This window comes from Balaenoptera physalus (assembly GCF_965194825.1).
Source record: "Balaenoptera physalus genome assembly, chromosome: 12".
In the NCBI taxonomy this organism is placed as follows: Eukaryota; Metazoa; Chordata; class Mammalia; order Artiodactyla; family Balaenopteridae; genus Balaenoptera; species Balaenoptera physalus.
This window is the reverse complement of record NC_138897.1, coordinates 85,000,633-85,808,496: the sequence shown is the minus strand read 5'-3', so window position 1 is coordinate 85,808,496 and position 807,864 is coordinate 85,000,633. Positions and strand designations below refer to the sequence as shown.

The 807,864-nt window shown below is 46.5% G+C and overlaps 6 protein-coding genes, 3 long non-coding RNA genes and 2 pseudogenes across 42 annotated transcripts; 8 read left to right on the top strand and 3 right to left on the bottom strand.

Annotated features, from left to right (window-relative positions):
• The first annotated feature begins 16,835 nt into the window (after nt 1-16,835).
• LOC309639959 (large ribosomal subunit protein eL38 pseudogene) lies at nt 16,836-17,131 on the top strand (annotated as a pseudogene). Its single transcript has one exon. The product of its transcript is annotated as a large ribosomal subunit protein eL38 pseudogene (transcript).
• Nucleotides 17,132-24,125: 6,994 nt separating this feature from the next.
• VSIG10 (V-set and immunoglobulin domain containing 10) lies at nt 24,126-64,051 on the top strand. Of its 3 annotated transcripts, XM_082417896.1 has the most exons (9): nt 24,128-27,762; nt 34,787-35,068; nt 46,370-46,672; nt 48,366-48,626; nt 55,066-55,359; nt 58,189-58,299; nt 58,614-58,629; nt 60,143-60,354; nt 61,266-64,051. In XM_082417896.1, exons 1-9 carry the CDS (start codon nt 27,684-27,686, stop codon nt 61,319-61,321), a joined length of 1,614 nt encoding a protein of 537 aa, XP_082274022.1. In that variant the 5' UTR covers nt 24,128-27,683; the 3' UTR covers nt 61,322-64,051. The 3 variants fall into 3 exon arrangements, 2 of the variants coding, with proteins under 2 accessions (XP_082274023.1, XP_082274022.1); XM_082417897.1 differs by lacking the exon at nt 34,787-35,068 and having other exon boundaries at nt 24,126-27,762; XR_014251938.1 differs by lacking the exon at nt 58,614-58,629 and having other exon boundaries at nt 24,127-27,762.
• LOC309639958 (small ribosomal subunit protein eS27-like pseudogene) lies at nt 30,774-34,774 on the bottom strand (annotated as a pseudogene). Its single transcript has one exon. The product of its transcript is annotated as a small ribosomal subunit protein eS27-like pseudogene (transcript).
• Nucleotides 64,052-66,680: 2,629 nt separating the features above from the next.
• On the top strand, nt 66,681-85,788 carry WSB2 (WD repeat and SOCS box containing 2). 2 transcript variants are annotated; one of them, XM_082416848.1, is made up of 9 exons: nt 66,681-66,817; nt 72,746-72,914; nt 77,935-78,179; nt 78,336-78,467; nt 81,196-81,296; nt 82,464-82,636; nt 83,340-83,450; nt 83,564-83,671; nt 84,606-85,788. In XM_082416848.1, exons 1-9 carry the CDS (start codon nt 66,805-66,807, stop codon nt 84,766-84,768), a joined length of 1,215 nt encoding a protein of 404 aa, XP_082272974.1. In that variant the 5' UTR covers nt 66,681-66,804; the 3' UTR covers nt 84,769-85,788. The 2 variants fall into 2 exon arrangements, with proteins under 2 accessions (XP_082272974.1, XP_082272973.1); XM_082416847.1 differs by lacking the exon at nt 66,681-66,817 and having other exon boundaries at nt 72,344-72,914.
• On the top strand, nt 67,607-71,693 carry LOC309639539. The gene is made up of 2 exons (XR_014251719.1): nt 67,607-70,406; nt 71,232-71,693. It is a non-coding gene; the product is annotated as an uncharacterized lncRNA (long non-coding RNA).
• A 596-nt stretch (nt 85,789-86,384) lies between the features above and the next one.
• Nucleotides 86,385-97,559, bottom strand: RFC5 (replication factor C subunit 5). Its single transcript, XM_082416849.1, has 11 exons — nt 97,367-97,559; nt 95,683-95,747; nt 95,274-95,410; nt 94,031-94,110; nt 93,328-93,401; nt 91,949-92,108; nt 91,150-91,231; nt 90,628-90,757; nt 89,978-90,055; nt 88,307-88,361; nt 86,385-87,251 (listed from the first exon to the last, which is right to left on the bottom strand). Exons 1-11 carry the CDS (start codon nt 97,432-97,434, stop codon nt 87,155-87,157), a joined length of 1,026 nt encoding a protein of 341 aa, XP_082272975.1. The 5' UTR covers nt 97,435-97,559; the 3' UTR covers nt 86,385-87,154.
• Nucleotides 97,560-97,655: 96 nt separating this feature from the next.
• On the top strand, nt 97,656-532,979 carry KSR2 (kinase suppressor of ras 2). 13 transcript variants are annotated; one of them, XM_082416773.1, is made up of 22 exons: nt 97,656-99,082; nt 117,723-117,821; nt 118,471-129,403; nt 204,423-204,563; nt 208,369-208,519; nt 274,399-274,912; nt 356,817-357,001; nt 418,432-418,501; nt 421,427-421,510; nt 439,588-439,655; nt 442,563-442,681; nt 451,088-451,256; nt 459,637-459,678; nt 460,330-460,402; nt 463,417-463,465; nt 465,280-465,647; nt 504,828-504,924; nt 505,959-506,092; nt 512,139-512,270; nt 518,712-518,841; nt 520,416-520,549; nt 523,076-532,979. In XM_082416773.1, exons 3-22 carry the CDS (start codon nt 129,224-129,226, stop codon nt 523,080-523,082), a joined length of 2,847 nt encoding a protein of 948 aa, XP_082272899.1. In that variant the 5' UTR covers nt 97,656-99,082; nt 117,723-117,821; nt 118,471-129,223; the 3' UTR covers nt 523,083-532,979. The 13 variants fall into 13 exon arrangements, with proteins under 13 accessions (XP_082272899.1, XP_082272908.1, XP_082272903.1 ...); XM_082416782.1 differs by lacking the exons at nt 520,416-520,549; nt 523,076-532,979 and adding an exon at nt 115,917-115,965 and having other exon boundaries at nt 97,656-97,833; nt 99,009-99,082; nt 518,712-519,808; XM_082416777.1 differs by lacking the exons at nt 520,416-520,549; nt 523,076-532,979 and adding an exon at nt 115,917-115,965 and having other exon boundaries at nt 97,656-98,593; nt 99,009-99,082; nt 518,712-519,808.
• On the bottom strand, nt 363,479-390,093 carry LOC309639547. Its single transcript, XR_014251727.1, has 3 exons — nt 382,616-390,093; nt 364,705-382,298; nt 363,479-364,670 (listed from the first exon to the last, which is right to left on the bottom strand). It is a non-coding gene; the product is annotated as an uncharacterized lncRNA (long non-coding RNA).
• LOC309639551 lies at nt 434,025-438,781 on the top strand. Its single transcript, XR_014251731.1, has 2 exons — nt 434,025-437,598; nt 437,909-438,781. It is a non-coding gene; the product is annotated as an uncharacterized lncRNA (long non-coding RNA).
• A 5,453-nt stretch (nt 532,980-538,432) lies between the features above and the next one.
• On the top strand, nt 538,433-737,115 carry NOS1 (nitric oxide synthase 1). Of its 5 annotated transcripts, none has more exons than XM_082416750.1 (30): nt 538,433-547,739; nt 642,245-643,395; nt 656,850-656,976; nt 678,550-678,678; nt 679,994-680,139; nt 681,645-681,807; nt 682,586-682,677; nt 685,423-685,564; nt 687,970-688,109; nt 691,512-691,686; nt 694,815-694,916; nt 696,528-696,722; nt 697,138-697,223; nt 699,528-699,672; nt 700,652-700,756; nt 701,293-701,351; nt 702,438-702,539; nt 705,057-705,173; nt 709,128-709,302; nt 712,052-712,190; nt 712,412-712,490; nt 718,843-719,036; nt 720,299-720,468; nt 722,673-722,883; nt 723,737-723,824; nt 725,233-725,354; nt 726,660-726,808; nt 728,237-728,431; nt 730,141-730,259; nt 731,253-737,115. In XM_082416750.1, exons 2-30 carry the CDS (start codon nt 642,683-642,685, stop codon nt 731,266-731,268), a joined length of 4,395 nt encoding a protein of 1,464 aa, XP_082272876.1. In that variant the 5' UTR covers nt 538,433-547,739; nt 642,245-642,682; the 3' UTR covers nt 731,269-737,115. The 5 variants fall into 5 exon arrangements, with proteins under 5 accessions (XP_082272876.1, XP_082272879.1, XP_082272878.1 ...); XM_082416751.1 differs by lacking the exon at nt 538,433-547,739 and adding an exon at nt 620,348-622,736; XM_082416753.1 differs by lacking the exon at nt 702,438-702,539.
• A 9,919-nt stretch (nt 737,116-747,034) lies between these two features.
• Nucleotides 747,035-805,038, top strand: FBXO21 (F-box protein 21). Of its 13 annotated transcripts, XR_014251691.1 has the most exons (16): nt 747,038-747,341; nt 748,223-748,358; nt 750,273-750,367; nt 756,813-756,934; nt 760,140-760,286; nt 760,587-760,723; nt 761,706-761,842; nt 765,436-765,615; nt 766,714-766,846; nt 773,895-774,106; nt 775,410-775,567; nt 792,858-792,948; nt 793,439-793,589; nt 793,685-794,051; nt 794,390-794,496; nt 795,846-805,038. XR_014251691.1 is itself a non-coding variant. In XM_082416799.1 (13 exons), the coding sequence occupies exons 1-13, from the start codon at nt 747,103-747,105 to the stop codon at nt 793,692-793,694; spliced, it is 1,857 nt and encodes a 618-aa protein (XP_082272925.1). In that variant the 5' UTR covers nt 747,044-747,102; the 3' UTR covers nt 793,695-793,807. The 13 variants fall into 13 exon arrangements, 7 of the variants coding, with proteins under 7 accessions (XP_082272925.1, XP_082272920.1, XP_082272919.1 ...); XR_014251692.1 differs by having other exon boundaries at nt 793,685-794,496; XR_014251694.1 differs by lacking the exon at nt 795,846-805,038 and adding an exon at nt 795,220-795,792 and having other exon boundaries at nt 793,685-794,482.
• The last annotated feature ends 2,826 nt before the right edge of the window (nt 805,039-807,864 follow it).

Here is an 807,864-nt window from a genome sequence, read left to right as displayed (position 1 = left end):
AAACACTGAATTTGTTTCATTTCCAACTTCTCTTTCTACCTCTGGGCCTTTGCACATGCTGTTCCCTCTTCTTGGAACACTTTTCCCTCATTCCCCTTCCCCCCACCCCTCACTGTATTCTTGTCCCAGTTCACCTTTACTCATCTTAAACATCGCTTCCACCTTCTCCCACTCATCAAGACTGGGAAATGCCCTCATCTCTGCATCCACATTCAATTTGTCTTTTCTCTTTCTTAACATTCAGAGCATTTGGGATTATGAGTTTATCATCTGAAACACACCACTGCCCACTGGAATATACACTCCATGAGGGTTATCTCTCTTAGTCACTGGTCTTATCCCCAGCACTTAAAATAGTGCCTGACACACTTAGTACATGATATTATCATTATCATTATTATTATATGAAAATAAGAATTTTTTAAAATCACCATCTGGTTGGTTTCAGGTTCAGATCACTAAAGCTTTGCTTTCTAATAAAATATCACATTCAGAAAAGATAGATCGTTGCACCTGCAAATCCAGTATCAACAGCCTCTCCTTAATCAGCGGCAGTTGGAAAAATCAGAGCACCTTTCTTCTCACTGTTTACATTAAACAGCTCTCATCAAATGCTCATGAGATGATAGATGCCATCCCACAAGCCATGTGTTAAAAAAGAAAACAACTCTTTGGTCTGATGAGATGGTTGCACCTTCATAGAAAAGGCTCAGAAGGAGACTTTTTAAAATTTGCTTTGAAGGAATTCCCTGGTGGTCCAGTGGTTAGGACTCCGCACTTTGGCTGCCAAGGGCCCAAGTTCAATCCCTGTTCGGGGAACTAAGATCCCACAAGCCGCGAGTAAATAAATAAATAAATAAATAAATAAATAACTTTGCTGTGAGGACTTCCCTGGTGGCGCGGTGGTTAAGAATCCACCTGCCAGTGCAGAGAACACGGGTTCGATCCCTGGTCTGGGAAGATACCACATGCCGCGGAGCAACTAAGCCCACGTGCCACAACTACTGAAGCCCGGGCACCTAGAGCCCCTGCCCCGCAACAAGAAGCCTGCGCACTGCAACGAAGAGTAGCCCCCACTCACCGCAACTGGAGAAAGCCTGTGCGCAGCAACGAAGACCTAACATAGCCATAAATAAATAAATAAATAAATAAATAAAATTAAAAACATAAAAAACGAAATTTGCTTTGAGCTAGCTCTGGGACTAAGCACAGATGCTCACTGGCTATTTAAGAGGTGGGAATGACCTAATGGAGTGCCTGCTAGCTGCAAAGTGCTTAACTGTGCTTATGGATAAGTTTCTGGAGGCTCATGGAGTGACGGGGAGAGACCTCCTGGATCTTGCCATGCCTTCCTCTGTCTCTATTAGCCTGGGCTGCTCTCTCCACTGAGGAGAGAGAAGTGGAACCACTTCCATGAAAACAATGGTTGGAAGCAGCCAAACCATATTTACTGGGCGCCTACTGTGTTCAGGTCAGCCTGCTCCCATAAGGACTGCTCCCGTTACCAAATGCATGCTCCCTATAGGTCCGCGCATTCCAAGGACAACTGTAGCATTTACCAAGCACCCACTGTATGTATGCCCCAATGACAACAATTAACATTTACTAAGCACCTACTGTGTGCAGGTCAGAGTGCTCCAGTGAAGACAACTTCCATTTCCTGACCATTATCACTCCCACATGCCAGGCCCTGACTGAAGGCCTTGATGCTCAGCGTTTCATTTCATCCTCACACCAACCCAATGTGGGAGGGACTGCTATTAACCCATTTCATAGTTAAATAAACTGAGGCCTGGAGAGGTAGAAGTGACAAAGCAGATGAAAGCCCACCTTCCCCCCTAGGCTGGACACAAAGTCCTTAAGCATGCTGTAGCTGGGAGTCCTGGCAATAGGTGAGGCAATCATGGTCTTTGACTCCAGAAAGCTTTCCCCTGGTGAAGGTTTATGCAGGAAATCACCATGAAAACCCCTCATGGCAGCCATGAAAATGCAGCCCACACATCTATAACTGCAGGGAGAGAAGGTGGTCAGGGCCCCAGGTGCTGTTATCTGCTTTGAGGCCAAGACCACGCTTTGGCAGGCTGCCCCCAGCCCATGACCGAGCTTGGCAGGGTTGTTAACACAGAGCTGGGAGGCTCAGGGCTCCTACCTGGTCAGGACTGGCTTGCCTGTTTCTTTGCAACTACACCTTAGGCTCGGTTGCTTCCTTCCCTGGCTTCCATACTCAGGCTCAGATTCTCTCCCCATTTTCTCTCACAGCCATCTCTCCTAATAAATACCTTGCACATTGAATCCCATCTTGTCATCAGCTTCTCAGATGACCAAGAGTGATGCTCCCAAGTTTAAGAGGCAGTATGAGGACCACCTGAAGTGGAAGCAAGCTTGGAGTGTGTGGGTGCTGGACTTGGACCAGTGGACAGACCGGTTTTGCTAGAATGGGAAATTGAGGTAGGGCCAGATGGATGACATAGCAAAAAGGCTGAATAAGCATAAAGGGACAAGGAAGGAAATGTCCTTTTATTTTTTTTTTAACCTATAAAAAGTTTTTAAATGTCTTCAATATACAAGTAATCAGACACATAGCATAATCTAAGGGCACAGGACTGGAAGTCAGAATGCATTCACTTCCTAATCCATCACCTGGTACCTTATGAAACCTTGGGCAAGGAGGGCAGGCAGAAGAATGGCCTCTCAAAGATGTCCGCATCCTAATTCCCAGAGTCTATGAATACATTCCGTTACGTGACTAACGGGAATTATGATACCAGATGGAATTAAGGTTGTTAATCAGCTGACCTGAATATTGGGAGATTACCCTCAATTATCTGGGTGGGCCCAATGTAATCACAAAGGTCCTTAAATGGGGAAGAAGGCAGGATTGTCAGAACCAAAAGGATGCCATGTGAGAAAGACTTAACCAACCATTGCTGGGTCTGCAGGTGGAGGAAGGGGCCAGGAGCCAAGGAGTGCAGGCAACCTCTAGAAGCTGGAAAAGGCAAGGAACCAGATTCTCCCCTAGAGGCTCCAGAATGAATGTAGCCCTGCTGACACCTTGATTTTAGCCCAGTGAGACCCACTTCAGACTTCTGACCTCCAGAACCGTAAGATAATAAATTCGTGTTGTCGTTAAGCCACTACATTTCTGGTAATTTTTTACAACAACAATAAGAAAGTTATACAGAATATGACTTATGTTTGCTAAGCCTCAGTTTCCCCCTTTCTAAACTGGGTTTATCAACACCCCTGAAATGATTGTGGTGAGGATTAAATGAAACACAGGTGATGTGCTTCGTACACAGCCTGGCACCTCCTAATGGGAAGCTATTACTATTTTTACATGTTCATTATATAAAACTTTATTCATAAATACAAACATGCAAACATAAAATTAATTAATTAATTAGCAATCCAACCACCTAAAAGCAATGAACATCCTGCAGTATTTCCTTCCAGACTACCTTCTATGTATATAAATGTGAATATGCATATATGATAGTTTGGATTCAGTATGAACGGGGTCAAATTATACATACATGCTGTTGTATAATTTGCTTTTCCTCACTTATGTCTATAAATAAATTACTACAGCAACATTCTTAATGGTTGTACAGGATTCTACTGTAAGGATTGTTGCTTGTTTGCAAACGAAATCCTCCATTTGGGAACATTTCAGATGATCTCACTATTATGCTCTAGAAACATCTCTGCAATATGTATTCTTTTACATGACTTTCATGCACTTGTTTGGTTGTTGTTTGTTTTCTCCCGAGGATAAAATCATAGAAGTGGGCCAAACATCATTTACATTTTAAGTTTGGGATACCATATTCCAAATCGGGAAGAGTCTCTGTGACTGACCGATTTTTAAGGCAAAAGGAGACCTAGTGATCAACAGGTTTACTCTCAAATGGTTTTCATTTTTTTTCGGCCAATGGGGGTGAGGCGGCGGTGTTTACACTCTCATTTGTTTTTCAATGTTCCTTTCTATCTCCACAGTTTTATATTCATGATTTCAACAATATACGTAGACTATCTGATCCACATAAGAACACAGGTCTCATTTAATAGTCTATGTTGATCATTTTCTGATGTTATACATTGCAAAAAATGGTTTTTTTAAAACAACTGCCAGTTACGATGACGTCGTGAATTATTTGATCGTGCATTTGTTGTTAGATGTTGAGACTGATTCCCATTTACCCCTTCACTAGACAGTTGAGGAAACCGAAGTTCAGAAAGGCTCAGGGACTTACCAAAGGCTGACATCCAGCTGAAAGGAGAATCTGTCTGGTCTGTGGGGAGATGTCTCTGCAGAGTCGGGCAGGGTTGGGCACCCAGGAGAGAGCTTCTGCCAGCCAGAGTGGAGGAGCCAGGCACACCTGCAAATGCCTCCAGAAAGCCTTGTTTTTATCCAGAAACCAAGAAGTGCCCCAAAAATCCAGGTAAAGACAGCCTGGGGGCCTTTAGGGGCTCCTGGCATATAGTAGATGCTCACTGTTCACTGCTTACTCAGAGTGCTGTCGATGTCTTAAAGGAGGTGGGAAAAGCAATTTTTAAAAAGAAAGAAAAGCAATGTTACATTTATTGGCACACATCTACTGTGTACACTTGCCTTTCTGGATTGTAAATTGTCTGTGTGTGTTTGTCTCGGTGAGGAGCTTTTGTAGGGCTGCTGTGGATAGACTCAAATGAATGAGCCTGTAAAACCACAGGCTGTTTTGTTTGTTGAGTGAGGGCAGGAAATTCATTGATGTGGTTATTCAGTGGAATGGCTTCATTCCAGTTTTACTCTTGTGCTTCTGCTAGAGGAAGTGTTTCATAAGGGAGGCCTGGACAAAGATAAATCTCCCACGTGTGGCCACAGCTTAAGTTCAGAAACTATTGTCGAGACCATGCCAGTGACCTGGAAGTGTGACTCCAGGGGCTCAGGCTCTGGCTCTTGGCCAAGCAGATGAACTGAGACATTGTTCTGGAAATTGATCTCCAACTGGTTTCCAGGATTCCGCTTGTTAGATTTTTTTTTTTATATTGAGATTTTTGCTTTTAATCTACGAGAATTTCAAAGCATTTAAAAACACCCTTTACATTCCCACTGGTATCTTCTGCATAAAATATTTTTAGGAAAGAGTTAGGCAGAAAATTAATTTTAAAAACAAGCAAATGCTAGTTCTTCAAAAAATTAAAAATAGAATTACCATATGATTTAGCAATCCCACTTTTGGAGTGTAGATCCAAAGGACTTGAAAGCAGAGTCTCAAAGAGATATTTGCAAGTCATGTCTACAGCAGCATTATTCACAATAGCCAAGAGGTGGAAGCAACCCAGTGTCCCTTGACAGATGAATGAATAGACAAAATGTGGTGTATACATACAATGGAATATTATTCAGCTTTATAAAGGAAATGCTGACACAAGCTACAACATGAACGTATATTGAGGACATTACACTAAGTGAAATAAGCCAGAGACAAAAGGGCAAATACTGTATGATTCCACTTATATGAGATATCTAAAGTAGTCAAATTCACAGACACAGGAAATAGAATAGTGTTGCCAGGAACTGGGTGGGAAGGAGGGAATGGGGAGTTGTTGTTTAATGAGTATAGAGTTTCAGTTTTGCAAGATGAAAAAGTTCTGGAGATTGGTTGCACAACAGCCTAGTATAAACACACAATAGAATATTACTCAGCCCAAAAAAAGAATGAAGTGTTGATACATGCTACAATGTAGATGAACCTTGAAAACATTGGGATAAGTGAAAGAAGCCAGACACAAAACGTCAAATATTTTGTGACTCCACTTATATGAAATATCCAGAATAGGTAAATCCATAGACACAGAAGGCAGACTGGTGGTCACCATGACTGGGAGGAGTAGGGATGGGGGAGCTTCTGCTTACTGGGCATGGTTTTTTTGGTTTGTTTTGTGTTTTTTTGGCTACATTGGGTCTTCGTTGCTGTGCGCGGGCTTTCTCTAATTGCAGCGAGAGGGGGCTACTCTTCATTGTGGTGCGCGGGCTTCTCATTGCAGCGGCTTCTCTTGTTGCAGAGCATGGGCTCTAGTCACGCGGGCTCAGTAGTTGTGGCTCACGGGCTCTAGAGCGCAGGCTCAGTAGTTGTGGCACATGGGCTTAGTTGCTCCATGGCATGTGGGATCTTCCTGGACCAGGGCTCGAACCCGTGTCCCCTGCACTGGCAGGTGGATTCTTAACCACTGTGCCACCACGGAAGTCCCTGGGCATGGGGTCTTATTTTGCGGTGATGAAAATGTTCTGGAACTAGATAGAGGCGGTGGTAGTGCAACATTGTGATGTATTAAACGCCACTGCATCATTCACTTTATTTATTTATTTTTGGCTGCGTTGGGTCTTCGTTGCTGAGCGCGGGCTTTCTCTAGTTGCGGTGAGCGGGGGCGGCTCTTCGTAGCGGTGCGCGGGCTTCTCATTGCGGTGGTTTCTCTTGTTGCGGAGCACGGGCTCTAGACGCACAGGCTTCAGTAGTTGTGGCACGTGGACTCAGTAGTTGTGGCTCGTGGGCTCTAGAGCGCAGGCTCAGTAGTTGTGGCACACGGGCTTAGCTGCTCCGCGGCATGTGGGATCTTCCCGGACCAGGGCTCGAATCCGTGTCCCCTGCACTGGCAGGAGGATTCTTAACCACTGCGCCACCAGGAAAGACCCTGCATCATTCACTTTAAAATGGTTTATTTTATGTTACATGAATCTCACTTCACTTAAAAAATAAGCAAATTATAGAAGTCACCTGCAAATATTCGTAGGCTCAGAGGTTGCTTGCAGTATTACTCTGCAAATAGCACATGCTTTCAGAGACTGGGAAACAGAAATGGACAGATTAACTGGTATAAACACTGGTGTTGGTTTGCCAGCATCCATTTCTCTTTCGATTAATAGCACCCCACTCTTCCTTTGGGGAACCACCCCTCTGTCACTCTCAGTTCATGTGGTTTAGGAGGGGCTGCAGGGATAGTCATGTGACCTAAGGCAGGCCAATCAAAGCATTGCATCCCTCTGGTCTAGCCATCGGTTCAGGGATGCACAGGTGAACGAAGCCAAGCCAATGAGACTCAGTTCCAGGACCTTGGGTGGAACCACTGGGAAGAGGGAATCTCTCTTCCAGCAGTGCTGCTGAGGAGAGAGAATGTCAGCCTGGAGCTGTTGGTGGTAATCTGACCACCAGGACCGAAGAGGCTGCCTGGGAAAGGAGCCAACACAGAGCAAAGTAGCTCTGAGACAGAGAGAGTCATTATGACATGGTGACATTGACACTGTTTGACACCTGGATGGAGCCAAGCATGAAGCAAGATCTATCCCTTGGACTTTTCAGATACGTGAGCCAGCTAATTCCATTTTGGACCTGTGCCAATTTAAGTTGGATGTTCTTCACTTGCAATAAAATGAATCCTGGATCAATGCAGATGATCTGCTCATTAAAGAGGAGCTAGAAATAGAAACTATGTCTCCCAAATCATGCTACAAGTCAGTGAAGCCTCATTCATTCAGACCTTAAGCTATCAAATTAATGATTATTCAAACTGGAATCTTTACCATCTTCATGAAAAATGGCTTGCCTGTGTCTTAAACAAGAGAAACTATAGAATGCCTGGCCTGCCCACAGCCACTCTGAAGCCCTCATGAGTCCACCCCCTGACCCACCTGACAGGCAATGCACAGGCCTGTCAAACCACCTGTGAACTGGCCTGGTTCAAAAGGATGGCCTACACCAATCAGATTCAACCTCTTGAATCTGCACTAGTATATAAGGAGAAGCAGGCAGGTGTAAGTGGTAGGAACTAATGCAGAAAGGAGAAGATGCACAGAGAGTGCAGAGGGGCCGTTAAGAGCCTTGGGCAGGCTGGAAATCGGAGGCAGCAGAGAGTGTGGGTAAAGGATTTACAGTATGGAGGAGAAATGGCCGATCGGCAGTGGGAAAACAGCAGATTCACAGAGAAAAACGAGCACCTGGAGAAACAGACAGCCTTCCATCTCCAGAACTGACCCGCTCCACGGAAGGGCTCCAGGTGGGTGCCAGACCACCAGCACCCTTTGAGCAAACACCTTCTTCTTTTCTGAAAATTTATTTTTTGAAGTATAGTTGACTTACAACATTGTGTTAATTTCTGCTGTACAGCAAAGTGATTCAGATATATATATATATATTATATATATATAATATATATATATATATATATATTCTTATTCATATTCTCTTCCATTATGGTTTATCGTAGGATACTGAATCTAGTTCCCTGTGCTATACAGTAGGACCTTGTTGTTTATCCATTCTCTATATAACAATTTGCATCTGCTAACCCCAAATTCCCAATCCATCCCTCCCGCATCACCCCCCTTGGCAACCACAAATCTGTTCTCTATATCTGTGAGTTTGTTTCTGTTTTGTAGATATTTGTGTCATATTTTAGATTCCATATATAATTGATATCATATGGTATTTGTCTTTGTCTTTCTGACTTACTTCACTTAGTATGATAATCTCTAGGTCCATCTACCTTGCTGCAAATGGCATTATTTCATTCTTTTTTATGGCTGAGTAATATTCCATTGTATATATGTAACACATCTTCTTTACCCATTCATCTGTTGATGGACATTTAGGTTGTTTGCATGTCTTGGCTATTGTGAATATTGCTGCTATGATCATTGAGGTGCCTGCATCTTTTTAAATTATAGTTTTGTCCAGATATATGCCCAGGAGTAGGATTGCTGCATCATATGGCAACTCTAGTTTTAGTTTTTGAGGAACCTCCATACTGTTTTCCATAGTGGCTGCACCAAGTTACATTCACACCAACAGAAACTCCTTGTTCTTAAGGTGACCTCAGCACATCTCAGTCCCAAGAAACCCAAAGAACCTGCCCGCATTATGTTTATGTTAATCAGGACTCTTTCAGTTGCAAGTGACTAAAACCCAGTGCAAATGGAATCTTTAAAGAAGAAAAGTAATTAGTTCCAGTACTGGGATGCCAATGGGTAGTTGGCTTCAGAAGTAACCAGATCCACAGGCTTAAGTGGTACCCTAAGTTATCTGTCTCCCTCCTGTTTCTCAACTTCATTTGCCTCTGGGCTGGTTTCAATCCCAAGTAGATTCTCCCTTTATGTTGCCCTATGGCCATTGTGGTCAGCAGCTTCTAAGATGGCCCCAGCAATCCCCACCTCCTGGTATTCATGGTCTTGTATAATTCCCTCCCCTTGAGTAAGCCACTCCTAACCAATAAAATATGGCAATGTTAATGGGATGTCACTTCTGTGATTAGGTTACATAAGATTGGGACTTACTTACAACTTGCTAGCATGTACTCTCTATTGCCTTCTTGGCTTGCCGGCTTTCATGAAATCACCTGCCAAGTATAGAAAGACTCACATGACAAGGAACTGGGAGTGGCCCCTGGCCAACAGTCAGTGAGGATCTGAGGCCCTCGGTGCAATGTCCCACAAGAAACTGAATCCTGCCAACAACCACCAAGTGAGGTTGGAAGCAGATGGTTCCCCAGTCAAGACTCCAGATGAATGAGGTGTCCGGTTCCTGGTTAAAAGCTAATGTGTGGGCTTCCTTGCTGGTCCTGTGGTTAAGCCTCCACGCTTCCACTGCAGGGGGCGCGGGTTAGATCCCTGGCTGGGGAACTAGGATTCCTTATGCTGCGTGGAGCAGCCAAAAAAAAGAAAAAAAATTAAAAAAAAACAACAACAAAAAACAAAAAAACCTATGTGTGATTTCTCAGGCCTGATGGTAGGCAATTCAAAGGGTTTACCTGGCAGGGCTCCCAGGGGAAAGCTGCCCCCTTCCCCCCCATGCCAGACCTGGTGCACAGCCAGCACATTGCAGTCTCTAAGGGAGTTGCTGTCCAGGACTCAGCCCCTCTGACCAGTCATGCTCTTGTGCATATTATGCTCCTTCCTTCTTGGGTCCCTTTATCTGAGGTCCTGGGCAGAGGTCCTCTCCAGGCACCTCTGCCCCGGCCTCCTTATTGGGGGTGAGTGGACATGACCTTGCAGACACTTGCTCACTCTGACTCCATACCAGGTACTTTTCCACTCCAATCCCGCCTCCCTCTACATCCTCACACCCCCAAGTCCCAGGGGCTATAAACTGCTAGAGCCTTTTGTCTGGGGTCCCTTCAACAGTGAGACGCATATAGAGGAAAATGCAACAGGGAGAGTAGGTACTTTCTCCAGTTTCAGCCTCTTCCCTAAACCATCGCAGCAAGTGATCAACGGCTTAACTCTTTCATTTTCAGCTTGTTGCTTTATTCGGCTACTTGCACACCTGACACTTCAGCGCTCTCTCCCAGCTAGACTGCGATCCTGACAAGGAGACCCCAGCTTAGGCTGACACCTTGACTGCAGTCTCTTGAGAGACCCTGAGGCAGAGTCCCTGACCCACAGAAGTTGTGAGATGATGTATGTATATTGTTTTAAGCTGCAGAGCTTGTGGTGATTTATTATGCAGCAATAGCTGACCAATGATAGCCACCAACGGCTTCAGGCCTGCGTTCATTCAAGTTAGCAACCCCAGCAGAAAGAGGGGTTCCATTGCTCCACACCTCCAGCAGAAAATAGGGACTGCCTCTCGCTAATCCAGACCGGCTGTGTGCCTAGTCCTAACCCGCTCATCATCATTCTGACCAGCCTGGGCCCTCATCCGCTCCCATAGCTCCATCCCAACCCTGTTTGCTTAGAGTTGGGGAGAGGCAGCTTTCCAAAGGAAAATAATTGCGCCGATACCAGAAAGAAGAGAAACAGAGGCAGGAAAGCAAAAGCAAGACCTGTTTTCTACAAGTAGCAAGTAAGTAAAGCACACACCTTCACAGAGATACTGTTAACCGGCTCAAGAGAGCAACTTGCAAGCACCGTGTCAGTAAGCGCCTTGCATGACTACACAGGTAGTACAAATTACCTCCGATACCGGCCGCTTTATTAGACTCCATCTCTACTTAACAAAATTTTATTAGCTTACTAGAACTTTCCGCACGCTCCAGAAATTAAGAAACTGCAGTTGACCCTTGAACAACACGGTTTTGAACTGTGCAGGTCCACTTACACACGGATTTTTTTTCAATACATGTATCGGAAAATCTTTTGGAGATTTGTGACAATTTGAAAAAACTCTCAGATGAACCATATAGCCTAGAAATATGGAAAAAAATTAAGAAAAAGGTAAGTCATGAATGCATAAAATATATATAAATATACATATAACATACAAAATATATGTTGACTGTTTATGTTATCAGTAAGGCTTCTGGTCAACAGTAGGCTATTAAGTTTTAGAGGAATCAACATTTATATGTGGATTTTTGACTGCATGAAGGGGTTGCCCCTAACCCCCATGTTGTTCAAGGGTCAACTGTGTGGTGGCCCCCAAGCTGTAAGCTTATTCAGCTTTCTGCTTTCCGGAGAACTGCTTGTCTCTTTCTTGGTATGCACTCCTGACGCTGCGGTATTGAGCGTAAAAAAGGAAAATGGCTTGCGGCCAGTTTTGTTCCAGGTGCCTGCTCTGGATCTAAGAGCCCCTGGTTGTTCCCCAGAAGAAGGACGTGCTGCCCTGAGGGGGAAGTCTTTATCTCCAAAGAATGGCCCATAAGGCATGCTGACGCATAGATAGTGGCGACAGAATTATGTGGAAATACAAGGTTTACTGATTTATTGTCTAATATTCGTTCCGTACTAAACCTATATATACATTCATGCTCTTTGAATAAACTTGCCTTGCAACCATCAGTTGTCTTGGCCCTTCTGATCCCATACTGGTGCTTTTCAGTTCCTTACCCCTCACCGCCAGGAACTTCTAGCTTTCTGCAGCCGGTCTGCGGCACAACTGTATATTTATGAAAACACATTAACCTACCACTTATTCTGATTTCCCCAACTTGTTTGAATTAGTACGGTTTTGCTGTAATTAACATTTGTCCAGAAGTTCAAGGCAAGTGAACACAGAGATTAGATAACAAAAGGGTGCCCAGCCATTTCCCTGTAGTTGAGTCAAAGTCCTAGAAGGGCAATGTCAGAAATACAGAAATATATATGTATATTAAAAAATAAATACATTATCTACATATATAACTTTTGTGAATTCTACTTGGGAAAGAGAGAAATTTAAGTTTACTTAAAAAGAAATTTACTTTAAAAAAAAATTTTTTTTAAATCTTTTGGCCGCGTCACATGACACGCGGGATCCTAGTTCCCCTGACCAAGGATCCAACCTGTGCCCCCTGCAGTGGAAGCTCAGAGTCTTAACCACTGGACTGCCACGGAAGTCCCAAAAAGAAATTTACTTTTAAAATTCAAATTTACTACAGTGTAAGTAGTTTGAGGGGCTACGTGCTTGGCTTTACACACTGACATTGGACTTCTACATAACATATGGTGTATTGTTCTTCTCAGTTTCCTGTGAGACACCTTGACTATGATTGTACATTTCAATTTGCTGTCATGGGAAATAAGATGTGTATTTCACTGAAGTATCTTCCATCTCTCTAACTCAACCCCTCCTCCCACGATTAAAAGTCCAAATAACACCCCCATATACAAAAATATATGTGTGTATATATATATATATAAATACATATATATATATACACTATCATCCAATACTCTTTTAGACTAAGATACAGTGGTTCCCACTCTCATATTTGTGCTGAAAAAAATACCCCAAAAAAAGTTCTTTTGGGAGGTTATATGTACCTGAAGGAAGGAGATGCAAGAAGTCATGGAGAACAAAGAAACTGGTAAACATATGGGTAAATATAAACGTTCATTGATTGTAAAAAGCAATAACAAGATGTTCAGGAGGAGAATAGAGATCACGGTTAACTCTAGAGTAGCAGCATCCAATAGAAATAAAAGTTGAGGACTTCCCTGGTGGCACAGTGGTTAAGAATCCGCCTGCCAGTGCAGGGGACACAGGTTCGAGCCCTGGCCCAGGAAGATCCCACATGCTGAGGAGCAACTAAGCCCATGCGCCACAACTACTGAGCCTGCGTTCTGGAGCCCACAAGCCACAACTACTGAGCCCGAGTGCCATGACTACTGAAGACCCCATGCCTAGAGCCAGTGTTCCGCAACAAGAGAAGCCACCGCAATGAGAAGCCCGTGCACCACAATGAAAAGTAGCCCCTGATAGCTGCATCTAGAGAAAGCCCACGCGCAGCAATAAAGACCCAATGCAGCAAAAAAAAAAAGGTCTCGATTTTATCACTGAAAAAAAAAAAAAAAGGAAATAAAAGTTGAGCCACATATGTAATCTAAAATTTTTCAAGTAGTCACATGAAAAAATTTTTCTTAAAGCAGGTGAATTTAATAAAAATTAAAAGCAGGTGAAATTAATTTTAATAATATATTTCATTTAACCCAATGTACCCCAAAATATCACTATTTCTACCATACAAGCTGGTGTGATTGCAGGGAAAGTGAGCTTAGAAATCACTTCTCTTTTAAATCTAAAATATACAACATTAACAAAGACTGGGGACAATGCTCAACTCACACTGTTGGAAGGACTAGAGAGTAGTATAACTTTTCTAGAGGGCAATTTGGCAGGATCTATCAGAATTTCACTATGCATGATTTTTTCTCCAATAATAATACCTCTCCTGAGAATTTTTCCTGCAGGAAATCTCACGAGGTTCACAAAGCCTGAACATTGCTATGAAGCATGGGGTGTTCATTGTTTTGTGGTTTGTGATAATGAAAAAAAGGAAACAACTTAAATGCCCATTGAGTGGAGGATTAACTGGATTATGGTGAATCCACACTATGGAATCATAATAACTATGGAATACTGGGTAATCTTTAAAAAGCATTAGCTGAACTTAAATGTAGTGACAGGAAGCCAGACACAGAAGGCCATATATTATATGATTCCACTTATATGAATTATCCACAGTAGGCAATTCCACAGAGACAAAAAGTAGATCAGTGGTTGCCAGGAGCTGGGAGGTGTGAGGAAGGGAAATGGGAAGTGACTACCAGTGGGTATGGGGTTTCTTTTTGAGGTGATGCGAATGATCTGGAATTAGTGGTGATGGCTGCACAAACTTGTGAATGTACAAATACCCACTGAACTGTACATTTTATTTAAAAGGGTAAAAAAACAACAAAAAAAAGCAAGTCGCTTAAAAATATATAGTGTGTGATCCTCTAATTATTAGAGAAATGCAAATCACAACTACAATGAGGTATCACCTCACACCAGTTAGAAGGGGCATCATCAGAAAATCTACAAACAACAAATGCTGGAGAGGGTGTGGAGAAAAGGGAACCCTCTTGCACTGTTGGTGGGAATGTAAATTGATACAGCCACTATGGAGAACAATATGGAGGTTCCTTAAAAAACTAAAAATAGAATTACCATATGACCCAGCAATCCCACTACTGGGCATATACCCAGAGAAAACCGTAATTCAAAAAGACACATGCACCCGAATGTTCACTGCAGCACTATTTACAATAGCCAGGTCATGGAAGCAACCTAAATGCCCATCAACAGACGAATGGATCAAGAAGTTGTGGTACATATATACAATGGAATATTACTCAGCCATAAAAAGGAATGAAATTGAGTCATTTGTTGAGACGTGGATGGATCTAGAGACTGTCATACAGAGTGAAGTAAGTCAGAAAGAGAAAAACAAATATCGTATTAACGCATGTATGTGGAACCTAGAAAAATGGTACAGATGAGCCGGTTTGCAGGGCAGAAGTTGAGACACAGATGTAGAGAACGGACATATGGACACCAAGGGGGGAAAACTGCGGTGGGGTGGGGATGGTGTTGTGCTGAATTGGGCGATTGGGATTGACATGTATACACTGATGTGTATAAAATTGATGCCTAATAAGAACCTGCAGTATAAAAAAACAAACAAACAAAACAACTAATACTAAACTTTCATTGGGTTATTTGTATGGAAATATGTTAATATAAATGTTTCAGACGTTACATGAAATTTCTAAAAATCTTATATGTTCTGGTATAATGTTATAAGTCATAATCCTAGTTATTACCTTAAAATGTATATCTCAGAAATAACTAATTTTCTTGTCAACTGCATTATTATGAACTTTCATCAAATTTTTAACTGTGGTCATTTTTAAGTCTTTTGTCATTTACAGACAGTTCTGGGTGTACTCTGATGCTTTTGCAAATATGTTCCTATAAACGGGTTTCATCTTTAAGAAATTCATGGAAAAGACTCTGACAAGTACAGGTTTCTGGTAACTGAATGTACTGCTGAACTGAATGAATAAGCATTTTCAGAACTCTAATGAAAAACTGATGAACTCATAAAAGTGCTAACAAAAGATCAAGATGAAAAAAAAAATTAATTACATGGGACTGAGTGAACTGATGAGGATGAGTATAATTTTTGTGACTTTCTGTCTGAATTTAAAAAAAAAAAAAATCCCACAAGGACTCAGAGGCAAAGAATATACAAATCAATTTTCACTGCAAAGTAAAGGAGCTGTTACAGTGGAGGATTACTGGACTGAATGTCAATATTATGACATAGTATGAGTGTGTTTCATGTTTGGTAATTGCAATCATTGTTGCTTTTGTTGTGGTCATCCATGTACAATGCTTGGTGTCAGTCTATTTATCTCTTGTAGAAATAAAATACAGTGTGTGTGTGTGAAAAATAAATAAATTAAAAAAAAAATATATATATATAGTGTGTGATCTCATCTATGCTTTTAAAAAAATCTGTATGTTTACATGTTGTATATAATGCATGTGTATGTAAACACACAACTGGAAGGATAAACAACAGTTAACTGTGTTTTTTTTTAGGGAGAAATAAAGAACTTAAGAAGATTTGTTACAGGGACTTTTACTTCCCGCAAGTGGACTGAATTATTTTAAATTATATTTTTACAAATTTTCCTTTTAAGACAATTAAAATATTTCTTCTTAATGACAAGCAGGAAGGGTTTTAAAAAACGGGAAACTAAAGTAAGCCAAATAATTAGTATGGTCATGTTGATTATTTGATATATAAAATGTAGATGAAAATTATAATTTTTATAATTGTAATTGTAAAATATTATGAATTATATTAAATTTATATATTGGATTGGCCAAAAAGTTCATTCGGGTTTTTCTGTAAGATATTACGGAAGAACCCGGATGAACTTTTTGGCCAATCCAATAATTATAATGTTATATTTTATTATTCTATTTTATTGATATTATCTTTTATATAATTATAATATTATAATAAATTATAAAACAATAATATACATATTCTGCATGTCCCAAATGACATAATGATATTTATTCAGCTTTCTTCTTTGTCAGATTCCATGCTAAGCCTCTCATAATGGCTTGCTCTCAGATAATCTTCTCAACATATCCTAAGGTAAGGGCTATAGTTATCATTCCCATCGTTGCCATTTACAACAGAGGAAACAGGCTCAGAGAATCTCATAGGGAAGCTTAGAAGCAGTGGGCTAGAGATATAATTTTTTTTTTTTTGGCCGCACGGCTTGTGGGATCTTAGTACCCCGACCAGGGATTGAACCCGTGCCCTTGGCAGTGAAAGCACGGAGTCTTAACCACTGGACCGCCAGGGAATTCCTGAGATATGAATCTGAGTGTGTTTGATACCAGAACCCAGGGTCTTATCCTGCAGCCGGTTAGAAAAGATTGGAATGCAGGCTGGGAAACAGAGAGCATAAGAAAGTGAAGAAGTGTCAGTGAGTGTCTCTCAGGCTGTACATGGGGAATGGGGGGTAATCTGTGGTAATCCAGGCTGGGTGACATCTGGGGACCCCGGGCCTGGATCGAAGGTGCCAGCCAGGCTCTCTGTGCCTCATCGCCATGCCTCACAAAATTGAGGAAATCAAGGACTTTCTGCTTATAGCCAGTTGAAAGGGCGCCAAGTCTGCCAAGATCAAGAAAAATAAGGATAATGTGAAGTTTAAAGTTCGATGCAGCAGATACATTTACACCTTGGTCATCACAGACAAAGAGAAGGCAGAGAAGCTGAAGCAGTTCCTGCTCCCAGCTTTGGCAGTGAAAAAGCTGAAATGAACTACACATGCTGATTTGAACTGTATTAAAATTTTAAAAATTAAAAAAAAAGAAGAAAGAAAGTGAAAAAGTCACTAAGGAGATAAATGTTGAGGACAAGAGCAGTGAAACTTACCTGTGACTTTATATAAACTTAGATGAAGATGCCCAATTAAAGATAGTCCCCAAAAGACAGGCTGTACCCTGAAGCAGGGAAGATAAGCAACTCCTGGGGAGGCAAGATATCCCCTGGAAGGGGAGAAACTGATCTCTTTGTCAAGAAGATAGTTTTGGGCAAACAAGAACCATCTTCAAGATTCTAGAGTTTTGTGAGCAAGAGATGCCAAAATAAATCCTCTCCTGAGTGCTACATTCAGTGTTGCTGTTCGTTTCTGTTGGGGCCAACACTCTATTTGTTCACTTACCATTTACTGAATGTCTACCAAGCCCTGTGCTAGACTCTGAAGACAGAGACATGGATGAAACATTGTCCATACCTTCAGAGAGATTCCAGGCTGGAGCAGGAAGACAGACATGTAAAGTGATTCTTACAATTCAGAGTGGCAAGTGTTCTGATATAAATTTCCATAGGGTCCTACAGGAATACAGAAGAAGGGCACGTGTCGCTGCTGTGTACACCAAGGAAGACTTCTTGGAAGAGGTGACCACTTGAGTCCAAAGAATTTGTGGGAATTAGCCAGGTGAAGGAGGGAGTAAAGGGCATCCCCGGTAGTGGAAAGAGCAAGAACATGGGTGGGGGACATGGGGGTGTAAAGACACCATGGCTTGATTGAAACAGTCATTGTCAGACATTGCTGGAGCTACAGGGATGAGTGTGGGCTCCGTGAGGGCAAAGCCCACTCTTTGTCCTGTTCCCCATTGTTACTGCAGTATCCAGCATGGTGCCTGGCACACAGTAAAGGTCAGAACTCCAGTAAGGAGTGTGGGAACAGAGGGGAGGAGATGGCCTGCAGGGCTGGAGTGTGTGAGTGACTGAAGGGTGTATATGTCTGAAAGGACTTTGGCAATGAACAAATCCGCTGAAAAGTGAAATTTCACATTCCTTGGGGTTTTGCCTTCTGGGAGTTTCCTATTTGTAAAAATACAGATCCATTGCTATTTGACATTGGAATTGTACAACAAAGAATGTTGCTCACCACCCGTTTCTACAAGGATTAAGTCATTAGCCACTGCAGTGACTGACCGACAGTGCACCCTGGCAGGAATTCAGGATGAAAACCAGGATGGGGCACTCTGTGCTTTAGAAAACAGGCCCCTTACATAGTTAGGGTGTATATGCCAGGAAGAATTTTAATGAACCCAGATTCTTGCATCTTCCCATACATAGTAAAGCACTAAAATCATGAACTGAGATACCTGTTACTTGTGACTAGCAGTAACCTTTTACCAAGATGTATGCTTGACTGCACGTATTCCCTCGCCAAAATCCTATGTATACTGGCCTCTCCCTCTACGTCTTTGAGGCAGTTCCTCAGAGTTACTTAGAGACTCTTTCCCAGGCTATCGTCCTCAATAAGGTCCCTGAATAAAACTGAAACACACAATTCATGTTGTGCGTTTTCTTATTTCCATCAACAGAATGGTCAGAAATACATGTTGAAGAGAAAAAGGAGGTCTAGGGTAGTTAAACCTAAAAGCCACTTATTGTCCAGGAGTCTAACCTTCCATCTCCTTTCTATTTCCACAAATGCCCTATATCCTCTGAAGGCGCCCACCTGGAACCCCTGCCTCTCCAGAACCCAGCCGAGAATCAGGACTGCCAAGCCACAAAAACAAAAGTCATAGAGTCCACAGCAGAGCAGGTAATTTTCTCATTTAGTGTCTGTGTATTCTTATTTTACCCAGAGTTCTACTAAGTTTAGTCGTCTGGGTTCCAAGGTAGAGAATGTATAAAGCAACAAATTAAAGCAGCAAATTGACAGGAGCAAGAAGCACTGTTATGTTAGTAGTTACCGATTGTTGGACATCTACTGCCTGCAGGGTACTTTACTGGCGCCTGCCTCATCAAATCCAGTCAATAACCCCCAGAAACGGAGGCTCCAAGAGGGGTAAATAACTTACCTAAGGACACATGGAAACGTAAGCAAACCTGGCAGATAGGAGGAGCCAAACCCGTGCTCAGTGCCTAACCCGCAGGAGGAATGAAAGAAACAGCAGTCTGGGGCCATTTTGTGTGTGAGATAAGCCCTTCTAGTTCCCACAGATAGCGATGTTCAGGCACAGAAGGTCATTCCTGGAATCGTCATGAGAAAAGATTGCATTGTGTCCACTGTGCTCTGTTCAGAGTAAGGGAACTATGTGCTACATTTCAGAAATATCAGAACTTGGATAAGTGGGTGAGTTCTGGCTTTGTCCATGAGCTGTGACCTTGAGCACACTGCCGCTTTTCCTCCTCTGATGGTGAGGGTTATTGTTTGAACCAACAATCTCTGAAATTCTTTGAGTTCCAGGCAGCTTGGACCAACTCCTATCTCTTGGAAGACCTTGGCTGTGGAACCCAGAGTCCATTCAGGGCTGAGAGCGCCACCTGGTGATTCAAGCTTGTACGTGAGATTTTTTACTTCCTCCTGTGCCCAGCCAACCCAGTCGACAATTCCAGTTTAGACCTGCAGGATGGTTTTTTCCCCTAACTCCTTGAAATTGCTTTTAAAATGTTGTGAATATTGCATTTTCTTGGGAAGAGGGTACATAGATTTTCATCACAAGTTTCTTAATCCTCCCTGTCCCCAATCCAAGTTTTTACTTCTGTCAGTAAATGTGAAGCCCAGAGCAGAAGTGATTCATTCTATAAACATGGGCTGGAGGCTGTGACTTTGTTTGGAAAGTTATTTTACCTCTCTGAGCCTAAGCTTCCTCATTTGTAAAATGTAGATAAGATTTGTACCTCCTTCTGAAGTTTGCTCAAAGAATAGGAGGAGAAATTCCATAGAAAGTGTGCCTGGCAAGAGCATTATTATATATTATGAGGAAATTTTCTCAAAATCTTGCAAGAAGTCAGCCATTGGCTGGAAAAGCCAGGATGCAAGTAGGTACCGTGTCTCTGCCAGTTTAGCAGAGACAGGGAATTCTAGACAGGGAAAGCAAAAATCTTAGAGTGGAATTAAGTTTAATGCACTTGTCTTTGAGAAATGGGATGGAATTTTTGCAAGGAGGGAGAAAGAATTGAAGCGAACAAAGATCAGATTCTGGGACCCTAAGAGGTTGGGAATTCCTGGCTACACAGCCGAAGGAGTTTGACTGAAATCTTTGGAAAAAGAAAAAATAATGGCATAAAACGCTACCTGACCACATTCCAGGCCAGTGCCTTGGCATACTGAGAGCCCAATCAAAGTAAAGAGAGGCAGGCTTTTGTAAAATGCCAGCATCCGCTCATAGTAGAGCATCAAAGGAAGCAAGAACAATCTTTTTTCCAGAAGATGTGAGTGGAATGATGGTTAAGGCAGAGAGGAAACTAGAAAAGAAGTGCCCCAGGTTCTCTGAGTCCCTTAGTGGCTTAAATATCTATTGAATGTCCATCAAGTGATGAATGGATAAACAATATGTGTTATCTCCATACACTGGAATATAATTCCGCCATAAAAAGAAAGGAAGTACTGATACCTGCTACAACATGGATGAACACATTATGCTAATTGAAAACTTTATGCTAAGTGAAAGCAGCCAGTCACAACACATAGTGTTTGATTTCATTTATATGAAATGTCCCGAATAGGCAAATCTGTAGAGACAGAAAGTAGATTAGTGTTTGCCAGGGGTTGGGTGTGGCGGGTGGAAGGAATTGAGAGTAATATCTAAAGGGTAAGGGATTTCTTTTGGGGGTAAAAAAAGTCTAAAATTGATTGTGGTGATGGCTGACAACTCTGTGACTATACTAAACACCATTGAATTGTAGACTTTAAATGGGAGAATGGAAGTGTGGTATGTGAAACATACTTCAACAGTGATGTTGAAAAAAACTCTCATTGAACGTCACACATCTGGGTAATCACAATAGATGAATCCTCTATCATTACATAAACTTTGAAAACAAGTGTTAACGGGTGTGTAATATTCCAACGGGTGCATATTAGGTAACCAGCAAAGACTGTAGTCTCCAGAAGTTGGTGAGACTGTTTGTCCCTGGGGAAGAGGACTGAGGCCTGGGGGAGGTGGATAGATGGCTCACTTTGAAATATAATTGCATTACAAAAGTGCTTGGATTTTGTTTGTTTGTTTTGTCACTTTCCCATTTTTTTCTGCTTTAAAAAAATTTGTGGTAAAATACACATAACATAAAATTTACGTCTTGGGAGTCCCGTGGTGGCCTAGTGGTTAGGATTCCGTGTTTTCACTGCCATGGCCCAGGTTCAATCCCTGGTCGGGGAAATGCAAGTCGCGTGGCGTGGCCAAAATAAAAAAATAAAATAAAATAAAATTTACTGTCTTAAACTTTTTTTTGTTGTTTTTAACCTTTTTAAGTGTATGGTTCAGTGGCATTAGGTACATTCACATTGTTGTGCCACCATCTCCACCATCCATCTCCAGAACTTTTCATCTTGCAAAATGGAAATGACAGATGAATTAAACATCTCCCCATTTCTCTACCCACTCCTCACTCCCTCTACTTTCTGTCTCCAGGAACTTGATTGCACTAGGTACCTCTCAAATTAGTGGTGTCATACAGTATTTGTTCTTTTGTGACTGCTTTATTTCACTTAGCACAATGTCTGCAAGGTTCATCTGGACTTTTTTTTAAACCATAAGCATTTTATTAGTTTTCCAGTTAAAAAAATAGTTGTCAAAAACACACAATGTCTATTTTTAATATAAAGTTAAGGGAAAAAAGCAGGAATGAAAACTGTAAAATGTCATCACAACTTTGTAAAAAAAAAAAGAAAAATCACACATTGGAACTCAACAGAAAAGTTCCTGGTGATGATAGTGATTACTTCTAGATGACTTATGGTTACATTTTATTTTCTCTCGTTGTTTTTTCATTATTCTAGACTAAGCATAACATGCTCATGTTTATAATCAGGAACACAGCAAATGCTATCTAAAAAATAGACAACTTCAGGAAAATGCTTCATCCAAGCTTTCTCAGGATACCCTGAGCTTACTAAGTTCTTCTGTCCCCATGAATTCAATACATTTGTGATTGCCAATCCACATATCCCAATTTGGAGTTAGGAAAGTAACATTTATGTTGGCCGACAAATGCACTCAATAGGTGAGGGTGAGAGCAGAAAACAGGAGTTGTTTTGTTTTTTGTTTTTTCCTTTGGCCACGCAGCTTGCAGGATCTTAGTTGCCCGACCAAGGATTGAACCTGGGCCCCTGGCAGTGAGAGCGCAGAGTCCTAACCACTGGACCGCCAGGGAATTCCTGAGAACAGGAGTTTGATGGGAGAATGTATTCACCTGAGTCATCTGGTACAACTGGCTCCCAGCAGGTCTCCTCCTGGGTAATCCTGTTGTTTCCCACCTTGGAGTCGTCTCATGGGGGGAAAGTGGGCCGTTCCAGAGGTACTGGCTCTGGAGAGCTGACTGTGCCTATAGTTTAGTAACTTCACAGTGATAACTTGTAATTGGCTGTTGTGGAAGTATTTACACCATGGAAATTGGCGGACACTACAATCGCCCTCACTGCCACCAGCCGAGCGTCTGTGGTTCCACATTCACCAGCACAGGCTGGGCTCCTTTCATCCTTTAGGATGAGTGAGCCATGCATCTCTTTTCAGCTGCTGGTTGCCCATTTCTCAGGGCATTGGATGATCACTTTCCTCATGCCTCAGTAAGCAGCATTTTATCTTCTGGGGGTGGATCTGCTTCCAAGTCCCGTGGTTCTTTGTCACTTGGAGACACTGAACTTCAAGCTCTTGGTCTTGAGTCCAGAGAGGAGATGCTGGGCTTCGGTCAAAAATAGATTCATTTCGCAACTCTCTATTTTTCGTTTTCCCATCTCATCCTGCCAGCTTTGTTTTTGGCCGCACCTCGCGGGATCTTGGTTCCCCGACCCAGGATGGAACGCAGGGCCCTGGCAGTGGAAGCGTGGAGTCCTAACCACTGGACCACCAGGGAAGTCCCCCAGCCAGCTTCTTTTTGGAACTTCGCCTGATTTGGAACTTTCTTGCTACAGCACCTGCACCTCAATTCTTTTCTTCTGGGCAGAAGGCAGAGGAGAGGTGAGAGAAGGTGGTGTTTGGGGAAGGGTTAGCAGGCTTCCTTCTCCAGAGAAGAAGCCAGGTTGATTTTGTTGTCCCTGGTTTCTGAGGCACCAGCCTGTGGGTCCCCGACCCATCCAAGAAGGCATGAGTAGGATTTTGTCATTCACCTCCTAGTAATGCTTTTTTTTAAATTAATTTTTTATTGGAGTATAGTTGATTTACAATGTTGTGTTAGTTTCTGCCTGTACAGCAAAGTGAATCAGGTACATATACATATACATATATCCACTCTCTTCTAGACTCCATTCCCATATAGGTCATTACAGAGCACTGAATCGAGTTCCCTGTGCTATACAGTAGGTTTCCATTATCTTTTATATATAGTAGTGTGTATATGTCAATCGCAATCTCCCTTTTTATTCCCCCTCCATAGTTCTAGTTCTATAGTTTTATAGCACATGGTAGGCATCCCACTAGACAGACCTCTCAGTAATTCCTGAAGTGAGGGGTCCAGAGCTGGATCTGAGGGGCCAGGCTGCTATCTGAGCTGTTCCCAACTGGCCCGCCCTTTCTGAGCCCCCAGGAGAGGTTGAATGGAGAAGCACGTTGTTGCTAAGAAACCTTTCAGCGTTACCTCTAGAGAGGGGACTTGGCAAGAGGAGTAGCGGGGCGGAAATAATAGGTGGCTGGATGGCTTCAAAGACCCAGGCTGCAGGAGCACTGGCTCTGGAGTCAGGCAGGAGCCCCACCCCATTCCTCCCGCCAAGACTGAGCAAGATGACACCACCTCGTGGGACTTCCCAGGCGGTCCAGTGGTTAAGACTCTGTGCTCCCAATGCAGGGAGCACGGGTTCAATCCCTGGTATGCAGGGAGCACGGGTTCAATCCCTGGTCGGGGAACTAAGATCCTGCATGCCACACAGGCGTGGCCAAAAGAAAAAAAAAAAAGATGACACCCCCTCAGACCTGGATCCAAACCCAGATCCCCCATTTACTTGAGATGTGAACTGGCCGCTCTGAGCCATATGTCAGTTGGGAAGGGTAATGAATGAATGGACACAAAGCACCTAACATAGAGTACGTTTTTTCAATTCTTGGGAGTTGAAAATGAAACAAAACAAAAACAGCCATGTGTAGCAGCCTGAGTTGAGAGGTGTTTGAGCCTCATGTTTAATATCTGGTTGCGGGATTTAGGAGTCCTGACAGGTTCTGTCGGGGTGCATCTCAAATGACAGACCCCAAAGTGATGCTTTATAGACTTTTTTTTTTTTATTTTTTTAAAAATTAATTAATTAATTTATTTATGGCTGTGTTAGGTCTTCATTTCTGTGCGAGGGCTTTCTCTAGTTGTGGCAAGCGGGGGCCACTCTTCATCGCGGTGCGCGGGCCTCTCACTATCGCGGCCTCTCGTTGCGGAGCACAGGCTCCAGACGCGCAGGCTCAGCAATTGCGGCTCACGGGCCCAGCTGCTCCGTGGCATGTGGGATCTTCCCAGACCAGGGCTCGAACCCGTGTACCCTGCATTGGCAGGCAGACTCTCAACCACTGCGCCACCAGGGAAGCCCTTTAAAGACTTTTGAGTCCCTTACTTTATCTTCACGGCCATCCCATGAGGTAAACATTGACTATAAGGTGCAGATAGGTGAAACTAGGGCTTTGAAAGACCCCTACCTTGCTAGAGACACCACAGTGAACCCCCAACTCACCCCCAAGGTCACTGTTCTAGGCAGGGCATTTTCCACTGTCCAGAGTGGCCTGAAACACAAATGGATGTTAGGGCAGGGCATTTCCTAACAAGTCCTGTCTCAGAGTCAGCAACAGCCTTCCCCAAACCAGAGAGAGTGGGTGCTTCCTGGGCCAGCTCTATCCCACACTGAGTAGTCTGGAGGCTTCCTTTGAGCCCTGCTCAGGGAAATGCCCATGTCTGCTGGTCTGGTGACATCCAAAACATCCAGGCTGTAAAGAAAAAAATATTGCCTGCCATTCCAGCTCTACAAGGATCAAGCCGCTAGCCACTGCAGTGGCCCACAACAGTGCAACCTCTGGGGAATTCAGGATGGAGACAAACAGGAAACATTCTGTGCTTTGGATATACAGGCCCCTAAACAGTTAAGATGCATATCTAAGGAAAATTTTCAAATGACCCCAAATTCTTGCATCTTTCCATACATAGAAAAATGCTAAAATCATTAACTTAAGATGTCTGTTCTTTGTAATTATCAGTAATCTTCTGATGCTTGACTACATGTTTTTCCCAGCGAAAAAGATCATATACATCCTGGATTGTACCTTACCTCTTTGAGTGGTTCCTCGGAGGTACCTGAGAGACTGTCTCTGGGGCTGTGGTCCTCAGTAAGGTCTCGAAATACAACTTAACTCACAACTTTTACATTGCGCATTTTTCTTTCAGGTAGACAAGACCATGGCAGCCTTTGTGTAAGTGACAAGATTGGAACTTAGTTTGGCAGGAATTGGAGTCAGACAGACATGGGTTCCAGACCTGGCTTTACCACCAGCCGGCTTTGTGACCTGGAGCTTAACTTCCTAGCTGTAGGTTTCTCACAAGTAAAATGGGATTGAATGATTCTTTAGGTCCAAGGGTTGGAGGGAGGGCCCAGTGAGATTAAGTTTCTAAAACTGCTTTAGAAAAAGGCCCCAGCTATGCAAATGTGAGGTGCTCTAATCACTGTTGTAAAATATCCTGTGGGAGGTTAATCCTTCTAGGAGTGGAGAACTGGTCAAGAGACTGTCCATTTGATTCAGCAAATATACCAGGAGGGTGTGCTCTGAGCAAGTCCCCCTGTGAGGCACCACTAGGGTCACAGAAAATTCCAGACTCTCAGCTGAAAACTTGCCGCTTATTAATTTTACTTATATCTTGTTAACTTCAGGTGAGGATGTGAGGTGTTTGTCAGGAAAGCTTGAGCAGCTTCAATATCAAAACCAATCAACTTTCATTTGTTTATTTAACAAATATATATTGGGTGGTAACCGAGGTGCCGGGCATGGGGAAGACAGGACAGTGCGTCCTGGACATACTTTACTTTCCATCACCAAGTAGAAGATGAAAAACAGAAACAAAAGGGGGAGAGGAAGGAGGAAAACTTTCCGGAGCTGGCTGAAGAGGTAAAATCATTGAGCAGAAGAGGAAAAAAAGGAACTGTGCAACATCACGGCTCAGTTCATGGGTGAAACATACATTTTTAGTGGTTTCAAGAGGATTTCCTCATGGAAAACGTATTTCAGTAAGGGGCCTTTGGGCAACAGAACGAATGATTTTCTTAATAGCATTGTTTGTTTTTTCCCCAACATTTTATGATGAGATGAGGGGGAAATTTTCAAACAGAGAAAAATCCAAAGAAGGGGAACACTCACATATCCACTTCCTAGAGTCTACAGTTAATATTTCACTGTATTAGTTGCAGCTTTGTTTTTTTCAAGAGGAAGTTTCTGGTAGGGCTGTTTCAAGGATCAGCTCTTCCTGAGTATATCATTACCGTGTCTTCCCTAGGACAGAAGGCTGGGATGGGGGTGTGGCAGGAAGAGGGGGATTTTAGGCTGGGAATGTAGTTCTTTGGGAACCAGACTGGATGGGGGTGGGGGAACTAAAAAGGAAAAACAAAAAAGCTCCCGGAACCCAGTTCCGCTGCCCTGGCTCTTACTGTGTGGTCTCAGCCAGTTAACCGGAGGACCAGAGTCTCGTGGCTGCTCTTGGCTGGAAGGTCTAAGGGATCATCTTTCTCTGCTCTAGACTTGTCTTCCTTCTGCAAAGGGTAGAGAAAGGCAGCGATGGCGGCCCTGGCGTCCGCCCGGGGCACAGGAAAACAACTAAGAATCCCTAGAACAGCTAAGCCGAGGGCACCCTGAATTCTGCCCCTTGGCAGCCGACCCCTCCGGCTCTCGACGCTCCTCCGGGTGCCGCATCCGGAGCGCCCGGGAGGTAGCAGCCGGCGGGCCGAGGCGAGGGTGCCGTCCTGCGGCAGCCGCAGGCCTTTGCCCGGCCCAGCCCGGCTGAGTGGGCTCGGGGAGGGACCAGCTTCTGTGCTCCTCCCCAGGCCTGCCCGGACCCGGCTCGGCGCGCCCCGGCGTGCGCCCTTTGCATAAAGCCCTCCTCCCCGGCCAAGGTAGAGGAAGTTGGGCTCCCGCCTGGATGGGCGGGAGGGAGCCCAGCTCCTGTTGTTTTCCGTCAGCGGGAGTGGGTGGCGGGCGCAGGGGGCGGGGTGCGCCCTCCCACCGCGGGCCGGGCGCTCGGGAGAGAGAATCGCGCTCGGAGTGCAGCGCAGCTCCCAGCCCCTGACATCGGGCTCACCCCAAGCATCTTTCCTGGGGGTTGCGGAAAGTGGAGCTACTCTGTCGTTCCGAGGACCTGGGAGGAGCACTCAGTACCACCCCAGGGGCCGGAGTCCTTGGGGGCGCACACCCAGCCAAGCCGGAGCCTGCGTTTCCCGAGGGGCCCCTGCCCGCATCTGGGGCGAGATGGCCGCAGGCGTCCGGGCGTCCGATCCCCGGGTCTTCGTCTGCCTCGGGGCGCTGCTGGCCCACTGGGTCGCCGCAGGTAAGGGGCTGCGATCTGGAGGGAAAAGTTGAGTTTTGCCAGTCAACGGTGGGGAGGGAGAGTCGGGGACCGAATTCCCTCCGACTCCGCCGGATCCAGTTGTGCCGCGGCCCCGAAGTCGCCCCGGGAGGATCTTGAGTTTCCTGCTCGCAGCTCCGCTTTTTGCAGGAAGGAATTTTCCCGGACGCTTGATAGAAGGCAAGACATCCCCACCCTTGGAGTGGGCAGCCGGCGAGGCTCAAGACGCCTGCGGAGAGGTGATGGGAAAATTGGGGAAATCGAAGATGGGAGTTTTGAAGATGGGAAAATTGAAGAGGAGTACAATGTTTATTTTTATTTTTTTTAAGCGTCGGATGTAAATTTGCGTTCTGGTTTTACGTGCTGCGATGGTTCTCAAACTCGAGGCTCCTTTATTTTCCTCTCCTCCCTCTGCCCAAGGTTGAACTTGCACCTGTAAGCTGTGGATTTCCCTACACAGTCCTGCAAGCCGACCTGTGTGGACTATCGCAAAGTTGTGCTTTTCTCCTTCACTTAAAAAACAAAACAAAACACAACTTTTACTTTGAAATAATTTCAGACTTACAGATAACTTCCCTTACACTTGACATCGCCTCTTACACTTGACATGATTGGCGAAAGGTCTTAAATGGTTCATCTCTGCTCTGCCTTGTAACAATAAAGAATAGAGCGTCGCTTACAAAAACATATAGAATTTTAAAAAGATTGAAAAATTACTTTTGAATTTAATTCACCTGCGAATGCATGTGAGAGGACTCGGGTTGAGGGAAAGGAGATGCAGTTTGCCAGAATACTTGCAGAGTCCTATTTTTAGGGTTACCCAGTCCAGCACACCCAGCTGATGATCTCTTGTAGGTTCCTAGAGGAATTGCCCGCCCTACTCCGAGCTTCCTAGCAGAAAGTGCCAAAACTTCCTAATTGTGAGGCTCTCCCATGTTTTTATTTTGCTTTGTTTTTAGCAATTATTTAAAAATAGTAAAATTTCTCATGAGCTAGATTTCTCGTTTAGGTGGAAAACTCCGAGGATCTGGCAGCACAGGGCCTGCTTTCCCACGTGGAACTGAGCAGTGGTTACCCATTTTCATCTAGGGCAGGTGACTTCAAACTGGTTCCCCCTCTCCCTGCTGCAGTACTTACCCCTGGCCCACTGCAGTCATGGACATGACCTGCTGGCCCCTGCAGGCATATACTTAGTGGTCACTGTGCTGTGAGGAGGAGAAGCGGACACACGGTCTCCAATTGGCCGACCCTGAAAGTTAAAGGTGATTGTGTATTCCCTTTTCCCCAGCTGTGTGCAGTGTTTACCCCACTGTGAATATCAAGGGCCTGGGGACATCAGAACCCTGAGCTGAAATCTTTGTACTGGAATGAACTGGCTGCAGCTCACCTCGAAGGGACGCTTCCTCCGCTGCCACGCCCAGTTGTTTTGATGCCCAGGCCAAGTTCACCTTTGTGTACAGTGCCAGGGGGCTTGCCTCGCTTGATGTATTTTTGGTTTTTTATTTATTTTATTTTTTATTTTTTAAACTTTTATTATTTTTTAATTAATTTTTATTGGAGTATAGTTGCTTTACAATGTTGTGTTAGTTTCTGCTGTACAGCAAAGTGAATCAGCTATCAGTGGATACACGTATCCACTCTTTTTTAGATTTCCTTCCCATTTAGGTCACCACAGATCATTGAGTAGAGATCCCTGTACTATACCTTTGTATTTTTGTTCTTTGTTTTTCAAGTGGGAAGTTGTCTGGGGTGAAAATATTGTCCTTCTCCTTTCACTTAACTCTGGACAATGTTCATGCCTCCACTGTCACCTCAGGTTGTAAACCTGGGGTCATTCTTGGGGAAATGTTGGTAGGAAAAAAAATAAATGTTTGGGTACAATGTCAACTCTGTAAATGATAATATGAAGGCAGCACTGGGAAATGGTTGTTTCTGTTGCTCCTTCCTTTGGTCCGTATTCTGAATTTAAGGTTGGGGGACCTTCGGGGACCCTCTGGACACCTGGTGGACGACTTCTAGTAACACAAACTGTTACTGCGTCTCATTGTCTCACCCTTCTAGTTGGGAGACCAGAGTAAATTCCTGTGACCTGGAGCATTGAAGACCTGAATGGCAGTCCCAGCTCTCACAATGGCTTGTGTGGGACCTTAAGTAAATCACTTAATCTTTCTGAACCTCAATTTTCTCAACTGTAAAATGAGGGGGTTTAGGATGATCAAGCATGGAACTAGTGCACCCTCAGGGACCACTCATTCCTTGTCCATGTCAGACATCACTAATTGATGACTGTAATTCTTCTCCACTGAGCCCTGACTCAGCCTGCCCTCACCTTTAACCCAGCCCTCAAGACTGAAGGATCTCTAAGGTCACTTTCAGTGGTTAAAAAGAATGGAGTGAGCAAAGCCAGGAGGAGAAGTGAAATGCCTTAAAATGGTGTATTTTGTGGTTATGTCATTCTACTCCTTGGAGAAGACAATGTTAGCTCAAGTTCCAAGACTAAAGTTTCGCCAGGGCTTTTCCAAGTCTTTTTTATTCCTTTGCCAAGGAGCCGGGGAAAGGTCTGCAGATCTCGTGAACACATGTTGCATCTGTAATTCTCCCGTACTTCTCTCCTCAGTGGGGATTGCCACTGAGAACTTGGGTTCCCAGGCCTAATTGTTTAAAAATAATTCTCACTTGCTTTTTTTTTTTTTAATTAATTAATTAATTTATTTATTTATTTTTGGCTGTGTTGGGTCTTCCTTTCTGTGCGAGGGCTTTCTCTAGTTGCAGAGAGCGGGGGCCACTCTTCATCGCGGTGCGCGGGCCTCTCACTATCGCGGCCTCTCTTGTTGCGGAGCACAGGCTCCAGACGCACAGGCTCAGTAGTTGTGGCTCACGGGCCCAGTTGCTCCGCGGCATGTGGGATCTTCCCAGACCAGGGCTCGAACCCGTGTCCCCTGCATTGGCAGGCAGATTCTCAACCACTGCGCCACCAGGGAAGCCCCTCTCACTTGCTTTTTAAAGTGATTGTTCAGAAGAGTTTCTTGCTGTTTCAGAATCTCTAGCATTAGGTGACATTTTCTGCCTTCCAACAAGTGGCTTAGAATTTTTTTTTTTTCATCTTGCCCTGGCTTTGGGGAATGGTGTGGCCAAAATGGGGAGAGAGTCAGAACGTCCTGTGGCTCCAGGCTGACTGATCTTTCAGAGGGAGCCCCTTCTAACCAGACAAAAGGCCAAATACAGATAACTGTTACTCTTTCTTTTATAAAAGGGAAGGCATTCCAAAGGCAGGTAGCAGTTAATTTTTTTATAACAACCTAATTGAGATATAATTTATATACCATACACTTCACCCTTTTAAACTGTACAATTCAGTGGCGTTTAGTATATTCACAAGATTATGCAAGCATTACCACTAATTCCAAAACACTAACTCATCACCACAAAGAGAAGCCCACTACTTAAGTATTAACAGTCACTCGTCACTACCCGCCCCCATCCCCAGACAAGCCACTTCCCCAGCCCTAGACAATAGCTAATCTACTTTCTATCTCCATAGATTTGCCTATTTAGGCATTTCATATAAGTGGAATCATACAATATGTTGTCTTTTATGACTGCCTTCTTTCACTTAGCATAGTGTTTTCAAGATTCATCCATGCTGTAGCATTTGGCGTTTTTATAGCCTAATAATATTCCTGTTGTATGGATATACCACATTTTATTTATCCATCCATCAGCTGATGGGCATTTGGGTTGTTTCCACCTTTTGGCTGTTATGAATAACTGTGAGCATGCATGTACAAGTTTTTGTGTAGATACGTTTTCATTTCTCTTGGATATACACCTAGGAGTGGAATTGCTGAGTCATATGATAATTTTAACCTTGTGAGGAAATGCCAAACTCTTTACCAGTGTAGCTGCACCATTTAAGAATCCTATTAACAATGTATAATGGTTCCAGTTTCTCCACATCTTTGTCAACACTTGTTATTGTCTTTGATTTTAGCCATTCTAGTGGGTGTGAAGTGTTAGGTATCTTACCGTGGTTTTGATTTGCCTTTCCCTAGTGACTAATGATGAGCATCTTTTCATGTGCTTATTGGCCTTTTGTCTATCTTTTAGAGAAATGTCTATTCAAATCCTTTGCCCATTTTTAAAATGTATTATTTGTCTTCTTATTGTTGAGTTGTGAGAGTTCTTTATATATTCTGGATACAAATCCCTTCTCAGATGTGATTTGCAAATATTTTCTCCCAGTCTGTGGGTTGTCTTTTCACTTTTTTTTTTTGTATCCACCCTGTGATTATTGGGATGGTTTCCCATTCATCTTGATTCAGGGTGCTTTTTTTTTTTTTTTTAATTAATTAATTAATTTTTAACATCTTTATTGGAGTATAATTGCTTTACAATGGTGTGTTAGTTTCTGCTTTATAACAAAGTGAATCAGCTATACATATACATATATCCCTATATCTCCTCCCTCAGGGCGCTTTTAATACTGCTTCCATCTAACGGAGCATCCTTCTGTAAGCCTTGCTTTTCCTCCTGTAGGCTGGCAGAGGACAGTGGAGCAGCTAACACACAAAACTACTGTTTGTGCATGGCTAAAGATGGTGGTGACTTTATAGCATCCTGGACATTTCACATCCATGAAGTAAGAACTGGGGCTCTGCACCAGGCGCTTCTTCTTGTGTTTCTTCTTCTCCTCTTCCAGAGAGGGATGAAGGAGATCCTTTGCAAGAGGCATGTTCTCGTGGGTAGATCGTCACCGCTGGAAAGGTCTTTTCACTTTCTTGATGGTGTCCTTTGCAGCACAAAAGTTTTAATTTTGATGAAGTCCAGTTGATCTATTTTTCTTTCGTCACTTTACTTTTGGTATCATATCCAAGAAAACATCGCTTAACCCAAAATCACAAAGACTTATTCTTTTGGGGTTTTTTTCTAAGCAGTTTATAGTTTTAGCTCTTACATATAGATCTATGGTCTATTTTGAGTTAATTTTTTTTTTTTTTTGACCTTGCCGCTCGGCTTGCGGGATCTTAGTTCCCTGACCAGGGATTGAACCTGGGCCATGGCAGTGAAAGCGCTGAGTCCTAACCACTGGACCGCCAGGGAGCTCCTGATTTTGAGTTAATTTTTGTATATGATGTGAGGTAACGGATCCAACTTCATTCTTTTGCATGTGGAAATCCGATTGTCCCAAGACCATTGTTGAAGGCAGTTTATTTTGTAATGAAATATCATCTTTCACAGAACCCCAATATATTCACATACTTTGAAAACTTCTGATGTGGTGGGAAAAGAACTGAATGGAGAAATCTAGACTGTAGTCGCATGCTGCTCCCTTCTCATCGTAGGACTTTGGTCCAGCCCACTTCCCTTCTTTGCATCACACTTTTCTCATCTATTGAATGTGACAGCATGAGTAAGAGACCTCTAACAGGTTCTGCCCATTATTCCTGTGCCTGTGGCCTCTTTGTATTTGGGCACTGGTTGTGGAGGGGGCTGGAAAATTGTGACACTTCTCAGCAAAACTGGCTGCATTCGCTTCTGTTTACCTGGTGGCAGTCTTATGCCAAATCAATTGCCTTAGCATTTGTCAGTCTTTTTTTTTTTAATTTTTAAAAAACGTTTATTTATTTATTCAGCTGTGCCAGGTCTTAGTTGCAGCACTCGGGATCTTTTAGTTGTGGAATGTAGGATCTAGTTCCCTGATCAGGGATCAAACCCAGGCTCCCTACACTGGGAGCGGGTGTCTTTAACTGCTGGACCACCAGGGAAGTCCCAGTATTTGTCAGTCTTGAATGAGCATCAGAATCACCTGGAGGGCTTGTTAAAATGCAAAGTTCTACCTTCCACCCCCACCGCTGGTTTGTTTCTGATTTAGATGTTCTGGGTGGGACCTGATAATCTGCATTTCTAACAGTGCTGCTGCTGATCTGGGCTTTTCCTTCTGCCTGGGAACCCCAGCTTCACCTTTACCTGGCTAATTCTCTCCTGTCCTTCAGATCTCAGTATGGCTTCCTGGAGGAAGCTTCCCTGACAAAAACCGCAGCTGGACTTAGGAGCCCCTTCTCTGAGCCGCTGTTGTGTTATTTATCACACTGCATTGTAATTGCCAGTTTACTGTCTGTTTTCTCCACTAGACTGTGAGATCCTGGTGGTCTCTGTTTTGCCCACCATTAGCTCCCCAGTGCCTGGCACAGAGCATGCCCCAAAGTCCCCACCGTGAGCTTGTTCTTGCCTGGAGCTGCCGAGAGGTCTTGCACTGGACTCGAGATGGAGAGAGACAGAGAGAGCAGCAGGAAAGAGGGAACAAAGCCAAAGCCCTCTTCCTTCCCCTCTTCTGGATTGCTAGGCAAATAAAACCACTGGGGTCCTATATCAGTTAGTTATTACCACAACAATGCTGCATAACAAACAATGACAAAATGGCAATAAGTGCTTATTGCTCAAGGGTCTGGCATGGTTGGTCAGTTGGCTCTGCTGATCTTGCCTGGGCTCACTCGCATGTCTGGGCATCCAATGAGTGGCTGAAGACTGATCTAGAATGGCCACAGCTGGGAGGAATGAGACAACTGGGGACTGCACCATATAGCTTTCATCCTCCCCCTGGCACCTAAGCTAGGCATGTCCTTCTCAGGGTGGTGGCAGAAGGTGAGAGTGAGCAAGCCCAATTACACCAGTGCTTTTTAAGCCTCTGCTTGAACCACATTTGCTAACACCCCACAGACCAGAGCAAGTCACATGGCCCTGCCAGAGTCAGAGTGGGAGGGCACCACAGAGTGACATCGTGAAGGCCATGGACAGTGGGGAGGGGGTTATTAGGGCTGTTTGCAACTGTGATCCACCACAAGTTCATTACTGTCAGGTACTGGCCAATTATCCCGACAGGGTGGGGCTCTGTGTGTTATTGCATCTCAAAAACACATGCCTGATTTTTAAAAAATCTAAATGCAGAGGGACTGTGCAAAAAGGGAGATCAAGAAAGGTGGTAACAGCCTGACCTTTCCTCACTCAGGACTGGAGGCTGTCGTCATTGGAGAAGTTCACGAGAATATCACGCTGCGCTGTGGCAACATCTTGGGACCGAGGGGCCTCATGACCTGGTACCGCAATGACTCGGAGCCTGTCTTCCTCCTGTCCTCCAATTCCAGCCTCCCGCCAGCCCAGCCACGCTTCTCTCTGGTGAATGCCAGCTCCCTGCACATCGAGGCACTGAGCCTGCAGGATGAAGGGAACTACACCTGCTGGGAGGTCCTGAACGAGACTCGGTGGTTCCAGGTGTGGCTGCAAGTGACCAGTAAGTGGTGGGTGGGGACTGAGACTGGCTGGCGTGGCGCTCAGAGCCTGGGACCCGAGGAGGCCTCTGGAGTCAATGGCCTGGGTTTCATTCTGGGCTCTGCTACCTGCAAGCTAAATGACCTCTCATACCTGTTATTTCCTCATCTGTCTAATGGAGATAAAGGGGATTCTTGCCTCATAGAATTGCTGTGAGGAATAGATCCCAGTTTATCTATATAAAGTGCTGTAAATGGCTCCTGGCATATTAGATAGCTTGTTAATATCATCCTCGCTATCAATCTCATTTTATTATGCAACAAAGTCAGAGTATAGCATAATCAAGTCAGGCTGACTGAGTTCCAATCCTAAGGCTAGGTCACCTTGAGTAAGTAAGTAGCTTAATATCTTTGTTTTTCAGTAGCTTTGGTTTTTCTTATTTGTTAATTGGGGACAATGCATTGCATACCTTATCAAGTATATGCTCCTATGCTGCAGTGCTAAATGCAGGGCTTGGTATGAGCTACTGTTACTACTGTCTTTCCTAAATCAGTCTATCATGTCTGTCAATATATATGCATGAATTTAGAGCAAGGGTTGGCAAATCATAACCTGTGGACCATTTCTAGCCTGTTGCTATTTTTATATGGCCTGCAAGTGACAAATTTTTTTTTACATTTTTAATGGTTGAAAAAAATCAAAAGAAGAATGATATTTGTGACATGTAAAAATTATATGAAATTCACATTTTGGTGTCCATAAATAAGGTCTTATTTGAACACAGCAACACTCATTCATTCACATGTTATCTCTGACTGCCTTTAGTGCACAACCTCAGAGCTGAGTGGCTGTGACACTGATTGTATGTCCTGCAGGACCTAAAATATTTACTCTCTGGCCCCTACAGAAAAATTTGTTGGTCCCTGGTTTAGAGGGATATCCACATTCTATACCCAGGGTGTGTCGTTGAGTAGAAATACCCATGTGATCACTATTGCTCCCTGATTTTCTCATCTATAAATTATTAACTCATTCCTTTAGTCAATATGTATTTATTGAGAGCCCAATGCCAGGCACTATTCTAGGCACTGGGCCACAGGAATGGACAGGTCAGAGAAGGTCTCTACCCGTGTGGAGCTGACATCCTAGTAGGAGAAGACAGACAATAAGCAGGTAAACAAATGCATCAGGCAGTATCAGAGTGACAGGTGCTGTGCAGAGAATTGAGATGGGGTGATGCGATTAGATTCTCTGAAACACTTTACATTGGTGGGTCAGAGAGGAGCTTTTGGAAAGAGTGACATTGAAGCTGAATGATACGTAGGAGCCAGTCACATGAAGATAAGAGAGAGGGATCCAGGCAGAAATTGAAGTGCAAGATGGGTTGAACATGGTGCGTGTGTGGATGAGGAGAAGGCTGGTGTGGTGGGAACCTTGAGTGTGAGAGGGCAGGACGTGTGAGACATGGAAGGCAGGGCCAGACCATGTGGGGCCGGGTAAGACTGGTGTTATGGGTTGAATTGTGTCCCCCAGACAGATATGTTGAAATCCTAACCCTTGATACCTGTGAACGTGACCTTATTTGGAAATAGGGTCTTTGCAGATATAATCAACTTAAGATGAGGTCATTAGGGTGGGCACTAATTAAAACTGACTGGTATCCTTATAAGAAGAGGAAAATGCGTGCAGAGACAGAGACACAGGGAGAATGTCGTACCGTGGCAGAAGCAGAGATTGGAGTAATGCAGCTGCAAGCAAAGGAATGCCAAAGATGGACGGCCATAACCAGCAGCCAGGGAAGAGACAAGGAGGGGTTCTCTCCTAGAGCCTTCGGAGGAGTACAGCCCTCCTAGCACCTGATTTCATACTTCTGGCCTCCAGAACAGTGGTCGAATCAATTTCTGTTGTTTTAAGCCATCTGGTTGGACTTACTTTGTTAAGGCAGCCCCAGGACACTAATACACCTGGTCAAAAATTGGGATTTTATTCTGGGTGCAGGAGGAACTCCTGGAGCTGTAAGCAAGCAGGGATGTGGTATCATTTGAATTACACGTGGAGAATGGATGTGTGCGGTCTCAAGAAAGACTGGTAAAATAAGAAACAAGGAAACCAAAAGCAGCTATACTCCAATAAAAATTAATTTTAAAAGAACGTAAAGAAACTAAAAACAAAACAAACAAACAAAAAACCACACAAGGAAGCCAATCGGAGGTATAAGATATCAGTGGCCAGAGTCAGGGTAGCAGCACTGACCTTGGTGAAAATGTACAGGTTCAGAAAATATTTTGGAGGTACACCAGCAAGATTTGCTCGTGGATTAGAAGTGGAGGACGAAGGAAAGAGAGGCTTCAAGGACACGTCTAGATTTTTGGATGGTTTGTACGTTTTCCACCAACTCTTAAGGCTTATGGAATTTGCGAATGCAGTGTTTTTGGGTCTGGAGATGCCGTGGATGAATCGCTGAATGGCCAGGAATGAATGTGGGTGTATCAAAAAATGTCACCCAATTTGCCCCAGTTCTGATTGGTTCGCACTGTGAGCCCATGGGCAGGTGCCAACAGGCCTCCCTCACTCCAGCTGTCAAACGGTAATTAATAATTCCTTCGGGAGAAGCCCTCCTGCAAGGCCACGAAGACGAGCCAGCTCTGCCTCTCTGCAGCCCTTCTAGTCTTCCTGGGCACCCTGGTGGCCAGCACCCCGGGGGGTGAAAACAGCAACGAGGCCCAGGCCCTGCGCCCTGCCTTCTGCCTGGAGTCTCCCGACACGGGTCCCTGCAGGGCCCTGTTCATCAGGTACTTCTACAATGCGAAGTCCAGCCTCTGCGAGACCTTTGCTTACGGCGGGGGCAGAAGGAAGCAGAACAACTTCCTGGATACGGAGGACCTGTGGTGCACCTGTGGTGGCTGCAACAGGGCTCAGGAGAGCCGGGCAACTGTGCTCCCCTGAGATGGCAAAGTCTTAGGAGGCCCCAGGGCTGGGCTGCTGCTGCTTCTGAAAGCTTTGAGCCTCCGCCTCTACTTCCTTCTCAAACCTTCTTCCTCAGCAGGACCCTGCCTCGTTCCTCCCTGCATCCTCACCTTCACACCCCCCTCCGCCGTTACTGCACTCCCTGGAGGGGGCAGCGATGGAATTTCTGGCATCCAGTTCTGAGCGTCAGTGGTGGCAGAGGTTTTTTCAATAAAGAACCCCCTTTCCCCACCAAAAAAAAAAAAAAAAAAATATTCCTTCGGGACTTCCCTGGAGGTCCAGTGGTTAAGACTGAGCTCCCAACGCATGGGGCACGGGTTCGATCCTTGGTCAGGGAACTAAGATCCCGCGTGCTGCACGGTGCGGCCAAAAATAATAATAATTCCTTCATGTCAGTCTTGTCAGTAAGTGTCTTTGCTTTTGACCTCAGAGGAGTAAGGTGGCATTACAACTTTTGGGGCTTTTTTTTTTTTATTATCGCTCTCTCCGATTTATGATGATTTTATCTGACACTGACTTATTAATCATTGGCTAAGTTTATTGGAGGATGGATTAGTTTCATTATTGCCCTGTAGGGAGATAAACGTAAGGTCTTCTTATGATGAAAATGAATTTACATAAAAAAAAAAAATCACTCAACTCAAATGGTGTTTTGAGCTCCGTGAGTTACTGTGGTATGATATGTGTTAAGGAAACTTCTTCATTTGGAAACATAGGGGGTCCCTGACTGGTGCAGGGCTTGCTCGTGAAAACAGGACACGGGCTGTCTTAGTCAGTTTGGGCTGCTATAACAAAAATAGAAGGGACTGGGTAGTTTAACAACAAACATTTATTCCTCACAGTTCTGGAGGCGGGGAAGTCCAAGGTCAAGGTGCCGGCAGATGCGGTGTCTGATGAGGGCCTGCTTTCTGGTTGGCAGATGTGTGTCTTCTCTCCTTGGTGGAGAACAGAGAGGGAGGAAGCAAGCTCTGTGGGGGTCTCTCCTTATAAGGGCACTCATCCCATTCATGAGGGCTCTGCTCTCATGACCTAATCCCCTCCCGAAGGCCCCACCTCCAGATGCCATCACACTGGGGACAGGCTTCAGCATATGAATTTTGGGGGATACAAACGTTCAGTCCATAGCACAGATGTCCTCCGGTTTCACATACACCAGGGCCCTCTGGAACGTCAGGCCTCGTTCCCATTCCACGAGAGACCCCGGGCCAACACCAGACCCTTCTGGGCACCAGGGAGCTCCTTCTTGCTCCTCAGACAGTGGCAGAAGGGGAGGCCTTGGCATCTCAGATTGGAATTCAGCCCTCATTTCTGCATGGAAGGTTTCGGAAAATGGATTAGGCTTGACCCAACCGCTACCTCTGGGAGAGTGGTGGTGTTGCTGAGTGGCTGAGGGCATACGCTCTGAGGCCCAGCTGCCCGGGTTCAAACGCAGGTCTTGCTGGCTGTTGTCTTTGTGACCTTGGGGAAGTCGCTTGAACTCCTCCAACCTTAGTTTTATCATCTGTGAACTCAGGGGTAATGGTGGAAGCTAGGCACAGATTCCCTGCACACATTCATGAGATAAACACGCACAGACTTCAGCATAGAGTTGGGCACACGGTGTATATGCACTTGGTCCATGTTACCTCCGTCAGCTGGTTAAGGAGGATTCTTGTGGGAAAAATGCATCTCAAGTTCCCATCAGTCAGTACATCTGGGCTTTTCGAACAAGACTTGCGTGCCTAGATCTTGCTTTTCCTGTCTTTCTACTGACATGGTTGATAACTTAGTCTCTTAAGGAGAAAAGTTTGGAAATATTCTAACATGGCCTTGGAAGCTAGGGGAAAAAAATCTGAGATGTGGCAAGTTGTTATCTGTACGTGACTTTGTTTTCTTGTTTTGTTTTTAAAAATTTTTTTTTCTTCCAGCTTTATTGAGGTATGATTGACATACAGCACTGTATAAGTTTAAGGTGTACAGCGTAATGACTTGACTTACGTACATCATGAAATGATGACCACAATAAGTTTAGTGAACATCCATTGCCTCATATAGATATAAAATTAAACAGAAAAAAATGTTTTCCTGTGATGAGAACTCTTAAGATTTACTCTCTTAACTTTTATATATGACATACAGCAGTGTTAATTATATTTATCATGTTGTACATTACATCCCTCGTACTTATTTATCTTATAACTGGAAGTTTCTACCTTCATCCAATTTCCCCTCCTCCTACTCTTCACCTCTGATAACCACAAATCTGATCTCTTTTTCTGAGTCTCTTTGTTTGTTTGTTTTTGAAGTATAACGGACCTACAGCATTGTTAGTTCCTGTTACACAACACAGTGATTTGATATTTCTATACTTTTCAAAATGATCACCACAATAACTCTAGTTATGACCTGACTCCATACAGAGATATTACGTAATTATTGACTATATTCCCCGCACTGGACATTTCATACCCATGACTCATTTATTTTGTAACTGAAAGTTTGTACCTCTTAATCTCCCTCACCTTCCTCCCCTCTGGCAACCACCTGTTTGTTCTCTGTATCTATGACTCTGTTTCTGTTTTATGTTTTTTCATTTGTTTTATTTTTTAGATTCCACATATAAGTGAAATCATACACTTATGACTTTCTCCATCTGACTTATTTCACTTAGCATAATATCCTCTAGGTCCTCCATATTGTCACAGATGGCAAGATTTCATTCTTTTTTTATGGCTGAGTAGTATTCCATTGTATATATGTACCACATCTTCTTTATGCATTCATCTGTTGATGGACACTTAAGTTGCTTCCATATCTTGGCTATTGTAAATAATGCTGCAATGAGCATAAGGGTGCATGTATCTTTTCTTTTTTTTTTTTTTGGCTGCGCCACATGGCATGTGGGATCTTAGTTCCCTGACCAGGGATGGAACCCATGACCCCTGCAGTGGAAGCATGGGGTCTTAACCACTGGACCACCAGGGAAGTCTCGTATCTTTTCTAATTAGTGTTTTCGTTTTCTTTGGATAAATACCCAGGAGTGGAATTGCTGGATTGTGTGACAGTTCTATTTTTAATTTTTTGAGGAATCGCCGTACTGTTTTCCATAGTGGCTGCACCAGTTTACATTCCAACACCAACAGTGCACAAGGGTTCCCTTTTCTCCACACCCTCTCCAACACTTGTCATTCGTTGTCTTTTTAGTAATAGCCATTCTGACAGGTGTGAGGTGATATCTCACTGTAGTTTTGATTTGCATTTCCCTGATGATTAGTGATGGTGAACATCTTTTCATGTGTCTGTTGGCCATCTGTATGTCTTCTTTGGAAAAATGTCTATTCAGTTTCTCTGCCCATTTTTTAATCTTTTTTATTTTTTTGATATGGAGGTGTATGCATTAAAGACTTAAATGTAAGACCTGAAACCATAAAACTTCTAGAAGAGAACACAGCCAATATGCTCTTTGATATTGGCCTTAGTACTTTTTTTTTTGGATATGTCTTCTTAGGCAAGGGAAACAAAAGCAAAAATAAACAAATGAGACTACATCAAACTAAAAAGCTTATTGCACAGTGAAAGAAACTGTCAACAAAACAAAAAGGCCAACTACTGAATGGGAGAAGACAGTTGCATATAATATATCTGATAAGGGGTTAATATCCAAGATATACAAAGAACTGTAAGTGACCTTGAATGTGTGAATGGACAGAGATGCTGCAGAAACACGAAGCTGGCTGTATGAGGGCCGAGAGCTTTCTCCCTCCTTACCACCTGGATCTCTGCTTAACCATCAGTGGGCATTTGGTGCCTCTGCCTTCTAGGGAGTGAGGTTTTCTATAGGCCTGGGGTGATACAACCTGTCTGGAATGGGCACTGCAGTGTGATTTTGTTATTCATCTCAGGAGTAAGAACTCTGCACTGTTCCTTGTTAATTTGATGATGCAGTTGAAGAGTTTTACCATTGAGATTGGGACCGCTGCTCCTGAGGGTACAGAAATCCCTTAGTCCAGAGCAGTTCAGGATTGCCACAGCTGTTTATTTCACTGACTTACCTACCCATCTGCTCCTGCCTCCAAGTCAGGTGGATACGAGGTTAGAACCACTGTGTGTTTACCGGCAGAAAGCCTGGAGTGGGTGGAGTGGGTAGCACAGACCTTAACATATTCCAGTAGACTTTGTGCTTCTTTCAAGAGATGATCTCTTAGCCATTGGGGAGCTGAGTGGTACACAATGCCAGACTCTCCCTGTGTCTATTTTTCTTAGGCCCAGCAAGTGTTGAGGGAGCATTTGAGCTGGTTGGCACATGGGCAATGAGGAAGCTGGTTTGTATCAACCTCCGAGAGCCCCTTTGGATCCAGGTGGGGTTTGGAGGATGGGAATGCTCCTGTTTAGCTAGTGACTGGCTGCCACTCCCGACTTCCAGGAAAGGGAGTCTCAGGAAAGCCCCATGTTCCCCAACCAACTGGGCCCATCTGATCTGTACTCGTTCTGTGATGGTGATGGTGTCACTGTGCCCTATCACAACATAAGGTCCTAGGGAAAGGGGATGTTGGGCATACTGAAGAAAGATTGCTGGCCCCGTCAGAAGATGGGATGACCTTTGTCCAAAGATTGATTAACCTGAGTCTTGCCAAGCTCATCTGAAGCAGAGAAGTATGCTTGTAAGAGGCTGAGGACCTCTGGGTTTTGGTCTTCTGGACAGAATCAGTGGTCACTAGGGAGGTGGGGAGGCAATGGGGTTGTTACATTCACCTCTATGTTCCATCTCCTTTTTTTTTTTTTTTTTAATTTGGCTGCGCCACACAGCTTGCAGGATCTTAGTTCCCTGACCAGGGATTGAACCTGCGCCCTCGGCAGTGCAAGCGCAGAGTCCTAACCACTGGACCACCAGGGAATTCCTTATGTTCCATCTCTAAGTGATATCAAAACACTCTGTAAGTTTCCCCAAGGATCTTGTCCCACTGTGGAACAACAGGTACACCCACTGGTTAGCAGAGGCTAGTCAGTACATTCTTAGGTCATTTTCAAATAAAAATGCTGGGGTGAAGAATAAATATAGGAAAATAACTTTCGTCTTGTCAAAGAACCCAAGATACGAAGATGGGAATCTCCTATTTTGTGGGTCCCTGAGATGTAAATTAACTCTTTGAGACACTTACTGGCCAACCTATAGTTATGGTGGGGAAGGAAAGAAGTGAGTTCTGATGTCAAGAATGACTACAGAGGACAGGAAAGCAGCAGCAGTAGTGGATTGTTGTAGAACAGGAATCAAACTTTTTCTGTAGAGGCCAGACGGTAAATATTCTAGTCTTTCTGAGTCAACAGGTAAAAATGAGGATATCATATAAGTACTTGTATAACAAGAGAGAAAACAAATTTCCACATGTTTTTTGTTGACAAAATTCAAAATATAATAATAACTGAGTACTTTTTTTTTTTTTGGGCGCGCCATGAGGCTTGCAGGATCTTAGTTCCCCAACCAGGGATTGAACCCAGGCCGCTGCAGTGAAAGCGCCAAGTCCTAACCAGTGGACTGCCAGGGAATTACCATAACCTAGTACATTTTTTTGGTAGTGCAGGCCTACTAATGAGAAGAATGGGATTCTTTGGGCGGGGGAGGGATAACATTTCACTTAGTTGGAGTTCAAAGTTAGTGTTCTCTCTCATCAAATCAATTGTTGATGTTCATCTGTACATACCATCTTAGCTTGTAGGCTGTACAAAAACAGACAGTGGGCCGTTGTTTGCCGATGCATGTTCTAGAATCAATCTACAAGTATACTACTGTTAATAATGTCAGATAACATTCATAGGACATTGACCACATGTCAAACACCAGGCTAAGTGTTCTGCTTATATTCTCTTATTGGATCCTTCAATAACCTGGTGATAGAAGTTACTCCTGTTCTTTTCATTTCCTAGGAAGGACAGGAGAGTGAGAATAGGAGGGATGGACACTTGCTCAAGGTTGTCTGTCTAGAAGCGGCAGTAGAATTTACACCCAGGTCTGTCTGAATGCAGAGTCCAAGTTCATAACCACTAGGCTAAGGCATCCATACAAGAAACTGACATGACCAAGGCCTCCATAAGCTGCTGAATCTTTGTAAACACGCTATATTTTTATTTATTTGCTGTTTTATTTTTGTTTCCTCCCCTATCTGTCTGTCTCTCCGAGTGATTGCTACCATCACCCTGCAAGCAAAAAGGGCTGGTGGTTTCTGTTTAGGAATATCAGCGGGGTGGAGAGAGAGGTGGGAGGGATGGAAATGGGTACCACCTTCTTTTTAGTCAGAATAGGGGAAGAACCCCAGGGATTTAAGAAGATGGTGTCAGCTTTAATTAAGAAAGCAGACTCAACCCAAGGGTTTATAAAAAAGCTGTAACCTTTGAACACTTAATTCAGAAGGCCCTTTAGGTTCTCTCATTTGATTTTTTAATTTTTTTTAACGCTTCCACCTACAGCGTTCTCATCCGTTCCCTTTATCCAAACCCATGTTTTGCTCAGCATTGTGCTGGTCAAAAGCCCCTCCCAGGGAATTCCTTGGCGGTCCAGTGGTCAGGACTCGGTGCTTTCACCGCCAAGGATGAGGGTTTGATACTTGGTCAGGGAAGTAAAATCCCGCAAGTCACGTGGTGCAGTCAAAAAAAAAAAAAAAAAGCCCCATCCCAGCCAGTTTCTGGGGGTCTCACTGTTCATGACAGGCTTCTGTGGGCCTCCAGACCACAATTTGGAAGACCCAGGTGGTCCAGTCTGACACAGTACCTTTGCTGGCCCAGGCGTGGCTACCAATACCACAGAGGTACCCTGTGCTTGGCTGGGCGCTCGCCAACTGTGGGCACTCCCTGGGACCTGCTGGTCCGCATACCTACCCAACTAGTCAGCAACAGGCAATGGGATATTTGAGCACCTCCCAAACTACAGTACAATTTTTTCCCCAGACCCTCTGTGGGAGGTGACATGATTCCAGCAAATCATTGCAACTCTTAGGAGCCAGCCCTGACTAGACAAGCATATTGTCAAGAATATTTTCCTCAGAAACCCACAATTTCTGTCATTATACAATGGCCCCAGAATAGGTGGAAGTAGCTTCTGTACTTTGAGGGGATCTGGCAAAGCCTTTCCTCCCCCTAATAATTTATCCCCCGGGCATATTTTTGTCCAAAATTCTACAGTCATAGATTTATTCCTTTGGCCAAGCATTGCCCTTTCTGGACTCTTCTTAAGAGGAAGTCTCTGGTGGAGGCAACACACTACAGGACTTTAGTATAAATAGGATCAAAGAGGATCTTAGATGCACTGGGTACCAATCGTGGGACGGCATTTCTGGCACTGTTCTGAGTGCTGTACGATACTAATTCATTTAATTGTCATGACAACCCCATAAAGTGGGTTCTAGCATCACCCCATTTTACAGATGAGGAAATGGAGGCTTAAGAGAAGTTAAATACTTTGCCCAAAGTCACAGAGCTAGTAAGTGGAGTTCAAAATTGGGACTGGAACCAATGTTTCTTGTCTTTCAGTGTGAAATTGTGCCGGGGGTCCCCAAGACCACCCCCAGCTTCACTGATTCTCTAGGAGAACTCACAGGACAATGAAGAGCACGCTTCCAAGAGCCCTCTCCCAGTGCAGTCACATGGGACACGCTTAATTCCTCCAGCAGCAAGCTGTGGCAACACGTGTGGAGTATCTACCAGGGACGCTCGTTAGAGACTCCAGCGCCCTAGGTTTTTACTGGGGCTCGTCACATAGGCATCCTCTGCCTAGCACATACCAAAATTCCAGACTCGCAGAAGGAAAACAGGTGTTCAGCATAAGCCACACTGTTTGTACAAACAGTTTAGGCCTGGTGAACCCCACTCTTACCAGTTCTGGGAACGGTGGGAACCCCCCTGAAATCCAAGTTCCTAGTTGCCAGCCCAGGCCAACCTTGCAGGCAGGCCTTTCTAAGGAAGGCACTCAGGCCTGCTATGTTAACTCTTTTTTTTGTGTGTGTGGGATCTTAGTTCCCCGACCAGGGATTGAACCCAGACCCTTGGCAGTGAGAGTGCAGAATCCTAACCACTGGACCACCAGGGAAGTCCTGCTACGTTAACTCTTTAAGGCACAGATATCCTTTCCACTCATCCGCGTTTTTGAAAAGGGACGATTTGCATTTTCTGTCTTCTGTAAGGATTGATCCCCTCAGTAAATCTCACGGAATTGCTCAGGAGTAAATGAAAGCATGCCTAAGGGCACTTGGCACAGTGTTTGTCACATAATAAGTGGTTGATATTGTCATCCTCACTGGCTGCTTCCTGATCATTTCTGTGTCTCTTAGAACTGGTAAGGGGCTCCAGTTAACTCTTACGCCTTCCCCACCCGCTCTGTCGTTCCCAGGAGGCCCCTATCAGGTTGAGGTCAACATCTCCAGCACCGGCAGGCTCCCCAACGGCACGCTGTATGCGGCCAAGGGCTCCCAGGTGGATTTCTGCTGCAGCAGCAGCTCCTGGCCTCCGCCCATGGTTGAGTGGTGGTTCCGGGCCCCGGATTCTAGCACCGAGCCCTTCGGAAACAACCTGACGGCCAGCTGCTTCACGCTGTTACTGATGTCGCAGAACCTCCAAGGGAACTACACCTGTTTGGCCACAAACATGCTCGGCGGGAGACATCGAAAGGTGACCACCGAGCTCCTGGTCTACTGTGCGTAAGAAGTGCTCCCCTCCCCCACTCCTTCACCTTGACCCTTCGTGAACTGCGTGTTTGTGCCTCCCCTTTGTATACAAAGACTTACCTGATGCACAGGTTCTAACGTGCTTCTGCAGCTCCCTCGACACACACGTACACATGTCGAAGAGAGTGTTGCCTCTTCTGGAAGCTCGCTGCTAACTAGGAGTACAGGAGAGTCCCTGTGAGTCATAGAAGGGAATTAATGCTAGGTCTAAAGTTTTTTTTTTTAATTGAGGTGAAAGCATATAGCATAACATTAACCATTTTAAGATGTACAATTCAGTGGCATTGAGTCTATCCACAGTGTTGTGCAACCATCACGTTTATCTAGTTCCAAAACATTTTCATCACCCCAAATTGGAAACCCCATATCCGTGAAGCAGTCACTCCCATACTGTCTTCCCCCAGCCCCTGGTAACCACCAGTCTATGTTCTATCTCTATGGATTTGCCTATTCTGGACATGTCATATAAATGGAATCATACCCTATATGACCTTTGGGGACTGGCATCTTTCCCTTAGCATCATGTTTTCAAGGTTCATCTTGTTGTAGCTTGTGTCAGTACTTGTTTCATTTCTTGGCCTAAGAGTATCTATTGTATGGCTCTACCACAATTTGTTTATCCATTCATCTGCTCTCACGCTCTCCGTGAACACAGGCCCTCTAGCGCTGTTAAGAACCAATAGTTCATGAAGCTTTATTTTGCAGGTGAAGAAACAACAACCCAATGCACCTATGCACACATTTAACGGAGGAAAACCACTGTAGAAATAAACACAGGGTGCACTCCTAATCCTTGCTAACAGAAGGGAGCATGAGAACGGCGATTAGCAGGCAGGGCAACGACACACTTACTTTATACGTTGTTCAGAGCCTTTGTAAGTCTCAATGCTGTCTATCATAAATGACATTCATCGTATATAAAGCCATACGTGCTTGTTGTAGGAAACAGATGAGTAGAAAGAAGAAAATAATCACTTGTACTCTAACCATCATTTTGGTATATTTCCAATAATTTTTCTTTTAGATGCCACATATCTACAAATAAGATCCAAATTTCTATTTATATGTATTATATAAAATATATAAAGGTATATGACACACATAATATATATACTATCTACATACATATATAATATATATTATTTTATATATAATTATGAACACATAGGTTACAACAGGTTTGTAATTTGTTAAATTTTTATATTTTTTTTAAGTGGTACTTGCACATAGCAAAAAAAAAGTGTATGTTGAGGTTTGGGGATGAATAAATCTCCCTCTTCCTGCAACTCCCTCTAGGGACCAGCAGCGTCCAGTAGAACTTTCTGTGATGATGGAAATGTTCTCTTCTGTATGGTCTAATAGCTACCATGTGTGATGACTAGGAAATGTGAGTAGTCTGATGGAGGAAATAAATTTGTAATTAAATTAATGAAAATTTAAATAGCCACACGTGGCTAGTGAGAAATGCAAATCTCTTCCAAGATTTAACACCCAGCCGAGGAAACCCAACTTGTGTCAGGCACTGATTTGTGCTAGGAGCTATCTCAAGGTACACTAACTGGGGTTGACGTTTCTCTGATACCCTGGTTCTGTAATCCTTAGGGTCAGCCCAGTGGCTCATCTTAGTCTGTGATTAAGGCCACGTCCTCTGATTTTTTGCAGCGCCCCCTCCGTCAGCCCCTCAGTGCTGGGCAGAGCTGTCGCCAGGATTGTTCACGCTGCAGCTCAGCTGTCGCTGGGCTGGAGGATACCCAGACCCAGACCTCCTGTGGACAGAAGAGCCAGGAGGTGTGGCTGTGGGGACATCAAAGCTGGGGGTTGAGATGCTGAACCAGCCCCAGCTGTCGGACGGCAAGAAGTTCAAGTGTGTCGGGAGCCACATAGTGGGGCCGGAGTTGGGAGCCAGCTGTGTGGTACAGATCAGTAAGTCTGCTTTGCCTTGTCCTGGGGTTCTGGGGTCCACTCACCTTCCTCTTTTCTGGGACAACCCTTTGAAAGAAGGTCTGGGAAAGAAATCCCAGGGTGTTGGAGTGAACTGAATTCCTTCCATTTCTTCCTTCCTTTTGCTTTTTTTTTTTTTAATTGAAGTATATTGGATTTACAATATTGTGTTAATTTCTGCTGTACAGCAGAGTGATTCAGTTACACACATACACACATATAAATATATGTATACACATATTCTTTTTTATATTCTTTTTCATTCTGGTTTATCACAGGATATTGAGTATAGTCCCCTGTGCTATACAGTAGGACCTTGTTGTTTATCCATTCTATATATACTAGTTTGCATCTGCTAACCCCAAATGCCCTCTTCATCCCTTCCTTTCAAACTTTAAAGATGCTTAATGAAACTTCTTGGTTCTAGTCCAAACTGGTTTTCCCTTGCAGTTTCTAAGTACTGAAGATGGAGCAGTGAACAAGACAGACAAGGTTCATTTACTAGCTATCTCCTGTTATGGAACAAATTACCCCAGAACTTAATGGCTTCAAACAACAGTCATTATCTCACGGTTTCTGTGGGCCAGGAATTCATACAGGGCAAGGTGCTGACACCTTGATTTAGAACTTCAGACTTTCCGAACTGTGAGAATAAATATCTGTTGTTTTAAGCCACCCCGTTTGTAGTACTTTGTTACAATAGCCTCAGGAAGCCAATACAATGAGTAAGCCAGGGCCGGAGCGTGCTGGGTTGTGTTGGCCCTGGTGAGGTTGTCCTCACAGTTTATGAGGATAATCCTCAGAGGAGCAGCTGTGGAGAGCTGACATGCTGAGAAGTGAGCCCTGCTGTGTCAGCAGGTGCTTGTTTTCCCAGGCAAGTGACATTCAGATGGTTTACCCGTCCCACTAACTCAGTCAGCACACTGCTCCCGAGTGTCCACTCTGTGTCAGGTACCATACCTGGCCTTGGGCAACATAAGGGACCAAGACTCGCCTTCTGCCCTAGGACAGGGGTTGGTGAACTATGCCTCATGGGCCAAATCCGACCCAATTGGTTTTGGGACAATTTTTTAAAAATGAGATTTAAGTCACATAATATAAACTTAACTATTTTTTTTTTTTTTGGCCGCACCGTGCAGCTTGTGGGATCTTAGTTCCCCGACCAGGGATCGAACCTGTGCCCTCGGCAGTGAAAGCTCGGAGTCCTAACCACTGGACCACCAGGAAATTCCCTAAAATTCACTATTTTAAGTTTATAATTCATTGTTGTTTTTTTTTTTTTAGTATGTTCACAATGTTGTACTACCATCACCATTCTAATCCAGAATATTTCCATCACCCCCAAAAGAAACCCTAGCAGTCACTCTCTCTAGAAAGACCACGTGAGGGTACTCATTTCCCAGTATCTCCACCGACATCGAGTGTTATTAATTTTTTAGATTTTTCCTGTGTGCTAGTTCGGATATGGCATATTGTTTTCATTTGGTTTTCTTTGATCACTGGTGGAGTTGATAATTTTCATATGTGTATTGACTTCCTATATATTATCTGTGAATTATCTGTTCATATTTTGTCCATTTTTCTATTGGCTTGTTCATCTTTTCTTATTATTCCATAAGAGTCAGTTAATTTCATAGAACTGTCATGCACGTTATAGATATTTTTCTGGCATATTTGGCTCCTAAACCACATTTCTGCTAGTGATGAGCAGTTTCTGATTCTGAAAGGTTCACCTCTGTCAGTCCTGTTCTTTTTTTTTTTTTAATAAATATTCATTTATTTATTTATTTGGCTGCACAGGGTCTTAGTTGTAGCGTGTGGGATCTATTTTTTTTTTTTGTGGGATCTGTTGATAGTTGCCTGACCAGGGATCGCACCCGGACTGCCTACATTGGGAGCGCGGAGTCTTAACCACTGGACCACTAGGGAAGTCCCCTCTCAGTCCTGTTCTTTTAGGTTTCTGCGCTCAGAAGGTCTTTGACTCTTTCTTATTAACTTACTATTTGTAATCCTCACAGTGGCCTGCAAATTAGGATGATTCGTAAGTTGCAGATGATAACATGTGTGAACTAATTTACCCAAGATCAGCTGGCTCGTTAAGTGACAGAGCCAACACATAGCCAGGCTGGTCTGACCCCAGCGCTCTTGCTTTTATCCAGGTAGTGCTCACTGCTTTCCTGGTGACCTTCCACACATGATCCAGCAAATCTTTTTGGGTAGGATTTAGGTGCTCAGCATGGTTCCAGGTACTGTGGAGGAATACAGAGTCTTTGCCTTTAAAGGACTTAAACTTTACTTGGAGAGAGAAGTCTGGCAAATGTGAAGCAGGAAATGGCAATATCACAAATACAACTGACCCTTGAACACCACAGGTTTGAATTGTGCGGTTCCACGTACATGTGGATTTTTTTCAATAAATGTAGTATCTGTATTTTCACTTTACAGATCTTTAAATTAACTCGCTGTGGGGAAAAGTTTGTGTCTGATTAGAGATCACAGGATATAGAATCAAAAGAACTAGGGTTTGAGTCCTGATTCTATCCAAACTGTTTCAGCTTCCTGTCCTTGGGCGAGCCATTTATCAATTCCTTTGTTTCTGAGGCAGAGAGAGCAGGACGTGGATTTTTAGATTTCTCGCAGGTTGGTCCCCCAACCCCCATGTTGTTCAAGGGTCAACTGCGATGGTGACATTAACATTTACTGAGTGCAGATAGAGTGCAGGTGCCAAGTGTTTTGCACACAGTATCTCGTTCAGTCCTCAGTCACCCTGTGAGCTGAGAGCTCCTATTATCCCTCAGAATTAGTTTCCTGGAGCTGCTGTAACAAAGTATCACGAACTTGGTGGCTTAAAACAACAGCCGTTTATTCTCTCTCAGTTCTGGAGGCTAGCAGTTTGAAATCAAGGTGTGGGCAGGGACGTGCTCCCATCAGAGTCTTCATGGGAGAATCCTTCCTGGCCTCTTCCAGCTCCTGATGGCTCTATGTGTTCCTTGGCTTGTGGCTGCATCACTTTGGTCTCTGCATCCGTTTTCATGTGACCTTCCCCTCTGTGTGTATGTCTCCCTGTGGCCTCTCCTCTTCTTATAAGATACCAGTCCTTGGATTTAGGGCCCACCCTCAATCCAGGATGATCTCATCTTGAGATCCTTAACTAGTTACATCTGCAAAGACTCCATTTCCGAATAAGATCACATTCTGGGGTTCTAGGTGGACATGAATTTGGAGAGGACGCTCCATTTTACCGATGGTGACACAGAGGCAGCCGACTTGCCCAGACTGCAAACAGAAAGCAGTATACACACTCAGAGTGGTACATAATGAGGCTGTCCGAAGTGTGTTGTGGAAGTAAGTCCCAGGAAGTGAGTAAATGATGGACCGATGCTGAGAGAGGGTGAAATTAGCAGAGGCAGCTGGTGGGGTTGTGTTATTTTGCCCTTACCCTCCCATTTTATTTGCAGATCTTGCCTAAGTCTTTATTCCTGTGACCCCTGAGACTTGACCAATAATTTGAATCTAAATATGTGCTCAGGGTTAAGAAATGTGTCTGGAGAAGGGAGCTGACCAGAACTTTTCCCAATTCCAGGAGCACAGGAAGCAAGCACAGAGGCTGGACCCTTCTCGGACTCTGACACCGTCCAGTTCTCCCCGCCTCCCTCTTGGGCACTCGAGCCTGGATGTGCATACAAGTCACCTGGGGGGGCTGGTTAAAATGCAGATTCTGACTCTCTTGGTCTGGGTGGACCCAATATCTGCATTTCTAATTGCCTCCAGGAAGTGCTGTTGCTGCTGGTCCGAGGACCACACCTTGAGTAGCAAGGCCCTTGCAGGCGAGGGGTCTCTGGATCATTCCACTTGAAAGGACTAGTACGTCACTGAAGTGTAATGCTAACGTCCACCTCAGGGATCCAGGACAGTGTAGCCCCCAAGCTGATGAAAAGTGATGCTTTCGGGGATTCCTGCTGCCCAGATTGATCGATCTATCTATCTATCATCTATCTATCTACCTATCTATCTATCTACCTTTCTTTTCTTTCTTTCATTTCTTTTCCTTCCTTCCTTCCTTTCTTTCTTTCTCTCTTCCTCCCTCCCTCCCCTCCTTCCTTCCTTCTTTCTCTCTTTCTCTCTCTCTCTCCCCCTCCCTCCCTCTCTCTCTTTCTCTTTCTCTCTTTCTCTCTCTCTCTCCCCCTCCCTCCCTCCCTCTCTCTTTCTCTCTTTCTCCCTCCCTCCCTCTCTCTCTCTCTTTCTCTCTTTCTTCCTCCCTCCCTCCCTCCCTCTCTCTCTCTCTTTCTCTCTCTCTCCGTCCCTTCCTCCCTCTCTCTTTCTTTCTTTCTTTCTTTCAGCTGTGCCACGCAGTTTGTGGGATCTTAGTTTCCCGACCAGGGATTGAGCCTGGGCCACCCAGCAGTGAAAACGCCAAGTCCTAACCACTGGACGGCCAGGGAGCTCCCCAGATCTCTCTTTATATGGTGTGTAGACCCCTAAACTGAAGACGCCAACTCAGCCTACCATAAGCTGCGGTGTTACGGAGCCCCGTGCGCGGCGGCCCCAGCTTGTCGTCCGCCTCCTGCAGATCTGTGAGGGCCCAGCAGCACCTCCCCCACCCCTGACACAGCATCCCTTTAAGTGAAACTCGTTGAATTTATAGGTGCCACACTAGCTGGATGGTGACCCAGCTGTCTGAGGGGTGAGTGCTGTGTTTGGCAAAGGTACATGATGTTTGTTTGGGGTTCAGGGGAGGTGCACCGGGGGAATTGTTTGTTTTGCTTTTAATAAAGGAGGAGGGGGCCATTTATCAGACTTTGGTTTGGGACCCCCAAATACAGACATACTGATGAGGCTTGTCACTGCTGCTGGCTTTGTGACCCTAAAGGAAATTCTGGTTAACCATAAAGCGGGGAAGGAGTGATTTAGCAACATGGGGGGAATCTGACAGTTGATCCAAGAAGGGGTGTCCGCAGGTGAGTTTTCTGAGCAAAACCAGGTTTGGGGTATTCTCTTCTGTTAACCTGACCTAGAGAGAGAGGCTTCTGGGTTGTCCCACCCCCACCCCCTTGCCCCTTCCCCCTTCCCCAGATGCCAGCAGTGAAACCCTAGTTTCTCTCTTGGAACAACTGCCAAGGGGAAGCGTGTAGTTTCACTCTCCAGGGCAGGAACCCAACATGCTGCTCTGTATCCCTCAGCTGCTGAAAATATGGATTTCATAAATCCTCCCAAGATGAATTTGCTACCCTTCCCAAGAGGGTGTGCATTTTGGGAAAAGGCTTCTCTTGCGAAGGACACAAGTAGATCGCCATCGTAGACCTCATAGCTCCCTGTGTCCCACTTAAATCAGACCCCAAGGCCACAGGGACGCCACATTCTGAGTTTTCTAGGACAGACCTGTGTTAGACAGAAGAATGGCCCCCAAAAGATGTCCACATCCTAATCCCCAGAACCTGTGATAATGTTACCTTACATGGTCGAGGGACTTTGCATCTGTGATTAAGAATTTGAGATGGGGAGAGTGTCCTGGGTTATCTGGGTGGGCCCAGTGTGATCCCAAGGGTCCTTATAAGAGGGAGGCAGGAGGGTCACATGCAGTAGTGAGAAGTGATGACAGATGCAAGAGGTAGGAGTAATTCAAGGAAGGGACTACAAGCCAAGGAATGCAGGTGGCTCCTTTCTAGAAGCTGACAAAACAAGGAAATGGATTCTCACCTAGAGCCTCCAGAAGGAACCAGCTCTGCCAACACCTTGATTTTAGTTCTGCAAGATTATTTCGGACTTCTGACCTCCAGAACTATAAAAGGATAAATTTGTGTTGTTTTAACTGCTAAGTTTGTGCAATTTGTTATAGCAGCAACAGGAAACTAATACAGCTGCCTTCTGTCCCCTGGAACGCCCTTGTCAGGTTGTGTGCCCATATCTTACCTGATCAGTATGGTTATTATACATAGAAGCTTACAGCATAAGAAGTAAGGAGATGTGGACCACAAAAGCGTGACTCCTTGGGTTCCATTCTTACATAGAGTGACCAACTCATCTTGGTTTGCCTGGGACTTCACCAGTTTTAGCACTGAAAGCCCCCAGGTCCTGGGAACCCCCTCAGCCTTGCACAAACCAGGACATTTGTTCCCCCTAAATCCTAGCTGCTCACTTATTTAGTCATGTGACTTTGAGCAAGTTACTTAACGTTCTCTGTGCCACAGTTTCCCCATCTGCAAGACTGTTGTGAGAATTATTAATTGGGTTAATAAGTAGAATGGTGCCTAGCCCATTGAATGTTCAACATATATTAGCTTTTATTATTATATGAGACCAGGTGCAGTACAGAAGTTCCTGGAGTTGCTTTGTTTGGAAGAAGTAATATTCTTGAAATTCTCAGACCACCGATTGAATCTCCTTCAACATTTGTCTTTCTTTACCTTCTTCTGATGGTCAGGGAGCCCCTCCCTCCTCTCTGAGCCCATGAAGACTTGTTTCGTGGGAGGCAATGTGACGCTCACCTGCGAAGTGTCTGGAGCCTACCCCCCCGCCAAGATCCTGTGGCTGAGCAACCTCACCCAGGCGGAGGTCGTCATCCAGCCCAGCGGCCACCACCTCATCGCCCAGAGTGGCCAGAGCTCCACGCTCACCATCCGCAACTGCTCCCAGGACCTGGACGAGGGCTACTATGTCTGCCGGGCTGAGAACCCCGTGGGGGTCAGGGAGGTGGACATCTGGTTGAGTGTGAAAGGTGAGTGAAGTGGCCCCGGAGGAGGAGGAGGAGGGCCGAGAGCTTCAGAGGACCTGGCATCAGCATGGGGACAGCTTGGTGCCTCCCTACATGTGGGTCACTGCCATCTGGGAGAAGGCCTATCTGCTTCCCTGTGGTTTGACAAGGTGGATGGGAAAATTATTGTCCAGTCCTAAATCTCTAACATTTGCATAGGGATAAAAAAGTTATTTAATATCTGTTACATCCTAAAGGAAAAAAAATATATATATATAAAAATAAAATACATACATGTATAAAATAGATATAATTTATATATACATACATATATATAAAATGTAAGCTGAGAAACATAATAGCAAAATGAACACCCAGGAAAGTAACATCCCACTTACGATATAGAACAGTGCCAACGCTGCTGGAATTACCTGCAGATAGTGTGGCCAGATTTAGAAAACAACAATAGCAAAGCTAAAAAAACAGGATGCTCACTTAAATTTGTATTTCAGAAAAACAAAAAACAAACAATTTTTTTTTTTAATGTACGACCCCAGTCTTGCTTGGGACATACTTATTCTAAAAAAATTATTCATTGTTTATCTGAAATCCAAATTTAAGTGGGCACACAGTATTTTATCTGGCAACCCTACCTGTAGGCCCATTTCCAGGCTCATACTGGGCCTTCTGAAAAAGGTAACCACTATCCTGAGTTTCATGTTTTATTTAAGAAAAAATATGCTGCATACGTACACATTTCTACATAATATATTATTTGTTTTAGAGTTTTGAAAAATGGTTATTACCATACAAATGTAGTCTTTTGTAATTTGCCTTTTTTATCCCACATTTTGTTTCCAGAATTTATTCATGCTGATGTGTATAATTATACTTTGTACCTCTGTACTGCTGTATAATTTTCCATTGTATCACTACTCCACAACTAAGTTATTGATTTTCCTGCTGATGGATGTTTGTGCTGCTTCTGATTTTTTTGTTGTGATGAACAAACGGTGTTGCTATGGAAACCTTTTTACCAGCCCCTTGTGTACATATACCCAGGTCTCCAGGCAAATATTTCTCTAGAATATTTGTACAAGGAGTAGAAATGAAGGTTAGGTTATGTGCATTTTTATCTATGAGATAACATCAAATTATTTTCCAAAGTGGTTATACCAATTTCCATTTGCAACGGCAGTTGTTCCACATTTTGACCCACAGACTTTGTGATTTTTGCCCATCAAGTAGGTGTAAAATGAAATCTCACTGTGGTTCTAATTTGAATGTGTCTGATTACTAAGAAGGCTGAGCATTATTTCATATGTTTATTTGCTATTTATGTTTCGTCTGCGAAATACATAATTGTGTCTTTTGACGTTTTCCCCTTTCCTATAGATATATAGGAGTTCTTTAGAAATTCCATATGCTAATTGTTAGTTTTATATGTTACAAATATCTCCTTTCAGTTGTCTTTCTTGTTTTCTTTATGGTATCCTTCGATTTGCAGACATTCTTACTTTAATGTTGTGGACTTTATGAATCTGTTCTTATATCATTAGCAATTTTTGTGTCTTAAGAAATCCTTATCTATCCTATGTTCATGAAAGTATTCTTCCATATTTTCTTAAAGTTTTAACACTTGCCTTTCATAGTTAACTCTGTAGTCCATCTAGAATTGATTTTTGTGAATGATGTGAGGTAGACATCAAGTTTCCTCCACCCCCCAATTTGGATAACTATTTGGTCTAGCACCACATCCTGAAGAGTTCCTCTTCTACTCACTAGGCTGTCCTATATCAAGTTTCCTTCTGTGTGTGGACCTGTTCTTGGATTTCCTATTCTGTTCTCTTTTTTTAAATATATATATATTTTTGGCCATCCCAAGCAGCATGCGGGATCTTAGTTTCCCCGACCAGGGATCAAACCCGCGCTCCTAGCAGTGGAAGCGCTGAGTCTTTTTTTTTTTTTTTTTTTTTTAATAAATTCATTTATTTATTTATTTTTTATTTTTGGCTGCATTGGGTCTTCGTTGCTGTGCACGGGCTTTTCTCTAGTCGTGGCAAGAGGGCTCCTCATTGCGGTGGCTTCTCTTGTTGCAGAGCACGGGCTCTAGGCGCACGGGCTTCAGTAGTTGTGACTTGCAGGCTCTAGAGCGCAGGCTCAGTAGTTGTGGCTCACGGGCTTAGTTGTGGCATATGGGCTCTTCCCAGACCAGGGATCGAACCCATGTCCCCTGCATTGGCAGGCAGATTCTTAACCACTGCGCCACCAGGGAAGTCCCGAAGCACTGAGTCTTAACCACTGGACTGCCAGGGAAGACCCTCCCTATTCTGTTCTATTGATCACTTCATTGTGGCACCAGTAACTCACACTCTTAATTACTATGGCCTTAACAGCAGGCTTGATGTGTGGAGACACAGAGATTTTAACTTTCCAATGTTCTTCTTTTTTTTTTTTTTCTGTTTTTACTTTTTATTTATTTAATTTATTTTTTGAATTTTATTTTATATTTTTATATAAAATTATATTTTTATATAAAATTAGTTTTACATAACTAATTCTTATTCGTTATCTATTTTATACATATGAGTGTATATATGTCAATCCCAATCTCCCAATTCATCCCACCACCACAACCCCCTCCAGTGTTCTTTTGCATCACATGCTTTGTTTGATTCCCACAAACTGTCTGAAGTAGAAAAATGAGAACTTTATCTTGCTCTGCAGAGAGGTCATATGCCTTGCCCAAGGTCATGAAACCGAGATAAGAGTAGGATCCAGGCAGAGGAGAGGAGGTATTGCCCTCCTAGCTGTATCACGTGGCCGAGTCAAGGGTGCGATTTGTCTTTGCAGAACCTGTAAACATCGGGGGAATTGTGGGCACCATCGTGAGCCTCCTTCTGCTGGGACTGGCCATTATCTCCGGGCTTCTGCTGTACTACAGCCCTGTGTTCTGCTGGAAAGGTAAGGGCTTCCCGGAACGGTAAGGGCTTCCTGGGTCCCTTTGCTTCTCTCTCAGGCTCCTTGAGAGGGTGTGGGTGGGGGAAGGTGGCCCCTGTTATGCTCCCACCTGAAGCTACATTCGAGAGGTTTCCAAATTGGGTGCAGATGTGCAATAATGCAGCACCTAAGAACCACTCCTGAACACCCTGTCATCTCTCGTATTGGGTCAGTTTTCTCATTGTCCATTCTTTTGTAAATGTTAGATTGATTAGAAACTTCTGTGAGGCCAAAGTGGATATTATTGGATATTAATGTTTTTTCCTTTCTCCTTTCAGTAGGAAGCACTTTCAGGTGAGTGTTCCCTAGACTCAATCAAAAATCCATTTCCATGATGTCTTCACTGACGTTTTGTTTATAATGTTTCATAAGAACAATAATAACCACCGCCACTGGGGACCTACCACGGGCCAGACACGGGGCTGGTGCTTCCTCAGGCATTATTACAACCCCGTCATGAACTCTTCAGGGTGCTGCTGTTGTCTCCGTGTTCCAGACAAGTCGAGGGAGGCTCAGTGAAGCAAAAAGCAGCTTCTGCAAGCTCATCCAGGAAGTGAGCGGCCGTGCCTGCAGTCAGACCTGGGCCTGACCCGATTCCAAAGTCTGTGCTCTTTTTACGACGCCAGACCTCGGGGCGAGGCACCTTGCTGGACTGTCACTGAGGCATAAAGACAGCATGTACATGTTGAGCCCGGTCATTCATGCATTTATTTTATCTAGTTTTCCTTTTCTAAAAGGAAGAATAAGTCATAGTCTTACAGCATGTTTTGGAAGAGTAGTCTGAGCATGCCCAGAAGCCCCTCCCAAAAGGAAACCTCAGTAGGGGCAAAGCAACTAAATGGAAGTTACGTATTTAGCCTCCTAAGGAGATTCTGGGTGGGAGCAAAGAACTCTTCTCTTTGCTCCTCTTATCCATTTATAACTATGGGGTATTATTGTTCTGGGACCATCGTTCATAATGAAGGGATTTTATTGTTCTGGGACCATCTTTCAACGGAAAGTGTTACCTTTACTGCCCTGTTTTTGAGGGTCATTCTGGAATGAATCTGTCATTCCCCAGGCTTATTTTTCACAGAAGGGAGCAGCTTGGCATAATGGGAAAAGGCTTTGGAATGAATGGACCTGGGTTCACATGGCAGCTCTGCCCTTGAAGCCCGTGGCTCCTGGAAAATCCCTGACCCTCTCTGAGCCTTTGTCTCCTCATCTGTTTCTCAGAGGCGGGCTGTAAGGATGAAATGAGAATGTAATGCTCCTCGGACTCTGACTAGCCCGTGAAATGTACAGTCTGGCTGGGCAGGCAAGAGCCAGCAACAAGCTAGAGAACAATTCAGTGCCAAACCGCCGCCCGTGGACGCCAAATTCACTCATAGTTCAAGGCTTCAGGGGGAGGCAGAGGACTTTACTTGGGCCTTGAATAATGAAAAGGTGGAGAAATTTCAGTAAGCGCAGGAGAAAGAAGGGCATTTCAGGAAAGGAACAGAGCGTCTGTGTACGTGCTGTGAGGGGAACTGAAATGGTGGGTGCTTGGGACAATGAGGTCATCTGCCTGAGGAGCCGCAGGGTGGGGAGAGGTGGAGTGATAAAACTCACCCAGCACAGGATACAGTTATCTAGACAGTCTTCGGCAGCATCTCTCTGCGAGGTTACAACCGCACTGTCATCTCACGACTCAACCAAGTTGAATACATGAAGAATTTTCCATGTTACCAGAGGGGCTGCAAAGAACCAAGTGTTTCCTATTCAGTGAGGGCTGAAGTTGGAGAAAACAGGGTATCTTCTTGATTATTTCTCCCCTTCTGGAAATTAGGAGGCAAGACATGGGTGATGTCATGGTTTTGGTGGACTCAGAAGAGGAAGAGGTGGAGGAGGAGGAAGATGCTGCCGAAGAGGAAGAGGAGGAAGCAAGTGAGAGGCACGAGTCGCCAAAAGAAGTAACCAAGTACGGCCACATCCACAGAGTGACCGCACTGGTGAATGGGAACGTGGACCGCATGGCCAATGGACTCCAGGCTCTGCAGGGTAAGCTCTTTGTCCTTAGAAGCTCTCTGCGAGGTTGTGGTGGGCTTCCCCGGAAGAAATCTCCAAGGGTCTGTCTTTTAAAGGTTGGGAAAGACAGTTAAAGTTTAGTCTAGAATCTGAGAATCTCCTATCAACTACCAACACGCTAATTAAATGGACAAATATTTATCAAGGGCCTGCTCTGGGAAAGGCACAGATTGGTACTGTCAGGCACTAGAAAAGAAAGACCGATGGTGAAGGGCTTTACGAGACCAGTTAGGGCGAACAGACTAAAACACGAGGGGGAAATGAAAACAGCAGGAAGATTTAACCAACCCTTTGCGAGGGCAGTAGAGGAGCTTTGGCAAGGAATCTGATTCCTTGCCTGATGAATGATACGTTTACAAATCACAGAACCTCAGGAGAAAGATGAGAGCCCTGAGGGGTGCATTGGTTGGGAGACGTTTTATGGAAGATGTGGGCTATGAGGCACGTCTTTCAGGACAGCTAAGTTTGAATAAGCAGAAAGGAGAGGGTGGTCCAGGTGAGGGGAATGGCAGAAGCCAAGAGTGTGGAGGGCGGGCAGTGTCAAGCATGTCAGAGGATTTTGAGTGGAAAGAACAGGTAAAGGCGGCGATACACACCCTGCCCCACCTGCTCCTCCACAAAGTCATCAGTAAAGGTCTAGAAATAGAGGTGACTGAAAACTGATTGGTGGGGGGGAGGAATTCCCTGGCGGTCCAGTGGTTAGGGCTCTGCGCTACCACTGCAGGGGGCACAGGTTCAATCCCTGGTCAGGGAACTAAGATCCCACATGCCGCACGGAGTAGCCAAAACAAAAAAAAAAAAAAAAGAAAAGAAAACTGATAGGGAAACAGAGTCACCCCTATTGAGATTACTCAGAGTTGGGTCTACTTTTCCCTCCTGTACAGATGACAGCAGTGAGCGGCAGAGTGACATCATTCAAGAAGAAGACAGGCCAGTTTGAAGAAGACAACTGTCCTTTGTTATCCTGTCTCAAAAGCTTGGAAAGCTACATCGAAGATGAGTTTTATATTCTGCTTCACTTGAATTGCATCCCTGCCTGAGGGCTGAAAACGGTTTGTGGCTCTCAGCAAAAAAAGGAAAACACACACACATCTTTCCTTCCCTTTTTTTTTCTTTTTTCTAAATTGGTTTGATTTACTGTAAGTTTTCTCAAAGATGTTGAAAAGCTTTGGAACGGGCAGTGTGTGGGGGGAAAGCTGCATTTGGTATCTGAGGTGCCCCTGTCGCTGTGCCCCTGGCTTTCTCCAGGTTGACTGATGCTGAGATGGGGGAGCAGGAGTGGGGGGAGGCACTTGGCCTGGGCGCCCTTTGTCACTGTTAAATGTCTGTAACCAGCTCGCCCCGGCACACGAGGGAATAGTGTGGGGTGATAAGGACACTTCCTTTCTCACTGCCCAGCTGAGCTGAGGAACCAGGCACACATCAGCTCTCTGGAAAAGGTGAGGGGGGTCGGCTACTGAGGCTAATCAGAGGGAGGCACTTTGGTTCGGGTTTTGAGTCGGAAACACCTGGTCTTGAATCTGGACTCTGCTCCTTACCTGTTTCATGGGCTTGGGCAGGTAGCTTTACCTCTCCCCTGAGCCTCAATTTCTTCATGTGTGAAATGGGTGAAATCACACCTATCTTACAGGGTTATGGTGGGGACCAAGGTACTTCAGGATGTGAGAGTGCCTAGGAGGTGCTCCGTAGATGTTAGTTATCTTCTCCTTTGCCTTCCTTAGCGGAAGAAGAAAAATGTCAACTATTCAGTTACAAACTGCTGCCTGGGCCTTCCATTCTCTGTAGAATATTCCAGACCAGGGCATCATCAGAGCTCTCCTGGGGATTTTTGCCTCCCTGGAGATAGAATTCTTTTCAAAAGAGGTAGGGGCTGATAAGAGGAAGCGCCTTTCATTAGAATCTCCAATTTTCCAGAGCTTCGTGTTTATAGAAAAGCCTCTTAGGTGATGCACTATTAGCTTTCAGACTTTCCCATCCTTCCTTTCTCCTGTGGCTTTGAAAAAGGCAAGGAGAAATGTTTTGTAACAGAGTAGATCAGTTCGTCTGGCCTCGGTTTCTTGATCTTGGAAATGGGAATGGGAAAGCTTGTTTCCTTCCTACTTCTTAAGGATGTTATGAAGATACGCTGCTCAATAATGCTAAGTTTTGAATGAAAATAACATATGATGAGTTTAAGCTGCTGCTGTTCCCTGTACAGTTTAGAGACTTTTTTTTTCTTTCTAATTTCATCCTAATCTCTTAAATGTCAGGGACCTTCTAAGGGTGTAAAATATGTGTGCTAAACTTGAAAATCTGACTTGAATTTGCACTCTTCAATGTTGCATATCCTGCTCTGATGGGCACGACTTAAAGGGGAACTTCGCTCTCCAATAACAGGACCTGGGACTCCTAAGATGAGAGGTGTGTTACCTGCAGGGTTACCCTGCAGGTGTGGTTGCAGCAGGTCCACTTTCTTGGATGAAGGAACTAAACTGAGGGAGTCACTAGAAGTGAGCCCTGTCCCCAGCTCAGAACACCGGGGAGGTCAGAGGCTGGCTGCAGTGTCTACCCGTCAGGGATAGCTGTGACCTAAAGTTCTCTTGTTGGGCTGGGTCTTTCGCTGCGTGGAACCTCACATTTTTAACCACTCTAACCAGTCTAAGTTAGTGTCATTTCAGAACGGATACTTGACAGGTTGTGTTTAAACTCACTGAACACTGAGCTAGTCTCTGGATCCGACAGTCCACCCTGCAGAGGCGACCATATTTAAAAAGGGAAAAAGCAAAGAAACTATTAGGAAAAAAAAAAAAAAATCCCTAGCTGGGCATGCAGAGAATGATTTGCAAGATCACTGAGATGCCCCCTGCGACTTCCTCTTCTCCTGCATGCACACCTGATGATAGGGAAATCTTCGAGGCAGGATTTTTCCACTAGTAAATGGGAGCTTCAGGGTCTTGGTGCCAAACATTATTAACCCTTGTGCAGCTGAGCTGTGATTGTTGTCCCTTATATCTGAGCCCTGTGTGCACAGACAATATTGCTGGGTCAGTTACGAGCTGAGGTACTGGGGGGTCTGCAAGCTTTAAGGATTTTTAAAGAGTTAGGGCTTTTTTTCTTTTCTTTAAGATGACCCATCCCCAACTCCACCAGTACGTTGACAGCGGGTTACAGACTTTCTGTGGCAAAGTCCAACTTGTTACATTGTGCTTTAAAATAAAATCTTATCTGAATGTATTGTGAACTGGAGAGGAGGAGATATACTTACTTACCAGAACCAGGAAGATAAATACTTCCAGGCCATTGCAACTGACATTCCTTTTTCTCAAAACCTGGTGAACATTGGGAAAGGGGCTGTCACAATCCTGTGGCTTTGATATCAGCTCCCATTCTCACAAGCACACACCAACCCTATTACTGCAGCCGGAGAGCCCATGATGGAAAATGTCCCTAACCCAGGCACTGAAACCTGGAAAATCATCCTTGCTGGGTAAAGTTTATTATGATGCAACATGTGCCAACCGGTATTTCTTACCATGGTCCTTGCCAGGAACTGCTGCAAAAAGAATGAAACAGATCCCTGTGCATTATTTACATTTTAATAATTGGTGTGGAGGCGAAGTTGGGAGAAATTCATTCTGAGGGTATAATATGGATTTTTTTAAGATAATGGAATAAAGTTATTTTTAAATAACTGCTTTAGTCATCTTCATTTAGACCTGATTAATAAACTGAAAGATTTGGGGAAGTGGATTTGCTGCCCACAATTTTTGTTTTTTTAATTAGCTTTCCCAATATTGGTAACAATATTGTCTTCGTTGCCGTGTTATTCTTTTCCACGACTTGTAGATCCTACCCACCCTCTCATCTCTCCTAAACCCCTCGAGAAATTTGTTCTCAATTGTTTTCTTGCTACATACCCTCAAACACACGCCTCTTTTTGGTCAGATTGTTTTATTTATTTATTTATTTTTGGCGGCGTTGGGTCTTCGTTGCTGTGTGCGGGCTTTCTCTAGTTGTGGTGAGCAGGGGCTACTCTTCGTTGCAGTGCGCGGGCTTCTCACTGCCGTGGCTTCTTTTTGTTGCAGAGCACGGGCTCTAGGTGCGCGGGCTTCAGTAGTTGTGGTTCATGGGCTTAGTTGCTCCACGGCATGTGGGATCTGTCTGGACCAGGGCTCAAACCCATGTTCCCTGCACTGGCAGGCAGATTCTTAACCACTGCGCCACCAGGGAAGACCCTGGTCAGATTGTTTTTTGTTTTGTTTGCCATGCCCTGCGGCTTGCAGGATATTAGTTCCCTGACCAGGGATTGAACCCGTGCCCTTGGCAGTGAAAGCGCGAGCTCCTAACCCCTGGACCAGCAGGGAATTCCCTTGGTCAGATTGCATGCTTTCTAATAGTAAAGGGCTAGGGTAGGAGTTGTCATGGAGCAGTAGACTGATGGGCTGTCTGAAAAGACAATTTATATCAGCTGTCAGGTCCTTGTAGCGGTTGGTGGTTTTGGAGTTTCTCACAGGGTTCAGCTAATTGTAGTCCCCAGAATGTGTCACCTCACCTCCCACTTGAGGTGGCCCAACTCCACTCCCTGTTCCTGTTCTAGGCCTTTCTCTTGGGTCATTCATCTCTCCCGTTTCTTTACTTCATTCCAAGCTTCCTAAGCTCTAATCAAAGCTGCCCCATTTTCAACTTCCTTCCTTTTTAACCAAACCCATGATTTCTACCTTCACCTCAGTTTCCCATTTTTTTTTTTTTTTTTAATAAATTTATTTATTTATTTATTTATTTAGGCTGCCTTTGGTCTAAGTTGCTGCGCGCGGGCTTCTCATTGCAGTGGCTTCTCGTTACAGAGCATGGGCTCTAGGTGCGCGGGCTTCAGTAGTTGCAGCACGCGGGCTCAGTAGTTGTGGCACACAGGCTTAGCTGCTCCGCGGCATGTGGGATCTTCCTGGACCAGGGCTCAAGCCCGTGTCCCCTGCACTGGCAGGCAGATTCTTAACCACTGCGCCACCAGGGAAGTCCCCCCATGTTCTTTTTAACCCAGTCCCTCCATTTTCATGTCCCGTGTGTGTTTAATCCAAGCTTCTGTTTTCCTAGCCCCTCATTTTACCTCCGCCTGTTTTCACTTCTGTTCTGTGCTGTCCCTCAGACTTCCTGGGTCACACCCACGTTCACCCAGCTTGTCCATTTCTGGACCCTCCCACCACTTTTGACCCCTCTTTTTCTCTGGCTGGCTGCCCTTTGCTTTCTGCCCCTTTTAATCGTGGCACGTTCATGTTTTCACCCTCCATTTTCCGCTGGGCTTTTTTTTCCTGGTTCCCATTTTTTAAGCAACGGCGGCTGACGCCTTCCTCTCATCCTACACTTTTACTCCTACTCAGCCCCTTCATTCCTCTACCGCGGCTCCCATTTAACCTCTGAGCTCCCCGCCGCCTCAGGTTGCCAATCGTACTCCTCTGCCTCATTTCTTCTCTCCCGCCGGGGTTCCGGGACCCCATCCCCCCAGTTCTCTCCTCAGTCTTTGCTTTTCCTCCCCCCCATTCTCCTGACCGCCCGCGTCTTCAGGTCCCCCTTCCGGCCTGGTCCGCCCCCACCCCCGATTTTCCCCCTGCCCCATCTCCCCCCGTTTTCTCCTCAGCTCCCCGGTGCCTTTCCGTAACCCCTTCCTCGTTTTCCCCTCAGCTTCACCGCACCCCGTTTTAAACCCACACCTCCTCCCTCCATCCCCGATCATCACCTGGCCCCCCACTCCGTTCCTCCCATCCCCCCCATTCCCGCCTTTCCCCCTAAGCCCCGCTCCTCCCAGGTCTACCAGAGGCGCTCCCTCTGCCCCCTGGTTCTCCCACCCCCATTTTCCCCTCCGACCCCCTTTTCCCCTCGGCCCCGCTCCCCGACCCCCCCCCCACCGCGTTCACCTGCCTGCCTCCCACCCCGGTTTTTCCCTCAGCAGCCCCCGCCCCAGGTTATAGTCTGTCCTGACAGCCCCCCGTTCTCCTCTGAGCTCTGCTCCCCACTCCCGGGTTTTCACATGCCCCCCACTTTCCCTGGGCCCCGCTCCCCCAAACCCCAGGTTTTTCTCCTGCCCGCGTCTACCTGCCCCCCCACCCCGCTTTCCCCTCGGCCCCGTTCCCCCCCCACCCCCCAGGGCCGACCCTTCCCCGCCCAGCGTCCACCTGCCCGCCCCCCGCCGTCCCGCAGCCCGGCTCCCGGGTTCTCTCCAGCCCGCCCCGGCCCCGCCCCCCGCGCGTCCCCGCCCGCGGCCGCCGCCATGTGACGGGAAGCAGCTGATGGCCTCTCCGGGCGGCGGCGGCGGGCGCGGCGGCGGCGGCGGCGGCGGCGGCAGCGGGGCCGGGGCGGGGGCGGGGGCGGGCGGCGCGGGGGCGGCATGAGGGCCGGCGGCCCGGGGGGCTGAGGCGCCCGCCGCCTGCCGCGGGGCCGCGCGCGTCCTCCATGGAGGCCGGAGGTGAGTGGGGCCGTGGTGCGCGTTCCCCGCCGGCGGGGCCGGGCCCGTTCCCGGGGGGGTGGGGCGCGGGCTCGGCCGGGGCGGGGGGTGGGGACGGCGGGGGCGCCGGGCCTGGGCCGTCCGCGTCGGCCGGCGGCAGGGTGCGCGCCGGGCGATCAGCTTTGTTTCGCTTTCGCTGTCAGCGGCCGCCACCCCGTCTCCCGCCGCCGACTGGACCCGGGGAGGACGGGCCTCTGCGCGGCGGGGATCCCCATCCCTGGGACAGTCGGGGGCGCCCGGAGCCCGACGCCTCCGCCCGGGTGGGACGCGACGGGCGCCAGGCCCTCGGGTGGGGGGGGGGGAGTGATACCCGAGGGAGTGGGTGCCCAGGTGCTGCACTCGATGTCTGGGTGGGAGTCCGCTCTGCTCCTTACAGGCTGTGTGATAGTGGACGAACCACTTAACCCAAGTCTGTTTTGTAGGTGCAAAATGGGCTAATTATTATAGTATCTGCCTCAGCGGGTGGTTGGGAGCTTCCCAAACTTGTCTGTGCGTGAAAATGGGGTCTGGAATCCCTATTGAAAACACATATTCCAAGCCTCTCTCAATAGAGACTGATTTGTAGAGTCGGGCTGCCGATCCCTGGTGACATGGATGAGGGGACAAGTTTAGGATACACCGATGAGTGAGGTACTTGCCTCTCTCCTTGTTAACAGCTGTCATCAGAAAACGGTGTGGAAGTCGGAGAATATTGGAAGCACTTGGAGGGTCAGCCCAAATGACCATGCAGCCTCAGTGGGAATGGTGTGCTTGTTATGCAAAGGCCAAACCTCAAGACGCGTCCTTCAGGCTTCTTTCCAACCACTTTGCCCCTAAACCCCACTAATAGAAATTTGGGGTGGGCTTGTGATTTATTCTGGGAGTCCCAACTCTTGAATATACTCCCATGCTTAAAGGCGGTTTCCTCCGGGGAAATTTCTCAGAAGGGGTCAAGGCCTAGGCTCAGAATTTGTTCCAGAACCTCTTTGTATTCTTCCAGTGAAGTTCAAGCTTCATTCTGGTCTGGAGGATTCTGATCGTGGATGTTTTTGTGTTTCCCTGGCTTCTTTGATGGAGCAGGGATTGTGGGTGGGTGGGTTGAAATCAGGGTTTTCCCTGGGGTGGTGTAACTTTTTAATTTGGGAAATGACGTTTCTTTGTTTGCTGGAGTCAGGCATTCAGTACCAGGTGTAGAGGTAGCTCTCTCTGCCTTCCCATCTAGATAAGGGCTTTCTCTTCGGTGAGTTTGTTACCCATAGAACTGTTGTTAAATGGCCCCTACTGTTTGCCTGAAATCTTATGTGAATCTTTTTATAGCTTCCGCTGTCTATTCCATTGACTCCTTTTAGTTTATATCTGAAAGCGATCTGGAGCTAGCCTCCCTTTTTAGCAGGAATCTGTTTCCAGTTCGGGGTTTTTTCCTAATGATTGACGACTGTGTTTTGGGGTGTGGGCTGAGCTGTTGAGAGCTGCCAAGCTACCGTTAAAAAAAAAAAAAAGGCCAGAGTTTTATTCTTTTGAAACTGAATAAAGACCATTGTAATGGGACTAATTGTAATGGACAGCAGTAGATATCTTCAGAGTAGTGGTTAGAATGTATTTATTCATTCAAATATTTATTGAGTGTCTACTATGGACCAGGCACTCTAGGCCAGCACCGGCCAATAGAAATACAACGCGAGCCACATACGCAATTTGAAATGTTCTAGTAGTTGCATTAAAAAAAAAAGTGAAACAGGTGAAAGTAATTTTAAAATTATATCTTTGCCAATCCCACATATCTAAAATATTATCATTTTAACATGTAATCATGAATAATTATTGAAAATTTTTAGATTTTTGCTTTTGTACTAAGTCTTTGAAGTAAATCGTGTATCATGTACCTAATGGCCCTAATTGGGACTTGCCACATTTCAGAAGGTTAGTAGCCACGTGTGGCTAGCAGTTACTGTATTGGACAGCACAGCCCAATAGCAGTGAACAGTTCGGGATGAGGGTGGGGAAGAGAGAAACAACAGTTGCATAAAAACAAGTAAGCAATCGAGAGAAGTTGTGTGAGTGACAGTTATAAAGAAAATTCAGTGGAGTGAAAAGAAAGTGACTGGGCCACTTTGGATAGTGAGGCCAGGAAGGTCTCTGAGAAGGTGACACCAGCACTGAGGCCTGAATGGTAGGCAGAGCAGCTGGGCAAGGATCTGGGGCCAGCCAGGCAGAGTTTTCTGGACCGATGGAACATCTTATGTGAAGATCTCAGGGCAGGACAAATCACAAGCTTCCTGCTGGCTAGAGTCATTCACAGCTTCTCTCTCTCTGTGTTCAGGCAAATCTCCGTTCACAGAAGAGGCCCATGGTAAATGTCTTTCCACTCTGCCTGATTATCCAAACACATCCCAGTGTTTAATTAGAAAACTCGGATCCATAGGCCTTTTCACCAAGAAGGGCCAGGGCAGGTACAATCCCAGATGACGCTGGATCCTCTTGCCTCTGGTTTTTTTTTTTTTTTAAAGTTCTGCACTAATTATGGCTTTCTTTTCCAGCAGCCAAGTTTAGTTTGGGCCCCAGCCTCCTCTTCAGAATCTCCGTAGTTCCTTCGTTTTTTTTCTTATTTTAGTCCTTGGATTCTTGAGCCTGAAATAGCAAGAGATTAAATCCCCAAATCACAGAAATAGAGTGTGAAATCTGGGTATGGCTTATGTTTAAGAAGCATTTCATGTAAAATGTTTGGCAAAGTCATCATAATAGTCTAAGGGGCTTCATTTCATTTATATTATAGAGAGATACCATGTATATTTATTCCACAAATATTTACTGAGTGCCTGCTCTCTGCCAGGAACTCTGCTAGGCACTGGGGATAAACATACAAGGTCCCTGCTCTGTCTGTGGCATTGATGTCCTAATTGGAGGGAGACGGATAATAATCATAATGGTGATTGTGCTGTAAAGAAAATAAAGTGAGGAGTTATGAAGGACATTGACTTGGGATCAGAGCAGGGCTCTCTAAGGAGTTGTCCTTTGAGCCGAGACCTGGATGAAGAGAAGGCGCCAGGCATGCAGGCATTCCAGTCTAAGAGAATAGCTGGTGCAAAGGCCCTGAGGTCAGAACTAATTGAGCATAGTCAAGGGGTGAGAGAAGGCCAGTGTCCAGGACTTCTAGGGCAGGGTGAGGATTTTATTCTAAGAGTGATCGAAACTGATCACTCTGAAAGGTGAGGAGAATGGGTGGTGGGGGCCAGAGGGGGAGCTAGGAGAGCAGTCTCCTAGCAGAGGGAGCTAGGAGGCTGCTTAGTGAGAAATGATGTTGCATATATGAGCCAATGTTGATGAGACGATGTTGCATAGGTTAGAATAGCAGCCGTGAGATGGAGGGAAGTTAGGTCTGGCAAGTCTTTTGGAAGCAGATGCAGTAGAACTTGTTAATGGATTTGGTTTGGGAGGTAAAGAAAAGAGAGAAGTCAGGGGTGACCCCTTTTCACATTGTGTGGAGCCTCCGTGGTGTTGAAAGGATGGATAACGTGCGTATCGTGGAGGAAGCGAACCAAGTGTGAATATTACCAGGATGGAATGAAGTCAGGTGATGAAAATGTACCTCCAGATCAGTCAGTGTCGTTTAATATTTGACTCCACCTGGTTTCTCAGCACCACTGACGTTTTGAGGAAAATAATTCTTCGTCGTAGCGGCCGCCGTGTGCACTGTAGGATGTTGAGCAGCATCCCTGGCCTCCACCCGTTAGATGCCAGTAGCACCGCCTCTGGTCATGACAACCAGAACGTGCCCAGACGTTGCCACATGTCCCTAGGGGGCAAAAGTGCCCCTGGCTGAGAACCACTGGACCCCATGGGGAGGCATCAACAGAATAGGGCTCTTTTACCTTAAGAAGATACCTAGAAATAATGGGAATAAACGCCACGGGGTTGCTGCGTAACACTGGGTCTTGTTTTGGATTTACAGTATAAAGTAACTTCTTACCGTGCAGGTATTCACAGCCAGAGGACTGTGCTCAGATACACAAGTACTTGTGTAAGTGAAAGGATCGCCTGTGCAAACACATACAGATTTCTAGGAGGAATTACCTGGGCGTATACAAATGCCAATTTAGACAGATCTGATATATTAAAACCTAGATTTAAGCATAGAACCTCAGGGAATGAATATTCTCTTTACAAAGGAAACATCCTTAAATTTTCTTTAAATAACAAAGCCATAAAGGCTTAATATGATTTATTAAAATTCTATTTAAAGACAGAATTTTCAGCAGCACATTTATTTCATGAAACAAGATGTACCCATGTATTTTCCTATAATGCATATGTCAGAACATATATATATATACGTATAAATATTATATACATATATGCATGTTTACCGTCTGTTTACCATCTGTTTCATTGAATCCAGGATATCATGGATTGTATTGCCAGTATGTGTCACTGAAAAAAATACTGCCTATTTAACTATGAAAAGTCATTGCTTGACACATCCTGATTTTAACAGGGTCAAACTGAGAAGACTTATAAAGATGTGTCCTAAAATATACGAAATAGGGGCTGTTTAAATTAGTATCTATCTGGTAACAGCTATAAAAAGGTCAAAGTCTCAAAACTGCTAAAGTGGAACATACACATCAGACAGTGACCTCATTCAGGATGGAAGCCAGTTTTTATATTCGTATGTAACGCAATCATAGCGGTCAAAAAATCAGTTCTGAAGGCCTTGAACTTACAAGCTTTGTCAGCCATTGAGAATCTTCCGCTGGAGGAGAGACTTGAACTGGGGACTGCCCTTCAGGTCGATGAAGAAGCACCAGTCCAGCCCCCGCCCTTCACAGGTCGCTGTGCTAGCCTCCGCCCCGCCCCCCCCCCCCCCCCCCCCCCGCAAAAGAAACAAGGATTGAATCGGCTTGGCGTTTGAAGGCGGCTGTGTAAATTCCCAGCTGGGGGCGGCGTTGGGGCAGAGGGAAACTTGTCACTACAGGAGAGAAAGAAATAGGGAGAGTGGGACTTCCTTCCGCTTTGATAGTGTGAGATCTGGGTATGCTTCTGGGCTGCTAATCTCAGTGGGATTCTCATAAGCAGAAAATGAGTCTAGGTGTGAACTCAGATGAGCTACTTGGGGCACAACAGGGAGGTGTGTGTGGCCGGCGTGTGGTGTGCAGGGAGACCGGAAAGGGGAGGCTGGGGCTCAGCTTCCTTTATCTGGTAGGCAGGTGGGAGCTTTGGAATGTATTTGAAAGAAATGTCGTGATGTGATGTGCGTTTCAGCTTCAGCAGGGTCCCTGGGGGCAGGAGAAAACGCATCAGGAGAGTCTTGTAAAAGATCGGGGCAAGATGGGATGAAGGTTTAGGCCAGAATAGAGAGGAGATGGAAGTGGGAGGCCAGATCAAGAAGTCTGAGTGACAGGAAGCAGGGCCAGTGCTGAACATTTTAGCCTTGATGATGGGGGGGATGATGGGGAGTGAGAGGGAGCCTGTGAGTTTCAGATATTCCTTCTTTCACCTGTTTCCCAGTAGCAGGTTCTTTTGGAGAGACCTTAAGTGCATCTGAAGGCCTCCTCATCAGCACCGTCTGATCCTTGCCTGGCTTGTCTCCTTTCTTCCTCTTCGGGCTTTCATAGGAAAATGAAGCCTCCCTTCACTGGGCTCACTCTTACAAAGGTTACTCTGAGTCATGGTTAACCAGCAGTCAGGATGCCAGAACTGAGTAACCCCACTGGAATTTGGCCTGTGGCTACTGTTATTGCCCCAGGTCATTTAAATGACAACTCCCTCCCAGAATCCGGACTGTTACTTTTTGCCATGGGGAGACCTCGGTGGCTTTCCAGTTTCTGAGTCAGCAAGGTGGTCAGGGGCCTGGTTCTGCCCTTTCCCTCGAGGTGAGGGTGCTTGTTTGAAGCATGCTGTCTCCTGCCCCAGAGGAGCCACTGCTGCTGGCCGAACTCAAGCCCGGGCGCCCCCATCAGTTTGATTGGAAGTCAAGCTGTGAAACGTGGAGCGTTGCCTTCTCTCCGGATGGTTCCTGGTTCGCCTGGTCTCAAGGACACTGCATTGTCAAGCTGATCCCCTGGCCGCTGGAGGAGCAGTTGTAAGTTCTTTCACACCCAAGGGAATGAGGGAGTCCTGGGGAACTGAGCGCTCTCCCAGATGACTCCCTGCCCGAGAGCAGGAGAGAGAAGGTGGCCAAAACCATTCAGGAATTGATCAGTGAGGTTTCCAGGATCCCACATTCTGTACCTGTGAAAATTAACTCCATCGAGATTATGTTAGCCCCGAGTTTTTTTTTTTTTAACAGCTTTACTGAGATATAATTTACACGCCATACAATTTGCACATTTAAAGTATACAGCTAGAGGCCCAACTGGGTAGTTAGGCTTGATTATTCGGCAGCTGCTGATTTGGGATGATTCCCCCTTACCAACTAACTGTATTTTAAATTCCTCTAAATTACCTGAGTCCTTTGGAGGCAAATAAACTTGTCTTTCACAAAAAGAATAAATAAAGTATACAGCTAAGTGACTTGAGAATATTCACAGAGTTGTGCATCCATCACCATGATCAATCTTAGAACATTTTTGTCACCCCAAAAAGAAACCCTCTAATCCCCCTCTGCTCTCCAGCCCTGAGCAGCCTCTAATCTACTTTCTGTCTTTATAGATTTGTCTATTCTAGACATTTCATACAAATCGAATCATACACTATGTAGTCGGTTGACTGGCTTCTTTCACTTAGGATGCTGTTTTCATGGTTATCCATGCTGTAGCATGCTTCATTACTTCATTTCCCTTTACTGCCAAATAATGTTCCATTTTATGGAGACACCACATTTTGTTTATAAGTTTATCCGCTGGTGAACATTCAGGTTGTTTTCACTTTTTGGCTATTAGATAATGCTTCTGTGAACACTTACGTCAAGTTTTTGTGTGGATATATGTTTTTGTGTATGTTTAACTGGTTGAGGAACTGTCAGACTGTTTTTCAAAGTGGTTGCACCATTTTACAATCCCACCAGCAATGTTGGAGATTTCCAAATTTTCCACATCCTCACAAACACTTGTTATCGACTGTCTTTTTGATTATAGTGTAGCCATCCTAGTGGGAGCAAAGTGGCATCTCATTGTGGTTTTGATTTGCATTTCCTTGCTGGCTACTGATCTTGCCCACCTTTTCATGTGCTTATTGGCCCTTTGCATGTCTTCTTTGGAGAAATGTCTATTCAGATCCTTGGTCCATTTTAAAGTTGGCTAGTTGCCTTTTTTATTATCAACCAAGTTGAGTTCCTGATATTAACTAGCTTTTCTTTCTCTGGGGTGGACAAGTCCCAGTATCTGAATGCTGTGAGCTCCCAGTCAGATGGCCCAGCATCAGTATTTTTTTCATTTCTCACAGGGCAACTCTACGTCTGTATTTATTTACTCAGCCAGCAGTTGTTGCAGTCTTCCTTGCCTGACCCAGAGCCAGGGGCTGAGAATCCTGAAATAAATCAATCATGGCCCCTGCCCATGAGGGTCTCATTTGTTTTGCTTTAAGCATTTCTTACAAGTAGCACGTTAGATTTAAGTTTTTTGTTAGTTCAGTCTGAAACTTGTTGCCTTGATAATAGGTAACGCTGATGAAAATTTGCTGAGGTGCGTACTCTGCACGCTGCTGGGGTCGAGGAGTATAAATTTGTGCACTTGCTGGAAGGAAGGCCATTTCGAGGACCTTAAAACTGTTCTTCCTGCGATTAGGAATCTCAGAAATGGGGTCGTCTATTTATTTATTTAAAAATTTTTATTGGAGTATAGTTGATTTACAATGTTGTTATTTTCTGCTGTACAGCAAAATGAATCAATTATACATATACATATATCCAGTCTCTTTTAGATTCTTTTCCCACATAGGTCATTACAGAATATTGAGTAGAGTTCCCTGTGCTATACCGTAGGTCTTTATTAGTTATCTATTTTATATATAGTAGTGTGTATATGTCGATCCCAATCTCCCAATTTATCCCTCCCGTCACTTACCCCCGGTAACCATAAGATTGTGTTCTACATCTGTGCCTCTATTTCTGTTTTGTAGATAAGTTCATTTGTACCATTTTTTTATATTCCACATATAAGTGATATCACACGATATTTGTCTTTCACTGTCTGACTGACTTCACTTACTATGACAATCTCTAGGTCCGTCCATGTTGCTGCAAGTGGGAGGTCATCCATTTACATACACTGATTTTCAACATGAAATTAATCATATGATAGTTAAAAATCAGAAATAGCTTAAAATCTGGTGATGAGAGAACGCTTAAGAAAATTGTGGCATTGCTGTGTATTTTTGTAGCCATCAAAGATTGTTGTATGTGTTTTTTGTTTTTATTAATCACAATTTTTAGTTCCTTCTATACTCAATTTAATGGTAATGCCAAGCTCATTATTTATTGATTCCCCCAGTCTAAATACAAGGGACTCAACTTCATATCCCGACTTAAATCTGATGTAGATTTGTAGTCTGAAAAAATATTTTTTAAAACGTATAAAGTGGGAAACCTGTTACTTCCTTGAAAATCACTCTTGTTTTCAAATATATATATTACTATACATAAATATATCTTTCCAATATTAGGGAAAATGTAAATTTGAGCATTAACCCTTTATGTGTATCTTTTGTTTAATATAATGAGGGAAATATTGTTTAATATGTTAAATGAGCAGTTACTTGTTTTAGGGAAAAATCACACATTTTGAAGAATAATAGCTTGAGGAAATGCTTACAGTACAAGGCTTACTGAAAAAAAGCAAGCTATGAAACTGTATTTGCAGTATAATCCCAAATTTGTTTTTGAATAACATGTGAATGTACACATAAATAAAAATTCATCATACAGTGTTTACTGTGGTTAGAGTGGTATTAGGATCTGGGTAATTTTTATAATTTTCTCATTTCCAAAATTTCCCCATGTTTCACTATTAATTTTATAATTTAAAATAATTGTTATTTTTAAAGTCCTTTAAAAGGGGAAATCTGGGGCCTTTATATTCTTGTTAGGATTGTTATACATTTAAAAAATCATATAATGTAGTGCTTTTGATATTGAGCAAATAATTGATAATAACTAGATAAATGTACTACTACTTTTAGAAATAAAATTTGCTGAAAATTCAATTTTGGTGAAGTTAAATTCTCCTAATGACTGTCCCTGGCCCCGAGCGGCCCCCTCCCACAGTCACATCTGCCACCTCCCATGTAGCTCATCCCTTGAATTCATTGCAGACTCTGAAGTCCAGGGCATGTGCTGAACACTAGGCTAGGACACCCAAGACTTGACTACTAGTTTCCGTTCTGCCCCCGATTTTGTGACCCCAGGAAAGTTATCTCTACCCCTAACATGTTAAATTTCTGATAGTAAAATGAATTACTATGTCAGTGTGCCTTAATTCCTTTGGAATAAAGTAGCTACAGATGTATCCCTTAATTCAAATACAGAAATCAGGATTTTATAAAAAAAAAAAAAAAAAAGAAAGGTAACTTTGGAGGTTCTGAGCTGGCCTACCGAGCTCTCTCCATAGCCTGCCTTTTCTGTGCTTCTCCCCTGGATGGCCAACTCAGGCCCCTGAGTCAGGGCCCGGCAGGTCTTCGAAGTGCGTGTGTCGGCCTGGCTGGGGCCGGATGTGGATTGGGCGGGCTTCATTGAAAAGACATTCAGTGTCACATTTCAGATGTTCTGTCAGAATGACAAATTTTCAGACCACGTTTGGCCATTTAGTCTAGGGGTCGGCACACTTTTTCTGTAAAGGCCCAGATAGTAAATATTTCTGGCTTTGGGGGCCGTATATCTCTGTCAAGACAAGTCAGCTCTGCTGCTCGAGCGTGAACACATCCCTAGGCGAGAGGTGGGCAGACGAGCCTGGTGGAGGTGGGAGACAGCTTTGCGTACGGAACAGACTGCCCTCCCGGGCACACTCCCGCAGCCTCTGCTTTACAGTGACAGACTTTCAGAGCCGAAGGAGCCCACATTTGCCCCAATCTCTCCCTTCTAGTTCTGTAGGTGAGCTTGCTTACAGTTCTTTACTATATTTCGATGATGCGATTGGCAAAAATATGACTTACTTAACTTTTCGGGAACAGATGTAATACAGAAAGAGGTTCAGCTGCATGTATGTTGGCTATAGGATTTTTCATGGAAATGAGTCCCAGCTTTATCATCACTCTTTCCCCCGGTTCGATAAACCACGGGGTGTGATCAGAGCCATGTAGCAAAGCAGGACTGAATACTTACAGTGATAAAGTGTACCACAGATAAGTGTTCTGCGTTTGCGGGCCGAACCCCAGGACTGTTTAATTGCTCATGCCTTTGAGAGATTGTCTGCGAGGCAGAGTGGTGGGCAGGGCCCTGTTTCTTAGGGACGGAGTCTTATTTAGCTTGTCTGGGCCTGTGTTTCAGCATAAGTAGAAGGTAAAAGGAAAGGCTTGGGCCACGATATCTTTGAGGTCAGCGTGTCCCTGAACAGCTCTGTGAGTTCTTTCCTTGACTGCCCTGCTGGTTGGTTCCTGGACTGGATGTGCCATCCGAGAAGTAAATGAAAGAGCCTCATTCATTGATCGGAGCAAAGTGAGTGAAGGTGGAAATCAGCGTGTACCAAGCAAACTGTTGGCCCGAACAATGGGTTTATTTTCCTGCTCCTTGGGGACTTTGTAAGCTAGGGATAAGGGGGGTATGAGGCAGAAGAGTGGCAGATGGTTATTCAGGCTCTAAGTTCTGTCCTAGTTCCAAACCTACAGCATGCTTTCTTTCTCATGAGAAACATGGAGTGCATCTTTCCTTCCACGCACCAAAACCCAGGAGAACTTTCTGAAGAAGCAAATGGCTCCCTGGAGCATCTGTGATCTAGTTATCCCACAAGGCAGGTCGCCCCACTGCAGGGCTGTCACAGATGGGATGAGCCACGGCCAGTGAAGTCTCTGTTACACGAATTCTAAAAAAAAAAACAAGAAGAAAGGTCGTACTAGAATTCACTGAAGGCCTGTTTGTTTCTAGGCTTTCAAAGGCTTAGATACCCCAGAATGAAAAGTCGATTGACTTGGTGGCAATTTCAGACTCATTAAGAACTCTCTGCTTTCCCCAGCATCCCTAAAGGGTTCGAAGCCAAAAGCCGAAGCAGCAAAAATGATACAAAAGGGCGAGGCAGCCCAAAGGAGAAGACGCTGGACTGTGGGCAGATTGTCTGGGGCTTGGCCTTCAGCCCGTGGCCTTCTCCACCCAGCAGGAAGCTCTGGGCACGCCACCATCCCCAGGTGCCAGACGTCTCTTGCCTGATTCTTGCTACAGGGCTCAACGATGGGCAGATCAAGATTTGGGAGGTACAGACAGGTAGGTCATTTCTGGCTGGGATCAGGCCCCAGGGGGCTCTCGTGCACGTTCCAATCAGGGACCAGAGGGGCCGCCAGTTGGCTGAGGGGTGTGGCTGTGACCTGTAAACCAGAGCTGCCTCTTCCCCTGATCGAGGGCCCCTCTCTCTCACGCTAGGGCTCCTGCTTTTGAATCTGTCTGGCCACCAAGACGTCGTGAGAGATCTGAGCTTCACACCCAGTGGCAGTTTGATTTTGGTTTCTGCATCCCGAGATAAGACTCTTCGCATCTGGGACCTGAATAAACATGGTATGGAGGTGACGGAATGACTTGGCAGCCCCAAAATACTGTATTTGCCCCTCTCTCTACTTGACCAGTGTCATTTTGTCCAGAACAGTGTTTCTCAACCTTTTTTCTGTTATTGCCTCCTAAGGAGACGTTTTAGACATGTTTTTCCTAGTCACCCCCCAGCCCCCTCACCACCTGGGAGATTTTCACCCCAAAAATATATTGAATATCTCTTCAGGTACTGGATGCATATCTGTGCTTTGTACATAAAAAAAGGTCAGATTTTTCTGGCCATCAAGAACCAGTTTTCACCCGTCTCGAAAATACATGGTGTAGAATAGGTTTTCTCAGCTGTGGCACTCTTGCCGTATTGGGCTGGATAATTCTTTGTTACGGACCTTCCCGTGCATTCTGGTGTGGACAGCATCCTTGCCCTCTTAACCCGTGAGATGCCCGTAGCACCTTCTCCAGTGGCGACAACCACAAATGTCTCCAGACATAGCCCAGTGTCAACATAAAGGCCACAGTCTCCCTGGGTTGAGAACCACTGATCTGGAAGAATTCATCCATGTTGGGTACTTGCTGTTAGAAGTAAAGTTTCTTTGCACAGTGGAATCTAGGTCTAGAAGAATCCTCTCAGGTTGGGGTGGGGAGGGGGGCGGTCAGCTTTAGTGCAGCAGCCCGCCGAAGAATTCCAGACATCTCTGGTGTTGCTCCTCAGCTGGGAAGGTGACACAGGGAAGGGGAATTGGTCGCCGGGCCATTTCTCCCTCGCAGGCGTGGAGGGACAGGGAAGGAGGAAATGGGGACGTGGGCGGTTCATGAAGAGCCCCCTCGTCCCTGATGATGCAGAGTCCGAGCGGTGACTGTGCAGCTCTGCACGCCACGAGAGGGGCCCCGTCCCTGCCCTCTCGGAAACGAGCCTGGTAACTTGTCAGGCAACTAAGGAGGTGCTTGTGGTGTCCGCCTCTGAAGGCATGGAGTCGCGCAGCGCGCCCTGGGTGCTGTCCGCCCGCTGCAGTGGAGCTTGTGGCCGTGCGGTCTGAGGTGGGCCTGCTGGCCGGGAGGGTGCTCGGGCGCAGCGCCTCTTTTACTGAGCGGCGCAGGCACCTTGCCACCAGCTGAGGCAGGCAGGGAGGACTCGCTGAAGGGGACTGAGTGGGCAGAACGGACGAGGCCAGCCACTCACTAGGGCTTCTCAAGGAGAGGAGGGGACTCGAGTAGTGTCCCCGGGCACGGGGCACGGGGCCCTGCCCTCCCACCCTGCCGTGATTTATTCACTCACACCTACCCCGGGGGAGCAGGTACGCTTCTTACTTGAGAGCTGAGGAAACCATGACTGACTTTCATAAAATTTATTTCTGTATACCCACACATACACGTGAATTCCTAAATGCATATGTATGACCATATACGTTCTTCCCCCCTTTTCTGGGGCTTCTGCCCCCAAACTTTCTCATCCTCCCCTCCTTTGCATGCCTCCAGAATCCCCCTGCAGTCCTGTCACCCATGCTAAATAAGACCCTTCCATATTGCCTTCCATATTTTTCTCTATACTTGCATAATCCTATTCAGACACTCACTTTTTTTTTTTTTGTTAATTTATTTATTTTTGGCTGCATTGGGTCTTCATTGCTGCATGTAGGCTTTCTCTAGTTGCTGCGAGCGGGGGTTACTCTTCGTTGCGGTGCGCAGGCTTCTCATTGCGGTGGCATCTCTTGTTGCAGAGCCCGGGCTCTAGGCGCGCTGGCACATGGGCCCAGTAGATGTGGCTCGCAGGCTCTAGAACACAGACTCAGTAGTTGTGGCGCACGGGCTTATTAGTTGCTCCGTGGCGTGTGAGATCTTCCCGGACCAGGGCTCGAACCCGTGTCCCCTGCATTGACAGGCGGATTCTTAACCACTGTGCCACCAGGGAAGTCCCAGACACTCACTTTTACATTTATGGATTTGGGGGTCATTGTTTCACAAAAATGGAATCATATTCTTCACATTTTTTTCTGCATTTTGCTTTTTCCTTTTTCATTAGACAGTACTCCATGGAAAATCTAGTTCCTTAATTTCATCTGACTTAACAGGTGGAATACTACCCTTTATTCATCCATTCCTCTGTTGATGGGCATTTAGTTTTTTCCCAGGTGGAGACCTGGAGAGATGACGTGAGTGACCTAGGGTTATGCACTGAGTAAACAGTGGAGCCAGGATTCAAGGCCGAGTTTACCTGCCTCCAGAGCATGTGGCCCTAATTATGCTGCACCACTGCTCATCCGGACATCCTGGTGAGGGTGGGAGGAGGGTGAGAGTGGGATCCTTGTGGCCAGGGGGAAACCATTACAGAGCGTAAACGACAGAGAAGTGAAGGTAAACACTCTCTCAGATTTGGAAGGATGCTTGAAAGTAATTGAGGTGGTTGGGGGACCTGAAAAGAATGTCCTCTGCTATCAGAGGAATGTATCAAACCTGATCTGTGGACAGCCTTTGTCCCACTGACCTTGCGGATTTTGGTGAAACAGTAGGTAATGATTTCCCTTGGGCATTATAACGTCATGTTAATGGATTTCAGGCACTTAAATGACAAATCCTGTCATATTTCTTTCTCTGCGTTAAAAAAGGGGCCCGTGGGCTCAGCTGCTAGCGAACCGCTGCATATAGTGGGCGGGGCTGGGGGGAGGCACCACCGCCGGTGCTTCAAGCTTCCTGCTCTGTGGTCTTGGGAGTCGGCTCACCGTGTACTCCATTTCTCTGACAGGTAAACAGATTCAGGTGTTATCGGGCCACCTGCAGTGGGTTTACTGCTGCTCCATCTCGCCAGACTGCAGCATGCTGTGTTCTGCAGCTGGGGAGAAGTCGGTGAGTCTCAAACTTGGGGTGCCCTTTGCTGCTTCGGTTCAGGGAGACATGGAGGCCTGAAGCGGCCTCGTGCGTGAGAGGGTAAGTGAGCCAGTGTCCTCCAAAGCCGCCTGCAAATCAGCCCCAGCGGGAGGCACGCTGCCGGGCTGAGGCCCCTCCTTTTCTGATTTGCACTTTGACACAAACCAAACGAGAGGAGGTGTTTGGAAGCAGATCGCTTCCCGTCATGTCATGGGAGGGCTGTTTGCCTTCACGAGATGGGAAAGCCATGTTTTTTAAATTTCTTTCCCCGTCGGAGTCTACGATTTTAAAAGTTGCAACCCACATGTGGATCCAGATTTCCTTTGAACCATCTAATTTGAATCCACCTAATTAGGATTTCCATTCAAATCATAAAATGTACAGTAACTCGTTGAACTTTGTCCTGAAATCCTGTCTGTTATAACAAAAGTACTAGAAACCCAGGAACACTTTGCGAACCGATTGTTTGAGTTTTATATCTACATTGAGCTGTTGTTTGCTGTGACCGACTTGGGAAAGTTAAGAGTCCACTATTTGGTACAGCCCAGGTGGTTAATCATTGATTTGAGGTTTGGAACTATGTGAAAGTGAGAGTTTTCTTAAAGGAAAAAAAAGAAAATACTTCTTTTAATGACTCTCAGAAAGGTTTCAAGTAAGGAGCTAGGTCAGACCTACAGCCGTGGGGCAGATTTCTGTGGTCCTGTAAACCGGAGGGGGGTGTCAGATGGCTCTGTTGGGTGACCAGGAATTCACCTCTGACCCCTAGTTTTGGTTTCAAGTGAAAGGACGAGGTAGCCCTTGGCTTAGGTCTTCGGCCTGCGTTGCCCTGTTTGCTAAGAGCGCTCAGAAGCAGGACCCAGAAGCCTCCCCTGAGCCATGTTGGCTGCCGTCTTCCTGAGGTCGGTTGGTTGATTCTCCCCTAAAGTAAGCTCCTTGAGCGTGTTTGTTGGTTATGTGCCTCAAGAATTCAGACCTGTCACTTTATTTAGGCCAGTACGACATGTTCTAGAAGAAACATCGAAAAGGGGCTGGAGGACTTAGCTTCCCCTGGCTGTGCGGCCTGGAGAGGCAAGGCTGTGCCTTCCCCTCACTGTTCACGTCCTGAGCACTGTTTCCGCCCTGACCAGGCACCTGTTCTTCCCACAGGTCTTCCTTTGGAGCATGCGGTCCTACACATTAATCCGGAAGCTGGAGGGCCACCAAAGCAGCGTGGTCTCTTGTGACTTCTCCCCCGACTCTGCCTTGCTCGTCACGGCTTCTTACGATACCAATGTGATCATGTGGGACCCCTACACTGGCGAGCGGCTGCGGTCACTCCAGTAAGGACTGCCTCCCTGCTTCGGCTTCCCGGTGGGGTGATCGATGGGAAACCTGTCTTGGTCCAGGACACAGTGTGTTTGTGCTTATTCTAAGGCACTGGCATGCAGCAGTGTTTCATTGTCAATTCTCAAATTAGCCCCGAGTGCCTTCAAGTCTCCGGCTATAGGAGGCTCTCTGTACTGCTTTGGATTCAGCATTATGAAACCTCACAGTGACTCTTTCTTTCCATTTACTAATAACTGTAGTAACAGGTTCAGAATGATCCTCTTATTGAAACTGTTATTTCCAAAGTGAATTTTCATGTTCTCACCAACTTGGTCTACTTTTTCCCTTTGTCTCTGTTGTTTTCTGAAGCAAATAATAGGTAGTCCTATAATTATCATGTATCTTAGCCTAAAAAAGACTTTCAGTTTGTACTGTGGCATTAAAGTGAGGGCTGACCTACTTTGCATAAGGAAATTAGCACAGGGAATGTTAGTAATCCTTCAGCCCCCTCCACGAGACACTGGAGCTGTATGAAATGCACTTGTTTCCAGTCGTCTTTTCCAGTCTGCAAATCCCCAGGTTTTCCACATGGGGTACGAGACGTGTCTGGAACCTTTTCTTGGCCATGGCACTTTGGCCTCCTGCCCGGGGATGAAAGGCGGAGGGCAGAGGGCAGCCATCACTCCAGGCCCACCTACTGTCCTGTGTCCTCCTCAGCCACACCCAGCTCAACCCCCCCATGGATGACAGCGATGTCCACATCAGCTCCCTGAGATCTGTGTGCTTCTCCCCCGAAGGCTTGTACCTCGCCACGGTAGCGGATGACAGGTAACGAAGAGAAACCTCTTTCCGCAGCCTCAGAGCAAGTGTTGAAAAGGGCTTGTAGCATCACCCTTGGGGGTCTGGCCCCAGGTCTGCTGACACATCCCTTTCTCCTCCAGGCTCCTCAGGATCTGGGCCCTGGAACTGAAAACTCCAATTGCGTTTGCTCCTATGACCAATGGTCTTTGCTGCACATTTTTTCCACATGGTGGAGTTATTGCCACGGGGTATGTATCTGTTAGCCGAACAGATGGGTAGTGATTTCTGCTGAGTATTCCATGTAGCTTTTTTTTTTTTTTTTTAATTCACGTTCTTTTATTTATTTATTTATGACTGTGTTGAGTCTTCGCCTCTGTGCGAGGGCTTTCTCTAGTTGCGGCAAGCGGGGACCACTCTTCATCACGGTGCGCGGGCCTCTCACCATCGCGGCCTCTCCCGTTGCGGAGCACAGGCTCCAGACGCGCAGGCTCAGTAATTGTGGCTCACGGGCCCAGTCGCTCCGCGGCATGTGGGATCTTCCCAGACCAGGACTCGAACCCGTGTCCCCTGCATTGGCAGGCAGACTCCCAACCACCGCGCCACCAGGGAAGCCCCATGTAGCTTTTTAAGGAAAGAAAGCATCTAGAATTTTCTTGCCTGTGAGGAAACCTTTAAGGAAATCTGAGTACATAAAATTCTGATATTCTCTTCTGCTAATATAGTTTATCATTTAGTCTTAATATTTAACCTGAATGTAAACGTGAAAGATCTACAATTCATGCTACCTAACAGGCCAAATCTGCAAGGAAGCAGAAATCAAGGTGATGCAGAATTTATATAGGAAACCATTTAGGGCAGAGACCACCTTACAGGGAACATCTGTAATTCAATAGGTGGCACTCTTCCCTGTTACATTTGAACCCATAGTATGATTTATAAAGGGCTGTAGTGACAGAGACAGCACTTTGGAACCAGAGGTGTCTTTTGAGTTCTCCTGATGCCCTCAGCAGCCTTAATTATTCAGCACCACAGCCTTTACATCTGTTTCCAAGGTCCAGGTTGCATTTCACTCTCCAGAGTCTCCTGCCAGTGCAAGTCAGAGTAGGAACATTGATATCTATCCCAGTGAAAACGTACATTTCCAAGGTCTGCCGTGACGCATTGGTTTCTGTTTCATTTCAGGACAAGGGATGGCCACGTCCAGTTCTGGACGGCTCCTCGGGTCCTGTCATCACTGAAGCACTTATGCCGGAAAGCCCTTCGAAGTTTCCTAACAACGTACCAAGTGCTAGCACTGCCAATCCCTAAGAAAATGAAAGAGTTCCTCACGTACAGGACTTTTTAAGCCAGTCTCCGTAGTCTTACTTGTTTCCTCTGTAGCAGGATAAATCTTCCTGACAAGTAGCTGGAGTAATGGGCCAAACATCTGGTCTTGGATTGAGATAGAATTTCTCTTTGGGATTGTGAACAGAATGTAGCAAAACCAGATTCCAGTGGCCTCGCCAGGGGTCTCTTCCCCATGACGTGTGAGGGTCAGTCGTAGAAGAGGGATTCCACTTCCGCAGTGACGGAGCCTGACCTTAACCTTCAGTCCACTTACGCACAGCAGTGCTGGACCCTCTCTGGTCATTTTGATTCCAAGAAGTTTCCACTCCCTCGACTGGAGCGTGGCTTCTGCTGGGTGTCCGTCGTTGATCCGGATGCAGAGGAGGTGTTGGTGAAAGTTCTCTCCTGCTGGTCAGCGTCGCTTTGATGTGGGCAAGGGCTTTCCTTCCTCTGACCCACAGGACAGTTTTCACAGAGCCGTCTAGTGTGAGATATTACTTAGCTTAACTAAAGTCCAGGTGACTCAGAGGCCGTGCTCCTGATACAGACACTAGACTTGGCTTTTTTTTTTTTTTAAGAAACAACAGTGTGCATGTGCCGGAGGCCAGATTTGTGTGTCATGTTACACGGGACGTATTCCTCAACTGCATGACTGTATCAGTGGCTACTGAGTTATCTGTCAGTTGTTCGCCAGTTAGCGTATTTATTTGTATTTTCTCAACAGATGTTAAGGTACAACTGTGTTTCTCTCAATGGTATCTAAAAACCATAGTACTTAATTCCAACAGTTGTGAAGATGTCTCTTAATTGTGTGAAGAATTGGTGTCGTCATCATTTCAGCTGATTTTCTTCTGTACAAGATCTGCTTGACTGCTTCACCTCATTGGACTCATCAGCCAGTCTCAACTCTGCCCCTAAACACAACTAGCTCCTTAAAAGTACTGTTCTTCGTGGCGTATAGTTATCTAATCAAGACACCTCATTCAAACAAAATCTGCCTTTGGAAAATTTAATATATTTTAAATTATTTTAAAAGAAATGCAACATCTTATCCTTTGGCTTTCTTACTAGGTGCTTTGTGGAGGCCTGTGTACCATGATAAAACGTGTTGAAAAAGCAGAGGAGTCTCTCCTCTGCTGCCTTTGTTGCTGAAAGAAAAACACTTCTTTTCAAGATGAGAGGCTTTCATCGAAGGAAAGAAAGTTAAAAGCTTTTGGCTTGCCGTTTCATTTTTTCCATTAAGGAAAAAAAAAATCACCTTTTAAAACTAGTGAGTACAACAAGACAGCTGGGAATGGATTGGGCAAAATTAAGTTTTGTGGTTATCTTGAAATATCATGTACAGTGTAGTCTGAGAGGCTCTGGGCCGCCTCCTTGAGCCCTCACCCCACCCCCAGCCATTAGCTTCAGACTCTGCTCTTGTCCTTTGGCAGCGAGGCCTATGCGTGTGATGCACAAAACCGACGTCTCCCTTTTGATAGGATAAGAATTGGACACCTTTATAAAGAACAGCCTCCAAAGAAAGTTGATTCTCTGATATCAGGGACGGAGGAGGCTTTTCCATATAAATGCAAGTTGAACAAGTCAGCGTCTGTATAATTGGCTAAGGAAAGGAGTCACTTGTAACACAACAAGCAAGCTGCTTTATTTTTATTGTGCAGAACACTATCACACATGCAGCACAAATGCTCGCAGATAAACTGCATTACATTTAGATTAAATATGAAGAGTCTCAATCCTTTTAGCACTTGCAGGTTTAGAGTCAGGCTTAGTCTCATGTGCCCTGGGTTAAACAAGCCAGTGTTGAACGACCTATGGCCCCGATAGCATCATTTAAAATGAATGTTTTCGCTACTGTCCACACCACAGTTGGGAACCTGCTAGCAACTCCTCTACTTCAAAAGGAGAAATAAAAAGGCAGGCCAGTTTTTAAAGTAAAGAAAATTGAGTCCACTTTATAAGAGTATAATAGTTTGGGCCAGAAATCCATTAACACCTATTTAAAGTAGCGCCACAGATTTAGATTTACAAACTTAACTCTGAAGATGTTCTTTTTGCCTTGAGTTGGAAGACACTTGGACTGCATTAGATTTGAAGGCCTGCTATTCCAAATGGGGTAGCCCATTTCCTATCATCCAGGCAACTGAAGGGTAAAAGCCTTAAGGCTAAAAAAGGGTTTTGCTTTTTTTTCCCCCCTTATAAAACACAAATGGGCAGTGCAGTGAGAGAGCTGTACATTAAAACTGCTTTGTACATCCCTGCTCCAGCCAGCCACAAACACGGTACTTTGGGTACATGTCTGCCCACCCACGCCTGGAACAATTCTCCGAAACTGGGGGTGACTGTGTCCCCTGCTCTCCAGTCACTGCTGGGCCTGAGAATAGGCAGCAAGTGGTCCTCAGCATCTAGGCCTCTGTGACAATTAGGTCTCTGGTGACTTGAAAGGCGGCAATGAGGGAACTCAGCTGAATCTTCTCATTGGTGCCAACAGAAAGTCTGTACCTAAAAGAGATCAAACAAAAGGTAAGAAGAGAGACTATCACAACAGCTGCCTTTTGAAGAGAACAATAACGGTCAGACTGAAAGTTGGCCAGAGAAGGATAGGAAAGAGGTGAGAGAAATTCATTCTGGGCAGCAATCTTGTACATGTCCCCTAACATTTTCTTGGTTGCCTCAAACACTCCTTTATTTGATTCAAACTGGGGAGGAAATATTAAATTAAAAAAAATTGTTCCCAGTAGCAGGGTTCTGAACTTAACTTGTTCAAGCTCTATACAGATATGTAAAATTTATGTGATTAGGCATTATTTCTTCACCTGCAAAATGCATCGAGAGGAATTATAATTAAGATTCCCTTCCTCCTAATTCACTGGGAAGTTTGGCTGCCATATCTGTGGTTCTGTGGTCAATAAAGCAAGACACTGGTATTTCATCTTGCCACCTTTCAAGTGCCCAGCCATTGAAAGCAAAATCATGCTATTCACAGTGCAGTGATAAGAAGTGACCTAATTGGTACGTGTGAAAGCCAAGGACGGCAAATTAGTTGGCTTACGTGGACATCTATTTTGAACCTAGTGCTTTTGTCTACTTAAATGATAGCTGCCAGCTTCAATGGGGACTAATAACTGTTTACTGAACCAGGCAAAGTGGAAAATTGAGTTTATGTTTACTTTCCCTGCAATATGCTTTCGTATGGCAAAAGGCCTTAATAACAGCTGGATAGCTGGCCGTCCCCAAACGACCTAGATGTCTGAACTGAAGCAGGCCTCCCAAATAACAAGAGCATGTCTAGAACCAAGGTGGACCAGGCCTCTGAGGTCGAAGGAGAGGCCTTTATCTCAAATACGTAACTGAGCTGTACCTGCCTTTGTGTTTATCCGTGTTCTTTACATAAGCAGCTCACACCCTTACCCATGCTTCGTTCAATAATCCCAGCAAAAACTATACTGTATATGAATGATTTAGACAAAACAGTTGAAACCAAGCAAGGAGAAACAAAAAACTCACAACGGGGAAAAAAGGAGGAAAAGAATTAAAACTGGGAAATAAATACTCACTCAATGTCTGCCATTTTGGTCAATAAATGTATTCGAACTGAAGATGGAAAGTCAACTGGGGGAAAAACAAAATCAAATGAGTGGGGTCTGTCATTACCTACTATAAAAAAAAAAAAAATCACAGAAGACAAGTATGAGTTTCCACACCAGATACGTAAGACTAACCTCTTGAGGCCACAAATCTCAAGACACCACACCTCTAGGAGGTAAAAATTGCATAGGTTTTCATAGTTTTTATTCATTTTAGTCTTCGTAGGGTAGCCAAAAAGAAAAATGAGCAGGTTCCAGAGTGATCGTAAGAAGATGGAAGTGCCATCCACACTGCCCTGTCAGCACCGGGCTGCTCTGTAAGGTACCGTGAAAGCTAAGTTCTCACTTGCTGTCCCAAATTTAAAAACAAACGTAACCACTGTAAAGCAATTATACTCCAATAAAGATGTTAAAAAACAAAAAACAAAACAAATAATTTTTAAAAGTCGATTCATGCTCAGCATCCACAAAGTGCAGAGCTGGGCCTGAGCCAACCATGTTCTTGGGCAGAATTTCACATGCCAGCCAGCCAGGGAGAGGCCTGGAAAGGCACTGGCAGAACAGTGTTCGTGGACCCGAGTGTCTGCAGGTGGTTGCTGGGCAGGCAGAGCTTCTCCAGGAGGCTGAACAGTACATCACGTAGAGCTCAAAGATACACTCGTGTCTGGTTCTCCCCCAACAGGGCCAACTGGATTGGTCTGGGGTGATTCACATGTGCTCTCAAGGTAGAGAAGCAATTCTCTGTACAGGACATACGACCAAGTGTGGAACTAAAGATGGTTTAGCTGAGGCTGCTTTGGTTATGTGAAGCTAGGTCTTCCTTCTCCTTCTTTCCTTTTGGGGAAAATAGCCTTTTAGAAATACAAACTCCAACATACTGCTGTAAAATACAAACCCTTGGAGGAAGTAAGTTAGCCTTTAGGAGTTTCTTTCCTCTTTTTCCCCAGCATTCTAGAAGTCAAAAGAGTATTTTTGGTGCTTCCTTGGTAGCGCAGTGGTTAAGAATCCGCCTGCCAGTGCAGGGGACATGGGTTCGAGCCCTGGTCCGGGAAGATCCCATATGCTGCAAAGCAACTAAACCCGTGCGCCACAACAACCGAGCCCGCGTGCCACAACTACTGAAGCCTGCGTGCCTAGAGCCCGTGCTCTGCAACAAGAGAAGCCACAGCAATGAGAAGCCCGTGCACCACAATGAAGAGTAGCCCCCACTAGCCACAACTAGAGAAAGCCTGCGCGCAGCAACGAAAACCCAACGCGGCCAAGAATAAAATAAATAAAATAAATGAATTTATGAAAAAAAAAAGTATTTTTGGAACAAGGTTTTAAAAGCAAGACACAGACACACAAATATTGGGTTGGCCAAAAAGTTCATTCGGTTAGTGAATACGTTACTCAATGAAGTTCTTCACGAAAATTAAAAATGTGTCTTAGTTTTACTTAAACCCGAATGAACTTTTTGGCCAACCCAATAAAAAAAATAAATAGCAAAACAAAACTAAAAATGGGGGGCCGGGTTTACACCTCTTCATTCTTGTTTCTTTGCTTCCAAAATGAAGCGTCACGTCCCCTCTCCAGCCACCCTTAACCCCGATGCATGCCACCACCTGCATAGCTTCTGAACTGGGGAAGAACCTAGGTTACCTCTGTGCACGAACAGGTGTATCTCTGTCAGGATGTCATGTAATGCCAACCCCTTTAGAGTTTTCAACTCCATGATATCTAGAGAGGAGCAGTTAAGGCAAAGGGAACAAATTCCAGAACAAACACTGCAGAGAATGACTTGAAAGTAGGGCTTTTCATACCAACACAGCTGTTTCCTTCAATGTGAAGTTGCACGTGTTGGACCCCAGTTCTTATTTTTCTGTTTTCATCTCCATTAAGGGAGATGAAAGATATCTCCGTCTAGTAGAGAACAGAACCAAATGCATTGCCCAAAAGGCTTTCCATCACTACACCTAGATTTTAATTTCATAGCAGAACAAGAGTAACACTAACTGCTTGAAAATGACTGCACCTTCCACCCAAGGTCTAACTGCTTCCCTCCCATCTGTGAGTTAAGCAGCTTCAAGCCATACCCAGCTCAGGGCCCTTCGGGAAGAATTTGGGGCATGAAAGACAAGTACCCATCCCCCCGACAGACACCTTGCTCCCACGACAAGCTGAAAGGTGTCCCGTGCAGCCACTTGGCTTTTGCCAGTAGGGTGTAGGTGCTGCCTGCAGCCTGAGCTCGTGAGGCCACGTTCAGGCCTCGGGCACCTGATGCACCGACCGAAGGAGAAGAGAAAGGATACTCCTGTAGGCCGTGGTGAAGTCTTGATTCAACATCCAGTCCAGAATGTTGGCGATGTCTGACTTGAGTGGGTGCCCCGTGCAGGTGTAGACGGTCTCCTCTGTCACCTTCCCAAAGGCCATGTTGGTGCTCTGGGCAGACAGGGGGAGAGTCACCACGGCTGCTGCAGCCACTGAGCTGCAGGAGGGTCAGGAGGAAACTGCGGAGGCAGCAATGTGGGTGGGCACGGGAGAGCTGGAGCCCTGTACCTTTTACACTGCTAAGAGCTCGCCGCATCAGAGGAGGCCACTGCTTGTCGGCTACGTTACTTTGCAGAGTCCTTCCCTATCTTACCCTTATTTGCAACAAATTATTCTTTCAATTAACCAAGACACAAAGGTGGGAGTACATCTTTGACAAACTATGAGATGTCTTTCCAGTTCTAGATTTCTGAATTAACACATCGGTCATGCTGTTGCTTACGTCTTTCTTGAAAAAGTATTCTGAAGCAACAACTCGAGATGTGCTAGGAGCGGTGCCCTACCTGCAAGATGTTCAGAGCCCTTCGCATGTCTCCACTGGAAAGAGTTACGAGCGCTTTCATCCCGTCTTCACTTATGTCGACTCTGAAAGGAAACAGGCAGGAGGGATGTAGAGGCCCTGAGAGCACAAATGCTCCCCGAGGGAACAAGATGGACTGTGAAGGTCAAGGCTTTGAAACCATTAAAGAGAAAAAAGGGAAGGACGGAGTTAACAATACTCTCCTGATTTACAGGCTCCAGAATTCGCTCTGGCTATTGGGGACGTGGGCCTCACGTGAGTAGTCACAGCCCAGTCCAAGTCTAGCAAGACCATCCTTTGCGGCCAAGCACTGCTATGCTGAGCAGGTAGCTTTGAATTCTGTTCTCTGGAGAGGAGAGGGCGCTGGCGAGATCTGCGCTCGCAGAGCCCAGGCACCCGTTGAATCAGCAGCAGCTCGGGCTGGCTACTGGCTTGGCATCTGACCACACAGAATGTGATGTCTCAGGACCTTCCCTGCTAGCCGAGAAAGGCTAGAGGCATCTTAACGGGAGGGACCTGGCAGCGTGCAGTTTCCAAAGACAAAGAGTAGGAGGAAGGTGGGACCGCTTCTAGGGGAGGATGATGGACTCCAGTAAGGAACAAATGACCTTTATGAAGAATGTCTGTGAGCTACCAGCGCGGCCGACAGACAGTGAGGTTTACCCTGTGCCAGGCTCGCCCGAGTTGTTTACAAACGTTATCGCCTTCAGACGTACCAGTAGCCGCCTTACGTGACACCCAGTCTCCAAGGCCCCCCTTTCCCTGCTTTTCAACATACTTACTTCTCTTTTTCTGCGACATGTTCCAGGCGGGGAACCATGAGTTCGGGGGTCAGGGGACCGAATCGGAACCTTGTACACCGGGACTGCAAGGCGGGGATGATCTTTGACAGATAGTTACAGATGAGGCAAAATCTGGTATTTTCAGTAAACTTCTCAATCACTGGCAAGGCAAAAGAAAACCACCTCACGTCCATCCTGATTCTTCAAGGGACCCAGAAACCCTGAACTTTCCTATGGTCACGTGAAGCGGGGAATCAAGAATGCAAACAAGTGGGAATGCTACTGTGGCGAGAGAGGGTGAGTCTGGAGACCAGCCCCTCTCTCCCCAGAGCTGATGAACACGTCCCCTTCACAGGACTGAACAAAATGCTTCCTTTCTCATGACTGGCTGTGATTCTGGCACTCTTGCCATTCCATTCCACTAAGATACGAAATCCAGTATGCCTGCCCTTTTGCGTAAAATTCCATTTGGCAAATGGGTGATGTGCCACCTTCTACCGGGCAGGGGAGGGGGATGGCTTTTTGCAGACTTTCCAGTGGACCTTGTCTCGAACCCTTAGAGCATTCGAGAAAGCATTAACCCTAATTCAGAGATGCCTGTGACACCAGTTTCATCCTGTAGGTACCAACGTTCTCACGCTGGGATCTGCCCAGACTGACTCTACAGAATAAGATGCTGAAGAAAGGTGGCCAAAGCCTCTAGGACCAGAAGATATTCCGTCCTCCTCCTCCTCTTCTTAAACATGGGCTGCAATCCACTCCTCCCCAGAATTCCTAAAGATTGTCTTCTCTCCTAGCTGTCTACCACAGAATCTTAATGAGAGAGATTAGGAATGTCCTTGCAAAGAAATTAACTGCACCAGGCGCCTTAAGACCAACAAATCACAGTATACTCTCCTTTCCTGGCCCAATCATTCTCCTGGCAAGTAGGGAAGTCATGTCAGCTTTCTGAGTGCAACTAAATTTCCAGTGTAAAATTTTCCTGGCTATATTGTATCTAACGGTACCAACAGCAGAAAGACCTATCTAGCAGTTTAGAAATGAAAGACTTCCCATTCCCTCCCATCAAACAGTACAAATTCCCAACCCTGAAATTGAACCCAGTGGAGAAGGAGGATGAGACACCAGTGTCTGGTCATACCTAAAAGTCCCCAAAAGGCTAATGTCTTTACACTATTAAAAGGGGTAACCACCAGTATAGAGATTTTTGTCTAGGTCATCAGGTGGGATACACAGTGAAAGGTGTACAGAGATTTCGCTGGGCCAGAAGATGAATGAAAACTGAAAAGAAGCCACATCCTATGTCATGTCCAAAGTTGCTAACTCTCCTTCCAAAGCATTCCTCAGCCACACACGCCGTACACGGCTGTGCTCCTTACCTCTCCGCAAGGCGTTCTGGGCGTCCTGAGTCATGGCATCGGCTTCATCCAAGATCACTAGTTTAAAGCCTTTCCTAGGAAAACAAATGGTACCACCTAAAAAGGCTTCTTCAATCTCCCTTCGACTTCCAGGCCCAAACCTACACCTTCACATTTGTGCCATCAGGCCCTGGCTCATGAAGTTCATTTCTCCTAGAACTCTGACCAAAGCAGACATCTGTGGTCAAAGGGCACGGAGGTCTAATTTCTGTATTTGTGTTAGATTATGTCCTCTGGCACCTTCATCTTTCTTCCACCCAGTAGCCTCTTATTCTATTCTAGTGCTGCTTTTTTCCCACCCCCTTCACTTCTGCTTTTTCCTCTTTTTCTTTTTTTACCACCATCCTAGTTATCCACCCTGATCTCAATGCATTTTTGTTTAAATTCAAACTAGCTCCTCCAGTCTTAGGATGTAATGAAATTAATGCTTCCCCAGAGAACTTGCTAATATAGATTTAGATAATATTTTGTTTTAATATTTGCATTTTAATATTTCTTACCACCATTCCTGTACTTTATCTCTTTTTCATGACTGCTTTTGACAAAGCCTTTTTCTTTTCCCCTTAGTTTTACAAACTGGCAAAGGAGAGGATTTAAGAAATTAAACTCTATCACCTCACTGATCAAAATCTTTAGGGAGAGAAATTATGCAAAGAATTCTTACTTAAATATTGTCCTTGTGCTAGCAAAGCTCAGGATTGGTCCCCGAACGATATCTATTCCTCGGTCATCTGAAGCATTCAGCTAAATGTGAAAGAGAGAAGCCAAAATAAATAGAAAACATGTTGGTGTGCTAGCTGTGAATTAATGTATCTTTTCATCAATCCTGCTCAGCAAGCTAGGTCTCTAGTTCTAAGGACAGATAAGAGATAATCATTAAAAATAAGATCACAATTATATTTAAAACTTACAACTCACTAGATCATTCCATTATATTCTGAAAGGCCAATGCCTGTCTTTCCTCCCCCTTTTGAGGACAATCACTGACATGCTCTGGAGGAAGAATTAATTGGTCTGGTCACGGTGAACAGCACCTCTGGCACGAGCAGAATGAGGCTAATTTTAGCTACCACAACCCAGAGCAACCCAGAAGTTACCAAGTTTTTAATACAATGAAGTAAGAACACTGGTGGCAGCAAGGTTCTATAATACAAAAGCAAGTTAAACAGTTTTTTTCTTACAATAGACAAAATTTAGAATTTCGTAAGGTAAGTATATCGGTCGAGTCCTAGTAGTAAACAGATGGCATACTCAAATTCAGAAATTTGAAGAGAATTAAATGAAGAGATAGTTTAAAAGGTGCTGGTGAGGTGTGGGAAACCACAAGGGCTGTGCAATACCTCAGGGCCTACTGGGGCCCATTATCACCCCCAAGTCTTAAGGGGTTGGTGGGGGAGTGGCGCTGGCCGGGGGGAAGGCTGCGTGCTGTGCCCTGCGGGTGGGGAAGCTGTCGGCCTGAGGTGACCCCCAGGGCAGGACCAGGCCTCCTTCTCCCTTCCCCAACCCCTTCCAGGCCCCTGCTGGCCAAACCCAACCAGGAGGCAGAGGGCAAGAGAGCTCGCAGTCGACACAGCTCAGCCTTCTGGGGCGGGGCAAGAACAGCATGGAGCAACACGCAGAAGGGATCTGGGGGCACATGGGGGACAGCCATCAACCGAGCAACCACTGAGGATCTGGGTAAAAGTTGGCAACGGCAAAGAAAGACACCTAGTCCTACCACTGCCCTTTAGCTTGTACCAGTCCAGGCAAAAATGTCAATTATAGAAAAAAAGTGAATTAAAACATCTTACGTCTCCTTCTTTCCCAACCACCAGCAGGGCAACTAACTTGTAAAGTAAAACAAAACTAGCAGAACTAAAAGTAAGAGGCTGGAGTCCTTCGAGAGTAACAGTAAACCTCCCATTTACCTCCAAGACCATGGAGCCAAATTCCTTATCTTTGTACAGCTGTTTAGCACAGGCCAGGATGGTGGATGTCTTTCCCGTCCCTGGAGGACCATAGAGAAGGAGGTGCGGCAGGCGGTCCTGACTGATAAACTTCTGAACTGAAGGTCGGGGGGAGAAAGAGAGAGGCCATCAGTCTCTGAGAGTTGCCTCATTCACTGCAGGCCCGAGTTGGGCTGAAGGTACTTCAACCATATGTTCAAATCTGGGTCAGATGCAGGAATGAAAAATCTGAAGGACTCAGCTCTTAAAGCCACATCCCATAAAGCTCAATCAGTTCCTTCAAAATTACTACTCAGTAGAGACAACATTCCTAAGAAATGTATCCAGGTCCTGCGACTAGGATACCAGCCGCTGACACATGGATACTTACTGGTACTCAAGATGTCCTGATGAGAAATGAGATCATCCAGTGTCTGTGGCCGGTATTTTTCAACCCTGAAATACAATTTAGCATTGATTACAACATATATAAAGGCAAGAACATTCTGTTATGTGCAAAAGAATCCTTTCATATCCTAACTAAAAGAGAAAGAGATACAAAACCCTTTAACACAGTGGTTCTCACCCGGGGCCATTTTGTCCTCCAATGAACTCTTGATAATATCTGGAGACATTTTCCACTGTCAAAGCTGAGTGGGGGGTGCTACTGGCATCTAGTGGATAGGCACCAGGGATGCTGTTAAACATCCTGCAGTGCACAGGACAACCCCCATGCCCTCCCCCGCCACCCCAAATACCTGGCCCCAAATATCAATAGTGCTGAAAAACTGCTCTCATTTCATCTTTCCAGCTGTCTGCCTATAATCTCAACCTGGATGAGTACCTAAATTAATCCAAAATTGAACTCATATCCAAATATAACTTAACAGATGAATGGATAAATAAATGGTGGTATAGCCACACAAGGGAACGTTATTTGGCAATAAAAGGAAATCAATTACTGATATAAGAAGCCAGTAACGGGACATCCCTGGTGGTACAGTGGGTAAGACTGCACTCCCAATGCAGGGGGCCCAGGTTCGATCCCTGGTTGGGGAATTAGATCCCGCATGCATCTGTAACTAAGAGTTCGAATGCCGCAATGAAAGATCCCACATGCCGCAACGAAGATCCTGTGTGGCACAACTAAGACCCGGTGCAGCCAAAATAAATAAATAAATATTAAAAAACAAAAAAGAAGAAGCCAGTCACAAAAGGCCACGTATTGTATGACTCCATTTATATGAAATATCCAGAATAGGCAAATTCATAAGAGACAGAAAGTAGATTAGTGGTTGCCACGGGCTAAGGGAGGGGGGAATGGGGAGTGACTGCCAATGGGTATGGGGTTTCCATTTGGGATGATGAAAAATTTTGGAACTAGATAGTGGGATGGTTACACAACATTCTGAATGTACTTAATGCCACTGAACTGTACACTTTAAAATGGTTACAACTGTGAATTGTATGTTATGTGTTTTTACTACGATAACAATAAACTGAAAAGAAACAACTTGGAGTTTTCCGAAATCAAGTCAAATCCACTCAGTCTTTAAACCATCACTAAGACACAGTTGTGTAAGTAGGATGGTTAAGAGTGCAAGCTCTGAATCTGGACCAGCTGGGTTCAAATACAAACTTATTTTCCAACTCTGGACCTTAGGCAAGTCATTTAACCTTTTGGTAAAACTGGAATAACAGTACCTTCCTCCTAGTGTCTTTGTAAAATTCAAACACCTAATAGGGTGCCTGCTAATCTAATAGAAAGTCACTTGAATAAAAGTTAACTAGGGAGCGTTGTTACCATCATCATCATCATCAATCTTCTTCTAGTTTAGAATCTGACCAATAATCGCACCGAGAGAAGAGAATATTTTGGCAAGAGAGAAGAATATTTTGCCACGGAGGTCAATGTAGTGTCAGAAGACACGAGATCGAACCCCTGTGCTGTCACCCAGGTGGGACCCTGGGGCGGCGGGGCGAGGTCGGGCTGGGGACCTGCCACTTGCCCACTCCGGCCACCACCTCCCCGCGCGGCCGACCCCCTTCCCCGCGGCAGCCGGGCCTCCTCCTACCAGGGCAGGTTCCTGATCTTGCCCGCCTCGGGCTGCTGCTGCTGCTGCTTGTGCACTGAGGTCTCCATGACAGGGTGACGAAGGTGGCTGGGTCCGCTGGGCTTGTCGCCTCCCCCGGGGGCCTGCACCGCGACCAGCCAAGACCTGACCCCGAGACCCACGGACTTACAGTTCGCGCGCAAACGCAACTCTCGCGAGGTTTAGCCGCTTGCTTCCGACTTCCTCTCTCGGTCCCGCCCCCTCCCCGTTGCTAAGGCCTCTGTTGCCTGGTTACCGGGAGGCCCTGGCAGTCAGCCTCGCTCCAACTCCGCCGTTCTAGCCGGAGCTGCCCTCTCTCTGGTGCGGCGGGGCGTCCCGAGCCCAGCGAGCGCGGGAGCAGGAGAGGCAAGGCCACCGCTTACAGTTCTTGAATACAGTTGCCGTATGAAAAAAGGCTCGAAATACTTTGTTGGCCCCAAAGCTGGGAGGTGAGTACTTCAAATTGAAAAACAATTCCAAGCACAACTCCAACTCCAGTCCGTCTCCCAAATCCATTTCCCTCACCCAACAAAATTTACAGAACCGACCGACCTCCAGAAACAACTCCAGAGCGAAAATAAATAAATAAATAAAAAGTAAGTAACTTCCAGTTAGGTTAATATGTGTAACTGGAGAAGGCTAGTTAGTAAGCATAGAGGACAGGCTGCCTATGGTCTCAAGCTGCTGAGGAGAATCGGTATCAGAATGTTAGCATTTTTTTCTGAGGTGAGGGGATTATGGACCACTTTTGTTTTCTTCTATTTTGCTGGTCTGTATTCCCAGCAATGAGTATGTATTACATCCATAGTAAAGTTTTTTTGTTTTTTGTTTTTTAACATGCTGAGAAAGACAGCAGTCCTGGGAGAAGATGAGTTTGGACCAGGATCAGAAGTGTTCTGATTCAGAAGTAGCTGCTCCTTGCATCTTATTACATCACTGTCACCTGTTTTAGGAGCAGAGTAGAGGGACAGAGGACAAATACACGATGGCAGGTATGGCTTCACCCTCGCCCCTGCCTGGGGAGTCAGAAGAAGGGGGTCAGATGGGGCTTGTGATGTGACAGCGCCCCTGCTCTCTGCTTCCTCCTGGCACTGGTCGTGCAGATGCTAGGGTACCACCGTTCCCGCTCAGCTTTGGGCAGGTTACTTCTCTCCTCGTCCAACCATATCTACTCCAAGATGGCTGTGAGGATTAGGTGAAATAACATAGGTAAAGCATCTGGTGCATTCCACCCGCCTCTCTCTTTCTCTTCTAGCAAGCTCTTCACCCGTCCTGTTCTTGTCACAAATGTTTCCTCTCAGACAAAACCTAAAGAATTGGCTGGTGTGACTATGCTGGGGAGGGTTAATTTTATGTGTCAACCTGACTGGGCCAAGTGATGCTTGGAGAGCTTGTAAACATTATTTTGGGGGAGCGTCTCTGAGGGTGTTTCTGGAAGAGATTGGCATTTGAAGTGGGAGAATGAGTAGAGCAGATAACTCCCATCAATGCAGGTGGGCGTGATCCGATCCACTGGGGTCCTGAATAGAACAAAAAAGGCAGAGGAGAGGTGAATTTGCTCTCGTTTTGAGCTGGGACATCCATCCTTTCCTGCCCCCCGGACATTGGCGCTCTTGATCCTCAGGCCTTTGGACCAGCTTTCCTGGGTCTTCCGCTTGCAGACAGCAAATCATGGGCCTTCTTGGCCTCCATAATCATGTGAGTCAATTCCTACAATTCCTATGATATCTATGTTATGTAAATATCTATACAAATATGAATATATCTAAAATATATTTTAAATTAAAAAAATATATATAATGTATAGTGATATATTAATATTTATTGTATGGTGTATAATATAAAAATATTTTTAAATCTACATAAATATAATACATAGTATAAATATAAATTATATTTAAACATACTTGTATTATAACATAAGTATAAATATAATATATATATATGTAAATACTATTGGTTCTGTTTCTCTGGAGAACCTTACTATAAAAACCATAAACTGGGCTTTATTCAACTGCCATGGTAAGAGCCATGCTGCTAAGGGGCTTTTGCATTAGGAACATGTTGCCACCACCTCCTTGAGCTGGAAGATGCAAACAAAACTTGACCAAGTTCTCATAAAACTGTGTGCACTTGCTGTCCAGTTTGCTTGGAGTGCAAAATTCTTCTGTGTGACATTCTATCTTATATTTATGAGGTCATCTATTGTGTGCCTCCCCAGTGGATTGTAAGCTCATTTGATTTCCTCACCACTGTACTCCTGGTGCCTGGAACAGTGCCTGTCTCAAAGGAAGCACTCAATTTATAATTGTTTGATGAAGGAATGAATGAATGCTAATAGCTAACACTCATTAGGCAGTTACTATGGGCCAGACACTGTTCTAAGTGCTTTTACGTTCTGAATGCATATTCAGTTGTTGCCATGAACCCAGGCCACTATTATTATCGGCCCCATTTCATAGTTATGCTAAGTAACTTGCCCATGTTCTGACTTGGTATAAGAGGCAGAACTGGATCTCACCAAGATGGTGTGATTCTATAGCCCAAGCTCTTAGCCACTCTGGTGGTGGCTGGTGTGATCGCTGGATCAGCTGCGGCAGCATCTCCTGGAAACTTGTTAGAAATGCTCATTATTCTTCCCCCCACCCCAAAACCACTGAATCTGAAACTCCAGGGGTGGGCCCAGCTCTCCGTGTTGTAACAAGCCCTCTAGGGGATTCTGATGCGCTCAAGCTTGAAAACCACCGCCTTATATTCTACTGCTTCTTAGTCTTGGAGCTCCTCAGGACCTCACTTTCTAAGAAAAAGAATGGGTACTCAAATGAGTTTTCCGGAAAAACAAAGGTGTCCTAGTAAATGTCATTTGTGTGTGGTTTTGCTTCTGTCTGTTTTATACAATTTTTATTTATTTATTTATTTATTTATGGCTGTGTTGGGTCTTCGTTTCTGTGCGAGGGCTTTCTCTAGTTGCGGCAAGTGGGGGCCACTCTTCATCGCGGTGCGTGGGCCTTTCATTACTGCGGCCTCTCCTGTTGCGGAGCACAGGCTCCAGACGCGCAGGCTCAGTAATTGTGGCTCACGGGCCTAGTTGCTCCGCGGCATGTGGGATCTTCCCAGACCAGGGCTCGAACCCGTATGCCCTGCATTGGCAGGCAGATTCTCAACCACTGCGCCACCGGGGAAGCCCCTGTCTGTTTTGCTATTAACTGAAGGTATAGTCCTTTAGGCAACTTAATTAATATCTGTTTGGACCTCAGTATTGGCATTCGTAAAATGGGTGGGGCTGAACTAGAGAGAGGGTTAATATTAAAAGCACCAGAGGATTTTTTAAAATTCCAGTGCCAGAAGTCCAGTCAGACCAATTAAATGTGGCCTGGGGGTGTGACCCGGCAGTTGGCATTATAAAAGTTTCTCAGTTGATTCTGATATTCAGGCAGAGTTGAACTACTGCCCTAGGCTAAGCCAATCACAGCAAACCTAGTCCCCTGATTGGCTTAAAGGGTGAGCCTGTGATCCAGTTGTGCCCAGTGAGATGTAAGAGAGAATGGTGGTGGAGGGAAGGGGCATCTGGGAAACTTTTCTCATTACTTTAACGATTTTTGCACTAGGTGATCTTTAGCTTTTCTCCCAGTGACAAAACTCTATCACTTTAAAGAGAGAGAGGGAGAGAAGACCTGAGTTCCAAGCTCACATGTCTTATAAGTAGCCTGAAGTTAATATATAAAGGAAGAGAGTTGGGTGTACACTACGCCCTGCCTCAAGGGGGCAGAGCTTATAGATGAAAGATTTAAGCAGAAGAGGATTGTAGCAATGAAATACTGGATAGCTCACAGTCAGTTAGAATTCTGGAGACCCCCGCTTGGAAAATGGAACAGAGACAGGCCGTGGAACTGAAACCATGGTCAAAATTACTCCACGGAACGAAACTAGTAAGAAAACTGTTTTTGCTGCCGACTTTCAGAGGCTACTGCCCGCCCACCCCACCCCAAGCTGACCCTACAAACTGGATGTTGCTTTAACCATTTCTACTGTCAGAAAGAATTCATTTCTCTCCTGTATTAGAGTTTTCCTAAAGCTAGTGCCACATTAAAAACCTGGGGAGGGACTTTCCTGGGGGTCCAGCGGTTAAGACTCCGCGCTTCCGCTGCAGGGGGCGCGGGTCCGATCCCTGGTCTGGGAACTAAGATCCTGCATGTCGCGTGGTACAGCCAAAAAATTTAAAAAAAAATAAAAAAATAAAAAAATAAAAATAAGAACCTGGGGAGACATGCCTAATTGGCCAGGCCTGGGTCACATGCTAGTAAGTACCAGGTATATAGCTTGAGTAGTGGGAAGTGACATCTGCCTGCCACCAAGACTTGTGAACTGGTGACATCCCTGAATATAGGAGAGGGATTGAAGCCATAAGGGTCACAACTGTCCACCACGCCAGCACTCAGCCATGAGGGACAGTGACCAAATGGTGCCAGCTCTTCTGATTTTTCAAGAAAAACCAGAAACTTGGATTTGTATGTGAAATTCTCGTATGTTAAACATCGACAACTAATTTAAAAAAAAAAATCTGCTGGCCAAGCAAAAACACCGTCAGAGCACTTGTGACTTTTGATTTCTCAAGGACAGATGATCAGGCAAAAGATATAGCGATTCCTTCTTGCACTCTGCCTAGATTTTAGACCTTCTGGGAGATTAAGGCAAATCAAGCTGCTCTCTCCATGTGAATTGTGACATTGATGAGCACAGGCACAAACTTTTCTTATATAATCAGAACCAGATTTGGAAATGCTTTAATAAAATATCAGGTCCTGGAGATGGCAGGATCAGAGTTTGCAAACAAAATTAACAACAAAAGCATTTGCTCTTAAAATTGGATTAGGGAAAGGGAACCCTGAATTTTATTATTCTCAGCTTTGGAACAAACTTGGCCTTGGACACAGCACTTACTGCCTTAGTTTATTTTTAAGACTTGTTCTTATGAGAGAATGGGATTCAGGCTATCTTTGGAAGAGGCTGGCAGAAGAAAATCAAACTGGGTCTTTCTCCTGAACATGTTTATATTGGTGAAATCATGTTTAAATGAAGAGCTAGGACTTGAAGGAGGGAAAAATCTCAAAGGGCAATTTGAAGAGTGTGTATAAGGGGAAGGGCCATCTTCTTTGGTGACCATGGCAAGATCATTGACTGACAAGGAATTTAAGTCCTCAGGTCTTTTGGGGTTACTTGTCCCCTACAACTAGTTTCTCTTGTCAGAAGTCCAAAAATGCCCTACATCGGAACTTAGGGAAATTCATTCAGCATCCCCTAAATATTTGTTGATTGAATAACTAATGAAATGGCTATTTACAGATTCCTGAATTTGATTCTCTTTGAGATTGAAAGGGTAACTCATATGAATTTGCTCCATGCCACTTGCGCTCAAAATTTTCAGTTTTTCTACATTAAATATATCTGGTTCAAGGTCCTCTACTGCTCCTTCCACAGGCCAAGGCAGTTTGGAAATTCAATCTATTGGGGGTTGGGAGTTGGGTTCCTTCCCTTCTGTAGGGTCATTCAAGAAGTCTAAGAGGTTGTGGGGAAACAGGCCAGAACATTTGGGGAAGGGCTCTTAGTCTTCAGTTCTTTATATAGTCTGTTGGAATAGATGCTCTTCATACAGACTGGAGTGATCCCTTTGAAGATGGACAGTTCTGTTGATAATAGTGTCCTTTCCCTCAGCGTACAACTCAGCCACCCAGAACTTGTGTCATTCCTCCCAATGCCACAGAGCATGAAGTTTAGACTTTCCTGTGCCCCCCCCTTTGAAGTCCTCCCACCTCCTCCCCCTTACCCACTACTTCTCCGAGTGAGGCCCCAGGACCCATAGTATGGGCATTACCAGGGAGCTTGTTAGAAATGCAGAGTCTCTGGACCCACTCCAGACCTCCTGAATCAGACTTCCATTATAAGAAGTTCTCCGGGCAGTTTGTGTGCACATTGCAGTTGATAAGCTGGATTACGTAATCTGTCTCTCTCCCGCCATCTTGCTCCCCACTGCTGCTCTGCATCCCGAGCGTGGAGCTTCAGGGAGCCTGGCCACTCCTCTCTCACACGCACTCCCACCCCTGCCCCTCTAAGGGCCTGGAATCTTGATAATCCACTCAAGTCCCTAAGATCCTAGGCATCCTAGCTCCCTTGAGCAAGGCAAGCCCAGCACCCCAGGACTCTAAGACTTAATTGCTTGGGGGAAAAAAATCCCCCTTAGTCATTTGTGATGAGTCTAGAGTAGAAAATAAGTCCAGTTTATTCTTAATCATATTATTCTGTCACATTAATAATAGGCCCTCCAGGCTGGTAAAATTTTAAAAATATTTCTTCTTCTGGAATCCTTCCTAATTCTCCCTACTTGGAGTCCAGCGTCATTGCCTTGGGCTAGAATCTCCGGGGTCATTGGGATTTAAAAAGAGAAAAGGATGTTAATAAAGAGGTGTTGGAAGTGTAGTTACACTGGCCTGGCTCTGTTCGGCATTGGTCCAGCCGTGAACCATACTGCCTTTGGGTTTGTGAGACTGAAAAGGCAGAGGCAAAAAAGCAGCTGGATGTGTACCTGTCATTAAGATCTGTGTGCTGAACAAGGGGACTGTTGACTACCCACTCCCATTATAGTAGGGACCCTGGGGGATGTAAGGAAGTGAGAAATAGACCTTAATGTTGGCAAAAGACCACAGATTCAATTCGAGGACGAATAGTAATAAGAAAATGCAAATTACTGTCATTATTTACATTGCATGGCAGAGTTACACACACTTTATTATACAGTGCATGCTACACAGAGAACTGCTATTTATAGATATTTCATCCCATTCCTCCAATCCCCCTAAACTCACTCTTTCAAAGTATTTGGCCCAAGTTCAATGGCAATGTGATTTAAAAAAAAAGTGTATTTAAAATCAATGTAATGTTGAAAAGTACAGCAAGAGAGTAGTACTGAACACCGAAGAGCCAAGGCTGCCGCAGGTCAGTCTGGAGGAGGATTTTTAAACCTGAAAATATTTTAAGTGTTTCAAAGATATAGATGGTTAAAAAATATATATATATATTTTTTAACAATTTATCTTTTTATTATGAATTTTTTTTAACATTTTCATTTTTTTTTTTTTTTTGGCTGTGCTGGGTCTTAGTTGCGGCCTATGGGCTTCTTCAAAATATATTTTAAAAAATTCTTTTGACTTGGAGAAAGTGTGTTTTTTAAAAAGGGAGGCACCTTAGAATTAAATCTTGTTCTAAACTGAAGAGACTTGGCAGATGTGCAAGAAATTAAAATATCTGGCATGTTCATGAATATGAGGACTGGACAATTGTATCTTGAAAAAGTCTTGAAATTTAAAGGTCATTTAAAGTACAGATTTTAAAAAAATTTTACAAAAGCAAATTTCTTACTTAAAGGGGTATCTAATTAAATTTTCCTGAGTCTCATGGAAGTAGATTATTTTATACCCTCTGCTTTAATTTTTTTTTCACAATTTAATTTAAGGGGTATTGAATAAAGAGAACATATTCAATATGTCATATTTTGGCAAATGTCAACCAGAACTGGCTTGTTAAATACGGGTTATCTTCAACTTGTGCCAATTAATTAATTAAAAATATTTTCTTAATGCTAAATTCAAATAAGTTCTTGGTTTTGATACAACTTCTGATTTTCTTCTGTTGCTCAGGTGATTTGAAATTATAATTGAGAATAAATTTTGCAAAATTAACACATAAAAGGGCATCATTGGAAATGTTTTCCACTGCATAATTCCAACTGCCGTGGAAGTGGTTGGCGTATTTGGATAGTCACGAAACTTAATTCCATACGTACATATTTCAAAATTATCCATCTGCTTAACACCAGGAAGGGTTGCAGTGGTAAGATCTTGGTGTACCCGACTGTGGAGAACTCGGTGTGGTAAAATTTGCAAAATCAAAATCGTTGTTTCTTAAAAACAATTAGTGGGATTAGAAAGTTCTTCCAAGCCTACAATATGGTACATCAGAACAAGAAAACAAGATAATTTATTCATGTCTCCCCATACTCCTAAGTGACCACCAGGGAGAAGACACACACAGAGGTAAGGAACTAAAGGCAATCACCCACGGGAATTTCCCCCGCCCAGTAGCTAGGACTCTGTGCTTCCACTGCAGGGGGCATGGGTGCCATCTGGAGCATGGCATGGCTCAGCCAAAAAAAGAAAAAGGAAAAATAAATAAATAAAAAAGGACTTTGGAAATTATTCTGAGATGGGAAAATGTAGTAAGTCAAGCCATATAGAATTGCTGTTTAGAAAATAAACAAGCAAATAAATAAGTAAAGGTAATCTCCCAGATCCTAAGGAGGAGTTGAATTTAACTTAAGCTTTAATGTTAATCAAGTGAGATTGTGCCTTCTCACTTGAAACTGTTAAGTGCTGAATAATGACAGTGACATTTAAACGCAGCCCTAAGCGTATTTATATTAGGAAAATACCTTGACATCTTTAGTCTAAGTATTATAAACTATCCTAATACTAGTTACTAAGTTATCCTAAACTGTCGTTAATAAACTTCCCCCTTTGATTTGTAGCAACTTTATAAACAGAATGGGTGCTATGTATTTAGTTGGGCAAAGCAACTGCGGTAGATTGCCTACAAAGATGGCTGCCAACAATTCCTCCTGTCGCTGTGGATGGGGGCCTCTTCCCCTCTCAAGAGGTGGAATCTATTTCTTCACTCCTTGGAGGCTGGCCTTTGACTTGCTTTGACCAATGGAATGTGGCAGAATCTGGTGGAAATACTATTCTGGGACTTCCCAGCTGAGGCCTGGAAGTTTCCACTTTAACCAGAGTGGGACACCATCTGCCATGTCTAGGAGTCCAGGCTATCCTGCTGGAGAAAGAGGCCAAGGCAGGGGAGTCCGGGAACTCAGCTGACAGCCAGGAGGCCCCGTGCACACTGGGAAGTCCAGCCAGCCCCACAGGGAAGGAGGCCCAGCCGCGCAGTCCCCAGTCGTTCAAGCCATTCCAGCTGAAGCGCCAGCCCTGTGAGTGAGGCCAGCGTGGGTCCTCCAGCCCCACATGAATGCACCCCAGCCGGCACCGCATGGAACACAGATGAACTGCCCCTCTGAGCCCTGACAGAGTTCCTGACCCACAGACTCAGGAACAAATTAAACGATTGTTATTTTAAGCCATTGCGTTTAGGGGTGGTCTGTCATGCAGCAATAGATAACTGCTACAGTGACAATTCTCCAAATCCTTAAAATTGGGATTTACCAACTCTTAAAACTTTCTTGGAGGCTGAGAAGAAAAGCCAGGTAGAATATTCATTAACCAAAGCTGACATAACTAAGAGAATTTTTTTTCTTTCTTTCTTTTTTTTTTTGACAGCAACCCGCGGCTTGCAGGATCTTAGTTCCCTGACCGGAGATCAAACCTGTACCCCCTGCATTGGAAGGGTGGAGTCTTAACCGCTGGACTGCCAGGGAATTCCCTAAGAGAATTTTTTTTTTTTTTTAAATTAATAGACTTATACTTTTTTTTTTTTAAGTATTTGTTTATTTATTTATTTATGGCTGTGTTGGGTCTTCGTTTCTGTGCGAGGGCTTTCTCTAGTTGTGGCAAGCGGGGGCCACTCTTCATCGCGGTGCGCGGGCCTCTCACCATCGCGGCCTCTCTTGTTGCGGAGCACAGGCTCCAGACGCGCAGGCTCAGTAGTTGTGGCTCACGGGCCCAGCTGCTCCGCGGCACGTGGGATCTTCCCAGACTAGGGCTCGAACCCGTGTGCCCTGCATTGGCAGGCAGACTCTCAACCACTGCGCCACCAGGGAAGCCCCCTAAGAGAATTTTTAAAAGTCCTTTTGAAAAAGCTTTGTGACTGTGCTCATAAACTATTTCAGTGGCTGATATTTCTGTCATGGAGAGTGACATTTATAAGTTAGCTAACGTGTAACCTTGACTAGAGCAATGACAAAAGTAGTCACTTTAATACTTATCTAATTCTTACTTGGTATTATGTTAAGGAGAAGTTCCAAGTAAGCTATGAGTGAGGATGAACAGTATTACAAATACTGCTACAGCATCCCAAGGCTGCAAATATTATCTGTATAAAGTACACAGTATACTTGTATAGCAATAGACTGTTTATAGGCATATATTCCTAGATCTAAGACCAAAAGTAATTTATCTAGGCCTAAAATAAGTTTGAAGCAAGTTAGAATTTTCGTTCAAATTGTAGATGTGACTTGCATTACTAGTACTGAATTTTTAAAAACTTAGCTACCTAGTGTTACCAAGTTTGCCAGTCTTTTGACAACAGTTTTTATGGAAACATTGCTAGCAGTTTTGTCGACCTCAAGATTTTTTTTATCTGCAAGACTGGGTTAGATTTTTTTTTTTTAAAGAAGAGCATTTAAATGAGCAGGTGACATATAGATTAAATACTAACTATATTTGGTGCCTGTTCACTAGGAAATTACAAAAAAAAAGATAGGATAGGAGCTGAAAAAGAGCCAATAATAAGAGCCAAAAACTAAGGGAAAAAAAGAATAGTTTATACTGAGAAATTATTAGCATAAGGCATCTTGTTCTGTAATGTAACTTGTAAATGTAAGAGAACAGGAGAGAGGTGGTAAATATACAGAAAATAAGAGGAGAACAAAGTGACTTAAAAAAATAGACTCATGCATACAGAATGAGGGAAAGATCTGAAAACTAGTCCACTGGGTTTCCATTTTGGGCAATATTCTGGACTAGATAATCTAAAAACTTTCCCACATTTGATAGTCAACTAGAAATACCGGAGAAAATAGAGATAATCTTCTGGAGTCAGAAAAAGAGGGTATGAAATCCAGAGTAGCGGGAGGAGATCTTTGATTTTTAAAGGTGCCAAAGGAAAGAAGGGGGAGTTCCCTGGCAGTCCAGTGGTTAGGACTCTGCACTCTCACTGCAGAGGACCCAGGTTCAATCCCTGGTTGGGGAACTAAGGTCCCACAAGATGTGCGGCACGGCCAAAAAAAAAAAAAGAAAAAAAAGAAAAAAACCTAAAAACCAACCAACCAAACAAACCAAAGGACAGAGGGGACAAAGTTTCGGGGGAATTGGAACTGTGGCCTCCACACAAACAAGGACCCTCAAAGAGCTCCACTCTTACGGAAGGGAGTGGGGTTCTAGAAAAATCTGCCCAGCCAGCATAGGGCGATAACTCGGATGTTTATCTCTCCTTAGGTGGGCCTGGGTGGGCAAGAAATGTCCCCTCTGAATTTGTCACAGTACGACTGTACTCACATAGGTTTGGGTTTTAATTTATACTGTGGGGAACCGCCAAGCGAAGAAAGTAGCTAAACACAAGCTCTGGAAGGACAAACATTCAGCCTTGACATACAGAATTCCCACAAATAAAGATCAACTCGTTTGAAATTACAAAACACACAAGGAAACAATTCACCATGAGCAAGAGGCAAAAGAAACAAACAGCAAGATAAGTTGCCAATCGCTTCAGATAATTATATTTTTAAAGACTCCGTTAAAATAAATTGGATCACATCTATTTGTACAGCACGGGGAAATATAGCCATTATTTGGTAATAAGTTTAACTGGAGTATAATCTGTAAAAATATTGAATCACTGTTTTGTATAGCTGAAACTAATATTGTAAATCAATTATATTTCAATAAAAATTAATTAGTAAAATAAAACTGACTAATTTTAAAATAAAATAAAAAAAAAATTGGATCACAGTGATTAAAGCCATAAATAAACGAATAAAAACCACGAGAAGAGAACGACTCTTAAAATAGATAAGGTACTTTTAAAAAAGAAAGTAGGATGCCTGTATTTTGGTAAGCGATCTTTCTCTTTTTTTATCACTGTCAGTGGAACCAAATATTCAACATGAGACTGTACCTACGCATTTGTGTATTAACTAGAAGCAGTAAAATTTCCCCATGAGTCATTCATTGTCACCCTTTCAGCAAACATTTATTGACACCTGCAGTGGGCCACCAACTGTGCTATGCCTTGGGGGTACAGCAGGTGAAGGAGAAAGACCCTCAAGTGGATGAGAGAGAAGGGCAGGCAACACAGACACTGAGTAAGTTAATTACTAGTGTGATGCACGTCCCCAGGGTGAAAGAAAGTAAAGGGAGACCCAGGCTGGGAGGAGCCAGGAAGGACCCTGAGGAAGTGATGTTTCAGCAGAAACTGAAGAATGAGTAAAATTTACCCGGATTCCAGACAGGCTTGTGCAGTGGAGAGTCTGCAAGAAGACCACTAAGGCAGAATGAAGAAAGCCCATGGGGGTGTGGAATGTGTGTTTAGACCGTCACCACTGAAGGCTGATTCTGGACGAGGGGCCAGCTTCTGAAAATCTTCATGCTAGGCCAGGCAGTTGGGATTTGGATTTATCCTGCAGGGCCTTGGGGAAATTTGGGAGAGGAGAGATCATCAAACTTATGCTTTGGAAAGATCATTCTGGGGACGAGGTGCCCAATGGTTTAGTAAAAGGTAGAGCTGTCATTCCTCAAGGTTGTTGTAACCAGGACTTGAGCTGCAAAAGGAAGTTCCTATCCTGCAAGTTTGGGGATGGGGGGAACACTTGAAACAATTTTGATGAGCACCAATGGGAAATGAAACAGTTAAGAGGAAGTGAGCTTGGCAATGTATCTATTGTGCCTTCCTAAATGGAAAAACAAGCATAAGAATAATCTGCAGACCATGCTTCCATTTTTTTAAAAAGGGAAACAAAACCTAAAACTGCCCCTGTACTTGTGTGCATAGTAAAAATATGTATTAATGTGAAAAATAGTCTGAAAGAGCTACCAGCCTCCTCTTCTGGTGTTTCTGGTTTCTATCCTCGATAGTTGGGGGAAAACAATAACAATGATATCTCCTTTTTTCACATTCACTGCTAATTGTCTAAAGAGATGAAAAGAGAGAAAAACTTAAAATTACTCCTAGGTCACTATCATGATCCCCTCACTGGAAAGTGAGCTCCCCAGAAGTAAACCACGTGTTCTACTTATCTTTGAATTTCTCCAGTGGGCAGCACATAATTGCCCAATAAAAGTGTATCGGAGGGCTTCCCTGGTGGCACAGTGGTTAAGAATCCGCCTGCCAATGCAGGGGACACGGGTTTGAGCCCTGGTCCGGGAAGATCCCACATGCTGTGGAGCAACTAAGCCTGTGCGCCGCAACTACTGAGCCTGTGCTCTAGAGCCCGCGAGCCGCAACTACTGAGCCCGCGTGCCACAACTACTGAAGCCCGTGTGCCTAGAGCCTGTGCTCTGCAATAAGAGAAGCCACCGCAATGAGAAGTCTGTGCACTGCAATGAAGAGTAGCCCCCGCTTGCCGCAACTAGAGAAAGCCCGCGCACAGCAACAAAGAACCAAAGCAGCCAAAAGTAAATAAATAAATTTATTTTAAAAAAAAGTGTATTGGGGACTTCCCTGGTGGTCCAGTGGTGAAGACTCCGTGCTTCCACTTCAGGGGGTGCAGGTTCGGTCCCTGGTTGTGGAACTAAGATCCCGCATGCCGCGAGGTGTGGCCAAAACACAAAAACAAACCAAAAAAAGTGTATTGGATGCAAGAAGAAGAATATGGGAATTGGGAATACCCTGAAAGTTATGAGGAAACCAGCAAGAGATGACGTTTTGGAGAATTAAATTCAACAAATATTTATTGAGCCCTTGTCGTGTGCCACCCTGAGCTGGCACGTAGGGTGAGGAGAGGCAGTTGTGTTTCGCAGCCTAAAGACCTAAATTAGCAACAAGCAAAGAAGGATTAGAGAGACATGGTCAAGGTAACCAGCTTTGGAGTCAGGCAGACCCGGATTTCAATAAGGAGTCTTCCAGTCACCGGCTGTTTGACCAGAGGCGAATAACTCAATCTTTTTGGACCTCTCGCTCATCTGCAAAATAAGGATTGTAAAAATAGTGCCTGCCTCAGAGAACCGTTGAGAGAAATAAATGAGATATTCATGTCAGGCACTTACCACAGTGCTTGGGATAGAGTAAGCTCTCCATCCACGTGAGGTGTTATTGTAGACAAATGTAGGCATCAAGTTCATTGTATCTGTTTGGTGTTAATCTCACCAGCTACTCTAGAATATCCATCTCTTTGGTGACTTTGGTAGGCAGGATAATGGCCCCCCAAAGATGTCCACTTCCTAATCCCTGGAACCTGTGACTATGTTACCTGACATGGCAAGCGGGACTTCACAGATATGATTAAGTTAAGGATCTTGCGATGCGGAGATTATTCTAGATTATCCCAGTGGGCCCAGTGTAATCACAAGAGTCCTTATAAGTGAGAGAGGGAGGCAGAGGAGTTAGAGAAAGATGTGACAATGGAAGCAGAGGTCAGAGTGATGTGATTGCTGGCTGGGGGCCACAAGCCAAGAATTGTGGGCAGTCTTTAGCAGGCAGAAAAGTCAAAGAAATGTATTCTCCTCTGGAGCCTCCAGAAGGAACAAAACCCTGCCAACACCTTCACTAGCTCAGCAAGATATTTTTGAACTTGCAGTCTTCTGAACTGTAAGATAATAAATTTGTGTTGTTTTTAGCCACTATGTTCGTGCTAATTTGTTATAGCAGCCATAGCAGACTCATACGGTAAGGGTGGGCCCTGGAGATGGTCCAGACCCTATTCAAGGAAGGACTTGCTGTCCAGCTGCTGGGAGCATGACCTGGAGACAGACTCTGCTGTCAGCTTCTTTGGGATCAGCCTCAGCTACAGAGAGCCGCCTCCTCCAAGTTCATGTCCTTTCTGGGGGAGCTCACACGTAGTAATTGAGGAAGGCAGGGATGAGAGAAACTATCCTTGAGGAGTGAGGTTAGAACAGTATTTTTGGGCATGCAGAGACTTGAAAAAAATTACCTCCCATTTACCCTCTTTTAGTAAGCTTTTGGAAATGTGTTCCAACAAAATGATAGAGTAAAGTGAGAACGAGAAGGACAAGACTCCAGGGAAGGGGAGATTTTAAATGGGCGAAAATAAAGGGAATTCCGAGGACAATGGCAAAGAGATGATTCAAAATGACAGCTGTGTAGCAGGCCCCAAAGAGCAACTTGTCCAGATTGGAGCAAGAAAACAGACTCTGGGAGGAGGTCTCTGGGAAATAGATGAAACTGATTCTTTGAATGTAGAGAACATTTTGTTGATAGGCCTATGGCAGAGATGTCAGAGCACTTGGAGAATTACTTAGAAACAATAGTAAGAAAACCAGAGACATAAAAAAACCAAGTTAGTTATTAATTCTAGGAAAAGCAAAGGGCCGTGTAGGAAAGGAGCCATAGCCATAGTGCATGTACTTGGTTTGGCAGTAAACAGTATTTATGTGGTTGTAATAAAAACCTAACGTAAACATTTTCCACCCTCGAAGTGCTATGTAATGATGTTGGAGAGATAGGAGGGTAATGGGGAGTGATGTTCGTGTGGGAGAAATGAGCCAATAAACATTCTAAACTTGATAAATCAAGAAATGTCACTATAAGTTTCTCATTTAGAAGGGTGGTAGTAAGTACCAGGGGAAAAGATATGAGGGTTGAAGGTGGTTGCCTTTAACGAACAGGACCTGAAAGGTGAGATGGGGAAGGGTAGGATAGAGGGGTCTTTTAAATTAAGTGCCTTTCAAGTGTATTATTTCATTTTTTTCTTTGTTTGGTTTTTTTTTTGGCTGCGCCGTGTGGCCAATGGGATCTTAGTTCCCCGACCAGGGATCGAACCCGCTCCCCCTGTAGTGGAAGCGCCGATTCTTAACCACTGGACCACCAGGGAAGACCCGCAACTATATTATTTTGAATAAATCATTTAATACTTTGAAGAAGTGATATGTACTATAATATATTTGACTACAGTAATAAGTAAGTGAATGATATTTTGAAATGTAAAAAATTAATTAATACTTGCTTTGGTGCACTTTTAGGAACAATTAGAATTGTCTCATGAAACTGAAGGCTTGGCAAAGTATTCTCTGCATAGGGGTCAAGCACATAGACTTTGGTTTTTTTGTTGTTTTTAAAAATTTTTATGAGAGTATAGTTGATTTACAATGTTGTGTTAGTTTCTACTGTACAGCAAAGTGAATCAATTATACATATAAATATGTTCACTCTTTTTTAGATCCTTTTCCCATATAGGTTATTACAGAGTACTGAGTAGAGTTCCCTGTGCTGTACAGTAGGTCCTTATTAGTTATCTATTTTATATATAATAGTGTGTATATGTCAATCCCAGTCTCCCAGTTTATTCCTCCCCCCTCTCTTTCCCCCTGGTAACCATAAGTTTGTTTTCTACATCTGAAGTACATAGACTTTGGAGTCTGACAGTCACTTTTTAGCCTCAGCTCTGCCAGGTGCTGTGTGACCTTGGACAAATCACTTAACTTCTCTGAGCCTTGGTTTTTCTTGGCTACAGAATGGGGATATCAATAATACCCAAGTCACAGGAATGATTTGAGAATTAAATGAGACAAAAATAAGAACAATAATAACTAAGGAACTGTGCTAACCACTTTATACATGTTATCTCATTGAATCTTTATGACTTGCAAAATTTGTGAAGGGCATCATATCACAACGTCTAATTATTTTTTAAATTAATTAATTAATTTTACTTTTTATTTTTTTGGCTGCGTTGGGCCTTCATTGCTGCACGTGGACTTTCTCTAGTTGTGGCGAGCAGGGGCTACTCTTCACTGCGATGCGCGGGCTTCTCATTGTGGTGGTTCCTCTTATTGCAGAGCATGGGCTCTGGGCGTGCAGGCTTCAGTAGTTGTGGCGCACAGGCTCAGTAGTTGTGGCAGGCAGGCAGGCTCTAGAGCACAGGCTCAGTAGTTGTGGCACATGGGCTTAGTTGCTCCTTGGCATGTGGGATCTTCCCGAACCAGGGCTCGAACCTGTGTCCCCTGCATTGGCAGGCAGATTCTTAACCACTGTGCCAGCAGGGAAGCCCAAATTGTATAATTATTAATTGTTTAATGTTAGCAGTTTTCTGTTAGTATTTCAATGGGAATGAAGATGAATAGGAGATACAAAATGAAAAAAAGATAAACTCAGTAGCATTCTGCTTATTTTGAGACCAGATTTGCACTGTCCTCTGTCCTCCCATTACCCATAGTCTTGAACATGAAATAAAAAGAAAAATGTCCCCAGGGCATCAAAGTTCTGTTCAAACGTGACACCTTTTTGGTTTAGCACTGCATTCTTTTTTTAAATTGTGGTAAAATATACTTAACGTAAAGTTTACCATTTTAACTGTCAGTGCACAGTCCAGTGACATAAGTACATTCGCATTGTCGTGCAACCATCACCACCATCCATCTCCAGAACTTTTCATCTTCCCAAACTGAACCTCTGTACCCATTAAACAATAACTCCCCATTGCCCCTTCTCGCAGCCCCTGGTAACCATTATTCTACTTCTGTCTCTATGAATTTGACTCTTCTAGGTAATCAACATAAGTGCAATCGTACAATAGTTGTCCTTTCATGTCTGGCTTATTTCACTGAGTATAATGTCTCCAAGGTTCACCCATGTTGTAGTATGTATCAGAATTTCATTCTTTTTTTAAGGCTGAATAATGTTCCACTGTGTGACTAGACCACATTTTGTTTATCCATTCATCCACTGATGGACATTTGGGTTGTTTCTACCTTTTGACCACAGTGAATGATGCTGCTATGAACATTCATGTGCAAATATCTGTTTGAGTCCCTACTTTCAATTCTTTTGAGTATGTGCTCAAAGTGTAATTCCTGGATCATATGGTAATTCTATGTTTGATTTTATGAGGACCCGCCATACTGTTTTTCACAGTGGCTGTATCACTTTATATTCCCACCAGCAGCGCACCAGGGCTCCAACTTCTCCACATCCTCACCAACACTTGTTTTGCACATACATTCTTGTGCCTGTACGGAAGAGATTCTGTTGTATAGATTTTTAGAAATGGAATTCCTGGGTCAAATGCATATGCCCTCCAGAAGGTTGTACCAATTTACACTCCCACCATTAGTGCATAGAAGTTCTTATTTGCCATTTCCTCACCCACCTTAGATAATATTGTACTTAATATTTGCTATGCGGATGGACAAAAAATAGCTCAGTGCTTAAATTTGTATTTTTCTGATTGCTATGGGAGTATCTTTTTGCATTGTTATTGGCTACCCATGTAATTTCGCTATGGTTTAATCAGTTTTCTATTGGTGGACACTTAGCTTGGTTACCAGCCCACTGTGTATGTGAAATGGCCAAAGAGGAGTGTGAGTTTGGGAAGCTATTAGAAATGCGTCCAAAGACAATAAAATGACTACAGAGACATTCAGAATGATAACCCTGAATCATCAAGTAGTTACGCGGGATTTAGGAAGTAGAAAAGTGTTTTACAAAGAGTTCTATCAAAAGTGCTTTAAAATATGAAGGCTTGGTAATTTTTGAAAGCTACCATTTACTGAACATCAACCACGTGTCACCCTCTGTGTTAGGGGCTTTTCATACATCATTATGTCATCATGGCTCGAACAGGCATCCTCTCATTTTACAGTTGTGGAGATGGATTCTGGAGGTGTGCCCAAGGTCACAAAGCATAGTAGGTGAGTGGGTAGTGGATACCAACCCAAATCTATCTGTCGCCCTTGAGAGTGACATCTGAAGTGGGTCCTGGAGCCTTGTGGAGATAGAAGTGTGGACTGCCCGGACCATGACTCCCAGTGTCTTGAATATCCTGGGGCTTTTTGTTTTTGTTTTGTTCTTTTGTGAGTGTGTGTGCAAATCCAGAGTCAGTAAACTTTCAGACAAAGACCTGACTGCAGTTCTGCACAAAGTGTGCGCCGTGACTTCACTAGGAAGGGACTTAAGGGGCTGCTTAGATACAATATATGTATATATTTTAAAAGTGTAATGGAGATCACTGTTTTATTTTTTTAATAAATTTATTTATTTTTGGCTGCGTTGGGTCTTCGTTGCTGCGAGCAGTCTTTCTCTAGTTGCGGCAAGCAGGCTTCTCATTGCGGTGGCTTCTCTTGTTGCAGAGCATGGGCTCTAGGTGCGCGGGCTTCAGTAGTTGTGGCACATGGGCTTCAGTAGTTGTGGCTCGCGGGCTCTAGAGCACAGGCTTAGTAGTTGTGGCGCACGGGCTTAGTTGCTCTGCAGCATGTGGGCTCTTCCCGGACCAGGGCTCAAACCCATGTCCCCTGAATTGGCAGGCAGATTCTTAACCACTGCACCACCAGGGAAGTCCTAGATACAATATTAAATGGCACTGAATCCCCCAACGAGGAAGTTATTCCCCTCTCATTCCCTTGCAATCATTTCATGAAGGAGAAGGTCTCCACGTGGTGCTAGAAAGACTGTAACATCTCTCCAACCCTTGCCGATTTTTTTTTTTTTAAAAAGATGCTGCTGCAAATTCAGAGCTTCAGCAGGTAACAGTGTCTAGGTAGAATTTAATAACATTATTTTTTAAATTATATTTACTTTTATAGTTATCATCTAATTATGCAAGATACCTATTTTTTTCATTCACGCGAATGAAATAAATTTCCCTTTTAAAATAAATTCACAGGCTTCCGATTAAATTGATTTTTAAAAATCAATTAAAAAAATAATAAAATAAATTCACTTTTGTAAAAACCGTGAGTCACTTTATAGAAAACTATAAGCATATGCCGTGTCAGATTGTAAAATAATTGGGCAAAAATTGTGCATAAAGATAATATTCAAATGAAGTTTTGGAGACACTACTCTAGTGGATCTGTAACAGCAGTATCTGGGCTTCACGGGTATCGTTATTTGTTAAGTCTGTTCATGCTTTTCTAGCTTTAGGGTACATCACGGCCCCATGGGATGCTTGTTAAAATGCAGATCCCCAGGACTTTAACCCCAGAGAGCCTCAGTAAGTCCCAGGTGGGATCTGAGATTTTGCAATTTTTTTTTTTTGGCCGTGCCGCACGGCTTGCAGGATCTCAGTTCCCCAACCAGGGATTGAACCCTGGCCACGGCAGTGAAAGCCCGGAATCCTAACCACTAGGCCACCAGGGAACTCTCTGGGATTTTGCATTTCTGATGTAACTGGTCAGCCTGGGGCACTTGTAGAAATTCTGAACTGGATCTTCCAATTTTAGCCCAATACAGATTTAAAAAAAAAAAAATGGGTTTGTGACAGTGCTACATGTGTGTAAACCTGCCATGCTACAAAAATGCTTTTGCCTTTGTGCTACTGTTGTGTTTCCAGGGGCAGAAGCAGTTATAACTAATGTTCAGGCAGCGTTCTAAGCACTTTACACAAGTTGAGTCACTGAATCCTCAGTGCCACCCCAGGAGGCAGACTAGTATTACTCTTATTTTACAGGTGAGGAAACCCAGATCCAGAGAGCTGAAATCCCTTGAATAAGGTCACAGGGCCAGGAGGTGGCAGGGCTGGGATTTGAACCTGGCCATCCGGCTCCAGGTCAGTATTTTTCCCTGTAGGAGCCTCTTACCTCTCCTGGACCCCAGCTCTACTTATGATGATAAAGGATCATCACCTCCTTCAATTCGACATCTTCTTGTCATCCTATCAGGAAATCAGACTTTTTATTTAAAATCAGAAATATATTGATATTTGGATTGAATAAATAAACGAATCAATGACTAGGTGAATGTCCCAGGATTGAGGACGATTCACCTTCTAGCTCATTTGAAACCGGGGACCGGGTCTGTCTTTAAAAACTAAAAGCCAACATTTGTACTTCTTTTGATGAAAAAAAAAAGTGTTCTCAATTTACCAAGAAAACTAAACTGGTACCGATTTATCTGATTCTGTGCACAAAAAGCACAAGACGGGAAAACCTGTGATCTGTCCCACTCAACATTTCTAATTTTCTCCTCCATTTCTTCAGAGAAAAGGAAAGTCCAAAAATCGCAGACGAGACTTGTAAAGGACCTTCAGTTCCATTTTTCTGACTTGGGTACAAAATGAGGCTCAATAAACTCCAGGTCTATACCTTTCAGAAGGCAATCAAATTTTGGATGACTTGAGGCTCATCCAGGATGACGTGGGCAATTTTGTTCCCTCACCACATGCATTTCTTTTTTCTTTTTCTTTTTTTTCCCCCAAGTCACAGATGGGTGCTGGAAGCTGAGCCAACACTGGGCCACCAGGCAAGTTGCAGACAGCTGTGGTGGGGTGTGAAGAGGAGGCATGTTCTGCTTTTATCGGCCAGACAGACGGCCCACGTGTGAACTGGAGGCGGTGGTGGGCTTCATCTCTGACCCGGGCACAACTGACCTCAGCAAAGGTCTGGTACCAAGGTAGGTAGCGTGCCTTGAATATGCACAGACTATGGAACAGGTTTTGTTTTTCCTGCCAGCAGATGCTTTTTTGCACCGTTGAATTGCTCTGGTGGAAGAGAGCTTACAAGCAGGAGCACATGGAAAATGCATGGCCAGGATGTTAGCAATTGCGTCACAGTTGCACTTTGCAAAGGGGTGATCACTTTGAACAGTGCACACACATTCACATGACAAACCATTAAGACTCCGGCCCGGGGAAACAGCATGTGTTCTTTATCAGATGGCTTCCTTAGGCCCAAGCACACTGTGGACTGGAGCCCTTCACACCCATTAAACAAACGTGCGGTTAATGTCTTGATTTTATGAGGCGCTTTAGATGTCCTTTTGATAATGGAGCAGTGGCCTCCCCTCCAAAACAAAATAGATGATTTGCTCATGTGTTTCCAGCTGAGGAGAGCTTGTGTCTGTAGGGGTAGATATCGAGAACAACAAAAGACATGTTAGTAACAGCTACAGAGATTTTCAACTTGTGTGCAATTTGCTCTGTGACATCTGAGGCCAAAAAAGGGCGATTCTCTAAAAGGCAGCTATAAAGCGGTAATTCTCAACTTTGGCTGCATATTAGAATTAGCTGGGGAGCTTTAAAAAATCCCAATGCCCAACTTGCGCCCCAGACCAAAGAAGTCAGAATCTCTTGGGGGTGGGTAGGACCCAGGCATCAATACTTTAAAAAGTTTCCTGGGTGATTCCCACGTGCAGCAAAGGTTCTGAATCACTGCTTGACCTTTTCAAAAGTCATATAGCATTCTGGGGGAAATGATAATCCACTGATATCTCATTTACAAGGGGATGAAAATGGAAGTCCCCATGTAGTGTGCCTGATTTCCAGACTTGATCATCTGCCTCTTTTCTAATTGTTTTGTGCAAGTATTGGAAAGCCTATGCCTAGGGCCTCCGTGGGCCAGGCAGGTACTGCACAGGAGGGAAGGAGCCCAGGTGAAGGTTGGGGGCAAGGGGATTGAAGGGGAATGGAAGGCCTCAGCCTCAGAGTAAAGCAGCCCCTCCGCCCTCCTCCTGACGTTGCCAGGGGCAGATGCAGTCTCAGTGGGGCCAGGCTTTTGAATTTTTCCGAATAAATTGCTCATCAATTTTTTAATGCGAAATATCCCCTTTTAGATCTGTTTGCCACAAATTCAAATTTTAAAACTCCCTGAAGCCAAATGAAACTCACTGCAGGCCAAATTTGGCCCAGTGGGCTGGCTTTTAGTTCACCTAGTTTATATACCTTTTGGGGATTCTTCTTCTTTTTTTAATTGCAGTAAAATATACTTAACGTAAAGTTTACCATTTCAGTCATTTTAAAGTGTACAATTCAGTGGCATTAAGTGCCTTCATGGTGTTGTACGACCATCAGCTCTATCTAGTTCTAGAACCTTTTCATTACCCCAAACAGAAACCCCATACTTTTAAACACTCACTCCCCATTCTCCCCTCCCCCAGCCCCTGGCAACCACTAATCTGCTTTGTGTCTCTCTGGATTTGCCTATTCTGGGTATTCCATGTAAGTGGAATCATACAGATGTGACCTTCTGTGGCCGGCTTCCTTCCCTCAGCGTAGCGTTTTCAAGTTCATCCATGTTGTAGCATGCGTCCGTGCTCCACTCCTTTTTATGGGTGAATAAGATTCCATTGTGTGGATAGACCACATTTTGTTTATCTGCTCTTTAGATGATGGATAGTTAGGTTGTTTCCACCTTTTGGCTCTTGGAATAGTGCTGCTCTGAACATCTGTGTGCAAGTTTTGTTTCAACACAGGGATCAGTCTTCCATAACAACATATGCTCCCATAGCACTGATCCCAACTTTAAGCACACTGTAGGTGCTCATGAATTGGGAACTTCACTCTAGGGTGACCAGGTTGTCCCAGTTTGCTTTGGACAGTCACGGTTTAGGCACTGAAGGCCCCACATCCCAGGAAACCCCTCAGTCCCCAGTAAATGAGGGTGGTTGGTCTTCCTATAGAGGCTGCTGAAGCCAATCAGTAGAGGAAGGACTGACAGGGCCTCTCTCACTCACCAGCATGAGCCTTCTCAAGGCCAGGCCAAATGGTGTAGTGTTTCGATTGTGACTTTAAAAATCATCATGACAAGTACATGTTTCTTGCAGTTGTCTGTAATCACCATTGATTTCAGGCCTCTGTGCTTTGGCACAAGCCGGTACCTCTGTGTGCACCTGGAGGATTCCCATTCCTTCTTTTATTTATTTATTAAAAGATTTTTTTCGTATTGGAGTTTAGTTGATTTACAATGTTGTCTTAGTTTCTGGTGGTCAGCAAAGTGATTCGGTTATACATATATATATATATTATGTATGTATTCTTTTTCATATTCTTTTCCATTATGGTTGATTACAAGATACTGAATATGCTCTACAGTAGGACCTTGTTTTTTATCCATTCTGTATATAAGTTTGCATCTGCTAATCCCCATCTCCCAATCCATCCTTCCCCTATCCCCTCTCCCCGCTGGCAACCACAAGTCTGTTCTCTATGTCTGTGTGTCTGTTTCTGTTTCGTAGATAAGTTCATTTGTATCATAGTTTAGGTTCTACATATAAGTGATATCATATGGTATTTGTCTTTCTCATTCTGACTTACTTCTCTTAGTATGATAATCTCTAGATCCATCTACATAGCTGTAAATGGCCCATTTCTTCTTTAGTCTCAGCCTCAGAATCTCTACCTCAACAGAGCCTTCCCAGAGTCCCTCCCCTTTCCCTTGCAGGGGTCTAAAGCGCTCACCTCCTTTTTTCCCAGAGCATATTATAATTACAGGATTTGTTTGCACGGGTCTCCCCACTAGTCTGTGACTTTCTCAAGGAGGGTGGAATGTTGCTGATGCTTTTGTCTGGCCAAATATACCCTCTCTTCTTCTGTAATAGCATTCCTCTTTTCCTTTGGGGGACCAGCCCTCCCCTAATCTCATACCACGTGGTTTGGGTAGAGTTGATGCCACTTCCTACAACCCAGGCCTGGCCCGTCCTCACATTCCACCCCCTTGGCCAAGGTGACTGGCTTGGGAGTAGGTGGCCCAAACCAGGTTAGTGCACATTCACTCCTGCAACTTATGTTGAAACTAGCTGGAACTAAGTTGCAATGAGTTAGAACTTCGTTGGAACTAAGGAGAAAGGGACTCTTTTTCTCATGGAGTTGCTAAGCTCTCTGTTACCATCTTTGTCACCTCCTGGGGAAAAGCCACCTAAAAACGAAGCCAACACAGAAGAAAGCAGAGCTGAGCGATGGGGAGAGAAAAGGATGGTGCCAGGCCAGAGCAAGATTCTTCCCCTTCACCTCCTGGTGATCTGAGTCACTTTTTTTGTCTAAACTGGTTTGTGTTGGGTTTTTGTCCCTTGTAACTAAGAGAAAACTGAAGAATGCACTGTCCCTTATTAATCTTTAGATCCTGTGCATGTAGCATTCTCCCAGCACATTGCAGGCACTCAAGAAATGAATGTGTCAGTACTTTCCTAAGTACGCCATTACGATGTTTTTTTTTTCTTTTTCCAATAATGAAACAATATCGATGCAAGGAGAGTCAGGAGGGGAGGATGTAGAAAAGTTGGAGCCCTCACACACTGCTAGTGGGAATGTAAAATGGTGCAACCACTATGGAAAACAGTGACAGTGTCTCAAAAAGTTAAACGTAGAATCACCATCTATGCTAATTCCACTCCTGGATATATAGCCAAAGAATCGAAAACCAGAGTTCAAACAAAAACTTGCACACAAATGTTCACAGCAGCACTATTCACAATAGCCAAAAGGTGGAAAAACAATATCCACCAAAAGATAAGTGGATCAATAAAATGCAGGATATGCACACAATGGAATATTATGCAACCACAAAAAGGAATGAAGTACTGACACATGCTACAGCGTGAATGAACCTTGAAAACATTATGCAAAGGGAAAGAAGCCAGACACAAAGGGCCACATACTGTATGGTTCCGCTTACATGGAATGTCCAGAATACGTAAATCCATAGAAACAGAAAGCAGATTTGTGGTTGCCCAAGGCAGGGGGAGGAGGGGAAATGTGGAGTGACTGCTAAACCTGTACGGGATTTCCTTCTGGGGTGAGGAAAGCGATCTGAAACTAGATGGTGGTGATGGTTGCACAACATTGTGAAGGGACTACATGTCACTAGCGGTGAATTTCATGTTATGCATATTTTTCAACAGTAAAAACAAAAGAATTGGGAACTTCCTCAGGGCTGCTGCAGATGGATGCCATGCAGGTTGTTTCCTTCATAAGGTGCCCAGATCGGAGTAAGTCTGAAATCCAGACCGTGCTCTGCCCCACAAGCTGTGACCCCTGGTCCCCTTGCAGAGCAGATGCCTTTTTCTGATTCACACAAAGACACCATTTGGGCTAATGCAGAACTTCATAGACAAGATGGCATGAGAAGTAAGCAAGCTCGGTTGATGGCATCACTTTACTGCAATTTTCAGTCCTCCTCAGCTGTGTATCTCTCAGAACCCGGAGAGTGCCACAGTCCGCGTCCTTTTCCATCCTGAGGGTGCTGTGTCTGAAAATTCACAGTGCATTGTTCAGTGCTTAATTTGTAAAGCCAGCATAAATCACTGGACTAATCATCGTCCATTACGATGAGCTCAAATTATCTCACCATCAAGAGAGTGATCTGGTTGTTTTGCTCACATTGGAAAATTAAAAGACAAAGAGGCAAAAGGCCAAAAGAACTCTAGAACAAGTCAGTTTTCTGATGTTAGGAAAAATTCACAAGGTTAAAGATAGGACCTTTCTGCTTGCACTCATCAAAGGTATTTTTTAAAAAGCCATTTATGTTTTGGGGATCAATGAGTTAGAACAGAGCAATAATAATCCTCTTGCAGCTATGAAGATTTGGTTGTGTCCTGGGGGCTAGTGTTCTGAGCTTTTTCCCCTCCTTGAAGAAGTCAGTAGGAAAAAAGGAAAAAAAAAAAAGCAATGCCCTGGGAAAACAGTACATTGGGCTTCTTTAAGGACAAGTCAGTGGTAGTTTTTTTCAGTTCCAGGGTCATCGACCACCCCTCTACCTTTGAATCTGCTGTTTCCCAATTTGCGTCCCCATTCACAATGCAACTTAGAAAATACTGGGAGCAGGTCATTGCTAATACAACAGGATGTGGAATGAGACTCTTCCTATCAACCCAGGACTACAGCTAAAGCTTCGAAGGGAGGGCAGTGGGTAACGATACTCCATCCTTCCATTAAGAGGCAGCCAGACTGGTCCTCTGACCATCAGTAACCATCAGCCTCCCGCCGATGTGAGACAAGTTCAAGATTTTATCCAGAGGAGGTTTTTCTGACAGGTCTTTGTAGGGGGTTTTCTTCTCCCCTCCCAACCCCCAAGCCAAGAGAGGAGAGTTCAAAGAAGAATCACCCATGAGACTCATGAGACTGGGCGCACCGAGGGGGAGCGGCTGGCATCTCACTGCCCGCTGAAGGCTGCCTGGGGTGAGGAGAGCGGGCAGCAGGGCAAAGGTGCATCCTGTTTCTCATGAGCTAGAGCACATATTAGACTTGAGTCATCCTGAAAAACTCACCCAGCCTGCCAGGCAAGGGGCCCTCAGATAGAGAATGTAGGGTACTTCCCGGGGTGTGAGTGGAAAAGGGGTGTGCGAGAGGTCACAGCGTGTGCTTTGAGTCCCCACGTGGTCCCCACGGAGGTCTCCGAAGATCCCGCAGTTCTGCCCCAGGTGAAAGAGGCAGCATGTGAGGGCTCATCAGGATATGGCGGGGGCGGGATCTGACGCGCAAGCGAGAACTATACCTGTTCTCGCCTGTTCCGAGGCCCCTTGTCCACTCATTCCTTTGCTCCTGTACACCAGCAAGGGGAGCTGGAGAGGAGGCAGGAAAGGACACGCCTGCCTAGTCTCCACCCTGCAGATTCCTGAGCCATCTGTGGTCAGACCAGAGGGGCGGGGAAGAGGTATCACACTGGATGTGAGAATGAAGTTTTGGTTGGGCTAGAATGGCCTTCTAATATTTAAATTTGAGACTGTTCTTATAGTTGAAACTAAAAGCTATGGGATCTAATGAAGTATTGCCAACTTCAGCTCATTCAGTAGCCCAGTAACAATAATTTATTTCCACTATTGATGAAGCTACTCTGAGACATTCGTCATTCAGAGCTAGAATGCAGTTTCTTTTTATTTCTTTCTTTATTTTTGGCTGCGTTGGGTCTTTGTTGCTGCGTGAGGGCTTTCTCTAGTTGCGGCGAGCAGGGGCTACTCTTTGTTGCGATACGCGGGCTTCTCTTGTTGCGGAGCACAGGCTCTAGTTTGCACGGGCTTCAGTAGTTGCGGCACGCAGGCTCAGTAGTTGTGGCTCATGGGCTTTAGAGCGCAGGCTCAGTAGTTGTGGCGCATGGGCTTAGTTGCTCCGCGGCATTTGGGATCTTCCCGGACAAGGGCTCGAACCTGTGTCCCCTGCATTGGCAGGCAGTTTCTTAACCACTGCACCACCAGGGAAGCCCTAGAATGCAGTTTCTGAGATGAAATACAATTCTCATCAGTTAACTCCCAGGCAGGGAGCTGCTTCTGGGGGACAGGGAAACCACAGAACTTTCAGCAGTCTTCTAGGGCTGGAGAGACAAAACCAGGGACTTGAAAGGCTAATATCCCAGAGAGAAGGAGTGGGGGGACAGAAAAATGAGCTTGATAGATGGCAATATCCCCCTTAAGACATTTGGCAGATTCTGAAACAGTGCAGGCCAAGAAGCTAAGAAACCAAGTAAAAAGTTCCTGAAAAACAGAGCAGAGGAACTTCCCTGGTTGTCCAGTGGTTAAGACTCCATGCTTCCAATGCAGGGGGCAGGGGTTCGATGCCTGGTTGGGAAAGTTCTGCCTGCTGCACGGTGCGGCCAAACAAACAAACAAACAAAAACAGAGCAGAGTTTCCAGCAGTCTTGCCATTAGAACTCAGGACTGGCGGGAGGGGCCTCGGTGAACACCTAAACTTCTCAGTTGGAAATCCTGAAAGGCAAGGCCTTAGAAGTGAAGGCCAGAGTTAAATGGTGTCTTATCAAAACTGCAACCCAGCCTCCATCCAGCTCAGCCTCTGATTGGATTAAGATGGTCAGTCCTCATGCCATCTGTCTTGCAGAGAAAGGGTGAGCCCTCTCCAGAGTTAGATAACATCACCTGGAGACTCTAGATATTATTTTCTTGCACAGACATTGTATGGCATTCAACAAAAATTACAAGGCCTGCCAAGAGACAGGACCAAATCACTGAAAACAAAGAGAAAAATAGTCAGTAGAAATAGACCCCACAGGTGACCGAGGCACTGGAATTAGACAGGGGCTTTAAAATAACCATAATTAATATGTTCAAGAAAAACAAAGCAGAAGGTGGAGAAAATGGATGAAAAGAGAATTTTACCAGAAAATTGGAATCCATAAACTTCATAGTCCAAAAGATTGAGAGCACAGAGAACACACTTGAGCTCCTCATCGACAGGGGGATTTTGAAAATGCTGGTTCAGCTCTATACGGGCCATGAAACCCTACAACCCACAGTCTGAGAAAAAGTTTGCCATCACGGGTTGTCATTCTCTCTACTTCTTAAGTGGCTTCCTTTAAGGAACACATAATGTACCCTGAGCTCTTGAGTCTACTCTGCCCCATAAGCCCAATCCCTGGAATGGAGCTCTGTTAAAGAGGTGCCTTTTGCTAATTATCCTAAATACATCCTTTGGGCAATGTGTGCTGGGAGTACTGTTAGTTAAAATGGTCAGGGAGATGAAGCCTATTTGAGTTGACACTAAGTGACAGGAGCCAACCAGGAGAGGATTAGGGGGAAATTTGACCTGGGCAGAGGGGACATAGAGTACAAAGACCTCTGAGGCAAGACTGTGTTTGGTGATTTAACCTGGGGATAACAAACTTTTCTGTAAAGGGCTAGATAGTAAATATTTTAGCTGTTCCAAGTCATACAGTGTCTGCTGCAACTAAATTCTGCTGCTATAATGCAAAGGTACAGACACATAATAAATAAATGGGTGGTAGTGTCCCAATAAAACTTTATTTATGAACACTGAAATTAGAATTCCTTGTTAATTTTCACATCACAAAATATCCTTTAGATTTTTTCCCCAACCATTTAAAAACGTAAAATCCATTCTTTTCTTTTTTTAAATTTTTATTGGAGTATAGTTGATTTACAATGTTGTGATAGTTTCTACTGTACGGCAAAGTGAATCAGTTATACATATACATATATGCACTTTTTTAGATTCTTTGCCCATATAGGTCATTTTAGAATATTGAGTAGAGTTCCCCGTGCTATACAGTAGGTCCTTATTAGTTATCTGTTTTACATATAGTAGTGTGTATATGTCAACTCCAATATTCCAATTTTTCTCTTCCCTCCCTTTCCCCTTTGGTAACCATAAGTTTGTTTTCTACATCTGTGACTCTATTTCTGTTTTGTAAGTAAGTTCATTTGTACCATTTTTTTAGATTCCACATGTAAGTGATATCATATGATCTTTGTCTTTGTCTGACTTCCTTCACTCAGTATGACAATCTCTAGGTCCATCCATGTTGCTGCAAATGGCACTATTTCGTTTTTTCATGGCTGAGTAATATTCCATTGTATACATGTACCACATCTTCTTTATCCATTCCTCTGTCGATGGGCATTTAGGTTGCTTCCATGTCCTGGCTATTGCAAACAGTGCTGCAGTGAACATTGGGGTGCATATGTCTTTTCGAATTATGGTTTTCTCCGGATATATGCCCAGGAGTGGGATTGCTGGATCATATGGTAGCTCTATTTTTAGCTCTTTCAGCAACCTCCATGCTGTTCTCCACAGCGGCCGCACCAATTTACATGCCCACCAACAGTGCAGGAGTCTCCCTTTTCTCCACACCTTCTCCAGCAGTTGTTTGTAGCGTAAAATCCACTCTTAACTCTGGGACCATAGTTTGTTGATATAAGGGGGGTTAGGTAGGCTGGGATCAGACCATGCAGGACATGTAGGACATGGTAACAATCAGATTGAAGCAAAACCCCTTTCACTCTCCAAATGTAAAGCCACCCCTCAGGGCAATTGCAGGCCGGGGTGACAGTTCTGGGAGGCAGCTTCCTACAGCTCATGGGAGATCACCAGGTTTGTTTCATTTTCCCCCAGTAGCAAGAGACGACAAGCAAAAAGGCAGGAGCGCGCGCACGCACGCACGCACACACACACACACACACACACAGCTAGAAAGCCAGAGAGGACGTGCCCAGGTTCACGCTGACGTTTCTCCAGCATGCACTACGGGGTTTAAAGTTGGACGCACACCTGCTCCCTGCGGGAGTGCACCTGCTGAGCCGCGCTCCGGCCTCGTCTCGCGAGAGCGGTGCCGTAGTAGTGGCCCCCACCCCCACCCGGCCACTAAATCCCTCTCCCCGCCCCCTCGGCCCAGCCTCCGCGCTGTAGCACAGTCCCTGCCATCTCCACCGCCCCCGGGAGCAGCCTCGGCCCGCCGTGCGCGCTTCCCCCGCGCCCCCGCCCGCCGACTGCTCGCTCGCACGCCCGCCCGGTAGTAATTTCACTTTGCCACGCGAGCTCCGCATCGCCTAGAAATCCCGCCCCCCGCTCCCCCTGCCGCCGCCGGGAATCGTCCCTTTTCCCGGCCAGGTGCGCGAGCCTGCGCGCTCCTTCTCCGCCTCCTTCGGCGGGTCCCTGGCGAGCCGGGGCCGGGGCCCGGCGGGGGCGGATGCGCGCACCGCGCCTCTCCACCAACCCGCTCCCCTGCAGGTCCTTTGCTCTCCATCCCTCGCCGGCGCTCCCTTGCTCCCCCCCCCCCCCCACCTTGATTGACAGGCAAGATGTCGGAGTGGAGCGAGGCAGGAGCGAATGCAGCAGCCGTCACCCCCGGAGCCCGGCGGCGGCAGCAGCAGCAGCGCGACGACGAGCCAGCAACCAGCCGCAGTCGCCGCCGCAGCCGCGGGAGCAATGCAGACAGCATCTTGAGAACGCGCTAAAGCACCACAAACGGTGGACAATGCCGTGTCACTGCAACTGGGAGGGGGGCAAACCAGATTTTTTTTGACATAAAAGCCAGCCAGCCAAAAATATATAATTTTGTCCTTCACGGAGCCGGTGTGTAAAGAGTGAGCGCTGTTTTCCTTCTCCTCCTCCTCCTCCTCCCCCTCTCCCTCCCCCCCTCCTCCTCTTTTTCCTCCTCCTCCTCCCTAAGTGTACAGACAGCATCACATCACCTGGTTTGCTTCTGAGAAGCAGCATCTCTCCTTTTCAGGGACCAGAGACTCAGAGAGAGGAGACGTTCTCATGAAGTCTGCTTGATACCCCAAAATAAAATAATAAATTTTGGCTCTTGTCCCCTCCTCCCACCCCCACCCCCTCAACCCTGTGTGAGATGTTGGGTTTCTTCTTCATGAGACATTGTTGAGAAGTCGCAGTGGTTGGAGAGGCGTAGGGGGCAGACTACCTCTACTCCCCCCACACCCCCCTTTTTTCTCTCTGGGAGGAGGAGGAGGGGAAGGGGGCTTGCAGAGCAAGCGATGGATGAGGAAAACATGACGAAAAGCGAGGAGCAGCAGCCTCTGAGTTTGCAAAAAGCCTTACAGCAGTGCGAGTTGGTCCAAAACATGATAGACCTGAGCATCTCCAACCTGGAAGGGCTTAGGACCAAATGTGCTACTTCCAACGACCTCACACAAAAAGAAATCCGGACCCTGGAGGTAGGTGTTGCCTATGGAAAGAAAGCCATCCTTCCTTCCCTCCCCCTTCTCCCCCACCATCCCCTTTCCCTTGATTCTGTTTGTTGGGGGTGGGGGGGGCGGTGGGAGGGTAGCAAGGTGGGCACGATTTGGTCTCCTGTGATTTATCTTGCAAAGCCTGCACTGGGTGTCCCTTTACTGTACTGCTGTCGTCGGCGCTTGGCTGGGTGGTGGGAGGAGTAGTAGTAACTGTTATTCTTTATTATTATTCTTGCGGCTGTGGTTATCATTCGCTTCCTCTTTGAGGAGTGAGTTCTCCCTTTTTTCCGCTTGTGAATTTGTTTATATGCCACGGGGGCTTGCTTGTGTGCTGGGTAAGACATTAAGGCGCTGCAGAGAACCCACGTGACCTTGCGCATTCTGCAGGTGGTCAAAAGGTGCTTTTTGCTCGCAGAATGGGGCTGCCTGTAAAGATAGACCTCTTCTTTTTCGGCCTCCTTCCCAGCCCCCCTTTTGCTCCTTGGATTTGGTTTGTTTGTTTACTTGTTTGTTTTCAGTAATATACATGTCAGGAGGCAAGATGCATGAAAAAGAATTCCCCATTGAGCTACCCATTTCCAATCAAATCATTTTGATGCAGGGAGCTGTTGCAGGCCTGAAACGTGTTAAAAACAAAACAAAAAAACCCCAAAAACCCCCCCAAAACCCCAAAACAACCCTGGATCAGCACACACAGGTTGTGTGGGAAAATACTCTGAAATCTTGGTGGGACCGTGAAAAAAGGGGTCGGGAGGAGGAGTTATCTTTGGCGTGTTGTAACATTCTCTCCAACAGAACTTGAGGGGGAGTTTGAAGCAATTTCGTGGGGGGGGTGGGGGTGGATGCAAAGTTACTCAGAAAGAAGATGGCAGAAATTATTTCTTCCGAAGGCCATCTGGTCAAAGGAAGAAGGTTTCAAGAGCTTTAGAAAATGCCTGGCGTCCACGTAATCATTGAGCATCCACGTTGTTCGAAACATCTCTAGGGTTCGACTCACATCCCTCCCTCCAACCGGCCCCGTGCTACGCATGGCTTGATTAAATTTGGGAACTCCCATTAGCTGGCACTTGCTGAGGGTGGTGGCCATGGGGCTGGGAGCAAAGGAAAGTGGTTCTCCCTGTGGTGGGGCGGACGTGTGCAGAGCTGGGATGGCCACTAGTTTCCAGCCCGTGTGTTTCCAAGGCCTGAACTCTTTAATCCCTACTGAATCTTTTAGCCCTTGTGCCCCCGTTCTAGTCTGGATGAGCACCTATCTCTGGTTCACTTTCAAGTCTTCCTTTTTCCTCCGTGGTTTTAAATTTGGCCGCATATCAGCAGGCAGGAAGGTCACCAGTTTGAAAGTGGAGTTAGTGTGTGTGTGTGTGTGTGTGTGTGTGTGTGTGTGTGTGTATTGAGTATACTGTTTGCTCCCCTAGAATGCATCTCTGTGTGCACCTGTCATCTGGGAAAATGATCGTCAGAAATGAAATAACGTAAGTATCAAGGGGTAGCAGAGGCGTGGGAATTCTGTGGGGAGGCACAGGTATTTTCTTTCTCGGAGCTTTGGAGAACCGTGTAGGCTAGGACTCCGCTGATGGAAGAAAAAGTGTGGGATGCCCTGGCCCAGCCTTCTGTCTCTGTCTGAGCAGTGCCCAAGAGAAGATCCTGTTCAGAATTGCATGCTGTAAATAAATAACCCAAAAGGGCCACCGGAGGTCTCTTCTGTTCCTCTGAGTCAGGAGTCCCAAATGCTAGTTTGTGTATTACTATGCAAGTTTCTCCAGTTTTCTTTTCCTCTTTTCAACATGCTCCATCCTCTGAGAGCCCCCTGGATCATGGTGATTGTTGCAGTGGGCCACGGATTCCATTGCTTCTTTTCTGCATAGTGGTTTTCTTTTTAAACTGGGGGATGTGGGCATTGGTATGGTGGGAAGTGACAGTTACTGGGAATGCATCTGTTGTTAGTTTCCTAATCCCAGTATGCCACAGAGTGTGCCCACGACTTTATCCATATTGCCCAAGAAAGGATCTTGAGCAGTTATGCCAGTTTAGGCTTTCTAGGTCTCTAGGGCTAGGGTGGGGCCTCTGAGGAGGGGCTGATGCCTTAGGGTCCAGCCAAGTCCTGCCAAACCTCACATAGGTTTTGGATCCACAGTTGTTGTTGTTTTTAAATCCCAGCAGTTGTCAAATTTTATATATCAGAACCACCTGAGGGAGCTTATTAAAAATGCAGATTTTCAGCCTCTAATCCTAGAGATTCTAATTCAGTTGGGATTGGAGGGCGCCTAGGTATCTGCATTTAGTAAACAGTCCAGGTGTTTGTGATGCATGTTTTCATATTGACACTTTGAGAAAGACTAATCTAATAGGAGATAGAGGCCATATTTCAGCTGTTAGATGATGACATCTCCCTGCTCACAAACACTAAAGAAAGTAGTAAATTGAACAGATCATCCCTGAAAACCTTGCCTATACCCCTGTGGAAACAAAAAACATCTGACATGGACTTAGTATCCAAGAAGCGTACTTTCATGACGAGGGAGACAAGGCTAATCATGTGTATGTGAGATAATGATAAAGTCCAAACAGTAATATGGGAAACAGCACGTGGGTCTGTTAGGAATGTGTTCAGCTGCGTGAAATGGAAAATCCACCCAGCGTGGTTAAGCAATTAATGGTTTATTTTTCTCAAGTAGCAAGAAGTCTGGAGGTATGTAGCTGCTTGAGTTGGCTCAGTGAGTTAATAACATTGGGGCTGATGTCTTTGTGAATTCTCATGGCCTCTTCCTTATGGCCACAAGATGGCCCCTGAAGCTTTAGCCATTACACCCCACGTTCAAGGTAGGGAAGAGGGGGACCAGGTGAATAGGAAGGAATAAAGGCTTCATGTCTTTGTTTGGCTTCCGCAGGACACCTCCTCCTTCCTACCCCTAAGGTGATGTTTCATTATGTCTTCTTTGCCACAACTGGGTCAGGTCGCTTGTCCGAGCTGCAAGGCAGTGGGGATGCCATCATGACTGGTCTAGATAGTTGCAGTCTGTTTCCTGGGTTGACCTGTTGCTACTCCATACAAAATCAGGGTTGTGCTAGCCTGGAAGAAGGCATGAAGGGACATTGGGGGGCCAGCCAGCAGCGCTGGCCACAGTATGTTACCAGGAGTTCCTCTGGCAGAGAAGAAAGGTCATGAGTTTTGGAGTTAGACCGATGTAGTTTGGCATTCTAGCTTTCCTACTTACTTTATCTTGGCCTAGTGATTTAAATTTTCTGACCCATGGTTTCATTTTTGGCAAAATGGCAGTGAAGGAATAACATTACCTACCTCAGAGGTGGTGGTAAGGATGAAAAGAGGTGAGATTTTCAAGGGTCTAACGCTATCTGTAGCCCAGTGCCTGCAGGTGCTAAATAAATGATAGCTTCTTTGATGGTGATGATTAGCATTACATGGTGTAGAGTAGATGACACGGAAGGGAACAGCTCAGACTGGAGGGAGAGAAGGATCTTGAGCAGCATTTCCAAAGTATGTTCTGTGGAACCCTAGTTCTATAGAACCCTAGCATTATCATTCTTTCAACAAATACTGAAATCCTGGCACTGTACTAGATGCTGGTGGTCAACAAGTATTCTGAAGACAAAATAAATCCCATGGTTAACACATTTGGGAAAGGTTGAGGTAATCAAAAGAGATAGGTATCTTGACTGCAGGACTTCTCAGAGCCTTTAATGTGCTGTATTTGTACATTGTGACTCCAAGAGAGGGTAGCGTCTGCGGTGTTTCCTTTTTCCAGAGACATCTCTTGGGCTTGATGTTCCATAGAATGCACCCAGGGAAACATGTGACGAAGTGGTTAGGGAAGCACCCTTGATTGGGGAGCTGGGGACCCTGAGTGGAGTGAGATATGGGGAGGGTTTAAATTGCAGCAGGTTGGGGGAGCTCTCTGGGCCAGAACAAAAAACCGGATGGAGGCATTCTCCTGCCTTCAAGGGGCAGCTTACAGACCGGCTGGCCCAGAATGAAGAGTACCTGGTAGAGTGTCATAGGAAACGAATTCAGGTTACAAACTCCTGGAGCGTAACTTAGTATCGGGAAGTCAGACAAACAAAGTTTCATCCCTTTTAGAGGGGAGATAGAAATCTTCAAAGGTTTTGGAGTGAGTACAGTTAAAAAGTTGTTTAAAGGTTAGTCTGATGGCAGCCTGCAGCAGGGACCAGCAAACTTTTTCTGTAACGGGACAGATAGTAAATCGTTGAGGCTTTGTGGGCCATGTGGTTTCCATCACAACCACTCAGCTCTGCTGTTGTAGCCTGAAGCAGCCACGGACAACCCAGAAATAAACGTTTTCTAATAAAACTTCATTTAGGGTCCCTGAAATTCGAATTTGATACAATTTTCACGTGTCACGAAATAGTATTTTCCTTCTAATTTTTTTTTGACATTTAAAAATGTAAAAACTATTCTTAGGATTCAGGCCTGAAAAAAACAGGTGGTGGGTCAGACTTGGCCCGTGGCCTGTAGTTTGCTGATCCCTGATTTATAGGGTGAGAAATGAACCTGGAGGCACAGAGGCCATCTGAAAGGTGAATGAGTGGCACTAGGGCTGGTGGGCACTGGCCACGTGCAGCTGGTACTGAGTTGGGTTCTATTTCGGTTAAATTACAAGTGGAGGTAAATATCAGGATTGGGTTGGGGGATGGCTAAGTAACAGAATCTCCTATACAGCAAGGGTGTTCTAGCCATCACGTATCAATTATTTGTTCTTTATCTGTTCCATCTCAATTACAGATTATGGTCTGAGAGACCATACCTAGACTTAATTAAGTTTGGGAAACCTCAGACAATAACGCATTATTTTCAGTGATGCTGTGGGTTGGGATTGGCTGGGCAGTTCTTCGGCTGGTCTTGCAGACCAGTACTTGTGGTCATCTGGCAGCTCCACTGAGGCTGAATGGTCCAAGATGGCCCTATTCATGTGGCTGGTGGTCGGCTAGTGATTGGCTCAGGCACCTCAGCTCTCTTCCACATAGCCTCTCCAGCAGGACAGCCCAGATTTGTTTCTTTCTTTCTTTCTTCCTTTCTTTCTTTCTTTTCTCCCTTCCTTCCTTCCTCTCTCTCTCCCTCCCTCCCTTCCTTCCTTCCTTTCTCTCTCTTCCTTCCTCCCTCCCTCCCCTCTTTCTTTCTTTCTCTTTCTTTCCTTCTTTCTTCCTTCCTTCCTTCCTTCCTTCTTTCCTTCCTTTCTTTCTCTCTCTTTCTTTTCTCCCTTTCTTCCTTCCTTTCTCTCTCTCTCTCCCTTCCTTCCTTCCTTCCTCTCTCCCTTCCTCCCTCCTCCCCTCCCTCCCTTCCTTCCTTTCTTTCTCTCTTTCTCTGTCTCTTTCTTTCTTTCATTGAACTACAGTTTATTTACAGTGTCCAGATTTCTTACGTGGTGGCAGCAGCAGTGTTCCAAGAAGGCAAGCTCCAATTCATAGCCTGTCTTAAGCCTCTGCTTCTGTAACTTTTGCTAACGTCCCACTGGCCAAAGCAAATTATGTGGTTGAGCCCATCGTCAATGTGGGACTTAGTATCCAAGGGTATGGATTGCAGCAGGTGTGGTTCATTGGGGGCCAGTGAACAATCTAATATAACTGAATCACAGCTATGGAAAAAATCCACAGTAAAACCAAAAGAGCATGGGAAAGAGAGGACGGCATGGGATGATCAGCAAAGGCCCCCTTGGGGAGGTTTTACTGACTTGAGGAAGCAAGCCATGAAATATCTGGGGAATGCGCAAGTCAGAGGGAACAGCAGGTGCAAAGTTCTTGGGTGGGACTACGTTCTACATGTTTTGAGAACAGCAAGGAGACCACTGTGTTTGGCGCAGGGTGAGCGGGGAAGGGATGAGGGGCACAAGTGGGAGGCAGACGCAGGGCCCCAGTCAGAGAGGGCTTGGCTGAGATACTTGCACTTTGTTCTAACTATGCAAAGGGTGGGGGACTGACTTATTTAAAAGCTCCTTTTGATTGCTGCAGGGAAAGTAGACTATAGGGAATAAGAATGGGAGCACGGAGACAAATTGGGAGGTTAGTATGGGAGTCAAAGCCAGGAATGAGTGCTTTTGACTTGAGTGATGGTGGGGAGATGGAACAAGTGGCTGGTCTCAGACGGTCAAGTGCATGGGGGATGCGCATGAATCGGATGTTGGGGGTGGAGGAAAATAAAGAACCAATGATTATTCCTACGTGTTTGGCCGAAGAACTAAGTGAATGGTGGTGTCATTATTTGAAGTGTGAAGACCGGGGGTGGATTACGTTGGGCTTGACAATGAAGTCCTGTTTAGACATTTACGTTTGTGAAGTAGACAGTTGGGTATGTGAGCCTGGAGATTTGAGGAAGGCTAGAGATATGAGGTTCACTTAACATGTCAGGAACATCTTTTCATCTTATTAAATAGTATTTTTAATGGCTGCATAGTGCTACATGGCCGTTGCATAATTTATCTAACTTATTTAATTCTGTCAGATGTGTATGTTTATCATGTTCCATTATTATAAATAATACTGTAGTAGACATCCTAGTGGCTTGTAGTAATCCTTGTCTTCGATTCCTAGAAGTGGAATATTGTTGGATCCAAGGATATGCAAAGTTTCTGGACTTTTGATAGGTTTTGCCAAATTACCTTTCACCCACAGTGTGGGAAAGGGCCCGTTTCTCCGTATCCTCAGTCTCGATTTATGTTTTGTTTTATTTTTTGGTTGCCTGTGCTTTGATGACCAAGAGCTCTGGGTTAAGGAGGCAGTTGTCTTAGGCCCAAATCTCGTCTTTCCTGTTTGCACTTGGGAAGGACCTGGGAACCTGTGTTGGTGAGAGCAGCACATGGTTTTCCATGCACAGCACCCAGCCTGCGGCGACCCAGCCTCTGCCTCGTTCTCATAGAGACATGGGTGGGACGTGGTCTCAAACTTCTGAGTCAGCGGCAAGAGTTATTTCTGAAGGGTTCTCTACCCGCTCTGGGGTTTTAGGGTGGGTTCTACTAGGGAGCTCTTATCCTTCTTCCAATGGGCAGGACACTGAGGGCTCTTCCTCCTCTCCCTGAGGACGGGTCATTTTCTGGGCTCCTCTCTCCACCCCCCTCGCCGGGCTCCACCTTTTGGGACCTCCCTTCCCCCTTGCTGCTCTGGAGCTGGGGAATGGAAGGTGTTCCAAAGCTGAGGAAGCCGAGGGGGACATGGCAGCTGGGAGGGAGGATGGAGAAGCTGAAGGGTGGGGAGGGAAAAGGGACAACAGTGGGAGAAAAGGCAGAGTGTAGCGTGATTTTCTTGGGCAGGGTTTCTATGACCCTTGGAATGTCTCTCCAGTGGGGAGTGACCGTAACTGTAGTTGTTCCTGTTTTACAAGCCAGTGGACTGAGGTTTAGAGTCACTGATCTGACCCAAACTGCAAATTCAGGCAGCCATGGATCCAGGAAGAGGTTGGAGGTTGACTGCTCCTCCCCGGAGTCCCCAGAGGTGGCCTGGCCTGGAAGAAAAGAAAGCAAAGATGAGAGCAAATAGAGGCGAAGGAGGAAGCATAGGTGATAAGGGCAATGTGATCAGAGGTGAGAGCTGTGGGATTAATGAGAATCCTAACGATGGAATACTGTCACTCATGTGCTCTCATTGGTGACCGTGCCAGATGATGATTGAAGAGAAATACAGAACTGATGGAGACAAAGTAGGGCATCTACAGAGACAAGGAAAGATGAGAAAAAGAGAGGGAGACATTTTATTTTTTTTTATTATTATTTTAAAAAAAGGCTTATTTATTTCTTTTTGGCTGTGCCGGGTCTTAGTTGCAGCATGCATGTGGGATCTAGTTCCCCGACCAGGGATCACACCCAGGCCCCCTGCATTGGGAGCGTGGAGTCTTACCCACTGGACCACCAGCCAGGGAAGTCCCCAGAGGGAGGCATTTTAGACCTGAGAGGTCCAGTATGCCAGCCACTTGCCCCATTGACTATTAATCAGTTGAAATGTGGCGAGCTCTAATTGAACTGTGCTATTATTATAAAATACCCACCAGATCCCAAACTCTTAGAATGAAGAATAGAATGCAAAATATCTCATTGGTATTCTTTTACATTGACAACATGTTGAAATGATGCTATTTTAGATATATTGGGTTAAATAAACTATGTTAAAATTGATTTCACCTGTATCTTATTTTTTCCCTGAGGCTATTAGAACATTTTAAATGACACAGGCAGCTCACTGTATATTTCACTTGGTCAGCGCAGCTCTTGAGCATCGAGGTGATTTCTGTGTTTTGCCGTAATGGAAGTCTTGTTCTTGATAAAGACTGAAAGCATGGGCCCCCTGGAGTTTCTAGGCAGCCATCGATTAGAGCTGTGGATGCGTTCCAAAGATGGATGCCTTCGATTTCCCTGGACCAGGAGAAAAATGAGATGAAGACTCAGAAATAATAACATAATTGAGTCCCTGGAAATTTGGGTGGATGCTCGAAGCAGTAGAGCCAAGAAGTTGGGAGGGTGTGGGCTACACAGTAAGACTGCTTGGATCCCAGTCTGAATTCAGGACCTACTAGCTAAGTAACCCTGGGCAAATGAGCTCTCCTTCCTGAGCCTCAGTTTCCTTGCTTATAAAATTGGGACAGTGTTTTACATGGGGTTGTTACGGTGATTCAATGGAATCATGCATTTAAAAAGCCGGCCAAAGGGCCCGGCACATAGCAAATGCTTAATAATTGTTAGCTTTGGCGGTTTTGATGATCATACTCTCTGTAGCTTGTCATAGTGAGGTTAGGGTGCTTCAGCCCTGAGTGGTGGATGGGGTGTTTCAGCCATCCAGGGAGGTGCCAGTTCATTTATTCGGTCATTGTTAACTGAGCCCCCAGTGTGTGAGAAGCAGGGAGAAGACAGCAAGACGCGAGAAGGCGAAGCCCTTGGAGGCCTTCTATGGGATAATGGCACACCTGCTGGGCTGCAGGTGACATAAGCGAACAAGATTCTCATACCAGGTCTGCATCTTCGAATTGCTCACAGATGACTCACTTCCCATCAGTGCCTAGCAGGCTTTAGTCTTTAAACCATTTGCTCGTCATAAACTCCAAGTTGGATAACAAAATGCCAGTTATGGGGTTGGGCCTTACAACTCCTGAACTTGTCTCAAGCTTGTGCGGTAAAGAGAAAAGTCAGAAGCTGTGATATCCAAGTGCTTCAGAGGACCCTAAGAGGTTGTGTAGGCCCCCCTCCTGCCCAGTGTCCAGCTTTGGCTTTGTGATTTGGGGCAAGCACTACTTCACAAAACAACCTTTTAAAAAACGCATTTTTTTTTATTGTGGTAAAATATGTATAACATGAAATTTACCATTTTAACTATTTTTAAATGAACAATTCAGTGGCATTAAGGACATTCACGGTGTTGTGCAACCATCATCACTATCCACCTGCAGAACTTTTTCATCACCCCAAATAGAAATTCTGTACCCATTAAACAATATCTCCCCCTGACCCCAGCCACATGGTTACCTCTATTCTATTTTCTGTCTCTATGAATCTGACTGTTCTAGGTACTACCTCATGTAAGTTAAATCGTACACTGTGTGTCTTTTGTGTCTGGCTTCTTTCACGTAGCATAACGTTTCTGAGGTTCATCGATGTTATAGCATGTATCAGTGTTTCATTCCTTTTTATGGCTGCATAATATTCCATTGTATTGATAGACCATGTTTTGTTTATCCATCCTGTGTTGATAGACACTTGAGTTGTTTTCATCTTTTGACTACTGTGAATAATGCTGCTATGAACATTATTGTACAAGTATCTGTTTGATTCCCTGCTTTGAATTCTCTGGGGTTATGTATCTAGGAGTGGAATTGCTGGCTCATATGGTAATTCTATACTTAATTTTTTGAGAAACCTTCATACTGTTTTCCACAGTGGCTACACCATTTTATATTTCCACCAGCAATGCACAAGGTTTCCAATTTCTCTACATCCTTGGCAATACCTACTATTTCCTGGTTTTTTGACTATAGCCATCCCAGTGGGTATGAAGTGGTATCTCATTGTGGTTTTGATTCACATTTCCCTAATGACTAATGACGGTAGGCATCTTTTCATGTGCTGATTGGCCATTTGTATATCCCCTTTGGAGGAATGTCTATTCAAGTCCTTTCATAAGTCAGCCTTTTGATATGGGTGAGTTATAAAGGTTAGAATTATCCTCCTTCTGTTGACTTGGATCTACACTCTGATGTCTTTTATCCTTTGGTTCTACTCTTTGGAGGAGAGCAAATAAGGCCAGTCCTTCCTTTGGCTGACAAAAGTCTCAAGTAGAGTTTGCATTTAGATCTGGAACCTACCAAGTAGAGACAAGAGATAGCCATGGCCACAGATTCCTGACAAGTCTCCAACCCAAATTTTGCAGCCACTGTCTCCCTGCTTTGTCCTGTATGAGTTCCATTCTTATAGAATTTTGGATTCTGGGGTCTCTGGTGATGATAAATTTCCCTTTGCCTGTGCGCCAATCCTACCCAGAGTATCATGCCCATCAGAAATAGTCATGAATGTGTCTCTTTGTGCCCATCCACAAAGGCACTGGGATGGTGCCTTGGGCAGGGTTGGGTGGCATGCACTTGAGCAATGAGGCGAATAGACAAGTATAAAAATGAACCCATCAAGTGGGGCATCCAGGGGCTTCATTTTTATTAGGTAGGAGGTAGAGCAAGGTTAGATGCCACTTTTTATATTTTTATGCTTATCTGACTGGGAGAAACAGTGCTTTGTGATAAACCCAAAAAGCAATATTATCCTTTTAATATGTTGCTATACTATTATTTTAATATGTTGCTGGATTTGATTTGTTACAATTTTGTTGAGGATTTTTGTGTCTTTGTTCGTGAGGGATATTGTCTGTGGTTTCCTTTTTCATACCATCTTTGTTTAGTTTAAGTATCAGGGTAATACTGGCCTTATAAAATGAGTTTTATTTTACGAGTTTTATTTAACGAGGAATTGTTTCCTCTACTTCTGTTTTCTGGAAGAGACTGTGTAGAATTGGTGTTATTTCATCTTTAAATTCTGGTAGAATTCCCCAGTGAAACTATCTGGACTAGAGATTTATTTTAATTTAATTTTTCTGCAGAAGGTTTTAAACTACAACTTCAATTTCTTTAATTTATTATTGGGTGAATTTTAGGACTTTGTGGCTTTCAAGGAATTGGTACATTTTATCTAAATTGTTCAATTTACATACGGAGAGTTGCTCATAGTACTCCCTTATTATCCTTTTGTGTCTGTGGGGTGTATAGTAGTGTCACCTCTTTCATTCCTGATATTGGTAATGTATATTCTTTCTCTTGTATTCTGTGTTAGTCTGGCTAGAGGTTTATCAATTTTAGCCATATTTTCAGAGAACTAATTTTTAGCTTCATTTATTTTCTCTATTTTTCTGTTTTAACTTTTACTAATTTTTGTTCTTCTTATTATTTCCTTTCTCCTGCTTGCTCTGGGTTTATTTTGCTCCTCTTTTTTCTGTTTTCTTGAGGCAGATGCTTAGATTGTTGATTTGAGACCTTTCTCCTTTTCTAATATAAGTATTTGTTGCTGTAAATTTCCCTTGAAGGATTACTTTAACTGCATCCCACAAATTTTGATATATTATATTTTCATTTCCCTTTAGCTCACAGTATTTTATAATTTCTTTTGAGGCTTTTTCTTTGATGCATATATTCATCAAATTAAATGATATTTGATGTCATTTAATTTCCAAGTATTGGGGATATTTCCTGTTATCTTTGACTAACAGTTTAATTCAATTATATCAGTGAACACATTTTATATTATTTTAATTCTTTTAAAATGTTTAAGGTTTATTTTATCACTTAGACCATATTCTCTCTTGGTGAATGTAGCAGGTATACTTGAAAAGAATGTGAATTCTGCAGTTGACGGGTACAGTGTTGTATAAATGTCAATTAGATCCAGTTGGTTGATAGTGTTAAGTCCTCTGTATCCTTGCTGATTTTCTCTCAAGTTTTATTGATTACACAGAGGGGAGTGTTGTCCATTTCTCCTTGTAGTTCCATCACTTTTTGCTTTCATGTATCTTGAACTGTTTTGTTAAGTGTATATGCATTTGGGATGGTTGTTTTCTTGGTGACTTCACCCTTCATCATTATGTAAAGTTACTATTTATCCTTGGTAATTTTCCTTGCTCTGAAAACTATTTTCTTTGATATTAATATAGCCACCCCAGCGTTTCTTTTTTTAGGTTTTTAAAAGTTGAGGTAAAATTCACATAACATAAAATTCACCATTTAAACTCTTTTGAAGTATACAATTGAATGCTTTTTAATATATGTGCAGAGTTATGCAACATTTCCCCTATCTAATTTTAGAACATTTCCATTACCACACATGCAAAAACAAAACAAAACAAAACAAAAAACCCCCAACAACCAAAAAACCAGAACTAAACCTTGTACCTATTTGCAGTCAATTTCAGTGTTCCTGCCCTCCATCCCCTGGCAACCATTAATCTATTTTCTGTTGCTATGGTTTTTCCTAGTCTGGGTATTTCATATAAATGAAATCATACAGTATGTGGCCTTTTATGTGTGGCCTCTTTCACTGAACATAATGTCTTCAAGGTCCATCCATGGTGTAGCATGTATCAATAATTCATTCCTTTTTATGGCTGAATAATATTCCATCGTATGGATAAACCCATTTTGTTTATCTGTCCGTCAGTGGACATTTGGGTTGTTTCCACCTTGTGGCTATTTGTGAATAGTGCTGCCACGATCATTTGTTTGGTTAAGAGGATGGGGGCATTTGGGGAGGAAACTGTTTTGCTTCTGCTAAAAACTAAAGAAACGTGTCCCCAGGTTCAGGCTGCCATGCAGTTAGGAACTCTAGAGCTGGAAGTTCCTTCCACACCCTTTGTGGTTGTATGTGATGGTCTCTGTGACATTTCCCTGGAGCTCTTGCAGGTACTCGGTTGGCTCTTCAGGTTACACATGCCAGGTAATGAATCGTTCACACTGACTTCAGAAATGGAACTCATTAAATAAAATAGTCATTTAAAAGACATTTATAGCCATTAAAGCAAAGCATATTCACTCTAGAAAAAAATAGAATATGCATTTAATCAAAAAGAAAAATGAACACACTTATAATCCCACCACCCACAGATCAACATTGTTAACATCTTGTTATAGAGTCTTATAGGTTTTTCTGCATGCAAACATGTACTTTCATATGACTTTTAAGAACAACTATATTTTATTTATTTCATAGTCTCCTCTTATTTGTTTCTTTTTCCTCTTAAAATTTGACTTAAGATATGAATGTCTTTCCCTGCCAAAACCATTTTTTAAATAGCATTTCAAATGGCTGGTAACACTCCAGCATAAAGATGTAGCATAATTGAGTTAAACAACCCCCTTTAGTGAGTTAGATTATTTCTGGTTTTTTGCTCTCATAAACACAGCCTTAGTGACTACTTTTGAAATGAAGTCCTTGTAAAGCATTCTTATTTGTTTCCTTAAGAAATATACCTAGAAGTAGAATTACTGCGTGCTTGGAAAGCTTTTTCTCATCTATGGCCAAATGGTCCTTTAGGAAGAGTGTACCCGTTTATAACCCTCTCAGAATTTACGAGAGCAGAGTTTGTGGTTTTGCATCTTCAGGAATGACAACTGTGAGAGGTAAATGTTTCCAGCAAATCTGTGACTTAATAAAAAATATGTAAAGTCACTTTACTAGTGAATCCACTTGTGATGAGCTAAGAAACTTGGGGCAGGCTTGGTTTTTAAAAATACATACTTTCAGTTGAAATAAATACAGAGTTAGAATCATGTCAATGACAAGGAAGCCTAATTTAAGATGAAATTTTTCTGAAGTGACATCAGAAAGGGATGTGAGTTTTACAGATGAGGCTGTGTGATTTCCAGGGGTCACACAGTCAGTTGTTTTCTGGGACCAGGAAGGGAACCCACAGAAGAAAAATAGGCCAGGGGCAGGATACTTGGGAGGAGACATAAGGGTCACGGTGAACTGGAGAGCATATGTCACATCTGCAGATGTCAGTGTTGCCAATGGGTCGTGTGTAAGCCTCATTTTATCATGGAATTTCCATTTTCCAGCAGAACTCAGAAATCAAAACTATAAGTAAAAAGCAGACATTGACTCATTATTATCTGATCAAGAACCTCACCATTGTTTCCCTTAATATGTTTAAACAATGTTGGATAAGGAAAAGGAAGGTACAGATAATCAATGCTATTGAAGTAATGTCTCATTGCTGTTTCAAAATTGTTTTTTCTAATCCTACCCATCCATAAGTTGAAAAAATTGAGGTTGTATTGTTTAGTCTGGAGAAGATGGGGTAACCAACTACTTGTTGATTTTATGATCTTTGCTTATTGGGAGGCTATTCTCAATCACCAGTGAGGGCAAAGTTAGAGATGTGACTGGGACCAGACAATCTCACACACACACACACACACACACACACACACACAGACACACAGACACACACACACAGACACACGCACACAGACACACACACAGATACACACACAGACAAACACACACAGAGACACACAGACACACAGACACAGACACACAGACACAGACACACACAGACACACACACACAGACACACACACACACACACACACACACACACTTCAAACCTATACAAAGGTAGGGAGAATAGCATAATGGACCCTTATGTACCCATCACAAAAATTCAACAAGTATCAAATTCTGGCTAATCTTCTCCCCCTACCCCATCCTCCCTGGATTATTTTGAAGCAATTCCTAAGACATCGTAGCATTTCATCCTCAAATATTTCAAATGTATATTTCTGTTAAATACCAAGTGCTCTGTTTTCGGCATAACGAGACTCCTATTATCACACCAATAATTCCTTAGTCAGATATTTCTCTAAACAACAAATCAAAGTATTTATACACAAAAGAGAGCTGTACTTCTCAAAGCAGCCATGGTAGAAGGCATCTGTCTTGTCCCAGCTCTGCTGGCGTTACTTAAGACATTCTTGAAAACCATCTTCAGAGTCACCTTACAAGAAAACAAGTCTCTTTATTTTTTTCTTGACCCTAAATGGTGGCTTTCAAGTTGGAAGGCTACCATCCTGACTTGGCTTGACCCACTCCTGATGACTTTTGGCCATTTAAAACAAATAAACAGGCACTCAGAGAACAAGGCGTGTTGCCATTGAAGATGCTCCTGACAACGTTCTGGGCACCATGTCTGAGAGGAAACTCAAGGAGAAGAGTCATAGCTTTGATGTTAGGATAAGCCTTCAGCCATTTCCAATGTCTACTCTGAAAGAGGACCTGGTTGATTAGCTTCAACATTCATTCACTCATTCATTCATTCCACTTTGTGTTAAATGCATTAGACATACAAAGGAGACTGGAACAACATCTTGCCCATATGGGGCTTAAGATGTATAAATATGTACAGCACATAAGGCACTGTTCTAGGTACTGGGACCTGGAATATACTGCCTCATGGATCTAGTGATATGATGTTAAAGCTAAGACCTGAAGGACAATGGAGTTACCTTGAGTTGAGGAAAGGCTGTTCCAGGCAGAGGGACAGTATGTGCAAAAGCCTAGAGGTAGAAGACAGCCTGAGTCTTCTGAGGGACCAGATGGAGCCCAACATGGCTGGAGTACCGAGTGCTTCAGGCCCATTTGAAGGCAAGGGGATGGGACAGCACTTTTTCCTTTTTCTAAACTGGGTTCCTTTGCATCTTCTTCCTGCCTCATCTCCTCCTTATTATAGAAAAATGAGGCAGTCTCATTTGCCAAATTGAATAAAACTCTCTATGATCACCATTTCTCAAGTACAATTTGAAAGCATAACATGAGTTTTTTGGTCCCCTAAGGTGGAGGCAGGTTCTTTAACTCCATGACAAACACAAGCCATCCCATAATAATAACAGATGGGCAAGACCTTGAGAAGGGTGGGCTGGAGGGAGGGAAAATAAAGCCAGGAGAGAAAGAGGTGGTGAAATGGAAATACATTTTCAATCCCATGCTTTGTGGTTTATTATTAACAGCAGTGCAGAAAATGTCTCCACAGAGTTATAAAAAGTTCATTAGTAGCATGCTACAGGTCCGAGAAGCTGGTCATTGTTTGATCAGATTAACGATAATGAGAGCAGTCTTATATTAACTCAGATTAAGAGGAGGACTCTTTCCCCTACTATTCAGTCGTACATGTATAATCACATTTCCTCACAGCCAGTCGCCCTCAGTTTTCTGCTAAGATGGGAACTAGGGTCTTTGCAAAGGTAGAACCAGGACGGCAGAGGGTTGGCTGAGCCCAGATGCTACCTTGAACCTTGGGTCTGATGGAGGAAGAGTCTTTGGACCCTCCCCTGTGCTCCAGCTTTTGTCTAATCTCCCTGAGGCTGCCCTTCTATTTTTCAGACCTGTTTCCTTCCTCCTGGGCCCGCGTTATCCCAACTCATGATTTCCTAGTGTTGAGCCCATACAACATGCCATGCGATGTTCTAGGTGCTAGGGATACACCTGGGTGTAAAACAGGCAAAGAGCCCTGATGTTGGGTAGCTCACATTCTCGTTGGTGGAGACAGACAATAAATAAACATGAAGAAAAGGAAATGTCACCTTTTCCACCTTCATGGAAAAGGTGACATTTGAGCAAAGACTTAAAGGAAACAAGGGAGCCATCCATGAATCTGTCTGGGGCAGGGGAAGAGCACTTAGAGTGAGGCAACAGCTCGTGCAAAGGCCCTGAGGCCTTGGAGGAAGCTTGTGTGACTGGAGTGGAGTGTTGAGGATAAGGTCGGAGCAGCAGAGTGGGACCAGATCAGTAGGGTCTTTTAGACCAGTGTAAAGATGTTTTACTAAGTGCAGTGAGGTGCACTGGAGGATTTTGAGCAGAGGAGTAACATGATCTGACTTGAGTTTTAATAGCATCCTTCTAACTAATAGACTGTAGGGGGCAAGAGTAGAAGCAGATAGATGACTTAGAAGACTATCATGGGGAGAGGCGATGGTGGGTCACACCAGGCTGGTGAGCCGGGGTTGGATTTTGGATCTATTTAGAAGTTACAGCAAATTGGATTTCCAGATATTTTTGACCTTGCCTGTTGATTGACGTAAAAAATGATGGTGTTTACTGGTTGCGTTAACCCGAACTCTTTTGGTCGCAAGTGACAGAAACGTACCTCAAATTGCTTATGCAAAAAGTGGGAGTTCTTTGGCTTATGTAACTGAGAAGTCTATGGGTCATTATTAGCTTCAGCATGGCTGGATCCAGATACTTAAAGAATACAGGCAAGGGCCTCTATCTCCACCTCTCAGCTCTGCTTTCTTTCTCTGTTGCTTTCATCCAGTCTTTCTATCACTTTTAGCTACTATGGAGGAAGAGCATCATTATTTCCCAGGAGCTGCAACAAATGTCTGGGGTATCCTTTTCACTGGTCGGGCTTGATTCATTTCTCTACTCCTCCTCTCTACAGGAGGGGACAGCATTCTCAGAGATGGATCCTGGAACAAGGGCGGAAGGTCAGCTCTTCCAAGCTTCATGGACCAAGCAGGGGTGTTCTAACCAAAAGCTTGGATGGAGGGAACACTAGATTCTGTTGTCCCAATCCTTAATCCAGAATTCCAGCAAATGTAGGAAATTCTGAGGAGGGTATAAGGAGCAAAAGGGTAAAACATACCCTGGGAATGTCGAGATGCTCATAGTGGGGTGTTTCAGAGATTTTTTAACTCAGTGTTCACAAAATCAGTGGATTTACCTAATAGCCTTACTCTGGGAGTCTACTCTGGGACCAAGAAACTTTGCTTCCAGTGTGTTCTCATGACTGGCCTCCCTTCAAGGTGGGTCATATATCTCTCATGGGACAGTGAGTAGATGGAGAGCTAGAACACGAGGTATGGGTCCCAGCTCCGCCACCCTCTTGCTGCTGATTTGGGCAAATTACATAACTTTACTGAGCCACAGAGGATATTGGCAGGATCAAAGGACAGACGCTTTTTAAAGCGCTTGGGGGAAATTCCCTAGTGGTCCAGTGGTTAGGACTCTGAGCTTCCACTGCAGGGGGCGTGAGTTCAATCCCTGATCAGGGAACTAAGATCCTGCATGCCATGCAGCGTGGCCTAAATAAATAAATAAATAAATAAATAAATAAATAAATAAAATAAAGCTCTTGGGAAAGTAGACCCACAAGTCAGGGCATTGGCTGTATTGTTTTGTATTTGCTGATCATGGGGTTGCCAAATAAAATATAGGATGCTCAGTTAAACTTGCATTTTAGATAGGTAATGAATACTTTTCCAGTATAAGTATGCCCAAATATTGTATAGGACATACTTACAAAAATTATCATTGTTTATCTGACATTCAGATTTAGCTGAATAGTCTTTTATTTGCTAAACCTGGCAGTGCTGGGTGATCATGACAAGGGAAACGTGTTATTCTTACTGATTGCTCATGACTCTCTCCTGACACACAATTCATGTGAGGACCAGGAACATTCTCTAAACTGTAGATATCACTAGTGTTTTCAGATTGGACATGAATGAACTTTTTGTTCTCTTTTTGGGCTATGGGTTTATGGCTAAGTTTGAATTCTTGAATTTGACTATGTCAAATTCATGTATGTCCATCCTATAATACCACATTTTGACATTCTCATTTTAAGATAGGTTTAAGTTTTGGGTAACAGTGTTGGCTCTTCCAGTTATGAGCCATAACCTTGGGCTTAATCTTCTCTGTGTCTCAGTTTTCCCATCTGTACAAATAGGAAGATGACAGTACTTACCTCATAATGTTGTTATGAGGATTGGATAATATATGCAAAATGTTTAGCTCAGTGTCTAGCACATAACAAGAGCTCACTAAGTGTTAGCTGCTGCAGTTATGGCAAATCTCTAGAAATTAATCTGGCTGGTCCATAATAATTTGTGTTTGGTTTTCCAAATTAACTTCTCAGCTCCATGTGGAAAATTTGGGGTTGAATTGTCCTTATGGTTCGGGCTTCATGCTTACCAGATCGAACCCTTGAAGCAGAATAACAAGGTGTAGTCTTGAACTTGACATATATGGGCAGCTATGAGCTCCAAACTGGGGGAAGGGGGAGAACTAACAGTGATTTGGACTGTTGTTCCTAGGCTTGGTGGGCATGATTTTGGCAGTCTTAGCTCAAGATTTTGCCCCAAATTCAAGCAGACGTGCCCTGTTTAGCAGGGGGTTGGGTGTAGGAGCATGGCTTGGATCCAGGCCATGGAGATGTGCTCCTTTTTGAGTCATTTTCTGCAGCTCCTGTTTCTAACTATTTCTGTCCATTCCTCACCTGCAAGCCCTGGGCAAATGCCGGGGCTGAGTACAGATGAGCTCCTGGTCATCAGAAGTGTTTGAGGGCTGCCCAAGATCAGGGTCTGGACAGGGCCTGCCCAAGGTTCGTGCTGTGTGTTATGCATGCTTCTTTCTCCTCAGGATTATTTAACATGGAAATGTTTTCAAGCTTGGTGTTTTTATCCAAATGCCGTTGTGAGAGAAAAGTTTTTAGATGACTGTGGGAGACACGGCGGCTGAAGCCTCTGCTCTGCAAGACTCTTGTAGCTTCTTAAAAAGAGCGTGCTTGGGGGCTATGAAATTTCAGAGGCAGATCACAGTGTGCTGGTGCATACTGAATCCTAAGCACTCAACTGAACTTCAGGTACATGGCTCCCCACAGTGTGGCCCACAGACAGGTGGCATCGGTGCCACTTGGGAGCTGGTTAGAAAAACGTAGAGTCTCAGGCTCTGGCTCAGACTAATTGAATTGCATTTTAATACAATCAGGTGATCTGTGTGCACATAAAAGTTTGTGAAGCACCAGTCTAATCCTTAGAACAACCCCAGTATTATTGATTCCATTAAAGTTTTTTTCTTGTGGTAAAATATACATAATATTTATTATTTTAACCATTGGTAAGTGTACAATTCAGTGACGTTAAATACATTTACAGTGTGGTGTAATCATCACCACTGTCTGTACCCAAAACTTTTCCATCATTACCGAGAAAAACTCTGTAACCATGAAACAGTAACTCCCCCTTCCCTGCCCCTTCCAGTCCCTGGTAACCTCTATTCTACTTTCGGTCTCTATGAATTTGCACATTCTAGGTATCTCTTATGAGTAGAATCATACAATATTTGTTCGTTTGTGTCTGACTTATTTCACTTAGCATAATGCCTTTCAGGTTCATCCATGTTGTCATGTGTATCATCACCTCATTCCTTTTCAGGTCTGCGTAATATTCCACTATATGGATAGACCACATTTTAGTTATCCATTCATCTGTTGATGGACACTGACGAGTTGTTCCTGCCTCTTTTTAAAAAATATTTATTTATTTGTTTGTTTATTTATTTATGCTATGCTGGGTCTTAGTTGCAGCATGCAAGGTCTTTGTTGCTGCATGCAGGATCTTTTAGTTTTGGCATGGGGGCTTCTTAGTTGTGGCATACGGGTTTCCTAGTTGTGGCATGAGGACTCGTAGTTGCAGCATGCATGCAGGATCTAGTTCCCTGACCAGGGATAGAACCCGGGCCCCTGCATTGGGAGTGTGGAGTCTTACCCACTGGATCACCAGGGAAGTCCCCTGTTCCTGCCTCTTGACTATGGTGAATAATGCTGCTGTGAATATTCACGTACAAATATCTGTTTGTACTTTCCCTGCTTTCAGTCCTTTAGGATGTATTCCTAGGAGTATTAACTCCATTTACACATGAAGAAATTGAGATGCAGAGATGTGAAGGGACTCGTCTCAAGTCACACAGCTGCTGGGTGGTGGTGCTGGGTTTCTGCATTTATTTGGTCCCTTCCATTGAACCCAGAGGCCACATGCATCCTTAAAGAGAAAGACAAGTGTTTTTCTTCCTTTCTAAGGGATGACAACATGGCCTGGTGGTAAATATTGGGCTTTGGGGTCTTCCAGATCTGAGTTCAAATCCCACCATTTGCTCTTGCTAAGTTTAGTGTCTTGGACACATTACCTATCCAGTCTTAAGCTCTATTTTTTTAATCTGTAAAATCAAAATGCCTACAATGGAAATTGCTGTGAGAATTAAATGGGAAAAAGTAATTCAAGTGCCTCGTTGTAAATATTCAACAAGTATTGTTTACCATTAAAAATAAGGAGGTTTCTGGGAATTCTCTGGCAGTCCAGTGGTTAGGACGCCACACTTTCACTGCCAAGTGAAATCCCTGGTTGGGGAACTAAGATCTCACAAGCTGTGTGACGTAGCCAAAAAAAAAAAAAGGGGGTTCCTTACAAAATTAAACATAGAAATACCATATGATCCAGCAATTTCACTTCTGGGTGTATACCCAACAAGATGGAAAGCACAGACTCAAACAGATACTTTTACATGAATATTCATAGAAGCATTGTTCACAATAGCCAAGAGGCAGAAACAACCTGTGTCCATCAACGAATGAATAAATAAACAAAATGTGGTATATCCATACAACGGAATATTATTTTGCCATGAAAAGGAAGTACTGATAAATGCTACAACATGGATGACCCTTGAAAGCATTATGTTAAGTGAAATAAACCAGACACAAGATGATTAATACTGTCCTTTTCCACTTTTATGAGATACCTGGCATTGTCAAATTCATAGAGGCAGAAAGTAGAATTGTTGTTGTCTGGAGCTGGGAGAGAGGGAAATGGGGAGTTATTGTTTAGTGGGTACAGAGTTTCAGTTTGGGAAGATGAGAAGATTCTGGAGATGGATGGTGGTGATGGTTGCACAACAATATGGATGTGCTAAACTGTACCCTTAAAGATGGCTAAAATGATATATTTTGTTATATATATTTTACTACAGTATTAAAAAATGAAGAAAGGGAGGAGAAGTACTTTTCCAGGTACTAATTTTTTCCTGGTATGCCCTGATTACCTTGCTTTCACATATCAGTATTTGATTGGCATCCAGGAAAGGCTGGGTCCTTTTTTTTCTTTATGATATAATGATGATAAAAACATTACCCATAAGTAATCAGGGTTGTTATTGGGTGCTGACAGTGTGCCAGAGACTAGGCAAAACCCTTTCCATATATTATTCTATTTTCATCTGCACAACAACCCCGGGAGGTAGGTGCCGTCATATTTGACACATGAAAAAACTGAGAGATCAAATAACTTTCCCGAGGACACACAGCTAGTCACTGGTGGAGGCAGGATTTGAGAGCCTCGGGACCTGCTGACCTACAGGCCAAGCTGTGCTGCATCCCAAAGGTAATCTACAAAGGACACCCTTAGATCGTAACTATGCCCCTATGTGGCAGGAAGAAGGTTGGTGGTGGAGTTCATTGGGCCATCTCTGCCAGGAGCAGGGCCGTCTGTGGCTTTCACTACCAGTGGCTGCTGAATGATTTTTCTCCTCTGGGTGGGAATGAATGTGTGACAGGAGAAAGAATGTTCAGGGAAACTTCCTTGGTGCCAGAAAGAGCTCTTGGGAACAGCACCAGTGGAGTCCCTCCCAGGAGAGATCAACCAGTTTCCTCTGTTTAAAGCAGCCCTGACATATGCAAATCAAACTTATAATTCACCTCCAAAGCAGCAGTTTCCAGATTCCTAACTGAGAGATGCTAATTAGGAATTATGGAGCGCTCGTCATCCTTGGGGTGCTTTGCACATGATGTTCGGTGCTCACAGCATCCTTGTCAACAAGCTATCAGGACTTCTGTCTTTGCAGCAGAAAACAAGATAGGCTAGTGAAGCTTTGCCTGGTTCCCTAAGAAGGAAACCAAGGCAAGGATGGGGAGAGAGCCGATTTTTCTTCTATTTTCTCTGTTGTTTACTTCCAGATCTACATGAGAAAGATAGATGGGCAGCCAGTACTTTGTTTCTGAAAAGGCTACGTTGGGCAGTGTCCCAAGACAGATAAGCACACACTTCAGAATCAACCCTGGGTTCAAATCTCAGGTTTGCTGTTAATTAGCTGTGTGTCTTTGAACAACTCTGTCAGTTTTATCATCTGTAAAATACAGATAATAACAGGACCTTCCTCTCAGGGTTAGGATTTAATGAGATAATACATGTAAAATGCCTTATATCAGGCATGCAGGAAGTAATAATATTAATAGCTACTGCTGTTATCATTATTATATAGTTATTATTATGGAAAATACTACCATGTGGTAAAAATTGTCAGCATTAACTATCTTTTCCTTTAAAGAGTAAGGTAAATAGGAGACAATTTATTTAATTTTTTTTAAATGGAAAAATTTAACAGATCAAACAGTAATCAACATTTTGCTAATCTTGTTTCATTTGTCTGTGTGTGTGTGTGTGTGTGTTTTAGAGTATTTTAAAGCAAATGCCAAAGGTTGTAGACTTTTATCTGTAAATACTTCAGTATGCACCTCAAACAGGTTAAGCCTTTCAAAATAATATAACTACAAAGCTGTTAACCACAGCTTACAAAATAAAAACTAATTTCTTAATATAATTTAATACACAGTCCATGTTCAGATTTCTCCAGGTGTTTTGAAAATGTGTTTGTGCACTTGATTTGTTTGAATCAGGATCCATATGAGGATCTTATATTGCATTTGGTTTATGTGTCTCTTAAGTTCTTAATCATCATAGTTCCTGCTCCTTTTTTTCCATGTTACTTATTTGTTGATGAAGCTGAGTCAATTGTCTTGTAGAGTTTGCATGCTTCCTCAGGGTATGGTGTAGCTTGTCCCTATATCCCCATGTTTCCTGTCAAATGATAGCTAAATCTAGAGGTGTTTGATTAAGTTCAGGCTTATTTATTTATCTTTTTCAAGAACACTTCATAGGTGATGCTGAGTATTTTGTAATGATCACACCAGAAAGCACGCAACATCTGGATGTTACACTTTAAGTGATGTGAACATCCATCTAGCAGGATCATGTGCTGTCAACCTGAAGTATGCATTATGTGTCCCAACAGTCTTTCATTTAATGACTGGCATCCACTGATGACCATATCTAGATCCTTTATTCCATTAGGGGGTTGCAATATCATGCTTTTCTAATTCTGTCATTCCTTCTGCATTTTAAGCTAGAATTATTTTATAAATAACTTTTGCATATCTCCTATATTGTTACTCTGAAATCCAGTTTATATGAAGAGGCAGGATAAATGTTGATTCTTTCCCTTTACTTACCAGTTTTTCAAATGTAGAGTTGGTAAAAATGGCCAGTGATTGTTTTAAAGAATATTAGTTTGAAATCATGGATTTAAAAAATTTACTTGATGTGTTACAGTCCATTGTAGCCATTACTGTTTTTGAAGCTCAAAATGCCCCATCTTTGACCATTCAAAGCCTCTTTAAGTTGTCTCCCAAGTTCTTTGGACATGGTCTCAGTTGTCTTGAATGGCTTCCATGCCTTCTGTCACAACAAGTTGTGCCAGAATTCTTATTTTGTTCCCCAGACCTGAAATCAGTCATTTCTCAAAGAAGCCCTGATTCCTTTGAGAGAAAATGATATTTAGAAACCACAGGTGGGCACTGGAGGTGCTCATTGCTACTGGGTTATCATTTCAGTAGGTAGAAGATACATGTATTTTAGAGAGAGAAAAATGAATTCATAATTTAAATCTAAGATTATGAGACTCTACTTAGCTTTTGATTTTATATTTGTATCTCATTTCTCTTAAGCTAAGAGTTTTGGTTTCTAACTTTATTGACCTTAATACTAATTATATATGTTTCAAAATAATGATATTTATACTGCTACTGTTGACTAAGAATACTGAATATAATTAAGATTTTTTTCAGTTCCTTTTGTCATTAAGATATGTCCTACGCAATATTTACAATTGAAACACTGTGTTTTAAAGTCACATAAGTTTTTTTCCTCTGTGTAGTTATGTCACCAACTTGATATACAGTTAGATTCATTTGTTTTAAAATTTTTATTTTAGTTTTAACCTCCATCAAAAAAGCAAATATGTACATGTATACATATGTGCATATATGACAAATATATTTGTTAATATTACCCCCTTTCTTACACAAAAGGTAGAATGTTATATACACTATATACCCTAATAATCTAAAGTAGAGCTCCCCTGTTTAGTTCTATTTCAGCTAAGTTGTTTGCTTCATTGCGTTTATAGATTTGAATGAGTTGATTCTCATTATTCACGGTAGTTATGTTCTATAAAGTCATCACTGAGTTCACAAATACTGAACCATTACCCCGGGGGAGATACAGGGTCAGGTTCCTGCAAGCCTCTGGTCATGTTTTTGCCAACTGATCAGCACATAACCTTGTTTTATGTGCGTTTCTGTTTAAAGATACCTTATTTAGTATCGCAACCAACACTACTATAACTCACCCTGAATGAACCTTATCTAACACACGTATTGTCTCCATAAGTCACATGTCCCAGCTTTCTTCCTTAGGAACTGTAAACAGCTTTTCAGCACTATGCTTGGGGGCCGTTTAAAAAAGTGAAATTTAAAAAAAAAAAAAAAAAAGGAAAGGCACAAAAACGTGGCTCTAAATAGACCATGAAAAGGACACTAGTTTATAGAACCAGAGTTAAAACAAGAAGCCAGAATGTCACTTTGTTCAACCTCAACTGGCAACGTACAGTGGGCAGTGCAAACCTTTCACTGCTCTGTGTATGTTCCCAAATCACTGTGAAAATGCTGTGAGTATTGATTTGGGGATTACAAATGCATTTTAGCAAGTAGGCAAATCTGCAACAGGAAATCAGCAAATAATGAGGGTGGATTGTATTTTATTTGCCTATCTCTATTTTCTTTCTCCTTCATTCTCCACTGTTGTAAGCTCTATTATGGGAGAGGCCCTGCTTGTGTGTGTCTCGGACATGGTAGAAGCTTAGTAATGATGGATGAATGGATCCCCAAGTGAGAATGGGTATTTTCTACTTTGGGTCGTATAGCTCTAAATATTTGTGTTTAATTTGGTTTAGATGTGTTTCCATTCTTCTGAAATAGTAGTTTTTTGTCAATAAGGCACTGGCCTGGCACATTAGTCATCAAGTCTATCAACTCTGTTGGTTCTGGGTCTTCAGAAATATCTTGCGTGAAGTCAGATTCATGTAAAATTTCCCAAGTGCTTCATTTGTGACTGTTGGTCATGCTGCCATACGATTTACCCAGATTTTCTTTAAATAGAGAACTCTACTAATATGTGCAAACCATGCTTTCATTTACCCCAAGTTGATTGATATGTACTCTTTCAGCCACACGGGAATTGTCCTGGTAGGTGATCTTAAGCCCTGAATTTTAGCCTGTTAGGGAGAATTTCTCTGAGAAGAAGTTAAAGCATTTGCATTAGATTGGCTGATGAGATTTTGTTGGATGTTGCTAATTTGAGACTCGCTGGGTTTGCCCTGTCTTCAGATAGGTGGGAACATTTCTGGGTGTGATTAGCAGCCTAAATATACTGTATCATCCTGCCTGCAGAGGAGCTAAGCTTCCAGAGAGCTTGGGAAGGAGTCCTGGCTTCTGTCTGGGGACTGCTTCTATTAGAGTCTTCATCATAATTTGTTTACATTTAGTACATCAAATTCTAGGCAAATAAAAGCATGCAACCTCCATAAATAGCTGTCACACGAACATACATTTGCTAAGTTCTTTAGGGATTTGCATGTATATATGTTCAGAAGAGCATCTACTACTTACCGATCACTTCCTGTTGATTTGTAAGGTTCAAACCACTTTACTAGCTATGCATCCTCTTGTGGGTGACACTATAACATTATTTGTGATGGAAAAGGAGTAGGATTAAGTGAGCCCAATGCAGTGACATAGTTGCTGATAGTGATTACTGTTATTTTAATGGGCATTATTATTTATTACGTGCTAGGCATGGTGCTAAGAGCTTTATATTGATTGCATTTAATTCTCCCAGCAGTTCTGAGGGCATAGTATCAACATCCATTTTACAGATGAGGAAGTTGAGGCTCAGAGAGGTGAAGCCATCTATCCAGAGTCACACAACCTGTTAGTGGCAGAGTCTAAGTCAGCCTGACTCCAAAGCCTGTGTGTTAACTACCTCAGTTGAAGTGTCTCTAAAAGTCTCTTTGTGATAAGGTCTCACTGTGTGGCCTCAAAGACAGTCTTATTCAACTTGCTTAATATTTACTGAAACACGTATCATATGCTAGACACCCCACTTGGCGTTTGTGGAATTAAGAATAACAGTGGCAGTCAGTACTTATGTAGTATTTAATGTGCCCATGCTATTCTGAGGATTTTACATATATTGGCTCATGTAATCATTATAATAACCATTTCAGGTAGGTTTTATTATTACCCTCATTTTACAGATGAGGAAACCGAGGCCTAGAGCAGTTAAATAGGAAGTCAGAGTCCCACAGTAAGTAAATAGCAGCCAAGACTCATACCCGGGCACCAGGATCCCTGAGCTGGACCACTACACTCTTACTGCCTCTCAAAGATAAATCAAACACCAGTATGGGAGTAAGAACAGTACCTAAAAAGCTATAATTTAGAATGAGGAGGGTTTTGTGCTTCCACCCACCGTGAGTCCACAGTTTTACCCCAGGTTTGTGTTTGTTCCCCAGGAGTTTGCCATCTGTGGGCTGCAAATCCATTTTGAAGCCAGGTGGGCCCCCAGTTCAGAAACCCTGCTGCTTTGTGCTCGAATTCTCCCTTCTCTCCACCCTGTTCTGTGGTGTGGGCAGCCATTCTGCCATCTCCACCCTGAGCCCTGTGTTGACTTACAGAAGTTGAGACTGCATTACAGAGTATAATCTTAGGAAAGGCCTTTTACCTTTGTGGGTCACCATGTCTTTATTGAAAAATGAGAAATCATAACTGTACCTCTCCCATGGGACTCTTGTGAGGTTTCAAGTTAATGCATCCAAAGTAGCTGATTTAATGCCTGGCATATAGTAAGTGCTCAATAAATGGCATCAATATATTACTATTATTCATCTGTCTTATTTTAATCTAGGCAGTTGTTTCTTCCTTTTTTTTTTAAGTGCTAAAATTTAATGAAAATATCAATTACCCTTTAAAATCCTAGAAGTTTTGGTTTCTACTAATTTAATAATGTATCTTAGTGAAGTTTTAAGAAAAAGCATGGATAGACAGTTGTTTCTTTTTTTTAAAAATTAATTAATTAATTAATTAATCTTTGGCCGTGTTGGGTCTTCTTTTCTGTGCGAGGACTTTCTCTAGTTGCGGCGAGCAGGGGCCACTCTTCATCACGGTGCGCGGGCCTCTCACTGTCGCGGCCTCTCGTTGCGGAGCACAGGCTCCAGACGCGCAGGCTCAGTAGTTGTGGCTCACAGGCCTAGTTGCTCCGCGGCATGTGGGATCTTCCCAGACCAGGGCTCGAACCCGTGTCCCCTGCATTGGCAGGCGGATTCTCAACCACTGCACCACCAGGGAAGCCCAGGCAGTTGTTTCTTATTCTTCCTTTATTCCAGGTCAAAGCCACCATCATAGGACCTACTTTATGTTTCTTTCATTTATGTTGTTTAAAAATTATTCATATAATGCATGACTCATTCTCTTGGTAAAAAATTAGAGTATTACAGATAGCATTAAAATGCCCTTAAGCACCCCTCCAATTCTGGGGCCTGTTCCCTGCTCCCCAGAGCTAGTTGGTATGATCGGTTTGCTGTGTATCCTTCCAGACTGTTTTCTGTGTATTTACATATACATATATGCACTTGTAGGAAATACATATCATTGTTTTATTTGTATATAAGTATATACCTTTACTATATACATTATTCTGTAATTTTTTTTCACTTAATATGAATTAGTTCCTATTTTTTCAAGTCTTCTCTGTTTTTGCTGATTTTGTCTAATTCTATCATTTGTTGAGAGTGGATATTAAAGTCTCCAGCTATTTTTATTTATTTATTTATTCATTTGTTTATTTATTTATTTATTTATTGGCCCTGCCGTGAGGCATGTGGGATCTTAGTTCCCTGACCAGGGATTCAACCTGTTCCCCTTCCTTGGGAGCACCTTAACCACTGGACCGCCACGGAGGTCCCTCCAACTATTATTATTAAATTGTTTTCTTCTCCCTTCAGTTCTGTGAGTTTTTAGTTCATGTATTTTGGAGCTTTGTTGTTAGGGGTGTGTATTTTGTATAGTTGTTAGTCTCATCTTTTAGAGTGCTGCATTGTGTTCTATAGAACGTGTACCAGTCAGCATGGGCTAGGAAATGCTGCAGTGACAAATAACCCTCAAATTTCAGTAGCTTAACACAACAAAAGTTTATCTTTATTTCATGCTACATGTTCAGTACAGGCCAGCAGGGATCTCTGTTAATCAGAGTCACTCATGGGCATAGGCTGACAGAGGCTTCAACTTCACAATCACTGAGGCAGAAAAGGGGAATGTAGAGATGGCCACACCGGCCCTTGAAGGCTTCCATTTGGATGTGACACATGTCACTTCTGCTTGTGTTTCACTGGTCAGAGAAGGTCACATGGCCATGCCTTACTTTAAAGGATATGAAGAGGAGGTATAGTCTTTTGTGATAAGTGAACGTGGAACTAGTGAGTAGCACTGACAGCCATAAAATGGATGTTCCATAGTTTAACCATTTTACTATCAAAAGTCATCTAGGAGGAATTCCCTGGCGGTCCAGTGGTTAGGGGTCCACGCTTCCACTGCAGGGGGCATGGGTTTGGTCCCTGGTTGGGGAACTAAGATCCCACATGCGGCACAGCACGGCCAAAAAAAAAAAAAAAGTCATCTAGGATATTTCTGACTATTTTGTTTTTACAATAATTACTGCAACAAAGAGCCTAGTATATGCCTACTCGAGGATTTACCTTCTGCCACATTGTGTTTAAAGCCGGTGATGCTCCTACTTATTCCTTGGGGCTCTGGGACTTACTCACCAACCAGCTATAGATAAAACACGGGAGTTGTTCAAAGCAGGGACAAGATCATGCCTGGTCTGAAGGACCAGATAAGGTTTATAAGAGACAGTGTTTGAAATGGGTATTGAAAGGTGGTTAGGAGATGATAGGGCAGAAGTAATAGGGTGAGTTAGTAGGTGACAGGGCAAGGAAGTTTGGGGTTTGTAGTGGAGTGTGCAGAAGTTGGCCCTTGAGACTGGGGCCGTATCATCAAGAACTTTGAATACTTAGTTTGGTGGGCAGTGGGAACCAGTGAAAGTTCATGAGCAGGAAAGTGGCATGATCAGGGGTGTGTTTTAGGATGCTGTGCAAGGCACCACATAGGGCTTAGGTTAGCAAACTCAAATGCTTAGAGGTGCCAAAGAGGCTATCATAATGAATGGGGCAGTGTCCCCTGAAATAAACACACAGTCCAAGTAACAACAGCTTGCTTGCTAGTTCAGGGCATTTCAGGTCAATTGTCAGCCTCCTCTTTCAATCAGAAAGCCATCCCTGATGGAGTTGCCACTGACTGGGTGTGAGATAATAAGGAGTGGGGGCATGGGGGGTGGGAAGGAGACGGGGGGGACTGGAAAGTGGAGACACCATTACTGTGTTCCAGCTGGGGTTTCCATACACGAATGGGGGCTCAGAGTTGCTGAATCTTCTGTTTGTTTTTCGAGAGAAGTCAGACATTCAGATTTTTCTTGATTTCTCCTAACTTTTAGAGTTTGGCAGCTAATGCACAATTGAAAGGATACTTTTATGGGCTGGATCTGACCTGTGAGTTGCATGTTTTCATCCTCTGGTGCTGAGGAGAGAACGGAGCAAAGAGAGGCCAGATACAGTAAGGATTCCGAGTATTGACTACATTCCAATATATCTACAGGTATATCCATCCATGGGTGCAGGTACTCTGTCAGGTGGGGTTTCACAAACTCAAGGAATATTCCTCTTATAAAGGAAAAACACTTTTAGATATGTTATATAGACTTAATTATTTTAAGTAAATAATTATTTAATTAAATCTCTACCAACACAAGACTAGTTCTTAAGCAGGGGTGGTTTTGCCCCCTCCCAGAGGTCATTTGGCAAAATCTGGAGATATTTTTGGTTGTCATGACTTCAGGGAGGATGAGGTACCACTAGCATCCAGTGCAGAGAGGATGCTGATCAACACCCTATAATGTGCAGGACGACCCCCCAACAGGGGATTGTCTGGCCCCAAATATCAGTAGTGCCCATGTGGAGACCCCCTTGCACAAACCTAGGTGTAAATGTCTTATGCTTATAGATATTAAACAATGATGAAGACCACACAGATTTGCAAAAATTAAATGCAGACTGTTTTGCAAACCCAGTATATTCCAATGGATCATATCAGTGGGGCAAACAATACTTTACTGAAAGTCAGTTGTTCATTGGAAGCCTGATGTGGCTGCATCTTACTCCTGTGTAGTTGTTATGTCTTCAGTGAGCCTCAGGTGTGCGCCTTGGTGCCTGAGTTCTCCTGTCCTATGAGGAAGGAAGAATGGTAGGGTTTGGCCTTCAGGGGGAACCCGTTATCTCTGTGTTAAAACTGCCTCAGTCCGATTCTCATTAGATAATTAAAGCAGAACGGCTTGGCACCAAAAGGCTCATAAATTGCAAGCACTGAAATTGCCAGGCAGGACTGGTTTCCAAGGTGGGCATCCAGACGATCTAGTAGGTCTGGGTATCGTGTGCCATTTAAAAACATTAGCTTTGAAGTAAAAACTCAAAATTAAAAAATTCTCCTGTGGAATTTGTAGACCCTGAAGAATTCATCTGAGGACCCTCAAGGTTTCACGTATCCTAGTTGGAGGACCACTAATGTGGATGATATCAGAATGCGTTGGATTGGGGAAAAAAGCAAGAAACGGAAGTGGAATTATTTTGCTAATCTTGCAGTTGGCAAAATGATAAATTGGCCATTTCCTCAAAGTCTGCTTAATGGTAGAGAAGGTTTTGGTACTTCTGGGTGTGGAGGAGATGGTGGGAGGGTGTTCTGGGTGTGCAGCTGATAGATTTTAAATCTTCCTCAAGGCTGAAAGAGGTTTCCAGGTGGAGGAGCTGTTTGCATCAGGTCTTGAAAAAAGAGGACCCTTTTTTTAGGGTATATATCTCAAGCCAAAGCTTCTAAACTTGTCAGGACCCATGGAAAATACACAGATATGACAGTTTCCCCTGTGTTTGCCAGGATAGGTTTAGTCTGTGATCAGCCTGATGGCAGAAGCCACATCTGTGTTCCTCTCCACTATTTCCCCACTGTCTGGTGTGTACAAGTATGCAGTTGAATATCTGTTAAAACAGTGAGTGTGTGGTCATCTCGGCTGAAAGTCCTCTGCCCCGGCATCCTCCTAAGTGCACTGGGGCTTGTCAGATCTCGAATCTTGATTTTTGGGGTAGGAAATAAGCCACTGCAGATACAGACTGCTACCGATACAGTCATGGCTTCGGGTGACCTTCTACCCCACTGACATTTGGTGTCGCAGACCTTCACTATGTGACTGAAATCGCGGGTACCTGAATGTGTCCTTTCTTGGCCTCATCTCTCTGAGATGCTCTGCCAGCCCACGGCCCCCATACTTTCAGATCCCTATATTCACACTGTATCTAGCTTACGTGTGTGAGAATTTATCTCTTGTTGTTTTCGTCAGAGTTGTCCAGCACTTACTACCACCAGGCCCTGAGACAGACATAGGCATAGAAAGGGACAAATCAGGGGTCCCATAAAGGCTCAATGCCCAATAATTGGAATTCAACTCTGTGAGCCTTGTTTTTTCATCTATCTAATGAGTATAATAACTTCTACTTTGCGAAGTTATCCTGAGGCTCAAACAAATCACAAAGTGGAAGTAGTTTGCAAACTGTAAAGTGGTACCATTTTTGGAATTTATTATCCAGCAACTGCTAATTTTTCTGCCTAGGTCCAGGAACCTCAGAATCCTTCATTATTCTCTTAGCTCCGCTTTTATCCAAGGCTGTTCAGATCAACTTAGAGAAAGTGCCAACAAAAGGGGCATAAGCAGCTGAGTAAAAGCATTACCGGTTTATGACAGATGAAATCAGTGTGAGGTGCTTGACATGGATTACTTCTTTGATCCTCCTAATAACAGGATACACCCAGCACATTATTCTTCCCAGTGTTGAGATGGGAAATTTGATGCACCAGGCATTTGATGTAGTTTATATCCAGGTCACACAGCCAGTAAATGGCAGGACCCCCTTAGAACCATTTTGGGGTCATTTGCCCCATTTGGAGTGAAGAGAGGAGCAGAGAAGAAAAGCCACAGGAAGAGGGTGACGCGTAGGAGCTGGATTCACGGGGCCAGGGTGGAGAACTTGGGCTGGTAGGTGTATTAGTTTCCAGGGTGGAGAACTTGGGGTGGTAGGTGTATTAGTTTCCTGGGGCTGCTGTAACAAAATTCCATAAACCAAGTGGCTTAACACCATAGAAATTTATTCTCTCAAAGTTCCAGAGATCAGGAGTCCACATCAAGGCATCAGCAGGGCCGTGCTCCCTCTGAAGGCTTGAAGGGAGGATCCTTCTTGCCTCTTCCAGCTTCTGTGGCTCCAGGTGTCCCTTGGCTTGTGGCTACATCACTCTAGTCTCTTCCGCCGTCTTCACGTGGCCTTCTTTCCTGTGTCTCTCTGTGTGTCCTATTTCTGTTTCTAATAAGGACACTGCCATTGGATTCAGGGCCCACCCTAATTTAGTATGATCTCTTCTTTTTACCTTAATTACATCTTCAAGGACTCTATTTCCAAATAAGGTCACATCCTAAGGTTCCAGGGGGACAGGAATTTTGGAGGAGACACTCTTCACTACTATAGTAGGATGGACAGGTTTAGAGAAAGAGAGGCCTGGAATGGGGCAGGGAGCAGAAAGGCCAGGTTTCGTTACTGCCCCATGGCACTTGGCGGTGGTAACTGCTTCCCTGGGGGTGACTTTCAAAGCTCCCCCAGCCCACCGACATGTGACCATCTCACAGCCGAAAGAAACCAGGTCCCTGCGTCCTGTTCTAGAAACTCACTGTCCAAATCCCAGGATATTTCTCTTTTGGGGCCACGTGGGGATCAAGCACTCTGCTTCTGAAGCCATCTGGGGGCGGGGACAAGATATGCCGTTCATTTCCTAGTCGAAGATGTGCCCCCCACCTCCGTTGCTGGCTCCCCTGCCCCGGGTAGGGCCTCTCACCTCTGGGCTTGCTGGAGATTCTCATCAAAAGGTTAATTTGGAACAAACTGTTTTCAGAACTGCTGGAAACAGTGTCTGCCCTGAGGGGACTGACTGCCAATGAATTTTTTTAACTAGGTAAGCCTCCCTAGCTGGCATTTCACTATCTTTACAGGTCCCTGCTTGCCGTCTTCCTGAAATACAACATCCAGGGAGCCAAGATCAGAGAAAACGCTATCCTCTGGAGTGTTGAGCTCAAATCACTCTTTCTTTTAATGTGTGTTTTCCCTGTATTTTATATTTTTAAATCTGGCTCCTTGGTGAACATTTGGACAGTGTGCAAAAGTGTTAACGAGTACAAAACAGTCCAATACCCGTACCACCCAAAAGCATTCACTGAGACATTTTAAATATTTTTTCTCCTCTATAATATTGAGGTCATCTGCATATAATGCTTTGTATCTTGCTTTTCTTACTTAACCTTATATTCTTGCTTGACCATTTCTCTGTCATTTCAAAACTCTCAGACAACTTTAGATCCCTGTGGGCAAACAAATCAACAGTTTTCCATAAGTTTCTGTTTTCATTAATACAGAAGTCTCCTGTACTGGCAAGATTTTGCTATAAGTTTCCAAGGTTCCAAATGGTCTTAAGGTCACAGATATATTTTTTTGTGTTTCCCAGAAGAATATAACCTACTATCATTTCAATAATGTTAACCTCTACTTTTATTTTAACAAGGATATTAAGACAAAGCATTAAGCAGGGTTACAGATCCAAATAGCTAAGTACCAGCAAAATAGCTTCTTCCCAGTCAACTCGGCTGCTTAATTCGGTCTTGGGAGAACTTAATTTTCATATTTAATATATAATGGCATTGAACATCCAAGACTCTTGTTTATTACAACACATCCTAAAGGTTGAGAGAGAGCTAGGTCACTTTCCTTCTTTTTAGTTTCCTCGTATATTGGAAATGAAGAAAAATAACAAAAGGCCCAAAGAGAATTATGCAAGCTGGTGATATGTTTTAAATGTTTTCATTTAGGAAATCAACATACTTTACCCTCATAATATAGAGAGATTCATGGCTTTTTGAGATGGTGTTGGATGTCTGGATTCGAGGTCCTTTCTGGATTCAAAGCTCAGGACAGGTGGCCCTCTTGACCTAAGAAGACTTCTTGCCAAGCAGTATGTTGCCGTGTTTAAAAATCCAACTCACGTTTGCTAACTTACGCCTGTAGTCATCGTGAACTGCGGTATCTGTCCAGTCAACACTGTAATTTATTGAGCAAGTGTACTGAATGCCTGCCGTATAGGAAACTGGAAGGGATGTCATTCCTTCCCTCAAGGAGCTGTCTCGTGTGGACATGGAATTGTAAAGAAAAGCACTTAAAGTATGATAAGAAGTCCTTGGATAGACGTGTTCAAGTACCGCCGTACCAGAGGAGGGGAGTCTGGTTGCAGCATGTGTTAGCTGACTGAAAAATAATGCAGTGGCCAGGGTCGTGCCCTTTGAGGGCAGGGGGACTAGTGAACCCTGACTTCACGAGCCTTATACAGGAACAGGCAAAAGCAAGAGCCCATCAGCCAACGTTGGCTATTTTCTACGCCAGGCACCGAGCTGGGCGCTTTTCACGCAGTATCTCTTTTGAACCTCACACCATCCTATGAGGCAAGTATTCTTATTACAAATGAGGAAATAGAGGCTCGCTCTTAGTTAGAGGAAGGAGATCAGCAAGCACTGGGGAGTTGTTAAGGATAGAATAGCACTAAGCTGAGACTCTCTTGGTATAATCTTGATATAGTTGAAGAATTGGAGAAAGTGAATAAGTTTCATACCATGTGATTCAGGGTTATGTAATGCCATGTGCAGGCACCAGCTAAATATTCCCTGATATTAACAGGTGTACACGTACCACACTTTGGTAAATTGTATCTTAGGTAATTGTTCTGGAGGGTAAAGCCAGTTGAAAGACATAGGAGCTGGGGTGGGGGGCAGTGGAAGGAGAACTGGAGGCGTAGAGAAGTATTGTCTCCCACTTTATCACCATCCTTTTGGTAAACAATGTCAGGTGACTTAGACCTGGTAGGGAGGGAACTAGTGAATTTGTTTTATAAGAGACAACAACGGGGGTAGTGAAGTGCCTAGATTTTATTCAGGCTGTGGAGACCCTTTTTCCAAGTGAAATCTTCCTGAAGACTCCAATATAAAAAGAAGGTGAAAGTCCAGCTACTAGGTTGAAGCAGTTGGGGTTATTAGAACCCTGAGGGTTCCATGGAACGCGGTTTGAAAACCACTGGTATAAGGACATGCATCTTGGTCTGGAGGCAGAACCAAGTTTGATTGGTCTGGAGGCAGACCAAGTTTGAGTCTTGGTGCTGGGATTAACTTGCTTCTTGGCTTTGCATGTTTATGCCACCGCTCTATGTCTTTCCTCACCTACAAAGTTGGATTGCATGAGAGGCCCTCGGAGGCTCACTTTTGGTTTCAATATTCTCTATAGTTATAGGTTGCAGTGAATTAAATACCGGAATTGAAAGGGATATTTCATTGCCCATCTACTTCGTTGCCTTAATAGTCCAAAAGAAATTCTGTAACTTGCTTTGGAAACTCAAGTGGGACTTATGCAAAGTATGTAACTTTTCCCTGTATTGTGTTAAAATGGTGGTTTACTTGCAGTAAGTATATAGCACATAACTTCACATTCTCGTAAGAGTCATAGCACATTGAAGTTCCTTTGACCTCAGAGATGCTGTGTAACACCGACATCTCTTTGACCCTTGACCTCTGTGGATTTAGATCCCAAACACTGAGGATTATCTTTATGATTTTTGTGTCCTAGAGATACTTAAAGATACTAAACTATAGACATCCTTCAGGTAGTAGAAAGAGCAGCTTTCATGAATTGTGCCTCTGTTTACTGTTCTATTCCTAAGGCTGGTTGCTTAGGAATATTTTGCCTTGATAAAGTCCCTTAAAGGTGAAGGTAGGTGTGCATTTCCACATTTGTTCGGATTTCAGAAGCCTTGTTTTTCTCTCAAGGCAGCCTCACTAAGTAAACATGCCAGTGGATTCTAAAGTGTAATCCAGAAGAAAGCCAAACTCAGTAAAGAATTAGTCTTGCAAGAAAGCATAAACAGAGCCAAAGTGAATGAGTTTTCTAGTTATTTTTTTTCTGGATATTTATTTGGAAAAGTATGTAAATGGATATATGACAGGTTCATTTAAATATAGTCGATGCTTTGCTTTTCCATATATGGATTGTTTTCATTTCAACACGAGATAGAAATGGAAGATATTGATGCCACACTGTAAAGTGATCGCTGTCAACCACTCTATCCTGCAAGTACCCACCCCAAATGTTTCTTTTTCTCATTACATTCTTCTTTATAACTAATTCTCACTTTACTTTTACCCAACCTGAATCTTCCAGTATCTTCCAGCTCTCACCAGATGCTTTCACTTGATTCTTTTCTCTCTAAAAGACAAGCAGTGTGATTAATTGAATACCTTTTCAGTAAGCTGGCAGCTCCCAAAGAGGGCCAGTGAAAGGATTATTATGAAGCCAGTATTATATAGCTTTATAGGAAGAAAAAAGGAAAAATTAAAAAAAAAAAAAAAAGATGTGGCTACAGTCCCCCTTCCAGATATTTCTGGAACCTTGGACATGAATTTCTCTTCATTTGCATTTCATGACTAAACAGCGTGAAGTCAGCTTACTTTGACCTTGTAACTCTTACAGGTGCTTGGTTTGCTTGCAGATTTTTCCATTCAGTTTTTCTGATATTCTCCCTCTCTCACTCTGTCCCTCTCCCCCTCTCTCTTCCCCCCGCCCCTTCCTTTCTCTGTTCTGTGCTCTCTTAATCTCTAAACAGGTCAGGGCAGGAGAGCAGTTTCCATTGTGGCTGACGTCAATGCAGCCCTGCAGATTAGTTAGCGGAGGGCGTTGCAAGAGAGGTGCAGCTGTTGTACCTTCACCTGGAGACCAGATCTCACCTGAGATGCCTGGCAAGTGTCATCTTGAGCTCCCAGACCTGGCACATGTTTACAGGCTGGAGGACTCATTTCTTTGAGTTTTATACATTCTGGCTGAAAGAAAGTACACCTGTTCAATCTCTGCTGAAGCAGCACGGCAGGACTCCCCATCCTCAACCAAGACAGTCTGTCGCAGTGACAAATCTCATAGATGCTGTAGCTAGAAAGAACCAGGTGTGAATCTTGGTGTTGTCACTTACTTACTGTGTTAATTTGAGCAAGTCATTTAACCTCCCTGAGCCTCAGTTTCCCCGTCTGTCCAACAAGGAAAATAAAAGTACCTGTCTCATAGAATTGTTGAAAGGCATTGGTTCCCAAAGTGGGCCCCCTGACCAGCAGTGTGAATTAGCATCACCTTGATACCTATTAGAAATACAGATTTTCAGATCCCATCCCAGGACCTACTGAATCAGCAACTTTGAGAGTGGAGCCCAGGGATCTGTGTTTTAACAAGCCCTCCGGGGAATTCAATGCACACTTTGAGAACCACTGCCTTAAGGAGTCAAAGAGAGAATCGTCGGCACCTCAGAAGCTTATACCTCCGAAGAGCAGAAGCTTCTTGAAGATCAGTGATTTTTTAATATATTTCATCCATGTGTCCCCAGCACCTAGAACCAGGCCTAACACATAGTAGGTACTCAACAAACGTTTGTGAAATGAGTGAATGGATGTTAACTGTTACCAGCACTCAATTATCATTTTTATTACTAATTATTACATGGTATCTTCCTACTTTTTAAGTCATGGAATCAGATCAGAAAAAAGGGGAAGCTGGTATAATTTAGTCCAGATCTCTTCAGAAAGATAAGGGTATACAATTCCCATTTTGTGGTTATTTTATTTATATTTTCCTCTTATTATGGCTCAGTGTCTAGTCCGCAGGCATAAGGCAGAGCTGTGATTCCAACCCTTGTCACCCGCTTCTCAGGGTAATGTTTTTCTGCTGCAAGGTGCTATCCTGATGGGGAAGAGAATACATTCTTAGTTCCGCAGAATTTTTCATTGCCGATACTCCACAGCTGCTGTGTGTAGCCTACATGTTACATTAGCTTTTTCTCTTTCCTCTTCTGGAATCCTGTCTCCCTTCATTGTTTTTGCTGCTTCTAGTGTTTCAGGCATCCCAGACTGTGACAAACTGACCACCAATGGTAGATGCACATGGTGATTTGGGGCTGGGGTGTGGCATATGGGCAAAACATTTTGCATTTTAATAGTTACATGTTTAATTTTATTTGTATTAAATACACATACTAGCATATCAAAATTATGGCCTCCCGGATATTATGATGTAGGACAAGGCCAAAATGAGAAGTGTTACTAGGTTTGCATTAACTTGAAGACAAATTTTAAAGAAATAACAATTGCTGATTTTATTTTATTTTTTTGTGGAACACTTTCATCTTTGCAGTTTATTCAGTCAGTGGTCACCTCCATGTCCCTCTTGGGGCAAAGCAGACTTTTTTTTTTTTTTTTTTAATATTTCTTATTTTATTTATTTATTTTGGCTGCGCCGGGTCTCAGTTGCAGCACGTGGGGTCTTTAGTTGCGGCATGCGGACTCTTAGTTGTGGCATGCACGCGGGATCTCGTTCCCTAACCAGGGTTCGAACCCGGGCCCCCTGCATTGGGAGCGCGGAGTCTTAGCCACTGGACCACCAGGGAAGTCCCCAATTGCCGATTTTAAAGAAACAGCAGTGACTGTGGCAAAGGTCAGCAAGGCGGTATGCAGGTGACAAGTTTGGGAAACTAGCCCAGGGGCCGAGAGCATCATCTTTGGGGTTAAACATAGCTGGGTTTGAGCTCAGGATCTGCCAATTACGAGCTCCGTAACCTTGGCCAAACCATTAAATATCCTTAAGCAACTGTCTTCTCATCCATAAAAAGGGAATATTTCCTCCCTCACAGGGTGGTGGGGAGGATTAAGTGAGAGGCGTATGCAAAATGCTTAACAGAGTGCTGGCACTTAGTAAAGGCCCAATATACAGAAGCCTAATATCTTTAGGAGAGGAAGGAGGTTATAATGCCATGGGAATCTGTTTTCTAGTTTCTTAAAGATGGTCTGAATTAAACAAAGTGTTGATGTAGAAAATGTTAATATGAATGGTATGATTGTCCTCTATTTTTCAGCTCAGAGAGGTTAAGGAACTTGCCCAAGGTCACACAGCTCATAGGCAGTAGAGTCAGGATTTGAATCCAAGCAGTCTGGCTCCAGAGACTGTTGTTGACCTCTCTGCATCGTTTGGTATATGTTTGAGATGAATCCATAAATAAAACTTTTGGAACCTTCGGAGAAATTTTTCCATCAGGTTGGTTTAGCAGAGACTCCTTAAAATAGGAGTCTATTGACATTTGTACTGAAGATTTCATTTTCCTTTCCTGGCAATTCACCTTTAGCAAGCGTAGACAAACTTTGTTGTATCCAGAATTTTCAAATTTTCAAACCAAGTTCAAAATTACAGTCATTATGTTTGGCCATTTAGGGTATATAAAAATGAAAGGCTTTGACTGCTAACTGCTGGCCGGGGAAAGGTAGTTTTGACAGTAGTGAGCAGAGCCACAGTGGGGCATGAGGGGCAGGAAAAATGGGCGCCCTTCTATGTCCTTCTCAGAAGATCTGCCCATATTCTGAGCTGAGTGGGAAAGTTAGTAAAAGCGTTGCAGGAAGGGGAACCCCTTCCAGGGCCCAAGAGTGGCCTTTTTCTAACTCTTGGAAATGAATTGTCTGAGGAGACACAGGTGCTGACAAAGCAGGAGACTTTATTGGGAAGGGGCGCCTGGGTGGAGAGCAGCAGGGTAAGGGAATCCAGGAGAACTTCTCTGCCATGTGGCTTGCAGTCTCGGGTTTTACGGTAATGGGGTTAGTTTCCGGGTTGTCTCTGGCCAATCATTCTGACTCAGGGTCCTTACTGGTGGTGCGCACATCACTCAGCCAAGATGAATTCCATAGAGAAAGATTCTGGAGGTTGGCAGGACATATGGGCTGGCGTCTCCTCTCTCCTTTTGACCTTTCCCAAATTCTTCTGGTTGGTGGTAGCTTGTTGGTTCCGCGTTCCTTACCAGGGCCTCCTGTTGTAAGATAACTCATGCCAGTGGTTACTATTGGGCCTGGCCGGGCTGGGCGTTTTCGGTCAGTGTTTCCCCAACAAAAGCTCTACAATAAGAGAACATGACTACATCAGGACTTCCCTGATGGTCCAGTGGTTGGGACTGCATGCTTCCACTGCAGGGGGGCCGGGTTCGGTCGATCCCTGGTCGGGGAACTAAGATCCCATAAGCCTCGAGTTGCGGCCAAAACAAAACAAAACAAAACATGACTACATGTAAAGCCTGCATTGTCCAATGTCTGAATGTCATTGTCGACCCTCATAAACCCGCCCAGTAGGAGACATGATGACCTCACAGGTCTAAGGCTTATTGGAAATGACAACTCCTATTGCACAGTAACTCTGGGTCTTAAAATGAGCCATCAACCATGGCCTGTCTTTTAAAAATATTTGAATATTTTGTTCATCATGAATCATTTTTTCCATTTTTTTAAAGTATTACCTTAAAATATTAGGTATTTTATTTATATTTTTGTATATATTTATTATTTTAAGTTTATTTTATGTTTTATTTACATTCTATTATTTACTTATGATTTCCAGGGTGTTTTGGCACCCCTTTAACTCTTTTTTTTTGAGTGGCAAACAATTTTTAAAAAATTTATTTTATTGAAGTATAGTTGATTTACAGTGTTAATTTCTGCTGTACAGTAAAGTGATTTAGCTATACATATGTATACATTCTTTTTCATATTCTTTTCCATTATGGTTTAGTACAGCATACTGAATATAGTTCCCTGTGCTATACAGTAGGACCTTGTTGTTTATCCATGCTATTATATTATATAATAGTTTGCATCTGTTAATCCCATACTCCCAACCCATCCTTCTACCATCCCCTGTCCCCCTTGGCAACCACAAGACCGTTCTCTGTGTCTGTGGCACCCCTTAAATTTGTGTCCAAGGCAAATGCCTCACCTGCCTCACCCTAGCCCTGGTCCCTCAACTTCAGTGACCCTGTTGCACACTGTTTCACTCTTGAACATCTGTCGCAATGGTATTCTCTTCACTGATGTTAAGCTGCCTTTTTGGGAAGAGTCCGTGTTGCTTCTGAATTTATTTTGCCAACAGGTTCTCTCCTGGGAAAGATGAAACTATCTTTTGGTCTTAATGATTTGATGTCTTGCCATGCTGTTCTAAGCATTTTGAAGAGAAAGGATGCCTTTGCCAATATCACGATTAGTTGGGAGGCATGTGAATTTATTGTATCCGATCAAGCATCCATTCAACCCAGAGCTTGTCCACCTTACACGCTGGCCCATCACATTTGCTTGTCACAGTGGATAGTATGGTCGAATGCCAGTTTATTCAATACCTTATCAATGTTGGATGCATTCTTAAATACAGGTTTTGGCTATGATGCTGATGTTCTTATAATAGGAAGAAAAAAAAAGCAGTGGGTTACAAGTTATAAGTTGGGTTTGCATGTCTGTCACATCTCAAAAGCCCAATTAATAATAACCAACTTGTCATATCTACTGTGAAGATGAAACATATGAAGTCCCTATCAGGGTGCCTGGCTCACACTAGATTTTCAATAAATAATGGTCATTATTATTTTGAATTTTATGTCTATCTTCCTGTTTTTCTTTCCTTTCCCTTGATGCATCCGTGAAATGTTCTTTGATTACACACTGTGTGTTAAAGACTGACCACAGCACCTTTGGCTGCTGTCAAAGTCTCTTTCATATAGGATCTGTTCCTGCTGGCTATGTCTTTCCAGTATTATGTTTCTTACTAGCTGTGTTCTAGAAAAATATACACCTGAATTTATGTACTGAGTTAGAGTTAATAAGCCTCTGTATTGGAGAGTGAGAGTCCCATAAACCTCTGAGCAGGGAGTTGAGGACCTCTATGTTAGTTTTATATTGCTGCGTACAAGTTATCACAATTTTAGTGGCTTGAAACATACACATCTGTTATCTCACGGTTTCCGTGGGCCGTACGTCCAGAAGTGGCTTAGCTGGGTTCTGTGCTCAGAGTCTCACAGAGCTGCAGTCAGGGTGTTGGCTGGGCTGCATTCTCATCTGAAGGCTTGACTGGAGAATAATCTGCTTCTAAATTCATTCATGTTGCTGGCAGAGTTTATCTCCTGGCAGCTTTATGACTGAGGACCCCAGCTTCTTGCTAACTGTTGCCTGGAGTCCACCCTCGTGTCCTAGAAGTTGCCCATGGTTCCCTGACCATATGGCCATCTCTGTAGGCAGTTCACAACATAGCTGTTTGTTTCTTCAAGGTCAGCAGGGAAGTCTTGTTCCCCACTCTGCTAAGATGGGAGTTTTATATAATGAGTCCTAATTACTGGAATGACATCCCATCACCTTTGCCATATTCTGTTGGTTAGAAGCAAGTCACATATTCTCCCCACACTCAAGAGCAAGGGTTGTACAAGGACATAACAGATCATGGGGCCATCTTAGAATTCTTCCTACCACAGCCTCCTTGGAGAAACAGTTAGATGTTAGAGCATGGGCTTTGTGAAAACTGTTTTAACTTCTAATAAGACCTCATCTACAGTTTACTTTATGGTTGTGTCCCAAAAGGGGGGGAAGTTGCTGGAAGTGTGGTCTGGGAATAAGTAGAGATTTTTATGTTTTTATCACACACTAAGTATCCATGATATACCAGTCAAATTTATATAGCTGTTGAGAAAATCTGTGCTTATGCTGGGATCCATAGTATTCAAGGTTTTATGAAAGGGGGGACTTTCAACAACAGTTTACACAGAAGGAAGAGCCCGAGGTCCTCTGATCCTGCTTCCTGCCTCCAAGCAGGAGTTTAGTCAGTCCTTACCCCTCCCAAACAAAAACAACCCAGGAGACAAAACAGCCCCACAAACACCTCCTACTGTTTTCTTAAAAGAAAGTGGAAAAAGAAAACCTTCACTGACCTCTTCTCCAGCTGGAGGACTTTTGAAGTATGATGGCATTTGGCTCTGTACTAAAAAGACAGTTGTTGAGAGGGGGGAGATTGACCATCACTGTCTGTGTTCACTATCCCATCACCCTTTTGAAGTGCATTTGAGTGTCTTAACCCTCAACATGGGCAACTAGTTTGCAGGAGGTCGATGTGCAAAAGACAGGAGCCCGCAGGAAGCCACCTGGGAGAGGTGCTAAGTCACTGAGCCGAGGGTAATATATGACTGTGTGCATAGACGCGGGCAAATGTGCGTGTACGCACACATACACTCTCACGTTGTGCACAATAAATTGCCAACACTTTTGTGTGGGTGGACATATTCTCAAGCCAAGTGAAACTTCTGCGGGGGTGTTTTCATAGAAGACTTCAAAATAAGACAATATTCCCAACAATCTGGGGACTTGAGCCCATTATATTTGTGGGGTATCTGCTTAGTGGTTTCTGCTGCGTTAATGATCTGGCATCACCAGGTTTCTTTGCCCTGCAAAAAGCTAGCACCCAAGTCACCTAGCTCACATTCAAAAAAAAAGGAAAATTACCAACCCAGTGCTTATTTTTGTACCAAAGGGGATTTCCACAGGGGGAGAATTTTCCTCCCTTCCGAAGGCCGTTGCTACCTCAAAGGCATGTCTGTTGAGCCAGGTAATGGGGACAAGCATGAAGACAGAAGCCCGTTGCATGGGAATCACAGGAGACACCAGCTAAGCTTTGATTGTATTTTTGGACACTGCAAAGCTGATGTGCTTTCCTAGTCAACCTTTCATGCCTCCTGATAATGGAGGCTACTGGGCGGACTGGAGTGCTTGCTTTTTCTCTTAAAAGAAGCGGAGATCTCAGACTTGCTGGGTCAGGGAAAGCAACCTCCTCACCTTTCTGTACAGCGTGCTGAGTGCCAAAGCTATTCTTAGTTTGAGTGTATTTCCTTGGCACTTGTGCCTTTGTATTTTTTTTCCCCTCCAGATCATTTCTGCTGTACATAATGTGGCTTGAAACTGGCATCTGCCACAGCTTGGGAGATGGATGCTAATGAGGCAGTAACTCCCGGTAACGAAAGGGTGGATGCTTCCTGCCTTCCCCCTCCCCACGCTGAAGACCAGTCCCTGTTGACGTGGGCAAAGAGGAACAGGGTGAAGGGGAAGAAACTGTTTCTCTCTAACACCTCCTGGTTAGCGGAGGAAGTGGCACAGCCCTGCCCTGTCAAGCTCTCCTAGTCTGATCACTATCGGAGCCTTGACCTTGCTGAGACGGGCAACTACCAGCACACCCATTTTATAAAGATGGAGACTTAGCTGCATGTTAGAATCACGCAGGGACCTTTTTTTCTAAAATTGAGATATAATTCACATAATATAAAATCCCCCCTTTTCAAGTGTACATTTCAATTGCTTTTAGCGTATTTACAAGGTTTCAAGTGTACAGTTCAGTTGCTTTTAGCATATTTACATCACCACTATCCAATTCCAGAGCATTTTCATCACCCCAGAAAAAAACCCATGCCCAGTTATGCCCCATCCCCTCCTCTCCCCAGCCCCTAGCAACCACTAATCTACTTTCTGTCTCTATAGATGTGCCTATTCTGGACATTTCATACAAATGGAATCATACAGTGTGTGGCTTTTTGTGTCTGGCTTCTTTCACTCAGCATCATATTTTCAGGGTTCATCCATGTTGTAGCCTGTGTCAGTACCTCATTCTTTTTTATGGCCAAATAGTATTCCACCGTATGGCTAGACCACATTTTGTTTATCCATTCCTTAGTTGATGGACACTGTTTCTGCATTTGGGCTGTTGTGAAGAGTGCTTCTGTGTACATTTGTGTGTGATTTTTGTATGAACATATGTTTTCAATTTTCTTGGTCTGTATCTACTAGCAGAATTTCTGGGTCAAGTGGTAACTCTGTGTTTAGCTTTTGAGGAACCTGCAAACTGTGTTCCACAGCGCTGCACCATTTGACATTCCCACCAGCAGTGTATGAGAGTTCCAGTTTCACCGCATCGTCACCGACATTTGTCTGTCTTTTTGATGATAGACATCCTAGTGGGTGTGAAGTGGTCAGGAGACCTTTTAAAAAATACCAAATGCCTATACCACCCCCACTTCTCTCCATTCCGATGAATTGGTCTGGGGATTGGGCATAGGCATTGGTTTTATTATTACTGTATTCTTTAATTCCCCCAGCTGAGTCTCTTGTACAGCCAGGTTTGAAAACCATGGGGCTGGGAGCACTTTTTAGCACATTAGTAGATATTTAACAGGCCTCTACCCAGGGTTGGGAGTAGGTGAGGTAAGCAAGGCATTCCCCTTGGGCACAAAGTTTAAGGGCCAGGGGTGAAAAAAAAAAAGTCAGTAATCAAGATATTTAATATTTTAATGCAATATTTAAAAATCAAAATTAATGCAACAAATTCTTGATAAACAAAATATCACGTTTTATATAAAAACAGCCTCTGACCCCTCATTGGCATGACTTACCTCACTCCCCTCACCCTAATCCTGGCACTATTAGATCCTGTCTTTATTTAAAATTGTGAGCTTTTGTTCTTTGTAGATTTTTTTTTGGTATTACTTTTGATTTTTAAAGAATATTGCATTAAAACAGAATCCATCTTGAGTGTTTGGTGCCTCCTTGAATTTTGCACCTAAGGTGAATGCCTTACTCTCCTCCACTTTCTCCCAGCCCTGCCTTTACCTGCCTCCAGATACGGTGAAAATTAAGCACCTACTATGTTCCGGTTACTTTTAGATGCTCTGTGTGATCTCATTTTATCACACCTAATTCTCGCAGCAAGCCATTTACAGTAGGTGATAGAATCCTCAGTTTATGGATTCAGAGCAAGGAACAAGGTTCAGAGAGATAGTGACCGTGACCCAAATCACACAGGTAGCGTGGGTGACAAGGCTGGATTTGGACCCAGATCTTTGTGCCTGAGATGATGCTTTTTGCACAGCTCTGTGCTGGGGTTTCTGACATGTTCAAATTCATAAGCCTAAACCAACCCTGCAAAGTACAAAGGATGGAAAGTGTGGATCCCCATGTACAGATGAGAAAACTGAGCCTTAGTCACTACTAATTCATTGGAGATTTGGTCACTTTTTCTGAAAAGGTTTTTCTTAGTTTACATAGAATCTCATTCCGTTTTCCCTTTAAATTTCATTGGCAATTTATTTATTTGGCCCAGCAAATAATTATTGAATCCAGCTATGTGTGCTCTGTCATATTGGTTGTGGAGTAGGGGACAAGATAGCCAAAGTTCTGCATCTGGAGTAGAGATGTAGTGGTATTTGTAAAAATTCACTTTATAAGCAGCTTCTCATGAAATTGATTTTTTTTTTTTTTGTATGTAGAGCAGGGGTTCCCTCTTTTCTGTAAAGAGCCAGAGAGTAAATATTTTAAGCTTTCCAGGTCCTGCAGTCTGTTGCAACTACTCAACTCTGCAGTTGTAGCACAAAAGCAGTAAACGAATGGGTGTGCCTGTGTTTCAATAAAACTTTATTTACAAAAACAAGCTGAGGGCCGGATTTGGCCTGTGGGCAATAGTTTGCTGACCCCAGGTGTAAAGGAAGGTGTATCTTTCACCAGAAGCCAGTATGGGAAAAAAAATGCTTGGAAATGTCTGAAATTGACCTGTTGAAGATAGAATCTTGAAAGGCTGGAAACGAAATGAATTCTAAAAGGCAGAAATAGAAGAGGTGGAAATATTGTGTTGTGAGAGTCCTCAGGCTTGGAGGCATGAGGGGGAATGAGAAAGAAAAAAAAAAAGATATGCCAGTTTTTTGGGGGGCAGGAGGAGTTAGCTTTTAATTTAATCTTGAATTTTAAATGGGGGAAAATGAGAATGTAAGTTAGAACAGAGATGTTTAAAAGGACATATAAACTGCTTTTTTTTTCACTTGACTCTCAACTGTCTTTTAAGAAATTATTCAAAAATTTTATTGTGGTAAGAACGTTTAACATGAGACACGCCCTCTTAATGAAGTTTTAATTGTGTAGTACAGTACTATTAGATTTTTTTGGTCATGATGTTGTATGTCAAATCTCTAGAACTTTCTCATCTTGTGTAACTGGAATTTTATATTTATTGGTTAGCAATTCCCCATTCCCCCCCCCCCAACCAATTTTGAAATAAATCACTTTAGATGTAAAAAGACATTTCTAATAAAAGAGGTGAGCTCTAGTGATTGGAACTAGAGGCCTAAGAATCAAGAACCTCACTTAATTGGATTGGCCAAAAAGTTCGTTCGGGTTTTTCCGTAAGATGTTATAGAAAAACCCAAACGAACTTTCGGCCAGCCCTATACTTTTTTCCCTCCCCACGCACACTTCTGTGACCTTTGAATGATTTAAAGGGGTGACAGTGCTTAACCACGTAGTAAGGTGACCCAGTGGGTAATTCCTCGTCAGCAAGGGAATCCAGTAGCCCTTGGAGGGGGAAGGTGGGTTGTCGCGTCATTGCACTTTGAGACTTCCTTCTCCCGTCTGCTGGAACCCAAGTCTCCTGGCTCCCAGTCCAGCGCTATTTCCATTACACCATTCAAGTGTGATGCAAGATTTGGCAGAAAAATGTCCCATGGTGGATCCCAGCGGGAAGAAAAAAAGAAAAAAAACCTATGGTTTATGGATATATAAACAACTTTAAATGCCATAAAATGGATCTGAATGAAGCATAGGAGAGGGGTCCCCACATAAAGTAAATCGGGCATGAAATCATGGGTAAAATATTTCTTCTATAAAGTTTCTACAACCTGCAAAGGCTTTATTAACACAGAGAAGACCTTTAAATAGTGATCTTATTTAAAAATACTAGGTTTATAAGCAGCGTTTCCAGGAGAACACAATTATGGAATTCTGAGCTTGGTCCCCTTAGTCTGAAACTTACAAGCTCCATTGATAGAGGATGATTGTGGTTGGAGAAAACATGTGCAAAAGGTACCGTCCTGGGCTCCTAGGACACTTGGCTGAGCACTAAAGCCTTTGGGTACCCATGGAGGCTGGAGATTGTATGCATCTGGGTTTGAATACTGATCCTGTCACTTAATAGCTTGAGTGCCTTTGGGCAACGCTTGTCCGCTTTAGAGCCTCTGTTCTCAACGTCTGTAAGATAGGAAGAACAGTGTTGATGCCTCCAGACTGTTGTGAGGCTGACCCACGACAGTGCTTCTCACACTGTAGTCCCTGGGCCAGCAGCATCAGCTAGTTGGATGCGAAGTTGGTCATCTCCCCAGACCTCCTGAATCACAACTCTGAGGGTGGGGTCCAGCAAGCTACGTTTTGACAAGCCCTCCAGGGGATTCCGATGCAGCTCAAGTTTGAGAACCGTGGGCGCAGGAGAGGGTTTCTCAGCCTCAGCACTGCTGATATTTAGGGCTGGGTAATTCTTTGTAGGGGCGGGGGTGATGGGAGGGAGGGGCGGACTGTCCTGTGCACTGTAGGATGTTGGGCAGCCCTGGCCACTACCCACCTGATGCCAGTAGCAAACCCTCCCCTGTAAGTTGTGACAATCAAAAATGTCTCCAGACTTTGCCAAATGTCGCCTGGGAGCCAAAATCGCCCCTAGTTTTGGGAGCCACTAGTTTAGTATAAAGCGAGTTCCTGGAACTATGGTAGGCTGTTCATTAAGCATTAACTTGCTTTACTTTCTTCTGTGGTTTAGCCATTTGAATTGTAGTAGGAAAAAAGAAGAAAAGAGGCAAGATGCAAGCCTTTTCTTTTTTTTTTTTTTTTTTTTAAACTTTTGTGGGTGTGCTGACATCGTGGCCTGATGTCTCATTTAAAAATAGTCATACCCTTTAAACTTTCTAACAAAATTTTCCTTTGGGTTGAAGCTAAACATGGAAAATCTCAGCGCCGGGGACCCGCATTAATTCTCCCCCAAAGCTAAGTGGCTGCACGTGGGGATTTTGGTGGAAAGTTTTAGGTCGTTGTGAGTGCAGGGCTTGCTGCCCAGATGCACGGGCACGATGTCCCTCCACTTCACCTTGGGTTCCTCTCCCGAGAGAGCCGCACAGCTGGTGCCCTCGACACCTGGCTGCCTCCCCCTGCTAATAATAACCAGAGGAGATCTGTTTCCCTTTGCTGGTTAACTGTCTCTTGTGCCTGGATTTTCCTTCGACATGTGACCCGAGTTTGAAGAGGCATCTGAGCCTGGGGAAGGGGGCATCGTCCCAGTGTGGTGCCATGGAATTGGGTGACCCTGGTTCTAATTCTGCCTCTGCTGCTGACTTGCATGGGAGATGCTGGGCAAGTCATTCGGTTTCTGCATCTGTGAAATGGACACTATAATACCTGGGGCTTCTGTGGGAACATAATTTTTCTTTTATTGTTGTAAAATATATATATATATGTCATAAAACTTACCATTTTAACCATTTTAAGTGTACAATTTAGTATTAAGTGTATTGGCATGTTGTGTAACCCTCGCCGTGATCCGTCCCCAGAACTTCTTCATCATCCCAGACTCAAACTCTGTATCCATTAACAATAACTCCCTGTCAGCCAGGGCTGTCATACAAAATATCACAGAATGGGCAGCTTAAACAACAGACGTTTATTTTCTCACAGTTCTGGAGACTGGATGTTCAAGATTGTTACCGGAAAACTGAGTTTTCCTCTTGGTGGGTGTTGAGCCAGTAGACACAGCCAAGCCAAAGATCAGGAGAAGGAAGGACTTATTATTACTTGCAGCAAGTAAGGAGAACACCAGGGATCTTCCCCAAAGCAGTTTCTCTCCGAACAGCAAAATTGGGAAAGTTTTAAGCTAAGGGTACATGCATATTCATGAAGGGGCTTGAGCAGAGGAGAACTCAGCATAGAATTGGAGCAAAGGTCGACAGAGTCCAAGGTTTAGTTGATTGAAGTCAGGAGGGTCAACATAACATTCCATCCTCCACCTGGGTGGGGGCCTGAGTTTCTGCAGAACTCAAAGGTATTTTATTATGTGTATCCCTTGAGGGACCAGGCCTCTCCCCCAAGGCTACACTAATGTTTCTTGACTTCTCCTCCCTTGTTTCTGCATTCCCTCCCTTCAGATCGTTAATTGCTGAGACCTGTTCAAGGGCAAGCATCGTGGCCAGGCTTAGATCACAAAATGGCTTAGGCCAAAATGGCTTCTCTTATGTCGAGAAAGCCATGCCTGGTTCTCTTTCTCCGGGGACCTCCTAACCTTGCTTGCAAGATCATGGTGCCAGCATGGTCGGGTTCTGGTGAGGGCTCTCTTCCTGTCTTGCAGACAGCCCCCTCATGACCTCAACCTTATTACCTCCCAAATTTCCCAATTCCAGATACCATCACATTGGGGATTAGAGCTTCAACGTATGAATTTTGGGGAGACACATTCAGTCCATAACACTCCCCATCCCTCCCCTGCAAACCTCTACTTTTTGTCTCTGTGAATTTGACTGTGCTGTACCTCATATAAGTGGAATCATCCAGTATTTGTCCTTTTAGAGAACATACTTTTGATACGGTGGAAGCTTTTATTTGTAGCACTGACCCTCTTTGAGTTTTCTGAGAAGCCTTATTCAGGGCTGAATCTGAACTCCGGTGGAAAGTTTGGAAGTGCCCTGGGGAAAAACCAAAGGTCAAACAGCTGAATAAAAACTATAAAATGCTGCTGGTTTTCCAGTTATCCTCCATAGGGGTTCAAGCCACAAGTTATTTGGGGCTGGAAAAGAGGCTGCACTTGTTGGAAATACTGTCCCAAGCATTCAGCCCTTTTTGAGGCAAGCACTGGGTGTGGCAGACACTCCTGTTTGCCTATCCAAAGTCATCCATCTTCCTCCCTGCTTCCTGAATTCTAATATGATTTTGTTTGTGTTCATTTGAGTAACACTGCCCTTCAGTGGGTCACTCAGAACTGGTCCAAACCAATGACATTCTCTTTGCAATGATTGGCTTGTCCTAACCATGTGACCTCCCCTTCTGGCCAATGGGATGCAGGGGAGGTCTAAAGGAGGAGGGCTCCTGGAAAAAGTTGTCTCACTGATGGAAAGAGACCCCTTGGAGAAAATGCTGCCCCTTTGTTGTCACCTACAGGGAATTGCAGCCATTTGGTGCCCACTAGGAGAGAAATCATTATACACGGGTGCTTGCTAGTGTCAATGAACCACTGAATGAACCAACCCTGGAAGCCACTGCCCTCTGGATTTCTTGCTCTGTAACTAAAAGATTCCTCTGTTGAATCCAATTTTAATAGGGTTTTTAGTTCCCTAAGACAGAGCATCCCATGGATAGGCTAGATTCTCAGGAATTGGTTATGGGCCCTCTTACTCCGGTGGTTGCATTGAGACCTGTGTATACTGGATTTTGACCAAGGTGTACCTCTACCCTCCCCCCACACCTCTTCTTAGGACCTTGACAAAAAAGAAGGCAACTCTTTCCCAGGGGATGACCCTATTTTGTTAAAAAATTTACTATTTATTTATTTTATTATTTTGGCTGCACCGGGTCTTAGTTGAGGCACACGGCATCTTTGTTGCAGCATGTGGGATCTTTAGTTGCAGCGTGCACTCAGGATCTAGTTCCCCGACCAGGGATAGAACCCTGGGCCACCTGCATTGGGAGCGTGGAGTCTTACCCACTGGACCACCAGGGAAGTCCCGACCCTATGTTTTTAATAACCCAGGTCATAGATGCTTATGACATAAAATATACATAACAAAAACAAAAAAGGATATACTTAGCAATTACATATACACACACATCTGTATGTGTGTATGTAATTGTTAAATATGTATATTATGTATGTGTATATATACCTGTATGATTACATGTATATTATATAGATAATTTACATATTGTACACATGCATATACACACACACACGCATGTGCACACACACACACACACAACTTTTCCCCCAGAGATAACTCTGGCAGGGTACCATAGTGGTTACGTGCCTGGGCTCTGAGCTAGACCTCCTGCATTCATTTTTGGGCTCCACCTTTTCTGGCTGTGTGATCTTGGGCAAACTGACTAACCTTTCTCTGTGTCAGTTTCCTTATCTGTAAAAAGTGATTAATAATATTAATACCTACTTCATAGGTTTGTGGTGCAGATCAAACGAGATATGCATGCAAAGTGCTTAGCACGATGCCCAGTGTGTACTTAGCGCTCAATGATTAGGGATAGTAATGACTCCTATAACCTTCATTGGAAAGACCTGGATTCTGGCTTCAGCTGTGCCACCTCGTAGCTGTGTAACCCCAAAGGAGTCCTTTTGCCTCTCTGAGCCTGGCCTTGGCCATCTGCATCCAACAGGTTGTTGTGATTGTGCCCATTGCAGTGGTATCCGAGGCCCAGGTAGGTGAAGTGACATGTACAGGGACACCCAACTAGGCTCTGTCCTCCCTCCTCTGGGCTTGGGCATCCTTTGGCATTACCTATTGAACATCGGGAGGGAAGACAGAAAGGCGTTAGTTACGTGCAGTTTTTCTACATGGCAGATGCTATGGCTGCCTCTGCCCCCATTTGTTGCCGGTGAGGCTTAAAGTAAAGAGAAGGACCAGAGTGGGTGGTAGAGATGATGGAGACACACAGGGCTGGCGAAATCTAGTGCCTCGTTCCCCGCACTGGGATTTGCAGAGATCTATTCAGGGCAGTATTTTGTGTCTGCCTTCCTCCTTTCCACTCACTAGCTACACAACAGCCGCAGAGGTCAAAGGATGTATAATTTGAATTTTTAATAACTCCTGCCAGATTGCTTTTCATAAATATATAACTTCTTGCACATCCACCAGAAATAAAAGAAACCAGAAACTGTTTCCTCAGTTTTAAGGCGGGATTTTTTTTTTTTTTTGTATTTATTATCATTTATTTTTGGCTGCGTTGGGTCTTCGTTGCTGCGTGCGGGCTTTCTCTAGTTGCGACAAGTGGGGGCTACTCTTTGCTGCGGTGTGCGGGCTTCTTATCGTGGTGGCTTCTCTTGTTGTGGAGCACGGGCTCTAGGCGCGTGGGCTCCGTAGTAGTGGCGCACGGGCTTAGTTGCTCCGCGGCATGTGGGATCTTCCCAGACCAGGGCTCGAACCCGTGTCCCCTGCATTGGCAGGCAGATTCTCAACCACTGTGCCACCAGGGAAGCCCTAAGGCAGGATTTTTGGCAACATCTCTTCTGAGTATCATCTTTTGGTGGAAACTGAATATATGAGGCTGGCTGGCCATCAGGATTCTGGGAAGGCCCTTTGTTTTTTCCCCACCACTACAAGTAATAGGTTTTCAGAAATTTCCCTTTGAGAAGACCATTTTTAGTTCTCGTAATAGCTGGCAGAGTTGAGGATTTTGCCTGTGCAACATGGAGCCGAAAATGTCCATCTCAGTTCAAGTACTTGCTCGTTAACGATCGCTGTGCTAAGGCCTCGCCAGAGACAGGATCCCCCCTCATCCTGGGTCTCATGTCTTCTTTCTTTCTCTCTTTTGCTTGTATCCTTTGTTCTGGGATTGGGGACTTTGCCAGGGTGTAATCTGTAGAAGGGTCTTCACAGTTGGAAGGCGGGAGGAGGCTCAATGGCCAGCTGGGGGGGGGGGTTACAGAGTTACAGAACCAGAAGAGACGGAGGAGGCACTTAATCCCCTGGTGCCTCTGTTTCCGCATTTGTAAAATGGGCATAATAACATTGGCCGTACCCATCTCTCACAAGGTTGCTTTACGGGACAAATGAGATTGTTTATTTCTTTTATCGGGGAATGTCACTCCTTGCTTAAAAAACTTCTGCAACGTGGATGAACCTAGAGATTATCATACTAAGAGAAGTAAGTCAGACAGAGAAAGACAAATATTATATGTCACTTACATATGGAATCTAAAAAATAATACAAATGAATTTATTTACAAAACAGAAACAGACTCACAGACATAGAAAACAAAGGGTTTTCTATGGTTACCAAAGGGGGAAGAGGGGGAGGGATAAATTAGGAGTATGGGACTAACAGGTACATAACACTATATATAAAATAGATGAGCAATGAGGATTTACTGTATAGCACAGGGAACCATATTCAATATATATATATATTTTAATGTTAATATCTTTTTAAAAAATTTTATTTTTATTTTTGGCTGCACTGGGTCTTTGTTGCTGCACGCAGGCTTTCTCTAGCTGTGGCACGCGTGGGCTAGTCTCTTGCAGTGCGCGGGCTTCTCATTGCGGTGGCTTCTCTTGTTGTGGAGCATGGGCTCTAGGCGCGTGGGCTCAGTAGTTGCAGCACGCGGGCTCCAGAGTGCAGGCTCAGTAGTTGTGGCGCACGGGCTTAGTTGCTCCGTGGCATGTGGGATCTTCCTGGACAAGGGCTTGAACCTGTGTCCCCTGCATTGGCAAGCAAATTCTTAATGACTGTGCCACCAGGGAAGTCCTATTCAATATTTTCTAATAACCTATAATGGAAAAGAATCTGAAAAATATAGAAATATACATAAATGAATCACTTTGCTGTACACCTGAAACTAACACAATGTTGTAAATCAACTGTACTTCAAGGAAAAAAAAAACCAAACAAACGAACAAAAACCAAAAAACGTCTGCAGCTCCCTACTGCATAGTAATAAAACCTTGCTCCTTGCCATGACTAGTAGGACCCACATGATCTAGCCCCTGCCTACATCTTTGACCTCATTTCCTCCTTATCTTCCCTTTGCCCATGGTAATCCAGCCCTCAGATCCTGAAACAAGTCAAGTGCTTTCCCACCTCAGGGCCTTTGCACATGCTGTACTTGGCTGCATTGCCCCTGATGTAGGGAGATTTCCTTTAGCTGGTCCAGGTAGTCATCCTTCCCCGTTATGTGCTCTAAGCTCTTTGTTACAACCATAGCATTTATCACAATCTGTGCTTATCTTATTTATTGCTTACCTGTTGTTTCTCTTTCCCACAAAAATAGAAGTTCCAAGAGGGCAGGGATCAAGTCTGCCTTGTTCACCATTTTATCCCAAGGCTTAGCACAGTGGTTGGCACTTAAAGGAAATCAACTATTTATTCACTGTCTACTATGTGCCAAACACTATGAGGAGCACTTTTAAAACAACGTCTTATTCTGCTCTGCGGTTGGTTGTAGACTAACTTTATTGTCAAGACTAGTAATAGAAATTTATATCACTTGGATATAACAGCTACACAAAGCCTGATATGTCCAATGTGATGTCATTGGCTTTCAAGATGGGAGTCAATCCCAGCTTCCCTGTGTTTTCATTGTATGGTGCTAGGCAGGTACCATGAGTGAAATGCTTATATGATGAATGGATGGTTAGGTGGATGAATGAATGGATGGTTGCATGCATGAGTGGATGGATGAGTGGATGGATAAAGGGGTGGGTGGGTGAATAGATAGATGGTGGATGGATGGTTGGGTGGATGGATGGTGGGTGGATAGATGGATGGATAGAAGAATGGTTAGGTTCCAGATATCTGCAATCAAAGGATTCCAGGGTTGAAAGGAACCTCAAGATTCACCCAGTTCAATCCCCCATCCACAATGATCCCCCTCCGCTCAAATGGAAGCTGGTGTGGATGTATTTTTGTGTGTAGGGGACAGGTGAATGGCGACTTGGAACACAGGAAATTATGAATGTCTGTCAAGGCCTGCCTTGGATGCCACCTCCTCTGGGGGAGTTTTCTCAGATTGTCCCTCCCAGAAGTCCTCTCTCTGTCCTTGGAGCACTACGCTGCTACCTGTACTCTAGTGCCCATTTCCCCTGCAGTCATCTGAAGGAGCTGTGCATGCACCTGGCCACTTCACTACCCTCTGAGCTCCTTGAAAGTAGGGCCTGGTTGGGAGCTGCAAGGTGCTTTCCTCTTGAGGTTGTCTGGCCTTTTCTAGCTGCCATGGTTTTTCCTTGCTGAGGCCTATAGCTGCCTCTGGGCTTTCAGGGAAATGTATGTCCTCTGTAAATGTGCCCAGGACACCCCAACATTCCCTTTGAGGGGCTCTGGATAGGATTGTGGTCCTGGGGGTGGAGCCCTAAGCCATGCGGTGTCCTGTTATCTCTCCGTTCTCACGACCTTGGGAGATATTAATTGGGCTAAGATGCATAGAGTCACTAAGCCTGCTGGACTTAACCACAGCCTTGGCCTCTGGCTCCGCCTCTTACCAGCTCAGCTGGCCCCACAGCTGTGGAAGGCCTGCAGCTTTGAAGCAGACAGCCCTGGGGTCAGCTCTGCCGCTGCCCAGCTAGACTTGCTCCAGGCAAGTCCACTGACTCGCTATTTTCCTCGTTTGTAAAATAGAGACAATGAGGCCAACCTTGCAGGTTTGCAGTAAGGATTTGAGAGACTATACATAAAGAGCCTGAGAAATGGAGGCTGCTGTTGCCATTTATTAGCTGCCGAGATGATTGGGAGAAATGACACAACAGGGGCTATAGGACAGTCACTGTACTAAAGAGAGTCACATGATCAAAAGAATCTCTCCTCTCTCTTTCTTTTGGGAAAGAATAGCTTTCCACTTCTCTCTGCTGACAACAACCTTATCTCTAGGTTAGTAGCAGATGGTTGGAGTTGCCAATCTGTTGGGTTTGTATACTAAACCCCCTCCACACCCCAAAACACACCAAAACAAACAAAACAAAAAATGTAATCCGGAGTTGAGGCTGGGAATCCGAACCCGGGACCTGTGAGGCAGCTGTGGGTTTTGTGAACAGAGAATGCCCTTCCTTAGGTCATTTTTGTGCATCTCTCATTCATTCATGAATCCATTCTACTGTTTTATTTTATTTATTTTTTTGTAGGTGTCATTTATTTTTATTTTCTAAAATTTTTATTGGAGTATAGTTGATTTACAATGTTGTGTTAGTTTCAGGTGTACAGCAAAGTGAATCAATTATACGTATACATATATCCACTCTTTTTCGCATTCTTTTCCCATACAGGTCATTACAGAGTATTGAGTAGAGTTCCCTGTGCTGTACAGCAGGTCCTTATTAGTTATCTGTTTTATATACAGTTGTGTGTATATGTCTATCCCAATCTCCCGATTTGTCCCTTCCCCCACGTTCTACCATTTTAATTACTTCCTAGGGGGACATCACTGTGTTCATTGGTGGGAGAATGCAAAGGTGACAAAAACAAGGCTCCCGGCCCTTAAGATACTTGAAATCTGGTGGGAGAATTAAGACATGACTAGAAACAGCTCTAATACCAGGGAATACGTTTTAGCTGTCAAGCATAAACATTGTGGTCTTGGAGTTGAGGATGGTGGATTGTACTCTGATTGGGGAAAAAGAAAGCTTCCAGGGAGAGTGAGCATTTGAGTTAGAACCTGAAGGATGAACAGGAGGTCAAAGGGCAGGGAGGTCATTTCAGAAGCACAGAAGTACCCAGAGCAGGAGCTCCCAAACTTCAACGTGCATCAGAATCACCTTGTGAAAAACACATTGCTTCGTCACACCCAGCGTTTCATTCAGTGGGTCTGGGGTGGGGCCTGAGAATTTGCATCACTAATAAGTTCCCAGCTGATGTTGATGGCCCTGGTCTGGGGACCCCACTTTGAGAACCCCTGGTGAAGGCAAAGCGGCAGAGGAAGAAAGTATAAGAGATCATTCATTCACTCACTTCCCCACTGAACAAATATTAAGCACTTACTACGCATCAGGCCCTGTGCTAGGTGATAGGGATACAGAAGAGGTTAAAAGAGACTGCTGCCAGGACAGGGGAAGAAGGATGTTAAGCAGAGAGACGCCAGGGGAATATGATTGGAAGCTGTGATAAGTGCTATGAAGGAAAAGAACATGGTGATATAGGAGAGAATAACAGAGCGGGGTCTCATCTGTCTGGCTGGAATGGACATGACGTGTGAGTGGGGCTGTGCAGGATGAGAAGGATCTGGTGAGATGTGTGTGGCGAGGGTTCCTGGTGAAGGGGCCAGCATATGAAGAGGCCCTGGGGTAGTAACGAGCTTGGCTCATCTGAGGAGTGGAAGAACCTTCTCATGGACTTGGAATAAAGAGTTGTGGAGTTCATGATGGCAGAGAAGTGGGCAGAGCCCTGCCGGCCAGGGTAAGACATTTGGATGGTACTCAAAGTGTATTGGGTATCCAGCAAATGCACGTTTGGGACAGAAGTGGAGAGAGTTTAGGCCACAGGACAGGAAGGTCTTAGATGAGTCTCAGGACCTTAGGCCTTCATCTGTGGCCACAGCAAGATCTGAGTGGGAGACTGCCCTGAGCTCGGCTGGACAGTACCACCTCACCCCTCCGAAGGGACCTTCTATTAGCCAACCCTCAACCCTCCATAGTAATCCCTTTGTTCAATCTCTAAACATACCTGGAAGGGAGGGAGGAGCAGGTATGCCTTTTTGCTGAGGGAGAGGAAGATGGGGAGAAGAAAAACCATGGAGAAAGTGTTACATCTGTGCTGTCCAAGATGGTAGCCACTGGCTGCATGTGGCTATTGAAAACTAAATTAATCAATATTAAGTAAAACTTTGAATTCAGCCCCAGAGTCACACGGAGTAGCCACATTTCAAGTACTCGATAGCCACAGGTGACTACGGCTACCATCTTGGATGTGGCAGATATAGGACATTGCCATCATCACAGAAAGTTCTAATGGGCAGTACTGCCTTAAGTGAGGTTTTATCAGCTTGTTTAGGAGAGAGTCAGATGGGAACCTGGTCTCCAGAACAGCTCCCAGCCTGGAACTATTTTTGCTCCATGATTTCACTTCCATGGTGGCCACGTGTGCTGCCACGTGTGCTGAAGTCTCCTTGCTCTCAGCTTTGCTTGCTTGCGCGCAGGACCAGGAGGCTTGCGGCCCAAACCCGAGCCCCACCTGCCTGACCAGCGTCTTCTGAACACTGACCCTGTTGCCAAGACCCCAGGTGCAGTACAAGGAGACACAAAAATGGTTTTCCTCGCCAAGCAAAGCCGAGACTAGTGTGTAAAACTTAGTAGGAAGCTTTTGCTTTTCCTTCATCAGTGTCACTTCTAAGAATAATCCTGAGGTATTTGAACTTGGGGTCACTCTGGAGAGTATTTTTTAATCTTTCATTGCATGGATAGATAAACGAGTCTGTGAGGGGTTGTGGGCTTGCCTGGCGCCTCATAGCTTCTTAGTTGCAAAGTAGAGAGTTGAATGCGGGCCCCTGACTTTAATTTTAGTCTTTTTCACCCTGGCATTCAAAGGGCATGGTGATGTCATACGGTTCGTCTTAGCCAGACCATTTTCTGGCTCACTTGAAAATTTCCAAGTTTATTTTTGGGTCAGGATCCTTTAGCTTGTGTGTGAAATTTACCAAATGGGGGGGAAAAATCAAAATCGATTAAGCGCCTCCCTGATTCCCCACTCAGAACTGCCCAGCATTGAGCAGGGATCACAGTGACAGTACTATCAAGAATTTGGCAAAAATCCATCATCAAATAAAACAGACAGGGTTTAGAGGATGCATTTATCGCTTCTATGCTTCCTCCTGCAGATTTTGATGGATTCTATTCATTCTGAGGTGAATTTCCCTGTTCCCTTCTCGGCCTCTCCCATCCCAGGTCTACTCTGGATCTTGCCTCTTTCCTTCAGGAGCTTGCATTTTCCAATCCTGAACATCTTTGAAAGAGTCATGTTGTCTATCTGGGGGAAAAGGTTTTGGGGTGTTTGCTTCCTAAGAGATCTGCTAAAAACTGGACATGCGTTAGAGAGGAAATACCCTGTGAATGATGGACATAGTCTACTTCTGCACTGTCCAGCACCACAACTGCTGGCCACATGTGCCTGTTGACCACTTGAAATGTGGTTAGTGCAGCTGAAGAACTGAATTTTCACTTTTATGTAATTATCTGTTGGTTTTAGAAGTAAATAGTTTATTAAAGCAAAAAAAATTCAATACCCTTATTCTCCTTATGCTTTAAATTCAGCTTACAGGCAGTATTATTCTATTCGTGTAAGTCCAGGAGATTTTAGCAATCACATGTAAGGGGAGTTTGCATAATTTTTGCTTCCATTGACAACCTTAGTGAATTAAACACCTTCAAATAATTTTAACTATATTTATAAATTTGATATGCAGAAAAAATTTTTAAGTACTCAGTTGACAGACAAGCCATCCCACTACTTACACAGCACATAGAAATCTAAAAAATAAACTTATAAATATGCTGGGCCTTAAGCCACTTTCTATCATAGTACATAAATGGAATAGAATTTTAACTTAAAATGTACGTCTGAACCAGTTATTCAATTACACATTTCAAATTAGACTTAGAAAGGTGAAGTGTTCCTCTAGTTGGCCAAATTATATAAAACATTAAGAGAATGTAAAATAAATACTCCAAAGGCACAGGCTCTTTAATTCAAATATTACTATTATGGGTTTAATTACTTAAATATGTCTATAATTCATCCTAGATTTTCCCAGAACTTCAAGATGCTAACCCATTCAGGAGACTAGTTTATCTCACACAATTCTCAGCTTAAAGTCTAATGACATTTTTGGGGGGTGAATTCTCTGATTGCCTGAGGTCACTTAATGTCCAGTAAGGCTGCTTTCTGGATTTTTGTCAGTGGTGCCCATAAGCTGTCCTAACCTTGTTTAGTCACTATGTTGATTAATTATGTGATTTTAGTTAATTTAAATTTACCTGTACAGGGCCACGTGTGCTCAGTGGCTGGTGTATTGGAAAGCACAGCTCTAGATGGAATAGGTTTCCACGGTCAAGGTGAAGTGGTTGCCCAAATGAGACGTGCTTTCAGTGTACGCAGGTTTTGTGTTTGTTCCTTGTGTCATCTGTTCTTGCTTTATGCCTGGGGTCTTAGTTCTACTTTCCCTCTCGTTCAGGCAGTGAAGAGTAAGGCAACATCCGGCCTAGGGCAGACCTTCCACAGATGTTTTTGGCTGCTACTTTTTTAAGTCTGGCTCTGTCCCCCCAGCTGCCCAGGGACCACAGCCATCACCTCCCAGAACTTCTGTGGGATTCCTCCCAGCCACGCCTCCTCTTGTGCAGTGCCCACCCATTGGCTTTTTTTTTCGTTTTTTGACAACTTCATTTATCTTTGTCACTTGCCAGGAGGTTTCATGCTCAAAGTGTAGGTAAAAGTGTGGGTCCCCACTCTGCAAGCTTATATTTCTCTGTACAGCTTGGTCCTCGGTGAATGATTAAGGGGGAAGAAGGGGGATGGGCAGGGGGAGGTCATTTCAACTGTCTGGCTTTGCCCCCCTAAAGCTGGCCCTGGACAGAAATGTGTGCTATTACTTATTGCTCTTCATGCAGGCTGTCCTTGTTCCAGAAAGGTTGGGAGAGGTTACAGCTGGGGCACAAGCTAAGTTTGCCTGAGGGAACCCTGCAATCTTATTTTTCCCCCTGCTTCTTCTCATTTTCAGGATGATTGGTCCTACATACATCACTCTGCCCTCTCTGGAATTTCAACCCCTCAAACTCCCTCGTTTAATCAGATCACCTAATTGGCACTGCAGTGGCAATGACTGATAAAGAACCCCTCGGCAGTGGTTCTGCACTTCTTGCGTCTGTCAGAACTATCTGGGGACCTTGTTTAAAAGAAATGAGATGAGAAACCCCCTGTCCCCAGGAGTATTTGATTCCGCATGTGTGGGTTGGGGGGAGCAGGGGCTCAGCCTGTGTGTTCTTAACAAGCTCCCCTAAGGGAGCTAAAGGTTGACAACTTGAAAGTGTTGTCACTTAATGGAATGAAAATAAGGAACGCAACAGGCTCAGGGGCAAACTCAGCTCCTACTTGTTATCCTCGTGACCTTAAGTAAGTTACATCGTCACTCTGTGCCTCCACTTTCTCATCTCAAAAATGGGAATAGGGGCTTCCTTGGTGGTCCAGTGGTTAGGGCTCCACGCTTCCACTTCAGGGAGCACGGGTTCGATCCTGGGTTGGGGAACTAAGATCCTGAAAGCCGCGCAGCGCGGCCAAAAAAAATTTAAAAATTAAAAAAATAAAAATGAGGATGATAAAGTTCTTGGCTCTTACGGTTCATATGACAATCAAATAACATTAACAAAGCACTTACCGCAATGCCTGGCACATGGTAAGTGCTCAATTAAATTTAGCTATGATTATGAATATATTATTGTATAATAGTTTATTGATAATAGCATTGTTCTCAACATAGCTAAAGCAGTAGGCACAGGGCTGGCATATAAAAAGTGTCAACAAATGTCAATTTTATTATAAATATATAATATATGCTGTATAATATAAAATAATGTTTAAAATTATCTTATGTATTATATATCTATGAACTCTTATCTATGGATATATATTATACAGATATACTATATTTAATATACAATAATATATAATACATATATTAATATATAATAAATTGTATATGTTATATAGTATATAGATGTACTATAAATATGTTATAGCAAAATGTATTGTTATAGCAAAAATATTAAAATTTTAATTATTATGTGAGGAAGTTACCAGTGGGGCTGGCATCTAAGTAAGTGCTCATTAAATATGTCAACTCTTTTTTCCCTACTGTTTGTAGTATTCATTAGCAGTAATAATGTAAAGAAAAAGAAAAGCCACCAGGTGCATTGAGGGCTGTAAAAGGCAGTGGTCAGTTTCGGGCAGAGGGAGCCGGCCGCGGTGCGGCATTCCGGGAGGCCAGCGCTGGACTGCTGGGTCGGGCTGGCTTCCGCCTGAGGGATCCTGTTCTTACTGGGATGGGGTGGGAAGAAGAAGAAGGGCGCGTCTCCCAGGCCTCCAACCGTCAGCAGCGAATTTGCCTGCGGATGCAAATCGCCGGTTACTTGAGACGTTAGAGAGTCAATACTTTCCGCTGTCAGCTGGTCCCCCCAGCGCCGGAGATGTTATGACAATGGTCGCCCTGGCAACCGCGGGAAGGCGTCGGGCCGCTGGCGATTTCTTTACCCTCAGAGAGCCTGGGCCGCAGAGCCAGGGGGCTCGGTTCTGAACGTGCAGCGCCGGCTGGAAAAGGAGCTGGGATTATTGGGTAGAGGCCTGACCCCCCCCCACCGAACCCCAATGATGTTGGTTCGTAGAACAACCAAGAAAAATGTCTTGTATGCCAGGCACTGATCTGAACGCTGCGGGGAGAGACTGGCAAAGCCCGTGCTCTTTTGAGCTGACATTCTGATGGGCGTGTGAGATGATGGGGGGGGGGGAACCATGGAAACCAATAAACAGGATAATTTGTGGGATAGCGATGAGTGCTCCCGAGGAAAAAACAGGGTGTTGTGACGGTGACATTGGGGGACAGTTGGGAAGGGATGACACCCGGAAGACAGGAAAATGCCGTTTATGTCTTAACGCCGGAGGGAAAGAACTCTGGGGAATGGAAGACGTGGACCGTTCAGATTCAGGGCTTTGAGCTCTCCGTTAGCGGTGGATTCCTGCTAAAGAGAAGGCAGCAGTGTGGGTGCTTGCTGACAGGCAGCCCTGAGGGTTACAGGGGGCTCTTCATCTGTGCGATGAAGCTCGTCCCTGAGCCTCAGTTTCCTAATGTGTAAAATGGCCGTTGCCATGAGGTCTACACGAGATGATTCGTGAAAGATGACAGATCCTCAATCTGTATTGCACTGCTTTCCAGTTTCCACGGACTCTGCTTTAGTCTTTTTTGTTGTTTGTTTTTTTGTTTGTTTGTTTTTTAAACATCTAAGTGGTGAAGGTTTTGGACTCCAGCAAACCAAATCCCAGGGCTTGCCCATGGGTCTCTGGGTTTATCTAGGTTTAGATTCTGAGTGAAAAGTTACCCGTTTTCACATTAGAGATTTCAGACATGATTATTTATAGCTCTGTCACATGTCTTGACTTTAAACATTTTTTTTGTTTATGCTGCTAAATTTACCATCATGCTAATACCGAGTACAGTAATAAGGCACTGAAGATGCTCAGATCCAGTGAGGTCGCAAAAATTTTTCCATCTGCTGTGGAAAGTGCCAGGCTGCCCCCTGGTGGGGAGATGGGGAACTACATCTCTGGGTTCCTACTCTCAAAGTCCTGTGATCCTTCTGACCCCAAGCCCAGGAGACCTTATTTTGTGCGGGACAGTGCAGGGGCCCATGGTGGGCTCAGCTTGGATGTGCTATTTCCAGGAGCCCAGTGTTTATTCACTTGAAGATGGGATTTCTTTGGACTTTTTGCAGTTCAGCTCTGCATGGACTTGAATTGAGAGTGACCTAAAAATAAATTAGGACACCTGGCAGGGTGAGGACATACCAAAGCCCTTTACTAATTGTGTTTCACAACCTTGACCTCTAGATGGTTTAGACTCTCCACTTCAGCAGAGTGTTATGGTGCAGAGGGCACGGAACTGGAAATCAGAGCCCGAGTTCAAATCCCGACCCTCCTGCGTCTTTAGTTATGACCTTGGACACAGTTCCCAAGCCTCTCAGCATCAGTTTCCCCATCTGCAGAATTTTGTTAATAACAATCCAACACCCACTTCAGCATTGTCATGATGCTCTTATAAAGCAGTATCTTTAGAACCATTTTGGAAAATAATTTGGTTAGTGATGCAGGGGGATTAAGATCAATCCCTGAAAATTCCTCAAGTGGAGGTCAGGGCCTCCCACACCTCGTGTGGGGAAGGGTCAGTTTTTTTCTTTCCTGGTACTTTGGAGCCAATACTCTTATAAAATATGATAAAAATGACTTACTAGAAAAATGAAATGGACCCAAAACCCCAAACAAAATAGAAGCCTCACTTTAAAACTATCAGATTCAACAGACATAAAATTGCCCTGTCAAATAGCCATTAAAGTGTCTAACTGCTCTCAATTTCTGTCCTTAACTGAAGGGGGCTGGCCTTCAGGGCCTTCCTGGCACTTAAATAGTCCTGTCTTAGGGCAGGTGCGGGGGTGGGGTGTGTGTGTGTGTGTAATTGATCTAATATACCCCCCCCCCCCCGCCCCCGCCAGCTCTTTGTATTTAGAAAGTACCTAAATAAACATAAATGAACGAATGAGAAGTCTTACTTCTCTTAGGATAAACGTAGAACTCACCCATCTTTGTCATCCTGTGATCTTGGAACATTGCTTTGTAAGAGGCTGTTCTCGTAATTTTGCGTCCTTGGTGCCTGTGCTGAACCCTGGCTGCCCTTCTGCTCTGACTCCTGTCCTCTGCCTCTTGATTGTGTTTGCACGGCTGTCTCGTCTGGCCCGCTGGGAGCCCCTTCAGGCCTGGACTGGGGCGGCCTGCTCTTTGGATACCCTGGGCCTTGAGGAGGACTCCTCCCTCAGAGCTGCGTGGTAAAGGCCTGCTGTGCAGATGAGCCCACAGCCCTTAAAGGGTGCTGCTGGCAGGGTGCTGCACCCCAGCTTCCGGAACTGGTTTTCTGCCCTGATTTTGTTGCCGAAGGATCTGGATGCTTAAGCTTGTCTGAGAAACAAACTGCCTTCGTTATGTAATTCAGACAGTAGATGGATGTTTCTCATGCTTGCCTGATGCTCAGAACCATTGGGATGCTTGCGTTTCTATGGATTCCTGGGCTTTCTCCAGATTCCCTGAATCGGAATTTCTAGGGCATGGGTCTGGAAGTTTGATTTTTTTAGCAAACACTTCCAGGTGATTTTTATGGTCAGGAAATTAGGGAAAGAGGGAACTACCTTGTAAAATATTCTAGTGCCTTAGGAGAGCTACTTAAGCTCCATGGACCTCAGTTTCCTCATCTGTAAAATGGGGATATGTATGTGTGTGTATTTATATATAGATATTTATATATACTATATAGATATATTTAAAATTTATTTAATGAAATGGCTAACATTGTGAATGACCCACATCTTTATTGTTGGCAAGTGTCTGATTTTCATGACATTTGTGACTAATTGTTACATAGATAATTCAAGCTTATAGAAAAATTCCAAGATACCCATGCACAGAGATGCAGAGATAATAACCCAGAGACAGCTGTGACCATCCTGCAGCACCAGCCCTGGGGACCTGGTGGAAAGAGCTGCTCATCCCCAGGGTCCCCATTTGGGAAGTGCCACTCCATCTCTGCCCAGTCCAACTTCACGTTCTGGGCAGTTTTCTGGGGTTTTCCCTGCTCGGACTAGCCATGCTCTGGTCCAGAAAGGGGATCTGTATTCCTCTTTGGCTCAAGGGGAAGCCCTGGACCTGTGGCTGCCCCCTCACACTCCATCGGCTTCCTACACCCATCTGTCTCCTCCATTCTAATGCATCATAGTGGGGATGCCCCTTGATTCTGGCTTCTGGGCAGGTGTAGGTCCAGTCTCTGGGTGACCCTGGAAACTCCTCCCCAGAATCCAAACATTCCTTCAACAAATAGTTAGGACACGGTGTTTTGTGAGGGGTGGGGTGGGGTGGGGCTCAGCCTGTCTTCTGCACAGACATTATCTCATGAGATGCCTCAGCAGGCATGTGAGCAAAGGTGATATATGCCCATTTCACAGATGAGAAAGTAGAGGTCCAGGGAGCTGATATGACTTGCCCAAGCCTCAGAACTGGAATTCAGAAATGCACTTCTCCCACAATACCTAGTAGGCTTTCCAAAATGAGTGAGACTGTCTCCCTGCCCTTGAGGGGTTGATAGCCAACTTTTGGATTTCCTATTTGGTGGGAAGGACCTGTGAACAACTCAGAGTGCAGCATCCTGGTAAAGAGAGGGAGCTTTGGGATCCTACCCTAGCTTTGTGGATCCAGGCAAGTGATTTAACGTTTTTGATGCCTCAATTTTTTTGTTCCCAGAATGGGCTCAGAACACCAGCCTCAGCTAGCATTGCTGTGTGGATTTAAAAACAAACAAACACATTCAAAGCACTTATCTCACAGCGCCGGCACACTGTGAGTATTCAGTGAACGGTGGCTGCGTGATCATGGCCATTATTCCCCGGAATGCTTTATGGTAACTGACAAAGATACCCCCAGCAGACATCCCAGAGATGCTCGCATCATGGGCTTTTGACCCTGGTATCAAAAGAATGCCTCATGCAGAAGATTAAAAAGAAAGAGGTAGTATGAAAAAGTATGAAAAAACAGGGAGAGATCCTGGAGGCTTACTACCAAGTGAAAAAAGTATGATACAATTTATGTGAAAAAAACCACAACCCTACCCATCAAACCACACTGCAGAGTTTCTACATGTATGTACATATATGTGAAAGTACATAGGAAAAGGTCTGGAAAGAAGGGCACCAAACGAACCTCAATAGTTACCCCCATTATCTTCAGGGAGAAGGAGGCCAGCATTAGTGGGAGTAGTGGTCACAGGGAGCTTTGGCTTTATCTGAAGTGTTCTAGCTTCTTCTTTACAAAGAAAATATATGGATGTGTTTATTAAATAAGTAAAGTAAATTAAAATAAAGTTATCCTTTCTGCAGTATTGGGGCTTTGGAATCAGACTTGGGTTTGAATCCTAGCTCTCTACTGAAGTTGTGTGATGGTGAGCAAATGACTTAATTTCTCTGGGCATCATTTCTTCATCTGCAAAATGTAGATCTTGATAGCACCTAGCTCTGGGGGATGTGAGGATATATTAACATGATGCATGTAAGAGCACACGGAAGTGCTCAATAATGGTACTTTTATTTTTATCGTTATGCTTATTTCATTTACTCTTCCAAATCTGAAAAGGGCTCCTTAATCCTTTAAGACTCCTGTGTCTTCATTACTCACCAATTATAATGCAAGGAAAACAGTAATAAATTTTACAATAGCGTATGTACAAATAAAATGCCAGAGAAGAATCGATAAGGACTTGCTGGAGAAGGTGACATCTGAGATGGGCTTTGGAGAGAAAGTCAGATTTTTATGAGTTGATGGGGTGGTATATCAATTAGCTATGGGTTCCACTAATGCTGCATAACAAACAATCACAAAACCTTAGTTGTATACAATGTAAACTTTTATTGGTTCTCTGAAGATTAGTGGCTCTTCTGATCTTGACTGGCCTCACTCATAGCCAACCCCAGGCAACAATTTGCTTTTGGCTGAGCTAGGATGGCTTTGGCTTGGATGTCTGTGAAAACTTGACTTTGCTCTGTGTAGTTTCTCATCCTTCAGTGACTAGCTGACCAGCCTGGGCACATTCTCATGGAGATTCAAGAGAGCAAGCAGAAACACACAAGGCCTCTTTCTATTGGCGGAGGCAAGTCGCAATGGTTGGGTGCTGGCACCGATTCTGCCTGTTTAGTGAGTTAACTGCAAAGTCATATCACAAAGGATGTGGAGACAGGAGGGGTAAAGGATTCAGGTCGTCTTTACAATCTACCACAGGTGGATATGGAAAGGACTTCCAGGTAGGAGGAGCCTGAGCAAATGCATAGAGAGGTGACATTGAGGTGACGTGTTTAGGGAATTGCATGGAAATGAGAGGCAAGGAGAATAATGGAGTTGAGATGAACCCCAAATAATAGTCAAAAGAGTTTGAACATTATTCTATAGGACAGTGTTGCCCAAACTCATCAGTTTGTATCACCATCATACTTTTTGTCATATCTGTGTATTTTGCTATCAACCAAACCCAATTTTCTAAAAACATACAAGTATCTAAAAATAAAGCTTTGTACAACTATTGTAATGGAAAACTAGTATCACTTGCTATAAATGGAAGACAATCAAGAAAACAAATGCAATGAAAATGTATCATTAAGTTGTTAAATACTGTTACCGGCCCAGGGCTGTGAGTCTGTGTCCTGCTGTCTGTTATAGAGATTAGCCAGTGTTAGGTGTTAAAGACATAATATCACTGAACTGAGACTCTCTTTGATATATAATTAGATGGCTGCAGGGAGATTAGGACAGGAAAGAATGTGCTCATTATGGGACCCAATGTTGTTTAATGCCATGCCTGGGTACCACCCCAAGTTATCAGTGGTACCCACACTTGGGAAATGCTACTCTTCAAGCATGGGTGTTTGAGCAGTGACATGGTTCCATCACTCCTGCTAAATGTCCATCGACAGATGAATGGATAAAGATGTGGTACATGTTTACAATGGAATACTACTTACAGCCATAAAAAAGAATGAAATAATGCCATTTGCAGCTACATGGATGAACTTAGAGATGATCATACTAAGTGATGTAAGTCAGAGAAAGGCAAATACCATATGATATCACTTATATGTAGAATCTAAAATATGACACAAATGAATATACCTACGAAACAGAAACAGACTAACAGACATAGAGAACAGACTTGTGGTTGCCAAGGTGGAGGGAGTTGGGGATGGATTGGGAGTTTGGGGTTAGCAGATGCAAACCGTTATGTGTAGAATGGATAACAACAAGGTGCTACTGTATACCACAGGGAACTATATTCAGTATCCTGTGGTGAACCATAATGGAAAAGAATTTTTACAAGAATGTATGTATATATATATATTTATAACTGAATCACTTTGCTATACAGCAGAAATTAACACAACATTGTAAGTCAACTGTACTTCAGTTGAAAAAAAAATGTTGAAACTTCCAAATCAAATTGCTCTCTGGTGGCATTCTCAATGGTTTCTCACATTCTCACTGACATTGGATAGCATCAGTGTTAGAAAATATTGCCAACCCTATCCAAACATTTCTTTCCATTGATAAGCAGCTAATGCATATACATCGTATTTTCTAAGATCGCTATCGATGTGCAAACAGGAAAAAAATAGGTCACCCGTAATCTTAGTTTTGTTATATACCCTCCCAAGGCTTTTTGCATCTATACTCATATAGTTTTATAAAGCTTTTAATGCATTATTTATACATTACAAATATTATACATATTTTGTACATCTTTAAATGGTATGCCACTATATGAATACATTGTAATTTATTTACATCAGCTCTTATCACTGAAGAGTTGGATTGTTTCCAATCTTTCATGGCTATTATCCACTTGGAGCAAGGCTTCATGAATATCCTTAATTATTTCTTTAGGATAAAGCCCTAGAGCAGCACTGTCCCTTAGAAATATAATGAGGGTGACAGATGTGAACCAAATGTATAATTTAAAATTTTCTAGTAGCCATATTAATAAAGAAACAGCTGAAATTCATTTTAATAATATATTTTATCTAACCCAGTGTATCCAAAATATTATCATTGAAACATGTAATCCATGTACAAATATTAATGAGATATTTTATGTTGTTTTTTTCCTATCAAGTCTTTGAAATCCAATGTGTATTTTACACTTACAGCACATCTCAATTCAGACACTAAAATGTCAAAGTTAAAGTAAAATGTAGCTCTATCAAAGCGATAAGATTATGTTTAACAGAAAAATACTGTACGTGGCTTCCATTTTCAAATTTAAATTAAATAAAATTTAAAATTCCATTCCTTAATCACCCTATAGCAATACCCTAAATGTTCAGTTAGCCACATGTAGCTGGTGAAATGACCATTTTGGACCTTTGACACCGAGGTTAAATTAGTTTCACTCATGTCCGCTTCTCAACGTGTGAAACCAGAGCAGAGTTGGGGGTGGTGCCTGGATAGAGGATTTGAGAATCCATCGGCAAACATCAATATCTGAAACAGCAATGACAAGGCATGCCGTATGACCCAGCAATCCCACTCCTGGGCGTATATCTAGAGAAAACCATAATTTGAAAAGATACATGCACCCCGGTGTTCATAAGCAGCAGAGTTTACAATAGCGAGGCTATGGAAACAACTTAAATGTCCATCGACAGATGAATGGGTAAAGAAGATGTGGTACATATATACAATGGAATACTACTCAGCCATAAAAAAGAATGAAATAGTGTCATTTGAAGCTACATGTATGCAACTAGAGATTATCACGCTAAGCGAAGTAAGTCAGAAAGAGAAAGACAAATACCATATGATATCACTTATATGTGAAATCTAAAATATGACACAAATGAACTTATCTACAAAACAGAAACAGACTCACAGACATAGAGAACAGACTTGTGGTTGCCAAGGGGGGGTAGGGGAGGGATGGATTGGGAGTTTGGAACTAGCAGTTGCAAACTGTTGTATATAGGATGGATAAACAACAAGGTCCTACTGTATAGTACAGGGAACTATATTCAATATCCTATGATAAACCATAATGGAAAAGAATATGAAAAAGAATATATATAGATAGATATATACATATCTATATCTATCTATATCTATATCTGAATCACTTTGCTGTACACCAGAAACTAACACAACACTGTAAATCAACTATACTTCAATTAAAAAACAAAAAAACAAGGCAGGCAGCAGAACTAGGGTGAGAAGGCAGCCCAGCAGGGGTCAGGATTCATGAGGGCAGCACCCAGGCAGGGCAGTGGCCTGGTGGAGTTAGGGAATTCGCTAAATTCAGCAGACGGAGCCAATAAATAAATATATTGAGGATTGTTTTTCTCACTGCCTGAGAAGAGTGATACAAATGTGGGGAGGGAAAATGCTAGAATAAACCCTATGGTGTTGGATTGGGATTAGAGGTATCAGTTATCAATACATATAAATAACAAAATAAATATAGGTGCAGATTTATGTATCTACATATTCACATATGCATTGCACATACATATGTTGCCTAAGCTGTCTACTAAGGGGACTGGAAATGATGACACCCCAATATCAGTAATCTCACCAAGTACCCAGATCTTGGCTTCTGAATACCATATTCCGCTCAGAGGAACCAACACTCCTTGGAGAAATGATGGATTCCAGGGTTGGGGCAGGAAAAGAATAAGATGACCCTAGAAAATTTTGTTGTGTCAGAGAGTAAGGAAGTGCTCAAAGAATGATGGGGACGTGTCAAAGTGTACTTATTTCTTTTGTGTGGTTTTCCATACCTGTATAAAGAAAATAGTTAAAACAAGTCGTAAAATAAAACAACAGACAGACATGAGAGTTCTATAGATGTCTTAGTTGAGAGCCCAGCTTTGAAGTCTCAGTAGGTCAGACCCTATTCATTCAGAAATAAGCTAGAGAAAAAACATATTCTTTTTGACATTTTCTATTCTAACACTCGAAGCTGAGATTCTAAATGAAAAGCATTCTAGGTACATTAGCATAAGGTGATTTTTGTGCCGTTATTGCAATAGAATGTGGGCTTATCAAGAATGGCAACTTTGGGACTTCCCTGGCAGTCCAGTGGTTAAGACTCCATGCTTCCACTGCAGGGGGCACGGGTTCGATCCCTGGTTGGGGAACTAGGATCCCACATGCTGCGCGGCACGGCCAAAAAAATAAATAAATTTAAAAATCTCCTTTAAAAAAAAAAGAGAATGGCAACTTTCTCTTTACTAGTAAGGTGAATAAAATTAACGTTTACTTAAGCACCAGTTTTCTGATTTCTTCCGGTGGGCTTCAGTGTCAGGTGAGCTCTCCCAGATGGCAGCAGGGATGCCCGGCAGCTGCTGGCTTTGCTGGCGCCCTCCTGGCAATTCCAGTGAGAGGTGGCAGCTGTCCTCTGAGTGCTCGGGAAGAGTTGATGGGGAGGTTTCTCGGCGGCCCAGCCTGGCTTGCTTGTTACTCCTGCTCCAAATGCTGCAGCCAGGCCTGGGTCACATGCCCACCCTGCAGCCCGGTGGCGGTGGGGTAGGTGGGTGAAGCCAGCCTCTCCTCAACCATCTGAACTGGGAGCCAAAGAAGGAAGGTTCCCCAAAAGAAAGCTGAAATAGTCTTTGTGTGGAGACCAGCTAGACAGAAACAGATGCCCACTGCTGTCATGCCCTGCTCCAAATTATGTGATCCTAGAATTCCGGGACTGCCTTCTTGATAAATATTGGTTGACAGGTGCTTTAAAGTGTCAAAGGCATTTGTATAACTAAGGATTTTTATTTTTGTTTCATTGAATTATCTTTATTAGATAGCTTTTAAATCACAAACATGATAACATGCTTTAAGTAACTATTGTAACAAAGCAAAAATATATAAAGAAATACAACCGTTTTTTTCTCACCCCATCTGTAGAGCTTCCCCATCCCAACTTAGCAGGCTGGGGTGTGTCTTCCACACTTTTTTCTCTGCTCATGCACACCTATTGCCTTTCTTTTGTTAATGTTGTTAGTTTTTACATAATAGGCAATTTAAAAAAAAACTTTCCTTTTTCATGGCATGGCATCCCTCTAGAAGCATGGGTTCAGGTCCATCTCATTTTATTTTATTTTTTAAATTTATTTTTTGCCCACACCATGCGGCATGCGGATCTCAGTTCCTGGATGAGGGATCGAACCTGTGCCCCCTGCGGTGGAAGCATGGAGTCTTAACCACTGGCCCACCAGGGAAGTCCCGGGGTCCACCTCACTTTAAAAATATTTGTTAATTTATGAATACTTGCATGTGACTTAAGATTGAAATAGTAAAAAAGGGGTTAAACAAAATGTTCCTCTCACCTCTGTCCCCCTCCCTCCCTCTTTCCTTCCCTAGAAGATTAGGGATCTTTCCAGAGAGCGTCTGCATTTACAAAGATACACAAATGTAAACATTTCCCACATGAATGAGAGAGGATTTATGTTTGTTTATCAGCATATCTTGCCTTAGTACACAGCACACTTCCCCTTTTTGTTTTACAGCTGCATAGAGTTCCGCTGTGTGCGTGTATCCTCATTTATGATGAGTCTCCTACCGATGGCCCCTCAGGGTGTTTGCAGTCTTTTGCCATTGCAAACAGAACTGTAGGAAATATCCTTCTCCACAGTCATTTGGCACAGGTTGGGGTGTCTGTAGGAGGAGTTCCTACAAGTGCAACTGTGAAGGTCAGAGGACTGGTGCAGTGGAGATGTGGATGGATACAGTCCAAACCCCGCGCCCCACTACACGGGTACAAGGCACGCCTTCCTCCCCAGCAGAGTCTTGGAACCTGCCTGTTTGCCCATCTTCAACAACACAGTTGGGACATGAGTGGAAACTGGGTCTCACTGCAGTTGAACCGGTCTTTAAAACACGGAGTTGGGGTGCGGAGGGGACGTTGGGGAGATACTTGCCTCTCCTCCTTGTGCCAGTGCCTCTGAGACGTGTCCTCTGTTCTCTGTGTCTCCGCAGAGCAAGCTGGTGAAGTACTTCAGCCGGCAGCTGTCCTGCAAAAAGAAGGTAGCCCTGCAGGAACGCAATGCCGAGCTGGACGGCTTCCCCCAGCTCCGGCACTGGTTCCGGATCGTCGACGTGCGGAAGGAAGTCCTGGAGGTGACTGGAGGCGACCCCTGCCCTCTGCCCCTTACTGGCCGGCAGCCAGCCCCGTCAGGCAGTGGGTTTTTGGCTGTGTCTGGCTCATAGTAGGACTTAAATACGTGTTGGATGAAGGCACGGAGCATCTCTGATGCTGTCTGAATGGGGTCATTAAGAGTGTGGTTCTAGGGACTTCCCTGGCGGTCCAGTGGTTAAGAATCCAGGCTTAGGTTCGATCCCTGGTCGGGGAACTAAGATCCCACATGCTGTGAGGTGTGGCCAAAAAAAAAAAAAAAAAAAGAGTGTGGCTCTAGAGTCAGATAGACCCTCTTTCAGCTCTGCCACTTAAGGACTCAGTCTCCTGGGCCAAATCACTTTAGCTCTTAGACCAGTGCTGTCCAGCAGAATGTTCTACTATGGTGGAAATATTTCATATCTGTGCTGCCTGATGCGGTAGCCACCAGCCACATGTAGCTACTGAGCACTTGAATTGTGGTTAGTGCATGTGACTGAGGAACTCAATTTTTAATTGTATTTAATGTTCGTTAATGTGGCCAGTGGCCACCATACTGGGCAGCATATCTTAGGACATTGGTTTTCTCATCTGTTCAGTGGGGTAATGGTTGTCTCCTCTTCTTAAGTAGTTGGCATGATAAAATGAGATGATCTGTGTAAAATGTTCAGCCCATAGTCTGGAACCTAATAGTACCCAGGAAATGTCAACTTATTATTACTGTTGTTGCTGTTACTGAAAACTTTGGAAGTAATAGGTTTTCTAGTGACAAAACCAGAACACCTGTTGTCTTGTGTCCACGCTCCAGGAGTGGATCACATCCTTAAGGTTTCAAGGATGGTGAGATTTCCTTACCCTCTGGGATCTTGGGTCCTCCCTGTTTTCAGTGACTGGGTGGAAACTTTCCTAATAAAATCAGCTCTCATTCATTGAATCTTCAGTGCCAGGCATAGTATTGAGGGTTTTACACGTAGAATCTCAACTCTTGAGACTGTTCAGACCCTCACAACGACCTTTTGAGGTAGGTATGACTTTTACCCCATTGTACAGGGCAGGAAACTGAGGCTAGAAGATGGAGGTAGTTGCCCTGCTCGTGAGTGGGCGGGGCTAGCAGGAAAACCCAGCTCAGATGGACTCCAGAGTGTGAGGTGGGAAGCACGGTGCTTTCTCCTCGTTTTCCTGTTGGGGGGGGGGGCCTCCCTGAGCTGGGGAGAGGGCGTTCTGGGTGCCCCCCTCACCTGCAGGACCAAGTGCCATTTCTCAAGGCACCCCCTGCTTCCTGCTCGAAGAGGCCTGGAAGATCCTTTTCTCTTTTTTAGACCTTGTTCCCAATGTGATCTTGCCTGAACCCGCCACATCTAACCGTCCTGAGCTGGGGACACAGAACCCCTACATTCCCCTCTCCCCCGCCCCCCCATCTTGCGCATACGCACCAGATGGTGTAGGAGTCTCTGTTTCTTAATATCATTCCCAGGATGGCGGTTTCGTGTGAATATCCTTAAAATGAAAGGTCCCATAAAAGTACAGACAGTACATTTTATTTGCATGGCTCCATACACTTTTCAGAGGCTTTCGGGACCATTTATTTATCAGCTGAGGCAAATAAGACCGAGACAAACCTTCAGGGGTTGAAAACTAGTGGTCCTCTGCTGTATCTTGTATCTGCCGCACAGATATTTTTTGTTTGTCTTCAAAATTATTTTTGAGCCAGTATTTAAAAATTGAAAGAGTCTGCATAAAAAACTCAGATCTTCGGCTTCTCTCGAAGAATCGGAATTGCTGACCACACAGAACTGAATTCCTGTCTGGTGTCGGTAAACCGAATTCTGCTGCCCCTTAGGATCCCGCAGGCTAGTTCTCAGCTTTGCTCATTTACATTTACCTGGCCTGCAGGTGCCTGAGCTCTGGCTCTTATCTTAGTCTATGAGAATTGAGTCCAAGGCCACCAACCAGGCGGTGTGGACAGAGCTGGGTTTCCAACTCTCTGTCTGCAGCTCACGCGTGTGTCCACCAGATGGCCCCCTTCTGTGGAAGAACCAGCAGTATGGAGAAAGCTCCTAAGTGAGACTGCCTGGGTTCACACTTACTCACAGTGTGATCCTGGGTGATGGTCTGACTTCTCTGAATGCCAGTGTCCTAGTTACAGACTGATGATGGTGGTAAAAGTACCTGCTTTATGTGGTCTTTGTGACCTTTAAAGAAAATCCATGAAAAGCACTTAAAACAGTGTTCTATTTCAATTATTATTATTATTATGAATAAATCGAACAGAAGTGCATCTCCTCTTTTGGCCCAAGCTAGTTAAAGCCTTCTCCATTTTTTTCTGTCATTCTTCTGTGATTTGTGTGTGTGTGTGAACTGTAAACTTCAGTGTAAATTGAGTATTTTGGAGGGTGAATTATAGGATTAAAATGCACAAGTGAATCTTGCAGCAAAGAGGAGAATTCTTTTATGTTGTGAATCATCCCTTCTAAATGTAATTCATTTCATACTTTCAGATCCTGGTCCATCACCTTTCATAATGTGGACTTCCCTGTAACAGTCCCTATTTGAGAAAGCTTCTATGTGACTCATTATTGTTCTTTCTCTGCCCCTGACCTAGTGAGTTGGAGAGGCACTGATTGGGTTTCGGCTTTTGCCCGGCAGCTTTTTTTTTTTTTTTTTCATAGAATTTTTGTGTCGATGCAGTTTTCATCTTTCTGACTGCCAGATTAAGGCGGGGGCGGGGTGGGGCAGGGTGGTGTCTCATTTGGTTGTAATACACAGATATGGCCACAAGAAGGCGGAAGTACTCCACAATATTGCCTTAGAATCTCCATTCTTTGCTATCTAAAACTCCTATTTTAATAATAGTAATAATAATAATAATAAATGTAAAATGTTGGTTACCAATAAGTGCTATAATGTGAAGGCTATTTTTTTGTAGATGCATAAATATAGAAGTTTGACCAGTTTCCAGGTGTGTCCATATTATGGTGTATAGGGACACACTGCTTCGGGGAAGGGAGGGGATGGTTGCTGGCGGTGGTGAAGGGACGCCTGACCAACACAGTTATAGCCGGCAATCCTACCTTTCCTCCAGCCCATCTCTTCAGCGGTGTCCCTTTCCCCACTCCATGCTATACTCCACTTTGTCTTAGATTGCAAAGTCTTGCCCCGTCGGGCTCAGACACAAATCCCGTTTGATTGACAGCACTGAACCACCCACAGGGTTCCAGCCCCCCCTTCCCCTTAGGGTTCCTGAACCCAGAATCTGAGCCCTAGAATGTGTGGCTGGGAAAGAGAAGAAGAAAAGGGAAAGGAGACCAGCCATCAGGAGACTTGGGCTGTCCAGTTTTCTCTGCTCTTATTAGTTCACCCTGGATTTGGGACAAATCATTGCAGTCAAAGCCGGGCAGGAGGCATGGAAGGCCTTCCAAGATGAGTAAATTGGAGCCCTGCCTATAAGGAGTTCAGAAACTGCATGGGGAGACAGGTAATTAACTGCTACCATTTACAGAGCTCCGACTATGTGCTAAACATACCTGCTACCTTACAGAGCACATGAGCTTAAGATTCCTACTTTTCAGGTGAGTAAAGTGAGGCTCAGAGAGGTTAAGTGATTTGCCCGGGATCATCTAGCTAATGAGTGGCAAAGCTGAGATTCAAACCCAGGCCTGTCTGACTGGAGTCAGGAGACCCAACCATTATGCCAAGCCGACATCCACCGAGAGCCTGGCGTTCCTCTAGGTACCACTAGAGGGCGATATGGAGGCCTCCCCTAGGGGCGCTTCCGGTCTGTTTACCCTCCTTCTCTCTTCCCTCCGCTAGGAGATCACCCCGGGCCAGCTGAGTCTGGAGGACCTATTGGAGATGACGGACGAGCAGGTGTGTGAGACCGTGGAGAAATACGGGGCCAACCGGGAGGAGTGTGCCCGCCTCAATGCCTCCCTCTCCTGCCTCCGGAACGTCCACATGTCAGGTGAGCAGCCCCAGGGGGATGGAAACGCGTCCCCAACGTGTGCCGCCATTCCTCCGGGCTCCTGTGTCCGCACCTGCAGGCCAGGATGAGGCAGAGCCAGCTCTGGATGGTGCGTACCGCTCATGAGCAGAGGGAAGAGGGGCCTGGAATTTGGAGCCAGAAGAAGTGGTCAGGGCAGCTACTCTTGCCCAAGGGAGACCTTCTGAGGTTGTAGGGCATGGGGTTCTGGTTCTGGATAATTAGGGTTCAGATATGGAAATATTGGGCGTGTGTGAAAGACTAGGGTCTTTTGTTTTGCTCGCGGCATGTGCTCCCGGACCAGAGCGCGAACCCGTGTCCCCTGCATTGGCAGGCGGACTTCCAACCACTGCACCACCAGGGAAGTCCCTAGGGTCTTTTTACCTTATACATTGGGAAGTGCCTTTGTATTTTGGCTCAGCATCTAACTTCTTATTTTTCTTTTTCCATAAATAATATACACTCATTGTAAAATAAATTAGAAAATAGATAAACAAAAATAACCCCAAGTCCCCACCCTCTACTGTTATCATTTTGGTATAATTTTTGGTATAATTCTTCCTGACAAATGGGTATGTGTATAGTTTCTCTAAACAATAAATGATAAAACCATGAAGCTAGGATTATCCATACATATTATTTTGAAACCTGCTTTTTTCTCCTAACAAAATAACCTCTGACTTGTTTTTATCAGTTTGAGGTCTAACATTGTAATCTTTCTTTGCTATTTTTCATTAATTTCTCAAATACCTGTTTGCCCTGATTAGCAGGACACCAAACATCATCCTGATTGAGGTTTCCTGCTTTCCTCTAGCCTCATGATTTTTCCACTCTCTCTGGGGCCTTTTCAGTCCTAAGGGATCAGCTCTGCAAACAGCCAAAGAAAAGCGTACTGGTCCACCTGCGTGGTTGTTTCAGTTCCCACCACAAGGAGTCACTGTTGAGCACTAGTCTGGCACTGATAAACAGTCAGGTGGCTGTTCATCTGTAGGTGCCCTAGCTGGGTTCAACATGCAACATTCAACGAGTATTTATGGAGTGATTATGTGTGCCAGCAGGGCTGGGGAGACGGAAGTGGACAAAAAAAGAGCATGTTTGAAACAGGTCATTGGCCCAGCTCCCCCATGCATGCCCGTTTGGATTCTTTCTTGCTAGCAGACTCTAATGATGGCTACGATCATCATCCAATAGCCCTGAATTGGGGGCTCTTCTGTCACTGAAGGGTGTTTGGTAGCATTCCTGGCCTCTACCAGTAGAGGTAACACTAGATACCAGTAGCACCCCTACCCCATCCCTGTCATGACAAACAGAAACGTCTCCAGATGTTTCTAAATGTTCCAGGGAGGGTGCAGATTTACCCCTGGTTGACTAGCCATAAAGGTCATGTTATTCTTCACTCTAGTACAATGCTATTGACTCACCTGATATTCACATAGTTAAGAAAGGCCTCTCAATCACTCAGTGCAGACAAAACCTGCTTCTAGGAGACTTCTCTCTACCTACTGTGAGAAGCAGCTGGCAGTTTCCTCTCCTTTAAAACATTGCACTGAATTACAATGTTACATCATAAACATCTTCCTTTGTCAATAAATGTATTTCCTGCTCATTTTTAACGCCTGAAATCTGCCACCATTTATTCCACCGGCCTCCTATTTCTAGAAATGTAGGTTGTATCCATTTTTTTCCCTGTTATAAGCATTGCTGCAGTGAACAACTTTGAGTGTTAACTTTGGGTACATCCTTGGCGATCCCTGTAGTGTGAATTCATAGGAGTGGAGTTCCTGCAGCAAAGTGTTTACATATTTTAAGACTTCTGGTGAATGTTGCCATATGGCTTTCCAAAAATTCATACCAATTTATGCCTCTCCCTCCCACCGCCGCGCACAATGCATGAGAGTGAGCATTTGAGGTTAGGTTCTTTTTTTTATTTGTTTGTTTGTTTGTTTGTTTTAACATCTTTATTGGACTATGATTGCTTTACAATGATGTGTTAGTTTCTGCTGTATAACAAAGTGCATCAGCTATACATATACATATATCCCCATATCTCCTCCCTCTTGCGTCTCCCTCCCACCCTCCCTATCCCACCCCTCTAGGTATTCACAAAGCACCAAGCTGATCTCCCTGTGCTATGCGGCTGCTTCCCACTAGCTATCTGTTTTACATTTGGTAGTGTATATATATGTCAGTGCCACTCTCTCACTTCATCCAAGCTTACCCTTCCCCCTCCCCGTGTCCTCAAGTCCATTCTCTACATCTGCGTCTTTATTCCTGTCCTGCCCCTAGGTTCTTCATAACCATTTTTTTTTTCTTTTAAGATTCCATACATATGTGTTAGCATACGGTGTTTGTTTTTCTCTTTCTGGCTTACTTCACTCTGTATGACATACTCTAGGTCCATCCATGAGGTTAGGTTCTTAATTGCTTTTCAGAGTTAATGTCTTCTCTTCAGAGTTGCGCTACTGAGTTTGGAAAAGTTCTTATAAATGAGCTGGACCCCAGTTCTTCCTGAGAGAGGGGTTTATGTCACCTCTCCACGGGCTGGGCCATCATCCTTTGTAACATCCTGGGCTTGGTGAGACCTTGAGAGGGCCTCTAATCGGGTGTTTTTCAACATTTTTTTAATCAAGATACACAGTAACAAATATGATTTATATTGCAACCCTGTACACACACACACATACACAAATACACACGCATGTACACATTCACATACACAACTAAAAGTTTCATGAAACAATACTCATTCTTACTATACATGATATTTTATACACTTTTTTCTATTTAATTCCATATCATTTACCAAATGCTGGTGGTGATCCACCACTTCGATTTCACACCCCACTTTTGCACTGTGAGCCACGGTTTGAAAAAAACACTGATATAATCAATCCTCCCGCCACCACCAGCCCTTCCTCGGCAGCTGAGATTCCTTTGACAACGTCCTACCTCTGATGCCACCCTTTGAGCCACTGGGACCTTGAAAGCAGTGACCAAGGGCTGCGCTCATGCCCAGATTCCTCCAGCGCCAGGGTCAGCTTGGCGAGAATCTCAACTCAGTAAAGCACTATCCACTCAGCTCTGAGTCTCCTTAATATCGTGCTCTGCTTCTGCCTTTCCTCAATGTTATGGTGCCACTCTTCACATTTTAAGTTTCATTTAAACTTTTTTAAGGAGTGTTTTTTTTTTTTTAATGGATACCTCTCTTCCTTAGTAGCCTTAAAGCTGCAAGAGGGCAGGGATCATACCTGTTTTTATTCACCATTTTACTCCCAGCTACATATCTAGCCCATAGGAGGGACTCAATAAATATCTCTGAATCAATACATCTTCCTAGATCAGACATGGATTTTTGCCTCTTGGTACTCACCCCTCTGCCTAGAATTCCCTTCCCATTTGTCCTCCTGGTGAATCCCTGTTTATTCTCAGGCCCAACTCCTGCCTCGAAGCTTCTGCACTTTGTTGAATGAAAAGTTTTTTGGGAAAGCCACCTGACACGCTTGCTACTGATCTCCACCAGGGGGAAGCAGTGAGCCACCCTCAAAGGATTCTTGCTTTAAATTCTCTTCGCTCAAAAATTATCATTGGTTTCTTGAAGCTTCGAACCATCTTGGGAGCTGGCTGGTTCCTGTCATTTCCTGCCCTTCACCTTAACCAAAAATGTTATCCCAAACTAGAGAAAAAAATAAGTGTCTTTCGCACCAGACTCTGGTTTCTTGAGAGTCTTGCCGTGTTCAGCTTGGTATTCCCAGCTCTCAGCCAGAAAGCTGGAGTCTCCTACAGTGATGAAATCAGATATTTTAAATTCTGGTGTGTAGTGGGGACTCAATGCACGTTTGTTGAGGGACTGAAGGAATACAGGTTGTGTTGAGAAACTCATATGGAAACCAAACATATGGAGACAAGGAAGCTTTATGTCTGGCCAAGAATGCATGTAATCTCTGTCTCTCTCTTTCTTAGAGCATAGGGGCAGCTTGATTTTAGAGTTGTTAACTCTAATCTTAGTTTTCTCCTTGGGTTTTGGGGCTATCCTTATTTCCCAGTGCCCAAGGAACCCCAAAGATAGGAAAGCTTAACCCTTTCATCTCTTCTCACAGCTTGTTAGGTCAGCCTTAGCCTGACACCAAAGAATGCGCAATCATTCCTTCAACAAGCTCCAGGGACCCCGAAGCCAGGATATCCTAACCGTTCCTTATCATATCAGCTATGGCCTGAAATCACAAACATTCATTCACTCATTTAACAAAGTTTATCGAATGCCTACAGTATGCCAGGCACTGTTCAAATCTCTGAAAATGTATGCTTAGATGTCTGTCCTTATGGAGTTTACATTCTAGTGGGGGAGACTGGCAATAAATTATATCATAATAAGCATGTACATTAGAAAGTGTGTTAGAATAAGTGCTGTGGAGACTCCAAGGCTGGAGACCTCCGGTATGAAGACCACGGGCTCCCTTCCTGAACCTTCCTTTCCTGGGTCACAGCTGCCTTATCAGAGGAGAACCTGGTGGGGGCATGGCTCAGGTATCAGAGTGCTGTGGCCGTGGCTTTCTCTTTTCTGATGTTTCCTCTTTCTCTCTATGCTGTTTCTTGGCTTTTTGATTATTTTTAGCCTAATAACATGTGGTCATTTGTACCTTCACTTTCCGAAGGAAAAACCCAGGTTCAGGGTAATGGAAGACCCTGCTTTTCTCCCTCCCTCTCTCCCACCCCTCCCTCCTATACACATGTATCAAGCACTCACTACACATCTGGTACTGTGCTGGGTTCCAGGGCTTGACGACTTTCTTGGGGCTTCAGGGTAGAGCTGAGACCGAGAGGAGGAGGAGGAGGAGGTCTCCTAATGACAGGGGGGGTGGTGGTGGGAGCACATCGAAGTGCATTGCTTCCGCAAGCAGGGCTTGACGACTTTCTTGGGGCTTCAGGGTAGAGCTGAGACCGAGAGGAGGAGGAGGAGGAGGTCTCCTAATGACCGGGGGGTGGTGGGAGCACATCGAAGTGCGTTGCTTCCGCAAGGGGGCTCGGAGCATCCCAGGTGTGGAGAGATCCAGTGTGGCTGGCCCACTGGGAATGTTGGGCAGAGAGGTGGGAGCTGGCATCAGACAGGGGGCAGGGCCAGCCGCCACGGTGGACCATGGCACAGAGCTTGCATGGCAGGGTTTTGAGTAGAAGATGCCTGGATTACTTGTTCAGTTTTCAAACAAACACTCTGGCTGCAGAGTGGGTGGGTGGCTTGGAGTGAGATGCCAGGAAGCGTAAGAGGAGCCCAGGGTGCCACTGGCAGACAGGTGCCCCGGAAGCTCGCTTTGTTGAGCCCCCCTCCAGCTCCTCCTCCTGAGTTTCGGGGGTGGGTGGAGGGGCAGGGAACTGGCAGCCAGGAGAAAAACAGGATGCAAAGTGGCCCCGAAATAGGACAGCCTCAGATGCTCTCTGGTATCTCCGCAGTTTGGGTATTGAATGAAGCCCACCAGAACCCCGCCTTCCACTCTAGCCTTCCTCCCACGGGAACAAAGAGTAGGCGCCGTCTTGATTGCCCTATTGTTCCAGTTGCTTCTAACTTCGGGAGGGCTGGGCTGGGTGGCGGAGGAAGAGCCGCCCCTTCCACCGCCCGCCGTGTCTGGTGTGTTCCAGCGCCACGTCCTCATCCGTTCTCCAGCGTGCTGTTCTGTGGCTTCTCAGGAATCCCTTACACAGCGTGACTCCACGTTAGGACTCTTGATTGCAAGCGACAGAAACCTGATGTGCTTACCCTTCCACAGACATGGCTCATTCATTTACTATAAATTTCGATTGAACATCCTTTGTTTCGGTCTTGGTGGGGGACTAGGGACACAGTGGCGGGCAAGGCCAGCCAGCTCCCGCGGACCTTGTGTTCCAGACCCGAGCAGTCCAATATGGAGGCCACTAGACTCATGTGGTGAATTAAACGTATGTTCATTAAAGTGAAATAAAATTAAAATTTCACTTCTTCCATGGCACCAGCCGCACTTCAAGTGATCCATAGCCACCTGTGTCTAGTGGCTACCCTATTGGCACAGCACGGTTCTAGGTCGTTTCCATCATCGCAGAAAGTTCTGTTGGACAGCACTTTTCTAGAATATGTCGAGAGAAACAATACACAGGAGAAATAACAAACGGTGATCAGGTTTATGTGGAGAATTAAAATCGGGTGATGCGATGGTGGCTAGGTGGCCAGCTTTGATGGGGAGGCCACAGAGGGAGGGTCAGTCAGAGCTCTACCAGAGAAGCAGAACCGGTAGAATAAATATATTAAGAGATTCATTGCAAGGATTTGGTTTACGTGATTGTGGTGACTGGCTGGGTAGGTCTGAAATCCGTGGGGTAGGCGGCCAGGAAGGGCTGGCTGGAATGATTGGGCATGAGCTGAAGTCGCTATCCGTGGGCAGAATTTCCTTTTCTTCAGGGAAACCTGAGTTCTGCTCTTGGCGCCTGTCAGTGGATTGAGCCAGCCCCTCCAGATTACCGAGGGTAATCTCCCTTACTCACAGCCAACTGACTGTGGACTTCAATCACACCTACAAAATCCCTTCACAGCAGGAATATAAATTAATAATTGCTCGAATTACTGGGGACTGTGCCTTAGCCACGTTGACATATTGAACTGACCATGACAGTGGGCCTCTCTGGGGAGGTGACATTTAAGCTAAGCCTTGAATGACAAGAAGGTACAGATATGAGAAGATTGGGGGAAGAACATTTTGAGCAGAAGAAACAGGTCATCAAATCTCAAAAGCACTGTTAAGAAGCAGAAAGAAGACCCACGTGGCTGAACCGTGGGGCGTGTTCTGGTAACCCGTTCCTATGTCACAATCTACTCCACAATTTAATGGCTCAAAACAGCACCTACATTGTTACCTTTCATGATTCCCTGGGTTGGCTGGGCTCAGCTGGGTGGTTCTTTGGTTGCGTGTGTTACGGGCTTGACTGAGCTGGAACATTCAAGATGGTACACGTGCGTGGATGGCAGTTGACACTGGTTGTTGGATGGGAGTTCAACCTGGGCTGTTTTTGGGGCACCCACGTGTTGCGTGTGGCTTGGGCTTCTTATGTTGGAGTGAGCATTCCAAGAGGCAGGAATTGGAAGCCACCAGTTGCCTTAGAAGCTAGTCCTGGAACAGGTACCGTATTGCTTTTGCTGGTGACTGGATCAGTGAGGGGTCAGTCAGGGAGCAGAGCCACCCTGAGGGTAATGGAAAAAAGAATTTATCATAGGAGTGCAGACCTTATACAATGGTAGGAGGAGCTGGGGAAGTAAAAGTTTGAAAGGACTAACTGGAGATTCAGAGCAAAGTCTCTAACCTGCCCTGATAAGGGAAGCCAGCCTGGGTTGTTGGGAACTTCTGGAAGCAGCATGTCCAGTTGTTGCAGGGGGACCATGAAGAGGGGCTGGTGTAGATGCCAGTGGAAGGTTATTGGTTCTTTGGAGCTGTCACCTCTGTGAGTTTGCAGGAAGCGTCTGGTGGTGGACCTGAGGTCACCGTTGGTCACCAGGGTCCACGTCAGGAAGGAAAGTTGGCCGTGGAGCAGGGAGATGGAGGATGAACTCCATCTTCTGCACCTGCCACCTGCTGCCCTTGCCACCCTTCAGAGCAAGGTGACTGCTGCTTCACTTTCTCTGCCCTAATCTGGTACATGTTCACTTTTGGCCAACTCTAACCTGAAACCACAGAGAACAGGATTCTGGAAACGTGGTCCCAGCCTAGCCAAGTCGACAATAGGCTAGTACAGCGCAGGGAGCAGGGGTGGCAGGGAGAAGGTGCAGGCGGAGATGCAGGTGGGGACCAGCTCCTGGGGAGCCTCAGAGCCATGGCAGGAAAAGCAGAGTGGGAGGCTGTTGGAGGGGGTTTTAAGAAGGGAATCATCTTGATTTGATTTCACTTCACTCATAAGGCAAAGATGGATGGAGCTGGCTTTAGGCAAAGTTCAATCCATCAGTCAGTCTCTCTCCTTCCTCCTTCATCTTAGTTTTGCTTCCCTTGGGGTCGGCCTCAACCTTCCCTATCTATTTAACTCTACCTCACTTTCCTCATCTGCAAAATGGGCATGCTGATAATATCTTCCTCATGGCGTGGTTGCAAGAAAAGAGTTAATATAAACACTTAGCCTGATGTCTGGCAAATCAAGTGCTTAATATATGATAGCTATGATTATCCTTATTTATTTATTTATTTACTTATGGCTGTGTTGAGTCTTTGTTGCTGCGCGCAGGCTTTCTCTAGTTGCAGCGAGCGGGGGCTACTCTTCATTGCGGCACGCGGGCTTCTCATTGCGGTGGCTTCTCTTGTCGCAGAGCACGGGCTCTAGGCACGTGGGCTTCGGTAGTTGTGGCACGCGTGCTCAGTATTTGTGGCTCGCGGGCTCTAGAGCGCAGGCTCAGTAGTTGTGGCACACGGGCTTAGTTGCTCCGCGGTATGTGGGATCTTCCCGGACCAGGGCTCGAACCCGTGTCCCCTGCATTGGCAGGCGGATTCCTAACCACTGCGCCACCAGGGAAGCCCCATCCTTATCATTCTTTTAAGTCAGCTTCCTCGTGCACACTGCCCCCCACCCCACCCCAGCCCCTTCCCTCCCACGCTGAATCTGAAACAGTGTATTTTCCCCACAAGCCTCTGGCTGCTCCCTGGGGCACAGGACATTTCCCCCCCGCACACCAGCCTTTATCTTACAGCCCCGGGAGCAGAGCCCCAGGTCAGTACCCAGTCCAGGGCTTAAGCTGCCCTTCCCGATACAGCCTCTATTTCTGCTTTCTTGCCACATTCTGGCCCCTCTGTCTGGCCCACCTGCCACCTCACACAGCCAGCTCTGGCTTTTGTGGAACCAGCACACACACACCCCCCGACCCCCGTCCCGCCCCAATGAGAACAAAGAGAACCTGGCTCCCCGCTGTCATCTCTGATCAGCACCGTGGGTGCACCCAGCAGGTGCTGAGCAGAATTGGGCACAAAACTGACACTGAACTTGTACTCTATGGTCTGCAGGGGCTGAACTGTTTGAGGATTGTGGGTTCCCTGTGCACTACACCCGATCAGCCAAGTCAGACCCAGGCGGACTGTTACAGCTTAGACTCAGATCCCAGTTCCTTCTCCCAGGCTCCTGATGTCTCCACTAGCTCATCACACCCAGCTACCCTGATCTTCCTGCTTTTCCTTGAAAGGCCTGCCTCAGGGCCTTTGCACGGGTCCTTCTTTCTGCCTGGAATGCGCTGCTCCAATCTTCCTCTGGCTGGTTCCTTGTCATTTTGGTCTCAGCTCAAAGGAGACCTTCTCCTGATCCCACCTTCATCTCAGTCACTCACTCATTTCTTCATGGTCCCTATCACAAATACAACGATTTCGTTTTAAATATTTGTTTCTCTACCCCTTCTCACTAGAACAGTGGTTCTCAGACCTGGATGTGCATCAGAATCCTCCAGAGGGCTCCACTCCCAGAGTTCCCGTTTCAACCGGCCCAGGTCAGCACCTAGGAATTGTTACCATGATAATGGTAACAGCACATACTGAGTTCTTACCGGGCCAAGAGCTGTCCTGCGTAATTGACATGCAGCACTGGCTTATTTAATCCTTTCAACAACCTCATGAGGTCCATGTGATTATTATGTCTATTTTCTGGTAAGAAAACTGAAGCTCAGAGTCACACAGCAACTAAGTACCAGAGGCAGGGTTTGAACCTGGATCCATCTGAGTCCTGTCGAGCCGAGGCTCCCTCAATAGGGAGAGGTGGGGGGAGTTCCCTGGCGGTCTGATGGTTAGGACTCCGCACTCTCATTGCCAAGGACCCGGGTTCAATCCCTGGTTGGGGAACTAAGATTCCACAAGCTGTGTGGCACGGCCAAAAAAAATAAATAAATAAAAATAAAAAAACCAGAGAGAGAGAGAGAGAGAGGTGGGGACGGCTTTCCCCTTAACTCTGGGAGGTCCCTCTATCTCCTCTGAAGTGGCTGCCCTTTGGGGGGGTTGCAGGGATGTAGCAGCTTAAAAGAGAGCTTGAGATAAAAAGAAATTACTTAAAGGCTGGATGTAACTACCAAGTAACAGCAACATCGCCTGTTGACAGAGCACCTCCCGTTGTAGGAAGTACCTGCATACACGTGACCCCATTTGATCCTCACAACCCTGTGAGTGGTGGGCAGATGAGTACACATTTCACAGGTGAGAAAACTGAGGCCAAAAGAAGGTCACCTTGACCCTCCCACAGTCCCACAGAGCTGGAATTGGAACTGCAATGTCCCATTCCTGATTCTCAGCGCAGAGCCCTTTCTGCTGTATGCTGTTGGGGGATGATGGTGGTGGCCATGTTTCCCCTCCAGGTGGGATCCTCGAACTGGAGAGCCGGGCGCTGCCCCAAGCTGGGTGTGGCTGGGAAAGCTCAGACGCCCCTTGATCTGCTTCAGAGTCCAGGGAGGCTCTTCCTTCTCCTGGCAGGGTTGAGTCTCTCTTGGTGACTGTTTCTGCCCTTCTCAGCCGTGGTCCTAAGAGAGAATGGGAGGCGTCCTTGGCCATATGAATGTGTTTGAAAAGTTCAGTAAATGTGCAGGAGGAAAGCAGGAAGGGCAGGGAGGATGGAGAAAAATGTTATTACCTTGTATTGTTATTTGAACCAAGTTATTTTCCCCTCCCCCTAAAATGTCCCAACATTGTGACACTGCATTGCTGGAAACTACGAGAGGGGTCCAGTTCATAATAGTCACGCTTTTTCACTCAGTTGTTGTTGTTGTTGTTGTTTTTGCATTGTTTACTTATTTTCCTGATTACCGACTTACAATCTTATATGAGAAGTATCCAGTCTATTGTTTGGGGAAGGAAAAAAAAAAGGCTTTGTTTTGACCATAATTTGCATGCTAGTTAGTATTTTAAAAATGGATCCATAGGAAGAAAAAGTCTAGAAGGAAATACACTTGGATATTTACCATAGTTGTTTTTGGAGTAAGGTGATGTTATTTCTGTTTTGCTCATCTGCATTTTCTATCTTTCTGGGCAAGGAACAAACAATGATGTAATTTAAACAAACAAAAAAAATTAGAAAGAAAAAAAATCTGCCTTGAACCCAGCTTGTTTACCTTTTCTGTACCCACCCCTTTTGTTATTTCTATTATTTCCTCATTGATTAACCCCCTTCTTTGCACCTGTTCAAAAGGGCAAACTTCCTGTTGCATCTTCCTGAAGTTAAATTCCCTGTGGCTTAGACAATTCTTGATGATGCTCTAAAATGCAACTTAAATGCCACCACTGCCGGGAAGGCTGCCTGGATTACCCCTGCTCCACTCTTGTGTTATTCATCTTGCAGTTCTCTTGTAGTTATTATGATATATAAATCTCCCATATCAGATTAGAAATTCCTGGATAGCAGGAGCCATCACAAGAATAACAATTAATTATTAAAAGTATGCTCTGTATCAGGTAGTGTTCTAAGCTGTTTTTAAGGGTAACTTCATTCAGTCTTCAGAACTTGCCCATGAGATAGGGACTGTTGTAGTCCCCAGTTTTCAGATAAGAGAACTAAGGTGCAGGGAGGTGAGCCTAGTGACCCAAGGTCACGTGCAGTGAATTGTAGGGTGCCAGGATTTGAGCTCGGGCTGACCACAGACTCTTTTTTTTTTTTTTTGCTTCTTTTGTTTTCTATAAAGTACTTAGCACAGTAGCAGAAGTTTCATTGAGAGGGAGGTTGAAGCATTTCTAGATTTGCCCCAGGAGAGAGAAGTGAGAAATAGAGAGTAGTTTCTGTCTATATCACTGATGGGCTTGTGTGGTGGAGATAACAAACAGATAATGAGAGAGAATTCTCTCTAAATCAGGGGTCAGTGAAGTATAGCCCACCGGCCAAATTCGGCCCTCTGCCTGCTTTTGAAAATAAAGTTTTATTGGAACACCGCCACACCCATTTGTTGACATTGTGAAATAAAATTCACATTTAATGGCAAGACAAGAAAAGTTTAAATATAAAAAATTAAAGATAACATTCCTTTTTGATCTTGTAAGAGGCCACGGTGACGCTTAGATCTGGATTGTGTACACTGTCAACAGTACGTCATTTAACGTACAGCCCTCTGTCTCAAAAACTTACATAACTGTACCTTGACTTGTAATGGGCAGAACAGTTCTTGGAGCTTTCCAAGATGCCATTCCTGTGTTATAATCCTCAATTTGGCTTGAATAAAATTTTCCATTTCTTTCTTAGATCGATGGATTAATTTTTTGTTGACAACATATTATATTGTCTATGGCTGTTTTCACACGGCAACAGCAGAATGGAAACCGTATGGCCCAGAAAGCCTAAAATATTTACTACCTGGCTTTTTACAGAAAAAGTTTTGCTGACCCTTGTTGTAAAAGACCAAGCAAGAAATACTGAGTGTTGGCTAAAACAAATACACATATGCTCTAAGGCAGGAGAGATCTCAGTCTGACGTTAAGAAGAACTTCCTCTGGGAGGAGGGAAATAAGTACACGATGAGACTGGGGGACATTGACAGTGGAGAGCTCTACGATGAGGGTGACTTACTATTTGCACAGTGGTACAGCATTACCTCGAACTGCCCTTTATTGAGCACTTACTACACTAAATCCTCAGGGGAAGGAAGAAAAGGCAGGGAGGATGGACAGGCCCCAGAGAGATTAAGTAACTTGCTCCGGGTCACACAGCTGCTACAGGGTAGAGCCTGCACTCAAACCCACGCCGGACTCACTAGAAACACGCGCTTTCTAGTGTTTCTTGCGGTGTCCCATGTACCGATTCTTCTTGTCTGTTTCCCACCAGACTGTGAGTTTTTTGGGGGATGGGGATCACATCTCATTATCTCTTGAGTGCTGCCTGGATGGTGCCCCTGGAGGGTCACTCTCATTTAGGGGGGTCTGTGGTTCTCTTTGGGGAACGTGTCACACCATCCCAATAGGATCCTGAATTCGGGGGTGCCTGCACTCCAGATCTCCCTGCTGCCTCCACTCCTACTTGGAAAAGGAAACCCGAAATGCCTCCCTTCCCCCAGTGACACAGACCTGTTGATGTGTCCCACCCCCCACCTCTGCCCTGTCCTTGGGAACAGAGGTCGGTTTAGCGCCGTCATCTGATCATCTTCTTACTTTAGCGCTTTTGTTTTTCCCTTCTCCGTCTGGTACTTTGTGGAGGAGAAATGAGGCGGACAAGCTTTCTAATCGGATATCAGGACACCCTGGGTGATGGTGACAGATTGTTTTTCAAGCTCTAACTTCTAAAGACCTTCTGCCTTCATTGTCATGGAAGACGGAGGGACTGAGTGGCAGGCTGTATTTTTGCTCTAAACCCTAGGCTCCTTGCTGGAAAAAGTTGGGGCCAAATAGCTGGTTGGCTGCAAACACTTGGATGCTTTTTCCTCCCAGTGTTTATTGCCTTGGACGCCATCTGACCGGGGCCACTATGTGATGATTCTTGACGACCACCAGGGGGCGCTGCCTGATTATCTTCCTTTAGCTGAGACGCCAAAGAATTTGCTCAAGTGCCACAGAAAAAAAGATCTACATTAAGGTGCAAACTGGAAGGAAGCTCAGTCTAATCACCTCAGCTTTCAAATAGGGAAAAAGGAGTTCCTGAGAGGAGAAGGGCTTGACCCATCCACGGCAGGGAGCAATGTAGGCTGAATTCCGTGTTATAGACAGAGCATCTGGGCGGGCTGAGAACCAGGAGGAACTTCAGTCTCTTTTCCTGGCTGGCCTTACATGAGCTGCACAGCATCGGAGCAGCTCCTGGTTCCTGCCTGCCTCCAGTCTGCTCAGATGGGGGTCTTGCTGTCACTAACCTTCCTGCGGCACTCATGTCACTGAAGCTCTTACCTCCGTCTCCCTGCTACACTGAGAAACCAGTTAAGAGATGAAGATGATCTGTAAAGGAGGAAGCTTGAAACGTGCCTTCAAATAATGACTAGTGGAGATGCAAAGGGAGCTCGGAAGGGACAGTGGCTTCATTCCCTTGGGAGACGTCTGGAGGAGCATGGGGCCAGACATGGGGTAACTCCAGCCACATGGGGGCCTCCCGGAGGCTGTCAACAGGATGGCTGTGAGAAGCAGCAGGACGTGCTTTGATTGAAATCAGCATCTTGGCCTTTGCCACGTGCCCAGCACTGGGGCACAGAGATAAAAAAGACACGGGCTACAGTTGGCAAGGGGCTGAGCTCCTGGGTTCTTCTTCCAGCCGGCCCAGCCAGTTTGTGGCACATTTGGGAGGGTGTGTGAGTTCTGAGCCTGGCATGTGCATCCTGGCTGGGCCACTGGACTGTAGTGAATCTGGTTCAACCCCTTGCCTGTCAGAGCCTCTGTCTTTGACACAGGCATGAAAGTGCCTGGCTGTCTCGTGGCTGTTGCACGGAGCAGGCGAGATGAAGTAGGTTCCCCGTGTCGGGCTACGTCTGCTACCCGAGCAGAGCCGTGCTTCGGTCCTTTTGGCTGGAGTGAACTGGGAAGCAGAGGAACCAAATGAATGGGCCAAGCCAAAGGTCTCTCCCTCTGCTCCCCTGTTCTGCCTCCAGCCTGCTTCTCAAAGGCAGACTCCTCCAGAGCGGAATGGTCCGGGGGCCCCAGAGCTGGTAAAGCCCACTCCCCAATGGGCGTGGGCAGCCGAGGGTCATGCCAGAACTTCGGTCAAGCCCCCGAATTTGCCAGAGCTCATGCCCCATGGATGGGGGGCGGGCAGTGCAGCCCTTTTATGATTTTGGAGCAGAAAAAAGATAACTCATCACAGCCTTCCTGTAATACATTTGAGAGGTTGGAAAAGTTTCCATCATCTTTTATAGAACCGTAGGACTATATTTATTTCCCCAAAGGGAGCAAGATTCTGGACTAAAGGGCTTTTAGGCAGGGGATCCGTCGGCTTCCACGGGGTCCTTCCTCACTGCGGACTGTCTCCGGGTATGGGGTCGGGGCGACGTGCTTCAGAACAACGATCATTGTTAATCCCATCGGATGTCAGGGTCACCACATCTCAGGCCCCAGGCAGGAGGCTTTCTTGGGCTCCTCCATGATAGCATGTAAAGGGCAGCTCGGGGTTTCTCAGCCTTGGCACTGTTGACGCTTCCGGCTGGATGATTCTTTGCGGTCGGGCTGTCCTGTGCATTGTAGGCTGTTCAGCAGCAGCCCGCTATGCCAGTAGCTTTGAGGCCAGTAGCGTCCGTCCCCCACCCCCGCCCCCACCGTGAAATCAAAAATGCCTCCAGGCCTCCTCAGGCGTGCCGGGTGGAGAAGCGCCGTCTGGACTTCTCCAAGGCGGCAGGCTCGCCCCACTGATGCTGTTCCTGCTCGGACGGTGACGACGATGAGGGTGACAGCGGTGATGACGAGGAGGGTGACAGCGGTGACGACAAGTGAAGTATCCTGAGGTCAGGCGAAAGCCAGCAGAGTTTGTGAAGACCGAGGGTCTATAAAAGCACAGAAACCCGTAACTGAGTTGGACTTTGGCTTATCATGCCCAGAGTGTCGTTTTCCCAGGGGTCTTCAGTCAAATTTTCAGGAACCAGATGAAAGCAAGGAGCCTTGATGTACCATCCTCCCTCCAGCACAGACACACATACACACGCACACACGCACGCACGCAGGCGCGCGCTCACTTTCACGTGCATAATCCTTCCCTCTCTTCCCAGGGACCCAGTTAAAACTTCCATCACTTTTGCAGGTGAACAGCTCTCCGCACCCTGACTTCTTCAGCCGTGAGAGCCTGGACCAGCCACGCGGCCTCCCTGAGCCTGGCGTCTTGGTCTAAACCCTTCCCCCGAGCTTCTGTGTCTCAGATTTGACCTTCATGCTGGGCCAGTGAGCTGACGGCAGTAACCACGCCCCCACCCTCACCGACAGCTGTACAGTTCACACCGTGGCTTCCGGTTGTGATTGTTATTCTTGCATTGATGCCCGTATCAGCTCAGAGACACACGTTCTGGGGATTCTTGGAACATAAGAAGTAGTTCCCACCTTTGTACTCGTCTCTTCTGCCTGTGACACTCTTTCTGGGACTGGCTCCTTCCCATTATTTGCTCTCAGCTCTGGATGTGCTCGCTACCGGGTATTAGTCTGATTATCTTCTCTGTCATTACTCAGGGAAGCTCGGGGGCTGGGAGAACCCCGGGGGAGGGGCCGAACGCAGCCCCAGTGACTTCCGGGGAACTTTCTAGAGGAAGGAACAGCGACACTGAGTTCCGAGGATGACAGCCTGTGTTTGGGCTTCTTCGCTGGCTTCCTGGGTTGATTATTTTGTTTTATTGCCCACCAAGTGCCAACTCTCAAATCTGCTCAGGGTGTTTTTGTTTTGTTTTTCTGTCAAATCATCCTAGCTCAAAAAAAAAAATTTTTTTTTTTTTTGCAATATCCTTTTGGACCATTTTTGGGGCAGTATCTTTCTGGACCATTTTGTGTTGTGAAAGCTGCCTGAAGACTTTCAGTGCCAAAGTCAGTCATGTGCACGTTCTGTTTTTGGAAAGAAGGATGTTGTACGTACAGAAAATGCCAGGACCTGACCCAGCTCCATCCACTTTCCTTTGATCCTTGTACCCATGACCAGAAGGTGAAAGAGGATTTTAAGTTAAATTCCTCCTAAGCCCTGACCATGGGCTTTATTTGGCAAGGCCTTTCAGTTTCCTGGGTAATGCCAATTTTATGAGGAGACACTGGGCTTTTGGCAAATGGGAATTATGACATCAGGTTTGGGCCAGAAAAGGTTGGGACGAAAGAGATTAGAGGTTTTGTTATGAAGGAAGGGCTTGGTGTCCAGTGCAGTTTTCCAAATATTCATGGTGCCAATGAATGTGGAAAGGGAGGATTTAAAATGCCCCCATGCCTTGGGTGTCTCTCTCTGCATAGATGTTTGCTCTTCCCTATTGTGTCCAAGGCGTTGCTCCATACTTACGATGTGCTAGACACATCATATGAAAGGATTTTCCATGATGCGTTATCCTTGTAACAACTGTGTAAGGTCAGGGCTGCCCTGTGAAAAGGGAGGAGATGGAGTTCAGAGAGGTGGATGAATTTAGCCAAGGCTGCACAGCATAGACAAGTCACGAAGCCAGCCTTGCACTTGGGAGTTTGGCATGTAACCACTGCTTTATGCCACGCCCCAGGCCCTGAGGAGAGACAGCAAGGGAGTGGCATTGATTGAGAACCCAGGTGCTCTACAGAAGTCGCTCGGCCAAGGTCACCTGGACTCGGTCAGGTCTGCTTAGACGTGAGTTTTGAGGAACATGAACTCACTGGGTGACAGTGACCTGTTGGCCCAGGTATCGCCGGTGGGTGGTTTGATGCCCTGGGAGTCGATTGGAGCAGAGCCAGTGACCGGGTTGCACGTGGCCGGTCCTGGCGGAAGTGGTACGTGAGCGGGAGGGAGAGGTGAGGTGACACGGGGGGGCGGGGGGTGGGGATGAGGCCTGGAGCCTGAAGGGGAGTCCTGTTCTTTGAGGTCAGGCAGCTGCTGCCCTGACTTCTCTGGTTCTCTTTAATAGGAATAGAATAATAGTACCTGTGTTTTCTCCAAAAGGCAGGTTTGAGGAGGCAGTGAGGTGATGCATCTAAAGGCTTGTGGCCCAGCCCTGGCGTACAGTATGTGCTCAGTAAACACATGGCAGTTGTTACTTGCGCTATTATTGCTAGTGATCTGGCTCAAACAGAGGTTTCTCGGGGGTAGGTAAGCATAGCCGCTGCCTGGGAAAGTTTCTTTAAATGAAACATCAGGTAAAGGGGAGACCTGGGGTTTGGTGCAGTGAGGGGGGGATCACAGTTGTCTGCTTCCCGGTGTGCTGAGCTCAAATTTCAACAGACATGGACCAGTTTCGAGGTCTGAAGGGCGCCGTTCCTCAGTGCCAGCAGCCGGGGTGACCCCAGGAACATGCTGGGCATTCCGAGTGGGCTCCGCTCAAGGGGAGGGGAAAAGGAAGGAAGTGGGGGAGACTTTTCCACAAAACAGGTGTCATCCCACTAAGCATCGGCTCTGCTGTCACATGGTCCTGGTTTCAAACGCTGGGCTCCTGCAGCTTACCTTCTTGTGACCTTGGGAATTTGGTCTGCTTCTCCGGGCATCAGTGTCGCCATCTGCACAGAGGGGTTGAGGCCGTGGAGTTGGAAGGACCGCGGGAGCCTGGAGCAATCGATGGTTAGCAAGCTGGGGAAGGCCCAGAGGAGCAGGCAGGGACTCGGGCTGGGGGACCAGCTTGGGTGCCAGAGATCAAGGTGAGCAGGGACAGAGGTCAGCGTCGATACCACTGGTCGTCTGCTCTACCTTTTGCACCTGCATTGCCGGAGTGATGCCCCTCAGGCCAGAGAACATCCCTGGATTCTACAGCCACTGGCTGCTTCTCTCTCTCTGACACACCAGACTCCTCACAGACGTGGGCTGGGGCCAAAGTCCCCCCGCAGCAGAAAAACAGCTCAGAACAGAGCAGCCCGGATTGAGACCCGAGGCATTCCTTGAATCCCCGGCCTACTTCCTGGGTCACATCACTCAAGCCTCACTTTCTCTCTTTAAAAAAAGAGAATCGGAATTCTCATTCTCCTCACCTGCCCAGGTGTCGGTGAGGGTCAAGCCAGATGACATCCAGGAAGGGCTTTGCAAGCTGTCTAGTACCTACAGTTGGAGGGGTGGTTACTTTTACTGCGGATGGCTGGGTCTGAAGTGCCAGCTTTCTCTGGGGCCGTTAGCAAAGAAGAGGTGGAATCTCCCTTGAAATAAATTCCCCAGAGCTCTGGTTGGTTGCCCCAAAACATATGCAGGCAGACACAATACAAATGTTACAAAAAAATACTCAAATGTCTTTGATGGCCCATCCTGGAAAGTAGAGCCTGGTTGGAGAGGTTGGGTGATGTTTTAGTATATAGTTCACTCCTGCATTCAGCTTTAACCGGCGTTTATCAGAAACCTCCCTGTGCCCAGTACTGGGGGAGAGGTCCCAGCTTTGTGGCCTTGGGCAAGTCATTTCATCTGTGATCCATCATTTCCTGGCCTGAAAATTCAGATAATAGTTGTCCCTCCTTGGCTTGTTGTGAGGATTAAATGAGATAAAATATGCAAAGCCCAGTGCCTGGCATGGCGTTCCCGTGGGGCCTGATAACTGGTCCCTTGCTATTACTGTTATATCATTGGCCAATAATTATTGTTACTGTTAGGTTTCTCCACCTCTCTGATCCCGTTAAATGCTCCCGGGAGTCCTGCAAGGATTATTTTACTTCTCTCTCAGTGCCACTCCATATCCCCACCCTGTCTTCTGTGCGAATTAAGTGCCTGGGGTTCATGGCCCCAATTTGTGGACAAAGAAAGAGGTACAGCTGCCAAAGCCTATTGGTCTGGGTCTCAGAGAGGCAGAGAAGAGGGGTCCTGGGGTTGCCCCTCGTCTGCCTCTATCGAGATGGGCCAAATTGGATGGTGTCTGCCAGTGTGATGCTTGCATGAAACTCCTCATCTAAGGAGAGAAATGCTGATGCTGGTGAAGAGAGAGCATCAGCCAAAGAGCAGGACGGAAGAAGAAAGAGCCGAGCGATAACCCAAACTTTCTTTTCAAATGCGTTTTCTGGGGAAGGGGAAAGAGCAAAGTGAACAAGTTCTGCCTGAACGGACATGATTTAATGTGGCCGGGGCGTATTGATGGTAATATCAGGGCGTTTCCTGCTCTGGGGAAAGTATTTGGATTTTTCATGCTCTGCCAGTCCCGTGGGAGACAGGGACCTGGGAGGAAGTTGGATTTTTGGGACATGTCACATCTCTTTTCTTTTACACTCAAGAAAATCTATTTATTTAATTAAATTTCCTTTGAGTTTGGTTTTTCCCTTGAGCTAATTTTCTCTAATGTTTTCTTTGTTTCCCAAGATGTCGGTTAGGGCAGAATTTATCAATAGAAATGACAGTATTAGTAACAATAACAATAAAGATTGTAATAAAATCCAAACAGCACCACATCCTCTGGTATCTGAAGTGTGTAGCTGAAGTCCTATCTGTCTCTTTAGAACAATCTGTCATTATCTTGTAGCTTATGTCGATTTTGTTCTTCCCATGTCTGCCTCAAGGGTTTGAAGCTTGAGGTCTGAGAGAGTTCTGAGAAGATCTTTTTAATCATCCAGAAACCATTCAGGCTTTAGGAGATGGCGTCTCCACCCCCTGCCTCCCTTTCTTCCTTCCTCCCTCCCTCCTTCCGTCCTTTCCTTCTCTATTCTAGCCTGGCCAGCTGTCTTTGGGGAAAATAGAGGAAGACTTGCTAAGAATGAGCCTATCTCCTTTATGCCATTTTGAGATGTATTAAATAATCTAATGCAGGGACTGGCAAACTATGGCCCGTTGGCCAAATCTGACCAGCTGCCTGCTTTTTAAAATAAAATTTTATTAGATCACAGCTATACCTATTCATTTATGTACTGTCTGTGGCTGCTTTTGCATTACAATGGCAGAGGTGAGTAGTTGCAAGAGACTGTATGGCTCACAAGTCAAAGTATTTTACTATCTTGTCCTTTACAGAAAAAATTTGTCAATCTCTGTTCTAGTCCTTGACTGTGGGCCTTTATGGTTTTTCATTTTTTTCTGCTGTGTGTGCTTATGAACAAGTAAGCTGGTTCATTTATTCATTCACCAACCATTTAGGAGCACTTTTTTGGTGCCAAGCCTCCTGTTAGGTACAAGGGGTGTTTCTTTAAGGAATTATTGCAATGCAATAAGATACAAACAGAGGGCTGTGTCTGCTGCAGTGGTGACAGGAAAGGGGAAACAGGCAGTGTTCTGGAGGCTGAGTGCAGGAGAAAGCTAGAGAAACCTTCATAGCGAGGAGACATTTGAGATGGGTATAAAAATGGAAAGTTTCCCAAACGGCTGGGGGACCATGACCTCCCAGGCATGGGAACAGCCTATAGTGAGGTATGTGACTGTGATAAAGCATGATCAGCTCAGAGAGTTGGAAGTCAACTTGGAGGACGGCTTGGGTGATGAAGGGAAAAGATGAGACCAGTAAGATAGGTGAGAGGCTATGTGGCAGCACTCTAAGGACAGGAATGGTGACTTTTGTGTCTTTATTCTGTTATGATTATCTCCAGGCCACAGCTTAGGGGTGGTGTGTGGTTGATGGGGTTCATAACTCTGAGGGGTATCTCAAGGTCACCACATCTGCAGGTAGCTTTGGAGGTGGCTGATCTGGATCCAGGTTGGCTTTCCATTTTTATACCCATCTCAAATGTCTCCCTTTAGAAATACTTCATCCTTTTGGAATTTACTCTTCTCCTTTTGCGGCCAGTGAGAATGTTAGCAGTAGAATTCTCCAAGACATAGTTCCTGTTTTACAGTAGAGTACAGATGGCAGTTAGGAGGCTGGCCAGGGGAGAAGAACCTGTAGTCTGGTGTATTCCATAGAGTGTCTGGGCAAGTCCCAGAGGGACAGCCATGTGGTCTGGATACTGGATTCCCTTTGAAGGCCTGAGATCAGGGCTGAGAAGTCCTAGAGTTGGCAAGATTGGGACAAGTTGACCTTGGACACTGGCTGCCCTTGTAACTTGGGACAGGTTGACCACAAGGGGAGGTCCAGGGCTTGTACATTTGCTTTGATAAAGGGGCTTAGAGATCTTTGCTTCCTCATCTGTGATATAGGGTAATTATGATACTCACTTCTTAGGATTATTGTGATAATTTAATGAGTTACAATAAAAAGCAAGTGCCTTGAACGGTAAGCACTCAATAAAATAGTTCAGTAATGAAATTACTATCCAGGATAGCATTTTCTAAAGGATGTTGAGGGGTTTTACTTAAAACAAAAATCAAACAGGTTTCTTTCCTGTAGGGCTTCTTGGTGTATGTAGTAAGTTGCTATGTACTGTGATTTTACTTACAACATCAGGATTTGACCCAAACTTGGTTGTGGCTCCCTGTTTTCACTGAGGATATGTTGATACAGTGTCTCATGAAGCAGGCTTTGGGGAATACTGTTTAAGGGAAGGGTGACACCTACCGAGGGCTTCCTCTGTGTCAGGCACTGTGCTAGGCTCTGGGGATATAAGAGTGAACAAGAAGCACACAGTCCTGGCCTCACAGACTCTGACGGTAACTCCTAGAGTTCACACGAGAGCCCCAAGCTGCTCTGCGCCTCACTGTTACGTTCTGTAAAATGGGAACAATACGAATCTCTGCTGCATTTTATCTTGCCAAGAGTTTGGAAAGGTAATGAGAAATACTGACTTGGGCAAGGGTTAGTAAAACTGAACTGGGGAAGGGTCATGCTTAAAGCATAATGTAGGAGCTAAGAGCACAGACCTTGGAATCAGTCAGCTGAGGTTGGAGAACCAGTTCTGCCTAACTGTGGTCTCTTAACTGTGTGACCTTGTGCAAGTTACTTAACATCTCTGGGCCTCTGTTGCCTCTTCTACAAAATGAGAAGAGTACTACTATTACCTCATAGGGTTGTTATGAGAATTTAATGAGTTATAAAGCACTGACATATATGAAGTGCTTTATATTTCTTAAAAGAATAATCAATAACAATGGTAATAATAACAGCCAACATTGGTGGATTGTTTGCTCTGTTCCAGGCACTTTGCATGGATTTGTTTAATTTATTCCTCACAGCAACCTTACCTGGTAACTATAATTATTATCTCCATTTAACAGATGAGAAAACTGAGGCTTAGAGTTAAGCCCCTGTCAAGAGGACACAATTTGTAAGTGACAGACTCCAGTGCTTGAGGTTGTAACCACTGCCCCATCCCTACGTAGATGAGATTATTGTGGAGCAGAGTGTGTCTACCAGGCAGGGGTCCAGCTTGTGGACGCATGTAGAGAGGAGAGCGCAGCAGAGCTAGGGGGCAGACTGCGTTCTGTTTGGCATTTCCGAAGATCATTCAGGTCCAGTCTTTCTTCCTCAGACCTTCAGGAACCTGTACGTGGTCTCCTTTTTTCCCTTTCAAAAGGCAGACTTGATTCTCTTTCCTCCTCCTCTCTCTATCCTTTGTAATGGCCTTTTGAAGTCAGAAGTACAGTTCAGGGCTCCTAAGAACAGATCTATAAAAGAGAGAACTACTTTCCACAAGCGTTTAAACAAAAAATGTAAGGACATGGGAGCCCTAATACTTGAACCAGTTCTGTGTGTGTGTGTGTGTGTATGTGTGTGTATGTGTCTGTGTGTGTATTTTTAAAAAAGGTCTTGCCAAATGCTAATACCTGCCTCTGCTAATGTCAGGCAGTGCTTCATAGAGGTCACCTTTCAGACTTCGTGTGTCTCTTGCTTGTCATCTTCTGAATATTTTGAGAGTAAGGGGCTTGACCCCCTCCCTAAGAAGCAGTGGATTTTAAGAGTGCCTTCTTGTTGTTTGTTTGCCTATTCCAGTGTTTTTTTTCTCCTGGTCTTTTAAAATCTTCCTTTTTCCTCCTTCCCAGTGCCCCGTAGCCTGACCCTGCCTTGCTTATCTAAGACAATAAAACAGGAACAAGCTAATGTCAACCCCCCCGGACAGGTTGTTGCCGCAGCTCTGGCTGAGGCTGCAGAGCAGGATTGCCATGGCCTTTGCAAAGAGAGAATTTAAGTCCCTTAGCACCTGGGAGGGTTGGGTGTCTTCTCTGCGACCACACTGGGCTGTGTCAGCTGGTGACTGAGCAGAGGCAGAGAGAGACTTGCTTAGGGGGCAGTTGTCCTAGGTGTGGGTCAAAAGGGAGTGGGTGCATTCATTCACTCATTCATTCATTCATCCAATTTTTCCTCCTTCCCTCTCTTTTACCCTCTTTCCTTTCTGTCTTTCTACCCTTTGCTCCATCCATCCATCCGTCCATCCATATATACACCCATCCGTCCATATCCATTCATCCATCTATCTATCTACTCACTCGTTCACTCACTTACCTAACCACTAACTCATACATCCACCCGGTCACACAGCCACCCACCTATCCACCCATCTATCCATCCACTCACCCACCCATCTGTTCATCCACCTATCCATCTTCCATCCACTCACCTATCTTCCATCCATCCCCTCATCTGTCCATCTACTCATCTATCACATTTACCCACCCATCCATCTACTTATTCATCCACCCATCCATCTATTTTATAGGTACCAAGTCCCTTCTATGCACCAGACACTTTGGTCAGTGCTGGAGATTTAGAAATGATGAACAAGGCCCCTGCCCATGTGGCGGACAGAACCACCTAATGAAGGAGACAGACAATAGACCATTAAACACAGGAATGAGATGATTTGAGAATCTGACAAACACTGTGAAGAAAGTAGTGAGAGAACCATGTTAGTTAGAAGAGACAGTGAAGGTTTCTCTGAGGAACATTTGAACTGAGATCTGAAGAATGTAAAGGGGAGAGGAAGTGGCAGAAAGAGTTCTCCAGGGCTTCCCTGGTGGCTCAGTGGTTAAGAATCCACCTGCCAATGCAGGGGACACGGGTTCGAGCCCTGGTCCTGGAAGATCCCACGTGCCGCGGAGCAACTAAACCCGTGAGCCACAACTACTGAGCCTGCGCTCTAGAGCCCGTGAGTCACAACTTCTGAAGCCTGTGCGCCTGGAGCCCGTGCTCTGAGACAAGAGAAGCCACTGCAGTGAGAAGCCCGTGCACCGCAACGAAGAGTAGCCCCTGCTCGCCGCAACTAGAGAAAGCCCGCGCGCAACAACAAAGACCCAACGCAGCCAAAATAAAATAAATTGTTTAAAAGAAAGAGTTCTTCAGACACAGGGAATGGTTGTATGATGAAGGAAAGTAGTTCCGACTTAAGGAAGTAACCAGAGTTCTCTGTGGCTGGGGCCACTACATCCATGCCCCCATGAAGGTACCCATCTGTCCATGCACCTGTTCATTCATCCATGTACATCCATGCATCCTTGCATACATCCATGTATCTCTCTGTGTACCCATCCATCACCCATGTTCACATCCGTCCTGCACCCAGGCACACATTCATGCACCCATCCGTCTATCCATGTACCCATTCACTCATCTATGTAGCCATTCATCCATGCACCCATCCATGAACTCATTTATCCATCTGTGCATCCATCAATTATCCACATGCACATCCATCCGTGCACCCATGTACTCATCTGTGTACCCATCCATCCATCCATCTAACAAACATTAACTGACAACCTGTTACATATCAGACACGTCTCTCCTCTTACTTAATCTCTCAGTAGCAGATACAACCATTGGCCACGTCTTCCTTTTGGAAACATTCTCTTCTCTTGGCTTCCAAGAGGGCACACTCTCCTGGTTTACTCCTACTTTTCTGGCTCCTACGTGCCTAAAACTGAATTTGCTCATCTTCCTCTCAAATTGCCCTTCCCGTAAGTGGCAGTACCATCTCTCTGGTTGTTCAAGCTGGCAACCTGGGAGTCTTCCTGATTTCAGCCCTACCCTCACTCCTCACATGCTGTACGTCCCCAGGTCATGTTAACTCTGTCCCCAGAATGTATCTCAAATATTCCGACTTCTCACCACTACAACCCTAGTCTTTTGCCTGGATGACTGCAGCAGCCTCCTCTCTGGTTTCCGTGCTTTCATACTTGCTCCCCTCCAGTGCCTTCTCTGCTTGGAGTCAGATTAATCTCTTATAATACCAAATCAAAACATGTGGCTCCCCTGCTTAAAATTATATGTCCACATAAAAAAAATATATTAGGTAGGAAGTTCTATAAAAGTAATTCAGACAATAACTGTATTTAATATGAATTAATTACTCTGTGCCAGGCATTGTGCTAAGTGCTTTATATGCATTATCTCATTTAATCCTCCAACAGCGTGATGAGGTAGGTGCTATTACTGTCCCCATTTTATAGATGAAGAGACTTGAGAAACAGAGAGGTGAAGTCACTTTTGTAAGATCTTACACATCAGAGGCAGAGCTGGGATTTGGACCTAGACCTGTGGGATTCTCAAGTTCTTCTTGCCTTTTAACCTCAGCTTTACAGGGCTTTGACATAATGAAAGCTCCATAATATATCTACAGACTTGGAAAAGGGTGATGTCGGCTCTTCTGGTGGTTTTGGCTAAGCACTTGAAAGTTCTTTCGCTTTGAGGAGGGAGGTAGACCAGATGAACCTCATTTGGAACTCTAGCACTGGTGTTGCTTGAAAGGCCTTAAATGACAGGGGCACCTAGATGTTTCTTTTTCAGTCTGCTGACAAGTTTTGTTGCAAATTTGAGGCCAGTCTGCAGCCGGTGAACGTCTGGGTTCGGGGTGGTGGTGCACGTCTTTGCCTTTGGTGTTTGATGGTCCTGGGTAAGAATGTGACCTTGCTGATGCGGAGAAGCCTTTCCATTTCTTCATATTCCTCCTTCCCCCTGGGATCTGGAGCCAGAGTCTGGTTTTCAAATTGCAAGACAACGATCTGATTTAGTGATTTATCCGATTAGGCTTAAATGTATTTATTACATGCTTAAGCATATTCCAGTGAGCTCTGAAAATGAACCGCAGGACTGTCCTGGGATGAATTTCCGGGACCCACTGGAGCAAGTTCAAGAAAAGCATAATCTACTTAGAGGAAAACAGAACCAGGTCCTAATCCAATCGGCATCTGCGTTAGGGAGCACATCCCCCAACCCCTGCCCACAAAGGTTAAAAGGAGGCTCTGTCTTCTAAGGGGCCAAGGTCACCTGGACGTTAACATGCCTCTGGACTCTCCCTCCCCACAGAAGTGGTGTGGGGAGAACACCTTACGTACCCTTTATTTATTGTTCTAAAGTAATATTTATTTCTCTTTTTGATACCAAAATCATATTTATTTGCAAAAATTCTGTAAAATAAAAAAGAGAATAAAAAAAGCAAACCCAAATCACCCGTAATCTTGCTCATAGTCACATTTTATGGTGGGTCCTTTCAATACCTAAAAATGCTTTCAAAATTGCCCAAGTAACACAGGATTACCTTTTAATTATGATAATTCCCAGGCTTTTTTTCTATGCATTTTAAACAAAATAAAACAATATCAAATTGTATAGATTGTCTTATACCCTTTTTCCTTCACTCAATTTTCTTTTTTGGCCATGTCATTAATTAACTTTTGAAAATATCACATCTAATAGCTACACCCAGTTTCTTCCTGTGGATATGGTGAATTTGCATAACCACTGGTTTTTGGTTATGTTGTACTTTCCGTTTTTGTTATTATTAACACTAGTGTCGTGAACATCTTTGTATCATCTGGTCTTTGTATCATGTACTCTCATTCCGTTTCTTTTAAAGATGGTATATTTTAAGAACTTCACTGAGTATAATCAACATGTAATAAACTGCACAGATTCAAGTGTACAGTTTGATGAGTTTTGACATATGTATACACATGGGCAACCAATGTCACGAATTAAGACAGTGAACATATCTATCACTACCAAACTGTCCTTGAATGGCTTTGGTTTCCTTGCACTTTGAGGTGACCTCACATGTCTAGGACGCTCTTAGCAACTTCGGATCCCCGTATGGTCCTAGGACACAACTTAGGACCTGCCCTGCATGTAGAAGATGCCACAGTTCACCAAATGGAAGAATGCAACTTAACACCTGCCTGCCTTGAATGCCTTCAGTGACAGGGAGCTCATGCCCCCAAAAAAGTCAGCCTCCTTTCACGGCTGGCTGTTCTGCCTGTTTCTCCCTTGACCAATCTCAAACTGGCCTCCTGGCACAGTTTACACTCTCTGGTTTTAATTCTGCCCTCCAGTCTTCTCAGGGTACGTTCCTTCTCTCCTTCCTGACCGCTGCTTCTTTCCCCATTTCATTCATTTCCCCTGGGGCCTGGCGCAAAATATTTTGACCATGGTGGTGAGTGCAACATACCCAGTCCTTGATCTCACAGGGTTCATGATTAGGTGGGGGAGATAGACGTTCAACAACTAAGTATGTAAATAATGATTTAACTCTGGGCTGAGCCTCACTCTGAAGGAGAGGGGTGTAAGGAGCCATGAGAGCTTATAATGGAGAGTTGATCTTTTTCGGGGGGTGAGGTCAGGGAAGACCTCTATAGAAAGTGACATTTCATGAGCTTTTGCTTGCTGGGAGATAGCATCTTATGCTTCTTTTCAGTTTTCCCTTCTCTGGACCAAACATTTTCAGTTCCTTCGGCCGTTTCTCCTTGGGCAGGACTTTCAGACCTCTCCATCCCCCTCTGCTTTTTGTCATCCTTGCATCCTGTGCCAGAAGAACACTGCGAGCTCCATCTCTGAGGACATGACTTGCCTAATCACACAGTCAATAACTGCATTCATTTCCTTCCTTCAGCCACAGGAAATTTTCAGTAGGATCAAAGGCTGACTGAGAAGCAACAATAACCACAATAATACAATGAGACCCATGAACATCTATCAAATACTCCTCTTCCCTGTGCTAAGCCTTTCCCGGGAACTCGTTCACCTCATTCTCCCCATGACAATATAAACTCACTTATAAGAGCCAACCCTTTACAGCATGTGGGGTGTGAAGCCTCTGTTGTGAGTGGTTTATGCATCATAACTCACTTCATCCTCATAGCAACCTGATGAGGTAGGTATTTTTACTCTTCCCACTTTACAGATGAGGACATTGAGGCAGAGAGAGGTTGAACAATTTGCCCCAGGCCACACAGCCAGGATCAAACCCTCAGAGTCAGTGGTTGGAGCCACCAAGCACTCTACGACCTCTGTTATGGTTCCAGTTTTCCAGGTGGGGATATTAAAGGTTTGGGGGCAGGGGCAGCAATAGGGAATCTTCCCAAGGCCAAATGGTGATATTGGAAATTGGCCCCAGCAATGTGACCCTAGAGGTTGTCCTTAAACCCCACTCTGTTCCGCCTTCTCTTTGGAAGAGCATCTTGAGGAGAGGAGGTTGGGCGTTTGAGTCCCAGGTTCTGCAGGGAGAAGGAGTCTTTCTCCACTGTCCTAGCCCCCGGGGTCTAATCCGGGTCTCATGGGGAGCGCCAGAGTTGGCACGCAAATGTGAGGCATCTGGAGAGGGTCCTTCATGATGAGGGCCATCGCTCAGATCCTGGAAGGGGTGCCCTTTCTTTAAAGAGCGGTGAGCCTGCTGTGGGAAGGAAACTCGTCACGGGCTGAAACGTGTATCCATGATCTGGAATGAGCGTGGTGCCAACCTTTCCCCCTTTTCTCTAATTATTGAGTCATTGATTAGAGCCGTCTAATTTCCTCTGCCGTTTCCAGTTGGGAATGTGGAGAGGGTCGTGGAGGGAGGGAGAGATCAGATCATTATCTCTTCTGCCACACTCAGAGCCTAATGAAGTTTTGCTAGAACGGCTTAGAAATTCAGATGTGAACAGACAGTAGGTCTTAAGGGATTTCTCTTTGTCAGCAAACTTTCTCTACCAGAGGAAGAGAGACTGTCACGGGGAGGCTCTAACAGTCTTGAAATGGCTTATCAAAACTTTCATGAGTAGGAGTTGGTTGAAAGCTGAGTTCTGGGACTGCTGGTGACATTTGTCAAAAGGACATCCTCCCCCGTGGCCCAGCCATTCCAGACATAAGTGTACCCATCTGTCTGGTGGCTTCTTTGTGCTGTGTGTGTGATGGTTCAGGGTGTAGGCTATGGGATCCACCTGCACAGCCCTGGGTTGGAATTTCTGCTCTGCCCTTACGAGCTGATGAACCTCAAACAAACTCACTTTACTTCTCTAACCTTGTTGCCTTATCTGCAAAGTGGGTGGTCATTCCTACGTGGCAGGGTTGTTGTGTGAATTAACTAAAATTGCACATCTAGAGCCCTCAGCTCCGTGCCTAGCTCCTGGTGAACACCTGGTGAGGGCAGCTGTTCCATTGGGCCAGTTTCTGTGCTGGGCATTGAGGACATAAGGATGACCATGATACAGACCTTAACCTTTAAGGAACACACAGGTTGCTAGAGGTGTAAACTAATAAATAGAACAAAGAGTTACACTAGCTATGGTCCAGGACTCTCCCCTTCAACCATCATGACCTTCCAGTGGTTCCATGATGACTAAGAAAAGACAAAGCCACTTCACAGATACTTGTAAAATGTTGTCATAGTTACCACTGCTGTGTAACAAACCATCCCATACTTAATGATGTTAAATAGCAACCATTTTATTATGTTCATGGATTCCTAGGGTCAGGGACTGGGACAGGGTACAGTGGGGATGACTTGTGTCTGCTCCATGATGCCTAGTGGCTGGAATCGTCTAAAAGCTGACCCACACTCACATGTCTGGAAGTTGATCCTAGCTATTGGCCAAAACCTCAGCTGGGGTCCTCAGTGAAACTCCTACACATGGCCTTGCCCTGTGGCTGCTTGGGTACCCTCACAACATGCCACAAATGCAGTCTTAAATTTTCTAGTAGCCACATTGGAAAAGAAAAAAGAAACAGGTAACATTAATTTTTTCCAGCTTTACTGACATATAATTGAAATATAACTTTGTTTAAGGTGTATGATGTGATGATTGGGTACCATGTATGGTAATCAGTGATCACCACCATCAGGTTAGTTAACACATCCTTTTTTTAATTACTTTTTTTAAAAAATAAACTTATTTATTTATTTGTTAGTTTATTTATGGCTGCATTGGGTCTTCATTGCTGTGTGTAGGCTTTCTCTAGTTGTGGTGAGTGGGGGCTACTCTTCGTTGCGGTGCACGGGCTTCTCATTGCGGTGGCTTCTCTTGTTGCAGAGCATGGGCTCTAGGTGTGTGGGCTTCAGTAGTTGTGGCACGTGGGCTCTAGAGCGCAGGCTCAGTAGTTGTGGCGCATGGGGTTAGTTGCCCTGCAGCATGTAGGATCTTCCCAGACAAGGGCTTGAACCTGTGTCCCCTGCATTGGCAGGCGGATTCTTAACCACTGTGCCACCAGGGAAGTCCCTGTAATTACCTTTTTGTTATTGTTGTTGTGATGGGGAAATATTATAGCTCTACTCTCATACCAGCTTTTAAGTACACAATACAGTATTGTTAACTACAGTCACCACACTGTACATTAGATCCCTGAAACTTATTCATCTTATAACTGAAAGTTTGTACCCTTTGACCAACATCGCCTCATTTCCCCCACCTCCAGCCCCTGGGAACCACTCTTCTATTCTCTCTTTCTATGAGTTCAGTGTTTTTAGATTAAATGAGATCATACAGTATTTGTTTTTCTCTGTCTTATTTCACTTAGCATAATGGCCTTAAGGTCCATCAGTGTTGTCACAAATGGCAGAATTTCCTTCCTTTTTATGGCTGAATAATATCCAGTGTGTGTGTATACATATATTGAATTGTATGAGTTCCTTATATATTTTGGATATTAACTCCTTATCAGATTTATGGTTTGCAGATATTTTCTCCCAAGCTGTATATTACCTTTTCATTTTGTTGATTGCTTGTTTTGCTGTGTAGAAGCTTTTTAGTTTGATGTAGTCCCATTTGTTTATTTTTGCTTTTGTTTCTTGTGCTTTTGGTGTCATATCCAAAAAATCATTGCCAAGACCAAGGTCAAGGAGCTTTTTCCCTATGTTTTCTTCTAGGAGTTTTATTGTGTCAGGTCTTACATTTAAGTCTAATACATTTAGAGTTAATTTTTGTGAGTGTAAGATACAGGGCCAATTTCATTCTTTTGCATGTGAATAATCAGTTTTCCCAATACCATTTATTGAAGGGACTATGCTTTCCCCATTGAGTGTTCTCGACTCTGTTGTCAAATATTAATTGACAACGTGTGGGTCTATTTCTGGGTTCTCAATTCTGTTCCATTGGTCTATGTGTCTGTTTTTATGGTGGTACCAAACTGTTTTGATTACTGTAGCTTTGTAATATGGTTTGAAATCAGTAAGCATGATGCTTCCAGCTTTGTTCTTTCTCAAGATTGCTTTGGCTCTTTGGGGTCTTTTGTGGTTCCATACAAATTTTAGAATTTTTTTTTTTTTCTATTTCTGTGAAAAATGACATTGGAATTTTGATAAGGATTGCATTGAATCTGTAGACAGGTAACTAATTTTAATGTGTTTTATTTAACCCTGCATATCCAAGATATAATTATTGCAATTGTCATCAAAATAAAAAAATTATTGAGACATTTTACATAATTTTATTTTATGCTAAGTCTTTGAGAGCTGGTGTATATTTTACACTTACAGCCCATCTCAATTCAACTAGCCACACTTCAAGGGTTTAATAACCACATGTGGCTGGTGCCTACCCTATTGGACCGGGCAGCTCTGGAGCTGTCCGAGGTGGGTAGTTTGTGAACGTGAACAAGAAACATCTCGCATTGGAGACTTTATTATTATTATTATTTTAAAAATATTTGTTTATGTATGTATGTATGTATGTATGTGTTTATTTATTTTTGGCTGCGTCAGGTCTCAGTGGCGGCCTGTGGGATCTTTCCTTGTGGCATGAGGGCTCTTTATTGCGGCATGCAGGCTTCTCTCTAGTTGTGGTGTGCGGGTTCCAGAGCACATGGGCTCTGTAGTTTGAGGCATGCAGGCTCTCTAGTTGTGGCGCACGGGCTCAGTAGTTTCATCATGCGGGCTTAGTTGCCCCGTGGCATCTTAGTTCCCCGACCAGGGGTCGAACCCTCGTCCCCTGCATTGGGAGGTAGATTCTTAACCACTGAGAAGATTCTTCCCCACCAGGGAAGTCCCGCATTGGAGACTTTAACCCAGTGTATTCCAAATACAATTCTGCTGCTCCCAGATCCCAAGCTCAGGGGGCTGACTCTCAGCAGGGACTTTCACTAAGCATGGTCAGCTGGCTTGTTGAAGAAGAGGGCCACATAACTGTGCCCTTTCCCAAGCTCCAGGCAGGGCTGTGAATTTGCAAATGCTGCCCAGGAGATGCTCCAGCTCCCTGCAGCATCTCCAAACAGCTCCCTTTCTGAGCAGGCAAATCTATGAAGACCTCAACCCAATTTAGGACTCATCCTCTCTGTAGCTACCAAACCTTAGCAAATAAGCAGTGACAACACCGGTAACTAGAACCACCTTTCACCAACGTCCTTAGCAGGCTTACCATGTTAGCCCCATCACATACCTTATCTCACAACCACCCTGTGACGTGGGTACTTCTAATATGCCCATCTGAGAGAGGGGAAGCTCAGGCAGAGAGAAGTTAAAGTAACTTGCCAAGGTCTCAGTGTGAAGCAGTACGTTTCAAACTTGAGTATGCATCAGAATCCCCTGGAGGCTTATAACAACACAGATTGCTGGGCTCCACTCTCAGAATTTCTGACTGTGGGTCTGGGGCAGGGCCCGGGAATGTGCATTTTAAAACAAGTTCCCAGGTGATCTTGATGCTGCTGGTCTGGGAGCCACAGTTTGAGCAGCACTGTGCTGAAGTTAACCCTCCCCCCAAGTCGCTTCCCTTGCAGAAGGGTTGAAGGCACTAAAGTTATTTATCCTGAAAGCAGAAGCCGGGAGGGACACGGTCACACCTGGTTCTCACCTATGAGCGGGGCTGTCGCAGGGCAGAGGGGACTGTGCTGTGTGGGTGTAGAGGGCAGAGCAGGGGCCAGGAAGGCAGAAGTCACCTTGACCGGATCTGGGCTCCATAAAAGAAAGAACTTTCCATTAGCCAGACCTGTCCTCCCATAAGAGGGTTTGAGCTGAGACCTCACATTGGTCGGAGAGCAGGAGAAAAATCCTTTCTTTGGTGGATTTTATGAAGACATCAGTTTCTCAAGTTTGCTGCTCTTTCTAAAAACATCGTAGCACATTTTAATTTGGATTTAATTGTATTTTGTTTCACAACATCATTGTTATTTATTCATTTATTTTTAGCTTTGTTCTGATAAGCTCATTAACTTTGGTTTTTTTTTTTTTTCATTTCTCTTTTCTAAAAGCGACCCAAGATAATACCCCCTAAGCAAAACAAAACAAAGGAAAAACAAAGACTAGCCGAAGGTCTAGGATGGTTGAACATGGTTTAACCATCTCCATACTGCAGCAGCTGTCTGTCATTTCTTCTGCACATTAGCTGGCAGTGTTAAGATGAGGGCTAAGACGTAATGGTTTAATCGCCAGTCAGGTATCACCTTTAAAATTGAGAAAGGATTCAGTTAATATTAAACTGGGGTTTGATAGAGATGCTGTAGAGTCAGGATTCACGGAGTGATAGCTCGTGAATTTTGTGGGCCCTTTGTTATTTGATGTAAAAAAACACATCGGTTTGTCAGGTTCCGCTGGCCAGCAGCTCACTGATGGTCTGTCCTTAAGGAGTAGTGGCCTCGGTGGAATTTCTAGGGAGAAGAAACAGCAAGTATAAACCCCTAAGGTGATGTATTTAGTTAAGGTAATGCTGGTTATTATAGAAGGTAAACCTCAGAGTCTCAGCAGCTAAGTATAGTAGAAGTTTGCTTCTAACTCAGTTATTGTCCAAAATGGCTGGTTTTGATGGGAGGTGGGGCGGGGGTTCAGTTCATTCAGGAACCCAGGAGCCGGGCTCCGCCATCTTCAACACGGAGCTACTGGAGTTGTCCTGGATATTGACACCCAGAAGGTGGATGGCAGGGGGCTGGTGGGGGGAGGACTGAGCAGATAGTTTTTCATGGACCTCCTTTCTCTTGTGGTCTGCCTTGCTTCCATCCATGTTCCGTCGGCCAGAACTCTAACCGCGAAGGAGGCTGGGAAACGTCCAGATGTGCGCCCAGAGGAAAGGGAGGAGCTTTCCGTGTTCAGCCAGCCGGTGTGGGGATGAACTGGGTATTTTGGAGACCCCATAAGGAGCTCACCAGGACTGGAATGGGTGGGAGAGGAGAGCATGTAGGGGTTGAGGTTGGAGGGATGAGCACACAACCTCAGTATGAGATGCAATTAGACAAACACACTCTGTTTTCTTAGGGACACTGGCCAGTGAGATGTAGCAGGGAGTGGGCCCTGGGTTAAGCCTCTTTCAATGAAAATCTCACTTAATCCTCACAGCAACTCTCTGAGGTCGTTACTCTTGTTATTCCCCTTTGAGAGATGAGAAAACTGAGGGTTAGAGAGATTAAATAACTTGCCCATGGTCACATAGCTAATAAAGGTTGGAGCTGGGATTTAATCGCAGGCTCTAAGAAGCCATGGTGGAGACCCTGGGCTAGTGGTTCTCAAACTTGCGTGTGCCATCAGAGTCGTCTGGAAGGCTTGCTGGGCTCCACCTTCCTGCTTCTGCTTGGATAGATGTGGGGTCCTAGGAGAGCACCATATATGTAATATGGACTCGCTGTAATCCACCCAGGGTTCTCCAGGTAACTTGTTAGGGCTTCACACAATGGGGATCAACGTGGGCAGGGGGCAAACAGAGAGATTCCTTTCCTTTCCCAATGGAGTTTACAGTGCAGCTGAGAAACCAAGACATAAGACAGGGAATGTTGACAACCCGAGAGATTATGAAAGTTCCAACATAATTATGTGGGAGCTGGTAAAGGCAGAGCACAAATAATTACCTCCTGAATAGTGCAGACCGTAAATATTATAGGAGCTCAAAGGGGAAGATGTCACCACTGACTGCAGGGGCCTGGAAAGGTTTGAATGAGGAGATCTTTAAGGCAGGCACTGAGAGAGTAGATTTCAGGTGTTGTTATTTTTGTTTACTTATTTACGTATGGATTATGTCTCCACCTACTAGAGTGGAAGCCCTTAGGGTGCAGGGGTCATAACTCTTCTACTTCCACATCCTCAGTCCCCAAATGGTGCCCGGCACATAGTAGGTTCTCAATAAACATTTGTTGAACAAAGGATTCTGTGTGTGTAGGGACTTCTAAGATGCATTTATAGGTGAGGGTCTTCATATACAGAGGAATATTTCCTTGATCGGATGCATTAAATGAAATGACCATAGTTTCCTTTCTTGCAGGACTTCTCAGGGCCTTTGATCTGCAGACTTGCTTGGAGAATCTCCGAAAGGGGGAGATGACATTCAGTGATACCTGAACTTAGAGCATCTAGTCTCTCTTTCCCACAGCCCCTGGTAACCCGCTGTGGAGCACAGTTTGGGAGGCGTTCTAAAGTGATGGTGGTTTTCTTCTGTATATTCTCTCCCTCTCTACCTTCTCATATGCCACCCTCAAGCCCTCCGTGGTTTTCAGCTGGTGCGGGGAGTGGGGGGCTCACCCTGGCGGTCAGGTGGAATTTGGAGGTGGGTTTCTAAAATACCATGCAGCCGTGGATTTCCCGAGAGGCCCAGGATACGGCTGCTTCATTTCCTCCTCGCGTCGTTTCTGGAGCAGGGTGTCGGGTGAGAGTGACGCCGTGTCGCTGATAGCCCCCCTCCCTGTCAGGTTTCATCAGGGCCTAGAAGCTTCCCTTGGCACCACCGAGTCCCTACCGTGAAAAGGAAGTGTCACGGTTGCTGGGCTGAGTCTGAGGGGCCTGAGCGGAACAGGTTTGTGTGATGTGCCCTCTTTGCTGTGTCTCTCTGTAAGGGATCCTGACAGGGGAGGGGGTGCCAGGGGAAGGCGGGTGACAGGTGTCGGGGGCGGGGACAAGCCACCCCGGAAGGTCAGAGGCCTGTTCCGGAGACCCAGCCGATGTCTTTGGCTCCTGCAGGGATTAATTTGAGTTTCAGTTCATGGAGCACTAGAGCGTTATTGCGCTTTAAAAGGAAGGGGGTTCTGATTCATGCTCCAGCGTGGGTGAACCTTGAGAAAAGCCAGGCACAAAAGGCCCCATGTTGTATGATTCCGTTCCTACGAAGTGTCCAGGATAAACACATAGAGGCAGAAAGCAGATGGGTGGTGGCCAGGGGCTGGGGCAGGGGGAAATGCGGAGTGACCGCTTAAGGGGTATAGGGTCTCCTTTGGGAGTGATCGAAATGTTTGGACTTAGATACACGTGGTGGTTGCACAGGATTGTGACTAAATACCACTGAAATGTACACATTAAAATGGTTAATTTTATGTTGTGTAAATTTCACCTCAATTAAAAAAAAAAATTCCTTAGTCCGACTCTGTCAACTTAGAGAGAGGGAAATGGAGCCCTAGAGGAGTTTTGGGATCTGGTCTGGACTGGAACAGTCTCACCCCAGGCTGCAGTTAGAATCATATCCTGGGGAGCTCTTAAAAGTCTGGCTGCCTGGGCCTCACCCCCAGAGCTGATATAATAGGTCTGGGCTGGGGTCCGGGCAGCTGGAAGCAGGGATTGGAATATATAGCAGGTGAACAGCAAAGCCAGGGCCAGAGCACGCGTCTCCCAAATCCCACGCTCCCACCCCGTGCTGTTTATACCCTCATCCCTCCTGAGTCTCAGCTGTCAGGAAATGCCAGACGTGTAAAGCACGGCTCCTCACACTCGAACGAGCACATGAATCATCTGCGCATGTAGTACAGTGAAGGTCAGGGTTCAGCAGGTCTGGGATGGGTGTGAGAATCTGCATTTTCTAAGCAGCGCCTGAGTGATGCTGCCGCCCCTGGTCCAGGGACCACACTCAGCCAGGGTCTAAAATGCAAATGAATCAACATGTGAAAATTCAGGTTCAGAGACTTTTTAAAAAAGCATATAGCTCAAGAGAGTTATTGCTTGTTGAGCTCTGTCTTGTATCCTCTGGTCATTTTAGCCCTGACACTGGTTCTGTGAAGCAAGGGTTTCGATTGTCCCTGTTCTACAGATGAGGACACTGAGGCTGAGAGGGGGGGAGTAACTTGTCCACGCTTGTACGACTGTACTCTCCACCTGTCCTCTTCCCCGCCTCTAGGGAAGGGACGGGGGAGGGCCAGACCTGTGTGTCCTGGCTCGAGATGGTGCAAAGATGACCAGGGTAGTATTCAGAGTCCAAATTCAGCACAACCAGGCTGGTGCATGAAAAGGTGTGGGTGTGGGTGTTTGAATTCAACAACTAGGTCCCCTGAATTAAGAGGTCTGTAGTTGACTTTGACAGGGCCTCCCATCTGCTGTCGACGGGGTGACTGTCCAGTATCTGGGGAGCAGGGATCACCAAGTCATCCTGGTTTGCCGAGGACTTTCCTGATTTTAGCATGGAAAGTCCCCCGTCCCTGGAAATCACTCCAGTCCTTTGCAAACCGGGATGATTGGTCCCCTACTTAGAGTTCAGGAGTTCTTTACGGCTTCCAAAGATGCTGCTATGTTGGCCGTGGCTGGCGGGGCAAGATGTCTGAAGATGCCCCTACTTTGACTATCCCCACGTATGGCCTGTCTTAGTAAATAACTTTGACCTTTTTCAACTGTGCGTCTTTGGACATCCCTGGGATTGTTCTGTGTTGTGGAGAAGAGCAGCTTATGTTTTCAAAAGAGCCTGTTGGAGGATGCATTTGCAATTTAAATTCTCATTAAGATCCCAGGGACATTGAAAAACTTAAGCTATTATTAAATATGTTGGAGAATCTCATGATTTACTGTGGGAAACACAGCATTTATTATCTTGAAGTCTGGTTCCTTGATGGGTGGTTAGCAAGATTTGTCTTTCTCAAGGAGGTAAAGATGGTAAAAGCAGCATAATAATAATAACAGTAATAAGAAAACAACAGTAATAACGATACTGATTATTTTGGCTGCACTTTACTGAACGCACAGTGTAGGGTCTCCAAACGCACCGTGAACTTGCTGGCAAAGGGTATAGCACCAGGAGTCAGCAAACTTTTTCTTAAAGGGCCAGAGAGTAAATATTTTAGACTTTTGAAGGCCGTATGATCACAGTCGCAACTACACAACTCTGCCGTTGTAGGGTGAAATCAGCCCTAAACGATCTGTTCACAAATGTGGCCATGTTCCAATAAAGTCAGATTTACAAAAATAGGTAGCCGGCCCTCGGGCTACAGTTCGCCACTCCCTGGTGGAGTGGAAAGAGCATTGTCTTTGGGAGTCAGACTTAGGTTCCAGACCCACCTCTGCCAGTTTCTAGCAGGTGACCTTGGACACGTGTAACCTTGTCCTCTCTGAGCCCCAGTGTGCTCATCTGTAAAATGGGAACAGTTGATGGGCCCGATCTCCCAGATATGTAGTAAGGATGAATGCATGTCCAGAGAGCCCGCAGGGTAGCGAGTGCTCAGTAAATGTTAACTCTTTTATATAAGCTTCTCAGCGCGGGGCGGGGGTAGACGGTGGGTACCCTGGTCCCTCTTTCAGATACCTCGGCAAGAGGGTGATGTATGTTGCCCGAACTCGCTCCTGCATGGCCTGCGGACTCCACCTGTCTGCCATGTGCTCCCAGCTCTGGAAAGGAACACTGTGTTCCTTCCCCCAGGTGTTGTTTGATGGAGGAGAGGCTGAAGTCCTTCTCTTTCTTTGTTTTCACGCCCAATAAATCACTCTGACAAGGGCTTGTTGTTATTTAACTCTGTACATTGTTTCGGCAGTTGCTGGTAGGAGAAGGGCGGGAGAAAGGCATCATTTTGCCCAGAATTGCTTCAGGAATGGAAATATTTTTTTTGTGAATTAATATTCATCAAATAGATCAGGTAAACATCCAATAATGACAATGCATGGGCAATTTATCAATTCCGGTTCAGAATGCAATTATCCGTCCAGTGGCACCGAGACACTGTAATGAAGCCTGCCTGAAAAATCCCATTACTCCCAGATCAGGGGGTGTGAAGATTCATTTTTCACTTTTATATGAAGAATGATACCCTCTTGTCAGAGTAAGTTTCTCCTGAGCCTCAGCCTTGGACAAAAAGTTTGGCAAACCTGATTCCAAAGATGCAACAGGCCTCCTGGGGGTTTCTGGTAAAGAGTGGGAGTAGGAAAGGGAAGGGGATGGTCCCCAGCTGGCCCCCACCCCCCAACCTGCTCTGTCCCAGATGCTGTGCTAAGAGATCATTGCATTCCTATTGTCATCCTCACACAAACCCAGGACATTGGTGCTATTATTATTATTATTATTATCATCATGATCATCATCATCAGCTGCACTTTACAGGTGAGAAAACTGAGGCTCAGAGAGGAGGAGGGACTTGTTTGCTGTGGATCCCCAAAGATGGTCTTGCCCTAATCTCTGGAACCTGTGAATATGTCATCTTACATAGCAAAAGGGACTTTGCAGATGTGGTTAAGGATCTTGAGATGGGGAGATTATTCTGGAATATTCAGTGGGCCCAATGTAATCACAGGGGGTTCTTATAAGAGAAAAAGGAAGGCAGGAGGGTCAGAGTCAGAGAGAGGGATTTGAAGATGCTACACAGCTGGCTTTGAAGATGGAGGGAGGGGCCAGGAGCCAAGGAAAGCGGGCAGCCTGGAGAAGCTGGAAAAGGTGAGGAAACAGCATCCCCTCTAGTGACACCTTGATTATAGTCCACTAAGACCCATTTTGGACTTCCGACATCCAGAACTCTTAAGATAATAAATGTGTGTTGCATTGAGCCACTAGGTTTGTGGTGATTTGTTACAGCGGCAATTGGAAACTTGACTGAGGTTAGTGGCTAGTAAGCGGCTCTGCTCAGTATCCCTTTTGCAAGCATATCCCACACCCCTTCTGTTACCTTCTCAGTCATCCTTCTCTTGGAGACAAGTTTCCATGGTGAGAAACTCAGCTCATGTAAAATTCTTTAGCCTGGGGGCCACTCAGGAATCCCAGATCAGCTTCCTGATGGACTTGACTCAGCCACGGGCATGCCTCATCCCTTGGCCCTTCCCACCCCCTTCTCTATCCCGTTGGAATCTGCTTTTCTCCAACCGAGTGGCCAGCGGGGCTTGGCCTCCCCAGGTCCCTGGGGGACAAGCACCCAGGCCTTTGTGACTCTTGGGTTTTTCTGCTGTGGCAGTCAGGGCGAGCAAGTGAGGAAGTACTCACAGGAGCTCCATCCTCAGAGCTCCCTGCTCCCCAGGAAGTGCCACCATAACAGCAACTTCGTCCTTGCTTCCTGTGACTGTCTGAAATGTCCAGAGGGCCAATGCAGCTTCTGCCGTCCCTTTTTATTCCTAACTCTGCCCGGAGGTGAGCTGCAGGCACCCCCAAAGCAGTCTAGTGACCCGTGGTGCTTGGGGGCGTAGGAGTGCCTGAGGCTCTTCAGAGGGGCTGATGCCCACAGGTACCCAGGCTCGGTAGATGTCCTTTGTTTTGTTTTTAAAATTTATTTTATCGAGTATAGTTGATTTACAATGTTGTGTTAATTTCTGCTGTATAGCAGAGTGATTCAGTTATACATATATATACATTATTTTTCATATTCTTTTCCGTTATGGTTTATCACAGGATATTGAATATAGTTCCCTATGCTATATAGTAGGACCTTGTTGTTTATCCATCCTATATGTAATAGTTTGCACCTGCTAATCCCAAACTCCCAATCCATCCCTCCCCTACTCCCCTCCCCCTGGGCTACCACAAGTCTGTTCTCTATGCCTGTAAATCTGTTTCTGTTTTGTAGATAAGTTCATTTGTGTCATATTTTAGATTCCACATATAAGTGATATCATATGATATGTGTCTTTCTCTTTCTGACTTACTTCATTTAGAATGATAATCTCTAGGTCCATCCATGTTGCTGCAAATGGCATTATTTCATTCTTTCTTATGGCTGAGTAGTATTCCATTGTGTGTATATATATACCACATGGAAGGTGTCCTTTGGATGTTTCTCCTAGGTCTCTGGTACAGCCATTGTCATTGAATTATCACCTCCACTGTCATCCTGCAGGCACACAGCCGGCCACGTCTCACAGAACCCAGCAGTCAGCCCCAGAGGCAGATCACTTGTCCCTACTCTGGGTACCTGTCTTTATTCTCAACAAGGTACAGTTCTGGGAGGTGGAGAAGAGTTTTGGTGCCTCTTAGGCACCCCAGTTCTTAACATTCATCATTATTTATTCAACACTCCGGCCAGGCACTCTGGTTTACATCCCTGTTCATGACAACCCTCAGCTGTGGGTACTGTTTTTTTTTTTTTTAAACATCTTTTAATTTATTTATTATAGCAGCTAGCTTTGTCTAATTTGTCTAGAGAGAAAAGCCATGATTAAAAAAAAAAATATATATATATATATATTTTAATGCATGAAAAGAATGGGTCCTTTTCATTTACCTAGAATTTGAAGGAATCTTTGCTCTTTCAAATTCAATTTCAATAACGTTTATTGATGGCTTCTGATGTTCCGGGGGGAACGTACCTGGAGGATGAAGAGGACCTATCATATATGGAAAATCAGGGTAGCTCTGGTTACCTATTATAGATCAGGAAACAGGCTTAGAGATGTCAGGTGTCTTGACCAAGGTCACACAGCTCGGAGGAGGCTGCAGCGGAGCTGCAAACGCCGATCTGCTTGAGTCCTGCCGCGAATCCTCGGAATTTTGCTTTAAGGAAGAATAAGGCCAATGACTGCTCATCACCTATGATTTTTTTTACATTTGTTTCTTGTGGCAAAATAGACATAATGTAAAATTACCATTTTAACTATTTGTAAGTGTACAATTCAGTGGCATTGATGACATTCACAGTGTTGTACAACTATCACAATCTCTTTCCAAAACTTTTTCATCACCCCACACAGAAACTCTGTACCTGTTAAGCCGTCCCTCCCCATCCCCCTTTCTTTCCCAACCCCTGGCTAATCTACTATTCTGCTTTCTGTCTCTATGAATTTGCCTGTTCTAGGTATTTCATATAAGTGGAATCATAACACTTTTGTGTCTGGCTTTTTTCACTTTGCATAATGTGTTCCAGGTTCATCCAAGTTGTAGTACTTCATTCCTTTTTACGGCTGAATAGTTATTCCATTGTGTGGACACCACATTTTGTTTATCCACTTAACCATTGATGGAAATTTGGGTTGTTTCCACTTTCGGGCTGTCGTGAATCATGCCACAGTGAACAATAGCGTACTGCCCTGGTGCTGCCTGTAGCACCTGGTGCTTCAAACACTTACGCCTATTATACATGATTCAGTCTTTTTTTTTTTTATTGAGGTGAAATTTACATAACATCAAATTAACCATTTTAAAGCAAACAATTCAGTGGCATTTAGTTACATTCACAATGTTGTGCAACCATCACCTCTATCTAGTTCCAAAACATTTTCATCACCCCAAATAAAGCCCTGTACCCATCAGGCAGTCACTTCTTACTTCTTCCTTCCCAAAGCCCCTGGCAACTACCAATCTGCTTTCTGTCTCTGTGGATTTACTGATTCTAGGTATTTCATATAAACGGCATCATTCCACATTTTCCTTCTACGTCTGGCTTCTGTCACTCAGCATCATATTTTCGAGGTTCATCCACGTTGTAGCATGCATCAATGCTTCATTCCTTTTTATGGCTGAATAATATTCCATTGTATGACTAGGGCCATTTTGTTTATCCATCCATCTGGGTTATCTTGACCTTCTGGCTACTGTGAATAGCGCTGCTGTGAACATTTGTGTACAAAGGGTTGTTTGAGCACCTGTTTTCCATTTTGGGGGTATGTGCTTAGGAGTGAGATTGCTGAGTCATGTGGTGAGTCTCTGTTTAGCTTTTTGAGGAACCGTAATCCAGCCTTCGTGTGATGATTTTGTGCAGGGACCTCACTGTCCAGCGTCTGCTCTGGGAGAGCAGGGGCTGCCTTGGCTCTGCTCATTGTGTTCCCAGCCGCTGCGGGATGGCGGGCGGTGTCAAGCTGAGTCATGATGTTTCTCATCTTCCTTAAGCCACTTTGTGAAAGGGAAGCCGAGGGACCTCTCCTCTCGTGAGACCTTACCATGTTCCTGGTTCTGTGATGAGAAACCCTGTTTATTCTCACACCTACTCTGGGAAGTAGGCGTGATCGGCTCCATCTTACGGCCGAGGAAACTGAGGCTTGGGAGAATTAAGGACACGTGCCTGGTAGGTGTCAGGGCTGGGATTTGAACCTAGGTCTGTTTGAGTCTGAAGGCCATGCTCTTTGCCCAGAGCAACAGTGTTGTTTCAGGTCTCAGGCTTCACTGGGCGCTCTCAGGAATGTAACGTGGGTCTATAAATTTACAGGGCAGTTTACGTCCCTTCCACACTTCATCAAAAGTGATGAATATTATGGTGATGGTGACGAGGGAAGTAACTCAGTGCTTACTGTATGCCCAGTGTGGTGCTCAGTGACTTCCTTGCATTATCTCATTTAGTCCTCACCTGCCACCTTACTTGGAAGCTATTATTCTCCACAGTTTACAGACAGGTAAACTGAGGCTCACACCTCCCTTGCTCACAAATGCCTAACTAGTAAGAGGCAGAGCTTGGATTCAAATGCAGGCTTCTGACCCCAGCCCCCACTCATGCTTGCCCCAACGAGCTGGCGTAACCTCCTTCCTTCACCTTGTTGACAAATGTTGTTCTCGGGGCGCCAGGGACATCTGTGAAGATTCTGGATTGCCCCCAGAACATCTCCATGCACTGATAACCCAAACCTCGTTGTGCTTCCCTGGTGTTCTAGCCTGTTCCACCTGGCATGCTGAGCTGTGAAAAGCTGGCATCGTTTTCCAGAGTGAGTATCACAAGGAGACAAGGGTGACGTCCCTGGAACAATGACACCACTGACAAGTTGGACTTCATCTCTTTTCTAAGAAAGTCTGGAGGTTTTAAAAACCTTGTGCTTATAGCCCTTGAAATGTACAGGGAAGAAGCAAAGGGTCCTGGCTGTCAAGAGTGAATTTCTTCCCCATCCTAGCTTCCCGGGCACTTTCAGTGGCAAGGGATGCATTTCCAGTAGCTGAAGAAAGATGAGTTGGTGTCTCTTTGTGTTGCAAGTTGGGATGATATGCCTGGGGGCCATTTCTCTGCTAAAGGAGGGAAGCATGACACGGGCTTAGAATGAGGGATGCTCTCGTGGCAAATGAAGTCCAGGGAGGTTGCGAGAGCCAAAGTCAGTGGCTTTGCTGTAGCTCCGGGGAAACTGTTACCTGGCAGTATTCTCTGATACTGTAGTCAGGCTGCCTCGCCCTGTTCCCCATCCGCGTTGCCTCCTGACAAGAGTCCTGTAATAAAATGTCACCATCATCAACTCACCGGGAGAGTGATAAAGGAGGACAGGACTTTTCCCCCTTGGTTAAAGTTGGTGTGTTTTCCCATCCCATTTAAAGTGACTTTCGTGTGTATGTGTGTGTGTGTGTGTGTGTGTGAGAGAGAGAGAGAGTGTGCGCGCGCTGATGTGAGTGCGCGTGTGCCTGATGCAACCCAACGTTCGCCGTGGCGCCTTCACTTCCAAGACACCCGGTTATTTTTAGGGATGACGCACCCGACATCAAAATAACTGGTTATTTTTGCGATTGGGTGCATCAATCACATTATGACATATTCCAGCTCTGGAGAAGCAGCAGCTAACCAGCAGGCAAGACGTGGAAAGGGAGCAGTGAGTCAGACACAGGGACAGAGCCAGAGGGCCAGGGGCCGAGGGGCCGGGAGAGGCCGCTGAATCAGTTTAAGTGGCCGGGATTCCTAATAATAGCTCCCTTGGTTGAGGGCTTGCTCTGTGCTAGGCACAGTGCTGAGCCCTCTACATGTAGGGTCCTGTTTACTCCACACAAGGATCTTCTGTGATGGGGGGCGCCCATTATCCCTGCTCTGCAGATACTGGGGCCCCGAAGTTAAGCGAGCTGCCAGGGCGTTGCATGGAACGTAACCAGCTCCGTCCAGAACATCCTGGTCTCCTGGTGTCTTACTGAGAGAATGCTGGTCCTTCCCCTTGTATAAGCTCCGTGCGTTTATAAAGCGGTTGCCTAATTGTGGCACTGAGCTGTGCAAGTTATCTTTGGGGAGTGGAAAGAAGTATGGAGAGAGAGAGAGACGGAAGAGCCAGTTTCCGGTTCTGAAATAAACAGAACAGTTGAGTTAGGCAGACAAAATGTTGATTTCTGTTGCTGCACAATTCGCGTATCTGGGTGTGTGGTAGACAGACTGTGATCGGGGTTTTGATCTTCGAGGCCTCCTTTCCTCGGCCTCTTCCACGTCTTGTCAGTCATTCATTCTGTCCAGATGTCCCTGGAGTTGGTGTGTGTCACGTTTATCACACACACCACAACCACCGCTAGCCCGGCCATCCTAGTCTCTGCTGGATTTCCATGTCAGTCTCCAAAATGATCTCACCTCCTGCCCCTTTCCACCAACAGCCAGAAGGATCTTTCTAGAAGGTACCTCTGATCATGTCATTCCTTAAATGAAACCATTCAGCCTCATTTCCACAGATTCAGTGTTCTGGTCACACTGAGTGGTTTGGGGTTTTGTGGCCATTCACTCACTCACTGACTCATGCAGTAAATATTTGGGGGTCTGTTATGTGCCAGTCTCAGTTCAAGGCAGGAGAACAGTAAACAAGGTAAACAAAAGTTCCTGCTTTTGTAGAGCTTACATTCCAGTTGGAGTTGGGGGAGACAGACAGTAAATGAATAAACACGCAATTAGAGAATGACTCAGTGCTGTGAAGAAGATACCACTGTGCTGTAACAGGGCGTGACAGGCAGGAGAGGGGAGGCCTCTCCAAGAGGGGGGCGTGTGAGCTGATGACCTGTGTGACAAGGAGCCAGCCCTTGAAGGGTCTGGGGGAAGAGCTTTCCAAATAGGGAAGAGCAAGTGCAAAGGCCCTGTGGTGAGTTGGTGTGTTTGGAGGAAAGGCCAGAGTGGCAGTAGGTGTGAGGGCTTGGGGCGGTGGGGAGGAAGGGATGAGGAGGGCACGCTTGCAGGCCGCAGGAAGGGATTTCGATCCTAAAAGTAATAGGGAGCCACTGAGATTTCCAGCAGGGAAGCGAGGGTCGGTTATATGATTGCAAAGATCAGTTGTCATCGGAGAATGGGTTGTAGAGGAGCTGCAGGGGAGGCAAGGAGACCGACCAGGAGGCTGCTGCAGCTGTGCAGGCGTGAGATGACGGTGCCTCAGACTGGGCAGTGGCCGTGGTGATGGAGAGAACAGGCAGATTCGGGATGTGCCCGGAGGTAGCACGGATGGCCTTGCCGCGAGGAGGGAGGGAGGGAGAGACGCCTCTGAGCATATGGCAGTGCTGTGTGTGGAGCTGGGGAGTTGTGGGGCTGATGCAGGTCCAGGGGTGACAGCCGAGGGGTGGACCCAGGGCTCTGCTTCGAACAGCATGCCTTCCTCCAGCTAACTCGGCCTCCCCTCTGAGAGTCAGCTTAGGATCCTCCTCCCAGAAACCCCGTCTGAGCTGCCAGACAGGCCCTGTGTCAGCGTGTGGACAAGGGGTGCACACTTTATGACAATAGCCTGTCTGCGTGACTTTGCTCTTGACCCCAGCGGGGATGGGCGCCTCACCTGGCTCGTTCACTGCTGTGTCTCCAGGTACCTGACAGTAGCTCTTTGTAGAACTGGATGGAATTGCTTACAGGAGGAATCAGTTGGGCTGGGGGCTTCCCTCGAGAATCTATTACCAATATAAAGGTAGGGGTTGGAGGAAAGGAAGGAGGAGGGCCTGCCAGGTGGCAATAAGAGAGTCATGTAGAAAGAGCTCCAAACACCAGCTCTGCCTCTTTCTGCTGTGTGACCTTGGCCAACCCACTTTACCTCTCTGAGCTTCAGTTTTGCCATCAGTAAAAAAGAGAATCATGGCAGTTGCCTGGCAAGGTGGCCATAGTGGATAAATGAGACAGTGTGAGTGGAAGCATCTAGATGAGGTCTGGGGAAAAAGTAAGTATGTGATTGAATTAGAACCTGAAAAGTCTGAGCAGGGCTGGGTGTAATATCTGCTCTAATAATGCCGCCTGAGTTTTCTCTGGCCCCACGACTGGCAGGGGAGGGCTTCGCAGACTGTACCTCCATCATTAACGATCAGCTTCCTCTTTCTCTCCCCTCTCCACCTCCCATTTATGGAATGAGAAGAAAAAGTCAGAATTACAAAGGGTTGGAGCTTAACTCACAGTGAGATGTATGGAGCGCTCTGACTCCAGGTTGTCAGAACACTGAAAGGCCTTAATCTCGAAGTCTAGACAAGTGGTTTTCAAACTGTGGTCCTGCACCAGCGGCACCAGCACCACCTGGGAGCTTGTCGGAGATGCAAAATATCAGACTCTATCCCAGGTCCAAGGCATCAGAACCTCAGGGGTGGGCCCCACATTCAGTGTTTTTTTTTTTTTTTTAATTAATTTGTTTATTGATTGATTGATTTTTGGCTGTGTTGGGTCTTCGTTGCTGCACATGGGCTTTCTTCAGTTGCGGCGAGCGGGGGCTACTCTTCATTGCAGTGCGTGGGCTTCTCATTGCAGTGGCTTCTCTTGTTGCAGAGCACGGGCTCCATGTGCACGGGCTTCAGTAGTTGCAGCACGTGGGCTCAGTAGTTGTGGCTCACGGGCTCTAGAGCGCAGGCTCAGTAGTTGTGGCGCATGGGCTTGGTTGCTCCATGGCATGTGGGATCTTCCCACACCAGGGATCAAACCCGTGTCCCCGGCATTGGCAGGCGGATTCTTAACCACTGTGCCACCAGGGAAGTCCCCACATTCAGTGTTTTAACAAGGCCTATGGGGAATTCACAGGCATGTTCAAGTTGAGATCCATTGGCCTAGAGCTTCCAGCCTCCAATACTTCTTTTCCTTTAATGGAAAGAGAATCAGAATGTTCAAATTGAGAAGATTAGAGTTATTGTCTAGTCCAGGTTACTTGAAACATGTTTTATAGACCATGAGTTTCACCCATGTGTGGTGGAAGTTAAGTAATTTGGATTCCGTGATCATATAATATCATATCAATGAGTCTGAGAAATGCTGAGTTTCTACTCTGCAGGACTTGTCAGAACCTTTAATATGCTAATGTGCTTTGTGAATCTCCAATGGAGGGCTATAGCATGCAGTCTTTCTGAGGTTTACTTTTAGGATTCATATTCTATGGCACATAGTCTGGGAAACACAGATCTAGTCCAATCTGCCATCACATGGACAACCCCATTTGTAAATTTCCAGTTATTCAGCATTTTCTTCAAAGCTTCTAGATACAGGTTGTTGTTGACCTTATGAGGTCACCGTTTCTTTTTTTAGAGAGGCTGTTGGTAACTATTAGTGTTTGACTTGTAATAAGCCAAATCTGCTTTCCTTTAATTTCTTCCTCTTGGTTTTAGCAACGACCCCTGGAACCATCTAGGATAAATCTAATTCCTCTTCTGCCTCATGGCAGCAGAAAGATAGCCGTCCATCCACAATCTCTTCCCAAGATTTCTCCTTTCCAGTTCCCATCCCGTACATATGGTCTGACTTCTGTCGTTAGGGAAGTACTGGGATGTTCCTTCTTTAAAATGGCTTATTTCATAGACGTGATTACAAAGAACAAACATTTATCATTGGGCAGACAGGTATTTCAAGAATCTTCTATAGTAGTTTATCATCATTCCATCTGTCCCAAGTAGATAGTGGTCTAGTCTATTAATAAAGATCTGGGGAGATCACAGTCTTTCTCATTTGTCTGTTCTGGTGAAGTCCGGTGGTTTTGCTCATCTGAAATCTCCTTCTTATGCCTAACAGCATGGTTTCCTTACCCATCTGTTCCTAAATCATATTTGCACTTCACTTTGACTAAACAACCACTTGACCGATTGACTGACTTCTCTCGTTTGTCCATTTATTCATTCATCCCAAAATCTTTGGGTGTCCACTCTGTGCCAGGCATCTATGAGGTGCTACAGAGCTGAACAAGACCAGTTTGATCTGCACAGGCTATAGGGAGAAGAGCGATGATGAAAAGAACACATAAACACATATTTTAAACGTGTGCTAAGTGGCAAGGCAGTGATGGAGGATAACAAGGGTGGGGACCAACCCAGAGAAGGTGGTCAGGGAAGGATGCTGGATGTTTAAGCTGAGAGCTGATGTATATGATTACAACCCATTTTGTTTTGGATTTCGTAATTCTGATTGTACCATTATAATCAGCCTTAGGTTATAAGGGCTCAGAGGGCAGGGACTAGGTTTTCATATTGTGCTTAGTATAAAGACGTAGGCATCATGGTTGATGTTGAGGAAGATCTGGGAATCTCATGTATGGTTGAAACAAGTCTCTCCCTGTAGAAAAGCTATCCACAAGCTACTACCTTTCTTAAATATCAGAGTATACCAGAGCAAGTATAATGTTACTATTTATTAAGGGTCTACTCTTGTCTGGGTTTCCACTCTCCTTACATTATAGTTGTCATATGTATCACGTCTATAAACATTAAAGTAGTTTTGGAGTATCTCCTGGACATTTGGAATATTGTGACATTCTGAATCCCCTTTGGAGAATATTGATTATTGTTTGTTTGTTTTGTTTTAATTTTCTTAAGCAATCCATCTGGTTAGATTCAGGCTGTCAGTTTTGTCTTGCTTTCTGTGGATCCAACGCCAGATCGTTTCTCTAAGTTTTTTGGAGCTTCTTTGGGTTGGCCTGAGCATGTGCAGTGTATTACACACTGAATTAGGAAGCCCCTTCTCCTGCTCTTTCCTTTTGGGGATATCTTCCCCGTTCTCTGGCTCCCAGGGGCTTCTTTCTTCAGTTCTTCTGGCCAAAAAGATGGCATTCTTTCAGAGTTTAACCTGCTGCCCTGGTACATTGTTCTGAATGACTGATCCTGACCTTGGGATGAAGTGGTGAGGAAAGAGAGAGAAAAAACCCCATAGATTCTCCCTCATGTTATTCACATCACACTGGCCCCTATTCCCAGTTCCCTCTATCCAAAGGGATGGGTTTTCTCTTGGGGTCCTAGGTACCTGTGTTGTTTCTGTGTCATATGAAAGCAGTTTTATGACTGGGGTGACCTGGGGGCAAGGCTGGGAGAGGAAAAAGAGAAAAAATGCGGATTCTCCCCACATTCTTCTGCTCACAGGGCCCCATGTCTCCATCCTTTGGCTAGAAAGATGGGCTCCTCTGGGATGTTTATTCTCCATGCCCACTGCATAGTTGCTAGATTCTGCCCACTTTCAAGGCAAAACTAGGAGATGAAGGAAACTCACCGTATTAGTCATTCTTCAAATTTTTACTTTCCATCCCTTTTCACCTGCTGTTATTTATTTGTTTAAATTCTGAGATAATTAGGTGTCTTTTGCATTTTTCCCAGAGTTTGGGGCTGTAATCAGTGCTTCTAAGATGGGCTTTCTCCATCATGGCCAGACCCAGAACTGGCATGGGTATTTTAGAAATGTCAACTCACTAGACCCTTAAAACAATCCTATGAGGTAGGTGATACTGTCCCTATTTTACAGGTGAGGAAACAGAGGCTCAGAGAGGTGAAGCCAGGTTCTAAACTCTCAGCTGACGGCCATTCTCATGCTACCTGCTGTCTTGCCTAAAGCCGCTTCATGATGTCAAAGCTGCTTACCTGGGCCCCTTTTCTCCCCTACTCCACTAGGGCACCCTTGGGGTCAGGGCCCACATCCTCCTCGTCCTTCATCTATAAAATGGGGAAATACTGGTATCTACCTTGTAGCACCATCGTAAGGATTGGATTCGGTAATATAAGTGTTTAGAATAGGGCCTGGCACACAGTAGACTCTCAGTGAAGTGTGACTGGGGTCATTGCCACTGCTATTATTTTTTCCTTGTATATTGGACATTTCTCAGCACAATGACTGGCATACTGTGGGGCTCAGTAAATATTTATTGAGTTCAGTCACTTGTGAAACCATTTTATCCTTAACCACAGTGTGTGTTACTTTGTCGTTTCTCTTTCAGAAATACATTAGCATTTCGGGCCATTATTCCTTTTACTCCCCCAGTCGCTGACACTGCCCAGAGGATGCTCCCAGGGGACTGAGTGTCCTCTTCCCCTTCTCCGCCCTTTTTCAGTTTTCTTCTTCTTCTTCTTTTTTTGCTCAGATGAACTTCTCCCACTTCTTCCTTATCATCCTCCACCACGAGAGGAAGAAAGAGGAGCTCTCAGTTCAAATTTTGCCATTTTTCACTTAATAACAGTATAGCTTTAGAACAAGTAAAACTGAGACCCTCCCTGCCCCCCGCAACTCTCATCTGTACCTTGTGAATAATTGCTTCTATCTGTGAAAATTAAAAATATGGGCAAAATGTTTAGCACGGTGCAGGGCACAGAGTAAGTCCTTTAAAAATGTTAGTTTCCTTATTAACCCCTGATAGTATAATATACAGAAGTTCTGACTGCAGTGTACAAGGAGTTATTCCAGATGTGAGAGGAGTTATGGTCCAGATACAGTTGGCAAGAAGCTGCCCAAGGCTTCTAACACCTCACAAGTGCTTGCTGCATAATAAGTGCTCAATAAATATTTGTGGGGTGAGTAAGCCACTGCACGACGCAAGCTCGGTGCCTTGTCTGTCAGCATCAGACTGCCCTTCGCGGTGAGTAGCCGTGAGTGCCTGCATTGCTAATATCTAGACACTCTTAGTTCCATCTCAGTCTCTGATTTTTAAAATCAGTTTAAAAGATTTAATTATTGTTTAGACCTGGAGGGATATTTTTTAATTTTTCATTTTTTTTTTTACCTCTGGGCTCGGCAGCATCTCCTTTCAGAAATGTTCTTTGGAAGCATCGTCAACGTGGTGTTTGGGCTCCAGTGGCAACCTGGGTGCCAGGAAAGGTTAGCTGCTATGGGGCTGGACCCATTTGGGTTGGCTTCTTTCAGATCAAGCCAGCAAATATTTATTGGTGCCAGTGTTGTGCTAGGGCCTGAGATGGTATGAGGAGATGGAAAGTGTCAGGACGTGGCCTCTGTCCTCCAGGAGTTGGTGGTCTAACTGCAGATACGGGCAGGTCCGCAGCTCAAATGCAGTGGGCTCGCGTCCTCCTGAGGGGTGGTCCTCAGTACCGTCAGAGCACAGAGGGCACCGTCTTTTGGATAAAGCCTCAGCCTCCCACCTTGGCCCGCAGGTCCCAGCCTGCCACCATCCCCCTCAGTTCCCCCCCGGACCCTCTATACTCTGGCCCCACTGGCCCCTCTCATTTCCTCCAATGGGCCCCATCCTTGGACAAGCGTGTCCTGGTTGGGGCACCTGCCCCTCTTTCTTTGCCTAATTAACCACTGCCCACCCTCCAGACCCCAGCTCAGGGGAACCTCTTCCCAGCCCTCAGCTCCCTCTGTTCTAAATAAATAATTGAAGTGTGAGTCCATATTTAATGCTTGCTTCCTCTTCTAGATCTGTGCTGGACGTTATATGTATAAGGAGAAGATAATATGAGCCATGTATGTAATTTAAAATCTTCTAGTTGTCACAGTAAAAAAGAAACAGGTGACATTAATTTTTTATTCTGTTAAAGTATACATAACATCAAATTGCCCATGATAACTGTTTGAAGTGTATGTTTCAGTGGCAGTAAGTACTTTCACAATGTTGTATAATCACCACCACTATCCCTCCCTAGAACTTTTTTTCATCATCCCAAACTGAAACTCCGAAACCATTAAACAACTCCAGCCCCTGGCAACCACCATTCTACTTTCCGTCTGTATAAAGTTGACCAGGGACCTCATACAAGTGGAAACACAATGATATTTGTCCTTTTGTGAATGGATTATTTCACTTAGCACGTTTTCAAGGTTCATCCATGTTGTAGCATGTATTACAATTTCATCTGTTTTTATGGTTGAATAATATTCAGTTGTGTGGATGGACCACATTTTGTTTATTCATTCGTCTGTTGATGGGCCCTTGAGTTGTTTCTACCTTTTGGTTATAGTGAATAATGCTGCCATGAACATCAGTGTGCAAGTATCTGTTTGAGTCCCTGCTTTCAATTATTTTGGGTATCTACCCAGGAGTAGAATTCCTGGATCATATGGTAACTCTATGTTTAACGTTTAAGGAATGACACTAAACTTAACAATATATTTTATGTAGCCCAGTATTTCCAAAAAACTTAACCCTTTCAACATGTAGTTAATATAAAAATTATTAATGAGGTTTTTTTAAACTTCTCTTTCATGCTAAGTCTTCATAATCTGGTTTGTAGGGTATAAATTCTATGTGGATGGAGAAGCCGCTGGTTTTGTGGATCCAAGTGCCTTGTACATAGTGGGTGTCTAATCTAAAAGATGAACATACGTAGCTGCCTGGGGAATGAAGGAGAATCACAGCTAACCAACAAGAGCAACAGTCATGACAATGAGGGCAGGGAGACTGTTTGCTAAGTGCTTTATTTTCATGAATTTTCCAAACAACCCTACGGAGTGGGTGCTTTTATCATTCCCCTTTGAGATACACAAAGCGCAGTTCAGAGAGGTTAAGCACTTGACTCCAGGTCACACAACTTGTAATTAGTAGAGCTGGGATTCAAACTCAGTTGGGTTCGGCCATTCTGTGACAAGGAGTTATCACAGGAGGTGCTAAATCTAGAGGTCTCTGAAAAGCCCTCTGGTGCCCAAGGAGGTGTCTGCCTCGGTTAAGAGGGGTGACAGAGGATAATAAAATTTTCTCCAACATCTTTTTCCTGGAAGCATCCACATTTCTGTCTATGTGGGTAACCTGAACAGATTGACTGCCTGCCACACCAGGCTCTAAAGCTTTCACAAGCAATTTCCCCGCAGAGAGAAATTGGGAGAGAAATGAGGGCAGGTGCGGGTCCCACTGAATCCACACGGCAAGGGAAAAGGCAGGAGGATTAAGAAAACCTGCTGTACCAGTCAGTTGTCTGGAGATAAAAATAGGTTGCCTTGCCGCACCTAAGGTCATCTAATGCCACCTTCCGCTTTCTTGAATTTGCCAACACAAGAAGTTATAGAACTAATATAACACCTGTCACTCAAAGGGTGGCAGAGTGATGGAGCGACAGAGAGTTCTGGAATTAGAAGCATCTCAGAAAGCATCCTTCTCCAACGTGGCTTGTCCCTGTGTGGACTGTCTCCTGCTGCATCCCTGGGAACTGGTCTGAGCCCGATGGGTCCCCCACCTTTTCACCTCCACCTTCTCCTCCTCCTCCTCCCTCAGAGGCCCATGGGACAGTCCATCCTTCTGCAGGGGGCTGGGGCGGGGCAGAGACACAGCTATTACTCAGAGGACATAGAGCCAGAAGGAGGCAGGATCAAGATAAGGACATCTTCCTACTCTTTTTCTTTGGTCACCAGGCCTTTATTTGTCAAGACTTTATCTTTGCAGGGCAGCCCTTGGCATGAATAGGATTTTAGCTGTGTTAAGGTATTTCCCATCTCACTGCTTGGTGAATTCAGGATGGGTGATACAAACAAGGTTATCAGTCATGGCAGTTAGAATTTATGAAGAATTGATTCAGTCCACAAATATTTATTGAAGCAGTGTATAATTTATGCACTGAGACAAAACAGTCTATATTTATTTAAAAAATTTCCCCCAGCTTTATCGAGATATAATTGACAAATAACATGGTATAAGTTTTAGATGTACCATATGATACCATATGATGATTTGATATACATATGTGCTAGGGAAAAACATCTGCATTTATTTGTTGCCAAGCACTGTGCTAGGTGCTGGGTGATGCAGTGATGAGAAATCTAGCCCAGGCATCTGTCTTCTTAGAGCTTGTATTCCAGTGGGGAAGGCAGCTGATAAACAAACAGATAAATAAGTCAGTCTTAATTCTTCATGGATTCTGTACTCATCTCCGTGAATTTGCCTATTCCCTAAAATTTATTCGTAATCCTAAAATCAATACTTGGCTTTGTGGAGCGGGGAAAAGTCTGAGTCGCCTGGTGTTCATGTTCTCAGCTGAGGGGTTCATGCTCTGCCTTCTTGTTTCAGCTCTCATACTGTCAGTGAGGTGGATTTTTGTTTTTTTCAAGTTTTTCACATTTTTTGTGCTTTTTGGGGGTGATTTCTCTGTTTAAAATGACCCCTGAGCATAGTGCTGAAGTGCTGTCCAGTGGTCCTGGGCACAAGCAGGCTGCGATGTGCCTTTCCAGAAAAATACGTGTGTTATGTAAGATTCCTTCAGGCAGGAGTGACAGTGCTGTTGGCCATGAGTGGAATGTTAATGAATCCGCAACGTAGATATTAAATAACTTATTAGATTCTGTCTTTAAACAGAAATATTCATAAAACAAGATTACGTAGGGATCCGTTGATGAAAATGTCACCAGAGGGTCCTAGGAACCTAACCTTGTATTTCCACTAGGAACCATGGTTCAATATGGGCTAATTCAGTGTTTGCAGTGACTTTATATTATAGAATATAACGGTGGTGAATAATGAGAACAGATGATATAAAAGAATAATTCCACTGAGTGGTAAGGGGTGTGAGGAAAATGAAACAGGAGGAGGAGGAGGAGAGAGAGTGGGTGGCAGGGTGGAGGCGATGAACAGAGCATGGTGACGGGCACTCAGCTCTGCGGGAAGCTTGGAACCCAGGAATCCTGGAGTGCAGTGCACTGCGCCATCCACTCTGCTCACCGTTCCTATTAGGCTGTTCAGAGCTGCCGTGTGATGCTGCCGGTCACCGGGGTTCAGAACCACGGTTCCAAGGAGACTGCAGGGTACAGTGCCAGAGCCAGTCAGTACCTCCAGGGCTTGCTGCCCTATCAGACATTCTCTCCACCAGATCCTCTGGGAGGTGTTTTATTGCAGTTTTCTCCATGCAGATTCTAACCGTGTTACTAACCAGGAAGGGCTTTTTTTCAGTTTAAACTGTCCAACAGATGGTGGCGGTTGCTCTCTTTATTCTGGAGATTGGCTGCATCCCAGTCACAATTTTAATTGTACTTAACAATTAAAACACTAAATATTGTAAAAGAATATACAGCAGAGGGAAAAGAATATGGGGTTTGGAGTTGGATGGACCTGGCACCTTCTACGTGGGTGGACCTAGGGAAGGTCCCTGCTGCTCTGTGGGGCTCAGTCTTTCCAGCTGAAAGATGGGGCTGGTAATACATGTCACCCTGCATGGCTATGAGGATTAATTCAGATGTGCTACATATAGCTGCCAAGAGAATGTGATCTGTGGTCAGAACACCAGGGTTTGGAGCTTGGCCTCGGGCAAGTGTTTTAATTTTCCAAAGCCTTAATTTCCTCACCAACCCCACAGGGTTGTCGTGAGAAATAAACGAAATAAGGCATCAGGATGAGAGATGGCGGGGCAGCAGTGGGGTATAAATAAAGTAAGCCCTCAATGAACGTTAGCTATGGCTGTGATTGAAAGTGCTTTGTTGGGACTTCCCTGGCAGTCCAGTGGTTAAGACTCTGTGCTTTCACTGGTGAGAGTGCGAGTTCGATCCCTGGTTGGGGAACTAAGATCCCGCAAGCTGCAGGGCGTGGCCCCCCAAAATACAAATAAATAAATTAATTAAAAAATAGTACTATTAAAAAAGTGCTCTGTTAAACACTCATTAGGATGGCAATAATAATATTAGTAGTAAATAAATAAATAGAAATAACAAGAGTTGGCTAAGATTGGGAGAAATCAGACCTTAGTATATTGTTGGTGGGAATATAAAATGGTGCAGCCATTGTGGAAAACAGTTTGGCGGTTTCTCAGAAGGTTAAACAGAATTACCAGGTGACCCAGCAATTCCACTCCTAGGTATATGCCCCAAAGAATTGAAAACAGTTGTTCAAAGAAATACTCGTATGCAAATTATCATAGCAGGGCTGCTCACAATAGCCAAAAAGTGGAAACAACCCTTATGTCCATCAACTCATGAATAGATGAACAAAATGTGTTCTACCCATATCATGGAATATTATTCCACCATAAAGAGGAATGAGATTCTGATACAGGCTACAACGTGAATGAGCCTTGAAAACATGATACAAAGTGAGAGAAGCCAGTTACAAAAGATCACTTATTGTATGATTCCATTTGTACGAAACATCCAGAATAGGTAAATCCATAGAGACAGAAAACAGATTAGTGGTTACCAGAGGCTGAGAGAAGGGGGTGAGGTGGGGAGTGACTGTTTAGTAGGTATGGGATTTTTTTGGGGGAGTGATGGAAATTTTTTAGGATTGATAGAGACAACATTGTCAATGTACTAAATGTCACTGAATTCTGCACTTAAAAATGGTTGATGTGAATTTCACCTCAATACAATTTTTTTTTATAAAAAGGAGCTTTGTTAGAACAGAAAAGCTACCCTAAAGTTCGTGACCAAAGGTTAATCTGGTTAGATCTCCTGGTGGATAATAAAATCGCAAAAGCCTCGTAGGGCAGGACCTAGGAAGCATTACTGGGTCAGAGCCCAAGGCAGCCCAGGGCAGCTCCCTGCCCTGGCCCATCTCCCAGATGACCTGCACAGACTGGGGTCAGTGCATTTGTTTGGTCCAGCTTGGGGACGTCCTGGGGTGGAGACAGTGCCCAGCGGGACCCACAGTTTGGCCGGATGCCAAGCTCATTAATGTGGTCTTAGATTAAGATTCTTGCCACTGTTGAATTGCTTTGGCAATGGTGTGTTTTTCATTTGTCCTTATTTGCTTCTTTTTGCAAGTACTACAAACCAGAAACTTGAAAATTTGTCCTGGATTTCAGGTTTCACTCTTTCAGGGATTGTGTCTATAGTGAGTATCATATTTGACTTTTTTTTGAAGGGGCAGATGGCATTGCCCTCAATGCTGATCCGAAAGGTCTGTGTAAAATGGTTTAGCCTTTCAAGGGCTTTCTGGCTGGGTCTCCACTTCCTGAGAGCATTGGGAGGCTCCTAGAAAAATCGGGATGGTGAGGGGTACAGACCTGTATTGGAAACCCCACTGTACCACTTATCAGCTATGTGACCTTGGGCCACTAAGTCTCTCAGATGGTCCTCTGTTTCCTCCACTGTAACATGAAGACAGTAACAGAATTTTCTCCAAAGGGTCTTGTGAGGATAATGTGAAGTGATCCATGTAAAGTACTTAGAATACTCTCTGGTGCATAGTAAGTGCTCAGTAAACAGTAACTCTTGTTAGTGTTAATAATAATTGTAATTGTTACTATTTTTTTGCTTTACCAATGACTTCAGTGAAATATTTTCAGCCAGCATCTAAAAGTTCTGTTTCTTGCCAGAAAGTTGTGAGGATTAAACTAACAAGCATTTTGAAATATTCACAAAAGTTACAAGCAGGGGTGATTCTGGAATAGTAGCATATATGCATTCTGATGCTGGCACTGAAATTCAGACAAAGTCCAAGCCACACGTTTGCCTGTTTATAAAATATTAATGGGAAGGGACAAAGAAGTCAGACACTTGCCTAGACTTTCTGAAATCACTTTCTCCCTTGAGAATGGCTTTTATTTCTCTTGGTCGCTTATCAGAGAATGTCAAAAGAAAAATCCCTGCACCTTGAAATGTCTTTAATCAATCCTCAGACCTTTCATTTCTTAAAACCTATTCCCTTCTCCCCACCCCATTCAAGACTTGAAATAAAATGATTTTCCAGAAACAGATGACAAGATAGCAAGGGCTACGATTAATAACCCCCAGAGCACCTTGGTGCCACACCTTCCCTATTTAAAATGAAAAATTACCCTCTTGCCTCAGACTTTATTAAAAAGAGGATCAAAAGAGAGAGGGGAAGAGTTGATGTAATATAGCGCATCAGTGAAACACTTCTGAAGCGTCGGCAGAGAGAAGTTGAATCCCTGTCAGTTGAGCGGCTGGCAGTTTGGTTAATGAAATGAGGCTTTTTGCTTCTGCATCCCCAAACTTCTGATTTTTAAATGTAAGGGTGAAGGAGAAGAGAATTTGATGGAGAAGGGAATTTGGAAAGAGTAAAGCTTTTCTTCCTCTCTTTTTATCTCTCAGACTTTGAAACTTTAGGACAGAGATCCTTGGGACCAACTCAGTGCATCCTTGAATCTCATGGAGTTCTGTGTGTGTGTGTGTGTGTGTGTGTGTGTGTGTGTGTGTGTGTGTGTGTGTGTGTTTGGAGGAAGTGTAGACTGTGGGGGGCAGTGGGTCCCAGCTCAACTTCAGATGCCGTGTGATAAAGGGGAAGCGTGAAGGTGAAGGTTAATACCAACTATGGGACTTTATAGAACTCATTTATAAAACAGATCAATAACACCTACCTTACAGGGCAGGTAACACAAGCACTGAATCCCCTAACTGGGCCTGGCAGGGCCCTCCAAATGCTAACTTTTCTATCATAACTCCGCAGTCTGTATTCAGTAAATGTCGTTGACTCCTGGTTGAAGGCTCTGTTAGTCTCCTTGATCTGCTGTAACAAAACCACCACAAACTAGATGGCTTGAAACAGCAGAAATGTATTCTCTCCCAGTTCTGGGGGTCTTGAAGTCTAAAATCAAGGTGTTGGTGGAGAAGAATCAAGGAGAAGGCTGTAGGGGAGAATCTGTCCCATGCCTCTCTCCCAGCTTCTGGTGACTGGGGGCGATCCTTGGCTTGTAGCTGCGTCACTGCAATCTCTGCCTCTGTCTTCACATGGCCTCCTCCTCTGTGTGTCCTTTCCTCTTCTTAAGGACACCAGTCATTGGGTTTAGGGTGCGCCCTAATCCACTCTTCCCTCATCTTAACTTGATTACATCTGCAGAGACCCTATCTGCAAATAAGGTCACATTCACCGGCACTGGGGGTTAGGGCTAGCAGGAGCCCGTGGCAAATGGACCCCATCCCTTGGGCTCTGGTTTGTAAGCCACAGGATCAGGGGTGCGCCAGCACGTCCGCTGGTATGAACAGGGGCTGGGGTGTAACAGTGATATGATGGAAAGAACCTTGGCCTCCAGCCCTAACCCGCTTCTCAGCATTTTCCCACTGGGAGAGCCAGCCCTTCCCTTGGCATAAGCAGGGGTTTGGGGCCCAAGCCTTGTGGATATAACAGTATGGCCAAGCAGGAACTTGGCCTCCATGCCATCATCATTTATGGTTGTGGAGGTGCCAGCCCCTCCTTGGGCATGGCTGTGGGGCTGGGGTCCAGGCCTGGAGCTTACAGCTGCATGATGGTAGACCAGAGCGTCCCCCTTGCTTATTACTGGGTTTGGTGGCCTTGAGCCCTGGGCTGTGTCAGGTTTCCAGGAGCTCTGCAGGAGGCCATTGCAGGGGATCAGTCACCATCCCCTTCCACTTGGCAGAGCAAATCCCTGGACGGTCCGCCTTTGCCCTTCTTTCCAGCCTTAGCTTGGATGTCTTCCTGCTCCGGAATATCTCCAGCCACACTGAACTGCTTGCAGTTCTCCAGACTTGCCACGTTCTGCCATCTCCTGGCCCTCGGCCCTGCTGTTCCCTCTGTCCGCATCCTTCCTCCTACACCCTCCACTCTGCCCCTTTCCTAGGATGTTCTTCTTCATCCTCAGGATCTGGGCTGAGGTGTCCTCTCCTCCGGGATGCCTTTCCCCACCCCTCCCCAGAAAGCTGGCTTCCTCCCCTCTGCTCTCGCTCACCTGCACTTTCTCTAACATTGGATTCCCGGTTCCATATTGTGAGTACTTACATTTATTTAATCGAGGTGAAACTCACAGAACATACAATTAACCATTTAAAAGTGAACGAACGATTCCACAGCATTTAGTGCATTCACAACGTTGTGCAACCATCACCTCTATCAAGTTCCAAAACATTTTTATCACCCGAAAAGGAAACTCTGTACCCATTAAGCAGTTGCTCCCCATTCCTTCTTCCCCCCACCCCAGCCCCTGGCAACCACTAGTCTGATTTCTGTCTTTATGGATTTGCCTATTCTGGGCATTTCATATAAATGGAATCATACACTATGTGACATTTCATGTTTGGCTGATTCCACTTGACATCGTGTTTTTGAGGTTCATCCAAATTGTAGCCTGTATCAGTAGTTCATTCTTTTTGATGGTGGAATCATATTCCGTTGTATGGACACACCACATTTACTTTATCCATTTGTCAGTCGATGGGCATTTGGGTTGTTTCTACCTTTTGGCTGTTGTGACTAGCATTGCTGTGAACATTCACATACAAACATTTGAGTGCTGCTTTCAATTCCTTTGGGTCTATACCTGGGAGTGCAATTGCAGTGAGTGCTTATTTCATCGTTGATCTTCCCACTGGACTGTGAGCATCTCGAGGACAGGGGAGACAGACGCCCGACCCCAGGGGCTGGTATAGCGAATGCCTGGGGAGCAGACGAGATGAGTCCCAGGCATCCCGAATAGATGTCTCACTCATCCTCAAGCACCCGCCCATTTGTCTGCATCATCGTGTGGTCCAGGCTCTGTGCTGACAGCTCGACTCATTTTATCTCATTAACTCGCTCCTTGCTTCACTCTGATATTTGCTCAAATGCCCACTGTCACGTCCGCATCCTTTTCTGATTGAAGTAGCCCCAATACTCTTTTTTGGTACCCACGTCCAGCTTTCTTTTCCTCCATAGCATTTATTATCACTGACATATTATAGGCATTATATTATATATGACATCTTATAAGTAATATAATGTTACTTTTTTGTTCATCCCCTTTTCTTCTCTGTTTCCTTATCAAGAACATGAGCTCTGTGAGGACAGGAACTTTCGTCTCTTTTGTTCATTGCTGTATCCCGGTGCCTAGAACAGTGCCTGGTATACAAGAAGAGTTCAAATATTTGTGAAATATACTTGGGTGAATGAATGAATGAATGTGTTTAATCCTCACTGCACCCTCCAAGGGAGCCATGATTATTCATTCTCATTTTACAAACCCCCAGAGTCTCAGAGAGGTCAAGTAACTGGCCCAAGATCACAGAGCTGATCAGCAGTGGAACCAGAGTTCTAAGCTGGATCTCTCTGAGTCGCAGTCGCATATTCTTTTCACTTCACTCAGGGGAGCATGAGCTCTAGCGATAATGCCCAGAGTACTTCCCTGTGGCCTTGGAGTGCGGTATGTGATTAAGATAACTTAAAAAAATAGATTTACTTTCTTACACATGTTTTACTTAGGCTCATTTGGCAATGTGTTTGTACTTCCTGAGCAAATACATCAACCCAGAGCTTGCCGGGTGAATCAAGCTGATCTGGGCTTGATTCTCTGTCTGCCCCCAGCTCTCAGAGCTATTCAGCCTCTCTGAGCATCACCTTCCGAGAGGTACACTGGGAGGTGACGTCACCCGGTGCCGTGTTCAGCTCTCAGCACCGGTGCATACGCTTTAAACGGGAGGTAGCGACGCATCACCATGGTGTTGAGAATTACAGTACAAGCAGCTAACATTTATGGAGGGCCTGCTGTGTGCCAGGTGCTGGGCTCAGCACACTGCTTGTGTTATTGCATTTGATCCTCATAATATTCCCCCGGAGCAGGTCTACTATTGTCCCGTTTCACTGCTGATAAAGCTAAGACTCAGAGAAGTTTGATGAGCGTCCAAGGTCACACAGCCAGGAAGTAGGAGAGCCAGAATTAGGGCCAAGTCATCTGACTCCAGAGCTGGCTCTCTTAGTCCCTGGGCTAATGTGTATGTGTAAATATTTGAGAATCGACACACCGTAGGGATGGTGATTTTGGTAGAATGTTCTGGCACAGTCTGGGAGGAAGGAAAAAGGAGTCCCTTGCCAGAAGTAGCCCTTGCTCCAGCTCCTGCTCCCATTTTGCTGATTATGACGGTCCAGGGTCTTCGGTGAATGCAGGTCCCACTGTCCCAGAGGGCCTGTGCCCCCATTGTTGAGTTGGCCAAGATCCTGGGTTTGAATCCCAGCGGCCAGCTCCCATCTCTGCTGTAACCTTGGAAACATCTTCATCTCTGCACATACATTTCCTTATCTATCTACAAAGTAGAGATCAAAATGGCCCTTTGCACACACCTTTATGAAAATTAAGTAAGATGTGGAACAGTCTCAATATACCAAATGAAGAAAGCAGATGACAAACCATTAAATGAGATCTTATGGCGTTTCTTAAAAAAAAAAAAAAGCACAGCAAACCAGCTGGCAGGCTCCACAGCCAAGCGTTAATAGGCAGGATGGCTAGGCTGTAGAGCAACATTGCTTTTTCCTTATCCGAATTTTCCAATTTTTCTATAATGAATATGTAATAACAAAATGAGTTGTTTTTAATTAAAAAAGGGGCAGTGAGTCAGTGTTCATGAAAGCACTTTGTAAACTGTCATATGCTCTATAAATTAGCTCTTGTTATGGTCCTTATAGTAATTATTATTGTTATTGCCAGTCGGCCACGAGTTGGAATTTATTTCAACTTGGCCTGCGATGGGAGGACCCACTCGATTGCCTTCTGCCAGGTCCTGCCACGTGGTCCTCTCTCTCTCTCTCTTTTTTAAAATAAATTTATTTATTTATTTATTTATGGCTGCGTTGGGTCTTTGTTGCTGCGTGCGGGCTTTCTCTAGTTGCGGCGAGCGGGGGTTACTCTTCGTTGTGGTGCGCGGGCTTCTCATTGTGGTGGCTTCTCTTGTTGCAGAGCACGGGCTCTAGAGCAGTGGCTCAGTAGTTGTGGTTCGTGGGCTCAGCAGTTGTGGCTTACGGGCTCTAGCGCGCAGGCTTGGTAGGTGTGGCGCACGGGCTTCGTTGCTCTGTGGCATGTGGGATCTTCGCAGACCAGGGCTCGAACCCATGTCCCCTGCATTGGCAGGTGGATTCTTAACCACTGAGCCACCAGGGAAGCCCCGTGGTCCTCTCTTGACACCTGCTGACTTCTCTCCATCTGTGCTGCCACCACCCAAGTGGAAGCCACATCCTCTCTCACCGGGAACCCTGTGATACCCTTTAACTGGGTTCTCCTTGTCCAAGCAGCAGCCTCAGTGTCTTTGAGAAATGAACTTCATTAGATTTTTTTGGATTAGTTAAATTTTATCTATCTATCTATCATCTATTATCTATCTGTCTATCTATCATCTGTTACCTCTCTCTCTCTCTCTCTATCTTCCCGTTTTGTTGAGAAATAATTGACATACAGCACTGTGTATGTTTAAGGTGTCTGCATAACGATTTGACTTACATACATGATGAAGTGATGACCACAGCAGGTTTAGTGAACGTCCATCATCTCATATAGATACAAAAGAAAAGAAGAAGAAAAAGAACTATTTTTTTCCTTGTGATGAGAACTCTTAGGATTTACTCTCCTAACCACTTCCCTGTGTAACAAATGGCAGTATTAATTATATTAATCATGGGGTACAGCACATCCCTAGTACTTATTTATCTTATAATTGGAAGTTTGTATCTTTTGCCTGCCTTCATCCAGTTCCCCTCCTCAGCACCCCCTGTCTCTGGTAATGACAAATCTGATCTCTTTTTCTATAAGTTTGTTTGTCTTTCGAAATATAATTGACCTACAACACTCTGTTACTTCCTGGTATACAGCATAGTGATTTGAAATTTCTATATATTACAAAACGATCACCACGATAAGTCTAGTTACAGCGTGGGGAATATAGTCAATAATACTGTGATATCTTTGTATGGTGAGAGATGCTAACTAGAGAAATGAACTTTAGATCAAAACCCTCAATGGCCTCCTGTTGAACTTGGTATAAAATCCACATGGGCCTGCAGGTCTGCCCTCACCTGTCCCTTCAGCCTCCTGAGCCAGTTTCCCCATTGTCACCATATATTGCCTTCGAGAAGACACCGGAAAAGGGACCCAGGAAAGTGCCTGCCCTGACTTAGATGGTTTTGGAGCCTGAATGTTTGGTCTCAGTATTTGACCCTTACGTTTTTACATCTCTTAGTGTAGAGGATGTAGGACTGCACGTTGTAGCCTGAGAGTCTGTATGTGTAGACCAAATACGTATTTGCACTCTTAACACAGCAAAACAGGATTTAGTTTTATTTTCTGACTTAGCTTATTTCAGGGCTGAAAACCTCAAGTTGCATTCAGACAGTAGGATTTTTTTTTTAGTGCTCCATTTCTTCTAATAAACTGTTGTAAGACAAGAAAATCTCCTTCCTACCTCTATGCTCTTGTCCTTACCATCCTCCTCCCCTCTCCCCACACCTGCCACGCTCTTTCCTTGGACATTGGAGCTGTGGGCTCCCCAACCCTGGACAGTGGAGGGCAAGGCTGTTGAATGGGGATTATGGTGAGATGGTCAACTGAAGGGTTTCATTCTTTTTCGAGGGGCCAAATGGGTGTGGTTGAATTTATGTAAATATGCGTACAGCATATCGTGCATAATTTATGTAAATGTGCACATAGCATACCGTGCATAGTTTATGTAAATGGGCGTACAGAGCACGCTGTAATCAGCACACGCGCGGTGCACGGTGTATACGGTGTAATGCGCGTCTACGGTAATGTGCCTACAGTGTAATTCACCCGCTTTCTCATGGCTCATCTGTCGTCTCTGCTCCTTTGTCCCAACTCAGGAGGCAACCTTTCCAAACAAGACTGGACCATCCAGTGGCCCACCACGGAGACGGGGAAGGAGAACAACCCCGTGTGTCCCCCGGAGCCGACCCCGTGGATCCGCACCCACCTCTCCCAGAGCCCCAGGGTCCCGTCCAAGTGCGTCCAGCACTACTGTCACGCCAGCCCCAGCCCGGGGGCCCCCGTGTACACCCACGTGGACAGGCTCACGGTGGACGCCTACCCGGGCCTGTGCCCGCCCCTGCCACTGGAGTCGGGCCACCGGTCCCTGCCTCCGTCGCCCCGGCAGCGGCACACGGTCCGCACCCCGCCGCGCACCCCCAACATCGTCACCACCGTGACCCCGCCCGGCACGCCACCCGTGAGGAGGAAGAACAAACTGAAGCCCCCGGGGACCCCGCCGCCCTCCTCCCGGAAGCTGATCCACCTGATACCGGGGTTCACGGCCCTGCATCGGAGCAAGTCCCACGAGTTCCAGCTGGGCCACCGCGTAGACGAGGCCCACACACCCAAGTGAGTGCATCTGGTGGGTTCCCGGGGGCAGCTGAGCCTCCCAGTCAGGGAAGCTGCAAATCTACTTGTATTTCCCTCCTCCAGTTGGATGAAAGGTGGATTTTCCCTAATGGCTGGTCCAGAATTTCCCAGAAATGACCCCTTTTAATACTATTAATGCTGTAAAGTAGGGGTCAGAAAACTATAGTCCAGGAGCCAAATCTGAATTTATTGCAACACATCCAGATTCATTCCGTTCTGTCTGTGGGTACGTTCCTGCTATGATGGCCGAGCTGAGTGTGGCCTGAAAAGCCGAAATCTTTACCGTCTGGCCCTTTACAGGAAAAACTGCCAGTCCCTGCAGAGTCTATCCTAGTGCCGCCCCTAGAAATAGGACGCCAGCTGCATACGCGACCTTACGTTTTCTAGTAGCTGCTTTAAAAGAGTAAAAAGAAACAAGTGATATTAACTTTCATGATATGTCATTTAACCCAATATGGTAAAACATGATCATTTCACCATAGAATGGGTGTAAAGTATTATTACGGAAATACTTTGCATTCTTTTCTCCACACCGAGTCTTTGAAATCTGGAGGGTATTTCACACCAGCAGCTCATCTCAGTTCGTACCGGCCACCTTCCAGGTGTGGAATGGCCACCTGTGTCAAGTGGCTGCGCTGCTGGATGGTGCTGCTCTGACTGACCCTGTGCCTGGGACTTGCTCTGTGTTTATACCTGAGATACATGCCCAGGTCTGCTGGGGGTGGGAGGGGGCTCGGGGAGCGGATAAGTGGACTGTCAGGGCAAAGGTCGTCCCGCAGAAGCTGCAGGTGGGGCCACAGGCACCCAAGGGATAAAATTCCTGAAAGTTGACATGGGCTGTGCCTGGCTCTGGCTTGGTGGGGTGGGGGGGGCGTGGGTGGGACTTGCTGCCAGCAGAGGGCGACACGGTGTCTGTGGCTATATGCCGGCTAATGAGAGAAATGGGGCAGCTCCCTCCAGGGCCGCTCAGAGGCTGACTGTGACCTGGGTCCCTTGCAGGTTTTTGAGGTCTCAGTGTATTAAAAATGGAAGAAATGCTAAACAGGGTCACAGAAGTGAGTAGCACGTTTTAAATATTTACCTTTAACAAAATTGCATCTGAGGCATAGAAGCTAAAATGGTTATGGATAATCCTATGAGGAGACACGGGGAAGAGTCTAAATTTGGGAACTGTCGTGTGTGAGAGGCGTGGACCCCGGTTCTGGGAGCTCTGATGTGGGGGAAGCACTGGGGAACGGTTCACTGCATTTCCAATGCAACGATTTAGCCGGTGTTTCATGAGCTCTCTACCATATGTGGGTGAATCTAAGACGTTGATCATAAGGTACATCCTGTGTGCATCTTAGAACTGATGAAATGTGGTGTGTTCCAGACTTTGGGCTAGTTGGCCCGGGTACAATGGAAAGGAAAAAGACATAGCCCTTGGCCTCGTGAAGACTACACTAATCCAGTAACCACACATAGGTGTTATAATCTTTTTTTTTTTTTTTTAATAAATTTATTTATTTATTTATTTATTTATTTATGGCTGTGTTGGGTCTTCGTTTCTGTGCGAGGGCTTTCTCCAGTTGCGGCGAGCGGGGGCCACTCTTCATCGCAGTGCGTGGGCCTCTCATTATCGCGGCCTCTCTTGTTGCGGAGCACAGGCTCCAAACGCGCAGGCTCAGTAGTTGTGGCCCACGGGCCTAGTTGCTCCGCGGCATGTGGGATCTTCCCAGACCAGGGCTCGAACCCGTGTCCCCTGCATTGGCAGGCAGACTCTCAACCACTGCGCCACCAGGGAAGCCCAGGTGTTATAATCTTATGTCCAGTATTTACGAACAGTGTTACAGGCTATCAGAAGAAAGTGCAGGATGCTGTCAGAGCTTGTAGAGCTGATTGAGTTTGCACTGGCAGGGAGGTGAGTGGGGGGACTGGGGAGGGTTTGATCGGCTTGGCTTCTAGAAGAACTGTTTGGACTGAAGGCTAATTAGGGATTAAGATGGTGGAAGGGGTGGGAGGTGTTCCAGGAAGGGAGCATGGCCCACTGGAGGAACTGACGGGAGGCCTCTGTGGCTTAGGGAGCAGGCAGGTGATGCAAGAAGAGACTCCTGGGTTAGGCAGGTGGCAGCACCGTTCACAACAGCCAAAAGGTGAAACAACCCGAGTGTCCATCAGCAGATGAAGGGGTGAACACAGTGTGGTCCATCCGTACAATGAAATATTATTCAGCCATAAAAAGGAATGAAATTCTGACACCTGCTACAACATGGATGAACCTTGAAAACGTTATGCTAAGTGAACTAAGCCAGACACGAAAGGACAACTATGGTACGATTGAACTGATGTGCGGTGCCTAGAATAGGCAAATTCACAGAGAGAGAAGGTAGAATAGAGGTTGCCAGGGGCTGGAGGAGGGGAATGAGGAGTTAGTGTTTACTGCGTAGAGTTTCAGTTTGGGAAGTGGAAAAGTTCTGGAGATGGATGGTGGCCATGGTGGCACAACAATGTGAATGTACTTAATGCCACTGAATTGTACCCTTAAAAATGTTTAAAATGGTAATTTTATATATATTTTACAACAATGATAAAAAAAGAGACAGGAAAGCCAGGCATGGGCACACTTTTTCTGTGAAGGGCCAGATAGTAAATGTTTTAGGCTTCACGGGTCAGGTGGTCTGTGGCATCTCTGCCATCGTAGCAAAAGCAGCCACAGACAATAGCTGAATAAGCGGCCGTGATGATGTTCCAATAAAACTTTACTTATAAAAACAGGCGCCTGGCTGCATTTGGCCCACTGGCTGTAGTATGCCCTGGCAGAAGCCCTGGTGTAGGCAGTGATTCTCCCTTCTAAGGCCTTAAAGTGATTTAAGTGGAAGACACGATCAGATCTGATTTTATGAAGGTTACTCAAGCTTCTGTGTGAAATCTGTATTGGAAACATACCACTTCACCAGACATATTTGGGACATCAGAGACTTAACAGAGGGTTGATGCTTTTCTGATTGGAGTTGGGCTTGATTTTTACGGGTTTTTTAATATAAATTTACTTATATTTTACTTACTTATTTTGGCTGCGTTGGGTCTTCATTGCTGCGCACAGGCTTTCTCTAGTTGCGGCAAGCGGGGGCTACTCTTCGTTGCGGTGCGCGGGCTTCTCATTGCGGTGGCTTCTCTACTTGCGGATCACGGGCTCTAGGCACGCAGGCTTCAGTAGTTGTGGTGCGTGGGCTCAGTAGCTGTGGCTCATGGGCTCTAGAGCGCAGGCTCAGTAGTTGTGGCACACGGGCTTAGTTGCTCCGCGACATGTGGGATCTTCCTGGACCAGAGCTCGAACCCATGTCCCCTGCATTAGCAGGCGGATTCTCAACCACTGCGCCACCAGGGAAGTCCTTATTTTTATGGTTTTGTGAGGGCCAGAGAGACTGGCTGTTGAGACCTCAGGATGAGGACGTGGGGAGGGTTGCAGGAAGGCTAGGAATGCAGGTTGCCGCTGTGGAAGGTGGGAGGGACATTTGGGGTCTGCTGGCCATGGTTTCCCCAGACTGTGCATCTCCCTCACTCATCGCTGTGTTGATCACAGAGTGAGGTGGAATTTGACCAGGAGGCAGAACCTGGCTTGACAGACACATGATCTTTTAATCTACAAGCTGGGGGCGAAGTGAGGCAGGCTGCCCTTTGCCTGTTTGTTTTTTGCCCCAGCATTATTGAGATGTAATTGACAAATAACACTGTGTAAGTTCAAGGTGTGCAATGTGATGACTTAGTACACACATGTATTACGAAATGATTACCACAATAAGGTTAGTTAGCACATCCATCACCTCGCATAATTACCTTTTTTTTTGGTGGTGAGAACAGTTAAGATTTGCTCTCTTAGCAACTTTCAAATGCTAACAATATAATATTGTTAAACAGTCAACATATTGTACGTTAGATTCCCCAGAACCTATCCTTGTAACTGGAAGTTTGTACCCTTTGAACAGCATCTCCCCAGTTCTCCCACCCCCTAGTCCCTGGCAACCACCATTCTACTCTCTGTTTATATGAATTCAATGTTTTTAGATTCCACATATAAGTGAGACCACGCAGTATTCGTCTTTCTCTGTCTGACTTATTTCCCTTAGCATAACGCTCTCAAGTTCCATCCATGTTGTTGCAAATGGCAGGATGTTTTCTTTTCTGTGGTTGAATAATATTCCATTGTGTGTGTGTGTGTGTGTGTGTGTGTGTGTGTGTATGCCATATTTTCTTTATCCATTCATCCATCAATGTGCATTTAGGTTGCTCCCCTATCTTGGCTATTGTGAACAATGCTGCAATGAACATGGGGGTGCAGATATCTCTTTGAGATGATAATTTCATCCTCTTTGGATATATACCCAGTAGTGGGATTGCTGGATCATATGGTAGTTCCATTTTTAAATTTCTGAGGAAACGCCATACTGTTTTCCATAGTGGCTGCACCAATTTATATTCTTTTTTTTAAAATTTTTATTTTTATTTATTTATGGCTGTGTTGGGTCTTCGTTTCTGTGTGAGGGCTTTCTCTAGTTGCGGCAAGTGGGGGCCACTCTTCATCGCGATGCGCGGGCCTCTCACTATCGCGGCCTCTCTTGTTGCGGAGCACAGGCTCCAGACGTGCAGGCTCAGTAATTGTGGCTTACGGGCCTAGTTGCTCCGCGGCATGTGGGATCTTCCCAGACCAGGGCTCAAACCCGTGTCCCCTGCATTGGCAGGCAGATTCTCAACCACTGCGCCACCAGGGAAGCCCCCAATTTATATTCTTATCAACAGTGCCCAAGGGTTCCCTTTTCTCCACATCCTCACCTACGCTTGTTATCTCTTGTCTTTTACATGGTAGCCATTCCAACAGGTGTGAGGTGATATCTCATTGTGGTTTTGATTTGTATTTGCCTGATAATTAGTGATACTGAACACCTTTTCATATACATGTTGCCTTTTGTAAATTTGTAAACCTTCTTTGGAAAAATGTTTATTCAGGTCTTTTGCCCATGTTTTAATTGGATCCTTTTTTTTCTTTTTTTTTTTTCTATTGAGTTAGTTGTAGGAGCTCCTTATGTATTTTGGTTATTAACCCCTTATCAGACATACGGTTTGCAAGTATTTTCTGCCATTCTGTAGACTGCCTTTTCATTTTTTGACTGTTTCTTTTGCTATGCAGAAGCTTTTTAGTTTGATATAGTCCCACTTATTTATTTTTCCTTTGCTTTTGGTGTCATACCCAAAAAATCATTGCCAAGACCAGTGTCAAGGAGCTTATTTTTTTGGTCTATTTTTTAAATTGAAATATAGTTGTTGTATAATATTATATAAGTTACAGGTGTACAACATAATGATTCACAATTCTTAACGGTTATACTCCATTTATAGTTATTAGAAAATATTAGCTATATGCCCCATATATTGTACAATATATCCTTGTAGTTTATTTTATACCTAATAGTTTGTACCTCTTACTGCCGCACCCCTATGTTGCCCCTCCCCCTTCCCTCTCCCCACTGGTGACCACTAGTTTGTTTTCTGTATCTGTGAGTCTGCTTCTTTTTTGTTATATCCACTAGTTTGTTGTATTTTTTACATTCCATTCCACATGTAAATGATATCATACAGTATTTGTTTTTTCTCTGACTTATTTCACTTAGCATAATGCCCTCGAAGTCCATCCGTGTTGCTGCAAATGGCAAAATTATGTTCTTTTTTATGGTTGAGTAGTATTCCATTGTATATATGTACCACATCTTCTTCATCCAGTCATCTGTTGATGGACACTTAGGTTGCTTCCATATCTTGGCAGTTGTAGATAATGCTGCTGTGAACATTGGGGTGCGTGTATCTTTTTGAATTCATGTTTTTGGTTTTTTGGGATATATACCCAGGAGTAGAATTGCTGGGTGATATGGTAGTTTTATTTTTAGTTTTTTGAGAAACCTCCATATTGTTTCCACAGTGGCTGCATTAATTTACATTCCCACCAACAGTGTACAAGGGTTCCCTTTTCTCAAGGAGCTTATTTTAGTGGGCTGTGACCAGCATTAAAAAATATGAAATAGACTATCCTAGACTAGATTATATTGGAATGCATTGCATGTAGTGAGGCTAAGTGTTAGTATTGTTTTGTGAAACTTGTGTCAGATATACAGTCATCCCTCGGTATCCACAGGGGATTGGTTCCAGGACCCACCAAGGATACCAAAATCCACATATCTCAAGTCCCATTGTTGGCCTTCCATATCCGCAGTTCCAACCACAGATCATGTATGACTTATTGAAAAAAAAAAATTCATGTATAAGTGGACCCACACAGTTCAAACCCACGTTGTTCAAGGGTCAAACTGTATATAGTTTTTTTTTTAAATTCTGGAGGTTCTTCCCACTTGGGACAGCTTTGATTTGGGAATAAACCCCACTGGGGAGTGGGTGAGGAGATTTGAGAAGTCAGCCTTTTATGCTGTGGAATGTCGCCAGAGGCACTTCCAGAATTACTGGCTCATTCGGGTTTCAGTTGTCTGTTTAATGTCTGGTTCCTTCTCTCCTTCTCCCTGGTAGCCCTGCTGGGGATGGTTCTTTGTTGCCAACTTGGCAGTTTTAAGCCTACTTTTACTTCCTCTCAATGGGATGAAGTGGGGTTTCCGAAGTCACAGGTCCTTCTGAACAGAACTGAGTCTTTCAAAACCATTGGTTCCTGTGAGCTTTCCAGCACCAGTACCCTGATGGGTGTTGGGCGGGAGGAAGGCTGTGTTTGAGACCATTTATTCTTGGCACTCTCACGAGTACCCACAGTGGTGTTCAGCAGGTGGTCTGCTCGGGTTTCAGCCCTGTCCCCAGTAGTACCTCATGGGCATTTGTAGAAAAAGCAGGGCAGGAAACAAGACTATATTAGCTATAGTATGTCTCTCATCACTGGTAGCCTTGCAATCCAGGTACGTTGAGCTGGGTCAGAACTGTTGTGGTTGGTATTGGCCAAAACCGTTTCTCCTGCTTTGTATGCATTCTCAAAGTCCTTTTTACTTTCTTCTTTTCCTTTTTTTCTTTTCTTTTGTTTTGCATTCGAATTTATGAGTGTGATTTTACTCCTGTGGCACTACCAAAACACACACACACATATACACGTGTATGCATACACACACAGAGGGAAAAAAGTCCTATTTTTTCCCCTGGTAAAAGTAATACCTGACTGTTGTGGAAATTGAGACAACACAGGACACATGATGAAGAAAGTAGAAAGTATATGCTGGACCTTTTGTTTTATACACACACACATAACATGCATTCTCACAAGGGTGAAATCACCCCTAACGGGGCACAAATTGGCTTTTAGGGGAGAGAGGTGGGGAAAAAAAACCGTGATATAATAGTTTGCGGATCTCCGTAGAGTCATATACATAAATAGATACCCACTATATCTGTGGTATTAAAATTTCATTGGGAGTTGGGGGTGACGATGGGAAAAAAATATCTCAAAAGCTTCTTTAAGGGGTCATTGAAAAAAGGCTGGGAAACACTGACATAGATCTGTGGATATAATCCTATAGATAGACTTAGGCATAAACATTGGGGGTTACTAAGTCTCCCCAATGTTCTTACCCGTCTCTCTTCTCCCTCTGGCTTTGTGGACACACTTACATAGGTAAGCTGGCACTGATTCCTTACGGTCAGCCATTTGAAAAATTGAGGGAGCAATCTCAGGGATTCTGGTCATCTTGGCCTTCAGTCCAGGAATTCCATGATTACTGTGTTGGAAAAAGGAAAAACCTAACAATTCTTAAGTGTGTGATGAGTTGTCTGTCTTTTGATTCCCCCATTTGTCCACCCGTCACACAAATGACTTGCTCTCTTTTGTCAGAGCATCTGAAAGGGTACACTGGATTTCTGTGAACTGAATCACATTTTAAATGCATAAGAGTAGCTCAGTATTAAAAAGGAATTCTATTGTAAATCCCCCTTTTTTTGCAAATTCTTTTAAAACATAATTTCCAATTATAATTTTAATTACAGAAGTGACTCCCAGATAAGCTTTGTTTTGAAAATAAAAGCAGTATAAAATGTAAGCCATCCAGGGTCAAAGTCCCCTTCCCCTTGCCATAGAGAACATCTAGAGCTGCTCTTAATACGTTGATAAAAGTCCTTGTGTACATATGTTGTGTTTGTATGTGTATCTATAATATGTCTACTTCCCTTCCTTCGTTATTGGAACCACACTGTATGGCTTTCCCAATGTGACTTGCCGTTATTAGTTCTGCATAAATATAAATATTCCCTTTATGGCCTTCATACCTTATCTCTTTTAGAAATTCTTCTGTCTCCTCCAAGCTCATCTAGAACATTCCTGGGTTCATATCTCTGCTTTCTGGGGCAGAGTGTGCAAACCTCAGCTGACCTGGGAGCAAAGAGAACGAGCTGGATGAAACCCATGCTCAGTCCTCACTCTGACTCTTCGTTCCAGTGAATTCACATTTCTGTATCTGAGATATCTATGCCATTTGTAGCTTGTATGAGAATAGGCTTTCCCCCACAGATTCCTTATGTAAATAAGATTTCAAGGGGGCTCTTCTCATTTATTTTAGAAAACTAATTATGGGCAAACACTCAGACTCACTGACACACACCTACAGATCATTGTGCTAATTATTACGACAAACTCTAATATATTTATAAGGGCAAGAGTGGGGTGATTGGTTTTATATCACAGCATATTCATTAAAATAGGAAGGCTTCTACTGGGCTCATACACGGGGTTCTTTTAGGTCTAATTAAGCATTTAGACACACGAGATTAATACTGATCACACTTGGCATCTGACTGGTGCACGGCAGCAGCAGGCGTCTCTTCTGTGGGTCCCCGGGGGCTGCTCTTCCTCGCCCTCACCTCCAAGTGGCTGTTCAGGTGCAAGGTGGTGAGGTCCACATTAAGCAGGTGTGGGAACCATCCTGGCTTAGGGGACAAGAGCTCTCGTAAAACCTCCATCAGTATAGCTCCTAGGGTCCCTGCAGGGGACATGCCCAGTTCTAACAGTCACGCTACTCAAGGATCCCCAAGGCTGTGGATTCCTTATCAGGTATTTCAAGTTCATACCAAGAACTCCCATTCTATGTACAATTCACCCATCAGAGGCAATTCTACCACGAGCAGTGTGGTCTATTAACAGAGTTGACATTGCCCCTTTAGATTCGAAGGATTAGAGTTAGAAAGTCCACCCAAGGTCAATTCCACTTTCAGAAGATGAAAAAGTTGACTTCACCCTTCACCCTTCACCCACAGCTTCTCTTGAAAAATCCTTTCATTTTTATTTCTTTTATTTTATATTAAAAAAAGTTTTGTTTATTTATTTGGCTGTGCCAAGTCTTAGCTGCGGCACGCGGGATCCTTAGTTGCGGCATGCGGGATCTTTTAGTTGAGGCATGCAGGCTCTTTTTTTTTTTTTTTTTAACATCTTTATTGGAGTATAATTGCTTTACAATGGTGTGTTAGTTTCTGCTTTATAACAAAGTGAATCAGTTATACATATACATATATCCCTATATCTCTTCCCTCTTGTGTCTCCCTCCCTCCCACCCTCCCTATCCCACCCCTCTAGGTGGTCACAAAGCACCGAGCTGATCTCCCTGTGCCATGCGGCTGCTTCCCACTAGCTATCTGTTTTACGTTTGGTAGTGTATATATGTCCATGCCACTCTCTCACTTTGTCACAGCTTACCCTTCCCCCTCTGCATATCCTCAAGTCCATTCTCTACTAGGTCTGCGTCTTTATTCCTGTCTTGCCCCTAGGTTCTTCATGAGCATTTTTTTCTTTTTTTTTTAGATTCCATATATATGTGTTAGCATATGGTATTTGTTTTTCTCTTTCTGACTTACTTCACTCTGTATGACAGACTCTAGGTCCATCCACCTCACTACAAATAACTCAATTTCATTTCTTTTTATGGCTGAGTAATATTCCATTGTATATATGTGCCACATCTTCTTTATCCATTCATCTGTTGATGGACACTTAGGTTGTTTCCATGTCCTGGCTATTGTAAATAGAACTGCAATGAACATTGTGGTACATGACTCTTTTTGAATTATGGTTTTCTCAGGGTAGATGCCTAGTAGTGGGATTGCTGGGTCGTATGGTAGTTCTATTTTTAGTTTTTTAAGGAAACTCCATACTGTTCTCCATAGTGGCTGTATCAATTTACATTCCCACCAACAGTGCAAGAGGGTTCCCTTTTCTCCACACTCTCTCCAGCATTTATTGTTTCTAGATTTTTTGATGATGGCCATTCTGACCGGTATGAGATGATATCTCATTGTAGTTTTGATTTGCATTTCTCTAATGATTAATGATGTTGAGCATTCTTTCATGTGTTTGTTGGCAATCTGTATATCTTCTTTGGAGAAATGTCTATTTAGGTCTTCTGCCCATTTTTGGATTGGGTTGTTTGTTTTTTTGTTATTGAGCTGCATGAGCTGCTTGTAAATTTTGGAGATTAATCCTTTGTCAGTTGCTTCATTTGCAAATATTTTCTCCCATTCTGAGGGTTGTCTTTTCGTCTTGTTTATGGTTTCCTTTGCTGTGCAAAAGCTTTTAAATTTCATTAGGTCCCATTTGTTTATTTTTGTTTTTATTTCCATTTCTCTAGGAGGTGGGTCAAAAAGGATCTTGCTGTGATTTATGTCATGGAGTGTTCTACCTATGTTTTCCTCTAAGAGTTTAATAGTGTCTGGCCTTACATTTAGGTCTTTAATCCATTTTGAGTTTATTTTTGTGTATGGTGTTAGGGAGTGTTCTAATTTCATTCTTCCACATGTACCTGTCCAATTTTCCCAGCACCACTTATTGAAGAGGCTGTCTTTTCTCCACTGTATATTCTTGCCTCCTTTATCAAAGATAAGGTGACCATATGTGCGTGGGTTTATCTCTGGGCTTTCTATCCTGTTCCATTGATCTATATTTCTGTTTTTGTGCCAGTACCATACTGTCTTGATGACTGTAACTTTGTAGTATAGTCTGAAGTCAGGGAGCCTGATTCCTCCAGCTCCGTTTTTCTTTCTCAAGGTTGCTTTGGCTATTTGGGGTCTTTTGTGTTTCCATACAAATTGTGAGCTTTTTTGTTCTAGTTCTGTGAAAAATGCCAGTGATAGTTTGATAGGGATTGCATTGAATCTGTAGATTGCTTTGGGTAGTGTAGTCATTTTCACAATGTTGATTCTTCCAATCCAAGAACATGGTATATCTCTCCATCTATTTGTATCATCTTTAATTTCTTTCATCAGTGTCTTATAATTTTCTGCATACAGGTCTTTTGTCTTCTTAGGTAGGTTTATTCCTAGATATATTATTCTTTTTGTTGCAGTGGTAAATAGGAGTGTTTTCTTAATTTCACTTTCAGATTTTTCATCATTAGTGTATAGGAATGCAAGAGATTTCTGTGCATTAATTTTGTATCCTGCTACTTTACCAAATTCATTGATTAGCTCTAGTAGTTTTCTGGTGGCATCTTTAGGATTCTCTATGTATAGTATCATGTCATCTGCAAACAGTGACAGCTTTACTTCTTCTTTTCCGACTTGGATTCCTTTTATTTCTTTTTCTTCTCTGATTGCTGTGGCTAAAACTTCCAAAACTATGTTGAATAATAGTGGTGAGAGTGGTCAACCTTGTCTTGTTCCTGATCTTAGTGGAAATGGTTTCAGTTTTTCACCATTGAGAACGATGTTGGCTGTGGGTTTGTCATATATGGCCTTTATTATGTTGAGGAAAGTTCCCTCTATGCCTCCTTTCTGGAGGGTTTTTATCATACATGGGTGTTGAATTTTGTCAAAAGCTTTTTCTGCATCTATTGAGATGATCATACGCTTTTTCTCCTTCAATTTGTTAATATGGTGTTGATTGTTTTACGTATATTGAAGAATCCTTGCATATCTGGGATAAACCCCACTTGATCATGCTGTATGATCCTTTTAATGTGCTGTTGGATTCTGTTTGCTAGTATTCTGTTGAGGATTTTTGCATCTATGTTCATCAGTGATATTGGCCTATAGTTTTCTTTCTTTGTGACATCTTTGGTTTTGGTATCAGGGTGATGGTGGCCTCGTAGAATGAGTTTGGGAGTGTTCCTCCCTCTGCTATATTTTGGAAGAGTTTGAGAATGATAGGTGTTAGGCATGCAGGCTTTTAGTTGCGGCGTGCAGGATCCAGTTCCCTGACCAGGGATAGAACCCGGGTCCCGCCCCCCACCGCCCACCCCACATTGGGAGCGTGGAATCCCAACCACTTGACCACCAGGGAAGTCCCAAATCCTGTCATTTAAAAAAATTTATTTATTTAAAAAAAGATTTATTTATTATTTATTTGGCCGCGTCGGGTCTTAGTTGTGGCACGTGGGATCTTCGTTGAGGCATGCGGGATCTTTCGTTGCGGCATGTGACCTTCTCTCTAGTTGTGGCATGCGGGTTTTCTCTTCTCTAGTTGTGGTGCTTGGGCTCCAGGGTGCGTGGGCTTTGTAATTGTGGTGCGTGGGTTCCAGAGCGCATGGGCTCTGTAGTTTGTGGCACGCAGGCTCTCTAGTTGAGGTGCGCGAGCTCAGAAGTTGTGGCGCATGGGCTTAGTTGTCCCACGGCATGTGGGATCTTAGTTCCCTGACCAGGGATGGAACCTGTCCCCTGCATTGTAAGGTGGATTATTTACCACTGGACCACCAGGGATGTCCCCCAAATCCTGTCATTTTTAAATGCCTCCAATTCACATTGAATTTCTTATTTTGAATTAGTGAGGTGTTTAACAAAGGCTTTTATAATTCATATAATAATATATAACGTGTATTATATATAACATAATTTATAATTATTTGCTGTAAAATTTATACGTATCAGTTTTTCGGTTAAGTATTGTCATTACTTTGCATAAGAAAGTTCTGTTCACAGCCGCATCTTCCCATTCACCCTTGACCTGTGCCCTCTGGCCTAGATTACAGGCCCTCTCCCCCAGGGCTGGAGCAAGAGTAGGCTCTTACCCTCATGGAGACCTCTCCCTTTCCCTCAAGCTGCAGGCCTGTGATGACTCCAGGGAGACTCATTTAGAGTTAGTTCGGCCTTCCAAACGTCAGTGGGACCATCTCTCTGTTTTTGCCCCAGAGGCTTATGAAAACACCACCATTGCTACATTCCTACTGACAGAGCAGCTCTGAAGTTCCACGGTGGAAATGTAGCTGGACAACGTGCTGATTTTATTTTGACTTATTGTGGTGAGGTGTGTTGTGGTTTGGGGAACAGGTATTTTGTTTGAGGTTTCTTGTTATTTACAAGGAATAACTGAATTTATTATAGGTGAGATTTGTTCTCATTCTATGTAGAGTCATTTTGCTTCCCCAGTGCCTGCCTCTGTCTCTTGTTATCTTTTTAAGGAGTTGAGAGTTTCCTAGGAGCCCTTGTAACCACTCCTTTTGGGTAGCTCTCAGTTTTAGAAGGAGCCAAGGTGAGTCCCAGCTTTACTGCCGACTAGCCTTGTGACTAGAAACAAGTTGCGTAGGAACTGTTGCTTCCGGTGAGAGGAGGCTGTGTCTGCCCACTTCTTGGGGCAGGTGAGGCCCAGCGCATCCCCCCTGGGCTGGATGTTACATGCAGCTTTGGTGGGCAGACCCTGTGCACACCAAGTCCTGCGTCTGGCACCTGTGTCTCTGCCTGGGGGCTTCTTTGGGCCAGTGGAGCATGTTTTGCTTGAGTGCAGGGCAGCCCATGCCCCCAATAGGGACAAGAGTTCGTGCGTAAATATGTCCTCAGTGGGGCCACTCTGACATGTGTACTCTTGGAGGGGCCTCACAAGGGCCACACCCCAGTTGCCCACAGTGGTTCAGACCCACCCCCCAATAACACACCTTCTATGGGCTTTCCTTCCTTCCCTGCCTCACCTTTCCACTTCATCATGCCTCCTGGGACCACCTCCCAAGTATCCTGCTTGCACCCCAGAATCTCTCTCAGGGCCTGATTTTGGGGGAAACCGAACTAAGACAGGAATAAAGGTAGTCAATCATTGATGTAGTCGCATTAAGCTCTACACACGGCTGTGTGGACACATTTTTACTCAGTTAAAAGATTTGCCAATCGAATGATTGTTATAATAATGCAAATCATAGCTGTCACATACTGTATTGCTTATTTTTGTTTTTGTTTTTTTTGTATTGCTTATTGTATGCTGGCACTTTACATGGTGTGTTTTATTTAATCCTCAAACATTCCGTTTTACAGACAAGCAAATTGGCTTTAAGAGAGAATGTGCCTCTTCCAAACTCATTCAGACTAGTTAAGTACCAGAGTTGGGGTTCCTTCCAACCCAAAGTTCATGGTGGTGTTGGGGGATGGGGTGAGTAGGGACCATGGGCTCTGGAGCCAAGGGGCCTGGTTTGCATCCTGACTTCACCACTTCCTGGCTGTGTGACCCCAGGCAAGATGATTACCCTCTCTGAGCTTTGGTTTTCTCATCTATATAATGGGGCTTATATGGTACCTAGTTCATAGTGTTGTTGGAAATGTTAATATATGTCAAGTGCTTAAAACAGTGCCGGACCCATAACAGGGGCTAAATAAGTGCTACTCATTGTCACTATTTTAAAAATATCAGAATCCATGATAATAACCTTGGTTGTTTGTAGGTTTCCTGCAGGGAAATAATCTGTGAGGCAATAGAAAAGAGGGTCTGATAGGACCCCCCACTGCTTTTAAGGAGCTTCAGTTCTAGTTTGAGAAGACAGGCATATTGTTAAGGCATAATCTTAACAATTGAAGTCAGCTCAAACATAAAAATAGATTTGGAAATAGAGAAGAAACTTACAAATTTGTTGCCTCCGGCCCCAGGCTCTGTCTGAGTGCTTCCGCACAGGGCAGCTGTGAGGGGCCACATTGCCATGGCTTTCCTCTGTTTCTTCCCTTCCTGTGAGCTGAACTAGAAAATCTTTCGGCTAGATCTCAGACCTTCCATAAGCCAAGCTCTAGGCTGGAACCAAGGAGAAGTTCATATCATGCTTTAAGCGGGGCATTGCTTTCTTTTCCTCCCATGGGGTGGGACATATCATGTGACTGATAAGGTCTTATAAGTCTACCAGCCCACAGTCTGTAACCCAGTCACAGTTGGTATGGGTCTTGGTACCCAGAACACATGGATACATGGGAAAAGTATCACTGTAAGTTCAAGGAGGTAGAGAATTGATAATTATTGAATACATGTATGGAGGACCTGGCACTCCACATGTGTTAGGGTAATTGCTTCTCATAGTAAATGGGAGGAGAGGTAGTCATCTTTATCCCCATTTTACAGATGAGAAAACTGAGGTTCAGGGAGGTTGACCAGTGTCATGCAGCTTTGTATGCAGCAGAGACAGGATGGGAACCCAGCCTGACCCCAGAGCTCTTGTTACTGTGCCATGGTGGATGCAGCTTGCACCAAGCAGATGGTGCAGAGACCAAAGATGATAGAAATCAGGTGTAATAGGAGAGCACGGGGGCTTGCTTGCTGGCTTGGGACAGTTAGAACCTACAGGTGGGGATGGAGGGAATAAAACGAAGGGGGCAGAGAATTCAAGCGATGCTCTTGGCACTTCCCAGGTCACCATCTTGGTTTGTAACCTAGCAGCGGGGTTGAAAGCAGCCAAGCAGCAGAGAATCTTCTGCTCCACCCCCCCCCACCCCCCACCCGCGAATTAAAAGGACTCTACCATGCATCTGAGAGCCTTGCCACTTTAGAGCCCAGTGACAGAAAAGCAGTATAACCTAAAGGTTAAGTGTGCAGGCAATAGAGCCAAACAGACTTGGGTTCACATCCCAGCCATGCTACCTGCTGGCCCAATTTCCCTGGAAAAATGATGTAACCTGTCTGAGCATTAGTCTCCTCTTCTTCAAAATGGAGACGGTTATAGTAGTTATAGTATGGAGTTATCGGTGATGGTTTAGTGCAATGAGTGTACCCTGTCGTGTGTGCATTCGCAGAATAGACCCACACTCATCCCTGTGTGTAGCTACTAGCATTGTAGTCAACCTGGAGGCGGGAAAGGAGCCCTTTGCTGCTTCTCGCCACTTGTCATCTGGTTCTTCTCGTCTCTGGTCTTCCCTCTTCCCCTCTGGGAGCACATCAAGGCGGCAATGGGCTGGGATCCGAAGACACATCCTGCCATTGCCACGTACAGAGCTGGAGGGCGGTCCAGAGCCTCGTTAGTGAAGCTGGGGCGTGCTTGCCTCCTCACCAGAGGCTAGTGGTGATGGGGAGCTCCGACGGGAGCCTGAGCAGTGTACTAAAGGCTTTGTTATTAGGATTTCTGTGTGTTTAATTTTTGGGGACACGTGGTGATTGGCTAATTGCGTTATGTGGGAGAGACAAGTCCTTAACTGTGACCTGGAGAAGCTGGAGGTTCAGATATTCCTGGCGGGGGAGGGTCTAGCTTGGTGATCAGTGCCCTTCAATAGCTCACACAGGTGACTGAATAAATGTGATGGCCCCAGGAAAGCACTCGCCAGACTAACCACACTTTGTAGACGTGAAGTAGGATATTTATCCACCACATTCTGATCACAGCTTTTGGCTCAGTTATCTGATATGTGGATTTCTTCACGACATAACTATTCTTGCAGAGGGATGGCTTTTGTTCAGAGGAGTGGGACTCGCTGATGAGTCTTATTCTACTCCTGTCCAGATTTTAAAGATTGACAGGGTTGGTTGTGCCTTCAAGTATTTGGGAGGGAGAAGTCTCTTTTAAAGGTCCTTTAAAGTCTGTTTAGAACAATGGTTTTGAAATTATTGCAGGCTTGCAGAAGAGTTGCAAGAATAGTACAAAGAATTCTTTCCCAGTTCCCTTCACCCAGATTCCCAAACATTACTATTATCGCACTCGCTTTCCCCCTGTATCCACCCATTCATCCATCTGTCTGTCCATCCATCCATCCACCCATCCATATTTCTTTTTAAACCATTTGAGAATAAGTGGCAGACAAAATACCCCCTTAATTCTATCTTATTCAGCGTGTATTTCCTAAAATCAAAAGCATTCTCTTAAATAATTACAGTATAAGTCCCCAAATCAGAAAATTAACACTGATAAAATACTTTTACCTAGTGTCAGACTTTATCCAGATTTCAGTTGTCTTCATAATGCTCTTAATAGCAAAAGGAAAATCCAGATCAGACAATGAATCCAGTTATCACGACCCCTTAGATTCCTTTGATTGGAAGAGTCCCTGAGATATGCTTTATTTTGTAGACCATCTCTCAATTTGGGTTTTTCTGATGTTTCCTTATGATTAGATTCAGGTTATACAGTTTAGCAGGGATGCCACAGAAGCCATATGGAATTCTCAGTGCATCACATCAGGAAATGCGTGTTGATATGACCCATTCCTGGTGTTGCTAATTATGATCATTTGGGGAAGGTGGTGTCTGCCAAAGTTATTATTTTGCCCATTAAAATGAATAAGTGTCTTGTGGGGAGATACTTTGAAAATATGTAAATAGTTTGTGACTCCTCAGAATTTCACCACTGTTTTAGCATCCATTGATGATTCTTGCCTGAATCAGTTATTACTAGGATGGTTTCCAAATGGTCATTTTCTAATTCCATCATTTCTTCCGCATTTGAAAGGAAGAGCTTTCCCTTCTCCTTCTTGATTTATATCAGTGGACTCTCACGGTTTCTTATCTTATTCAATAGGTTATAATCCTTTACGTAATATCATTATTTATCTTGCTGCTCAAGTTGTCTCAGACTCTACCAGTGAAAGCCCCTTCAGACTGGCTCCTGCATCCTTTAGACATGTTTTCATCTTTCTTTGAGCGTTGCCTTATTTTCTGGCATAGAAAGATGTGGAATCTCTATCTGAAGGCAGGTTTTTTTTTTCACGTATGAGATACTGTGTATAAAGATCTGAGCACCATGCCTCGCTCAAAGTAAGTGTTAGCTCCTATTATTAATGGTATCACTGTGTTATTATGATATGCTAGCTCTTGACCCTCAGACCTCCTGATCTTTTTCTAGCAGCAGTGGGCAGGCAGGCTCTGCCAGACACAGTTGGCTGTCACAAAGGAACAGAGGCTGTTTCTTCTTTTCTGGCGCCTAGACTCTTAACTCAATATAATACAGTCTTCAGGGGTTATCCCCTTAGGCATGTAATTTTTTTGAGAAATTAAAAAGTCTATAGAGAAATGCAGTGACTAATGTAATGGACACTTAGCTTCCCACTACTCAGAATGAACATACATTAACATTTTGTTCTATTTGCATTGCCATTTCCCCCCAACAATAACAACAAATATTGACAGACAATCTTGAAGATCCCTCTGAAAACTCAACCTCATTCCTGCCACCTCTTCTCAGAGGCAGCCACAAATTCATTTCAGAGCGTGTCCTTCCTGTGTGTGTGTACGTATTATTCTGTGTACTTGAACTTTTTACATAACTGTAAATATGTACATATGTATATATCATTGTTTCTTGCTTTTCTTCACTCAACATGTTTGTGAGATCTCCATGTTGATGTATACATAACTCCATGTTATTTACTTTCAACTGCTGTATAATATTCCATTGTACAAATATACCCATAGTTACATATTTACTGATTCCCCTGTTGATGGACATCTAGGTTGCTTTTAAGCCTTTAGTACTGCAACCAGTGTTGCAATGAAAATCCTCGTACTTGTTTCCTTGTGCCTACATGCAAGGGTTTCTTTCCAAAACATCCTTTGAAATAGAATTGCTGGGCCAAGAGTATTTGTATTTTAATGGGGGAGGGAGGATCTCCTTGAGATTGCAGTCTTTTCAAGGATAAAGGGGAGACTCAGGCACTGAGATTGGTGACGGAGACATTTTGGTCCTGGGGGGGGAGTGTCTTTCTGGAGTCCATCAAATCAAATTTCGTATCAGGCTGGTGCTGCCACCTGTTTGCCTTTTGCCCTTGACCATCAGGTAAGTTTTCAGAGCCAGCGGGGTGAGTGGTAAGGCAGCACTGTCCTCTTCCTCTACTTCCTCGTCTTAAATGGATGACAAGACTGGGGATTCTCGGAGAGGGACTGCCCAAGAGGGCCCCCAGAAACAGCAGCTGAAGTCACGCTTGCCGGGAGAGTGCTTGTGTTGAGCTGGTATTATTGCCTTCCTAGTCTTTCTTTTTTTTAATTAATTAGTTTATTATTATTTATTTTTGGCTGTGTTGGGTCTTCGTTTCTGTGCGAGGGCTTCCTCTAGTTGCGGCAAGCGGGGGCCACTCTTCATCGCTGTGCGTGGGCCTCTCACTATCGCGGCCTCTCCTGTTGCGGAGCACAGGCTCCAGACACACAGGCTCAGCAGTTGTGGCTCACGGGCCTAGTTGCTCCACGGCATGTGGGATCTTCCCAGACCAGGGCTCGAACCCGTGTCCCCTGCATTAGCAGGCAGACTCTCAACCACTGCACCACCAGGGAAGCTCCCTAGTCTTCCTTTATCCTTGTCATTATCCTCATCTGGCTGGAATGGGCCAGGTTCTATCAATTAAAAATAGTCATACCTAAAATATGTCCATCTAACTATGTATCTCAGCTTCCTCCTGAACTCTTCCCTGATCTTGTGCTCTGGGTAGGGTTGGAGGGCTTTTGCAGCTCCTTACACCCTCACAGAAGCTTCCAGCACTCCCAAGATGGCTCCCCATGGCTTACCTAACCCGGGCTTCAACCACCCTTTAGAATTCTTTCTAATCTGTCTTCTTCCCTGCACTCTCTTTGCCCCCACTCCTAGCGCTGTGTGGCCCCCGCTGGTCTTGCTCACGACTGGGTGCTTAGTGAGAATACGGCAGACACTATGTGCACTTGTTGAATGACTGGATGTTGGTAATAATAACAGCATCGGTGATTTATTGGGTGCCGATGGTGTCCCAGGCGCTGTGCTAGTTACTTAAAATGCATTTTCTTATTTAATTCCCACAGCACCCCCTGTGAAGTGGCTACTCTTATTATCCCCATTTTACAGGTAAAGAAACTGAGGCTCAGAAAGGGTAGACAGATTGCTTACGGCCACAGCTTGTAAGTGGGAGCCAGAGTTTAAACACAGCCCTGACTCCAAATCCCTGTCCCTTTACTGCTGTGCCCTATACTGCTTCCCAGATAGCATTGACTTCTGCCCAGGAAGGACTTGAGTTAGAATCCCTGGTGCCTTGGAGTCCTGGAGAGGGGAAAGGTCGCCACCTTGTTGTGCCTGTGTGCTTGTGGAACGAGACTTCAGGGCAGTGATTCGGATGCTCTGGGACTCATCTGGGCAAGATGACTTAACGAGGTACATGAGGCAACTTGAAACACTTTAAATTATGTTAATATTTTTATGTTATTGGAAAAAAAGTGTGGCTGACACATCAGATCCAGGATTCGTTTGATGCTGTTTGTTGCTTAAGATGAGGCTAAAATAAAAAGTCAGTGTAAAGAAACTGTGAGTAAGTAAGGTGGTGCTTAGATACGGCAGAGCTTGAGAAGGTGATTCCGAGGATGACTAAGGATTGGAAAGGACCATCTTGAAGTTCTAGTCTCACCACAAAAGATTAGATTTAATTTTCCAATGTGGGTGAAGCACACTCACAAGTTCATGGAGGTAGAAAGTTGTGTTGCGAGTTGAATATAGAAGATTTTGGATAACAGGCTGAGGAGGGCTACAGTCTTCCCTGTGGCTCTCCAGGTGGTTAATCTCCATGCTTCCCTCTAAGCCACAGAGCTTGGTTCTTGGTAGGGAGGAGACTCTCCTGCTGTGGAATAAACTCATTGGAATTTCCCCCAGAAATCTATCCGCACTCCTTATTAGTTTTAAAAGTTCCTGGGATGAGATGAGGATGGGACGGAATTTGTTCAAATGCGAGATGAATTCAACAAATATTTACTGGGTCCCTTCCATGGACCAGGCACGGGGACAAGCATGGTGGACAGAGATGAACATGGAGACAAGTTCCCCTAGTCAGTGTCAAAAGTGCTAAAGAAAGAGTAGAGTTTACAGAGTCGATCACTTTACATTTTCGAACAAAGGAACGTTCATTTTCCCCAAGCAGAAGGGAACAGTGCCAAGGAAACCTCAAGTAAATAAGTCATATTAGGTGACATTTTAATGGCACTTTGTGGGATGTGATTGAGTTGGCTGGGCACAGAGAATGGGGAGAAATTTTAATACCCACTTGACCTGATTCAACTATGGTCAAATGACCAAAGGTAGGGTTGGCGTATCTGGTGTATGTGTAAGGCTGGCCATTCCCCCTCCAGTTCCAGAGGCAGGCGTTTTTCATGGACCCTGGTATGACTTCAGAATCCTTCTCAACACAACAGCTTGGGAAGGTCACTGTCAGTCAATTGAAACTGAAATGTTCGATTAATTAATGTTCATGCATTTCCATCCCTCCCCAAAGCTGTTCATTTTATTGATTAGAGCAAATGCTTCTACTCTTGAGGGGGATGTGACTTCAAATATGAAACAAACACAGGTAAGAAAAAGCTAGAGGAAGAGTGTTACCCTTAACCTGTTAAATGTATTTCTTAGCAACTGTTATAGGGCACCCCGTGGTTTTGCGGTGCTGTGATTATCTCACAGATACACTTTCCCCAAATCATCCGGGAGTGCCATCCTATAGGCCCACTGTTTATGCAGACCAAGGGCTGCTTGGCCACAAGTGGAGTGATACATTTTGCACGGTACTGGTATGGGTGCCGTGTGTTCACAGAGTGAAATCACGCCCCACCTGACACTCTGTACCTCTGTATGCCAGATGGATTTGATGATTGAGTTTCATTCATTCATTCATGCATCCTCTTGAATATATAATGATAGTTTTTGTAGTTACCATGATAAAAGGAAAAGCATTAGAATTAGACTCAGGATTGAGGTGCCTAGGAATAAAAGTCCATCTTACATACAGGAAACTGCAGGGTTTCCTGATGGACCTCATTCGTTGAGTAGAACTTCTGAGTCCATTTTATCTTTCTTTGTGGTAATGATGTTGCATTTTTGCTTCTCCACTCCCTCTCTTTGCTCTGCCACTGGCAGGCTTCAGCCTTCTGGGAGGGAATGTCATTTGGTTGCCAAATTAAATGCCCCAGATCTATTCACTTGAGAGGGTGGGGTCATTTCTGGAAAAAACAAACAGGAGGCACTATTCTCTATCTTGCTATCTGACCTGTTTGATAGAATTTGAAAACGAACCTTTTATTGTGATAAATGGGGAGACAGAAAAGTTCCTCCCAGGGCCAACTTCACCACTGTGTTTGGCTCCCAGATGGCAACTTGAGTCATAGGGGGCAGCTGCCCAGCACTTTGATTTAAGATAATAGGGGCCAGGATGCAAGAGTGATATCAGTGTGGGCTGGAACGGTCACACTGAGGCAGGCTTGTAAGTGAGGGCTTTGAAAGCCAAGGCAGAGGTCAGGAACAAGGCTGGGCACAGCTGAGACCTCAGAAATGCATCTAGAAACTGGAAGCCGTGATGGAGAAGCTGTTTAAAGCCAAGTGTGTGGCCTCAGCATGCGGATGTCAGGTAGCCACGAAACAGTCATGACTGTCCTTATAGAAGGTACTTCTGTGTTCCCTTCTGTGTCCCCTGTGTTCAGGGGCCAGTCCTGGGTCCACCCCAGAGTAAAATCTGGCCCCATCTGGCACTCTGTACTACTTTATCCGGACGGAAGGATTTGATGTTTTGGGATTCATTCATTCATTCATTCATGTGTCATACATTTTTGCCTACATGGTGCCAAGTCCTACAGGGATTCCCTGGTGAGCAAATGATCCCTACTTTCCAGGAACTTACAACTGAGCAGAAAAGAACGATAAGTTAGCAGACTGAAAAAGCAGTGTGTGCTGAGTGGGATAAAGAGGGCCTTGGGGGCTACCTTGGAAGTGACAGTAGGATTTAGAGTATGGGTCCCAACTTGGAATAGTCCATCCCCAACTGTTAGTGACACTTTCCTCTCTTCTCCCCTTGTGTTTGCCCTGGGAGCTATTCCCCAGGAGATATTTTAGGGCCTCTTCGTTCATTGGATGGGCTCACGTTTGGGCCTTCCCTCTGTTCTCTGCTCATCCCAGGAAAATAATGCTGCTGCGCAGTGTTCTGACCAAGTCGCCAATAGCCTGAATTAGTTGTACGCTATTTAGTGGTATTATTGGGCTCTCCAGCCCTGCATCAAACAGTCACTCATTTGCTCATTCTTTCTTTCAGAAAAACTTATTTTTCAGTGCTTAGGATGTGCAAGGTCTGAGTGAGAAGCTGGAGAAACAAAATTGAAAACAAACAAACAAACAAAAAAAAACCCCAGCCTTCCTTTCAAGGAGCTCAAGGTTTAGAGGAGACAGGGTAGAAACCTACCTTATAACTCAGTGGGGAAAGGTCTGGAGGAAAGGAGGTAACACTAGGACTGAGGGAGCCCAGGAGAGGAGGATCACCTAAAACATTCGAGGGAGCCAGGGACAGCTTCCTGGAGGAACCATCATCTAAGGCAGGAGTCAGAAAACTTTTCCTGTAAGGGGTCAGGTAGTAAATACATCAGCCTCCGCAGCCCAGTGGTCTCTCTGGCATCCACTCAACTCTGCAGTTGTAAGTGAGAGCTGCCATAGACGATATGCAAATGAATGGGTGTGGCTGCGTTCCAGTAAAACTTTATTCACAAAAACAAGTGGCGGGCCAGATTTGGCCTTTGGGCTGTAGTTTGCCAGCTCCTGACCTAAGATGAGACCTGTAGAGTGAGTGGGAGTCGGCCAGGTGAAGAGAGAGGGGGAAAGATGTGCAGGCAGAATGGCAGGTGGAAAGGCCTGGAAGCGAGGGCTGGCTGGGGAGCTGAAAATGGTTGTGTAGCCAGACTTTAGCGTGTGTGTGTGTGTGTGTGTCTGTGTGTGTGTGTGTGTGTGTGTGTGGTGGGGTGAGAAGGGAGGATGAGGCAGGAGCTGTTGGCGAGTTTGGAGTTTCTCCCCAAGGCGGTCGGTAGGGAGCCTCCGGAAGGCCTCTTAGTCACTGCAGAGGAGCGTGACCTGTCTTGAGTCATTTTAGCTGAGAGGCGTTTTGGCCTCGAGGCCTCAGTCCAATTGCTGTGAGCGCTTTTCTTCCTGTTTTCCATTAATTAATTCTTTCAGGTATGAGACGTCCCTTCCAGGACGCAGGAGAGCGCGGCTCTGGTGACGCTGCCGAGCAGAAGTAAACGGGAGGCCTGCTATCTGCTCCTGGTGGCTGATGGCAGGGAAGGGAGCCCCTGACCCGCTGCTGGAGCCGCCCACTTCCTCCGGTGGCCTCTGCCCCCCGGGGACTCTGTAATTTAAAATGAACACGGCTGGGGGTCTCTGGTTGCTAACAGTGGGCCCTCCAGCTGCCTCCCCTTGCTCTCCTCAGGCCGGAGGTGTTTATTAACTCAAATTAATAGAGGAAGAAGAAAAGTACTCACAGCTCTCGAGGCCTCCAGCTGGGGCCCGCTTCCACCATGGCTGGGCTTCTGGAAGCCAAGGGCAGGCGAGGTTAATTTTCTGGAGTGGTGCTTAATGACTGTCAGGAAGCCATCACGGAGTCCTTCCTTTCAGCCCTAGTCGTGTTTTGGCATCATGATTCCCACGTTAGAGAGATGGCCTTTCGGTGTCTGTCCGCTGAATCAGGCACAGGTGTGCGGATATCGTCCCGCCAGCCCTGGTTTTAAACACCAAGTTGGGGTGGGATGTGTCTGGGGAGGGACACCCAGCTGTCGGGATGTCATCTCTTGGCACCGGCTTTGATGTCACCTTCCAAAATGCTGAGACTGAAAGCGTTTTGTTTTCGGTGAAGATGAGGAGGAATATCTAAGAAACATGTTCTTGGCTCAGGGAAGGCACCGATTCATTTTCTTAATCCTTCGTTTCATCAAAAGTCTGTGTGTGAGGACCCGAGAGAAATTTCCAGTCTTCAGAGAGCCTTTTTTTTTTTCTTCCCGAGAGCTTTTTGGACAGCAACTCAGCCCTGCGGGGGAGTTAGGTGGGTTTGTTCTTGTTCTGACAGGTAGATTTAGAGAGGCTCAAACAGGTAATATTGGCTATGGTTTCCCGCACACCAAACTGACCCTCCACTCCTTTCTGCCTCTGCCTGCATACTTCTGTATTCATACTATAGTGCAATGAATAATAATAATAATAATAATAATAATAATAATAATAATAATACTAGAAACAGCTAACATTTACTGCATCCATACCATATTGTGGGCACTGTGCTAAGTGCTTTACACAATGTATCAGCTTCTGTCACCCATGAAGTAGGTATTATTATCATCTCTCTTTTGTACTGAAGAAACTGAGGTATAGGAGATTATACAGTTCACCTAGGATGACATCTTCTCCATCAGGTATTGCCAGATTACCACCCTAGGGCCAGATCCGGCCCACCACCTGTTTATGTAAATAAAGTTTTATTGGAACGTGTCACATCCTTTCACACTACGATGGCAGAGTTGAGTAGTTGCATCCAGAACCTGAAATATTTGCTCTCTGGCCCTTTCAGAGAATGCATAAAGACTCCTGTCCTTAGCTGAAGTGGCAAGTGTAATACACATCTGGCCCAGAGGCTGAATTCATGACCTTACGTATGCTAGGCTGCCTCTGTAGTTGCCATGTCCATGCCTGTCACTCTTTCTCCAGCAGGTTTTAAGTCTCTGTCCTTTTCCAGACCCTGGACTGGGAGTTCTTTGAGAGGAGGGACCCTGTCTCATTCATCTCTTTCACTTCTTTGCTTAACACAGCACTGGGTACAGAGTTAAAGGCTCAGTAAGTGTTTGTTGAATGACTGAATGGTTGGTTGGATGGATGGATGGACGGATGATTTTCCCAGCTTCCCCAACGTCGGAAGCCACCCCTCCCTACTCTTCCCATTACAGAGTGAATGCGAGAGAAGCTACATAAGGAGGACCCTTGTCCAGTTTGCTCCTTTAAGTCAGGGATGGAGGTGAGTGACGTTGTCCCTGCTAAAGTTACCTGTTCCATTGTTTCCAGCCGTGCTCCTGCCAGCAGGGTAATGTGGAAGCAGCTGGCAGATGCCAGAGAAAGCAGTCTTTACTGTTCTTTTTTAATTTAATTTCTATTGGAGTATAGTTGATTTACAACGTTATGTTAGTTTCAGGCGTACAGCAAAGTGAATCAGTTATACATATACATATATCCACTCTTTTTTAGTTTCTTTTCCCATATAGGCCATTACGGAGTATTGAGTAGAGTTCCCTGTGCTATACAGTAGGTCCTTATTAGTTATCTATTTTATATATAGTAGTGTGTATATGTCAGTCCCAATCTCCCAATTTACCCTCCCCCTCTTATCCTCTGGTAACCATTAGTTTGTTTTCTACATCTTTTACTGGTCCTCTTAGAGTTGTCCTGAAGTTCAGATTCTGAATGTTCCTAATACCCTGTTCCATTCACGCAATGTGTGTCAGCCCGCACGCACGGCGAGCACAGTCCTGAGTGTGAATTCGTGGGGACCCTTTCCTAGAGCTTCTGCAAAAGGCCTGCCTGAGAGGGGAGCTCCGTCACTCAGGCAGCCGGGAGCTCCAGGGAGGGACAAGAGCAGCATCACCTTCCTCAAAGGGCAGCTACGAGGCCAAACCCAAAGGTGGGCCCAGAGGTGTTTTGGCCAATGCCAAGGCCACAGCCAAATGAAGTCTCCAGCAGGGAACTTCTTTCTAAGCAAGGAATGCAATTCGCGTAGAGTTCACAATCTCACGTTAGGGCGCTGCTAACCGCCTTCCACGAGAGGAACCCAGCATTTCCTGAGTGCTGTTTCCCCACCTCATGCACCTTAACATTTCCCCCATTTCTCAGGTGAGGAAATGATGATGTAAAGAGCCCAGGGAAGAAGCAATCTCGGCACTTGGGCTCTGGGCTGTCTGGTGCCAAAGTTAATGATTTTAGCCTCTCCCCGGCATGGCTTGGCTGTGGGTTGGGCAGCATGGAAGGCTTTGGCCTCAGGCACTGCTTCCTGCCTGAGCCCTTAAGTGTCTGCGACTCACTCAGGCCAAGTCCCCAGCATGGCCGCTTGGAGAGCCCGCTGCTGTCTGGGCGGTGGGGACTGCAGGGCCGTTAGCCTCACTTGGAGTGTTTCATGCCACAGGGGGACCTCACAGGTTGCTCACCAAGCGCTGAGTTCCGAGTTTTTCTCAGTTATCCATTTAGGTCTTCAAGAATATTCCCAAAGTGTGGGGAGGCTAGGGTCTCTCTGGGAGCCAGAGGGGCCTCTCAGAAGTTAATGTTCCATTCCAGGTTATAATGGACAGCAGCTGGGATGTCTGCCTGGGCCAATTTGCTGTGAACAGCTTTGCACACTTGGCCTCCAGTGGAGAATTTGTGAGTTTACTTACCCATGGCGAGCGCAGGTGTAACAGAGTGACAGAACTTGTTGGAGGTGGGGACGGAGTTGTTGGCGTGTTTGCAGTTGGTCTTTTTCTGATACAGCCCCTTGCTTTCTCCCCCTCTGTCCCTTCTCTGCCCCTTATCATTGTGAAAAAGTCACGTGCGTCCCAATTATCTTTTCTCTTCTCATGAGCCTCTTTATTTCCAGTTTTAAAAAGAGCATTGATTTACATACAATAAAAAACACAGATTTCAAGTTCAGTGAGTTTTGATAAATGTATATCCCCAGATACCCACCACCCTAATCAAGATTTAGAATATTTCTCATCCACTCTGAAAAGTTCCCTTGTGTCCCGCCCTCCAATTATTTTTCCCTACCTTCAAGGTAGCCACCATTCTGATTTTTATCTCATGGCTGAGACCTCTCATAAAACTTCACATAAATGGAATCATGCATTGTACATATACTCTTTCGTGTCTGGCTTTTTTCACCCAGTATGATGCTGTCGAGATTAACCTATGTTGTTCTGTGTATCAGTAGTTTATTCTTTTGTATCACTTCATTATTATCTGTTAATAATATTTCATTGTGTGACCACACCACAGTTTATCCCTTCTCACTGTATTTGTTTCCTAGGGCTGTCATAACAAAGTAACATAAACTTGGTGGCTTAAAACAACAGAAATTTGTTATCTCACAGTTCTGGAGGTCAGAAGGCCAAGTCAAGGTGACGACTGAGCCTTACTTCCTCTGAAGGATCTAGAAGAGAATCCTTCCTTGTCTCTTCTAGCGTCTGATGACTCCTAGCAATCCCTGACGTTTCTGGGCCGGTAGCTGCATCATTCCAATCTCTACCTCTGTCTACACGTGGCCTTCTTCCCTCTGTGTACCCTCTCCTCTTCTTATAAGGACAGCGGTCATTAGATTTAGGGCCCACTCTTACCTTAACTTGATTACACGTGCCAAGACCCTATTTCTAGATAAGGTCCCATTCATGGGTCCTGGAGGTTAGGACTTCAGCATATCCTTCTGAGGACACAATTCAGCCCCCTACACTCACATTGATAGACATTTGGAGTGTTTCCAGTTTGGGACTGTTAAGAATAAATCTGCTATGAACAGTCTGTATGAGTTTTTTGTTTTTGTTTTTGTCAACGTATGCTTTCATTTCTCTTGGGTAAATACCTATGAGTAGAATGCCTAAGTGGTAGTGTATGTATATATTTAACTTTATAAGGATCTGCCAAACTGTTTTCCAGAGCGGCTGTACATTTTACAGCCCACCAACAATGCATGGGAAGTCAGTGGCTCTGCATCAGTGGTTCTCAGTGTGGGGCAGTTTTGTCCCCCAGTGGACATTTGGCAATGTCTGGAGACATTTTGGGTTGCCGCAACTTGGGGGGAGGGTGCTGCTAGCATCTAGCTCCTGGGTAGAGACCGGGGCTGCTGATAAACATCGTGTGATGCACGGAGCAACCCCCCCTTCACCCCTCCCCTCCCCAGGAAAGAATTATCCAGCCCAAAGTATTAATAATGCCGAGGCTGAGAAACCTTGTTCTACATCCTTGTCACCACTTGATATTGTCAGGCTTCTAATTTTATCCTTTCTAATAGATATGCAGTGGGATCTTATTGCGTTTTACTTTGCACTAATTAATTAATTGATTTGCATTTCCCTCATGACTCAAGATGTTGAACGTTTCCTGGTCATTTCTTACTCTTTATGTCAATTATCTGTTCAAGTATTTCTCTTCATGTGAATTATCTGTTCAGGTCTTTTGCCTATTTTTTAATTGAGTTGTTTATCTTCTTATTACTGTATTGTAGGCCCTTTATCAGATTATGTATTATGGATATTTTCTCTCAATCTGTGATCTCCCTTATCACTTTCATACACTTGTCTTTCAAAGAGCTAAAGTTTTCAGTTTTAACGAAGTCAGGTATCACATTTTTTGTTTTATGCTCAGTGCTTTTTATATCCTAAGAAATCTTTGCAAATCCCAAAGTCACCGAGATAGTCTCCTGTTTTCTCTTAGAAGTTTACAGTTTTAGCTTTTATGATCCAGGTTTATTATCCATCTCACATTAATTTTTGCATATGGTGTATCTAGTTGTTCCAGCACCATTTGTTGTAAAGACCACCCATTCCCCATGAATTACCTGGCATCTTTGTTGCATATAAATGGGCCATGTATATGTGGGTCTATTTCAAGGCTTTTTATTCTGCTTTATTCTTATGCCAGTCTCACACTGTCTTGATTACTGTAGTCTCCTTGGCCTTTCTCTGCTCATCTATCTCTTCTGTTTTTTGTTCTCTTAACTTCTCCTCTTTCACTGGGCTTGGGATGAGGGCAGTTGGGAGGAAAAAAAAAACTACGTTAAGTTTTTCTTCTTTTTTCATGCCTCTTTGCAGTCTGTTTCTCTTTTCATCTTCCCTCTCTCTCCCTCTCTCCCTCTCTGTGTGTGTGTGTGTGTGTGTGTGTGTGTGTGTGAAAATTGACTTAGCCAGGAGTAAAAAGCATTACACGACTGCACCCAGCATCCTTGTTCTTGTTAACCAGTTTCCTTATTTTTCACTCAACCCCTTAGTTCTCACTTGCCCCAAGAACATCCTACCTAAACAGAGTGGCTACAACTTATTCCTCCCCTTGTCTTTGATTCTACTGACTTCTTGAAATCCATGCCCTCCCCCTACCAGTTTTCCTGGAATCAATAGAAAAAGGTCATGTTTCTTTCCTAATGAATGACTCATCAAGCCAGGGCCGAACACTCACAAACAGCCGTCTCTACAAAGGATCGAAAATGTTTCTAGTCTCTGTTGATTCTCCTATTTATTCTTGGCATGTTCTTGTGTATCTGGGCTGATGGTGCTGGTTATGTCCTGGCATTGCAGACCCCCTGCCTGTTTGACACGGCTCATGGAGTATCCAGCAGCCCAGAAATGCACAGAGGGAGGAGGAAGGGCAAGACTATTTTCTGCTAATGATCCAGAGAGATGATGCCTGTTGTGTAGGTACCAGCAGCAAAGCCAGTTAAAGTCTCATGACTCTTCCAGACTAAATGGAAAGGTTATAATGCCCATTGCAGCTCAATTTAGGAAAAGTTCTGTTTTTATATATGCAAATGATCATCAGAACCTGTACTGATTCCTCCATATCTGAGGGGCATTGCTGCTTATTTCCAGGTATAGTTTAAATGATATACATTAAATCCTATCCCCCAAACATATTATGTTTTAAAGAGTACATCGAAATAAATAGTACGAGCAGGCCTTAAAGACAGCTTGAATCTAAAATACTTCCCTAGGGACTTCCCTGGTGGTCCAGTGGTTAGGACTCTGGGCTCCCAGTGCACGGGGTCCGGGCGCGTGCCCCAACAAAGATCCTGCGCGTGGTGACGAGTATCCCGCGTGCCACAACGGGGACCCGGCTCAGCAAAATAAATAAATATTTTAAAAAATTTATAAAATAAAATACTTAGCTAATAAAAATTTAGGATTTTCATTATCTTTAAATGATTTCCTTTCTTAAAGCATAGACTAGTACTTCTATGTCAAAAATATACAATAAACATCATTTTGCATAACTTCCAAAAAAACCCCATCTTAACTTTTTAAAAAAATAAATTTTTATTATAAAATGGTTTAGGACTCCCAAGAAGTTGTAGTGCAGAAGTTTCTGTGTACCCTTCACCCGGCTTCCCCCATTGATAGTATCTTATGTAACCTTAGTACATTGTCAAAACCAGGACATTGACATAGGTACAATACTGCTGACACAAGCACAGATCTTATTTGGATTTCATCAGTTTTACATGCCTTTTTTTTTTTTTTGTGATCTTTAAAAAAAAAATCATCTTATCGTCCAAAAGATGACTTAACAAAATTAAAGAAAATTTTGGAGCAAGAAAACCTGGGGGCAAATTCCAGCTCCGACACTTATCTGTGGGATCATGGGTGATTCGCTTAAACTTTCCGAGCCTCAGTTTCTTCCTCCATAAAACGGGGATTATGAGAGCTGCCTAATAGGGTTATTGTGAGGCTTAAACAACTTATGTGAGCATATAATGCTTGGACACTTTTGTGATAGGTTTGTTGAAAAATCTAAACTCATCAAAGTGTAAACATGAAGGAAGCAGTTTATTTTTCCCGCAACTGAGATAGATTGAATATCTCCTTTCCCATCCTTAATGACAGCTTGGGCAGGTTCATTCACTTTTGGTTGGAAAACTTAAACCAGGCTTGGCTTCCTTGGTGATGCTCTGGTTTGGTCTGAATCTTCTGCTATGAGTGGTTTCCATACAGATGGGAGCATGGTTTCCCCTGACCCGTCCTCATGTTCATCCTGACAGCCTCTTCCGTCACTGAGAACCACCCTCCTCAGAGGATCCCATGGGCGCCATCAATGGCACCACCCTTGGCCCCTTCTCCGGTGGCTACCTGGACGTGGATAGATGCCACTCATCCGCTAACCTGCATGCTTATTCCCCTGGAGCCATGGGTGCACTGAGGTCCCTTCTCACGTTCTCTGAGGGGGCAGAGGTCTGGGATGGAGTAGGAAGTATCCCAGTTTCCTCCCCAGACTCACCACTTTGGTTTCCCCTTAAGGTGTTCAGATATCTAGTGATCTCCCATCTATGAAAACGTCTGGACCTGTATATGGTAGTCACTAGCCACAGGTGGTAATTATTTTAATTGAAATTAGGTTAAGTTAAACTTTCAGTTTCTCAGTTACACCAGTCACATGTCAAGTGCTCAGTAACCGTATTTGGCTGGTGGCTGCCATATTGGACAGCACAGATATAGAACATTTCCATTATCACAGAAAGTTCTTTTGGACATTGCTGGTCTAGACATTCTCCACCTTCAGGTACCCATGTCCATCTCTTCCAAGAACTGTCCCACCCTTCTCTGCTTGGATGGTGGCATTAGAGTATGGCATCAATATTTCAGCAGGTATCTACCCAGGAAATGAGATGCCTATTTCCCTTTCTTCCCTTTCGCCTCTAGGGAACAGGAATGCACACACTTTGTGAATCCTATACCCTCACGAGGTCGAAGACCAAAACCCATCCCATACCCCTCTTCTACTGTGCACTGGGGAGGAGGTGGCAGTGATGGCTGGGGTGTGGGGCTGGCTCTGCCCCCTCTTTGTTACCCTTGTGGGAAGGGGTCTGGTCCCAACTTCAGCTTGTGAGCAGTTCTCGTTAGAAAGTGGAGTTATTTATGTCTTTTATTTTAAGCTTTGGGCCTTAACCATGATTCCGGGATAATAGGAGAAATCCCCTTTGATATTCTATTACACTGTTACTATGAATAGAATCATTCTGACTGTATAACCTTCTAGACGTGCCTTACAAGTATGGAAATATCCTACCCTCCGTTTCTTCTCTACACTCTTACATAGCTGTTCATTTCTCATAAGCATGTCCCCAAATTTCTACTTCAACTAGAATTTCCATTTTTAGATAACATCGCATCGTGTTGATGCCCATGGTTCTCTAGTGATTCTTCTTTTAGTTGGAGATTTCCATTATTTCCAGAGCTTTGATGTTATATATAGCACTGCTGCGAGCATCTTGGTGCATATAACTCCTTGATTTTGATGATTTCTTTCCTTTGGAGAAATTTTCCCAGAATTGGCATGTGGGATTGAGGTTATGAACCTCTTAACTCTCTGTCAGAGCTTAAGGTAACCCCCCACCCCACACTCACTGTGTGTCTGATGGCTGAATGGGGTCTTAAGAGGTTATCTGCTTGACATGCCTACGTGTCACCTGTACTACACACACACACACACACACACACACATGTCTTTTCTTTCCAGTTCCATCTCATTCCATTCTCCCTTCCCTCCTGCCCCAGGGACTTTGCCCATGCTCTTCTCTCTGTCTGGATACCTCTTCTCTGTGTTCCTTCCCCCACCTTTAATTAATTTATCTTGATCCTTTAGATTTCAGTTCTAGGCTCCAATGTCATTTTCTCTGAGAAATCTTTCTTCACTCCTTCAAATATGTCAGACTCCCTCGTCAAAAATGGTGCCCGTTTTTTCCATCATAGTGTTTAGCATGCTGTGTGCTTGGACGTTTATTTGTGTAATAAGTGGACTGGTGTTCGAGTCCTTTGTTTGGACACACGGTGGAGCTCATCACCACGTGCCCGGGGAGCGCCTGGCATTGGGCTGTGTTGAATGAACAGGTGCATCTGAATGCCAAGCGAGGAGGCTGCCAGTCAGGATGTCGGGGCTTTTATCAGTCTTGTCTCTGCCTCATCTCACTTTGAATAACTCTTCTTTGGGGATGGAAACCAATCAGGAATTAAAAACAACCTGAAGTCTGTGAATGGGCTTCAGGGGTCTGTGAGCACCAGGTAGTTATGTGTACAACTACGGTGTGAACAGGTGTGTAGCTTTCAACGGATTCTCAAAAGGGGTAACGAACCCTCAAAATAATAAGAACTGTCAGCCTAGATGATGGTCAAGGTGTTTGGAGCACTCAGTAGCTAGCGCTCCTTCCCCCACTCCCTGCCTGAGCTCTGAGTCAGCTGAGAAATAAGCGTAAAGAAAGATGCAGATGGGGATAGTCCCATCTATAGTATATCTAAAGTATAGTCCTCACTACTCCCAGTCTGGAGGAGGACGAGGAAGGAGAGGGGCTACATGAGCCCAGTTCCTCCCCCAAACTTCAAGTTACTGAGTTACCCTCTCTCTGTGGAAGGAGTGATGGTGGTTGGAGAGGGGCCCCAAGTGGGATGCGGGTGGAGCTTCTTTCAGGTGGAAAGATACCCTGAAGGTTTGAGAAGCACCCGCCCCTCCCCTCACATCCCCCCAACAGTGGCCTCAGAAAGCTCGTACAGTTCTGGTGTCCTCTGAGTTCCAAGGGACCTTCGAAGCCTTGTCTTCTTTCACCTCCTTGCTTGCTTGGGTTTTACCAAAACAATTTACTATGCAGTTAATTCACGGGCGTTTTGCAGAGCTTGCGAACTCCAGTACATAATAGGGCCAGGCAGGAAAGTCAAACGGACAAAAAGGGTCTGATGTAAGATGACAAATGGCAACTGACATTCTGCTTCAGGCTCAAGGAGCAGAGTAGGGCAGGGTGGGGAGTGGGGCAAACTGGAGAGCTCATGCCTGCATCTGTATTCCTCGTCTCCAGCTGATTGTTGCCACGTAGAATGCAGGCCCTGCACTGTTTCAGTTTATCAAGAGAAGAGAGAAGTATGGAATTTTTCATGTGAAATTTCTCTATCTAAAAAAAAAACGTTGCCAGCACCTCCACACTTAAGCCTCTTATGAGCCAGATAGAATTTGTCTGCTGTCCAGATGTTACACTACAGGTCACCACTTTGCATACTAATTTTAAAATCTTACAAGCTCATTTAATAAATGTTTTCCTTGAAGTCCACCAAAATAGAAAGCCTGCTGGGTCCATTGCAGGGTGGTTGGTCGAAAGGTTGGAAGTCCTCTTTTTTAGGGAGATGGTGACTCTATGACATCACCTTGGACCTTGTCGGTGTCTCCATGTTAGAGTTATATATGGTGGAGGGGGCACAGGAAAGACCAGCACACAGCTGAAAGGCCATGCTTTGCCAGGCTGCTGTTGGCATATGTATTCAAGCCCTTGCAGAAGAGGCTAAAAATAGTCCTAGGTGTTTGGGTGATTTTTTTTGTTTTAACCACCTCCAGGCCTTTGGCAATTGTCACCTCATTAATCTTCATGGCAGGGAGCCTGGCTTGGAGGGCAGAGCTGGACTTCCAAAGTCCATACATTTATTTATGACTGGGCGTGTGTGACCCTCAGTTTCCCCATCTGCCCATGAGCCGTCCACTCACCAACCTTGTGAGCTGGCCAAGAAGGTGACCTGGGGGGCCGTGATTTCAGGGTAAAGGTGACGGTTTCCCAGTGGCAACAGAAGGTTTCTCTCAAGTAACAAAAATAAAACCCTGAAGGCCATATTAATTTAAAGCCCCATTAATCCAGTTCTGAGTTATTCCAAGTGGAGTGACTTGTCTAAAGTTTACTTTTGCTGAGCAGTATCTTTCCTTCCACGGACAGTGAACAATTGGGTTTTAGTAAAATGGTCCCAGTGAAAGTGCCCTTCTCATGAACCTCTGTGCATTCTCAGTGGCTTTAGATGAAGTTGTTTGTGGTTAACTCATAATCTAGTTGTAAAAGATTCTTAGTGGCACCTCTAGACAACGCTCTGTTAACCCACATGGAATTACTACATTAATTGAAAGTCATAAAAACAAATTTTTAAAAAAATGCACTATATTTGACCTCTTTTTGCATTAGACGGGTTCTTTTGGTTGCAAATGATTAAATCTCAAGTTAGACTGGCTTCTCCTACAAAATGCACTCGTTGGCTTTTGTGACTGCAAAGTTCAGAGGGATTCTGGCTTCAGGTATAGTTGCATCTAGGTGACTAAACAATGTTGAAGGGACTTTGTCTGTCTTGATCCTTTCTCCATGATAGTTTTGCTTTCTCATGGCGGCTTGCTTCCCCCAACTCCATGTCTCAAGTAGTTGCAGACTTACAACCCCAGTGGAAAGATCAACTCTTCTTTCTTAAAGGTTCCGACAAAAGTCCTGGAATTGGCCCCTAATAGATCAACCTGGGTCTTATGCTCATCCTTGAAACCATTGCTATGTCCAGGGGGACGGAATAAGCTGATTGAGACAGGTACACACAGACCTGTCCGCCCTGCACAGACCATGTGGGTGAAGACCAGGGGAAGAATGGGCCCTCAATAGGGAAATGATTGTGCATTTGTGGGAACCAGAGGAAATGGATGATAGGCAGACTAAACCTACAAGGTCTTCTACATTTTAAAAATAATTAAAACCTCAACCCTGGGTCAGCCTAAATTATATAGAGCTCTCTCAAAAGTACAGTTGTCAGCTTCCTGTTATAATACAAGAGGAAGATGTCTGAATAATCAAGTTTTCCTTGGTGCTATCATTCTTTTTTTTTAAATTAATTTTTATTGGACTACAGTTGCTTTACAATGTTGTGTTAGTTTCTGCTGTGCAGCAAATTCAATCAGTTATACATATACACATATCCACTCTTTTTTAGATTTCCTTGGCGCTGTCATTCTTGAAGGATCACCCGAAGTAGCGTGGGGAAGTGGTCCACACATTGACTTTGGTGAACTTGAGGAGTCTGACGATGGGCTTGTCTTGCCAAACTCTTTACCTTCTGAAAGTCTGCCCCTGGGGCTGGACGGGAAGGGCTGTGTCACTTGGGAGAAAGAACCAATATTGACTTCAGAAGTCAGACCATGAGGATCAAATTTGGAAAAGATGGAGGAAGTTAGGTCATAGTCAGGAGCCAGGGAGGGAGAGAGGGAAAAAAACCACTTGGGGGTTTAGAAACAGAGTCAGAAAATCTCATTACAGAAGAGCTTGCATTTGTATAGATTTTTTTCCCAGGCACTTTCATATCCATTATCTCATTTGAGCTACACCACAACCCATGTGGTTGGTTGGTCAGAAATTCTTATATTCATTTGTTGTGTAAAGAAACCAAGACCTGTTGAGGTTAATTGACTGGACCAACATCAAAGAGCTAAGTAGTAAGAATTCTGGGAATAGAATTGGGGAGGTTCTAAACCAGTGTTACTTAATAGACATATAGTGCAAACCACATATGTAATTTAAAAAACTTTAGTAGCCATATTTTTTAAAAGTAAAAAAAAAAAACGAACAGTTGAAATTGATTTAAATAATTTATTTCATTTTGCCCTGTAAATCCAAAACACCATTTCACCGTAGAGTCAGTTTGAAAACTTGAGGTATTTTACATTATTTTTTCCATATGAAGTCTCCTAAATCTGGTGTGTATTGTATACTTATAGCTCATCTCAACTCAGACTAGCTACATTTTAGTTGCTCACTAGCCACATGTGGCCAGTGGCTACCATATTGGATGGTACAGTCTAGGCTGTACTTGCTGTAATGGGTGGAGGCCATACTTTGTAGTCAACTTTTCTGGGTTTATACTTATTAATTCAGTTGAATAAGTATTTGTTTAGCATCTGTTATGTGCCAGATGCTGAGAATATAATGGCAAATGAGAAAGACTTGATCCCTAACTCCGTGGAATTTATATGCTAGTAGGAGAGGCTGACATAAACCTGATTTACAGTGAAATAAATAAAATCATTTCAAAGTATCCCAAGTGCTATGAAAGAAACACACAGGGTGCTGAGATTGAGAATGAAAGGTTGGGCAGGAAGGCTTCTCTGTGCAGCAGAAGCTGAGATCAGAAGGATAACAGGAGTGGCCATGCAAAGAGCTGGTGGTGGGGATGGCGGAGGGAGTTGTAGGGGGAGAGAACAAAGGCCCTGGACAAGATTCAAAGGCCCTGTGAAAGGAAAGCACTTGCATGTTCCAGGAACTTTCTGAAGACCAGTGTGGCTGGAGCTACCTGGCGAAGGACTTGGAAGAAACTCATTTGTCTTGATATCCAAAGTGTCTGATATATGGTATGTTGTCAATGAATATTTGTTGCATGGATGGATGGATGGATGGGTAGATAGATTAATGGATAGATAGATGGTTGGATGGATGGAAGGATGGTTGGATGGATAGATGGATAAATGAATGAATGGATGGATGGATGGATGGATGGACAGAAGGGTGCATTCCTTATGTGTTGTCTATGGCTGCTTTTGTGCCAAAATGGCAGAGTTGAATAGTTGCAGTAGTTCCTACAGTCTACAAAGCCTAAAATATTTACTATCTTGCCCTTTACAGAAAAAGTTTGATGATCTCTGATTTATAAAACGGGGACAGCAATAATATTGACTTCTACAAATAATTGTTGTGGAGATTAAATGAGAGGAGGCTGTCCCTTGCCTGCCCCAGTGACTAGGCTTAGTTTACACCAACAGAGGTGAATTTTCTCTTCTGTGTTCCCTCCCAAATTCTTCTGTGAACTCCCTGTTCATCCTCCTGTGGACCTCTCATGTTCCCAGGCATCTGAAATGGGAAATTGACTTCTCTCTCTGGATCCCTCAGTTCCTCCTGAATGTGGCATTTTGTTTGCATGAGGGGCGATAGGGGTAGGATGGGGTGGTCTGTAGCTCACAGACCCTGCTGCCGTCACCCTGTTGTGCAAGCATGTGGCCTGACTTAGGGGTTTCGTTAAAGTTAATTATGGCTGCGCTTCATTTCAAGAGAGCCCAGATTCTCACTGCTCTCGGTGGAGAGAAACTTCGACTGTACCCCTTAATGAGAAAGTTGTGCTTGTCTTGCCACTGTGAAATTGTGAGCGTGAGCATGAATTTAGATGAGAATTTATGTATCCAGGGGCGACGCAGAGAGGCGAGAATTCCCCACACACCTGCTCACTACCAGATGAGTTTTGTCCCGGGCATTGGGCAAAAATATAAGAGCACTGGGTAGAATTTCTAGATTCCCAGGGTGAAAGCTAGGAGCTGGGGGGTGATTGCATGTGCCCTCCGCATAGTGCAGACTTTCTCAGCCTCGACACTGTGGACATCCGGGGCTAGATAATTCTTTGTGGTAAGGGGCTTTCCTGTACACTGGAGGGGGTTTAATAGCTTCTCTGGCCTCTACCCACTAGATGCCAGTTGGACCCCCCTCCCCAAGTTGTGACAACCAAAGATGTCTCCTGACGTTGCCTAACACTGTCCCTGGTTGAGAAGCACTGCTCTAGAGGGACCCATCAGATATTGACGCATACGTGAGTTAGGAGGCCGCTGCTACAGGGAACGGGGCTTAGAGGTCAGACGAACTGGCTTCAGATCCCTGGGGTGAGTTCTGCTAGCTGTGTGACCCTGGGCACGTCACTTAACCTTTCGGAGCATAATTCCTGCTTCAAAGGTTGTTGTAGAGATGCCACGGGACGGTGTGGTTGAAATGCCGGGCACGAGGGGGAATCTCTGTGAGTGCTGACTTCTTTCTGTCCTTGCTGCACACCCCACTCTTCCCGCCTCCTTGTCCTTCCTTCTCCCCAGAAAGACTCTCAGAGTCTTTCCCCCTCTGAGCTGATCCCTAGGGGCAAATGGGTGCAGGCCGCGCTCCGGGTTTTCCCCTGCTCCTCCTCTTGCCTTTCTTCGTGAGATGCAGCATAGGAGGGCACCTGTCGGGGTGAAGAAAAAGTTGCATCTGATTACATAAAGTTCCCTTCGAAGAACGGCGCGGTTTTCTAATTTGCAACTACATGAAAGAGTTCCACCTGCGGCTCCAAAAAGAATAATACATCAGTGAGATTTGAACCTTAAATCCGATCATCCTCCTGGAATGGTGACAGGCATCTGGGTGAATATTTAACGAGCCCGGCTTTGATAACGAAAAGCTACTGCTTCCCCTGATCCTGCCCCCAAATCAGAAAAGAAAATTCCTCTTCTTCATTCTAGCCTCTTAGATGAATGAGAAAAGGACAGAGTAAAATATTGGGGAATAACTTGCCCTCCCTAGCCCCCAAACATCGCAAGGAATGCTGTGCCGAACTCATTTGATTCTGACTTGGAAGCGGTGGGTTGCTGGCCTCCAGGGAGCCCAAGGAGTTGAAATTGAGTCAGCCTCCGGGAGTAATTTGTGTTTTTGCCTCGTCCCTTGAGGAGCAGCCCCATTTCACCTCTCACTGTAGAAGCCCTTTCGCTGGTACTTGCTCATCAGGGCTTGTAGAAGGTAGGAGGGAAGAGAGGGCAAGGGTATGGCTGTGGAGGCTGGATCGGCTTTCCTTTCCTCGTCCTGCCCTGTCCTCTCATCTTTCCCTCTTACTGTCCCTTCCCGTCCCTCCCCTTCCCCTATTTTAAATGGTAACGGTAAGCCGCGCTGGTGTAACAACAAATGACACACAAGTACATAGAGTAAACAGTCCCCCTTTCCTGCTGCCCCAATTTTAGTCCCCAAATAACTGCTTTTAATCCTCTGCTATCCGTCTTTTGGGAGAATAATAGCCAACATGACAAAATCTGTATTAGTCAGAGTTCCCAGAGAACAGAACCAATAGGACGTGTGTATATATCTCTGTCTCTATATCATCTCTGTTTCTATCAGTATCATCTATATCTATATCATCTGTGTATCAATATATCTATATCAGTGCCACCTCTGTATAATCTATATCTATATCAATATCTGTATCTATATCAATATCGTATATATCTATATCTCTATATTACCCATATCTATATCTATATCTAGAATTGAAGGAATTGATTCATGGGCTTGTGGGGGATGGAAAGTCCAAATTCCGCAAAGCAGGCCAGCAGGCTGGAAGTTCCGGAGTTGACATTGCAATCTTGAGTCCAGAGGCAGCATGGAGGCGGAATTCTTTCCCACATGCCAGGGGCTGTGTTAAGCCCCTGAATGGCATCTTGTTTGCTCCCATAAGTACTCTAGGAGGTGGAGATGAAGCTCACTGCCCCATTTTACAGGTGGAAGGAGTGATGGCCAGGCGGGAGCCGCAAGAGCGTTCATGTGGCTGGGCAGGGAAGAGAGCCCCTCCGGCCAGTGATGTTTCTGAGGGTCCCCACTGTGGATCCCCTGGCCTGTTCCTGGGTGTGTCTGATACTCGGTCCCCAGACTTCACCCCTTCTTGGGAAGAGTTGCCATCACCCCCCAAGGCGGAGGCATCAGAGGGCCTGTCTCCTTGAGAGGAAGCTTGAGAGCATCTTGTTGTAAGTGGAGATGAGCTCTTTCACTGCTGGGAAAATAAGGGAGTCTGGTACACCCTGGGCTTCTACCTCACCTGCCACCTCCTGCTGAAGAGGATGTGAATGGAGAGGCCTGGTCACTGCGATGTGCGGGAGGTGGTTGGGGGCTCTGCCACGGGCCCACTGCAGCCTTATTGGGCCTGGGAGGGTTGATGTGGGTGATTCACACCTGGATCTTGGGTGCCTCAGACCCTGGCTGGCCTCACACGTGGGCAGCTGGCATGCAAGTGGACGCGGGACCTGAGCTCAGCTCTGCCTCATCCGTGCAGGGAAGGTCATGGGAGGGGCGGAGAAAGGGTGTGGGTCAAGGTGTCTCCCCGGGCCCCATGCCACTGGGCCAACTCCTCGTGGCACACACCTGGCCTCAAGGGCATCCTCAGACCTTCCTCCTAAGCCCAGGGTTGCCCACTGATTTGTGTGTTACGGGAGACAGCAAAAGGGCATCTCTGCAGGAGTTTAAGGTGATGACAAATAGAGGGAACCACGGAGAATTTCAGGAAGATCCCGCCAGGAAGAATCAAGAGGTCAAGCTGAAGTCCCAAGTTTCTGATCTGTATGGTCCACAGATCTCTCTACATCCCAGACTTCTCTCTTCACAAGAAGAATAACAACCCAGTTGTCATTGGCAAGGCCTGTCAATCCCACCTCCAAAATCTATCTCGACTCCATCCACCCTTGGTGTGGCCATTCTAGTCTCCATCTCCATTGGCTGACTGTCACTGCTTCCCAGCCATGACTGCCCTCCTCCAAGCCATTCTCCAGAGTTCCAGCCACACTGTTCTTCCTGAGTTCCTGGAGCAGCAAGCACTTCCTGCCTCAGGGCCTTTGCACATGTCTTCTCTCTCCCTGGAGCACCGTCCCCATTTCCACCTCTACTCTTTGCATGGCCGACTCTTTCTTTTTTTTTTTGGCCGACTCTTTCTAATCCTTCTTATCTCAGCTCCAGCTGCTCAGAGAGACCTTCTGACCACCCTACTAACCTCAATCTCAGCATCCGCTGTGTTTCTTTCATAGCCCTTGGGACACTTTGAAATGATTTTATGTATTTGATGGTAAGCTTGTCAGCCACCCCATGTCCCTACCCTCTTGGAACTTAGAGGCAGCAGTAGTCTTGGGACTTAGAGGCAGCAGTAGTCTTGGAACTTAGAGGCAGATGATTGCCCAAAGAGTTATACACATTACAAAATTGTGTTAAGGGATAGGAAGGAAAATAAATGGCACGATGAGGGATGAGGCCAGGAGGATCTGACTTTGACGGCATGGATGGAGAAAGCACCTCTGATTAAGTGACATTCAAGACAAGCTCTAAAGGAAATGTAGACATTAGCCAAGTGGAAATGTAGGCATTAGACTACACAGAGGGAACAGCGTTCTACACAGAGGGAACAGCGTGTGCAAAGGTCTTGAGGCAGGAACAGTAACCGTGTGCTTCTGGAAGGGAGTCTGGCATGGATAATGCCTCATGGTGAGTGAGGAGATGTGACCTGGTGCTCGGGAGGCAGGCAGAGAACAGAGCTTGCATTTGCTAAAAATCGCCAAGCGTAGGGAATTCCCTGGTGCTCACTAGGACTCCTCGCTTTCACTGCCGAGGGCCTGGGTTCCATTCCGGTTGGGGAACTAAGATCCCACAAGCCACGCGGCGAGGCCAAAACAAAACAAAACAAACAAAAAATTGCCAGCATAATGGTACTCACCATTTATTCAGCCCTAATATGTATTAGGCCCTGAGTAAAAAGCTTTATGTAGTTCCTTTAATTCTTACAACCACAGGTATGATTATTCTCAGAGTGTAGATGAAGAAATGGAGACCCCCAAAGATTAAGTGGCACCCCCAAAGCCCCGCTCCCACAGCCTGCAGGGTCAGACCGAAATTTGAACCCAGAACTCCAAAGCTTTTAAATCCCACAAAACACTTGCTTCCGTCTACATCAGGTTCCTTCTGCCCCAGCATCCAAGGCCACCTGGGGTACAGGGAGGTGTGAACACCCCTGGCTCCCCCATAATCCACCCCAGGACCCAGATTTCTGCCCAGCCCTAATATGTACGTTTTTCCATAGGGCACTTGAATGTTCCATTATTTCTATTCCCCCAGATGCTCGGAAACTTTCCCATCTCCTTGTTAAATAAAAGATGAGAGGTGGATAATGAAATCCAGACGCCCTCAAGGCCTTCAGATGTCACCTGCCAGCTTTTCTGTTGCTCATTTCTTTTTTTTTTCTTTAAACAAAACAGAAGCGATGGCTTGATGGTTTGGAGCAAGAGGCCATATTCAAATGGCATCATTACCTGTCGGGCCTCGCTATGTTTCGTTCACTCATTTCTCTCCTTGGATTCGAGGCTCCAATTCAGTATTCCAACTGCCTTGCAGACAGTTTTTCAAATACATCTCAAATGCCAAAGGTCCAATCCAGATCTACCCCCTTGAGAGCTGAGAGCAGTCTCACTGTGTGACCTTCTTTCTTAGGCTAAGAACTGGGTGTGGAACTAGACTCTTTATGATCAAGTGCATTTGGTATCTGTCTCTCCCATAGGCCAGCGGTTCTCAATCCGGACGGTTCTGCTCCTCAGGGGACTTTGGGCAACGCCTGGAGTCAATTTTGGCACTATTGGCATCTGACAAGTACAGCTAGTGATACTGCTTGATAGCCTACAAAGCACAGGGCAGTCCCTCGCAACAAAGAATTATCTAGCCCCAAATGTCAACAGCGCCGAGGCTGAGAGATCTTGAGTCAGACTGGGACTCCCAAGGGAAGCTGTCGTCTTCACCACCATGTCCCCAGCCTAGTGCCTGGCACTCAGTAGAGACTCAGTAAGTGTTGGTTGAATGAATGATCTCATTTGGCTGCTCTTAGCTGGGAGTTTGGGGATAGCCCATGTGCATCTCCCATCCTTCCGTGCTCTATTCCAGGAACTCCCAGCTCTGTGTAGTTTCTTTACTTATTCCTTTCTTCATGCCCTTCCTTGTCTTCCTCCCCTGCCTAACTCCCGTTTACTCTTTAACACTCAGCTCAGGTGTCACCTCCTCCAGGAAGCTTTCTTTGACTCCCCCAGGCTGTGCTGGTGTCCCTCCTCTGAGCCCCATCACACTCTTCAGTCACCCAATCACAATGCTCGTCACTATGTGAAGTCCATCAGATTGTGAACAAGCGTGGCCCCTTCCCTCCCAAATGTCCCTTCTATATTCTAACTTACCACCTGCTTCCCCACACTTCCATTCCTGCTGACCACCATCGCCTGATTCTCTCTCAGGGGAAAAAATCATATAGTGATTAAGAGCTAACATTTCTGGATTTGCAAGGTGTGTAAGTCTCCCAGGGCTGCTGTACCAAATGACCACAAAATACATGGCTTAAATAACAGAAATTTATTCTCTCACAGATTTGGAGACTGGAGATCTGAAATCAAGATGACTTCAGGGTTGATTCCTTCTGGAGGCTCTGAAGGAGAATCCAGTTCATGCCTCTCTCCTAGCTTTTGGTGGTTCCTGGCAATCCTTAATGTTCCTTGGTTTATAAACACATCATTCAAATCTCTACCTCGTCTTCACAGGACCTTCCCCTCTGTGTGTCTGAGTCTCAAATCTCCCTTTCCTTTCTCTTGTAAAGACACGAGTCATTGGATTTCGGGCCTAGTCTAAATCCATGATGATCTCATCTTGAAATCCTTAATGTAACTACATCTGCAAAAATCTTATTTCCAAATAAGGTCACATTCACAGGTACTGGGCATTAGGACCTGGACATATCTTTTGAGGGGACACAGTTCAGCCCACTACAGATGCTTGAGGTCAAGTTGACTTGCTGCCAATTAGCCTGACAACCTTAGACAAGATACTTGACCTCTTGCAGTTTAAGGGAAAATGGTGTTCTCCCCACTGGGTCACTGGGGTAGATAAAACATAAAGAGCGTGTTTGGTGTACAGGCCAAGTTCTTGAGAAGCCACCTCTGAGATGGAGAATAAGGTGCAGGGCGTTGAGCAGGAAGTGCTCTTGGGATCGACATCTGGGGGAGAGATGGATGGAAGAGAGGTGGGTGTGGGAGGCAGAGTAATGGCCCCTCAAAGACGTCCATATCCCTGGAACTTGTGAATATGTTACTCCACAGGGTAAAAAGGATTTTCAGATGTGATTAAATTAAGCATCTTGTAATGGGGAGATTATAAGGACAAGGGTCCTATAAGAGGTGGGTAGGAGGATCAGAATCAGAGGTGTGACAATAGAAGCAGAGGTTGGAATGACATACTTTGGAAGTGGAGGAAGGGGCCATAAGCCAAGGAATGCAGGCAGCCTCTAGAGGCTGGAAAAGGCAAAGGATGGATTTGCCCTAGAGCCTCCAGAAAGAATGACACCTTGATATTAGTCCTGAAAGACCTATTGTAGACTTCTGACTGTCAGAACTGTAGGATAATAAATTTGTGTTGGTTTAAGCCATTGAGATCATGGTCATTTGTTACAGCAGCAACAGGAGACTCATACAGTTGGGAAGAGGGAGAAGTTGGGCTGTGATGTAGTCTCAGCAGAGGCCTGAGGTGGCCCTGCAGGGAGGTTTGATGCTGGAATGACTTTCAGCACGATTACACATTGGAGTAATTGGTCATTAGATGTGGTCTGCTCCCAGAAGGAGGTTGACCTTGGGCAGTCTTCTTCAGCCTTGGTCAATTCTTGGAGAGAGTGATAGTGGAGAGCTGTCCATTGGCAACACTCGCTAGCTGGGGACATGGGTCCTTCATTCCTCGAGGGAGGTCAGGGTGGCACATTACAGCATCCACTACACTAGGTATTAGCCGCTATGGTTTAGTAAGTGACGAGGCATGGTGATTAAACTCAGTGGCCTTGCAGCCAGTCTGGCCTGGATTCAAGGTCTAGTGTGACTGCTTGTTAGCTGAGGCAAGTCCCGTCTCCTCTAGAGAGCAGGGGAAATCCCAGCCCCTTCCTCCCTCTTCTCAAGAGGATCCCATGAAATAAGGCAGAGAGCCCGGCACTGGAGTCAATGGAAGAATGGAATGTGGAGTCCTGGGTTGAATTTTCAGTCATCATCATCTGATTTAACATCTAACAGTAGATTCACAATGGTCTAATTCAGGTCATAGATGACTGTTTCCTAAAGTTTTATTTTTCTTTCCCCAAACTGTAGTACCACCAGAAGCTCTTGAAAATGGTGTGTGGCCGGGTTAGTTTTGAAAATTCTAGGTGTTGTATTCTTGTATATCTCAGTGCACGAATATGTGAATTAAAGGCCCTGACAAGGCCTGCAGTAAAGATGCCCATTTCACTTTATTTAAACTTCAAAGTTCTCAAACGAATTTGCTTTGGGGACCCATTTTTCATATAATACCTGTCAACATCTACTGGAATTAACGTTCTGAGGAACATCCTGGTGGAAATACTGCCAGAGATCATTGATCCAGGAGGACTTAGGAAGGGGTAAGGAATATTTGTAACCTATTACCCGTCCTCCCCAGTTGGCCACTCCTTGATGATGGTTCGGTTGGAATAGATGAGTGACTCTCTGCTGTCCTCACCTTCCTACATGCTCCTGTATTTCTCTCGGGCAGAGTCTGTGCCAGGCTCTTGATGCTTAGTGCTCTCCATGCAGTAACCTCATATTTTTCCTGCCCACGCCCTCTGCAATTGTACAGCTGTTATTCATACCTCCATTTTTAATATATGACGAAACCAAGGCTCAGAGAGGCCAAGACACCAGCCCAGGGTCACACAGCTCAGCTTGGAACCCTGGCTGTCCAAGACTATAACTCACCCACTGATTTAATGTAATTTAATTTTTTAACAGCTTTATTCTCATAACATAGAATTCACCCATGTAAACTACACAATTCCGTGGTTTTTAGTGTAATCACAGACTTGTACAACCATGATTATCATCTAATTTTAGGACACTTTTGTCACCCTAAAAAGAAAGTCTGTGCCCGTTAGCAGTCACTTCTCACTCCTTCCCACCCCAGTCCTTGACAGCTACTAATCTGTTTCTGTGTCTAGATTTGCCTATTCTGGGAATTTCATATAGATGGAATCATACACTATGTGGCTCTTTGTGTCTGGCTTCTTTCACGTAGCATCATGTTTTCATGGTTCATCCGTGTTGTAGCCTGTGTCAATACCTCATTCCTTTTTATGGTTGAATAATATTCTATTGTATGGGTGGACCACATTTTGTTTATCCCTTCTTCAGTTGATGAACATTTGGGTTGTTTTTACTTTTTGGCTATTATGAATAGTGCTGCTGTGAACATTTAGGTACAAGTTTTTGTGTGGACGTATGTTTCCATTTCTATTTTAACCCTCCTATTTATGATAGTATATACTTTGTATTTATAGCCATATTTATAACCATTTACAGCCACATTGACCAGGCCATTTTTTTGGAAACATAATGATATTTGTTCATTTGTTTAATTTACATACCATAAAATTCATCCATTTTAAATACAATGAATGCACTTTAGTAAATTTAAAAAATTGTGCAAACTTCACCCTACCCTAGTTTTAGATTGCGTCCATCAGACCAAAAAGATTTCTTGTATTTGCTTGCAGTTAATTCCTGCTTCTACCCCACTTCCAGGCAACTGTCAGTCTGCTTTCTGTGTCTCCACATATGTGACTTGGCCATGTTAAAATCTGTTTTGTAAGAGGAGTGGCTGCTACTTAGAAGAGATTATGCTTTCTGAATGTCTATCCATGATGGGCATATGGATAGGGGACAGGCGGCTTAGGCAAGTGATTTCACCTCTTCTGGCCTCAGTTCCCCTATCTGTGAAATGGGGTTGATCACCGTAGGTGGCTTACAGGATTGGAAGTTGTAACCAGTGAACACGTTCGAAACACTCAGCTTGATGGTCTTTGTATGGCAGGCACTCAGTGAATTTTGGACATCCTAATCACCTACCTCCTCACCTTCTCCTAACAGCTCTGTGGGGCGGGTGTCATCAGCCCTATTTTACAGATGAATACACTGAGGCTCAGAGCAGTGGAGGAGGTGTTGGGAATGAATTCCAAAATCAGTGGCTTCCAGAGTCTGGGCCCTCTCACTTCACTGGCTTCTCAGACTTTGTAGCAAGAATTCCCAAAGAGGAGGGGAACGCCCCCCCCCCACCCCTGCCCGAAACCTTGCCTGGAGGGTTCTGAGTGCTTTGTTATGGCTCCATGTATCAGGAACCAATTAGGGCTAAGAGCAGTTAGCTGCAAATGTGTTTTCTGGGTAATGATGGAAATGAGGCAGATGGAAACTGTCACCGGCAGCAAAAGACCCACGCAGCTGCTCGCCATCAAGCCAAGACCGACCTTGAGGCTGGGGCTGTGGGATCTGAAGGTATCTGGATAAGGACGGGGTTAGGGACCTCTGCTCGGTGTCCCCTGGGGCCCTGTCAGGGGACCTGCCATTGTACATGGAAGATCTGGAAAGGGTGTCCCTGAACCACATTGCTCTATGTCCTGTGTCCTCGATTCCAGACTCCTAATTGTGTCTCAATACACAGGTGACTCTATTGTATAATCAGGAGAGTGTGGGCACGGCTGAGATTTCTCAGTGCAGGTTGAGAAACGCACATGCGTCTCCCACTCTGGGAACGTCCTTTGCCTGACCAGTTCCTGCTCCCCCGTCTGGCCTTAGCTCCCTTAGGGAACCTTCCCCGGTCCCCTTCACTAGGCTACGTGCCTCTAATCCACTCTGAGAGGACCCAGGACCACCCTTCTGTAACACTTTCCATAGCAGCAGTGAAGTCATCCTTTACGGAATGAGCTCTAAGCCCCTTGAAGGTAGCGCTGGGTGGGTCTCTTTCAGAGTCATGCCCCAGCATCTAGCCCAGCGTCCAGCATAGACTAGGCCCTCAAGGAATATTTGTGGGACAAGTGACTAAATAAAAGCCCGGACACAGGAGCTCTTCTGACCTTGCCCTACTCTTTAAACATGGAGTTAGTAGCTTCTAATTAAAATCATCTCAGCTCAGGATCCTTTTCCATTGTGTCTTGAGGGTGGTATATTACAGAGGTCAGCAAACCTGTTCTGTAAAGGGCCAGATAGGAAATATTTTAGGCTTTGTGGGCCACACAGCCTCTGTTGCAGTTAACTCCGCACTTACCACGCGAAAGCAGTCAGAGATGATATGTCAGTGAGTGGACTTGGCTGTGCTCCAGTAGAACTTTATTTACAAAAACAGGTGGTGGGCCAGATTTGGCTAGAGGGCCACAGTTTGCTGACTACGGGTGTGGAGAGCTGTAGACAAAAAATTGGAAGACCTGGCATTGTGAAGCCCGGGCCCAGAAGAGGAAGGTGGTCCAGATCATGTCTGTGGATTTGGAAAGAGGTTGCTTTTGGTGTGTGTGTGTGTTTTCAACACAGCAGATTCTATGCAATGACTTCCACTGGAGAGGCCAGAACAAGAGAATTGGATCCAAGTAAGAAAGGCTTTGGTTGGAGATGAAGAGTTCTTAACCCTAAGGGAGTCATGGCTTAGAGACTGTTTGTCTCAATCAAAGCTCTAAAGGATGCAAGGAGCAGAAGTCCCTCCATCTCAAGAACATTCACACACACACACACACACACACACACACACACACACACACACAGTGAGATTCGTTGGAATGATAAGGGTGCCTCAAGGAGGCTGAGGGCTAGGGTCGGGACCCCAGGTGGCTGCTGCCTCTCTGCCCCTCTGTGTAACCCCTGTCTCTTTGCAGGTCAGCCTCCCCAGCTCTCTGTGCACTCAGAGTGGCAGCCTCAACCCCAAGTTCACAGGTCCTCGTAGTGCAGCATCTACAGCTAACCAACCAGAGGCACTAGGTCCAGCTCCAAAATCCCAGGAGAGAGAATCTGATTGGCCCATCCTAGGTCAGGAGCCCTCTCTCATCCAATCACCTGTTGCCAAGGGGGTGGGGACATGTGTTGCAATCATGGCTGAAGGTGGTAGGAGTCTTCACAGAGGGAGATGTGGGTATCTTGAAAGATGTCTGCTAAAAGGAAGTGCTAGGGTCTTCTTCCTGGTGATTTTCAGGATTAGGAAAAGTATGAGGGGTGAGTGGGTTGAATACTGTTCCCCGCCAAATCACGTCCATCCGGAACCACAGAATGTGACCTCATTAGGAAGAAGAGTCTTTGCAGATGAATCAAGTTAAGATGAGGTCATTCTGGATTAGGGTGGGCCCTAAATCCAGTGACTGGTGTCCTTATCAGAGGAGGAGCAGGACATTCAGAGACACAGGGTCACACAGAGAAGAAGGCCATGGGAAGACAGAGACAGAAACTGGAGTGAACGGTTACATGCCAAGGAATGCCAAGGTGTGCTAAGAGCCATCAGAAGAGGTGAGGAAGGGTTCTTCCCTAGAGCCTTCAGAGGGAGCGTGGCCCTGCCAACACCTTGATTTTAGACTTCCAGCCTCCAGAAAATAAATTCCTGTTATTTTAAGCCACCTAGTTTGCGGTAGTTGGTTACAGCAGCCCAAGGAAATAAATACAGGTGGTCAGAATACCTGCCTTGCTCAGATAGTAGCTAACACGGGTAGGGATTTAGGGGCACCGAGGCTTTCCATGCGTTATCTCATGTGATCCTTACAATGGCCCCATGAGAGAGATGCCAGAATCATTCCCATCCTTCAGATAAAAAGAGTGGGGATTTAGACCCAGCCATCTGATACGGGAGCCCATGTTCTTTGACACTCTTGCCTCTTGGCCTTCCAGGGGCCCGATTCAGTGGTCTTCAGTGATTCCTTCTCTCCCCAGCTGTCTGGGTTACAAGGGTTGGCTTTGTTGCTCGGTTATTGAAGAGATGCAGAAGTAAGCTCCGAGGTCAGTGGCAGTTGGATTCTTCGAGCTCTACCCAGTACCAGTTTTCCCTCCCACACGGGAAACGTGCTTTTCCACTCGTCCCCTTGGCTGGAGATGGCAGTGGGTGGGATATGGTCCTTAGAGGGAAAGCCGTGTTTCCCTCAATGAAAATGACTGATGTGAAAGATCTTTCAGGGGCACCTGCAGCTCAGGAACCATTCACCACAAAGGCATAAATATGAATGTCTTCATCCGTGAATACAAAATGTCCTCCCCGGGTTCAGATAATCCCGAAGATTACAGGTCTTCTGTTGGAACCTCATAGGAAGCAGTGCACAGATCAAATAATACCCCTAAATGAGACTCAGCTTTTACCCAGAAGTTGCCCAAATGTCTTCTGTTTATGTTAGTGCATCCCGGTTGTGGACATGTACTGTTTGCCCTTTTTCTCCACAGTTTCTTTGCAAAGTAAAGAGTCGAGCTGATTCCACCCCATTTTATGTACACTGCATGCAGCGGGGGTAATTTCGGTGCTCCCAATCCAGACCCCGATGCGGCTGGAGTGCACGGCATTGGGATTGGAAGGACGGACACCCCAGCAGAGCAGGTCTGGAAGAGACTGATATTTATGGGGTCTGTTTGCGTTAATTTCCTTTGGCCTCTAATCCTGCGCTCTGGGAAGATTGCTGGGTAGCTGTGTGTGTTTGATAAATCCAGCCTAGCCTGGGACACACGAATGGTTTTTCAGCGGGAGGTGGAATTGCCTTTTAAGAACTTCAGCGTGCAATTTCTTTGCTGTTTTTTGTTGTGGCCAAAAGCATGAGTGTCGTGAAGTGTAGACAAGTTTTCTCCCCTCCAACTCCTAGACTTCACGACAGCAGAACCGATTTGGTGTTGTTCATCCGTGAACCCCGACCCCTAGCACCAGAGCCAGGGTGGAGTGAGTCGGGGCCGAGGGAGCAACCTTTACAGAGATGCTCGCTCTGGGGGCTGGGCCGGTGCCTGAATTCCAGGCACTGGTACCTCACCCAACTCGCCCTAGTCCCAGCCCTGCCTAGCATGTTGTTGACACCCCATAAGTATTTGTTGAATGAACAAATTAAATCCTGCTCTACAGCTGAAATGAGACGAAAAGAGGTTAAATAATTTGCCCAAGATTCGGCACATGGCAGGTCCTGAGTTTGCGATTGGAATCTAGGCTTCACTCCCGGGCCATCTACCTCTCCCTCCCCGCCCCCTGCTCCATCCCGGCTTTCCTCCCCGTCATTTCTGGGTTGGCTTTTAGTTTCTGGGTTGATGAATTTGAGTTTGGAGAGAATGAGAAGGAACTGAGTCCGTCGCTGGAAAACTGTCTCTTCTCACTTTTTCTCCTCCTCATCCCCCTTGGGGGAGCTGACTGGCTTTCCCTCCATCCAGTCAATTGTCCAGCTGTGAATAGAGAAAAATTCTGGACCTGAATGTGTAATAATGTAGCTCTGGGAGATCTCACTCCAAGCTAAACATCCCATTAGCCAGAGAGGAGCTTTAAAAGGGCCGTGGTATGCTGGTCACCAGCTCCAGCAATTTCACTGAATTTCTCTCCTTTTGCAAGTGATCTTTGCCTTGGTCTCTGGGAATATTCCAGTTTGGTTGAGGCATGGATAAAAATGATGCTTAATGAGGAAATTAGTTCTGCCCACACTGGGGAGTCTGGAAGACAAGACGTCCTGATTTGACACCATCCGAAGGCTCTGGAATTTGTTTCTGAAAACTTTGATATGGCTTTGGGAAAACAAGCCAGGCTAAATTGCAGGCTCACTCCAGAGACCTTTTTTTTTTCCTCTCTTTTTAATTTGATGGATCTATTTGATGTCTGGCTGTAGAACCTGTTTCTGAGGTTCTCTGAATTACTCCTCCCTTCAACATTCAATCAAATATTGGGGGATCTATTATATACCAGGCACTGTGTGCACAGCTCTGGGGATTGGAGTAGAAGACAGACATGATACTCACTCTCAGTTCTGATGAGGGAGGTGATTCAATCACACGCCTTGGCAATGGTAACCGACAGGGGCTACTAAGGAGAGGTGCTTGGTGATGGGAGGGTCTGTAACGGGGATCTCATTCTTGGCCAGTGACATCAGGAAAACCTCCCTGAGGGGAGTTATGATTGAATTGCTATCTGAAGGTGTAGAAGAAGTTAACGGGGGGCAGACAGAGGCAACAGCATGTGCAAAGGCCCTGGGGTGGACATGATAGCATGTTTCATTTGAGTGACTGAAGAAGGGCAGTGTGGGGGAAGAGAGAGAATGTGAGGGGTGAATCCCATGGAGACTTTGGGGGCTGTGTAAGTTTCCTGGGACTGCCATAACAATTTACCCCAAGCTGGGCGGTTTCAAACAATAGAAATCTATTCTCTCACAGTTCTGGAGGCCAGAAGTCGGAACAAGGAGTCAGCAGGGCCATGCCCTCTCCAAAGGCTTCTAGGGGAGGACCCTTCCTTGCCTCTTTCACCTTCTGGTGGCTCTGGCTTTCCTTGGCTTGTGACAGCATCACTCCAACCTCTGCCTCCATCTTCACATGGCCTTCCCTTCTGTCTTCTCTTCTATGTGCAATCTCCCTCTCCCTTTCTCTTATAAGAAAGAATACTGTCATTGGATTTAGGGCCCAGCTGGATAATCCAAGATTATTTCTTCTCAAGATCCCCAACTTAATTGTATCTACAAGGACTTTCTTTTTTTTCTTTTAACAAATAGGTTTTATTCTGAGTTTGGGGAACAAAATACATACAGTTATCTCTTTATCATGAGTGTATAGGTGAGGTTTCTGTACAAATGAGGAGGAGAAAAGTGGCATGACCCCCACCCTCTCCCTTGCCCCTCGTCTGAGCTTTGGATCCCAAATGTACTTGTACAAGGACCTTTTTTCCCCAAAGAAGGCAACATTCACAAGTCCCAGTGGATATATCTTTGGGGGGCGGGAGGCACCGTTCAACCCACTACAGAGGTGATGGTAAAGAATTTCATATTTATTTTATGACTTTGGGAAGCCACTAAAAGGTTTTAAGCAAAGGTGTGGTATGTCCAGATTTAAACTTTTAAAAAGTTTTCTCTTCTGTGATGCAAAGAGAGGACTGGGGGCATCCGGTGCAGCTAAGAGGTTCTTTTCCTCCATCACCAGGAGAGAGATGCTGGGGCTTGTCCTGGAGTGGTGGAGGGGGTGATGTGAAGTGAATGGAAATAAACTAGAAGTTCCTTGTTATCATCCAGAGTCATTTATTCAGCGTTGCCCTGCACGATGGCACCGATGTCGAGAGTTAAGAGGACGTTTCAGCAGTTCAAGTGAGCCATTCTCCCTCATCCGAGAGATGCCGACATTTGCTCCCTCACTGACAATTCCCCTCATTATGTGGCTTTCTTGTGAATAAATGTTTTCTTCAGCGCAGTTAATAGCATCCTCAACTAGTTAAGTACACCCAGTGGCAGGAAGCCAATTAAAGCACGGGCAGGCTTTATACATCTCCATATAGCTCCAAGGCATCGGTGCAGCATCATTATTTTCCAGTGACTTATTTTATTTTATTTTTTTTAAATAACAACCAGGCCAGTCCTGTGCAGGAAAAATAAATAAGAAAGGCAATTTAGTGCTTACTGTTGGTTGCATTTCATTTGCATTTCATGAAAGATCTCACTCTGCCATGATGCTAGTTCAGATCATGGCTGGGGAGGCAAAGTGGTAGGTGGGGAGCTTGGGAGGTGAGTAGAGGGAGCGAGGAAGATGGTCCAGCCCGTGGGCTCTGGGATCTGATGTCCCGCCGTCAGATCCTGCCTCCACCACCCTGTAGCTGTATGGCCTTGGGTGAGTCACTTAGCTGCTCTGTCTCCGTCTGTAAAATGGGAGAATCATAATACCTACTTTATTGGGCTGTTGTGAGAATTAAATGAGATAATACACTGACAATACTCAGCAAAAGGGTAATCATCTCTGACATTTTACGTAAAAGCTATAACATGGATTTGTTCACAGGCATGTGTTGAATGCCTAGCACATGCCAGGCACTATCTTAGGTGCTTGGTTATAAGCAGAACAGAACATCCAAAGGCCCTGTGGCTTGGTGGGGAAGATAGACAATAGGTGCATAAACCAGTAAATATGCACAACATCAGGTGATGTTTCCTGTCATGAAGAAGCTGAAAGCCAAGATAAGGGGAGGGAGAGAGTGGGGAGGGGTCTGCCGTTTTAGATGAGGTGGATGGGACGGCCTTACTAACAAGGGCATGCTTGAGCACAGAACTGAATGAAATGATGGAACAAGCTGTATGGATTTCTGTAGAAAGAGTGTTTCAGGCTAAGGGAACAGTATGTGCAAAGGCCCTGAGGCAGCCGGTAAGACTTGATGGCCCCAGTCAGGAGGCGGGCAGAAGATCAATAAACAAGAGGTAATATAACGTCAGGTGGTGCTAGGGGAAAAATAAGGTGGGCGAGGGGACAGAACGTGGCGTGGGAGTCTGCTGGAGGTCTTTTGAGGGGGGAGCCATCAGGGAAGGTCTCTCTGAGAATATTGATATCAGGGCTGTGTATGTTCTAGAGAGCTAATAGTTGGGAGCGGGTCTGCAGCATCCTTTTTGCCCTTCCATGTTGAAGGTGCTTGTAATCTCAGATGGAGGGAAGTGAGAATTAAAGAGTTCAAGCCTATGGGTTTCCAAAGAGAAGGAGTGCATATGGGTCCCTCTGTTCTGGCAGAAGGAGAGCAGCTTCCTTTTTTGTTTTTTTTTTAATATTTATTTATTTATTTGTCTGTGCCAGGTCTTAGTTGCAGCACGCGTGATCTTCGTTGCAGCATGCAACTCTCAGTTGCGGCATGTGGGATCTAGTTCCCTGACTAGGGATGGATCCCAGGCCCCCTGCATTGGGAGCACACAGTCAGCCGCTGGACCACCAGGGAAGTCCCGAGAGCAGCTTCCTTTGTTCTCTGTGCTGGTGCTTTCCAGTGGAACTTGCCAACCAGCATGCTGCAAAATGATTTAAAGGTGCCTTGAAGTATTGACCAGCTCAGTCCCTTGGGGGCCTGTTGCAACTGGCCCCCCCATCTGTTTATCCCAGTGCACAAGTTGTGTCACTTCCTGCGTGTACCATGAGGTGAACATGATTCAGGAGCCCAGCTTGCCATGTGCCATCTCAGGAAACCCTCCCGGCGACCTAGGGAGGAAGGTGCTGCTGTTAGTCCCATTTTACAGGTGTGAAGGCTGAGGCTCTGTGAGGTGACTTCCCAGGTCCAGTTTCTTAGGTGTTTTCTTGACATCAGCTGGACCTGGCAAAGGGAGGTCCTGGATGCCCTTGGATGTCTGGAATGGCTCATTAGTTCCATACTAGCTACTCACTAGGGAGGATTGGAGCTAGAAGGACCCTTTTGGGAATGGCCCTCTCTAACCCAGTCCAGTCCCTTGATAAGAGTGAGTAAGCAGGCTCGCTGAAACAACACAGCCGCTCAGCTGCAGAGCTGGGTTCTGAATCCCATTCCGCGTCCTGAGCCCACAACCCGAAAACCTTCATGATACTGCTTCCAACAGTGCTAGGATACAGGTCATCCCTTCCTACGGAAGAGAAACCCCAGGTGCAGCGAAGCCAATTCCAAGCTTGTCTGACTCCAAATCTGCATTTTTCTTGGCATCTAGTGCGAAACTTAGCTGTCAGGGCAGCTCAGGTAATAACGGGACAATTATTGCCGTGATCACTTCTGAAAGTTTGTACAAGCTGTGCTCCTGAGAAATCCACTCTCCTTTCGGGTTCACTGTCCACTGCTTTTCTTATGATCCAGATAATGCGTTGATCATGGGTGGAGTGGGATCCCGACAAAACCCAGGCTGGGGCCCAGCAGCCTCCCCAGGGTGGCAGGTGGCAGGTGGCACTGTGATATACTCGAGCCGGTCTGGCTTTTATGGCTCCTTTGCCAGTGGTCATAAACTTGGCATTTGCTTTCGGTACTTGGGGAGCCCTGAATCTCCAGTGAAGCTGGGTCTGAGCAGGTGGGGAGCACACAGCTAGAGAAGGTATGTAATAGCTGTGGAGAAGGCGGAGGGGCCTGGGCTGAGCTGGCTGATGGCTTCTCTCGCGGTGGAGGCTGTGAACTTTCACTCCCACAGCTCAGCTTCCTTTGCCCAGAAAATGGCACCGTGGCTCTGCGGCGAACCTCGGCAGTCCTCCCTTTGGTCTTCTTGAAGAAAAGCAGTTTCCTCTCCAAGCATCTCTCTTTCTCTCTCTTCCCCCACAGGACCCTCCTCCCCAGCTGTCATCATTGGGTGCGTTATCCACTTGCTAATCTTTAAAAACCGTGATAAAATACATATAACATCCAATTTGTCACTTTAACCATTTTTAGGCATACGGTTCAGTGGCATGAATTGAACGTTATTCTGCAGCCATCATTACCGTCCATCTCCAGAGCTTTTCCCATCTTCCCAAACTGAAGCTCTGTCTCCATTAAACTCCCCATTCTCCCCTCCCTCTGGCCCCTGGAAACTCCCATTCTACTTTCTGTCTCTATGACTTTGACTGTTCTAAGTACCTCATATAGGTGGAATCATACAATATTTGTCCTTTTGTGACTGGCTTACTTCACTAAATGCCTTCAAGGTTCATCCATGTTGTAGCGTGGGTCAAAATTTCCTTCCTTTTAAAGGTCGAATAATATTCCGTTGTATGGATAGACCACATTTTGTCTATCCATTCGTCTGTTGACGGTCACTTGGGTTGCTTCTAACTTTTGGCTATTGTGAATAATGCTGGTATGAACATGGGTAAACAAAGATCTATTTGAGACCTTGCTTTCCATTTGGCGATGGAGGGGGGATATATACCTAGAAGTAGAATTTGGGATTATATACCTAGAAGCCATATGGTAATTCAGTTTACTTTTTTGAGGAGCTGCCATATTGTTTTCCACAACAGCTACCATTTTCCATTTTCACCAGCAGTGCACTAGAGTTCCAATTTCTGCATGTCCTCAATGCATTTGTAGGTCCCCTGGTTAACCCTTTCACTCCTTCTTCCCTTAGACAAAGTTCAAGGGCTGAGTGATGACCCTTCAGCCAGTGTAGACCAAGGAATATGAAATTGGAGGAAAGTAATTTATTAAAGAGGCAAGAGCAGAGTGGTTTAGCCCAAGGGCATAGGACTGAGAGAGGGTCTTCTTGAAGCCTGAGTTTACTGCTCACAGGACAGATGACTTGAATAAATGACGCTCCCCTGTAAGTCTCAGGTGTCCCAACTAATCAGTGGAGTAATTGCAGGACCTGCTTTCTAGGGTCAGAAGGGTTCCATGAGACTGTACATAGAAAGCATCTAGCATAGAGTCTGACGGGGGATAAGCATTCTAGGAGTATCCCTAGTGTGGATGGAAGGCATTTATCCACCCAGGATTTATCAACCACCTATTTATGCTTGGACTGGGAATTCGCAGAGACACCTACTATCTATCATGTTGGTTGCTTCTCAAGGCCCGGGCTTTGAGATGCAGGGGTCCTTAGAAGCAGCCACTCATCTTCAGTGACCTAAGCAATCTCTAGGTCAAGAGGGGGAGAGGAAGTCTAGGTTTTTGGAAAATGAGCTTCTTCCTCCAGGAATGTTCTAGAAAGTTGGCCCCATCCTCCGGGCTTCCATAGAGCGTGGATTGGGACCCATTCATTGCCCATAGGTGGCTCATTTTATGTTGGTTCTTACTCTGCAGCATCTCCTATATTCTTCTTTAAGCAAGGCCACAGCAGGCACTTGGCATTTATATCACACTGTGTGTTTCCCTTTATTTTTATTCATTTTTTTCTGTATAACTTCTTGTGGGAGTCCATCTTGGCTCCTCAACTAGATTAACAACAGCTTGAGGGCAGGTGCCTCTTCATATATTCTGCCCTATCATTCAGTAAGTATTTGTTCAGCTAGTGAATGGATGGTATGACTGGATATGGCCTCTGTTTCCTTATCTGTAAAATGGGGACAATAGTACTAGTACCGACCAAGGGGTGTTTGGAAGAATTAAATGTATTAAGAGTACACATTGAGTTCTTGGGAGAGTGCCTGGCAAGTAGAAAGCCCTTACTAAATGTTATTTCATAGAGATAACAGTCTGTTTGCAATATACTACAGGGCTCCAGGGAGTGGCGATGGTTAATATGATAGTTAGGGAGAACGTGAAACAGTTACCAAGCATCCATTAAGTGTCAGGTACATACCAAGCTCTTTACACACATCACCTCATTTAATCGTCACGACAGCCCTGGGAGAGGCACCGCGTCCGTCCCCACCGTAGAGATGACGTGGAGACGTGGGGCCCTTGGAGTGACAGCTGGGACACGGCAGAGCCGGCATCTGGCTGCCTCCAGCACCGGGAAACATGTTCATTTTCCCCTTTCCTTTCTCAGTCTAATTCTTCTTCTTCTCCCTACTGTTTCATATCCCACTATGCTGAGTATATCATTTGCACAAGAGACACTTTCCCTTGAAGCGAAACAAGAAGTAGGTGGGTGATATCGAGTTCTTTCCCTCCTGCCCGAGGCCAGGACCCATGGTTGTTCTCAGGACTTTATGACGCAGCTGGTCTCCTTTGCTGAAAGAGCCCCTGAGTGCAGGCTGAGAAATGTAAATGGTATCCCTCTTCCCTGAATTACTCAGGACTGAGTGCAACTCCTCAGAAGCCACATGGCCTTCGTGCTTGCTTGCCTGTGGCCCCTTCTCAGGGGAAACGTTCTTTGCGTGTCACGGGCACCACCAAGCCCCACTCTTGGCTTAATCGGAATCAGCTTGACCATCTGTGCCCTCATCACATGCCTCTGAGCCCCTTTTCCTTTGCCAGAGCTGTGGGATTTGGAACCTGTCAAGAGCAACTCTTCTCCCCTCTGCCTGCCCGGCTGCTATTTGCCCTGGGAGGTGATCACAAAGGGTAGATAACTAAACAGGAGCTTAGGAGCTATGTCAGCCCAGGTTCAAGCCCCTACTTTCCCATTTCCCAACTGTGTGACTTAAGGGAAGCGAAATAACCTCTCTGAGCCTCAGTTGCCTCTTCTGTTCTGAAATGCGGTAGAGGGCTGGGTTCCCCAGGAAGCAGGCTCGGAGGTGGAGTTTAGCATGGTGAATGTTTATTATGGAATGCTGTGGGTATCCACCTCTGTGGGAGGGAGGGGGCAGATGTAGGATCAAACAGAGAGGAAAGTCAAGTCATGATGGAGGCCAAGTGACAGCCTCAGCCCAGTGACCCCACGGGAGCTTGGGGGCTGAAATGTCCAACTAGAGTTGGCTTGAAATGGGCCTACATGGCCAGACCATTACAACTTTGCCTTGATGGGTCATTGGATGAGGGCTGCCCCTGGGAGGTATGACCTTGGGTGAGGCAATCCCTGAAGGGCAGCTGGGGCAACAGGTCCTTCCTGAAGGCATATCTGGGTGATACCTCACAGCATCTAGCACACAGGGTACATGGCAGTCTCAGCTTCATGGATTTGTTATGAAGATTCAGTTTTGAAAGATGCATGTAAAATGGTACAGCACTTGGCCCATTGTACATGCTCTATAGATGTGAGTTACTAATATTGTTCATGTTGGATGCAGCCCAAATCCCCCATCTTCCACAAAACTTTCCTTGATTTCTGGAGTTGGAATGAGCCCCTCCCACTCCCATCCCCCACCCACTTCTGGAGCAGTTAGATGTTTATGTTATTTCCTGCTGGATTTAGAGGTTTTGGCAAGCAGACCTGCAGCTTACTATTAAATTCCCAGTGCCTGCACATCGTAGACCCTCAGCTTGTTGAGTGACGGGATCTCCAAGAGCCTTTTGTGCCACCGTGTTATCCAACAGGCAAGGAAACTGAGGCCCAGAGAGAACAACAGATGTGACCCGTCATGGAGCCAGTTGGTGACAGAGACCTCCAGGTCCTCCGGGTCTCCTGAGGTCCACACTTCCTCTTTTGCAGTCACCCTGCCTCCCCATTTTTTGGATTCCATGCTTTTTTAAAAAAGTATTTTAAAGTAACGTTTGCAACATTGAGATTCAGATAACATAAAATGAACCATTTTGAAGTGAACAATTCAGTGGCATTTGGTATCCTTAGCATGTTGTGCAACCACCATCTCTGTCTAGTTCCTAAATATTGTCATCACCCCAAAAAGAAACCTCGTACCCATTAAGCAGTCACTCCCCATGCCCCCTTCCTCCAGCCCCTGGCAACCACGAATCTGCTTTCTGTCTCTGTGGACTTGCCTATTCTGGACATTTCACATAAGTGGAATCATACGATACATGACCATTGGTATCTGGCTTCTTTTACTTAGCATCGTGTTTTCCAGGTTCATCCACGTTGTAAATCTTCATTCCTTTTCATGGCTGAATAATATTCCACTGTATGGATATGCCACAATTTGTTTGTCCATCCATCCTTTGATGGACATTTGTGTCATTTTCACCTTTTGAATGCTGCTATGAACATGCACGTACATGTATTTGTCTGAGTACCTATTTTTAATTCTTTTAGATACATGTCGAGGAGTAGGGTTGCTGGGTCATGTGGTAATGTTATGTTTAACTTTCTGAGGAACCATCAAACTTCCGTGGCAGCTGAGCCATTTTACACTCCCACCAGCAATGTGCAAGGGTTCCACATCCACATCCTTGCCAACACTTGTTATTTTCCTTTTTAAAAATTTTTAGCCACCCTAGTGGGTGTGAAGTGGTATCTCATTGTGGTTTTAATTTGCATTTGGCTAATGACCAGTTTGAGCATCCTTTTATGTTTTTGTTGGCCGCCATTTGTAGATCTTCTTTGGAGAAACAGCTATTCAAGTCTTTTGTCCATTTTATAATTGGATTGTTTGTCTTTTTGTTCCATATTCTCTTTTGATCCACATTCATCATGTCTCCTTCTCTTGAGCCCCCAACCAGCCTGGTTGTAGCAATAGCACCTTGCAGAGGTGAAGGAGCACAGACTTGCAGCCAGCAGGGTCTGGGTGGAGTGCCACCTCTGTGGGCCCTTGGGCAAGCAGCTTCCATTCTCTGAGCCTCAGTTTCCTCATCTATAAAATGGGGACACGGTCCTCTGTCTCCTACATGGGCTCTAAAGATTGGAGGTAATGTAGGGGAAATGTTTATCCCAGTGCCGAGCATGGGGAGGCCCCCAAAAAGATGGTAACCCTTTTTATTAGCTTGAATTTTACTCCTGCTCCTCAATTTAATTTGCAGCTCATGGCTTAGCTCATGACACGTGCTATCTTCCTGGTTGCTTTTGCATCCACAGGCGATCTGGGATGGACACTGTAGATAGTGATGGAGACAGCCATACAGCTTAGGGATTCTGTACCGAAGCAAACAGGGGGCAGGAGGGGGCCTTTTGCAACATCTTGATGTGATGGCTCTCTTTGCACCCAGCACGGCCTTTGGTGGGCAGCTGTCTGTCTCTGTCAATCTGCCAAACCTCTCCGATACGTAATTCATCTTGATGCTGCAGTCACACTGAAGGCAGCAGAGCCCAATGGGCTGGTGAGTTTGCATATTCAGGAGGAAGAGGGGAGCCTCTTATTTAGTTTCCCAGGTGCCTTTGGCTTAAGGTGAGGGCCAGTGACTCAGTGTCTAGTGCTGCAGTCTTTCTTTGTAGCAGTGAGACACCAGGTTGAGTCATTTCCCAAAGACTTAAAGACCGTACTTGACATTGCTCCCCTAATCTGCCAGTTGAGACGCCAATTGCCCTTGATTCCAGGGCACTGCAGAACAGAGTGTCCAAAAGTGCAGCAATTGTCTTGCTACTTTAAAAATCCACTTGCACAGCTTCCCATCTCTCCTCCCATCCCCTCAAAAATACAGCCCTGATTCTTTTGAAAGTCACCTTGTGGCATTGTCATCCCATGTCGGCCCCCCCTTGAAGCCCTGTTCCTATTTTTGAGAGAAGGTTTGCAGATTTTCCTCCGAATCAGAATCTGCTTGCCTGTGGTTGGAAAACACTGCCTGGCATTTAGAGATGCAGTTTCCTTGGAGATGGAAACATCTGCCTGCAGATCTGGGGACCTGCGTGACGGCAGACCAGCTTTTGTGCCTGGCGGGAACTGGAGAACAGGTCTCTAGATGTGGAGCCATAGCCCTGTTTCTCTTTTTCTAAGCCAGCCCAGTGCCACATAGTGAGACCCGTTTGATGTGGTAATGTGAGAATAAGAACTGAATTTTTTTTTTTTTTTAAGATCTCTGCCATTTAATTAACCTGTATGCTGGTATCAGTTAGTTCAAGACATTTAAATGAGTTAACACACAGCCAAATTCCCTTTATATCTGCTCATGTCAAGGGCTTAGGGTAATAGTTGACTTGTTAGTTTTCTAGGTTAATAGGGAGAGGCTGGGTTTCATTCATTCTTCCAAATACTATTTCTTGAGCTCCTACTGTGTGCCAAGGTCTGCTCTAGACACTATAGATGTAGCGATGAACAAAACTGTCATGACTCTGCCCTCCTAGACCAGAGGTCACAAAACTATGACCTATGGACCAAATCTGGCCCACTGCCTGGTTTTGTAAAGAAAGTTTTATTGGAACACAGCTTTCCTTTTGTCCTTCCCTATCTCCCTTCTTCCTCCTTTGCTTTATTTCTTTTCCTTCCTTCTTCTCCCCCTTCATTCTTCCCTCCCTCTCCTCCTCTCTCCGAACTTCCTTCTTCTCTTCCCTCCCTCCTTCCAAATTACACATTACACTCACAGTAAGCATTTTCACTGTAAAAGCTTCACATACATAGTCAAATGTGGGAGTTCCTCTAACTCTGTTACTCCCACTCCTTTCTTCCGGTTCTTATTCTATGACCTTAAATACATCACAGGAATAGATAGTAAATATATTCAAACATTATGCAAATGTATCTATACATATTTATGTTTATATATATTTATGTTTGTAGAGATGAGCTCACACTAGATGTGTTGCTGGGCAGTTAGTTTTCTTCATAAATCAGTGTGTCTTGGAGTTTCCCACATCTGCTCGTGGAGAACAGGAGTTGGCAAACCAGGGCTCTGGGCCAAATCTGGCCCACTGCTTGTTTTTGTAAATAAAGTTTTATTGGGACACAGCCTTGCCCTTGTGTTTATGTGTTGCCCAGGACGGCTTTTGTGCTTCATTGGAGAGTTGAGTAGTTGCAGTGGAGACACCCTGGCCTCCAAAGTCTGTAGTATTTACTATCTGGCCCTTGTAGAAAAAGTTTGTTGATCCTGGCTATAGAGCTACCTCATTCTTTTTTTTTTTAAATAAATTTTATTTATTTATTTATTTATGGCTGTGTTGGGTCTTCATTGCTGCACGCGGGCTTTCTCTAGTTGCGGTGCGCGGGCTTCTCATTGCGGTGGCTTCTCTTGTTGTGGAGCACGGGCTCCAGGCTCACGAGCTTCAGTAGTTGTGGCACACGGGCTCAGTAGTTGTGGCTCGCAGGCTCTAGAGCGCAGGCTCAGTCAGTAGTTGTGGCGCACAGGCTTAGTTGCTCCGCGGCATGTGGGATCTTCCCAGACCAGGGCTCGAACCCATGTCCCCTGCATTGGCAGGCGGATTCTTAACCACTGCGCCACCAGGGAAATCCTACCTCATTCTTTTTAATGACTGCATAGTATTCTGAAGTGTGGATGCATCGTATTTTATTAAATCACTCCCTTATTAAGACATTTCCTGCTTTGCTCTCTGTACCTACTCCAATGGGGACCCACTAAACAGGGCTGACCCTGCTGTGCCTCAGGTTTGACATAAATACTGGACTTTTCTGATGGGGAAGGTGGTGAAGCCTGAGCCTTCAACACTTGCAGCAGAATGGGCTGTGTGCCTTTTGCAGTTGTGTCCCCGTGGCTGTCCTGGAGAGTGTCTTTTGGTGATAGCTTTCCTCCAGCCCTGGCCTGGCCTAAACTCTCAGGCCTTGAAGTCTGGTTCTTGGAGAGCCTGAGCAGATGCTAGCAAAATGAATGGTCCTTTATTTCAGAGAGTTAGCCTGTGCCACACCTGCCAGTAACAGTACAGACCACTGTCTTTGATGTGGAATTACCAGGCAAGGCAGAGGTTCTCAGGAGTGTGGAGGTGGCTTTGGAAAGCTTGTTAACACAAAGATGTCTGGGCCCCAGCCCAAAGGATTTGAGAAACTCTGGAGTCAAGAGTCTGACATAGTGAAAAATGGAAACTCAGCTTTCGTGGTCTCTCTCAAGGATGCACTAGGGGCTTGGATTGCAAACAATGGAAGCCAACCCTGGCTGACTTAAGCAGAGAATGGACCTACCTACACGGAAGATTCTGGGGTAGCTCTCAGGATCCACTGGAAAGCTCAGAAAGGAGCAGGATCCAGGGTGTCTTGGAGGCTCTAAGTAGCAGGAATGACTTGAAAGGTTGTTTTGGGGGTGAACCACCAGTAGATCAACCGAGCTTTAAAATTTTTTTCCATTATGTGTCACGCCATTTAAGATTCACGTTCCCCAGAGAGATTCCGATGGGCCTGATTTGGCACCTGGTGACTTGGGATGGTCAACGTCTGTCCCCTGGCTGACACCCCCAACAAGATTGTGCACAGAGGAGAGAGAATTCCCCCCAAAAGTTGGGGGGGGGATGGTGAGTGCTAGGTGGTCACAATCAAATGTCCACTGCAAAGCAGCCAGACAGGCCATTGACTAAGATTAAATACCTGAGTTGTGCTGAGCAGGAAGAAATCCGTGGGCAAGCACATTAAGTTACATCCCTGGTGGGCCTGCCCTCTGTATTATTTGATCCCCAATGGACACATTTTGTATCATAACAAGTCACTGTTGGATGCAAAAGTTGAAATCGGGTGGAAGGCCTTGGTATGAAAAGCAAAACAAAACGCTGATTTCAGACAACAGTGTTCAAACTCACATGGAAAATGTTTCAGACTTTCTTCTTAGAGTCACCATAGGAAAGTCATGACTTCTTGGAAATTCCGCACCGCTGGGATCATAGCGCTGAGGTTTCATAGTGCTCACGCTGACTCATTTCCCCCCACAGAAGCAAGGGGCAGACAGGGGGTCTGGAGAGGTTATCCCACAGTATAAATAAGAAGGCTCGAAGACTCACAGATTCTGACCCGCCCAAGGTCACGCCGTAAGTCTGGAGGAAAGAGGGCAGCATCACAGAACCATCACAGTGAGGATGGATGAGCTTTTAAGGATGATCTGCTCTAAGCCCTCATTTTACGAGTGGAGAGGCTGAGAGCCTGCTGAGGTTAAGCGGCTGGCCCCAAGTACCCAGCCGGCCCCTGTACTGTCTGAATCCTTCCCAAGCCCTCAGAGCTAACACATGCTGCTGTCTGTCTCACAGACTCTGATGGACGCATTTCAGTGTGGATCTCATAGAACCACCAGACTGAAATATGTGCTTTTTAGGCATGTCTGTAAAGATTCACTCCCAATTAATTTTCCCAGGGTAAAGGAAGCTTCTTTGAAGAGTTCCATAGGAGGCAAAATACTCACGGTTTCCCTGAAGAAACATTTCCAGCTGACCTCTCGCTTTGCAGAGAGAAGGCTTTTTGCTGGCTCACCACTGGGCAGACAGTTGTCAATTCTGCCTTTGCTTAGGACGCTGACCCCAGGTGCTTTCATGGGGAGATATCAGGGTGTTAAGAATCAATGTGACAACATGCCTCCGTGCCGCAAGCAAATTCAGGTCTTAGGGAGGCTGCAGTGTATTTTAGGACCAAGAGCACTGAGGTCAGACAGAACAAATTTCAAGTCCTGGCCTCTGCCCCTTACATGCTGTGTGACCTTAGGTGAGTGGCTTAGCCTCTCTGACCCTCTGTTTCTTCATCTGGAGTGGATGATGCCCATCTTAAAGACTAAAATGAGCTAATACCTATAAAGTGCTTAGCACCAGGCTAGGCTCATAGTAAGAGCTTAATGAATGGCATCTCTCACGATGAGAGCCAAGATACCTGGACTGGAAACGGACAGAGTCCACTTAGCAAATCCCTGCTTTGAAAGGAAAGGGAACCAGCCTCAAAGGCCGTAGTGACTTGCTAAGTAATGACAGAGCCAGGTCAGGAGCTCGGCCTCCTGCTTCCCCACCAAGCAATATTAACAACTTAGCACATGGCCCGCCTCGGGGTCACCCTGGACGGGCCACACTACCCCCAGTAGGGTGGGTGTCACGACTGGGAGTAGTGATGCTGTCGAGTTTCCCCTTCCTGACCCTTTCCCTCTCTGTCTCCTTTAGGGTTTCTGATTTTAGGGGATGTTTAGTTAAATGATTCCCTGCCCAGGGGGAGGCCAAGAGAAGGGAGAAGAAGCCAACAGCAGCCATCACTTTTTGGGCTTATGGAAGCCTGCCCACATCCTACTGGCCCCAAGGAGACAGCAAGAGCAGACCTTTGTACCAATTTATCTTGGAAATTGTCTTTTCTTCAGGCCAGGGGAGGGGGAAGGAAACCTAAAAGAAAACATCCAGCCACATGCCTGTGAAATCTCTGCCTAAAATCAGTCATCCTTTTTAATAATGAGGGCTGTCATGAGCCTTGGTTTGGTCGGAAATGATGGCCTGTGTAAATATTTGGTCTGTAACTGATTTATGGGTTGGGGAACAAAAATATAAGATTAGTTCCTAATCACAGGGATGCAGGAAAATCAGCGGGCCTGGATGCCGGCGCAGATCAGGCCTGGAAGGCAGAATTGAGGATGGCTGTCTGGGTGAGCTCAGACGGGGTGAGGGAGGCTGGAGAGGGAGCCGTGGGCTTCTGGATTATTCCGTGGGGCAGAAGCAGTGTTGTCCGTGTCCAGGTCAAAAACTGGCCGAGACCAGCAAGATGCCCAGTTTGCAAGTGTAAAACTGGTTGTCCCTGGCCAGCCCTGAAATCAGCCACTTGGACAGCGCCAGGCCTGCACAGGCACTGCTGTGAAACGGGAATATATGCCATCAGCTCTTGCAGTGGAATCGACAGAGCAATTAGGAATTGGCTTTGAAGTCAGTTAAATCTGTGATCACACTCTGAGCCTTTATTGAGTTGTGTCTTGGGTACATTAGCTGTGGAGAACCCCAGTTACCTTCACTGCAAAATGCGGGTAATAATCGTTCCAAGTCCAATGAGATAATGTGTACGGAGCACAGCGTCTGACCCCCAGCATCTCAGCGAGACCAATCTTACTGCTGACATCAGCAGTCCCATGAGTACTGGGATTCAAACCCTGCCCCCCCACCCCCAGGTGGCTGATTCGGGCTCTTACCTTTCCTGCAGGCTAACCACTCCCACAGCCACTGCATGCAGCAAACGCCTCCTGTTAGAAATAAATATATAGGGTGGGTGCCAGCCTGGTACCCCCCCCACCCCTGGCATCAAGGCAACGTGGAGGCACTGGAAGGCTACCCCTGCCCCCGACTCACTTTCAGGAGGAGCCCCCGAACACTCAGGTGATGAGACGGTGGGCTCACTTGGACTTTCAGACATTCATTTCATTAATTGAGCTCTTACTATATGCCAGGCCCCGTACTGGGCCCTGGGGATCCACAAAGAGCAAGTCAGACACGATCCCTGTCTCCCCGTCCTTCTGGTGCTTGCAAATGGGTGGGAGAGGTCCACGTTCATCAAATAATATAATTAGAAAAACAGATGTGTATTCCAAAACTGTGGCTGGAGCTGGAAGAAATGTCTAGGATTTGTGACAAGACCCAGCTAAACCCAGGAGGGGTGGGCTCAGGATGAAGAAAGGAAAAACACCAAATAAAGTCCAGGTGGCAGGGTGGCAAGCTCTTGGGGTGAGCCAGGCGATGGGAATTGGGATTCAAGGGTGAAACAAACCGAAGGGCTGGTTTGTTTCAGTTTTCCTACCTTCAGGTAAGTCCAGACCCTGCTAGGACAGGGGTGGGCAAGCTGCGGCCCACATTTGGCCCAGGGCCTATTTTTATGGATAGCTTTATTGGAACATGCCCTGCCCATTCATTCACCTGTTGTCTGTGACTGAGCTTGCGCTACAAGGGCAGAGTTGAGTAATTGCAACAGAGAGCATAGGGCTTGTGAAGCGAAAGATATTTACTCGCTGGCTGTTTACTGGAAGTTTGCTGACCTCTGCAACTGGACCATCTTTCCTTTCCTCTCCTGATCATTTTTTTGTCTCCTGTACTCATCCTGGATCTGAAGCGTGTCTTAGTAGATGGGAGGGGAATGTGTGTATGAGGACAGTTTGCTCTTTCCCGAAATCAAGTCTTGGTAGAAAGTCTGTTGGATATTGAGAGCTGATCTGTTACTGAGCAAAGTTTAACCTTAAAAAACAGATACTATGTATCTGTGCTTAAGACATTTTATGTTTTTCAAGTGCATATTTATATATATATATGTTCGTATATAACATATTTATATATAATGTATTCATTTAATTATATATAATATATAAAGATACAAAAGTATGCATATATGTTTAGCTATATATCATATGTAATATATAAAGATATAAAAGTATACATATATGTTTAATTACATATCATATATAAAATATAAAAATATAAAGAGTATAAACATATATGTTTAATTTTGTATAATATATAATATACAAATACACACCATCCATACAATTTATATAATAGTATATATAATTAATATTATATAAAAACATAATATTGTATAATGAAACATATATATGTTTAATTTCTAGGAATCTATAAACTACCACATTTTAATATCTGTCGACTAAATCTGAGATACCAGTTACCAGTTGACTGGTACCAGCCATTTGGGAAACAAAAACCCATCTCAAATTTGATCTTCAATTTAAAATTTGAAAAAATAATGAAACATCATTTAAATATTAAGTAACAATTGAGCACATTATTCCATGTCCATACCTCTGTTTTCTAGAGTTTTTTTTTTTCATTTTAATAAAACAAAGAGGAGAAATTCAAGCAAAAAATACAGTATGCCATTTAAAGATTATCTTTTATTATTATAAAAGAATACTCCTGTTAGTAAGTTCAAAAGGCAAAGGAAAGTCTAAAAGTAACAAAGTACCTACTCTGGAAATCCCTGGCTGCCAACTGCCTCTTGTATAACCTTAGACGTGAGTGTATCCATCTAAGACTGGGGGTCCGTATGACACACCGACTTAGGAAGCATCTCCCGTCTCTTCCTCTCGCCTTCCTCATGTTGAATTGGCCAGCAAGTCCTGGGAGAGCTGAGTCCCAAATACCTCCTCTCCCTCCACCTCCGTGACTTAGACCTTGGTTCAAGGCGCCACCATCTTTTGCCTGGGGGCCTCCAACAGCCTCCTGTCCGGATCCCCTCATCCCATTCTTGCTTCCACCACAGGTCAACTCTCTACTCACTGGGCAGAGTGATCTCTTAAGAACAGAATCAGAGTTCATCACCTTCCTTCTTAAACCTCTCCAGCAGGTTCCCATCGCTCTCACAATCAAACCCCCTCTCCTTACAGTGGCCCCACTGTCTCTTTTTCTCCTCCCTCACTGTGAGGTGACCTTCCCTGGCCTTGACCTTCCCTCAACTGCCTGGTCCCCTCTCCCTCCAGATCTTTGTAAGTCTGGCTTCTCCTCGACATGCAGGTCTCAGCCTAGATGCCATGTCCCCAGAGAGGCGCTACCACCCAGTCACTACATCCTCTGATTTTAATTCTCCATGTAGCTCTTATTATTAGCCAGTACTCCCTTATTGTTTCGTCTGTTTGTCTGTACCCTCCCCAGGGTACCAGCCCAGGGAAAGCGTGGCTCTTGTCTGCCTCCTTCATTGCTAGAGTCCACGCACCTCATTGTTCTAGGAGTATTTATTGGATTCATGTTTTTCATTAATATATATCTTTTTTTTAATTTAAAAATTTATTTATTTATTTATTTATTTTTGGCGGCACCGGGTCTTCGTTGCTGCGTGTGGGCTTTCTCTAGTTGCGGCGAGCAGGGTCTACTCTTCGTTGTGGTGTGCAGGCTTCTCATTGCGGTGGCTTCTCTTGTTGCGGAGCACAGGCTCTAGGTGTGCGGGCTTCAGTAGTTGTGGCTCACGGGCTCTGGAGCGCAGGCTCAGTAGTTGTGGCGCACGGGCTTAGTTGCTCCGCGGCATGTGGGATCTTCCCGGACCAGGGCTCGAACCCGTGTCCCCTGCATTGGCAGGCGGATTCTTAACCACTGCGCCACCAGGGAAGCCCTAATATATATCTTTTAAAGACACAAATGAGGTCATACTGTATACATTGTTTATTTATTTGTTATTTTTTAAATGTTTCTTTATTGTGGTAAAAGTCACATAATATAAAACATACTATCCTAGCCGTATTTAACTGTACAGTTCAGTGGCACTAAGGACGTCCACATTGCTGTGCAGCTCTCACCAGCATCCATCTCCCGAATTTTTCACCTTCCTAAACTGAAACTGTGCCCATTAAACACTAACTCCCCATTCCCCCTCCCCACCCCACCCTCACCTCCCGGCCCCTGGCATCGACCACTGTACTCTCTGACTCTATGAATTTGGCTATTCTAGGTATGTCGTATAAGTGGAATCAAACAGTAATTATCTGCACCCAATTGTCTACATTGTTTTGCCTTTTCCTTCACTTAATAATAAATATTGGTGTTCTCGCTATCGCGATTCTTTTAAATCCCTACACAGCTCCATCAAATGGAGTTACCATTTAATACCATTTAATGGACCAGCCCCCTATGATGCATGTTTTAGCTATTTCCAGTCTTATTGCGAAGCAGTTAATTTTACTGTTGGGAGAGGAAGGGTGAACATCAGAGAGGAGAGAGAGATGGGACGGAGCAGGTGCTCTGATAGCAGAGCAGTGGTCACCTCACCCTGTAATGCCGGGAACAGGGTTGTTTAGAGCAGCAGAGTCCAAAAGGAGTTTCAGTGATGATGGAAATGTCTGTGTCTGCTGTGTCCACCATGGTAGCCAGCAGCCACATGTGACTTTTGGGCATTTAAATTGTGGCAATTTGAGACTGATGAACAGAATTTAAAATTTTATCTCACTGAATTTAAATTTTAGTAGCCATGTGTGGCTATGGCTACTGTATAGGACAACACAGATTTAGGCAAAGGGCTTTAGTCTTACCACTCAGGGATGTGGCCATTGCCTGACCCTGGGTGATTCAGGCCACCGTGACTGGGCCACAGGGAGAGAAGGGAGTAGGAAGGCAGAGTGTTCATTATTTAGATGCAAAGGTCAAGAGAGACGCTGTCACTTGAGGGAAAATAAATCCCAAGAAGACTCTGGTTCTTGTCAGGATTTTTTTATTTTATTTTTTTTGTGATTAACATCTGTGGGCAGGGAATCTAGAACAGGGATTGGCAAACTTTTTCGGTAAAGGGCCCCTCTGTGGGCCATACAGTCTGTGCTGCAACTAACTCTGCAGTTGTCAAGCTAAAGAATTAACAGACAATGTGTAATGAATGGGCATGGCTGCGTTCCAATAAAACTTTATTTGCAAGAACAGGCTGAGAGCTGGATTTGGCCCAACTTTGGCCCATAGTTTGTCAACCTCTGGACTAGAAGAATCTGGCTGGATCTGCCCAGTTCAAACCAGCAGGCAGCTTCCCAGAGAACAAAAGGAGAGCAATGCCCCAGGCATAACTCAGGGTTTCTCACATTTGACACACCCAGCCAGGGTACAAGGCAGCGTGGATGACCTACTTCCAGTGAAAGACGATTTCTGGTGGGTCACACCTGAATTTGGGATTCCTGCTGTGCTTCGGTGCAATACCCACAGCCATGAAGCAGGTGTGGAGCACACTCCCGTTTTCTGGCCAGGTCTGTACTGGTGCAGAAGTGACACACAGGGTAGGGCTGCTGAGAACAGAGGTTGGGCTCCTTTTTATGCCCCATGGTGTCTAACACAGTGCATTGCACTTAGAGTGTGCTTGGGTGGCCTGGGCCGAATTTGCAACCAAGTGCCGTATCATCTCTGTGAGCTTCAGTTTTCCCATCTGTAAAATGGGTATGACCATAGAACCTTCTCCACAGGGCTGTGGGGAGGATCACATGAGTTCCTGTGTGTGCAGGACTGGTGTCTGGACTGCATTGAGTGCTCAGGACATGACACAGATGTACGTGCTGAGCTGTTGATGGCAACCTAGAGGCAGATGGTTCTGGAGGGCTCAGAGCTGGTCATCCTCAGACCGAGCCTTTAAGGATGTGCCAGAGAGAAGATATGATAGGGTTCTAGGAGAGTGAAGGCATGGAGGAGCTGAGGTAGAGCTCATTCGAGGTAAGAAGCGACAAGGAAAACAGAGTTGACGTCTCGTGCCTTCATGAAGTAGGAAATCGACTGGAAATAATACAGATTCATACCAAGGGGGTGGTGCCGGGCCTCACGCCTCACAGATCCCTTTTATCTCGTGTGATCCTTTCCACACCTTGGTGATAGCCCTCTTTGAGAAACAAGGAGAAAGGCTCAGAATGGGGAAACAACTTGCCCAAGACCACACAGCTAGCACAGGGGGAGTGGGACCTCCATCCAGGACTGTTTGACTCCCAGGCCTTGATGAGCACATTATCGTATTGTCTGCTGTCCTCATCCACAGAAAACCAGCCTGCACACTTCAGAGGTCCCTTGGAGGTTACTTGGATCACTCCTAAGAGCCACATTTACCCCCAAACCAGATTCCATGACCTGGGAGCCATGTTCCTCCCAAGCCAGATCCTGTGTCTTGGGAGCTGGGCTTGGTGGGACAGAGGCAGGTGGCATCTCTTCTCTGGCACCTTAGCAGTTCTGTTTTATACTTTGGGGAAACTCTGCTTTGGTTTTTGCAAGAATCTGTTCCCCAGTCGAGATCTCTGTATGACCGAGGTGGGAAGGAACCCACATGTGTCTCATTTAGAGAACCCTTGAATCCTAACTTCTAGTACATGATGAAGACGTCTGGGTCCAGGATCCTGAGCTTTGGGGAAAACCCCCTCCCTGGTGCTGGCCTGGGACGGTGTCACATGTAGTTGTGGGGATCTGGGCTCTGGCTTTGGACAAATTGAGTTTGAATCCTAGTGCTCTCTGGACTCAGTTACTTCATCTGTAAAATGGAACTGCCCGTGAGGCTTGGTGATAATATTCACTTGTGCATTCATCCAGAATATAATTTCGGGGGCACTATGTATCAAGCATTCACATTGGTGAACAAGATTGAGATGGGGCTTATATTCTAGTTCTAGAATATTCTAGAGAGCAAATGAGGAAATTAATACACCACTAGAATAAGAATTTCATAAAGTGACCAGTCTCAAGTCCATTCTCTAGTGACTACTCTGTCGGAGGCAGTGGGTGTTTCTCTTCTTTTAGTGATAAAATTAATCTGAGTGGTGCCGAGGGATTCCCTTAGCATATAATAGGCACTGATGGTGAGAGCCTAGAGGGGTCCTAGGAAGAACACAGTGGAGGGAAAGGGCTGCCTTGAGCAAGCATTCCTCGCCGACCCTTTTCTCTGGATGCCTTTGAAAATCCTTTTGTAACTGCCCTTCTTCCAGGAAGGTTCATGCCTCCCCCGTCTGGTGTCATCACCCCAGAGATGGGTCAGTGTGGTCCTCAGACCTTCATGTGCTTCTCCCGAGGCAAGAAGTCCAGGGTAAAGAGGAATTGTTTGGTCCTCTTTGTGGATACTTATCCATCTTCTCTTGATTTTGAGTCCTGACCTACTTCCACGTGGGACAGACTTTGCCTATAAGGAGCCTCAGTCTGTGTCTAGAGGAAAAGAAATTTCTTGGCAAGGGACAAATGTGAGAAGAGCTCCCTAGCTCAGGTGCCAGGTACTCTGTGAGGCATTGAAGTCCGTTATTTCATTGGATCTTCATACAACCCTGTGAGGTAGAGGCATTAGTAGGCATTTTTACAGGTGAGGACATTGATGCTCAGAGAGGTTAAGTGACTTGATAAAGGTCACACAGCTAGGAAGGGGGAGAAATATGCTTCCTGTATCGCTGTTATTTTTTATTGCTATTATTTTTTTCTAGTTATAGTAAAATACACATAGCATAAAATTTACCATTTTTATTTTAAATTTTATTGAAGTATAGTTGATTTACAATGTTGTGTTTAATTTTTGCTGTACAGCAAAATGACTCAGTTATACATATATATTCTTTTTCATATCCTTTCCATTATGGTTTATCACAGGATATTGAATATAGTTCTCTGTGCTATACAGTAGGACCTTGTTGTTTATCCATCCTATAAAATTTACTATTATAAAGTGTACAATTCAATGGCATTAAGTACATTTATAATCTTGCACAACTATCACCACTATCCAGTTCTAAAACTTTTCCATTACCTCAAATGGAAACCCCAGACCCATTAAACAGTCATTTCCCATTCCCCCTCCTGCCCCCAGCGCTGGTCAACCACTAATCTGCTTTTTGTCTCTATAGATTTGCCTATTCTGGATATTTCATATAAATGGAATCGTCATATGTGGCCTTTGCATGTGGTTTTTTTCACTTAGCTCATGTTTTTGAGGTTCATCTACATTGTAGCATGAATCAGTACTTCATAATAGTGAATAATATTCCACTGTCTGGATAGACCACAACTGGTTTATCCATTCATTTTTTGATGGACATGGGAGTTGTTTCCACCTTTTGATTATTGTGAATAATGCTGCTGTAAACATTGTGTACAGTTTTTGTTTGAACACCTGTTCTCAATTCCTTTAGGTATATATCTAGGAGTAGAATTGCTGGGTCAGATAGTAATTCCATGTTTAACTTGTTGAGGAATGAACCATCAGACTGTTTTCCACAGTGGCTGCAGCACATTCCCACCAGCAATGGAAAAGAGTTCCAATTTCTCTACATCCTCACCACCACTTATTATTTTCTGACTTCTTGATTATGGCCATCTCAGTGGGTGTGAAGTGGCATCTCATTGTGGTTTTGATTTGCATTTCCCTAATGACTAGTAATGCTGAACATCTTTTTATGGGCTTGTTGGTCATTTGTATATCTTCTTTGGAGAAATGTCGATTCAAATCTTTTAATTTTAATCTCACTTTTTAATTGGGTTGTTTTTTTTACTGTTGTTTTAAAAAACTTTTTGTAAGGCATAAGTTTAATTCAGAAGTAAAGTGCACAATTTTTGTGTACAGTTTGATGCATTTTTATTTATCAATCCACCCAGGTGACTGTCACCCAGTCAAAACAGAGGACATGTCCAGCCCCCAGAGGATTCTTGGTTTCCCTTCCAGTTAGTAACCTCCCCAAAGAAAATCACTCTTCTGGGGTCTCTCACCATAGATTAGTTTTGCCTGTTCTTGAACTCGATGTAAATGGAATCATAATGGACTCATACAACATAAAACTGTTTTGTGGCTGGCTTCCTTGGCCCAACACTGTATCTTTGAGACTCAGCCATATTTTAGTATAGCAATAGTTTCCTCTTTTTCATTGTCGTGCAGTAGTCAAATAAATGAGTATACTGCGATATATTTATCCATACTGCTATTGATGGACATTGAGATTTTTCCCAGTGTTTGCCCATATGAATGACATTGGCATGAATATTCTTACACAGGTCATTCTGTGGACATGGGCAGTCAGTTTGGTTAAGGACATAATACCCTGGGGTGAAATTGTTGGGTCAGAGCATATGTTCAGTTTCAGTAGATACTGTCAAATTGTTTCCATTCACAGTCTCACCAGAATTTTATGAGAATTCTGGTTGCTCTGTATCCTTGCCAACATGTGGTGCTGTCAACTCTATCTTAGCCACTCTGGTGGGACCTATACTAGAATTTACTTGACATTTTTTTTTCAGCCAATGTCTCTTCCTTCATCTCCTTTGTTCTTCCTCATCTCCTTCTTCCTCTTTTTCTTTTCCTTCTCCTTCTTTCCTTTCCTTTTCTCCCTCTTCTTTTAATTCTTCTTAGTGTATTTTACATAAGGCTGTATACTGTGAAAAAACTGCATGAAATTATGGATTTGGTGTGCAAAATCAATATTTCAAATTTCAACTTTTAAAATACAAAAATGGCATCCACGTGTCATCTAAAAGCATTGCCTGTTCCTCCACACCTGGGGAAATGCAGCTTCTGTTGTCTGACTGACTCATCAGTGCTCCTTTTTTTGCCGGGGCCCCTGTTGATTCTTGCCATGCTCTGGGCATGCCTAAGGCAGAAATGAGGGTTGTCACCTGTGGCCAAGGACCACAATGGATTCTCAATAAACATCCTCCAGTGTTAGGCTTTTCTAAACCTCCTCCTTCCCCAGGCTCGAGCAGCTGAGCCGAGGGTCCCTAAGTACTCCCCCCACCTCCACCCCTTCTCACCCAAGAACTGGTGTTATTCTTTGGTTTTGAAAAGGGTCTTTCCTGGAGGTCTCCCCTTGGGTAATCAGATCAGGCCAACTGCAAAGGATTTAAATGGCCCAGTTTGAGAAGGAGGGGCAGCTCACGCAGCTCCGGGTTAGACCAGCGGGCATTTTTTTCCTGTTTGGGGAAATGGCTACTGGATTAGCACTTTGCTGCCCAGGGTGGTGTGTGAGAATGTGTGTTTGTGCCTGTCCTTCTGCCATGCCTGCGAGGAGCCTGCCTGTTCCCAGCCCTGTCATTTCCTGCCGATCGGCAGGGCCAGATGCCCCAGACCCCGTTAATGATATGCTGAGGGGTTTGGCTGGTGAAGGCTTTCAAGTGCAAGGGGACACAACCCCACACTTGAGGAAGCTGAGGGGCCGTGTGAGCCAGCGGCTTGGCTTAGCTCAAAATCCAGCAGACTTTCGGGAGAGGAAACGGTGCAAAGCCTAAGCATCAGTCTGGGACTTCCCTTGGCAACCTTTGTGAAGAAGGCTCTGAGAGGCTAGCTGGCAAATGGGCATCGATCAGGAGCCTTATGAGTGCAGAGCTGTCTGCCAGATCCGGACAGAGGTGGCCAGAGGCTGGCGAAAGAAATAAGATGCATCTCCGCCCTCAAGGAGCCCATATTTGAGAATTAACTGGGAAGATGCTGATAAACAGTCCTCCTGACTCACAGATCGAAACTGGGACACAGTGCTTTAGAATTCCCCGTTCCCCCACCCACCCAGATGGAGGATGTCAGGTCCTAGCCTGAGCTGGGGCACATGGACGTTGTTGGGAGTCTGTGGACCCGGCATCTGATCTTGGTTCTGCCACTGTGGCGTGCCTGCTCTGTGTTAGGTGCTGGGGATACAGATTCTTCCCTTGTGTGGGGGGGGCACAGGCCATGGGGGAGACAGACATTCAGTAACCACATAAGTAAATGCAGAATTCACATAGTGCTGGGAGCACATGTAGCCTAGAGATCTGACTAGTTCTGAGGATTGGGAACAGTGTCTCTAAGGAAGTGATGCCTAAAGGTGAGTAGGTCTCCACTAACAGGATGGGGAATAGCGCCCCAGGCAGAGGGACAGCATGTGCAAAGGCCCTGAGGTGGATGACAACTTGGTGTGATCAAGGACCAGGGAGATGACCAGAGTCAGAGCGTGACAAGGTGATGGTAAAGAAGTTGGAGAGAGGATGTTGAGGGTGCTATGAAGCTTTTGTAAGCCATGGGAAGGGAGAACAATGGAAAACCTTTGGAAGTTTTTAAGCTGAGGGTGACATGATACAATGTACCATTTTTAAACATCACTTTAACTGCTGGGTAGAAAATACATTGTAAAGAATTAAAAGTCAGATGGTGTTATTCAGCCATTAAAAGGAATGATGTTTTGATACATGCTACAACACGGATGAACCTCAAAAACATGACGCTAAGTGAAAGAAGCCAGACGCAAAAGGTCACATATTGGATGATTCATTCCATTTATATGAAATACCTGGAATAGGCAAATCCTTAGAGACGGAAAACATTAGTGATTGCCAGGGGCTGGAGCAAAGGGGAATGGAGAGTAATGGTTTCATGGGTAGAGGGTTTTCTTTTGGGATGAGGAAAATATTTGGGGGGCTAAATAAAGGTAGTGTTTGCACAGCATTGTGAATACTTAATGCTACTGAGTTGTTCACTTTAAAATGGTTAACTTCATGTGAATTTTACCTCAATACAAAAAAAAAAACAGAGCAAAGGGAAACAAAAGTGGGATTAGGATTTTAAGAGGCAGCAGCAGCAGTAGCTTAGGTGAGGGAGGAAGGTGGCTTGGTCCAGAACTGTGGGCTGGAGATGGAAAGTAATGAACCAATGTGAAGAGGTGAGAATTCTCAGGATCCTTTTCGTTCAAATAGGCTATGCAAATCAGGAAGGTTGGAAGAATTTTCTAGATGCCAGCATTGGACTAGGCCTTTGCTGTACCTGGTAAAACAAGCACGTTTTCCTAGGCACAGTTTGTGGTCCAGCCTGCCATGTCAGAGAGCCCTTCCAGAAAGCGGCATGTCCACCCGGTGCTGGTACAGCCCCAGAGGATGGAGCTGCCCGTGCCAGTGTTTCATTTTGCTGCTTTCCCCAGAATTGGCCCCATTTCCAGAAAATACATTTATGTAATAGATATCTAATATCCTGTGAAGATCATGGAGAGGATGTTCTTCTTAACTGCATCTGCAGGATATACTGCAAAATATCCACTGAATTTTAGTCACAGTCATCAGACACAGTCGATTGTGTCTGTTTTCCCCTCCAAGCATGTCTGGGTAATGAGCACAGATGGTAAAGGTGAGTCCTACATCCTGTCTACAAAGGCTTCCTTGGTGGGTGGGAAGCGATACAGAATTTCCTTCCACTTTCTCTGATTAAATAGCCATTCATCCTCCCACTTTCTCTTCTTCCTATCCTCTCTTCCTCCCTTCTTTCTATCCATCTTTCCATCCTACCATCCTCTCCTCCTTCATTGCATCCATCCATCCATCACCCTTTCATCCTTTGACCTTTTCACCCTTCCATCCATCCATTCATCCATCCATCCATTCTTCCTTCCATCCATCCATCCATTCTTCCTTCCATCCATCCTCCCCTTCCCCATCCTTCCATCTTCTCATTCTCTCTTTCATTCTATCCATTTGCCCTCCCATTCTTTCATCCTCTCATCCTCTCTGTCCTTCATTCATTCCATCCTTCCACTTTTCACCCTTTTCTCCTGTATCTACCCACCCATCTATCTATCCATCCATCCATCCATCCTTTTATCCATCCATCTGTCCAACTAACATTTATTTATACACACCCCTTCTCTGCTCCATCTGTGGCCATGAGTGAAGCAGCATTGAGCTACTATTACACTTGTGCTGGGTTAGACTTGCTTCTTCTTTTTATTTTATTTTATTTAAAAAATTTTTATTAAAGTATAGTTGATTTACAATGTTGTGTTATTTTCTGCTGTACAGCAAAGTGAATCAGTTACACATATACATACATCCACTCCTTTTTAGATTCTTTTCTCATATAGGTCATTACAGAGTATTGAGAAGAGTTCCCTGTGCTATATGGTAGGTCCTTATTAGTTACCTATTTTACATATAGACTTGGTTCTTCTTGTACAAGGGATCTGGCCTCATCACTTAGTGGCCCAGTGGCTCAAGGCTGCCATCTGTGTTTGGGAGATCATCATGGTACCTATTGCTGCAGGGTTTGACTGCATCCTCTTCATCTGCCAAGGGTCGTGGTGAGTTGAGGGAGCTGTTGGGTGTTTCAGGTGAAAAACATGGCTTGGCTTCAGTTTTTGGCTTCTTCAAGGTTAAGCCCCTGCTATACAGACAGCCAGTTTAACCTGGTCATAGTGACGTTAACATCAGGTCACCTGAACCCTCATTCTGTGCTGGGCCCCGTGCCAAGCACATGATCCCGTAGAATCGTCATCCATCCTTCTTAGGTAGGTACTGTGGTTTCCCCCATCGTCCAGGTGAGGACACTGAGGCACGAAAAGGTGAGATCACTTTCCTGAGGTCACAGTCAGGACCCAGGCTCCAAACTCCCTGACCCCAAAGCCTGCGAGTGTAACTCCTACATTACACTCCAACGCCTCTGTGACTCTCCACCACTGGACGCTCGTGTGGAATGAAATGCTGCCACCCCCGCTGCCTGCTCTTCTCCAGCCGCGGTCGGGGTGAGCCGGCCATCGCCTGCTGCTCTAGCAGGAGGCGCCTTCCTGGGCCTTGCTGCAGACCCCCGCGGGGATGAGGAGCAGGGCTGCCCGCGCGGGCACTGCGGGGGGCAGCTCTGCAGGCACACTTGAAGTCCTTAAAGCTGAGGGGCAGCAGACCTCCTGGAGAGGGTGACTTTTAGGCTGCCTGTGTGGGAGGCCTCTAGTCTTAAATGAACACCCCTTCCTGGGCCCTGCATCCGGATCTGTGAACATTTGCGAGGCAGGTTTGCTTTGGCCACAGGAGGGCGCCCAACTCCTGGCCACACCTGAACAGGGCACTGCGGGAGTTGGGGGTTGGGGGGAAGGCGGTGAGGTTAATTTTGGACCAAACTCTCTTCAGCTGATCACCTAAACTCCTGGGGAAGGGGAGAAATGTTTCAGAACCAGCCCAAGAGGTACATTCTATTCAGCTGGGGCCGAGCTAGAGGCTGAGTGCTCCAACAACAAAAACCACAGGTTCCGACCCTCAAGGAGCTCACAGTCAGGCCTGGAAGATGGAGAATTAAAATGCAGCGTTATGAGTGGCCGTCTTCATCCAGATCGATCATTTAATAAACATTTCGTGAGCACCTACTGTGTGCCAGGCTCTGTGCTGGTTGCCAAAGACGGAGAAATGAGCAATACAGAGTCACTGGCCTCAAAGACCCTCAGTCCACTTGGGAGACAGAGCCTAAAAGAACAAATTTGGAAAATATAGGAAAGTGCAGCCACAGAGATATATAGAGAATATTTTAGGAGGGTGGAGCTGGAACACCAACCCAAGCTAGGAGGAAAGGGGGAGTATCAGGGAAGGCTTCCTGTAAGAAGAACACTCAACCCTGGTTGGGATGGACTGGGGTGTCAAGGAAGGCTTCCTGGAGAAGAGGACACCAGAGTTGTAAAAAAACATATGGGGCCTTGACCCGACAAAGAAGGGGAGGGTTTCCCAGGCCATGGGAAGAGCATAAACCAAGGGTTAGAGGTGAGAAGCAACACAAAATATGTGGCTGGAGCCCAGTGGGAGGGATCCGGAGAGGGTGGCAGGGCCAGATGGAGGTGGGGAGTGGTTACTGGGTGCCACGCTAAGGAGATTGGGTCCGCCTGCTCTCACTGTGTGTGCTTAGGGATACATTTCCCTCTCTTCTTTTTTCTGTCTCCCTTTCAGAGCCAAGAAGAAAAGCAAGCCGTTGAACCTCAAGATCCACAGCAGCGTGGGCAGCTGTGAGAATATCCCGTCCCAGCAGCGCTCCCCGCTGCTGTCCGAGCGCTCCCTCCGCTCCTTCTTCGTGGGACACGCGCCCTTCCTGCCCTCCACCCCTCCCGTCCACTCCGAGGCCAACTTCTCCTCAAGTAAGTCCCCAGCAGCTGCACCTGCTGCCCTCCGCGTTCGGAGTGCGCCCTCTTCTTTTCCTTCCGTGAAAATACTCGGGAAATGCGCGCGGAACACACCTCATCCGCGGTCCGTCTGCCGCGTCCACCTGCGCCACTCATGCCCCTGAGGATGGTTTCGGAGAGAAGGGGGCATAATTGGGAGGCTGTTGTCATTGGTCCCATGTGCCTCCTCTTTTTTGGCCTGCAGGTGTGTAGGGATGACAGCAGGAAGCAAGCATGCAGGGCATTAAAGGAAACATCGGCCTTTTCTCTCCTCTGCTTCTCAGCAGTCCGGTCACAGGATTTTTCCTGGCCACTGTGGATAAGGCATCTCTGATTCAATTCTGTAATTTTCTCCCCCACCGCGGGTCAAAGCGCATAACCTTTACATCTGAAAGATGGATTTGGGTTCAAACTGGGCTGAGCGTGGCTTGGAGTGGCTTACATTCTGCTCCCATGAATTTTGCAGCAAAGTGGTTATTCCTGGGAGAGGAAATGGAACTTTCTGGTGATAGAGAGCTGAGGTCTCAGAAGGCGTTTAATCTTCTCTGCCTAGAGGCCCATTTGCTGAACAGGCACAGATGTGGTCAGAGGGGAGCCCCTGAAAAAAGCCCAACCAGTCCGCCAGCCAAGACTAAAACTTTATTGCCTGGGAACTCCGGAAGAGGAGGGGGTGCTGGAATTTGTAGGAAATAACCCCTTGCCCTTAATACAGCCAGACTGTGTCCACATGTTGATGCTGTGATAAATGATAAGTGATGTTTACTGAGCACCAGGATGGGCTACTCACCCACATGTGTGATATCATTTAGTTCTTGCAATAATCAGTGGTACAGATGGATTATTCCCATTGTATAGATGAGGAAACTGAGGCCCAGGGACATCAAAGAATTGCCTAAAGTCACACAGCTATGGAGTAGTTGAGTCAGGATTTGAATCTGATTCTTTCTCACTTCAGAGTATACAAGCTTATCCATCATGCCTGATTTGATAACCAAGTTCCTCAAATATCCAGTGGGATACCCTTCTCTAAATGTGGGGTTCTATTCTTTACCTTCACATAAGGGTTTTAAAACTTTTTTTAAGGAGGCCATGGGCCCTTTAAGAATTGGATGCAATCTATTAATTTTCTTCCTGGAAAACTGCACACGTGACATCCAACACAAATGTCCAGTGTCAAGACTGTTGGGTTCAGAACCTCTGCCTTAGCCCAGCTGGATGGTTGGCCCGGGGCAGAACCGTGAACTGTTTACAAGCCACAGATGTGTCTCATGAGTCCACTGCAGGAATCATTGGAGGGTCTGGTACCAGAAGAGACTTGTGTGGACATCAGTTAGGATAAGTTCCAGAGCCTGGCTTATCTCAGTGCCCAGAGGGTAGAGGCCCTGAATCAAGCAAACTAAAATAGCACTCATGACACACGTCAACGCCAGAAGGCCAATTTATCAATTTGTCAAGAGAAATCACTGTCAGAGAGACTAGAAACTCTCCATGACGGTGGGTGGGCCTGCATGGCAGTCAGAGGGCTGCGTGGTGAGCCTGGACGAGAAAAAAGGGGATGACATATCCGATGTGTAACGACAGCAGGGTGGGGCAGGGTGTCATGGCCCTGGAGGGAGCTGCCTGGGTTCCAGTCCCAGCTCTGTTACTTTTGAGCAGTGTGCGGACCTCGAGCAAGTCAAGAGCCTCTCTGAGCCTCAGTTTCCTTAATCTGTAAAATGGGCCTAACAATAGCTTCATGTCATAGATGGTTGTGAAGATTAGGTCAGCTCATATTTGTCAAGTTGTCTGCACAGTAGTTGGCACAGAGTAAGTGCCTGATAAATGATAGCTGTTGTTCTGATGTTTATTGGCTCCTTAGCCTAGTATCATTTCCATCCTCTGGCTCCATGGTTAATTTTGAGGCTGTGGCTAAATGCCTTTCAGTTTACACTCCCCACTTCCTTACGGCCCTAAGAGTGCTTGGAAGTTACCTTGGCGTGATGCTGGGCAGCTGCTTCCAGCAGCCATCTGTCTTCGAGCACCACCGTCCCGTGAGTGAATGTCAGCGTGGCCACCTCAGAGGGCTTGACCGTAGCCCTGCACTTTAATTCTGGCCAGAGTAGAAACATTTCCAGCTTGCTGAAAAAAAGAAAAAAAACCCACAACCCACAGACTCGCACGTTCAGACCTCTGCTTCTGCCAAAGAGTTCTGCAAGGATTCACCATAGCTCCCCACTTTTCATGCCTGCCCCATCTCCATCTGAGAGGAGAGGCTTCCCTGCTTGCCTGTGGGCAGGAGCAAAGTCCTGAATTAAAATCAGCTCCTGATACTAAGATGCCCTAGAAGCACTATTGTCTCTTTGGACAGTCCTGGTCCTTGTATGCAGAGAGGTTGCTCTCTGATCTCCCAGGAAGGAGAAAGATAGCATTTTAGTCTTAGTGGGGGAACAAGTGTGTAACCCAAATATTAGCTGGACCCCTATGGACCAGTCCCATTTTCTTTGATCCTAACAAGTGATAGAAACAGAGGCAGCCCGTTGGAATAGGCTCCAGATCGGGAAATGAGACTCTCTCTGCTGAAGTCTCAGTGTTGTCACCAATTGTCTGTATGACCTTTGTCCCTGCTGAGCACATCAGCTGCATTGTCACAGTTAAGATTCACTGCACTCTTTGAGGCAGACATCATCATTCCCATGTTACAGATCAGGAAACTGAGGCTCCAAAAGGTGAGTGATCTTGCCCACGTTGTAGATTTTGAATCCAAATGCAAATCTAACCTGCATCCCGTCTTCCTGTCTCCATCTGGGTTTCAGTTTCCCCAACTGTACAATAAGAGACTCCACGCAGGTCCATTCCAGAGCTTAGAAACCCTAAGGCTTACCCAGTGAGTATGCAAAGTGGCTTTTCCTAGGCAGATCTTTTGACTCACTTAGAATGCTGATTTTGGAGTCTCCAGGCCGGGGCTGTTGGGAGAACACAGCTGCTGGCACCGGCTCCCCCATGCTTCCAACAGTCCCAATCTCATGCCACTCTGAGTTCCAGAGGAGAACTTCCTGCCTCTGGGCCCCAGTGCCAGCCTTCCTCCCACCACCCAGCCGAGGGAGCCTCTGAGGCTGTGTCCCTGCCAGTCTGAGTCTGTCCGCCCGTTTGTCACCGTCAGCTCTGGCTGGGGCTGTGCTGTGAAGGGTGGTGATCCTGCATTTTGTTACCCCTGATGGTAATGCCTGGAGTCAGCATTAGGAAGATTCCTGCTGCAGAGTGGCTGAGTCTTGGACCCTCGGGGTGCCTAGCCACCTCGGATGGGCTGTGAGAAGGACTTACCTCCATGGGGCTCGCCCTCCTTCCTTGGTCTGGGGGTGACAAACAGGGGGAGGGAGGGGAGTAGAAGGAGCCCTGGCTTCTGAGGAATCTGTCTCTAAGGTTAGCTATGGACAAAACATAAGGTGTTAGACTCTGCTGCGCAGTGTGGAAGATGCTGACTCAGGAGTGAACCTGTTTCCCAGAGAAGTAGAGAACCACGGACTTACCTCTCCATCCTCGCTGTGTTTATCTATTCCACGCTGCATTCATGCATGCCGTGTTGCCCCTGTGGTATCTGATTGGATGCCATCCACCCATGGACCATTTTTGGTCCAATAAGCTGTGTGTCTTTGGCTCCTTGGAGGGCATCTCTGATCCCAGCTGACTTAGGTAGCCTCTATGATCCCTATAAAGAAGCTTCTTCAGAATGAAAAAAATGCCACCTACATCATCATCCATTACTGGCTGGCAGAAGTGATTTGGGGTTTATAGCAACTAAGTGGTGGCTGACATATCTTTGGGCACATCACTGAGCCCTGTGGGTCTGTTTCTACCCGGCAAGGATGTAGTGAGGACAAAATGAGGAAATCATGTAAATTTCCTAGCACAGGGGCCAGAGCTTAGAGCACTGAATCTCAAGGGTAGCTCGGGGAGCTATTGCTGTGCATTATGTGATGGGATAGCTTGTAACAATGATGAAAATGATGATAATAATAGCAATTAGCATTTATTGTGTGTTGACAATGTCCCAAGCATCATCGGTTCAGGCGAGGCAATTTACTTCTATTATTTTGTTTAAGCTTCACAGTCCTCCATCAGGTAGGTACTATTAAGATCCCCATTTTACAGATGAAGAAACTGAGGCTGAGAGATTTAAGTAACTGGCCCAAGGTCACAGGCCAGGAAGGAGGCGGAGTTTGCAGTCATTCTGAATCCGCCAGTCTGCAGTGCTGGGGTGTGAAATGGCAACGCTGTCTCCACTGGAACTTGCTTGCTCAGCAAGTAGGGAGCTTAACTTGTTCAAGGTTTCCCTCTGGCACCCTTGCTTAGTTGGGGGATTGTATGGTGGGGCCCAGCCTTGCTCCAAGGATGCCTCTTGTTCACCAGAGCATTGCGCTTGCTCAGCAATCAGCACCCATGCTGGCTAGCGAACTATTACCCCGCCGGACTCGGGTGCTGATTATTCAGGGGACCCACTGTCCCAGGTGGTAGCCATTCCTGTGGGGGCCAGGCAGCTGCAGAACGTGGCCAAAAGGTGTCATCCTGAACATCTTTGGTAGCAGGTGAGGAATGACGGGGGACTTTTGCCTCCTGCAGTTTTCTGGGAGTTTATTGGCTGCCTGGGGGTGGGAGGTCGAGCACTTCAGGGCAGCAGCTACAAAAGCCAACAAGTGACTGATGATACCTGGACATCCCCACCTTGGCCCCAGTGGCACCAGCTGGAGTCTGATACGAGGCCCCGATCTTATGAAATATTGTCCTTCACCAGGCGTTTGAAAGACAGCATGCCCTCACCTTGTGCCATCTCACTGTGCCCTCTTCTCATCTCTTCTCCAAGCAACTCCTGTTCTTTGTCCTGGAGACACAGCGACAGGTAGCTAACCCTCAGTTGAGGGCCCGGCCTCATGTGCCCTGAGGCTGAGTCAGAAGCCTGATTTGTTAGGGTGGCCGCAGCAGGTAGCAATAAAGACTGATGAAGCCGAGCTGTGGCCTCCCAAGAAACCAGACACTGGGAGGGTTGTACAGAGACTCAGGATGGGGGTGATTATATATTGCGGTTTAATGATCCTTGAGACCAAGGTTCATTACCCTCCCTCCGCCCGGAAGAGGGGGAGGAGGAGCGCGTGTCTTGACAAAAATTGGCTGCCTGAACCATATTCTCATCTCAGAATCAGGAGAGATTCTGAGAAATTTGTGTCTGACCTGATTCAGTGGTGGCAATTCCAAGGGGAAAACATATATCCTGTTGGAGTGACCTGAAGGACTTTTCTCCCCAAGAATGAGCCAGCAGAAGGCCTGCTCCCACATCCCTCACCCAGGAGACACAAGAAGCACCCATGTCCCATGTCACCTGGCATCTTTGCTGTATTTAGAAACCAGCAGGTCGCTAACACGTACTGACCATCTGCCCTCACCAGGCAGGTGCTGGTGTAGGTGCTTTACAGGCATTCAGATATATACACCTAGGAACAAGTGAAATGATACAGAAAGTTTCATAATGACACATTCGTTCCTTGCACCATCCCTCTCCCAATCCTGCTTTTTTTTTTTTAACATCTTTATTGGAGTATAATTGCTTTACAATGGTGTGTTAGTTTCTGCTTTATAACAAAGTGAATCAGTTATACATATACATATGTTCCCATATCTCTTCCCTCTTGCATCTCCCTCCCTCCCACCCTCCCTATCCCACCCTTCTAGGTGGTCACAAAGCACCGAGCTGATCTCCCTGTGCTATGCGACTGCTTCCCACTAGCTATCTATTTTACATTTAGTAGTGTATATATGTCCATGCCACTCTCTCACCCTGTCACATCTTACCCTTCCCCCTCCCCATATCCTCAAGTCCATTCTCTAGTAGGTCTGTGTCTTTATTCCCGTCTTGCCACTAGGTTCTTCATGACCTTTTTTTTTTCCCTTAGATTCCATATATATATGTGTTAGCATACTGTATTTGTTTTTCTCTTTCTGACTTACTTCACTCTGTATGGCAGACTCTAACTCCATCCACCTCACTACAAATATCTCAATTTCATTTCTTTTTATGACTGAGTAATATTCCATTGTATATATGTGCCACATCTTCTTTATCCATTCATCTGTTGATGGACACTTAGGTTGCTTCCATGTCCTGGCTATTGTAAATAGAGCTGCAATGAACATTTTGGTACATGACTTTTCACCAGCCCTCCAGGGGATTTTGCACGTGAACATTTGAGCATCACTCGGTTATGTGTCATTTTTTTTTAAGCTTCTTTTGGAAATAGTTTCAAACTTATAGAAAAGTTGCAAAAACAATACAGAGGATTCCTGTACCCCTTAAACTCAGAATCACTAGTTTTTAACATTTCTTTACATTTGCTTCCTCTCTCCAGTTCCCCCGCCCCCAACCCTGATTTCTCTGTCTCTCTCTCTCTCTCCCTCTCTCTCTCTCTCTCTCCCTTTCTCTCTCTCTATCTCTCTCCCCCTCCCTCCTTTTGGTGAACCATTTGAGGCTAGGTTGTATACTCTCTTATATAACCACACAGAGTTACCAGATTTAGTAAGCTTATCTGATCAAGACTTTCACCTAACCATCTTCCAATTTCAGCAATTTGTCTCAATAGCATCCTTTAGAGCATTTTATTTTTCTGGCGCAGGATTCAGTCTGGGATCACCTACTGCATTTAGCGGTTGTGTCGACCTTGAACAGTTCCTTAGCCCTTGTCATTTGTGACTTTGATATTTTCGAAGAGTAGGGACCAGCTACTTTACAGAATGTCCCTCAGTTTGGGTTTGTCTGATGTTTCTGCACGGTTAGACTCAGGCCGTGCAGTCTTGGCGGGACTTCTGTGTAAGTGGTGTTGTGTTTTACTTTGTGCAGACCCTCTTTGTGGGCCCAGGGCTGCCAGATGTTTGGCTTTTTCAAAAGAAGTCAGAGACCGTGACGTTTATGAGAAGACTCCCAGTTTTAAAATGTAAGCACCCAGTGAAAAATCTTTCAACGATGCGTGAACCAGTTTAAATAACCCCATGGGCTTGTGGGTCCTATTTGGTCTTGGGGTTCCCAGTTTTTAACCCCCGTCCTAGAATCATGGAGGTTGGAACTGGTAGGTGCCTCAAAAATCACTGAGTGCAAGTTCTCATTTTACAGATGGAGAAACTGAGGCCAGAGAGTAGAAGGGACTTGCCCAGGATTACAGAGCTGGGCTTTGAACCTAGGTCTCCTGGGGCCTAACTAATGGTTCTCTCCGTTACACCGAGATGGTTGCAAAACTGAAGCTTCTGAAAGTGCTACTGAAAGTGCCCGAGAGGAGGGAAACAGTGCCTTCATTTAAAAGATGACACGTTTTGTGTGTACGGGGGCGCTGGTGCTGTGTGTGTGTGTGGGGGGAGCGTGCAGGTGGGTGTGTATGTTTTATGTGAGGCTAGTGCTGGATTTTTATCAACTCCCTCTTCTCTGATCTGCCCGTATATTTTGGAATTCCTGCCTTGGCCCAAAGAGTTTGGGCTCAGCATGCAATGGGCAACCTTAGACCTTTTGTTATGATCGCTCCCACCGGGAATTGTGGCAGCAAAAATCGGTTGGCAAGTGGTTGGTGCTAGGAGCCAGGGGGGGTCATCTGTGCTTCTTGGAGTGAGCCCTGATCCTCAGTGAGCCCTGATCCTCAGTGAGCCCTGATCCTCAGTCAGGTACACACTGGCGGCACGGGCATCCCGTTCCCTGTCATCAGGACCTGTGTCTGATTGTGCCTTTGTCCTAGTAACAACCCCTCCTGCACAAATAAGTGTTTTTGAATGGACAGTACCATTTCTGAGCATTCACTTTGTGGCCAGCATTGTGGGCCTTCAGCTACTCAGGATCTAGAGAGCAAAGGAGAAAGGATTCTGCTTGCTGCCCTCCAGAGCTGTAGAGCTGGCTGGTTTGGGCATCACTGAGGCAGGAGCTGAAGTTGCTAGACTTCGATGTAGTCTTTGAGATTTTATGGATGGTTCTCTTGCTTTAACTGACCAGAGAAGCAGGCCCCCAAGCAAAACTGCCAAGAACTATTTTGTTAATCAGAAAATAAGCAGGTCTTTGTCGCTGTACGATGGTGGTAGTATGGACATATGGCTTGGTTTCAAGTGACAGTAAACAAACTTGAACTTTTTTTTTAGTGTCAAGGTCGTTTATTGGCACATGTAGCTGAAAAGTCCAGGGGTTGCATGAGCTTCAGGCTTGGCTGGATCTAGGGGCTCAGTTCATGTCAGGACTCCATATCTCTCTCAGCTCTGCTCTCCTCCAGGATGGCTTCGCTCTTAGGCTTTCCATGTGGTGGCGATATGGCCTCAGAAGTCTCAGCCCCTTCCCTCTTCTGGTCCATAGTAAAGGAATGAGATTGTTTAAGTCTGAGATTCACTGAGTCAACCAGTGTGACCACATGCCACCTCTGAACCAACTGGTAGGGTCAGGGAAATGGGATGGAAATTTACTGGCTTAATCCTGGGCTGTGAACTTTACTTTTGGGCTTAGAAATGGAGGATTTTGCCTAAAAATGGAACGTGAATGCTGGGGAAGCTGAAAATCAGTGTCCATTAGAGTAAAAATGATTAACAAGGGTCCCTGTCCTCAGGGGCTTTGAGGAGCATCTTTCTGGCCAGATTAGTTCATGATCCAAGATAGTGGGGCCATGTCTCCACTATTGTACAGACAACCCTTTCCTTTTTCTGTGTCTCCCCTGGGCTGTGTTTCTCAGTGATCCATGGCAAGGAATTTCTTTTCTATCCCTCTCACTCTCCTGGGGGGTCTCCAGGAAGCACACAACCTGCCAGGAAAGGTTAACCCCCGGTTCCAGGTGGAGACTCAACTCCCCTCTCAAGGTGAAGCCATAGCATCCTGGCATTAGCCAGGCACGGAATTGAGAGTTACACAAACCTGGGTTTGAATCTCATTTCTGCCATTTATTAGCTAACATCTCTGAGCCTCAGTTTCCCCATCTTCAAAATGGGCCTAATAGGCCTTTCTTGTGGAGTGGTTATCAGGATGAAATAAAAGGATGCCGAGCACCGTGCCTGGTGCCTGGGAAGCACTCCCTGTGTTGCTGTGGTCATCGATACTATTATACGGTGCTGGGGTTTCGGTCAACTTTGGTCCTCCCGGTTTCTGCTGGACATCAGTCCACCCCCCTCCATACCTAAATGGAACCATCACTACTGATTGAATTCCTGACGTGTAAAGTGTGATACTGAGTGTATTAGTCCTTGTGGGCTGTTAGGGTTCTTGTGCCCATACCTGCCATAAATGACGTGTCCTTTGCTAATTCTGATAACAGAAGCTTTTCTTTTCACGGACGTAGGGTCTGCTCTTCTTCTCATCCCCAGGACTGTGCTTCTGGGCTCCCCTCCTGACCTTCCCTGTCACTCAAGTGCCACACAGGCTGTCCTGCTCTAGGGTGTAGCTCTGATAACTCTAATTTTCATCCCAGGCATTTTACCTATCTGTTACTCCTTTTGAGTGGGAAGAGTCCTCCTTCTCCGAAGAACAGGCTGCTTCCTAGGCCTCAGGGGGACCTGTCACAGCTCCCCATCCCTGCTGGCCTGGGGAAATCCCGGCATTTCCGTGCCGCCTTTAGCCTCAGCACTTTCTGGAAACCACAGCAGCCGCTGTGACTATTTAGGGCTCAGCTACTTTTTCTGTAAAGGTCCAGAGAGCAAATATTTCCAGCTTTGCAAGTCGACAGTCTCAACGACTAACTCTTCGATAGTGTCGTGAACACAGCCTTAGGTAACCGAAGGGGCAGGGCTGTGTCCCAATAAAGCTTTATTTACAAAACAGGCAGTGGGCTGACTTGGGCTCAGACTTCAGAGCTAAACAAGACCGGGTTTCAGAGCCCAGCTTTGCCCCCTACTGGCTGGGAGGCCTCGGGGGAGTGAGGTCTCTGAGCTGCAGTTTCTCGTCTGCAAAGTTAGGAGAACGGTCGGCTCTCCCTCATAGGGCAGTTGTAAGATTAAATGAGAGAACGCCTGTAAAGTGCTAGCACAGGGCCAGGCACATGGTGAGCAGGCAACAAATGTCAGCAATTACTATTTATACAATGTTACTAATGTGTGTATCTGTTATATATAACACATATACGTTCTATATGTTATATGCACACACACACACGCACACACACAGAACCAAAGCAGTGTGGTTTTTGGTGAGGCTTCTCCACTCACCTTGTTTAATGAGGCCACTTCACAGTTGGTCCCCATGAGAAACCAAGGCTTTTCTCCAAGGCCCCATTTCCTCTGTCAAGGGCTGCCACGCCCACAGCCCAGCTCGTCCACACTGAGGTGACTGCCCCTTCACAACCCTTTCTGAGCAGTCTGGGATTCTGTTTCCATGGGCATTGGTTGGGGGGGCAGATTATGAAATCGAGGTTTGCACCAAGGACAATACGGCCTCTGCTCACGTGTAAACTTACTTCAGATGTATGCTGTGGGGGATCCAGGTGTCCGGACAGAGGAAGCAGCCCTTTGGTACCCAGTTTCTCGTCCTTTTGGAAATCCCACAGAACCTGGACAAAGGAGTGGAGGCTATTGGCGAAAGAGGGGTACGTGGCTTAGAGACCTCCAAAACTGCATTTGTTAGGGCTTTTTCTGATGCAGAGACCCACCACATACCAGCTTCAGCAAATAAAAGGGAACTTTCTGGTTTAGGTACTGAAAAAAAAAATCTAGACATAAACAAGGGCTTCAGGAATGGCTGGATCCAGGAACTCAGTGTCATCAAGCCATGTTCTTTTTCTCTCCCATCTCATAGTCCTGCTTTCCTCCTTACGGGTGTCATTCTCAGTTAGGCTCTCCCTTCATGGTGGCCCTTGGCTGCTTCAGGCTTCCATCTTTATAGATCTAAGTGCATCAACCCCACTGAACCAGTTGGATTGCGATGAAGGGGAATAGATCTCCGAGGAACACCTGGATGATGTAACTCCCAGAATAGGGATGCTGAGCAGGCAAGAGCAACAACTGCCCCTATAAAAAGCCACTGATCTACGGGTTGGGTACCTGTGATTCATGCTCTCACTTGTTTCTCTCCTCATTGAGTAGCCAGGGGGAAATATGAACAATTACTAATTCAGAAAAAGAGAATGAACCTATTTGATGAGTATTATTTCCTTTTCTGTCTACTTGAGATTCCTACTTTCAGAGGGTGTCAGAAATCTTTCTTTTCCCCTTCACCGTCGACTTCCAGCTGGCTGTGAAATAAGAAGGAACTACTTCTAGCCTGGTGGTTCCAACCTTGGCTGTATATCCCAATCACCTGGGTGAGGGGAGCTTTTCAAAATTCTGATTCCCAGGCTGCACCCCTGTCCAGTGACGTCAGAGCCGCTGGAGGGTGAGGCCCAGGCATCAGTACTTTTTAATGCTCCCCAGGTGATTGCAATGTGCAGCCAAGGCCAAGAATCACCGATCCAGCCGGAGTGGCCAGTGTATTCAGAAGCTATGCTAGACAGGTGGAGGTAAGTTCTTGTAGGATTTTCTGAGCACCTATGTCATCAGTGTAGGTGCTGCGAACTTCCTCTTCTCATCTCAAGCTCTGGATATAAATAGAAGACAAGTTCTGGTCTGCAGTGGCATCCCGCGAGATTTACAGGCGTTGGGGTCCTGCCAGGGCCGTGATTCACCGCTGCCATTCCTGTTTGCTAACACACTGATCACCGCCAGATTATCTGGTCCCCTTGCTGCATCTTCAGCCAGGCCGGCACCGAGGCGTCAGCACAGGCCTCTGAAGGCACATTTGCAGAGGTGGAGGAAGTGGGTGGGCAGACAGGTGTGAAATACAGACAGGACTGTGGTTCCTGGGGCGGATGACAGACAGATCAGGCTATGGGAACAGCGCCAATGAGGAGACTTGGACAGCTGTCCAGAGGGCCTCAAATATCTGCTTTTCCCCTCCTGGGTCATTCATTCATTCAGTGCTTGTGAAGGGCTTACAAAGTCAGGAGCTGTGCAGAAGTCTCAGAATCAAATTGTTGACCCCATACCTAAGATTTAAGCAAGAGGAGACCCTGGCACTTCCTAAATGCTGGCGCTAATGGGTCAGCTGCTTCTGAATCTCTTTCCCATCCCATTCTCTGAGGCTGGGCCCAGAATCTGGGTATTGAACAAGCTCCCTTGGAATTATGTCACAGAGACCAGCCCCCAGATGAGGGTTAGGGCCTGGGGCTGTTTTCAACTGGCTTCTGGCCAGATTAAAAAAAAAGGACCAGAAACAAACTATGTTTCCATGAAGTATGTTAGTGAACTTAATAAACAGCCCTTTAGTTTGAGATAACATCCATCAAAACTTTTTGGTGTTAAATGTCCTTTTTAAAGTGAAATGATGGGTAATTATAGATGGTGATTGTTTTTTACGTAGTGTCCTTACTTAGAAACAGACATTGCTAACTCTAAGCAGTCTCCCATTTATTAAATTTTCAGGTCTATAAAATTCAAGTCAGGAATCCTTTCTCTAGACTGGAGTTTTAAAGGTTGATTATTAATATTATTGAACAATAAAACCCCTGCTTCAAAAAGAAGCTTATGTAAACCCCCAGTATATGAATCAGCAGGTTGAAAGGGCAGTTGTTCTGGGTTATGTCCATCAGGGGGCTTTGTGTACCATCCCCGAGTCCCCTCAGTGGTGGCCTCTGAGACATGTCTTTGAAACTCAGTTTGGAGCTGCTATCCTGGAAATTTCTTTAAATGATGATTTGAGTGGGAAACCCAAGGCTCTAGGACAGACAGTGTTTTCCCAAACTGCTGATTCCTAATTGGGTCCACTCATCCCAAGGCCAACATGTCACTGATGAATTAAAAGACCCTCCCATCCCCCACCAACCCCAGAATGCACTTAGCACTAAGGTGTCAGGGGGTGTGGTATTCATTGTAACAACCCTGATGTTCTCACTTTGAAAAACAAGAAGAGCGTGGTCTAGGGAAGTGACGTGACTTTCTCAGGGTTACCAAGAGGGAGGAAGGACTTGGGGTCAGGACTTGGTTTACCTTGAGGTCCAGAGCGCTTTTCTGCTTTCCCTTATGCTACAAAGCCAGCTCTGGCGTGTCGGAGGGAACTTTGAAAATATTCAGGAACTATGGCTTTTCCAACAGTATAACTTTCGAGTTGATCTCTTCAAGAGTCATTCCTCCATCTGTCCATCCAACCAAAAATATTTCAGAGTGCCTCCTCTCTGTGTGGGTACCAGAGATACAGAGATGCATAGACATTCAAGATCTCCATCTTCACGGAACATCCAGACTGCCGGGGGAGACAGAGATGAGCCAATTTCGGTGGTGATGAGAGCTGTAGAGTGGATGTCCAGGATGCTATGCAAATTAAACCAGAGGCGCGATGATGGGGGTGGGGCAGAGCAGGGATGCCTAGTCAAGCCAGGGAACCAAGGAAGACTTTCATGAGCAAGGGCTGTTTATGCGGAGACTTGAAGGCTAAGTAGGGTTGGCCAGATGACGAATGGGATGGACATGCATTTAAGGCAGAAGGAACAGCCCAGGCTGAAAGAGTTGGACAGGTTTCAGGAACCCAGGAGCCTGTGGATGAGGCAGGGCAGAGAAAAAGAGGTGAGGCTGGCAAGGCGAGCAGGAGCCAGATCCGGGATTTTAGTTTAGTATCTGCGGTTTAATTTCAGTGCTGAGGGAAGCTTTTAAGCCTCAGGCTCAGGCACTGACTCGCCTGTGCAGTTTCTACCCTTCCCTTCAATGGCATCTTCCGCTCTCTGACAGGTGGGTCTGTTATGGGTTGAATTGAGGTCCCCCCAAAGATATGTTGCAGTCCTAGCCCCCAGTACAGAATATACTCTTATTTGGAAAGGGGGTCATTGCAGACATAATCAGTTAAGATGAGGTCATACTGGAGCAGGATGGGCCCTTCATCCAATATGACCCGTGTCCTTCTAAGAAGAGGGGAATTTGGACACCAAGGCAGAAACATACAAGGGGAATGCCATGTGACCATGGAGGCAGAGATTGGAGGGACGCAGCTGCAAACCAAGGAGCTCCCAAGATCGATGGCCACCACCAGAAGCTGGAGGAGGTAAGGAAGGGTTGCATTTAGCCACAGAGGGAACGTGACCCTGCCGACACCTTGATTTCAGGTTTCTGGCCTTTAAAACTGTGAGACAATATATCTCTGCTGTTTTAAGCCACCCAATTTGGGGTACTTTGTTACGGCAGCCTCGGGACACTAACATGCGTCCGTAAGGGGTACATCTTCAGCCCTGACGTATGCGAGCGCCGTGCTCATGAGTCAGTCTCCCGGTGACTGTATAATCAGTCTGGGAGTAAACTGGGTGCTTTTTGGGAAAATGACATGAGCTCTTCTCAGCTGTGAAATTGCTCATCAATCAGTGCCTTCGAGTGATCACCTCGCAGATGGCCTCCTAGTGACCATAAAGAGTTAGTACTGCTTCCCAAGATGCCCCGCTGGCTCCCTGGACGGCTGTTTGCCACGCAAGAGAATCTGGACGTGCATCCCTCGGGGACTCCTGGCGGAGGAGGGGGTGGAAACCAATTAGACACAGCTGTTGCCGCCCACCCTCAGGCACGAGGGTCTATACTGCCTGCAACACTATGGGAATAAGCTCTTTGGATTAAGCCATTTTCCCAGCCAAAAAAGCTTCAGCGGAAGCCCATTTGCATCCTGTTGTCACCCCACTTTCTGATTTAATGGTAAACTGGGTAAGGCACTTCTTAAATCACAAAGGACACCTGCCAGTCAGATGCTGACGTCTATGGAATGGGTGTTGAATGGATTAGAAACCCACAGTGTGAGTCGGGGTCTGCCATTCCTCACTGTGCAGTGTTGGCTGGGTTAGTCAACCTCTCTGAGACTCAGTTTCCACATTGGAAAGTTAAGATTCTGCTACTTCCCCCACAGCAGCATGATAAAGATTAAATTCAAGAATGCATGGTAAAGTGGCTTCTGTACTGAAGAATTCTGCTCCACTGGGGAAGGCTGATCGAGAGGACTGCCAGGCAGGCTGACAGAGGCTTTTTTTTTTTTTTAATTTTTATTGAAGTATAGTTGATTTACAATGTTGTGTTAGTTTCAGGTGTACAGCAAAGTGATTCATTTATGCATATTATATATCTGTTCTTTTTCAGATTCTTTTCCATTATATGTTATTAAAAGATATTGAGTATAGTTCTCTGTGCTATACAGTAGGACCTTGTTGGTTATCTATTTTATATACAGTAGTATCAGTTAATCCCAAATTCCTAATTTATCTCCCCCCCTTTCCCTTTTGGTAACCATAAGTTTGTTTTCTATGTCTGTGAGTCGATTTCTGTTTTGTAAATAAGTTCATTTGTATCATTTTTTTTTTAGATTTCACATATAAGTGATATCATATGATATTTGTCTTTTTCTTTCTGACTCACTTCACTTATATGGCAATCTGTAGGTCCACCCATGTTGCTGCAGATGGCATTATTTCATTCTTTTTTGCAGCTGAGTAATATTCCAGTGTGTGTGTGTGTGTGTGTGTTTGTGTGTGTGTGTATAATATATATATCTATCTATCACATCTTCTTTATCCACTCATCCTGACAGAGGCTGGAGTGAAGCCCCCCACCCCTCTATTTGGGGTTCGTGGTAGGAAACATCCCTTGATCTTACTGAAAATGACTGATAAATGGTGGCTGCAGGGAGATCTCCCAGCCCAATGCTGTTTTGGGTGTTCTTCTCACTGTTTTTTCCTTTCTCTGAAATATTTTTAAAATATATATCCCAAATGAAAAATAGTGTATTTGCATTTATACATAATACGTATGTGTATGTGCTGATATGTGTATGTTTATAATCTATATACACTCTAAAGAAGAATAATAAAATGTTAATGCAATATCTTAAAATAACAGGTGGGCAAACTATGACCTGTGGGCTGGCTGCCTGTTTTTGTTAATAAAGTTTTATTCAAACCAGAGCTGGGATTAGTGAGTGGCAAGTGAGGCAAGGTCATGTAAGTACTTATATAAAAGTTTGATATTTTGTTTCTCATGGATTTCTTTGAACTCATTTAAAAATGTTGCATCAAAATATATTTATCTTGATACCTGAGTGTTTTGACCACCCCCTTAAATTTTTTCCTGCAGGCTAGTGCCTTACTTGCTTCACCCAAGTCCCAGCCCTGATAAAATTACTCAGGAAACAGAACTTGAAATTAAATAGAGCATCTCAAGCTCCTGGAAGCCCTTTATGTGCATTCCCCTTCTGTTCCCCCAAGGGATGACGCCATCCTGGATTTGTTTTACCATGTCTTGCTTTTCTTTGTGGGACACCTCACATGTACGTGTTCCTAAACAATACGTAGTTTAGTTTTGCATGTTTTTTTTTAAACATCTTTATTGGAGTATAATTGCTTTACAATGGTGTGTTAGTTTCTGCTTTATAACAAAGTGAATCAGTTATACATATACGTATGTTCCCATATCTCTTCCCTCTTGCGTCTCCCTCCCTCCCACCCTCCCTATCCCACCCCTCTAGGTGATCACAAACCACCGATCTGATCTCCCTGTGCTATGCGGCTGCTTCACACTAGCTATCTATTTTACGTTTGGTAGTGTATATATGTCCATGCCACTCTCTCACTTTGTCACAGCTTACCCTTCCCCCTCCCCATATCCTCAAGTCCATTCTGTAGTAGGTCTGTGTCTTTATTCCCGTCTTACCCCTAGGTTCTTCATGACCTTTTTTTTTTCTTTTTAGATTCCATATATATGTGTTAGCATATGGTATTTGTTTTTCTCTTTCTGACTTACTTCACTCTGTATGACAGACTCTAGGTCCATCCACCTCACTACAAATATCTCAATTTCATTTCTTTTTATGACTGAGTAATATTCCATTGTATATATTTGCCACATCTTCTTTATCCATTCATCCGATGATGGACACTTAGGTTGCTTCCATGTCCTGGCTATTGTAAATAGAGCTGCAGTGAACATTTTGGTACATGACTCTTTTTGAATTATGGTTTTCTCAGGGTATATGCCCAGTAGTGGGATTGCTGGGTCGTATGGTAGTTCTATTTTTAGTTTTTTAAGGAACCTCCATACTGTTCTCCATAGTGGCTGTATCAATTTACATTCCCACCAACAGTGCAAGAGGGTTCCCTTTTCTCCACACCCTCTCCAGCATTTATTGTTTCTAGATTTTTTGATGATGGCCATTCTGACCGGTGTGAGATGATCTCTCATTGTAGTTTTGATTTGCATTTCTCTAATGATTAATGATGTTGAGCATTCTTTCATGTGTTTGTTGGCAATCTGTATATCTTCTTTGGAGAAATGTCTATTTAGGTCTTCTGCCCATTTTTGGATTGGGTTGTTTGCTTTTTTGTTATTGAGCTGCATGAGCTGCTTGTAAAGTTTGGAGATTAATCCTTTGTCAGTTGCTTCATTTGCAAATATTTTCTCCCATTCTGAGGGTTGTCTTTTCGTCTTATTTATGCTTTCCTTTGCTGTGCAAAAGCTTTTAAGTTTCATTAGGTCCCGTTTGTTTATTTTTGTTTTTATTTCCATTTCTCTTTTTGCATGTTTTTGAACTTCACAGAAATGGAATCAAACTTCACATACTCTGCAGCGTTTTTATTTCTTGAATATTCTGGTTTTGAGATTCATTCAGATCTATGTGAATAATTGCATTCATTTTCATGCTGTCACATCCCGCGTTTCACCAGCTCTAAGATGCACGTGTCTCCCCGCAGTTCAGCACCTCTGAAGGTGGGCTGTAATTTGCAATCTATGGCAACTCATGGTCTCTGTCCTCCTGACAGGGTCAGGCTGTCGTTGTCATTCGTCACCCATCCAGTGCACACAGACGTGGCTCTTCATAATGTCGTCACTTCTGAGGTCCTCTGCTTTGTTGATATTAACATGAGTTGAGTTTCATTGGAGTTGAAAAAGTCTTCAAAAATATCACACCATGACTTGGCTTTGAAACAAAAAATTGTCTATACATATTGTCTATGCAGAAAGGCTTAAGGACAGGGCAGCATGATATATGATAAAATATGTCTAAATAAATCCAAAAGAGATTTTGAAATAACACTAAATTTAAGAATTTTAAGTGTAAGAAAGCACTGTGTCCTAGATAATTGGCAGCCTCTTTCTATTTCAGTGGTTCATAAATTAATGACCTTAACACTCAATGGCATCTTAAAGGTCAGTGAAGTATGGTAATATTCCATTGTATGACTAGACCACAATGAATGCATGCATTCCTCTGTTGATGGACACTGGGATTTTTTTCCCCTCTTTTTTACTTTGAAGCATTCAACTTGATGAGATCAGAGTTTCTCGACTTCAGCACTGTTGACACTTGGGGATGAGTAATTCTTCATGGTGGGGACTGTCTTGTGCATTGTGGGATGTTTAGCGGCATGCCTGGCCTCTCCCCCCCGAGATGCCAGTAGTACCCTTCCTCCAAAACACACATTTAAGAAACCAAAAGCGTTCCAGACATTGCCAAACATCCTCTGGGGGCCAAAATCACCCCATGGCTGAGAGACAACCACGGGACCGGAAGATGTATGATTGGTGGCCGAAATGGTTGCATCAGTTTATATGTTCACCAGCGATGCATGGGGTTCCTGGTTCTCCCTATTTTTGCCAGCTTTCATTTGGCCAGACTGTTGAACTACTTTGCCCATCTGGTGAGAATAAAATGGTGTCTCAGCTTCATTTCCGTTCACATTTCCCCAGTTGCTGGTGCGGCTGAGGATCTTTTCAAAGGTGTTTTGGCCTCTCATGTTTCCTCCTCTGTGAAATGTCTGTGTCTTTTGCCCATTTTTTTCTGTTGAGTTGTTTCTTTTTTTTTCCTTATTGATTTTTAGGGACTAAACATATTCTGGGTTCTAATTCTTTGTTATACATGTGGCAAATATCTTCTGATTTGTGGTGTGCCTTCTCACTTTCTTTATTTTCTCTTTTGATGAATAGAAGTTTTTAACATTAATGTAGTCAAATGTATCATTTCTTTCCTTTATGGCTTTTGCTTTTAAAAAATCTTATTTAATAAATTCTTTCTGCCCTGAGGTCATAAACACATTGTCCTACCCACCTGGAATTGATTTTGATGTATAAGGGCAGCTTTCTTTCTTTTTCTTTTTCTTTTTTTTCCCCCCAAATGGATAGCCAGTTTCCCAGCACCATTTGTCAAATAGGCTTTCTTTTGCCCCACTGATCTGCCATGCCACCTTGTCATTGGTCAGGTGTCTAAATTCACTCAGGACCATTCCTGTACTTTTTATTCTGTTCCGCTGGTTCTCACTTCTTCCTATCCCTCCTTTTTCCTTTTTCATGTACATCTGGATAATATTTTAAAATTTGCTTTAATTTTCTTTTTAAAAACAGTCTCTCTTAAATGCGCTGTGGTATCCCAGAGTAGAAAAAGGACATCGGGGGAAAACGTAGTGAAATCCAAATAAAGTCTGGTGTTTACTGAAGAGCAACGTACCAACATCAGTTTCTTAGTTTTGACAGATGTACTGTGTGTATGGAGGAAGCTGCGTGAAAGGTATATGGGAAGTCTCCATACTATCTTTGCAGCTCTTCTGTAAATCAAAAAGTATTCCAAAGTAATAAGTTGATTAAAAGAGATTTCTCTCATTTCTTAAAAATAATTTTTTGGCCTTTTCTGTTACTAATGCCTTCTCTAATCCTTAAACCCATCGCTTACTTTTACATTTTTTAATTTATCATCTCTTGAGTTTAAAACATTTATCTTAATCTTTGATCTCTTTTGCCCTCCATCTTTTAGATTTCTGCTTCCTTGACTGACAGTCATGTTTTACTTTCAGTCTTCTTCCTTTTCTCTCACTACATAAGGCAAAAATTTTTACTGTCTTCTGCTTATTGGCATCCTAACTCATTTTGAACTTGCAGGTTATTCATCTCTTTTAGTTTGCTCTCACCTTTAATCTCTTCATAATCATCTATCCTCCCTTTTCTTTTCCCCCCTTGGCTGCGTCAGGTCTTAGTTGTGACACGCAGGGTCTTTGTTGAGGCGCACGGGCTTCTCTTTAGTTGTGGCGTGCAGGTTTTCTCTCTCTAGTTGTGGCACACAGGCTCCAGGGTGCTTGGGCTCTGTAGTTGTGGTGCGTGGGCTCTGTACTTTGTGGCACTTGTGTTCTCTAGTAGAGGCGCGCGAGCTCAGTAGTTGTGGTGTGTGGGCTTAGTTGCCCTGAGGCATGTGGGATCTTAGTTTCCTACCAGGGATCAAACCCGCGTCCCCTGCATTGGAAGGCAGATTCTTTACCACTGGACCACCTGGGAAGTCCCTACCCTCCCTTTAAAATATTATATATTTTAAATATATATTATGTTATTATATATTTATATATAATATATATTATATAAATATACATTATACTTAAAATATATAACATTTCTCTCCTCTGCTTCTTTCTGAATACATTCTCTTATTTTTGGTTGTGTTTGTAACAGCAGAAAACCCTGGCCATGGGGAGACAGTAAGGAGAAAGCCCTCATCATGAATGGGGGCAACAGGAGACCTGCTTCCTTCCTCCCCAGAGTTTTAGCAGCAGAGTCTAGCTTTTCCAGAGGGCCACCCGCCGGGAGACTGGCCATGGGTTCACCCTCTACAGGCAGCTGTTCTCTGAGTGCAGGTGGCACGTTTCATTTGCTGGGGCAGCAGCTTCCATAACATTTTGGGCAGCATCCATCGCACCTGTGTGGCATCGCCTCCTTGAAAATCCATGGCCCAGTGTCATTGCATCTGGGCCTCCCTCACCTCTGTCGAATGAACTTGATCTCACTGCTCTCACATCCCCAACTTCAGGATGGCCAGAGAGAGGGTCTGCTTCTGGGCCTGACTCAAGTTCTCCAGCAAGATGGATATGATTTATCTCACTACTGACGTTCCCCTTGCCAAGAAAAATACCATCAACTTGGAGGTAACCCTAGTTGATTCCAGAGTTCTCAGGGCAGGCAGATCATTTCTGGGGCTCTGAGTGCTGGGTGTGGCTTATCTAAGGGGAGCCAGCCCCGAATTCCTACCTTCCTTGTGGCCAGTTCATGTGACAATGGAAGTATGACTTGAAATGGAAAGTCCTCCTCAGTTGGTGTATTTCAGTAGCAGCCTGGGGGAGAGATAATTCCTGTAGGACCTTATCCCATTCCGGAGGCATCTCCCTCTAGCCCCTTTCTGCTTGGAGTGAAATTTCTCCTCCTTTTAATCTTGGCCTGGCAACTGTCTGCCTTCATGGTTAGCTTATGGAAGTTTGGTGGCTGATGAACGCCTGGCAGACTCAGGGGCTTTCAAACTCTATAGGGAATCTGAGCTTTGTGAGGGCCTTTTAAAGCTCCATCTTATACACCTAACTTTCTCCTTCCATCAGAATAAATAAATTTTTTATGAGGGCTTTTATGATTTTTTTTTAACTTTGGACTTTTGTTTAACGCATGGTAACAGTTCACATTCTGTATAATGCTTTTTGGCTTAAAAGTGCTTTTCCGTGTATTATCTCATTTGATAAATAATGATAATTACCCCCATCCTACCCCCAAGGAACTTGATTCATCTTATTTGTGAGTATGTAGAAAACACTGAGGTTTCATTTGGATCCCAGGTGTTAATTAACACTTAGAAAAGGAACCAACAAAAGATTATCTAGATTTATTATCATATTATTTAGCATATTGGAATATAGATGAAGAAAAATAATTAGGCCTGAAAAATGTAGATAAAAGTCAAGATTTTTTTTTTCTGATGGAGAAGAAAAGACCTAGGTTAATAATAATCACAAAGAAGAATCATGAAGTTGTTTTTTGAACAAAAGAGTCTAAATGTTTTTTAAACACAGAAATAGTTTTAGGTCAGGCCATCATCCAGGCTTGTAGTTTTAAAATGGCAGCTCCAGAGTCAGCCGTTCATTCATTCTTTCAATAAACTATTCAGAGCCTTGTTCTACCGTCTGTCTCTTGTCAGCCTGGGGAGTGTTTTTAATTTTCTTGGAGCCCATTGGCCTGGGTTGCAAATTCTCAGGTCTTTGGTGAATCAATACCAACAGGAAAAAGTACCATTGTCCTTTATCTGCAGGGTCCCTGCTTTTTGCAGAGGGTACAGTCCTGACCTCTGGTTTGTCCAGCTGTCATTAACACCCCTCCGTTCCGCCCATCAGGGCCTCTCTCCTTCACCCATTTAATGATCACAACTCCCACAATATCTATGTCCCCAGTCCCTCCCTATTGTCACTTCCTAGTTAGTTCTCAGATTGCATCTTTCCATTCATGTTTCCCTGCTGGGTCGAAGCCATCACTTCCACAGCCACAGCCTCCTGACTCCTCCTCTCCCTTCCCCTTCTTCCAATCCGTGACCCCGCTGCAACCCATGAGATCTGTGCAGAAGGCAAGTCTGGTCAGTTCCACCTGCTCATTCTTCCACGACCCCCATTGCTCTTAGGTCAGAGGCAGAGCTCCTCAATGTGGCCACCAGGCTGTGTGCTCTGACCCCTCCCTCTCTGGCTTCATTTTGCACCATTCACACACACACACACACACACACACACACATACATTCTCTCCCTCTCTTTCCCTCCCCCACCCCTCCTCTCCTGCCCTCTCTTTTTCTCTTTGCCTCATCTCCACTCTCCCTCTTCCAGATATACTGGTTTCTTTCAGCCCCTCATACCACCCTATTCTCTCCAACCCCAGGACTTTTGCACGTGCTGTTCTCCCTGCCTGGAACACAACCAAGCACCCAGAATATGCGTCAACCCTCACTCTGCAGTAGTTTCGCATTTCCATAAGGAGATACTGAAAGGCATCACTCATGGGAGTACATTAGGCATGTGTAGCACCACTTCCTTAGAACTTAAGGGTTTTCCTTGCTTCCTCCTCGGTGTCCTGGGAGGAACCCAAAACTACTGGAGAGGGATCTCCCTGGCCTGTCCATGAGCACTCCTGTGACCCACTTCTGTGTGAGCCCAGTGGGCTGAACAATTAAGCAGATGGTAGCACACTCAGTGAAGCTGAAGACAGTCCCCCTGGTAGAGGACTGGCTGATATTTCTTATCTTGCAAAAAGCAGAGCTTATGGAGAGTATGTGCAGTTCTTCTTGATACGCCAAGTAAGTCTCTGGGATGGTACCAGGACTGCATCATTTTGACTTCCCACAGGATTCCTTTCACTGACCTACATTTTGGTTCTTATATTTCCTCATCATTAATTGAAACATTTTAGGATAGTCCCAAGAGGGGTTTGTTGAGGATGTTGGTTGCTATGGTAACCAGTATCCTGTGGAGGACCTATTTCTGCAGTCAGGAACAGGAAGAGTTGTGATTCTCACACTCTCTTGTTTTGTTTTTTATATTCTGGAACCAGTGACATGGTCAGGAGACTGATTGTGTTTTCCTCTTTGTGCTGGCTACCAGGAAGCTCAAAATCAAATCTTTGGCCAGCTGCCCACAATGGTCAGCTTAAGTGTTATGTCTATTCTCCTTCTAGGCTTTACATTTGTTTCCTACTCTCATCTTCTTCTTGCTGAGCTTTTTTTTATCAGCTCATCCAAAAAACTTTTTTTCCTTCTATAATGTATGAATATAAACAGATTTAGATCCTTTCTGGAATAAAGAAAGGCATTTTAAAAATGTGCAAATGTTAGGTATCATTGTATATATGCCTACTCACCCCCGAGGGCCCATGGGGAGTCTATCATATGCCAGGCACCGGGTCACGTTATCAGATCTGCGTTATGAAGTTTAAAGAAAAGGAAAATGAGACTCAAAGAGGTTGGGTAGCCTGCCCAGAGTCGCAGACCAGCACTTGGCAGAGTCCGGTTTTAATGTCAGCTCTTTTTCTTAAAAACTGTGCTTTGACCCACTAGCTGAAACTTCCTCCAGTGGAGCACTTGCCTACCTCAGTGCTCTGTAATTGTCTGCCTCCTTGTCTTTCTCCCAGACCTGACTGTGTGTGCCAGGAGGGCGAAGTTCAAAGCTTGTGTCATAGTCCTGGCATTTAACACCACGTTTAGAGTATAGAAGAAGTTCAGTAAATATTTGTTGAGTGGATATCAACTTAAACTGGGTTTGGGGAACAATTTCCTCTTATTCCTAAAAGGGGAGTAAAGAACATTTATCAATAATTCATGGTTCTGAAAATTCTACGTAATTAAAGTATTTTAGTATATAGTGGACCTGGAAGTTTTCTGCAGATGTAAGAGAACGTTTTTCAACCAGTGTGAGTTAGTCATGGTGCTGCCTTTCTTCAAGGCAGTGGAAGGTATGAACATGTGTATAATCCTGTTTGACCTTGTCTTCTGGGGACAGGGAAAAAAGAAGTCTTGATAACTAAATTGCCCAACACTCAAATTGCACAAATAGGCTCATTGAGAAGGAGATGCCAGTTGAGTAAAATAATTTTCGTTGTCTTATCAAAGAGGCTCTCTGCAAGAGAATCTTTCTTTTGCTTTGCAGCTGTTTTGGGTGCAGTCTGTGAAGGCTAATTGTGAATCTCGATAGTGTTGACTCTCTGAGCTCTTGAATTACGCATGTAAAATAAGATGCAGGAAATGATGATTCAATCCTGAGCGACTCACATCTCAAATCCTGGATTCTTAGAGGATCGGGTGCTTTTTCCATCCTCTCCTCTGTTTTAAAAATCAGAAGTGCTGAGAATTATGGTGACATGCCTATGGTTGCATTGGGAGTCATTGGTGGAAATGGTCTAAGACTCTTCCATCAAGGTGGGCTTGAGTTTTGCAACTGGTGCCGTCTTGCTTGTGAGGCCAACACAGTTATGTAATTTTCAAGTGCTGAATGAGATTATCCCTTAGCTCCCTAAATTGATAGAATAGAGTGTGCAAATGCATCCCCAGGATATCCATGGAATGTCTCTGGCCCCTTCATCTGTCTCCCTTTGCAAATTAGTATTGTGGAGGCTAAAGCGTGGAGGTGTGGCTGGTGGTAGAGGATGGTTGTTGGGCAGAAGGTCTGTGTTATGATTATCATTTTTATATTTGGCTTTGGAATTTTTTAAAGTTTTTTTTTTTAACTTTGAAATAACATTGGACTCATGAGAAGATGCAAAAATATAGTATAGGGTTCCCGTGTACCCTTCACTCAGCTTCTCCCAGTGACATTACCTTGCATAGCTATACTATATTACCAAAACCAGGAAAATGACATTGGTATGATACTATTAACAAGAGAATGTCTGTGTTACTTACATACAAGTATATGTGGATGCAATAACTGAATTCTTGCTCTGTACCAACCCCTTTGCATGATGATATAATTTAAATTCTTGTTAAGAACCTTTTTTTTTTTTTTTAATTAATTTATTTATTTATTTGTTTGTTTTTGGCTGTGTTGGGTCTTCGTTTCTGTGCAAGGGCTTTCTCTAGTTGCGGCAAGCGGGGGCCACTCTTCATCGCGGCGCACGGGCCTCTCACTATCGTGGCCTCTCTTGTTGCGGAGCACAGCTTCCAGACGCGCAGGCTCAGTAGTTGTGGCTCACGGGCCTAGTTGGTCTGCGGCATGTGGGATCTTCCCAGACCAGGGCTCGAACCCGTGTCCCCTGCATTGGCAGGCAGATTCTCAACCACTGCGCCACCAGGGAAGCCCATAAGAACCTTTTGAGGTAGATACTATCATTATCCCCATTTTACAGATGAGGAGAGTGAGACACAGAGAAAAAACCTGCCTAAGTGCATGCAGCTAGTTAAGTGTGCGGTTGTGACACAAACCTAGAATCTGATTCCAGATCCTGTGCTCTTAACCTCTTTTCTATACTGCCTTCCAACTCAGTAATAAAATTCTTTGGAAGTAGGGACTTAGATTATATATCCGCCTAATCTTACTGCAGAGATTTACAGCTGGTAAGGGCTCACTACATATTTAGGTTTTGTTTTGAATACATGGGTAGGGACTATGAGGTATGACCAGACTGGATCTTGTTCTCCCCCTACTTTCCCAGAACTTGCTAAGTCTAAGTTATGAGAACTAGGAATGAAACAGCCTGGAAAAAAAGGAGAATGGGAAATACCCGCACATTGGTTATTGGTAATGGACCACAGAGAGGTTCCTTGACCTGATACCAGCATCCTAAGCCATGTAGCCAGAGAATGGGCCCACCTTTCTGTCTATCCCATCATGGAGCTAGTGGCAAACCTAACTTATTTCTATCAGGGCACAGATATCTGTTCACTGGGAGCTCTGGAGTGCATGAGCTTCAATAATAGTTAATCCACAAACTTTTGTGCTGGGTGTACTTCATTTCTTCATTTTTCTTTCCTTTGTTTGCCTTTGGTCAACCATGACACAAATGTGTGATCCCTAGGTGAATATCAACTAATGACAGTCAATATGAGGTCACTCAAAATGGTACCTGGGGATAGTGAATAAGGACAGGGGCAGGAACTAGAAAGGATCAGTTAACTTCAGTACAACAAATAATTACTGAGCGCCCATGATGGGCCAGACACTGTGGTCATCACTCAGGATCTAGGCACTGTTAGGACTAGCTCCGGCTTTAAGGCAGCTTGCATATGATGGTGGCAGTTTGGTAGAGGGAAAGAGCTCTCAGAAAAGGGTTCAAATCCCAGTGCCCTTGTCATGAACCAGCTGATCAACTTCGGGCAAGTCTCTTAAGCTCTCTGACCCTCAACTTTCTCATTTGTAAAGTGAAAGTAGCAATACCTTCATTAAAGATCAACTGTGATAAATGAAAGAAGACAAACGTAAAAGACCACACACTATATAATTTTATTTGTATGAAATGTCCGGAAAAGGCAAATATATAGAGACAGAGAGTAGATTAGTGGTTGCCTGGGGCTGGGAATGGGAACAGGAAGTAACTGCAAATGGGCACAAGGTGTCTCCTGGGGTGATGGAAATGTTCTAAAATTGAGTTGTGAGGACGATCACAACTCTGTAAATTTACTAAAACTCACTGAACTGTACACTTAAATTGAGTGAGTTTTACAATTTGTAAATTATACCTCAATAAAGCTGTTTAAAAAAAGTGTCAAGTGTGAGGCTCAAGTAAGATGATGGAATGGAATCGCTTAAGACATTCTGACATGCTGTACATATGTGCATTATCTTAGCATTTTCAAAATTGGAAGTTAACTGTTCTATGAGGCCAATTGCACACAGAAAATGTTGCTGGGGAGAGCAGTTGCACCAGCTTGGTAGCCTGGACGTCTAGCAGACATCCTTGTAGTAATTAATGAAAATTGAAAGTTGTCAGTTTCTGGAAGGTAGGGACTGGCCTTGGATCTGGGTCTCCCCAGGGCTCTGAAGAAATTCCTACTTCCAGCAATGGTGAGCTGTACTTTTGTGGACCAACCCTCCAGCAAGAATAACTAGAAATGCTGGATAAGATATTTTTAACAATCTGTTTAAAGGCATCAGTAAGGTACTCAGGTCACTGTGGGGCTCCTAGAAAGAAGGGAGGTACAGGAAGTGAGCCCATAGTTCAGTGCTACTTTTCCACTCATGGTATCGGTTAATTCCAAAATGGCAGCTGAGAGACTGAGAAGCTAAGAACTTCCTTCACCTCCTGGGGCTGAGGAAGAAAAAGTGGAGCTCAAGAAAAACAGAAGGGGACCCTGGTAGATAGCAATGTGTCCAGTAGGGACCTGAGGGGCTATGCTCTAGGAGGAAAGGGAAACTAGAAACACACCAGTGCTTATAAAAATAAAGCTGAGCTTCAAATCTGCTGAGTCCCTGGTTGGATTAATGTGATTTTCCCCTCTCTTAACTGCCTGCAAAAAGCAAAATTTCAGTCATTTTTGGAGAAAAATAACATCATCCAGAATCTCAAATTACCTCAATTTTCAGACACAGTTTTAGGAATTCGGTAAAAAAAAAAATTACCAAGCGTATTAGGAGTCAAAACCACATGACTTAAAACCAGAAGGAAAAGACAGACCCAGAGGAGTTATTTGAGTTGTCAAACATGGACTTAATCTTTTATTTTATCATGATTCAATTTCTTAATTCATGTGATTCAGGATTTGCCAGAATTAGAAGCTGGCTCCTCAAGTAGTGTAGGTCTAATTTAGGTTTTTTAAAACCAACGCTATCAAGGTATAATAAGTTGCACCCATTTAAATTTGGTGTTGGATGGATTTTGACAAGTGTATACACCTGGGTAACCACCACCACAGTGAAGATACAGAACATTTTCATCACCCCCCAAAATTCTCATATCCCTTTGCAGTTAATCCCTCCATCTTCCCAGTCCCATCAACCACTTCTCTTCCCTCTGTCACTATACATTAGTTTACATTTTCTAGAGTTTCATGTAAATAGATTCATATAGTAGATATTCTTTTGTGTTTGGCTTTTTACACTCAGCATAATGTTTTTGAAGTTCATTTCTATTGTTGCAGTTAGCAGTGGTTTGTTATTTTTTATTGCTTATATTTCACTGTAAGACATGGACTTTAAGTAACTATGATTAAGGTATATAAGAAATTCGATGACAAAATGGAGAATTTTAGCAGAGATCTGGAAACTATAAAAAATCAAACGGGCATTCCAGAACTGAAAAACATAATAACTGAAATTAATAATTCAATACATGGGTTTAAAAGTTAGCAAATTAGACATATTGAAGAGAGAATTGGTGAACTGGAAGGTGGGTCAGAAGAAAATACCGAGACCTAAGCACAAAGAGAAAATAAAGATAGAGAAAATACTGAGAAGAATGTATGTGAGACATATGGGATATGCTGAGATGGCCTAATATACTTGTAATTGGGATTTCAGAGGGAGAGGAGATAAAGAAAGAGATACAAGCAACATTTGAAGTGATAATGATAGAGAAATTTCCAAAAATGACAAAAGACATCAAGCTACAGCTTTAAGAAGTGCCTTGAACCCCAAACAGAATGAATACAAAGAAAAATATATGCAAGCACCTCTTAGTAAAACTGATAAGATCAGTGGGCTTCCTCATAAGCTCAGTTCCTGTTTCATGGAGGTTTCTCAGTCAATGCTTATTACATGCATGCATGTGTGAATAAATGAATGAATGAATGAATGAATAATGAAGGAAAGGAAGGAGGAAAAGAAGAAAAAAATGGAAGGAAGGTGAGTCATGGAGCCCAGCTTTATTTCCCTGATTTGCCATGTGCTGCAGGTGGTTTCCTGGGAAGCAGAGTCTGAGATGGAAATTAGCATGTAGGAAGTTTCTTGGGGAGCACTCTTGGCATCTGCAGCTGTGGGGGTGTAAAGGATGCAAAATTGGACAGAAGGAGAAGTTGGGCTGTGATACAGTCTCAATAAAGACCTCATCGAACCTCACAGGGCACTCAAGCTGGGCTGGTGGTGCAGAGATGTTCTCAATAGGGACAAAGTGCTCAGGTCTTTATATGCCTTCACTGACGTGTCTTTAGTGGTGGGCTGTCCTCAGGGAGGGGGTATGCTTTGGGCAAGGCTGCTTTCTTCAGCCAAGGGCAGTTGCTGGGTGGAGAGGGTATCTGGGGGGTGCCTCACAGTGTCCATTAGCTCTACGATACTTCCTTCCATTCCTTTTCCCCATAAAAAAGAAACGGCATGGGATCCCAGCATCCCAAGTTCTATAGCCTTCTGGAATCACCCAGTTCTTTAACACTCATGAAATAACTTAAGCCCTCATACAGTGTGAATGAAGAAAATGTATTTACCTTATGGGGCATGGTGACTGGAGGTTTATTTACCTATTCTGATTTTTTTTCTGATGCCTTTCTTTTTTCAAAATTCACCCATTTAATGATTCAGCATTATTAAAATATTTATTTAAATATTTCTGAGGCACCGTACTATGCACTGAAGTTCTTTCTCTTTAAAAATCTGTATGTGTTATCTGTTGCTGCATGACAAATTATCTCAAAACTTAGTGGCTTACAACAACATACCTTTATTATCTCACAGTTCTGTAAGGAATTTTGGAGCAGCTTAGCTGGGTGGTTTTGGATAAGGGTCTTTCATGAGAGTGCAAGCAAGATGTTGGGGCTGCAGTCTCATCTGAAGACTTGACCGAGACAGTCTAAGTCCACTGGAGCTGCTGTAATAAAATGCCACAGACTGGATGGCTTATAAACAACAGACATTTAAGTCTCACAGTTTCATAGACTGGAAATGAGGATAATGGTGCCAGCAGTCATATGAGGGCTCTCTTCCTGGTTCATAGTTGGCACCTTCTTGCTGTGTCCTCACATGGTGGAAGGGGCTAGGAATCTCTCCTTTTATAAGGCACTTATCTCATTCATGAGGGCTCCACCCTCATGCTTAAGCACCTCCCAAAGGCCCCACCTACTAAACCATCATCCTTTGGCAGTTAGGATCTCAACATATGAATTCGGTGGGGGACAGATTCAGACCATAGCAGAGGCTGAAGGATCCACTTCCAAGGTGGTGCACTTAACACAGCTGGCAAGTTGGTGCTGGCTTTTGGCAGGCAGGCTCAGTTTCTCTCCATGTGAATCTTTCTATAGGGCTGCTTGAGTGGCCTCATGACACAGCACCCCAAGTTTCACAGGAGCTTGTCACCACCTCTCCACATCACATTGGTCTCTCCAGTCTGCTTTGTTCCAAGGTGGACATAGTCGTAAATTGATGTTTTACTGAAGACTGAAGACTTGGGGATGGGCAGGTAATGGGGTGGGGAAAGGGAAGTAGCAAAGAACAGCAAAGTATTTAATGTTGCTTAGCAGATATTACTCTTCTCAAAGCCTTGAGTCATTGTGCAGGATTTAACCCCTGTGCCTGAGCTGCTCTAAGGTCTTTAAGGCACAATGAGTTCTTCTAGACTAAAATGGAATAGGATGCCTGAGCAGGTTATGTAACTGGAGGGAAGGGAACATGCTTTCTCAGCACTCTGGGTGTGTCTCACCGGGGGAAGACAGAGTGGGTGGTCACCTCTGCTGTTACCCCAAGATTCCTGCTCCTGTAGCAGGTACACTGGAGTGGGGAACACCCCAGAGGCCAAGGGTGTTCCCAGTGTGTATATTGGGTGTTCCTGGTGTGTATATTGGGTTTTTCTGGTGTGTATATTAGGTGTTCCTGGTGAGTATAGTGAGTGTTCCCGGTGTGTATATTGGGTGTTCCTGATATGAATATTGGGTGTTCCTGGTGTGTATACTGAGTATTCCTGGTGTGTATATTGGGTGTTCCTGGTTAGTATACTGAGTGTTCCTGGTGTGTATATTGGGTGTTCCTGATATGTATATTGGGTGTGTTCCTGGTTTGTATATTGGGGTGAGAGGATAAAAAATGAAATAGATTTTCTTTTAAGATAAATTTTATCTCAACTGCAACCACTATTAACAAATTCAGGCCAGGTCTTAGCACGTCAAAAAAGATATCAGGACAGGAAGCAGAGAGCAAGTGTTTCCACACTCACATATAAATAGAGAGATAATGCTCAGAGAATATCAAAGTAAATTTCAGAGGCAGTGGTGACATTTCCAGAATAAACATTAGTTAAACACTTATGAACGACCATCAAAATTATTTCACGGGTGTAAATTAAAAGCCAGTCCTGTAACATTGATTCATTTTCCTCTCCTCAAATTCCCACGGTTGAATGCGCAAAAGTACGACAGGAAGGTATTGAGAGAACTTTCTCCACATGGAGATGTCAGTTGCCTTCCCTTTTATCTCTTGTTAGGTTCCTTTTCAGTGGGATCTATCATTTACTCCTAATAGTGATAATAAATTCACATTTTATCAGATGATGAACTAGAGTTCTGAGTAGCCCACTGAGGGACATGTATTCCAGAGAGTTTCAGGGCATTTTTTTAATACAGACTGAACAAGTCCAGTCAATTCTTAATTATCCATTTGTGTCCTTTCTTCTGGGTGTCTTATGCTTAGAACAAGTTTTCTCTAGACTTTTACAATTTTTTCTTTTAATTACAAAAAGTAATTTATGCTATCACAACAAATTCAAACAGTAAACAAGTATATCACGTAAAAAGGTCAAATCCCACCATCAGAATATGTCCACTTAAACCAGTCTGAGTGTATCCTTCCTGAATTTTTTTTCTATACATATAGTAGTGTTCTATTTTTAAAATTTATTAACTATGTTATTCTACACCTTGTGTATTTTCACTTAATATATCAAGGACATCTTTTCATATCATTACATATATGTCTGTGGTATTAAAGACATATAATATTTCATACTTTGGATGCAGTATAATTTATTTATTTGCGCCCGTATTTTTTAAACTGAAGTACAGTTGATTTACAATGTTATATTGGTTTCAGGTATACAACATAGTGAATTCGATATTTTTATAGATTATACCCTATTTAAAGTTATTTTAAAAAATTAGCCATATTCCCTGTGCTGTACATTACATCCTTGTATCTTATTTATTTTATACCTAGCAGTTTGTACCTCGTCATCTCCTTCCCCTATCTTGCCCCTCCCCCATCCTTCTCCCCATTGATAATCACTAGTTTGTTCTGTATGAGTCTGCTTCTGTTTTATTATATTTGCTCCGTTATTTTATTGAACTGTCGTTACCACAACATCTTGTATGCAGCTCTCTGAGCACACTGTTAGTTGTTTTAACCTGCCTCAGAGCACAGAGTCTGAGGCAAGGATTAAGTGCTATTGCTTTATTTGGGAGGCGCAATCCCAGGGCATCGAAAGTGAGAAATAAGGGAAGAAGGAGAAGCAATGACATCCTGGCCACTGGTCCACTGTGAGCCACAAAGAGGCACAACATCACTCAGCAGGTGCATCTGCTCTTCCACATGGGATGCCCCAGGACAGGCTGGGCAGAGAAACTGCGTCTTAAGAACAGACCACTCAGGAGAGGAAAGGAGAGGAAAAGGATCTGCCTGCCTGCTTCTCACAGTCTGTCTTCCAGTGGTCGTGGTTCACCCCGTGGTGCGTTAACCCTCCCACACTTATAGGTTGTGTCATTCAGCCCGTTTGGCAGCTGCTCAGAGGCCAGATCCCATGCCTCACAGGATGGTGTTTCTTCTTTTAATTTATTTTATTGAAGTATAGTTGATTTACAATGTTGTGTTAATTTTTACTATACAGCAAAGTGATTCAGTTATATATATTTATATATATACACACACACACATTCTTTTTTTTTAACATCTTTATTGGAGTATAATTGCTTTACAATGGTGTGTTAGTTTCTGCTGTATAACAAAGTGAATCAGCTATACATATACATACATCCCCATATCTCCTCCCTCTTGCGTCTCCCTCCCACCCTCCCTATCCCACCTCTCTAGGTGGTCACAAAGCACCGAGCTGATCTCCCTGTGCTATGCGGCTGCTTCCCACTAGCTATCTATTTTACATTTGGTATATACACACATTCTTTTTCATATTCTTTTCCATGATGGTTTATCACAGGATATTGAATATAGTTCCCTGTGCTATGCAGTAGGACCTTGTTTATCGGATGGTGTTTCTTCTGAGTCCAGTGAGGGGGCTCCAGAGACTTCTGGATGTGCTCTTGATCAGCCTCAGGTGGCTAAACCACTCAGGCCCCATGGGATGGGTCTGCAGGGTGGCAGCTGGGGCAGAGTGAGTGTCCAGGAGGCAGTGAGGCTGGGAGAATCGGGGGAGGCCAGTGAGATGTGTCTCATAAACTCATATTTCTATAAGATATATTACTAGAAGTAGAATTGTTTGGTCAAAGGTTGTGTGCATATCAAATTTTGATAGGTTCCTACAAATTTCTTTCCAATAAGTTCCTACTGATTTACAGTCTCATAAGAGAGCATGAGAGAGTCGTTTCTTATACTTTCACCAACCCTGGATACTATTGGTCTTCATCAAGGTGTCCAGCTTGATAGGTGAAAATGGTTTTGTTTTAACGTGTGATTATTTAATTATTAGTAAAGTTAAACATTTTTTGATAGATGTGTTGGTCATTGGGTTTTCTTCTGTGACTTGCCCATTCATATGTCTTAGAAAATAGAAAATTTAAGTTGTCCTAGCAGGTTACTGGATGCTTTCTCCAGGGAGTACAAAGGCATTTAAATATTGTCCTGAGTGACCCTAGAGAAAGGAAACCTTCTGCCAAAAAGAGCTGCATCATTCCTTCCAAAGTCAAACACAAGTGTGATTTTTTCCTTTCTTTCTTTCTTTTTTTTTTTTTTTTTAATTTTTGGCCTCGCTGCAAGGCTTGCTGGATCTTAGTTCCCCAATCTTAGACCAGGGATTGAACCCTTTCCCTTGGCAGTGAAAGCACAGAGTCCTAACCACTGGACCACCAGGGAATTCTTTTTTCATTTTTTTATTGTGGTAAAATATACGTAACATAAAATTTATCATTTTAATGGTTTTTAAGTATACAGTTCTGTGGCATTAAATACATTTGCATTGTTGGGCAACCATTACTGTCACCCACCTCCAGAACTTTTTCATCTTCCCAAACAGAAACTCTGTACCCATTAAATACTAACTTCCCATTTCCTCTCTGCCCAGTCCCTGACAACCACCATTCTACTTTCTGTCTCTATTATGTTGACTACTCTAAGTACCTCATATCAGTGGATTCCTACAAGATTTGATCTTTTGTGACTCGCTTATGTCATTGAGCATAATGTCTTCAAGGCTCATCCAGGTTGTAGCATGTGTCTGAATTTCCTTCCTCTTTGAGGCTGAATACAAATGTGATTTTGAATGATCACTGGTTAGGATTATTTGTGGTTCTCCAGGAGACCATGGGTTTCTGAAGCAGTCATTAGAAGAGGCTCCAAGTTGCTGCTTGAGCACTGGGTTCCGCCATCACTTCGGCTCCGCACATCTTTTTTCTTGGCCGCATCATGGCTCCTGGGCTCCCCAGGTGTCCCCTCACCTTTCCTATCTCCTTCCCATGAACATAAGCTTTATTGGCGCCTGCCATGCCATGACCCATCCACTTGTCACCCTGCTTCCTGATAGCAGGTAGTCTGCAATGAATACACGTGTGTCTTTTCAACTATTGTCAAATTGCTATCATGCTCAGGGGCACACTTTGATTTGACTAGTTTGGAAACTTTAAAAGAGACCATATGTTAACCCTGGTCTTGCCATACCCTGTGGGACCTTCTGAGCTTTCTTTTGTAAATCAGAACCAAGTTAGAGTTGCCCAAGCTTCCTTTGACCGCCACCCCTCCCCACCCGAGGATTCATACTCCCTACAGGCTTCATTTCACAACTCCAAGCCTACATGGTGGGCTGAGGGTAAGAGGAGGGGAGGGAGGAATGAACGATGATTTCAGGTTCATTTAAAAATTAAAATTAACAACGCGAACTTGATTTTTACACAGTACTAATAATGGTCTATTGCAGAAGTAATCTTATTTCTTAGAGAGCGTTCTTATTTATACTGTGAAATGTAGATGTCTTCAATGTTTTTCTTCCCCCCCCCACATATATTTTTATTTATATATGAAAATTTAGGATATCTGTGTCTATTTTTTCTAATTGGGATCAACCTTAATGGCTGCATAGTGTCTTATGTCCTGTGTTTTATTTACGCATTCTCTTATTGTATGACATTTGGGTTGTTCTCTAATTTGGGGGCATTCTAAATAATTCTACGATTTCAAAACAGTCACATAGCTACAGAGCTTTGTGTGCAACCATGATTTTTTCCTTAGGTGGCATTTCTTAGAAGAATAATTTCTGTGTCACAGTGCGTGCATATTTATAAAGCTATTGAATTATGTTGCCAAATTACGCTATGAAAATTGTACTGACTTATACTCCTTAAAAGCTAAAAATTTTCCTACCCAGGAGGCTGGTTAATAATATAGTAGAAAGAACACTCCGGAAAAATATAAAAATAAGAAAACTATCCAGCTGGGTGGATCTAGGCAGCTCTTTTCCCCGCCCCGTGACTGTTTCTTCATTTATGTAACAGGGAAGTTGGGTTAGCTCAGGCTCTGGCAAACTTTTCCCATAAAGGGCCCGATAGTAAATATTTTAGGTTTTGAGGGCCATATGGCAGTAGTTTTCAACTGGGGGTTGATTTCGCATTCCCAGTGTCTGGAGACACTTTGGTTGTCACAGCTGGGGAAGGAGTGCCGTGGGTATCTAGTGGGGAGAGACCAGAGGTGCTGCTCAACATCCTACAATGCACAGCACAACCCTCACCACAAAGATTTATCCAGCCCCAAACGTCAGCGGTGCCGAAGCAGAGAAACGCTGCCGTGTGGTCTCTGTCACAGCTACTCAACTCTGTCCCTGTAGTCCAGAAGCAGCCAGAGACATACAGACGGGAATGGCTACCACTGTGTGCCAATGAAATTTTGTTTATGGACCCTGAAATTTGGATTTCGTATAATTTGTCACAAAGTGTTCTTTAAAAAAATTTGTTTTAGTCACTTAAAAATGTAAAGACCATTCTTAGATTGAAGCCGTAAATAGTGGGCTGGATTTGGCCATCTAGCCAGTTTGCTGACCTCTGAGTTAGTTGAACTCTGCTGCTTAGAGATTCTGTCAGATGGAGGCGGCAGAGATTGCTTCTTGAGCATTTATTCTATGCCAGGCACTGTACATGGATTGTTACCTTGCTTATTCTCACGCCAACCCTGTGGAAGGTTCTTATCCCCATTTTAAAGATGAGGAACTTGAGACCAAGAGAGATGAAGTCACCTGTCTGAGATCTCTCACTTACAAAGCGGCGGAGCTGGGATGTGAACCCAGGGGTGGCTCCTTCTGGACCCGGTGCGTGAAATCAACAAGCCACCTGGCTCCAAAATGACACACCTCTTCCCCAAGCCTAGATGTGTCCGTCTGAGGTTGGGACCAAGGTGAGATAAGAGGGGGACAGACGGGGCCGTAGGGAGGAATGGGGAGCGTGTAAAGGAAGAAGGTTGAGAGAAAGCCCTGCTTCCTGTTGACAGAAGTTAGGAAGGAGGCTCCCTGGCTAAGGGTGGCCTCCCAGAATTCCCCGTGCAACCCCAGCATGAGCTATTACTCCCCCCCCAGCCCGTGCCCATTCTCACGCCTCACAGCACTTGGCTCCACCAAGTAGCCTCCGCTTATGGTTCCACACTGCTTCCCGTGGGTGTGTCCCCACGGGGGTCCATACTGTCCAGGGTGCCCCGAGGCACTTTTGCCTTCGTGAGCCCCTTCCTCCATTAAAATAAAATTTAAAATCATGTTTTGTGACTACATCATCATTAAGACAACTATAGCCCATGCTGGATTGAGTATTATATACTCATTATTCGTACATTCATTTTTTTTTTCTGATTTATAAAGAAATGAAAATGAAAACATTTTCACGGGCCCCCAGCACTGACCTTTCTGTGCCAAGCGGAGTAGCTGCTCTGATGCTGTTTCCGCAGAGTTCTGGGATCAGGCCACAAATGCAAGCCTCTGAATTCTTGAGCGAGTTTCTTTATTCTCTGAGCTGAGATCTCCTTGTTTTGAAAGTAATAATGATGCCTTACAAATCTGAATCAGGAGGCCATGATGAAATGATCTGAGGTTTCCTTCGTTTGTTCATTCCTTCATTCGGCAGATATTGTTTTTCTTAATTGAGCAGCTACTACACGCCCAATACTTTTCTACGTGCTGCATAAGACACAGCTATGCTTTGAGGAGCTTGTGGTCCAGGCGAGCTTATAATAAAATACTGGCAAGCCTTAGACATCATTAGGCACTTGATGGGCAATTTGTCATTTAACAAGCCCAGGAGGCTGGCACTATTTTCAGCTCCACTGTACAGATGAAGAAACTGAGGCTCAGAGTTTAAATAACATTCCCTGGGGGGCGGGGCACTCCCCTTGCACAGTTGAGCTGGCCCCGCGTGGTGGTGGTTCCTGTGGCTTGGGTGTCCCTGCTCAGGAGCCATCACTCATGCTCAGTGACCTTGGGGACAACCCAGTCTCATGTGGCAGCAACTGCACCTAGACTCTGCCCTGCTCTCTCCAGAAGGTCCCCAGTGGTGTCAGAAACCTTGCACCCTCCTGTCATACCTGTCTGTTGGCCTCAGATCCATAGAACCCCCGGGTTAATCTCCTGTCAGCTGAGTGCCTGACATCGTCACCCCTTGCCCATCAAGCCAGCTCATTGTTCCTCTGAAGTTTCCTTTCCAAGGAGCTCTGTTGATGCAACTTGGGTGATAGAGCATGAGCCCAAGGCAGCTCTGAGCTTTGCCTGATCCCTATTTGGAGATCTCCCTACTGGGGGAGATGTTAGGGGGCTTGGAGAGGCAAGCAGATCCCAGGATTCCCAGCTCCCCGTGCCAGGAGGGAGCAGTGGTCCCTCCAGTGTGGTGCAGACCTGGCCCTTTGCAGTTTTCTCAGGCTGCTCACCCTGAGCTCAGTGCTGGCTTTGCTGCCAACCAGCCGTGCATCTCTCTGAGATCAGTCTCCTTATCTGCAAAAGGGGCATATACTTGCCTCTCTCCCATAGTCCTTGGAAAGACCAAATGCAGTCATGTATACCAAGCTCTTAGGACAGTGAATACATTTCAGTTAATTACTATTAGAGGGATTTCCTCTGTGTGCAAACTAGCCTAGCCCTACCTTAATTTACTGCACCTAGGTCTTCAGTAGCGATTCCTCTGAGCCACACGGGTCCTGGGCCAGCACCCGGGAGGCTGAGATGAACCAGACCTGTCCCTTGTTCCTGAAGATCATTGCCATCAAGCACAGAGAAACAACACAAATCAGCCTGCAGGTGCCTCTCAGGGACGGGCCTGGCTGCACGGGGTCCCATCACCTATAGAACTGCCCGTGGATTCCAGCATCTTACACGAGCTATGACCACCACCGTGGGGCGTGGATGTTACTGATTTGCAACAAAGAAACGGGAACCGAGAGGAGTAACTTGCCCAAAGTGCCCGACTAGGAAGTGACTGAGCTGGGATTTGAGCTCTTGCTGTCACTCTCATTAATGGGTAGAGTTGGAGGACTTTTCCTGTCCTACCCTTCTTTAAGGGAGCCTCTGTGACCCTTCCTCTCCTTTTGGAGTGGGGGTCACAGCTGGAGAGGGGAGCCCGTAGCTGGGGGTGGAAGACCGAAGCCAGGATGGGGCAGGCGGGAAGCTGTTTAAAAGCTTCAAGGGGCTGTAGGCTAACCCCCGGCTCTTAGCCTCTGGGGGTCACTCCATCGCCCCTGGGTGTTCGTTGTGTGTTTGTTGAGGACAAGTTATGTGGGATGTTAATAGGTGTGATGTGGGGAGGGAGGGTAAGAACCAAGGTCAAACAACTTTGGAAAATCTAGGTTATAACACGTTAAACAAGGTCTCTTTTACTACAAGACTTATCGAAACTTGTGATACTGGTAATGGTGACTCTTCAAAGCTTGATGAGCATGGAATCCTTGGCTTTTTTTCATGGAGCATTTATTAGGGTTAGTGTGGTACATGTAATAAGTATTGGGACTAGCGGAATTATATCTTAGAACCCCAAACACTTTGAACTTACAAGTCAGAGAAGCAGGAAGAATGCTTACCAGGATCTCCATCTAACGGATGAAGAAACTGAGGCACAGAGAGGTGAAGTGACTGACCCTAGTTAGCAGAGCATCCCTTAAAACCCAGCCTGATCCCCAGCGCTACGCTCTCGCCAGTGGGCAAAGCTTTATTGCCAATCTCCCAACTCACTGCCATAACATTTTGGAAGCGCCTGTCTTCCTTTTGTGGATGAACCTTCCTCACTTTGGCCTCATTGTTTCTTTCTTTGCTTTCTTTTGCTTATTTCTGGATTGCATCTGAGGTATGAAATAAGCCCACTGTAATGTAGTCCAGTGGACCACCGCCCCCCCCCCCCACGCCCTCCCTGCCCCCCACCATCGAGTGACAGTTTATGAAGTTTGGGGTCCTTATCAGCAACACTAGAGGAACTTTAATGGATGTTGGAGCTCTGCTGGCTTGGAGAGAGGCTCCTTAACCCCTGTCAACATGTTTGTCACACTAGCACTCACCCAAACCCAGGGTGCACATATCTGTCCGTCAGCGGACTCTTGGGAGAACCTCAGAACACGCAGTTCCTCTCAGAGGCCAAAATCCACTGAGATCCCAGGGACTCCGTTTGTCCTCCTCTTTAGAAGAGGCCACCAACAATCTTAGAAGCAGACACAAGAGATTAGATATCTTGAATATGGACTGCTTGGCCCATGCAAATGAATTCATCTTTCCCCTGAATTAATAGTCAACATTTAAAAATTGGGGAATTTCACATAAAAATCTGAATTCTGGTTTCTCATGGAAAACCCAGAAAATCTAGCAGCTCTGGACCCTCATTCCCATTTGGCCACAAAGGACGAGAGCTGAGTGGTGGTCGCTGCTTGAAATCGGTACGTGGTCTCCAGCTCCCCCACAGTGCCCATCCCTCCTGTTGTCTCTCTAATAACAAGGCAGAATGCCAGCCGCTGCCTAGACTATGTGCTCTTGTTGTTTTAATCTTTATTTAATTGGATTAATTATCATGAACAATTTCCTGCATCCATGTTTCTATAAAAATTAGGAAAACTATGAATAGACTGAGAGGGCCCTATATTTCATTTGTCTAACTCATAACAATTGGCAAACTATGACTTACCAGTCTCATCTGGCCCACTGAAAGCAAAATGGTGCAGCCGCGGTGGAAAGCAGTTTGGCGGTTACTCAAAAAAGTTAAACACAGAATTACCATAAAACCCAGTAATTCTACTCCTAGATGTATACCCAGAAGAATTGAAAACAGGTTTTCAAACAAGTACTTGTACACAGATGTTCATAGAAGCAGGACTCACAATAGTCAAAAGGTGGAAACCACCCATATGCCCATCAGTGGACGGATGGATAAACCAAATGTGGCCTATCCACACAATGGAATATTATTCAGCCATAAAAAAGAATGAAGCACTGATGCATGCAGCAGCATGGATGAACTTGAACACATGATGCTGAGTGAAAGAAAGCAGCCACAAAAGGCCATGTATGGTATGATTCCATTGATATGAAATGTCCAGAATTAGGCAAATCCTTAGAGACAGAAAGCAGATAGGTAGTTGCCAGGGACTGTGGGGGGGGGGGGCAGAAAACAGGGAGTGGCTGCTTCATAAGCCTCCTTTGGGGAGGTTATGAACACGGTTTGGAACTAGACAGAGGTGATGTTTGTACAACACTGTGAATATGTTAAATTCCACTGAATCTTACATGTTAAAATGGTTAATTTTATGTTATGTGAATTTCACTTCGTTAAAAAAAAAGAAACTGACCCCTTGCCTGTTTTTGTGCTGCCCGCAAGCTAAGAATTTGCTTTTACATTTTTAAATAAGTGAAACAAAGCAAAAGAAGAATAATATTTAATGACTCGTGAACACTATATGAAATTAATTTTAGTGTCCATAAATAGAGTATTATTGGAAAAGAGCCATGCCTGTTTGTTTATGCATTGCCTATGGCTGCTTCAGAGTTACAGTACAGAGTTGAGTAGCTGTGACAGAAACTGTAAGGGCTGAAAGTCTCAAATATTTCCTATCTGATACTTTACTGAAAAAGTTTGCTGACCTCTGCTCTAGATCTTTCTCGACCAGGTGATGGAAGTCAGGTGGAAATTAGTATCTCAGTTCCTGAGAGGGGACTGCAGTGGTCATTGGTCTTGAGCCAGGAGGCAGAGGGATGGACAAACAGGCTTCCCTTGATGTTCAGTGTGTTAGTTTCCTAGGGATGCTCCAACCAAGTTCCACAAACTGGGTGGCTTAAACAACAGACATTTATTCTCTCCTAGTTCTGGAGCTAGAAGTCTGAAATCAGCTCATCTGCAGGGCCATGCTCTCTCTGAAGGCTTTAGGGGAGGATCCTTCCTTGCCTCTTCCTGGCTTTTGGTGGTTGCCAGCAATTCTTGGCTTGTGGGCACATCCCTCCAGTCTCTGCCTCTGTCTTCACATGGCCTTCTCCCTGCGTGTAACATCACATCCTCCCTCCTCTGTGTGTCTCTATGTCCATTTCCCCCTCTTCTTATAAACCGTCAGATTAGGACCCACGCTAACCCATTATGACCTCATCTTAACTTGATTACATCTGCAGAGACCCTATTTCCAAATAAGGTCACATTCTCACAAATGAAGTTATCTAGGAAACAGAAACAGACTCACAGACATAGAGAACAGACTTGGGGGAGGTGGAGGGGTGGCGGGGGAGGAGGGATGGATTGGGAGTTAGGGGTTAGCAGATGCAAACTAGTGTATATAGAATGAATAAACAACGGGGTCCTACTGTATAGCACAGGGAACTATATTCAGTATCCTGTGGTAGACCATAATGGAAAAGAAAAAAACAAATCAGGTCACATTCTGAAGTTCTAGGTAGACATGAATTTGGGGGGGGGCCCTATTTAACCTAGTTCATCAGGCACCCCCAAGATCTTTGATTCTGAATGAGTGAGCACAGACTACTCATGCCTTATTGGAAGCACCCTGAGTGGAAGTAAGCGGAGAGATATTAATTAAATATTAAATTAAATATGAATTAAGCACCTTCTAAGTGCTGGGCACGGTTCTAAGCACTTGATTAATCCTCTGAGGAACCGACGAGGCACAACGAGATTAAGCAAGAACTTTCCCGAAGTTTTACAGCTAACACGTAGCAGAGCCAGGAAGCCAACCCAGGCAGCATGACTCCAGAGTCTTATTGAATCCGATGGCCACCTCACAGGGTTCCTCTTTAAATTTGCATCTTGCAGGTTAAGTAAGTAAACAGTCTCAGAGAGGTTAGAGGACTTGGCCGGCGGCAAAGCTGAGATGTAAACTCAGGGAGCAGGACCTTGGCCTTTCCAGGGCACAGGAGTCCTCTCCCCGCAGCCCCCATGCCTTTAATCTCCATTTCTTCCTTACATGCATGGAGAAAGTCTTTTGCCTGCCCTCACTCAAGGGTGATATCTCGGGATGAAAGAAGCTAGCAGATGCAAAAAGAGTCACCTGGAGGCTTTAAGTGAGGCTCCAAAAACCCTGAGCTGGCTCTAAGCATTCACCCATGAAAACCCTTTCAGCCTTTAGAGAATCAAGGTCCTATTGACAAATACTAAGATGTTGACACGCGCTTGGAGGCTGGCTGCCTGCTCCAGGGTGAAAGGCATAATAGATCAGGCCGATGAATGTGCTTCCTCGGAGTTCATCAATCCTGCCTTTGTCTTGTGCATAAGTGAGGATGATCACGTTGAAGGAATCCATCATTAGCTTGTGTTCCTTTCTACAAGAATATGGGCACTGGGGAGAGGAGACGGAGGGTGTGGTCCAGGAGCGCATTCAGGGCCCACCTCCACGGAGAATGGGGGCAGGTGTCAGAGCGAAGAGGCTCTGAAAACGCGTCTGATTGCATCCACACCCATCCATCAGCCCCAGGTTCAGCCCCTCTTCCTTTCCCCGCCGGCTGTCCATCACGTGGCTTTTGCAAATCTGAGAAAATTGCACCTTAGGGTTTGGCTTGCTGAGCTTGAGAATTGGGAACCTGGGGCCCATTTGTGAATTTATTTTCCTCTTTGATATCTGCAATCACACCGTCTTTGAACATTGGCCCTGAGTGCCTTCACTGGCTCAGACTCACTGCTCAATGATTAGTCCGGTGGCCATTCTGTCCTTAGTGACAGGGCTGAGTCACTGCACCTGAAAGGTGGCTTCTCTGAGAACTTGGGGAAACTTTGAGAAGGCAATGAGCCATGTGGCTGGAAGAACCTGTGGCTGCATGACTGACTGACCTTGCGATGCCCGCGGGGGTCACAGGTTTGGGCAACCTGTCCCAACCCCTACGCTCACCATTCAACCCACACCATTGATAAATAGTTGGGACCATGGTCGAGAGCCCCAAGATGTTTGGGAGTCCCATTCAGTGGTTCCCTTCTTCTTGTACGTTTTTGGTATCTTTGACCTAGAGCAGCGATTCTCAACCAGGGGCAATACTGTCCCTTCCCCACCCACTCCCCAGGGACACTTGACAGTGTTTGGGGATGGTTTTATGTGTCACAGCTGGGGGAACAGGGTGCCGCTGGCATCTAGTAGGTTAAGACCAGGCATGCTGCTCAACATCCTATAATGCACAGACAACCTCCAACACAAAGAATTATCCAGCCCCAAATAACAACCATGCCGGGGTCAGGAAGCCCTGATCCAGAGCGTCGTTCTCCAGGTGCAGTCCCCGAAATTAACAGCAGTGTCCACATCACCTGGAACTTGTTAGAAACTCACGTTCTTGGTCCCCACCCCAGACTCAGTGACTCAGCAACTGGGGCCCAGAAACCAGTATTTTGCCAGGCCGTTCAGGTGATCCTGACACATGAAGTCTGAGAACCACTGACTCACGGCAATTCGTTTTATAAAAGGCCAAGCGAAGCAGCTGCAGGCCCAGGTCTCACTACATGGCAGAGATGCCTCTCTGACCTCAGAGCCCGGGTTCTCCATCACCCCTGCGTCTCGGTCCCAATTGAAGTTGTGTCAGACTACAGATAGCTAATCCTCCACATCAGGGCCTAGTGTCAGTGTGAGAGGCCAGAGAATTTGTGAGGTAAATTAAAACACCGCTAAATGGCTATTGGAGGTGAGAGCACACCTTGGGTTTCTCTGGATGGTGCCTGCTCTTGTGCATTTGGTAGATTAAATTGCTTGATTCCAAAAAGAGCCAGGGCAGGATTTCCCTTGATTGTGATTTTCATAGAAGGTTGAATCTTATTCACAGATGCTACCATGCCAGCCTCATCACTTCAGGCTGCTAGGTGGATAAACAGATTTTTTTCCCCTATGGGAAATTTCTGATAAAGAAAGTAGCAAGAAATTCCTCCCTCCTCCCTTATTAACTGTGTTGGTAAATTACTGGACTTCTCCGATCTGCAATTTTCTCTTCTGTAAAATGCGTTAGAGTCCTGAGCTTTCCGGTTGTTGTTAGGACCCTGTACCTAAAATGACAAGCACAGAATAGAAGCTTAATAAATGCCCATTTACACTTCTGTTTTGAAAGAAGGGTTGGGAGGCACTTGGCTGTATGGGTTTCCTATTGTTGCTGTAACAAATTGTCATACATTCAGCGGCTCAAAGCCACATAAACATTCTCCTACAGTTCTGGAGGTCAGAAGCTCAAAATGAGTCTTACGGGGCTAAAATCAAGGTGTCTGCAGGGCTGGTTCCTTCCAGAGCCCCAAGGAGATCTGTTTCCTTGCCCTTTCTACCTTCTAGAGGTTGTCCTCATTCCTTGACTCATGGTCTGCATCACATCACAGTTTCTCCCACAGCTCCCCCTGTCACGGTCACATCACCTTCTTCCTGTGACTTTCTTGATTCCCTTTTATAAAGATCCTTGTGATTCCATGTAGGGCCCACCTGGATAATCCAGGGTAACTTCCCCATCTCAGGATCCTTAATTTAATCCCATCTGCAAAGTCCCTTTTGCCATATGAAGTCACATTCATAGGTTCCAGGCATTAGGACGTGGATATCTTTGGTGGGGGGGGGGCATTGTTCAGCCTACCACAGTGTCTTAGCCCATTTGGGCTGCTATAACAAAAATGCTACAGATTGGGTGGCTTAAGCAAGCAAATATTTAATTCTCAGAGTTCTGGAGGCTAGGAAGTCCAAGATGAAAGTGCCAGCAGATTTGGCATCTGGTGAGGCTGGCTTCCTGATTCACAGATGCCCATCTTCTTGCTGTATCCTCACGTTGTAGGAAAGACAAGGGAACTTTCTAGGGTCTCTTTTATAAGGACCCTAATTCCATTCATGAGGCTTCACCCTCATGATCTAATCACCTCCCAAAGGCCCCACCTCCAAATACCATCACACTGAGGATGAGGATTTCAACATGTGAATTTGGGGGGGACACAAACATTCGGTCCATAACACACAGTGACTAAGGTCCTTGGCAATTCTATAAGTAAAGTCCTTTGTAGAAGACCCAATAGTGAAAGGGCCCTAGCACTAGGTTTGGTCACAGGGTGATGTGTGGGTACTGCTGTTCCTCAGAGCTGCTCCTAAGTTTATGGCAGGTGGGGAGTGCCATACACCACCCAGCGGTTCTCAGAGCAAGGTGCTTGGACCAGCAGCATTACATCATCTGGGGACTTGTTAAAAATGCAGATTCTCAGGTCCTGTTCCAGATTTAACTGAATGAGATTCCCTGGCAGCAGAGCCCAGTAATATGCATTTTAACAGGCTTTCCTGATGATTCTGATGCATGCTCAAGCTTTTTAAATAAAGAGCAGTTTTATTGAGACATAATTCACATACTTCAAAGTTACTCTTTTAAAACAATTCAGTGGTTTTTAGTATTATATTCATAGAGTTGTGCAACCATCACCACTATCTAATTCCAGAACATTTCCGTCACCCCAAAAAGAAACCCCACACCTATTAGCTGCCACTCCCTGTTACTCCTCCTTCAAGCCCCTGGCAACCATTAATCCACTTTCTGTCTCTATGGATTTACCTACTCTAGACATCTCATGTAAATAAAATCATACAATATGTAGCCATTTGCATCCGGCTTCCTTTACTTAGCATAATATTTTCAAGACTCATCCATGTTGTAGCAGGAATAATACTTCATTCTTTTTCATGGCCGAATATTCCATTATTTGGATAGACTACAGTTTGTTTATCTATACATCACTTGATGAACATTTGGGTTGTCTTCACTTTTTGGATATTATAAATAATGCTGCTGTGAATGCCCAAGTTTGAGAACCACTGTGAAAGAGAATTCATCAGAATCCAGAAGTCTGGGTCTTGCTTTGCTAGTACAGAATATGGATTCTCTTAGAGTCAGATTCACATTAACCAGACTTTTGAGACTGATGTATAAAGTTGAAATGTCTGTTTAATAATGTACAATGAGAACTCACTGTCACAGGTACTGCATTTCTCAAGGGCCATGTGATTTGCCCATTTCCTTTCTGCAGTACACCCTTCCTGAAAGCCAGAGTTTCATCAGGACTTTTCCTGGTGAATGTGGAATACAGAGCAGTAGAGTTTGCTATATGGAATGTTTGAAGGCTTCGGGCTGGGACAACCTGCTCTCCCTGGACAGGGTAACTGAGAGTACAGGCAAACTGCCCAAGGATAGATCCTGGCCCCGCCACTGGCGAGCTGTGTGACCTAGAACCAGTTATTCAACCTCTCTGAACTATACTTTCCTTCTCTGTGATTTTGAGATAATAATAACGAAGATGTCATAGGACCATTGGGCAGATTAAATGAGATAACACCTGTAAAGTGTTCAGTACTAGTGCCTAGTACGTGGTCTGTGAATGGTGGGTTACCACCCACCACCTTCACAATGATTAACCATCTCATGTTTGGGAGAGGGGTTGCTATAGCGACTGGAGATAACAGAAGTCTGCTATAAGGTCTGTCTCTGTGACCTTGTATAAGGGCAACATTCTTCTGCTTGTAAGTGAAACAACTTAAACTGCCTTAAATGTTTAAAAATGAGGATTTAATAGAGAAGCTCCAGGGGCTCAAGTGATGTATCAGCCCTTGGTTGTTCTGCATCTCTCCACTCTGCTTTTCTAGTGTGTTGGCCTCCTTCTCAGGCAGGCACTTCCCACAGGTATGCTCAGGTCACCCCTGGGCACTCAGGTGTGTAGCCCACCAGCTTAGCTACTCCAGGGAACAGAGGGTATCTTTTAAAAAAAGGTTGCAGGGTGTTTCGTGGACTCTGATTGGCTCATCTCGGGTCACATGTCTGCCTCTGAACCAGTCACAGTGGTCAAGGAGTTGGAATACTCTGGACTCTCCATGCCTGGGTCAAACGCCCTGCCCCAGGACTGAGAGGTCCAGCCTGCCCTGAACCTCTAGCACTGAGACGCTAGAACGGTTGTTTCCCAATGGAAAACCAGGCTGCTGTTACTAGAAGAAGGAATAAGCTCCAGTGCCAAAGACCCCTGTCCCCTGGATGGGCCGGGAGAGGCGAGCCAACATCTGCCCCTGTGACTCTCTTTGCCTCTCTTTTTATGGTTGACTAAGCTCCTCTTTCGATCTAATATTTAATCTGATTGCATCAGGCTCTGGATTTAGGTCCCTTCCCAACTCTTTGCACAGGGATTGTCAACTATAAAACTATGGATTTGGAGATATATAATTCTTTGTGCTGGGGGCTGACCTGTACTTTGGAGGATGTTTAACAGCATCCCTGGTTTTCACCCAGTAGATGCCAGTAGCACCATCCCCCGAGCTGTGACCTCCCAAAGTGTCTCCAGAGACTTGAGAACCACTGCTTTCGGTTAATGTTGTTCCTCTGTCCTCTGACCCAGTAGGGGTTGGGCTGGTTTCACACCTGGAGGGTCAACTTCCTTATCTCCAAGTTCTTGGGATGGGGGTTCTCTGTACCCCCGCAATACTGACAACACTTCTCACTGATAAACTGTGACCCTGTTGTAGCAGAGGTCCCCTGTCTCCACGGCCTCACCTTCAGGGCTGCCACATCAGGACCAGGACCTGTCACATCTCCATCACCTCAGCCCCACTTGGAGATGCTTTGGAATATGGATGCCCCATCTTGACCTTGGAACATGCTCCGTCACAAGGCTGTCTCCCCCATGTCTGCAAACTACAGACCGTGTGACACAGCTTTGGACATCACTTGAGCATCAGGGAACAGAGCGGGGAGGAAATCTATTGCCCGAAGTTCAGACCCAAGAATGCCTGGTGTCTTGGGTTTCTTAAAGTCGGACTGGGGTCTCTCGCAGCAAGCTCACCTGGTCTGTCCCCGCTGAGCCTGCTCAGGCAGTAAATTCCATGGAATGACTCTGCGTGGGGAACTTCTCAGCAGCCCTTTGTTCTAAGGACAGTTAACTTCTGCTGAACACTGGCTACAGGGTGGCAGCATAATTTTTTAAATGCCACATTTCCAGTGGGGAAGAATTTCAGCTCAGGCAACTCTGAACAGCTCTGATTTAAGATCCATAAACCTAGTTCAAGGCAGTAAATATGTAAGTAATTGATGATGTAGTGTGCAAGCAACTTAAGACCCATCCATCACATCCAGGCAAGTAAGGGCTGTGGACACGCTCAGAGAACAGGATGACAGGAGGGGAATAAATGGCCAGAGGGACCTAGACAGTTCTGCTCTCCCCATAACTCACCACTGCTTCTGCATGGAGTCGTGGCCTCGTTCCCAAAAGAGCCTCCTCCCCAGTTTTGTCTTCTCAGGCCGGAGAGAAGGACCACTAAGGAAAGCACAGACAAGCACCTGGGTTGCTCGAGGTGAAAGCCACCTTTATGGCACACCTACTACGTACCAGGCATTTGCTTCATGTTCCAGTGCCCGATTCCTTAGGGGAACTCCGCAAGATGGGTGTTATCGCTCCCCTTTTACAGAGGAAGAGGTCCAAAGAGCAGAGGACACAAGCATCACAAAGGCAAAATCAGGATTGGGATTCAGATCTGCGCCTGTAATTAATTCCATCTTGACTCTCTGCCTCTTAGGCAAAAGAGGGGGTCTGGCCCCTGGGTTGCCTGGATTGTGGAACATGCCATCCACAAACACGTTTGCCCATTTCTGGGTCCAGATGTCAAGCCTGACTTGCAGATCCCAGCCTGTGGTCTGCATGTCCCCTGCCTCCCCCGCCCCACGCCTGTCCCTGATACTGCCGTTTCTGTTGTTCTATTTCAACGTGAGGCCATTTACAATTGAAATTGATGGAGCACAGGGCTGGCTGTTTTCCTCCCTTCACAGGAACATTTGCGGTGATGGCAGCGCGAGGCCTCTGTCAACTCTTGTTTTGTCCTCATTTAAGCCTGAGCGAGGCGCAGTACCGGTTAGCATTTTCCTTCAGGCCAAGGAGACAGGTCCTGTATCTGTGTGGTCTGAGATGGCTCTGCATCGCTAGCGGGGGCCCCCGAGCGTCTTCGGGTTTCCAGGCTGCCTCTCCTCTTGCTCAGGGTGTCTCTCCCAGGGAGGGTGCACAAGAAGACCCCCCTCACCAACTCTGCTGGTGGTCTCTCCTTTCTGAATATCTGAAGAGAGACCACGGTACTCACAAATGGGGCTCTGCAGTCCAGGAGATTTAGGTTAAAATCCCAGAAGGACATATTCCTTAGGCGACCTCTGAGCCTCAGTTTTCCCATGTGCAAAATGGGATCATTAGTACCTACCTCACAGGGTGGATTGTTCATTCGTTCGTTCGTTCGTTCATTTGTTCATCAGTAAATATTTGTGGAGATGCCACTTTGTGCCATCCCTGTGCTAGCTGCTGAGGATACAGGAGGGAATGAAACAGATATGTTATAGAGAATCAATGAGCTAATGCAGGTGAAACACTTAGGCCAGTGGTGCCCAAACTTGTCTGCACATTAGTATGACCTGAAAACCTTTTGAAATGTTCAAAGCCAGGCCATACCCCAGTATAATTAAATCGAGGATCAGCAAACTTTTAATGAAAGAGCCAGATAGTAAATATTTTAGGCTTCGTGGGCCATCAGGTCTTCATCATGGCTCCTCAACTCTGCCCTTATAGTGCAAAAGCAGCTGTAGACGATGCACATGTTGATGTGCCAACAAAACTTTATTTATAAAACAGATTTGGCCCATGGGCTGTACTTTGCTGACCCCTGAATTAAATCACAGTGCAGGGAAGAGGCCCAGGCACCTGTTGATTCCAGTATGCTGACAATTGGGGAACCACTGACTTAGGCAATGCCTGGTACGTGTTAGCTGTTATCGCGATTACTGTGCGGCAGCTGAGAGAAGTTAAGTACCTTGCCCAGTTTGGGGGCAGAACCAGGACAATAACGCCGGTCTTTCTAACTCCAAACCCCATTCTTTTGATCATTTTGCTTCTCTGTTTTAAGCTCTCAGAGCCTCAGTTTCTTCATCTGTAAAATGGGATTGATACTAGACCTCCCTGACACAGTAGCTAAGGGGACTGAATGTGAACATTGACATACAGTGCAAATCTGCCCTCGAGAGGGACTCTGTCAATGGTAAGAGTCAGGAGGAGCTGAGAACGTTCCAGGGGTCCTGACCCCAGTGGCTCAGGAAACCGTGGGGCCCTGAACAGACAGGCACATGGGGAGAGGTTTGGGCGAGGAAGTGGTAGGCTCCATTTTTGAGCAGATGGGCTTAGTTTGGTCAGCTGCCCCAGCTGAGGTCCCAGCTCCCGCTCAGAGCCTGAGAGCCAGGGCTGGAGGTATGGGTGGGTGGCCAGGGCAGAGTGGGGCGCCTGGCTTCCTGGGACCCCTCCGTGGTCCAGGCCCTGCAGGGCTGTGGAGGAGTGAAGCCTCCCTTTGGAGGGTTAGGCTACTGGCTTATTTTTGCTGGAGTTAGCAAGAAAAACCCTTCACCTCTCAGCTCTAAGCCAAACTCTGCATGAGACACTGAACACATAAAGATGAGTAATTGGCAGCTCCTACTGTCCAGGAGCTCACGGTCAAGTGGGTGGTGGAGAGATCAGATGCGTATGCAGAGGCTCTTGCGCAACGAGGCAAGTGACCCAAAGAGGTAAGCGCAGGATGCTCCGGGAGGGGTGTCTGCCCCGTACATTCAGGGAGGGCTTCCTGGAGGAGCCATGCCTGAGCTAGATCTTGGAGGAAGAGTGGGCATGAGTCAGGCTAAGAGAAGTAGGGAAGGGGTATGGAAGACTGTTCTAGAAAGAGAGAACAGTATCTTTGAAGGTGGGAGGTGCAAGTGAGTAGATCCATGGTGTGAATGTGACCAGGGGAAGGCTGGGGACAGCAATGCAGCCAGTGGCAATTTTCAGCCCAGGACTGGCCCTCAGTGCTGTCCTTCTGCTTTCTCAGAGGCACCAGGCGTTTCTTCCTCTTTGGCCTGGGATCGGCATATTCTTCCTTTTCATCTGACTTTTCGTGGTCACTTGAGTAGACATGATGCTATAACAGAGGTCCTGGAGATAATGATTTTGCATATACCAAGTCTGCCCTCAAGATTCTATTGATGGGACCTGCCACCCTCCACTCTAACTCCAGAAGCATCACACATATTTCCTTCTTGATAATTTATTTCCTGCGTGCTTCCCACATAAACCAACCTGGATCCATTTTCCTAATGAGATTCTTCTGGATTTCTAGATTTTTTTTGTATTTGATTATCTTATTACATAAACTGATTTTGACATTTCAAGATGATCCCTCTCCTCTTTCTAGACCATAGCAGTAAAATTATATCAAGGGGAAATTTGAGGGGATACAGGGAGAGGGAAGGGAGATGGGTTTCCTAATAGGTCTAGTCTTTAGAACCGAGGGAAGATGCATAATTAGTACCAGTCCGCACCTCCAGTCTGTGGGGCGGTGTTGTGGAATTAGGGGCCCACTGCCTCGCTTCTCTTGTCATATCCACTCCCATCACGCGCCGCTGCCGCCACACCGCCTGCGCATATACCCAGACTACTGTTAACATTTTAGATTCTTCGTCTATCATTCCCACAAGGAAGATAATTACTCATGTGGCACCCAGGTGTCCCATTGTTTGGTTAGGAGGTTAAAAATCCCGGATACACTTCAATAAATTCAACAGCTAGCACAGTATAAAATGTAATTAAATGCCTCAGCCATCTTCCCTTTCTTTACTGGCAATGAAATTTAATTGAGGACATCTGAGGGGGCCGAAATAAATCACAGGTGATGACTCCACCCTTCACACGTCTCGCTGGGAGACGGCGTGATGTTATCACTGTTCACATGTGTGATTTATGGGCAATTCAGGGAATCCCAGCTAAGCAGTTACCTGCCGGGATTCAGGCGCGAGGTGGTGATGGTTTTTTAAAAAGGGGAGCATGGTTTTGAAGGAGGGTGTTAGAATCAATACATCCTAGTTTTCCCACTAGATCCTGAAGGTAATTCCAGTTTGGTTTCACCATTTAAAAAAATTTTTAACCGAGCCTTGGGCCAGGAGGAACAGGTGATGGAAGAGAAATTTGATTCTGACTCACAGTGAGGTCTTCCCCTCACATCCTCTGCACTTTTCTACCTCTGGCCTCACACGTCAGCTCTCTCTGTGCTCCCATTTGGTCAGTGCTGTCACGGCTCACCTGTCCTACCAAGGTAGGCTTCTACCTGGAGCCACTCCCAGGAGAGCACTTCATCTGTTCTCCTTGACCATGACCAGCACCACCACCTCCCCTATGGTAACTTACATGTCCTCCAGGTCTTCTCTCTGCTTTGATAAAGTGACAACTGGATAATCATATTAATTAGCCCAGGCAGAAGCAGTGAGAGGAGAGGGTTAATTTTCCTTTCCCTCTGTCTTCATGAGCTGACATGGATTTCAGCAGTGGCATGTAATCAGAGATATTGCCTCATCACAGATTATTCTACCGGGAGACGGTGAGAGCTAGAAAGAAAACAGGCTTGGGGTGAGACTGGGATAGGTTAGAACCTTGGCTGGACCACTTGATGGTTCTACTCTGCCTGGCTCTTCTCTTCTGTAAAATGGACATTGAAACAACATACCTAGGATTAGCTGAGCAGAGGGGTGACACCACGTGGTCATGCACACTTTGGCTTGGAAGCTGCAGGCCATTTGTCCAAGAATTCCTACCATGTAAGTGGCCGCAGTGGGTCTATAACCCAAGTCTTCTGGCTTCAAAGAAAAAAACCTTTCACAATGCATACGTATATCAAACCATCACATTGTATACTTTAACTATCTCACAATTTTATTTGTCAATTATACCTCAATAAAACTGGAAAAAGAAAAAGAAAAAGGGAAAAATTTCTCCACTAATCAGCCAAGGAAATGAGTTACACAGCTCTTAATCAGGGGTTAACACACTTTTTCTATAAAGGGCCAGGTAATAATTATACCTGGCTTTGTGAACCTCAATAAAACTGGAAAAAAAAATAAAAAGAAAAGGGAAAAATTTCTCCACTAATTAGCCAAGGAAATGAGTTACACAGCTCTTAATCAGGCGTTGACACACTTTTTCTATAAAGGGCCAGGTAATAATTATACCTGGCTTTGTGGACCACATGTTTCTGTCAGTTACTCAAACTCTGCTATTATAGTGCAGAAGCAGTCACAGACAGTGTGTAAATGAGTGGGTGTGTCTGTGTGCCAATCAGACTTTATTTACGGAAGCAGGCGATGGGCCAGATTTGGCCTGAGGGTCATAGTTTGCCAACCTCTGTTCTAAATCATAGTTCATGGAGAGCTTTGTCAGGTTCTAACTGGTGTGTTAATTGTAGGGGTGGAGTGATGATGACAATGACAAAAACAAGAATAACAATAATATGTCAGGCACTCAGCTAAGCCCTGTTCCAATTATATTACCCCACTTCATCCTGCTAACAATTCTGTGAGGGAGATATTATGACCCCTTTTATACAGGAGGCAAAAACTGAGACTCACAGAGGTGAAAATGCCCAAAGTCTCATAGCTAGTAAGTGGCTGAGCTGATGCTTGAACACAGGTCTACTCACTCCAAAGTCCCACACTCCACGGGGCAACTTGATAACCTTCCCATTCAGAAATGAAGTCTGCTGCTCTGTCTTTAAAATTGGCCTGTGCTCAAGGCCTTGTAGCTTGTTTGAACCCCACATACATGCAGATTGGTTTGACCCTGATACCTCCATTCCTGCAGTCTTCCTATTTCTAGGCAGGTAACTTCACCATTGCCCTTTGTTTTGCCTCAGTGCCATGGGGAATCCCTAAGCATCTCCCCTGAAGGGTCTCTTCCATCAAGAGTGAGCAGCACAAACTTTGCTCACCCCCAGCATCTCTTCTGCCTTATTTCTTCCCCCAAGACCTGCGACCCAGGCTCACTCTTATCTACTACTCACCTGTGCTGAGTTGTTCCCTAGACACCTTCATAGCGATCACAAGCCCGCAGGTGATGAAATTTGGATCTTGAGAGGTGGGTTGTAGTTGTCTCAGGGAGAAAATTATGTCCATCTACATAGAGAAACTCAATTTGGCCCCGAAGCACCATGGTGCTGTAACCTTTAGAGAGCACATGATTAAAAGACTTTTAGATCTGATGTATTTGAATTGGATATTAAAGCAAATAGAGTTGTTCCCCGCTATATGAATAATACTGTGAACAGCTTTAGTCAAGGATTGGTTGGCACCTTGGATGAATTTGTGGGATTTTAGCTGGTGACTGGCCTGTGGCCACAGACGAAAAGTTGAATGCTCTAAGTTTTATTAATTTCAGGACCCTTGGAGCCTAAAGAATTTGCTGCTTGATTTGAATGCAGCACCATTGTTAAGTTCTCAGTCTCTCCTGTCCCTGGGCTAGAAGTTGAAGGGCAGCTGGACCTTCCATTTCATTTGTGGCATTTCTGAGGATGAGCTCTGGGGTTGGACTATCCTAGCTCAAACCCCAGCTCTCCCGCCTAAAATGGAGTTAGGAGATTAGATGAAATAATACATCTAAAGCGTTTAATCTGAGTCCTTCCATATAGTAAGTACTCAATAAATGTTAGCTGTTATTATTAATAGTACTGTGTGCTCAGAGGTCTTTATCTCCATGGAAACATTTAAGGATAGGATAGCTCCTCTTCTAGCCAATAGAGTTTAGAGACTCAGAGACTGCAATAGACAGTTTCTTGTGGTCCTTTCCAACTCAAGGACTGCGTGATTTGAATAATAATTTTTACGCTTGTCTCAGAAGGAGACATAGCATAGGAACGCAGTAGGGTGTGGGGGTGAAAAGCAAGGCTTTAGTTTTATAGGAAGCTGGGGTCAGCTCTCAGGTCCACCAAATACTAGCAATAGGACTTTGAACAATTAATTATCCTCATTTTCCTTATCTCTAAACTAGGGATACAACCTTGTAGGGTTGTTTGGATTAAAGGAAGAAACAGCTCCAAGAGGCGAATTCCCCGCTTGGGATACGTACAAGAAGTCAGACTGTGCATTGCTCCTGTACCAGCCAGTGGACTGAGTACTCAGGGGTCTGGGTTTTTTATTGGGGGCTGCAGGTGGGATCATGACATGACGGCTCAAGTGAGAAAGACCTGGCCTGGGAGCTGAATGGCCTTGTAAGGTCAGGGCTGATGTTTTGGACCCCAGCGGAGGTGGGGAGTTAGAGGAGGGGGTGGGAGTGGGGCCGTCCTCTTTTTGTCATAGCCTGGCAGGCTGCTCTCCCCTCAGCTGCCAGAGGGAGCTCGTAAATGCGTAAGACCCTGCACAGCCTCCTGCCTCTGTTCTAACGCACTAGACGGTTCCCGTTGCCTCAACACAAACCCCAAAGTCCTGTTTTATTTCCTTCGTGGAATGTGTCACATTATGTCTCCCCCTGTAAACTCTAAGCTCAGAAAACTTGCCTATCTTGTTTGCCATACCCACCCCCAGTTCCGTACCTGGCACACAGTAGTGCCGTCTCAGCTTCCTATGGCTGCTGTAACAGATTACCAAAACTCAATGGTTTACAAGAATATACATGTATTATCTTACAGTTCTGGAGGTCAGAAGTCCAAACACAAGTCTCAGGGCTAAAGTTAAGGTGTCTGCAGGGCTGTTTCCTTCTGGAGGCTCCAGGGGAAACTCTGTTCTCTTGCCTTTTCTAGCTTCCAGAAGCTGCTGCATCCCTTGGCACTTGGCCCCTTTCCATCCTCAGAGCCAGCAAACATCACATCTCCTTCTCTGACTCTGACCCTCCTGCCTCCCTCTTTCACTTATGATTACATCAGCCCTACCTGGCTAATCCAGACTAATCTCTCGTTTCAAGATCCTTAACTCAATCACATCTGCAAAATCTCTTTTTGCCTGTTAAGTCATATATTTTATGGGGCCCAGGCATTAGGACGTGGACATCTTTGGGGGTGGCGGGTAGGCATATTCCACAAAATGTTTACTGAGTAACTGTATGAATGATAGTAGGAATAACATACTGTGTTATTAGAAAAAGAACATACTGTGTTATTAATAAAAACAACATACTGTGACATTGCTTTCTGGGCCTCTGAGGCCCTTTTCTGAGGTTAAAAGGGCTGGTTCTCATTGTTTCCTTTGCTTTCCCCAGACAGAGGTAGGAGGCACAGACAGTACAGGATGGGTTGAACTCCGTGTATCTGGAGAGCAGTCTGGACTAGAAGCATCCAGTTTGTTCCTCTCTGAGGTTCAGATCACCACTCAGTCACTTCTTAGCTATAGACAATTGCTTATTGCTTCTAAGCCTCAGTATTCCCATCTGTGAAATGGGGATGAAATTGGCTGTCGTTTATTGAGCCCCAGCTATGTGACCTGAATTTTAAAAACCCAGTCCTGGCCTTTACTTGCTGTGTGACCTTGGGCAAATGGTATAACTTCTCGATATCCTTGTTGGTGAAATGGCACCGATGATAACAGCTGATACATCACATGTGCGCACACATGCAGTGTATGGATAAAATGAGAATATATGTAAAGGGCTTATTTGGCAATAGTGCTTGGCACATGGTAACACTTAACACAAAGCATATTTATTATTTTTCTTATTTCTCATTTTTAAAATTCTTATCATTATTCTTATTTCATTCTTCCTCTTCTTTTCCCTCCTTTTCCTTTGCTTTATCATCACCCATTTTTACGTGATGTCTCTGTGTTAAATGTTTTCAAGAGTTTTCCCCATGCCTGACTCCTCTGTTAGCCTGAGTTCAAACTCACCAGGTCAGAGCCTGAGTTTTTCATTTTAAAGCTCAACCTACCATGATGCTTTATTAATATTGGTTTCTTCTATCATGGCTTCTGTTTGACTATCTGGCTACCAAGGTGTCAAAGACCAAGCCTCCTGGTTTCTCCCCTTCTGTTATACAGAGGCACTTTTGAGAGGGCATCAACAGTGGGACCTAAAGGAGGGAAGAAAATCGCTCCTTCTCTCCAGCCCTCTCCCTTGCCATGCACTGCAAATGAAAATATCTGGGAAGAAATGTCTATTATTCTACCCCTGGAACCGAAGGCACCAGGGATGGTCATAATTCTGACTTCGTGTCTGCGTGTCTTGTTATTCGAAAATTAGAGTAGAAAAGAAGCTTTTGTTCAGCTATGGGGACATCTTAATAGGCACTTTGATTGTTAAACAGAAGTTTCCATATCAGTTTAATTGCTATAAGTGCTGTTTGCCTTCTCTGTTGTGATAAGGCCTGAATTTTCATAGATTTTCCCTTTAAACAGTTTTCCTTTGCTTTAAGGCTTGCATTGGCAAGTTTAATGAAATCCAAATGAAGAAAGTAAAGAGAAGATCTCAGAGTTCAGATCTGCACACCCACGGATGAAGCCGTGTGGAGGTTATTATTGCTGGAGACTAACGATGTCGCAGCCAGTTGAATGTAACTGACGGAATTTGCTCCTTCAACCAGATATTGGGAAATGAAACCAAACTACTAAACTTAATTACATCTACTTTTTCGAGAAGGTGCTATAATTAAGAATGAGAACAACTAGGATATGAATCTAACAGTGAGATGTGCTTATAATAAAAGAGGATTTGTTCTCTACTGAGTTGAGCTTCAGAAGTACCTTCTCAAGATTGTGGGGAGAGGGAGGAGGTGGGGAGATGGCTAGATAAGTGAAAAACATCTCCATCAGGGTTTCTCAGCCTTGGCACTATTGCCATTTGGGTCTAGTTAGTTCTTTATTTAAAATTAATTAATTTATTTATTTATTTTTGGCTGTGTTGGGTCTTCGTTTCGGTGCCAGGGCTTTCTCTAGTTGCGGCGAGTGGGGGCCACTCTTCATCGTGGTGCGCGGGCCTCTCACTATCGCGGCCTCTCTTGTTGCGGAGCGCAGGCTCCAGACGCGCAGGCTCAGTAGTTGTGGCTCACGGGCCCAGCTGCTCCGCGGCATGTGGGATCCTCCCAGACCAGGGCTCGAACCCGTGTCCCCTGCATTGGCAGGCGGACTCTCAACCACTGCACCACCAGGGAAGCCCTCTAGTTAGTGCTTTGACGCGGGGATCTGTCTTGGGTATTGTAGGATGTTGAGCAGCATGCCTGGTCTCTACACATTAGATGCCAGTAGCCTGCCCACCCCACCGCCCCACTTATTTGGCAGTATCTCCAAACAATGACAAATGTTCCCCCGGGCAAAAGTGCCCCTGATTGAAGATGCTGATGTAGGGGCTTTTGGAAGGCTCTCGAACAACTGCAGAGTTACTCCTTGAGGATCTACCAGTGCCCGGCTGTGTGACCTTTAGCTAGTCACTGCAACTCTTTGAGCTCCTGTGTCTACCTTTGTGCAGTGGGAATAATGAGAACACCGACTGCATAGAGGCATAGCTTCTGCGTATAAACTGCACAGAATTATGCCTACCACATATGGAGCGCTCAGTAAATTCACTGTTTCTATGATAATAATCTCAGATTCAGCAAACATGTGTTACGTACTTACTTTGTCCCAGGTACTGGCTATGCTGTGAGGCAGTGATGCGAAGATGAAGATGTGGTCCCTGTCCTTGTAGGAGTGGCAGAAATATGGAGACTTGGTGGAACTGCCTTATTCTTCACCCCCGGCAGACATTACTAATCAGTCTCAATGCTCTTTCCTCTTGAGCCTCAGACTCCTTCTCAACACACTTTTCTAGACAGCCGCCACTAACATCCCGTGAGATGAAACCCCTTTGGCACTCCTCACTTCGTAGATTCCCCATGAGGTGGCTGTGTATCTGAGCTAACCCTTCCTCTCCAGCACAGCCATTCCACCTCTACCCGTCCCCGGAGAAAGCATTTTAAGGACTTAGCAGGTAGCAGCGTTCTTCCTTCCAAATCTGACTTCAGTCCCCTGCTCTCTCTCTCTCTTTTAAAACTGTTTTTCTTTCTTGTCTTTTTTGCTTCTCTCAGAAGCCAAAACAAGTAATAAAATGGGCTTGGACTTGATGACATTGAGTTTTTAGTTAAACTAGAGGAAATTCCCCTGGCTCTGATTCTGAGTGATATATCATGATGTCTCCCTCTTTCTCTGGCCTTTGGGGCTTGGGAAATCATTAGCTCTTCCAGAAATGGTCCCAGCTTTACAAGGGCAGAATTGGGGTTTCTGGAAACAGCTTTCAGATGGCTGTTGACAGTGTCATTAGACAGAAGAGAGGAGTGAGTGGGTTAGGGTTAAATGCTCCCTGCTCGGTTCAGACATGCCCAGCTCCCCAGTGAGCATGCCACTCCTTAACAACTGCTGTGAAAAGTGAGGCGTGCATTTGCAGCTCTGCGGACAGGGAGCTGGCTCCATCCATCCGGCCTGAGAAATGAGAGCTGGCGTGTGGCTCAGCCACTTCCTTCTTCTCTGCCCTAGCCGGTGGAGGTTTCACAGGCCGCACCGGTTCACTTCTGCTGTTGTTTCACACCTCTCTGGGGCCTGTGAGGTCTGCGAGGAGGAGGATGAGGACAACCAGGCAGTGGAGTGAAGGTGGGGGCTGGTGCCCAGAGGCTGTGCAAGAAGTCCTGGAACTCAGTCAGTGGTGGAGTGATAGTGTGGGTCGCTGGGATGTAGCCTGAGGCATGAAAGAAAAGACCAGATGGGCAGAGGCACCCAGTCTGAAGTCTGTGTGATTTATTGTTTCTTCCTCATTCCCATTCATCCATCAGTTTATCCATTCATCTAGCTGTCCATCCATCCATCCACCCATCCATCCATCCATCCATCCACCCATCCATCCACCCATCCATCCACCCACCTACCAATCCATCCATCCGCCTACCCATCTGTCCACCTTGCAACTCATCTGTCCATCTACCCACCTATCCAACCATTCATCCATCCATCCATCTACCCACCTACCAACCCATCCACCCACCTCCCCATCTGTCCATCTACTGACTCATCTGTCCATCCATGCACCTATCCAGACATTCATCTATCCATCCATCCATCTATCCACTCATCCATCCATTCATCAATCCATCCACTTATTCCAGCATGAGTTTAGGTGGCACATGGTTAGACATATTTTAAATAGTTACTTATAATATACAGAAAGTGATATTGGTTTTCCGTATAGAGTTGCTTTGAGAATAAATGTGTTTAAACAAACAAATAAGTCAACCTAAAATATTAAGTAGATCATTTTATGGGTTGTACAGGGGCATGACAAAAATTAGGAAAGTGGTACTTGTATGACTGGCATTTGGAATCTGCTGAGTTAGAACTTTGCATACACAGGCATGTGTTCTAGGTCCCTTAAGCCTGGATTCACAGCTGCTGTGTGGTCTACAAGGTACAGGATCTTGAGCACGTGACTTCCTCTCTCCAAGCCTCAGCTTCCTCACCTGTAAGGTTGGGATGCTAACGCCCCCGAACCTTGTTCTGAGGATGTAATGAACTAAGGCATGTGAGTCACGTGGCACATGCCTGGCACACAGTAAGCACTTGGTAAATGGGAGCCATGCTCAGTTTTATTCTTCCCCCAGCTGGTTTCTTTCCAGGCACTGCCCCACCCGGGGGACCTTGCGTGAGTTAAGGTAACACAAGCTAAACCAGTTTTCCATTTGGCTTTGGTTTAGCAAGTGATGGCGGCCAGTGTCCTTCCGGAGGCCAGCGAGCCTCCCTCTTCCTTCTGGGGCTCGGTGGGAGCGCACCCCCACTTCCGATTCTCTGTGTAACAGGACCTTCTCCTCCTCTCTTCTCTCCCTGCAGACACCCTGTCAGTGCCACGCTGGTCCCCACAGATCCCTCGCAGAGACCTCGGCAACTCCATCAAGCACAGGTAAGCTGGATTCCTGGCTGCACCGGGGCCCACCTCCCAGCACAGGGCCCAGCGTGGGGGAAGGCTGGGCAGGGTGTTTTGCCCCAGCTCCTATATCACCATGCTCTTCTCTCCTCTGCCAGGCTGAACCTCGACGTGGCAAGGGACTGAGATGTCTGCTTCTTATTCACCTGGCTCTTATAAAATGAACACCTACTGGTTAAAAGCCAGGCCTTTGGAGTCAGGCTGACCTGTATTCCAGTCCCAGCTAGTAAAGCTTTGCAACCTTGAGGAAGTTACTTAACCTCTCTGAGACTCAATTTTCTCATCAGATATTTCTGACTACTCATAGGGTGGTCATGAGGATTAAATGAGATAATATATTAAAGTGCTAAGCAAAGGGCCTGGCACATAATAACCACTCAGTAAATGATATCAATATTAAGACAAATGCTTGTCCTAATTTTGGGTCTCCCCACCCAGAAGACAAGATTGCAGGCTGGAGTCAGAGATGTTCACTTTCTGCTGAAGCATAGGTCAGTCCAGGGCTCCAGCCCTGTTGGGTGCCCGGGACAACCTTGCAAGGAGTACACCTGCCCTTTTCAGGAGGAAGATTTCTATCTACTAAGTCATCCCTTATACGAAGTTAACTTTCCACATTTTATCTCATTATCCTCACAATCTGTTCACAAACTCAGTGGGGTAAGTAGCACAAGTGTGGTCATGTCCATTTGACAGATAGGGAAACTGAGGTCCTGAATGATTAAGTGATGAATCTACAAGCTAATTAACCTCAGCATTTTGTGTTCTGTTGACACCTCTGCTGAGAGCTTTCTTTGCACGAGGCCTCTGTGACCAGCAGAGAGTTCACTCATTCATGGTTTCTTTCCACTAGTATTTATAGAGAATATCTGTACCAGGGCTGCAGCACTGAACACAGCATAAGGCTTTCAGCCTTGGGGAGCTCGAGGTCTAGTGGAGGGATAGACAGTTAACAGACCATGACAGTACGGTGGTGGCGGGGATCAGGGCTATAAGGGGGGGAGGCAATACCAGGGGCAGACACGTCACCATAACCCGGGGTGAGGCAGGAATGAGCACATTCTCCCGGAATGGCATCTCGTCAACAGTTTTTGAAAGAAATATGTTGACAGGATGGTTGTTAAGACTCAAATGAGAAAACGGTGGAGGAAGCCGTGAGAAATACACGATAGACACGTCAGTGGTCAGGCAGTGAGATGCAGAGAGAAAGGCATCAAAAAGAAGGGCCTTTTTTTGTTTGCTTACAGGCTGCTCCCTGGCTCAGCTCCACCCCTGGATTGACCACACCCCTGGATTGGCTCCACCCAATTGGCCACACCCATGGCTCAGCCACGACACCAGACTCTAGCACCCTAATGTTAGACCTGGTGGTACCTCAGATTCAAATGTTGATGCCGAGAGGAGGAAAATGATCTGATGATCTTGGGCATCAGTAGCATCTTCTTAGAGGAGCTGGCACTTGGGATGCCTTGTTACTCTCCAGTCTCACCCTGTGTTTCTCCCTGGGCTCCATGCCAGGATGGAAAAGACCTAGACTCATCCCAGCCTTGGTGAAAAAATGAAATTAAAATCCCATACCATCCACTGTCCTCAGAGTCACCTCAGCCACAGCTTGGAAGAGGGATTGCTGATCCCAGGGATGGGAGAGGGCTGGAAAGGAGAAGGAACTCCCACCTGCCACTCATACTCTCTATTCCCACGCTGATGGCTGGTGGATGAAACATGAGTCTGTTTGCCATTCCCCAAAGCTGACAAATCCTGCAGAATAGATCCTGCCACACTTGCTCTAAAGGGGCAGAAAGGGACTTAAGGGGCAGAAAGGGACTTAACCAACCCCCAGTCCAAAACTGGAAAGGGAGTTTTCTTGGCCACAAGAGTGTCTCTTCAGAATATTGCTATTTGCTTAGTTATGGAGGCTTTGGGCTGCAGATCATTCTGTTGGAAGAGTGACTGACCTAAATCAGGCAAGATGGTACAGCAGAGGGATGCAGGCTGGCCCTCAAAATTCTTAAGCACCAAGTTACGTAATCGCTTCCGATTTTCATTTTGACACTGTGAGGCAGTGGAGATTAGCTACAACTCCTGCGGAAGGTGACAAAAATTGAAAATGAAAATTAACTCTGACCTGGCAACCTTCAATACTTTTCTTGGGGCCAGCCCTGCTGCTGCCTGGTATCTCTTGAAGAGGAAAGCACGCTGGCAGCAGTAGGGGGCCCCAGAAGTTAATCAAATGCATCTCTGTTCCCACTGGTTCCTAGCTGTATATCAGAAACCTCTACATTGCCTTATGTTTGCAGCAAGTGGTGGTGGCTGGGGAGTGAGGTGGGCTGATGGTCCAAAAAGGCTTTCCCTTTAGGGCCCTCTTCTCTGCTACTAACATTTGCAGTCTCCACTTTTGGGGGATCACCCCTTCTTGAAGCTCCCCAGGCAATGTAACTAGCAGTGACGGGGAATAGACCCCCGGGGGGCCCCAACTTGCTTTGTGGTTCTCTGAGGGCAGTTCTAGCCCTATCCATCTGTCTCCGATCTGAACTTGGCACACAGTAGGCCTCCGGGCAGGCAATGTTTGTTGAACGACCGAATGACTGTTATGAATGTTTGGGTAACAATACAGTCACAGCCCAATTCAGTGAGCGCTCTCTGTTTACAAGGCACTATGTAAAGCCCTTGCACTGTGCATGACCTTGTTTAATCCTCTGAACAACCTATGAGGTCAATACTGTTATTATTCCCACTTTACAGATAAAGAGACTGAAGTTTAAGCAACTCAATTAAGTCACCTATCTCTGAAGAAGTGGGGCTGGAATCCAGGGTCCATGTTCTTATCCCGTCGTGGTCATCCTTCTAGAGATAGGTCAGTCACCATCACCTTGGCCTTGAACACTTTCTGTCTCTTTCCCGCAGGTTTTCCACGAAGTACTGGATGTCTCAGACATGCACAGTCTGTGGGAAGGGGATGCTTTTTGGCCTCAAGTGTAAAAACTGCAAGTAAGTGGCTGTTCCTGGAAGCACCTTTTCATGGTGCCTGATGTCGGCAGGAGCCATCCTGGGCTCTGAAATAGCTTATGGGATTTTGGTTTCTTGGCTCTCAGGAGAGCTGCTTCTCTGTTTTTTCAGAAATAGGTCTTAAATCAACCTTTACACATGGGTAACGGGTCAAGGAGAGAGCTTATGAATAAGAACCAGAGCTGAGGGCGATGCTGAAACGCATAGTGCTGTCTGCAGAGGCACAGTGGGAACTTGCATTTTCATAGCATCTGAAATCAGGGGTTGGCAAACTTTTTCTCTAGTCGACCAGATAGTAAATATTTTAGGCTTTGTGGGCCAGTGCGTCCCTGTTACAACCACTCAGCTCTGCTGTGTTGCTCAAAAGCAGCCTTAGACAATATATAAACAAATAAGTGTGACAAATTTATTTATTCCAGTAAAGCCTTTTGTACAAAAATATGCCATGGCTGGCTTTGGCCGCTCAGCCGTGGTTTGCTGATCCCTGAGTTAGAGTTTGCAAAGGCCTTTTGCCCTTTAGTTTTTCTTCTTGTGGTGCCTCTCTTGGGGGGGGGGGGTTCTGATTCTTCCCATTTTACAGATGTGAAAGCTGACTCCCAGCAAGGATAAGCCTGAGGTCACACAGCTAAGAAGTGGCAGTCAGGACTTGAACCCTGACCCCTGAACTCCTGTCCTTCCTGTGGCATCATGTTGGTCTTGAGTTCTGGTTAGAAGACCAGACCATACAAGCCCCTGCCTTCCCCTGCTTCCACGCACCCATCCCGGGTCGTGGCTGGCAACAGATAGGGACGCAGGAGAGACTGCAGTGCCCAGCGTGGGCCCTGGAGTCAGACTGAGATGGGTTTACATCCTGGTCCCACCACTGTCTAGCTCAATGACATTGGGCGAGTCGCCCCACATTTCTGTTGCTAGTATTTTCATCTGCCCAATGTGACAGTGAGCGTTGAATAAATCAGCACCAAAGGACATAGCCCAGTGCCAGGCTTAGGGTTTTGTCCTCTGTCAAAGGTCACAAATGCCTTTCTGTCTGGCCTTCCTCTTTCCTTCTGTAAACTTGTATTAAATACTTGCTTTGGTCCAATTACTGTAAAATAGTCAATAACGTTCAGCTGTATCTAAGGGTTGCAAATGAGTGTGCATCTGATCGCCTTACAGGAGCCGCTAAGTTGAAAAGTAGGAACCCTTCTTTCTCCTTTAGACTTCCTCTTCCTTATCCAGTCCAGGCTGGGAACTCATTTGGGTTCCTTCAGGCCTCCCCACATCCCTGCCCCATGAAGGAGTTCTTATCTTCCCCCAGCCTGGATGTCTCAGTCATAAGGTAAGGCTGAGTGCCCTTCCCTCCTGGAGTTGTGGGGAGGATTAATGAGTTCCAGCCCCTAAGGAGCCTTAAGCTCCATGGCACAAGGGAAGGAGATGGGGTCAGTAACTACCAAGCATTAGTGTTTGGAGGCCCACATCCCCACCTTGGTCCTTTATAGACCCAGCTCTCAGGTGAGTACCCAGGATGGCGGCCCCTGGTCTTTCTGACTTTGAGACACACTAAGCCAAGCCCTCGGGTCCAACTCAAAGTTCTGTCTGATTTCCCCGGTACACTAGCTGCTCTGGGGCCTGTCTTATCTGTGTGTAGTCACTCCATGTTCTGAGGGGAAATGGCAGCTTTCACATCTTCACACCTGCCGAGTGGAGGCTTTGAAGTCAGGTAATTAGGCGACAGGGATGCAGCCAGGAGTCGGCAAGGCTGAATACTTCCTGAGCCATTTTAATTTTCAGCGCTAGAGGCAGAAGTATGAGATAGCCTCCACTCATGCTGTCTCTGTTCTAGAAGTAATGAGCAGAGGCTCAGACCCTGCCAAGGGTTGTGGGAGGGACGGGGACCTGGGGGAGAGAGGTGGGTGCCAGAAGCAGAGGCTTTAAAGCAGCCAGAACTGAACTGGAGTCCCACCTGCATTGCCAGACTCCCTGTGTGACCTTGAGCAAGGGACTGTCATCCCAGGGCTCAGTTTCCTTACCTGCAAAGTGGGCGTGGTATTAGCACCTCCTGCCACAGGGCGGTTGGAAGGAACGGGTGAAATGTCCTTGCCCCAGATGACAATGTTTTATCAAAAGTCCTCCTCACTCCACCTTGTGCAGATACAGCTCCTGGAACTCTAAGAGGCAGGATTCAAACCAAGCCGTGGTTGGAAGGAACAACTGCTATTTCCAATTTGCCTCAGCCCTTAGAAAAACTGCACGAAAGGTGAAAGCAGAGTCTGTAACAGCTACAGAGTTCTGGGTTGCTCCAGGAACTTTGACGTTGTACTTGTGTGATGGCAGTGGAGTTTAGCGCTCTCTCTAGTATGTAGTTAGGAGCATGCATTACTGATACCACCAGCTGAAGTTTGCATGAATGAAATTCTGTGGTTTTTGCATTAATTATAGTGAGGATGGATGGCTGTTTATATGTGTTTTCAAAGGTTGGCAGAATTTTGAGTGGAAGGGTTGGATGAAGGACAGAAGAGGGCAACACACAGACCCCACTGTCAAGGAGTTTAGGGGAAGACACACCTATAGAGAAATGAATCTTGGTGAAACTGAAATACATGCATGAGAGCAGCAACAGGTGAAATTCCAGAGGGCAGCGCCGAGAATGGGGAGGGAGCTTCTTAGAAAAAATGAGCAGAAATGTGTGTTCGTTTACTTGACTAATGTTTATTGAGCACGTACTATGCACCGGGCACTGTTTTAGGCACAGGGGAAATAACAGTGAATGAAACAGACAAAATCCCTGCCCTCATGGAACTTACATGCTGGTGAGAGATGGAGATGGGGAAGGCCAGACAGTAAACAAAGTGAATTAGTAAAATAGGTCATCTGTTCAGATGATGCTGAAGTGCTGAGGAGAAGAGCACAGCGGAGAAGGGAGACAGGAAGAGTCAGGGGAGGGGCTGCAATTTTAATTAAAGTGCTCAGAGAAGGTCTTATACCTGAGTGGGAACTTTGGGGAAAATGTGGTATGTGATGCAGGTCATTTCCTGTTTTCCTAAAGCATTTCCAGAGGCTTGGGTTTGAACCTATCCCAAAGGCAATGGTTCTTTCCCGCTCACCCGCCCCCCCCTTTTTTTAAACCTAGAGCAATTCTGGTTGTGTTATTGCCAGAAACTCCCTGGCTTAGACCCGTTGCTACTCCAAGTGTGGCCCCTGGTCCTGCAGCATCAGCATCACCTGGGAGCTGATCAGAAATGCAGACTCTCAGGCCCCGCCCCAGACCTGCCACATCCGAATCTGCATTTTAAGGTTGTCCTGGTGATTCTTGTGCACATTAAACTTGAGAAGCGCTACTCTCGTGAGCTCCAAATTCCCTCGTGGAGCTGATTTTATTTTTCTAGATTATGGGTCTCGAAACTTGAGTGTGTATCAAAATCCCCTGGAAGGTTTATTAAAACATAGCTTCCTGGACCTATGCCCCGGAGTCTCCAATTCAGCGGGTCTGAGGTGGGTCCCCAGAATTTGCATCACTAACAAGTTCCCAGGTGATGTTCTTGCTGTTGGTCTTGGGACCACAGTTTGAGAACCACCGCTCTATATAAAAGCAGGAGTTTGGCAAAATCCAATTTTATTTTCCAAGCTGACGTTTCTTTTTTTTGAAGGTCGGTCCATCTCTGCTGATTATTTTTCAGTCTCTTCTGCTGTTAACATCCCTTGGCCTCACTCTATAGACATGAGTCTTGTTCATCCTGGTTTCTCCAGTAAATTCATCCAGTAAATATTTGTGTGCTGAGTCAAAATGATAAGGTATGATTAGGAACCCAGGCTGTAGGTCAGACACACACACCTATATTTGAATCCTGACTCTGCCACTAACTGTGTAATCACTTCTGAGGCTCAATTTCTTCCTCTACAGAAAGAAGAAAATAATATCTACCTTACTAGATTATTTTAAAAAAAAAACAGCTGAGATAAATAAGGGAAAATGCTTAGCCTGGTACCTGACCCATTATAAGAGCTTAATAAATGAAAGCTAATACTGTAATTAACGTTATGAATTAATTTTGGGGTACCCCTCCACTCCGGAAACCAGGGTACTTCCAAATATCTAACCCTTTGCCTCCTGCTTTGGTTCAATGCCCACTTCCTCCAGAATTATCATCAGCTGTCTTGTCGGCATTCTGAATAGAGAGATTAATGAACTAATAGGAAATTATGCTCAGAAAGCAATTTGCAGTTATCTAAAATGAGGCATTTTCATCTAATAGGTTCATGAGCACGGAATGGAGTTTAGTTCTAAGTGGTCGGATGTCAGCACAATCCACATACTGTCTGATAACTGTGGATTCAGCTGGCTGAAGTTTGCTTTTGCAGTAAGACGCTGATGCATTTCCCTGGTTCAGTCATGCCTTATCTGCCTCCTTCCTCCTTCTCAGAGTCCTTCTACAGAAGGACCTTTCTGCAGAGCCGAGGTCTGGTTCCTTGGAAACCTCTCCACCTCTATCTGCATCTCTGGCAGGAAAACTGGCGGCAGCGGTGATTTGGGTGGCTTGTGTTCTAGAAAATAAGAGTTTGAACCAAGGTGGGTTTTTTTGTTTTTTTTTTTCCTGCACAGGCTGGAGAGTAGAAGGGAGGGGACATCCAAAACCACCAATGGAGAAGTAGCCCAGACTCTGGCCCAGACTCTACGGATAGGGCCTAGAAATCTGCATTTTTAACCAAACTCTCAGATAATTCCTGTTTGCACATAAGCATGAGTGTTCTGGGCTGAGGAAATAGCATGGGCAGAGGCTTGGATCAGGGCTGAGAAGAGTTTGAGCATGTTTTGCAGGCGGGGCCCGGGCTCGAGAGGAGACAGGCTCTGCTGTGCAGCCGCGGCACCGGCCTTACCGCTGTGCCACCGGCCTTACCGCTGTGCCACCGGCCTTACTTCTGTGCCACCAGCCTTACTGCTGTGCCACCGGCCTTACTGCTGTGCCTCCAGGCTGCAGGGGGGCACCGCTCACCACGCATCCGGCCGCAGTCTGGGGAAAGCAGTCTTGGGCTCTGGAGCTCTCGTCACGCTGGACCAGCCTGCCAGCCAGGATGCGGCCTGATTGGGGGAGGAGAATGTGATGTCAGGATGGCCTTTCCTCTGGGTGGTGGAGTGGAGGGCAGAAGCCAGGAGTCTGATGTTCTCTGAGTCACCTGCTCTCCGGGGCTGAGACGGGAAGGGTTCGGGTATCAGAATACCTTGCAGTTGTTTCAGACTCATTTTCCTCTAGGACCGCAGAGTACTCCCTCCTGTGTTTTGAAGATAAGGTGATAAAATTAGTGGCTGCCGAGCACAGCCCTAGCTCACACACGTGTGTCTTGATGTCCTACTCAGAGTCCCAGTGACCTCATTTAGGGGCGCTGCTGCCGACGGCTCATAGCTGAGACCTTCTCTGGAGGCTCGCCCTTGGGTGACTGCAGCTCCTCCCCCGGGTGGCTCAGAGCCAGGGCCTAACTGGTGCAAGTGTGCAAAAGGCCAGCTTCCTCGCCTCAAGGCAGACAGACCCTATGGTACAGTTCACACTGCAGAGGCCCCTGCGGGATCAGGCTGAGACTATAGTCACCTGCAGCCACATCCTTGCTTAGCTTCTCCCCCAGTTCCTATCCTGCTGAGGAACATCCTGGAGAACTCCCTCCATAAACCACCTGCCAGATTACCCGTCTCAGCATCTGCTTCTAGGGAACTCAACTTAGGACAGTAAAGCAACAGCAAGATCCAGACGCTGGAGCTAGAGGGAGCAGGTCCTGGCTCTGCCGCTTCCTAGCTGTGTGACTCTGGGAGAGTTCCTAAACCTCTCTGATGTAAAATGAGGCTAGTATGTGCATTTGATGTGATAAGACATGTGAGTCACCTTAATGATTTGGGGATTCCTTCAAATCAGAATCTTTAAGTTGTTCAGCACTTATTTCATTGCAGAAGTGGATTCTCTATTAACACAAAGTATGGAAAGAAACAGACTCACCAAATCACCTCCATGGGCTTAAGCAAGGTCAAGGTTATGGAAAAGTTAGCCCATTTCCTACTTTTCCATAGTTCTTGCTCTCCATTTTTCTTTGGGGATTTTCAGAACCAGCCAACTTCTTGGGAGACATGTTACAGGGTTTATATCAGGGTTTCTCAACCTTGGCACTATTGACATTCTGAGCTAGGTAATTCTTTGTGGTGAGGGCTGTCCTGTGCATTGAGGATGTTTAGCACCATTGTTTCCACCCACCCCCCCCCCCAACTCCATCCTCAGTTGTGACAATCAAAAATGTCTCCAGACATTGCCAAATGTCCCCTGGGGTGGCAGGCAAAATTGCCCTTGGAGGAGAACCACTGTTTTATGTCATAAATCCTTCACTCCCAACCAATGGGACTGTGTATCCATTATTCAGTTTTTGAGTGCCACCATTAGAGTGTCCTTACTAAACTCTTCAATAGAGTGATCGAACAGCTTGGCTTGCTTGGGACTGGGTTGGGCACTGGAAGTCCCGTGTCCCAGGTGACCCAGGTTGGTCGAGGCAGGTCTATGCTAGTAGAAACATTTCACATGCTCCAGTTAAGGTCCCTGCCCATGTCTGTAGGTGTGAGACCCATCATCATTCCCCTAGAAAGGTAAAGAGTGATGTTTGGAAACTAGCACGAGATTTCCAATTTATTCCAGTGGTGTTTTAATGCACTTTCCACAGGTCCCCTCTCCTCCTGCACGCAGTAGCCTGGCTAGACACGCTTGCACTTAATTCTTCTCACGTACGCAGTCACTTTGCTAATTTCCATGCACTTCTTTATCTGGTTTTGCTCTGTCACTGGATCTTTTCACTTGGATTTCACATACTCTTTGGTTCCCTTCTTGCCCTGCATGTCCTTCTAGCCCGTGTCCTTACGTTAAAATACAATGTTTTATCTGAAATTTTCCTGTGTTTGCAAAATGACTTCAGCCACAGGTGACAAGGAGATAAAAGCGTGAAGTAAGCCATGGTTGGTTTGAGCCACTGGGTGCCCTAATTTTCCCAGCTCTTGAAAAACGGGGGAAATGATGAGCAGGTGTTGCAGCTGCCGCGAAGTTCCCGGAGGCTTCGGGAATTTGTACAACGGGCAGGATATTGGCAGGATATAATTGTGAGCATGCATCTCAGAGATCACCAGCTTGAAGCCCGAACTTATTTTTCCATTAATAGAAACACTTCAGTTTGGGCAATAATCGTCATGGGAATGAATGGTCCCTTATATGCATTTTTACCTATTATAGTTGGGTCCAGTTACAGTGGTATGTGAGGGAGGATTCTAATTCTCTTGAGGCTGAGGTGGGGATTGGATATGAGGATGATGATGATGCTGACCCCAGGTATTGAGGCCTGACTGAGTGCCAGACATTTTGCTACGTACTTTACATGCACAAGCTCATTTAATTCTTACAACAACCAGGGAAGGTAGGGTCTATTATTATCCCCATTTTACAGATGAGAAAACAGAGGCCTTCAGGAGTAAACAGTTGGCCCAAAGTCTCACTGCGGGTGGATCCACTCCTCAAACCTACTGATCCCTCTGATTCAAGGTCCCAGAGCCTTAACCACTTTACATGGGCAAAGGACCGGCCACACAGTTGCCAGCCCCCACTCTGCTTCTCCTTGAGCCAGACAAGCAGAACAGAAGATGAGCATCTGATCTCAACCTGACCCTGGACCAGAGCTGTCAGTCTTTTCCTCCCCCGCCTGCTACCCTCTCCCATCATCCCTTCTTGAATTGAAAGATGACCAATCGATCTCTGTGATGAACACCCCCAGGTGCTGGGAACCCAGCGGACCCTGTGGTCATGCTCTCCTCTCTCGGGGAAGCTGAGGGGGTCGGGGAAGGCATCACCAACAGGTAATCTACGGCTTCCTTACAGTATCCTCTTGTGGAGAGACCAGTGCCGGGGTTTTCCTGATTATTTTTCATTATGTTGCTGGAGCGTTCAGTCTTATTTCTATGTTAATACTCCCCATCTCCCTTGCTCATTTCTGCTGTTGCCTTTTTCTTTCTAACCCAGTTGTGGGCTAAAGAGCTCAACCCCACTGAGCTGTCGGCAGTGAGGGAAGGGGTGTTTTTTGAGATCCTTCACTGAGAGCATATGGAGACATTTCTAGAAGCACGGGCTCAAATGAGAGACCCCAGGGGCATCAAAACTGCTTGGTTGGGGTACTCATTCAGACAAGCCCACTGCGAAGGGGGTAATGATTTTGTTTAGTGATTTTGCAAGAAGGCTTAAGGAGCACTTAATGCAGTGATGTGGGAAAAGGCACGCAGAGGCAGGGAGCGGGAAGGATAACCTGAGAGGGGAACTTGCTGCCCTGTGATTGTATCTGCTGCCAGAGGGGGGTCTTTCCAAGATGCTTATCCAGCCTTCACCTCCCTGTTTAAAACCCTTCCTTAGTTCCCTCTGGCTCTCAGGATAAAATCCAGTCTCCCGAGGAGACCCTGCACTATCCTTGTTTACCTCTCCTTCCTCCCGCCTCACCACTTCCCTCCTTATGCCTGGAGCTCCAGCTTCTCTGAGCCATCAGCAGGAGACGTGCCCACCCACTGAGGCTTCTTTGCACCCTAGTGCTTCAGCCTAGATCTTCCTTGCACGACTCTGCTAGCTCCCCAGGCTCAGCTCAGTTATCACTTTCTCCAGGAAGCCCTCCCTGACTCCCCGCAGTTCCAAGTGCCATGCCCCGCCCTTCACGATCATTCCATATAACATACTACATTGTGCTTGTCTATTTACCTGCATGTCTCGCCGACCAGACTTTAAACTATTTGAAGGTAGGGCTCTGTCTGCTTTGTTCACTGTTTATACATCCAGGGCGAGCACCATGCCTGGCACATAGCAAGTACTCAGGAAATACTAGTTGGTGGAATAGGTCTCCAAAGAAGCCTCTGGAGGGAAAGTGGTTCTTCCCAACCCAAGACTCTGGAAACCTGGTTCCAATCCAAATGGGATCATTTCTAGGAGGCAATTTTTTTGGTATGATTTTTATTTTTCAATTTGTTAATATAGTGTATCACATTGATTGATTTGTGTATATTGAAGTATCCTTGCATTCCTGGGATAAACCCCACTTGATCATGGTGTATGATCCTTTTCATGTGCTGTTGGATTCTGTTTGCTAGTATTTTGTTGAGGATTTTTGCATCTATGTTCATCAGTGATATTGGCCTGTAGTTTTCTTTCTTTGTGACATCTTTGTCTGGTTTTGGTATCAGGGTGATGGTGGCCTCGTAGAATGAGTTTGGGAGTGTACCTCCCTCTGCTATATTTTGGAGGAGTTTGAGAAGGATAGGTGTTAGCTCTTCTCTAAATGTTTGATAGAATTCGCCTCTGAAGCCATCTGGTCGTGGGCTTTTGTTTGTTGGAAGATTTTTAATCACAGTTTCAATTTCAGTGCTTGTGATTGGCCTGTTTATATTTTCTGTTTCTTCCTGGTTCAGTCTCGGAAGGTTGTGCTTTTCTAAGAATTTGTCCATTTCTTCCAGGTTGTCCATTTTAGTGGCATATAGTTGTTTGTAGTAATCTTTCATGATCCTTTGTATTTCTGCAGTGTCAGTTGTTACTTCTCCTTTATCATTTCTAATTCTGTTGATTTGAGTCTTCTCCCTTTTTTTCTTTATGAGTCTGGCTAATGGTTTATCAATTTTGTTTATCTTCTCAAAGAACCAGCTTGTAGTTCTATTGATCTTTGCTATTGTTTCCTTCATTTCTTTTTCATTTATTTCTGATCTGATCTTTATGATTTTTTTCCTTCTGCTAACTTTGGGGGTTTTTTTGTTCTTCTTTCTCTAATTGCTTTAGGTGTAAGGTTAGGTTGTTTATTTGAGATGTTTCTTGTTTCTTAAGGTAGGATTGTATTGCTATAAACTTCCCTCTTAGAACTCCTTTTGCTGCATCCCATAGGTTTTGGATTGTCGTGTTTTCATTGTCATTTGTTTCTAGGTATTTTTTAATTTCCTCTTTGATTTCTTCAGTGATCTCTTGGTTATTAAGTAGTGTATTGTTTAGCCTCCATGTGTTTGTACTTTTTACAGATTTTTTTCCTGTAATTGATATCTAGTCTCATAGCGTTGTGGTCGGAAAAGATACTTGATACGATTTCAATTTTCTTAAATTTTCCAAGGCTTGATTTGTGACCCAAGATATGATCTATCCTGGAGAACGTTCCATGACCACTTGAGAAGAAAGTGTATTCTGTTGTTTTTGGATGGAATGTCTGATAAATATCAATTAAGTCCATCTTGTTTAATGTATCATTTAAAGCTTTTGTTTCCTTATTTATTTTCATTTTGGATGATCTGTCCATTGGTGAAATTGGGGTGTTAAAGTCCCCTACTATGATTGTGTTACTGTCAATTTCCCCTTTTATGGCTCTTAGTATTTGCCTTATGTATTGAGGTGCTCCTATGTTGGGTGCATAAATATTTACAATTGTTATATCTTCTTCTTGGATCGATCCCTTCATCATTATGTAGTGTCCTTCTTTGTCTCTTGTAATAGTCTTTGTTTTAAAGTCTATTTTGTCTGATATGAGAATTGCTACTCCAGATTTCTTTCAATTTCCATTTGCATGGAATATCTTTTTCTATCCCCTCACTTTCAGTCTGTATGTGTCCCTAGGTCTCAAGTGGGTCTCTTGTAGTCAGCATATATACGGGTCTTGTTTTTGTAGCCATTCAGCCAGTCTATGTCTTTTGGTTGGAGCATTTAATCCATTTACATTTAAGGTAATTATCGATATGTATGTTCCTGTTAGGAGGCAATTTTGAGGTGATGGGACGAGTGGAAAGATGTTCATGTTTGAAAGGACAAGAGATGGCTTTATATACCCATCTAGGTAGTAAACTCCTTTCTAGATGATTCTAAGAAAGATGGTTAAAGAAAGAATTCTTGTCTTATTTTATTATACACCCCCAGTGCCTCTCACAGCACCTGACATGAGGAGGAAGGCGATGATGTTCTTTGCGTGTGTGAACGAATGGTTATCCTGACTCTGCCATTTACTATCTGTATGATTGGGCTGCTTCCTGAGCCTCAGTCTTTTTGACTTTAAAACGGACACGGGTGTAGCATTATCCGTTGCTCACAGGATTGTTCTTCAGAGTTGTCCAGGGTTATGTAAGAGTGCCTGGCCCCAAATTGGTGTTTGCTTAACGTTTCCTCAATTGGATATCGGGGGCCAGGTTTTTAAAACATCCCATTTGCCCTCCGGAAGGAAAGGCAGTGTCTTCTCAGGTGGGTTGCAACGTGAGCTGGTGTGAGATGAGAGAAAGGATCAGGGATTCGGGCTGCTTGGAGCAAACTTTTCATAAATTGGTTAGAATCCCCCATGAACCATTTGAAATGAACATGACTGTGTTCACCAGCAAGAGTCTTGGGGACCCCTCCTCCAGGAAGGCCGCCCTTCTTGATTCCAGCCCCACTCCGGTCTCCAGGCTTGCGTCTGCTCCATGGGGCTGCTGGAGGGCCAGGACGAATCCATTAAGGAAATGGCAGAGCTGCTCATAAAAGGGGCCGTTTGTCCCCGCGGTTCCCGGGCAAGATCCATGGAAGTTCAGTTTGCCTGTGGTCAGACCCCTGTCCCCCACCTCCCCGTCGGGGAGGAAGGAGGGCAGAATGAAGGGAATGCTGAAGGGGACGTGTTTGCACTTCACACTCTGCAAGGGATACAATTTATAAGAAATAGAAATCATTTTTAAAAATTGATGGAGACTATTAAGGGCCCCACACGAGGAGCATTCGATGGGCTTTCCCTGCTGCTGGGCTTGCCTTCCTTTTTCTTTCTCTCCTCCTCTCGCCCTCCAGCTCTCCAGTATCTGTTCAGCGTGTATCATGCACCAGCCACCAGACCAGGCACTGAAGGCGGGGTAGGGAAGGTAGCTGCAAAGATGAGGAAGACCCAGATCCTGCCCCCAAGATAAATTCACATATTTAACTTTCAGAGACAGAGACGATGTCTCATTCGGCCAGCAGCTCCTTTGGAGAATGAGATATCCCACGTAAGCAACTTTTCTTGATAACTGAAGCTTATCCTGTTAGCCTTTGAAGTTGAAAAAAATAACCTCTTTTCCATGAAAGTTTTAAATAAACCCTTTCCAAGTTTCCAAGCTGTCTGAGGCTCGCATGGCATTCCCCGTGTGCCCTCAAGTGTGCCTTAGCCCTGCCTGCAGAGACACTGACTTATTTGCTGCCCAGGTGGGCACCACTTAGGCGTTTTCTCACTGGATCCTCATGGCAGTTTTGCAGATGAGGAACCCGGAACTTAACAAGGCAGATGGATGCCCCCTTAGTCTGGAAAGGGTAGATTCAAGCTCAGGTTGGCTGGATTCCGAAGCCCAGGCTTTTCACCGCTTCTGGAACCACAGACGACCTTTCCCTGGTGCCTGGGGTTGATCAGAGCCACCCTCCTAACTCATGGCGCTCCTCTGGTCCCGCCTTCTGGAAGATTTAGGCATCCATGCAGCTCCTGTGGAGGTTTGTCCAGAGTGGTGAGCCGCGTCCTCCCCACCCCTCCCTCCTCCTCCTTGTGGAACGGAGCACATGGAGGACCAAACTCCTTCAGGACTTTGGGCTCAGGGGACACACGAGGGACGGAGCAGAGGACTTGGTTTTGGTGTGAGAACTTGGGGACAGACCACGTCGGTGTTCTGAACCTCCCTTAATAATCGTGGTGTCTTAGTTGGGCTCCCCTGTTTCTCCAGACCTTGAGACGAGGATTTGAGGGCACGTGGTTTCTTTGAGAAGTGATCCCAGGCCACACCAGCAGGGGAGTAGGGGAGCGAGACAGGGAGGGGAAGAAAGGCAGCCTGTCCTGGATCCTGGAAGAGCGGGTGACGGCTCTGGGCACCTGGGGTCCAGCCCCACGTCGACACACCCCAAGGGAGAGGATACTGGGCGGTCCATCAACCAGCTCCCACCCGGAGTTCTTTCAGGGCTCCAGGCAGTCCAGCCAGCCCACATTCCCAGCCAGAGAAAGTCCTCCAGCAAAGGGTCTTAGGGGCTTGTGGAACACTGCATAAACTAGCAGTAAAAGCAACAACTCCCACAAAAAAATGAGAGTACCTGCAACTTCAAGTGCTTGTCCTGGGCACCGTACTTCTGTCGTATCATTAATCTCCTCTGCCACCCTATGAGACAGATGCTATGATCGTCCCCACTTTTTTTTTTTATACCTCTGTATTGGAATATAATCGCTTCACAATGTTGTGTTAGTTTCTGCCGTCCAACAAAGTGAATCAGCTATATGCACACATATATCCCCATATCCCCTCCCTCTTGTGTCTCCCTCCCACCCTCCCTATCCCACCCCTCTAGGTGGTCACAAAGCACCGAGCTGATCTCCCTGTGCTATGCGGCTGCTTCCCACTAGCTATCTATTTTACATTTGGTAGTGTATATATGTCAGTGCCACTCTCTCACTACGTCCCAGCCTCCCCTTCCCCCCCGTGACCTCAAGTCCATTCTCAACGTCTACATCTTTATTCCTGCCCTACCACTAGGTTCATCAGTACCATTTTTCTAGATTCCATATATTATATGTGTTAGCATACGGTATTTGTTTTTCTCTTTGTGACATACTTCACTCTGTATGACAGACTCTAGGTGCATCCGCCTCACTACAAATAACTCAATTTCGTTACTTTTTTATGTCTGAGTGATATTCCATTGTATATATGTGCCACATCTTCTTTATCCATTCGTCTGTCGATGGACATTTAGGTTGTCCCCACTTTACAGATGAGGAAACTGAGGCTCAGAGCGGGTCAGCGACGTACCCAGCTTGTCACAGCCAGGAAGTGGTGTCAGGCTTTGAACTCAGATTTGTTCTGTATATTATCCTGACACCACTTTCTTTTATTTATTTATTTATTTTTCGGTGGGGGTGTGGAGGGGGAAGGACCCTGCCTTCTGGAAGATTTAGGCATCCAGACACCTCTCATCCGGGAAGTAGAATGTATCCCTCTTCTACTGTGGTCCTTGAGCTGTGGCGTGCGCTTGCTTAAAACTCACATTCCCAGCACTTCCTGAGTCAGAACCCGAGAGGGTATGTCTTGGGAATCTGATTCTGAAGCAGGTGGTTTACTGATAAATTGCGTGCTAGTAGCTCTTTTCTTTCATGGGCAGTGAAAAGGAAAAGTCTAATTTGGGTGGAATCATGCGTGTTTCCTGCTGGAAAAATGATTCTTTGTAAGTGGGACATGCACAAGTCTGGCCTCAGTCCCTGTACCGCCTCCCCTCCAGGGTCTGGGTGACTTCAACTCTAAGCTAATCCTGCTGGCTGGATCAGCGGGTCCTGGATGTGTGGGCTCTAGTTCTAGTTCTAGACACGTGAACCTCTGTGCAAAGTTTGTGTCCGGGCATTGGAGAGCGCTCTCTTGGGGTGTCTGCAAGGGCAGTGGCTGTGCTCCAGGTCCTGGTGCTGCCCTCTGAAGCCCTGGCTGGAAGGATGAGAGTTCCATCTCCCACCCTTCAGCCAGAGGTGGAGGAGGGCTGCTCCCTGACTGTGAGAGACAGAGAGGCAAACGCCAGGGGGAGGCAGGAGACGGCTGAGGTCACTGGTGGTCTCGGCTGCCTCGTCCTGATACGGATGTGGTCCAAAGGTGACGTTCAGCTGCTTGCCCTCACTCTGCGGTGCTGCCCACAGTAGGGAACGGGCTGCTTCACATCTGCTCGTCAGCTTCCAGCTGGGATTGTTCAAGGAGACTCCTAGTTGGGGCTGGCAGAAAGGAACTATCTCTTTCTGGAAGCTTCCTGGCGGAATTGAGCTGGTTCAAACAGGAAAGAGTGCAGACACTTCTTGGTTCAACTATCACTTGGCGTCAGCAGTCTCCCCAACCAGGGCTTCCCAAACGTCCATCTGACCGAGTCACAGTCGTCCAAAGCCTCCAGAGGCTTCCTGGTGTTTGTAGAATCAAATACAGACTCCTTGCTGGGGCCCCGGGATCCCGCCCACCTCCCCTTCCTCAAGTCTTCCCTTCACTCTGGTTCTCTTCACTTCAGCCTCATCGACCTTTAACTTCTGAGCCCTGAACCCATGAGGCTTGATTTTGCCCCCCAACCTTTGTGCCACTGGAGCCCTTCCCCCTCCCACTCCTGTCACTCTCCATCCCATTTCCCTGTATTATTTTGTTCACCATCTAACCACACGGGCGATTATCTGATACTTGTTTATGTGTTTATTAACCCTCCCCATAAACATAGGTGCTTCATCTGGGTGACCATTGTGTCCCCAGGACCTTGGGGTCCAGTAGACCCAGTTTAAGTGTATGTAGAATGAATTAAAGGCTAATTTCACACTCAGCAGGTCTTCCCTTCTCTGTAGGTCTGAGTCTGGGGGCCTTAGAAAAGAAAAAGACAAAGCCAGTTTGCAGTAACGTGGGATTTTTATTGCCTTGTGAAGTCAGGCAACTGTAGGGGGAAGAGCAAGGTGACAGGCTCAAAAAAAGGGACATTTTGACTCAGCTGCTTATAGACCACAGGAACCTTCCCCTTTACTCACCTCCACCCCCAAGATGTAAAGCAAGAAGAATGGAGGCTTTGGAGGCATCTAACAGAGCTAGAGCTGGACTTGGGACCTCTTACTAACTAGTCGACCTTGGACAAGTTATCCAAATTTGCTGAGCCTCAGTTTCTCATTCTGTAAAATGGGGATAACAAAAGTTCCTACTTTTTAGGGTTGTTACAAGGATTAAATAAATTGTGTAAAACACTGAGAGCATTGCCTGGTACATTGTAAGCACTGCATAAGTGTTAGCTCTTGTTTTCTTCAGAGTCACGTGGTCTTCATGACATTTGTGACCAAGGGTACCTCCTACTGTTTCCAGCCCTCTTAGACTTCCGGGTGCCAAGAGCTATCACCTCTTTTTGAAGATTCCACATTGTCTCAGCCAACTTTTCCCAGCCTAACTCAGCCATTCACTCACCACCCTGTCTTGATTTTGTTCTATTCATGTAGCAGCCCTACATTTATTCATTTACCATTTGTAGCCTTTTTCACTTAAAGCAAATTTATTTAAAGGTGAAAATGTATCTTATAATCATGAATGGAGAATCAGCATCACTTGCCATTAAAATAAGGTGACCAGGGCTTCCCTGGTGGCGCAGTGGTTGAGAATCTGCCTGCCAATGCAGGGGACACGGGTTCGAGCCCTGGTCTGGGAAGATCCCACATGCCGCGGAGCAACTAGGCCCGTGAGCCACAATTACTGAGCCTGCGCGTCTGGAGCCTGTGCTCCGCAATAAGAGAGGCCGCTATAGTGAGAAGCCCGCGCACTGCGATGAAGAGTGGCCCCCGCTTGCCACAACTAGAGAAAGCCCTCGCACAGAAACGAAGACCCAACACAGTCATAAATAATAAAAATAAATAAATTAAAAAAAAAAAAATAAGGTGACCAGAAAAAAATAGACATCCAAATGGAAAGATAAAGGTATTAAATTCCCTGTGAATACTGTTGCCTGTCCAAATCTGGGACTGGGGTTAGCACATGACAGAGAGACGTAAAGACGTCTTAGCACAAGAAACCCCCCTGATGCAGTCAGAGTGAAGGAGAATTGAGATGGACTAATGTTCTCACTATGCGATTGTTTCATGCTGCCCACATCCCTCCTGGCTTCCCCCCCCCTGCACCCCTGGGAGCCCCAGATATAAGTTTTCCATATCATAGAGGAATTCAGGGCCCTGTTAGGGCCATAAAAGACTGAACACAAGGAAAATTGGGGAAATGTGCACAGACATTCCAAACACATCAACTAGACCAGTGGTTCTCATGCCTCAGCACCTACCGTCGGACTCACCTGGAGGGCTTGGTAACGCAGGCTACTGCATCTCAGCTCCAGAGTCTTCGATTCATCACACCTGGACTGGAGCCCTAGAAGCTGCATTTCTGGAAAGTTCTCACCTGGTGCTGCTGCTGCTTGTCTGGAGACTCCACTTTGAGAACCACTGAACTAGACTAACTGAGTCAATGTCAAGTCCATGTCTGGGCATCCAAACCATTCCATTAAAGATATCTGTCAAATCCCTAGAGGGGAAGAGAGTGGAGGGCAAATCTAAAGGTCCCACTTCTCTGTGTAGAGTACCTCGATAATAAACCTCTAAGCAGGCTGAGGGTCGCCTTCTGGCAAAGATGTTGGCCATTGGAAGTTAAGGTGGTGCACACAGAAATAGCAAGGGAATCCAAAAGGATATGCGTGGAGCATTGACAGCGTCCCCTGCAGTGTGTATCCACCCTACAGATGTAAAGTTCCAAAAGAAAAGGATAGAGCAAGGTCATAGTACCCTTTTGAAGTCTGACGACGGTACGGGGAACGGCAAGGTGACATCTTGGATTTGTCTCAGAGGAAGACATTTTGACTCTAAACTCTTAAACTTAATACCTCTAAAACTTAATACCTGTTACTGATCTCATCCTAATTGGAAGCCTTGGTTGGCTGTCTCCTATAGCATGAGCCTTTAAGAAAAAATGATGCCGCCTCTGGCACCCCTGACCCAGGGTTTCTGCCAGGACAAGTCAGTTAATCTCAGTTTTTCCATCTGTAAAATGGGAAGAATAATAATACCTATTTCATAACGGTGTTATAAAGATCTAATGACATAGCATCTATAGAATGTTTAGTGCAATGCCTGGCAAATGGGTCTTCAAGTAAGCAGGTGATGATTATTAGGGTCGAATGATGATGATGATGATAAATATAGACTGATAGATAACAATGTCGTTCAAAGCATGAAGTCCAAGTGGGCACTGTTGGTGAAACAGTTGCTACCAACTCTTGGACGATCCAGGACTGACCCGTGAGTGTGGGATGGCAGCAAACTCTCTCCAGAGTTAAGTTCCTAGGTTCCAAGGGTATGCCTTTGCAGTAGCTGCCCTATCTCGTCTCATGTCTTGGTATCCACAGCACCCAGAGCTTTCTGAACCATTGGTGTGTCCCATCCATCCATCCATCTACCCAACCATACATCCACCCACCCATCCATCTACCCATCCACCCACCCATCCATCCATCCACCAATCCATCTAAACATCCATCCATCTATCCATCCTTCTCGCTCTTTCTCTCTTTCAGGTTAAAGTGCCACAACAAATGCACCAAAGAAGCCCCACCCTGTCATCTCCTGATCATCCACCGAGGAGGTAAGTATTTAACACTTACTGCCCTGGGGTGGGGTGGGGGGGAACTCCTGCAGGCCTTCTGAGATAGCTGTTCCATCCAGCTCGCCTCTGGATACCCCTTGACCCTTGATCCTTGCCTGTCTCATTTCTTTCCCTCTGACACCCTTCCTCCTGACATCTGTCTCCTTAATCCACCTCCCATGCCTGTTCTCCCTATTCTTTGTTCCCATTCTGGTATCTCTGATACTTTAGCCCCCAGATTCAACTACCCCTCCCTAAGTCTTTTTCTCTCATTCTCGTCCTCTCCCCTAATTTTTACTCTCCTCTCTTTCCCCCAATCCCATTCCTTTCCCTTCCCACTTGAAAGGAGTGCTAGCTGAGTGTTTTTCCATTATGTGCTCTTCAGACTCAGTCAACTGGCCCTGCAGAAGTAGGCATAGGGAGGGGCCTTGCTCGGGCCTGTTGGTTTGGGCCATCCGTGTTCCATCACCTGGGGCCCTGGGAGTGTCTGGGCCAACCTGTCTAGGCAGGGAGCCAGCCGCTACCTCTGGGAAGCCACTACCAGCCTTCCACCAGGCAAGAGCAAGACCAGTTTAGTGAGAAGGAAAGGCTTTTCCCTGCCTGCTAGGGATTCAGTTGGAGGCCTCGCAGTCCAGCTTTCAAAAGAGTTCCCCCAGTTCTTGGCCTGTGGGGTAGTTATTCCCAGACTCCATTATCCACACTGCACTTCACCCACCGGAGGATTCTGTAGGCCTGTGCTGTTCAACACAGTAGCTACCAGCCATATCTGACTATTTAAATTTAGATGTATTACAATGAAATAAAAATAAAAATGTAATACTCTGTCACACCAGCCACACTTCAAGGGCTCCATAGCCACCTGTGGCTGCCATATTGGATAGTACAGATCTACAACACATCACCATTGCAGAAAGTTCTGCTGGACACCACTAGGCCAGACGCTTGCCCTTCCAGCCGTGGTGCGTGGGCCAGCAGCAACGGGGGAATCGCCCGGGAGCTTGTTAGAAATGCACAGCTTCTGGCCTCACTCCAGATCATGCATTTTAAACAGCTTCTACTGGCAACTTATCTACACTTTAAAGAAGCACCGCTCTAGAGGAGAAGTTGCAAACTCAGATGCCTGCCAGGTACCCTAAATGAGAGCCGCTGGCCAGGCGGGGCCCTGCAAAGAGGAGAGAGAGCCAGGCGCCATCTAGAGAGGATGGCCACTCCAGCAGTGTGGACCTGCGTTGTACCGTTCCTCGTGTTTCAAAGAAAAGCCCAAGTAGTTTTATGTGCCGTATATTTATGTTTAAATGTTAACAACTTATTAAAATTGTTAGAATTCTTGCTGGCCCCCTCCCTGCCGCCCCCCATCCATAGGTTGGATGGAGGCCTAGTGCCAACTTCGGGGAACAGCTCGCTCGTCCTCGTCCTCCTCCTCCACCCCTCCCAGCCCTGCCGGCCTCGGGTCAGTGTAGGCTCAGGGGACGCTACCCTGGTCTTGAATGAAGCCAAGGGAAACTTAAAGAAGGAGGTAGATTGCTGCCAGAAAGTGCTGGCATGTCTTCCAGAGCCAATGGGCCATCAGTTTTCGATGATCTCTGCATTGCTTTCCTCTACGAGGAGAGAAAATGGCAAGAGAAGGAAAAGTCTTCAGCTCCTTTCTCTTGCCCCTTCCCACCTCATATCCTTAATTAAGAACCATCTGTTCCTTGAACAACTGTATACACGCCACGAGGCTGTTTTAAACCAGAATTCTCACCACTACCTGAGCCCTCGTCTTGGGTCAGCTTTGTCGAGGAAATCGCCTCCCACCGGACTCCCCTCCACTGTGGTCTCTGCTGGAGCCCGACCCCCACATGGAGACCAGGACCAGCCTGCTGGGAGGCGACCCACTGTCAGACACTGACATCGGAAGAAGGGCTCCCTCCCACCCACCTTCAGGACCATGCCCCCTTTACTCAAAGGCGGCAGGTGCCTGTACACACGAAGCAAATGGAACTTTCCAGAGGTCCACCAGCTTCTTGTTCTACCCACCCCCCTTTGGTAGGAAGTTGAAAATATAGTTGGTTTCCATGGTGATGGCAGCCCAGGCTTAAGAGACAAATTAAACCCCTGGGTCAATCCAAAGCTTTAACTTTTCCACGAACACCCCCAGCCCCACAATAAAAAAACAGCTAACAAGTAACATTACCAGGCATCACATTTGAATGCAAGCTTCTTGCTCTGCCCCTCCCGGTGGTCCCTGTAAATAGTAAGTAACAGAGGGGTAACAGGGAGAGGGGCTCGGGTGATGTGGTTTGGATCAGGACACATTTATTTAGCATCGCCTGTGTGCCCAGCTTTGTGCCTTTAGGGGTGATGCAAAGGGGAAGCTGGGAAGCGGAGACTTTCCTTCAGGGATCCATGGTGACCTTGTTTAGCACAAATGTGTTTTGACATGCTACAGGCTGCTGGGGCCTGAGAAATCCCACAGGTGACCCAAGATGATCCTAACACACAAGCTTAGATGCGGGAGAGACAGGTGGCCACAATGAGCTTGTCGACTGATGACAGCCCCTGAGAAATCAGGAGCCTCTTGTCTTTCAAAGGAGGTTCAATTCTGAAATGAACGCCAATGTGAAACAATTAGGGTATTGGAGAAAAAAGCTCCGATAGCTTCAGTTTCATTGTAATAATTTTTAATCGTCAAAAGCCATATATCGACAACACAAACATTTTAGAAACCACAGAGAACACAGATAGTGGGAAAAGTGTCCCAGTATCGTGACACAACACAATGACTATCATTTTTAGGGAATTCCCTTCCAGTCTGGGGGGTGGGCCTTTGAGGTGGGGTCAGAACTCTGCTCTCCTGACGTGACAGCACAGAGCAAACGTGGTACTTAAATTCCCAAATCGCTGTTTTCACCCCTACGGATCCAGCAAGGTTGGTCCGGACAGAGTCCGTTCCGTGTGACATCAACAACCCTCTACGAAAGCCACCCCGGTATTCGGACCTGCACATCAGCCAGACGCTCCCTAAAACCAACAAAATCAACAAGGTGAGACTGGAGTTCTGTTGGGAAGGGGCGTGCTGGGGCTGCCGCTGCCAGACAAGGGGCGGGAGGGAGGAAGGTTCTTGAACAGGACTCGGCAGATTGATCTGGGAGCATTGCCCTTACTTCCCAGCCCACCTAGGCTCTCCTCATTCTGTGTGGTTTGTGTCTAGAAAAGTCTGGGGGGCATCCAGCCATCAGTGCAGAGTGAGTGTGCCAGAAATCTACCTAATTTAGAGAGAGGGCACCTGGCAATGAGAATGAATGAGCGTGTTGACGGGGGCACAGTAGGGATGGGAGGAGAGCCTGAGAGGGGGTCCTTAGTGGTGCAGACTCCGCCCTCTTTCCTCTGTGAGATGTTTCATCCTCTGCCAGGATGAGCTTTGCAGATGGTTGTGTGCTTTCTCACACATCTGTTGAATCCAACCACCAAGGGACAAGAGTCTGTTTCTGAGCTCCTGCTGCAGACTGGGTAGATGGATCTGTGTGGGGACCACAGGCTCTGAGCCCTAGCTAGCCTGGTTGGCTTCTGGCTGGTCCTCAGATGGTGGTCAGCAGCAGGCTTCTTTCTCTGTGCCTCTTTCTTTCCAACGTGGCCTGGAAATTTCCAGTGTGATTTCCATGTCCTTTGTTTGGTCTGTTGGTTGGATGGCACCAAAGCGATCCCAGGGACACTTCCAACCTCACGGAAGAAGCAAAGGTAACATATGCCAACAGGTGATTTCTCAAGCCCTGCGGTGCCTCCATGCATTGTATGGAAGGTGGATAAAATGCGGGTCAATCCAAGCGTGTGGGAAGTCACCAGCCTGTGTTCAGGACCCAGATGAGTGTCATGGTGGCCGTGTGACCTCTCGCCGGCAAGGCATACTCTCCGTTCTCTGCATAAGGCTGGAGAGGGCCTTTCCCCCTCCCCGATCCACTCTCCACACAGCAGCCAGAATGATTCTTTTTTTTTTCTTACATTTTTTTTTAACATCTTTATTGGAGCATAATTGCTTTACAATGGTGTGTTAGTTTCTGCTGTATAACAAAGTGAATCAACTATACATATACATATATCCCCATATCTCCTCCCTCTTGCGTCTCCCTCCCACCCTCCCTATCCCACCCCTCTAGGTGGTCACAAAGCACCGAGCTGATCTCCCTGTGCTATGCGGCTGCTTCCCACTAGCTATCTATTTTACATTTGGTAGTGTATATATGTCAGTGCTACTCTCACTTCGTCCCAGCCTCCCCTTCCCCCTCCCCGTGACAGAGTGATTCTTAATGAATGTAATTTGAATCACACCACCCTCTGCTTAAAAACCATCCCGTGGCTTTCTGCTGCGTGGAGGAAACAAATCAAACTCCTCACTGCAGCCTGCAAGGCCATGCACAATTTGGTCCCTTCCTCCATCTCCGACCTGCCTTTCCAGGCCTCCGCAACAAAGCCCATATGTTCTTTCTCTCTCATGCTGTCACCCACCGTTTTTACTACTGGATCTCAGTCATTCACCATCTGTCTCCTTGTGGCATTGTCTTAGGACTTGATGATGCAGCTTGGCCTCTGAAGTCAGGCAGACCTGGCGGCCAGTCTTGGGGCCTCCACTTACTCACTCTGAGACTCCGGGCAAGTAACTGAACCTCTCTGAGCCTCAGCTTTCCTGTGTGTAAAATGGGCGTGTTCCAGTTATCCACTGCTGTATGAACAAACGACCTCAAACTTCGTGATGGACACCGATAGCTCTTTAATTATGCTCATGGAGTCTGTGGGTCGGGGACTGGGAAAGGGGTACAGTGGGGATGGTTTGTCTCTGCTTCATGATGTCCAGCTGCGAAAAGCTCACGCAGCTGGGGGCTGGAATCATCCAGAACAGGGATTGGCAAACTATGGTTTACAGGCCAAATCTAGCCCACTGCCTGTTTTTGTGAATTAAATTATATTGGAACAAGCCACACCCATATTTTCTATGGCTGCTTTCATGCTTCAAGGGCAGAACTGAGTAGTTACAACAAAGACCACTTGGCTCACAGAGCCTAAACCACAGGATGGTTTAACCGTTTCAAGAAAAAGTTTGCCAGCCCTTGATCTAGAGGCTCCTTCACTCACATATCTGGTGCTGGGATGAGTCAAAGGCTGAGCTCACCAGAGACTCAGCGGGAGCAACTACATGTGGTCTTGCCTTGTGGCTTGGGCTTCCTCACAATATGGCTGCTTTAGGGTAGTCAGGTTTCTTACGTGGCACCTCAGGGCTCGAACAGCAACTGCCTTAGCAAACAAGGTGGAAGCTGCAAAGGCTTTTTATAACCTAGCAATATAAGAGCCCATGCATTGTCTTGGCTTGTCTCTAGCCAAGGGCTGGCAGTGTCAGTTCCGCTGTACTCTACCGATGGACGCAGTCACAAGCCTACTCAGATTTAAGGGGAGGAGGCGTGATCTCACTTGTCAATGGGAAGAATCCAAGGAATTTGTGACCGTGTTTGAAAATGTCCCCTGGTAAGCAAAAAGAGCACCAACCCCAGAGAGTTATGGTGGGGATGAAATGAAACAATCAACATAGAGCACTTAAGAGAGGTTCCTGGCACATGGTAAGCGTACAGGAAATTCTAGCTATTTTTATCAGCTTAAATCTTGGGCTTCCAATCATAATGTCCGGCTGGGTCCGCTTTTCCTTTGTTATTTGGAAAAGATGTAGGTCTCCCCACCGCTGGGGTTGGGGTGCTTAAGGGGCTTGAACGGTGAGGCTCTTGGGAAGTAACCGGGCACACCTAAAACCATCCTGTCTTTGTGACCTCCTGAGGGGTGAGTGGCTCAGAGCCGTCTCGAGACCTTTCTCTCTGGCTTTACAGACGCAACGAGCCTCTTGGTGTCAGATGGGACGGAAACATGGGTCAGACAGGTCGGTGACGGTGACATTGTTCTGCTTGTCTGCCAGCAGGAGAATTTGATAAGAGAAATAAATTAACCTCTATTTAGAAAGTGGCTTTGACATGAAGGTAGACAGGAGCTATCTGAGAGCTGGGTTATTTTTTCCCCTCTTTCTCTTCTCACGGGCTTCACGCAGATTCTTTTTGTCAGGCGATGATGTGGTTAGTGCAATAGATTTCTGAGCCAATTTGATCTGAAGATTTCCTTTTCATTGCTCTCTGTCTCTTCTCTTGTCTAGCTCTGTCAGTCCAGGTTCATGAGAGCCCAGCTTGTTCACCCAGCAGAATGATCTGAGTGTGCATTTTGGAGTCAGAAGGTCTGGGCTTGAAACTCAAGTTTCTTCATATGCTCTGTGACCAGAGCAAGATCCTTCTGCCTTTGCTTTCCCCTCTGTCAAGTGGGCATTATAATAGTAGATGTTATGGGAGTTGTGGAGAGGAGTTGATGCAGTGTGTTATACGTCAGGAGTTTAGTCCCAACACTGGATCCTCAGGGCATGGAAGAGCTTGGTGATGAAGAAGACAGACAATGAGGAGGGGGAAAGGGGATGCAGGAGGAGGATGGGGAGGATGGAGGAGGGGGAGGAGATGGAGGAGGGGGAGGAGCTGGAGGAGAAGCCGCAGCGGCGTCTGCCGTCTCCTGAGGGGACCAGTCTCCAAAGTTTGTGCTTCCACATCAAGGCCATCAAAAGTCCCATCTGCAGTGGTGTCCGAAGCCGAAGATCTGCCTGCTGCAGGGAAGCTTTCTGAAGTGGCTGCTTGCTGGCTGTCCTTTACAGTTGGCTGCAAGGGACAGGCTCAGCTCGGCTAGCTCAGCACAAGGAGCTGTCTGTTGGAAGGAGGGACACGGGGCAATACGAGAAAGGGGAATCACAGCTGAGGAGCTATAGGTCTCATGAAACTGGACATGGAGGACAGACTTGTGCTCAGGCCAGCTGCTTGGACCCTCAGCAAGACCCTGGGTCCCTGTCCTGGTCCTCCATCATGACGGTGGCTCGGCTACTATTTGTGGGTCCCCTCTGGTCTGTTACTGTTGACCGGTCTCCTCATCCTCTAATCTCATGTTTTCTCTCCATCGTTGCTTCTGTGGCCATAGAGTTCCTACTCCTTGTAAGCTCAGCCAGTTTGTTTCCTGGCCTGTCGTGGCTCTTCTGTTCCCTGGAAACTCATCTCCTCTCCACCTTTGCTCTGCTTTCCACTGTTCCCCCTCTTGGCCCCGCTCTTTTTATTCCGTATCATAGGTCACTGACCAGCTGTCATGATGCCCTGACCTACGGACTTGAGTTGGGAGTGGGCTGTGGCAGTCACAAGACAAGCATGGTTGTTTAGGAGAGTCTGTTGGGTTGGAGGGTGGGGACAGTTTCCTTCGGAAAAGTCCACGGGAGAGAGAGTTACTATCATTGGCATGTTCAAATCAGTGCGCAGCTGGGTGAAGGGGGAACCTGGGAGGTGAACATGCTGCTGTTTGATTCCCAGAGTCAGATGGGAGTTTCTTATTACTTGGTTCAACCTTCTGTTTCTGCTTCTGGGCTGGAGATGGGGACCTGGGCCACTAACTCTCTGTATGACTCCAGCAAGTCACATCCCATCTCTGAGTCTCGGCGTCCCCATCTATAGCACAAAGGGGTGGGCCTGGATGGTCTCTGAAGGATGTTTCCACATCTTAACTGCGCTCAGAAAGAGGAATTATGCCACTAGCCCTTCCCTTCATGATCTGGTAGCGTTTGAGTTTCCCTCTGTTGGAAGACAACCTCCAGCTGCTGCTGCCGTTGGGACACAGATCTGGGTCTGGCCTGAGGAAGGAATTTCCCATCCTGTTTAGCAGTTCTGCTGGGGAACGTGGGCACAATATGCAGCTTTCTCTTTTGCTGATTCTGTTGATTCACATCAGCCCTGAGCCTCAGAGATGAGAAAGACTGAATTCCTGCCATAACTATTTCCTTCATAAGAGAGGCCCCTCCTTCCCTCCCTCCCTTCATCTCTCCTTCCATCCCTCCTTCCTTTCCATTCATTGATTCATATAACATTTATTAGCCACCTCCTATGTTTTTGTTTCTGTGCTAAGTTCTGCAGATTCCAAGATGAATAAGACACTGTCTCGTACGAGGAGATAAACCTTTTCCTCCTTCCCTCTCTCCTTCTCCTTATCCCTCCCTCTCTTCATTTCTTCCTTTTTTCCTTCCTCTATCACACATTTTTCGAGGGACCACACTGTGCCTGGCATGTTGCTAAGTGCTGAGAATAGGGAGCTTCTAGCCTCGAGGACGAGACAGATAAGTAAGCCGAGAAGTGACGGTGTTGAAGCATCAACGGAAGCTGAGACCAGTACCAGGAGTGAGCTAGTACCAGGCAGGGCTAGTACCAGGAGCGAGCTAGTACCAGGCAGGGCTAGTACCAGGAGTGAGCTAGTACCAGGCAGGGCTAGTACCAGGCAGGGCCAGTACCAGGAGCGAGCTAGTACCAGGAAGGGCTAGTACCAGGAGTGAGCTAGTACCAGGAGGGCTGGAACCAGGAGCGAGCAATGTGCTGAACTGGTGGAGTGAGAGGTCAGGGGAACTTCTCAGAGGAGGGGCAGTCTGAGCTGGGCTTTGGAGAAAGAATAGGCATCTTCCAGGCAGACTGGGACAAGGCGGGGCAGATATTCCAAGTAGAAATAACAACGTGTCCCAAGCCTCGGATATGTGAAATAGCCTGGCTTGTATTGGGAACTGTGGACCGACCATTTGATGCGACTGAGGCAGTCATTGTAGGGATGAGAGGAGAGGAAGTGATGTAAGCCCAGGTCAAGCCTGAATGTGTACATCATGGACCAACGTTTTCATTTAAATGTGCTGTGTCATTGGATCACAGTCTATATGCCAGTTCCTCCTAATGGGATGCTGTTTTTAGTACAAACCTTTATACTTTTTTAAACTGATATAATGACTTTTTGGCAGAGCATCTATGGAAACTTCTTGAAATTTGCCAATCTGTGAGTAGAAGTTCAAAGAAGAGTCTTGATAGGATGGATAGATGCCTGACTTTCATCTCCCCTTGTCCCTCTACTGACACGATCAGTCCCTAACTTCCTTTAAAAACCTTCTGTGCCCCATTGGGCTGTATGGGGCCTTCACAGCCCAACCACGTAAATCTTAGCCCACATGTCACTGCCATATTATTCCTTATACTAACATGTCCATTGCCATTAAAATTTAATTACCATTAGATAAATTAGGATAGAATGAGAAGGCTGGCTTCCTGATGCCTTTCTACTTAAATCAGATCAGAATTACCTCCAAGGTGGTCTTGCGTGGAAGGTGGCTGGAATGAACTTGAGCATGACCTTGGCTGGAATAGGAGTACTTTGTCCAAGGAATGTTTGTAGGAGTTTGATCCACAGGAGCCACAGAGGGTAACAACCTAGCTGTCCTTCAATGGATGGTTGATCAAATAAACTGTGGTACATCCATACCATGAAATACCACTCAGCAATAAAAAGGAACAATCCATCGATGCATGCAATAACTTGCATGACTCTCCAGAGAACTATTCTGAGTGAAAAAAGCCAATCCAACAAGGTTACATACTATATGATTCAATTTATAGAACATTCTTGAAATGACAAAGTTATACCAATGGAGAATAGGGTAGTGGTGCCAGGGATAAAAGATGGGAGGGAGGGGTGGTGAGGAGAGAGAAGGAAATGGGTGTGGATAGAAAAGGGCAACATGAGGGCCCCTTCTGGGGGTGGAAATGTTCTGTATCTTGACTGTATCAATTCAGTGTCTGGGTCATGATATTGTACCGTAGTTTTGCAAGATGTTATCATTGGAAAAAACTGAGTAAGAATGCATGGGATCCCTCTATTATTTCCTACAACTACATGCAAATCTGCAGTTATCTCAAATAAAAAGCTTAATTGCAAAAGTAAACGCCGTCATCAATATAATCGCTACCGTTTGTTGGTAACAAAGTGCCTCAGCGCAGTGCTCAGGGTGTAGGTACAGACATAACCTTATTTAAACTTCGCAACAGATCCACACACAGTGGGTGTTCTTCGCCCACATGAAGGACAGGGAGAGACTGACGCTCACAGAGGGGAAGTCCCTGATGTGGAGGCAGTGTGACCGCGTGGGAGTGGGATGGACTCTGGGAGGGGGACGTGCACAGCACCGGTTGAGCACGGGATGCCACTGGGCATCCAGATGGAAAGTGTCCGTTCCCCACCCCACACCCCCCGCCCTCATATGCTGGTTGGTGTTTGCTATACCAGCTCTGGAGTTTGGCAGGTAAACACACCTGTTGACAAATAACCAGATCACACAAAACCATCCTTGGGCACCTGGAGCCAAGCTGAACGGCGGACCTCTGAGTAATGCAGGGACCAAATGATTCATGTCCTGTGAGTGAACAGATTAAGGTTCCCCTCAGAACTCTTAGCTCTGCTGGCTTTGAGAGGCAGGAACCCCTTTTTTGGGATGCTGAGGTTTGCTAGTGTTATTCCCATTATACAGTGGGCAAAACTGAGGAATGGCGAGGTTAATCATTTTGTTCAGGATGCGAGGGGAAGAGGTGGCCATGGGATTTTGAATCTGCGTTTGCCTCACTCTGGATTCTGCTTGTATCAGTTTCCTGGGGATGCTGGGTAGCTAAGACAAATTACCACAAACTGGGTAGCTAAGACAAAAGACATTTATTCTCTCACAGTCTGGAGTGCAGAAGTCTGAGATCGAGGTGTCAGCAGGGTTGGTTCTTTCTGGAGACTCTGAGGGAAATCCATTCCATGCCTCTCTCCTTACCTTCAGTGGCTCCGGCAATCCTTGGCATTTCTTGGCTTCTAGAAGCATCAGTCCCCTGTCTACCCCTGTCTTCAAATCGCCTTTTCCTCTGCGTGTCTTTCCTTTTCTGTTTCTTATAAGGACACTTGACATTGGATTTAATGCCCCCCACGCCCAAATCCAGGATGATCTCATTTCAAAATCCCTGACCAACGTCATTCTGAGGATGCACACGTGGATTCTATCTTCCTCTTGACTTTAGAGCAGTTTCAAGGGCCGGAAGAGGCATTGCTGTTTCCAACTGAGATGCGCGGGAAGATGCTGCAGGCTTGCTCTCACACTCTCTCTTGAGCTGTCAGGCTGTTGATTCTTTAATAAACACTCAGGAGGAGAGGCGTTAGGATGGGAAAAGCACTCTGGGCACCTCTGCGTGGGACTTTCCAAAATCAAAGAGGCCCAGGGAGCGTGACTGTCGCCTACATGGCTTTCATTATGTGGCAACCTGTCAGTCCGGGCTCCAAGCAGTGGACAGGAATTTGACCCCAGAAGCTGTTCCATCCGCAGCTGGATGCAACCTGGTGGGGATGATGAAGCAGGTGGGGGGACTTTGGAAGGATCTGGCGGTTGAGGAAAACGGAAGAGGTGCTGTGGATGCTAGGGTGGGGTCTCTTCCTGTGCAACCCGCCCTCACTGCTGTGTCTCCGCCTCTCTGTCGGCCCCTGCCCCCTGCCCTGTTTTCTTCCTGCAGGACCACATCCCTGTTCCTTACCAGCCAGACTCTAGCAGCAATCCCTCGTCCACAACGTCCTCCACGCCCTCCTCGCCAGCACCCCCGCTCCCTCCCAGTGCCACGCCGCCTTCTCCCCTACACCCTTCTCCGCAGTGCACAAGGCAGCAGAAGAACCTCAACCTGCCAGGTACCTCCATGCTTGGGAAGCTACAGGGGGGAGCTCAGGGTTCGTGCCAGAGCCATTTCCGGACCAGTCCATGCGTAAAGGCAATGGGTTGGAAGCATGTGGATTGAGTCTTACCATATGCAGGGCAGGTGCTACATATTACCTTATTTGATCTTTAGAGTAGCCATAACATAAGTACGAGCAGCTCCATTTTACAGATGAGGAAACAGAGGCTCAGAGAGGTAAAGGGACCCTTAGAGACTCAGTGTTTTGGGAAGCAGCAACCCAGGGTCTCCACCTAAGTCTGAGTTCCAGGGGGAGCCATTGGCTCTGGAGCTGGCCGTTGTCTTATGAGCAAAATCAGTTGAAACTGGCAACAGGGCTGCATCCTGAGTCCTACCCCAGACATCAGGACAGGGCTGTGAATGAGCGGGCTGGCGTCCGATGTTCAGTATCCAGCTCTCTCACGTCCCTGCCCTGTGACCTCTGACTTCAGTTTTCTCATCTCTGAAAGGATATAGGTGGACGAGAGGACCCCAAAGGGTCTTCCAGCTTGCAAACTCCAGGGCACTCAGCTGCTGACCGGAGACTATGTGCTGGGCTGTGAGATGGTGGAGAGGCCATCATGTGCTGCTTTGGCTTCTCGGACTTAAGAAAGGGCTCTCTCTCTGCTCTTAGGCAGGCCAGACCTAAGAGTCTTCCTACCCCTTCCGGGGCCCGGCCCAGCCCACTTGCCGTTCTAGGGCCCCGAGGACATTTCCAGCTCAGCCATATTGGCAGCGTCATAGCTGACTTCAAAACAGAGGCAGGTGAGATGAGGTCTGGCTTGGCCGGTTGGGACCAAAGTCTAGGTCTGTGTTGTTCAACATGGTACCCACTAGTCACGCATGGCTGTGTAAATTTAAACTAATTAAAATTAAATATAATTAAAATTTTAATTCCTCAGTCACACTAGCCACATTTCAGGTGCTTGCGAGCCACATGTGGCTAGTGGCTGCCATGCTGGACAGCACAGGCATAGACCATTTCCCACCACTGCAGAAAGTTCCACCGGACAGTGCTGGTCTAGGGGCTGGTTTCCTCCTGAGCCAGCGAGCTTCACGCAGGAGAAGAAAAAATCCCAGGTACGCAGCCACAGGTCACACCTGCAAGCCTAACCAGCCGTGAGAGAATATCTGGGAAATGAACGAAGACCCAACCCCACATCTGGGCAACACCCAGATACAACCACCCATTGAGGACAAGCTGATCACGTCACCTGCCCACACTGCTTCGATCTGGGCTGTGTCCAAAGGGATAGAGTGTGTTTTAAAGACTTGCATCATGGAAATTTTTTGGTTAAGTCCAAGCCCGAGGCAGCCTCATACCTGTGGTGTGAGGGCCACTCACCTGGCAGCCAGCAAGGACCATAACGGGAGTCAGAAGCCGGAATCATTTCAGTAAGTGCCCCCGAGTCAACAAGGCAACAGTTGCCCAGCATTTCCATAGACTGAGGGTTCCCACCAGCACCCCGAGCCATTTCCACTTCTCTGGAAGGAGGGGAACGGGAAAAAGGCCCTTTGACACCCCATGACCCCCCAGTTTCTGGAGGGAGGGGCTGGGTCCTTTCCTAGAGCTGTACCACCCGCCACCCAAGACACACACTTAGGGCTATTTTCCCTGTAACTGTTTGCTACTTGTTTATGGGTGGGGAGGGGGGGGCGGGAAAGAACCTCTTAAGGGAGAACCACGCATCAAAGCACCACAGCGCTTTTCGTCTCCAAAAGACTCTGCCGGCATCTTTAAACAAGAGACATGACTCGACAGGGGCAGTCACTGTTCCATCAGTTCCTTTGTCCCTTCTGTCAGAGCCCCAGGGAGGGGTCTTGGCCAAGTTGCAGTCAGAGCCCCAGGGAGGGGTCTTGGCCAAGTTGCAGGGCTCGCCTGCCAGTGGGTCTGCATCTACTCCATGGCAGGTCCCAACAGTGTCCTGACCCTCTTTGGGAAGTGGGCTAAGGGGTCCTTTGGGGGAAGGCACTTTAGAACAGCAGTGAAGAGTGTGGGTTCTGGAGCTGGGCTGCTTGGGTTCAAATCCCAGCTCCGTCACTTAATAACTGCGTGATGTTGAACAAACTGCTTGCCTCTCTGTGCCTCTGTTCCCTCATCTGTACAACGGGGATAATAATAGTACCTACTCTGTAGAATCCTCGAAGGGCTAAACGTTACCATACGTGTACAGAGCTTAGCGGAGCACCTGTCTTGTCAAAGAGCTCAACAAAGGTGAGCTATTTTCATTACTATTAGATAAACACAGGAATAGCAAATTACCGTGGCTACCACTGCTAAGTAATCCGGGCCTAACTAGAATTGTGGAAATAAAGATGAAATCCCCATATACCATGGTATTGGGAGTAAGAATCAAATTAAACTTTGGGGATAGGTAATTTGGCATTGTCTGTCAAAGTTTCAAATGTACATTCCAATTACAATGTAGGTAATTTGGCATTGTCTGTCAAAGTTTCAAATGTACATTCCTTGGACCAGCAAAATCACTTGAAAGAATTTATATACAGAAGTGTTTGCAAAGGGCACAGGGATCTGTATGTAAGGATTTCATGGCAACAGTAAAAAATCTGGACTCAACCCAAATGCCCATCAAGAGGGGAGTGTTTGAATATGCTAATATATCTGTATAACCAAATACTCAACCAAATACGCTAATATATCTGTATAACCAACATATCTGTATAACTAAATACTCAGCCACCCTTAAAAAGAATGGAGTAGCTCTTTGTAAATATCCTGACATGGAAAGATAGCCACAATATCTTTTAAGTGGAAAATAAGTGATGTGCAAAGCAACTGGTATAATAACATCCTATTTATTGTAAAATGGTTTTATATATTTGTATATGTATGTTTAAATGTGTGTGTATATATATGTTTGTCTATGCACACACATGTCTGCAAGACTTCATGGCAGGTGTTCTAAGAAAAGGAATTTTCTTTTATGCACTTCTGTAATGTATATAAGAGCAAGGAATATGCACCAGTTTTATAACTGAATAATAACAGTAAAATGCATTGTCGACAGGGAAAACAAACTAGGACCTTCCAGAAGGGCAGCCAGACCTTCCCTCTGTCTTAGGCGGTTTTCGCAAAATTCCCCCAGGGTGACAGGCATCTGTTCTGTTCATACAAGGCCCTGGTCACCTGTTATACTCTAGACTGTGAGCCTCTGTTGATGGGAAAAGGAGCTTTGGCTCTGGTTTCCTGCCAGATGTTGAGTTTTCTGAAGATTATTCAAGCTAACGCCTAGGCATAAAAATGTCCCTGGCATTGATTGATCTAGAATATTCTTTCTCTAAAACAGGCTGTGCGGTTAATGGTCATTTGACTCATTTGCTAACCTCAGGGCATGTGAAGGACATCCACGGGCTTGGTGGGATTTGAGATTGTGCTCTGCTGGTCGGCTGGACCTCCTTGTTTTCCGCCACTCCCTTAAGAAGCCTGGTGCCATGTTGGACATGGCACAGTGTAGGATGGAGTCAAGATGGCTACATTTGGATCCCAGATTTGCCCCTTCCCACCTCTGTGGCCTTGAGTATGGCACTGGCCCTGTTTAGATCTCAGTTTCTCATCTGTAAAATGGGTCTAACTTGCAAGCTTGTGTGACATTTGATGTGGGAAGGTACATGAAGGGGTTGTAAGGGACTATTGTGTGGGTTTTAGAGGCTGGAGTGTTCAAATGCCTTCTTTCTGGGGCGTAACCTAGTGCCGTGTTTAGTGTCTGTCTCCTCCCTCAGAACGTCAGCTCCATGAGACTAGGAAACTAGTCTGCTTCATCCACCCCTCTGCGCCCAAAGCCCATCACAGTGCCCACTGCTGAAGGCACTGATTAGAAGTTTGCTAAATGAGTGAGTGAACGAGTGACTTGAGGCTCATGCACTGCCCAGAGCTGCAGGTTTTTTTTTTTTTTCCTTTAAACTGTCTTCTGGCCCTCAGACTGCATTCATCCATTCCGATATCCTTAATGGGTATTTATTAAGCATCTACTACACACCAGGTACTGTACAAGACACCACGTATGGAGCAAGGCACAAACCGGATATGCCCTGTAAAAGTTTGCCGTTGCTGCTGTAGCAAATCACCACGAGCTTAGAGGCTTAAAGCAGCAGAAATTTATTATCTTGTGGTTATGGAGATCAGAAGTCCAAAATCAGTTTCACTGGGCTCAAAATCAAGGAGTTTGCAGAGCTGGTTTCTTTTGGAGGTTCTAGGAAGGAATCCATTTCCTTGCCTTTTCCCAGCTTCTAGAGGCTGCCTGCATTCCTTTGCTCATGGCCTCGCATCACTCCAGCCTCTGCCTCTGTTATCACATCTCCTGTGATTCTCTCTGACTTGGATCCTCCTGCCTTCCTCTCGTAAGGACCCTTGTGATTATGTTTAGGGTTCACCCAGAGCATCCAGGATAATCGCCTCATCTCAAGATCCTTAACTTCATCACATCTGCCAAGTCCCTTTTGTCATGTAAGGTAACATATTCACGGGTTCCAGTGGCTGGGATATGGCCATCTTAGGGATGGGGGTGGGGGAGAGGGCGTCACTCTGCCTGTCACAGCCTCTGTTCTCATGGAGGTTATAGCTTAGCGGCAGGCACAGGTGTTAGCCGAGCAAACATACACATGAAAATAGGATTATAAGTTGTGATAAGTGCTGTGAAGGGAAGGAACAGTGCTATGAGCAAATTCAAGAAGAGAACAAGTTTAGGTTGAAAGGTCAGAGGCAGCTGAGTTCGGAAGACTGGCCAGAGAGGGCTGGTGGGGAGTTTCCAGGCAAAGAGAGGGGAACACATGCAAAGCCCCTGCCACCGGAAAGAGCTGGAAAAAAATGTCCCAGTGGCTGGAGTGCTATAAACAAGGCACCAAGCAAGACTCAGAGCTGCAGGGCTGAGGCCTGGCAGGGCCTTGTAGGGCTTGGCAGGAATTTAGATTTTATTTAAGACACAATGAGAGGCAGTTGCAAGGTTTAGGCAGGGGATATTTTGATCTTTCTTCTTTCCTTTTAGAGCCTTCCTTTCAGATGACCACTCAGGCTGCTCTCTGGGGAGCCCATAGGGAGGGAATGGGGGCTTCAGAGTGGAAGAGCCTTCAAAGTGGCCTGCTTGTCTCTCTGACCTCTGGTCATCTGCAGCCTCCCAGTTCCTGGGTCCTCTTTGATGCCAGAGAGCCAGGAGTCACTCGGGTTCATCTGCTGCCCCTCGGACCCGCTTCTCACTGGTGTCCGTTATCAGCAAGAAGAACAGGCAGAACTCACGGCGCCCTTTCCCTCCTCCTCTGGCCAAGACTCTCTCCCTTTTGGCCATCAGGAACGAGCTGTTATCAGGCACTTGAAGGGGTCCAGGCGGAGGCTGGCTCTGAGCGTGGAGGCATTTGCCACGTGTCCCATTGCCTGACACCTGTCCCATCTCAGAGTGGTGCCTTCTCTCCATCACCAGCCCCGCCTCCTTAAAAGAACACTTAACTGCCAGCTAACCTTTTCTGCAGACACTGAATCCTCAGTCCCAGTTGGGGAGGGAAGAGATCAACTAAGTCTCTTGACAATCCCAGGTAGTTTTTCTTCTTTTAATTTTAGCCCCTTGTTGACTAACAAAATGTCTTCCTGCAATGAAAAAACCTAAGACCATAAACCTAAACCATTTATCTAATGGAAGAAAGGTCCCTGACATCATGGAGGTTGGATTTCTTTTAAAGCTTTGTTCTGTAACCTTGAATGAGTTGCCTCCCAGCCTAGGCACTTCATTTTCCAGAATCAAAAATGCATCCATTTCAATTCCAACTAGCTGAGATATTTGGGAATTGCTGTGCTAAAAGAGAGTTGAGTAATTCAACAAACGTGAGCAGCTTACCCACTGGGTGCAAGGCACCAAACCAGGTGCTTGGGATCCTGAGATGCCAGGACTTGCTGTCCATCCCAGGGGGAATTTATAAATCAGCTGCACCCTCAGGGGCAGCTAATGACTTAGCTCTTTGAAACTATCTGACTGTCTATGAATTATAAAGCATCCTTGTCTGTTAGTTAAGAGAGCTTAGAAAGAGATCGGCTTATGCATCGCAATCAACCTGATTCTGCACGTTCTATGCACTCTTATCTCATGTCATGATGAGCTCAGCCCTATGAAGGAGAGATTTTTATTATCCCCATTTTACACATCTGGAAACTGAGACTTGGAGAGAGTTGCTGAAGCTTTTATAAGGAATCAAGGAAGAACAAGGATTCAGCCCTACAGGATCAGCTTCTAGACTCCAGGCTTGGAACCACTGTACCAATTTTTGGTGAGCCAGCTTGTCGCTGAATGAATAAAACTGTTTCCGGAAGTATATTCACCAACACAGACTCATATCTGATCCCATCCCTGCTCACTGCCTTTACTTGAGGATATAAAACTTTGTGTGACCTGTCCCCCACCGCTGACACCCCTTGTACCCCCTGGTCCAGGCCCCCCACCCCACTGGAATAGGGGTAACATTGGAAACCTTGGGGATGTCCAGAACAACTGGCCTCCAGCGAACAGACTGGAAGTAAAATGAATTGTAAGAGAACGAGCAGTGAATTTGAGGAAGTTTCTTTTATATGATTTTTCCCTAAATATGGAAATTAATTCATGCCTGTGGTAGGCAGAATAATGGTCCCGCAAAGAGGGCCACGCTCTAATCCTGGGTTCTGTGAACATGTTACTTTATACGGCAAAAAGACCTTTGCAGCTGTTACTAAATTAAGGATCTTGAGGTGGAAAGATTACCCTGGATTATCTGGGGGGACTCGAGATGCAATCATGGGGATCCTTACAAGAGCGAGATGAGAAGGTCAAAGACAGTAGAAGGCGATGTCGGGACGGAAGCAGAGATTGGGGTGACGGGGCTGTGAGCCAAGAAATGCAGGCGGGCTCTATAGCTGGAAAAGGCAAGGAGTGGATTCTCCTTTGGAGCCTCCAGAAAGAATCAGTCCTGCCAACACCTTCATTTAGCCCCTTACAACTGTTTTTAGACTTCTGACCTCCAGAACTCGAAGAGGATAAAGTTGTACTGTCTTAAGCCATCCAGTTTATGGTAAGTTATTACAGCAGCAATAAGAAAACTAATACAATGCTCAATGCAGCCAATTGGAAAAACACAAGAAACACATAAAGGGCTTTTTCCAGTTTTATTGAGATATAGTTGACATATAACATTGTATAAGTTTAAGGATATAATGATGTGATATATGTATCTGTTGCAAAACAACATCCATCACCTCACATAGTTATCCATTGTTTTTCCTTGTGATGAGAACTTTTAAGATCTCCTCTCTTAGCGTCTTTCAAATAGACGATACAGTATTGTTAATTACAGTCGCCATGCTGTACGTCACATCCCCAGGACTTATTTGTCTTATAACTAGGCATTTGTACCTTTTGACCACCTTCACCCAATTCTCCTATCCCCATTCCCCACTTCTGGCAATCACAGATCTGATCTCTGTTTCCATGAGTGTGTTTTTTTTTATAGATTCTGCATGTAAGTGAGATCATACTGTTTGTCTTTCTCTGTCTGACTTATTTCACTTAGCATAATACCCTCTAGGTCCATCCATGTTGTCACAAATGACAAGATTTCATTCTTTATTATGGCTGAATAGTTTTCAATTGTGTGTATGTATGTATGTGTGTGTGTGTGTGTGTGTGTGTGTGTACATATATATATGTATATATATATTCTTTATCCATTTGTCTGTTGATGGGCACTTAGGTTGTTTCCATGTCTTTGGGATAGTGATTTCTTTTCCTTCAGATATATACCCAGAAGTGGAATCCCTGGATCATATGGTAGTTCTAATTTTAATTTTTTTAGGAACCCCCGTACTGTTTTCTATCATGGCTCTACCAATTTACATTCCCACCAACAATGCACAAGGGTTTCCTTTCCTTTACATCTTCACCAACACTTGTTATTTCTTGTCTTTTTGATAATAGACATCCTAACAGTTGTGAGGTGATACCTTATTGTGGTCATAAAAGATTTTTTTGAAGCCACTGTCATCGCTCTGCCAGAAGGGAGAAGATTACTGTGTTAGATTATGGCCTTGGAGGCTTTTCTCTCTGTATATGTGTGTCCTTACGCATTTAACAAAGGTGGGATTGTGCTCAGGTTGGCTCTCTGAGTTGGGCTGCTCTGTTTTCAGGGAATGTCAGTGGGAGGGTTGGCTTGGATGTTTCTGGCTTCTTTACATATGTTCTCAGTCCCTTGGAATTTGGGGTGTCTGCAGAAGTCTGGAAACCTCAGGGGCGGGCAGAGAACCACAGGTGGCCGCAGGAGCCCCATTTGTTACCTGAAGGGCCCGCTCCGGGGCAGCGCTCACTGTGATGTTTTCTTTCTTTCGCAAGCGTCCCACTACTACAAATACAGGCAGCAGTTCATTTTCCCAGGTGAGTTTCACGTGAGCTCAGTTCCTCCTGAGCAAGCCCTCTGAGGCGTGGCAGCTGCTGGAGGGGATGGAGGCGAAGGTTGCCGGGGTGAATGAGCCCCAAGAGGATGGGGTGGAATCCCCAGACCACAGGCTGGCGACTGGCTATGGAGGTGGAGGAGGAAAGGGTGCGGGGTCCAAGGGCACAATGGCACCGACGAGGTCCCAGAGCACAGTAGGAAGGCCTGAGTGGGTGGTCTGCAGTGCAAGGATGGGCAAGGGTGAGGAGGGGTCTAGAACCACGTGGCAGGGGAGGGATGGTCAAAGGGGCTTGAATCGGGCACTGGGAGACGTGAAACCAAGTGGCCTCATCATCCCAAAGGGGACTCAGGAGTGAGGAGGATCCAGTGGGTGCTTCAGGCCAGAGGCTTAGGGCCTCCGGGAGCCCCCAGGTGGCAGTGGGGAACTTTGTTCAGGATGTCATCTAGACCACTCGTGCACCTAGGCAGGTAAATTCAAGTGGCCAGGGAAGGGAGAGAGGGGATTGGGCAGCCCCAGGGACTCATGGTCTGGTGAGAAGTTCTCAGCTGCCAGCATCTCCCGGGAGTCAGGCTTTTGGGGGTGGTTGTGGACCCCGAGTTTGGTTTCTTACTGTCTAATCTTTGACTCTCAGATGTGGTGCCGGTGCCAGAGACGCCGACCCGGGCGCCCCAGGTCATCCTGCATCCAGTGACCTCGAATCCAATGTAAGTGGAACAGAGACCTTTTCCCCTGCCCTGGCCCTTCAGTTTGCTCAGGGTCCATGTCTTCTTTCTTCCTTCTCCTGGAATTGATGGGGTGGGAGGCGGGGGAGAAGTATGAGGGGGCCATAGAGGCAAGGGAATAACTGAAGCTAAGAGAGAGAGAGTGTGACAGCCCAGGCCAAGAGAGGGACAGTACCCATCCCCTTGAGTCACTTCTGCCTTGTGTCCCTGGCCCTGCCGATCAAGTGTGATTTCCAGGGGCCAGACCATTTCCTTCAGAGCCCCAGACCCTCCTGTGATCAGAAAGACCACTTCCCCCAGGCAATAGCTAGAGCTTAATGAAAGGGCAATTATTCGGCATCATTATCCCCCTTTTGAAAAGGATAATTTAGGTTTATACCAGGGATCAGCAACTTACAGCCTATGGGACAAATCCAACTTTCAGCATATTTTTATAAATAAAGTTTTATTGGAACACAGCCATGCCCATTTGTTCACAATGTGCTGTCTATGGAGGCTTTCAGACTACAACAGCAGAGATGAGTAGTTGCAACAGAGACCGTATGGCCTGCAAAGTGTAAAATATCTACTACCTGGCCCTTTGCAGAACAAGTTTGCTGATCCCTGGTTTATAACATTATAAAAATAAAGTAAGCTAATTTGGCGAAATTTGGACTATTCTGTAAAAAAAAGAAAGGAAAAATAATCACTTACAATTGCACCACTCTTAGAAATGTGCTCTATTCATATTTTACATACTTGTGATCCACACTATATGCAATTTCCATCCTGCTCCGTTTATCCCTTAATGCTATAACATCACATTTTTTCATATTATTCTGGGCTCTTCATACACATTGATTTTAATGAATGTAAAATATCATATCGATGCGGAATAATTTCCTTAACCATTTCCCTACCGCTGGATCTTACATCTTCCCATATCTCACTGCTGTAAACAACTCTGCAACAAACATCTTTGTGTGTGGTGCCTTTAGCATCCTTAGGATACAGACCCTCTTTCCAGGTGGTCTATTGCTTGTGCAGCCAAAGTGAAATCACCTTCCTTAACTTCTTTGGTTGTGACCCAAGTCTGGGGCATGCTAGGGACCTAATTTTGATTTGACTTCTTTCCCAACTCACATTTTTGCCTACTTGGTTTTTCTTCTGGCTACCCTAGCTGCTCCATCCTTTCTGACCCATGTTATAGCCTTTGTTAAAGACCCAAATGGTACATTTCTGAAATCAAAGGAGCAGCAACTTGCCTAGGGATATTGTGCTGACATCTAGCTCCAGATCATTTCTCTGCTGCACATAAACCAATTCCACAATTTGTGCAAGATGAACTCCAGGTTATTAACTGAGAGTCAGGGAGTGCCAGTGAAAAACGGACTCAATAAGTGCCTGCGATCTGCTTAAATGTGCGTGGAGTGATGGGAACTGACTCTTTGCAGAAGGGAAATCATTTAATAGCCCCGGCTGCTATAATCACGCCTTGATGCAAGCAGAGGCGAGCAGTCCATTTTATTGGGCATGAGGAAGGACTCCAGCTGCATTGTTCCACCCAAATCTCTCGCAGTGCGTCAGGTTTCCAGCATGTCAGCTGTTATGACGTGGTTTCTGCCTTCCCAAGCTTTACTGTATATTATTGGTTAATAGGATGGCAAACGCTACTTCTTTCTCCTCTTTGAGTTCTTACAGTCTTCCAGACTCCCCCTCACCACTCCTCCTCCAGCAAGTGGACTGACTCTGTCTGCAGGGTCAGCAGCTTTCTGGGTGAGGTTTGAGGGTCAAGATAGGGGAGGTCCCCCTCAAATGAGGAGATGGGTCGGGGGAATCTGCTAAGCTTCCACTGCAGAAGTAGGAAGGGGGTGTGGTGGCCATTGTGATCCCTTTCCCCTACCAGTTCCAGCTCACTCCGTAAACACATCCTCTGCTCTAAAAACCCACTCACCCCAAAATCCTTTAACACATATGGTGCCCCACATCTCCATCACATACCGTGTGCTCCAACACGCCCACACATCCCCAGTACATCACCAGTTACACCGTCAAGAATGGCACGCCCCCTCCCCCAGCATCCCCAGTATGTACACCCAACTCACACGCACACAGAACAACCCCTGCACAGAGCACATTCCATAATACCCACGCGGTCCTTGGTGGACACTTAGCCCTCATGCTGTGCCCCCAGCACCCATACCCAGCTTGTTCCCGTTCTCAGAACACAACTGCAGCTCACAAGCTTATGAATGCATGAGTCACACACACACACACACACACACACACACGCCTGTGTCTTCCACTCCAATACAGTCTGGCTTCCTCCTCCTCCTTCTCACCCTGCACGTGCCTTCTGAACGTGATTGGCAAGGTGCAACTCAAAACACTGCTAACTTTCAAATATATCCAGTAATCCTCTCTCCTGGGAATGTCCATCACCCTCCATTTATTCAATACATACCTAACTTTCAACCCTTGTTACTTGTAGCCTATCTGCACAACAGTAATAACATAAATATTCCTTAAAGTCAGGAAGCCGTGTCAATTTCAACTCTGTATCCCTCTAAAGGTCTGGCACTGTTCCTGGCACGTAATTCTAATCAAATGAATGAATGAATAAATGAGCAAAAAACCAAATGAACACTAGGATCCTTCCAAAAGATTCAGAACTGTAGAGATCTGATTCATTCTTTCCTAGCAAACACCTAGAGCTCTAAGGATCCTGCATCCATGGCATTTAGGCCAGTTTATAAGGGAACTGCTAGATTAGTGGAAACCAACAAAGAAAAATGAGCCCTGAGCAGGCCCGAAAATCTATTTAAGACAATGTCCTTGCACACCACTCCTTGGTGACAAGGTTGTGGATTATTCTAGACACAAGCATTGAAGTGAAATTGGAGAAAAAGGCTTGGTGGTGAGGACTTCTCATTTTAAGACATTTCTTACATGGATCAAGTCAATGCATGGACCCATCTTTTCACCTGAGGGTCACGTTTATTTTTCTTTCTTTAAAGCTTGGAAGGAAATCCATTACTTCAAATTGAAGTGGAGCCAACCTCAGAGGTGAGAACCAGAGAGCAGTGAAGCAACTTTTTCCGGGGGCTACCCACTTGGCAAAGCCGATTGATGTCTTTGATGACGCAGAGGGCTTGGGGCGGGCTGGGGGTGCAGTGGCCCTGTTTGACGGCTGTTCTAACTCCGGGACGACTAACGAGCGGATGGCCCCTCCCGGCACTGAGCCTAATGGGCCGTTATATGGTGTGCATCACGGAAAAGCTAGTTGTGCAGAAGTTGGCAAGTGATTTGCATTCTTAGTTGAAAATTCAGCTCAGGGCTGGGTGAGTACCAAGGGGGATGTGCCCCGCTGCTTTCTAAAGAACATGTGGTAAGAGGAGACGGGAGCCTCAGGGACACTGGCTTGGCGGGGTGTTGAGAATGTTCTGGGGCTTCTTCCCACCTGCCAGAGCTCCCGGAGGAATAAATGAAGTCTTCGGGGTGAGAACCAGAGCCCTGACTCCTCGGCTCTGCTGGTGTGTCCTGAACTGAAGGGAGTGGAGTCAGGGTTTCCAGAGAAAATCATGTCCTTTTCTGGAACCATTGTGGTAGTTGGAAAATGACCGTGAAAGAAGGTGTATTTCCTGAGTGTGCCATTGGGGACAGCTTGCTCAGGTTTTGGGGTCAGAGAGACCTGTACCCAGCCAAGGGGCCACCTTCTCCGGCTGTCTTGTTAGACTCCAAGCCCCTGAAAATCCCCCCGGCTCAGGCACCTGCTGCTCCCCCATTCCAGCCAAAGAACCCAAGGGGCAGGACCCTGCAGCCCCAGGCGCCCCCAGACACCAGGCTGGGAAGGTAGGTCCCTGGGCCTTGAGTGTCTAACTGTTGCAGTGGTCACGTCTAAGTGTGCCTGAGTCATGTGGGCGTGCAGGGTAAAAATGCAGAGTCCTGGCCCTGGCCTTATGACATTCTGGTTCAGAAAATCTGGGCGGGGCCTAGGAATCTGCATTTTCTAAGCCATCCCAGCGGATGTTTCATACAGGCGGTCAGGTCTGTGCAAAGAACTCAACAGATCTTCGCCTTATTGATAACCTCACACCACCCCTAGGGGCAGATGTCATTAGCCCCACTTTATGATGAGGAAAAGAAGGCCCAGAGAAGTGAAGTGACTTGCCCAAGGTCACACAGTGGCCATATTCTAGCTCATTTGGTCTGAGTGTTAGGCTCATTCTGTCAACCTCTCCCTCTTGTATCTCAGCTGCACAGGAACACCAGGCCTCTGGCCTGTGCTGAATAGCTCTGACATCTCTCAGTTTCTGCCTCATCAATTCCAAATTCCCTGAGGAAGCGAAGGCCCTCCATGTCGAGGGTTGTCACATGTTATATGCAGGTGTGTGGTGTACCCGTATTTCAACGTGTCGTCTTTCTTACTCCCACATAAATAATCAGGCAAGTCAAAACATCATGGTCGAGCAGGAGGGCATCGGATGTTAGGATTTGAGAGGCCTGAATCTTAATCCTAGCTCAGCCTGGCTGCCTGACCAGAGCTAGGCACTTCCCACAGGGACCAACCATCCCCGTTTGCCAGTTTTCCAAGTGTGAGACTTTCAGTGCCCAAACGGGCAAAGTCATGGGAAGCCGGAATACGTGGTCCTCCTGGCGTTTCCCCTCTCTGAGCCTCAGTTTCCCTTTAGCACAAGAGGGACGGATCGCCAGGATCTCCCTGTCAGCTCCTTCACTGCAGTGCAGTGATCGACAGGAGGTGCCTGGGCAAATAGAGAGACACGTGTGCACCAGCCGAAAACACACCGTGGGGCACAGTGGGACCCGGTGGGCAGGTGGGGCAGTGGTGGGAACTGACCCCTCTCCCCCTCTGGCCGCAGAATGAGGAGGGTCACGATGAGGCCGAGGAGTCGGAGGATGACTTTGAGGAGATGAACCTGTCCCTCCTCTCGGCCCGGAGCTTCCCGCGCAAGGCTAGCCAGACCAGCATCTTCCTTCAGGAGTGGGACATCCCCTTTGAGCAGCTGGAGATCGGCGAGCTCATCGGAAAGGGCCGCTTCGGGCAGGTGTACCACGGCCGCTGGCACGGGGAGGTGGCCATCCGGCTGATCGACATTGAGAGGGATAACGAGGAGCAGCTCAAGGCCTTCAAGCGGGAGGTGATGGCCTACAGGCAGACGCGGCACGAGAACGTGGTCCTCTTCATGGGCGCCTGCATGAGCCCGCCCCACCTGGCCATCATCACCAGGTCAGTCCCAGCCAGCTTCCCGCCCGTAGACTCATCCCCGAAGCTCTGCTTCCGGCAGCGTTGAGAAACGCGGGTTCTGCTAAATTCAGCGTTCCGATAAATGGGGAGTCTCTGGCTTTACCAATCACAACTTACATGGTTTTAAGATTTGCGATTCCAGAAAATACGATTAATGCTAGAACTCTTTGGCAGAGTGGTGCCCTGGCGCGGGCACCACATGGGAAGTCAGAAAGGCTGATTCGAAACCCGCCTGTGCTCCATGTTTGTGAAACAACGTCTCTGAGACTCACTTTCTCCAAATGTAAATAAATTGAATGGATTAGGCTAAATCAGGGGTCAGCAAACTTTCTCTCTAAAGGGCCCAACAGTATTTTTGGCTTTGCGGGCCGTACAGTTTCTCTAGTGACTGCTCAACTCTGCTGCTGTAGTGCAAAAGCAGCCTCAGACAAGATGTAAATGGACGTATGCGGCTGTGTGCCAATAAAACATTATTAACACAACCAGGCGAGGGGCTGGGTTTGGCCTGCAGACCCTAGTTTGTTGACCCCTGGACTGACATTCTGATGACTTGCTCTGGCTTTCATTAAAATAGCAGAGCACTTTTGTAGAACTCTACCATTGTTGTTTTAAATATCCAGGATCCATGGTCTATAGCTGCACAAAAAGGGTAGTTAACAGAGCACTGACATTAAGAAAATGTCACATGATAGGAACTTTCTTGAACTTGCTCTCTCTAACCTGTAGGCATTGAAAAAAAATAGCTTTGGTTTCAGTTGAACAGTTGTGGAACAATCCTTTGGTGTGTTTTTAAACTCTGGCCTTTGCTCCTCTGTTGCATTAGGACTGGCCACAGCAGCAGTGTCCTTGGTGTGTCCTGTGGTGCCAAGTGTCCATTAGGAGCCTTCTCATTCTTATTCTCAACCCAAGCAATAAGATCCCAAATACACAAGCCTCGCATTTTGGCAGGTGCCATACTGGGAGCTGTGGGCTCAGGGAAGAGCTGCTATGTCTTTGATCTGTTCCCTTGTGATCCATACAAAGCCTTTTTGAGTCCATTTGTAAGACCTGGGTGATCGGTAGAAGGTGTGTTATTGTCTGTCACCATTGATTATGCAGTTGGTGGGTTGACTGGAACCCACGTGTCAAATGGTAAGTGCTTGCAAAGAACTAGAGATCTAAGGATGGCCCTTCAACTCTCCTTAAACCAGGGTAGAAATTGGCGGTTCTCAACTCTACACAGGACCAGAAGTGGCTCTCAAATAATCAGCCCAGATCATATTCAGGGGCTGAGCTGTCCTGATTAGGTGAGTGTATCAGTAAGCTTTTGCTGAGTAACAAATACTCCAAAGTCACAATTTCTTTCTAGTCTGCAAACAGTTCTGGGCTGAGCCAGGCTCAGTAGCTGGGCTCTTGGATGTGTCTGTGGTCCGCTGGCTGGTCAGACTGAGGGCTGGTCAGTCTCAGATGCCCTCACTCATGTGTCTGCTGGTTGGCAGACTGTCAGCTGGGGTGCCTCTTCTCCACACAGCCTCTCATTCCCCTGACAGGCCAGCCTGGGCTCATTCCCATGGGTGGTCTCAGGGTTCCAAATGCAGCAAGACAACAAGAGGTCAAGCCCTGTTGGACAAGTGCCTTTCACATCTCTGTCTTTATTGTGTTGGCTGATGTCCATTGGCCAAAGCAAGTCACGTGGCCAACCTCCATCCAAGGCATGGAGAACAGAGTCTGCCTTTAGATGGGAGGATTTGCAATGCCATGTTGCAAGAATGTGGATGCAGGGAGAGAGACAGTCTGTGGCCATTCTTACCACCTACCACTGCACGTAAGACCCTTAGCTCCCTTTTCTTTCCCCTTTCTAGTATGTATCATCTATATTAGCAGGCTGTCAACGGTCCTTTACTTGAGGTGCACAAGTCTTGTTGGAAGGTGGTCTTTCCCCCACCACTGGCCTTCTGCCCACTGTTCCCACCAGTCTGTTAACCCAACTTTCTCTCTGGTCAGCCCCTCACCTTCTGACCTGCTAACCCCTCTTTTTCAAATCCCCAAATTAGAAATTTGAAATCCATCATCTCTTCTCCTTTGCCTAGACCCTCTAAGGACCTACCAGCCTCTGACTTTTTCAGGGGTATCAGTGGAACCCAGTTACCCAAGCCTCCCTCCCCTCTTTCCCAAGGGCTGGCTAATTGGAAATGGATGGATTCAGTCAGCAGCCATCCTTGAAAAAAGAGTGGTCATTATGAAAATGTGTCGCTCCCCCTGCAAGCCAGCTGCGTTGGCAGCCCCTTTTCTATTACATACAAAATTCTGAGTCCCCCTCCCCAAGCACCATAACTGCCTGCAGATTTCACAAATAGCGCAGCCTTTTCCTGGCACCATGATAAAGACTCTGCAGCTTTGGGACATATAATTGGTCTCTGAAGTGTTTTGGTATATTGTTTGAAGAAGCCAGATGAGCCCCAAAGAAGTGTCATTTATTCCATATTATTGTGTCGTTATATATTTGTCTTAGGGAGCGGCTGAGTGCCCTCCTCTCTCCCGTTCAGCAACGTCCACTTGTTGGCCACCCAGGTTTCTTATCTGAACATTCAGTTTGAAACCAAATATTTGAGTAATTTGATTAATCACTCGCATTCGTGCAGTTGGTTGGCAGAGGTTGATGATTGGATGATAGCCAACCAACTGGAACAGTTTCTGGACCCTGGATTTATTTTACAGGGAACATAAGACCAGATAATTACCTGGCATATTCCAGATAAATTCACAATGGCGTGCTCTAGCCAATTACCTAGTAATTATCGTTGAAGTTAACAAGTATTTCTAAGATTAGCTTCCTTGTAATGCGATGTATATGGCTCTTGGGGAATGAGTAATAACCAACTAGTTACCCAATTGCTAGATCCACAAATGCAATTAGCAGCAGTATTGCTAAATCGTTTCACGATTGGGTCATTATGAGATGATTGCAAAGCTATCGACAGTCGGCACAATTGCTCATTTTTTAAAACTCCAGATGGAATTTGAAAGCCAATAAAGATAGAGTTGAATGAAAGCATCTCTTCTCCTTCTACCTTGCTGCAGCGTTTCTTAGACCACAGTTTCCCCATCTGTAAAATGAGCAGGTAAAAGCAGGTGTTTGTTGCAGGGTCCTTCTTTGGTTCTCTGAGACTGGGCTGTTTCAGAAGCAGACTGGAACTGCTCTAGAGCAGCACTTCCCAAAATATGGTCCACCAGGACTTCCTGCATCAGAGCCAACAAAGGGAGGTAGGTCGCTAAAATGCAGGCTCCTGGGTGCTACCTCTATTAGTTTCCTAGGGCTGTCATGACAAATTGCCACAAACTTGATGGCTTAAAACGCCACACATTCATTCTCTTACAGGTCTGCAGGTCAGAACCCTGGAGTGGGTCTCGCTAGGCTAAAATCAAGGCAAGCCTGCTTTCTTTTCTGGAGGCTGTAGAGGAGAATCTGTGTCCTTGCCTTTCCCAGCTTTTGGAGCTGCCTTCCTTGCATTTCTTGGCTTGTGGCCCCTTCCTCCGTCTTCAAAGCCAGCAGCATGGCGTCTTCGGGCGTCACGGGTCACATCTCCCTCTTACAAGGACTCTTGTGATTACATGTAGGATCCACCCAGATAATCCAAGATAAGCTCCCATTTCAAGATGCTTGACTTAATCACACCCGCCAAGTCCCTTTTGCCATATAAAGTAACTGTCACAGTTTCTAGCGATTAGGAGCTGGATATCATTGGGAGCCATTTCTCAGTCTGCCACATTACCCTCAGTCTGGTGCATCCAGTCTATTTGTAGGTGAAGCCTTTTCAACCAAGCTCCCCAGCCCATTCTAATTTGACTAATATTGGGGAACCCTGCCTTAAAGAGTGTCGCCAGGGAGTACTATTATGAGCCCAGCATTGGTGTCAGATGTATCCAGCTAGTGCAAAGGGAAATGGAAGCAGGGAAATTTTCCAAGGAAAATAGACCAGACAGAATTACATAGTATTGGGATCTCGGTGGGAGGTAACTTGTTATTTATCTGGTGACAGGGGTATGGGTCAACCTACCTTAGCTTGGGGCCATGGAGACAAAGACAAAGCAAATCCCTGAAATTGATGTCTCCGAGAGGGCTTCACTGGGGGATTCTGATCCCACTGAACCCATCCCAGCTGTGTTACGGATGTGGAAACTGAGACCAGGAGAGGAAAAGTGGAGCCAGGACAGGAGCACAGGTCTCCATCATCAATACACCTCATCCTCTGACAGCTTGAGAACCCCGTCCTTCTCCAATGCTTGTTCATCCATCCATCCATCCAACAGATATTTAGTAAACACTTATTAAGCACCAGGCATTTTGCTGGACGTTAGGGGATGATGGTGAGCAAGACAGACATGGACCCGGTTCACAGGGTGCTGTCGTTTTTAGTAGGAGAGACAGACTAGTACTAAAGTGGCAATGAGATAATTCAAGGAGGTCCCAGTCTGTTGAAGGAAACAAACGGGCGAGTTGTGCTACAGAGGGACTTGGGTGTCGGGGTTATTTTGGGGGGGTATGTGTGGGGTCCAGGAAGCCTCTCTGAAGAAGTGGTATTTGGGCAGGGACCTGGATGCTAGGAGCCAGCTGTGCAGACTCGGGGGCAGGGCACACCCAGCAGAGGGAACAGCAGATGCAAAGGTCCTGGGGTAGGAATAAGCAGGGAGTGTTTGAGGACCAGAAGGAAGACTGTGGTGGCAAAGCATGGTGGGTGAGGGCAAGAGGGTAGAAGATGAGGGTAAAGAAGCTGGCAGGAGCCAGATTGTGGAGGGGAGGGGGCTCTCAAGCCTGGTTGGGGAGCGGGGGGCTTTTAAAACAATACCGACACCTACCCCAGTCTCTCAACCTCGACACTGTGACATTTGGGGCTGGATGATTCATTTATGGGGGCTGCCCTGTGCGTTCTAGGGTGTTTAGCAGCATCCCTGCCTCCTTCCCACTAGATGCCAGTAGCACCAAGTCCCTAGTTGCGATAACCCAGATGTCTTCAAACATTGCCAACGTCCCCTGGGGCAAAGTCGCCCCAGCTGAGAACCATTGCCCTGGGGTTTCTAATTTAATTAGCCTGGATGGGGCTGGGACCTCAGTACAAAACCTCCCCAGGTGACTCTATCGGCAGTCAGGAGACGCTCTGAGACCCTCTGTGGTAGGACCTAAAAGCTTGTTCTGGATTTTATGCTCCGTGCAGCAGGCAGGGACAACATCTAGTGTCTTTGAGGGCAAAAACTGGGAAACTTCCAAAATGAAGGGTGACAGCCCAAGGGAAGTATTTTGGCAGCTGCAGAGGCAACAACAGTTCAAGGAAATGTCAGTTTATCTACCCTAACTTCCCAACATGATCGGAGAGCTGACGGCTTCAGCTGCCGCCAGCATCCTCTCCTCCAGCCCATCCCTCTGCCCTTGGCCAGCCCAGGAAAGGCTGTGTTATGAAGACCGCCCTATCGTGGTTGCTGTTTTAACAGCAGACGAGGCTCTGCACCAGCGTAGGGGAAGCCTAGGGAGGGAGAAACTGCCTCATTCTCCCCAGAAAGGTTATCACAATGTCTCGTCCTCCTTAGCTTCTGCATCAGCCCTCCCTCAGGACAGGAGGACATGGAGAGCTGTGGGCCAGGCAGAGACTGTGGTTCTGTCACCTGCTTCCTTTTCTTGCAACTGAAGGAGGCACAGCTGACCTTCATTGCTGAAACAATTTCCCTGATTGAGGGGCATTTATTTAATGTTAATAAATGCAGAACCCCCAAAATAAACCCCCAAAAGCAACAGATTCCACCAGTCTTCAGCAAGGCACAGTGATGGTCTCCCGGTTATCACTGCGCCCATTTTACAGGTGGGAAAACTGAGGTCTGAGGTCGGCGAAGTCAAGGGAGCCCTTGCCCAGGTCATAGAACAAATAACTGGCAGAACTTGGAGATGAGCAATTGTACATCTGAATATTAGTCTAGCATGTTCCTTCTTTGCCACCAGGTTGAGGGGGATGGGCTCAGCTCATAAGCAATAACCGGTCGGGGGAGTTTGCCACCTTTGATCATATCCAAATCAGCTGGTGGACTTGGTAACAATACAAGGCCAGGCCCCGTCTCACTCCAACGAGCCAAGGCCTCTGACATTTTTATTAAGTTCCAGAGGATTGGGTACACCACAGTTTGAGAACCACTTTCTTATTAAACTGAGTTTCATTTTTTTGGAGCTTTGATTTTCTGTTTATGTACTTCTGAAATGCCCTGTAAGTTCCCATGGGGCCAACACACACACCTCTTCCGTATACACCCTAAATGACACCCCAGCTCTCTCCTTTCTCTCTCCCATTCTTGTCCTCTCTCCCACACCCCTTCTCTCATTCGTACAAACACATGCTGTCTTATTCTCTCTTTCCCTGTAAAAGACTCATTTCATTAATATTAGCAACTCACAAAGGTCGGGTAGCCCAGAAGTCCCCACCCTCCAAATAATTATCTAGAATTCCCCAAGTTGTTTAAATCTGTGCTTCATAGTGTGGACCCCTGACCAGCATCACCTGGACCCCTGAATAGCATCACCTGGGAACTTGTTAGAAATGCAAATTCATATCCCCTCCCTGCCAATCAGAGGCTTGGGGGTGGGCCCAAGCCCCTCCAGGAGATTCTGATGCATGCTGGAGCTCAGACCCCTGCTTTAAAGAAACCTGTTCCTGCTTCCTGTGCCAGGCGAGCGGACTTTTCTACTGCCTAGCATTTCCTGCATACTTCGAAACCTCCTTGCCCCCTCACCCAGTGATTCTGCCAGAAGGCACGGAGAGCTGAGCAGCTGAGTCCAAGGTGAGTGAGGGCCTAGCATGTCCCAGTGTGAGAACCAGCAGGGGCCTTAGAGCCGTCTCTTAGCTTCAGTTCACTAATGTACCTTCCACGGTCATTTACTGGACCTGTCTGAGAGCCAGGCTGGGGGCTGGGTGCTCAGAACATAGTTCCTACATTTTACACAAGGACTTCATGTGCCAGTAGAAGAGACAGATAATAACAAGTTAAACAGACAATTAAGATAATTAAAGCACTTTGTTAAGTGCTATGAAGGCCACAAACAGTGGGAGGGCTGGGGTCGGAGCCACAGGTATGCTACTTTGAAGAGGCGCTCAGAAGAGTTGTCCAGGGTGGGGGGGTGACATTTGAGCTGAGACCTAATGACGAGGAGGAGATGGCTGTGCAGAGAGGCAGAGGAAGCAGTCTAAGCAGCAGTACAGCAGGTTCAAAGCCCCTGAGGTTGTTACAGAACCAAATTTGGGTTTGCTCACCTACGCACAGTAAGGCCAACCTACTGACACCAGGTTGTGGTGAAGGAAGGTGCAGCATTTACTGCAGGGTGTCAAGCAAGGCGTACAGGCTGAACTCTCTAATGGCCTTCAGGGAAGTGTTTTTAAAGACAGAGTGAGGGAGGAGGGTGTGAGGTATGTGATCAGCTCGTGGACATTCTTCTGGTTGGTTGGTGGTGGAGTAATCGGGAGTCGACATCATCAATCTTCTGGTTCCAACCGGTGTGGTCTGGGGTCTACATGCTTGTTGGCAGCATGTAGTTAACTTCTTCCACCTGGTGGGGGATTCAGTGTCTGCAAAACAGCTCAGAGGATGTGGCTTAGAATATTATCTACAGCCCTTGACGAGGAACTGAAGGTCCTTGACTTTGCTTAATGGCTAAACTATTATTGTTTTGTCTTGCTTGACTGTTTTCCTTTGTTTCTGCATTTTCTCACTTCTCTAATTAAATTTGTTCTTTGAAACCCAGGGAAGGCCTGGGAGGCTAAAATTTTTCTATAAACTAGAGGCAAGGGGAGGACATGGCGGGGGGGTGTCTATCCCGGGAAGGGTTCTGCTCGGTTACAATCCCCCCTTTTCTTCGATACTCCTCAATCTTGAGGGGGAACAGGGGCGGGATGAGAAAAGGAATAAAGTTTTGGGTACAGAGGTTACTCATAAACTCGGCAGAGGAACCCGGTTTTAGGTGGACCGAGTTTCATGGTGGGAATGAGATGGGCACATCTGAGGACCACAAGGAAGCAAGTGCGAGTGATGGCAGGGTCGGGGGAGGGAAGGAGCTGCGGGGCCTCAGAAGTGCAGCTGAAGCCTTGGAGTTTATCCTAATGCCGGGGAAGCTAGTGAAAGATTTTAAACAGGAGCTGCTCCCACCACTCTGGAAGTTTCCTGGTGGCCTAGCTGCTGCCTCCTCTGACACTCAGCTGCTTGTATCAAATGTGTCGAAACTCATTTGGTTGAGAGCCATGAGGCCGTCGACCAAGCCCAGCTTTGAAGGACACAGGCCGAGGTGTCCCGGCCGTCAGCGTGGTGTTTCTACCGCGTGGAGCTTCAGGAAAGATACTGAATGATTCCTCTGCATTTGGGGACACAGTGAACTTCATCAAGATGCTTTTACAGGGACGGGAGTAGGAGGGAGTGTTACCTAAACGTCTGGTCTCTGGAGGGGCTTGGGCTGTGCACCCCAGGAAAGAGAAGGAAGGAAGGGCAGCGTTTCCCCACTGCTGTCGGGAAGATTTTATTTCTCGTTTAGTGCGTGTCATCAGTCCCGTTGCTGGGTGCCCGGAGTCCAAGCGCAATTCTGCAGTCATGTCATCTTGACTGTATTGCCCCATGCACACGACATCCAGCCCGTCCCCATCTCCCAGGGCTGAGGTAGTAATGAAATCCCACAGGGCCTCATTTGCACAGCATTTTAAATCCAGTAAACATCGGGAGCTATGTAATAGGTTATTTATTTCCAACTCCAAATCAGTTCCTGTTTTTCATGTTTTCAAATATAATAGTGCCAAGCTGCTATGTTTGACAAATGGAGGACGCTGCCTTCTGCTAAGATGGTAATTCAGTGCCTGAATGAGATCTCGACTTACTTTTTCTGTAACTCTGTACTTGTGGGCTTTCTGATTTTTTTTTCTTCAGGCCAGTTTGACTGTCCTAAATATATCATACAAGAGTTGGGAGGCCTGAGCACATGAAGATTCCTCCCCCCGCCCCCGTCATCTAGTGGAATTGGCTTCCTTTTATGTTCAAAAAGCTGAATTGCTTTCCCTTTTTATAAAGCACAGCTGAAAAGGTTTTTTTTTGTCTGTGGCTGTCTTCAATTGTGCTGGAATTTAAAATGCCACGGCACTTTTGTGAAGGAAGCCTATAAATGTACTAAATCATTATTATTATTATTAGCATCATTTCATGTATATTGTACATGCCTGTTGGTAAATGATCATGTGACCAGCAGAGAACTTGCATGGGTGAAGATTATGCCACTGGCCACCACTTTCCTCAGATCTCAAAGATTCTACACCGGCATGTGTGACAGCTGTCATCCCTTGACTTTTGTGTCTTATTACACAAGTGATAACTCGTTTGTTGTTGAAAATACAGATCAGCAAAAAGAAGAAAGTGAAATTCACCCAGAATGTCTCCAGCCAGAGAGAATCACATTAACATTTTGCTCTGTATCCTTCCAGGCAGTTTTCTGAGTATATATGCCAACTCACAGTCTGTATTTGTCAGGGTAATAGTAGCTGCTGTAACAAATAAGCCTTGCAACATTAAGTGGCTTAACTTAAGTGGCTTAACATCCTCCTTAATAACATTAAGTGGCTTAACTCAAGAGAAATGTATTTGTTGCTCATGTAATAGTTCGAGGTGGGTGTTTCTGGATGGCAGGTGGCTGTTCTCCATGTGTAGAGGGATTCACACCCAATCCCATCTTTTGGAGCTGTCCCCAGAGCTCAGAATCCTCTGCTTCTAGTTGGGCGAAGAGGAAGAACATGAAGGGTCATATGGGAGGTATCCATGAGCCAAGCTGAGAAGTGGTGCACATCATTCCACTCGTGTACCATAGGCTGTCCCAGCCCCTTGGCCACACCTGACTGCAAGGGAGGCTGAGAAATGACTCACTGTATCCCTGGGAAGAAAACGACATGGCTTTTGATGAAGAGCCAGCAGCTCTGTGGCAAACACACATTTATGGGTAGATCTCCTTCTCCCATTGAAGGTAGACTCCTCCACCAACCCTGTTCATGGCCGGCTATTTTCACTAAATAATTTCTGCATGGATAATACCTGTTCGGGTTTGAGTCTGTTATTGCCAATGTCGTTACTCCTGTTTGCCTCAGTTTTCTCATCTGTAAAATGGGGATAACATTGATCTCCTTTGCAAGGTAGGGGTAAGAATTGGAGATCTTGTATGAAAAGGCTGTAGCTTAATGCCTCCTGTAACTGGAGGTGCTCGATACCTTGTATCATCCGGTCACTATGGTAATAATGATGACATAATAACAGTGATGATGCCAGCAATAATGAAAATGATAGCAGCAATTAGGAGAAGTCGTATATTTTCAGGTGCCAAAGCCTTGGCGCTACAAAGAGAAGATGTTTTATGTTTATTATAATATCAGATGGTATGAAATGATTGCTGTGGTTTGACCTCTTAGGTTTGTGACCTAGCTCTGCTCCAGGCTTGTGCCTTGGCCACGTGGCTTAACCTCTGTAAGCTTTGAGCTGCCCAGGAGATGTCAAGTCGGGGTTGGATATACTGGTCTAAAGCTCAGATGAAAGGTCGGGGCTGGAAATAAACGCATGTGAGTCATCTGCGTGGAAGTGGTGATTGAAGCTGTGGGCTTCAGTGGACGCTGAGGTCATCCTCCTCTCTCCCCTAGATGACCCTGGAGGGTTATCCAAGGGCAGAGCCTGGAGCACTTCCAGCACTGAGTGGCCTGGTCAGGAAGGGCCACCCTGCACAAGAGACTGAGAAGCAGCAGGCAGGGCAGTAGAAGCAACCAGAAGCACCTGGAGTCAGGAAGCCGATCCAAAGAGGCTCCCGCCACCCAGCTTCCCTGCCCCCTGTCCCTCCTAATGACATCACTGTGTTTTATTTCCCATAGGGCACTTCTCACCACAAGATAATATTTTGTTCCTCAGTTTGTTTGCTGCTTGTCTCCTTTCCCTACATCCCCTCCCCCCCTACCTTAGAACATAAGCCCCAGGAACGCAGGACCTCAGCTATTTGACACACCTCTGTGTCCCCAGCCCCTAAAATATTAGGTCCTCCTTAAATATGTTTTGAATGAATGAATAACAGATTCCAAAAATACATTCGCACGCGTTATCACAGCCTGCTTCTCTAGGCAAGTATGAATGGTACCATTTACTTAGAATCACTGAGGAATGAGTGGGACATAAGTAAAATATAGTACAAACCAGTCATGGGGTGGCTATAGGATGTGGGAGAGTTAGTGGATGGCAAGAAAAAAGATGCCAATAAGGTGATGTAGATGATAAAAATACAATAAAGAGGCTGAATGGTTTGGGGGTATTTGCTTCCAACACTCATCACGTATAAGGTCCTGGCCCTGATGTTGGGAATGAAAAGAGGCGGGCACGGCCTCTGCAGCCGTGGCACTTACAGGCAGACAAGTAACTGGGTGATTCTCAAAGGGTCCTAATTGCTGCCATAGGATCATAGGGGGCTGGCTGTGGGGCCCCAGAGTGGCCCCCTTATCCAACCAATTGGCCAGATGGACAAGAATGTATTGGCATTCCCTGTAGAGGGGCCGGCACGTGCAAAGGGCTGGAGGTTAGGGGACAGCAGACCAGGGGGATGGGCCGCGATGGGACGCAAGAGGCAGGAACTGGAATGTAGGATCCGTATGGGGAATAACAAGAGACAAGAAGCCGGAGATGGTCTTAAAGGACCTCGAGAGCCAAGCTAAGGACTCGGAACTCTTCTCCTAAAGGCAGGCGGAAGCCACCCAGAGTTGTAACCAGAGGAGTGACAATGTCCGGTTTGCAATTTAGAAAGACCGCTTTGGGGCGATCCCTTTTCTTAGCAGAGCTTGTCTCAGGATTGTTGACGTGCTTCCCCGATTTAAGAAGGATGTAGACAGTCGCTGTTGACCCTAATCTGATGTCAGTGGGAACCAGCGCAGGTTTTTTGGGGGTTTTTTTGTTTTTTTTTTTAACATCTTTATTGGAGTATAATTGCTTTACAATGGTGTGTTAGTTTCTGCTTTATAACAAAGTGAATCAGTTATACGTATACATATATCCTCATATCTCCTCCCTCTTGCATCTCCCTCCCTCCCTCCCTATCCCACCCCTCTAGGGGGTCATAAAGCACCGAGCTGATCTCCCTCTGCTATGCGGCTGCTTCCCACTAGCTATCTATATTACATTTGGTAGTGTATATATGTCCGTGGCCAGCGCAGGTTTTAATGCCCTAGGTCCTAAAAGATACTCGGCTCGACTCCCTAAGGGGAAAGCAACTGTGAGCTGGCAGCCCCTCTGGAAATGAAGGCATCTTCAACAGCTTTATTTACCCCAGTTAAAAATAGCTGGCTGCAGTCCCATGTTTTGAAGGCAAATGTGGGCAACATCAGCTCCTTAACATGTGTTCCCGAAACCAGAGGCACGGTTTCTTCTGCACTTCTGGCAGGCGGTGGTTAAACAAAGATTCAGGAGCACAGGGGCAGCTTCACGGAGGGAGCTGAAATTATAATTAAAAGCTGGTTCCCTGCAATCTGATCGACGTGTGTGCGCATTCTGGTTTTTCTGTCTTCTAGATCATTTTAACAACCCTCTGAAGTAGGCACCACGCAACTCTGCCGTTTATAGACAAGTAAACAGGGAGAGGAAGCACGGTGCCTAAGGTTATAAAGCTAGGAAGAAGCAGGATTTAAACCCAAGACTGTGTGTTTCAGACCAAAGTCCAGATTAAGCCATCTTCTTGTCCTCTTTCCCTTAGACATACCTAAGTCTGTCTCCCTTTTCCATGCCCCGTGGACCTCTTAGAACCCTCCACTGCTGGGTCCTCTCCCCCGCCGAGGGCAACAGTTGCCCCACGTCCGAGTCAGATTCATTGTCCCAGCCACCAAACTTGCCAGTCTTGTGACTTGTTGAGTTGGCCCTGGTATTTGTCCCTTTCCCTCCCTCCCTGTGTGGCAGACTCCAAGGTGGCCAGAACGGGCAGAGAGTGAAAGATGTCAGATCAGTGGGTTTTCACCACTCTGGGAACTCGCCGGCCCTGGGGTAGGGTTTGATGGTTACCTGGCTAGAGTTGCTTGGGCACTGCTCAACTTCTGCTTTGTCCCTGCCTGATCGTGTTTAAGATAATTAAGCCCATAAATCAAATAATAAATAGATATTGACTCTTTGTCATGGAGTATATCAGAATTGATTGACCGCTGGGAATACTGCTTTCCTCAATCGATGGGGAGCTGGGGGGATAAATAAATCTTGATAATGACTGACAAGAGGAAGATCGATAGGTATATTAATATATGCATTGGGAGCATATATCTTCAAATGTGAAATAAGAGTTTGTTTTGGCAGAAGGGGAGAACAGGAGAGGCAGACAGAGACTGACCGTATCCCTAGAGCCAAGCAGGGTACCAGGCACTCGCTGATTTTTTTGGTGAACTGCAGAAATCCAAGGAGAGATTTGCCTTAAAGAGGAACTGTATTTAGTGTTCACTCTTTCTAGTCTCTGGATGTCCAAGCACCCAGAGATCCCCTCTGCCCAAGGGCTGCGTTGTTCTGTTCGTGTTTGGCCTTCCAGTGTCAACTGGAAGGAAAGAGGAGGGAAGGACCGGAAATGGTGGTGGGGTGGGGAGGGCAGGAGAGGGGATACGGGGCTGCATAGGTGCTGACGACACGCACTGAGAAAGAGATTGCAGAACCACATCAGGTTCGCGGAGCAAAATCAAGAGTTGGGTTGAGTTTGAGGGGCCACTGAATCTTTCAAGAGGTGATGTTAAGTAGGCTTTTAGATAAATCGTTGTTCAGAGATGAGTTCTAGCCTAGAGATGTAAAACTGGGAGCCATCTGTGCTGTGAGGCAGTAAGAGCCGTGGGCTTGGGGAGCTGGCCCGGGGCAGTGCTTCTCAAACTTGACTGCATATTCGAATCCCCTGGAGGGCTCATGCAGACACAGATTGTTGGGCTCTACCCTCAGCTTCGAATCCAGTAGCTCTTGGATGGGGGCCTAAGAAATTGCATTTTTAACATGTTCCCAGGTGACGCCGATGCTGCAGGTGTGGGAACCCCACTTTGAGAACCAGCGGCCCTGGGGGAAAAAAATCAAAGTGGGAACAGAGGGTTCCTGCAGAGACTGCTAAGTAGGGGCCAGAGAGTCAGAGAAAAACCAGGAGACTGTGTTATCATGGAAACCTGGGGCAGATGGTGTTTTAACAAGAGGTCCTTTCAGCTGGTGTTGAAAGAACAGGCAAGATGCAACTGGAGAAGTGGCACTCAGAATTCTTGCAGCCTTAAGAGTTTGTTGGCTTGTGGATTTATACCTACTTGCAGACTTCCCTATTCACCTGCTCAGCGACCTTTGACACCCCCAGCTGTGATCCTAGGTGTCTGTCATGTGCGTTCCAGGTTAGGGCTAGGATTCAGGTCGGAACGGAGCTCTTCACCTTCCAAACCAGAAGGATGATGGGACTGCTTCAGTGATGCTGGTGACAGCGATTGGAGGGGTCTGAGGCACAGCTGGAAGATGCATTCCCAGGAGCAGCCCAGCGGGAAAGAGCTGAAATTCATCAGAATGGCTGTGTGGAGTCGCTGAGGCCGGAGATGAATGTACTCGGGGGAGACGCTCTCTCTGAGCGCTGCACCGTGTTGTTTTCAAAACCTATCACTGATGCTCAGCCGCCAGCATCCTTGTAAAAATAAGGGAAGTTGGTTGCTTGGTTGAATCATTGTTGTGAAAAGGCACTGTGAATATTTATTAAGGGGAACATTTATTGAACATCTACTACGTGCTGGGTTCTGTGCTAAGAACTTTACAGACATTGCTTCATGTAATTGTTGTCCCTGCTTTACAGATGAGGAGCCTGGGACTTGGATGAAGCGGCTTGTGTGAGGCTGAGTCAGGGTCTAACTTGACCTTTCTGAGCCCAGAGTCTGAGCCTTAACTCCACCAGGCTGTCCTGTGTCATCTTAGACTGAATTAATTCTTTGTCTGAATATTTTTTTAATTACTTACTTTTTCTTCCAGTTTTATTGAGATACAATTGACATGCAGCCCTGTATGAGTTTCAGGTGTACTGCGTGATGATTTGACTTACATCCTGAGATGAGTACTGCAAGTTTAGTGAGCGTCCATCATCTCATATAGATACAAAATTAAAGAAATAGAAAAAAATATTTTCTCCTTGTGATGAGAACTCTTAGGATTTTCTCTCTTAACAACTTTCATATGTAACCTACAGCAGTGTTCTTTCTGGCTGTTCTCCAAGGCCCTCCAGCTCAGTGTCACAGTCTGGCCACTTCTCTCACCCTTGGGAATGGAGTCAAATTTATGGGAATTTCTCCCCGTGTAGAAATTTTAAACTGAAAAAGAAAGTTCTTGCGTGTCAAAGTCAAACTTCTGTAGATCTTCAAGTGCCTGGCCTTCTGGATCATCAGAAAATACCAAGTTTTGATCGTCACCAAAAGAGCCTATGGGGAAATGTTTAGTTTACCAGTTGTCCGGATCTGAGTAATTAGATTTTGGTGCAGATTTACCAGCACAAGTTTTTCTTTTGTATTGGTAATGATTTAGCCTTTCTGAGCCTCGGTTTCTGCATCTGTACGATGGAGATAATAATCGTCTCCACCTCATGGGTTTATTATGAGGACTAAGTGAGCTCATACATGTAAGACACTGAGAACAGAACCTGGCACACACTGAGTGCTATGTAAGTGTTAGCATTTGTTGTTACTGTTGCAGTTTTTATTACTACTAGCCCTGCACCATGGGTACCCAATGGAGGTGACAGAAATACAACTCATGTCCTGTGCTGCAATAGAAAGAACCTCAGATGTGAAGTTAGGAGTTCTGGGTGAATGTTCTAACCTGATTACTTGCTGACTGTGTGACCTTGGACAAATCATGTCACCTCTCTGGGCCTCAGTGTTCTCATCTGTAAATCGGGGATAACATATTTCCCTGGGTGGCTAGGAGGAGCGTATGAAATGCCAGAACTGAAAACTCTTCATAAAGTGACCAGGACTAGAGAATTGTGGGATAATTTAAAATCACATAATAAGAACAATAATAATAGTTTATGAAGCCCTGACTATATGTCTGGCAGTGTTCTAAGCACTTTGACTTTTCCCAGCTACCAGATAAGGTTGATACTTTTGTAAGGGTGGAGCTGGGACTTGAACTTAGCTCTGCTACTGTCAAAGCAAGCATACACAAGTACTTACTTGGCAAAGAGAACTTTCTAGTTGCATTAGCAGGCAGCAGTGACCCAAGTTTAAAGTTGGGATGGCAACTGAGGGGACCTGCAATCAGTACCCCCTTCTTGGGGCTTAAGCCCTCTGGTCTCTGGGGAAGTGGCCGTCCCCAGGCTGTGACTGACGGATGAGAAGCAGAGCTCCCCTCTCCTGAGCCCTCTTGTCATCTTCTCTCTTTGATGAAAACAGAGAGTCTGGTGGCTGAGAAGTTGCTCTTGCCTTTAATCAAAAGGTTTGTCTCCGAGTCCTCTTCAAAAGAGGATTCCGTTTCTTCTAGGTGTTCAAAAGACCCAGAGGAGCACCAAGCAGGGAACACATCAAGTACTTTCAAAGGCAGGGAAGGGGTCACAACCGTCTTGAGCATTTTCCCAGCTGAGGCCAGTCCCTCCAACGCAGTTATTAGCACAGCCCATTGGGATTTGAGGCACATATCAAGGATTCTCAGCGGACTTGTTTGGAAGCGTTTGTAGACCATTGAGAACTGTCAGAGCATCTCGGTCACTGGAATCTGATCTCTCTCTGAGCAACAAGAGCTGCCTGTGACAGTTTCTCAAAATTGGAGATGCCGCACTGCAGCCCAGTGGATGGTTATTCTGTCTTGTTAATAAACCACTGTTTCTCTGGCTCAGCTGGCCTTGCGGCCCTTCCTTCTGCAGGACCTCTGCCCCCTCTGGCCTCCCTGCTCTCCTTCTTCCTCTCCTGCTTTCAGCCTTGATGCTGGCACATCCCTGGGGCTGATCTTACCACCCAGATATGGAGTATAGAGATGAAAAACTGGGGCTGTTTACATAGCATCCAGAGCAATGGGCCTCCTGTCAGGTGCCGAATGTGACAAGGGAAGAGCTCAGAAGGAGGAAGGAGCCAAGAATTCAAGAAGTCCTTCTGCTGTCACCTTAGACAGGCCTTAAACCTTTCAGTTTCCTTGTTGGTGAAATGATTATAACATTACCTATTTCATCCTCAGTTGGGTCATTTACGTCCTTGTCTGGAGCTGGTTGGCCTAAGCTGAACCCTTAGAAGTGAATGACCCTCATCTGTCTATCCATCTTCTCATCAATTTATCCATTCACCTTATACCCTCTCCCCCTTCATAGACCTATCCACCCACCCTTCCACCCATCCCACATCTACCCACCTGCCTTTCCTACACATTCATCCATCCCACATCTGCCTTCTGAACTACCCATCCATCCATCCATCCATCCATCCATACATCCATCCATCCATCCATCCATCCTCCCACCTATCCATTCAGGCACTCAGCCACCTACTCTTCTAATGATCTAGCCATCAAGCCATTCAGCAAATACTTGTTGAGAGCTGTTCTCTTAGGCACTGCCATTTACTGGGAATGAGTAAATTCTTCAGGGATGTGATGGAGTCAGTGTGTCGTAATTAAAGCCAATCCTCGAAGCAGCTCAAGATGGCAGGGTTGAGCGGGGAGGCTGTGGTCAACATCATTCTGGTATCACTGGGCTGGAGCCAACAACAAATGAGTCTACGGAAGCATCCACGGATGGGAATTTCAGTAGACTGCACATCTGTGGAAAGGAACTGTAGGCCATATTCCCAGATATGAAAAGAGAACAGACCACCCAAATGAAAAACCAGGCAGGAAGGCTAAAAGACTAAGAATCACCTTTGCCTCCACGTTTCCTTCCCTTCGGTTCAGATTTTTGTGGAACTCTATGCTGAGAAGCGTGGAAGCTGAGACCCTGGTGATAAATGGAGGAGGAGAGGGTGGTCAGAAGGTGATCTTGGGTGGTGGGAGAGGGGGAGGAAGGTGCCCATTTAGGAGGCTCTGAGGTAGCTTAGCACGTTTTCCGAAGGTTGGTGGTAGGGAGCGGCCTGCAGGGCTGATTGCTGCCTGTGTTACACCCCATTAACTCCCAACTCATGATAATTTATCAGTGGCAGGCTGGAGTTTGCTTATTCATTATTTATTGAGAAAGTGTTTGCTAAGCAAATCAGCAGTTCAGACAAGATCACAGGGAGGTAGATTTAACCCACTCAAGAAATCCAACCAGAGCACATTCATTGTCTGAAGGCAGATGGAGCTGCTGGTGACAGATGGACACCCACTGGCCTTCATGGTTGCTGCCTCGCAACCTCAGAAATCTTCACGTGCTCTCAAAATGGTCCCTCTCTAAGGAACACATCTCACCCCCTCTCCTGCCCCATCCAGTCCAAATTTGACAGTCAGCTCTATGTTGCCATTTTAGTATCACAGTAAAACCCTTCGGTCAACCCTAGTAAGGATACCTTTGGAGTCAAGTGTCCAAACGAGGTCAAGTGTCCAAACCCCTTACCTTTTGTGAGATGAATGGCCATGGCTTTCTTTAGATGTCTTGAAGATCTGGTCCTTTTGTTTGATGAGGCATGTGCCTGGAACCTTTTAGGTTCTGTTAAAGCAAAAAGAGGATCCTCACACCTTTTCTTCTCCAGAGAATCTAGACCTGCATTCCAGTCCGGGCTCCCTCACTTAGTGCCCCAGCAAGATCAGGAAGTCACTTCTCCTCCCTGAGCCTCAGTTTCCTCCCCTGTAAAATGGAGGTGATGAGAGTACCAAGCTCACAGGGTTATGTGGAGGCTTGAAGGTGATGAAGGCTGTAGCAGGCTTAGAACAGTGCCCATGAGGACTGCTGGGCAATGGTGGTGATTATTTCAGCACGCACCATGAGCCAGGCACAGCAGTAAGCCCTTTAGAAGTATCATCGAAATGAATTTTCAGAAAAGGGTTGTAGGCTCATTAAGGCTCATTAATGAATTTTCAGAAAAGGGTTGTAGGCTCATTAAGTCCAGCTTACAGATGAAAAAACTGATAAAGATAAAGCAACGAGCAGTGGTGGAGCCAGGATTCACACCTGAGCATTTCCTTGACTCTCCGGAGGATGGTTTTATCACCCTTATCTTGCAGGTAAAGAAACTGAGGCCCAGGAAGGTTAAATAATATGTCTGGGTTACTCAACTAGGAAGCACCTGAGACTGTGTGTTACTCTGAAGCCCATGAGCTCTCTCTTGGGTCTCTGTCAGCCTCCACCCTCGGAGTAGAAGATCCAGGGTCTGCTTCTCTCCTGGAAAAGCCCCCAGATTGGGCTCCCTCCTCCCATCTCCTGTGTGGTTTTTGAAGCTGCACTAGGAAGTGACAGTCAGGCTAGTGGCCAACACAGGGCTGTTCTGACACCAAGAGGATGGTATTTCTGCATCTCTGAAGTGAACAGACCCTCATGTGCACACAGCAAAGAAGAATAAAATCACAAACTGAAATTGACAACTCATGAAAAAATATATATCAATGTTTGCTAAGTGGGAAAAGAGGCAATATTGGCTAGGGAGAGAAATGTCATTTTCAGGCTGCCAAAAAGAGTGTTAACATATAATATGGAGAGCCAATAAAATCTATGGTCTAGTTCTTCTGAGCCACCTAGTTGAAATAATTTGTGAAATTTCATCTGAGAGCCTTGCATGTAGCTCCTAATCTTGATAGAGATGGCGTTCTGTTGGCCCAATGTGGTGGCGTGCGTTGTCAACGCTGAAGGCTCCTTCACAGTCGTAGATGCTCAAAACCTGTGTTCCCAATCAAAATGTTCAAAAATGGCTTTAATAATTCATGTATCTGTTCACCCACTCATCCATCCATTCATCCAGCCATCCAACACATGAGAAACTCAGTGATCGTTATACCAGGTAGGAAGGGTTGAAACAGATGTGCAAAGGTTGTGATGAGAACTCAAGGAGAGGGGAGATGGGCTGCTTCCTGAAGAATAAGACATTTGGAAGATATAGAGGAAGGATGTTCTCGACGGAGGGAACAGTATAGGCAAAGGCAAGAAGGTAGGACAAACAAGATGCCACATTTGGAAAAGTATCAGTAGTTCAGTTGGGTTGGAACTGGGAGGTGTACAGTGGGCACCAAAGTGTGACGTCTCTTGACCCTCAAGGACGAGTAATCATAATAATGGGAGTGGATAGTGATTGAGTTCTACTGAGTGCCAAGCACTGTGCCAAGTGTGTTACTTCATTATTGACTGCTCAGGCCACCCTGAGAAGTGAATGATTATTCATCTCCATTTTACAGATTAGGCTCTGTCTTGGTCTGTTCAGGCTGCTGTAGCAAAATCCCACAGACTAGGTGGCTTATGAACATCAGACGTTAACTTCTCACAGTTCTGGAGGCTGAAAAGTCCAAGACCAAGGCTCTGGCAGATTCAGTGTCTGATGAGTGCCCACTTCTGGGTTCATAGATGGCTATCTTATCACTGTAACCTCACATGATGGAGGGGGTGAGGGAGTTGTGGTTCTCTTTTTTTAAGGGCGCTGATCCTTTTCACGAGGGCTCCACCCTCATGACCTAATCACTTTCCAAAGGCCCCACTTCCAAATACTATCACATTGGGGGTTAGGTTTCAACATGTGAAACCTAACACATTGGGGAGGGGGGACACAAACTTTGTCCATTATTGTGTCCAAGAAGTTTTGTTACTTGTCCAGGGTTCCCTGGGTGTAAACCACAGAAGCACACCTCAGTTTGAGCAGGAGGCTGGGGTGATCTGATGGGAAAAGACAAAGACATGAAAACAATGGTCTGGGTTCTGGCCTTGGGTGGAGGGAGTAGCATCCCCACGTGCTGGCTCCAGGGTTTGGGTTAAACCCTGAACCTCCATTTCCTTGGTATAAAATGGGACCAACTGTACCCATTTAGGCAGTGTGCATGAAATGACATAGCACAGAGGACAGTATAGGGACTGACATGCGGTCAAGATTCTGGTCCTAAGCTAGGTAGAGTGAATGGTCTGGCTGGTCCTAATTTCTCTTATATACGTCCTGGCCTCAGGCCTGGGCACCCCCTCCCACAAACCTCTCCAGAGCAAACCAAAGCACATGAACCTTGGAGCTCAAGGTGGCTGGGCCTTCGCTTGTCAAGATCCCTGCATCTTTGCCCTCGAAGCTTTGTAGATAGAAACTAGAGCGCCTGTGGGATTTAAGGAGGCCTTGAAGGGCAAGATTACCTGAGTAAACATTGGGAAGGATTCTCTTGGTGCCCTGGGGTTAAGAGCTTAATGGGGGGGGGGGGGAAGAACCCCAGATGAACTTGAGTGATGATTCTCGCCCATCTCCAAGAAATTGGCACACACTTACATTTTGTTCCTGTACCTTCTAAATTGGTTTGGGGGAATGACAGACTTTCAATTGAAACAGATTACCAGGGTAAGGCTTGGTGACTAATGGAAATATTCGTAATAGGATTACATGGCGTTTTCATCTTTCCCATGAAGATGCGACAATGTCACGTGACAACCTTTCGGGGCATTTTCTGTTTTTAAATGATTGAGAGGTTAGGTCACATCCCTTGGCTGACTTGCTTTCTGTCTGTGGGAAGCAGGAGGAAGCCATTAATAAAAACGTGAAATTGAATCTCACTGAGCTTAGGTTCCCATTTGCCTTTGCTTCATTTTTTTTTTTAAGCATCTTTATTGGAGTATAATTGCTTTACCATGGTGTGTTAGTTTCTGCTTTATGACAAAGTGAATCAGCTATACATATACATATATCCCCATATCTCCTCCCTCTTGTGTCTCCCTCCCACCCTCCCTATCCCACCCCTCTAGGTGGTCACAAAGTACCGAGCTGATCTCCCTGTGCTATGCAGCTGCTTCCCACTAGCTATCTATTTCACATTTGGTAGTGTATATATGTCCATGCCACTCTCTCACTTCGTCCCAGTTTACCCTTCCCCCCTCCCCGTGTCCTCAAGTCCATTCTCTACGTCTGCATCTTTATTCCTGTCCTGCCACTAGGTTCTTCAGAAACTTTTTTTTTTTTTTAGATTCCATATATATGTGTTAGCATATGGTATTTGTTTTTCTCTTTCTGATTTACTTCACTCTGTATGACAGACTCTAGGTCCATCCACCTCACTACAAATATCTCAATTTCGTTTCTTTTTATGGCTGAGTAATATTCCATTGTATATATATGTGCCACATCTTCTTTATCCATTCATCTGTCGATGGACACTTAGGTTGCTTCCATGTCCTGGCTATTGTAAATAGAGCTGCAGTGAACATTGTGGTACATGACTCTTTTTGATTTATGGTTTTCTCAGGGTATATGCCCAGTAGTGGGATTGCTGGGTGGTATGGTAGTTCTATTTTTAGTTTCTTAAGGAACCTCCATACTGTTCTCCATAGTGGCTGTATCAATTGACATTCCCACCAACAGTGCAAGAGGGTTCCCTTTTCTCCACACCCTCTCCAGCATTTATTGTTTGTAGATTTTTTGCTGATGGCCATTCTGACTAGTGTGAGGTGATACCTCATTGTAGTTTGGATTTGCATTTCTCTAATGATTAGTGATGTTGAGCATCCTTTCATGTGTTTGTTGGCAATCTGTATATCTTCTTTGGAGAAATGTCTATTTAGGTCTTCTGCCCATTTTTTGACTGGGTTGTTTGTTTTTTTGATATTGAGCTGCATGAGCTGCTTGTAAATTTTAGAGATTAATCCTTTGTCAGTTGCTTCATTTGCAAATATTTTCTCCCATTCTGAGGGTTGTGTTTTCATCTTGTTTATTGCTTCTTTAAAACCACTGTGCTGCCCAGTTACATACAAGTGGAGGTGTCTGTGGGCCATTTGGAAAAGAGCCACGATTCTTCAGCACAGAGGAAAATGCGGCTCCCATCGCGGAGACTGGTTTCCCCGGTGATGGTTGCTGTAGAAGCATGGCCCCAGCCAGAGTATCTTATTTTTATTTTACTAGTTTATCTATTTCCATTTTCTTAAGCCCTCACTCACTTCATCACTACGTGATTCAATGCTCTTTGGGGCTGGTGGTACCCGTCCTACCTGCTGGGACACCCCAACAGCTGCAGACCTTTCCCTTCTGCCAATTACCTATTAACCAGGTACTATAGTCAGGATAGGATAGGCGTGTGCTGCAATGACAAACAACCCTGAGATCTCTTTGGCTTACTCAAGGTTTCTCGCTCATTGAGTTTGCTATAGTTTGGGCAGTGCTCCAGGGGAGCTGTCTTCCATGAAGTTACTCAGGGATCCAGGAAACTCCAGTCTTGTGGCTCTACCCTATCATCATAGGGCCTCCACAGTCACCGTGGCACAAGGCTGCAGATTCGGTGATGGGCTTCTCACTACCCCAACCAGGAAGTGCTAGGGGTCACTTTCCATTGGCCAGAACCAGTCCCGTGGTACTGCATAACCACAAAGAGACTGGGAAGTGTGGTCTCCAGGGGAGAATGTGGGAGGGAGCAATAGGAAACAGAATTTGGTGATCACAGGACATTGTCTCTTCCTTGAAAGAGTTTTCTAATTTAATCCCCCCAGACCTGGAAGGTAGATTTTGCCTTGTCCACCGGCATTTATCTTCAGCAGCTTGCCCAGAGGCTCCTAATGTAAGAGGTCCAGGCCTGGATCTGGAGCCCAGTTCTGCCCAACTCCAAATTCTCAGCTCCTAACTGCTGGGCACTACTACCTGCCCGATGAGTTCTCTCCTTTCCACTCTCTGTATCTGTTTCTACTTCTAAAAGGAATGATTCCTCCCAGCACACTCCCCTGTCTCTGGATTCTTCTCTGTTCCTCTTGGGGTAATGAAATGGTAGTTCAAGTTCATTTCCCTCCCAGTGTTCATTCCAGGAATCCTGCGCATCCAGCCTGCCTTAACCCCCCTCGGTGTTCTAGATTTATCTATTGATACAAAGCTTCAAGTGCAAAGGACACAGTGTTCCTTGCTGTCAGCCTGGCAGAGGCATGGGTTCTATAAAGTTGGAGAAATTCCTTCCCTGGTGAAATTTCTTCCCAGGCTGAGAAATCAGGTTTTTTTTCCCGTTTCCCAGACCAACGTTCCTCTATAAATGCAATGGGATGAAGTGAGTGGGAATTTTTGTGAACTTCCAGCTTTTTCTTTTTTAAACAACTTTATATATAAATCACAAAATTCACTCATCCATACAGTTCGATGGTTTTTAGTATATTTACAAAATTGTGCAACTATCACCAGATCTAATTTTTTATTGAAGTATAGTTGATTTACAATATTTTATTAGTGTCAGGTGATTCAATATTTTATATTTTATATAAAAATATAATCAATATTTTATAGATTATATTCCATTCAAAGTTATTATATGATTTGAGAACATCTTATCAGCTCAGAAAGAAACCCTGTACCCATTAACAGTCACTGCCTACTCCCAGCCCCATCTACCCCCAGCCCTTGGCAAGCTGAGCCTCCAGTTTTCAGACAAACAATGTTTTCATTGGAGCATTTTGGAGACTGGGGGAAATGAAAACACAGAGTGCTTTTTAAGGGGTGAGGGAGGCTGTGGCCAGTTTGGAGTTGGCATGACACTACCTGCATTACTTTCCAACTGCAGTCATAGAAAACACACCCATAGGTAGACACAGGTGTACCTATAAATGCAAAGACAGCCACGCGCACACACACACACGGATGCACATACATAAATATACACACACACTACTACATTCTTGCACACGTACACACATGAATTCACTCACGTGTGTACACCCATGTTCATGTGCACGTAAACATGCGTACAGGCAGAGATCCTTGCCGTAGAAGCAATGCACACATACATATCAGTATGCACAGATGTGTCCTTTGCTACACTGATCCTTTGGTGGCAGCAGATCGGGTAATCTCCGCCTCGTGGCCCTGTCCAAGCCAGTGGTCTGCAAGGAAGGCATTCTAAAGCAATTTGGGATTTACCTCACTTGGGTGAGCATTCGTCCAGCTAATTTCATGCCCAGGGGCTGCCTGGGAAGGCTCTGGTAGGGTGCGGTGAGGGGATTCAGGCAGGGAATGGCAGAGAGGAAGAGGCAGGAGACTTAGAAACGTGTAAATTGTATGACATGAACTTGGCATGTGCTTCCGGGTTGGGGTGACGGCGTGTCGGGCTTGGGACGGTCCTTGATGGAGCCGCCTTCCAGTCGGGGGCGGCGGCTGGCGGTGCATCCTGTCTCCACTGTTGTGGAACTCAGGCTTGCAGAGAAGCTCCTGGCCGGCGTTTGCACTGGTCCCACATCTCTGGCCTTCTCCCGCACCACCCCAACTGAATCCGCAGCAGAGAGCTGTGCCCCTGCATCCGTGGCACTGCCTCACCCGCCAGGCTCCCCGTCCCCACGCCTGGCCGGGAGTGTTGGCTCCATGCCCGTACGGATGGATGAATGGTTGAACGATTGAATGAATGGATGAACGAGTAAGGGAGTGAATGAATGGAAAACCCACGTGACCTTGACCACACCCAGCTCTCAGTGCAGAGGAGAATGGCTCAAATTTGTCAAACTCCTAGTTCTAGCAGCCCAATTTGTGTTGAGCCACCCCAGTTTCTTAGAACAAAGGCCAGCAAACATTTTCCATAGTGGGCCAGACAGGAAATATTTTCAGCCGTGTTCTTTGGTCTCTGTCACGACTACTCAGCGCTTCCATTGTGGCACGAAAGCATCCACAGACAGTATGGAAACAGGGTGTGGCAGTGTGCCAACGAAACATTATTTCACAGAAATTTGAATTTCTTATAATTTTCCCAAGGTCACAAAGTATCATTCCTCTTTTGAACTTTTTTTTTTTTAATACTTTATTTATTTATTTTATTTATTTATGTCTGTGTTGGGTCTCTTAGTTTTCGTGTGAGGGCTTTCTCTAGTTGCGGCAAGTGGGGGCCACTCTTCATCACGGTGCGCGGGCTCACTATCGCGGCCTCTCCCGTTGCGGGGCACAGGCTCCAGACGCGCAGGCTCAGTAGTTGTGGCTCACGGGCCTAGTTGCTCCGCAGCATGTGGGATCTTCCCAGACCAGGGCTCGAACCCGTGTCCCCTGCACTAGCAAGCAGATTCTCAACCACTGCGCCACCAGGGAAGCCCCTCTTTTGAACTTTTTAAACTTTTATTTAAAGGTGTTTCAAACTGGCTGTGGGTTTGTCATATATGGCCTCTATTATGTTGAGGTATATTCCCTCTATGCCCACATTCTGAAGAGTTTTTATCATAAATGGATGCTGAATTTTATCAAAAGCTTTTATTGAGATGATCATATCGTTTTTATTCTTCAGTTTGTTAATGTGGTGTATCACACTGATTGATTTGTGGATATTGAAAAATTTTGCATCCCTGGGCATAAACCCCACTTGATCATGGTTTGTGATCCTTTTAATGTATTGTTGCATTTGGTTTGCTAGTATTTTGTTGAGGATTTTTTGCGTCTGTGTTCATTGGTGATATTTGCCTGTAATTTTCTTTTTTTGTGGTATCTTTGTCTGGTTTTGGTATCAGGGTGTCAGTGACCTCATATATTGAGTTCGGAAGTGTTCCTTTCTCTGCAGTTTTTTGGAATAGTTTCAGAAGGATAGGTGTTAACTCTTTAAATGTTTGGTAAAATTCACCTGTGAAGCCATCTGGTCCTGGGCTTTTGTTTGTTGGGAGTTTTTTAATCAGAGATTCAATTTCAGTACTTGTAATTGGTCTATTCGTATTTTCTATTTCTTCCTGGCTCAGTCTTGAGAGATTGTACCTTTCTAAGAACTTGTCCGTTTCTTCTAGGTTGTCCATGTTATTGGCATATAGTTGCTTGTCGTAGTCTCCTACGATCCTTTGTATTTCTGTGCTGTCCACTGTAACTTCTTTTTCATTTCTAATTTTATGGATTTGGGCCCTCTCCCTTTCTTTTCTTGATGAGTCTGACTAAAGGTTTATCAATTTTGTTTATCTTTTCAAAGAACCAGCTTTTAGTTTCATTGATCTTTTCTACTGCTTTCTTCGTCTCTGAGTTTTCTGCTCTGATCTTTGATTTCTTCTAACTTTTTTAGCTCATAGGCTATACAGAAATAGGCAATGGCCTGGATTTGGCCCTCGGGCTGTAGTTTGCAGCCCCTGTCTTAGGAGCTTGGTTCTAGTAGGCCTGCATGTCTACACTCTGTGAAATTCCCTGCAACCCTGACCTAGAGCAGTGTAGACAGTGGGCTAGTTGGGTGTGTCCTGGGGTGGCCCAGCGCCAGAGGCCTTCTCAAAGAAGGGAGAGGCAGTGGAAAGGCCAGGAGCTTTGGGCAAACTGGACCCAGATTCTGCCTCCACGTTCTGGCCAGAAGGACCCTGGGCCAGGCATTCATTCCCTCGGGCTTTTGCTTCCTCGTTGGAAAAATGGGAAGATGAAAAGTCACCCCCAACCCCTGGGGCTCTCGTGAGGATGAGATGAACTCCAGGCTTGTCTCAGGAGCTTGAAAACGCTGGTTTCCTCGTCCTTCAGCCTCTGTTCTTTCCATTTCCCAAAGGGGCCAAGTAGCTTAGGGGTTGAGAACAAGATGCAGGTGTCAAATAGACTGAGGGTAGAATGCCAGTTCTGCTTCATGGATCTGAGCTGCGTGAGCTTAGCAAACGACCTCATCTGCCCGAGTCTCAGTTTTCCCATCTGCGAAATAGGACCAGTACCTCCCGAAAAAGGTTGAGGTCAAGAGTACGACTAAATAAGATCATTCGTGTAAAACCTTTAGCAGAATGCTCACGGGAAGGTTCAATGAATGGTATTTCTTATTCTTAGGAGGCAGTGTGGCTCTGTGGCTGCGAACCCACGGTTTAGTCTCAGACGGGTCTGGGTTTGAGCCAGGCTATGCCAGTTGAAGCATGACCTTGGGAAATTCTATCCCCCTTTGTGCGTTTCGGTTTCCCCATCTCTTCCGTGAAGGAAGTGGACCCAATGATTTCTAACACTAGTCTACAACTTGAACTCTAGAAATTTCTGTACATGTTTTCTTACACCATGGCCAGGTAGGTTCCAGGCTCAGGTACATTCCCAGTATCCCCTAGGAAGGTACACTTCTCCCCTCCCTCTCCCCCCTTCCTCCTCCTCCCACCTTCCTCCTCCTCCCTCTCCCCCTTCCTCCTCCCCCCCTCCCCCTTCCTCCTCCTCCCCCCTCCTCCTCCTCCCTCTCTCCCTTCCTCCTCCTCCCCTCCCCTCCTCCCCTGCTCCTCCTTCCCCTCTTCCCCTCCCCCTTCTCTCATGGGTGGAAAGGACACAGCTGTTTTGTGGGGTTACAACCACCATTCAACTGTCCACCCTTTCTCCTTTGCCAGCCCCACAGTCATTTTAAAATATCAAATAGTCAAATCCATCTTCTTCATTCAGGATTGAATTTTTTCAAGGTGAGAGAGTTCCATTGGGACTTTCAGGTAAGGGTCAGTCCCTGGCTTTGTGCCCTGACCAGGCTATAAGCCCTGTGCAGAAGACAGGGAAGCAAGAACCTGCTTCCCTCCCTGAGAGTGACAGCCAGAGAGTCTTCCAAGTGAGACTGGGCTACTGGGAGGAGGAATTCGGTTCCGACTCTGCTTTCTCATTTTAGTTTGTCACCCTTTCAATATTTTCCAAACTGTCTATAGAGTAAACATGTGTCTGGTTTCATTTCCGTCTGACTCAAAAGTGCTTTTTTCCTTTTTTCTCATTTTACAAAAGTAATACGTGTTTGTTGGAGAAAAATTAGGAAAGAGAGATAAGCAGTGAGAAAAAAGTTTTTTGCAAAGCTTCTAATCCCATGACCCGGGACTGGCCCTGCTAACACCCTGGAGTCTATCCTCTCTGTGGATTTTAATGCATATAAATTAGGTGGTGTATGTATATGTTTCAAAAACAGTAATTCAGCTGACTGTTTAGCTTAAAAAAAATGTGGTTCTGGTCAGGGGGCAGCAAGAACTGATGCGTTTTGATATCCAGCCCCAGAGGGAAGGACCCGGGTCGGTCTGGTCTTTTTGTGCCACAGGAAACCTTGTACAGGGAACCTTGTGCAGGGGAAAGGCTGGAAGCATCATTGCTAACTGGATCTGGTTTGGCTTATGGTCTGTTTTGTGTGCTGAGCCAGTAAGGAAAGACCTGCCTCGGCACTGAGCACAGCTCTTCCAGCTCCCGCGGACGATGGGAAGAAGGAAGGTGGTTGCAATCACTCATTCCTTTGTTCGTCCAGTCACCCGTTCTAGAAGCATTCCCTGAGCACCTCCTCTGGGCCTGGCCCATGTGTACTGCCCGCTGGACTTGCACAGGTGCATCCAGAAGTTCTCCAGACCCCCTCCGATGGTCTAGCCCTCTGCAGCCTGCCTTGCCTGTCTGTGGGTAGCAGCTGGGAGTTCCCAAACAGAAGCAGCAAAGGGGCAATGAGGCCAAACGAGGGCTGGCCCTGAATTGAAAGGGTGGAAGGAGAGGCCTAGAGTTGGGAAGGGAGGGAGGCGGGTGAGCTCAGTGGATAAACAAGGGTTTCCAAGGTCAGGCCCTCTGAGCTGGGCCTGGCCGGTTCCTGCTTTGCTAAACCATCCTTTCCCAAGGGACCTTATGAAATCCTGGAAAGGTGATTCGAGACCTGGACTCAAGTCCTGACCCTGTCACCTACTGGCTGTGGGGACCTGGGTAGGTTACTTAACCTTCCTGCATATGCATTTTTTCATTTGTAGCATAGAGCCTCCCCTCCTGGGAAGGCTGGTGTGAAAAGGTCTCAGTTCAGCGCCTGTGGAGAGAGCGCCATCAACCCCAGGTAGTGCTAAGTAGCAGGTATGAAAGCTGCACGTAGAGATCACACACATACTCACACGTATAACCAACCCCTTTGCCCGAGTCACCCCACCTCACAGTTCACAAAGCACTATGAGTTCCAAAGATTTCAGGTAACTTGCCCAAGACCACACGGCCAGGAAGGGACAGCATTTTAGCTCCAGTGATTCTGATTCTGAAGTGTATGTTCCTGTCCAGACTGACTCATTACCTTGGTTTCCTCATCTGTACAATGGGAATAACCAGACCCACTTATTCAATGTGATGATGCCTGGGAACGTTTTGGCTCTGTCTTGGTCCCCTGGGAGGCCTCATCCTAAACAAGACGATGCCTGCCCTTCTTGGAGAGATTAGATAAGGGGCATTTGGTTAGATGTTGCCAGAAATCGGTCCAGAGTCTTTGCCCTGAAACAACAGGATGTGTTGGGAAGGCAGTCCCTGCTGTCCCCTCCTGAGATGCCAACCCTGACTACCTGTTCACGGAGGACCCCCCTCCGTCCTCTCATCGTGTGCCTGATCCCACGTGCATTTCTCCATGGCCCTCGTTATAAACTGCGGTTATTCTGTTTGCTTACTGTCTGTCTCCCCCGCGAGAATGTCAGCTCCATCGCCAAGGAAATGGCCCTTTTGTCTTGTCCCTGCACGTATCTGGCCTATAGTCCCTGTTAATACATAATTGGCAGGAGGGGAGGGTTTGCAGGCCTGGAGATGAATGAGTCTGGATTTCCCAGAAGGTGGGACAGGTACCACTGGCCCCAAATAACATCGAATCACATAGTGGGGGGCATGATTTTCCTCTTCAGTTCTCTCTCCATCCTTCTGGTGACATTAAGGAGAAACTCTTCATTCAGTGCTAGTATTTAACACCTTCCTAACCCTTACTTGCTTAACTTTTTTTTTTTAAACAAAAAGAGGAGGCCTTAAGCTCTGACCATTTGTCAGACCATGATGCCAAGCAAGGATTTAATATTGTTTTTTAGTGGGTTTGTTTTCGTTGTATGTATTTTAACATTTATATGGGGCTAGAAATTCTGGCTTTCCTTCTGGTAATGACAGAAGGTAACAATAAAAGTTTCTTTCTAAAATACACTTATTTTTCAGAGGCAGTGCATCTAAAGAAAACTGTTAGCAAGCAGTAAATAATGAGTTGGCTGATCTGGCAGAACTCTTAAGGTAGTTTTGGAATGATTGCAGTGTGAGGGATTCTGAGTGAGACGCACAGTCTGACCCTTAGGAGACGCTGAGAAGAGATGCTGTAGAGTTTGGGAGGAACATGTCCTGGAACGCCTCTGGACAAGGTCAAGAAGAGCGGGTCTTGGATGCTGGCTGGACCACAGAGTGTGACGAGAGGCTGAGGAAGCAGCCAGGAGTTCTCGCGGTGAGCTGGAGGCCCACACCTCCCTGGCTGGCTGCCTGTGCCCTTGAAACGCTCCTTCCCTTGTAAAGCACAGACCAGGGAGGGCAGAATGTCCCAGTCAGGGCCAGGGGTACCCCCTAAAATGGGCAGAACCCCCATCTCAGTCCTTGAAGGTCCCAGAGCATTCAACGCTTGGCCTCTCCGGATTTAGCAAAATCAGAGAGAAGAATCCAGTGAGATCGAGACTGTAAGCTTCCTTTTCCCTCCCACTTCTCCGAGCTTTGCAGGGATGCATTTGGAAAAAAAAAAAACCAAAAAAAACTGAAGCTCTTCTTTCAAGTGCTGCTAGCTCCTGCTTTGCGTATTCTGATGCCTGGAGAGCCACCTTTCTTGTCTGGCTGGGACACGAGCCTTCCCTGGCCAACGCCTTATTTAATGGAACTCTATAACTCTTCATTTCCTGGACGTACGGCAGGTTAAGCAGGTGGCAAACTGCTGGCATTTCTCACTTGCTTTCTGGCATTTCCCATTTTTTATAGGAAGCTAACCTGGCATTTTTTTTTTATTATAAAGCCCCAGAGTCCCAAGGTTTCATTCATATCCTCGGTGTTAGATTCACAAAGGGCTTGGAAGTTAGAGATTGCCTGCGTCTGGAATTGGATGGAGCAGCAACTTGTCGCTTGGCATGTGATTTATTTGCTCCAGGGAGGGGGAAGTAGTGGGGGGCAATTAAGTGGGTTTCGAGTTTTGTGGGGTTGGGGATGCTGAGAAGTGACTGAGGAGGAGAAGCCGCCGAGGGGTTGTAAATTCCTTCTGACAGAACCGAGTATTTTTATACTAACAGCTGACTTTGAAACCAGCTGCCTTGGGACCTAAAATCAGGCAGAGCTGAGACTGTTTCCACCCACCTGTTTCTTTTATTCAGAGGATCAACACTTGGGGAGGGCAGGCACTGGGAGATGCTCTCTAGAGCCCAGCCATATGGCCTTGGCTGTGTAATCAAGCATGCTGCATTGGTTCTGCCCCAGGGCCTTTGCACTGGCTGGTCCCTTAGCCTGGAATGCTTTTCCCCCAGACTTTCACACTTCTGGCTTCCTTTTCTCGCAGCATGGCTACCTCTCTGGAGCAACTTTCCCTGAGCCTCCTAACTAAAGATGCCCCCAGCCCCACCACGCTTTGTCCGATAAATCTGTTCATTCTCTTCATAGCACTTGTGCCTCTCTGAATATCTCATCGATTTGCTTGCCTGCTTGTTTATCACCTGACTTCTCCTCTGGCCGATCAGCCCCAGGTGAAGATGGGCCTGTCTTGCATTCTGGATCTCCGACACTTAGAACACCACCAGGACTGCGTGGCACTCACTAAGGGGCAGTGATTGTCAACTTCATGATCTCTGGGTCTCAGTGAAGCAAGATTGGCTTGAACGGCAGTTCTCCAAGTGGGGTCCCCAGACTACCCACATCAGCATCGCCTGGGAACTCGTTAGAAAAGCACATTCTCAGGGCTCACCCCAGACTCCCAGAATCGGAATCTCTTGGGGTGGGAACAGCCGTCTTTGTTTTAACAAGCCCTTCCAGGGGATTCTGATGCACACTCAAGTTTGTCAACCGTTGCTCCAGTGCTTAAATACCTACGAGGTCCAGGCAGATGGTGTCAATGCAGGAAGTAGACCAGGTGTGGCAGAGGAGACCCTACATGCCCTGTCTAGGGACATTGAAATGTAAGACCAAGCCTGCCCGAAAGCCCAACACCCCATCCTTCTCAAATAGGCCAATTGTTACCCTTAGAACTCCCCAAAAAGCACACGAACAAATAAGCCAAGAAAGGTGAAGACACAGGCCCCTGAGAAATTGTTTTTCTTTGGTTGGATGTGATACATGATGCTCTGATGGGACTGTCACTCCCTGGAATCCTGGAAGAGGAGGCCTGGCCACGGGAAGCAGCTGTAGCATCGTATCCATTCGTTCCATCAGAAGCTTTTGTGTGTTGGGAGTACAGCGGCAACCAGATAGGTTAGACCCTGCCTTCGTGGTGTGTACAGCCTGGAGGGAGAGACAGCCTCTAATCAAAGACTCCAGCTGACACGTGTACAATGAGAGCCATGACAAGGGCTGCAAGGATGGAGTGCACAGTGCCACGGGGTCTGACGGGAATAGGGACCTAGCTGGGAAGGCTTTTGAGGACAGATGGGGAGAGCGTTGCTGGCTGAGGAAACGACCCGAGCAAAGGCCCTGAGGCAGGCTGGTGTGGCTGGAGCTCTGTGAGTGAAGGGGTGGAGCTGTGTGCAGAGACCAGTCTGTGCAGGGCCTTTGGGCGCTGGAGGAGTTGGGTCTCTATCCGGAGGGCACTGGGGAGCGACTTGGTCAGCTTTGCATCTTGAAGCCACCGCTCGGAGTGCTGGCTGGAGAATGGATTGGGGAAGCCGGAGCAGCCATGAGGGGCAATGTGGTCATCCAGGCAGGAGAACATTATTATTAGAAATAGTATTAGAATATTACTAGAAATAATAATGTTAGAATATTATGAACCATGATATCCATGTTCAAGCAGCACACGTTCTGGCCAGGCCCTGGGCCAAGCACTGTACTTCTGTGACCCCATTTCACCCTCATGCCCCCCTCTGCGACAGTACTTACTGCCCTACTGGGTTAGTTTCTGATTGCTGCAGTAACAGATTACCACAAACTCAGTGGCTTGGAACAACAAAAATTTATCTTTCAGCTCTGGAGGTCCGAAGTCCAAAATGGGTCTCACAGGGTTAAAATCAAGGCCTTGAAGAGCTGCCTTCCATGCTGGGGGCTCTAGGGGAGAATCTGCCCCTTGCCCCTTCCAGCTTCTGCAGGCTGCCTGCCTTCCTTGGCTCACAGCCCCTTCCTCCATCTGCACAGCCAGCAAAGACCGGATGGTTCTTTCTCACGTAACATCCCTCAGCTGCCTCTTCCGTACTCAGATCTCCCTCTGCCTCTCTTTTGCCTCTCGATTCACTTGCCACCTTCCTGTGACTCTCGCCTCCCTTTTATAAGGCTTCTTGTGATGCCATGTTGGGCCCACCCTGGTCATCCAGGGTAATCTCCCCACCTCAAGAACCTTAATTTAATCACAGCTGCAGAGTCCCTTTTGCCATGTAAATGTTTACTGTTTCTGTGGATTGGGGTGTGGATATCTTTGGGGGACCGTCATGGAGTTGACCACACCCACAGTTACAGATGTGGACACAGATGAGGCCCAGTTAGTCCCCAAGGCCGTGTGGGCTCAGAGGGGGCAGAGCTGGGCTGAGAGCCGGTCTGTCGGTCTTCAGAGGAGGTGGCCCCCAGCTCCCACTGCCCACCATTCACGCTGGCCTGGGTCCCCGGCCTTGACGCTGAGGAATTTGCAGGAGAGAAAGGAAACGGCTGCCATGGCGTTCAGGTTTCTTTCCCAGCCACTGTTTTGGGAGAATGAGCCAGTTTGGACAGAGGCCCTTGGGGAGAAACCTCTAGATGGTTTTATCTCATTGTTTCTGACAAGCCTCTTTTAGGCTGGTTTACAACAAACGTCTTTCATTTGCCTTGCCATCTGGGCCATAGGTTTACTGTGTCACCTGAGATATGGGGTCAAAAACAGCATTATTTGAGGTGCCTGGGGCCATGGTCAGAAGAGATGTTGACCTGCAGATAAGGTGGAACATTCCCAGTTTTGCCTCTCTTCTTGGAAAAACATGATCTTTGTTGCAGAGGGAGATACTGTGTGTACACTAGTGCTTGGGCCTACTGCCCCAGAAGCTAGGGAGGTACTAAATATCCTTAAACCACTGAAACACCTTCTCTTGACGTCCAGACTGACTCTGCTACTGACGCCTGCGGACCTCATTAATCTTCATTGCCATAGGTGATGTTAGTAGTGATATTATAGCTACCATTCACTGAGGGCCTATGATGTGCTGGAGTCTGAGAAAATTTTTAAGAAACAAAAGATGGGGGTTAAGAGCGTAAACTCTGGAGCCAGCCTTCCTGGGTTCAAATCAGCTCTGCTTAACCTCTCTGAGCCTCAGTTCCCTCATCTGTAAAAATGGGGCTGATCCCGAACTTGATTAAATCAAAGATGCCGTCAATTAGAATATGCGCCGTTTCTTTTATATACTACGAAGAGAGAAGGGCAGTGCCCGTGAAACTGTGACCTGTCAACGAATGCAAAACACATTCTGATTTCAGAGATGTTAGTTACAATGTGAGGAAATGCACACTGGAATCAATGAAATACCTCGAGAGTACCCACCTCCTGGGGCTCTTGTGCTTGGGCTGGCGTCAGGCACATAGAAAGGGCTCAGTCCACGTTAGCTGGTATTGTTTCTGTTGTCCCCATTTTACAGATGAGGAAGCTGAGGTTGAAGTCACTTCCCGAGGTCACCCGACAAGCAGTAAATGGTAGAGTTGGGATTTGGGTTCCCTCGGCTGTGTGTCTCTTTCATGGCCCCAAAATCATGTCCAATAACAGGGTGCCCACACTGTGGATGAGATGAGAGATCAGGAACAGGCTGGCACCATGGCCATGTGTCTGTGAGCAGGTCCTCCACCCCTCTGGGTCTCCACATCCTCACCTGTAAGAGGTGGGTGATAACGTGGACCCTGCAGGGATGCTGGGAAGGATGCCTGGATATGAGAGAGGTCCCACATGTGCTCAGTAAACCTTCATCCTCTCCTCGCTTCCCTTCCACACCACCCAAGCACAAGCAGCTTTTAGGGCACTGGCATTAGCCACAGAAATCCCAAGCTCGGAGCAGTTGCCGTGGATAGTTGGACTAACTTGCCTGGACAGTTGGAGCCTTGGGCACCCTGGACACCTGCCTAATGCCTGCTGCTGCTTAGAGCTCAGCCCTCACCTTCAACTCAGCGTCCGATAAACACCTGAGCAGGCACAGCCAGGCCTGGAGCCCCTCATGTCCCTCTAGATGCTGCCCCTCGGGGCTGTGTGAAGCATTTAGAAATAGTTACCTGGGGTGTCAATATTGGCTTAGATTTTAAAGCTTAACACTGTTGTATTAATTGTTCATCCTTTCCTCGCTGATTTTTTTTAAAGTAAATTGTTTTTGGAAGGATAACGTACCTGCCAAAGTGTTCAGATCCTAAGAGCGCAGCCCGATTAATTTCCACTAAATGCACATCCATATAACCAACACCCAAATCAAAACACAGAGCATCACCTGCCCCCAGCTCACCCACCCCCTCTCCATCCTCCCCACCCACCAAGGGTCACTGCTGTGCTGACTTCTAACACATGGACCAGTTTTGTCTGCTTTTGCACTTTATATAAATGGAGTCATTCAGTGTGTGTGTGGCTTCTTTTGCTCAACATTAGGTTTAGAACTTCATGTCTTTTGCGATTAGCAGTAGTTTGCTTATTAACAGTTCAGTATGAGTATATTTTGTTATACAGATATATCATAATTTATCCATTTTTCTGTCAGTGAACATTTGGGTAGGTTCCAGTTTGGGGCTATTATGAATGGGTTGCTATTAACATTCTAGAATATTCTAGTACATTCTGGTACATGTCTATAGGTGAATATGAGTGTGCATGCCTTCTGGATACATACTTAGGAGAGGAATTGCTGGTTATGGCTTATTTGTATGTTTCACTTAAGTAAAAGTGCCGAGCTGTGGTCGTACCAGTTGATATCTTACCAGCCAGTGTGCACGTGCACATGTGTGTGTGTGTGTGTGTGTGTGTGTGTGTGTCCAGGGGCTCCAGATGCCATAAGGTAGTGAGAGAAGCAAAGACTTTAGCAGCTGCAGCTGGAAAGGAGGATGTGACCAGGGGAAAGGAGACAGGGATGGACATTTGGAGGCTGCAACTTCTATGCAGTTACACTGAGAGTCTGGGAGGCTTGGAGCCTGTTGCGATTGTTCGCTTGGCCGTCTGCAGTGGGGACATATTTCTTCTGGGCTCTGGCCTGTAATGAGTGTAGGTGGCTGTTCAAGAACAGAGTCTCCAGGGGAGGGAATCCACCCACGGTCTCCGCCATCCCTAATACTTAAATGTCACTGTGGTCTAATTGGCTGTGCAACCCACTGCCCCCCTCCACCTCACCTCCAGCAGTAGCAAACCCAGTGCCTGAGACAACAAGCGGGGACAGCCCTGAGTCACCATGGCTGCCCCTCGCCGACTTACTGGGCAACCCTGGACAGGCGGGCGAATCCGACTCCCTGTGAGTCAGCTACCCTGGGAATCTCACCTCAAGCAGGTGAAGAAACGAATCTCAGTTGAAGATCATGGATGATTATAGGTAGCATGGTGGGTAAGTGGATACGTGGATAGGTAATAGACGGACAGACGGATGTGATGTGTGTATAAGTACGTAACTGATATATAATTTGCGCACAAGTATGTGTATGTTCACCATTGTATTGATCATTTACCACCTCTCAGAATAGCTAGAGTTTCATGAATACTTACTGTGTTGGGCATGGAGAGTTGCCTACACCTTGATATGCCTGATTTCATGTGATTTTCCTAAGAAATCTTGTAAAGCAAAAACTGTCGACCTTGTTTTACAGATAATGAAACTGAGGCTCAGAGAGGTTAGCTCTCCTGCCCAGGGTCACACAGCCACTGACTGACAAACCACGGTTCTAAGCCAGTCTGACTCTGGGCCCCTGTTCTAACCAGTGTGCTCCACTCCCCACCTGCTCCTTCTCTCATTCCGTCCTCATACTAACTCTGTGGGTGGGTATCATTAGTTCCCTTTGATAGATGAGGAATCTGAGGCCCAGAGAGGTTAAGTAACCCATCCAAAGACAGAACGACACGTGGTAAGTAAAGAGCAGAGCTGGGATTCAAACAGATCCCTCTGATACCTGAGTTCTGGCTATAACCACACCATCTCAGCTAATTCAAGCCCACAGCAGGGCTCGGTGACTACTAAAGGAATGAATACAATGCCAAGAATATTTTAGCAATCAAGTCACAGATTAAAAGAAAAATTCATGCCATCGTTTAGACATAGAGGAAAAATGAACTTTCCTAATGTCGTTCCTTCTTCTTTCAGCCAATATTGGATGTGATGAACCAGATGTGATGCTAGGGGCTGGGGAATGCTATGGTGAATCTAGAACTCATTCATTCACTCATTCATTCATTCACTCATTCATTTGTGGGCTGTTTATCGAGTTCCTGGTCTGTGTGCGCCAGGATTCAGGCTCATTGCAGAGGAAAAAGATGGGTAAACACGCCGGCAATTAAATTAGGTGTTACTGTCACTGTGTAACGTCCTTTTTCATCTTGTCATTCATCTTGAACCACTGGTCCTCGAAATGAGCTCAGTGAGGCTGAAAATAGTTTGAAAGCCCTCTATCCAGACAGGCATCTGCTTTGGGGGAGTGTTACTGGTGTTTACACACCCCTGTCTAAAGGCTTGAATACATTATTCACTGACGGTACTTAGTACACATCAGCGGCCGCTTTGCTGGTCTTTCGTCACTTTCCCCACACACCAGTGGCTCCTGGCGAGTGAGAGCAGCTGGGCCGAGGGGCTGGCAGAGTGCCGTCTGAGTGCTGTCTGAGGACCCCAGAAGTTATCGGTTTACAGGCAAATTTTCACCTGTGAGAGCCTGTGTTAGACGGTACGTGGTGAAACCTGCTTCTGGGCTAGGCTAGACTCTGCAGGTGTCCTTGGATGCTGGGGGTAGCTGATAGAGATCCTGAAGAACCCCAAAGGAATTGCTCCCAGACCCGAATCCCAGAACCAGAACTGAGGTCCAGTGCAAGGCTGTGGTGGCTTAGTATCTTGCAGGCATAATAGTGGCATGTCCACACACACCCACTCTCTATGTGTCACTTTTGTGTGTGTGTGCCACGTGGCTTGCGGGATCTTTTTTCCCCAACCAGGGATCGAACCCGGGCCCCGGCAGTGAAAGCACCGAGTCCTAACCACTGGACCGCTAGGGAATTCCCTCTATGTGTCACTTTTAATAACTGTTGTGTGTGGCCCTTATCGTAACAACTGCCAATAATTAATTTTGTCCTTTTGCTTTCCAGCCTCTGTAAGGGCCGCACACTCTACTCTGTGGTGAGGGATGCCAAGATCGTCTTGGATGTCAACAAAACGAGGCAGATTGCCCAAGAAATTGTGAAGGTACCGTAGGGTCTGGGGCCTCCTCCCTGAACCTCAGAAAGACCCCTCCTGAGACTCATGGTCTGGCTTCAGATCAACAGTCTGGGCTTAAAAGAAATTAAACTTGACCTGAGCAATACCAGGCCGTGTGTATGTAAGAATTTTGCTGAGATACAACCATGAGGATGGTCTACTAATGTTTGGTTTCCATCTGGTGCCCCATCATCGTGATAATTGGGTGTGTGCAGAGACCGGGGGTGAGGGACTCTTCTTATTGCTGGAATCCCTTACCCCTTGAAGCCTTGAATTCCCATGAATGTAAGCCATCTCTCTCCACAGCTGCTGGGGAAGCATCAAATTGTTTGGTGGTGTTTGGGATTAAAACAAACAGGACCATCCTGTGTTTTCTGGTGGGTGCCTCGTTAGTCCATCGTCTTCAGGTTTTTATTTCCCATTGGAAGTGTCAGGACTGAGCTGCAAAAAGAAATTAAAATGTGACTGCTCATTAAGGCAAAAAGAGAAATCTAGACATTTCACCCTTAAGCTTGACCTCCCATAGACCCTTCTCCATGTTCTTGATTATTGCCTCATGATATGTGTCTTGAGGAGCACAGTGAAATTCTGCAGTTGTGTGGGTTAAGTAGATCTAAGGAACAAGTCTCCTGCAGGTGAGTTATTCTGCAGAATGGAAGTGGAGAAGATGGCTGATGGGATTCCTTACTCTGGGGGCCTCTTTTCAGGTTTGTCCCCGCCCCTTTCCCTCTGGGGAGATCTTCCTTCGTTTCTTCTTCAGGAAGCAGAAGAGCTTAGATGGAGATGGTTTTGCTATGATCTGAGGGTGGTGGCAGATTTCTGTCTTGGGGACCCTGCCTGTTCCCACTCGCCATGCCTTCTCCACCCCACCTGCACACCTTGGCATTTGGGTCCCGGATCTGCAGCTGTTCAGTGTGTGGTTTCAGTGGAAAGGCAAGGCGTGTGAATCGTGAACCCAGGCCAGGCTGGCAGTGAGGGCATGGGTATCCTCTGGCAGCTCCCTGTATCCTTGTTTCTTGCAGGGCATGGGCTACCTCCACGCCAAGGGAATCCTGCACAAGGACCTCAAGTCCAAGAACGTCTTCTACGACAACGGCAAAGTGGTGATCACAGACTTCGGGCTCTTCAGCATTTCCGGGGTGCTGCAGGCTGGCAGGTGAGAGGTGGTAGAAGGGCCCAGAGGGGTTCTTGACAGATGACGGTCAGGGGATGAGAAGTCACCCAGATGGCTTCAGTGACCTAGATGCGATGCCGGACCTGAGGTCGCTTAGCTGCGCGGCTAGGCTGCTGAGCCCATGATGCAGTGCGGATGCCCAGGTCACACTCTGAGTCCCACGGGGCCTGTCTTGGAAATGGCGCGTTTGAATAGGCACAAAGCATCCTTCAGTCCTGCAACGCCCTTGCCCTTGAATTTCACTGGAAGACACTCTCCTTACTCCAAGCACACACATGGAAGTTGGGCTCCCCCAAGCGCCCTCGCTCAAAGTTTTCTTATGAATCCCGTTGTTTTAGTACAGCAGGAGTGTAGTTAAGAGCAAGGGATTTAAAGTCAGACCCACCCGGGGCCCAGCTTGGCTCTGCCACTTATGAACTGTGCCTTCACTTTCCTGCAAGAAAAATGCTCGGTATGATGATTCCTGCCTCAGAGGGTCGTTATGAGGGTAGAATATGACAACACACAGCAAGCATCCAGCACGATGCCTGGAGCCTATCAAGCTCTACAAATAATACTGGGTTGGCCAAAAAGTTCGTTCGGGTTTTTCTGTAACACCTTATGGAAAAACCCGAACGAACTTTCTGGCCAACCCAATAGCTTCTGTGGAGTTGTTGTAATTGGTATTAATTTGCATATACCTCCTCAGTATCACCCAGGAGGGTCATTAACTATTGTTAAGTAATAAACTCTCAGCCACCACTCACCCTAGAGCAAGCTACCTTGAGTTGACCATGTGAAAAACAGCCTGATCCCAAATAAACAACCCATAATTCAGAAGGTCTGCCCTTTGTGGCTTTTAATTTGGAGTGTGGGCTACACACACACACACACACACACACACACACACACACACACACACACACACACACACACACACACACACACACTTTAAACCCAGCATGTTCTCTCTAATCATGCCTCTTTTAACAAATGGTATGCCTCTCCAGAAAGGCAGCACCCCCCAAGCCCTGGTTTCTCTCATTGTACTTCCATTTCAGCTGCTTTGGAAAATCCCTGATCCGTTTGAGGTACACCCAGGAGCCCCCCAACAAAGTGAATTTTGTTCGTGCTCTGTAGTGCCTTGAACCTCAGTCAGACCATCTGAAATCTGGTGGAGGCTGATCTAGCTGTTCCTGTGTGTTGCAGTAACAAACAGAAGCTGAAGGGTTTTTTTTAAGATTTTACTCCACCCAAAGACATTCATCTCCAAAACTACCTATACTCCCTAAGATAAGAAAGTAAGTAGACAGGAGATTAACAAATGGATCAATGGATAGATGGAGAGAGTCATCAAGTCAGAACCCAAGAAGCCAAGAATCCACTTAGGTTCCGGTTTACTGGTTGGGGAATCGCTCCCTCCCTGTTTCCATTGCCCCAGGCCAAAGGCAGAGGAAGCAGTTGGTGACATCACTATGAACCCAAGTATTTGTGTCAAGACAAGAGGTTCAGCAGGCGTTGTCTTTAACCTAGTCCAAGGCTCCTAAGAAAAAAAAAAATCAGATTCCTCCCTCCTGGTGGCAGGTCCACACGCTTTCTCCTTGTCAGTGGCTTCTCCCCCAAAAACCAGAGGGCCTCTGATCTTTTCCCTTTATTTATTTATTAAATTTTATTTATTTATTTATTTATTTATGGCTGCGTTGGATCTTCGTTGCTACACGCGGACTTTCACTAGTTGCAGCGAGCAGGGGCTACTCTGTTGCGATGCGCGTGCTTCTCATCGCGGTGGATTCTCTTGTTGTGGAGCACGGGCTCTAGGCGCGTGGGCTTCAGTAGTTGTGGCATGCAGGCTCAGTAGTTGTGGCACACGGGCTCAGTAGTTGTGGCTCTAGAGCGCAGGCTCAGTAGTTGTGGCTCGCAGGCTTAGTTGCTCCGCGGCACGTGGGATCTTCTCGGACCAGGGCTCGAACCCATGTCCCCTGCATTGGTAGGCGGATTCTTAACCACTGCGCTACCAGGGAAGTCCCTGATTTTTTCCCTTTAGATTCATGGTTTTCTGAAGCCACAGGGAGACGAGAAAGCAAAGGGAAAAGGAATGACCTTCAGCTCATTCATGGAGGCCCAGTGTCAACCAGGAAGGGAGTGCAAGTCAAGGGCAAGGTGGCTTCTGGCCTTGTCGCCCAGACAGCACACCGCCCCCGCCCCCACCATGCCCCAGGCTGGCTGTCATCGCAAACCCGGTTAGTGTTGCAAGAGGCCAGGGAGCCCTCAGCAATCTCTCCCAACCAGAGATCCACAGCGTCTGGCTACCCAGGAGTAGCCGTCGGTGGCTTCCTGTGCTTTTTTCCCTGTTGGAGGGCAAATAGGGCTCAGTTCAGAACTTTGCTCCCAAACGGTGTGCTATAGAATTCGTGTAGAATTGTGGTTAGGAGTTTAGTCGCTGGAGTTTTAAAGACTTGCAATCAAACGGATGTTAGTTCTTTCACTTGTTCCCTCCATGGCTTTGGGAGGGTCACTCAAGCTTTTTGAGGCTATTTCCTGACCCATAGAACAGCGGTGATATCCATCTGATTGTGGGCACATAAGAATTAAGTTGGGGGGACAGCCTGACATACAGGAGGCGCTCAGCAGGAGTTACTTGCCTTCCTGCCCTTCCCTCAGTTAGACCTTGGGGCACTGACAGTGCTGGGTGCCCAGAAAGGGGAGATCAGCCAGGCCTGGGGCAGGGGCAGGGGTAACAGTAAGTGAGCACGTTCTGAACATCCAGACAGATGCCAGGGCTTCCCCTGAGCCCGTCCCCGGCATTGCCTTGCCTACAGCTGTTCTGCCGTCGTCCAGAAAAGGTGTCATTTGAGATGCCAGTGGCATCATGCCAGTTGCCCACAGGCTGTTATTGATCATAATAATAACCATAATGAAGACGATTTGGGTTGGTCACCGATGGGTCCATCACCATGGGAACAGGACACCCCAGGGCGTCTGTGCCAGGCCTGGCTCCCAGCCCCCTCTAGGCACGTGCTCACATCCGCCCCAGGATGATGGTTATCGAGCGGCCAGCACCCTTCTTCCTGGCCCAGCCCTACAATTCCAAACCTCCACTGCCGCAGTGAGTCAGGAGGAGGCGGAAGGGGCTGTTGGATGAGATGGGAACTGGGACGTTTGCCCTTTTGGCAGCAGCATTCCATTCCACACACCCCCCCCCCCCACAGGGCCTGGTCATGCCAGGAGAATGGTGGCTGGCCCAGGCCACGGCCCTTCTTTCTTAGATGACATTCTTACTTTGGACTCTAATCTCCATTCCATTTCTGAGTCCTCAAGCGACAAAAAATTCCCTAGGGAATAGTGATGTCCAGTAATCGTGTGGCCCTGGCAGCTGACCCAGCCCTTCTCCTTCCATCCTTGCACCAGCCGTGTGGAGTCCAAGTTCATGTGCCCATTTTGCAAACAAACTTGGATGGGAAAGTAGAGACCCAGGTCTGCTCAAGGGCGAACAGCTAGTAAGCAACAGATGGGTCCTTAAACCCCTGCCAGCATCCCCAATTCTAGAAGCCAGAACTCATTGGACCCTGCCAACTCACAGGCTCGCCAGTGGATTTGAGTCCTATTTTCCGGCTCCAGCAGAGGATGTGTCCTGTCAGGTCTGCTGTGTAGAGCACAGGAGCACGTCATGTGTCACTAAAGCTGAAAGTGAAATTTGGACTATTTCCTTGTTCTATGTATAAATTAGAACAGTGATTTTTTTCAACTGGGACTCTCCCACCCCCCAGAGACATTTGTGATGTCTGGACACATTTTTGGTTGTCACAACACGGAAGGGCGTGCAACTGGCATCTAGTGGGTAGAGGCGAGGGATGCTACCACACATCCTGCAGTGCCCAGGACGGTCCCTCCACCACGGAGAATTGTCCAGCTCCAAACCCAGAACTCCAAACTCCTGGAGCCTCTTCCGTCAGGGTTCTCTCATCCCCTCACACGTGTGGTCCACAAGCTGACTTTAGGGAGGATGCGAACAAACATTTTTTATCTTAATTTTAACGTGTACTAAAAAAGTACTAGTTTCCATTTACGATCACGTTAGAAGGTAACCTGTTAAAATACATATAAATGAAAAAAATCCATTTGTAGTAAGTGATCGTCTAGAGCAGCACTTTCCAATATGGTAGCCACATATGGCTATGTAATTGTAACTTTAATTAAAATTAAATAAAACGAAAAGTTCAGTTCTTCATTTGCGCTGGCTGGATTCCAAGTCCTCAGTAGTCATGATGGCTAGTGGCTGCCATATTGGACAGCAGAGATGGAGAGCATTTCCATCATCATGGAAAGTTCTGTTGGATAGCACTGCTGTGGAAGGTGTTCAGATAGGGCAGTAATCATGATTATGGGATATGCATGAGTACAGTTAAGGGAGCAGTTCCTCACACCTTAAATAGCTCAAAGCTCACCCTGGAAGATGTATAAAATCCAGCCAGCCCCAGGTCTCCAGCAGGTCCCCACATGCTAGAGGATCTGGTCCTTCATGATCTCACTCTTGATGGTTTGAGAGATCCATCCCACTCTCCCTGTGTTAACTGACCTTTTCCCAGGAGTCTTGAATCAGTGGAAACCTCATAGAAGTTCAGATTTCAGTCCCAAATAGAAAGCTCTGTACTTGCTGAAGACTTACAATATGAAGAAGGGAGCCAGTATCCTTTGTCTTCTAAGAATTTGTCTTCTAAGAATTTCACCCACCCATAGATGTAGGTGAAGAGATATATGCACGGTACCTACCCAAGGATGTGCATTGCAGCTTTGTTTATAATGATGAGAGAGGGAATCACCTAAGACCCATCAACAAGGGAATTGTCGTGTACAATTTAATGGCTGCGTGGGGTAGCATGATATGTCCCCACTACACTGATGTTCTTTGGGTTTCTAGAACACCCCAAAGAGGACCTGCCTTGGGCCTTTGTCCTCACTTCTCTTCTGCCTAGAGTATTCTTCTCCTTGTTCATATGGCTGGATCCTTTATGTCATGAAAATCTTAGCTCACATTTTACCTAAAGTAAGCTCCCTCTTATCTTTGACACATTCTCCTATTTTAATCTTTCCTGTTTAGATAGTTCATTTGTCATCACTTTCCCCTACCAAAGTACAAGCTCCAGGAGGGCGGGGACTTTGTCAGTCTTGTTCACTGCTGTGGTCCCAGTGCAGAGAACAGAGCCTAGGCGTAGTGGGTGCTCATAAATACAGTCGGTCCTCATTATTCGCGGATTCCATATTTGCAAATTCACCTACTCACTAAAATTTATTTGTAACCCCCGAATCAATACTCATGGCACATTCACAGTCATTCGTGGACATGTACAGGGTGGTGAAAAACTTGAGTCAACTGATGCACATGTTCCCAGCTGAGGTCCAAGGAGAGGGTGCTGTGCAGTTTTGTTTCAGCTCTCATCAGCAATGACCAGAGGATGGAGATGGGCTGGTGCAGTGCAGGGCAAGAAGCTCCAGCTCTGGGGCCAGTTGGATGGGTTTTGCAATTCTGCCCCCGGGCAGTGGGGCAGCCTCAGGGCAAATCACGTAATACTTCTGAGCCTCATTTTCTCTTGTGTAAAATAAAATAGACTGGGATGAATTGTTTTTAGGATTTAAGATTATAATCTTTTTGAGATGTGTGCATGCGTGTGTATGTATATATTTCCTCCAGGAGCAAAAACTCAGTTTTCACTAATTCAGTGTTTGCTGAGACTTTATAGAACATAAGTGCCACGAATAACAAGAATCGGCTGTATTTGTTAAATGAAGATGGAGAAGGGGGCGCCTCAGAGGCGAAGGGACACGATGACTGTTTGGGTGTTAGGTGTCTCTCTACAGATCAGCCTTTCCTGCACCTCCCACTGAGTCTTGGCCTCAAGTACAAGGTCAGGCAGTGCTTGATGGGGGGCTAGGGATGGGGGAGGAACACAAGAAAGCCAGCAGAGATGGTCCAGGGACTTGGGGTCCGTGATGGAGGACTGGTCCTCCCTGGGCTGTGAAACGGGGCTCACTCTGTGCTTTGCTTCTCCAGGCGTGATGACAAGCTGCGTATCCAGAGCGGCTGGCTGTGCCACTTGGCCCCGGAGATCATCCGCCAGCTGTCCCCCGACACAGAGGAAGACAAGCTCCCCTTCTCCAAACACTCGGACGTCTTTGCGCTCGGGTAGGTAGGCCACCCTGGCTTTTGAGAGCCCCAGCATGGGCAGAGGGGCACTTCCCAAAGCATTCCTTTAGTGCTTTTGGAAGGGACAGGGGATCTGTCTGCGGAGGAAAAGGTGGCTGGATTTCTGGGTGAGTTAGGGGGGATCTGAGCGGGCTGTAGTAGAGAGACCCCAGCAAACCTTCATGCCTGGTTTCTCACTGGTTGTGTGACCACGGCAAGTTACCTGATTCATTCATTCATTCGTGCAATAGCTGTTTACCGGGTGCCTATTATTAACAAATTGTCAAAAACTTAGTGGCTTAAAACGACCTTTATTATCTCAAGTTTCTGTGGCCAGGAATTTGGGAGTGGTCCTGAACCGGCTCTGGATCTCGCATTAGGCCGCAGTCAAGACGTTGGCCAGGGCTGCAGTCTCATCTGAAGGTTTGACAGGCTGAGGGCCCATCTCCAAGGTGGCCTGCTCACATGGCTGTTGGCAGGGGCCTCAGTCCCTCACCACACAGGCCTTTCCAAAGGCTGCTTGAGTGACCTCACAGCACGGCGGCAAGAAGCTGCATTGCCTTTACGATCTAGTCGCAGAAATTATGCATCGTCACTCCTACCGTATCCTGTTTGTTAGAAGCAAGTCAGCAAATCAGGGGGAGGGGAATTAAGCTCTACTTTTTACAGGAAGGAGTATCAAACAATTTGTGGACATTTTTAAAACCACCAGAGGTCCCTATTCTCTCTTGTCTGGTGGAAGACAGACAAGGAAACAGTTTTTTTTACAAAATTCTGTGATAAGTGCTATGCTGGGGATAAACACAGGACTGTGGGAAGAAAGGAGGAACTAAATCCAACCTGGGAGATCAGAGAGAGCTTCCTGGAGGAGGTGACTCCTGAGCCTCTGTTAAAGATTGAGTGTAAGTAGTCCAGGTGAGGGTAAGGTGAAGTGTTCCAGATAGAAGGAACACATGAAAAGGAACAAGGGTGAAAAAGAACAAATTGCCCACAGTGGAGGAATATGTGGGGAGCAGGGGTGGAGGGAAGAAGAGGAAGCTGATGGATGGAGAATCAGGAAAAAATGAGCCTGGGGTGGTGAGATGAGAGACTAGAGAGGAAAGAAGGCATTCTGCAGGGACCTAGAGGCTGAGTTAAGGAGTTTTCATCTTCAGGGCAGTAGGGAGCCACTGATGGTTATTGAGCAGGAGAGTGACATAATCACACTTTAAGCATTAGAACAAGCACTACTGTGTTGAAAACGGAAAGGAGAAGGACAAAATTGGGGCCGGTTGACCAATCCAGGGGGGAGATGCTGAAATTCTCCGCTGAATCAGTGCCAGTGGGTGTGAAAGCTGGGATTGGACATAAGAAGCAGCATTTGGGAGGTGGAAGTGATAGGGCTTGATTGTCGGTTTAAATGTGGGTGATGCCAGATATCTACCTGAAGCAACTTGGTAGAGAGTAGTGTCATTCACCAAAATAGAGACCCTGGAGGTGGGGCAGGGTTGGGACATGCCAGGAAGGCAGAGAGAGCAGATTTGGACACAGTGAGTTTGAGCTACCTTGGAGACAGCTGAGGGGAGCAACCAGAAGGTGGCTGAATCTACACATTTTAAGTTTGGGAAAGATTTCAGGACTTGTCGGCAAAGAGAGGGTAACTGCAGCCGTGGGAGAGAATGAGATGTCTTTGAAAGTACAGAGGAGGGAGAGAGGGTCCAGGGTGCAGCCCTAAGATGCAGATCCAGACGCTCTGAGAAGGTACAGCAGGAAGGCTTCCGTGCGCCTATCCCTCAGATGGCCATGCTAATCCTCACCTTACCTCGACCATGGGGGCGGTTACACGGGCTGGCAGAGATAAGCTGGGAAAGCTGTTTGGGAAAGTTGGAGGCTTGCAGATGTGTACAGTTAGATTTAGCGCCACCAGGAGATGTTACAGAGAACGTCTTCCATGGAAAAGCACCCCTGCTGCGTCCTCTCTATAAATCGGGGTGGGGGCAGTGTTTGCTGGCACATCAGGATTCTCGCCATCTGTCACTTGGGCCCCTTAAGAGGCTGTCACTTGCCCTGATTAGTTTATGCCCAAATCTTTATCTTGTTAGATATTGTTATCTGAAACCAAATTGCAATAATTAAGTTGGTATATTTTACTATCAATTTAGCAAAAGAAAAAAGACTGTAATTAACAAAATGTACCAAAGTAAGTAATTGGTTTTCCACTGGAGTTTTAATCTTTAGCAATTTTTTTCCCCCTCAAGCAAGTTTCTCTTGAAAGTTAGGTTTGAAAGGAAGTTTTAATGAGGCTTTTGTTCCTGACACTGCTGAATTCCGAGGGGCCTGGTGCTCCTGGTTTCCTGCCAATTAGGTGCATCTTGTTGCTTGGGGACATCATGCTGGGGCATGACTTAGAACAAAAATGGACTTTTAAAAGTGTATTGAGCACCGTGCTAAGCTTGTTATGGGTGCTGTCTCATGGCATCTTCAGAAGCACACTTTGAAGCAGGTACCATTGTTCCCAATTGACAGATGAGGAAACTGAGGTTCCGAGTGGCTTAGTGACTTGCCTTATGGTAATTAGCAATGAAGCTGGGAGTCAAACTTGGGACATCCTGACCCCAGGGTTGGAGCTTTTAACCACAGAGCCCCCAGGCTTGAGAGTCATTTCACCACTCAGAGCCCTACTTCCCTCAGCCATAAATCAAAGATAATAAAGCCCATTGAGATGTTCTAAGGATTGAATGAGAAAACACCTGTAAGGCACACAGCACAAGGCCAAGCTCCTGATAGGCTCCCTTCCCCGGTTCACGTGAGTGGTGCCTAAGTGTCCATCGTGTGTGTGCCTCCTTCATTAGGCCCCAACCATCAGCTAGAGGGTTGCCCTCCCAAATAGTTCACTGCCCCAATTACAAAGGACCCTCAAATGGGATGGAGTGTAGGTTTCTCAGTATAGCATAATGGCCAATGGTGTAATTCTGTAGTCAGATGGCTTCAACTCTGGCTATACCCCTTATTTTGCTGTATGACCCTGGGTAAGATATGTAACCTTCGTGAGCCTCACTTTCCCCAGCTGTAAAATGGAGCTGATAATAGCACTTCTTGTTTAAAATGTGGGTTTTATTATTAATCGGGTTTGATGAGGCCAACAGATCAGGAAACAACTACCACTGGATAGTTTGTTATTCACAGTTCCCAGAAGGAGAGGGCACATCATACCACAGAGGGCCACACGGGGAAACACCAGGGTCAGTCAGGAGGCAGAGGGAGCCGGAAGAAAATGTGGGCAAGAGCTGTTATTGTGGTTTTCTCAGGAAGGAATGGGCGAGGCAGGGTGAGCTGGCTTAGCATTGGCTAGTTTAACTAATTTCAGTGGGCTCTGGGGTATGGGGGCTGTCCTGAGTAGGGCAGGGGAATATTGGCCCTGAGTGTGAGAGCCTGATAGAGGAGATGGAGGGACGGTGGAGGACTTTGGATTGGTTAGTTTGCATATGAAAAGCACACTTACAGATCAGTCCTTTACTATCTCTAGGAATTGGCTAGGCCTGGGAAGGGCAGTCCCTCCAGGGTCAGCAAGCCCCCAGATAGCAGAACATCAGAATAAAAGGCATGCTAATACACCTCCCCCATAATCATAGTAGATACAGAAGGCTAAGATTAGTGTCTAGCACAGAGTGAAAACGCAATAAGTGTTATTGTTTATGATGAAGAAAACTAGAATCATCCAACCCTTAACTTGAGAGCTTCCTGACCACCTAACTCAACATCCCAACACCTGAGCATTACCACCCCTCCTCGCCCCAGAGGGATGAGAAGATGCTAACTGAGAGGTGGGCCCCTAGAAATAGCTGGTTTGATACAGTCCTCTATCAGTAAAAAGGATAACTGAGTGCTTCGTGTTCTTTAAAGGAAATTTACATAAATCATCTCAGGTTAGAGGAAAGATCATTTCCTAGGGTTGTTGCAGTTAGCCCCTGAGTTGGGGAATCGTCTCAGTGAGTTGAGACCTATCCCCACCGTACAGCCCTCTGAACACCCCGACGCGTGCACCATGGTCCTCACTGCCGCCCACACCTCCCAGCGTCACTTATGCACTGCCCAGCCCATCTCCCCATCCGTCCCCACGTGCCGCTCACTGCAGCAGGCAGTCGTTTCTTCCGTCATTACAACGTCATGATTTATGAAACAGACGATAACATAGTCGATCTCTCTAGAATAACTCCGGCATCGAGTTGTTCTGGCATTCCGCCTCCCAGATGAACATTCTCCCACTGCAGTTTTATCATCATTCTCATTTGGCAAGTAAGGAAACCTGGATTCAGAAGGGAAGCGACCTACCCAGTGACATATTACTAGCATAGAGTAGAATCAGGACTTGAACCCAAGGCAGTCTGACCCTCAGATTGTTTTTTTTTTTTCTTTCCACTATTTCAAAGGAAGTTTCCTTCTCAGAAAACACAAATATAATAGAAAAAAATTCTTTCTATCACTGAGAGGTAGCCCTTGTTAACATTTTGCTGTGTTGCTCTTATTCTCTTGTCCATACGTATATACTGGTATTTAAAAAGCATAACATACCTTATATACAGTTTTGTGTCCTGCTTTTTTCACTTAAAATTATATTTTGAGCATTTTTTATGTCAGCAAAATTTCTTTGAAATGTTATAATAATAATAAATATCTTAGTTTATGGATTTACCATAATACATGTAACCAATTCTTGTTATCTTTTTAATCTTTATTGGAGTATAATTGCTTTACAATGTGATGTTAGTTTCTGCTGTACAACAAAATGAATCAGCTATATGTACACATATATCTCCATATCCCCTCCCTCTTGAGGCTCCCTCCCACCTTCCCTATCCCACCCCTCCAGGTCGTCACAAAGCACCCAGATGATCTCCCTGTGCTATGCAGCAGCTTCCCATTGCTATTTTACATTTGGTAGTGTATATATGTCAGTGCTACTCTCTCACTGCGTCCCAGCCTCCCCCTCCCCCCGTGACCTCAAGTCCGTTCTCTACATCAGTGTCTTTATTCCTGCCCTCCACTAGGTTCATCAGTACCATTTTTCTAGATTCCATATATATGTGTTGGCATACGCTATTTGTTTTTCTCTTTCTGACTTACTTCACTCTGTATGACAGACTCTAGGTCCATCCACCTCACTACAGGTAACTCAGTTTCATTCCTTTTTATGGCTGAGTAATATTTCATTGTGTATATGTGTCACATCTTCTTTATTCATTCATCTGTCGATGGACACTTAGGTTGCTTCCATGTCCTGGCTATTGTAAATAGAGCTGCAATGAACATTGTGGTACATGTATCTTTTTGAATTACGGTTTTCTCAGGGTGTATGCCCAGTAGGAGGATTGCTGGGTCATATAGTAGTTCTATTTTTAGTTTTTTAAGATATCTCCATACTGTTCTCCATAGTGACTGTATCAATTTGCATTCCCACCAACAGTGCAGGAGGATTCCCTTTTCTCCACACCCTCTCCAGCATTTATTGTTTGTAGATTTTTTGATGATTGGCCACTCTGACCAGTGTGAGGTGATACCTCATTGTGGTTTTGATTTGCATTTCTCTAATGATTAGTGATGTTGAGCATCCTTTCATGTGTTTGTTAGCAATCTATGTCTTCTTTGGAGAAATGTCTGTTTAGGTCTTCTGCCCATTTTTGGATTGGGTTGTTTGTTTTTTTGATATTGAGCTGCATAAGCTGCTTGTATATTTTGGAGATTAATCCTTTGTCAGTTGCTTCATTTGCAAATATTTTCTCCCATTCTGAGGGTTGTCTTTTCATCTTGTTTATGGTTTCCTTTGCTGTGCAAAAGCTTTTAAGTTTCATTAGGTCCCATTTGTTTATTTTTGTTTTTATTTCCATTACTCTAGAAGGTGGGTCAAAAAGGATCTTGCTGTGATTTATGTCACAGAGTGTTCTGCCTATGTTTTCCTCTAAGAGTTTTATAGTGTCTGGCCTTACATTTCGGTCTTTAATCCATCCATTTTGAGTTTATTTTTATGTATGGTGTTAGGAAGTGTCAATTCTTGTTATTGAACAATCGTGTTATTGCTACTTTTTTCAATGTTCTATATAATGGTGTACAGAAGATCCTTGTAAATGAGATTTTGTCTGTATCCCTTATATTCCCCTTACAATAGTTTCCTAAACTTACAAGCATGGGGTCAGAGATCCTAGCCGCATTATATTAGACTGTTCAGGTTCTAGCTTTTGATTCATTTTAATTCAGGCACCAGAGAAGATATCCTGGGATAAGCATGACTTCTAAGACATTGACAAAGCTTTATGTACATCTTAGGTGGCAAAACACCAGCCCTGTGAGGCAGAAACTAGGGGGCCAGAGTGGTGAGCCAGCAGGCTGACCGGGTGGGCGTGTGTTGGTAAGGGGACACAGAGTTGCAAGTGACATATCACACCCTTAAACAATGTCTGCCAACAGGACAATCTGGTATGAACTCCATGCCAGAGAGTGGCCTTTCAAGACCCAACCAGCAGAGGCAATAATCTGGCAAATGGGCACAGGCATGAAACCCAACCTCAGCCAGATCGGCATGGGAAAAGAAATCTCGGTAAGTCCCAGGATAGTGCCAGGTCTGGGGGATGAGGGGAGAAGCAGACACAATTCTGGGCCTTCTTTTTCCTGCATGTTAATGAGGTTGCAAACGCTTTCCTGGAGGGTGACAAAAAAGCCTGCCCACAGACTTGTCAGATAATGATTTGGAGCTTAGAAGGCAAAGCTTTTGAACTACGCCTGCAATTCAGGTTCCTGCTATCAGGGCACAGTAACACTTGGCCAGGTTTTTCTTAGCAAGGGATTGCTGAGTCTAGTAGAACGAGTGAATCCCTCTTTTTCTGTTATTTTTTAAAGACATACATTAAGATATCACTGGTATTAATGATTCTAATTTTATTTGGATCTACATAGAATTTTTAAGGTGTTATCCAACTCAGAACAAGATATATGGAAACAGAGAAGCCTGAGTATAAATTAGTAATCATCCTTTAAAACACATCAGGAAGAATCCTCTTTTGATCAGAAGATAGATGTGTCAGGGAAGGCGTAATTATCTGGTATGTTTTTAAGGATTACCTGTCTCTAGATTTCCTTTCTCAAGTGAGGCAATTACTAAGAGTAATTTTCCTGTCTGTGACTTTAAGTGTGCTTATAATATTAGGACGTGGATAGAAGCTTCAGGATTCCCTTTTCTCCCTCCTTTTTGAGAAAAATGCCACGAAACTCCTTGGGGAGCATTATTGAGTTCAGTGTATCCCAGACCTTCTATAATAGGATTTACCTAGTTTGCTATATAGGCTCAGAAAGTGGATGAGTAAAAGGATGGATGATGCAATGGATGAGTGATGCATGGCTGGACGATAGATGAAGGATAAATACATGAACTGAGATGAATAGATAGATGGATGGGTGGATGGATAGATGGATGGGTGGATGGATGGATGGATGGATGGGTGGATGGATAGATGGATGGGTGGATGGATAGATGGATGGGTGGATGGATAGATGGATGGGTGGGTGGATGGATGGATGGGTGGGTGGATGGATAGATGGATGGGTGGATGGATAGATGGATGGGTGGATAGATAGATGGATGGGTGGGTGGATGGATGGATGGGTGGATGGATAGATGGATGGGTGGATAGATAGATGAATGGGTGGATGGATAGATGAATGGGTGGATGGATAGATGGATGGGTGGATGGATAGATGGATGGGTGGATGGATGGATGGGTGGGTGGGTGGATGGATGGATGGGTGGGTGGATGGATAGATGGATGGGTGGATGGATAGATGGATGGGTGGATGGATAGATGGATGGGTGGATGGATGGATGGGTGGGTGGGTGGGTGGATGGATGGGTGGGTGGGTGGATGGATGGATGGATGGGTGGATGGATAGATGGATGGGTGGATGGATAGATGGATGGGTGGATGGATAGATGGATGGGTGGATAGATAGATGGATGGGTGGATGGATAGAAGGATGGGTGGGTGGATGGATGGATGGATTATGGAGGAATCTGGCAGTGGAACGAATGGGTAGACAAACAGACAAATCCAATGAGATGTCAAGGAGTAATCAAGAAGTTATTAGTTAACGTTAAATCACCATGTTGGTTTCCTTTAGGACATTCTTCTCTTCTGCTGGGCCTTTGAACAAGAAGAGAGACCTACCTTTACCAAGCTCATGGACATGCTGGAGAAACTGCCAAAGCGAAACCGCCGCCTGTCTCACCCTGGACATTTCTGGAAGTCTGCAGAGTAAGTGTTCCCCCTTAGCATCTCTCCCCACTGCCCTGTCCTCTGGCCTTTGTCACCTTTTTGCTCCCCTCCCCAGCTCCTCTGCCAACCGTCTCCTTTCCGTGTACCCACCTCCCTCCCCAGCGTACCACCCTTCCCCACCGTGTTTCTGTTCAGGGGAGTCTCCTCTGCAGTTTGGGTCCTAGAGGCTGCCATACAGGGCCTGGATCCCTGTGGCTACCATGGCTGCCTCATTGCCTGTTTCTTCCTCATGAAGGTTGATGCCCCAGTAAGTCTGAGCATCACATGGTGAGGTGGTACCCTGAACCCACCAAGCCCTACGTGTCAGCTGTTCATCAAAGTAGAAAAGTCCTGGGGTGTACCTATTTCACGGATGATAGACGGGCAAGGTGTCTGTGTCCTATTCCTGTACCCACGGCAGACATGACTAATCTGTCACAGCGCATCTGCCATCACTCAGTGGTACTACTCATCAGCAGTTATTTAGAATCAGTGCATGGATGCCTTTCCTGGCCATTCCAGATTTATCCAGCCTCCTTCTTTTACACATGGAGAAACCGTGGCCCAGAGACGTTCAGCACCTCACCCACATCTGCATGGGGTGCTGGTGACAAAGCTGGGGACACAGGTCAGGTCCCAACTCCCTAGTCTAGAGTTTGCTCTCCCCACAACATCAGCCCCTCAAGATTCCTCACTCACACTCATCCGGCTTTGAGATGGTCACTCTGGAGGTGTGGTCCTTTCAGAAACCGCCTGGGTCGGCAGTGGATTGGGGGAGGGCTTGGCTACAGTAGGCCCAGGATCTGGGTCCTGTCTAGGGCTTTGTAATCTGCACAGGGGACCGACCAAGAGGTCTCAGCTGCAGCTGGCACGTTCCCAGGAGGCGAGCAGCTAACTCGAAACTCGCCTCTGGGATCTTGGGTTTTCCCCTCCACGGCTCACATCAGAGGAGCTGGCATTTCTAGAATCCCAGTGTGGCTTAGCCCGTGGTGAGCTGGAGGCAAGGCTGGGGCAAGCCTGCGTTCCAGAGCGGTGCGTCTCAAAATTTAATATGCATTCATATCACCTAGGGACTTTGTTAAAATGCGGATTCTCATTCTGTATGTCTGGGGTGGGGCCCAAGATCTTGCATTTCCAAGGTGATGCCGACGCTGCTGGTCCATGGACCACCCTTTGGACCTGTGTTGTCCAAAAACAGCCACATACCACGTGGGGCTATTGAACACTTGAAGGGGGCGAGTCTAGGTTGAGATGTGCTTTGAGTATAAAATCTACACTAAATTTCAGAGACTCAGGAGAAAGGAAATAATGGTTAATCCCTCCTCTCCCTAGTCCCTAATCTTTCATCTACGTTCTGTCTCTATGAATTTACCTGTTCTAGATGCTCCATATAAGTGACCACATACAATATTTATCCTTTTGTGTTTGGCTTCTTTTACTCAGCATGTTTTCAAGTTTCATCCACAGTGTAGCATATATTATTAGACCATCATTCCTTTTTATGGCTGAGTGATATTCCGTTGTAAGTCTATACCACGTTTTGTTTGTTCATTAATCTGTTGTTGGATGCTTGGTTTGTTTGCACCTTTTGGCTATTGTGAATAGTGTTGCTGTGAACATTGGTGTATAAGTATCTGTTCAAGTCCCTGCTTCCAATTCTTTTTTTCATCACCACGACCACCAGCACGACCTCCATCATCTGGGCACCACTTATAAGGACATGTGTGATAGGTGCCATGTCAAGCATTCTGTCTGCATTATCTCACTGAATCCTCAGGGCCCCCCTAAGAGGTAGTCTGGTACCCCCAGAGGAGGCACAGAGAGGTTAAGTGCCTACTCACAGGTCACACAGCTAGTAAGGAGCAGAACAAATATTGGAACCCAGATTGGTCTGGACCCTAAATCCATGATCTTGACTCCTCCACTCTGCTGCCTTCTAGGCAAAGGCTGCCTGTCTTTCTAGAACCATCCTGGGAGAGTGGGCATAAATTCTGCCCCTGACAGCCCAGATCCTGGCTCAACGGTAGTCAGCAAAGCCTCCACCCACAGCTGGAGTCTATGGTGTGGGTCTTTTCTCACCTCCGCTTCCTTTATCTCCATCCCTTACTGAGCATTCTCAGCAACTCCACATGGCACACGGGCTGGTGTTCTGGTCCCACGTGGCCTCAACCCAGCTCACAGCTGGGTGACCATCCCTAGTCCAGAAGCTACATGCTCCAGTGAGAAGAGCCTGCTGCTTCCTGGCTGTGCACCCTTGGGCAAAACACCTAACCTCTCTGAGCCTCATCTGTAAAAACGGTGTAATGTGCCTTTCTTGCAGGCTATCCTCAGGTTTAAATGAGATCAGGTATGTGAGGTGCTTGGCACGGAGCCCAGCGCATAGTAGGACCTCCGCCTTTTCTTGTAGAGGGCGGGAAAAGCTCATCTCAGACCACCTGACCTCCGAGAGGGCGCTAATTCACAAAAGATGGCGTTGTCATACCCATGTGACCTCTTGCCACTCTCTCCCTTCTCTCCGTGCTCCAGGCTGTGACCACTGGACAAAGGGACAGCGCTCAGCTGCCTCAGCTCCCAAGCCACCTCTCCTCCCCTGCTCTGCCCTCTGCCAGCTCAGGAGGCCAGATGCTCACCATCAGAGGGTACCGACCCCGGCCGGCCTGGGAGCGCTGCACGACTGAGCCCGGCAGCTTCCCCGCACCCCAGACCCACGCCTTCGCTCGGGCAGGGGTGGGGACCCCGAGCCAGGACTTCATGGGACCAGCCAGGGAGATGCGGAGTTGATCAGTGAGGCCCAGGGGACGGTGTAGACAAGAGAACTTTGGGCTGGATGTGGAGCCCCTGGGCCGTGGAGGCTAGGGCAGGAGTCCCACGCGGGCAGGCTCGCAGGACCGGTCTGTGTGTGCGTGTGTGTCTACGTGCACGACTCCGTCCGCTCTCGATTGCCCTTGATGACGGGAGTCAGGCTGCCCCGGGTCCGGGGCTGAGCGCCCATCAGCTGTTTCAGTGTCTGCGTGGTGGGTTCCAGCTGCGCTCTCTGGAGAGACGGGACGGGGGTGCAGAGCTGAGCGCGCGCTTAGTGGAGGCTATGGGGCCGAGATCTGGGCGGGAGGCTCAGCTGTTCCTGTGCAAACATCTGTTCTCGGAGGCCCCCCCACCCCAAGCCTGTCAAGGTTTGGGCACCTCTGCGTATCGCTCCGAAGTGCATGTCCTCTGCGCTCTGGGTCTCTCTGGGCTACGCTTCCCCATTTCCGCTGCCCTCTCCTGTGACAGCCTCGTCCCCTTTCTTCCTCGCTGCCCCCCACTTCCATTTGGAAAGCACAGTGGCTCCCTGGCCAAGATGACTTCAGGGGGCTCCTTCCAGCTCACCTTCATCCATGACGTCCCCCTGAAGTCTGAGCCTTGGGAACCGGGGCTCTGGGAGGGGGAAGTTCTAGGACATTCTCTTTCCCTCCCTCTGCCCTGGCACTTACACCAGCTAAGTTTATCCACCACGATGACGGATATAGGTCATTGGGTTAGGTGTGTGTGTTGGGTTACAGGGCGTGTGCACAGCATCTTGTTTGCAAATGATCCCTCCCCCATTCCTGCTGCTTCACCCTTAAAAAGTCCAGCTGGGGAGGCGAGGAGGGCAGCTGTTTGTCGGGGTTCTGCATTTTCAGCTCCAGCCGGTGCCGAATCGCAGAGCGGCTTCCCCATTCGACGTCTCTGCACGCTCAGCGCCCCTGCCTTCCATCCCTCACCCTCGCTCCCCACCTGGCCCAGCTGCTCTTGCTAACCGCACCAGGGTCCAGTGCTCTACACGGAGGGCGCTGGGAGCAAGTCAGGTGCAGAGTGATGGGGAGAGCTTCTGTCTTATGTTCCTTACCTTACAAGGGAATGTCTTAGGTTCCCCAAACCCTGGACCCCATTCATCTGACCAGGCATCCGAGGGGAATCTGCCCCCCAGCGGGGCGCTAGCAGGACAGCTGGGCATTAGGCAGGAGGCCCAGGGTCTGCCCACAGTCCCGCCGTACTTCTTGGACACTGCCCAGCCTTGGTTTCTTCTGGTCGCCACCTTATCTAGATGTCTCCCTCAAAGAGAGGGGACCTCCGACTTCAAAAACCCACCTGGGCTCAGACTCAACATCCAACCAGAGATATGGGGATCTTCCCCACTTTGGTTCACGCTCTGGGGGCCAAGCCTGCTTCCAAACTGGGAAAAATGATGAGACCGGTCATGCTTCCCGAGACCCTGGCCGAGGGAAACCCCAAAGGCCTTCCTGGTTACTTTCCCAGCGCTCCCACCTGCCTGGGACCAGAGACTCCAGGCCCCCATGTGGGCCATTCCTAAGCATTCCTCTTCTGGGGCATCTGTCCCTGTGGCCCTCAGCCCGTCATTTGTGTGTCTGGAGGTGCTGACACGTGTTTGCACAAGCCCCAGCTGCTTTGCTGTCGCTGCGGGCAGCTCTTGTCAGCGGCCGCCGCCCTGTTAAGGCAGGTCACCCAGCGGACCCGCCCCAGGCCTGAGCCGGGGCCTCCTGAGGGTCTCACGTCTCTTTAGCCCAATCAGACTTCTTGGGTCCGTGGACCCCAGTCTTTATCACAGACCTCTGTGCGGGGGGAGGAAATGAGGAAGGGGAGGGGTAGCCAAGGTCAGCTCCCTGAAGCTGACGTGCTCACCAGAGCTGCAGCCCACGCCCTCTTGCCCCCGTTGTTTCCAGAATTAACTATCAGGGCCACCCAGAGCCTTTGGCAGGGCCCAGCAGCATCTCCACAGGCTGCTTTTTCCATTTGTTCACAAGCACCAGCTTGAGATTAAGGGCGGAGCCTGAGGGACCCAGGGAGAAACCCCAGCTTCCCCTGCGCCTTTGGAGTTTCTCTGCCTGCAGAATAGGGTCCCACGTCACCGGCTCTCGCCTTGCCGTCTCCCTCTTTCCCCAGGTCTTTACTTTGTCCCCTCCTTCCTCAGTCTCGCTGTAGCCAGTCCAGCCCAGCCCCGCACCGCCCTCCTGCTGCACCGCCCTGAATTGTTTAGAAGCCCGCTTTTATTTGCAGACATTTTGATCCAGAAAGAACCAAACCCCTGCTTTCCCTGCTGACCTCAGTCCTTATTCACTGAAGCAGTGGGAGGAGGTCATGTACATTCATCTTTTGCAAAGGGAAAAGAAAAGGCGGTGTGTATATTTACACCGTAGTTGCCAGCCCACCATTGGCTCATTCTATAGAATCCACAACACAGATTGTGTGTACACGTCCAATCACAGCTGTGTGCAGGTGCCCGGCGCCCAGCAGCAAGTTGCCTCTGTCTCCGCCCTGCTTTCAGCAAACCCTTAGGTACACAGGCTTCCCAAATGGACCAGTCCACAGGGTAAAGATTCACTAGGAAGCCTTGACCTTGCCTTCTTTCAAAGGCATGTGGATTTGCACACTGAATTCCCACCCACTCTTCCTGGTCACAGGTCTTTCATAAAATGGGGAGTCCCCTTGCAGGGGGACCTTACGTGGGGACATCTCCACACGTCACCATCCCCAGAGTGAACTGGAAATCAGAGTCTCCACTTAATTGTTTTGTCCTCGTTTTCCTTTTGCTGGTCAAAAAGAAAAATCTTGTCTTGCCATGGAGTCCTCCTTTATTTCTACCTTGGATTCTGCGTCATTAGAAGCCCTGGATTGATCTCTGGAGACTAGACTCCTGTATCTGGGGAACCCCGGTCTGCCGCCTTTCCGCCTCCCACCCCGTGTGCACACATCCCGTCCCACTCCTCACCTCCCTCAGTTCTTGTCCCCACCTGTGACTGATCGTCTAAGGAACAGGAAGGAAGTGATACACACTGAGGCCCAATCACTATGTTTAAAAGTCTCGACTTCGGGTTGGCACATTAGGCCCCGTGGGCTATATCCAGCCCACCAAGTGGTTTTTACAGTATTTAATTGGGGGAAAAAACAGAAGAGCTCATGATATGTGAAAACTCTATGAAATTCAAATAGCAATGTCAATAAACAAATGTTGGCTCACAGCCACACCCACTCATTTACATACGGGCCATGGTTTCATTTGTGCTGCGACAGAGTTGGCTACTTGTAACGGAGACAGGGTGGCCCTTCAAGCTGAGAATATTTACAGTCTTGCCCTCTACTGAAGACTTTTGCCGACCTCTGATCTAGGCGACTGTCAGAAGGAAGAAAAAACCAGTTTGCACATGGTTCCCAGAGGAGGAACAGGAACCCAGGGGGAGGGAGTTACAGGGGCCGAGAACGAGTTCCAGCAGGGGAAGAACTTTCTAACGGCTTGCCTTGGAAGGTAGAAAGCTCCCCGTCCTGGGAGAGGCGTGAGCCAACATTGAGACCACTTGGTGTGCAGGATCTAGAGGGAATTCGGGCCTCAGAGGTCGAAAGAGTCTAATCTGCTCAGGCTGCCGTAAGGAAACACCACAGTCTGGGGGGGGCGGGGGGGGGGGTTGGGGGGCTTCAACAACAGAAATGTATTGACTCACAGTTCTAGAGACTGGGAGTCCAAGATCAAAGTGTCAGGCTTGGTTTCTTCTGAGGCCTCTCTCCTCGGCTTGCAGACAGTCAGCCTCTCACTGTGTCTTCACGTGGCCTTTCCTCTGGGCGCACACATGCCTGGTGTGTCTCTTCTTATAAGGACACCAGTGATATCGAATTACGGTCCTGCCCTTACGACCTAATTTAACCTTAATTACCTCTTTAAGGGCCCATCTCCAAATCCAGCCACGCTGGAGGTTAGGGCTTCAGCATATGAATGGCGGGGGTCTGGGGGAGGTGCACAATTCAGTCCATAGCAAGGACCCTTGGGATTTCAGAGACTGATTTTAGAGTCTTTTGAAGCAAAACTCCCATCCCTGGCTGGCTAGTTCTCAGCCTTGGGTCCCTAAACTTGCCCTCCCCGTCCTCATCCCTTGCCAGCCTTCTTTTGACCCAGCAATCCCCTGAGGGCTGGTCTTGCTTCAGATATGCCACCAATGCACTCAAGCCCCCCTCCCCCTCTGCACTAGTCAGCTAGGGCTGCTGTGGCAAAGTACCACAAGCAACAGGAATTGATGCTCTCATGCTTCTGAAGCCTAGAAGTCTAGAATCAAGGTGTTGGCAGGACCAAGTTCCCCCTGGCACCCGTAAGGGAGTCCTTCCTGGCCGCCCGCTGCTTTACTTCTGGCAGTTTTCTGGCAATCTCAGGCATTCCTTGGCTTGCGGATGCATCTCTCCAATCTCTGCCTCTGTCATCACACAGCCTTCTCCTTCTGTGTGTCTGTCTTCTCACTGCCATCTTTTCATTAGGACACCAGTCATATTGGATTAGGGGCCCATCCTACTCAAGTTCAACTTTACCTTAACCAATGCATCTGCAGTGACCCTATTTCCAGATAAGGTCGCATTCTGAGGTACTGTGGGTTAGGATTTGAATGTATCTTTGTTTTGGCGGGAGCGGGGAGCTCAGTTCAACCCTTGACATCCTCTAAGGAGCTTTCTCTTGTGCCTTGGTTCCTCCATGGCAGATCCCCTGGGAGATAGATTCCCCAGACCCCTGGGCTACGAGGGTCAGCCCATTGCTGCCACTCTTGTCAAACATGCCCCCTGACCCACACCTCCGTCCCTGGGGTCCAGTAGTCCCAGATTTCATCTCCATGGATAAGGGTGGGCGGTCCATCTGTAGCGGGACAGTCGCTTGACCATTGAATGAATGTGCTTCAGCCCAGTCCGAAAGGGTTGGTGACACGATGCTTGCTTTTATTTGTATTCTCACTCAGCGGCAAAGGAACAGACCTTGGTGAGTCGCGCTTTTGCTGTGTCCTCTTTTGGCTTTGCCTGTGAAGTGAGGAAGGTTTTGAGCAGGCTCGGGGGATGCTCTCCCTGGCCCCCAGCCCCACCTTACCCCCCCCCCAGCCCAGCCCTCACCCGTAAGGTAATGGTCCTGACCTCGGGGAGGGATGAGATGCAGCATATGTCAGCCTGGACCCTGGAATGTGGGAACCCCGTGTCTGGAAGGTTCTTCCTGGCTCTCCCGAGGGCATGCCTCGGCGGCCTCATTCCTCTCCTGTCACTGACTGCCCTCTCAAGAGCATACTGTCCACGCCCATGCTGTTAACCAACTGGGGCAGAAGGTTGGTGGGAGATCTTCAGTCTCCCCGACTTCCTCAATTTACCTACGCGCCAGCACCGAGCGTAGCGCCTGGCACGTAGTAGGTACTCAGTAAATGTTTGCAGAATGCCGGGGTGGAGGGTTGCTGGGTCAGAGCGAGGCCCTGGCACGGGGCTCAGACATCCTTCCCTGCAGCCAGGGGGCTCCACTGGCAGGGCTGGGCAGTAATGGGATTCCCACAACCGGGCCCTGTGTTGTGGCTCCCACGTCACTCCAAATGAATTTGCCAGATTCAGCGGTCGTGACTCATAAAGAGACCCGTTGGGGCAGGTGTCCCAGGGTACCTAGGCCCTGGGAGGCGGAGTAATGATGCACCTCTAACAGCCACTCTTCAGTGAGCACTTACTATGTGCCAGGCCAACTGAATCCCCCACTTCGTAGGACTGGACGGTCCTAGGAAGTAGGTACCATTATCCGCATTTCACAGGCAAAGAAACTGTGGGAAGGAGACGTAAACCAGCCTGTGAAGTGGTAGAGCCAACATTTTAAATGTGATTTTTTGGGCTCGTTCGTTCCCAGGAACCCACCACCATCTTGAGTGGTTATGCCCAGCTGCCCATGGGGATGTTACAGTTCACACCTGTGCTGTTATCTGTAGCTCATAACCAGGAGAGAGGGAGGATGCAGGGGAGGGTGGGGACCCTCGTGGGAGTTTGCACGGAAGCTCCCACTTACGGTCCCAGACTGACAGGCTGCCCGGAGCTGCCCGTTTCCAGGAAAATGGGCATCTGGGTTGGTAAAGCCACTCCTGGGTTCCTCCAGCACCCCTGCGCCGAGCAGCCTGTACCGTCAGCTCAGCCCTCTCCCTCTCCTGTACTTAACATTTAACTGTGGGCCTCTGTCCCAGGAGGCTCTCCAGTGAGTCCTCCTCCCTCTCAGTGGTCACGCTGACCGCTGGGATCCTACTGCCCCTTTTCCTAACACCAAGAATATGAAAGATTTCTCGTCATGGGGTTGAGATGCCTGCTGTCCCTCTATTGAGGACCAAGCTGGAGGAAACGGGTTTTGCCCGGAGCTTGCCTGATCCAGGTTGACCCTGGATCAACACAGTTTACCAATTGTGTTGCATAGACCTTTAATTCCATAGCAGACTAGATGGACGTTGCATTAGTGGAAGGGTTCTGGGACAAATAAGCATCGGAAATGCTTAGCCAGAACAAGGTTGAACTTAATTCTTGATTGCAGGACTTAACCAGAGCTTTTAAGACACTACCATGTAGTTAAACCTGTAAAAGGCCAACAGCAGGCTGCTCTTCCTAAGCTTCCCCAGGCTGGCTTCTGAATCCCCAACAAGATCAATCTCTGTGAATTCAACTCAATATCTTACACGGTATTCTGAGAGCAAGTGCCAGCCCACAGAAGAGAACAGCTGACCCCCAGCACTTACCCACCACCTGCTAGGAGCCAGGACAGGTAGATCGACCCCGTCCAGCCCCACCTCTCCTGGAGACTGGCACTGTGAGCAATGAACGTAGAAGCAGAACAAGATGCATTAGGCAGAGAGATGTGGCTGGGGGGTGACCACTGGCTGCTCCTGAGCCCCAGAAAACTTGAACCTTGCCCCTGCCACCTCACATTCCCTACCCAGGCCTGCTGAAGGAAGACCCCGGTTCTGTGCATGAGGACAGTGGTTCCATGCACAAGGACGCCGCAAAGGGAAATTCTGGCTGATCGTGTCTTCCAATGGAGGGGTCAGATGTGCTGTGTGTCAGTGACTTCCCCAGCATACCATGGTTCAGAGACTAACAGAGGACATCATGCCCTCATAGGGGCCAGCTAGGTCTTGACCTGAATTTTTATCTTCAGCCAGGTCATTGCAGTGAAGATCTAGAATGATCTATATTTAGAAGATCTAGAAGGATGACCTAGTCCAAGGAGTACAAATATGTGACATTTCTGCTACCACTGCCCCTCCTGTACTCTTGGCAGACATTGCTAATCAATCACAGCATGCCTTGCCACTTCATGTGGATGTGAGTAGCCAGCCTGATCTCATGCCTCTCCTCCTTTCACAGGAGAAAGAACTCAGGCCCAGAGAAAAGAAGGTAAACTCTTCCAAGCTAGGTCCCTTCTTAGAAGCAGAGGTAGATTTAGAACTAAGGCCTCAGAAATTTCCAGAAGCCTAGTCATTTGACGTCTTGTCTGTAACTGGTGGATGGTGTCGAAGGGCCCTGCAGAGCTTTATTTTCAGTCAGGCAACTTGGAAAATACAGAAAGAAAGATTCTGTCTGTAACACCTTGTGTATGATCCTGTTTGGTAATGTGTTTGCTTGGAGAGAAATCATTTATCTTCCAGGGAACAGCTTCCCCTCAAGGCCTGACTGCCACCCCCAGCCTCGTACCAGGGGCTGGAAGGCCTGGGGACCTTAAGGAAATACAGTGTGTATGTGAGTGGGAGGGATGTTCTTCACTTGAGGCAGTTTGTAAAAGTTTCTGTGGTTCAACCTGGACATCTCGGAAGATACGGAATGTTGCCTATAGAGGGGCGGAAAGGAAACCTGACTCCAGTTGTTTTTTGGTTTCTTCCCTGTGTGGAAGGCTCAAAATCGAGTTTTCACCCAGATAAAATTCCCTGGGGTCCTAGTGGACCACCAGCTCTACTCCTGAGCTCTTGAAAGGCTTTTAATAACCAGCTTGGTGGCTGAGAGTACTTTCCGTCTGCTACCTCTTCCTTTCCTTCCTCCCCTTATCTTCCACCACCACCGACTCCTACCAGATAACATCTCCCCTGGACCGTGAACAGAGGAGAAAGTTACACAATAGTAGAGATGAAAAATAACCGCCATGTATTTAGCTTAAATTAGCTCAGAAGAACAGCTCCCTCCCTCCATTGAGTGGGCAGCCATTGTTTATGCCAACACGCTGTTTGCATCCTGCCTTCTTAGATTTGAAAGTCTAATGATTAAAAACAAATCTTAGTTTTTCTTTTTCACCACTTAAGAAAAAAAGACCAGCTTGGCTAGTTCTTCTAGTTTAAAATTACCCTGACCTCCAGCACTTAGAGTGAGAATTTTGAAAAGACTGGTGCCAGGATAGCAGGAAAAAAAACCACAGGCAGACAGTAGGAGGCAGAGAAGCCTGTTCTGAAGTGGTGAGCAACGGGCTGGTCAAGGTGGGAGATGAGCTTTTGACGGATGCCGACGGCTGGGTCAGTTCAGAATTCTGTGGGGTTATTTCTTCATCCGCCATGTATTCGGTGGGTTATTTATTGAGCATCTACTACATTTGTAGACCCTGGGCATTCAGTGATGAGGGAAACAAAGTCTCCCCATTCTGAAGCTTAGAGCCCAGTGGAGGAGATAGAAAAGAATCTGGCCAACAACAATCTATAAATTACCACTCACATAGCCCCCGAATGGGGGACCAGTAACATGAGATGTGGGGAGGGGAGACTACTGTGGAGGGAGCATTTGGCAAAGGTCTTTCCTAGGAGGTGAGATTTCAGATGAGATCTAAAGGAAGAGAAGGAGGAAGAGATGACAGTTCTAGGTCAGGGTCTCCCAGCCTCAGCACTGTTGATATTTGGGACCAGATCATTTGTGCTGTGGGCAGGGCGTCCTGTGCACTGTTGGATGTTGAGCAGCACCCGTGGCCTGCATCCACTAGATGCTGGTCGCACCCCCCTTTCCTGCCACCCCTGAGTTGTGACAACCAAAGATGTCTCAGACATTGGAAATGTCCCCTGGGGGGTAGAATCACGAAAACACCATTCTAGGCTGAGGCATGGAAGGAGGCCAGAGGGGATGAGCAGGGTGGACAGTGGATGAACTGGGCTGGGGGGTGGGGAATAGGAGCATCCCGGGCGGGGGAGCATCTCAAAGGTCTTCTAAGGGCAGCGGGAAAGCACTGGGAGCTTTTAAGGGGTACAGTGTCACCATCTGATTCTCACTCGTTTGAGCCAAGGCATGAGGTCTTGAGTACACTGTCACCAGCCACATCACTGGGACCCACTTCCAGCCTCCTGCCATCTGCAACCTTTCACGAAAGAAAAAAGGAAATCAGACAGTGGTAAACAGGAAAACTCAAGGCGGGGCCTCCTTGAGTAACTGTGGCATGGAAGTGGGTTTTAAAGCAATATTTAGCATCTTCAATGGTTGGAAGGCTGCCTAGGTGAGGAGGAAGTTGACTTGCCTGTCACCATCTACATGGACAAGGCAAGGTCTAAAATCCCAGCTCATGGGCTAGGAAGTGAGCCACAGGCCACCCCCCCGGTGCCTGGCTCTCCCTGCCACATCCTCCCCCGTTCCTTCTGCGGTAGCCGGCTCCAGCCTCTTACTGAAGTAAAGAAATCTTATCACTTGCATCAGGCAACCCCAGCGCTGCTCTCAGGGGCTACTCAGGGAAGTCCCCTCTGTCTTCCCCAGGAAGGAGAGTCTCCAGGTATCCGAGGGCCTCTCCACCCTCCTTCCAATCCCTAGTTAAGTGTGGAGAAGAGAGTTATGAGGGCTGTCTCTTGTGGGGACGAAGCAATAAAACAGACGGTGTGGACAATAGGTGGCTGTTCCGTCCCATCCCGCGTGGCTGATTTGGGGATGGAGGCGGGCAGGGGTGTGGACGAACTCCGTAGGTCCCGCTGCTTCACCCCTACGATCAGAGCCTGGGGGTTCCAGCAGTCCCAGGATGGGGGGAATGAGGAAGTCCGGCATCGCAAAGGACTGGGGCTGGGAAAGTTGTTTTGGGAATTGGGGACACTCAGTCCAGCACCTTCCAAGAAGGATGCTGAGTGGACTGGGGTGCCGTTCCCTGGTGGGTCAACCTCTCCCCACCCGAGCCCTGCCCGGGTTGGGGCAGTGGCAGCTTGAGTGCGTCCCGGACAATGAATGCAATGCATTGGTCCTCCAAGACTGTAGCCATTTTCTCTGTTTATTTTCTATCTGTGTTGCTACTACTACTACTAATAAAATGGGTACATACAAACGCGTGTAAGTTCACGTAACTGCTGTGTAGCTATAGTATAGACATCAGGCCGCCCTAATGTACTTGTCCTGCCACACCAAGGACCTCCCACCCCCGCCCGCCTGCCCGCCCTCCCAGCCAGCCTCCCACGGAGTGCCGCTCAGCCCCCCTGCAAATCCCGGCAGCCAGCTGGGCGGTGCTGGCCTGGCTGGGTCATTAAGGGAGGGGGCGTGGCTAGCATGGGAGCCCTTGGCCAGGCCTGAGCTCAACTGTGAGATGCCTGAAGGCTTTTCTCGGTTCCTTCCTACTCTTTCTCATCAGGCTTTCCTCCGCTGAGGCCCTCGTGCCCCCTACCCCAGGGAGTGCCATAGATTGTTGTTTCCCTTCCTCCATGCGCACATCCTGGCCTTGCGGTCCAGAATATAAAGCCCCAAGCCTTGGAGCACAAAGGCTGGATGCCTGAATGGTGTCAGGCATAGTGTCACCCAAGCTTCTCTGACTCCCCTTCCCTAGCTGTCATCCAGTTGGTAGCCTTTACCCCACCATGGGCTCCCCAGATCCCCGTGGGCTCCCATATTCCACGGGCATCGCTTCCACGTCATGGTCCCCTAGAACCACCGTAGCTCCTACTTTTTGGCCCTTTGGTGGATCTAAAATGCCTCCCATTGAGCAGCTGCAGGAGTCGAAGAAAGTCTCCCCCGTATTTCAAAAGCTCGTGTCCCCCCTAGAGTCTGTCATACAGAGTGAAGTGAGTCAGAAAGAGAAAAACAAATACCGTATGCTAACGCATATATATGGAATCTAAAAAAAAAAAAAAAAAAAGGTTCTGATGAACATAGGGGCAGGACAGGAATAAAGAGCTAGCCGTAGAGAATGGACTTGGGGGCACGAGTGGGTGGGGAGGGGGAAGCTGGGGCGAAGTGAGGGTAGCATCGACATATATACACTACCGAATGTAGAATAGTTGGCTGGTGGGAAGCAGCCACATAGCAGAGGGAGATCGGCTTGGTGCTTTGCGATGACCTAGAGGGGTGGGATAGGGAGGGTGGGAGGGAGGCTCAAGAGGGAGGGGATCTGGGGACATGTGTATGCATACGGCTGATTCGCTTTGTTGTGCAACAGAAACTAACACAGTATTGTGAAGCAATTACACTCCAATAAAGATCTATTAAAAAAAAAGCTCATGTCCCCAACCGCACCTGCTACACCCCCAGCAGAGCTCAGCATTAGGCAACATGTATCCCTTCGTTCCCCAAGACTTCATCTCATATACTCATCCAATAAATATTTAGTCAGTTCTTCCTGTGCTTCTGGAAAAAAATGAGGAAGAAAAGTGCCCCCTCCCTTCAGGGGACCTGAGTCCAGTGGATGAGATAGAGAAGTTGTGACAGGTGTCCTGAAGCCCCAGAGGATCACCCAACCCCGACAAGTGCCCTCAGGAGAAGTTTCTCAGAGGAGGGGACGCCTGAACCTCGTCTTGAGATTTGAGTCAAATGGGAGTGAGTGGTAGGGAACAGTGTGCCAAGTGGAAGGAATAGCCCATGTGCAGGCTCAGAGGCAAGGTGATGATATATTGAAAGCCTGCCCCTAGGCACTAGCTCTGCCCTCCCCTGACTTCCCCCAAGCCTGATGCGAGACCCTGGGGAATTCCACCCCGAAACAGAAGGTGCCCTGGCTTAGATGTGGAGACCTTGACTTCTCCCCCGACATCATGCCTGGCCCAGGTTATTGGCCTTGTCCTGGGAAAGAAGGTGTCTCAGGTGGGTTTGTGCTTGCTGGATCAGGCCAGTACTTAGGCTGCCTCGGACTCTCTCTGCATCTCTCTCTCTCTCTCTCAGGCTCTGTTGCTGCCTGCCTCCACACAATGTCTCTGTTTCTTAGTGCCCTCGCATTGGGTAGGACTCATGGGTATCACTTCTATAGATGGATTGACCATCAGCCCTTCTCTTTAAGGCATTTTCCTCCCTGTCTTTGCTTCTGCTTCACTCTCCCTCTACCTCCTCTTGCGACCTGTGTCTCTGCTCTCTGAGGCCCACATGTCTGTCTTGCCACACCAGAAAGCTTCCCTCGGCTGTCTCACCATGGCCTCTTTCCTGGAGAGTTTATGTCCCCCTGTTCATAGGCCACTGGAGTGTTGAGGTCAAGGACATGCATGAACATGGAAATTTATTGATGGAAAGATCCTACTCTAAGGGTCTCCAACTAAACATGACAGGTGTGATGGGCAAAATACTGGTTTGTTACCAAGTGGCTTAAGAAGACCTAGAGGTCATAGTGGGCCACGGGCCAAGTCTGCAATGCAACCTAAAGTGTGGAGAAAATGTATCAACCCTCTTGGTGGGATGGTGTGTGCCATTGTCCCTATAAATATGTGTCAGGGCTTGAAGGATGGGAAACATAGTATCTTTGCCGACCATAGGACTCCCAGGTGTGTGTGTGTGTGTGTGTGCGCGTGTGTGTGTGTGTTGCTGTAAATTAGCAGGGCTTGTTCACCTGCTTCATTGTGACTCAACATGTATTTCATACGCCACACTCGATCGTGAATAATGACCTCACCATCAATTTCTCAGTGCCAGCAGTTCCCCCAAGCGTTCCTTGGATTTTCTTAGCTTCGTGCAGCCCACGAGCACTTAGTATATCCCTAACCTTCAAGGGTATTGGAGAGAGTACATGAAGTCATGAATGTCAATAGCATCACACAATACCTGGCACAGTGTAGGTGCTCAGTAAATGTGGTTTCTCTTCTCCATGACCCAACTGTAGCTTTCCCAGGAATTCCACCTCCAGGAGGTTGTTCCTGAAAAGATGAAAGACTGGAATAGAGAGATGGTAGGTGTTACCCATTTTCTTGGATGTTGGTGCCCTGGTGGACATGGGGAGGGATGCCTACATCTCATAAGGTCATGCCCCCACCGCTGCTGTCGGGGTCAGCATCCACAGGGCAGAGGCTCAACCTTAGGGAGCTGGAGAGCCCCCAGCAATACCAGCACCCTCCAAGGCCCCAAGACAGAAGCCAAGGGTGTGCACGGGGGCCAGATGAGTCTGGTCACACCAGGTGAGTGCCCTTGCCCATGGCTGGGCCAGGCTGAGAACATCCCACTTGGGCGGTCAAGTCCCACCCTCAGCCTTTCATTTCTGTCTCCCTGAGCTTCGATCTTGCACTGGGGTCCACTCCACACACTTACCGCATGATTCATTCGGTTGATTACTCTCAAAGTTACTGACCTTAGGAAAATTCTCAATTGTAAAAAAGGCTTTCTCTATGTAAATTATGCTGTTACTTTTTCTATACCCAAAGTATATATACCTATAAATATTATACATATATATATTATATATATATATATATAAAGACTAACTCTTGTACAGACCGACATGGACCGATGGCCCATATTTCTTCATGTTTGTGCTGACTGTCGCAGAATGAGTTCATGTAAGAAGTTGGCTTCATGTTTTCCTTTTGGGGCTGCTTCTTTCCTTTCCTTGATCTCTCTGTCTTTGTCTGTCTTAGTCTCTGTCTGTCTGTCTGTCTCTCATTGCCAATGTCTCATTGCTGGGAAAGAACAGTAGATTCAGATGCCATCCAAGAAAGGAAGGCCAGCTGGATGGAGGGTCCACTGTGTATATTTGTACAGAATCATTTATAAAGTTTTCTACACTTCTCAAAAAGGTATTTCTAACTTGGGCTGTTGGACAGGTTGTGAGCCTCTGAGCCGGCAAGCCTATTGTTTCCTGTGTTTAGTGCAATGTTTAGTGAGAATCCAATGTCTGAATTATTTATGCCAATAAAGAATTTGAGAATCACTGCATCACACTGCCGCCAAAACAGGTCTGAATTCTGTTGTTGTCTGTTGTACAGAAGGAATCTTGAGATGTGACATCAGCCAGTGTCTCAGTCAGCTATCGACACAGTAATGCTGCATAACAAATTTTCCCCCAAACTCCGTGGTTGACAATAACTAGCATTTATCCTCATGCTCCCGGGTCTGCAGGCCTACATTGGCTTAAATAAGGGTCCTTTTTAGGCTTCAGGTCAAGATCAAGTCTGCTCCACCCATCTCCCTGTTTCAGGGCGCAGGCTGAAGGAGAAGCTCCCTGGGGCATGATCTTCCTATGGCAGGTCACCAGAACAGAAGAGCTAAGACAAGCTGCTTGAACACATTCAAGGCATCTTCTCAAACCACATCCACTAACATTCCAGTGGCCAAAGCAAGTCACGTGACCCAGCCTTTCGGTGGGAAGAGGCTGTAAACTCCACCCAGAGTGGGAGGGGGGAGGAAAGTGAATGTTTGCTGAACAGGAATGCAAACTATCATAACCTGGCCGAGTATTCTTCCATCTTGCCAGACATCGATGTTTTCTTCCTAGGGATGAATATGGTGGGAATGCACAAGTGCACACACAGATATGCACACACTGTGTACACACACACACACACACACACACACACACACACTGTACACACACACAAATATGACTCTACACGTTGAGCACCTGCTCTGTGTCTGGCCCAGAAAGTTTTAAGCATTGTCATTAATCCCCACAACCACCCAATTCCATTTGACAGATGAAGCTGATGCAGAGGGATGAAGTAACTGGCCCAAACCAAGGTGAAAAGCCAAAGCCCACACTCTCTTGGGCGCACACACAGCATGATGGGCTCCTCAGTCACGTGGATTACCAACGCCAATTTACAAAGTGCTTTTATGAAATAAGATCACGTCTCGTCAGGAAAACCAGCCAATGAGGCAGGGACGCTTCAACTCATTCAAAGCAGGAGGGACTGAGAGCTGGGGAAACAAACTACAGGGTAACTCTGACTCAAATTCCCAGCTCCCTCCCTGGAGACCGTGCTGCAGAGAGATAGAAGAGCTGGCCTCCTCTGTCCCAGTAAGTTCTTCCCAGCACACACTCCAGGAGCAAGGGCATGTTGATGGACCTGGAGTCAAATTCTAGCTCTACCACATGCAAGCTGTGTGGCCTTGGGCAAGTCGCTTAGCTTCCCTGAGCCTTCATTTCCATATCTGTAGAATAGGCATAATTATTGTACCTCTAGTACCGAGCTCCCAGTGCCATGAGGCTTACATGGATTAACTTGGAGCAGTGCCAGCCTCTAGTAAATGCTCTATGGATGTTAGTTGCTAGTGTTAGTATTTGTTACTAGTACGGCTATGGTGTGGGGCCAGCCTTAGTGAGTAAAGAACAAGCTCCACTCTGAGTTTCTGTGCCCCAGAGTGCCCCATCTCTGCTGGGAGGTGACTCAGGCCCCAGCCCACCGCCGTTGTCTGTCTCAGAGAATATCACCTGGTATATAATGCTCTAAATTTGCTGACCTACCTTCACAAGCATGATTTCTTCCCTCTCATCACGATCAAATGTGGTGGGTGGTACAAGTTGCCCCATTTTACAGGGGGGGAAACTGAGGTTCTGAGAAGCGAAGGTCTCCCATAGCATCTGAATGTCAGTCCTGGGCTATGTTACTTAGACCAGCTGTGTGACCTGGCTGGGCAGTGATGTCAACTGTCAGAGCCTCAAATTCTTTAACTGTAAAATTGGGATAATAATTGCTCTCACTTCCGAGAGCTGTGATCGGGATTAAAAGCAGGTAAAATACTTAACACACTTCCTGACATAAGCAACCAATGAACATTAGATATTTCAAGCCCAGATCTGACATTTAGCCCTGGGATAGTGTTGACGTGGGAAGAAAGTGTGAGACAGACCAGAAACTTCCATCCCCACCTCTTCTATTTCAAGCAGAAGAGAAGGGGACAGAGTTTCCCCTGGGGCCTGGAACTAATTGATTGTCCCGGTTCTGGCTTGTGGTACTCTGTGGCCGTAGGGCCACCATCAATCAGGCATAGCAGGTGTTGAGCTGAGTAAGGGAGGCCTTGCAAGTCAACGGAACTGAACAGCTCATTAACCTCCGTGCACAGGCTGCAGGGAAAGTGCCTGGGAGTGAGAAACAACCACAGAGGAGGTCACCCAGCTGCCCCAGTGGCAGGGACAAGGCCTCTCAAACCCTTCTGGTCCCTGGGGTCCTCCTCACCTTTGCCCAAACTGAGACCCTCATCTCCCATCTCCCATCAGCCTGTTCCTAGGCACAGTGCCACCTTCAAGCTAAACAAGGGTAAATGCATTCTTAGACACTAACAGTGGCTTCAGCCAGTGCCCAGAGTTTTCCTGAAATATGCTCATGGCAGGCTATTGAGTGTGGTCAAAAAGCACAGGAGCACTGGATGAAACTAAGTTAGCTGTTTCTTTGCTGCAGGACTTGTCATAGCCTTTAATATGCTCATGTACCTCATACACTCTCCCAGAGTGGACTAGAGTGTGTAGGTTTCCCAACTTATTTGGCCCCAGAACCCTTTGTTCACTGTATCTTAGAGGATTCATATTCCATGGGATGCTTTGAGAAACATTGCTCTCAGCCATGGGAAAAATTTGAAATATATTCTTGGACCCCTTACAGACCATGCAGTTTCAGAGTCCATGTTTCCCAGACTGTCAGATGAAAAGGAAAAAAAAAATTAGGGAAACTGATATATTGTCTTGGTTTTTTATTTTGTTTTGTCAAAAAACAAAGCAAAATGCAAATAAGGTCTCTCCAACTTCAGCTGTTAGCCTTGACTGACTGGTGCAGAAGTACCAAGCCAGGCAGCCCTTGCCTTGAAGGAAGATGACCTCCAAGGTGTACCTTACACTCCAGAGTCCCCCGCAGGATCAGGTTGAGGTTGGAACCTAGCCTGAAATGGCTCCTTGCCTGCCTTTTCCCCAACCCACCCCCTTACCCAACACATCTTTAATAAATGAGTTGCATGTGGCTCTGTAGGGTCTGCTTCTGGGAGAACCCAAACTAAGTCACCTGTGCCATTCTCTGAGCCTCAGTTTCCTCAGGCATCATATAGGGATGATAATCGCATCCAGGGAGATGATATGTGTGAACCATTTAGCATGGAGGCTAGCTCAGAATTCAAGAAAGGCTGATACCTGCCATTGTTATTAGGCTATTATTGGAACCTATGTGTCTTTGGGGTTTGTAGCAGCTCTCTCTAGCCCACAAACCCAAGAGATCGGTCTCTACAAGAAAGACTGGCTATTGAGCAATGGTGCACCTGTGATGTCCTCACCTGGAAGCTGCAGACCCAGCACCTCCCCCGACCCCACTCCCTGTCAGAAGGTACTCCCAGAACACGGGCTGGAGCTTGAAGCTCTGGCATGGGGTCCCCTCTAGCACTGGGCTCCTTCCCCTCAGACTTTTCATCCAGAAAGAATGAAGCTTCAATGCCTCTAACCAGACCTCTGAGGATTTCAATTTATTTGATTGCTTCCTCTTTTTTTTTTGGTATCCAACTCCATACCAGCAGCCTGACTATGGGGCTAGGCTTCGGGGGAGAGGGTGGGGAGCAGGTCTGTGATTTTCTTGTTCAGCACCGTCCTGATTCTGTGTTCTATGTGGCATTTTCCAATCTCAATGAGATTTTTTTTTAAAGGAAAATCAGATCCCACTTAAAGAATAATGGCTAGAAGTTCTTCAAGAAACAAGAAATTGCTAATACCACCTTGACAAGGAGGCAGATGTGAAACATAGCTGAGTGATGTCCCCTAGACATTGAACTGGGGGAAGAGGTGAATTGACCAGCATCACTCACTGAGGCCAGATTTGCGATTGTTTTATTACATATTAAATTAAGTCCTCTTAAGGCTGATTTAGTTTTCACTTGCAACTTATTTGAAGTGATGTTTGGTTCCATTGCTGCTTTCTCTATCTTGATGTAAAGATTCAGATCAAAGGACTTAATGTTACTTTCATTACAGCAGGGGATCTGCAACCTCCAGCCCCCAAACTCCTTCTGACCAGCCACCTAGTTTTGCACAGCCCACAAGAAAAGAATGATTCTTATATTTTTAAATGGTTGAAAAAAGTCAGAAGATTCTGTGACATATGAAAATTATATGGAATTCAAATTTCAGTGTCCATAAATAATGTCTTATTGGAACACAGCCACACACACTGTATGGTCTGTGAGGCTAAAAATATTTACTATCTGATCCTTTACAGAAATTGTTTGCTGACTTCTGCATTACAGAATTGTCAGCACTCTCTAGGGAAGGAGGAGACAGGTCTGTTTGGAGTGGGACAGTGAGAGGACATCCAGCCACATGGGATTGGGTTTGGGAAGAAGGTTCTTTGCCAAAGGTAAGGGTCCCTCTCTTTTCTGGCTGCCCACCCTCTCTTCTCCATGTGGATGTATATATCCCAGCAGTCCTTTCTGCTCCATGATTGTATGATTTGGCCCTGCCCACCCATAGCTGATTGGTTTAGGGATAGACACCTGACCTAGACTTGGCCAATCAGATGTCCTTCCCTGGGAATTTAGAATTCTGAACTGGGGCTTGCAGAGAGGAATTGAATAGTATTAGGAGCTAATACACTACTTATGTGACTCAAAGAAGGTTCAAGAATTTCTACTGCTGACATCCCCAGAGCAGACTTGGTTTTTGCATTTCCTCAGATTCCTTGGATTCTCCAGGTGCTCTGTATTCTAATCAATTCTTCCCCTTTCCTCCTTTTTTCGACAAAGCTCAGTTAGAATTTTTTTTTTGTTACTTGCAAACCAAACAAACCTGAAGACCTGGTCTCTAGCCCAGATTTCTGCTCATCATTTACGTGATACGATGTCAGGTCTTAATGTTATTTCTTCTTGCAAAGGGGCATTACAAAACATCCAGAGCCAAGAGGATGAAAACAGTGACCCTCTAAGTAAATTAGAAAGATCTGAGTGAGAAAAGATGACAGGCTTTATTTTTAAATATAAAAACATTGTATAAACCAATTTCAGAATCAATTTCATTAACAATGTTCTTAACACTAATATTTTATTAGATAAGTTGTTGAACCTATTGGTGGCCCAGTTTTTTCATCATCACCAAATGGCAGTATGACATGACCTTATAAAACTAATATCAAGATTGATGTAAAATTACTGAGAAGCTATGGAAACATAAAGGGAGTTGCACAAGGGAACAGTATCAAGGGAACAGTGGAGAAAAGAGCCAGGGCTTCACAGTCAGCCAGACTTGCGTTGGAATCCTAGCTCTGTTGCTGTGTGACCTTGGGCAGGTTGCTCAACCTCTCTGAGCCTCAGTTTCACCATTCATATAATGGAGACAATACTAGTCTCTGTGCCATAGAGTTATTGTGAGGATTAAATGATATAATACAGGTTAAGCCATTTAACACTGTGCCAGGCACATAGTTAGCCCTCAATAACTGATAGCTACTATTACCAGTTTTATGATGGATCACCCAGAGAAAGGTCAATGCTATTTCAATGTAGCAGGCACCCTTCATCCCCATTTCTCACAGTTTAGACAATCCTGTGGGCTCCACCTCCCCCTGCCCCCAACTCAATTCTGTGGTCTGCCTGGTTCTATCTACCCTTCACTTTCCTTTTCATCTTCCCATCAAAGGTTGACTTTCAAGATGCAAGGAATGAGTTTGCAGCCTTCCAGCACCTCTGAAAGAGCAGGCTCCTTCTGAGGGTTGAGGCTTTCAGGGCCCTCCTCATCCCAGTAAATTGTATCAAGATATTTGCATTTCAAATGGCCCCACCCTAATCCCCACAGAGGCTTCTTTCCTGGGCCTTGGGGCAGTTTCCTCACACCCACATCAGTACCCTGAATACTCTAGAGGGACCTCTGCATACTATCTTTATAGCCCCTCCAGCCTGGTAAACTAGGCACCAGGTGGTGTAGGCCTTGCTCTGGGCCAGGAGCTTTAGACTTCATCCCCGCAATAACGCTGGGAAGCTGTGCTATCTGATACTGTAGCCACTAGCCACGTGTGGTTATTTAAATTTAAATTTAGTTAAAATTAAAATTTGAAAATCAATTCCGCCATCGGACCTGCCACATTTCACGTGCTTGATAGCCACCTGTGGGTGGAGGTTACCACCTTAGTGCCCACATGGGCATCATGGCAGAAAGTTCCACTGAGCAGTGCTGCACCAGGTGACACTGTCCTCACCCCCACTTTCCAGATGACGAAACTGAGGCTCAGAGTCATGCAGCTGTGTAGTTAAGCCAGGATTTACGCCAGGCCTCTGATTCCAAGCCACCAGACCGCACCACTTCTCCTACGAGTGCCTGGCACTGGGGCTGGGCTCCAAGGACAAAAGACGGATGAACTTGGAGGACAGAGAGATGAGTAATGAAAAACAGTACCATGTGGCAGCCCACGGGATCCGTGGGCCCAGGGACACCTTACCCACTGAGCTGAGAATATCCATCTCCTGTCTTCATTCCCTCGATCAACAAGACTTCCCAGAATGGCGTTGCCCAATACAGAAGCCACAGGCTACGTTTAGTTATTTGAGCCCTTGAAACGTGATGAGTCTGAATGGAGATATATGTGTAAAATACACACTGGATTTCTAAGATGTTCCAAAAAAAACCCCAGAAAGAGTGTAAACTATCTGCTTAATAATTTTGTATAATGATTACATATTGACATGATCATTTTCGACTAGACTGAGTTAAATAAAATAATTACTATAATTAATTTCACCTGTTTCGTTTCACCTTTTTAACGTGGCTACTAGAAAACTTATAATTAGTTCTGTGGCTTTCAGCGTATTTCTCCCAGCTGTTGCTGCTCTCGAAGGCCTACTGGGTGTCAGTCCCTGCGCCCTGCAAGTGGCCGCAGGGTGGAACCAGAAGAGAATTCAGCTCCAGGCTGACAGCAGATGCCTGTGGGAGCCCAGACAAGGAACATGCTGCTCTGAGACTGGTCTCCGCAGCCGGTACCCAAGCTCTGAGCGTCCGCCAGCCCTGCCTTCTGCACAGGCATGCTGAAAAGCTGCACACCCAGGGCTGCGTGCGCAGAGCTGGGGCCGTAAGCAAGCAACTAATCTTTTCTGTTTCCTCATCTGTAAAATGAAAATAATTACCCCTGCCTCCTGGAGTTATTTTAGAGATGAAGTAAATTAATGAATGCAAAGTGCATGTCCCATAGCAGGTGCTTAATATATGACTGTGGTTAGCAACTAGGGGTGATTGTTCCCCCAGGGCATTTGACGATGTCTGGAAACATTTGGGGTGTCACATCTAGAGGGGGGAGGTTGCTATTGGTGTTTAATGGGCGGAGTCCAGACATGTTGCTAAACCTCCTACCGTGCACAGGAGAGCCGTCACCCCCACCCCAAAGAATTATCCAATAGCGGTGAGGTTGAGAAACCCTGGTATATGGCAATGGCTGTTATTGCTATTAATAGAAACACCTGTGAAAATTACCTAGTTAAAGGTACAGTCACGAGATGGTAGACTCCATGAAGGCAGGGATTTTTTGGTTATCGTTGTATCTCCAGTACCTAGAGCAGTGCCTGGCACATAGTAGGTGCTCAGGAAATATTTGTTGAATGAAGAATGAATGAAATGGCAGGGCTCCTCACTGTCAAAGGCTCAAATGCTCAAAGTAAGAAAGGGCGTTGTAGATGATCATTGCGATCTGTACTTTTATTAATACAAGAAACGTTTGCTGAGCACCTACTGTGTGCCATGCTCTGTGCTTGGGTACTGGGGGTTTAATGGTGTGGATGGAACAGAGGAGGTGGAGCTCAGTCTTATGGGCAAGTTGGACAAATGAACAGTTCATTCTGGCACTGAGTGGTAAGTGCTGGGGCAGGGGTGAGCCCCGGGGCTGGGGAGCTCAGGGGAAGCACCTGCCTAGGGTGGAAGAGGGACTCAGAAAAAGCTTCCAAGAGAAGGTGATGTCCAACATTAGGCCTGGAGGAGGAGGAAAAATCAACTAACTTTTTTAGAACACTCTCCCCATTTCTGGAGTACCCTTTACAGCATCCTGCTGGAATCCTTTGACTGATGGGGAGCTCATTCCCTCACAAGGCAGCCCACTCTGTAATTTCTCACTGCTTCTTACTAGAATATTCTCACCACCAGGGGCTAGGGTGCAATCACCTGACCTCAGAGCCCTTCCTTTGTCATCTTGAGGCCCCAGTCTGTACCCCAGGCACCTGTCACCTGTCTGGCTCAGGAGGGCCCCATGGCTGACAACCCAGCCAGCTGCCTGCTTCCTTCTCAGCCTGACAAGCCAGGCCGGCTGAGTCACGGGCTCAGCTTCTCCCAGCCCGTGTGGGATCTGGGCCTGGGCCAAAGGGATCAGCTCCCTGCCAGAGTGTCCTTAAGTCAGACCAAAATGAGCCCATGAGCCTCACTGAGGATTAGACCTAAGAACATTCTGGAATGGCATGCTCCACCTTGGAGCTCCCTGAGGGGCAGACCCAGCAGACAGGCATGTTATTCTACCAGTGAAGAAACCAAGGCACACAGTGGTCGGGGGGGGGGGGGGGGCGGTGAACCTGTCCTGCCTGAGAATGGTATTATAATAATTATTATTGCTATGAATTGTCATGGTTAATTATTAGAAATTGTCAAGTCCATATGGACAGGGACCCGTATGCACTGTTCACTGCTATATGCTCAGTGCCTGTAACAGTACGTGGCACATAGTAGGTGGTCAACTTCTTTTGTTAAATAAGTGCGTGGACAATAATAGCTACTTCTATTTTTGGAGGACGTTCTACAAGGAATTACATATATATTTGTTTTTATTTACTGTCTGTGTCCATCACCAGGACACAGACTGACTCTATTTTGTCCACCATTATGTGCCCAGCACGATGACACACACATAGTAGGTGCTCAATAAATGTTATTGAGTAAAGAGGCAGGTGCTGGGCGTTTTCTCATTTAATGTCACTCAGCCCAGGCAGGGAGGCGGTGCTCTTTAGCACATCTTAGACATGAGAAGTTGAGCCCTGGAGCAGGGAAGTGACCTCTGAAGGTCACCCAGTTGGTGAGGAAGAGCCAGGGTTTGAACCCACATCTGTGAGATGGCAGAGCCTGTGTGTGCTCTTAACTGCTGGGTCCTGCTGCCCCTGGCAGTGAGGGGAGAGGGCAGGGGTGGGGGCCTCTGAGAAGGGGTACTGAGGCAGAATAAGGACCACTTCAGCACTCCCCAATCCTGCCTTGTGTGTCCCAGTCACAAAGCCCTTTCAACATGGTGTCCCATTTGGTGTTCACTGCAGCTTCAGCAAAGCCCAGAGAGGAAGAGTAACTTGCTCAAGGTCACACAGCAAGTTCAGCACAGGTCTTCTTAGTCTATGTCCAATGTTCTTTCCCCTAAACCCCAGTTATGACTCAAACTCGGAGCCCTAATATAAGCAGTTTAGGAGAGAAAGCTTATGTTTCAGCATAAACATAGACTTTGTTTTTCCAGGCAGCCTGGCCAAATACAACTGGTGGCAAATCCAAATTCACACTTTGCTGTATGACCTTGAGACCCGGCTGCCTGTCTCTGAGCCTCAATTTCCCTATCTAAAAAATGATGCCTTACTTTGCAGGGAGTGGTTAAAATCCCTGACTTGGTGTCTCTCCTGCTGTGTGATCTTAGGAAAGAAACTTAGCTTCTCTGAGCCTCAGTTTTTTCACCTACTAGGTGGAGTTAATAAATACCCAACTCTCAGGGCCCGAGAGAGTTCACGGGGTGCCGCGAGGGCACTGTGCAGGGCATGGCACGTAGTAAGTGTTCAATAAAAATGGTTCAGGGCGGTGGTTGGGGGGGTCCTTTGGGAGCACAGTGGGTGGCCCTCCTCAGGATCCTGCGGACCCAGCCTGGCCACTGCAGACCCAGCACACACACTCCCGGCTGCCCCCGGCCAGCTGGGGGGAAACCTGAGCCACACTCCTCCTGGACAGACGCTGTCACTGCTGCTGCCGCCTCTGAAATGAAAGAAAGGTCAGAGCCTAGGGAAGCAGGGCTGGGTGTGCGATGGAGGCGGCTGGCCGGAGAGGAGGGGAGGGGTGGCCGGCGGCTGCCTGACCGCCCCGCTCTCTCCAGGGGAGGCCTGAACCGGCTGGGCCTGGTGCAGCCCCCCTGCCCTGGCTTCGGCCTCCCGGCCCTGCAGAACCACCTCCCAGCCTGCCCCTGGGGAGGGGCCACCTGGTGTCAATTAAGGCCCAGCCACGCGGCTCGCACCACGCCAGGCGGCTGATTAGTGCCGCTGGCCTCTCCCGATGGGGAGCCCGGCCTGAGAGGGGCGCCTGCCACCACGCCAGGGGGAGGCCGCGCCAGAGCTGGTGAGTACCCGGGCGGGGGTGCTGCTCCCCGGGCAGGCGGGCCTGGCGAGCCCGGCTTGGCCGTGGTGGGGAGGGGGCTCGCCGTGGGCTTTGCTCTCCCGGGGCCTCATGGGGCCTCCCGGCGTCCCCGACCCCCTTCGCCTCGTCCTGACCTGCCGGGTAGCCCAGGGGACCAAACGCCGGCCTGGTGTCTTTCCTCCCGGGTCGTGCAGCTGCAGGGGCCACCCCGGGGCTATGGCTGAAGGGGACCTGACAGGTGAACGAAGGGCCAGTCGGCCCAGACGGAGGCTTTAGGGTCCCAGCTCTCTGCTCGTCACCCCGGAAAAACTGGCTCTTTGTGCCGGCCCGTCTGGGCACCTAAGCCCACCTTCCTCCAAACTGCCAGCTCGTGCTCCCGGGAGGCCCCGTGTGGTTGGCGGGCACGAGACCCCTGCAGGAAGCCGGCATGGGGAGTCTGCTGCGCCCACTGCCGGAGCTCGGGCGGAGGCCTCTGGCCTCGGAGAGCCACGTGGCCTGGAGCACGGCCGGCGGCAAGTAGGGCCCTGGTCTAGGGCCCGAGGATGCTTCTGGGGGTGCCCGTCCGGCGTGCAGGCCGCGCAGCTCTGCAGGGTCTGAGCCAGCCCCTGGTCCCCAGCGGGGAGTCAGTCCCAGTAGCGGCAAAGGAGGGGGCAGCTGCCTACCCCTGGCACAGACTGGGGGTCAGAGAGAGGCAGAGCTCTAGTACCTCCAAGCAATGTGGTGACGTGTGACTTGTCTCTGGGCCCACGCTATGAACTGTGGGCCCCAGTTCCTGGCTAAGGGGTGTTCTGTTATCCATGAGAGGGGTCCCTTGTGACAGATGGCGTTATCTCTGGGTGGGACCACTGAGTGGTCTGTGGCAACCGCCGGCTTGGGGCGGAGGCAAGGTGTGTTTGAGACAGGATGGCGGGCCCTGGGGGGATGGAGCGATGCTGGGTGCGTGCCCACGGGCTTGTGCCACGTGGGGTGCATTTAGGAGATGGGCAGGATCACCTGTGTGAATCGCTGGAGCCTGTTCTGGACACGGGCTCCAACACGTAGGCTTGGGAGGAAGGATGGGTTGTGGGCAGAGAGCCCTGTGGCCAGCGGGGCACAGTCACATGCCCCCATCTGTGTCTGCGTGTGTGGTTGTTTTGATGCCAGGGCTGTGTAGACGGGGGCTCCTTGGCAGCGTCCCTGGGTCGTTGCAGCCTGTTTTGCCAGCTCAGTCCGTCTTGGGGGAGGTAAGGGATGTTTCCTGAGGGCAGCACCCACGAGCTCCCTGGCGAGCCAGCTAGATGGTCACCCTATTGTGCACCCCGGGGTGCTGAGCTTGCTGTTTCTCAGACCCCACTCCCACCGAGCTGAGGCCAAGCCAGGCTGGAATACTGTCTGTGGGTCTGGGGTGAGTGGGGAAGAGGGTGGGGCAACCACAGCTGAAGCTCAGCTGCTTTCTGGGAAATACTGGATCTAGTTCATTTCCTCCATAAATATTTATCACGGGCCTCCTCCAGGCTAGAACCTCCAGCCCAGAACCTGGGCTCAGAACCGGTACTGTGAGAGTGACCCTAGAATTCATTCATTCATTCACTCAAATATATTGATTGATAGGCACCTATACTAGGTGCTGAAATTTCATGGTAGGTTTCAAATCCATTCCTTCCTTTATCCCTTCATTCATCCCGCAATATTTACGGCGCATCCGCTATGTACCCAGCGCTGTGTTAGCAGCTGCAGTTACACCGGCAAATCTGGGAAATGAGAAATCGTCGTCTCTTCCAACTTTCCTTGCTGTCTGTACACATGAGCCTGGATCTGGCAGAAAGCCAGATGCCTAAGAAGCAGAAGAACATTGGGGTCCTCTGGTCCTTTTGCAGCAGGGCATAAGGGCCCCATTTCGCCATGCAGCTGCCACTTGGAATGTCCCCAGTGTCTACCTGGAATTAGTGACTTTCACTGGAGCCCAGTGATCATGGCAGTGACGTACCCTCTTAGGTCTCTGGGAAATATCCACACCAGAACAGGATGGGCTTTACACACATCCATGGTTTAACTTCCTTTTCCAAAGGGAAGTGTGATAATTTTGATGATTAATTACCAAGTATGCCTAAGGCACTTGCTCAGGTAATTCATAAATACTAGAAGGTGCCACTTATTATTTGCCATGAGCCAGGCACAGGGCTTAGCATATACATGATTCATCTTTTTGAATTCTTGTCCCAGTCTGATGGTAGGCCTGTCACTTCCCCATTTTACAGCTACAGAAACTGAGGGTACAAGGGGCTTCATAACCTGCCCAAGGCCTTTCTTTTCTTGTTTTTTTTTTTTTTTTTGGCTGCGCCATGCAGCTTCCAGGATCTTAGTTCCCCGACCAGGGATTGAACCCAGGCCCACCAGTGAAAGCGCCGGGTCCTAACCCCTGGACCGCCTGGGAATTCCCTGCACAAGGCCTTTCCGACACCAAAGCCTGAGCTTTCAACCTCTAGGCTAGAGCCCTTGAGGAGTTCCCGTCTAGATGAGGATGTGAGCAGAACGTCTACAAACAAAACTTGAGTGGGTCAGCGTGAGAGAGGATGTGCCCCACTCAAGGGGGAGGGGCAGTTAGAAAACGCCAGGCAGCAAAGGGCTTCCAAGTCTTTGTAACCACAGAGCGCTTTTGTCCAAACAAAGCCTCATGGAAGTAGCGCAGAGCAGGGCTGTCCTGGGTGGATCAAGGGCAGGGGTCTGACCCAGCTCAGCGCAGGCTGCCTCTGCTCCCCTGACCTTGAGGGGGAGCCCGTGGTCCCCCAATGAAACCCAGAGGTGTGCGGGCAGCCGGCAGAGCACTTTGGTATGAGGTCAAAGCCAGCCAGGGTGACCATGGCCCGCGAGGATACCTGGCAGGTGAGGGCTGAGGTGACCTTGAAGGTGGCGAAACCAGACGTCTGGGCAGAGAGAGGATGAGGCAGTCGTTCATTGATTCATTCATTGATTCACTCACTCAACAAATACTCACTAAGCTCCTACTCTGGGCCAGACACTGGTCAAGGTACAAGGATTAGAGTGGGGTTGATGATAAATCACGCTTCTTCCCTTGGCCGAGAACTGATTCTCTGCACGGCCTGACCGAGGAGGCCCGTGGGATCAGAGCAGAGCCTTTGCATGGAGGGCAGGAGAAATGGCTCGTTCCTTCAGTAGCACTTGACGCTCCCACTGTCCACCTGGCCTTGGTCTTGGCACTGGGATTACAACGATTAACAGGTGGAGGGAGTGCTTTCTAGAAAGGGAGAGGGAGGGACGCAGGAGAGGGCAGCAGAAGGGGCTTAACAAGCCTGGGGGCTCAGCTGGAGACACTCTGCTGATCCCGTGGCAGGCTCTTTACCATGAGTTGCACCGCGAACTTGATCCCACCTTGAGGTAAGGGGCCAAGCCTTTGGGATCCCCGTGTCAGCCAGTCACTGGTCCCCAGCTGGGACGAGGGGTGTCTTCATTTCACCAACAAGCCAGCTTCCCTACGGAAGGCAGTTCTCCGGGAATAAAGATCAGCAGGTGGGAAGTGCGTGCGTTGCCGGACAAAGGACACCTGGACCAGGCCCCAGAATTGCCCCCGACGCTGCCCCTGAGTAGCTCCTGGTCCAGGGGTTGGGGGGCAGGCAGTGGACAGATGAGGGCAGTCGGGAGGGTGCCTTGCCCCAGTGGTGAAGCGCAGAGGGGTTGGGGAGCCCAGGAGGGGACACCAGACCCAGTGCGGGAAGTCAGGGGAAGGTGCCATCGATCTTGAGGCCTGGGTTCAAATCCTAGCCCTGCCACTTGCCAGGTGTTGGCCTTGGGCCAGTTGCTTCCCTCCTAGAGCCTCTGCTTGGTCAGCTCTAGGCTGTAGATGCTCCTTGGGGCCCCCTTCTGGAATGGCTGGTAGGATTTCTACGTGATTCGAGTAGCCCCGTCCCTGGCACAGGGCAAGTGCTGGGCACTGCAGATGGCAGAGTTGGTGGATGGAAGCAGGGTCGGGTTATAGAGCGCTGTGTGCCTGCGGAATCTGGGGCCTTTCCTGCAAACTCCAGAGGGACCAGGGAGCCCCGGGGGGTGAGCCAGAAATGGCTGCCAGTGGCAGGTCCTGGGTGTCATCGGTATGTTGGTCCGTCAGGCGGAGGCAAAGATGGGGTGTGTGTGGACTGGGCAGAGCGGAGTCAGCTCAGGAGGGAGCAGAGCCCTGGGACGGACCGAGGGGGCCAGGCCCCCCCTACTCTCCCCACGCCTCGCTCCCGAAGCCCGGAGCCCGGGTCTGAGCAGACCCACTCTTTCCCTAAGGACCATACCTTCATCCATCCGTCCACCCATCCATCCATCCATCCATTCATTTATTTAACAAATACTTATTTTTATTTATTTATTTACTTATTTTTGGCTGTGTTGGGTCTTCGTTTCTGTGCGAGGGCTTTCTCTAGTTGCGGCAAGCGGGGGCCACTCTTCATCGCGGTGCGCGGGCCTCTCACTATCGCGGCCTCTCTTGTTGCGAAGCACAGGCTCCAGACGCACAGGCTCAGTAGTTGTGGCTCACGGGCCTAGTTGCTCCGTGGCATATGGGATCTTCCCAGACCAGGGCTCGAACCCGTGTCCCCTGCATTGGCAGGCAGACTCCCAACCACTGCGCCACCAGGGAAGCCCCAACAAATATTTCTTGAACTCCAACTACATGCCAGGGTCTGAAGGATGTGTTCGTGAGTAAGACAGAAAGGATCCCTAGTCTCATGGAGCTCAGTTCATGGTCGGGGGTCATCAAATGCCAAGGACAGAGGACAAAAAGGGGGACATGGCCGAGGAGTCGAGAAGATGCAAGTTTTGAGCAGTTTCTGGGTGTCGTGGGCCAGAGGCCTGGTGGCAGGGCTGTGAGGCGTGAGCTCAGCAGGGGGAGAGGATGGAGGGTCTGCTCTACTTTTGATGTCGGGTGGCCTCGGCCTGCAGGGCTTGAAGCAGGGTTTCGGTTCCCGGCCAGAGACTGGGTTTGGGCAGCGGCAGTGAGAGTACTGATTCCCGGCCGCTAGACCAGCGGCCGGTGACCAGGCCCTGGCCCTCCGGCTTTGCAGAAAGGAATTCCCACAGACACGGAAAGTAGTGAAGCAAGTAAAGTGTTTATTAGGAGGAAAAAGAATATGTTGGGGTAGACACACGGGCAGACTCAGAGAGAGTCGCACCCTCATGGTAATTTGAATCACTTTTATGGGGCATTTCTTCCAGGTCTCCTTTGGCCAATCATCTTGCTTTGCCTGGTTCTGAGTCTGTACTTGGTATATCTCAGGGTCCTCCCCTGTATGCGTGCACATCTCTTAGCCAAGATGGATCTTAGTGAAGAGGCCTATGGGTAGGTTGACATGACTTACTATGAGGTGACGCCCCCTCCCTTTTGACCTCTGAGGAGCCTTTCTGCTCACGTGTAGTCGGGAAGGTCTCCTTGACCTCAGGAATGAGAAATACGTGTTCTCTTATCTGGGCAGGGCTCAGCTCCTCCTCCCCTTCATCTGGGAGGATCTGTCCGCAGGGGACGAGCTCCAGCCGCTCAGCCGGGGGCCCATCTAGCTCCTGCCTCACTTTCAGCCAGAGCTCGGCGGGGAAGGGGCGGTGGCGTGGAGGCCAGGAGTGACTGTCTGACTGAAGGGCACATGTGTGCGTGGGGATGTGTGTGCAGGGCTGTGTATGGAGGATCGTGGGAAGGGGTGGGTGGACCCGTGGATGTGAGAGTGTGTATCGGGGTGTCGGGGGCACATTTGTGAGGGTGTGGGGTGTATATACATGAGAGGGTTGTGTGGGTCTGTGTGTGTGTGAGGGATTGTGGGGAGCTACGTGCAAGAATGGAGCATGACTGTGAGGGCGGTTGTGTGAGGGTGTGTATGAGGGTTTGTGAGTGTGTCAGAGGTTGTGTTTTGGAAGTGTGTGTATATGAGGGTGTGTGCATGAGGATGTGTGTGTGTGAGGGGGTGTGTGAGGAGTTGAGGGGAGATACACGTGTGAGGGTGTGTGTATTGAATGGTGTGTATATGGGCGTGTGAGGGTGTGTAATGAAGTATATGTGGGTGTGTGAGAACCAATGTCTGAGAGGGTTAGGGTTAGGGTTAGGGTGTGAAGGTGTGTGTGTGTATCTGAGTGTGTGTGCATCTGTCCCTGTGCACAGGTGTGTATGGGTCTGTACCTATGAGTGTGTATCTGTGCCAATGTATTTTCATCAAATTCTGGATTCGGAGAGCTAGAGAGAGTCTGGAAGCCCCTTCAGTCCACCCCACCCCCGACCCCAATAACAAGCCCACTTTACATGTGCACAGCACCCTACAGCTCACACTTTCCCTTTCATCCATTGTTCCCTGGGATGCCCCCCTCCAGCAGCAGCCCTGGGAAGACGGCTCCATCCCATTTGACAGATGTGGCAACTGAGGCCCCGGGCCCAGAGGGAGATGCGGGCAGTGCCTGTAAGTCCCAGGACTTGGTGTCTGGCCAGATCCCGGCTCTGACTCCTCCTCCCTGTATCTCTTCCAGCTCAAGCGCTTACCCACGTAACAAGATGCCTATTCAAAGCCCACACACATCCATTATACTATTTCTTTTCTCCTTTGATTCTATTACTTTCTTTTTTTATCCTATTTCTCCCCTGGTTCCACTTCCCTTCCACTTCATTAGCAATGAATGAGCCTGTAACTTTAACACATCCCTCACCCCCCTCTGCCAAATGCCTTTTACAAAATCACTCTGCAATTAAGAGGAAAATTCTTATTAAAAAAAATGTTTAAATCGAAGTGGAGCTCATTATTCAAGAAAATTCGGCTAGGGAAAAAGATGGGTTTGCAAATGCTCACCAGGATTCCCCGGAACAATGCCTTATATAGAGACATTCGCTGCTTGCAAAGAAAAACAAACGATCTCAAATAAAGACCAAATATTTTGAAAGACTCAAACCCCAAAGCAGGGAAAACAAATTCAGTCTTAAGGAAGCCGATCGTGCAATTGGCCAGCAATTCCCACAGCTTCAGGGAACAAAATGCATTCTTCTGCCCACTGGACCCTGCATATTAGCTAATGACCCCAAAGGACCTTCCTACTCAGCATCGGGGACTCGGGGCCCTCCAGATGCCCACAGGAAGATAGAAGAGGTGACGCTATTATATTCTGAGGAACTGAGGGTCAGTGCTAAGCTCCAGACCCCCGCGCCGCAGTGTGGTCTGAGCTTAGCGCGGCCCAGCCTTGGGCATCCCCACTCCAGGCAGTCAACGCTCTGTCCCCACCAGGTTCCTCTTCCAAGGGGCCTGTGACCTGACCCTCCAGCCTCCTGACTGGGACCTCAGCTGCCAGCAAGGCAGCCCCAGGGAGCCTGTGTGAGCTGAACCCAGCTGAGGGCGGGAGCTGGGAGTGAAATCCCTCTGGACGGTGCCTGCGTTAGCCTTGGGGAGGGGACAGACGGTCAAGGCAGTGAAGGTACTCTCCTTCTCTGTCTCTCTCTGTCTCTCCCTCCCTCACCGGCTTTCTGAGCATCTCTCTGGCTCTGCCATGTCACCGCCACCCTAGTGATAATAATGGTAGCCTTTCATGTCACTGTCACTGCCTTCTTCCACATCCTTGCCCTCGCCATCCTCCCACCTCCTCTGTGCAGTGAGCAAGGCTGGAATGATCCTTTGTCCTCGTTCATATGTTGAGAGCCAGAGGCTCAGAGAGGTTAGGTAGCTTGTCCAAGGTCATGCAGAGCTGGACCTTCCTCCCAAGACTGTGTGTTCTCCCGTCCAGAATGTTCTTTCCCACGGCATCATGGAGGCTCCCATGTCTCCTTCCCAGGTGTTTCTCCTCTCTGGTTGACACCTTTACCTCGATTTCCCTTGTATTCTCTTGACCAGGTTGTAAGATACAGACAGGAATGTCAGGAGAGGATGTTTTTATACCACTGGATGTCTCTTCCATCAGCCCCATGAGATAGCAATGATGCTGGTATTAGTAACGGTTACTATTTATCAGGTACTGATCAGTGTTTTAGATGCTGGTTTTGGCCATTGACACACCCCACCCTTACCTGCCATCGCTGGAAACTGGCACAGACTAGTTGAAGAATGTTAAATCTACCGATTTGGCTGGAGTGAAGGGCCTGTCCATGAGGACTGGTGCGATACAGGGCCACGCTAGGCGTTTGGGATATTAATTCCAAGTGAGCAACAATTTTTGAGCAGTGAGTGTAGCCTGTGAAATGATGGCATATAATAAAAAAGAATGAAATAATGTCATTTACAGCAACATGGATGGACCTAGAGATTATTATACTAAGTGAAGTAAGTCAGACAGAGAAAGACAAATATCCTATGATTTCGCTTATATGTGGAATCTAAAAAATTGATACAAATGAACTTATTTACTAAACAGAAACAGACTCACAGACGTAGAAAACAAACTGGTTATCAGAGTGGAAAGTGAGGGGGAGGAATAAATCAGGAGTTTGGAATTGACAGATACACATTACTACATATAGAAGAGATAAACAACAAGGACCTACTGTATAGTACAGGGAACTATGTTCAGTATCTCATAATAACTTACAGTGGAAAAGAATCTGAAAAAGAATATGTGTGTGTGTATAAATATAACCAACCAGGGTTCTTGGCCTCCTTAGTCAGTAGAAATTGATCAGAGGCCAGACAAGAAACTCAGGCAAGGCTTTACTGGGGCCCCTGCTGCAGCAGCGGGGGAGCGAGAACAAACAACAGGTTCCCTTGCTTGGTCAGCTCCCTGAGGTGGGGCGAGCTTGTTCCTTACATGGGGTGAGGGTAGAGGTGTGTCCAGGGATCGGGACAGAGTGGTGGCTTAGGTGTTTTGCCCACCCCTTAGGTGGTGCTGTGTGCAGGGGGCATGCTCAGCGCCCTGCTTTCGCTCCCGACCCCCTGCTTTTGCTCCAGGCTCTTCAAAAGTGGCAGTTGGGTTTTTTGGTCTCTGTGTATCTTTTGTCCAGAATTTGTCCCAACTGCGCATGCACGCAGTTATTTTTAGTCCCGTATAGTTTCTTCGTCTGTTTGTTGCTGGAGGAGAGATGTGTCCAGGTGCAAGCACTGCAGCAGAGGGGCCCAGGTCCCAGCCTGTCTCATATATACATATGGCTGAACCACTTCGCTGCACACCTGAAACTAACACATCATTGTAAGTCAACTATACTTCAATAAAAATAGATAAATACACAGAAGTAGAGAACAAACGTATGGACACCAAGGGGGGAAAGCGGCGGGGGGTGGTGGTGGTGTGATGAACTGGGAGATTGGGATAGACATGTACACACTGATGTGTATAAAATGGATGACTAATAAGAACCTGCTGTATAAAAAAATAAATTAAATTTAAAAAATAATAATAAATAAATGGAAAGGGAAAACTGAAAATAAAAGATGGCATATAGATCAGTGTCTCTCAAACATGGATCACTTTTAAAGGGCACGTATTCTCACAAATGCGCCCTCTCAGTGTTGTCATAAAATACTTCTATTATGATGCCGCTTAAGTGTGTACCGGCAGAAAAGCAGGAATGAGTTCTTCATGCTTATATCCCTATAAAACCAAAACAAATCCACAAGTTGAACACCATCCCAATTTCAAAACAAATCAAATTCAAATTCAAAACATGTACATGATGGCTGGAGTGAAGTTCTGTTCACAATGTGCGTAGATGACGCATGGCCCAGAGGGTCCCCTGGGATCCCCCAGCCTCTGCCCCAGCGACCCCGTGAGGACTTGGTTTTCCCTCACTCTCTCCTCACACTGCTTTGAATCCTCTGTCTGTAGAGCGTGGAGTTCCAGCCTTTGGCCTTCACCAGACACGCAGAGGGTCATTTCTGTATCCCACCCATGGCCTTTTCTTGTTACCGCGCAGTAATTAAAGCGGGACAGCTCAGCCCACTTCCATCCTCACAGAACAGTCACTGGACCATGTGGCAATTCTTACTGATAAGACAGTTATCAGCAAATCCAGGAGAGGCTGATGGTAATGTCCTCCAAATAAAAACACAACGATAACACTTCTAACACGATCAGAGTGTCTTATGAACCCCCAAGGAGACCTCAGTTTCAGGAACTCAAGTTCAGATGCATCTAGCGGTGGCGGGGGGTGTACATTCAAGTTAGGGGGTCCAACTAGGAGATTATGGGGGCATTAAGATATAATGCCGGGAGGGCTCCGAAGGCCAAAATGGGAAGGAAGGTCTGAGTGATGGGCTAAAGGAAGGTTAGGTAGGATTTGGGTTTTGATGGTGATGGCCCAGAGAACTGGCACAGGGTTCCTGGAGCCTCCCAGAGCTGTGGGGTGCCAGGAGGAAGGAATTAGCAGGAAGCTGGGCAAGGAAGAAGCCTCAGCTGGTTTTTCCCAAGCACACTGGGATCCGGGGCTTGGCTTCACTTGTTGTCCCATCCTCGGCTTCTTGGTCGGTTAAACGAGACCTTCCACCATACTTGGCAGTATAGACAAGTCAGTCAGGGGACAAGCTGATCATAGTCTGAATTCTAGCTCTATGATTTACCAGCTGTGGAACCTCAGACTAGCCCCTGAACAGGTCTGCAACTGTGTTTCCTCGCTATAAAAGGGAAATTGCATTAGTACCTTCCTACGTTTGTTGTCAAGGTCGAACACAAGGACTGGAACCTTGTATGCTCAGTAATTTACAGCTTCGGCCACTGCTGTTCCTGTGATCGTCCCACTGTGTATCAGCAACATCACTTCATCAGGGCCCTCGATCTGCCTCTCCATCAACCCGGGTCCCAGCTCCCCTCAACATGTACTGATAGATCCTGCTCCCCGCCTGTGAAGACTTTATCAAAAGCCTTCACACCCAGCTGCTCTCCTTTCTCTAAAGAAGGTTTTCAACCTGTCTCATGCCACACATCCCTTGGCCATCTGGTGAAGCCCACAGACCCCTTTGCAGAAGAATGTTTTTCAATGCATAAAAAATAACACACAAGTTTGCAAAGGAACCAATTATTATCGAGACATAGTTACCAAAAATACATTTCAAAAAACAAATATGATATGGGAACATGTGTGTTTCTTTTTTTTTTTTTAATTTATTTATTTATTTATTTATTTTTGGCTGTGTTGGGTCTTCGTTTCTGTGCGAGGGCTTTCTCCAGTTGCGGCGAGTGGGGGCCACTCTTCATCGTGGTGCGCGGGCCTCTCACTGTCGCGGCCTGTCTTGTTGCGGAGCACAAGCTCCAGACGTGCAGGCTCAGTAGTTGTGGCTCACGGGCCTAGTTGCTCCGCGGCATGTGGGATCTTCCCAGACCAGGGCTCGAACCCGTGTCCCCTGCATCGGCAGGCAGATTCTCAACCACTGCGCCACCAGGGAAGCCCTGTGTGTTTCTTTATTTATGCATTAACTAAAAGAGTAGCTGTGAGCCTAACACACTGTGATTTTGAAGGAGTGATAAGCATACATATTTTGAGATATTTGCAACAGTTGCACGGTGATATGAAACTACTTGCGATAGCTATCAGTGATAAAGTCACAGGTCTGATAATACCAGTGTGGCCTTCTCTGTATTCGTAAGGAAAGCAAATGCTAAATTTCAGCTAGAGGTTAATAAAATAAAGATGTAATTATTTTTCCCATTCAAGTTCACGGCCCCTCTGAATTGTATCCAGAGACCCTTTGCTCCAAAGCCAATGGTGTTAACTGCCTGTGCCGTGCATGTGCCTTTTGCCACTAACTCTAGTAAGCTAAGATTTCTCTCTATTTGAATGTTCAAAATCTCTTATCTAGGAACATACCCCTAGTTAAAAAATAATCAAATAAGAGAGAAAGCCTTACAGTGGGAAGCAGTTCCCCATCCCACCCCTTCCTACTCTTAGCCCGCTTCCCAAGGACACCTGCTCTTACATTTTCTAGCAGTTTCCTCTGTGGTTATCTCCAAATCTCTAAATACCATGCATATACTTGATATTTATTGATTTACGGACCTTAGACCTTATCTATTGACATTTCCTTCCCTGTCCTCCCAATATGTCTATCACTAGTTTTAGTTCCACATTGGTTACCTTGGCAACATTAAGAAATGCCTTCCACTTTCATTTCTTTTTTTTTTTTCTTTAATTAATTAATTAATTTATTTATTTGTGGCTGTGTTGGGTCTTTGTTTCTGTGCGAGGGCTTTCTCTAGTTGTGGCAAGCGGGGGCCACACTTCATCGCGGTGCGCAGGCCTCTCACTATCGCGGCCTCTCTTGTTGCGGAGCACAGGCTCCAGACGCGCAGGCTCAGTAATTGTGGCTCACGGGCCCAGCTGCTCCGCGGCATGTGGGATCTTCCCAGACCAGGGCTCGAACCCGTGTCCCCTGCATCGGCAGGCAGACTCTCAACCACTGCGCCACCAGGGAAGCCCCACTTTCATTTCTTATTCCATCAACCACAGGTGGGGTGTCTTGACTCAACAACTATTTCAGATGAGGTGTTGATGGTCAACCTTCCTTTCTTCTCCCCCTTTTCTTGCCTGATCGATGCCTAGCGCTGATTCTTTCTATGTACAAGTCCTATCTACCAATATAGTTATAAGCTTCTGGAAAGCAGGGACCTGGTTTGGTTTCTCGTGTATCCCAGCACAGTGCTTGGCACATAGTAGGTGGCAGTAAGTCTGTGTCCTGTGCTCTGGGAAAGGAGATGGCAAATTTCAGAAGGAAGAAGCCTTTTTCATATCATTCCCAAGTTTGGTGACTTGCTTCCCATGTGCCGTTCCTATTCAAAACGGGAATCCATTTCCTGTGACAGAGAATTTTATAAAGCCTCTCCCTTCACTCAAGCCTCTTTACATCCATCCAAGTCTTCCCAATTTCTTGGGACAAAGTCCAAACTCAACCCAAGGCCCTGGGCTCTCGCCAACTCTGTCATTCCTCTCAGCTTCACTTCCCATAGTTCATCCAGACAGAACCACTTACTGTTCCCCCAGGTTAGCACACTTCCTCCTGCCCTTGCCTTTGCACCTGCTGTTCACTCTGAATGGAAGGCCCATCTCCCCACAAAAGCCCCATAAAGTGTACCCTATCCATCCTTCCTGCCTCAATTTAGACATCACCTCTGCCAGGAAGTCTTGCTGGACCCTCCTAGGTCTTGTGTCCTCCCACAGACTCTTATACATACCCCACCATATCCCATATCATGCTGAATTGAGACCACCTATTTACTTGTTCATCTCTCTCTCTAGAATGTAAATTCCTTGAAGGTAGAATCCATAGGTTATTCAGTGTTAGGTCACAACAATGTTTAACACAGTGCCTGGAAGCTGGAAAGTGTTTGATAAATACGTTTATGATGGGTGCATGGGTTGATAGATGTACAGATGGATGGATGGATAGATGGATGAATAGATGGACAGATGAATGCTTGGATGGATGGATGGATGGATGGATGGATAACTGGAAGGATGGGATGGATACATAAATAGGTAAAAAGGTTCCCGGTTGGCAGGATGGAAGGTAGATGACTGTTAAATCCCTGATAAAGGTGTGTATAATAAGAACTATCACAGGGAACAATCTTCATATTTCTTTCATCCTAAAACTCCATCATTGATGGAGACATCAAAACATGTGCCATGAGATGACTTGATTGGTCCTGTTGTACGTAGCCTTGAGGTTAAGTTCATGTCCCTACTTTCCCCAGCTCTCCCCAGTAACCCCGGGTGGATATTTCACTCAAAAATGTCTGTGAACCTTCCTGGAAACTGTACTTTTATGAAGTGCTTTTGGGGCTCTGAATTCTCGATATTAGCTATCAATGGTGGAAGCAGGACTTTCTTTGAATTTATTGTTCAGCACAAACATTTCCTGATGGTATATTATGCTCCAGCAACTATGGTAGGTGCTAGGGATGTGGAGATGAACGATCATTGCCTCCCTGGAGCTTAAAATGTGAGGAAAGCAGTGAATGTAAACATGTACTCAGCTGATAAGAACACAATAACACCAGCAGTCAATGTTGCTACCATTTATTGAGTTCACGCTCATAGGAGAATAGATGGAGATGGAGAAAGGAAAGAGGGTGGCCCTGATAGGAGAAAGTACAAGGAAAAGAGACTAGCCTGTCATGTGAAGCAGGGACTATTAGCTTCATTGTGTAAATGTAGGAAGTGAGGCTCAGAGGGATTAGTTGAGTCACTCAAGGTCACACAGCTGATAAGTGGCGGAACCAGAATTCTCCCGGCCTCCAGGACCCAGGCTTTTAACAGCTGCTTGGCCGGGGTCTGCAGCACACAGCAGAGCACCATAGAAGGACTAAGAATGGGTAAGCCAGGTGCCAGGGGCCAAGTCGGAGAGGGAAGTGAACTCTTTCTTCCTGGAGGGTATGTGGGGTCTCCATGGACTTGAGGGCCATTGTCCTGTGGTCTCTGATGCCGCCATGCCTGGTGAGATCCGTGGGGTGGAGCTTGAGCTGAGGCTCTGACCAAGGGCACTTCCTGGCTGGGGTACCTTGCTGGGTTTCCCCAAGGCAGCACAGTGCCAAGAGCAGGACAGAGTTTGGCATCAGAGAGTCCTGAGCTGGAATCCCAGGCCGGTGCCAGCCGTGGGACAGGCAAGCGGCCGAGCCCAGTGCCTGGCTCCCAGATTGAGCTCCCTGAGCCTCTGTTTCCTCATCTGAAAAATGGGAGTGATGGTGCCTGCTTTGCCCAGTTGTTGGTATTGGGATAACGTATGTCAGCCTGGCACACAGTAGGGCTCAGTAAGTGGTGGGTCACTTTTGCCGGCCCTTGGGCACAGACAGCCTGCTCAGACCATTCTCAGGGATGACCCCTTTGTGGACAGGATACCCCTTTGAAAATCTGATAACAGCTGGAACCTCTGAAGAAAAATACACATACACCCTGCACTGCGTGTGCCATCTCAGGAGGCTTGTACACTGCTGTGGGCCCAGAGTCAGGCCTCCTGGTCTCAGGGCCAAGGGGTAAGACATGCAGTTGCTCCCATTAGCATTTTGGTGATCTCAGAATTTGGAAACCCAAAGAACCACAGATGATCCAGTTTGAGAGCCTCTCTGTGGACAAACAAGAAAATGCTCTAAAGCATCTGTGAATTGATAAAAACAACCACCACCACCGTTGTTGGGACATTTCCCATGTTCTGAGCATGGCATGAAGCCTTTTACACGCATTAGTACTTTTTTGACCAAACAAAGCAGTCCCACATATCATAAGCCCCATTTTGCAGATGAAGACACTGAGGCACAGAAGTTGCCCAGGATCATTCGGTAAGCGGCAGAGCCAGGATTTGAACCTGGGTCCATTTAATTCTAATAGTCCAGCTCCTAACGTGAGAGGATTTTATTACACACGCCCTTAAATGTAGTAAGATGGGGTCTTTGTTGGACCAGAGCTCATGGGGGTAGACCAGCTGCAGAGTGGATGCAGCGGGACGCCCCAGTAGGACCTTGGAGGTGTCCGTCACCCTGACTGCAGTGCGCTCTGCTTCCAGCCTGGGCACACTGGGTGGGCTGCTTGCTGAGCCCATCCCTCCCGAAGCCCCCTGAAGTTTCCAGGGCAGGATGCCCCGCTTGGCAGGCTGTGGGCTGCTCTCCTCACAGTGACACAGAACAGCAGGACAGCTCCATTCATGGCAGCACACGGGTGTTCTTTCCTTTCCTCGGATGGTCAGTGTCACTCCTAGAATTCTGAGACTGTCTAATGAGAGAAGCAACCCGTAGGCCGTGGAGTCATCGGGAATTGGTTGCCCAGCGGCTTTGTCTCCTGGAAGGGATACGGTAGTGGGTTCTTCTCCCCCATGATTTTGATAGGAAGGGAAGCACCAGGCTGACAGCCTGATGGCGATGTCCTCCTCCACAGAGGGCCGCAAGACCCACTCAAGTGGGTGGCTTCAGTCCCGGGCCCCTCCCAGGGGCTTGGCTGCCATCCACAGGGGGTTCACCTGAATGACCAGCTCATGCCAATCAGAGCTCTTGCCAGCCTTCATCTCCCTCTGTCAATCATTACCCACGGAATGTGGGAGACGCATCAAAGCAGAAAGGAGGGAAGAGGCAGCCTGGAAATGTTCCGAGTCCAACCCTTGCTCAGGCCCGGAAGTGCTGGGGGACACCAGGTGTATTATTGACATCTCTGGGCACCCACTTCTGAAATGTGAGGGGGCATGGCAATCCACTCTGCAGTCGGACATAGTTCGCGAGGGCCGCCGTAACAAACTCCCACAGACTGGATGGCTTCGACAATAGAAACGTATCATCTCACAGTCCTGGAGGCTACAAGTCCAAGACCAAGGTGTCTGCAGGGGGACTCCTTCTGAGGGCTCTGGACGGGTATCTGTAGCATGCCTCTCTCAGCTCTGGCTGCCTCAGGGCTCCTCGATGGGTAAGTGACATTGCCCGGTCTTCACACCGTCTTCCCTCTGTGCCTCTCTGTCTCTTCATGTGGAGTTTGTCTCATAAGGACACCTGTCATATTGAATCCCCGCCCCTACTCCAGTAGGCCCTCATCTTAACTAATTGCATCTGCGACGACCTTATTTCCAAATAAAGTCACATTCTGGGGTGCCGGGGGTTAGGACGTCAATCTGTGAATCGGAGATGGTGGGGTTTGGGGAGCATAATTCCGTCATGACAAGAGGGGGCTTCATAGCAACTCAGGACTGCGTGAGAATGGCTTGGAATCTGCTGTCCCCTCGATGAGTGATCAATAGAGAGACGCACAGATGAGGCGAAAGAAGGATGGCGGGAGGAGAGGGGGGAGAGAATGTGGTTATCATTGAAGGCACAGGACCTGAGGGTGGAGGACACAGGCCTGATCCCAGAACTGGGTTGTAGGTCTTCCACTTGCCCCTCCCCCTCCCCCTCCTTCAAATAAGCTAAGAGTGAGGTACTTGGGCATTTGGAGGATGATTTCTCTTTATTCAAGAAGACAAGGGACAAGGGATTTGAGTGCCGGGAGACAGGTGGGCAAGGGGAAGCTGTTGGGAGTTTGGAAAAGAAATGGTGTTGGATGTATTTCGCCTTTTTAAATGAGGGGATTCGGACTGCTTTTCTTGCTCCCACTTCAGCTTCCCTAGAGCTGCAGCTCTCACACTTCAGCGTCGGTCTACCCCGCCCAGGGACCTGGTTAAAAAGAAAAAGGAGATTCCTGGGTCCCGCTTCCAGGCATTCTGATCAGGACAGACTACACGATTTGCAGGGCCCCATGCAAAATGAAATGGTGGGACCCCTTGTTCAAAATTTAATAAGAATGCAAACTATTATGTAGAGAATGGATAAACAAGGTCCTACTGTACAGCACAGGGAACTATATTCAATATCCTGTAATAAACCATCATGGAAAAGAATATATACATATGTAATTGAATCACCTTGCTGCACACCAGAAACTAACATATGTAAATCAACTATACTTCAATAAAAAGAAAACAAAATCAACCATACTTCAATAAAAAGAAACAAAACTAAAAAAGAAAAAATTTAATAAGAAATTCAAGGACAGCAGAAGCTCAGGGCCCCTCTGAGTGTGAGTTGGGGGAACACTCTAGAGGGAGTTGGGGGAAGGGGAACCCCTGGGGCTTGGCCCTCTGCCTCTCCCACCTCTGGAGAGGACTTTGCAGAGGCCAAAGGACAGATGTTTGTGCCCTGGTCTCTAAGCCTCTCATGACAATTTGTGGGTGGCTTTGACCGAGGTTCAGCCCAAAGGGATATCAGGAAGTTTGAGCTGGACTTTGCAGTTTTCCTGTGAAAGAAGACAAGTGCTGGCATTTCCCCCGAAGTCAGGTCAGCCAGCGTTCCCAGGTGGCAGGTGGCATCCCTAGCGCATTTTTAGAGGAACCAGACCAGAAAGCTCCAAGGAGAGAACTCCCTGGGGTTTCAAGAGAGGACAAGCCTGAGATGGGGTCTGGCATTGCCCGTCCTCTGTCTGAGCCCATGGTTGGTGTCACATCTATCCCAGTGCCTGGCTCACTGAGGGGGATGGATAATTACTTAACATTAGGGACATGAAAGAATAAAGAAAATGTAAAGACAGACAGACAAGGGCCACTTCCCTAGGGTCTTTACCTGCTAAAAGTAACCAGCAGCCCCCCAACTCAGTGCCAAAAAAATGAAGAGGCATTTGGCTCAGATCTGGAGGAGGCTTTGGGCAGTGGTCCATTATCTGGCCAGTCTCCTCCCATCCCGACTGCTGACCCTGGAAGTGTGCACACGCTGAGGGCTCCCCGGGTGGGAGGGCATGCACCCACACTCCACCCCCCAGCCCCAAGACCTGACCCCAGAAACTTCTCAGCACAATGGCTGCACCCACGGGGGCCAAGCTAGTTCTCCCTGACCTGGTTCTGGACCAAGAGAAGTTCTAGGTGAGAAACCAAATTATTCCAAGGTCCCAGCCGCAGTGTCCCGGGAGCCTGTAGTCCAGCTGGTGTTATTAGATTCTGTAGGGAACAGCTAGAGAACGAGACAATGCCATCAAGCACTGAGGATTCAGGAGGGGGAGAAGGAAGGCTGGTGCGAGCTGGACCCATTATGGCGGATCCCGGAGAAGGTGGGGTTGGTTTTTTGGGCACCTCCCAACACCCCGCTGCAGTAACCACATCAGCGGGATTCAGAATTGAGTTGGATCCTTTAAATTCCCTTTCCTATCCTCACCTCTTGCTGAGAGTTGAACAGTGTTCCCCAAAAAAGATATGTCTGAGCCCTAACCCCCATTACCCCTGAATGTGACCTCATTTGGAAATAGAGTCTTTGCAGATACGATTAAGTTAAGGATTTCTTGATGAACACATCCTGGATTTAGAGTAAGCCCTGACTGGTATCCATTGACTGGTGTCCTTATAAGAGAAAGGGGCAGGGGGAGATTTGAGACACAGAGAAGAAGAGGGTGTGAAAATGAAGTCAGAGATTAGAGTGATGCACTTATAAGCCAAGGAACACTAACGATTGCCGGCAACCACCCAAAGGGTGAAGCGTGCCCACGACCCCTCATGTAATTGATTTGCAACTTCATGAGCATCTATGATATTTCAAAATTACAAGTTTTTTAAAAGAAAAAAATTTAATAAAATAAATATGTTCATTTTAAAAAGACGAAGAAAAAGAGAGAGGCGTGGAATTAATTCTCCTCTGGAACCTTCATAGGATGTGGGCCCTGCTGATCGAGGGTTTTGGGACTTCTGGCCTCCAAAACTCCAGAGAGAATAAATTCTCCAGAGAGAATAAATGCTGTTGCTTTAAACCACCAAGTTTGTGGCAATTTGTTACGGCCGCCCCAAGAAACTGGTGCAAATGCAATGGACACAGGCCTGCCTGGCTGGACCCAGTACACAGTAAATTCTCAATAAACATGTGTTCATTTTAGGAAGTTGCTTTTCGTTACACGGACTTTTAAACAAGATTATAAGGGATCTTAAAACCAGAACAATCGGCATTCCTAGGAAATTTAGGACGTAAGAGCGCTTTTGAAAAGAGGAGTTTTGTTGCTAAATTTGAAAAGCACTCTGGAGGACTTTCCTTCCCAAACTGAGGTCAGCGGGAGCTGGTGAGAAATGTAGAATCTAATGATCACAGGGCAGAGCTCGTTTTATTGTGCTTCACTTTATTGCCCTTCACAGATATTGTGTTTTTTTACAAATTGAATGTTTGTGGCAACCCTGCGTCGAGCAAGTCTACCGGTGACATTTTTCACTTTTGTGTCTCTGTGTCACATTTTGGTAATTCTCATAATATTTCAGTCTTTTCCATTATTATTCTGTTTGTTATGGTGATCTGTGATCAGTGGTTTTTGTCACTACTGTGACTGACTGAAGGCCCGGGTAATGGTTAGCACTGTTTTAACCATAAAGTATTTTTTTAATTAAGGTACGTACATTGTTTTGATACATAATGCTATTGCCTACTTAATAGGCTACCATATAGTGTAAACATAACTTTCATATGCACTGGGAAACCAAAAAAATGTGTGTGACTTGCTTTATCTCAATACTCGCTTTATCGTGGAGGTCTGGAACCTGTATAATAACAACACCATATTATAAACTTCAAAGTTGCTAAAAGGCTAGATCTTAATTGTTTCCACCACAAAAAAGAAACGATAATTATGTCAAGTGATGAAGGTATTGGCTAATGCACCTGGTGGTAATCATATTACGATATATAAATGTATCAAGTCAGTACATACACCGGAAACGCGCATGATGTTATACATCAATTTTCCATAAAAACAAATAAGACAGAAATGCGAACCTTCAGGCCCTTCCTCAGACTTGCTGAATGAGCACCTGCATTTTAGCGAGATCCCCAGGGCACCTGGGGGTACCTGCGATTTTGAGAAGCCTCCATCTGGAGCATCTTTACCCCACTCCTGTTTTTAAGAAAAAAATTTTTAACGGGATTTCTGACTTTTAACAATAAGCTGTTTGCTATTTCCTGAGCCTCTGATTCTTCATCTATAACGTGGGACCAGGACTGCTTATCTCGGAGGGATGTTCTGAAGGTCAAACGAGACAGGTCCAGGACTGGACATGCTCTCTCCTGCCTGGCCCTCTCTCTGTCCCTCCTGTGGGCAAGAAGCTCTTTCTCCCAGCATTTGGCAAATAGAACACTGGCTTCTTCTACTATTCCAGGGCCACTGCAGGGCAGTTCCTGAGGAAGCTCCTTCCGATCAGGCACAGAAGAAATCATTGTCTGAGGATGGGATGGGGTTCAGCCTCCCAGCAGGGGCCACCTCGGCTGCCAATCATGGCTTTCTTCCTCTTTCTCCTCCTCCTCCTCCTCCGCTATTGGTCCACAAGAGCTGTCCACAGGGTAGAGATTTGGGTGATGCCAACCCCAGGTCAGGGCTACAACTTGATAACAAGGGCCAGACCCTCCCTCCAATGAGAAAACCAGCAGCATCTGTGGGGCAGGGAGAGGCAATAACATGGTAGGGTCTGTGAACTGGGAAAAGGAGGAGGGAAGAGGGTTTTGCCCTGCTGTCACTGGGGCCCTGAGAGTAAGGGCTTGGAGTAGCATTTCTAGGAGTTGGGGGGTTGGAGGGGGCTGAACTGAGCCACCCAAACTCACTCACCCAGTCACCACCCACCTGGCCCAGGAGTTTCATGTTTTACTCCCATTTACCAGTCATTAATTGAATACGTACTAGGTGCCAGGACTCGTGACGATGACCATCTCAGCCCAGCTTTCAGACAGCTCCTAACTACAGCAGGATATTACAGTCTAATGTGATCGGGGCTGTGCTTGGGGCATGGGGGCCACTGATGTCAGTCTAGGGGAGACAGGAAAGGGCTTCTTAGAGGAAGAGTTCTCCAAGCTGGGATCTTGCAGGTTGGGTCAGCAGAGGGAGGGAGACGGCAGGAAGAGTGCTCCAGGCAGAGGGAGCGGCATGTGCAAAGACCCTGGGGTGAGGAAGGGGGAGGTCCAACCACAGAACAGAAGGCAGCAGGGTGTGGCTGGGACATGGAGTCTGGAGACAAAAAGCAAGCCCGGGTCAAGGAGGGCCTAGGAGAATCTTCAACAGTTTGGCCAATGTGCAGGCAAGGAAAGGATCTGAACAAGAGGAAGAAAAGAAATATATTCCGATTTTGTACCTCAGGAAGATCACGCTGGCTGGATGGGAATGAAGAGTGCGCAAGACGACAGATTGGAGATGTTCACAGTAATCCTGGCAAGAGATGCTTGTGGTCTAAGGCTTGCTAATATGACTAAGGAGCTGAGGGCAAAAATGGCACCTGTCTCACTCTGAACTCCCGAACTTGACCTAGTCTGATGGCAGGGTCTAGAGTGTATCACCAGCAGAGGTCAGCACCCCAGTTCAAGTCCTGGCCATGGAGGAACTTGCTGTGTGGCCTTGGGCAACACACTGAAGCTCTCTGAGCCTTGGTTTTCCCAGCCATAAAATAAGGATAATTGCCTACCTCACAGGAATAATATCAGCTTCTAATCATATGTATGGCCATGTGAGGATTAAATGACAAAATACACATAAAGAATGGTGCCCAACAGAGTAAGGACCTAACACAGACTGGCTGTAATTATTTCATTTATCAATTGTTAATTCTCCAGTGATCCAGCACCTACTTCGTGCCAGGTTCTGGGGACCCAGTGAGCAAGATGCTATCCCTACCCTCATGTCACAAACTAGCTGGGGAGGCAGACACTTACGTAAAAGCAAGAGAAGAGGCAGCCGTGCCTGGTGTCCCTTGCAGGCATGGGCAAGGGACACCAGGGGCATGTTTGGGGGAAGAGGAAAAAGCTATGGGTGTAGACAGGCAATGAGAACAGCCCTTGGGATCCCCAGTCCCAGCTGCCAGCACGGGAACACAGAGCAGAGTAACATGATCGGGGCTGGAAATCTCTCCTTGGCGTGAAGAGACCAAGGGAAGGGGTGTGTGTGTGTATGTGTGTGTGTGTATCGCGGCAAGGGAGGTTGCCTAAATAGCCCAGATCACAAGGCTCGAGGTTTGTGACAACCACAGGGTCACCGGGATCCACACAGGAGGTGCCACCTGATATGAGAAAGGCATCCCGGGCCTCGCCTGGCCCTGGGCCGTGGGGGAAAGGGCAAGAGTGAAAATAGCCCTGGACCATCAGAAGTTGCATGCTGGGACAGCCTTCAGGAGGGCACCTGATGGGATCTTTTAAACTGAGAGCTCCGCTTGCCTCTGACCTTCTCACCTCTAGAGAAACTCCAGCCCAGGGCACATTGTTTATAACAGTAAAAAACTGGAAATAGACTAAAGAAATGTCAGAAGGAACGTGCATGAGTAAAATGCATTCTCTTTAATGGATATGGCGATTTAAAAAAAAGAACTAGTCTAGAAAAGAAAAGCATTCACATGACAAGACCTGAAACACATCCTGCAGAGTGAGAGAAATTTATAGAACAAGGTACAAAAGGTGATAATATTCCCATATATTTAAATGTGTGTACATATACAAAATCACGTTATTATCGATATGTATATATGTATGTATAAGTATAAAGCAAGTCTGGAAAAATACACGTGAAACTCACAGCAAAGAATTCCTCTAGGAACAAGAACGTTGAGGATATTTGATACCTAGAGTGGGTCATTTTTTTAACACTACCCACCTCTACAGGGCAAAATTATTTTCTGTAATAATTCTGTAATAATAAGCATTATCTTCAGGGCTTGTTGTTTAGTTTTTATTTTTTTAAATGATACAATTTATTTATTTATTTATTTATTTTATTTCTTTTTTTTTGGCTGCGTTGGGTCTTCTGCTGTGCGCGGGCTTTCTCTAGTTGCGGCGAGCGGGGGCTACTCTTTGTTGTGGTGCACGGGCTTCTCATTGCGGTGGCTTCTCTCGTTGCGGAGCACGGGCTCTAGGCGCGCGGGCTTCAGTAGTTGTGGCACGTAGGCTCAGTAGTTGTGGCTCACGGGCTCTAGAGCGCAGGCTCAGTAGTTGTGGCGCACGGGCTTAGTCACTTCATGGCATGTGGGATTTTCCCGGACCAGGGCTCAAACCCGTGTCCCCTGCATTCCCTGGTGGTTCAGGGAAGCCCTTGTTCTTTAGTTTTTTGTTTTTTGTTTTTTGTTGTTTTTTTTTTTTAATTTATTTATTTAATTATTTTTGGCTGTGTTGTGTCTTCGTTTCTGTGCGAGGGCTTTCTCTAGTTGCGGCGAGCGGGGGCCACTTTTCATCGTGGTGCGCGGGCCTCTCACCATCGCGGCGGCCTCTCCCGCTGCGGAGCACAGGCTCCAGACGCGCAGGCTCAGTAGTTGTGGCTCACGGGCCTAGTTGCTCCGCGGCATGTGGGATCCTCCCAGACCAGGGCTCGAAACCCTGTCCCCTGCATTGGCAGGCAGATTCTCAACCACTGCGCCACCAGGGAAGCCCCTGTTCTTTAGTTTTTAAACCAAAAATTTTTAAAGAATAAATTTCAGTGTAAAAGATATATTCAAATTCAGTAAAATAAATCATGAATAAACTAAAAATGTGTCCTTAACAAAAAACCAAAAATTTTACATCTAGAGATTTGTACTCCATTCCACTCTTTTACATTTTAAACACAAATTAATTTCAAACACGACTCCACATGGAAGTAAAGAATGGCAGAAGTGTCTATAATCACTCTTTATTCTGAAGCTACTGTTTAAACATAAGAATATATATTATCCCAGAGGCTGGAGACACAAATTGAGCCCAAAGTGACTTTGAACAATTCCAAACTGTTGTGAACGTTTGAACTTTCAAAACAACCCTGTGTGGCTGAGTCTGCCTGTGTCAGGGGCCAGTGTATAATTGGGAGTTCTCTGAGTTAGTTTCCATAGAATACTATGCTCATTAAAGCAATATGTAATAAAAAATGGGCCAATCTGAAGCTTATTATTAAAACTTAACAGTAATGCAGCAATGGTTTAGAACTTAGAAACACTTTCTCAAAGTTGGTATTTGATCACTGACTTTGGGTAGAATACACAGTGCATGGTAATAATAAAAAGCAGACCAACTTAGTTTTATTATATTGTACACTTTTCTACAGACAGCTCAGCTCATTATTGCCTGCTTTCAAGGTGGGCCAGCCCCTCAGCCCCACCCTTGGTACCCCATTGCTAGGGAGGGCTGGTAGGGACCAGGGTCAGGGATGGGGGTATCAAAGGGGACTTTAGCTCTACCTATAATATTCTAATTTTTCCAGCATAGAGGCGAAGAACATGGGCCCTGAAGTCAGACTGCCTGGGTTCGAATATTGGCCCCAAGGTTGTGTGACCCTGGGCAAGTTACTTAATCTCTCTGGTCTTATTTTCCTCATCTGGAGGAAATATGGAGCCAATAATGCCTATGTCGTAGAGTGGCTGTGAGAATTTCACGAGATAATTTGTATAAAATTCTGGCATATGGTACGTGCTCAATAAATGTTGACCATGTTTCTGGAGGAAAATGTGTTCGTATATTACAATGTAATTTTTTAAGTGTGTGCCTAAATATACTCTTACTATAGAATCCAGCAATCACACTCCCTGATATTTACTGAAACGAGTTGAAACCTTAGGTCCACACAAAAACCTGCAAACAGATTTCATAGCAGCCTTATTCATAACTGCCAAAATTTGGAAGCAACCAAAACATCTTTCAGTAGGTGAGTGGATAAATAAACTGAGATATATCCAGACAATGGAATAGTATTCAGCACTAAGAAGCAATGAGCTATCAAGCCATGCAAAGACAAGGAGGACCCTGAAATGCATGTCGCTAGGTGAAAGAAGCCAATCTGAAAAGGCTGCATACTGTATGATTCCAACTGTATGACATTCTGGAAAAGATAAAAATGTAGAGGCAGTAAAAAGATCAGTGGTTTCCAGAGATTAGGGAGGGGGTGGGATAAGCAGTTGGAGCACAGGGGATTTTGAGGGGAGTGGAACTACTCTGAATGATACTGTCCTGGTGGATACATGCCATTATACGTTTGTCCAAACCCATAGAGTGTCCAACAGCAAGAGTGAACCCTAACGTAAACCGTGGACTCTGGGTGATAATGACGGGTCAGTGTAGGTTCATCGATCTGACGAATGTCCCACTCTGGTGGGGGAGACTGTGTGTGTGCTGGGGAACAGGGGGTGGCAGGAGGCATATGGGAACTCTGTACTTTCCATTCAAAGTTAACCTAAAATAAAAGTTTAAAGCGCATGTCTAGAAGAAAGGCCAGAATGCTGAAATGTTAACTAAGATTAATGCTGAGTACCATGCAGGATAGTTATTTTATTCTTTGTATTTTAAAAAAATTATTACACACCCCCCTACCTTAAGGCTGGAAGGCCCGGAGGGGGTCTCTCTGAGGCCTCAGGAGCTGAAACAGGGTCCAGCCCCTCAGCACACCCTTCTCCTTTGGGTCTGATGCTTCCAGGTCTGCTCAGAACAGCTCTGGCCTGGCCTATGAAAATTTCTGGTGTGACCCAAGAGGCAGTCTTCACTATTTGGGCGAAGACTCCGGGGGTCTTGAGGCTGCTGCCTGTCTGTCCATGTGGCTGGCCATCCAACTGCCAGGGCCCCTCCCTGGACTTACACTTCTCCATCGGTCCTGCAAAGAGCCTGGGGCCAGCCCCTTGGGGTCCTGCTTCAGCAGAGGTTTCCTCCCAGAACTTTCCTTGACTCTTGCCTCAACTGGCCCAATCATGAGAATCGCTGGTGCAGCTGTTAGAAATAGAGATTTCTAGAACCCTTCTGGAGATACCCTTGCGGGACCTGGAACCCTGTTGTGATGGCAGACGAGCCGGTGGGTGCTGCCCGGGTGAGCTGTGTCTCGGCTCCACCTACTCCCCCGTCCTCAGCTGCAGCCCCGCAGCCTCCTATGCAGCCCCAGCCTCGCGGGAACAGCTGCGCCCCGGCGACGCACCTGGGCTGGTTCTCACAGCCCAGAGCTCTGGGGGGAGGGCTCCCCGAGGCCCGGGGTCAGACCTGGGCAGCGCCAGGCTGCCAGGAGCCTGCGGAAGCCCGGTCTCTGGGACAGCCAGGACAGAGGTGCCCTCAGGACCTGCCGGCTCTGAGGAGAAGGAGGAAGAGGACAAGGCAGAAAGGAGACTTGGAGGGTCTCAGCGGCCTCAGCAGGTACACAGCCCGGGCAGGGAGGAGCCTGGCTCGTCTGCCTGGCAGGGGAGCCCTTCTGCCAAGACCCCGCTCCGCCCCCACCGAGGCCCCGCCCTGGCACCAGCCGCCCTTACAGTCCTGGGCCGCGTCCAGGTTTGGTGAAGGAAGTGCCCATTGTGAGCGCTGGAGGGGCCAGGGCAGGTTTGAATGGGCAGAAAAGAATGAGAAAGGCGTTCCTGGTGGTGGCTACAGCGGGAGCCAGGAACAGGGCGTCTGAGAATGATCCAGACCCCCCTCATTTCCTGAGGCCCCAGTATCGGAAAAATGAGGAAATTTCCAAATCGAGATTCAAAACCTCACTGCTGTATTTTTAACGCTGGCAATGAATTAATGAAGCTACAGTTAATACCCACCCACAACAGGGCAATGCAGGTACACTGGTCAGAAGAAGAGGACAGGATTGGTTTTAAATATAAGTTCATAGTACCCCACAGCCTGGGGGCAGTGGTGGGGGAGAAGTTAAAAGTTATTTGATGAATGTCAACTGCTTGAGATCCTATCGCTGAGTCTTGGTGACTGTATGAACGAGCATATTCAGAGACCACGTCAGGAGACTGAGTTTGGGGCTCCTGCTCCCTATGGAAAAAAACTGTGGGTGGGTCATTAGGGAGACATATGGGATTCTGGTAGGGAGATCTGGGAGATGTGGTTGGATGAGGCAGGGCACCATGGGAGGATGGAGGAAGCATCTCGACCAACTGGGGGAAGCCAGGAGGACTTCCTGGAGGAGGTGGCTCTAACCTGGGACCTGAAGGATGAGTAAGCATGAGCGGGATGAAGAAGGGTAAGAAGTAGGATACCAGGAGGAAAGAATAGCAGGAACTGGCCAGAGGCGGCTGGAGCCCTTGGTATGAGAACTGAGGATGGAGAGGTGAGTAGGCAGGGGCAGACAAGGAAGCCCTCTCAGGCATATTCAGGAATTGGAACTTTAATTCCTACAGTCAGTTTAGCCAGACTTTCTTTACTTGTAGATATTGTCAATGTGGTTTTTAAAATTTGCATATATCTACGTTCCTTGTAGACAAATCGGTAAGTACAGAAAAGCAAAATGATCAGGAAGGTTTGTCATCAGGAGTGTGAAAGTACACAGGTGTTGGGATGGGCAACTTGTGGCTTTTTCCTCCCCCTGCCCCGCCCCCAAATAATGTTAAAAATCATGGCTGTCATTAATTGAGAGCATCAGGACTGTATATAAGAGATAATATATATATATAAGTTATCTGTTATATAAGTTGTCTACTGCTATATAAATAAGTCACCACAAACTTAGCGGCTTAAAACAATACACAGCTATGATCTGTTTCTGTGGGTCAGGAATCTCAGCATAGCTTAGCTGGGTCCTCTGCTTCATGGTCTCTCACGAGACTGCAATTAGGGTGTTGGCCGGGTCTGGGGTCTCATCTGAAGGCTCTACTCAGGAAGGACCTATTTCCAGGCTCCTGTGTTTGTTGACAGAAGTGAGTTCCTTGAGGGTTGGCGGACTGAGTGCCTCAATTCCTTGTCATGTGGGATTCTCCAGCATGGCTGTTGGCTTCATCAAAGTGTGTACGCTGAGAAGGAGGTAGAGTCTGCTAGCAGGATGGAAGTAATACTCTTTTGTAAGCAAATCACAGAACTGGCGGCCCATCACCTTTGCTGTATTCTATTAGTTGAAAGCACATCACAGGTCCTGCCCACACTTGAGGGGAATGGATTACACAAGGGTGTGGACACCGGGTGATGGGAACCATTGGAGGCCATCCTAGAGTCTGTCCACCACAAGTTCCCATAACGGTTCCAAGTGGTCTCTCTCTATATCCCCACTTTGCAAAAGAGGAAACTGAGACACAGAGAAGAAGGAGAGGAAGCTGCCGGGATGACTTCCCATGTACATCCAAATCTTATTCCTTATCAATAGGCTCTGAAAATTTATTTAACATCCACCAGTTCAGCGTCTACAATACATGAAGCACAATACTAGGCACTAGGATATATAGGAATAATTAAATCAAGGTGCCTGCGTTCAAGGAGCCTCCAGTGTACTGGAGGGCAAAGAAGGGCATAAAAAAAGTTAATTTCGCTTCAACTTAATAGGTGATTAGTAGAAATATGCCCAAGCAGATGGTCTTATAGAGAAGGGAATAATTCATTGTATTGAGGGCAGGGAGGAGATCAAGGAAGGCTTCCTGGAAGAGGTGGCACTTGGGTGACGTTCTGAGCCATTTTGTAACATTAAGAAGCTGTGGCTTCAGAAGCATGAGATGGTTTGCTCTGCCTGGGTAGGCACCAACATTCTTTCATTCATCGATTCCCTCCTTCATTCATGCAACGTACATTTATTGAGCACCTGCTGTGTGCCAGGCCCTGGGTAGGTGCTCTTAGATGTCATATGCTGTCAAGTCCCTGCAGCAGCCTTGCTGAGCAAGAAGTACATAGAGAGTGCATACTGTGTGCAGAGGGTTGCACTGAGCAGAGAACATCCCCCACCTGCATGGAGCTTGCACACTCGAGGGTCGCACAGGGAAGGGTCCTACAGAGATCACCCCAACCAAAGGTGACATGGGGTATGTACCAAGTATTAAAATAATAACTGATGTTTGTGGAGTGCCCACCACTATCTTCTCAGCATCTCTTTGTTTCCATCACCTCTTACTGCCTCCTCGTTCCATCTCCTCCAAATCTCTCACTCTGGACTGTTTCTGAGTGTTCGGGGGCTTCAGTTATTGAGGGAAGGCTTCTGACTGGATTTGGAGTGCCAGCCTCCATCACAGGTCCCAGGCTTGCTCGGGGTTTTGGCTGCCCCAGTGTGGGTCCCTGACCATGTCACGTAGAAGTGACCCCTTACCTTGGCCTTCTTGACACGTGATTAGCCACTAGGCCAACCAGCCATACCTGAGGGGGAATACAGTCTCATTCATTCATTCATTCACTCCACACACTTTGGGTGCACGCCTACTATACTGGCAGGCACTATATTGCCCAAGAAATACAGTGTTTCTACCCTCCTGGCATTGTGTATGGGGAAAACAAAGGGATAGAAATCAAGTAAAGAGCAGATTACAAGAATGGGAGTTATATTCTGTATTAAATGTGATGGGGACTGGCCCAACTCTGCCTCGTGTAAGTCTAGAGAAATTAGCAATCGAGTTACCTTTCTGCGAATGAGTAGAAGATAAGCCAGAGGAGAAGAGGTGAGGGAGGGCATTCCAGGCAGGGGAACAGCATATGCAAAGGCACAGAGGTGCAAAATGGCAATGGCACATTTGGGGCAAGCTGAAAAGTTCATCATGTGTACAGTTTTGGTGAAAAGAGGCAGTAGAAGTAGGGAGTGGACAGAAGAGAGAATAGATGAGAAAAAGAGAGACTGTTTTTTGTTCTTTTTTTTTTTTTTTTAAGTTAGGAGCCTATAAACTAGGGCATACCATCATGGCCTCACCATTTTCACAGCCCTTCTGTCCTTAACCCTATAAGCCAGTTGTCACCCAGGAACAGCTCTCAGGTGGACACATCCTGTTTACACTGCAGTGTTAGATCTTTTTGGGTTTGCTGTTGGAACTTGGTTGCCAGATGAAACATTTAGGAGATTTAACATTAAAAAAAAAAAAAAAAAGATTCCATATTTCCAGGTTCTTGTGAAAGATCAGATAATCTGACCACACTGGGGCTTCCACATCCCACCTGGAACAGTCAGCCGCAGCTGTAGGACAGTGATGGCTGCTCCAGGAGCTGGGGCGATGGGCTTTCCAGTTCCATCTGCCCCTCTCCCTCAGCCCACAGCCTCGTTTATACACACCCAGCCTGGCTCCAGGAAGCCTCGGTGACTGGGGTCCCTGCTTTGGGACCCTCCATGTTAGAGTTCCAACATAACCCACGAGTCACCCTATTTCCTGCCACCTGGAATGCTCGTCCAGCATCCCCTGGGTGCAACTGGGCATCAAAGGTGATCATCTAGAGGGTCCTAACCTCTCAGCCACCCCTTCTAGACCCCTTACCTAGAGGGGCTGATCTCGGCGGCTCTCCACGGGCAAGGCTGGCTGAGTAGGGTTCAAGGCAGTGCTCATTTGGCCAGGCAGAGGGAAGCAAGGAAAGGAGAATGGGGGAGTGGAGAGAAAAGGCTGGGACCTCCACCAAGCCCCAGCACCTCTTTTCTCCTCTTCTAAGACACTTGTCTCTGTTCCACTTACTCATCTACATCTCTCCCTGTCTTCCCCAGAGTCTAGTACGACTCAGAATTTGGTGTCAGGAAGAGCTGACTTCAAATCCTGCCCTGGCGCTTAACAGTGGTGTGACTTGGGCAGTCACTTCCCTTTAAGCGAGAACAGTCATGGCACCCACATCGTGGGGTTACTGCGGGGATGAGATGGGGTCAAGTGGCAGGCACAGTACCTGGCACTCCGTTCAGTAAAAGACAACTGTGTCCGCGCATTCTTCTTTCTTCCATCCAGTTATTCCTCTGAGTGTCTGCAGCAGATGTGCTCCATGCCCTGTGCACATTTATTAATATTTCTTCACCGTTGTTTGGGCACAGCTACTCTCCATGTACATTCACTCCCAACAGCCAGAACCTGCTTTGCCTGGGAGAGAATCTGAGGGCCCAGGAATTGACATCTTCCTGGGGGTGACACCTACCCAGTGATTGAGGGGTGTGGCCCCCTCACGTCCTAACGGGAGCAACTCTGGGGTATTATCTACACTGTCTGCTGCGCTTTCCCTACAGGACTGAGCCTCTGGGGACTTTACTGATAGCACATCCTCTCTTGGTCACCTTCCCTTCCTGGTCCTCCTTCCCTCTCTCCCCAACATATTCCATGGAGACATTTCCCCATAAATCACTGCCACCCAAATCCTCATCTCAGGGTCTGCTTCTGGGGAACCCAACCAAAGACAGGATCTCTTTTCATCTCAGCCTCCCAGGTGCCCCTCCCTCCCATCGTGGTTCCATTTCTTCCTCACTCTCCCCATTTCTCCTCCCTGCTCTGCCTTCCGCTCCCGGACAGCTCACTCAGCCACCTCCGCCACCACCTTGGAAGCAGATGGCATCATCTGGGCAAGAGAGCTCCCTTCACAGTGATTTATGACCCTTGATTGGGCAGCTGTTATTTTTAGCCGTCTCGCTCCACCTTCTGCTGTCCTCCAGGATAGAGGAAGTTCAGCCCTGTTTCTTGGGCGTCAGAGGGGGGCTATGTCAGTGGTTTTCAGCTGGAGACAATTTTGTCCCCCGAGGGACATTTGGCAGTGTCAGGAGACATTTTAGGCTGTCACAACTGGCATCTAGTGGGTAGGGACCAGGGGTGCTGCTAAACATCCTACAACATGCAGGGCAGCCCCCCTGCCCGCCGCCGCAAAGAATGATCCCAAATGTCAGTAGTGCTGAGGTTGAGAAACCCTGGGCTTTGTGTTTCTCTACTTCTTTTAACTTTTTGTTACAGTATCAGGATATCACATCCTCCTCTTGTAAATACAAGGCAGCCAAGATGCTATGTTGCCTGCTGTCTGGAGCCTGCAATCAGAGAAAGGTCCAGAAGTGATAATAACTAACACATGTTGATGTTTACTCTGTGCTCGGTCTGTAGCGAGCTGCTTATGTTATTAGCAATCCTATGAGGTTTTTAAAAACTCCCCATTTTACAGGTGAAGAAAATGAGGCTTGGAGAGGGAGAGCAACTGCTGAATATCAATCACCTTTGAACCTGGGATTTTCTCCAAAGCCCATGCTCTTAAACACTATGCTAGATGCTGTCGACTAACTGATGGCTCATAAAATGGTTACTTCCCATGGGACACAGCTACATATGTTCATTGTGCAAGAGACATCTGTGTTCCCATCGTTGGAAGTCCCCAAGAGGACAGATCATGAGACAGCATGGATGGAGGCCCTGGCCTCATGAGAGAGTAAGGTCCTAACTCCATGGGTGCTTAAGTCTGACAGATGTCAGGCCGATGATGGCCCTTTGAAACTGTCTCTCCTTGTATCGGTCAGCTTTGGCTGTGTAACAGTCCACCCCAAAAGTAAACACCTGTTATTTTAAGTCACTATTGAAGTTCATGATTGTGCAAGTCAACAGTTTGGATCTGTGGTCAACTCCCAGGTTGGCTGGGGGCTGGCTGATCTAGAAGGCCTTTAGCTGGATGACTCACCTCTGTTACACCTGGTCACTCAACCTCTAGCAGACTAGTCTGAGCTTTTATACATGGCAGTGGCAGGATTTTAAGTGTGTGAGAGGATCAATGACGACTCTCGGAGCCTTTTCTGGAAACCGGGAAATGTCAGTTCTGCTGCATTCTGTTGATCAAAGCAAGTTACAGGACCAGCGCAGACCCAAGGGGTTGGAAAGTAGATTCCACCCAAAGTATTATCACCGTGCAGTTTCCTCCATCGGCATTTTCCTCCCAGGCTGAGGTCACCTATTCATGTAGTCTTTATGGTTGGTGGTACCAGCACTTAACCTGGCTCCACGAAACTGTCAATTACTTAGCTATGTGGTCTTGGTCAGTTACTTAACTTCTCTGGGACTCAGTTTCTTCATTTATATTATAGGACAAAATATACTCTTCCTGCCTACCTCACAGGTTGTCATAAAGCTCAAATAAGATAGTGGAGGAAGAAGGGCTATTATTCTATTACCTGTCCTTGAAACAGAAGGAGCCCCGGCTGCTCACACCAGACACGTGCCTCTCTCCCCCTGAGCCAAGTCTCCTGCAATCTATCAGTAGCCAAAGCCTGACAAGCTCCTGGTGGATTCTCCATCAATCCTCCTGTCTCTTTTTCCAAGGAAAACCCAAGTGGTTTTGCCAGAAGCTCTCAGAATTTTTTTCACTCAAGTTCAACTCTTAAGCATTGACCAAGAGCCCCTTTTATGATTGCGTTGTTTGGTCTAAGAGCAAACTTGGAGATTCCTTGGCCTGAACTGCTCTCCGTTAACCCCTCTCACCAGAAAAGGCTCTCTATTGTTCAAGAGATACAGCCCGTGTGCTCTGAGACCTCTCATACGCCTCAGGTTCTGAGATGGCAGAAAAGAACTGTGGCCTCCTGGATGAGGCCAGCTCTGCGGAAGAGTATCAGAGCTGCTCAGTGCAAGGTCACCCTCCGGCAAGGGACCCCAGGGATCAGCCACCAAACATCCCACAAGCCCGGGGAAACTGAGACCAGCGGTATGAAAAGAAGAGTGTGATTATCCCAGCTGGGGTAAAGGGCCTTTGGGTTGTTTGGGGCAGAGGAGAGAATGAACAGTGTCATATAGTTATTATAACTGATTAACCCCAGTTATTGAATGCTGACTTTGTGGCATGTCCCCTGCTGAAGGCTGGGGACCATTCCTGTCCCATTCACTGTTATACCCCCATGCCTGGCGTTGAGCCCGGTCCAGGAGATGCGGGGATTTGTGGCATGATCTCATTTAATACCAAGCAGGTACCATTATTACCACCCCCATTTTGCAGATGAGAAAACTGGGGCCCTGGGCATGGAAAGAATTTGTCCAAGTCACACAGCTAGGAGGTGGCAGTCAAGACTCAGACCGGTCCTATCTGGCTCTGAAGTGCATACGCTCACAACTACACAGCGGCCCCTTCAACTCTGCTGGCTCCAAAGAGTCTAGACCTGTGGGCGGGATGCGGGAGGGGTACAAACAAAAACATGCAAAGCAGACAGATGACCCCGAAGGTTCTTCCTGTAGCAGGCCTGAACCACTGTTCTCTCCACCCTCCCCCAGTCAAATGCACCCTGCCCTTCTCTCCTGGTGCCAGCGTGGCACATCGCCAAGAGGACCAATTTGGCCTTTTTGTACTGATTTAACACTTTTTACATCCTGACTTGTACCAGGCACTGTTCCATGCACTTCCCCTGCCTTAGTTAATTCCAGCCTCAACACTAGGAAGATTCTGCAACCCTCCAAAGTGATCCAAAAGTGAGTGGTGTCACTGGGATTCAAAGCCAAGCAGATTTCATCATCATCATCATCATCATCATCATCATCATCACCATCATCATCACCATCACCATCATCATCATCATCATCATCACCACCATCATCATCATCACCATCATCATCATCATCATCATCACCATCACCATCATCATCATCACCGTCATCATCATCATCATCACCAATATCATCATCATCATCATCATCATCATCATCACCATCAACATTATCGCATTTACCAGTTTGACTTCTCACCGTATGCCAAGCACAGGCTAAGCATTTTATGTGCACAAATCCTCACATCAACTCTCTGAGGTAGGGCTCCTTATGATCTCCAGTGTACAGAAGAAGAAACTGAGTTACAGAGAAGTGAAGTCACTTCCCCCAGATCACAACGACAGTAAATGGCACAGCCAGGATTCACCCAGAGCTGGCTAAGACTGGAGGCCATGGTCTTACTCATTGGGCTTCATCACTTCCGCTGTGGGCATTGAACCTGTTGACTGTGCACATTACATAACATTGAGGGAATAGATTAAAGAATGAGTGCATGAATAAAAGGGAGCACTTCCAGGCACACCCGCCCCCAGTGACCAGAGACGGGAGGGAAGGGGGTCTCCGTTAAGTCTCAGCTCTGCAGCAGCTGGTTGCAAAGGTGGAGGATGGGGCAGGACTGCTGGAGAAACCCTGGGAGATGTTCATTGCAAAAGCATCGTCTCCTTACAAAGCCCCTGGGGAGGGGTCTCTGCTGGCCAGTGCTCCTGGGGCGCTGACACCTCTCCTGGCCGGACAGGAAAGAGCAGCGGACTTGGAGGAAGGCCACCATCCTCTGCCTGTGGCAAGGTCACCACACGCTATGTTAATGAGAACTTGGCAATGACCCCTCAGTCCCTGCGGAGGGCAGGATTCCATTTCTACCGGTCGAGTTGCACAGAGCTTGGCAGAAGCCACAGCCAGAGGAGCAAGGCATGCCTTGTCCATCGGGCCCTACAAACAGTCACTGCCCAGCCAGGGCCCTCTGGAAGGAGCACAGTTAGAACAACAAGGGACCAAATAGACATTTAAGGCGCCTCCTCTTTCCCCATCCTCCTCTTTCCCCACGAAAAAGAATCCTGCTTTCTCCTGGGTGCAAGGGGAAGTAGGGTCTTAAAACATTGCTGAGTGGCTGGTGTGCCAAGCTCTGTGTGTACTCCTGGACCCCAGTAGTCCATCCTCTCCTTATAGTGACCCTATGTTTATTCTCCCACATAGAGGGATTCTATTAAAATATGAGTCAGATGACATCACTCCCCTCCTCAAAGCCTTCCGGTGGCTCCCCAGTCCCTTCGAACGAGGTCCAAATTCTTCACCGTGGTCCACAAGGCTTTTCCCCTACCCTGTTATCTCTGGGGTCTCTTTTCCTACTGCCCTCCCCTCTCGCTGACTCCATTCCAGCCATACCGCTATTTCTTCAGCACATCAAGCATGCTTATGCCTCAGGGCCTTTGCACTGGCTGTGCCCTCTGCCTGGAAACCTCTTTCCCAGGTATCCCCACATCCCATTCCTTCATCTTCATCAGGTCCTGGTGAAGTGATACCTCATCAAAGAGGGCTTTACTGACTATCCTAGAATCCCCTGTCCCTTTCCATCTCCCTTCCCTGTTGTGGTTTTCTCCAAAGCATCGTTACCCACCCTGACACACTAGAATGTCACCTCCATGTGTATAGGGACCTGGTGTGTTCATTCTGTGTCTCTGGGACCTAGCACAGTGCCTGGTACTTAGTAGATGCTCAAAAAGCATTGGTTGGCTGAATGAATGACCCTTTTAGATTGGAATGAATGACCCTATTTTGCAGATGAAGAATCTGAGGCTCAGAAAGTTTAAGGGACTCACTTGAGGTTTCCTACCCCATAAGCAGACAACTCCAGATGAGGAAGAGAACATCACTTTATGAAATGCATAATCTTCTGTTATCCAGTCTTCTGTTGTCAAACATTTTTATTGTTTCTTCTCTCGAATCAATAACTTGATGACCCTCCTTGTACATTCGTCTTTTTTCCTATATCTATTTCCTTAAGATTTATTTCTTCCCTTCTCTCCCCTGTTTCTGTTACCATATTCTGGGGACTTAGAGTCAAATTATTATTATTATAAAATAGTTTTATTGAAAAGGTCTTGCTTTAGATAATTATTTTTCTCTTATTTTTCTATAAAGCTTTCTAAAAAGCTTTCTCTTTTTGTTTTCCTGGTTTTGTCACTGTCAGTGATTAAAAACCATGATCTCTAAAAAAAAAACCCAAAAAACCATGATCTCTCCATTTGGGGATTATTTATTTTGATTTATCATTTGGTCAACTGGGGCTTATATTTGAGTAGGGTTTTTTTATGGACATGTAAGTGGCAAACTTTCTAAGTCTTTGCACGTCTAGGAATGTATTTCTGGCATCTTAGCCCATGAAAGGAGATTTGAAGGGAGTAGAATTCTTGGGCCACAATCCATTAGCCAGGATTGGGTATATAGGGTGTTTGCGTGTGTGTGTGTGTGTGTGTGTGTGTGTGTGTGCGTGCAGAAGTATTTTATTGAGCTATCATAAACATACAGTAGCATGCAGAAATTTTTAGTGTGTAGCTCAATAAAATTTTGACAAGTAATTCACCCATACACCCATCAACCAGATCAAGATATAAAATATTTCCATCAGCACAGAATGTTCCCTTGGGCTCCTTTCCATCATTCTTCCACCCACCAGATGATATGTTCTGATAATGCCGTTGTTTAGTTTTGTCTGTTCTTGAAGTTCATATAAATGGAATCCTATGTATGAACTCATGTCCGGCTTAGTTCACTCAACATAATGTTTTTGAGATTTATCCATATTGTCATGTGTATCATTAGTTCCTTTTTGTTTGCTTGTTTTCATCTGAGTGGTATGACATTGAATGAATATACCACAGTTGGTTTATCCATTTTCCTCTAGATACACAGTTGAGTGATTTCCAGTTTGGGACTATTATTGTCACACAGGTCTTTTTGTGAACATTGCATTTACTTCCCATGGGTGTGTATGTAGGAGGGGAATTGCTGGATCATGGAGATGGTGTTTAGCTTTGTAAGAACCTATCAAACAATTTCCAATGTGGTTGGACCATTTTTACACTTGTTCCACATCCTGAACAGCACTTGAAATTGCCAAGGTTTTAAAAAATTGTTGTGTTGATGTTTTGCTTTGTTTTAACCATTATGATGGGTGTGGAGAGAGATCTTATTGTGGTTTTAACTTGCATTTCTCTGTTGACTAGTAGTGAACACCTTTTCATGCGCTTATTGCTTGTTTGGATACCTTCTTTTGCAAAATGCCTGTTCAACTCTGTGGTCCATTGACTTCTTTGACTTTTGGTTTTGATTGTCAGAAATCTGAGGCAACCTGATTTTTTTCCTTTACAAAGATCACCTGGGTTGTTGCTTTTGTTGCTTAGAGTTTTTTGGTTCATTTTGCTTCACTTTTTCTTAAATACTTGTAGATTTTTTTCTTATCTCTGAAATTTCCTGACATTGATATCTGCTAGATTTAGCTGAAACTCAGTGCAGCCAATTATACACGGAAAGCTCAGGACAGTTTTCCATTATTATTATTTTTTAAAGGATCCCCAGGGGGATCCCCTTCTTTTTTTATAAATTTATTTATTCTATTTATTTATTTTTGGCTGCTTTGGGTCTTCGTTGCTGCGTGCGGGCTGTCTCTAGTTGCACAGAGCGGGGGCTACTCTTTGTTGCGGTGTACGGACTTCTCATTGCGGTGGCTTCTCTTGTTGCGAAGCATGAGCTCCAGGCGCGCAGGCTTCAGTAGTTGCAGCACATGGACTCAGTAGTTATGGCTCGTGGGCTCTAGATTGCAGGCTCAGTAGTTGTGGCGCACGGGCTTAGTTGCTCTGCGGCATGTGGGATCTTCCCAGACCAGGGCTCGAACCCGTGTCCCTTGCATTGGCAGGCAGATTCTTAACCACTGCGCCACCACCAGGGAAGCCCTTTCCATTATTATTTATTTGCTTTTTTTCTCTACTCACTCTGCTCCTTCTTCTGTAATTCTTGGATTGGTCCTCCATGTGTCTTACTTTCCTGTCATTGTATCAATCTTAACGTTTTTCTTCTGAGTTCTGAATTAATTTCTCAAGCTTGTCTTTTATTCTCTGATTTAGTTTCCCACAATACTTAATCTTCTGCTTCCACTGCAGTTTTTAATTCGGCAATTATGTTTTCATCTCCTCACGATCTTCCCTAATCTCAGATATGCCTCTTCTGTGAAAGCTTCCTCTCGTTTCTTAGGTGTAGCATCCGTTAGAACTGTATCAAGAACATGAACTAGAAATTTGACAAAGTTTTCTCTGATTTCTTTTAATCCCTCCCTCCCATAAGGATGCATCATTCCATTCTCTTGGATGCACCATCTCATGTTTAATATTGTTCCTCTGCTTATTCTTCCTAAGGGAGCTTTCTGCTGATACAATGTAGGGTATTGAGTTGGGCTTTTCTAAGATTATGCATCCTATTGGTCCTTTCAGGCCCAGTGGAAGTGAGAAGGAGTAAACAGAGGTTGTTACAGAGCAGCATTTCTGGTTTGGAATTCCAGGCACCTGGGAGAGCAGAGTGGAGATTTGCACCATGGCCATCTTCATCAGGAAGCTCAGCTTTGGGTCAAATAGTGTCTTGTCTCTGATAATTGTGGAATCAGAGGAATAGCAAAGGCAATGCCCTTAACTCTTTGCTAAGCCTGGTTTCCCTCAGTGGCAGCCAGCCACGGCAGTGCTCCCAGATGACTAGCTTCCCCTTGGGGTTCCCCACAGCATGGCAGCCCATACTACACCCTTCCCAGAGGCACCAGCTGGATATAAATGAACTGCTTGTTACTCCCCACTCCTGACAGTGGTATGCTCTGGGGTCTTTTCCCCAGACTTGACAGTAACTTATTGTTTCACACATGACCTTCCATGAATCTGTTCAGATATTCCTCCAATCTGATCCCATCTCCACACTATTTTGCATAATTATCTGAAGTTTGGGGCAATGTGGATGCCAACCTTCCCTAGTTTCTAGATCCAATAAAGAGTTTTCCCTGGTTTTTCTATTCCATTGGTAATTTCAACAGATATCCCAGAGAGAAACACAGAGAGACTTGGCTGCAAAAGGCATCCTCTGCCCAGAAGTCTTTTCACCATTCCCTGAAGCCCTATGAAGCCAGCATCTAATTAAATAGAGATCAGTCAGACCTCACCTGTTAACACACTCCTTGTATTTTATTACACAATCCGAGAACCTTCTTATTAAAAGTAAATTGCACACATAACTAAGTGTGCTGTAGAGGGCTAGTCATGGCCCAGGGCCTGTTTTACTGCTGAAACCAAAGTACTTTCAGGTTTTGAGAAAAGGGAAGAGGAGTTACACAAAGACCCTGAAGCCTTGGAAGGGCTTTTGTTTATAAAGGAGGGGAGGTCGGGGCCGGCCTCTACCTCAGAAATAGTTTCCTTCTTCCCTGAGCTCCTCGAAGTGAGTGCTGAGTCTACCCCAGCTAAGTGAGCAGCCCAGGCTTTAGCAAAAGCATAGATTACAAGACCAGCCAACATTGATCTCCTTCCAGGATTTGATAAGTGTTCCCAACAGCTCCATCAAGTATGTGCATCGAATGTCCCATCCTACAGATGAGGAAACTGAGGCTCAGAATGGTCTAGGGAGGGCCACACAGCTAGTGGGCGGCAGAGCTGGGATTTGAATCCATGTTTATCTCCTTTAATTCTCAGAGCAGACTGATGAGGTAGACATCATTATTTCTACTTGAATGTAAAACAGCTGAGGCCCCAGAGAGTAAAGTTGAGAGGCAGGCTCTCTGCTACCACACCCAGGTACAGTGGAGCCAAGACTCAGCCCAGGCAGGGGTCTAAGGACCTGCTGGGAGCCCAGGATGGAGGTGTGAGCTGATGGGAGAGCTTGGGGACGTGACAGCCGGTAGGTGACGGTTGAAGCTATTGGAGTGGGGAAGAGGCAGCTCAGGATGGAGAAAAGAAGAGGGGCTGAGGGAAAACCCTGAGCAAAGAAACATGTGCAGAATGACACCAGAAGAGGCATCCACAGAGGGGATGGGACAGGGCAGTGGGTGAAAACCAAAGGAGGTTCTTCCAAAGGATGGGGGTCCTCAAAGGCCAAACTTCCTCTGGCAGGGGCTCGACATAGAGTTGCTGGTCCCATATGGAGGGGACTCTATGGAGGTCCCATAGGGAGGGGGCGTCAGAATTACCCACAGGGCTTATGAAACTCAGATGCCTGGGTCCCGCTCCAGAGTCTCTAAGTCAGTAGGTCTGGGGCAGGGGGCGGGGGGCAGAGGGGGGCAGGAATCTGCATTTCTAACATGTTCCTACTTGATGTCCATTCACCTCGTCCACATTCCAGAGGGCCAGCTTTTGTAAGAGGAGGGAACATTAGCATGGACGGGGTTCAAGGTGCTCAGCCAGGTCCCTGAGATTTTCTTCTTTGCTCCCCTCGCTCAGTCCTTTCTGCAAACTCCCCCAGACCCTCTATTTATCTACAGCTCTCTTTTTGAATGGAAGTATAAGTACACCCAGTATAGTGCACGCATCTTAAAGGCACACGTTTGATGGATATTTACACGGATGAACACCTGTGTGTCCACACCCGGATCAAGATGCAGAACATTTCCAGTGCGCCCAGCAGTCTTTCTCATGTGTCCCCATAATCAGTAACCCACACCTAGAGGTATTCTAGGAAGGAACAGGGTCCTTCCTCTTGAACGTCATAAGATGCAATCACACGGTATGCTCTCTTTGTGCCAGAGGCCCCTTCTCGATAGTTGACAGGTTTATTTTTTATTCCTCACTCACTCCAAACATTCAGTCCAGAAAGTGCAAGTGACTACATCCAAGAACACTTCCCTGTGCCTCTTCCTCTGTGTAAGGTGCGTTTTCCTTGAGATCCTCTGACTTCTTTTCAGTTCTCAAAACAGCCCTGTAAGGAAGGTGTTTATATTCCTGCCATTTTATGAGGTTCAGAGAGGTTAAGACATTTGCCCCAAATCCCATAGCCTATAAGAAGCAGCCTCAGGTAGTTTGAATCCAGAGCCTGCCTTTAACCATGAGACCATCCTGCCTCCCTCCCAATGGAGCCTTATGACCCAGTAGACATGCATGTCAGTGTTTGTTGATTGACTAAATGAAGTGATGAAGTGACCTCCCCACCCCCAAAGCAGCTGTTCTGCTGATCTTTGGAGTTGCTACATTAAAAAGCAGCCTAGGATCACTTCCCAGGGCTCAAAGTCAGGCTAGCTTTGCTCGCGGGGTGAACAGTGGATTCACGTCCCCAGTGGTCTAGCCTCAGCCTGACTCACAACTGAGCTGGCCAGTTTGGGAGGCTGAGCCCCGGGGCCTGGAGGTTGGGCTCAGTGAGACATGCCCCCCGGAGCCACCAAAGGCCAAAGTCGACTGCACTGCCTCTCTTGAAGCACCCTGGCACCTCTCAGGGTCCACAGCTGTGGTCCTTGCGTGGCATTTATACCAGCCAGAAGCACAAGACTGCTCTATTAAACCGCAGAAGGCAACCTCGAGACAAGCTGAACAGCCAATAGCCTTTGTGCTGCAAAAGAGATACAAAAAAGGTGTCAAAAATGGATAGTTTTTTTCTCCCCTAATTTTTCAAAGTGGATAAAAAGAAAGAGAGAGAGAAAGAGGGGGGGAAATGGGCCTAATTATAAATGAGGAGTGGCGTGAAGTTAATGATGACTCACACTTTAAATTGGTGTTTGACGAGAACAAGAAAGAACTGAAGCCAGAACAATTAGGAAGTAATGAAGAGCTTAAAAAACAGAGAGAAAAGCAGGTGAGGGAAGGATCCCTGAAGGCCGTGCCTGGGAATGACTAAGTGTGTCTCAGGGCCAGACCGGGGGTGGGTGTCCCCTAGAGGAGCCACCGGAATGATTCTAAAGAGTTGGTACAGATGAGAGGGGCTCAGAAAGTCCAGCCAGACCACCAGCCTCAAATCTGCCCACTCCTTGCCATGTCCAGCTCCTCCACGCTGATCCAAGCCCCTGACCTCTCTCCCTGGAGCCCAGAAATGACCACCTTGCTGGTGCCCTTCCTTCCTCTCTCTGCCTCTCTCCCAATCCATTCATCTCAGGAGCCAGAGGAATCTGTCTAGAGACAAGGTGACTGCCATTCCCTTGTTCCAGATCCTTCTGTAGCTTCTCAGTGCTTATCAGAGAAAATCTCAGTGTCTCGCCTTGATCTCCAAGTTCTAATCTAAGTGGTGAGCTGATGTCTACCTGTCCAGCCTCATCTCAAGCCAGGTGGGCCCTCACCCTGTCCACGTCAGGATTCTGGCATCCTCAAACATATCACATTTGTTCCAACCTCAGGGCCTTTGCACATACGCTCTCCTTTACTGGGAATACCCCGTCTTCACGTGAGGCGCAGAGGGACCCATTCAAGTTTAAGCTTCAAGTCAGAATAAATGTTGCAGAATACCTAGCTGAAGGAAGTCTCCCCAGTCATTGTCTTTCACTACACCCTATGGCATTTCTTCATAGCCCTTATCATGGCTTGTAATGATAGCTTTTGTTCATTTGCTTGCTTTTATGTTGTCTAGCTCCTCTTCTGGACTATGAAGGCAGGGACTGTGGATGTTTTATTTACCAATGCATAACTCAGAATCTAACACAATGAATTACATGTAGTAAAAATAAATGGGAAAGCCATCTTATGCAGTGATTTCAGTTCTCGCTTCAGGCACAGCTGGATCTAGGTGATCATTGTCATCAGGAATCTTTCTCTGTTTACCTAGATCTGCTCTCCTCTGTGCTGTCTTCATTCTCAGGCGAGGTCTCCTTGGGGCAGGCTTTAGCAACTCCAGTGGGAAAAGAGGCTCTCCTTTCAAATCGTTTCAGCCAGAGTTAAGTTACCATTTATTCATTGGACAAGTCTTTCTTTATTGAGTGAGCACTTAACTATGTTCCAGGTACTGTTCTAAAAATCAAAGAGTCATCAGTAAACAAATGGAGTCCTTGTCCTCTTGGGGTTTACATTCTAGTGGGGGAGACAGACAATAAACAAGTCAGGATAATGAGCCCCTTAAACCAATGATAACCGGGAGGGGGTTGGAGAGTAATGGGCAGGAGGTGGACAGGTGAGAATTCAGTTGATGTGTGGGACCTCTGACTGCCCCGGCTGCAGGTGCCTGCTCCTCAACCAATCTCATGGCAATGAGAGCAAGGGGAGAATTGTCCCAAAGGAAAATGATGAGATATTTCCAGAGAAGGGTGGGATGGAGACAGTCAGGCAAACCCAGGAGGTGTCCCCCTCAGACCATGGAGGGAACAGACTCAGGGACTCAGGACCCAGGATTGCTGACCCTACACCAAGTCTCATGGTATGCACCCCTCTGTGCCAGGCATTGTGGAAAACTCTCTAGGCACTGGTGGAGAGAGGTCATTTCTGACCTTGTAGCTTCTCACCTCCAGAGTGGGACAGTGGTGTGTCGGGATCAAGCAAGGGACCCTGGAGCACCTGAGCATGTCAATGTCTGACTCAAATCAGAGCAGACTCTAGGAGGTCCCTGAGAAACAAGCAGGAGAGAAAGATCTGGAGGCACCACAGATGCATGAAGCTCGGCTCCCATCCTCCACCCTATTTCAGCCACACCATGCCTGACACCACGAGCCCCTGGCTGGTTGGGGGTCGGTGGTCCTGGTGGTCATCGGCTATTGCACTGCTTTCCTTCTCTGCAAAATGTTTCTCTGGCCTTAAGATCAGGTATGCCCATGAGAGTGCACTGCCTCATCTGTTTTGTGGGTCTCAGAAAGTGAGAGTTGAGAATTGCAATTTAGTGGGACTGGGGTAATATTTTCTCCAGAAAGGGTAACTTCCAGAAACACTTGTGTCTGAGGAGGAGGCCAAGCTTCGGGTCGGGTTTGTTTTCAACAATCTTGGAAGGGTTTTCAGGTGGCCTCCATGTTATTGGGAAGTCATCTGAGGCCCTGAGATTAGTGTCCAAGGGATTAGAAATGTTGCCTTGTCCTCAAGATGACTGTCTCAGGCAGGAGTAACACCTGGCTTTCATCTCAGATGCCATCTCAAAGGGGTCGGTAATGACTGCCTGGACCACCATGTTGAGCACAGACACAGGCTCAGCAGGAAAGTATGCCATGATCCACTAGTAATGTCTGCCAGGGATATAGGAAGAGTGGGTTATGCACACATGCCAGATATTTACCACACCTCATCAAATGGACAACATTGTGCTTCCTAGAGAAAAATGTCCCACTAGAAATAGATGCAGGGTGATAACAGGCATTGTCCCAAGGTCACATGTCACAGTAAAGAGCAGAGTCTGAGGTCAGACCACTCCTGGTTCCACCACTTGTATACTGTGTGACCTCGGGCCAGTTACCTACCTCTCTGAACCTCAGTTTCCTCTTCTCATTATTATAGCAATAACATCACTCCTATCACATAGGAGTTTTTAAAGATCAAATGGGATCACATATGCAATATGATTCAATAAGCCCTATTTCCCTTGTTTCCATCCTCTCCTCCTGTGGCCATCCATACCAAGGAGGTGAGAAGTCAGAAAGCGGAGGCAGAAGACCTCCTGGCATAACCGGCTAAGGAATGTGCAGAGGGGCTAACCTGGAAATGAACTAAAATTGGAATAATTAAGGAGCAATGGGAAGTTTAAAAAACCAACCTCAAAGCTTCCACTAGAGGTACAAGCTTGTCCGGCTGACCCACTGCTTCCTGGAGAGGCTGTTGGGAGTGGTGGTTTGAGCCAGACCACACAGGGTTAAAGCCCAGCTCTTCCTCCTACTGATTGTGTGATATCACCTCTCGTGTCTCAGTTTTCTCATCTGTAGAATGGGAGTGCTGAGAGCCCCTTCCCCCAGGTTGAGATGTCAATTAGGCAAGACCTAAGGAAAGTACTGGCACAGTGCCTAGCACATAGTAAATACTATTAGAATGGTTATTATTATTATTATTATTATTATTATTATTATTATTATTGTCTAGCAAGTATTTGCTTCCTCTGGAGCCTGGAAGCCTCATCACTAGGCTTCTTTCTTTCTGTCACATCATCACCACATGAAAATGGGGGATGTTGAAGAAATCACCCCAGAGGAGAATTCCTCCAGCTCCGCCCAGGAGATGCACCCTTCCTGCGGTCTGGGGCTGGAGGACATCCAAGGCCGCTGGGTGACCACGCCATGCGGAGGTTTCTGAATCCCATCCGGGCAGATGGTGTCCCCCGGGTCCTTCACTAATTATCCTACAGCAGAACCTTGCTGCTTCCCACTCTAATGCCCAGTAATCGGCCAAGAAACCTCGCAATCCGCTATTTGGAAACAATTAGCCCAGTTCACGGCCTCTGCAGCATCAATTAATGTGGACGTGAACATAAATTATGGGGAAGCAGGGACGGACACAGGGGGATGAGGTCACAGCAACCAGAAACCTCTGGCTCAGATGAGATTCCCTCGGAAGGGGGCTGACAGTGGGGATCCTTCACCCTTCAATTTTACAGGTGTGGGCCACTCCCCACTGGAGGCCTCCAGGGACCCAGAGTCAGAGGTCTGTGGCCAGGGCCTCTGAGCTCAGGTCCTGGTCATCCAGGACTCAGACAGTCTACCTCGGCCATCCCCCTGCCTCCACGCAGGCTGCCCCAGCACCCTCTTCAACCTAAGCGCAAGATGCTGCAAACCCACTGATCTCTCGGTCTCTTGGGACCAGTCTCAGCTTTGGGGAACCCTTGAGGAAGACAACACAGATGCCCTTCACTGACCCCACCGCAGGCTAAGGGCAGTTCTTGGAGTGAGAAGGGGCTCCCCAGGCCCATTTCTCAGAAGGCCCAACCCAAATATGTCGGGAAGCAAAGGCTCAGAGGTGAGGCCGACTCTGGCTTTAGTCCCAGCTTGGCCACAGATTGGCTGTGTGACCATGTACACATCTCTTAGCCTCTCCAAGCCTCAGTTTTAACATCTGCAAAATGGGGATTTAAAAAATCAAGTAGGCAAATGGGTTCAAGCCCTGTACTTTGGTCACTGGAGGTTTCTGTCGGCAGCTGCTGGAGTCATAGTTAACAGAAAAATAGCAGATCCCTTAGAGGGCTTCAGAGCTTCCAGAACACCTTAAAACCACAGTCCCCATGGATCCCCCTGAAGGGTGGGGAAAGGCAGTAGACCAGTCATCTCGAGACTCCACCACGGGAGGATCCACTTCCCAGCAAGTCACTGGCTCTCTGCAGCGCGGGTCTCGCTGCGCGTTGCCGGGAGACGTCAGCTCCTCACCACGTGGGCCTCTCCACAGTCGGCTCCCAGCTCTCTCCCCAGCTTTCCCCAGGGAGAGGGGTCCGAGAGACTGCCAGGGTTAAACACTTTGCAGGCATCATCTTACTTGATCCTCACTAAGGCAAGGGCAGGAGGAGGCAAGAAGACAGAAGCCTCTATCTCTACTGGAACCAGATCTCGGAAGTGACACCCATCACTTGAGCTGTGTTCTCTTCATTAGAAGAAATCACTAGGTCCCAGCCACACTCTTGGGGGGAGGGTTCCAGGGATACAGGGATGGCTCTCAGGAGGCAGCGGTCATTGGGGGCACAGTGGAGGCTGCCTACCCCAAAGGGACAGTTAGCGTCATTACTGAGTGCCAGGCACTGGATTAAACGCTTTGTGGGCATCACCTATTTAATCCCCACTATGGCCCCGTGGGCTAAGTATTACCCACCCCTCAGCAAGGGATGAACAGAACAAATGATCATCCAACAGAGAAAGACAAATTGACCCCTTAAAAGATGCTGGTAGGAAAGGAAACTACATCCTAAGAGGCAAAAAAAAAAAAAAAAAAGTCTGCCAAATACTGTTACCATCCCTCCTTTATGGGTGAGAAAGTTGAGGCTCAGAGGAGTTAGGTAACTTGCCCAGAAATTGGGAGGAGCTCCTGGAATTCGAACCATGTTTTTATCGTTGGCCTCTCACTCCACAAAGGTCAGGCCACTGTCCTTTGGGATCCAGCCACAGACTGGCTGGGCCACCCTGAACATGGGAAGTTGAATATCTGATTAATGGGGTCAGGAAACAAGCCTACTGGCAGGTCAAGGGAACTTTGCAAATGAGCTGTAATTCAGTCATGCCTGGGGCAGACTGAGTGTTCTGGGCCAGCAGAAGCAAACTCCTTAGCCTATCTGGCTTGGCACATTGGAGACTTGAACGTTACTGGGGAATTGTAGCCAGCCAGCGCTGTTTGCTCAGGTTAAAATTGGGAGAGCAGAGCTGATCCCATTGGAAAGAAACTGCCTTGAACTCCCAAAGGTGGCAAAGGACAAGAGCAGAACCCAGGAGGCCAAGAGAATGGTCTTATCCCTCCCTGACCCCAGCAAGCCAGCAGGGCAGCCTTCCAGAGCTCATACCCAGGAGGGATGGGGACTTACGCCCCAGCCAGGCCTGGTTCCCTGTCCCAACTCGGCCACCATCTGACTGTAGGGCCCTGAGCAAGCCACAAACACAACTGTAAGCCCCAATTGCCAGGACTGGAAGTGATGGTAATCCAAATTCGCAGGACCACGGAGAGGATGAGAAGGCGTAAGACCTGCAAAACACCCCTCAGAGAGTGGGTGCTGAACCAGCGCTGGCTCTTCTCGGCATGTGGGACGTGCCAGGCAAAGGCATGTCATCCTTGTGCTTCTCTTCCTCGTGCTGGGCACAGACTTGGCTAATCAGTTAGACCAGCAAGGAAGAATGCAACTTCTGGACAGGGTGAGGGCTCGAAAGATGCAAATCCAGGAGTTGGAACCATTCTCAATCATGGAGTCGCTACGAAGTGGGTCATGGTGCTATTTCTAAAGAAAGCTTTGGTCCAAAGAGTTATTGATGGCAATTGGGTCTGTTTCAACACCTCAAAAGGAAAGAGTGCCCCTGACACCTGGGAGGCAGCCAGGTGCAAGGCAGATGGGGAGCAGTGCTTGTCACTCATTGCAGCGGGCTTCCCAAGACCCCATGGGGACGTGGATTGATCTGCGGTGTCTGCCGTATGCCAGCTCTACCCTGGACCCTTCTGCATGATCTGTGGCAATTCTCGACTTACTAGAAAACCGTGAAATGATGTACATGCTCTGTGATCTTGGGAGAGAGACCTAACCTCTCTGAGCTTCAGACAACAGGGTTCATATCAGAGCTGTCCTCAGGACTTGAAGGTGACACATGAATCGCAGTGCCTGGTGCCTGATATAAATCCTCCGTCATTGGGAGTCCCCACTGCTATGAAGGGATGTGCCTCTTTAGAATGACTCTGTAACGTCTCAGGACCCCTGAGTCCCAAGGAGTGAAGCTGGTTGTATCTTCCCGGAAACGGATCAAGGGAACAGAGTGCTGGCTGGCAGCTCACAGGAGGCAGAGGGGACCCGGCCTCTCTGAAGGCTTAGGGTGGGCCTGGGACAGGTGAGGGACACCGCCCCCTTGCCACTCACGAATGTCCTCCTTGGATGCAACCAGAAATCTTGGTGTTTTCCCTCCAGCTTGGCATAGGGGAGAAAGACCCCCTCCATCATAGCCCAGTGTCCACCAGGGTCCTAAGGAGAGGGAGGGCACGCATGTGACAGAGAGATGGATGGTTTCAGTGCCCACCGGGGCTCCTGGCACCCGAGGGACAGAAGCTATGTGTGTGTGTGTGTGTGCGTGTGCACATGGCGTGTGAGACACTATATCTTCGGCAGTCAGGTCTTCTAGAACCAGCAGTGAAGTACACAGGGTTGCCGGAAGACACTTCCCATCCACCGGGAGGGCTGCCTGCAGAGTTTGGGGGCTGCTGGCTGCAGATGGTCAGATATTAAATTCCACTCGGCCTCCCATCTGTTGGCAGCTCTGGCCGACCGGGAGAATTCCCTGCGGGCCAGCTCTGGGCTCTGGCAAGCCGCTCTGCCCCAAGCCGACCCTCTGGTGACCCTCAGACAGGGCTGTGCTCAGCTAATCATAAGGGTCCCCCACCTCCAGCTGAGCGTCCCCTCATCTCCTGCCAAGGTAGCCGCCTCCAATCTCCCCTCCAAGTCTGCTCCCCCAGAGCTGGGGCTGAAAGAACACAGGACGGGGCATCACATCTACCAGGGGTCACGTCCTGGCTCCTCTGGGCATTTTCCAGGACCTGAGCTTCCATTGCCTCCTCTGTTTCTCCCATGTCCCAGGGCCATTGGGTGGATGACATAAGAGATCACACAGGTAGAGCAGGGTCTCTCGACCTTGGTTGGCCCTGTTTATATATTAGTCTGGATAATTCTTCGTGGTGGGGGGTTGCCCTGCAGGGCAATAGGCACCGTCCTTGACCTCCACCCACTAGATGCCAGTGGCACCCGTCCCCTAGTTGTGACAACAAAAGTGTCTCCAGACGTTGCCACGCGTCCCATGGAGGTCCGGCTTCCCCACCACCCCTGCCGGGAATCGCTGGTGTGGAGTTGCTCTGAGCCATGCCTGACACGTGGTCAACACTTGACAGACAGAGGCTGCATCAGACCAGTAGCCGCTGTCTGAGCTCAGAGCGGTGGCAGCTCAGGACATGGCAGGACGCGCAGTAAGCACTCAGATGTTCACTGTGCTTGTGGCTGTCTGGCCAAAGGCCCTTTTGACGCCTTTGAAAGGAGGTTGTGAAATCTGTGGTTCTACAGTCATACGAACCATACGCATGTACGGAGAGCTATAGGCCAGCCTGCGATAGATACATATGTGGGCCCAGGTCTTTTTTTTTTTTTTTAATTTGTTTTATTGAAGTCTAGTTGATTTACAATGTTGTGCTAATTTCTGCTGTACAGCAAAGTGATTCGGTTATACAGATACATACATTCCTTTTCATATTCTTTTCCATTATGATTTATTATAGGATATTGAATATAGTTCCCTATGCTGTACAGTAGGACCTTGTTGTGTATCCATTATATATATAACAGTTTGCATCTGTTAATCCCATACTCCCAATCTATCCCTCCCCTACCCGCCTTCCCCCTTGGTAACCACACGTCTGTTCTCTATGTCTGTGAGTTTCTGTTTCACAGATAAGTTCATTTGTGTCATATTTTAGATTCCCTATGTAAGTGATATCATATTGTATTTGTCTTTTTCTGACTCACTTCGCTTAGTATGATAATCTCTAGGTCCATCCATGTAGCTGCAAATGGCATTATTTCATTCTTTTTTGTGGCTGTGTAGTATTCCATTGTATACATGTATCACATCTTCTTCATCCATTCCTCTGTCGATGGATATCTAGGTTGTTTCCGTGTCTTGGCTGTCGTAAGTAGTGCTGCTATGAACATGGGGTGCGTGTATCTTTTTGAATTATAGTTTTGTACAGATATATGCCCAGGAGTGGGACTGCAGGATCATATGGTAACTCTATTTTTAGTTTTCTGAGGAACCTCCACACTGGCTGCACCAATTTACATTCTGTGGGCCCAGTTCTTAAGTAGGTGAGAGAAAGGGACCAGGGGACAAGGGGGGATTGTCCTGGTAACCCTAAGAGGTCGTTTGTCTTATGCTCCTGCTGCGCGGACAAGGAGACGGAGGCGTCTCAGGAACTTGCCTGCGGGCACCAGCAACGCGATGGAGGGATTTCCACGGGGTCCCGGGGGGGTTGCGTGCTGGGAAGGGTGCTGCTCGTTCCCGAGCACGGCCGCCCAGCCGGCAGGTCAGGAAACAGGGGCTGAGAGTTGAGCTGGATCTTGAGCAATGAGGAGGATTTCCTTTAAGGAAAGGAGGGGAGGGAGGGAGGTCCAGGCAGAGGGTACAGCCTGAACAGCCCTGCGGCCGGAAAAGCCTCAGCTTTCATTTTATAGGGGGTCTGACATTTGGGGGGAAGTTGTGCAAAAAGAGATACAGCAGCAGCCTCCGCCTGCCTGCCCTGGGGTGCCGAGACCCCTCCTCTGCCCGAGACCCGCAGCGCCAGGTGCGTAGGGCAGCCCATCCTGGCCTCCAGTAGCCACGTCCCGTCTTTTCTCAACCTCATTATCCCGGAAGTGTTATGATCCTGCCCAGGGGATGTCTGCTGTGCTAGGGTGACCCGAAGTCCCAGGCCAGGTCTTCTGGATAAGCAGAATAATTTCCATTTCTATTTAAAGCCGAATAATGATTTTTAAAAAACTGAGGTTTATCCAGCTCTTCCTACACCCCAGCCCAGCACTGAATACTTAACTGGCCTCACAGCACTGAACGCCCATCCTGAGCCCAAAAGTTAATACTTTTCTTCTCAAAAGAAGAGAGGGGGAAACTGAAGCACAGAGAAGTTAAATGGCTTGGCCAAGGGCACCCAGCTGGGTAACAGTAGAGTCAAGATTCAATCCCAGGAAGTTGGACACCACAGTCAGGAAGTAACCACTGCACCACACAGCCTCATAGGAACAGCCTCTTACCCAGCACCTGGTGGCAATGCTGCCGCCACGTCTGACTCTGAGACCCTTGCAAAGTGCTGGGGTGTGAAATGAACACAGACGCGCGCACACACACACACACACACACACACACACACACACCCCTTTCTGGGTCTTTGGTCCCATAGGATGCTCCCCTGACACCAAAAGTGTCACACATTTTTGTGGGGTCTCTACCTGAGGACCCCCAAGAAGGGGGCAGTGCTTACATTTGATCATGACTTGCTCGTGGTGGTGGTTCCTGCTCTGTGGTTCATTAGAGCTGTGGGGATGTGGGGTCCCTTCCACAGCCTTTCACTCCCTACCTTGTGGAGGACCATTAACTCCCTCAGTAATTCACAGGGCCCTGAGGGATGGGGGAAGACGGGAAAGGAGAGATGGTATTCATTCAAAAGTCTTTACTGCAATTCTGTTAGGCATCAGAGAACCAGCCAGCGCTGAACATGACACGGAGACAGACAGGCAGGGAGGGAGCCAAGAGCAGTGTGATCTATTCCGGGTTGGAGGTGAGCCCAGGGGACTCAGGAAACACAGAGTGGGGTACTTGACCCAGTCTCAGGAGGTAGGAGAGGCCTCCTGGGGGTGGTGAGGTCTCCGCTGAGATGTGAAGGAGAAGTAGGATTATAGCCAGGTAAAGACGGGGGTGGGGGACTTCCCTGGTGGCGCAGTGGTTAAGAATCCGCCTGCCAATGCAGGGGACACGGGTTCGAGCCCTGGTCCGGGAAGATCCCACATGCCGTGGAGCTACTGAGCCCGTGCGCCACGACTACTGAACCTGCGTGCTAGAGCCCACGAGCCACAACTACTGAGCCCACGTGCCACAACTACTGAGCCTGTGTGCCACAACTACTGAAGCCCACGTGCCTAGAGCCCGTGCTCCGCAACAAGAGGAGCCACCACAATGAGAGGCCCGTACACCGCAACGAAGAGTAGCCCCTGCTCGAGGCAACTAGAGAAAACCTGTGCATAGCAACGAAGACCCAACGTAGCCAAAAATAAATAAATAAATTTATGAAAAAATAAAAGAGGGGATGGGAAGGTATTCCAGGCATAAAGAAGCACTTGTGCAAAGGCCCTGGGGTGAGCCCATGCTAACAACTGTGAGTCTCTGTGTTCAGCTGGAGTCTAGATCATGGGGTGGGGGAGGGGAGAGGCAGGGAAGGAGGAGTGGGCGGGGGCTGCATCGGGTAGGGGCCTGTAGCTCATTCTATCTTGAGGGCAATGGAAGGCCACTGATGGGCTTGAAGTAAGGGGGTAATAGGATGATACCTGTGATTTAGAATCTCGCTCTCACTGCAGTAAGGAGAATGGATTGGATGGTGGGGTGAAGCTTGTGTGGACATGGGACTCTGCATCTTCTTGATTCTCCAATTATCTTCAGTACTTAGCACAGTAGAGGGATGGGAGGGAAGGAGGGAAGAAGGAAAGAACCAACCGTCATACATTGCACCAGCATCCTCTAGGATGAATAATTCCTCTTTAAAGAATAATTTAGGGACTTCCCTTGCAGTCCAGTGGTTAAGACTCCGTGCTTCCACTGCAGGGGCCATGGGTTCAATCCCTGGTGGGGGACCTAAGATCCCGCATGCCGCGCTGCTCGGCCAAAGATAAATAAATAAATAAGAAGAGTTTTAAAAAAACATGCACTTAATAAAAATAAAGAATAATTTAAGTGTAGCAGAACTAAAATGTGGGGCTTGGGGGACAACTGGGCCACTAAGGGCTCCCATTCTCTGAAACATGCAAGCCTGGTTCTGTGGTTGTTCCTGCTTTTACTCACCCATCCCCTCTGTTCATTACTGTATTCAACAATATTTTTGAGCACCTGCTCAGTGCCAAGGACTCAGCAGCGAGCAAGGCACACACAGCCCCTCCCCCGCAAGGTCCAGTTTGCTGACCATCACCATTTATCTTGACTTTCTTTCTCACCTGTTGAAAAACCTGAAAGGCTTACCTCACCAAAGAGAGGGGGGAAAGAACCATGAATTATGGTTCACGGTCTATGTAGATGAGTTAATGAACTTGCGCTGGTTCAATAACAATTCCAAAATGATTACATATTCCCCCCCACAGGCAGTTACTTAGGAAAGCGGTGCACGCCCATCCCACAAGTCCCTGAGGGTTTCAAGCTGGTTTCAAGGCATCAAATGCACAAGCACATGTTCTTCGTTTGGCCCACAGAGCACTGCTTAAATGTAATTAGTTGCCAGCATTTAAAACTCAGATTTCATATAAAATCTGTATTTGGAGCTTCTCTTGAGAAACCAGAAGACCCAGTGATACTGGACTTGCATTCCACATGGCAAGGATTCGCCGGAACCACGCTGTGTCCAACCCTCTAGACAGGACCTGTTCTCTTCAATTCTCCAGGTCCCTATGTGACCCATTTCTCTGAGTCATTAACTGGCTGGCTCCTGCAGGTCCAGTCAGCCCTCCATGTCCGGTTCTGCATCTGTGGATTCAACCAACTGCCAATCCAAGCCCTTCATATCCACTTGTTCTGTATTTTTCCATCTGTGGTTGGTGGAACCCATGGATGCACAGATACTCAGGGCTGACTGTACTACACCATTTTATATAAGGGACTTGAGCATCTGCTGATTCTGGTATCACTGGGGGGGTCCTGGAACCAATCCCCCTTGGATGCTGAGGGGGCGACTGTATTTGCTTTTGCTACCCTGGGGTCAGAGGCCATTGGGTGAAAATGTCAGCTTTGCCAAGGGGTTTCTTCCAAGCCGCCTCCCCAGTCTGCCCAGAAGACCTTCCCTATGCAGCAACCCCTCCCAAACCCCATGGAGAAAAAGACCCGTAGCCCAGGGAGAGAGACAAGTGGCCTCATCCAGAGGGAGGTGAAGCCCAGCCTTGCTTTTCACACTGTGTTTTCACACCCTAGCCCATTAGGTGAAGCTGCTTGAGGGAATAAAAAACAGATACAAGTGGTTTTTATTGCATCAAAGATGAGTGTTTTCCTCAACATGGCATGAAGGCAGTTTTAAGCATCATCAGAATTACCTTCATTCAGCCTTTGAATAGCTTGATTCTCAAGCTTCTCTGAGCTCAGAGAGATTCTTCAATGGGCATAGGAGAGCAGAGCAAGGAGTAGGTAGTTCTTCACCTTGCTGTTGTGGTAGGGGGTGGGGGGGGAGGTCATTCATCACTTTTGGATGATTTGCGCTCACTGACTTCCAAGAGCTGAGTAGAAGTGAAGAAGAAATGACTCACATTCTGATTCAGAGAACGTTTATTGAGGACCTACTATGTACTTCAAACACTGTCTACAAGACAGCAAATCCCAAACTATGTCACCAGCTCAGACCTCTTCTGAATTCTTGTATTTAACTTTCTACTTAACGTCTCCATTCAAATGTCTCCCAGACATTGCAAACATCGTGTTCTAAACTCAACTCTTCACTCCCACAAAAACAGGGAAGGAAGAAAGAAAAGAAGAACTCTCTCCATCTTCCCCAGCTCAGGAAACATCAACTTCATCTCCACAATTGCTCAAGCTAAAACATAGAAGTTATTCTTGACCTCCTTCTTGCTCATCCACAACAGCTGATCCACCACCGAGTCCTGCTGGTTCTTTCTTGTAACTGCTCTGCCCAATGCTTAGTTAAGGTAGTGCTAGCTGCTGTAACAGTTAGACCCTATAACCTCAGTGGCTCAGTAGAACAGAAATGTCTTCTTGGGTCAAATAAAGTCTAATTAGGGATCTAGAGGGTGATTCAGGGACCCAAGGGGCTCCCATCTTATGACTCCACCATGCCATAGGGCAGCGGTCCCCAGCCTTTTTTGGCACCAGGGACCAGTTTCATGGGAGACAATTTTTCCACAGACGGGGCAAGGAGGGGGGATGGTTCAGGTGGTAATGCGAGCGATGGGGGGGATGGTTCAGGCAGTAATGCGAGCGATGGGGGGGATGGTTCAGGCGGTAATGCGAGCGATGGGGGGGATGGTTCAGGCGGTAATGTGAGCGATGGCGGGGGATGGTTCAGGCGGTAATGCGAGTGATGGGGGGATGGTTCAGGCGGTGATGTGAGTGATGGGGGGATGGTTCAGGCGGTAATGCGAGTGATGGGGGGGATGGTTCAGGCGGTAATGCGAGTGATGGGGGGATGGTTCAGGCGGTAATGCGAGCGATGGGGTCGATGGTTCAGGCGGTAATGCAAGTGATGGGGCGGATGGTTCAGGCGGTAATGCGAGTGATGGGGAGTGATGGGGAGCAGCAGATGAAGCTTCACTCGCTCACCTGCCACTTACCTCCTGCTGTGCCGCCCAGTCCCTAACAGGCCGTGTACCAGTACCGGCCGTGGCCCGGTCCTGCCATAGGGCTTTTGCTTCCAACCAGTGGAAAGGAAAAGAGAAGGCAGGGAAGACACACCTGCTCTTAACTGCTTCAGCCCAGAAGTGACACCATCACTTCTGCTCTCACTTCATTGGTGAGAACAAGTCACATGACCTCATCCAGCCACAAAGGGCACTGGGAAGTGTAGTCTCTGGTGGGGCAGCTGCTTCCCAGCCACAGCGATACACTGTGGAAGCGGAGCTTTGGTGGACAGCAGGCCACCTCTGCCTCAGTTCATTTCTTCCACCTTCACTGCCACTTCCCCAGTCTGAGCCAGTGTCCTGTCTCACTTGGGCAACTGCAGCAGTCCCCTTCTGGTTTCCTTGACTCCATTCCTGGCCCTTCTCTAGTCTGTTCTTCACACGACAGCCAGAGTGGTCCTTCAAACCATAAATCAGACCACCCATGTTCCTTCTCATGCTCAGAATGAAATACAAACCCATCACTGAGGGATGCAAAGCTCCGATTAGCCTGGTCCCTGCCACCTCTTCCACCTCATCATCTGCTTCCCCCATCACTTGCAGCTCCTCCAATAACTACCTCCAGCCTTGACATGTCCTGTTGTCTTGGCTCACCTTTCAGCTGACCTTCCTCATCCTCCAAGACTCAGCTTAAACACTAGCCGTTTCCTCAGAGAAGACTTTTCAATCCAATCAGGGCCCTTCATAGGAGGGCTTTCACAGTGAATAACTGGATATTTATTTGTATGGCTCCTTGTTTATGTGCCTTTTCCCACATAGGCTGTGAACTCCTGGAGGGTAAGAAACAGTATCTGTTCTCTTTACTGGTGTCCTGGCAACTTAGCACATTGCTTGGCACATAGTAGGGGCTCAATACATATTTGTTGAGTGAGTGAACGAATGAATGGATGAATAACATGATGTCATGGACTCCCCAGCACAACCCGATGCAGTAGGTTCTATTATCATTCCCATTTTACAGGTGAGAAGATGAGGCTCAGAGACAGGCAGTGGTTTTTCTCAAGATCACACAGCAAGGACGTAGTGAACCTACAGCTCAGAGCTCGTTCAAGCTGGGTCTCTTCTTAGCACTCCCATTTTGGGGGTACTTTAGGAGATTTCTCTTTGTCTTCTCCCAGGCCTTCCATCCCCATTGCTGTTCCAATGCTTTCCATTGGCTGAATCCCACTGGAAGCTGGATGCAAGGGACTCAGCTAATTGGGTCAGCCTCCAAGGGGCAGAAGGGTCCAAGTGGACCTGGGGAGACAATAGCCAGCTCACACCCCTTTCAGGCTGAAAGATGAGAGGTGGCCCCATCCATCAGGGTTTCTTTGGTTTCAAGCACCATAAACTGACTGTGGCAAAACTCCCGCAAAACAAGGAATGTATTGAAGGGATACGGGGTAGCTCTAAGATTTCAAGGAAAAGCTGAACAACTGAGCCTCAGGGAGGAACCAGAGTTCCAAGACTGCATGTAAAAGCGGGGGCTCCCCAGAGAAAACTGTGGTGCAGTTGCCAGAAGAAGGGATGCAAATGCCGGGCCCACAAAAACGAGAGATGTCCTCACAAGACTCGCTCCTACCAAAGGGAGATACAGCCTAGTCAGTGGAGAAGCTAATGCCTCACCAGACCTCAGAAGGATCATGCATTGGTGCTCAGTCACCACTTCTGGGTTGGAAGAATTAATGAACCAAGGAATGCTAGAGAATCTGGGCTTTATCCAGAGGGCACTGGAGACTTGGACGTGCGTCAAGCTCCAGAGGTGACGTGGTCAGATTTGCATTTTGGAAAGGTGAGTCTGATTTGGGTGGGAAGACTGGGCTGCAGGGGGCAGGAAGTCTCTCGGGGCTGATGGAGTGTCCCAGGTGAGGAAGATGGCAGCTCAGACTAGAGAGTGGTCGTAGAGAAGGGAAGTTAGGTTTACGTCAAGCAATTTGGGGGCTGCGGGCACAGTCAGAGCCTTTGAGACTCTATACAGATGACTGTTGATCAAGCTGCTAAATGTAGCTCACAGCCCCCTTGGAGGGCCTGGTTTGGGGGCTGCAGCCCTGGGTATCAGCAGCAGCACATGCTGACCAACTCGTCAGATGCTGCGGTCGCGCCTAATCACTCATCACAGCTGTGGACTCCCCAAGCTAACCCCGTGAACCAACATGAATAGCCCTCTACCTGCCGGGATGATGGAGTTCACTCACTGACCCCAGAGATCTTCCGTTCTGTTGGCCCAGGGAGATGGGCACAGGGATAACCTTGCCTCCTGAAAGAGGAATAGGACATCACCCACAATCACCCTGAAGATTCCCTCGCCATCCACACAGCATTTCTGGAGAGTGCCCGCCAGCCCAGAATTACACTGTGGCTCCAGAAGTGTGACCTCCATCCAGCTAAACCCTGAGCCACTCAAAATGAGGCAAGGGGTTAATTCCACTTTTGGCAAAATACAACCTCCCGGGGGTTCCTGAATGTGCCCTCGCTTCCAGGGCTTTGCATATTTCTGGAAGGCTTTCCTCTCCCTCCTCCCTGCCCACCTTCCCCGGACCCTCTCCAACCTTCTCCAGACCTCACCACAGAAATTATACCCAAAGGGATAGGAGTTCCTTTGCCCCAGGCTGGGTAGGCGTGCCTCCTCTGTGCTCCCGCCATCCCAGCCCCTATTATCCCCCTTAACGTACTGCATTGTCATTGAGTGTCCTTGAGCAAGTTAAATATTGATACTTAACCTTCTCTGAGCCTCTGTTTCCTCCCCCTGGAAAATGGGGTTATAATAGTAGCCGCCTAATAGGGTCTTTTTGAGCCTTCATTGGCTGTGGCCCTTATAATACCCTTAGCGTGGTGGCCAGCACGGAGGAAGCAGGCAGCGACTGCCTGCTTTAGCCACGTCTTGGTTTGGGCCACTTCTTGGTCATGAGACTTATTGCAGAATCTGCTCCAGACCTTGCTTTTCCAGTGCCGTGTGATTTCCCAAGACCTCAGAGACCCCCTCTTTGATTCTGGCCGCACTCCTATTCGTATTGATCAAATATCAAGGCTGCCTTCCTCTCGGGGGTGTTAATTGGCCCAAGTACTGTGTGCGTTGGGCACCTAACAGATTTCTGAATGAAGTCGTTGAAATCTTTCCCGTGGCATCAACTCAGAGAGGAGTTAGCGGGGTTTGAAGTGCTTGGAAAAGTTTACTGTGTTGAAGATGCTATTCTCATTGTGGTATTATTCATTGGCTGCAAAGCTAAAGATTTTACTTCCTGTGTTCAACAACCGTTTCCTGAACACCAAAGGTCTGCACATCCTCCAAGACACTCTCCCTGCCACATTATCTAAAAGTACCCCCTGCCCCAGACTCCTCTCTGCCCCGTTGCCCTGCTGTCTTTGTCATTGTGTTTATTGCAGTTTGCTGTTATATTATTTATTTGTTTACTTGTGGATTTTTATATTATGTATGTCTTGTTTTTTGGTCAGCCTCCCCAACCAGAATGTCAGGACTCTTTTGCTCACTGCTGGCTTTGTCCGCACAGCCTAGAACATACCCTGAGCGCTCAGTGAATATTTATTGGGTAAATGAACACCAGGCACTGGGCTAGGCATTTTGCAGGGGGGAAGAAATGAACAAGAAGATGTGGTTTCCGAGGAGTTCCCTGGTGGTCTACTGGCTGGGATTCCGAACTTTCACTGTCCTGGCCGAGGTTTAACCCCTGGTCAGGGAACTGAGATCCCACAAGCCACATGGAGTGGCCAAAAAAAAAAAAAAAAAAGGAATACGTGGCTTCTGGCCTCAAAATGCTTATTCATTGGGTGATCAAGGAAAGACTTGAGAAAAAGAATTGTGATTCTTGGATGTGTTCTAAGAAAGAGGCCTTAACATTCTGGAGGCTTGTGTACTGACTGCAGTTAGATCTTTACAGGCTTCCTTGTTTTCTGTCTATTTCTCCGATGGCCTGACCGTATGTCCTGTGCTGACAGCAGGGACCCTGTGTGTCCAGTTAATCTGGGCACAGGATGGCATCCGGTGGGCGGCACATAGTAGTTTAGTCAATGTCTCAGTTTAGTTTGAGTTCCCTGGAAGTAGAACCTGAGGTGCTGGAATGCAAGGAATTTCTTCCGGAGGTAATCCCAGGAAACACCTAGAGGAGAGTGTGGGGCTGAGACAGGGAAGGGAAGGAGCCAGAAGAGGGTGCGATATCCAGCAAGTTACCACTGTGGGCGACCGCAGCTGAAGCCTGTGGGAGCGGCCTGGGAGCCAGTGTAGACCACGCATCTCAAAGTTACCCTACTCAGGGGTCAAGGGAGTTGGGGCCCTCCAGCTCCTGTCAGGCATTGGTTGAAGGTACTTCAAGGGGGAGATGTTAATTTCCTGATATTTCTTCTGTGTAAGAGCTGGAGGTGCTGCCAGCTGGAAGTTGGTTAGGCTCGTATGGGCATGGTGGGCGCCAGGGTGATACAGCTGCTGCACTGCCAGAAGGTACTACGGTCAATATTTGTTGAATGAATGAGTGAATGAATGGCATTTGTAGTAGGACATTGGTTGAATGCCTACTACCCGCCAGGTGCCTTGTAGCTGTTTGTTAACGATTTTCAAAGCTTTTGGAAGGCAGGTAGTTACTGGGGCTCAGAGACATTAGGTAACTTGCCCAAGGTCACACAGCCAGCAAGAGGCAAAGCCAGGATTTGGCCCAGTCTTGCTTGGCTCCAGTGCCTACTCTCTCTCTCTTTTTCATAATGTCAGCTGGTGGGATACAACAATGATGTGGTACTCTGGGCTAGAAAGTTCAGGAGGGGCCCAGATTTTCTCATTCACCCCCTTTGTCTCTCTGTCTTCTCTTTGGCTCCAAGGCTGGGTCAGCCCAACCCTGTCCCCAAGTCTAGTCAACACACCCCCTTGCCCTGAGGTCACTCCAACCCTCTAAGGCTTCACTTCAGCCAGAATTTCCCCTTAAGATTAGTGGGCTTTGAAGTCCAACAAACCTAGGTTCAAATTCTGGAGCTGCCACTGCTTAGCTGTGTGTCCTTGAGCAAGTAATTCTACCTCTCTGTGACTCGGTTTCCCCAGAAAGTAGGCCAGTATTTGCAGAGTGACTGTGAAGATTAAGGAGGGTTAACATGGCCCATAGGCAGTGCTCTAGAAATGGTAACCATGGTGATCTTGAAGAAGTGATGCTTAGCTTATTTTTCAGTTGCTACCCCATCTTTCTAAGCCCCAAACTGCTCCCTCTCCCCGCTTGCTTCTCAATATCAGCGACCATCATGTTAATTACATAGACCCTGGAGCCAGTCTTCCTGGGTTCAAATCCTGGCTCTGCCACTTACCAAGTGGGTGAGAGGTAATATACATGAAGTGCTGAAATGTAGTAAGTGCTAAGTGCTACTGCGTGTATGGATGCGTGGATGAGTGGGTGGATAGATGGGTGGGTAGATGATGGGTAGGAGGATGAAAAATTGTAAGGCTGTGCTTTTTAAACTCTATTTGCAGAAGTCCTAAGTGCTTGGGGGCTCCCAGGAGGAGGACAGGCGGGCAGGGGTCTCGCCCTCACCCCATGATTCCTAAGTAGCTTCTCTTTCACCTATTTTATATCTTGGCTTCTGCATACAATTACATTTGGAATTTTTGTTTTTAATATTGCTAAGTTTCAAAACAAGTTTGAAAATCATCAGTGTAGAGAAGTGATTCTCAAACTTAAAGATGCATCAGAATCACTGAAGGCTTGTCGAAACCCAAGTTGCCAGACCACACCCCCAGAGCTGCTGAGTCAGTAAGTCTGGGGTGGGTCCAGAAAACCTGCATTTCTAACTCCCAGGAGATGCTGACGCTGCTGGTCTGGGGACCAGACTTTGAGAACCACTGTAATAGAGAATCTATCCTGATTTCTCCATGCGATTAAATCTAGCTACTGAGCACCTGGGATGCGCCAGCAAACTGCTAGGCATGTTGGAGAACATCAAAAATGGATTCAGACATGGCCCATATCCCTCAAAGGGCTTCTGATCTCAAAACAGAGACGAGAACCTCACACAATTAATAATAATAATACTAAAGATAATAATAATTGTAAAAGGAGGAGGAGCTACCATTAATTGAGCATGTACTGTGTGCCAGAGACTGTGCTAAGTGAGGGCTTCACAAGCATGATCTCATTTAATCAGCACAAGCCTATCAGGTAAGGACTATCATCATCCCCAGTTTTAACAGCTAAGAAAGCAGAGGCTCCGAACGGGTAACTAACCTGCCTACGGTCACACAACCAGGAAGTAGCAAACCCCAAGACTGACTCTGGAGCTTTGAAATCACACCAGAAACTTGCACACTCCTCTTTTCCCCACAATTAGAGAAGAGTATAAGACAGTTTGCTCGAGTGTCAGTTTGAATAAATCAAATGCCAAAACACATGACACTAATGAAACTCTGGGCTGTCAGGCTAGGGAGAAGGAAGTGGGTTCTCTCATTATGGCTTTAAAAGTCAGAGTGAGGCCAGCGGGATCCCTTTCTGGGGTTCGGGGAGGTATAGACAGCACAGTGCCAGCACGCCAGCAGGCTGGGTTGTCACCGCTCATGGCCTGGGGGCTTGTCTGATTTCCCCACTGGACTGAGTGTTCCAGGGGCCAGAAATCCTCCCTGGGGGTCTCGGTTGCCCCAGCCCCTGGCCCACCAAAAAAGAGGCGGCAGGGAATGTCTATTAAATGGACCATAGAAGATGCCATGGAAAGCGCCCAGACCCATCGCTCACATTTGTTTTTCAAGTGAAAGCTACATGAGGAAGCTGGATACAAACAGATCAACTCGAACGGAAGGGGAGTCCGCAGCACCCTTCCCCCGCCACCTGCACCACTGGCAGCCCCCAAGACACTGCTGCAGAGCCCCAGGGGGGTCGGAGAGCAGAGGAGGGAGCTCTGCTCCAGTGCAACCCCTTTAATTTTATACAAGGGGAAACTGCGCCCCAGAGAGGGGCGGGGCCTTGCCCGAGGTCACACACACACAGGGGATGAGGACAGAGTCAGATGAGAGGTCACACACCTTGACCCCAGTTTTGGTAGCTTTCTGGAATATCGAGCTGGAACTGGACCTGCTCCTCTCCCTACCACCTCCCCGTTACCCTCTCCCAGGGACTGCTCTCAGAATTTTCTTTAATTCTTAGAAATAAGCCCAGGTGTGTCATCTTTTCTGTGCATATCTGCAGTATGGTGCGGAGGAGCAGAATTGTGAGAGAGGGCTGCTTTGGTGGGGGAGGGGTGTCATCGTTGCTGAGACGCTGTGTCATTGAACTCCGAGCATCTGCAGGCTGAGGATGAGGTCCCCACCCAGCTCACTGGAGTGGACGGACAGGCACAGAGTTGCCAACTTGGGACCAGAAGGCTGCCTGCCTCAGCTTCCCCCAGGAGCTTGCTAAAAAATTACCACCACCTGAGACCTACAGATTCAAAAGCTGTGGAGGCAGAATCCAGGAAGCAGTAGTCCTCTTCTCAGGTGAATTTTATGTACCTGACAGTTGAAGGAGCTCTGCTTTTTTTGTTCTGATTAAGAACTCCCTTGCACTGAAACACCTCCACTCAGGTGCTGAAGTCCATTTTCTTGGTCGGAGTTCTCACACTGCTGGCCATAGCAGTTTATTTTGGTGGAAGGTCGCTTTGAAAACATTTGTGTGTGAATGCCTTTAGTTAGGGCACTCACTCCAGTTAGCCCCAGGCCCCACTACTCCCTGCTGCCTGACCCAGCCCGCTTCATCTGTTCCCTGGTAGCATTGGCTTCTCCCTGCCATTGCCTTCAAGATGCAAATATTTTAATTGGCCCCTTACACCCCAGTGTGACAGGCCATCAGACACTCCAGGTTTAGAGGATTCTGAGATATGGTGCCTTGAGTTGGGATGGGGAAAGCATAGGTAGGAGGTCCTATATTGGCAGTGCAGGAGATATGAACAGCAAACTTAGGGTTCCTGCCTATTTTTCAGTTGGTGCCCTCAGGTGCTGGAGACCTCCACCCCTCTTCTCCCCCCACACCCTAACGCCCCTACCCTCACATCCTTTTAGATGCCTCCTCTATGGACAGACGCTGCAAGATCGGGTGGCAACCAGAAGATACAAGCAGTCCCAGGGGTGGCCCAGCGCTCTCATCCCACTCAAGTCAGCCCCATGTATCAGGGACCCAGGCCCCAGGTCCCCAAAGCTGAGTAAACAGAAGCACGGACCTATCTGGCAGGTCTCCGGAAAACAGGAAAGCTACAGTGAAGGTTTAGCGCCATCTGTCGGCTATTCGGGGAACTGCCGCTTTGCCAAATAGGCTGCGCAGGGCAAAGGGCGCCAACAAACTTGCCCGCGGGGTTTCTCAGGCAAGAAGTTGCCTCCTTTTTGGCCACTAAAGCGCCCTGAGAGACCATCTGGTTCTGTTGCTCTTAACCTTTTCCAGGTCTCAGCCTTCTTTAAATAGCCACCGACTACTACAAATCCTCTACCCCAGAAAAATACACTTGCACTTGATTTTGCATTTAATTCCAGGGAGTTGGCTATCCTTGGGTTTAAGATCACCTTCTGAGACCCAGAGATGCCAAGAGGTTTGCCCAAGCTCACACAGCCCATTAGTGGCAAAGCCAGGTCTGAGAGGCAGATGTTCCAGTTTCAAATCTAGCGCCTCTTCTGCTCAGGCTGCCTCTTTAAGCCTTAAAGGGCTGCTCCTTACTTCTTCCCTGTCAGAATCCTGCGAATGTCTACGAGGTGTTTGACCAGTCAGCAGCCATCCCAGGGGCTGTGACACCCCCATGCCTCCCGGGGGTTCCAGGCTCTCAGATAATCCTGTTTCTGTGCCTTGGCCCTGCTGGCCTGCCATCTCCCAGACCCCCCCTCCCCAGGGCCACAACGGTGACCCAGCCCTCTTAGGGATTCTGAACTGGGAGCCATGACAGGGATCTGATGGGCCTCTGACAGGCTGTTGCCCTTGGATGAATTGCCACACCTCCCTGGACCTTGACCTCCCTAAGTGTAAAACGCCAGGGTTGGCGACAGCCATCTCCAAGGGCCCTGCCACAGTGCTGGGCCTCTCTAACTTTTCAAGACTGACCCACGGGCTCAGTCCTTCACAAGCACATCTGACCGACTTCCCCAGCCAAGAACCCAGGGGCAGGATCGAAAGCTGAATTCTTTTCCAGAATCAGGAGCCCTGGGTGGGTAGGGTGGGGTAGGGTGGAGAGGGGTGAGGGACTACTTGAGGGAGGGGGAGCTATGTGCAGTGGGAGCAGGGGGGACACAGACGAGGCACCCCTGGGTCTTTCAACACCTCTGTGAGCCTTCAACTCAGGATGGAGCAGCAGACCAAGGGGCATTGCTTGGGGATGGAGGTGCGTGTGGGATGACAAGGGGTGGACAAGGGCATGGCTGGGAGGGTTTAATGACATAATGCACAGTTTGGTATACAGCTGATGGCTAATAAGGGAGTTAAGGTCATCACATAGCTGGACCCCAGTAAGCTCTTCATCCGTTTATTCACCAAACATTTTTGGGGTTTGGGGCTGGAGCAGAGGTTCTCACACTTGAGTGTGAATCAGGACCACCTAGAGAGTTTGTGCAAAACACAGATGGCTGGGCCCCAATCTGAGTGTCTGGCTCAGCAGGTCTGGGGCAGGACCCAAGAACTGGCATTTTGAATACATTCTCAGGGCGTGCTGAGGCCTCCGGTCCAGGGAACATGCTTTGAGAAGCACTGGCTTCCAGTGACAAATGAGACAGACCTGCCATGCCTTTGTGGAGCTGTTAACAGTCCAGCTGAAACAGTAAATATTCTAAAGTGTGTTGTGTTATGAAACACAACAGGGTGTGTGGGCAGGCTGCTGTGGGAGCTCAGAGCAGGGGCGTCTCCAAAGAGGGGATGCTTACGCTAAGACCTGAAGGCTGAGTAGCGCTGGCCCCGCAAAGCAGCGGGGGAGTGGTGAGGTTTTGTTAGACACTTATTGAGTAGGTGCCAGGACCCATCTCCCATTTCTCATCTATTCCTCCCAGTCAATGGCAGGGAGGCAGTATTAACCCCATTTTACAGATGAGGAAGCTGAGGCTCAGACAGGCAAAGGACCTGCCCAAGTGAATGGCGAGAAAGTAGCCCCAGTCTGTTCGGAGGACACCTGTCAGCTGCCCCACCCCCTCTGCGGCTTCTGCCCCGCACCCCGTGCCCCCCTCCCCTGGGGGAGCCCCCACCTTGACACAGCTGCAGGGCCCGGCCAGCCGCCCTCTGCCCGCTCACCCTGCCCAAGCCCTTCAAGTGTTTTCACTGCTGGGTGAATTCAGCAGATGCCTTTCGATCGCAGCCTATTGAATTAGCCCCTCTCTGCAGCCAAAAGAAGATAATTATGTTTTCATTAGCCCTGGATAATGTATTACCCCCTCGGTGGCAGCACATCGGCCAACCTCCTCCTTCCCTCCCCTCCCCTTGGCTGCGCCAGAGCCCTCTGCTCCCCTGGGCCCACCTCTAAGCTGCTGGGTGGGGACTGGTTAGGGTCCAGGGTGGCAGACAGCGGGGAGAGGGGACGGCCTCTCTTCAGCCGGGAGAAGCCTTTTACCCACCCACCATCCACACAGGGATGGAGGGTGTGGGCCCGAGAGAAGATCCAAGAATGATTGTTATCATGATGACCATTTATGGAGAGCTTATTCTGGGCTGACCCCTGGATGGGTCTCGGCTGGTTGAGCTCAACAGCACTTGGAGGGGGGAGGCATTATCAACATCTCCCCCGAACACCAAGGAGGTCCTGGTGGAATCAGGTCAGAGGCAAAGCCCAAGCAGCCTTTGAGCGGGAGAGACTGCAGAGGGTACCACACCCGAGGAGCTTTTGGGGGACCGTCCCTCTGCATAGTCCGAGGGCCACCACGTGGCTATGAGGCTCTGGTCTTTTAGCACCAGTTTTTGAAGCTCTCTGGCACAACCAAGGAGGGCTCCCAAACGCCAGACACACCCCTACCCTCCCCGAAAGACGGCAACAACATCTTCACTCTTTCTCCACAAGGCGAAAGGGGAGGCAGGAAGAGCCCCACTTTGGGGTCAGTAGGACCGAGTTCTAATAGCTGTTTTTACCACCAATTAAGTGGAGCAAGTCACTTTGCCTCTCAGAGCCTCCACTTTCCCGTCTGTAAAATAAGAATAAGAAAAAGCAATCATCCCTTACAATTTCTGTGATGAGTCAATGAGATATACCTATAAAATCCTTGGCTCAAGACTGGCAAAATGAAAGGTACTCAATACAAGATAGCCGTTATCCTTTCCACTGCGACAACTAGTATGGTTACTAGTCCCCTTAATGCTAGCGAAAAAACCAGAGTAAGGGAAGGGGAGTCTCTGTCTCTTTCCCTCTTCCTTTCCCCTCTCTTTCTGCCTCTCTCTTCCTCTTTATCTCTCTCTGCTGATGTCTCTGTCTCTCTGTCTCTCTGTCTCTCTGTCTCTCTGTCTCTCTCTCTCACACACACACACACACACACACACACACTGGACTCTGGTTGTAACTGGCTCCTTCCCTGGTCTCAGAAGTCTGTCTTCCCAAATCTCTGCCTCTGGAGAGCTGCATTACCGTGCTTTGCCCTCAACAGCGCCAGGACACCTGATGGCGAAGACAGACCTGGGGGAGTGGGGTTTCTGTCCCCCTCTCCCCAAACCCAGGCCAACTCTGCCTTCTGCGGGCACAGTCCAGCCTTGGCCCTGACCCCACCATCCTGTGGCTGCCCACCCCCCACGAACCACGCTTCTCCCCATTAAGAGCAGCTGGTGCTCCGGGATAGAAGGTGCCCCAGCCTGGGGCCACCTCTGGCCCTGAACCGCACATGGGCAGGCACGCACAGGAGCTGTTTGGAGCAGGTGAACGGCCAGCCCAGTGGAAGAGCAGATCCTCTTCTTCTGGCTTCCTGATTTTCCCCAGTTGCCATGGTAATTGAGGGGAGCAGTGCTCTGAGTCTGACTCTGATACCACTGAAGCCCAGCGCTCAACTTTGAGATGTTTCAGGCAGGGGAAGCCGCGCCCAGGCTGGACGCTTCCCTGGGACGCCCCATCCAGCATGCATGTCCCTGTACTTATTCTCATCATGGCTATTATTACTTGGGGCTACTGTTTACTGAGCATTTACTATATGCCAGGCACTGTGCCAAGAGCTTCACCAGCATCACCTCATCATTGGCATCTTCATAACGACCCCAGGCCCATTTCACTGCTGGGGAAACTGAGGCTCTGAACCTTGCACCACGTGTCACAGTCAGGAGGTGGCAGAGCCCTGGGGCTGAGAGGGAATTTCTCGCGTCTTCCTTTCAGCGTGTTGAAGGCAAACAGACCGCCACACGCCCACGGCTCCAACAGCGTCTTCATTCTTTCCTCTCCCACCTCATCCCCCCCCACCCCTCTTCCTGTCCCCGAAGTCACACCCCCTTCTCCCGGTGCTTGATGTGAAAGACAATTAGAAAAGCATTTATTAGTGACAAGAGGGGGGATTCCTCGTTGCCTCTTCTCTGCACTACTCAGAGCCTGAGTGGGCTTTCTCCACTCAACAGGGCTGGGAGGGGGAAATCAAGCCACCCAGAGCCAGGTGCCGTGTGTATGTGTGTGTGTGTGTGAGTGTGTGTGGCTGAATTCTCCTCTCTTTCCTTGTTCCCCCCACTTCCCCAAGAGTGTGTGAGCAGCAACAGTGAAATGCAAAATCCTTTGCAATCTGCCCAGGAAAAGACAGCTTTTGAGCCGGGTTTATATGGTTACCCATATGTTAGGGCCCCTAAGAAAGGAAGGAAATCTTGATTCTCTGCATCCTCCCCTCCTCCCAGCCCAGCCCTAGGCCTCTCTCACCTGCAGGTTTACCAGGCCACAGGTGAGCCTGTCCCCTCCATCCTTGCCCCTCTCCAGCTGCCAGGCCTAAGCGCTGCTCCAGGGAAGAACAGAACAAGGCAACGTTTCCAGAACCGGCCGCCTCTCTGCCTGTCTGCCCTCCCAAGAGCCGGGCTCAGAACTCAGGCTCCTTGGGGCTTCCAGCGGCGCCGAGCGTGTCCCACTGTCCCGTTAAGGAATGTTATCCCAGCACTGATGTAGAGGCAGAAATAATCATCCCTGCCTCCTGTGGGGCCCTCTCTGCCCAAAGGGAGCTGCCCTGTGGCTACACTCAGCCCCCTCCAGGCTCCCAGAAATTGTCATGGGGTGTGTGTGTGTGTGTGTGTGTGTTTCCTGATAGGAAAAAAAAAAAATGGAAATTGGGTTATATAAAAGATGTATGCTTTGGAGCCCAGAGCGGCTCTTTTAATGAGGGTTGCGACGTCTCCCTCCCCACACCCATAAACCAACCGGGTTGGACGTCACCGCTAATTTGTTTCAGCGATGATAGGATAAAGGAGGGACATTAAGAAATAAATTCCCCCTCGCGACCCTCGCTGAGCTCACGGCTCTGCCCCTACATATTTATGTCGCGTTTCCGGCCGCTGGGCGAGGAGCTACTTAGCCCCGCGGCTCCTCGGGGCGGCCAGGCGGCAAGCGGCTGCCGGGCGGACGGGGTGAGCCAGGGGCGCGCGCAGGGCGCCCGGCACTGCGCCGGGGAAGCCCAGGGCCTCCGTCCCGAACTTGGGTTCTCGCTGGGGCGGAGGGAGGGGAGGGGACCTGGGAGGGGTGGGGCTCGGGGAGAGGGGGCGGGAAGGGATCAGAGAGGCACAAAGCGGAGGGGAAGGGGGAGGGATGCGCGCGTCTCCTACCCAGAGGTGAGTGGGTGCGACTGGCGCCTTCCAGCCGCGCGGGGCGGCGGACCGGGAGGATTTGGAACCGGGCGCGCGGTGGCTGCGGACGCCCGGGGAAAGGAGGAGGAGGAGGAGGAGGAGGCGGAGGAGGCGGGCGGGCGAGCGGACCAGCGGGCGGGCGGGCGGGTGCGCAGCGCAAGCAGGCAGCCTCGGCACTGCCCGGCCCGGCAGCAGGTGAGTTCTCGGCCCAGGCGTCCCGCATCCCCTCGCTGTCCGCTAGGGATCCCTGCTCTCGCGCCAGCCCCCAGGGCTCGCGGGGAGGCGCAGGCTTTGCGCGCGTCCCAACTTGGTCCCGGCGGCCTCGATCTCCTCCCAGCAGGCAGCCCCAGGCCGGGGGCTCCGGTCCCGGCCGTTGTCGCGCCCGCCGCGCTCCAACTTTGCAGGGACCAGTGTCCCTCTTCCGCCGCGCGCTCGGCTCGGAGCTGCGGTAATGGCGGCCCCCTTGGGCACCTCGCGCTACCCCCCGCGGGCAGCCGGAGGCTGGGGGACGCCAGTCCCGGGGGATCGTTGCACCTGCCCAACCTCAACTTTCAGCTTTCCTCCGTGCCCGGCTCTCCGGAGGCACGGCCACCGCGAGCCCGCGGTAATGGCGGACTCTTTGGCATCGCTCGCCACCCTCGGTGGGGGACCCGAGGCCGGGAGGGCTCCGCTCCTGGGAAACGTTGTTGCTCCCGCCTGGTTTCCAACTTTGCTATAGGGTTCTTACTGCGCTCCCGGTAATGGCGGGACCGCCTGCACCTCTTACTTATTGCGTCCGGGCGGGATTGGGGTGCAAGAGCGCTGGCTCCTAGAACCTAGGAAAGTTGTGCCTCCTGCTCGAAGGAGGCTCTAGAGCTCCCGGCGGGCGAGGGGCACACTCTGCTGGGATTCGGGGCCGGACAGCGCACCACGAACGGTGGGTTTACCGCCAGGTAGCCAAGGGTCGGAACAGGGTCCCCGTGAGATCCAACTTCCAGAGCCACCCGAGGGGTCCTTGGGCCCGAGAGTCCGGACAGGGCTCTCCGAACTGTGCTCTAGAGACCTCGAGACCCTCGCCTCCATCCCCAGGGCATCGCGGCCGGAGGGCTCGCTCAGACCGCGCCGTCTCGGGCGGCACGCAGAAAGGAGAGGCGCGCGCCCAGAAGGCAGTAGAGCAAGGGAAGGCAGCTTTCCGAGTGACACCCCTGGGTTCTAATCCTAGATTTACCGTTTACTTGCTACGTGGTCTTAAGTTAGTCCCTTTACTTCTCTAAGCCTCAGTTCTCTTGTCTGTAAAATGGGGGAAACAATACCTTTCTCGTGTGACTGTCATGGGGACCTTAAAAAAATCACAAATGTGAAAGTACTCCCATAGCCCAGCTCAAACCCCAACTTCGGGCCCCAGGAGAGCACATGACTGTGAGAGACAGCATCCCTGGGCAGAGATCCGTGTGGTGCTGGGAGGGCACCCAGGACACATCATCTGGCCTCTGGTGGTCCAGAACCTTGGAAGAGAGAAGGAAGCAGCTGCCCCTCAGGCTGGTCCCCCAGAGGAATGAGGGAAAACTTCCCTCTTTCTTCCACGTTTCTCTAATTGGTATTGGGGCAAACATACTGTGTTCACAAAGGTGCAAGGGAGCATTGATTTTCCTCATTGTTATTTTATTTTATTAACATCTTTATTGGAGTATAATTGCTTTACAGTGGTGTGTTAGTTTCTGCTGTATAACAAAGTGAATCAGCTATACATATACGTATATCCCCATTTCTCCTCCCTCTTGCGTCTCCCTCCCACCCTCCCTATCCCACCCCTCACCCATTGTTATTTTGAACTTAAGATAAAACAAGGAAGGAGCCTCTTGTGCCCCAGCCCGCAGCAGTCATGTCCATTCTCCTCTGTCCTCAGGATCTCAGATTTGAGAAGCCTTGGCATGTATCCACAGGGAGTCGTTCTGTCCCATTTCCACCACCACCATCCCAGTCCTTTCCACCCCAGTCCTTTCCACCAATCCAGTTTCTGGGAGCCCCCGAAAGTGTGCACAGCCTTGTGCCGTCTCCAAGGTGCTGTTACACAAGGTATTCTTGGAATACCCCCAGGAATACTTTTAAAACCTCCCCAGGTCACCAGCACAGCAATCTGAATCCCATTTTGCAGCTTTGGAAACTGAGGCAGGGCAAGCCAAGCAACCCACTCATAGCCACCTACCTGGTAAGGGGCACAACTGGAGACCTCAGTCCCAGTTTTTAGTTTCCTAATGTGGGGGGTTTTGCCACATCTGGACACGGAAGCAGCCTGTGCTCCTGCTTCAGCACCCACGGCCTCATTTCCTGCTACGTCTGCACGGCTGGAGGCTACGCCAACAGTCAGGGACATGACTGTGTCTCCAGAAATTGTGAGTTCCCCCAAAGGCCCAGCCATGTAGAGAAAGAGCAGGCAGCATAGTAGAGAGATCTGGTAAGGACCCCTGCTTGAGGCCAAGCTTAGCTCATTCCATTGGCTGTGTGACCTCTGGCTGATCACTTAACCTATCTGAGCTTCAGTTCCATTATCTGCAAAATGAGAACAGTAACTTCCACAAGGGGTTGTCTTGAAGATTTTGTGATAACGTATGTGAAAGGTGGTCTGGGAACAATACTTTTATGCCAAGGTTGGTGATTATAGAAGAAAGAGAACCCAGAAGGGAAGTCTTCTGTGGTACCATCTGGGGCTGGTAGTGTGGACGTGGTTTCTAGATCAGCCTGCCGTTTGCTTGTTCTTCCGGCCTCTTCTTTGTTTTCCCCAAATGGCCAAAGCCAGCCCTCCCTACTCACCCCCAGCCCCCACAAAGGCTCTGTCTTCCCTGGGGAAGGACCTCACCAGAAAGGGTGAAAGGCTAGGAGTAGTATGGTTGGGTAGGCTGCTGTCTGAGGGTCTCTGCAGCTGAGCCACAGGGAGCTGTCCAAGGTACCAGCTGGAGAGTTATCCAAAATCTTTCCCACCCGCTGGTAGGGGTGTTAATTTCCTAGGCTGCAGGAAGACTTGGGGGTCAGTTCATCCGGGTGTTGTGAACACACACAGGTCTGGCTGTGTTGCCTTCTTGGGTGTATGTTCTGGAGTGTCTTATGACAAGACTCACTAGGTTGCCTGTCACTCAGGTTCTTGGGTCTGTGCACACCTTGGTGAGCCCTGGAATGTGGATGAGAGCGGCAGGCAACAATCATGACCATTAGAACTGAGGCTTTTTCCTATTAGCAACCAGAATACTCAGCAGTTGAATTTGGCGTTCCGGGAGCAATTTTCATCTGGCCAGTTTGAGTAAAGGGGCATGCTTCCCACCACCGTCAGTGTGGGTTTATGTAGTTAACAACACAAAAGCTGCAACAACTATAAACATGACCATTTCCCTCGTTCTAATACAGGATAGCTTTCGGGCATATCTAATCTGGCAAATGCCAAACATCAGCCCAGTGGACCATCAACCTCAGAATCCACAAAGAACTGGTCAAAAGCAGAGACACAAGATCCTACCCCAGAGCTAATGAATCAGTGTCCCCAGGGGAGACTTGAAGTTTCTGTATTTTTAACAAGACTTCTCCATGAGATTCTAATGCCCTCAGGTCTTGTCCAGTACCCTTATTTTACAGATGGAGAACCCAAAGCCCAGAAGAGGTACATGACTTGCAGAAAGTCACACAGCACGGTATTGACAATGCTAGGATAGGACCTCAGTGTCCTGGCTCTTTGCCCAGTGCCCGTTTATGATAATGCCACATTTACTTCAGTGTAAAGAATCCCCATAGATTCTGTACTGAAAGGAAATTTAATTCCATCTCTTTCCTGGTTGTTATCATAGGTTGGACAAACTGTTCAGGAAAGACTGAGCATGAATCCACCCACCTTGACCTTGCCATGCATTAAGACCCGAGTCCTCATCTAATGTTGGGCATTAGCCCCTTTGGTTGATCCATCTGTCCTTTCAGAGAGGAAATTCCTTTTTTTCTTTTTTTTAAACTTTTGGGTTTATTTATTTATTTATTTATTTATTTATTTATTTATTTACTTACTTATGGCTGTGTTGGGTCTTCGTTTCTGTGCGAGCGCTTTCTCTAGTTGCGGCAAGTGGGAGCCACTCTTCATCGCGGTGCGCGGGCCTCTCACTGTCACGGCCTCTCTTGTTGCGGAGCACAGGCTCCAGACGCGCAGGCTCAGTAATTGTGGCTCACGGGCCTAGTTGCTCGGCGGCATGTGGGATCTTCCCAGACCAGGGGTTGAACCCGTGTCCCCTGCATTGGCAGGCAGATTCTCAACCACTGCGCCACCAGGGAAGCCCAGAAATTCCTTTTTAAAGTGACCTAATGGATATAACTTTAGGAACCAGGTAATCACAGGGGCTAATAAACCCTGTCTACTTATCATTGATTTCACCAAAGCCATTGGTTTGGGCTCATTTCAGCAGCCAAGTCAGCCCCCCTCCCAGCCTTTGCAAGTCCTGCGTATGTTTATGCTGCTTACGTGCCCATTCCTAGGGAAGGAGAATGATGGGCAGGACCCTGCAATGCTGGAAAATTGAATCCACGTGAATCTATCAAACGAAAAGGATCTATCAACAGAAAATGCCCCTGAGTCCCCAGTAAAAGTATAGCTGACAGGGTTCAGCGGACATGGATCTTGGCATAGTTGTATTTACCAATGATCAGCCAAAGATGAGCAGCAGTTACGTGTGGTTCTGCAGCAGACGTCAGCACATTTGTCAAATGTGTGATGGTGAGTGTTAAATGGCAGACCCAGTGCCGAGCCCCAAGGGCAGGCGCTCGGATTAAAGTGTGAGCCCTGCTCTGACAAAGCCTGCAGTCTGGTCGGGTAGTGGGCACCAAACAAACCCTATACCAGGCTTGAAGTTTCGACAAGAGAGGTAGAGGTGAAATGTTGCTGCGGATGGGTGACTGGAGGTATCAGGGAAGACTTCACAGAGGAGGTGGCATCAGAACTGGTAGCCTTCTGATTTGTAGCACCCTCTCAGTGACAGGGTCTCCGATGCTGAACTGGGTCAAGTGCAGCCAGGTTGAAAGGCAGAGCACGCACCGAAAATCAAACGAGGATGTCATCTGGGGAAGCATCTGACGCCAGGCTCGGGCACTTGTGGATTCTGTGACTCGGGGTGAGTGAGTTAACCTCCCTGAACCTCAGGCATGTCATCCATTAAATGCAGATTATAAGTACTGCGTGGGGTTGCTAGAAGGATTCAGTGAGATAGTGTAAATGTGATTCTGGAAAGGAGACAGACAGCATCAGGCCCGTGTCAATGATCAGAACAAAGAAAAGAAATGCAAAAATGAGAGACCCGTTAGTTAGCCAGCTCATGTGGGCCATGCCCCTTCCCCTCACTCAGCCCTGATTTTCTCATCTGTGACATGAAGGAGCTGGAATTCAAGGGCAACTCCATTTGGAAATGTGCAGATATGTTCTATCTGGCTGGTACAGGGTTTGCGTTTCAGTTTGGTTTGTTTTGGTTTGGTTTGGTCGTTCTTCTTGTCTTTAGGTCACAGGCCCCCACCATTAAATACTGTTTGTCCCTTGCCTACTTTGAGACATTTCAGTTTACAACCCCTGGACTAACTTCCCTCCAAGATTTTTCCCACCTTACATTCTATGCCTCGCCAGAGAAAAACATTCACCCCATTCTTGTCCATCAGTGGCAGTCGTGATTTCTGCTGACAGCTCCTTAAAAAAAAAAAAAAGTTGCTCTGTTAGGATTGAAAACAGATGCCTTTGCAGGGGTAAAGTCTCCATTTCCAGCCTGGGCAATGTTTTCTTTCTCCTCACCTCCGGTTTGCATATTCTGTCACCTACCATCATTAGACCACCTCTTCTCGAATGGGATCCCCAGAAAACACAGACCTTCTTTTTGGCCATGCAAGATGCTTCTGGAGTCTTGGGCTAAAGGCACCTGAAAGAAATTCCGTAGATTTTCAGGGGTTCCTAAAAAGTGCCTCAGCTTCTGCCAGGAACCTTTGCCCACCAGCATTAAATAATACTCAGGAATTTCTTATTTATTCAAAGCCTGATAGCTAAATTGCTACCGTGGGGATTAAAGAAGTGAGCCTTTCTGGGACCCGTTTGCAGGTAGAAATGAGGAAGGGAGCTTGTGAACTCAAAAAGCTTGCCCAACTGCAGATAGTATCGAGCACCCAGTGTTTCTCAGCTAAAGGATTCCTTGTCATGAACAAGAGTCAGGGCAGCTGCTTCTTCATCTAACAAGCAAACTCTGAGCTCCTAGCTCTGGGCCAGAACCCATAGGACAGGCTGGGGCAGAAAGAAGTGGAAGACACAGTCCTTACCCTCAAGCAGCTCCTGGCGTCCAAGAAAGGGATCAACTTGCCATGAGTAGAATGCAATGGGCAGGTGGTGTGAGCAATCCATCCTATTTGGTCATTGAAACAGCCATGTGGATCGCATTGTGCTGTAGTTCATTCCAGGAATTTTAAGCATAAAAATGTAACCAGATAAATCAGAATATGGATAAATCAGAATAGTACTCTATAGCAACTGACGTATTTTGGGCAGGTTTTTCTCTTTGATTTTTGAAGCAGTCTCTTCGCTCTGGAATATTCAGTGAGGAAAATGAAAACCAATTATATTCATGTACCAAGATTCAGGTAATGAAAAGAGTCAATAACATCTCTGTGCTAGTTTATTAAGTCTTAGCCGAAAAGACCTTCATTTGTCATTTCTCCCCTAATATCACGGTGGTCACTGAACTGAAATCCCTTGATTTCTCACAGTGTGTGCTCTTAAAGGATGAGACTGGTTGGATTTTTTGGTTTGATATTTTTATTTTTGTTGATTATTTTTAAACAAACATGCAAAACTACATGCACAAAAATGTTGTTTCTTTAACTGCTGTTTTCAATGCCCAGGGTTTCTTGGGGGTATCTTCTTCAAGACTTGCCTTCAGAAATTATATTTCTTTCTGAATCTCCCTACTGGTGCTATTTCATTGGGCTTTTAAGAGTTCATTTGCTTTTCAGAAACAGCAAGAAGGCATTGGGAGCCACATTTTACGGTTAAAACTGGAGGTTACGTTGAATGAAATCATGTGGCGATTTTGTTTGGAGGAGGGCTCCTTTTAAGAACAATATTGTGTAATCAGACTGGATTTCTTGTCTGGTTCTAAACCGGTATCTAAGTCAAGCAGCCCTCTGCATTTCATCTTGAAAGTCTTATGATGGGAACCAGCCACAAAGCCAAAAATCTTCCCGTGCAAGAACCCCCTGACAGCCTGTTTCTGTGCAGTAGATTGACTTTTCTCTCCTGAGCAGTGGGGATTAGATTTACTACTTCAGTTGCCATTGTGTAAAACACAACCTTAGCTGAATAGTTGGTGAAATTTGCAAGAATCTTAGGTGTAATGATGGTGCTGTGAGTTTTGTTTAGGATATGCATGCTTAAGAATTTAGGGCTGAAGCATTATGATGTCTGCAAACTATTTTCAAATGGTTCAGTGCAAAGATGATAGGTAGATAGATAGATAGATAGAGTCAGAGAGAGATGAGAGATAACAGATGTAAATATATAGGTAGGTGGGTGGTTGGATGGATGGATAGATAGATAGAGTCAAAGAGAGATGATGGATGGATGGATGGATGGATGGATGGATGGATGGAATGATGGATGGGTAGATAGGTACAACAGACAGGGCAGATATGGCAAATGCTAATAACTTGAATATAGTTGGAAGTTTATAGGTGTTATTGCATTATTCTTTTAAATTTTCTGTATTTAAATATTTCAGAATAAAAAGTTGGGTGGCAAGAATAGCTTTAGTTAGACTTTCTTCTGTATTAAAATTTCCCAAGTTTCTTAAGAGAATAATATTCAGCCTCCCCATCTTTATCCCCCCTCACACACACATACACACACATGCACACATACACACACACACACACACTCATAAGCGCCTCTTTTCCTGGAAGAAATGATCCAGCAGTTTAGCAGAATGTCAGTGTTTTCCATGGCAGCCTTTCTTTACATTTTTCCCTCAGCATTTTAATTAGAGCTGTGAGTCACTGTGCTTTATGAAGGCTGGTGACAATGTCATTTACGGCTGTTTAGCATCCCAGTCGAGCCCTCTTCCACGGTGCTCATTGCATCAGGGGCAGTGAGCAGGCGACAGTTCCCTCTGTCATCAGCAGAGCAGGCTTTAGGCCTCTTGAGGAACTGAGAAATGAGCTTGAGGTTTGTCCCTGGAATATCTTCCAGAGTTGCCTTTTCCACCACTGGCTTTCCAGCCGGCGCACACCTGAATGTGTTTGAGCTCCGAAGGGTGATTCAAAACTGCAGCTTTGGCATCCTTCTTAGTGTCAGCAAGCTTTTCTCCCAGCCATGGGGGTCTGACCTGCCATGACATCAGCTCTTGAACGTATCAGCTGCCTCTGGACGTGAGGGGATGCAGAGGAGGCAGGACTCTGGCCAAGCTGGATTCGAATCCAACCACTAGCATTCGCCCTGTAACCTTGGGCAAGTTATTTAATCTCTCTTGAAATGTCCTTTTCCTCTTCTGTAAACACGAGTATGACTCCACTTCAGTGGGTTCTTGGAACCAGTCAACGCTTGACTCATACTGGGTGCTCTGTACGTTTATTAGTAAGGATGAGGATGGCCATTAGGATAATTCAGCTTAGACCTGCTATGCCCTTGACCGTAGCATCGCTTCTGATTTTCCTCATCCCTAGAGCAGTGGGGATGAAAATTTATCAGACAGGGTAACAGGAAACAGAAGGTACCTGCAGCAGTGATACTTTATCCCAAGATAATTTAATAAAGGATGTGGTTTTAGGCACCAAGAAGGGAGGGTGAAGTGTCCAGAAACTAGCAACAAAGGGAGTGAGGACCACCCCAGGCCTGATGAAGTGGGGGGACGGTACAGTGTTACTGAAGCCCTTTGGACCGTGGGATGGGGTGGCAGAGGCGGCGAGGGCGAGGGGTGTCCCAGCAGAAACTGTGCTCACACAGAACTGCAGACCTCTCCAGACCACAGCGCTAAGACGGGAGGGAGCAGCCTCTCTCTCCTCCTTCTGTCTCATCTTGCTTGTGCCTCAAATTGGAGGCCTCCAATCAAAACCCAGAGGGCAAGGAACCTATTGATACCCGTAGAGGTCAGCCTCCTCCTGGAGCCCAGATAAGTTTGGAGAAGGATGGAGAACAGATCTGGGGACAAAGGATGGAGAACAACCAGCACAGACAAGGAAAAGAGGAAGAGCTTGCTGATAATCGTCGGTAAAACCAAGCTCAATTCATTAGCTCTGAACAGAAAGATGCTTCTCCGATCTGGGTTGTGCTGGAGTGTCTTCAGTTTTCGGTAGGATCTTCATGAAATCCTCAAAATGAATCAGGCGTTTGCTTTCATTTCAAACACTGAAATATATCCCTAGGTACTTTGAGGAAATGGGACTGGGCATTAGAAAGTCAAATGAACAGTGCCAGGGCACTGAGACTTAACCAGCAAATTGTAGGGTAGAGTTCTGGGTCAATAAAGCATCCGGTCTATTGAGGAGACTTGTTGAATAAGCTGCTGAAATAGGTTCAGTGTTCAGTCAACAAGTAACTGGTTTAGTGTCTGTTGAACTTTCATTCTGTGTTGTTCTGAGCACATGTCTGGGGGCAGTGGGCAGCTGTGTCACATCAGCCAGGTGTGCATATTGTGAAAATGGGAGAAGTTCATGAATACCAAGCAAGGCATTCTAGTGGTGGTACCCCAGGGATCCTGAGTTTTTTTGCACCTTCAAGGACTGTAGTAGATTAAACACGGAGGAACTTTCTTGGTGAAAGCAATGTGCTGTTGTTGAAAGAGTCCTGGGGTGGGAGCTGGAAGTGTCAGATTGCTCCAGCAAAGATACTAACCCTGGCCAGCATTCTTCACACATTTGTTGAGGACCAGGTACTATGTTAAGTGCTGCGGTCACATAAGCACAGATTTTCCAAAACGTGATAGATACTCCACTGGTGGTACCCATTTTTTTATTGAGGTAAAATTTATGTAACATAAAATTCATCGTTTTAAAATATACAATTCAGTGGCAGTTAGTATATTCACAGTATTTTACAACCATCACCTGTATCTAGTTCCAAAGCATTTCATCATCCCAATAGGAAACCCCGTACCCATTAAGAATTGAAAACAATTGTTCAAACGAAGCTTGAACACACATGTTCAAAGCAGCATTGTTCACAGTAGTCAAAAGGTGGAAGCTACCCAAATGTCCATCAACGGATGAATGGATAAACAAAATGTGGTCCATGCATACAATGGAATATTATTCAACTGTAAAAAGGAATGAAGTACTGATACCTGCGACCACACAGATGAACCTTGAAAACATTGTGCTAAGTGAAAGAAGCCAGACACAAAAGGCCACCTATTGTAGGCTTCCATTTATATGAAATGCCTGTAACAGGCAAATCCATAGAGACAGAAAGCAGATAGGTAGTTGCCAGGCACTGAAGAGAGGGGGCAAAAGAGACAGACCGCTTCACTGGCACCCAGTTTTTTAAACTTTTTATTTGGAAGTAATTTTAGACTTGTAGAAAAGTTTGCAAAATAGTACAATGATTTTCTTTATTATCCCTTATCCAGCATCCCCTAATGTTATCATCATTCATAGCCATAATGCAGTTATCAAGAGCAGGAAATTGACAATGGAATAAGATTGTTAACTAAACAACAGACGTTATTTGAATTTCACCACTTTTTCCACTAATGACCTTTTTCTGTTCCAGGGCCTTATCCAGGATTGCATGCCACTTTTAGTGCGTTATTTCTCTTTAGTCTTCTCTGATCTGTGACAGTTTGTGAATCTCTCCTTGCCTGTCGTGCATTTGAGACTGGAAAAGATTACTGGTCAGTTACTTTCTCGAATGTCCCTAAATTGGAGTTTGTTCAGTGTTTTCTCATGATTGGAGCAGAGCGGTATCCATTTTTCAAATTTGCTCGTTAAAGATTTGTTTTGGTAATAGAAAAATGTAGCTGGCACCTTCGTACCATGATTTCATGGTTGTTCTTCCTTTGGATGAAGCCATGGTATGTACTTAAGGGAAAAATGAGTCAACTTTAAGGAAAAATAGTAAATAAATAATTGCACAGTATGAGACAGGACAGAGGTATGGCACAAAGATATGAAGGTGGCAAGACCAGTTGGCGAAACATGATATTATTTCATGGAATCGTCACAAAAGCCCTGAAAAGTAGATACTATTAATATTTGCCATGTTCCATATGAAGAAATAGAGGTGCAGAGATGCTAAATGTCATGCCCAAAGCCACAGTCAATCACTGGCAGAGTCAGGATTTGAACCCAGGACCTACAATCTTAACCATGACATTCCCCCATAAGCCTTTCTTCCCACCTCTGTGCTGCCAGCTAAGATGCTGTTCACGGTGACATCATTCTCTTTTTTTCTGTGATTTTATTTCAGGGGGAAATTTGCAGAGCTCTGTCCAGTAAGGCTGAATCAGGTGGGGTAAGGCTGAATCAGGTGGGAATGTGTCACTCAGTGCCGAGGAAGGGATGCCTTCTAGGGGCTTAGCAGGTGTACTGGAACAACAGGAGATAAAGACCCAGCCAGCTCAGGTAACCCAGGTGGAGTCACTAAGGAAAACATATAGGATCTGGACTGTGTATTCCCTCCAATTGGAGGAAGGAGGCTGGTTTCCGCTCAGATCTTGTTGGAATGAGTAGGCACAGACTGGCTTGACATTAAAAGAAAAAGCTCCATTTAGAGAAAAAGGTGTCACTCCAGGAAGGGTTTTTGTAAAAATACCAGGTTAAGAGAAGAAGCAGATATGGAGCTAAGGATGACTGTTGTGTGAAGCGCTGCACCATTCTCAGTAGCTTTAACCCGGGGAAATGAAGACAGGGTAAGCACCAGCCAGAGGGCAAAGGCTGGGACAGATGCAGAGAGCTCTCAGGAAGGTGGGCATCCCATCAAACACCTGGACCAACTGGAAGCACCCGTGACAGGACCCAAATCACTGAGCACATCTGCCCCTTCATTGAGCAGCTTCTAAATGTGACCTTCCTTGTTTCTCTTTAAAACTCACTATCTAGCAGGGTCCCACAGTCAAATAAATACCTACAGGGTCCTGGCAAGAAACAAATGAGTGAGGGGGCTGCATGGGGGCTGGGGGGAACTGGAGAGCTCATGCCCTATGTAAAGGGGGCATCACCTCTCACTCCAGCTATTTGCTGACATTGAGGAATGCAGACCATGTATGAATGCACCTTCCAATAACCCAAGAAAGCCAGAAATTTGTCTTTCATGTGAAACTTACAGTCATCTGTATGCCTGTGGGCTGTTGTTTGTAAAATCTGACCAGAGCCTTTTTGAAGCAAGTGATATCCTGGCTCTGAAGCAGACAGTTTTGTGCAGAACAGTTTATAGTTGGGTGGAAATTGAAATTTCGTTTGAAATTGCCATTTTTGTAGGTCACAGAATGGTTCAATATCTGCAGTTGTACATGGTTCAACCTAATATTACCACACTCCCTAGACTGAAGTGTTCTGGTTGAAGCTTCATTCGACTGCAAAAATGTAACACAGGCATTTAGCAGCAAACCGGACCAGTGTTTCTTAAACTGTAATATACATACCAATCACTCGGAGGTCTTCTTAAAAATGCAGATTCTGATTTGTAGGTCTGGGGTGGAGACTGAGACTCTGCATTTCTAACCAGCTCTTAGGTGATGTCTGTGGTCCATGACCACACCTTACATAGCAAGGCATTAGACCATGGCCATCATTGGTGATTTTACAAGCTCCACTGAGATCCCCCCTCTTCAGCTCTCCTTTTCCTAAATCCAAGTGCTGTTACCCAAATATGTGAAGTCTCATTTATTTCTTCTTTCATTTGTAGTGGGCTATTTATCACTTCTCTGCAACAGGTAAGAAGTGAACCAATCCCAGCCCTGCCTTTCTTCCTGGCAACCACCAGCTGGAATGACCCTCTAGATATGGCATGGGCTCTCCAGTTCCCCACCGTCTCCACCAGTCCCTCTCACCTCCCGCCTGGCCTACTTCATTCAATAGCTGTAGACTTTGAGATTGAGACTTTGACATACTGAGCACCTACTATGTGCCCAGCAGTTTGCTGTGCATTGAGGGTCCAACAGTAAACCAGGGAACTGTGATCTCTGTCTTCAAGGTGCGTACATTCTCATAGTTCATTAGAATAATCCTTTTTGAGAACAAAGTTGTTACTCGATAAAAGCTGAGTAAATGAAGGAGTTGTAGCAGGGGTCTCTAATATGATAGTCTTAAGTTTTATTTTATTTTAAAAACTACATTATCACTTATGGCTGCCTTTAATCAACACTAAATAAACTAGCTTTTTATCCTAATTATGAAATTGATCTATAATATTTACCTTGACAAGCAACTAGTATGGGGTCTGTGGACCCCTACAGGTCTCTGGGATATCTGAAAATCCTAGAATTATATGCACATCTTTTATGACAATTTGCCCCTAACCCCCACCTATCGGGGTATCCTCAGACTCCCCTGTTATCAGTCCTGAAGAGGTGAATAGTAATTGGGGATGGTTCACCAGGAGGGGATGGATGAGGAGAGAGTTGACTCCTTGGGCTTATTTTGAATAATCAAGAAACAGTATAGCCAGACAGAAAGGGCATGTACCAAGAAGGCTGCAGCTGACATCCTGAGATTAGCACTGCTGTTGAAAACAAGTCCCTGAGAAACTTTCCTAATTTCACAGGGAAGGCAAGGAAAATGAGCATGTAACCTGAGTTTGAGAAGAAATCATGCAACAGACCTGAATCCTAGTTCTGACTCTAAGAACTTTTGGCAAGTTCTTCCCCATCTATAAGCCTCAAACTCCTCATTTGTAAAATTAAGGTTAATGCAGTAACTTCTACTCTTATTGCTTATTGGGTCAAGGAGTGCTTAGAAAATCATATTAATGCTATGGACCCCCTCCCCGTATAAATTCACATATGAACTAATTGTGTGCACTGAAAGTTTTGCACAGAATTCCAGGATTTTCAGGGATTCCTGAGCCCTGTAGGGGGCCCATAGACTCCATATTATGAATCATTGGAATAGAAAACTCCTGGAGTCCCTTTCAACTTCCAATTACTAAAATTATAGCTGGTGATCAGGCCAGCTGAAATAAAAATACACAGTAGTACCTGGAAAGTGATAAAAGCAAAGACTTTGAGCTGTCGTTATTTGTAGATGAAGTGATTGCTTAAAAACTCTGAAACTGAACATTCTTGTGGCTAAAAAAGAGTTTTATATTTTTTTTAAAGCAAAGATTTTGGGGTCCCACACACTTGGTTTGAATCCCCGCCATTGACACTAGCTGGATAAACTTCTATGACTTAATTAACATCTTTGAGCCTCAGTTTCAACACCTATAAAATGGGAATAATAATATCATGTCCTTCATATGGTTGTTGCAAGAATGAAATTAGATAGTTCAATAAAGTTCTTACATATACAAATGTTCAAAATATTAGGTTGAACTCTAGGAAAGTAGAGAATTTGATCATTTACAAAACTGCTAATTCCATATATTTCAACCTAATTAATAAAAATTTTATGAAAGATATTGCTTTGATAGCTGTTCATTTATTCAGTAAATATTTTTTCTGTGTTTACTAGGTGCTAACATATTCTAAGAAGAGAGTCAATTACATCTTTCAATTCAAAGCAGACCTATGCTGCCTTAGAGTTAAGTGACCAGCAGATGTATACCAAGCTCATACCTCCTTTGGTGAATTGTTTTCCCTCCTGTCCTTGACCCTTGGCCCTATGTCCATGCTAATACAGGGTAACTGCAAATGCATGTAGCCAATCTGAGAGTCTTGATCTTTTACTTAAGTTTAAACCATTTACATTTATTGTTATTACTGATGTATCCGACATATGTGAGTTATTCCTGCTATTGTAAGTTTGTGTTTTCTACTTAATGTATTCTCCCTTTGCTGAAATTCATTTTTAATTGATTCAAGCCTGTGTGGATGCTGTGATCTATTTACAAGGAACTTTTGAGTTAAGGGAGCAGATATTATCACTCCTCCCTTAAAATAATCATTCTTACTTCTTCCTTCCATGAACACATTTTGCCATCCTCTTGACCCAGCTTCCCTGCACCAGAGGCACCCAAGGATGCCAGGCATGAGGAGAAACTTGGTTGAGTTTCCATTACCAGTGAGCTGCTATTTGGAAGATACTGTTCTTGATGTCCTCCTAAAAATAAAGACTCAACATTACCATTGCAGTTGACATTTACAGTTTACAAAGCACTCTTTCCAGCATCCGTCTTATTTAATCTTCACAAAAACCTTGGAAGCAGTTGTTATTACCTTTTCAATTTCACAAAATGAAATTGAGATTCAAAATATTAAAAATGACTTGCCCCAGATCAAATACCCAGTAAATGGCACAGCTGGGGAAATGAGCCAAGTCAAGTCTATTTGCTGTAATCCCCCTTAATTCTCAGAATTAAGGAAGTAATGGCATCAGGAAATGTGGACTCTTGAAATATACTAAACTAAATTATTTATTACTACTCAAGAAGGACAATTCTATCAAATGAGTTTCATTCATTCTTATCCTTTCTTTCATCCCATCATGTTCTATCTGCTTGTAGAAGCCAGAGCTGGAAAGTCCTTCTCGACACTTCCCTCTTTCTAACCCCAGACATCAGTCACCAAATTTTGTTGACTCAACCTCCTAAATATCTCTTAAACCTACCCACTTTCCTCCTTCCTCCCTTTCACTACCCTAATCCTAACCACCATCATCTCTCACCTCTGGCCTGCAGCAGCCTCCTAACTGAGCTGCCCATAGCCAGCCTTGCTTTTCCATCCATTTTCCATCCAGCGTCAATAAAATCTAAATCTAACCACAGAACTTCTTTTGTCAAATCCCTCTTTGTTTGCCATCGCAATAAGAATAAAGTCCAAAATCTTTAACTTGACTCTCAAGAGAACTTCATGATCTAGCTCCTGAAGATCTCTCCAGCTTTGTAAGGTGTTGACTTTCTTCTCCAACCACAGTGGACGTTGTCCAGTGCCTCAAACCTGCTCCCTCCCACCTCTAGTGCCTTCTCTCCTCTACCCCTTGCACCCCTTCATCTGGCCAACTCTGTATCCTAACTCTTCTTCCAGGAAGCCTTCCTTGACCACCACCACTCAGACTATGTTAAGTGTCCTGTCCATGCTCCCATTAGCACCCTGTATTTCCACTTTGTTCTACTCACTATACTTGTGAGTAATATCTCTCTAATATCTAATATCTCTCTCTACTCCCTGCTTCACCCCTGGCTTGGGAGATCTGAGGGTAGGAATGCTGTCTGTCTTGTCTATTCTTACATTCCCAGTGCCAAGCTCCTTGCCGACCCAGCTGGGAGCTATGTAAGGGTTAATGAATGAATAGGTGACGTGAATGAAAAAAAAAAGGAAAGAAGAGAGGAAGGGAAGGAGAGAAAAGGGGAAAGAAAAAGAAAGTAAAAGAGGGTAAGTTTTATCGGGGGTAGAAAATATGTGCCATCTTCTTCTAATGACTCTTAAGAACTGTTTCAGAGACCACTGGTAATATGTTTCCTTTTTATAGTAATGAGGCCACCCTCTTGGTCATGATTATGTTCACATATCTGGGCTGAAATACTTCATTTTCCTCGAGGTGTCATCTAAAAATAATAGAAGCACCATGCACTTTACATGGATTATCCCATCACATGTTTTCCCATTCACTTATCCCATGTAACTTATTGCTTCTGCTTGACAGATGAGGAGTCTGAGGCTAATAAATGGTAGAGGAGGGTCACAAACCCTTGTCTTTCCAGCTTCAATGCACATGCCTTCAACCCCTACATGACACTTAAGGTGATGCGGTGTGTCTGTCAAGAGTGGGGGCAAAGGTACATCTGTGAGGATTTTTGTGCCACTGAGGGGGGTCCATGGATGGAAAGAATTTAAGAACCTTCACCCCAAACCCTGGAATTTTCTGTCTGTGGGATGGATATAGTGCTGTACAGCCAGCTGAACTAGTTCATAGAAATGAGCTTTGCAAAATGAAGATGAAATGAAGTTTTCATAATTCCCCGGATCTATTCCAACATAGGGATGACAGCCCTGTAACTCTCTCCTGCTGATGGACTGGACCAGTAATACCCCCACCCCACCCTAGTGGTATTGACTCATCACCAACTTCCAGAGTCTGAGTTTCTGGCTGCTTCTCTTGAGTACGTTCCAACACATCAAATTCTGTTCTTTCAGTATTCTGAGGAGGAGCCGGTGACAGGCTCCCATTCCATTGGAAAGCAGGACCAATCTGTGTGTCCACAGCTCTTACCTGGTCCTTCTGCACAAAGTACTTAAAGCAACATATGTCCACTGGACACTACAGACGGCCAGTAGAATAATGGCTGCTTGCGTTTTAATTATTAGTAACAGCAGTGGGGAAAGGATCCATTTATTGAGCACTTACCATTGCATACGGTGCATAGTAAGAACTCAGAAAATACTAATTATTATCTCATTCCATCCTCACACACACACCCTGAGGAGATGCTATTATCATTCCCATTTTATAGATGCAAAAACTATGACTCAGACGCTAAGTGACTTGACCACCATCACAAAGCCACGTGGAGAAGCTAGCGTTCAAATACAACATAGTCTGACTTCAAAGACCTTGTTCTTTTTTTAAAGGTGATACAAAAACATAGTACAAAATAAATAAACAATATGAAAGAATATGTAATAAAAGTGAGCTTCCTCCTCCAACCCCACCCGTAGCCTCCCAGTCCCCTTTCCCAGAAGCAACTTCCGTTACCAATATCTTGGGTGTTTTCCAGAGATATTCAGTGGATCTCCAAGCTTCCATGGAAGTATAAACGAATACATACAATGGGTATGCAAATGTATTTATATATTGGTGTTCTCCACCTTGCTTTTTAAATTTAACAATGTGTCTTAAAAGGTCATTCCCCATTGGTCCTTTTAGATCTAATCCCCCCCCCCCATTTAATGCCTGCACTGTATTCCATTGCATGGATGTGCCACAGTTTATGTAGCAGTTCTCTATTAATGGATACTCAGATTTTCTCAGTCTCTTGATATTCTGAACAACCTGCAAGGAAGAGGGGTGTGTGTGTGTGTGTGTGTGTGTGTGTGTGTGTGTGTGTGTAAGAATGTTTCTTCCAGTTTATCTGTAGGGGAAAGTCCTACAAATTGAATTGCCAGGTCAAAGGTCTGTGTATTTTCAATTTTGGTGTGGATATTGTCAAACTGCCATTCAAAGAGGCTGTACAAAGCAGCGACAGACGACAGTGGGGATTTCACAAAGCCTCACATCAGGGTGTGCTGTCAAACGCTAAACAGTCCTTCATTCTCACTCTCCTGACTCTGAGGCCCCTTCCTGCCCCTGAGGTGTGGGCATTATTAGATCTGGAAAGATCACGGACAAACTGTAGCCATGAAACTGGGGGAATTATGTGGCTGGGGAGACCCCCTGGCACCAGGGTGCCCGTGTCTCTGGGATCCCTAAGACACAGAACGCCATCTTAACCCCCTGGCTTAGAGAGGTTGGCGGGTTTGTAGCTCTGACTTGCTGGAGTGGGAGAAAGCACATCAGTTTGATTCCCAGGTGGCGCTCTCTCTGGGGAAAGACTGCAAATTAGCAGTACGGGAGATGTAAGGAAGTTGGTTGTTTTGCTGTGTTTTGTTGTTTGGTTTTTTTTTAAAGAGCACAGTTGGGTTACGGTTTTGGTCTTTTGTTTTTATTGGGGGTGGTGATATTTTGGTTTTAAGACATGGAGGGCTTGGGATTTGTTTTTAAATGAGATTGGAGGGAGATGGGAAACAGGGTCGTGACTCCATTAGAGATTTTGTGGGTGTTCGAACTGAAAACAGCCAGGAGTTCTTCACAGGCTGGATGTTGTTTTCTTTAATATTTAGTGGTAATACACATTAAAATAGTAATACCTGTGATTTTAAAATAATAATTTAAATGATATTCAAATAGAAAAAAAGGTAGTACAAAGTCTGTCTCCGTCCTACTACTAATGTCTAATATTTCTCCTAGGATGCAGCCAGTGATACCCGTTCCTTCCAGAATATTCTCTATATTTACATGTGCAGAATGTATGCATTTGCACCTTTCTTTTTTCACCTAATGATATACCTTGGAGCTCATTTCCTACCTGTAAATAGAGATCTGCATCATTTTTTAAATGAAACATTCATTGCACAGATGGGTTAGATTTCAAATGACATTCGGACAGCAAGATGTTGGGTCCTGGACTATTAGCCTAGGTGACCCCCTACTATGACCTCTCTCTTCACATGGTTTGAGGTGGGTCTTCTCTCTCCCCCACTCCTACCCCCATCACACCTAATATTCCCAGTGGTCAACCTCAAAAAGTGGCGAGATGTTTGCTCACCGTCTGTGTCACTTTTCTGGCTTCTTTAGAAAGCAGGAGTATCTTCTGCCTGCCTAGATTATTAGTAGATGCTTGAGGGGACCTCAGGGACAGTGGGGTGGCAGGGAGGAACTCTGGTCCAGGAGCCACGAGAGTCAGACTCTAGACCTCCACTGCCCAACGGCAATGCAATGTGAGCACGTGTGTGATTTTTAACTGTATAGTAGTTGCATTTAAAAGCATCAAAAGCAACAGGTGAAATTAATTTTCATAATTGTGCTTAATCCAGTATACCAAAAACATGATCCTTTCAACATGTAGTCAATATTGGAAATTATTGAGATATCTGACATTCTTTTTTTCCTCCTAGTCTTTGAGAGCCCATGTAGATTTCACTCTTTTTAAAATTTATTTATTTATTTATTTTTATTTATTTATTTATTTATTTATTTTTGGCTGTGTTGGGTGTTCGTTGCTGTGTGTGGGCTTTCTCTAGTTGCGGCGAGCGGGGGCTACTCTTTGTTGCAGTGCGTGGGCTTCTCATTGTGGTGGCTTCTCTTGTTGTAGAGCACGGGCTCTAGGCGTGCGGGCTTCAGTAGTTGTGGCATGCGGGCTCAGTAGTTGTGGCTCACGGGCTCTAGAGCGCAGGCTCAGTAGTTGTGGCGCATGGGCTTAGTTGCTCCACGGCATGTGGGATCTTCCCGGACCAGGGCTCAAAGCCGTGTCCCCTGCACTGGCAGGTGGATTCTTAACCACTGCGCCACCAGGGAAGTCGAGATTTCACTCTTATGTCACATCTCAAGGAACCAGTCACAATTCAGGGGTTCCATGGCCACATGTGGCTAGTGGCTGCCCTCTTGGACAGACAGCTCTAGACACCCCCAGCTCTGGCTGATCCATGTTGAATGAACACCCTCCCCCTCGCTTCTCCAGGCCTCTGTTTCCTTATTTTTGAGTAGGGGAGCTGGGCAATCTTTTGGATTTTAATGGCTGCTCATCATCCTAACACGGGCCGACTTTCAGTGCTAAGAATGAAAAGCCACGGGCAAGCCAGGACAAGCGGTTCTCCCTATTGTAGCTTAATGTCCACATCTGTAAAATGGGGATGATTGAACGTGATGAGTCAGGGTGAGGATGACAAGTATGGCAGCTGATGAGGATGTGTTTTGGGGGAGGCATCATCTTAGGGGATTGTCTTTAGGATTAGGATCAACCCCGGTGAGTGCCCAGCACCCACTCGCTTAGAGCCGGGGCTGCCCTCTAGTTTACGTCTCTGAACCTCAGTCACCTTGTCCTTCTGTAAAGTGGGGATAAAAACGACACGTGCTTTACAGAGTCGCTGTCAGGATGAAATGAGACACCCGTGCAGAGGGCTCAGCGCTGTGCTTAGCACACAGTAAACTCTCCATCACTAGAAACTGCTACAGTTACCATCCCTCCAGATGCAGACATGGGCCCAGGATGGGGAGTGGCGTACCCAAGGTCACACAGCGAGACGGTAGTAGCAGACGCTGGTCTGTTTTGGCTCCCTCCTCTTCCCTGGCAGGCATCCCCAAAAGTCAGCCGTGAATTTCTTTGCAGCAAGGTAAATGAAATAAATACACCTGAAACCACTGAACTACTCCAGTGAGGCCTGGGTCCAAGTATCGTTTCCATGGTATGTGCTGTGACGTGCACATGCATGTGATGTGTTTAAAATCGCGGCTCCAAAGGTCTGAGCTAGGTTGGTGGGATACCCAGCACCCATCTTCCTGTATCCGGTGCCTCGTACCACGACTGGCGTGAGATTCCTCTGTGTGCTTTCAAGCATAGGGCCCCCTTCTAGATGGCACATGACGTACATCTGGAGAGGCTGTGACGGAGGAGAACGTGCACTGAATTAATAACCAGGAAGCCCGAATCACTATATATTATGTAACAATAACAGGAAGCCGTTTCTTCTGAGCATTTGCTCTGTGAAGTTACTGAAACCCTTGCACTTACTATTTTATTTAATCCTCCCAGTTACCCAGGGAGGGAGGAATTACTTGACCCATTTTACAGATAAGGAAGCTGAGGTTCAGAGAAAATAAAGAACTCACCCAGAAACACACAGATAGAGCCAGAAAGGACCTTAAAAATCTCCCCTGTGGCAGAAGGGGGGGACAACCGTCCCGGGCGGGCCGGGATTGAGGAGGCTCCTGGATACTTGCCATTCGCAAAGCAGGACAAGAGGGTCTCCTTCTAGCAGCTTAGTGTATTCTTTGGCAATATCGAACCTGATCACGGTCGGCAGGAGGCTGAAAATATGGCAGCAGATGAAGATGTGTTTGGGGTGGGGGGAAGAGGGATAGTGTTGAGGGATTATTATTAAGCTTAGGATTTTGCCCCTGGTGAAGGTTCAGAAGCCACTTGCTTAGACAGAGAGCTTGTTCAGCCCCACCCTGTCTCTCAGCAGACGCTGAATGTCACTGCCTCTCCTAAGCCCTGCCTCTTTCCAGTTCCTTCCAAAGATCAAGCTGTCTTTCTAGGGCCACAGTCTGAGAAACAGCACTTCAATTTCCCAAGCACCAGCCAACAGCCTCCCCTGATTTAGAAAGCAGCTGAGAAAGAGAGAGGGAAAGCTGGGCGTGGCCAGGGAGGTTTGTGGGTTGCTTTGTTTCTTTTTTCTTTTTTTTTTTTTTTAATTAATTTATTTATTTTTGGCCACATTGGGTCTTCGTTGCTGCACGCGGGCTTTCTCTAGTTGCGGCGAGCAGGGGCCGCAACCTCTTCGTTGCGGTGTGCGGGCTTCTCATTGTGGTGGCTTCTCTTGTTGTGGAGCACGGGCTCTAAGTGCACGGGCTTCAGTAGTTGTGGCACGCAGGCTCAGTTGTTGTGGCTCGCGGGATCTAGAGTGCAGGCTCAGTAGTTGTGGCTCGTGGGCTCAGTAGTTGTGGCTCGTGGGCTCTAGAGTGCAGGCTCAGTAGTTGTGGTGCATGGGCTTAGTTGCTCCGCAGCGTGTGGGATCTTCCCAGACCAGGGCTCGAACCCGTGTCCCCTACATTGGCAGGCGGATTCTTAACCACTGCACCACCAGGGAAGTCCCTATTTCTTTTTTCTTAAGCCAAGTCCGGCTCTGTCCTTTGGTAAGTTCTGGCCCAAGCCAGTGTGGGGAAGAAGAGAACTGGGTGGCCCCGCCTCCCCAAGAGCTCACCTTCAAGTCCCTTCTTAAATTAAAGAACGGAGCCCAAATGCCAAACTTGGACACTCAGGAGAGATCTGGAGGTCCCAGCTGTCTCTGCCTGCAACTAAACAATGAGCATCCTGGGTTTGGTACCCAGAAAAATGGGGCTCCGGGAGAGTTAAGGAAGCAACAGCTGGGACGGGGGCTGGGGCCCAGGTAGGGAGGTGGACCAGTCCTCCCCAGTGAGGAATGACATAGCGGTTCTGGATGGTTTTCTCTGCAAACCAGAACCCCGGCAGCAAGATGCTGAAAGACACTCCGCCTGTCAACACATGGGCCGCACACACTCACACACACAGCAGAGAAATGACACAGCACGAGGGCGATGCATGAATACACAGAGAGAAACACACACACACGGCGACACCAGATGGAGAAGGCAGCCCGGGCTGGGTCTGGGTTTTCATGATCCCCTCACCCACAGAGAGGGGCTGGCGGAGTTGCATAACGCAAGCTGCAAAAGGGAGAGGTTGAACTTGCTAACCACCACCCACCTTGAGGGGGATCCAGGAGGTAGTGCCTCCTTCTCAGGGTGTCATCTGCACCCACCCCCCGCTCTCAGAGGCAGCAGGAGTTTATCAGCTGCCCCAGCCCTGGGGTGACCCTGGGAAGTCGCTAAAAGGGAAACAAGGGAGTGTCACTTTGTTAGTAGTGGCAGATGGGGGCTCCCTCCTTGTGCAAAGGAATTCTGAGGATGCTGGCAGCAAGGGCTGCCAGGGTAGAGAGGAGACTGAGGCTTGGGCTGGGGGACAGGAAAAGAGATGGAGGGATTCTCTTCCACCCCTACCCCCCGACCCCACCCACAAACCACAGATCACCTGCCCCCACCCCAGACACGTAAGACACACTTCCACAGCTGCCCGCTGTGCACATGCCACAGGTGCACACACCTCACCTGGGCCACAGCATCTCCAGCTGGCATCCCTATGGGCCTTTGGTATCCCATTTATTTCTCTGAGCCTGGGGGAGCTGGTGGGAGTTGCAAAAATCACTAGATTATAAACTTTTTTAAACTAGAGTATAAACTTAAAAGCTCAGGCTCAAGAGTGGAGCAGATCTGAGTTCAAATCCTCCCTTCACCATCATTCTCCACATGACCTTGGACAAGTCACTGAACCTGCCCAAGTTTCAGTCTTCTCGTTGGTTGAAGGGTTACTGTGAAAATCAAAGGAGAAAAAAAATTAAGAATGTACGTGCTCAGCAAGTGCCCACTGTCTTTAATCTTTGGGGCTTTTTCTTCTTCATTCCACAAATATTCGTTGAGCACCAGCTGTGTGTTTATCTAACAGTCCATGCTTCCTAATGTTTCTCCTTTAGGGTTTCAGACAGTCTGTGGTACACAAATGCTCTCCAGAGTTTGGTGTGGACCCATGTCTTTGGTATTTATTATACCAATTTTGGCTTATCATGGTATGGAATGTGGCCAAGTCTGTCCTTTTGAACCTGGATTGTCGATAATTACAAAAATGGTCATAAAGTCCAGTTGACATCCCTCATCGGTGGTTCCATAGAAGGTGGCGTCATTCCCTGTCCCGTGGGTTTGTTGTGGGCGGGCTTTGGGAATAGCCAGAATGGAGAGCCCAGTGATCTTTGTCGGCCGAACTCCTGACCTGAGTGAGGATGGAAAACGGTGCAAAACTCAGAGAGCCAAAGGCTGCGTGACAGGTTGGAGTGGTGACTTCTTGCGGTGGGAAGGAGATAAGAGAGGTCTTCTGGTTCTTGCCATTTGATTTCTGGGGCTGACTGTCAGTGGTTTCCCCCAAGGAGCCCCTCGGTCTCATAGGGCTTTGATCCTGTGGGTGAAACCAGGCAATATGCAGCTACCTGCAAAGTATGCCCCTCGAGGAAGAAGGATTTCATTTCTAGGTTGGCTTCAGGACTCCAGAGCATTTTATGGCTAGATTTCTCAGTTGGCTGCGTTTCCCATGTTAGTTTTGAAGGTGGGGTTGAACACTCCACATCCATCTCTCTTTTTTCATTCTTTTCTTCCCCTCCCTTTTTCCTTCTCTTGACCTCAGGAGGCCCCAGATTGGATCTGCGTCTAACGGGATGGCGATGCCCCGGGGATAGTCCCCGCTAGCATGCGTCACCTCTAGACACATCCACCAGACACGTTTGCTCCCCGGTCTGCCTGACCTGTTGCTTAGGGACACGTCCCACTGCTTCCCCTGACGTCTGCCTGATCAACCATCGCTTCCTTAGAGAATAAGGAAGGAGGCAGACACAGGAAATCATGCCACCGACGGCCCAACGACAATGAGTGAGTGACGCTGAGTTGACGTCAAAGGCAGAGAAGACCAAGACCAAGAGCAGCTCCCTCTCCAGACTCCCCTTGGCCCCTGCAGCGCCAGCCCCCGGCTCCTCCTCCCGTCACAGCCAGAAACCTGGCTGCTCCCGGCGAAATCGTCTTGGCTTGACACATTTTCAGGTCTTCCGACCCTTGGACACTAGACACCATGGAGAATCACATGTTCAGCGTTAAGCAGATCCAACCCAATGTCATTTCTGTCCGCCTCTTCAAGCGCAAAGTGGGGGGCCTGGGGTTCCTGGTGAAGGAGAGGGTGAGCAAGCCACCTGTGATCATCTCCGACCTGATTCGAGGGGGCGCCGCGGAGCAGAGCGGCCTCATCCAGGCTGGGGACATCATTCTCGCCGTCAACGGCCAGCCCTTGGTGGACCTGAGCTATGACAGCGCCCTGGAGGTGCTCAGAGGTATTGCCTCCGAGACCCATGTGGTCCTCATTCTGAGGGGTCCCGAGGGCTTCACCACGCACCTGGAGACCACTTTCACTGGGGACGGGACCCCCAAGACCATCCGGGTGACACGGCCCCTGGGTCCCCCAACCACAGCCGTCGATCTGTCCCACCAGTCATCAGCCAGCAAAGAGCAGACCCTGGCAGTGGACGGGGCCACGGGTCCTGGCAATGGGCCGCAGGACCATGGGCACGTGCCAGACCAGGGGCAGGAAGCTGGCTCGCTCTCCCACACCAATGGCCTGGCTCCCAGGCCCCCAAGCCAGGACCCTGCCAAGAAAAGTTCTGGGGAGAACAATAAACTTCTCAAAGAGATAGAGCCTGTGCTGAATCTTCTCACCAGTGGGGGCAAAGGGATCAACGGAGGGGGACCTGCCAAAGCGGAGACTAAGGACGCAGAAATCCAGGTGAACAGGTAAGCTCCACAGGTGCATGTGTGTGCACGTGTGTTGTACGCGAGCATGTGTTGCGACTGTCTCACAGCCCGGAAGCTAACCTGAGTGTCTCAGTCTTCTGCACACGTACGTCCACTCAACCACACTTGCCTCTTGCCCTGAAAATTGCTGTTGCAGGAATGCAGTGGGCGTAATGTCTAGCACGTATCTCTTGCCATGAAACCCAGAGTTCATAATCCTGGTAGCTGAGGTCCTGTCTTCCAGCAACCCCACAAGGTGGGGATTTTTGCAATCCACATTTCATGAGTGGGAAGACAGAGGGTCAGAGAGGAGGGGCCTTTCCCGAGGCCACCCGGTGATGACAGGCACATGTACATGGCAGGCTTGGGCGTGGGTGGATGCCGAGGCTCTGGGGAGAGAGAGGCAGCGCCGAGAGCTGAGAGCTGGGTAACCCTCAGCCCAAGCTAGCTCTCTCCTGGTGATGGCCGGTCCAGGGCAAGGAAGCTTTGAAAAGGAGGAAATGGAGGCAAAGTAGAGAATTGGCCCTGACGCCCCCAAAACACTGGAATTGCTCAGGTCATATGGGAGCCAAGGCTAGCACTTGAAGAGCTGGGTATCAGCCCCTCTGTATTTGCCAGATTGGCATTTTCTGAATCTCTGGGGAAGGAGAGCTGGCAACACAGTGGGTGTTTCTAGCTCCTTCTCTGGCGAGGAGTCAGCAGCTGGGCCAGGTGGTCGGGAACTAGTCAGGAGAGAGAGAACAGTTTCTCTCTGCCTTCTTCCACTCCCATCTAAGGTCTAGCCCTGACCCTTCAGCCTGCAGTGTTACTAGGCAGACCCTTCTTATTTACACAGGGAGGCTCAGGTCTGAGCCCCCCAGAAATCCAGGCCGAGATTTCCCAGCCCCCTCCTCAAGGACCCCTGAGTGTCCCAAGAGCATTTAGAGGTCACCAGGAAGTCCCCTGGGGGCCTGGATTAAAGTAGCTCCCCAAGCCCCTGAATGTATTCGTTTAACAAATGTTCGTTGAGGACCTACTGTGTGCCACACTGTTCTGGCACTGGGATAGAGCAATGAATAGACAAGTCCTCTGACCTTGAGAGTGAATGAAATTGACAAACCACCTGACCTTTGGGAGCTTACAGTACAGTGGGGAAGATGAAGATGTAAACTACATAGACCGTTCGTCATATGTGCCAAGTAGATAAATAGAGCAGGGAAGGGGTTAGGAAGTGTTGGGGAGGGTGACATTTCAGATCGGAAGCTGGTGGGTCTCATTAGGAAGGCAACATGGGAGGACCCAGAGGAAGTGGGAGAGGGAGGCTCGCAGCTTCATGGGGGAGGGATGTTCCAGGCAGAGGGAGCGGCAGGTGCCAAGGTCCTGCGGTCAAGTGTGCCTGACACATTTGAGAAGCTGCATGGGATCCGGTCCTCCTTCCTGGTGGGGCGACCCCAAAACTGCCCATTGGTGGGCCCCTCAGTCCGTGGAGCCCACCCCGGCCACCATTGCATCCTGGGGCTTTTCCAGCATCTGACACCAGGGCAAAAACTGAACCAATGCCAGCAAGACCCCAAGTAGGGAGGTGGAGTCTCTGTCAGAAGGCTTGGGCAGAGGGGAGACAAAGGGCACCTGCTGCCTGTCCAGCCCCTGCCCTCCCAGCCACCCCTTCTCACTCCTGTGAGTTCCCTGCACACACCCTGGAGCCTGCCCGACACCTTGGGTCCTGTCTCCACGAGAGACAGCGAGTCTTGGGCCCAAAACACAGGCCATGGTGTGGGCAGAGTTGGGGGCCCCCAGTGCCCTGCTGTCCATTTCCAGAGCTGGGGGCCAGGATCAGTCCTCAAGGTTCTCCTGGTGGCAGGGACCTGGTGCCTGATTCTCCCTCAACTAGGGAGGTCCCCCAGGCTAGAATCCAGCGCTCAAAGCAGCCACCTCCCAGGGGTCCCTACAGCAACACACCCAGTGGAGATGACGTGTTGAGCCTTGAGATAGCTTCTGGGCAGCCAGCAGGCCCCCCAGGTCTCACTCCGTGGACTTAAATTCTAAGGCAGCTCTATAGTCCAGAATCAATCACTGGCCTTGTTTTCCAGGAGGCATTGGAAGTGTCCGTCCTCAGAGGCTCCTGGGCACGGCCTTCCCCTCCTAATCCTATACATGCCCCCCATCCTCAGCACCACCTCTCCCAGGAGGTGCAGCAAGGCAGTGAATGGGGCCATCTCACCGTGCGGGGCAGCTGAACCCCTGTACTAATGTCCCATGTACTTGGTTCTGATTCTCAGCTGGGCACAGGGTGGGCGTGAGGTGTGAGCCTCCCCCGGGGGCTCTATTTCAGTCCCACCCTGGCCCCGGGAGCCTGAATCACCAGGTATGATGTGGAGAAGTCCCTCCTATCACTAGGAGCTGGGCTCTCCATCCAAGGAGCCAATGTGACTCCCTCTCCCAGCTGACAGTCCGGAGACAGGACTGTCGGCTGGAAGAGGCCGGAGACAGGACACCAGACTGAGATGAGATCGTCGAGTGTAACGAACTTTAATGGGAGCCCTCTTTGCAGCCAGACCCCAAGGGGCTTCTCCAAACACCATCTCAGGGAAGCAGCCTTGTGTCCCCAAGAATGAGGGAGGGGCAAAGCAGTCTGCTGTGGGGTCCTGCTCCCGCAGACCTGTTTTACCACCTCAGGAGGTTACATCTGAGCTCTCAGCTGCCCTTGTCCATTCAGGGTCCTCCATCCAGGGAGCCCGCATCAGTCTCACGTGCAGTGTGATTGACCAAAAGTAGCCGAAAAACTGCTTTTGTGGGAGAAAGTGACCCAGGGCAAGCATATGCCTCCACGAAACCCACTAAGATGAATGGCTCTAAGGTTGAGTAAGGTTGTGTAATAGCATGTGTTCCCCCAGCTCAATGGCTAGATGCGAAGCTCCCCTCCTTTTTTTTAACAAATATTTTTAAATGTCCCCTTCACTAACCAGAAGCTCATTCATGGAGCATAAAACCTACCCACACTTTACATTTTGTAAATCAATATAACGCCCTAACTATAAAATAAAGGAGATAGAGCATAAAAGTCATTTATAATAAAAGAGCCTATAATTTAATATATCAGTGCACAGGCATGGCTCCACCGGAACGTCACTTGTTTGCACCTAAAGATAGACTTGCTGCAAACACGATGGCGTCAAATGCAGATTGACACAGGTGTGTTGTGTTGGCAACTCAAATGCCACCTGCAGCGTCACCTTGGTGACGTGGTTTTCCAAAATGGCGAATGATTCCTGATAAAACGATGTTCTGTCTTTCTTTGATTTACCCAACAGTTGCACATGGCAAGTTCAGTATAATTTAAAGCCAAATTTATACATAAGCCCAAATTGAGATCTTGGCTGAGAAATTTAAGCATGCTTTTTTATCTAAGTGGATGTCCAACGTTTGTGTGGCAGTCTGGATACTTCTTCCTTGAGTGGGTTTGTCGCTGGTATTGCAGGAGGTCCCTCACCCCCCCCATGCCACCTCCCTCCCGCTGTGATGCCAGGAGCATTTGCCATCACTGTAACAACCACAAAAGCGCTCCCACAAATTGCCAAACTGTCTGCTCACGGCTGAGATAAGTGTCTCGTTACGAATCGGTGTCCCAAGTCAGGAAATGCAACTCAGAGGCAGCATGTTCTTCAGGGCCCCTCTGGGGCTGCTGGCCTGGGAGGATTCAAGCCCCTTGGAGCGCAGGGCTGCCTGGAAATGACTCGTCCTCCCAGGGGCCTCTCCATCCAGGCTGCTGTTTGGAGTGGGGTCAGACTGGCATCCCAGATGTTACATGACAATGAGGCCAGCTGCCTGCCAGGTCCAGAGCCCCACATCCAGGTCACACTCAGTGTCCGTGGCTTCTGGGTCTGAGCAGAGGCTGGGCCATCACTGGTTCTCAGCAGCGACCTTGACTCTTCTGCCCTCTTGGCCTCCTTTTCTTCCTCCGTCCTTTCCTCTTGGCTGTGGACTTATTTCCCTGCTCCGTCTAATCCCTTTCCCTCATGGGGCACCCCTAGTCCTGTTGTTTGGTGTGCTGGCCCTTATTTATGGAGAGAAGTGATATTTACTTTAGACAGAGTCTCATCCCTTCATCCCGGGGGAGTTGGCTCTGGCAGGCGGCAGCAGCAGGTGAGGGATGGTCAGGAAGGAAGGTGGTGATTTGGGGACCTTCTGTACTTGGGAGCGGTCACTTTAAAATGCTGCATGTCAGAGGATATCCAGGTTGCTCAGCTTGCTGCCCTGAAGGAGGGTTCTAAAGAGGCCAAGGTCTCCGGTCCAGCATCCATCTGGACTAGCTGGTGAACCTCGCCCTGCGCTCTGATAACTTCTCATCCGCTCACAGGGCCCTTGGTTACTTACAAGAGTACCTTCGCAACAGTCAGCTCTTCAGAGCTTGCATGAATTCAGCTCCCTAAGTAGCACCTGTAGTTTTAGCCCCCGTTTATATAAGAAGGAACTAAAGCTCAGAGAGGTGAAGCAACTTGCCCAGGGTCACACAGCACTGGCCACAGGGTTCTATCCAGGTTCTACCTAGACGTCTCACAGTGAGTGTCTACAGTTAAAGAGAAACCAGACAAGGGAATGTGGCTGGAGGAACAGAAGTCAATTTCAACCCTAGAGAATCAGCTTAGTTGGGGGAGGTGGCCTCCTTCTATGACAAGCCTGAGTTTTATCATCGTCATGTTGGTCAGCCTCTGCTGAGCACTCCAGGTGGGCCTGGCCCCAGGCTATGGTCTTTACATCAAGTAATTCACTTTCTCTGCATAGCACCCTGTTTTCCTGATAAGGAAACCAAGGCTCAGAGAGGTGCAGTCACTTGTGCCAGGTCACACAGCCAGCCCATGGCAAAGCCGGAACTCGACCCTAAACCCATGCTCTTGACCTCTACTAACTTTGTAGATTGCACTGTTGCCCACAGTGCCCTTGACCACTAGCCATCAAATTTCTGAGGACATCAGAATATTTTCTCAGTCTGAAGGGGAAACCGAGGCCCTGAGGTTGTCATCTACTAAAGACAGCCCCCCCTGGAGAACTGATCTCAGACCAACCATTGACAGCATTGATTCCAGGACTGTCTGCATTAGAGAATCTCCTCCTAGGCTGCACTTGACATGCCTCATGGCTTTGAATCACTCTGGTGGCATTTTTCAACTAAGGAATTGACTCCGGTTAACTTTGTCATCACGCTGAATCTGGGTTCAGCTTTTCATTCTCACCCTGAACATTCGAGTGTGAGTGGCTTCCCCAGCCCATCCTTTCCTGGGCGGGGGACAGAGGTCCTGTTTATAGCAGTTATTGCTCTTGCTTTGTGCCCTCCTCCCATCTACATCCCTGCCACCTGGTCCAGTGGGCACCCAGACCCTCATTCTGGGGCAGAGCTATGGAAACAAGCCCACCCACCTCAAATTGCATGTAACCGGAGGGCTTCTCTCCATCTTTCAGTCGCTGGATATTTCTGGAGCATCTCTTCTGCCTCAGATACTGTCCTAAGAGCTGGCGATCCACTGAGTATCCATTGTAGAGTGATATCATAGGCAAGAAATGAATAATAAACAAATAGACACATGCAATCATTTTAGTTAGTGATACATGATGTGAAGGAAGTCATACATTGACTTCAAGAGAAGTGGCTTGGGGTTGGGTGGCACATTAGATCGGAAGGTCAGGGAAGGCTTCTCTGAAGGCATTTATACCGAGGCCAGAAGGTGTGAACCATGTGAAATCTAGGGAAGTGTGTTCCTGGCAGAGGGTACAGCAGGAGCAAAGGTCCTGAGGCAGGGATGAGGTTGATATGTTCAAGGAACTGAAAGGAGGAGGCCTGTGGGGCTTGAGTTCAGCCGGTAGGAGGAGAGTGGTAGGCAGTGAGGTCGGACACCTGGGCAGGGGCCATCAACCATCCCACCACCGTGCCACCCCCGTCCCTGTCACCACCCACTCATTGTATCAGCCGTCGTTCCTGTGGCTGCTGTAACAAATGACCACAAGCTTGGTGCCTTAAAACAACACATCTTTATTCTCTACATTCTGGAGGTCTTAAGTCTGGAGGCTCTAGAGGAGATGCTGTTTCCTGGCCTTTCCCAGGTTCTAGAGCTGCATCCCCTGCATCCCTTGGCTTATGGCCCCTTCCACCGTCTTCAAAGCCAGCAGCACACCTACCGTTTTGCTCCATGGTCACATGGCCTTCCTCTTCTGTGGTCAAATCTCCCTCTGCTTCCTTCTTATAAAGATAGTTGTAACAACTTTTTGGGCCCAACCAGATAATCCAGGATAATCTATTTTCAAGATCCTTAATTGAAGCACAGCTGCAAAGATGCTTTGTCCACGCAAGGTAACATATATGGGTTCCAGAGACTAGGACTGGGTATCTTTGGAGGCTGTTACTCAGCCTACCGTGTTCACCCGCCAAGCCCCCTCCCCGAGCAGTGCCGTGGCCAGGCCCGGGACAGGCCGATAGCTGTCCCCGTCACCATCACCATCACGTCTCACTGGACTGGGTTCAGTGGCCTTGCTTCTAGATCCACCTGCCGCCACCCCCCCCCCCCCGCCCCCTTTGCCACTCACCAGCTACATATTTCAGGAAAACCCCTTGACCTCTCTGGGCCTTACTTACTTCCTCCATCGGTAAAAATGGTACATGCACAAGATGAGCCCTAAGATTCCTTCCAGAACAACCGTTCAGCTTCTTCCTGAAGGTCAACGGTAGCCATGCTTATTGCAGGCCAAGTACCTGACCGGTCCACCTCCTGTGAAGCCATACCCGGAAGGTTTACTGCTGCCTTCGACCTCTCTGGAACATCACTCCAGGAGGAGGAACTGTGACATCCCTTTAGGTCAGAGGTCACATACTGGGGGTTGAAGGTCATGAGTAGATCTCCCATGAGTTTTATCTGGCCTGCAGAGTTTACTGAAAAAGTGAATTTGTGGCAAAATAGATAAATCAAGAGGTTTTACATTAAAACCGATTTCGAGCCTCTCAAAAAATAGATCAGAAGAGCTGTTAGCAAGAAGCCCACATCCTGGCGAGGCAATCAGCCATGGGAGCTGGGGTCCAAACTCAGCCCCAGCCCCCCAGCCTGGAGCCTATAGACACGAGCTGGAGAATCCTGCCCCGCTTTTTTTTTTTTTTTTTTTCTTCATTGCAGTGGCTTCTCTTGTTGCAGAGCATGGGCTCTAGGCGCACGGGCTTCAGTAGTTGTGGCTTGCGGGCTCTAGAGCACAGGCTCAGTAGTTGTGGCGCACGGGCTTAGTTGCTCCGCGGCATGTGGGATCTTCCCAGACCAGGGTTCGAACCCGTGTCCCCTGCATTGGCAGGCGGATTCTTAACCACTGCGCCACCAGGGAAGTCCCTGCCCAGCTTTGGTGACGTTAGGAATGAGAGTCATGGTTGTTCCTGAGCTCAGAGGCCCTCGCCTCACTTCTCAGCTACAGCACTTGCCATGGAATTCCCGCTCTGAAGAGCATACTTTTCTCTTTATCAAGAACTTCCCCCCACTCCGGCGGGATGAAATCTAGCAGGAAAGCTGCACAGCGACCCCACACCCACGTCCACCGCCCCCAAGTCTTCCAGCTTCAGCTCAGCTCCCATCATCCGCAACCAGGTAGAGGCGGAAGCCAAAGGCCGTTGGAGTGTGGAGGGCGAGAAGGGGGCTTGGCGAGAGCGCGGTGTCTGCCGAGAGATGCGGGCAGGGCTTCCTGCCAGGGCCGGCTGCTCCTTGGCGGCCTCCTCGCCTGCTTGGGCCGGAGCAGGCCGTCCCCACCTCCAGGCTGCGCCCTGCACACAGGCCGGGCCCACCTGCTCCCCATCCTGGGTCCTCGGGGTGGGTTAGTGGTCAGCACTGGGCCGACCGGCATACGTGCAAACTCCCTGTGGAGTCAGGCCCGGGACCCCCATCCCCCTTGCGTGAGAGATCAGGGGAGCCTCGGTTGGAAGGATCTGGCAAAGGTCCTTAGAAGGTTTAGAGATGCTAGACCGACTCTTGGCTTGAGTATGATGATCCAGGTAGTCAAGTGGAAGAAAAGGGCTTTAGTTTAGTCCTTGCCAAAGAGCAGAGAAAATGCTCACCAGGTAGGAGGGAGGGCATCCTACCTGATCCTATGGGGGGAGGGTAAGGGGGGCAGCGGAGGACCTGGGGGGAGGGTGACATTTCTAACCAGGAGGGGACCTTGCGGCTCACTACAAGAGTCTAGCTCAGAGCTCTCCAAGAGAAACGGGTCTTCAAGGGTATCCGTGGCCGATGTGGGGTGCTTTTGACAATGCAGATTTCAGGCTTCCCACTATTTCAGACTCTCCAGGGGGTGGGCTCAGGGGAATTTTAACAAGCCCTTCAATGGATTCTGATGCACCCTGAAGTTTGAGAACCACCAGACATGACCACATGATGGCTCTGGCCTCGCTGGTCTACCAGATTGCCAAGTCCACTGGAGGGTGGCCTTTCCAGGGGGGTAAGGACACTGAGAGTACGTGGCAGCCACTTAGTGAAGGCAGGTTCCTCAGTCCCATCTGGAAACAAGGGACAACTAGTAAATAAATCCTCATAGACCCTTGGGTGGGCGTGGAGCAAGGATGGAAGGAACTGGGAAGCATGGGATTGGGGTCCTCGGCTGCAGCTAAGCTGTGCTTCTCAACAGGGAGGAGTATATTTCTCCCCCTGCCCACGGGGACGTTGGGCAATGTCTAGACATTTTTGGTTGTCACAACTGGTGGTGGGGTGATGGGGGATGTTACTGGTATCTAGTGGGGAGAGACCAGGGATACTGCTAAACATCCTACAATGCACAGGACAGCCCTCACCACAAAGAATTATCAGACGCCAAATATCAAGAGCTCCAGGCTGAGAAACCCTGATCAAAATCAAGACCCCTCAGGCAGCTGGGCAGGACGGAGCCTCAAGAATACTGGCAAAGGAGAGTCACCATCCAGGCTTCTCAGAAGTCAAGCCAGGCCCCATCCACTTCCATCTGTGGGCTCCCAGGGTGTTTACTTAAATGAAGCAATGATACGTTGGAGTTACCAAAATTGCATTTAGCTGATAAATACATTCACCACCTCCGCCTCATTTGGGGGGGATATTTGCGATCTAGATTTGAGGTTCTTCACGAGTGTGAGGTCCAGTCAAACGGCTCCCCTTCCCCATAGGCCCTGTTCACAGTGAGTCTCAGCTGGGGGAACAGCGAGGAGGAGACATTTGATTTCCAAGCTTCCTCCACTTCTCACTGGTGGTGTGATCTCGACAAGTTACTTAATCTCTCTGGGCTTCAATTTCCTTAGCTGTAAATAAAGATAAATTTAGTTCATGTTTGGTTAGTGCTGACTATGTACTAGGCATTTTACAAGCATGACCTTGTGTAACCCCCAGGAGAGGTGGCATGTGAAATGGGCCTTGAAGGGCGAATAGGAGTTGGCTCGCAGCAGAGGGAAATGAAAGGACATCCTGGGGAGGGCAAGGATAAATGTAGGGGTGGACATAGTGTGCTCATTGGGAAGAGAGGAGAGTGGAGATCAGGGCTAAGGGTGATGGGAGGTGTGAGTTTAGAAAGGAAGCAGAGAATTCCCAAATTTCTGGGCTCTGTGAACAAGACATGATACGTGGTAACTCAATGGAATATTACTCAGCCATAAAAAAAGAATGAAATAGTGCCATTTGCAGCAACATGGATGGACCTAGAGATTATCATACTAACTGAAGTTAAGTCAGACAGAGAAAGACACATATCATATGATATCACTTATATGTGGAATCTAAAAAAATGACACAAATGAACTTATTTACAAACCAGAAATAGACTCACAGACATAGAAAAAAACTTATGGCTACCAAAGGGGACAGTGGGAGAGGGGAGATAAATTAAGAGTTTGGGATTAACATATACACACTACTATATATAAAATAGGTAAAAAACAAGGTCCTGCTATATAGCACAGGGAACTATACTCAATATCTTGTAACAACCTATAATGGAAAGGAATCGGAAAAAGAATATATGTATGTGTAACTGAATCCCTTTGCTGTACACTTGAAACTAACACAACATTGTAAATTAACTATACTTCAATTAAAAAAAAAAGAAAGGTCTGAGTACAGACATCCTGCCTGGGCCCCCATAAGCCCCCAGGGAAGACGCCCCTTTCTCAGGTGGAAGCCTTATATGTCTTCAGTCTTTAGAGACGTTAAGCCTTCGGCCAGCACTGCCCAATGCGATGCCGCTAGCTATAAAGTGAAATAAAATTAAAAATGCAATTCCTCAGTGACAATAGGCACATTTCAAGTATTCAGTTGCCTCATGTGGGCCGAGGCTAAAAAACCGACAACACAGGCAGACACGGAATGTTTCCATTGACTCAGGAAGTTCTCCTAGACTGTGCTGGCTTAGAGGAATCTTGACTGTTTTATAAAGAACTAGCATTTTCCTTTCTCTGTTTCTGTCTGATCAGCCTGTAAGCAAATTAGTAGTCAAAGCAATAGCAGATGCCACAGGCTAAGCACCATAAGCTTTACCTCATTTAACCATTGCAGTAACCCCGTGAACTGGGTATTATTATTAACCCTATTTTGGAGATGAGTATACTGAGAATTAGAAAGGTTAAGTATCGAAAATATCCAAAGTCACACAGCTTATGACCAGCGAAGCTAAGAGTTGAATCCAGCTCTACCCAATCCACAGCCCATGTCTTAACCAGTAGGCTGAACGGCCCATACGAACCCAGCAAGAAGATACCTCCCAGGCTGAACAAATTCATGGCCATAAACCACATATTCCCCTCAGACCTGGTTATCACTGACAGACTTGGGGTGGGGGTGGGAGCTGAGAATGTACCTAACTCTACTTCTGATTTTGTCCCCGGGTGCAGGAAGCAAAATAGCTCCACGTCAGGCGCTAATGTATGTTCCCTATGGTCCCACGTTAAAAATATTCTTCCCCTGCTCATCGTAGGACTCTTAAATAAGTTTGTGTTGACAGAACACTTCAAATGCATTATTTCAACAAAGGTGTTAAAGGCTTTAAAAAAAAAAAAAAAGGTTGATAAAAGTAATTCTCCCTGCAGATTCACACAAGACAAGCCATGTGAGCGGTTTCAGAGTTGCCTAGGTAATTTTAACCCTGTAATTTTTGTAAACTGACCTCATTCAGTGAGAGATGTTGGATTCCTTGCTCTTTCGCCTCTGGCTTAGTGTAAGCATCCTGATTCTTTTTTCCTGTCTCTGTTTAAAAAAAAAAGAAGGATCTGAGCCGAGCATCAGTTAGACCTAGTTTCAAATCCCAGCTCTGCTGTGTGCTTACTGCTGGACCTTGGGAAATTTACTAACCTCTCTGAGCTCAGTTTTTACATCTGTAAAATAGGGCTTTTAATATCTGTTGAGATTAAATGAAATAACTTCTGTGCTGGCACCTGCTACATTACGGACACTCAAACAGTACTAACCTCTTCTCTTCTCTGCTGAATCCCCATTTATGGTCATGTGATATCCTAGGATCAGGAGTTTTAGAGCTGAGAGGGACTGGAGTGACATTTAGAGCAGCCATCTCAGCAGACAATTCCTCTGTTTATCACCATGTAGGTAAACCATTGACTTGGGAAATGTCTGTAATCAAGAACCACTCCTGGTGTGTTTTGGTGACATTTTAAAGAGGGTAAAACAGAATGTTCCCTCTGACAATTGCAGACCTCTCCAAGCAAGGGGAGCAGAAGTGGCTTTGACGTGGGCCACCAGAATGCTGTGAAACAAAGCAAGGAGGGGGTTCTGGTTAGCACCCCCTCCTTGTGAGCAGCCAGAGGGGCCACTTAACGGCCTTGTACTCAGAGCTTGGGCCCTGGCTTCTGATTCATCCCAAATGACTGTCAGCACCAGATCGGGGTTTGGAGGAGATTATGGAGCCAGGATCAGGAGTCCCCAAAGCTGGGAACATAGAACAGAAGGCTGGATATGGCCAGCCTCGACACTTGGGACCAAAACTGAGATGGACGACAGAGCAAGCCACATGACCCAAAGCTGGGGAACAGACAGATACCATAGAGTGAAACTGGATGGGAGGGTTAAAAAGAGGCAGATCGTTAGGAAGCAGGAGGGCAGTGCTCAGAGGGCAGGAGAACAGAGATGAGACAGGACTGATTGGGAGGTCTGGGTTTTGATGCAAAGTCAGTCCCGTTTCAGCCATGACTTCTCTCCATCTCTGAGGATGGTCAGCCTGTGGAATCTAGCCAAGATAGCCTCTTCTTGAACCTATCAGAGTTCAAGGGCAGAGAGCCAGGAAAGCTTCATTGTTAAGAAGTCAACCTCCAGAGTCAGGAACAAGCCTGGGTTTGAATCCCAACTCCATCATCCCTAGCTGTGAGACTTAGGCTAGTGATTTAAACTCTCTGAGCCTCAGTTTCCTCATCTGATAACGATTGTAAGGAAGATGATGGTGGTAATGAAGATGATGATGATGGTGATGATGTAAGAGGATGATGAGGATGATGAAGATTCTGATTTGATGAAGGTGATGATGAGAAGGAGGAGAATGATTTTGGCAATAGCGTTGGTGATGATGAGGCTAATGATACTGGTGCTGATGGGGATGGTGGTGATGGCTATGGTGACAGGGTTATGCTGATAGGGAGAAGTTGGATGGTGATGATTACGATGGTGCTGGTGATGACAGTCATGAGGATGATGGTGGTGATGGTGACGGTGGTGGTGACGATGGTGATTAGTGACGGTATTAGTAAGAGCCTCCACTTCAGAATAAATGTGGGGAGTAGGCTGGAATACTGTGACCTTGAGCGACTTAGCTTCTGTCTCACTTATGCCATCTGTAAAATAGTGATTACCATTCATACCTACCTCATACGGTTGTCCCAAGGACTAAATTCACTAAAACATATGTAAAGTGCTTGACACATAGTAAGTACTTAATAAACGCTGTCGTTATTAATAGTATTATTATTTCTGTTGCTATGTTCCCCTTATTTTCAGAATCATTCCTGTTGATCCTGGGCTGGTATCACTAGTCTTGTGATCAATGCTCTAGATGGCGTTTGTATGACTCATCACCTTGGCCCGCAGGACTGGTTTCCAACCCTATCCCTCTTGCTTCCTGTGTCTTCTATCATTAAGTTTCAGGGATGTTAAGCTGCCCAGGGGTTCTGCATAGGATTCTGCTAGGAGAGGGGCTCCTTGTGTTCCTAGAGGAGGGAATGAGGGAAGAGGGAGGGAAGAACAAAATCTATGTCGTGGTCATCCTAAAACGATGTCCACAAAATGGGTATGTGCCAGCCATCAGTGCCAAGTTGGATGAGCTCACCTTCACGCTTGATCCTACGAAGCGGCAGGCTGCAGGTCCAAAGCTCCCCGTCTCCGCGTAGAGTCAGGTGGGTGAGCCCTGAAGGTTCTGCACTGACTCAGGACTTTCAGAGCAGGCTGACCAGCCCGTCACTCCAGACGTCGTGTCTTCCTCACGTCCCCTGCCTTGCCTTTCAGAGATCTGGATGGCAAATCACACAAACCGCTGCCCCTCGGTGTGGAGAACGACCGAGTCTTCAATGACCTGTGGGGGAAGGGCAACATGCCAGTCGTCCTCAACAACCCGTATTCAGAGAAGGAGCAGGTAAGTGGTGGTGCCAGCCTGGCACCCACGCTCCACGGCTCCCTGAATCCTCCTGGGGAGACAAATCCCAAACCACGTGGGGGAGGAAACCAGCCAGTGTAGCTGGATAGCTGGGGTGGGGAGCTGAGGCCGGGAGTGCTTATCCTGGGCTATGGATTTTGGCTTTGATATGGTTGAGTTTACTTTGAGAGCTTGCTAGTTTTCAAATTTTCCTTCTGTTTCTACCAGGAAAGACATTCACATGGTTCTAAATTTAAAAGATATAAAAGACACATGGTAAAAACTTTTTCTCTCTCCCGTCTTCCCAGCCACACAGTTTCCCTCCCCAGAGGCGAGCAGCGTTCATCAATCATCATTTTAGGGGTTCTTGTAGCAATATTTTATGTATAGACAAACAAATACACAAACATTATTTTCACTTTTTTTTAACATCTTTATTGGAGTATAATTGCTTTACATTGTTGTGTTAGTTGTTGCTGTATAACAAATTGAATCAGCTATAGGTATACCTGTATCCCCATATCCCCTCCCTCTTGCATCTCCCTCCCACCCTCCCTATCCCACCCCTCTAGCTGGTCACAAAGCACCGAACTGATCTCCCTGTGCTATGCGGCTGCTTCCCACTAGCTATCTATTTTACATTTGGAAGTGTATATATGTCAGTGCCACTCTCTCACTTCGTCTCAGCTTACCCTTCCCCCTCCCCGTGTCCTCAAGTCCATTCTCTATGTCTGTACATCTGTGTCTTTATTCCTGTCCTGCCCCTAAGTTCTTCAGAATCTTTTTTTTTTTATTTAGATTCCATATATATGTGTTAGCATACGGTATTTGTTTTTCTCTTTCTGACTTACTTCACTCTGTATGACAGTCTCTAGGTCCATCCACCTCACTACAAATAACTCAATTTCGTTCCTTTTTATGGCTGAGTAATATTCCATTGCATATATGCGCCACATCTTCTTTATCCATTCATCTGTCGATGGACACTTACGTTGCTTCCATATCCTGGCTATTGTAAATAGAGCTGCAATGAACATTGTGGTACATGACTCTTTCTGAATTATGGTTTTCTCAGGGTATATGCCCAGTAGTGGGATTGCTGGGTTGTATGGTAGTTCTATTTTTAGTTTTTTAAGGAACCTCCATAGTGTTCTCCATAGTGGCTGTATCAATTTACATTCCCACCAACAGTGCAAGAGGGTTCCCTTTTCTCCACACCCTCTCCAGCATTTATTGTTTCTGGATTTTGGATGATGGCCATTCTGACCGGTATGAGGTGATACCTCATTGTAGTTTTGATTGCATTTCTCTAATGATTAGTGATGTTGAGCATCCTTTCATGTGTTTGTTGGCAATCTGTATATCTTCTTTGGAGAAACGTCTATTTAGGTCTTCTGCCCATTTTCGGATTGGGTTGTTTGTTTTTTTGATATTGAGCTGCATGAGCTGCTTGTATATTTTGGAGATTAATCCTTTGTCAGTTGCTTCATTTGCAAATATTTTCTACCATTCTGAGGGTTGTCTTTTTGTCTTGTTTATGGTTTCCTTTGCTGTGCAAAAGCTTTTAAGTTTCATTAGGTCCCATTTGTTTATTTTTGTTTTTATTTCCATTTCTCTAGGAGGTAGGTCAAAAAGGATATTGCTATAATTTATGTCATAGAGTGTTCTGCCTATGTTTTGCCTATGTTTTCCTCTAAGCGTTTTATAGTGTCCGGTCTTACATTTAGGTCTCTAATCCATTTTGAGTTTATTTTTGTGTTTGATGTTAAGGAGTGTTCTAATTTTATTCTTTTACATGTAGCTGTCCAGTTTTCCCAGCACCACTTTTTGAAGAGACTGTCTTTTCTCCATTGTATATCCTTGCTTCCTTTGGCATAGATTAGTTGACCATAGGTGCGTGGGTTTATCTCTGGGCTTTCTACCTTGTTCCATTGATCTATGTTTCTGTTTTTGTGCCAGTACAATATTGTCCTGATTACTGTAGCTTTGTAGTATAGTCTGAAGTCAGGGAGTCTGATTCCTCCAGCTCCGTTTTTTTCCCTCAAGACTGCTTTGGCTATTCAGGTCTTTTGTGTCTCCATACAAATTTTAAGATTTTTTGTTCTAGTTCTGTAAAAAATGCTATTGGTAGTTTGATAGGGATTGCATTGAATCTGTAGATTGCTTTGGGTAGTATAGTCATTTTCACAATATTGATTCTTCCAATTCAAGAACATGGTATATCTCTCCATCTGTTGGTATCATCTTTCATTTCTTTCAGCAGTGTCTTATAGTTTTCTGCACACAGGTCTTTTGTCTCCCTAGGTAGGTTTATGCCTAGGTATTTTATTCTTTTTGTTGCAATGGTAAATGAGAGTGTTTCCTTAATTTCTCTTTCAGATTTTTCATCATTAGTATATAGGAATGCAAGAGATTTCTATGCATTAATTTTGTATCCTGCAACTTTACCAAATTCATTGATTAGCTCTAGTAGTTTTCTGGTGGCATTTTTAGGATTCTCTATGTATAGTATCATGTCATCTGTAAACAGTGACAGTTTTACTTCTTCTTTTCCAATTTGTATTCCTTTTATTTCTTTTTCTTCTCTGATTGCCGTGGCTAGGACTTCCAAAACTATGTTGAATAATAGTGGTGAGAGTGGACATCCTTGTCTTGTTCCTGATCTTAGAGGAAATGCTTTCAGTTTTTCACCATTGAGAATGTTGTTTGCTGTGGGTTTGTCGTATATGGCCTTTATTATCTTGAGGTAGGTTCCCTCTACGCCCACTTTCTGGAGAGTTTTTATCATAAATGGGTGTTGAATTTTCTCAAAAGCTTTTTCTGCATCTATTGAGATGATCCTATGGTTTTTCTTCTTCAATTTGTTAATATGGTGTATCACATTGATTGATTTGCGTATGTTGAAGAATCCTTGCATCCCTGGGATAAATCCCACTTGATCATGGTGTATGATCCTTTTAATGTGTTGTTGGATTCTGTTTGCTAGTATTTTGCTGAGGATCTGACTTGGGGCTCAGAACCTTCACTCCAGTGGGTGGACTTCTGTGGTATAAGTGTTCTCCAGTCTGTGAGTCACCCACCCAGCAGTTATGGGATTTGATTTTACTGTGATTGTGCCCCTCCTACTGTCTCATTGTGGCTTCTCCTTTGTCTTTGGATGTGGGGTACCCTTTCTGGTGAGCTCCAGTGTCCTTCTATCAATGACTGTCCAGCAGCTAGCCGTGACTCTGGCATTCTCACAAGAGGGAGTGAGAGCACATCCTTCTACTCCACCATCTTGGTTCCTTATCCTTTTTCATTTATTTCTGATCAGATCTTTATGATTTCTTTCCTTCTGCTAACTTTGGGGGCTTTTTGTTCTTTTCTCTCTAATTGCTTTATTTTTTTTTTAACATCTTTATTGGAGTATAATTGCTTTACAGTGGTGTGTTAGTTTCTGCTCTATAGCAAAGTGAATCAGCTCTACATAAACATATATCCCCATATCTCCTCCCTCTTGTGCCTCACTCCCACCCTCCCTATCCCATTCCTCTATGTGGTCACAAAGCACCGAGCTGATCTCCCTATGCTATGTGGCTGCTTCCCACTAGCTATCTATTTTACATTTGGTAGTGTATATATGTCCATGCCACTCTCTCACTTCGTCCCAGCTTCCCCTTCCCCATCCCCGTGTCCTCATGTCCACTCTGTACATCTGAGTCTCTATTCCTGTCCTGCCCCTAGGTTCTTCAGAACCTTTTTTTTTTTTTTTTTTTTTTTTTTTAGATTCTATATGTATGTGTTAGCATATGGTATTTTTTTTTCTCTTTCTGACTTACTTCACTCTGTATGACAGTCTCTAGGTCCATCCACCTCCCTACAAATAACTCAATTTCATTTCTTTTTATGGCTGAGTAATATTCCATTGTATATATGTGCCACATCTTCTTTATCCATTCACCTGTTGATGGACACTTACGTTGCTTCCATGTCCTGGCTATTGTAAATAGTGCTGCAATGAACATTGTGGTACATGACTCTTTTTGAATTATGGTTTTCTCAGGGTATATGCCCAGTAGTGGGATTGCTGGGTCATATGATTGTTCTATTTTTAGTTTTTTAAGGAACCTCCATACTGTTCTCCATAGTGGCTGTATCAATTTACATTCCCACCAACAGTGCAAGAGGGTTCCCTTTTCTCCATCTAATTGCTTTAGGTGTAAGCTTAGGTTGTTTATTTGAGATTTTTCTTGTTTCTTGAGGTAGGATTGTATTGCTATAAAGTTCCCTGTTAGAACTGCTTTTGCTGCATCCCATAGGTTTTGGGCCGTCATGTTTTCATTGTCATGTGTTTCTAGGTTTTTTTTAATTTCCTCATTGATTTCTTCAGTGATCTCTTGGTTACTTAGTAGCATATTGTTTAGCCTCCATGTGTCTGCATTTTTTACAGTTTTTTTTCCTGTAATTGACATCTAGTCTCATAGCGTTGTGGTCGGAAAAGATACTTGATATGATTTCAGTTTTCCTAAATTTACCAAGGCTTGATTTGTGACCCAAGATATGATCTATTCTGGAGGATGTTCCATGAGCACTTGAGAAGAAAGTGTATTCTGTTGTTTTTGGATGGAATGTCCTATAAATATCAATTAAGTCCATCTTGTTTAATGTATCATTTAAAGCTTGTGTTTCCTTATTTATTTTCATTTTGGTTGATCAGTCCATTGGTGAAAGTGGGGTGTTAAAGTCCCCTACTATGATTGTGTTACTGTCGATTTCCCCTTATATGGCTGTTAGCATTTGCCTTATGTATTGAGGTGCTCCTATGTTGGGTGCATAAATATTTACAATTGTCATATCTTCTTCTTGAATTGATCCCTTGATCATTATGTAGTGTCCTTCTCTGTCTCTTGTAATAGTCTTTATTTTAAAGTCTATTTTGTCTGATATGAGAATTGCTACTCCAGCTTTCTTTTGATTTCCATTTGCATGGAATATGTTTTTCCATCCCCTCACTTTCAGTCTGTATGTGTCCCTAGGTCTTAAGTGGGTCTCTTGTAGACAGAATATATACGGGAGGTCTTGTTTTTGTATCCATTCAGCCAGTCTATGTCTTTTGGTGGGAGCATTTAATCCATTTACATTTAAGGTAGTTATCGATATGTATGTTCCTATTACCATTTTCTTAATTGTTTTGGGTTTGTTATTGTAGGTCTTTTCCTTCTCTGGTGTTTCCTGCCTAGAAAAGTTCCTTTAGCATTTGTTGTAAAGCTGGTTTGGTGGTGCTGAATTCTCTTAGCTTTTGCTTGTCTGTAAAGATTTTAATTTCTCTCTTGAATCTGAATGAGATCCTTGCTGGGTAGAGTAATCTTGGTTGTAGGTTTTTCCCTTTCATCACTTTAAATATGTCCTGCCACTCCCTTCTGGCCTGCAGTGTTTCTGCTGAAAGATCAGCTGTTAACCTTATGGGGTTTCTCTTGTATGTTATTTGTTGCTTTACCCTTCCTGCTTTTAATATTTTTTCTTTGTATTTAATTTTTGATAATTTGATTAATATGTGTCTTGGCGTGTTTCTCCTTGGTTTTATCCTGTATGGGACTGTCTGTGCTTCCTGGACTGGATTGACTATTTCCTTTCCCATATTAGGGAAGTTTTCCACTATAATCTCTTCAAATATTTTCTCAGTCCCTTTCTTTTTCTCTTCTTCTTCTGGGACCCCTATAATTCGAATGTTGGTACATTTAATGTTGTCCCAGAGGTCTGTGAGACCGTCCTCAATTCTTTTCATTCTTTTTTCTTTGTTCTGCTCTGCAGTAGTTATTTCCACTATTTTATCTTCCAGGTCACTTATCCGTTCTTCTGCCTCAGTTATTCTGCTATTGATCCCTTCTAGAGAATTTTTAATTTCATTTATTGTGTTGTTCATCATTGTTCGTTTGCTCTTTAGTTCTTCTAGATCCTTGTTAAATGTTTCTTGCATTTTGTCTATTCTTTTTCCAAGATTTTGGATCATCTTTACTGTCATTATTCTGAATTCTTTTCCAGGTAGACTGCCTATTTCCTCTTCATTTGTTTGGTCTGGTGGGTTTTCACCTTGCTCCTTCATCTGCTGAGTATTTCTTTGTCTTCTCATTTTGCTTAACTCACTGTGTTTGGGGTCTCCTTTTCACAGGCTGCAGGTTTATAGTTCCCGTTGTTTTTGGTGTCTGCCCCCAGTGGGTAAGGTTGGTTCAGTGGGTTGTGTAGGCCTCCTGGTAGAGGGGACTTGTGCCTGTATTCTGGTGGATGAGGCTGGATCTTGTCTTTCTGGTGGGCAGGACTGCGTCCGGTGGTGTGTTTTGGGGTGTCTGTGAACTTATTATGATTTTAGGCAGCCTCTCTGCTAATGGGTGGGGTTGTGTTCCTGTTTTGCTAGTTGTTTGGCATGGGGAGTCCAGCACTGGAGCTTGCTGGTCGTTGAGTGGAGCTGGGTCTTAGCGTTGAGACAGAGATCTCTGGGGGAGCTCTTGTCGATTGATATTACGTGGGGCCGGGAGGTCTCTGGTGGTCCAATGTCCTGAACTCTGCTCTCCTACCTCAGAGGCTCAGGCCTGACACCCGGCCGGAGCACCAAGACCCTGTGAGCCACACGGTTGGAGTGCCTTCAGAGTTGGAGAAGCTGGCCTGCAGTGGCTCTCCTTCTGTGCTGCACATTAGAATCACCTGCTTCTTCCTTGTTTTGCCCCAAAGGCAGTGTTCCACAGAGAAATACAGTAGCCTTGAAAATAGTCTCAGCTCTGAGATGGCTTTTTTTTTTCCTTTGTGCTTAGTTGGGTTTCACTTGCTCACAGGGGGCCACGTGCAGAGGCCTCACACCCAGCTCTTCCGACCGGATTTCCTAGTGCGGAATGGCTTCCGCCAGCACCTCAGCTCAGGCGGGCCGTGTGCAGAAGTGGGTCGAACGACACTGCAATCCAAGATGGCAGCCCAGGGCCATGTGCAGAGAGCTATTTTCACATGTTTTTACACAAATGAGAGCACATCATACAGGCAGACCTTGTTTCATTGCTTTTTTTGTTTGTTTGTTTGTTTTTACAAATTGAAGGTTTGTGGCAACCCTGCACTGAGCAAGTCTATTGGTGCCATTTTTCCAGTAGCATTATTTTTAATTTAAATTATGTACATTTTTTAAGACACAAGGTTATTGCACACTTAGTTGGCTACAGTATAGTAGTATAGTACATATAGCATTTGTATGCACTGGGAAACCAGAAATTAGTGTCACGTACTTTATTGTGGTATTTGCTGTATTATTATTGGTCTGGAAATGAACCCACAGTATCTCCAACATATGGCTGTATTGTTTTGTGCCTTGTTCTTTCACTTATCAACATATCTTGGAGATTAGTCTTCATTAGTAGGTAAAGAGTCCTGGTTCTTTCTTCATGGCTGCATAATATTCCATTATATTGCTCTGCCATGTTTATTGAGCCAGTCCTCCAAAGTAGACACATGGTCCATTGCCAATATTTTGCCATGACATTGCTATAATGCATGACATTGTGCAAATACCTAATTGACACATGGGTGGGCTTATCAAAAGAATAAATTCCTAGTAGCAGAATTGTTGACTCAAAGGTCATATACATTTGTGACTTGGGCAGAAATGGCCAAACTGCTCACCACAGAGGTTGCACCATTCCCACCTGCTAAGCAGGCAAATGACTGTTTCCCCACAGCCTCGCCAGCTTGGTGTGTTATCAAACTCTTCAGTCTCTGCCAATTTTCTGAGAAATGTTTTAACAGTAGAGTCAATATGGTGAGAGTGGCTAGATCTGGCTAGAGATTAGCAGACCCTTTTTCTCACCTGCCCAGGCAGGTAACAGTCCAGACCAGAGCAACCCTGGCATGTGAATTTCCCACCCCTCCCCTGCACCGGAGCAAAGTATGGGTGGAATGGCCACTCAGCAGGTCATCCTCTTCCTTCCCTCTCCCTGTCCCAAGCCCTGGATGACACAGGCCAGGTTGCCAAGCTCTTTCTTTCAATGTTTAATCTATGGACGACACCTTTCACCACTAGCCCACATAAGCAATGACTCATAGCCTCTCTAAGTAGCTTCACAGGGGAGGATGAGACATTCCAGAGCCTCAGTGGGAATTGCTTTCTTTAGCTGCCGATGGTTGGCCAGGAAGATAAAGACATCAGGGATTCCACAGTAGGTCAGACCCATGATGCCACTGGCCAAGCACGCCCCCTCTTGCAGGGACACCTGGGAATGTTTGGTGGACAAGCACAATTGTAGCCTTCTATTATGCTGTCCTCAAAAATCCAGGCCATACTGTGAGTGTAAGGACTATTATTATCCATTAATGATTAAATGAACAAATAGAGCTTAAATTTTCTTTACATTTTCTTTCTTAACTGAAAGGAAAGGGTGTTGCCATAATGCAAACCCTCCCAAGACAAAGGACAGAAAGAGGTAGCCTCAGGCCAGATCCAGGCTGTAGACATGATTTGTTAAGTTTGTACTATATTGTCCTAATTGACAATTTATGTTTGTACTTTGAGTTTATTGCCAATGTTTCAAATTTTCATGTAATTATCACATTTACAACTTCTCTTACAAATGTGGACAGTCTGACTACATTGAGCCTATATTCTTATGGGGCAATAATCTGCCTGGACTGAGTAACAGCTGTCCCCACTACACAGGGTGTGGGCTCTCCAGTTTGTCACAATCCCCACCACTCTCTATTGTGCCCCTCTCATTACTGCCAACTGTTCATTGTCATTTATCATAACATTAGTGCTGTTGGTTTTCTTATAATAGTTAGGATGAAAGTTAAATCTTTTCATATCCATGTCTTTATTACAAGTGGCAGGTAGAGACTGACCAAGAGGTTCACACATTTCAGGAAAGATGTGAAAGATTTCATGTTTGTGAGAATGAAGAATATTCTTATGTGTTTAATATGCAACCAAGTGTTCTGTCTTGAGATTACCCAGCTGGCTTTACTGATTTGCCTTACCTACCTGCCCCCTCTATGTATCAGAGTTTGGGATTGCTGGTCTGCAGTAACCCCTGAGATCTGGGGTAGAGGGAAGAAGCACAGGAGGCCTTGACCCCACCAGAAAGACCCTTAAGGTCCTGCTGAAATCTGAGTGATAGCACGATTATGGCTATTTCCTTTCAGAGGGTCCATATTGGTTAGACAGTGACAGCTTGAAAAACATAAACTTGAACTTCAAGCCAGAGGAGTAGGGTTCAATACTGAGGACAGGACAGGGAGATTAATAGGACCAGAGACCTTCTTTGCAAGGCATCATGACGAAATGATCAGTATCTTAGTCCATTTGGGCTGCTATGACAGAATACCGTAGACTGGGTGGCGTATAAACAACAGAAATTTATTTCCCACAGTTTTGGAGGCTGAGAAATCCAAGATCAAGGCACTGGCAGATTCAACGTCTAGTGCAGGCCTGCTTCTTGGTTGATAGACATCCGTCTATGGCTGTGTCCTCACATGGCAGAAGGGGCAAGGGACCTCTCTGGGGTTTCTTTCATAAGGGCACTAATTCCATTCATGAGGGCTCCACCCTCATGACCTCATCACCTCCCAAAGGCTCCACCTCCAAAACCATCACATAGAAGTTGGGTTTCAACAGATGAATTTGCGGGGGACATGAACATTCAGTCTATAGCAATCAGGGGGAGGTGCTGAGAACCTGCCTTAAGGCCTCCTCTAAAATGGAAATTCCATTTCCTTGGAGGAGAAAGGGTGCTGGAGAAAGGGGAAAAGACAGTCTTCCTGAGTTTAAGACGGCCAAACAGTTTTAGACATGGGAGCTCCTGGAAGCATGACATACAGACCAGCAGTGCTTGGATTTACACTCACTCCTTTATCAAGTCCTCACTGTAGTCTGTGACCCAAAAAAGGTTCAAAATCACTGACCTGTGAGATTATCCGGGCTCTGCTGTCTAAGACTCAATTTTCCAAATGCCTCTCAGAAATAGAGCTGAAAAGAGCTGGAGACCCAAACACTCAGTTATATTGGAGTCCCAGAGCTAAAGAAACAGCCCAGCTACCTCCTGCTAGACACCCTCACAGCCACAGGGCTCAGAAATGTTTCCCAGGCTGAGCAAATTAACAGAAAACCCAACATGTTTCTTTCTGACCTGAAAGACCAGCTCCTATGCTTAGCCTCTTCTCTACCTGCTCAAAGCCACTTTACCTGGAGCTCCTGCAATCAGCTTCCTTCCTCCCAGTTGTAACCCACATTTGCTGCTTTTTTAGGCATCGGTGGAGAGGGTAGCATTGTTAATAACACAAAGAGAGACCCGGCCACTACCTGCCTTCCTGAGCCACGAAGAGACAGGAGCTGGTGGAGGAGCAGCTGGTCTGCCTTTTCCCCAAGGACTGGGCAAAAGGCAACAGAGCCCAGGTGAAGCAGGGCAGATGCAGGCTAGACATGAGAAAGAACTTCCTGACTCAGACGACTGTTAGGTCCCTGAAGGAATAGTGTGGTCTGTCCTATCCTCTTTGATACTCTTGTTTGTCCAGACTCAAGGAAAATCGAGCCATAGAGGCAACTTCTCTTAAATTAGCCTCAGAAGGCTGAGATGTTAGTCTTTACCTAGTGGTTATTTCTCTTGCTAATAGTTTGGGTCAGCAATGGGTAGAGGCAGTGAGACTCAAGTCCCTGGTCACTAGGACACAGTGTGTGAATGACTCTGTGATGCTTATCTTTAACATCCCCTTGCAAATTGTATCTGGCCTGGGCTGGTGGATGGAATGAATCTGTTCACCCATCACACAAAAAATAGTCACCCAATACCTGCCGCCTGCGCAGCTTGGGGTGGAAGCAAAGGTGAGCAAGCATCGCCCTCCCTGCCCTTGAGACCTTCACAGGTGAATGTGGGGAGACAGACGCATGGATAGTGCAATTAATCCTAAAATAAAGAGGGACACAAGACACTGTGGGAACATAAATACCTCAGTATCAGGAAAGGTTTACTGGAAGAGGTGACATTTGATCTGGGTTTTGATGATCATGTAGGAGTTTGCCTAGAAGAAAGTGGGGAAAAGCATTACAGTTTTAAAAGGAACAGCGATGGCTGATAAACTATGTTTCTTTTTCTTGCTAAGGATTATTATTTGATTGCTGAGGTTGTCTTTGATGCTAATACCACCTGAGACACATATTGAGTTTTGACACTTTCTAAAAGCCCCTTACATAATAACCCTCCTAAGTGGAAATGCTACCCTAGATTAAGGACATGAGAAAGTGCTGTTTGTCCATTCTCCCCGCAAAACTTTAGGATTTGAAACAAGCCCTTCTCTGCTTCCCTTCTTATTAAGCATCTATTTTTCTTGCCTGCCTGATTTGCTTTCCTAAGGGGTAGGGGTAGAACCGTGCCCTGCTTGGGAGCAGAATGTCTATTTTCAGATACTAATTAAGCATCCATCCAATCCTTAGTAGGTGCAAGGGGGGTCCTGGGCCTGGGGGAAGTGGCATTTCCATTTGGGTTTCTTCCTTCTTATTCAGCCCGCTGCCCCTCTCTCCGGCCTCTTACTGACAAAGGCAACAAGGTAGTCAGAGAGATGATTCTTATTTTGAAATCTCCCTCCCCACCCCATCCCCACCACCTCATCAAGAACCTGGCATTTCCTCACCCCTGGGGACATAGGACTTTCTAGCTTTCAAAATGTCAAAATCTGCTGAGAAGCTTTTCCCTATTTCCAGGTAAGTGTCAGCATCACCCCAGCCTCTCTGCACAGCTCCAAAGTATAAGGCAAAAGGGGAGTGCTTATGGGCCCTCAATCTTCAGAGGTGTCCAGGGCCCCTCTGGGAGTAAACACCCCAACCGGCCAGCTGCTGCTGGCTTTGCTGATGACCAAAAGGGGCCAGCCAGACCCAGCCAGGCTGGGATGAAGGCAAGCCAGCAGAGCCCTCTGCCTCTCAACGACAGCCCAGCGTGCTGCAGGGAAATCTTCTAAGTCAGCCCTGACTCACTGCACGTAATGATGTCTGGATAAAAATAACAGTAACGCTGATAACGATACCACCCTGCAGGAGGTGTGGTCATTCTAATCCCTGGACTCATGCACAGCACTGGGCTCAAGAGCTCAGCTATGGGGTCAGCCTACGTTTGGCTTCCTCCTCCTGGTGACCGTGGTCAGACAACTGAGTAGCATCTGTGCTGAGGCTCATAGTGGCTTATGGGCTCGTGGAGTAGTGGGGAGGAAGAAATGAGATACTGTATGAAATGATAGCATCTGCTGTCACGATAAAAGCTAACATTTGTTGAGCGGAGGCAGGCACTGTGCCAAGCACTTTAGGTCCACAGTCTCATTTAATCCCCAGCCCAACCGAATGGAGTACTGTTATCGTTCCCATTTTACAGATGAATAAACTGAGGCCCAAAGGGTTGAATAGCTTGAAGAAGGTCACTTGACTAGTAAGTGGGCAAGATGGGACTTGAACCCAGGCCATGGAGCCCTAGAGCCACTCTTAACTCTACAAGGCCTGGCACAGAATAAATGCTCCCAAAAAGTTCATTAGTGTTATTATTATTGTTGTTGTGATTTGGCTAATTATTATATTGCTGATCTAGGCATCATGTTGCTAATTTAGGTAAAGATGTATTGCTAATGATTATATTGCTAATGTGAGGCAGATAGGGCAAGAAGCCCTGTCCCCATTTTGCAGATGACACCCTTGTGGCCCAGAAAGGGAAAGCGACCACCCACTGAGTGTTGGTGACAAAGCCGCATCTCTTTCCCTTTACGACGACATCGTCATCCTTGTCAATCGTTCAAATCAATGTTGTGTATGGCATTTACCTCCTGGGGCCAAGCTCTAGGAATACACAAAGAAGGGAGCAATAAGACCTAGATGGAAAAAAAGGAAACATCAAGGGCCTGGATTCCAGGCCCAGCTCTGTGGCCTATCAGTTGTTAATTTGGGGATAGTCAGTTTACTTCTCAGAGCCTCCATTTCCTCATCTGAAAAATGGGTTACCATGAGGAGTCCATGAACCAGTGGATATGCAGTGGCCTAGCCTGGGTGAGGCACAGAATAGGCATTTACTGAATGTCACTCGAAATGAAATTGGAATGATCACGGCCCTTGAGTTCAGAGCCTAGACGTCATCTTTTCCCGAGTATTTGCCTCAACCTCCAGAAACAACCACTCTCAAGACAAGCTCCAGACACAGACACACACACAGCAGTTATCACACTGTGATAGTTGCGGTTTCGTAGACTCATGAGCAGATGTTCCCCGCAGAGCCCGCCTGGCTGGCTCTAGCAGATTCCACTGGCTGCATTCAGGATACCTTCCTGGGGGGCCTGTTGATTACTCCGTTCCCTAAGCCTGTCTCTAAGCACTTGAGAAACCTCTTATGTTTTGAGGTTAGTTTCTCTCTGTGGGAAAGTGCCCCCAAATCCCTAATATAAGTTGCAATTAGACCCATTTCTGCCCCCAACTCTATCGGGCCAGGTATCCTTTGCCTTGATCTGGCTCACGACCAAAGTGAGACACTCAGGTTGGATTTTCCCCAAAGCATGTTCAATACCCCCGTCCCACTTCCTCGAGTCACCAGGGATTCCTGGATTGCCCTCAAACAGGGCGCAAAGGATGCTTTCCAGGAATTTATACTGAACAGAGTCCCTCAGTTCCCAGTGGCGGCAGAATCCAAATCTTGCTGATGTTTCACATCCCTCCACCCAGACCATCACCTGCTCAGTGACCTCCAGGGTCTTCCTAGGTCACTTAGTCAAGGGACCAGCCTTCTATGACCTGCTGCTGTAGGTGGTCTGAGCCAGGGTGGAACCAGGAAGTGGGGCCTATATTGACGGGTGTCCGGGTTCAGCCCTGCTGGAATTTCCACATTTTTTAAAAATAAATTTATTTATTTATTTATTTATTTATTTATCTTTGGCTGTGTTGGGTCTTCGTTGCTGCACGCGGGCTTTCCCTAGTTGCGGCGAGCGGGGGCTACTCTTCGTTGCGATGTGCAGGCTTCTCATTGCGGTGGCTTCTCTTGTTGCGGAGCACAGGTTCTAGAGCGCAGGCTCAGTAGTTGTGGCGCCCGGGCTTACTTGCTCCACAGCATGTGGGATCTTCCTGGACCAGGGCTCGAACCCGTGTCCCCTGCATTGGCAGGTGGATTCCCAACCACTGCGCCACCAGGGAAGCCCTGCACGTTATTTTGTTAGCTGTTTGTTTTAATAGTGAATATATTCAATGCAAGCTGTTTGAGTGTTGTCCGTGTAGGACAATGACGTCCTAGCTCAGGAATCAGTGACTCCACTCTGTATGCTCATTTATTGCATCAAACTGTATTCAGATTCTTTCCCCAGATAGACCGAGTTGGGTCAAAGTCATTTCTTCCTCCTCTATTTACAAATGGGTATCAGCAGCCAAAGCCACCTTCACACGGAGATTCTCGGAAGTCCACAGAGCCCCACCCCACTTCGATTTTCTGACGGTCTCAGGATGTTTAAAAGGTAAAAAGTCGAAAACGTGATCACCAAGCTTGTTGTGCATTTTAAATATTTACATTTAGCAAGTTAACGCTTTTAATAAACACACACAGTACAATGCAATATAATAGGGATGGGCCACAAGATAATTAATTACAGGATTTCTCAAAATTAATTCATAGCGCACATGTACATTCTGGTCTGGCAATGGGACCAAGTTTAAAGTTGTCTAATATCCTGATCATCTTGTGAGATCATCGTGACTACAAACATCACCTCATTTGGAGAAAGCAACAGCAAGCTAACTTCAAAACCCCTTGGGACTTCGCTGGTGGTCCAATGGTTAGGACTCCCTGATTCCACTGCAGGAGGCGCGGGTTCAGTCCCTGGTCGGGGAACTAAGATCCCACAGGCAGCGCTGCAGGGCCAAAAACAAAACCAGAAACAAACCCTCACCTCCAGAGGCCCTTGTCTGTGAACCTAAACTGTGACGAGTGTGACTCCCAAGCACCCCCTTCCGTAATCAACCTCCACAAACTACAGAACACGGACCACTGAATCAGGGGGAAAGAGAGAGAGTGGGGAAAGAATAAGCCATTTCAAGCTTCTGTGGAGTTATTATAAAGAATGAATCACTTTAGAAATCATGCTTTGAATACGCTACAAGGAAATTATACTCCAAGGTACTTAACACTGTTGGTTAAATTTTATAAGTAGCAATTTTTAAATTGCACGGCTGGGTGTGTACCTGCTGGTTTGCGGGCCCGTGGTTCTAGAAACTGAGCTGCCACAGCTCCCAACCGGGTTATACTTGCTGCTCTGAGCGGTGGTACCCACAGATTTGGAACAGTGCCGCCTGGGGCTGCAGCTAAGGGGCCGCAGCCTGGGGTGTGGCATCCAGGCCCTGGTTCGGATGGCCCGCTGCCCGGCTCAGCCCCAGCGTGCTGCCCTCATTTTAGAGCAAGCCAAGCAGGGCAAGTTGCTGCAGGCCTGTGAGGGCGGAGCTGGCCCTGACACCAACGGTGAAAGAACGAGAACTTACTTGTTTTGTACAGGTTTGGGCCTCAGCTCCTAGATTCGTTTCCTAGAGCTGTTTTCAGGAGGAAGCACCACAAACTGGGTGGCTTAAACAACAGGAATTTATTATCTCAGAATCTGGAAACCAGAAGTCTGAGATCAAGGTGGCTACGGGGTTAGTTCCTTCTGAGGGCTGTGAGGGAAGGAGCTGCTCCAGGCCCCTGTCCCTGGCTTGTAGATGACGGTCTTCGTGTTCACATGGCGCTCTCCCTGTATACGTGTCTGCCTCCTAATTTCCCCTTTTTGTAAGGTCACCAGTCATATTGGATTAAGGCCACCTTAATGACCTAATTTTAACTTAATTACCTCTTTAAAGACTCCAAATAAGGTCACATTTTGAGGTCCTGGGGTTAGGGCATCAGGGTATGAATTGGGAGAACACAGTTCAACTCCTAACTGTTCCTAATATGTTCTGTGTCTGGCAGGCACCCCCCTCCCTGCTGTCAAGCTCTTGTCCCGGTTTCACTGTGAGGCTCCTGGCTGTGACAGCCCACGATCGGAGGAGGGCAGGGTGCCCGGCCTCTATTTCTAGATCTGCCAGATTCTGATGTCTAACGTCTATCTTCCTGCCTTAATATCCTCCCTCCATGTTCCCCCCCACTCCCACTCCTTACTTCCCAACGTCTGCTAAAAGGCTCACATCCTCCCACTTACCTAGACCGGAAGCCTCCAAGTCATTGTTGACTTTGTTCTTTCCCCTCCCATCCTCTCATGCTACAAGGCTCTTGTCCTGCTTCTGGCACCCCAGCTCCCATCTCCTCCCTTCCTGTCGTCTGCTCCTGCAACTGTATTTTGCACCCTCCTGGCCCCTCCCCTGCACTGGTGCAGCAGCGCCCCCCTGGGTCTCTGAGCCTTCACCCTCTCCCTCCTGTAGTCCCAGCAGTCACATATTTCCTAAAATTCAGCTTCGATAATGCCACCCCCTCCATAAGGCAGCTTCTCCACTGTCTGCTAAATCAAGGCCCAAGTCTTTGGCTTAGCATTTAAGGAACTCCACAGTTTTGAACTGCATTTATTTATTTATTTAAACATCTTTATTGGAGTATAATTGCTTTACAATTTGAAATGCATTTAGACCTTCTATTAAACAGCTCAAGCTGCCAAAACAGCAACCACAGACTCAGCAGCTTAAACAACAGAAAGTTATTTCTCACAGTTCTGGAGGGTGGTGCCAGCATGGTCGCGTTTGGTGAGGGCTCTCTTCCTGTTTTGCAGACACCCACCTTACACAGCCTGTGCACACAGGGAAAGAGAGAGAGAGCGGATCTCTCTTCCTCTTCTTATGAGACCACTAATCCTATCAGATTAGGGTCCTGCCCTTATAACTTCATTTAACCTTAAGTACCTTCTAAAAGCCCTATCTCCAAATATATCACAATGGGAATGAGAGCTTCAACATATGAATTCGAGAGGATACAATTCAGTCCATAGCAGACCTCAGATGAACATGTTGTTGAACACGTAGTGTGTGCTGGGCACCGGTCTAGAGACTGGCGAAAGAGCAAAGTGGATGGTGAGTAGGCAAAAAACTGTATCTATATCTAAACATCTATAAAGATATATGTAAATCTATATAAGATAAAGAGGTATAACTACGTACATTCATGTGCAAATACATATACACTCACAAACTACAGGCAGTGATAAGTGCTATGAATAAAAATAAAGCATGATAAAGGGACAGAGAGTAACAAGGATGGGGCGCTGTTTTAAAGAATGATCAGGAGTGATCTCTGACTCAGCAATGTTTAAGTGGATGGAGACATAAGTAAGATAGGTTAGCTTTCAGCCACCGGAATTTAATCCTTCAAATCAGGAGTCTGCAAACTTTTTCGGTAAAGGAGAGGATAGGAAATATTTTTGGCTTTGTGGGCCATCCCATCTTAGTCTCCATCACAACTTCCCCACTCTACCCTTGTATTGCAAAAGCAGCCGTAGACAAGATGGAAACAAACAAGGTTGGCTGTGTGCCAATAAAACTTTATTCACAGACACTGAAATTCAAACTTCATGTAACTTTCACCTGTCACGGGACATTATCCTTCTTTTGACTTTTTTATTCAACAAGTTTAAAATGGGAAGACCATTCTTAGTCCATGGGCTGTACCAAAATAGATGGTAGACCAAATTTGGCCCACGGGGCCACAGTTTGCAAACCCCTGCTTCAGAGCATGCAGCTAGAAGATGCTTCTCCCAAGAGAATGGGGATCACTGTAGGGCCTAGAACACAAGTCCCTGGCATACAGTACGTATTCAGTGTGTATTTGTTGAAGAGAGAAAGCAGGGAGGGAAGGAAAGGGGCAAGGAATGAGGGTGCCGGGGCTCCTACAAGCTGAATTCCTGGCTCAGGGCCCCAGGCTGACATGACCTCACCTGCTGTCTCCTCTTGGGTTGCGAGATCATTTCCTTCCATTTCCTCAGGGCCTCTCTGCAGGCTCCCCAAGCAAAGAGGTGTTGACAAAGCCTTTGAAATGCCCAGGAGCTCAGAGCCTCCTTTGCAAATTTAGGAACAGGCATCGAGGAGCCCTCCCATAGAACCCACTGAAATCGAATCAGTGTCTCCCGAGACCTGAAAAGCTTCCATTGTCTACCCCAGATGCAAATCCAGAAACAAACACACACAGCCACAGCCCAAAGTCCACTTGTGCCCCATTCCCAGCTTAACAACCCACAAGTGCCACTAATCTGAATTTTTAGCTAAGGTCCCCACTCAGAAAAGTCATTTGCATCCCCCATGCAGGCCCCTGACTGCTATATTAATCTCCCCATTTGTCCCCTCCTGAGTCAGCTAATTTTACTGCTGGCTAATTAAAACATCAAAGCCCAAGTACAACAGCCCTGCCAGAGGCCTCCTAATGCCTGGTTTCAAGTGGGCAGTTCACACAGCCTGGGGTGCAGAATGGCACACCTCGCGCCTGGGCCCCCAATTACTTGTCTCGCAATGACCACCCCTCGCACATCTGGACCCTCAGCGCATGGCCTCTTTTACTGCCTGTTATCGCACTCCCTCCGCCCTGCCAATGATTGCTGCCGGCTGCCTGCCCACCGGCCACGCCCCACCCCTCTCTTCCCCGCCCTCCTGCCCTCCTGTCACCTCCACGGGTCCTGGGCCCGACCCCACCGGCAACACCATGTCTGTTATCCCCACTGTGGGATTCCAGCTGCTCCTCAACCTCCAGGGTGTTCAGAGAGAGAGTTTCTAAACGGGCTAAGTGACGCCCTGCCTAGGCAGGACGGCTGGGGTGCCTCCCACGCGGGCAAGGTAGGATTTTATTTTCTCAAGGATGCAGGTCGTCGGCACAATCAGAGGAATTTGTCACCACAAAGACCTTCCCAGAGGTGACCTCCATCACCTGAACATCTGCTGGAAGACACAGGAGTGGAAACAGAATCCGAAATAGAGAAGTTGAGGTTGTCTGGACAGGCCTTCCAAGGAAGTGGAGTTTGGACGTGGCTTCCCGTGGGGACATAAGTAAAATAACTTAAGAGTTTAGCAGGATAGAGGGGCAAATAGGGACTCTGCCTATTCCCTATTAGGGAATTCACCCATATCATTCTCCTGCTGCCGGGGTGGCAGTACAGTAGTAACGCTTATAGCAGTAGCCGTTGTAACAGGACTACAAGTTTTACTAGTAGCAGAATAATGACACCAGTAGTGATGAAGAATGGCTAACATTTAGGAGGCTGTTGCAATCACCCCAATGAAAGTTGATGGAGGCTTGGACAGGGTGCTGGCCAGTAGATGGAGAGAAAGGGGACCAAATGGATTCTAGAGTTATTTAGAAGGCTAAAATGGATGGGAGTCAGGGATGGATTGGGTGTGGGAGATAAAGAGGATGACGCCCAGGAAGTTCCTCCCTGTGGCATATGCGCAGGTGGTGGATGGGTGGTGGTGCCCAACACTGAGGTGGGAGCCACTGGGGATGACTGGGTCCGGCCAGAGCAGGGAGGTGTGGAAGATCACGCGTCATAGTACCTTCCTTCTGTTCTCTGCCATTTCTCCCTGCACTGTTCCGGCGAGATCTTTAGCAGTGGCATGCTGTCACCTGCCTCCTGTTCCCCAGACTCCAACATGGCAGCATGGACGCTTTAGCACAGAGCTCCTCTTCCTTGGCCGGAAAGGTGGCTATGCCTCTCACTTCTCTGCCGGCAAGACTGTGCTCCCACTTCTTTGCGTGGTTAACACCTACTTATCCTTCGGATCTTGACTTAGAAGTCAAATACTCTGGGTCAGGCACCTCTTCTGTGTGCTTCCACAGCCCCCTACACACTGCCAACGTCCCGTGTTATGGCACCCACTTCACTCAATTATAATGGTTCATTAAATCACCATCCCCATTGGACTGTGAACTCCATGAGGGCACAGATCACATCTGTATGTTTGTCACTGTAGACCTGGCCCTTACTGACTTGCCTGGCACATAGGAGATATTCAGTAAACATGTGTTGAATGAATGAATGAATGAGTGAATCGTGCATGATCGTCAAGAGGCAGGATAGTCAAACAGTTAAGGGCATGGTTTCAAAGGCTAGACTGCCAGGCTTTGACTCCTGACTCCAGCTTTCTAGCTCTGTGGTCTTAGGCAACTTAGTTAACCTGTCTGTGCCTCAGTTTCCTCATCTGTAAAATGGGGATGATGTTGCTTGGAACATAGCAAGTGCTCATTGAATGCTGGTTTTCAGTAGTTGTCCTTCAGAGTTCCCTGTGATTTCTGTCCTAGGCTTAACCTGATTTAATCCTAATTCACAGCTCCCTGCCAGCCTGAGCACCTCCAAGCTGATGAGACGTGGACCCTGCCTCCTTTCTGACTTCATCTCCTTGTACTCATCCTCACTCATCCACTCCAGCCACACTGGCCTCCTTGCTGGTCCTTTGAACTGAGCAAGCTCATCCTTACCTCAGGGTCTTTGCACTTGCCTCTTTCCCCTCCACTTTGTCACCATTACCTCCCTCTATATTATATTCTTATCACCACCTGAACTTATATCATCCACGTATTAGTGTACTTATGATTTATCTCTGCTTCTCCCAAAACGATGCTCCAGAAGGACAAGGATCCGGACTGCCTTGTTCACCTCAGTGTCCCCAATGCCTAACAGTGTCTAGCACATAGTAGGTGCTCAATAAATACAATTTGAATGTGTGAACGCCCTGCCTCAAGGTCACTGCCCACTGCTCTACTCTTTGGCCTGAGTGATGCAACATTGTCTCATCTTCTCCCCTCCCTTGCTCAGTTGTTGCATCAGGGGGTGCCTGCTGCCTGTCCCTTAGAGTTGCTGATGGTTGTCTGATGCACGAGCACACCTCTGCCCAGGCAGGTAGACGACCACTCAGAAACACCCAAGACAGAATGTGATCCTTATTGATGAAGTTCAAAATGGATGGGCCAACATTTGTCAGCCCAGGCTTATCCCCGCTCACCTACTGGACAGTTTGCTCACAGAGGTGAAGATAAATGGAGCACTGAAGACATTCAAGATGGAGAGAACAGTAAGTGCAAAGGCCTGAGGCAGGGACACGTTTGGCTTTTTGAAAAGCAGAAACCTGAAATCGGGGGAAGTAGTCTATGCTTTAAACCTTTCTCACATAAACTTTTTGTTTTCCCAGTACTTGCCCGAAATGGTGAGTTCGGTCTATGGCAGGAAGGCCCAGAAATCCAAGTCACTTGACCCAGCCTCAGGTTTGATTCCTCCGCCCTGAGGGCTGTTATCATTTGAAGAGACTGACAATGCTCTTTCAGTCACTTATTCATTCCACAAACTTTCATTAAGTCCCTGCTATGTGCCAGACCCTGTGCTAGACGCCAGAGAGACCACCTTTGTGTTCCTGACCCCTCTCCCCAGAATAGAACCTGAAACATTCTTCCACGGTGCCTCCTTGGAAGAGGGGCCAGGTTCCCAGCTACCTTGTATGTGTCCATCCCAGAGAGTCACAGACAGTTGGTGACTGGCGACAGATTCCAAGAAGAGCATCACCTCTCCCCATCCCAGTGGAAACAATCTTCCAGTGCCCTCAAATACATAATATCTCATCTTTCTTCTCTCCTCCAGCCCCCTGCCTCGGGAAAACAGTCTCCCATAAAGAATGGCAGCCCCTCCAAGTGCCCTCGCTTCCTCAAGGTCAAGAACTGGGAGACCGATGTGGTTCTCTCTGACACCCTCCACCTCAAGAGCACGTTGGTGAGTACCCCAGCAAGGGGGAGACCAGGGTTTCTCAGCCCCAGCAATATCCACACATGGGACTGGGTAGTGCTTATCGTGGGGACCAACCTGTGCATTATAGGATGTTGAGCATCACCCCTGACCTGTGCCAACCAGATGCCAGTACCCCCCCCCTACCAAGTTGTGACAACCAAATATGTCTTCAGACATTACCAGATGTCCCCTGGGTGGGAAATTCACCCCCATTTGAGAACCACTGGTGGATACTTACTTGTGCAAATACTTTTTATTTGTGTCCCTTGTACTCAAAAGGGGAGTTGCTGGTTCTAAGTACATTCTTTTTCTCTCACACAATCCGACCACTGATGGAGTTTTGGACAAACCCTTCTTGGTCTTCAGTTTGTCCTCTAAATTTTATATATTTTTAAGTCAATCAACCAATCTATTGTTTTACGTTGTTCTGAAAAATGGACCTCTTGGAGGAATGTTGTATCAGTTAGCTATTGGAGTGTAACAAACTTCCCCCAAAATTAGTGACCTAAAACAACCACCACTTATTATTTTCCAAAAGCCTACAGATTGGCTGCGTGGTTCTGCTGATTTTATGCTTCTGCGATCATCTGAGGGGTCAGCTCTCGGCAGGCTGGTCTAGGATGGCCCTGGTTGGGATAACTCAGCTCTGCTCCATGCGGCCTCTCATCCTCCAGCAAGCTAGCTTGGTCTCCTTCACATGCTGCTTGCAGTGTCCTGAGAGAATGAGCAGAAACGTGTAAGATCTCTTGAGGTCTAGACTCAGAATGGGCACAGTGTCACTTCTGCCATATTCTATCAGCCCAAACCAGCCCAGATTCAAAAGGAGAGGGAAGAGGCTTTACCTCTTGATGAGAATTGCTGTAAAGTCACAGAGCAAAGGGTGTGAATACAGGGAGGGGAAGAATTAGGGCTATGTTCTGCAATCAACATCCCACAGACACATTCTAACAAGTTACTATAATCACTCTACTAGCTCCTTCTTGATCAACATGGGATCAAAAAAATATTTGGGGATTCAGCACCAATGGTTCTGCTTCCCAGGGAATGGCAGTCACAAAGCCCCTCTCCCCCCCCAGTTAAGTAGAGCAAACACATTCAGAACCTTAAAATGCTGCTTATCCTTTCCTTACCTGGGCTGATAACCAGGTCCAACAGTGATTAAAAGCTGGTATGTGAGAAATCCGCTTTGGGAATTAAAGCCAGGGAAACTCCACCACGAATGTCAGATCCAGGTCCACAACCCTACACGTGCCACAGTTGGGTGAAACGAAGTAATAGCCCAAATCTCTTTTCCTTCCAGGGAACGGGATGCACCGAGCACATCTGTATGGGGTCCATCATGCTTCCTTCTCAGCAAGTACGAAGGCCTGAAGACGTCCGCACAAAAGAGCATCTCTTCCCTCTTGCCAAAGAGTTTATTGATCAGTACTACTCATCAATTAAAAGGCAAGTTCATGTCTACACTGGGAAGACCGGGTACTGGGTACAAAGACTTCAGGTCCAACTGTGCAGACAGTTGAACCAAGACCTGAGCATAAGGCCTCTGCCTGCCATGCACAGAGGTCAAAAACTGGTGGCCCAAGGGCCAGATCTGGCCCCTAGAAGTGTTTTTGTTTAGCCTGCAAAGTGTTGCTTAAATTTGAAACTTTTCAAGCAATTCCACGCCTGGGTATATTCCCTAAAGAAACTCTCACACTTTTTCACAAGAAGGCCTGCATAAGAATGTTCACTGAGGCTTCCCTGGTGGCGCAGTGGTTGAGAATCTGCCTGCTAATGCAAGGGACACGGGTTCGAGCCCTGGTCTGGGAAGATCCCACATGCCACGGAGCAGCTAGGCCCGTGAGCCACAATTACTGAGCCTGCGTGTCTGGAGCCTGTGCTCCGCAACAAGAGAGGCCGCGATAATGAGAGGCCCGCGCACCGCAATGAAGAGTGGCCCTCACTTGCTGCAACTAGAGAAAGCCCTCGCACAGAAACGAAGACCCAACACAGCCATAAATAAATAAATAAATAAATTTTTAAAAAAAGAATGTTCACTGAAACATTGTTAGAATAGGAAAAAAAATTAAGAGCCAACTGGAAACAATCTCAACTCCATTGATAGGAGAATGTGTAAGTAAACTGTGGCATTTTCTGTAATGGAATACTATACAGCTGTGAACACAAACAGGTGAAAACTCTGCATGTTCATGGAAATGAAGCTCCTAAATAACTTTGAGCAAAGGAAAAAAAGGACAGGTTGTAGAAGGATACATTCAGGACAGCCCCATTTACATCAACTTTTTAAACATGCAGAAAAATACTATACGTGATTTAGGGGATAGATACACAAGCGGCGAAAATATAAACAAAAGCATGAGAATGCTAGATGCCACATTCAAAACTGCAGTCACACCTGGAAAGAAAGTGGGCTACAGTGCAGAGTAGTTCCCAAGGAACTATAATATATTTTCTTATTTATTTATCGGTTCTTAGGCTTGGGACATGGGTATTCATTACATTATTCTCTATACCTTTTTGTAAGCCTGAACCTTTTCATAAGAATTTTTTAACTTTCTAAAATTCAGTTTATTGCCACCATTTAAAAATTAGAAGAGTTCCCTTTAAAAATCAGATTTCCAGTTTCTCTTGAAAGAAGATCTGGCAGTACCAGGCCCCCCATTCCTATCAGACAACAGCAGGCTAGAGTAGAGTTGGGGCTGCCCCCTTTGGACCAGGTGTAGGCTCACCTGTTGGCTGCAGTCCCCAGCCAGCCAGTTCAGTCATATGTACACTGCCCGGCCTTTGCAGGCATTTGAGTTTGCCATTCTGTGCTTTATGCTCAAACTCTTGTGTCCAGATATCAATCCAGACTCTGTGGCTTCTGGCCTCCTGTAATAGCTCACTCCTTCCACCGACCTCTAATTTAGTAGAGAGGGTGATGCCCCCATGTCTCTTCTCTCTTCCCTCAGATTCGGCTCCAAAGCCCATATGGAGAGGCTGGAAGAGGTGAACAGGGAGATTGAAAGCACCGGCACCTACCAGCTCAAGGACACAGAGCTCATCTACGGGGCCAAGCACGCCTGGAGGAATGCCTCCCGCTGCGTCGGCCGGATCCAGTGGTCCAAGCTGCAGGTGGGCAGTCAGCCTCAGATACTATGAAGAGCCCTTTGGTGGGGTTGTGGTGGGGGGGGAGGAATGAGCTTTAAAAAGGGTCAGCTCCTAGCAGGGGCACTTGGTGGCTATGGTGAGCTCTCAGATGGTGATCATGGGGTCCCACATTCTCAGATCATGACTGAATCTGGCTTATATCTTATTTAGCCCAAACAATCTTTTTTAAAAATTGAATTGGATGTCTCTAGGTAGGGCTTATACTCTCCAGTTTACTACAGACCCCACTTGCCCCTTTTGTCTTATACCTCCTCTCTTTCCTTATTTACATTATCTGCCTACTCCCTAAAAGCATTAGATTCTGTGTCCCCTGGTGTGACTTTTTTTTCCTCTAGGGAATAGTTTCGTTTTGGAAGTAGATTAGTTATCAATCTCGGGTGGGGGGGGAGGGGTGTCTGATTTTTTGTTGTTGTTTTATTTTTAAGCCCCTAATCCCTAGGAGCTCAGAGGAGATACAGGCAGCCCATGTAAAGTCTCTCCTCTGCTCACATCCCTTTCCTACATTCACGTACACTCCATGCCTACTTTTAGGGGATTTTTCCTGGTTCGATTGGCCATAGTTATTAGGGTAGAAAAAAAGATAAAACCCAGCCCGGGGCTCAGTAATGACATGCTCACTACTCCAGGGGGGGCAGCAGCCGGGGAGGGGGCGGCTCTGGGCACTCCTCCATTGGGAGGCCTGCCCTGGGGGTGATGAATGGGGAAGGAGGAGGTGATCATTCCCACAATATACCCCTTGCAGGTGTTCGATGCCCGCGACTGTACCACGGCTCACGGGATGTTCAACTACATCTGTAACCATATCAAGTATGCCACCAACAAAGGGAACCTCAGGTGAGCTGACCCGCTTAGGGGAGCGGAGTCTGATGTCCCCCACATCGTTGACCCTTGGGTCTGGCGTTCACTCCCCTGTGAAGGAAATGCTCCACTTCTTTTCCCGGGGACAGGTGTCAAGCCAAGAGAGGTAGCCTGACATCCTCGTTCTAACCACCATGTGCCTTCTGTCCCGGGAGAAACAGACTCCCGTGTGGTTCGCAAGACTACAGCAACCAAAATCACGTTTATCCCACAGTTCAATATCACCCACGGCGGAAACAGGAAGGGATGTTTCAGATTCCCAGGAATAGGAAAATCCCATTGCCGGTGGTGACCTGCTTTTACCACCTCCTGCTCTGTTGCCTGGAGCCACCTCTGAGGCTCCCTGGGTTTAAAAGGCAATTTCTCTTCCCGCTGCTGTGGGGACCACCGTTTCTGTTTCCACCAAGCTGAGCCACACCTGGGACTCCTCTTGCCCTCCGCGAAGAACAAAGCCACAGGGTACAGGCCAAGGCAGGAAGGCGCCAATGTGAGCTGGTGGCTTCCACGTTGCCAAGTCTCAGCTGGGGGAGGAGCAGCTAGAAGGGAACAGCTGGGGCCCCGCAGACAGGCGGTGACAGTTGTTAATCCTGCTCCCTCAGTCCTGCCCCTGCATCTGTTCCCAGCAGCTGAGGACCAGCCCCATCTTGGGGCCATGCAGGACCACTGCAGGGATATTCCCACAAGCCCTCAGGCTACACTGAGCTCATCCCCAAAGTGGCCTATTGGCATTAAGCATGGGCTTTCTTGGACGAGTCTCTTCCTTGAGAAGAAAATGGTGTTTGCCAGCTGAGCCCACCAATAGGAAAAGACCCTGTAATTTAAGCCCAGGGCCTGCTTGGGAAATTCGTATTCAGATCTTTTTCCTAAAAGACCTTACCCCTCAGAAAACAATCAAGAGCCCTCCTGTGTATCCTAACGTTAAAGGAGGGCCCAGTCAAGGTCTTGGCCTCAAGGAGTTTATGGGTTATTTTGGTAGCTTTCAAATGGTGCTGTGATGGGGTAATATGGGGGGCGGGATGTCCACAGGGTAAGCAGTGCACCTTTGCTTTTTTCAATTCTGTATTGGGGGGGCGGGTCTAAAGGAGATATTCTATTGATGAAATATTTGGCTAATTTTTTTTTTTTTACAAGTTTGAAACTACACATCTGCACACAATGAGAGGCCATAAGAGAATGTATACCATGTATAGAAACTATCTAAGCATAAAGGAGGAAGGTGGACCAGGGAGATGAAGGGAGGGAGAGAGATGTATCTCAAACAGTACAGGGCATTAGACTTGCCATTTTGCGACATTGTGCTTAGGAGACTTGGGAGATGGGAGGTGTGAACCTGTTCCGTGTCCTCCATTGGCTCATTCCCACACACAGAGTAAGTATCCCACCCCACCGTGTGAGATTCTGGAGTTTCTAAACACACTTTTTGAATATATATAAACAAACACAAACAGGCTTTATCTGCTGCTCAACCAAAGAAACAGCCATGTGGTTTAATGCTGGAGGGGAATGCTCACAATTTTACTCAGTCTGTGTTCATCTCCAATATGGCACCTTTGCTAAGAGATTTTTAAGAGCATCTTTGGCTCTATATGACTTCCGCCTTCAGCCTGGGTTCTAGACTCACCCCGAGGTGTGACACACCACTCCCTGCAGTATTAAATGCAGTATTGTCTTGTGCAGACAGTATGACCTAAATGTGCTCAAAAGGAGGCCCTGGGAACTCGGTAAGACAGGGGATGCTGTGTGGAGAAAGCAAATTTGAATCGGGCCTTGAAATTGGGTACATGACAGCAGAAACAGACTCCAACCAAGGGAGCAGCAGGGCAGGGTTCCAGGGGCAGGATGTGAATGGGAGCAGATGTGAGCATTGGGTTGGACCTATGATGTCATCCCCATGTTGACACAAACCAGGATGTGGTTTCCATAGCCTAGGATTTGGTCCGTGGATGGAATGGATGAGTCCAGGTAACAGGAGCTCCTGGCAGGAGATAATATCAAACCACTTCGTGAAAAAATTACTCTCCTTTCCATTTGTTTCAATCCTTCTGATGGTACCAAAGAGGATAAGGCATCATTATAACACCTCTCCAAAACTCCAATTTCCCTTTTAACAAAACACGAGCAGGGCTCCAGTGAGGTGCCTTCCGTAGGCAACCACATGTTTCTACAATTTAATAACAGTACACGGTCTCACAGCTGCCTATTTAGGTGGGCAAGGCCAGGGGCGATCTTCAGTTTTCTTTCAAAGTAAATAAATATGAGTACAAATGGAAGTTGATCTCTTATTAATCGTAAGTCTGTAGACTTTGCTGTGGTACAGGGGGTGAGCAAATGGGACAATAAATAATGATGGTGGTAAAAGAAAGACTGAAACTGGGAATCAGTGGTGAGCTCTTAAAAGGAAAACAGGATCTGATGTTTTTTCCCCTGAGGATTACCTGCTGCAAAAGAACTTTCTGGAAAACTGGCCCAAGTCAAGATTGAAAGTCTCCAGTTAGAGAAGCATTCTCTTGCCTTCAGTGAGCTGGCACCAGGCCTCCTATCCTCCACCCTTCCTCACCCAGCGGTCCAGTGGAGAGACAGAGCAAGGTCCCTCCCCTTCCAACAGCTGCTCCGTGGGCCCTGAGCCTTATGCACTCATTGGCCTGGACGACACTTTTTCCAGTATGTCCCCAAAGTGCAAGCCCAGCCCTGGTGCGAAACGTCCCCCTCTCTCCGCCACAGATCTGCCATCACCATATTTCCCCAGAGGACCGACGGCAAGCATGACTTTCGAGTCTGGAACTCCCAGCTCATCCGCTATGCTGGCTACAAGCAGCCTGACGGCTCCATCCTGGGGGATCCAGCCAGCGTGGAGTTCACAGAGGTGCGTGCCCCCACTCCTCCCCACCCTGGTCTCTCTTCCCCCCAAACTGTCTTTATCCACAGACTTCTCTTAGTTTAATATTATCGTAGGGAGAGTGGTCGGTGAGGTACAGCTTACTCATCTCCAGAGCTCCTGCTCTGTTTGCCTCTAGTCCTGCTGGTTCTGCTACAGCTGGTCATTTGGTCATTTTCATGCCATTACCTTGCCCGACCCTCATGATGGGAACTATTGCCCCATTTCACAGATGAGTAGACTGAGTCTCACCAAGGCCAAACACATTATCCAAGGCTACTAAAGGAACAGAGGAAAAGCTAGAAGTACAGTTCCAATCTCCTGCCTTCCCCTGGGAGGAGAGGAACTGACATGTGGAAGCCATGTCTGGCCTCATCTCTTCTGAGTTGGGTAATATGTCAGACTCATACCCTTCATTCATTCATTCATTTCCTTGTACAACATTTCTACCCACCCAACCCCTCTCTGGACAGACTGGACTCTCCAGTACCTCCACGGTTGCTGGCAGCCCAAGTCAGTTCATAAAAGCCACTAGGAACACAAATACCACCTTCTCCCCATCCAGGGCTCCTTCCAGGTGGTGATGTGGACAGACAGCACAGGTAAGGCCTGGAAGCCTCCACCAGCTATGCCCACAGGAGACATAATAGGCAGAGCCCATGCCTGGAATATCTCACGCACACAGAGCTGGTACCCCTTTTATTTGTCACCCACTCAGCAGCCATTCTGCTTTATCTTTGTTCTTTCCTCAAACTCCACCCCACGAGCGAGCTGCTTAGGCTAAGGGCTACCCCACACCCTCATCGCTGCTGACTTCATTTGCAAGTGGCTTTTCTTATTAAAATATTATTATCCTGGGGAGGGGGCTATAACCAGGGCGACCAGGAGTCAGACCTGTGTCTTTTAGCCTCAGCCAGACTCTCTGCTCCACTTGGCTGACCTCTAACTGTGTACTTGGCTGACCTTGTCCTTGTGGCCGCCGGAACAGAAACGCCATGGCCTCTCCCTCTCCTTCTGTCTCCAGAAACCTCACTGACACAACATGTTCTCCTAAACCCACGCTGCTGTGCCTCCTCTGTCTACTAACCCAGCAGAAAGAGTCACCCCAAACGTAACCACAGAACTGTAACTTTCAAAACCCCCTCACCCAGTACGGCAGCCGCTGGCTGCATGTAGCGAGTGACCACTTGAAATGTGGCGAGTCCAAACTGAGACATGCCCTAAGTGTAAATAACACGGTCTCAGAGACAGAGAACAAAAAAAGAGTGGAAAAGATCTCATTAGTAATTTGTATCTTGATTACCTATTGAAAAATAATATTGTGGATAATATCGGGCTAATCTATTTCTATTTATTAATAAATTAATACACTTATTGTATTAATAAATATAGTTAATTTTATTTTAAACATCTTTAAATATATTAATATTAATAATTTATTTAATAATTTATTATTAATCAGTTGGTGTTTAATTATGTTATATATTATAAATTTCTATATTTTATTGGATTAATAAATGAATTGCATATTTAATTTTAATGTCAAATATACTATTAATATATTAGTATTATTACTATTAATATATTAATATTATATATACCATATATATTATATATATGCCATATATAATATATATTAATACATAATGATATTAATATTTGATATAGTAATGCTTTTAGTACAGTATTAATAAATTACTGTTACTATAATTAATTACTATTACTATAATTAATATCGTGCTATAATTCATAATTATTTAATTTAATTAAATATTATTGAAATTAAAACTTTTTAAAATGATATATTATTTAAATTATTTTCACCTGGTTTTGCTCTGGGGTTTTTTTTGTTTGTTTGTTTGTTTGTTTGTTTGTTTTAATTTTTAAAATGTGGCTGCTAGAAAATTTTAAATTACTATGTGGCTCGCTTTATATTTCGATAGGATAGCTGCTCTAACAGATGCATTTTATGTGGTCATTCTGAGAGATCTGCCCTCATCAAACCTGGTACATTTTCTTCATGCCTTAGGCACCGGATGCAAACACTTCCGGAGCAAGTGCATAGGCGTGCCCAGCCCTGTGCGAGGGCACCACAGATGCAAGAGTCAGTTCAGCCCTTGCTCCGGGAGTTCCCAGTTGGCAGGGAAGACCTGGAAAACATAACCAAGTGAGGGGCTGGAGGACACGTTTGCTTTCTGTCCCGTGGGACCACAGAAAGTTATACTAGTTACGTGATGATGTCAGGGAGAACTTCATAAAGAAGGTGGCCGTGACCCAGAGCCTCCAGGGGGGCTGCTGGCGGGCTTGCACTGGGGCCTCTGCCCCTCCCCCCATGGCTGTTGTGTCTGGAGGGTCTGGGGCATGGCGGCCTGACCTGGCGGGTCTGGTTGCAGATCTGCATCCAGCAGGGCTGGAAACCCCCAAGAAGCCGCTTCGATGTCCTGCCACTCCTGCTCCAGGCCAACGGCAATGACCCTGAGCTCTTCCAGATTCCTCCAGAGCTGGTGCTGGAAGTGCCCATCAGGCACCCCAAGTAAGAGGGACTGGCATGGGGTGGGTGAGGGTGGGTGGATTTACCCAGTGCCCCTCTCTACCCAACCCTGCACCCCCCCGGCTCTCTCTCCAGCCCAGACAGAGGCTGAAAGGGGGTCTTGGTTCCTACCCTCACCATGGGGCCAGGGCAAGGTGGGCTCCCTCAACATCAATAATTCCTCCTTCACCAGCCTAGGGACCACCATCTTTTCTGAATCAAAATCTCCCTCCTTATAAGTCAGATAGAGAAGGACAAATACTGTATGATATCACTTATATGTAGACTCTAAAAAATACAACAAACTAGTGAATATAACAAAAAAGAAGCAGACTCACAGATATAGAGAATAAACTTGTGGTTCCGGTGGGGAGAGGGAAGGGGAGAGGGGCAATATAGGGGTAGGGGATTAAGAGGTACAAACTATTATGTATAAAACAAATAAACCTCAAGGAGATACAGTAAAACATAGGGAAGATAGCCAGTATTTTATAATAACTATAAATGGAGTATAACCTTTAAAAATTGTGAATCACTATATGGTACACCTGTAACTTATATAATATTGTACATCAACTATACTTCAATTAAAAAAAAAAAAATCTCCCTCCTTACCCCACTCCTAAGCCATCAACCCGGACCTGCCCTTTTTCCAACCCTAAGGGCTGAAAGAGCAGAAACACCTCCTGTGTCGTTGTGGGCACAAATTTTAAATAGAGGGAGCCATTTAACACTCTATGTGACCTGATGCAGCTCAAGGTCAAAATCAATTTGGGTTCCCTTTTCTCCACACCCTCTCCAGCATTTATTGTTTGTAGATTTTTTGGTGATGGCCATTCTGACCAGTGTGAGATGATATCTCATTGTAGTTTTGATTTGCATTTCTCTAATGATTAATGATGTTGAGCATTCTTTCGTGTGTCTGTTGGCCATCTGTATATCTTCTTTGGAGAAATGTCTATTTAGGTCTTCTGCCCATTTTTGGATTGGGTTGTTTGGTTTTTTGTTATTGAGCTGCATGAGCTGCTTGTAAATTTTGGAGATTAATCCTTTGTCAGTTGCTTCATTTGCAAATATTTTCTCCCATTCTGAGGGTTGTCTTTTGGTCTTGTTTATGGTTTCCTTTGCTGTGCAAAAGCTTTTAAGTTTCATTAGGTCCCATTTGTTTGTTTTTGTTTTTATTTCCATTTCTCTAGGAGCTGGGTCAAAAAGGATCTTGCTGTGATTTATGTCATAGAGTGTTCTGCCTATGTTTTCCTCTAAGAGTTTGATAGTGTCTGGCCTTACATTTAGGTCTTTAATCCATTTTGAGTTTATTTTTGTGTATGGTGTTAGAGAGTGTTCTAATTTCATACTTTTACGTATACCTGTCCAGTTGCACTGTTGGTGGGAATGTAAATTGATACAGCCACTATGGAGAACAGTATGGAGGTTCCTTAAAAAACTAAAAATAGAATTACCGTACAACCCAGCAATCCCACTACTGGGCATATACCCTGAGAAAACCGTAATTCAAAAAGAGTCATGTACCAAAATGTTCATTGCAGCTCTATTTACAATAGCCAGGACATGGAAGCAACCTAAGTGTCCATCATCGGATGAATGGATAAAGAAGATGTGGCACATATATACAATGGAATATTACTCAGCCATAAAAAGAAACGAAATGGAGTTATTTGTAGTGAGGTGGATGGACCTAGAGTCTGTCATACAGAGTGAAGTAAGTCAGAAAGAGAAAAACAAATACAGTATGCTAACACATATATATGGAATCTAAGGGAAAAAAAAAAAGTCATGAAGAACCTAGTGGTAAGACAGGAATAAAGACACAGACCTACTAGAGAATGGACTTGAGGATATGGGGAGGGGGAAGGGTAAGCTGTGACAAAGTGAGAGAGTGGCATGGACATATATACACTACCAAATGTAAAATAGATAGCTAGTGGGAAGCAACCGCATAGCACAGGGAGATCAGCTCGGTGCTTTGTGACCACCTAGAGGGGTGGGATAGGGAGGGTGGGAGGGAGGGAGATGCAAGAGGGAAGAGATATGGGAGCATATGTATATGTATAACTGATTCACTTTGTTATAAAGCAGAAACTAACACACCATTGTAAAGCAATTATACTCCAGTAAAGATGTTAAAAAAAAAAAAAAATCAATTTGGGGCCGGGATGGGGCTGTGAGGGCTGTGGCCAGCAGCACAAATAGAATTTACACTTCTCGAGAGTAAAGAAACTCCACAGTAAGACCCTGGCCTCAGGGGCAAAATTGATGGAGGAAGCACCAAAAAAAAAAAAAAATCAATCATCAAGATAAATAGTATTTTAATGTAATATTTTTTAAAATAAAAATTAACTTTTTAAATATATCAAAACTTTAAATACAGACCAGGTCAGGGCTGAAATTAGGGGGAAGCAAGTGAGGCGAGTTAGGGCAAGGTGGGAGCCTGTCTTTATTTAAAGTTTTGGTATTTTGTTTGTCATGGATTTTTTTTTTGCATTAATTTTGATTTTTTAAAAAAACATTGAATTAATTTAGAATATTGTGTAAATAAATTAATAGTATTGATCTTGATCCCTGGATTTGTTGGTGCCCCCTTAAATTTTGCACCCAAGGCTAGTGCCTTACTTGCCTCACCCTAGTCCAGGCCCTGGAGAGGGAGCAAGTGTCCTGAGGCTCCTGACACTGCCCAATATCTGGGAACTTACCCAATCTCCCTGGTGAAACTTGGCCTTCATTCATTCATTCATTCACTCATTTGATACTGTTTATTATTGCCAGTCTGGGCCAGGCATTGTGCTGGGTTTTGTAGATGACTTGGTCCCCGCCTCCATGGTGCTTTCAGTCTCAAGGAGAAGATCAGTGACCCAAATAACCACTTAATTCCAATAACGTGCTGCAAAATAAGTTTTATGGTACCTAGAGGCATAAAGCTTCCTGACCCAACCCAGATCAGGCATAAGGGAAGGCTTCCCAGAGTCAGTAGCATTTTAGCTGAGAATGAAAGGTGGGTAAGAGCTGAACAGGCACAGAAGGAAAAGAGAAGGAAGGAACTGCCGTGCAAAGGTCCTGAGGTCAGAAGGAACTCAGTAATGCTCACTTTCTCCTGGATTCACCTTCAGGGTGGGTTTAGGAGATAAACAGCAGCCCAAGGCAATGGTTCCCAGGCCTGGATGTCCATCCAGATCACCTGGGAAACATGTTAAAGTGCATATTCTCAGGCCCCAGCTGTGGAAGCTGTGATCCCACAGGTCTGACATGAGCCCAGGAATTAGGTTCTGGCATAGTAAGTCCCAGTCAGTCACTGGTATTTCAGCGTCCCCAGACTAAGGATATCCCACCTGCGTGTCTTCCCATGAGGCTCCTGCCCCATGGTGAGCTGGGCTGTGCTGCTCTCCGCAGGTTTGAGTGGTTCAAGGACCTTGGGCTGAAGTGGTACGGCCTCCCTGCTGTGTCAAACATGCTCCTGGAGATCGGCGGCCTGGAGTTCAGCGCCTGTCCCTTCAGCGGCTGGTACATGGGCACAGAGATTGGCGTCCGCGACTACTGTGACAGCTCCCGATACAACATCCTGGAGGTGAAGTCCCTTCTTGGTCATCATGATGCAGAAGCAGAAGGCAAAGGGGATGGGCTCAGCTGTCCTTTCCCACAGCTGAGCTTTGGGGCTTGGAAACTGGAAGAGGTTAAAACAGAATCTGCAATTCTGGGGATGCCCCCTGGCCTTTCTGAAGGCTTCCGTGGCATTAAGAGTACGTGTACTAAAAAAAAAAAAAGAAGAAGAAGAGTACGTGTACTATGTGCTATGTGACACCACTGCAAGCACTTTGCATGTATTAGGTGCTCATTTAATCCTTACCACAACCTCCAGGTGTGATAATTCCCCTTTCACAGATGAGGAGACTGAGGCCTTTGGGAGGGTTAAAATGACAACGAGCTCATGATCATACAGCTAGGGAGTGGCAGAGCTGGGACGTGAACCCAGTCTGGCTTTTTTTTCTTTCCCCCCCCCCCACCCCGGCAGTCTGGCTTTACGATCCGAGTTCATAAGCATTCTTCTACACTGCCTGTCAGTGTCAAACCTTGTTAGAAGGTTTTGAGAATGACCGATGAACATGGGACATTTTTGGTCTCTTTTCTTAAAAAACAAGGCTTGGCAGTGATTCCCCACCACGTACATTTCTGGGTGGAGGTTCTGATTCTCTCCAGGGCTGAGTCATCCTGATCTACTAAAGAGTGCTGGGGCGGACTGCTCCCTGGAGCTCCACTTTGGTGAAAGCGTCAGGATTGCTGTGGTTTTGTCAGCAAATGTTGTCTGTAACCACAGTCTGCTGTGATTGGCCTTGTTTCAAAAGAGGACACTGAGAAACAGAGAAGTTAAGTGCTGAGCCTACGTCACACAGTAAATAAAGCACAGGGCAAAATTCGAACTCGGAACCAAACGTTAGGTTTATATCGTTAAAATCCATGGGTGTTCACCTGGGTGGACCTTAAGGGCATTATGCTAAGTGAGATAAATCAGACAGAGAAAGACAAATACTACGTGATCTCACATATATGTGGAATCTAAAAAAGCCAAACTCCCCAAAACAGAGAGTAGAGTGGTGATTACCAGGGTCTGGGGAGGCGGGGCAGGAGAACTGGGGAAGATGTTGTGGAAGTGTACAAACCTGCAACTAGCAGATAAATAATTCCTGGAGATTTAATGCACAGCATAGTGATTATGTTCAACAATGATACTGTTGTAAATTTCAGAGTTGCTAAGAGACTAGATCTTAATTGTTCTCACCACAAAAAAGAAATGGTAATTATGTGATTGGATAAAGGTGTTAACCAACCCTACAGCGGTAATCATATTGCAATATATAAATGTATCAAACCAGTATCTCTCACACCTGAAATACACATAATGTTATATGTCAATTTAAAAACATTCCACGGGCGCTGGCCTGGAAAACAGAACCAGGGGGCCTCAGCCTCGCCACACACTGGAATTACCTAGGGAGTTTTATTATGCTGCGGTCCCACTCCCCAGAATTTGGATGAAAGTGCTCCAGGGTGGAGCCCGGGCACCGGTATTTTTCAAAGCTCCCCAGAAGATTCTACTGGGAAGCCACTGATTTATACAAACTCCTGGCAGGAAAGGAAAAAACATTTCCAGGCAATTTCCAGAAATGTGGCTCAAGTAATATTTGGGAATTTTTAAAGTCATATATATTTTTTTTTGCATTTTCTTGCAACCAATTTCTATTCTTTTAACCAAAATAATGCTGTAGAAGTAACAATAGCAGCATGACTGGCTGTACACACTCTCTTCTTTTATAAAATAACTCAAGTTTTATATGTATTTATGTAAAGCAGCGAATTTCTTACTCTCTGTGTTTGTATCATCGCTAAAAGACCCCAAACAGACCCTAACACCTCAGCCTCAAAAGAGTAAATTAATGTCTGCTTTCGTGATCCCTGCTTACATTTCGATTGCAAAGAGTAGTCACTGGGTAACTTAAATGAGACACGCTCCCACCCCAGCCTTCCAGTTCTAACTGCCATTATGTACAAATGACATCTGGGGCTGGGAAGCGATTTACCCAAACTTGAGAAACTGTCACATTCTAACCCCATAATGAGACCTAGGTTCCCGCAAGTGACTAGAATTGACAGAGGAAGGGAGAAGCCAGGCTCTAATGAATGGATTTGCTATGGGGTCTTCCCTGCTCCTGACATCAGCTCCTGCTTTAGCTGGAGCTGTAACATAAATGTCAGGAGTTGTTTCTTCCAAGTAGTTTTGCCAAAGGAATCGGCTGGCTGGGGAGCCGCTCCCAGGTCTTGGGCGTTATGCATCTCCCTGGGCTCCAGCCCTGAGGCCAACTGGCTCTGTGGCCTGTGAGCAAGTCTCTGCAGCTCTCTGAGCCTCAGTTTCCTCATCTGTCAAGTGGAGTAGGCAGGCGTCCCCATGAATTCAAAATACCCATGATCTAGATTCCAGGCAGTGGCCACTCTGGAGATGGAACAGGATGGGTGGAGAGCTTTTCCTACTAGAAGGCAGCTCATGTCACTCCCAGACCCACATCTCTCCTTAAAGTCCCCCAAAGACCCTCCTCATCATATTTGGAATAAAATCCTCACTCCTTAGCACATCTAGCATAATCCAGTCCTGCATCTCTCTCTCACCAACTCCCCCTGGCTCCCTACCCTCCAAATACACTGGCCTTCTTTCTGTACCTCAGTGCAAGCCTGATCCCACCCCAGGGTCTTTGCATGCTGTTCTCTCTGCATAGAACATTCCCTCCCAAGATTTACAAATGTCTTGCTTCTTCTCATCATTTGGGACTCACCTGTATGCCACCTCTGCAGTGGTCCTTCCCTGACTATCCTGGTTCAATACATCCTGCCCCCATATCCCTCTTTATCCCATTTCCTCACTTTTTTCTCTTCCTAGGAATTAGCACTCATCACAATATTACCTATTTCTCTCCCCCACTAGAAGGTAAGCTCAATAATAAAAGGTCCAGCCAAGTCCCTCTAGTCTCTTGATGCTACCAGTGGGTCCTCAATAAAATAAAATAAAAAATTTGAGTAAGTGAATTAGTCTACATATGAGTTGATTAATTAATTAAGAATTTCATTGGTGACACTAGCCCTGTCCCTCTTTAGTCTGAAATCCAGAGGTGCCCCAGCCTATGAGTCTGTGTTTCCTTCCCCTTTCAGGAAGTGGCCAAGAAGATGAACTTGGACATGAGGAAGACGTCCTCCCTGTGGAAGGACCAGGCACTGGTGGAGATCAACATTGCCGTGCTGTACAGCTTCCAGGTAGTGCCAGGGCACACCTCCTGGCTGCCAAGCCTCAAAGGGGAACTAAAACCTTTCAGAGTCTCGGGGCAGAAGGTCAAGAGCCCAGCTCCCAGGAACCGTCCTTGCAGGGATCTGCCTACCAGTGAGGTGTACTTCCCATCATGCATGCCTTCCTCCCCATGATGGATCTTGGGTGGGGACCACTTGAGAAAGAGGCAAAAAGATAGGGGTTTTGTGACTTGTTGCTTATGATTTTTTAGAATTGAAATGACAAACATCTGGGAATTCCCTGGTGGTCCAGTGGTTAAGACCCCACACTTCCACCGCAGGGGGCATGGGTTCCATCCCTGGTAGGGAAACTAAAATCCTGCAGGACGCATGGCGCAGCCAAAAAAAAAAATAAAGAAAGAAATGGCAAACATCCTCTGTGTCTTGCCACTTCTTAGGCAGTCAGACTTTCACCTAACAGAGACAAATACTCATCGTCGTGATCAGAAGCATAGGTCCCCCAAGGCATGTGGCTCCGTGGTAAATGCTTTTATATACAGTATGATAGCTTTAAAAATTATCGGCTAAACCATGACACTTTTGAGAGCAAATGGGGGACACCACTAATAATTGTAACAGTACAAGGGCATAAGCTGGGATTCTCCTGGGCAAATCAGGAGGCCCACAGAACAGAGGTCACTCTCTGTAGTAGAAACCAGCTCTGTCCTCTGAGGGTGATGGTTTGGGAGGCTAGACCCCCATAGACATACATGGGAGGCATCCACAGGCAGTAGAATGAACATATCAAATCATGTATAGACATGAATGTAAACCATAGGTCCCCATGTCAGGAATAGGGAGACTGGGTATACTGGGGAATGTATATCCCAGGGAAGAGACCAGTTGAGTTGGGATGAGGGAGAAGGAAACCCCCTCCCTTCCATCTCTACCATGGAGGAGTGAAGTTTTAGGAATTGTTGAAAATGAAGGTGGATGCTTTGGTAGACTGGTACGAAGATTGGCGAGCCAGAGATGTGAGTGAGATGAATGACTGGAAAAGAAAAGTGCAGGAAAGGGACAGAGTTTTGTGGGCAGAAAAGGAAGACACTGCCTGGGCAAGGTAAGAATCCAAGCCGGCCGACTACAACGGGCCCTGGGGCTGGGTTACGCGGACACTCAGTCCACCCAGCTCTGCTGTGATTGACTTGTTTTCATTTTAATAAACTCATCCTTATTACTTAAAATTGTTTATTCTAAGAGGATTTTGTGTCACCATCATAAATGGAGAGCCAGTACCATTTGCCATAAATAGAAGAGAATTGTAAATTTAAATAAATATATAAACAAATACACACAGGGAAACAACACAAAGTTGTTGGATTCTAGTTGCCTGAGCTTCCTCTCTCATTTAAAGAAAAAAAAAAAAGAGAGAGAGAGAAGGAGGAAGGACAGAGGAAGTTTGGCAAGAGAGGTGTTTCTCCTGGGTCTAATCAGGATTGAAAGAACAATGCAGAGAATCACCTGCCTGGAATCATCTCCAGGACCAGCCTTTGGGAAACACTGCTCTATGGGCAAGGGAGTCCCGAAATACCCCAGCTGCTCTTTCCTCCTGACTCCTTGTCCCCTCTCCTCCTCCCACAGAGTGACAAAGTGACCATCGTTGACCACCACTCCGCCACCGAGTCCTTCATTAAGCACATGGAGAATGAATACCGCTGCCGCGGAGGCTGCCCCGCTGACTGGGTGTGGATCGTGCCCCCCATGTCTGGCAGCATCACCCCCGTCTTCCACCAAGAGATGCTCAACTACCGACTCACCCCCTCCTTCGAATACCAGGTCCTGCCCCTCCCCGCCTCTTTCGTGCTAAGTCTTCAATATCCGGTGTGTGTGTTATGATTAGAGCACGTCTCAACTCAGACTTGCATTTCGGATGCCCAAGTGTAGCCACCATATTGAACAGCACAGCTCAAGCTGAAAGACGAATGGAGATGAAATGAGTAGTCCGGGGTCACAGGGAGAGTGTTTGAGAGGGATTCTGAGGCATGAGTGGGAAGGTCTAGCAGGACGGTGCAGGGAGGCTGGACCGGCCACTCTGTGCCAGGACCCCTGTGGTCGCCACTGACAGAATCGTTCCCTTCAAGGGCTAAGGGTTGGACGTGGCTGGACAGCCACAGGCCCCCAGGGAGCCCTGAGCATCTCCCAAGAGGAGCCAGGGTCCCTCACTGCAGTGACCGTAGTCCTCTCTTCCCAGCCTGACCCTTGGAACACCCACGTCTGGAAAGGTACCAACGGGACCCCCACAAAGCGGCGAGCCATTGGCTTCAAGAAGCTGGCAGAGTAAGTCTCCTAAAGTAGGTGGGGATGGGGGATGGATGTGCCCCCGAATTCAGAGAGTCCCAGAAAAGAAGGCTGGAAACATGCTTGCGCCTCTGCCCTCTTGTGTGACATGATTTCTCCATTTTCTCCAACCCCCTCATGCCTCCTTTGCCTCAGAGTCTGGGATGCAAACATCACCATGACTCTTCTCCTTCCCGACCTTCACTTTCCTCCCCCCACTTTGCTAAATTCTTGTCCTGGAGACAAGTGTTGTGTTGATAAACCAGCTCTCCAATTAATAAAGTTGGCCATGATAATGATAATAGATTTGTAACCTTTGCCAATTTCCGTGGTGTAAATACTCCCACTATGGCCAGTTTCAAGCTCTCAACAGGAAGTCACTGAAGCCAGAGTTGGGAGGAGCTAGGACAAGCTGGCTGCAGCCCACCACCGCCTAGAGAGGCCTCTCGTCCAGGGCTGAATCTCATTTCACTCACTCATTCACTCATTCAGCCAACAAATGGATACTAAGTGCCTACTCAGTGCCAGGCACTGTGCTGGGCTCCAGAGATGCCATCATGAGCCAGGTAATGTGGTCCTGCCCTCATGAAGCTCACAGCTACCATCAAGGAATGATTCATGGTGCCATAAAATAGACTTCAGCCAGTTTGGGAGGTCAAAAGGGGCTTCCCGCAGGAGATGACAATTGAGCTGAAGGATGAAATGAATAAGACTTCACTGAGAAAAGGAGGGAGGGACGAGGGTTAGGGACCAAGGCTATTGAAGAGTAATTGTCCTGAAGAACTCGTGGTCAGCCAGGGGACCGGCTGACCAGTGGGGTGGGGTTGACTGAGATGGTTTAATGGGGATGCCAGCTTTCTGTCTAAAGATAGAGAACTCCCTGATCCACTCAGCAGAGACCCTCTATTTGGAGCTCACTTTTTGGCAGAGGGGCTAGTATGCACCAAGCTACTTAGTCACTTTCCTCAGCCCCTCGGGTCCAGCTCTCAACAGGTGACTGGTAGGTCTTGCAGGGACTGAAACCTAGATCCTGGCTCCACTGATATGGTCCACAGGATCTCTCCCTTCTCTCCCTCCCTCCCCTTTCTCCTTCCACCTAACTTTATCTTGCAGCCAAGCAAGAATGCATCAGCAGCCATTCTTTCCCTAACAAGAGCATCACAGATTCTCAGGGACAGCAGCCTTTGGCTTCAGTTCAGTTCAGACTGTCTCTGAGGGAAGAAGGGAGGGAAAAATCTAAAGAATTAATTGCACTATTAAGTTCGGGGTAGAAACCATGGGAGTTAATTATAGATGCTTTTTTACGATCCGATCATTCAAAGGGAAACCTCCAGGCACCTTTTATTCTCTTCTGTTTCTCCCCCTTAGCTCCCAGTGCTCTGGCGGGCGTGGGTGGTTTCCCTGATTCTAAAAAATGATGAATTTACCACCAATAATCCCCAGGTGGGGGTAACTAGCAATTTGTCTACTCTGAGATTCCTAGTTAGAACAGGGATGCTTGCTCGGAAGGTGAGCCCAGGCATTCATAGATGGGAAGGAAGAAACATTGGTTCTGAATTCTCCATTTAACTAGAAAGAGCCTCGACTTGACATTTAAACTCCCCAGGGCTTTGGTGGTAGCAGTATGTTTAAAATCCATTCCTTCTTTTGATAGATACGTATTTAGTGCCTGTTAAGTATCAGCCTCTGCAAGACCCTGGATGTGCATGGCTGCTTAAATCAGACTTGGTCCTTCCTTTGTGGATTTATGAACCTCTAAAATCCCTTCTAGCCCAATACCTGGTGATTTATTAGTGATTCGTTCTCTCTCTCTCTCTCTCTCTCTCACACACACACACACACACACACACACACACACACACACACACACACACACACATGAACGTAAGCCCCATGACAGCCATTTCTCTGTGTTTCCATTCCTATAACAATGCCTGGCACATAGCTAGGGACTCAACAAACACTTGATGAAAGAACAAATGAGTGAAGGAATGAATGATCATCTTTTGGAGCAATGCTTGGCAAACCAAGGTTCTCAAGACCAGGATCAATTAATCAAGTAACAAACTAATAAAACTAACTAACCATGTTAGCTCATGACCAGTTGGTCTGGAGTGACTTAAGAAAGGGATCAATATGGCACCTATACTTGCACTTTGAGTATCCCTGAAGCCATCAAAGATTAGGAGAGAAAGTTCCCTCCTATTAAATTTCATGGATCATGTTTCTTGCCCAAAAGTCCCAGCGTGGCATCCTCCCTCCTTTCTGCATTTCCCATTTTCCTCTCCATCCTCTCCCCTCCAGAGCCGTCAAGTTCTCAGCCAAGCTGATGGGACAGGCCATGGCCAAGAGGGTCAAGGCTACCATCCTGTACGCCACAGAGACGGGCAAATCGCAGGCTTATGCCAAAACCCTGTGTGAGATCTTCAAACATGCCTTTGATGCCAAGGTTGGTAGGGGGCAGTGCCAGCTCTCTGACCCTTCATGGTAAAGTTGGCGAGGGGAGAGAAGGAATTCAGCAAAGAAGAATCCTTTGAGAATGGGTGATAGCACATCTGAAGATGCCCATCAACTCACTCATGCACATTTGCATATATTTCAGGGGACTCTGATGGTTCTCTCCCTGGGAACCCTCCAGGAGTCCAGGAATCATAACCCCCATCCCAAGAGCAAAATATTAGAAAGTTTATGAAAGACAATTCTGGAGTCAGTTTGGGAAGCTCTGCCTTTAATACATTTCAGTGGGTTTCTTTGCTGCAGGAATTCTCAGAGCCTTTAATCTGCACGTACGTGTTATCATTCCCAAAAGAGGAGAGGAGAGAATATAAATGTTTCCCAAAGATGTTTGCTTCTGGATCACTTACTTTTAAGGAGCATCTCCGGAGACTAGGCTTCCCTAGAACCTACTTTGAGAAATGTTGCTCAAGTAATGCTAAGATATAGGGCAAAACAATCTTTCCCTAAGGCGGGTATCTCAGACCTGTTTGGCCCAGGTCCTCCACGCTGCTGGACAGAGGATTAGAAAGGAAGCAGAGCAGACAATTGGTCAAATCCAGCTGGGTCATTCCCAGCCTAAATGTGATCAAGAAGATTCCAGCATCCTTTGGTTGTAAGAAGCCCAGGAGTCTTAATCAAGATCTGTCTTTACTGACAGCCAACCCATTGCCCCAGACCCTCTGTAGTCCTTCAGGCCACTGGTGACCACAGAAAGGTCCCACACTGCCAACAAGCTATTAGTTCTGCCCACTTGAGCCCATTGAAATAGTGGCACCCAGAACCTTTGGATCTCCTTCCAAAGGAGATGGCTCAAGATGACTCATCTTCTTCCTCTCTCTCTTCTCTTCCCCCATCACTTTGTTCTCTCCTACCCCTTCTCTCTTCTCATCACCTTCTTCCTTCCTCTTCCCACCCCTCATTCTGCCACGCAGGTGATGTCCATGGAAGAATATGACATTGTACACCTGGAGCATGAAACTCTGGTCCTGGTGGTTACCAGCACCTTTGGAAATGGAGACCCCCCTGAGAATGGGGAGGTGAGATGAGCTTTTACCTGTTCTGGCACGTGTTTCCATCAGCAGAAAAGAGGGGCATCGGTTATACCTGCTATTCAGTAGCAAATCCTCCAAAGCCTCAAAGCCAATGACCTCAATTTGGATCCAAGTTCTGCCAAGATTGGACAATTCCAAGTCTTCAGTCTATTGGTGTCCACTGACTAGCCGATCCCTAGTGAAAATGTTGTCACCTGAGTGAGCTACCTCTTTGAAATGGATGCTCCAATCAAGAGCTTGGTGTCCCCTGCTCCAGATGAAAGAAGCAGGGACAATATTTGTGTAGAAAACCACAAAGGGGATTTGTGTGCTGGAGGTGGTGAGGGGGAGTCCACACCTGTAGCCCTTTATAAACAATCCTCTTCCACATGCAGCATTGCTGCCCAGCCTGAGCCCCTGACACCCTGGCCCCCAGGCATCAGGCTCTTCTTTTGCCAGTTAGGTCCCCAGACCCTCTCCCCGACCCCGTTCCAGATTTAATCACGCTGCCTCACATTTTGCTTATCTCTTTCGGCCTCCAGAAATTTGGCTGCGCTTTGATGGAAATGAGGCACCCCAACTCTGTGCACGAGGAAAGGAAGTAAGTGAATGACCCGCCAGTGTCACATGACACCCTGTGAGGGTAACTGAAAATTGTCTTTTGGCATCTGGGGCTCACATCTGAGTTCTGGGTAGTTTTGTGACCTGAAGTTCATTTGTGACTGATTTTAACCAGTGGGTGTCTATCGTCCTCTGGGGCGGATTATTTGGTCTTTGGTCACTTCGCAGCCCTGTGCCTCAGTTTCTTTTTCCATCACATTGGGTTTCTTCCACCTGCATGAACTTTCTAATTTGTAAGAATCAAGTTAGAAAATAGATGTCAGCATCCTATGAAAAGTTGAGCACTATGTAAATATCAGTTCTTATTATGGCCGCCCTTTGGAAACCTACATTCAGAATCAGTGACTTTCTTTCCCTAGAACTTTTCCATCTGATGGAGTTGCATCCACTAACGTGGAGGCTGACCTCAAAAGGTATCTCGGGAATTCCCTGGCTGTCTGGTGGTTAGGACTTGGCACTTTCACTGCTGAGGGCCTGGGTTCAATCCCTGGTTAGAAACTATAAGATCCCACAAGCTGCACAGTACAGGCAAAAAAAAAAAAAAAAGGATATCTCATAAGGTGAAAAATGCCTGAGGTCAAAAGATGTTCCTGATAAAATAGCATCTAACATGGGGTTCGGTTCTAAAAATATTTCATAAGGTGACAAACACCCGTAACCAAAATTACCCTTGAAAAACCCTTAAATCCCCCCAAAGTAGAGAACATACGGCACGTGCACACAGAGCCGCCTTTCTGTGAGAGAACCGCAGTGTTTCCACCACCACAGAACGTGTCTGAAGTTGAGCATTGGATGCCATGGCTGGCTGGTGGTTAGAGGCTGCCTTCTGCACAACATCCCTCTTGGTTTTCTTTCAGCCAAGCACACATTGCCAAACTTGCCTACATTCCATATCCAGGGGACAGCTGAGTCCCAGGTGGTCAGCCTTCCTTCTGTGCTCAAGGCCAACATCTCCGTCCTCACTCTCCCTGCCTCTCTCCTTCCCACCCTATCCTGGTGGCCTCCAGTAGGTCCCCCTCACGCCTCCTTCAGGGAGAGATAGGGCACCATCCATTCTCCCCTCTAGGTACCCGGAACCCTTGCGTTTCTTTCCCCGTAAAGGGCCTCCCCTCCCCCGAGGTGACACAGAAGTCCACGGTCTGGCTGCAGCCCATGACAGCCGGCGCAGGTAGAGCGTGTGTGTGCACGTGTATGCCTTGCGTTCATGTGTGTGCATGAGTGGTGTGAGGGCTTGTGTGCATGTTGGTAGGTATGTGTGCGCATGCCCGATGCTGCAGCATCCAAGGCCACACCCAGGTCTCAAGGAGACCTGAGTTCTAACCCAGGCTGTGACACTAACACTCTGAGTAACCTTGAGCAAGCTGCTTGACCTCTCTGGGCCTCGTCTTTCTCATCTGCCGAATGGGGAGAAACTACCTCTGCCCCCAGCCACCTCTGGGAGCTGTTGCAAGGATCGAAGGATAATAACAAAGAGGAACGCATTTGGAGAAACCTCGAGCCTCATACAAACACAAGTGCTGTTATTTTTACCCCACAACCGTCAACCATCCTTCCCACACTAACAACACAGCCACCCCCTGATATGTTACAGGACTTATTTGGAGAAGTGACTCAATGTGAGACTATTTTAGGGCAGCAAATACACTTACATATATTTAGAACTTTCCTGATGCTGGAGCGAAAACTTTGAAGAACATCCAGCTTAGAAACCCTGCTGCCAGAATGTGCAATTTCTTTTTTTGGCTTTTGCACTCAGATTTGTGTGTTGAGTTTTTGTGTTTTGGGTTTTGATTTGAGAGTTTTATGGCGTTTTTTAGTTTAGGGGTTTGTTTTGTTTTGTTGCTCTTGGAGACGTTTTTGGTTTGGTTTGGTTTGGTTTGGTTTTTGCCTTATCTGAGAACAAGACTTACCACTTTTAAAGGAAAACTGGAAAACCATTCATGGTTTTGTTTTTTTTTAAATCTCGAGGCTCCTGAGCCTCTGATGCTGAGGTCCCGATGACATCTTTCTTCCCCTTTGAAACAACTTCATAAGAAAACCAGTCTCTTTTCAGGCTGTGTCAGTGCTGAACATTTTTCATGTTTACTTGAAATGTGAAATGTGAGAGACCCTTGAAATGTCTAAAGACCAAAACTTCATTGAAAGAGAATGTTGTAATGGTTACCAGTGGGGAGAGGGAAGGGGGAGGTGCAAGATAGGGATAGGGGATTAAGAGGTACAAACTATTATGTATAAAATAAGCTACAATGTTATATTGTACAACACAGGGAATATAGTCAATATTTTATAATAATTATAAATGGAGTATATAACATTTAAAAATTGTGAATCACGGGGCTTCCCGGGTGGCGCAGTGGTTGAGAATCTGCCTGCTAATGCAGGGCACACAGGTTCGAGCCCTGGTCTGGGAAGATCCCACATGCCACGGAGCAACTAGGCCCGTGAGCCACAACTACTGCGCCTGCGCGTCTGGAGCCTGTGCTCCGCAACAAGAGAGGCCGTGATAGTGAGAGGCCCGCGCACCGCGATGAAGAGTGGCCCCCGCTTGCCGCAACTAGAGAAAGCCCTAGCACAGAAACGAAGACCCAACATAGCAATTAATCAATCAATCAATCAATCAATCTTTAAAAAAAAATTGTGAATCACTAGATTACACACCTGTAACTTAATATCGTACATCAACTATACTTCAATTTTTAAAAATGGAAAAAGATTTTTAAAAAGAAAGAGAATGTTGAATGGGGTAGTCCTGCACCATCCAATAAACCTTTCTACGAGCATATAAATGTTCTATATCTGTACCATCCTGTATGGCAACCACTAACCACGCATGGCTGTTGAGCACTTGACACGAGGCCAGTGCACGTGGGGAACAGAATGGTTCATTGTATTGAATTTGAACGAATTTACCTTTAAACAGCCACACACAGCCTACGGCTACTGTAGTAGACAGCACGAGTGTAGTTCTTGGCTACTCAGTGTGAGGGGAGGAGACCAGCAGCATCTCCTGTTAGAAATGCAGAATCTGAGGCCCTACCCTGGACCTACTGAATTAGGATGTGCTGCTTAGCAAGATCTCAGAATGATTCCTGTACTCATTAAAATTTGGGAAGCAAGGAAACATGGTCTGATGGGTTAAGGAATGGACTGTTCTTTCTGTTCTTTCTTTCAAGTGTGGTCCGAAACTTTTCTCTTTTTTTATCAGTTTTAATATTTTTTTATCGAAGTATAGTTGATTTACAATGTTGCGTTAATTTCTGCTGTACAGCCAAGTGATTCAGTTATACATATATATATACAATCTTTTTTTATATATTCTTTTCCATTATGGTTTATCATAGGATATGGAATCTAGTTCTCTGTTCTGATACAGTAGGACCTTGTTATTTATCCATTCCGTATATAAAAGCTTCCATCTACTGACCCCAACCTCCCACTCCATCCTCCCCCCACCCCCTCCCCTTGGCAACCACCAACAGGTAACATCAAATGATGTCTAGGTGTCATTTTTGGCAGGCAAGGGTGAGTTGATACATTCTAGACAAAGCCATAGGTGTGTTATGGTCTCACTCAAGACCCAAGGGAAGGCCCTAGAACCAGGACTGGTGATTTGGAGAGCCATCGAGTGTTGACCCCAGGAGGGGGCTCCAAGCCAGAGCTCACAGACTCTCTTTCATCTTGGCAGGAGCTACAAGGTTCGTTTCAACAGTGTTTCCTCCTACTCCGACTCCCGCAAATCATCGGGCGATGGGCCGGACCTCAGAGACAACTTTGAGAGCGCGGGACCCCTGGCGAATGTGAGGTGAGCGAGGGGCCCAGGGTGTCAGGGACGACGAAGGCTCTTGCAGAGCTGGACTGAGTTACAAAGTGGGCTCTTTCTTGGAGGCTGGGGGGGGGGGTCTCCCTTCCATGTCTGTTTATCCCTCGAATAACCAGCTGCACTCTGGCTCTTTGGGGACATCCTTCCCCCATTAAAGCACACTACCTGGACCCCTCCTGTGACCTCTTCCTATCACACGACTTCAGAGCCCCTGTCACCCAAGTTTCACCCCATCACACAAATTTCACATCCTTTGTGCTGAAGGGTGTTAGTGCCCCACACGTCACTCAGCGAGCTCCCTTGGTAAGTGCTGTTATTGGAGAATGAACTTGAGTTGGGGTCCAGGAGTCTCAGAGATCAAGTGAAAGTTAACGCAGGTTAACATCTACTCCTTTTAAATCTACATTCATGCTTTTCATCTCATTCTCCTCTCTTCTGGGGACACCCTGCCGTGACCCAGTGGTTCCCACCCTTGGGTGCTCATCAAAATCACCTGGAGGTGTTTGCAGTATACAGATAACCAAGCCCCACTTCCAGAGATTCTGATGTAGTTGGTCTGAAATTGGGCCCAAGCATTGCTTTTTCTTTTTATTTAAATCTCCCTAATTGCCTCCAATGTGCAATCAGATTCAAAAAAATACTGTCCTGACCCCACGTCACCCAAAGCATAGTCACATCCCATGAGAGCATTTTAGACAGTACATGGACAGATGTTTTATATTTCAATGGTTGTGAATTCGGTTTAATGGGTATTTGGAAAGAAAGAAAACTGGATGTCAAGCCCTTGGTTTGACAGATATTGGTCAAGATGAGGCCTGATGTAAGCAGTGTGTTCAGGCCCGGCCACGAATCTCTTAGACCTTCACCAACTGAACCTTCTCCACACCGGCTCAGGACAGTGCTTAGCAGACGACAGAGATCACAGGGTTCCCAGATATTCAAGTATTGTTTTCATCAGTACCCTTTTTTTTTTTTTTGGCTGAGTCACGCGGCTTTCAGGATCTTAGTTCCCTGACCAGGGATCGAACCCATGGCAGTGAAAGTGCCGAGTCCTAACCACTGGACCGCCAGGAAAGTGCCCATCAGTACGCTTGTTAATAAACTTTATTTTTTTAAAGCAGTTTTAGCTTCACAGCAAAATTGAGGAGGAGGCACAGATTTCCCATATACTCCCTGCCCACCCCCCACACACACACACACACACTCACACACACGCACACACACACACACACACACGGCCTCCTCTACCATCAGCATCCCCCACCACGGTGGTGCATTTACACAACTGATGAAGCTACACTGACACACCATTGTCACCTGGGGCCCATAGTTTACATTAGGGTTCACCCTTGGTTCACCCTTGAACTGATGGGTTTTGACATCAGTTCATTTTCTTTAGCTTGACGTTGAAACATCCATGGTTTGACGGTCAGACCTATTTTTCCCTTACTAAATCTATCATGGCTTAGAGCAGAGGTTGGCAAACTACAGCCCATGGGCCAAATTCAGCCTGGCCACTGTATACTTTTGTACAGCCCATGGGCTCAGAATGGTTTTTACAGAAGAACAATTACAATTTATTTGATGATAGAAAACATTACCTTTGAACCCCAATTAAGCAAAATGCTCTCCCCCCAAAAAAGAATTCCATTCTTCTCATTAGTAGACATATATAACTAAAAAATTGTACCCAGCAACTATTATTATTATTATTGTATTTTTAATTTTGTCCAAAAGTATGCAGGAATATATTTTCTTTTTTGTCATATGGGTATCTACAAAATAGCTTTGATTTTCCTTCTTGGCCTACAAGCCTGAAAATATTTACTATCTGTCCCCATGTATAATAAGTTTGCCAACTTCTGTTTTGGAAGCTTAAAATAGGAATTTTGAAACCATAAGATGAAGACTGTGATGAAATGTGAACCTAGGAAGTAGCTGTGACACAGGCCTTCAGGTGCATCAGGAAGCATGTTAATGAATTAATCACCCGGACCAACTCTTAGTGAACACCGGTGGGTTTGAATAGCCAGTGAGTACAAATTAAAAGGAAAGTAAACAACACTACTAAGTAAATAACAGTATGGGTGGTGGTCAAGTATGGCGGATGTCTCGAACATAATAAATATTGGAGGTTCGGCGAACAATGCCTTAACCACAAGGCATGACTAGCGCGAAGAGTTTCCAAATCTGTGTTAGGCTAAGGGGGATGGCTGGGGGGCAGAAGTGCTGCTTCCTGCATCCTTTAACCAGTCCTCTCCTGGCCACCAGCTCTTTCCACCTCTCAGGCCACTGCCCTGCGGGGAAAAGGTGAGGAATCCAGCTAAAGGAGGATTGTGGGTGAAGGAGTGCTGGGGAAACTTGCTACCTAATCCCACATCCTTCCCTTGGAAAGGCTCTGGAACCCCAGGGAAAGAAGGGCAGGAGAGGAGAGGAGAATGAGATGAAAAGCATAAATGTAGATTTAAAAGGAGTAGATATTAACCTATGTTAACCTTCACTTGATCTCTGAGACTCCTGGACCCCAACTCAACTTCATTCTCCAATAACAGAGGGTCCCTTCCCAACTTGCCCCACCTCCTTCCCTCATCCTCCATCGCAATCTTTCACCACCCTGGCTCCATCATTCTAAAAAAGAGATTCAAGAGCCGAGCCAGACCCTGTAAGGAGTAGGCTAAATAACCCCACTCCTTGGCTTGTCTGAATTGGCAGTCACCACGGGACCCTCCAACATGGGAAATAAGCAAGTTGGGGTGTTGTTCGTGTTCCACTTATAAAGCTGTCCATCCAGTCCCAATGAGGTCAAGACCCACAGCCAGGACCAAGTCCTGGAAATGTGACATCAAGTCTCTGCAGGACTGAGGGGCCACCTGGGACACAGCCCTCCACTTCCCAGACTTCAGAAAAATCTCATTAACTTGACGCCCATTGATTCAAACACCGACACTTTCTTGGTGGTATCTATGCAAAGAGACTTTGTGAAGCAAATCAATTTCACAGATATTGCAAGGGGTGGAGCCAGCATATTTATAAACCTTTCAATCCCTTTTAGAAGAACCTGTTTACACACCAACACTGGATGTGTTAATGACAAGTCCTGATCTCCTCGTTAACTCAGGTCCCCTAGAACTACTATGCTAGGGTTTTCATTCTCTTTGTACTTAAAACTAATCTGACTGTATCATGAGTAGAGTCAAGTCTTCCTCTAATGTAGACTCATTTCCCCAGTTAGTCCAGCTTAGAAATGGACACACAAGAAACAGCCAATTGTTCTGGGTCACCACTATCCCCAACTCATCCTCCTTAGGACCAACTGGGACTTTTCTCCTGAGGACAGTAATACCTAGCAGAGACCAGAAGGAAGGGAGAGCAGGTCTGGGGGCTCCCAGGCTTAAAGATGGCCTTCCCCAGATGGGCTTGGGGTAGTCTGACCATCACGGGCTAAACACCGTCCTTCTGGAGATACCAGAGGTCTTTGTCTGCTTGGGCGGCCATAACAAAATACCATGCACTGGGGGACTTCAACAGTAGAAATTTATTTTCTCACAGTTCTGGAGGCTAAAAGTCCAAGATCAAGGTACCAGTAGGATTGGTTTCTGGTGAGGCGTCTCTTCCTGGCTTGCAGACAACCACCTTCTTGCTGTGTCATCACATGGCCTTTCCTCTGTGAGCGTGTGGTGGGGGGAGAGAGAGAGAGAGCTCTCTGGTGTCTCTCCCTCTTCTTAAAGGACACCAGTCCTATTGGATTAGGGCCCCACCCTTATGACCTCATTTGACCTCAGTTACCTCCTTGAAGGCCCCATCTCCAAATATAGTCACATTGGGGGAGAGGGCTTCAACATATGAATTTGGGGGACATAACAGTCCATAACCCCAGACACCCCCCCAATGCCTCCCCAGTCCGCTAGCCTGGAACTTCTGTTGTCTTCTTGGCAGGTTCTCCGTGTTCGGCCTTGGCTCGCGGGCGTACCCTCACTTCTGCGCCTTTGGACACGCCGTGGACACCCTCCTGGAAGAGCTGGGTGGGGAGAGGATCCTGAAGATGAGAGAGGGGGATGAGCTCTGTGGGCAGGAAGAGGCTTTCAGGACCTGGGCCAAGAAGGTCTTCAAGGTAACCATCTGCCCAGATCTCAGAGACCCAGGGGGAGAAGTCATATCCCCAGTGACCCCCAAGGACAGAGTACCTAAACTATCAGAGATAGAAGAAACTTGAGAAAATCCTTGGTACTTCCCTCATGTATCCAACCAGGAGACAGCTTCAAACAATTCAGATGAGTTTGGGTGGTCTTAAGATACACAGTTTCCAACCAGAATCCAACCTCCTGCATTAAGGGTAAAGAGTTGGTCTATAAAAAATTATAGAGTCTTGGAATTTCAGGGCTGGGAGGAATCCATCCCTCACTCACATTTGGTAGACAAGTAAACAAAAAAACATAGTGTTGGTTAACCAAACCAGGGGGCCATGCCTCGGGCTGGATCTCAGATCTCACCAGTTTGTCTGCTTTGACAATCTTATTCCTCCTGTGCTAGATCTTCAATGACCTATACAGTAGCCACTAGCCACAAGTGATCATTTAAATTTAAATGTAAACTAAGTAACATTAAATATGATGAATGGATAAATTAAATGTTGTATATCCGTACAATGAAATATTATTTGGACATAACACGGAATGAAGTGCTGATGCATGCTACAAGGATGAACCTTGAAAATACGTGCTAAGTGAAAGAAGCCAGACACAAGGGACACTTACCGTATGATTCCATTTACATGAAATGTCCAGAATAGGCAAATCCATAGAGACAGAAAGTAGATTAGCGGTTGCCAGGGGTTTGGTGGCAGGAGTGGAAAATGGTTGTGGCTACTCATGGGTACAGGGTTTCTTCTGGGTTGAGGGAAATGTTCTGAAACTGGATAGTGGTGGTGATTGTACAACCTTGTAAATAACATACATACAACTAGATGTAAATTAAATAGAATTTAAAGTTCCACTCCTCAGCTGCACAAGCCACATTTCATGTGCTCAATAGCCACTAGTGGCTAGTGGTTACCATATTAGACAATTAGAATGTTTCCATCATGATAAGACATCCTATTGGATAGCGTTATTCTAGATATGAGGTCAGGAGAATAAATGAGCAATGGCCTCCATATGCATGTGGGACGTGATGCAATTGGCCATCCTGGGAAAAACAAAAAAGCAATGAGTGTGGACCCACCTTTACCTGCTCCTTCTTTGGCCCTGGAATGCATTGTTGTCAGCAGCCCCAGGAGAAAGGGGACTGTGCAACCTCTGTCAGTCAGTTGACACTTTTCATCCTCACAAAGGAGCAAAAGGGGAAACTGAGGCCCCTGAGCTATAAGGATATGTGAGTGAGGAGGCTGTGTTGATAAACTTGTGCCAGCATTTCTTCCTAGGCAAAGAGAACCAAGAAAACTTGACTCTTTTTATACCTGGAGATAATTGAGGTGTTCTTGACTTCAATCAGGCAACATTGAGCATTGCAGAAGCAGGGCCTGTTACAAGCCATCATACCCTTTAAGCTATCACATCCCTCATCCTCCCAGCCCTACCAACCACTAAATCTACTTTGTGTCTCTATAAATTTGCCTATTCTGGACATTTCATATGAATGGAATCATAATATGTGGTCTGTTATAACTGACTTCTTTCACTTAGCTTAATGCTTTCCTGGTGCATCCACATTATAGTATATATCAGTACTTCATTCCTTTTTACAGCCAAAATAATATTCCATTTTATAGATATACCATATTTTATTTCTCCACTCATCAGCAAATGGACATTTGGATTATTTTTAAATCAACATGAGGCCAAAAAATGGTATTCAAAAAACCTACCTTTGAAAACCTTTGGAATTATCCATGGTTTTTAACCTCCAAAAATCTGAATTCTGAGCAGTAATTCTTAGAGTCTTTAAATAAAGTTGGAGAACTTATGAACTTGGCAAAAAAAGAAAAAGAAAAATTTTATATGCAGGTATCCAAACATGCAATATATTCTGCCTTTACTATAATTTTTAAATCTTTAGAGGAAGATAGGAAATTTCTAAGGTGTTTACTTTCTTGTTTAATGTTAAGCCTCTGCAAAAGTTGGTTTTAGAAATAAATGACATAATAGAGTTACATATTAAATAGAGGTTAGGTCCCAAAGTCAATAGTAAATGTGGTATGTCCAGCCCATCAAAGGCACTCAAAAAGTAAGGGTGGATTGGTTGATGAGTGGATGAGTGGATAAATGGATGGAGAGGAGGATGGATGGGTGGATGGATGGATTGATGGATGTATGGAAGGAAGGAAGGAGGGAGTGAAGGAAGGGAGAAAGAGAGGCTGGAGGGAGGATGGGTGGATGAATAGAAGGATGGATGGATGGATGGAAGGAGAGAGGGAAGGAAAGGAGGAAGGGAGAGAGGGAGGAAGGGAGGAAAGGAGGATGGATGGATGAATGGAGGGATGCAATGGAAGGAAGGAGGATGGGTGGATGGGTTGATGGAAGGGTAGATGGGAGAATGGGTGAATGGGTGGATGGATGGATGGATAGGTGGATGAATGGATGGAAGGGAGGAATGGAGGGAGGGAGGGAGGGTGGGTAGATGAGTGGGTGGATGGGTTGATGGGTGGGTGGATGGGAGAATGGGTGAATGGGTGGAGGGATGGATGGATGGGTGGATGAACGGAAGGAAGGAAGGAATGGAGGGAGGAGGAGGATGGGTGGATGAGTTGGTGGATGGGTTGATGGGTGGATGGATGGATGGATGGATACATGCTATGACTTGGAGCTGTTGGGAGGCACACTGTTGGCTGAAAGAGGTCACTGAAAGCCCCGTGTGTGCCACAGGCAGCCTGTGATGTGTTCTGCGTGGGAGATGACGTCAACATTGAGAAGGCAAACAACTCCCTCATCAGCAATGACCGCAGTTGGAAGAGGAACAAGTTCCGCCTCACCTACATGGCCGAAGCTCCAGAACTCACACAAGGTACCTCCCACCACGCACCTGGGGAGATGTTCATGACAGTGGGGGGAAAGGAAGACAGGAGTTCTCACCTCTGAAAGGTCCTTAGAGAAGGTGGGCTTCATTGCTTTGGTCTCCCTTTCGTTCAGTCCTCCCGGTAAAGAGAGGGTCAGGAGAAGCTGGAGACTTTTTACTGACAACTGTTTAACTCCATCACAGGAAGACTGTTGTTCTTCTCCCCCCAGGTCTATCCAATGTCCACAAAAAGCGGGTCTCAGCCGCTCGACTCCTCAGCCGTCAAAACCTTCAGAGTCCTAAATCCAGGTAGGAACACCTTGACCCCCTCGGGTTCCCCACCTGTGCCCCAGATGCCACCCACAACAAGGAAGGAGGACTCAGGACTGGCTTCCTATTACCATTCTAAGGGTCCTCGAGACCCCCTTGCCACTAGCATCTTGGTTGCCTGCTTTCCCTTTGCCAAGCTCCAACCTGCAGGGATGAAAAAAGTAAATGGTGACGATCGTTGTGGAAAGGGGAAAGAGAAAGTTTTTCGAGGAATTTTTAATAGAGACCACACCCTTTTCAGACTGCTAATGTTCATTGTAATGTGCATCTTAGTCAGAAATCACTTAGTCCAGACATCTCCCTGTGGAAAATTCTTCTCTGCTGTCCTGAGAAATGCCTGCTCAGTCTCTGTTTAAATTCCTTTGGGATGACGGGAGGTTTATTAACCTATAAAACAGCCCCCTCTGTGTTTTGAGGTCCTAATTGTTAGAAATTATCTTCCTATTCCTTATAACCAAAGCAAGTGTTCCTAGCACTTCATTTTGATCCTAAGTTGCACTCTCCAGTGACACCCAAAACAGAGTCAGTTCTTCCAAATGAGAGAGCTGCCAATAGCCAAGGACAGTGACCGATCTCTCCCTGGTCCTCATTCCTTCCAACTGTTCTTCCTGAGACCTGGTTTCCCAAACCTTTTACTTTAGTAAAAAAGACACACTCTGTCCTGCTGGAAATGTCATTCCTCAACCCTGGTCACAGTGCAGTGGAGGCCCTGTGATCACTACCAAGTGCACTAAGGCTATTATTACCATCCCCGATCTGGACAGGATGCTCTGATGCCGCCCAGGATTGCAGGTGTTGTCCCAACCGCCATGCTGCTCTCCCATTAAGCTTACGTCCTTGCTGCTCTCGGACTTGAAGTCCTTTCAGAATGATCAGGCCAGGTCTCTGCACCCCTCTACTTGTATAAGTAAATTTTTTGGCAGTAAAGAAAGTCTTTGCATTGATCCCTGTTGAATGGAATCTTTTTCACTCTGCAGTTATAGCCCATGAAGATCTTTTGAGATCTTGATTCTTTGCCTGGCATAGTACAAAGGGTGGGCTCTCCAGCTGGACAGCCCTGGGTTCTGACCCCAGCGCTGCCACGCGTCAGCTGTGTGACCTTGGGCAAGTCCCTTGGGTCTTCTGAACCCCTGTCTCCTTACCTAAAATGAGATCGATGGCTATAAAGATTGCCAATGTTTATCTAGTACTTTCTGTGTTCCAAGCACTGTTTTGAGTCCTCTCTGTGCAGGATCTCCCAGAGTTCTGACCAGCCCAGGAAGTAAGTACTAGTATCATCCACGTTTTAAATATGAAAAGTGACCATTAGGAAATGCAAGTGACCTTTCAAGGCCACACAGGCTCAGTTCTCTGACTCCAAGGTCAAAATGCCAAATGGCTATACCTATGGCCTCAACAGCATCACAAGATTGCTGTGAGTATTAGAAACAACACACACACAGCAACTAGCGTATCCCTCATTCCCGTTACTATTCCTTACCCATCCCAGCTTCATACACCTGCAAATTTAGTATGTGTGCTTTCTACGTGGACTTAAAACCTTTTTTTTTAATTGAAGTGTAGTTGATTTACACTGTTGTGTCAATTTCTGCTGTACAGCAAAGTGATTCAGTTATACATGTACATACATTCTTTTTTTAATATTCTTTTCCATTGTGGTTTATCATAGGATATTGAATATAATTCCCCGTGCTATACAGTAGGACCTTATTTTTTATCCATTCTATATATAAAAGCTTACATCTGCCAAACCCAACCTCCCACTCCATCCCTCCCCCAACCCCCTTCCCCTTGGCAACCACAAGTCTGTTCTCTGTGCCTGGACGTAAAACTTTTGATAAAGTGGCCAACAGGATGGAGCCCCAGGGCTCTCATGTTCTCTCCCAGATCCTCAAACACTAAAGAAATAGACTGGGAAATTAATCCATTTGAATAATTAGTTAAATGCAATATTCAGAGCATAATGATCTCTGATATAGAAAGGGACTCTGTATTTGAAATACACATCATACTCCCCATTTCCATCCTGTGGAAAAGTACAACTTCAGTAACATTGGAAGAGAAGGGACTAAGAATCTACTGGAAATTTCTTTCAGCAACAAACTGTGAAAGCCCAGATCTCAAAAATTACTCCCCAAACCATAGTACATAAAAAGCAAGGTAATTTGCAAATGTTTTGATGCTAAGTTGGACTGAAGTCCCAGAATAACCCCCGATCCACCTCTGGAAAGGCAGTTGACTCTGAGCAGCTTACAAGAAGATATTTCAACAAGGTTAGGAACCAGAAGACAGTATTAAAATCAGTTATGGATTAGCTCAAAAAGGATCAAATGGCGTCTAGGCGTTTAACTCTTTAAAAGCACACTCCATAGCACTACCTATTTTCAGGCTTACTACCATTTCCGGCTTTATACGGTTGTTGTTTTGTTTTTGGGGTTTTTTTTTAAAGAATAATTGAGTAAAAAAGCATGACTCTCTCTCCTATTTTCCCCTGCCCAAGGCCAAAGTCGAGCTGTTTGAGCCAGGAGACCACAGCAAGATATTATGAATCACACACTCACCACTCCCACCCCCAACAAGAGACCCTTAATTGCAAGCAAAGTGCTTAAGAGGAAATAAGCCACCTTTTGAAGGTGATCCTTGCAACTCTAAAGAGAAAAGTGACCACAGTTACTGCCTGGCCAGGAAATAAATTTTCTACATACGGCAATTAGCAAACCATACAGAAAAGAGTATCATGGAGCGCTAATGGGTGGGGTGTGGATCATAGGTCCTAGAAGTCAGAAGAAGGAGGGGAAACGCAGGGTAGGCTTTAGATAGGCTGGTGAATAGAGGGAGGACATCTAGGAAGAGAGAATAGGAGCAAAGATGCTGAAGGGGCCCTGAGCGCTGGGGTATCTCAGAGAAAGATGGGACATTATAACGGAGAGTTCTTGATGGGAGAACTCTTAATTCCCAGCTACCCTCTGATAAAATTGCTTCTCTCCAGCCTTCACCGTCTCAACAGAAGACATCAACGTTTGGCTTAAGCCCAAGACTTAAGCATCCTCCCTGCCTCCTCTCTTTCCCTCCCACTATCCATCCAACTCTCAGCTGGTACTGTGGGTCTTGTGTTTCAACTACATCTCAGATCTACATCCACCACCTTAAGCAAGGCCACGATCATCTGTGGTCTGAATGCCTGCCAGAGATACCTAACTTGTCTCCTTGTTTCTTGACATTTCTCTCAAAGATCCATTTCCCAAATAGCAGGCAGACTAATCTTTTAAGAATGTAAACGGAAGCCTGTCCATCCACAGCTTCACATCCTCCAATAGCTTCCCACTGGACTTAGGAAAACTTCAAACTCCTTTGCCATGACAGGTCATGACAAGACCCTCATGATCTGGCCTCTGCCTAGCTCTCTGATCTCCTTCTGTACCACCCACCCCTGTGTTGACCCCTCTTCCAAACACTCCAGCCTTCTTTCCCTTCCTCAAATGTGCCACACTTTTTCCGACCTCAGGGCCTTTGCACATGCTGCTTCCCCTTTCGGGAACACTCTTCCCCCAGATCTTTGCATGTCCGTTCCTTCTCATTCTTCAGATCTCTGCTCAAATGTCAAATCACCAGAGAGGCCTCCTTGACCATCCTTATCTGCCAGTCACTTAGCCCACTGCCCCCACCCATCAGCATCCACCCATCCTCATCACCAGCCCCATCTGAGATCTTTTTAAGTTACTTCTCAATGAGAATCAGGCCCTTTGTTATCTTTATCCATCACTCTCTCACCAGTGCCTAGAACAGTGCCTGACACTCAATACAAATTTGTTGAAGGTATGAACCTTATTCACTCAAACTGCTCACAACAGACACTGTTTACTCTTTTCCTTGAAGAATGAACATGAGCTAAATTTTTTTCCATTTAATGCTGGTCGTTAGCAGACTGTTCTTTCATCTGCGAACCTGTCATTGAACCATTGCCAAATGTGTGCGTGAGTGTGTGTGTGTGTGTGTGTGTGTGTGTGTGTGTGTGTGTGTTATGCTCCTGTAGGTGAATATAAATACATCACAGGCAGGGGATACTCTGGGGGAAAGGGCTCAAATGGCTCTGCCTTCCCAATGTTGCCCTTTTTCCCTCCCCTAAAACTTTTCAATGGCCCATATGTGTCCCAAGCTTTTTTTTTTTTTTTTTTTTTTTTAAAGGCTTAGAAAATCCTATACTTGGAAACCCCCAGCAGAACTGAGATGTAAGACAATTAGTCTCCAGGCTAGTGCTACCCACTGGGGGATCAGCTTCCTGCAAAGCTTCAAGGACCAGCCCACTGAGGTGTCCTAGGGCCATGCAGCCATTCACTGCCGGGATTCTCTGCATGCCATGCCTGGTCAGCGGCTTGCAAAGTGTCCGTGGTCAAATTCCCAGCAGAGCCGGGGCCCACCTTGTGGCCCACCTGCCCTCCATTCCCATCCCTGCCTCTTATCCGCCTGACCACCTTCGGCCACATTCAAGAGGACTTAGGGGAAATGGCTGTGCGTGTGAGCCAGCTCAGCAAGTTCGGGTCCTCCGCATTTCTATTTTGTACTGGCCAAAGGAACAGAGGCAAATATACTTCTGAAAGAAATCGTGATGATCTGGGAGAAAGTGGAAATTGATTTGCGGGCCTTTCAAAGGCGTCCCGTGGTAGGCGCTGGAGGCTCCCAAATTAGCAACCCCACAGCGCCCTCTGCTGGCTGTCAGCCTCTGCCAATCCCCTTCCTGGAGCTGGCAGGGCGTGATGATTGATGGCTTGCTCTCCAGGAACCAAAAGATTGGTATGAGCTCAGAGCAGTATCAGTCGCGCAAGCGCATTTAATGGGTAAGATCAGTGCCCCAGAGAGAACAAAATCTGCCGAGGGAAGGAGAGTGGGAGCCCACACCCCACCACCATCATTCACAATTTCAGTTACCAAGTTCCCCCCCATACTAAGGACAGGGGTGCCATGCAAAATATGCCAGCACAACTATTTTTAATAATGGCGGCTATTTGCAGCACAAAAGGGCCCTTGGCTGTGCCAAAAACTCCTTTAAATAGCGAGTCCCATTGGTCTATTCAAGTGCTGATTTACATACCGCGGAGAATGTAGAAACTTCACGTTGAATATCAAGTGTCTCTGTCAACTGAAAACCAGTTGGCAACGAAGAAAAAAGCAGATCTGAAAATGCGAATGTAACTCGAAGAATACAAAAAAGATTTGATTTACCAAAGTGTAGTCATCCATCCCGAAGTTTTCAGGTATAAAAATGTGGTATATCTGTACTAAAACTTTAAAGAGGACCAGAATAATCCTAGTCTGAGAATTCATTCTTAGCACAGACCTCCTGCACCTGAAATCCAAAAATCAAAAGAAAGGGCATGACCTGGCAGGCATCAACGAGTTTCTCTCTGGGTTTTCTCCTTAGTTCCATAAATTTTATAGTATCATGGGATTTGTGCACAACGAGAACCTGAGTTTAAGGCCAAGTTCTTTTCCCTTTTCCATGACAAGATGAGGGCCCTGGTTGCAAAAGCGGGTGGAGCTTGGGATTTCTAGGAGAGATGGAATTTCACAGAATGGGGACAGCATTGCCTGTGGCTCCAATGGGCTAGTGGTACAATGGGCTCTGATTGGTACAGAGAACAGAGCCTAGTCCAGTAGCTGGTTAATCCTGAGGGTCTGAGGTTCCTGCAAACAACAAATATTTTTTGAACGCCTACTATGTGCCATGCACTGTCCCAGGTGCCAGAATAGAACAGTGGAAAAAACAGACAAATTCCCTGCCCTCTAGAGTTTACATTGTCCTGGGGCCCAGGGGGCAGGCAGGGGGGACAGACCACAAAGCATGTAACGGAGTAAACTCTGCTGGAGGTCAGTTGATGGTAAGTGCTACGGAGGAAAGCAAAGCAGGGGCAGGAAGTCAGGAGAGCAAAGAGGTCTGGGAACTGAACCCTGGGGTGCTCCAGTGTCCAGTGAGGGGAGATGAGAAGGAACTGGCAAAGGAGACTGAGGAGGAGCAGCCAGAGGGAAGATCAGGTGAGCCTGGGATGCTCAAGAGAAGGGTGTTGAGAAGGAGGAAGTGAGCAGCTGCGTCCATTGCTGCTCCGATGACCACAGTGAGTGCTGGGAGCTGGCGGTCGGATTTGCCATGAGGAGCTCGTGGGTGACCTTGCTGAAAGCCACGGCGTGGAATGATGGGGGCAGAAGTCTGATTGGCCTGAGCCCCAGAGAGAAATGGAAGGAGGGGAGTTGTAGCCACAGCGACAGACAAAGGAGCAAAGGAGGTGGGCAGAAGCTGGTGGCCCTCATCCCACTGTTCCCCTCCTCTTCCCTCCAGCCGATCAACCATCTTCGTGCGTCTCCACACCAACGGGAATCAGGAGCTGCAGTACCAGCCTGGGGACCACCTGGGCGTCTTCCCCGGCAACCACGAGGACCTCGTGAATGCCCTGATCGAGAGGCTGGAGGACGCACCCCCGGTCAACCAGCTGGTGAAGGTGGAGCTGCTAGAGGAGCGAAACACGGCTTTGGGTAACTATGGCCAGGCTACACCCAAGGGTGCTTCCCTTGTCCAGGGAGTCCCAAAGGCAGTGGGTATCTGGGGAAGAGGAGACTTGTTCTTCTCAATCACCATTCCAGGTAGGAGAGTGGGTCTCTGTCACCCCCAGCTTATGAGACTGAAGACTCCTCCTTTCTCATGGTTGAATAACCTTGGCCCAACTGGCTAAGCAAATAAATGTCCATGAAGCCAGGACATTGATGGTTCATCTTCGAGCCAAAGGGGCTTCTACCTTCCTTCATCAGCTAGACACTGATCTTAGCAGAGGCTACTCGTCTAACTTCCTTCATCACCCCTGCCTCACTGCCACCAAGTAAATAGCAGCTGGAGTCCGCCCATGCCTCCTCTTAGAATCCAAAGGCACTCTATGAAGCTCAGTGGTCCACTGGGATTGAACCACATTTCTGATCAAATTAGATCAAGTCCCAACCTGTTTCAGGGACCATCCTTGACATTCCTATTAAATAACTTTCCAAGGTAAATGGGTCTCTGTGCTTCATCTCAGTAGCAGCAGGTGAGCTCAGAACTCAGGTACAAGGAACTGCAGTGACCATACGTGGTAGCCCGGACTACAGTGACACATCCCCTCTACAAAGGAGCTAGGACACAAAGTCAGGGCAGAATGTGAAAACAGTTTGTAGCCAAAGCCCTATTGAAAATCCCTTAGGAAGGTACCACTTTAGAGAGACATACCTTCTCTTAATAAATCCAACCCAGACAGTTCTTTCTCCATGTTGGAACAGTACTTTTTATCTTGAAGTAGAGGCTTGTGTGTAGGGGCTGTACTGGAGTAAAGTAAATAGAAGCAGTATTGTATAGTAGTTAAAACATGGTCTGGAGCAATACTGGCTGACTTTATGCATTTGTGCTGTGTGACCTTGGGCAAATTCCTTAACCTCTCTGTGCTTCCATTTTTCTCAACTGCAAAATGGAGATAATAATAGCACCCACCACCTAGGATTGTGATGAGGATTAAATGAGTTAATAATATCGATTGATTTTGGACAAGCTCCTTGCATACAGGAGGTGATCACAGGGTCCCCAGGACTCTGGGTATAGATGAGGGACATGGGAGGTGGACAGCCGAGGGGTTACTTGGCTCTGGGGCAGTCTGGCTCTCCAGACCCCATTCTCAGTCCCAGAAGCAGGTATGGCCTCCCTAACTTGGACCTAAGCCCTCAGAGCCCAGACTCTCCTCCCCGACCCGTCTCTCACCTCCTTTGTGCCTCCACAGGGGTTATCAGTAACTGGACCGATGAGCATCGCCTCCCACCCTGCACCATCTTCCAGGCCTTCAGGTACTACCTGGATATCACCACGCCTCCAACGCCACTGCAGCTGCAGCAGTTTGCCTCCTTGGCCACCAGTGAGAAAGAGAAGCAGCGTCTGTTGGTCCTCAGCAAGGTGGGTCCCTGGCCACATACAACCTTACCTCCTCGTTGGAGAATTGTATAGTTATTGCAACAGTTGTCCAGCAGATGGCAGTCTTGAGTGAGGGCTGCCATAGTCTAGTTTGCAGGTCACCATACTGGCTAGTCCATTTTGGCTAGTCCTGACCATCTCCCTTCCTTCTAACTAAGGTCTAACAGAACAAGAGAGCGACCCCGTTGAATCTCAGAGTTCTATGGCTACAGTTGAAATTGCTGTTCTAACTCTTTTTCCTCCTGCCTTTGGAACCCTTGAGCCTCCATTAGTTCCATCAGAGCCCATGCTTAGAAGAAAAAGAACTTGAGAGAATCCCCCAGTGCCCTGTTTTAAAAATCAGCTTTTTCAGTGCTGAAGAGCTATAGGTATGACTTCAAGATATAAGAGGTCTCTGATGGTAAGGTGAACCAAAAAGCACAGCTTCTACCGCCCTTGCTTAGAAACCAAGCTGCTGCAAAAAATCCTAGCTGGGAGGACCACTCAGATTTCTCCCAGTGGGGCTCCTCCCCAGTAAGCAAGCCACCAGAAAATGATGGTTTCACTTTCGTCTGCTGTACAGGAGAGGGAATCAAATGGTGGCACAAGAAGTTCTGTTTTTAATTCAGGGAGTGCATCTTACTTAGAAATATGAAAATAAGCACCAGAAAAAAACACTTAAAAGAACTGTACGTGGTTACCTCTAGGGAGTTGGAGAGCATTATCTTTAATCGTAAGTTTTGCAGAATTATTTAACTTTTTAACTCTGTACACCCATAACTTTGATTTAAAATTTTAAGTAACCGAAGGGGGATAATCTGAAGAGGGAACAGAGCTTGCACTCTTTGCACAGGATTATTTAAAGTAAAATTTGATGTAACTGTATGTATTAATCCGCCTCTTCCAAAAAGCGCAAACTCCATTAAAAGAGCGAGGATTTTTTTTATTAGGGGAAACACCTGTGTGAGAGAAAAATGGGAACAGAGTCAGATAAGACTGAGAGAACCATCAGACCTCAAAACAAGCCTGACCCCAAGTGAAGGAGAGGGCAGAAAGTTTGAATGGAAGCATATAGGATCAGATCCATGTCAGTTTTCAGGGGGATGTCAGTTTCAGTGAGCAGCTGCTGGGGCTTTTGGCCAATTGAGCCCCAGCAGCTCGAAGTCACTGAGGCTGGGGGTCTGGAAGGCACGTTCTCCAGAATGCCATACCCTATCAGCAGAGCAAGGATGGTCTTTAGGAACATGGGGAAAAGCTTGGTTATACAATGCACTGGTAATATGCTTTACCCCTCCTTAAAATCTGAGCCTCCTAAGGGCAGCTTCTAAGATGTAGGAAAAATAACTCCAGAGCCCCAGAGAGTTCCTGTGTTCCCTAGTAACACCTGGGCTTTGCTGTCAACATGCCCCTGAATATGGTCCTCCACACCCCAACCTGTTCCTTCAGGGTTGTCTTTTACCATCTTGAATGTGACCCATACGCTCCGAGGATACACCTCCAGCCTTGCAGACCCACAAATCACACGCCTGCAAGTCATGACTCCCTTCACAGTACATTTCTCTTGACCTTCGCAAATGGCAGGAGAGTGTAATACTAGGAGCACAGATTCTGGGGCCAGACTGCCTAGAACAGGGGTTGGCAAACTTTTTCTGTAAAAGACCAGGTAGTAAATATTTTAGACTCATGCTCTATGTGTCTCTGTTGCAACCATTCAACTCTGCCATTGTAGCACAACAGCATAGACCATCCATGAATGAGTGGGCGTGGCTGGGTTCCAAGCAAACTTTACTTGTGGACACCAAAATTTGAATTTCATGTCATAGTCTAGGGTCATGAAATAGTATTGTTCTTTTGATTCCCCCCTCCTACCCCCAACCATTTAACCATGTAAAAACAACTCTTAGCTCACGGGCCATACGAGCAGGTCGTGAGCCAGATCTGGTTTTCGGGCTGAAGTCTGCCACCACCTTGTAGCCATGGGACCTCTATATCCCTCAGTTTCCCCATCAATAAAATAGGGATGACAATCAGACTTATCTCATAAGGTCCTTGCAAAAATGAAAACCTGGCCCAGAATAATTCCTAGGCAAGAGTTAACTATTATTATTTGTTAATTTGCCTTCTTCCCTGGACCTCCTCAAGCGCTCCTTGGAAGTTTGCTCCAGGATCTGGCTGCAAGTTCTTTTCTGCCCCTCTTCTTGGTGCAGGGTTTGCAGGAGTATGAGGAATGGAAATGGGGCAGGAACCCGAACATCGTGGAGGTGCTGGAGGAGTTCCCATCCATCCAGATGCCCTCCACCCTGCTCCTGACCCAGCTGTCGCTGCTGCAACCTCGCTACTATTCCATCAGCTCCTCCCCGGACATGTACCCCGACGAGGTGCACCTCACCGTGGCCATTGTCTCCTACCGCACCCGAGGTGGGCAGAGGCGCTGGGAGAGCCCCCGGGTCTGCGTTTCCCCCCCTCCAGGGGCCTCTGCACATCTGCCTAAACTTCTGCCACGTCCCAAATCCTGGGGAGGTGACCCACCCCCCAAGACCAGGAAACTGGGAAAAGAAGCAGAGCAGCAAACCGTCCCAGCTCACAGAGCCAGCTCTGTGCAGAATTAGGAAGGAAATGAGAAGTGCATTTGGAGGCCTCTCCAAAAGCCTGAGACCTCCTTTTACTCCCGTCCTCCCCTCATACCCCCAAGGCAGCAGCTAGAACAAGCCCCCACCACCCCTTCCCTCCGAGGGGGGAGCTGGTTGTAGGTCAGCCGGATAACCTGACCTCTGCACCTGTGTTTTCCTCCTTGGTTATAGCAATTAAAATGCATGGTGCCTGGGATTTCCCAGGCGGTCCAGTGGTTAGGACTCGGCGCTCTCACTGCTGGGGCCCGGGTTCAATACCTGATTGGGGAACTAAGATCCTGCAAGCTGCGCAGTGTGGCCAAAAAAACACAAACAAACAAACAAACAAAAAACACATGGTGCCTGAGAGAGTTCTGAGACCGGGGTCCTGACAGGCCACCGAGAGCAGATCGATCAAGGCCCTTTCAGTGGGCACGATTGGAATACAAGCCACCCCTAACCACCAGTTTCACAGCCATGAGCTCACCCCAGCTTTACCATTTCCTCTTCCCCGTCAGAGGAAGGGATCCAGACAGGGAACTCCAAGGCAGACACTTGGTGTCGGGGCTGTGAGCCTTCTGCACTGGAGGATGGGGGGAAGCCGGGGACGGGGGAGCTTGAGGGACCATAAACGAGCCAGAGTACCTCGGTTATCCTGTTAGATGGAGAAGGACCAATTCACCACGGCGTGTGCTCCTCCTGGCTCAACCGGATCCAGGCTGACGAAGTGGTGCCCTGTTTCGTGAGAGGGTGAGTGGCAAATGAAAAGAAGCAGCCATCCCAGATCTGCATCCTCATGTCCTGAGATGGGGTGGGTGGACCAGCCTGAAGGGTTCTAGAGAGACGGCTGAGTCGGATGGGATTGATATCAACGTTCAGCATCGCTCCAAGCTGTTAAGGAAACTGGATCATGGGGGCAGAGCAACATAGCAGAAGCTAAGCAAGTCCTCTAGTCAAGTTCAGGTCAATGCATCAGGTATTTATCAAGTGCATGTCCTGTGCTAGATGGGGCTACGGTAGACAACCAGGCAAAATGCAGTTTCAGCCTTCATGGAATTTGCAGACTAGTGAAATTTCTCTCCACAGTCTGCTGGCCACCCCATGTGTTCCCAGTTTCTTAGAGACCAGGAAGATTTAATTCCCCTCCCCGTCAACCATCTTCCCTTTCCAAACTCAGCTTTAAAGGCTATTTCTGCCCATAGCTAACAATACTGTACTGTGCTCTTTAAAGTGTGTTAAGAGGATAGGTTTCACGTTAAACACATTCTTGATCGGAGACGTATTACGGCCAGAGGTGTTAGTTTGTGTAAAAGTCCCCCGGTCAATATGTGTTAAGTGTTCCTACCTCAATCAAATAAAATAATATAGCTTTAAAAACATAAAAATTAAAAAATAAGGGATATGTCTGAGCTTAGGCCCACTGTAGTTACCTGCTTTATCAACTGATAACTTCCCTACCTAAACGGTGGGCTTGGCCAGCCATTTTTCTCAGCTGTTAAGGGTAGAATGGTCATGATATGGTCCACATACCATCAGCATCAGAATCCCGTGGGGTGCTTCAAAAATGCCGAGTCCTGAGCCTAGACTTACTGCATTGCCCAGGAATCTACACCCTCTTTGAACATCCCCACATGATTCTTTTGTACGTTGAAGTTTGCAACTCCCTGATTTGGGGAGATCTCATGGATGGTTAATTCAGTGGTTCTCAGCCTGGGGTGATTTTGCCCCCCAGGGGCCCTTGGCAATGTCTGGGGATATTTTTGGTTGTCGCAGCTGGAGGATGCTCCTGGCATCTAATAGATAGAGGCCTGGGCACTACTCAGCATCCTGCAATGCACAGGACAGCCCTCATCACCGAGAGGTACGCGGCCCCACTGTCAGGAGTGCTGAGGCAGGGAAACCCTGGGTTAAATCAACCCCACTCCCTTCGTGGATTAGCTCAGCAATGGGGATAGTTGGGAAATGGAGTGATAGCCAGACCCTGAGGACCCAAATTAATGGGACCTCCCACCCTGATAAGGGCCGCCTGACCCCAGCTGAAGAGCTTGAAGCCCCATTGTATTTCTACCCAAGACGGCCATCTGGTTTACCTAAGACCCAACAGTTCTTGATCAGATTTGAGCTCAGCAAGGCTTCTGACTCTCTCTTCCTTGTCCAGAGCGCCCAGCTTCCACCTGCCCCGAAATCCCCAAGTGCCCTGTATCCTGGTTGGCCCGGGCACAGGCATTGCCCCTTTCCGAAGCTTCTGGCAGCAACGGCAATTTGATATCCAACACAAAGGTGAGTCATGGTCTAGCAGGCACATGGTTTCTACCCCCTGGACCTGGGGAGGCCCAGCTGTGTCCCAGCATCCCAGAGGCATGGTGATGTCTTCTCTGCTTTGTGTCACTACCTGGGAACGGAGGGGGAGCATAGTAGTGACCAGACCCATGGGTGAAGTTTACGGTGTAATTCAAAGGACCTGTCCAAACAAATCATCCACACAGCCTGTTCCAAGGCCCGAAATTCCATCCCCAGAAGACATTTCTTGGACTGTTAAGATAAGACTCCCATCTTAAAATGTAAGCAGCCCTAGAAGGGGTAAGCATTAAGCCTTATCAAATGGATGTGTGTTCATGGGATGGTCCCAAAGACTGTAATTCAGGAGCAGGGTTTGCTGTGTAAGAAACACAACAGATCAGCTTTGGGAGGAGAGAGAGAAAAAAAACCACATTTCTGACATGCATTTAACAGGAATTTACTGAGCATCTCATGAATGCCAAACACTATTGTAGGCACTAGAGGCGCAGCAATGAACAAGACAGAGAAACAACTTAAAAAAAAACTTGCTCCAGTGGAACTGTCAGTCTAGTGGAATAGCTAACATTTACAAAGTACAGTTGACCCTTGAACAACATGGGTTTGAACTGCATAGTCCACTTATACGCAAGTTTTTTTCATTAAATACATATGTATAGTACTACACCCTCCGAGGCTGGTTGAGAATCTGCGGATGTGGAACCTCAGATACAGAGGAATCTCGGCTACAGGGGGCCAACTATATAGGACTCGAGCATCAGTGGATTTTGGTATCCAGGGCGGGTCCTGGAACTGATGCCCTAGGATACCGAGGGACAACTGTATTCACTATGTACCAGGCACAGGTCTAAGGTTTTACATTTACTTCTTACAATAACCCTGTGAGGTTAGACGCTATTGTTATTTCCATTTGGTACTTGGGGACACGGAGACATAGAAAGTTATGTAAGTTCCTCAGCGTCACACAGAGCTGGAATTTGAATCCAGGCAGTCTAGCTTCAGAGTTTGGGGGTTTAGCAGTACCCAGTGGTGGGGACTTTCCCAGAGCAAAGACTGAGACCCAGAGAAGAGAGGTCTGCTGAAGTCTGAACACAATTCACCTACTTCCCTCAGTGTGTGTGCATGTGCGTGTGTGTGTATGCGAGTACATATACCGCCTGCCCCAGGGTCCGTGCACCTCTACCCCTGTAGCACGTGCTAAGGTTCTGAGCAGCCCTGGCACCACCAGCTGCCCCCCCAAATCAGGCATCAGAGCTGTCGGTGACAGGAGATCTTCCCGGTCCCCAGGAATGAGTCCCTGCCCCATGGTCTTGGTCTTCGGGTGCCGGCAGTCCAAGATAGACCACATCTACAGGGAGGAGACCCTACAGGCCAAGAGCAAGGGGGTCTTCAGAGAACTGTACACAGCCTACTCCCGGGAGCCAGACAAACCAAAGGTAACCCCCAGCCTGTTCATGGTCCCCCCACCCCAGCCCAGCACACACACATGCTCTCCACACATGCAAATCCCGTTCCGAGAAACCCCCTCACCCTTTCTGAATTCTCCTCCGTGACATTGCTCTGAACTTAAGGAAGCACGGAGCATAAACATTTGACTTAAAATATTGAACAGCCCACGTTCTATGATGCCACTTACATGAAATATCCAGAACAGCCAAATCCATAGAGACAGAAAGCGGATTCATGGTTGCCAGGGGCTGTGGGAAGGGGGAATGGGGAGGGTACAGGGTTCCTTCTGGGGGTGATGAAAGGGTTCTGGAACCAGGTAGAGGGGATGGTTGCAGAGCACCGTGAATGTGCTGAGTGCCACTGCGTTGTATTATACACTTTAAAACACACATATATTTTATGTTATGTGTATTTTATCACAATAAAAAGAATTTTAAAAATTAAACAGGGAATTCCCTGACAGTCCAGTGGTTAGGACTCTGCACTCCCATTGCCAAGGGCCCAGGTTCAATCCCTGGTCGGGGAACTAAGATCCCACAGGCCATGCAGAGCAGCCAAAAAAAAAAAATTAAACAGCCCATAAGAGGCACTCCAAGTCAGAATGGACACAGGCCGCAGGACTGGAGCATGCCCCCGCTGGATCTTGGGGTTCTCAACTGGACCCCCAGGGGTGTCCCAGGAAAGGAGCCAGGAAAGCAGGGAGGGGGGCACTCAGAGGATCTGGGCAGCAGCTACTTGACATCTGGCATGGAAGTTCATCAATGTTTCGGTAGCAGGTACAGCCGTGCCGGAACGTACCAGCTGAATGTCGGGCTCGCCTGGGGGAAGTTTCCTGGACAAACCAGACAAATTCCCTGGAGGCTGCATTGTACACCCCTTGTGTCCACCTGACATTCTCTTAGCCCCCCTGTTATTCCAGCAATTCCTGCAGCAGCTGGCTTTGCCCAGGTGTAACCTGACAGCCCCTTCCCCGGCCCCCATCTCTTGCTGTCTGTCCTGGGGCTTCTCTGGCACCGCGGCATAGGACACCTGCAGTACCAGCCCCGCACCTAGAAGTGTACGGGAGTTAACACCCCCGGGGTGACCACAGGCCATTGAAGAGAGGAGCGGGTAGACGATGCCCCCCTCTGCGCCCCTCCAGGGGATGGCTCTGGGGGGCGTGCTGCATGATTCCAAAGAGGGTTCTCAGCAGAGGTGAGCTCCAGAGTGGGGGGCAACTCATCACACCCTCAGATCGGCTTTCCCTCCTCTCCTGCTTCACTCTTCCCAGTCCCCTGCATCACTGCACAAAATATAGACCTGCCCACAAGCCCCTGTGTCTGACTCCGCTCCCGGGTTGGTGGGGCCAGGGAGTGAGCTACACGGGATTGTCCTGCAGCCCGGCTCCTTCTCACTGGCCCTCCTGCTCCCTGCAGAAGTACGTGCAGGACATCCTACAGGAGCAGCTGGCAGAACCCGTGTACCGAGCCCTGAAGGAGCAAGGGGGCCACATTTACGTCTGTGGGGACGTCACCATGGCGGCCGATGTCCTCAAAGCCATCCAGCGCATCATGACCCAGCAGGGGAAGCTCTCGGTGGAGGACGCCGGCGTGTTCATCAGCAGGCTGAGGGTGAGTGATGGGCCAGCTCCTGGGATTCCTTTTCTGGCATCCAGCTTCCTGCCTCCTCTTCCTCATCCTTCCTGTCTCAATGACTAGGGGACCCATGATGACATCCCTGCCCCCATTTTCCCATTTATGACTGGGGGTAGAGGATACAGGTGGTCCCAAACCATAGTTGAGAGAGAAGGAAGGATGGTGGGACATGCAGGTGCGTGTATGAAATATGGTAGGGAGCTATGATGTGTGAAAATAACAAGTGGGTGGACCACTGGGTAGCTAGATGGAAACCATCCTAACCCAACTTTTCCTGTCCCCAGAAACAAGCTGCAGCACTGCTCTGTGCAGTTGTGCAGGTTGGGCACTGCACAAAAAGGTGTGTCCAAGGGGGGCAAGTGGGGGATGAAAGCCACCCCATGCTTGGCTCCCCAAGCAGTGCACCTTGGGAGCAGGGATGCCTTTTCCTAATTTGCACAAAGGCTAGTAGCAGCCCAGTAAGCAAAGTCCTAACTATGTGGCCAACTGCCCCAAACAGAATAAACTGAGTCCCAGGCCTCCACAAAGCTCCAGGGGTGATCCCATTCTTCTCCCTGCTTCCCTAAATGAGCAGTAATCAAACATTTTTTCAGAAGAAGCCCTTGCTCTAATTCTGATAATAAACCCTACTAGGTTAAAAACAATGACAACAACAACTTTCTGGTAGAAATGCCAGAGCTCCAAGGAGAGCTGCAGAGCCCTCACCACTCTGTGTCTTTGGTATGAGTCTTGGGAGACACTTTCATAGATTCTGCAAAACTCTGCAGAATAAGATTGAAAACCACCCCCAACTTAAAATGAATCCACTCTACAGATGGGCAACTTTCTTCAAAACCTTTGGGACCAAGGATGCCAGAACTTAATGCTCAGCGACACTGCCCTCTGGGATATTCTTAATGCCCATCCCTCAGTCCTGCCTCAGGAGCTCCAATGGCTCCAGAAGCTCCCAGATGCCACAAGTTCATCATCACTCGTGCTGTTTCTTGAGTTGTCTTTTTTGTTTGTCTGTTTCTGGGCAAGGCTGAGCTAAGATGCTCATCGTCAGAAAAACTCCTATGTTCAGAGAAGTCTCCACTTTGGCAACCGTGGCATTTCCTGAGTGCTAAGCGGGCACTTTGTCTTTTCTCCCATCTCTGCTGGTCTCTACAGGCTGTGATGTTTACACTAAACCCAGCCATGCCCAGATCTGAACTTGCAGGAACAAGGAGGAGGGAGGAAAGGGGGAAATGGAGAAGTTTCCACTGGACCCCCCTCAGCTCTTCTATCCTCAGAAGCCACAAAGCAGCAGCATGTTTCTGGATGGGAACAAAAGTGTTCTTTGCCAACTGGGCTTAGAGGCCCCGTGCCCTAGAGGGCAGAGGGTCTTGCTGAAACAGAGTCTTGGAGACCAAAGGGGTCTCTGGGGGCCCTGGGTTACACCTCGATTCTTTTTTCTTTCTTTTTTTTTCTGGCCATGCCGCAGGGCTTGCAGAATCTTAGTCCCCCAACCAGGGATTGAACCCAGGGCTACAGGAGTTAAAGCGCTGAATCCTAACCACTGGACCGCCAGGGAATTCCCTACACCTCGTTTCTTAAGGAACCGTCTTCTCTAGGAATATTCCATTCCAAGGTATCAATGTGTCTGCCCTTCTCCGCGCCCTTGGCTGGCATTTGAGGTCTGTTTCCTGGTTGTTTCTGTCCCCTAGGATGACAACCGGTACCATGAGGATATTTTCGGGGTCACCCTGCGTACATATGAAGTGACCAACCGCCTTAGATCTGAATCCATTGCCTTCATTGAGGAGAGCAAAAAGGACACTGATGAGTAAGTTGGCTCCATCCCTGGGCGGGCTGGGCAGAGCCCCGCCAGGCAGGGATGTCTGATTTCATTGACCACGGCTTTCCTGCAGTGGGGTCCCCAGACCAACAGCATAAGCACTACCTGGGAACGCGTTAGAAATGCAAATTCCCAGGCTGCCCCAGCCCTGATGAATCTGAAGCTCTGGGGTCAGGGCACCGAGCCGTTTTTTTTTACGACCCCTGGAGGGGATTCTGAGTTCCCCTCAAGTGTGGGGACCCCAGCTTTGGATGTTAACTTCCACCAGGCCGCCCCCAGTTGAGTGATGGCTCTCACCACTGCAAAATTTGTATTCCTCTTCACTGCTCCTAGCGTTTACACCACCTCCCTCACCCACAGAGCGCCGCTAGCATTCTCACTGACACAAATTCCAATTGATATTAATTTGACAATTCCACTTGTCCTCTAGAAATTGCTGGAAATGGTCTGAGGTACCACAAAACTGGGACTGAGTCTCACTATTTTAACCTTACATTAATGCCATGACATGTCACCCTTGATTGTAATCTCACTCCCCCCATTCTCTGCCACAGAGCACCTCGAAACCACCACCGTGTGCCCTTTAAATTAGGTGGGAATTCAGCTGCTTCGTTTTCAGTAGCCTAGGGCACACACACTCCATTTCTTAAGCAGCCCCATTTTTTTTCCCCTTGTGACAACACGGCGGTCTCGAAAACATACTTTGGTGTCCAGCAGGCTGACATTATTGCCTTGAAGATCACATCTCGTCCTGGTTTGTTGTGTGGGTGAGCAAGCATTCATTCATCTGTTCATTCATTCATTCATTCACTCAAGATGAGCCCCAGCAAGGTGCCAGGTCCTGTCCAAGGCACTGGGGCTGACGCGGAAGTGAAAGAGACAAAGCCCAGAGCTCAGGTGCTTTTCTCTGGGTCTGTGTAAGGAAACAGAGCAGCCTTTGCTCCTCTGGCACTAACTCCCTCCCCACTTCTCCTCCTACAGGGTTTTCAGCTCCTAACTGGACCCTCTTGCCCAGGTGGATGGCACCCCACTGCACTCGGCCAGGATGGCTGCAGGTTTTGTAAGCACGGACACTGCTGAACCTTTCCTTCGGGCCCGCACGTGGCCCCCGCTCTGCCTCTTGTCCTGTCGCCGTGTCCTGGCCCTCCTCTCCTGGGTTCTCACCTCTCAGTGGTTTCCTGGCCCTCTTGGGTTTTCTCCTTGAGTTTTCCTGCTGCAGTGCAATGCCTTCATAATCCGCAGTGGCTCTTACGAAACTGTTTCCCTCTCTCTCTCTTTCTGACAAGGGCAAATCACCGGTGCATGAAACCACTGGAACATGGCTGTGGTTCGTGTTAGGGTGTTTTCTGGGGTTTGCCCTGGAGGGGCTGCAGGGACCAGACGGAAGAGTTTTTTGAGCTGGTCCCTCAGCCGTTCAAATCCCCCTTGTCCTTTTTTATGATGGCGTTCTGGTCGTGCATGTGTGAGCGTGTGTTGGGCCTGGGTCTCCCTCCGTCCTCTTGCCCATGCAGGCATGTCGCCTGCAGACCCTCAGTGCCAAGAAATATGCCCCGGCCCATACTGGGGCCTCACACATCCATAATTAAGGGTCTGTGCTAGCATGCCTGAAACACTTGGAAGCGTCCTAATTGCCCTGGTTATATAGGGTCAGGGCATGGAGGTGGGGTGTGATGATCAAGGGGGAAATCTCCAATGAAAGGGGAAATCACTGAATTAGATGCATTTAGATGCTGGCCCCAGTTAGCGGAGCCCTTACTGGGAAATTAACCCATCTAATGGATTGGGCAAACCTGCTCCCCAACCCCACGCACCCCAGGATCAAATCAGGATCTCCTGATTTGGCACTCCCACCCACAAGACCAGAAGTAATGTTGTCCAAGGGAATGAGCTAGAAATAAGAATCTTACCGTCTTTGCCACCGGCTAACTTTGGACAACATCACCGGTCCTTAGTTTCCACTAATTGTAATGTTATGAAGCCAAAAAGTATGAATGGATCAAACTTTAAAGTTGTGGAGATTGAAAACGGTATCAAGGAAGAATATCACTGTTATTTTTTTATTCCCCCAAATGGGGCTTGCTGTTTCACCCCTGGGGATAAAGTAATGGAAGCCGGTGAAAGCAGATCGGTTGGAGAGGGACTCCGTCAAGAGGTATCTCACGGCTTCCTCTACAGGACCCCAGCCAGGGTGGGGAGTACCTGCCCTCATGCTTTTGGTCTTCTAAAAGAGATTCCCCCCAATTTTTAACCTGATAGGATAATTCTGACAAATAAATTATCCTCAATTCAGATCAAAAACAGGCAGGAAAGTCTTTGGTAGGAATCAGGGCAGGTAGAGTTTCTCCCAGGCAGATCTGAGAGAGTTCATCTTCTCAGAGGAAATGGGGTGGCAGGGTCGCTTTCTACACTTAAGTGCTAAAAATCAATGGTGAGCAGCACCCAGAGAGAGCCAAGAAGTTCCACTGACCCCCCAGGAACTGCCTTCCCAGTGCTGAAAGGCAAGCAATCAGCCAGTTCTGATCTTCCGTCTTGTTTCGTTTTGTCTTGTCCGACGGAAAGACAGCTTTTTCTTTCTGTACAGCACACGGGCATTTCTTTCTTGATGCTCAGTTTGGAGGTCTGCCAAAGGGAGAGAGCCCTGGCTCTCTCTGGAAGGGCCTTAAGATAGGGGGTGCCAAAGAGGTGTCCCCAGGAGGGGACAACCTTAGAGACTCTTAAAGACAAAGGGCAAACTCTATGTCGCCTTTTTCCACCCTTCCCGGCGGCCCCCGCTGGTATCGCATCCCTGGCACTTGGAGTTTGCCTTCGTGCCAGTTATGATTTTCCTGCCTGCCTTTTCCTGTTTCCTCCTGCTCAGGCTTCCATGGCACAGAGACCAAGCCCTTGGCATGCTTGGCCGACCCTCTCTGACCAGGAGGGAAGCCCATTCTAAACCCTTTCTTTCCTGCAAACATGATTCTGGCCAGTAGCTCTCCTCCCAGAGGCTTCCTTTCCAACCCTTTGAGCCTTTTGGAGATACCTCCTAAGATGTCACTAGCTCCCCAGGGACTGAACCACTGTGTCCAACCTCCATCATAGAGGAATTAATCAGTGCTCCCCTTTCCAAATCAAGCTTTATGCATGAATGCTTTTGCATCGCCAAATAAATACTTACGAGCACTTATTCCATGCCAGCCACCTTCTTCATATAGCCCTGCCCTTCTAGTAGCAGGCAGACAGAGAAGAATATCATCTTGCTTTATCAGGGAGTCTAAAGAAATGATTGCATCACCAGGATTCATCTTTCTTCCTGAGAATGATTATTTTGTGTTTTTTTAAGTAAACACCTTTCAACCCTCAACACAAGCTGCTTCATAACTCCTGGCTGGAGGACGGGAGATTGGTCTGATGTGTTTCTCTCATTTGCCAGAATCTCTGATACCAAAAGCCTCGCTATGATGAACCTATCAAGAGGCAGAGGGAGTGGAGCCCTGATTTCAGGTTCAGCTCTGATCCAGGGTGGCTAAATGCTGCTCTCTTGTGGTGGTTTGTAGTTCAGTCCCAGTAGCCTGCCAATTTTGGTGTAACAGTAGGTGAACAAAAATAGGGTTGCCTGGGCATTTGGGGGTCGCCTTAGTTGCAGGCCTCTTATTTCTCTTGCGCTCTCTTGAACTGGTCAGCAGTAGCTCCAACTCCACTTAACAAAAGTGAGTTTGACCAGAAGGGATGAGACATTCCCTGCCACAGGAAAACTGGAACAGTCATGTTCACCTATTGTCACTGTGAATTCTGTTCCTGTACCTCGTGTTGCAAAAGAAGCAGAAGTCGTTAAACTCCCTGAGAGGATACAGGTTTTCCCTTGGTTTCTGTGGAGTGAGACAGCCAGGTATCTTTGCTTTGGGGGACTGCTTCAGACCCACCAAAATGGAGTTTTAGAAGCAGACCTGAGTCCAAATGCTAACTCTGCCCCTGTCTCTGTAGACAGCTGTGAGCTGGTGACCTAACCTTTCCGAGCCTACATACCTACCTGTATCACAAGGTGGATTCAATGAGCTAATGCCCATAAAATGCCCAGTTACAGTACCTGGCCCATTATAAGCTATCAAATTTTGTTTCACTTAATCTGTATCATTTCTTGCCTCTCCAGTAGGCAGAAGGCGCCGTGGAGTGTACAGAGCAAAACACATTTCCTCTCTTATAGAAAGTTAGGATCTGGGATGCAGAGACACAATTCTTAGAATCTACATGCAGGTCTGGGGTTTGAGCAATGGGTGGAATTCCACCGGCAGGTTTGTGGAAAGGAGATTGCCAGGATGGAGGAAGGGAGAGGGGAAAGACATGGACGGGGGCATGCAGGGTAAATTGGGGCTGGCTTCAGACATGGCCCAGCTTTGGAAGGCTGAGGAAGGTAGGGGTACACTGCGGAGACAGGCAGGGAACAGACAGAATTTTGTCAAGGGATTTTGGCTTTATTTGGTAGGCAACACAGAGTCCTTAGGAGTGCTTTTAAAAGGGGAAAATAAGGTGATTTGGGTTATGCTTGGAAAAGAATGTTCTGGCTACAGCACAGAGCCTGGATGGCTGACCTGTTCAACTATTGGTTGGTTATTGCAGAAACCCAAGGCTTGAATGAGGGAAAGGGCAGATGTAGTGATAAAGACATTCCGGGGGTTGAATTACCAGGACCTGGACTCCCACCTGTTGTGGAGGATGAGAACAAAGGGAGAGTCAAGAGCGTTGCCTCTAGGCTGAGAAATGGGTCTCAGGAGAAAAAACAGGCTCCAAGTCAAGCTGAGTTTTCGGAACTGACATGATAGCCAGCTTCTCCCCGAGTCAGCAGGGTGGATCCTTCCAAGGTCCAGCTACGCCTAGATGGGCAGAAAGAGAACTGACCCCAGGCCAGTAGACATCGGCCTTAGAACACGGGATTTTCTTGCCAAACACACTCTCAGCAGCCCCCTGCTTTGGGCTTCCAAAAGGAGGTCAGGTTTTGCCCTAAGTCAGGTTTGCCACAGGTGAGATCCTCTGACCCAGATCATGGTGCAAACGGATCCTGCCAGAGTGGGCAAGCCGATGTCTGGACCCCCTTACCACTAAAAGGGCACTGGCCCTTTTAATTCATGCCATTAGGAAAAGCATGGACTTAAGATTTTAAGCCAGCCATGTTTCCTTGTATATTTCCATCACCCCCTGCCCCCGATCGCCAGCATGGCACTGTGCCCGCCTTACCCTCGAAGTCTTCTGTCTGAATCGGCATGTTAATCTGAGACTGTCTGCCGGTGACAAGGAAAAAGAAATATTAATCTGGGCTTCCCTTGGGACCTGCCCACACTCCCTGTCTTCTGCCAGCCCTCTCCTGCATCCAAATGTGCCATTCGGCTCAAGAATTACAGGCCAAGAGCTGGGATGGAGGATAAAGGATCTGAGAGGCTGAGGGAGTAACCATGCCCCCCAGGGACTCAACACAGATGGTCCCCACACACCTGAATTTGGCCTTTGGGGACTAACGCCAGCCTGGCCTCTCCTCTTTCTTCCACACCCACCCCAACTTCGGTCCACATGCCGGTGCCCGCCTGGTGGCACAGACACAATGATGTGTCTCAGGTGCGAAGACCCAGGTAAACTTTCACGCCAGGAAAGCAAGGGCTGTTTGGCGGTGTGGGTGGGGTCTGTTCTCTATTAATACTTGTCAGAGCCGCATGCAAGGGAGGTGATCGGGAGTAAATACGCCTCGGTATGTTTCTGAGTTTGTTGTGTCCTAGAACGTCTGAACGGTCTGAGCAAGCGGGGCATGCGTGTCTGGTCCAGAGCAGAGCCCGTTCTTAAAGCAAGTGGCCCTGACAGGCAGGAACAGATCTGCCTGAAGATGCAGCTTTCCATAGTCTTCTAGAAAGTGACGCCAGGACATCAAAGTGCCCAGACTCGGCTCCTAGGAGACTCTGGTCCAGGGTCCGTCAACCTCAGCACTGTTGGCATTTGGGGCTGGGGAATTCTTTGTGGTGAGGGCTGTCCTGGGCATTGTAGGGTGTTGAGTGGCACCCCTGGCCTCCAGCTACTAGATGTCAGTAGCAGTCCCACCCCACCCTCACAAGTCGTGACAACCAACTATGTCTTCGGGCGTTGCCAGATGTCCCCTGGAGGCAACAGAATCTCTACCGGCTGCCCCAGGCCTTCTCACCATCCACCTTCTGGAATAGGCAGAGCATTTCTCAGCCCGATGGTTTTCTCTCCATTGTCTGCCGCCAAGAACTTGAAGGATTTCAAGAGGGAAGGAAAAAGTATGGTTCCGCCAACTCCTGCCCAAGACAGAAGGATGACAGCGCCGATTCCATAAGATGCTGTGCCCTTGGCATCCAGTTCCGATGAAGACCCACAGAGGCCCAGCGCCCTCCCGTGCCCCCCGCCCCGTCTCCACCCTGTTTTCCGTGTTGTCGTGTCATCGCTGTGATCGTAAGACCCACTCCGGGCTCAGCAGTGGTTACCTGGGGGGCGCAGGGTGCGGGGAGGGGGTCGCCCTGCGCTGCTGCGCCAGTGGTGGTGGGTTTCCGTTCCTTCCGGGTCTGGGGAGCCAGGGAGGTGGGCCAAGCCGGTGTCACCTGTCACTGAACGCGCTGCCACAAGCTCGGACCTCCCCCTACCTCTGAGCTCTCAATGCTGCTAATCTCCGCCAAGTGTCCCGTGCGCTCCAGCACCTTCTCGAAGGACTGACGCCCGCCCCATGCTCTCTGCGAGGGTGTCCAGGCTGTGCTCGCCGCATGTTCTTCTTCTGTATAATTCTCATCTTCTAATTTGATGGAATTCAACAAAAGTCTATTTATGCCTGTTTGCATCATGGTCAAAATATTAAAAAGTGGACTTGACTCGACTGACCGTGGTCTTTTGTTTGATTTGCTTGGAATTTCTCACGTCTTTGCCCACTGCAGCGGGCCGGGTACCAGGAAGCCCAGTCTGAGACAGAGGCAGCAGGAGGCTGAAGGGGGGCGTGGGGGGCGTTCTTGGGAAGGCGGGAGGGGAAGCCTGAGCTGCAATGTTGTCTCAACAGAAACGTCAGCCAACACTGCAGGGAATTCTGAAAATGGCCTTCCAGAGCTGTCCCGATTTGGGACAAGAAGCCCTCGCTCTCTGCAGCAGAAGCCAAGCCCCAAGGGCATGAGGGCATTCCCAGCATCCAGAGGAAGAGCCGTTGACTCCTGACATGAATCTGGAGGGCACTTCTTAGCATCGTGTCCACCCTCCTCCCTGACACCTCTGCCCCCATCACAGCTGCATCCCTAGAAAGGACCCCCAAAGAGACGGGACCACCTTCCCCCTCAGCCCTTCTTCCCTGCACGACAACCCTGAGACCCTGAGCCTAGTTCCTGACTGGCTACAGACCCAGTTCCAAAAGGCAGAGACCTCAAAAGCCCTAAAAGGACAGATGAAGAGGAGCCGAGCCCAAATACCCTGACAGAGTGGCTACTATCAAAGGGTCAAGTGGGGCGTAGGCTTTCTCATGCCCTTCTGGGCGTGGCCATTTAGACGCTGGGGCATTTTGACCTTCACACCTATTTCCAGGTCAGAAAGCACAAACCATTCGATATTCAACCTTTTAAATTACAGAGTTATTTATCCAACAGCAAACACTCCCTTCACACGGTTCCTGACACCTCTGCCCCATCAGGGCAAGTTCAGCCTCAGGCCCAAGTTCAAACATGAGATGCAGATCAGAGAGGAAGCAGGAGTCAGGGGATGCTTCAGTACCCGGATCCACGCTGTCCTACAAAAATGAATTAAGATAATGGCTAACAGTTATCAAATGCCAGTCTTTACAAAAATACTTTGACATGTTACCATTGCTCTCCTCAATTTAAAACCTGGGAAACTAAGGCGAAAGCAGGTCAGCCAGTCAACATAGCCAGTAAATGTTAGATGTGGAGTTTAAGTCCAGACTGTCCGGCTCTAGAATCTGAATTTTTAACCACCACCTTGTTGTGGACCAAAAAAAAAAAAAAATGTCGTCTGCCATTTCAGTAAACAAAGAACGTTCCCTGTCATTCCGGTAAACAACTAATGTTGCCTGCCATCAAGCTGTCGGCCTCTGCAGCCCACCCCTCCCCCATGGCATACCTGGAAGGGGAGTCCGGATGGAGAAAAACAAGATACTGGCCCTAGATAGTTAAGATGCAAATTCAAGGAATAATTTCAATAAGCCCAGACTGTTACATCTTCCCATACATAGAGAAGCACTAAAATCATTAACTTGAGATAGCTGGGGGGTTTTATGTGTGTGTGACTAGCAGTAATCTTTTGATATGTGACTACATGTTTGTTTGGGTTTTTTTCAGCAAAAACGCCTATATATCCTGGCTGCTCCCTTACTTCTTTGGAACAGTTCCTCAGAGCTATCCGAGACGCTGCCTTCCCAGGCTAGAGTTCTCAGTAAGGTTCCACATAAAACGTAATTCTCAGCTTTCAGGTTGTGCGTTTTTTTCCAGTCGACACAGTGCTGCTGCTAAGAGACCGTCACAATTCAAATCCTGGTTCCTCTACTTCCTAGCTTTGCAACTTTGGATAAGTTGCCTAACCTCTCTGTACCTTCACTTCTTCACTGTAAAATAGGCTGTGATCATTTTGACTTCATTGGATTGCGATAGGATTAAATGAGTTAATATAGGCAACACACATATAACATGATGGAACAGAATGGAATGGAATGGAATAGAATAGGATAGAATCGAAGAGTCCTATACACAAGTAAACTAAGGTTCTAGCTCTGGTTCCTTCCAACTTTCTCAGCCCTTTTCTCTTACTGAAGCTCAAACAGCCCCATCTTTTTTTTTTTTTTTTTTTAATTTATTTATGTATTTATTTTGGTTGCGTTGGGTCTTCGTTGCTGCGTGCGGGCTTTCTCTAGTTGCAGCGAGTGGGGGTTACTCTTCCTTGTAGTGCGCAGGCCTCTCATTGCGGTGGCTTCTCTTGTTGCAGAGCACGGGCTCTAGGCGCGTGGGCTTCATTAGTTGTGGCTCGTGGGCTCAGTAGTTGTGGCTCACGGGCTCTAGAGCGCAGGCTCAGTAGTTGTGGCGCACGGGCTTAGTTGCTCTGCGGCATGTGGGATCTTCCCAGACCAGGGCTCGAACCCGTGTCCCCTGCACTGGCAGGCGGATTCTTAACCACTGCGCCACCAGGGAAGTCCAAACAGCCCCATCTTGATGCCATTTGTCAATTGATACTTAGGCACCGCGTTTCCCAGACCACCTGCCATCACGGGGGCCGCTGGTTTTAAAAGCCAGGTCCTGGCCTCTCCCCACACCTGCTCATTAGCGCTCGCTGGGGATAAGGTCTGACACCGCTCACGTTTTTAACCAGCTCCCCGACGACGTGATTCATACACACACTGGAGTTTTGACAGGCCCGGCCTCAAACGTGGCTGGGGACAATTTAACATTTATATGCATCCTGAATGGGGTGGCTTCTGTTGCCTGGCAACCAGGTGAAAAATCCAAGTTTACACCAAAACAGAACCTTCCCAACCACAAATCAAAAGGAGAAGGGGATGGAAAACAAGTAGGGGAGGAGGGGAAAAGGATTTTTGAATCGCTGCAGATCATTACAGAATATGGGCTTTGCAGTCAGTTAAATAGTAAAAATGTACTTCTTATTTTTTTCATTGTACCCTTGGCAAAATCGCCAAGGAAGCAAAAACAGGGAAAGTATTTACAATCAATATAGAGCTTAACCCACATCAGTAAAAGGAAATCACTTTAGCAATAGCCTCTGGAGGAAAATAAGATTAAGTTAATCAAATAGCAGAAGATTAAAACCAAAGTAATTAGTAAAGTGATTTTTTTTTTAAGTCTCAAGTCTTTTGTTATTACTAGACCTGGGAACAGGGTGGGAGGACAGGAGTGGGTGGTCTCCTGGCTTCTCGGCATCTTGGTTTTCTCAGCTAGAACTCAGAGTCGAGGTTGGAAGTTGATATTGGGAGCCCCACTCTCTCCTCACTAATTTACTGTTTCCAGGAATTTTGAGATCTTCCAGGGTGATGAGCCCCACATCTCATAAGGATGTGTTGGGGAAAAGAAACTATTAAATGCGAGAAAGCCTCTGAGACATACTATCAACTCAAGGTGTAGTATCTGTGGCATTAATTAAACATTAGGCAGTGAGTAATTGAATCAGTTTCATTTTGAAGGCTTTAAAAAGAGTCGCTAATGGGAATGCAGTTATTAGCAGAAAAGCCGCCAGCAATATCTGCAGGAAGAGAGACACCTGTTCCATGTTCCTCCAAGCTGGTGCTAATAGCATCACCTTCCTTGGAAAGCACACGCTGCCCCCAGATTGCCTTTCCAGAAACATCTCTCTCGGCCAGTCTCACCTTCGCTCAAAGGCATTCGGGGCCACCAGGGACCAGAGGGGGAAGACCAACCCCTCCGGCCAACACTCAGTGCCTGCTCTGGCCACAAGCAGCCTTTGGGTTTCTGTTTCGGCCACTGCTCCATGCAAAGCTTCACTGATTCGCCCCAAGGTCTCTAAACACAGCTTTCATTTTCCTTCTGGCTGGCCTTTGCTTCTGGCACACCCCCTACCTAGAAAGCCCACTTGGCCCTCTCACCTCTGCGGATCCCACCTCTATTGCTGAGAGCTGGACTCAAACACTGCCTTTTCAGGGAAGCCCTCCTCTACCCGCCAACTATACTTCCTGCCTGTACCAATCGCTTGGCATCGTGGAGGTACTGCTTTGCAATTGTGTGTGTGTGTGTGTGCGTGCATTTTACCTGCTTCTATGTAACTGTTACCTATTGCCACAATAATGCTGAGTAACAAACAGTCACAAAATCTCCCTGGCGTACTGCTTTATTGCTGAGAGGTTGGAGTCATGCTGCTATGAGCCAAGGAATTCAAATAGCCTCTACAAGCTGGGAAAGGCCAAGAACTGATTTTCACCCAGGGCCTCCAGAAGGAACAACACAGCTCTCCTGATGTCTTGATTTTAGCCTCGTAAGACCCATTTGAGACTTCTGACATCCAGAGCCATAAGATCATACATTCATGTTGTTTTAAGCCCCTAAGTTGTGGTAATTTGTTATGGCAGCAATAGAAAAGTAAAATCTGTATTTAATCTGTATTGATTTCTTATTGCTACTGCTCCAGGGAAGAATCCATTTCCTTATGCTTTCCAGCTTTTAGACGCTGCCCACATTTCTTGGCTTACGGCCCAGCATCACTCCAACCTCTGTATCCATCATCACATCCCCTCTCTCTGACTTTGACTCTCCTGTTTTCCTCTTATAAGGACCCTTGTGATTACATTGAGCCCACAAGATCGTAGAGGATAATCTCTGCATCTCAAGATTTCTAACTTAATTACATCTGCAAAGTCCCTTTTGCCATGTAAGATACCTGTGATATTGTGGTTTATAATAAGAACGATATATTTGGTCTTGGTCCTATTTCTGGCACAGAACTCCTAAAATTCTTGGAATCTCCTGTGATAAGAGTGACAAAGGTGTCTTATTATTAACAAACCCCTTTCAGCCACATCTGAGTTTATGTTACTGCAGTGACTTTTGGAAAGCACCTGAGGAAGGGGCTGGTTGCCAGGGGAACCAACCAGGTGATTAGAGGGTTGGCACTTTCAGTCCTATGCCCCTGCCCTCCTTGGAGGGGAGAGGGGCTGGAGGTTGAATCGATCGCCAATGCCCAGTGATTTAATCAATCATTCCTATGGAATGAGGCCTCCGTAAAAACCCAAAAGGACGGGGTTTGGAGAGCTTTCAGGTTGGTGAAGATGTGGATATTTGGGGAGAGTGATGGGCTCAGGGAACACAGAAGCTCCACACCCTTTCCCCATACCTTGCCCTGTGCATCTCTTCCATCCGGCTGTTGCTGAGTTATACCCTTTTATAGTAAACTGGTTAATCTAGTAAGCAAAACGTTTCTCTGAGTTCCGTGAGCCACTCTAGCAAATTAATCAAACACAAGGAGGGGCGTCATGGGGAGCTCCGAGCTGTAGCCAGACTGGCAGAAGCACAGGTGACAACACAGACTTGCAATGTGGCTTCTGATGTGGGTGGGGCCGGGGGGGAGCAGTCTGGCAGGACTGAACCCTTAACCTGTGGGATCTGTCTCCTGGTCGAGAGTATCAGGTAGATGGTGTCAGCACTGAGTTGAACTGTAGGACACCCAGCTGGTGTCGGAGAATCACTTGGCAACGTCGGGGGGGAAAAAAACCCACACATCATAGTAACCTATTCACAGGTTCTAGCGATTAGAATGTGAACGTCTGTGGGAGCGATTATTCAGCCTACCATAGTCTACTCTCTGGCCCTCAAAGATACACTTCCACCCCACATGCAAAATACATCCAGCTCAATTGCGCTGCACCCATAGGATTAATTCACTCATTCATTAGAAATATAAGGAGGACCTAGTATGTGTCAAGCTCTTTTGTAGACATTGGAGAGCAACCAGTAGAGTTCACGTTCTACTGGAAGGAGAGAGACATAAGTTAAGTGGTTTTTTTTGAAGAGTATGTTAGATGGTGATAAGAAATTTTAGAGAAAAACAAAGCAGGGCAGAGTGACAGAGGGTTTTAACTGAGGTGGCCAGGCAGGGCCTCCTCAATTAGGTGACTCTGAGGAGACTTGGGCGGGTGAGGGGAAAAGCCACACACATCCAGGGGTGACTGGGCGGTGATAGCACAAAGCCTTCTCATACACCCTAGCAGTACCTTCAGTAAATATTTGAGCAAAATGGGACAGAGGCCCTGCTCTTACGGAGGTTACCTTTTATAGGAAGAAATGTGTTTATCATCGAATTAATGATAAACTTTGGGCCCCTCATCCAAGGTGCCTTCTTTCCTCATTCTACATAAATGCCCTCCTGTTGACTTACAAGTTCATCCTGTGTGTTCCTTTTCTAAAACAGGGCCTCCAGGGAATTCCCTGGCAGTCCAATTGTTAGGACTCCAAGTTTTCACTGCCGAGGGCCCGGGTTTGATCCCCGGTTCCCCGCAAGCTGCAAGGCACGGCCAAAAAAAAATAAAATAAAACAGGGCCTCCAAACAGGAAAGCTTCAGGCCCCTACTGACTGCAAAAAGAAGCACTACCTAAAAGTTTCAAGTTATGTTTTATTTGAGGACCTTACTGAGGGCTCTGGCCCGGGAAGGCAGCCTCTCAGATAGCTCTGGGGAACTGTTCCGAAGTGGAAAGGGAGGAGCCAGGATATACAGGAGTTTTTGCTGAAAAAACAAAAACAAAACATGTAGTCAAACATCAAAAGATTACTGCTAATCACAAAAAAACAGACATCTCAAGTTAATGATTTTAGTGCTTTTCTATGTATGAAAATACGCAAGAGTTTGGGCTTATTAAAATCATTCCTTTGATAGGCATCTTAACTATGTAGAGCCAGTACCCTGTTTTTCTCTATCCTGAATTCCCCTCAGGGTGCACCATCGGGGGCAGCTGATGGCTTGATGGCTGCAGCATTCTTTGTTTACTGAAATGGGAGGCAACATTCTTTGTCCACACCCCGCGAAGCCTGAATCCGCCCGTGCTGGTGGGTGAATCTGATAATCACACCAAGGTGTGTATTATGACAGTTTGGTAGTGTGTACTGAATGAATAAAAGGGGTTCTGCAAGGGCAGAGACAGAAGCAGACTTAGTCTGTGGTCAGCAGACGTGTGTTTCTGCAGGCAAGTGCTTGAGTTAGACCTAAAGGATGAGTGGGAGCTGCAGACACTCCAGGAAAGTGGCCCTGGATTAGCAGGTGGGAGGGAGAGTCTAGGGGCTGTTATCAGAAGAGAAAGGATGTGTTTGTTCATTTGGAGAACAAGGAAAGCCATAGAAGATGTTGAGGGGGATTGAAATGGTCTCTCTAGCTGGACTGTGGCGATCTCATGGGAGAGGAACGTCGAAGTCCTCCAGCCAAAGATAACCAGAAATACACCGATAGTCCACAAAGATAGGGTTATTCTTTTGCTACAGCAGGGACAGGGCACCCAGGAGGAACTCTGGGTAGTCAAGGATTTGGGCTTTTGCTAGGGGATTTTAAATAGGAACTCAGGTAGCGGGGACCAGCTCTGGGTTAAATACAGTCAGCAGTTCAGCGAAAGGGTACCTTAAAAACTTAGAATTTTCCCTGTTGCCAAAATGGAAAGAGACACATTCCCTCCTTCCTTTCTTAGAGTATTTCCTTGACAAATTCTGTATGTGGAAATCTTTCCTCTGTCTCTTTGATACGGATGTAAATCTTTTCTGTGGGTGCTGTTTTTATTTTTTTACTATGGTAAACTATACATAACAGGAAATTTACGATTTAAATATTTTTAAGTATACGGTTCAATGGCATCAAGGGCATTCATCTTGTGTAACTGTCACCACTATCTCTTTCCAGAACTTTTTCATCACCCTAAACAGAAACTCTGTACACATTCAGCAGTAACCCCCCATTCCCTCCTCCCTCCCAGCCCCTGGTAAACCTCTAATCTACATTCTGTCTCTATGAATTTGCCTATTCTAGATGTTTCATAGAAGTGGGATCATACAATATTTGTCCTTTTGTGTGAGGCTTCTTGTACTTATCATGTTCTCAGGGTTCATCCATGTTGTAGCACGTGTCAGTGCTTCATTCCTTTTTATGGCTGAATACTACTCCACTGTATGTCTACTGTACATTTTGCAAATCTTTTCAAAAGCTAAATAAGCCTCTTGCCAATGTCACAGCCCAGAAATGTTTCTCTTAAGGGCCTGGGAACCATCTCTTTGAAATGTAAATATCAAGGAAGGTAGTGTCCTTTTCTCCCGGCGATGTGGAAGTCTGAGCACTCGCTTTCAGGCTGTAACCACCAGCTTATCACAAAGATGAGCAATTTTATTATTCCTTGAGACAAAGTCAGGTAGTACAATGTGTACCCCACTTGCCAGGTGACCTTAGGATGAACTTGGAAAGAATAAACCAGGGAAAGTGTGATCAGGTCCTCTTACTTTTTAAGTGCATGGTAATTTACAAGCCACCATTAATCTCAGAAGCATGTACGCGATGAAATGTTTGGCTGTATATAAAAGGGCGGGATTTCTCTCTGTCTTTGTAATCTCATTAGCAGGTTACCTGCGATGTGCATCACCATCTAGTTTAATGCTTGTTCAACAATAAAACTGTTCGCCTTCTTTCCTAGGGTTTGGGGAGGATTTTCTGGATTGGCAGGAGAGTTTAATTTTAATTTGTCATTGAAAAGAAATCCATAGTCGTTCATAAGAATGTCTTACCAACCACCTGTGCAGCTGTGGGGGTCTGCCTTCCACTTAACAGGCTGCAAACCTTACCGAGGTCTGCGTGTCACCAAGGCTGATATTCACATTCTCAGGGCCAGGCCTGAACTGTTAAGAGCCACTCTGGAGACATGGACGGGGACAGTGGCTGAGCAGACAGAGAAAGAGATAGATTTGAGAAATATTAGGAGTGATCTTTTAGAAAAGAGAATTGCTTTCCTGTTCCCACAAAAAAGTTTCTCTGAAGAAACTGAGGCACAGAGAACTTAACCTCTGTTGGGCATTTGAATACAGATAGTGTTTCCTAGCACACTTTAAGATCTCAACACTTTTTCCAGGCCCTGTGGGATCTTGAAAGCATGCAGTGCTTGAAAGCAGAGAATCTGGAGCTACCACCTGATTCCAATTCAGAGTTGCCCGGCTGAGCCCTTCCCCATTTCCTGACCTACAAAATCAAGAGCACAAAAACAAGGTTGTTTTCAGCTCCTAGGCTTTGTGTTTGTTTCTTATGCAGCAACAGGAACTGATGTATATGTATTGTTTCATTTAATAGGAAGATCTATTGTTATCCCCATTTTATAGATGTGGAAATGGAGGCTTGGATATGTTATCCTCTATGGGGCATTTGGATACAGAGGGTGAGGGAAAGAGAGGTCGCAAGGATGGCAGCAGGTTCCAGTTTTGCAGGAACGGAGGGATGGTTGGCCCTTTCCAAGGCAGTAAACTTTGGGAGGGGGCAAGGTAAATTACGGGAGGTGGGGATGAGGGAGAGGGGGTGAGGACTTTGAGCTCCTGGGAGGCAAGGACACTGTCTTATTCACCTCTGTATCCCCAAGGCACACAGCCCAGGGCCTGTCAGGAAACTAAACTGAGTTGGAAAAATAAACAGGTGCAGGCATGGAAGTAAGAGAGTGCCCACCCACAGGTGAATGGGAACTCCTGTTTGGAGGATTCAAATCCAGGTTCGACCACTTTTTGTCTCTGTGACTTTCAACTAGTGACTCCCACCTTTATGAGCCAGGTTTTTCCTTATCTGTAGAACGTATATAAAATATGGTACCTATGGCAGAGGGCTCAAATGAGGCGTCCTTGAAGAACGGATTTAGAGTGCTTGGCAGGGCACCCGCTCATGAATATTAAGTTTGTTATTATTACAGCATACTGTTTAGCATACAGTCAAGCAGAGTCAAGTGTATCTGGATTAGAATCTAGGACAAGGGACTCCCAACAAGTCCATCTATCTCCCTGAACCTCAGTTTCCCCATCTGTAACTTGGGGAGAAGAACAGTTCATAGGGTTATTAGGAAGGGCCGACGAGCTCATTGACAGGAAACGCTCCGCACACATAATAAACATGGATGCCACTATTATTGTCCATTCACAGCTTCCGGGCCCCACCGCGCTGTTATTTTCCAAAACGCATTTCCTTCCCTTGGCCACAGCTCAGCCCTCCGAGAGCAGCTGGGGCCGAGGGGGTGTGGCCACGGGCGTGGGCGGGGCGGCCCTGGCGCCCACCCCTCAAGGCGGGTGGGCGGAGCGAAGAGGGGTGTCCTGGCGCGCGCGCGCGCGCGCGCGTGGCGGCCCCAGGTACGCGGACAAGATGGCGGCGGCAGCGGTCGACAGCGCGATGGAAGTGGTGCCGGCGCTGGCGGAGGAGGCCGCGCCTGAGGCAGCGGGCCTCAGCTGCCTCGTCAACCTGCCCGGCGAGGTGCTGGAGTACATCCTGTGCAGCGGCTCGCTGACGGCCGCCGATATCGGCCGCGTCTCCAGCACCTGCCGGCGGCTGCGCGAGCTGTGCCAGAGTAGCGGGAAGGTGTGGAAGGAGCAGTTCCGGGTGAGGTGAGCCCGCCGCCCATGCCGCCCGCGCCCCCGCTCTGCGCCCCCCGGGGCCCGGGCCTGGCCGCCCGGAGCCGCCACCTCCCTGCCCGCGCGCGGACCCCACCCCCGCATCCCACCCCCGGACCCCTTCCCGCGGACAGACAGACAAAGGCCTCCAGGCCGCCGGCCCCTCGGTCCACGCCAAGCGGACCCGCCGGTGTCCAGATTGCGCATTGGGAAGCGCCCAGCAGCCGGGCCCTCCATAAAGGATGACGACCGTGGTATCACGGCTAATCCATCATGCGCGCTTCTTTTGTGCCCGACTCTGTGCTAAAATGTTTACACGGACCGGGTGATGCAGTGCTCCTTACAGCCCTTTGAGGAAGCGGGCGCATCATCCTCTGGCTGTTGGCTGAGAGCACAGATTTCGGTGTGGGACCCGGGATAAAATCTGGCCCTGGCGTACTCGCCGTGCGACCTTGGGGGTAGCGACTGCCCTTTTTTGAGCCTCTTTCATCGACTTTAAACGGTGTTGATTAGACCTGTACCTTTTACTGTGGTGATTAGACGAGCTGATGTATAGGGAGCACTTACGCAGGGCCCGGCTCTTAGGAGGCGCACACTTAATGTTAACTATGATTGTCATCACTATGATAGTTGTTGCTCCGACTGTCCGCATTTTATAAATGGGGAGTGGAAAACACAGTATTCATACTGCTACGCCAAGGTCACGCCGTGAGCCAGTGCGTGCGTGCCGGGTGGAGATTTGAACTGGGTCCATCGCCAGGGCCCCTCTGACCCCTAAACCCAACCGCTTTCCCTGTTTTCCAAGGCTGCCTTTGATTCGAGTTTGTCTGCCTTTGAGGCTCTGTTAAGCTGAGGGGGTGTTTCTCTCCTTGTAGGTGGCCTTCCCTTATGAAACACTACAGCCCCACCGACTACGTCAATTGGTTGGAGGAGTATAAAGTTCGGCAAAAAGCTGGGTTAGAGGCCCGGAAGATTGTAGCCTCCTTCTCAAAGAGGTTCTTTTCAGAGCACGTAAGGATCTGTTGATGGAGCTCTAAGCATTTGCGTGGTAGTGGTGTCTGCGTCTGGGTCTGTCGGCATTAGCTCATCCAGCTCTTTTTGCTATCTCCCTTTTCACTGCTCTCACAATCCCTTCCTCACTTAGATGGCTGCAAGAGTCATTGTGTCCTTTTCCTCCTATCCAGCAGCGTGAAGCCATTTGTCCCTGCCAGCTTTACTTTTCTAAAGCCAGAGAGAATGGGGGGAGAGGGGGAGGGAGAGGGAAGGCGGCACCGCAGCGCAATGTGGAGGGAATCCAGATCAGCATTGTTTCTCCTTAAGTGGGTTAAACATATATTTTGCAACCTCCACATGATTGGGGGTATTATCCATGATTAAACACTACAAATTTCACCCAGTTATTTTCCAGAAGCGTTGCCAAAATTAATATGGTTCTTCTCTCTGGCTTTGCAGGTTTCTAACCAGTAGTGAACTGCATTATTTGTTAAGGTAACAGAGGATTAAGACATGCCTAAAATCAAGACATACCTGTAAATCAAGAATTATTACTCCCTCAATTAAATAGTCTTGTATTCATTATCCCTGGAAAGTTATTTTGTTTGTTTTTTAATATTGCTGAAGTGCGTGGGTTGGTCGGTTTGTTTCCCTTCCACAAAATATCTCACAGAAGTTTCTGTACTGGGTCCTGATTCTTAACTTTTTGTAAATTCTGGAAAGTAGTCCACGCTAATATTTTAAGTTTATTTCTGATCGGAGGTCTAGAAATGGAGCCAGTCTGATTTATTTTACTATCCTGGTTTACTGACAATTAATTCCTATTTTTAATTTTAATTACTATTACTTAATGGAGTTCATACGTTTTGAAATGTTTTCAAGGCTTTTCAAGTTTTGAAAGGGAAAATTTGAACTTTGGACAAATTTGAACTTACTCCCCTATAGAGAATAAAACTAAATATTTCCTAGTGTAATTCATTTCTATAAATGTTTGTTCATGTTAGAATGGACAGAATTTATGTCCTACTTTGGATAAGCCAGACGCTGGCTAAGAGCATTCATAATCACAGGTATTCGATTCTGGTTTAAGTGTGTTTGCACATACATGTATGTGGGTGCTGGATGTGTTGGATGCACTTGGACATGGGCTGCTGGTTTGCTACCTCCACGTATAGTCCAGCTGCTTTTGTATGCATACTTAACAGCCTGTGCCTTTGTCTAATAATAATGCATTGTGGTTTTTCCCCAGCTCCCTCTTTCCCTGTACCTCTGCTTGATTAGAAGCGTGTCAAGGACTTTGAACATAACAGGAGTATACTTAGGATTGATCTGTGGGTGGATGATTACTTTGGCTCAGGACCCTTGTATTCCTGTGTTCTCAGCATGCACACAGGTTGACAAGAAATTTCCTGGCTACTTTCAAAAAGAAAAGTGGGAGAAGTAATAGAATTTTAACTCAAGGGGATCTTAAAGCTCATTGGTTACCACCACCTCATTTTACAGAGGAGAAACATGCCCAGTCGGTTAAGAGTTGCCCAAAGCACTGGACTTCTCTCCCTGGCCCTACTCTCCTAGGTGAATACGACGTAGACTGCACAGAATAGTTATTGTGAATTAGGAGATTTTTGTATTTCTAGTCCTCGTTTCAGAGCTATTTTTCTTCACATTTCCGATGTGAGTTATCACTTTCAGAAATTCCAGTCTTTGAAAATATAATTCATTTACAACTAACAATTATGATCTGAACAAATTATTGTTACTCCACGTGTTCCTTTCCACCTCTAGTGGGTGGGTGGTGCAAGATGGTGTGGGAGAGGTGTTACCACTTCCATGGAAATGAGCAGCTTTGTTTGCAACTCAGATTTGTGTGTGAGAGTGACTACAACATTATTACTCGTTACTGAGGCCTCTTCGTGTGTGTCTTCTTCATAGGTCCCTTGTAACGGTTTTAGTGACATTGAGAATCTTGAGGGACCAGAGATATTTTTTGAGGATGAACTGGTCTGTATCCTAAATATGGAAGGAAGGTAAGCTGTAGTTTTATCAGGGATTTTGTTCGTTGTTTGTGTGTTTTAATAATAATCCCAGAATTAATTGCTGTAATTTGTATGTGGCTGAACTGTGGTACACGTATTTCCAAATATTTCATGTTACATTCATGTTGCCATAGTTATATTTTTGAAAAATTCTGTGTATATAAGGTAAATACACCAAGACAATTGATATTTAAAGAAATGGTGCAAAAATCCTTTTGGGAGAATTAATATTTAGTCCTCCTATGGGTCAAATACTGTGCTCTGGGCACTTGTATCCGTATGTCATTTGGGTAATACAGATTATCTTTTCTTTGTTTTCGTCTCTTCATCTACCACCGCCAAATTTGCCTGTCGTGAGTTGAATTAAAAAAATAAAAAAAATTTCTTACGCATGTCTTAATGTAATGGATTTTTTTTTTTTTTTTTTTTTTTTTTTACAATTTCTGAATTCTGGTAAGCAGTAATCTTACTTTGGCGACGAACATTATAGATATTTGGTTGAGCCTTTTATCTCTCCCGATTAAGAAGAATCCATTATCTTTTGGTTGTTGCTTAAATTTTTTTATGCCTTATATTTTCTGCTGTGAAGGTTAATTTCCAGTTTACCTGAAAGATGACTTGGCTTCCAGCTTAACTGACCTACGAAAAAGATTTTCTGCTCTAAAAGTTCTGGAAACTTTACTAGTGATGGAAGATAAGAGTGCTAGTTTAACATCTTCCTTAAGAGAGATTATTGTGAAATGTCTCACAAACAGGGAGCAAGATGTTTTTCTTGTTGTTTTCAAGGGGGTTTAGGAGAGAGAAATATCTATCAGTGGAACAGCTGTGGGGAGAGGTAGGATGTGTCACTATTCTAGGCCTTGGATGAGTTCTGATGCAGAGGTCATTTTTCTGTTTCTATTTTGGTTTATCTATAAATGAATTGAAGTGTGATCTAATAGTCAGTATTGTGCAGCCTTAAAAATAAAAGTGGACCTGTCTTTTTTACATACATACACATAAACTTTTAAATACATAAATGTTATACATACTCAGTTTATTGGTTGTTTTGGGTTTGGTTTGATGTTTAGTGCAGACTTTTTTTTTTTTTTCTCATTTATGTTGTTTTTTTCTTTCCTCCCTTCGCCCTCCGTTTGCACTGCCCTTCCCTGCCCCCACTCCCGTAATTTATGATGACAACCTAGGTTGTATGCTTCCATGCTAATATGGTACACATGCGGATGGGGGGGGATCATCACTTCACACAACTGAGATCAAATGATAGGTACTTTTCGGTATCTTTTTTTCCTCATTCAACATTACCCCGTGGAAATCTATCCTAATCAACTGGTAACAATCAAATTCACTTTTGTTAATGGCTGCATATTGTTTTGTAGTATATACCATAACTTATTTAATCATCCCCCATTAATGGGTACCACTTTTTTCTCCACTTTGTGACTGTGGAGGGTGGTGTTTCTAGTGCTTTCATTTCTGAGTATTAGATTTCTGGGGATGGGTTTCCTAGGTCAGACTATAGCATGTTGTTTGAAAAACATAGGAGATAACATGTCCTTGAATAAGAAGACTTACCATCATGAAAATGTTGATTCTTCCAAAATTAATACATAAACTTAGTGCTGTTCCAATTAGGATCCAGCAAGAGTTTTGGGAGGGGAGAGCTCTGTGTTTTTTAAGTGGATAGTATTGTCATAAAATATGTACAGAATAGTAAATTCACAGGAGCCAGAAAAAACCATTTTTAAATAATCACAATGGGAAACTTGCATCACTAGATATTAGAACATATTATGACACTACCTGTTATCAAACAATACAATATTTGAATAAAAATAGATAGCTCCATCAGTGGCAAAGGATAATTCAAATTCATGTCCCAGCATAACAGATAATTTAATAAATTTAGACTCAGAGGGGAAAAGATGGGTTATTTAATGAATGGTATTGGACATAACTGAATATCCATCTGAAAGAAAGTAAAACTTGTATCATATACAAAAATTAAATTCCAAGAGATTAAACAACCTAAAATTTAAAACTATCACAATGAAAATCCTTCAAGAAAATAGGAGACTTCATGTACAATCTGGGGATACCTCCTTAACCAAGATTGGTAATGCAAAAGCAATAAAAAAAATAAAGACATGATTTTGCAATTAAAAAAATAGACTTGTATGACCAAAGAAACCATAAACAAAGTCAATAGAATCCTTAAAATTTCTAAAAAGAAACTGAAAAATGTACAAAGGATAAGGGGATGACAGTCTCAGAAGAGCAAGTCCAAGTGGCTGGCAGTCAAGTAAAAAGACCTTTAAGTTCATTCTTCGAAGAAATGTTAAATAACAATGAAATATTGCATTTTTCCTTATCAGATTGGTAAAAAAAAAAAAAAAATAGACTAAATATGCACAGCCAGTAAAAGTGTATATCATTATAGTCTTTTTAGAAATTATCATAAGTATGTTACCCTTTGGCCTGACAAGTATTTTGAACCTAAAACAGGGTTGTTTTTTAATAATAGGGAATAGTCTTATGTTTGTAAATATTTGGGGATGACGGTTTTCATGAAGGACCCTCTTTGTATTCATTCCTGGCAAATGCTTGTTGTTTGGATATGGAAAGCATAGGAGGGAAGAAGGGTAGTTGGTGCTAAGGCACCAGTCCCTGGGTATTTGAAAACAGTTTGCATTTATGGTGTTCTATGTGGTCTTAAAAGAAGAGTACATCCTACAAATAAAGATTTGAAGCAACATATTAAAAGGGCATACACTATATCTGGGAATATTGACCCAGAATGACCAGCACTGAGACATATTTCGGTAAAACTACTAGATTTTAAAAACAGAAAAGTCCTTTGGGGATCCAAGCAAAAAAGACAAAGCCACTTATAAGGGAGAACAAATCCGAATATCATTAAACTTTTCAACAGCAGTACTCTCTGCCAGAGAAAAAAAAGAGTAACACATTTAAGATACCCAAGGATGGAAAATGTCAGCCAAGTATTTTTATATCCAGCCAAACTGACTTCCAAGTGTAAGGGCTATGGAAAAACTCATCCACTTGAAAGAACTCAGGGACTTCTGAGCCCTACCTGAAAAATATGCTAGAAGATGAGCTTCAGACAACCAAAATAACCAAAGAGACCCTGATACAAGAACTAGTGGTGAACATTAAATACATATTTACTTGTAGAATTAAATCCAAGTGACAGTTGATAGGGGAGAAAGTATTGTATGTGATGGCTGTAAGCCCTGACAGTGTAGATACAACACAGCTGTCCAGAAGAAGTGAGCAGAGGACGGGGGAGATCGTGAACAAAATATTTGGGTGTTTTCAGGAATCATCAAGGTGATAAGAATATTGGTCTTGTTATTCTGAGGCTGGTGTGTGTGTGTGTATAAAAGAGAGCGAGATGTAGAATAAAGCAGATGAGTGATTATGTGATGTTCTAATTCATCACTGCTATCCTGAAGAAGCAGGATTCTCCTGGAGGAAAAAAGATACAGATATAAAATAGAAGAAGGTAAAAACTGTATAGTTCTGAATTTGAATTAGATGTGTCAGTATGAATTCATGAGGTATTTTGTTTAAATAGGTGTAGGTATATGTGTGTGTGTGTGTGTGTGTGTGTGTGTGTACACACTTATACACTAGACTTACTATCTGCCCACTGAAAAGGTCTAGAAACAATAACCAACCTAGTAGAAATGATCATTCCTAGCACTCAGATTGTGGTCTTCATACTACTTCCCATCAAAAGCAGCCAGGGTTTTTGGAGAAATAGCTGATTCTAGGTCCAGAGCAGGAAATGTAAAAGATGACCTTGGAAGCCTAGAACCAGGTAGCGAGAAAAGTAACAGTATTTCATGTCAGAAGTATTCAGGGGCCAATGTGAGGAGGCTTCCTGTGGCCAAAGATGTAGTGATTTGAGCAACTGTTCACTGTTTGTAGTGAACAGTAACTAGAATGGGTGGAAATACAGCAAATACGTTTAGCTCCGTGAGTTCATACTAATACTTAACAACTACTAATCGGTCACCTCTGGAGGATAATAACAACCCAAATTATTATTTTGGAAAATGATGAAAGAAGTGAACATTTATCCTGCCTTTTCCTACATACTATGCCGCTGGGGGACCAAATAGTAGATGAGGGGAAATTATTCTTTATAGAAGTATTCCAGCTAATAATTAAAAGGGATGACTGCATTAGAATATCACCACTTTATGGCCTCTAATGAATTAACACACCTGGGCCTTTGAGTAGCAATGGCTGCTGACATCACAGAAAGAGACAACCAAGGCATGATTGCCTCCTTACGGAACTCACTACCACCTATGAAGTCGTCTTGCCAAGTAAATGGAATCTGAATCTGATCAAGCCTCTACGTCCAATTTACAGGAATTTAGAAGACAGAAGAACATGTTAAGCTACACCATGTGGATGCAGTCAACAAATTCCAGACTGCGGGAAAGTACAGGTCAAACAACCAGGTTTCTTCAACAAATAGAATACAAGGGGAAAAGAGATGAAGGGGGATCCTGTGAATTCAGAGACTTCAAAGCGTCTAAACAGACTAGTCCGGAGTGTTTAGGGTTACACATCTGCAAAAACTCTAGCGGAAAGCGAGGTGGTGATGACCGTTGAGGTGTGGATTGTGGTCACTGTCATGGGGCGGGGGGGCCCGTGGAGAGCTTCCAGGGTGTCTGCAGAGTTCTGTTTCTTGGCCTAAGTGGTGGATACAAGGGTGTTTCCCTTATAATAATTCATTAGGCTATTCATTTGTTTCATGTGACTTTCTAGATTGGTATACTTTACAACTCAAAGGTTAAAAAGCCAGTAAAACCTAGCTCTGCTCATTTTCACTTACTCCCTGAAGACTGGAGAGTCCTTTATTTATGAAGCCAGGCCGATAAGTTAATCATTGATTGTCTCCCTCCTACTTCCTATAACCCCTGTGCATATTTGGGAGATCTGATGAAGAATTTCAATCATTCAGCAAGTGTTTATTGAGCATCTGCTGTGTGTCAGACACCATTCTAGGAGCTGAGGATACAGCAGTGAGCAACACTTAAAAACCAAAAAACCTTGCCTTCATGGAGCTCACACTCTAGTGGAGAAGAGCATGCTTAACAAAGTTAAGATATTAATTATATTAGAAAATGAGAAGTGCTGTAGAGACATATTAACCAGGGGAGAGGGTGAGGGAACGTTGGGGAGGCGGTACAATTTTAAATAGAATGGTGGGAGAAAGCCTTACTCAAGGCGACATTTCAGTCAAAACCTGCAAGGAGGTGAGGGCACAGATTGCAGATCCCCAGGGAAGGAATGTTCCAGTCAGGAGGAATTGAGTGCTAAGGCCTAAGGTGAACTCCAGCCAGGTGTGAGGAAGGAACGGCCGGGAAACCAGCATTGCTGGCGGCTGGACTGGGTGGGGAGGGTGATACAGGAACTGAGGGCAGACAGGTGACGGGGCGAGCGTTTAAAGGACCTTTCAGGTCATCATTAGGACTTGGACTTTTATATACTTTGATCGAGGTGGAAAACCATTGGAGAGTTTGGGGCAGAGGATTTTTGTGCTATAACTTAACATGTCACCTGGAGCCCTCTGGCTGCCATGTCGAATGTAGACTGTGAGGGGCAAGGATCAAAGCAGGAAGCTGCTATGATACAGACAAAAGAGGATGGTGGTTTAGATGAGTTGGACGTGTTCACATTTCTGATATGTTTCGACGACAGGACTAAGAGCATAGGTGGTGGACTGAATATGGCTGTGAGAGAAAGCAAGGAGTCAAGGATGGCTCCGAGGGTGTGGCCTCCCTGGATGGTGGAGTTGCCTTTATCTGAGATGGGCGTGACTCTAGGAGGGGAAGAAAGTTCAGGTCTCAGATGCTGAAGTGGGATGTGGTTGTAGCAGTCGGATATACAGCTGTGGAGTTTAGGGGAAAAACCTGTTCTGGAGAATAAATTGGGGGGTGTCAGTATGGATGGTGTCTGAAACCTTGAGACTGGATGGGATGGCAGTGAGTGTAGAAGGAGAAAGGCAGCAGCCCGAGGCCTGAGTTACCCCTGCCAGGGTAACTGAGCGGCCAGCAAAGCTTCCAAACGCCTTTCTCCTGTCTCCTGACACTCACCCAGCTCCCCTGACTTTTCACGTTTCTCTTTCATTTCCTGTTAGTAAATCTGAAGCCAAATGGATAACTGTTTCTTGAATTTCAGCACAGCTAATTTAGTGTTAAATTACAAATGCCAAACCCTAAATTGTGCTGTCTGCTTCCATGATAATAAGTACTATATGCTTGTGAACCAATTATACTTTCCTTGTTAAGTAGACTCTTAACGTGGTATGATTAGTGTGAAGTAAAAAAATGGATAATTGAGAATTTTAATATCTTAATTCTTATTGACTCATTGCTTGTTTGTTTGTTTTTTCCAGAAAAGCTTTGACCTGGAAATACTACGCCAAAAAAATTCTTTATTACCTACGACAACAGAAAATTTTAAATAATCTTAAGGCTTTTCTTCAGCAGCCTGATGACTATGAATCATATCTTGAAGGTGAGACTTCAACACTGATATTTTGATAGGCAGCTGAGTTGTCCTTAAGAGCAGCAGTGAAAGTGGCCCTGATGGAAAAGCAGTGGAAAAGTAAACTGTGCTACATGGGCTTCTGGAGGTTGGGTTGTATGGTATGATCAATTAGGTAGGCAAAACGATTAAATTTAGAGCTAAGATCTGGTCAAAATCTTTAGTTGCCAGCTAAAGAGACAGTGTTTACTAAAGATGCACCATAGGGCTTCCCTGGTGGCACAGTGGTTAAGAATCCACCTGCCAGTGCTTGAGACACGGGTTCGAGCCCTCGTCCGGGAAGATCCCACATGCCGTGGAGCAACTAAGCCCGTGTGCCACAACTACTGAGCCTGCACTCTAGAGCCTGCGAGCCACAACTACTGAAGCCCGCGCACCTAGAGCCCGTGCTCTGCAACAAGGGAAGCCGCCACAATGAGAAGCCCGCGCACCGCAACGAAGAGTAGTCCCTGCTCGCCGCAACTAGAGAAAGCCCGCGCACAGCAATGAAGACCCAACGCAGCCAAAAATAAGTAAATAAATTTAAAGATGCATCATCGGTTCAAAGCATGAGGCTGACATTTTAGCTAATGAGGTTAATTCCCTTTCTCTCTAAGCTTTGAAGCCTCATTTCAAATCAGAAATAAATGTGTCCAGTTTTGTCTCCATGTGACCTCGAGCAAATCCCTTAACCTCTCTGGTTGGAGTTTAATGAGGACAAAATGTTCTTGCACGTCAGTGAGTCTCCTTGTCCATAACGAGAAGTGAGTGGAAAGAAGTCCAGTGGACAGGCAAGATGAAGGGAAGAACTTTCTGTTCCTACTGAGTTGAACAAGAACAAAATGTGACTTCATTTTTTAAAAACTATTTTAAATTCCTAGCATATTACACAAACACTCCCACAAGTTATGGTTATGAAATACAGATACGACTCTTCCTTCACTTTCATTCCCTACTCCCAGCAACTTACCCAATTCGTTGATTCTTTTTTTTTTTTAATTATTTATTTATTTATTTATGGCTGTGTTGGGTCTTCGTTTCTGTGCGAGGGCTTTCCCCAGTTGCGGCAAGCGGGGGCCACTCTTCATCGCGGTGCACGGGCCTCTCACTGTCGCGGCCTCTCTTATTGCGGGGCACAGGCTCCAGACGCGCAGGCTCAGTAGTTGTGGCTCACGGGCCCAGTTGCTCCGCGGCATGTGGGATCTTCCCAGACCAGGGCTCGAACCCGTGTCCCCTGCATTGGCAGGCGGACTCTCAACCACTGCGCCACCAGGGAAGCCCCCAATTCGTTGATTCTTTTTCCTTCCCAGCGTTTCTCAGTCATGTCTCCGTTCTGTTCTTGGTCTCACGCAGGCCGTTGCCACCTCTCCCAGCAGCAGCTTTCTAAGTAATACTTGCTTTCATGGGCATCACCCCATCCTGCTCTCAAGTCAGCCAGCGTACAGTGCCGGCCTAGTCTGAAACCCAGCCTTTTCAGCACTCTGTGTGAGCCTGCGACGTGGCCAGCTGATTTCCTTTTTTAAATTAAATCTCTGCCTGCTTTCAGTGCCCTCCATAATTCAGTCAGGCCTTTCCCCATCACTCTCTAAAATGTCCCATTTGCTCCAGCCAGGCCACTATCCTCACTGGTGCCATACACATACACCTGGCTTCACTTCCTCATTCGTGATATCCCTTTTCCTTAGAATTCCCTCCTAAATCCTACTCACCCTCCAAGTTCATTTCAGGTTTCACTTGCATTAAGTTTCCCTGATAACTGCAACACTTGCAGATTTTACTGCCTCAGACCTAATACAGTAGCAGTGGCTAGTAAACCCTATCCATCCTTTCTGTTTCCTGTGTGTACAGGTTTCTTTAATAGTCACTGTGTTTCTTGTGTTCCTTGTCCTTATGTTATGATCAGGACATACTCCACAGTGCGTAGCGCAGATTCTTACTGATTGATCTTGTTGATTATACCATCCAGAAGGACATGAAGTATCTGCTTCAGTTCATTAAAATAAAATACGCTCACCACCCTGGAATCTTCACATACGCATCCCGGAGTTACGAGGCATCTTCTGTTTATTCCATAGTCAAGAATAACTTGACAAGCTTTATTTATGAAAACAATTACTTTTCTTTCATCTTTCAAATATTAAATAATATTATAATTTTCAGCAGCCCATTCACATCAGTGCTGTGGACATTGGGTAGCTGTTGAAGGTTTTTAACTAGTTGAGTGAATAGAAATTGTCTCCAAGGTTTTGATCCTTGGTGACCAACTAGAATCATCTGATGCCATTGACGAAGTCTAAGAAGCAGCAGTTGGATAGAACAGGCTGCGGAGCTGTGCAGCATAAATCCCTTCAGCCGACAGGTGGGGAACTGAGTCCCGAGGAGGCCCAGGTGCCAGTCCCTGGCTGGTGGCAAAACTGGGGCTGGTGTCCAGGTCTCTTGATAACCCACTGGGGTGTAAGTAGGGGATCCAGGTCCTGAGCTGGTTTGAGACCTCTTGAATTTAAAGTGACTCTACAGCTTCCCGAGTGAAAACGTCCTATAACAGATGAGCAGGTTAGCCCACTGGGTCTCGGGTTAAAAAGTAACCTAAGGTGGTGAAGAGTAGTGATTTTCGAGAGACGGTGTCTCTGGTGTGCTCTGTACAACTTTTTAGCTGTGGGTTTCCTGAGTGTAACTATTTAATTTCAAAGTCCAGTTATCTCCAAAGTCCATTTACTGGCTCACCTTTCAGAGGAATAATTTGTTGAAATGGTATATCTGACATTGAGGGCTTTCAACTTTTTTTTTTTTTTTAAGTCTCAATGAACTGTCTTATAAGTTTTCAGAGTTGTTGGATTTTGAACTATAAGAAAATTAGGGAGAGAGAAGTAGCTTGAAACGATCTCCTTTATTGTATTTATTTCTCTTCCTAGTAGACTGTGGAGATATGGCATGTATCACACAGTTCTTTCGAGTCCATGACCTCTGAGAGAGTTTTGGTATATTAAAAAAATAATAATAATAATGAAATGTAATCTCCTTTGTGTAAGAATGTTGTTCCTTCTCAGTGTATTAGCAGCCAGACCCGACATCCACGATAGGACCCACATCTGGAGGAGTGGCGTAAAGAGCCATGGCCCCAGGAGCCGGGGGTGAATGGCCACTGATAAGAAAAGGTAGAAGTAGGAGTTCCTTCAGTAATTCTTGTGCATTTCAGGTGCAGTGTATATTGACCAGTACTGCAATCCTCTCTCCGACATCAGCCTCAGAGACATTCAGGCCCAGATTGACAGCATCGTGGAGCTTGTTTGCAAAACCCTCCGGGGCATAAATAGTCGCCACCCCAGCTTGGCCTTCAAGGCAGGTGTGGAATTGCTTTGGATCCAGCTGTATCTGCAAAAGAAAACGTAGAGTAATTGATTAATTTGGGGAATTCTGCAGTGCCTTCCCATTATGTCCCAAAAAATCGACTGATGATACAACCACATATTCACCTGGATGATGTAAAAGACCTCAAATACGTATTCTCTTTTCCACCCTGGATTGGTAACACCTGATGTATATTCTTAGGCCATTGCCAGTGTCTGCATGTTAAAGGTTATTTGGGACACTGGTCACAACGTTATTTGTGCTTGTGTCCTCAGAGTAGGTCTCTGTATTTCAGGTGAATCCTCCATGATAATGGAAATAGAACTCCAGAGCCAGGTGCTGGATGCCATGAACTACGTCCTTTATGACCAACTGAAGTTCAAGGGGAACCGAATGGATTACTATAATGCCCTAAACTTATATATGCACCAGGTAAATGCGTGTATAATAGAAAATATAATAATTATATATATATATATTAAGCTTATCTCTGATAAACTGTACAGTTATTGAGGGCAAGTAATAGATTTTGTTCATCTCTCAATGCCCAGTGAGACTCATTTTTGCCTCTACTATGAGGATATTGCTGTGGCTTTTACCTACTTCATCACAGAGCATCCTCTGTCTGAAAACCCTTGAGGTAAATTCTTGACTAGAAATTGGACTTCTCTGACTCAGTGTGGTCCGTTTGCATCTTGTGAACAGTAAACTATGAAACTAACCAGGTCTTCCTTTTTGCACTGGCTTCCAGGAAGACTGGAGGAAATACATGACCAGCTGCGTCATTGATGCTTGTTTTTTATTTGCTTCCTACTTGTCTCCGTTTTCATGTCTGTTCTGTTGCTGTCTACGAGACTTGTATTTTCTTTTGTCGTATCTTACACACATTATTTGAAATGGCCTTACGTTCTTCCTAGAAGAAGGAGGGCCTAAATCACAGGTCTGCACACTTTTTCTGTGAAGGGCCAGACAGTGATTCCCCTTGGCTCTGCAGGCCCTGTGCCCTCTGTCCTAACCACTCGGTTCTGCCGTGGTCGAGCGAAAGAAGGCACAAACCATACAGAAACAAAGGCATGTGGCTGTGTTCCAGTGAAACGTTGTATGTGGACATGGACATGTGAATTTCATATAGTTTTCATGTTTCATGAAATAGTATTCTTTTGACTTTTTTTAAACATTAAGAAATATTAAAACTCTTCTTATGCAAGCCATCCAAAAACAGGTGGTGGGCCCGATTTGGCCATGGACTGTAGTCCGAGAGCCCTGATCTAAGTAAATGAAATATTCTTCCACTTAAGCCTGAAAACCTGTCCTCTCACCTGATGCACAGTAGGTGCCCACTGAGAAGGTGTGGGGAAGGGGTGAGAAGGTGTGGTTCATCTCTGTGAAGCTAAAGCCTTCTCTTCTCCTCTAGGTTTTAATCCGCAGAACTGGAATCCCAATCAGCATGTCTCTGCTCTACCTGACGATTGCCCGGCAGTTGGGGGTCCCACTGGAGCCTGTCAACTTCCCCAGTCACTTCTTATTAAGGTGGTGCCAAGGTGCAGAAGGGTGAGCCATCCGTGACACATCGTGATTGCCCTGAGGATTCATTTCCACTGTGCTGAGAGGAGATGTAACAACAGAGGTTAAAAGGGGGCCTAGGGTGGTGATGGCACTGGTTTGCTCTTGACTGTATCCACGTCCGTAATCTGCTCGTGGGAAAAGTGCACTCTGGATCTTTGTCTTATTTCTCAGAACTGCATGTGAATCTCCAGTTATCTCAGAGAAAACATTTAATTTTAAAGAACAGGACTAAGAGTTCGGGATCTTATGTCAATCTCAGAGTCCCTTTGTTCCAAAGCAAATCAGTACAAAGAGTTCTTAAAGAAACTGTTACTTCCCAGTCTTCCATAAAATCTCCCCCCAGAAGAGAGGGAAGGAGGGAGGGAGAAGCAGGGGAGAGGGAACTGGGCCCAAGTTCTTCATCCATGTGCAAAAGCAAATATTCAAGTTCTCAGCAGTGGCACTTCTTTTAGGCAAGGTTGGTGACCTGATGTGCATTTTGCAGACCAGGTTAATGAGTTCTATTTTGTTCTCTTTTTTTAGACCTAGTGTCCTATTGGACATAAAGCTCCTTTTCAGGTATAGGCTAGAGAGACGGTCTCTTTAAAAGTGCCATCTAGAGGGAAAAGAAAGTTATTTAATTACATCCTATTATTTCAAACTACTTCTTAATGACTGGCTGTGGTACTCTTTGGTGAAGTGATGAGTGGAATGATAGAAAGTAGCTGAGCTTTGAAGTTTGAATTCAGACCTGGCTTCCTCTGAGCCTCAGTTTCTTCCTGTGTAAAATGGGGCTAATGTTTTTCATAAAGTGGTTTGGAGGGTTAAATGAGAGAACCCAGTGCTTTACACGCCTGGTGGAATTTCTCATGCTGGTCTCTATATTTCCACCTCCGGGTTTAGGAAATAAAACTTGTCTATAAGTTGGCGCCTCCTCGGTATTCTTCCTTATCCCTTTCCCTCCTCTTCTCTCTAGAGGTAACTGCCAGTTAGTTTGAAAGTATTTGTTATTTCCATGCAAATTTTAATATTTCATTACATGTGTATGTTTCCTTGAATAGCGAGTACAGGCTTCCCTTGTTTCCCAAATATAATCTGTTCCTTAAAATGTATTGGATGGTTTCTCTTTTGGATAGCAGGCACCCATTTTCCATTATTTTAAATGAGAAAAGTGCTTTTTCAGCTCATTCCCTCTCCCTGAATAACCCAACCAATTTCCCCAAATATCTCTAAAATATTCTTAAATGCTTATATAATGGTCCACCAAGGATTTCTGCATGATATAAAGCATTTAAAACACCAATTACCATGTTATTTACCACAGTGACCTATTGCTGGGCACATTTGTGTGTGGTAACAGGATTGTTTTTCCGCCTTTAGGCTACAGTGAGCATACACCACAATGCAGATGAACAATGAAGTGGTTTGTTAGCACCCCAAGCACCTGGCAGACACAAACACTGAGACCCATAAAGGGCTGGCCCGCTGGGGAGAGGCCGGGAGGGTGGCGGGAGAGCGCACAGCTGCTGGGCTGCGGCCCTCTGTGTCCTGACAGGACTCTGCTCCCGTGGGCTCTGTGTCTGCACCAAGACCGTAGTGTCGCGTTGGCTGTGGCTTTATCGTTAGTCCTGATGACTGGTAGGGCGAGGCCCCCACAGAGTCCTTTAGAATCGCCCTGGCTCCTCTTAGCCTGATGTCCATGTGCAGCTTTAGAATCCGTTTGTCAGGCACCTCGAAGCTCTGGTATGGTAGCTGGGCCCAGAGCTCCTACGGATTCGTGGATTCCCATGAGGAGTATGGCCTGCTTGCGTGTCCCTACTCCGTCTGTCTGTCTGTAAACACATCTCCTTCCACGTTTAAGTCATCTTTAATGTCCTTAAAAAGATTTTATTGTTTTCTACATCTAGCTCTTTGATATCTTGCTAGATTTATTCCTGGGTACCTTAACTTTTTGTTGCTATTGTAAATGATAATTGTTTAAATTACGCTGTCTATGTATTGGTGGTGTACAGGGGCATGGTTGATGACTTAGATCTGGGTCTGATTATCAGCACCTCTGCTGAATCAGTTACTAGCGCTAATAATTTGCTAGATCTTTCAGCTTTTCTATGTAGACAGTCATATTGTCTGAATTGTGACAGTTTTATTTCTTTTTTTCCAGCTGTTGTATGCTTGTGTCTCCTTTACTTATTCTGCTGGCTAGGTCCTCTTGTACGCAGTGAATAGAAACAGGGATAGCAGGCACTCTGCCTTGGGTATGACTTTAAAATTTCATCTCAAACATGATGTTTGGGAGCAGCACCTTTCATTGAGATGATCAAAGCTGCCTTCTAAAGTTGTAATTTGGGAATTCCCTGGCAGTCCAGTGGTTAGGACTCCACGCTTCCACTGCAGGGGGCACGGGTTCCATCCCTGGTCGGGGAACTAAGAGCCTGCATGCCGCACGGTACGGTTAAAAAAAAAGGAAAAAAAATAATTAAGTCGTAATTTGCTAAGAGTTTTATTAATAACTAGGATTTTTTCCCCAAAAATTTCTTTTCTGTGTCTACAGATAGGATGTGGTTTTTCTCTTTTAGGCTGCATGTGGTGAAATTTTTTAGTGTTCAATCCTCCTTTCATTCTCAAGGAACATCTAACTTACTCATATCGATTTTTATAATACATTGCTGTGTTTGATTTGCTCATATTTTATTTAGAATTTTTGCCTATAAACTTGTGTGCATTTGTGTGGTTCTCCTAGACTCAAAAAAAGGGTTGAAGAGCATTCCTTATTTCTGGAACAATTATATATGTCTTGCTAAAGGCAGGCTATTAATACGACTCAAAGAAGAAATCTGACTGGGCTTTTTAGCTGCCCAAGAGAGTCTCTATCAAAGTGAAACAGTTGCTCAAAGAAAAAAAACACAGCCATCCCTGAAACAAAGTCCCACCTCAATCCCTCAGGAGTCCTCCTAGGGTGAATGCAGTATCGTTAGAGGTCCTGCGGTGAGAACCTGCTTATGTGACCGCCTACCCGCCCGGCTCGGCGTGGGCCACCCCCACGTGCGAGAGCTCGGGTCGCGGAGAGCGGTTCCATGGGAGGAGCGGGAGGTGGAGGCCAGGGACACAGCTCTCCGGGGTCTGGAGCAGGGTCCTAGCCTGAGCCTCCAGAGCGCATCTGCAGAGCTGAGGCCAGAATCCTTGTGGCCCCAGGCCCCATAACTGTCATCACAGCCTCAAGGGGCCCGGGATCCACAGACGTTAAATGCTGCTACTCTGTGAAATTAATAGACTGGCTCAGGCATTCCAGAAATATTTCTCTCAACCAGACTTCTGATAGATAGGCCTGGCAGTGAGTTTTAGAGTTAATCTCGAAAAAACTATATTAAATGGCATAAACCAGTGCTATTTCTCAAGTATCAGTGTACTGCAATCTTAATACAGCGGAGTGTGTATAGAGGTCAGATTTCAGACTTTGGGCAAGGCCTTGATATTTTCAGTAGAAATGCCACTGTGTTAACATTCAGTCTCTGATTTGAGCTACTTATTACTGAGTTTTAAATATTGACTTGTTCAGCTCTAATCTGAGATACGACTCACTACGTGTGCTCTTTGGATAGGGCAACCCTGGACATCTTTGACTACATCTACATAGATGCTTTTGGGAAAGGCAAGCAGCTGACAGTGAAAGAATGTGAATACCTGATCGGCCAGCATGTGACTGCAGCGCTGTATGGGGTGGTGAATGTAAAGAAGGTGTTACAGCGAATGGTGGGAAACCTTTTAAGCCTGGGAAAGCGGTAAGGTTTTCTTGGTTTTCCAGTACTTCCGCGGCGTGTGCGTCTTTGGAGGTGCAAATTACCTTACAGAGAATTGTATTTAATGAGCCTGCCTGTGATACAGAGACGCAGCGGATGCTGTGTGGCACAGTTGGGACAGCTGCAGCTATCTACCCACCGTGGGAAAAAACTGGTTCCCGTGATGTAATGCTGTCCAGACTTAGGATGTGCTAAGTGACTTTTCTTTGAGATCTTTGCAGTGGACTTGGGCGAGTTCTCTTTTATAAATGCTGAAAGCATTCTCCAGTAACAAGAATATTTTAGACTGGCAACAATTATTTTTCACCTCCTAGTGCTTTGCTGTCTTTTAATTTATGCCTTTCTATCACTTAGGTAAGAAAACAAACAAAAGTATGAAACAATCTTGCTTCTGAGTCCAAGGAAAATTGTCTTACAGGGAAGATAGAAATTTATAGATTGGAGTATTAGTTTTCTGCCTAATGGCAGAATTTCTTTTTAAATAAACTTTATTTTTTTAAGAACAGTTTTAGGTTCACAGCAAAACTGAGCAGAAAGTACAGAGAGTTCCCGTTTACCCACTGCCTCTGGACACACACAGCCTCCCTCATTTCAACCCCCGCCCCCCCCGCCCGCCGGGAGCAGGGCGTTTGTTACAGTTGATGAACCTACCTCGGCACGTCATTATCACTCAAAGTCCGTAGTTTACATTAGGGTTTGCTGTTGCTGGTGTACATGCTGTGGATTTTGACAAGTATGTGACGACGTGTACCCACCACTGTAGTATCATCCAGAAGAGTTTCACTGACCTGGAAGTCCTCAGTGCTCCCCCTATTCAGAGTCCATTCTTAATTTATGTACCGTGTTATCGAGGTGACTCCGTAAGGAAAACGGTTACGATTTTAACTTAGTGGAGTACGGAATTTCTGTTTCTTGTGTATCTTTTTTTATTAAGAGTGTTATAACTTTGCTGAAGAGAGGAAGTATCAGAATCAGAGAACGTGTGGGATTTGTGTCCATTACTTTTAAAATCTGGGCCTTGAAAAAGAGGGTCTTAGCTCGGAAGCAAACAGGATAAAACACAGATTTCTTGCCTCACAGGGAAGGCATCGACCAGTCGTACCAGCTCCTGAGGGACTCCCTGGATCTGTACCTGGCGATGTACCCGGACCAGGTGCAGCTCCTCCTCCTCCAAGCCAGGCTCTACTTCCACCTGGGCATCTGGCCAGAGAAGGTAATTATTTTACTTTGATGCTTTGCACCTGCCTTAGAGAGGGAACTCCTAGCTGAAAGGCAGCGCTTACAAGTTTATCCTTGTATTAACCTGGAGGATAAACACAGATTTATTCACAGTCTCCTGGTTTTGACCCATCGATTTAATTTTTTGTCTCCTTTTAGTCTACTAAAAATTAGTTATCCTGCCAGGAATTGCCCATTCTCTCTGTGGTCAGCGCCTTAAACTCCCAGAACCACAAGGCCTCGGCCCTACCACTGACCCACTGGTGCCCCAAAGATGTATTTTCCCCAAGTCACCCTTCTCAAGGGGAAGCAGAAGTTTCCATATTCATCCTCCAGCTGTGCTGTTAGCAACGAAATTGACCACATGTAAATAGCCCTGCATGGCGTAGGAAAGTGAGATCTTAGATGTGTTCAGGTCCAGCTGCTGGATGCTTTCAGGACTGCTTATGCCTTTGGAAACCGTTGGGTTTTACTGTTGCACTTGGATCTCTCAGGTTTGTGACGCCCCCTTTGGCCAGCAGGCAGCCCTGTCAGAGGCCACCGTGTTCGGGGTCAGCACCACTCCTCAAGAGCTGCGGGTGCGGCACGTGTGTGCTTCCAGCCACGCAACACGATGCAGGAGCAGCTGCTCGCCCCCATCACGCCCTTGCTTGTCCCTGGGAATATGTTAATAGTCCACTTTGTTTAGACAGCCGGGTGAGAGACTTGAATTCTAAGCTCTCACAGGAACATCACCATAAAATCATCAGCCCTGTCACTAGAGAGTGGTAAAATCTTCCTTGAGAAAGTAAATAATCTCAATGACTCACCGTTGCTTACATGTACGTTTCCTCATTTATTCACAGTGTCAAAGATCTACTGTAGTTCTAGGAAAGGATGCATTAGTAGGAAAATCCCTGAGCCCCTGTCTTCAGATGTCATCTACAGCCCAGGACACCCATGTGATCCGATAGAAGAGTTACTGGAACACTAGGCTCTCTACCAGGGTCACCACCTGCTTCCCACGACCTTGTCCAGAATTGAATAGTTTACTTTTACTTTTTACTTGATTTATTTTTGATACCAGGATATACATAACTAATTCCTTTCACTTTATACTGTACATTAGTTGAGGAATTTCATGATAATTTGTAAAATGCAGAGATCCTTTCAAAGCATGGTTCCTCATAAGTAGATTCTGTACTTAAATTACACATCAGCCTTAGAAGGAGTAGGGTTGACGTTGCCTTTGGGAGGAACGTCTGTAGAAGCCCTGGCATCCTTCCCTTTGATGACAGGCTCAGTTTAGGGCTCCTGTGCTGCCTCTGGGGGAATTTCCTTGGTATCCTCCTCAGATGGTCAGGATTGCCTTCCTTCCAAACAGATGTCACTGGAACAAGTTCCAAAATTGTCACACGCAGAACATTTTTCCCCATGATGACCATTCATGGGCTGCTGGGGTCAGGCACCTAGACGCTCCCTGCATCTAAGATCAGGAAGGGAAAGTGGCTCCTTCCCCATGTGTGGCAACTGTCTCGCCTCCATGAACTGTGCTGCAACTGCAGGAAGGACCCCAAGACAGCGGAGGAGAGCTGGGGCCCGCAGTGAGGAAGGCTCCAGGGGGTGTGGAAGCAGTTAGAAAAGGGTCCTTTCCGGAGGAAGGGTTTGAGGTGGCCCTAGAAGGCCGGGGAACGATTTCAGAGCACAGGGAAGTAGGTTCCTCCAGTGGTGGGGCGGCTGGGAGAGCTCAGTGCTGCACACCTCCAGTCCCTTCTGCCAGCCCTTTGGGGTGGCTACTGTTGTTTCGTTTTGTTTTGTTTTGTTTTTTGCCCTTTTACAAATAATGAAACCGAGGCACTGAGAAAAGTAGTTTGCCAAGGTCTCCCGCACAGAAGTTGATGGCATCAGGCGTTCAGATTCACAGCCCACCCACACGCTTCACCCCTGTGGACCAGGGCCAAGGCGAGATTGTTTCTGAAGAAGCCAGCAGAAGGGCATTTTCTACTCCTGCTGCTAAACCTACATCCTTGTTCCAATCCGTAGTTATCCCTTCCCTCCATTTTCCACATTGAGTGGAAAAGATGTCCCTCAGTTTTCCAAGGCAAAACTCCGTGTGCTCTGGATCCAACCTGCTGCCTGTCCCTGGACTATTAAGTTCTCCTTTATTTCTTCTCCTGTATCTGCAGCTCCCTGTTTCTACTTCTATTGTCAGCATTAAACATACTCAGGTCTCCCTCATCTTTGAAAAAAGAGAAGGAGAAGCCTCCGACGACAGCCCCTGGCTTTCCCCGCGGCTCCATCTTACCTCTCTGCTCCCAGCCTGGCCAGGGTCCTTGTGACGGCCTCCCCCTCGCCTCCCCCGCACTGCACAGAACATGGGGCTCCGTTCCCACCCCTCCCCCCCGCGTGAACTGGAAGCCCGTGACCCCCTCTTGCTGAACCTTCTCTTTGTTGCCAAATCCAGTGGACACTTGTCTTTCCTTATCTTTCTTGATCACTTGGAGGTCGTCCCCCCGCTCAAAACACTCTGTTCCTTTGATTCTGGTCCCCTATTCCCAGGCTCTCGCTAGTTGCTGTCCTGTCTCTCCCTTTCCCGTCCTCTGTCTCTCCCTTTAAGGCTCTACACTGTGGGGTAGTTTCTAGACTTCTTTCTTCTGTGCACGGTTCCCCTCAGTGATCTCACCTTACCTCAGTTACCATCTGTAGGTCAGCGGCTCCCAAATCTCTGATCTCCTGCCTGGACCCTGGGCTCCAGGCCAACACATCCAGATGCCTGTCGGCGGTTGTGTCTCCTTCAGTCTCCTTCCTTCAGGCTCCTTCAGTCTCCTTCCTTCTCCTCTGAGACCGTTTGAACATGTTTTAAACACTGTAGCCAGAGTGATCATGACAAAATGTCAGTTACGTCTCTTCGCTGCTCAGGGCCCTCTGAGTGGCTCCCCCCGTTGCCTGGAAGACCAGGCTCGTGCTCTCCACCGAGGCCTGCTAGGTTCTTGGCGGCCCGGCCCTGCCTGCCTGCATTTCCCTGTATCCACTCTGCTGCTGCAACCACGTCCTGCATCTGTGCTGTGCTCTTGCCTCAGTTCTCTGCACACGCTGCATCTCTGCCCAGAACACCTTTCGTGTCCCTCAGCTCCATCTGCCGGCTAACTCCTGCTGAGCCGCCGGCTTAGCTCTTGCCTCTGAAACCCCTCCCTGCCCCTCTGCTCCCTGACGGCCCTGAGCGCGCCCTTCCACAAAGTTTGTGTGGAGGAGTGTCTCGCAGCTGCTTAGCCACCCTTCCCCACGAGACCGTGCTCTTTAAGGACAGGGACCATGTCTTGTTGTTTACTGTAGCTCTTCCCCTTGCTCTCAGCACAATTCCTGCCACCCAGTAGGTGCTCACAACATTTTATTTGAATGAATGATTAAGAAATGACAGAAATTCGTTAGCTGTGAACGAGGAAGGAGGCTCGAAGAGAATATCCCAATTTTCCAATAAGGGTGGCCACTTCAAAAGTTGAAGTGTGTGGGGAGCAGACCTGTTTCGGGGTAGGAGACAGTGTTCCGTCTGGGATGTGTTGATTGGCATGACCCGGAGCCGTGGAGTACCGCGTTTGGTGGGCGCTCTTGGCATCAGCATCTGGTAGCTGAAGTCCCAAACGTAGAAGAGCCCACAGAAGTGGACGTCCAGAGGATGGAGCCGAGAGCTTCAGAGACATGTCAGGGGAAACCTGCAGTTAAGAGGACAGAGCAGGGTCTGCAAACTCTGGCCCCTGGGCCCAGAGCCGGCTGGCTTTGTGAATAAGTTTTGTCAGCACACAGCCGTGTCCGTTTGTCTGCGGACTGTCTCTGGCTGCTTTTCAGCCACAGCAGCAGAGGGGAGTAGTTGAGTCAGAGACCATATGGCCCACAAAGCCTAAAATATTTACTTTCGGGCCCTTTACAGAACAAGTTGCCAGTCGTGGGCAATAGACACCCCTGTTCCAAGATCTCTACTCTGAAGGTTGTGGGCTCTTGGGATTCTAGGCCTAGACATTTAGCTGTAGACGTCATGGTGCCCCACTGTCAGCACGGGCTTTTGGAAACACACCGGGCACATCTCATGGTGCCTTCTCCGTTTCTGCCGTCTCCCTTCACCCTATCATCCTCACACCAAGGGAAGGACGGGAGTAATCATCCCTGAACCTTATCTCCTCCTCGGATACTCTGAGTTCAAGACTTCCTTTATGCTTTGAAGATTCCACGTTATGTTTCTTTCACTTATCTGGTGGGAAGGGGCTGCCAGGAACAGAGGGGAGGCTGTGTCTGTAGAAAAGTTGTCAGCAGTAACTAGTTGGAACTGCGGAGGGGAACACAAGAAGCTTACTGTGAAATCAGATGCTTTTAGCTACAAGGGACAACTGTTGTTAGTGTTGGCCCTACATTACAAGGCCACTGCAGGGGACGGCAAGTGGATGGGATTGGCTCCTGGCTGGTACTGGTTGAAGCTGGGTCTGCTACTTGGGGTTATACCACTCTGTCCATTTTTTATGTGTTTGAAAATTTTCCTAACAGTCAATTAAAATACTCCTCTTCCTGCTTTGATGTGAAGGTGACTGAGACCTGGGGTTGCGAGTCAGCTCTGGGTCCACATCCTCACTGCACGTCTTCATAACCCCATGACCTCAGGCAAGTTGCTTAACTAGCGTGGAGGGCTTTAATTGAATAAGGGATGTGGTTTTCGGTAAAATATTTTCTAGTCAGATTAAGTCTAAGAGGGAGGATGCTGATTTTTGGCTTATGATAGGTTTAGGTAGGGAGGTAAACGGTGCATGATAGTGGGGAAATACCCTAAAAGACTAGAAAACTTGAGGGTATTTGAGGGGTAAATAAATTTTAAGTCTTGTGTGTTAAGGTTAATTTCAAGTGCTAGCACAAAGCCCAGGATGGTCACTGTAAAGGCAGTTAATTTTAGGTATGGGGGCGTGGTTATTAGGGGGACCATTGTTGGGGGGATGTTGTTGGAGATAATAAATCCGGCAAAAACACAATTAGTAAGAAGTTTGATGGAGTTAATTAGGAGTGGGCTGTTTTCATTGGTTGAGGTTAAGGGAGAGAAGTGAGGTGGTCCTAGCAGTGTGAAGAAGGGAACGCGAGCACTTCAGACAGCTGGGAGGGAGGCGGCAGCTGGAGTTATTAGCAGGGCTCGGGCATTGGTGTAAGATGTGTTAGCAGCTTCAGTGATCAGGCCTTTAGAAGCCAGTGAGGAAAGGCATTCCTGTCAGTGCTAAACTTCCAATAATAAGGGCTGTTGTGGTGAAAGGTATAGCTTTGAATAGGCCTCCTATTTTTCGAGTATCTTGGTCGTTGTTCAGGCTGTGAATAATAGATCCAGAGCATATGAATAGTATGGCCTTAAAAAAAAGCATGTGTGAACATGTGCAAGAATGCTAGATAGGGTTGGTTGATGCCAGTTGTTACCATTATTAGGCCTAATTGGCTGGAAGTGGAGAAGGCGACAATTTTTTTAATGTCGTTTTGGGTGAGGGCACATATTGCTGTGAATAGGGTGGTAAGGGCTCCTAAGCATAGTGCTACTGTTTGAATAAGTTTATTGTTTTCTGTTAAAGGGTAAAATTGAATAAGCAAGAAGATCCCTGCCACGACTACTGTGCTTGAGTGCAGTAAGGCTGAGACAGGAGCAGGACCTTCTGTTGCTGAGGGGGGTCAAGGGTGAAGTCCAGAATGAGCAGGTTTTCCGGCTGCAGCTAGTACGAGTCTTACAAGGGGGAGATTTGAGTGATTTAAGTCGAGTATAAAAATTTGTTGCAGGTCTCCTGTGTTTAGGTTAAATAGGAATCATGCTATTGATATAAATCCAATGTCCTGATGCGGTTATATAGGATGGCCTGGAGAGCAGCTCTCTTTGTGTCTGATTCCTTTTGAAATTGGAAGTGACTGGACTGCTGACCTTCAACTTGGGAGGATTAAATGAAGTAAAAAATGTGACAGGCTTGGCACAGTGACCAGCAGAGAATAAGTATTCAGTAACTATTGAGATCCTGCAAATCTCATTCTGGAAGACAAGATTGGGTTTTAAAATAATATGTTACGTTGCATAAAGCTGTAGTTTTCACGACACTTTTATAGGCTCACAATGTATCAGGAAATAGGGCAGTTATTAATCATTATTTGACAAGTGAATAAATTAATTCAAGGGTAAAAACAGCGAGTTTGGCTGATCCGGGCCTAGAGTCCAGGCTGCTCTGTCTACTCAGCGTCCGTAAGTAGGAGGAGACCCGTGTCACAGACCCTTGGCTGAGCTGTGAGCGAGCGGGGCTTGCTGATTGTTCACATGTGTTAGCGTTCCTTGAACTTGTATTTTTCCGTAGAGGCACTGGGTGCAGTAGAAAGAGTAGAGCCTTGGGGTCGGGCAGTTCTGCTCTGCCAGCTAGTCACATAAATTGCGGAGAGACGGGGTTTCCCCGTCCACCTGAACACTGAATTGTGCTGTGAGTTAAAGTCATTGAAGCGACCAGTAGGATTTCAGAACTCTGCTCCGCACATCTTCATTCTTCACATATAGCATCATAAATGAACTGTGCTGATTTGCGTCCATCACTCCGGTGCCCTCCCTGTGACCCCTTCCCCTCTCCTGCAGCACTGAGGCCAGTCTATCACTCAGCCTCTTGACCTTGATTGAAGCAGCTTCACATTTCTTTTTCCTCTCAATTCATGAGTGGCAGGTTGAAAATGTTTCCTTTCTGTGTGTGAGAAATTGAGTCCCCCCGCTCACCAAGGATGTTGGAACCTGTTAAGAGTTCACCTAGTCCGACAGGCCCTTGCATCCCCATCCTGTGCGGACTCCGGTCCCCGTGTTTCTATAGAGTTCCTCCCACTCACGCTGGTTGGATTTGGATGCCGGGGCCAGTCCCCAGCACGTGAAGTGACTCTGGGCGTACAGAGCACCGACGGGGTGAGAGCCTGTGGGTAACGGAGACTCGGGCCGTCAGCCCGGCGCGCCTCGCTGCCCTTCCTCAGGTTATGTAGGTCTAAATCCCTTGCCAGGAAAAAGAAAAGGCCTAAATGAAAATATTATCTCCTAGTCTTTCTGTCTTGTCTTGAAGGTGCTTGACATCCTCCAGCACATCCAAACCCTAGACCCCGGGCAGCACGGGGCGGTGGGCTATCTGGTGCAGCACACACTGGAGCACATTGAGCGCAAGAAGGAGGAGGTGGGCGTGGAGGTGAAGCTCCGCTCCCACGAGAAGCACAGAGACGTCTGCTATGCCATTGGGCTCATTATGAAGCATAAGAGGTGAGTGCCCCGGCGTCCGCCCCCGCGCGGCTGCAGAGGACACAGCGCCGTGAGCCCCGCTTCGGAGCAGCGGGGGTGCACCTGGAGGGGACCTGACCCGATGCAGCAGCGACTGAGGCCCATCGCAGCGAGAACCGAAGGCTGAACCATATCTTTAACCTTTTTGTTTTTTAAGACGCAACTTGCTTTCCTAACGGGGAGCTCTTCTACTGTGTGTAGTGACCCTTCTCCGTGGGGGATGGAAGCCCTGTCAGCCTCGTTCTTTCTCTCCTCTCTTCGTCGTCCTCACTCTCTCCAGGGGTCTTGCTCTCCTTGGATCTGAGGGTGGTAGGGACTTGCTGGGTCCTGGGGTTTGGACATGGCCGATGGACAAGGCAAAATTAAACTGCCTCCAGAGCAGCTGTACCTATTTACATCCCACCAGCAGGCCAGGACCTGAGAGGTTTGATTCTCGACAACTTGTGTTAGTGCCAGACCTTTAAAAATGCACTTATGTGGTAAATGGCAAATGGCATTTCATTGTGGTTTTAATTTGCATTTCCCTGTCTACCACCCAGATTGAGGTTCTTTCCCTGCGTTTACTAGCCATTCAGGTTCCTTTGATTAAGTGCCTCTTCAGGTATTTTGCTTTTCATTTGAGTTGTTAGTCTTACTGATTTGCAGTTTCTTTATTCTGTGTATTAGTCTCTATGTTCAGATAAGTTGCAAATATCTTTACTCAGTTTTTGGCTAGTGTTTTCCATTCTTTTATTACATTCTTTTTCTTTTTTTTAACTTTGTTGTGGAAATTGCAAGCATATGTAAGAGTAGAGAGAGGAGTGTTACAAACCAGGTAATGTTCCCATGTCCAGCTTCAACAGTTATCATACAATTTGTTTCACCCCCTCCCCCTCCTCCCTGGAGCAAATACCAGAGGTCCTTTTCATCTGTAGCTATTTCAGTAGGTAACACTAAAAGGTAAGGGCTGACTTTTTTAAAAAGACACCTTTACCATTCTGTTGTCATATCTAAGAAAAAAATCAGTTCGTTAACCTCATCAAATATCTGGTGAGAGTTTGTGTTTCCTCAGTTGTCCTACCATAGATGGATGGATGGATGGATGGATGGATGGATGGATGGATGGATAGATAACAAGAGGGGTTTATAAAGAGAGGCAGGAGTAAAATTGATTTAGCATGGAGTAAAAGCAGGCAAATCTCTGAGAATGTAAGCTTCAGAGAAGCCAAGCCATTGTCTCTATATTTCATAGCTGCCATGACAGGGCCCCAGGGAGCTGATCTGCCACTGCTCTTATGTTAATTAGGTATGGCTATAACTGTGTCATCTATGGTTGGGACCCCACCTGCATGATGGGACACGAGTGGATTCGAAACATGAACGTCCACAGCCTGCCTCACGGCCATCATCAGCCTTTCTATAATGTTCTGGTGGAGGATGGGTCCTGTAGATATGCCGCCCAAGGTGAGTAGCTGGTACTGTCTGTACTTGAAGCACACGTTTGAGCCCTCAGATTCCGCAGGCACAGGCTGGCAGTCTGTTCAGAGTTGACAGGTGTCCCATGGCTGTTAGCCTCATCAGAGCTGGTACTCAGCTGAACGTGGGTGGGTGTGCACTGGTGCGGCCATACCACGAGTTACCCAGTCACCACCCCAGCCAGGACCCTGTTCCAGGCTGTTGCCGACCTCTGTTTTGATTGGTCATTGCCTCTGCCAGTCAAAGTCCTGCTTCCCAGGCACTGCCATTGGCTCCCTGCGGGCAAGGAGGGTCAGCTTGTGCCCTGCTCATACTGCCTGCCTGAACTGGAGGGCACCGATTGGCACTGCTGGGGGAGCCACCGGATCACTGAGGCTGGCAGCCAGTTAGCTGTGCTCCCCCCAGAGACGCCCCCAGTGGCCACTGTGGGAACTGCAGTTCACAGCCCTGGCTCTGAGGGCACCTGGGAGAGGCAGCAACAGGTAGGTGCTTGGTAGGTGTTTGGGGTCGCTGCCAGCCCCGACAGGTGCTCGCCCAGGGCTCTCCTCGTCTTTGTCCCTCCATTTAGTGGGGTGAATTTATCCCATGCCTGCCTGTCAAGGCATTTGCAATGTTCATTTTATTAATAAAAATGCTGACGTAGTGCTGCTCTGTGACAGCAGCCTTCTAATGTCCATTAACTCCATTTGAGAACTGTAGTTACCATCATCATCATCATCATCGTACGCATTTGATACACAGGGTAACTGAAGCACATAGAGATGTTTAAATTTTAACTTACAGAGTATGCGGCCGGGCAGCTTGGCAAAGAGCCTTCCCCATAACCATCATGCTGCACCTTTTTGCGTCTCACCTAAAGCATCATGTTTGACCTAAGTTGATACTGTGTTCTGGTAAATCCAATAATAGAAATGTTGGATGTATAAAAATCTCAGAAGTACCGAATAGACTAGAAAAAGTTTCATATTAATTATTGTTAATTCATCAGAAGCTGAGAGAGGATCGTATACAAGAGAAATTCCCTTTATTGAGACCACAGCTCACCTAACCTCCGTCAGTACAAGGGGAGTTATCAAAGGGGGCTATGTGCACCCCGTGTCAGATGAAGGCACTGACAGGGATTTTATTTAACTTAAGAAGCTTTGTCAGATAAAAAAAAAATTATACTACAAATTTTAAAAATCAAATTATTTGGAAATTGCTGAGTGATTCTCGGACTGTTTGCCCCCGCCACTGATCACTCAGTGAGCATTTCCCACTGCGCGTCACGGAGCGAGTCTCGAGCACAGAGGAAATCGTCTTGTTGTCGACACTGGGGGCCGTGTCTACACCTTCACCTTGTACACTCGTTGCCCGTTACATGGAGTTGATATCAAGACTTTCAGTATCTGATATTTGGGTTTCTAGAAACATATATATTAACTTTAAAATGGGCTTCTTAGAGTAGGTGAAGCTGGGTATTTGGTTTTAAGGTGTTCTGAATTTGTCCAGTGTCTGCATAGAAGATTCAGGAATTCATCCTAATCTTACCTTAGGTCAACATGAGCTGTAAGGTTTACAGTCAGAATAGTATAATGACTTTGTTAAAAAAAAAAAAAAAATCAGCTTGTCAGTTTCACACTCTAAAATTGATTTGAAAGAATATTGCAGATAACATGACCTAAATACTTAATCATGCATCTTATAAGAATAAGGACATTTCTCTGCATTACCACAGTTACATCATTACACCCAGCAAATAAAAATGATTTCATAATATCTAACATTCAATCAATATTCAAATTTCTCAATTGTCACAAGAATAACTTTATAGGTACTTGTTTATTCATTTTTAAATCATGATCCAGACAAGATTCAGGCACTGTGTTTGGTTATTATGTCTCTGTAGTCTCTTTTAGTAAAGAACCGTTCCTCATTTCTCATCTTTTTTCCCTTTTTCACAAGACTTTGACTTTTTGAAGAGTCCGGGCCGGTTGTCTTGTAAATTGTCTAACATTCTGGATTTGTCTTACTGTTTCTTTGTCTATGTATTGTCTGTAAACTGGAAGTTAAGCCCGGGTTTGATTAGATCAGGTTGCTGGTTTTGGCTGGCGTGCTTACTCTCAGGTGCTGTGTGTGTCACGTTGCATCTCGTCCAGAGACCATGGGGTTCCGTGTCCACTGTTAGTGAGGCAGAGTGTGGTCATTGGCTAAGATGGTGACTTGCTATAAGGGACAGTTTTCCCTCTGCAGTTAACAGGAAATCCATGGGGTCAAACTGGGGCATCCTGGGTATATCCTGTCCCCCAATAACCTTTATCCTTAGGTTTGTTTTAGCACCTATTGGCTCTTCTTGCCTAAATCATGATGTGAGAATTGCAAAATAGTGGTTTTCTACTGCGGGTATACCCTCTAGTTCTGTAAACAAGAGCTTTGCCCTCCTTCCCCCTCTTCCTCCCTCTCTTCCTCTCTCTCTTTTCTCTTCCCCCCCCCTCGCCTCTCTCTCCTCTCCTCCTCTCTCCCTTGCTCTCTCTCCCTCTCTCCTTCCCCTCTCCTCCCATAGATTCCTGGATTTTTTATTTAGTCAATGTGTTATAATCATTTGGAACAATTTTATTCTCAAATTAGCTCACATTTAGCCAGTGAGCGACCTTGAGAGGCTAAATTTTAAAAGCACTAATTTAAATATGTTTTTGAACATTTCTGGGTTAATATATTTGCATTAAGTTATTTTGTTTTGAAACTATTTCGTGATCTAAATTTTCAGCCTCTGGCTCCAGTGATCCTGGTAATCTGGGCAGAGCCCATTAATGAATGCTTTTCTGTTTTTTAGCTCTCCACAGAGAGTTGAAGAGTGAATTATAAACCACATACCTGCGTGCCATCCTCAAATACTTATAGTCTGCACAATTAAATTTTCCCTCAATATGTTAATGGGCTATACAGCATCTTGCATTTTGTAATTTTTGTTCCCACTAGGGGGCGTGCTTTAGTATTAATATTTTCTTGGTACCAGAAACTCCTGTCTCAACTTCCCTGCGTACTTCTTAGTACTGAAGAAAATGACTATCACAGATGCTTTGAATTTAAGCCAGCTGCCCATATTGGAAGGTCAGGAATTCAGCTGTGGTGTGAGAACCTGGCTCTTACATGTCTTCCGTGTACGATGGTAAAGCACCTGGTTGAACGCTTGGGCCGTGGCGTGCCCTCACCCAGTGTCAGTTTCCTTTTCCATAATTGGTCTTCCACTTCCAAACTGTTTCCACCATCCCCCCCCGCCCCCAACACGCGCGCACACACACAGTCCATGGCGGTCTGCACACGCTGGCAAGGGTGGGAGGACTCCCTGCACCAGGGTTGGAGTGTAAATTTTCAGCCGTCGCAGAGGGCGGTTTGGCTCTCAAATTGTCAGAATCTCAAGTGCTCATTCTCCTCTGGCCTGGCATTTCTCCCCTCGGTTCCTCCGCTGGAGACGCGCTGACACAGGGGGCCTATGGTCCCCTTGTTATGACAGCAAAGCAGTGTCATTCATGGGACTTGTCTGGTAAATGGGGGTATATCCAAACTTCGGGTAACTGAGCTGCAACCAAATAAACCAGTTGCAGGTAAATGCTTACTGTATGTTTTATAGGAATAAGCACACATAAGGCAACACAGAATTTTCTTTGAATGCATATAATTATATTTAGCTACATATATGTATGTTCATAAAAGGACTAGAAAACTCACGGTCATAGTGGTTTCCTCTGGGGAGGGGCTGATAGGTGCCCCCAGAGGACTCATGGGTACTGTTTCCAGACTTTTACAGGAATGTATTCGTGTATTTTGGGGTAGCTGAAATTTTTAAATAAAATAAGCAGACACATTTCTCTGAAAATTTTAGGGGAATCAGAAATTCTTCCCAAGATTTTTCCAGGACTTTTAAGTAGTCCCTGTTTAATATTTTGCTCTTTATTAAGTTTTATATCACTTAGATTTCTTATTCCTATTCAAATTTTTTTTAAACTTATTTAGTGGATTGGGAATTATTTTCCCCTCCTAATACTTAGTTGTCAACTTCAGTGTTTTATTTTTTCCTAAAAAAGTTTCTTTTATGAGTACATTTTTCCTGTTTTGCTGGGAGTCCAGGTAGATGAACACTGAATTCAGTCCACGTTCCTGGTTAACAGCCAAGAGCGGGGCCGTGAGTGCCCTCGTGGACTGTCACCGCCCCTTTCCTGGTTTCCCCAGTGTTCTGTCCGTACTCCTCATGCCTCTTTGTTTGGGGCCCACGTTCAGAATTCTCCGCAGCAGCTGCCCAGTCGTGCTGTCCTTACAGACACGTGATCATGACCTGACTGTGACCTTTCTGCCCTCCTACCAACACTCAGACGCCAAGCGTTAGCTGACACCAAGCTGCTGCTTAAGGATACATAGAGAGAAAAAGAGAGGGAGAGAAGTGATGCTGAAACTTGTCTGGCTTTCTTCAGAGCAGGCGCTGGGCGCATTCTGGTTCAGAAGCTGTGTGTTGGGGGGTGTCCTGTGCATTGGTTCAGAGGCACCCTGGCCCCTGCCCACGCGATGCCGGCAGCAGCCCCCAACCATGACAACCAGAAATGTCTTCAGACGTTGCCGAGCGTCCTGTCAGAAGCAGAATGGCCCCCGGATGAGGACCAAATGGACTTTTATCTCTCGGGGGTAATCCCAGGTTCTTGGCCCTCCGTCGAACATCTCTGGGGCGAGAACAGCCGACAGGGGAAGGCAGTTGGCCGGGTTCAGGCCCCAGGCCGTGGTTGCATCCCCCTGGGCCTCCCAAAGGCAGGTGCGCCTGCGACTCATCGCTCACTTGGGGGGCGGGGGGAGCAAGACAGCAGATTTTCTCAGCCACTGGCATTTTAAAGCATCCAACTTTTTGTTTGTTTGTTTTGTTTTCCAACGTTTGTTGAAAATAAATGTAAGGAAGGAAGTAAAACCATCTCCAGAGCTCTGGTGGTAACAGTAGGGAGAGATCAGAGCTCATAGAGCACCGTCCCCACAGCCTGCTTTCTGAGGCAGCCGTGGCCTGGCCCTCTGGTCTATCCCAGCCCCTCCTCCCTGACCTCTGCTGGCGGGACAGTGCACGGGACGCTTCTCTTCAGCTGCTTCCCCAGCCCTGGAACTGGGCCGTGTGGGTTTGAGCCCCGGCTGAATCCCTCCCTGGGCAGGGTCCTCACTCCTGCTGCTGTCAGCTCAGCCGCAAGAGGGCGCGTGACCAGAGCTCTTCGTGGAGCCTTGCGAGCTGGAGGCTGCGCACGTCCCGCGGTGCCCGGCGCGCTGTACGTGCCCAGCTTAAAGGAGTTCACGGGAAACGTGTAGCTGTGTGTATGTGCATGTCACGTAGCAGCGCAGGTATGTGGCCTTCCTGGCTTTTTATAAGTGATACGTGTTTTTACTCCCACTTCCCCCATAGCGTCTTGAAAACAGGTTGCTCGTTTTCCTGGCTGTCTAGGATTTTGCTGAATTAATGTGCCATCATTTATTTACATATTGACCTGCAGTTGGACATTTAGATTGTTACTACATTTTTTGCTCTCCTAAGCGATGCTGAGGTAACCTCTGAACATTCATCTTTGCTCATGATTGGTATGTGATGTCCATAAAGGTGGTGTTTTCTCAAGCTGATACATCCCAACGGTAGTCTGAATAAACAGCCTAAAACAGCTACAAGCACAAAAGTTCTTTAAATCCTCCCATCTTGTAAAAAAGTTACAGATTGAATTACAGACTCTTTCCTCCTCTCTTCAAAGACAAACATCCGTTACAGGCAGTGCTTCTGAAAGGCGCTCGTGTTTATCCTGTGTACTCTGGGTGGAGGGCACCGAAGGTCCTGCACATGCGTTTCAGGATGTTTAACGAGCTGTTGAAGAGATAACCTGCTGCACCGTTGGTGTTAGTTAGCCCGTCAGCTAGGCTCGCGCAGGGACTCCCTGAATTGATTTTGGCAATAGGTGCTAAGTATGGTTCATATTGATCTGGGACGCAGTCAGAGTGGGGAGGCCTGCCTGGGCAGCTCCTTTCTGGTCCAGGTCATGGAGGGTGAGGGTGGCCTTTCCTGACTGCGGGCCACACGCAGTCTAGGGCCAGGCCTCTCTGGCCAGCGAGGAAGGGCCCACGAGACACTGTCCTTTCCTTGGGCCCATGGAGGGGCCGTTTTTCAAATCGCTTGGGGAGGGAGAGGCCATCGGATAGGGTTTCAGGCTTTAAAATACCTTGCAGGTATTATCACCTCTTTTTTTCTCATTCCGTTTGAAAGGAGTCTTATTTTCTATTGCTTTCTCTAGTGGCAAAACGGGGAGCACGGAAGGGAGGTAGTGTGGTTTTCCTAAGAGATGATATAGATGCCACAGCCCCTATCCCTGTAGGGTCCCCAAGCCAGCCCTGTGAGCCAGGTCCTCGCCCTTGGAAACACTGAAGGGTGCTGGGGGTGGGGGGTGGGAGGGCGGTTCCCAGTAGCAGACGAGGAGGACGGCAGGGAGAGACGTGTGAGCAGGTGCTGAGGCGGCTTCAGAAGCTTCACCGCTGGCGAGAACCGAGCAGGCTAGGCCACCCTCGGCCCACACGTGTGGCTTTGTGTTGGATCAGGTCAGAGAAGCCTGCCGAGCCCCTAGTGTGCAGACCCCGAGGGACTGCTGGAGTTTTGTTCAGAGAGAAGGAAAACACTCGTGTTCCTTGCGGAGCTGGAGGAGGACCCCGAGCTCCCTCCCTCCATCCTCCAGTGGCCTTGCCGCCTTTTCCTGTTTCCTCCTCCGACTTCTATAAACATCTGTCTTTCCTTTTCCCCCCCTCAAAAATGCACTCAGAATGGGTGATAGGAGGGTCTCTGGATAAAAGATGCTGCAGAAATCAGCTTTAATGAGAATGTCCGTGTGCCTCTCTGCCAACAGAGAACTTGGAGTATAACGTGGAGCCTCAGGAGATCTCACACCCTGACGTCGGACGCTATTTCTCCGAGTTCACGGGCACTCACTACATCCCGAACGCAGAGCTAGAAATCCGGTACCCAGAGGATCTGGAGTCTGTCTATGAAACGGTGCAGAATATTTACAGTGCAAAGAAAGAGAATGTGGAGTAAAATCTAGGGGGACATTGTACCTTTGCTGCTGCTGCTAATTTCCAAGAGAACAGGATTGCGGACGGAGATGTCTCCACGGATCCCTCTGGATTCACACCACCGGGAAAGCCACTTAACCAGTAGTGCTGATTGCCTCCTACTAAGTTTAAATCACGTGTGCTCTCCTCCAGCTGCAAAGACAATGTTGCTCTCCGCCTACACTAGTGATTCATTGAAAGGCACTGTGTTCAGTGGCATGGCTTGTATGCTTGTCCTGTGGTGACAGTTCGTGACATGCTGTCTTCATGACGTCTCACAGTCGACACTCTTATAACCATTCTTTTTCTTCACTTCCCATCGTGTCTGTCTACATTGTCTCAGAACGTTTCATTTGCTGGACAGATGGGGTTGTCCGTTTGCAGTCATTTCTCTGATTTCTCTGTGGGATGTGTGCCCTCCTCAGTCAGGATCATCTGTCTTTTTACCCTGCATTTAGTGCTGATCCAGGGCTGAAGCTCTAGGTGATATTGGCAGCATCTCAGCTCTGGAGTCATTAACAAACTAATGGTAATCAGAAGTGTTGGAATTTATTTTTTTCTAATTCTTGAAACAGATTTCAGGCATTTATCCTTTTCTTTATTTGAATTGAGAGGATGACACAGTTTTGCCTTCCGGATTTGTCTCTTGGATTTACGCTCATATCTCTACGAATTATTAGTTTTCTATTTTATTACATAAAATTCTTTGAGAAAATGCGTGATTAATAATAGCCTTTGTGAATGGGGTTTTCCACATTCATCTGCTCTTCCTCCCTTTAAAATAAGTGGGTTTTTAAGAGAAATCTACTCCAGTATCGTAAGTAGATCTTAAATCAGTGATGAGTTCTCTTTGTAGTAGGAAGTACAATCTGCTGTTAAAATGTCTGCTTTTAGAAACTGTACTCCGTGGTCTCCAAAGACCTGAAAATGAGGTTTCACTTTTATAACCAGAAAAAAGAAGAGATAATGAAACTTGGAAATTAAAAAGGAAAGGGGAGTTTTCGTGCTCCCTGTGCTTCCTTAGAATCACTTCAGGACCTTTTTGAATGTGGCAGGGTAGAAATAAACGGAGTATCTCCAATTTTAAGAGCGTGTGCCCTGTGGGAAAGGAGACGTGAGCGTGGCCCGTGTTCTCGAGTTACCGTTGCTGTGAAAGCACCAGGAGAAAGTCTGTGCTCAAGCCGCTGGGGAGTCCGGCTGCATAGGCAGGCTCCGCTGGCACCGGTGCTTTCCATGTTCATGGTACCTGAGCGTGAAGGTACCGAGTCTTAACTCGGCTCCGGACTCCCACCGTTCTCGACCCGTCCCTCCTCCAGCAGGCTGACCTTGTAGTTAACCAGTAGCAGCTAACTTCTGGAGTTAGGACCTAGTTACTTTACTCTCTAAGTTTAAAAGATTCCAGTCACTCTAGTGAATGAGGCTTTCGGGGGGCTGTGGTCCAGCCACGCCTTGCTGCCTATCTGTCCATTTGCATGCAGTATTGTCACACCATGTTTGATGACTGCCTCTCGTTTACCCTTTGGAAACCCTGGGATGACCAAGGTTTGGGGAAGCCACCTGAGACCACTTACTAGCAAGTGACAGCTATTGAGCAGTTATGGGAAAGAGATGGGGATTTGGCTAGCCAGCTCCCTCCAGCCCCCATCAGCTCTGGTCCAGGGCCCGTGTTCCTCATCTGTCCAATCCAAAGTCAGATGATTTGGACTTGCATTTGAAATTGTGACCACTCACAACACCCGGCCCGTCTGAGGTTGGGGGGTTTTACACTACTCTCATTTAAAGGTGAAAATTAGATACAATGGCATTAATATTAATGAGATGCATTACTAAGAATCTGTGGCGCATGCTGAGAGTTACAACTGTTGGTTTTCTGGTTTGATTTCCTTTTTTCTTAGAGTAACATCGAAGCCAAGAAAGATGGTTTTACCTTTACTGACCCACTGTAAATATGTATCTAGACTGTTTCTGAATGTGTTTCTTCATGAATGCTTCATTTGGCTCCAGGAAGCCTGTGTCACCTGTGTAAGTTGGTCTTTGGGCACTTTATATTTTTCTAAAAATGTGTTTTGGATCCTGTACTCTAATAAATCATAAGTTTCTTTTTAAAATTTTTTGAAACGTTATCTCCACTTTAAAAACCCCTGTTATAAAAGTAGAACTTTCACAATGTTGAAATACTAAATATTTGGATATAGTAACTTCTTTTCTCTTCAAATGAATGCCAAGATTTTTTTGTACAATGATTAATAAATGGAACTTATCCAGAGAAACCACACAAATGGCCTGCCGGGTTTCGTTCCAGAACAGAAAGCCCAGCCGTGACAACAGCAGAATCTCTCAGTTCTCATTCTGATTGAAATATGCAAAAATTGGCTCTACCGAATTTTTCTTTACATCAGTGAGCGGACAGAGCACCTTTATATTATGATTTCCCTGCCAAACGTTAATTTTTCGAGCTGGCTAGTCATCTTGAGAGTGTCTGGTTGTAACGCGAAGATTGCAGCCTTTTAATTATGTCGAGTTATGTGTTGTAAAGTGAGAGTTGCAGACACTTTGAGGGAAACCCAGGTTCTTGGTGTGTCATTAACGCTGACCCGATAGCTGCACGCACGCGGCGTTTTCCACAGCGTCCCGCCGAGCGCCACTTCCCCGCGCTGTCACACGTGTGCTGTCACACACGACACGGAAAGTGAAGGTCACGGCTGAGCAGTCAGCAGTTTCGTGCACTGCGGTGTTTCTCAGAGCCTTTCACGTGCTGTTGTACTTTGTGACTTTCCAGGAGGGGAGTGTAGTGGTGTCTTCCCAACTTCTAAGACCCTAGAACTTTCCTCCCCCAGCACACCCGCATGTGCACAGCGTCCCCGAGGCCCAGGGTTTGCAGACCTGCTTTGGGAAACACAGTCTCAGCGAGACGTCAGTTATGCCCAAACCTAGTCCACGTCACCAGCAGACCAGTCTTGCCAAGCGTCTCGTTTGAAAACATGATCCATCTAATCGGATTTTGAAAGGCTGGCTTCGTGGTGTCTCTGTCTGAGCCTCGTAATAGCTCTCCATCAGAAGTGCATTTACGTTGCAAAGTCATGTTATTTCAAAAACCAGCATCAATACTCTTGCTCAATCAGTTTTACATTTTCTAATATCCACTTAAAGTCTCGTTCTACGTTTAAAACGTCTGAGTCTTTCTTAAGGTGTTAAACTGAGTCACGCTTTCACGTCCTGGGCTCTCATCCGCTACCACCAAGGCCCCTTTGCTGTAAAGGGGGGGACATGTCTTTCCCTTCGTTTACGTTCCAAGCGCGTGAAGTTGGATTGCCAGCAGCCTTTTTATGGAAAAGTGTCTTGTGGCCGTAATAATCAAGCTGTAGCTCTTCATGGTTTGTTTTTTTTTTTTAACATCTTTATTGGAGTATAATTGCTTTACAATGGTGTGTTAGTTACTGCTTTATAACAAAGTGAATCAGTTATACACATACATATGTTCCCATATCTCTTCCCTCTTGCATGTTTTTTGTTTGATTTTTGGAGGAAAGGAGAGACTGTTCACCTAGAAGGAATGCAGAATTTGGCTGTGTGACAGTCTGGTTTTGGAGACATTAACAGCTGTACTGCATGTATTACCTTGCGTTGCGTGCTTACTTTAAGCCAGGCACCGGCCTCAACTGTTTATAATCCTCACGGCAACACTGCAAGACGCGGGCTGGGCAGTGAACATGTTTGCAGGCCATGTAAGGTCTCTGTCACATAGTCTTCGGTTTGAAAAATGTAAAAAACATTCTTAGCTAGAGGGCTGTGAAGACACAGTCCACAGGCTGGGTGGGGCCGGCTGGCCCATGGGCTGCAGTCCGCTGACCCCTGCTGAGGTGTGGGCCAGCCTAGTTCCCTGAGCAGACTGCTCGCAGGTGGGAGCCTGGCTGTGAAGCCAGGGACCTGACCTCTGAGCCCCAGCTCCCCGCGCCCAGACTGCCGACAGCCTCAGCAACTACCTCGCAGATGTCTTTACCCTTTGCCTTGCTGCAACCTTAACTTCTCGCGTTTCAGTTCTGAAAATTTATAGAGTCTTGAGAGAAAAGAACATTCCTTTGGTGACTAAAATTGATGTGCAATTACAGAAGAAATGTATTATGGCCATTTAGCAATGATTGTATTAGGGTAATGTTAGTTCTGTAATAAATAGACCCAAAAATGTACGATGGCTTGAACACAGAAGAACTTTCTTGTTCACGTAACACGGGGCAGGGGAGTGGGTTGGCGGGCGGCCCTCACGCAGTCACCTAGAGACCCAGGCCCACCAGGTGTGGCTTCCCTGAGCACCGTGGGCCACCTGCTGTCCAGCGGGAGTGGGGGGAGCGTGGAGGGACATGTCTGGGAGGGCTCTTGAGCTGGGGCTGGGGCTGGCGCTCACCACTTCCCCTCACCTTCCTCCGGGGAGGCCAGGGTGGAGGAGAGGGGCAGAGGGGGTCAGGTGGTGTGCCTTCCCCTGCGGGGGCACGCTTCCTTTCAGGGAGCCGGCCTCTGAAGTCAGGCTGGCCAGGCTGCCAGACAGCAGGCTGTGGGCATCTCAGTCCAGAAATGTCTCGCTGGCTCCTGCCACAGCACGACCACCAGCAGCGGGGGCTCCTGCAGGCCACGCTGCCACCTCAACCCATTCTCCCCGCAACAGATGGCCGGTGGTGGGGGGTGGGGGCGGAGACCTCACAGGGGTGAGCCGCACCCGGTACTTCTGCCTCAGTAGCCGGAACTCAAGTCACCGACTCGCACCCTAACTCCAGAGGAGGCTGGGCAGTGGCCTCCTGTGTGCCCAGTGGGGAAAGTGAAAGGTTTGGGGTCCCCGCCTTGTCTGTGCCTCTCACCCACTTCCTGCCCAGCTGGGCCGTCCTCTCCATCAGTCCATACCCCCCCTCCCAGTTCCCATTCACTGGTGAAGCAGGGAAATGCGATGAAAACTCCCGTTTGGAAAAAGAATGAGACACACAGTAGGCCCTGGGCGCTGGCTGATGAAATACCGTGGGGCAGGCGGGCGTCGTGAAGCCCCCTCCCTGCGGGGCATGGGGCAGGTTGAGTGTGCTCTGTAGGAGGGACTCCCTCGTCCACTGCTCCCCACACCCCATCCGGCCCTCTGGGGCCCATTCTGGTCGCCTCACAAGTGGGTGCTGCGGGTGCACCCTCCCTGCAAGCTGTGTAGCTTTCACAGCTCCAATCCAAGACTTTCATTTCGTTTTTCAAGCTTCTGATCCCTCTGGCAACAGCTCCCTCAAAAACTTAGCAGGCTACTACCTGCGCAGGTAATCATACCCAGAGTTCTTTTCCGGAACTCCCAAGTCCACTTTATTTCTTAGCTTCTCTGCCTGGTGCGTGTCCCTTCCTGACCTAGTGGCGGCCGCCTGACTCTGCTGTTAGCCAAAGCCAGGTCTCACTGTTGAACGGGCAAGTGTCTAAGGGGCCTTCGTTGCTCAAACTGATTTCCATCGTTGTCTCTTGCCATGGTGTCCAGAAGCAGTGCCTTTCCCAACATAGGAAGCCTGGGATTTCTGACTCTGCTGTTTCAGTTCTAAACCAGCACGTTTTTGCCTGAGCGTCCCTCTCTCAGGTATCTCGTTATCAGCTGCTGCAAAGAGCAGCCAGTACCCTGTATTCTGTCTCTTTGACAACTTCGAGACTCGCTACAGTGCCCGAGGCTCCAGCTTGCAAATTATAAGCAGCAGTTTAACCAAGTATAACCCCAAACACCCTCCAGCCTCCTAGCCGCCCGCCTGCTAAGCTGACACCGTAGAGTTTAGGGTTTGTCACAGCAGTTCTTTCAAGGGTTGTGTTTTGGTTTTTGGGGGTTTTTTTGGTTTGGTTTTTAAGTTCAAAGTGGGCTAATTTTTCCATAGGAAGCGCCATTTCCTGTTTGGCTGTGCAAAAACAAACAAAAAAAACTGAGGACGATGATGTCAGCGTCTTCTGGGGAGTAGAAAGAGCTAAAGCAGGTTGTTTCGTGAACTTAGGAAAAGAAGTTGTACAGAATAAAGAAAAATGTCGAGGGGAGAACCAGTTCATTCTAGACTCCTTGTGTGGTTAGATCGAATTTCCATCTACTTCTCTTAAAATGACAGAATTCTTTTTTTTTTTTTTTTGAGTGAAGTAGAAAAGAATAGCTTTATTGCTTTGCCAGGCGAAGGGGGACACAGTGGGCTCCTGCCCCAAAACACTATGTGAAAATGACAGAATTCTTAATGGAAATGTTCGCATTGAAGTTGTTGAATCTGGGGAAAATTAAGAGAGCGCTTTGAATGAGAGTTTTGAGTTTCTCCTATTTCTAGAACACCATCTTCTCAGGGCTGTGGAAATCTTTCATAACCTACCATCACGATGTGCTGATGGTCTGTCCTGGCTGTCCCTGTGCAGAAAGCTTTCCCCACAGCGTCTCTTACCTGTCTCCACCCCAGTCCTTCTCAACCTTTTTTTCCAGTAACCCCCCCACTCCAGGACCCTTTTAAGATAATTTTTTCCTAATAGCTCTCACCCCATGAAATTGTTTTGATCTTTTTTTTTAAATTTGAGGTGAAATTCATAGAACATAAAATTCACCATTTTAAAGTGTACAGTCAGTGGCATTTAGCACATTCACAACATTGGGCAACCACCGCCTTTATCTAGATGAAAACATTTTACTGCCCCCAAATAAAACCCTGTCCCCATGAAGCAGGAAGCAGTCGCTCCTCATTTCCAGCCTCCCCCCACCCCCGTCCCAGTCTGCTTTCTATCTCTGTGGGTTTGTCTATTCTAGACATTTCATGTAGAGGGAGTCATACAATATATGGCATTTTGGGACTGGCTGCTTTCACTTAGCATCATGTTTTCAAGGTCCTTTCACTTTGTAGTATGAATCAGTACCTAATTCCTTTCTATGGCCAAGTAATAACTTATGCATAGACCACATTTTGTTTATCCATTCAGCTATTGATGGACATTTGCGTTGTTTTCACCTTTTAGCACTTGTGAATAGAGCTGCTGCGAACTGCCTGTGAAATTTTAATACCTCACTGAATATCCACTGAGGCATTGTATGTGTATCTGTGCTTTACATATCAAAAGAGTAATCATTTTTTTCACTCCCCCCAACAATTAGTTTTGCCCCACTGAGAATTCAAGCCCCACCTGGGAGGCAGCTTTGGAAAGAGCTGCTGTCTTTTCCTTCCTACTGGTTGACCACTGCTGTCCTATCTTGGAGTGTCTTTTAATGTGCCCACCTTTGTGCCAGGAGCTGTAGTGAATACATGAGAACACTTTTGTCACCTGCAGGTGCTGAAATGTATATTCCAAAGACCTTTTTAGATATGTGTTGCTTTGTCTTCCCTCAGTTTATTGACTTGACCCCAGAATCTCCTAGAACCTGTTCCTTTAAAGAAAAAAAAAACCTGATTAGAGAGTTATTTGCCTCTTAAAAAAGTAGGATTTTTTTAAAGTGCGGTTATAAGACTTCCTGGGTAGTGGCTACCTTCATATGAAACCATTTCCTAAATTGTTTCCACAGAGAATTTGAAAGCTAACAGACCCCTTAAGAATCAGCTGCTAGAGCCCTGGTTCCTGATACTTCACAAAGAGAAATAATGAGGCCCATCGAGGTTAAAGTGACTTGATCTGGCTTGGGTCTCAGAGCAGGGACTAGAGCCTGAGCCTTTGGACTTGACCTCAGAAAATATCTTGCTAATAATATCATCCCTCATTATTTGGGATTTAGAACCTTGTTATTTCTTCACCAACTGTGCTGTGACAACCACCTGGCCACCTTCAGCCACTCTATTTCACTCACACTGACTTTGTTGAGGGAAAATGAGGACGTGTTATCCTTCCCCATCCCAGCAGTGTGCGCTCTTGAAGTTTGGGGAAACCCTATTCCAAGGCTGCAAAGACTTTTTAAAGGAAGTTGCTTTTCCCTCCTCTAGCTTTATTGAGGTATAATGGGTATATATTAAAAACTGCGTATAGGGCTTCCCTGGTGGCGCAGTGGTTAAGAATCCGCCTGCCAATGCAGGGGACAAGGGTTCGAGCCCTGGTCCGGGAAGGTCCCACATGCCATGGAGCAACTAAGCCCATGCGCCACAACTACTGAGCCTGTGCTCTAGAGCCCGTGAGCCACAACTACTGAGCCTGCGTGCTGCAACTACTGAAGCCCGCATGCCTAGAGCCTGTGCTCCGCAACAAGAGAAGACACCGCAGTGAGAAGCCCGTGCACCACAACGAAGAGTAGCCCCTGCTCACCGCAACTAGAGAAAGCCCGCATGCAGCAGTGAAGACCCAGTGCAGCCAAAAATAAATAAATAAAAACTGCGTATAATTCATGTATACAACTTGGTGAGTTTGGATATATGCATAGTCTTGTGTTCCCCTCACCACAATCCAGGTGATAAACGGATCCATCATTTCCAAAAGTTTCCCTGTGTCCCTTTGGGGTTTTAGGTTTTTGTTCCCCAAAACGTCAGCTTTGCTCATATGTATGTTACTGAACAACACTCGGGTCCACTCGCCCGCGCAGTAAAGCCCATCTACTGACAGCAGGTTGTGGTGAAGGAAAGTGCAGTGTTTATTGTAGGCACCAAGCAAGGACTTCAGGACAGCTAATGCCCCCAAACCCTAAACTCTCTGATGGGGTTCAGGAAAGCATTTATAAAGGCCAGGTGACGGAGGGGCGTCCCAGGGTCTGTGATCAGCTCGTGCACAATTCTCTGATTGGGCGATGGTGAGGTAATGGGCCGATGTCACAGGGGTTTTAACTATCAATCCTTAGGCTCCAGGAGGCCTGGGGGCTCCGTGCTCATGGTCATCAAGTAGTTAACGTCTTCCATCTGGTGGGAGTTTTAGCATCTGTAAAACAGCTCAGGGAATGTGCATCAGATACTGTCATCCAGGTACTTCAGAGAGGAGCTTCAGCAGAGGAGACGGGGGAGGGGTCTGACCCGGGAAGGCCCCATAGCGTTTGAATCCAGTTGGGCAGGTTGTCTGTTAGCACCTGGGGCTGAGGTGCTCCATCCTGGTGAATCCGTTCACCCTCTGCTTTCAGGACCTGGACCTCATAATATGGAAAACGTAGTCAGCCGAGACTTAAACCCAAACGGGACTGTCCTCTCAAGCCTGGGATAGCCCAGTTCCATGTGTGGGTGATTGACACCCGAGGCGGCCCCAGGTGTGAGCAGGAGCTCGTGCACCCCAGGCTGGCTGGCATCTTCCGTTCCGTTGTGCAACGAGGCAGATTTTCCTTCCACTTTCGGGGAGACCTTACAAGGTCAGCGTTCGCACCTGCTCCTGTCTGGGTCCACAGGAGCTGACACAGAAGAGGCAGACAAATGCTTCTAGAATGTTAGATGGAGTCACTGCACCTTCCTGTGACAGGACACGCTCCCAAAAAGCACAAACATTCCACACTCGGTCAGAGCTCACACTCTGCTGAGCCTTTATTCTCTGCCAATCCTGGGAGTATTAGGAATATTCCCAGTTTTACACAGGGAAACTAAGGCTCAGAGAAGTTGAGTAACTTGCCCAAGATGACACAGCTATTAAGGAACAGGGCCCAAATCCAAGCCCATCTCTGCCTGACTCCAAGCTGCTCTTTATAGCCGCTATAGACTGAGTGTTTGCATGTCACCCCCCCCCACCCCTGCCCCTGCAATTCATGTGTTGAAACCTAACCCCCTAGGTGATGGTATTAGGAAGTGGAGGTGATTAGGTCATGAGGGTGGAGCCTTCGTGATAGGATTAGTGCCCTTATAAAAGAGACCTCAGACTGTTCCCTCACCCCCTCCATCATGTGAGGACACAGCAAGAAGCTGGCTACCTACAAACCAGGACACATGCCCTTCACCAGACACCAGATCTGCCAGCACCAGATCTTGGCCTTCCCAGCCTCCAGAACAATGAGAAATACGCATTTGTTGTTTAAGCCACCCAGTCTATGGTGTTTTTGCTGAAGCACCCTGAACTAAGATAACAACTCTCCTGGTGGAGTTTACCTCCTTATCCTCCTGGAGACAGAGTAAGGCAACCCTCCCATTAAAGATGTTGACAGTTTTCAGTGATGTTGCTTGTGAGAAAGTTTCAGTGAGAACATGTGGGTGGAGTTAGTGAAAGTCAGAAGGGTAGACTCAGGGCACACACTTTATGACCTGGCAAAGCATGATTTCTTTGTGTGCTTATCGTCCTTTTCCCTTTCCAGGGATTAGCAGCTGCCAGCCAGAGATGTTCAGAGGACCACCTTTTGAGTCCTTGGTTTCTCACGATGGTGACTCGGTCACACGTTTATGTGGGTGTGTTATTTATCAACAGCTCCATTTCCTCCATGTGTGTTAAGTCTTCCACCTAACTTTTCTCTTAATTAGAAATCGTCCAAGCACCATTTATCATTTGTTGCTTATTCTAGTTTGGTTTTGCCCTCTGCTTGGAGCTGGGGGGCGGGGGTGGAAGGGGGGACGGAGGGCTGGTTCCACGGCTGAGATGCACATTCTGATGTGTGGAGCTGCAGTTCCCCCGCAGTGAGCCCCATAGGAGGGGAGGAGGAAGTCTCCCTCCCAGTAGCATAGTCATGTGGTAATAGAGACAAACAGATGGTTCTGGGGTGAGGGGGCCGGGGCAAATGTTCTGTAGTTTCCTCTGGGAGTGACAGACTCCGCTAAGTGTCACTGTCTGGGCAAGGTCCATTCAGCATGTCACCCCCGGTCAGGCTGCACAGCTCCCCAAAGCCAGCTGCATCACTAGCCTTAAGAGCTCATTAGGCTCCGGCACCGTGTGACCTGCCAGGAGGAGACACAGAATGGGCGCACGCAGAGAGCCAGAATGGAGCGGCCGCCGCACAAGATGGCCCAGGGATCCTGCCAGCTGGTTGCACGCCCCAGGCTCAGCTGCCCCCTCCAAGGAACTCGTGTCCCATTTGGGAAAGAGAGAGAGAGAGGTAATTTTCCATTTTCCTCCCCCGGGTGACTCAGAAGAAAGCAAAATCCATTCCCAGCTTGTTTTACTACTGCTGTCATTTCTCTTGCTGAGCAGCACAGATTGAAGGCTGGGGGAGATTTGTCCACACCCACTCCACCTCCTGATCCGGAGTTCTTTCTGCGATCAGCTTCCCTCTCCACCTGCAGAAGCCTTGCATCTGCCGGGGACCTGCTTGTTTGCCTGGAGACGCTGCCTCGCTCATCGTTTTATTTTAAAGGGAAGTGCTCCTCCCCCTTGGTGGCCCAGGGATGGGCGGGGTTCAGAGGGCTTGGATTCGGCCATACATTGCTGCCTTGTGGAATGTGCCACAAATCCACCAGAACAGAACAGGCTGGGAAGGTCACAGGAGAGAGGCTGTGTCTTCCGACACGCTCTCTTCGGGATAGCATTTGCTGAGCAAACCTGGTCTTCCTTGGCTCCAGTAAGTGACTCAGAGAACGAGGACATGGTTCCTCGCCCGCACGGACCAGGACAGGCTGTGTCTCCCTTGGGCCTAGAACCATCCAGGTATCGGGAACGCCCTGCCATCTCCCCGTTGGTGGCAGTGTCAGGCACAAAGAGGAGACGGTAGACTCACTGGGTGAATCAGAGGGGTCTTAGGAGGGAAATCGGCTGTGTGGCCTCCCACCCTGTGCTGGGGAAGGGTCTGGGGGGAAACGGGGACCCCCCCCCACCCTCAGGAGGGGTCTGCTGAATCCTGAAATTGAATGAAGGGCTCACCACCCCTTCTTTTACCCCTCATGTTTCATCCCCCACCAGGTCCTGCTGAGGGTACCTGGGTGCATCCCCGCTGCCACCACCCTGGTCCAGGCCCCTGCTGCCTCCTGCCTTGAAAGTTCAGCTGCATCCAAGGTGATCTTTCTAAAGTACGTATCTCTTCCAGTTAATCCCTTGCTTGATGGGAGTTGCAAGGATAAAGCCCAAACTCCTGAGGGCAGCTTTCCGCCCTCTAGTACACAGACTGTGCATCAGCCCCGGATCACAGGCTCCCTCATTTCTCCACACACGCCCACCTCTGGGCCACCGCGTGGGCTGTTCCCTCTGCAGGGACACCCTACCTCCGACATCGCGGCCATGCCGTCGGCAGCTTCAACCTTCTCACTTTCGCCAGCCTGACCCTGCTCCCTTAGCATCTTAAGCTTAACCCTATCAGAGCACTTGCCACTCTGGATGTTCATTTCTTGCCTGTGTCCCCCAAAACGCTTCGAGCAACTTAAGGGCAGATTCGGGGGCTGGATCACCGTGATGTGTGCACTTCCTGCACCTAGCGTGGCGCCTGGCATTTGCCAAACTCAATGGAAAGTGTTCTCAGGCGGCACTGGGTAGAAGAAATAATTTTAGAAGGAAAAGAGAAATAGCTATCCAGTTCAAGAGTTGACCCCCAAACTATTCCACACATACAGACTCTAGTCATGAGTGTATCTATTGTTTTCTCTTCTTTGTGCATGTCATCTTCCCAGCCAGAGTATTGCCAACCTGAGAGCAGGCCCCCCCTCTGTCTTTTAAATAGTGGGGCTTATCACAGTAAGGCAGAGATAGAAAAACTTTTTCTATAAAGAGTCAGATAGTAAATATTTTGGGCTCTGCAGGCCAGTCTCTGTTGCAACTACTCAGCTCTGAATACTGAATACTATCAAAAGACATTGCAGCCATGAGGGGAAGGCCCAAAGAATTATAGAAATGCCAGCCCAGACTCCAACTTTGCTGAGCTTCTGTGCCAACCTTGGAAATACTCATCTCCAACTTCTGGATAAAAGGGAGAAGACCTCCTAGGGAGAACAACTAATGCATTTGATGATATCAATATTAAAGATTTTGTTAAATGATCTTCATAGATGATGTTAATAAATAGATGACAGATTGGGAAAAAAAAAAAAATGGGAGAAGACCTGTCTGTGATATTTACAACAAGCATTCTTCACTCACAGTCTAACAGATCCTAAATAACCTAAATAATGCTGTATTATTACATTATCATATAAATAAATGCTCATTAGCACAAAGAGAAGGCAGCTTAATACGTTTCCTCCTGCTGTGGCTTCCTAATCTTCCCTGTTCACTTTCCAACCAAATGTGCAGAATCCTCGAGGAGCAGTTTTGCGGTAAAAACCTAGACTCCAGGGAACCCGGGGTCTGAGGAGCCCCAGCTGGGGAGCATTATCTGTCTCCTCACGTCCATCTTGGAGAAGCCCGTGTGCTCTCTTCTGCATTTTAGATCCAAGAACTAGCTGGACACAGTACAGCATGAGCGAGGGGTGAAATGACAGAAGCTTCTGACACAAGAACAGTCAGGGAAGAAAACTCCAGTGTTGCCTTGACATTGTGCCCTCTGGCCGGCATGCCCACATGGCCCATCTCATTGACCCCTTGCAGCCTCCCAGTACGGTGGGTCTGATTATCCCCATCCTGCAGCAGGGGCTCGTGCTCTGAACCCGCCAACGGCTGTGCTCTGAATCCTTCATTGCCTTTCAGTTCACTCAGAATTCAACAGAGAGCATCTCACGTCCCTACAAGCCCCAGCTGTGGGCACCAACAGCACAAACTAGACAGCCTTGCTGTCTTCTGCCAACGAGCATCTTCAGTCTCCCCACCTTCGTGGAGAAAGCAAACCCCGAGACCCAGGTGCTTTTGGTGAGGCTGCCTGGAGCAATAACAGCCAAGCTTTGGTTGTCCGCAGTAAATGGGGAAGGGGCAGTCCCCGTTGTTGCCATCAGTGTTTCTTGAGCACCTATTATGTGCACAGCCCTATGCTGGGAGGATGGAGGCCATAAAAGGCACCCAGGCTATGAGGCCATGTCGGGATTTGAGCAGTATAATACAATCATCTGTACCACACGCCGCGAGCCCACCGTGCGCCAGCCCTGCATGCACGTCTCTCTGACCCTCACGGCAGCCCTGCAGGGTAAGTGCCCTTGTGTTATTCTCGTGCTGGAGCCGGGGGAATTAAGGTCCAAAGGACAGTGGTAACTAGCGAAGGCCACACAGCTGACGATGGTAACGCCTGGCCTCTGTGTGTCTAGTGCAGCGGGTCCCAAAGTCTGGTCCCTGGTCCCCCAGCATCAGCGTCACCTGGGAACTCGTTAGAAATGCAGGATCTTGGGCCCCAGACCCACTGAATCAGGACCTCTGGGGAGGAGCCCACGATCTGTATTTGAACAAGTCCTCCAGGCTTCAGATTTGGGAACCACTGAGTCATGAGGTATTTTATGTATAAATGGTTTGAAGGCTGTAAAGCACTTATTTGTCAGCAGGGTTTTTTTTTTGGTGCCTGAAAGGCTTTTCATGTAAGATTATTCAGGGAACTCTTTGTTGGTTTTTTCCAATTAATGTTCCACCTATGACAAATAACAGATTTGAAACACCACTTCTTACGATTTTGTGTAGAATTTCTGAATCTTACTATTTTGCTTATAAATTGACTATATTTTACAATAACTTTTGTTTTTGTAAAAAACCACTTAAATTCCCTTAGGTACTTTAAGTGCACCAATGCATTTAATAAATTTGATTTCTCCTTAAGCACTTTTCAAAACCTTCCCAAGTGTACCATATATTCTCATACATCTACAAAGTTGAACTTCTAAATATGGCAAGTCTTAACTTCACAGTAGCATACTGTTTGCAGACGCAGTAAAATTCTCTTATAACTTTCAAGGTAAAAATCTATCCAGTACAGCAACGTGAATGCACTTGTACTGAACGGTACATTTGAAACTGGTTAAGATGGTCAGTTTTATGTTATGTGTATTTTACCACAATTAGAAAAATAACCTGGCAGTAACTGATTACCCAGTTCACATAAAATGGAATCACGAAGCCTTTCTCTTAGATGATTTCAAATTCTTGCAAACGTTTCAAAGGCTTAAAACACAAAATATACATGGATTACTTTCCAATATAATACAGGATCAAAACAGATAAAAACACCTGACTTTGCTTTACTTCATCATCTCTGTACTAAATACTAACTCCTCTGGGGTGAGTATTGTGCCATCCCAAGCAAGCCTGTGCTCCCCTCCAAGTGCAGAACGCTGCAAATTGCTCTTTGGCCAGGAATTGATTTTTCCAGGGACCTCAGCTGAACCCTAATTGTAGTCACTCTGCTGACAGAAGATTCCAAGTCCCCTTCACCCCCAACACTGGGTAGTGATCTCAAAGCCCAGATTCCCTGGGTCTGATGACAAATATCCTAATTCGTCCCCAGTTTGAATCTCCAGCCCCAGGTTTCCTCAGAGCTGCACACTGAACTGTGTCATCTGTCTGCACTGCTTCCTTCCTGGCTGAATTCTTGCCACCTGCCAGGCTCAGGACTCTTACAGAGAACTTTCAATGCACCCCACTGGTTCTGCGTCCCGGCTCCTGTTACCCTCACTCTGTAGCATCCCAGAGAGGGAAGTGGGCAGTGCGAGGTGAGGACAGGGAAGAAGGACTTTCCGGAAAGGAGAATTTAGGACTGGTCGTTGGATGATGCACCAACAGGAGATGGGAAAACTTGTGAGGTGAGGGGAATTCATTCTAGCCCAGTAAGTAAACTAGCAGCTGGGCACACTGTTTCCTCTCCCCCAACCCCCTGAGCAGCTTCAACCCCTAGTGAGAGCATCACATTTGAGATGCTCTGCTTCCATCATCTTTGCAGGGTGTGATGAGGCCTGAAATGGAGTGAGGAGCCCCCTTGATAACTGGGAACTGCCAGACTGGAGGGGCCGGGAAGAGGCTGCACCCTGGGGGTCGTGTCACTGTGCTTTCTCTGGTCCTTACTCCCTCCTGGAGCCAGCAATAGGCACTGGCCCTGCAGTGAGTTCAACCAAATGTGGTCTCCCCTCGCAGATGTGAAAAAAATGTGGGAAATGCCTGGATCAAGTCCCCAGATGGTGCTTCACCACACTGGGTGGGTTATTCCATAATGTTTATGGGGTTGGGGGCTAGGGGAGTAGGTGGAGATCAGCGTCATTCTGATTCTCCTGGACACCTCCTCCTGGCGAGGACATCAGCTGAGCCTCAGCGTCCGAGGGAGACATTCATGCAACCAAACAACCAGCATGAGTCCCCAGAGGATCTGTGCCGAAGATGATACCCAAGAGGTCGGTGGGGAGACCCAGGAAAAGATGTGAGCGTTCCCAGCCTTGGCACATCTTGGACATCAGTTGGTCTTGGAGGGGGCTGCCTCATCCAGGGGGCTGAAGATGGCCCCCCACCCTGGTGGGGCCAGTAGGAGGTGAGGGACCGTGCCTTCAGAAAAGCCATGTCATTTAATCCTCATGCTACTCTTCAGAGTGGATGCTGTTATTATCAACCCACTTTACAGATGAAGAAACTGAGGCTCAGCGACAGGGCACTCCAGGTCTCAAGGGGGAAAGAAACAGATGGCGGAGGAAGATGGCTCCCCCGGGGGCGATGGAGTGGGCCGATTTTCGTTGGGTCACAGGTTCAGAGAGGCTGGGAGCCCCACGGGCCTGGATGGTGTCTGATTCCACCCCCGCATGCCCTAGGGGGCAGCAGAGCGTCGTAACTGCCCACGCTTTGCAGTGGACCAGACTCAGGTTCAAGCTAAGCTTCTGTTACTAACCAGCGTGGGCTGGTCATTTAGCCTGGAGGCGGGAGCCTCCGTCTCCTGTGCGTGGACGGAGGGACGAGGACCTCCGCGGAGCGTGCTTGCTCATCACTACGTCAGGAGTAGCACAGACCCTGCAGGGCTCACCTGCGCTGCTCCAAGACTCAGTGACTAAGGTCTAGTCACCTTCACAGCAGCGCAGCGTCCTCGAAGCTGTGGGTATCCTGGTTACCCAGAGGCGAAGAGAAGCAGAGTGACTTCCTCGTCGTCACGTGACCTGTAAGCGGCAGAGGCAGGATTTGAACCCAGGTCTTTCAGCTGCACTGTGACCACGGCACTGTACCTGCCTCCGAAATCACTCATACGCAGCTCAACACCCACAATGCATGCCCCTGTTTGCTGTTAGTACTGAAGGGCTGCGCGCAGGTTCAATCAATGGAAGTGATCATTGCTGATATTACGACATTATCTACAAGTTTCCCCGGGGCGGAAGGTGCGCCCACCCCAGAGACGCTTCGAACATTCTGCCAACAAGAAAGAAGTATTTAACCAGCGCCCGGCAGGCTGCGAGTTTCTAAGTGATTTATAAAAAGCCTGCTGAAGTCTAGAGACTTCTAACAGGCGGAGGTGTGTTCTCCAGACTAAGAATAGCAGCTGAGGCCTGACGGGAGAAGCTTTCTGGTGACATAAGAGCAGAGCAGCCTCGGGGGATGTGGGTTTTCTCCAGCTTGGTAACAGCTGCCGGTACAGCGTCACCGCCTTTCCCCCTCAGAGGGATGCACTGAGCCGAAGGAATTCGTTGAAGGTGTAGCAACGGGGCCGGGTGACCCCCAAGATGGGGTTTCTGATCTGTCACTTCTCCACCTCCTCACCACCCCCACCGTTTTCTGGACGCTGGCCACCGGACCAGTAAGATGGGGATAGAGAGCAGGGGTCAGCAGGGGAGAGGGCGGGGCGGTCCCTGGCCAGCTCTGGGTTTAGATGCTTCCCGGGCAGTGAGAGGGCACAGGTGCCTCCGTCCTGCTGGCCCCGGCCTCACCGGCACCTGAGGGGCCTCTGACACGTGCAGACCCCAGCCCCCCACCCCAACCCACTGCACCAGACGCTCTGGGGGATTCTTATACACACCTGAGTGTGGGAAGTCCTGCCGTTTAAGGGAAGCAGAACTCCAGTCCAGAACTTGCTCCAAGTCCCGGCAGGTAACTGCTGACTTTTTCTGAAGTTAATAAATTCTGGGGAGAGATTAAGTACAAAGATTAGGTCAAGCTAAGGTTAAATTATGGTTCCCCGCCAGGAGCTGTGAGCTTTTAGTGGAAGTATTAGAGGGATTGGGGTGAGGGGAGGAGAAAGAAAAGGAAAAGGGAACAGTTTAAACTTAAAATATCTTTAAAATTATGTCTTGCCGTACTCAGACGCTCGTGCGCGGTATGTTACTGGACGTTTGCATGTTTAGATGTTATGCGTGTTTCCTGCACAGGGTTGTGTGCATAAACCTATAAGGACCAGACTTTATGGTCACTAGAGGATTTTTGAGGATGACTGTGGCTGCACGTGATGTTGACCTTGCACCCTGGCTCCACAAAACAGCCCCCCAAGAGGGGAGGGGCCTCTGCTGTCAGGCAACCCTCAGGCCTCACCCAGCACCTCCGGAGGGTCCTGGCTCCTCAGCCCTGGAGTGCGCAGTGCAGGAGCTGAGCCCACGCGGCTCCCCGTGGATTTCAGGGCAGCCCCAGTGCTGTCTCACTTGTGCCCTCACCTTCTGCCCTGGCCTCCCAGGTCCCCTGGGATGGATGCCTCCTTCTGGAAGACCCTGCTCCTGAGCCCCCCACCAGCACAGACTCTCCTGTTCCTGCTGACCGGCAAGCCCAGGGGCCCCATGGTGGTGAGTTCACTCCTGTCCCCACCTGCCTCCCTCTCCCCAGAAATCCACAGGCCTCCCCTCACCCTGTGACAGCTGGTGGCTGGGCTTGAGGTCCAGGGCCCTGTCTATGCTCCCTCCCTCTTTGGGGTTTAGACCTATGTGACCTTGACCCTCTGAGCTTCCTCCCTGGTGAAAATGAAAGGGTCGAGCCTGCCAATTCCAAGGGGCTCTTTAATCCCCCCACTGGAGCCCCCCAACTTGGCTCCTGCCCACTGCAATGTGGGGAGGGAGGGGGGCTCCTCTTCCCCGGTTTCTCCCCCCAGCAGCCCCTCTGCCAGGTCAAAACACTAAACCGTGTCCAGGAGTTTCACCTGCCTCTACATGCAGTGGGGGACCCAGAAGCCCCCAAAGAACCTTTATCTCCCCCCACCCCACGCTGGAGTCTCTTGGGCAGAGGAGATCCTTCCTCTGTGTAAAGAGCCTTGAAAGAGCAGCTGGGAACCTGTCGTTCCTTCACATCCACATCTTTCTCCATGAAGGGTAGAGCTGGATCTGGTTCCCATCTCGGCTGTCCACAGCCAGCCCTGGGAGGGCTGCGGAGACAGCTGAGGGTGGACATCTGGGAAGCGTGCCCAGTCAGCGGGAGCGGCCCGGGCACTGCCAAGTCAGCACAGCCTGGGGAGGGGGGCGCACGGCGGGGCACCTGGGCCCACCTCTTACCTCCACCCTCACCCCCACCCCGCCCCGGCCTGCCTTTGCCCTCCGTCTGCCCCCGCTGGCCCAGATGGTAGGTGCCTGCTGCATCCTGTCCCATATAAGCCCCAAATTGTCAGCTGTGCTGACTCTGAACCCCAGCATATATTTATCACCCTGCCTCCCAGGCCTTCAGCCGGGTCCCACAGGTACTTGCAGCCATCCCAGGAGGGAGGGGAGGCAGGGAGGGAGGGAGGGAAGAGGTGGCTGTGCCTGCCCCCACTCCCACCCCCTGGCTGGGGAGGTGCTAAGATGAACCAGGTGGCAGGATCCCAGCCAGTGGTACTGCCCTGCTGGTTAGTTCATGGTCCCGCAGGTGGCCGGCTCAGCATCCAATCCCAGCCCTGTCACCTCCTAGCCATGTCACCCTTGCTGAATCCTCTCTATAAAGATGGGATTGTGGACCCATTATACAGATGAGGACATCAAGGTTCAGAGCTTCAAAGGAACCAGCCCAAGGCCACACCACCCAGGGAGTGGCAGAGCTGGGATGCAACTCAGATCTGAATCCGTCTCCTGCAGCACACCATCACCCAAGGTTAGCTTCAAAGATCAGGGTGCCTCAGGTGAGAAAGGATTGTTTAAAAGATAACCAAAAGCAGGACAGAAAACCCAGAGATAAACCCACGCACATGTGGTCACCTTATCTTTGATAAAGGAGGCAAGAATATACAATGGAGAAAAGACAGTCTCTTCAGTAAGTGGTGCTGGAAAACTGGACAGCTACATGTAAAAGAATGAAATTAGAACACTCCCTAACACCATACACAAAAATAAACTCAAAATGGACTAAAGACCTAAATGTAAGGCCAGACACTATAAAACTCTTAGAGGAAAACATAGGCAGAACACTCTATGACATAAATCACAGCAAGATCCTTTCTGACCCACCTCCTAGAGAAATGGAAATAAAAACAAAAATAAACAAATGGGACCTAATGAAACCTAAAAGCTTTTGCACAGCAAAGGAAACCATGAACAAGACGAAAAGACAACCCTCAGAATGGGAGAAAATATTTGCAAATAAAGCAGCTGACAAAGGATTAATCTCCAAAATTTACAAGCAGCTCACGCAGCTCAATATCAAAAAAACAAACAACCCAATCCAAAAATGGGCAGAAGACCTAAATAGACATTTCTCCAAAGAAGATATACAGATTGCCAACAAACACAAAAAAGTATGCTCAACATCACTAATCATTAGAGAAATTCAAATCAAAACTACAATGAGGTATCATCTCACATCAGTCAGAATGGCCATCATCAAAAAAATCTACAAACAATAAATGCTGGAGAGGGTGTGGAGAAAAGGGAACCCTCTCGCACTGTTGGTGGGAATGTAAATAGATACAGCCACTATGGAGAACAGTATGGAGGTTCCTTAAAAAACTAAAAATAGAACTACCATACGACCCAGCAATCCCACTACTGGGCATATACCCTGAGAAAACCATAATTCAAAAAGAGACATGTACCACAATGTTCACTGCAGCACTATTTACAATAGCCAGGACATGGAAGCAACCTAAGTGTCCATCGACAGATGAATGGATAAAGAAGATGTGGCACATATATACAATGGAATATTACTCAGCCATAAAAAGAAACGAAACTGAGTTATTTGTAGTGAGGTGGATGGACCTAGAGTCTGTCATACAGAGTGAAGTAAGTCAGAAAGAGAACAACAAATACTGTATGCTAACGCATATATATGAAATGTAAAAAAAAAAAAAAAATGGTTTTGAAGAACCTGGGGGCAGAACAGGAATAAAGACACAGACAGAGAGAATGGACTTGAGGACACAGGGAGGGGGAAGGGTAAGCTGGGATGAAGTGAGAGAGTGACATGGACATATATACACTACCAAATGTAAAATCGATAGCTAGTGGGAAGCAGCCGAATAGCACAGGGAGATCAGCTCGGTGCTTTGTGACCACCTAGAGGGGTGGGATAGGGAGGGTGGGAGGGAGACACAAGAGGAAGGGGATATGGGGATATACGTATAGATGATTCCGTTTGTTATACAGCAGAAACTAACACAACATTGTAAAGCAATTATACTCCAATAAAGATGTTAAAAAATATATTATCAACAAAAAAATAAATAAATAAAACAAATAAAAGATTTTTTAAACAAATAAAAGGACACGTTTAATTCAAAATTCAAATTGGGGATGATTCTTCTCTGATTCCATTCATGCTGAAACCAAGAGACCAAGACATATGAGACCGGCATAAGGAGCTTAAATGAGCTTAAGGAAAAAGCTGTTTCAGAGTCAAGACACTGATGTAGCTGTTTCTGGGGTTTCCCTCCCTGGACGTAATTTACAAGAGCTGCACTAATACTTACTTGTTTGAAGTGGTTAGGTGTGGTCTGCTCTAAGTCAAAGGCCAAGCAAGGTGGCACTTGGAATCCCTGTAACTTTCATAGGGTCAGTGGTCCCCAAATTAAGCAAAGTGTTTTGTTGCTCCTAGAACATTGCCAACCCTTTGGAGACCCCCCAAGCTAAGTGATCAGAGGGCCAGGAGAGCAATACGGGTGAACTGCCATTTACACAACTGCATATGTGTACTCTGATTCTGGTTTACCATCCATTCTGAACACCTTGGTTTTCCCATCAATAAAATGGGCAGGACTTCCCTGGTGGCACAGTGGTTAGGAGTCCGCCTGCTAGTGCGGGGGACACAGGTTCGAACCCTGGTCCTGGAGGATCCCACATGCTGCAGAGCAGCTGGACCCGTGCGCCACAACTACTGAGCCTGCGCTCTGGAGCCTGCGAGCCACAACTACTGAAGCCCGCGCGCCCGGAGCCCATGCTCCGCGGCCAGAGAAGCCACCGCAATGAGAAGGCTGCACACCGCAACGAAGAGTAGCCCCTGCTCGCTGCAACTAGAGAAAGCCCGCGTGCAGCAACGAAGACCCAACGCAGCCAAAAATAAATAAATAAATTTATTTTAAAAATTAAAAAAAAATAAAATGGGCATGTATTGGGTACCCAGTAGTGTACGCACTAATGATGATGGTCTGTTCCTATCTTTTTCCTTCCAGACTCTGAGGTCAGAGACTGACTACCTCACTGTAGTATCTGAATTCCTGGCACTCAGTAGTGAATGAGTGAATAGATGAATGAATGGACAAATGAACATATGAATCATAATAACAGCCTACTGTGTAGTGGTGTGCTGAGTTGTCTCAGACCAGCTTGCAAGAACAAATTATTAAACATTCAGGAATTTTGCAAGCCCATTGTTCAATTATTGGTAGCTTGAAATTGATCATGGTGGGAGTATTTACAACAGGGAAATTGGCAATGTTGCAAAGTAGAGCTTCCCGTCTGTTTTCTCAGGGCCTGCTTACCTGCACCCCACTGGACAGCACTTCCTGTGTCAGGCACTGTTTTAAGCCCTTTAGATATATGAATCCACATTTAACCCTCATAAACATCATGAAGAAAGCACCATTGTTATTCCCACTTTACAGATGGGAAACTGAGGCCCAGGGAGGCAAAGCCACTTGCCCAAGTGTGGTTCGGTAGTCTGTTTCCCTTAGACGAATGAAGACAATCCTCACCATCTCTGGGCTCAGCTGCCCTTGGTGGCCTCACAGGTACCAGCCATTCTCACCACAGCCACTGTTTGTAATCAGCTCCTCTGGGAGAAGAGAGGCAGTTGCCTGGTGACCAAAGTGTTCCCTAGCTCTCCGAAGGTCACACTGAGTGAGGCGGAGGATAAAGATCACCACACAGGGTGCCCCTCTTCCAGGGCTCCAGACAACTGATCCAATCAGCCCAGCCAGACCCCACGCAGCGCTCCAGACCTCCTTGGTGCTCTGACGCCATTAGCAGGATTGAATTAAAGGCCTGACGCCCTGGAACAGTGGCAGCAGGCTTTGTGTGCAGAGAGCCCTGCCGTGTGTGTGCGTCATTGCCAGAGAAGGAGGCAAAGCCCAGGCAGAGGGTGGGTGACCGCAGGGCCCCCAAACCTCACAGGTACTTCTGTCCAGCCAGTATTTGCCTCTGGCATGTCCCTTTGGGACCACAGTTTGGGACAGTCATGGACTCCCCAAAGCTCAGCTTAGGGGTTAACAGAGTCTCTCCAGCGGCCATTCCAGCTCGAACATTCCAGATCTCTGCGGGGCCTTGTTTACCCCGCTGTGTTGTCACCTCCTGTGTGTCTGTCTCCCACTCCTCCAGGACTCTCTTAAGAGCAGAAGTGTGGCTCCAGGCCCCAGGCAGTCCCCTGTACACAGCAGGCCTTCGATAAATGGGTGATGAATCAATGAATGAACAAGCAAGCCTGCACATTGTGCCTTCCTGCTGCCACAAGGAGCTCCTGATTATTTCTCCAAGCCCTGCCATCAGGAACAAATTCCCTGTGGTCATCACACCCAGCCTTCCAGCTCCCGCTGGCTGGTGAAGGCGGCTTGTATGGCAGCAGACCCAGGAGAGCGGATGGGGGCCCTGAGAAGGACTCTCCAAGGAGGTGATGTTTATGCTGAGATCTGAGGAGCCCCGATCATGGGAAAAGGGAGAGCAGCGGAGTTCCTGGCAGAAGGGACCAGCACAAATGCTTGTCTAGAAACTGACCGTGGCCAGCGGAGCTTGAGATGAAGTTGACTGTGTAGACAGATGATGGAGTAAAGACCACCTCCCTTCACCCCATACACTGGGAGTCTCTCCGCGATCACCTGAGGGGCAGAGCAAGGCCACGTGCCCCTTCCCTGCCCCAGGGCACTGTCCCAGGGCTTTTACCCCCACCCACCTGTACTGTACCAGCTCTGAGAGCAACCATGCCAAGGGGGAGGAGATGCAGCCATGAGAATGTCATTTTCTATCTCCCCAGCAAAAAGCCCCAGCATTTAATCCTTGGATAATTTAATAAAATTCCAGGAACAGATATTTTAAGTCAGAACAAAATTGTGTCCAGCAGTTGTGGGTAATTCCCAAGGGGTCCAGGGCCCCATTTCTTGATCCAGAGGCCACTTTGGGTTTCTAGATTCCTTCTGACCTGACATGCAGTCTCCCAGGCGGCCTTCCAGTTTGCTTGGACCAGCTGATGTCCCACAGCCAACATTTCCCCAGCTTGGCTAGGTCTCAGCACTGCCCGTGCGTGCGAGCTTTGCAAATGCACATTCCAGGTGCCGCCCCAGCTCAGTGAGTGTCCTGACAGAGTGTAAAGGGGAGCTGGATTTTCAATCAGGAGGGGGCTGATTCTGCTGCTCTGGCAGGTTTCAGGAGCCCCCTGGTGACTCTGAACGGCATCCTTGTCCCTGGAAGGGCCTATACCCTCAGCTTGGAGGTATGGGCACCTGGTTCTCAGCTCTCCCTCCCCAGCACTCTGTGACGCGGATGTAGGTGAGCCGGCTCAAGTCTCCATGACCGCCACCCCCCAGCACTATCAACAGAGCCTGGCACCCAGGACAGACCCTGAATACATGCCAATCCTTGATGGCCACGTCACCAGGCACTGTGGAGCACAGTGGTCTGGGCTTGAGACAGGGAAAGTGTTGACTTTGAATTAATGCCCTGGCTTTGTGACCCTTCTGAGAACCAGTTCCTCTGTTGTAAAGTGGACATGATTCCACAGCGGCTCTCTTGGCGCTGTGTCCCAGGCCAGGCCTTTCTGATGTATGTCTCATTAACTATTATTATCCCCATCTTAAGGAGAAGGAATCATGGTTAGATAGGTGGCAGGATTGGCCGGGGTCACCCAGCCTAGTTATGGAACCCAACTCCTTCAGCCAGCTTCAGGCAAAACTTCTCCCAGAAGGATGGCATCCTCTCTGGTAGTTTGAAATGCAGCCTCCTGGGCCCTGCCTGAGTCAGAATCCCTGAACCTAAAGACTGAGAACGTCCCCACCCTAAGCAACTAGGCTGAGCAGCTAGGACAGGCCAGTCTTGTACGTGGGTGTGCCCACTTCATCAGGGTGGGCTTTCATGGAATAAGCCAAAGAAAGCCCCCCCACTTGCGCATTCAGGTTGGATTATTATTATTATATTATCTTTATTGCTGTTCACCATAGAGATAATTAACGCTGTCCTTCTCCATTGTTCCCAGGGAGTTTCCCT

Excerpts from the sequence above, each read along its gene's own strand:
- VSIG10 (XM_082417896.1), top strand. The coding sequence starts at position 27,684 with ATGGCCGCAGGCGTCCGGGCGTCCGATCCCCGGGTCTTCGTCTGCCTC. Across the intron at positions 35,069-46,369 it reads GGTGTGGCTGCAAGTGACCA|GAGGCCCCTATCAGGTTGAG; the intron begins GTAAGTGGTGGG and ends TGTCGTTCCCAG. Across the intron at positions 48,627-55,065 it reads CAGCTGTGTGGTACAGATCA|GGAGCCCCTCCCTCCTCTCT; the intron begins GTAAGTCTGCTT and ends TCTGATGGTCAG.
- FBXO21 (XM_082416797.1), top strand. The coding sequence starts at position 747,103 with ATGGCGGCGGCAGCGGTCGACAGCGCGATGGAAGTGGTGCCGGCGCTG. Across the intron at positions 748,359-750,272 it reads AGAGGTTCTTTTCAGAGCAC|GTCCCTTGTAACGGTTTTAG; the intron begins GTAAGGATCTGT and ends TCTTCTTCATAG. Across the intron at positions 756,935-760,139 it reads CTATGAATCATATCTTGAAG|GTGCAGTGTATATTGACCAG; the intron begins GTGAGACTTCAA and ends TGTGCATTTCAG.
- KSR2 (XM_082416782.1), top strand. The coding sequence starts at position 129,224 with ATGGATGAGGAAAACATGACGAAAAGCGAGGAGCAGCAGCCTCTGAGT. Across the intron at positions 451,257-459,636 it reads GAAGAACCTCAACCTGCCAG|CGTCCCACTACTACAAATAC; the intron begins GTACCTCCATGC and ends TTCTTTCGCAAG. Across the intron at positions 506,093-512,138 it reads GGGGTGCTGCAGGCTGGCAG|GCGTGATGACAAGCTGCGTA; the intron begins GTGAGAGGTGGT and ends TTGCTTCTCCAG.
- NOS1 (XM_082416750.1), top strand. The coding sequence starts at position 642,683 with ATGGAGAATCACATGTTCAGCGTTAAGCAGATCCAACCCAATGTCATT. Across the intron at positions 680,140-681,644 it reads TACTACTCATCAATTAAAAG|ATTCGGCTCCAAAGCCCATA; the intron begins GCAAGTTCATGT and ends CTCTTCCCTCAG. Across the intron at positions 688,110-691,511 it reads GTGCCCATCAGGCACCCCAA|GTTTGAGTGGTTCAAGGACC; the intron begins GTAAGAGGGACT and ends TGCTCTCCGCAG.
- WSB2 (XM_082416847.1), top strand. The coding sequence starts at position 72,727 with ATGCTGTCTCCTGCCCCAGAGGAGCCACTGCTGCTGGCCGAACTCAAG. Across the intron at positions 78,180-78,335 it reads GATTTGGGAGGTACAGACAG|GGCTCCTGCTTTTGAATCTG; the intron begins GTAGGTCATTTC and ends CTCTCACGCTAG. Across the intron at positions 82,637-83,339 it reads GAGCGGCTGCGGTCACTCCA|CCACACCCAGCTCAACCCCC; the intron begins GTAAGGACTGCC and ends TGTCCTCCTCAG.
- RFC5 (XM_082416849.1), bottom strand. The coding sequence starts at position 97,434 with ATGGAGACCTCAGTGCACAAGCAGCAGCAGCAGCAGCCCGAGGCGGGC. Across the intron at positions 92,109-93,327 it reads CCAGAACGCCTTGCGGAGAG|TGATTGAGAAGTTTACTGAA; the intron begins GTAAGGAGCACA and ends TTGCCTTGCCAG. Across the intron at positions 88,362-89,977 it reads ACACCTGTTCGTGCACAGAG|TTGACTTTCCATCTTCAGTT; the intron begins GTAACCTAGGTT and ends TTTTTCCCCCAG.